The sequence below is a fragment of the Rhinatrema bivittatum genome, chromosome 8 (genome assembly GCF_901001135.1).
Source record: "Rhinatrema bivittatum chromosome 8, aRhiBiv1.1, whole genome shotgun sequence".
NCBI classification, from domain to species: domain Eukaryota; kingdom Metazoa; phylum Chordata; class Amphibia; order Gymnophiona; family Rhinatrematidae; genus Rhinatrema; species Rhinatrema bivittatum.
This window is the reverse complement of record NC_042622.1, coordinates 87,842,927-88,896,386: the sequence shown is the minus strand read 5'-3', so window position 1 is coordinate 88,896,386 and position 1,053,460 is coordinate 87,842,927. Positions and strand designations below refer to the sequence as shown.

Genomic DNA, 1,053,460 nt, shown 5'->3' with positions numbered 1-1,053,460 from the left:
AATTACTACTTACCTGATAATTTCCTTTTCCTAAGATCAGACAGATGAATTTAGCTTCCCGCCCTTGGCTGCCGAATGATTGTGTTATGGCCCTTCTGCATGGCTACATGTTCCAGGGGTTACTGGTAAGTTTATTTTTTTTCTCCACTCCCTAGACTAGTGTTAATGTGTTCTTTGTCTGAGCTCCGTGTTTCCTGTTGACTGAGTACTGGAATGGTTATCTGTTATTAATCAAGTTTTTGTTAGTCTGTCCACAGTTGCTTTTGAAGAGAATACTGGCAGGCTGATGTTACAGATTTATATGTTACTGCAGGGAGATATATATATATATATATATATATATATATACACACACACACTGTGACATCAGCTTTGCTCCATCTGCTGGTAGATGTGCATAACCCACTGAACCTGAATTCATCTGTCTGATCTAAGGGAAAGGAAATTATCAGGTAAGTAGTAATTTCTCATTTCCCTTGCTTTGTACCCTTCTTCTCTTATCCCCATAAATGTAATACAGTGCTTTTTAGAAAAATATTATTTCCAAAAATTTTGCTTTTACATTTCTAAACATTGTTACATTTCATCTTCTAGAATGTAATGAATACTTAGTTTTGTTTCTTCAGAAACGTATCCAGGAAAATACATTCCAATGAGTAAATTAAAGAAGACATTTTCATTTCCTTCTGCAGAAGTCCCTCACAATAATGGAAACCCTTGATAACGGTAAAGAGAAGTGAGGAAAAGAAAGCCTTGTTTAGTGTAATAACCCATGCTGTCACTGATTACTGTGGAAAGCATACCTTGCCGGTATTCTAAGTTTCTGCTGTTGGACAAAAAATTGCACATTTTTTATGTCTGTAGAGGCGCAACACTCTCATTCACCTCAGAATGTATTTAAGATTAAAATACCATATTACAGATAATTGAATTTGTTCAGAGGCTTCTGTCCAAGCAGCCTCTGCAGTGCAGGGGGCCAAAGGAAGGAGGAGTCCATTTGCAGCTGCTTCCAGATCTTCTGAGGTGGAACCCCTTCCCCCCTTCCCCCCAAAACTCTGAGGGCCCTTAATTTGAACTTATGCCACTGAGGTTGCTGTCATCTGTTGCCACCAAAAATCATTGCTTATCTTATCCTCAGGTTGGAGCTTGCTCAGGTAACCGTCTTTGTAGGTGTTAAAAAATGGCTGCAGTAGAGAAGAGAGAGCCTAGCCAGCCAAAAAGATGCACTGTCAGAGAGAGAAACAGCCAGTCTGTCTGGAGTGAGAGAAAGCATGAGAGAACTCAACTAGCCATCCAGCCCTTCCACTGAGGAACAGAATCAAACATCCATAAAGATGTACCATCAGAGAGAAAGACAGCCCATTCAGAAGGGGAGAGAGCCAGCCAGACAGGTAACCCAGCCCAGAAAGCTTGTCACAGAGAGTCAGCCAAAAAGATGTATGCTCAGAGAGAGAACCAGAAAGAGAGAGACAGTCCTAAGCGAGAAAAAAACAGACTGCCTAGCTATCCTTGAGAGAGAGCCAGCTCAAAAGATGCACCATTATTTATAGAGAGTGCCAGCCTGTTTGGAGATAAAGTGAGAGAGAACCCAACCATCCATCCAGCTATCTAGCCTGTCCTGTGAGAAAAAGCCTCCCTGAATTAGGAGAAATGGTTATCTGTCTCTTGTCTAGCCTTGCTAAATATTTCCCTTTTTAAAATTGCTCTTTCATGGCAGCTCTGCTCTGAATGGCTTCTGCCATATAGAAACCCCAGGGGCAGTAGCCCTCCATATGGCTTCCACCACACTGGTCCTCCAGAGGCAGCAGCCCCCTACACAGCTTCTGGCATACAGCTTCCCCGCATAAAGGTTCCCCAGATACCTTAGCCAAGAGTAATTAAAAAAAAAAAAAAAAAAAAGGCACCAGATCAGGGCCAGTGGGGAAAAGAAAGCAATCTGCTGAAGTTCAAAAAGGTTACAGATTGATGACCTGGCAAAAAAAACCAGCACTGGCCATAGCCCTCTGCACACCTGCTATACATTTCTCTCAGAGTCCTGGAGCCCACAGCCCTCTACATGCCTTCCAGTGTACAGTTCCCAAGATCCTGCAGCCCTCTACATGCCTTCCAGTGTACAGTTCCCAAGATCCTGCAGCCCTCTACATGCCTTCCAGTGTACAGTTCCCAAGATCCTGCAGCCCTCTACATGCCTTCCGCTGTACAGGTCCCAAGATCCTGCAGCCCTCTACATGCCTTCCAGTGTACAGGTCCCAAGATCCTGCAGCCCTCTCATGTCTTCCAGTGTACAGGTCCCAAGATCCTGCAGCCCTCTACATGCCTTCCGCTGTACAGTTCCCAAGATCCTGCAGCCCTCTACATGCCTTCCGCTGTACAGGTCCCTTTGAGCCACTATTCTGATCATAGCATGAAGATTCCAAGCTGCAGCTCATTCCATCTCCAGCATCTCAGGCATCAAACCTTAGACTGTGCCTTAGACTTGAGAACCACTCTTTAATCTCACCTCTCCACATAAACCACCACCTTGCAAACTGCAAATGTTCATTTCTAAATAAATAAATAAGCTAGTTTTACAAAGGTCATTGTTTCATCGTAACCTTTTTAAAAAAAAAAGAAAGATGAATATTTGTAACCCTTTTCATGTCTGAGGACATCTTCCTTTGTCAGAAAATCATTAAAATGTTTACATCCAATTAAAAAATATAAATTAGAAAAATGTTAAGCTGCCAAAGCACTCCGTGTCAGCAGGGAGACTGTTATCCATTCCTGGTTTTGGAATTTGAGTGCGTTGTGATGTAAATGGTGCTGCTTCTTGTCTTTGAAATTAAGATTGCAGATACAAAATGCTTCCAAAAGGGGGTGTCATAAAAACAGGGCTAGCATGAACTCTTACCAGAAGCTGGTTATTTTTATTTATTTATTTGAACTTGTGGATCGTTTCAGCCATAGCACTAAGTGATGTACAAAATAATGTTAATGAGACAGCTCTGACCCACTCAGATAAGAAGAAATACTGTCTTCCCATCCCCTTCCCCCTGTTTCTGCTCCCCTCCCTCCCCACACACAAACAGACCATAATGAAGCGCCCTCTGCTGCTGTCTGACTGTCTTTCCTGTGGCATTCCACCACTAGTAACCTTATTGATGATGAACAGCACGGTAGAACCAGATTGAATTTAGACTCATTGGGGTGATCTGGCAATTAGCCACATCAGCTGGAGCTTTTAGAAACATCAGAAGAAAAATAGTAAGAATGATCAATAAACTTAGGGATTTATTATTCTGTTCAGCACTATGGCCTGGACAGCTCCTGTGACAGACAAACTGCCAGAGCCAGATAGCCAGATCACTATTAAAGCGCTTTTCAAATTTTTGAAACCAGCTTTAAAAAAAAGTCTGACAATTTATTTTTTCTTATTGCTTCTATTGGCTAGAAAATATCTTTTAATATAGCCTTAACTGTATCTGAGAAGTACTTCCAGTAGATGGCATTGTGGGACATTGGCTTGTTGCAGAAAAATTCCATGCAGTGTTTGAACTAGAAGTGACACATAACTTTGCACTGGCCATTTCAAGGAGGTTTGCAGTTCCATAATTCAGTGTATATGGCTTTCCTAAGGTTCCTCCCTATAAAATAACCATAGTATTAAAAAAAAAAAAGTCTACTCCTATGACATACTGTTCATGCAACTATTACAACAGAGGATAATCTAGAAATAAGTCAAACATGGACCAAATGAATTAATTTGTGACTACTTTTGGAGAACCACACTATTTGATACAGATGGCAAGAGAGATATTTTCTTAATTTTTCATAAAGCAGTGTTTCCTTAATTCTTCATGATATTCATAAAATGTACCAGACCTATACTGTCCTATTTCCCATTGGCAAATGATAGCACCAGTATTGGATTTTCTGTCCTTATTTGTGCTCTTTTTCCCTGCTCAGGAAAATGCAAAAACAAAGATGTTAACAAAATATATTAGCACAAATTCCCCCTTTTAAATTAACGATTAAAACCTACTTCCACATGGGCAGCACATTTCCACATGTGATAAAAACTAGATTTCTATTCCCTGTTCCTATAAGGAGCCCTATTACTGTGGTTTCACCCCCTCTGTTCTCCCTCCCCTTTGGCTTTTCAGGACATATCTCCTATAGTAAAGACCATCTTTCACCAATGGAGCTCTGTATTGTTCTCCCTCTGTGTGTCCCTTAATCTTCCATCACTTAGCTTACAAGCTGTTTGGGACAGAGATATTTCCTCATTGCCTTGAGCCTTTACAGCACTCTGTATATAGGTGGCATTTAAATAATTATTGCTTTGTGACTGTTCAATAATTGTGTATGCTGATGGCATGCTCTGAATGTTTTGCCACATCAATAAAGATGTCACTGACTTGCTATGCAACTCCTTTTCTCTCACCTCTCGTGCAGCTTTTTTTTGCTCCCTTTTTATTTTTGGCCAATGTTGAAAACTGACATTGAGATTTGTGCATTTTGACACTTGTTTTTCTCCTGGAGGAAGATTTGCTGAATCACTTGGGGGGGGGGGGGGAGGGAGAGGAAGGCGGGTGTGGAGTAGAGCAGGCCCAGCTGCCTAACTCTGATAAAGAGATGGTCACATCCCCTTTCAGGATCCTCGATGGAGACACTGTCCATGTAATACTCTGGTGCCAAAAACTTCCACAAAAATATATGACAGAGCAGGAAGTCTTTCTGCAGAAATTATCTGTCACTGAAGCACAAAGTGGCAATAATAAGATCTATCCTGGTAATGCAGTGAGAATGGCTTCCCTCTGGTTAAGACTATAGGGCCAAAAAGGAACCTAAGAATGAATTCTGTTCATAATACACAGTATTTAGGATTTGTATGGTGCCTTTCCTCCACTGCAGGATACAATTTAGTTTCCTTATACATACCTAGATTAGTCCAGACTCCTAGGTTTTACATCCCTGCTAGCAGATGAAGACAGAGAAAGTTTTCACTGACATAGCTACATAACCCCCAGGTGCCATCTGCAGTCCTTCAGTACTGACCTGCATTTCTCTGTCTCCAGTAGATAGTGCAAAACCTGCAGTTCTGGTATTAGAGGAAAAAAGAGGAGATAGCCTTCCTTCCAGAGGGTTGCTGGGTCCTGGTGGGACCATCCCTCCTGATCTGAAGTGGATGCGCTGGGGGTTGGTGACCCTTTAGTATGCTCGGTCCCTGTTTCCATGGGGTACAAATCTTGGTGGTCCAGATCCCTTTCTTTCACGAGGCTGCTGAGGTGGCTTGAAGCTCTTTGAAGCAGTTTGGAGGCAGCTTGGGTCCCACTGGCAGCTCTGCGTTACAGCCTAAAGCAGGGAAGTCTGCTTTTGTTATTTGTCGGGAGAAAAGCTGCATAAAAAAAAGAAAACAGAAAAAGATGCATAGGCTCAGGGTTTCCTGCTTGCAGCGGAAGTTATCTTTAGTCTCAGTTCTTTTTCAGTAGCAGAGTAAGGGTGGCTGATTCAGAGGGGATTTCCCACTGCAGTGGGCACATGCAGCATGGCACGTGGCTCGATCTGCCACACTTGTGGCTCTTCTTATTCGCGGCTTGACTGGACTGGGCTGTATGAGGGCTGCATATCGGGTGGCGAAGGGTTTGCCGCTGCAGTAAAGCCAAAACGTGGACCGGCTGCTGCTTCTCTGTTGTGTTGGTTCGCAGCAGGCCGGGGCCTGCCTCCCCGTGGGCACAGGAATGGCAGCCATTTTGGAATCTCGGGCGGCTTTTTCGGCGCTGGCAAAAGGGGAGGGAGATTTCCCCCTGAGGTTGTCTCCAGCATTTTCGGGTTCCGAGGAAGTGCATGGGGGCTCTGAAGGGGAGGATTTCTCTGTTGGCCCTATTTCAGAGCCTGCTCAGCCCTTTTCCACAAATTTCATTCTGTTGATGCATGAGGCCTATTTAGCTTAAGCAGCTGTCTAGGGAGGCGCACTCTCATTCCTGGATCTGGTCTTCAGAATATCCATGGCATAAGGACAGGCGAAGAGGAAACGTCCCTTCTCCATCCAGCGGATATTGGGGCTTGCCTCCATGTTTGGGGATGCAGCAGATGATTCCAGAGATTCAGATATCATTTCAGTCAGGAATTCCCAGGGGCTCGATCCAAATCCTCACGCGGATCCAGTGCAGAATCTAGAGGGAGTTTCTGTGACCGAGGGGGATGACCCCAAAGTGGTCCATTTTTTTCATAGAGGGGAACTGTGGGGCCTTTAATTCCTCAGGTCCTGCAGGAGCTTGGAATCAAGGTCACTCAAGAGGACTCGGATTTCAAAGGCATGGAGCCTGTCCTGGATGGCTTGAGGGGTCCAGCGAAAGCCTTCCCATATCACAAGTCGGTGAATAAGTTGGTGAATCAAGAGTGGGCTATTCCAGAGGCTGGCTTGAGAGTTGGGAGGGCTATGGCAAAGCTTTATCCATTGCCCGAGAAGACGGAGCTTCTGGCGCTTTCCAAGGTCGATGCTTCTGTGTCGGCAGTCACTAAGAAGACAAATATTCTGGTAGTGGGATCCCATGCTTTAAGGGATGTCCAAGATCAGAAGTTGGAGGTTCAGCTCAAAAGGATTTTTGAGGTTTCGGCCTTGAACTTAAGAGCAGTGATTTGTAGTAGTTTTATACAGAGGGCATGCCTGCAGTGGATCCAGCAATTACAGGAGGCGCAGCCTGAAAAAGGTGAGGATGCGCAGAAGGCTGAGCACTTGGAGATGGCTATGTCATACAGAGCTGATGTGTTGTACGACCTAGTCAGAATGTCTTCTAGGATTATGATGTCCACGGTGTCAGCCAAGAGATTATTGTGGTTGCGCAACTGGTTGGTGGTTGTGTGATCCAAGTCTCAGCTAAGATCTCTTCCTTTCAAGGGTAAGCTCTTGTTTGGGGAGGACCTGGAACAGATAATGTAGCAGCTGGGAGAGTCTAAAGTGTACAGGATGCCGGAAGGCAAGCCTAAGGGCAAAAGATTCTTTCAGGATCAGTCCCATTTTTGGGATAATAGATAGTTTCACCTGGCTAGAGGTTCTTCGAGGCTTCAGAGGCAAGCCGCCCCCAAGGGCCAGTCCTGGGGGCAGTCCTTTCGAGGAGGCCTTACCGGGACAAGCAGGGGAAATGCAGCTGGTGCAAAATCCTCGCATTGAGGCAAAGATGATCCACTCCTCCGTTCCAGCCGTAGTATGGCGCCTGGTGCTGTATTATGAAGATTGGACTAAAATTACCACAGTCCAGTGGGTTTTCAGTGTAATAAAAGATGGCTATGCTTTAGAATTTGCTCATCCAGTTTGAGATCTTTTTCTAGTTTCCTCCTGCAGTCCCCCCAGCAAGCAGCTAGCAGTTCCAGAAACTCTAAACCATTTAAGGAGTCTAGGCGCCATAGTCCTAGTTCCTCATGAGGAGTGAGACACAGGAAGGTATTTCATTTATTTTGTCGTGCCCAAGAAAGAGGGGACTTTGCACCTGATTTTAGATTGGAGGAGGGTGAATGCAGTTCTGAAAGTTCCTTGGTTTCAGATAGAGACCCTCTATTCAGTCATTGTGGCGTGACGCAGAGTGGAGTTCCTGGCCTTTCTTGATTTGATGGAGACATATCTGCACATAGCCATCTGGCCGGAAGACCAATGGTTTCTGTGCTTTATGGTGTTAAGACAGCATTTTCAGTTTCAGGCTATCCCATTTGGTCTGGCTATGGCACCACGCACTTTCACCAAAGTTATGGTGGTAGTGGCAGCGACAGACTTGCATCGGGAAGGGGTGCTAGTACACCCCTGTCTAGACAATTGGCTCATTCGAGCATAGTCGGAGGACATTTGTCATCAATCTGTGCAAAAAGTTCTGTTTCACTTGGAGTCTGTCGGCTGAGTGGTGAATCAGACAAAGAGTCACCTTCTGGCCACTTAGACCTATTTGGGGGCTTGGTTCAATATGTGGAGTGACAGAGTATTTCTCATGGAAAAGGGGATTTTGAAGCTGCAAGGGCAGGTTCTTCAGTTGTTGAGACTGTCTATGCCCAGGACTGGGACTATTTGCAGTTCATGGGCTCTATGACTTTGACCTTGGAGTTGGTGCCTTGGGCTTTCGCACATATGCGACCTCTTCAGAGGAATCTTCTCTCCAGATGGGACCCTCTGTTGGAGGAGTTTCATCTTCCCCTTCCACGTGAGGGGATCGGCAGGGACAGTCTATCATAGTGGCTCCTTTGGTTCAGTCTGGAGCTTGGTGTGGAACTGGAGGTTCTGGATTGGGAGATTCTTACCACTGATGCCAGCCAGTCAGGTTGGGGAGCAGTATGTCAGAGTCAGTTAATGCAGGACTGGTAACCCAAAGAGGAGGCTTCTTGGTCTATCAGTCGGTTTCAGACCAGAGCAGTGCATTTTGCTTTACTTGCCTTTCTGTCGTTCTTGAGAGGTCAGTTGGAAAGGGTCTTGTCAGACAATGCGATGACTGTACCTATATCAACTGGCAGGGAGAAACCAAGATTATGGATCTATCCCGATGTCTCCAAGGAAACCCAGATAAGATGAAAAAAATTTTGGCTTTGGCAAATCAAGCTAGAACTTTTGGGATACAAATATCGATCAGGTTTCCCTGTAAGTGCATTATGCGTGTAGATGGCATAAAATATCTTTATTTTGATCCAGAGCAATTAGAGAAATTCCTGGAAGCCCAAAGTATTCAGGGAGTAGTGCAAGGAACAACAACTTCCGAATAGTTGGTTAAAAAAATATATTAGTTCTGCTACTTCTCACTGTGTATGGTATATATCTCTTTTTGGGAAATTATTGCTCTATTTTATTTTTGGATATCCCCTTAGCAATTGTTTTATACTCAGGAATACTGGATAACACTATTATTGGAAATATATTGGATTTAGTTATAAAATTTCTGTGGTCCTTTTCTAAAGTATTAATTATGGGAGATTTAAAATAATTATGTATATCCTGTTTTTCTTCTTAAACATTATACTAGATAAATGTATTAATGGAATTATGCAAAAATAAAAAAATTACCAAAAAAAAAAAGGAATGGAACACTTAAAGAGAATAGCAGTGTCACACATCGCAGGAGTCGACAATGTGCAGGCGAATTTTCTGAGTCACAGAGCGTTGGACCTGGAGAGTGGGAGCTTTCGGAGATGGCGATGGAGCTCATTCACAACAAGCTTGATCTAATGGCAACTCGTCAGAATGCCAAGGCATTCTGGTTTTTCAGTCAGTGAAGAGACTATGGGGTGGAGGGCATCAATGTTTTGTTCTTCCATGACACAGGATGTTCTTCTTTACGTCTTTTCTCTATGGCCTCTAGTAGGCAAAGTGTTGCGACAGATAGCGAAACATCTGGGTAATGTGATTCTGGTGGCGCCGGAGTGGCCACAATATCCTTGGTTCGTGAATTTCATCAATTTGGCCATAGACGGGCCCTTGCAGTTCCATCATCTGGCGAATCTTCTTCGTCGGGGACCAATATTTTTCAATCGGACAGCTCACTTTTGTATAGTGGTCTGGCTTTTGAGATGAGATGTCTGAGGTGGAAAGGGTATCCCGAAGCAATAATTGCCACTTTGTTACAGGCTAGGCGAAAGTCCACATCTCTATCTTATGTACAAGTCTGTAAGGTTTTCGAAGCCTGGTATATCGCGAACAGGGTATAGGCTCTCCAAGATACACTATTGAATGTATATTTCTTTCTTCAGGAGGGCTTGGTCAAGGGTCTGGCTTTCAACTCTGTTAGGGTTCAGGTGTCAGCTCTCCTTTGTCTACGAGGCAAAGTAGAAGGTTATCCTCTCTCTCGACACATTCGGATGTCGTTCATTTTCTCTGAGGGGCAAAGAATTTGTGTCCTTTGTTAAGGAGAGTTTGCCCATCCTGGATCCTTAATCTTGTGCTCAGAGGTATGTGCGAGGCTCCATGCAAGCTGCTTTGGAGGGCAAATCTTAAGGACTTGACCCTTAAGATAGTTGGTTTTGGTTTTTTTTACAGATCTCAGAGTCAGGGGTGTCATCATGTACAGTACCTTCTTTTCTGCCGAAAGAGGTATCTGTGTCTCATGACAATCAGACGGTGGAGCTCCCAGCTTTTCCAGAGTTGGACTCCTCTGTTCCTTACTCAAGTGAGCTTAGTCTCTTGGATGTGTGGCAAGCCTTGTTGAGGTATCTGAAGGTGAATAATTACTTTAGAAGATCAGATCACCTGTTTGTTCTGTGGAGTGATACGAAGAGAGGTTGTCAAGCCTCTAAGGCTATTATTGCATGTTGGGTTAAAGAGTCTATTGCTTTGACTTATATAGCCAAGGGTCAACCAGTACCTAGAGGTTTGAGAGCCCACTCAACACGGTCTTAGGCAGCTTCGTGGGCTGAAGCGCAGTAGGTTTCTTTGCAGGAGATTTGCAGGGCAGTGACACAGAAGTCATTGCACACTTTTCACCAGGCACTATTGTTTGGATGTTAGGGCTCCGACTTCCATGGTGAGAGTATTCTGCGAGTATAACTCTCAAGGTCCCATCCTGGTTAGGGAGCTTAGGTACATCCCAGAGTCTAGACTAATCCGGGTACGTACAGCGAAAGGAAAATTGGTTCTTATGTGCTAATTTTCGTTCCCCCATCTGGGGGGGGGGAGGAATAGAGTCATCCGCTCGTTCTGTTATTTGTGGTGTATGGCAGAGTTGTCAGTTGGGGTTCATGCTTTTGGTTTTGCTTTGATCTGCTAAAGAGGTCATCATCCTCCGGTTCCTGGAGGGAGTTTATAAATGAATTGAGTAGGAATAGATTTTCTTAGCTTGGATACAGGTCAATATTGAAGGACTGCAGGTGGCATTCGGGGTTATGTAGCAGTGTCAGTGAAAACTTTCTCTGTCTCCATCTGCTAGCAGGGACGCAAAACCCAGGATTCTGGACTGATCTGTGGTACTACAGAAACGAAAATTAGCAGGTAAGAACCAGTTTTCCTATTCTGGAATATTCTTGCATCCTGATGGAAGTTAGACAGTGGGAAATAAAACTAATTATGGGCATTGTGGACAAATAGTGTGATGCATTTTAAGGCGAAGAATACTGGTGCTGTGGCTCTGAAAGGTTTGTTTGTTTCCAATAACAACACAACATTGCTGACATGTTCAGTTTGTAGTCCACTGTAACCCCTAGATCCTTGCCTCACCCATTTTCTAGCTGAGCATTTCATTGTTCCAGCTTATATTTAGTATCTTGTATTCATTCTTGTTGAATTTAATTTGATCTATTTCTGATCAGTCTCTAGTTTCACAAGACCCAGTTCTGGGCACTTGCAGTCAGTGATGTGCTGCTTCTTTCTTATCAAGGGTCCCTCACCAGCTCTGCCATCCAGTGAGACATTTTTTAATATCATGAAATAAATTAACAAGAGACTGTCCAGAAATTTTGTTAGTGTGTTCTCTATACTGTCACTCAATCCATTAATTGAATGTATTGACTAGTGCTGGGTCCAGGACTGACCCTAAGAAATCCTCATTTGATAGTCCTCCTGGGCTGACATTTAACCACTGATAATTCAAGTACATTTTTCCAGTAGTTGCGTACCCACTTTAATGTATAAACTAATTCATATATTCCTAATCTGTTTATAAGATTATCATAAAATAGAGTAAAAAACTTTCCTGAAGTCAAGATTAGTGGAGGACGCATAATGTGAGATTCTATAGGTTTGGACATGTTCCTGGAAGTAAAGTTCGTCAACCATTATTAATGTGGTCTTGGGGAAATCCAATGCTTGTCCCTGGGATAAGAAGCATGGAATCTATTGAATTTAGGAATCCTGCCAGTATTTGTGACCTAGATTGGTCACTTTTGGAAACAGGATGCTGAGCTTGATGGACCCTTGGTCTGACCCAGCATAGTAACATTATGTTCTGTTGGAGAGGATCTGATGTTTATGGTTGACTTTTTCTCCCAATCTGTCTCTTCAGATGAAGTGGTTTCAGCATTCAGTGTTTTCAGGCCCCTTTATTGCATTTGTTTCCAGGACAGATAACATAAGAACACTACATTCTATCTCTGCCTGAAAGCTGTTTCTCCTCCCTCTCAAGCCTGCCTTTTTCATGCTACAGTTAGCAGCCGGCAGGGCCTGATAAACTTATCAGAAAGACAGGGCCTCTCTAGGCCCAGCTCCTCCCAGCTTCAGATTTTCCTGGGCCTCAAACTCTGAGCTGCATCACTCAGTTCTTTCTTCTTTGCATTCTATCTGATTGAAGTCCTGGTGCTTTTATTTTTGTGCTGTGGTTACAGCATTTTCATGGAAGAAATGTTAAAATGTGAGTTGCAGGCAGCAGTGATGAACAGATGAGTCTATGACCACTGGGGCACTTTGCGCCAGTTCTGATTTCCCAACTTTAATTTCCAAAGAATTCTGGGTTTTGTAGTCCTACTGTAAACAAAAACTGACATTAGAATTAGTTTGGATGAGGCATACACACAATCACACAGATGCATGCATCCAGAATTCAATGTAAGAAGTGCCATTCGGGGTCAGACCAAGGGACCATTGAACCCAGCATCCTGTCTCTGACAGGCTTCCTTCATGGTACCCAGCAGATATCAAAGTGTAGATCCATTCTTTGTTGTTTCCCAGGGATAAGCAGTAGCTTTCCCAAATGTACCTGACTAATAATGGTTTATGGATTTTTCCTCTAGTAACTTGTCCAAACCACTTTTAAACTCAGCTATACTAGAGGCTTTGATTACATCCTCTGTCAGCAATTTTCATTGATTGTGTGTTAAGTGAAAAAATACTTTCTATTTTAAATATGCTACCTGTTAGTATTAGGACTAGGAGACGCTTCTTGAAATTCCTTGAAAGGTTAAATAGCCATTACCTATTAACCGGTTCATCCCCATTCATGATTTTATAAACCTCTCTCATATCCCCTCTCAGCTGCCTCTTCCCCCATCTGAAGAATCCTAATTTGTTTAGTTTATCTTCATAAGGGAGCCATGCCATTCACTTTATCATTTTTATTGCCTTCCTCTGCATCTTTTCTAGTTCCATGATACCTATTTTTGAGATGGGGTGACCAAAAATGCACATATTACTTAAAAGTGCAGTCGCACCACGAATAGATAGAGAGGCTTTATTCATTATTTGTTTTTTGCCTGCTCAAATTAATGCTCCAGGTGTGTTACAATATAAAATTTCATTTCTAGGAATTACAGTAACACAAAACATTGAGCAATACAGATAAACTATCATCATAAACAGTAAAACAAATAGAGATGCTGAAGGTCTCAGATTCAATAGAGAAAATCCAAACATAATTAAAATAATATTATCAGTTTTATTTTCCATTCCTTTCAAAATGATACCTAATATTCTATTTGATTTCTTGACCTTCACCATATGCTGAGCTGAGGATTTCAAAGATTATGTACAGTGACTCCAAGATACTTTTCCTGGGTGGTGACTCCTATCATGGATCCCAGCTGTTGTGTATGTTATATTACCGCTCACGGGGCCATCCTGTGAGTAGCTTCACTCACCCCAATGCCACCAGCTGAAGACTGCCGCCCCACGTGGCAGGGAAATGCCACCATTCCTGATCCTTTCCTAGGTGTGCGCCAAACTATAAAGGTCCTGCGGCAGGCACCCTCCAATGATGTCACACGGCCGGGAATTTAAACCCCGGCTGTGCATCACAGAATTGCCTCAGCAAAGGTCGCCTGTCAGTCTTCAAGCCGTCTTCCAATCTTCAGTCTAGTTCCACGTCCATCTTCAGCCTCAGCCTTGCTCCACATCAGTCTTCAGCATCAGCCTTGTCTGGTCTCTAGCTTTGTCCCGCTTTTCAGATCTGACCTAGTCACAGTCTCCTGGACTTATCATAGCCTGGCTCATGCAAAGACTAGTTCACCCACTGTCGGCACAGATCTTAGAGCTCTGCCCATGAGGTTGAATCAATTGCACCATGGCAAGAGGGACTCATGCTCATGTAACTTGCAACAGGTTTCTGACGCCATGAGCTCAGTGAACATGTCCCCGTGATGGGCCATTGCTGCATTGGCCATCCAGATGCAGGAACAAAAGACTGAATTGAATGGTCTCCTGAACAGTTTATGCAACAGGCTCAGCAGCAACTTGATCAAGTAAATGGGTTATTACAGACTTTGTCTCAGCCAGATGTGAAATAAGCCCACCATCTGGCCTCAGTCCCAATACCAGCTCTGGTGAAGCCTGCACCAGCACCCATCCACACTGTGGAATCTATGATACAGCTTCCACCACCTCCAAGGTGTAGTGGGGAATCTAAGGGGTGGAGAGAGTTCCTTGAAATATGCATTTTTAGTTACAGCTGGCATGTTTTTTCTAATCCTATTGATTACATATATCCTTTCCCTATTGGATGGTCGTGCTCTTGCCTGGGCTTCTCCCTTGTGGAAACAAGATGACGTACGCCTCAGGAACTTGGCTAGGATAATTTCACACAATTTAATCTGATCTTTGACTAGTGTCTCATCCGCTGCCACAGAACTTCCTCTTATTCTTCAAGGCACTCACTCAATTGGTGAGTGTGCAGCAGAATTTCATACCCTAGCTTGTGAACTCAGTTGAGGCGAAGATAGCCAAACCACCTTTTTTGGCAAGGTTTATCTGGGAGAATAAAAGATGAACTAGCAGCTAGAGACCTTCCCCCGACCCTAGAAGCAATTATTGCCTTGGCTATTGAAATAGATCTGAGATTTCAAGAACAAGTTCGAGAGAGGAAGAGCTCCCAGTGGACTGCTTCTGTAGCTCCCAAGCCCTTAAATTGCTTGGAGTCCACCCAGAACTTCCAAGGGCTGTTTCCTTCAAAGAGCCCATGCAATTGGGTAACACCTGACTTTTGGTTGATGAAAAACAAAGGTGGCGGCATAGAGAGGACATGCGGTGTTTGCTATCCTGACTTTTTGCTGGTTTTTCACGTAGCCTATTGAGATGCCTCCTAAAAGGTTCAGGTTTTCCCTCTGGACCCTCTCCCCTCTTCTGCACAGCAACTGGTAACTACCCACTTCATGTCCTCACCAGCATTGTCAGGAACTGAGGAGTCTGAAGTGCAGCACGGTCTGGGAGAACCGCGCTTGCCGGCAGAGTGCCTGCCAGCAGAGTCCCTGAGTCCAGATCATCATCCACCCCCTGCGCATAGAACTAACATAGAAATGATGGCAGAAGAAGACCAATAGGCCAATCCAATCTGCCCAGCAAGCCTTCACACTTATTTTCTCATACTTATCTGTTACTCCTTATTGGTAACTTTTTTGATTGTAATTTCCTTCCACCCCTGCCATTGATGCAGAGAGCAGTGTTGGAGCTGCATCAAAGTGAAGTATAAGGCTTAATGTTTGAGGGTAGTAACAGTCATATCGAGCAAGTTTCCCCGATGTTTTCATACTCATACTGCTCAGATCAATGGCTTGTTAGATGTTGTCTGGATGTAAATCCTATTTTTTCATTCCCCCTGCCGTTGAAGCAGTGAGCTGCACTGGATATGCTTTCCAAGTGAAGTAACAGGCTTAAGTGGTTTGGGATAGTAACCGCCACAACAAGCAAGCTACTCCCACGCTTATTTGTTTACCCAGACTGTGCTACCTTATTGGTTGTTGCCTGAATGCAAATCCTCTTTTCCACATTTCCTCTTGCCGTTGAAGCAATGTTGGAGTCACATTAACCGTGTGAACGTTTATTGAATAAGGGTATTAATCACCAGGTAGTAGCCATCATTCCCTCATGCCACCCCCATATCTCTTTTCATTCCCATCCTCCAGGCTTTATGGATCCACAGTGTTTATCCCACGCCCCTTTGAAATCCTTCACGGTTTTGGTCTTCACCACTTCCTCCAGAAGGGTGTTCCAGGCATCCACCCTCTGCGTGAAGAAATACTTCCTGACATTGGTTCTGAGTCTTCCTCCCTGGAGTTTTAAATCGTGACCCCTGGTTCTGCTGATTTTTTTTCCAACGGAAAAGGTTTGTCATTGACTTTGGATCATTAAAACCTTTCAAATATCTGAACGTTTGTATCATATCACCCCTGCTCCTCCTTTCCTCCAGGTTATATATATTTAGATTCTTCATTCTCATTCTTCATTCTCTCCTCATAAGTCATTCGATGAAGACCATCCACCTTTTTGGTCGCCCTTCTCTGTCCCTTTGGAGATACAGTCTCCAGAACTGAGCACAGTACTCCAGGTGAGGCCTCACCAAGTACCTGTACATGGGGATAATTACTTCCCTTTTCTTACTCGATATTTCTCTCTCTATGCAGCCCACATTCTTCTGGCTTTAGCTATCGCCTTGTCACATTGTTTTGCCGACTTCAGATCATTAGACACTATCACCTCAGTGTCTCTCTCCTGCTCCGTGCACATCAGCCCTTCACCCCCCATCGAATACATTTCTTTCGGATTTCCACACCCCATATGCGTGATTCTGCACTTCTTAGCATTGAATCTCAGGTACCATAACTTCGACCAGTCTTCCAGCTTCCTTAAATCCAGTCTTATTCTCTCCACTCCTTCCGGCGTGTCCACTCTGTTGCAGATCTTAGTATTATCAGCAAATAGACAAACCTTACATTCCATCCCGTCCGCGATGTCGCTCACAAAGATATTGAACAGGACCGTTCCCAACACCGACCCTTGCGGCACTCCGCTCATCACCGCTCTCTCTTTAGAGTAAGTTCCATTTACCATCACACATTGTCTTCTGTCCTTCAACCAGTTTGCTATCCAGGCCACCACCTTGGCACTCACACCCAAGCTTCTCATTTTATTCATAAGCCTCCTGAGTGGGACCGTATCATCTACGCCAGAGAGCGCCACTGCAGTGCCCTATGATGATGTCAATTTGGTGCCTGCAGTGGAGGGGGCTTCTCTCTGTGATTTGCCACTTTGACGGGCTCTTCTTCCGTGCTCAACACCACTGGGGCTTCCTATGAGCGATCCTTTGAGACTGCTTCAGCGATTGGAGCGTCTGCTCCGGAGTTGAGCTTGGACCCCAGGCCAGGCTTCTTACCATCTTTACCTTACCGACCTGTAGGGAATATCGAAGGCGGTGAGTTCTTTATGGTACCAGCTCGCCCAGATGTGGTGACTTTGAAGCCCTGCGGGATCTTGTGGCTGGCTTTGGGTCACTTAATTCTTTAAATTTAAAAATGGATCAATTTTCATCTAATTTCCAACAAAACTTGTCAGATTTACAGATCCAGGTTAACTCTGTCTTCTAGAGTTTCTATTGTCAAAGACACCATAAAGACAGTCCAGGAATTCAATGTAGCCACTGTGAAGGATCATGAGGCCCTTTCTAGACGCATTGAATTCCTGGAGAATAATGTTAGACATCTCAATTTCCGGTTCTTCAGTTTTCCCAGAGTTGTTGGAGAAATTCCCTATATAACTTAAAAAAAAATTTTTCCAAGAAGTTTTGGGATTTAAACCTGAAATTTTACCATCTGTTAATACTGTTGCGCTGGAGTGGACCCTTGGCCCCACTGTTGGGAGGCGGAGCAGACTAGGAGCCGGAGGCCAACTGGAGCTTCGCCAATACCAGCCCACATTCCCCGCAGGTTGAGCCCTTGGGTGCCGGCTGGTCTTAGGCGGGCCTCCGTCAGACGACTCCCAGTGGATGTTATAGCAGGCAGCCAGGGACCAGCAGAGATATCGGAGGGATCGAAGCAGGTCCGGACGAGGCAGGGATCCAGAGACCCGAGCACCAAAGATGGGTCAGGATCAAGAGCAGGTGACGCCCGGGTAGTAGAAGGCCGGAGCCTGAGAAGGCCAAGTCCAGGGTGATATCGAAGGCGTAGTCTAGAACAGGCTGGAGTCGGGGCAGGTAGCAGAGCTAGTCAAAGTGCAGAGTTCCAACAAAGCAAGAGGCGACGGGAGTTCGGGAGCGCAGGCGGCTGCCCACTGCTGCTGGCGAGAACGGGCCGCGTCCAGGAGCCAGACGCCGGAGGTAAGTGGGCTCAGTCGTGGGCCTGCCGCGGGGTGGGATATGCAACAAATACATGCTATTTTCTTCCTAAAACTAGATCTTCTGGACCTGTATCTAAAGTTCGTTTTCAAAATGATTTGTCCAATTTCCTTGAAAATTCCTCTTTGTATGTTATTGATCGAGGTACTTTATTAGTCTCCTTTATTTCCTCATCAGATTTAAATATTGTAATGAGAAATTATTTTAAGAATTATCCTGTTACATTCTTTGCTTCATCTGTTAAAATATTCCTGATTTTGCTTCTGCTACTCAAATTTGGCGAAAAGGTTTTTTATCTGTCCGCCAGGATGTTGTTTCTTTAGGTTTTTCCTTTGTTCTTCGTTTTCCATGCAAATACACAATTAAAAAAGGAGACATGTTTTATTTTTTTCTTCCTAAACAGTTAAAATCTTTTGTTGAGTCCTGTAGGCCACTTTCTTCTTCCCCTGTGCTTCCTTGATTTATTAGTAATTAACGCTGGATGAACTGTTATGCCTTTACTTCTAAGTAAAGTTTTTAAGAAGATAAGAAATTGCCATGCTGGGTCAGACCAAGGATCCATCAAGCCCAGCATCCTGTTTCCAGCATCCCTTAAATTTTCCTTCTCCTCCCTGATTTCTTTTTAATTTCTGTTTGGAGTGGATTTTTACTTTATTGTAATTTTTCTTTGTAGTTTTCTGTAATTTTGAATATCCACATATTTCTGTTACAAACTATTGTGTTTGTAAATCAAAAATTCTATAAATAAAGTTAAAAAAAGAAAAAGAAAAACAAGGTGAAGATGGCATAACCTTTGCCTCTATTGCGCACCCCAGGGACGTTTTGTCAGTCGGTGCCCCAAAAGTCCTGGAAACTCCGAAGAAACAAGTCTAGTTGAGAGGGCAGTTCTTCACCATCCTGCTTCCCCCTCCACAATTGATGGTACCAGAGTCCCTCGCTTTCAGGAAATACTCAGTTTAAACTGAAGCTTTAATAGATACCAGAGCTGGGACAACTTTATTCAAGATTTATTGTTACGCCAATGTGGCTGCCATACCACCAGCTTGACTACTCCTTGTGTTATTTCTTCTATTTTGGAGAACCCTTACCCGATCACATGATTGCAGCCATCTTGCACATCAGTATGCAGATAGGGTCTCACCAAGAAAATCTTCAGTTCTATGTGTACTTGGACTACTCTGGCTGAGACTCCATCAATTGGATCACCTTATAGAATCAACCACTGGGACCCATCCTGCCAGGAGCATTGTGCCACTTCATCTCCGGGTGCTCCACTCCGGAATACCTTGCCTGAAGCATCAGATCTGCTGCTGCTGCTTTATGCATCCTGTTCCAGCTTGTGTTATGAGACATGAACAGGAGCCCTAGCAACTTGCAATTCTTCTGACTGCCCCAAATTTCCGAAGTCCGTCATCATGGAGGTAGAAGCCACTGCCAAGTCAGCAGGGGCCATGCTCATTCAATATGATAATCTTGGAACTTATAAGTCATGGCTTTCCTCTGCTGAAGGATCCTTGTCTGTAGAACAGGACCAGTCTGTGAATACATCTTCAGTTCAACTTCAAAATCTAAGACTCCCTGGACATCATGTCAAGACCTCCTAGTTCCCTGATGGTAGAGATGTATCTTCAACATCTCCCCAGAAGCCAAAGAAAAAAGGTTTGGGGAGGCTATACTGTTATGTTTACCACTCACAGGATCAGGATGGCCCCACGAGTGGCTTCACTCACCCCAATGCTGCCAGCTGAAGACTGCTACCCCATGTGGCAGGGAAATGCCACCATTCCTACTCTCCTCCTAGGCTCGCATGTATTGAGCTATAAAGGTCCCACAGTGGGAACCCATGCTCTTGGCACCCTCCAGTGATGTCACATGACCAAGTATTTAAACCCCGGTCATGCAACACAGGATTGCCTCAGCAAGGGTCGCCTGACTGTTTTTTCAAGCCTTGTTCCAGTCTTCAGCCTTGCTCCACGTCCGTCTTCAGGCTCAGCCTCGCTCCACTTCCACCTTCAGCCTAAGCCTTAGCCTTGTCTGGTTTCTAACCATGTCCGGCTCTTTGGATCTGACCCTAATCGCAGCCTTCTGGACTTATGGCCTGACTTGTGCACTGACTCATTCACTTCAGTGCAGACCTTAGGGCTCTGCCCACAAGATTGCCTCAAGTGTGCCATGGCAAGAGGGGCTTACATTCACCTCACTCACAATAGCGTATCTATAATTGGGATTATTTTTCACTATGTGCATTGCTTTGCATTTGTTGGCATTTAAATGTCGTCTGCCATTTAGATGTCCAGTCCCCCACTCTCACAAGGTCCTCCTGCTTTTCCTCACAATCTGCTTGTGTGTATAAGCAGACTAGAGAGATCTTTTTCTATCATCAGGTTTCTCTGTTTCTAGCTACTTTTAATTTTTTGGTGTCATCTGCAAATGTGGTCACCTCACTTATTGTTACCTATTCCAGATCATTAATGAATAAGTTAGACAACACTGGTCCCAGTACAGATCCTTGAGGCACTCCACTGTTTACTCTCTTTCCATGGGAAAACTAACCATTTAGTCTTACTCTTTGTTTCCTGCAGAAACCCCCCCCCCCAGACAAATCTGCATTCACTCTCACCCTCACACATTCTCTTACATTGAAGAAATCTTCTTGGTCTGGCAATTTATTGCTTTGTTGCCAAAATAATACATAAAATGGTAAAAATAATTACATAGTAGAGAAAAGAACAATTCCTGGGTTCTGGTGATGGGCAGTATTGTATCTGGTCAGATTACAGTTCTGGCCTGGACACAAGATGTAGTATAGTCTGCTGCTGTAACTACTTCTGTTTCTTGAGTTTTTTTCTGCTCCTTCTGTCTTTGATTTTCTCTGTTAGTCTTGGGAAATGTGTATCTCTTCTCTTTGTGTTTTGCACAGTACAGTATGTTTCTACTTCTCTAGTGTTGCAGTGCATGCAGGACATGGTTTCTTGGGGGTTCCAGTTCAGTTTCTGTCTGTAAATTGCTAATTCATAGTCCATTCTGTATCTGGTGAAGGTCTTTCTGTGTTCTATGTGTATGACCAAGGTGAGGCATAATACTACTCTAGCATTCTAGACTATTTTATTTTCAAAACTACAGCTCCTAATAGAAAGTGTATTGGTGTTTTAGGGCATATTGCAATATTTGCAGATCTTCTTTTTCATCTCTAGACTTGCTGCTGTTTGCGTATGGCAGGGTTGCTATGTAGGTGCTGAATGTGCTTTTATTTGCACAGTTGTATGCCGTATTACAAAGTGCCTATTAAAGTTTATGTCACAGTTTTACTGAGGTCACTCCAGAATTTGAATATTTTTGGTGAGTAGTAAGGGGAAACATCCTAGTTCTGCTCTGCAGCTGTCTTTAGGGATGTTTCTGTAGACATGGAGTGTCTATTTGTAGAACTAGAGATGCAGGATTTCACAGTAATAGAGTAGATGATGGCAGAAAAACGACAGGTTAGTACTCCATTCAGTTGTACCAGACTGCAAGGATATATCTTAGCTGTCAGTCAGTTGTAGGGTATCACACCTTATCCCAAATCAGCTCTTACTGGTTCTCTCCCTTCCTAGGTAGATGGATTAAATATGGGGTCTTTTTTTTTTTTTCCAACACCCAGCTCCCCTTCTCCTCCATGTTTCGTTCAGGTTCTGCCCCATTCTTTATAGTTTAAAGTTAACAGTGGGCCCCAGGCTTGATGCTCATATAAGAGAATTGGTTAAATGATGCTGTTGGATAATTTAATTAATAGTTTTACTGGAGAGTTGGAGCTGGCTGGGGTTAGGGGGTTTTCTTATTGAGTAGAAAACTGGGAACTTTTACTTCTGGTGTCTTCTTAGCTTTTATCTCTCTCTTTTTTTCAGGCTGATACAATATCGGTGTGCGTTAAACGGGCGCTCATGATTGAGCACCCGCTCCCTTAATGCGCGCTGATCCATCCCTTCCAGGCGCCCGATTTAAAATTTTAAAAGGCTGCTGTGGTAAAAAGGCGCTGGGGAAATTGCACTACCCTAGCGCCTCCTCGGCAGCAGGTACCTGAGAGAGGTGGCTGTCAGCTGGTTAGGGAAATGGATGCTCTAAAATTGAGCCTCCCTTTTCATAACTTGACCGCCAGCACTCTTTTTTTTTTAATTTATTTTTGGGGGAACATTTCTAACTTTTTGTTCCTACAACTTATTATCACCGGGATTTTAAGTTGGAGGAAGTACAGAAAAAGCAGTATTTTCTACTTTTCTGTACACTTTTTGGGCTCCTCCAAATTTAAAGCCTGCTCAGGGCAGGTGTTGATTTTGGAAAGTAAAAATGTGCGTCAGGTGCACTTTTTTTTTTTTTTTTTTGCATTGGGGCAATAGATAATAGTACTCATAACATGTATATGCATGTTATGAGCACTATTACCTACGCGTGTGATTGGACATGCGTTTTGGATGCGCTAACCCCCGTTTTGCATCAGGGGTTATGGACACGTGTTAAGCCTTGCGCTGCGGCCAGCGCATGGTAGTGCATTGGCCTGTTTCTCTTTTATTCTCTCTCTCTCAGTGGAAAGAATCACTTTGCATGCTCCTTATTTGCTAAACAAAATAGCAATTTGGGGATTTTTGTTTTCTGAGCAAAAGGATTAAAAATAGGGAAGGACTGGGACAAAGTGAAAACAATCAGTCCTTTTTCTCTAAGTGTCATGGAAAAAAGGCCCAGTTGAGATTAGATTTGATATATATTGATATTTCCTCAATTAGCTGCAGTTGTTTCTTGGGCGTTGGGTGGGGACATTTTCATAGCATTCTTCGCTGATGGCGTTTTATGTACTGACTCCTGGGGAAGACAAAGCAGAGAAATGAGCGACAGCAGTGAGTTCAGGCCCTGGTCTATTGGGTACCCTAAATTCTAACAAGCAGTGTGAGTCCAGGAGGGGGAAGAGGGGAGAGGAAGAGACAAAAGAAGGCACAGAGTGAGAGAAAAGGGAAGAAACATAGGAAGAGAGAAGGAAGGTGTGTTTGGTCCATGGGTTCGCCCTGTGCTCTGCCGCACTTACCTCCTCTCATCCCGCGCCGCGGCAGGCTGTGCGGTGATCGTGGCAGGACATTGCTGTGCCGCGCGCTGCCAGCCTCTTAAAGGGCTAGTGGCGGGAAACCAGCATAGGCGCCTCCTGCTGATGTCAGAGTTTGCCCAGTATTTAAGGCTCCTTGTTGCTCTCCTCAACTGCCTTGGCAATGGATCGACGACTCCTGGAGAGGAATATTGCCTGCGGTCCTGCCTTCATTCCTGGTTCCTGCCTCTGGCCTTAGTTGTGGTTTTCTGAGTCCATGTCTCCCATCATCTGGTTGACCCTGGATCTCCTCATCTGTGGTCTGTCTTCCTCTCATCTGTCTCCAGCATCTCTTTGTGTTTCTGTTGTGCTCCTCCGCCTTTTGTCATCCTGCGTGTATTGATCTTCTGCCTTTGACCCTGGACTAAACCCTGACACCTTGATTCTTCTCTACCTGCCACTGACCACAGCCTGGGCACTGATCTTGATTCTTTTTTGCCTGCCACTGACTACAGCCTGGACACTGACCTTTATTCTTCTCTGCTTGCCACTGACCGCTACCTGGATACCGATGTTGCTAGTGCTTCACCAGCGCCACTCTCCCCTTGACCCTGGCCTGTCCTCCCACTGGTCCCTCAGCATGCTGGCTTGCAGCGCGTCCCGCCTGCCTGGACTCCCATCATTGTGGAGGCCCCCACCTAAGACCAGCCGGCCCTGGCACCCAAGGGCTCAACATAAGAGGAACATGGGCTGGTATTGGCAAAGCTCCAGTTGGGCCTCTGCTTCCACCAGCTCTGCCTGCTGATAGTGGGGACCTGCAGAGCTCCTCTCCCTTGGTCCAAGAGTCAGCATTCACAACAGAAGGGGGGGTAAGAGAAAGGAGCAGAGTTCTATGGAGAGAGAGCAGGGGGGGAGGGAGAGATAGGAAGAAGTGTAACACACACACACACATACACACCCCGAGCTTTGCAAATAGCAAAATTCAGAGTATGAATGTGCTACAGCAGAGCTTTCCAAACTTTTACCCAGTGTGACCCCACTTTAGCACTTGGAAATTCACATGTCCCCCAAAGGATGCAACCAAAAAAAATTAGCAAGGGGTGGCCCCCTCCAACAATCACTCACACAGCAGTCCAATCGATTCTCTCTCGCAAACTCTACCCCTGCTGAGAGAGCCTCTTCTCCTAGCCTCCTCCATCCAGTGGACCCCCTTACATCTTCCTCATCCTACGACCTCTCTCTCTAACCCCTTTCAGCCTTTTTCACATCACCCCAGCTGATCTTCTAATAATCCCCAACTGATCCTCTGTCATCCCCTTCCTCTCACATATCCCCTCCTCACCCTCATTCCCTCTCTATCACATCCAGCTTCACTTCCTCCTCTCCAAACCTTCTCTCACATTCCCCAACTGATCCTCTCTCCTTGCTTACATCTGCCAGTCAATCTTCTTTCACTCTCCCTCTCTCACCCACCACAGCAAATCCCTCTTCAGCTGATCCAATCTTTGGATTTCTCCTGCATCTGATCCCAACCTTCATACAACCCCTTCCCTAAACATTCTCCTGACCCAGAACCAGCAGCAACCTATTTTTGGGCTCCAGGGTGGATGACAATTGGTGAGAGGAGAAGCCAGGCTGATGACAAGGACACAAATTTTTTTCTTCAGTCCCCTCATCGGAGACGAGGTGCGGGTCTCCGGTACCTGGAGGCCAATACATTTGTGTTACCTTCCTGGTACCCCCCCCCCCCCCGAAATCCTCCTTGTAGAAATTCTTAAGGGCAAATCACACTAATAGAAACCCCAGAAAAGAAATTAAAATAAGTTATCATGCTGGGTCAGAGCAAGGGTCCATCAAACGCATTAGTGCTGTTTCCAACAGAAGGATGTAAGTACCCAAACATTAAATAGATCCAATGCTACTAATGCCAGTAATAAGTTGTGGCTATTTCCTAAGTCAAACTCACTAATAGTTTACGGACTTCTCCTCCCGGAACTTGTCCAAACCTTTTTTTAAACCCCCATGGCAATTACCGGTAATTCCAGAGCTTAATTATGCATTGAGTGAAAAGAATGTTCTTCGATTTGTTTTAAACTTTCTAACTTCATGGTGTGCTCCTTAGTCCTTCTATTATCTGAAAGCGTAAATAACTGATTCACATTTACCTATTCTAGTCTTCTCAAGATTTTATAGATTTCTGTCATATCCCCCCTTAGCCATCTCTTCTCCAAGCTGAACAGCCCTAACCTCTTTAGCCTTTCCTCATAGGGGAACCATTTCATCCCCTTAATCACTTTGGTCACCTTTCTCTGTACCATCTCCAGTGCATCTATTTTTTTTTTTTTTTTGAGATGCAACGACCAGAATTGAACACAGTACTCAAGATGTGGTCTCACCATAAAGCAATACAAGGCATTATGACATCCATCATTTTATTTGTCATTCCCTTATTAATTCCTAACATTGTTTGCTTTTTTGACTGCGCAGCACATTGAGCTGACGATTTCAATGTATTATCTACTATGACGCCTAGATCTTTTTCCTGGATGGTAGCTCCTAACATGAAATCTAACATTGTGTAACTACAGCCTGGGTTATTTTTCCTATATGCATAATCTTGCACTTATCCACATTAAATTTCATCTGCCATTTGGACACCCAATCTTCCAGTCTCACAAGGTGTTCCTGCAATTTAAAAATCTGCCAGTGATTTAACTACTCTGAATAATTTTGTGTCATCTTCAAATTTAATCACCACACTTGTCACTCCCTTTTCCAGATCATTCATAAATATATTAAAAAGCACCAGTCCAAGTTCAGATCCCTGAGGCACTCCACTGTTTACCTCTTTCTACTGAGAAAACTGACTGACTGTTTAATCCTACTTTGTTTCCTATCTTTTAACTAGTTTGCAGTCCATAAAAGTACACTGCCTGCTATCCCATAACTTTTTAATTTTTTTAGAAGCCTCTCATGGGGGACTTTGTCAAACTGACAGACTGTTGTGAACAGTCTAAGGAGCAAATGCTTCCCTGCCTGCAAGCAGGCCTTCAACCTTGCCTCTTCCCTCTGTGATACTACAAGGAAATAAAAACATTCTCTGATAAAGAATAAGACTGTGATATTAAATTTATAAATTCTCCCAATATGTCCAATTGTTCCACTCCTGACCTGCACACATCATTGCAGCTTCATTACAGCACACTGCCTGCCCCCTCACCAAATACAGAATAACTGATGACAAATGAGAGAGAAACATGCAGACAAAAGCTGAGTTGGAAATCCCAAAAAGTCAGACTCTGCCTGCATTATAACACCAGAGAAATAATATAGAAATATTCAGATGCACATTTCCCAAAAATGACACAGAGAAAATCAAATTCTCCTTATACCCATCTCAGAGGAACAGAGGCAATAGCTTGCTCAATCTTCTACCCTCCCAACCATAGTAGACTAGCATCCCAGTCCCTGGCACTCTTGCCTCCCCAGCAGTTGTGCTCCTCAGCCTCTCTTCCCTCCTAGCCAGACTCATGTCCAATGCAATAATGCAAAAAAAAAAAAAAACAACAAAAAAAAAACATTGCCATTCCTCATAAAACAAAATCAAGAAATATAAATCCATCATAATAGAAACCATACTAATAAAAGACAATATGTCAAAACATGATGAATAGAGCATCTAATAAATAATAAGGTTAAAAACAAACTTTAAATGTTTCCCAAAATTCAATTAAATATTTCAAAACAGCAGACATATCAAATAACACCCAATAATTAAAACTAATAAGGATTCAAAATGTTCCCTTCACCATACCTGGGAACTTTTTATTTCCAGGCACCCTGAGATTACCCTGGATAAGTGGAGGGGCAGTGGAGTTGGGGGCGGGGGGAGTGCAGGAGAGGAGGGGACACTAATTATTTCTTTTCTCATCTACATACATGTTCATTCACACATACACACCTTTGTCCTCTCCTCACTCTCCCCTTCCCCCATTTCCTTCCCTTTCATTCACTTCAGTTTCTCTCCCTTTCTCCTTCCCTTTCACTCGCTCATCTCCCTTATCTCCCAGTCACTCATTCTCTCCCCTTCCCTCTTATTCATTCACCCTCTCTCTCTCATCCCCTTTCCTGTCACTCACCACCCTCCATCCCCTCACTCCCATCCCCTTTCCTTCCCTCACTCATACTCCTTTCTTCTCAGTCACAACCTGTCATATGACTCACCTGTCTCCCAGTGGTCCTAGGTGCAGGAAGTCCACTGCCAGGTCATCATTTGAGCCACTGCTTGGCATCTAGTAACTAGCTCCTTCTCTCTCATATGCACATGCTCTCAAACACACGCAAACTCCCTCTCTCTCATATGCACACCTGTACGCACGTTTCCTTTCTCTCATACATATGTTCTCACACATATACACAAGCTCCCTTTTTCTTATATACACAGGCTCTCACATAAATGTTCCCTCTCATACACAGACTCTCACACATGCACTCTCCCTCTCTCATAGACATATGCGTCCTAATTTATGTACACATGCTTGCACAAATGCCCCTCTCCCTCATATGCATAGGGTTTCACACAAATGCAAACTCCATCTCTCTCATACACCCCCCCCTGCATTCACATGCTCCCTCTGCCTCATACACACAACTTCACACTTACACACAAGCTCCCTCTCTCATACACAAGCCTCTCACACACATGCCTAGTTCCTTTCTCATATACACAGGTTCTCACATAAACATGCCCTCTCTTTCATATACATAGGCTCTCACACACATGCCCATGCTGTTACTCACACCCAAGCTCGCTCTCTCTTACACAAATCATGCACCCCAGACAGGATCCCATTCACAAACACTCTCCAGACAGGATCCCATTCACCAACACCCACCTCAGTCAGGCTCTCATTCATACACACCCCAGTCAAGTTTCTACACACACACAAACATACCAGTTAGGTTCCCATGGACACACACACACACACACACCCTTCTGTCAGGTTCCTACACACACAAACATATCAGATTCACCCCCCCAAATCAGGCTCCCATTGACACACACTCTCACTCCCCAGTCAGACTTTCATTCATTCACATTCACACACATTGGGAGCAGATGGGGGAGCCAATTGTGCTGCTCTTCCTTATGTGCCAGCCCCTGAGCTACTCAGCGCTCACAAAGCTAGCACATCCTCTATGCTGATCTTGTGCATCTCAATATCAGCATAGAGCACGTGCTAGCAGCACATATTGTGGATACCACACACAGTAGAGAGGAGAAGAATGAGCATCCTGCTCATGGGCTTCCTCTTCTTCTGCTGTCAGTGGGCTGGGGTCCAACAGCAGCCTCCTCTTCTCAGCTATTGGACCTCCTCTTCTTCTTAGTTGCCGGTGCGATGGGGTCTGCCGGCGGCATCACAGGCCTACTCTTCTTCCATTGCTGCCCCCCCCCCCCCCCCTGGAGTGCTGCCTTGTGCAGTTGCACTGTGTGCATACTCATAGCGCCGGGCCTGGCCACTTGTGATTTCATCCAGGCCTGCTTCTGCAGCAGGGCCCGGAGTTTTCAGAAGAATTCCTGGTGCTGAAAAAAAAAGGCCCCGAGCTGCCCCCCCCCCCCCCCCCACTCGCTCGCCACTGTCCTCATGGCTGGTCCCAAGCCCAAAAGTGATCTGCAAGCAGCAGCAGCAGCATTAATAATGAAAGTCAGCATGGGGCCTGTGAGCCAGTGCAAGCGCCTAGGCCCTGCAGTGGTCCCAATCCCTCCTTATGCAGAGCTTTCTATTACAACAGAAACTCATGTGAGAATAGAGCCACTGTAGGCCGTGTGAGTGCATGGTGATCCACAGTCATCATGCTGCCTTCCATCCTAATGCTGCAGCTTGTGGCACCTGAAAAGAGCTACCAGTTGAGGAACTTATGACCCCCAACTGAAGGTTATGTGACCCAATTTGGGGTCCTGACCCACAATTTGAGAAGCCCTGTGTTACAGATTATGGAGTATACACTGGGTCTTTGGGATAGTATAGGTTGTGTCTGATATCCCTAACGATGGCACCACCTGTGTGCAATCAAAATTAAACTGGTTATTTCAGCTTTGTTTATTGTTAAATTTTCACTCAGAAGTAAATCAATATTGGTGCTGATTGCAGGCAATCAGCACCAATCAGCACTGTCTCTATGGGAACTCCCAGTGCTATAGACCTGTTCAGTGCAGCAATGTAGAGACTGAGTACCATCAAATGGATTCTCAGGTACTGAAACTTCTGGAGAGCAGAGCCTCCTGAAAATGCAAAATATGGAAGCAGGAGTCCTTCATAAAACTGAGAGTCACACATTACCGCTCGTTGAACAATCAATCATAACAAAAATCTCTAGCCATCTCCTGGAGTCTGAATTTACCTTCTGGTTGCTTCTAAACAATAAGAGCTCAGTGCTAGGGCATTTCCATGTCTATCAATTATTTACATGCCAGGGGACTGAGGAGTGATTGTCTGCTCTGACAGTTTCCTTGTCCTTTCATAACCCCTTTCTCTGACTGAGATTAGTGGGGAAGAGAGAAGGCATTGCTTGCTTTCCACAGACATTGATTAACTGGTAGCAGTGCTTCTTTTTCAGTTTGCACTGCTCATGAAAGTGAAGGGTTAACAACATTAGGGCCAGAGGGCATCATGCAGATGGATGCAGTGATGGTGAAAATCCCATGACACCTCGTCTCATTCCACGACTGGTACTCCCTATATATGCTAATGTATATCACTCTTGACCTTCAGTGTGCCCCATGTTATTCCAACAGTGATCCTCTAACCCCCTACAACCTCTGCTAGTAAAGTCACATTGTTACCTGAATTACTAAGTCTGGTATTTTAGTACTGAATATCTTTTAAGTCTCCTAAAATCTGTGCTCTCAGCTGAAAAGCTTATGAGTGACGCTCACATAAGGATACACAAATATGCTAATACACCCATCTAAACACTTTATTATGAGTGAAAGGTACACTGAAATGTTCTGATTTTCACTATTCTATAGGTACCAACATCAAACATGGAATTAGAGTACGGTGGTTAAGGTTGCCAATTGGCTCTAGATTTTCAGAACAGGTTGATCCAGTCCTGGTTTTATTGTACTGCAAGCATGAACTCTTAGTTTTGCATTTCTTAAGACATGCAAAACTAAAAGTCAGAAGAACAAATCCCTACATTCAGCGGGGTAAAACCAGAACTGGATTAACCTGTCCTGAAAATAAGGAGCCAGATGGTAATCCTAACAGTAAATGCGATCCCCATTACTGCTAAATTCCCAGCCAACAACTGGACACAGAGCCCAGATGAAGGAACAAGGACCCACATTCAAGACTGGAATCTACAACCCAGTTGTAGGTGTTGGAGCTAAAGATCATATTTCAGGCCCTGGGTCTAGAATCTGTGTTTCAAATGTTTGAACTAAAATGTTTCTGGTTTCGAAACAGCATAGTTTTAGGTATTGGACCTAGAAGTCATGTTGCGCTACAACTCATAGTCCAGATGTTGGAGATGGACACCCAGGTAGAACATAGATTCCAAGTCCATGTTCGCAGTCCATATCGAAGACAGGAGATGTTAGAGTTGTTTATAGGCCTTGTATTACAAGAAATCCTGTTCTCTAGTCTTCTATCCTTGGATGCTTATCCAGCACTGGGTTTTGGTCAGGAGGGAGAAGGACTCAGCTTTCACTTTAGCCCATGCAGACTCTCCCGATGTCTGCGCAGGTCCACTTTGCGCTGAAATCCTTTCCCACAGAGTTCACAGGTAAAGGGTTTAAACCCTGTGTGCTTGCGACTGTGGGTGATCAGATTAGAGCTCTGGCTGAAGGCCTTCCCACACACCTGGCATTTGTGGGGTTTCTCACCTAAAAGACACAGGGACAAATGTGTTAAAAATGGGCACATCCCTGAAACCTAAACCAGAGAAAGCCGAAGTCAAAGGGAGATTGTTCTCAACTGAGTGAGCAGTGGGCATTTGTGGATAATTAGTTCCTTTCTTCACCATAAGAACAAGCACATATTTACTATCTCAGACTTGTTTGCAGCAGTTCAGATACGCTTCCGATTCGGAAAGTCGAGCAGTTTCAGATAGACAAATGTGCACCTATTTTCCCAGTGACATAATTGCACAATTTGTCTGAAAGGTGAAATCAGTCCAAATTATCTTCAAACTCCTTTCATTGGATAACTACTTATGGTGATCCAGAGAAAGGGGAGAAAATCCTGCAGATCTTAAACTATTTGTGTTCTACAGGGGAAAAAGGAGAGATGAAGCATTTCAGCTTGATTGACTGCGTACTGAATCAACCAATTCAAAATAGTTCTCATTTAGAAATCCTAGTAATAATTTAAGTCACTGACTTTTTATTTTAGATCTTTGTAGTTAGAAGGCCTCCTTGGAGTTGAGGTTCTACATATATGTACTTATGTGTGGTGTGTTATATACCTGTGTGGATGTAGGTGTGTTTCTTCATGTCAGATTTCTGGTGAAAGCGCTTGCCACAGTACTGGCAGGGGTATGGCCGTGTGTCTGAGTGGATCAAGAGATGAGTGGACAGGGTGGACGATCGTTTGAAAGTCTTTCCACACATCTTGCATTCAAAGTTTCTTTCCTGAAAGGGAAAATGAGATCCATTACAATATAAAATCCATGACCCATACAGCCCAACCAGAGACTTAAATGGTTTGTAACTATTTATTTTTATGTCATTTTAACATTCATGGTGGGGTACAATAAAACCAAAAAATAAAATAAGCTTTGCAAACTAAAACTGTAAACAGCGAAAAGCATCAAAACAGGCCGATACATAAAACGTGCGGGAGAGCCAGTGAGCTCACAGGCCACTCTCCTGGGTGTGCGATTTAGGAGGGTGGCCTATGCACATTAGGGCCCGTGGTAAAAAGAGGCGCTAGGGACACTAGCGCATCCCTAGCGCCTCCTTTTTGACAGGAGCGGAGGCTGTCAGCGGGTTTGACAGCCAACGCTCAATTTTGCCGGCGTCGGTTCTCAAACCCACTGACAGCCATGGGTTCGGAAAACGGATGCGGGCAAAATTGAGAGTCTGTCTTCCAACCCACGGGCCAATTTAAATTTATTTTTTTTATTTTTGGGGCCTCAGACTTAATATCGCTATGATATTAAGTCGGAGGGTGTACAGAAAAGCAGTTTCTGCTTTTCTGTACACTTCCCCGGTGCAGGCAGAAATTAATGCCAGCCTTTGGGCAGGCGTTAATTTTTGAAAGTAAAATGTGCAGCTTTGCTGCACATTTTGCTTTCTGGATCATGCGGGAATAACTAATAGGGCCATCAACATGCATTTGCATGTTGCGGGCGCTATTAGTTTCAGGGGGGTTGGCCACGCATTTGATGTGCTATTACCCCTTACTGTATAAGGGGTAAAGCTAGCGTGTCAAACGCACGGCCAAACCTGGGCTAACAGTGCGCTCCACTGGAGTGCACTGTATTGTATCAGCCTGAATGACAGCAGACAAATGCTGAGCACATAATGGACAAAGAAAAAGTCTGAAACGTCAAAACAAGTCCCATCAGAATTTCCACAACACAGCTAAGATCATTAGTATATAGACCACTTCACCAATGCATTCAAAGGTCTGCTTGAAAAAACATATTTCCAAAGCTTTTTTAAAGATATCCAAGCTCCATGCCATCCGCAGTTGTTCAAGGAGGGAATTCCACAATATGGGACCAGCAACTGACCAAGCATGATCTCAGGTCTCACTAAGATGTGCTAAGCAGGGGGAGGAGAAATCAAGGGGGCTTTTATTGGCCAACCTTAGGGAGCGCATTGAATTGTATGCAACGGATGCAGTAGAAAAGAAATCCGGGGTGTCAAGGTTTTGTTTACTAGTTTGAAAATCACCCTGCGGTGTTGGTCTATTCCTGGTCACACACCTGAGAGTGGATGTTCATATGTTGCTCCAGACTCACAGCATGGCCAAAGGTTTTTTCACAAATGTCACAAGCAAAGGGCCGCATCCCACTGTGGGACCTCCGCACATGAACCTCCAGTCCATGGGGTGTGGAAAACACCTATAAAAAAAAGAGCTAGGTGAGGCTGTCCCAAAACACTTCTACCTATTCAGTTCCTTATTTTCCATTCTCTCCCACTGACAAATTACGGTTTACATATTACAGAATTTCAAACGTTTGAGGGATGTATTGAGGAAGAGAAACCTTGCTAACCAACAGCAGGAATGTTAAGAATTATTGGTTGTGGGGAAAAGATGAGGCTTCATACTTTGTTTCAAGCCTTGACACTTGGCGCTGCTGCTTACAGCTTTCAGTCCTGTGCTAATTCAATCCCTTTTTGTATCTATGACTTGGACTTTGGATGTCTAATAATAGTTGAAGGGTTACTCACAAAGGACCCTATTATACTTTGCAATCACAGCATTTCAAACACAGACAAGCTATTTCTTATGGTATTTGGACTCAATGACATCTTCCAAAGGGGCAAGGAAATATGTCATTATTTATTGTCTAGTTAGATGGGTGATATAGAGACTAGCTCAGGATCACAAAGAAAGACATTGGCAGAGTTTGGACTGAAATGGAGGTACAGGGAGATAAAGTGACTTCTCCAAAGTCACACCAACTGAACCAGTGGCAGAGCCAGGATTTAAATCTGAGAGTCTAATAAGCTTTCCTGATTCATAGTTCAGTACTCCAACTACTAAACCACACCCTCCTCCATTAACAAATGATATCCTTTTATCATTCTCCATGCAATGTCCTTCACAAAAAAGAAAATCTCACATTCATGTAGCCCCTTCCTTGAGGGCTGCTGGGATAATATATTCAATGAGATTGCATGTTTCTTTGTACCCCACCCTGAACATTGGAGGGCATGGGAAATAAGTGATGTTTAATTAAATTAATTAAAGCACAACTATCCTCACTTAACTCTAAAGCATATCCATGGCCATCCTGACATTCTTCCCATCTATCATTACCACTTACAGCAGCTCCCCTGGGAGCACTCACCTTGCTGCACTTGACACAATGGAAGACCTCCATGCCTGGTGAGTAGCGCATACTGTAATCAATGGGATGATCATTCTCAGACTTGGGGGAGTTTGGTGGTAGGTGGTTGCTGTACAAGTTGACTGACCGCTCCAGCAATGCCGTGGGTACATTGGATGACAGCTGCCGGAAGCCATAGGGAGCATGGAAAGAGTCCCAGGAGAAACTGGGCTTGTAAAAGGCAGGCAAGGGGGGTGCGCTGTAAGCCTTGATCTGCAGAGGTGAAAGGGCTGTTTCTGAAGAGGCAAAGAACATGGATTCAAGAAAAGAAGAGGGTGCGGGAAACAGGTGCCCTTGAATGCCTTATCCAGAGAGAAGACTTAAATCCTCTCCTACTGTTTTTTTAACCCAAACTACCAAGTTGTTAGCAACAAGTACTTCTCATTTAACCAGTACAGTCGATTCCTAATTTACATTTAGCTAGTATCTTTAATTATGGATATGCACACACACAATTTTAATTTTAATTCATTTTTTCATTTAAGGGAGGAGGGTTTCTTTTGTTTTTCTTTTTTTTATGTTAATTTTGTTTGCTCAAAAAAAAAAAAAAAGAAAGGAAAACAAATGGAAAAAAAAAGCTAAAAAGAAATGTACCACCCATCTCCCTTTCATCCCAGTGCTGTCACAATAAAAAAAAAAAAAACCAAACATCCCAGGCCTTACCCATCCTCCTAACTCCTTCCCCATCCTTCAGGGTCCCAGAAGCAAATCAAGTTTAGGTCCTTATGCCTTACAGATACACATCAAGATCGTTTGGGACCTTTTCAAAAGGTGTGGGGCCATATATTCAGTGGTTAGAGAAACAATTGTAAGACCACATTTATGGTTCCACACAATATTTTCCTGAGTGAATGACTACCCTGGTAAGCAAGGTGGGGGAGCATCGCCGCTGTGTCCTTCAGTATACAGCCCTTTCACATGGTTGATTATTCTATCAATAGTTTATCATACACACGATATTTCTTCCCATCTCCATATAAACCTATATATAACTATGCATATTAATCATTGTATAAGAATATCTTCCATTATAGCATAGTGATTTATGTTATCAAATGCACTTTTTCTCCTTGTCTTGTCTTCTCTTTCCTTTTTGATCGCATGGTCATGGTGTTGGGTTAAAACACAGGTAACTTTTCCTGACATTTGTACTTCAGTGACATAGGTGTCATATTGCTCGTGTTATGATTTCTATTATCCATTGTGGACTATTATTGTTACTGTTGTTGACAGTGTATAACATTTTACCTCAATAAAAATGATTAAATAAAAAAAAAAATTAGGTCCTTATTTTCAAAGCATTTTTTCCTAGATACAGAATGGCAGAAAAGCCTTAGTAAATCAGGCCTTCAGATCATGAGCCCTCTGATGTCAGGGAAATACCTACAGTACCTGAATGTAATCCACTTTGAAGTGGCTGAAAAGCAGAATATAAATCAGATAAATAAATGGGGCATACAACATAATGGCACCAGCCCCAGGGTCAGTCAGTGTCATTTCACAACCAAGACTTTGCAGGGCAGAGTAAATGGGGATCGCTTTGCCCCATTTGGCCTGCTAATGACCCTACAAGTTGGGTTGTTAGGGAGAGGCCCGGGAATGGCTGTTTGGTGGATCTTACAGGATTTTTTTCTGCTGACTTTCCAAAACAAATGTAAATGAAAAAAAAACCCAACAAAAAACAACCCTGAATTTCAGCAGTGGATGTTTTTAGTTTGTTTTCAATTGAAATAAACCAACATGCAAGTTTTCATTTCATTTGAAAAGGAAAGCACAACACTGCTGCTACTAATTAGGATAATGTTAACTAACAATGCTGGCTAGTATTTAGCTAGTACTTCTACTTTAGTATCATTGGTATTGGTATTATGTCATTCACATTGTGATTAAAAACAGAATCCGATAGCAAATAAAGACCATTAGGACCATCTGGTTTGCCCAGTTAGCTTTCCTATGCAATGATATAGACCCTGGTTGATCTTTGACTTTCCCTCCTTTCATTTTCAATTAAAGATCCTCTGTGTGTATCCCAGATCTTCTTGAATTCTTTTACTGATTTTATTTCCAATATCAAAAAAGGGCACAAACTGTTTGTAAGCACAGGAGAAAAGTGAAGAGAAAAATAATGTTTGAATAGATTAATACAGAGTATAACCAGTGTTGTAAACACATAAATGGCATAAATGTTAAAAAAAAAAAAAAAAAAAAAAAATAGATGTATGATAATTTTGTTAAACCTAATCAGAACAGATTGAAGAAACAGCTTTAATCATTCTCTCTTTTTTTGAGTTTGAGGTTTTGTTTCTTTTTTACATTTTTGTGTTTTTCACTACCAAATAGATTTTGCCTAAGTGCCACAGAATCATATTTAAAACTCTTTAAATGCTGAACAAAAAACCTCTTATCTTTGTGCATTTGGTTTTATATTTGGGGCAAACAATTTTAAGCCTGAATCCTACACATAAACAGTTTAAAACCAGAATCCACTAAAATGGGCTTTGCTTAAAGCAACTCTAATTCTTTAAAGTGGCTCCAACATGATAGAGGTCATTGTTTTGACACATATCTCTTTCGGGGTCCTAAATTTTGTTGCTGTAAAGCAATAGTGGATCCACCACCATTTGGGACTAATTCATCAAGTTTTTTTCCCATAGACACTGAACTGGAAAATAACCTTAATGCATCAGGCCCTATCATGACCAGAGCTGGTGCTAGCATTTTTGCTGTCCTGTATGAAAAAGTGTGTGATGCCCCCCCCCCCCCATTCTGGTTTTTTTTTTTGGGGGGGGGGTGTCATTAACTGTTTATTAGCAGTGTGTGTGTGAATGGGAGCCTGCCTGGGGGGGATGGGCGTAACAATGAATCAACAAAATTGCCAAATAGAACCGAATGAAATAAAACATAACCTAACTCTGCATTGCAACATCCTGTCGACCATGACTCTCCCATATAGAAACGAAGATACAAGAGCAGCAACAACCCAAGAGAATGGCATACAGATAAGCATCCCTAGCCTCTGCAACTTTTATCATAAATCTCTATCCAAAGCCCTAAATCGCCCTCCTGTTCATACGTACCCCACGACCCTACTTCAGTAACACCCTCCCCCTCCCCACCTCTTAACTATTCATCCATCTGGTGTATGGTCTCCAGATCTTCTTGAAACTACTCATTCTATCGTTTCTCAGAGCTGTTAATCTCCCCATGTAGTATAATTTTATCTAGTCTCAAGGATACATCTGCCACCAAAGGCATGGATGGCTTACGCCACCAAAGGGCAATTTTACATCTTGTGGCTAAGAAAATCTGGGTCCGCAAACGCTGCTGGTTCTCCTTGCCAATCTCGAGCAATATACTTAAAAGACACATTTTGGAGATCGAGAATCGAAATATGTCCTGTGAAAGGCTTAGTACCCCATTCCACTGCTTGCCCACCTCGGGACATGCCCACCACAGATGGAAAAAGGTCCCCACCACACCACAGCCCTTCCAACAATGATCACCCTTTGTAGGGAACATATTCTTAAGCCTCAGCGGAGTGAGGTACCACCTATATAACACTATATATCCATTTTCTTTTAATAGAGCCAGAGACCAATGTTCTGCCATTGGTCATGAAGCAATGCTCCCTTTCACTTCCATCCAAAGTTTCTCCCAAGTCCATCCCCCATGCTCACTAAAAACCCATCTGTAATTTTAGACTCTCCATTTAGCAAAGCATATATCTTGGAAATCGACGTTTTAAGTCCACCAGCTCGTTCACAATACCCTGCAAAAAAAGTGTTTTGCCTTTCTTCAATTCCACCCCTATCTTTTTGGCCCCAAAATAATGGGCTGATTATAATAAAAACAATCATTCGTGGAGAGCTGAAAGTACTGCTGCATCTGCGCAAAGGGTCTGATCCCCTGACTATCCCATATCTGCTCCACCCTAGCGAGTCCCTTCCCTGTCCAACGTGCTATTTCCTTTGCCTCCGAGCCAGGGCCAAAATGCTCGTTGTATAGAAATGAAGTGCGGTGCTCTACCCACCTATCCCCCCAGCTAGCCTTCGTTGCCATTTCCCCCAAACATCCATAAGTGACTTGGAGAAAGGTGACAGCCCCTTGGAGGAGATCTTCCTCCCCTCCCAAAACCTAACCTCTAGTGCTGCCACGGTTTGGGCTATATGTACCCAGGATTTTATCCCCGCCCAAACATGCCATTGCAGTTGGGCTGTTGCATAATACCAAGACAAATTAGGAACTCTAACCCCTCCCCCGATAGAGAACTAAACTTCATACTCTAGGTGGTCTTTGGTTCCAAATCCATTCTGGGGGGGGGGGGGTTTTAACACAAAATATTTGTTGTTTTCCCCAATAGCCAATGCACAATAGAAACTGTCAGTCTCACGTTCTGTCCCAGGCCCCCTTTCCCTACCAAAAAAGGCCTGCTCCCTCTGGCAATCCAAACTGTCAAAATTGATCTCCCCCGTAACCTATTTTACCCCATCCAGACGACCAAAATTTCTAAATTGTGCAGGAATGATCCCCAGGTGCTCCTTCCCCACCTACCAGTACATAAAATCGATGGCGGCTGGCCCCTGTACCTGGCACCAGTTTGTTGTACAGAAAAACATGTAGTGCTGTGGTGCCAACCAGAAAACCCTGCAATAAGAGACACTTGGAACCCATATGGTATTAGGCCTATTGTGACGCATGTTATGTTATGGCCCTTGAAAAGCCTTGAGTAAACTGAATGACAGCAATATAGTAAAATTCCCATACCACAACACTACTAACTGCAAGCACTCAAACAGAAACAACCCTATCTATGAAAAGGCAAATATTACACCAGGCCCTAAAACACCTCCTATTAGGAAAGCAGAACAAACCAGTCTGCTCTAAATTCCTGTATAGAAACTACATGCTAGCAGAATACCTCACCTCGCTTACACATACAGAACACAGACAGACCCTCACCAAATACAGAATAAAGAGATCATAAAATAAAAATAGAAATATGTAAACAAATGAATATGCATGAGAAAGATGTGTATACAATGTATGCAAATCTATCTCATGCATATTCATTGTTGATATCCTAAAAACCCGGCCTGTTTGTGGCTCTCAAGGACTGGAGTTGGCCACTCCTGGCATATAGAGTCTAGATTGTTGCAGTTTCCAGTTCAGTTTCTGTTTACATATTTCTATTTTTATTTTATGATCTCTTTATTCTGTATTTGGTGAGGGTCTGTCTGTATTCTGAATGTGTGAACAAGAGATTCTACTAGTATGTAGTTTCTATACATTTGTATACAATGTATGCAAATCTATCTCATGCATATTCATTGTTGATATCCTAAAAACCCGGCCTGTTTGTGGCTCTCAAGGACTGGAGTTGGCCACTCCTGCTATATGCAATGAAGCAATGGAAACAAACATTATCAGTCCTCATAAATCATCAAACAATAAAATCAAGAAATATAAATTGAACATAATAAACCATACTAATAAAAAGAATATTGCCAAATAGATGGCAAATAGAATAACATCCAATAATTTAGATCTCATATAACACGTTTTAAAACTTTCAAAATAGCTATAAAATATTTTCAAATAGCAGATTCATCAAACATCCAATAATTAAAACAAGAAAGAAAAAAATCACCCTCTTCCCATATCTGAAAACTTTTGATTTCCAGTCACCCTGAGCTTGTCGTGGATTAGTGGAGTGGCACAAAATTTTCACAACACCCCAAGGCAGAATCCCATTCACAAACACATACATACATCCCCCAACCCCCTCAGGTAGGCTCCCATTCACACACACATGCCCATCCCCCCAGGCAGGCTCCCATTCACACACATATCCCCCTAGGCAGACTCCCATTATTCACACACACACACACACACATCCCTATCCACCCTAGGCAGGTTTCCATTCTCACACACACACACACACATCCCCTCTCAGGTAGGCTCCAATTCACACACACAACCCTATCCACCCTAAGCCCCAAGCAGGCTTCCATTCAAACACACAAGCCCCCCCCCCCCCCCCCAGGCAAACTCCTATTCATACACCCATACCTAGGCTCTCATTCACAACTGAAACTCACTCAAGGCAGGCAGGGTCCATGGGTCTTTCTGCCTCCTCTTCTCCTATTATTACTGCTACTGCCAATGTTTGCTGTGACCCAGAGAACAGCATGAGTTGCAGACCGTAGGAGTCCTTTCTTCAGCTCCTCCTCATGCTGGCCGGCCCTGCGGTATTAACATTCATGGGGTTAGCATTTCCTGTTGAATCATCTCGCGATGCATGAGATGAGTCTACAGGAGGTTCTAGCACCACAAGTGTCGAGTACCGCAGGGCCGGTCAGCAAACAAGGAGGAGTCACAGAATGGCTTCCTCTTCTTCAGGCAGAGTATGGTGCGAGTCTTTCCATTCTTCTGCCGCCAATGGGATGGGGTTCACTGGCAGCTGCATGGGCCTCTCACTGCTCCGTTTGATGGGCCCCTTCTACCGCAGCCACTGCCCTACCAGTGTGCCACCCTATGCAATTTCACAGTTTGCACACCCAGTAGTGCCGGGCCTGTTAGGCACATTAGGTGAACCTTCAGTCTTGTGCCCCACCCCCTGATTTTCTGCACCACCCAGCCCAGTCCATACACAATTAAAAATGATGCATTTATAATAACAGATGAAAAAGGACACAGAGTACACTTTTCTGAGATAAAACTATTACTTGCTATATATTATATTATTATATATTATAAATATAATATATTATTTACATGCACTGCTGTGTGCTAACCAGAAAACCCTGCTCTAATAAGCAAAAAAGATACTTGGAATCCAAATGGTATTAGGCTTATTGTAAAATGTGTTGGGTGTAGGCTTGGCACAGAGAAAGCCATAAGTAAACTATATTGCAATTATAATATAGGAAATCTCCCATAACAAAACAGCACTAATTGCCAGCACTCAAACAGTAAGAAACCTGCCTATGAAAAGCCAACTATGTAAATATTATACCAGGCCCTAAGACACCAATGCACCTGCTATTAGGACAACAGAAGAAGCCAGACTACTATAGATCCCTACACAGACATGCTAGCAGAATACCTCATCTCAGTCACTGGTGCAGGGCACAGAGCCCTCACCAAATACAAAATAGAGAGATCCTAAAGTAAAAATAAAAATATGCAGACAAAAACTGAACAGGAAACCACAACAAGCTAGACTCTGTATGCAGTGATTAAAAACTCATATTTAAAAAAATGTTCTAAACACCACAAAATAGTAAAAAACAGCAGACATATCAAATACACCCAATGATTAAAACTAACAATGATAAAAAAAAAAAAATCACCTGTTCTCCATTCCTGGGAACTTTTGATTTGCAGGTACCCTGAAACTGTCATGGATTAACAAGTTGGGTGGGGAGGCCAGGCTATTGTGCACAAACATTCTCCTTTCTCTCGTTCTCTCATAAATATACACATATTGTCTCCTGTGGGAATGATTGAGAGTATATTGTATGTTTGAGTGACAGAAGGAACATGTGTGTGTGCACATGACTGAGACAGCATATGTGAAGTAGAGCGTGCATGTGTTGAATAGTCTGTCCCACAACATGCACACTATCTCGCTCATGTGTGCGCGCGCACACACACACACACACACACACACACACACACACAGAGGTTTCTTCTCTCACTCAAACAACTCGTATATCCTCACTCACTCCCACAGGCTCCCTCTCTCTTTCTTTTTCTCACCCACCCATCCACACGAACACACACACACACACACACACACACACTCAGACTTCCTCTCTCTCAAGCATATGTACACCCTCACAGGCTCCCTTTCTGACTCACAAACACACACACAGGTCCCCTCTGTCTCATACACAACCTCACACACATATACAATCCCTCTCACAGTTTGTCTCTCACTCACTGATGCACACAAACCCACCCTCACTCTCTCATATACTCAAACTCCACAATTCCTCTCTCTCTCCCCCCATCACATATAAGCACACATTTCAGGCCTCTCCCTGACTTCTGCCTTGAGCAGGATGGGCTCTGCCCACAGCCCTGCTGGGCCTTTCTTCACTGCGCCTTCAGCTGCTCTGCCCATAGCCTTACCAGGCCTTTTTCCTCTGTATTTTCAACCGCAGAAGGGATGGGCTCCAGCCATGGCCCAACTGGGTTTTACTCCCTTGCATCTTCAGTTGCGAGTGGGATGGGCTCAGGCCACAGCCTTGCTGGGCCTTTTTCTGCCATGTCTTCGGGCTAGATGAGCTCCACCCGCAGTCCCGCTGGGCTTTTCTCCACTGCGGTCTTCAGCCATGGGTGGGATGGCTCCGCTCATGGCTCACTAGGTCTTTCTACTTTGTCTCTTTGGCCACCAGCCAGGCGCTAATCCTGGTAATTTTGCCGCCCCCTAAGGGCTGGCACTCTAGGTCACTGCCTAGTTTGCCTAATGTAAGTGCCGTCCCTGATTATGACCTCTTGTTTTAGAATTTCCTTACCTGTGAAAAAACTTTGCTTTTTGTGCAATATTTATACCTTTAAGGTATTTGAATGTCTTTATTATTTCCCCATCCTCACCTCCCTTGTATACATATTTAAGGTCTTAAATTTCATCTCATAGGACTAATGGTTCAGAGTGTACTTTGACTTAATGTAGTCAAAGAACCTTTTCTGCCAGAGATTTGCTGAAGACTCGAATCAGGTAAGGCTGAACATAGGGCAGAGTTCAGCAAAACCCATCCATGAGAAATGAGAATTCTCCAGGCTATAGTAAAAGACAGAATGGGAGGAAGGATGCTGGGGACAGGTCAGTACCTTGCAGGTGGGGCAGGGATGCTGTTCTGTTTTGGTAATACATGGGAACACTCTCTTCATCTTCTTTCTTAACTGGACAATAGCGTTGGTACATTACAGTCAATGACTCCATTTCCGATGGTGACCCGTCATCTGCAGCTAAGGGAAGAGCAGAGAAGAGATCGGCTTTCTAGTAAAACGCAATGCATAGATGTAGTCTCTGAATTATGCCAAGGGAAAATTGATATCCAATGTCCATAATTATTTCCTTATCAAAGCTTCAGTAAAGTGAGACATAACTGCCATTGGCTAGGTCTCTAGGATGAAATCATCATATCCGATGGGAAAATTATTGTAGATTTCTCTCTGAAATTATCTAAATACACCTAGATTGTGATTTGTCCCCAGATAGCCAGTCAAAACTGACATTGCCCATGATGACCATGAGCAAGTGATGGTAAATTCAGGCCGGGGGGGGGGACGGGGACACAATATTTAACGCGTTACAATTATCATATACTAAAGCAGTGCCAGTCCCTGGCATTCTGTATGTGAGCTGGGGATGCTTTGAACCTTTTAGAAGCTGGTTTCTTAAATGTTTGAGCTACATTTACTAACAGAAAAAAAATTGCCATTATTTTCAATAAGGAAAACACTGGGGCAAAACTGCTGCAAACCTTTTAAGAAATCAGCTCCAAAATGGCAAAAGCCCCTGTTTTCATTTGCTCACAATCTTATTTGTGCATTCTAATAAAAAGTGTGAGCAATGGTAGCAAAACCTGAATTTCATAGAACAATTTCACATTTACAGCCAAGTCATGGCTTTTTTTTTTTTATCCTTTGGTATCTGATTACAATAAAAATACTGTTGAGAGTTAGTATTATATTTCTCAACCTGTGTTATAGCAAACTGAAACGCAATCCTGAATTTGAATAAAATGAATTTGAATGAAGCCTGAAGGGTGTAGATAACTGCCCTGACATTCCTGCTCCTCTGAGAGCTGTTAGAAATGAGCAGGAGGAGGGAGTGAGGAAAAGGAGAGGGTGGGTAGGAGGAGACCCTGATGAGGGGGAGAGAGAGAGGATTGCAGGAGGAGGGAGTGGGAAAAGGGAGGGGTGGGTAGGAAGAGAGCTTGGGGAGAAGGTGAGAGTAGCAGGAGGTGGGAGAGAAGAGGGTGAGAATGAGCAGGAGGAAATAGTGGGGAGAGGGAGCATTATAGGAGGAGAGTGGGGAGAGGGAGAAGGTAACAGGAGGCAGGAGTAGGAAGAAGGAGAGGGTGGGTAGGAGAAAGGAGTAGGGAGAGGGAGAGGGAAGAAAAGGATGGGCAGGAGGAGGATAGGAATTCTCTTCACATTGCTTGGGATGTTCCAGCATTTCTTAACAGAGCCCAGGACTCAGCTCCATCCCTGAGTTTCTTAAACTTTGAGGTCAATGTGCTAAAGTGAGAAAAATCTTGCAAAGTTTGTTTTGTGCATTAAAATGGCAAATAATGAGCCTAAGTCTTTTACCCCATTCTGTGACTATGGGAAAAAAGCTTAGTAAGACCCTATGGAGATATATTTTCATGTATAACATCTTTTAAAAATATCTAGCAAAGGAACCGACAACAAGGACAAAACGTCACAATGTCTCTTCCATCAAAACAACAGATATTTATAAGCCATGTAGAAGTGAAATAATGAAAATTTAAATTTTTGTAAGGCGCCGCATCAGCAAGCCTGACAGCATATTCTGTATTATCGTACTGGAACCGCCCAGACTATTAAACATTTGCGGCTAGACGACAACTCCTGTTGAAATGTTTAAATAACAGTATTAATTGGCAAATGTTTGCATGCTGTGTCCCAATATTTTTTTGGTATGTCCCGTCAATATTGATACAATTTTGCCCGCCCGACAGTGGCTGGTGTTTTACTGCAAAGTTGCAGCTTCTTCAGGGGAAAATCAAATCTCAGCTCTTTATGTAGAGGATGCCAAGACTCAAAGAATTAGCAGGGGGGGGGGGGGGAAATTGTATCAATATTGACGGGACATACCAAAAAAATATTGGGACACAGCATGCAAACATTTGCCAATTAATACTGTCATTTAAACATTTCAACAGGAGTTGTCATCTAGCCGCAAATGATTAGTAGTCCGGGCGGTTCCAGTACGATAATACGCTGTCAGGCTTGCTGATGCGGCGCCTTACAAAAATTTAAGTTTTCATTATTTCACTTCTACATGGCTTATAAATATCTGTTGTTTTGATGGAAGAGACATTGTGACATTTTGTCCTTGTTGTCGGTTCCTTTGCTAGATACAGTTTTGATATTTGGGATTGTGATTTGGTGCTCTTTTTTGTTGGATACGTGAAAATCTAACAATCATTTGTGCATGTAAAATGCACTTACACGTGCATAACCTATGCACAATTCAATGGCATATATTGTAGCAATTTTTAAAAACCCACTTACATGGGTAAAGTGTATTTGTGGAAATGCTTTTTAAAATCAGGCCTTATGTATGTAATTTGTGATTGTATGTGCTATTTTCCCTTCTAGCTTGTGAAACAGACTTTGTGAAATGTTTTGACCTTGCAAATAGTAAAATTTTATGTATATTTTATGCTTGCAACATTTTATTTAAATAGTTAATGAGTTGCTACAATGTAAAATTATACAAAGCAGATCATTATTAGTGCATAGTAAAACTATGGGCCTGATTCATCAAGGCTTTTTCCCATAGACACAGAATGGGAGAAATGCCTTTGTGAATCTGGCTCAAATGATATTTGCTTTTCAAGTCTGATTTTATTAAATCTTTGAAGCTGATGTACTAAAGAGTGCTGAAATTGCACATTAATTGCAAATTTCCATTTACTATTTTTTACTGGAACTTCTATACCAATTTGTCAAGTGGAGAAATTGCACATGTACTTTTTCTACAGGAAACTTTGCACAAAATGTAACTACACCTCATTGACATATAGTTAAAGTTTTTGCAAAATCAGTCTTGAAAAGTCAATTTTGCACACAGTTTTACTGTGTGCTAATAGTTAATGCACTGTTTTGCATAATTTTGCATCATATCAATTCTATTAATTTAAATAAAATTTCACAAGCATAAAAGAATATATTAAATTTTATTATTTGTAAAGCTGAAAAATGTTGTAAAGCTTACTTTACATGCTAAAAGAGAAAATAGTGCACATTATCTCCAATTACTTTGCAATTTTTTTTTCATTTGAAATTACATCTCAAGTGAAGTGTAGTTAAAGTTTATGTGAAGTTTCTTATAGAAAGCATATGCATGCAATTTTTCTACTGGGCTTATTTGCATAGACATCTTGTAGAGAAATAGCACTTTGAAATTTACAAATAGTGCATGAAATCTGGCGCACAGTACATCAGTATCTTTCTGTGGCAGATGGAAAAGGGTAGTGGTAAACAGAGTTCACTCTGAGGAAAGTATGGGTGGGGGAGTGTTATCAGTGGGTATCATAGCAATGAATCCTCGTTCTGGTTTTCTTCAACATTTTCGTAAGCAACATTGCAGAAGGACTGTTGGGTAAGGTCTGCCTTTTTGTGGATGGTACCAAAATCTGCAACATGGTAGGCATCCTGGAAAGTGTGGAAAACATTGGGGTAAATTTTCATATATACGCACAGGCGTTCATATGTGTGCGCTACCCGGCGCGCACAGATGTATCCCTGATTTTATAACATGCGCACGCAAACAGCCTGGGAGGGAACTACCCTTCCTACCCCTTCCCCTAACCCTCCTGCCCCCTAGCCCTATCCTAACCCCCCCCCCCCCTTAATTCTTTTAACTTACCTTTTGGGCCTGCTCCGGGCAGGCGCAAGTTGCGTGCGCCGGCAGCCTGTCGGCACTGCGATCCTCCGACACAGCAGCAAATGGCCGCTGTGCCGGAGGCCTCTGGCCCCGCCCCTGTCCCTTTTGTAAAGCCCCAGGACTTAGATGCGTCCTGGTCCTTTACGCGCGTCGGGTTTTTAAAATCCAGCCCATTATGAGAGATCTAGTGAAGCTTGAGAAATGTTCTACAGTCTGTCAACTATGATTTAATGCTAAAACCCAAGGGAGCATTACAGTATAGGGCACAGATGGGTAATTTCAGTCCTCCACTACCCGGTTGGGTTTTCAAGAAATCCCTAATAAATATGCATGAGATATTTGCATATAGTTGAGGCAGCATTCAAATCTTATGCATATTCATTAGGGATATCCTAAAAACCTGATTGGTTGGTGACTCTTAAAGACCAGAATTCCCTACCCCTGCTATAGGGATGAAATTCTTCTATGCACAAAACAAGAGCAGGATCTGGGGGTGATTTTATCTGATAGTCTTAAGGTGGCCAAACAAGTAGGCAAGGCAATTGCAAAAGCAAGAAAGATGCTTGGGTGCACAGGGAGAAAAATAGACAGCAGGAAAAAGGAAATGATATCACCTCTGAATTAGTGTCTGGTGAAACCTTATTTGAAGTACTATGTAAATTCTGGAGACCTCACCTCCATAAGGATATAAACTGAATAGAGTTGATCCAGAGGCTAGCTATTAAAATGGTCAGAGATCTTAAGCATAAAGCATATGGTGACAAACTAAAAGATCTGAACATGTTTACCCTGTAGGACAGGAAAGAAAGAGGAGCTATGATAGAGACATTTAAATACCTCCAAGAATAAATGCACAGGAGGTGGGACTCTTTCAATTGAAAAGAGGCTCTAGAATGAGGGGTCATGGGATGAGGCTGAAAGTGGTAGACACAGAAGTAATCTAAGAAAATATTTATTTACAGAATGGATGCATGGATACATGGAACAGCTTCTGTGTGGAGGTGCTGGGGACCAAGGCAATGTCAGAATTCAAGAAAACATGGGATAAGCATAGTGGATCTCTGAAGAAGGAATTATAAAGCTGAACAGGAGATGTGGCTAGGCAGACTGGATGGTCTATATGGTCTTTCTCTGCCCTCATGTTCTATTTATATGACTTAGCCAAGATAGTTCAAGCCTTCCTCACCTCATTTCCTGTCCTCTCCCCTCCCCTGTCACTGCTACAGTAAGCTATCCTGAACTTTTGGGTTGATTCCCTACCCCGTTCCATTAACCATTCATTGCACCTTTTTTAATTTATTTGTCCTGGAAAATAGCCATAGGAAAAACAAGCTGTCTTTAAATTTATACAAAGGATCTTGGTCTTAGTTGGAAGCTTGGGCTTATGGCAGAAGTTCACCTATAAACACTATTACAACTCCATTTTTTTGTGTACTTCCCTCTGCTCAGCTCAAAACATAAGACTCCAAATAAAGAACACAACATCTTACAGCTTACAACCCTTTGCTGTGGCATTTGTGCCATTCTAGATAATGAGTGTCCTTGGGAAATGTCTCTTTAATGATAAGGAATGTAATCTCTCTCTCTCCTGCAGTATGTGGCTTGCTGAATAGATTCTCTATACTGAGTGGTGTTTTTTGCCCTTTTCTGAGGAATCCATGAGAGTGACTCCATCTTACCTGCAGCTGGTAATGTCGTGGTATCCCACTGAGGCAGTGGGTTAGACTCCACAAAGCGATGCTGATGATAGGTGTGGAGTTTCTTGCTTTTCACCAAGAAAGATCGTGGCATGTTGGGTCCTTCTTTCAGTGAAAGCCTTGAGAAATGTAACACAAGGTGTAGGGAAGGCACTTCACATTTGGACAGCCATTAACCAAGTCTTCGAAGTCCAGAGCTAGGAGAGCTGTCATGAAACTATGGAAAGGAGGCACCAAAGGAAGCAAAGATGAGAAGCACTATAGGGAATCTTGAAAGTCACTTCTGGGGCCTTGTATTCTAACTCCCATGCCAAGTATCCTGATATTTCAAACTATACCTTTAGTCTTCTTCCTCCCCATAAAGGAAGAAAAGCCTAGAAATACCAGAATACACCAGTGACAAGATTCAGAAACCCTGATTCCAGAACCTTCTGGGAATCTTGGAACCTGTCTGGCCAAACCTAAGTATGAGCCTGGAACTTGGCATTTGTACTTTCTAACTAAAAAACATTTTGCTACCCATCTCCCAACATGCCAGGACTTTTCCTGGTCTTTCCTCAAAGCACTATAAAGCTAGTCTCTCTTTTACAAGCCATCTTTGTGTCTCATCTGTTATCATTTTCTTCACTTATTCTGAGAGTCTGTGGCTAAGGAATAGGTGTTATTATGATGATTTGTTATTAATTGCATTATTAAAATGCAATGTTGTTTAATTTTTCCTTGTGCTTTTTTTCCCCTGCAAACCCTATACATGTACAAAGCTGTATATGGTGTTGGTTTTTAAAATAAATATTTTAATTTTAGATAAGGCAACCTATAAATGTTTAAATAAATGATAACTGTAAAGTAGTGACCCTTGGGATTTCACAACACTACCCCCTCTCCCCAGACTGTGACTCAGTAATGTGCCTAGTATTTTATTTTTTTTTAATGAAATTTATATACCACCTATCACCATTTCTAGGTGGTTTACAATTCAACATTCATAAAAATATGTATGTGCTTTTGATTAGATTTTTGGGAAGGAAATGCTTCAGGTACAGTACTATGGAAAACTCATTAGTTTTCAATGCATTATGACCTGGCTCTGTTTGTGTGTATTGTTAACTTTTGTACAAGTGGCAGGCAAGGAAACCCCAAAAACATGTGATGATCATTTTGCTAATTCTGCCTGCTGCTGTCTACTGACCGTTAATTCATGAACTTTTATTGTAATTGTCAAAAATATGAAACTAAAACAATCCTTCAAGTAGACTAATGCTTGACTTGAATCTTGTAGTCTCCCCTCTGAGCTTTCCATCTTTCCTGGCTCCTATCAGTGGAACTCTTTCCTGCCCCTTAACCAGGGCAGGGTGGGCTGTTCTTGCAGGGATCTCTAAAGAAAAACAAAACAACAACCCAAAACAACCCTTCCCCCCAATTCTCTAGATGGCAAGAATCAAGATTACATTAAGAAGTTTGGGGGGCTGGGAAGGGCAACACTTACTGGTCAAACATAGGGTACTTGTGTACCAGGGTCTGGAAGAAGTGGTGCTCCGTGTCCCCTGATCAAAAACTATCACTGCAATGGCTGGGCTAGATGTGGGGAGCTATAAGAACTGGGGGGAAACTCCAGAGAGCTGCACATGAAGACCTAGAATACCACTATCCAATAGAAACTGGTTCCAATTGAACTAAAGGAGTGGGAGGAAACTGCAACCAAAAAGCATCATTCAAAATATTGATTTAACTTTCTAAACTTTGTGTTTATTGGAGAGTTTCATTATCAACACCAATCATGTATAATCAATGCTTACAAATCAGTTCTTTATGCAAAGTTACACAGGTTTGTTTAACATGATTCAGTACAACCTACTGGACATAGCTTTTAGTATATGTACATCAGGATCTCTGTTTTCTCAAATCTCCCAGGATACATCATCATTTTAAAGTCATTCACAAATGATGGGGAAGTCCTGGAGTAGGATTATACTTGAGGTTGGGAGGAGTGGATCTTTCTGCTTTTAACTCATTTATTCTGGTCATCATATCTTGTGTGTTTTTTAAGTTGTGGGCTCTGCAGTCCTGCATTGGATTCACAGTAACTTTCGGTGCTTTAGTAAAGGAGGTGTAGATATTTGTATAAAAGGTATATTTGATCTTAAGTGACATTTGTTTCCTCCATAATGTGCCTATTTCTGGTTTTGGACAGCCGGTTGGGTAAGTTAGCAATTTCCCATTCTTAACCAAAGCAATCATGGCTGCCTAAGTGTAGTATTAGTTTTGTTATGTCCTTTAATTGACTCTCCCTAAGGTCCAGCCTCAACCCAGAGTTTATGTTTTAAAGTTTTACTTAACCAGTCTCTAGTCATCATCCAGTACTGAACAATCGCCGGGCAAGTGAAAGATTGTTCCTCTGTCCCTGCAGTTTCTCAAACATGATATGCCTGATTCATGCAAGGTAGAAATGCAATCCTCACATTAACTAATGGCTTGACATTGACCATTAGACAGGACTATGAGGAGGCAGCCCAGTATGATTTGTTCAAAATGGTTAAATTAATCTTTTCCTCAGACTCAAATAACTTGCCAGACAAGTCGTGCAATTTAAAAACTATATCCTTACTATTTTGTATTTTATTTTTAACATTTTATGCCATATTATCCGCGGTTCTAAGTGGCGCATAAGCAATCATACATGTAAGCACTAAAAGAGACTAAAAGCCATTCAGCACAATACAATGAGTGGAGACTAGTTTAGTTTATTTACTTGATTAATTACTTACTAAGGCAAATCTTCCACAACTATAGAGCTGCCTTAGTTATCTGTTCTAAAGAAGTCTTACTCGAATGTTATAATCTGCTTTTGCTGAGATGGTATATATATATATATATTCTATTTTTTGTTTGATGTTATATTTATAATTTTATAACTGTTCAGTGTATGAATTTGTTGTTACACTGTAAACCGGAATGAAGGCATTATGCTATATTTCGGTATAAAAAAAAAGAATATAAATAAATAAATAAATAAATGTTTTTTTTAACCCATACTATGTTAACAGCAGCTCCATTTTATCCTGTTGTGTTTGAAGATTTCTCGACCTGAAGTGACTTTTGCAGGTTCTGAGTGTAACAACTGCTGGACACTTTCTGCATTTGCTACTAATCCAAAGCCTCTGCTTCTTTTTTTAACAGGAGATTTGATCCTCCATCTTTGGCTATGGCCATAATATTTTTGTCTCTTCCAACGGGTCTGGTAGTAAGAAGTTAACCCCTTTCACCCCTCATTATTTTACTCCGTCTCAACCAAGAAGGGACTATGATCAGCTCCTAACTCTGAACTTACCCAAAAAGGCAGGGAAAATGCCACACTTTGTTACTCTGACAGTCCAAGGCCCCTAATTCAGCAAAAGAAAGACTCTAAACAAACATCAGGACTGGAACAGCTCACAGCGCTGCTTTAGTGTATTCTGAGCTAAAAAATGGGAAAGATGCAAGGAGGGGACATGGACTCCTATGCCGTTCCCCGCTGAGACATTTATCTGGCCCAACAGACAGTTTCCCTTCTGCAACCTGTAATTAAACTGCATGTTATAAAAAATGAAAAACTGCTTAGGGTTAGGCGCTGGAAGAAGATCAGGTGGCACTATATTTGCATGCTAATTTGCATTTCTTCTGTAAGCAATAGTGTTACTACCGAAAAGCAAAGTCTGCCATAGCTTGCCCTGAAAAAAAAAATGCAGAGCCAGAGTTGGCTTGAGGCCCTGGGGCATTTTGTTGATGTAAAAACAATGAACAGCAACGTGTGCACGTTTCCTTTTAATCCCAGCCCGCCTGCTCCCAATGGTCCTTATCTTTTCCACAATAATAGCTTCTCTTCTTCACCTCCACTGACAGTGCTATAAGGCTAAGGCTCCCAGTTCTGAATCTTGAATGACCTACTGTAAGGTGGCATAATGCAACTGGCAATGATGATACAAGTGAGACCACTGTGCCCGCAATAATCACAGTAAAGGGACAGAGCAGCTAGTCCTGGTCCCGAGCTGTCTGTCCAAGCAGGCAGCTACAAAAACTGAGAAGCGGTTCCAGCCACCGTGATGGAAGCTCTTATTTATTTAGCTAGTGTTACTATGTTATCAGCCGCTATTTCTACATTGTTCTTCCCAATAACAGGAAAGGCTCCAGGACTCTTTATGACTGAGCTGCAAAGAAAATCACTGTAAATTCTTTGATTCTTCATAGGAAAACTCTGTTGGCATATACTAGACACATGCTAACAGATGCAAAATGCGGTTGGTTTAGCACGAGTCAGAAACTTGTGAGCAGTAGCGCCAGTCCTGATTCTTCAGGCTTGCAATCAGCCTGCTGCTCTGCGCCCGTTTTCTTATACTGCCAATGCAGGGGTACCCGGCGGGAGAAAATCAAGAATGAGGATCCGCTATTCTGGACTCCAGACTACCCCATCAGTAATGACACCACATACATCCAAGTAGCGTAGCCCCAAACAACCAGAAACTGTTTACTAACTACTGGGATCTATTCAGACTCTATTTGAATGCAGGGAGGATCTTCGCGGGATCTTTTTAATAGAGCAGAATGCATGCAATACATTAGGGAAAACGCGCGGTGCGCAAACATTAAAGTACATACGAACCTAAGAAATGCCGTGCTGAGTCAGACCAAGGTCCATCGAGCCCAGAATCCTGTCTTAGATAGTGGCCAGTCCCGGTCACAAGTACTCAGGGGATCCCAAAAAGTAGATCTATTTCCCGTTACTCATTCCCAGAGATAGCAATAGCTTTCCTTAGATTACCTGGCTAATAACGTGGTATGGACTTTTCCTCTAAGAACTTGTCCACAATGGAGAAAAGCAAATCCTCCCTTGAAAATTAGTGAGCCCCAAATGCATATAAAAGCCCCATTCCATATAATGTGATCCGCACAATAAATATAACCGAACAGACTTCGGGCCGAACCCCACTTACATATAACCGTCCTAATACAATCAGCTCCATGTGGGATTAACTCACAGGTGCCTGCCATGACCTCTCCTCCCCCTTCCGCATCTATAACGTACAGAAAGTAATACTCTTGCACACATTTTGCTGGATACCTAAGGCCCTATTTTCCAAAGCGTTAGTCCAATGATGAAAACAGGGTCCCGGGATAGAGCGTAGAGCCTTTTGACATGTTTATGCCCTGTTAGGATAAGCTTAAACTCTTCGGAGCAGCAGTGCAAGGCAGGAACTAGTAGTGGTGTTCTCCTCGCATCCCTGTCTGGAAATGTTCCCAGCTTTGCTCAGTTACCAGCTATTTAATTGTGATTGCCGATTTTTTTTTTATTTCAACAGATAACACCAACATTTAAAGCCCTACTATGATAAATGCCAGAAGCTTTGGTCTCAAACTCAGTTGTAGCAAGAAAGGTCTGAACGGAGAAGTGGCTCTGTCCAAAAAAAAAAAAAAGCTACATTTCAGAAACGAGTAGGTTAAGCCTATGTTTTAGGATCAATAAAAGTTCAAATCTTGCCAATCAATGCCCCTAACTTTAAGCAATCATTTTTTTTTTTTTTGGTTACCACTATCCAGGTCGGTTCTTAACTCGGTTTTTTTTTTTTGGTCGTTTAGTCTACATACTGACCACTTTACAAACGACCTATTTCTTTTTTCTTTTAATCGGTTAGAATGTTTGATTGTGGCTTCACTCAACACAGCAAAAGAAGCAGCTACAATCGGTCTTCTACTGCGATCTCCTTTTAACTAAGCGGAAGGAGTATCCCTGAAAGATGCTTAGCAAATAAATATGTCAGGGTTAGAAACTGCAAGATTCCGTTATAGACATAAATATTTCTATCGCTGAGTTTTGTGGTTTTTTACGAGCATACAATTTATCTTTAACCACTTTTCTCTACCACGATGGTCTCTAATTCTGAAATCAGAAAAAAAAATGATGTAACTATGATACCAGAGCATTAATCTATAAGGAAATTCACCTGTTTGGAGGGTGATCTTTGTGAAGGTGAAGGAGAATCCGAAATCACATAAGACGGGTTCAATAAATTCCTTTTTCTTGCACTCTGTACCTCTCCGCAACTTCCTTGTACTTTTTACTCTCCAGAAAAGCAGTGACTTCTTTTTTTTCACTCCCTCCCCCCCCCCCCCCCCTTTCCCTCAGTCTCCCCTCCCTGATTTTTCAATCAGATTATTTGTGTCAAAATCTGGCGGTGAAGAAGCAGCCAATAGGAAGGCAGAGCCGGGCCAATATTTGCTTATCAAAACTTTACAAGACTTGAAGAATTCTGTGCTGGCAGCCCTGCAGCAACGAGCTCTGGCTTCACCCTGTGCGTCAAAAGACCGATTGCGTGGTTATTCATTTAAAAACTAATATATGCACATTCCTATTATGTATGTGTGCATAGATTTGAGAGAATGCATATTTAATCTGATATATACTAATCATTTTGTGTCATACATATATATGTGTGTGTGTACACATACCCTTGTAAATATGTGTATAGATACATTCATTTAGAAAAATGTTAAAGTTTCATGGGTGATAATTATTATTGCAATATACTTATTTCTGTGAAACTAGAAATTTTTGGCTTGATTTAAGGAGAGTTTTCACCTCTTAGGAGTTTCTGCGAACCCTTTACAAATCAGACCCCTTTTGGCCAGAAAGTGTACAGTCTATGTATTCTCCATAATCTGTATGCAATGTACTATTTATCCGCCATTTACCATGTACATGGTTCGTGTAGTGCACGGATATATTTTATGCCCCATAGTGGAATTCAAATCTCCAGATAAATGTTGGTGCAGGCGAGCTAAGGGTGAGCCCAGCGCTTGCAATTTGTCAGGGGCATGTTGACAAGCAGTTTGACCCAATATTTTCAAACAAAATTCCTTAAAGTCTGATTGAAGATGACAAGGTGCCTGTTATTCGTCCACCCCTTTTTCAACAAAAAACACCCCTTCATCTGAATGAGGGCACTTGTGTAAAACTCTAATAAAAGAGCAAATCTGGGTGAATAGGATAGGAGAGAGAAAGGAAAACAAAGAAGGGCAAGAACAGAGAAGAGATGAACTGAGATGTCAAGGACATGAAAAAAAAAAGAAAGAAAGGAATATAGAGACTACAATGAAAAGGATAAAAACCAGAAAACGTGGAGGAAGAAAATCAGTATAATATATGGGAGGAATCTCTTAAGCAGGATTTTTGCATTCACCCAGCTCCCTTACCCCATATTAGGAGACTAAGGGGCCATTACAATAAAGTGCGCCCAGCCTAGCGCACAGGTTTAGGCGCAGTTGGACGTGCATTTTGGACGCGCTAGACTAGCACCTGATGCTATAAGGAGATTAGTGCGTCCAAACCGCGCGCCCATGCACACCCAGACAAATGCATAGCCGATAGCGCTCATCATATGTAAATTCCATGTAGATGAGGCTATTAGCTATTACCCCCCAATGCAAAAAATCGCTGGGTGCATTTAATTCCAGTCCCGGAGGTGGTGTTAAGTCAATCCTCAAGTCAAGGACTCATGAGAAATAAAAAAAAATACGGTCCTCTGTGGGTTCCTCCTAGTGAGTATCATTGTGACACTTATAATTTACTGCTTGCGGCGTTTAAAAGTAAAGGTATATAGGGTTGATTTAAAAAAAAAAATAAATCTGGATGCACAATGTACATGCACAATAGCAAAGGGTGCTTAGCTATGGGTGTCCAGCAATGTCAGCAAAATCGGCCAGAAGAGGGACAAAAACAGACGCTCGTATTGAGCACCTGTTGCAATTGTGGGCACCTGATGCATTTGAGCACTAGGAATGTACAATTCTTCCCTAGCATGTCCTTTTTTACACAGCCCCTCATTTACATGCTGCATCAGGCGCCCAGGGGATGTGGCCATGTGCGCATTAGGAAACGGACACTATGGGGCAGATTTTCAAAGGGGTACGCACGTAAGATACGCGCATACCCTCGAAAACCTGGCCCAAGCTCCTCCTGCGCGTGCCGAGCCTATTTTGAATAGGCTCGGCGGCGCGCGCAAGCCCCGGGGCTTTCCTGGGGGGCATGTCAGGGGGGCGTGTCGCGGCGTTGCGTCATCTGGGGCGGGGCCGCAGGCGTGGTTCCGGCCCGGGGGTGTGGCTGAGGCCTCCAAAACTGCTCCCGGGCCGGGGAATCGCCGCACCGGCGGCCTCAGGCAGGCGTAATTTTTCAAAGGTAGAGGGGGTTGGTTGGGTAGGGGAAGGGAGGGGAAGGTGCAGGGGGGGTGGAAGGAAAGTTCCCTCCGAGGCCGCTCCGATTTCGGAGCGGCCTCAGAGGAACAGAGGCAGGCTGCGCGCGTGCAGGCTGCTGATTTTGTGCAGCCTTGCGCGCGCCGACCCCGGATTTTAAAAGATATGCGCGGCTACGCACGTATCTATTAAAATCCGGCGTACTCTTGTTTGCGCCGGTCGTGCGAACAAAAGTACGCGCGGGCGTACTTTTTAAAAATCTACCCCTATGAGTGCTCATTTTAGCCCGCATCTTATTGCATTGGCCTATGTGTGTGTGTATCTAGGAAGATAATATGTGCATTTGTATATGTGTGTGTGAGTGTGTGTGTAAGAGAGAGGGAGAGACAGAAAGAGAGATACAATTTGTGTGTGTACCTGTTGGAAAGAGAGAGAATGTGTGTCTGTGTATGAAGGGAGAGAGAATGTGTGTGTGCATATGTGGGAAAGAGAAAGAATGTGTATGTGTGTGTCTCTGAGTGAGAGAGAGAATATATGTCTGTGCGCCACATTTTCAGTACTAATTCTGTTCTTAATGAATTACACATAGCAATACTACAACACTACGGGGCCGATGTAATAAGGTGCGCTGAAGCTGCTGTGGGTTTGTGTGTGGATATATGCATGTTTGTACGCTTGTTTTCCCACACAAAGCCCTATATGGGGATGTAATAAGGGTTTTGTGTGCAGGAAATAAGCACGTACAGACCCGCGGTTTTTCCTGCACGAATGCATGCTAACGGCATGCAAAGGAGGCGATTAACTAATCATAGGCAATGCAGGGAGCCGTACTAATGCCAGTGTGGGTTTTTTAATGTGGGCTTTTTAACACCATGGTCAGGGCATGAGTTAAGTGTCAGCACTGACTCGGGGGGGGGGGGGGCTATGTCAGCGTCTGAGCGTCCTGAAAACCACCTTGCTGAGCGCCTATCTCGGTGTCTGAGTGGTCAGTTTAGCTAGGTGCTTTTCTGGGCATCGGAACAGCCAGCTTAGCTCAGTGCCCGAGTGGCTAGATACACGGCCAGAAGAGCACCTGAGCAGCAAGATTAGCTAGGCGCCCAATTGTGTAGATTTGCAAGCAACTAAATGCCTAGCTCAGCACCCAAACAGCAAGGTAAGCTAGGCGCCAAGGTAGGCGCTTCCCTGGGCGGACAGATACACGGCCAGAAGTGTGGCAAGATTGTTGTGAATTATCACCCATGAAAATACTTGCCCTGTTTTCTGCAGCACAGTTATTGGAAATATTAAAAATACTTTCCAGAGTCATACTTTCACTTAACAGGGAGACCCATTCGTTCGCTCGCTCACTCGATTTTTATTCGCGGATTATCGGCGCGGGTTTTGAGCACGGATGCGGCCGCTTATTACATAGGCCCTGTACCACACTTGGGTACGTGCATTTTTCCATACGTGAGTGGATTTCTGCACGCAAATCACTTGCATAAGTTATTTTTTTTACATCCCGCGGAAGCGGCAGCTTCAGCCGCGCGTGATGATCAAAACCTGTGGACTTAACAAGCTCATGTTTTGCCGCAGGTCTTATTACATCAGTCCCTATGTGAGGTACGCAGTGCTGTATGAAAAACATATAAAAGACAATCTTTGTTCGTTAGGATTTACAATCTAATAAAAAAAAACCATTCAAAACAAAAGAGACCTTGGGAAGGCAATATAGGCTTTGGGAGGATTGTCATATTGATGGTTTACAAATAGAATTATCCTTTTTTAAAGTTAAATAGGAAAATAAATGCATTTTCTCATTGCATAGACTTAAATTACTTCCAGCAGTTACTAAAGGTAGTTTATTGAAATGTTTGAAATTATTACTACAATATAATTCCATCAAACAATACCTGCTGCTGGCTAGAAGTCAATAACGACACCTACTGGTCCCTGGTGGTAAGTGACTGGCCAGGATAAAATTGTAGAGCAGTGATTAACTGTACATTGGAAAGTTTTTTAAATTTTCAGCTAAGCCACCTTGCATGGGATTTAAATCACTGAACTCAGGCAAAGCTTGTGTATAAAATTAGTTTTCTCTCTGTATATTATTTTTTATCATAACAGAGTTTTGCATGAAACTGTTAACAAAACAGTAAGCCAGCAGCAGGATTTGCATATCCTTAAACACTTCAGGGATCATATTTCCTCCAATAGAACATGTATTGTATATCATAAGATCAAGGTAAAAGCTTTACAATTTTTCCTAGAGGTTGTTATGCACAAATAAAAACAAGAAAGTTGTGGAAAGGCATGTGTGGGTGTAGGCACTTCTTATATTCTTATATATGATTAGGATATGCAGGTAGGGACTGTTGATGTTACTTTAGAAGAGGATAATGCATGAGTGGATACAACTAGCGTCAACTTTCTTAAAAAACAAAACAAAACAAAATAGGTACAACGTCAGAGCCTCGGCTGCGGGATGGGATACAGCAGATGTAGAGGTGGAGCAGGAGAGGGTGACCCCTGGAGGCGGGCCACTGTACGGCAGCAGAGATGCTGACGTCAAACTCAGCTTGAGAGACGAGAGTCTAGGGGAGAAGTGGCACTACCTGAGGAGCGGGGAATGCCAGAAAAGTACAGTCACTGAATACATGGAATCTGTAGTGAAGTATGCAGGAGGGTTCCTCGATGGGAGAACACAGTAGTAGGCCATAGAGCGGGGTACACTGGCGAGGTTTCCTCTGATGGTATCACGGCACAGGTCCGTGGAGCAGGGAGGAACCTGGGAATGAGTCCTCGCGGCAATGGTCCACAGAGCGGGGTACACCGGTGATGGTTCCTCTGATGGTGACATGGTGCGGTTCCTGCAGAGCAGGGGGAAAACACGGAAGTGACTCCTCACGGCAATGGTCCGCAGAGCGGGGTACATTGGAGAGGATTCCCATGTAGAATCACCACAGGAAGGTACTTACAGCGACTGGAAGCAAATGGAAGTCCCGAAGTAGGCCTCAGGGATGAGGCAGGCTGAAGTCCGGGTGAAAGGTCCTTCGAGGAGCGGATAGCCAAGAGACGAGGGGGGCCCCCGAGGAGCAGGCACCCGATAGTCTCACACCATGGAAGCAGAACCAGAACAAGCTGAAGAGAAGTTGTGGAATGCAGAAAGTGAACTCGTTGCCAAGTCACCGGCTGTCTGGACTGGCAAGTATAAGTATCGGAGTGGAGTGACGTCATCTGCTAGGGATGCCCCCGAGGTTCCCGCCATGACGTGGTTAAAGCTGGTCGGAAGGCATGTGTGCGCGCCTAGGGAACCCCACGGGTAAGATGGCGATTGGCAGCGTCCATGCTGCTCGAGCAGGCCCGGGAACGGAGGCTGGAAGGCCGGCAGTGTTTGGCCGAAGCCGCGAGTTCGCCCAACGGAGCCAAAGTTGTAAAAAGAGAGGTGAGCAACGGCAGCCGCAGCCGTCTGTGGCCGCGGAGCATTCAAGCGGCATCTGATCACACAGGAGACCACACGAGAATCTTCAAGCACCCCTTCAGGCACCACTAAACCCAGCTCAGCCAAGGTCAGGCATGTAGTGGCCTGACATGAAGAAATGAAAGAAACCCCTAAGAAGGGAGCAGCTCATTTCCGGGGGAAGGAGATGGGAACCCACAATCACTCTTGCACAACTCACATAAACAGGGGATTAGGAGGAGGAGGGAAGGGGAAAGAAAAGGAGAAGAGGAAGGGGGGGGGGGCCCATACCTTTGGCATAGGGAACTTAGATACCCAAGGTACGACCACCAAAATTCATGGTCTAACAGGCAAGGTTATTTCACTGTCTCTGCAAATAGCCCCGGATTCTTAAAGACCTATGCAATATAGGCATTTCACCTTTCCAAACAGTTTGGTTAATCAGTCTTCCTAGACTTCAAACCATCAACCCTTGGGGTTTGACACTCCGAGATTTATCCATTAGCAGGTATAAGTCTCCATGGCCCACAGCTGACTATCTCCTGAGATGGAACACATATCCAAGCTGAAAAGATACAGAGAGAGATTTGATCACTTACTCAGTTCAGGACTGTGGGAACTCAAGATCACAGAATGAACACTGGGTTAAGGGAATGGAACCTGTGTGTATGTCAATGCTTCCCAATCTTTTCATACCCAAGGCACACCCACATTAAGAAAATATTGTGTGGCACACCCACCTCCATGGAGCAGGCAATGCGGATATGCAGAGGACTCATATGGCCAAAAGAAGATCTAGGGAAGCACTGAAAGCCCCAGCAGTCTCTCTTCCAAATTTTAAAACCAAGGTGGGGTGTGCGTGTGCGTGTGTGTATATACATGGACCTGTCACGATGAACAAGCTCCCTCTATATCCAAGTGTAGAAGGCAGAAGTCGGAGTGGTGTGGTGTGGGCAGCCAGTTCAGTTAGTGACCTTGGCTGCCGAGTGTGGCTGCCAGAGCTACTGCCTCCAATACTCAAACTGAGTCACATCCATTGCTCAGTGCATGCTCTCTTTGTCTCACTCAACCTGGGGATAAGACAGAGACTGGAAGGACTCAAAGACAGGGAAGATAAGGAGATGCTGTATGCAATGTGTGTGCTGCACAAAGCAGGTCCCGGCAAGCCCTGGATGCTGCCAATTAATTACCACACTCCGAGGCTTCTGCTGTAGCTAGGAAGAAGAAGCAGTGAGGATTATACAATTTCTCAGAAAAGAGTTCCAAGTTTAAGAGCCATTACTGGTATCTCTTGTTGCTGTGAGGTGCTGAGAGCAAAGCTCAGGCCTGGTCTGGATCTGAGCTTCACACAGCAGTGACTCGGCAGTGACTTTTCCGTGGCACATCTGATCAGGTCTGAATGCACACTGCCATGGCACACTGATTGGGAAACACTGTTCTATGTACTAAGCATTTTACCCTTACATGAAAAATGGGAAAACTCTACACATCAGGCCTATCAAGCTGAGTTTTAACCAGAAGGCTGTGATGCCTGCCCAGGATCTTTACATCATTTGCCAAGTCACAGGACTCATTAAAATTCACTGAAAATCATTGTCAGAGACTTCTTTACAGGTAAGAGACAGCATGATACCTGCAACTGTCAGTTCTTAATAAGATAAACATAGCTAGCATATAAGAGCATCGAATGGGATAACTGAGACGATTAAGCTTCAGAATTAACTTTTCTGAGGATTTCAAATTAGTTGACCAGGTGTTTAATTTTTACAATATTGAGCAATTTCATAACTGCAATGAGAGAATGAATTATCATTCTATAACCGGTCTAAAATACTAGGCATAGAATAGTAAAGCTCACAATAAACCTTTTTTCATAAAGTCAGACCCCACATTATGAATGAAGAAATGACCATGCTTTACTCCCACTACATATCCAGGCTTATACATTGCAGTGGACTGGACACAGAGACTCTCCCTTTCCCATAAAATGACCTGCTTTAAAGACTCTTCCAGACTCAAGCATTTTGCTATTTCTATAATTTTCAGCCCTAATGTTCTTTTTACTGTGTGCTCCAGCACATTTTTTTTTTTAAATTCTTGCAGGCCTGAAAGCTGTGTCAGGCTGTATGTAGTATTCTGCAACTTTTGCAGCCCTGCATTTTTTGCTATCCCTGCAGCAATTGCAGGCTCATTCTTGTTGCACGCTGCTGAATGTTCAGCCTCTGCATTCTGCTCCTTGCAATGCCCTGCAATCAGGGCCTTAGGGGGGGTATGAACCAGAGTGATTGCCCTGAGCTCCATGCATTAGAGGACTGAGTCATGAGAGCTGGTGAGAGCAAGTTGATGCAGCAGGTGATATGCACCATACTTCAGGTGCTACTTCCGGATTCGCTGGCCAGCCCGATGCTGCTGCCTCTCGTTGGGCTGTTCTTCATGGCTGTGACCTGGCCCTCTCTTCAACCTATGGGAAGGGGGGATGGATGTCCTCCACCTTGCTGTTCAATCTCTTAGGTGGGAGGGGGACACCCTACTCAGGCATATTTGGCCCGGGCCCCATGCCCCTCTAGGGTCAGCTCTGCCTGCAGTCTCTGCATTGCTTTATACTGTGCTCTGCTACCCTTGCAGCTATGGTTGTCAACTTTGGTCAGACCTATGCCTGAGGTTTCATCACATGGTGTAATGACTTTAAGGACTGAGGTTACTGAAACTCATTTATTATGGAAAAAGAAATGTACTTGCAGTTTGCCTCACGTAGGTGGAGAGAGAGAGGGAGATAAAAGAGAGTATATCTTTTTATGAGCATGCAAAGTTCAATCATGTTATGTAAATGGGGGGCCTTCATTTTCAGTTTTTATTTTAATTTTTCTGGGACTTTCTCAGTGTTTATTATAACAAACAAAAATAGGAGAAAATCCATGGAAAAATAAACTAAAAACTAAAAACGGAGGTCCCTATACATAAAGAAAACAATGCCGACAAATTTAATTAATTCATTCATTTTGGAATTTAACCTATCATTTTGAAACCACCCAGGGTGGGTTGTAAACAATATACACATTCTGTAAAACATGACAATAAATGAATAAATGGTATGGTGCTAAGAGTTCATGGATCCTTATACTGGATTAGTCAAGAAAATGAAGCATAAAAAGATGTTAAATTAAGCATTTCCATCTTTATTTGTGAATAGTTGAAAGAAGGTTTTGGTCCCTCGACACGGATCGTGTTCCGCCACATGGGCTGCGTCGGGAGGGACAGAGGCCCAGAAAATCAGCTAGTAACGAAACCAAAGAATAAGTTAGAGAAATGTAATAAGGATCCACCAAAAACAAACCAACAACAAAAAACAGAGACACCAAACAGCAAATAATGCTACTAATATCTACAAAGAATACAATAAATAATACAAAAATTACCAAAATGACTGAAAAATACTGGACAAGAAAATTTAGTAGTAGAAAGTTTTTAGTACTCAAGAATTAATAAGAGGTTCTTCATGGGTGGATCCATCTTCATTCAGTAGATGCATTTCCCCCTGCTTTCCTAGACAAAATAAATTGCAAACAACTTAGGCAAGCTGTTAGATAGTGCGCATAAACCAGCATCTCCAAACTGTTCCCAGCAGAGGTTACATTTCACGCAGCACTGCACAAAGTTGTAGAGGGATGCTGAAGCACAGTTTCCAGCCACATTAATGCTACCAGTAAATATGCTGCAAGACGCTGCCACAGTAGGATGTCCGATGTGACATGTGCTTCTAGGACTGCTTTACCCAGTGAGCACCTCGGCTTTCATTTGCCTATTCACTGCACCACCCAATCCCGCTGACAAAGTGGGCAGCGATTGTTTCGTTTCACCCACAGGGACATGCGGCAGTTGTGGAAAGAATGATTGCACTCTCCCCAGACCGCAACACAATCTTCTTGTTTGTTCTCTGCTTGGCATGGAAGACAAGCATCTTCCAGTCTGAGGCTTTAATGCCTGAGGAGGAGGAAGGGCTGGGTGAGGTGGTGGGGGGGGGGGGATCTGCTCTCCTCCCCCCCACCTCCAAGAATGGAGACAGGAAAGCCCCCAGTTCGGTACCTCAATCTTCAACGGGAGCGTTCTCAGAGAGCAGAATCGCCCACCTCCCCACGAGTGGGGAAAGCCAGCGAGGTGAGCACCCGGCCTGGCCCAGCGACACAGACCCCCAGCACTTCTTATAATTTTCTTCCAATATTTTTCAGTCATTTTGGTATTTTTTTGTATTATTTATTGTATTCTTTGTAGATATTAGTAGCATTATTTGCTGTTTGGTGTCTCTGTTTTTTGTTGTTGGTTTGTTTTTGGTGGATCCTTATTACATTTCTCTAACTTATTCTTTGGTTTCGTTACTAGCTGATTTTCCGGGCCTCTGTCCCTCCCGACGCAGCCCATGTGGCGGAACACGGTCCGAAACCTTCTTTCAACTACTCACAAATGAAGGTGGAAACGCTTAATTTAACATCTTTTTTTCGCTTCATTTTCTTGACTAATCCAATATAAGGATCCGTGAACTCTTAGCGCTATACCATTTGTAATTGCGGTTTCTACCGATTGTGTGTACCGCTCACCATCTCTGCTTCCTATTGGCAATAAATGAATAAACAAATCCAAATACAAAAGTAATGTCAGCGATGGTCACCAAATAGGTCCAATAAGAGAGCAAGAAGACCATTCCACCAACTAAATGGCAGAAAATCACACGGTTTTCAGAGCCCGTTTAAAGGATAACAGTGTCTCCACGAGGTGCAGAGCTTGTGGCAGTTTATTCCATCACATTGGCAGGGCACAAGAAAATGCCCATTTCCAGGCAATTGCTGATCTAAAAGTCCTTATCAACGAAGCAACTAAAATACACTCCCCTTGGGGGTAAAATGAGTGAGTAGATTCATAAGGTACTAATTGTTCTGCCAAATACAAGGTGCATAGCACAGAATACCTTGAAAGTCAGGGTTAAAACTGGAAATTCAACATGGTCAATAATAATAACCTAAATCATTAGTAGTTTTGTTAATCTTATTTGTTAAAGAGTGATGGGATTTAGTATATCATTTAATTGAATGTTAATGGGATGGGTCACATAGATATATTGGAATTCCCTTTAGTTCTTTAAAGAAATCATATACTTCGACTAAGTGGTTTGTTGGGTTGGCTGCTTGTAGTATTTTATTTTAATGCTTAAAGTTTTTTAATTTATGGTTTTATGAAAACTGTAAACCATATTGAGTGGTCATAATTGGATTGGGATTGTGGGCTATAAAATTTGTCAAATAAATAAATAAATGACTAATGCACCCTAAAAGACTTTTTACTAGACTAAATAAATGTTATTATAATTACTTATATAACAGTTAGGTCTTCTATACTATCTAATCTGCAGGAATATTTAAAACTCATGAGAAGCTAAGAAACATAGGTATTGGTAAAGGAATGGGGTAGGCCACCCAGGTCGTGGCCTGACCCACATTTACCTTATCGTGTGCAAATATAGGAGCTCTCTTTTGCAGCCATCTTCTGCACTTTCTTTCTGTCTCCCCCACACCACATGACCAGAGGCATGCAGCAGGAGTGGTGTATAAAGTGCCCTGCAGGGTCAGTGAGATTGGTGTGACCTGGGTCCTGAGGAGAGCAATAGAGATGGGCCAGTTGTGCAGAGAAGATGCCCTCTCTCCACTTACTTGGCTTGCCTCCTTTTGCATTACCCCATTCCAGTCTGCTGTCAGAAACTGTGGCATGTTTCCTCCTCCGACACGAAACACAGGTGGAGCATCCCTGCCCCTGTGGAGGAAACACTGAGGGTCAGTGGTAGAAGGAGAGCTTGGGACTTCAGCAAGCCTCTCCATGCTTGTGTCCTTTGTGTCAGCAGTAGCAACCACAGTGCCGTGCAAGTGAACTGGAGAGTGAGGGTGGGATCAGGAGGGAAGGGCCACACTGGGGATTGGGGAGGGGAGACCAAACTTGGGATGGACAACTGAGAGTGAGGACAGGGATGAAGAGCAAGAAGAGATGATCCTGGCTACAGAGGGGAACCAGAATTGTTATGCCCATCGATCACAGACGGCTGGACCACTAATACTCACCTCTTTCTTTGCTGCCTTGGCATCATTAGGGAAAGTGGTGCCTCTGCCAGCTACCGCCGATCCTCCTGGTGTTCCCGGGACAGTGTGGGCGCTGCCGACCGCCATCTTGCCTTTGGGATCACTTAGGCGTGCACGTGCACGCACAGGCCAGTCTTAAGTACGTCATGGCGGGAACCTCGGGGGTGTCCCCTCCGGATGATGTCTTCACTCTGCTATACTTAAGCTGGCTGGCCCTGTCCATTGACGAGTTAAGAACATAAGAAATTGCCATGCTGAGTCAGACCAAGGGTCCATCAAGCCCAGCATCCTGTTTCCATCAGAGGCCAAACCAGGCCACAAGAACCTGGCAATTACGCAAACACTAAAAAGATCCCATGCTACTGATGTTAGTAAGGAGTTCCCTCATTGCTGAATCCACTTCACTCTTACGGACTTCCTGTTCCAGTTTCTACACTTTGGCGTGAGACGCTCTGGGTACCCGCTCCTCGGGGGCCCTTCCTCGTCTCTGGCTATCCGCTCCTCAGAGGGCCTTCTGCCTTGGACTGCTGTCTGCTCCCGTACCCTGGGACTCCTACTGGAACTTCCACTCTGTGAGTACCTTGAATCTACAGATCTACTATACCAGCCTTATTGTGGGATCCTCTCCGGTGTACCCCGTGCCACTACCGTGTCATCTCTAAGTGAGGAACCACTCTGGTGTAACCTGCACTGCAGGCCACTACCGCATCATCGCTACAGGAACCTCACCCGTGTTCCCATACCTCGGGCTACTACCATTACAATCTCTGAGTGAGGAATCCTTTGATTTACCCTGCCCTGCAGGCCACTACCGCATCACCACTACGGTGGAGCTCCATACTTAGACCGGTGCTTTTCAATATATATATAAATGATCTGGAAAGGAATACGACGAGTGAGGTTATCAAATTTGCAGATGATACAAAATTATTCAGAGTAGTTAAAGCACAAGCAGATTGTGATACATTGCAGGAGGACCTTGCAAGACTTGAAGATTGGGCATCCAAATGGCAGATGAAATTTAATGTGGACAAGTGCAAGGTGTTGCATATAGGGAAAAATAACCGTTGCTGTAGTTACACAATGTTAGGTTCCATATTAGGAGCTACCACCCAGGAAAAAGATCTAGGCATCATAGTGGATAATACTTTAAAATCGTCAGCTCAGTGTGCTGCAGCAGTCAAAAAAGCAAATAGAATGTTAAGAATTATTAGGAAGGGAATGGTTAATAGATCCGAAAATGTCATAATGCCTCTATATCGCTCCATGGTGAGACCACACCTTGAATACTGTGTACAATTCTGGTCGCCGCATCTCAAAAAGTTATAGTTGCGATGGAGAAGGTACAGAGAAGGGCAACCAAAATGATAAATGGGATGGAACAGCTTCCCTATGAGGAAAGGCTGAAGAGGTTAGGGCTGTTCAGCTTGGAGAAGAGACGGCTGAGGGGGGATATGATAGAGGTCTTTAAGATCATGAGAGGTCTTGAACGAGTAGATGTGACTCGGTTATTTTCACTTTCGAATAATAGAAGGACTAGGGGGCATTCCATGAAGTTAGCAAGTAGCACATTTAAGACTAATTGGAGAAAATTCTTTTTCACTCAACGCACAATAAAGTTCTGGAATTTGTTGCCAGAGGATGTGGTTAGTGCAGTTAGTGTAGCTGGGTTCAAAAAAGGTTTGGATAAGTTCTTGGAGGAGAAGTCCATTAATGGCTATTAATCAATTTTACTTAGGGAATGGCCACTGCTATTAATTGCATCAGTAGCATGGGATCTTCTTAGTGTTTGGGTAATTGCCAGGTTCTTGTGGCCTGGTTTTGGCCTCTGTTGGAAACAGGATGCTGGGCTTGATGGACCCTTGGTCTGACCCAGCATGGCAATTTCTTATGTTCTTATGTTTGGTGTACCACGCTCTGCGGGCCACTACTGGATCTCAACATCTGAGGTATTCCCTCTGGGTATATCCCTCTGCTCAGACCTTGCTACTTTTCCTGCACCTCCCACTCCGAGGGCTGTGCTTTCTACCTCTCTAATAAAGACTCTATTCCACAGCTGTGTCTGACGTCCGCTGAGACCGCGCCTCCCGACGGTGAAGCCCACAGGGCTCCTCCCTGTGGGTGGTACCATCTCTCACCTCGGTCCAGGGCCACACACCTACAAGTCATAACAAGAATGAGGAGGAAGGAAAGGACCTGGGTAGAAGGAGAGAAGATTCTGGATTGGGAAAAGTGATGGAGAGCACAGAGGGAGAGGGGACTTGTAATAAGGGAAGGGGTGGGGTAGAGGACTGAGGATACAAGTTGGGTGAAGAGTGAAGAGCGAGAAGAAGAAAGAAAGGACTGAGACAGAAGAGACTTGGCATAAGATGAAGGTTGTAAAGAAAGAGGGAGAGGATTGGGTAATGTGAGGAGGGACAGATAGGATCAAGAATCATGTGAGATGGAGGGAGAGAGATGACCCTAGATTGCAGGGAATCCAGGAGACCATGGAAGAAAAAAGGGATGAAGAATGGAGGAGAGACCAGAGGAGAAAATGGAGGAAAAATGGAAAAAGGAAGAATATAAAGAGGAAACAAGCAGGGCCGGCAGAACCATGAGGTGACTTAGGCCTAGGCCACTGACCATTAGGGGGCGTGAGCCATGAGAGGCAGCGAGTGGCGGCGCCAAAGAGGACAATCTCCACTCCTCTTTGCCAACGCGGCGCCGCCACTCGCAGCTCCCCACGGCTCACACCCCCTAATGGGGGTGGCAGCGCAACTGGGGTGGGGGTAGCACGACGAGGGGGGGCAGTGCAAGGCAGAAGGTGCCTAAGGCACCTAATCCCCTTGCACCGGCTCTGGGCGTGAGCCATGTGGGGCTGTGAGTGGCGGCGCCAAAGAGGAGTGGAGATTTGAAAATCTCCACTCCTCATTGCTGCTGCGGTGCTGCCGTTTACAGCCTCACAAGGCTTGCGCCTCCTAAAGGGGGTGGCGGTGTGACCAGGGGGGGTGGCACTCCTCTTTGCCACACCGGCAATGTCACTCGCATCTCCACATGGCTCGCGACCCCTAATGGTGGTGGCGGCACGACTGGGGGGCGGCGTATGAGGCAGAAGGTACCTAAGGCGCCTAATCCCCTTGCACCAGCACTGGAAACAAGGAAGAAGAGAGGAAAGGAGAAAAGAAATGAGCAGAAAGATAAGGGGATGAAAATATTTCAATAATCAACTCTATAGGAAAGAGTCAAAGATAGAAGAAAGGAGAAATGAAACAGAAAAAAAAAGCAGATAAGGATACCAGAAAGACTGAGGAGACAGTTGAATTAAGAGAAGATTGTTTGTAATTATGAGTGAATATTAAGAACATAAGAAATTGCCATACTGGTCAGACCGAGGATCCATCAAGCCCAGCATCCTGTTTCCAACAGTGGCCAAACCAGGCCACAAGAACCTGGCAAGTACCCAAACACTAAATAGATCCCATGCTACTGATGCCAGTAATAGCAGTGGCCATTCCCTAAGTCAACCTGATTAATAGCAGTTAATGCACTTCTGTTCCAAGAAGTTATCCAAATCTTTTTTTAACCCAGCGACACATTGGACAGTTTCTGGATTCTTGGAATATAAAATTTGTAAAAATAAAAAATAAAAAGCAGCAGAGATAGAGGAAAGAAATCAAACTAAAGACACACAGATTGGAAAATTGTTTTAATTGTTGGCAAGAGCTTCCTGTGCTAGATAGCTATTCCAATACAAGGGGCTCCCAGAGATAGGGGTAACAGCTGTCATCAGTATAAATAATGAAGCAAGGAGACTGAACAGAGATTGAGGAACTTGGGATATGGTGGGGGGCTGAGTGGGACTGTGTTACGTCAACTTGGGATTAGAGTGGGGCGTATGTAAGGGGAAGGGGAAGGCCAAAGATGATGTGAAAGGTGGGGAGAGGTCAAGAGATAGTGTGAAAGACCATAGGGCTGGGCAGAGCGAGATGCAATGGAAAGGGATAGGGGCTACTGTAGAAGAGTGAGAGAGACAGTAATGAAAAAAAACTGGAGTAACCTACATGGAGTGGTGAGTACAATCCTAAACAGAAGTAGTATGATTTCACTTGGCATATAAGAAAGCACTGGGATAAATTGCAGAGTAGTGGGCCAACCCTGAACAGCAATGATGTGATAGTGTAATGAGGTGTATGGGAGTGAGCCCTTAATGCTGTGGTATAGTTGACACAATCTTGTAGATGAACTTATGAAGCCTATGCTGACAACTGGTAAATGCATCTTGGAGCAGGACAGACTGGAGCTTCATTTATAACAGCTGCTTCCCCCAAAAGTTGAGCCCTTGGGATCTGGCAGCCAGCAGGTCTTTTGTGAATCCTTAGGGCAGTAGGGTGAGCAAGAGTCCAAGGACATGCCAGGGTCAGGACAAGCAGCAGATTGGAGATACCGGGAATAGGCCAAGGGTCATGGCAGGAGGCAAGCAGCGTAGTCAGGTCCAAGACAATGGTCAGGTCCAGGTAGCAGGCAAGTGTGGTCAAGTCCAAGGCAAGAAGTCAGTACCAGGAGATCAGGCCGAAGGACAGGAAACAAGACACTGGATGAGACAAGTCGGCAAGGCAGGACAAGACAGACTGGGCAAAGCAAGGCTGGATGAGACAGGCTGGGCTGGGCAAGGCAAGGCTGGATGCAGGAACGCAGGAACACAGGAACAGCTGGAAAGCAGGAGCAACAGGTATTGCACTAGGCAGGAGACCCATTGTGAAGCAGTGAGAGGGAACGCGACTGGGGCTTAAGTTCCCAGCCACATTGATGTCCTCTTCAAGCACTGTCCCAGACTTTCTCACCAAGGGGCCTTTAAATGCAGGCGCATGCACGCGCACCTAAGGATCAGCAGAAGACAGGCAGACTGGGAGCGTCAACAATGTCCCTGCTGCCAGCAGTGTCGGGTGGCTGGGGTGAGTATGGTCACTCAAGGGGCCATTCTGTAGCTGGTTAAACCTAACAAATAGCATCAGGCTTCCAAAAAGGTTGAGGTCACCTGCATGGCATGCCCATTGTCAGAACCCAAACTTCAGTCAGCATGGCTAAGTCAAATGTTTAAAAATGTTTTTTTATAACCTTATTATTAACTTTGGTGGAGGTGAGGGTTAATACAAAATTTGATAGTAATAGAGAAAAGAACCTGGGTGTTGGCTTAAGTATTTAGTTTGTATGAAGCAAAGATGAAGATAGCAAGACCTGATATGGCCTACTAGCAGAGGAGGTGGAAGCCTTCACTGTAATGGGTTTTGGGCATGCTTGGAGTAGAAGTGGTAGGAAAAGGGTTGCGAGGTAAAGTAAAAAACATGGGGGTGAAAGTAGCTAGTGTTAGGATGCTTGTGGGAATTTTTTTTTTCTTTTTTTTCTTTTTAATAATTTTTTATTTATGCTGATTTTGACAATCTTACATAGAAGAAAGTAAACAAATGGTTACAGATTTTCCATATTATTATATCAATAATAACTTAGGTATATATCTCTAATCTGCAATAAGAAATGTAAGAGGTAATGCTCCAGGATTGAGAAAGAAATTTGAGCGGTTTAAGGAAAACAGGAATACCTTTTACAATTGAAAAAAAAAAAAAACAAACCTAGATATATATATTTTACTGCTTCGTTCCTGTTGCTAATTTTCACCGGGGGGGGGGAAGATTCAAGAAACTTTTTTAACTGTGTTATCTCAAAATAAACATATTTTTGACCATTTCTCCAAACTTCACACCTACATGGATATTTTACAATCATTTTCCCACCTTTACTTTCCACGTCTGTTCTTAATTCTAGGAATTTTTTTCTCCTTAATTGAGTTGTTCTGGAAAGATCTGGGTAAACCCAGATCTTTCCACCGTGGAAAAGTTCTGTTCTCTTCTTCATAAACAATCTGAATATAGCATCCCTATCTGTTGCAAAAACAAAACTAACATGTAAGGTAGTTCTATCCTCAATTTTTGATTCTAACGTCATTTCTAACACTTCTGATAAATTTAATGGCAATCCCTCCTCTTTCTTTCCCTCAGCTATGTTACTCTTAATATCCACATAGTATATTTTAGATATAGTAGGCATTGATTTCTCAGGCCATTGTGGGAATTTATATGCTCATCTACCCAAAGACTCATCTGGGGAGATAGGATGGACCATTTTGGTAAGAAATAGGTGGAAACAAGGTTGGGGTGAAAGATGATAAGACAGGGACAGAAAAAGGGTGAAATCTAGCTCTGAATGGATACAGCAAGAATAGAGAGGAGAGATGAAAGGGAAAGATCAATGTCAGAGAGAGGTATAGGGGAGCAAGAGAAGAAACAGAGAATAGAAAGGAGATTCTAGACAAGAGAAGATAATGGGAAAGTGAAAAGAGCAACTGGGGCCAATATGACTAGGAAAAAAATAACCAGACAACAAATATAGAAAAAAATGTATTTGTAATTTATTGATTGGAATATGTTAGCTTTTAGATGGGTCTTTCCTGTAGCTGAACAGAAGTTCCAGTGAGTAACCATCTATCTGGTGGAGGAGTGGAAGAAAATACTAGCTTGGTTTTGCAACAGAGGACAAAGGAGAGAGATGTAACAAAATTACTGGAGGCCTTGTGTTGGTACACCAAGAAACCATCTTCATAAGGGGAGCTTGTGAAGAGAGGATTAAAGATTTCTTTTGAACTGTGATTTCATTTAAGTTGTACTTCACCTGCATCTACTTGATTGTCACCGTTTAACAATGAAGACTCTGAATTAAACTATCTTTTCATTGGAGCATAGTTAGAGACTGGAGAGTGTTTTATTTGGTTGTTCTCAGCCAGGCACTGACCCTGCAGGAAACCCTGACCCCAGCTCTTGGCCCTGGAGAACTGTTTCCCCACTTGGGGTTGTGAATACCAAGCACCCCGAGACTGGGAAGGTGGCCCCCATAAAAGGAAGGGTTACATATGTGTTATGTAAAGCACGTACATAAGAAAGAATAAGTGTCAACATAAAGTAAGAAATTTGTGGTAGCAGATGGAGGGTGAGAAGAAGGCGGGCAGGGTTTATTTTCCCCCTAACCTCCAAATAAAAAGGCGTTCCACTGCCACCGAGAAACTAAATTTAAATAAAAAATGATAGGAGTCGGGTGGCACCTTATAGACTAACCAATTTATTGAAGCATGAGCTTTCCACAAAAGAGTGCATTTCGTCAGATGCATTTATTTATTTATTTATTTATTTATTTATTTATGGATTTTTATATACCGGGAGTTCCTGTATACAATACATATCGCTCCGGTTCACAGTTAAACGGTAATAACTACTGCCGTGTGGCAGTTTACATGGAACAAATCAGAACTTGATCTAATAAGAATAAGCGAACCAACTAACTAGTTTCAACTTTTAAACAAAAAAAAAAGATAAAAAATAAATAAAAAAGGCAATATAAATCTTAATTAAAATAAATAGTGCAGAGAATAATACATTAGAACCAAAGGACAGGGTTGTTATGGGTTGTTATATAAGTTAGTTCTTAGCTCTCTGGGAATGCTTGCAGGAAGAGCCAAGTCTTTAATTTTGCCTTAAAAGTGGTATGGCACGACTCCAGGCGGAGGTCTGGTGGTAGGGAATTCCAGAGGGACGGTCCCGCGGTTGATAGAGCGCGTTTTCTCAGCGAGGATTTTGCGGGCTGAGTAATCATTCTGTTTTGGTATGCACTTCTAGTCGGCTTGTCCGAAGTATGTAGTTGCAGCTTGAAGGTTAAGTTGAGTGGGGATATGCTATGAAGGGCCTTATGCATCATCATGCTGCTTTTGAACTGTATCCTGTATTTAATGGGGAGCCAGTGAAGGTGCTGGAGGATCGGGGTGATGTGGTCTCTTTTTTTGGCGTTGGTGAGAATTCTTGCTGTGGCATTCAGCACCATCTGGAGGGGTTTGGTAGAGCATGCAGGAAGTCCCAGCAGAAGTGAATTGCAATAGTCTAGTTTCGGGAGAATGATGGCTTGGAGTACTGTGCGGAAGTCTCTGTAGCGTAGAAGTGGCTTTAGTTTCTTTAAAACTTGTAATTTAAAGAAGCATTCTTTGGTGGTGTTGTTGACGAATTTATTGAGGTTGAATCTGTCATCTAATATCACACCCAGATCTCTGACTTGTGGTGAGGTGGTGTATCCTGAGATGTCTGGAGAATTGCTTGAGGTCTGCGCGGTGTGTTTTTCTGGTGCTATTATCAGGATTTCTGTTTTGTTGGTGTTCAGAACCAGGTTGAGGCTGCTTAACAGCTCGTTGATGGATGAGAGGCATTTATTCCAGAAGGCCATGGTCTTGTGTAAGGTGTCCGTTATGGGGATGATAATCTGAATGTCATCCGCGTATAGGAAATGGGTAAGCTTGAGGTTGGAGAGTAGGTGACAGTGGGAGAAGATAAATGTTGAAGAGGGTGGGGGAGAGTGAGGATCCTTGTGGTACTCCCATATTGGCTTGGATGGGATGAGATTCCTTGTTATTTATTTTGACTCTGTATGTTCTGTTCTCTAGGAAGGATTTAAACCAGTTGAACGCTGCTCCTGTGATGCCGATATCTGTGAGTCGTTGTAGTAAGCTGGTGTGATTCACGGTGTCGAACGCCGCTGACAGATCCAGGAGTGCGAGGAGGCAAGGATGGCCTTTTTCAAGATTGAAGATGATGGTGTCAGCTAGAGTAGTTAATAGTGATTCGGTGTTCTTATTCTTCCGGAATCCAAATTGGTTATTGGTGAGGATATTGTTGTCATCGAGGAATTCCGAAAGTTGTCGGTTAACCACTTTCTCCATAATTTTGGCTAACATAGGAAGGTTTGCTATTGGTCTGTAGTTAGCCGGATCTGTTGTGGGAAGGTTGGGTTTTTTGAGGAGAGGTTTGAGCCTTGCAGACTTGAGTTGATTGGGAACTTGGCCTTGGGCGAGAGAGCGATTAATGATATCTGCTAGTGCATGAAGTAATAATATTCAGGAGATGGATAAAATATATACAGAGCAAAGAGAAGGCATTGATTTAGGAAGGACATGGTGTGGAGAGAGTGTTAACACCATTAGAGTATAACCTACTGACAACTGAGGTAAATGTGAAATAGTTGTAGTAAGTCATGAAGCCATTGTCTCTGTTCAGACCTAGGCTGATAATGTTAATTTTTTTTTAATGAGTTCAAATTCATTAGTTTCCTTTCAAGTTCTTTTGTAGGGATATGGCAACCTTAAGGTCAGATAGAGAATGTCTTGTAAGGTTGAAATTTTCTCTTATTGGTGTCTGGATGTGGTCATTTCTAATGTCAGACATGTCCATTTATTCTTTTCCTTAGGGATTGACCTGTTTGTCCTATATAGACAGCAAAGGGACATTGCTGGCAGGTAATGTTTTATTTATTTTATTTAATAATTTTTATACACCGACTTTTCATGCAAGCAAATCAAATCGGTTTACAGTAGTTAGCAATTAATCCTTTTAAAATTATTTGCATTTCGGTGAAGGAACAGCTATCGGCTTCTGAGGAGGTGGCGCCGAGTGACGTCAGAGGAGTGCGTCTCCCTTAAATTTGGAGGTAGACGCCACGAAGTTGGGAGCTGGAGAAAGGAGAGTGGGGAACAGTAACCCATAGCGCCGCTTGACGAGAGACCCTTCCTCCGGAACACCCCGGACTCACCCGCATAACATCTTGAGGTGAAGGAACAGCTATCGGCTTCTGAGGAGGTGGCGCCGAGTGACGTCAGAGGAGTGCGTCTCCCTTAAATTTGGAGGTAGACGGCGCACTGCCGCCGCCGGCGCACTGCCTAAGCCGCGCGCTCCGAAGGGGCGCGTGGCTTGGTCCGGCTTAGGCCGGCGGAGGCAAGGAGGCAACACCCCCCCCTTTTTGAATGGGACTGTTTTCCGGGGAAATCTCCTGTTTTTTACCTATTTTCGTCACAGAAAAGTGAGTAAAGGTTTCAATAAGTTTAATTGCTGTTGGAGGTATAAAAATTTATTAATGCCGCACACAAAGCGTAAGGGCAGGGTCCGACCAGAAGCCTCGACCCCAGTCGGGCCAAACCCGGGACAAACATTATTGACTAACTTTTACTTACAATCAGAGGCCTTAGCCCCGGAGAGTCCCATTGTGAGGATTGGAGGAGAGCAAACTCAACCCTCACCGGGAGAAATAAGTCTGAGTCCCGGGGCTCCAGAGATACCAGCTCCCCCTAGAAGCAATTTAGCCACCGTCGGCCTAGGCAGTACTGATATACGGACGTCGTATGTTCAGTTAAGCCAGTTCGAGGAAGGCCGTGGTGAAGAAAAATTGCATGAGGGGAGCAAAGATTTTCGAACTTTGCTTCCTGTAACAACTGAGGTTCTGGTGAACCGGGGAGCTGAGAGTTCCTTAAGATCATCTAAAGGAGAGGTACTAACTCCACATGTAGGAGACAAAGCCATCCTGGAATCCTTCGATCCAGATTATTCATTGCCTATGCCCGAAGCCTTGCGTGGAAATCCAAAGACAGTTACTATGGAATCATTATGGCAAGCTATGAGTATATTACAGACTAATATTATGAAACTAAATAATAATATTAAGGATATGCAAAGTGTGTTATTAAGTTTAAATCCCATGATAACTAATTATGGGTCAGTATTGACTAAGGTTCAGGAAGATGTTTCTTCGATTAAAAATGTACAATCTACAATAATAAAAGGAGAAATGGCACTTACAAGAAAGGTAGAATTATTAGAAAATTCTGTTAGATACTCAAATTTGAGGTTTGTAAATTTTCCCCAATGTAAGTTGGTTTCAGCTAAGGAACAACTTAAAGATTATTTTCGTGAAATACTTGCATGGCAGCCAGAAAATTTTCCATTGATTGTAAATGCATATTTCATAAATATAAAGAAAACAGAACAAGAGATACAGGATATATCTTTGAATGTCACGGAATTAATAGAAACATCTTTTGTTTCCCAAGTAGAACAGAGAGGTACTCTTATAGTTAAATTTGCTATGTCCTTAGACAGGGACAGAGTTTTGAAAACATTTATGTTAAAAAGAAACTCTCTATATTTGGGGCAAAAAATTTGGGTTTATCCAGACGTGGCTAAAGAAACTCAAGATAGAAGAAAGAGATTTATAACATTAGCTAATATAGCAAGAACTTTTGGAATCCAAATTATGATACGATTTCCATGCAAATGTGTTATGAGGGTGGATGGAGTGAAGTATGTTTTTTTTGACCCTTCTCAATTAGAAAGATTTCTGGAAGAGCGGAGAAACCGAAATGTGGAAGTTAGCACTTAAACATCAGATAAATATCAAATACTGGTAATAGATTAAAAATTTCTCTGATTACTTTTTTCTTTTTTCTGTGTTATGGCTAAAAATAATTAAGTTATATGTAATTTGCTTGGTCAGCTCCTCTTTGTTTAGTACTTAGGAAGCAGGTTTTGATATCTTATTTATCATTTGTTTAGAGTTTTATGAAAATTAGAAATGATGTATACCTGCCTTCTTCAATAATATTCAATGTTATTAATTGGATAATAATGCTGAAAACTAATAAAGAATATATATACAACAAAAAAAAAAAAAAAAAAAAAAAAAATTATTTGCATTTCCAAAGAAGAAAGAAGTAAATACATTATTTCATAATATAATTAACATAGCAAACTAAATAGTATGCTAAATAATAAAAATTTAAACACTTAGAGAGGTAGTATAATTAGGGTAGAGATAGTATAATAAAAATAAAAATATACATTACCTTGGTATTAAATCAGAAGTGTAAGATAATTATGCTAACAGCTCTTGGTAGGCTTGTTTAAAAAACCAAGTTTTAATCCCCTTTTTAAATAATTTGATGTCAGCTTTTAGTCGTAATTCTTGCGGGATGGAGTTCCATAGAAGGGGTCTAGCAATAGAGATAGACGTTTCTCTTACATTATTTAGGTGGGCAATTTTGGGGGAAGGAATTGGTAGCATCCCTGTTCCGGTTGGTGGTTCTGGAGGGGGTGTGGAAGTAAAGAGGTTAGTCATTCAATTTTTTCATTGTGGAGGGTTTTGTGTATTAGTGAAAAGATTTTATGCTGGGCCCTGTATTTAACCAGCAGCCAATGAAGTTCTTTTAATATTGGGGTGATATGTTCAGATCTTCTAGTACCTGTCAAGAATCTAGCTGCAGAGTTCTGCAGAAGTTGCAATGGTCTTGTTATATTTGCGGGAAGACCTAAGAATAGTGACTTACAGTAGTCTAATCTTGATAAGACAAGTGCATGCAAGACAGTTCTAAAGTCTTTAGGGAATAGGAAGGGTTTTAATCTTTTGAGTACGTTTAATTTGAAGTAACCATCACTTATGATTTTTTTAACACAGGATTTCATGGAGAATTCGCAATCTATAAGAATCCCTAGATCTCGTACTTCTAGGGAGATGGGGTAGTTTTTGGCCGCTTCTTGAATTTCAAGCGCTTTTGTGTATTTTGCATTGGAAGAAGAGCAGGTGAATGAACTCCGGATGTTGTAGTTGATGTTGTTGGGTCCTGTGATGGTGTTGTTTGGATTACCAGAGTTGGTACCTGGGTTTCTGGCAGAGTTTGGCTCCTGAGTTGCATCACCTTTCAGTTAAGTTTTCAGTGATATAAGCCTACCGACTTTCTCCAAGAGCACATAGCACTGTCCTCACCTTATTGTTGTTCCCTGCCCCTGCAGACTATATGATCCTCCAACCCAACACACCCTCACAGTCGCGGGACTGGGCTCAGCCAGCCGTCTGTTTACTGCTGCAACCTCCTCTGTCACGTGACACGAAGACGTCCTGCCTCTCGCAGTCACGAGCTCGCCATCGCTCTGATATCCTTCCGCGTTTGGATAAGAGACCCGCTGTTCGTTGCGGGTGGGGGAGACACGGAGACGCTGCCGCGCAGCGGATTTATAACCTGCAGATTCGGGGCCGGGGTGAGCGCACGGCGGAGGCGGGCGAAAGCGCACTCTTTTACTGGTCGGCGGAAGTGGACGGCGGAAGGGGGAGGGGGTTTGTCCAAGATGGCGGCGCCCTGTGTGCAGGAGGTGTTCTGAGCGGTAAACAGCTGCGCTGCGGGGCTATATAAGCAGGGGTGGGCGTCGGGGGATGGGTCGTGGTGGACAAGAGAGTAGGTAAAGCGTCTGGAATGAACATGGATGGTTCAGAGTCGGGGTTCTTTAACCTGGTGCACAAGGATGTGAGAAAGGGGGCGGGTATAGGCAAGTATAGGAGAGGGGGACTGCTTTAGCCACACTATAGGGGGTGCTGTTCCGGCAGGGTAGGGGTGGTGTTGTGTGTTTTAGTCCTAGTGCATGCGGAGGGGCTGTATATGTAAGTAGCTATTGAGGGGGTTAGCCTGGTGCTTCAGTGTCATTACAAAGGAAGGGGGTGTGTAGGTAGTTATTGCAGTTGCTTTAGCCCCACTGAATGGGGAGGGGATGTTTAAACCAGTAGTATTTGTGGGAAGGAGCTTTGGGTCAGTAATATGCGTTTTAACTGGGGTCCCTCAGCCCTTGGATTTCCTAGTTTGTTTTTTTTTCCAGAGCCGCTGTGTGTTGTGAGGGATAGGCTGCTCAGATTGAGTCTGTGCAAGATCAGACTACAGAAACGGGGTTTTGCAGCTAAGCTTAACTAGGTACAGCTGTCTGAGAGCTTGGACACGTGGGAAATCCTCTATGCATTGAATGTAGTAATTTTGTATGTTATGAAAAAGATGGGCTGCCCTTTCATTATATTAATCTGTTTTATGAATGGGGGTTTAAGCTATTTTCTTTGTAAAGCTTTTTTGTGGTCTTATTCTGTTTTTTTTTAATTTGTTTAGACTGTAGAATGGAAGGTAATGGACTAGAGAGTTAAATTTTCAAAATGTCAGTTTAATGCCATCTTGAAACCAGTTCAATTCAAGATGGTTTACATCAAGCAAATACAATCAAAATACATAATATATAAATACAATGCATATTACAGTAACTTTTTTTTTCTCAAAATGATTGGGGGTGCTAAACATAATACAAATAACTTCCTGGAAATAGTGAAGTCTGCTCAATATTGGGAGTTGCTCAAATGCCCATTGCATCCATAGAGATGGCATAAAAGTACATAAGGAAAACATCAGTAATCTAGAACTAGGACATAAAAATAACACCATACTCTCACTAGGGGGAATAGTTGTAGTTTACCTAAATAGCATAGCTACTATGCTTAACAAGCTAACATAACTTTCCCACAAACTAATCCTCCAATTGCTCCCAAAGGGGTGATCCTTTTTGGGAGCAATCTCATCCACCCCAGCAGGGGCTGCCTAATAAGCCTCTTCTGAGAGTGCATTTGATTTTCAAAATAGATATAACTTTTATATGTTCATTGTCAAGCCTACATAACAGGTTTATCATTTAATCTTGAAATATAATTATCAAGGCCCTTCTGTCCAGTCTAAAATTAATACTCTATCATTAAAATAGAAAATGAGTTATATTACTGATATGGCTGGTAAACAAGACCAAGCAATGTTTCTTAGCAGAACTGCTTTTACTAGGAGTGAACAAAGTATTATCTGAAGCAGATCGGATTACCTTATGCAGCACTTGGGTTCTAGGGTGGTGTGCTCATCTGGATTTACTTTGCATTTTGGACATGGTAAGTTAAGTTTGCTGCTTTTCTCTTCATTTCTTTTCCCTTTTGGGCTCACTAAAACATTTTCCTTAGTGAGAAATGAGCATGTACTGTAAGAAGAGTGTGCACTACCATGTCCTTTTCACCAGAGATGGCATAGCTGGTGATTTGTTTTAGAATGTTGTAAATATTTGGAGACACAGATTCACATGTTGCAATGCTTTATACTTTGGACTAGCCAACACTGTAAGTAAAGAGAAAAGTAACATGACTGTGCACTCTGCTGCCCCCTGTCTTTGTGTGCTTTACTGGGTACTATATCAGTAGGGTCCTTTGTTTTCAGTTTTAAATTGATTTTTCACCCATAAATTCCTGAATTTTTTCCAAAGATGATCATTTTAATCAGCTATTCACCTTAATCTTAGGATGATTAAAAAGCTGCTCCTCATGCCAGTGTGGGCCAAATTGCATGCTGTGTTAAGTCCCATGCTCTCTGCCAGTGAAAGTGCATATCCTTCAGTGCTTCCCAAACCATGTTTCCTCATCCCCAAGCAGCTAACGTGCCAGCTGTCTGGTGCCATGAATGCATGTGAAGCAGGCCATGTCCACCAGAAGCACCTGTTTAATATTTTATTGTCCTGGTTTCTGTTGACCAAAATAAACTTTGATATTTACCTGGAAAAGGGAGTCTTTTTTTTTTTTTTTTTAATCTGAATTTTCTCCTGTCTTTTGTTCTTGTTCTAATAACCCCTGATAAATTCCTGGGGAAGAACAAAAACTGATAATGAAGGGCCCTGTACCTCAGTTTGTAAGGCCTTGTGAGACCTCAAACTGTTTAAAGTGGAGCTACAGCATGGCTGATTCTTGTGCTAGTATGTTGCTTTGTGGGTGCAATACAAACATTTTACAAAGATAATTTGGTGACTTGACACTAGCCAGGACCGCTAGTTCCCCTTGCAGGTGCTCCTTGTGCATCTCACCAGGGGAATTTTATGTCTGCAGCTGGGCAATCAACTTGTTAGCTGTTGAGCAGAGCTTAATTTGTGGGGGGACTGGCCTGGAATGGAGTTCCACCACTTCTTTTCAGATGTAAGAGGCAGAGCAGTAGTTCAGCTCCAGCCCCCCTCTCTCAAGCAGTGTGCAGGGCAAAGAGGGGTGATCCTAGAACCCCTCTGTTCTGCCTCTTCCCCTCCTGTTCCCTGCAGAACAGGAGTGGAGGGTGTGATCCTGAAGGAGACAATGCAGTACAAATAACAGACACAAAAAGGGGTTGTTAGTACACATTTGAAACTAGTGTGCAGCAATGCCAATTGTTAAGGTGTTAACCTTGGCTACTATATTACTGCTCACAAGTTTTAAACTTATGCTAATTCAACTCCTCCTTGTGTCTGTTACTATTTTTGGTGGCATGACCTAGAATGGACCTGTGGAGCAGAACCAATGGTATAAATCTGTTTTGGTGGGCAAAGATGACTGGGGCTGAGCACTGGGGTTATATTATTTGGATATGTGTGTGGGGAGAGATGGTTCACACCTGGTCTTGGCTCCATCTCCTTGCACAGGTCACACCTTGCCTTGGCCTTGCTCTCTGCCACCCCTCCTCCCACTGCTGTTGGGTCTTAGCTATGAGACAGCTGAGCCAGATTTGCTTTTTAGACTTCTATATACTGAAATTGGGGAGCTAGGCCTCTTTTTCTGTGGAGGAGTGGCACTGTGGGCCTGATTCACTCATGGCTTTTCTCCCATTCTGTATCTGAGAAAAGCATTAGGAAAGCAAGACCTATGTAAGTCTTTTAAGTGACCTCTAAACTAAGTCAACCCTAACCTCCCTGTCCCAAACCATCAGTTAACTAGATCTAGAAATTCTGTCTTAGAATCTGAAAGTCAGACTGGTTCTTTATCAACATTGTTACAATTCTTTGTATCATTTATACAGTTTAAAAAAAATAATCTAAAAACCTGTCCCATTTCCTGGAGCAGATTCAACTTTGTGTTGCCAGGAGAATATACAAGGAGCAAGGTTAGGATGTGACTACAAGCAGCCTGGAGTGTGTGTGGGGTGGGGTGGTGGTGTGATAGGTGGCACATTTCCATTTACTTTGCTGTAGCCAGGTAATGGACTCTGAGTAATTCAGAACAAGTGTCTTATTTGCAGATTCAGCGGGGACAAGTCCTAAGTTTCCAGAGTTACTAGCTATAATTCTTTGTCCGTGCTAAGGCTCACCTGTACAGTAAAAATAGAGGTAAATCTGTCCTTGCATTGCAAGTCAGTGCAAACATCAGAGCAGTATCTGTGGGGAGCAGTTTTCAGTGTCATGTCACACAGTGCCAGCCCCCTGGCCATGAATTTGGTTCAACTAAATAAAACCACAATCCCACATGGTACATGATCATATATAAAAGATGGCTATTTTGGGAGTTATTTTGTGGTTCACTCAGGAAATGCCTTATGTGATCTAATCTGCAGCATCATTCATTTAAATACATGCAGTTAGTGGGCAGTTTGGGCTTTGTATTTTGGTGTCACTGAACAGAAAATGTTGGCCTTTCTCTCTTTTGAACTGAAATTTTTAGTAGCAACATAAGTCTCACATGATAACTTGTGTATATAGGATAGATGGCACAGGCTAACCCAATTCTCTATTTTGCTCCCATCTCCCAATCCTCAGTAATTCATATTCTATTTTAAGAATTACAAAACAGGCGTCCACAACTCTTTATCTCCCCCCCCCCCCCCCTCCCAACCACCATTTCCATCATTGCAGCCACCCCCACATACCACTCCTTTATTGTAGAACTTTTACACTTCCAGTTACCTAGGGTAACCATTCTATCCACCAAACAGTTTCTTTATAAGGCTTCTTGTTTCCTTCCTCTTAACTCTATCCAGAACAATATACTTGTATGTATATAAAAAAAAATAGGATCCTCTGGAATGTGTCCTTGTTACATCACTTAATCTTTGCACGTCTCTCCAATATGCTGCTAAAACTGGATATTTGTATATGAATTGCATAAGGTGTCCATCCTCTCTACACTCCCACCAGCAACTCTGAGTAGTCTCTAAAGCATGTAAGCTCTCTGAAAGATGCAGTGCTATTGATCATCAATGTTTGCGGATGTAGAGGAGGTGTGGAACTGCTCTATAATTTTCTCCCAGTCTGCTTCTCAGCTGTTGCCCAACTCTTTCCCAAGTTTTTATTAACTGAAGAGTACAAATACCTTCTGACCTTCCAATAGCTGTGTGTAAATGAGTAAAGTGTCAGGATTAATTTTTTTTAAAATGCGTTTAAGGGAGCAGATCTAAGCTGTAAAAGTTAGTGCAAATATGCAGGCCATTTGTAAGAATGAGACCTTGTCTGAAGTTGGAGGATCATGTTTTGCTGGGAGTGCATGTGATTTCATGAGTGGATTTATTTCCTCAAATGTTTAACAAGGATAGAAATAAGTTTATGGGAAAGGGAAGAGGTTTTTTTTTAACTTTTCACTTACTGGTCATTGGCCTTTATAAAGCTTTAGGAGTAAATAATCACAGGGCTGGCATGTGATCCTTTCTGCATTGGTTTCCATAGGCTTGCTCCATGATGTCACAGATTATGCTGTACTATGTTCCCTTTAGGGACTGGAGCTTTGTGCCACATGTAATCTTTCACATGTCTGGGGAGAAGCTGTCAGACAGATAATGGCTGACAGTATGCTTGTAAATAAGGGACTCCTGGGGAATAACATCTTTAATATTAGTAAGATAAAACAATCTCATAATTCATCAGAGTATTTCTGATGGCTTCATAAAAGCATAAGGTGCTGAAGGCTGCTTCTGGATATAGTACTGTCCAGTGAGTAGTTTGTTTGCTTGGGTCCTGTAAGGAAGATATTTTTAGTTGCTTTGTTCAAAGAAGTCTCTTCACCAGTTACAAACTTATTCACATAACCTTCCCCACGTCTGATGTCCATGCAAAGCTACATTGGTGCTAACAAACTGTCCTTTGCCAATTACCGCCTTCTTCCTCATCTTTTCAGTGGCACCAGTGAGGACCTGGCTGTGGTTTGGGTTGCACATCCATACCACATATGCAGCATTACGTGGGGCCCCACAGAATGGCACAGCCAGCCAGTTCAGGGGAGCTGCTTCTGCTTGATTCCCCGCTCCTGGATGTTCAGGAGGCAATCAATAAGCTTATTACAGAGAACCTCAGCACAGGTGTGTATCTCCTACCTATATATATGCATGGAAGAAGCAAATGCAAGAATGGGAGAATTTGTTCACTGTGGCATGGTGGGGGGTGGGGTTGGGGAAAAGTGGCAGTGCTTATTTTTTTTTTTTTTTTGGAGGTGGGTAGAGGTTAAAAAAAAAAAACATTGAGCTGACCTTTTCTATCCCTGCCTACATAATTTTGGCACTCCATTTGCAGCTTCAAGAACTTTTTTCTTCCTGAATTTTTTCAAGCAGTTTTAAAGTAAGAATTGTGAAACTGCATTAGGCCAAAGATCCTTCCAGCCTAGCATGCTGTCTGACTGTGGCAAAACAGGTGCTTGGAGGAAGCATAGAAGGAACCGGGTATATGTAGCATTGTTGGTCCCTGTCATGCCTTTCCAGATGCTTCACACAACTCACCAGAGAAAGTTGCAATGTCTCCTTGTGGGTATACTGCTTTCTGCTTGCTTTGATAGAACAAGTAACCTCATAGCAGTAATTACAATGATTCTTAGTCCAGGAATGTGGTCACTTATTTTACCACTTTCTCTATTGACTGTACATATGGCTTATGAATGTTTTTATTGTGACACTCTCCTTGATTTTTTTTGATAAATGTGGGATAGAATCTCCCCTCCCCGTGATCTGTCTTCACTTATATAATGGCTTATCCACCTTGCTTATTTCTGTTCCCTTTCCAAACTGAGTTTGTCCCTTAGTATCTTGTCCTTATAATTTTCACCTCCACCACTTCAGTTGACAGGCTTTCATACAGTCATATTATTGTCTGAAGAAATGTTTCCATAGGTTATACCTGAGTCTGTCCTCTTCTCTTCTTCTGGGTTTATGTATATTTAGGTCCTAAGTCTCTGCATCATTTTGGCAAGTCATCTGCTCTACTGGTCTTTCCCTTAATTTCTTTTGTTTTGACTACAGATCGGGGCCCTATGCTTGTGAACAACCTGGTGGATTATTACCTTGAATCAAATTCAGAGCGAGCAGTGCTCATTCTGTCCACTGTACAGGAGCCACATGATAAGGTAACTTGCATGAATTCCATGCCCTCTTTATATTTTTTTTTTGATTACCCATTTTATAATCACAAAACCCCAAAGCAGACTACAATAAGCCACAATATTTAATATACAAGTAAACCACTCCTCAGCATAGCTTGCTCTTATTTACCCTCCCCTCCAGTTTCTACTTAATAAAACCATAAATGTAAAAGTACAGAAAAATACCACCTGAGGGAGCTGCACCTCCATCTAATGCAAGCTTGAGGTAGAATAATGCCACATCTTGAATCTGCATATTAATCCTCAAACTTGAGCCAAAGGATCTGCATCCTTACATGATTATTTTGAAAATTTGCTTGAACAGCCACATCTTTATTTTCTTACACAAGGGTGGATAATTTAACAAAGTGCCCAAGGGAATTAATTTCACATTGGATCAGAATGAGTGAGAGCAGAATTTTTTTTTTGTGCATATCAAGTTTTGTCAGCTGGAAATCAAGGCACTGCTAATAGGATGTGTGGGGAAGATTTCAAGTGTTTTTAGGTCATATTGGGGAAAGTAACTCAGACAATTAGTGATTTGGCTCAATGAAGATAGGCTGAGAGAACTTTAAATCTGATTCTCCATCCTACAGGGATCTGGTGCAGTCCACGAAGAACAAGAGTAGTGTGGTTAGAACTTAGTTTTATTTTCTATTCCTTTCTAACTAGGCTTTTTGTATACTTCCATGGTGTGACTGCACCTTGAGTATTGTGTGCAGTTCTGAATACCCTAATCTCAAAGACATAGAAAAAGTACAGAAAAGGGTGACAAAACTGAAAGGGGATGAAAAAGCTCCATTCCCTGTACGTACCCAGATCAGTCCATACTCTCCTGGGTTTTGCTTCCCTGCCAGCAGATGGAGACAAACTTTTACTGACACTGCTACTTAACCATGTGTGCCACCTGTAGTTCCGCAGTATTTCACTGTCCTACACCAGTTGGTAGATGGTGCAAAACCTGCAGTCTGGACAATTTTTTTTTTTTTTCTTTTTGAGCCTTCCTCCTGGGGTGTGTTTGAATCCTAGTTGATTCTTGCTCTCTGAGACAGATGAGCAGGGGTTTGTGACCCTTGTGTGTGCTTGGTTCATTTGCCTGTAGGGTGTAAATCTGGTGGTCCAGATCAGGGGTGGATTCCAAGAAAAGATCGGCCCGGGAACTTTCGGCAAAACCAGCCCAGGAGATACCCTGTAGTCTGCAGAGCATGGCTCCTGGTTCAGATCCTTCCCTTCATGAGGCTGCTGAGGTGGCTGCCGGCTTGGAGTTTATTCTGAGGCACTGTTAGGTTCCATATTAGGTGTTACTACCCAAGAAAGAGATCTAGGCGTCATAGTGGATAACACATTGAAATCGTCAGTTCAGTGTGCTGCGGCAGTCAAAGCTAACAGAATGTTGGGAATTATTAGAAAGGGAATGGTGAATAAAACGGAAAATGTCATAATGCCTCTGTATTGCTCCATGGTGAGACCACACCTTGAATACTGTGTACAATTCTGGTCGCCGCATCTCAAAGATATAATTGCGATGGAGAAGGTACAGAGAAGGGTGACCAAAATAAGGGGAATGGAACAGCTCCCCTATGAGGAAAGACTAAAGAGGTTAGGACTTTTCAGCTTGGAGAAGAGATGACTGAAGGGGATATGATAGAGGTGTTTAAAATTATGAGAGGTCTAGAACTGGTAGTTGTGAGTTGGGTTTTTACTCTTTCAGATAATAGACTGGGGGGCACTCCATGAAGTTAGCATGTGGCACATTTAAAACTAATCGGAGAAAGTTCTTTTTCACTCAACGCACAATTAAACTCTGGAATTTATTGCCAGAAAATGTGGTTAGTGCAGTTAGTATAGCTGTTTTAAAAAAGGATTGGATAAGTTCTTGGAGGAGAAGTCCATTACCTGCTATTAAGTTCACTTAGAGAATAGCCACTGCCATTAGCAATGGTAACATGGAATAGACTTAGTTTTTGGGTACTTGCCAGGTTCTTATGGCCTGGATTGGCCATTGTTGGTAACAGGATGCTGGGGCTTGATGGACCCTTGGTCTGACCCAGTATGGCATATTCTTATGTTCTTTTTCTAGCCTCTGTTTCTCAGCTTTGGAGAAGTTGAATAAAGATTAAAAAAACAAAAAAAAGAAAAACTTAAGGCAGTAGCACAGCTCTGCTGTGTAGGCAGCTTCCTCATTGTTTTGGTGGTTGTGTTTGTGGGAGGTGTGTTTGTACTGAGGTAGGGCCACGCAGTCGCATCTCAGCTGGCTCGGATTGTGTGCTGGATGTTTGGAGGATGGGGAGGGCTCGTCTGAGGGCCCAGCAGGCATGAAAAAGCATTGGAGGACCATTGCTACTGCTTCTGCAGCACTCGGGGTTCAAGCTGGGGTGCTGATACCTTCCTGATTAGTGTGGGAATGGTGCCCAGTTTGGGTTTGCTTTTGTCCCCTCCCCCGATGGGGAAGTTCCCCATGCCTGTCTCCAGCCCGTTCTGTTTCCAGGTGCAACCAGGGGGACTCTGAGGAGGAAGGAAGCCCCATGATGGTCCCTAGCTCCTATCCTGCAGGGGCTGGAGCATCAAGACTCTTCTCGTGGATTTTGTGTTGCATGAGGCTTATCTTGCCAAGCAGCAAGAAGCTTGTGCTGGTAGTGATTCATGGTCCCAGCCACCGCAAGAGGGTGCTGTAGGATCAAGGCAGGATTGTTCTATCAGGAAACATGTTTCCACTGACCAGAGATTGTTGGGTGGTCCTTCAGGATCAGGCTGAGGTGGGGATGAGTCGATACTTCGGTGATGCTCCCGTGGGGATGGAGAGCCTCCTGGCCAGGATATATCGGTGGTTCCCTGTCTGTACCCGGATCAGCCCAGACTCCTGGGTTTTACCTCCCCTCCAGCAGGTGGAGACAGACCAATTTCTGTGGACTCTGTCGTATACCCCTGAGGTGCCACCTAGAGTCTGTATTCTTCTGTCTCCAGCAGGTGGAAGAGGTGCTTCCCTGTAGTCTGGTATTTATTTGTTGGTTTTTGTCAGGATTCGGCTTGGTTTTCATATTGTGGTAGGTCCTGATGGTTAATCAGGGGTCAGGTTGTGAGTGTTAGGCTCCTTTCCCCATTAGCCTCCTAGGGAGTTGTCTAGTCCTGGTGGGGCCATCCCCCCCCTGGTATTTCAGGCTCAGGAGCAGAGGGTTGAGGACCCTGTAACTGCCTGCTGAAGGTGGTGCTGAGGGTCTTGGGCTCCCACCTTCAGTTAGCCCCTGCACAGTTTTCAAAGAATTTGATTAAAATACTGTGCCTTTAAATTCTCCTGTTCTGCCGGCCTTGCTTTCTCTCAGTGGGTGTTGTACTGTGCGATCCATTTCAGACCGCAGACAGCTCCTGATCGGGTAGGCCTTTGCTTTCACGTCTCCTCTCTCCGGCTGGGCTAAATTTAGGCTGCTGCTCATGCTGTGTGGTGCGGCCTGTACCACATGCGGCAGCGTGCACGGCTTTCCCGGGCCGGCATCTGCACAGCGTGCTTGGGTGGGGGGGGAGAGGGGGTTCCTCGGGGGTTGCTGCCCCAGCGAATTTGAAAGGCAATGCCTCCCGATCGTGTCAGGGAGCTGGCGTTCCAATTTTCTCTGCAGGCCCTGGACCCATTCCTGCTTAGCATGGTAACAGGCCATTTTAAGAACCATGCATGAGAGGACAGGATAGCACTGCTGTGGGGAAAGGGCTTCTGCCTCCCCCGTTGTCTCCGTGGCCTTGTGCACCGGGAGGAGCCGGTTTGGCTGGGGCTGCAGAGGGCGACAAGGGAGAAGACTCCGATGGGTCTTCGTCATTCACCTCAGATTTTGTGCTTCTAATGCACAAAGCTTTCAATGCTCGCAGAACTGGTAAGCTGCAGGGGCACAAAGCTCGCAAGGTACCTGCATCGTCGGGGTCAGGGGGAGGTTCCTCTTTGGCCCGAAAGCAGGTCCGGGCGTCAAAGTGAAACTGCTTGGTTAAAATAAAAGCCCCCTGCATTTAAGTCTACCAGCTTGTGGTGGTTTGTTTTCAGGGTGAGAGTACACTTTTTCACTTGGCCATAGATGCCAAATGGCCTGGCTACAGCTCTGCCATTCAAACACTAGTACTCGGACAGGCCTTAAAACTAGTAAAAGGCAGATTTAAAATATATTGTAGGAAGTGTGTGTGTGTGTGTAACTCTGTGCACAATCATGCTCTGAGATCTCTTTCCAGAAGATGTAGTTAAGGCAACTAACATAGTGGGGTTCAAAAGAGGGTTGGACAAACTCCTGAAGGAAAAGTCTCTAAGCAGTTGTTTGGGAATGAAACGGCTCAACTATTTGGGATCTGCTAGGAACTTGTGACCTGGACTGGCCACTGTCTGAGACAGGATGCTGGGCTTCATGGACCTTGAGCTGATCCAGAATGGCATTTGTCGCTCTAAGTTATATTGCTGAAGCCTCTGACTTCCATAGCAGAAAGGGCTTAGGGTAATTGATTCTTCCTAGTACTAGCATAGGAACCACAGTCTGTAGATCTAGCATTGGATTGTCCTCATATCTCCTGACCCTTTCTGAAAGGGAACAATGCTTGAGATTCTCCCTGGACAAGCAGGATTGTAGTCCTCACATGGGTGACATCAGATGGAGCCCTGTCACGGAATACTTTTGTCAGTTTCTAGAACTTTGACTGGCACACTGAGCATATCACTTCAGTTCCCCCCCCACGCAGCAATTTGCCTCGCGGTTAGGAGCTCTGAGAAATTTCCTCAAGGAAATATTTGAAGTTTACCTTCATAAAATCACCCTCACCAGGGTCCCCCATCGCACTCCATTCCCTCCGCTCGGTAAGTGCTTTTCCCGCGGTTGGTGCCAGTCACCAACTGCGCACCCGCCATTTTTTTCGGCATGGCAACCGGGTTCAGAAAATGCCCAGAGTGCCCGCGGACCATGTCCATCATGGTCCCGCATAATGTTTGTGTTCTGTGCTTAGGTCCCTCACACGATGTATTGATGCCCCAGTTGTGTACAAATGACCCCCATGGCATCAACAGTCTAAGTCACTGCAATGAGACTGCCTCAATGGACCCTAAAATCTGTGGTACCAAGCCACTTTCGTCCCTAGTCCACATAACCAATTAGCTTGGTCTGTCCCTTGCTTGGTGGATACACAAAGCCAACTTACAAACAGGTCTTCCCCCCTCAGGTGACCTTAACCACAGACTCCTCCAACCTAGATTGGGGAGCCCATGTCAAAGGCCTTCAAACCCAAGGGACTTGGACAAAAGCCGAAGTGACCTATCAAATCAACTTTCTAGAGCTTTGAGTGATGCAGTATGCCCTTTATGCAGTCGGGGACTGCCTATCCAACAAGGTTGTCTTGATTGAAACAGACAACCAGGTATCAATGTGGTACCTGAACAAACAGGGGGGCATGGGCTCTCATCTGCTCTGCCAAGAAGCAGTGCAGATTTGGGCATGGGCCCTGTCGCACTCAATTGTACTGCGAGCCACTTACCTGGCAGGCACACAGAATGCAGTGGTGGATCACCTCAGCTGAAGTTTCCAGCCTCACAAGTGGTCTCTAGATCCCTCTGTTGCGGGCAGAATCTTCCACCAGTGGGGTCAGCCGGAGATCAACCTCTTTGCATCCAGCCAGAACCGCAAAGTGGAACGCTTTTGCTTCCTACACAGGGACCGAAGAGCACCAACCATGGATGCCTTCGCTCGCCCCTGGAACACAGGCCTGCTATATGCATCTCCTCTGATTCCTCTAAGCAAGACTCTTGTGACGCTACAACAGGACCGAGGCTTAAAGATACTCATAGCCCCCTGTTGGCCACACCAAGTCTGGTTTCCCATACTTCTAGACCTCTGTCCAGGAACCCATTCACCTGGGCATGGTGCCCAATCTCATAATACAGAATCACGGCAAGTTGTGCCACCCGAACCTCTAGACCCTGTCGGCCTGGATGTTGAAAGGTTGATACTACTAAAAAAAAAGGTTGAGGTGTTGTATCTCAAGTCTTCGAGGCTTCACAAAAGCCTTCCATGCAGAAATCTTACCACTCTAAATGGAAGAGATTCACTGTGTGGTGCACACAGAAGGGCTTTGATCCCTTTTCTTGCCCCATAGCAGCACTCTTAGATTATCTCTGGTAACTCTCAGAATCTAGTCTCCAGACTCTATCCATCAGAGTACACCTTAGTGCCATCTTGGCTTATCAAGGAGTAGGAGATGCCCCGATAATGGCTCAACCCCTTGTGAGTCGCTTCATGAGGCTTACTACAACTTAAGTCTCCTCTACGACCACCGGTCGTGGCATGGGACCTCGACATCGTACTTGCATGGCTCATGCATCCTCCTTTTGAGCTCCTGCAAACTCAGATATCTTACATGGAAAGTTCTTTTCCTAGTAGCCATCATGTCTGCTCGCAGGGTAAGTGAGTTACAGGCCCTTGTGACCTACTCGCCCTTCACAAGGTTCCTCCATGACTGACTGACTGCATGGTTCTCTGCACTCACCCGACATAAGGTGGTATCAGATTTCCACTTAACTCTGTCCATAGTCTTGCCCACTCCTTTCCAAGGCCTCACACCTTGGACTGTTAGCATGCACTTGCATTTTATTTAGACCGCACTACAGCCCACAGGAAGTCCACCCAACTCCTTTGTTTTTTTGTTTGTTTTTGTTTTTTTTGACAAACAAGCTTGGAGTTGCGGTGGGCAAGCAGACTCTCTCCAACTGTTTGGCAGACTGCACATTACATTCTGCTACCAGCAAGCAGGCCTTCTACTTGAGGGATGAGTGAAGGTGCACTCGGTCAGGGCCATGGCAATGTTAGTAGCACACTACTGTTCAGTACCAATTGCAGACATCTGCAAGGCTGCGACGTGGAGAGCTCTCCACACCTTTGCAGCCCATTACTGCTTTGACAAGGCTGGACGACAAGACTCAGTCTTTGGCCAGTCTGTCCTATGGAGCTTATTCCCAGTGTGAAACCCAACTCGTCTTACCTCAACACGCTGTGAATTTCAGGCTGCTCATGGCCAAGAGCACCCCAATTCTTGTGCCTGTTGCACATGTTCGGTGCTGCTTGGCCTCAAACGTATGACTCAGCCTGTAGCTTGCTATTCACCCACATGTGAGCACTACCATACCGCTTGTCCTGGGAGAAAGAGTTGCTTACCTGTAACAGGTTCTCCCAGGACAGCAGGATGTTGGTCCTCATGAAACCCACCCACCACCCCGTGGAGTTGGTTTCAATACAGTTTTCTTTTTCTTTTTCGCTCGTACTTTTTGCTACAAATGAGACTGAAAGGGGACACCTTGTGGCCCCAGGGTTAGTGGCATGCTGGGCATGCTTAGTGTGCCAGTCAAAGTTCTAGAAACTTTGACAAACGAATTCAGTGACAGGGCTCCATCTGATGTCACCCACATGAGTGCTAACATCCTGCTGTCCTGGGAGAGCACCTGTTACAGGTAAGCAATTCTGCTTTCCCCAAACCCCCATTTCCTCATTGTGTAAATCCATCATTGGAATACAGGTAAGGGGACTGAAAAGCTGCCTACTCAGATGTCAAGGAATGACAAAATGCTCGCTTTTTGGTTTCCTCCTTCTCACTTTCTCATTCAGTGGTGAGATATAAGTGCTCAGCTGTTTAGAATATTCTGTATAGGAGACATTCTGCACAGTAAAAGATGGGCTGAAATGTTTCCACCTGCTGTGCACACTCTTGGTTTTTATCCCCTGTGGTATGTTTGGCTAGTTGGCTTTGTTTTTGGCTGAGGGTCTAACTTCACAATTTTGAGGTACATGTAGAGCTTTAGTGATTTTGGGTGCTGTTGGGATTTCACACTAGGCTTGTAATCCAAGGCAGTTTTATAGCAAGTCTGATTCAGCCATGTACCCTATGCTTAAGATTGGGATGAATTGTTCAGTCCCTTCCCTCCTGAAGACAGATGTTTAGTGCTCTTGGCAAGCTATTCTTGGGCATAGATTATAGTACAATGCTTGGCTGGTGGAAAGAGGCTTTGTGAGAATGCAACACTTCTTAGAACTTGTTTCCAATATTCAGCACAGATATGTTCTCCAAACATGTCCTTTATTGAAGTAGAGTGACACAAACTGAAAGTATAGTGTAAGGTATGGGCACATGACACCATTCTGATATTGGAGTAAACTGTTTTCAGTTCTGTTCTTTGCATAAATAGAAAGTTTTTTTTGCAGCTTTCTCAAGATCTTCTCTAAATACTATTTCAGCACCTTTTGGACAAAATGAATGAGCATCTGTGCAAAACTGCCACCCGCCTGTCCACCCTGACACTACTGGGCCATGTGATCAGACGCCAGCCGTCCTGGAAACACAAGCTGTTGCATGCACCAATCCTTCTCTCATTACTCAAGTGTCTCAAGGTACAAACATGCCAGCACCACAAAGGAAGGGGGAGGGGGGGCTGGAAATATGGGGAGCTATGAAACCTGACCCAGATTCTCCTAAACATTTACCTGGGAATGCTTTCTTGGAAAATCCAGCAAGGCTTTATTTAGTTTTAATTTTTATATTTGTCTCAAAACTGAGGTAGCTGTAATAACTTTTCCCTGTACGTACCTGGATCAGTCCAGACCCTGGGTTATGTCACCAATCCAGCAGAGGGAGACAGAGAAAACATTCTAATGACTCTGATGTATACCCTGGAGCACCACCTGCAGTCAATCAGTATTTCTCAGTCTCCCAGCAGAGGTGGATGTTCCTAACCCCTGTAGTCTGTGATAGTTTATTTTTTAGTCAGGTAGTTTAGGAGTTAATTTTTTGCAGACTTTCTTTTTCTTTTGAAGAGAGCCTGTTCCTTTCATTTAAGTTTATTTAAAAAAAAAAAAAAATTTTCTTCACAGCCATTTCACTGCCTCCCGGGAGGTTGCCAAGTCCTGGGAGGACTATCCCTCCTGGTTTTTGAGGCTGCCAGAGTTGGGGAGGTTTTGAACCCAGCAACCACTCCTGGCAGGGGTGATACCTGGGGGCCCAGCTCACTCACTCTACTTGGAGCAGCTTCTGGAGGCCTTGGTGTTTGTCAGGTAAAAAATAAAAATAATTCTTCACAGCTGAATCGTTGTTTACTTACCTTTTGGTGTTTGGTGGGCCCGTGCCTCTGTTTTTCGCCGGGGTTTCTTTCAGTTTTTTAGTTTATTTTGTACCATTTTTTCTTTATAATGCCGCAAGGTGCGGCCTGCCGCGCTTGTGGAGATGCGCACGCGTGTCTCTCCGGGGAGGAAGGCTCATCAAGCTTGCCGATAACAAAAGGGACTCTGCCACTTCGCGCAGCCCCAAAACCTCGGCCCAGCTGCTCTCCTGCCCCGGACTCATTTTGCTGCAGTGCTGGAACTGAGGCACTATTCAGGGTGTTTCTGACCCGCCTCCACTGTTGCCACAGCCGGCGGTCCCTGGGGGGAACAAGCCGCGCAAAACAGGGCCATATTTATCAGCTGAAAGCCTGGAGGAGATTTCGGATTCTTCCTCTTCTGCCTTTTCAGGGGATTTTCTTCTCTTTTTTTCTTCGCAAAGCTTACAAATCTAAGAAATTTCATAAGAGACATAAGTCTCATCTGAACAGAGGTAAAGGGCTAGTTCCACGGATTTGGGAGTGGGGTCAGCTCCGAAGCATCCCCTTCATCCGGATCAGACTATTTTTTTCTTCTTCAGATGATTCTGAACATGGCTCTTTGCCTATCCCGGACAAGTCCTTGCCAGAGGGGGATTTAAATGAAGACCCTGCTTTGAGTATTAGTTCAGACCCTCATGTTGCGGATGGGAATGACCCCAAAGTAGTCCGCCTGTTTAGAAGAGAGGAACTTAGTCCCTTAATTCCAGCAATTTTACTGGAATTGGGTCTCGAGGCTCCAGTGAAGGATTCTCGGATGGGTGGCATTGACCCAGTGTTGCTTGGCCTTAGAGGTCCCACGACATTTCCTTTTCATCTTTCTCTCACTGACCTTATGTACCAGGAGTGGGATACTCCTGAGTTGGGGCTTAAGGTAGCACGAGCCATGGAAAAATTGTATCCATTACCTGAGGAAGCTCTGGAAATTTTAAAATTTTCTAAGGTGGATGCCGCTGTTTCAGCAGACACTAAGAAAACAACTATTCTAGTAACTGGGGTACAGCTCTTAAAGATCTCCAAGATCGTAAGCTGGAGGTTCAGCTTAAGCAAATTTTTGAGGTTTCTGCTCTTGGTGTGCGGGCGGCCATGTGTAGTAGCTTGGCTTTGCGAGCTGGACTGATGGGTCAAGGCTTTACAAAACAATTCTTCCCTCTCTGAAGAGGAAGTTGCTCAGGCTGGTAGACTGGAAGCTACAGTTGCTTATAGTGCAGATGCTTTATATGATCTCATTAGGACCTCGGCTCGCTCTGTCATTGCTTCTGTATCAGCTAGCAGACTTCTCTGGTTGAGGAATTGGTCTGCAGATGCATCCTCCAAAGCTCAATTAGGGGCTTTACCCTTTAAGGGAAAATTATTTGGTAAGGAATTGGAAGATTTAATTTTGTCCCTAGGGGAAAATAAGATTCACAAATTGCCAGAGGACTGTCCTAGACCTAGAAGCTCTTGTTCATCTCGCTCTCTTTTTCGGTCTAACAGAAGATTTCGTCCTTCTCATCCGTCAGCTCCTCCGGCTAAACAGTCTTCAGATAGACAACAGAATTGGTCTCAGTCCTTTCGTGGCCGCCGCTTTGGTAGACCTGGAACTTCCCAAGTCTCAGGAGGCACAGTCTGTCCAATGAGAAGGCCTGTCCTTTCTCCGGTTCCCGTCATAGGGGGCGGGCTGTCTCTGTTTTACGGAGAATAGGCCAGATGTACATCGGATCAATGGGTTCTGTCGGTGATAAATCAAGGTTACGCTTTAGATTTTGTTCAGCGGCTTCACCACCTGTTCCTAATTTCAGTGTTCTTCCCTACAAAAGCATCTCATAATCAAGACTCGCTACAGCGTTTAAGCGACCTAGGAGCTATAGTTCCAGTTCCAACATCGGAAAGGTCGTTATTCAATTTTCTTCATCATTCCCAAAAAGGAAGGAACCTTTCGTCTCATTCTCGATCTCAAAAGGGTCAACCATTGTCTAAGGATTCCATAGTTCCGGATGGAGACGCTTCGGTTCACAGAGGAGAATTTCTAGCATCTCTTGACCTCACCAAAGCTTATCTTCATATCTGCATTTGATCCAATCATCAGAAGTTTCTCAGGTTTTGCATTCTAGGGCAACATTATCAATTCAGGGCTCTCCCGTTCGGATTAGTCACAGCTCCCAGAACATTTACCAAGATAATGGTTGTGGTGGCCGCTCAACTCAGGAAGGAGGGCCTGTTGGTACATCCGTACCTGGACAACTGGTTGATTCGAGCGAAGTCGGAATCTCTTTGTTATCAGACAATCAACAGGGTAATCAGCCTTTTGCAGTCTCTAGGCTGGGTGATCAACGAAGACAAGTCACCTATTACCTTCCCAATCTCTGGAGTTTTTGGGTGCACGGTTCGACACTCTTCAAGGGATAGTGTTCCTTCCGGAGCATCGCCTTCTCAAGCTTCAATCACAAATTCGAGACTTAGTCTATTCCTATTTCTTGTGTGCAGGATTACTTGATAGTTTTAGGTTCAATGACCTCTACTCTGGAGTTGTTTCCTGGGCCTTTGCGCACATGAGACCACTTCAGTCTGCATTGCTTTCATGCTGGAATCTGGTTTTGGAACTATACCACCTTCCCCTTCCAGAGACTGCTCGTTCCAGCCTAGATTGGTTACAGACAGTGAATCTGTAACAACTTGTACCGCCTGAGATTCCGGAATGGACTGTGGTCACTACCAACACCAGTCTTTCAGGCTGGGGAGCAGTATGTCGGAATACATCTGTTCAGGGTCGGTGGTCCAAAGAGGAAGCACAGTGGTCGATCAATCTTTGAGACCAGAACGGTTCGTTTAGCCTTAATCTCTCTTCAACCTCTCCTTTGCAGGAAGTCAGTAGGGTTCTTTCCGACAATGCGACCACAGTAGCGTACATCAACCGTCAGGGAGGAACCCGAAGCTTCCTGGTAGCTCAGGAAGCAAAACAGCTGATCGCCTGGGCAGAGCAACATCTGCTCAGCATCGCAGCCTCACACATTGCCAGGGTGGACAACATTCAAGCAGACTTTCTCAGTCTGCATCATCTCGACCCAGACAAGTGGGAACTGTGCGAGGAAGCCTATCAAATGATATGCAACAGATGGTCCACTCCGGCAATGGATCTCATGGCCACATTTCAGAATGCCAAAGCCCCTCTGTTCTTCAGCCACAGGAGGGAAAGAGGAGCGGAAGGAGTAGATGCTCTGGTACTTCCTTGGCCAAGGGATGTTCTTCTCTACCTGTTCCCTCCCTGGCATCTGAGCGGCAAGGTTCTGCGTCGGATAGAAGTACAACAAGTCGACATTGTCTTAGTGGCTCCGGAGTGGCCACGCCATCCGTGGTTCGCGGACCTGGTCAGACTAGCACTGGACGGTTCCCTTCGATTTCGAGATCTTCCGTGCCTTCTGTCTCAGGGTCCAGTTTGTTTGGAAGAGGTCGAGTGCTTTTCTCTAGCAGCATGGCTTTTGAGAGGCGTCAGTTAAAGAATAAAGGTTATTCAGATGCTGTAATGACTACTTTATTGCGTTCTAGAAAACCTTCTACAGCTTTGGCTTATGCAAGGGTGTGGAAGGTTTTTGAATCTTGGTGTAATGAGCATCAAGTAGATCCAGTTCACTCTTCTGTATCCAATATTTTATCTTTTTTACAAGATGGTTTGTCCTGTAGTTCCTTACGGGTACAAGTGGAAGCACTTGGATGTTTTCATGGTAAGGTTCAGGGATTATCCTTGGCTGTGCATCCAGATGTAGCGCGTTTTCTCAAAGGTATGCAACATCTATGTCCTCCATTTCGGAATCCTTGTCCTGCTTAGAGTTTGAATTTGGTTCTTAGGGCTCTGTGTTCGGCTCCCTTTGAACCCCTTAATCATGCGACTTTGAAGGATCTCACATTGAAGGTGGTGTTTCTTATGGCCATTTCTTCAGCTCGTTGAATTTCAGAGTTGCAGGCCTGGTCTTGCAGAGAGCCTTTTCTTAGAATTTCTGATACAGGAATTTCATTACGGACTGTACCATCTTTTTTACCTAAGGTAGTATCTTCTTTCCATTTAAATCGGTCCATAGAGCTTCCGGCTTTTCAGTCTTTAGATCATTTGGATCCTTCCTCTAGGGATCTTAAATTGGATGTACGACTAGCTCTGTTGCGTTATCTTGAAGTTACAATTTTCGATTGTCTGATCATTTGTTTTGTGGAGTGGCCCTCGCAAAGGTCATAAGGTTTCGAAGGCTACAGTTGCTCATTGGTTAAAAGACAATTCGTTCAGCTTATCTTCTAGCTCGTCGTGACCTTCCTGAAGGGTTGAGAGCTCATTCTACTAGGTCACAGGCTACCTCTTGGGCAGAATGTCTGTTTCTCCTCAGGAGATTTGTAAAGAAGCGACTTGGAAGTCGTTACATACTTTTGCTCGTCATTACCGCTTGGATGTTCACACTCCAATTTCGGCAGCCTTCGGAGAGAGTGTTCTCCAAGCGGGACTCTCTGGGTCCCACCCTAATTGAATCAGCTCTGGTACATCCCAGGGTCTGGACTGATCCAGGTACATACAGGGAAAGGAAAATTGGTTCTTACCTGCTAATTTTCGTTCCTGTAGTATCATGGATCAGTCCAGACGCCTACCCTTTGTCTGTGTATTATATTTATCTTTTCGGAGAGTCCGCTCGTTCACTGTTTGGGTGATTAAATCGCCTTTTCATGCTGTCTATTTTTCTTAATATTTTCTTGTTCCCAAGATTTTTTTTTTTGGGATTCTGCTTCCATTTAGGATTTGTGAGTTGGAAATTCGTTCTCCTGTTTAGATAGCTAGTTAATGTTAGTAGTTAAATTTCTGCTTTGATACTGGTCAATACTGATTGACTGCAGGTGGTGCTCCAGGGTATACGTCAGTCATTAGAATGTTTTCTCTGCCTACCTCTGGATTGGTGACATAACCCAGGGTCTGGACTGATCCATGGTACTATAGGAACAAAAATTAGCAGGTAAGAACCAATTTTCCTTTTGTGAATTTGCTGTTTTTCTAAGGACAGGCTGCATACTAACAGCTCTATTTTAATTGAACCCTATGTAGGTGCACATTCTATCAGTTTGAGATTTAAGCCTCCTGTGTACCCTGCTCTTTGTCCCATGTACTACCATGTGGAAGTTCATTTGAGAACTGTATTTTGTTTGGGCAATTTTTTAAAACTTGTAAACCATTCTTTCCTCGCATGCATAAACCTTAATCTCCCAATAATCCAGAGGTTGCAGTGGCTTTACACAGGGTATGGGACACTGAACGTGGTTTAGGTTGTAGCCTAGTATAAGGATCCTTTTGGTCTCTTGGTTTTCTGGACACCTATATCTGCTTCTCTAATGTGGGAGGTGGTTTGGTAATCTGATTTGTCGTCTTCTCATCAGTAATGCTTTGCTTATTGGCTTAAAATCAGGTGTGATTACACTCTAATAAGGGGGGAGGGGAAGAAAATAAAACATGGCTTATTCTTGCCTGCTTTTCTTTCCTCTTTCCAGACTGACACAGATGTTGTAGTCCTTACCACAGGAATCCTAGTGTTAATTACTATGCTGCCAATGATCCCGCAGTCGGGGAAACAGTACCTATATGACTTTTTTGATATCTTTGGTCGTCTGTCATCCTGGTGCCTGAAGAACCCAGGTGAGGGGGGGGGGGGTGTTTCTTGTATTCAGTCTGTCTTTGTTTTTTTCCATAACGTAAATGGCAAACTCTGAAAACAGCTCTGCACTAGTTGGGATTCCAGGGCTTCTGCACTGGCCAAATAGAACAAGGTTACCAGGTTCTAAAGGATCTGTAACACATGGGTTCAAGAGATTATACTTGTGAAGCGTGTAACAAAATAAATTCCTTCTTCCTCCCCAACTTTCACTGCCACTAAGCCACTTTCTGTGGGGTAGTTTCTTCAAATGGTTTATTTTGCACATACCTTGACAGGAATGAACCTCATTTGTAAGCCATGACATGTTGAAGATCTCATTCTTTCACACTTACTGCTAATGCTTTTCTTAATACTTTCATTTCTTAGCATCCAGTTAGATGAATCCAGAACAAGTGGGTTATGCATCTCTACCAGCAGATGGAGACAGAGCAAACTGATGAATATATATCCTTGCAGTGACATCAGCCTGCCAGTATTCAGTCTCCGCCATAAAATGGCCACAGAATACTTGTTGGCTTATATTGTGAAGCACTGGGCTTATCTAATCATAGGTTGCTAAAACACTTAATATGCACCATCCAGAGCTAAATCTGAATTGCAGACACTGAAGTGAGAACTAGTGCATGCACTTATCTTAATCCACATGACAACTGATAACGTTAACAGTCCTGAAGTATATTACATGTCATCACCACGGTTCCCGGTAATATATGGGGTCCCTAAGATTCATAAGACCCTGGTTAATCCACCTTGCAGACCTATAGTTCCCTGTACGTACCCGGATCAGTCCAGACACCTGGGTTGTGACTCCGCACCAGCAGATGGAGACAGAGTAAAACTCGTCGGGCTCCCTACATATAGTAAGGTGCCACCCACAGCCCCTCAGTCTTTCTCTGTCTCCAGCAGATGGGGCAGGTCCACCCACAGTCTCTGGGATCCCTGGGTGGGGGTTTTTGTCCTTAGTTATTCAGGGATTGTTTAAAAAAAAAAAGGAAAAGGTACAAGAATTTTCAGAAGAAAGAAGAAAAGTCTCCCAGGGGGGTGGGGAAGGTTCTGAGAGGACCATCCCCCCCTGGTTGAGGCCGCTGCGAGGGGTTGAGGACCTGGCCAAGGTAGGCAGCAGCGTCGGGGGTGACACCGGGGAGCCCGGTTCACTCACCCCCGCCGGGAGCAGAAGATCAGGACGGGACAGCGGCACAGCTTGTAAAAAAAAAAAAAAAAAAAAAAAAACAGCCGGGACTTTGTTTTTCAGCGGTGCCGTTTTGTCTCTGTTCCCTCGCTCGTTCTGCCTCGGTCTCGCTCGGGGGCTTAGCGGGAGGGGGGCGATTAAGTTTGTTTTTTAATTTTTGCCTTTTTCCCGCCAAAGGGCACCGTCAGGGCCGGGGGATGCCGCGAGGGACGGTCTGCCGCGCGTGCGGCTCAGCGCGCGCACGGGTTTCGCGCGACGGCGTTTGTACCATTAGCGTCTCCGGGGGTGAGGGACCCTCGGGGGGAGGTCGGCCTCGGGGGGCGCGATCGCCGCCGCGCGCCGCACAGGTCGAAGTGAGTGTGGCTGCCCTGTTCCCGCTGAGCACGGGAACGGCGGCCATTTTAGTCAGTCAGGGCTGCCACGAGGAGGGCCGTCAGTAATGGCGGTCAGCCTCACCCGCTTTTGCCACAACAACGAGCCCCCGGGGGGGCTGGGGACCAGAGTATGGAGGAGGCCTCCTCAGATTCGGAGGCCTCGTTCTCGGCGGATTTTTCGTTATTTTTGCGCAAGCTCATGCAATACAAAAGTTCCCGGAAGAAGCAGGAAGGTCGAAGGCTTCCGGGGGCGCGGAGGGGTCTTCGCAGCCCCGGAAGAGGACGGCGCGAGAGAGGTCTCAGAAAGGCCCTCCGAAAGAAAAGTGGCGGCCGCGTGAAGAGCCGCAGGACTCAGACACGGAGTCTACCTCCTCGGAGGGGGAGGTGTCCTCAAGGGCCCCAGGAGGGGCTGAAGGACACGAGGATGAGGGGCCAGTCCCGCCGGGCGCTGGCAAGGGGACGCAAGAGACGGATGGCGATGACCCTAAGGTGGTTCGCCTGTTTAGAAGAGTGACTTGGAAGTCGTTACATACTTTCACTAGACATTATCGCCTGGATGTTCAGGTGGCGGATTCTGGGGGGTTTGGAGGGAGAGTGATCCGAGCGGGACTCTCTGCTTCCCACCCTCGATAATTGGCTCTGGTACATCCCAGGTGTCTGGACTGATCCGGGTACGTACAGGGAAAGGAAAATTAGTTCTTACCTGATAATTTTCGTTCCTGTAGTACCACGGATCAGTCCAGGCTCCCGTCCTATGTCTGATTTTGTGCTGAAGATACAGAGTCCGCTCGGTTGGATTCAATTTTTGTTATTACTCATGTTGTAGTACCGTTCTCCCCTGGTTCGGGCTGTTCTGTTTCTCGCCGGGGGTTTTGAATTGGCCTGCATTGAGGGTCATTTACTTAGTCAGGCAGTTCTTGCTTTGACATTACGTAAGACTGAGGGGCTGTGGGTGGCACCTTACTATATGTAGGGAGCCCGAGTTTTACTCTGTCTCCATCTGCTGGTGCGGAGTCACAACCCAGGTGTCTGGACTGATCCGTGGTACTACAGGAACGAAAATTATCAGGTAAGAACTAATTTTCCTTTTCTGCCAGTGGCTCCATCTTAGAACCACTAGCTAAATTTGTAGACCTCGTCTTCAAACAGTTAAGAATTCAGAGTCTTACATCCAAGACACCTCTGACATGCTTAGCAAACTTACCACAGTTCAAAATGTCTCCAGTAGTTGGTTTTTAGTCAGTTTAGACGTTGAGGCACTATATACAAATGTTCCCCAAACAGATGCCCTACAACTGGTCCAAGAAGTCATTGACAGCAGAATGAGACCACAACATATTCCATCAGAATTTTTAATTTCACTCACTGAGTTTATATTCAACTTTTTTTTTTTTCATTAGAACAGAAATTCTACCTTCAGACCCATGGCATGGCAATGGGCTCCCCATTGCCCCTGATGTGGCTAACTTGTACGTTACTAAATTTGAGGAAGAGCATGTATATAAGTTTCAGTTCATCCTTCTGTGGTCAAGCTACATAGACGATATATTCTTCATTTGGACTCAAACGAAGAACTAATTTTACAATTCCATCAATGGCTCAATCAAGTCAATCTTAAGTTTAGTCTCACCTACAACTTGAATCAACTAGCTTTCCTTGATATTCAAATCAAGAAAACCGACCAGGGCATTTGCACCACTAATTTAGAAAAACGACTGACAAACAATTATCTCCGGTTTGAGTCACTACCCCCGACATTTTAAAGAAGGCCTTCCAGTGGGCCAATTTTTTCGGATTCGAAGATTGTGTTCAGATATTCATGAATTCCATAAACAAGCTGATCATTTACATAATAGGTTCCTAGAAAAAGGATATCCCACCCATGTTATTCAAAGAGCATATAAGAGCCATTTTTTCTGACAGGGAGCAATTACTTCAGTATAAGCAAAAAATGATGCTCCCAGTCTTATCTGCATTTTACAATATACAGATTTTTACATCCCATATCAAATCAGCCATTTTAAACAATTGGCACGTATTAAGCCCACTCGCTATTTTTCAAGATCCTCCCATGTTTGCATACTCATGTGGCACCTATATCAAACAGAGTGGTAAGGGCGGCCCCTCTGATTAGTTCTTATTTACAACAAGCTGGACAAACACCATGTGGTAATTGTTCTTTTTGCTGTCGGGCACATGTCTGTAATAGTTGGGAAAGATCCTCATACTGGGATTCAAATTATCAGCAAACACGCAGTGAATTGCAATACTGAATTTGTAATGTCTTGCAATGCTAGTATGAAAAAATCTACGTAGGACGTACTAAACGCAGAATTCGTATTCGACTCACTGAACATCGTAGCAGGATCAATCAAGATATGAAAGCTCCAGTTGTACAACATTGTATTTCACATGCACACTCACTTGATGATTTGAAGTGGGCCATTCTTGAACATATTCCCCCACATTGGAGCGGCAGGGATCATACCACCTTGTTGAACTACAAGGAAAATCAATGGATCTTCAAGTTACGCTCAGTAGAACCCAAGGGCTGAATGAAAAAGTAGAATGGCTCACATTAGTTTGAATAACATTTCTGATGACATCGGTTTTGCCGGTTTTTCTTCAGCGAATTTGTTTGAACAACATTAGTTCGAATATTTTTCATGACATCTGTTTTGCCGTTTTTAACCACCTGCCAAATGGCCGCGTTTGACGTCATAGACCTTTTTTGATATTCCTTGTCGAGGTATATCCCCTGCTACATCTGTCTCCATTTATGGCCATCTCCATATTTGTAGTGCCAGACGTCATTTCCGGTCACTGTTCGGCAATCGAAGGAATCCCTTTAAATTCGGTGTCTTCGCGGCGCACAAGCTGTCAGCTGTGGAACGGAACGCTAGTAGGCTGCGTATTGATAGCGCACGTAAGTACCCATATTATTGGACAGTAATTTTTCACAAGTATCGCTGCTCAACTAATATTACCATTCTCCTCAAATTGTCATTTCCCCAGCGCATAGAGCAGATGTTGCTTCTAGTTCAATGGACTGACCAAATATAACCAAGTTTTGATTTCCAAGTCCTGTGCTATTGCAATATATAAGCCGGCAGGCATCCTATAAGAACTTTGTTTTCTACGCAGAATTTGACAGACGACTTGTTATCACCTGGAGTAATAGACTCCGAAACACTGTGGTGAGGAGGATATACTTCAGGACTGTTTTCGTCAGTGGACCCCAAACCTGTCCTGCAGGGCCACCAGCCAGTCGGGTTTTTGGGATATCCTCAATGAATATGCATGAGAGAATTTGCATGCACTGCCTCCATAACATGCAAATTCTCTCTCATGCATATTCATTGAGGATATCCCAAAAACCCGACTGGCTGGTGGCCCTCCAGGACAGGTTTGGGGACCACTGGTTTACGTTATCCGTTGTCATGTGGATTAAGATAAGTGCATGCACTAGTTCTTTCACTTCAGTGTCTGCACTTCAGATTTAGCCCTGGATGGTGCATATTAAGTGTTTTAGCAACCTATGATTAGATAAGCCCAGTGCTTCACGGGCTTCATAAAATAAGCCAACAAGCATTCTGTGGCCATTTTATGACTGTTGCACTATACACTTCTATAGAGTTCCTGACACAGCTGAATCTCTATTGTGATTAGTTTCTCTTTTTTGGCTTTGTTTTGGGTTTTCAATTATAGTATTCAGTCTCCAGCAGATGGATGTATATCTCCCCTCTGGGCATTGCTTCATTTTAAAGCAGGGCTTCCCAAGCCTGTCCTGGGGACCCCACAGCCAGTCGGGCTTTCAGTATATCCACAATGAATATGTATGAGATACATTTGCATACCATGGAGACTTAGTATATGCAAATGTATCTCATACATATTCATTGTGGATATACTGAAAACCCGACTGGCTGTGGGGTCCCCAGGACAGGTTTGGGAAGCCCTGTTTTACAGAAGAGGAAAATGAATGAAAATTTGCCCCGCTCTCCTGCAGTGATAACAAATGGTCCCTCCCATAGTTGAGAATTCCTGAGGTGATTTCCATGGCTCCTCGGATGAGTACCTTGCTCAGTTTAGCTGATTTGTCTGCTAGTGTGGACTTAGCTGCTTGAGCAGTTGGAAGGCAGTGGGTGCAGGAAGCAAAGTGCGGTGGTGACGGCACATGCCCTCTCCCACCACAGCCGGAGACTCACTGTACTCACCAGAGCTCAGCCTTCCCTGGCTAAGTTTAAAAAAGAAAAAAAAATACAGGGACTTAAAGAGGTTTTTTTTTTGTTGAGCAGGGCTCCCTCCTCCCCCTGTCTCCGTACTTGGCACGCTGGTCTGACGTTCGTCCCTCTCTGTGGGATGTCTAGTTATGGGCAGCCTGGCAGGTTGAGCAGCTTTTTTAGGCTAGGTCCCGTTCTGAGGCTTTTCACTGCATCACGTGGTTGGCCGCAATGGCATTTCATGCTTCTTTCTAAAGCTGCCCTCTACAGGATTGTTGATCCAGCGTGTGCGTCGAGCTGTGTATCCAAAAACTGGGGGCACAAGTCAGGCCTTGTAGTCTGTGCGTCCATGTTAAATGATGCTGTAGTGACTGCACGCTTACCTTTAAGCACACAGTACCACTTGTGTGCAGGTCAGTTTTTGTGTGCTTATTTTTTTTTTGATCCCTGGGTAGGTGCTCACACCTATGCATCTAAATGTTGAATGCATAACTTTTGGGTGCCTAGGTTAAGCGTGCAAACAAAAAAAAAAAACCAGCTAGATGCACACCTTCAGCCACTGCTCAGCACACTGTCAGCCGTAATGGCACCTTTACCTAAGTGTCCTTTCTCTTTGCATTGCTTGTTATATTTGGGTGTCTCAACCAGAAGTGCTCACTAATTGTGCCAGCGCTGTTTGGATGCTCTTCCTCTGACTTTACTAAGCCTGCTTCTTCCCAGCTGGATGTGCATCTGGGTAAAGATGACTCATGTGGGGGGCACCTTACTTTGGAATTCCCCTAACTGGTTCCTCAGTAGGGCAAAGTAGCTCAGTGAGTACACTTTTTAGGTTCCTTCTAGTCTGGATACTTCTACTTTTTTCATGGGTAGAAATTTTCCAGGGGTTGCAGTCCTCAGCCTTGTCCAATGCTGCTAGAGCAGAGATGCAGGTAGGAACCTTGCCTGGACCTTCTGTTAAGCATCGGAGTACTCCTAGAGCAGCAGTGGGACCTCCTAGGTAGAGCTCCAGATGGCACGGATGATAACTCTGTTCCTGCTTCTCTTGAGGATGGTGAAAGTCCCCCTGGATTAGAACTGTTATGGTTCTTAGAGATGAACTACCAGCTCTGATTTCCCAGACCTTGAAAATGCTTGGAGTTCCTGAGGCAGATTTAGTATCTGAGACACAGAAATCTCATTTTGTTTTCCTTGCATAACGTCTCTTGGCTTTTCCCTCATGATGGAGGCCATTCAAGAATTGATCTTGAGTGGGGCACCCCAGAGGCTAATTTCAAAGGGAATCTGGTTTTGGAAGGCCTATACCCTCTGGATCCAGTGGTAAGAGAGCACTTGCAGTTTCCAAAGGTAGATGCATTTGTGTGTTGTGCAGTCTCCCAGCGGGCCACTCCTGTGGAAGGAGGAGCAGCCTTGAAGGATGCTCATGATAAAGGTTTCGACTATCCTTAAGCAGTGGTGATGACTACCTTGCAGATCGTTTCTTGTTCTTTGGTAGCTCGTTCTTGTTTGCTTCTCTCCCAGGAGGTGGTTGACTCTGGGGTAAACTGCAGGGCAGTTATGGAACCAACTGCTGCCTTCTTGGCAGATGCGAGCTGTGACTTGGTTCACCCTTCAGCCAGAAGGGTGGCTTTGATAGTGGCCAGGCATCGGTTGTGGTTGAGAAATTGATCAGCTGATGGTACCTCTAAGGCTAACCTCACCAAATTACCCTTTAATGGCTCACTTTTGTTTGGCAACAAGTTGGAGGAACTGGCCAATAAGTCGGGTGAGTCTCTGGTTCCTTGTCTTCCAGAGGATATGAAGCAGGCGCAGTGCTCATTTTAACATGAGATGTCATGGTAGAGGATCCAAGCATTTTCAGCCTTTCAGAGGACTCGACCCTTCGATAGGTCTCAGTCCTTTTGAGCCCGACAACCCAGAAGAGGTGCGGGTTTGAGTAGTGGAACCTCCCAAGGCTCCCAATGAAGGTTTGCTGACCCACTCCCGGGAGCAGGAGATTGAGGGATGCCTCTCTTATCAGAGGTGGGTTAAAATCACAGGATCAGGTGATACGGGAAGGATATGCGATGGAGATTTGCAGTGTTCCTTGGGACATATTCATGGAGTCTCCCTGCCACTCCCCATAGAAAAAGCAGGTACTGGAGGGTACATTGGCAGGGCTGTGGTCCCAGTGCCCACGTCTCAAGAAAATATGGGGTGATATTCCATTCATTTCATTGTGCCAAAGGAGGAGGTCTCTTCATCCCATTCTGGACCTCAAGGGCTTCAACAGTCATCTGTGAGTGAAGCATTTTCGCATGGAGACATTGCGCTCAATGACCACGGCAGTGCAGTTGGGAATTTATGACCTCTGGATCTGTCAGAGGTCATCTCCACATTCCCATCTGACTAGAACATAAACACTTCTGTGGTTTCGCAGTTCAGGGACACCACTTTCAGTTCTGGGCACTGCCTTTTGGTCTGGCCACCGCTCCCAGAACCTTTTACAAGGTAATGGTTGTAGTTGCAGAGTTGAGAGAGGATGGAATCCTAGTACTCCCATATTTGGATGACTGACCGATCCACACCAACTCACTGGAAGAGAGCCATCTGGTGACTCACAAGGTGATTTCCCTGTTGCGGGTGCTCGGTTGAGTGGTGAACCTAGCCAAGAGCAGTCTTCAGCATAATCAGTTACTGGAATACCTGGGGGTTAGGTTTGACACAATGCACACAATGCCGGAAGCTCACATTCAGAAGCTGCTAGCTCAACTCTCTGAACACTTTGTGCCCAACCTTTTGGTCTTACCTGCAGGTCTTTGGCTTATTGGTGGCGAATCTGGAAGTGGTACCTTAGGCGAGGGTGCATGTGTCCTCTTCAGTGCTCCCTGCTGTGTCTGAAATCAGCAATCTCAGGACTATTCCATTCGATTCCACCTGCTGAATGAGGTCTCCTCCCAACTGCTGTGGTGGCTGCAGGCAGATCTACAGAAGGGAGTTTCCCTATCCCCTACTGGACTGGCTAATACTGAGCTCCCAAGTCTCCTTGGTTGGGGAGCTCACTATCAGGAGCTGATAGCGCAAGGGTGCTGGAGTGCAGAAGAGTCTCTCTGGAACATAAATCTGCTGAATGCCAGTGCGGGCTGGTTGGCATGTTTTTTTATAATTTGGCGACAGGCTGCAGGGTCGATCAGTCTGAATAATGTCTGACAATGCAATGACTGTGGCTCACATTAATTGGCAGGGAGGTACCAAGAGCCAACAAAGGTCGCAGGAAATAGAACAACTTATTAAATGGGCAGAGGCGCATTTCCAGATTATCCCTACTTCATACGTTGCAGGCAAGGACAACATAAGAGAAGATTTTCTCAGCAGGGAGAGTCTCCACCCAGGAGAGTGAGAGTGTTGTAAGACTAGGTGTTTCAGCTGATTCAGGATCTGTGGGGTCTTCAATTCCTAGACCTGTTGGTGACTTTGCGCAATGCGAAAGTTCTGAGATTCTTCAGCCACAGAAGAGATCCAAAGTCATTGGAGACCAATGCCCTAGTGCAGGAGTGGCTGGCAGGCAAGTTGATGTATGCTTTTCCCCCATTGTCAGATTTGATTCGAAGGATTGAATGCCTCGAAGGGATGGTGCTCTTGGTTGCTCCAGTTTGGCCCAGGAGACCATGGTTTGCAGAGGCTCCTGGTAGATTTGCCTCTTCAACTTCCAGCACGCAGGGACCTGTTCTTCATAACGATCAACCTATTTTGTCTTATGGTATGGCCCTTGAAAGGGCTCACTTGCTGAAATGTGGATACTCTGCAGCAGTGATTTTCACCTTGTTAAGAGCTAGAAAGTTCTCCCTTTCCTTGGCCTATATGTAGGTTTGGAGAGTTTGAGGCCTGGTGTGAGGCTTGAGGTACTCTTCCTTCCTTGGCCAAGATTCTGCTCATTTTGGAATTTTTGCAGTATGGCTTGAATAAAGGCTTGGCTCTTAATTCCTTAAAGGTACAAGTAGCAGCTCTAGCCTGTTTCAGGGGTCAGGTAAATGGTGGATCTTTGACGGCTCATCCTGATGTGGTCTGTTCACTGAAAGGAGTGAAACATCTTCGTCCTCCTTTGCGGTTTCCAGGCCCCTGTGGAGTTTTTTAATTTGGTTTTAGATTTTTTTGGCAAGCCCTAGGTCTAGACTGATACGTACTCTGTCCTTGCAGTTGCTGACCTTTTGAAACTATTTTCCTTGTGGCAATTTGCTCTGTGCATAGGGTTTCCGAACTGCAGGCCTTGTCTTGCCAGGAGCCATTTCTCCAGGTGACTCCAGGGGTGGTACAGCTGCATACTGTTCCTGCCTGCCTCTTTTTTTTCCCCCCAAAGGTGGTCAATGAGTTCAATCAGTCCATCTCCCTGCCATCTCTGGGCAGAGATGTAGGAGGAGTATAGTGTGTTGTGACCCTTGGATGTCAAGAGACATATATTGTCAGGTATCTGAGCCTTTGTTGCAGTCGGATCGCCTGTTTGTCCTTAAACAGTACCAGACAGGAAGAGCCAGCCTCGTGGGCTACAATAGCTCACTGGATTAAGGAGGTAGTTACAGCTGCATACGTAGATGCTGGGAATCAGTTACTTACAGGCCGATACAGTAAGGAGCGGTAGGAAGATCTGCGTTAGTGCCGGGCTCACCGCGGTTGCCGCACGCACAGTCCGGCTCATCTACCGCTCGATACTGTATTTAAATAGCTTGCAAATGCAAGCCGCGTCCAAGAAGCATCCGTGAAGCGTTAGGCCCATGCAACCCATTTTACTGTATAGAGCACTATACAGTATCCTGTGTGCGCTGGCCTAACGCATCACGGACACGCTGGTATCTGTCATTTCAAATGACATTTGAAATGACAGGTACCAGGAAGTGGACGGTTCTCCTACGCTCAGGTTTGCCAGCCCTCTCTCCCCTCCTGAAGCAAGGCTCAGGGAGGGGGAGAGAGAGGACTGGTGAAATGACATGTAAAGTGTAAAGCAACGAAGCGACTTACTTTTCTTGCAGCCCTCCTCGGAGACTGACATCGGCAGAGATGGACCGCGGCTCCCCTGCCTCCCGGAGGCAGGGGAGCCGCGGTCCATCTCCGCCGATGTCAGTCTCCGGAGGAGGGCTGCAAGAAAAGTAAGTCGCTTCGTTGCTACTTTTTTTTTTTTTTTTTTTTTTTTCCGCTTTCGTTGCTTTGGGAGGAGGGGAGAGAGGACTGGGGCTGCCCCGGAGACCAGCACCCATGGACGCGGCCAGGGCAGGTGAGCGGGGGCTGGGGGAAAGTTTGTCACCTACCCTTACCCCTGCCTCTAACGCAGGGGTAAGGGTAGGCAGTAAGTTAGCAGGTTAAATGCACGGCAAAACGGCAGGTTAAAGCGATAGTTGGGGCGCGCGTTACTGTATGGGAGGGAATAGCTAATTCGATCGTTTACATCTAATAATCATGCCGCGGGCGGAAGGGGTTACCCAGTGATTTAGAGGCAGTAAGAATGGGTTAAAGGGGATAGTGTATTGCGAGTTGGACTAACGCAGCCGAAAAGTGAGTAGAAAGCAGGGTAACCGCGGCCGCACTTTACTGTATTGACCTGTTAGTTGGGTTAGGGCTCAGGCAGTGTAATGGGCAGAAGTTAGATTGTCTCCCATTAAAACATTTGCCAAGCTGCAATGTAGTCCCTATACAACTTTTCCAGGTATTATCTGGATGTTCAGGCCCAGGAGGATATGGCTTTTCCACAAGCATTTTTGACTAGACCACTGGCAGCCTCCTGCCCTATTCAGGAATAACTTGGTTACATCATTTGACTGTCCTAAAGAAAAGGAAATTATGAAATAGTAATTTCTCATTTCTCAGCATCTAGTTGGATGAATCCAGTACCAAGTGGGTAATGCACCTCTACCAGCAGATGGAGACAGAGCAAATATAGTCCAGTAACAGCCAGTATAAATCAGGTTTGAAAATGCTAGCTTAACCAGAAACTTTTTTTAATGCATCTTAAGACTTTTTTTGTACTCCATAAGTCTTAAAGGTGCAGGAATAGAATTCCACATTACAGGTGTTGCCACAGAAAAGGCACATTCTCTTGTAGTTGGCAACCTCGCTGTCAGACACCTCTATTCCCCTCTCCTTCCAATAAATAAGCCATACTGGCCTTCTGACATCAGTACTTTGCATCCAGCAGTGAAGATATGTAACCATTTCTAGTTCTCTCATAAAGTCTGCATTTGTCTGTTACCAGTCTTTTTTTTTTTTTTTTTTTTTTATGCTGGCTGTGAGCCATTTTGTCTGTAGTCCACTATCCTGTTCTGCAGTTACCAATCTTCCATCCATAGGTCTGCATTCACCTCTCCTCAACCACTACTGTGTCAAATTTTTATCCACGTGGTGTTGCTGTAGTAGCTCTATATTAATGCTTCTGCCGATTATCTTTGTTTGCTGATCTGATTCTTTAGAGTTTCTTCTCGTTTTTGCCAATTTTGTAGCTTTTTTTTACATTTGTGTATTGATGGAATTTGTTCCCTCTATTTTCCAGTATGATAGTATTAGCTACTGAGCCAGAGGATGGCTGCTCATTTTTGGACTTCTGTGCTTATTTTAGCATTTGGCCCTATTGATGCTCTTAAGTATACCTGAAGGCCTATTGTATCTGTATAAGTATAATCAGTTTCAATAAGACCAATGCCAACTTGAGCTTTAGGAATGTACAATCCCAGCATATGCTAGCTTATAAATTACCTGAGTATGAAGTAACTTTCCTGTTTTTACATCCAATTCTTCAAGATATTGGAGGTCAGTCTATTCTAAAACTCCATAATATAGGGATTGCAAGCTTGTTAATAGTTTGTATCTTATTTTGTGCTGTTGGAAGATACTCTAATATCAGCTTCACTCTCCCATAGTATTCTTTACTGATCTCTCAAAGCAATGACAGCAGAAAAGGACCAAACGGACTGTCCAGTCTGCCCAGTAAGCTTATGCCAAGCCATACAGGTCACCTCCATACATAAGTTTCCCAGACCGTAAAAGTCAAGGCCCTTGTTTGTTGCTGTCTGACTCAATTCCCCATTACCTCTTGCCATTGAAGCAGAGAACAATGTTATGCTGAATTTTTCCACCTTCTACTCCTAGGTATTTATATGCACATTCCTGCTGTAATTCCTTTACATTGAAATCTTCAGTCATGGAAATGTGTTCAGTTTTGCTTAACATTAAAGTTCACTTAATACACTTGTCCAAGTTTCATCTGAGAAACTTCACCACATGAAGTTCTGCTGCATGAGAATTGCAAGAACTGTAGAGTTTCAAATCATCATAAAATACCTTTTGGTAGGGGATTGGTTGCTCTAGGATTAATGCAAATTCTATACCCTAAGGAATTAGAGTACTCAGCCAGTTTAATGCCAGACAAAATAAAAATTGATGGGGAATCTTCCTGAAACATTCCTTGATGGACCTTAATATTGGAAATTATATTGTCCATCCTCATAATTCAGGCAAAGTGTAGTCTGCCACATTTTCATGTGAATTCTATGTATTCTAGCCATACAGGATTCACTTGCTGTATTTCAAGGCAATTTATTATCCAATAATGTAGGATGCTATCAAAAGGCCTTCTTATAATCAAGCCATGCTATAGAGGTTTTTTTGCATATAGATGGCTTGTCATGGCTTTTTTTTTCCTAGTGTGTAGCTTGATGGACTCAGGACCAATGGTTTATGCTCCCTTGCCAGCAGATGGAGACAGAGTAGGTTTCAAAGGTGACATCACCCCATACATAACCTTGCAGAGACCTCTGGCCCTCCAGTATTTCTCAGTCTCCAGCAGATAATGGATGTACATCTCTCTATGGGGATTGATGATGTTCTTGGAAGGAGAAATTCTGCATTCTCAATTGAAGAAAATTTTAAGCCCTGCTCTACTGCGGTGATACCTAAAAGTCCCTCCCTCAGTTAAGAACTTCTGAGGCGATTTTCTGAAATACCTGAGGTGTGCTTTGGTCCAGTAGCTGGTTCCAGGTGTGGACTTTGTTGCTCAAGCAGATGAAAGGTAGCAGGTGCAGGAAGCTAAGCATGGCAGTGACAGCCAAAGCCCTCTCCCTCTGCAGCTGGAGACCATCTCTGTATTCAGCCAGTAAGCACTGAACCCAGGTAAGTTTAAAAAAAACAAAACATTTTTTACCAGTGTAGAGACTATGGAGGGATTTCCGGTAGGCTTCCTCTGGTCTCCGTGCATAAAGTCAGCGCATACAGGAAAAGCTGAAAAGCACATGGACTGGCTGTGTCCCGTCTAGGCATTCTAAATTTGCATGCATGTAATTTAAGAGCGAGCCAATTGGAATGCACAGCTACTGCCGCCAATGACGCTTGCAACCAAAAAACCCACTTTCTGCATGGGGCTTCACAGCCTGACCTGAATTCCAACCTGTCAGCACTGAGGAAGCCCAAGGAGAGTTGATGTCCTCTGACTCTGCTAAGCCTAACTTCTCCCATTCCAGTGATGGGTTAGTCACGGCCTAAACTGGAAGTACTCTAGACCTAAGTATCCCCTTGTCTGGGTCATCCATGGGAGAAGGAAACTCAGCTGGACCCACCCCAATCCCCCCCTGGACTAGGCATGGACCCAGCAGCTTTTTTGGGTGGAATCTTTGCAGGGAGTACAAGCCTTTGTACGGCACAGTCTACCTTGCTGCTGTCTGGACGGAAACCCCAGCTGGGAACCCCTCCCTCTCCCATTTCTAACAGACCTAGAAGCATGCCTTGCCTGACCAAGGTTATTGTAGTAGAGTTCCTGATGGCACAGATGAAGAGGAGAATCCAGATCCCTTGGAAGAATGGGAAATTCCCCCAGGGTTCGAGCCATGTTACAATTCTTTAATAGAGACAAATTTCCGGCACTGGTGTCCCAGACCCTGAAGACACTGGAAGTTCCTGGGGCGGACTCCTATGATGGAACCAAAGAAGAATCCCATGCTGATTTTCCTGCTGAATGCCTCTTGCTACTTTCCAGTACTGGAAGCCATCCAGGAGCTGAGTGACCTGGAATGGGATGCAAAAGCCCTAAACAAAGCTAAGACTGAATTGGGATTAGTGAGAAGTATAAAAAAAAGACCACTGACCAATCACTTGCAATATCTCTGAGACTGCTCCCATCGCAGCAAGACATGCTGGCTCATTGTAACAGAGGGCACTGCAGGGGCAAGTGCCCGATACATAGTGACACAATTCTCCAACATTGGGGGGGGGAGAAACTTTTTTATTGCAAAAGACACAAATAAGCAAAAATAGCACAGAAAAACCTTTCTCCCACAGGAGAGGAGAAAAGATTCCAGTTGCATGAGGCAACTAAGTGGGCATCCGTCTAGGGAAGATTATCCACAAAGTTTTTTGCCACAGCCGGATCTTCGAAGAAGTCAGATTTCCCTCCATGCCAGACCTTAAGCCGGGCTGGAAATTCTGAAGTGAACTTCAGATTCTTCTGTAACAGAAATGTGCACATCGGGCTGAATTCTTTTCAACGTTTTAGCCATGTTTGCCAAATAGGCTTGAAAAAATTGTGTGATTTATTCTGGTATATTTCTTTTAGTTTGTGGATATGTCTGTAGAACAGGTTGTTTGTGTGCCTAGTTGAGGAATCGGGCTATTATGATTTGGGGGGTATGTTTGTGGTGTGGTTTTTCTTTTTTTTGTTTACCCCCAAGATGCTGCATGCTATCAATCCTCAGCGGCCCTGTAACTCTGGCAGGAATCCACATTTCTAGCAATTCAGCCAACTTAATCTTCAACTGATTCTGGAATTCCCACTATGTGTAGATTGTTCCTGCAAGATCTATTCTCTAGATCTTCCTTTTTTTTTTTTTTTTTTTTTTTTTTTCAGATTGTTTAAGAAGTTTTTCTCCAGCAAGGCAATTTTAACTGCTTCAGCAGTAGAATCATCTTTTAGATTCTACCCTCTGCCATATCTAACTGCAGGGAAATCTCAGCAAAAGTTTGAGCTGACATCTGATCAGAAATAGATTTTAATCTAGTGTCCAAAGCCCCAGTCACAGCATCTGTTTCCTTTTGTGTTAAGGCATCTATGGTTTGAGTAGATGAGGACTCATTTTGCTTTTATGAGCTGGCGGCCATCTTGTCAGAAGGTCCCCTTGCTTTTATTTTCTCTGATTTCCCTCCTTTCACAGGCATAGTTATGGGAGACTTACGCAAGTAGGTATCAATAGACACATGGTCTATGCTGCGGATATCCAAACAAGGTAGTTGAAGATCAGATGTCACCAGATTTAAGCGATGTATTAGGGATGATGTCTGGAGCCTCCACTAACACATCCGTGTAGGCTCACCACATCACGTGACCTTAACAGTTATCTATTTTAATCATTTTTAAATCAAGTTTTTTTCACTAGTATGTCTACAGTGGCTTTTGAAGAGAATACTGGAGGGCTGAAGTCACTGTATGGGTATGTATAGGGTGACATGGCTTTGAAATCTGACTCAGTCTCCATCTGCTGATAGAGCATAACCCATTGGTCCTGAATCCATCTGTCTACACTAAGGAAAACAGTTATCAGGAAAGTAATTTCTCCAGTTCAGCATGCTGTTCTTTGGTTCCATAGGCCCCTCCTTCTTTTATCTTTTTAAATCTTTGCATTAAAACAAAAAAGGTGTTTGAAAAATCAATGCAGATTCTGTTTATAAATTGTAGGCAAGCAGGTTATTGGTCGATAGTTTTTGGCAGGAGAAGTGTTTTCTGTTAATTGTGGAGTTAAATCTGGCTTTCTGATCAAATGTGTTTTGCAGTTAGCCAGATCTTGATAGAGATCAAATATTTGAGCCAAAAGTTGGGCATGCCAAACTTTGATTAGAGGCAGCAGAATAGAAGAATTAAAACATAAAATAAAATGCCATGAGGTCCAGGGCACTTCCAATTTGGGTCTTGCTTTAATCTGGCTTCCAGCTCAATCATGTCGGGCCATTCCATAATTTTGATGTGTGCCTGTTCTATAGTCTCCTGTATACTGAAAACATCCTGCTTTTCTGTTATGCTGTATAGGTTCTTTGTACAATTTTTTTCTCAAATTGTTCTGTTTTTTTCTTTTGTTAGTGTTAATTGCACTAATGTTCTTTCCCAATTCTTTAAATGTTTTGTGTTTTTTTTTCTTACACCAATGTAGTGAGGGGGAGAAATACAAAAATGAAATTACCGAACAATCTTGCAGCATGCATCAGAACACCATGTGCTGCATGTTTGTTTGCATATACATTTGTTTCAATAAACAGTTTAAACATTAAATGTTTTGATGCTTTTCCTTTTTCATGTCTTCACAGCTTCTGCTGTTTTTTCAGTTATAAATGTAAGCTCTTCCTCTGTTAATGCAGCATATCTTAGCTTTGTGTTGGATTTTCCTCAGTCCTTTGAGGTATGCATCTATCAATGATATCTCTGCATGCAGTGATTTTTTTTTTTTAAATCTTCTCTACGTTTCTTTTTTCAAGGGGGAGTTCTCCTTTCTCCTGTCCTTATTGGCAAGATTTCTCTCAATAGTAACTTTTGCTGCACAACATTTGTATCAGATTTATATCTGTAATATCAATAGATGGTTCCTTAAACTGGATTTATGGCCTTAATCCTGCTTCTAACTTTGAGTGACTTTTACTTCTGATAGTCTTTCACGCTCAACCCCAGCACACCTAGCCCTCTCAATTTAAATCAAGACTTCAACTGCCAATTCCTCAATCTTCTGTTTTTTTCCTTTCTTCTTCTTTTCCTTTCCTTTTCCTCTTGGCTTGTCCCAATCCATAATGCACTCCATCCCCCAGGGGGCACCCTACCAGTTGTCTTCCCCAACTCATATGGTCCTTGTGCGTTTTGAGTGCTGCCTTCTCCTTTCTCTTCTTCCTAGCTTGTTTAGCACTGGTCTTTGGTATCTTTACTGTGGTATTTATTTTTTTTCCTTTTCTCTTCTTCCCAGCCTATTTTGTACTGGTCTTTGCTACCTTTATTTTCTTTTTTCCCTTGGAGTTCCTGTCTACACTTCCTTCTTTTTCAGCTTCATCCTTCAATTGTTTAAGATGTCACTTAAGTATTGTTATAATCTGGCCAAATAAAGGTCTAAGGTTATCTATTGCCTTTTGTAACTTTGTTTTCAATATAATTGCTCTGTTACAATTTTTTGTGGGCTTTTTCTACACCCCATAGTTGTAAAATTCTGCATAGAAAAGAGGTACATCATATCCTTTTTGTCTTTAGGAGTCCTTTTAGTAGTAGATAATCTTAAACTTCAAACTAATGAAAAACCTAGCTGCTGCAGTGGATCCATGAACAGCATCACCATGGCCTATAGCCTCACCTGGGATTATATCTTCGCCTGAAAAGTCAACACTATTGCTACCACCATCAATAGCCCTAGTGATTAGACTAAGGTTGGACACCTTTTTTTTATCCTAGACCATGTACAGCCAGCATGAATCTCTCTTTTTTTTTTTTTTTTGCTTTTATTATGTCAATAGTACAGGTTGCCAAACTGAGATTTAGTTTAGATATTATGCAAAAGGTTACCATATGAAGGTACTCGTCTCATACTGTCTTGCTACTTAGGACATCTAATTCTCTCACCCCTCAACCCTGCCTGCGTGAAGTCTGAGGGCTGGTGGAACTGACTTTTTTTAAATTCATAACGCAAGACTGCATGGTGACTTGCTTTCTGACGGTGTAGATTAATATAACGAAACAAAGATGGAGAAGTTTCCCTTACTGCTTTTGGTCACTTAAGTCTGACTGTCACTAGCTTTATTCATATGGTTTGTTGCTGCTAGCGAACAGATTTGCTGGGATTAGGTGGCACTTGATTTTTTTTCTTTTTTTAAATAAAATACAACTGGTGGAGCTCTGTGCCCACCTGCTAGGAAAAAACAGAATACAATGTACTCTAGGGACTTGTATAAAGTGTGTGTTCATACATCTGCATCTTCACACTAGAAAGAATACCCTATTTATTGACAAGCCCATCATGCAGTAGCTGAGTGCAATCAGAGCAGACTGCTGTCTTGCCAAAGGTCTTTTACAAAATGTCTTAACAGCTGTATGGCAACCTAAACATTTTTATCCCAGTAATGACCATTTTTAGGCTTTAAACTTCCACAACTCTTGTACATCTGATCCTTTGTGATACGGTATGGCAGGTCTACAATTTGAGATGTGCTAGAATGCATGCTCTTGTTTGCATTAGCACCTGAGGTTAGATGTATATTGGCTGTCTTGAGAATGGGACATTTGCTATGGATGTGCATATTCTGCAGTGAATGATTCATGTACCAAACCCATCCCACTCTGCAGGCTGGATCAGGTTGCTGGCCTTGCAGTACACCTTGCTTGCTAGACTATGGAGTGGTCTACAGGCCTCTGATTCTTAGCTGATACAAGCAGAAGTATAAACCATACTTACAATGGAACTTGGCCCATGCTGAGATTCTCCTTTTACAGGTCATGTGGCAGAGATCTATCTTGTCCATCTCCATGCCAGTGTTTATGCTCTCTTCCATCGTCTCTACGGAATGTATCCCTGCAACTTTGTCTCATTTCTGCGTTCACACTACAGTATGAAGGAACACTTGGAGACCTTTGAAGAGGTGATCAAGGTAAAAAAAAATACTTTGTAATTGCTAGTCTAACTGCTTCAATAAAGCAAGTTTTCTGTGTATGCATTGCCTCACAAGCCAGTCAGTCAATATTAGTGCTAAATTTAGCTAGACTGTTTTCTCTCCAGGGAGGCAGGTGGGTATTAAGCATGGCTAACTAGTCTGTCTACAAAGACTACTACTGATAGTAAGTAAACTTACTTTCTCTGTGGAGAAGCTGGGCTACATTAGCCATGACACATGAGAGTTCTAAGCTGAGGGTTGAAGCGGAGCACTTACTGGAAAGCAACCTGGACCCCCACCATGGAGAGTAGACTACTGGAGAACAGGCTACGCCAAATTGCTTGGCCAAAAATGGTCTCTTCTAGTTAGGTTTCCTGAACATACCCAGATCAGTCCAGACCAGCAGCTCCTCAGTATTTCTTTCTCCAGCAGATGGTGGTCATGCATCTTGCAGCTCTGGACTGACTGTTAGCAGGGCTCCCCGAGGTGTGAGGTTCCGATCACGGGCCATCCCTTGAGTGGAGCAGGGCAAACAGGGGGTTGGACACCCCTGGCTGTAGAGCCCTCTGATTCCAGGGAGTTGGATAGCCAGGGGACTGGCTCCCTCCATGCCCCGAAGCCCTCTTCCAGTGCCTCCTAAAGGAAAGTACCCCGTGGGGATTTTTTTTGTTACTTAGTTTAAAAAAAAAAATTGTCTTCAGTTTTTTTTTTTTCTCTGCAGGGGCTTTTCTCTGAGGCTTGTAGTTTCAGGCAGTGTTTGGCTGGGGGGGGGGGGGGGGGGGGGGGGGGGGAGGAGCATCCTAGGATTGGGGCAGCAGCTCCTGGGAGTTTTTGGCCTCAGGGCAGGCGTCCTGGGCAGTCAAATTGGAGGTTTGCAGTCATTAACTGCTTCCTTCCTCTACAGAGCACTGAGCCCAGGCTATTTTTGGTGCGGGCACCATTTTTGTTTTTTCACAGGTCTCACGTAAGTGCTGTTTATGCAGTGCTCAGCACGACAGATTTTCTTCCTTCTGGGACTCCAGGGGAGCTGGGGGAAGGACTGCCATGTCTGCAAGTGCCCTGGTGGAGGTCTGTAGGGCCTTAGAGTTGGATGCTCACTCTCTCTGCCTCATGTGCTGTGGGGGGGAGGGGGGGGGGGTCATCTGCCAAGAGCCAGAAGCCCAGAAAACTTAAGTGTGTGCCTAGGAGATGATCAGGAACAAAAAACCAGAGCGGCACAAGGCGTATGGTTGGTTGATGGAAACCCAGGGGAAGGAAGCTCAGGAGGTCTCTCTTCCCCCTCGCCCCCCCCCCCCCTGCTTTCCCCAGCAGTGGTAGAACCGGGCCAGGGAGAGCTGAAGGATACAACTTCAGATTCCCGTATCAATGATGTGGGACCTGGCAGTTTCTCCCTGGAGTTTGTGCTACTAATGTATGAAGCCTTCCTGGCCAGGAAGGCTGCAAAGAGGAGGTCTCAGGACAGTGCTGGTGGCTCTGCCAAGCATCTGACGTCTCAGGTTCTACCTTCTCCGGGCCCTCTGACACAAGGGAGCCGTGGAGATACGTTGGGGATCTAGCCACACCCCAGGGCGACACTGACCCCGATCCGGACCCAGATGCTGGCAGGGATGATCCGTTGTTGCTGCACGCCTCGGGGGGTGGGGGGGGGTGATGAATATCAGGTGGTCCAGTTCAAGCAGGAGGAATTGCATCCCCTTATTCCCCAGGTGCTGGAGGAACTGGGGCTCAAACTGTCACAGGAGGATTTGGACTGCAAAGGGGTCAACTCGGTCCTGGACAGGCTGTGAGGACCACCCTCTGCTTTCCCAATTCTGAAGAAAATTCAGAAGCTTAGCAGGGAGTGGGATGCCCCAGAGGTCAGTCTCAAGGTGGGATGGGCCATGGCCAAGCTGTACCCACTGTCAGAAGAGCATTTGGAGCCCTTACGGAACCCATGTGAACCGGTGTGATGTCCCCACTAATGCCGGTATATAAAAGTTTTAAATAAATCACCCCAAGGTGGACGCTGCGGTAGCAGCAGTTACCAAGAAAACTAGCATTTCAGTGGCAGGGTCGGCCGCTCTGAAGGAAGCTCAGGACTGCAAATTTGAGGTCCACCTGAAGTGCCTTTTTGAAGTTTTGCCTTCGAGTCTCAGAGTGGCAGTCTGTGCCAGTATGATGCAGTGCGCCTGTCTGTTGGATCCAGCAGCCACAGGACCCGGCCTCTGTGGGGATCATGTCCCAGATGCAGGTGGCTCACCTGGAGGCAGGGGTGGCATACATGGCAGATGCCTTGGTATGAACATCTGCGCGTTCAATGGTTCTTCAGTGGTGGCCCGATGCTTGCTATGGCTCCGGAATTGGTCAGCTGACTCTTTTTTTTTTTTTTTTTTTTTTTTTTTTTCCCTAAAGCTCACTTGTGCAATCTCCCCTTCAGGGGGAAGCTCCTGTTTGGCGAGGACCTGGACCAGCTGGTGAAGTCGCTGGGAGAGTCTAAAGGCAATAGGCTCCTGGAGGATAGAAAGCCCTTCAGGAAAGCATTTGCCCCAAGGAGCTGGATTAGAGACTCCAGAAGATTTAAGTTGGGGAGGGGGTGGAGTGTTTCCTCTTCCTATAGCTCTAGACCTTTCTCTGGGCGACAACAGACCTTTTGGGAGCCAACCGAGCAGCAAGGGGAAGTGAAGGCCAGGGCTCTGGGTCTGGAAAATCTTCACAATGAAATCAGGATCACCCACTCTTCTGAGACAGCCATAGGATGGCTGTCCCAGTTTTACGAGGAGTGGGCAAGGATCATGACTGACCAGTGGGTTCTTCTAAGGCATAGCCTACGTGGATCACCAGAATTTTCACACCCTCCCAGAGACTTCTTCCTGGTGCCATGCTGTTCTTCCCGAAACAAGCATGGCACAGTAGAGGACATGCTACGCCATCTGTTAAGCCTGCAGGCCATTGTTCCAGGGTCGGAACAGGGAGCCAGTTGGTACTGTGTACTTTGTGATGCCAAAGAAAGAGAAGGAACCTTTCGCCCTATCAGAACTGGAGTCTGAAGGTACCATGCTTTCGAATGGAAACCCTGCGCACGGTGGTGTGCGAGGGAGAGTTCCTCACTTCCCTGGACCTAACAGAGGCTTACCTCAATTTCCTGATTCGGCACGATCAGTTTCTGCGGTTCTCTATCCTGGGGCAGCATTTCCAGTTTCGTGTGCTCCCCTTCAGTCTAGCATCGGCACCCTTCACCTTCACCAAAGTTATAGTCATGGCAGCAGCCCTTAGGCAGGAAGGGGTGTTGGTGCACCTGTACCTAGACAACTAGCTCTTCCAGGCAAAGTTGGAGGAACAGTGTCAATGGACTATTCATGTGACTCAAATGCTGCAGTCATTGGGCTTGGGTGATCAACCTTCCTAAGAGTCACTTGATTCCCTCCCAGGTCCTGGAATATCTAGGGGCTTGCTTCGACACACACCTGGACCAGGTGTTTCTAATGTAGTTTGCACCTCCGTTCCTCCAACAGCAGGTGACCAGTTTTTCAGGGGCCGCAGACTCCAATGGCCTGGGACTATCTGCAGGTTCTGAGATCCATGGCTTCAATGCTAGAACTCGTCCCGTGGGCCTTTGCTCACATGCGACCGTTGCAGGCTCTCCTGTCCTGGTGGAGTCCAGTGACTGAGCAATATCAGGTGCGCCTGCCCCTGACTTCACAGTCCAGATTCAGCCTGGATTGGTGGTTAGTAGATGCCAATCTGCAGAAAGGAATGTTCCTCAACACCAGACTGGGGGGTGGTTTTCCATGGACACCAGCCTGCGAGGCTGGGGTGCAGTGTACTTAGGCAAAGCAGCACAAGGCGTATGGTTGGAATCAGAACACCTTTAGTCCAACCACCTGGAGATGAGGGCAGTCCACAGGGCCTTGGAGGCTTTTCTGAATCTGGTACGGGGGTGGGATGGTTCACGTGTTTTCGGACAACGCCACCACAGTGGCATACCTCAACCATCCGGGGAGGAACAAAGAGCCCAGCTGTAGCCCAGGAAGCCCATCTCTTGAACTGGGCCAAGCACAATTTGGAGGGTATCTCTGCCTCACACATGGCAGATGTCAACGTCCAAGCAGACAACCGCTGGACCCAGGAGAGTGGGAGCTGTCTGGGGAGGCGTGGAACCTCATTTGTGCCCGATGGGGAATTCCCCAGTTGGACCTCATGACGACACGATTCAACACTATATCGTGATTTTCAGTTGACAGAAGGAATTGGGGTCCATGGGTCTTGACGCACAGATGTCCAAATGGCCTTCGGGGATCCTATTGTATGTTTTCCCTCCATGGCCTCTCATAGGTCGCGTTCTCAGACAAGTGGAACAGCACCCAGGTCAGGTGGTGCTGGTGGTTCTGGAGTGGTCTCGGCGCCCTTGGCTCACGGATCTGATACGACTAGCCAAGGACGGTCCCTTACAGTTGGTGCATTTGCTGGATCTGAGTCAAACCCATCTTTTCGGATCGGGAGGATCGCTTCTCTCTCGCGGCTTGGCTTTTGAGAGGAGACACCTACGACTGAAGGGGTATTCAGAGAAGGTGATTGCCACTCGGCTGCAGGCCAGGCGGTCTTCCACATCCATGGCTTATGTGTGAGTATGGAGGGTGTTTGAGTCCTGGTGTGCACAACAGAGTTGGGCCAGGGTCGGCATCAGTTCCCCATATTCTGGCTTTTCTGCAGCAGGCACTTTCCAAGGGCCTGGCGTACAACTCCATCCAGGTTCAAGTTTCAGCTCTGGGGTGCTTCAGGGGATGAATAGACAGCAAATCTCTGGCTTGCCATTCAGATGTGGTTCACTTCCTCAAAGGGGTGTAAAGCATTTGAGGACACCAATTCACAAACTGTGCCCAGAGTGGAACCTGAACCTCATCCTGCGGGCTTTGTGTACCGCCCTCTGAGCCTGTGGGGCAGGCTTCAGTCAAGGACCTGACACTGAAGATGGTCTTAAGTGGCGATCTGTTTGGCATGGTGCATTTCGGAATTGTAGGCCCTGTCTTGCCAGGACCCGTTTTTACGGATTTCGGCGGATAGGGTGTCCTTGCGCACGGTGCCGTCCTTTCTGCCAAAGGTGGTGTTGGTGTTTCCTGTATCAGTCTGTAAAGCTCCTGGCTTCCCGAACTGGTCTTGCGACTCTGTGACTGATAGAGACCTGCATTTATTGGATGTTCGCTGAATCCTTCTGTGCTATTGGAAGGTCACCAATCCTTTTCAGAAGTCAGATCATTTGTTTGTCCTGTTTGGTCCTAAGCAGTGGAGACGAGGCATCCAAGGCCACTCTGTCTCTGTGGCTGAAGGAGACCATTGGTTTGGCATACATTAGCAAAGGCCGCTCTGTTCAGGATGGTTTGAAAGCTCATTCCACGCAGGCACAAGCAGCCTCCTGGGCGCAGTGCCAGCTGGCTTCTCCTCTAGATCTGTAGAGCCACAGTCTGGTCCTCTCTGCATACTTTTTCCAAGAATTATCACTTGGATGTAAGGGCACCAGAAGAATCCAATTTTGGAACGGGTTCTAAGAGCATGTCTTTCAGGATCCCGCCCACAGAGTGGCTTTGGTACATCCCACTGATCTGGGTATGTTCAGGAAAGGAAAATTGAATCTTACCTACTAATTTTCGTTCCTGTAATACCACAGGTCAGTCCAGAGGCCTGCCCAGACGTGAATGCCAAAAGATGGGCTGACCTCTGGGTTAGCTACTGTATTGAATTCTGAAGGAAATAGTTTTGATGCCAATATTAACAAAGATCCAGGGTAGAGTTTCCTACTTTAGGGGAATCCAACCCTGTTTTTTGATGTACGCCTTGTTTGGGGTGAATAGTTTAAGTTGGTCCCAGTGGTTTTTTGCTTGGATCGACCAATACTGAGGAGCTGCAGGTGGTATATATAGCAGTGCCTCAAAGTTGTTGGGTTTTTTTTCTCTGCCTCATCTGCTGGTGGAAATGCATAACTCACTGGTCTGGACTGATCTGGGATATTACAGGAACAAAAATTAGCAGGTAAGATCAAATTTTCCTTTTCCAGACAGTAGTGGAATGTACAGACTCAAGCCACAGCTTTACAGATGACTGCTATGGAGACAGCTCTCAGGAGAGCAGAGCCATACATTCTTGTTGATTTGAGCCATGACAGTCTGTAATCAGAAGGCCAGGGCATGCATGGCAGTGTGCAATACTGTCCACCTGGGGATGAATTCATGTCTGAGCCAAAGAAAAAAAATCCCATTCTGGTTTCATGCCTAGTTTCTTACCTATTATGAAGGCTATTCAAGAATTGAATTTTAAAGGGGGATGAGTCTTGGATGGACTGTACCCCCTGAATCCAGTTGCCTGTACTGGGCTCCATGGAGGAGATCCTATTTGGACCACTTGTCAGGAAAATGGGATCCAGAATTTTCAAATGTAGAGAGGAACTCTTGAATTGGGAGCCACATTCTGTGCTGACAGTCAGAGGCTTTTGCATAGATATTGTAGAATGCATTGAGAACATCAATGAAGCAGGGGCATCAAGTATGCTGCTGATGCAGATGCACAGATGGCTTAGCAGACTTCCTGCTCATGCAGATTCATAGATGCCTTTTGATAGTGTTGTACATCCAAGAGCATTGCCAGTGCAGATGCACAGTGATGTAGAAAGTGTGCATAGGCTGCAGATGTCAATACCCTGATACAGATCCATAGAATGTACCAATAGTGTTGATGCACTCCTATAGCACCAGACATGCTGCATAGTCAGCTGGCGGTTCTATATTGGGAGGGGGTGGGGGAAGATATTCTCCACTCAATCCTGAGTCTACAGTGGATCCAGCACTGCAGGGAGAGAAGCTTTGGGTGAGGAGCTCCTACTCAACTCAAATGTATGGTAAGAGTATGTCAAACACGCATGCTCAGTAGCAAAAGCTCTACTGAGCTAGAGATGGGTCAGTCAGATGCTGTTAGAGGTCACCCACTTATCATGGCTAATTCAACCCTGCTTGTTGACAGATAATAGGGTCATATGGTCCAAGAATCATCTTAGCTGCAGTATTCTGTGAAACATTGTAGGAGTCTGAGAGAAGTTGTGAACATGTCTACATATGAGTTGCAGCAATCTAATTGTGACGTTCCTGTACATACCTGGATCAGTCCAGACTGTGGGTTATGCCTCCCTTCCAGCAGATGGAGACAGAAAAGCTTGAAAGGCACCCTCTTAACCCAGTGTGCCACCTGCATACCTTCAGTATTTCTGTCTCCAGCAGATGGAGGTGGTGCAAACCCAGTAGTCTTGCCCTGATTTTAGGGTTGGGACTATATCCCTTAAAATAAAGAGTGGGACTTTGAAAAAAAAAAAAAACCCACCTCCCAGGGGGTTCTAGCAAGCCATTCCACCCCCCCCCCCCTAGAAGGCTGAGGAGCTGGGGTAGGTTACCCTGCGGGGCTCCTGCAAGGTAAGGCTAAGAGAAAGATACCAGTGGTCTGGTCCCTCTTCTTCCCTCAATGCCCCAAGCTGATTAAAAAAAAAAGCAGCCTGTAGTTATTTTTTGTGTATTCTGGCTGCGCTTCCTTTGGGCTCCTGTCTCTTATTCTCTGTTGCGATTTTTCAGCTCCCCCCTTCGCTGCCTCAATGCCGTGGCCATCTTGCTGCAGTACCTGCAGAGAGTCTGTCACCAGACTCTCCCGTGCAGGCCTTTTTTCTTAGTGCCTTTCCGGTGGGGCAGGCAGCTCATTAGGTGCCTTAAAAAATCAGCACCTTGGGAGCCTAGGGCTGATCCATTCCCCCTCAGCGTGGGAACGGTGGCCATTTTGGAAACTTTTAAAGTAGCAGAAGCCAGAGCAAGGGAGCTACCTCCCGATTTTTATCTCCGGTCCCTACCAGTCCTGGGGATCCCTCCTATCAGGCCAGGATGTTTGAGGGTGAACCCGATCCCCTGGTGGAGGAAGGGGCTGGTTCCAATGCTTTCACCCTGGACTTTGTGCTTCTTATGCACAAGGCTTTTTTGGCTTCTCAGACTCAGCAACGCGGTGCTTCGCGTTTTGAGTTGTCCTGCTAAGCCTCCAAATAAAATTGCCAAGTACTCAGATTCCCAGGCGTCCCTTCGGGTCACTAAATTGTGTGGGTCGTCCACAGCAGGAGTGGACTTTCCAGATGCGCTGACCCCCTCCTGGCACATGCTCAGAGGAGGATCAGATAAAGCACTCCCTCTGGTTGGTGATGACCCGAAGGTGGTCCGCCTGTTTTTCATAGGGAGGAGCTGGAACCTTTTATTCCTTCAGTCTTATCTGAGTTAGGGGTGGATCTCCCCCAAGACATCCTCCCACAAGATTCCATGGATCCAGTCTGGGGCTGTGGGCTCCAGCTAAAGCTTCTGTTGCATCCTATGCTGCACCAGCTGATGACTCAAGAGTGGGAGGGCCCAGATGCCAGTTTGAGGATAGGTAGGGCTATGGATAAGCTTTATCCCTTGCCAGAGGATTCTTAGGACCTCTTGAGGTCTCCTAAGGTTGACTCTTCAGTGTCTGCAGTCACAAAGCAATCCACCATTCCCATCGCTGGGGCGGCAGCCCTCAAGTATCCTCAGGATAGAAAACTTGGTTCTTCTCAAACATATCTTTTGAAGTTTCGGCCCTGGATATTCACACAGCGATGTGCAGTAGCTACATGCTGTGGGCGAGCCTCCGATGAGTAAAATTATTGACTTCAAGAGATCTTCCTCCCAGAGAGTTGGAGCAAGCGACATGCTTGGAAGCGGCGGTGGCATATGGAGCGGATGCGCTGTATGATCTCCTTCGTACTTCCTCCAGCTCAATGTCCTCTGCTGTATCAGCACGGAAGCTCCTTTGGCTGCGTAACTGGTCAGCAGACATTTCTTCTAAAGCTCAGTTAGGCTCCTCACCATTTAAAGGAAAGTTCCTCTTCGGTGAGGACCTGGAGCAACTGATGAAGTCTGAAAACAGAGTTCACAAGCTCCATGAGGACAGGCCGATGCTTTCCAGGGGTTTTCCCACCCAATCTCATTTTCAAGGACAATGGGTTTCGCCAGGCTAGACCACAGCCGGTGTCAAGGATACAATTCTGGAATCCTTCCTTTCAAGGGCGCAGAAAAACCCGCAACACAAGTTCCACCATGCCCCTTGCCTCAAGTCTTCCCAATGAGATCAGGCCAACCCATCCCTTGCTACCTCGAATGGGGAGACGTTTGTCCCAATTCTACGAGGCATGGGTCAGAATTACTTCCGATCAATGGGTCCTAAGCATCATAGAACAAGGCTACGCTTTGGAATTTGCTCGGCCACTCAGACGTCATGGCCTCCCCCTGCGTGCAAAAATAAAGGCTCAGATCATCCGGCAGGCTCTCGAGGCAATAAGTCAGTTCCCCAAGCGGAATGGAGAACGGGGCGTTACTCCATTTATTTCGTGGTCCCAAAAAAGGAGGGATCCTTCCGGCCTGTTCTAGACCTGAAAAAGGTGAACAAGGCTCTCAAGATACCACATTTCCACACGGAAACCCTACATTCTGCAATAGCTGCGATTCGCAAGGGTGAATTCCTGGCGTCCCTGGATCTGATGGAAGCATACTTACATATACCCATCCGTGAGGATCATCACAAATCTCTCCACTTCAAGATACTAGGTATGCATTTCCAGTTCTGCATGCTGCCGTTCGGTCTGGCTATGGCCCCTTGCACATTCACCAAGGTTATGGTGGTTGTGGCAGCAGCCCTGAGGAAGCAAGGCCGCCTTCTAATTCATCCCTGCCTAGATCACTGGCTCATCAGGGTGAAGTTCAAGGATCTCTGTATAGAAGCTATCAGCAACATCGTCAGGCTCCTAGAGTCACTCAGCTGGGTGATCGATCAGGCCAAAAGCAACTTTGTCCCTTCTCAAATGATGGACTTCCTGGGCACCCACTTCGATACCACGTGGGGAAGGTTTTCCTACCCCTGGACAGAAGAAACAAATTGGAGCAAGTTCGGCACTTGTTGTCACTCCAGCCTCCCACAGCCTGGGCTATCTGCTTGTCCTCTGCTCTATGGCATCTCCTCTGGAGGTGGTTTCCTGGGCTTTTGCTCATGAGGCCATTACTACCAGCGTTGCTTTCCCATTGGGACCCCAAGTCAGAGGAGTTCCAGTTCCCTTTACTGCTCACTGATCACACCAGGTCCAGTCTTGGGTGGTGGCTGTGCCTGCACAACCTGTCTCAAGGGTGGACCTCAAGTCCCAAGGTGGATAGTGGTGACCACGGATGCCAATCTCTCTGGCTGGGGAGCAGTTTGTCAATCCCACTCTGTTCAGGGCTGCTGGTCAGAGGAAGAATCCAGCTGGACGATCAATCGCCTAGAGACCAAAACAGTTCGGCTGGCCTTGAGCAACTTTTTTCCCATTGTTGCGCAGTCAGGCAGTCCACGTTCTGTCCGACAATGTGACGATGGTAGCTTACATCAACATTCAAGGAGGCACCAAAAATCAGGCTGTAGCCGAAGAGGCGGAACATCTCATGGCTTGGACGGAAAAACATCTTGCGCTGTTAGCGGCATCGTAACATCGCCGGCAAAGAAAACATACAGGCAGATTTCCTGAGTTGGAAATGCATAGATCCAGGAGAGTGGGAACTTTCCGACTGAGCAATGGATCTCATTTCACACAGGTGGGGGACACCCCACATGGACTTGGAGACATGAGAAAATGCCAAGGCCCTCTTTCTTTTTTTTTTTTTTTTTTTTTTGTCGCAGAAGGGATCACAGCACAGAGGGAGTCAAATACGCTGGTGCTTCCCTGACCAACCTCAATTCTCCTATACATGTTCCCTCCTTGGCCACTAGTGGGCAAGGTTCTACACAGGATAGAAGTTCATCCAGGGAGCATGATTCTGGAGCCCCCAACAGCCATGGTTCACAGATCTCGACAACCTGGCAGTGGAAGGGCCCCTACGACTGTCATCTTCTGCAGCAAGGCCCTATGTCTTTCGACCAGGCAGAATGCTTTTATCTAGCGGCCTGGCTTTTGAAAGGAGGAGACTGAGGAAGGAAGAGTATTTGGAGGAAATCACTACTCTGCTGCAAGGCTGGAAAAAGTCTACCTCTCTCATGTTGGGGTGTGGAGAGTTTGAGACCTGGTGTTGTGAATGAGGAGTTTTTCCAAGGCAGGCCTCAATTGCTCATTTTTTTGGCCTTTTTACAAAATGGCTTATCCAAGGGCTTGTCTTTTAATTCACTTGTGCACGTAGCGGCCCTGGGCTCCCTTATTGGTAGTTCAGTAGCTTTGCATCCGGATGTAGTGCGTTTCCTCGAGTAAGATTGATTCCTCCTGTATACCCGTCCTGGAGCCTTAACTTGGTGCTTCGTGTCTTTTGTGTGAGCCACCGTTTGAACCCTTTAGGAAGGCGACGTTTAAGGATCTCACGGTATTTTTAGTGGCAATCTGCTGGGCTCACAATCTCAGAACTACAGGCCCTTTCTTGTAGGGAACCTTTATGGAGAATTTCTGACTCTGGTGTATCTTAGAACAGTCCCTTCCTTTTAGCCAAATGTGGTCTCAGCTTTTCATTTAAATCAATCAGAGCTCCCAGCTTTTCCAAACTTATCAGCTGATGTCCCACACGCGAGAGAACTTCGTTGTTTGGATGTCAGATGTGCCTTATGCTATTTGGAGGTCACGAATCCTTTCAGAGTTTCGGATCATTTTTGTCATGTGGCATGGCTCCAGGAGAGGTCAGAAAGCTTCTAAACCTAGGCTAGCTTCTTTCAATCATGGGGCAACTTATATACACTGTGTAAATGTATTGCATGTGATATTTTTTGATGAATATGAACTAAAGACCCACTGTCCTTAGTTTATATTCATCAAAAAACATCATGCAATACATTTACAGTGTATATTTTTCTGTTTACAGTTTGTGTATTTGACAAGCATTGTATGAATAAGATGTACATGCACTGATGTGAACAATGTTGTAATGTATAAAGTCATATGAAGAGGTATTAATTACGTATACGTATTAGCTTTTTAGCTATCATGAATAATGTGGCATGATTTGAGTGGTGTGGATGGAAGTATGAATGTAGTGTAGGGAGGGCAGTGAAAGGAGTGCGATGTTTTAATTATAGGGTAAATATTTCCTCACATAGCTGGATGTATGTAACATATGTATTTAAACTAATAAAATTACGCACATAAAGTTTGGGCAGTATATATTGCAGAGTTCCTCTGGAGTGTTGGTTTAGTTCAGATACAGGACAGAGGTATTGCATGAGTTTTTTACCTAGGGAAGCTTTGGTACATCCCACAGTCTTGACTGATCGGGCACGTACAGGGAAAAGGAAAATTGGTTCTTACCTGTTAATTTTCGTTCCTGTAATACCACGGATCAGTCCAGACGCCTGCCCGGGGAGTGGGTGTTTGGAGTCCATGCTCATATTTATTTTATTTAAAACTTTTTTTATATACAGACGTTCATAGACATATCACATCAGTTTACAAATAGGGGGATAAATATATTGAGACTGAGGGAAATAAGTTATATAACAGGGGTATAAAAACTTGGAGAGGTTAAGGAAATGGTCAGGTGACCAGGGCAAGAGGAGTTAAATAGGTAGAGCAATAACTAAAATATCATTGTTTGTATAGTTCTGTAGGAGGGTGGTGGAGAGGGAAGGAGCTATGGTGAGGGAGCTGATTCAAGTGTAGGCTTGTTCGAAGAGCCACATCTTAAGCTATTTTTTGAAGGTAGCAGTGTTTAATGCAGAACACTAAGGAAAAATACCACAAGTTGCTCTGTGTTTGCACTTCTACAGTTACAATTGTATTATTGCTTGATTCTTTGTTCTTGTTATATTCGGCTTGGATAATCTTTATACTGAATGGATGCAGGTGGCACACCGGGTTAAGAGAGGGTGCCCTTCAAGTTTTTCTGTCTCCATCTGCTGGAAGGGAGGCATAACCCACAGTCTGGATTGATCCATGGTACTACAGGAACGAAAATAACAGGTAAGAACTAATTTTCTTATACAAATGCCAGTACGAGGGTCATAAATCAGATTTCTCCATAAGATTTTGTGACAGATGAACCAAAGGAACAAATGGATTTCTCACTGATGAAATTTTGGCTTAACATAGATACTTTCTAATTTCATTCCTAATATAATAACCAATGGGTTTATCCCAAAACAGTTTAGGAAGGAGTGGGAAGAGACGTTGGTGAGGAGAAATGTGTACAAGAATGGCTTTTCATTTTATTAGAGCTGCTGTCTTTTTTTTTTTTTTTTTTTTTTCCCCCCCCCCCCCCCCCCCCCCCCCCTTAGCCAATGATGGAGCATGTAAGAATCCATCCAGAATTGGTGACTGGATCTAAGGACCATGAACTGGATCCCAGCAGGTAAGGTTTCTTTGGTGCACAGCCCTAATGGGATTAGTTCCTCAGTCTGCACTTGACTTTTCTATTTGAGGTTGAAGTAACAGGTGTACCCTTGCTAGTAGCAGGTAGTGCAAAAACTTAAGGTTTTGGCATATCTCTACAGGCTTTGTAGGCCTCATTGTGGTGTGGAAAGGGTGTCCCAACTGTCACAATGGTGTCACCTGTTGGCCAGACTTGAGGTGTCTGTGTGTACTGAGTTACAGAAGAAGTTGTGGTCTATTGCTCTTGACCAAAACCTGCTTCTGCAGTGACTGTTCTAGATGGGAGGAATCTCAAAATGATTTAGGGGAATAAAAGGGAGACAACCTGAGAGAACTATGGATTAAGGCTTCTGATAGCATAGTGAACAATCTACAAGCAGCAGAATTGCTGGACCAGAGGCAGCATGGTTTCACCAAGGGAAAATCCTGTTGGACGAATCTGACACCTTTTTTTTGACTGGGTAACCAAGGAATTGGATCAAGGAAGAGCGCTTGATGTCATCTACTTGGATTTTAGCAAAGCTTTTGATACAGTCCCACACAGGAGGCTTGTGAATAAAACGAGAAGCTTGGGAGTGAGTGCAATGTGATGGTAAAAGGAACTTACTCAGAGAGAGCGGTGATAAGCGGAGTGCCGCAAGGGTCGGTGTTGGGACTGGTCCTGTTCAATATCTTCATGAGCAACATCGCGGACAGAAGTTTGTCTATTTGCAGATGATACCAAGATCTGCAACAGAGTGGACTCGCCGGAAGGAGTGGAGAGAATGAGGCTGGAAGAGTGGTCAAAGATATGGCAGCTGAGATTCAATGCCAAGAAGTGCAGAGTCATGCATATGGGGTGTGGAAATCAGAGAGAAATGTATTCGATGGGGGGGTGAAGGACTGATGTGCAAGGAGCAGGAGAGAGACCTTGGGGTGATAGTGTCTAACGATCTGAAGTCAGCGAAACAAGGTGATAGCTAAAGGCAGAAGAATGCTGGGCTGCATAGAGAGGAATAAAGAGTAAGAAAAGGGAAGTGATTATCCCCTTGTACAGGTCCTTGGTGAGGCCTCACGTGGAGTACTGTGTTCAGTTCTGGAGACCGTATCTCAGAAGGGACAGAGACAGGATGGGAGGCGGTACAGAGAAGGGTGACCAAAAAGGTGTATGGTCTTCATCGAATGCCTTATGAGGAGAGATTGAAGAATCTAAATATGTATACCCTGGAGGAAAGGAGTTGTAGGGGTGATATGATACAGACTTTCAGATACTTGAAAGGTTTTAATGATCCAAAGTCGGCAACAAACATTTTCTGTTGGGGGGGGAAATCAGCAGAACCAGGGGTCATGACTTAAAACTCCAAGGAGGAAGACTCAGAACCAATGTCAGGAAGTATTTCTTCACGGAAAGGGTTGTGGATGCCTGGAATGCCCTTCTGGAGGAAGTGGTGAGGACCAAATCTATGAAGGATTTCAAAACTGTGTGGGATAAATGTGTGGATCCATAAAGTCTTGAGCATGTGAATGAAATGAAGAGGCATGGGGGTTGCTTGCAGGAATGATGGCTACTACATTTATTCAACAAACATTCACAAGGTTAATGAGACTCCAACATTGCTCTATGCTTCAACGGCAAGAGGAAATATGGGAAAAAAGATCTGCATTCACAAACATGGAAGTAGCTTGCTTGTTGCAGCGGTTATTACCCCAAACCAAATTAGCCTGATGCTTCACTTTTTCATTGCATATCCAAGCAGCTCTCTGCTTCAATGGCAGGGGGGAACGAAGAAAAGTGGATTTATATTCAAACAACCAACAAGGACTAAATTGCACAGGCTGGGTAAACAAATAGACATGGGAGTAGCTTGCTTATTGTGGTGGTTCCTACCCCTGGCCATTTAGGCTTGATGCTTCACATTGATGCAGCTCTGGCATTGCTCTCTACATCAGTGGCGGGGGTGGAAGGAAATTTGAACCAAAAAGTTACCAATAAGGACTCTGACCGCTGAGGTCAGGGCCCTTAACAGATAAGTAGAAAGCTTGCTGGGCAGACTGGATGGGCCATTTGGTCGTCTTCTGCAGTCATTTCTATGTTTCTCTGATTAGTGTGCAGATCCTGCTTTATCACATAATGCTTCATGTAAACCAATAGTATCTCTGCACCCCTTGGCTTAGGTAGAAATTCCTACACTAATGTAGGTACTAGCTGGCAGTCAGCTAAATGGAATTGGAGGGTTTGCGAGCAGTAAATTGAGGATAAATCTCAGCTGAAGGGAGAGAGTTTGAAAATTTATATCCAGTCCCAACTCGCCCATTATATGGTGGGTTTAGAAAACATAGTTCCTCCTAAGGTCCCTTAGTGAAAATGGTACATGTGAAGCACTCTCTTCATGGGCTGGCAATTAACTCTGTTATGGAAACATACAGCCTTTCTGAAACCATAAATTTATAGTTGGTATTTTTTTTTTGTTCTAAAACTTGCATGTGTTCTTGGTGCCCAAATGTCTGTATAGGTGGAAACGACTGGAAACCCATGATGTTGTGATAGACTGTGCCAAAGTCTCCTTGGACCCCAGTGAAGCCTCCTATGAAGATGGCTATTCACCTGTGTCCCAGCGTGGCTCAACTCGCTCTCGACACAGGCAAGCAGACCCTGCTGTCAGCCCCTATGTGGATGTACACAGCAGCTCTGGTAAGATCTTAGAAGAATCAGTTTAAGTGAACTTGACTGCAAAGGCATTATGTGATGTGGTTCTAAATTTCCTATCTCCTTCCTGAACCCTGTGTCTGAACCACTCAAGACCAGTGATTACTAAACATCAACACCTCTGCATTGTACAAGAAAGGAATTGGGGCCATCAGTCTTGGCTTTCTTCTAGTAGTAATGGCCAGGGAGACAAAAGTGTAATAAATTGACACTCCTGTAGCTAACAATCGGGCCAATACAGAAAACCTCACGGGAGAGCCGGCGAGCACCAGCTCTCCAGACACGCACGCCCAGGCAGCCAAGGTATGTAAATTAGGGCCTGCAGTAAAAAGGAGGCGCTAGGGACACGCTAGTGTCCCTAGTGCCTCCTTTTTGACAGAAGCAGCAGCTGTCAGCAGAAGCTCAATTTTACCAGTGTCGGTTGTCGAACCCACTGACAGCCACGGGTTCGGAAAATGGATGCCGGCAAAATTGAGCGTCCGGTTTTCCAACCTGCAGGTTGTTTGTTTTTTTTTAAATCTTTGGTGCCTCCAACTTAATATTGCTATGATATTAAGTCGGAGGGTGTAGAGGAAAAAAAGTTTTGTTTTGTTTTTTTTCTACTTTTCTGTACACTTTCCCTGTGCCAGCCGAAATTAACTTCTGCCTTTGGGCAGGCGTTAATTTCTGAAAGTAAAATGTGCGGCTTCGCTGCACATTTTACTTTCTGTATCTCACAGGAATAACTAATAGGCCCATCAACATGCATTTGCATGTTGCAGGCGCTATTAGTTTTGGGGGGGGGGGAAACGGGTTGGCAGCACATTTTCCACATGCTATTACCCCTTACTGTATAAGGGGTAAAAATAGCGTGTCAAAATTGCGCAGCCAAACGGGGAGCTAAAGGTTCACTCGGCCGAGCGCACCATACTGAATCTGCCCGAATTTAATTAGTTGCTGCAAGATGACAAACTTCAAAATGTATTGTATGAACTGGGAGGGAGACCCATCACCAGAGATGGAGGTGGTTTGCAGTAAGACACACAAGGCTGACTGTAAAAGACAATGTTTCTCTATGAGAAGAATACAAGAAGTCCTTGACTTAAGCGTCAATTTAGAAATGAAACTTGAAATGCCTTATGCAGCTTACTGTGCTTTGACTTTAAGGTGATCGAGCATTTCCCAGCAAGCACATATTGATGTGCTGATGACCATGATACCTGGTGATGTGATACTAGAAAGAGTACCAGGGTCTTCTATTCTCAACAGTGCCTGTGATGTCACTTGGCACTTTTCCTCTTCAGACAAGAAAATAATGCTCTAAAATGTCTGCTTTTTATAGTACTATTAAATTAAGTTATTTTAGTGAAAATGGAGTATTGGGCCCTGGTGCTAGAACAATCCCTCATTCATAATCTTGCTCTTAATGGGCAATCTGTTTCCACTTGAGACAAGAGATGCAGTTTTCAGGAACCAAAGTTTGAGGATTTCTGTAGCATAGGTTTATTCAGATGTGCCTCTGTTTTGGGAGGTAATGGTTTGTTTAGATTTGATCACAACCAATAAGAGAAAAGTGCAAAACTTATCACAATTATCAAGACATTTTTAGAAATGTGTCCATACAAATTAAAATCACCCATGCTCATTCACACCTTAAAACATCACAGAATACACAAGTGCCAGTATATTAGACTCTGAGCCTATGTAAACATACAATATCCTTTTAGATGTGACTCAAATTCCCTGTGGGATTTTCCACTTACAATCTATATATTTCTAACTTATTCCTCCATTATCCAGTTTTTATAAACAAACTCTATCACTTCAACACATTGAAAAATGTATATTAGTAGTAACACTGGTCACTGGTGTGAAATTCTGATTCCTGATCAGTTTTCAACTTCAGGTATAAATTCACGTGGTCTGACCCCCAACAAGCGGCCCCTGTTTCACATGCATATGCTTCCTCAGGGGGACTGCAACCACTGAGAACCAGTTTTAAATGTTTAGAACAGGATCATAGGACACATTTATAACTCAACTAATTATACCAATTTTTTACCTCAAAGTTGTCTAAATTCAAAGATTTTTTCACCAAGCTGTTGTGGTATAGTTTATAGAGAAAATAGTTCAGATTACCCCGTGAGTGTACCTTGTACAGTTACCTAATTGTTTAGATTTGAGCCAGTGAGTGTACTGGATGTGGGTGGGTTAGGGGGCCAGCCTTATGTTTCTTTAGTTCATTAGTACAGCTGAGAACACTATGGTATTGTGATGGATTGCAGTGCACATAAATATCCAGTCCATCAGACCTAGTGCTGCACGTAGATAGTGTAGTGAACAAATTATACTTGCACATCAGGTCTGCAGTTAACAATACAGCTGCTTTTTTTTTTTTTTTTTTTATCCAGCAAATGCACCTCTTAGCTGTAAATCCTCTTTCCCTGTACGTACCTGGATCAGTCCAGACTCCTGGGTTTTGCCTCCCCTCCAGCAGATGGAGACAGAGAAAGCTTTGACTGACTCTGCCCTATACCCTGAGGTGCCATCTGCAGTCCTTCAGTATTTCTCTATCTGCAGCAGATGGTGGAGGTGCAAAATCCTGCAGTCTGTGGTGGTTGGTTTTTGAAAAGATAGTGAGAGATGGTGTTGAGTGAGGCTTAGTCTAGGACTCATAGGTCAGGACTGGCCCTTTTAGAAATTTTAAAAAAAGAAAAAAAGGGAAGCATGACTAAATTTTGTTCCCTGTATGTACCCAGATCAGTCCAGACCATGGGTTATGTCCCCCTTCCAGCAGATGGAGTCGGAGCAAAAACTGACAGGACACCCACCTATAAGCAGGTGCACTCTCTGCATCCCCTCAGTATTTCCTCTGATTCAGCAGATGAGGGTTGTACCTGCGGTTTCCCCTCTCAAGGGAGAATAGTATTTTGTCTGTCTTTGTGGCTTCTCTCTTGATGTGGATGGAGCAGGTTTAAAAAAAAAAAAAGTCTTAGACTACGGTAAGTTGATTGTGACGTTCTTCTCACCATCTCCTCAGCAGTCCTTCAGCTTGCAGACTGATCTCTGGCTCTTGGCTGGTTTTCCCCAGGTGGGGAGTTGGTATTTTTGGCTGTTGGGGTGAGTTATCTCTGCTTTATTCTTTTAAGGGAATTGTCTTCCTCCATAGGAGTGAAAGTTGGTGGTCCAACCTCTCCCCCGTTGGCCCAACTTGCTGCCCTGAGAAGCCGTTTGCCTCAGGGCAGTACAGAACAGAGAAGCAGCATTCCTCTGTTATAAAAAAAAAAAAAAATAGGGGGAAGACTTTAGATTCGGACAGCGCTTGCAGTCTGGGCAGTTTTTAATTTTATTCTTCTCCTTCCTCGTTCAGGCAGCATTCAGGAGTTGAAGTTTCAGCACCTCTCCTCCCTTCCCTCCCCCCATGCCACGATGCAGTGCCTGTGGAGAGCTCGCTTTGCGGCTCTGCACAAGGTGTCTCCCTGGCAGGGAGGGTCCCTCGAGCCCAGGAACGCGTCCTCCTACGCACGGCCATGCACAATCGCTCGCGCGGAGGCCGGCCCTGTCCCCGGACAGTGCGGGAACGGCGGCCATTTTGTTGGCAGGGTTGCCGGCGCCATTACCACAGGAGGACAAGGCAGACCTCGAGCGTTTCCCCCCCCACCCGGGGATTGGCCTGGAGCCATTTTCAACTGAATTCATTATTCTTATGCATAATGCATATTTGGCTCGCCAGAGCCAGCCCCAGGATCTCTTGCCCGTCCCTCTTCCCGCTAAGGTGCCCAGGCTGGTGGATTCTTTGCCTGTGCCACCCCCAGCTATACTTCAGATGGCCATAGGGGGGGACACAGGAGCTGTCACTGTCCAGAGGCCAAGAGGCTCCCAGGAACCCGTTGCCGCTCAGGGACCCTCCCTTGTTTGAGTGGTGTCCCCACCGGTCACCCAGACCACAGATCCGGATCCATCAGGAGACCCGGATTTGGATGATACGGGAGCCCAGGCTCAAATGGAGGGAGATTACCCTCAAGTCTTGCGCCTCTTTCAGAGAGACTAGCTCGATCCTATCATTCCACATATGGTAGACGAATTGGATATTGATCCCGCTGCAGAGCCCACAGGTCCACCGAGCAGGGGTAGGAGGGGAGACCCCGTCCTTGTTGGCCTCCAGCCAAGACCTTTCCTTCTCATCCAACAATACTGGAATTGCTTTCCTGGGAATGGGATACTCTGGAAGCATCCCTCCAGGGAGGCAGGGCCATGAACAAACTTTATCTGCTCCCAGAAGATTTTCTGGAACTCCTCAAGCTACCAAAGGTAGATTCCTCCGTGACTGCAGTCACGAAGAGAACCACCATTCCAGTCACCAGAGGGGCAGCCTTGCAAGACGTTCAGGATAGAAAACTGGAAGTTTATCTGAAGTGGATCTTTGAAGTTTCCGCCTTGGGAGTTCGGGCGGCAGCCTGCAGCTCCTTCATGCAAAGGGCAGGGCTCCGATGGGTTCAGCAGCTCCTGGGAGCCCAAGATCTCCCTCCTGAGGAAGCGCAGCAGGCAGAACGTCTAGAGGCAGTCATTGCATATGGGGCGGATGCTCTGTATGATCTTCTGCGGGTGCTAGCTCGCTCCATGGTCTCAGCTAGGCGCCTAGTCTGGCTCCGCAATTGGTCGGCGGATGCTTCCTTGAAAGCCCGGCTTGGTTCTCTACCCTTCAAGGGTAAATTACTCTTTGGTGATGAGCTAGATCAGATTGTCTCTCTTGGGGGAGAATAAGGTGCACAAGCTGCCAGAGGATAGGCCCAGACACACCGGGACATTTGGCGCTACATGAAGCCGCTTCCAGGGTCAGCATCGCTTTGGCAGTCCAGACCAGCTAACCAGAGACCACCCTCCTCTCGATCCCAAGCCTGGTCTCATTCCTTTCGGGGCAGGCGTCCAGCCTGGGAAGCTCTCTCCCAAGAAGGAATGTCCAAGCCTAAGCAATGAAGTCTTGCCAGTCCACTCCACCATCCCCAAGATGGGCACCCTCCTATCTTCCTTCTACAAGGAGTGGACCAAAATCACATCAGACCAGTGGGTCCTGGATATCCTAAAGGAAGGCTACGCTTTAGAATTTGCAAGGCCCTTAAGAGACAGATTTCTCTTCTCTCCCTGCAGACCTCTGACAAAGCAGTCGATAGTATGCCAGACGTTACATCGACTCCTCGGTTTAGGAGCCATACGGCCAGTTCCATGGACAGAACATGGGTTAGACCACTATCTGTCCACTTCGTGGTTCCCAAGAAGGAAGGATCTTTCCACCCCATTCTGGACCTCAAGATCCCTCTGTTCCAGATGGAAACGCTATGCTCTGTCATTGCAGCCATGCATCAGGGAGTTCCTAGCCTCCCTAGACCTGACGAGGCCTACCTTCACATCCCAATTTTTCGGGATCATAAAAGATTTCTTTGCTTCAAGATTCTCGGACAGCACTTTCAGTTCCAGGCACTGCCCTTCGGGCTGGCAACGGCACCCCACACCTTTTCCAAGGTTGTGGTGGTGGCGGTGGTGCTCCGGAGAGATGGGGTCCTAGTCCATCTGTACCTGGATGACTGGCTCATCCGAGCAAAATCAGAGTCCCAGTGTCAACGGTCGGTTGCCAAGGTTCTGCACCACCTCCACTCTCTGGGTTGGATCGTCAATTTTGCCAAGAGCTGTCTCGTGCCTTAGCAGGAGCTAGACTTCCTGGGAGCATACTTCAACACCAAGGTGGGCAAGGTTTTTCTACAACAGGGCTGAGTGCAAGTTCTCTGGGACCAGCTGCAGTGGTTTCGTTGCCTCTCACCCCCCCGATAGCTTGGGACTATCTGCAGCTCCTAGGTACTATGGCTTCCACTATCTATCTGGTCCTGTGGGCATTTGCACATATGAGTCCTTCGCAGAGGGCGTTGCTTTCCCATTGGAAGCCTGTGTCCCAGGATTTTCAGGCACCCCTGCCGCTACCAGAAGTGGCCAATTGCAGCCTCTCCTGGTGGCTCTAGCAGGACCATCTGTTACAGGGGATGGAGTTGGAAACACCTCAATGGATCATAGTAACCTCAGATGCCAGCCTCTCCGCTTGGGGAGCTGTTTGTGGCAGATCCTCCATACAGGGATAATGGACAACAGTGCAAACGGCGTGGCCCATCAATCGCCTGGAGACCAGGGTGGTTCAACTAGCATTGTGGCAGTTCCTGCCTCTCATTCAGGGCAAGGCAGTAAGAGTGCTCTCAGACAACGTGACCACAGTGGCTTACATAAACAGTCATGGAGGCACAAGAAGTCAGTCTCGCTGGAGGATCTGGCAGTGTCACACATGTCCAGGGTGGGCAACATCCAGACGGATTACCTGAGCCGTCACCGCATAGATCCAGGGGAGTGGGAGCTCTCTGAGGAGGCGGTGGAGCTTGTTTTCGGCAGGTGGGGAGTCCCTCACATGGCCACTTCCCAGAACGCGAAGGCCCCGCACTTCTTCAGCCACAGACAGGAGCACAGCATGGAGGGAGTGAATGCTCTGTCTCTGCCGTGGCCTCCCAAGCTCCTACTCTACGTGTTTCCACCGTGGCCCATGATCGGGAAGGTTCTACGAAAAAGTCCCATCAGGGAACCGTGATCCTGATAGCTCCAGAGTGGCCTCGAAGGCCATGGTTTGCAGATCTGGTCAATCTCGCAGTGGTGGGGCCCATTTGACTAGGACATCTGTCGAAACTTCTCCACCAGGGTCCCATATTTTTCGACCAGGCAGATCGCTTTTGTTTTGCGGCCTGGCTTTTGAAAGGAGCCACCTGAGGCGGGGCTACCCGGAAGATGTTATCTCTATCCTGCTTCGTGCAAGAGACTTCCACTTCAGTTGCATATGTCCGGGTCTGGAAAGTATTTGAGGCTTGGTGTAAAACTGTGCCAGTTCGGCCTAGTCAGGCATCTGTGCCGCAGCTCCTCTTTTCTCCAGCAGGGCCTGCAGAAAGGTTTGGCTTACAATTCACTCAGAGTTCAGGTGGCTGCCCTTGGTGCATTGATTCCTCATTGAGACGGGGCCCTCTTATAGTCACACCCGGACATAATCCATTTTCTGAAGGGTGTGAAACACGTCAAGCCACCAAAGCATGCAGTGGTCTGCCTTTTTCGGAGAGGCGATCTTAGCGGAATTGGGCATCGAGACCCCGCAAAAGGACTCCCGGATGGGAGATATAGATCCGGTAATGGTGGGCTTAGGGGACTGGCATTTCTCTTCCATCTTTGTCACCGACCTCCTGTACAGAGTGGGACACCCCTGAATTGGGCCTGAAGGTCAGCAAAGCAATGGACAAGCTATATCTGTTACCGGAGGAGGCTTTGGAGGTCTTAAAGCTCCCTAAGGTAGATGCTGCCATATCGGCGATCACCAAGAAGGCAACTATTCCGGTGACGGGAGCCACGGCCCTTAAGGATCTTCAGGACCATAAATTGGAAGTGCGGCTCAAATGAATCTTCGAGGTGGCCATGTGCAGCAGCTTTGCCTTGCAAGCAGGACTTCATTGGGTACAGTCCTTTACAGAGCAATTCTTCACTCTCTGAAGAGGTGGTACAGGCCGGGCACTTAAAGGCAACAGTGGCCTACAGCGCAGATGCTTTATGATCTCCTAAGTTTTTCGGCTTGGTCCATGGTGTTGGGCGGTGTCTGCAGAGTCCTCTGAGAAATTGGTCAGCGGATGTATCCTCTAAGGCTCTGTTGGGATCTTTGCCCTTTAAGGGTAAATTGCTTTTTAGAAAGGACTTGGAGGATATGATACAGTCCTTAGGAGAGAACAAGGTTCATAAACTGTTGGAGGATCGAATTAGAGCTTGGAGCTCCTTCTCTTCACATGCCTGTTTTCGGTCAGGTCGGAGATCTGTTCTTCTCGTCCCTTGGATCCTCTGGCGAGGCAATCTTCAGTCAAACAGCAGCCTTGGTCTCAGTCCTTTCGTGGCTGCTGTTTTGGAAGACCGAGAAACCCCCAAGCAGCCAGGGGGGAGCTAAATTGGCCCAATAAAATAGGGCCGGTCCATTTTCCGGTTCCAGTGGTAGGAGGGCCGATTTTCTGTCTGTTTTGCGGGGAATGGACCAAATGGATGTCAGACCAGTAGGTTCTCAAGGTGATTAGTTAAGATTACGCTTTAGATTTTGTTTCTGGTCTCTCCGTATTCCTACCAAGAAAAGAATCAAGCAGTACGGGACACCCTGCAGCGTCTGAGCAATCTCTGAGCCATCATTCCGGACCCTCGATCAGAACAGCAGCAAGGTAGTTACTCAATTTACTTTGTAGTGCCTAAAAAGGAGGGGGCGTTTCAGCCCATTCTCAACCTCCAAAGTCAACCGTTGTCTCCAGATCCCCAGGTTCCACATGGAGACCCTCAGATCGGTCATTGCCTCTGTGCACAAGGAGTTTCTTGCATCTCTGGATATCTGCATCCACTCTGATCATCAGAAGTTTGAGATTTTGCATTCTGGGACAGCATTTTCAATTCCGAACTCTCACGTTCGGACTGGCCACAGCTCCCAGAACATTTACCAATGGTCGTGGTAGCGACGCAACTCAGGAAGGAAGGTCTATTGGTCCACCTGTATCTGGATGACTGGTTGATTCGGGCAAAGTCTGAGTCTCTCTGCCACTCAACGGTTCGCAGAGTCATCACTCTTGCAGTCCCTAGGTTGGGTGATCAAAGACAAGAGCCACCTGGCTCCCTCCTAGTCGCTGGAATTCCTGGGCACACTATTTGACACTCTCTCTTCAGGGGAGGGTGTTTCTTCCCGAACATAGCTTTCTCAAGCTGCAAGCACAGATCCAAGATTTGTTGTCCATTCCTATACGACGTGCACGGGATTATTTGCGAGTCCTCGGCTCAGACATCCACTCTGGAGTTGGTTCCCTGGGCCTTTGCACATATGAGGCCTCTACAGTCTGCATTATTTTCCCACTGGAGCCCGGTTTCTGAACAATACCGCCTTCCCCCTCCCCCTTACAGAGGAGGCTCGGTCCAGTCTGTATTGGTGGTTACTGGCGGACAGTCTGCGGCATGGGGTATCTCTGGAAGTTCGAGTGGATAGTGGTCACCATGGACACCAGTCTTTTGTGCTGGGGAGCAGTATGTCAGAAGATATTGGTCCAAGGCCAGTGGTCCAGGGAAGAGGTGCAGTGGTCGATCAATTGGTTGGAGACCAGGGCAGTGCAGTTGGCATTGCAGGCTCTTCAGCCTCTCCTTCAGGGAAAGTCGGTCCAGGTTCTCTCCGACAATGCGACCGCGATGGCATATATCAACCGCCAGGGAGGAATCAAGAGTCAACCGGTGGCGCAGGAGGTGCAGCAACTGATAAGAACACCACCTACACGTGCCAATCAACTCACCTCAACCCAAAAGAGAGCAATCTCCCTAGGTAGCCCAAAACTCAAACTCCCTCCCAAACGAACTCGGAACTCAAGAAAACCTAAAAACCTTCAAAAAAAAAATAATCTAAAAACATGGATTTTCAACAAAGCATACCAACTCACCCAATGAACACATCTCCAACTCCCTCCATTCTAATCTGAAGAAAAATGACTCATCACAACTATGTATTAACTAAGAAGTGAAACTTAAAACTGAACAGTAACTAATTTGTATATGATACCCCTATGTTATCAACAGTTTGAACCTTTTTTGAAACCCTTGTTGTTCCGCCTTAACCTTATAACCTTTGTATTTTTGTAAACAGTTATGATGGCAAAACCGAATGACGGTATATAAAACTCGATTAAATAAGCTGGGCAGAGCAGCATCTGCTCAGAATAGCAGCTTCTCACATCGCCAGGGTCAATGTTCAGGCAGACTTCCTCGGTCATTGTCTCTACCGGGGGGGGGGGAGGGGAGTGGGAGTTGCACAAAGAAGCCTTTCAACAGATATGCGACAGGTCGTCCAGGCTGGCGGTGGATCTCATGGCAACATTTCAGAATTCCAAGGCCCTTCAGTTCTTCGGTCACAGGCAAGAACAGGGAGCAGAAGGAGTGGATGCTCTGGTGGTACCCTGGCCGAAGGACATTCTTCACGTGTTTCTGCCCTGACCGTTGATCGGCAAAGTACTGAGGTGGAAAGAAGTTCACTAGGCGGAAGTCGTGCTGGAGTGGCCACAATGCCCATGGCTTGCGGATTTGGTCAGTCTGGCGGTGGACGACCCCCCCCACCCCACCTACGGTTTCGGGATCTGTTGTACCTTCTCTGACAGGGGCCCGTTTGTTTGGAAGAGGTTGAGTGCTTTTGTCTAGCGGCATGGCTTTTGAGGTGCCGGTTAAAGAACAAGGGTTATTCAGATGCAGTGGTGGCTACTCTTCTGTGTTCGAGTAAGCCCTCCACTTCCCTAGCATATGTTAAGTGTAGAGTTTTTTAGGCTTGGTGTGTGGATCACCAATTAGATCTAGCATGGACATAGATATCAAACATCTGGTCTTTTTTTGCAAGCCGGCTTGGCAAAAGGATTGTCCTGTAATTCTTTACGGGTTCAGGTGGCAGCCCTTGGTTGTTTTCGAGGTAAGCTACATGGAGTGTCCTTAGCGGCGCATCCGGATGTAGCGTGATTTTCTCAGAGGAGTGAAGCATTTGCGCCCTCAGTTTAGGGATCCTTGTCTTTCTTGGAGTTTGAACTTGGTGCTCAGGGACCTGTGCGCCATGCCCTTTGAACCCCTCAAACAAGCGTCTTTGAAAGATCTTACATTGAAAGCTGTTTTTCTCGTAGCTATTTCTTCTGTGCGCAGAATGAGTTTCAGGCTTTATCCTGCAGGGAACCTTTTTCTTAGGATTACAGACATGGCAGTTTCTTTGAGAACCGTGCCTTCCTTTCTACCCAAGGTAGTTTCCTCCTTTCATCTGAATCATAGTGGAGCTTCTGGCTTTTCCTGATTTGGACTTTTGGATCCCTCTTCCAAAGACCGCAGGAGGCTAGATGTGCGACATGTGCTGTTGAGTTCTCTAGAGGTTACCAACAGTTTCTGTATGTCAGATCATTTTTGTGCTATGGAGTGGTCCTCTAAGAGGTCATAAGGTATCCCGGGCCACGATTGCTGGGTGGTTGAAGGAGGTCAGCCTATCTTCTTGCTCGTCTGGCTCTCCTGGTAGGCTTGAGGGCTCATTCTACTCGATCGCAAGCAACGTTGTGGACGGAGTATCAGCAAGTTTCCCCATAGGAGATTTGTAGGGCAGCGACTTGGAAGTCTTTACATACCTTTGCTCGTCATTACCATTTGGATGTCCAGGCTCCGAGCTCAGTGGCCTTTGGAGAGGGGGTTCTCCGAGCAAGACTCTCTGGGTCCCACCTCGAATAAAGCAGCTCTGGTACATCCCAGGAGTCTGGGCTTATCCGGGTACTTACAGGGAAAGAAATTGGTTCTTACCTGCTAATTTTTGTTCCTGTAGTACCACGGATCAGTCCAGAGGCCCACCCATTTCTGTGTATAGCTAGATTTCGGAGAGTCCGCTCGATCACTGTTTTTGGTGTATAATCTGCAAATAAAGTACTGTCTATGTTCACTGTTCGTTTTTCATTATCGATGGTTCTTCGGGATTCTGCTTCCACTTAGGGTTCATGAGTTGGAAGAATTCTTTCCTAACTCGGGTGGACTGTGGTTCCAATGAAGTTTAGTTAGATAGTTATGTTGGTTTGGGAAATTTTTGCTTTGAGAGAGTTCAATACTGACTGACTGCAGGTGGCACCTGAGGGTATAGGGCAGAGTCAGTCTAAGCTTTCTCGGTCTATCTGCTGGAGGGGAGGCAAAACCTAGGAGTCTGCACTGATCTGTGGTACTACAGGAACAAAAATTAGCAGGTAAGAATCCTTTCTCCCCCCCCCCCCCCCCCCCCCAGTAAAACAAGTTAAAAGTTACAAAAGAAGTTCATAAGTACTCTGTTCAAGCCCACCAGTGGGGGAGGGGAACGAATTCCACAATTTGTAAGGAACTCAGCTGTTTCTAACATGCTGTGAGCATATGTTTTTATACAGGAACAGAAAATCACCCATTGTACATGACTGGTATGGACTTGAACCTCCTAAGGAGGCTACCAGCCAATTTTGCTAGTGGCTAGGGCCACACTACAAAGAGTGTGAAACATGAGGATCAGCAGTTAATAGTTCTTTAAGAGATGCTGCCTGATAAAGATGTAATGGTTGCTTAAGTATCTGGCATTCCTTTCCTCTTTCTTTTCCCCAAGGAAGTACGTGCTCTACCCCTTACTCCACTCCTAGACTAAATGTTTCACAGGCATCAGGAACGCCTGGTACACGGCTTCCAACGGAGTCACAGCAGGTAAGTGTAGCTTTGCCATGGTATCAGCTAGTGTCAGGATTCCTGGATGCCCTTATTTCTGATGCAGACAGGATTCCCCGTATGAGGTGGAGCAGCTCCTTGTAATCTTCCATCCTGTCCTCTGCAGGAACTATGCAGAATCACTGCCTACTTTCCTATTGCTTTATAGTCTTAGGACTACACTGTGACCACCTGTAGCAGAGGACCATGAAGCTTCTTCAAAACCTATCTTTCATGCAGCCTAACAAAGATTAAACCACTTCCAGACAATTTCTGGACTTTCTTTATCTTTTTATTTTGAATTTCTGTATTACCTAATGCCAAGGCTCTAGGTGATTAACCAATAAAAATGTTCACAATAAAAAAAAAAATGTATAAATTCAAGAACATAATCATTAAATTATAAAAGTAATGAAATAAGACAGAATAGAGTAATACAGCCATGACAAGCAAAAGCAATAATTTAAAATAGTCTCTCCATGGCTATAGTTTTAACAGGCTGCCTTACAGGGTTACATAAAAGCTTCATTTTACTGATCAGATCGTATTGTCCCAGCTATTGCAGGGATTTTGTCACTGGTCTGTGCACTTTATCTCCTTAAGCACAAAGTAATATCTTTCCACTCACTCAATTCTTTGCCATTGTCAACCCAAGTTTGTTGGCTACCTCTGTGTATGACCACATTAATCTAAAGAGAGATGGTTTGGTGGTCTGAGATTTCTGGTTAGAACAGGCTTAGTATAGTGATGTGATGAAAGACACTTCTTCTAAACGTTTCGGTGTGGCTTTTCATTTCTTTACGCCTCCCTTTGCTTAGGACTGTACTTGGAGCCCTTCTGCACTCTGTAGTTTGAATACCCCACCCACGTCTCCTGGAGTTATCCTGTCTGAGCTGCCTCAGTTTTTCCGGCCTTCAACCAGAGTCCTCAGCACGCCTGGTAGGTGTTGTGGTCAGAGTTCCTTTTACTATAGGATGGAATAAAAACTGTGGTGAAGTTTGCATATGTTTATAAGCAGAGACACAAGCTTCACCTTGCGCATTGATATGTGATCTCAAATGGCCAATGCAGGAGATTTTGTTTTGAAACTTGTAATTCCTCCACTGAAACTCATGTTGGGATTTTCTGGGTATAGGTGTGGCTATCATATGGCCATGGTGTTTATGTAACTTCATTGTAAATGAGAGAGGAAAAATGATCCAGAAGAGCAGAGATGTGACCTGAGATTCTTCTTCAGCCAGCCAGACCAATCCAGACAGTTGGGTTATGCCTACTAACTAGAAGATGGAAACAATAACAGGCTTGCTTGACACCCCCCACCCCCAGAGGCTCCCATGCTGATCTCTGCCTGCCAGCATTCTGTCTCCAGCACATGAAAGGAGTGCATCTTATGTACCTAGGCCTTATTAGGCTGAGAAGTTTTTCTAAATTGAAGCGACAGCTCCTGAGGTGCACATTGTCCCAGACAAGGGGGCTTCCAGGGCTTTTTATTTTATTTTTCCTTTGGCTGGAGTGAGCTTCAGAAGGGATCCTCTTCCTGGGTTAGTGCTCCCCATTTCTCCCAACCCTTCTCTTGCCTTCTGCCTGGATCCTTTAGGACTTTTCTTAAAAAAAAACAAAACAACTTTCTGGCAGTTCCTGCTTGTAGCATGGTAAAGTTCGGAGGAAAGATTTCAGCAATTGGGCAGTGAAAGGCTTGAAGTAAATTGCTCTCTGCTCTCTCCTGCCTTGAGCAGAGTTGAGGGAAACTGGTGCCAGGGACAAAACAAAAAAGTCTAAGCACCTTGTAATCTGAGGCTTTCCATATAAGGTTAGTCCAGCCATTGCGCTCTCTACGTCAGTGTCAGCGCTGTTAAATGCTCAAGGCGATTTGGCTATTACAGATTTTGCTGATGTTGGGACTTCCCTTGGTCTATAGTGACTCTGGAGGGGAGTGGGGTGGGAGGTGATGCAGTGGATAGTTCCCCCCCCCCTCCCCCTTTGTGCCTCTTAGCAGAGGGCCTATGGCCACACCACTCTGTGTACCTGATCTTGGAAGCTAAGCAGGGTTAAGTTCTTGGATGAGCAATCGCAGGAGAGGGATCAGAGTGCCAGGTTTGAGTCTATGGGCCCTGGTATAAATTTATCCTTCTGGGTGGAATTTTTCTAGGGCCTGCAAGTTTTGCTGAGGGGCACCCAGTGGAGATATAAAGCACCTTACTAAGAAGGGATCACATTCTTGGGTCTTGTCATCCACTGTGGGCAAACACCACAGGGAGGCTATCACTGGAGATGGATCATGATCCATGATTCCAGTGGGGACTTGCAAAGGTGAGAGTGCCATGTGATTTGGAGACTATTCTAGCTTTTTTCACAAAGATGAGTTGCCAAGTCTGACTCCAACCATAAAGACTAAAAGCATCCTGTTTTTTCCCTTCTTGGATACAATTCAATACTTAATTGACCTGGAGTGGAATGCCCCGGAGGCAAGATTTAAAGGAGTGCGCTTTCGCAGATTTGTATCCCTTGGATCCAAAGGAAAGGGAACAATTGTGGATGCCTTGGTACGTGCTGTTAAGAACCAACCCAGTTGGAGGGGCAGCTCTAAAGGATGCACAGGATAGGAGGATTGAAGCAATTCTCAAATAGGACTTTGAGATCATGGCAATGAATTTGCAAATTGCTTCTTGCTGCTGCCTAGTGGCTCAGGCTGGTTTGCTTGTCTCAAGAGACTTGAGTAGGCTCAGATATCAGATCAGTGATGGAACCAGGAGCTGCATTCTTAGCCAATGCGGGCTGTGACTTAGTGTGGATGGCCACTAGAAGGGTGGCTCCATGATAGTGGCGACCAGTTGTGGCTGTGAAACCGGTCGTCAGATGCTGTTTCCAAGCCCAATATCACAAGGTTCCTCACTTGCCAGAGGACAAGAAAGCAGTGTTGTGTCCTTTTGGGGCCAAGGGCTACTCCAAGGATTCCCATCGACTTCAGTGTTACAGGGAAGCAACTACTCCAAAGGCTCATCCCTTCAAAAGATCAGTCCTTTTGACCTAAGAAGCCTCCTAAGGATGTGGGTTCCAGGTCCAGAGCTTCTCTATCTTCGCAATTAAGTTGTGGGAGCTCACATACTGGAGAGACACCCACCTATCTTTTATCAAAGGTGGGCCCAGGTTACGATGGACATTTGGCTCCTGGAGGTGGTAAGGGAGGGCTATGCTCTAGAATTTCTCCAAATTCCTCCCGATGCATTTATGGTCTCTCCGTGCAACACTCAGCAGAAGAGTGGCAGTGGAGGCTGTAGGATTTGAAGGTAGTAATTCCTGTTCCCAGGTCACAAGAAAATTCAGTGTGCTATTCCATTTAATTTATAATTCCCAAGAAGAGAGGGGTCCTTTTGGCCCATCCTGTGTTATGCTCAAGTTTGTGGACCCTTGGGCCGACGAGGGGATGTTACACCTTGCGGAGGATCCGTAGGTTCTCTCGTCTGGTGGCGAGGCAGGACCGAGGAGGAAAGCAGCTGACCCTTGGCACTGAAGACAGAAGCTACTGTGGAGAATGACAAGGAGATGAGCGGTCTTCACCACTGGTGGTCTGTGGTCCCCCTGGGAGGAGCCTGTAGGGACCCGACCGCTGAGACTTAGGTGGACCTAGAGAGGTCAGGGTAACTGTGCAAAGGCCAACTGGAGCTTCGCCCTGGAAGCCCACGGTCCCCCCAGGAGGAGCCCATAGGGACCCGGGCCGCTGGGACTTAGGTGGGCCCTTGGAGACTGTCTTGAAGGAGTCCTAGGTCAAGTGCCAGAGGGTCGACGCTCACCAGTCCAAAGTCGTGTACCAGAGAATCACCGTAAGCCAATCCGAAGTCAGGAACCAGGAACACCAAGACGAAACAGGAACCAGTCAGAGCACAAGGAACTCACTGAAGCAAGCAGACTAGACAGCGTTGGAGGACGTTGCAAGTCGAGGAAGCCTTCCTTTATACTTCCCCTGCTCAGGCTGATTAGACACAGGTGCAGCTGGTTAAAGGGATCAGGTCCCTTTAAGTCTAGAAAGGGGGCGTGGTCTCACGCCTAAAGATGGCGGCGGCCATCTTGGATTTTCTTCACAGGGGAAACTCTGCAGGACGCCGCGAGGGAGGAGCAGGGGCGGCTTCTCCTGTGACGGTTGGCATGGGGAACCCGTGCCGAAGCAAGGGCCTAGCGTCGGGGTCCTCCCCCAGGATTCCAGCAGCGGGTCACGGGAGAGGTAGGGGGTCCGTGGCTGTGGCTCCCACGGCCGCGGAGCACAACATCCTGGATCTGAAGGGGGCCGTACAGTTTACATGTGACTCGCTTCAGGATGGAAACCCTACATTGTGTAATTTGTACTGCCATAAAAGGGGAATTTCTTGCATCTCTTAATTGATGGAGAGCTATTTACATGTTTCCATTCACCAGGAACCATTGTTTCCTGTTCAGGGATGTCTTTCAGGCCCTGTCCTTTGGGCTGGCTGCTGTGCCCAGGACCACCTCAAAGATCATTGGTGGTGGTAGCATCTCTGCTTAAGAATGGCATTCTGTCCATCCATATCTGGGTGACTGCAAATTGCAGAAGTCACTTGGCATGTTGCAAGGTGATCGCCTTGCTTCAGGAGCTAGGCTGGGTGGTGAACTTGGCCAAGAACAGTTTACAGCCATCTCGCATGCTGGAGTATCTTGGTGTGCAATTCGATATGGAGCAGGGCAGTTTTTCTGCCAGTCACATTCAGAAGTTAATTACTCATGGTCAGGCCTTGAGGACTAGTCACCCTGACAGTGTGGCCTGTCTTGCAGGTCTATTGGATGTAATTCCCTGGATGAGGGTGCACATGCCACCCCTTCAGGGCACATTGCGACTGCAGATTCCAGCAGAAGAGCAGGAGTACACAGTGAGACTCCACTTGCCATTAGAAGCATGTGCAATTTGGCATGCTTGCAGGTCACTGAGCAGCTGGAAGATCGAGCAGTAAGGATAATGTCTGACAGTGGCCTACATCAAGGTACAACCAGAGGTAGATGTGCTCATGGTGTGGACAGAGCAACATCTTGATGACATATCTGCCTGCCACATTGCCAGGAAGGACAATGTACATGCAGACTTCCTTAGCAGACAGGTCTTGGACGCAGGAAAGAGGGAATTGGCAGATGAAGCCTTTCAACTCATAGTGACTCATTGGGGTTGGCTGTACTTGGGTTTGACGGCAAACTCCAACAATGCAAAGGTAATTGGTTCAGTTGCAGAAGAGATCAGAGTGCTTGGAATCAATGTGTTTTTATATGCCTTCCCGCCATGGCCAACATTAGGCAAGGTCATTTTGTAAAATTGTGAATCAGACTGAAACCATATTTCTGATGGCTCCAGATTGGCCTTAGAGGCCGTGGTATGCTGATCTTCAGAGGCTACTGGTGGACAGTCCTCTCAGACTGTCATTAAGGAGGGATCTGTTATATCAGGGGCCAATACTGCACGACAATCCAGGTCTGTTTTTTTACGGTTTGGCTCTTACGCTCAGTTGCTGAAGCGTGTCTATTCTTCTGTAGTGATTTCCACTTTGCTCTGGGCCAAGAGGTTTTTCTATATCTCTAGCTTATATTAGGGTTTGGAGAACGTTCTAGAGCCAGTGTGAGGGGTGAGGTTCTCGCCCTCTTAAAAGTTGAAATTCCATGGATATTGGCATTTTTGCAGGAAAGTTTGGTTAGTCTTGGCTTTAAAACGCTCTGAAGATGCAGGTAGCAGCTCTCGCCCACTATAGGGGTGGATCAATGGTAGACCCTTGTCTTCCCATCCAGGTTCTTGAAGGTAGTAGACTATTTTAATCTTCCTTTGTGGCTTTCGGTACCTCTATGGGACCCTAATCAGGTATTGTGTGGGGGTTTTTTTTTTTTTTGTGGGGGCCTACATTTTAGCCACTGCTTGGTCTGAGGCTGCTCACCTTAAACAGTTTTTCTGATAGCATTGTTTTGCACAGCATGTTCTGAGCTGCAAGTTCTTTCTTGCAGCTCAGAGCACACTGTTTCTACAAATAACTCCAGGGGTGGTACAGCTCAGGATTGTATGAACTTATTTGCTGAAAGTGGTTTCAGTTCATTTGAATCAGTCTATTTCCTGTCCATGCTCGACAGGGATAGAGATGAGCAGGACTATCATCTTTGGCCTGTCTTGGATGTCAAGTGGCATCTGGTGCAGTACTAGAAGTCTACTCACTCCTTCAAGAAGTGTTTTGTTTGACTGTTTGTGCTCCATGGTAGATGTAAACCAGTGACATTGGCGACTACAACCCATTGGGCAAAACGTCATGGCTGCCTATGTGGATGCAGATGTTCATTAGACAGGTCAGGGTGCATTCCACTAGTGCTCAGGTTGTTTTGTGGGCAGAGCTTCCGCTTTTGTCTCCTGTCAAAATTTGCCAGGCAGAGACGTTGTCCTCCTTATACACTTTCTCCAACCTTTACTGCTTGGATGTTAGGGCTCTTGAGGACACAGCTTTTGAATGTGTGGTGTTGACAGGACTGCAGGCAGCCTCCCTCCCTTTATGGGAGTAGATTTGGTACATCTCATGGGTGTGAATTGGCATGCCTGAGTGCAGAGGAAGGAGAAATTACTACTTACCTGACTGCCTTTCCTCTAAGGAAGGCGGCCAATCCACAGCCCATCCTGGGCTGCCTACTTGCTTTTAGTTTGTCCTTTATATGTGGATGATTTTGTTCATTTATTTGGAGAGCTCAGTGTTTCCCATTGGTTGGCAGTATGAGTGATTGACTGTTTTAAGTCATTTTAAAGTATAATCAGTTTGTCCACAGTTTTAGCTTTTCTAGAAATACTGGCAGGCCTATAGGTTGGTGACATCAGTGAGTCAGCTTTACTGATTCTCCATCTACTGGTAAGAGTGCATAACTTACTGGTATGGATTGTCCTGCCTTCCTTAGAGGAAAAGAAATTCAGGCAAGTAACTTCTTTTGCAGTTGGTTTTGAGATTCCAGAAGATTTAAGCAGGGGAGGCCGTCAGGTGGTAAGAATACCAGACCCCTTAGTAGATGCCAGTCTTTTTGATCCTCATAAAGGCAGAAAGGATGGAACTTATAGCTCAAGCAGGTCCTCTTTGTCATTCCCAATGAAGTTTTGGGGGCTATTGGAGGAGACTGGTCCAAATTTTCAGATCAGTGGGTTTTAGAGGTGATTAAAGATGGATATGCATTGGTGTTGTGCCATCCTGTTAGATGATTTTATAGTTTTTCCTGGTCATTCTATTCACAAGCTCAGTTCTGCTTTTGGACGGATTGATGCCTGTCCCAAGAGACATGGGAGCAAGGATAGTATTCAGTCTATTTTGTGGTCCCCAGAAAGGGTGGCAAGTTTCATCCAATTCTGGATTTGAAGTATGTAAAGTCCTTGTCTCATTTCCAGATCGAAACTTTAGTCTGTTATCTGGTGGTGATACTAGGTTGTTACTTTTTTAGTTTGGTCTAGCAATGGCTCTGTGGACCTTTTCAAAAGGTTATGGTGGCAGTGGCTGCAGCTTTTTCACTGGAAAAGCATTCTAATCCACCCTTATCTGAATGATTAAATTCACTACCAAATCCAGCTCCTGCAATAACTGAATTACTCTTTGTACCCAATATGCTCTCAGGAGCCAGCATCACCTGAATTAATGAAAAGCAGTCTCTTGCCCCCTTAGTCTGGAATATCTGGATGCCCTCTTTGAAATAAAGTTGCATTGTATTCACTTGACGGATCAAAGGATTCAGAAGCTCCGAAGTGGGGCATGCTCTTTGCTTGTAGTGCTATTTTCAGCTGTTGGGCTCTGTGGTAGTGGCCTTGGATTTGACTCCATGGGTGAGAGCATAGCATATGAAGTCTCTTCAGAAGGCATTGTCCTTCGGTCACAGAATTGCATGGAATTGGGAGTGGACCTTGAGCCTTCATTCTGGGTAACTGACAATGGATGCTAGTTTGGGCAGAGGAGCTCTTTGGGTTGGATGGCTTAAGGAAGCTGGCTGGTTCATTTTGTTGTGTGCAGGTTCAAAGATCCTCTGGTTTTTCCCCAATTCCATACCCATGCTGAACACTTGCAGTCAGCTTATGAGAATCGATCACACATTCATCTACCCTTCCCCTCTTTTTTTTTTTTTTTTTTTTTGTTGTTCCTATATAAATAGCAATAATACTCAGAGGGTAATGATATGGAAAAGGTAATGCTATATTTCTTAGCAATAGTAAGATTACAAAAGAGCATTATATAAAATAGTTTGTTATACGATTTACTAAGCTGAGCTTTGTACACATTGGTGGCAGTTTACTTCCCTGAGAAATCAGGCAGACGAGGAGTTTGCACAGGGGCAGGAATCATAGGGCAGTGCTAGAAAGGGGGGAGAGACTCTTATCAGGCATTTATAGTCTACTATTGTGATCACTATAGCAGGGCCAGCTAGTTTACTTCAATGTTCTCTTACCCTAGCCTGACAGTACCCCGGTAGAGTGTCAATCAAGCTAGGGCGAGAGAACATTGTAGAAATCTCATATTTGTGTCTTTCCTCACTCCAAATGATGTCAAATCTTCACTGAGGTGTACTGTGCTGTTAGTACGTCTCACTCTGCATGTAAAACTGGCCCAAAAAACTCACGGCTGTTAATTGCATCAGTAGCATGGGATCTTCTTAGTGTTTGGGTAATTGCCAGTTTCTTGTGGCCTGGTTTTGGCCTCTGTTGGAAACAGGATGCTGGGCTTGATGGACCCTTGGTCTGACCCAGCATGGCAATTTATATTCTTAATACATAGCCTTTTCAATTTACCAGTCAAAAGTCCTCAATAGGGGGAGATCAATACACAACTCAAGATGTATTATACATTACAAAGAAAAGAAAGAAACCAGTATTTAAGCAATCCTTCTTCATATCAATCTAAATAGATTGCAAGAGTGGGAGCTTCCATAGGAACCGGTGATTATTTTACTCTAGAATTGGGTCAATTGCAGGGGATCAAAAAATGTTTTTGGTATTGCGATATTATTAAATATCAAAAATCCATCCTTAACGCTGTCAATTTCCAAACATGTATTAGATATTTATGACCTTCATACTAGGCTTCATTGTGTAGTTCTTCAACTTTAAAACTCAGCCTTTTATTTAATCATTGGGTCACTTGAATAATATGACCAATGTCCCCAATTCTGTGATAAAATTGGACACAAATATTTTTATCACAGAATTGGGGACATTGGTCATATTATTCAAGTGACCCAATGATTAAATAAAAGGCTGAGTTTTAAAGTTGAAGAACTACACAATGAAGCCTAGTATGAAGGTCATAAACATCTAATACATGTTGTATATAAGAAATTACTCAAAACAAAAGCGACAAATTTTAGAGGGGGAAATAGTGTTTCAACTATTACCACAAGAAATTTAGATTAGACTAGAGACAATATCATCAGCGTATGCTCGAGGAAAGTTTTATCTGCTGTCTATTTAAATAGAGAATACTTAGCCAAATGGAGGTCATTCAATACCCAACCCAAAAGGTTGGGTATTGAATGACCCAAAAGGTATTGGGTTGGGTATTGAATGACCTCCATTTGGCTAAGTATTCTCTATTTAAATTTTGGTAATAAGCTGGTTCAGAACTTTCTAATAGATGCTTTATATTAAAATTGGAATTTAATAAATTTAAAATTACAATAGTTACTTGATAGATACAACTTAGAAAGACATGAGACAAATTAAGTCTTTGCTCATAAGGCTAACTACTGCCTGAGGCCCATTGAGGGCGAGACACAGCAGATTAAACCTTTCCTTGAGCATACGCTGATGATATTGTCTCTAGTCTAATCTAAATTTCTTGTGGTAATAGTTGAAACACTATTTCCCGCTCTAAAGTCTGTCGCTTTTGTTTTGAGTGATTTAACTGAGAGGTGTTTGCTTCTGTTTTGTACATAAGAAATTGCCATGCTGGGTCAGGCCAAGGGTCCATCAAACACAGCATCCTGTTTCCAACAGAGGCCAAACCAGGCCACAAGAACCTGGCAATTACCCAAACACTAAGAAGATCCCATGCTACTGATGCAATTAACAGTGGCTATTCCCTAAGTAAACTTGAGTAATAGTTAATGGACATCTTCTCCAAGAACTTATCCAAACCTTTTTTGAACCCAGCTACACTAACTGTACTGTTTGGAAATTGACAGCATTAAGGATGGACTTCTTGGTATTGTGATATTGATTACATATTCACCAACAGTCCAAGATTGTATACGCAGTGGTCTGTATGGTTAGGAGAGAGTGATATTTAATCAAACATTTAGAGGGGAACTTAAGAAAAAAAGCACTCCCCCACTTGTTGAACCCTAGAACACATAAGAATAAATTGGTTTTTTCTGAGTCTGTTTAGAGACGACAGGAAAGATTTTCACTTTAAGTTACAGGAAAGTTTCAGATCTGTGTCAAAAATAGTTTTAATAACCAGTCTTTATTAGGTTCAAGGACAAAGGTAACTGTAAGCATAGCTAGAAAAGCCAATTCTGTATCTGATGGTGCTACATCCAATGTAGCACCATCAGAAGGTTCCAAAGGCACTTGTGCTGCATCTTATACTTCATCTGAGCTCCTCTTAAAAGATGGCAATAGAATATCTTAGACTGGAGGAATAGCATTTTCAGGCATATGGAGAATCTCCATGAGATTCCTCCTAAACATCTTTCTAGGAGACACGGAAGGCAGCTTGGTCAGGTTTATAAATCTGAGATTCTTGTTCCTAACAAGGTTTTCAACTTTCAGAGCAAAATTTGTGTGTTCTTTGATAATAGCCTCTTGAGTTTTAACAACATTTATCTCCAAATAGACACAAGTTGTTGACACAAGTCTGTGGTATTTAAGGCCTGAACACACCTTTCCAGACCAGAACAATTCTGAACTAGAGGAGACAATTGCTGAGATTTATTTTCCAAGATCCACAATGCAATCCCAAATTGCTTCCAAAGAGAAAGAAGGTAGTCTTACCAAGAGAGACAGCTGAGAAATCAAATGGAGCTCTGGGTTGCAGCAGATTGCGAGTTCAGTCTCGCCCTAGTTCAACTTCACCTGGTGGTCCTGAGAGACTCACAGGACTCGCCACTGCATTGTCTTCTGCTCCACTCCTCACAGGTGTCACCAGCCTGACTACTTAGTCTGTCGATGCACTTGGAACATTCTAACCAGCAGGATTGCAGGCTAGTGTTCTCTGCGCTGGGCTCAATGGAGGTGATGAACATGGGAGAGAAGGGAGCTCATTCCCCTCCCTCTCTCTCCAGTGGATGACTCACCAGTGTGGATAGACTGCAGACAATGTGGACATCCATTGGGCCTGTCACAAGAGGCTTTGGGTGGACTGTGGGAAAGGTCCTGACTTAAGCTTCCTCTTGCATCCCATAGTAGGTAAAATTTAAGAATGAGAAATAAGGTAAACAGTGTTTGGATCTCACTCAGGCTATGTACTGACTGGCCATCTTGGATCTCTGCCTGTTTCACTGCGTCACTGCTTTGTAATGGCTGTAAGCACCACAACAGTATGGCTAAGATTGGTATAGTACCCTCTTTTTTTTTTTTTTTCTTCTCTCCTTTTCTTCCAAAGGTGGCTTCTTTTCATCATAACCAGGTGGAATGTCTGTCCTCCTTTGATAGGGATTCATGCTGAAAGGAGTTTGGGCTGCTGCAGCATTTGGATGTGTAAAGGATTCTCTTGCAGTACTCAGATTACAAATAGTTTTTGGAGATCAGATCATCTTTTTGTGTTTAGTGGCCCAAAGAAAGGGGGAAACAGCTTCCAAAGCATCTTTATTCAAAATTTGTAAACCACCTATTAACATTTTAAGTTTCCATAAAAATATTCATAATACATGTAAAACAAACATAATTGGCAATAAAAATAAACAAACATAATAACCTGCAGTAGCTGTTCTAGCTAAAGTAGCATATTGACTTGAAGTGATTACGTCCAACTGACTAAAGTTCATACCTTACCTAAGTTCAGGACACATTAGGGCGCAAGCTGCTTCTTTGGTGGCACTTCATTTTGGTATTTCAGCTGGAGATTTTTTAAGGTGGCAGCCTGGTCCTTGTTGCATTCTTTTGCAAAACTATCATTTGAATGTTCATAGAGGGAGGTATCTCTGCACCAGAAGTATTGAGTGGCTTTAGCAGTTTCCCTTCCATTTCAGTATGTTTGGATTTAGCCCATATATCTGGACTGGTCTGGCTAGATGAAGGTGAAACATTTTGTCTTCCCTTCCTTGAATCTAGCTACACCAGTCTAGGACATAAGAACTTGCCATACTTGGTCAGACCAAGGGTCTATCAAGCCCAGCATCCTGTTTCCAACAGAGGCCAAACCAGGTCACAAGAACCTGGCAAGTACCCAAACACCAAGAAGATCCCATGGTACTGATGCATTTAATAGCAGTGGCTATTACCTAAGTAAACTTAATGGACTTCTCCTCCAAGAACTTATCAAATTCTTTTTTAAACCCAGCTACACTAATTGCACTAACCACATCTCTGGCAACAAATTCCAGAGCTTAATTGTGCATTGAGTGTAAGAATTTACTTCAATTAGTCTTAAATGTGCTACTTGCTAACTTCATGGAATGCCCCCTGGTCCTTCTATTATCTGAAAGTGTAAATAACCACCCTGCTTCTGCCAAACATTATCTGCACATAGCACAATGCTGCTCATGAGTCCTGTAGCTAAGGAGTGAGGCAAGGGTTTTTTTATTGCTGTATTTTTGTAAATTTTCTCATTCCTTGAAAGACCCCTGATGGGGACTGATTAAAATTTGGGAGTTTTTCTAGCTGGTTACAAGTAATACTGGTAGGCTGACTTCAGTGAGCTTGTTCTGTCTTCATCTACTGGTTGGTGGGTATAATCCATATGTCTGTATTTGTCTGGATGGATTCAAGAAAAGGAAACTATCAAATTTCATCTTATACTTACAAATTGAAGTCTGTAAAATCAAGTAATGTGGGTTGTCTCCCTTCCAGCAGATGGAGTTGGAGAAAAGCTTGAAAAGTGCTCTCTTATAGCCTGGAGCACCCTCTGCATCCCTCCAGTATTTCTCTGACTCCAGCAGATGAAGGTTGCAGAACATGAGGTTCCCCATTTCAGCTACAGCAGGATAGAAGTTTAGATTTCTCTCCCTCATTCCTTCTTAAATTCTTTCACTGTCTGGATGGATCAAGTTTAAAAAAAATAAAATGGATTTCTGGCTTCTCAGTTACTTCCAAGCTTGCAGGCAGAACTGGTAGCAGTATAACCTGGCATTTTTTAGAGTAGATTTGGTAAGTTTTTGTACTTTTTCCTTCTCAGGCTTCTGACTTCCAGGGGTGAATGTTGGTGGTCCAACCTCTCCCTCCTCACGACGGCCCGCTGCCCTGAGACGCCACCTTCCTCAAGGCAGCACTAGCAGAGAGGCGACATTCCTCTGCTTTTTGTAAAAAGCCAAGTCATTGTTTTCTGAGTGGAGGTTCTCTTACCCACTCCTGCCAGGCTCCAGGGATGTTTCTCATTTATTACCAGACTTTCCCTTCCCCCATGCCACGCTCAGCATGATGTGCTGCCTGGGACGTGGCTCTCCAGCAAAGGCATTTGTTCGAGGAGCCTCCCCGGCAGGGAGGGTCCCTCGAGGCCGGCTGAACATTTGGCTTTGCGTTCCCAGATGAGATTGCTCACTGGGGGGGCCGGGCCCAATCCAGTCTAGCATACAAATGGCGGCCATTTTGTTTTCCGAGCCAGGCGCTCCTAGGCAACTAAATGAGGATTCAGACGGCGGTTTTTCTCCTTCCCCACCAGGTTTAACTCCGGTTAACCCCCTGGGCAAGGGGGCAACGCCAGGGGACCTTCCTACATTCTTCATTCAGGAGCTCCATCGGAACATCCACCCCCCCCCCCAGCCTTTTTTCAGCAGGTTTTGTGCTTTTGCAAAATGCTTATTTGGCCAGTTTGGAACAGCACCAGGATGCATCTTCAGGCCCCCCCTCCTCCTAAGGTGATTAGATTGACAGATCCTCTGCAGTCCACAGCAGTTCCTCAGGGATCCTCCCGAGTCAGGGTGGTCCCCTATCCGGATCCTTCTCCCCAGGGTGCTCTGGGGCCGGACCAGGATGATCTGATTTCTCACATGCACATGGAAGGGGATGACCATAGGGTCTTTTCAGAGAGACTAACTTGATCCTCTCATTCCCCATGTCTAGCAGAGTTGGATATTGAGGCTCCACGGGGGCCACGAAAGGGGGCACCGTTCTTGCCGGAATGCGTCCACCAGCGAAAACATTTTTCATCCTATGCTCCTTCAATTGCTATCCAGAGGATGGGATTCACCAGTCTAGTCTGAGAGTAGGAAGGGCTATGGACAAGCTCTATCCTCTCCCGGAGGAATTCCTAGAACCCCCTCAAAGTCCCCAAGGTAGACGCGTCAGTAACAGCAGTCACAAAAAGGGACTACCATCCCAGTCGCGGGTGGAGCCGCCTTCCAAGACCTCCAGGATCGGAAGCTCGAAGTCTACCTCAAAAGGATTTTTGAGGTATCAGCCTTGGGGGTAAGAGCCACAGTGCGCAGGTCTCAGATGGGTCCAACAGTTGCTCAGTGCTTAAGACCTGCCACAAGAGGAAGCACAACAGGTGGCACGCCTAGAGGCGGTAATAGCTTATGGAGTGGATGCGCTATATGACTGACTTCGCATCCTGGCCAGATCAATGATATCAGCAGTCTCTGCCAGGCTTCTCCTCTGGCTCCGTAATTGGTCGGCTGATTCTTCATCTAAAACTCAGCTGGGATCTCTCCCCTTCAGAGGCAAATTACTGTTTGAGGATCTTCAACAAATCATCAAATCCCTGGGAGAGAACAAGGTGCATAAGCTGCCAGAGGATCGTCCTCTGACCTCCAGGACTTTCAATTCTACTAGAAGCAGATTCCAGGGTCAGCAGCATTTTTACAGTCGAGACCAGCCACTCAAAGACCGCCTTCCTCATGGTCACAGTCCTGGTCTCATTCCTTTTACAGTCAAAGACCAGCTCGAGACAGCATCCCTCAGGAGGCCTCATCTAAGTCTTCCCAATGAAGAATTGCCAGCCCACTCTTCGACCCCCAGATAGGGGGATGTCTCTTCCTCTTCTACAAGGAGTGGGTCAGACCCTCAGACCGATGGGTTCTGGATATTCTACAGCATAGCTACGCTTTAGAATTTGCTCAACCCTCTCCCAAGGGACAGGTTTCTCTCCCTGCAGGCCAGTGAAGAAACGTAGTACATCATATGCTCGACCGGCTCATGGACTTAGGTGCCATCCTCCCGGTGCCCCAAAGGAGCAAGGGTTAGGCCATTATTCTGTCTACTTAGTCGTCCCCAAAAAAGAAAACTCCTTCCATCCAATCCTGGATCTCAAGATGGTCAACAGAGCCCTCAGGATCCCACATTTCAGGGTGGAGATGTTACGCTCCATAATATCTGCGGTACACCGCAGAGAACTCCTAGCCTCCTTGGAGTTGGCGGAGGCTTATCTCCATATCCCCATCCTCAAGGAACATCAAATCTTCCTTTGCTTCAAAATCCTCTGTCAACATTTTCAATTTCAGGCCTTACCCTTCGGCCTAGCGACCGCTCCCCACATCTTCACCAAGGTCATGGTGGTGGCAGCAGCCCTACGGAGGGAGGGGATTCTAGTCCACCCCTACCTGGATGACTGGCTTATTCGAGCGAAGTCCCTGGACCTTTGCCAGCAGGCAGTCAACAGTCTTGCGGCTTCTCCACTCCCTCGGATGGGTTGTCAATTTTGCCAAGAGCAGCCTTACTCCCTCTCAGGTGCTCAACTTCTTAGGAGCAAGGTTCGATACCAATTTGGGCAAAGTCTTCCTGCGTCAGGACCATACTCAGTCGCTTCTCTCAGGTACAGCGCTTCCATTGCCTCTCACTCCCCACAGCATGGGACTATCTCCAGGTCCTGGGCTTGATGGCTTCAACTATAGATTTGGTTCCTTGAGCCTTTGTGCATATGCATCCTTTGCAGAGGGCATTATTCTCCCGCTGGAAGCCAGTGTCTCATGAGTTCCAAGCACTCCTTCCGCTGGCAGAAGTTGCCAAGGGCAGCCTGAGCTGGTGGCTCAGTCTGGATCACTTGCTGCAAGGAGTGGTCTTGGAGATCACCACCACGGATGCTAGCCTCTCCGGTTGGGGAGCTGTGTCAAACGCAGTCTGCACAGGGACGACGTACGTCGGTGCAAGCAACGTGGCCAATTGTCTCAAAACCAGAGTGATTAGTCTTGCTTTGAAGCATTTCTTCCCCCTAGTTCATCGCCAAGCGGTAAGGATACTCAGTCAACGCCACTACGGTAGCGTACATCAACCATCGAGGAACAAAGAGCTGCCATGTCTCTCAGGAGATGGACAAGTTAATGGTGTGGGCGGCACTCCACCTCTCCCGCCTGGCAGCACCCCACATAGCAGGAGTGGACAATGTCCAAGTGGATTTCTTAAGCAGTCAACACACAGATCCTGGAGAGTGGGAACTCTGAGAAAGCAGTGGCTCTCCTCTTTGCCTGATGGGGGACTCCCCATCTGGATCTGATGGCCACTCAAAAGAACACGAAGGCTCCGTGCTTCAGTCACAGAAGGGAGCACGGTGTGGAAGGAGTGGATACCCTAGTCCTCCATGGCCATGAAACCTCCTACTTTGGGTTCCCGCCATGGCCCCTGGTGGGAAAGGTGCTTTGAAGAATAGATTCACCAAGGCCCTGTAATTCTAGTGGCACTGGAATGGCCACGAAGACCATGGTTTGCAGACCTAGTCAACCTTGCGGTGTACGGACCTCTCCACCTGGGACATCTTCCCAACCTTCTGCATCGGGATCCTGTATTTTTTGACCAGGCAGATTGCTTCTGTCTTGTGGCCTGGCTTTTGAAAAGCACAGGTTGAGGAGACAGGGCTACCTGGAGGATGTTTCGACCTTCCTGAAGGCTAGGAAGACTTCCACTTCCACCTCCTACGTGCAGGTGTGGAAAGTCTTTGATGCCTGTTGTGAATCCACAGGTGTTTCTCCACGTCTCGCTTCAGTAGTCCAGATACTATCCTTCTTAGTGAGGCCTGGAGAAGGGGTTGGCATATAAATTCCCTGAAGGTTCCGGTGGCAGCCCTTGGTTTCCTTGTCAGTCACCTGGATGGCGCTCCTCTTTCGTCACATCCTGATATAGTTCGGATTCTAGGTGGTCCTCCTTTCGAGCCACTGAGAAGAGCTACCCTCAAAGACCTCGCTCTGAAGACAATTTTCCTGGTGTCCATCTGTTCTGCCCACCGGATCGCGGAGCTTCAAGCTTTGTTGTACAGGGAGCCTTCCCTCAGTTTCACAGATTCGGAAGTATCCTTGAGCACATTTCATCTTTCCTGCCAAAGGTGGTCTCTGCCTTTCATTTGAATCAGTCTGTGGAACTACCATCCTTCCCTGGTGAGGATCCCAGAGACCTTGGACAGCTTGATGTGGTTTTAGAAGCACGGCTAATTAAAGGAAGCAATCTCTTCAGCATACACTGGTGCTGGTCGGCCACCTCCAGAGGGCATCAAGGATCTTTCGCTTCGTGCTCAAGCAGCTTCTTGGGCAGAAAGCCAGGCAGACTCTCCGCAGGACATATGCGGAGCAGCTACTTGGAAATCGTTGCACACCTTTGGAGATTTAAGCAATAGTGACGTCCAATCACCAGGTTTTGACTCCTTTTGGCGCTCAGGTCATTCGAGCAGGGCTATCCAGAGCCCACCCTATGTAGGGAAGCTTTGGTACATCCCACCATCTGGACTGATCCGGGTACATACAGGGAAAAGAAAATTATTCCTTACTTTCGTTCCTGTAGTACCGCAAATCAGTCCAAATGCCCACCCTAAGAGTGGGATAATCTACACAGTACTTTTGAATATCAGCTCGAATGATTAACAGTATGAGGACTGTTCGTGTATTGCCAATGGTTCCTTTTTGCAAGTTTGTTCTCACTATAATTTCTAATCAAAACATTCTTGTACATAGTTAGTTTGAGGTTGGTTTACTTGATCCATTCCATGGTTTCTTCTTACTTTGATATACTCAATACTGAAGGGATTCAGAGGGCACTCCAGGCTATAAGAGAGCACCCTTCAAGCTTTTCTCTGACTCCATCTGCTGGAAGGGAGACACAACCCATTGTCTGGACTGATCCGCGGTACTACAGGAACAAAAAATAGCAGGTAAAGAATAACTTTCTTTTTTTGGTTACTTCATTGGAGCAGCTGGGAAAGGAACACCATTGGGAACACCTGCCACTTCCCCTCCACCAGCTCCTTCCCACCACTGTATTTCAGATGAGCCTGTTCATGCATCTCTGGCTGTGGCCATGGTTTCTGCTCCTAAGAAGGTAAGTGCAGGCTGAATAGCTAATGTGTGAACTCCAAAATGTTGACTCAGAACTCTCCCCCATCCTGTCTTGCAGCATCCCCTTTTATTCCAGACCTGCTTACATACACAGCTCTGCCAATGTATCAGTCCTGCCCTGTAGCACCCACTGCTATTCCAGTACCTGTCATACCCTCCCCCCAACAGTTCCATCAATGACCTTAACTTTTCTGTGACTGTGTTTGTTTCAGGATGACAGGCCATCATTGGTTAAACAGCAAAGTGTTACAGGTAGGGAAAATATTTCTTAAACATTTACTCTGCTTTTGTTTCCTTCTGCAACCCATGGCAAATCCATTCTGGTAAAATGCATTTGTTGTAAATTCAGGCTGTGGCAAGGGGCTGTAGCTAGAACCTTGGTCTCTGGATTTTCTAGCACTTAATGCTTTAATCTCTCTACACTATAACTGTAATACAGAATGGTTTGCTACTTACATTTTTGTAAAGCTGTTTGTGGTGATTGGGTTTTCTATTATCTTCAGGGCCCAACATGCATCTTTGGAAGAGATGGAAAAGGGAGAGCAGCAGGATGGCATACAGAGCATGCTTTCCTATGTGTACACTGGCACTTGGCATAGAACCTTTTTTCCATATTTTTTTTTTTGCCTCAACATGAGCATTTCCCAGTCTGAGTAAACTGAGTGTAGCAGGTGCTGATTTGATTGTCCTCCAGGGTCACGTGCCCAGGAGGGAAAGGTTAGGATGTCAGTTTATAGTTTGGTTTTTCAATTATTAGGACATTCTATAGAAATAAAGTTCCTAGATGAAATAAATGACCTGCTTCATGGAACAACTGGTAAAAGAACCAACAAGAGGGGAAACTATTTTAGTCCTAGTTCTTAGTGGAACACAGGATTTGGTGCAAGAGGTAACTGTATTGGAGCCACTTGGCAATAGTGATCATATTATCAAATTTGACTTAACTGGAGGGAGTGCAAAAAGAAATCTACTACGACAGCATTTAACTTTCAAAAATGAGGAAAATGCAAAGAAACTGAAAGGAGCAACTACAAAGGTTGAGTTTAGCTCAGGCATGGATGTTTAAACATACCATCTTGGAAGCCCAGAACACATGTATTCCACGCATTAGAAAAGGTGGAAAGAAGACTAAACCACTACTGGCATGGTTGAAAGGTGAGAGAGGCTATATCTTAAAAAAAACAAAAAAAAACCTTTCAAGAAATGGAAAAGAGATCTGAATGAAGAAAACAGGAAACAGCATAAGCACTGGCAGGTCAGATGTAAGGACTGATAGGAAGGCAAAATTTGAAAAGAAGCTTGCTGTAGAAGCAAAAACTCATAACTTTTTCAGGTATGTTTGAGGTAAAAAGCCTGAGGGAATGGAAGTCAGTTGCACCATTAGATGAAGGGATAAAAGGAGCACATAGGAATGAGAGAGCCATAGCAGAGAGACTAAATGAATTATTTTGCTTCAGTATTTGCTGAGGAAGATGTAAGATATTCAAAGGTGGTGATTCAGAGGAACCAAAACATATCAGTGGACCTGGAAGATGTACTAGGGCAAATTGACAAACTAGAGTAGCAAATCACCTAGACCAGATGGTATACATTCTAGAGAGCTCAAAGAACTTAGAAATGAAATAGTTTACAAATTTCCAATAGCAGGTCCACAATCAACATCTGATACCTGAAAACTGGAAAGTTGCTAATGTAACACCACTTTTTTAAAAAGGGATCAAGGGGTGACCCAGGAAATTACAGACCAGTGAGACTGGTGTCTGGCAAGCAAAATGGTAGAAACTATCATGAACAAAATTGAGCATATAGATAAGCATAGTTTTAATGGGACAAAGCCAACATGGATTTAGCCAAGAGAAGTCTTGCCTCACAAGTTAGCTACTTTTTAGGGCATAAATAAATGTGGATAAAGGAGAGCCAATTGATATAGAATGTCTGGAGTTCCAGAAAGCATTTGACAAAGTCCCTCGTGAGACTTCTTAGGAAGTTAGAAAGTGGCAGTGTCCTATTGTGGATTGTCAACTGGTTAAAAGATAGAAAACAGAGTAGGGCTAAATGGTAAATTTTCCAATGGAAAAGATGAATAGGGAGTGCCCCAGGGATCTGTTCTGGGACAGGTGCTTTTTTAATATATTTATAAATGACCTGGAAATGAACAAGTGAGGTGATCAAATTTGCCAATGACACTATTATTCAAAGTTGTCAAATCGCAAGAGCATTGTGAGAAATTGCAAGAGGATACTACAAAACTGGGCGACTGGGCATGTAAACATCTACATTAAATTTCACGTGCAAAGTGATGCACTTAGGGAAGAGTAACCCAAGTTATAGCTACAAAATGTAAGATTCCACATTAGGAGTCACTGCTCAGGAAAAGGTTCTAGGTGTCATCTTTGAAAATATGTTGAACTGAGGGGCGGAGTTAATATGGCCGACCTGACTGCTGGTGGCTGAGAGCGTTCCTCTGTGGTTTCCTCTTGTGGTTAAACATGCCACATTCCGCAAGAGAGCGCGAGATACCCTCAGCGCCTCAAGCCACAACTACAATTGGACCGATGGATGCACACCTAATCCGGAGAGAATTAGAATCTGAGGAGTATGGCTCACGGTGAGGTTACCGGGAGGAAGTAGGAACTGGGGCCTTGCAAGAGCTCCAGACATCTCTCTCCCTGATAGTGTATGGCCCCAGAAAATCCTGCAGAGGCACGTCTAGTGGAGAGACTCTGGGAAGGAGAGGGTGCCGTTGGAGGCCTCAGTGTAATGGCGTCCACACCCGGAAGAGAAGGAACATTGATGCAAGCAGTACCTAGCATGGGGGGAAACTCTCTCAAAGCATGCTGAGCCTCTGATTCTGGTAAGACCAGAAAAAATTACACTTGAGACTATTTGGCAGGCAATTCAGGCACTGAATGAGAGTTTAAACCTGAGAATTAACCCTGTACTAGAATCTCAGAAATTAATAGAACGTCTGGATAAAATAGAAAAGATTGAGAATTATGAAAATGTGGTGGCTTTAAAGAAAGAGAACCTGGATACTAAAAATCTACAAACTAACTTGGTTAAGGAGAATAAAGTTCTAACTAACAAGGTAGAAAAGTTGGGGAACAGTCATACGAAGCAAGAACTTGAGTGTACTGAATTGTCCTAAGGAACCTTTAGTATCTGCTAAGATGCAATTAAGAAATATATGCTTCAAACCTTGAAAATAACAGAGCAAATGCTACTAATTGCTAAAGCTTATTTTATACCACCTTTTAAAAAAGGTTCGTTAACAAAGAGGGATTACAGGTATTTCCTGTTTCACCACCGTTGGATGTATCGAATATTAGAATCTACACAAGAGGAATTGTTGGAGCCATCCACTATGATTGTAACATTTCTTATACAATCAGAATAAGGAGTGGATTCTGAGACTTTATTTTAGACAGTTGTTCTTGGGACATAAAATAAATATATTCCCTGACATATCGCGATCTACTCAACTTAAGAGAGGAATTTCTAAGATTGAAACAGAGTATTAGAAATTGGAGCCTTTTATTTGATAAAATTTCCTTGCAAATGTATTTTGAAATATCAAGGGAATACATATATTTTCTTCACTCTAGTGCAGGTTCTGAATTTCCTGGCAAATCATCAGAGATAGAAAGTTAGGCATGATTGTGGGAGTACCGTAAAGATTGCAGGTACATACGCATAAATATTACCTCTCTGTGAAGGAGAAAGGTCAGTCTTGTTTTTCTAAGAAATGTTCAAAATGTGTTATAGGTTGAGATTCTCCTCCCCCCGTTTGAGGACTTGAATGGAGTAAATTCATTGAAAATTTGTTATGAAAATTTCTATTTGTATACGGATTCTCTTCTTTTTGAATTTTTCCCTTGCTGTAAATGCATTTCTGAAAGAATGTATTGATAACTTTTTAAAAATAAAATGTTGAAATCTTCTGCTCTGTGTGCAGCAGCCAAGAAAGCAAATAGAATGCTAGGGATTATTAGGAAAGGAATGGAGAATAAAAATAGAATAGATGTCTCTGTATTGCTCCAGTGTGCACCCTCATCTTGAGCGTTGTGTTCAGTTCTGGTCACCACATCTTAAAGATATAGCAAAATTAGAAATGGTACAAAGAAGGATGACAAGATAGAGGGTAGAACAATTGTTCTATGAGGAAAGGCTAAAGAGGTTAGGACTCTTCAGCTTGGAGAAGATGCCTGAGGGGTGATGGTTTTTAAAGAGTGGAATAGAACAAGTAAACTAATCAGTTTTTACTCTTTCAAAAAGTTCAGACTGGGGACACACAATGAAGTTACTGGGTAATACCTTTAAAACTAAGAAAATATTTTTTACTTGGTGCATAATTATCTGATCTCCTGTTGGAACGATGGCATATAAAAAGCATAAATCAATAAAATAACTAAGCTCTGGAATTCATTGCCAGAGGATGTGGTGAAAGCTATTAGTATAGCTGCGATTAAGAAAAGGTTTGGACAAGTTCCTGGAGGAAAAGTCCATTCCCTGTACGGACCCGGATCAGTCCAGACTCTGTTATGCCTCCCTTCCAGCAGATGGAGACAGAGAAATACTGAGGGGATGCAGGTGGCACACCAGGTTAAGAGAAGGTGCCTTTCAAGCTTTTCTCTGTCTCCAGCAGATGGAGGTGGTGCAAACCCTGCAGTCTTGCCCTGATTCTGGGATTGACATTTCCCCTTTTAAAAAAAAAAAAACAAACCCCCCAAAAATAAACAGGCAGAAACTTTATAACTTTTGAATCAAGCAAACAAAAAAAAAAGTTAAAACTAAAGAGAAACTCTTCCAGTCCTGCAGGATCATTCCCCCCCCCCCTCTCCCCCAGGTACAGGTTTAGGAGCTGGGATTGATTACCCTGTGGAGCTCCTGGCAGGTAAGGTGCCAGGGGAAAGATTGCCGGTGGTCTGGTCCCTCTCCCTGGAGGAAAAGTTCATTAACAATTAAGGGAGAGTTGCAGAATTCCACTGCTTATTCTTGGGGTAAGCAGCTTGGAATCTTTCTACCTTTTGGGATGCTGCCAGGTACATGGTGACCTGGCTTGGCCACTGTTGTAAACAGGATGCTGGGCTTGATGGACCCTTGGTCTGACCCATATGGCAAGCCTTATGTTATTATGAGAGCCAAGCACACAGGCTAGTACTGGAGGAGCTGTGTAGTCATCACTCCATATAGGTGGGAATAAAATCTAGGATTTACTATTTTAAGCCAGGTAAACCTTTCAGTGATACTATAGTTCTTGGATTATGTAAAATCACTTAACTGTTTAGCAAAGTTGGATGCATGCTACTGAGTGCACATCTTGTAAGTAAAAGATAGTTGAGCTAAGTCTTCTGATGGCTACTTTTGTACTTGGCTTTGTCTGCATTGTCCATGCCCTGCTTGAGTTCCTATACTGTCCCATTGGAACAACTTTGCATGTCTATACCACCTGTTTCCAGGATAACTTTAGGAAAGTGATCAGGATCTCTGTTCTTCCAAAAATCATGACTTATTCCCCATGTTCTCAAGGGTTTTTAAAGCTAAATTTCTGGGAACATTTTTTTATTTTTTAGTGTAGGGAAAGATTGATTTGGAGCTTTTTTTTTTTTTTTTTTTTTGGAAGGGCAGTCCTAGTAGGTCTGTACAAATGTGAAAAATTAACATTTTAATGGGATTTTTTCTTTCCTTTGTCAGAAGAACAGTGTGTGAGTAAGAAAACTGTCTCCTTGAGTGAACTTCCTGACGTAATAGAAGGTTTGGCATCCGAACAAGACAGCAGTGAGGACAGAGAGGAAGGTGAGGGGCCCCTCCCGCACAGTGTGCATAGATGATATTTTGGGGGGGGTGTTTACTTTCCCTGCCCACCCCAAAAGCTTTCATTCGTTGCCATTTAAAAAAAAAAAAAGAGCATTGCACTCAAATACCTTTTCTAAAATTTGCTGTATGAAGCTCGGTCCTCAGACTTTGATTGCTGTGTGGCTCTGTTAGCATGCCCTGTATCTTAATTTCCTTTCAGGAGTAAGAAAAGAGAGACCCTTGTCGTGGTTGTACTGAGCAATCAGGTCATGTCTCAGGTAAACCCTGTGCATCTTGAGCACTGTAGTTGATTTAGGGTTTAAGGCACACTGGTGTGGTTGTGGGTAAAGCACTTAGATATATTTAGTATATCGTACCTTCTGGGGGTGTCTGGAGTGGTGTGTGGGTTTTTTCTGGGTTTTTGTTTTTGCTTGTAGACTTAAAAATTTTTTTATTTTTTATACGGTCTCTTTGCCGGTCTTCACATCCCAATGTATTTGGAAGCTGCTATATCGAAAGAGCTGTCTGAAATCACCACTGCAGACAGAGAGCCTGTGGTTCCACGAGGAGGATTCGACTCTCCTTTCTATCAAACAGGGGAATGCCTGAGTAACTCACAGAAGAAACCCCATTTGGCAAGCTATGTTGGACAAAACCAGAGCATGGAGCATACTTCAACTCCTTCCCTTGACAGATCTGGAGACACACTCAAGCAAACTTTTACGCCCATTGAATGGCCCAACAGGAGCCAGGATGACAATCCTGTTGTATGCCAGGAAGGTGCTAATGCTCCTGCAATTGCCAGCGACATCCTGGCTCCCAGTCCTTTCAAAGCTCAGGCAGAAAGGAAGATGGGCTTCGGTGGTGAGAAGGCATTCCCATATGAGCACCTCTTTGAGTTAGCATTTCCAAAGACTGCCATCATGTTTGTCTGTAGGAAAACAGAGGATCTGCTCAAAGTGAAGGGGAACTTGGAAGAGAGTAAGTGGAGAGAGACTTCTCTTTCCCCAGCAGAAGTCCTGGACAGACTGATTCAGCTTGGAGCTGATGCCCATGACAAGGAGCTTAACAAGTGAGTGCTGAGATTCTCCCTTTATAGAGTCCAGGCTTAAATTTTGTTTCCAGTGCTGTCAGGTTTTTTTGTTTTGTGTTTTGTTATTTTTTGGTGGTTTTTTTTTTATAATAAATCATCTCTAACCTGCTTTTCAGACATCCTAATGGGTTTCACCACAATCTCCAATAGTTGGATTAAGTTTCAGAGTTAGAGGTGTTGCATGTAATTCTACAAAAAACCCAAACTTGGGAAAGCTGCACTAAGTGCAAAACAGCTGTGGTTTTGGTATGCATGGGGCTAGAATTGCTAGTTAGGTTCTCTGGCTTAGCTTCTTGGAAAGCTGTGGTTAAATATTGCAATGAGCAGTGGAGGGAGAAGGTAGAGGTCCAACAAGAATGAGCCTTTAGCTGAGTACTGAGGGGTAGTGGTACATATGTTGGATGAACTTTAATCACTTATGCCATAGGCATAGCCATACAAATATATAGCAAAAGCATTTAAGTACTGCCCAGCAAGGAGATGTCTTATGGATTGCATTTTTAATTTCAGATTGCCATTACCTAGTAAGTCTGCTGACTGGACTCACTTTGGAGGTAAACAGTTTTGCCATTAATTTTCAGTCTGCTTAGAAACAGGAATGTAGGAGTATAAGCATGACATAACAATTACCCAATGTGTCTGAAATCTTCCCTACCCATCCTGCCCCTTGGCTAAATTACAAATTCCTGTTACTTGCATAGTAAAGTGCTAATCTTGAAGCCAGATTTTAATTAAGGACAGACTGTAAATATAAGGAAAGACATCCTATCACCAATACTCCTTTCCCCACCTATCCTGGTGCAGGTTCTCCTCCATCTGATGAGATCCATACACTGCGTAACCAGCTAGTTCTGCTGCACAACCAGGCACTGTATGAGCGCTTCAAGAGACAGCAACATGCCCTGCGCAACCGTCGGCTTCTTCGCAAGGTCATCAAAGTGAGCTCCTTGGAAGAGCAGAATGCAGCCATGGTGAGCAGTGGGGAGTCTAACTTATCTTATGTTCTCAGAGCAGGACCTCTGTTCAGTTTTAGAGCACAAGTGATGAAGGCTTATTCAAAGGCAAGGGTCCTAGAATTCAAAAATAAGTTTTGTTAAAATGGAGTACCTCAAAGAGTTTTTAGCTGGTTGGGGAAAATGTAGGCGAAGTAGAATAACAGAGCTCTAAAGGAGATATGGCAGTTGAACCTTTTGTTGGGGAAATAAATAGGAAAAAAGGCTGCTATGGCTTTCAGAAGAAGTAGCTGAAAAGATAATGGCTAGCAATTATAAACTACAAGAGATCATAGAAAATGTAAGATGGGCATCAATATCTGGAAAAGGGAAAGAAAATAAAGTAGTCAGGAATGCAAAAATTCAAATGGAAGAAAAAATAGCAAGGTAAAGGGCGGGGGGGGAGGTGTGTGTGTGTGTGTGTGTGTGTGTAAAATCTATACATATATGTATGATTAGACATACATACATATATACAGGCATTGTGAGACTCCGAGGTAACTATGATGAGGAAAGAAAAATTGGTTCTTACCTGCTAATTTGGGTTCCTAGAATTCCACATATCAGACAAATGGGTTTTGCATCCCTACAAGCAGTTGGAGGCAGACAATAAAAACTTCAGGCATGCTGCATAACTGAGTACCACCTGCAGTCCCTCAGTATTGACCTGCACCCAAGCCAAAGTAGAGGCAGATTCCCAATTTCCACTAACAACTTCCCCCTCACTAGGGTGAACATGGAAACTAGGGTTGGAGCCCTCACCACTAACCAAGGAACCAAAAACATTCAGTCCGCAAGATCAAACTACATACAAAAATAAGCTCTGCTGAAAACTTTTATCATAACCATAAGTCTTTCAGAACCTAGGGGTGGGTCTCTAGACTGATCTGAGGTATTCCAGGAAAGAAAACTAGCAGGTAAGAACCAATTTTCCTTTCCCTGTATGTACCCAGCTCAGTCCAGACTCCTGGGTTTTGCCTCCCCTCCAGCAGATGGAGACTGAGTTTTACTGACACTGCCACATAACCTGTGGTGCCACCTGTAGTCACTAAGTATTTCTCTGCCTCCAGCAGATGGAGGTGCAAAGCCTGCAGTCGGACTGAACAAAACAATACCAAACTTTTTTCAGCCAAAGAATGAAAAGAAAAGGGTCTTCTCATCACTGAGCCTCCCAGGGAGATGCAAGGTCCTGGTAGTTATTCATCTCCCCCCCCCCCCCCCCCCCCCCCCCAGGTCCCTGAGGCAGATGAGCAGGGGGTCAGTGACCCTTTGTTTGCTCTGTCCTTCAGCCACGTGCAGGGCTGAAACCTGGGGGTCCCAGTTCCCTTGCCCTGCAGGACCACACTGGAGTCTCAAACCATTCTTGAGGGAAGTACCTCTAAAGTTTTTTTTGGTTTTTTTTTCCTTCTTAAAAAAAAAAAAAAATTCTTTTCTCTAGCAGAGTGCCAGCAGTCACAGGTAAAAAGGCCGTGGGACGGCACTGTTCCCCTGAAATACCCGTGCCGACCAGTGTTCAGCGATCGGCACAGGGCTCCCGAGTTTCCTGGGCCTGATCGCAATGCCGGGTGCTGTGACTTGCACTGTCTGGGGACGCGTACCTGTCCAGGGACGGCAGTGCTTCAGATGCCTCTCCAGTGGTGAGGGCCCTTCTTGAATCGCAGCAGCCGGCTAGCCCTCCCGATGCTGCAAGCCCTTCCCCAGGGCAGAGGTCTGTCAATGGTTTCCCACTCAGTGTGGGAATGGAGGCCATTTTGTCTTCCTTCAGATCTGCTGCGTGGCTTGCAGAGGGGGAGGGGGATTTCCCTCTTGCGTTGTTGCCAGAGCCAGGGACCTCCAGTGTCAGGAGGGGCCTCTTTTAGTGGGAGAAGTGGATCTTTCAGAGTCTGATGCCTCTTCATTTTCTTCAGACTTTGTGCTACTTTTGCACAAAGCTTATAAGGCTCGGAGGTCCCAGCAGCACAGGGCTACACAGGATGCGCCTGCTCCTCTAGCCAAACATCTTGGGGGGCCACCAGAATTAGATGGGTTCCTGGGCTCCTGGCCCTGTTGCCTACCACAGATGACTCTCCTGAGGATACCTGGGTAGGTGAGGTTCCAGCACAAGTACCTTCAGGACCAGATCCAGTGATCAGGAGGGCACGAAGGTCCCAGCAGTCGAAGGTGATGACCCTAAAGTGGTCAGACTGTTCCGTAAGGAGGAATTGGCTGCTCTTATCCCAGCTGTGTTGCAAGAGCTGGGTATTGGAACTGAGAGCGGTGGATCATGCTGGGGCTTCGTAGTCCTATGCGAGCTTTTCCTTTCTACAATTCTGTCACAGACTTGCTGTTCAGGAAGCGGGATACTCCCAACACCGGCTTAAAGGTCGGCAGGGCCATGGATAAGTTGTACCCCTTGCCCTAGGATACGCTGGAACGTCTGAAGTTCCCAAAGGTGGATGCCGCTGTCTGCTCTTACTAAGAAGATTACCATCCCCTTGGCCGGGGTGACAGCACTGAAGGATCTTCAGGATAGGAAGCTGGATGTGCACCTCACTTTCAGGTTTCTGCCCTGGGTGTTCGGGCGGCTATTTGCAGCAGTTTATGCTGAGCGGGATTTCGCTGGGTACAACATTCTGTCATGTCGCTCTGAGTCAGACTTCCACCAAGCAGAGCAGCTGGAGGCTGTGGTGGGGTACAGCGCGGATGCCATATAAGATCTTGTCTGTACTTCCTCAAGAACTATGATGGTGACTTACGCTCAGCGCTGCCTCTGGCGAGGAACTGGGTGGCCGATTATCTCGTCCATGGCCCAGTTGGCATCCTTGCCTTTCAAAGGAAAGTTGCTGTTTGGAAAGGATGATCAAGTATCTTGGGGAGAGCAAAGTCCACAAGCTCTCTGCTTTCTAGCTCCAGAGCCAGTCGACTGTTTAGCCTGCCAGGCCTTTGGGGGATCTCAGCAAGAGCCCTCGAGTAGGCAGTCCTCTTGGAACCAGTCCTTTTGGGGACACAGACTTTGCAGGGACACCCCTTCCCTTGGTGGTGAAGGAGCAAATTCCACACAATGAGGTGAGGCCAGCCCACTCCTCAATCCCATTGATCGGGGGCCAGTTGGCACTGTTTTACAAGGAGTGGGCCAAGATCATGTCTGATCAGTGGGTCCTAGATGTGATCAGTCAAGGCTACGCTTTAGTTGAGTGGACAATGTCGATACTGTGGATCAAAAACAGCTGAATGGAACCATAGGAACTTTACTGCGCATAATTGATCGATGAATATGAAGACTGAAAATATATACATTATTTAAGTTATCATCAGTAAGAACAATTGAGCATTTGCTTGATTTAAGAAACAATAACATTTGATATGAGGAATAATATTCTATACATTGTGAATAACCATTTTGTTGAATAATTGGTCCACTGCTGTTTAGAATTAACAAATTGGGGGGGGGGGGTACATTCTGTACTTGTGGATTATTTTAATGATTGAATGGTGTGGATGGGTTAGTTAGTATTTGTCTAGATAGGCACTCATGTTGTGTTTGAATAAACATTTATGTACAATTGAATATTAGTGTGATTTGATATGATGTGTGTAGTTCTCTAGTGGTGTCATTTATCGTGTATAGAGAACCTGTTAATACTAGCCCTCTGTAGTAGTGTACTCTTGGTTATGTAGCAGTGCCTGAAAAGTTTATTTTCTCTGCCTCCATCTGCTGGTAGGGATGCAAAATCCATTTGTCTGGACTGATCTGGGCTATGAACAGAAACTAAATTACGTGCAGTGTTCACCAAGATTAGAATTGAGGTAAAAATAATTCTCGTGAGGAGCCAAGTATACTTAAAGTAGATAAAGTGATGGGGCCAGATGGGATACATCAGAAGGTATTGAAGGAACTTAGAGAAGTCTTGGCAGCTCCACTGACTGATCTTTTCAATGCATCTTTAGAGTTTGGAGTAATTCTGGAGGACTGGAGAGAGGGCAGATGTAGTTCCTATTTATAATAGTGGAAATAAAGGATTGCAAGATCCAAGGCAGCATGGTTTTACTAGAGAAAATCTTGTCAGATGAATCTGATCAACTTTGGGTGACCAGAGAGTTGTATCAAGGAAGAGTGCTAGACAGTGTACTTGGATTTCAGTTAGGCCTCTTAATACAGTTTCACACAGATTTATAAATTGAGCACCCTTGGTATGGAACTTAGTGACTGGGTTAAAATCTGGCTGAGTGGGAGATGACAAAGGGTAGTGGCAAACGAAATTAACTCTGAGGGGAGCGTAACTTGTGATGGGACTGGTTCTTTTTCAACATTTTCGTGAGCAGCATAGCGGGATTGTTTGGAAGTGGTTTATCATTTTTTTTTTTTTTCCTGATACAAAATTTCTAACAGGGTAGATGGAGAGGAAGGTGTAGAAGCTAGGAGGGATCCAGCGAAGCTCAATGAATGGAATAGACTGGCAGCTAAAATTTAATGTTAGAGTAATGCATTTAGGATGCAAAAACCCAATGGAAAGGTACAGGCTAAGTCCTTTAAGCACAAAAGAGGAGCAGGATCTGGTGGTGATTGTATCTGATGATCTTAGTGGCCAAACAGGTGGATAGAGCAACAAAAATCCAGAAAGATGCTTAGCTGCATAGGGAGAGGAATGGTCAACAAAAAAAAGGTGATATTATCCCTTTATTGGTCCCTGGTGAGACCTCATTTGGAATACTGTGTACAATTCTGGAGACTGCATCTTTAAAGGGATATAAACTGGTTGGTGTTTGGTCCAGAGCATGACTACTAAAATGATCAGTGGTCTTAGTTTTTAAAGCATATGGGGATAGACTTAAAGATCTAAACAAGTGCACCCTAGAGGAAAGGGGAGATATGATAGTGATGTTTGTTTCAAAGGCTTCATGAGCAAGAGGCTCTAGGATGAGGGTGAAAGGGGGTAGACTTGGGAAGTAATCTTAGAAAATATTTGTTTACAGAGGGGATAGTGGATGCATGGAACAGCCTCCCATGGAGGTGGTGGAAGCAAAAAGAAAACAGGGGATAAATGCAGATCTGAGGGAGTGAAGGAATTTTATAAGAGCTACATGTGCCATATGGTCCTTTTTTTTTTTCTACTGTCATGGTTCTATATTTCTATGCTTTAGTCTGATTCATGGAGGTTCAGGGAGTTGAATTTGTCTGATTCCCATTCCAAGCTGGGTCATGTCTCAGAAGCTGTATAGAGCAACATCTTGTCTTGACTTATGAGGAGAGATTGAAGAATCTAAATATGTACACCCTGGAGGAAAGGAGGAGTAGGGGTGATATGATACAGACTTTCAGATACTTGAAAGGTTTTAATGATCCAAAGACAACGACAAACCTTTTCTGTTGCAAATAAATCAGCAGAACCAGGGGTCACGATTTAAAACTCCAGGGAGGAAGACTCAGAACCAATGTCGGGAAGTATTTCTTCACGGAGAGGGTGGTGGATGCCTGGAACACCCTTCAGAGGAAGTGTTGAAGACCAAAACTGTGAAGGATTTCAAAGGGGCGTGGGGTAAAGTCTAGAGGATGTGAATGAAGACAAGAGGCATGGGGGTGGCTTGAGGGAATGTTGGCTACTACCTGGAGACGAATATCATTCAATAATGCGACTCCAACATTGCTCTATGCTTCAACGGCAAGAAGAAATGTGGAAAACAGGATTTGCAACCACATAAAAGCAGGGGAGTAGCTTGCTTGTTATGGCGGTTACTACCCCAAACCAAAAAAATACCTGATACTTCACTTTCAATGCAAATCCAGCATAGCTCTCTGCTTCAACGGCAGGGGAGGAAATTTTGATACTTCACGCATATCCAGCATGGCTCTCTGCTTCAACGGCAGGGGGGAATGAAGAAAGGTGGATCTATATTTAGGCAACAATCAACAAGGACTGAATTACATAGTCTGAATAAACAGATAAGCATGGGTGTAGCTTGCTTATAGCGGTGGTTAATACCCCTAACTAAATTAAGCTATTTCACTTAGATGCAGGTCCAACACTGCTCTCTACATTAATGGCGGGGGTAGAAGGGAAATAGAATAAAAAAAAGGTTACTAAGAGCCAAGAGAAACAGATAAGTATGTGAGAAAAAAAAGTGCGAAAACTTGCTGGGCAGACTGGATGGGCTGCTTGGTCGTCTTCTGCCGTCATTTCTATGTTTCTATGTCTAGGGACTGCAAGATTCTTAGTCTTCATACCTTGTGAGAGGCATATCTCCAAATACCCTCACTCTCTTTTTTTTTTTTTTTTTTTTTTTTTTTTTTTTTTGAAAGCTGGTGATCTCTGCGTCATGTTCTAGCAGTTAAGACTTTCTAAAAAAAAAAACAAACCAAAAAACCCTTGGAAACTAATATTGCCTGTATTGTATATTTATGTTGATTACTTGTGCCTAGCACACTACTAGCCTGGATCAGTTTTGTTTAATTTAGGTTTGTTTTAACTGTTTCATTGCATTTTTGTATATATGGATTGCTTTGATATACTGTGACATGCCTTGAGCATTTGGTAACGTAAGGACAATTAATCAAGATGACCGTTTTTAAGAACATTTTGTTTAACCATGAGAAATGATTTGGTTTCTGCTTCCTAATGAGTGTCGGGTACACAGATGGTGCCCTCTGCAGATTCTGGAAAATCCGGAGACTGCTGGCTCTTACTGTTCTATACCTGGTATACAAAATAGGGGTTGTAAGCTGGCTGACTTATCACATGATGATCTTGACAGAAAGATCAGCTAAAGCTGCAGGAGATGGATATCCACTCTCTGAAGGAGAGTCTGCGCACAGAGCAGACTCAGTACCAGCAACTGCAGGATGAGCGCGATGGAGAAGTAACACATCTGCATGGTCAGATTCGCCAGCTGCAGCATGACCGGGAAGAGTTCTATAACCAGAGTCAAGAACTGCAGGTATGGTGCAAATGCTTAATGGACAGGTGGATCTCTTCAGCTGGTGTATAGCTGTGGCAGAGCCTCCCGTCACCTCTATGTAAAAAGACTTGGTATGAGCAATGAGCCCATTATTGGGCTCATTGCTCATACCATACAGCAACATGGACTTCTCTCCATTTGAAACATGATCCTCTGTAAAGATTTAAAGCTGGCTTTGTTATGAAAAGGTTTTGTATTTGTGGTTGGGTGTTGCATCATTGCTCATACTGTCTCATAGAATCTTTCGTAATCCATTGTATTTAACTTATTTTAATTTTAAACTAGTTTTCAAAAATTTAGTGTGGGACTGTTTACAGTATGAGCACTTTGGCTCATTTGCATTGAAATGCACTTTTAAAGATTTGACTATATTTTAAAGAAGTAAACCCCTAAATAGTAGGGACTATCCATTGTCATTGTACAACCCTGTATACATTTGTTTTGCACTAGACAAATGCTAAATGATTGAAATGGTTACAGGAATCTAGCCAGTGCTGTCCTCTAAGACTCCATTAGTGAGGGGGAGATCTGCTGATGCTCACTGTCCAAGCCTATCTCAACTTGTTGCTTTCTGAAGCTAACTTATTTCCATATGGGTTTCTCTTGCTTTCGGGTAGACTAAACTGGAAGACTGTCGGAACATGATTGCTGAGTTGCGGTTAGAGCTGAAGCAGGCAAACAGCAAAGTGTGCCACACGGAGCTGCGTCTCAGCCAGGTCTCCCAGAAGGTGAGATCTGCTAGCTGTGCATCACAGCAGCCTTGTCTATGCCATCCAGCACCTGGGTAGCTCTGCAGGCTTTAAGAGTGCCCCATTAGCCCCTTTTTAAAAAAAAATTATTTCTGAATTTTCAATACAAAGTATTTTTTAGAATAGAAACTTGATTAGTCATTAAAGAACATTTATACAAAGCATATAAACCATAAAGTTTTCCATAAGGGCTAAACTATAATCTCAAACTTCTCTCGTTGGGGGGTTTAGATTTGAGGAATAATAACAAATTAAAAGAAGAAATGGTATAGCCCTGAACAAGAGCAGTTCATTTTCTTTATTCTCTGAGGCACCATTGGCAGAAAAAGAATCAAAATCTCTTAAATGCTCAGGTTCAAAGAAAATGTAACAATCACTTCCACATAAAAGTTGCACCTAAAGAAACTGTCTCCTGCCTCATCCTTAAAAAGGCTTTACGCCTCTTGAGTGATCTTTGAGATGTCTGGAAACATGCGTATAATTGAAAGGGGGAGTTTAAATGCTGAAAATACTTTAGACATAATTTTGCTAACGTCCTGTTCTGCAATTGGTGTAACAATTAATGTAGCACATTCTATCCCCATGGATTTGTAAGTGAGAGCAAAGATTTCTCAAGGTGGATCCACCCCTGGGTTTGTGGTAGACTACATGCCAGTAGTCCATTTGGCCTTTCTGAGATACTAAGGCTGAAGAGGGTAACTACTTTAGTGGGAGGATTTTCACTAATCTAACTAGATAATAGGTTGTATCAAAGGCTGAATTTGATTACTAGTCGGTGACCAGCAGGATTGCTCACTCTAGATGTGCGAACATTCCATTGTTGCTTAAATGCCCAAACTCAGGCCATCTGCTGTACCGAATTACACTGGGCCCACACAGCAGCATGGCTGTAAAAGGGATTTTTTTCTTGCTAGGATGAGGTGTGTGTGTGTGTCATCCTTTGATCATCCTTTGATTTACATGTTTCTCAGCTCTCAAACAGTGAATCTGTGCAACAGCAGATGGAGTTCCTGAACCGGCAGCTCCTGGTTCTTGGTGAAGTCAATGAGTTATATTTGGAACAGATGCAGCATAAGCATACTAATACCACCAAGGTAAGGAGGCTCTTAACACACACAGGCATATACTTTAACATGTTTTCTAAGTTCATGGCAGAAACTGGTCAAGAAAATGTGCAGTGTATGCCCATAACAAAACTTAGTCCTGTCATGATTAGTGTCTTCTAACCTCCTTAGACTTAGTTTTTGGGTACTTGCCAGGTTCTTGTGGCCTGGATTGGCCACTGTTGGAAGCAGGATGCTGGGCTTGATGGACCCTTGGTCTGACCCAGTATGGCATTTTCTTATGTTATCCTCTGAGAATTGCAGAGTTCCTACACGTTGCCTGATTTCACTTACTCCTCACTCCTGCCCTGGAGCACCCCTTACCATTCCAGTACTGTGACTTGCCTGCACACAGCTCTCACTGCACTTCACTCCTGCCCTGTCTTTTTTTTATTATTCTAATCATAAACTAATAGACGGAGAAATACTGAAGGGAGCAAAACTTTGTGAGGTTTGGGGAAAGAAAATAACATTTCCTAGCGTGTAGCAGATGGACTCAGGACCAATGGGTATAGTGTACTCCTGTTAGCAGTTTGAGATGGATCAGATTTCAATCTGACGTCAGCCCCTAGTACATATACCCCTGCAGGAAGTGCAGCTCTTCAGTATTTTCTGTCTCCATAGCAATTAGGGACTATCTGCACACTGTCACAGCATTAGAACCAAATTTAAAGAAGAAACCTACCTGAAGACGAGCCCTGCTCTCCTGCGGTGATACCCTTGGGTCCCTCCCCCAGTTGAGATTCCAGAGGTGATTTCCGTTGTCCTTTGGAGGTAAGCCTCGGTCCAGCAGCCGAATCGCAGCAAGGACCTAGCCCCCGATCCTCGGGCGCGGCTGAGAGGCAGCAGGTGCACCCTCGAGCACGGCAGTGAAGGTATTTGCTCTCTCCCCACGCAACCGGGAAGCGCCGAAGACAAGGTAAGGTAGAAATCTTCTGCTTGAATCCGGTCTCAGAGGATCGAGGAGGAGCACAGGTCACCGGCCAGGACAAGTGCCACCGGGTTGATCCGTCCTAGCAGGGCCAGGCCCCGGCTATTTCCGAGGGTCTACCCGCGTGGAGACCCTTCGAGGGGGTCGCCATATTGCCTGCGTGCTTGCCGACACCATCTTGGCCCTATTCGCCGCGCTGTTCGCCATTCGAGCTAGGCGCACAAAGCACTTGTGCGCGTAAACTTACACGCACATAAAACCTTGCGCGCATAAGTTGTGTGCACAGAGCCGGGTGCATATCGACGACTGAACGCACAGCTGCGTGCACAACTACATACTCATCTTCAGTGCACCGGAGCACATAAGAGTTTACTCGCAGACAGCCATGGCACCTCCAGAAACAGGGATAAAGGATCAAGGCCTCTGCCCAGCATGCTACATCAGAGCCGCACAAAGCGAGGAGGCTGCCCTGTGCATGCAGTGCGAAGAGGCCCTGGGAGACCCAGGGCAGAGTTCTAGCTCCTCAGGGTACCCCGGACCTAGCCAGGGGGACCTCCCCACAGACAGGGACCCCCAAGGAACCAGCACCCCCTCAGCTTTGACCCAGCTTCGATCTCATGGGTGGAGTTCTTCAAGGGGATTCATGCCTTTGTTCAAATGCAAACTGAACCTCAGGCTGACCAGCCACATGCTCCACAGGAGGACAGGACAGGAGGAGAGCTAGGCACAGGCTTCCACGACCCAGAAGCCCCACATATGGGGACTCAGACATCTCTGAAGAGGAAACCGAACCCTTAGAAGGGGGCACTCCCGGGGACAGAGCCTCACCGAACCATGAGACGCTTCTTCACAAAGGATGAGCTCCCAGACCTGGTCAACCAATGCCTGACTGAGCTCACTATCCCGGGCCCAGGTACTTCGGGGGAACCTAAACCGAACCCCCTGCTGGAGGTTCTTCGACAGACTTCTCACCATTTCCCTCTGTTGCAAGCAGCACAGCAGCTGATTGACCTGGAATGGAATGCTCCGGAGTCCACCTTCAAGGGGGGACGAGCTTTGGCAGCCCTGGACCCGGCAACCAAAGATCATCTTGCATGCCCAAGAGTTGATGCCATGGTCTGCGCGGTCTCCAAACGCACTACCATCCCAGTGGATGTTAGGAGCCGCGCTCGCGGCGCGCCGCGACCGAAAAGCACCGCTTACCAGCGTGGCAGACCGCCGCGATTTCCCTGATGTAGTGCTGAGTCTTGGGGCCACGGACCGCGGCATAATATGGCTGCGGCGTTTCGCCTCCTCTTCCGGGTTGCTGGCTCCGCCCCCCTTCAGGGACTAACATCGTTGCCTCTGGCTGCAGGATGCCTCCTGCAGCAGGATTGGCTCTCCCCAGGTGTGCCAGCTGGTGGGAGCTATTTAAAGGCAGGTCCTGCACCTCAGACCTTGCCTTGACTTCATCTTGGCTCCTGGCTTGTTCCTGTTGTGATTCCTGATCTTCGGTAGTGACTTCTGACTGGCGGTGTCTTCTTCTCTGGCTCCTGAACCCCGGATTGGCTGTGACGTATTCTCTGGTTCCTGTTTCCTGGATCGGCTTTGGCGTATACTCTGGCATCTGACCCCTGGACCGGCTGCGGCATCTTCTCTGGCTTCTGACCTCTGGACTGGCTTTGGCGTATTCTCTGGCATCTGACCCCTGGACTGGCTGCGAGGTACTCTTTGGCTTCCGACCCTCGGACTGGCTGTAGAACGTCCTCTAACTCTCTCATTGCCTGTACTTTTTACCTTCGAGTCCACGACCTGCTGGAGGCGCCAGTACTGCGTTACTTTCCACGAGCTGCTGAGGACTATCCACCTTCGAGTCCACGACCTGCTGGAGGCGCCAGCTCAGCTTTACTTCCCATGACCTGCTGGAGGCGCCAGCTCAGCTTTATACCTCATCCTGCTGGAGGTGCCTTCATCCAGACCTTCGTGATAGTCCAAGTCGAGGTTTCGCCAATCAGCGATTGAACATTCGTTCTTCACTGGACCAAGGGTTCACACCCCGGAAGCATAACAGTGGAGGGAGGAGCTGCACTCAAGGATGCACATGACCGGCGGCTGGAGTCCATCCTCAGTCATTTGACATAGCCGCTATGTCTCTAAATTGCGGCCTGCTGCACTGTGGTGACATGTGCCTGCTTATCACAAACCAGGAACACCACCCCGGGAGAAGACATGGAACCAGCAATATCATTCCTCGCGGACACTGCCTCCGACCTAGTGTGCACCGCGGCCAGAGGAGTGTCCTCTGTGGTGGCAGCCAGGAGGCAACTCTGGCTCCGAAGCTGGTCTGCCGACGCATCTTCCAAAACGCGCCTCACGAGGATGCCCTTCAAAGGATCCCTCCTGTTCGGCAGCGAGCTAGAGAAACTGGCCGACAAATGGGGCGAGTCCCCATTGCCATGCCTACCAGAGGATAAGACTAAGAAACCAGCGACCCTTCCCCCAGGTCCTCCAGGGGCAGAAGTTCACAGCACTTCAATCCTTACAGGAGAAACTATAAAGTCCCCCGCCCTACGGGCAGGAACCAGTCCTTTCGGACCAAGCACAACAAGAGGAGAACCAGCTTGGGTACAGGCCCCAGCCGCACCCCACAATGAGTTTCAGCCGACCTATCCAAGGGAAGAAGCCATAGGGGGCAGACTAGCCCTATTCTACCGCAGATGGGTTGAGAACTTCGGACAAGTGGGTCTAGCCATCATTCGGGAGGGGTACTACCTGGATTTTCTACAAATCCCTCCAGACAAGTTCATGGAGTCCCCCTGCCACGACATCTCCAAGAGGGCAGCAGTAGAAGCTACACTGTCCAGGCTACTGGCCCTAGAGGCCATGACCCCCAGTGCCTCCGCAAGAAATAAATACTGAGCATTATTCCATTTATTTTATCGTCCCCAAGAAAGAGGGAACATTCAGGCCCATCCTGGACCTCAAGTCAGTCAACCGCCATCTCAGGATTCCCTGCTTCCTCATGGAAACCCTATGATCCGTAATGAGGGCGATACAACCAGGAGAGTTTCTCATATACCTGGGTCTTTTGGAGCCCTACCTACACATCCCAATTCATCAGGATCACCAGTGTTGCCTACGCTTCAAAGTCCTGAACCATTACTACCAGTTCCGGGCACTACCCTTCGGGTTAGCCATAGCACCCCTGACGTTCACCAAGATAATAGTAGTGGTAGCAGCAACATTGAGGAAGGAAGGAATCCTCGTTCACACTTACCTGGACGATTGGCTGATCAGGGCAAAGTCACCGGAGGAAAGCCACCATGCAACCAGCAGTCTCGTTACTCTACTGGAGAGCCTAGGATGGGTGGTCAACACAAACAAAAGCTCCCTACAGCCCTCAGTCGCTGGAATACCTAGGAGTCCGATTCGACACCAAAGAGGACAAGGTCAGCCTGACCCCCACAAGGAGATCAAAATTGTGGAACCGACTGCACACCTTGCTTGAACGATCCTCGTCCCACAGCATGGGATTACCTGCAAGTCCTCGGGCTGATGGCATCCACCCTGGAAGTTGTGCCATGGGCATGAGGCCCCTTCAGCGCTCACTCCTATCACAGTGGAGCCCACAGTCCCAGAACTACACCGTACGTCTATCACTCCCGGGCAGAGTTCGGACCCAACTACGGTGGTGGCTGCAGGCCAGCCACATGAGCCAGGTAGCAAGGCTATCCTCCCCACCCTGGACCCTACTCACCACAGATGCCAGCCTACAAGGAGGGGGAGCACACTGCGAGGAGTTAACCACCCAAGGGCAGTGGAACGCAGAAGAGGCAGGATGGAACATCAACCACCTAGAAGCACAGGCAGTCAGACTAGCCTGTCTGCGGTTCGCTCACAGACTCCAAAACAAAGCGGTCAGAGTAATGTCTGACAACGCCACGTCAGTGGCCTACATCAACTGGCAGGGGGGAACCAGGAGCCAACAGGAGTCCCTAGAAATAGATCCCCTGATGGTGTGGGCAGAAGCAAACCTCCAGGAGACCTCCGCCATCCACATCACCGGGAAAGACAACATCACGGCAGACTTCCTCAGCAGGGAAAGTCTAGACCTAGGAGAATGGAGGTTGTCGTCCGCAGCCTTCCAATTGATAGCGAATTGGTGGGGGACACCGGACATTGGACCTTCTGGCAAGCAGATCCAACGCCCAAGTATCCAGATCCTTCAGCCGCAGGCAGGAACTGCAGTCCCAAGGGATCGATGCCCTGGTACAGACCTGGCCACCGGGGATTCTACTTTACGCCATGGCCCCTGTTGGGCGCGATCATTCACAAGATACAACTACACAAGGGACTAGTTCTTGTGGCTCCGGATTGGCCAAGAAGACCCTGGTACGCAGATATGAGAAGACTGCTGGCAGGGAACCCTCTACCCCTGCCCCCTCACAGGACCTGCTACAACAAGGTCAGATCCTCCAAGAGGATCCAGCTCAATTCTCTCTTACGGCCTGGCCATTGAGAGGGCCCGCCTGAGAGAGAGAGCGGATACTCAGGGGTGGTAATCGACACCCGCCTCCGAGCACGCAAGTTCTCCACATCGTTAACGTACATAAGGATCTGGAGAGTATTTGAAGCCTGGTGCGAAGACCACAACATCAAGCCACGCTCATTTAAAGTTCCCATGATCCTGGAATTCCTACAGAATGGACTACAGAAGGGTCTGTCCCTCAACTCCATCAAGGTACAAGTGGCTGCATTGTCATGCTACGGCGCCAAGAGCAAGGGTGACAGCATAGCTTCTCACCTGGACGTGTCACGCTTCCTGAAAGGAGTCAAACACATTCGCCCACCACTAAAGTGGCCGGTACCTCCGTGGAATCTCAACCTCATTTTGGACTTCCTAGCGGGAACCGCCTTCAGACCCCTCCGAGGCCTGACCCTCTACCTGTTAACCCTAAAGACTGTGTTCTTGCTGGCAGTGTGTTCAGCCTGCCGCATCTCGGAACTACAAGCACTGTCCTGCTGTGAGCCATTCCTCAGGCTCACAGCAGGACTCCATCCAACAACGCACGGTTCCCTCCTTCCTCCCCAAGTGGTCTCACACTTCCACCTCAACCAGACTATCTCGCTACCAACGATGGATGGCTTGAAGAATTCGGAAGAAGCCCGTAGTCTACGTCGCCTCAACATCGGCAGACTCCTATCCAGGTACCTGGAAATGTCAGAACCCATACGAAGAACGGACCACCTTTTCGTCCTTCACAGCGGAAAGAGATAAGGGGAAGTGGCCTTGCGGGCAACCATCGCCCGCTGGATCAAGGAAGTCATCAAGGCGGCCTACGTAGAAGTTGGCAAGCCACCACCTCTACAGGTCAGAGCCCAGGCAGTATCCTAGGCAGAAACTAGAATGCTGTCACCTGCAGAGATCTGCAGGGCGGCAACATGTTCCTCATCCATACTTGCTCCAAATTCTACTGTCTGGACGTTCAGGCTCAGGAGGACACTGCATTTGCAAGGGCAATACAAAGGGGACCACAGGCAGCCTACCACCCGGTTCGGGAGTAGCTTTTATACATCCCATTGGTCCTGATTCCATCTGCTACACGCTAGGAAATGGGAGAAATTACTTACCTGATCATTTCGTTTTCCTTAGTGTAGACTGGACTCACCATGCGTAATGGCAGCTAAGGGTGGGATGCTGTCTCAAATAATTCAAGGGTAAGCCATGTTTTCATTTACCTAGGGCATCCACCCTGCCAGGTGTCTACGCTTTCCAGTTGAGTACACTGGCGGTCTCCAGCTATAGTCAACTAGATCAAGTTAATAAAGTTTGAACGTTTAACCAAGTTATGAAGTTATTCAAGTTAACCAAATTAAGTTAATCAGTCAGTCACACATATATCCACAATGCTTTTCGAGGAGAATACTGACGAGCTGCACTTCCTGCAGGGGTATATGTACTAGGGGCTGACGTCAGATTGAAATCTGATCCATTGCCATCTGCTAACAGGAGTACACTATACCCATTGGTCCTGAGTCCATCTGTCTACACTAAGGAAAACGAAATTCAGGTAAGTAATTTCTCCATTCTATAGGTATTTAAAAAAAAAAAAAAAAAAGCTAATTTTCCTAGCATGTAGCAGATGGACTCAGGACCAGATGGACTCAGGACCGGATTTCAGCCGCAGGCAGGAACCTCAGTCCCAGGGGATAAATACCCTGGTACAGACCTGGCCACAGGAGACTCTATTATATGCCTTCTCGCTGTGGCCCCTATTAGGCGCAATCATTCACAAGATAGAACTACACAGGGGACCAGTACTTCCTGGTGGCCCAGGACTGGCCAAGAAGACCTTGGTACACAGACATGCCAAGACTACTGACAGGGACCCTATGCCACTACCTCCACACAGAGACCTGCTCCAACAAGGGCCGAACCTCCACAAGGATCCAGCTTGAGTCTTAGTCTGGCCATTGAGAGGGCTCGCCTGAGAGAGCGGATACTTGGGGGCAGTAATTGACGCCCTACTCCACGCACACAAGTTCTCCACATCTAGAACATAAGGATTTGGAGAGTATTCGAAGCCTGGTGCGAGGACCACGACATCATACCACGCTCAGTCAAAATTCCTGCGGTCTTGGAATTCCTACAGAATGGCCTACAGAAGGGATTGTCTCAACTCCATCAAGGTACAGGTGGCCGCACTGTCATGGTACGGAACCAAGAGCGAGAGCCACAGCATAGCCTCTCACCCGGATGTTTCACGCTTCCTGAAAGGAGTTAAGCACATCAGACCACCCCTAAAGTGGCCGGTACCACTTTGGAACCTCAACCTGGTCCTGGATTTCAGCAGGAGCCTCTTTCAGACCTCTCCGCAGCCTGTCTCTCCGACTATTAACACTGAAAACAGCCTTCCTGCTGGCAGTTGTTCAGCCCGTCATATATCCAAGCTACAAGCACTGTCCTGTCATGAGCTGTTTCTCAGGCTCACCCCAGGAACCATCCAGTTACACACTGTTCCCTTGTTCCTCCCCAAAGTGGTGTCTCACTTCCATCTCAACCAAACCATCTCGCTACCATCACCAGATGAACATAAGAATTCAGAAGAGGCCAGAAGTCTACGCCACTTCAACGTCTGCAGACTCCTATCCAGATACCTGGAAATGTCGGAATCCGTACGAAAGACGGACCGTTTGTGCTTCACAGCGTGAAGCAAGGGGAAGCGGCCTTGCGAGCAACCATAGCCCGCTGGATCAAAGAAGTCATCAAGGCAGCCTACATAGAAGCAGGAAAGCCGCCACCTCTACAAGTCAAGGCCCATTATACTAGAGCCCAGGCAGTGTCCTGGGCAGAAACAAAGATGCTGTCACCTGCCTAGATCTGCAGGGTGGCGACATGGTCCTCCATCCACACCTATTCCAGGTTTTACCGCCTGGATGTTCAGGCTCGGGAGGACACAGCATTCGCAAGGGCAGTACTAAGTGGGTTAAGGGCAGCCTCCCACCTGGTTCGGGAATAGCTTTTTTTTTATACATCCCATTGGTCCTGAGTCCATCTGCTACACGCTAGGAAATGGAGAAATTACTTACCTGATAATTTCATTTTCCTTAGTGTAGACAGATGGACTTAGCATTCCACCCACGGCTGCCGTTACTCATGGAATACTCGGGGGACATCCCCGACAGCAAATGATTCAAGGGTAAGCCATGACTTCTTTCATCTAGGACACCCACCCTACCAGGTATTGACGTTTCCCGGTTGAGAGCACTGGCGGTCTCCAGCTATAGCCAATCCAACCGATTCAGGTTGTTAAAGTTAGTCGGTCACACACATATCCACAATGCTTTTAGAGGAGAATACTGAAGAGCTGCACTTCCTGCAGGGGTATATGTACTAGGGCTGACGTCAGATTGAAATCTGATCAGTCTCCAACTGCTATCAGGAGTACACTATACCCATTGGTCCTGAGTCCATCTGTCTAAGGAAAACGAAATTATCAGGTAAGCAATTTCCCCATTATACCCTACACTTAGCTGAATTTTTTGCTCACTAGAGATGAAAAGCTACTGCAAAAAGTCACATTTCTTAGGTTCCTGCTATGCAGAAAACGAATGAATTTACAGAGCTGAACAGAGCAAGAGGCAGGTTTAGGCAGTTACTATTGTGCAGAACAAATACTGCTCAGAAGCAGCAAATCTTTGACCCCACTAAAATCTTATTCTTTTTAGGAAGTGGAATTGTTGCAGGCTGCGTTCAGGAAAGACCTGGAGAAAGTAGGATCCTGTGTCATTCAGCAAAAACAGCGCCTGGAGAGTTTCCAGAAACGGATCACAGAGGTGGAAACACAACTGGCCAAGAAAGATCTTCTCCTCCTGGAACAGAAGAAATATTTGGAGGATGTGAAGAGTTTGGCCAAGTGAGTGTCTTGGTTTGTAAAGAACAAATGACTAGCCTTTCCTAGGACTCCAATACAGACAGGGGTGTATATGTATATGCAAACACTTTTATTTTTTTTTTTTCCCCTTATTCATGCCAGACCAATCCAAACAAAGGTTGTTGTTTTCCTAACGTGTAGCCACATGGACTCAGGACCAATGGGTAACGTGCACCCCTGCTAGGAGATGGAGTCAGGTTTCAAAGCTGACGTCACCTTAGATAAACCCCTACAGTGACCTCAACCATTCAGTATCTGTCTCCTAGCAGATGTGGATGTGCTATCCCCACACCAGCATTGGTGTTTAGCGGGATTGCAGTACTCATTTGAAGAATAACATTTACCTTTAAATTGGAGGAAGATCGAACCCTGCTCTCCTGCGGTGATACCTAAGGGTCCCTCCCCAGTTGAGAGTTCCTGAGGCGATTTCAGAGATCCCTCAGTGTGCCTGGGTCTAGTAGCTGGTTCCCAGCGTGGACTTTACTGATGAAGCAGCTGAAAAGCAGTGGGTGCAGGAAGCTGAGCGTGGCGGTGACTGCCTAAGCCCTCTTCTTCCCCTCCCCCCCCCTTGCATCCAGAGACAGTCTCTGAACTCAGCTGGTAAGTAAAAGTAGAAGCCCCCCCCCCCCCCCCCCCGATTTCAGAGACTTGAAAGGGGCTCAGGTAAGTCTTTCCTTTGGTCTCTTGCTTGGTGTGCTGTGCTGACTATTCCTGATCCAGTTTGTGGCATGGGAAAGGAGTTTCCGAGTGGGTTGAGCAGCCCTCCGATGGGCTAGGCTCTGCTTCAGTCTCTGTGGGTCCGCCATGTTGCAGGCTGCAGCAGAGCCATCTTGGACACAGTTTTGTGTGGCGCCATTTCCCCCATAGACTGTAGGTACACACGGTGTGGGCCAGCCCTACTGTGCACATACCAGCGCACGTAAGTACATGCATATGTTCGCGTACAACTGGATGCTTATCCTTGCGTGCATCAGGGTGGATGTGGGCACGCTTGAGTCAAGTGCTAGCCAGCTAATCGCACAAGCTACACTGAACCATGGCTCTGGCAACAAAAGTACAAGCAATGCTTTCCCTGTACATACCCAGATCAGTCCAGACTCCTGGGTTGTGCCTCCCTTCCAGATGGAGACTGCTGTTTAAATACTGAGGAACTGCAGGTGGCACATGTTTGTCTGCCTCCAGCAGATAATAGATGGGTGCACACCTGCAGTTCTGTGACTGAGACAATTAAAAAAATTTTTTTTTTCTTTTTGAGCCTTCCTCCCAGGAGTTTATTTTCCTAAGGGGTTCTCCCTGTCCAGTTGAGGCAGGCGGGCTGGGGGTTGGTGACCCTTGTGTGCCCGGCCTGTGGGGTGTAAATCTGGTGGTCTAGATCCCGCCCCTTCATGAGGCCACTTAGGCAGCTGCAGGCTCTAGGTACCCTTTTTTTTTTTTTTTTTTTTTCTTCTGGCTGTTAGTGTTTTGATTCTGGCTGAGCAGCAGACCCTTCCTCCTTTACTTGCACAGTGGTAGGTGTTGTGTTTTTTCTGTCAGCTGTGTTCCTGTGCTCACCGGCACTGTGCAGTGATGGGCCGGGGGTCAGCATGCAGTATGTGTAGCATGACTCTATGGTCGCTCAGCCACATCAGCCTTTGTACCGTGTGTTCCAAGGGGGGAAGGACCCCTCCGACCTCCACAAAAAAGCATTGGGGGTCCTCTGTTCCCATTCTGGACTCGCATGGAGCTCCTGACTGGGGTGCTGATCCCTTCCCGATAAGCGCAGGAATGGCAGCAATCTTGGATTTGCATTCAGCCATTCCCACGCTGTCGGTGGGGGAAGGGGAAGCTCCTCCTCACTTGTCACTGGCCTAATCTGTGTCTGCCTGTGACGGGAGGACTGGAGTGACTTGGAGGCCACTGGGCTGCCACTTTCAGGTCCTTTGCCTGAGAAAGCTAGTTCTTTCAGGCCTTTTCAGCAGACTTTGTACTGCTGCTGCATGAGGCTTATTTAGCCAAGCAGCAGGCAGTTGCTACAGCCAGGGACCCCTAGAGTTTTAGCAGCCCATGGGGGTGGGAGTCATTTTCTCAACCCGAAACAGTCTTGACCTAGCCAGCACAGGGGCTCTCTTGTGTATGGCTAGTCTGCCACCCTCTGCTTCTGGTCAGGGTGGGGGTGCCTTGGATGACTGTCAAGGCTACTCTAGTGTCGGAGGGAACTCTGGTTCCAGGGAATCCAGTTTCCGGAGATACAGGGGACACTACAACAATCCTGCCGCCCGAAGGTGATGACCCAAAGGTGGTGCATCTTAAGAGAGAACGCTATGCCTTGCTGCCACTGGTTTTTCAGGTGCTTGGGGTTAAAATCCCCCAGGAGGAATCTGATTTAGATGGAGCGGATCCAGCCCTTGATGGGATGCAGGGTCCCCCCCTACGGCTTTTCCGTATCACAAGTCTGTGCAGAAGTTGGTGGAAGCGGAATGAGGTTCTCTTGATTCTGGGTTAAAGGTGGGGAGAGCCATGGTGCAGCTTTATCCTTTACCCAAACAGGTGCTGGAACTTTTTGCTCTTGAGGTCAATGCGGCTGTATCGACTGTTATGAAAAGAACTACCATTCCAGTGGTAGGCTCCACAGCGCTGAAAGATGTTCAAGATTGTAAGTTAGAGGTCCACTTCAGATTTTTGAAGTCTCGTCCCTGGACTTGCGCATGGCTATTTGTGCTAGCTTTATGCAGAGAGCATGTCTCCGATGGGTACAACAATCCCAGGCGAGGACGCTGACCGGGCCAAAAGAATTGAGGTGGCAGTGGCTTATGGAGGTAGTTCGTCTGTACCTCATCTCGTATTATGGCATCTGCGGCTTCTGCCAGAAGGTTGCTCTGGCTTCATAATTGGGTGGCGGATGTTTCCTCCAAGGTGCAGTTAGGCTCCCTACCCTTCAAAGGTTATCTGAAGATAAGCCTAAGGGCAAGTGGCTTTTTTATTTATTTATTTGTCGAGTTTTATATACAGTCGTTCAGTTTCGCCAGATGTGTTCGCAGTTTCGGCTTAATAGATCGCGGCCATCAAGACCTCTTTCTGGGCCCCAAAGGCAGTCCTCTTATCGGGGTCAATCTGGAGGCCAATCCTTTCAGGGAGCTCAACGGCCCTTCCAAGGAGCCGCCGGAGGGGGTAATTCCGGTACTAAACCCCCGCAATGGGGTGAGACTGGTCCACTCTGTTCCCACTATAGGCGGTCGCCTGCTACTGTTACGAAGAGTGGTTAATTTCACCCAGGATCAGTGGGTTCTCAGTGTGGTTAAGGGATGGTTACGTGTTAGAATTTGCTTGTCCCTTCCACGATTTGTTCCTAGTCTACCCATGTGGCTCTTTAGAGAAGCGTGCAACCAATCGAGATACGTTCACCCCCCAGGAGATGTAGGCAGTCTGTTGTTCTGGTGTCCCGCGAGGACTTCGCAAGGGGCAGTATTCCATTTACTTTGTGGTCCCAAAGGAGAGGATCTTTCGCCCAATTTTAGATCTGAAGAAGGGTGAATGCTGCACTCCATCCCACTTTTCAGAATGGAAATCCTCAGGTCCGTAGTGGTGGCAGTTTGCAAAGGAGAGTTTTAGCATCCCTGGATTTGACTGAGGCTTGTCTGCACTTCCCCATTCATCAGGCCTCACAGTGCTTTCTGTTTCATGATTCTTGGACAACATTTTCAGTTTCAGGCCCTTTCTTTTGGGCTAGCCAAGGTGCCATGCACCTTCACCAAGGTGGCGGTGGCAGCACTCCGGAAGGGAAGGAATTTTGGTGCATCTGTAGCTAGACGACTGGCTTATCAGGGTGAAATTGGAGGCCCTTTGTTGCCGGGTGGTTCAAAGGGTTCTCTGTCTCCTACAGTCGCTTGGTTGGGTAGTGAACGTAGCAAAACATCACCTCTCAGTCTCTGGAGTATCTGGGGGCTTAGTTAGACACCCTGGTCAGCAAAGTGTACCTCTCAGAAGTGTATTCTGAAGCTGCAGGGGCAGATTCAGCATTTGTTACTGTTATAGGTGCCCAGGGTGTGGGATTATTTGCAAGCATTGGGCTCATTGGCCTCAACGCTGGAGTTAGTACTGTGGGCCTTTGCTTACATGAGACCTTTGCAGAGGGTGCTTTTGTCTCTGTGGAGCCCACTCTCAGAGGATTTTCAGATTTCATTGACACTCTAGGGTGTTGCATGGGAGAGCCTTTCCTGGTGGTTTCTAACTTCCAGTCTGGTCTGTGGTGTGGACCTAGAAGTCCCAGATTGGGTGGTAGTTACTACCCGATGCCAGTCTCTCTGGTTGGGGAGCAGTATGTCAGCATGGATCAGTTCAGGGTGGCTGATTGGTTGGTAGACCATACAGACTCTTTCCTAGACCAGAGCAGTCCGCTTAACCTTGCAGGAATTTCTTCAGTTGGTGAGAGGCCGGTCGGTGAGGATTCTTTCAGACAGTGCGACGATAGTGGCTTATATCAATTGTCAGGGCAGAACCAAGAGTCAGGAAGTAGCATGGGAGGCACAAGAGTAGATTCATTGGGCAAAACACTTGGAGTGCATAGAGGCATCCCACATTGCCAGGGTCGAACTTTCAAGTGGATCTCTTGAGTTTGACGGTATTAGATCCAGGCAAGTGGGAGTTGTCAGGTCAGCGATGAAGCTCATTTGTGAGCAGTGGGGACCTCCTCACGTAGACCTAATGATTTCTTGTCAGAATGCCAAAGCTCCTCTGTTTTTCAGTCAAAGGCAAGAGCACGGGGCCAAGGGGGTTAATGTGCTGATACTCCCTTGGCCAAGAGTTCTGCTCTTTCCTCCTTGGCCTCTCGTGGGAAAGGTGTTGTGGGAAAGGTGTTGTCGCATAGAAAAACATCAAGGAGAAGTTATCTTGGTGATGCCGGAGTGGCTGTGCTGTCCATGGTTCAGATTTGATCAATCTGGCAGTAGACAGACTGATTCAGTTGGGTCATCTGGAGGGTCTTCTCCACCAGGGACCTATATATTCTGACCAGGCTGCTTGCTTTTGTCTAGTGGCCTGGCTTTTGAGAAACAAAAGTTAAGGTGCAGGGTTTATCCTGAGGCGGTTATTACTACATTGTTGTAAGCCAGGAGAAAGTCTACTAATCTTTCCTGTGTACGGGTCTGGAAAGCTTTTGAGTCCTGGTGTACAGCCAATGAAGTTCGTTCTCTCAGGTAGTCTCTCTGACACTTTGTCCTTTTTTGCAGGATGGTTTTGCCAAAGGCTTGTCTCTTAGCTCACTTAAAGTGCAAATAGCGGCCCTAGATTGCCTTCGTGGTAAGACTGGTTCATCTATTTCTGCACATCCTCTACTTCAAGGTGCGAAGAATTTGCATCTTCCACTTCAAGTTTGTCCGTCCTGGAATCTTAATCCTTGTTCTCAGAGGTTTGAGAGGCTTCTTTTGAATGCTTCGGAGAACGACTCTGAAGGTGGTTTTTCTGGTGGCCATATGTTCCTCTAGGAGGATTTCTGAGTTGCAGATGCTGTCATGTCGTAATCCATTCCTTCAGATTTCAAATTCGGGGGTCTTGAACGGTACCTTCTATTTTATTTATTTTGCTGAAAGTGGTATCAGACTGTAGAATTTCCAGCCTTTCCCATGCTGGACATGTCTACTCCTCCTGTGAGGGAACTCAGGTTGTTAGATGTCTGAAGAGCTTTGTTACTTTACTTCTTTGTTCTGTGGAGCAGCCTCAAGAGGTTTTCGGGTTTCTAAGGCTACCATTGCTTGTTGGCTTAAGGAGGCTATTGGCTCCACCTACGTTCTACAAGGCCAGCTGGTCCCAGAGGGATTACGTGCTCATTTTACTCGTTCGCAGGCAGCCTCATGGGCAGAAGCTCAGCAAGTTTCTCCCCAAGAGATTTGCAGAGCAGCAACTTGGTCGCTACATACTTTTGCTAGACACTATTTTATGGATGTGGGTGATAGATTCCCCATCCTTTTGCAAAAGTGTCCTGCGAGCAGGGCTCTCCAGATCTCACCTTCTCTAGGGAGCTTTGGTACATCCCAGGAGTCCGGACTGATCTAGGTACATAAAGGGAAAGGAAAATTGGTTCTTACCTGCTAATTTTCGTTCCTATAGTACCACGAATCAGTCCAGAACCCGCCCAGTCTATTGAGGGGGAAGTCGTCCACTCATCCAGTTTTTAATGCAGAGTATTTTCAGATATTCATGTTTTTGTAACTGTTTAAAAGTTGAGATTTTTTTTCCTTTTTACTGTTTGGCTTGGATATAGATAAATACTGAGGAACTGCAGGTGGCATGTGTGGTTAAGTAGCAGTGTCAGTAAAACTTTCTCTATCCATCTGCTGGAAGGGAGGCACAATCCAGGAGACTGGGCTGATCCATGGTACTACAGGAATGAAAATTAGCAGCTAAGAACCAATTTTCCTTTGTGCTGCCTGCCATATTAGGGCTGCACAGTCTGACCTAGAATCCTTCCTGTGTTAGTACTGTGAGGAGGCCCAGAGAGGAGTGGACTCAGAACTTCTCCAAGCCCGACCCCCCCCCCCCCCCTCCCAGTCTGAGGATAGGTCAGCCACGACCTTATCCGGTAGCACCCCAGATCTGAGCAATCCTGGGGGCTGTCACTTCCTCAGGAGAGGGCAGTTCAGTGGAGATTTACTCCAGTTCCTCCTGAGCTAGGTATGGACCCGGTGACCTTTTCTTGGATGGAATTCTTTCAAGGCCTTAAAGCCTTTGTTCAGGTGCAATGCACTGCTGCCCCTGCATGGACTGAGCCCCAGCTGGGAAGGCCTTGTCCTCCCAGCCCTATTAGCATTCCTCAGGCCATGCCTCGCCTCACCAAGGGTATCCTTGACAGGGACCCAGACACCATGGATAACAAAGGGAATGCAGAATCATTAGAGGACAGGGAAATTCCTCCAGGAATGGAGCCATACCAGACCATATTAGTTTTTCCACAGATGACTTGCTGGCCCTGGTTTCCCAGACTCTGGGAGTTCCCGGCACAGATCTGATGATGGAACCAAAGAAGAATCCCATCCTGGTTTCTCTACAGAAAGCCTCTTGCTATTTCCCAATGCTGGAAGCCATCCAGGAGTTGATTGACCTGGAGTGAAACACCCCAGAAGCCAGCTTTAGGAGATCCGGCATTAGAGGTCCTGTACTTTCTGGATCCAGTGGCCAGAGAATGCCTTGGTCTGTGCAGTTTTGAAGCGAGCAACTATTCCAGTAGAGGGAGGAGCAGCCTTGAAGGATGCGCACGATAGGAGATTGGAGTCTATCCTTAAGCAAGCCTTTGACAACAGCAATGACACTGCAGATTGCTTCCTGTTGTACCCTGGTGGCTCCCTTGTGTCTGCTTCTTTCTAAAGAGGCAGGTAGCTCAGGGGCAAATTCCAGAGAGGCGATGGAGCCTGCCACGGTCTTCCTAGCGGTTGCAAACTCTGACCTAGTGTGTACCTCGGCCACAGGAGTAGCCTCAGTGGTGGTGGCCAGAAGATGACTATGGTTGGCGAAATTGGTCAGCAGACGCGACCTCAAAGGCAAACCTCACAAAGATGCCATTTAAGGGATCCCACCTATTCGGAAGCGAATTGGACCAGTAAGTGGGGTGAATCTCCAGTGCTGCCACGGAAGATAGAGGTCACAGTGCCCCTCACCCATGAGGGATCGGGCCAGGGGCTCCCAGCGCTTTTGGCCCTACAGAAATTCATTTCAGACATCTCGACCCTTGGGAAGGTCTCTGTCCTTTTGGAGCAGACAACCAAAAAGAGGAACTGGTTTGGGCTCAGGTTAGACAAGAACTTCCCAATGAAGTTTGGCTGTCCCATTCACGGAGGAGGAGATAGGGGGCTGACTATCCCTCTTCTATCAGCAGTGGGTCGAGGTCACATCAGACAAACGGGTACTGGACATCATACGAGAAGGATATGCTTTGGAATTTCACAGCATCCCTTGGGACATGTTCATGATGTCATCTTGCCACTGGCAGTGGAATCTACGTTAAGGCTCCTCAGTTTGAGGGCTGTAACTCAGTACCTACACCCTAGGAAAATATGGGACATCATTTCATCATACCCAAGAAGGAAGGTTCATTTCGCCCCATCCTGGACCTCAGTAGCATCAATCGTCTCCAGATAATTCACTTCTGCATGGAAACTCTTCGCTCTGTCATAATGGCCGTACAACCGGGAGAGTTCTTAACCTCCCTGGCCCTCTGAGGCCTACCTTCATATTTAAATCTGTCAAGACCACTAATGTTTTCTAGGCTTTGCAGTACTGGGCCGCCATTATCAGTTCCGGGCGTTGGCCTTCGGCCTGGCATCCGCCCCCTAGAACATTCTCCAAAATTATGGTAGTTGTGGCAGCAGCACTGAGGAAAGAAGGGATCCTGGTGCACCCTTAGACGACTGGCTGATCTGGGCGATGTTATTGAAGAGAGCTTCTGGGTGACCAGCAGGGTCACTTCCCTGCTTCAGGAACTTGGTTGGGTCGTGAACATGGACAAGAGCAGCCTCAAGCACTCCCAGTCCTTAGACTACCTGGGAGTCTGGTTAGACACCAAGCAGGACAAAGTCTTCCTCCTTGAGGATAAGGAAGCTGATGTGCCAAGAGCATCGGTTGACAAACACAATGCGTCTCAGGGTGTGGAGCTATCTCCAGATCCTCTGCCTGATGGAGTCAACCCTGGAGGTAGTACTGTGGGCGAGGGCACATATGCAGCCATTCCAAAGCTATCTGCTGTCACATAACCCCACTGTCTCAAGACTACTCTATTTGTCTCCACCTCCCGATGAAAGTATGTTCTCTGTGGTGGCTACAGGAAGTTCACCACCTAAGCAAGGGTGTAAACCTGTCTCCACCAAGCTGACTAGTCCTCACGACAGACACAAACCTTCGAGGGTGGGAAGCTCTGTCAGGAATTGACAATCCAGGGGCGATGGACCAAGGAAGAGGCATGCTGAAACATAAACCATCTGGAAGCTCGAGCTGTCAGATTGTCAGCAATTCAGCCACAGACTCCAGGACCAGGCAGCCCACATGATGTCTGACAACACAACAGTAGCCTACATCATCCGTCAGGGAGGAAGCAAAAGTCACCAAGTGTCTCTGCAAATAGACCTCTTTATGGAATGGGTGGAGTTAAATCTACAAGGGATCTCTGCCTCCCACATTGCAGGAAGCACAACATCAGAGCAGACTTTCTCAGCAGGGAGAATCTGGTAGACACCCATTCTGGATCCAGAGCCTTCCAGCTCCTGATAGGTCGTTGGGGCTTCCCATCCATCAACCTACGGGCCACATCTCACAATGCAAAGGTCCCCCAATTCTTCAGTCGCAGAAGAGAGCAATGATCCCAAGGGATCGACGCCCTTGTCCAGACCTGGCTAGAGGCCCTCCATAGCCTCTGCTAGGCAAGGTCATTCGCAAGATCAAATGCCACAGATTAGTCCTTCTGGTGGCACTGGATTGGCCCAGACACCTTTTGTATGCAGACATATGGAGGCTTCTGGTGGACATCCCCCCTGTGCCTCACTCCACACAGGGATCTTCTCCAACAAGGTCCAATCCTTCGAAGACTGAACTCTGTTTTGTCTTACGGTCTGGCCCTTGAGAGGGCTCGCCTGAAGCGTGGATATTCGGCAGCAGTAATTGCCACCTTGCACACAGAATTTCTTAACGTCCTTAGTGTATGTGTGGATCTGGTGAATATTTGAGGCCTGGTGCAAGGAACACAGGGTGCCCCCTCAGAGCCGCTGCCTGGGCTTTCAAGGAATTGAGGGACAACCCTTTGTTCAAGCAGACCCATAAAAATTCCAGAATCATGGTGATCTTTGTCATCTGTTTCAGAAGTGAGGTGAATGGAGCCTGCCTGTCGACACATCCAGACTTGGCCTGTTTTCCTAAAAGAGGTTAAACACCTCAGACCACCCTTAAAGTGGCCGGTCCCCCTATGGAACCTCAATCTAGTATTGGACTTTTTAGCAAGGCCTTCCTTTCGACTGCTGCACAGTCTCTCTACACCTGCTAACGTTGAAGTCTGTATTCTTGGTGGCGATATGCTCAGCTTATCGCATCTCTGAACTATAGGCACTGTCATGTCTGGAGCCATTCCTCTGGTTGACTTAGGAACGTTACAATTTCGCACCATTCCTTCCTTCTTGCCAAAGGGAGTTTCACCTGAAACAGTCCATTTCCTTACCATTCCTAGATAGACACAAGGACATGGAAGACTACTGCCTCCTATGCCACTTAAATGTTAATAGGCTTTTAGTACGTTATCTGGACCATTCAGAACCGATGCGCAAGACAGACCGCTTGTTCTTCACAGTGGAAGGAAACAAGGTGAAGCAGCTTCAAGCTACCATAACTCGCTGGCTCAAGGAAGTGATCACGGGAGTTTATGTAGAGGCAGAGAAGCCTTTACCTCTTCAGGTTAAAGCTCATTCCACTAGGGCCCAGGCAGTATCCTGAGCGGAAGCTAAGCTACAGTCTCGCAGCGACATGTTCTTCCTTGCACACCTTCAGGTTCTATTGCCTCGATGTCCAAGCCAGAGAGGATGCAGTGCTAACTGGACCAAGAGCAGCCTCCTGCCCCATTCAGAAGTAGCTTTTGTACATCCCATTGGTCCTGAGTCCATCTGGCTACACATTAGGAAATGGAGAAATTACTTACCTGATAATTTTGTTTTCCTTAGTGCAGACAGATGGACTCGGCATCCCACCCACAGCTGCCCCTTAACGCCAAGGAATCACCCATGAGGTGAATCTCTATTCCAAAAGGTTACAGGTAAGCAGTTGTCCTATCCCTAGATCAGGGCATCTGTAATATTGTGTGTTTCAGCACTTATGTTTGGTTGAGTACAGTTATGGTCACCTGTTTTTAATAGTTATAATAAAACTTTATTCAAGTTTTTCAATAGTATGTCCACAATCTCTTTTGAAGAGAATGCTGAATGACTGAGGTCACTGTAGGGGTTTATCTAAGGTGACATCAGCTTTGAAACCTGACTCCATCTCCATCTGCTAGCAGGGGAGCATAACCCATTGGTACTGAGTCCATCTGGCTACACTAAGGAAAATGAAATTATCAGGTAAGTAATTTCTCCAATCCCCACTGCCAGCTGATGGAGACAGAAAAAGCTCAAAGCTGACTTCCTCTCCCTATAGGGAGGGGTCTGGTGCTCCCTTCAGACCTTCAGTTTTCCTGTCTCCAGCAAATGGTGCCCATGTGTGGACTGGTGCTACATGTAGACTGCTTCCAGGGAGGCTTTTTAGGCCCAGGTTCCTGGTGGAGCATAGGTCAAATCTTGGGAGTGCTTTGGGATAATGGTGCTGATATGACAGATTCTTACCCATTGGGAGCCAACTTAATTGGGGTCTGAGTTTCTGCACCAATGGATCAAGTACCAGGTACTCCTAGGTGACTTTGTTCCCTTGGTAGGTCTGTCAGTAGGAGCTACTGAAAGCATACCCTCCGTGGGAGAGCAACAGGAGGCAGTTTTTTTTTTTTTTTTTTGTTTTATTTGCAGCACAGCTTTTTCTCTGGATTGCCTCCCAGTCTCTTATGGTGTTGTGCCAGATTTGAGCTCTGTAAGGAGTCTGAGATCACTCGCCCCTCTCCCTCCTGCTGCTGGCTTCAGTATCCCTGTAAAAAGGGAATCATGGAGGTCATGTGATATGAGCTGGGACGGAGGTGCTTTTTCTAGCTTCAGGTCCATACCCCTGCAATCGCATGTAATCCGGGCTTTCCTATGTATTAAAGTTGGGTTTCTTAGACTACATCTGCTTATCTTATGTCGATAGACAATTTAAGAAGAAATCGCCACAGATTATGCCCTTTAAAGCTGGGAGAAAACAAGAGAAAAAAACAAGGGGGTTAGCTGACAAGATGGCTGGCGAAACTGACAAACAGGTCAGTGCTTCACACAGTGAAGTGATTGCAGAGCTCACAGCTGTTGTAGTGGCATCTCTGGATTGTAGACTTTTAATACTATTTCAGAGCAAATCATAAAATTACACACAACTCTCTGAATTTTAGTCCCAGACTAGAAATGGTGGAGTAGAGTCTAGTACTGGAGGATGACTCCCTAGCTGGTCTCTCTTGAGAAAAAGATGAGGCACAAAGAGAGGCTGGAGGACCTAGAAAACTGGTCTCGACAAAACTATCAGATTTGTGAGCTTACCTGAGTGTTGAACATAACTGAACAGGCTTCTTGGAACTATGGCTGCCTGAGGTCTTGAATCTAATGACCGTTCTAGGAGATCTTAAAGTGGAGAGGGCTCACAGATTGAGCAAGCAACAGGATGGGGCTGCCAGACCTAACATTGTGATTGCTTGCTTGTTTCCTGAATTGGTCCCAAAAGCAACAGATTATGCAAGCATACCACAAGCAAAGAAAACCCTTACCAGGACAGCTTGGTCCAGCTTTTCCAGGATTACTCCTGAGGGTTTCTCAATTGAGGAGAATTTAACCTCCTGTGTGCTATTCTTGTGAAACAGGTGGTTTGCTCTGCAATACCCTGCAAGGCTTCACATCTGGTTGGACAGCAAAGCTTTCCTTTTTGATAAAGTTTCATTGGCCAAGGCATTTGTTGATAAGCTTCCCTGAGCATGGTATCACTGGAAGTTGGCATTTCTTCCCTGCTTTTTGATGAGGTAGGGTTCCTTGTTTTTGGAACTTTTCTTCTCCTGCACAGTGACTTTCAATGGAGAAATTACTTATCTGATAATTTTGTTTTCCTTAGTGTAGATTGATGGATCCAGGACCAGTGGGTTTATGATCCCCCTGCCAGCAGATGGAGACAGAGCAAGCTGACATCACAGTATATGTAAACCTGCAGTGACCCCAACCTGCCAGTATTCTCTTCAAAAGTAACTGTGGACAGACTAGCAAAAAACTTGATTAAAAACAGATAACCAGAACTGTACTCAACCAACCATAAACACGGAAATCACATAAGATTCTAGGTACCCCAAGCTAGGGACTGGATGAACATTTACCAGTAATCCCTTGGGACCCAGAGAACTATTGACACTCATGTGGCAGCTGAGGGCGGGAAGCTGTCTGTCTACACTAAGGAAAATGAAATTATGAGGTAAGTAATATTTCCATTTCCTAGCATGTAGACAAATCCACTCAGGACCAGTGGGATGTACCAAAGCTACTCCCCAAGAGATGGGAGGCTGTCTGAGGTCCAGTCAACACCGCACGTGCAAAAGCTGCATCATCCTGGGGCTGCACATCCAGGTGATAAAACCTGGAAAAAGTGTGTAAGGAGGACCAAGTAGCAGCTCGGCAGTTATCAGTGGGAGACAACAGATTAATCTCTGCCCACGACACAGGTTAGGGCCCATTCCACTAGGGCTCAGGCAGAGTAGGCAATGGTTTTCCAGCATCCACATACATGACCATGACAACCACCTTAATCCGAGCTATGGTAGCCCCCGAAGCTGGAGCACCCTGCTTACTCCCACCATGGAGAGCAAACAGGCTATCCATCTTTTGAAAAGACTGAGACCTCCAGATACCGGACAAAACACTTAACATCCAAGGAGCACAAAAGGTGAAATTCTTGCACATCCCTGACCTTATCCAGGGATGGCAAGGAGAGAGACTGATTTCAAATGAAAGTCCGAGACATCCTTGAGAAGGATGGAACAGTACGCAGCTGTAACACCACCAGAGTCGGCCAAAGGAACAGCTCCCAGTAAGACAAGGTCTGCAGAACATATAGCCACCGGGAGCATGATCTTCAAAGTCAACAATCGTAAGGAAAGGCTACGAAGTGATCGGAAAGTAGGGCATGCCAGAAAGTCCAGCACCAAATTTAAGATTCCACAATGGAACCAGTAACCTTAAGGGAGGCCTAAGGTGCTTCACTCCCTTCAAAAAAAAACAAACAAACAAACTGGCTACATCAGCATGAGATAACAAGGAAATGCCATTCACTAGACCTTGAAACAGGCAAGAGCCGCAGCATGCACCTTCAAGAAATTAAGGGCCAAACCTATATTCAATCTGTCCCACAAAAAATCCAGAATGAGAGGGATCTTAACTGAACGAGAAAAAACACTCCACTCCTCATACCAAGCCTCAAAGTCTCCAAACCCACACAAGTCAAGGAAGTGGCGAACTTGCGAGTGCAGCATAAGGTGGCAATCGCCACAGAGGAATAACCACACTTTAACAGGTGAGCCCTCAAGGGCCAAACTATAAGACAAAATCGAGTCGATCCTCATGAACTGGGCCTCTGCTGAAGCAGATCTATGTGTGGCGGAAGATGAAGGGAGCTTCCACCAGGAGTCGTCACAAATTCGCAGATGCCTAGGTCAATCCAGCACCACCAGGAATATTAGCCCCCTGCAGCCTTAGATCTTGTGAATTATCCTGCCCAGCAAGGGCCACAGAGGAAAGACATAAAGCAATCTGTCTCCCAACCAGACCTGTACAAGAAAGCCTATTCCCAGAGACCACAGATCTCTCCTGTGACTGTAGAAGCAAGGAACCTTTGCATTTTAAGAAGCCTCCAACAGGTCTAGGAACAGAAAGCCCCAGCGATCCACAATCAGCTGAAACTCCTGGGCTGACAACACTCACTCTCCTGGGTCCAGATTGTTCCTGCTGAGGAAGTCCGCTCTTAAGTTGTCTTTCCCTGCAATGTGAGATGCCAAGATCATCTGCAGATGACCTTTCGCCCATTTTATCAGCTGGTCTATTTCCTGTGATACTTGCTGGTTCTTGGTTCCTCCCTGGCAATTGATATAGGCAACAGTTGTCATGTTTGACATCTCGCAAACCGCTTGATTCCACAGCCTGTGGCTGAACTTAAAGTATGTTAGCAGTACTGCCCAGGCCTCCAGGAAATTGATGTTCCAGTGGGACTCCTTGGCATTCCAGTGCCCTGGGCCCTTTAACTCCAGACAGTGAGCCCCCCAACAATGGAGGCTCACATGGTTTATGGTTTATTTGGTTTTTTATACAGTCACATCTGTACACTTGTGAAGGTTTTTACTATCATTTAAGTCAAAGAAATACAATATTATAAGAGTAATAGCTAAAATATAAAGAAGGAAATATGTTAATAGCTGTTAAAAAAAAAAAAAAAAAAAAAATTAGAATAAAAGTACTATATAATAAAAAAAAAATGTTCATAATGCTAAAAATTGTGGAAGCATAGCTAAAATACAAATAAACTAAAATATGGCATCTGAGTATCAACCAGGCCAGAGAGGACAAGGGAACTCCCTTTCTTAGATGATCCTCCTGCAACCACCACTGACTATGGGAGCAGATTTCCATTGGTAAATGGAGCCGAAATGCATAATCCTGAGACTGTGGGTTCCAACAAGATAGCAGGGAGTGCTGAAAGTATGCATATGCACCCTTGCCCACGTCACCACTTCCGTGGTAGCTGCCATCAGAATACTTGTAGATAGGACTACACTGTCAAACCAGACCCCCAGATACTCCGACTGGGATGATTGAAGATTGTTCTTGGTCAAGTTCACCACTATCTGAGCTCCTGCAATAAGGTGATCACCTTGTGTGTCACCAGACTGCTTGAATCAGCCAGTTGCCCAAATATGGGTGCGCCAGGGTTCCTTTTTGCAAGGCTGCTGCTGCTACCTCCACCATAATATTGGAAAATGTTCTGGGAGCAGTGGTTAGACCAAAAAGCAGTGCCCAAAATTGATATTGGTGCCCCAACATCATAATGCGTAGAAAGCATTGGTGTTCCAAATCGGATGGGCATATGAAGGTAAGCCTCTGACAGATCCAAGGAGGTCAGAAATTCCCCCAACTGCACCGCCATTATTAGAGCATAAGATTTCCTTTTGAAAATGTTGCCTTCAAGTGACTGTTGACCCTTTGAGATCAAAGATGGAATGAAAGGAGCCCTTTTTTTTTTTTTTTTTGGGGGGGGGGGGGGGGGGCGGCACAACAAAACGAATGGAATATTGCCCCAGACTCAAGACATGGGCACTGGAACAGCAGCCCTCAAACTGAGGAGCCTTTGAAGCATGAACTCCACTTCCTGCTGCTTCTGTGGGGAGTGGCAGGGGGATACCATGAATATGTCCTGAGGAATACTGCAAAATTCCAGTGCATACCCTTCGCATATCACCTCCAGGACCCACTGGTCAGCTATCTCAACCCACCTCTGACAAGATATCCTCCTATTTCCTGTTCCAGAAGGCGGATCAGCAAATCTTCATTGGGAAGGTCCACCACCCGAGCCTGCTCATCTCTTGGCTGCCGGGGGCAAAAGAACGGAGACCTACTGAAAGAGTCTGCTGAATACTCGTCCTTCTGTAGGGATGAAAATGCCTGGTACCCCAGAAATGACCCTTTCATACCAAAGAGGCACCGGAGAATCGCCCCACTTACTGGCCAGTTTCTCCAACTTGCTCTCAAATGAGCAAACCTTTAAGGGGCATCTTGGTAAGAATGGCTTTGGAAGCTGTCAGCTGACCAATTTTGCAACCAGAGCTGGTGTAGCTGCTATCACTGAAGCCACTCCTCCGGCAGGGGTCTGGACCGAATCACAGCCTGCATCTGCTGCTAAAAAAAAAAAAAAAAAAAAAAGCGGCAGCAGCTCCATAACCACTCTCTAATTCCCTCCAGACTTCTCTCCTTCCTGAGAGAGAAGCAGACAAGATCTCACCACTAGGGTGCAACAGGAGGCAATCTGTAAATTCATTGCCACTGCATCAAAGGCTTGCTTAAGAATAGCCTCAATCCTTCTATCATGTACATCCTTCAAGATCACTCCTCCCTTTATGGGGATAGTTGTCTGCTTAGACACAGCACATACCAGAGCATTCACTTTGGGGAAAATGCAAACGCTCTCTCATAGCCAGATCCAAGAGGTACAGGCCTTCTAGTGTCCGACCCCCTTTAAAATTTGCCTCTTGGGCATCCCATTCCAGATCAATCACCGGGGAAAAAATAAGAGGTTTTACATAAGGAAACCAAAACAGGATTCTTCTTTGGCTTTGACATAGCATCTGAACCAGAAACACCCAGCTGTTTCAAGGTCTGGGAAATCAGGACCAGCAGTTCATCTCTATGAAAGAAACACAACCTGGTTCAATACAGTTCCAGCCCTGGAAGAATTTCCCCATCTTCTGGGGAATCAGATCAACCTCATCAGTGCTATCTGGATTCCTGTAGGAACGCCTGCAGGGAGCCAGGGCGAGCCCCGATGCTTAAGCATAAGACTGGAAGAGGAAGGAGATACCAGCTGAGAAATGGGGGAAGTGGAGGACTGTCTGAAGAGAGGCTTGTAAGCCTTGAAGAAAATTCCACTCACGAAAAAGCTGGGTTCAGACAAAGCCCAGAAAGAACGGGAGCTGGTCCCACAAAACTGCCCTCACCAATGGAAGACCCAGTCAAGGGAGAACAAAGATCTGGTGTGTCTCCCCTTCCCCAGTCAAGGCCATGACCAACCCATCAGAATGGGAAAAGCCAGGCTTAGCAAAATCTGAGGGAAAACAACTCTTCCAGTGCTGACAGGTGAAAAGCCCCAATATGACAGGCAACACAATAAGATGCTTAGGCTTCTTGCTTACCAGTGCTAAAACTGCGGCAAACTTGTGTCTGGCTCGCGCCCAAAAATAAGCATTTAGAAGAGCACGGCAAGGAACATGCACAACCTGTGCATCAAGTTAAGCATGTGAAAAAGTTTGTGTGCATAAAAAGTGCGCCCAAAAACAGAGTGCACAACGCATGCGCAGAGCCAATACACTGCACACACCAACAGCCCATAAAGGGCAGCAGAACAGCACAAGAGCTTGCGAACACGTCCACCGTGGCCTACCACGCAGCATGCAAGAAAAAGGCTAAGTATGTGGCCTAGCCCACTGGGGGCCACTCAACCCACGAGGCTGCCCAGTTCCCCAAGCCCAGCAGGAGCAGGCATGAACATTGGCATATATACTGTGACAAAAACTTGCTCAGTCTCCTAACATGGAGAGTGCAGATGCTCATTCTGCTCCTGAGACCCTCCCCCTCTTAAAGCTTACAAACAACAATACAACTTTCTTGGGTTAACAAAGGCCGCAGTTTATTAATAACCTGAGCCTGATACTTTAACATAATATCAAAACAGCCCCTGCCACGCCCCCAGTGGTAGGGCTAATCATTGTACATCACTCGACTTACCCTACCTCTTCCCAGCAAGGGTAAGCATACTCTAGGGGGGCCTAGAGTATCGGCCCCCCTCTTGCTCATCAGCCATCTCGTGTAGCAGCCCCCAAACTACATGAGATTCCCGCCCCCCTCCCCAAATGACCCTTTACACTAAACACAACATTGGGCTCGGGTTAACCGCCACTAAACAAGGCAACTTCGTTGATCTTGTTCCCCCACTGCGGCCATTATTAACTTACAAAATACAAATCCCTCCTGCAAGGCATTATTGAACAAATCAGTGCCCACATCCGATAGAGGCACCTGATCAGTCCGGAAAAAACCCTGCTAATCCCTCCCAGGCCATTGACGCTGCACCCAGAAACCCCCTTGCTGCAACAACCATTTGCCAATCTGCCTGTTTAATTTTGTCACACCTCTGCCATAAAGGTTATGCCATAAAAAAGATTTTTATGGCATAACCTAACAATATCAGACCACCCCACCCGCGTGGCTGGCATCCCATTTAATATGGACGTGAAATCTTTCCTCGTGAGCCTCATCAACTCTCTCTATAGGAGCAACTCCCGATTGTCATTACCTTCCAAATGAATAATTAAAAGTTGAGGACAACCCCACTCCTGGACCTGCTCTTGCAGAAAGGATATCAATTGCCTCCATTTCATTCCTCGAATACTGAACCACTTAACCATCCATCCTCTGTCGGCCAGCGTGAGATGCTCCCCGTAAGGTCTCTTTAATGCTCTCTGAGCCCAATGGACAAATGAATGGCCCACGACCCAGGCACATTCCTGCACACAAGGCCCCCCCCCCCCCCCTCACTCTGCAAAACAAAAATTGTGAGAATAGGCTCACTATAATTCAGTATATTCTTACTTCCTCACAGGCGACAAAAGCTTTGGATTGCCACCTGCCTATTGCTTGCTCCAAAACTCCTATTGCTGCTCCTATCGGAATGAATGGGACATATAACTAGTAGCATCGCATCCCAAACCTTGGACCACCTACCTCAAAATTGCCGAAAATTGATAAGCCGTTAACAGCTCCCTGTTCTCGTGTACCAGAAAAGCACCTGCAATCTCTGGCCTCACTAACGCAAATTCCTGAATGGTTCTCACTGGTCAAACTGCGAAATCTCATGCAGGTATCAGTTACCACATGACCTCGTCCCCTCTGGTCAAGTTTTGCATTCATCGTTCAAAAGTGAACCCCCATAAACACCCACACGAGACAAGCTCATAAACCCATATCCTGAACATTTGCCCTCGAGCTTGCCATCAATTCCCGCATGTGCATCGCACCGAAAAATGCCAATACAAATGCGGTGCGAAATAACAGTACCTCATACTGTGACCAACAAACATTATTTTTTTTTTTTCCAACCTCCCAACAATCATTGAGATCCCCATATCTAATGGGCAATTTTGTCCCCTTCCCCTGACCTCTCCCTACCCCATCCCCCCCAATATACACTTCACAACAAAACTTAAAGCTGGATTGCCTCATCCCCTTAACTTCCGGAAGAACGCAAACCCAGATATCTGGGAACACACAGATGCTAACTAATACCAGTTATCCCTAGCCCACAGAATAAATTGCACCATGGCAGACTCCTCAACCGGGCCTCCCCGTCATCCCATTGTTAATAGTGTCACCACACCACATCCCCCCTGCATATGATGCCCAAGTGGCTGGGGCTATTTATCAACGACCACACTGCCACAAGCCTAGCGTCCACAGTTGCTCCGGGTAACTGACTCCTTCCAGTTCTACATGCGGCACCAACTCTCTGAAGACCTGCCACTTAAAACGAGAGAGCATCTGCAATCACATTTTTTGTTCCTGGAACATGTCGCGCAGTTATATGAACGTTCCAAGTCAAACATCGGAAACCTAGTTCACCCGATAACAGACACCATGTTACATTTGGCTGATTGTCTATTATTAACCTGGTTGTCTCACCAAAAGACTACCCTTTTATTGGCAAGTCTATCGCCCCATATATACAACGCCACGACCATAGGAAACAATTCCAAAAACGTTATGTTCTTAGTAATGCCTACAGTTACCCAAGATACTGGCCAAGGCTTCACACACCATTGACCCTGAAAATAAATCCCGAAGCCACACGATCCTGCAGCATCAGAGTACAACTCTAATGCTTGGTTTGTGACTTCTGCCTCCTGCATGATACAAATTCCATTAAGACTCCAAAAATGTTGCCCAAATCCCCAACTCGTCCTTCACCTGTCGAGTCACTCTAATAAAATGACCAGCTCGCACCCCAACAGTGGCCAAAGACAACCTACGAATAAAAGCACCTATCCATTGCAATCACTTGGCAAGCAAAATTAAGCGACCCAATTAGCGATTGCATCTGCTGCAATGTCACCTTTTTCACCTCTTTAACTGCACCAAACCTTTTAATTTTGCCACTTTATCATCAGGCAAGTGTTACACCATGGCTACAGAATCCAACTCTATGCCCAGAAAAATGAGTCTCATAACGGGACCTTCCGTTTTTTCATGCGCAATGGGCACCCCTAATCCCTGTGCCACTTGTATAAAACCTAACTGCAACTGGCACCTACCCGACTGTTGTGGCCCCACAAACAAAAAATCATCCAGGTAATGTAACAAGTTATCGCTTCCTGTAAACTCAACTACCCATTGGAGGAAAGAACTAAATGCTTCAAAAAAGGCACATGATACCGCGCAACCCATTGGCAGACAACGGTTAATAAAGTATTGCCCTTCAAATCTGAAAGCCAAGGCAGACATTGAATCGGCTTTTCGTTTGTTACCTATTCACCCCACGAGTTAACAATGCTCCATTCCCTGCCTGGCGGACTAACGCTACTGCCTTATCAAATGAAGCATATCTCACGGAACACATGCTTGGAGGAATGAAGTAGTTTACAGAAGTACCTTTCGGGGACGACAAATTCAAAATCAAGCGGAACTTACCTACTTTTTTTTTTTTTTTTGAATAACAGCCAATGGCGACAAATGCATTTGATCAAACGGCAGACTAGCGAAGGGTCCAGCTATCCACCCCAATCGCACCTCCGATGCAATTTTGTCCCTTGCAATGTCCGTGTGAATAAGTCGACCTCACATTTCTCCCGCTGCCCCCCACCCCAGGGCCCCTATAAGATATGGCAAAACCCCCACGGAATCCCTGGAATAAAAACCCTGCCACTGCCTTATCAGGATAATGCGTTAGCAACCGACCTAACACCTGCACATCTATCGGGGACTCTGCCTTGCACTGGAGAACTCTTATCATTTACCCCTGCTGGGTAGGGGCATTCCTGCACCCCTGGGTACATTTGGTGGCTGGATGAGACCCTCCGCATGCAGAGCAAGCATGCTGGAATTTACAGTCTTGGGAATAGGCAGGCAACTTTATTAAATCACCAACACACATCCGAACCCCTAGTGGCTGCTCTGCTTAGCACCGTGCCCAGTGGCTTGAAAGGAACAGATTCCGCCAACCGCTCCCGTGCCTTTGCTAAAATGGGCCCCTTTGTCCGTCATTTGTGTAAGCCACAAATGAATGTCGTGGCTGCCCCACACCATGTAATGATTACCTGCCATTTCATCTCAAAATTTTTGGTCATTGTTGAGCCAAGCCCAACCTTCATAATCCTTAAAAGCCCCTACTACATTATGCGTGTAAGCTAGCAAACCACCATACTGAGATGGATCATAATGGCCCACTACGCTTGCCAATCATAAAAAACCCCAAACCCAATTCACTATTTTTTTGCAATCTTTGGCCCCTCTTTCTTACCCTTCTTACCTTTCTTGGCTTTACGTCTTCCCTCTAATAATCTGAGCCACCTAGGCACTCCCTCCCATAACTCTGACAAGGGGGTGACGGCAGCATGCCCTGATTCATACTTCGGCCCCTCCTCTAAAATTGACTGGTAAACCGGCCCTGACTCTGAACTGGAACAATCAGACGTGCTAGATGAACTGGAGGCGGGGTCCACGCGCTTCTTTTTGCTCCGACCGGAAGGCATCTGGCCCGCTGCCTTTTTAAGCTTACCTGCACTTGACGTCTCTGCTCTGTTCCTGCTGATTGCTGCCAACTGCGATGCATATGTGGAACTGCTCCCATCCCTTTTGCGCGAGTCCATCTGATACTCCTGCTCCCTCCACGCCTCTTGTGACATCCCTAGTAACTCTTCTTTCGCCGTTTCTGAAAGAGAAGACTGGCCCCACACTGCAGTACTTTGCTGTATACTAGCACTAACCCCCTGGGCTGCCTGTTGGCAGCGAGGAGGCCCCCATACAGCATTTGGAATTGCAGCAATTCTATCACCCCCCTCTTTTTCCTGCTGTGCCCTGAAATGGCCTGGAGTAATTGCTGCTGACTGGGGGGGTCCCAGATGGGCCACCCCCCGAATCCGCACCACTCCTCTGCAGTCGGCCCTGAGGCAGGGGCGGGGTCAGCAAAACCTTGAACCATGTCAAGTGGAGCAATGGCCTCCACTTCGCGACCACTGATCAGGGGAGCGCTCCTGGCTTTTCTTGCCAAGCGGAGGAGCTGCTGGCTGAAGCAACTGCCTTGGGCTGGGGAGGGCCATGCAGCTACCGCATGTGCAATGCAGCAGGTTCTTCCCAAGCTGTATTGGTGGCTGTCTGGCGGGTGCCTTACTGCCTGCAGGGGGGAGGGGGGCCACCTTCTGCCCACCCACATGTGGTGCTCCTAAGTGGGCCTTACCCCTGCCCGAGGGGCATGATGCTGGCACCCTACAAGTTCCCTTTGGCGCTACTGCCTTCCTGCCGGCTGTGGGGGACCTGATTAAAGGAGGGGGGCAGGAGACACAGGGGGACACGGCGCAGGACCTGAAATGCCTGGGGCGGAGTCAGGAACCTCCGGTAGGAAAAACACGTCGCCAGAGACATCCAGCGAGATTTCAACCTCAGGGCACGAAGGAACATTGCTCACAAGGACATCCAGGGAGAGTGGGAAGGGCTGCTGGGTCAACATCTGCCAACTCGGGCCCGCTTTCACCGGAGTTGGCCCACATGACTGGGGGGGTGGGGAGGCGGGGGGGGTAACTGCTGCCGGATGGAAAGGAGTCACACAGTGGGAGCTAGCACACTCGGGATGGCCTGCCGAAGCTGCACCTACCTGACCACTGAGGCAGGCTGAAGGAGCAAGGCAAAAAAACCGCCAGGCATAAAAGTTGGATGAGGGGGGTGGAGGGACTTGCCCGGAATCAGCCTGAGCGCTCTGCTGCAGGATGAGCGGTCCCTCACATGATGGCTCATGCTCTCAGGGGAGCGAGTCGTTTAACGAAAATTAAATTTTAGGAGCAAACCACTGGATAGAAGTTTAACAAATTATATTTACCAAATTCTTGAAAAAAGGGCCACCAAACCCAGTAAACAAAATGTGGTGCTGCTGCTGCCTCAGCCAGCCCAGACAGTCTGAGGCACGAACTTGCAGCACCGTCATTAGTCCCAGTTACAACAACCAATCATGAAAGGACATTTCAAAATGCCCCTCGCCATTGGGCGTTGCCATGAGCCCTTAACCCCCGCCCCTCCCTCTCGCGCTCCTCTCCTGATTATATCTGGTGGCACCCGACAAGCAAGTGCCGCCTTAACATCTGCTGGCAGTGGAGCATAACTCCACTGGTTCTGAGTCCATCTGCCTACATGCTAGGAAATAAAACTTTGTATCCTTGAAGAATCGAAGCCCACCACTGGCTTGAAAATGACTCCTGGGCTTCGGGCAGTATCAGGTTTCCTTTCAAAACGCCCTGAGTAACTTTGTCTGCCGGTATGTCACCTGTCTTGCATTTCACCTCCCTGCTGACCTGCAATGTGGGTATGCTGGGATCAGGAGGTTATGCTGGCTACAATGGAGGCGCATTGATGGAGTCTCGTTTTTGGCTCAGGGTTACTGGGTCAGTGAGTGGAGGCTCTGGCGGGACCTTGCTAACGGCGGGTTCCCTTGTTCCTCCGGCTTAAGTTACACTGTGTTGCGGCAGCCGCAATCAAGAGGAAGCACTGACTGCTTGTGGGGGCTGTGCCGGAGACTACCCCGAGGCATCGAAGTGGACTTGGACACAGTTTGCTGCAGGTACAGGCCAGAGACAGTGGTGCAGAGTTTTTGTGATTTTTTTTTTCTTTTCCTGTTATCCTCTAAGGTTTTGGGGGTGAAGGGGAAAAAGAAGAAAAAAAACACGAGAGAAATGAGGAGTGGAAGTAGTCGGGGGCTCTTGTGAGTTGGAAAATCTCTCCTTTGGAGGTCAGGTCCTGGGTGACCCTTTCTTTTTCTTCCTTCTTACCATGAGTCCTTTGTTCATTATTTCTTGGAGTGTAAGGAAGCTGGGTAAGAGGTTTCGACTCCACTGCTGGTTTTATGAGTCTGGTGTCTTTTTGGCATTTTATATAAATAGGGGGATGGCACCCATACACATGGTAGATGTACTTCATGCTTTCCGGTTAGGAGGGGGAATGGTGGGATCTTTCATGTGGTCTTTTTATTTTTATTTTTTAAGGGCTCCTCTGGCTATCGAGCAATCTTCCATTTCCTCCTGTTGGGGGGGGGAGTTGCCATGGGACAAGGCTGGGTATCCCACTTGAGATTCCCAAGTTTATTTTGTATTCTCACCTTTCCTTGTTCTTGAGTAACAATATAAGAGTAATTTCATGGAATGTCGTCAGGCTAAGGTCTCCCTTCAAGAGAAAAAAGGTTTTCCATGCTTTAAATAAAAACCAAGCTTCTCTGCAGGAAATGCAGCTTTCCAAAGTAAAAAACTTAAAAAGGAATGGGGCAGTCCTGTTTGTTTTCAGCAGCAGTGGGTAAGAAAGCGGGAGTTGCCATATTAATCCACAAGAGCGTATAGCGGACCTGAATAGATTTATTATTTTTGTGGGCAAGCTAAACAGAAAAGAATATATGCTTTGCTGTCTTTATGCCCCCAATGAATACTCCCACAGCTTCTTGTCACCTTGGTTAACATTTTGTTAGTTATAATCTCCCACCAACACCAAGAAACGCTGGGCATTAGCTGTGTACACGATCCCTTATTAGGTAATGTTTAAGTTCAATCACTGACTATTAGCCAATGAGTTTGAGGTCACATTAACGTCTGTTTTCTCCTTTTACCGTTATATGTAACCTTCCTTTGTTATTTTTTTGACCGTTCTATGTAACAAATTGTTCTAGTGTGAACCGGGGTGAAGGCTTATTGCTAAACCTCGGTATATAAAAAAAACCTTAAATAAATTCCTCTGGAGCCAGATGACCTTGTAAAATGAGGGGAAAGGACATTCCTTACCTCTGCTCTGAACTACAGGTGTTAGATGCCTGGAGGGTATTAAACCCAGAAGTTAGATTTTACTCATACTCTCCCGCCTGTGGCTCCTCATCTCAGATTTATTACATTCTTATTTCCCAAAACTTTCTCACTGCTTTCAGGTGCAGATATAGGCCCTCCAGTCATCTGTGACTATGCTATGGTGTGGGTGGATTTTAGATGTGGGTTCTGAAGAGAGGTTATGGAAATTCCTGAGTGACTTGAGAGATTGAGCCTTCCGTTCTTTTTATGTCAAAAATGGAAATAATTTGCGGCGCATAACTCCCAACATGTACACTTCATCCTTTTCTGCAAGACCTGTAAAGCTGTGATTAGAGAAATTATATCCTATCTGATATCATGGTGCAAATGGCTGAATAAATTGATCTTACAGCTAGAGGACAAATTAAAGCTGGCAAAATCTAAATGACTGAGGGTCTAAAATGTGTCAGGAGCTGTATTAGGAACATGCTTGCCAGTTTGAATACCATCCTTCACCAAAGGGCCCAGCATATGTTGAGGAAATCGGAACATAATTTTTTTTCACTATAGGAGCACGGTTGGGAAATTCTTAGCAAACATGGTGAAGGTTTGGAAAGGCAAAACATATATCGAAAAGATTAGAAATAATAAAGGGAATATAGTTTCCAAAACTGAGGACAATTGAAGTTTTTAGAAAGTTTTATGAACTGAGAGGATCTGTTTTTGTTTGGTTTTTTGTTTGGTTTTTTTTTCCCCCCCCCAAAGGCTCCACATTCTCTCCCTCTCAGCCCCTGTGCTAGAGTTTTTGAATAGGCCAATCCAATCATTTGAGATCACCCAGGTCATCAGAGCTAGCAAATCCTGTAGGGCTCCAGGGCTAGACTGCTTTCCTAATAATCATAGGAAAATCTTATGTCACCGTGTAGTAGTCCCTGTGATTAACTTCTTTCTGAGGGCATTATGGGAAGGCCAGTTCCCACTAGATTTTAATAAAGTGTACATTAGTGTTGACCAAGACGGGGAAGGGTATTTCTTCTCCATAGGCTGATCTGTTAAATTGTGACCTGAAAATTTGTTCTAAGATATTAGTAGTTTCCCCCTCAGGTGGGTTTTGTGAAGGGCAAGGCAGCATGTTCCCATATAGTGAAAATTACTCTAGCTATGTCTGTGTAAGGCTAACAAGATTCCAGCGGTAGTGATAGGCTTTGACTCTTAAAAAGCCTTTGGTAGTCTCTTGGCCCTATATGTCTTCTGTTCTGAAAAGGTATGGGATAGATAGAGATTTTTTATTTATTTAGCACTTTTATATACCGATTTTCCAGTAACAGAATTACTAATCAAGTCTGTTTACATTCAAAACAATAACTATGACAAGGCGATGTCTTACAATAAACAGGTAGATTGAACTTTGATAACAAACTGGGGTTAACAACATAATGTAAAAGTTATGGGGCCTAATGTAGGCTGGAGTTGAGAACGGGTGATGGGCATAAGGCTAGTTTTTTAATATTGTTCTTTGGGGGGGGAGTCCAAAGAAAAGGGATCATCGGTTGGAGTTCGAATAGAAGCTGAAGTTAGGAGAATGCTTGGTTGAATAACCAGGTCTTGAGTCTTTTCTTAAATACAATAGGGCATTGCACTAGTCTGAGGTCTGATGGGAGAGAGTTCCAAAGTTTGGGTCCGGCTGTGGAGAAAGCCCAGGTATGTTGCCCTTCTGTATTGTTCCCCCCGTTTCCAACATTCTAGCTAACTGTCATTAGTGGGTAATTTCCATATTTGGGGGGGGGGTGGCAGGGTTACCCTCTCTCCCTTACTATAAAGGTTTTCAATTGACCCCCTGCTGAGGAAAATTGACAGGGACGAAACAATTAGTTATGGAGAAGACTGGGCAGATGTTCTAAAATTGCAGCCTTCGCTGATCAAGTTTTCCTTATGGAACCCCAGAGGTCGTTAGGGAACGTACTAAGACATCAGTTGGACTTCAGAGCTTTCACAGGCTTAAATTAATCAGGACAAATCTAAGGCTTTAGTAGTCTTGGGCTACTGTAAGGACAGCTGAATTGATGAGTTTCCAGTATGGTTGGTGGAGGGGGAAATAAAATACTTAGGGGTAAAGATTCCTTTGGATGTAAGCAAGCTTTATGATGTAAAACCACTTATGCGCAATATGGAAAGCTCCCTTCAAAAGTAGCATTCTCTCTCGCTTTCCCTAATTGGCAAAATTCACCTTTTCAAAATGAAGGAATTCCCTAAATGGTTGTATGTCCTTCAAATGTTGCCCATTTGGCTGAGAAGAACTGATTTAGCAGAAATGAATATTTATTTTATTTAAAAGTTTTTATATACAGACATTGGTTAAAACATCACATCGGTTACCATATAACGTGAACATAGCCAACAGGGCTTTACAGTGTAACTGATAATAGAACTAGGGGGAGGGTAACTAGGGTCTTTTATTGAACATACGGTAACTCGAAGTACATTTATGCATATATTTACAAATTATATACAGTAAGGATACAAGGAAGGAAGGGGGGCATTAAGTGCAAGGACTGAGTGAAGTTGGACCTGAAGGGTGGGCCTGGAGGGAGAGGGAATTAGCTGGGAAAGTAGGGTGAGGGTGTAAAGACGGGGGGGGGGGGGGGGGGGGGGCTGAGGGCATAGTGTAGAAGATGTAGAAGATGAAACTTTTTTTCTATGGCCTGGAAAGAGGGCAGAAATTTCCCTAGATTTTCTGATTAATGATTTGAGTAGAGGGCACCTTAACTGTCCCAATCTGAGATTATATAACTTGACGTGAATATTACGACATCTCCATGACTGGATATTTCAATCTTCTAATTCTTCATATGAGCTGTGACAAGGGTGGCTGGGTCCTATTTTCTCTGAACTCTGAGTCAAATTCCAGAGAAAGATGTCCCGGGAGATCTTAAGGTTCACCTTCTGGTATCTTCTTGTCATAAAGCTTGGGTGTTTTTATGTAGGTATTTAACGGGTGGGGGGGTCATTTCTCCTTTCATTTCTATTCAGGCAAATCTGCAGTTGGAAAGATCAGGTTTTTAGTAGATGGCATTCTAAGGGACTGGCACAAGCTTGCCATTTCTTTGTAGGGGAAATCCAGATTATTCAGTTTTCAAATTTTACAACTCAAGTATGAGTTATCACATGAGTTTTAGCGTTCTCCCAGGACAAGCAGGATGGTAGTCCTCACATGTGGGTGACAACAGACAGAGCCCTGTCACGGAATACTTTTGTCAAAGTTTCTAGAACTTTGACTGGCACACTGAGCATGCCATAATCCCTGTAGCCACAAGGGTCTCCCTTCAGTCTTTCTTTCCACGCTGCAGTTTGCCTCGCGGGTTAGCTCTGTGAGATTCTCTCACTTTTTTCCTCACGGAAAGATTTGAAGTTTACTACTTTAAAAAGTTCCCTAACAGGGGTCTCCCATCGTGCTCCGTTCCCTCTGATGCTTGAGTACTTTTCCCATGTCTCCGGTCTGTTCCTGCCACCTTACCAATCTGTTCCCGCAGGTCACTGACCGTTTTGTGGCCTTTTTTCAGCATGGTGAATGGGTTTAGAAAGTGCTCAGTGTCCGAGCAATGTCCATCACGGACCCTCACACCGTGTCCTATGCATGGGCTCTTCGCACGATCTCAGCCAGTGTCCTGACTGCGCCCAAATGACTCCGGAAGGCAGACTGGCTCGTCTTGACAAAATGGAGTCTCTCTTAGTTTTAATTAAAAAAAAAAAAAAAAAAAAAAACTCCATTGTCTTCTGCACAGTCATAACCTGCGAGTAAACTACCATCCACAGACTAACCTCGCCGGAAGCAGCAGGGAGACTGTGACCGACCGTGTCAGACGCCATCCAGGACATTGATAGCATCATCCTCTGTGCCGGGAAAAGACTGGACCGAGCACTGAGGGGAAACATCACCACCAGCACAGACATCAAAGCAGTATCGATGGCTATTGAGCCGCCCGGGGAGAGGAGCCCCCATCCTCCTCTGTACCGAGACGCCGAGGCGTTCACCACAGACATCGGTGCCAGGTACTGAGCCTCCACAAATTCTGTGGAAGGGCCAGTAATGCCTAGCCTGCCTCCCCCTGTAGCTGCGCTATCCACACCAGCTTTCAGGGAGGAACTGGACATCCTTGTCTGCCAGGCAGTTCTCAATGCCTTCAGCCATCGACCCTGGAACCATTGATACTTGTATTGAGAATGCCGGTATATAAAAATCCGAAATAAATGATTCGATACTTGTATTGAGAATGCCGGTATATAAAAATCCGAAATAAATAAATAAATTGATGTTTGCACTGTTGCTGGACTGACTCGATACCCTTATCAGTGCTTTTCCGACAGCCCATTCTGTCTGCCTTAGAGACCTCCGCAGCTCCTGATACCCGTTCTGGGCTCCTCGGAGGAAGACACAACTTCTAGTCTGGCTCCAGGTCCATCGATGCTGGAACCGCTTCCAGGTCCATCATGGCTCTCGAGGCCAAATGTCCTCCGTTCCCCATCGATGCTAGTACACTCTCCATCAATGCCTATGTGCCCTAGAATGTTAGGCATGATCCATGAGAGGATGTGGACACAGATACATCTACATTAGAGGACTTACTTTCAGAGCCTTCTCCTCCCGAAGAGAGATGGTGGTGGTCTCCTGAAGACCTTTCCTTTGCCAACTTTATTAAGGAAATGTCTGAAACCATTCCCTTCAACCTGGTCACAGACGAGGGCACCAGTCACAAAACCTTGGAAGTTTTACAGTTTGTCCCAAGGAAATTGTTGCCATTCCAGTACATGAAGTCCTGTTGGATCTCCTTTACCACCTATGGGGGAGCATCCTGGCACTGTTCCACCAGTCAACAGGAAGACAAATGCAATATACCTGGTGCAACATGCCCCAGATTTTCAAAAACCACAACTTCCTCATCAATCTTTGTGGTTGAATCTGCACAGAAAAGGCCAAACGATTGCGTTCAAATCCCTCAGCTCACCTTGGTAAAGCCAGAAATTCCTGGACGGTCTGGGTCGGAAAATCTTCCAAGGCTCCATGTTGGTATCCCGTTTAGCCACCTACCAACTATATTATAACCTAGTACCAAAGAAATCTATGGAAGCAAGTCCAAGACTTTGCGGACTCCTTGCCTCAGCAGCAAGAAAGCCTGACTGCCATCATCAATCATCCACAAGGGGTTCAAAGCAGGGAAACATGAGGTAAGAGCGGCATATGACTCCTTCAAGACTGCTTCCCGATTGTCAGCAACAGGGAGTCAGTGCTAGAAGATGGGCCTGGCTGAAAGCTTCTGATTTAAGACCTGTGGTCCAAGATAAGCTTGCTGATCTCCCGTGCACTGGAGACCATCTCTTCGGAGATAAAATACAAGAGCAGTGGCTCAGTTGAAGGACCACCATGAGATCCTACGTCAATTGTCTACAGTCACTATGGACACTCCTTCTCATCCCACAAAAGCATGAGAAGGGACCCTAGAAGACCATTCTACCACTCACGGAAGTACTATCCTCCTGCATCTCGAGCAAGAACAGCCAGAGCCCCTCTCAAAGGGGACATGCACCCAGAGCACAACCAGCCCCACAAGCTGGTCCAGCCTCCGGATTTTGATGCATGTCCAGAAAACAGCAGCCAATCTCCAATGAACCCAAGCCCAGGAATACCTGTAGGACATCTGCACCACTTCCAACACAATTAGCACCTCATAACAGATCAGTGGGTAATATCCATCATAGTCCAGGGATACTGTTTAAACTTCCACACAGTGCCCCAGACTCTCCACCCAATCCACTGTGGGCCTGAAAAGACCACACTTTGCTTCTAGAGTCAGAACTTTCCACCCTTCTGCAAATCAGGGCTGTAGAAGTCCCCCTGATGCAGAGAGGCACAGGGTTCTACTCACATTTATTTAGGACTCTTATATACCGATATTCTTGTAACAAGTTACAAATCAATTCGGTTTACATTTAACCATAGCAATTTGCGCAAACAAGGCATTACATTAAAACAAGGAAGCTTGAACTTGGATCCAGTCACACTGGAGACGGTGCGAAAAATAAATGGGGAGAAACAACTTTTGCCGGCTAGCCGACTCTTAAACTAAAGGTAACTGGCCCGGTGTCTGGGTGGGACACCATGCCCCATGTATATTAAAACCTTTGTTGGAAAAAAGGCTGATTTTAAGCATCAAAGTCAGCGGTGCTTAATTCTGGTGAGGAAAACTCCCAGATTCGATGGTGATAAAAGGAGGCTCTACTGTTCTGAGTCAAGGAATGCTTGGATGAACAGCCAAGTTTTGAGTCTGGTTTTTTTTTGAATGAGATTGTGCATCTTTCGAGCCTGATTTCCGGCGGAGTGAGTTCCAAAGAGATGGGGCCAGCAGCGGAAAGCGCTCTTTCTTACTGCTGTTTTGATTAGGGTACTTGAAGGGTGTCTCTATATGCTGATCTCACCAGTCTGGAGGGTATTCGTGGATGGAGAGGGAATTTGAGTTCCAATGGGGCGGAGTTGTGAATGGCTTTGTGCATGATCGTTATGGTCTTGTATAAGATTCTAAATTTGATAGGTAGCCAGTGCAGTTTCTGCAAGATTGGAGTAATGTGTTCTCGTCTGTCTTGGTCAGAATTCTGGTTGAGGTGTTTTGTAGCATCTGTAATGGTTTGATGGAGTTGGAGGGAAGGCCGAGGAGGAGCGAGTTACAGTAATCAATTTTTGAAAAGACGATTGCCTGGAGAACTGTCCAGTAGTCCTGGTGATGGAGGAGGGGTCTTAATCTTTTTAAGACTTGAAGTTTAAAGAAGCCGTCCTTTGGTGGTGGTGATGAAACTTTTGAGGTTCAGTTGATTATCCAATATGACACCTAGGTTTCTTACTTGAGGGGAGAAAACAGGTTGATAAGCGAGGTGTGTGTTGGTCTGTGAGTAGTTTCCATCTTGGGTGAGTAGGAGTAGTTCTGTCTTGTCTGTGTTCAGGACCAGGTTTAGGCTTGATAGGAGGTTCTTTATAGATTGAAGGCAGGTGTTCCAGAAATCTAGGGTTTTGTCTAATGATTCTGTAATCGGTAAAGAATTTGGACGTCATCTGCGTATAAATAATGAATTAGGTTTAGTTTGGAGAGGAGCTGGCTAAGCGGGAGTAGGTAGATGTTAAAGTTGGAGATAGTGAGGATCCTTGTGTGACACCCAAAGTAGATCTGACGGGGTGTGACTCTATTGTTGTTTCTGACCTTATAGGAACGGTTTTGAAGGAACAACCTGAACCAACTGAGTGCGGTACCTTTAATGCCGATCTCCTCTAGTCGATCTATGAGTATGGCGTGATTCACAGTATCAAATACCGCTGATAGGTCTGGGAGAATTAGTAGACAAGGCTGTTTTTTGTCATAATTCAGGAGAATGGAGTCTGTTAAAGAGATGAGGGATTCTGTGTTACAGGATTTGCAGAAACCATACTGTGACAGAGATAGAATTTTGTTTTGGTCAAGGAATTCTGAAAGTTTACTATTTTTTTCCAGGATTTTCGAGATGAACGGGAGGTTTGCTATCGGGCGGAAATTGGCTGGGTTGTCTGGGAATAGGTTTGGTTTTTTCAGTAAGGGTTTAAGGATAGCAACCTTCAGAGGGTCTGGAACTTGACCTTGTGATAGGGAGCAGTTGATGATCTCTGCAATGGGTTTTGAGATGACATTCGGGATAGAGACGATAAGGTTGTTGGGGATCGTATCCCAGGGGTGTGTTGTTGGTTTGAGCTTCTTTAGAATGTTTTCTATCTCTAAGGTTGAGGTAGACGTGAAAGTTTCCATGTTTGAAGTTAGGTTAGCCTCTGTGGTGATGAGGGGTAGCTGAAAATGGACTCTTATCCTTGAGCGGCGCAATGAGCTTGGTGATCTTTTCCTTGAAGAATGTGGCTAGTTCGGCGGCTTTGCTTGCTGCTTGATCATCTGGAATGGACGATGGGGAAGGCTTGGTGAGGGATGATACAAGTGAGAAAAGGGCTCTCGGGTCAAATATGAAGTGGTGTATTTTCTTGGAGAAAAATTCTTTTTGTGTGAAGGATGGAGGTCCTGTATTGGTGCATAAGATTTTTGAAGGCTGTCAGATTACTTGCTGAAGGGTTTTTCCGCCATATGTGTTCTCTTTCTTAGTTCTAGCTTGATGTTTTTTAGTTGCGGAGTATACCAGGGTTTTCTGTTGTCTTTTTTAGTTTGAAGGACTTTGGTTAGAGGGCAGGTAACATCTGCTATTTTATTGGTGATTTTGGCCCAGGAGGATGTAGCAGAGTCTGTGTCCGACAGGTCCAGGTGTTCTAACTCTGACTCCAGGTGTGTGCTGATGATGTCCGGGTTGCACATTTTCCTGAATTGGATCGTGGTTTCTTGCTTGGATGTGTGGATGGGAAGGTGGTTTTTCAGCATAGTGGAGATCAGCTTATGGTCCGACCAGGGTATTGTGGAGCAGGTTGTGTGTGATGAAAATTAAGTCCAGAGTGTGTCCTGCTTTGTGTGTAGGTTCATTAATGATTTGTTTGAACCCCATACAGTTGAGAGTGAGGAACGCTTCACAGCTGGAGGAGAGGGGCGTCACATCCACATGTAGGTTAAAATCCCCCAACAGTATGGCAGGAGAGTCTGTGTTGATGTTTGGCTATATGTTCTATTAGTGGGGATGAGTCCAATAGAAGAATCAGCACATAAGAATTATCAAGGATAATGTAATGAAAAAATGGTTTGTTATAACCCCTGAGGAAGCCCAAGGTGGGCGAAACAAATAGGATCCTATAATGTTGGGCATTTGTATTTGTGGGTTTTAAGAAAATGGTGTGAATGAGATAATATGAGGGGGTATTTTTAAATTGTGGTTGTATACAACATTGTATTAAACGGTTCATTTGTGATAAAACAAATGTTTCCTTTGTGTGAAGTATATAATTGTATTGGGGAACGTGTGTACCTTCAGTGATATACCATTGTGGCTTTTCATCTTAGCCAGACTGTGAAATTACCGGGCTTGCCGCACCTGGTCTGTCCCCATGAAAGGGAGCTTCAGTTTTTGGACATACGTTGGGTTCTCTTGTGATACCTCAAGGTGGCTAATGGATTTCGGAGGTTGGACTATCTTTTTGTGTTCAGTGGACCAAAGAAGGGTCACAAAGCAGCTAAGAGCGTGATTGTATCTGCCTATATTTGTAAAGGTCGGTTAGTCCCAGAGGGATTACGAGCACATTCTACTAGGGCACAAGCAGCCTCCTGGGCAGAGTGTCAATTGGTTTCTCCGCAGGAGGTTTGTTGAGCAGTGACTTGATCCTCTTTGTATGCTTTTACTAAACATTACCGTTTGGATGTCAGGCCTCCTTTGGCGAAAGTGTACTGCCTGCAGGTATTTTGGGATCCCACCCAGTGTAGAAGGGCTTGGGTACATCTAACTTGTCTGGACCGATCTGGGGATGAACAGGAAAACTTGTTCTTACCTGATAAGTTTTGTTCCTGGAATACCTCAGATCAGTCCAGACTCCATACCCCTTATGATTATTTAGAATGAACTTTTCTGCTTCTGGATACTGTTGGTGATGCAGAATTTAAATTTGTGCTGCAGAATTGTGAATGAGACTGTACATAGTTCTCAGTTTGAGATTGGAAATTTTTTACCCTAAATTGAGGGTTTGGTTTGGTTGGGGATTCCAGCTTATTCCTTAGCTTGTTCTAGATGGAGAAATCCTTGGAGTTTGGGAAGTAGTCATCGTGGTTTGGGTGCAGGTGGCGCACTCTATTTAAGTAGCAGTGCCTGAAAACTTTTTTTTCTCTGCCGCCATCTGCTGATAGGGATGTTAAATCCACTTGTCTGGACTAATCTGGAGAATTCAGGAACAAAAATTAGCAGGTAAGAACCAATTTAAGGAATGTACTACGATGACATCTACATCTTAGAATTTGCTTGACCAATCCTTAATGCCTTCATGGTCTCTTAATGTGCTTTGCAAACAAAGGGAAGTGGTGAGAGCCACCTTGAATCATTGCCTTTTTTAGATGCAATAAGCTCTGTCCCAAAAGTGGAAAGAAATATGGGGTGTTCTCCATTTACTTTGTGGTTCCAAAAAGGGAAAGGTTTGTTTAACTTTTTTTTATACCAAAGTTCAGGTAACAGAATTACTTATCACTCCGATTTACATTAAAACAAGTAGAAAACAATGACAACATATGTCTTACAATGAACAAGGGAGTGAACAACTTGGATAATATAACATAACTAGGAACAGTAGCAGTATGCACTATTAGAGCAAAACTAGCGCATGGGGAGGGAGGTTTGCTAATGGGGGGACGGGGAAGGAAGGTTGTTTGTGGAGGGGGGAGGAGGGAGAAATTTCTTATTGATGAGTAAAAACATGAGCATAGGTTCTGGACGTCAATAGTATGAAAACAGTCTATGGGAGCTGTGGAAGACTAAGTTAAGGGAATGCTTGACCGAATAGCCATGTCTTGAGTCTCTTTTTTTGAATGTGTTGGGGCAATGTATCAGCCTTAGTTCCGGAGGAAGCAGATTCCACTGTTTGGGGCCTGCTGTGGATAGAGCTCTTTTACTTAAAGATGTTTTCATGGGAGGTGCATGTAGAGTTCCTCTTTGTGCTAATCTTAGTGGTCGGGAAGAGGTGTGAAGCTGAAGAGGGATTCTGAGGTCTAGTGGAGTGTTGTTGAATATGGCTTTGTGGGTGATAGAAGTTTAAACAGGATTCGAGATTTGACTGGGAGCCAGTGGAGCTTCTTTAGAATTGGTGTTATATGATCTCTTTTGTTGAATTTAGTGAGACACCTTGCTGTAGCGTTCTGTAACAGTTGAAGAGGCTTTAGGGTGTAGACTGGGAGACCGTGAAGCAGTGAATTACAGTAGTCCATTTTCGAGAAGATGATGGATTGTAACACTGACCTGAAATCGTGAAAATGGAGGGGTCGAAGCCTTTTTAGAACTTGGAGTTTGTAGTAGCACTCTTTAACCGTAGTGTTGATGAAATCAGAAAAGCTCAGATGGTTATCCATGACCACCCCAAGGTTTCTGACCCGTGGGGAGAGAACTGGGAGCGGTGTAAGGTGAGAGCTATTCAATGGAAGGGTGCCATCTTGAGTGATCAGGAGGAATTCTGTCTTGTCAGTGTTGAGTATCAGGTTAAGGTTAGACAGGAGTTTGTTAATGGAGAGGAGGCAGGAGTTCCAAAAAAGTACGGTCTTTTGAAGTGATTTGGTGATAGGAATAAGGATTTGGACGTCATCTGCATATAAGTAATGGGTTAACTTTAGATTGGAAAGGAGATGACAAAGCGGGAGAAGATAGATATTGAATAACGTAGGGGATAGCGAAGAGCCTTGAGGGACCCCTAATGTGGAACTGAACTGTGGTGACTCTTTGCTATTGATCTTAACTTTGTAGTATCTGTTCTGGAGAAAAGATTTGAAGCAGTTTAGAGCTTTGTTTTTGATGCCGATCTCTGATAGTCTTTCGATGAGATAATCATGGTTGACCGTGTCTAAGGCGGCCGAAAGATCAAGGAGGATGAGCAAGCAGGGATGTTTGTTTTCTAGATTCATGAGAATGTTGTCTGACAGATAAAAGAAGAGTTTCGGTACTGCGGGATTTGCGAAAGCCTAATTGAGCCGGGGAGAGGATGTTTTCAAGAAATTCAGAGAGCTGTTTGACTATTCTTTCCAGGATTTTGGCAATGATCGGAAGATTAGCAATCGGGCAGAAATTTGCTGGGTTATCTGTAGAGAGATTTGGTTTTTTTTAATAAGGGTTTTAAGATGGCAAGTTTGAGGGGGTCAGGGACCAGGCCCTGTGATAGAGAGGCGTTGATGATCTGGGTGATAGGCTTAGCGACGTCTTTAGCGCAGGTTATGAGAAGGTTAGCTGGAATTGCATCAAGATGGTGTAAGGATGGCTTGAGTTTCTTTAAAAGGTTTTCAATCTCTAAAGAAGATGTAAGCTCGAAATCCTCTAAGCGGGCCGTTTGTGGTGAGGAGGCTGAGGAAAGTTGAGGATATATTGGGCTGAGTAGTAGATTAGGAGAGCATGAACAGGGCCGGCGGAAGCACTAGGCAGTCGCCTAGGGCACCAGCTTCCCGGGGGCGGCACTGCCCCAGTAAAATTAAGAGAGCCGCGCTCAGCCGCTGCCCCGGTAAAATGAAAAGAGCTGCATTAAGCCACCGCCCCCCCCCCCCCCCCCCGATAAATTGGGGCGGGCTGCCGGCAGCGGCTCTTAAAGACCCATCTGACCTCCCCCAGCAGTTCGCGTGCTCCCGGTCTCTCCCGCTGCTCTTTCTTCCTTGCCGTTGCCGCCGGGCTATCAGCACGTTCAAGCACAGCGGGAACAGCAGCAGTGCAAAAAAAAAAAAAAGCTGTGGCATCCACGGCTGGCCTTTTCTTCTTCCGGCGCGCTTGACCACCCCCCCCCCCCCCCCCCCGTGACCCGGAACAGGAAGTGATGCGCGGGAAGGAGAAAGAGCCGTGCCGCATGAAAAAAATAGCGGCGACAGCAGCATCGGCCCCCGAGCAATTGAAGCAGCCGGTAATTGGGAAAGGAGTCAGCAGCACGAGCCTCCCGCGGCCGATGGGATTCTTCCTTCTTGGCCTGCGGGGGCTGGAGGAGGAGGAGCAGCTACCGTTTGTGCTCGGGGGGGGGAGGAAGTGAGTGAGAGAAAGAGAGAGAAGCAGCCAGCCTGCCTGTGTGTGATTGAGAGCCTGTGTGTAAGTGAGAGAATGTATTTGATCGAGAGCATGTGTGTGATTGAGAGAAACTGGTCAGAGAGCTGATGTATGTGTATATGTGAGAGACAATGAAAGTGACTGCTCAAGGAGATGACTGATGTGTGAGTGTGTGACAGTCAGGGATGTGACTGATGTGTGTGTGAAAGAGAGAAAAAGCATGGAAGTGAGAACTCTGGGTATGTGAGAAAGCATGGGGAGTAAGAAGCCTGGTGTTGTGGGGGTGTATGTGAAAGAAAGCATTGGAGTGAGAAGCCTGATTATGTGAGAGAGAGCATGGGAGTGGAAGCCTGTGTGTGTGTGCATGTATGAGAGAGAGACTGGTTTGGTAAGGGTGACGGTGTGACTGGTGTGTATGTGAATGTGAGAGAGAGAGAATGTGATTCAGGGAATGAGAAGTCTGTGCACCTGGAGAGCGAGCATGGAAATGAGAGAGAGACTGGTGTATGTGTGTGTAACAGAGAGAAAGTGATTATGGGAATGAGAAGTCTGTGCATGTGAAGCGAGTGAGCATGGGAGTGAGAACCTGGGTGTGTGTGACACAGCATGGGAGGGAGAAGCCTGTATATGTAAGACAAACAGGTGACTGGTGTGTGTGTTTGTGTATGTGTGTGAGAGAAAGAAAGTGATTATGGGAATGAGAAGCCTGTGCATGTGGAGAGAACAAGCATGAGAGTGAGAGACGTGTGAGAGAGAAAGTGATTATGAGAGTGAGAGCCCATATATGTAAGTGGAACACGGGAGTGGAAGCCTGTGTGGTGTATGGCATGAGAGAAACTGTTCAGGAAGGTGACTGGTGTGTTTGTCAAAGACTGTTTGGGAGATGATTGGTGTGTGAGACAGAAACTGGTCTTGGGGCATGACTGATATGGTGTGTGTGTGTGGAGACATGGGGCCTTAAGGAAGAGGACCATGAGTATAGAGCTTAGCCACTACTGCTGCTTCTGGTGTGTATTACAGCCTGCATGGAAGTGGAGTAAGAGAGCTGCTGGAGGGGGTAAGTAAAGATGGCTTTTAAGTTATTTTTCTTGATTGACTGCCATTTTAATTATTTAATATTATGTGATGTCTGCTTTTTTTGTTTGAGCAACAAGTATAGCTTTGGTTTATGTTTATTTTATTTATTTTTATTTATTTATAAAAGTTTCTATACCGTCGATAAGACAAATCATCTCAATGGTTTACATGGCATAAAAATGTCAAAAGTGTTCTGTTATAAATACAGACTTCGTTATTTTCATTAATGCACAATGTAAGTTAATTGTGTGTGGAGGCGGGGGGGGGGGGCGGCGGCATAGCTGACGTTTCGCCTAGGGCGCCTAATACCCTTGCACTGGCCCTGAGCATGAATGATGTTGGGTAGGAACTTTATTGCTTGTACGGGAGGCGAGTAGGTTTGTTATTTTATTTTTGAAGTATGTGGCAAGTTCGGAAGCTTTAGTGGCAGCTTTGGGCAGCTTGGGTCCCTATCGGGGCGGCACCGGCTGCGGAGGGCTGGAGATTGCTGTGGGAGCTCTGAAGGTGGGCAGCTGAAAGGATCGCCGGAAGGTTGTTTGATCAATTCTGGATCTCTGTGAATTCATTGTGGGTTCCCCACTTCTATATGGAGATTCTCCGGTCCTGGTGTCTTTTTGGATCTTAAGAGGCTGATCTGCATATCCCTATTCAGAGGGAATTGCCCAGAAGTCCTCAATTTGTTTTGTTTTGGGGTTTTTTTTGGGGGGGGGGGGAATGTCCAGTTTCAAGCAGTCCCCTTTGGATTGGCAACAGTTTCTTGCACATTTACTAAAGTGGTGGTGAAGTTGTGCAAAGAGAATTCTGGTGCACCCATACTTAGATGACTGGCTGATTCAAACAAAGTCTGAGGATTGTAGTCTTCATTAAGCAAGTGGTCAGACCTTACTGGATTAGTCTTGTTGGTTCCAACTTGCTCTTACCAAAACTGACCATCAGAGCTTGGAATATTTAGAGGCTTGTTTCAAGATGGGCTCAGGCAAGGTGTTTCTTACCATAGAAAGGTACTTGAAGGGAAGGGAAATTTTCCTCTTCCTTTAATGAAGCACATATAACAATTCTTCCTAAACCGGGGAAAGACCCAACATGCCCGTCATCCTATAGGCCCCATATCTTTACTTAACTGTGTTATGAAAATCTTAGCTAAAGTATTAGCGGAAAGATTGGGGGGTTTTCTTCCGTGTTTGATATCCCATCACCAGGCTGGATTTGTCAAAGGCCGAAAGCCGAATGCGAATATAATTAAACTCCTTATGGCTATGACAATCTGCCAAGATCAAGACATACCGGCACTGGTGATTGGATTCAATTCGGAGAAGGCTTTCGATCACGTAGTATGGCCTTATCTCTTCTCGGTATTGCAAAGATACGATATTCAGGGCGACTTCCTGAGGTATATAGAACTAATATATACAAATCCAACATCACGAATACTGGCTAATAGGGGGTACACCAGGGATGCCCACTGTCCCCATTGCTGTACATCTTGACGTTAGACCCTCTTTTGTGGAAAATAGACGAATGTAAGCGGGTGAAGGGCTTTGGAGGACCACACCACATCTTCAAAATAGCGGCTTTCGCAGATGATCTATTAGTGTTCCTAACGCAACCTGTAATATCTCTCCCAGCAGTGCTTACACTTATGGATCAATTTAGTGAGTTTTCAGGCCTTAAATTCAATTATTTAAAGTCGGAAGTCTTAGATGTTACGGGACGCTCGCAACCAGTGGCAAGCGGATTTTGATCGTTTAAAGTATCTAGGTCTTTCATATACCCCAAAGGTGGCCCAATTTTATTCCGCAAACGTGCAAACCACTACTGGAGTGGACTAAGACCACCTTGAGGGGGTGGACCACCCTCCCGTTGTCACTCATGGGTAGAGTACATCTTTACAAGATGATATTACTGCCAAAGTGGCTGTATACCCTACAATTAGCCCCGATTTTGGATATCCAAGAGAGACCAACATACAATCCAACAAGCCTTACGACGATTCTTATGGAAGGGACAGCGAGCACGCATCAAGTTATCGATTCTAATGAGTCCTAGGGATCGAGGGGGGCTAGGCTGCCCAAATTTAGAACTCTACAACTTGGCTTGCAGTGTAAGATATATCAGGGACTGGCTTCATGGCCTCTCCTCTACCACACCCTATGCATTACTAGTAGAGTGGTATGGGGTGCAATCATTGAATCCTTTATTATATATCTCCCAATCGAAGATACCTTTGCATATGAAATCACATATTCTTCTTGGCACTTGCAGGAAAGCTTGGCGTTTGCTGTGCAGGATAGGCCACATACCGAACCATCTAAATTCTCTAACTATAATTGGCCATGATTTCTTCCCTTCGGGGAAGGGAGAGGGGACATTTAAACGTTGGAATAAGGTAGGGCTGAAATATATATATGATATGTATGACAGATCGACCGGGACAGTGCTACCTTTTCCGACCCTTAAAGAACGTTATAACTTTCCAGATACAGACCTATACACATATTATCAACTTAATCACTTCATCCACTCAGAGAAGAAGTATGCTAGCGGATACTTCAGAAGCCCAAAAACTGAGGGAAGTTATTCAGGTGGGGACCGGTAACAAAACGAAGGTCTCTAAATTTTACAAGGAGATAATGGGATACTCAGACGATAGGTTCCTTGATCCACTTTATGAGAAGTGGCAGAAGTGGGCACTTTTTTTTTCCCTAACAAAAGTAGAGTTTACTAAATGCTTCAGTGTTTTGTCTGACATATCAGAACACGTGTTAATACAAGAAACACAGTATAAATTTTTATGGTTGAGTTATATTACACCGCAAAGGGCTTACCAAATGAAACTTGCACAAAAGCTGGAATGCCCAAAATGTGCGGACCCAAGGAGTGATTTTTTTCATTGTTTTTGGGAGTGCGCAGGGATATCCCAGTTTTGGAGGCGGGTGCGTCGTACTTTTTCAGTTATTTTGAAAGAATCTAACACTGAACCCCAACTTATGGCTTTTCGGGCTGGAGGATTCACCACACCTCCAGCTGACCACTCCAGACCGTTTATTTTTATTGAGAGCCAGCACAGTGGGTAAACAAACAATATTAACTGCATGGCTAGATACTAGCCCTCCTGGTCATGAGCATTGGTTTAAGAAATTGGTACACCTCTGCTCCTTGGAACATGCCATACTTTCACCGGACATGCCAAAAAGATCGGTGCAGACGAAGCAGATATGGGAGGCATTCACAGAATACTTATCCCCAGAGTAGGTGTCTGTAGAGACCCATGGGGCAAGGAATAGTTCCAATAAGTTGGTGGATGAAAACAATTCCCTTTGTGTTTTTTTTTTATCTATATTTGAGGGAATCAATATCAGACACAGGTACTCTATAACAGCGGTATTCTTGCCTGGACTCAGAAATGTAAATTAATGGTTTCCAGGTATAGGGGGGAGGTTTGGGATGTTCACTTTGTTTAGGGTTATAAGACTGGGAGGGAAAGGGAGATAGAGGGATGGAGGAAAGAGTTCTCTCAGTCAATTGTAAACTTTGTGATGTTGTAATGATAAAAATTTAATAAATAAAGTTTCAAAAAAAAAAAAAAAAAAGGTACTTGAAACTTCAGGGACAGGTTCAGCAGTTTTGTGCATGAGGGTGCCCATGGTCTAGGATTATCTTCAGGTTCTCAGATCCATGACATGGACACTGGATCTGGTTCCCTGTGTGTCAGCACATATGAGACCTTTGCAGAGCGCCCTTCTGTTAAGGTGGATGTCACAGAACTTTGACATCCAGCTTCCCCTTCTGGAGAGGCCAGACTAAATCTTTTTTGGTGACTCTTGCAGGACTGTTTGTCAAGAGGTTGGAAATGGATGCCAGTCTGACGGGGGGGGGGGGCGGCAGCATCTGTCAGGGAAAAATGGCTCTGGGTTCATAATTTTGGCAGAGGCCTCCTTAGATTCATGCAATCAAGTAGGCTTTTCTGGTCTTTCAACCTCTGGTCAGAGGCAAGCAGTGAATGCTATCAGACAATATGACAGTGCCATATATAAACAAGCAGGAAAGAACCAAGAGCCCAGCAGTTTCCTTGAAAACAGGGTGTTTCCTAGCATGTAGCAGATGGACTCAGGACCAATGGGTATAGTGTACTCCTGATAGCAGTTGGAGACAGATCAGATTTCAATCTGACGTCAGCCCTAGCACATATACTCCTGCAGGAAGTACAGCTCTTCAGTATTTTCCGTCTCTATAGCAGTTCGGGACTCTATGCATGCTAGCACAGCGTTAGAGTAAATTTTACCAAAGAAATCCAAATTAAGAAATCTTACCTCTACAGACAAGCCCTGCTCTCCTGCGGTGACACCTGTTGGGTCCCTCCCCAGTCGAGATTCCCAGGGTGATTTCCACGATCCCTTGGAAGTAAGCCTTGGTCCGGCGGCCGACCCTCGGCGGGACCTAGCCCCCGACATCAGGTGAGGCTGAGAGGCAGCGGGTGTAACCTCGAGCACGGCGGTGAAGGTATTTTCCCTCTCTCCCATCGAACCATGAGTCTCTTCACCAAGGACGAACTTCCAGATCTGGTCACACACAGCTTAAAAGAGCTCCCGGGCACAAGTGCCTCGGGGGAACCTAAGCTGAACTCACTTTTGGAGGGACTTCGTCAGACCTCCCGCCATTTCCCACTATTACAAGCCGTCCAGCAACTAATTGACCTGGAATGGGGTGCCCCAGAAACCACGTTCAAAGGGGGCCGGGCTCTGGCAGCCATGTACCCTCTGGACCCTGCCGCCAAAGATCTCCTGGTAGGTCGCAAAATGGATGCCATGGTCTGCGCGGTCTCGAAGCGCACTACTATCCCGGTGGAGGGAGGAGCAGCACTCAAGGATGCTCAAGACAGACGTCTGGAATCTATCCTCACAGTCCTTTGACGTCTCCGCTATGTCTTTACAGATCGCGGCCTGCTGTGCCGTGGTGACACGTGCTTGCTTAGCACAGACCAGGAACAACACTCCTGGGGAAGTCCTGGAACCAGCTGTATCATTCATCGTGGATGCTGCTTCAGATCTGGTACGCACAGCAGCTAGAGGAGTCTCATCCGCCGTGGCAGCCAGAAGACAAATCTGGCTCAAACTGATCAGCCGACTAATCCTCCAAAATGAGACTCACAAGGATGCCGTTCAAGGGAACAGTCCTGTTCGGAAGTGAACTAGGGAAACTAGCCAACAAGTGGAGCGAGTCCCCACTGCCGCAGCTACTGGAGGACAGGAACAAGAGAAACCAGCGATCCTTCCCCCGGACATCCAGGGGCAGAGGATCACAGCGTTTCAACCCATATAGAAGCTCATATTAAGCGGCCCACCCTGCAGGCCGGAGCCAGTCCTTTCAGAACAAGCACAATAAAAGGGGAGCCAGCTTGGGCCCAGGCCCCAGCCACACCCCACAATGAAGATCAGCAGACCCATCTAAAGGAAGAAGCCATAGGGGGCAGACTGGCCCTATTCTACCAAAGATGGGTCGAACTTCAGACAAGTGGATCCTATCCATCATTCGAGAGGGTATTACCTGGATTTCCACCACCTCCCTCCGGACAAGTTTGTGGAATCTCCCTGCCACGACCCTTCCAAGAGAATGGCAGTGGAAGCTACACTGACCAGATTACTAGCCTTAGAGGCTATAACACCGGTGCCTCCACAACAAATACTGGCCATTATTCCATCTATTTTATCATTCCCTAGAAGGAAGGAACATTCAGACCTATCCTGGACCTCAAGGCAGTCAACAGTCACCTGAAGATTCCTCGCTTCCGCATGGAAACCCTACACTCTGTAATAAGGGTGATGCAACCGGGAGAGTTCCTTACCTTCCTGGATCTGTTGAAAGCCTACCTACACATTCCAATCCATCAAGAACATCAGCGTTTTCTATGCTTCTCGATCCTGGACAGTCACTACCAGTTCCAGGCACTACCTTTCGGGTTAGCCACTGCACCCTGGATGTTCACCAAGAATCATAGTGGTGGCAGCAACACCAAGGAAGGAAGGAATCCGCATGCACCCTTATCTAGACAATTGGCTGATCAGATCAAAATCCCCAGAGGAAAGCCACCAGGCAACCAACAGAGTCAAAACTCTACTGGAGAGCCTCGGGTGGGTGGTCAACACAAACAAGAGCTGCCTGCAGCCTTCCCAATCTCTAGAATACATGGGAGTCCGGGTCGACACCAAACAAGGCAAAGGTCATCCTGACACAGACAAGGAGATCAAAACTGACCCAGTTACAAAACCTGTTGAGCAAACCTCGCCCCACAGCATGGGATTACCTACAAGTTCTCTGCCTCATGGCATCCACACTGGAAGTAGTCCCATGGGCATGGGCTCACATGAGACCCCCCCTACATGCTCACTACTATCACGATGGAATCCACTGTCCCAGAACTACGCCGTACGGCTTCAGCTCCCGGACAGAGTTCAGGCCCAACTACAATGATGGCTATAAGAAGCCCATTTGAGCCAGGGAATGAGACTGTCCTTTCCAACCTGGATCCTACTCACCACGGGTGCCAGGAGCTAACCGCCCAAGGGCAATGGAACAAAGAAGTCGGGATGGAATATCAATTGCCTAGAAGACCGGGCAGTCAGACTAGCCTGCCTAAGGTTCAGTCACAGACTCCGAGGCAAAGCAGTCAGAGTAATGTCTGACAATGCCACAGCAGTGGCCAACATCAACCATCAGGGAGGAACCGGAAGCCAACAGGTGTCTCTGGAAATAGACCCCCTAATGTCATGGGCGGAAGTGAATCTTCAAGAGATCTCTGCCGTCCACATTGCCGGGAAAGACAATGTCGCAACGGACTACCTCAGCAGAGAAAGTCTAGATCCAGGAGAATGGAAACTGTCAGCCACAGCATTCCAATTGATAGTAAACCGTTAGGGAACACCAACCATGGACCTCCTGGCAAACCGGTCCAACGCCCAGGTACCCAGTCTCTTCAGCCGCAGGCGGGAACCCTAGTCCCAGGGAATCGATACCTTGGTACAGACCTGGCCACAGGAGACTGTTATATGCCTTCCCACCATGGCCCCTATTGGGCACAATCATCCACAAGATAGAACACCACAGGGGGCCAGTACTTCTAGTGGCCTCGCACTGGCCAAGAAGACCGTGGTACGCAGACATGCGAAGACTGCTGGCAGGGAACCCCCTGTCGCTACCTCCAAACGGAGACCTGCTCCAACAGGGACCGATCATCTACAGGGATCCAGCTCGATTCTCTTACGGTCTGGCCATTGAAAGGACTCGCCTAAGGGAGGAAAGGATACTTGGGGGCAGTAATTGACACCCTACTCCGAGCATGCAAGTTCTCCACATCCCTAACATAAGGATTTGGAGAGTATTCGAATCCTGGTGCGAAGACCACGACATCATACCACACTCAATCAAAATTCCTGTGACTCTGGAATTCCTACAGAACGGACTACAGAAGGGATTGTCCCTCAAATCCATCAAGATACAGGTGGCAGCCTTGTCATGCTATGGAACCAAGAGCGAGAGCGGCAGCATAGCCTCTCACCCGGATGTCTCCCACTTCCTGAAAGGAGTAGAGCACATCCGACCACCCCTAAAGTGGCTGGGTGCCTCTTTGGAACCGTAACCTGGTCCTAGAATTCCTAGCAGGAACCTCCTTCAGACCTCTCCGTGGCCTGTCTCTGACTATATTAACACTGAAGATAGCCTTCCTGCTGGTAATCTGTTCAGCCCATCGTATATCTGAGCTACAAGCACTGTCCTGCCGAGAGCCGTTCCTCAGACTCACCCCAGGAACCATACAGTTATACATAGTTCAGTCATTCCTCCCCAAAGTGGTGTCTCACTTCCATCTCAACCAAACCATCTTGCTACCATCGCCAGATAAGCATAAGAATTCGGAAGAGGCTCGAAGTCTACGCCATCTCAACATCGTCAGACTCCTAGTCGATACATGGAAAGGACGGAATCCGTATGAAATATGGACCATCTATTCATCCTTCACAGCGGGAAGAAGCAGGGGGAAGCTGCCTCGCGAGCAACCAAAGCCCGCTGGATCAAAGAAGTCATCAAGGCGGCCTACGTGGAAGCAGGCAAGCCACCGCCTTTACACGTCAAGGCCCATTCTACTAGAGCCCAGGCAGTGTCCTGGGTGGAAACCATGATGCTGTCACCCGCCGAGATCTGCAGGGCGGCAACATGGTCCTCCATCCACACCTTCTCCAATTTTTACTGCCTGGATGTTCAGGCTCGGGAGGACACAGCATTTGCAAGGGCAGTACTAAGTGGGTCATGGGCAGCCTCCCACCCTGTTCAGGAGTAGCTTTTATATATCCCATTGGTCCCGAGTCCATCTGCTACACGCTAGGAAATTGAGAAATTACTTACCTGATAATTTCGTTTTCCTTAATGTATACAGATGGACTCAGCATCCCACCCATGGCTGCTGATACTCATGGAATTCTCGGGACATCCCCGGGAGCGAGTGATTCAAGGGTAAGCCATACTTTCCTTCATCTAGGACACCCATCCTACCGGGTGTCGATGTTTCTCGTTTGAGGGCACTGGCGGTCTCCAGCTATAGCCAATTCAACCAGTTCAAATTAATCAAGGTTAACCAAGTTATAAGTTAATCAAGTTATTCAAATTAGTCAGTCATACATATATCAACAATGCTTTTCGAGGAGAATACTAAAGAGCTGCACTTCCTGCAGGGGTATATGTACTAGGGCTGACGTCAGATTGAAATCTGATCCGTCTCAAACTACTATCAGGAGTACACTATACCCATTGGTCCTGAGTCCATCTGTCTACACTAAGGAAAATGAAATTATCAGGTAAGCAATTTCTCCAGTTGAACTGAGCCAAATGGCATGTAAATGCGCTCTCTCGTGTTGTCAGGATTGAGAACGTGCAGGCAGACTATTTGAGCTGGCATAGACTAGGAGTTAGCAGACTATTCAGTCTCAACAGATCCAGGTGGGGAAGTCTTCTAATGGATCTGATAGTGTCAAAAAGGGAATGCAAAAGTACCAAGATTCTTCAGTTAGAGGAGGAAGTCTGGGTCTGAGGGTCTCTATGACCTGTCTCAACCATGACCACCCAAGGTTCTTCTGTATGTGTTGCACTCTTGGCCTCTAATCAGAAAGATGGTAAGGAAAATAAAGATGAGGTCTGGTGGGCCTAATGGTTCCAGAGTGGCCCAGATATTCGTGGTATATGGAATTAAATCTCATGGTGGAGGGCCCCTTGTGACTAGGTCATGTCCTGGGCCATCTGCATTGGGGTCCATTTTTTTTTTTTCTTGGAACAGCTTTGTTCATGGCTTGGCTATTGGAAGAAAAGTTAAGAGTTAAAGTTTATTCAGAGGTTATTACAACTTAGTTGCGAGCCAGAAAGACTTACTTCTTGAATGTATGCCCATGTTTGGAAGATTTTGAGTTGTGGTGTCAGGTGACTGGTCTCTCTCTATTTCAGGCTTCCAGGCTTCTCTCATTTATACAGAAAGAGGGGTTTGGCCCTGAGTTCCCTTATGGTATAAGTATGTGTGCTTTGTTACAGGGTAAAGTTCATGGATCATCTATAGCTTCACATCTGTATATAGCACAATTCTTGAAAGACATGCATGAAGCATTTGTATCGTCCTCTCAAGCATATAGTACATATAAAAACTTGCCATTACTGATCCCATGCTGCTGTCACACAGTGATCTATTTACTACTTGGGAATTTGTTAGGTACTTGTGATCTGGACTGCCACTGCTGGAAATAGGATGCTGGACTTGAAGGACCCTCTGTTTGACCCAATGTGTCAAGTTCTAATGTGTAGGGATCCTTTCCTTCAATTTTCAGAGGATGGGGGGTTTCTATTCATACAGTGTCTTCCTTCTTGCATAAGATGTCCACTCTTTCATTTGAGTCATTCAGCTGAATTACCAGCCTTTTAAGAAGTCTGTCCCATGCTACTACATGAGGTCAGGAGCTTCATGTATTAGATGTCTGTAGAGCTCTTCTCAGATACTTGAAGAGTCTTAAGTCCAGATTTTTTTATTATTTTTTTTTTGTGGTGGTGAACATTCCTAACAAGGGGCAGAAAGCATCTGAGGCTTCTGTTGCTTTGGGGATTAAAGAAGCGATTTTCAGTGCCCGTTTGCAAGGACCTGGAAGTGCCAATTGGCCTTCAAGCCCATACTACTAGGGCTCAAGTAGTGTTTTGGGCAGAGTGTCAGTCTCGCCACAAGACTTCTGTAAGGCGATTGTCTTTGCATACTTTTGCCAAATATTGCCAGTTGGATTAGGTGTCTGACTGCACAGTATTTCGAGCAAGTGTATTGAGAGGGTCTTTTAGGTTCACACCCAGTTTAGGGTAGCTTGGGTAAATTCCATGCATCTGGACTGCTCTGGAGGATGAGGAAGAAAAATGGATGTCTTGCTAATTTTCTTGAGTTCCACAGGGCAGTCTAGAATCCACCCTTGGGTTCTGAAGAGAGTTTATTTTTCTGTATTCATTGTCAGTGTACTGTTAAGAACTCTTCCTCCAAGGCAGGGAGGAAAATTAGGAAGCTTAAATGTTCAAGCTTCACTGAGGTTTTGATAGTTTCCCCTACTTGTGGACAGGAAGAGGTTTGTTCTAGCTTTGTTACAGATTTACTGAGAAACTGTGGGTGGTATAATAACCTAAATACCAAGAGTACAATGAAGCTTTTGTTTTTTCCCCAGCTGCTGGTAGGGGAGAAAAAAACATGTATCTAGACTGGTCTGTGGGACTCTGAAAGAAAATTAATAGGTTCAAATCATTTTTTTTCCCATGTGCTCACTACCCCACAGAAGTCCTTGTCCCTATGCAGTTGCATGGTGTAAAAGAAGAAAAGGTAGTGCTGCTAGATGCCAGTTAATAACCTATTGGGCTGTGAACTAGGGGAAACTAATGTTCACATCCCACTGCTGCTCCTTGTGACATTGGGTAGTCACTTTACCTTCCGTTGCCTCTTGTACAAACTTGGAGTGGGTTTATGGAAATACCTGGAGACCCGAATGTAATTCATTTTGAAGTGCCTGAAAAGGGGAATATAAATCAAAAACATTGGCGTGCTGGATAAAGACTGTTACTGTGTTGGTTTTGTATCTTGAATTTGTCCTTTTCCTACTTCCTTTGACTCTCTGGAAGGTTGTTAGAGCTTAACTCTTACTGGAGAATAAGTATTACTGAGTGAGATGCCGAGCTATCCCGATTGCAGCAAGGGCTTACTGATGGCACTTTAGTCAGATTGTCTCATGAGGGATAAGATTTGTGGCTGAATGTGATTTAGTAAGGTGACGCTCTGTTTGCTTCTATATTTAGAGGGCAGCTGCAAGCTGTAGAGGACCGGTACAAGGCCCAAAGGATGATTACCCAGGCTTTTGAGGTGCAGATCTTGGCCTTGTACAGTCAGCTGGAGCAGGCCCGGCCGAGGAATCCAAGTGATGAGACTGCAGAAGTGGCTGAAGCTGTGGAGGAACGGTAAGTGGAGTGGTTTGGGAGCCCTACAGGGACATCACTTTGATCTAGCCAAGAACAAGCCCTTGATTTCACTTAAAGAAGAGGATCTGCCTGGTGCCATGCGGGAGATTCTTCTCACAACCATCATGGACAACCAGTAGTACTTGTCCATCATATTTTCTCCCATTAATCAAGTTTAAAGCCAAACATTAGATTAAACAGCCAATTGTGGTAGTTAGTGGGATATTAGTCCTTCAAAAGCTGTTTCCAGTGGTACTCTGATTAATGTTGTGCATCAAAGGTAAATCACTCGTTGACTGTTTCAAAAGACACTGGTTTCAAAAACCTGCTGTGCTTTAAAAAAAATTTTTTTTTAAATCTTTAGCATGAAGATTTTAACTTATTCCAGTAGGGGGAGCTGGGCTTCTGAAGTCACTGCAGGAATATGGCTCCATATATGGAACTGATGCTGTAGGAAATTATATACCTACAGAACAATTAAAACAAACTCAGATGCCAGTTTTAGTTTGATTTATGAATGTTTTATTGTGTAAATCGCCTAATGCTTCATATGCTAGGTGATTAGCAGTACTTTACAGTAGTTCTGAATTTGTTGTAGATGATGTAAGAGCAGTTCTATTTTTCCCGTCGATAGCAGGGCTGAATTAGCCATGCTGTCATGGGATCTGTCAATCAGGCCTGGGAGGCGGAGCTTCACAAAACTGAGATTAGATTTTTGGTCTCTGCGGCTACTCATTTGTTCCCACGCAGGAAAGTAACTGATTCTCCTCAGTCTGTTTTTTTTCCGCGAGCGGGATCACACATGGAGCTGATTTTCTCCTCAATGTTAAAAATATCGGGGTTTAAACCCTGCACTTGCGGCAAGGTAATGTTGGTCACGGACGGCCACGACCGATGTTACAGATGCCTAGGGCCAGATGACTATCTCCAAGGCTGTCAGTTCTGTGCCTGAATGTCACAGAGCCCAAAAACAACGGGCCTATCGGGTAAAAGAACTTTTTAGCCCAACGCAGCCATTGGAGGCTCATTCGTCACCTGGCTCGTCGAATACAATGCCTCAGACACAGAAACGGGCATCTTCGTGGGACCCTCAATCCTCCAGGCTGGGAGGTAAGGACGCGCCAAGAAGGCATTGGCCATCTGATTCTAATGAACAGTGCCACAACTATCGGCGCGGGAAGAAAAGGTGCCTAAAACTCTGGCGCCCAAAACTTATGCGCCCAAGTTGCCTTCTGCGCCTAAATCACCGGCGCCAACGAAGTCTGCGCACATGGCGCCATCAGCACTCGCAGCACCGGAATCAACGCACAAATTGACTTATACGTACAAGTCAAAATCTATGTGCATAGCACCAGAACCATCTGCGCACACGGTGCAGAAGACTTCATTATTTACTATACAACAAGATGGCACAGAGAAGTCACACCTATACAACATACGGTGTCGCAGAAAACACCACAAAAACCATTTAGTTCATTAAAATATGACTTAAAACGACACGAGTCCTCAGAAGTGTCTCGTTTGACTTCTTCAGCGCTCACATCAAACCGCTAGAGTTCCTCCTACTCTTAGAGCTCAACTACTAAGCATAGAAAATGATCGCCATCGTCACGAAAGGACCATTCACAATCCTCATCACATCACTGTAGACACTCACATCACTCGCATCATAGCAAAGCTAAAAGGCGAGTAAAAAATGGGAAATAAGTCCTTCTACTTCTGCATCGTCGCATACACAAACTGCAAGGCCCTCATCTCAGAGAGATAATACAAGTCACTTCCTCTGATGCTTCTATTATATCAGACGATTCTATGGGAACAGTAGTCAACCAGATGGGAACAGAATATAAAGTGCCAAGTACTTTACCTCAAGTACCTTTGATGCACTCTGAAACAGGTGACTTACCAAAACCATCTGTTCGTTCAACAATGCCTCCTCACACAAGAGGCATTTCTACAATTATCACAATCATTAGCGGGATTCTATGAAACACTTCAATCATCTTTCAGGATGCCTCATGATCCATCCGTCAGTTCCCCAGAACATAATACTCATGCTTCTAGGGAACAGTCGGTAGAACCGCCGGAATCCCCAATAACAAAACGAACGGTGTCACCAATTAAAAACCAAAATACACCTATGGATTCCCCATCTCCACAAACCTCCCCATCTACTGGGTTTCCATCGGACCCACAGAAACAAGCGCAGGAACCATATTCCCTTCCAGAGGACCTCATGCACCCAAAATGTTTGGAGAAATTGGGTACCATATTACACCTAGAGGTCCAAAAGTAGACAGACCCTAGATCAGAAACCCTTGGTCTAAAGATTTTCGATATTCCAGGAGAACCAACATCTTTACCACCGCAAAATATTCTACATACCGTCTTAAAGAAATCGTGGGAAACACCTTACTCTGTCAGCAATCTCAAGGAAAACTGATATCAAATTTCATATGCGGAAAACATCGCCTTACTCTATGCCACAATTACCACATGCTTCAATTGTGGTAGTCTGCGATGCAAAGATTCAAGAAATCAGTCGCACACCTCATATCCACCAGACAAGAATAACAGGTATCTAGATGAAATTGACAGAAAGATGTACCACAACTCCATCTTGACTGCCCGTATTATGCACCATCAGTTTTACATGGTACAATACCTATATGAATGCATACAAGCCAGGAAAGGTATGCTTTCCTCGACAGATCAAGTACCACAACCTCTTCACGATATGGAAGTGTGTTCTCGCCACCTTCTGAAGTCGATATATGAGGCTTTCGAAACATCATCCAGGGCATCTGCAACAGCCATTGCAGCCCGAAGAATGGCCTGGTTACATTCCAGTTCAATACGGGAAGACTTGCACGAAAAACTGGCGAACCTCCCATGTACAGGAGATAACCTATTCGGAGAAAGATTTCAAGACACTGTGGGCAAATTAAAGGAGGAAGCTCTAGCAGCCCAATCCTCAACATCTCAACCTCATTAGTCGACCACACGTCGTTATGTCTGCTCCACTCGTCGACAATCATATGCCCGTAGACCTTACAGGTCTTATCAGTCCTTTCGTACACAACTGTATCCATTTTACCAGCACTCTACGCCTCAACAGCATACCCCAAACCAACATAGGGGCAAAGCACGTACTCAAAGGCAGCAGACGCAACAACCGGCTGCGGTAGTAAAGTCAGCGCCATCTTTTTAGTAACCAAAGCACCATCTGGCAGAATCCATTCTTGCCTGGCAGCCTGGGAAAGAACATCTGATCAATGGGTTTTAGAGAGAGTACGACACGGGTACCAAGCCCATCTTACCTCACCTTCCCACACTAAAGATTCAAAGCGTCCAACCACAACTGGGGGAGGAAATTGCTTTGCTTCACAAACAGGCCATTCGGATTTCCCCGAAAACGCAATAGGTGAGGTTTTATTCCCCATACTTCCTCATACCCAAAAAGTCGGGTGGCCTTCAACCCATACTAGATATGAGAGAATTGAACAAATTCCTCACCAAAGAGAAGTTCAAAATGGTATCTTTGAAATCAATCCTACCTCTGATTCAACTCAATGACTGGATGTGTTCCATCGATCTAAAGGATGCTTACACACATTCCAATCCATCCATCCTCTTGGCAATACCTGTGCTTCCGCTACAAGCATCACCAGTACAAAGTTCTTCCCTTTGGACTATCTGCTGCACCCAGGGTTTTCACCAAATGCTTGGTTGTGGTGGTGGCGCATCTCGGACAACAGGGTATAATCATTTCTATATCTGGATGATTGGCTGATAATCGCCTTGACTCCAGAAGTCTTGATTGGTCACCTACGACGAGTAATACAGTGCCTACAGGAGTTGGGACAGTGATCAATTTCCAAAAATCACATCTACAGCCAACACAAACAGTTTATAGGAGCATGCCTGGATACCACTTGCAACCGGGCATACCTCCCAACAGAGAGAATAACGCAACTGCATCACCGCCTTCTCAACGAACCGAATCATACTCGGAGACCTTCGGCAAGACAAGTTCTCGTAGTCCTAGGCCACATAGCAGCAGCTATTTTCACAGTTCCCAACACCAGGCTTCACATGAGACACCTGCAATAGGGAGTAAATGGAATAGGGAGTCAATGGAAACACTCACAACCGTTGACACAGAAGGTATCATTGACTGCCCAGATGAGACAGGACATAACATGGTGGCTACTAGACTCCACCCTATCAAAAGGAGCATTATTCAGTTCCCCTCCACAACGCAGTCTTAACCACAGATGCGTCTCGCAAGGGAAGGGGAGCACATCTCGATTTACGAAACGCAAGGGTTATGGACAATCTCGGAGCAGAACCTGCAGATAAATTTATTAGAACTCATAGTGCATTTCAAATCGCTCTGAGTGTTTCAAGATCACCTGAAAGGTCGCAGGGTCATGATATATATATGAACAATCAAGTAGCAATGTTTTACATCAAACGAGGGTCAGGTTCATGGTCCCTTTGCAAGGAGACCCTACAAATATTCAAACATGCTCACAAACATTGCATACATCTGCAAGCAACTTACCTACCAGGAGTGGCAAATACAAGAGTGGACAAGTTAAGCCGCATCTTTCACCCTCACGAATGGGCACTCAATTCGGATGTAGCCCAAGACATCTTCATACAGTGGGGGACACCTATGATCTATTTGCAACAGAGATCAACGCTCAAGTTCCCAAAGTCTGCTCAATAACAAGCTAATTCAGAATCGCTCAGGACGCCTTCCTCATTCCGTGGACGAGAGGCCTCCTGTTTGCCTTTCCTCCCATACCACTCATAACAAGGACAATTCAAAAGTGCATAACAGACCAAGCTCAACTGATTCTCATAGCACCGGCTTGGCCGAGACAACCATGGTACAGTTTCCTTCTCATACTGTCCATCACGGACCCAATTCAATTACCGAATCACCCAGATCTTCTATACCAAGATCAAGGGATGCTCCTACATCCACTACACTCATCTCTTCATTTGACAGCATGGAGATTGAAAGGCTCCTTCTAACAGAACAGGGAGTTTCCACTTCAGCACAGTTCATCTTGTTAGAATCCAGGAAAAACTCTCAAGGAAAAATTATAGCTATAAATGGAAACGCTGTTCTACCTGGTGCATTTCCAAAGGTGTACCACCATTGGACTGCTCACCTGAGCTACACATGGATTATCTTCATACACTTTACATAGCGGGCCTTGCAACATCCTCCATTAGAATTCATCTAAGCACCATAGGCACCTATCATAGACCAGTTGACAATATTCCTATCTCCAATCACCCCTTACTCTCTCGTTTCATTAAGGGGTTAACTCACCTTTGTCCTCCGATCTCTAAGCCTCCAGTTCCATGGAACCTCAACTTAGTTCTGGAACAGCTCATGCTTTCCCCGTTTGAACCCATGGACTCCACACACATTAAATACCTCACATGGAAAGTGGTATTCCTGGTTGCAGTAACATCAGCACGACGAGTTAGTGAATTACAAGCCTTGGTCCATTACTCTCCATATTTGCAGTTTCATCACCAAAAAGTAGTTCTACGAACTCACCAGTCATTCCTTCCAAAGGTAGTTTCGCAGTTTCACCTCAACCATAAAACTGCCCATCTTTTTCCCTAAACCTCACGCAAATGATAGGGAAAAATTATTGCATACATTAGATAGATGTATGTATTTATTTTTAGTTTTTATAAACCGACGTTCCTGTATAATATACATATCACACCGGTGTACAAGGAAGTAAAACTGTCGCCTCGGGGGCGGCTTACATTGTAACAATTAACAGAAACATAAAGGAGCTTAAAGGAGCATAAATGAACTTAGGGGAGTTTAGAGGAGTTTACAGTAAAACAATCATGACTAAGTTTCAATAACGAACTCTTCAGGAATTTATGAACAGGGGGGGGGGTCAAAAACTGTCAGAGGCTAAACTGATAAAGTAGATCTTCCTGCTCTTAGTTCTCCGGGAATGCTTGTGTGAAAAACCAAGTCTTTAGTTTCTTTTTGAATGTATTATGGCAAGGTTCAAGGCGAAGGTCTGGAGGGAGCGAATTCCAGAGTGTGGGGCCCGCTGTGGATAGTGCGCGTTTCCTCAGGGAGGTTTTTGCAAGCTGGGTGATTAGCATGTTCTTATACGCACTTCTGGTCGGTTTCTTGGAGGTGTGTAGCTGGAGTTGATAAGTTAAGTTGAGAGGAGCTATGTTATGTAGGGCTTTGTGTATCATCATGATGGTTTTAAAGTGAATCCTGTATTTAATTGGTAGCCAATGAAGCTGCTGGAGGATGGGGGTGATATGTTCCCTTTTTTTGGTGTTTGTGAGAATTCTGGCTGTGGCGTTCAGTACCATCTGAAGTGGTTTGGTGGTGCAGGCGGGAAGGCCCAGAAGGAGAGAATTGCAGTAGTCCAGTTTTGGGAGTATGGTGGACTGTAGAACCAGGCGGAAGTCTCTGTAGTGTAGTAGTGGTTTTAGTTTCTTTAGTATTTGCAATTTAAAGAAGCATTCTTTCGTGGTGTTATTTACGAACTTGTTGAGGCTGAGTCTGTTGTCCAGAAGTACACCCAGGTCTCTTACTTGTGGTGAAGTAGAGGTGACAGGACATTGGTTAGCCGTTGGAGAGATGGGTGGGAGGTAATTTTCAGGAGCTATAAGGAGGATTTCAGTTTTGTTTGTGTTTAGGACCAGGTTGAGGCTGGCGAGTAGGTTGTTGATTGCTGCGAGGCAATTATTCCAATATGACATAGTTTTGTGTAGAGATTCCGCTATAGGGATGAGGATTTGTCATCCGCATATAGGAAGTGTGTTAGCTTGAGGTTGGTAAGAAGGTGACAGAGTGGGAGAAGGTAGATATTGAAAAGAGTGGGTGAAAGGGAAGATCCTTGCGGTACCCCCATCTTGGATTCTATGGGGTGAGACTCTTTGTTTACTTTGACCTTGTAGAACCTGTTTTCTAGAAACTATTTGAACGCTGATCCTGTAATGCCTATTTATTTATTTATTATTTATTTTATTTTATATACCGGCAACCGTTTGCACATCGTGCCGGTTTACAAGTAACTTATAAACAAGGAATATATAGGCGAGGCCTTTACAAAGAACAATATGTAACACAGTAACAAAGCAGATAACTAAATAACTTGGGGAGGGAGGGATAGAGACAAAAGGGGGGGTGGGGGAGGGTGAGAACAGATACATAAGGATAAGATATATACATGGATTTGAGGAGCAGATGGTATGTACACTGGTTATATATGGAATTGTATAAGTGCGGATAAAAACAGACACATTATTTTAAAGTAAGGGGTTGAATGAAGTGTTTGAAGTTCTTAGAGGGAAAGGGGGTTAAGTGTTGGGTGTGGTTCCTGGAGGGGATTAAAGGATTTTAGGGGGGTATTGGTGAGAGATGAAGGTTGGGTGAGAGTGTTAGTAGGTGGTGAAAATGATTGGGGGTATGCTTGGAGGAAGAGCCAGGTTTTGAGATTCTTTTTGAAAGTGGGAGTGGAGGTTTCTGTGCGTAGGTGAAGAGGCATTGAATTCCAAAGGGAGGGGCCTGCGAGGGAAGGGCTCTATTGGTGGTGGAAATGAGTCTTGTGGATTTTATGGAAGGAGGAATAAGGGTTCCTTGGAGTGATGAACGGGTAGGTCTAGTGGAGGTACGAGGAAGGAAAGGTGGGTTTAGCCAGTTGTAATGCTCGTTGGTGATACTTTTGTGGATGCCTATATCAGTAAGACGCTGAAGTAGGCACGCGTGGCTCACGGTATCAAACGCTGAGGATAGATCCAGAAGTGCGAGGAGGCAAGGTTGACCTTTTTCCAGATTAAAGATAATAGTGTCTGATAGTGAGGCTAATAGGGATTCGGTGTTCCGGGTCTTACAGAAACCAAACTGGTTTGTGGTGAGGATGTTATCGTCGAGGAATTCTGAAAGTTGTCTATTTACAATTTTCTCCATAATTTTGGCAATCATTGGCAGGTTTGCTATAGGTCTGAAGTTGGCTGGGTCTGTAGTGGGAAGGTTAGGTTTTTTGAGGAGAGGCTTAAGCATTGCCAGCTTGAGTTGATTAGGGACTTGGCCTTCAGTGAGGGAGCAGTTAATGATGTCTGCCACGGGTTTGGCAATGATATAAGGGATGGAGCTCAGCAGATTGGAAGGAATGTGATCCAAAGGATGGGATGAAGGCTTTATCTTCTTGAGGATGTTCTCTCTTTCTACGGAGGACATGGGCTCGAAGGTATCGAGAGTCGCTTGGGTTGTATTAAGTTGTTGGCCGGTTGGGTCCGATGGTTGAGAACTGTAGGAGGTTGAGTAATTTTGAGTGCGGTGACGGCCCATTGAGGGGGGGCGACGAGTGTGGAGATTTGTTTGTCAAAGAAGTCTGCCAGTTCGTTGGCTTGTTGAGAGCTTGTTCATCTGGTATGATGGGCGTGGATGGTTTAGTGAGGGCTGATACGTAAGAGAAAAGGGCTCTTGAGTCTAATATGAAGTGGTGTATCTTTTTGGAGAAGAATTCTTTCTTGGTTTTGATGTCGTTTCTATATGCGTTTAGGCATGATTTGAAGGTAAGGAGGGTTGTCGTAGAAGGGCTTTTCCACCATTTGTTTTCCTTGCTTCTGGGTTCCTGTTTGCGTGACTTCAGCTCCTGGGTGAACCAAGGTTTCCTGTTGTCTTTGTCTGGATTATGAGATTTTGTCATCATGGGGTACGCTTGATCTGCGTGCCCCATGATGATTGCAAAAGAGCCTTAGCATACTTCAAAGAAAAAAAGATTCGGACCATCGGGTCTCTCAACTCTTTGTATTGTTCAATCCAAAGGCATCTGGGCTACCAGTGGCTAAACGCACCATCTCCAGCTGGATAGCACAATGCATCACGTTCTGCTACAACAAGCAGAAACTACAGCTACATTCTGTTCCTAATGCTCATCAAGTAAGAGCAGTGGCAGCTTCCTTGGCACATCTTAAAAATGTACAGCCCATAGACATTTGTAAGGCAGCTACATGGTCATCGCTCCATACCTTCACATCTCACTACTTCCTTGATCAACAAGCAGCCACTGATGCGAAGATAGGGCAAGCAATTTTACAATCTTTATCCTCGTGTTCACGGTGACTGCCACACTATTGATGATCACATACAAACTAATATGTATCATAACATGATCGGGAGCTTGGGACTCCCATGACAGCATGGCTAATTCAGCCCTGCTATCGACGGGGAAAATAAGTTTGCTTACCGTAAACTGTGTTTCCGTAGATAGCAGGATGAATTAGCCATGCTGACCCACCCACCTACCTGGCAGTCGCCGTCTTTTCGACTACACAGCTTAATCACAGACTGAGGAGAATCCGTTACTTTCCTGCGCGGGAACACACGTGCAGCTGCAGAGACCAAAAATCTAATCTCTGCTTTGTGAAGCTCTGCCTCCCAGGTCTGATTGACAGATCCCATGACAGCATGGCTAATTCATCCTGCTATCTACGGAAACACCGTTTACGGTAAGCAAACTTGCTTTTACTGATCGTAGCATATCCAGACTAAAAAAACTAGCAGGCCATGCCAGGAGCATAGCCCAAACAATTTCTTGGCACATCAGGGTGGCAATTATATTCCTGATGTACATGTATGCAAAGGGGAAAAAGGAAGATGAGTTCAATATTCCAGCTCACTGATTAACTTTTTCATGAATTTCTGTAATAGATCATACATGTTTGAAGCATTTTTTCTCACATTAATAACACGTTTAAGACTCCTGTTATGTTTCTAAGAAAAAGGTTTATTGAAATCTTAAATATCCTTGAACCTAGCAAATTGGTGACCTGAAGAGGATCTTAATTGCAGGCAAGAATATGCCAGCACACTCTCTGTAGGGCAGTATTGTCTGGCATGCATACTTTATTTATAGCAGGTAGCTTAAAAGTAATGATGTCTATTTGGAAGGTAACAAACTTTTTGAGCCAATGATTACAGCTGTATATAAACTTAAACCTTCAACAGTTACCCTGTCATTATTTGTAATGCTTCTCCTGCAAGCCACACCCCCCCCAAGCATAACTAATGTTGCTATAGATTTGTTTTTTTTCTGCTTCTGTATTAGGATGGACTCTACTACTGCTATTGTTTCTGCCTCTCCATCGGGAAATGGTGAAGATTCTGCTGGAAGGAACGGAGGAAGCAAATATCCCAAACCGCCAAGCACCTGTAGCAGTGGAAGCAACAGCAGTGGCTTGTCCACCCCCGAGAAGCTCCCAAGCCAGAGGATAGGGCACCATGGTGATTGCCGGGAGACATCTGTGCTTGAGCCCTCTGGCAGAGTACCTTTGACCGTAGGATCTTACCCGAACTCTAAGAGCTTCCTTGGCATGAGAGCCCGGGAGCTGTTCCGCAACAAGAGTGAGAGCCAATGTGATGAGACCCTACCCATTCACAGCCTTTCGCAGACTTTAAAAGCTGAGCTGTGCAAAGGAGCAAGCAGTGAGACCAAACCTGCTCCGGACTTAGAAACCTTCCCCCTGCCTGAGTCTCATCAGGACACACGAGCTGGGCAGCTCCATATCATGGACTACAATGAGACTACCCAGCAGAGTTAGAAAGGAAGAGCCTGTCAGTGTTATGTATTTTCCCTATCCTTGGAGTGGGTGCAGTGAGAACCTCAGGGCTCCAGTCTGATTTAAGAGTGACTTGCTCATGCAGCACAAGGCACCTTCAAACTCTGATCACAATTAAAATCATTTTCAGCATCTGGAAGACTGAATAGTTCTGCCTTTTTGCCTATTCTCTCCCTACTCCATCTCTGCCACTCCTTTACTGAATGAAAAGACACATGGGCGAGGGAAGAGGGCACAATTGGTTACTTTGTAAAGAGCTTTTGGGATGAATTCAGTGCTTCATTGTTGAAGCTAATGTGTGCATATAGCCTCTTGATTTTTGATATTTGTTCAATTTTCTTTTAGCTGAAATGTGCTGGGACATTTCCAGTTGCTCATGGTTCAGATGGGAAGTGTACCTGGGCTTTGCAACCACACTTGCATGTCCTGGTCTGTATCCAGCTTTTTATTTTCTTTGGTCTTCATTGGGTGTAAATTCCTACATGTTCCTCCATTCACCACCACCACCAATTTGGTGACAAGAGGGTCAAAAGGCAAAGCTAACTGTAATTACATCTTCATCTCCAGGGAGATCAATTTTTAAATAATTATCCTTGGGATACCCATGAACGCCATTCCTGGAATCCCTGATTTTTACATCTAACATGACAAGCAGTACTGATGTAGTGGAATGCTGCTGCCCATGACATTGGTACATTTCCAAGTCAACGAAACAGTGTCCCCCATAAATGTATAAGCTGCCCAACCCATTAACTGCGTCTGTGCAAATTGGCTATGGTATAACCAACCAGTAGAAGGTCAGTGGGTTTAGAAACTGTTTTAATCCATCGACTTGGAAAGCAGTTTATGGGGTGGGGGTGGAGGAAGAAGGTACATCCACAGGACTGAGTAGGTATGAAGAGCAGGTGTGATAATCCTATTTTGGAATGAAGAATGTACAGGTAACTTCTAGACCTGGAGCCTTTTCCTCTCTTGCAAGCTGAATTGTTAAATGTTGCACTGCTTGAAACATAATTTATCTTTATGCCAATAGGCTCAAATGACAACTTGGCATTTCTTTTTGGGGGGGGGGGGGGGAGGTGGAGTAGCAGCAGCCAGTGTCCTGGTGTTCTTAACACCATGTCAGGTGCTCCTGTGGGCTTATTCTGCTATGGCAAGAACTCCTCTTTCCTGTCTAGTCCAGGATGGCATAAAGTAGGCGGGACTTCAGGCTTGCCATCTCCCCTCCCCCCACCACGGCTGAGAATGTGGCATTGCTGCAGTCTTTGGGTATTGTCTGAGCAGTGGTAGTGGTTGTCCTTTTCCAGTTGCAAGTGCAGCCTTCCTTACTCCAGTGCTCTAAGCATGATGTGAAACACAGTTTGGGTCCAACTTGCCTTTGCACAGCTGTATGCTTTATACTAGTTTCTTGCCCTTTGGGCTTGTCATGTGGTGAAGGTGACATTTTAACAGTTTAGAAGCACTTTATTTTTGTCCCAGATCTAGAGTTCCTTGTATCTGGGGTGGTTGAGATGGATTCAGTAATGGTAACTCTCAGTAACTATAAACTAGCCATATCATAGAAACAGTGGTTTTCTTTCACTCATATTGAGCCAGGTCCTTCCAAAAAATCATCTCAGGTTTTCTGCTGTATGGAGAAACAGCATGCCTTCAGCCAGAGGCTGGAGAAATAAAACTGTCATGTTAGAATTAGAACCAGTTTATATGAAATATTTGTAAGGGGCTCCTGCACCCTCCATACAGTAACTTCATGAAGGTGAGGTTTTGGCAGAGACTGGGAACACAAGTGCTGTTGATAAGAACTGGAAGCTGAAGCAGTCAGATTGCAGTGGTTTTCTAGCAGGAAGGGCATAATACATTGGGCAGTACTTGCCTGTTATCCACAAGTAATATAGTTAAAGTATCTATATATATAAAACCAGTATTTGCGTTTAATTCTTTTGATCATTTTGACTACACTCATGAGCTTGGGGCCCAGTCAGTTTCTCATTTTGTCACCTGAAACCAGAAGGTCTAAAGAATCAAGTAATGAATATTTATTTAAAAGGCTTTATGCTAGACACCTATCCAGTCAATATGCATCATTGCCACTACTATGCAAACTGTGATCTGCTGCTGTAAGCAGCATTGACTTTGGGTTAAAATAGGCTCTTGTGTAGTTTTCTGCAAGATCCTTTACTCTCTTCTAGCCAGAAACCATCTCAGGAGCTCAAGGACTAGTAAAAAAAAAATATGGCTACCCTCTGCTGCACACTCTGAGCCAACTGATTTGTCCCTTCCTGGATAGTAGGAATTTTTCTTCTTCCCTCAGTACTAGAAGAAAATTTAAGAACCTGATGGATAGGGTCAGGATAGTCTGTGTCCATTCAGACCTACGTCGAGGGTGAGTACAGGCCGCTTACAAAATGCGATCATGCACATATAATTTTTCTGGGGTTAAAAGGGCTCTGATCAGGTGCACTTTTATTGTGTCTTTGAAAATGATTGGTGCCACCCTTAAATTTAATCCTGGTTACAAAGTCCCTAGGTAACCTCATTGATCCTTACCACTGAATGCTCTGCAGACACATTTTGGAAGGTAAATGTCTGCATCGCCATTGCAGCAAAGGAAAGACTGACTGTATGGGGTTGGAAATAATGTTTAACTTCATGGACCACAAAGAATGTAGTGAGACACGTTTCTGCAGTGTGAAAACCTTTTTAAGTCAGCAAATCATGATGTGCATTGCTCAGTGACTGGCTGCTTAAAGGAATCCGATTTGTGAAGAGGGAGTAAGATTAGTGTGTGGTTTGTTTTTTTTTTAAATGCATTACATTTTAGTTAAATCATGAATTTTTTCATCCCTTGAATATAAACTCTCATTTCCCTAGCCTTGCTGTTGTAAGCATGTTTAAAAAAAAAAATATTTTTTTTTAAATGTAAGGCAGGGTGTAAAAGTACAATCGAAGTAAAATGAATCTAAACCAAATACTTTGGTTCAAGTTTTCCACGTTAGAATGTTCTAAGCTGGTGAAGCAATGGCTTGTGTAACTGTGAACAAATAAAAATTATATCATTTTGCACTATTTTGGGTGTGATGTGGTACTGTCAGTGGAAGAGCAGTGAAGCCAACAGTTTAAGTGGAATCATCTCTTGCAAGACATTCATGCATGTTAGCAAAAGGAAGCCTGCATAGCCCTAGCCAGATACCAGACTCTTGGGTTTATCCATGGATTCAACTATGTGCTGGAAATGTGTAAATGTTGCCTGTGACTGCTAAAGAATGCACTTCATCTTGCAAAAGAAATAGTCTGGTTAAAGTCAGTTTTTGGTTATTTTTGAGCATTCAAAAAATAACAAATCTAATTTAAAACAAAATGCTGAGAATTTTTTTTTTATTTTATTTTTTAAATTGCATTGTTGTCTTTAAGGGGAGGTGATAGGGTGAAAGCAGTTCTATCTGAGGAAATGATGGTGCCTCATCTTTGCATTTTTATTTTTTCCTGGCGGATCTTCATGTTCATGCAGGCAGAAAAACCTGAAGCCACAAGTCCAATGGAGTGAGTCGTGGCAAGGTTGGTGTCTTGTCATGCTGCAGCACTCCTGAGCAATTGTCCAGGGCCTAATGTGCATCCTCACTCAGAAATGAAGTCCTTTTTATCCAAAGAGAATCCAACTGCTTTTTGGTACACAGCTGAGGCCGATCTTTTCATGATTACTGAAAGGGAGTGGGAACAGTTACTTTGGAACAATGTGAGCACAAGCAGGTAAAGTGACTTGACCAAAGTCATGTAAGTAAAAAGCTGAGATTAAAACAAGAGGGCTGACTCTCTGCTTCTTGCTTTTAATAACTGAACCACTTCTTGCTATTGGAGGCTGGGTTGCATGCAGAAGGCATCAAATTATCACATTCATATCTGAGTAAAAAGTAAATTGAACTGTACACTCAGGGCTAAAGAGCCATCCTCTGTGACATGCATAAAGCAATACCTTCAATAGAAAAAAGAAATAAAGTGGAATCTAGTTCATGATTAACTTTTTTTTATTTTTCCAATTTGCTTTTAAGTATACCTCTTTTTATATAGTGACTAATTAGAGCCAAACAGGTTCTTGTATTTAGGGTTTATAAAAATCTGAAAATTAGATGTGAATAGCTGAGAGCAACTCTAGTGTTAGTGTACATCTATGGTTTTTGTTCTTACACATGCTGTATCTGCAATTTTCATTTGTGTTAAATTTATTTGAAAAAGGAACTCACAAGTGGATTCCACTATATTCATATCCTTTCTATTGAGACCCTATACTACTAAAGCTAGTGCTATTGCTGTTTCTGAAGATGTGCAATGCTCTTCATGGTATGCCCTACCCATGGTCTGGATGTTTTCTTTATGTACAGAAACAATAGCCTGTATCACTGCAAAAAAAAAAAAACAAACCAGCCACCACCTGGGTGAGATGTGCAAGGTAGCCCCTATAGGGGAAAATGGAGTAGTGGTGAGCCAGTTACAGTTGGCACAGATACATACTGTAACATAGGCCATGCATGATTGCACAAAAAAGGGGTAGTTGAGGTAGGTGCAATGGCAGGAAAACAATCAGCTTGTAAAAACTGATATTGGCACTAACCCAGCCTGCCATCTTTTCTTATGCTAGGCAAACAGTTTCTGATTCTTTCCCTGTGAACTTTACTTCTATGAAATTCCTCACATCCACTTGTTGAATGGCCCAGCATGTTTCCATGGAGGATTCATGAGCCCTGTGATGCTCATACCATTGGCCTCTGTCTGTTTCTTGTTTAGGGATTTAGGTGCAGCGGTCATGCTAAGCAAGGTTTGAATGCCAATAGAATGGGTGGGGAGCCTACGCCCTCCGGCCACGGCCTGCCTAGCTCCAGTGATTTTGCCTTTCAGATTTTTTACCAGCGGGTCGTGCCGTGGCTTTTCTATTTGGGCTACTCCATCCTTGATGAAATCCAGTGCCATAGGAATAACGCTTACTATGCCTCCATAAAAGTTCTTGGCCTCATCACAGCTCAAGCGATTCACTACATCATGGGGGTATCTGCAGGGTTTGAGGATGGGAGGAAAGGAGGAAAAATAGGATTATATTAATAAACACTTTCCTAATCTACATTCCAGTGCCACCTACCTATTGCAGTAGGCCTGTTACCTCCATCATGAGGTTAATAAGCCTAGTCCCTTATGATTACAATTAGACTGAATTTGACTGTTCAGATCAATGAATGATACATTACAGTAGCTGAGCCTTTTTAGGGTAACAGAATATTTTCAGGGAATGGTGTTCTGACAGTAAAAATAAATTAATTTTATTTTACACTAACTGAATAAGGGAACTAAAATTAAAAAAAAAGTTTTCAAGCATATCTCTCTAAACCAGCACAAGCTGCTGCCTCCTAGCTAAGCAATTGCTCAGTACCTATTAATATATGAAAAGTAGTCTTGACTGGATAGACAGGTGCCTACCCTGTGCTTTTCATGTTATAGTTGTGAGGTATGAGGCTAGTGTTGGCTTCATACTCTTATTTCAAGGCATTTTACATTAGTTTTAAGGAACTGAAGCCACACTCAAGAGGAAATGGGCTTTCAGCCTCCCCTTACCACATGGTAGCTGACTTACTTGGCCCGGACAGAAGTGAGATCAGAAGTGGGGTGCAGGAGCGTTTTGCATTTGGAGACAGGTGCCCCTGACTTGTTGGTTTCAGGGTGCTTGGTTTCCATTCTTGTGCAGTACTTGTTCAGGTCTGAGCAGGTATCCAGGAACATATTGAGGATGCGTTTGTCAGTCAGGTTATGACAATTATTATCCAAGTAGTGCTGCACCTATAACCACAGCATGTGAAAAAATGGGTCCTGATGAGGAAAAACACATCTTCCAAGAAGATGTAATAACCTCAACAAGCAGTGTGAAAAATTATAATTGCAGATAAATTGTCTGTTTTAAACAGCATTCCCAGTGACTGGCATTCGGGCATTTTTAATGTGCTGGTTTTCAAACTGAAGTATTAGTTTTATACCATGGATATTTTGACTTCAAATTGGTCCCTAAGGGACACTCCCCTCCCCCCCCCCCCCCCCCCCCTCCTGTATAGAAAAATTTAATGTCTTTTATCTCACTTTTTTTTTCCTAGTGCCTCTGGGTCTGTGTTTAAAAAAAAAAAAAAAAAAAAAAACCCCCAAAAAAAACCTCCCTACCAAAAGCAGTGCAGGGATTGACATTTGTTTGTTAAATGCTACCACTGTGCACCAATGAATCCCTTGCCGCCTTTGAATACTCAGTTGAATGCAGAGTTGCCATGAAAAGCTGCTATGAGGCAGAAGTACTAGCTAATGATGAGAATTTACTTTGAAAGGTATTCACTTTTGAAGGGTGATAATGCCACCAATAGCACACACACACATTTACAAAGTATCATCTACATTATAACTTGACTAATTTTGGTAAATGCACAAAAAATAAACTTTATAAATCTTTTAAACACAGTTGGTCCACTGAACTTTCAATAGGAGTTTGGCTCAGGTGCAGTGCAACTTTATGATCTCATATGACATAAGAATTAACATTCCAGGTGTGGTTTGTCTTAATTCACAGGCCTACCATCACATTTGGCACAAGCTAATAATTTTTTTTTTAGCCAGAACATGTCCCTTTGCTAAGCCATGTTGTAATGAATTGTGAAACTGGCTCATGTTTAATATTTCCAGGCCAGTCAAATATTTCTTTTCTGGCTTTAGCTAGCCTGTGGTAGTCTGATGTCCCTCTCGTTGCTCTTCTGGCAGGAAGGGACATGGCAGCACGGAAAGCTTTAGTACCTGGCTAATGTTTTTCACAGGATTGATCTTGTCATGAGCATTTTCTCGAGCATTATCTAGGGCTCTGATAAATATGAACTGCTGCTGCCGGAAGACTTTGCAGCGGTCCTCCAGGTTCTTCAGGGTCTGCGGTGCCTCACACATCTTTCCTCAGTTGACCTTGGTGGGAATAAATGACCCTGGGGAAAAAAAAGTAGCCATATCTTGGATGATCAGCATGTTATTTAATTTAGTCTGTAATTTTATTTTGGAGATCTAGTGCAAATCTGGGAAAGACTCTTATACTGTGTAAAGGAGAATAATCATTTTGATATATGTGACTGTGTGACCTGGTAATCCCAGTCTTACTCCTAGTGGACAGGGGCTTGCATTACCTCGCCATGGCTGCAGACTCAGGAGAAAGGTTAAGGAAGACTACATGGGTATGGTTTCTGCTCATGCTTTGAGGACCTACCTGCATGGCATTGCCCTTGTTTGTATTGGATCTGTGGCTAAATAGATTTGTGGTTTCTAGTCCTAGTAATCTAGCTTCTTTTACAAGCACTAAATTCTCTAGCAATTTTTAAATGTGAGAACCCTTACCTGCTCCAAAAACAAAGTTTTTGGCACCTAGACTGGGTAATCTTTTATACATCTCCATTCCATCAAGCTTGTTTCTAACAAGGCACTGTAACTTATTCTTAGAAAAAAAAAGTTTCTGGTTTTGTAGAAAACACTCAAATTATCAATTTTGTTTAAATATATTAATGGCTAAAATTGTTACATATAAATATATTCAGAAGATCATTTTATTGTTGAAAGGAAAATTCTAGACTAAGGAGTTGGTACAAAGGAAGTAGCAGTCTCTGCTAACCTTGAAGACATTTTTTCATAAAATTAGTGCTATGCCCTTGTAGTGGAGGCAATGGGAACGGCATCAAAATTCAAAAATGCATGGTAGAAGCAGAGGATTGTTTAGTGGCCGGTAAGTGAGAGAAAGGTAGAGATTATAAAGTGACAACAGTGTTGCAGTAGAAGACTATGGCATGTCTTTCCCAAACTATACCAAAACAATGTGAGAACAAGTTTTCACTCATTTGCATGGTTTTTATTTATGTAAAATTTAAGCAACTGAGATGAATAGTTACAAACCAGACCATCTAGCTTTTTCTTCTCTTTGGTTCCCTCCTCTTCAAAAAAAAAAACCAAAAAAAAACTATGCTTAAATCAAGCTATGTATTTAGTTGTAGAAATTATTTTGCTCCTGCTGTTTGTTCTACTAGGCATTTCTGCCACTTCTAGAGCCTATGAACTCTGTAGGTATTTATTAGAGATGTGAATCGGAACCGCAATCTGTTAGGATTCTGGTTCCGATTCACATGTGGGTTTTTTCCATCAGGCCCAATTGCAGTTTTGTTTATCAGCTGTGCCTGAGCCGATAAACAAAAAACCCACCTGACCCTTTAAAACTAATCCCTTTGCTGCCCCCCCCCCCCCCAAAAAAACATTTTACAGGTACCTGGTGGTCCAGTGGGGGTCCGGGAGCGATCTCTCCTGCTCTCGAGCCATTGGCTGCCACTAATCAAAATGGTGCCGATGGCCTTTGCCCTTACCATGTGTCAGGGTATTCGTGCCATTGGCTGGCCCCTGTCACATGGTAGGAGCAGTGGATGTCCCGTGCCATTTTGGTGCTGGCTATCCAGTGCTTCCTCCACATGACAGGGGCCAGCCAATGGCACGGATACCCTGTCACATGGTAAGGGCAAAGGCCGTTGGCCTGAGAGCGGGAGATTGTTCCCGGGACCCCCACTGGACCACCAGGTACCTGTAAAATGTTTTTTTGGAGGGGGGTTGGGAGGGTGGGGGAAGCAAAGGGATTAGTTTTAAAGGGTCGGGGTGGGTTTAGGGGTTATTTGTGTGCTGTTTTTCTCACCCTCCCCCAAAACGATAAGAGAACCCCCACAATCAATATTGTGGGGTTTTCCTATCGTTTCGGGGGGAGCCCCTGCTTTCTGATGATTTTGAAAATGTCTGATATTTTCAAGTGGCCGAAGCCAGATTCACATCCCTAGTATTTATACTACTATAGAAGGCTCAACTAGCTACTCGAGGTGAGGTTTAGGTATTAGTGTAGGGGTTAGGGGGCTATTTGACATGCAGAGTGCAATGTATGAACAGAACAGTGCATTCTTGTGAAGATTTGATGACCTTCGGAGTGAGGAAACTCACCCAACGATGAGATTTGTGCAATGTTCTCTCAATCTAGCTTGCACCAAACTCCTCCCCTTTCCTAATTTGTATCACACCATGCATTATATTGTTTTCGCATGCGTTAAGGTGCTTTTCGCATGCAAAAATACCATCTAGCACTTTGATAATGATGCCTTAGCTAGTAAGCTCTTGGAAGGAGGACCTTGTAAATGCTGGTTTATCTTCTACAACACACTTATTCCAATTATAAGTATAAAATTATATTATTATTAAATAATGCTTTTCTCCTTTCTCTTGGGGAAGCTCATATAGTAGAGTAGGTCACTAGAACACATGATGCAGTCTTCAGGTAGTTGCAAGGTTGAGCCAATTTGCAAAACCATAAGATATGTCATGCTGGTTCAGACCAAGGTCTATTGAGCCCAGTATCTTATCTGTAACAATGGCCACGTCGGATATCAAGTACCAGGTGTTCCCAAAGTGTAGATCTATTTTTGTTAGTTGCAGAGCTGGCAATGGCTTTTCCTAGCCTTCCTGGTAAGGATGGACTTCCCCTCCCCCAGGAACTTGTCCAAACCTCTTCCTATGCTAGTCACCTTGGCCACATCCTTTGACAGCAGCTCCACAGCATGATTGGGCACTGAGTGAAAAAGTATGATTTGTTTTAAATCTGCTGGTTGTTAGTTTTGTTGACTATCCCCTTGCTTTATTAAAGGGTAAAAAACCATGGTTTACCTGTCCTACTCCACTCATGATTTTATAAACTTCTATTATGGCCCTTCTCAGTTGTCTCTTCCAAACATCATCATAAGAACATAAGAAAATGCCATACTGGGTCAGACCAAGGGTCCATCAAGCCCAGCATCCTGTTTCCAACAGTGGCCAATCCAGGCCATAAGAACCTGGCAAGTACCCAAAAACTAAGTCTATTCCATGTAACCATTGCTAATGGCAGTGGCTATTCTCTAAGTGAACTTAATAGCAGGTAATGGACTTTTCCTCCAAGAACTTATCCAATCCTTTTTTAAACACAGCTATACTAACTGCACGAACCACATTCTCTGGCAACAAATTCCAGAGTTTAATTGTGCGTTGAGTAAAAAAGAACTTTCTCCGATTAGTTTTAAATGTGCCCCATGCTAACTTCATGGAGTGTCCCCTAGTCCTTCTACTATCCGAAAGAGTAAATAACCGATTCACATCTACCCGTTCTAGACCTCTCATGATTTTAAACACCTCTATCATATCCCTCCTCAGTCGTCTCTTCTCCAAGCTGAAAGTCCTAACCTCTTTAGTCTTTCCTCATAGGGGAGTTGTTCCATTCCCCTTATCATTTTGGTAGCCCTTCTCTGTACCTTCTCCATCGCAATTATATCTTTTTTGAGATGCGGCGACCAGAATTGTACACAGTATTCAAGGTGCGGTCTCACCATGGAGCGATACAGAGGCATTATGACATTTTCCATTTTATTCATCATTCCTTTTCTAATAATTCCCAACATTCTGTTTGCTTTTTTGACTGCCGCAGCACACTGAACCGACGATTTCAATGTGTTATCCACTATGACACCTAGATCTCTTTCTTGGGTTGTAGCACCTAAGATGGAACCCAACATTGTGTAATTATAGCATGGGTTATTTTTCCCTATATGCATCACCTTGCACTTATCCACATTAAATTTCATCTGCCATTTGGATGCCCAATTTTCCAGTCTCACAAAGTCTTCCTGCAATTTATCACAATCTGCTTGTGATTTAACTACTCTGCACAATTTTGTGTCATCTGCAAATTTGATTATCTCACTGGACGTATTTCTTTCCAGATCATTTATAAATATATTGAACAGTAAGGGTCCCAATACAGATCCCTGAGGCACTCCACTGTCCACTCCCTTCCACTGAGAAAATTGCCCATTTAATCCTACTCTCTGTTTCCTGTCTTTTAGCCAGTTTGCAATCCACGAAAGGACATCGCCACCTATCCCATGACTTTTTACTTTTCCTAGAAGCCTCTCATGAGAAACTTTGTCAAACGCTTTCTGAAAATCCAAGTATACTATGTCTACCGGTTCACCTTTATCCACATGTTTATTAACTCCTTCAAAAAAGTGAAGCAGATTTGTGAGGCAAGACTTGCCCTGGGTAAAGCCATGCTGACTTTGTTCCATTAAACCATGTCTTTCTATATGTTCTGTGATTTTGATGTTTAGAACACTTTCCACTATTTTTCCTGGCACTGAAGTCAGGCTAACCGGTCTGTAGTTTCCCGGATCGCCCCTGGAGCCCTTTTTAAATATTGGGGTTACATTTGCTATCCTCCAGTCTTCAGGTACAATGGATGATTTTAATGATAAGTTACAAATTTTTACTAATAGGTCTGAAATTTCATTTTTTAGTTCCTTCAGAACTCTGGGGTGTATACCATCCGGTCCAGGTGATTTACTACTCTTCAGTTTGTCAATCAGGCCTACCACATCTTCTAGGTTCACCGTGATTTGATTCAGTCCATCTGAATCATTACCCATGAAAACCTTCTCCATTACGGGTACCTCCCCAACATCCTCTTCAGTAAACACCGAAGCAAAGAAATCATTTAATCTTTCCGCGATGGCCTTATCTTCTCTAAGTGCCCCTTTAACCCCTCGATCATCTAACGGTCCAACTGGCTCCCTCACAGGCTTTCTGCTTCGGATATATTTAAAAAAGTTTTTACTGTGAGTTTTTGCCTCTACAGCCAACTTCTTTTCAAATTCTCTCTTAGCCTGTCTTATCAATGTCTTACATTTAACTTGCCAATGTTTATGCTTTATCCTATTTTCTTCTGTTGGATCCTTCTTCCAATTTTTGAATGAAGATCTTTTGGCTAAAATAGCTTTTCACCTCCCCTTTTAACCATGCCGGTAATCGTTTTGCCTTCTTTCCACCTTTCTTAATGTGTGGAATACATCTGGACTGTGCTTCTAGAATGGTATTTTTTAACAATGACCACGCCTCTTGGACATTTTTTACTTTTGTAGCTGCTCCTTTCAGTTTTTTTCTAACAATTTTTCTCATTTTATCAAAGTTTCCCTTTTGAAAGTTTAGCACGAGAGCCTTGGATTTGCACACTGTTCCTTTTCCAGTCATTAAATCAAATTTGATCATATTATGATCACTATTGCCAAGTGGCCCCACCACCGTTACCTCTCTCACCAAGTCCTGTGCTCCACTGAGAATTAGATCTAAAATTGCTCCCTCTCTCGTCAGTTCCTGAACCAATTGCTCCATAAAGCTATCATTTATTCCATCCAGGAATGTTATCTCTCTAGCGTGACCCGATGATACATTTACCCAGTCTATATTGGGGTAATTGAAGTCTCCCATTATTACTGCACTACCAATTTGGTTAGCTTCCCTAAATTTCTCTTAGCATTTCACTGTCCATCTCACCATCTTGACCAGGTGGACGGTAGTATACCCCTATCACTGTAGTCTTCCCTGATACACAAGGGATTTCTACCCATAAGGATTCAATTTTGTATTTAGTCTCATGCAGGATGTTTATCCTGTTGGACTCTATGCCATCCCGGACATAAAGCGCCACACCTCCTCCCGACTGCTCCTCTCTGTCATTGCGATATAATTTGTACCCCGGTATAGCACTGTCCCATTGGTTATCCTCTTTCCACCATGTCTCTGAGATGCCAATTAAGTCTGTCATCATTTACTGCTATACATTCTAATTCTCCCATCTTACTACTTAGACTTCTGGCATTAGCATACAAACATTTCAAAGTTTGTTTTTTGATTGTATTTTTATTCTGCTTTTTAATTGATAGGGATAAGTTAGAATTTTTTAGCTCAGGTGAGTTTTTAGTTACAGGCACTTGGACTACTTTTCTAATTATTGGAACCTCACTGTCGGGACGCCCTAATTCTAATGCATCATTAGTATCCTTTAAAGATACATCTCTCCGAACCATGCGCTGCTGAGCAACTGTCGGCTTTCCCCTTTGTTCTAGTTTAAAAGCTGCTCTATCTCCTTTTTAAAGGTTAGCGCCAGCAGTCTGGTTCCACCCTGGTTAAGGTGGAGCCCATCCCTTCGGAAGAGACTCCCCCTTCCCCAAAAGGTTCCCCAGTTCCTAACAAAACTGAATCCCTCTTCCTTGCACCATCGTCTCATCCACGCATTGAGACTCCGGAGCTCTGCCTGCCTCTGGTGACCTGCGCGTGGAACAGGGAGCATTTCAGAGAATGCTACCCTGGAGGTTCTGGATTTAATCTTTCTACCTAAGAGCCTAAATTTGGCTTCCAGAACCTCCCTCCCACATTTTCCTATGTCGTTGGTGCCCACATGTACCACGACAGCCGGCTCCTCCCCAGCACTGTCTAAAATCCTATCTAGGTGACTCGTGAGGTCCGCCACCTTCGCACCAGGTAGGCATGTTACCAGGCGATCCTCACGCCCACCCGCCACCCAGCTATCTACATTCCTAATAATCGAATCACCAACTATGACGGCCGACCTAACCCTTCCCTCCTGGGCAGTAGGCCTTGGGGAGATATCCTCAGTGCGAAAGGACAATGCATCACCTAGAGAGCAGGTCCTTGCTACAGGATCCTTTCCTGCTACATCCGGTTGGTGCTCTCCCATTTTGAGACCTTCTTCCTCCAAGGCAGCACCAGGGCTGCCAGTCTGAAGTTGGGACTGGACTACTATGTCCCTGAAGGTCTCATCTATATACCTCTCTGTCTCCCTCAGCTCCTCCAGGTCTGCCACTCTAGCCTCCAGAGATCGGACTCGTTCTCTGAGAGCCAGGAGCTCTTTGCATCGCATGCACATGTACAACTTCTCACCGGTGAGAAGCAGCTTTTCCATTTATTTTTGTTTCTCTTCCCTACATATTGTAGTTTGGCTATGTCTGTCTTTTTATTATTATTATTTTAAGATGGGGCAACACGAGCTGCACAAAATACTCAAGGTATAGTCACAACATAGCTAGGTACAAAGGCAATATATTTCCCATTTTATTCTCTATTCCATTTTGGATCGTTATTTTATTTTTGTTTGTTTCCATAGACTGATGTGAGGATTTCAACATATTGTTCACAAGGATGCCAAGGTCCTTTGTGGGGGGTGGGTGGTGGTAACACCCATTACAAAAGTTGGCATTGTTCATCTGTAGTTGGGTTTATTTTTCCCTATGTGCATCACTTTTCATATTAAATTTCGTCTGCCATTTAGATGTCTATTCTATCTTGCAAGGTCCTTCTCCCGTTCCTTGCCGAATGTGGATGTTTTAATAGATTTGAATAATTTCATGGTATGTGTAAATCTGATCACCTCACTGGTGGTTCCCTTTTCCAACATGGTTCCATTGAAGGTAACAAATTCAAATTTAATGATGATTCTCATAATCGCTACTTTTTTCCTTTGCACCTTTTTAGCATCCTTGCAGAAAAAAAGTCATGTCATGGCTGAGACTGACTTACCTATGCAGATATGGAGGCGAGTTGGATCATGCATGCCCCTGGCCTTGTTGCCGGCATTGGTAGTTTAGGTCATTCCCCCAGGCCTTCCCCTTGCTGACATTCCTCCCCTTCTAGGCGCAAAAAGAGCCTGCAACCAGGCGCGGGACCTGACTAGGCAATAGTTTATTTCGTTGCTTAGTTACCTTGTGACGTCCCGCGCAACGCCATAGCTTCGGTTAGCAACGCTCCTGGAAACACGTGCCACAGGTTTAGATCTTGGCTCGGGACCGTGTTAGTAATGGAGTATGGAGAAGCTTGGGGTTAAAAGCCAAACCCACAGCCCTACAAATTTTATAGCGCTGAAAAAACAGCCGAGTGTTGGCTAATGTATTACAAGTCACAAGTTTTCGGATTTCTTTTTCACTTGCCTTTGGCTGTCCAAAATAAAAATCCCTTTGTGTCTGTATTGATCACAAAATAAGGATAAATTAGCATGCTTTCCAGAAAATACCAAAGTGGTGTAGAAAAACTTGAACCAGAAGGAACAAAAGAACGTTCATTCGTATGGTGTGGTGGTTTGTTTTTAAATCTCCAGTCAGTCGAATAATAAGGTATCGCCTACAACGAGTTTGTTGACTTTTAATCTGTTGGCATATTTATAAGCCTTCAGAACTTTTTGTAGAGAAAATGTTCCATTATTGACTAGCTTCAGATGTGTTTTGTCTTTGTGCTTTATATAGCTGGAGTCATGGTAGCACGTTTCCAGAACAGTAATTGGAAATCATTGGCAACTTTTATGTGGTTTAGATTTTTTTAGCAACATATTGATGCAACTTAAAATATAAAACAATTATTTACTTTGTCCACTACTAATGCAATGTAGTGCATATTGCATAGGGGTGATATTGGGAAAAGAATTTGAATCAACATCTCACTTAAAACTTTGTTCTTGTTGATCCTACTTAGAGGAAAAAAGTGAACAGCATGTTGTGTTTATTTAGGCATTAAATTTATTACATGCCTGTAATTTAGAATTATAATATGAGCAAGGAAACCTGGTTTAATTACTGTAATGATACATAAAAGATTCTCATATAAAAGTATTATATGCTGGTTTCTCTAAATAAAGTTTAAAAAAAAAACACTCCATGTGAGGTGCAGTAGAAAACTTCCGGTACAGGAATTACAACCATTACCATACTGCCTTAATTTAAAAGAAAAACAACTAAGCAGCTGAGTAAATATGTCTTCGGCTCGATTTACTAAAATTTTTATCCCATTCTGTGTTTCTAAACAAAGCTTTGACAAACCGGAAGTTTGTAAATAAATATTTAAAATGCAAACTTTGGGGCTGTTAAAAATCCCTTCCTCAAGAAATTAATTTCCCTAAATTGAAGGTCATTTTTCTTCGGACAAAAAATAGTCTGGTTTGAAGTCAATATGGAAAGTTGGACCTGAAAATAAATTGTCCTTAAATTAGTTACTGATCCTCTTGGAATGATTTATTTGATTTTGAGCCCTAGTAATGGGAAGAGTGTAGTAACTTGGAAGATATAGTAGGCCAGATTGGAAAAACTGAAAATTTGTAAATCACTTGGATTGGTATACACCCCAGGGTTCTGAAAGAATTTAAAAAATGAAGTTTAACCTATTACAAGTAATTTGTAACCTATTATTAAAATCATTGTTTCTACCTGAAGCCCAATGTAACCCCAATATTTAAAAAGGGCTCCAGAGGTGGTCTGGGAAATTAGACTGGTGAAGCTGACTTCAGTGCCAGGGAAAATCATGGAAACTATTATAAAGAATAAAATCAAAGAAAATATAGATAGACATGACTTAATGGGACACAGCCAGCATGGATTTACCCAAAGGAAGTCTTGCCTCACAAATTAGTTACATTTTTTGAAGGGGTAAATAAAGGTGAACAGGTAGATGTGATGTATTAAAATTTTCAGAAGGTGTTTGATAAAGTCCCTAATGAGAGGCTTCTAAGAAAACTAAAACATCATGGGATAGGAGCAGATGTCCTTTTGTGGATTTCAAATTGGTTAAAAGCTAAACAATAGGGTGCCTCAGGGATCTGTACTTGGACAGGTGCTTTTTAATATGTTTATAAATGCTCTGGAAAGGGGTACGATGAGTGAGGTGATCAAATCTGCAGATTACACAAAATTATTCAGAGTAGTTAAATAACAAGAGGATTGTGATAAATTGCAGGAATGTGGATGAGTGCAAGGTGATGTATATAAGGAAAAATAACCCAGCATGTAGTTCCTCGATATTAGGTTTCATATTTGGAGTTACCACCCAGGAAAAAGATATGGGCATCATAGTTGATATTACACTGAAATTGTCAGCTCAGTGTGCTGTGGTGGTCAAAAAAGCAAACAAAATGTTAGGAATTATTAGGAAGAGAATGACATAAAATGGAGGATGGCATAATGCCTCTGAATCACTCCATGATGAGACCACACCTTGAATACTGTGTGCAATTCTGGTTGCTGCAGCTCAAAAAACATATAGTGGCACTGGAGAAAGTACAGAGAAGGGCAACCAAAATGGCTCCACTATGAGAGAAGTTTAAAGAGATTAGGGCTGTTCAGCTTGGAGAAGAGATGGCTGAGGGGGGGATATGATAGAGGTCTACAAAATCGTGAAAGGACTTGAACAGGTAAATGTGAATCAATTAATTACTTTTTCAGATAATACAAGGACTGGGGCGAAGCACTCCATAAAGTTAGTAGTTAGCACATTTAAAACAAATTGGAGACTTTTTTTTCACTCTGCACAATTTCTTAGCATCCAGTCAGATGAATCTGGAACAAGGGGGTTATGCACTTCTACCAGCAGCTGGAGATGGAACAAACTGAAGTCACAGTATATATATACCCCTGCAGTGATATCAGCCTGCCAGTATTCTCTGTCTCCAGCAGATGATGGATGTGCATTCCCTACTGGGGATTGCTTTGATTTGAAACAGGAGAAATGAGGAAAATAAATTTGCCCCACTCTCCTGCGGAGATAATAAAAGGTCCCTCTCCCAGTTGAGAATTCCTGAGATGATTTCCGTGATCCCTCAGATAAGTGCTTTTGGTCATGTAGCTGTTTTTTCAGCTGGCGATAATGTCTCTGATGTCAAGGTGGGCGCCCACCTCAGCACCAGTGATCATCAAACGGTATGGTTTAATATCACTAAAAGAATATGGAAAAGAAGCACAAAGACCAGAGTTTTACAGTTCAAAAACACGGACTTTGAGGAAATGGGGAAGTCCTAGAGGAAGAACTAAATGGATGGGAGAATGAGAGAGATGTGGATCAGCAGTGGACCAATCTAAAAGGAGCAATCACCAAGGCAACTGCTCTATATGTTTAGAAATGTAAAGAAAGCAAAAGAAAAATGAAACCTATCTGGTTCTCAAAGGAGGTGGCTGACAAAATTAAAGCTAAAAGAACAGCATTCAAGAAATATAAAAGATCCCAAAGGGAGGAGCACAAAGAAGAATATTTGATTCAACTGAGGGAGACGAAGAAATTAATCAAGTTGGCAAAAAGTCAAGCGGAAGAGAGGATTGCCAAGGAGATAAAAAAAAAAATGGTGACAACATTTTTCAGGTACATCAGCGAAAAGAGAAGTCCAAAGTGGTATAGTGAAATTGAAAGGTGGAAATGATCAATGTGTGGAGAGAGACGAAGAAATGGCAGAAATATTAAACGAATACTTCAGCTCTGTGTTCACTAAAGAAGACCCTGGAGAAGGACCATCTCTACACAACAAGAAACTGGAGGGAAGTGGAATAGATGAAAATCCTTTTACAGTAGAAAATGTATGGGAAGAGCTAAAGAATCTGAAAGTGGACAAAGCCATGGGGCCTGATGGGATTCATCCAAGGATAGAGGGAGCTCAGAGATGTGCTGGCGGGTCCGCTGTGCGACCTGTTCAATAGATCCCTAGAAACGGGAGTGGTGCCGAGTGATTGGAGAAGAGCGGTGGTGGTCCCGCTTCACATGAGTGGGAACAGAGAGGAGGCTGGTAACTACAGACCGGTTAGCCTCACTTCGGTGGTGGGAAAAGTAATGGAGTCACTGTTGAAAGACAGAATAGTGAACTATCTACAGTCCGGAGAATTGATGGACCAGAGGCAGCATGGATTCACCAGAGGAAGGTCCTGTCAGACAAATCTGATTGACTTTTTTGACTGGGTAACCAAGAAATTGGATCAAGGAAGAGCGCTCAATGTCATCTACTTGGATTTCAGCAAAGCTTTTGATATAGCTCCGCACAGGAGACTGGTGAATAAAACGAGAAGCTTAGGAGTGAGTGCCGAGGTGGTGACCTGGATTGAAAACTGGTTGACGGACAGAAGACAATGTGTGATGGTAAATGGAACTTTCTCCGAAGAGAGAGCTGTTTTAAGTGGTGTTCCGCAAGGAGGAGAGACAGAAGAATCTAAATATGTACTCCCTGGAGGAAAGGAGGAGCAGGGGTGATATGATTCAGACTTTCAGATACTTGAAAAACTTTAATGATCCAAAGACAACGACAAACCTTTTCCGTTGGAAACAAAAATCAGCAGAACCAGAGGTCACAAGCTGAGGCTCCAGGGAGGAAGACTAAGAACCAATGTCAGGAAGTATTTCTTCACGGAAAGAGTGGTGGATGCCTGGAATGCCCTTCCGGAGGAAGTGGTGAAGTCTAAAACTGTGAACGACTTCAAAGGGGCGTGGGATAAACACTGTGGATCCATCAAGTCTAGAGGGCGTGAATAAAGTGGAGGCAGCAAAACACTGCACGGAGCGGCAGTAGCCACAGAGGCATTCACGGAGCGGGATGCCAGTGGCCAGTAGTTAGTGTTCCACCTTCACGGAGCGGAAGGATGGAGGGCTGCTATCTCCAAAAAAATAAATAAATTAAAAAACAAACAAAAAAATAAAAACAGGGGTAGGTAAGAGTATGGGGCAAGGGTGTGGCCTGCTTGTTACAGCGGTTGCTACCCCTAATTGAGCTGGATGTCACTTGGATGCAGATACGGTGCTGCTCTCTAAATTGGTGGTGGGGTGGAGGGGAATTAGGGCTGGAGGGTACTGGAAGCCAATAGTAACAGGTGGGAGAGAGAAAAAGGGAAAAATAAATGGATAAAATGCGTAGCTTGCTGGGCAGACTAGATGGGCCGTTTGGTCTTCTTCTGCCGTCATTTCTGTGTTTCTATGTTTTATTTGTGGCTTTCTGAGGGCTAAGACCACACTGAACACGTTACAATAGGCCTAATATATTTTTTATATTTTATGAATTGATTTTTTTTTAACTTTATTGCAGGGTTTTCTGTTTGGCACCACAATATAATGTTGCAATTTTTTTTTAACCTCACTGTGTTTTTAATGTTGTTTTTAATGTAAAATCTATTATTAATGCATGATCTTTAATTGGGGGGGTGGGGTGTATCCAAGGCTGTACGGTTCACCTAGGTTGCAAATTTGCAAAGCAAATTTCTTCCACTATGGGGCCCAGTAGGACACAGCTCTTGTCCTCCATCCCTGCTGGAGTCCAGCAAGAAATGGTAATTCTCTTTCTCTTCTTGGACAGTGAGAACTGATTCTATCTTCCCCAGCTGGGCCCAAACGTGACAGAAGAAAAAAGCTTGGTGGCCCCATAGGGGACAGAGAATACAGCTTGTACAAAAATTATATAATTTCTGTTGAGAGAGAGCACTCTTATATTTCCCTTCTGTCATTCTTAACAATAAAAATAATACTGAGGCATTTTTTTTTTTTTTTTTTAGTTCGGCTGTGGATTATAGTGAGCAGTGTGTTATACACGTGAACACTATCCATCCGGTTTGTCATGAGGGGAAAAAGGTTGAGAACTACTACTCTACAGGATTATTGGTTCAGTGCATGCATCTAGCTATGCATCCACGTTGTGCATCCAGTTTTTGGAGGCCTCATAGTCTGTGCATCCAAGTTAAGTGGCGCTTTAAGTGGCCATCCGCTTACTTGTGCACACAAGTTGAGCGTTGCTGGGCGGTAACATTTTTTACAGTGCCTATCCTAGGGATGCCTAGGTGTTGGATGCCTATAATGTTTGAATGCCTAGAACATTTTGGACATCCTAAAAAGAAAAAAGCTAGATGCATGCCTCCGGCCGCCGATCAGCGCGCTGCCAGTCTAATGGCACCTGTATCTAAGAAACGTAAGTGTCTTTCTCTTTGCACTGCCTGTCATATTCGGGCATCTCAACCAGGAGTGCCCGCAGACTTGTGCCAGTGCTGTTTGGAGGCTCAGGGAGAATTATCTTCCTCTGGTTTCACTAAGCCTGGTCATTCCCAGCTGGTTGTAGGTCTGAGTAAAGACATTTCAGGTTCTTCAGCAGGGCAAGACAGCTCAGTGAGTACGTCTCTGGTACCTTCTGGTCTGTATATTTCTGCATTTTCATGGGTAGAATTTATCTAGGGTTTGCAATCCTTTCTTCAAGCGCAGTCCTCAGCCCCGTCCAATGCTCCCAGGGCAGAAATGCAGGTGCAAACCTTGCCTGGACCTACTGTTAAGCGCCAGATTACTCCTAGAGTGGCAGCAGGACTGCCCGATAGAGATCTAGATGGCACAGATGATGATGTCGATTCTGACTCTCTTGAGGATGGTGAAAATCCTCCAGGATTAGAACTGTATAGGACTATGCTACGGTTCTTCCATAGAGATGAACTGCCGGCCCTGATTTCCCAGACCTTGAATATGTTGGGAGTACCTGGGCCAGATTCTATGTCTGAGCCAAAGAAAAAAATCCCAGTTTGGTTTCTCTGCATATAGCCTCTTGTTTTTTTCCCTGTGATGGAGGCCATTCAAGAATTGATTGATCTTGAATGGGGTGCCTGAGAGACTAATTTCACAGGAGGTCAGGTTTTGGAAGGCCTGTATCCTCTGGATCCAGTGGTGAGGGAACATTTACATTTTCTGAAGGTGGATGAACTTCTATGTGTAGTCTCCAAGTGGATGACTATCCCTGCAGAGGGAGAAGTGGCCTTGAAAGATATACACGAGAGAAGGATTGAAACTATCCTTAAGCAGGCATTTGAAGCAGTGGCAATGACTTTGCAAAAAGCTTCTTGTAGGTCCCTGGTGGCTCGTTCTTGTTTACTTCTCTCAAGAGGTTGATGACTCCAGGGTGAATTCCAGGGCAGTTATGGAGCCAGCAGCGCCTTCTTATCAGATGCAGGCTGCGATTTGGTCTGCACCTCAGCCAGAAGAGTGGCTTTGGTAATAGCGGACACGCGTCAGTTATGGCTGAGGAACTGGACGGCCGATGCAATCTCTAAGACTAACCTCATGAAATTACTCTTTAAAGCAGTGGTTCCCAACTCCTTCCTGGGGACCCCCCAGCCGTACGGATTTTCAGGATATCCACAACGAATATGCATATGAGAGAATTTGCATGTTATGGAGGCAGTGCATGTAAATTCTCTCATGCATATTCGTTGTGGATATCCTGAAAAACTGACTGGCTGGGACGTCCCTAGGACAGGGTTGGAACCACTGCTTTAAAGGCTCGCTTTTGCTTTGGAGCGAGTTAGAGAAACTGGCCAGTAAGTGGGGCAAATCACTAGTTCCTCGATTATTGGAAGATGAGATGCAGACACCACGCTCCTTTAGCATGAGGTTGTGCTAGGGGATCCAAGCGTTTTCGATCCTATAGGGGAGCAACTTTTCAGAAGACTCGGCCTTTTGGTAGGTCTCAGTCCTTTCATCCCAGACAGCCCAGAAGGGGGTGCAGGTTCAGGAAGTGGATCCTCCAGAGCCTCTCAATGAAGATTTGCCGACCCACCCTTGAGAACAGGAGATAGGGGGATGCCTCTCTTCTATCAGAGGTGGGTTGAGATCACATCGGATCAATGGGTCCTGGAGGTGATACAAGAAGGATATGTATTGGAGTTTCGCAGTATTCCTTGGGATGTGTTCATGGTCTCTCCTTGCCATTCCCTGCAGAAGAAGCAGGCAGTGGAGGATACATTGGCAAGGCTCCTCAGTCTGAGGGCTGTGATTCTTGTGCCCATGGCTCAGAAAATACGGGGCGATATTCAATTTATTTCATTGTGCCCAAGAAAGAAGGATCCTTTCGTCCCATCCTGGATCTCAAAGGTGTCAACCGCCATCTGCAGGTGACACATTTTCGCATAGAGACCATGCGCTTGGTGAAAATGGCAGTACAGACAGGGGAATTTCTGACCTCTTTGGATCTGTTCAAAGTGTATTTTCACATTCCCATTCGACTAGAGCATCAACACTTTCTGCGGTTTGCAGCTCTGGGATGCCATTATCAGTTTCAGGCACTGCCTTTTGGTCTGGCCACTGCTCCCAGGTAGTGGTAGTTGCAGCAAAATTGAGAAAGAATGGGATCCTAGTATACCCGTATTTGGACGAATGGCTGATTCAAGCCAAGTTACTGGAAGAGAGCCTCCTGGTGACCTGCAAGTTGATCTACCTGTTGCAGGAGCTCGACTGGGTGGTGAACCTAGCCAAGAGCAGTTTTCAGCTTGCTCAGTCATTAGAATACCTTGGGATTTGCTTAGACACGAAGCAGAGCAATGTTTTCTTGCTGGAAGCTCATATTCAGAAGTTGATGGCACAGCTATGTCTACTGATGAACACTTTGTACCCAACTGTATGGTCCTACCTGCAGATATTTGGTTTAATGGCAGCAACCCTGGAAGTGATACCGTGGGCAAGAGCGCATATGCGTCCTCTTCAGCGCTCCCTGTTGTCTCGGTGGAATCCGCAGTCTTTGGACTATTTGGTTCGGCTCCACCTGCCGATGGAGGTCTCCTCCCAACTGCAGTGGTGGCTACAGCCCGATCATCTAAGGAAGACAATTTCCCTAGCACTATCAAACTGGCTAATACTGATGACAGATGCATGCCTCCATGGTTGGGGAGCAAACTGTCAGGAGCTGATAGCACAAAGGCGCTGGGATGCAGAAGAGTCTCTCTGGAACATCAATCTTTTGGAAGCCAGGGCAGTCCAGCTGGCATGTTTGCAGTTTGGAGACAGGCTGCAGGATCAAGCAGTCCGGATAATGTTGGACAACACAACGACTGAGGCAGGGAGGAACCAAGAGCCAACAAGTATCACAGGAGATAGATCAACTTATGGAATGGGCCGAACTACATCTCCAGATGATCTCAGCTTCGCATATAGCAGGAAAAGACACTGTAAGAGCAGATTTTCTCAGCAAGGAAAGTCTGGACCCAGGAGAATGGGCACTATCAAACGAGGCATTTCAGCTGGTTCTGGATCGCTGGGGTCTCCTGTTTCTAGAACTGCTAGCAACTTTTCACAATGCGAAAGTTCCGTGATTTTTCAGTTGATCTGAAATTGTTGGGGATTGATGCATTGGTGCAGGAGTGGCCGGAAGACAAGTTGCTGTACGCCTTTCCTCCATGGCCCATGTTGGGCAGATTAGTCTGAAGGATTGGTTGCTCCAGTTGGCCCAAGAGGCCGTGTTATGTGGATCTGCGGTGGCTCCTGGCAGAAGCGCCCCTTCGGCTTCTGATGCACAGGGATCTGTTGCGGCAGGGTTCTATTCTTCATGAAGATCCAACTCAATTTTGTCTTACAGTATGGCCCTTGAAAAGGCTCACTTGCTGAATCATGGATACTCTGTGGCAGTGATTTCCACCTTGCTAAGAGCTAGAAAGTTCTCTACTTCCTTGGCCTATGTGCAGGTTTGGGGTGTGTTTGAGGCCTGGTGTGAGGATCGAGGTACTCTTCTTTGTTCAATCAAGATCCTGCTCATTTTAGAATTTTTGCAGGATGGCTTAAAAAAGGCTTGGCACTTAATTCTTTAAAGGTTCAAGTAGCGGCTCTTGCCTGTTTGAGGTCAGGTGAATGGCAGATCCTTGTTGGCTCATACTGATGTGGCCCGTTTCCTGAAAGGAGTGAAACATCTTCGTCCTCCTTTGAGGTTTCCGGTGTCCTTATGGAGTCTTAATTTGGTATTGGATTTCTTAGCGGGCCCTGTGTTTAGACTGATGCGTATCCTGACCTTGTGGTTACGGACCTTGAAAATGGTGTTTCTTGTGCAATTTGTTCCGTGCCTAGGGTTTCCAAACTGCAAGATTTGTTTTAGCCTGAGCCATTCCTCCAGGTGACTCCAGGGGTGATACAGCTGTGTACTGTTCCTTCTTTTCTACTGAAGGTGGTTATTTACTTTCACTTGAATCAGTCCATCTCCCTGCCATCTCTGGACAGAGAAAAAGATGTAGAGGATTGGATGTCAAGAGACATATTGTCTGGTATCTGGAGGTTACTAGCCTTTACGGAAGACGTATCGCTTATTTGCCCTTCACGGCAGTACTAGGCAGGGAAAGCCAGCCTCGTGGGCTACCATAGCTTGCTAGATTAAGGAGGTAGTCACGGCTGCATACGTTGATGCTAGGAAGCCATTATCTAGTCAAGTCAGGGTTCATTCCACTAGGACTCAGGCAGTGTCATGGGTGGAAGTGAAATTGTTGTCGAGCTACAACGTGGTCTTCGTTACACACTTTTTTGCCTGGAAGTGCAAGCCCAGGAGGACGCAGCCTTTGCATGTGCGGTTTTGACTGGACCATGGGTAGCCTCTCACCCTATTCGGGAGTAGCTTGGGTACATCCCACTTGTTCTGGATTCATCTGACTGGATGCTAAGAAATGAGAAATTACTATTTATCTGATAATTTCCTTTTCTTTAGGACAGTCAGATGAATACAGCTGCCAAATGGTTGTATTATGGTTGTCTTACAGGGATTACTAATAAGTGTTCATCCAGTCCCTAGACTAGTGTTAATACGTTATGGTCTGAGTTCATGTTGCCTGTTGGCTGAGTATTGAAATGGTTATCTGTTTAATTAAGTTCTGCTAGTCTGTCCACAGTTGCCTTTGAAGAGAATACTAGCAGGCTAATGTCAATTCAGGGATATATATACTTCGGGAGTGCTTACTCACTCCCGAAGTAACCCCGCCCCTTACACTACGATGCACACGATCTAGACCTATTGGCCCTTGTATATATGTGTATATAAGTTACTCCATATTGTAAAAGCTCACCACTGTTGCTGTTTGCACCCTCTGTATTTTCTCCCTCTGCAACTGTTGTTTTTGTCCCCTCCCCATACCCCCTGTTCTTTGTAATTTTCCACCCTTTTAGTTACAATGTAAACCGGTATGATGTTTGCACACTAATATCGGTATATAAAAGCCATAAATAAATAAATGTCAGTTTGCTCCATTTCCATCTGCTGGTAGAGGTGCATTACCTACTTGATATGGATTCTTCTGACTGCCCTAAAGAAAAGGAAATTATCAGGTAAATTTTAATTTCTCATTAAGCTCTGCAATTCATTGTTAGAGGATGTGGTTAAGGAAGTTAAGTGTAACTGGGTTTTAAAAAGTTTTGGATAAGTTCGTGGATGAGAAGTCCATAAACTGTTATTAAAAATTAGGGAACAGCCACTGCTTGTTGCTGACAATAGTAGCATGGGATCTATTTAATGGCTAGGTACTTGCCAGGTACCTACCCTCAGGGGAGGGTAGGATGGGGGTTGGGAAGTTTCCCCTCAGTCTGCTCTTTAATTGGAGCGGACTAGGAGAGAACTGGGGAAGGCCCTGATGTGTTGCTGTGCGATTTTGCAAAATTAGAACCCTCCCCCTTGTGTGCACCAAACTGGCATTTTATAACATGCGCGCCAGCGCACACATGTAAAATCTCGCATCCATGTGTGTGTGCGCGCCAGGTAGCATGCGCACATGGTCATGCGCGCGTACTTTTTGAAAATCTACCCCTTAGAAAATAGCCACTGCTATTACTAGCATCAGTAGCATAGGATAGAGTAAGTTTTTGGGTACTTGCTAGGTTCTTATAGCCTGGATTGGCCACTGTTGGACACAGGATGCTGGGCTTGATGGACCCTTGGTCTGACCCAGTATGGCATGCTCTTATGTTCTTATGACTTGGATTAGCCACTGTTGGAAACAGGATACTGGGCCTGATGGATCCTTGGTTTGACCCAATATGGCATATCTTATGTAAGAGGAAGAAACAAAACCATGATATGTTAGCATAAACTGCAAATAATTCAGTTTTCTCCATAATTAATATGACTTCTAAAGTTATACCAATATCTTTAACTTTTGTTTGAACAAGTATTAAGACATATATTTTGTTCACAATGTACGTTTTGCATTATAAATATTTACGTTACTAATTATGACCCAAGCTGTTTAGTTTTTATGTTGGCTGCAAATAGTTATATTAACTGTTTATTGATCTAGGGTAACTATGCTTCACTATCCCTGGTCACATAATTTGAGCCAGTTTGGTGCTTAATTATAACGTTAAATGCATGACTATATAGCTTTGAATTTATAATTTTTGTGTTTTTTTTTTAAAGAAAATGAAAAAAATTTATTATATTGCTATATTTGTATTTTCTGGAAGAATTCCAGTCCAGGAACTGTTTAGATGCGTTTATTTGCTGTAAAGCACTTTATAGTTGAAAAATAAAGTGAATAGCTGTTTGCACAATTACTTTTAGCCTCCATCGTCTATGTATTTGATGTAAAATATATTATCCACTAATTGTAGCTGATAGTTTTGAAGTGCGTGTGTGTAAAATGTACTTTTTTTCCCAGACGTTTAGCCTTCAGCTTGTAGTTGGAAGAAACCTAACAGTGACACGAAATCAGCCAGGCCATGTCCTCGCGTTCGCACACATCGCTCCGTGATGTCATACCCTGGTGTCGGTAGTCGGTGGCTGATGACGTTAGAGAGTCCTTAGTAACAGCGGTTGCTAGGTGACAGCAGCAAGTGCTCGGCTCTTATTTTGAGCCTTAGCCTAGCATGGACGCCACGAACAGGCCCCTGCGCATCCCTCCCGAGATGGGGGTGTATGCCGAGAAAGAAAAGGTCTTCGAGCTCATCCAGGTGAGCCCAGCTACATTACTGTCTTCCTTCCTTCGCAGCCATTTTCCCGCTCCTCCACCCTCTTATCGGACAGAACCAAAGGGGACGGGTAAATGGTCGGAAGAAGGGAAGGGAGGAGGGAGATGGGACGTACATGTGGAGTGCAGGGAGAGAAGAGAGGAAGGGCACACAGGAGAACCAATAGAGTGCTGCCAGGCGATGCCTTTACTCAGGTTGGCCATTGCCAAGCATGGAACATAGTTTTAAGAAACTCTTGTTTGCTAGTATCATTTATGTCTTTTGTTCATCATTCTTGTGGATAGAACTGGTTGTACACGGAATATCAAATGTCAATAAATAAAATGTATAATCACATTTTTAATAGTTGAATATCTTTATTATACAAGTATCTCTATTAGGAGTTTTGCAAGCCATTTAGTAGTATTTAATTTTTGTCATAAAATGAAGATATATCGTTTGTGAATTATTTTCCATTGGATAATGTATTTTCATTCTGTTCACATTTATTGGCAGAAAATGATGGAAAGACTTCTACTAGACAGACCAGAAGACCCTATTCAGTACTTGATTGATCATTTAAAGAATAACAATGATGAAGGTAAGGAGATGTCATGACTGTCATTTTATAAACACCTTTTATGAGCCAGAAAGTCAATTATAAAGCAGATGGTGGTGATGTTTTGTTAATCAAATTGTCTGCCATGCTGAGCATAGGTGCCGCTCTGTGGGTTTTGTGTTGAGTTAAGCACCCCCAATCATTTGAAAAGTTGGCTCCTATGATGCCAATGATACCTTGTGTGTGTGTGTGTGTGTGTGTGTGTGATCTCCTGCATTGCACCCTGCAAGAGCACTGAATTCTATTGTAAATGGGCAGCACATCTAAAAATAAATATAAAAAACTGTGAGAATTCAGTCATAACATGATATAGAAAAAGTGCATGTACTATAAGTTGATGAATGAGATTTGTATCAAATAATGTTTGGAGTCAGTTTCAGGATTACTAAAATGCTGGTTTTAACTCTTCTGCTGTGTAGTATATTTGAACTTATGTTTATATTGTTGCAATGTATTTGTATTTATAATTTGTATTAGGTATATTGATGTTTGCACTCTGCTTTGGTGTTAATGAGAGAGACCAATGTCACTCCTAATAAAACAAACTCAGTAACACTTTTTGTGTTCACTGAATGTGTTATGTTCTTTTCATGTAGTGTCATTGGGTAACATTGGGTTAACAAATGTAATGAAGACCTCATGCGGACATATTAGTATATGTAAAGTAGTAATAAAATAACACTTAAGGAAAGAGGTTTTTTTTTAGTGTGGTCATAATAAAAAGGTTCACAATACGTTTAAAAATTATAGTATAAATGCATACAATTTAAATGTATTTGAACAGAAAAAGAAAGGAAGCCTAGGAATAAGATCCAAAGAGTCAAGAATTAAGCAATCTGATATTTTCTAGGGATAGAGCTAATACAGTTACTTTATTTACTAAATTTAAAATATTAATTTAACAGGTTTTTTTTTAATACCCGAGATTTGGGGGTACTGGAAAGCTGGAATAATGTTTGTTTATTTGTTTTTATATACCGATATTCTCCCAAGGGTATCACATTGGTTTACATAATGACTAGTGAGATGGTGTGATTACAAGTCACGCTATCTTTACATTGAGATGTTGCAAAACTAAAGCGAAGTATAGTATTGTAGAGGATAGAATTATAACATTGTAAAAACAAAACAGCTTATTTTCATGCAGTATAATAGCTAACGTTTGATTTGACTATTAAGTGTTCTCATTGTAGGATATGTGTGGGGTTGGAGATCTGTTTGGTAGTGATCGTTGGGGATGACATGGAGTTTACTATTGGCTGGGTAGGCATTTTGGAATAGCCATGTTTTTAGTGATTTCTTAAATATCTGTGAGATTTGCTTGTAGTTTGTTCCATAGTGCGGGTTCTGCTATTGAAATTGCTCGTTCACGTGTTGAGGTGCATTGGGCCTGTTTGTTGGAGGGAATGGAAAGTAATCCGGAGTTGTTGGATTGTAGGTTTCTTTGGGAGGTGTATGGGTGAAGGGTGTCCTTTAGCCAGTCTGTTTTTTCTTTGTTAAGGGTTTGAGAATTAGTAAATGAGCAAAATAATGGATGAGGATATTGGAAACAGCTTGGGTGGATGAATGCCCTATAGCTACTGATATTTGCAAAATTTGTCAGACACTTGCCAGTTTCAGCTCTGACTTTTTTTTTTTTTTTTTCAGCAGGTTGGAAAAACTACTAGGTTTTCATAAATGCATTGCCACGATATGGGAGATTTTAATTGTGGAGAAAGATTAGATTAGATTATGGGAGTTTTATTTGAATTTGTGAAAAACATAAGAATAATAAAATACCAAAATCTTCAAAGATTCTATCCAGTGTAATAGCTGTATAGCCATAGGTGAAAAAAGATTGTGCTCACTATTCACACCCTAATAATTTTTCTAATCACTTTTATTAGAACAACTTAATTTTATTGTTCGTAGAGCTGTTGATTTACTGCTAGATCTGAACCATATTTTGTCTGATTATTTTGTTGTAATCTGAAAAATATTGCCTTTTTTATTTTTGTACATTAACGAGGTTTTCAGTAAACATGGCAAGGGTAGGAAAACATTGCAAAGGAGAGGGACAGTGGACTGCCAGACATGAAATATTCTAGAAATATTTTATTCTAAAGGAATAACAGTGTTCTGGCCATCAATTTTTAATGCTTTCGGTGCTTTCTCTAATGTATCCTGTTGTCTTTAAGCTAGTTAATTCTACTCTTTTGTCAAGTATAAATTTGCCTTCACATTCTATCTGTATTGACTGGCAGCTCCTTCAGTCTTTTTGTTCTTTTTTGATTAGTTTCTGTTATGTTAATGAATTCCCCAATACATTGGCATTGGAGATGAAGGAATTGTGGGTATGCCTACCCATATGGATAATAAAATGTTATAAATTGAATGAGAAATGTGCATCCAGCACTGGGAATGTGCCTACCCTGATTCACGTTATTTGATTTACAAACCATTCCCCTTCAGGTTTATTCAGAACTGCACCACTGAACGGTAATTCTTGTCCTCTGTGGGCTGTCAGAAATAGCAGGTGCCACCATGTTTAAAAGCTTGAATATATCATTGTAAAACTTCTGCCTCTGCAGTAAAAGAACAGTTACTATATCTGCACAGGTAAACATAGTAATATAGTAAATGACACCAGATAAAGACCCAACTGGTCCATATTAGTTTGGAGGGATCAGATGATACCTGTAATTTCTAGGCTATTGTGTAGATGAACTTTATTTATTTTTACTGAATTTGTTTGATTTTTTTTTTTTACTTTGGTCTGTTTGTTGAATTTGTTTCATTTTGTTCATTGGTTTTGTTTTTAAATAATATTTCAATAGCTTTGTTTCATGTTGTATGTGATGTTCTCACCCAGAGCCCTTGTTGGAGGAGCAGTTTTATAAACATGAGTAATAAATAAATTCAGTCCTGCCTAGTAAAATGTTTCGGGTTGTCATTGCCACTCCATGCAGGTTACTTCATGCAGAAACTTTACACCTAAAGTTACTATAGGTTTCCCTGTTTCTTCATTTCCATCCTCTCACCACTAGTGATTCCCATGTAATTTTAAACTCTGTTACTATTTTGGCCTTTACCACTTCTTTTGGGAAGGCATTCCATGCATCTACCATCCTTTTCCTTCTCCCCTCCCTCCCACCAACCCTCTGCTCATCTTCTCTGCCCCTCCAACTGCTTTGCTGCAAGGGGGGACTGGGACTCCTCCTTTGATTTCCCCCCCTTCCCACTGACATCACCGGGGCTGGACCAGACAGCCTAAAAGGCCACGCTCAAGACACGTAGCTGAAGACCAGGCCAGCACAAAAAAGGAAGGAGGGGGTGAGTTGCTGAGCCTTCCTGCTGTCTCGGGCTCCATCCACTCATCCCCTCTGTATCGCCAACTGCCATTGCAGCAAGGAGAGACCAGAACTCCTCCCTCGATCCTGCCCCTCCCCCCACTGACATCAGTGGGGCTGGACTAGTCAGCCTAAGAAGGCATACCAGAGGTAGGGCGGGACCCTTTGTGCGCTTCCTGGGGGCACCTGATTTTTTTTTTTATCTCCCCTGTGGATCTCATCTGTTCCAGCCACCACATGCCACAGTCTGCTTCTCCTACACTCGTGAATATGACCAACACTGCTCAAATTCCTCTCCCTTTCCTTCTATCAGAACAAGACTCAGCAATACCTCTATTCCTCATACTTGCTCTCCTGTTCACTACGATGTGCCCCACCCCATGCTCAGTCATAGCCCTCCTTGTTCCTTCCCTCATAACAGTCATGGGACAAGGTTGTTATGCCCCTCACTGTATACCACACACCCATAATTATACTCTCCCTTAAAGAACCTTCACCTACCCTCCTAGACTAACCTCAAGATTCACACCCCCCCCCCCCCCCGTCCCCTCCTGACCACGCCACTCAATCTGCTACTCTTCAGTACCAGATCAGTCCACAATAAACTGTCCTCACTACATGATCTAAGTATTGACCATGCTGCAAACATCTTGTGCCTAACAGAGAGCTGAGCTCTTGAGACAAATTCTCCATAGTTCCAGCAAATCTGCCATCTAAGCTACAGTTTGCTCACTCCCTTTGCCAAAGCCAGTGGAGTAACAATAATCTTTGACTCCCTGTTGTGGGAGTGCTAGGGAGCGGTCTCGATTCTGGGGAGATTGGTGAGCCCTTGGACCACGGCATGACTGCAGAGGAGCTCCGAGGAAGTGCCGAGGCAGGCAAGATGTGTCCAAGCACGGGCGGACAGGCTGAAGACCAGGGGCCCTGATCTCTGTTGAACCTGAACGCACCGGATGAGACCCAACAACGCAATGCTGGTCTTTGGGGTAGCCCTCTGGCCACTTGATAGCCCTTTTGGACCTGCAGTCTGAGAATGGCAGGCGCGACAGGACAGACAGAGGTTGAGGACAGGTGATGGTACTGGAACAGGAACAAGACGTGGCTACTTGGTGACTTGGACGAGACGTGGATACTTGGAGACTTGGATGAGGCGCCTAAAGAGTGGGCAGGACCGAGGACAGCGACGGCAGCGTCCATGCCACGAAGAGGATCAAATAGGAGCGGCACTAGGCCGCAGAGCGAGGGCCTGGTGATGGCAGCTCCATGCCGCGAAGAGGAGAGGTCGATGGCGGCTCCCTGCCGCGAGAATGGCAGCATCGGCAACGGCCTCCGGGCCATGCTGGGAAGGGACGGAGTTGGCAGCCTCCAGGCTGCCAACAAGGAATGGTGGTGGTGGAGCTCAGGCCGCATAGATGGCAGCTACTTTGGTAGCCTCCAGGCCGCAAAGGAAGGATGTCTGCACTCAGGCCGCATGGAAGATCCAGCAGCGGTGGCTCTGCTCGCCATGCAGGTGACGGCGACGGCCTCTGGGCCGCCAGGAGAGACACCTGGTCGGTGGCAGCCCAGCCACAAAGAGCAGACAGCGCTGGCCTCCAGGCCGTGCTGCAGGTGAGAGGCTGTTTGTGGCTAGGCCTGCAAGCAGCATTGCAACACTCCCTTGACCTCACCTATGCCCCTTCCTGGTGTTGATTCCTTATTCCTCCAGACAAACACCCACTCCAAATGGAGCCTCTATCTACTGTACCACCCACCACCAGTTAAGCAAGAGGCCCTTCAAGACATCCTCATGGCCATGGCAGACATCATCCTGGATCGCCCTAGAACTCTTTCTTAGTGATCTCCATATCCAGATTGACAATCCTCACTCTGCACTTGTGAAGGAATTCCTAGCAGCCTTAGAAGCCCTCAACCTGGCCCAATTAATCAACAGCCCTACATATGAAGCAGACAACACACTCGATCTTGTAATCACACCAAGAAGCTTGCTTTCTGAGCTATGTATTATCTTTATCAGACTTTACCCATCTGCTGGGCTTACCACCATCTAATTTGCTTAGAGATGCTACCGTCTTGCATCACAAAAAAGCCTGATACCACCATTACTAAACTGACCAGACCTTCAGCTAACATGACCCCTTAAATCTTTCTACAAACTCTGAGAATTGGAATCCCAACAGCCCCTCCCATCCTCCCAGTCACAGCTCAAAAGCTTACTCTGTCACCACACTTGTAGACAACTTGAATTTCAAAATGTTCAAAACTATGGACATACTTGCTCCATAAAGACAGACCGTATCGGGAATTCTCCACTGACTCTCTGGTTCTCACCAGAACTGAAAGCACTAAAACTGGAAGAAGAGCAGAACAAAAATGGATGAAATCCAGATCACAGTAGAACAGAGAACTCTAGAAGCCATCAGATATCATACCACAAGACAATTACAGCAGCAAAACAAACTTATTTCTCCAAATTTCATTGCTCAAGATAAAAACTTACCCAGGGGACTCTTTCTTACTGTAAACAAACTCCTAGTTCTGGCTGCTCCACCACCCTCATTTGACACTACTGAAGATTAGTGCAACCAGTTAGCTGCCTTTTTTTTTTTTTTTTTTTTAACCTACAAAATCACCCACATCGGATCAGAATTGGACACTTCCAGCAGGATATGCCCCATCGTAGAAGATAAATCCATTCCATTTCTCTCCCTAATAGTATTCCTCCCCATATCGGAGGAAGAAGTTGATAAACTCCTAGACAGCCTCAAACCCACATCATGCCGAAAAGATACCTGCTGCTTCTGGCTAATTAAACAAGCCAAAGATGGGCTACTTCACCTCCTCCAACCTATTAACACCTCTCTTTAAGGATTTTGAAAGGTGACCTTCAAAGAAAATAGTAGTAAACTCAACTTTAAAGAAATCTAGCATGGATCCAAATGACCTGAGCAATTAGACCAGTCTCCAACCTCCCATTTCTCAGCAAGATTATTACATAAGAACATAAGATACACCATACTAGGTCAGACCAAAGGTTTCCAACAGTGGCTAATCCAAGTCACAAGTACCTGACAAGTACTCAAACATTAAATAGATCCCATGCTACTAATGCTGGCAATAAGCAGTGGCGAGTCCCTATTGATAGCAGTTTATCGACTTCTCCAGGAACTTATCCAAACCTTTTTAAAATCCAGGTACACTAACTGCCATAACCACATCCTCTGGCAACAAATTCCAGAGCTTAATTATGCATTAAGTGAGAGAATTTTCTCTGATTTGTTTTAAATTTGCTACTTGCTAACTTCATGGAGAGCCCCCTAGTCCTTGTATTGTCCGAAAGAGTAAATAAGAACATAAGAAATTGCCATGCTGGGTCAGACCAAGGGTCTATCAAGCCAAGCATCCTGTTTCCAGCAGTGGCCAATCTAAGCTACAAGTACTTGGCAAGTACCCAAACACTAAGTAGATTCCATGCTACAGATGCTAGTAACAGCAATGGCTATTCTCTAAGACAACTTGATTAATAGCAGTTAATGGACTTCTCCTCCATGAACTTATCCAAACCTTTTTTAAACCCAGCTACAGTAACTGCACCAACCACATCCTCTGGCAACAAATTCCAGAGCTTAATTGTACGTTGAGTGAAAGATTTTTCTCCAATTAGTTTTAAATGTGCTACTTGCTAACTTCATGGAGTGCACTCTAGCCCTTCTATTATCCGAAAGAGTGAGTAATCTATTCACATTTACCCTTTCTAGACCTCTCATGATTTTAAAGACCTCTATCATATCCCCCCGTCAGCTGTCTCTTCTCCAAGCTAAACAGCCCTAACCTCTTTAGACTTTCCTCATAGGGGAGCAGTTCCATCCCCTTTATCATTTTGGTCACCCTTCTCAGTACCTTCTCTCTCGCAACTATATCTTTTTTGAGATGCGGTGACCAGAATTGTACACAATACTCAAGGTCCGGTCTCACCATGGAGCGATATAGAGGCATTATGACATTTTTCATTTTATTCACTACTCCCTTCCTAATAGTTCCTAAAATTGTTTGCTTTTTTGACTGCTACAGCACACTGAGCTGACAATTTCAATCTATTATCCACTATGACACCTAGATCTTTTTCCTGGGTGGTAGCTCCTAATATGGAACCTAACATCATGTAACTACAGCATAGATTATTTTTCCTTATATGCTTCACCTTGCACTTGTTCACATTAAATTTCATCTGCCATTTGGATGCCTAATCTTCCAGTCTTGCAAGGTCTTCCTGCAATTTATCACAATCCGCTTGTGATTTAACTACTGATTTAATAACAGATTCTCTTTTATCCATTCAAGTCTTTTCATGATTTTGTAGACCTCTATCATATTCCTCTTCAGCCATCTCTACTCCAAGCTGAACTGCCCTAACCTCTTTAGCCTATCCTCATAGGGGAGCCATTCCATGCCTTCTATCATTTTGGTGACTCTTTTCTGTAGTTTCACCAGTGCAGCTATATCTTTATTGAAATGTGGTGACCAGAATTGCACATAGTATTCAAAATGCAATCTCACTATGGAGCGATACAGAGGCATTATGACATCCTCTGTTATATTTGCCATTCCCTTCCTAAGAATTCCTAATAGTCTATGCTTTTTTGACCGCCATATCACACTGAGCTGACAAAATCAATGCAATATCAACTATAATGCCCAGACTTTTTTCCTGGGTGGTAACTCTAATATGGATCCTAACATCGTGTAACTACAGCATGGATTATTTTTCCCTATATGCATCACCTTGCACTTGTCCACATTAAATTTCATCTGCCATTTGGATGCCCAATTTTCCAGTCTCATAAGGTCTTCCTGCAATTTATCACAATCCACTTGTGATTTATCTACTCCAAATAATTTTGTCATCTGCAAATTTGATCCACCTCAGTTATCATACCCCTTTCCAGATCATTTATAAATATATTAAAAAGCACCGGTCCAAGTACAGATCTCTGAGGCACTCTACTGTGAATACCAGACCATTTAATCCTATTCTCTATTTCCCGTCTTTTAACCAGTTTGCAGTCCACAAAAGGACATAACCTCTTATTCCATGACTTTTTTGTTTTCTTAGAAGCCTCTCGAGGGATTTTGTCAAATGGCTTCTGAAAATTCAAATACACAACATCTACCTGTTTATCTTTATCCACATGTTTATTCACCCCTTCAAAAAAATTTAACAGATTTGTGAAGCAAGACTTCCTTTGGGTAAATCCATGCTTGCTGTGTCCCATTAAAACATGTCTATATGTATGTTATGTGATTTTATTCTTTATAATAATTTCCACGATTTTTCCTGGCACTGAAGTCAGGTTGCTGTGAGCATAAAATTCATAGGCTTTTTGCATCAAAGAAAGTAGTGCTCACAGGGTAATGAAAGCAAATATTTTTGCTCACGAGCCAAACCTTTTGCACAGAGCAACATAATCCTTAGAGGGAACATTGCTGCCTGCCCCTGCCTCAGCTACCAACTGCCTCACACTCAGCTGCCCTCTGTGTTCACAGATTGGCACACATCTAATGACCTAAAAAAAAAAAAAAGTAGAAAGGTGCAGCCTCCCAGATCAGGTGGTGCAGTTTCAGCATTTTCTGCTGTCTCCCTTTGCTTTGGTGCCTGCTTGAGCAAAGTCCTACTCTTCGGCAGTGCTTATGCACAGGTCAATTGCTTTGTTTTGTGGTGTTTCGTTCCCACTTGTCTTGACACCTGACACCTGCCTCCAGAATAAAGTATGTAAAAAGAAAAATGGCGGCAATGCCAGCAAGCCATATTGAGCCTCGATTCCTATACCTGTGTCTCCTTTGCTGCTGCCTGCTTGGCCACTTGTCTCAGCAGCCTGTGGGAGGGGAAGCAGTCAGGCAGGGACTCATGCTATGGGGGGAAAAAAAAACTGACCCTGTTGAGGGTTCAGGATATCAGTGAGGGCCCATGAGGTAGAACTGGACAGCTGCAGCCTGCCACAAAAACTATTTTAAAGCAGTAGCATGCCAGCAGCTCACACACACTATGGAGTTTGACTGGGACAGGGCAGGGCGGCTGCTGGGGTGAGGAGCAGAGCAGATGACCTAGAAGGCATTGAATAAGCAGGCTCCAGGTCCCGTTCCAGTAGCAACACTGCCTGCAGAGATACTCCTACTGGAACATACTGAAGCAGTGGCTCATCCCCCTCCTGAAGAGAGAGAGAGAGAGACTGGTCTTGGGGTGAGTGGGGTAAGACAGTAAATGAAAGACCGGTCATGGGGGGAGTTCATAGTGACTGCTGAGAGAGAGACTGCTTTAGGGGAAGGGGGTGTCAGTGATTCATGAGAGAGACACTGGTTTTTTTTTGGGGGGGGGGGGGGTGTGACGGTGACCAGAGATACTGGTCTGGGGGAGGGTTGATAGTGATGAGAGAGACTGGTCTGGGGGGAGATGAGACAGACTGTCTGGGGAGAGAGATGACAAGGACTGGTGAGAGAAAATGAGTGAGCAGTCATAGCCTTTGGGTAGAATGTGCTGGGTGGTCATCCTGGGCACCTCCAGCATTACCTATCCTGTCATGACCCAAAGAAAGGCCTGATGGGGCTGCAGCAGACCCCATCATGATGTGGCCTGAAGAGACAGGGATGCCCTGAGATTGTGAGTGTGTGCAAGAGAGTGTGAGCTTGTGTGTGCATGGGTGTGTGTGCACAAGACAGTCTGTGTGCGAGAGAGCTTGTGTGCATGTATGAACATGGTGTGGTGTGCTAGAGAGTCTTTGTGCATATGAGAGCATGGTGTGTGTGAGAGCCTGTGTATGTGAGAGGAGGGAGAGAGAGCCTCTGTATGTGAGAGGGCATGTGTATGTTTATGTGGTCCCCCTCCCCCAATCCACACCAATTATAAGGTGACTGGAAATAAAAAGATAATCAGGTATGGAGAGTAGGGAATTTTTTTTTTAATTCTTATTAGATTTAACTGATGAATGTTATTTGATGTCTGTTTTGAAATATTTTATTGTTTTTTGAGAACATTTAAAAAATTTGATGTCCTGTTTATCAGCCATTTTGAAATATTTATTCTATTAGTATAGTTTTACTATTATGATTAATGTTATATTTCTTGATTTTATTATCGTTTTATGAGGAATTATGGTGTTTCTCTTTTTCCATTGTTGCACTGCATACAGGACTGGCTTCATGCAGTTTCAGTTCAGTTTTTGTCTACATATTTCTCTTTGTTTTGTTGTATATTTGGTATCAATCCGTCAGGATTCTACCTGTGATTTCAAAGTGATGTATTCTGTTGGCATGTAGTTTCTGTATAGGGATGCAGCCTGGCTTAATCTTAATAGGAGGTGTATTGGTGTTTTAGAACCTGGTGTAATATTTTAGTGTTGTCTTTTCAAAGGTAGGGGTGTTACTGCTTGAGTGCTGGCATTTATTGCTGTATGTGAGGTTTATCTATTTAAAATATTTCAAGGCCACAAATATATTGTACTAAGCAGATTACAATATAAACATAAAAATCCTTCATAATAGGTTTACTATATTCTCATTATTGTTCAGTTTACTCATGGATTTCTGAGGGCCAAGCCCACATCAAAAGTACTTTACAATAGGTCTAATACCAAATGTCTTTTTTGCAGGGTTTTCTGGTTGGCACCAATGCAGGGCATGTAAAAATAATATACATGTAGCTGTGTTATTTTTGCCTCTGAAGGCTATGAATATATTTTTTCATGTACAATCTGTTATTATAAATGCACAGTTTTTAATTGTGTGTGGTGAGGGTTAGTGTGTAAAGTTTGCCTAGTGCGCATGATATCTTTGCACTAACCTAGAGAGAATGTGCCACACACCGACCCTCCCCCCCCCCCCCAATTAACCCATTTCCCACTTCTCCAGGGGGCAAATGCTGAGGAAATTTGAGAGGCAGGTTGTAGTGTTTCTGGCGATGTAGCAGGGTTGCCAGCTTCCAATAAATATTATCAGTGATACTCTGTCTGCCATTTCTTTGTGAATTCTGACCCTTGCGTCCCTTTTCTGTAGCATTTGAAATCTCCTGAAGGGCCAGACTCCCAAGAGGACCCTCCGCCTCCCATGACATTCTTGCTGATTTGACCTGTTCTGTGCCTTTGAGATACGGTTTCTAGAACTGAACACAATATTTCCCATTGATAGGGCTGAATTAGCCATGCTGTCTCGGGGAAACATCCGTCAGGCGTCACAAGGCAGAGCTTGCCAAAGCTGTTACAGAGTTTAGCTCTGTGCGGCTGCGCGTGTGTACCCACACAGGAAGGCAGATTTTCCTCAGTCTGTACAATAGCAGAAAGAATTAGACACATTCCTACTCCCATAGCAACCTAAAACTTAACTAGGAACTGAACAAAATTGAGATGAAGGCAGCAGCCCAGAAGCAAGAGGGGGGCTTCCCAGTCTTTTGCATCGAGTGTCACATGTATGATTTTTTACCGGCCCGTGAGAAGTTGTACATGGGCATGCGATGCAAAGAGCTCCTGGCTCTCAGAGAACGAGTCCGATCTCTGGAGGCTAGAGTGGCAGATCTGGAGGAGCTGAGGGAGACAGAGAGGTATATAGATGAGACCTTCAGGGACAAAGTAGCCAAGTCCCAACTTCAGACTGGCAGCCCTGGTGCTGCCTTGGAGGAAGAAGATCTCATGATGGGAGAGCATCAACCAGGAGTAGCAGGAAAGGATCCTGTAGCAAGGACCTGCTCTCTAGGTGATGCATTGTCCTTTCGCACCGAGGATATCTCCCCAAGGCCTACTGCCCAGGAGGGAAGGGTTAGGTCGGCCGTCATAGTTGGTGATTCGATTATTAGGAATGTAGATAGCTGGGTGGCAGGTGGGCGTGAGGATCGCCTGGTAACATGCCTACCTGGTGCGAAGGTGGCGGACCTCACGCGTCACCTAGATAGGATTTTAGACAGTGCTGGGGAGGAGCCGGCTGTCGTGGTACATGTGGGCACCAACGACATAGGAAAATGTGGGAGGGAGGTTCTGGAAGCCAAATTTAGGCTCTTAGGTAGAAAGCTTAAATCCAGAACCTCCAGGATAGCATTCTCTGAAATGCTCCCTGTTCCACGCGCAGTTCACCAGAGGCAGGCAGAGCTCCGGAGTCTCAATGCATGGATGAGATGATGGTGCAATGAAGAGGGATTTAGTTTTGTTAGGAACTGGGGAACCTTTTGGGGAAGGGGGAGTCTCTTCCAAAGGGATGGGCTCCACCTTAACCAGGATGGAACCAGACTGCTGGCGCTAACCTTTAAAAAGGAGCGAGAGCAGATTTTAAACTAGAATAAAGGGGAAAGCCGACAGTCGCTCAGCAGCGCATGGTTCGGAGAGAGGTATCTTCAAAGGATGCTAATGATGCATTAGAATTAGGGCATCCCGACAGTGAGGTTCCAATAATAAGAAAAGTAGTCCAAGTGCCTGTAACTAAAAACTCACCTGAGCTAAAAAAATTCTAACTTATCCCTATCAATTAAAAAAAAGCAGAATGAAAATACAAACAAAAAACAAGAAGGATTCATCTGAAGAAAATAGGATAAAACATAAGCATTGTCAAGTTAAGTGTAAAACATTGATAAGACACGTGAAGAGAGAATTTGAAATGAAGTTGGCCATAGAGGCAAAAACTCATAATAAAAACTTTTCAAAATATATCCAAAGCAAGAAACCTGTGAGGGAGTCGGTTGGACCATTAGATGACAGAGGGGTAAAGGGGCTCTTAGGGAAGATAAGGCCATTGCAGAAAGACTAAATGAATTCTTTGCCTCCGTGTTAACTAATGAGGATGTTGGGGAGATACCAGTTCCGGAGATGGTTTTCAGGGGTGATGAGTCAGACAAACTGAACAAAATCACTGTGAACCTCGAAGATGTAATAGGCCAGATTGACAAACTAAAGAGTAGGAAATCACCTAGACCGGATGGTATGCATCCTAGGGTACTGAAGGAACTAAAAAATGAAATTTCTGATCTATTAGTTAAAATTTGTAATTATCATTAAAATCATCCATTGTTCCTGAAGACTGGAGGGTGGCCAATGTAACCCCAATATTTAAAAAAGGCTCCAGGGGCGATCTGGGTAACTATAGACCAGTGAGCCTGACTTCAGTGCCTGGAAAAATAGTGGAAACTATTCTCAAGATCAAAATCGTAGAGCAGAGCTTTCCAAACTTTTCATGTTGGTGACACACTTTTTAGACAAACATAATTTCGAGACACAGTAATTAGTCTACAAGCAAACCGGAGGTTAAAGGTTAAATGAACGAAATGTATTTCGACAATTTATGTATGTTTCCTTAAATATATACATAATAAAATGTTTCACGACACAACATATCTTGTGAAAACCTTTCGTTTATATTAAAAATATATAATATTCCAAGATTAATGTTATTGTTATAATTTGAGTAACAATAATAAAACAAAGTTATTGTGTTATTCAATTTACCTCTTTAATGAGATATATGAGCTTGATGGGATGAACACAGCTTTTGAATATTTGGTGTTGATAAAAAAGTCCAAAGGGTCTTCTGCATAATTTTAAAAAGCTGGCCAGTTTCACACTATATAATTATTTGATAGCCTCATTCAACTAATTCTATATGGCAATGAGAGTGAAATCTGGAATTTATAGGAAAGGACAGAATGTCAATATAAATCCTGCACCTCCAGTTCTGTAACTCTGTGCATCCATTGAAATTCCCCCAAACAATGGAGCTTGGATGTTTCCCTTACAGCTCATCATACTAAAAGATATTTTCAAATGCTGGGGTCACCTCACAGTAACAGCAGCACAAACACCTTCCACTGCCAGGCACATTGTGAACTAAAATAAAACCTTGCAAAAAAGACACTCAAAATCTATACTGCAATCCCATTGTAACATAACAGTAATAACACCAAGGACTCAAACAACAATAACCCTACCTGTGAAAAAGCATGGGTAAATATTACACTGGGTCCTAGAATACCAATACACCACCTATTGAGGAAACAAAACAAACCCGATTGCTATAGATCCCTATGCTAGCAGAATCTCTCATCATGGTCACACACACAGAGCAGAGACAGACCCTCACCAAATACAGAATACAAAATAAAGGAGCACGAATTAGACAAAAACTGAAATGGAAACTCCAAGAAGCCAGACTCTGTGTATTAACAATGGAAAAACAGAACCACCATTCCTCATAAAACAAACAAAATCAAGAAACATAAAGCATCAGTTATAATAGTAAAGCCATACTAATAAAAGAATATTTTAAAACTACTGATAAATAGAATTTCTATTAATTAAAATCATATACATTTTTTACAATTTCCCAGAGGTTATCCTCTCTCACACAGACTCACATGTCCATTCTCTCTCACACATACACTGTCACATACATACACATTCATGCTCTTATACCCACCATAACCTCTCGCTCTCACAGACACTGACACACTCTCAGGCTCTAAGACACTCTCTCCCCCTCCACACACACCCCACACACAAACTCTTACTCCCCTGGATTTTCTCATACACACTCTCTCTGGCTCCCTCACATACACACAAACACACACACCCAGGCAAGCTCCCAGTCATTCTCACACACTAAAACTGACCCCCAGGCAGGCTCCCATTCATTCACACACATACACCCCCAGGCAGGCACCCATTCATACACATGCACACACTAAAGGCAGACCCCCTCTCTTTTGCCAGCAACCTCGGAGCCTCTCTCATTCCTCTGCTGCCACTGATGCCGCATGGCTATTGGGGAGGCGCTGATTGCTGCTATTGGCACTGAAGCCCATTCTGCTGCCTCCTCTGTGCAGGCCCTGTGGGTTTCCAGTTCCTCCATGTTGATCTCGTACATTGTGAGATCCGCATAGAGAAAGTGCTACTCTTGACATTAACAAAGATTACATGTGCCAATCAGTAAAAAGTAATTTCTTTCTTTTTTTTTTTTTTTTACCTTTGCTGTCTGATCTTAGTTTCTAATTGGTTGGTCCCAGGCTTTTTGTTCCACCTCCCCTTTCTTATTTTTTTGCCAATTCATTTCATATTGTCTTTTTTTCTATTTCTTTTCTCTCCATCTATCTTCTTCCCTCAAACATACAGTCAGGTTCTCATTCTCACATGCTTTCTCTCTCTCTCACACACACAGGCTCTCACTCTCACATGCTCTCTCTCTCATACAATCATTCATACACAGTCTCTCTCTTGCACATGCTGTCTGACTCTCACACACCCAGGCTCTCTCTCACTCCCACATGCTGTCTGCTCATGCACAGGCTCTCACTGTCACATGCTGTGTCTCTCTCACACACTCACAGGCTCTCACATGCTGTCTCTGCAAACATTGAGATCCTCACTCCCACACCCAATCTCTCAACACACAGGCACCCAATCTCTCAACTCATCTCATACACGCACACAATCTCTCAATTCAGCTCATACAGGCACCAAATCTCTCAACTCAGCTCAGCTCATACAGGCACCCAATCTCTCAACTCAGCTAATACACGCACCCAATCTCTCAACTCAGCTCATACATGCACTCTACGGGCCCTCAGCCTCTTTCTTACCTCTGGGCCTCCTCTTCACGGGTCGCTGCAGGATCGGCTCTGCAGCGGCCCTGATCTTCTCGGGCCGATCGCAGCGACTCTGATCTTCTCGGGCCGATCCGATCCGCGGTGGGGGCCCTGCTACCGGGCCTCTTCTTGCCCGCTGCAACAACGCGGCTCCTCTTCAGCACGCAGCTGCTTCATCTCCTTCCTGCCCGTGCGGCTCCGGCAACATTTTTCTTCCGGGGCCGCGTGGGCAGGAAGGAGGGCGGAGCACCTGCACGTTTAGATGTGCCCTTTTTCTTCGGCCGTGGTGACGTGAACTCACCACGGCCTTATCGATCTTCCGGCTGTGTGTCTGCGGCACAATGATTCTTCGCTGCTCAGCCGCCAGTGGGATGAGCTCCATCGGCGGCTGCATTGGCTCCCACTTGCCGGTGTGTCACGTGCACCGGGCTTGCGCAACACACTGGCACACCTCAGGCGACACACCAAAGTGGAAAGCTCTATCGTAGAGCATATAGAAAGATATGATTTAATGGAACACAGTCAACATGGATTTACCCAAGGGAAGTCTTGCCTAACAAATCTGCTTCATTTTTTTGAAGGGGTTAATTAACATGTGGATAAAAGTGAACCGGTAGATGTAGTGTATTTGGATTTTCAGAAGGCGTTTGACAAAGTTCCTCATGAGAGGCTTCTACGAAAACTAAAAAGTCATGGGATAGGAGGCAATGTCCTTTCGTGGATTACAAACTGGTTAAAAGACAGGAAACGCGCCACAAATTTAAGAGACCGGCTTGTGCACACAGCTTTATCTGCACATATCTTACCACGGCCGAGTGGTCGTCATAATTCCTGTGGCCACTGCACGATGTGTAGCCACACGGAATCCTTGACTACATTTACACATCCTTTGACCGGACGTGTGTTCAAACTGTATTCTCAATCAAATTGCTGTACAAAAGGGGTCATTTATGTGGTTAAATGTCCCTGTCCATTGTTATATGTGGGCAAGACCTCCCGCATGATCAAGACGCGTATTATAGAACACTGCTCCAATATCAGATCCTCCAGAATTGACGAACCTTTAGTGTCTCACTGGCTCCAGGCTGGACACTCCATCGCCGCTCTGTCCTTCTCAGTATTAGAGGTGGTCTTGCTCCCCCCGCGGGGAGGAGATTTTGCTGGCATGCTGGGTCGGAGGGAGCAGCGATGGATCTATACCCTCAATACTGTTGTCCCCAATGGTCTGAATAAAGACATAGAGTGGTATTTGTTTTATTAACATTGTTTAGTTATCTTGATCACAGGTGTCTTTCTGCTAATTACAGCATCTCGCGAGAGTTGGCCTTCGCGCCTTTTTGCTCTTTAAATGTTTGTGAAAATCAGAGGGCGATTGCGCTCCTGAGGAAACTTCAATAGGTATGTGTACTATATTTGTATTATTTCTATGGCAGTTTTTGTTCCATTCCTTATTATTTCATGTTATATTGCAGATGTGAATAAACATTTTCTGGTCCCTCCCGATGCAGCCGCCGCGAAACACGGGACCGTGTCGGGGGACTTTAAATGTTTTATTGCTACCCGCATGGAGTTGCCGCATTGAATGATTTATGAACTATTGACTAATAAATTTATTATATTATCGAATGGGACTTTATCCTCTTACTTGCACCATTGACTTTGGGTAATTGAAGTCTCCCATTATTACTGCACTACCAATTTGGTTAGCTTCCCTAATTTCTCTTAGCATTTCACTGTCCGTCTCACCATCTTGACCAGGTGGACGGTAGTATACCCCTATCACTATAGTCTTCCCCGACACACAAGGGATTTCTATCCATAAAGATTCAATTTTGTATTTAGTCTCATGCAGGATGTTTATCCTGTTGGACTCTATGCCACCCCGGACATAAAGCGCCACATCTCCTCCCGAGTGCTCCCCTCTGTCATTGCGATATAATTTGTACCCCGGTATAGCACTGTCCCATTGGTTATCCTCTTTCCACCATGTCTCTGAGATGCCAATTAAGTCTATATCATCATTCACTGCTATACATTCTAATTCTCCCATCTTACTTCTTAGACTTCTGGCATTAGCATACAAACATTTCAAAGTTTGTTTTTTGTTTGTATTTTCATTCTGCTTTTTAATTGATAAGGATAAGTTAGAATTTTTTAGCTCAGGTGAGTTTTTAGTTACAGGCACTTGGACTACTTTTCTAATTATTGGAACCTCACTGTCAGGATGCCCTAATTCTAATGCATCATTAGTATCCTTTAAAGATACCTCTCTCTGAACCATGCGCTGCTGAGCGACTGTCTGCTTTCCCCTTTGTTCTAGTTTAAAAGCTGCTCTATCTCCTTTTTAAAGGTTAGCGCCAGCAGTCTGGTTCCACCCTGGTTAAGGTGGAGCCCATCCCTTCGGAAGAGACTCCCCCCTTCCCCAAAAGGTTCCCCAGTTCCTAACAAAACTGAATCCCTCTTCCTTGCACCATCGTCTCATCCACGCATTGAGACTCCGGAGCTCTGCCTGCCTCTGGTGACCTGCACGTGGAACAGGGAGCATTTCAGAAAATGCTACCCTGGAGGTTCTGGATTTAAGCTTTCTACCTAAGAACCTAAATTTGGCTTCCAGAACCTCCCTCCCACATTTTTCTATGTCGTTGGTGCCCACATATACCACGATAGCCGGCTCCTCCCCAGCACTGTCTAAAATCCTATCTAGGTGACGCGTGAGGTCCGCCACCTTTGCACCAGGTAGGCATGTTACCAGGCGATCCTCACGCCCACCAGCCACCCATCTATCTACATTCCTAATAATCGAATCAACCGACTCAAATACTTCAGTTCATAGGCGCTGTCATAAATACGGTCGAACAGAGAGCGTACCTTCCTCAAGACAGGATGCAGAACATACAATCATTGGCGCACAGCCTACTTCACAGAAACTGGACATCTGCATGCCAGGTTCTATAACGTCTGGGTCATATGGCAGCAGCGATCTATGTGGTTCCTCACACCAGACTTCACATGCACTGCTTACAATGGGGTTTAAAGACTCGGTGGTCTCAGTTCATACAGCCACTCATCACCAGAATTCAAATTACAAACGCATTGAAAGAGGACATTCGATGGTGGTTCCTTCCCAAGAACCTTGCCTTGGGAGCTCCATTCCGTTTACCACCTTACAAGATAACTCTGACCACGGATGCCTCCAACAAGGGTTGGGGAGCACATCTGGGCGAACTAAAAATTCAAGGTCTGTGGACCCCTCAGGAATCTACATACCAGATCAATCTCCTGGAACTAAGAGCCATTTGGATGGCACTTCAAATGTTCTCGGATCAGATAAAGGGATTAAGTCTCATGGTATATACAGACAACCAGGTAGTCATGTTTTACTTAAACAAGGAAGGAAGGTCTGGTTCCTGGACTCTATGCCAGGAAGCAACACGAATTCTACATTGGACAGTCAAAGCCCAAGTATCAATTCAAGCAACTTATCTTCCAGGTCTGGACAATGTAACAGCAGATCGTCTGTCGGAGTTTTCATCCACACAAATGGACCTTAAATCCAGAGGTGGCTCAAAACATCTTCAAACAGTGGGGGTTTCCTAGAATAGACCTCTTTGCCATGGAAGCAACAGACAAGTCCAAACCTTTTGCTCAATTTACCCCAGCAATCAAAGGATTGCTTCAGATGCTGTTCTCATTCCATGGACGCCATGCTTGATGTACGCCTATCCACCCATTCCACTCATATCTCGAACGATTCAGAAATGCATCCAGGACATGTCAGATATGATTTTAATAGCCCCGGCGTGGCCGAGACAGCCCTGGTATGTGTATCTTGTGAAACTTTCCATTCATCCACCGATAACTCTACAAAACCTTCCACATCTTCTGACACAGGAAGGGGGCTCATTACTTCACCCCATGAATCAATCACTTCATCTCACAGCATGGAGATTGAAAGGCAAATACTAACTCCCTTAGGTTTATCTTCTCAACTAGAGGATATCCTTATTGCGTCACGAAAACCTTCAACCAGACGTAACTACAAAGGAAAGTGGCAGCGCTTCTTGGACTGGTGCACTCCAAAGAACATAAACCCTTTCTCATCCACTGCCACTCAATTGCTACAATATCTGCACACACTCTACGAATCAGGATTAGCCACTACTTCGGTACGAGTCCATATCAGTGCTATAGCAGCTTTTCATGAACCGTATAATAACTTTCCAATGTCTAACCATCCGTTGATTTCTAGATTCATGAAGGGAATGATCTGACTTCACCCACCGGTGACTAAACCCCCAATTCCATGGGATTTAAATGTAGTACTAGAACAACTAATGCTTCCATCTTTCAAACCATTAGACTCTAGCCACATCAAATATATGACATGGAAAACAGTTTTTCTCATTGCCATTACTTCTGCAAGGAGGGTCAGCGAACTACAAGCCTTGGTTCACTACTCCCCTTATCTTGAATTCTACCATGACAAGATGACACTTTGTCCTCACCCTTCCTTTCTACCTAAGATGGTAACATTTTTTTCATCTTAACCAAGCCATAATTCTACCTATTTTTATGCCAAAGCCACATAATAACGAGCGTGAAAAACTTTTACATACGTTGGACTGTAAGAGAGTGTTGGCTTACTCTAAGAAAAGGACTCACTCAACTTCGAGGCCTTCTCAACTGTTCCTTTCTTTTAACCCGAATGATCCTGGACAACCAGTCTCAAAAAGGACCATAGCCAGTTGGTTATTACAATGCATTCTTTTTTGCTACAATAAACGTTCCATTAAGCTACTCACAAAGCCTCAGGCGCACCAAATCCACGCCACTGCAGCATCAGTTGCTCACTTGAACAAAGTTCCCTTAATTGATATCTGCAAAGCAGCAACATGGTCGTCCATTCATACCTTCACATTGCATTATTGCCTCCAACAGCAAACGACCTCTGCAGCACTAGGCACAGCAGTCTTATCACTAAAAAGAACTTGAGACTTGTCTACCACTTCAAGGGTTGATGTCCAAACCTCCAAAGAAAAAATATACAAGGACACAACCCGGGAGCTTGGGACTCCCAGACAGCATGGCTAATTCAGCCCTGCTATCGACTGGAAAAAGCAAGTTTGTTTACCGTAAACGGCGTTTCCGTAGATAGCAGGATGAATTAGCCATGCATTCCCTCCCTCCTCCCTAGACAGTCACAAAGAGACAGACATACCTTCTGGACTTACCTCTCGCTTGGCTACAAAGAAACTGAAGAGGTGAGGGAACCGCGCGGGAACACAACCGCGCAGACACACAGAGTTGAAAACTCTGTGATCAGCTAGGAGAAACTCCGCCTACTCAGGTTCGCGACGCTTTCCCAGACAGCATGGCTAATTCATCCTGCTATCTATGGAAACACCGTTTACAGTAAGCAAACTTGCTTTTTCACAAAACTATTCCCTTCAAAACTGGTGTTAAAAATATCAGACAATACTATCTGCCTACAATATGCTTCCTGCTGGTTCCGCTGTGATTGGAAGGTCATGACCCCATCCCCTGCCGATGTCACCAGCACAAGCGGTCTAGAGCCGGTGGGTGATGTCAGTTCAGGAGCCTGCCTGCCTTTCTCTGAGACTCTTCTTGGTCCATTGAGGCCTTTACAATCTTTAGCTCCAAATGAGAGAGGAACTGTCTCCATCCTGTCTGCAATTCCCTTCCCACTGGCTTTGTTGTCAATGAGGGTCTTGGCCCTACCTTCCCATTGATGACACTACCTTTGGGAGATTCAAGAGCTGGTGGGCAACGCCATAGGTGCCACATGCCAGAGGGGCATGTACATAAGAGCACAATGAGCTCCTTTGTGCACTTCTTCATGTGCATGCAGAGTGGAGCTGATTTGACAGACCGTGTTGTAAGTCACTGGACTTTGACTTTATTTGGTATACCCTCAGATGCTATTCCAGTAATATCAGGACACAGGAGGCATAGTGATCTTGGTTGTTTTTCTGGCCCTCAGTGGTGTAGCAGCCATCTTTTCTAGTCCTAGTACATTTTTCAGCTGATACCCCTTCAAGGACTATGAATGGACCTGATATTAAGATCCTGTTAATTAATGGTCAGTCAGACAGAAAATTCAAGTGTTATGGGACTCATTTTTGTTTTAATAATTTGTTGTTTATTCGACAAAAATCATAAGGTACACAAATTCTGAGTAATATATTCAAACGAGAACAAAATGAATACAATGCATACAATAAAATATCTAGAAACAACTTCAGTAAACTAGCAAATGGTTCACTAAGCAATAGAACATTCTCCTCTATTTTTTTTTTTTTGAGTGTCAGACATTATTTTAGTAATATTTCTTCCCCATCCTTTGCTCCTCCCCACTCCCTTGCCATCCCTGAATTCCCACTCCCCACCCACAGCTAGGATTTGACTCTGAAAATGTTTTAAACACTTCTACCACCATGATTTTGGAGCGGCCTGGGAGGGAACAGGGGAGGGCAGCGCGGCTCGGAGCAGGCTCGGCGCACACAAGGTGCACAATTGTGCACCCCCTTGCATGCGCCAACCCCGGATTTTATAACATGCGCACGCCTGCTATAAAATCAGGCACACATGTGTGCGCGCCGGGTAGCGCACGCACATGTACGTCCGCACACTCTTTTTTTAAAAAAATCTGCTCCTATGTCTAGAAACTTGTGCTAGTAATGCCAGGTGGTGTGTTGAATATCCTGCAGTGCATTGAGGTGCTAAATTTAACATTCAGCTATGAATTTATTTATTTATACTAGTAGAGAGGATTAAGATTGGATCAATTACTCCCTTCTGAATTTTAAATGACTAAGGAGGTAATTTTCAAAAGTTATGTGCATAAATGTAACATAATATTGTAGCAATTTTCAAAAGCCATTTACTTGAGTCATGTGCACTTAAATCATATGGACAATTCAGTGGCATATATTATAGTAATTTTCAAAAGCCAGTTTATGCTTGTAAATGCTTTTTAAAATTGGGCCTTAAATATTTCTATGTAGGGAGACACCCATGTTAACGTTTTACTGCTTAAAGGACTTTATTCCCATGAGCCAAATAATTTTGGGTTACTCAGGTGAGTGTTAGTATTTACTCTATTAATACCAACAGATCCCTACCCCATTGCAATTTACCAATTGCAACAAGGCATAGAGGTTACAGATTGTCAGCTCAGTAGCATTCATGTAACTGTAGGCTATTATTTGAAAATGTTTTCTTATTTCGTGATCAAAATAAAAGATGTTATCTGATTTGTGTCAGAAACAGAGACATGTTTCTCAGATTTTTTGAACTTCAAATAGTTGGCCATCACATAATTGTGTGTATAAGTTTAGCAGTAACCATATGCAGATTTGATGCTTGCTGGTACTAGTTGTAGTTGTGGATATCATGTTCAGAGAGGAGGATACCTACAAGTGTGCAAATGGCATGCATTGTTTCATGCCTGCTGCCATCCACTAAGCAGTGAGAAACCCAGATTTAGTACAAAGTGAGCATTTACAGTAGCCTGGGGCAATGTTAAAGCATGATATGATGTATATAATGGCATGTTTCCTTTTTTTTTTTATCAACCGTTTGTCCAAGAAAGCTGTGCACTAAAAGTCCAATACCTAAGGGTTTTATTGTGAATTTTAAATCACGTGCCTAGTTGAATCTCAGAAGGATCTGCGGATGGAAAGGTTTCTGATGCTCTTTGAAGTGGTTTGAAGGAGTTGATTGATTTTGACACCAGAGTACTCTTTTCTAAGGCTGTTTATAAATAATTCTTCTGTAGTGAGCCTGTGTTTCAAGGTGATAGATTTGAAGAAACTAGAGTGTAATAACACTCCATGGAAAGACATTTTGTGCTAGAAATAGTTGACCAGTCCTTTTGTAAAATGTTTTTCAACATTCGGGTAGATTTTCAAAGGGGTACGTGTGTAGGATACCCCAAACCCCCCCCTGCGCGCGCCGAGCCTATTTTGCAAAGGCTCAGCGGCGCGCGCAAGCCCCGGGACGCGCGTAAGTCCCGGGGCTTGCATGGAGGGGCGTGTCGGGGGGGGGCATGCCCGGAGTGACGCGGCGTTTTGGGGGCGTGGCCGCAGCTTCAGGACCAGCCCCCAGGACCGGAACATGGAGCGGGGCAGCCGGCCGGCGCGCGCAAAGTTAGGGGGGGTTTAGATAGGGCCGGGAAGGTGGGTTAGGGAAGGGAAGGTGCGGGGGGGGGGGGGGGGGGTGGAGGGAACAGAGGCAGGCTGCGCGGCTCGGCGCGTGCAGACTGCCGATTTTGGGCAGCCTTGCGTGTGCCGACCCCGGATTTTAATGGATACGTGCGGCTACGCGTGTATCTATTAAAATCCCGCGTACTCTTGTTCGCGCCTGGTGCGCGAACAAAAGTACGTGCTCGCGCTAATTTATAAAATCCGGCCCTTTGTGTGTAAAATATTTTGCAATTGAAGATGCGTCTGAGAAGATGCTTCAGTGACTTTTCTTATCCAAATTAGTAAAATCATCCATTATGGAGGGTGGCCAATGTAACCCCAATATTTAAAAAAGGCTCCAGGGGCGATCCGGGTAACTATAGCCAGTGAGCCTGACTTCAGCGCCAGGAAAAATAGTGGAAACTATTCTCAAGATCAAAATCGTAGAGCATATAGAAAGACATGATTTAATGGAACTCAGTCAACACAGATTTAACCAAGGGAAGTCTTGCCTAACAAATCTGCTTCATTTTTTTTTGAAGGGGTTAATAAACATGTGGATAAAGGTGAACCGGTAGATGTAGTGTATTTGGATTTTCAGAAGGCGTTTGACAAAGTCCCTCATGAGAGGCTTCTACGAAAACTAAAAAGTCATGGGATAGGAGGCGATGTCCTTTCGTGGATTACAAACTGGTTAAAAGACAGGAAACAGAGAGTAGGATTAAATGGTCAATTTTCTCAGTGGAAAAGGGTAAACAGTGGAGTGCCTCAGGGATCTGTTCTTGGACCGGTGCTTTTCAATATATATATAAATGATCTGGAAAGGAATATGACGAGTGAGGTTATCAAATTTGCGGATGATACAAAATTATTCAGAGTAGTTAAATCACAAGCAGACTGTGATACATTACAGGAGGACCTTGCAAGACTGGAAGATTGGGCATTCAAATGGCAGATGAAATTTAATGTGGACAAGTGCAAGGTGTTGCACATAGGGAAAAATAACCCTTGCTGTAGTTACACGATGTTAAGTTCCATATTAGGAGCTACCACTCAGGAAAAAGATGTAGGCATCATAGTGGATAATACTTTAAAATCGTCGGCTCAGTGTGCTGCAGCAGTCAAAAAAGCAAACAATGTTCGGAATTATTAGGAAGGGAATGGTTAATAAAACGGAAAATGTCATAACGCCTCTATATCGCTCCATGGTGAGACCACACCTTGAATACTGTGTACAAGTTTGGTCGCCACATCTCAAAAAAGATATAGTTGCGATGGAGAAGGTACAGAGAAGGGCAACCAAAATGATAAAGGGGATGGAACAGCTCCCCTATGAGGAAAGGCTGAAGAGGTTAGGGCTGTTCAGCTTGGAGAAGAGACGGCTGAGGGGGGATATGATAAAGGTCTTTAAGATCATGAAGTAGATGTGACTTGGTTATTTACACTTTTGAATAATAGAAGGACTAGGGGGCAATCCATGAAGTTAGCAAGTAGCACATTTAAGACTAATCGGAGAAAATTCTTTGTCATTCAACGCACAATAAAGCTCTGGAATTTGTTGCCAGAGGATGTGGTTTAGTGCAGTTAGTGTAGCTGGGTTCAAAAAAGGTTTGGATAAGTACTTGGAGGAGAAGTCCATTAACAGCTATTAATCAAGTTTACTTAGGGAATAGCCACTGCCATTAATTGCATCAGTAGCATGGGCTCTTCTTAGTGTTTGTATAATTGCCAGGTTCTTGTGGCCTGGTTTTGGCCTCTGTTGGAAACAGGATGCTGGGCTTGATGGACCCTTGGTCTGACCCAACATGGCAATTTCTTATGTTCTTATGAAGAAATAAAGGTCAATAAAAAATGATACAAGGTACTATCTTTCTTTAGGATTAACTTACCACATTTTTTGACTAGCTTCATCAGGTCGAAACAAACTGAGCTTGTTTTATTTCATCCTTATAGAGTATAACTTCCAAAAGCTAATCAAGAATTATGTTAGTCCAGTAAAATGGTATTGCCTCATATTTTTTAGCCTAATTTCTTAAGGAAACGAAAGCTTATAAGATCAGAATGACTGTGAAGTTGTATATCCCTAATAACTTTTCTGTTTGGGGTCCTATCTCCTCCAAATTTTCAGGACATCAGGGAGATAGAGGAGGATACTGATGAGGATGCTGTTTGATCTGGAGCCATGCGTGTGCTGCATACACATTTACGTATCATGCAAGCTAGGCTCTTTTAGGTTTTTTTTGTTTTTGTAAATAAAACAGCTTTTATTCATGCAACACATATTTAGTACAGTATTTGACACTGGGTTACAATGATTGCTTAAAAAAAAAAAAGAACATAGTTATATCTTAAACAAACATAGAAAAATTTCTAAGGATTCCCTATATCAACTGCTTACAATATGAAATTTTGGTGTATATTCCCCATCCCCCATCCGGGAAAGGAGTCCTAAAGTTCGCCCTCATATAATGCAAGAGAAGCACGCATAGCCTAGAGGAAGAGTACACAAAACCAAAAGAAAGAGTATACAAAGCCGACAATACTAGTTATAGTGTATGACCTAATCCCATATAAATATCCATGAGATCCCCCAAGTGATAAACAGCGGGAAATGCGGGCTCTCAGATTGAATCACAAATTAACAGGTATGCATCGGTACAGGTGAATTTTGCCATAACCAGTAGTTCCGCCATGATTCCTCAAATCTACACAGCTTATCTTTTTTAATGGCAGTCAACTTTTCCATATAGTAAATCCAATGCAGACGGCGTAGAACACTATTAAAGGAGGGGGCTACTGGATTCTTCCAATCCCTTGCCATTGTACCTCTCACCGCCTGTATAACAGCTTAAGAAATAGATATTGCTGCTTCGAGAGGGTGTCAGTGGGGCAGTTTAATAGGACTGTTTTGGGTGTCAAAGGTAGAGATACGTTTAGAAGAGTTTGCAACCACCTCTCGACCCAAACCCAGAGGGGTTGTATAACCGGGCACGACCACCAAATATGGACATAAGAACATAAGAAATTGCCATGCTGGGTCAGACCAAGGGTCCATCAAGCCCAGCATCCTGTTTCCAACAGAGGCCAAACCAGGCCACAAGAACCTGGCAATTACCCAAATACTAAGAAGATCCCATGCTACTGATGCAATTAATAGCAGTGGCTATTCCCTAAGTAAAATTGATTAATAGCCATTAATGGACTTCTCCTCCAAGAACTTTTCCAAACCTTTTTTGAACCCAGCTACACTAACTGCACTAACCACATCGTCTGGCAACAAATTCCAGAGCTTTATTGTGCATTGCGTGAAAAAGAATTTTCTCCGATTAGTCTTAAATGTGCTACTTGCTAACTTCATGGAATGCCCCCTAGTCCTTCTATTATTCGAAAGTGTAAATAACCGATTCAAGACCTCTCATGATTTTAAAGATCTCTATCATATCCTCCCTCAGCCGTCTCTTCTCCAAGCTGAACAGCCCTAACCTCTTCAGCCTTTCCTCATAGGGGAGCTGTTCCGTCCCCTTTATCATTTTGGTTGCCCTTCTCTGTACCTTCTCCATCGCAACTATAATCTTTCTTGAGATGCGGCGACGAGAATTGTACACAGTATTCCAGGTGCGGTCTCACCATGGAGCGATATAGAGGCATTATGACATTTTCTGTTTATAATCTCCTTTCTGCCTGCAATTTTTCCAACACAAATTGCTGGTATGAGGAAACATTTTATGCATTTTTACTGGAGTGGTGTACCACTTAAATAACATCTTGTAGCTATTTTCCATTAAGGAAGCTGAAATGGAACTACAGCTTGTCTGCAAAAAACACATATCCCAATCATCCGGGGAGAATCGCAATGCCAGGACTTTTCCCCACGCAACCATATATTTAGCATTATAGTCACCCACTGCATTTAGTATAACATAATTTTGAGATAACTCTGTTGCACGTGCTGCTGGCGGGGCAGCCCTCTCACCTTCTCATGCAGACTCCAGCTCCTGGGTCCTCTTCTCTGGCGGCAGTGGGCCGCCAGCTCCGACCTTGGGTCGCTTCCGGTGCCTCCAGCTCTGCCATGGTCCCCATTGTTGCCAGCCAAGATGTCCTTGCTCGTCGGGCCTCTCCGCGTGGCCCACGGAGACACACTGCCATTGGCGCCATGCCCCTCCCTAGCTGCACGCGCATCACTAGCTCTTTTAAAGGGCCCGCGGCGGGAACCTTGCCGCAGCCCTGGATGCTGATGTCAGACTCCTCAGTGTATAAAAGCTCCGGCCTCACTCCATAGCGTTGCCTTTGCAACAGGTCTCCTCGTACTCGTTGCTGATAGAGAATCCTCTCTACTTTGTGTTCCTGATTTCTGTGGGTCCCGGTTCCTGTCGTCCTTGTTCCTGTCTCGTCTGTGTGTTGGACTGGATATCGACTCAGCTTTGCTTGACTACTCTTCTGCTAGTCTCCAGCCCCGGACCTCTGCTACGCCTGACTACTCTTCAGCTTATCTCCAACACTGGACCTCACCTACGATTGACTACGCCTGCCTTCTCCACGCCCTGACCATTGCCTTGATTGACTACACCTGCCTTCTCCGTGCCCTGACCACTGCCTTGATCGACTATGCTACAGACCTTTCTGTATCCAGAGTTCTACGCTGCTTGCCATGACTTCCACTTGCCGCCGGCTCTGTTCCTAGCCTGTCAGTGATGCCACTTCTCGCCTATCCTCTGGACATGGACCTACAAGGCTTAGGCCTTCCTTTGCTTGAGCACCTCCAGTTACTTGTTGTTCCTTTGGCGCCTGAGTTCCTGTACCGAATCCACTCTAGGGTAGGACTACGCCATCTACCGGCTTCTGTCTCTGGGCTGAACCACTTCTCGCTATTCACTAACCTCGAGGCCCACCTAAGTCCTGCCGGCCCCGGCACCCAAAGGCTCAACCCGAGGGAAACGAGGGCTTGTGTAGGTGAAGCTCCAGCAGCCTCTAGCTTCAGCCCACTCCACCTGCTGATGGTGGGGACCCATAGGTCCTTACCTACAGGTTGCTTCAACCCCACCTCAGCCCAAGGGTCCACCTCTGACGCAACAAACTCCTTTCACTGAGTGATCAGCATCACATATACCTTCAAACAATGATTTTCCTTTAGATAAGTCTTCCCGTACAGACTTAGAAAGCAAAAAATGCTTCAATTGCAAGTATGCAAAATAATCTGAAGACGTCAATTGATACATATCCCTAAGCTCGTCAAAGGAAAGTATAGATTGTCCCCGCCAAACCTGTCCCCGTGTCCTTAGACCTTTCTCTGCCCATTGAGCGAATGACTTGCCCCCCTGCTGGCAGGAAAATCTTTGCAGCGTCTGATGGTAGTGGAGTAAACATATTGGGCCAGATTTTATAACATGCCCTTGGGCGTAGATTTGTTTGCACAACCCGGCGCGAACAAATCTACGCCCGATTTTATAACATGCGCGCGCTGCTGCGCTCATGTTATAAAATCCAGGGTCGGCACGTGCAGGGGGGTGCACAATTGTGCAATCTGCACGCACTGAACCGAGCAGCCTGCCTCCGTTCCCTCAAAGGCCGCTCCGAAATTGGAGCAGCCTCGGCGGGAATTTCCCTTCCACCTCCCCCGCCCCTTCCCCTCCCTTCCCCTATCTAACCCGCCCCCCAGCCCTAACTAAACCCCCCCTGACCTTTATTGATTAAGTTACGCCTGCCTCTGGGCAGGCGTAACTTGCACGCGCCAGCTCTCCATCCCCTGGCCCGGTGGCTGTTCCAGAGGTCTCTGTCCCGCCTCCGGAATGCCCCCGGGCTGGTGCCCCGCCCCCGGAATGCCCATTTTTTCAAGCCCGGGGCTTACGCGCATCCTGGGGCTTGAGCGCGCCGCCGAGCCTATGCAAGATAGGCTCGGAGCGTGCAGGGGGAGGCAGGGGTAGGCTTTTGGGGGTTGCATGCAACCCTTTGAAAATCTACCCCATTGCCGTTTGCCCCAATGCAAGTTCGCCACGTTCTCCAGATCGACATTGTACATGGCATGCATGGGGAAACCACACCAAGTTGACGTAGGAATTTACCAGATGCCCAAAAACTATCCCGTAAATTCATATCTCCCATCATTCCCTCCTCTATGGTCACCCATTGCTTACAGTGTGTTTTGTTGTGGAACTCAGCTACGGCCTTCAGCTGGGCTGCTACATTGTATTTAAGGAAATTGGGAACCCTCAGACCCCTATTAGCATTTGCCTGATATAAAACTGATTTGGAAATGTGTAGGGGCCGTCTTTTCCAGATAAAAAGAAAAACTTTCCGTTGCAAAATCTGAGGTATCCCAAAGGCACCTAGCATGGGAGTGTTTGAAAAAAATATCCAATTTTTGGCAAAAGGGACATTTTCACCGCCGCAATTCTGCCCAACCAGGAAATAGTTAACCGTTCCCATGTTCCAATATCTTTCTCCAGCTTTTTAAACAGGGCTGCATAATTTAGCTGAAATAACTCTGTATATTCTGATCCAATCATTATCCCTAAGTATTTTACGGCTTTACGGGCCCATTGAAACGGGAAAAGGCCTTTAAGCCTAGATAGGAGGTCGTCGGATAGGAAAATAGGCAGAAGCTCAGACTTCTCGATATTGATTTTAAAACCTGAAACCTTCCCGTATGCTGTTATTTCCTGCACTACCGAAAGTGAGGGAATTCTTAGGATTAGTGTAAATATGTCGTTGGCAAACAGGGAAATTTTATATTGCTTCTCTCCAATAGAAATATCCCGGACAGCCCTATTCTGTCGAATCTTTTCGGCCAGGGGTTCCACACAAATAGCAAAAAGAAGGGGTGCCAAAGGGCATCCCTGCCTTGTTCCTCGCTGGACCATGAAATCTTTGGAATATCCCCCGTTAATCTTAACACACACTGTGGGAGCAGTGTAAAGTGCATGGATCCAGTTAAGAAAATTAACATCAATCCACATTTTGTCCATTACCCAAAATAAAAAGGGCCAGTGTACCTGGTCGAACGCTTTCTCAGCAGCGACCCCAAATAAAACAGATGGGCGTTTAGTTCTCTTGGCGATGTGTATAATACTGATAATCTTCCTAACATTGTTACCAGCCGTACGGCCAGGCATGAAGCCTCCCTGATCCGCATGTATCAACAAGGGAATAATCAAATTTAATCTCTTTGCCAACACTCTGGCTAACAGCTTCAAATCCACATTTATGAGGGATATTGGTCGAAATGAGCTGCATAGGGTGGCATCCTTTTCTGGCCTAGGAATTATAATTATTCCCGCCCTATTAGAGGAGGGCAATAATATACCAGCCGACCTAAGATAGTTAAATATTTCAGCCAGGGGGGCCACTAATAAGTCCTTAAATTTCTTGTAGAAGAGGGGGATATAACTGTCCAACCTGGGGGCCTTCCTGGTTTTCAGTTCTGCGATAGTCTCTAACACGTCTGCTGTTGTGATCGGATCACCTAAACAACCCGCTAGGTCTTTGTCTAAGAAAGGAAGCTGAACATTTGCTAAAAAGGATTCCATATTGGAATCAACAATGTTGGGGTCCCTGGCATATAATTCAGCATAAAATTGATTAAATCTGTCCTGAATTTGCACTTCCTCGGTAAGCATAGTGCTCCCAGTATCTCTAATCTGTATAATTTGTGATTGGGAAACTTTGGTCTTTAGAGCGTGCACTAACAGCTTGCTTGCTTTATTGCCGTGCTCATAATGGGTCTGTTTCATGAGGTCCATTTTATATGTTATATCTTCCATCTCTAGTGCCTGTATTCTGCAACGGACCTCTTTGAGCCTTAATAATAACTTAGCAGAAGGATTTATTTTATGCTGCCTCTCTAAACCATTTAATTGGGTGATCAAATCTTGGCTCGACTTCCCTTTTACTTTCTTTTGGAAGGTAGTTCTTGATATAGACATACCCCTTAATATAGCTTTAAGGCAATCCCACAGAGCCACGGGATTCACCTCCGTGGAGCTGTTGAGTTGGAGATACTCAGTGGTGGCTGCCCTGGTTTGTGTTTCTGTATCTCGATCTTTTATCAAGGAGTCATTTAACTTCCAATATCTCTGTCCAGAAAGTCCTATAGATCCCTTTATTAACCACCAAATCGGGGCGTGATCAGACCAGGAAATGTTCCCTATCCCCGTCTCATTAGTAACTAGCATTAGGGATTTTCCCGTTGATAGCAGGACTGAATTAGCCATGCTGTCATGGGATCTGTCAGTCAGGTCCGGGAGGCGGAGCTTGTCAAAGCAGAGATTAGATTTTTGCTCTCTGAGGCTGTGCATGTGTTCCCGCGCAGGAAAGTAACGGAATCTCCTCAGTCTGTTCTTTCCACGCGCGGGATCGCACGCGGAGCTGTTTTTCTCCTCAGCGTTATTTTTTTTTTTTCCACAATGTCTATGAAATCGGGGTTTAAACCCTGTAATTGCGGCAAGGTAATGTCGGTCACGGATGGCCATGACCGATGTTACTGATGCCTGGGGCCAGATCACAATCGTAAAGCTTGTGAATTTTGTTCAAGTATATCCCCAAGAGCCCTAAAACAACGGGCCTATAGGCTTCGGGAACTTTTTGCTTCATCGGAGCCATCGGAGGCTTATTCGTCACCTGGCCCCGCTATATCAACGGCTTCATCACAAAAACGGGCATCGTTATGGGATCCTCAATCCTCCAGGCTTGGAGGTAAAGACTTGGCATGCTGACAGAGGCCATCGGATTCGAAAGAACTGATAGAGCCAGAATCACTGGCGCGAGAGACAATGGCGCCAAAAATCTCGGCACCTAAAACTTCTGCGCCTAAGATGCCTTATGCGCATAAAACAACGATGGCGCATACGACTTCGGCGCCCAAAACCGTATTGGCGCACAAAACTTATGCGCACACGGAGCCGAAGACACTTGCGAGCACGGCACTGAAGAATTCTGCGCACACGGCGCCGGAGACGTCTGCACCGATGACACTTGCGCGCATGGAACCAAAAGCATATGCACACAAGTCTGGATCTGCGCACAAGGCAAGATAGGTGCACACGGCGCAGGAACACTTGAAACACCCATCTCATCCAATACAACATGGGTTAAAACGATGACGTGAATCTTCAGGAATATCTTATTCCACCTCTCCCTCTATAACCCCACCTCGCTCGGGTACTTCTCGCTCTTCGAGATCTCCTTCGACAGAATTCACAATAAAATGTAGAAAACGATCGCCGTCTTCACGTAGAAGTCACACAGGCTTGTCGTCATTCCATTATCATAAACATTCACATCACTCGCACCACAAAAAGTCAGCAAAGATGAGTGCAACATGGGAAGTAGACCCTTCGACTTCTATGTCGTCTCATACACAAGGTGCAAGCACCTTAACCCACAGAGAGGTAATACAAGTCACTTCCTCTAATATTCTACAGCCTCAGATGATTCAATGAGCACCGTACACGAAAAGGAAGTGAAAGACTATAAAGTTTCAAGTACTTTACCTCAAAACCCTCCAATGCAACCTAAAGCAAGTGAGTTACAAAGACCAGCTGGTCATTCAACAATGCCCCCTCGTACAAAAGAGGCATTTTTACAATTGTCCCAATCCTTAGCAGGGTTTTATGAAACTCTTGAGTCATCATTCAAAATGTCTAATGATACCGCTGTCAGTTCCCCGGAACATAAGACACATACTACTAGAGAACTGTTGGTGGAGCCTCTGGCATCCCCAATAGCAAAACAACCAACTTCACCAATTCATAAACAGGATACACCTCTCGATTCCCCTTCTCCACAAACATCCCCATCATCTACGGGATTCCCATCGGACCCGCAGGAGCAACCTCAGGAGCCATACTCCCCTCCAGAAGACCTTACATACCCAAACTTTTAAGAAAAATTGGGTACAGTATTGCATCTAGAGGTTCAAAAAGAGACAGACCCTAGATCAGAAATCTTTGGTCTCCTAAAAATTTTCGATGCTCCAGGAGAACCAACATCTCTTCCACCACAAGAACTCCTGCATACAGTCTTACAGAAATCCTGGGAAATGCCCTACGCACTCTCAGCGGTTTCCAGGAAGACGGATATAAAATTTCGTATGCGGAAAACATCACCTTACTCTCTACCACAATTACCACATGCTTCAATTGTGGTAGAGTCGGCGATGTAAAGGTTCAAGAAAACAAAGTCACATTCCTCATATCCACCGGGCAAAGACAACAGATACTTAGACGAGTTTGGCAGGAAGATATACCATAACTCAATGTTGAATGCCCGCATTATGCACCATCAATTCTATATGGTACAATACCTATATGAGTGCATACAAGCTACAAAAGGTATGCTTTCCTCGATGGCAGATCAAATATCTCCGCCTCTTCATGACATGGAAGAGTGTTCTCGACACCTTTTGAGGTCAATATATGAGGCATACGAAACATCTTCCAAGGCGTCTGCAACAGCCATTGCAGCCCGAAGGCTGGCATGGTTACGCTCCAGTACAATACGGGAAGATTTACACGAAAAACTAACAAACCTCCTGTGTACAGGAGCTAACCTGTTTGGAGAACAATTTCAGGACACAGTGGGCAAACTGAAGGAGGAAGCTCTAGAAGTACAATCATTAACATCACAACCTCACTATTCGACCACACATCGTTATGTGAGATCTACTCGTCGACAGTCATATGCACAGAAGCCCTACAGGTCTTACCAGTCCTTTCGTACACAATCATACCCTTCTTACCAGCGTCCTGCTCTGCAACAGAATACCCCAAACCAACGTAGGGGTAAACCACGTAACCAAAGACAGCAGACACAACAGCCGGCTGCTGCAGTGAAACCAACGACATTTTTTTAGTTACCCAGCCACCACCACAACATCAAGCGCCACCCGGCAGAATCCATTCTTGCCAGGCAGCCTGGGAGAGAATAACATTCGATCAATGAGTTTTAGAGATAGTACGACACGGCTACCAACTCCAGTTTACGACAAAACCCATGCTACCTCATCTTTCCACTCTAAAGATTCAAAGTTTCCAACCACAACTGGGAGAGGAAATTGCTTTGCTTCGCAAACAAGCAATTCGACAAATTTCCATGGGGATCCAATCAGTAGGATTTTATTCCCCATACCCAAGAAGTCGGGTGGCCTTTGTCCCATCCTAGACCTAAGGGAATTGAACAAATACCTCACCAAAGAGAAGTTCAAAATGGTATCATTGAAATCAATCCTTCCTCTGATTCAACCCAACGACTGGATGTGCTCCATTGATCTAAAGGATGCTTACACACATATTCCGATCCATCCCTCCTCTTGGCGATACCCGTGCTTCCGCTACTAGCATCACCACTACCAGTACAAAGTTCTCCCCTTTGGACTATCGGCTGCACCCAGGGTTTTCACCAAATGTATGGGTTGTGGTGGTGGCTCATCTCAGACAACATGGTATAACCATCTTTCCATATCTGGACGATTGGCTCATAATCGCCTCAGCTCCAAACATCTCTCGATCACCTCCATCAGGCGATACAATGCTTACAGGAATTAGGATTAGTGATCAATTTTCAGAAATCACACCTACAACAGACACAACAGTTACAATTCATAGGAGCATGCCTGGACACCACTTGCAACCGGGCATACCTACCAAGCGACAGAATATCACAATTCCGTCACCTTCTACATGCATTGAACCATACTCAGAGACCTTCGGCGAAACAAATTTTAGTAGTTCTAGGCCACATGGCGGCGGCTATTTTCACGGTTCCAAACACCAGGCTACACATGAGATGCCTGCAATGGGGGCTAAAACGTCAATGGAAGCAACACTCACAACCATTGACACAGAAGTTATTGCTGACCTCCGAGATGAGAAAGGATGTAACATGGTGGCTCCTAGACTCCACCCTGTCCAAGGGAGCGTTGTTCAGTTCCCCTCCTCACAACGCAGTCTTAACCACAGATGCGTCTCGCAAGGGCTGGGGTGCACATCTCGAGATTTACAAAACACAAGGGTTATGGACAATCTCGGAACAAAACCTGCAGATAAATTTATTGGAACTCAGAGCGATTTGGAATGCATTACAAGTATTTCAAGACCACCTGAAAGGACGCAGGGTCATGATCTACATGGATAATCAAGTGGCGATGTTTTACATCAACAAACAAGGAGGGTCTGGTTCATGGTCCCTTTTCAAGGAGACCCTGACAATCTTCGAACATGCTCACCGGAATTGCATACATCTGCAAGCAACTTACCTACCAGGCATGGCAAATACAAGAGCGGACAGGCCAAGCCGCATCTTTCATCCTCACGAGTGGGCACTCAATTCAGAAGTAACCCAAGACATATTCATTCAGTGGGGGATGCCTTCAATAGATCTCTTTGCAACAGAGGTCAATGCTCAAATTCCCAAATTCTGCTTGATAAGACCAAGCCAATTCAGGATCGCTCAAGATGCCTTCCTCATCCCGTGAACGACAGGCCTCCTGTACGCCTTTCCTCCCATACCACTCATAACAAGGACTATTCAAAAGTGCATAGCAGACAAAGCTGAACTGATACTCATCGCCCCGGCCTGGCCGAGGCAACCATGGTACAGTTTCCTTCTCCGACTATCCATCATGGATCCAATTCAGTTACTGAATCGCCAAGATCTTCTCTGCCAAGATCAAGGGACACTTCTACACCCTCTACACTCATCTCTCCACTTGACAGCGTGGAGATTGAAAGGCTCCTTTTAACAGAACAGGGAGTTTCCACTTTGGCACAGTTCATCTTGTTAGAATCCAGGAAACTCTCAACGAGGAAAAATTATAGCTATAAATGGAAACGTTACTTACCTGGTGCGCTTCCAAAGGTGTACCACCATTGGACTGCTCACCTGAGTTGCTCATAGATTATCTTCATACACTATACGCAGCTGGTCTAGCAACATCATCCATTAGAGTTCATCTCAATGCCATAGGGGCATATCATAGACCAGTTAACAACATACCGATATCCAATCACCCCTTACTCTCTCGTTTTATTAAAGGATTAACTCACCTTCGTCCTCCGATCTCTAAGCCTCCAGTTCCATGGAACCTCAACATTAGTGCTGGAACAGCTCATGCTATTCCCATTTGAACCCATGGACTCGGCACATATTAAATACCTCACATGGAAGGTTGTATTCCTCGTGGCAGTAACATCAACACGAAGAGTCAGTGAATTGCCGGCCTTAGTCCATTATTCTCCATACTTGCAATTTCATCACCAAAAGGTGGTTCTCCGAACTCACCCGTCCTTCCTACCAAAAGTGGTTTCTCAATTCCATCTCAATCAGACCATAGAATTACCCACCTTTTCCCCTAAACCTCATGCAAATGATAGGGAAAAGTTACTACACACACTAGATTGCAAAAGAGCTTTAGCATACTACAAAGAAAGGACAAACTCGGACTCCTGTGTTTCTCAACTCTTTTTGTCTCCTTTGACCCAAAGGCATCTGGACTACCAGTGGCTAAACGCACCATCTCTAGCTGGATAGCACAGTGTATCAAGTTCTGTTACGATATACAGAAATTACAGCTCATTCTAGTCCTAAAGCTCATCAAGTCAGAGCAATGGTGGCCTCCTTGGCACACCTGAAGAATGTACAACCCATTGACATTTGTAAGGCAGCTACATGGTCATCGCTCCATACCTTTACATCTCACTACTGCCTTGATCAACAGGCAGCCACTGATGTGAAGATAGGGCAAGCAATCCTGCAATCTCTATCCACTTGTATTCGGTGTCTGCCAAACTATCAAAGATCACGTACAAACAGATATATCATAAACAAAGTGATCGGGAGCTTGGGACTCCCATGACAGCATGGCTAATTCAGCCCTGCTATCGACGGAAAAAGCAAGTTTGCTTACCGTAAACGGTGTTTCCGTAGATAGCAGGATGAATTAGCTATGCTGACCCCCCCCTCCTCCCTGGCAGTCACCAGTTCTTCGACTACACTACAGCCTGAAGAGATTCCGTTACTTTCCTGTGCGGGAACACACGCGCAGCCGCAGAGAGCAAAAATCTAATCTCTGCTTTGACAAGCTCCGCCTCCCGGACCTGATTGACAGATCCCATGACAGCATGGCTAATTCATCCTGCTATCTACGGAAACATTGTTTACGGTAAGCAAACTTGCTTTTATCAATCAGGAAAAAATCGATTCTAGTATAAGTATCGTGAGGTATGGAATAGAAAGTATAATCTCAGTCCGCATAATGCTTACTCGCCAAATATCCAGCAAATCCCATTGAGCCATAAAGTGCAGTAAAGCTCCCCTATCCACCTGGGATTGATGCACCCCTCCTTTGGAGCAATCCACTAATGGGTTACAAACTAGGTTAAAATCTCCCCCCCCCCCTCCATTATTATTTTACCACTGTCAGAGCTCAGCAACACCCCATCTAGCTCTTGGAAAAGCTCTCTCTGAAGGGCATTTGGGCAATAGACATTAACCAACACCAATAATTCCTGGTGCAAGCAAACATGCACTATCAAAAAACGGCCATGCTCATCCCGGTAAACGGATTCCACTTGAGCCCTAAGGTCTTTAGAGATAAGAATCCCAACCCCATGATATTTATGAGCTGGTGAGTTGGCTGCCAGGATTATGGGATTATACTGTGGAGCGAATAATAAACCTTCATCACGTTTACGCAGGTGGGTCTCTTGTATAAATGCAATTGACGCCCTCAGAGAGAGCAATTCCTTGAGCAAAACAGATCTTTTATAGGGAGAGTTTAAGCCTTTAATGCTGAGTGACACAAATTTGATGTCAGCCATATCCTAGGTCCAAAAAATCTCCCCCATTCCCAAAACAGGAGAAAACCTGCGAACTGATTGCATACAGTGAGAGCCAAGGTCGGCAAATGCTCTCGGACTCAGGCCATAATACAACTTGGCCCTCTCTGGCTTAACTGAAACTGTAAAACCTAATGTGTCAGGATTTGTAGGGCTGCTTCTTCTGAATAGATGCTAGAGGTGACCCCCACTGATTGTGAAAGTCAGTCCGCATGGAAAGAGCCATCGGTAACGAATATTCTCCCTTCTCAAAAAAGATGTTACAGATTGCAAATCTTTTCTTTTCTTGAGGGTGATGGGTGACAAATCACTGTAGAGGGCGATATCGTGGCCTTCCCCTGAAATGTTGCCCATGGTCCAGGCGTGCTGCATAATTTTTTCCTTCACACTATAACTATGGACACATGCTATAATGTCCCGGGGAACATTCTTTTTCGGCAGACCTAGGGAACGATGTGCCCGGTCCAAAATTATATCAGCATCGCGGAGCGTGATTCCGGCCTCCCTCGCATTGAGAATTGCCCGACATATCTTCCGCACCACCAGGCCTATGTCCTCGAACTCTTCCGATTTGGGGATGCCGCGAATGCGTATATTAGATCTTTGGGAGCAGTTCTCAAGAACTTCTAGCTTTAGGGCAATCTTTATATTTGTTTTCTGGAGGCCTGCAACCTCTGTTTTAAGAGAGGTTATCTCAGAGTTCTGATCCTCCATCGCTGATTCAACATCTTCGTCCCGTCGGCTGAACTCCAACAATTCAGATCGGAACTCACTGAGAGCCCCTTGCATGTCCACTTTGAGGGATTTAATATCCCCTTGAATCTCTTGGAACCAATACTTCAAATCCTCTTTTGTTAGTTCCATATCGGCAGCCGGGGAGTGTCTCCCCTCGGCGCAGTGAATAGGTGCGTTGGCCATATTGCTTTCTCTGGGGTCTGGTGCATTGCTCAAGGCCGCAAAGTGCGAGCTGCCCGATTCATACGAAAAAAGCTTCAAATCGATCACTTTCTTCCAGATGGACATTCCTCCATCTTTCCCCCAGTAGAATTAGCACTTTGTAATCTGGACTAAAGCCGTTTTAATGCTTGCAGTTGAGAGCATGTGGGGAGCAACCGACTCAGACATCCATCTGCATCGGGTGACCAGGCTCTTTTAGTTTGAGTGAGTGAACTTCTTATTTTGAGTATTGATCTTTAGTTCCATTCATTGAAGTGGACTAACCCGGTAACCATACTACCTTATCCAAACTAGGAAATAAAATTTTAGCCTTAATAAGATCAGGACGTTTTCACATGATGGAATGTCAGTATTTTCTTTATTTCATATATTTTTATTGTTTTATTTTGATGTGTTTGAGGATAGATTTTCAGCAGTATAGTCACTGTCTTCCATGTTCATACAGCTCAATTAATTTTATCTTCTAAATTTGTTTTGACTTGGAGGTCAAGACAACCTGCATATCATGCTACAAAGCATAAAGAAATGATTGAAAATGTTATGATCCCTGGTCTTTCATGAACAAAGACATGGGTGCAGTCAGGAAACATTCATTTCTGCTACTGAAAGGCAGTTATTTAGTAGAGAAGTATGACAAAGAATTAGATTTGAAAGCATTTGTTACATAGTTTTTTGACAATCAAACTTTTTGTTTCCCATAGTACCAAGAATTTTTCTTTTGGGTCCACTGGCTTCAGGGAAAAGGACATTGGTAAGTATAGGACATGTCACATTTTAAATGCTGATGTAGATTCTAATTTGCCATAACTCACTTTGAACTCTTTAGTTGGAAAGTCATGTAATAAGTAAACGATGATGATAATGATGTAGGGGTCCATGTACTAAAGGGTTTCTTCCCTGTTGAGTCTGTAGGAAAAATGCTTTGTACAGGGGGTCCATAGTATATTTAATTCAGGACATGATACCAGCTCAATTCAAAATTACATACTACTACGGAAACCTACATACAACCTGTTTGGTTTAAATGCAGATGTAACCTGGTTTGAACATTACAAGTGGCATTTAAGATTTTACAGAAATAAACTTTCAGCTTTCCTCATGCTTTCAGTCATTATAGAACTCTACTGTCTTTATATTTACACCTGCTGATTGATTGTTTATTTAAACTGATAGCTAGGAGAGGACTGACAAAATTTAAAAGGGTTTTGAATACTTCCTTGCTTTCTTTGCTAAGAGCTAGAAATGGTGAGTGCTAGATATCCCATTTCTCTCCCCCCATAGGCAACGATGCTTTGTAAACAGTTGAACTGCATTCACTTGACTATGGAGAATCTCTTATCAGATGAAACATCTGCACTGGTTGCTGAAGCTTATTTATATAAAAAGAAAGGCCAGGTATGAACAAAGATATTTGTTTGCATGGAACTAAACTTTAAGCTACTATTGTATGCTGGGAAAATGTGTGCTCTGGTCACCCTCTTATCACATTATTTCGCTACCTTGAGTTTGTTATGATCACCCCAAGTTCTTCTTCTTGGTTAGTGTACATCAACTTCTCATCCACCATTGTATACCACTCCCTCAGATTTCTGCACCCCAAATGCTTGACTCTGAACCTTTTTTGAGATTGAATCTTAAACTCCAAGCATACAATCACCTCTCATTCTGTCTACTCCCCTAGGAAAGTCCACACTGTTGCAGATCTGAAAGGCAAACTATTTTTCTAACCTCTCTGCAATATTACTCACAAAGATATTGCACAGAACTGTCCCCAGGACTGATCCCTGAGACACTCCACTAATCTCCGAGTGAATTCCATTTACCACTACCTTCTGCCTATCACTCAACCAGTTTCTAATCCAGTCCACCCCTTTGGGATCCACTCCTAGGCTGCTCAGTTTATTAATGAGCCTCATATATGGGACAGTGTCAAAAGCTTTGCTGATATCCAAGTAAACTACATCCAGCGCACACTCTTGATCTAATTCTCTAGTCACCCAGTTGAAGAAATTAGTCAAATTTGTTTGACACAATTTGCCTGTGGTAAAACAATGCTGCTTTTGATCCGGCAACCCACTAATTTGTAGACAGTTCACTATCTTTACCTTCAACAAAGCATCCAATAATTTTCCCACCAGAGAGTTAACACTAACCAGTCTGTAGAGTCCAACCTCTCACCACTTTTATCAAGAGGTACCACATCTAGCCTTCAATCCCACAGAACTACTCCCATCTCCAATGGTTTATTGAACAGTGGACCTGCCAAGTGAGAACTTTTCTATTGTCTGGAAACTGTCTAAACCTTCAACTATACTGACCAGTTCCTGCAATTCTGGCAAACAAAATGTGCTTGTAGAAAAAGTTTTTGTGAGTATTATGGACTTTATAGTATTGCACTTTGAAGTCCTGTTTTTGTCAATGCAATCTCAGAATTCTTAGAATCAGAAATTTAAGAAAAGAAAACAGGACTGACTCAAACTGTCCCTGATGACCTGGAGTTAGTTGTTAGCTCTGTCCATGGAATGTATTTTCCAGTTTTAAATTGTAATGAAGGAACCTGCTCTTACAGGCTGAACACACAAGCTGGACATACAGTGAAAAGCATACTTATAACAGGGTGTAGTAGATACTACTTTGAACAATAAACTATGATAATGTGGAACAATAAGAGTGACCGTAGTAAAATCCCACTAACATTGAAAACTATATTCGTCAAGTTCAATTAGGAAGAAAATTGTGTAGAGGTGTCACTAGTTAATCTATTTTTGCTCCTAGAGAAGTACTTTAAAAGGTACCCTTTTGTGTTTATTTTATTTAAAAACATTGGTGTAGACGAAGATGAAAAATAAAAGTCAACAAGGATAATTAAGTAGCAAAGATTGGCTGAAGAGTAGAAGTAGATAGCACCTTTTGAGATGTGCCTTGCTGTACACAGCTTTCTTTTCACACAAGAAGCACAGTTTTCAAAGGGATGTAGCTGGGTAACTAAGGTGTTCCATGGCTAGATTCCCTGGGTGAAAATGTCTCCCTGACAGTGGCTCAAAGTATTTGTGAGCTTTTACAATATGCCAGTTAGAAAGAGGCCTTCTGGGTATAAACCATGTATATACACATAGAGAAATATAACTTTATATAATTAATGTGCAATATATTTATTATTAAACATATAAACAAAATACATTTAAAATCAATGAAAAACAATCACTCCCATTCGCGAATGGGAGTGATTGTTTTTCATTGATTTTAAATGTATTTTGTTTATATGTTTAATAATAAATATATTGCACATTAATTATATAAAGTTATATTTCTCTGTGTATGTACAAAATTGATTTTTAGAGAAATTTGAGTTAATATAGTCCCTATGTATTGTTTGCCATATAAACCATGCATAGGCAGGATAGCAAATAAAAATAAATTTGGATTTTCAAATGTATGCAGTGTGCTTTGCATCTGTTCTGCCACCAATACATAAAGCAGATTTGGATTACATGAGCACTTTGTAACTGCTTACCTAGAAGGCAATTTTCAGAGAGAAACTAGCTGGATAGATTCCCCTTGTAAATTAGAAACAAAGAAATTTGACATCAGAAAAAGACCATAATGACCTATCTAGTCTGGTCAACCACACAACTGCTCAGCTCTACAATCCCTACTACTCCCTCAGAGAATCCCCTGTGCTTGTCCTATGCTTTCTTGAATTCACATACTGTTTTTGACTCCACTGGGAGGCTTTCATGCATCCATCATCCAAAGAAATATGTCCTTAGATTACTCCTTGGTCTATTCTCTTTTACTCTCATCCCATAACCCTTTGTTCTAGAGCCTCCTTTCTATTTAAAGAGGCTCACCTCCTGTGCATTGATACCTTGATATTTACCGTATTTTTCGCACTATAAGATGCACCTGACCATAGGAAGCACCTAGGATTTAGAGAAGGAAAATTAAGAAAAAAGAAATTCTGTCCCCATGATGGCCTCTGTACGGAGCTCCCCCCTGGTGGCCGTCCGTGGATTTTTTTTTTGTTTTGTTTTTTATAGTAAGGCAAAGAACGTCCACACAAGTACTCACACTCACTGGGTTTCTCTCCCTCACATACATACATAGGCTCTTTCACACTCACTAGCTCTCTCCCCCACTCAGCTCACTGGCTCTCCCTCGTATATACACATACCCACAGACAATCACACACTCAGACTCTCTCCCTCATACACATAGCTCTCTCACACCAGTTATTTTAAACTTTCATGACTGCTCCAAAGTTCAATAATAAATAGTCAGGGCTATATTACATTGATTAGGAGAGCAATTTGCTCCTAATATTTCAATAGGTAGCCACTTAATCAGCACAGGCAGTAATTCTATTTGCTGGTCTGTGTTATGTGTTCTCCATCCCAGACAGTATACCACCCCCATGACCCTCCAATACATCCAAACAAATTAGAAGGAAATGGCATCAACCATAAGGAGTGAATTTCTTACTTTGGACTGCAGGTGAGGTCAACAATTGACCATGTATCGTCCTCTGCCGGTACAGCCCGAGCTCCCTGCCGGTCCCTGAGTGCATCACACTGCGAAGATCGGCGTGGCGCAGGTCAGTCATCGCCTGTTTGAACCGCGTGGGCTACGGAGGCCCCTCCAATTCAAACCGCTCCCTGCCAGTCTGCTGTTCCTGGGGTGTATCCCACTGCGAAGGCTGGTGCGGCGCAGGTCAAATGCCAGCTGTTTGAACTGGAGGGGCCCCCATAGCCCACGTGGTTCAAACAGCTGATGTCTGACCTGCGCCACGCCGACCCTCGCAGCAAGATGCACCCCGGGGAACAGCAGACCGGCAGGGAGCTCAAGTTCTGCCGGCAGAAAACGACACAGCTTCGCCACCATGCTGATTGGGCTAAGTTGGGAGGAGGCGGGGGACGGCATGCGAGAGGCAGATACGCTGCATTCGCTCCATAAGACACACAGACATTTTCCCCCCATTTTGGGGGGAAAAAAGTGCATCTTATGGAGTGAAAAATACGGTAAATGTCATCTTGCTGTACAAGGTTTCTTTGCCCATAAGGCTAAAAGGTCCATGGGTACAAATATATTCACATGTTTTGAACCAACATGGGTACTGGAAAACAGTTTTCCCCATATCCAGACTCTGTTAAATGTTTACATGCTTCTCTTTTATTTTTATATTTTAAAATGCAATAGAAGAACAAAAATGTTTCATATACTCAGATGAATTGGCATATATCTATTAAATTGCAAAATTAGGCACAATAATCTATCAGCAAATAGCCTTAAAAGATTAAACAGAGATTTTTTTTCTCTTATGTTTGTTATTGAATTTGAATGTTAAATTTAATTTGTATTTGTTTGTGATATTTTTATTTGTTATTCCTTGCTGGGAGCATTCTTTGAATGAGCTGGAGGGGAAGTCTAAATAAATAAAATTCTTATTTCTTCTCATCCTGCTACACCAGACCAGAACGGAGAAGATGGAAGAAGAGCACATGATTCTTTCTGTGACGTCATCACTATTTATATATGGTGCAGTAACTATTAAAGCCAGTATTCTCGGCCTCCAGCAAATGGAAGAGTACTGGTGGTGCAGCAGTTTTTTTTATTAATTTCTTAGCGTGTAGACAGATGGACTCAAGACCAGTGGGTTATGCTCCCCTGCCAGCAGATGGAGACAGAGCAAGCTGACGTCACAATATATATACTCCTGCAGTGACGCCAGCCTGCCAGTATTCTCTGTCTCCAGCAGGTGGTGGACATGCATCTCCCTATGGGGATTGCTTCAGATTTTGGAAGGAGAATTTCAAATTAGAAAAAGAAAAGCCAAGCTCTCCTGTGGTGATACCACATGGTCCCTCCCCTAGTTGAGAATTTCCTGAGGTGATTTCCATGCCTTGGTCCAGTAGCTGGATTTCCTGGCGTGGATTTAGCTGATTGTACAGCTTAAAGGCAGCGCGTGCAGGAGGCTGAGCACGGTGTTGATGGCAAATGCCCTCTCCCCCCTGCAGCCGGAGACAGTCTCTGTACTCAGCCGGTAAGGGCTGAGCTCGGGTAAGTTTTAAGATAAATAAAGAATTTAGTGAAGGCCAGAGACATTGTAGAGGGGTTTGCAGGACTTCCTCCGGTCTGTGTTCAGACGTTCATTCCTGCTCCCATTAGGGTTAGGGGAACTGGGAAGCCTGGCAGGTTGAGTGGGCCCAGTGGGCTAGGCTCTGTAGTAAGGCTTTTTTCTTGTGCGCCACATGGTAGGCTGCAGTGGCGTTTTCACGTGCTTCTGTGCGTGATTTACTGCCCTCTAGCAGAACGTCTGTGTGTGCATCGTGTCCAGCTCTGTGCATGCACTGTGCACCCAGTTTTGGGTGCAACATTTGCGTGCACAAGGTTTTTTTTTGTTGTTTTGTTTTAAAGATTTTATTGAGTTTTCATTAGCAATACAAAACAATGTTAACCCATGCACCCATACAGAGAGAAAATCAAAAACATACTATAAGCAAGGTACATGGATACCATATTTGGAGAGGTTGAAGAACCTGAATATGTATACCCTGGAGGAAAGGAAGAGCAGGGGTGATATGATACAGACGTTCAGATACTTGAAAGGTGTTAATGATCCATGGTCGTCAACAAACTTTTTCCATTGGAAACAATTTAGTAGAACTAGGGATCACGATTTGAAACTCTAGGGAGGAAGACTTAGAACCAATGTCAGGAAATATTTCTTCACTGAAAGGGTGGTGGATCCCTGGAATGCCCTTCCGGAGGAAGTGGTGAAGACTAAAACTGTGAAGAATTTCAAAGGGGCATGGGATAAACACTGTGAATGTTTAAAGGCTAGAGGATGGGACTAAATAAAAAAAAGCTTGGGAGTAACCTGCATGGAGTGGCAGCTTGCTTAAAGATGCCTCTTCAGCCTTTTTCCTGGATGTGGTTCATTCAGGCTTTGGCCTGCTCTTGCTCTGGCGCCCTCTGTCAGACTGTGTTCCTATTGGCGCTCGGGTCTCCGGGACTCTGCCTCGTCCAGTACAGACTGATACCTACACTAGTTGCTGCCTCTGGGCTGACCTCGATCCACCCATCGACGACCACTGACGGAGGCCACCTAAGTCCAGCTGGCCCCGGCACCCAAAGGCTCAACCCGCGGGGAACGAGGGCTGGTATTGGTGAACCGCCAGCCGGCCTCCGTCCGTCAGGCATCTCTGACTGCCGACGGTGGGGACCCATAGGATCCCTCCTACGGATAGCATTAACCCCACCTCGGCCCAAGGGTCTACCTCCGGTGTAACAGCCTTAACATCTGAGGGTAAAATGGAAATAAAAGGTGATCAAATAGCCTGGAAACGCTGCAAATATGAAAAAGATTTCAGTTTGATGGACTTGGATTCCAAACATAACAAAGCAATCAAGTTTTTATACCAAAAGTCTCTAGTGGGAGGAGTTAATTCCAGCTATCTGAGGAGAATACATTGCTTCCCCACCAAACAGCATTTAGAACGAAAAACATTACTTGCTGTCCCCAAGCCCCATCCTCTGAAGGCATCCCCAAAAGATATATCTCTGCCGAATGGCAGTTAGATGTTCCCCACCAGTTCCCCACTGACTGAAATAAAGTTGCCCAAAGCTTCTGAATAAGAGCACATTCCCAAAATCCATGACTCAGCACTGCCGCCATATGACCACATTTAAGACACCTGTTAAAAACACGATCAGAAGAATATATGTCTGTTCTGCAATTTAAATTGAAGTTATCTAAATACTACTCCTTCTGAGAGTTGATAGAGAGAATTAACACAGATAAATAAGTCATCTTCAACTATAATAATGCATTGCTCTCTGTTCCAAGCAGTAGCTAAAGAGGCCAATAACTCTCATGATTCAAGAGAATGTAAAAATGTATACAATCCCGACAAGGTATGTTTTTTGTTGATGCATAACAAGTAAAAGCACTGGAAAGCCCCTGAAGTATACTGGTCAGTTTTTAAATGAAAATTGGACATAAAATAGCTTTGGATTTGTGAATACTGGAGAAAATGATGGGATGTAAGCCCCAACTGAGAGACACAATAAGAGAATGCATGAACCTTCCTAGTGCTCAGATTAATAAAGGGCATCACTGAAGTTCTATGAGCTCTTTCAAGGTCTCTATAAAAGGTCTCCCCATCCTCTGGAGGGAACCCAGGGTTGCCCCTAAGTGGCATTAAAAGCGACTACTCCCACAGTAATTTCAAAGAGACTCATAAGACATTTTCAAGCAGTCCAAGTTGCTTTAATCCATAAGGAGGTAAGTAAATATGCAGGTAAGGATTTGCTCAGAGCATGAAGGACATACATTAAGGAAAAAGGAGCAACTAATGCCTTTTCTAACTCCAAATCGATATACAATCCCACGTTACTTATCCAATCCCCTACAATGGTGCAAGTTACAAGCAAGGTTATAGAAATTAATTTTGGGAAACCCCCCCTCCCCCATCTTCTTTCAGGATCATAAGGTTTACACGAGACTTCCAGACTTTATTTCTTTTCCAGACAAAATTCAGCCAGATTTGGGAAATCAGCAATACATCCCTACGGGAGAGTATGACTGGAAGCATTTGTAATATAAATAACAATTTAGGATGCAGCAACATTTTTATGAGTGTGATTCAACCCATAAAGGAAATAGGGAAATGCATCCATTGGTCATGAAACCCTAAAATGAGAGGTGTAATTTTCAAAGAATACCACATAGCCAGGTCACTGTGGATATAGAGTCCCAAATATTTAAGAGTACCCAGGCCCAACCAAAGAAGTTGTAGATTACCCGAAAGATCAAGCACCTCCAATTTGTCCAAATTGAGGTGTTGGCCAGAGAAACTGCCAAACTTGGCAAATATCTCCAACATATGGGGCAGATACACCCAAGCCCTAGGTAGAAAAAGTAAACTATCATCTGCAAATAACACTTTAAGAAAGAGAAATTTATATAAGGTTTCATCTGCAGCCATCATATCAATAAGTGTCAATACTAAAGGTTCAAGAGTCAAAATAAATAATAAAGGGGGCAGCAGGCACCCCTGTTTGATGCCTCTAGATAAAGGAAAAGATTGAGAAAATGAATTATTCATCCACACTCTAGCTGCAGAATTGGAATATAGACTTGAATCGCTTCCAGCATAAAACCTTGAAACCCATACATAGAAAACGTTCCAGGAAATTCCAAGAGACCCTGTCAAACGCTTTTTCCGCATCAAAGCTGATTAGGACAGGGTCTATAACCCCCAATCTTCTCCAGTTTTCCAATAAAGTAAGGACCCACTGAACATTCAAAATCTCCCTTCTGCCATATACAAAACCCACTTGCCCCTTGTTAATTAAAGTAGGTAAAATCAATTAAAGCCAATTAGCAAGCAATTTAGCATAGAGCTTGATATCAATATTCAAACGAGAGATGGGATGGTAAGACATTACCAAGGAGGGATCCTTCCCCAGTTTCGGCAGGACTATAATATTAGTGCTCTTAAGGGAATCCAGCATGCACTATGACTGAACCATTTTATCAAATAACATCTTAACAGCCATATGTGCTTTCCCTTTAAGAATTTTATTAAATCAGGCCATCAGGACCTGGGGCTTTCAACATGGGAAGCTCCGCTATCACTCGCTGAATTTCCTGAATTTTTATGGATTTATTCAGAGATTCCACATGTACTGGGGATAGTTGAGGCAAATTTATATGTCCCAAAAAGGATTCCATAGCCTCAGTATTACAAGCCTCAGCTGAATACAAGTGCTGGTAATAGTCCCCAAATACTTTGGTAATCTCTTGAGAAGAAGTAACTGAAGCACCTCCAGATTCTTTAATATAGGTGACAAATGAGGAGGAATACTTGGTTTTCACCACGTTTGCTAACATTCTCCCTGGTTTGTTTCCATATAAGAAAAATTTATGGCAAAGATTAGAAAGAGAAAAGGTGGCCCTTTGATGCAATTTATCATTTAAACTTTTGGAGGTTGCCCAGAAGGCTCATTTAGTTTGTTGGGATTGGTCACTAACCAATCTATTCTGGAGAACCTGCAATCTATAGGTCAGAGATGTCATTTTCAAGCTCTTTCTTCCGTTGAATCGTATACCTAATAATATCACCCCGCAATACTGCTTTAACGGTATCCCAAAAAAAGAACTAGATTGTCCATATGAAGTTGATTATTTTTCTCCCAGGACAAGCAGGATGGTAGTCCTCACATATGGGTGACATCATCAGGATGGAGCCTAATCATGGAACACTTTTGTCAAAGTTTCTAGAACTTTGACTGGCGCACTGAGCATGCCCTGCATGCCACTAACCCTGCATCCAGCAGGGGTCCCCCATCGACCACCGACTTCTGCAGACGCCGGTAAGTTTTTACCTCGTTCTTTGCGGTCGGTTCCCGGTGGTGCTTCCATCGGTGCCCGATGACCACCGACTGTGCGCCACCCTTCTTTTTGAAAAATGGCAACCGGCTATCGAAAGTGCCCCGAGTGTCCGAGAACTATGTCCATTACGGACCCTCATGACGTTTGTATCTTATGCTTGGGGCCTTCCCAATATGTCCAACGGTGCACTAGCTGTGCCCAGATGACTCCTAAAGGCCGCCGGGCCCGCTTAGATAAGATGGAACACCTATTCAAATTGAAGCGCGTGTCCCCGTCCACTCCGGCCAAGAGTACACTGGGTTGAAAACCTTCGTCTTCATCGACTCAGTCACCGTCGACGTCTCAGCACCACCAAGACACCGGTGACTGGCCATCATCGACATCTTCATGCTCGAAGGCATCGACGTCTTTGTCCTCGGTGCCGGAGAAAGACCGGACCGAGCATCGGGAAAAGCACAGTCATCAACGTGAGCCTTCATCCAATGCCGGCATTGACAAGCCATTGACATCGGCATCGACGGAGCCACCGGCCAAGAAGTCCCAGGGAGAGGAGCCCCCATCCTCCTCTGGACCCGGGACACCGAGGCATTCCCCACCTGCACCGGTGCCGGGAGCTGAGACTCCACAGATTCATGTGGACCCTCCGGCAACGCCTACTCAGCCTCCAACCCCGGTCGCTGGGTTGCCAACACTAGCCTCCTGGGAGGAATTGGACCGGATGGTCCAAGTGGCAGTACTTCAGGTGCTTCAAGGATTCCAGTCACCACTGGTGCCGACTCCCATACCAACGCCTGATCCGGTGTCTACCATGCTTGCTCCACTCCTCGAGCGATTGGATACCCTGATCGGTGCAATTCCATCGGTGCGCATTCCTTCAATGCCATCGGCGCCTCTGAAGCCACCGACACCGATCCCGATTCCCTTGTCCTCGGACGAGGAACAACTTTTACCAATGCCGGAGCCAGTTCCAGGACCATTGGGTTTACTACAACCCCGACGTCCATCGAAAATGCCGATGCCATCGGTGCCATTGCCGCCCTCTATGCCGGTTCCTTCTGTTTCGGTGCCTCCATCCTTCCCATCAGTGCTACCTCCAGCTCCAGCTGGATTTAGACCTTTTCCTCCATCTGAAGGCTCGCAGGGTGGAGGAGATCCACCATATGATCCCTGGGGTGATGATTCATCTGACACTCAGGACTCTGAAGAACTTCTGTCAGAGCCTTCACCCCCAGAAGAGCATCGCAGCTCCCCTCCTGAAGACCTCACATTTGCCAGCTTCATTAAAGAGATGTCTGAAACCATCCCTTTTAAACTACAAACGGAGGAGGATGCCAGGCATAAAATGTTGGAGGTACTGCAGTTTGTTGATGCCCCCAAGGAAGTGATGGCAGTCCCAGTGCACAAAGTGCTCCTTGACTTGTTATATCGTACCTGGGAACACCCTGGTACAGTTCCACCAGTGAACAAGAAAACTGACGCCACATACCTTGTTCAGTCAGCTCCAGGGTTTCAGAAAAGCCAGCTGCCCTACCACTCTGTAGTTGTTGAGTCCGCTCAGAAGAAAGCCAAGCGATCCCGGCCTCATTCTTCTGCCCCTCCAGGTAAAGAGCAGAAGTCCTTGGATGCCTTCGGCCGAAGAGTATTCCAGGGATCTATGCTAATGGCACGCATTGCAGCCTACCAGCTATACATGACTCAATGCTCGAGGAATCTTTGGAAACAAGTCCAAGACTTCTCCGAGACACTACTGGAAGAATTTCAAGAAGGACTCACTGCGATCTTCCAAAAAGGACTTGATGCTAGAAAGCAAGAAGTCAGGGCAGCGTACGACATCTTTGAGACTGCCTCCAGAGTCTCAGCGGCGGGAATAAGCGCCAGACGCTGGGCATGGCTCAAATCCTCTGACCTACTCCAGAAAGTCCAGGAAAGGTTAGCAGACCTTCCATGCACAGGGGACGATTTGTTTGGCGACAAAATTCAGGAAATAGTGGCGCAACTCAGACCACCATGAGACCTTGCGCCAGCTGTCCACTGTTCCCTCGGACTTCTCATCTACTGCCAAAAGGTAATTTAGACGGGAACCTAGGAGGCTATACTCTAGGCACATAGGTATTACCCTCCTCCATCCCGTGCTCGACAGTCTAGACCCTCTCAAAGAGGTCGGCCTCGACAACACAGGGCCCCCAAAAGCCCAACCAGCTCCGCAGACTGGTCCGGCATTGGGGTTTTGACTTCCTTCTAGAGAGCAGCAGTTAACCCCCACCTCCAACAACTTTTCCTGTGGGAGGCCGCCTATGCCACTTTGCCAGCACATGGCACACAATCACCACCGACCAATGGGTCCTTTCTGTGGTTGCCCACAGTTACCATCTAAACTTCCTCACACTACCACCAGACTCTCCACCACGTCCAGCGTGGAATCTAACCGACCGTACTCCACTTCTCGAGGTAGAACTCTCCATCCTCCTGCATTCCAACGCCGTGGAACCTGTTCCCCAACTGCAGCGAGGAAAAGGGTTCTACTCTCGATATTTTCTGATTCCAAAAAAGTCAGGAGGCATATGTCCTATCCTGGACCTCCGTTCTCTAAACAAGCATCTCCGCAAGGAAAAGTTCAGAATGGTAACCTTGGGCACCATGCTCCCTCTCCTACAAAGGGGAGATTGGCTCTGCTCTCTAGACCTTCAGGAGGCTTATGCCCACATAGCCATATACCCTCCTCATCGGAAATACCTCAGGTTCAAGGTAGGCCACAGTCATTTCCAATACCGAGTGCTGCCGTTCGGCCTAGCGTCAGCACCCCGTGTATTTACGAAATGCCTGGCAGTAGTAGCAGCTTACTTGTGACAACGCAGTATCCACGTCTATCCTTATCTAGATGATTGGCTACTCAGAGGTCCATCCAAGGAGGTAGTTCTTCACTCCCTCCATTTTACCATCAGCCTACTACAATCCTTGGGGTTTCTCATAAACTATCCCAAGTCACATCTGACTCTGTCACACATCCTGTCGTTCATCGGAGCAGATCTAAACACCATTCAAGCCAAAGCGTTCCTCCCAAAGGACCGAGCACGCACATTGTCAATCTTAGCCAAAGCAGTACAGACTTGCCGAACTACCACAGCTCGTCACCTGTTAACCTTGCTAGGTTACATGGCATCCACAGTTCACATTATCCCAATGGCTCGACTAGCCATGAGAGTGACACAGTGGACTTTAAAGTCCCAATGGTTCCAATCACATCAAGATCTATCCCACATTGTCCACATCTCCAACCAGCTCCAACTCTCACTAGCTTGGTGGATACAGGAGTCCAATCTTCTGATATGACTACCTTTCCAATCTCCAGAACCTCAGATTACACTAACACAGCGGTTCTCAACCGGTGTGTCGCGACACACCAGTGTGTCGCCAAGCACCGGCTGGTGTGTCGCGTGCTCCCGGCCTCTCCCGCTGCTCTTTCTTCCCTGCTGCTGTTGCCGCCGGGCTATCAGCACGTTCAAGCCCAGTGGGAACGGCAGCAGAGCTAAAAGAAGCTGTGGCACCCGTGGCTGGCCTTTTCTTCTTCCCGCGCCTGCATCCCCCCCCCCTCCTGGACCCGGAACAGGAAGTGATACGCGGTGCGCGGGAAGGAGAAAGAGCCGTGCCGCGTGATAAAGTAGCAGCGGCCGCTGCAGCATCGGCCCCCAAGCAATTGAAGCAGCCGGTAATCGAGAAAGGAGACAGCAGCATGAGCCTCCCGTGATCGATAGAATTCTTCCTTCTTGGCCTGCGGGGGCTGGAGGAGGAGGCTGCTGCAGCTACCATTTGTGCTGGGGGGTGGGGAGAGGAGAGAGGAAGTGAGTGAGAGAAAGAGAGAGAAGCAGCCAGCCAGCCAGTGTGTAAGTGAGAGAATGTATTTGATCGAGAGCATGTGTGTGATTGAGAGAAACTGGTCAGAGAGCTGATGTATGTGTATATGTGAGAGACAATGAAAGTGACTGCTCAAGGAGATGACTGATGTGTATGTGAGAGTGTGAGACAGTCAGGGATGTGACTGGTGTGTGTGTGTGAGAGAGAAAAAGCATGGAAGTGAGAAATCTGGGTATGTGAGAAAGCATGGGAGTAAGAAGCCTGGTGTTGTGGGGGTGTATGTGAAAGAAAGCATGGGAGTGAGAAGCCTGTGTGTGTGTGTGCATGTATGAGAGAGAGACTGGTTAGTAAGGTGACGGTGTGACTAGTGTGTATGTGAATGTGAGAGAATGTGATTCAGGGAATGAGAAGCCTGCGAGCATGGAAATGAGAGAGAGACTGGTGTGGGGGTGTGTGTGTAACAGAGAAAAAGTGATTATGGGAATGAGAAGCCTGTGCATGTGAAGAGTGAGCATGGGAGTGAGAACCTGGGTGTGTGTGAGACACAGCATAGGAGGGAGAAGCCTGTATATGTAAGACAGAACATGGAAGTGGGAAGCCTGTGAGTGTGTGTGTATGCATGAGAGAGATCAGGTGACTGGTATGTGTGTGTGTGTGTGTGAGAGAGAGAGAGAGAAAGTGATTATGGGAATGAGAAACCTGTGCATGTGAAGAGTGAGCATGGGAGTGAGAAACCTGGGTGTGTGCGAGACACAGCATGGGAGTGAGAAGCCTGTATATCTGAAAGAGAACATGGGAATGGGAAGCCTGTGTGTGTGTGTATGCATGAGAGAGATCAGATGACTGGTGTGTGTGTTTGTGTATGTGTGTGAGAGAAAGAAAGTGATTATGGGAATGAGAAGCCTGTGCATGTGGAGAGAACAAGCATGGGAGTGAGAGACTGGTGAGTGTGTGTGAGAAAGTGATTATGAGAGTGAGAAGCCCATATATGTAAGCGGAACACGGGAGTGGGAAGCCTGTGTGTGTGTATGGCATGAGAGAAACTGTTCAGGAAGGTGACTGGTGTGTTTGTCAAAGACTAGGAAATGATTGGTGTGTTAGAGACAGAAACGGGGCATGACTGGTATGGTGTGTGTGTGAGATACATGGGCCCTAAGGAAGAGGACCATGAGTATAGAGCTTAGCCACTACTGCTGCTTCTGGTGTGTGCTACAGCCTGCATGGAAGAGGAGTAGGAGAGCTGCTGGAGGGGGGTAAGTAAAGGTGGCTTTTTAAGTTTATTTTTCTTGATTGACTGCCATTTTAATTATTTAATATTATGTGATGTCTGCTTTTTTTGAAATATTTTATTGGTGTTTGGAGAATTTTTAATAGTTTTTATGAGTTTTTAATTGTTGGATGTTATTCTGTTCATAGTTGTTGTGAAACATTTATTCTGCTTATTAGTATAGTTTTACAATTATTTCTGTGTGGGGATCTATAGCTGCTTGCTAGTTCTGTTTTCCTAATAAGAGGTGTATTGGTTTTTAGGGCCTGATTTAATATTTGTAGTGTTGCCTTTTCATAGATAGGGTTGCTCCTGTTTGAGTGTATTCCATAATACAGGTGTAACTGTGTGCGGATTAGTTTGTGCATTACTACAGATCCTGGGAGTATGTTAGGTCGGTTCTGTGTCTGTTACCGAGATATTTTACTAGCATGTAAGCATTTTATCAGTCTTATTTGTTGTGTTTTCTCAAGAGGACATGCATTGGTGGTAAACTGCTGTCTTTTCATAAATAGGGCTATTGAGCCTGGAAGTAGAAGGAGTTTGAGTTGCTGTTGTTGAGATGACACCAGAACCAGAATATCTTTTTTGTAGGGTGAGTTGTATGGGGAATGTCATAATTCTGCTTTACATCCATTATTGTGGGTCAGGGGGGTTCCCGTGGATGCAAACTGTACTTTTACATCTAGCCCTGTGACGATCATGGGTCAGTGTGTCACTCATGTGAGAACCATCTGTCAGGTGTGTCCCAACAGAAAAAAGGTTGAGAACCACTGCACTAACAGATGCCTCCAACCTGGGTTGGGGAGCCCATTTCAACAACCTGCAAACCCAGGGAACCTGGACCACAGCAGAAGCACAGCATCAGATAAATTTTCTGAGCTCAGGGCAATATGATATTCCCTCTTCACTTTTCAGGATTGCCTATCCAACAAGGTAATCCTAGTCCAAAAAGACAACCAGATAGCTTTGTGGAACCTAAACAAACAAGGAGGCACAGGCTCTTACCTGCTATGCCAAGAGGCGGTGCATATCTGGGCCTGGGGTCTCTCCCATTCCATGCTACTGAGAGCAACCTACCTGGCAGGCGTGGACAATGTGATGGCGGACAATCTGAGCTGGACCTTTCATCCCCACGAATGGTCTCTAAATCCCACTATAGCAAACCAAATTTTCCACCAGTGGGGCCCCCACACATAGTCCTCTTTGCATCAATCCATAACCGCAAAGTGGACAATTTCTACTCTCTATACCGCAGCCACAACACACCACTATGAGATGCCTTTGCCGACTCATGGACAACAGGTCTTCTATATGCCTACCTTCCACTTCCAATCATCAATAAGACTCTTGTGAAGTTACGGCAAGGCCGGGGCACAATGATCCTCAGAGCCCCTCACTGGCCACAACAGGTTTGGTTTCCCATCCTACGCGACCTCTCAGTCCAGCAACCAATTCTCCTGGGCACAAATCCAACTCTAATAACGCAGAACAACGGGCTATTGTGTCATCCGAACCTTCACTCCCTGTTTCTGTCAGCTTGGATGTTGAAAGGTTAATACTACAATCCCTTAACCTTTCTGACAATGTTCCCAGGTCCTCGTAGCTTCACGAAAGTCTTCTACTAGGAGATCTTATTTATTTATCTCTCTATTTATTTATTTATTTATTTATTTAAGGCTTTTATAGACCGACTTTCTTGATACAAATCAAATCAACTCGGTTTACATCGAACTAGGCAGTAACTGTAACCAACCAAACAACAAGAGACAATATGAAGGAGAATAAAGTTACATTATAACAAGGGTGCCTTAACTGGGAGTAGGAAAAGGAAAGGGGGAACGAAGATAAAGTGCAATATACAAGAGAATATGTGAGGGGCAAGGAGCCGTCCTCGTGGTAACTTGTAACATGATTTAGCGTATATTTCCTTACATAATTGCTGGAACGTTATTTATTTACATAATTGCTGGCATAATTCAAGTCAGGCTGTTGGACAAGAGGTGGGGAAGGCTCGGCAGAACAGCCATGTCTTTAGTTTCTTTTTAAAAGTTAGTAGACAATCTTATCGTTCCAAAATGAAAAGATTCTCCTTGTGGTGCACGACAAAATAAATAGATCCCTTTTCCTGCCCACAACAAGGTTCCTGGACTACCTATGATACCTTTCGGTGTCTGGTCTACAAACTTCCTCCATCCGAGTGCATGTCAGCACCATAGCCGCTTATCACAAAGGTGTAGGAGATGCTGTGATCTCGGCGCAACCCCTTGTAGGATGCTTTATGAGAGGTTTACTCCAGCTGAAGCCTCCACTGCATCCCCAATTGCGGCATGGGACCTCAATGTTGTCAGCATGGCTCATGCGACCTCCTTTCGAGACCCTACACTCCTGCGAGCTACGACATCTCACTTGGAAAGTGAGCTACAGGCAGTGGTAACATACCCACCTTATACCAAATTTCTCCACGATCATGTGGTACTCCGCACTCACCCTAAATTCTTGCCAAAGGTAGTTTCTGATTTCCACTTAAATCAGTCCATAATACTTCCTACCTTTTTTCCAAGACCTCACTCACACCCAGATGAGCGGGCCCTGCATTCCTTGGACTGTAAACGTGCGCTCGCCTTTTATTTGGACCGCACTGCAGCCCATAGGAAGTCCACCCAACTGTTTGTCTCTTTCGATAAAACCAAACTGGGAGTTCCGGTGGGCAAGCAGACCCTGTCCACCTGGCTGGCGGACTGTATTACCTTCTGCTACCAACAAGGAGGCCTTCTGCTACACTCCCTTCTTGCGACCCACTGTGAAATTCAGCCTACCCTCCTACCCAAAACCACCTCTGTTGTTGTGCCTGTTGCACGTCGTTGGGTGCTTTTGGTTCACTTACTCGGGCATCCTGTAGCATTCACCCATATGTGAGGACTACCATCTTGTCCTGGGAGAAAGCAGAGTTGCTTACTTGTAACAGGTGTTCTCCCAGGACAGCAGGATGTTAGTCCTCATTAAACCCGCCTGCCACCCTGCAGAGTTGGGTTCACTTACGTTTTATTATTTTATTTTTTGCTCATACTTTTTGCTACACACGAGACTGAAGGGGGACCCCTGCTGGATGCAGGGTTAGTGGCATGCTGGGCATGCTCAGTATGCCAGTCAAAGTTCTAGAAACTTTGACAAAAGTGTTCCGTGATTGGCTCCATCCTGATGATGTCACCCATATGTGAGGACTAACATCCTGCTGTCCTGGGAGAACACCTGTTACAGGTAAGCAACTCTGCTTTCTCATAATTATCCCATTTTTTTAAGGCAAAAATTCCTCAAATGTTTTATCTAGGGCCAACAATCTGGACATTCTCCATTCCACTTTTCCTGAAAAGGAAGTGAAATTTGTTAGTACACAGGAAACAGACCCATGATCCAGAATCACAATGGGGCCGATATCAGAAAAATTAAATGAGGAAAAAAAGTCTCAGAAATCAACAGAAAATCAATTCTGGATTTAGTGTCATGAGCCCTAGCTATATGAGTGAACCCCACCTCCCCAGGGTGTAATATGCGCCAAGAATCCAATAGATGTAACTGCTCACAGAGAAAAGGAATACCCTTATGTGCACCCAAGACAGAAAAGGAGGAATGAGATTGTTTATCTAATGGCCCATGGACTGTACAATTAAAATCCCCTCCCATAATTAAAGGAGCCCTCCCCAAAGAGTTCAAATCGTAACTATGGGGCCGATGCAATAAATTCGTGTAGAAAGCGGGCGCTGAACAGTCAGTGCCCGCTCTCTTAACACGCCCTAGGCGCCCCCTTGGGGGTGCCATGCAACATTTAATTTAGGGGGTCGCTTTAGCAAGGAGGTGCTAGGGTCGCTTGTGCCTCCTTGCTAACGAGAACCCAATCGTTTTTCATGATTCAGCTGACCACCGGCAAGGAAAACCGACGCTGAGTTTATCGGCGTCATTTTTCGTGACTGGCGGACAGGTCACGAAAATCAACGCCAGGTTTATCGGTGTTGGTTTTCGTGACTCGGCTGTCCGCCGGTAAGGAAAATCAACGCCGATAAACTTGGCATTGTTTTTCGTGATGGCTGTGTCTGTTGGTCAGGAAAACCGACGCCAATAGACCCAGCGTCGGTTTTCCTTACCGGCGGACGGCAGTCACAAAAATCGATGCCGGGTTTATTGGCGTCAGTTTTCGTGACTCAGCTGTCTGCCGGTAAAGAAAACCGCCGATAAACTTGGCGTTGGTTTTCGTGATGTGTGTCCGCCGGTAAGGAAAACCAACACCAAGGGTTCAGGAAGCGAACGCTTGTCAGTCAAGTGCCATTTCCTGAACCCGATTGTCTATTTTTTTTTGGTTGTTTCTTTAATTTTTCATCCTACTTAATATCACAAACATATTAAAAGTAGGAGGCAGTACAGAAAAGCAGTTTTTTCTGCTTTTCTGTGCTTGTTTTTCATGCGCTCAGCTATTAACGCCTGCTCCAGGCATTAGGGGATTGATTAGCGCCTATTCTACCCGCGTCCGACTTCAAACCGAAGATTTTTCCTCCATGCCCTGTTTTCAAAATCATTTTCTCCACCATTTCTTTTTCCAAGTTATCTACACGCATTTCCAGCTGCAGCACATTGTTTTCTGCCGCTGAGATCCACCCTTATGCATGATCAAGCCGTGGTCCCAGTTTGGAGAAAGAAGATTTGAATTCTATTTGGGTAGAAATGTGGGTAAAACAGTCATCCAATGCAGTAACGACTGCCTCTGTTAATTTAGTCACCAAAGCGGCATCCATATCCTCTGCCAATGCTGAACCCGTCCCGTCGGCCATCTTAGGAGATGCAAGTTTGTTGCGGTCTTTATCTTTTTTTTACTGAGCAGAGCGACATCTAGAACGGGTAGATGTGAATCTGTTATTTAGTCTTTCAGATAATAGAAAGACTAGGGGGCACTCCATGAAGTTAGCAGGTGGCACATTTAAAACTAACCGGAGAAAGTTCTTCTTCACTCAACGCACAATTAAACTCTGGAATTTGTTGCCAGAGGACGTGGTTAGTTCAGTTAGTATAGCTGTGTTTAAAAAAGGATTGGATAGGTTCTTGGAGGAGAAGTCCATTACCTGCTATTAATTAAGTTGACTTAGATAATAACCACTGCTATTACTAGCAATGGTAACATGAAATAGACATAGGGGTAGATTTTAAAAAAGGGCGCCTTCGTGTACTTTTGTAGGCGCATCAGGCGCAAATAAAAGTACGCTGGATTTTAGTAGATACGCGCGTAGCCGCTAAAATCCTGGGTCGGCGCGCGCAAGGCTGCCGATTTCGTGTAGCCGGTGCGCGCTGAGCCGCGCAGCCTACCTCCGTTCCCTCCGAGGCCGCTCCGAAATCGGAGCGGCCTCGGAGGGAATTCGCTTTCGCCTTCCCCTCCCTTCCTCTACCTAACCCACCCCCCCCGGCCCTGTCTAAACCCCCCCCCTACCTTTGTCGGATTTACGCCTCCCGGAGGGAGAAGTAAATCCCCGCGCGCCAGCGGGCCGCTAGCGCGCTGAGACGCGACCCGGGGGCGGTTCCGGAGGGCGCGGCCATGCCCCCGGACTGCCCCGGGCCGAAACCATGCCCCCGGGCCCGCCCCCGAAACGCCGCGTCCCGCCCCGAAAACGCCGCGCCGGGCGGCCCTGCCCCCGACACGCCCCCCCGAAAAACCCCAGGACTTACGCTTGTCCCGGGGCTCTGCGCGCGCCGGCAGGCCTATGTAAAATAGGCGCACCGGCGCGCAAGGCCCTGCTCGCGTAAATCCGGGCGGATTTACGCGAGCAGGGCTCTTAAAATCCGCCCCTTAGTTTTTGGGTACTTGCCAGGTTCTTATGGCCTGGATTGGCCACTGTTGGAAGCAGGATGCTGGGTTTGATGGACCCTTGGTCTGACCCAGTATGGCATGTTCTTATGACTCCAAGGGGATCCAACCCCCTCTTTAGCCCTTTCAATGATTTGACATGTGTGGTACCTTGAGGGCGAGTGGGGAGTGCTATCTCAACCCTTGCCTCAGGCATCAGATTGCTTTCCTCTACCTTCTGCTCCATCAGTCCAGAATCTATGGGTATATTCTCCCATCCAGCACAAATGGTGGCAGAGTTCTAAAAACCTTTTTTTTTTTAAACATGACATCACTAGAATATAAATGATGTTCAGAATCAATTCAAACTAGTGTTCTCTGCCTCCAGCTGTTTGATGGGAGTTGAGAGTTTTTGCTCTTGAAGCAGTTTAAAGAAGAGATTTTATTATTTTCATTCAGCATTGCTACTAGTGTCAGAGTGGATTGAATTAGTGGCCATGCTTCTGGAGGTGGTGCTCCTGCAGTGAAGCGAGCCCTAGATGCTATTTGTTCTTTCCTGTACTGTTTTGTATGTAAGGAGGGAAAGTCTCTATTCTCTAATATTGGCCATTTTTTGGCGATTTAGATAGTTACCTGCTCTTTGCAGTGAATTTTTGTTGTTCTGCCAGAGCTGGGAGTTGAGAGTTATTTAGCTTCAATGTCCATAAAGGCTCATCGCTGCGGTGCTTGTGGTGCAAAGAGCAGCTCTGCTGAAGGATCCTTATGCTCCCTTTGCCGCAGGAGAAATTTGAAGAAGTTCCAGGCTGGGATCCAAGCCTTAGGGCAGTGATGGCCAACCTTTTGAGCTCAGTGTGTCAAAATTCATTTAAAAAAAATGAGCATAACTCGGGTGGTGTGTCACTTCTAGAAAAATCCATAATTTTGTGATATTTGTAGCTCTAATTAATAACAAGTTATAATTTTAATATGTACTGTATTTATTAATAAAGCAAAAACAAATAATTCTTTACCTTACCTGCTTAGTGACTTTTTTGTTGCTGAATTTCATTGGCTAAATCTTCAATTAAAATACTCTCTCCCCCTCCACCCCCCCCCACACACAAACTCTTACTCCCCTGGATTTTCTCATACACACTCATGCTCTCACACTCACTGGCTCCCTCACACACAAACACACACACCCAGACAGGCTCCCATTCTCACACATACACACACACACACACACACACTGAACCCCAGGCAGGCTCCCATTCATTTTCACACCACTCCCGCTCCATTCTCCAGGCAGGCACCAATTCATTCTCACACACACAGACCCCCAGGCAGGCACCCATGCATTCACACAAATACACCCCCAGGCAGAGTCCCATTCATATACATGCACACACTAAAGGCAGACCCCCCCTCTCTTTTGCCAGCAATCTCTGAACCTCTCTCATTCCTCTACTGCCACTGTCACTGCTGCCACATGGCTATTGGGGAGGTGCCGATTGCTGCTACTGACACTGAAGCCCATTCTGCTGCCTCCTCTGTGCAGGCCCAGTGGGCTTCCACTTTCTCCATGCTGATGTCGTACATTGCGAGATACGCATAGAGAAATTGCTATTCTTTTTTTTTTTTACCTTTGCTGTCTGATCTTAGTTTTCTAATTGGTTGGTCACAGGCTTTTTTTCCCACTTTCCCTTTCTTATTTTTTTTTTGCCAATTCCTTTTATATTGTCTTTTTTTCTGTTTCTTTTCTCTCCATCTTCTTCTCTCAAACACATAGTCAGGTTCTCATTCTCACGTGCATTTCTCTCTCTCTCACACACACAGGCTCTCACTGTCACATGCTCTCTCTCATACAACCATTCATACACACAGTCTCTCACTGGCACATGCTGTCTTGCTCAAGTACATGCTGTCTCTGCAAACATTCAGGTCCTCACTCACACACAATCTCTCAACTCATCTCATACACGCACACACACACACACACCCTCAACCTCTCTCTCACCTCTGGGCCTCCTCTTCACAGGTCGCCGCAGGATGGGCTCTGCAGCGGCCCTAATCTTTTCGGGCCGCGGTGGCCCTACTACCGGACCTCTTCCTCTTCTCGGGCTGCTGCGACTTGGGATTCGTGGCGGCCCGTAAGCGCAAGTGCTGCTTCTCTTCTGCAAGCGCTGATGCTTCTCCTCCTTCCTGCCCATGCGGCTCCGGCAACGTTTACTTCCGGGGCCGCACAGGCAGGAAGGAGGGAGGAGCATCAGCGCGTTTAAACGCGATCTTTTTCTTCGGGCCATGGTGACGTGAGCCTCACCATGGCCCTGCCTATATGCCTGTCGCTGCGCCGCATGAGCTTCCCTGCACCCGGGGGCATGGGGGGGGGGGGGGATACTAAAAAACTAATTTTAACGGGTCGGCGCAGCCGATTAAAAAAAAAAAAGGCTCGGTGCAGCCGATAAAAAAAAAAATTAATTTCCCGATAGTCCACGAAATGCTGCGCGTGTCAGCAAAAACGTCTCAGCGTGTCACCGGTTAGCCATCACTGCCTTAGGGGCACATGCAAAACAGCCTCTACCTTTCCGTTCCATCCAGAGATTGAGGCTGAATGGGATTCTCCAGAAGCTGGATATAGACATCTGAGAGTTTTTAATAGATTGTATCCGTTGCCTTCTAAGGTACTGGAGCGTCTTTTTCAACATCCTAAGGTTGATGCGACAGTTGCAGCTGTTGCTAGAAAGACCACTATTCCTGTGGAAGGAGGTGCCTTCTTTCGTGATGCTTAAGATAGGAAGTTAGAGGCAGTACTTAAGAATCTTTTTTCTACAGGTTCTTTTGTTCTACAGGGAGTGGTCTGTGCAAGTTATGTTGCCAGATCTCTGCTCCATTGGATTCAGCAGTTATCTGAGGAAGCTACTTCAGCGAAGTTAGAATCTGCTATGGCCTATATATCGGATGCCTTATATGACATTATCAGAATCTCAGCTAGATCTCTTGGCTCTTTCTGTGGGATCCCAAGGATCCAACAGAAGAAAATAGGATAAAGCATAAACATTGGCAAGTTAAATGTAAGACATTGATAAGACAGGCTAAGAGAGAATTTGAAAAGAAGTTGGCTGTAGAGGCAAAAACTCACAGGTGGAAAGAAGGCAAAACGATTACCAGCATGGATAAAAGGGGAGGTGAAAGAAGCTATTTTAGCCAAAAGATCTTCATTCAAAAATTGGAAGAAGGATCCAACAGAAGAAAATAGGATAAAGCATAAACATTGGCAAGTTAAATGTAAGACATTGATAAGACAGGCTAAGAGAGAATTTGAAAAGAAGTTGGCTGTAGAGGCAAAAACTCACAGTAAAAACTTTTTTAAATATATCCGAAGCAGAAAGCCTGTGAGGGAGTCAGTTGGACCGTTAGATGATCGAGGGCTTAAAGGGGCACTTAGAGAAGATAAGGCCATCGCGGAAAGATTAAATGATTTCTTTGCTTCAGTGTTTACTGAAGAGGATGTTGGGGAGGTACCCGTAATGGAGAAGGTTTTCATGGGTAATGATTCAGATGGACTGAATCAAATCACGGTGAACCTAGAAGATGTGGTAGGCCTGATTGACAAACTGAAGAGTAGTAAATCATCCGGACCAGATGGTATACACCCCAGAGTTCTGAAGGAACTAAAAAATGAAATTTCAGACCTATTCGTAAAAATTTGTAGCTTATCATTAAATTCATCCATTGTACCTGAAGACTGGAGGATAGAAAATGTAACCCCAATATTGAAAAAGGGCTCCAGGGGCGATCCGGGAAACTACAGACCGGATAGCCTGACTTCAGTGCCATAAAAAATAGTGGAAAGTGTTCTAAAAATCAAATTCACAGAACATATAGAAAGACATGGTTTAATGGAAAAAGTCAGCATGGCTTTACCCAGGGCAAGTCTTGCCTCACAAATCTGCTTCACTTTTTGAAGGAGTTAATAAACATGTGGATAAAGGTGAACCGGTAGATATAGTATACTTGGATTTTCAGAAGGCGTTTGACAAAGTTCCTCATGAGAGGCTTCTAGGAAAAGTAAAAAGTCATGGGATAGGTGGCAATGTCCTTTCATGGATTGCAAACTGGCTAAAAGACAGGAAACAGAGAGTAGGATTAAATGGACAATTTTCTCAGTGGAAGGAAGTAGATAGTGGAGTGCCTCAGGGATCTGTATTGGGACCCTGACTTTTCAATATATTTATAAATGATCTGGAAAGAAATACGATGAGTGAGATAATCAAATTTGCAGATGACACAAAATTGTTCAGAGTAGTTAAATCACAAGCAGATTGTGATAAATTGCAGGAAGACCTTGTGAGGTCTTCCTGGAATTTATCCAGGAAGATAAATTTGCCATTTGGATGCCCTGGAAAACTGGGCATCCAAATGGCAGATGAAATTTAATGTGGATAAGTGCAAGGTGATCCATATAGGGAAAAATAACCCATGCTATAATTACACAATGTTGGGTTCCATATTAGGTGCTTCAACCCAAGAAAGAGATCTAGGTGTCATAGTGGATAACACATTGAAATCGTCAGTTCAGTGTGCTGCGGCAGTCAAAAAAGCAAACAGAATGTTGGGAATTATTAGAAAGGGAATGGTGAATAAAACGGAAAATGTCATAATGCCTCTGTATCGCTCCAAGGTGAGACCACACCTTGAATACTGTGTACAATTCTGGTCGCCGCATCTCAAAAAAGATATAATTGCGATGGAGAAGGTACAGAGAAGGGCTACCAAAATGATAAGGGGAATGGAACAACTCCCCTATGAGGAAAGACTAAAGAGGTTAGGATTTTTCAGCTTGGAGAAGAGACAACTGAGGGGGGGATATGATAGAGATGTTTAAAATCACGAGAGGTCTAGAACGGGTAGATGTGAATCGGTTATTTACTCTTTCGGATAATAGAAAGACTAGGGGGCACTCCATGAAGTTAGCATGGGGCACATTTAAAACTAATCGGAGAAAGTTTTTTTTACTCAACGCACAATTAAACTCTGGAATTTGTTGCCAGAGGATGTGGTTAGTGCAGTTAGTATAGCTGTGTTTAAAAAAGGATTGGATAAGTTCTTGGAGGAGAAGTCCATTACCTGCTATTAAGTTCACTTAGAGAATAGCAACTGCCATTAGCAATGGTAACATGGAATAGACTTAGTTTTTGGGTACTTGCCAGGTTCTTATGGCCTGGATTGGCCACTGTTGGAAACAGGATGCTGGGCTTGATGGACCCTTGGTCTGACCCAGTATGGCATTTTCTTATGGTTAAGAAATTGGTCTGCTGACTCTTCATCAAAATCTAGACTTTCTCATTTACCTTTCAGGGGTAAATAACTTTTTTGTGGATGAACTGGATCATTTAACGAGGAAACTAGGAGATTCAGAGGTTCACAGATTACATGAGGATAAGGATAAACCCAGTTTTCGTTTTTATAGAAGCTGTAGCCAGTTTATGGAAGCTAAGAAGTGTAGACCAGGCAAGTTGGGTATGACTCAATCTTCGAGAGGTAAAAGTAGATCTCAGTCCTTTTGTGGGCAAGAAGACCAATGGGTGAGGTCACCCGTTCTGCTAGTGAGTCAACCAATACACAATGAAATCAGGAGGATTAATTTTCCAGGAGAGCCCATAGGAGGCAGGCTTCAGGTATTTCTTGGAGAATGGATCCACATTACTTCAGATCAATAGGTCTTGGACATAATCCAATATGGCTATGCTCCAGAATTAAGAAGGATGTTAAACAATCATTTTGTGATCTCTCCTGCCCATTCTCCCGCCAAGATTGCTGCAATTCACGGGACACTGAAAGTTGATTCAGTTGCAGGCAATTCGCCCAATCCCGTTTATTAGAACATCAAAGGGGAAATTATTTAATTTATCCTGTGATTCAAAACAATTTTGGATCTAAAAGGGGTATATCAGAATATATTTATCCCTCAATTTCATATGGAATCTCTTCGAACAGTCATAGCCTCAGTATGCAAGGGAGAATATTTATCATCCCTAGATTTGAAAGAGGCCTATTTTCATATTCCAAAATTTCAGTTTGTTGCCCTTCCTTTTGGTTTGCCCACAGTGCCAAGAACCTTTACAAAAGTAATGGTTATAGTAGTTGCCTTTTTAAGAAGGAAAGGAATTTTAATTCTGGACGATTGGTTAATAAGTGCCAAATCTTACTCTGAAGGGGTAATATCACCAGAAAAATTAGTCTCATTTCTTCAAAGTTTAGGTTGGATAATCAACTTTTCAAAGAGCCATTTACAGCCTTCCCTGAAGTTAAAACATCTAGGGGCGGTGTTCGATTCTGCAGCTGAGATGGTATATCTTCCGCAGAAGAGTTTTAAAGATTTGTGTCCTGGTACAGCAGGCTCCAACTACTTGGCATTATCTTCAACTTTTAGAATCTATGGCTTCTACTCTAGAGTTAGTGTCTTGGGCAAGAGCCCATATGAGACCTCTGCAGATTTCTCTCCTTTCAAGATAGAATCTTCAGGTTCAGGGTTACCAGGTGCATCTGCCATTGTCCAGAGAAATTCGAGAGTCGCTAAAATGGTGGACTCATTTACCAAATTTAAAGAAACGAATGCCATTAGAGAGACCATTTGGGAGCTTTTGACTAAGGATGCAAGTCTGTTAGGCTGGGGAGCTCTTTACAAGTATTTACATACTCAAAGATTTTGGACTCAAAGCGAGGCTCAGTGGCCAATAAATTGCTTAGAAACCAGGGCTATCAGACTGGCTCTACTGCATTTTCAGCCTCAGCTTCAGGGGAAGGCAGTAAAAGTTTTATGCGACAATGCAATAGCAGTTGCATATATAAACAAGCAGGGAGGAACACGTAATCAGGGTGTTCTGGAGGAGATGGACCTCTTGTTTGCTTGGGCCAAGACTCATCTGTTTCAGTTGACAGCTCAACACATAGCAGGCCAGTTCATTGTCCAAGCAGACTAACTAAGTCAAATTGTAATAGATCCTGGAGAATGGGAATTATGCCAGGAGGTCTATTTGTGGATAGTGCGGAAATGGGGGCCACATCAATTAGATCTATTGGCTTTCAATCAAAACAAGAAGGTAAGTAGGTTTTTCATCTGTCACAGAGAGGTGAACAGCAAAGGAATAGATGCCTTTCAACAGAGTTGGAAAAGTTACAGTCTTCTGTATATTTTTCCCCCTTGGCCTTTAATAGGTCGTGTTTTATGAAAGATAGAGAGAGAAGGTGAGTTAGTGGTGCTATTAGCTCCTGATTGGCTAAGAAGACCATGGTATGCAGACCTGATGAGATTATTAGTAGCTCAGCCCTTTCGCCTGCCACCAGTCAAGGGTCTACTTCATCAAGGTCCAGTAGAGACCTGGATAAAGACAGCTTGGCTATTGAAAGGGCAAGATTAGTAAAGAGAGGTTATTCACCCTTGGTGGTTAGTACTATGTTATACTCTAGAAAGAATTTTACTTTTGTTTATGTAAGAGCTTGGCGCATATTTGAAGAATTTTGCAAGAAGAGGAATTTATCTCCTTGGAAAGCTCAAATAAGAGATATTCTAACATTTTTGCAGTGTGGTTTTGATAAACATTTAGCTTTAAATTCTTTGAAAGTGCAGTTAGCTGCTATTTCATGTTTTGGGGGGAAAGTTAATGGTACTTTGATTTCTCTCCATAGGGATATTTCCCGTTTTCTAAATGGTGTAAAGCATTTACATCCTCTGATTAGAGCTGTTTTTCCTCAATGGAGTTTAAAATTAGTTTTAGAAGTGTTAACTAAGCCTCCCTTTGAACCTTTAGGAGATTCTTCAGTTAAGGATTTGACCCTTAAGACAGTCTTTTTGGTTGCAATTACTTCTGCAAGGCGAATTTCAGAATTACAGATCTTGTCATGTCAATCTCCTTTTTTGAGATTTACAAAACAATTCAGTAATTTTGAGACCAGTTCCTTTCTTTTTACCTAAGGTAGTATCTTTTTTTTCATATGAATCAGCATCTTATTTTACCTTCTTTTACCAAGAGTGAGTGTAAACAAGATCTAAATTCATTAAGATTTTTAGATGTTAGAAGATGCTTAAGATTTTACCTTGAGAAAACTAAAGATTTTCGAAAATGAGAGATTATTTATTCTTCTTTGTGGTCCACGTAAGGGAGAAGCAGCTTCAAAGGCTTCAGTTGCTAGATAGCTGAAGAGTACTGTTCTTGGCTTGCTTATTACGAGGTAAGATGGTACCTAATATGATAAAGGCCCATTCAATACAAGCTCAAGCATCGTCATGGGCTGAAAGTTCATTGAAAATTTGTAAAGCGCCCAAATGGACTTCTTTGGAAACATTTGCAAAGCATTATAGGTTGAATCTTCTTGCTAGTCTTTGGTTCATCTGTCTTGAAAACGGGATTATCATCCACTCACCCTTAGATGAGCTTTGGTATTTCTCATAGGTTCAGGACTGGTGGAGCAGAAGGTAGAGGAAGGAGAAATTATGTCTTACCTGTTAATTTCCTTTCCTTTATTTCTGCTACAGTCCAGAACCCCGCCCTTTATATCTGAAGTTAAAATTTCTAGTCAGAAGTGTTTCAGTTTTACTGTTTGTTGCATAGGGACTTGGCTTCCTTCAAGTAAGAATTATTCATTCTAGTTATTATGTAATTTTCAGCTTTTAGGCTGTGGCACAAAAGATTACATTTTAGAAAATTACTTTTCTAATATTTCTGTTTGTTAATTTTTTAGCTTTCACATTAGTAAACTGGTTTGAATTGATTCTGAACATCATTTATATTCTAGTGATGTCATGTTTTAAAAAAAAGTTTTTAGAACTCTGCCTCCATTTGTGCTGGATGGGAGGATATACCCATAGGGCCAGATTTTCTAACCTACGTGTGGGCGTAGATTTGTACGCGCAACCCGGCGCACACAAATCTACGCTTGATTTTATAACATGTGCGCGCAGCCGCACGCATGTTATAAAATCCAGGGTCGGTGCATACAAGGGGGTGCACACTTGTGCACCTTGCGCGCGCCGAGTCCTAGGGGAGCCCCAATGGCTTTCCCAGTTCCCCCCTTGGAGGGAACTTTCCTTTCGCCCCCCTGCACCTTTCCCTCCCTTCCCCTATCTAACCCGCCCCCCAGCCCTACCTAAATCCCCACCTTTATTATTTAAGTTGCGCCTGCCTCTGGGCAGGCGTAGGTTGCACGCGCCGGCTGAGTGCCAGCACACGATTCCCCAGCCTAGCAGGCCTTCTGAGGCCTCTGGCCACGCCTCCACCCTGCCCCTTTTTTCAAGCCCCGGGACATACGCGCGTCCCGGGGCTTGTACATGTCGCCGAGCCTATGCAAAATAGGCTCTGTGCGCGCAGGAGCGGGTTTTCGGGGTTACGTGCAATATACACGCGTAACCCTTTGAAAATCCGCCCCATAGGTTCTGGACTGGTGTAGCAGAAGTAAAGGAAAAGAAATTAACAGGTAAGACATAATTTTTCAAGTTGCTCTTGAGCCCAAGGTTTATGCATGAGTAGTGGGGGGTCAGGACTGGGCATTTGCTCTGGATTTTCAAATATTTTGAAAACCTGCCATAGCAGTCAGACTATTTGTATTGGCCAACTGACAAAAACAAGATTTTGACTGTAGAATTTTTTAATACTGAAAAAGATATTGATTTTTAATCAGCTTGCTTAATATTGCAACAAATGAACAAAACCACATTGAGTCCAAAATTCAGCATGGAGCAGAATGCTTAAGGTAGTGTTGGGAAGCGCTAGGGAAGCGGTTCCGATTCTGGGGAGATTGTGTGCCCTTAGACCATGGCACGACCCCAGAAGAACTCCGAAGAAGCGCTGAGGCAGACAGGAAGTGTCCAAGCACGGGTGGACAGGCTGAAGACGAGGGGCCCTGACCTCTGCTGAACCCGAAAGCACCAGAAGAGACCCAACAATGCAATGCTGGTCTCTGGGGTAGCCCTCCGGCCACTCAATAGCCCTTTCGGAACCACCGTATGGGAACGGCAGGTTCGACAGGACGGACAGAGTTCGAGGACAGGCGATGGTACTGGAACAAGATGTGGATAATAGAAGACTAGGATGAGGACTCGGGATACTCAGAGACGTAGACGAGGACTCAGGATACTCAGATGTGGACAAGGAATCAGGAAATTCAGAGACGTAGATAAGGATTCAGGATTCTCAGAGGCTTAGGCAAGGACTCAGGATACAGGTACTAGTATGGATTGAGTACTGCACTGCAGCGTGCCCTACACAGCCACCCATGGCTGGTCATGGACTATGCCGAAAGCGAAGCAGCTCCAGCGAGGAAGACTTGGATCCGGAGACATGTCAAAGATTCAGGAGAAGCCTGCACCGAGGCGTGCCCTACACAGCCGCTCTTGGCTGGTCGCTGACCACGCTGAAGTAGAGCAGGTTCTGGCTTGAGTCTAGGTCATGGACAGAAGCAGGCACAAGGTGCTCCGAAGACTGGGAACAGGATTCAAGACTCAGAACTTGGCATTAAAAACAGGAGCCTTCCAGAGGCTTGTGCTGCAGCCGTGAAGGTAGGCCTTGTGCCACGAAGCGCCCTACACAGTCCCCCATGGGCTGGTCACGGATCACAACAGAGGCACGCCAGGAAGGATGAGCAAGAGGAACCTGGAAGCTGGACAAAGAGCTGGAGATGAGGACGTCGGGATCAGGACTGGAGCATAGGATATCAGGAACATCTGGACACCGGGACATCTGGACAAGTCAAGGGATCTGACGAGACCAGGAACCACAGACAAAGACTGAGATGAAGGACCAGGAACCACAGACGAAGACAAAGGAGCTCCCACAAAGAACGAAGGACCTTGAAGTGATGGACCTCAGAAACCTCCTGGACCAAAGAGCTGGAACAACGGAGAATCCAGGAGCGGACTGGCTCCTTGCAAACGCGATGAGGGACTGACGAGGAGCCCTTTTTATAGGGCTGAAGAGGAGACACCTTGGAAACATCATCAGGTGGGGCTGCGGGGCTTTTCCCACCATTGACCCTTTAAAAGATGGAGAGAGGCGCGGCCATGTGCCTAGAGGAGAGGGAAGGACCAGGGACAGCGGCAGTGGCATCTACGTCACGAAGATCGGGAAGGAGCGGCACTAGACCGCGAAGCAATGCCCTGGCATCAGCGGCTCCGCTTGCCATGCGGGTGACAGTGTCGGCAGCGAACTTCGGGCCGCATGGGAGGAGACTTGGTTAGCAGCAGCCTCCGGGCCACGTGGGAGACGGCGGCGGCCTGGCAGCGGAGGTGAGAGGCTGCTTGCGGCTAAGCCTGCAAGCAGCATCGTTACAGGTAGTTAGACAGCTAAACTGTTTAACTTTCTCATTCCCCACTGAACCAAACCTTGCACTTTGGAACATCCATTTTTGAGTTGCTAAAACTAGGCAGTTATATTTAGCAGATCAGTGGGATAAATGTTTCTAGCTGGCTAATTCCTTAGCTAAATGGCTAGATTCCTTTGAAAACGAACCTTAATTAGAACAGTGATCTGAGCAAATTTGACAGGAAAATGATAAAAGGAGACTGCTAGGTTCTTACTAAAGTTTGCTAGGTTGAAATGCTAATCTGTAGCATTAATAACCTGTCAAGTGTAAAATAATGTGTGTTTAAATATTTTGTTCCCATACATATGCCATAAGTTCTTGTCTTATGTTTCCTGCTGCCCTCAAACACTCACCAACTCCCTATCATACTGTACAAAGTCAGATACCTTTACAGATTACTGATACTTTTTATTATGTCTTGGGGTGGGCTGATATATAACTACTTATCGCTATAATTTCACCATGCAAGAGTACTATTTCGCTACATGGCAATCTTTGGTAAAGGCTATAATTGACCTTCTATATGGCTTCCAGTGAAATTCTGCTGTAAAGAGTTAAAAGTCTTGCAGTACACTTTCATATCACATCTCTCCACAGCACTTGAGGAGGGGCCCTGGATTAGGACTGCACCAAAGGAGGCTGCTCTCATTTCTGTTTAAATTGGCTTGGCAAGGCTCAGCATAATGGACCCCCTGGCAATCGCCAGCCTTGCTTGACATGACACATCAAAGCAGCAAGTAAGACACGGGTGGTGTCTGAGAGCAGTGTGAACCACCTTTGGAAGGTGACAGACTTGCTTTACAGCAGCCAGATGCGAGGATAAGGGGGCATGGTGCACCACCCACCGGGACCTCCCGACTTTCAAGATATTGCCGTTTCTTTGCCTTTTTATTAATATAATTTTTCCTTACTTGTATGTTGCCTTGTGTGTGGTAGATTTGTTTGGGGTGAAGATAGAAGTGTTCAAGAGAAGGGGATAAATATGTGTATGAGGTGGGATGGGGGAAGAGTAAAATTCCTTTTGAACACCATTATGAATATTTATCCTTTTAATTGTTGGTTCTTTTGCTCAGGAAATTCCCAGTGAACTGTGGACCAAGCTGATCCAGGAGCACCTGTCAAAAGTGGACTGCATTAAACAAGTAAGTAACACAGCTCACAGGACCTGTGAATTGAGCCCCAGTACAGTGCCCATCCCAGCCTCACTCAGAATTCAGTGCAATCAGCCAGCAGGAATTCTGGAGCCGCTCACCCTCTATATTGTCAGTAGAGGGAGTTTGGAGCTTTATTAAGAGGAAATGAGAGTATGCATATGCTAATTGCAATGTAGAGAGATGATCAAAGAGAGAACAAGCAGAACTTTGGTGATTGCCTGGGGCAACTAGTGGAAAACAGGAAAGGTCAAAACAGCTAAGCAGAAATACATAGAAAAATCAATATGCTGACTGGGCTTTTAACTTGTAATAGAAGAAATCTCTCTTTCCTATTCACATTTACCGGACTGGGTTTGAGCATTTTGTATGGCTATGTATCAGGAAACCTGAATCGGAAGTTCAGATTGGAAACAGGCTTTCCAGCATGATATTTGTAGCAGTTCCACTTTGTTAGAAGTTTTCACCACACACTGCTTTTCAAAAATGAACAATTAATACAAATATCTGTAACTGCTCTGATTGCTCTTGTGTGACTTTGGGCTAGTCCTGGTTTTGTACGCTGTAAAAGCTATTTGTTTAGAGAATGATATAAATCATTGCCTTCTATTTCTCTGAGGTATAAGGACTTCTTAGTAAACTATATGAAAAATGTGTTTGAATATCAAATCTTTTTTTTTTTTCTTGTAATTGCCATGGAAACATTTGCAGAAGGAACACAAAAGCTCAGCTTTGCTTATCAATATTTGTATTGGTTCAGTAAAAGAAATCAGGAAGTCCAAAGTGCTCGAGATCTCTAAACTTCGTCACATCTTTCATCCTTTTCCCCTATTGTCTGTTTCTTTAGGAAATGAAAACTTGTTAACAAATATGATGTGATGCTGAAATCATCTTTCCTCTTCTTCATAATCAGGCCGATGTAATATCGGCACGCGTAAAATGGGCGCTCATGATTAAGCACTTGCTCTCCTAACGAGCGCAGATCCACCTCTCCTGGGTGCCCGATTTAATAATAAAATGGGCTGCTGCAGTAAAAAGGAGACACATGGGGAAATTGTGCGTCCCTAGCACCTCCTCAGCATCGAGTGCCCAGGAAAAGTGGCTGTCAGTGCGGGTTAGGAAATGGATGCTCAATACAAGCATCCGTTTTCTCCTGCTACTGGAACAATGTATACCCGCAGTAGATATGGCCTGGACCATGTATATTGGGCGCCAAGAAGCCCAGAAATTATTTTTTTTTTAGCAAATTTGTTTTGACATGATTCCACTTTCTGTGGTCCCTCCTATTTAGTATCACAACAATACTAGAAGGAGGGATCACAGAAAGCAGGAAATTTGTTTTTTTACAATGAGCCCTTGAGCATGGCAGACCTTTACGCCAGCCATGGGCCGGCATAAAATTTGCTGCGTTGCAAGGATGCATTGGTCGTGTGGTACATTTTTTGCATCACAGGGATTAGCTAGTAGCCTCATCTACATGTACTTTACATGTGATGAGCACTATTAGTTATGCGCTTGATTGGTTGCACATTTTGGACGTGATATTCCCTGTTTTGCATTGGGGGTTATGGACGAGTGTCGAGCCATGCGCTTGCTGCAGCACACAGTATTGCATTGGCCTGTCTGAGTGTAATTTTCAAGCAGCCCACACACATAAGTTTGCTTTGAAAATACTCTTGTAACTGGCTGAGTAGTCGCATAAAATTAAACCTTCTCTTTAGAGGGTTCAGCTTATACATGTATTAAACAAAAAACTGTCTACCCCAACTTTGCTCATTGGAACATCTCTTTTCAGTTTGTGTAAAAGTATGTGTGTATCTGGGTTATGTGTTTACCTCTTTGCACACTGAGCCAGGGTCAGTTTACAACAGCCATTTACCCTGCATAAAACCATGTTTCAAGCACGGAAATGACTTTGAAAAGGACCCCCAATTTGTGTTGGTAAAATCCTTTTACAAAACACTGTGGTTTATACCTGGACATGCTGTTCTGGGTTCACTTACCAGAGCCTCAAATGTCCAGACTAATGACAAATCCTCTTCAGAGCCTCTGGCTGACTCAGGACAGGTAATCCTTTTCTTCCTCCCCCATTCACATTGCCATTTTCCATTCTGGCTCTTCATAAAGCACATCTGCTTTTGTACTTTTCAGTAGGGAGTTATGTTATGACCCGCGCTCTCATTTTTTTGTTTAACATGACCCTCAGCAGAGAGAAATCTTGGGGCAAGGTGTCATTTTCATTGCATATGCTTGAAATATTGAGAGTCTCCTTGGCCACTTTGATGTTTGGGATTGATATTCTGTGAGCATTATGCTTTCCTTTCCCAGGGATATTTGCATACTTTGATTTTAGGACAAGAATTGTCACTTCAATCTCTTGGAGCAACACGAGAATTGTTTGTTCATTGCTTTCCACACTAGAGAGAGGTGCTCATGTGGTCAGCGGCTCAAGAACATGTTCCCTCTGGCAATGAAGCTTGTGTGCACACACAAGCAGAGAGCAAAAGCAAGAGGCATTTTGTGCACTTGGTGCATCTTTCCATAAACTTGAAGGGTCTTGCATATAAAATAGAATAAATAAAAATCTCTGTTTATCATTTTGATTGTTTTTGAGACAGAAGTTTCTTCTTTGCGTTTTTTTTTTCAGGGAAAATATTAGACAATGGAGGTAATTTTAAAAGGAGTTACATGCATAAATATGACATACAATCGTAGTAATTTTCAAAAGCCATTTACATTGTAAAGTGCATTTACATGTAAATGCTTTTTAAAAACAGGCCCATAGCTTTTACAGGTATTAGAAGGAAAGCTCAAGGAAAATCCAGCATATGATATCCCAATGAGAAATAATCTGTATAATCCCCAGACTGGATATATATAACACTGAAGAAACAATAATTACTGCAGGGTTAAAACTCCTCAGTATACATGAAAAGAACAGAAGCAAGCAGCAGCAGCAAACAGAAGCAGAAAAGAAAATTTGGGACAGCCCTGCATTTTAGAAGGATATAAAAAAAAGATTCAATCCTGCTAATTTTACAACCAAATTCAGAGTTACCGGCCCAACTTGAACAACTTCTTTGCATTTTTATGAAGCTATAAATAACCTCTTTTTATACCACTTTGTATCTGAAATAATGAGTTTGAAATATAAGAAAGACATAAAATAGTTGGATTGGAGAAAAGAAATGATGAGCCATGCTCTGAGCAAAATGTTCTCTATTTTAATCAATAATACAGTGACTTCATTCCATGCTTACAAAGTAGAATTCAAGTTTTTGCATCGCAAAACATGGTGGTAGAATTATTTGTTTGGCTTCTCCTGCTGCTCTGTAAGCCTGAAACCTTTTAGTCTTCCACGGGTATTGTATTCAGTTTTTACCCCAGCAGGCTGGATTACTAATAACCTTTGCTCCATCTGTATAAGTGCAATGCATTCATGTTGGAATTAAGTGTTTTTAATATAAGCATACAACACATTTGAAAACACAAATGCACATTTTTGTCAAAATTTACTGTTCAGTTCTTAGATGTGTTAGAAGGGAACAGAATGGAAAATCTATAGCACATACAGCAAAAAGCTTTCACTGCCCTTTTTCTCCCAGTATCTTTAGTGTGAGTATCTGGGGCTGGCGCCTTCTGTGCAGCGGATTAATGTTGCATGTCACTTGCAAATGTGCAAATTATTTTTTAGAAATGAGGCACCTCTAATAAGTGGTATCTTCAGAGGAGTACTCTGTCCAGCTGGGGAGCAGCTAATTTCCAAAAACAGGAAAATTTGAAAATTAGCGTAAAGCATGTGGCACCTGCACAGTCGGCTGAGAGGGGTAATTATAAAAGCATGCGTTCCTATAAAAATGTCCTATACATGCGCTGTTTTTCTTCCCCTGACATAAACACACCTCTGGGACTGCTTCCTCTCAGTTTTGCTAAAAGTGTGTGCGCAACAGAAGATTGAGCATGCTTTTAGCTGGACAGAGGGTGGAAATTTTCAGCTAAGCCAGTTTACCCTGGTAAATAACTATGCCCTCTGGGTGGCTAAGGGCAGTACTGAACTCCTGTTGAGAAGGAAGAGGATTGGTGAGATAAATATGAGTGCTGGAAGAACTTATCGCACTATATCTGGCATGTGATGGGAGAGGAATATCTATTACCACACATAGCCTTGTCTTATTATTTACACCAAGGCTATCCATCTTTTAGAGACAAATCTCTGCAAACCAAGCTCTGCTTGTTATAGAGCGCCTTTTCTCTAAAGATAGTACTAAGTACTCTTATACATTTCATCCCTTCTCTGCTTCCAAGTTGAAAATCGCATATTATATTGAACATAGCAGTCGGGGGATTTTTTGGTTGTGTTTTTGCTGATTTATGCTCCCCTGCCTGGAATACAAGCAAGATGCTGTTTTCTGGCCCATTGTGCTGCTTTTAACTGAGTTGCTGTTTTCAGTCCACTAGCAGCGCAAGTTCAGAAGTTTTCCATTGTTTTGACACTCCATGGATGTCAAATGCAGCCTCCAAGGAGAACACTTTGATTGATCAATAACCCTGCCAAAAGCCTGTGCAGTGTTGAATCTCATAGAAATGTGTCTGGGCTTGTTCAAATTCAGGGCTGCGGTCATTACCCTGGAACTAGGAACGACAAATAAGTACTTATTCTACGGGGGCCAATATGGAGCAGCTTCTGTCCCATGTCCTATGATTTAATGCTTACCCTCCTCCAGCGCCATCCAGCACAGTTTTTGGCCATGACAAGTTAGATAGGGGAAAAAAACAGTTAAAGCAAGAATATGGCAAAAATGTCTTGCATAAGGTGGCCTATCCATGTACTCTGTATTTAGACAAAATTGCAATAACTGTGTAATCATTTCCTCTCACAATATATTGCCCTGGTCTGATCACCAGCTAATAAAGGCAGAAATAACTCTCCTCACCACACAACAAACAAACTCACATGACAACCAATACTTCACTTACAGTAAAAAGATAGAACCTGAAACACTTGAAGAAACTATTAAAAATAAAATAGTTTGATCTTGATAATACTACCTCATCTGTTGGCTCCTGGGATAAAATTATGAATGAAATAGCAGATACCCTATACCCAATCCAGACAAAAACGTTCCAAAATAAAGGCAACACAACAAAAAAACAAAAAAAAACCTTGGAATAACGAAGAATTAAGGCACACTGAACAGACTTTGAGAAAATCCGAAAAGCAATGGAGAAAATTTCTATCTACGGAATCCCTAGAAAAATACAAATCCCTATTAACAAAATACCGAGAACAAATCAACAAAGAAAAAAAAGAATGCTATGCAAAACAGATTCATGGTGTAATATTTAACTCCTACTATTTGAAACAGTAGAAAACCTACTCAAGGACCCATCCTGCTCCACTTCAAACAACCGTGACTTTTCTAAAAACTCTTGCAACGAATATGCTACCTCACTGTTAAAAAAAAAAAAAAAAAAAAAAAAAAAAAAAATCACAATTCTCTACCTGCTCAACAACGAAAGAAACCAAAGAAAATTTTTGACAAGTAAAATGGAGCTCATTCGACCCAGTATCTAAACTTGAAATAAACCAAATCATCACAAAAATGAAGCTTGCCACCCACCCACCCACTGGACCCTATCCCCACAAGTACCCTGAAAACAGTAAACAATGTAATAGCTCCGATATTCACAACCATAATAAACAACTCGCTAGCTGATGTATTAGTCCCTGATAAGGCAAAACAAGGATTAAACCAATCCTAAAAAATAAAACTGGTGGACTCGATGATTGGGACAATTACCAACCAATCTCACAACTTGCCTTTCATCGCTAAAGTCCTAGAAAAAGCAGTGTTATCACAGTTAGAGAACCACCTAGAAGACAACAGCATACTATAGCCATATCAATTTAGCTTCAGAAAAAGTCGCTCAACAGAAACCCTACTCATTTCCTTAGCCGAGCCAGTACTACAAGGCTTTAATAACAATGAATCATATATCTTGGTAATAATCGATCTAACAGCTGCATTTGACATAGTTGACCATACCCTGCTATGCCACCAACTAAGAGAAATTAGAATAGATGGAAATGTTAAATAAATGGTTCTCTTCCTTCCTAAAAGATAGGACATTCCAAGTCAAGCTGGGTAATCAAATTTCTAACACCTTCCCAGTCGATACAGGTGTCTCCCAAGGTTCAGCACTCTTGGCCACTCTATTCAACATATATTTACTATCTATTTGCAGATTACTAGCAAATCTAGGCATCAACTTCTTATATGCAGACAACATACAATTCTACATCCCATTCGACAAAACCGTTGAAAAAAACTGCAGTGTCTCTGTCAACATACATGAAGGAAATACAACAAAAACTTTCTCAACTGAAACTGACTCTAAACCCAAAAAAACTGAAATTGTGTGGCTAGATAACATGATAATTAAACCACCAACCCTAGACCTAGGAATCATTAATATAACACCTTCAGAACAAGTACAAGACCTAGGAATTCAGGTCGATGAGAACTTCACTACGAAAAATCATATAAGCAAATTAATCAAAACAGGATACGCCAAACTGAGAATATTACATCGGCTAAAACCATTGCTAACAACACAGAACTTCTGCACTGTTTTACAAACACTAATATTCTCAAACTTGGACTACTGTAACTCCCTATTACTAGGCTTACCCTCAGGTCTACTAAAACCACTAAGCTACTTCAAAATGACTCTACTAGACTATTACTTGGGACAAGGAAATTCCAACACATCACCCCCTCACTGATGGCATTATACTGGCTTCCGGTACAGTCCAGAATTCACTACAAAGTATTAACTCTAATTTAACCCTAGTTTATTAGGAATGACACTTCAACACTACACAGCACAAAGAGCCTTAAGATCACAAAACAAAGGTCATCTAACGTTTCCTTCCACTCGGAAAACACACCTAACGCAAATAAGAGACCGAATGTTTTCCATAGCTGGCCCCAAGTTGTGGAACTCTCTTCCAGAGTCTTTATGTCAGATAAAAAAAATGTGGCTCTTTAGAAAAGCATACAATTTAACGTAAAATACCAATATGCCGATATTTCCAACGTCAGTAGAGACAAAAACAGTGGAGTGAACAACAAGTAATGTCCGATGTAAAGTGTAATGTTGGTAAAATCAGAATTAGGATTTGTGTCGACCAAAAAATGTAAAACATTGACTAGATTATATAGTTGTTAATGCAACGTCCTAGAATATGTATGAATATAAACTAGAATATGTGTTATTATGGTGCTAAACTAGAATGTGAATGCTGCTTGATTATTGATCAAGAATATGAATGTCTATAATGTAAACCATTGTGATCTTCTTTTGGAATGATGGTATTTAAAACGCTTAAATAAATAAATAAATAAATTGCTCTTAATGTGTCCTTTCTCATCTCCATTTTTCAATTGGGATTGTACCCCTGCTATCCGTATACAAGGGCAGGAGGCATTTCAAGTTATCCTGATCCGCTTGTGAAATATGTAAATATTCTTCTGATGTTGGGTGAAACCCCATATGGTTTTCATAAATGATGAAAGCACATCAGTCTTCTCAACTGAAAAATGTTAGCAAGACTGCATGTACAGCCAAACAAATGAGGTTTTATTATTATTACAGTTACTGCAGAGTGAAATTGTGAAGCTTGAGCTGTTTTTTGTTGCATTAATAGATCTGATGTGATCCAGGCCCAACTTTAGGCCCCTCTTTGTGCCCTTCCATTGTTCTTATCACTAAATTTTGAATACGCTCATTACCACTAAGCACTTTCCAGTCATCATGAAAGCAGAGGTTGCTTGTTTTAAAAAAATGTGTTTTTTATTGTGTTAAACAGTGATTAAAAAGAAGCATATAAGGTTGGTATTTGCACATCAGTTTTGTGCAGACTTGGATTAGAGTGCATGTAAACATTTATCTTCTGTTGCTGAACATTTTTGGGTGATGGATGTGGTAATAGTCTATGCTGTACTTTTCATATTCTGTTCCCTCCTTTGTGCTTATACGATGTGCCCCCTTTGTATAAACAGATGCCTGAAGTAATTTGGTCTATTTTTCTTCTTTGTGATATTTTCTGATACAGAATTGCACTGATCGCACATTATAGGGGGAAATGAGGGCTGCATCTTAATATCCTCTCCTTTGGAGTAGAGTAATGACTTTGAAGGACAGCAGTTTTCTAGCCAAAGGAGTGTTTGTGAATGTGAGGCAGAGAAATAATTTCCATGTAAGGTAGCTAATTACAACTAGATAATAATCATCAGAGCAGAAAAGACCAAAGTTAGTAAGATTTTCAATCTATACATTTGTAAATCGTTCCTCCACACAGCTCCCAAGTCATGCTGCCTTTTGACTTTCTTTCTTTACCTGTGACATCTGCTCGAAACTTGTTCCTCCTGTGATAGCATGCTCCCTGCAGCTGTTCAGATCACCCTCTCTGGGCCCTGCACAGGGGTGCCCTGAGCAGACGGCCTTTTTGATGTGTGATGAAAAAGAATCGTGCCACTGGGGGTATGGAAAGAGAGAATGCAGCAGAATATCAATTAACCTCTTCTGAACAAAGCCTGCCGCTTGCTGGTGGAATACATTCTTCACTGAATTGCTAGCTCTGTGGATAATATATTCTAATTAGAAGACTGACTGCTTCCACTGTTTGTTTTCTTGTTGGTGAAACCTCAGAATTCTAAGTCCCCAGGAGATTCAAACCCAACTGACAATTATCATAATAATAAATTTAGATCAGTCTTGAAGAGTTCGTGTGGACACCAGGAACATAAGAACATAAGAACATGCCATACTGGGTCAGATCAAGGGTTCATCAAGCCCAGCATCCTGTTTCCAACAATGGCCAATCCAGGCCATAAGAACCTGGCAAGTACCCAAAAACTAAGTCTATTCCATGTTACTGTTGCTAGTAATAGCAGTGGCTATTTTCTAAGTCAACTTAATTAATAGCAGGTAATGGACTTCTCCTCCAAGAACTTATCCAATCCTTTTTTAAACACAGCTACCCTAACTGCACTAACCATATCTTCTGGCAACAAATTCCAGAGTTTAATTGTGTGTTGAGAGAAAAAGAACTTTCTCTGATTAGTTTTAAATGTGCCACATGCTAACTTTATGGAGTGCCCCCTAGTCTTTCTATTATCCGAAAGAGTAAATAACCGATTAACATTTACCCGTTCTAGACCTCTCATGATTTTAAACACATCTATCATATCCCCCCCACCCCCTAGCCATCTCTTCTCCAAGCTGAAAAGTCCTAACCACTTTAGTCTTTCCTCATAGGGGAGCTGTTCCATTCCCTTTATCATTTTGGTTGCCCTTCTCTGTACCTTCTCCATCGCAATTATATCTTTTTTGAGATGCGGCGACCAGAATTGTACACAGCATTCAAGGTGTGGTCTCACCATGGAGCGATACAGAGGCATTATGACATTTTCCGTTTTATTCACCATTCCCTTTCTAATAATTCCCAACATTCTGTTTGCTTTTTTGACTGCCGCAGCACACTGAACCGACGATTTCAATGTGTTATCCACTATGACGCCTAGATCTTTCTTGGGTGGTAGCTCCTAATATGGAACCTAACATTGTGTAACTATAGCATGGGTTATTCTTCCCTATATGCATCACCTTGCACTTATCCACATTAAATTTCATCTGCCATTTCGATTTTCCAGTCTCACAAGGTCTTCCTGCAATTTATCACAATCTGCTTGTGATTTAACTAATCTGAACAATTTTATATCATCTGCAAATTTGATTACCTTACTCGTCGTATTTCTTTCCAGATCATTTATAAATATATTGAAAAGTATGGGTCCCGATACAGATCCCTGAGGCACTACACTGTTTACCCTTTTCCATTGAGAAAATTGACCATTTAATCCTACTGTCTGTTTCCTGTCTTTTAAACAGTTTGTAATTCATGAAAGGACATTGCCGCCTATCCCATGACTTTTTAGTTTTCTTAGAAGCCTCTCATAAGGGACTTCGTCAGATGCCTTCTGAAAATCCAAATACACAACATCTACCAGTTTACCTTTATCCACATGTTTATTAACCCCTTCAAAAAAATGTAGCAGATTTGTGAAACAAGACTTCCCTTGTGTAAATCCATGTTGACTGTATTCCATTAAACCATGTCTTTCTATATGCTCTGTGATTTTGATCTTTAGAATAGTTTCCACTATTTTTCTCGGCACTGACATCAGGCTCACTGGTCTATAGTTTTCCAGATCGCCCATGGAATCCTTTTTAAATATTGGGGTTGCATTGGCCACCCTCCAGTCTTCAGGTACAATAATAGGTGACAAATTTTAACTAATAGGTCTGAAATTTCACGTTTGAATTCCTTCGTAACCCTGGGATGCATACCACCTGGTCCAGGTGATTTGCTACTCTTTAGTTTGTCAATCTAGCCTACTACATCTTCCAGGTTCACAGTGATTTGGTTCTGTTCATCTAACTCATCACCCTTGAAAACTATCTCCAGAACCGGTATCTCTCAAACATCCTCATTATTAAACATAGAACCAAGTATTCATTTAGTCTTTCTGCAATGGCCTTATCTTCCCCAAGAGCCCCTTTAACCCCTCGATCATCTAAGGGTCCAACTGACTCCCTCATAGGTTTCTTGCTTCGGATACATTTTGCCTCTACAGTCAGCTTCATTTCAAATTCTTTCTTAGCCTGCCTTATCAATGTTTTTACACTTAAGTTGACAATGCTTATGCTTTTTTCCTATTTTCTTCAGATGGAACCTTCTTCAAATTTTTGAAGGATGGTTTTTTGGCTAAAATAGCCTCTTTCACCTCACCTTTAACCATGCCGGTAATTGTTTTACATAGAAACATAGAAATGACGGCAGAAGAAGACCAAATGGCCCATCCAGTCTGCCCAGCAAGCTTCACACACTTTTTTCTCTCATACTTATCTGTTTCTCTTAGCTCTTGGTTCTATTTCCCTTCCACCCCTACCATTAATGTAGAAAGCAGTGATGGAGCTGCATCCAAGTGAATATCTAGCTGATAAGTTAGGGGTAGTAGGGGTAGTAACCGCCGCAATAAGCAAGCTACACCCATGCTTTTGCCTTCCTTCCTCCTTTTGTAATGTGTGGAATATATTTGGACTGCCCTTCTAAGATTGTGTTTTTAAACAATGTCCACACCTGTTGTACATTTTTTAACTTTTGCAGCTGCACCTTTTAGTTTTTTTCTAACTATTTTCCTAATTTTATCAGTTTCCCTTTTGAAAATACAGGGGTAGATTTTCAAAGGGGTACGCGTGTACCCCCCGAAAACCTACCCCAAACCCCCCCTGCGCGCGTCGAGCCTATTTTGTATAGGCTCGGCGGCGCGCACAAGTCTCGGGGCTTGCATGGAGAGGCATGCCGGGGGGCATGGCGGTTGTGACGCGGCGTTTTGGGGGCGTGGCGCGGGTGACGCGATGTTTGGGGGGCGGTGCCGCGAGCGTGGTTTCGGCCCAGGGCTGTTCCGGGGGCGTGGCTGCACCCTCTGGAACAGCCCCTGGGTCGGGTGATGGCGCACCAGCAGCCTGCTGGCGCGCGCAGATTTACATCTGCCTCTGGCAGGCTTAAATCTGGCGATAAAGGTAGGGGGGGGGGGTTAGATAGGGCTGAGGGGGTGGGTTAGGTAGGGGAAGGGAGGGGAAGGTGAAGGGAGGGTGTAAGGGATATTGCAGAATCAGCTGCAGCACTGACATTCGGCCTGGAATGGAGATGACCTATCCTTGAACTGCAAGAACAGATAGTGAGCAATCCTGTCCTGGCATAAATAAGTTTGCACTTTGCATGAACCCTTCGGCACCTGGCATACAGTAGGCTATAAATAAGCTTGCACCTGGCATAAAGATAAGATTACTTCGCACGCACATAAGCTTGCACCTGGCATAAAGATAAGATTACTTCGCACGCACATAAGCTTGCACCTGGCATAAAGATAAGATTACTTCGCACGCACATAAGCTTGCACCTGGCATACAGTAGACTATAAAAGAAAGGTAACTTTGGACGACAAACTGAGAGAGAAAGAGAATTCCTTTGCAGAAGAGCAAAGTGATGTTTTTGCCCTTTGTAGATGTACAAAGTGAAGACCCCTTCTTTTTTCGCCTGTGATGTGCTCTCTCCTTGCCAGGCTGATGATGAAAAGGGTGTAGTGAGTATTGGCCGAAATATTGTGCACGGATACAGATGTATATGCTTAAGCTTAGAACTGTATATGCTTAGAACTGTATATGCTTAGATACTTTTAATACTTGGACTTAAGATTGTATACCAATAAACATATTATTTCACTTTTACCTAATTCTCGCCTACCTGATTCCTTACAGAGGGCGAAAGAAAGTTCCCTCCGAGGCCGCTCCGATTTCGGAGCGACCTCGGAGGGAACGGAGGCAGGCTGCACGGCTTGGCGCGCGCAGGCTGCCCAAAATTGGCAGCCTTGTGCGTGCCGATCCCGGATTTTAATGGATACGCGCGGCTACGCGCGTATCTATTGAAATCCCATGTACTCTTGTTCGCGCTCGTGCTAAATTATAAAATCTACCCCTTAGTGTTAGAACTGTAGATTTACATATTGTCTCCCTTCCAGTCATTAGTTCAAATTTGATCATGTTATGATCACTATTGTCAAGTGGCCCCACCACCAATTACCTCTCTCACCAAATCCTGCAATCCACTAAGAATTCAATCTAAAATTGTTGTGATTCTGCCCTCATGGGCAGCCTCTTACCTTCTCTCTGCCTGGTAGCCACAGTCCCCGGTCTTCCTTGCAGCTGGAGCCACTCCTCAGTCTACCCTTTGTGGCTTGAGAGCTGCCGACAATGCTGGGCCTGTTCCTCGGCCCCGCCCTGCTCTTCCGCATTAGCAGCAGCATGGCTGCTGGCCATCATCCTGCACAATTTCCTCCTTTCTCCTTCTTCACAAGATTTAAAGGGCCCACGGCCGGATATGCTCCGGATCCCACCTGATGACTGTTTCCTGTCTCAGCCCTATAAAAGGGCTTCTCCAACTCTTCTGCCTTGCCTTGCATTGGATTTACTTTCTCCTGGAAGTCTCGTCTTCCAGCGCTCCGTCGGGTCTTCGTTGGAGCTCCATGTCTCGTCTGCTTCCTGTGTTCGTGGCTTTCTGATGTTCCATGTCTTCATGTACCAAGGTTCTTAGTCCAGGCTTCCTGATGTTTCACTTCCTGATGTTCCAAGGTTCCGCTCCTCCTTCGCTCGTTCCGAGTCCTCCTGACCCTCCAGCTCCTTTGGTTCTCCAGATGACACCTTGTTGGGGTAAATCCATCTTGTCTGTTCCTGTTCTCGTCATTGGATTTTTGTCTCAGCTGGATTCCCTGCCTGCGCTTGTCCCGCTCTCCGTGTGGTCCATGACCAGCCTTCCCAGGTTGTGTAGTGTGCGCAGTGGGACAGGATGGTCCGCGACCAGTCCCGCGGGTGGACTGTGTAGGGCGCCCTGAGATTCAGTGCCAGTGTCCGAACCTTCCCAGCTTCTCGTCTCGTCCAAGAGTCTTCCAAGTTCCTCGTCTCATCGAGAGTCTTCCAAGATCCTCATCCACTTCCAGAGTCTTCTTGTCTCGTCTTGACTCTTCTATGTCACAAGGCCTCCAACTGCCCTCATCCTCAGTCCGGCCTGCTGCTTCTTGCTGATACCTAGCGGCAGGTCCGAAAGGGCTGGGAATGGTCGGAGGACTGTTCACTTACCAACATAATGTTGTTAGCTTCCAGAAGCATGCAGGTCCGGCAGAGGGTCAGACTTCGTCTTCGCCCATGCTGGGACCCGCCTCGCCAACCCTCGGTGCTGTCTTGGATTCGTCTGGGGTCATGCCGAGGCCCAAGGGCACACATTCCCTTCAAGTTGGGATCGCTCTCCTAGCAGTCCCTAACTATAACAGAATGCAAGGCCATGTGTCCGGTGACCGTGTTCCTGTGATGGACTTGCCTTGTTCCTGGAGTTTTGTTTCAGATTTTTCATTTCAAGTTTGTTCCTGGACTTGTATTTGAACCCAAAAAATTTTTTTTGGTTCAGGAGTTTTCTCACAACCTGCTGGAGGTGCCAGCTGTCTGGATTCTACGACCTGCAGGACACGCCTGTGTCCAAACATTTTTCCAATTTTTTTTTTCCAGGTTGGGGTTTTTACGACCTGCAGGAGGCGCCTGCACCCCACCTGGTTTTGCTAGTTCCGGTTTCCCGCCCTGGGTTCCTCCCAGGTCCTTCCTGAAGTTTTTTGTGGTTTCTTGTGCTTCTTTTGTGTTTTTGTGCTGTTTTGTCTTTTTGCTTCTTTGTGCTGTTCGCTGTTTCGCTTCTTTGTGCTGTTTGTTTTCTTGTCTTATTTGTGTCTTTTGTTTGTGCTGTTCGCTTGTTGCTTGTTTGTGCTATTTTCCACTTGTTTGTGCTGTTTGTTTTCTCGTTTGTGTTCCTTGGTGCTGTTTGTCACATTTGTGCTGTTCGCTTGTGCTTTTTTTTGCTTTTTTTATCTTTTCGGGTCGTTTGTGCTGTCTTTTGTCTTTTGGCTCTTTTTTGCTTCTTTGTGGCTATTTTTGTCTTTTTGTCTCTTTGGTGGTGTTTTTGCCTTTTTGTCTCTTTGGTGCTGTTTTCGTCTCGCTTGTGTTGTTTTTGTCTTTTGGCCTTCTTGTGTGGCCTTTTTGCCCTTATGGTCTTCTTGTGTGGCTTGTCTCTTGTGGCTTGTCTTTTGCTGCTTGTCTCTTGTTGCATGTCTGCAGTTTCTTGTTTTTGCTTCACTTCAGTTCCCGGAATTACCAGATTCCGTTTTTGGACCCTTGATCTCCCCCTGTCGGTATGGACTGATACCTTGTTCCCTCTAGCTGTTGATATGAGGCTTGAGGAGGGGGTACTGTTGTGATTTGCCCTCATGGGCAGCATCTTACCTTCTCTCTGCCTGGAAGCCACAGTCCCTGGTCTTCCTTGCGGCTGGAGCCGCTCCTCAGTCTGCCCTCTGCGGCTTGAGAGCTGCCAACAATGCTGGGCCTGTTCCTCTGCCCCTGCCCTGCTCTTTGGCTGGTGTTAGCAGCAGCATGGCCGCTGGCCATGGTCCTTCACAACTTCCTCCTTTCTGTTTCTAAGGCGCAGGCCTCGCCTCTTCACAAGATTTAAAGGGCCTACGGCCGGATATGCCCCGGACCCCACCTGATGACTGTTTCCTGTCTCAGCCCTATAAAAGGGCTTCTCCAGCACTTCTGCCTTGCCTTGCATTGGAGTTACTTGCTCCTGGAAGTCCCGTCTTCCAGCGCTCCGTCAGGTCTTCATTCTTCGTTGGAGCTCCATGTCTCGTCTGCTTCCTGTGTTCGTGGCTTCCTGATGTTCCATGTCTTCATGTTCCGAGGTTCTTAGTCCAGGCTTCCTGATGTTTCACCTCCTGATGTTCCAGACTTCCTGATGTTCCGAGGTTCTGCTCCTCCTTCGCTCGTTCTGAGTCCTCCTGACCCTCCAGCTCCTTTGGTTCTCCAGATGACACCTTGTTGGGGTAAATCCGTCTCGTCAGTTCCTGTTCTCGTCATTGGAGTTTCATCTCAGGTGGATTCCCTTCCTGCGCTTGTCCCGCTCTCCACGTGGTCCGTGACCAGCCTTCCCAGGTTGTGTAGGGCACGCAGTGGGACAGGGTGGTCTGCGACCAGTCCCGCGGGTGGACTGTGTAGGGCACCCTGAGAGACAGTGCCAATGTCCGAACCTTCCCAGCTTCTTGTCTCATCCAAGAGTCTTCCAAGTTCCTCGTCTTGTCGAGAGTCTTCCAGGTTCCTCGTCTTGTCGAGAGTCTTCCACGATCCTCATCCATTTCCAGAGTCTTCTTGTCTCGTCCTGAGTCTTCTGTATCACAAGGCCTCCATCTGCCCTCATCCTCAGTCCAACCTGCTGCTTCTTGCCGATACCTAGCGGCAGGTCCGAAAGGGCTGGGAATGGTTGGAGGACTGTTCACTTACCAACATAGTGTTGTTGGCTTCCAGACGCATGCAGGTCCAGCAGAAGGTCAGACTTTGTCCTCGCCCATGCTGGGACACGCCTTGCCAACCCACGGTGCTGTCTTGGATTCATCTGGGATCGTTTGAGGCCCAAGGGCACACATTCCCCTCAAGTTGGGATCGCTCTCCTAGTGGTCCCTAACTATAACAAAAATAGCTCTCTCTCTCGTTGGTTCCTGAACCAATTGCTCCATGAAGCAGTCGTACATTCCATCCAGGAACTTTGTCTCTAGCATGTCCTGATGTTACATTTACCCAGTCAATATTGGTGTAATTGAAATCTCCCATAATTAAACTGCACTGCCAAATTGGTTAGCTTCCCTGTTTTCTCTTAGCATTTCATCATCCATCAGACCATTTTGGCCAGGTGGATGGTAGTATACTCCTAACACTATACTGTTACTCAACACACATGGGATTTCTACCCATATAGATTCTACTAAGCATTTAGTCTCTTGTATGATCCTGTTGGACTCTATACTCTCCCGGACATAAAGTGCCACACTCCCACCAAGTTGATCCTCCCTATCATTGAGATATCATTTGTACCCTGATACAGCACTGTCCCGTTGCTTATCCTCCTTCCACCAAGTCTCTGAGATACCAATTATGTCATTCTCATCATTTACTGCTATACACTAACTCTCCCATCTTACTTCTTAGACTTCTGGCATTGGCATACAGACATTTCAAAGTGCATTTTTTTGTTTGTTTTAACAACCTGCTTTTCAGTTGATAGGAATAATTTTGAATTCTTTAGCTCAGATGATTCTTTACTTATAGGCACATGGACTACATTTGCTTTTTTTGGAGCCTCTCTGTTGGGATGCCCTAACTCTCCTGTTTCATTAGTATCCTTCAAAGATACATTCCTCTGAACCATGCACTGCTGAGTGACTGTCTGCTTTCCCCCTTGTTCTAGTTTAAAAGATGCTCGATCTCCTTTTTAAAAGTTAGCGCCAGCAGCCTGGCTCTACTCTGGTTAAGGTGGAGCCCGTCCTTTTGGAAAAGTCTCCCACTTCCCCAAAAGGTTCCCCAGTTCCTTACAAAACTGAATCCCTCTTCCCTGCACCATCATCTTATCCAAGCATTGAGACTCCAGAGCTCTGCCTGCCTCTGGGGATATGCACGTGGAACAGAGAGCATTTCAGAGAATGCCACCCTGGAGGTTCTGGATTTCAGCTTTCTACCTAAATCCTAAATTTGGCTTCCAGAACCTCTCTCCCACATTTTCCTATGTCGTCGGTGCCCACATGTACTACGACAGCCGGCTCCTCCCCAGCACTGTCTATAATCCTGTCTAGGTGACACGTGAGGTCTGCCACCTTCGTCACCAGGCAGTCCTCATGTCCACCAGCCACCCAGCTATCTACATTTCTAAAAATTGAATCACCAGCTATGATGGCCAACCTAAACCTTCCCTCCTTGGCAGTAGCCCTGGGAGACTTGTTCTCAGAGCAAGAGGACAACACATCACCTGGAGAGCAGGTCCTTGCTACCTGATCACTTCCTGCTGCACCATGGTGATGTTCTCCAACTGGGAGATCTTTCTGATCCAAGGCAGCAAGGGGCTGCCAGATTGGATTTGGGACTTGGCTATTATGTCCCTGAAGGTCTCATCAATGTACCTCTCGGTCTAACTTAACTCCTCCAGGTCTGCCACTCTACCCTCCAGAGGTTAAACTCATTCTCTGAGAGCCAGGTGCACACATTCAGTATCTCACCGGTGGGTAAAAAAATCATACATGTGATACTCAATGCAAAAGACTGGAAAACCTCCCTCTTGCTGCTGGACTGCTGCCTTCATCTTAATTTTGTTGAGTTCCTAGGTAAGTTTAGGTTACTAAGGAAGTTGGAATTAGAGTACTTTAAATTTACAGGTGTATTTACTAATTAATCTGCTAGTGTCTTACAAAGGGATAATTAAACTATCAATAAGGGCTGGTGCAATAGTATGGTTTAGATAAGATCCGGATTGATTTTTAATGAGAAAGTGTCTCTTGCCTAAAAATCAAGGGTTGAGCTAGGGGTGGGTGGGAAAGACAGACACTAGAATTAACTTCCTCTGCCTTGCTTATTATCTCAGACACACACAGACTGTAAAGAATATATCCTACTATTTCATCTCTCTCCAAACTTTACATCCTAAGATTTCACAAAGCTATACTAATCAATCCTCTTCAACTACCATTAAGTTGATCTTCACTCAAAGGACTGAAAGGTTTGAGATTTGTGCTCCTAATGGCGTGTGCTTCCAGTTCGCGTCTACTGCAAAGGGTGCGGGGCCTCTGGAAGCTGGGGCCTTGGAGTTAAAAGCCTGGATTGCTTGCTCTGACCTCTGGAGTCCTCTCCCGGGGATGCTGGGAGCAGTATGCAAATAAGCCTTCCGGTCCTCTTCTACCTCTAAGGTTGCGGGGCCTCTGGCAGGCTTGCTATATAACTTACAGGGGATCTTTTTTGCAGGATTTTGTGTTACTTTACAAAGTTTCTGGTAGTGGAAAGTGTTTGTGTAGCTGTTACGAAGGCGACACCAGAATTTGAATATTTTGGGGGGATTGCCTACCATTCTGCAGCTGTGCCTCCGGCCCTTTCAGGCATGGAGGTAGATAACCGGGGTCCTGTGCTACAGGACTTAAGCAGCGTGCTGGCTGTTGGTTCTTGGGGATTGCCTACCATTCTGCAGCTGTGCTTCCGGCCCTATCAAGCACGGAGGAGGACAACCAGGGTCCTGTTGTACATAATTTCTGTACACAGGGACAGGGCAACAAGAACACTTCGATTCAGCAAAAGATTTTAAAATATAATTTATTCAGCTGTTTAAAATAGATTCCAAGACAAGTGTTCCTGGGAGATGCAATATGAATGCCCTCTATCAGTAATAACTAGCATCTCAGTGAATCTCTGACATGCCCTGACTTATATAATCAAAATACACACTACCGAAGTTTCCCGAATGAATGACGTGACTGCCCAAAGACTTCTTTACAAAGATACATTATGCTGTTGTCATGACAATCTATCATGTATAGGAAATGCTTGTGAGGACATCCTCCATTCAGTTGTAAAAAAATCATTCATTTACTAGTCTTTCCTGAAACCACCCTTCCATGATAAAAGTTCCTGTATCACCCTGGCTTTGATGCAATGTATTCTTCTGTTCTTCTTTTGTTGTTCTTTGTTGTGTAAACAAACCGTAAGTCAGTGGCTTCAATAGGAGTCAGGCCCGAATTCCGTTTCTTGGCACCAGGACTCAATCAAAACTGCCACCTTACAGGATCTTCTTTTCAACTGGTTTCCATCCGTTGAAATTATGCATCTGTAAGACAAAAGCTTGCATCCTGGCTTCATGCAAACTAAGTTTCCCTGTATTGTGGTGCAAACAGTCATTGATGCCTTGCTGTGCAGAGCTTACAAGTTTCCCAAATCTTCTACATCCTTCGAATCTGTGATAGTTAGAAAGTCTCTCAGAGTTCATTCACCTCTGACAGGCCACAGTACAGCAGAGGCATCTGGGTATTTTTGGTTGTCTGCTCGGCCTATTCTTCATTGTGCTACAGGAATTAAGTAGTGTGCCTGTGGTGTGCCGCTGCCGGTGCACCAAAGCCGTGCGCCATAGGGGCATGCCCCTTCTGACAATGTTCCTCTCTGCGTCATTATGGGGAAAAAGAGAAAGGGGAAAGTAACATCAACACCTGAGAACAACCGTCCAGAGAGAGAAAATAGAGTTGGAAACAACTGGAACCTCAGGTGAGCTATCTTTAAGTATGGGTGATAGGACTCCTCCCCCTGCACCTCACTCAAAACCATCTGAGTTAATGGCTTCTGGATCCCCATTTAATGTAAATTCACTGGAATTCATATCTCAACAGCATGTTCAGGATGTCTGTTTTGCCTAAACATAGACTAGTACTCCAACAGCTGTGGTTCAAGTTTCGGAAGTCCTGTTAAATGGGGAATTGAGAACCGAAGTTGGAAATGCCGAATTCAGAGTAAAAATTCCGGAGCCTATAACTTTGAATTCAGAGGAAAAATTTCAACTATCGAGTGATCCAGAAGAGCCAGAGAATGTAACTTTAAGAGCCATATGGAGAGTAGTCTCATGGACTGAGACTGCATTATCTGCAACTGTCTTCCAACTATCTGATTATTCTATAAAAGCCTCCAGAGCTTTTTGCACTTGGAACACAGAGTTGCTGCAATTGAGGGCCAAATGGTTAATTCAAATCTGGTTACCAATAATATTCAATCTGTATTAGAATCTAATATTAAAGATAGTTTGCTCTTACATATAGAATAGAATAGCTAGATAATGTAATGAGGCATAAAAACTTAGGGGTAGATTTTCAAACCGCGCGAATTGGCGTACTTTTGCTGGCGCATCAGGCGCAAGCAAAAGTACGCGGGATTTTAGTAGATACGCGCGTAGCCGCGCAAATCCTGGATCGGCACGCGCAAGGCTATCGATTTCCGTATAGCCGGCGCGCGCCGAGCCGCGCAGCCTACCCCCGTTCCCTCCGAGGCCGCTCCGAAATCGGAGCGGCCTCGGAGGGAACTTTCTTTTGCCCTCCCCTCACCTTCCCCTCCCTTCCCCTACCTAACCCACCCGCCCGGCCCTATCTAAAACCCCCCCCCCCCTTACCTTTGTCGGGGGATTTACGCCTCCCGGAGGGAGACGTAAATCCCCGCGCGCCAGCGGGCTGCTAGCGCGCCGGGACGCAACCTGGGGGCGGGTTCGGAGGGCGCGGCCATGCCCCCGGACCGCCCCGGGCCGTAACCACGCCCCTGGGCCCGCCCCCAAAATGCCACGCCGACTGGGCCCGCTCCCGACACGCCCCTGACACGCCCCCTCCCCAAACCCTGGGACTTACACGAGTCCCGGGGTCTGCGCGCGCTGGTAGGCCTATTGAACATAGGCGCACCGGCGCGCAGGGCCCTGCTCGCCTAAATCCGCCCGGATTTAGGCAGATTTAGGCGAGCAGGGCTCTGAAAATCCGCCCCTTAAGGTTTGTGAATTTTCCAAAAACTAGATTATTATCCCCTGTGGAATTGTTTAAAAAGTATACTGGTGAAATTCTACAAATTTCTAATGCTACAGAAATTATGCTTTCTAAATGTTGTTATTTACCGGAATTTAAATCTTCTCTGAGTAATGAGGGGGATATGATAACCTTGTCATAAATAATAACCTTGATGTATCCGAGTTCCTTCAATATTCTCAGGATATTATATCCAAAAGAGCTACGCTTTTGGTTACATTCATAACAGATAATGATAAGGATTTAATATTTAAATAGCACTTTAAATTTAAATCTGTTGAATTTTGTGGGCAAAACGTTTTTGTATACCTAGATGTCTCTCGTGAAACACAATATCATAGAAGAATGTTTCTTTCTCATAGACAGAGTACGATTTCTCTTGGGGCTACTGTTTTCCTAAAGTTTCCCTCTAAGTGTTTAGTAACCTATCAAGGGAAATCATATGTGTTCCGTGATCCAGCTCATTTGGAGACCTTTTTAAATGATACATCTTTAGGGGTAGATTTTCAGACCGCACGAATAGGCGTACTTTTGCTGGCGCATCAGGCGCCAGCAAAAGTACGCGGGATTTTAGTAGATACGCGCGTAGCCGCTAAAATCCTGGATCGGTGCGCGCAAGGCTATCAATTCCGTATAGCTGGCGCGCGCCGAGCCACGCAGCCTACCCCCGTTCCCTCAGAGGCCGCTCCGAAATCGGAGCGGCCTCGGAGGGAACTTTCTTTTGCCCTTCCCTCACCTTCCCCTCCCTTCCCCTACCTAACCCCCCCCCTTACCTTTGTCGGGGGATTTACGCCTCCCGGAGGGAGACGTAAATCCTCGCGCGCCAGCAGGCCGCTAGCGCGCCGGGACGCAACCTGGGGGCGGGTCCGGAGGGCGCGGCCACGCCCCCGGACCACCCCGGGCCGTAGCCACGTCCCCGGGCCTGCCCCCGGAACGCTCCCGACACGCCCCGAAAACGCCGCGCGGTTCGGGCCCACCCCCGACACGCCCCCCTCAGAACACCCCGGGACTTATGCGAGTCCCGGGGCTCTGCGCGCGCCGGTAGGCCTATGTAAAATAGGCTCACCGGCGCGCAGGGCCCTGCTCGCCTAAATCCGCCCGGATTTGGGCGGATTTAGGCGAGCAGGGCTCTTAAAATCCACCCCTTAGTGAATAATGAACACCTAGTTACTAGCAGGGAATAGTAGTCATAAAGTATGTAATATATATACAGCTGCTATGTTTAAAGATAATTGTCTTTGTTTTTGCAATTTGCCTCTGATATCCCCCTAGTTGTGGACTTGAATTTTGCTTGTATAGGGTGAATATCTTGTAAAACATTTCCTATTGTGAAAATATTTCTTGTATAAGCAAAATATGCCGCCTTTTTGTTTATTGAAATGATAAATGATCAATAAAGATATAATAAAAAAAAAGAATTTGAATATTTTTTTATGGTGAGTTAAGGGAAACTTCCTAGGTCCATTGTTGGAGGAATTTCTATGGATGCAGTGTGTTACAGAACTGGAGGTGCAGGCTTTATATTGAGATTCTATCCCCTTCTGTATAGATTCTAGGGTCACTCACATAGTCATACGAAGAATTTGTTCAATATTACTATCAAATTTTAATGGTAGTTTTACTGTATGGTTAAAACTAGCCGAGACTTTGTTTGGGACTTTTTCTTATTTTTTTTATACCCAATTTAAAGGCAGGGAACTGTGCCTCCCTCCATTACCATTTAACTTGCCCCTCTGGTGCCCCCCTCCAGTACTACTATCTAGAGACACCACTGGAGCTAGGATTGAGCAGAAATTAAACTGTAGTTTAATCCCAAGAATTTATGAACATTGGGGAAACTTTTTATAACTCCTGCTGATTAACTCCTTTTCAAAGAATTCTGGGGCTTGTAGTCAAGCAGAAGTATGAATCCATACAAAATATACAGGTGTTCATGTGATTTTACAAGTGTAAAATCAAGTTTTACGCTTGTAAATCCTTTTGAAAATTAACCCCATTGTCTTTCAGAAGCTTCTCTTATATTTATTGCTTAATCTGTAAGTATGTGTGTTTGTGGTTCGGGGGGGGGGGGCGGATTTGTGTTTGTTTTCAGTTCTCTATTTGGTCTGCTGTGGGGGCTCCTGAGCTTGTTCCTTGCTAATTTCACAAATTACTGAAATGTAGATTTCCTTTAGTGCCCTTGACTAGCTTTTTCTCTGCAGCAGTGGCAGCTTAATTTCTGAGGGGTAAATATTCAGCCACCGAGTGGCTAGTTAAGTTAGCTGGATACACATATCCATCTAACTTAACTGGGATATTCAGTGGTATAGACGCGCTGCTGAATATACTCATATAAGTTAGAGTTATCCGGATATGTGGTATCGGCTGACTTTAGACCTGCCCTACAGCGTGTCTAGAGTTAGCCAGTTAACTTAACCAACTAAGGGCCTAGATTTACCAACGTTGCAGGGCTCCCTGAATCTCGCGGTAGCGGGGGGCGAAACGGGGGGGGGGGGCGGGCCTGCGATAGCCAGCAGTGATCGCACCTTCGTGGTGAGATCACTGCCGGTGTCGCGCCAAATAACTACACCATATTCGGCGCGAAACTGACAGCGATAAAGGTGCTTACCTTTTGCTGTCGGTGCAGTCTTCGCAGTGTCAGCCCCAGTGCCGCCCCAACTCCTCCTCTTCCGGGGCTGACGCCGCCCCCATCTTGGTATCGCACGCGATCCGCTTGGTAAATGACCCCCTAACTCCGCTTCTCCTCAGAATGCCTATCTCGCGCCGCAGAAATGCCACCTGGGTAAATTTTAGCTGAATAATTCATTATTCGGCTAGAATTTAGCCGGATAAGCCTTTTAAATATGTGGCTAAGCCATTTGGATGGAAAACTTTCCCGTTATCCATCTAAATGATTTTTGAATATCTACCTCTGAATGTTTCAGACTTGAATTATTTTTTCTGTGTTCATAAACTATATTTTGCATAAGCAAGAAAACTATTTGGCTGAGCAAGCCAAAATAAATTGTATTTATATAAAAAGCCAAGGCATTTCATGTCAAATAAAATATTTACAATTTTAAAATACTCAAGACTAGTTTTACTTAAACAGAATGAACTGTACAGCGATTCTGTGTCACTGAAATAAGACTGCTCTGATTTTTCTGTTTTACAGGGTTGGGTTATTGAGGCATTTCCTCAAACACGGGAGCAGGCATTAATGCTGCAAATGGCTGGCATTGTCCCAGAACATGTAGGTAAGTCACCTAGTGATAAAATCATGCAACATCAAACACATTATAATCTCATTCTAGTTTGTCAGCTGTATTTTTCTCTGTCTCACTGCATGACACTCCTTTTTGCTTTAGCTCCCATTTTAAGGCATTGTGTGATTTATAGTATGGCTTTCTTGAAAGGACAGCTGAACTACAAACCCCTGAACTGTAATGGGAGTTAGGAAATAAGGGCTTGTCCCAAATCATGCTGGTAACTTTGGGAGTTTAGCTGATAGATATATAGAAGTATTCTTTACAGGTGAAACAGGACTGTAAGTCCTGGCATACTTCTACAATGGAAATTTCACTGTCCATAGCAGAAGGTGAATTGGTAGATTGTTGGGCATCTTACATGGGGGAAATCCACCTTAATGGAACATGGAGGCTGTTAAAACAAATACCCTACTTAGTTAAAGAAACCACATCTTGGTACAATATATATGTTTGTGTATACAGTAAATATAGAAGAATAGGAACACCTTAGGGACTGGCACAAAAATAACAACAAATCTATTTATTAATTTTTCACAGTTATATAAAATAATACAATATAGAAAAGGATTGGTTAGTACCAGATGTTGAAAAGGGTAAAAGTCCAAAAATGTCTTTTCCCGTCGATAGCAGGGCTGAATTAGCCATGCAGTCATGGGATCTGTCAATCAGGTCCGGGAGGCGGAGCTTGTCAAAGCAGAGATCAGAGCTTTGCTCTCTACGGCTGCGCGTGTGTTCCCGCGCAGGAAAGTAACAGAATCTCCTCAGTCTGTTCTTTCCGCGTGCGGGATCGCATGCGGAGCTGTTCTTCTCCTCAGCTTTATTAAATAAAAATGTCAAAATCGGGTTTTAAACCATGTAATTGTGGCAAGGTAATGTTGGTCACGGATGGACATGACCGATGTTACTGATGCCTAGGGCCAGATCACAATTGTGAAGATTGTGAATTTTGTTCGAGGATGTCTCCGAGAGCCCTGAAACAACGGGCTTACAGGCTTCAGGAACCTTTTGCCTCACCGGAGCCATCGGAGGCTCATTCGTCGCCTGGCCCTGCAATTTTACCGGCTCCCTCAAAAAAGAGGGCATCTTCGTGGGATCCTCAATCCTCCAATCTTGGAGGTAAGGATGTGGCAAGCAGACAAAGGCCATCGGATTTCAAACAATCCATAGAGCCAGAAGCGCCGGCGCAAGAGACACTGGTGCCAAAAATCACGGCGCCTAAGACTTCTGCGCCTAAGATGCCTTATGCGCATAAAACTGTGATGGCGCATAACACTTCTGCGCCTGAAGAACTATCGGCGCACAACACTTCTGCGCACATGGCGCTGAAGACACTTGTGCGCATAGTTCTGAAGGACCCTGCACGCATTGCGCAGAAGATTTCTGCGTGCAGGGCGCCAAAGACATCGGCGCGCATGGCGCCGAAGACACCTGTGCGCGCGATGAAGGGAAAATCTGCGCACACGGTGCCGAAGTCACTTGTGCGACGACCACATCTGCGCGCACGGCGCTGACAACACTTGCGCACCCAGCGCCAGACATGGCTGTGTGCATGGTGCCGGAGACATCGGCGCTGATAACTTTGGCGTGCACAGACATAGAAAGATATATGCACAAGTTTAGATCCGCGCACAAATCCAAATTGGCGCACAAGACGCAGGAGCACACATCTCATGTACTACACCATGAGTTGAAGAGACGACGTGGACCCTCACAAATGTCTCATTCCACCTCTCCATCGATAACCCCACCTCGTTCGAGTACTTCCCTCTCTTCGAGAGCTACTTCGACAGAGTTTACAATAAAACGCAGAAAGCGATCACCTTCTTCACGTAGAAGTCATACAGACTCATCGTCACATTATTATCATAAGCACTCACATCACTACCACCACAAAAGGTCGGCAAAGTGGAGTGCAACATGGGAAGGTAAGCCCTTCGACTTCTAAATCATCTCACATACCAGCTTCAAATACCTTCTCCCATACAGAGGTAATACAAGTTGCTTCCTCTAACGCTTCTACAGCTTCAGAGGATTCGATGAACATGATATGCGACAAAAAACAGAAAGACTATAAAGTATCCAATACTTTACCTCACAACACTCCAATGCAACCTAAAGCATGTGAGTCACAAGAATCAGATGGTCATACAATAATGCCCCCTCATACAAAAAAGGCATTTTATCAATTGTCCCAATCCTTAGCAGGATTTTATGAATCTCTGCAATCATCATTCAAAATGACTAATCTTGCTTCTGGCAATTCTCCGGAACATAAGACACAGACTCATAGAGAGCAGTCTGTGGAGCCTCCAACATCTCACATAGCAAACCGACCTGCCTCACCAAATTATAACCGGGATATATCTTTTGATTCTCCTTCACCGCAAACATCCCCATCATCATCTACGGGATTCCCATTGGATCCGCAGGAACAACCTTAGGAACCGTATTCCCCTCCGGAAGACCTTACATACCCAAAATTTCTGGAAAAATTAGGTTCAATACTGCATCTAGAGGTTCAAAAAGAAACAGACCCTAGATCAGAAACTCTTGGCCTCCTAAAGATTTTCGATACTCCAGGAGAACCAACATCTCTTCCACCCCTGCATTCAGTCTTACAGAAATCCTGGGAAACACCTTACGCAATCTCAGCGGTTTCCAGGAAAACAGACATAAAATTTCGTATGAGGAAAACATCACCGTATTCTATACCACAATTACCTCACGCTTCAATTGTTGTAGAGTCGGCAATGCAAAGATTTAAGAAAACAGTCACATTCCTCATACCCACCAGGGAAAGACAACAAATATTTAGATGAGTTTGGCAGGAAAATATACCATAACTTAATGTTGAGTGCCCGAATTATGCACCATCAGTTCTACATGGTACAATACCTATATGAGTGCATACAGGCTATAAAAGGTATGCTTTCCTCGACTGCGGATCACATACCTCCGCCTCTTCATGACATGGAAGAGTGTTCTTGACACCTTTTGAGGTCAATCTCTGAAGCATATGAAACAACATCTAGGGCATCGGCAACAGCCATTGCAGCCCGCAGACTAGCATGGTTACGCTCAAGTTCGATACGTGAAGATTTGCATGAAAAACTAACAAACCTTCCATGTACAGGAAATAACCTGTTCGGAGAACGATTTCAGGACACAGTAGGTAAACTGAAGGAAGAAGCTCTAGCAGTACAATTATTAACATCACATCCTAACTATTCGACCACACGTCATTATATTGGATCTACTCGTAGGCAATCATATGCCAGGAGACCCTACAGATCTTACCAGTCCTTTCATACACAGGCTTACCCTGCGTACCAGCTTCCTGCTCCACAACAGAATACCTCAAACCAACGTAGAGGTAAACCATGTAACCAGATACAGCAGGCACAACAGCAGGCTACTGCAGTGAAAGCGACTTCATCTTTTTAGTTACCCAGCCACCACCACAACATCAAGCACCACCCGGCAGGATTCATTCCTGCCTGGCAGCCTGGGAGAGAATAACATCTGATCAATAGGTTTTGGAGATAGTACGTCACGGCTACCAACTCCAATTTGTCACAAAATCATATTACCTCATCTTTCCACTTTCAAGATTCACAGCTTCCAACCACAACTGGGGAAGGAAATTGCTTTGCTTCGCAAACAACAAGCAATTCGACAAATTTACCCGGGAACCTAATCAGTAGGATTTTATTCCCCATACTTCCTCAAACCCAAGAAGTCGGGTGGCCTTCACCCCATCCTAGACATAAGGGAACTGAACAAATTTCTCACCAAACAGAAATTCAAAATGGTATCGTTGAAATCAATCCTTCCTCTGATTCAAACCAACGATTGGATGTACTCCATCGACCTGAAGGATGCTTACACACATATTCCAATCCATCCATCCTCGTGGCATTACCTATGCTTTCGCTACAGGCATCAACACTACCAGTACAAAGTTCTCCCCTTTGGACTATCGGCTGCACCCAGGGTGTTCACCAAATGCATGGTAGTGGTGGTGGCTCATCTCAGACAACAAGGTATAACCATCTTTCCATATCTGGACGATTGGCTCATAATTGCCCCAACTCCAAACATCTTACTCGAGTACCTCCATCAAGTGATACAATGCTTGCAAGAATTAGGATTGGTAATCAATTTTCAGAAATCACACCTACAACCAACACAACAGTTACAGTTCATAGGAGCATGCCTGGACACTACGCGCAACAGGGCATACCTAACAAGCGACAGAATATCACAATTCCGTCTTCTGTTACATACCTTGAACCATACTCAGAGACCTTCAGCGAGACAGGTTTTAGTAGTCCTCAGCCACATAGCAGCGGCGAATTTCATGGTTCCCAACACCAGGCTACACATGAGACGCCTGCAATGGGGCTTGAAACGTCAATGGAAACAGCACTCTCAACCATTGACACAGAGGTTATCGTTGACCGCCGAAATGAGAAAAGATATAACATGGTGGCTCCTAGACTCCAACCTATCCAAGGGAGCATTGTTCAGTTCCCCTCCTCACAATGCAGTATTAACCACAGATGCGTCTCGCAAGGGCTGGGGTGCACACCTTGAGATTTACGAAACATAAGGGTTATGGACAATCTCGGAACAAAACTTGCAAATAAATTTATTGGAACTCTCAGAGCGATTCGGAATGCATTACGAGTGTTCCAAAACCACCTGAAAGGACGCAGGGTCATGATCTACAAGGACAACCAAGTCGCAATATTTTACATCAACAAACAAGGAGAGTCCGGTTCATGGTCCCTTTGCAAGGAGACCCTGACAATCTTCGAACATGTTCATCGAAATTGCATACATCTCCAGGCAACTTACCTACCAGGAGTTGCAAATACAAGAGCGGATAAGCTAAGCTGCATCTTTCATCCTCACGATTGGGCACTCAATACAGAAATAGCCCAAGACATATTCATGCAGTGGGGGACGCCTTCGATAGAACTCTTTGCGATGGAGATCAATGCTCAAGTTCCCAAATTCTGCTCGATAAGACCAAGCCAATTCAGGATCACCCAAGATGCCTTCCTTATCCCGTGGACGACAGGCCTCCTATATGCCTTTCCTCCCATACCAGTCATAACAAGTACAATTCAAAAGTGTATAGCAGTCAAAGCTCAACTGATACCGAATTGCCAGGATCTTCTCTGCCAAGATCAAGGAACGCTTCTACACCCGCTACACTCATCTCTCTCCACTTGACAGCGTGGAGATTGAGAGGCTCCTTGTAACAGAACAGGGAGTTTCCACCTCAGCACAATTCATCTTGTTAGAATCCAGGAAACTCTCAATGAGGAAAAATTATAGCTATAAATGGAAACGTTACTCTACAAGGTGCACTTCCAAAGGTGTACCACCTTTAGACTGCTCACCTGAGTTGCTCATTGATTATCTTCATACACTATACGCAGCTGGTCTAGCAACATCATCCATTAGAGTTCATCTCAGTGCCATAGGGGCATATCATAGACCAGTTAACAATATTCCTATATCCAATCACCCCTTACTATCTCGTTTCATTAAGGGGCTAACTCACATTTGTCCTCCGATATCTAAACCTCCGGTTCCATGGAACCTCAACATAGTTCTGGAACAGCTCATGCTTTCCCCATTTGAACCCATGGACTCGGCACATATTAAATACCTCACATGGAAAGTGGTATTCTTGGTTGCAGAAACAGCTCGGAGAGTTAGTGAATTGCAGGCCTTGGTCCATTATTCTCCATATTTGCAATTTCATCACCAAAAGGTAGTTCTCCGAACTCACCCTTCCTTCCTACCAAAAGTGGTTTCCCAATTCCATCTCAATCAGACCATGGAATTACCCACCTTTTTCCCTAAACCTCATGCAAATGATAGGGAAAAACTACTGCACACACTAGATTGTAAAAGAGCTTTAGCATACTACAAAGAAAGGACAAACTCGGACTCCTGTGTTTCTCAACTCTTTGTCTCCTTTGACCCAAAGGCACCTGGATTACCAGTGACGAAACGCACCATCTCCAGCTGGATAGCACAGTGCATCAAATTCTGTTATGACAATCAGAAACTACAACTACATTCAGAGCCTAAAGCTCACCAAGTCAGAGCAGTAGCAGCCTCATTGGCACACCTAAAGAATGTGCAACCCATAGACATTTGCAAGGCAGCTACATAGTCATCGCTCCATACCTTCACATCTCACTACTGCCTTGATATACAAGCAGCCACGGATGCGAAGATAGGGCAAGCAATCCTGCAATCTCTATCCTCCTGTCCACGGTGACTGCCACACTGTCAAAGATCACGTACAAACATATATATCAAAAACTACGTGATTGAGAGCTTGGGATTCCCATGACAGCATGGCTAATTCAGCCCTGCTATCGACGGGAAAAAGCAAGTTTGCTTACCGTAAACGGTGTTTCTGTAGATAGCAGGATGAATTAGCCATGCTGACCCACCCTCCTCCCTGGCAATCACCAAGTCTTTGACTACACTAAGACTTAATCACAGACTGAGGAGTTTCTGTTACTTTCCAGCGCGGGAACACACGCGCAGCTGCAGAGAGTAAAGCTCTGATCTCTGCTTTGACAAGCTCCGCCTCCCAGACCTGATTGACAGATCCCATGACAGCATGGCTAATTCATCCTGCTATCTACGGAAACACCATTTACAATAAGCAAACTTGCTTTTATGCAGAGATGTTGGTGATACAAAGTCTTTATAAATCCTGTGGGGGCAGGGATCTGCTCCAAATTGTAGGAGAAACAGATGTTGAAAATATATGCAGTGCAAATGTTGCTTAAGGAAGCACACATACATACATAAATGTATATGTATGTTTTCCCCAAATAAATCATGTTAAATATAGGATTAAGAAGAAATAAAACACATTTCTGAATATCTGTCTCTTTTGATTAGTGATATTGGATGCCCCAGATAATGTCCTGCTTGAGAGGAATCCAGGGAAGAGAATTGACCCTACCAATGGAGGTTTGTGTTTGTGTAGGGGAAAAGAGTTTTGCTGCTTTTCTGAGAAATAAAATGTGCAGATATCCTGGAGCCAGCTCAATGACTTTGATGGCAAAGACTAAAGCAAGCAAATAAAATTAAAATATTGTGTGAATATTTTTATAGGCTGCACAATATTACACTGAATGGGTCAAAACCAGCTGTAGCATTTGTGTTAATAAATCTCTCACTTTAAATTGATCTACAACTTTCAGAGAGATACCATACAGCTTTTGACTGGCCAAGTGATCCTGTAATTCAGCAGAGGCTGGTAGTGCCTGAAGGAACTTCAGAGGAACAAACAGGGAAGAGACTGCTGGACTATCATCGAAACCTTTCTGGAATCATCAATAGCTACAGCAAAATCTTCAAGAAGATTAATGTAGACCAGCCATACGTAGATGCCTTTGCTCAAGGTATATTGTGAGCTCCCTTAGTAACTAGAGGTCACAAGTGCAGCTAGTGTGTTAGCATAGAAATACTTAGGTGGTAGGAGACACTTTTGGCAGTCTATTAAGAAAGCTGTTTGCCAGCATCATCTATAAAGTAAAAAAATGTTTTTGATCTCCCATGCAAATCTCCTGCAGTTTAGGAGCAAGCAGCTTTTATTTTGGCCTGGCAGGTTCTTCCTTTGAGCTTCCACCTCAATCAGACCCAGCCTCTACTAGGCTATTTTACCATGAGCTTTCATTCACAACTTTCCCCTGTTTTATATTTATTTACAAACATTTGATATTCTGCTTTTTTCTGGGAATGGTCTCAAAGCAGATTACATTCAGACACTGTAGTTACATCTTTCTTTCCATTTTACTTATTCCAGTCTTTGTAGTGACAGTCCTCGGTTTAGGGCCACACACCAGGGCTCCTTCATCAATGTGACAATTCTGCAGTTGAGGGCCTTAAGTCTGGCTTTTAGGATCTCTGCTGTGTGATGGCTGAGAATTCTTCACCCCAGGTGCTTTGAGTGCAGTCTCATTTGGCTCGAGGGTGGGGGTGGGGCTTAGGGGGACGAAATCCAGCCCTAGGAATTGAACCCAGGTCTATCACAAACAATGTGCAGCACTGCAACTGAGCTCTTAGGCCAGCTCTGGGGCTAAACTTATCAGCAAAAGAATGGCAAAGAACATGATATGCAGTGATGCACAATACGTGTCAGTGCATGTGAGACATCATTTAGACCAGTGGTTCTCAACCTTTTTTCTGTCGGGACACACCTGATAGATAGTTCCCACATGTGTGACACACTGAACACATGACAGCCATAAGGCTAACCCCCATCCCCACCCCCACCCTCCATAATGGGTATAAAGCAGAACTAGAACATTCCCCAAATAACTCACCATACAAAAAAGATATTCTGGTGTTATCTCAATAACAGCAACACAAATTCCCTCTACTATCAGGTGCAGTAGTCCTACTTATAAAAAGACAGCAGTTCACCACCAATGCATGTCCTACTGAGAAAATACAACAAATAAGGTGAGGTATTTTACTAACCTACATGCTAGTTAAATACCTCACCTTGGTCATACACACAAGATCGACCTTTACCAAGTACATAAAGACCACAAATTACAAATATGGAGACAGAAACTGTAATGGAAATCCTAAAAAGCCACTCTGCATGCAGTGCGAACCTGGAGAAATGGAAAGAGAAATATAGCACCTAACATGGTACCAGGATCTGCAATAAAGCTCACAAACTAATCCGCACAAAGTTACTTCTACATTATGGCATGCACTCAAACAATAACAACCCTACCTATAAAAAGGCAACATAATTATTAAACCAGGCCCTAAACACCAATACACCTCCAATTAGGAAAACAGAAAAGCCAAGCTGTTATAGATTCCCACACAGAAATAATTGTAAAACTATATGAATAAATGTTTCAAAACAGCTGATGAACAGAACAACATCTAACAATTAAAAACTCTTTAAAATTATTAAAAATTCTCCAAACACCAATAAAATATTTCAAAACAGCAGACACCTCACATAATACCCAATAATTAAAATGGCAGTCAATCAAGAAAAATGAACTTAAAAAGCCACTTTTTCTTACCCTCTCCAGCAGTTCTCCTACTCCTTTCCCTTGGAGGTCACACCAGAAGCAGCAGTAGTTGCTGAAGCTGTCCTCACAATCTTCTTCCTTGGGGACCACAACCAGTCTCTTCCCTCTCTCTCTCACATACACACAAACAAACACACTCACACACACACCCACCCACACACCAGTCACACCCTCACGACCTGTTTCTGTCTCACACACCAGTCATCTCCCCAACCAGTCTCTCTCTCTCTCTCTCTCTCACACGCACACACACACACACACACCCACCCACCCCAGTCACCTTCCAGATCAGTCTTTCGCACACATATACACGTCACCTCTCTGACCAGTCTCTCTCAATCACACAATGCTCTCTATTACTTACACACAAGCTCTCAATCACACACATGCCCCCTCTCTCTCTCACAGCCACAGCCAGCCAAAAACATGCTCCATCTCTTTCTCTCTCACACACACACACACACACACAAGCACCCTCCCTGTCTCACATACACACCACACACAAGCATCCTCCCTGACTTGCATACATACCACACACACACCACACACACACACAAGCACCCTCCCTGTCTCACATACACACCACACACACACACACAAGCACCCTCCCTGTCTCACATACACACCACACACACACACAAGCACCCACCCTGTCTCACATACACACCTCACACACACACACAAGCACCCTCCCTGTCTCACATACACACCTCACACACACACACAAGCACCCTCCCTGTCTCACATACACACCTCACACACACACACACAAGCACCCTCCCTGTCTCACATACACACCTCACACACACACACACAAGCACCCTCCCTGTCTCACATACACACCTCACACACACACACACAAGCACCCTCCCTGTCTCACATACACACCTCACACACACACAAGCACCCTCCTTGTCTCACATACACACCACATACTCACACAAGCACCCTCCCTGTCTCACATACACACCCCACGCACACAAAAGCACTCTTCTGATCTCAAATACATACACAAACACACTGGCCCCCAGCTGAACAGCTTTTCTTCGGCCCTGTGGCTTTGTCTCTGGCGGTGGCCATCAGCTCCGATCTTTGGGTCTTTGGCCCCGCTGGCTGTGGGTAGCACATGACTCCAATGCGTGGTGACACACTGGAGTGTTGCGACACACTGGTTGAGAATCGCTGATTTAGACATTACTATCAGCATCAACAACTTAGATGCAGATGGACAATTTAATGAAAAACTGACATCACTAATCTTTAAAATGAAATAAAATGACGGCTTTCTTTGAAACATAGAAACACAGAAACATAGAAATGATGGCAGAAAAAGGCCAATTGGCCCATCCAGTCTGCCCAGCAAGCTCCCACACTTATTTTCCCATACTTATCTGTTTCATCAACCACCGAGTTAAGAGCCCTTGATGGTAACTGTTCGATTCAAATTTCCTGCCATCCCCTGTCATTGATGCAGAGAGTAATGTTGGAGTTGCATCAAAGGTGAGCATAAGGCTTAATGGTTAAGGGTAGTAACCACCGTATCAAGCAAGTTACCCCGATGCTTGGTTACCCAGACTGCACAGATCAATACCTTGTTAGATGTTGTCTGAATGTAAAACTTGTTTTCCACATTTCCCCCTACCATTGAAGCAAAGAGCCGTGCTGTATATGTATTCAAAGTGATGTATCAGGCTTAATTGGTTTAGGGTAGTAACCTCGTAATAAGCAAGCTACTTCCACGCTTATTTGTTTACCCAGATTGTGAAGTTCAGTCCTTGTTGGTGGTTGTCTGAATGAAAATCCTGTTTTCAACATTTCCCCCTGCTGTAGAAGCAGAGAGTGACTCTGTATATGCATTCAAAGTGATCTATCAGGCTTAATTGGTTTAAGGTATTAACCGCCGTAATAAACAAGCTACTCCCACGCTAGTAGGAAGTTCAGTCCTTGTTGGTTGTTATCTGAATGCAAATCCTCTTTTCCACATTTCCCCTTGCCGTTGAAGCAGAGAGCAATGTTGGAGTTCTGAAGGCTTATTGAGAAAAGGTAGTATCATGAGGTAGTAGCCTCCACTCCAGTACTCCACCCCCCCATGGCTCTTCTCTTCATTCCCATCCTCTAGCCTTTATGGATCCACAGTGTTTATCCCATGCCCCTTTGAAATCCTTCACAGTTTTAGTCTTCACCACTTCCTCCGGAAGGGCATTCCAGGCATCCACCACCCTCTCCGTGAAGTAATACTTCCTGACATTGGTTCTGAGTCTTTCTCCCTGGAGTTTCAAATCGTGACCCCTTGTTCCACTGATTTTTTTTCCAAAGGAAAAGGTTTGTTGTTGACCATGGATCATTAAAACCTTTCAAGTATTTGAAAGTCTGTATCATATCACCCCTGCTCCTTCTCTCCTCCAGGGTGTACATATTTAGATTCTTCAATCTCTCCTCATAAGTCATTTTATGAAGACCATCCACCTTTTTGGTCGCCCATCTCTGGACCGCCTCCATCCTGTCTCTGTCCCTTTGGAGATATGGTCTCCAGAACTGAACACAGTACTCCAGGTGAGGCCTCACCAAGACCCTGTACAAGGGGATCATCAGTTTCTTTCTCTTACTAGATATTCCTCTCTCTATGCAGCCCAGCATTCTTCTGGCTTTAGCTATCACCTTGTAACATTGTTTCGCCGTCTTCAAATCATTACTGTTGCATTCGTGCCTCTTCTCGCCCCTCGCTCCACCCTCTTTACCTTGGGAGCGACTCCCTTCGACTCTGACGGACAGATGCAGTCGCGGCTTCTCTCTGCCTCTTGGTCCCGGTGTCCCCGGGCTGGCTTGACTCTACAGATCCGCCATGTTCCCGATGACGTAAGGGCTCGTGCGTGCTCCAGACTTTGTACCAGCAAGGGCGCAAACCTCGGGGGCATTCCCTCGTAGTGATGTCATCCATTTGCACTTTAAAAGGTCTTTGTTTGCTAACCTCTAACGAGTTAGCAAGGAACTCCAACAGGACTTGCTTCGGCAGTCCACGATACTTGCAACAACGATCCGAGTCAGCCAGGGGAATCCTTCCCCACTGCTCGGCCTTTTCAAACTTACTAGGAGTACCCGCTCCATGGGAGCTCCGCTCTCTCTTCTTGATTTCAGATTGCCGGAATACTCAGACGACTCCTTTTTGCCTGGAAGCAATCGTAGACGTGAACACAGTGAGTTCTATTGTAGATAGGAATCAGTACTCGCTCCACGAGGGCCTACATTCCTATAGCTCTGAAGACTCCCTTCCGTCCAAGATGCTATCGCAGGTACAGAGATCGAGAGTTACATTGGCAAGATTGCAGATAGGAACCGGAACTCGCTCCACGAGGGCCCATGTTCCTAGAATCCTTTACAGACTCTCTTCTACTCTAGAAGCCATTTCATATACAGATATTGTGAGCTCTTATTACAGACTATTAGAGGAACCAGTGCTCGCCTACGGCTCCTGTTCCTGAATATACTGAAGACTCTCTGTGGCATAGAGACCATTGCAGACATCTACTATTGTGAGTGTACCATCTTGTATCCAGTATACCCTGTCTACTCACTACTTCTAGTCTCTCTCTACAGCTCAGCGACCCAGAGATTATATTCCATTATCAGAAGGACTTCAGCCCTACCAGACACCTCAACTTTCCTTTCCCTGTACGTACCAGGATCAGTCCAGACACCTGGGTTGTGACTCCGCACCAGCAGATGGACTGATCCGTGTACTACAGGAACGAAAATTATCAGGTAAGAACTAATTTTCCTTTCTAGCCTAGCCGGTGGTTTCTTTCAGGATCCCCTCCTGGGGGCGCTGTCATCTGCCATCAGCCCAAGGATTCACCATTTGCTCCAATTGGTCATTCCTTACACTACTGTCACTCTGTGGGAGCTAACCACTACAGACCACTAACACCGTTTACGGAAGTATTATATATAGAGCTAATTCCTCTTTCTATGGGACTTGTCAGCAGCCTATATATAACAGATTGCTACTCCGAGGCGGAGACATGATAGATTGCTATCTCAGTAGTGAAGTACAATATATCTATTGCTAGCTCCTCTCCTCGGAGGAATATCATTGAACAGATTGCCAACTCCTTTCCTTGGGGAGTTGAACCATATCAGATTGCTACCTCCTTCCCTTACAGGAGCATCCAACAGCAGTTCATTAACAGATTACTAACTTCGCCCCCCTGGCGGGTAAGCATTACAGATAGCTAACTCCTCCCCTTTGGAGGAGCAGATCATGACAGATTGCTAACTCCGCCCTCCTGGCACAGCAGAGCAATAACAATTAGACACTATCACCCCAAGGTCTCTCTCCTGCTCTGTGCACATCAGCCCTTCACCTCCCATCAAATACAGTTCTTTTGGATTTCCACATCCCATACGTATGACTCTGCACTTCTTGGCATTGAATCTCAGCTGCCATATCTTCAACCACTCTTCCAGCTTCCTTAAATCCCATCTCATTCTCTCCACTCTTTCCAGTGTGTCCACTCTGTTGCAGATCTTAGTATCATCTGCAAAAAGACAAACCTTACCTTCTATCCCGTCCGCAATGTCGCTCATAAAGATATTGAACAGGACCGGTCTCAACACTGATCCTTGCGGCACTCCGCTTAACACCGCTCTCTCTTCAGAGTAAGTTCCATTTACCATCACACATTGTCTTCTGTCCTTCAACCAGTTTGCAATCCAGGCCACCACCTTGGCACTCACTCCTTAGCTCTCATTTTATTCACAAGCCTCCTGTGCGGGACCGTATTAAAAGCTTTGCTGAAATCCAAGTAGATGACATTGAGCGCTCTTCCTCGATCTAATTTCCTAGTCACCCAATCAAAAAAGTAAATCAGATTTGTCTGACAGGACCTTCTCCTGGTGAATCCATGCTGCCTCTGGTCCAGCAATTCTTCCGACTGTAGATAGTTCACTATTCTTTCTTTCAGTAGTGACTCCATTACTTTTTCTACCACCGAGGTGAGGCTAACTGGCCTGTAGTTTCCAGCCTCCTCTCTGCTCCCACTCTTGTGAAGCGGGACCACCACCGCTCTTCTCCAATCACTCGGCACCACTCCCGTTTCTAGGGATCTTTTGAACAGGTCACGCAGCGGACCCGCCAGCACTGTTATCATAACATTAAGCATCTCCCATTGGTGATTTATTTGGTATTTCCATCCCTTCTCAAGGGTTTGCATTGCTTGGTCTTCTCAAGTCTTACAGGGTATCCAAGATGTGTGAGGCTGATTTGTTATTTTTTTCCCCATTAGGTCTTTTCTCATGGACAGGTAAAGCCACCTCTGCCATGTCTTAATACCTCATTAAAAGAAATCTTATTAAAAAAAAAACAGGAAAGGTTAATTACTTCATTTTGCCTGCACTGTTAACTTTAATAAGAAATACTGGCTGTTCTGGAGGATAAAGATGTAGAAAGATTCTGTGCAATGGTTCTGAATAATTAGCACATTAATTACCTTCTAAATTGCTTAATTAAATTTAAAAGTTTATATCTCTCATAAAGAATTCATGCCTTGAACTGTAAATAAAGAAATTGGCTCTTGAATACAAATTACTATTGATTAATAATGTAGTGAGATAAATTGAAAATCGAAATAGGGAAAAAACACAGATCCTCTCCAGATCTTAACTGCAGCACCTCAAGCACTGAGCATTTTTTTCTTTCAAGAATAATTAGATGTATAGGTTATCTGGGGACTCATTACTCCTAATACTTAGTTATTTACTGGAATTAGCACCATTTGTAAACAAGGTAGTTTGCTGTTATGTTGCCACTGTTGGTTAATAAAGAATGGTCCAAAAAGCTGTGAATGAATAAAGTAAGAATAGAAAGGAGGTAGCAACCAGAGTGTGGGCTGAGGCATTGACCTCAGAGTACAGAATTTGAGTCGCTGTACCCCGTCTATATACAGCGGTCCAGACTTTTCATGGGAGCTGAGCTATTAGAAAGTGTATGACAGCAACTGAGATGGATGCCCTTCAAGAACAGTCTGAGATGGAGTCAGGTTTGTACGTTACGTCATTCTCCTGCTGGCTTGGGGAGAGAGTACTTACTTGTGGTTGAGTAGAAGGTGGAAAGAAGTGTTGATACAGATCATCCCACTTCCAGCTTTGCTCCAATTGAAATACATTGAAGCGTCACAACAAACAATACCAAAACCGAAAATCCCTTGTCCAGTAATACTTATTTTTCAGAAATCACAAGAGAATGTTACTGTTCTGCTCACTGATTTATCAATACATACACCTTATCATATTGATTAAATATCTTTATTTCATAAATTCTATATTCACAATATTTTCACTGTATTCAAACCAACATACACACCTCATTCACACTAAAAATGTACTAGTACATATAAAAACACCACACTTGTTTCATACCCCAAATGTGCACATCCCATAAGTCCAAATGTGAATGCTGACTTCTTATTAATGGTTTTTATTTATTTATTTATTTATTTATTTATGAACTTTTCTTAACCGACATTCGTGAAACACATCATGCCGGTGTACAATAAACAGAAAGGAGGAAAATTACAATCAACATTTCATCAATGGTTACAATGGTTCTTCAATGGTTACAATGGCTACAATAGTTCAGTGGTTACAATGGTTACAATGGTTCTACAATGGTTACAATCAACATTTCTTCTGAACCATTTCTTCAATGGTTCAGAGCTCAATAACTACACACACAATGCCAATACTGATCAATTATTATTATCCGAAATTCCAGACGCTACTCCCAAAAAACTAGTGTGTCTTGATCATGACCATCATAATAGGCTTCATCGAATGAGCTTTCACATATTGAAACTCGGCCTTATATATAATCATAGGTCATTTCGGTTCAACAGTCTTGTAAGACTTAGTACAGTAATTGCAATTCTGATTTGACCGTGAGAACTTTTTTTAAAATATTTTTTGACTGCAATTCAAATTCAAATTCAAATTCCACACTTGGATAAGTGTGGAATTTTCTCCACGTTTGTGATTTTGTCTCTGCAGTAATTTGAATTTTAATTGCAGTCAAAAAATATTTTTAAAAAAGTTCTCACGGTCAAATCAGAATTGCAATTACCGTACTTAGTCTTACAAGACTGTTGAACCGAAATGACCTATGATTATATATAAGGCCGAGTCTCAATATGCGAAAGCTCTTTCGATGAAGCCTATTATATTGGTCATGATCAAGACACACTAGTTTTTTGGGACTAGCGTCTGGAATTTCTGATAATAATAATTGATCAGTATTGGCATTGTGTGTGTAGTATATGATATCCAATACTTTCGTACCAAAATTTATTTTGAGTCTCTCCTTTGTTACATATTAAGTTTATATCAGAGCTCAATAACCCATAATCAAAATTCCAACGATGACTGTCAAACATCTGAATTCACATAATGTTATTATTCCAACAGCCCAGTTCATAGAACGCAATGATTTCAACAGCCCGTATTTCAATGGGTCCACTCAATTCCCATGGTGGAAAGTGAAATATAATTATTTCAAAAGCCCGACACCATGGCGTTTCGGCGGCGTCCCGCCTGCATCAGGAGCACTTCACAAGAATATCAACATATTCAACTCCACCACTATGATTTTCCAATCGCTATGTCCAGAGTCGCTTTTGCACGGGCTATCATTCAGTGTCACAGACCCGAGCCTTGCATCCCATGTTTACAAACTACCGCCATTTTCATTCTCAGTCCGAACTGTTTGTTAAATGTTCAGTTTCCACTGCCACACCACTGTATGTGCAACTTTGCATCCACTGCCTTTATCATAGATGCACTCAATCTCGTGTGACAGAAACCGCTGCAAATGATTTACAACCGGTTCACATTCTTACAATTTTTAAAGCACCATCCGAATCATCCGCTCTTGTCCAACCACACCTTTCTACTGAACGTATCTCAGCGTCAGTAAGACGTCCCAGGGGGTTTGTAAGGACCTAGTGGGACCATCCCCCCCTTGTTGTAGTGGTTGTAGGTGTCTTGGATGAGCAGGCGTTGGGAACCCCGATCTTTGTCCTGAGTCGGCCGGTGGGGTGATAGCTGGTGGTCCAGCTTCCTCCCCTCTCTCTTTCTCCCCTCTACCACTGCCTTACCAGACTCTTCAGGGAAGTATTCCTAGTTTTTTCATTTAATTGTTAAAGTTGTTTAAAAAAAAAAGTTAAAAAAAAGCAAACGGTGCGGGCAGCTGGTATTCGTTGGCTTCTCTTCAGCAGCAGGTAGGGCAGGGGATTCCCCAAAGCAGGGAACTCGGGGTTATTTTTAGCTTGCTAATTTTTATCGGCCGGCCGGCAGCTGCCTCGCAGCGTTTCCTTCTCCCCTCAGGCATGCCGCGAATTGGCAATTGTTCCTTCTAATGCGATCGGCTCTCCAGCCGCATTTCTTTGGGGGTTTGCAGTCGGTGCCACCCCGGTGTGGAGGAGATCTCTGGTGGGGCAGCAGCGCAGCGCTGGGAGGTTGCTCGCTGCCTCAGAGGCTCCGGGTGACCCGTTCCCCCTCAGCGCGGGAACGGCAGCCATTTTGGGTGCTTTTCATGCCATGGAGAACAGAGCGTTGTGGGGAAGGGATCTCCCTCTGGCCCTCTCACCAGCTGATTCCAGCACAGGGGCGGCTTGGGGAGCCGCTGGGGGCTCCCCTGATGTAGATCTTGACCCTTTAGAGGGCACTTCTGCAGGGCCCCCAATGTTTTCTCTACAATTTATCTTGTTAAATCATCAGGCTTTCCTGGCTAGTACTGGTGAAAAGAGGAGACCCTCTCCGCTTCAGGAACCTAGCGGCCCACTGTGCAAGATCCCTAGATGGAAGGAAACGCTGGTGGCGATGCGGATTCATCGGGTACAAGGCTTGGGGCTGTGGCCCGCTCCCCAAGAACCCTCTTCAGATGACTCGGATCAAGGGGAAGGGCCGGTGGCCCCCCTCCCTCCCATGGATGACACGGACATTGGTGCCACGTCGGACCAGGTCCCTCTGGTGGAGGGCGACGACCCAAAGGTGGTCCGTTTATTTCAGAAAGATGAACTGGCACCCTTGATTCCCCACGTCTTGGCAGAACTGGGCATTGTGGACCCTCCTGCTGATCCAAGCCCGTCACGGTGGATCCGGTCTTGGTGGGCTTGCGTGGTCCTGTGCGAACCTCTCCTCTGCATGACATGTTGAGGCAGATGATCCTCCGGGAGTGGATGATCCTCCGGGAGTGGAATTCCAGCAAAGATGTTGGTCGTTCAGCAGACCCTGGGGTACCTCCAGAGTCTAGGGGCCATCATACCATTCCCTCCAGCGGAATGGGAAAAGGAACATTATTCCATTTATTTCGTCGTCCCCAAGAAAGAAGGAACTTTTCGGCCCATCCTGGATTTAAAGAAGGTCAATTTTGCCCTCAAGGTTTCCCCATTTCTGCTTCAAGACACTCCGGTCGGTCATTGCGGCTGTGCGAAAGGGCGAATACTTGGTGTCCCTAGACCTGACAGAAGCCTATCTTCACATCGGCATCCGACAGGACCACCAGAAGTTCATCAGATTTATGATCCTCGGACAGCATTTCCAATTTTGTGCCTTGCCATTTGGCCTTGCCACAGCTCCACGGACATTCACCAAGGTAATGGTGGTGGTGGCAGCATCCCTAAAGAAGGAGGGAGTGCTGGTGCATCCTTATCTGGACGACTGGCTCATTCAGGCAAAATCGGCGGCCCTATGCTTGCAAACTGTAGAATTGTTCTTAAGCTGTCTGCACTCCCTGGGTTGGGTAGTCAACCTCCCCAAGAGCCATCTTGTTCCCTCCCAGGTCCTGGAGATTTTGGGAGCCCGTTTTGACACTCAAGTGGGCAAGATTTTCCTTTCCGGGGACAGAATCATCAAATTGCATGGTCAAGTGCAGTCCCTGTGGCAAGCCTCCGTGCCCAGAATCTGGGATTACTTGCAGGTCCTTCATTCCATGGCTTCGGCCTTGGAGTTGGTTCCATGGGCCTTTGCGCATATGAGACCTCTGCAAGCGGTTCTATTGCCCTAGTGGAACCCGCCGTTGGAGGAGTTCTATCTTCCGTTGCCGCTTATGGATGTTGCCAGGTCCAGTCTGCATGGTGGCTGGTGCGGCAGCACTTGGAGCGTGGCATGGATCTGGAAATACCCCAGTGGATGGTGATGACAACCGATGCCAGCCTCTCCAGCTGGGGAGCAGTGGTCTCCGGAGGAGTCGTCATGGTCAATCAATTGTCTCGAGACATGGGCCATTCACTTGGCTCTGGAGAGTTTCCTCCCTCTTCTGCGCCATTAGGCAGTTCGAGTTCTGTCGGACAATGTGACGACAGTGGCCTATATCAACTGACAAAGAGTTACAAAAAGTCGGACCCGCATACCATTTGAGTTTTGTGCTTAGGTCCCTCGCACGATGTCCGATGCCCTAGTTGCGCACAAATGACCCCCAAAGGCCGTCGCACTCATCTGGACAAGATGGGGCACTTATTTGGTTCAAAACATTCTGCTCCAGTTTAAGACAGTCGGTTCCAGTTCAAGCGCCATCGACCGCAGAGGGCCCATCAACCTTGAAGACGCCCCACCAAGAACATTGTGGAGTGGGAGACCGTTCATCACCGACACCATCGAAGACGTCGGCGTCATCCTCTGTGCCGGAGAAGGACCAGACTGAGCACCGAGGGAAGCACCGAGACTGGCACTGTTGGACATCCCCGACCAGTGCCAGCACCAATACTGCCTGCGAAGTGGGCCTGGGGAAAGGAGCCCCCATCCTTCTCTGGACCCGGGACCCCTAGGCGTTCCCCACCGATACCGGTGCTGGGCACCGAGCCTCCACTGACCCCTGCAGAAGCTCTGGTGATGCCAAGCCTGCCTTCTACCCCAGTTGCTCTGCCACCCATGCCGGCTTTTCAGGAGGAATTGGACTGCACGGTCCAAGAGGCTGTGCTGAATGCCCTACGAGCCTTTCAATCGCCACCAGCGCCTGCCCTCATACTGGCACTGGAACCGTCTCCCTTGATGTTCGCACCTCTCCTCAAGCGCCTCGACATGCTCATCGGTGCCTTGCCGACTCAACCAGTGCCACCGGACACGCTGGCACCGAGTCATCCATCGAGGCCTCCGCAGATCCCGATACCAATACCGGATTCCTTGGAGGAGAAAGAATCGGTTCCTGGCCAGATCCCTCCTTGGGAACCACCAATGCCGGAACCCATTCCAGGTCTATTGGGGCTATCGGTGTCCAAGTGCACCCCATTTGCCCTGGTGCCTTCGATGCCAGCACTGATTCCATCGGTGCCGATGCCACATCCATCGATGCCTTCCCGCCCTTTCGGTTTTGGCATACTTCCTCCATCAGGAAGTCCTCCACGGGCAGGGGAAAGTCCCTCTGATCCTTGAGGAGACGCATCTTCAGATGGTTCTTCACAAGCTTCCAAGGACTTGTTCTCAGAGCCTTCACCCCCGGAAGAGAGGCGACGATCTCCTCCGGAAGACCTCTCCTTTGCCAATTTTGTCAAAGAGATGTCTGAGATGGAGGAAGATTCTCGTCACAAAATGTTGGAGGTCTTACAATTCGTAGATGCTCCAAAGGAGATAATGGCGATACCAGTGCACGAAGTCCTTCTAGACCTCTTGCACTGCCTGTGGGACCATCCAGGTACTGTACCTCCAGTCAACAGAAAGACAGATGCTACGTACTTGGTCCAACAAGCCCCAGGTTTTCAGAAAAGTCAGCTGCCACACCATTCTGTAGTTGTGGAATCAGCTCAGAAAAAGGCTAAACAATCATGCCCACATTCCTCTGCTCCTCCTGGTAAGGAACAGAAGGCATTAGATGCATTGGGACGAAGAGTTTTCCAAGGGTCCATATTTATAGCGTGAATAGCAGCAAATCAGTTATACATGACCCAATACAATAGAAATCTCTGGAAACAAGTCCAGGAGATTGCGGAGACATTACCTCAGCAACAACAAGAAGCCTTGTCCTCCATCCCTTAAAAAGGATTGGAAGCAGGCAAACATGAAGTCAGAGCTGCCTATGATTCTTTTGAAACAGCATCCAGAATTTCGGCAGCAGGTATCAGTGCTAGGGCCTGGCTCAAGGCATCAATCCTACACCCGGAATTGCAGGACAGACTTGCAGATCTACCCTGTACAGGAGACAATCTGTTCGGGGACAAGATCCAGGATGCAGTGGCCCAGTTAAAAGACCATCATGAGACCTTGCGTCAGTTGTCAACTGTCTCCCCAGATAGTCCCTCCGTAGCCCACAGAGGCAAACGAAAGGCCACCAGGAAATAATTCTACAGGCCAGATATTTCCCTTCTGCGTCCCGTGCACGACCAGCTCGAGCACCTCAGAGGAGACAGGCACGCCAAGCAAGATCACCAAGGCCACAGCCAGCTCCATAAGCTGGCCCTGCGGCTGGATTTTGACTCCTTTCCAGAGAGCAGCAGCTATCCTCCCATGGGGGGCCACCTTTGCCACTTTGCAACCAGTTGGCACCCAATTACCAGGGACCAGTGGGTATTGTCCATTATAACCCAAGGTTACCATCTACATTTTTCAAAAATACCCCCGGACTTCCCACTCATTCCATTCTGGACCTGGGACAATCACACAGGACTACTCGAGTCAGAGCTCTCGACCTTTCTGTCGGCCAGAGCCGTGGAACCGGTTCCACCAAATCAGCAGGGGAGGGGTTCTACTCCAGGTACTTCCTAATTCCAAAAAAACCCACAGCCTCCGGCCTATTCTGGATCTCCGTGCCTTGAACACATTTCTTCACAAGGAACGGTTCAGAATGGTGTCCTTGGGAACCATGCTTCCACTCTTACAACAGGGGGATTGGCTCTGCCCTCTGGACCTTCAAGACGCATAAGCCCATATTGCGATCTTCCCTCCTCATCACAAGTATCTGCGATTCGTGGTGAGTCACTGGCACTATCAATATAGGGTCCTGCCTTTCAGCCTTGCTTGGACCCCGAGTGTTTACAAAGTGCCTGGCAGTCGTGGCTGCACAGTTACACAGAAGGGACTTATACGTTTTTCCATACCTGGACGACTGGCTCATAAGAAGCCAGTCCATACAAGGAGCCCTTGACTCCCTTGGACTCACCATAAGACTTCTAAACTCATTGGGATTTCAAATCAACTACTCCAAATCCCATTTAATTCTGTCTCACCATCTCTCCTTCATAGCAGCAGAACTGGACACGACACTAGCCAAGGCATTCTTACCCAACGACCGCGCGATTACGCTGTCCAACCTGGCCAGCTCTATCCGCCATCAAAAAGAACCTCGGCTGGCCACCTACTCAAGTTGCTCAGCATATGGTATCAACAGTCCATGTCACCCCAATGGCACGCCTAGCCATGAGGGTGATACAATGGACTCTAAAATCTCAGTGGTGACAAGCTACTCAACTGCTTTCGTCCCTGGTACACGTCACCAGCCAGCTTCATCTGTCCCTTGCCTGGTGGACACACAAAGCCAACTTGCTAGTAGGTCTTCCTTTCCAGCAACCGGCTCCTCAGGTTACCCTAATCATAGACGCCTGCAACCTAGGTTGGGGAGCCCATGTCCAAGGCCTTCAAACTCAAGGGACTTGGAAAACAGACAAAGCGACCCATCAAATCAATTTTCTGGAGCTTCGGGCGATGCAGTACGCCCTTTATGCATTCCAGGACTGCCTCTCCAAAAAGTTGTCCTGATCCAAACGGACAACCTGTTATGCGTGCCGGCTGCGGAAGACCCGCGGCACGGCCCTTTCATCTTTTCTTAAGGACTCCAGCCTCTGGTTCCTCCTCACTGGCGGCGGTGGGCCGCCAGCTCCGTCCTCGGGCCTCCCCTGGTGCCTCCGGCCCCGCTACAGCTTCCAGCATTCCCGGTCCTGATGCCACTACTCATCGGGCCTCTCCATGTGGCCCACGGAAAGACGCCACCACTCACGCCGTGCCCCTCCCTAGGTGCGCGTGTGGGCATCACTGATCCTTATGAAGGGAACCTGGCCGCGGACCCGGATGATGATGTCAACCTCCGCATAGTACTTATGCTCAGGCCCAGCTCCATAGTGTTGCCTTTGCAACAGGTCTCCTCGCTACTCGAGTACTTGTTGCTGCTAGAGATTCGTCTCTACTCCTCATCGTTCCTGGTTCCTGTTCTCCTTGTTCCTGTCCTGCTTATGGTTCAGATTGATTACACGGACTTTGACCTTGCTTTGTCTGACTACGCTACTGCCTATCTCCAGACCCAGACCTTTGCTTCGCCCGACTACACTACAGCCTATCTCCAGACCCAGACCTCTGCTTTGCCTGACCATGTATTGCCTATCTCCAGACCCAGACACAACTTCGTCCGATTACGCTATTGACTTCTCTGTGTTTTGACCTCAGCCTTGATTGACTACGCTACTGACTGTCTCTGTGATCAGACCTCAGCATTGCTTGCCACAGCCCCAGGATTGCCGCTGGCCCTGACTCAAGCCTACCATTGGACACCTCTTCTGCCTACTCCCTGGATGTGAACTTAAAAGGCTTCAGCCTATCTTTGCTCGAGTGCCCCCAGTCTGCCTTTGTCTCATTGGTGCTCGAGTTTCCAGAACCTTACCCAGTCCAGAGTAGGACTACTCCATCCCTCGCCTGCTGTCTCTGGGCTGAATCGGCTTCTCTTACTATCCTACCTCAAGGACTACCTAAGTCCTGCTGGCCCCGGCACCCAAAGGCTCAACCCGCGGGGAATGAGGGCTAGTATAGGTGAAGCTCCAGCGGCCTCTGCCTATCTGCCCACTCCACCTGCCGACGGTGGGGACCAGTAGATCCTTGCCTACGGGTTGCGTCAACCCCACCTCGGCCCAAGGGTCCACCTCTGATGCAACACAACCAAGTTGCGATGTGGTACCTGAACAAACAGAGGGGCATGGGCTCTTATCTGCTCTGCCAAGAGGCAGCGCAGATTTGGCCTGGGCCCTATCACACTCCATACTACTGCGAGCCACTTATCTAGCAGGCACACAGAATTCACAAGCGGATCACCTCAGTCGACATTTCCAGCCCCACAAATGGTCTCTGGATCCCTCGGTTGTGAGCAGAATCTTCCACAGGTGGGGTCAGCCGACCATTGATCTCTTTGCGTCCAGTCAGAACCACAAAGTGGAACGCTTCTGCTCCCTACACAGGGACTGAAAAGCACCAGCCAGGGATGCCTTTGCCATCCCTGGAAATAGGCCTGCTATATGAGTATCCTCCGATTCCGCTAATAAGCAAGACTCTCGTGAGCAACAACAGGACCGAGGCTTAATGATACTCATAGCCCCATATTGGCCACACCAAGTATGTTTCCCCATACTTCTCCACCTCTCTCTCCAGAAACCCATTCGCCTGGGCACAGTGCCCAACTTCATAACACATAATCACGGCAAGTTACGCCACCCGAACCTCCAGCCCCTCACTCTGACGGCTTGGATGTTGAAAGGTTGATACTACAAACACTCAATCTTTCTAATGACGTCTCTCAAGTCTTCGTAGCTTCACGAAAGCCTTCCACACGGACATCTTACCGCTCTAAATGGAAGAGGTTTACCTTGTGGTGTACACAGAAGGGCTTGGATCCCTTTTCTTGCCCCACATCGAATCTGTTAGACTATCTCTGGCACCTCTCGGAATGTGGCCTACCGACTTCCTCAATTCGAGTACACCTCAGTGCCCTCTCTGCTTATCACTAAGGAGTAGGGGTTGCCCTGATAACGGCTCAACCCCTGGTGAGTTGCTTCATGAGAGGCTTATTACAGCTTAAGCCTCCTCTGTGGCCACCGATCATGGCATGGGACCTCAATGTTGTCCTTGCACGGCTCATGCACACTCCTTTTGAGCCCTTGCACTCCTGCGACCTCATATACCTTACATGGAAAGTACTTTTCCTAGTAGCCACCACATCTGCTTGCAGGGTAAGTGAGTTACAGGCCCTTGTGACCTACTCACCCTACACAAAGTTCCTCCATGACCGGGTGGTTCTTCGCACTCACCCAAAATTCCTTCCTAAGGGCCTGATTTTAAAAAGCATTTACTCGAGTAAAAACCAGGTTTACTGGAGTAAATTCACTTTACTTGAGTAAGTGGGTTTTTGAAAATTGCTACAATATATGCCATTGACTTGTCTATAGGATTTACTCACATAAGTGCATTTTACTTGAGTAAATGGCTTTTGAAAATTGCTACAATAGTAGCTACATTTACGCATGTAACTCCTTTTGAAAATTACCCCCTAAGGTAGTAACTGATTTCCATTTAAATCAGTCCATAGTCTTATCCACTTTCTTTCCAAGGCCTCACACTCACCCGAGTGAGCGAGCTCTACACACCTTGGAATGTAAGTGTGCTCTTGCATTTTATTTAGACCGCACCGATGTCCATAGGAAATCCACCCAACTCTTTGTATCTTTTGATAAAAGCAAGCTTGGAGTTGCAGTGGGCAAGCAGACACTCTCCAACTGGTTGGCAGACTGCATTGCATTCTGCTACCAGCAAGAACATAAGAACATGCCATACTGGGTCAGACCAAGGGTCCATCAAGCCCAGCATTCTGTTTCCAACAGTGGCCAATCCAGGCCATAAGAACCTGGCAAATACCCAAAAACTAAGTCTATTCCATGTTACTGTTGCTAATGGCAGCAGCTATTCTCTAAGTGAACTTAATAGCAGGTAATGGACTTCTCCTCCAAGAACTTATCCAATCCTTTTTTAAACACAGCTATACTAACTGCACTAACCACATCCTCTGGCAACAAATTCCAGAGTTTAATTGTGCGTTGAGTAAAAAAGAACTTTCTCCGATTAGTTTTAAATGTGCCCCATGCGAACTTCATGGAGTGCCCCCTAGTCTTTCTATTATCCGAAAGAGTAAATAATCTATTCACATCTACCCGTTTAGACCTCTCATGATTTTAAACATCTCTATCATATCCCCCCTCAGCAGTCTCTTCTCCAAGCTGAAAAGTCCTAACCTCTTTAGTCTTTCCTCATAGGGGAGATGTTCCATTCCCCTTATCATTTTGGTAGCCCTTCTCTGTACCTTCTCCATCGCAATAATATCTTTTTTGAGATGTGGCGACGAGAATTGTACACAGTATTCAAGGTGCGGTCTCACCATGCAGCGATACAGTGGCATTATGATATTTTCCGTTTTATTCACCATTCCCTTTCTAAATATTCCCAACATTCTGTTTCCTTTTTTGACTGCCGCAGCACACTGAACCGACGATTTCAATGTGTTATCCACTATGACGCCTAGATCTCTTTCTTGGGTTGTAGCACCTAATATGGAACCCAACACTGTGTAATTATAGCATGGGTTATTTTTCCCTATATGCATCACCTTGCACTTATCCACATTAAATTTCATCTGCCATTTCGATGCCCAATTTTCCAGTCTCACAAGGTCTTCCTGCAATTCATCACAATCTGCTTGTGATTTAACTACTCTGAACAATTTTGTGTCATCTGCAAATTTGATTATCTCATTTGTCTGATTTCTTTCCAGATCATTTATAAATATATTGAAAAGTAAGGGTCCCAATACAGATCCTTGAGGCACTCCACTGCCCACTCCCTTCCACTGAGAAAATTGTCCATTTAATCCTACTCTGTTTCCTGTCTTTTAGCCAGTTTGCAATCCACGAAAGGACATCGCCACCTATCCCATGACTTTTTACTTTTCCTAGAAGCCTCTCATGAGGAACTTTATCAAACGCCTTCTGAAAATCCAAGTATACTACATCTACCCGTTCACCTTTATCCACATATTTATTAACTCCTTCAAAAAAGTGAAGCAGATTTGTGAGGTAAGACTTGCCATGTTGACTTTGTTCCATTAAATCATGTCTTTCTATATGTTCTGTGATTTTGATGTTTAGAACACTTTCCATTATTTTTCCTGGCACTGAAGTCAGGCTAACCGGTCTGTAGTTTCCCGGATCGCCCCTGGAGCCCTTTTTAAATATTGGGGTTACATTTGCTATCCTCCAGTCCTCCAAGCAGGCCTTCCACTTCAGGGACAAGTGAAGGCGCACTACGTCAGGGCCATGGCAACGTCAGTAGCACACTACCGTTCAGAACCGTTTGCCGACATCTGCAGGGCTGCGACATGGAGCTCTCTCCACACCTTCGCAGCTCACTACTATCTAGACAAGGCTGGAAGGCAAGACTCTGTCTTTGGCCAGTCTGTCCTAAAGAATTCATTCCCAGTGTAGAAACCCAACTCGTCCAACCCGCTGTGAATTTCAGGCTGCCTCATCCTTGCCAACAGCAAGCACTCCAGTTGTGCCTGTTGCACACGGGTGCTGGTTGGCCTATTTCGTATGACGCAGCCTGTAGCTTGCTATTCACCCATATGTGAGGACTACCATCCTGCTTGTCCTGGGAGAAAGCAGAGTTGCTTACCTGTAACAGGTGTTCTCGCAGGGCAGCAGGATGTTAGTCTTCATGAAACCTGCCCGCCACCCCGCAGAGTTGGGTTTGTTATCGTTTTCTTTTTTTTTTTTTTCGCTCGTTCTTTTTTCTACAAACAAGACTGAAGGGGGAACCCTGGTGGCTACAGGGTTCTGTGACAGGGCTCCATCTGATGACAGCACTACATATGTGAGGACTAACATCCTGCTGTCCTGGGAGAACACCTGTTACAGGTAAGCAACTCTGCTCTCTGCAGAGTAGGTTCCATTCACCACAACTCCCTGTTATCTGTCAGTCAACCAATTTGTAATCCATTCTACCACCTTGGTATCCACTCCCAACTATTCTAATTTTGTTTATGAGCCTCTTATACTGGAAAGTGTCAAAAGCTTTTGCTGAAATCTCAGTCATATTGAGTGCTCGTCCTTGATCTAATTTTTTAGTCTCCCAATCAAATGTAATAGAGATTTTAGTGCCAGGAAACCCTATGCTATAAAACCTGTGGCAAGATTAGTGTATCTCATGCTAATTGCAGGGTAATAAGCCTTATTAGCTATTACCCTGCAATGCAAGTAGGTGAGTTAAGGGGGAGGCTACTTAGCACAACTCCTTTAACCACAGGGAAATTTAAGTCCTGGTCAGAGGCAGGAGTGCACACAGGAAATCCCAGTGGATGGTAGTGTGACCAAGCCGACAAGCCCTCCATCCCCTCACAAGAATGCAGAAACCCCTCCTTAAAAAAAAAGACATCCAAAATCGGTCTTCCCTCCCCCTCCTTCTCACACTCACCTTCACCTTAAGGGAAATAACACCCCAGCTCTAGAACCCCTCCTCCACTCACCAGAAAACTCCAGTCAGAGAAGACCTTATCTTCTCTAGCTGGGCTGTTTCCTTTCCGGCAGCCAATTGTTTCTTCCACTCTCACATGTCAGTGAAAGGACCAATCCCCTTTCAGAATTCTGAAAGGACAGCCTTCTGAAAGGAGTTTGTTTCTTTTTCTGACAGCTGATAGTGGAGGGACAAATTGGCAGACAGTGAAGGAATAAATAAATTAATAGACTATATGCAGAGTTCTGGAAGGAGTGGAAGTTGGATAGTGGACCCTTACTGCAGGAAAGTAACCTTTCTGATTTTTTTAAATTTAGCAATAAAGTTTAAAAAAAAAGAATAAAAAAGCAAAGTGTGAAGGAGGGATTATCTGCTGGTGGCTGCCTTTTCCAGGGCCTGGGGAGATCGGACAAAGCCGTTTTCTGTGAAAGGAAAGGGAGGTAAGAGACATATTTGAGGAAAAAAGCACACTCTGTATTCATTAGAGGAGTGATAGCTGCCTCTGTGAAATGATGTACAGCATGTGGAGACCAACGCGGAGTGTTTCAGCCTTGAATCCTTGGTTTCTAATGCACCTGAACTAAGGGAGGAGAGGGCCTTTTCAGGGGAACTACTTTCCCAGGAGAGAATAAAAAGCTAGTGGTCTCAGTGGACAAATCGGGTGAAGAACCTGATGTAGGCCCTGCCAGGGAGAGCACAGCAAGAACATGAAAAACAGCCATCTTAAGATCCAGCACCAGCAGCAGTAGTAAGGACAAAAAGGCTAGTGATTTCTCTTGAGCGGGATCAAGTGCACCAGAGGAGGAAAGAAGGCTGGAGCCTTTGACAAGAGACTGGATGATTCAGCCCTCTGCGGATCCATTCTCCCCAGAGTTTGTAGTACTGATGCACCAAGCTTTCTTAATTAAACAGGGTTCAGTTATGGGTGGACCTAGTCCAACCTTTGCTGCTTCCTCGGGTATCCTCTGCAGTCCAAGTTAGGTAAAGAAGGCCAGATGAAAGTCAGACCTCATGTTACAGATTGCTTTGTGGACATCGGATCTAGGGTTCCTTAGGGCAGGAGTTGGAGTTTAATCACCTAGAAGGGGGTCTCTCTTAAAGAGGAAGAGCTACCTGCTGTGGAGGGAGATGATCATCCGCACATGGTGCATTTTGTTAAGAGAGAAGAGTAACCTGGCAGAGCTGGGTATACGGAGGAACATGGAAACTGACCAAAGAGAGAGAGGATCCCATTTTGGAAGTTCTTGGAGGCTCGACAAAGTATTTTCCTTTTCATAAGATCATGAAAACCTTAATTTCTCTGGAACAGAAAATCCAGAGGCAGGGTTAAAGGAGGGCAAAACCATGACTAAACTTTACCCCCTTCCGGATGAGGTAGTGGAGCAGTTCATGTTTTCTAAGGTATCAGCAGACACCAAGGTCACAATCGCTATGGAAGGGAGTGTTGCCCCAAAGGATGACCAGGATAGAAAGGTAGAGATCCATCTTATAAAGGCCTTGGAGAAATTGGCCATGGTGCTACGTGCAGCAATTTGTAGTAGTTTTATGTCCAGGGCACGTTTGTGCTGAGTACTGCAGGTCCCGGTGAATAGCACTGATGAAAGAATAATGGCATCAGAGGTGGAGAGACGAGGCTGGATTCACCTTTGTAGCAAATGCCCTCTACACCTTATTAGGATCTCAGTCAGAGAGAATAGTGGCTTCCATCTCGGACAGGCGTTTGTTGTGACTGTGCAACTAGTTGGTGGATGTAGCATCCAAGTCAAGGTTAAATAAACTACCTTTTTGGGGGAAACTTCTTTTCAGGCAAGACCTGGAAAAGCTGATGAAGCATTTGGGGGTGACGAAGTCCCATAAGTTGCCAAAAGATTTGTCCAAAGAAACTCATAGAGTGATTCCCAACAGGCTGAAGTTTAGGAAGGTGAGACTCTACCGACCGGGAAGAAGAACCTCTTCACATAAGGGAGTGACCCAGGTAGCCTTGGTTCATGGATTTAATAAGGCTCAACCTAAAGGAGCCATTGTGGTTCAGTCAAATTTGGGGTTTTCTGCAGCAGAGGCCAGTTCTTATGGCACATGTGGCTGTTTTCGTCAAAAGAACTTCTTCCAAAAATTGGAAATAGAATCCATTTGAAGAAAATAGGAAAAGCATAAGCATTGGCAAGTTAGATAAGATGGGCTAAAAAATAATTTAAAAAGAAGTGACAGTAGAGGCAAAAACTCATAATAAAAATGTTTTAAAGTATATCCAAAGCAGGAAAGTTGTGATGGAGTCTTTTGGACCCTTAGATGATCGAGGGGTTCAAGGAGCACTTTGGGAAGATTAGTGCATCATGGAAAGACTAAACAAATTCTTTTTTTCAGTGTTTACTGAAGTAGATATTGGGAAAGTACCTGTGCCAGAATTTGTATTCAGTGGTGATGATTCAGAAGAACTGAAACAAATCATGGTGATGCAGGATGATGTAATAAGGCAGACTGACAAACTAAAGAGTAGCAAATTGCCCAGGCCAGATGGTATACACCCCAGAGTTCTGAAAGAACTAAAAAATGAAATTGCAGATCTATTGCTAGTAATTTGTAACCTGTCATTAAAATTATTCCATTGTACCCAAAGAATGGAGGTGGCCAATGTAAACCCAATCTTTTAAAAAGGGCTCCAGGAGTAATCCAGGAACTTATAGACCAATGAGTCTGACTTCACTAACAGGCAAAATCGTGGAAACTATTCTAAAGAATAAAATCACAGAACATGTAGAAAGACATGGTTTAATAGGACACGGGCAGCATGGATTTACACAAAGGAAATCTTGCCTCACCTATCTGGATGTACTGAAGAAAGGTGGTAGCCATCCCAATCCATGAGATCCTGTTGGAACTCCTTTACAGGATCTGGGAGCACCTGGGCTCCCCAAGACCACGCCCAGACCCTGGTGTTGCTGGCGTATTCTGTCCATCACCGTTGGACGGTCTCTGCCAGGGTACTGCTCCGCTTACTGGGCCACATGGCAGCAGCGGTGCATGTCACTCGCTTACCCGGCTGGCCATGCGAGTAGCACAGTGGACACCCCGCTTTCAATGGCTCCAAGCTACCCAGGTCCTCTCTGCTCCAATCCAAGTTACCTCACCGCTCTGGGCCTCCCTCTCCTGGTGGGAGAGTCTGCCCATTTTGTAAAGGGGTCTTCCCTTCCAAACGCCATCCCCCAAGTAGTGTTGACCACTGACTCCTCCACCTTGTGTTGGGGAGCTCATGTAGGCAGTCTCCACACACAGGGCATGTGTTTGGAGCAGGAAGCGAGTTGTCAAATCTACTTCTTGGAGCTGCGTGCAAATTGGTATGCCCTTTCGGCTTTCCAGGATCACCTGGCCCACAAAGTGTTTCTGATCTAGACCGACAACCAAGTTGCAATGTGATACATAAACAAGCAGGGAGACACGGGCTTCTTCCTGCTGTGCCAGGAGGTGGTACAGATTTGGGTCTGGGCCCTGTCCATGGATATGCTCTTGTGAGCAGTTTACCTTGCAGGGTCAGACAATGTGGTGGTTGACCGCCTGAGTTGGACATTCCACCCCCATGAGTGGTCACTCAATCCAATGGTTGCAGACAGCATCTTCTGTCCGTGGAGCATTCTGGACGTGGATCTTTTTGCCTCCCCGTGGAATTACAAAGTGATCCACTTATGCCCCCTGTACAGGGGGGATGGAGAAACAGCCTTGGATGCCTTTGCCCGGTTTTGGGGCAGGCGCTTACTGTATGCATATCTTCTGCTGCCCCTGGTGGGGAAGACTCTCGTGAAGCTCCAGCAGGACAGGGGCACCATGATTCTGGTTCCCCCATACTGGCCACGACAAGTCTGGTTCCCAATCCAGTGCGACCTGTCGATATGGGAGCCCCTATGGCTGGGCACCTCCCCCGACCTGATCACGCAGGATCAGGGCAGATTGCGCAACCTGAACCTCCAGTCGCTGGCACTCACTGCCTGGATGTTGAAAGGGTAGTCTTACAGTCTCTCGACCTCTCTGACAACGTGTCGCAAATACTGGTGGCTTCCTGAAAGCCTTCCACCAGGAAGTCTTACCGGTTGAAGTGGAAGAGGTTCTCCGTCTGGTGTGAGGCAAAAGGCCTAGATCCTTTCTCATGCCCCACTCCGTGACTATTGGACTATTTGTGGTCCCTCTCGGAGTCTGGGCTACAGACTACTTCGATCCAAGTCCACCTGAGTGTGATCAGCGTTTATCACCAGAGGATAAGTGGAACACCCATTTCTGTACAGCCCTTGGTGGGCCTGCATCATGAGAGGCCTGTTACAGCTAAAGCCCCCTCTGCATCCTCCTGTTGTGTCCAGGGACCTCAATGTGGTACTAGTACAGCTCATGCAGCCTCCTTTTGAGCCTATGCACTCCTGCAAGCTTAAAGATCTCACCTGGAAGGTTATTTTCCTGGTTGCAGTCATCTCTGCTACAGGGTCAGTGAACTTCAGGCATTAGTGACGTATCTGCCCTATTCGAAGTTCTTTCATGACAGGGTGGTTTTACACACTCACCCTAAGTTCCTACCTAAAGGGGTGACTGATTTCCATCTTAATCAGTCCATAGGTTTGCTACCTTTTTTCCGAGGCCCCATTCCCACCAGGGTGAACGGGTTCTTCACAGACTGGACTGCAAACATGCCCATGCCTTTTATCTTGAGCGCACGGCAGCCCACAGGCAGTCCATGCAGCTCTATGTCTCCTTTGATAAAAACAAACTTCGTGTTGCAGTGGGCAAGCAGACCCTATCGAACTGGTTGGTGGACTGTATATCCTTCTGCTACAAGCAGGTGGGCCTTCCGCTTGGAGGTCGCGTCAAGGCGCACTCAGATAGAGCCATGGCAGCATCGGTGGCACACTTCCATGCGGTCTCCATCGCTGAGTTGTGCAAGGCTGTAATGTGGAGCTCCCTGCACACGTTCGCTGCCCATTACTGTTTGGACAAGGATGGTCAACACGACAGTACCGTCAGCCAGTCTGTCATTCATAATCTGTTCCAAGCATAAGAGCCCAACTCTCCCTATCTAGGGCCCAGTGTCTGGTTTGTGCTGCCTCCCATTTTACTTTTCAATATATTTATAAATGATCTGGAAAGAAATACAATGAGTGAGGTAATCAAATTTGCAGATGATACAAAATTGTTCAGAGTAGTTAAATCACAAGCAGATTGTGATAAATTGCAGGAAGACCTTGTGAGACTGGAAAATTGGGCATCGAAATGGCAGATGAAATTTAATGTGGATAAGTGCAAGGTGATGCATATAGGGAAAAATAACCCATGCTATAGTTACACAATGTTAGGTTCCATATTAGGTGCTACCACCCAAGAAAGAGATCTAGGCATCATAGTGGATAACACATTGAAATTGTCGGTTCAGTGTGCTGCGGCAGTCAAAAAAGCAAACAATGTTGGGAATTATTAGAAAGGGAATGGGGAATAAAACAGGAAATGTCATAATGCCTCTGTATCGCTCCATGGTGAGACCCCACCTTGAATACTGTGTACCATTCTGGTCGTCGCATCTCAAAAAAGATATAATTGCGATGGAGAAGGTACAGAGAAGGGCGACCAAAATAAGGGGAATGGAACAGCTCCTCTATGAGGAAAGACTAAAGAGTTTAGGACTTTTCAGCTTGTAGAAGAGATGGCTGAGGGGGGATATGATAGAGGTGTTTAAAATCATGAGAGGTCTAGAACGGGTAGATGTGAATCAGTTATTTAGTCTTTCAGATAATAGAAAGATTAGGGGGCACTCCATGAAGTTAGCATGTGGCACATTTAAAACTAATCGGAGAAAGTTCTTCTTCACTCAACGCACAATTAAACTCTGGAATTTGTTGCCAGAAGATGTGGTTAGTGCAGTTAGTATAGCTATGTTTAAAAAAGGATTGAATAAGTTCTTGGAGGAGAAGTCCATTACCTGCTATTAATTAAGTTGACTTAGAAAACAGCCACTGCTATTACTAGCAACGGTAACATGAAATAGACTTGGTTTTTGGGTACTTGCCAGGTTCTTATGGTCTGGCTTGCCCATTGTTAGAAACAGAATGCTGGGCTTGATGGACCCTGGTCTGACCCAGTATGGCATGTTCTTATGTTCTTACTTGGAAGACTTCACTAAAAGTTTCCATCTGTGAGTACAACTACCATCTATTCCACAGTACTGCTTCCCTGGAACCAGGTACTCGCTCCTCGAGGGCCTGTCCAATGCCAGACTTCTCGTCTAGTGGAATCGCTGTGTGAGTACAATACCACTGAGTGTTTCTGCTCTAAAGGATCAGGTACTCGCTCCTCGAGGGCCTGCCCTCCCTGTCTTGGAGCTTCTCCTATTCTACCTGGGACTCTGTATGTTTCTCACGGTACTCATTACTCTCAGTCTCTTTCCACTACAGCACAGCCAAGCAGAGGATTCGCTGTTCCAGCATCCTGTGGGATACTCGCCCAGCCGGGCTCAACATCTACTACTCACAACTGCCACCAATGGTGGTTTCCAAAACTGTTTAAATAAAGATTCAAATCTGTGTTTGTGTGTCCAGAGTCTAGCCTGACACTGTGGTCCCTCACGGGACTGCCCCCCCCCCCCCCCCCCGTGGGCATGGTCAGCTGCCACAGTGTCCAAGGATCCACCCAAACCTCAATAACCATAACACGCAGCTCAAGGACCACCAAGAGACTCTGCGCCAGCTCTCCTTACTGCCTTCTGATCCCTCTTCTTTATCCAAAAGATCTTTTAAGAGGGATTCTAAGAGACAATTCTATCGGCAGAGGAGATACTATCTCCCAGCTTCCAGAGGTTGGCCTTCTAAGCCTTACCAAATAGGCCAACCTAGACAGCCTAGAGGGCAGAAGTCACAGCCAGCCACTCAACCAGGTCCAGCGGCAGGTTTTTGACTCCTTTCTAGAGAGCAGTACCCAGCTTCCACTTCTGACCATTCCGGTTGGCGGCCAGTTGTGCACACAGTCTCCACAGATCAGCCTATGGCACACAGTCTCCACAGATCAGTGGGTACTTGCAGTGGTGTCCAAAGGTTACCACCTCAACTTTCTCTCTGTCCCACCGGATTCCCCGCCTCGGCTGACGTGGGGAACATACGACCATTCACCACTCTTGGAGCAGGAGGTCTCCCTCCTCCAGTCCCAAGCAATAGAACCAGTGCCCCTCTCAGAACAGGGGCAGGGGTTCTATTCCAGGTATTTCCTGATACCAAAAAAGTCAGGTGGAGTGCACCCAATATTGGATCTTCGCACTCTAAACAAATTCCTACAAAGAGAAAAGTTCAAGATGGTGACCTTGGGTTCTCTACTTCCCCTTCTTCAAAGGGGAGACTGGCTCTGCTCTCTAGACCTTCAGGACGCCTACATGCACATTTCAATTACTCCGTCACATCGCAGATTCCTGCGATTTCTGATAGGCCCAAAACACTTCCAATATCGAGTGTTACTTTTCGGCCTAGCATCTGCCCCACGTGTCTTCACCAAGTGCCTCGTGGTGGTAACTGACTATCTCAGGAGTCAAAGTGTCCACTTCTACCCCTATTTGGACGATTGGTTGATCAGGGCTCCCACTCGGCAAGGTGCACTGATGCCCCTTCGCCTCACTTTGCATTCCCTGATCTCCCTAGGGTTTCTTATAAACTATCAGAAATCCAGGCTTGTTCCTTCGCAAATTCTGTTGTTCATAGGTGAAAGCTATCACCTGTTGTTCATAGGTGAAAGCTTTCCTACCTCAGGATCCAGCTATCACTCTCGCTTCTCTGGCCCTTCGACTGCAGTCTCGACAACATTCAACTGCACGTCACTTCCTGATATTATTGGGTCATATGGCCTCCACAGTGCATGTCACTCCCATGCCTCGCCATGAGAGTCATGCAGTGGACTCTAAGATCGCAGTGGACTCAGTCTTCTCAATCCGCATCACCAAACAGCTCCATCTATCGCTAGCTTGGTGGACAAACCAATCTAATCTGGTACAAGGCTTCCCATTTCAGATTCCAGAACCTCAAATAACCTTGACAACAGATGCCTCCAACCTCGGCTGGGGAGCACATGTTGGAAACCTGAAAACTCAGGGCATCTGGTCTCCAGAGGAAGCCAAACACCAGATAAATTTCCTGGAGCTTCGTGCAATCAGATATGCTCTCAGGGCTTTTCAGGATCACCTCTACAACCAGATCATCCTGATTCAAACCGACAACCAGGTGGCCATGTGGTACATCAACAAGCAAGGGGGAACGGGCTCCTACCTCCTGTGTCAGGAAGCTGCACAGATATGGGCGGAGGCTCTTTCCCACTCGATGTACCTCAGGACCACCTACTTGCCGGGCATGGACAATGTGTTGGTGGACAAGCTGAGTCGCACTTTTCAACTGCACGAGTGGTCCCTTAACCCCACTGTAGCAGACTCAATATTTCAACGTTGGGGTTACCCTCACATAGACCTCTTTGCGTCAATTCACAACTGCAAAGTAGGGAAATTCTGCTCTCTCACTCGCAGCCAACACAGCCAGCCCAGAGATGCTTTCTCCCTCTCGTGGGCCAGCGGTCTCCTTTATGCATACCCTCCACTTCCACTCATTTCAAAGACTCTCATGAAGTTGCAAAGGGACAGGGGTCTAATGATTCTCATAGCCCCTCATTGGCCACACCAGGTCTGGTTTCCAATTCTCCACGACCATGATTTTTTACCCGCCGGTGAGAGATTGTATGTGTGCACTCGGTGCAAAGAGCTCCTGGCTCTCAGGGAACAAGTCCGATCTCTGGAGGCTAGAGTAGCAGACTTGGAGGAGCTGAGGGAGACAGAGAGGTACATTGACGAGACCTTCAGGGACATAGTAGCCAAGTCCCAAATCCATTCTGGCAGCCCCAGTGCTGCCATGGATCAGAAAGGTCTCCCAATAGGAGAACATCACCCTGGTGTAGCAGGAAGTGATCCTGTAGCAAGGACCTGCTCTCCAGGTGATGTATTGTCCTCTCGCACTGAGGACAAATCTCCCAGGGCTACTGCCCAGGAGGGAAGGGTTAGGCCGGCCTTCATAGTTGGTGATTTGATTATTAGAAATGTAGATAGCAGGGTGGCTGGTGGATGTGAAGACCGCCTGGTAACTTGCCTGCCTGGTGCAAAGGTGGCAGACCTCACGCGTCACCTAGATAGGATTATAGACAGTGCTGGGGAGGAGCCGGTTGTCATGGTACATGTGGGCACCAACGACATAGGAAAATGTGGGAGAGAGGTTCTGGAAGCCAAATTTAGGATTTTAGGTAAGAAGCTGAAATCCAGAACCTCCAGGGTGGCATTCTCTGAAATGCTTCCTGTTCCAATGCAGGTCCCCAGAGGCAGAGAGAGCTCCAGAGTTTCAATGCGTGGATGAGACGATGGTGCAGGGAAGAGGGATTCAGCTTTGTAAGAAACTGGGGAAACTTTTGGGGAAAGGGGAGACTTTTCCGAAAGGATGGGCTCCACCTTAACCAGAGTGGAACCAAGCTGCTGGCAGCCTGGCACTAACTTTCAAAAAGGAGATAGAGCAGCTTTTAAACTAGAACAAGGGGGAAAGCCGACATTCACTCAGCAGTGCATGGTTCGGAGAAATGTATCCTTGAAGGATACTAATGAAACAGGAGAGTTAGGGCATCCCAACAGAGAGGTTCCATTAAATGCAAACATAGTTCATATGCCTATATGTAAAAAATCACCGAAGCTAATGAGTTCCGAATTATCCCAAACAACTGAAAAGCAGGTTGTTAAAACAAGCAAAAACCACACTTTGAAATGTCTGTATGCCAATGCCAGAAGTCTAAGAAGTAAGATGGGAGAGTTAGAGTGTATAGCAGCAAATGATGAGATTGACATAATTGGCATCACAGAGACTTGGTGGAAGGAGGATAACCAATGGGACAGTGCTATATCAGGGTACAAATTATATCGCTATGATAGGGAGGATCAACTTGGCGGGGGTGTGGCGCTTTATGTCCGGGAGGGTATAGAGTCCAACAGGATAAAGATCATACAAGAGACTAAATGCTCAGTAGAATCTATATGGGTAGAAATCCCATGTGTGTTGGGTAAGAGTATAGTGATAGGAGTATTCTACCGTCCACCTGGACAAAATGGTCAGACAGATGATGAAATGCTAAGAGAAATCAGGGAAGCAAACCAATTTGGCAGTGCAATAATAATGGGAGATTTCAATTACCAAAGATGGATCGTGCAAGGATAGAAACTTAAGTTCCACCACCAATTCAAGTGTATAAATACTCAGTTTATTCTCACAGTCAGTAAAACATGGCAACTCCACATATGTCTAAAAAGAGTGTATCAGTCCCCCGACACGGTCCCGTGTTTCGCTGGTGGCTGCATCGGGAGGGACCACAGTATAAACAAAATCTGCAATATAAATACATACAACCTTGGTGAAACATAACATGTAAGGCTACTACCACATCATAATCAGAATGTATATGCATACCTTTTAAATGGACCATGGAGCGCGAACGCCCTCACCCTGTCAACCTATTTAAAGAAGAAGACTTGGCGCCAAAACAGATGCCATCGCGAGAGCTTCAAAGCCCCGCCCCCACCATTTAACCAAATAATGCCATTCAATGTCCTTATTCAGGCCACTGGGATGAATGGAATTCAGTGTAAAAATCCACCTTTGCTCTTTTTTACCCAACAGCTCCGCATAGTCACCTCCCCTCATGGATGGGGGAACGATCTCCAAAACTAGAAAGGTAAGATCAGAGAAAGCATGACCCAAGTGAGTCCAGTGGGAAACGAGTGGTTCATCAATTCTCAAGAGTCTGATATTGGAACAGTGTTCAATAATACGGGTTTTCACCATTCTCAAGGTTTTTCCCACATATAGACGAGGACAGGGGCACTGTACTAAATATACTACCCCCCTAGTTGTACAATCAGATACTCCTCGTAATTGAAAAATCTGACCAGAGTCAGGATGAGTAAACGAGGACATTACTGAAGTGTGGCTGCACATAGTGCAGTGACCACACGGACTATGGCATCCAATCCCTCCAGAGTCTACCTCATTCCTGCGGAACATCGTATGCACCAACTGATCTCGGCGGTTACTGCCTCTCCGGAATGAAAAACGTAAAGCACCCTGGAACAAAGAAGATAAAGCCAGATTATGCCAATGCCTACGGATCATTGAGGCAATGGATTTACTCACAACTGAGAAAGGTAAAATACAATTAAAGGATGTATCATCATCCTCCGATGAGGGAAAAAATAACCAGTCACGATTGGTGTACAATGCCCTTTTAAAGGCTTTTTTCATTACCCGCAAAGGCTAACCTGTATCTAAAAATCTCTGAGACATAATCTGAGATTGTCGAATAAAGTCAGTGCGGGATGAGCACAGGCGCCGCAATCTGAGAAATTGGCCAGTGGGAATATTGTCCCGCAGGGGTTTAGGATGACAACTGGAGTAGGACAGTAACGTGTTCCGGTCAGTTGGTTTGCGAAAGAGAGTGGTCACAAACTGATCATTTTCAACAGAAATTAAGATGTCAAGAAAAGAAATTTGAGACGAATGAATACAAAAATTAAACTGAATATGAGAATTCAAAGAGTTAAGCCAATCAAAAAATAAAAAGAATTGTATATCAGAGCCTGTCCAAATAATAAGAATATCATCTATGTACCGAAGCCATAGTGATACCCGTGAAAACCATTCTGAAGGGTAAACAAGAGTAGACTCAAATCGATCCATATAAAGACAGGCCAAACTGGGGGCCATAGTGGCCCCCATAGCAGTGCCTTTAATTTGTTGGTAAAATGTTTGATCAAATAGAAAAACATTTTTGGTCAAGGCAAGTTCCGATAATTTAGTCAGGAATGAAGTAGACACTCGATGGGGGGTGGGCCATGTTTCCAAAATGTCCTCAATAACTTGTAACGCCTCCATTTGGGGAATGTTTGAATAGAGAGAAATTACATCAAGTGTAGCGAAAAAGAAATCACCTGAGGGAACCAGTAAATTCTGAAGTATAGAGATGAGATGGGAGGAATCCCTAACATAGGAGTGAATCTGAGCTACAAAAGGTTTCAAAAATATGTCAACAAACTTTGACAACGGCTCCAGCAAGGAACTGATGCCAGAGACGATAGGACGGCCCGGTAGGTGTATCAACGTCTTATGGATCTTGGGTAGGGTATAAAATAATGGTGTAACTGGAACAGTGTTCACCAAAAATTTAGCCTCCCGGTTCGTAATCATATGACTATCAAGGGCCGACTGTACAAGCTCTTTAATAATCTTCAAAAGGGATTCAATTCTTTTTATTTTTTGATTGGCTTAACTCTTTGAATTCTCATATTCAGTTTAATTTTTGTATTCATTCGTCTCAAATTCCTTTTCTTGACATCTTAATTTCTGTTGAAAATGATCAGTTTGTGACCACTCTCTTTCGCAAACCAACTGACCGGAACACGTTACTGTCCTACTCCAGTTGTCATCCTAAACCCCTGCGGGACAATATTCCCACTGGCCAATTTCTCAGATTGCAGCGCCTGTGCTCATCCCGCACTGACTTTATTCGACAATCTCAGATGATGTCTCAGAGATTTTTAGATAGAGGTTATCCTTTGCGGGTAGTGAAAAAAGCCTTTAAAAGGGCATTGTACACTGGTTATTTTTTCCCTCATCGGAGGATGATGATACATCCTTTAATTGTATTTTACCTTTCTCAGTTGTGAGTAAATCCATTGCCTCAATGATCCGTAGGCATTGGCATAATCTGGCTTTATCTTCTTTGTTCCAGGGTGCTTTACGTTTTTCATTCCGGAGAGGCAGTAACCTCCGAGATCAGTTGGTGCATACGATGTTCCACAGGAATGAGGTAGATTCTGGGGGGATTGGATGCCATAGTCTGTGTGGTCACTGCACTATGTGCAGCCACACTTCAGTAATGTCCTCGTTTACTCATCCTGACTCTGGTCAGATTTTTCAATTACGAGGAGTATCTGATTGTACAACTAGGGGGGTAGTATATTTAGTACAGTGCCCCTGTCCTCGTCTATATGTGGGAAAAACCTCGAGAATGGTGAAAACCGGTATTATTGAACACTGTTCCAATATCAGACTCTTGAGAATTGATGAACCACTCGTTTCCCACTGGACTCACTTGGGTCATGCTTTCTCTGATCTTACCTTTCTAGTTTTGGAGATCGTTCCCCCATCCATGAGGGGAGGTGACTATGCGGAGCTGTTGGGTAAAAAAGAGCAAAGGTGGATTTTTACACTGAATTCCATTCATCCCAGTGGCCTGAATAAGGACATTGAATGGCATTTATTTGGTTAAATGGTGGGGGCGGGGCTTTGAAGCTCTCGCGATGGCATCTGTTTTGGCGCCAAGTCTTCTTCTTTAAATAGGTTGACAGGGTGAGGGCGTTCGCGCTCCATGGTCCATTTAAAAGGTATGCATGTACATTCTGATTATGATGTGGTAGTAGCCTTACATGTTATGTTTCACCAAGGTTGTATGTATTTATATTGCAGATTTTGTTTATACTGTGGTCCCTCCCGATGCAGCCACCAGCGAAACACGGGACCGTGTCGGGGGACTGATACACTCTTTTTAGACATATGTGGAGTTGCCATGTTTTACTGACTGTGAGAATAAACTGAGTATTTATACACTTGAATTGGTGGTGGAACTTAAGTTTCTATCCTTGCACGATCCATCTTTGGTTACTTGCTTATGTGCAAGGTTTGCTTCTGTGTCTCATTTGGCTTATTCAGATTTCAATTACCCCAATATTGACTGGATAAATGTAACATCAGGACTTGCTAGAGACATAAAGTTCCTGGATGTAATAAATGATTGCTTCATGGAGCAATTGGTTCAGGAACCAACAAGAGAGGGAGCTATTTTAGATTTAATTCTTAGTGGAACGCAAGATTTGGTGAGAGAAGTAACGGTGGTGGGGCCACTTGGCAACAGTGATCATAACATGATCAAATTTAAACTAATAACTGGAAGGGGGACAATAAGTAAATCTGCAGCTCTAACACTAAATTTTAAAAAGGGAAACTTTGATAAAATGAGGAAAATAGTTAGAAAAAAACTGAAAGGTGCAGCTGGAAAGGTTAAAAGTGTTCAACAGGCATGGACATTGTTTAAAAATACAATCTTAGAGGCACAGTCCATATGTATTCCGCGCATTAAGAAAGGTGGAAGGAAGGCAAAACGATTACCGTCATGGTTAAAAGGTGAGGTGAAAGAGGCTATTTTAGCCAAAAAAACATCCTTCAAAAATTGGAAGAAGGATCCATCTGAAGAAAATAGGATAAAACATAAGCATTGTCAAGCTAAGTGTAAAACATTGATAAGACAGTCAAAGAGAGAATTTGAAATGAAATTGGCCATAGAGGCAAAAACTCATAATAAAAACTTTTTAAAATATATCCAAAGCAAGAAACCTGTGAGGGAGTCGGTTGGACCATTAGATGACAGAGGGGTTAAAGGGGCTCTTAGGGAAGATAAGGCCATTGCAGAAAGACTAAATGAATTCTTTGCCTCCGTGTTTACTAATGAGGATGTTGGGGAGATACCAGTTCCGGAGATGGTTTTCAGGGGTGATGAGTCAGACGAACTGAACGAAATCACTGTGAACCTGGAAGATGTAGTAGGCCAGATTGACAAACTAAAGAGTAGCAAATCACCTGGACCAGATGGTATGCATCCTAGGGTTCTGAAGGAACTAAAAAATGAAACTTCTGATCTATTAGTTAAAATTTGTAACCTATCATTAAAATCATCCATTGTACCTGAAGACTGGAGGGTGGCCAATGTAACCCCAATATTTAAAAAAGGCTCCAGGGGCGATCCGGGTAACTATAGACCAGTGAGCCTGACTTCAGTGCCAGGAAAAATAGTGGAAACTATTCTCATGATCAAAATCGTAGAGCATATAGAAAGACATGATTTAATGGAACATAGTCAACATGGATTTACCAGAGGGTAGTCTTGACTAACAAATCTGCTTCATTCTTTTGAAGGGGTTAATAAACATGTGGATAAAGGTGAACCGGTAGATGTAGTGTATTTGGATTTTCAGAAGGCGTTTGACAAAGTCCCTCATGAGAGGCTTCTACGAAAACTAAAAAGTCATGGGATAGGAGGCGATGTCCTTTCGTGGATTACAAACTGGTTAAAAGACAGGAAACAGAGAGTAGGATTAAATGGTCAATTTTCTCAGTGGAAAAGGGTAAACAGTGGAGTGCCTCAGGGATCTGTACTTGGACCGGTGCTTTTCAATATATATATATAAATGATCTGGAAAGGAATACGATGAGTGAGGTTATCAAATTTGCGGATGATACTAAATTATTCAGAGTAGTTAAATCACAAGCCGATTGTGATACATTACAGGGAGGACCTTGCAAGACTTGAAGATTGGGCATCCAAATGGCAGATGAAATTTAATGTGGACAAGTGCAAGGTGTTGCATATAGGGAAAAATAACCATTGCTGTAGTTAAACGATGTTAGGTTCCATATTAGGAGCTACCACCCAGGAAAAAGATCTAGGCATCATAGTGGATAATACTTTAAAATCATCGGCTCAGTGTGCTGCAGCAGTGAGAAAAACAAATAGAATGTTAGGAATTATTAAGAAGGGAATGGTTAATAGAACGGAAAATGTCATAATGCCTCTATATCGCTCCATGGTGAGACCACACCTTGAATACTGTGTACAATTCTGGTCGCAGCACCTCAAAAAAGATATAGTTGCGATGGAGAAGGTACAGAGAAGGGCAACCAAAATGATAGAGGGGATGGAACAGCTTCCCTATGAGGAAAGGCTGAAGAGGTTAGGGCTGTTCAGCTTGGAGAAGAGACGGCTGAGGGGGGATATGATAGAGGTCTTTAAGATCATGAGAGGTCTTGAACGAGTAGATGTGACTCGGTTATTTTCACTTTCGAATAATAGAAGGACTAGGGGGCATTCCATGAAGTTAGCAAGTAGCACATTTAAGACTAATTGGAGAAAATTCTTTTCACTCAACGCCCAATAAAGCTCTGGAATTTGTTGGCAGAGGATATGGTTAGTGCAGTTAGTGTAGATGAGTTCAAAAAAGATTTGGATAAGTTCTTGGAATAGAAGTCCATTAACTGCTATTAATCAAGTTGACTTAGGGAATAGCCACTGCTATTAATTGCATCAGTGGCATGGGATCTTCTTTGTGTTTGGGTAATTGCCAGGTTCTTGTGGCCTGGTTTTGGCCTCTGTTGGAAACAGGATGCTGGGCTTGATGGACCCTTGGTCTGACCCAGCATGGCAATTTCTTATGTTCTTATGACCTATCGATACACCTGGGGATTCCTCTGGGGAAGGACTCACTTCTGATCACTCAGAACAATGGCTGCCTTCGTCACCCCAACCTCCAGGCCCTCTCCCTGATGGCCTGGATGTTGAAAGGTTAATTTTTCAACCTCTTAACCTTTCAGAGCCGGTATCCCATGTCCTAGTAGCTTCACGAAAGCCTTCCACAAGGCAGTCTTATCGTTATAAATGGAACAGGTTTACGGGATGGTGTACTTCCATGTCCATCGATCCCTTCATTTGTCCCACACGGAAGTTTCTGGACTATCTCTGGCACCTGTCAGAGTCAAGCCTTAAAACTTCTTCTATCAGGGTTCATATCAGTGCGGTAGCCGCCTTCCATAAAGGTGTGGGGAATGTACCCATTTCAGTACAACCCCTTGTCACGTGCTTTTTGAAGGGCTTGCTTTACCTTAAACCTCCACTTTGCCCTCTGGCCCCTTTTTGGGACCTGGTTTTGGGAAGGCTCATGAAACTGCCGTTTGAGCCTCTCCAATCCTGTGAGCTCCGCTATCTCACTTGGAAAGTGATTTTTCTGTTGGCGATCACATCAGCTCACAGAGTTAGTGAGTTACAGGCCTTAGTCACCTACCCGCCTTACACTAAACTTCTGCATGACAGGGTAGTACTCCGCACTCACCCTAAATCTTTGCCTAAGGTAGTATCGGAGTTTCATATCATTCAATCCATTATACTACCCACTTTCTTTCCCAGGCCCCACTCAAACCCAGGAGAATGGGCTCTGCATACCCGTGACTGTAAACGTGCTCTAGCATTTTATCTAGACCGTACAGCTGCCCACAGGAAGGGCATTCAATTGTTTCCTTTGATCCCATCAAATTGGGTAAACCTGTGGGTAAGCAGACTCTCTCCTCCTGGTTAGTGGACTGTATTTCCTTTTGTTACCAACAGGCAGGCATTCCGCTTCAGGACCGTGTTAAAGCACACTCTGTCAGGGCCATGGCACATAAGTAGCGCACCTATGCTCGGTGCCGCTTGCTGACATCTGTAAGGCTACTACCTGGAGTTCTCTCCACACCTTCGCAGCTCGTTATTGTTTAGACAAAGCTGGCAGACAAGATTCCATCTTCGACCAGTCTGTGCTTCGCAACTTATTTGTGAACTGAGGTACCAACATCCTTTCGCCAACCCGGTAGGGTTCAGGATGCCCTCTACCAAATTCCACTCCAGTTCTTGTGCCTGTTATACGTCTTTGGGTACTTTTGGTGCATTGCTTGGGCTTCCTCAGCTCGGTACTCACCCATATGTGAGGACTACCATCCTGCTTGTCCTGTGAGAAAGCAGAGTTGCTTACCTGTAACAGGTGTTCTCACAGGACAGCAGGATGTTCGTCGTCACGAAACCCGCCCACCACCCCGCGGAGTTGGGTTCGCTTACGATTTATTATTTTATTTTTCGCATGTACTTTTACTATAAGACGAGACTGAAGGGGGACCCCTGCTGACTGCAGGGTTGGTGCTATGCTGGGCATGCCCAGTAGGTGCCAGTCAAAGTTCTGGAAACTTTGACAAAAGTGTTCCGTGATTGGGCTCCATCCTAATGATGCACCCATATGCGAGGACTAACATCCTGTTGTCCTGTGAGAACAACTGTTACAAGTAAGCAACTCTGCTTTCTATGTTTCATTTCTATATTTATTAAATTTCAACAAGTTGATACATAACTATGGGTTAAATAAAGTTTCACAACATTTCTCTCCCTTATGTTCCCTCTTCCCCTCATCCCTTTCTCCCCCTTATCCCCCTACTCCAATCTCTTAGCGTTTGCACCTGTGGAAGCAATTTCTACACTGTATTCTGATTATATCATATGTGAAGGCTCACCATCCGTGAGGCCTCGGGCGCCGCTCCTCTGTCGCGGGTTCCGACCTTCCACCAATCGCCCTGGTCCCTGGAGTTCGCCGGGCTCACGTAACTCCCGAGGTTGGGGCCTCTGCTGGCCCTGGTTTTGCTGGGCTTCTAGGTTCCTTTCATGCAGGGTTGGGGGTAAGCAGCCCCCCCAATCCCCAAAGACAACACAGAGAGAGAGAGCTAGTTCCTTCAAAGTAGTTTATAAAGTAACAGCAGGTTGTATTACAGGAAGTCTGCCACCTCCCCTTCCAGCCTTGTCTATACCTAATGGATCAAGGCGTGCAGCAAATGACCCTCCCCCAGCTTAGCCCTCCGGTTCTCTTACAAGCTGTGCTGTTACAGAGTAAGCTTGTACGTCCTCTAATCAGGGCTATTACAACATCAAACACACCAGGCACCTCTAGAGCCCTTCTCCCGTGCTTCCCCTAAGACAAAGGTTATACGCCACCCTTCTTAGGCTACTCAGTTTCCATATATGAACTGGAGGATTCCTCTCCTCCTGAACCTACCTCCATCTCTTCCCCCTCTGACTCTGAAGAGCCGGGCTTTTGTGGCCAGCTTCACCACGGTGGCATGCCCTCTTCCTCTACTTCCATGGACTCACCGCTGTCTACCTCATTAATCTCTATGTCTGCCACCTGTTCGCCTTCAGGCTCTCCTCCCAGGTCTGGTGGGGTTTCAGGGAACCTGGGATTTGTAGTTTTTTTTCTCTTCCCATGTGCCCCCTGCTGTCGGGCTCTGGTATTACCATTGTTCTTATGGTAGCTTGTCAGCTCCTGCCTGCGGCCGGGCTGCGCTACATCACACATAGCATGGTATAACATATCATAACAGATCATGTAGGACATAGTGCCCTTTATGGATGGGCAGAGAAAGTAGCAAAAGACTAGGAGAGGGTTCAGGTTTATGCAAGATGGAAGGTGTCGCATCTTCTTGGGTAAATGGATACAAGTGTAAATTCCTATAGTAGATGGATATGAATATAGAGGGTTCTTTGAAGCATACTAATAATAATCTGGGTGGGGCAGTGGACCTTCGTAATAGGGTTGGTAAAAGACAGTGGTGAAGCCTAGGTTTCCTTATAAAATTTTTGTATTCCAGATCTCTAGGTTTATGGCTCAAGCGGAATCGGAAAGTGTGTTATCAAAGCAGGTCTGGTGTTAGCGTCATGACAGGAGAGAGATAGGTTAACAGTGGCTCCCATATTTGTTGGTTGTTGGTGAATTTCTTCAGGGAGGAGGACCTGGCGATGGCGTATTCCAGAGAACATAGGTGTATCATTTTTTGGAACCAATGTTCGTGATTAGGACCTTGTGGATCCATCCATCTAAGCAAAATAACTTTCTTGCCTATCAGGTGAACTCTGCCCAGGAAAAGACGCGTGATTAATCTCAATTTTTGATGCTCCTGCTCGCCGGGGCCAAAAAGCTGGGTCTAATGGTAATGTGGTATGAAGCAGTTGTGTGCAAGTGTCTCGGATTCCATCCCAAAAATCTAGCACTAGAGCACATTCCCAAAAATAATGGAAAAAAGTACCAACACTTTGATGGCACTTTGTGCAGAGGTCAGAAGAAGTAATTTTATATTGAAAAGCACGATCTGAAGTTATATAAAGTTGCCACAGAAATTTATATTCCGTTTCGTGAAGGAGAACATTATCTGAGATATCTGTAAGTGAATCAAACGCATTTTTTAAGGTTTCATATGTAACAGAAAACTGAGGCCATTTCATCCATCATGCATGTAGTGTCTCCAGGAAGGATAGCCTCCTGGCTTCACTCAAAGTTTTGTAGAAATAAGAAATAGTAGGATGCTGTGTCTTTCCCAGGGCTAGGGCTATTCATATCTGCTGATTTTATTCTAATTCCTCATAAACCTTGGGGTTGCTGTTAATAAAATGCCTAACTTGAAGTAATGAATACAAATCTGTGTGGGTGAGTTTATATTGCTGTTGCAAGGTGAGGAAGTCTAATTTTTCTCCTGTGGCAGCTGTGAACAGTTGATATACATAAATCAGGCCTTGTCTGTGCCATCTAGTAAAGATAGCCTCTGCAAGCCCCGGAGGGAAAGAAGGGTTACCGGTGATTGTTATTAGTGATGTCATGCGAGAGGGATGGCCGTAGATTTTGCAAAATTTCTGCCAGGCCTTTCTACATGTGCAGAACAGTTCATGGGTCCTGATGTGACTGGGAGTTTTCTGCAGTTCTATTTGTAATAGAGGGCTGAGCGAAGTTACTCCATACCAAGCCAAGAGGTTCTGATATGGGGTAAAAAAGGAAGATTGAAAAAGCCAATCCCGAATATAATGAAGGCTGCATGCCAGATTGTACAATTTTAGGTCTGGACAGCCAAGACCCCTGAACCTCATGGCCTTGGTAAAGGACATCCATGGATAGTCGTGCTTTTTTTCCCCTGCCAAAAAAAAGTCCGTAAGGCTTTATGGAAAGATTGTGAATCCCTCTTAGTGAGCCATAGTGGTGCCATTTGCAAAATATAAAGCCATTTTGGTAGCAGAACCATCTTAAATAGTTTAATTCGTCCTACTAGGGAAAGGGGCAGGGACTGCCATCTACTCAATATCTTGTCTGTATATGACAGTAAAGGTTTTATATTTGCGCTATACAGATCCTTTATGTTGAGCGGGATTCTAATCCCTAGGTACTTTAAATCAGTTTGCACTCATCGTAATGAAAATTTGGTGGGCCAAGATTTTTGGAGAATGCCAGTCACATTGATGGCTTCATATTTTGTTGTTGGTTATGAGTCGTAAAATCCTACCAGCTCTCTTTTAAATATTTTTTAAATTTGATGTCATCCTTGAGATAGCTAGGGAACCTTCATATGCATGTGCTAGCAGGATCAAGTTTTGAACATATGAGGAGAGAGACTGGAGCATGATCAGAAATTGCTTGCAGTTCTATAGTAGCCTTTACAATATTGGGAAAGGCAATTTGGGATATAAGAATGTAATCGATACGAGAGAAGGAGAGACGGGACCTTGAGATATGGGTGTAGTCCGGATGAAGGGATCTCCAAATATCGATCAGTCCCAATTGGTGGCAGAGGAACCCTATGCTCTTCCCTTGTCCACCCCCTCTACTGCGTGTTGGCGGGCTCTTATCTATAGAGGAATCATGCACACAATTAAAATCCCCAAGAAGGAAAAGCGTACCATGTAGATTGCTGATAAGATTACATAGGTTGAAAAAGAATGCATATGAATATTCATTAGGAGCATATACGTTGCATATTGTGTCTGGAGATCCATTCCACTCCCCCCATCAGGATGACATAGCGACCCTCGGTGTCAGCCAAGCTCTTGGTTATCTGGAAATTTGTAGTTTTATTAATAAGTATGGCCACCCCTGCCTTCCTAGCCTGGGCTGCAGAATATACATAGGATCCCACCCACTCACGCCATAGCTTCTCACTTTCTACCAGGAATAAGTGGGTTTCCTGGAGGCCCACTATAGCTGTTTGTAACTTCTTGAGGTGAGATAATATTTTTTTCCTTTTTATAGGTGAGCCTAACCCATTCACGTTCCAGGGTATTAATTTAGTCATATCAGCCCAGAATCAGTTGACTATGGATCAAGAGTTTGTCTATTCATATATGGAGGAATGGAGAGGCCCCCAGCCTAGCCTCAAACATTCTTTCACTAGTCTTGATACTCGCCTTCATAAGGACGAATTTGTTACATTCCAGTTCTCTTAGTAAGTTTACGTCCGGATTGGGGAATATGTGAGTTATCACCATCGTTACAAACAGATAAAAAAGATCAGGATACCTAATAATGACTCTAAAGAACATTGGAGTAAAAGGTGTAGAACCCCATACCCTTGTCCCTCTCCCTTAGCAATTTCCTACCCTTAGCCAAAACAAAGTCCTCGCTTTGCGAGGAGTTTGAGTCATATATGTTTGTGTGTGAGGGTCAGTCTCCATTTCATGATTAAAGGAATAATAGAAGCTCAGTCATTGATATACGGGCACTAGGTAAACTGGTTGGTTTAGTAAAGATGCCATAGTAAGCCTGGAGATAGTTCAGATAAGTGGATCACGGCAGATGGCCAGTTCTGGACCTGGATAGTCACTTCGTTGGGGGAAGGTAACTTCTAATATGTACAGAACAGCATGATCAGCTTTCCCCACGGTACATTATATCTCCATTTGAGGCATGCATGGTTTCCCGCCCAGACCTATAAACAGCTCCTCGGGTCTAGATAGTTATTACTAGTGTTATTACAGGGCTAGTACCACTCCACCATTTGGTCTCTAATCCCATGCCATTTTCTTGGCATTTTTTTTTTTGCTGTATCCAACTGGGTAAGTATTGAATATGTCCTGGAATGGTACTATTTTGTTAGATATAGTTAGACCCTATTCCGTGTGATCCTGAGCCAAGGACTGCAGGCCTGATGGTGTCGTTTAGGTCTGTTGCGTGTGTACAAGAGTCCCGCACCAGCAGTTCCCACCCTCAGGACAGCAGGCCCGATCTAGCAATGCTGAAGAAGAGTTTCATCTGTGGAATCCTAGGAAGTGCCGGAGCGGAGTGCCACATTCTTGTTCTTAGCCAGTCTGACGCTCCGCGGCCCTTATGTCCGCTAAGTTCTGAATACCAGGCTCAAGTAGTTGTTCAAAATGGTGTACACATCTTTACAATCAAACTCCTTTTGTACCATGAATAAAGATGGACGCTCGCATGAAATGGGAAACCTTATAATTTTGCTAGGAAATCACCGGCTGCCTCAGGGGTTTCAAAAACATTCGATTGCTCATTGTGCCACATCTGCAATTTGACCAGGAACTGCAATGAAAACTTTATTTGCTTTTGGTGAAGTGAGGAGTACACTAGAGAAAAAGTCAATTTCATTTCCCAGTTCTTATAGCATACTGGAATGTATACCTTCTGGTCCAGGTGATTTGCTACTCTCTTTAGTTTGTCAATTTGCCCTAGTACATCTTCCTGGTTTACTGAGATTTGGTGGTTTCTCTGAATCATCACCTTTGAATATCATTTCTGGCATGGGTATAGCTCTGTGGCAAACAATTTACTGATCAATATAATTTACAATGAACTTTTAGGGGCGGATTTTCAGAGCCCTGCTCGCGTAAATCCGCCCAAAACCGGGCGGATTTACGCGAGCAGGGCCCTGCGCGCCGGTAAGCCTATTTTACATAGGCCTACCGGCGCGCGCAGACCCCGGGACTCGCGTACGTCCCGGGGTTTTCGGAGGGGGGCGTGTCGGGGGCGGGCCCGGTCGTCGCGGCGTTTCGGGGGCGTGTCGGCAGCGTTTTGGGGGCGGGTACGGGGGCGTGGCTACGGCCCGGGGCGGTCCGGGGGCGTGGCCGCGCCCTCCGTACCCGCCCCCAGGTCGCGGCCCGGCGCGCAGCAGGCCCGCTGGCGCGCGGGGATTTACGTCTCCCTCCGGGAGGCGTAAATCCCCCGACAAAGGTAAGGGGGGGGTGTAGACAGGGCCGGGTGGGTGGGTGGGTTAGGTAGGGGAAGGGAGGGTAAGGTGAGGGGAGGGCAAAGGAAAGTTCCCTCCGAGGCCGCTCCAATTTCGGAGCGGCCTTGGAGGGAACGGGGGGAGGCAGCGCGGCTCGGCGCGCGCAGGCTATACAAAATCGATAGCCTTGCGCGCGCTGATCCAGGATTTTAGTGGATACGCGCGGCTCCGCGCGTATCTACTAAAATCCAGCGTACTTTTGCTTGAGTCTGATGCGCAAGCAAAAGTAGGCTGATCGCGCTTCTTTTAAAATCTACCCCTTAGTAAGTGCATACAATCACAGATATGTCACAAGGTATTGCATTGGATATACATTTATAAAACAATGGTATACACAAGGGGGTCATATCTGTGATTGTATGCACTTACTAAAAGTTCAATGTAATTATATTGACCAGTAAATTGTTTGCCACACATTATTTCTTCGTTGTATATTCAATTTATGTATGTGCCGTTTACACTGCCTGTTTTGCATGGGTATAGCTCTTTCATGTTTCTCAATGAATACTGAAGCACAGAAGTCATTTAATATCTCTCTGCTATGGCTTTATCATCCCTAAGTGCCCCTTTTACCCCTTGATCATCTGACTCCCTCACAGACCTTTTACCTCGAATGTACCTGAAAAAGATTTTATTATGAGTTTTTGCTTCCATGGCAAGCTTCTTTTCAAATTTTCTCTTTGCCTTCCTCATAGATGCTTTGCATCTGACTTGCCACTGCTAATGCTTTCCCTGTTTTTTCCATTTGGATCCCTTTTCCATTTTTTGAAAGATGTTCTTTTAGATATTATAGCCTCTCTCATCTCACCTTTTAACCATGCCGGTAGTCGATTAGCCTTCCTTCCATGCATGTTAGATGTCTGGCGGCATGCAAGTGGCTAGGAGGAGAGCAGCTCAGAGGAGGAGGAGCTCAGTTCTTGTAGAGAAGAGGGGAGGTATAGGCTACTCCATCGAAGAGGCACATCATGGAACAGAATGCCCAACTGGTGGAAGAGATCTCAGGACTCAAGATTGACATGCGGGGCCTAAGAGATGTTGAGAAGGAGGAGATGCAGGGCATGTAGCAGGAGCTAAAGGGAATTTGTGAGCAAACGGACGTCCAGACTGCAGTGTGGAAGGAGATGCTGCAGAAGATGCCCCTGCCAGTGGCAGCTCCCACCAGCTCCATACCATGATGCCTCACTGAATGCAGCTCATACCAGTCTTTGCAGCACCAACACCCTGGATGACACCTAACCAGGCTGGAGTTCCACCTTCCCTGGGGGCAACTCCACCTGGAGCTCCATCAGCGCCCACCTCTTTTTCTGCCACTACCATCTGTACCAATACAGCATGTAACATCACCACTACCACCACCAGAGAAAAATGGTCCCCCTTTTCCAAGGGCACAAGTGGCTGATGAGATGCCCACCACTGCTTCCTGCCCATCTTCTCAGCTGCCTCACAGCCCTCCAGGCCCTTCCAGCAGCTTTCAGGAACTGCTACTGTTCCCAGGTCCTCCAAGGGCAGCATAAGCTGTGATCATACACCACTGCAGAGGACTACTTCAGACCAAGGCACCAGAGCTTTCCCTACCCTGAAAAAGAGGCCAGCCAAGGAATTGCAAAAATAATGGAATTTAATCTTCATCACATTGAGCACTCCATGTAAATAAATGCACTTTCACCATCTAAAATGCCTTTGTATCAGAGTATTCCTGTCTTATATAGCCTGCTTTTGAGTCTGGCGATGTATCTCTTGCAATTTTTCCTGACTCAGGTTGCATGCTTATTCTTCATCAAGATGATCTTGTAATCCCTCTGGAGGAGGCAGACCTCTGGTTTTGGCCAGGTTATGAAACATGCAGCAGGCTAGAAAGATATCACAGACCTTGGCAAGGTTGTAGAGAAGGCATCCCCCAGATCTATCCAGACATTGGAAACATGTTTTGAGTAGGCCGAAGGTTCTCTCAATGCCTGTCCTTGTCTGCAGTGGGCTCTGTTGTAGCAAGCATCTGCAGTGATCTGAGGTTTAGCTAGTGGGATTATGAGCCAGGTTTTGAATGTATATCTTTTATCATCTGTAGGGAAGAAGACCTAGAAAAACTGAATAAGATATCCTTTAGTGTTGGGTAGCGGGATAGTTCCTACGTCCAGGTTGGAGTGGTTCTCGTGGGCCAGTGCTGTCAATACACTAGATATGAGGGAGAGGAAAAGAAGAGGTTAGTTATCCCAGGACAAGCAGGATGATAGTCTTCACAAATGGGTGACATCATCGATGGAACCCTATCATGGAAAGCTTCTGTCAAAGTTTCTAGAAACTTTTGACTGGTACACTGAGCCCACTGAGCATGCCCAGCATGCCATGATCCCTGCAGCCACAGGGGTCTCCCTTCAGTCTCTTTTTTTTCCATGCTGCTTTTAGCCTCGCATTGAGGGAGCTCTGTGAGTTTTTCTCACAATTATTTCCTCACGGTATAATAATATTTTCTGTCAGAAAATTCTCTTCTCGGGTCTTATTTTCGTCGATTCCGGATACTTTACTTCAGTATCCGTGAGCCACCAACCGTTCCCTGGCCTAAAAATTTTTTTAATGGCCACTGGATTCAAAAGATGTCCTAATCATCCCCAGACGATGTCGATTACAGACCCGCATGACATCTGTGTTCTCTGCCTGGGATCAGGCCATGATGTCCGAGCATGTTCCACTTGCGCCCAGATGACACCGAAGGGCAGGCGTGCCCGACTGGATAAAATGGAGGAACTTTTCAAAAAGATTACTCCATCATCATCTTCTGCATTGTCACTGAAGAAAATTCCTTCCTCTGTTGAAAAACATTGAGGAAAGAAAAAGTCCGATGACCGTCCGTCACCGACCCCCATCTGGATCTTCCATAGCGTCCTCTTCGATATCCAGCAAAGACCATCGAGAGAAACAACGCCATCGACACCGTTCCGACTCCGTTCCATCGGGAGAATCGGTGTCCACATCAGCTTCGAAGGATGTCGGGCCGATGAAAAAACGGGACCAGGTACAAGAGCCGCCATGCCCCTCTGTACCTAAGACACTGCGGCACTCTCCACCGGCATTGGTGTCAGACTGTGCCACTACATTCTGCTGTGGAAGTGCCAGTAGCACCAGTCTTACCTTCTCCTGCGATAATGGACCCAGTCCGAGTCTCCAGGGAAGAAGTGACTTCCATAATCCAACAGGCAGTCATCGGAGCCTTACAGAAATTTCAACCTCCACCAACACCGATGCAACCATCGGCACCGGCGCCAACAATGTTTGCTCCTCTTCTCACAAGACTCAACGTCTTAAGCGGTGCCTTCCCAACACCTGCACCAAAACCATCGACGGGTCTTCCGATGCCTCCATTCACGCCGTCCATACCAGAACATCTACCGATGACTCCAGCAATACCCATTCCAGGCTCATCTGAGGACGATGAAGGAGACTCTGATCCGTTACCAGGGCCATCGGGCTTACAAAAGCCCCGTATTCCATCGATGCCCTCGATGCCATTCCCTGGTCCATCGATGCCTTTACAAGCCCGGTCCATCGGGTGATGCCGATCATCGGTTCCCATCGGTGCCATTGATGCCTTTCGGTTCCCTGTCGTTGCCTTTTCTGCCTCCATCGATACCAAAGCAGATTCCAAAACAACCATCAAAATCTGCATAGATGAAAAAGAGTCTTCTTCCAAAGGACCCTTTAGATCCTTCTGTATCCCATTTCCAGCCTCAACACAGTCCTTGGAAGGATGTTGATACTGATACTGATGACCTTGCATCTGAACCTTCTCCACCAGAAGAAAGAAGGACGTCCCCACCAGAGGACCTTTCCTTTCAACACTTCATAAAGGAAATGGCAGATACCATTCCTTTTGAATTACTTGCTGAAGAGGATACCAGACATAAAACCCTTGAAGTCCTCCAGTTTGTAGATGCACCAAAAGAGGTCATGGCGATACCCATCCATGAAGTACTCCTAGAACTTCAGCATCACCTATGCGAGCATCCCTGTTCTGTGCCAGCTGTTAATAGGAGAACAGACACAACATACATGGTCCAACATACACCAGATTTTCAAAAACCACAATTTCCACATCATTCATTTGTTGTTGAATCAACTCAGAAAAAAGCAAGGAAGCAGAAACCACATTCATCTGCTCCTCCAGGAAAAGAACAAACATTTCTGGATGGTTTAGGGAGAAAAGTGTTCCAAGGATCCATGCTTGTATCCCGTATTGCGGCATATCAGTTATATATGACGCAATATCAAAGGAAATTGTGGAAACCAGTTCAGAACATAGCGGATACTCTCCCTCAGCAACAGCAAGTGTCACTCAACGCTCTTATTGATAAAGGGCTGGAATCAGGCAAACATGAGGTATGGGCTGCATATGACTCTTTTGAAACATCTGCCTGTCTATCAGCTGCTGGAATTAGTGCATGGAGGTGGGCTTGGCTGAAGGCCTCAGATTTCAGATTAGAAGTCCAAGAAAGGCTGGTGGATTTCCCATGCACTGGAGACAATCTCTTCGGAGAAAAGATCCAAGCCACTGTCTCTCTACTTAAAGATCACCGTGAGACAATGCGCCAGCTCTCCAGGTTGCCATTGGACTAGCCATCCTCAGCACGGAAACCCACAAGACGTGATACCAGAAAACCTTTCTATCGGCCTCATAGGTACTATCCACCTACTTCTTCAACATGCCCTTTCCGTCAACCTCAGAGAGGACGACCACGTCAACCAAAACAGGCAAAAACTGAGCCACCCCCACAAACAGGATCAGCATCTGGTTTTTGAAAGGAATACCAGAGAGCAGCAGCCTCTTCAACAACCCCGAACCCAACTTGCCTGTAGGAGGTCGACTCCATTACTTCAAACACCAATGGAGTCTCATCACCACAGATCAGTGGGTGTTAACCATCTTGAACAGGGAGTACTGTCTAAAATTCCAAACGTTACCCCCGGATTCCCCACCCATTTCTCTGTGGTCACACAGCATAACAACATCTCAGCTGCAGTCAAACCTCTCCACCCTGCTGACTACCAGGGCTATCGAAACCGTTCCCCAGGCTCAACACGGCAGAGGGTTCTACTCCCGCTATTTCCTAATTCCAAAGAAAACAGGCGGTCTCTGCCCCATCCTAGACCTTCGCAATCTCAACAAATTTCTTCAAAAAGAAAAATTCCAGATGGTCTCCCTAGGGGACCATTCTTTCCTTATTGCAACAAGGAGATTGGCTCTGTTCTCTGGGCCTTCAAGAAGCCTATGCTCACATTCCCATTTCCTCACAACATCGAAAGTATCTAAGATTCATAGTGGGAACAATACATTTCCAGTACCGAGTCCTTCCATTTGGATTGGCCTCAGCACCTCGAGGGTTCACAAAATGCCTGGCAGTAGCTGCTGCACAACTAAGAAAAAACAGCATTCATGTTTTTCCCTACCTAGACGACTGGCTTATCAGGATTCCATCCAAACAAGGAGCTCTTGCTGCCTTGAGAAGCACAGTTTCCCTGTTGTATTCCCTGGGATTTCTAATCAACTATCAGAAATCACATTTGAACCAGTCTCAACTCCTCACCTTCATCGGAGCAGACCTCAACACCACAGTCGCAAAAGCTTTTCTTCCAAGCGACCGTGCGAACATCCTAGCAAATCTTGCAAACTCCCTGAGCAATTACAACTTCGCCTCTGTCCATGAATTCCTTACACTTCTGGGTCACATGGCATCTACAGTCCACGTGATCCCTAAGGACTCAATGGACCTTAAAGTCTGTGGCTTCAAGCTGTTCAGCCACTGTCATCCCTAGTACGGGTCACCAACCAGTTACGTCTCTCACTTCAATGGTGGACAAGCCAACCAGCTTTACGGACCGGGTTACCGTTCCAACAGCCGACTCCTCAAATAACTTTAACCACAGATGCATCCAACTTGGGATGGGGAGCTCACATCAACAACCTTCAGACTCAAGGTACGTGAACTCCACTCGAAAGAAAATGTGAAATCAACTTTTTAGAACTTCGAGCAATAAGATATGCCCTTTATGCCTTCAAAGACTGCCTCTCACACAAGACTGTGCTGATACAGACGGACAACATAGTAGCAATGTGGTACATAAACAAACAGGGAGGCACAGGCTCCTATCTGCTGTGTCAAGATGCAGTGCAGATTTGGGCCTGGGCCCTAGCGCACTCCATGCATATCAGGGCCACTTATCTAGTAGGCATACAAAATGTCCTAGCAGACAGTCTCAGTCGACGTTTCCAACCCCACGAATGGTCTCTGGATCCCTGTGTAGCGAGCAAAATCTTTCAATGCTGGGGTCGCCCAACCATCAACCTCTTTGTGTCCAAAATGAACCACAAAGTGGAAAGGTTCTGCTCCCTCCACAGCTGTTGACAAATGTTCCCCCAGGGACGCCTTTGCTCGCCCCTGGAACACAGGGCTTCTATACGCTTATCCTCCGATTCCCCTCATAGCCAAGACTCTCGTGAAGCTACAACAGGACAGAGGGTCAATGATCCTCATAGCCCCGTACTGGCCTCGACAAGTATGGTTCCCCATACTTCTCGATCTGAGAACCGATTCGCCTGGGCACAGCGCCCACCCTTATAACTCAGAACCAAGGCAGGTTACGCCATCCGAACCTACAAACCTACAAACCTTGACAGCTTGGATGTTGAAAGCTTGATCCTATGACTGCTCAATCTTTCAACTCAAGTCTCTCAGATTCTCTTAGCTTCACAAAAGCCCTCCACACATACATTTTACCGTTCCAAGTGGACTAGATTTACCAACTGGTGCACTCAAAAAGGTATCAACCCTTTCTCCTGTCCCACTCCATCTCTATTAGACTATATATGCCACCTCTCAGATTCTGGTCTCCAGACTGCTTCTGTGCGTGTTCACCTAAGTGCCATTGCGGCATACCACAAGGGTATAGGGGATGCTCCAATAAAGGCGCAACCCCTAGTGAGTCGATTTATGAGGGGCTTACTTCAACTTAATCCTCTCATTCGACCACCGGTTACGGAATGGGACCTTAATGTAGTTCTTGCAAGGCTCATGCGATCTCTGTTTGAGCCTTTGCATTCCTGTGATGTAAAATTTCTTATATGGAAAGTCCTTTTCCTAGTAGCCATTACATCTGCTAGGAGAGTCAGTGAGTTACAAGCCCTTGTCACATACTCACCCTACACAAGGTTCCTGCATGACCGAGTGGTTCTCCGCACTCACCCCAAATTTCTGCCTAAGGTGGTAATGGATTTTCACCTTAACCAATCCATAGCCTTGCCCACTTTCTTTCCAAGGCCTCACTCTCACCAGGGCGAGAGAATTTTGCACACCTTGGACTGTAAACTTGCACTCACTTTTTACCTAGACCGCACTGCAGTCCATAGGAAGTCCACCCAACTCTGTTTCTTTTGACAAAAACAAACCAGGAGTTGCAGTGGGCAAACAAACTCCCTCCAACTGGCTGGCAGACTGTATCGCATTCTGCTATGAAAAAGCAGGCCTTCCTCTCCAGGGGCGAGTAAAGGGGCACTCAATTAGGGCTATGTCAACATCCATAGCACACTACCTTTCAATACCTATCGCAGACATCTGTAAAGCTCTGACTTGGAGTTCTCTGCATACATTTGGATAAAGAAGGAAGACAAGACTCTGCCTTTAGACAATCTGTCTTGAAAAACCTATTTCCAGTGTAATGCCCAACTCCTTCCACAACTGCCTGCTGTGATTCAGGCTGCCTCATCTTAGTCAATGGCACCTCAGTTGTTGTGCCTGTTGCACGAGTTATGTGCCATTGACTTTTTACAGGATGACTCAGCCTGTAGCTTGCTAATCATCCATATGTGAGGACTATCATCCTGCTTGTCCTGGGATAAAGCAGAGTTGCTTACCTGTAACAGGTGTTATCCCAGGACAGTAGGATGTAGTCCTCACGAAACCCACCCGCCACCCCACAGAGTTGGGTTTGTTGCCGTTTTATTGTTTTATTTTTTCGCTCGCACTTATTGCTACAAACGAGACTGAAGGGAGACCGCTGTGGCTGCAGGGATCATGGCATGCTGGGCATGCTCAGTGGGTTCAATGTGCCAGTCAAAAGTTTCTAGAAACTTTGTCAGAAGTTTTCCGTGATAGGGCTCCATCGATGATGTCACCCATATGTGAGGACTATATCCTGCTGTCCTGGGATAACACCTGTTACAGGTAAGCAACTCTGCTTTGCTGTGTGGTGATAGTGATAAGTGCATTCCTACCTAGAAGCCAACCCCCTATGATGTGCCCTTTCTGGGAAACAGTCATTAATTCCTGTCTGCAGAAGGATGTAGGTATTGTGACTGGATCCTGAAAACCTGGGCACGACATCCAAGATGATTGCTTTGGCATCGCAGACCACCTGCATATTGAAGGTTGCAGTTGCAGTAGGCAGCCTCATTGTCCCCTGGTGCCCTTACAGAGACATATGTGCAATCGATAGTCCCCAGCACAGAGGGGAAGTGTGCAGTTTGGTAGAAATCAGACAACATTTTTTGTTGTTGCTGTCTTCTCTGAAGAAAAGATAGAATATATATTGATTTGTTTTTCTGAGAATCGCAGCCAGGAACTGATCTATACATGTGGAAGTGGCAGACTGGCTTATTCCAGCTGTGATCCCTAGAGGTGTCTGGAAGGTAATGGCGGCCAGAAATGCCAGGGCAGTAGTGACCTGGATGTGTACAGGCAAGATGTGGCCCCTGTGTGTGAAAGGTTGCAGGTGCTGCTGTAACTGCTTGCATGAGTACAGTATAGTTTCCCTGTTGAATCTGAACTTGCACATAACTTGCTCTTTTGACAGGTTCAAAAAATATGATCTAGTCCTGTATATTCTCTGTAAGGGATACCACTTCTTCCTCCTCCTCCTCCTCCTCCTCTTCAGCCGTTGTGACATGAATACCCTTAAACCCCATTAGAGTTATTTTAATAATGGATTCTAAACCACAGACTCCAACTCCCCAGTATGGCACGGTCCCAGATACACTCTTGCTTGCTCCCCAGTATAGCCCAGTATGTCCCAGTTAACCCCCAGTATAGTCCAGTCCCAGGTATATTCACATACTGGGATATACACCCAGTATGTGATATACCCCAGTAGCCCCCCAGTATAGCCCAGGCTGACCCAGGGACACTCACTGTCACCTCCAACCCCTCCTCCCCCCCCCCCCCCCCCCCCCCCCCAGCATTGCTCAGTCTGTCCTAGGTACACTCCACTGCTACCACCCAGCCTGTTGCCATGTCCACTTACCTGGAGAAGCCAGCCTGCCAAACACCAAATGGCAAAAAAGCATGAAAGTTTGAACTTGTGTGCGTAAATGAGAAGTAGTAAATGTTCTCACGTAGTTTTGATGTCATTCACACATGTCACTTTAAAAATAGTTCATTACGCGTGTACATGCAAACCATGCCTCGATATGCCCATAATATACTCCCTTTTTTTGCACTTACTTTTACTCATGAAGGGGCATATATGTGTGTATGTGATACATATATAAAATAAGGATTGCACACGGCTGCCTGCCTCACATACACACGTACATGCCCTTATTTTTGCACATAATCCTTTTGAAAATTCACCCATAAATATTATGCCAACAAGGAGCCCCAGAATTTGTCTATATGATCACAGAAAAAAAGGTTTTTATTTTCTTTCTTGCTAAATCTGTCGTGAAAGAGCAGGGAAGGCAAAAGAGATCAGTATGAAAAGATGGCAGGTGTCGTCAGGGCAGTGCTGTAAGTGTGTGACCCTGTTCATGAAGTCAGCAGAAATATTTATTCAAAAAGATTTCTAGCCTGCATAATCCCAAATTCTAAGTGGGTTACAATAAAAATGTGCACATTAATAAAACACACACAACAAGAAATATCACAAATAACTACAAAGAGAGACAAAAATGTCCCCTTCTTGAAGAGGTTTGCATGGATAAATAACTGGTTTTAAGCAGACTTCTGAGTCCCTTTATTAAAAGGAGAGTCCTTCTTTGTGACTTCAGTCTTATATCTGATGATGTGAACTGCAGTCATCTGATTTTTATATTCCATTGCAGTGACTTGTATTAGAGAAGAGACACATTAGGAAAACTGGAAAGAATGAAAGCAGCTTCCCTTTTAGACTGATTTTGATCTCTAGAGCAGCTCTTTGCATTGACGTCCATCAAGCACAGAAAAGCATCTCAAACTTGTCAATAAGAATTCTGCTACTTTTTAGACAACAAAGTAATCATTTAGATTTGTTGGGAAAAGAAAATAAATGTAAATGCTCCCTAAATTTGAATGATAAATTGTCGTAATCCCCTTTATTGCCTTTCTAGTTCTGACCTTTGTGCAAAGTCGTCATCGAAACGCAGCCCCCCACACACCTCGCATTCTGCTGTTTGGACCCCCAGGCAGTGGCAAGAGCCTGCAGGCAGCACTAATGACTCAGAAATATGGCATTGTGAACAGTAAGTTCTGTGCAAATCTACACTTTGCAGCTTCTCTTCCTACCTTTTTTTATATTGATCATTTATCTCCAGCTGTCTTTCTTACCTATCTGCTCAGAAAATATCTTTCTTTGACTATCACTGGAATGTCAGAAGGCGTGTGTGTGGATGCGCTTGCTTTGATAGTATAAACCGAAGTTCCTGCATAAAAACAAACGTCCGCTTTGCAAGCCATCCTTACCTTTCTTGGGTAGTAATCATTCTTTTGGGCTTTGGTTTGGGTTTCTGAAGACTACATAAACCACCTGTGGTCAATTCTTCTTTAAGTCAGGGGACTGGGACTAATGAAAGCCCAACTTCATCCATCCCAAACCATCCATCAGCTTTTAATGGGAAAATTGTTTATAAAATGCAGGAAGCACTCTTGGTCTCTGTATGTCTTTTACAAGGAGATAAAACCCCAGTGGAAATGAATTCTCTCTCTCTAGACTAGAATTCTTGGAGACTGGGATAGCTTCAGAATGTATATATAGTATAAAGAGCTACAAGGCAGCAAGGAGTAACATCAGTGTGGAACCATGAATGGTTCAGTACCGTTCATGAAATAAGAGAACCTGAGAAAAATAACTACCTTGGAACAAGAGTTTTGTCCTGTACAGGCATGTCCTGGTGAAGTCATAGCCTTCAACATGTGACCTTACAAACACTTACTGCAAACATATTAGGGCCAATGAAATAAAAACCCCTCCTAAATTTGGAGTTACATTTTAGCACTGGTTTTACTTAGTGGGCAGTAAAAACTGGGGGCCCCATGGGATGCAGAAAGCTAATGGAATGCAAATGCTCCATGAGTTAAAAAAAAAAAAAAAAAAGCACACTTTTTTTACTCAAGGGCTATTTGCATGCCCCCAAATCCAACAAATGGAGGAGAGATGGCATGAGAGAGTGAGCAGCTTGGGATCCAGAGCATATAGCTAGCCTCCTACCAGTCTACCCACATAAATTAATAATAGTGGACCAGTGCACCTAAATTTCTTCTTGATACCCAAACTCCAGCCAGAGGAGGAGAAGAGCTTACCAGCACCAGGCAGCCCTCTGCAGCTCTCAGATGTACTAGAATTAACATTAATTTATTCACTTCACTACTGGCCATTGACTGGGCCTTTCACTGTTTGTGAAAGTATAAATCCCTAAGTTTAATGGGAGAGAATCAACATGGTTTTTGTAAAGGGAAGTCTTACCAATTTACTAGATTTTTTTTTTTAAACATATGGATAAAAGTGAGCTGGTTGTTATAATGGATTTGGATTTTCAGAAGGCATTTGACAAAGTCCCTCATGAGAGATCCGTCAGGAAATTTGGAGGTCATGGTTTCGAATAAGTGTCCTGTTGTGGATGGGTAGCTGGATAAAAGGCAGGAAACAGGGCAGAACTAAATGGTCAGTTTTCCAAATGGAGAAAGGTAGTTTAGTAGAGTGCCCCAGGTGTCTATATTGGGACCTTTGCTATTTAGCATATTCATACATGATCTGAAGAAAGGAACAACAAGCGAGGTGACCAGATTTGAAGATGGCACACAATTGTTTTGAGTTGTTAAAACAGCAGATTGTGAGGAACTGCAGAATGACCTTGTGAGACTGGAAAACTGGGCATCTACGTGGCAGATGCAATTTAATGTGGACAAGTGCAAAATAATTCATATATGGAAAATAATCCCAATTAGAGAGACACCAGAAAAAAGATCTTGAGTCCTTGTGGACAATGCCTTGAAATCTTCAGCTCTGTGGCAGTCAAAAAGGCAAATAGAATGATGGGAATTATCTGGAAAAAATAGAGACAAAACTGGTGCGATTGAAATTTGATTACTCTGTGAAGTTCTTATCTCAAAAAAGACACAGCGGACATAGAAAAGGTACAGAGAAGGGCTACCAAAAATGGTAAAGGGGATGGAAAAGCTTCCTTATGGAGAAAGGTTAAACAGATTAGGGCTTTTTGGAAAAGAGACTGAGAGGGTATTATGATTGAGATTTATAAAATCATGAGTGGGGTGAAATGGATAAATAGGGAACAGTTATTTACCCTTTCAGATAACATTAGAACTAGGGGACACTCCATGAAACTCGCAACTAGCAGATTTAAAACAAATCGGAGGAAGTATATTTTCACTCAGCACACCATAAAGCTATGGAATCTTGCCAGAGAATGTGGTCAAGGCAACTAACATAGTGGGGTTCAAAAGAGGATTGGACAAGTTCCTGAAGGAAAAGTCCATAAACATGTATGAGCTAGGTAGACTTGGGAAAACCAGTGCTTATCCATGAGAGTAAATTGTAAGTAGATCAGCTATTGGGGATCTGCAGGTACTTGCTACCTGCACTGGCCACTGTCAGAGACAGGATGCTGGGCTCAATGGACCTTGGTCTTCTGGCATCCCTTATGTTCTTATAGGGATTCTTTCTTTCTCTTTTCTCTTTACCTTTTTTGAGTGATATTTATGTTCTTGTCTTCTCAGTTTGCAGTGGACAGGTGTTAAAGGAAGCTGTTGCAGGCAAGACAAAGCTTGGAGAGCTCATCAAGCCTTACATTGAGAATAAGCAGCAAGGTAAGGCATGGGATGAGAAATGTCTGTAGGAAACATGAGTTCAAATTCACCTTACTCTGCTCTGCAGTATCCCCTGCTATTCTACTACTGCGACATCCCTCACACACACAGCTATGACATTCCACCTCTATCCTGCCATGCAGCACTCCTTACTGTTCTAGTCCTGGGTGCTTAGTAATTAGAAACCCCTGAGTATATACTAAGGAATAAAAATTAATACATTTTTATTGAAAATCATTAAAATAGAAATTTCCTCCTTTTAATTTTATTTGAGAAGATATCAGCAGGACTGCTGCATCCCAATTGGCAAACTTGATGCTTGCCTAGGGCGCCAGTCATTAGGGAGTGGCAAAGAGCAGCCATGTGGGGCTTCAAGCAGCACCTATCCTCGCAGCCGAGAGAAGCAGAGTCTTGGCGGGCCATGAGCAGCGCATCTGTGTGTATGTGTGTGTGAGTGAGAGGGATTGTGTGTGTACGAGAAAGCAATGGTGTTAGTAAGAGAGAGGGAGGGAGCCTGTATAAGGATGCATGTATGAATGAGACAAGCAACCTACGTGTGTGTAAGAGAGAGGGGGCCTGTCTGAGTGAATGAGGTCGGGACTGGAGCCGGGGCCTGGACTGGAGGGGGGGGAGTGGCGGGTGCAAAGGAGAAGGTTTGCCTCTGGGTGCCTAATACCCTTGCTCTGGCCCTGGATATCAGTATTTCCTTATTTGGTAAGCTCCTCTACATAGTCCATTCCATTAGTAGCATTTTAGAATCTGGATATTGCAAACTTATTTTCTAAAGGCCAACTGTTTGAGTAATTCAACCTTGTTCTGAGAAGTCTTCATGGTGAAAAAGGGAATTTTATAACTTTGCGGCTAGGGCTAAAGTCTGCATGTAATTTGTACACACAGATTTTAGCCAGCATTTTCAAAACAAAATTGTGCACATAAGTTCACTTTGAAAATGTTCACATGATTGGTTCAGTATGGGGTAGATTTTAAAAGCACTACGGGGCGGATTTTAAAAGAGTTACGTGCGTATGTTACGCACGAAACCCTTAAACACCCCCCCCCACCCCGCATGCGCCGAGCCTATTTTGCATAGGCTTGGCAGGACGCGCATATGTCCCGGGGCTCGCAAAAATGGGCGGGGTGTGGGCAGGGCATGGGCGGGGCCACGGTCCAGGGGTGTGGCGACGGCCCGGGGGTGTGTCCGAGTGCCCCAACACAGCGACCTGTGTTGGAGCCGGCCGCACCGGCAGACAGCCGGCGCACGCAAGTTACGCCTGCGCGCATGTTATAAAATCGAGTGTACATTTGTGCACGCTGGGTAGCGCGCACAAATGTAGCCCCCGTGTGTAATTTTAAAAATCTGCCCCTACATGTGCCAAATCAGGGAGATATGCATGTCTCTTGGGCCGGCGCTTGGCGCATGTATTTTAAGAAGCGTCCATGGACGTGCGTATCTCCCGGTATGCGCACAAAAGAAAAAGTCCAAAAAAGGGTGGGGCATGGTCTGGACAGGGCTTGGACATTCCGGGAATTTAAATGGAAACCAGCACGCAAATATTTACCTACCGCTAACCTTTACTTCTGTGATAGATTGCGTACAAGTTATAAAACAAAAATAACTAGGCTAGTCAGTGGGGTTTTAAGGGTTGGGGCAGGTAGGGTAAAAGAGAGAAGAGTTAGCTAGGGCAGTTAAGAAGTCCTATCCTGTAACTGGGCAAAGTGGGAATGAATTGGTTTAACTGGTAATTGTGTTGGCGCACATATATATTAAAATCCCCCCCACTTATGCAGTAGAAGCGACACATGTGCGCATCCATATAAAATGGCACGCACTTTTATCGGCGTCCAGCTGATTTTATAAGATATACACGCGCATGTTATAAAATGGCCGCATCCATGGGCTGAACCGGCATACACGCATTCATGTACGCCCGCGCAGCTATGTGCATAGCTTAATTCATATAAAATTACACCTCCTCTCTGGAGGGCACAACTTCTGCAGGTTAACTTATGCACATACAGGTGAATTTTAAAAGGCCTATGTGTGCCGAAGCCGGGAGATACGCTCACAAATCCAGTTGGCGCGAATGCCACACGGATTTTAAAACATGCAAGTACACGTGTATCTCCCAGTATGCGCATAAGAAATTTTTTACAAAAAAAGGGCGAGGCATGGGCGGAGAATGGGCGTTCCAGGTCTGTAACCTGAAATATACTCATAAGTATTTACATGCAAATGCATGCACTGGGGTCCCCTACCACGCAACTTTGCTTCTGCTATGGATGGCGTGTAAGATTTAAAATAAAAAAAATCAGGGCTAATCAGTAGGGTTTGAAGGGTCAGGGCTAATACAATAAAAGGGAGGAAGGTTAATTGGAGGGGGGGTTAGGAAGTCAGGAGCTTTTACCTGGGCGAACTGGAAACGGACTGGGTAAACTGGTATTGCGTTGGTGCGCATATCTAATAAAATCCCCCCACTTACATGGTGGAGCCAGCATTTGCGCACATAAACGCGCATCCATACAAAATTGCGTGCACATGTACAGCCGATTTTATATCATGCGCACATATACAACATATGTTATAAAATGCCAAGTCTATTCATGCAAGCCGTCATACATGCGTTACTGTCATACTTTTTAAAATAAAAAAGTAAGCATGTATGCTCCAATTCCATCATTTCCCCCAACCCCCAGAATGCCTCTCTGAAGTTCACCTAAAGTACACGCAGAACCAGGTTATTGGCCGAATTTTAAATCGGCCACACGCGCGCATTTTCAAAGGGCCCAGCCACACGCGTAACCCCCTGTTACGTGCAGAAGTGCTGGGCCCAGAGAAAGGGGCGGGGCTGGAGGTGGCCGGTACAACGGCCACTTGCTGCTGTGCTGGGGAAGTGCCCGCAGGCAGTTGGCCGGCGCACGCAAGTTGCTTCTGCTCCAACGGAGCAGTAAGCAACAAAACAAAAAAAAAGGAAAGGTAGGAGAAAGGGTTTAGGGGGTGGGGAGGAGAGGAGAGTGGACGAGGGAGGGAGTGTGGATAGGGGGGTAGGGAAGGGAACTCAGGGAGGCCCGATTGCGTCGTCACATGTAATCTTATAAAATTGGCCCCCCCTGCGTATGCTGGGAAGCATGCGCATCTTTTAAAATCTACCCCTATGTGAGTATTTTTATTTGCAGAGTCCTGGTCTGTTTTGTAAGAGCCATTTATGCACATAAAACTGGGTTTTATACACATAAATGGCTTAGAAAATCAACCCCCAAAAAATGTAAACTGTGAAAAAATGTTTGGTATGCGTGTTGCGCTGTAATATTGCACCATCTCCACAAAAGCACAAACATTCAAGCAAACCCATGGTACTAGATTTTCTGCCCAAGACCTAGATGTCATTTAAACTGCACCTTACCATGCTACCTAAAATCTTATTAAAATTACTAATTTTACACAAACATTCCATAAAAATGCCACAATTGTGTAGTTTTGAAAAAAATTAAATATTACCTTGAGCACAAAGAAAACAGTTGCTAAAAAATATTGGTAAAAGTTAAAATCTGCTTCCAAAGCACTATGGGACTATTGCCTGCTCCTTATCTAGTCCAAGTAGAAAAGCTGTTTTGGGAATTTTTTTATTTTTTTTTTTGGTAAATCCCAGTGAACTGGAGGGCTTTCTGCCCAGCTTTCTATCCTGCTTCCAGAGAGATTAGCATCACAGTCTTCTTAAAGAAGTGCAGTTTATTTGGTGCAGTGATTTCATAATCTCCTTATCTAAAGCGTGTGTTAAGGATTTTATGTTGGCTCCTCTTCCTCTTGAAATTTACAGAGTTTCAGAGTTTAAAAGGTAAGTAAATCTTTCCTTTTTGAGGAGGTAAACCAAATACCAGTGCTTGTTTTAAACAGCTCAGTACAGCAAAGAGAGCGAGAGAGACCCGTGGGGACCTCTGTTCCTTTCCTGCAAGCCTTTGCAGACAGTGCATTTGTACTAGCTCAAAACAGCGCCTGGCTCTGTAAATAATTTACCAGTTGATTAATAGACTCACATGGGTATAATTAAAAGAGGGAGAGACAGCGGCTGCAGGAATGGGTACAGTGCTTGGGGGAACAAGAGACCAGATTTTTTTTTTTTTTTAACAGAAACTTTCTAGGGCGCCAGGGCGTTTGAAGATGAGTTGGGAAAAGCTTGGTGCCTCTTCTTGTTTGAAGTGGAAATAGGACAGTTTGAATCTGTCGAGTTTAATTTTTCACAAGCTTTCGGGGCCCTGCAGAGCAACTCCTTTTTATTATTAAAAAAAAAGCCCTTCTCTGATTTTTCTGTCTTTCATTTTTATTTTGGTCTCTTTTTATCCATAGTCCACCGTACTTTTACATTCAGTGCATGCAGTGCTTGTCCTGGTTTTCTTTAGCTTAAAGGCAGTATTCTATTTTCACACATATAAAGGTATAAACTGCACAGTAGCAGGGTTTAGATTTGGTGCATCGCTATGCTAAGCTTTACATGTTAGCATTCTTTAGGACTTTCCACCTCTGCATTTGGCAAAATGCAGATTTGAGGAAAAATTTATTTTTTATTGAAACTTGATCCAAAGGGTTATAATGGCATTTATTACCTCTAATAACGGTATTTAGTGCCAATTTTTACCCCTGCTTGCAAAAAAACCCGTCATTTCTCCTGCACCAGAGGTATTAACTGCCAGTTAGCGCCTGCTCTTTGCTTTAACACTATAAGGTACTGATGTGAATCCTGCTTTGCAGAGAAAATATCTACAGGAGAAAGAATATATAAGTAAAAACATGAAAGTCCCATGGGAAGGAGAGAATTTATTTGCCATGTGAAACAAATGATTAGATGTAAAAATTACACAATTGTTAAACACCAGTAGTCCTTTATTGTGCAATAAACTAAGTTGGTTTGAGAAGGGAATCTTTTTTACAACTATAAATTGACCTGTGGAAACTGTGATTAATAAAAGGGTGCTGCTTGATTGCAAGGCACACATTTAACCATTAGGTGGCGGTCAATAATAAAGTAGCAGTTTGGCAGAAAAGTGAGGCTTGCTGCTGAGGGGTTCCTAACATGGGCAGTTACAGGATATTCATTAGCCCTGTGGTGCCTCTGGGAAGGAAATGGAAACAACTGATCATAAAATAACACATTCATTATAAAACACTTAAAATCAGTTTGAAACATTGTTCAATTCACCTGCTTCAGTCCATCTCCAGAAGCTTTCTTATTTACAGGTCGATACTGTAACGTGCGGTTGAAGATTTCCCGTCTGTAACGTGCTGGGAGCGCACAATTCGGACGCGTAAGGCGATCCAGCGATACAGTCTCCAGTTTCACGCGTCCTTAGCGCTTCTTAAAACAGACGCATAACCCTTTTCGCACGCAGCATGTATATGATATGTAAATGAACGAATTAGCTGTATAATGAAGGAATTAGCTATTCCCCTCCGATACTGTGACGCGCGCTCAGATTATCTCCTTTGTAACCCGCTATTTTGCCGCGTCCTTAACCTGTTAGTTTACCGCCTACCCTCTACTTGGTGTTAGTGTGGCGTTCGAAAATTAAAACGGGAATAAAGTGTAAAAAATGGGGGTAAAACCAAAGGGAGTAAAGTGTAAAAAACCAAGGACGACCTCCATATTAACATTGCAGCGTAAGTTGTTTATATATATGTATAAATACATGTCACTTTCCTGTCACTTTCCGAATCCCCCAGGCGTGCGGTCATCGAGGCGGCGGCGGGAGCCGGCGGGCGGATGGGCGCCCGTTCATCCAGGCGGCGGCGGTGGTGGGAGCCGGCGGGCGGGTGGGCGCATGTTCGATCCAGGCCGCGGCCGGAGCAGGCGGGTGGGCCTGCATTCATCCAGGCCCCCCGCCGGCAGTGAATGAATGCCCGTGCGATTTTGGTGCTCAAGGCGGCCGGGTGGGCGTGCATTCATCCAGGCAGAGGGAGCCGGCGGTGAAAGCGGCCTCCGGAGGCCGCTTTCGCCGCCGGCTCCCTCTGCCTGGGGGTTTATTCATCCAGGCAGAGGGAGCCTGAGTCCGCTTTCGCCGCCGGCTCCCTCTGCCTGGATGAATGCACGGCCCCCGATGGCAGTGAATGAATGCCCGTGCGATTTCGGCGCTCAAGGCGTGACGTCGCGACGCTTGACGTCACGGCATGTGACTGCCTTGAGCGCCGAAATCGCACGGGCATTCATTCACTGCCGGCGGGGGCCGTGCATTCATCCAGGCAGAGGGAGCCGGCGGCGAAAGCGGCCTCCGGCTCCCTCTGCCTGGATGAATGCACGCCCACCCGGCCGCCTTGAGCGCCGAAATCGGGAGGAGAGGAGAAGGGACTACCATAGCAGGCCCAAGCCTAGGATTGCCCGTCTCTCCCCTCGCTCTCTTGCTACTTTTTCGGTTTGTTTTTTTTGCTTCGGGAGGAGGGGACAGGACTGGGGCTGCACCGGAGACTGGACGCGGCCAGGGCAGGTGAGCGGGGGCTGGGGGAAAGTTTGCCGAGCATCGGAGAACATAACTGTCCACTTCCTGGTACCTGTCATTTCAAATGTCCTTTGAAATGACATTTGAAATGACAGATACCAGCGTGGCCGTGAAGCGTTAAGCCCGCGAACCCAGGATACTGTATAGGCGCTCTATACAGTAAAATGGGTTGCGCGGGCCTAATGCTTGCCTAACGCTTCGCAGCCGCGGCATGCATTTGCATGCAATTTGAAGAGAGTATCGAGCGGTAGGTGAAGAGAACTGTGCGTGCGGGGAACGAGGGTGCGCTCGGCACTGCCGCACTGTTTCTACCGCGGCCTTAGAGTATCGATCTGTTAGTGAACTGTCATTAACAAAGGAGAGCTGTGGCTGAACAGCTTACCTTTGTCCAGTTCAGCGAGCCCTCTCAACCCTGTCTCCTTACCTTCTCTTCCTCTTCTCTTTGCTGCTTTTTAATGCTGCCAACTGTGGGTGGAGGCATCACCTTATGACATAATGGGGTTTATTGTAACTCGTTTATTATGAAGAAAGTGGCTTGCTCAATGTGAGTCCCAGTACAAAATAAGCAGCTAAGTATGTGTGTGTCAGATTTATTTCTGTGAATGTGTAGTTTAAGTGCATTATATAAATAAAAAATTTGGATAAATTACCAGTAATGCTGCATCTTATTATCAAAAAGGTAAGCAGGATTCCTTTGCTTTTTGTGGTGTGAATCCATTCTGTTCAGTTATTTAAAAGAAAAAAATGTTGCATCTCCTAGATTTGGATCTTATTCATACTGTCTGTTCTTGTTTCTGAAGGCGAGTTACACAGATTTAGAAGGCAGCAGACTCCTTAGATTCCAAGCACAACACTTTCTTCTCTTTGCTTGCTCAGTTATAGAAAAACATCCAGTTGTCATCTATCTCTTCTTTCCTTCTATCCTCCAGCTTTCTGATCTTCCCTGAAACACAAGATGGATCACTCAGGTTGTCCTGGCAGTAAGATCTCACTGAAGATCTGGGCAGGATTTCATCTGAACATTACACTTTTTCCTTAAACTATGACATTGCAAATACTAAGTGGACTACAGTCTCCAGGAATATTTTAAAGTAATGATAAGCCAATTACAATATAAATCAGATTCTACAATTCAGTATTCTTTCTTTCTTTCTTTAACATTCCCTATTGGGTTTTTTTTCCAGGATTACTTGCAGAATTGTCCTGGATGTTCTTTAATACCTGGCAATTCCAGGATACTCATGGAGGGATGGCAACCCTATTCCTCACATTTTTCTCTCCCCTCCCCTTTTCTTCTCTTCTTTTAACCAAATCTAGCAATAGTTTTGTGGTCTCTGCTACCCCTTGTAGAAATAATGATGGGGATCTTAGATTAAAGACTGAGTGGTTATCTCATTGTGCTACCATGCTGAGGTTCAGTTTTAAAACTACAAAGGTCACCTTTTGAGCTGGCAGCTGGCAAGTGAAGTTGGTAGAGGAGATGCTTTGAAAAGAAACAAAAGAACCCCTTTCTGCAGAGACATTCGAGATAGATCACAGAGAGCATGTAAATATATTCCTTCTGGAACTAGAGAGCTACCCTTTAGTAGTTCCTGCTTTCAGACTTATTTTATAGCTAACAGACATGATTTCTTGCTCGAGCCTCCTCTTCTAGTCATACATTTTCCAGATGAGAGGGTAAAGCATTGAGAGGAATTGAGATGCTGCAATGCATGTTAAATGTGACTTGTGATGCTTTGATGAAGATCCCACCATCTCTGAGGTGAGAACAGTGCCTACTATAGCTATAGAAAGCATACACCCCTTTCCAAAATGTTCCACTTTTGTTTTATAGCAAGAAGTAAAATGCATTAAACTGGTATTTGTTCTATGTATCCATACATCCTACTCCACAACTGCCAAATTAAAAATGTATTTGAGAATAGCTTAGAAAATTAAATAGAAATAAAACCATGGAATGGATTGGTTGGATGGATGTGTCCAGCCACCTTGTACTTCTTAAGTTTAAAGCTCTGATAAAGCCTTCAAAAACACACATAAGAACATAAGAAATTGCCATACTGGGTCAGACCAAGGGTCCATCAAGCCTGTTGCCAACAGTGGCCAAACCAGGCTACAAGAACCTGGCAAGTACCAAAACACCAAGAAGATCCCATGCTACTGATGCCAGTAGTAGCAGAGGCCATTCCCTAAGTCAACTTGATTAATAGCAGTTAAGTGAATGAGTCCCATCTGTGTTAAATCGTACTGATTCATATGATGACAGGATACATTTAGCAGTTCCTTTTGGTTCTGTCTGCTGGGTAATGGATTTCAAAGCAAAAACCTAAACATAAGCATCAAAGAGATGTACAAAGAACTCTGGGACAAAGTTGTAGAATGGCACATATTTAAGGATGGGTAGAAAAGAATTGCAAGTCCTTGAATATCCTTCAGAGCATGGTCAAAACTTATTACTAAGAATTGGAAGGTGTATGGCCCCACTGCCTAGTTCAGGATGTCCTCCAAACTGGATGACTGAGCAAGAAAGAAACAGATCAGGGAGGCAAACAAGAGACTAATGGTGACTTTGAAAGCACTACAGGTTTTCCATGGCCAAGACTATTAAAAGTGTGCATGTAACAATAATATCCCAAGCACTCTACAAATCTGGCCTGTATGGTAGGATGGCAAGTTGAAAGCTATTACTCAAGAAAACTCACCTTAAATTCCATTTGAAGTAAACAAAGGAACACTCAAAATACTGTAATTATGTGGCAAAATGTTTCATAGTCTGAAAAAAACTAAAATAGAACTTTTTGGTTTGAATGCAGTGTTATCCTTGGCATATACCCAACACAGCACATCACCCAGAGAACACCATCCCTTCTGGTAATCGGGTGGGTTGGAAATTATTGTAAATAAAAAAAAACTATGATGCATGATGAGGGCAGCATTATGTTATGGGATGTTTCTGTTCACTGGGGACTGGGGCACTCTTTAGGATAGAAGGGAAAATGAGTGGAGAAAAGTACAGAAAAGTCCTTGAGGAAAACCTGCTTCTCTCTGCAAGGAGAATGAAACTGGGATGTAAGTTCACTTTTCAGCATTACCATAGCCCAAACACACAGCCAAAGTAACACTGGACTGGCTAAAAAACAAAAAGGTAAATGTCCTGGAGTGGCCCAGTCAAAATCCTAACCTCAGTCCAGCTGAAAACATAGGCAGAATTTGAAGATTGTTGTCCATCAATGCTTTCCAACAAATCTGACAGAGTTTTTGAACAGTTTTGTAAAAAAGAATAATCTATGACAAATTGAGGTGTATAAAGTTGGTAGAGACCTAACCTAACAGACTCACAGTAATATAATTTTATAGCAACTGGACATTACTATATAACTAATACACGCCGTTAAGCCCGTTAAAACGGGCTACATTAAATTTTTTTTTCAGTCCATTTTCGAACACAGCACCCTTCTACACTTTTTCTCCCTCACGCCCCCTTCCCCTCGTTCACTCACCCCCTTCCCTCCACTCAGTCTTACTCACCCTCTGTCTCCCACTGCCTCCCTCCCCTCACTCTCACCTCCCTCCCCTTCCCTCAGTCACTCCCCACCCTCTCTCCATCCCATCCCCTCTCCCTCCCATCCCCTCTCCCTCAGCCCTCCTCTACTCCCTTTTTCTCTGCTCCACAACTTCTTACCCTTCCACTTATTCACATCCCTGTCTCTCACCTCCCCTCATTCTCCCCCTCTTCCCCCTCATTCTCCCTCTCCCCCTCATTCTCCCCCTCCCCTCACTCTCCTCCCCACCTCTCCCACCCCCTACCTCCCTCCCCTCCCTCCCACTCTCTCCTCCCTCCCTCCCACCCACACACTCTCTCCTCCCACCCACTCCCTCCCTCTCACTCCCTCCCTACCTCTCACTCTCTCTTCCCTCCCTCCCTCTCACTCTCTCCTTCCTCGCTACTGGCCGCCGCTCCTCTTCATCGCCGCTACCGCTCGACGCCGCCATGTTGATATCCAGCTGACGCTCGCTGAGACCGACGTGCTTGCCCGCACATGCGCAGTAGAGCTGCTCTCTACTGCGCATTTGTGGCACGTCGGTCAAGCTTCGTTTATTAGGTTGATAATTATCTTTCTCCATGGACAAGCATAACAAAGCAGCTGCACAAAATAGGTGATATCTGACAGCACCAAGTCTGGACTGGTTCCCCTCTATTTTATTTATTTATTTATTTAGCAATACTTATATCCCGCACCCTGCATAGTTCGGAGTGGGTTATAATTTTACATACATAAGAAAGTTCTTTTTTTATTTTCTGGACATGCACGGGAATTCCCATGCTAGCATTGCTGCATGTCTCTCCCTCAGTCTAATTTTGTCCATTTCGCAAATGGTCTTAGTACCAACACCTCTCTCATGTCACTGATATTTTTCAAAACAAAAAATAAAGATCATTGAACCTCTTTCACATATTCAATGGCTTCGTCAAGATCTTCCTCAGGAAGGGACAAGTCTTTGAAATCATATGAAAAACACCACCATAAGATGGCTTTGGCTGATCATCACAGTCTATGCCTTAGATGTTTGGGACCAGATCACGACAGTGCTTCTTGTGGCCCCTGTGGAAAAATTTCCCCAAGGGCTTTAATATATAGAGATCTTAAATTAAAATATGAGCTCAATTGAGCCAAAAACGTCCAGATATCATAAAACATGAGCTCTATCTCTAACCAGAGACTCTTTGAGCTCCAAGAAATCTCGAAAAATGTTGACCAGTGCATAAAGAGCAACCCAGGAAGCACTCTGCACAGAGACATGATGTGGCATCAAAAGATATGGAAATATCAGCACCATTAAGATTTATTTATTTAAAGACTTTTTATATACCGAAGATCATGTACTGGTACATATCGCTTCGGTTTACATATAACCAGATTTGGAATTACCATAGATATGGTGTACATGGAACAATAATCAATAATCAGTAATCAATAAACAGTAAACAGACTGCATAGAACAATGAATAATAATAATAAATAGAATAAATAGAAAACAGTAGATAAAACTGTGCAGAAGTAAGAAACTGGTTAAACTGGTTGAACTGGTTATACCTCGAACGTAGGGTATGTTAGGAGTAATATGCGAGTACAGGCATTAAATATGAATAGTACAGCTTAAGTGTAGGCCTTTAAGGTTAGCATGGGGCTTTAAGTGAAGGCTTCCGTAAAGAGCCAGGTTTTCAATTTTTTCTTGAATGTCCGCAGGCAGGGTTCTAAGCGGAGGTCTGATGGTAGATTGTTCCAGTGTGTGGGACCGGCTATTGAGAAGGCACGTTTCTTCATTGAAGACTTGGCTGGGGGTACATAAAGCGTGCCTAGATACATTTGTCTAATGGGTCTGGAAGCTGTATGAACTTGGAGAGGGCGATTTAATTTGAGTGCTGTTTGTGAGTGGATGGTTTTGTGTATAATAGTTAGCACTTTGTAAAGGATTCTGAACTTAATGGGGAGCCAGTGTAGGCTCTTAAGTATAGGGGTGATGTGTTCACATCTGCTGGTATTGGTCAGGATCCTAGCTGCGGAGTTTTGTATCATTTGTAGTGGCTTTGTAGTGACTGCTGGAAGGCCGATTAGGATGGAATTGCAGTAGTCTATTTTCGAGAATAGGATAGCTTGGAGAACCTTACGGAAGTCCTGTAGATGGAGGAGAGGTTTCAAGTTTTTTAATACATGAAGTTTGTGGAAACATTCTTTAGTTGTGTTATTGACAAATTTTTTTAAATTCAGTCGGTTGTCAATGGTTACTCCTAGATCTCTTACATGTGTGGTCAAGGGCGTTTGAATTGATGGGGAGTTTTCATCCTGTGTGATGAGTAGCAGTTCAGTTTTTGAGGTGTTGAGCACCAAATTGAGGCTGGTGAGGAGTGTGTTGATGGATAGTAGACAGTTGTTCCAAAAATTGAGTGTTTTAGCTATTGATTCTGAGACTGGTATCAGGATCTGGACGTCGTCGGTGTAGATAAAATGCATAACTTTTAGGTTTGTGAGGAGTTGACAGAGGGGTAGGAGGTAGATGTCCACGCCGATCCCTCCAGCGTCCTCGGTCCGACATGAGCGATTGCGTTCGCCATCTTTCTCCTGGAATCACCTAGGGCACGCGCATGCGCGAAGCCCCGTCTTTTACGTGCATCATGGTGGGAACCTCGGGGGCGTCCCCACCGTATGACATCACAAGTTCTGGAATTTAAACTCCATTCACGATTCCTAATACGAGTTAGCAAGTAATCCTCCATGCTGATCTCTCTACGTTACCAGATGTTCCCGCTCTGTGTACTCTCGCTCCAGGACGACTTAGGTACCCGCTCCACAGGGGCCTTGCTCCTCTCCACGCTTCGGGGTTACCTGCTACCAACAAGGACGCCTAAGGTACCCGCTCCTCGGGGGCCTTATTTTATCCCAAACCTCCGCTCCTCGGGGGTTCCCTCCTACTACAACTGCCAGCACCAGAGTGAGTACTACCACTCCAGTTCTGTCTCTGCATCGTCTCATCTCTCTCTCATAGATCCTCGGCCTACCCCGCATCGCGGACCACTACCGGATCTACTCTCACTGGCCTTTTCATCTAGGCCTGGGTTCTCAGCCTACCCCGCTTCGCGGCCCACTACCAGACCCATCTCCCTCTCGGGACCTGGTGAGACTGTGGAGCTGCCTTTTCCACTTTGCTGCTTGCAGACAGAACATCTGACATCTCCTCTGCTGGTTGGGATCATTACCCGTTCCTCGGGTTACCCTGTAAGTTGCAGTATAATAAAAACCAACTTCTCTGTGTCCGTCTCTGCTCCGAAGCTAGCCTATCGCTGCAAGTCCCCGCAGGTCTCCGCCCTGTGGGAGGTGCCATCTCTTGAAGCGACCAAGGGCCCACTCCTCAATGTCCAAAGTACAACAGATTGCTAACTCCATGGACCCGGCTCAGCTCACAGCCTTACAGGCCATTCCTGGCCCAATGGATTACAGAACAACAGAAAACTCTGGAGACACTAGCCACCACTTTCAACCAGTTGAATGCCTGACTGAATACACCAACGGTTCCAGATAAAGATTCCTCTCCTCAAGTGGTTGCAGACCGCACCACTGTACCGCTTCCAGCTCCTACACGCTTCTCTGGTGAAGCCCAGATGTGCAGGGGTTTTATTAATCAGTGCTGTATGCACTTCTCGTTGCATCCGAACTACTTTCATAATGCTGTTTCCAAGACTACTCGATGGAAGAGCCCTGGCTTTGGCTTCGCCTCTCTGGGAACGCAGTGACCCTGTCTTAAATGATCTGACTGACTTCTTGAACCTGTTCAAATTGGTATTTGATAATCCAGCACGTCAGACCATTGCAGGGTCTATTCTGCTTCACCTTCAACAAGAAAGTAAGCCTTTGCCAGACTATGTTATTGAATTCAAGACACTAGTATTTGAGCTCCACTGGGACTTGGGATGTCTATGTGCTATATTCTTAGAGGGCCTCAACACCTGTACAAAAGACGAACTAGCGGCTCGTGACTTACCAGACACTCTGGAATCTCTCATTGATTTGGCTGGGAGAGTTGATCGCAGGATACGAAATCGGACCCAAGAGGCAAAGTGTCACAAAAAGCACTCTACGGGAAGTAATCGTCCTCGAGTCTTGCACACGACTTCAGCCCAATCTTCTGCGCTCAGTGAAGAAGAAGAAGAACCTATGCAGTTAGGACGCAGTCACCTGACCTCTAAGGAAAGACGTTTTCTCAGACGCTCAGGTCTCTGTATGTACTGCGGCCAATCCGGCCATGCTATCCAGACCTGCCCTATCTGTCCGGGAAAAGGCCAGACCTAGGATCTGCTGGAGGACTTCTCCTAGGTCTAACTGCACTTTCTCCTCCATTATCTCTCCCCGTCTCTCTCATCTCTGGAGGCCTGGATCATTTGCGAATTCCCACTACACCAATAGCTACCCCCTTACTGCTGTCTTCTATACATGGAGAACCACTTCCAGGGGAGGTCTCACTTACCACGCAACCTATATGCCTTTGCACAGGGGCCTTACACACTGAGAGCATCTCCTTTCTGCTCCTTGAGAAGGCCATTCACCCCGTGGTACTCGGCATACCATGGTTACAGGAACATACACCTCAGTTCAATTGGACCACCATGGAGCTTTCTGGCTGCCATGATCGTTGTCTTGCCAAAGTTTCACCGCTGCCCTGCATGACAACGACTCTCTCTCTACCTGGCCTACCACCGCAATATGTGTCTTTTCAGGACATCTTCTCCAAGAAAGCAGCAGACGTATTAACTCCTCACAAAACCTTTGATTGTGCGATAAATCTCAAACTCAACTCAGAGCCTCCCAAGGGAAGGGTATACCCCTCTCAATAACCGAGACTGAGGCCATGTCGGCCTATATCCAAGAGAACCTGCAAAAAGGGTCCATCAGACCTTCTAAGTCCCCGGCTGGCACGGGGTTCTTTTTTGTTGGAAAAAAGGACTGATCCCTTCACCCTTGTATCGATTACAGAGGTCTCAATGAAATCACCATCAAGGATTGCTATCCTCTTCCATTGATAACTGAGCTGTTCGACTCCAGGGAGCCAAGGTGTTTACTCTGGACTTAAAAGGGGTCTACAACCTGATCCGAATCAGTCATGGGGATGAATGGAAAACAGCTTTTAACACCCGTGATGGACACTTTGAATACTTAGTCATGCCCTTTGGATTGTGCGATGCACCAGCGGTGTTCCAGAATATTTGATGAATGATATCCTGCAAGATCTATTGTACCAGTGAATGGTGGTATATTTAGATGACATCCTGATTTACTCTCAGGACATCCAGACACACCAGATAGATGTGATAAAGGTACTCCAAAGGCTACAGGACAATCGCCTATATGCGAAGCTCGAGAAGTGCGCTTTTCACCAGGAATCAGTGCCCTTTCTTGGGGTACATCGTTTCCAAGAATGGCTTCCAGATGGCTTCCAGATGGACGCTAGAGAGATAACGTTCCTGGATGGAATAAATGATAGCTTTATGGAGCAAATGGTTCAGGAACCGACGAGAGAGGGAGCAATTTTAGATCTAATTCTCAGTGGAGCACAGGACTTGGTGAGAGAGGTAACGGTGGTGGGGCCGCTTGGCAATAGTGATCATAATATGATCAGATTTGATTTAATGACTGGAAAAGGAACAGTGTGCAAATCCAAAGCTCTCGTGCTAAACTTTCAAAAGGGAAACTTTGATAAAATGAGAAAAATTGTTAGAAAAAAACTGAAAGGAGCAGCTACAAAAGTAAAAAATGTCCAAGAGGCGTGGTCATTGTTAAAAAATACCATTCTAGAAGCACAGTCCAGATGTATTCCACACATTAAGAAAGGTGGAAAGAAGGCAAAACGATTACCGGCATGGTTAAAAGGGGAGGTGAAAGAAGCTATTTTAGCCAAAAGATCTTCATTCAAAAATTGGAAGAAGGATCCAACAGAAGAAAATAGGATAAAGCATAAACATTGGCAAGTTAAATGTAAGACATTGATAAGACAGGCTAAGAGAGAATTTGAAAAGAAGTTGGCTGTAGAGGCAAAAACTCACAGTAAAAACTTTTTTAAATATATCCGAAGCAGAAAGCCTGTGAGGGAGTCAGTTGGACCTTTAGATGATCGAGGGGTTAAAGGGGCACTTAGAGAAGATAAGGCCATCGCGGAAAGATTAAATGATTTCTTTGCTTCGGTGTTTACTGAAGAGGATGTTGGGGAGGTACCCGTAATGGAGAAGGTTTTCATGGGTAATGATTCAGATGGACTGAATCAAATCACGGTGAACCTAGAAGATGTGGTAGGCCTGATTGACAAACTGAAGAGTAGTAAATCACCTGGACCGGATGGTATACACCCCAGAGTTCTGAAGGAACTAAAAAATGAAATTTCAGACCTATTAGTAAAAATTTGTAACTTATCATTAAAATCATCCATTGTACCTGAAGACTGGAGGATAGCAAATGTAACCCCAATATTTAAAAAGGGCTCCAGGGGCGATCCGGGAAACTACAGACCGGTTAGCCTGACTTCAGTGCCAGGAAAAATAGTGGAAAGTGTTCTAAACATCAAAATCACAGAACATATAGAAAGACATGGTTTAATGGAACAAAGTCAGCATGGCTTTACCCAGGGCAAGTCTTGCCTCACAAATCTGCTTCACTTTTTTGAAGGAGTTAATAAACATGTGGATAAAGGTGAACCGGTAGATATAGTATACTTGGATTTTCAGAAGGCGTTTGACAAAGTTCCTCATGAGAGGCTTCTAGGAAAAGTAAAAAGTCATGGGATAGGTGGCGATGTCCTTTCGTGGATTGCAAACTGGCTAAAAGACAGGAAACAGAGAGTAGGATTAAATGGGCAATTTTCTCAGTGGAAGGGAGTGGACAGTGGAGTGTCTCAGGGATCTGTATTGGGACCCTTACTGTTCAATATATTTATAAATGATCTGGAAAGAAATACGACGAGTGAGATAATCAAATTTGCAGATGACACAAAATTGTGCAGAGTAGTTAAATCACAAGCAGATTGTGATAAATTGCAGGAAGACCTTGTGAGACTGGAAAATTGGGCATCCAAATGGCAGATGAAATTTAATGTGGAAAAGTGCAAGGTGATGCATATAGGGAAAAATAACCCATGCTATAATTACACGATGTTGGGTTCCATATTAGGTGCTACAACCCAAGAAAGAGATCTAGGTGTCATAGTGGATAACACATTGAAATCGTCGGTTCAGTGTGCTGCGGCAGTCAAAAAAGCAAACAGAATGTTGGGAATTATTAGAAAAGGAATGATGAATAAAACGGAAAATGTCATAATGCCTCTGTATCGCTCCATGGTGAGACCGCACCTTGAATACTGTGTACAATTCTGGTCGCCGCATCTCAAAAAAGATATAATTGCGATGGAGAAGGTACAGAGAAGGGCTACCAAAATGATAAGGGGAATGGAACAACTCCCCTATGAGGAAAGACTAAAGAGATTAGGACTTTTCAGCTTGGAGAAGAGACGACTGAGGGGGGATATGATAGAGGTGTTTAAAATCATGAGAGGTCTAGAACGGGTAGATGTGAATCGGTTATTTACTCTTTCAGATAGTAGAAGGACTAGGGGACACTCCATGAAGTTAGCATGGGGCACATTTAAAACTAATCGGAGAAAGTTCTTTTTTACTCAACGCACAATTAAACTCTGGAATTTGTTGCCAGAGAATGTGGTTCGTGCAGGTAGTATAGCTGTGTTTAAAAAAGGATTGGATAAGTTCTTGGAGGAGAAGTCCATTACCTGCTATTAGGTTCACTTAGAGAATAGCCACTGCCATTAGCAATGGTTACATGGAATAGACTTAGTTTTTGGGTACTTGCCAGGTTCTTATGGCCTGGATTGGCCACTGTTGGAAACAGGATGCTGGGCTTGATGGACCCTTGGTCTGACCCAGTATGGCATTTTCTTATGTTCTTATGTTCTTCTTATGTTCTTATGACCCTCAAAAGCTGAAAAGCATTTGGCCTCAACTCACTGGCTTAAAGGCATTGCGCCGTTTCCTCGGCTTCACAAACTATTACTGTACCTTCATCAAGCACTATTCCACTCTAACAGCACCACTCACGGCCATGACCAGAAAAGGGGCTGATCCATCTTGATGGTCTGCTGAGGCTGTAGCAGCCTTTCAAATTCTCAAAGAAGCTTTCCAAATCAAGCCTTGTCTTCGTCATCCCAATCCTCAGCATCCTTTCATCGTCGAGGTTGACGCCTCCGATGCCAATGTCCTCCATCCCTGCTCTTTCTTCTCATGACGATTTGTTCCTACCAAGAAGAATTATGGAATTAGGGATAAAGAACTGCTAGCTATAAAATTGGCCTTTGAGGAGGGGCGTCCATGGTGGAAGGTGCGCAGTACCAAATAATGGTGTATACTGACCATAAACATTTTGGAATATCTACGATATGCCCAATGCCTTAATCACCGGTAAGTGAGGTGGTCATTGTTTTTTTCAACCGCTTTGACTTCCTACTAAAATACCGTCCTGCAGAAAAGAATGTTAGGGCAGATGCCCTTTCACGCTCCTTCTCTATGGTGGATGTACCCGACGAACCTCATCTCATCATCAGTCCAGAGAAGGTGGTGTTAGCAGCCACTCACGCCGTCCCCGCTGGGAAAACTATGGTGCCGCTGGGAATGAGAAAAGAAATTACTAAAGTGGGCACATGACTCCCGCCTGGCCGGCCATCCTGGGCAAGATCGTACATTAGCCATGCTTCAACATTTCTATTGGTGGCCTACCATGAAGACTGATGTCCAAGCCTATGTGGCCTCCTGCGCCACCTGCGCAGGTCAAAAACCTCCTGCCAGACATCCCTGGGGTCTCCTCCAACCTCTGCCTGTACCAGAGGAACCTTGGACACATATCGCGACAGACTTCGTAGTGGACTTACTCCCTTCTGCCGGAAACACGACGATCTGGTTGACTGTTGATCGATTCTCGAAAATGGCACATTTTGTGGCCCTGCCAGGATTGCCATCTGCTGCTGAATTGGCTAAATTATTCGTGAAGCACATCTTTCACCTCCACGGCATGCCCAAACACATTTTGTCTGATAGAGGCATCCAGTTTACTGCAAACTTCGGAGCGCTCTGTGTCGGAAGTTCGACATCGCATTAGATCTGACCTCGGCCTACCACCTACAGTCCAATGGCCAAACAGAGCGAATGAATCGGACACTCAAACAATTCCTACACTCCTATGTGAATACTAGACAAAGTGACTGCCCTAAACTCACATCCTGCTGCTGCCACAGGATCAATACCTTTTCAAGTGGTGTATGGTAGTCAACCATTACTTCCGCTACCTCTGCCACTCTCTGTGACGTCTCTAGCAGCTCAAGTCACCGCAATGGAAGTACAACAATTGTGGAAACAGACTAAAGATCTACTCCTCAAGGCAGGAGAAAGGGCCAAAAAGACTTACGATGCTCACCACAGGCAGGCACCCCATTTTCAGCCCGGGGATAAGGTATGGCTTAGTACAAAGTTCCTCCACTTAAAGCTGCCTTCTGCATGTTTCGCTCCGCATTACGTCAGACCTTTTGCCATCCTCCGACTCCTTGGGAATTTGACTTACAGTTTGAAGCTACCGCCATCCATGAAGATTCATAATGCCTTTCATGTGGCACTACTGAAACCTCTCGTCCTATCTGAATTTTCCAACAAAGCCCCAGAGCCAGCACCGCTCGATGCCGAAGAGGATATCGCATATACCGTTGATGACATACTGGATGTACGCAAAAGAGGTAAACGTTGGGAGTACCTTATCTCCTGGAAGGGATATGGACCAGAGGAGAACTCTTGGGAGTCCTTGGCCAATATCCTGGATAAAGACATGCTCCGTCTCTTCCATCAGTCTCATCCTCGTAAGCCGAAACCCCTGGGGGGGGCCCTTGGAAGGGGGGTACTCTTGCGCCCATCGGTCGCAGATGGCTGCGCCCTCTATTGCTCACCTTTTTTCTGCCTGACTCAGTTCCTTTTGGGAAGATGGCTGCCTCTGCTTCTCCACGCCGATCCCTCTGGCATCCTCAGTCCGGCACGGGTGATTGTGTTAGCCATCTTTCTCCCGGAATCACTTAGGGCACAGGCGCGCGCGCAGCCCCATCTTTTACTTGCGTCATGGCGGGAATCTCGGGGACGTCCCCACCGCATGAAGTCACAAGCTCTGGTATTTAAACTCCGTTCACGATTCCTAATTCGAGTTAGCAAGGAATCCTCCATGATGTTTCTCTACGTTACCAGATGCTTCTGCTCTGTGTACTCTCGCTCCAGGAAGACTTAGGTACCCTCTCCACCGGGACCTTGCCTCGCTCCTCTCCACCCTTTGGGGTTACCTGCTACCAACAAGGACGTCTAAGATACCCGCTCCTCGGGGGCCTTGCCTCGCTCCTATCCACCCTCCGGGGTTACCTGATACCAACAAGGACGCCTAAGGCCCCGCTCCTTGGGGGCCTTATTTTGTCCCGGACCTCCGCTCCTCCTACTACAACTGCCAGCACCAGAGTGAGTACTACCGCTCCAGTTTTGTCTCTGAATTGTCTCATCTTTCTCTCATAGATCCTCGGCCTACCCCGCATCGCGGACCACTACCAGATCTACTCTCACTGGCCTTTCCACTAGGCCTGGGTTCTTGGCCTACCCCGCTTCGCGGACCACTACCGGTCCCATCTCCCTCTTGGGACCTGATGAGACTGTGGAGCTGCCTTTTCCACTCTGCCGCCTGCAGACAGAACATCGTCATCTGACATCTCTGCTGGTTGGGATCATTACCCGTTCTTCGGGTTACCCTCTATGTTGCAGTATAATAAAACCCAACTTCTCTGTGTCCGTCTCTGCTCCGGAACTAGCCTATTGCTGCAAGTCCCCGCAGGGCTCTGCACTGTGGGAGGTGCCATCTCTTGCAGCGACCAAGGGCCCACTCCTCAATGTCCAAAGTACAACATCTACTTCTGGTAGATTCCGCAAAAGAGATTTTCCAGTTTATGTCTGGCAGATTAAAGTCTCCAACAATCAACACTTCTCCTTTCTTTCCCACCTTTTGGATGTCTTCAACCAGATCTCTGTCTAGTTCTTCCGTTTGAGTCGGTGGCTGGTAAACCACACCAGAAAAAATGGGTGCACCATCATCTTTTTTTAGCAATGGCCCATAATGTTTCTTCTCTACCCCACATTCCTTGCAGTTTAGTAGCTTGGATATTGTTTTTGACATAAAGAGCTACTCCTCCCCCTTTTCTGTCCTTCCTTAAGTTATAGCCTGGTATGGCCGTTTCCCAATTATGAGAATCCATGCACAGTATGTCCGTAACAGCAACAGTATCCAAGTCTGCCTCCACCATTATGGCCTGCAGGTCGGGATTTTATTGCCCAAACTATGAGCATTTGTATTCATAGCTTTCCAATTTTTCTCCCTTGATTTGTTGCACTTCCTAGATAACTTTTCGGCTTTTTTGAACTGATTGATTTTATTTTCTCCTTCCACATCCTTTATTGCTTGGGGGTGACATGTCAATTTCATTGGCCATCTCCTGCCACCCCCATTCTTTAGTTTAAATGTCTGATTATATAAATGTTTCACTTAGCATCCTCCTTTCTACTTTAGACAAATGTAGGCCATCCTTACCATATTGCCTTTTACAGCTCCATACTCGACCCCAGCCTCCAATGTATCCAAAACCATTTTCTGTACACCAGGTTTTGAACCAGGAATAGAAATTAGTTATATGGCATAGCTTCTCATTTCTCTTTCCATGAACAGGTAATACTTCCAAAAAGGCAATAGTCTTTGCAATGTGTCTTATCTTGCCTAGATTTTGGAAATCTTTTTGTACTTCATGGATACCATTTCTATTTAGGTCATTGGTCTCCAGATGGATGATAACACTGATATCAAAGTTCCTACTTTCATCTTCAATGACTTGGACTATCTGGTTTGCATTTCTACTAGCAGAGGATCCTGGAATGCATTTAACTTTCATGCCACCATCAAAATGTGCTCCGAAATTGGTTTTTCTGTTGATCGAGTCTTCCAGCAGAAGCAGCTTTCTTTTATGACATTTGATTCTGTTACAGGGCTTCTGGGGGCATTGGGTGACTTCACTTTTAGAAATCACTTCAATATCTATTGCTGAGGTTTCTTCATTCTCCATTGCAGAAAAAGCATTATGTAAGGGTAACTTTGGGGAGAGTGGGTAACTTTTCATCACAGGCTGTATTCTGCCAGAGCCCACTGTTATCCAGTTGTTCCTGGGTTTTTGAATTCTGGATGTGTATATTCTAGATGTAATCATAGTAATTTCTATACAGACTTCCAACATGGTGTTTCACTGTATTATGTGTAATGTGCCTTGAACTCCTTGGCTGGAAAGGAGTGAAACAAATAAATGATGATGACCGTTGTAATTGCTGCCAAAGGTGCTTCCACCAAATATTGACTTGTGGAGTGGACACTTAATAGTTGTTGAATTTCAGTCTAGATTTTTTGACATGTATATGATTTGTCCCCCAATAAATATTTTTGGCCCTGAAAGGTGGGAAGTGTGTTGATGAGTGGGGGGAAAACATCCTTATTTAAATACTAGCGGACCCCTGCCACGCGTTGCAGTGGCTGAGTCAGATTCTTTGCCCTCCCTGCCCCTTCCCCTTGCTCATTTAGCTCAGTCACTCATCCTCTTCCCCCTTGGTCACTCCCCCCCTTCCCTCCCCTGTCCCCACTCCAACTCTGTCCCCTCACACTCACCTCTCCCCTCATTCTTCCTCCCCTCACTGTGACCTCAGTGACTCCCCACCTGGTGAGGGCTGTTTTGTAACCTTTTGGAGATGGTGCACATTTTGTGTATGTGTTTGTGTGTGCCCTCCCCCTTTGCACCCCAAAGTAATCCCCACAGAAACGATGTGTTTATATAAGCCTCCCCCCCAGGCCGGCGAAATAGACTAACCCACAAGAGTTGCAGAATCTCGGAACTGGCCCCTGCCCCCCCCCCCCCCCCCGAACATGGATGCAAGAACATCCCCACGCCCCCCCCCCCCCCCCCCCCCCCCCCGCAGGCCCGACTGATACCTTTCAAAAATGGTAGTCGGTGGAGCGGGCGTTCGTTCCGGCATGGAAGTATTGGCACTGGGCCCTCGAGGTGGAGCAATGGGAGCGGTTGTCTCACTCAGACAGTAAGGGCGAAGGTGCGCCGGTTGCCAGTTCAGAAAATGGCGTCGACGGGCCCTCGCCCTTACTATGTCACATGGGCTACTGCCGCTATTGGCGTTCCCGAGTGTCCTAGTAAGGGAAAGAGCCATCGGCGCCATTTTGATTGCTGGCAGCCGACAGCCGTAGTGTATGCGATGTGTCTCGGGGCGGTGTTGCCCCCCCCCCCCGCTGGAGCAGCCCGAAGTATTCTGCAGTTTTCCGTGCGTTCGGAGGTTGAGGGCAGTAAGTAGAAAAGTCATGTGCGTGAGGGGTGTGAGGAGGGTGTTTGTGTGTGAGTTCGTAGGGTGTGGGAATTGCAAACATGTGGCATGTGAGTGGCCTACCGGTGTAGCATGCTGGTATTTAGTGGGTTTTTGTGTGTTTTTTGAGGGTGTGTGAAATAAGTACAATTGGCATGTTTGTGGGGGGGGGGGGGTGTGAGGAGGGTGGATTTGTGTCTGCTCGGAGGGTGTGTGAATCGCAAACATTGGTCACGTGTGTGTGGGGTGTGAGCATTTGTGCAAGGTGTAGGAGCTTCCGCTTACGTCCACCAGATGTCGCTGTTTTGTGGAACCAAATTTTAAAACTTTTTTACCAGCCCCCGGTGTGACATATATGTAATGTAAGTGTAGAAGATCCTTGCCGTATGTGAGGTGAAACTTGTGTCCAAATTTTAACGCAATTGGTTAAGTGGTTGCTGAGATTAACGATTTGGTACAAACTAGTTAACATTTTTGTTTATATAGATATGCAAATCTGATGTACTCAAACAAAAAGATGTGAAACATGTTCAAGGGGGTGTAGAATTTCAATAGCTGCTATACCTGCCCTATCTCTGATTCAGACTAATACTATGAACCCCTCGCTTAGCAAAGCACCTAGTCTCTCTCTTGCTTCATCTAAAAAGTGTGTTATTTGAACATAAAACAAAATGACTTTGACATAAGTTAATAAGAGTATTTTCCTTTCCATTATTTTCAGTTCCTGATCACATTGTAGTAAAGCTCCTGGCAGAGCATCTCAGTAAGCTGGACTCCTCCACCCGTGGCTGGGTGCTGCATGGCTTCCCACAGGATTTAGAACAGGCCAGGAAACTTAATGATCTAAGATTTGTTCCCAATAGGTAAGCCAGTTTTTCCCACATGAGTTCATTACTAGATCCTTAAGGGTCAATTTTCCAAGGTTTAGGTGCCTAACCGTGGGCTCCTAAAATGTGGGCAATTCGAGAGTGGAGTTAAAGTGGGGGAAAAAACTGGGCACTTAGCACTGATTTTCAGCACTAGGCACCCTCCTTAAGCTCCTAAATCAAGACAGATTTATTTATTAGAATAACAAAAGAACTGGTTCAATGCAGTATCTACTACAATAATATTCACTAGATTTAAAGATGCAGAATAATGATTATCTAAAATATTTTAATTTTAATAATCAACTCATCAACATAACAAAATATGTTACACAATTCTCAAAAAGTTCTTAATACCACCCAAAAAAATACATTTAACCTCCCAAATTAAAAAACAAACAGAAACATACCATATAATCAAAAATATTGATCAATCTAATATGTTCAATGATTGCCCAACATATTTCATCAATAACAGCTTCCTTGGGGACATAATTTAATGTAGCATATTCACAATGATATCCTCAAAACTGTGGAATGATGACAACAAACTTAGCTGACCAATAACAATTTCCGCAAAGGCATTAGTGTTGTATGTTGCCAATAGTTTCCTCACAGCCAAAACACAGACAATCTCAAGTAAGTCAAACATTTGCCATCTTTGAACATTGAACATATTAGGTTGATCAATATTTTTCTTCTGGATCTGGACAATTATTAAGCTGTTTAACTGGATATACATCTTCTTTAAGGGCTGAGGAGGATTTATTGAAACTTGTTTTTCCACTGGTTGTAATTTTATCAATCAAATCAACAAACCAGTCTTTTTTATGACATTTGGACAGTCATCAGGTTGATCACCTTTTTTGGATCCAGGCAGGCACCAAGCTGATCAAGTGGAGAAATATTTTTATTAAGTCATTTTTGAATAACATTATTATAGTGATGTGATTTGTATTTGTTTCATTGTTTACAAGGGTTGCTATTATATTTTATAAACTGGTTGGGATTTGTTTGTATTGCTTAAGTTGCATGGAGTCATGTTTCTCTGTTTGTGTCTATTTTTGTTTATATGATATGTCATTCGGAAGTTAAATGTATTTTTTGGGTGGTATTAAGAACTTTTTGAGAATTGTGTAACACATTTTGTTATGTTTATGAGTTGATTATTAAAAATAAAAATATTTTAGGTAATCATTATATTGCATTTATATATCTTGTGAAATGTATTTATTTAAAAAATGTGTGTACCACATAATTAGTTAAAACTACCAAAGTGATTTACAATAAAAATATATATAGAATTGAAAACAAACAAAATCTAAGAAGAATAAACCAAGAAAAGGACTCTATCCTTTGTCCACAAAACCAAATGAATTGCAGGGCTAAGTTTAGGGGAATTTTCAGTTGAAAATGTAGGTTCCTAAATATGTGTGAAAGTCCCACTAAACATAAGCCCTAAAATTTGGACACCTAATTTAGGTACTGGGCATTTTTTAAAGTTGACCCTTATGTTTAATATGTTGTGTCCTTCTCCCTTTGTTCAGCTTTGTTTTTCTTATATTGAAACAATGTCTTATTTGAATGAATCAAGTATTTCTTTATGCATCTTTCATGATGCAATAGTGTATACATTTAAAAAATAAAAAGTAAAAGAACAAAACAATGTACAATGTTTATGTGAAAGATTGTTTATAACTTGTCTGTGATCTTTGGCATCATGAGAACAGCAATTTATCAAAAATGTAGGCATGGATGTAAATATCTTGTTTTTTTAAAACTAATTTTTTCCTTTCCATATGTCTCCTCAGGGTGACTGTATAGATAAACCAGGTTCTTTTTCAGGTTGAAGGCTATAATAAAGGGAGTTTCCTCAATGTTGCCTTCATGCCTTTAGGCAGGGGTGTTGCTAGGCACTTAGAAAATTTGGGGCACAGGCCCATAGATCCATGCACCTGCCTGCTCCCCACTTCCTCTAAGATTTTGATAAATACATTGAAGAATCACAATTACTTGCGCATTACATGGGTTCCAAAATCTGATTGAAACAAGCAGGAGAAAGGCAGTCTTCTGTGGCAGGAAGAGTGATTTAAAAGCACAAAGCTGCCGGTGCTACTCTTACACCAGATGGGGGACACAATTAAAATATATGAATTTATAATAGATTTTACATAAAAAAGGACATTCAAAATATAGTCTTCTGTGGTAAAAATATCACTTACAGCATTTATATTATATTTACATGCACTACTATGGTGCCAACCAGAAAAGCCTGCAGAAAAGATGCTCTGAACCCATATTGTATTAGGCCTGTTGTAAAGCATGTTAGGTGTGGGTTTGGTCCTCAGAAAGTTACGCATAAAGGGGCAGATCTTAAAACATACATGCGGGCGTAGATTTGTTCGGCGCGAACAAATCTATGCCCGATTTTATAACATGCGCGCTGCCACGCGCATGTTATAAAATCCAGGGTCGGCGCGCGTAAGGGGCTGCACACGTGCACCTTGCACGCACTGAGCCCGAGGGGAGCCCCAATGGCTTTCGCCGTTCCCTTTAAGGCCGCTCCGATTTCGGAGCGGCCTTGAAGGGAACTTTTTTTCCGCCCCCCCCCCGCCCCCCCCCCGCCCGGCTTCCCCTCCCTTCCCCATTCTAATCCCCCCCCTATCTTTGTCGAAAAAGTTACGCCTGTGCCAGCTGGCTGCCGGTGCGCCATTCCTCAGCCCAGGGGCTGCTTCGGAGGCCTCAGCCACGCCCCCGGAACGCCCCCGGGCTGGCACCACACCCACGGCCCCACCCCTGGAACTCGCCCAAATGCCGCGCCACCCCCTACACACCCCCGACATGCCCCCCAAGCAAAGCCCCGGGACTTACATGCATCCCAGGGCTTTGCGCATGCTGGCGGCCTATGCAACACAGGCGCGCCGGCGCGCAAGTCCCCTGCACGCGTAAATAGAGCTTTTAAAATTTACCCCAAATTGAATTACAATATAGTAAATCTCACATACTAAAACAGCACTAATTTCCAGTACTCAAACAGTATTAATCCTTTTCCAAGGACAAGCAAGATGGTAGTCCTTACACATAGGTGACATCATCAGATGGAGCCCGGCACAGAAAACCTTTGTCAAAATTTCTAGAAATTTTGACAGACACACTGAGCATGCCCAACATGTGACGCGTGCCGGCCGCGGCAGATCCACAGCCCGGTCTCCTCACCTCTTTCAGAACATTCCAGTGCCTGGTTCCTCATCCCTGGTGGTGGTGGGCCACTGGCTCTGTTCTCGGGCCACCCCCGGTGCCTCCGAGTCAGCTGCAGATCCCTGTGTTCCGCGTCAGGCCTCTCCGCGTGGCCCACTGAGAGACGACGCTCAGCGCCACGCTCCTCCCTAGGCGTGCATGCATGCATCATTGAGTCTTAAGTAGGGCCCGCGGCGGGAACCTAGCTGCGGCCCCACATGATGATGTCAGCGGATCTCCAGTACTTAAGGCCGGGCTCCGCTCCTATGGATTGCCTTTGCAACAGGTCTCCACACTGGTCGTGTACTCGTTGCCTTTTGGTGATTCTCCTTTGTTCCTGGTTCCTGATCCTCGCTGACTCCTGTTCCTGGTTTCCTCATTCCTGTGTTCCTGATTCCTAATCTACTCTTGGATTGCCTTCTCTGATTACGACTTCTGCTTTGCCTGTCCATGCTGTTGACTCTCTCCAAGCCCGGACCTCTGCTTTGCCTGAGCACGCTGTTGACATTCTCCAAGCCTGGACCTCTGCTTTGCCTGACCATGCTGTTGACGCTGTCCAAGCCCGGACCTCTGCTTTGCCTGACCATGCCATTGACTCTGTCCAAGCCTGGATCTCTGCATTGCCTGACCACTCTTATCACCTCTCTCCAAGCCTGGACTTCTGCATTGCCTGACTATGCTCTTGACTCTCTCCTCATCCAGACCTCAGCCTTGCTTGCCACTGCTTCCAGATTGCCGCCGGCCCTGACTCCAGCTTGCCCTATGACACCTCTTCAGTCTACGCCCTGGACTTGGCCTGTTCAAGCTTCGGACTGTTCTTGCTCGGCCGCCCCCTGTCTGACTTCTGTTCTGTTGGCGCCCGGGTCTCCGGGACTCCGCCTCGTTCAGTACAGACTTCTTCTCTTCACTGTAGCTGCCTCTGGACTTATCTCTCGATCCTTCCATCGATGACGACATACGGAGGCCCACCTAAGTCCAGCCGGCCCCAGTACCCAAAGGCTCAACCCGTGGGGAATGAGGGCTGTTATTGGTGAAGCGCTAGCCGGCCTCTGTCCTTCAGCCCAGTCCGCCTGCCGACGGTGGAGACCCATAGGATCCCTCCTATGGGTAGCGTCAACCCCACCTCGGCCCAAGGGCCCAACTCCGGCGCAACACAGCATGCCGCTAACCATGTGTCCACACAGGTCCCTCTTCAGTCTCTCTTTTTCCATGAAGCTGAAGCCTCGCAGCTGTGCAGCTCACGTGTTTTTTCAGTATAATTTGTTTCCAGCATGCTGTAGGGTCCCTCTGCATTTTGGATTTTTTTCTTCTTCTCTTTTGGTAAGTTTTTCTTCCAAACTCACGGTCGATTCCTTACGGTGTCATCCCTCAGTGACTGTTGGCCATCAACTGCATGCCGTGTCCATTTCAAGATGGCATCGTCCAGCTTTTGCCGGTGCCCCTAGTGTCCCCGGACTATGTCCATCAAAGACCCTCACGAGGTCTGTGTCCTTTGTCTGGGGGCATCACACGACGTCTGTGGTTGCAATCTTTGCACCCAGATGACCCCTAAGGGCTCTCGGCATGACTAGAGAAAATGGAAAAGCTATTCGGCTCTAAAAAATCGAATCCATCGTCAGTGTCCGGGACTTTTATCCCGCAAGGAAAAGGAGTCTCAACATTGACACCCCCCCCCCCCCTCAGTCTCCCCTCCATTACCACTCCTCGATCCCAAGGTGGAAGCGGGGGACCAAGCAAGATCCATGTCCTCTCGGTTGGTTCCTTGACATCGCCAGCAGTCCCAGGTAAGGACCGGGGTGAGCACTGACGAAAACACTGACATCACTCATCCTTGTCAAAGTCTGACCACAGAAAGGCATCAACCACATCTGTGCCTCCCCCCAAGCGGTCTCATTCGGAGGAGGGGATTCCCTCCAGGCCTTCCAGGGGTGTTCGACAGTTCCCACTGATGTTGGTGGAAGATTTGGTTCCAACCCCTTCCACCAGGGTTGATCCAATTCCATTGCCTCCTGATGATCTATCCTCGGCCGCTTTTGAGGAGGAATTAGAGAGGCGCGTACGATTGGCGGTCGGCTGGGCCCTGCAGGGCATTGAGCCTCTGTTTCTGCCGGGACCATCATCGCTGCCAGAGCCGACTCCATTGGTGCTTGCGCCTCTGCTGGAGTGGCTGGACCTACTACTCAGTGTTTTACTGACACAGCCAGCTCCGATGCCCCAAGCCCCTTTGCGGCCAAGGGGAGCATCGCTGCTGCCACCACTGGTTCCTATTCCGGTTAGCGACTCCTCAGATGAGGAGGATCCTTTGGGGTCAATGGCACTTTCATTGCGCACGACGCCCCAACAACCTCTGGCTCTTCCAGAGCCTCCGGAATCAACACCCTTGGTGCCATTGATGCCACAAGCGCTCCCTAAGCCGAGGAATCTGCTGCTGCCCTCACAGCCCCAGATCCCACCAGTGCCCTCGGTTTTGCTGTCAGTTCCTCAGATGTCTTCGCAGCCCGCTGATGCGAGGCTTAAGGCCCAGGTGGGTGCTCCATGTCCCGTGTCTCTGGGTGTATACAGCAAAGGGGAAGCCCCCTATGATCACTGGGAGGGTGAGGCATCCTTTTCCTCCATTGAGAGATCAGAGGACTTGTCGTTGGAATCCTTTCCACCGGAGGAGAGGCGAAAACCTCCTCCAGAGGATCTTTCTTTCGCTAGTTTTGTCAGTGCCATTCCAACTCTTGACAGAACAGGATTCTCGCCACAAGATGCTGGAAATCCTGCAGTTTCTGGATGCTCGTAAGGATCTGGTGGCTGTTTCAGTACATGACATCTTTAAGGAACTGGTCACCTGACTCTGGGAACACCCCATCTCCGTTCCTCCCGTGAACTGGAAGACAGATGCTGTCTATCTGGTTCAACCCACCTCGGGGTTTGAGCGCCATCAGCTCCCTCATCAGTCGGTGGTGGTAGAATCGGCCCTTAAAAAAGCAAAGAAGCTTATGACTCATACCTCGGCACCCCGGCTGGGATCACAGGGCTCTGGATGCTCTTCGCCGTTGTGTGTTTCAGGGCTCAATGATAGCAGCCAGGATTGCTTGTTATCAGCTCTTTATGGGCCAGTACTCCAGGAACCTCTGGAAACAAGTCCAGGAGATAGGAGAACACCTCCTGCAGCAATTCCAAGAGGACTTCCAGAAAATAGTCCAGCAAGGCCTGAACTGTGATAAACACAAGGTCTGTCCCGTGTATGACGTGTTCGAGATGGTTATGAGGGTTGCCGCTGTGGGCATTGGGGCTCGCTGTATGGCTTGGCTACGCACCTCCGACTTGCGCCCCAAGGTCCAGGACTGTCTGGCAGACCTGCCCTATATGGGCGAGAACCTTTTCGGAGACAATATCAAAAAGGCAGTGGCCCAATTGAAGGACTATCATGAAACCCTTCAACAGTTGTGAGCCAGCATTTCGGATATTCAGCCTTCCAGCAAAACGCCTCCCAGGCAATATCTGAGGTGTCCCTTTTATCAACCACGGAAGTACTACCCACCAGCCTCTAGATCGAGACCTCAATGGTCCCCAGTGAGACTGACGGCACGTCAACCTCATACCCCCAACCGATTCCCACCCCATCGTGGGATTTTAACTGGAGGCCAGCGAGTTTGAGCCAGCCAACCCTGCCCCAGAAGACTGAACCCCTCCCCCCCCCACCCATTGGGGGACCACCTGCAACTGTTTGCAGGTCGGTGGATGGCAGTTACCTCGGACCACTAGGTCCTGTCCATCGTAAGGCAGGGATACAAATTGCATTTCCAACGAACTCCACCCCATTCTCCTCTGTGTCCCCGGTTGAGAAGCATAGAGAACCAGCAGATGCTACGATTAGAGCTCTCCGCCCTCTTAATAGCTCGAGCGGTCAAACCAGTCCTGCTCGGCAAGTGCCCTGGGTCTTCACCAAATGCCTGGTGATAGTGGGGGCCTATCTAGGTGAGGGGTTCACGTTGTCCCTTACCTGGACGATTGGCTTATCAAGAGTGACTCCAGGTAGGGGATGCTGCAAGCCCTATAAGTCACCATTGTGTCCTGGAGAATCTGGATTTCTAAACAACTATCCTAATCCCATCTCCAGCCACAGTTGCAACTGGACTTTATTGGTGCCAGGCTGGACACAGTCCAGAAGAAAGCATTTCTGCCTTGAATCAGGGCAAAGATTCTTGCTGCCCTGGCTTGGGTAGTCTCCAGTTGCTCTCATGTCTCAGCACTCTGGTTTCTACGACTTATGGGGCATATGACTGCGATGGTGCATGTTACCTTGTTTGCTTGGCTTCACATGTGCAGGGCTCAGTGGACATTACATTCCCAATGGTGTCAAGCCACCGAGGATCTTTGGGAACGTGTCCTGATAATCACTGCCAAGATGGGGCTGCAGCCCCAGCTTGTCCTCACCACAGATGTGTCTCACATGGGTTGGGAAGCCCATGTTGCAGACCTCCACACACAGGGTCTTTGGTCCTTGCAGGAGAAGTAGTCCCAGATAAATTTCCTGGAGCTACGGGCGATCCATTGTGCCCTGCGGATATTCAGAGACTATCTGTCCAACAAGGTGGTCCTGATTCAGACCGACAATCAGGTGGCAATGTGGTATCTGAACAAACAGAGAGGAACAGGGTCATACGCCCTTTGTCAGGAAGCAGTCCTGATCTGGTCATGGGTCCTCGAGATCGGCATCTTCCTCCGAGCTGTATATCGCCCCGGGACAGACAACATCCTGGCGGACTCCTTGAATCGGGCCTTCCGACCCCACAAGTGGTCCCTGAATCAAGAGGTAGTGAACCACCTCTTTCACTTGTGGGAGACCCCGGATGTGGATCTGTTTGCGTCCACCAGAAAACAGGAAAGTTGATCGATTCTGCTCACTGAGAAGGGTGAGTTGGGTTTCTTCCTCTTTATTTTATTTTTTGCGAACTCTGTTATAAGACTGAAGAGGGACTGTGGCATGCTGGGCATGCTCAGTGTGTCCGTCAAAGTTTTCCATGCAGGGCTCCATCTAATGATGTCACCCATGTGTGAGGATGAACACCTGTTACAGATAAGCAACTCTGCTTATCTATGAAAAGGCAATACTGCAAATATTCCAGCAGGCCATAAAAACCAATATACCTCCTATTAGAAAAACAGGACAAGCCAGGATGCAATAGATCTATATACAAAACTATATGCTAGCAGATTATCCCACCTTAGTGACACATGTGTAACAGACAGACCCTCACCAAATACCGAATAAATTGGGTCCTTCATTTTCAGTTTAAACAAATTTTCACTTATAAATTCCCAGATTTTTCCAAAGGTGACAATCGGTTTAAACTGATTTTCACCCTAATTTTAGGCTGATTAAAAGCTGTTGCAGAGCTGCAGATGCAGTGTTTCAAGGCCTCCAGCCATGGCTGGAAGCCAGTGTGAGCCACAACTCATGCCTTGTTTAAAGTTCTGCCACCTCACCTCCCAAGCAGCCAAATTGCCTGCTATCTGGTGCCATGAATGCATTTGAAGCAGGCCCTGCCCACTACTAGCACTTTCCGGCAGGCTTCCTGGCCCTGTACAAAAGCAGAAGTACAGGATTGCAGAGTGAGGGAACCTCAGTAATAGTGCCAAAGAAGAGAGGAAAAGCCTGGAGCCACCACCAGTAAGGATAAATGCTGTTGCAGTGCAGGGAGGGGTGGGATGTGGGAGAGAGAAATTCTTGGTGATGAAGAGGAGAGGGGGCCAGTGAGAGGGACATGCTAGGCAGGGGATGGGGGTAAAGAGTGATATGCTGCTGAGTGGGTTAGTGGAGGAATCTGCTTAATATTGTTTTATTGTCCTAGCTTCTGTCCACCAAAATAAATTCCAGTATTTATCTAGAAAAATAGTTTTTTTTTCAACTGATTTTCTCCTTTTATTCTTATCATGATAAACCCTAATAAATTTCCAGGAAAAATAAAGAACAATAAAAAACAAAAATGAAGACTATAATGTTTAAATACAAACATTCAGATAAAAACTGAACTGGAAACCACAAGAAACCAGACTTTCTAGTAAACAATGGAAAAACAAACATCACCATTCCTCATAAAACATTCAAGAAAATCAAGAAATATAAAATAATCAATCATAATAGTAAAACAATTCTAATAAAAAATATTTTAAAATAATCAACAAATACAACATCCAATAATTTAAAAAATCATAAAAATGTTTACAGATTTCCCAAACATCAATATTTCAAAATAGCAGAAACACCAAATAACACCCAACAATTACAACTAATAAGGATTTTAAAAATCCCCCACTCTCCATACCTGGGAACTTTTGATGTCCAGTTACCCTGAGATTTTTGTGGATTAGTAGGGTAGGAGAAATGCAAAATATGTCTCCTCCTTTTTTCTCTTTTTCATACAGACCCAACACAGATGCTTCCCTCTCATAAACACACACACACATACACACAAACACACACCGATGCTTCACACGAATGCTTCCCCCTCTTTCATACACACAAACATGCATGCTTGCCTCTCTCTTATAAACACACAGACCCTTCCTTCTCTCTTACACACAAACAGAGATGCTTCCCTCTCTCTCATACACGTACATACACCCACACACACTCTCTCTTCCCTCTCTCATACATAAACACACACATGCTTCTCTCTTATGCACACACGCACACACTTCCCTCTCTCTCATATACACACACATGCTTCACTGTCTCTGTCACACATGCACATACACCACACTCATACACACAGAGACTTCTCTCTCTCTCATAAACACACACTTAGACATTTCCCTTTCTCTTATACGCACAACCTCTTCCCTCTCTGTAATAAACACACACACAGATACACACACACACACACACACACACACACGCGCTCTCTTCTCTTTCACATATGCTGTGGCCTCTCACTTATGCAAGACTTCTCTCTCTTGCTGGCTGCAGGCTGAATGGGTTCCTTCAGCAGTGCCAGGACGGGCGGGATCAGCTGCATTCCCTCCCTATGCTCAACATTTCTGGTTTACTTTCTTTCCCTGTACTCAGGCTCAAGTCCTCCAATTGAGGAGGCAGCAGCAGCAGAGAAGGCGTTACTACTGGTCTCTGTGCTGCTGCTGCCTTGTTCCTCCTTCTGGTCCCATGCAGGATGACACTGCCCCATCCCTCCTCCTCCTGACCAGATTTGTCTAAAGCTCATTCTGCCTCTGTCCTCTTACAGCCAAAGACTATTTCCTCGAGGGGCGCTGTTCGCCATGAGGCAAGATGGCCGCTTGAACCTTTAGCTCCCGGCTCCCTCTGCACAAAACACTCGATTTAGCAGATCATTTGCAATTCAAACGGGGCGAAATTTACCTGAGCCCTTTAGCTAACCGTACTGATGACTGCGAGACGGAGACAAGACTTGCAAAAATTCTCCTTCTTGCGAGTAACTTCGGAAATAAAAAAGGCAGGCCTGGACCTGGAGGACTGCATGGATAGCACGGAGGGCGAGGCCCCGATCCTCTCACCACAGACGATATCGGTGGCACCAGCAACCCTAGCTGACTTACCAACGAAGGCGACCATGAGGGAATGGTTCATGGAACTTCGGTCCGAAATTAAAGCTAATAGAGATGAACTATTAGCGTCATTTGCAGAACTACGAGAAGACTTCCAGGCCCTGGGTCACAGAGTCGACGAACTTGATCTACGCCTCGAGGAGGAAGATCTGCGGGCCGGTACTTTAGAAACGGAGCTCGTCGCTAAGGAGAACTGAGTTTTACTGGTCGACCATAGAAGCAACATGAAGGGCTCAAATTGATAACGTTTATTATGTTTTCTAGAACTCTACAAGGTTTTGTTCGAGTGTTGATATTTGGAATTATTATGTGATCATAATGTTGTTAGGGGGGGAAGGGAGGGTGGGGGGTCCTCTTGACCTCTCGGGTGAGTTCCTCAGATAGGGATCCGAGGTAGGAGCACTACGGATCAACTAGGGAAAAGGCGGGGGGGAGCCCATTTACAGTTAGCATTAATGAAGCGCATGTATCTCCTGGGGAGGGTTGCTATTAGGTCGGGTATAAGGCGGGGATTTTTCTTACAATTGTGATGGTTCTTATTAATCCAGTTCTTGACCAGAGGTAATTATTATCCTTTTATTATTTCTGTTTTTACCATAGTGACATGTCCATAAAAATAGCGTCACTAAATGTAAAAGGCTTAAACACGTACAGAAAGCGTTTCTTGCTACAAAAAGAGTTGTCTCGACTGCACATAACCATTGCCTTCTTACAGGAGATGCATGTCCGTACAAGGCATGAACACCTGCTGAACTTCAGCGGGTTTCCTCTCACTTTTTTTTCTGCTGCGGGGAAGGATTGTAGATATGCAGGGACAGGTATATTGATAGCTGCCACGGTTCTATTTGATACGATAGAGAAGATTTCTGATGATCAAGGGCGCTATGTCCTTCTTAAAATCAAAACAGGGGGGGACATATATACCCTTTTGTCTATATATGCGCCTAACCATGACCAGGCCTCATTTTTAACCAAAATACACTCCCTTCTAGAAGATCATGGTGAGGGCTTCATAATATGGGGAGGGGATTTTAATCTCACCCTTAATGCAGCAAAGGATAACTCTCTGGTGAGGCCTACACATCATGGTGCCTCAGGGCAAAAAGCTAGAAGAGTGCTGACTTCCACTATGGCAAAATGGAATCTAACAGATGTATGGCGTCACCACAATCCTACATCCAGATCTTATTCCTTTTTCTCTCCACCTCATAATTCTTACTCACGCATTGATTTCTTCCTAGTGGACTCATGTATGCTTTTGAAGGTTAAGCGGAGTGAAATAGAACCAATCACTTGGTCGGACCACGGAATAGTCTGGATGGAGGTTGTGACTAGAGCTGGACAGGGGGGACAGATTTTCTGGAGACTTAATGTCTCTTTGCTGCAGAACACCGCTTTTCTATAGAGTATCAAGCATTCCCTGTCTGATTATTATCAATTCAATCGCAGACCGGCCACCACCGTTAGCTGCCTGTGGGAATGTTCTAAAGCAGTAATCCGTGGCCATTGTATAGCGCGAGCAACCGCCGTCAAAAAGGAAAGGGAGAGAGAGCGGCTTCTAGTACTCAATAAAATGAATCACTTAGCCAGTCTCCACCATCAAACCCAATCTGACAAGGTCTACCGCCAGCTCACAGACGCTCGATCCAAGCTCAATGCTTTGGATGAAGCTCAAATTGCTCATATTATGGAAAGAACTAAACAAAACTATTATGAAGGCAACGATAGGGCAGGTAAATTATTAGCACGGCAATTAAAGGTGCAAATTTCCCAGAGTATAATCCCTAAAATAAAAAATTCAAAAGATCAGCTTACCTTAGACCCAGTAGAAATCAGGAACTGTTTCACTGAATTTTATTCTAATTTGTACAGTTCGAATACTCAAATTAATACCCAGGACATTATTGCTTACTTGCAAACAATGGAAGTTCCTCAATTAACCCCTGAACAACAAGTGATGTTAGATGAGCCAATAACTGAAGAGGAAGTGTCCAAGGCGATTCAGGCCTTGAAAAACAATAAATCCCCTGGTCTGGACGGTCTGCCAGGAGAATATTACAAAATACTGTCAGAATGCTTGATCCCTTTATTAACGGAATTCTTCAACGCTATTAGAGCGGGTGAGAGTTTGCTAGCGCAATCCAATACGGCTGGAATAACTGTCCTCCCTTAGCCGGGGAGGGATCCGTCCTTATGCAGTTCATACAGACCAATCTCCCTTATCAATCAAGATTTAAAGATTTTAGCACATATCCTGGCTTTGAGGTTAAACAAAGTTCTACCGGGTCTGGTGCACTCGGATCAGGTGGGGTTTGTTCCTCAACGAATGGCGGCAGACAATGTGCGGAACATTCTAGATTTGATATGGTGGGTGAAAAGAGAAAATATCCCAACAGTGCTTCTCTCCATCGATGCTGAAAAAGCATTCGATATGGTTCACTGGCCCTTCTTATTCCATACGTTGTCCAAAATGAAGTTTGGTCCATATTTTCTACAATGGCTCTCTCAACTTTACAATAATTCACAGGCAATGGTCAAGGTAAATGGTGGTTACGGGAAGAGTTTTGGGATAGGAAGAGGCACTCTCCGAAAGACTCAGAGGAAAATGTTTGATTTCATTTGGAGACGCAGACCACCTAGAATAGCGCGGCGCGTATTATACTTGCATAAGAGACAGGGGGGAATGGGGGTACCGGACCTAGAAGCATACTACGTTGCAGCCCAACTAAAAGCCATTATAGATCTGGCCAGAATTAACACTTCTAAGCAATGGGTTGAGGCAGCCCAACTGATAACTGGTAAAATGCCCATTGGAGCACTAGCATGGCAACCCAGCTCTACTTGGCAGAATGTTAATTGTTTACCTTAGTCTCTTAAGGCTACTCTCACCATATGGGAAAAATGGAAGGGCAGGGTTGTTGGTTCGCAAGCTTATTTTTACCAATCTGCTATTTTCCATACCAAAGAGTTTGTAACTGGCTATCAATCCCCAGCCTTGCAGAAGTGGCGCACTGCAGGTATAGCTATTATGGGACAGCTGTTCCAGGGGGGCGATTTCCTGACGCTGACTCAATTGGAAGATAGATATAATCTGCCACAAAATGAGTATCTTTCTTATGCGCAGATCAGGCATTTTATTCAATCTCTAATTAAATCACGGAGGTTTCGGGAATCACGGTCCCTATTTGAAAATTACTGCTCCCGAGCGGATTCCTTAACTAAGGTAGTCTCTAAGCTTTATACCATGCTTACATTTATTGAGAAACTGGCGTTACCTCATTTTGACCAGTGGGAATCTGATTTGGGGGAGATCCTTCCAGATACGTTAAGAAGTATTATCTTCCAACAGGCCAGCAAAAATTTGAAATCTGCTAGGTTACAAGAACACAATTATAAGATGATATATAGATGGCACTTATGCCCTGTAAAGCTGCACAAAATATACCCATCTGTATCACCTGAATGCTGGCGACTTTGTGGCCAGAATGGATCTTAAGTGCATATTTGGTGGAATTCCAAGCTCATATTACCTTTTTGGCAAATGATTAATGAATGGTTAATTCAAATGCTAGGGATATGAATCACTTTGACCCCTCAGTCTGCGTTACTAAATGTACCTATAGAAGGCTTAGATAAGTCGCAACAACGATTATGCTTATATATATTAATGGCGGCCAGATTAGCCATAGCACAACACTGGAAATCTGCATGCATACCAACTTTAGGTGAAGTGACACGCAGACTACAGGTACACAAAAGACTGGACTTTTTGACAGCTATTCTGCATAATAGGACTCACTTAACCAGAACTCAAATGACAAAGAAGGAGAAAGAGAAGGTTCAAGTTGAGTCTCAGGAGTGGGACCTGGTCCATTGCCTCCGATCAACTAAAGTTCTCTGCAATCGAATGTGTTGATGAAGAGCCCCTAATTTGAGGGTCTTATGATGAAAGCACACTCAGAAGTGAATTTGGGGCTCCCATCTCTGGAACTGCTGAAGCAAGAGTTGAAAAGAGAGTCTAACTCCTGGGGTGGGTGGGTAGAGGGTTAGGGTGGGAGGGAATCAAACAGTTTAACCTGGGACAAGCTGGGTAGAGCAGGACACTTTCTGGAACTTTAATAGTCCTTTAGCTATTAAATGATTCCTCATGAAGTGCGTTGTGGTATTAGCAGCACACCTACATCACTAAGGGATAAAAGCCTTCCCATATCTCAACAAATAGCTAATTACAGCGCAGTCTCAAAGCAGTTCTCAGCTCTCTAGAAATGGTGATTCATCTCCTGCAGAGCTTAGGATTTCTCATTAACTTCAAGAAATCAAATCTAGAACCCACTCCAATTCATAGGAACATGCATAAATTCCTTGCTACAGAAAGCATTCCTGCCCAGTGAATGGATGTCAACCATGATCTCACTCATCCAAAAGCAGCTGCCCAATCTGAGGACAATGTCCAGGAAGCTCCTTGTAATATTGGTTCATCTGGCGGTGCACATCCACATAATTTCACTAACCCACCTTCACATCCATTATCTCCACTGGGGTCTGAGATCTCAGTAGGATCAACTCACTCAACCTCTTTCTTAAGTAGTGCGAATCACACTGCCAATGGCAAGAGAGTTGCGGTGATGGTTACGTCCCCATGTCCTTTGGGATGATGCTTCACTTTACTTGCTTTCCCATCAGCTCCTCCTTACAAGCAGACTCCTTCACCAGAGATTGAGGAGTCCATGTGGGATCCTTCCTTACCCAGGGACTTTGGTCTCCTCTGGAGACTTCTTCAAAATCAATCTCTTGAAGTTAAATGTGATATGACATGCTCTCAACACGTTTGCACATCTTCTCTGAAAGAAGAGCATCCTAATTCAAATCGACAATTGGGTTGCCATGTTCTATGTCAACAAACTGGGAAGAACAGGTTTGTGGCTTCTTTGTCGGAAAGCATCTTGTGCTAGTCTGTGATCATTGGAAAAATAAAGTACAATTGATTTAGTTTTGCATTTTGCTGTGATGCAAACAGGTCTACTGTCAGTAGACCTAAAAGACAAACTGTTTGCTACTGATTGCTGCAGAGATCACTCATGAGGTCGAAACACTATGCTGAGGTGATCTGCTAGACCATTGGAAACACCTAGTAGATAAGTGGCCTGCAGGGTCATTTGATGACATTCTACCCAGTTCCTGATTTTCAGTACTTAAGTGCATAAGATTTGCCTTACTAGATCAGACAAAAGGTCCATCAAGCCCAATATCCTGTTTCTAGCAGTGGCTAATCCAGGTTACAAGTATCTGACTGGATCTCAAAAGGTTCCATGCTGCTTATCCCAGGAATATGTAGTAGATGTCTCCAAGTCCACTTAATGGTTTATGGACTTTTCTTCCAAGAACTTGTCCAAACCTTTTTGTAGACCCAGCTAAGCTCAGATTCTGGCCTTGTTTCATGCATAGAAGAATTTAATTCCCTATACTGTACTGCTTCCTTGGTTTTTGCAGCCCAGTTTAGATCTTACCTGCAGAGCTGGTGCTTCCATTAGGAAAACTAGGCAGTTGCCTAAAGTGCCAAATTTGGGGGGGGCAAAATACAGCAAGAGGCCTAGAGAGATTCTGTGCCAGCTGATTTATAAGAAATTTTAAATAAATAAATGCTTCTAAAGAAGGGAATGCTATGCTGTAGCCACTGCCCTGGTAAGAAAGAGCACTGTGTTGGAGTTGCTGGCAATAGGTAGGTTAGGGGAGGGGTGAATGACCAAAGGTTTGCCTAAGCACCAAATACTTTTACACTGGCCTTGCTTAGCTGCCATTTCTCAAGCAATGAAAATAACAGCCTCACACCTTATTTCAATCAGAAACATGCTAAACCACCTAAAATTATGCCTAAACATGAGCAAAACCAAATGCATTCTAATAGAAAGAAATAACTCAAGATCAAAAACTACATCCTCCCTTCAAATTGACAACATCCATATCCAAATCAAAGATAACGTAAAAGACCTCGGCATCTGGATCGACAGTGAACTAAACTTCAAAAAAGACATCACAACAAAAACAAAAGAAGGCTTTCATAAACTCCAAATACTTAAACATCTAAAACCACTACTTCACCACCAAGATTTCAGGACAGTCTTACAATCTCTTATCTTCACCAGCCTTGACTACTGCAACTCACTCTTGATAGGTCTAAAGCGGCTTTAATACTACTTCAATTACTACAGAACGCTGCTGCTAGAATCCTAACTGGCAAAAAGAAATCAGACCACATCACCCCCCGTGCTCAAAAGTCTACACTGGCTTCTGGTTGAAAAAATAATTGAATACAAAATTCTAACAATATTGCACAATGCAACATATAAAGCTGATAACACAGCACTAGATAACGTCATACATATACATAGATCTCAACGTACAACTAGAACCGCAAGTAAATTACAGCTGATCATACCATCACTCCCACTAGCCAAACTATCCACCACAAGAAACAGCCATTTCCGTCGCTGGTCCGAAATTATGGAACTCACTTCCAGAACACCTGAGCTCACAAAGTAACATTAAATCATTTAAAAAAGAGCTCAAAACATGGATATTCAGCCAAATGTTCAAAGATGGTATTGGTTAATATCGCATAACTTATCTAATTCATGACTTCTCAGTTATGCAATTTCACTCCTAAGGCCATTACATAGATCGTTCTCATACTGGTTTGCTTCTGAAAGTCTAATTGATCATTTCACAGGCTCGTCCACCTGATTTTCATAGCTCAAGCACTGATTTATTCTGTTTATAAAAGTTGATGTCAAATGTATTAAATAGTTATTGGTTAAACTACTGTTAATCGTAAGATATTGTTGTATCTGTATACTATATATAAATGTTGATGTCAAAAGCACTAAATAGTTAATGGATAAGCTACTGTTAATTGTACGAAGTTGTTCTATATGTAAACCGGAGTGAAAGCAGCTAGCTATACTTCGGTATAAAAAAACTCATAAATCAATAAAGCTTCGCTAGAGCCGCCCTCATGTTTTAACCACAACTTCCTTGGTGTCTACTGTTGCAGATTTTATCATTCACAAAAAAACAAACCTTTCCTGATATCTTTCCACAATATCACTTATGAAAATGTTTAAAAGAACCAATCCAAGGACTTATCCCTGCAGCACACCATTAGTAACACCCCTTTTCTCAGAGTGAATTCTATTTTCATTTGTTGCCTCCCACTCAACCAGTTTCTAAGTCAGTCAGTCATTTTGGGGCCTTCACCAACTACACTCAGTTTATTTATAAATTGCCTATGTGGAGCCATGTCAAAGGCTTTAATGAAATCCAAGTACACTACATCTAATGCTCTCCTCTGATCCAGCTCTCTGGTCACCCAGTCAAAGAAGTTGATCAAATTTTTCTGACAAGACCTACCTCTGGTAAAATCATGCTGCCTCGGATCTTGTAATCCATTGGATTTCGACTTTTAAAGAATCATTGAAAAGATCAGCCAGCAGAGCTGCCAGAACTTCTCTGTTCCCTTAAAACTCAGATGTATCCCATCCGGCCCTATCACTATATCTTCTTTTTAGTTTAGCAAGTTCCTCATGAACACAATTTCCTGAAAATTGTTTGAGATTTATCTCTCTTCCAATCTTATTTGTGTCTCTTTACTCCTGGCCTCTCGTCAGTGAACATTGAACAGAAAAATTTGTTTTTCCTTGTCAATCTCTACATATTCCTTCCCTTGTCCTCTGAGTCTTACAATGCTATTTTTCCACTTTCTCCTATCACTAACATATCTGAGAAAAAGTCTCTGCCCTCACTGCCCTGTTTTACCATATTTGATTTTTTTTTTTCCTTTTGCATTCTTGCTTTCTTGCCTACTTTCCTGACTTCTCTTACCTTTTCTTGCTCTTTCTGTGATCTCTTGTAATTTATGAACACAAACCATTTTTTCCTTACTGTTTCAGCTATTTCTTCAGAAAACCATAGTAGCCATTTTTTCCTCTTACCTTGATTTATTTTTCTAACAAAAAGGTTAGTTGCCTTTACAATATCTGTTTTTATATCCTCTCATTGGAACAGAGGTCACATTCAGGGGTTGCTCTTTGTATTGTATCCATTTAATTTAAATAGGAATTTCTTTTCTGTTTTCAAAAAAACTTTTCCATTTTGAAGGCAGATTACAACAATAATATTGCATATTAAGGACAATGACCCTTATCATTAAACGTCAGGTACAAAACAGCTTAAAGTAAAAACAGTCCTAATTAAAAAATTACATACATCATTAAAACCTTGCGTAGGCCAAAGAGACTTATTCTCCTAAAATAACACAAAGTAAACAAATGATCCAACCACAATGAACCAGGTACAGCAAATTGTGTTATCAGACATTTTGAAAGTGGCTTCTTAACTATTGGCTTACACACAGCCAGATATGCAGGTGAGATTTTCAGGACATATCCATCCATTTACCTCCTTAGGTGCTCTTTGGCTTGCAGCAGCAGGGGAAGAGATGTTCCTACAAGGATACGCCATGGTGAAATGGTGTCGCCTCCTCCATCCAGATAATCCTCTCCCTCAAGCACCATTCAGCCAAAGTGGCAGCATCCCATCAGATCCACTCCCTTAAAAGGATGAACCAGAAGTAGTTCTATTGTACCGTTCTCTTGAGTGCTGCTGGCCTGCTTGTGTGCCTTTTAGGGAAGGCAGGTCCAACAAGATGCAGTCACTGAGGCTGAGTGGTGTTTGACAGAGAGAGTAACCCAGGTAGAGAAGGAGGTGCCTCTTTCATTGTGGTGCCATTGGATAGGAGCTGTTCTGCATAATTTGAAATTTAGGCTTTTAACCAACATGCATTATTTTAGTCAAAGACCTACCCTATCTATTATCTTGAGTTATATTTCGTACACTTGACAATAACTTGTGGTATAGACAAATTTTATTCTTATGCATATTGGAGTCTATTTTAAGACCCGCTCGCACACGTCCATATGTGCATAGTTTCTGGCGCATGCACATGGACGCGTCGATTTTATAACATGCATGTGCTGGTACGTGAATGTTATAAAATCTGATGGCCGTGCGTACATGCGCGCCGGATTTTAAAATCCCTGCACGCAGGTGCAGGCGGCCGCAACTTGCGCGTGCAGGCGTGGGAAATTTTACATTGCAATGCGTGGCGACACAAGTGGGGTTTCCCCAGTTCCCTCCCAGTCCGCACCAATTAAAGAGCGGACTGGGAGGGAACTTCACTAGACCCTTATATAACATTCCTACCTTTTCCCCTCTCCTCCTCGACCCCTACTCCCTACCTAACTCTTTGATTTTTTTTATTTTTTCCCTTGCTGCTCCTTTGGAGCAGCAGTAGATTCCGCGCACTGGCCAGCTACTGGTGCACGCTTACCTGGGACAGCGGCTAATGGTGCTATCCCGGCCTGCCCCTCGCCCCTCCCCACCGAGACCATGCCCCCCCCGGCCCACCTCTTTCAGACAGGCCAGCACTTCAGCGCATATTGGGGGATACACGCATGGCCAGGCCTGTTATTAAATGTGCACGGCGTGCACAAGGCCCAGTCACGCATGTAAACCCTGAAATTTGCATGCACAGTTTTTTTAAAATGGGGACATTAGTTCATATCAATATCTTAAATAAATGTATGTTCAGTGATGTCAGATTTACTCACTTAAGACGCAGACTTTCTTATTTGACTTGCATATGAAATAGTTTTCCCTTTGCATCTTTCACCATTTTCCTGGCTCCAGTGGATTTGAGCAAGAGATTGACATCTTACTTTCATTTCCTTAACTTTTCTTAAATTGTCACATATAGGCAGTAATTTTGTAACAGCCTGCATAGATTTTAAGTAATTTACCTATGGACTTTGCACCAATTTCCAAAGGCAAAATACTTGCATCCTTTCCCTTTGAACATTATCCCACCAAAACTAGCTGCTAATGCATGTACTGTGTTTTTTTTTAGGAAAAATACATGCATACTTTTGAAAATGAAAGTGTGCACATAAGTGAAAATCCTTCCCCAACCCTATCCACTGGGAATGCCTCCCCCTACTGCAGATTAAAGTGCATGCATACAGGCCCTTCATATGTACTTTTACCTGCATTTTGGGCAAGCAATTTTGAAAAAATCATTTCTATACATAAAGCACTGTTTTAGCCACGGAAATACCTTTGAAAATTACTCTTAATGTTTTATGGGAATTTCCAAATATTGTAGAAATGACCATGCCCTGTCCTGGCATGGTGCCTTTTTGTCCACCCCTTGCAACAATCTTAGACAAAGCAGAAACAGTGTAGAAGGATACTACCAAAATGGTATAGGTCTGCACCATAAGTCCTAGCAGATGAGACTAAATATGTGTACTGAAGACGAGAAGAAAGGCAAGGAGGGGGAAGCTTGCTATGTCACGCTTTGTGTGCAGATAACTAGAGAAACTGTCAACCTGACATCCTCCCTGATAATTAGATGTGCTTAAAATGACTAGGTAAAGAAATAAAACACTAGAATTTATATTGATGACTGCTGAGGAGTGTCCCATTCTAATTATAAAAAAGACAATGTTTCCAGTTAGGTCATTTCTTTTTATTACAGTTTATTGACCTGGCAGTCTCCTCCTCCTTCTTTATGCTTCTAGCTGGACTGGAACTAGGACTGGGATCTGGCACCATGAGCCTTCATTCACAACTACCCAGGGTGGAAGGAGAGTCCCTGTTTTTATAGCCTTCTCCCAGCTCAGCCCAACATTGGCGTGTCAGTCCCTGGCCTGGGGCTCCCTCTGGACCTGGCTAACATGGACCCATAAATCTGTCCACCAGATGCTGTGGTGGAGTGATGACTTGGACATCCTCCCTCTCCCCTTTAGGGGCTGTAAATCTGCCTCCTCAGCAATCCCAGCCCGAGTGAATGGAAAAATTGACTCAGGAATTAAACTCAGCGCTCCTGTATGACAGGTGCAGAAACTGCTACTCAGCCACCAAACTGACTTCCTTTTCTATTCTTGATAGTCTTTTATTACCTTGTATCATTATCCAAACTTTAATTTTCAGAAGGAATAGGATCATTTCCAAATGAATAAATCAGGGAGGTTTTTCGAGACAAAAGACGGCATTATAATGCAAAAAAGTGATATCTCCTCTTAGCCATTTAATCTTTACCAGAGGCTTTAGTATTTCTACAGCTAATCCTAGTCTGGATTAGAAGCCATAAACAGCCTATTAATGGAAACTTGAACTGGGGAATGGTGTTGAAATTGGCAGCGAAATTCAATGGCTGGTGAAGGTTAATAACTCCATTACTAGCAGCTCAGTTCTTTAGCCGTTTGAAGGGCGAAGTGTTAGCCTTCTCTTACTCCTCATTAATTGAGCTAATAGAACCCTTGGTGACCTCTCCATGCTGCCATTATCTGCAGGTTTACCAGGCATGGGACAGAATATTGAATATGAATTCCATGCATGCAGATATTTATGTATCAGAAGAAAAAGTCTTTTAATGTGCTAGGGAGAAAAATTATTCAGTAGTGATAATTCTAGCTTGGAACACTACAGGCCATTTATGGGGAAGTGCCTCCCTAAAAAGCTAACATTTATTTCTCTGATTACAATGGTTTTGCATTAATGTTTCTTTACTGCTGTCAGTTGAGAGACAGTTATTTTTTTCTATTAAAATTAAACATTTTTTTAAAATGATAAAACAGTTCACTGACAGGTGTATATGGTAGTTATATTTAAATTAGATCTTCAACAATTGTTTTTAAATTTTGAAAATCATGAAAATTAAAGAATTGAGTGGATTACTTAGCCACAGGGGTTAAAGATCTATGTACATTTGATCAAAATCAAGCAAGTTAGAGACAGTGCTACTTTAAATCCAAAAATTATATTCAAATATTCAACACACGTGATCCCACTTGAAGGATTTTAATACAATTCCCAGCCATTTATTTATAAGAATTTAGATATTTCAGAGGCATCTTCTGGTATGGCAGCAGTATGGTCAGAAACAAAGATTTGTCCCTTGTAGTTAAAAAGCTTGGACCACTTAATACTGATGGAGAATTATCCAAAGCAGAATATATTTTGAGGTCCATATTCAGCTGCTGTGCTAGTAAGCCAGTTATACAGAACCGGCTAACTAACAGGGTATATTCAGCGGTGCAGTCAAGCTACTGAATATAACCGGCTATCTTAAAGTTAGATTGTTATGTCTAACCAACTAACTTTAGGACAGCCCTATGACCCAACCAAAATTAGCCACAGAAGGTAACCAACTAACTCTGAATTTCGGAGTTAGCCAGTTAACTTATGCAACTAACTCTGCTCCACCCCAGAATACCTCCTGCCGGCCCCCAGAATGCCCCCTTCTAAATATAGCTGGATAAGCCATTTAGACAGATAACTATTGCGTTATCCATTTGAATAGCTTTTGAATGAGAGGTCGGGTAGGCTTCATGCCTGCCCGACCAAGATAATATGGCACCAAGCTCACTAATGCAAGCCTGGCTGGCATCATGCAGGGGGGGGAGGGGTGCCTCGAGGTGGCCTGCCGGTCCCCAGGCTCCTCGTGCCTGGGGACCGGCAGGCCCCCAGGCACGAGGAGCCTGGGGGCTGCTCTGGGATTGGTGGTTCTTTTGAACCACATGGTGGTGGGAGCCGATTGGCTCCTGTGGTGTCTGGTTGGGAGGGGGGAGGAGGAATTGGAAGAGAGACTACCTGATTCTTCAGGTCTGTCTCTCTTCCTGGCCTGGCATCTGGCGCTGCATCCCATCCACCCGCCCTTGTTGTTATTGTTTGTTGTTGGGGTTTTATCGTTGTCACAGCTTCATTGGGGGGGGGGGGGGGGTGGCGGGTAGCCCGAGCCGATTGGTGGGGGTTATGCTGTGGTAACTGGTGGCTGACCTGGCAGGGAGCAGGTCAGTGGTCCCTAGCCAAACTTGGTGCAGTTGTGGCTGGTATGGCTCCTTGCTGGACGGTGGAGGGGGTCGATTTATTCGGCTCCTTGCTGGACGGTGGCGGGGGTTGATTTATTCGGCTCCTTGCTTGATGGTGGCGGGAGTCGTGGGGACGTGATAAAGGTGGGTGCTTCATACAGGCTGGGTTAGCCTGGGGAGCGCCCATCCGGCAGGCTGGGATAGCCTGGGTTTATACAATTTGCAGGCTGGGTTAGCCTGGGTTGCCCATCTTGCTAGCGTGCAGCGGATGGGTATAAATGGGGGAAATTCAAGGTTATATGTGTATGGCTCGGGCTCCGGGGTGTTTAATAAAGCTGCGGTCTGTTGACTTCCAAATCTATGTTTGTATATTATGTGGTTGTAAAGGGGGGTGGGCTTGGGCAGAAGCGTCAGTCCTGGCTGCCCATATTATATTGACGTCTTTATTTTTAGTTTTTTAATAAACAAAAACCTGAGTGGAAAATTAGGAGAAATGTATTTTCTTTCTCTTCAAGAACAGTAGTGGCCATTGACATTTTATCATTTCTTTTGCTCACTAAGAAGCAGAAGATGCTCAGTGCAGTCATCACAGTGTGGCTGGAAAAAGCTTGATGAAATTATATTCAGAAGAAAGGTAGAAGGGTCAGCGTTGCTTTTATGTGGGTGAAAACTTGGTTTATAGAAATCTGTTGCTTAGTTTGCTGTCTGCCTTGGAGAGATAAGAGCAATTACTTTTTAAGCAACTCTATAAAAAATGAACACTACCTTTGAACTCCCCCAACTAGCTAGTGGGAACTTTAGGAGAAAGACACAGCAGAATGCAGAGAATATTCTATTGTGCTGATAGAATTCTGTGTTTGTTTTGCGTTATGGGTTTCCAGAAGGGCTGAGTGCAAACCACCAAAAGTGCCAGCTCTGTGGGTGCAATAGATGCTTGAGTATTGAGAAAACTCTTTTACTGTATCCAGAGAGGGGTAATTTACGTTTAGTTTAGCACCCCCAATCATTTTGAAAAGTTTTCTTCTCTGCTACATTATACTGTTTGGGTGACTATAACTCAACCAACTCATGCTGTTTGTTGGTCAGTGCAGCAAAGATTTTCAAATCAAATAATAAGTGAAGAGAGAAATGTGCTTACTTATTAATAGAAAATACATGGAAAGATGTAGACAGTGCTATGTGTAAACCATTCGTTGCAAACGACATGCAGGTTTAGAGCTGTGTAATCCAAACAAAGAAAATAAATTGATTAAAATGTGATACAATAATTACAAAGACTAACAAAGAAAGAAATACTGTTATATCAAAAGAGAGAAGAAATTCCAGAGGAAGAACTAACTATACTGTGTGCTCTGTGCCCATTTCAAGTAATCACTGAAGCTTACCCTAACCCAGGCACACACAGTCCACCAGTTTCCTTTGATTTACTCCCTCGGTGAGACTGCCTGAACCCAAATATAGTCCACCAGTACTCACTGAAATACTTCCAATCATACACTGCCCTCCTAGACTCTCTTATATTTCCTCCACAAGGTTACCTCCTAATCCCACTAACTACAATTAGCACTCCTGTGAGTCATCTCCACAAGTGAGGCCTCATATGAGAATATTATAGTTTTGTAAAATGATTTTAGTGTCCTATGGCTAATTAGCTGGAAATATAGTTACATTAATATATTTATTTTTGATACTTATAGCCCACATCATAATCAGTTCTAGATGGATTCCAAAGGCTAGCTGTCTTTTAAGGCTGGATTTTCTAAAGTTATTTTAGGTTATTTAATATAAAAGAGTTTCAGGTATCTTGAAAACCTGTTCAGCCAACACGGACTGCTGCTTTAAACAGATCTCTCCTTTATTAAACCTTCAAGTTGAAAAACGTCCTCAAGACATTTTCTGTACCCGCTAGTGAAACTATAAATACACTTTTGGAAATCATCTTGTTGTCAGAAATCAAGTACATTTGTCAGCTTTTCAGTGGCGTACTTTTCTGATATGCTGATGAATTCTTTTGAAAAAGCCACCTTAACCACTGTGCAGATATGAGAATTAGGACCAAATCCAGCTGCGCAGGGGGGGAGACCGCATTGTCCACTGTTCACAGACTGTAGTAGTGTTTATTTTCCTTATCTTTAATATCTGTCTCACTGAAATAACTTTAACTTGGGTTATTTATTCTAGTTTTTCTCTTTTAGTAATAGTATCGAGTTATTGACTTCTGAAGAGAGAAATATTAAAATACATTGGCCAATGATGTAATTATTGACTGAGCTGAAACTAAACTCAATATTTATAGCTCAAGGGGTAATAAATCTAGACAGTCACTTGAGAGTAGGTTAGACTGAGCCAAAGTTTGCAATTCATATTATAAACCAGTAGGAATATTTTTTGCTGCAAGTTCTGCCCCATTCCATTATCTTGGTATAACAGCATGAGTTTGTTCCATGTACTGTAAAAAATATGTTTAATTTTATAATCACAACAAAGCACTCCAGTATGTATTTTGCAGTAGTATGTTGTCACTTCTGAGATCGTTGAATGCACCCAAAATATAATAATCTCCACTACCAATGTGCACTGTACAGTGACGTTGCTAATTTAGAACCCTTATTAGCATGTTCTAAAATGCAACAATAAAAATCCTGCATTTTTATTGGTTGATGCAGCCTATAGCATACCTCAGCTCCTGCTAGTAAGGATGCTTTGAATTAAGTAGAATAATCCTCAGGACAACTTTGATTTGAAAATAATTTTAAATACAGAGGTTTTTATATTTAAAAATAAAATCTCCAGCTGGATGTTTCCAGTAATCATATTGAGCTCATTGAAATAATGCTCAGGTGGTAGGGATTATTATCATTATATGAAACAGGATGAACATATTTTGGTTTTAATTGTTCCTTTGAAGTTTAGCAAATGTCTGGTGGCTGGATAAACCATCTGATCAGAATTATGCCTGTTTGTAAACAGAAAATCAGCAGTTGACCCCAGTGAGGGGTTTGGGACATCCTTGATATAATAGATTTGAGCAACAGTTTCCTGTCTCTCTGCAGGTGTCCAGGCGATATCATTATGGATTCTAAGAGTTACTTAAAACATGTAGAGGTCCATATTCAAATAACCAGTGAGTGAGTAAACTGTCTGGATAACTTTAGGACAGCCTTTCTCTCCAACCAGACTTAGCTGCATAACTGAATATTAGCACTGACTGGTGAAAGTTTTACAGCACCCAGGGAACACCTCCAGTCCTGCTTGTTTTTAATTGGGTACAATTTGTATGAGCAACAACTTGTCTAGAAAAAAATTTACCCACTCTGTGGGGAGGGGATGGGGGGGGAGGGTGTAATTAAACTCAGAAGTTTTGTCCAGCTAACTTCCAAAGTTAGCCAGACAAATCTTTTGAATATTGACCTCCTATTGTCCAATTACATGAGTATTTTCATTCACTCAAAGTAAAACATTTTGTCAGTTATCCTATAAGATTATAGTAATCTTCAGAAAATTGTTTATAGTTTATAACCAAGGATGGGCAAACTGGTTTGAATTAAATCCAAACTCTATCCAAAGCGGAAGAGAAGGGGGTTCACAAAACCAAATCTGAAGCAGGAAAATTCATGAATCTGTTTGTTGCTTAGTTTAGATAATCCAAATTGATTAGATTTCAGCTTGAATCTCCATATCCACTTAGTTTGAATGTTTGTTTTTGACCCATTTTGAACAAAACTATTCACAGATATTCTCACTTGCATTCAAAGTATCTGAAGATTTGCATTACCTTTGCAAATATTTGCAAAAATCCAAACCAAAGTAAATCCCGAGGTAGTTCTAAATCTGCAGTTGAACTAGATCATAGGAGGATCCCTCATCCTCACCGTGACTCTGGGAGATTTCTTCCAGCATGCACTTCATTGGTAGCAGTAATAATTTCTTTCTTTTACTGCCTTCTGTCTGACCCTGCCAGACATCTCAACTGTTGTTTTAACTTGTTGATGTTTAGTCTGTATTTGCTTAAACCAGCTGCCCCTCTTTGCCTGTAGCGCTGGGACTTGTCCCCTCTCTCCTATCAACAATAATTAGCCTTGTAAGACTAATGGAAAAAATCGTGTCTAATTACTCTGTTGAAGGCCCAATTATGCTATTAACATTGGCAGGCTATAAGCTAATGATGAGAGCCTCTCATTTGCATAGCATTAAGTTAATTGAGCTGGAAGCTATGGGGCAGATAGTTGTGATGATAGCAGGATTCAGTTACGGAATGGATAATTATGACCGGAGTGGGAAGATCCACCTGACAGTTTTATTAATTAACAGCTATCTGATTACCTGGAAGGAATGGCAAGTGGCAGTCCTCTCTGAAAGGGTTTGCTTTTTTCAATGAAACACTTAGTATCTCTGCTAATTGTCCACTGTAATTTACGGTAATGACAAAGCAGCTTTTGTGCTTGGGGCCTGAATCAAAATCTACTCCAGAACCTCCATTACAACAAAAAAAATATCAAACAGATCTTCAATTACTGTCTCTCTTCTCAATTTTCTATTTCTTTCTTATAATGCAAGATTAAGTGGGACCTTATCGTGTAGTGTCAATGGTAAAATAATGATAAACAATTGCTGAGTATTGTGTAATGTTGTTCCTATACTGCATAGATTTATTTCAGCTGGATCTATGAACTTATATTAAATAAGTGTAATTGTTGCTTATAGAATAGATATCAGATACAAAAAGAAATCATATGATAATAAACATACAATTCAAAATCATCTTACAAATTGTTTATATTTACTTTAATAATTAAACATGTGCTTAGCAGTCCTATTTACTCAAAACGCATAATGTTCAAACCATAATACAATTTCCCATATTCATAATAACATTCAATTTAAACCCCAACTATAATAAAACCATCATACACTATATAAACTCACTCCATACGTAAAGAATTCACTCTTGTGTCATCATTCTAAAAATCACTTTTGTTACTGAAAAACTCCCCCAATCCCTATACAGTTAGCATTCCCTATTTAACATACATATACATACCCCCACACAATTTCTGACATCAGGATCCAGTATATTTTGCCATCAATATGGTTTCCTCAAGGAAAACAACACTAATAAACATATATCTTGCAAAAAATAAACAATATACTTTAAATATTCCCTAATAATCAAGGTTAAAAAATAGTCAAACTCAAAAAGACTACTGTGTTCTTTCATGCACTGTCCTCCATAGTTGTCTCCATGACACGCGGCTTCACCACTCTTCAATCAGTGCAATAGCGTGCTTATTGCCAGTTAACTAAAACGATCCGCCTAATGTGCTAATGCACTCTCATCACCACTGATTTTTCAGTTGACCTAATAGTACCACTTTCTACTGATCACCTTCGATTATGCATCACCATACTGTCAGGTCTCACAGTATCCCTCGTCTATCGCACATGTAAGCCATTAACTATTCTAAAATTCATTGTGCAAGCGCCATCAGCACATATCACATCACGGGTTTCTCAAAAATGTTTAGAAGCACTACTGCTTCTATCGATAGTTTTCAAGCCCCTCCAAATGAAAGAGCAAAAACAAAAAAGTGCTTTTAGAATAGAATTAGTTTGGTTGAAAGAAGACAGAGTTCATCAAATTGTGCCTTCAAATTGTGGGCTCATACTTGTTGGTAGTAATAGAGAGTAGGTGAGAAAATGAGACATGTTTATTTCAGTCAGGGTGAAAGAAAAACTGGCTTCCTGACCTAAAGAAGGGGATCATTGCAAATTCTTGGATGAGTACCTAACAGTTAACTCAATAAATCTGAATTCATGATTATGACATTAATCTCTAGGAAATCCAACTTAATTTAAAGCTGTCTGACTTGGAAATATTTAGTGGCCTATGCAGTAAAAGATAGTATAAAATTTAAGGCCATTTTGCTGTGCTAAAAATAGCATGCTGTGCAATAGGGCCATAAGGGTAGATTTTAAAACATACACGCGGTTCCCAGCGCGCGTGCACATGGACATGCTGATTTTATAACATGCGTGCGTCAGCACGAGTTGAGAGATTTTAAAAGCCGCCTGAATACGCGCATATGTGCCACTGCGTGCACAAATGAAAACTTTCCAGAAAGGGGCGGATGTGTTCAGGGCAAGACATGGGCATTCTGGGATTTTTACCTGAAATTTGTATGTAAATACTTATGTGCGCTGGCGCACACTGGGGTCTCCTGCTGTGTTCCGCTATGGATGACATTTAAGTAATGACATGTAAGTGATAAAACAAAAAAAATCTAGGCAGATTGGTGGCGTTTTAAAGGTCAGGGCTAACGGAGAGAAAGGAGGTCAATAAACTAGGAGGGTTTGGAAGTCCTATCTCTTAACTAGATGAACTGGGAATGAACTGGGAAAACTTGCAATGGCGTCAGTGCACATACCTATTAAAATCCCCCCATTTATGTGGTGGAAGCAGCATTTACACACACAGGCGCAAGCCCACTTAAAACTGAGCGCATACGTACGCACAGTCAGGCTATTTTATAACACAGCGCTTCTCAACCGGTGTGTCGCCAAGCACCGGCAGGTGTGTCGCGTGCTCCCAGTCTCTCCCGCTGCTCTTCCTTCCCTGCTGCCATTGCCACCGGGCTATCAGTATGTTCAAGCCCAGTGGGAACGGCAGCGGTGGTAGAAGAGGCAGTGGCACCTGTGGCTGGCCTTTTCTTCTTCCCACGCCCCTCCCCCGTGACCCGGAACAGGAAGTGATACGCGGTGCGCAGGAAGGAGAGAGCCGTGCTGCGTGGAAAAATAGCAGCGGCGGCAGCAGCATCAGCCCCCGAGCAATCGAAGCAGCCGGTAATCGGGAAAGGAGACTGCAGCATGAGTCTCCCGCAGCCAGTGGGATTCTTCTTTCTTGGCCTGAGGGGGCTGGAGGAGGAGGCTGCTGCAGCTACCATTTGTGCTCGGGGGGGGGGGGGGGGGGAGGAAGTGAGTGAGAGAAAGAGAGAGAAGCAGCCAGCCTGTGTGTGATTGAGAGCATGTGTGTGATTGAGAGAAACTGGTCAGAGAGCTGATGTGTGTGTAAATGTGAGAGACAATGAAAGTGACTGCTCAGGGAGATGACTGATGTGTATGTGAGACTGTGAGACATCAGTCAGGGAAGTGACTGATGTGTGTGTGTGAGAGAGAGAAAAAGCATGGAAGTGAGAAATCTGGGTATATGAGAAAGCATGGGAGTAAGAAGCCTGGTGTTGTGGATGTGTGCGAAAGAAAGCATGGGAGTGAGAAGCCTGATTATGTGAGAGAGAGCATGGGAGTGGGAAGCCTGTGTGTGTGCATGCATGAGAGAGAGAGACTGGTTGGTAAGGTGATGGTGTGTGTGAGAGACTGGTGTGTGTGAATGTGAGAGAAAGAATGTGATTATGGGAATGAGAAGCCTGTGCATGTGAAGAGTGAGCATGGGAGTGAGAAACCTGGGTGTGTGTGAGACACAGCATGGGAGTGAGAAGCCTGTATATCTGAAAGAGAACATGGGAGTGGGAAGTCTGTGTGTGTGTGTGTATACATGAGAGAGGTCAGGTGACTGGTGTGTGTGTGTGTGTGTGAGAGAGAGAAAGAAAGTGATTATGGGAATGAGAAGCCTGTGAATGTGGAGAGAACAAGCATGGGAGTGAGAGACTGGTGAGTGTGTGTGTGTGTGTGTGAGAGAGAGACAGAGAAAGTGATTATGAGAGTGAGAAGCCCATATATGTAAGTAGAACATGGGAGTGGGAAGCCTGTGTGTGTGTATGGCATGAGAGAAACTGTTCAGGAAGGTGACTGGTGTGTGTGTGTGTGTGTCAAAGACTGTTTGGGAGATGATTGGTGTGTGAGAGACAAAAACCGGTCATGGGGGCATGACTGGTATGGTGAGTGTGCGAGAGACATGGGCCCTAAGGAAGAGGACCATGAGTATAGAGCTTAGCTTCTACTGCTGCTTCTGGTGTGTGCTATGGCCTGCATGGAAGAGGAGTAGGAGAGCTGCTGGAGGGGGTAAGAAAAAGTGGCTTTTTAAGTTTATTTTTCTTGACTGACTGCCATTTTAATTATTTAATATTATGTGATGTGTCTGCTTTTTGGAAATATTTTATTGGTGTTTGGAGAATGTTTAATAGTTTTTATGAGTTTTTAATTGTTGGATATTATTCTATTCATAGCTGTTTTGAAACATTTATTCTGCTTATTAGTATAGTTTTACAATTATTTCTGTGTGGGGATCTATAGCTGCTTGCTAGTTCTGTTTTCCTAATAAGAGGTGAATTGGTTTTTGGGGCCTGATTTAATATTTGTAGTGTTGCCTTTTCATAGATAGGGTTGCTCCTGTTTGAGTGTATTCCATAATACAGGTGTAACTGTGTGCGGATTAGTTTATGTGCATTACTACAGATCCTGGAAGTATGTTAGGTCGGTTCTGTGTCTGTTACCGAGATATTTTACTAGCATGTAAGCGTTTGTATCAGTCTTATTTGTTGTGTTTTCTCAAGAGGACATGCATTGGTGGTAAACTGATGTCTTTTCATAAGTAGGGCTATTGAGCCTGGAAGTAGAAGGAGTTTGAGTTGTTGTTACTGAGATGACAACAGAACCAGAATATCTTTTTTGTAGGGTGAGTTGTATGGGGAATATCCTAATTCTGCTTTACATCCATTATTGTGGGTCAGGGGGGTTCCCGTGGATGCAAACTGTACTTTTACATTTAGCCTCGTGACGATCATGGGTCAGTGTGTCACGCATGTGAGAACCATCTGTCAGGTATGTCCCGACAGAAAAAAGGTTGAGAACCACTGTTATAACATATGTGTGTTGCGACCGTCACTGCTCGACGTCTCCACTCCACCCTCCTCACCTCTTTGGCGACTCCCTCTTGCACTAGTGGAAGGTTGGCCGCCATGACGTCTCTCTGCCATCTTCCTCCGGCGTCCCTGGAGCGGCTCGATGCTGTGATCCGCCATGATTCACAAGGGCCTAAGGGCGCACGCACCACGCAGCCCCAACTGATGTACCAGCAGTGGCGGAAACCTCAGGGGCGTCCCCCTGAGATGACGTCATCAGTACCGGATATATAGGGTCTTAGAAATCGCTAACTAATCGAGTTAGCAAGGAGTTGAATAGGAGTTGGGTACGGACCAGTTGCACTCTCTCCAAGCTACTCTGCCTCCTCGGACTTACCAGGGTTAGCCGCTCCTCGGGGGCCTCGCTCTCTCTTTGTTTTTCAGGTCACAGTCAGGAACCGGCACTCGCTCCTTGAAGGCCCATGTTCCCGGACTGGTTGCTGAATACTCTTTCTACCTGGAAGTCATCGCTGCCTACTAACGAGTGAGTTATCTTCTCTCTCTCAGAGCTTTCCCTGCAACCAGGTACTCGCTCCTCGAGGGCCTAACCTATTCCAACACCTGGACTACTTCTAGAGGCTATTGTGTGAGTGTTACCATCAAGGCTCTGTTCCTGAACTCTGCATACCCTGCCTACTCACTATATTCAGTTTCTCTACAGCTCAGTTATCCAAGATCACTGTTCCAGTACCTGAGGGACTACAGCCCTGCTGGGCACTTCCAGCTCACTACTGCCACCTCTAGTGGTTCAATATACTGTTTAATAAACGAACTAGTGTGTGTCTGTCTCCATACTCTGAGCCTGACCGGATATATAGGGTCTTAGAAATCCCTATATATCCAATCAGGCTCAGAGTATGGAGACAGACACACACTCGGGATCTTCCCCGGGGGCATGGTCATCTGACACCGGCCCAAGGATCCACCCACAACTACCTCAACATCAACAATGTGCATATATGCATGTATGTTATAAAATAGTTGCACCCCTAGGCGCAGGCCAAGAAACATGCTCACATGTGCACCTGCGTGCCATTTTGAAAGTTACCATCCCTATGTATAGCCTGCTTGTCCTTTAAAGCTCAAAGCAGGTGGTAAACCGTGAGAAAATGTTATGTAGAAAATTGAACATGATGAAAGTGTTATGTTCGGTGTATCTTGAATTTAATAGTGGGCCCTTGGGTCGAGGCGAGTAAAGACTCTGCCCACAGGGAGGAGCGCTGTGGGCCCTTACCCCAACAGGCAAGGTCTCAGTAGAGATGACAACAGAGGAAACAACTTTATTATATAGCAATAGGTCCTGAAGAGCAGAGCAAACAAGTCTGTACTGTAGCTGATCAGTCCAATAGAACTCCGTAGCGCAGAGAGGTCTTTTGAATACCTTATCGTCCCGGGCACGCCATGAGGGTCGGCGTGTGGAAGCGGAGGCCGCCATTCTGCCCAGACTTGGAGCTGCATAGAGAAAGGAGGTGAGCAGCAAAGGTTGCAGCCACCTGCGACCGGGCGCAACAGGCAGATAAAGACTATATGACCCTCTCAGTCTGCATATCCACATATCCTGTGCAGTTTTATAGTCCTTTACTTTTCCTCAGAAATTCTCTGACAATAAAGACATAAATCATAAAAAGAACATAAGTCAACATAAAATTAATAAAATATGTCAGTAAAATGTAAAAAATGCAAATATATAGAATAAAAACATATATAAATACCAGCAAACATCAATAAGTACAAAATAACAACAAAAATCAGCAAATTACAGTAAATCAACCAAAATGACATTAAACTGTCAAATAAGATAAAAATTAACAGAGCAAGCACACAAAAAACAGAACCAGCTGCAACCATAATAGACGATAGAAGTAGATGACAGGAACACATAAGATCAATTGAATGCCTGATTAAAAGCCAAGTTTTAACCAGTTTTTAAAAGCACAACTAATTATTGACAGACTTCCTTTTGGAATAGAATTCCAAAGTAAAGATGCCACACTAGAAAAAGCTTTATCCTGGGTCCTGTCAAGCTCTCATCTTAGATAGAAAGGTGAAAGCAGTTAGTCTCAGGAAAAATCTAAGGAAATATTTCTTTACAGAGAAGGTAGTGGTTGCATGGAACAGCCTCCTTGTGGAGACGGTAGAGGCAAGAGACAAGAATAGTATCTGAATTCAAGAAAACATGGGTTAAACACAGAGGAGTGGTATGAATTACAAAGCTAAATTGGTGTGGATGGGCAGACTAGATAGGCCGTATGTTTCTTTTCTATCATCATGTTTTTATGTTTCACCTGCAGAGCAAATGGATCATGCAGGGATTTATGGGTTAAACAAAATTTTAAACAAGAAGTAACCAAAGTACCAGCAGACCTGCAAGCAGTTTTGGGAATCTGAAAATTGCCTCCAGAATGTGCATACATTTATTGATGATGACTAAAGTTCAGACAGGTGCACCACCCAACTATGTAGGATGCTCAAGAAATATAATATTGATACAGCAGCACTGAGTGAGACTTGACTCTTGGGAGATTTGAGTTTGTTAGAAGTTGGCACACATTCTAGTGCAAAGGGAAACTAATGTACTAGTCATACATTTTTGGTACACAACTTGACCAAACTTCTAAAAGTAATGAAAGACAAATTGACTATCCAAATAAACATATCCAAGAGAGGCATGCTACAATCATCAGTACTTATGCTATTACCATCACCCTTACTGATGATGTCAAAGATGCCTTCTCTAAGCAGCTAGACAGAGGCAGAAAGTACATCCTTTGTAATGACAAATTGATAATTATATATATCCTAAATACCAGAGCTGGCTCCAATACTATTTCAGGGAACAGAGTACTGATGCATCACGGTATTGGTGAAGCCATCTCGGACTCCTGCTCCTGTCAAAATGCGTTAAATCCAATCTCGTGATCATTATCATGCTCCAGCAGCTAAACAAGTACAAAACTGCATGAATGCACCCCTGCTCCAAGTAATGGCATCTCTTGGACTATGTTGTTACAGAGGAATGAGCATGATGTAAGGACCACTCATACCATGAAAGAAACAGATTGCTGATCTGATTATAGACTAGTCAGAAGCCAGATGACCTTGCATGTTCAGTTGAAAAAGTGGCATCACAAATAGAAACCTCCATTGCTAAACTTAAAGACCTAAGAACTAGGAAGGAAATGTAGTATAAACTGGTTCTCCTAGGACAAGCAGGATGGTAATCCTCACACATGGGTGACATCATCAGATGGAGCCCGGCATGGAAAACGTATGTCAGAGTCTCTAGAAACTTTGACTGGCACACTGAGCATGCCCAGCGTGTAACTAACCACGCGTCCACATGGGGGTCCCTCTTCAGTCTCTTCTTTTCTGCGGAGCTAACATCTCACGGTTGTGGAGCTCGTGCTCTGTTTCTTTCTGGAAAACCATTTTCACTTGTTTCCTGCACCTGGTCCCTATCCATTCTTCCTGGCTTTAGATTAGTCTGCGGCAAGGTAAGTTTTTGCCTTCTGTGCAGTCAGTTTCTGGTAGCGGTGTCCTGCGTCCACTGATCATCGACTGCTCACCAGCTGTTTTTATCATGGTGTCATCGGGTTTTCAATGGTGACCCCATTGCCTTCAGACTACATCCCTCACAGATCCACACGAGGTGTATACCCTCTACCTGGGGGCATCGTACAACATATGGGGATGTCATTTTTGCGACCAGATGACCCCTCCCCAAGGGCTGGTGCACCTACCTGGACAGGATGGAGAAGTTGTTTGGGTCCAGGAAGTCTGAACCCTCGACTGGTGTCAGAGGCATCGACACTGAAGGGCCAGGGGGAACAAATGGATACCGATCCCTCAGTGTCCACCCCTCCAATGGGGCCTCCAGTGGAGAGGGGTGCTGAAGATCGGTCTTCATCGGTCTCCTCTTACTTGAGGGACTACTGGATCGCTTCAGGAGCATCACAGCCACAGTCAGTGCCAACCCGAGCCTGGCATCATGCGAGGACCGAGACTGGTGGCTGGGAAAGACCAGGCCAAGTACAGTGGAAAACCCCGGAAACATCGCCACCAGTCAGAAGCCAGCTACGGTTCTTCCTGGACTGTTGGTCCAGTGTTACCTCGGACCGGTGGGTTCTGTTCATCGTTTGTCGAGGGTACTGGCAGAACTTGCTGGGTGTCCCTCCGGACTCTCTCCCGTGCCTGTCTTGGGGTCAGGTCTCACATTAAGAAATACTTTTGTTGGAGCTCGTTGCCCTCATAACAGCCAAGGCTGTCAAGCCCATTCCGCTGAAATAGCGGGGGCGGGAGTTTTATTCCCGACATTTCCTGATTCCAAAGACAAAAGGGGGACTGTGTTCTATTCTAAATTTGAGAGCCTTGAACAAGTTTCTAAAATGAAACAGATTCCCCTCCTACAAAGAGGAGATTGGCTTTGCTCCCTCGACTTAAGACACCTTCATCCACATCAAAATCTTCCAAGGTCACAGGAAGTATCTCCGGTTTTTGGTGGGTGAACGACACTTTCAGTACAGGGTGTTGCCGTTCGGGCTGGCCTCTGCCCACACATGTTCTTTTTTTTATTTATTTATTATTTTTCATATGATATACAGAAATCAATTCACCTTGAGATTATTCATTCTCTTAGGCCAGTCATAAAACATATAAGAAAAATATTTAGGAAACAAATTAAACATCATTTGTACCTAACTTAGCTTCTCTATCATATCTGAATATTTAAGCGGTATACAGGGGGATCCAAGATAAATTTTAGGAACGTAACAAGTAATATTTAATTATAAGTAATTAAGGAGGATTTATGTTATTATTCATGCTCGAGATGTTTTCAGGTGGCACTCCCTCTATCTTATGACTATCAAGAAACACACGCATTGGATCTGGTTCGAAGAAAACATAGCGAATATCATTCCATATTAGAATGCATTTACATGGGTATCTAATCATAACTCTAGCCCCCAACAATCTTGCTTCCTGGCGCATATCTAGCATTTTTTTCCTCCTAATTTGCGTCGCCTTGGTAATGTCCGGGAAAATCCAAATCTTTTGTCCGTAGAACTCTTTCTCCCTGTTTCTCAGAAATAGCTTTAACACCATTTCTCTGTCTGTTGGAAAGACAAATGTTACAGAGACAGTTCCACGGAACTCGACCTGTTCCTCCGAAGATGTTTCAAGGAAAGCTGTTAGATTATCACCATCATTCAAGATTGGATTATTTAAATTCTTATTACCGACATAGAAAATATTTGCAATGGGGGGAACAGTTTCAGCCGGCATTAGTAAGTTCTCTATAAGATACTTTTTAAATTGATCCCTCAAGGAGATCAATCTTATTTGAGGAAAATTTAAAACTCTTAAAGTTAAGTATCTTTGAGTGTTTTCCATGTTTTCAATCTTACGAGTAGTTGTTAAATCAGATTTAATCAAATTTGTCTGGGTTTCTTGAAGAGCGGAAATGTTTTCATTTATTTCTTTTATTTTAATTTCATGTTGAATTACACATGGTTCTATCTTTTATGGCTTCTTGATTATTTACTAAAGCCTGTGTTAACGTTGTGATTGATTTCTCCAATATTACTAAGGCACTCCAAACCGTTTCCAATGTTATCTCTCTAGGTTTGATCAGTTTTTGAACGGGGATCGTGCCTACCTTATCCCCTCGGCAAACTTCTGAAACCCTCAAGGTTTCGCTTGTCGAGTCCTCTTCCTCCGTTAGCTCTTTTCGAGCAGCAGTCAGCCCCAAGTCGACATTCGACTCCATTTTAGCCCTCCGGTCTTCACGGCTCCTTACTACCACGCTGCTGCTGTTCGGCGGTGCACTCGCAGCCGCCATTCCTCTCTCCTCCTCTGCGGCGGGCTCACTCTCTGCACCTCGTTGAGGGTTAACCCAACCCGGATCAAGGTTGTGGCTGTGGGCTGGAGGAATAGGCTTCTCGGGCTCTCCAGGGCTCAATGATGTCTGTATGTCCTGAGGTGAGTCAGCGCGTCCCTCGCCCAACACCTCCGCGGACCTCCCTCCCGGAGTCGAAACAATATTCGGAGTGAAGAAGCTCGGTATTGTTGATTGAGAAGGGGTTACTACCTCAGGAACAGAGGTTTCCTGACATATTCGCCCCTTTCTCTTAGTATGGGGCATAATAGATGCTGAAAAGTTTCTGGTTGTACGGAGCTCACTTCACTGCGACCTCTCCTTAGGACGCCATCTTGGGATCCCCCTGCCCACACATGTTCAACAAGTCTCTGGCCATAGTGGGTGCGCACCTCCGCAGGTTGGGGGTGCAGGTGTTCACCTACTTGGGTGATTGGCTTATCAAGAGCCCTGCCCAGGAGGGAGCGGTATGGTCTCTGCGCTTGACCATTCGGGGGTTAGAGTTCTGGGGTTTATTATCAACTACCCGAAGTCCCATCTCAACTTGTCACCTCAGTTGAACTTCATTGGCGCCCTGTTGGACATGGCTCAGGCCCGTGCGTATCTTCCCCACAATTGGGCGCTCATGTTGTTGTCCATTACGGGAGTGGTCCAACAGTGCCAACAGATTTCGGCTTGCCTCATGTTGTGACTCTTGGGACACATGGGTGTGACCATCCATGTTACTTCCTTAGCTCACTTGCATATGTGCAGAGCTCAGTGGACCTTGAGGTCCCAGTGGCGGCAGGCCACCCAGGACCTCCACGTCCACATCCGCATTACTCCGCCTCTCTGAGACTCCTTGTCCTGGTGGAATAGTCTTGCCAATTTGGAGCATGGGGTGTCCTTTCAAAATCCCCCTGCCCAGATTGTGCTTACTATGGATGTGTCAACCTGTGGTGGGGTGCCCATGTGGAGGGGCTCCGCACCTAGGGCCTGAGGTCCGCCCAGGAAGCTCAGTGTCAGATCAACTTCCTGGATCTCCGTGTGATCCGGTATGCACTCTGGGCATTCAGGGATCAGCTGATCAACAAAGTGGTTCTGATCCAGACCAACAACTAAGTGATGATCTGTTATATCAACACGGAGGTATGAGGTCATTCCTCCTGTGCCAAGAAGCAGTTCAGACCTAGGCTTGGGCTCTGTCCCAGAGTATGGTGCTCTGAGCCATGTACCTGGCCGGGATGGAGAATGTGATGGTAGACAGGCTGAATTGAACCTTCCGACCCCACAAGTAGTCCCTGAAATAGGAAGAGGCGGATCGGATCTTCGGCCTCTGGGGGACTCCAGATGTGGATCTATTCACATCCCCCTGCAACAGGAAAGTGGATCAGTTCTGCGCCTTCTAAAGGGTGGGTGGCAAACCAGCCTCAGATGCTTTTGTCCACCATTGGGGCAAGGGCCTTCTGTACGCGTATCCTCCGCTTCCCCAGGTGACGAAGACTCTCCTGAAGCTTCGCAGGACAAGGGGGACTGTGATCCTCATAGTCCCTCATTGACCGAAGTAGATCTGGTTCCCGCTCCTGTGGGATCTCTCCCTCAGGGAACTGATCAGCCTGGGGACTTCCCCAGATCTCATCACACAGGATTGGGGCAGGCTGCGCCATCCAAACCTCCTGGCTTTGTCCCTGATGGCCTGGATGTTGAGAGGTTAATTCTGCAGCCCCTCGACCTCTCAGATGATGTCTCGAGTCCTGGTGGCTTCCAGGAAGCCTTCCACTAGGAATTCTTTTGGCCTGAAGTGGATGACATTTTCCAGGTGGTGTGAGCACCATGGCCTGGATCTGTTCTCCTGCTCCACACCGAAGTTGCTTGATTACCTCCTGTACCTGTCAGACACTGGCTTAAAGACCAATTCCGTTAGGGTATACCTGAGTGCCATCAGTGCCTACCACCAGGGTGTGGATGTTCACCCATCTCTGTACAACCCATTGTGGGGCACTTTATGCAAGGTCTGCTTCAGTTGAAGCCTTCCCTGCGGCCTCCCGCTATGTACTGGGACCTCAATGTGGTGTTGGCTCAGCTCATGAAAGCTCCTTTCGAGCCACTGCGTTCTTGTGACCTCAAGTACCTGACCTGGAACATCATGTTTTTGGTTGCAGTGACGTGAGCACACAGTCAGTGAGCTTCAGGCCTTAGTGACATATCCACCCTACACAAAGTTCTTCCATGATAGGTTGGTTCTGTGTACGCATCCTAAGTTCCTGCCTAAGGTGGTGACGGATTTCCATCTTAACCAGTCAATCATCCTACCCACTTTTTTTCCAAAGCCTCATTTACACCAGGGCAAACGGAGTTTGCACAGTCTGGATTGCAAGAGAGCTTTAGCCTTCTACTTGGAGCGGGCAGCAGGCCATAGGCAGTCTACGCAACTCTTCATCTCTTTTGACAGGAATAGATTAGGAGTTGCGGTTGCTAAACAGACCCTGTCCAACTGGCTGGCAGATTACATCTCCTTCTGCTATACTCAGGCAGCATTGCAGCTTGAGGGCCATGTCAAGGCTCATTCTGTCAGAACTATGGCAACTTCAGTGACCCACTTGAGAGTGGTCCCCATGGACGAGATTTGCAAGGCTGCGACGTGGAGTTCTCTCCACACTTTTGCCTCTCACTACTGTCTACACAGGGATGGCTGACGCGATAGCAGCTTCAGCCAGTATGTCCTCCGAAATCTCTTTCAGTTGTAAAACCCAACTCTTCCTACCTATGGCCTGTTCGGGTTCAGGCTGTCTCCCTCTGTTACTAATGGCACCTGTGTTGTTGTGACCGTTGACACCTGGTTAGGTGCCTGTTGGTCTTGCTTGTTGTTCGGGAGCAGCCTGTAGCTAGGAATTCACCCATGTGTGAGGACTACCATCCTGCTTGTCCTAGGAGAAAGCATAATTGCTTACTTCCTAGGTCAGTAGAATGTTAGTCCTTAGGAAACCTGCCCGCCACTCCGCAGAGTTGGGTTTCTCCAAGGACAATCAGGATGGTAGACCTCACACATGGGTGACATCATCAGATAGAGCCCGGCATGGAAATCTTTTGTCAAAGTTTCTAGAAACTTTGACAGACACACTGAGCATGCCCAGGATGCCACTATCCACGCATCTATGCGAGGTCCCTCTTCAGTCTCTCTTTTTCTGCAAAGCTGAAGCCTTGCGGCTGTTGAGCTCGCACTTTTTTGCTGTGAAAAACTATTTTCCTTTTCTTCCCATGTCCCGTCTGGTCCTTCTGCGGTTTTTCGGGTTTTTTTCTCATTATGTACATAAGAACATAAGAAATTGCCATGCTGGGTCAGACCAAGGGTCCATCAAGCCCAGCATCCTGTTTCCAACAGAGGCCAAACCAGGCCACAAGAACCTGGCAAATACCTAAACACTAAGAAGATCCCATGCTACTGATGCAATTAATAGCAGTGGCTGTTCCCTAAGTAAAATTGATTAATAGCCATTAATGGACTTCTCCTCCAAGAACTTATCCAAACCTTTTTTGAACCCAGCTACACTAACTGCACTAACCACCTCCTCTGGCAACAAATTCCAGAGCTTTATTGTGCGTTGAGTGAAAAAGAATTTTCTCTGATTAGTCCTAAATGTGCTACTTGCTAACTTCATGGAATGCCCCCTAGTCCTTCTATTATTCGAAAGTGAAAATAACTGAGTCACATCTACTCGTTCAAGACCTCTCATGATCTTAAAGACCTCTATCATATCCCCCCTCAGCCGTCTCTTCTCCAAGCTGAACAGCCCTAACCTCTTCAGCCTTTCCTCATAGGGAAGCTGTTCCATCCCCTCATAGGGAAGCTGTTCCCCTCATGTGTCAGCTCCTCCTGGAGCCCTAGATGCTCTCAGAAGGCGGGTATTCCAGGGCTCAATGTTGGCAGCCAGGATTGCTTGCTATCAGCTTTATATGAGCCAATACTCCAGAAACCTCTGGAAGCAAGTCCAGGATATGGTGAAACACCTTCTACAACAGTTTCAGGACGATTACCAGAAGGTAATTCAATAGGACATGGAATGTGACAAACACGCAATCCACTCTGCGTATGATGTAATTGAGACTGCAATAAGAGTTGTGGCAGCCGGCATCGGGGCTCATCGCATGGCCATGCTTCACGCTTTCGACCTCCGACGCGAAGTACAGGATCGTCTAGTAGACCTACCCTGTACCGGGGAGAATCTCTTCGGGGACAAAATCAAAGAGGTGGTAGACTAAAGGACTATCACAGAACCCTTCAACAGTTATCGGCCAGCATCTCGGACCCCCAGTCCTCAGGCAAGAAGCCGTCCCGGCAATTTATTTTATTTATTTTATTTATGAGCTTTTCTTTACCGACATTCGTAAAAACACATCATGCCAGTTTACAATGAACTGAAAAGGAGGAAAATTACAATAAACAATGGAAAGAGGAGACTGGGGCAGGCAGAAGAGGGCGAAGAGGGATGGGAGAAAGGAAAAAGGTGGAAATAAAGAAAGGAGATGGAAAAGCAATAATAAACTGACTACAATAAGGAACTGTGTACAAAGGGATTGTATACAATATGAACTATATACATCCTATATATCACTAAATACATCTATAAACATCTTATATGAGTCACAGCTGCTAACAGTAACGTAAGTATGTGGGAAGTTACAGGGAAAATTGAGGTTTGGTTTATTGGACTGGGGAGGAGCTAGGAGAGCATGGATAAGAGGGGGGGGGCAAAAGGATGGTTCAAGGAAAGCAGATCATGGAAGAACTGTTTAAGGGGGACAGTCTATGTTTGGTTCGCATCAGGGTAGGCCTGCTTAAAGAGCCATGTCTTGACTCCTTTCTTAAATTTGTGAAAGGATGGCTCTAGACGTAGGAAAGTGGGGAGGGAATTCCAGAGGGAGGTACCAGCGATGGAGAATACACAAGATGCACATTTTACCAGCCACAAAAGTATTATCCACCAGCGTCTAGAGCAAGACCCCAGCGAACACCAGCTAGGCCAAGGGTACGACAGCCACATGCCCCTTGTCCGGCCCCTGCCCCACAACAGAACCCCACCATGGGGTTTTGACTGGCAGCGAGGGAGTTTGAGCCAGGAATTCCTACCCCAGGGCACTGGCCATCCATTAGGAGCTTGCCTGCAGCTCTTCACCAACCGGTGGATTTCAGTCACCTCAGACCAATGGGTCCTGTCCATCGTTTGGCAGGGGTATGGACTCCTCCATGTTTTCCTCTGTGTCCTCATTGGAAATGTTCAGAAAACCAGCAAATACTTTGATTAGACCTCTCTGCCCTCTTAATGCCTGGAGCGGTTGAACCAGTGCCGCCAAGTCAGAAGGGCGACAGGTTCTACTCCAGGTATTTCCTGATTCCCAAGAAAACCGGTGGCCTTCACCCCATACTGGATCTAAGAGTGTTAAACTGCTTTCTTGTCAGAGAAAAATTCAAGATGGTCTTGTTGGGAACTCTGATCCCTCTCCTCAGGGCTGGGGACTGACTTTGCTTCCTCGATCTCAAAGACATATATAGCCCATATTCCCATTTCTCCTGGACATCAGAAGTATCCTCACTTCATGGTAGAAGGGGAACACTATCAGTATTGGGTTCTGCCCTTTGGCCTCGCATCGGCACCCCGTGTCTTCACAAAATGCTTGGCGGTAGTGGGGGCTTATCTCAGGAGGCAACGGGTATATCTCTTCCCTTACCTCCACGATTGGCTCATCAAGAGCAACTCCAGGCAGGGGGCATTGCATTCCCTACATTCCACCATATGTGTTCTGGAGGGCCTGGGATTTCTAATCAACTACTCGAAATCCCACCTTCAGCCACAGCTACAATTGGACTTCATCAGAACCAGGTTCGATACTGCCCAGAGGAAGGCCTTCTTATCCTGGGACCAAGCGCTAATCCTCATTTCTCTGGTGAGGGTAATCTCTTGCTGTCTTCATGTCTCGGCCTTTTGGGGCATATGGCGGTGGCAATTCACATCACGCCCTTTGCACAGCTACACATGTGCAGGGTGCAGTAGACATTATGCTTTCAGTGGTACCAGGCCACCCTTTGGGCTTGCATCTTAGTCACCACTCCACTTTGACAATCCCTTGTGTGGTGGGAGACCCTGTCCAGTCTGGAGAGGGGGATGCCTTTCCGGGTCGCTCAGCCACAGATCGTTCTTACCACAGATGTGTCTCACACAGGTTGGGGGTCCACATTGCGGGCCTCAGTACCCAGGGAGGCTGGTCTGTGCAGGTGCAGCATCTCCACATAAACTTCCTGGAGCTCTGGGCAATCCAATACACCCTATGGGCATTTTGGAATCATTTGACCAATAAGGTAGTCCTTGTTCAAACCAACAATCAAATGGTGATGTGGTATTTGAACAAACAGGGGGGGGGGGTGGGATCATTCCTCCTCTGCCAAGTAGTGCATATTTGGTCCTGGGTTCTCTCGCAGGGCATTTTTCTCTGAGCTGTGTATCTCCCAGGGACGGACAGCATCCTGGCAGATTCATTGAGTAGGACCTTCCGACCCCATGAATGGTCCCTGAAACTGGAGGTCGTGAACCTCATAGAAATATGGAAATGACGGCAGAAAAAGACCAATCGGCCCATTCAGTCTGCCCAGCAAGCTCCCACACTTATTTTCCCATACTTATCTATTTCACCTTCCACCAAGTTCAGGGCCCTTGTTGATAATTGTTTGATTCAAATTTCCTGCCACCCCCTGCCATTGATGCAGAGAGTAATGTTGGAGTTGCATCAAAGGTGAGCATAAGGCTTAATGGTTAAGGGTAGTAACTGCGCATCAAGCAAGTTACCCGATGCTTGTTTACCCAGACTGCACAGATCAATGCCTTGTTGGATGTTGCCTGAATGTAAATCCTCTTTTCCACATTTATCCCTGCTGTTGAAGCAGAGAGCAACGCTGTATATGCATTCAAAGTGATGTATCAGGCTTATTTGGTTTAGGGTTGTAACCGCCATAATAAGCAAGCTACCCCCACTCTGATTTGTTTACCCAGACTGTGAAGTTCAGTCCTTGTTGGTTGTTGTCTGAATGCAAATCCTCTTTTCCACATTTCCCCCTGCCGTTGAAGCAGAGAGCAATGCTGTATATGCATTCAAAGTGATGTATCAGGCTTAATTGGTTTAGGTTCCGCCCATGGGGAACCCTGGACGTAGATCTGTTCACTTCCCTGGACAACAAGAAAGTGGATCAATTCTGCTCCCTGCCTTCTTGCTTCACTGGGGCACTAGCCTCCTGAACACTTATCCTCCGTTGCCACTAGTCTCAAAGTCACTTTAAAAAAATCCAACAGGACCAAGGCATCATGATCCTGATTATGCTTTTTTGGCCACACCAGATCTGATTCCCACTTTTGCAGGACTAGTCCTCACGTCCTCCAATTCGGCTGAGGACTGCTCCAGACCTGATCATGCAGGATAAGGTCAGGCTGAGCAGCCCCAACCTCTGATCCTTGTCCCTTACGGCATGGATGTTGAGCGGGTGACCTTGCAGACCCTGGGCCTTTCGGATGGCATGTCTCAAATCCTGGTGGAGTCCAGAAAGCCTTCCACGAGGAGATCTTACAATCTCAAGTGGAAGAGGTTCTCGGTTTGGTGTGATGGAAATGGTTTGGATCCGTTCTTATGTTCCATGCCAAGGCTTTTGGACTACCTGTTGCACCTCTCTGAGGCTGGCTTGAAGATCACATCTGTGAGAGTTCACCTCCATTTCCACCTTTCCGCTCATAGAGTGTTTTATGCGAGGTTTACTGCAGCTTAAGCCTCTGATACAGCCCCTAGCGATCTCCTGGGACCTCAATATGGTCTTGATCCATCTCATGAGGGCACTGTTTGAGCCAAGCTCTTGAGATCTTGCAACCTGAAGTATCTATCCTGGAAGGTCATCTTCTTGGTGGCGGTCTCCTCAGTGCGAAGGGTCAGTGAGCTTTAGGCTTTGGTGTCGTATCCACCTTATACAAAATTTTTTCATGATAAGGTGGTGTTGCGTACACTTCTGAGGTTCCTTCCAAAGGTGGACACAGAGTTTCATCTCAATCAATCCATTGATCTACCCACCTTTTTTCCAAGGCCACACTCTCACCAAGGTGAGCGTGTCCTGCACACTTTGGATTGTAAAAGGGCTCTGGCCTTTTACCTAGAATGGACAGTACCTCACCGCCAGTCCACTCAACTTTTTATCTCCTTTGACAAGAACAGGTTGGGAGACACAGTGTCCAAACCGACCTTATCCAATTGGCTAGCGGACTATATTTCTTTCTGCTATGCACAAGTGGGACTGCAACTTGAGGGCCATGTCAAGGCTCATTCGGTTTGAGCCATGTCGGCTTCAGAGGCTCACTTGCGTATGATACCCATACACGAGATCTGCAGGGTGACGACCTGGAGATTCCTCCACACCTTCACCTCTCATTATTGTATGAACAAAGATGGACGATGTGACAGTTCGGTCAATTGGACCTCTATAGTCTTTTTCAGCCATAAAAGCCCAACTCTTCTTGCCTCGGTCCTTTTCTTTGGGTGCAGGTTTTCTTGCTGTGTTTTAGCAGCACTAGTTGTTGTTAACGTTTGCACTTGTTACATGCTGCCTATGTTTGGGAGCAGCCAGTAGCTACATATTCACCCATGTGTGAGGACTACCATCCTGCTTGGCCTTGGAGAAAGCAGGGTTGCTTACCTCTAACAGGTATTCTCCAAGGACAGCAGGATGTTAGTCCTCACGAAACCCGCCTGCCACCCCAAGGAGTTGGGTTTCTTTAGGTTTGTTATTTTATTTTTCGCAAATTCTATATTATAATATTGAAGAGGGACACCCCGCGTGGACACATGGATAGTGGAATGCTGGGCATGCTCAATGTGTCTGTCAAAGTTTCCCGAAACTTTGACAAAAGTTTTCCTTGCTGGGCTCCATCTGATGATGTCACTCATGTCCTAGGAGAACACCTGTTACAGATAAGCAACTCTGCTTTGCTCCAGTTTCACAGATTGTGAAATGGCATGAAGCAAAATGGCATGAAGCAAATTTTGTGACATGACTGGTTTTGTTAAAAGGAAACAGGAATAGCTCAATGAAAATTATGTAGTAGAGATGTGAACCGGAATTGGTTCGGATTCTGGTTCCGATTCACATGTGGGTTTTTTTTCATTGGGCCCGATCGCAGTTTTGTTTATCGGCTGCGCCCGAGCCGATAAACAAAGAACCCACCCTGACCCTTTAAAACTAATCCCTTTGCTTCCCCCACCCTCCCGACCCCCTGAAAAACATTTTACAGGTACCTGGTGGTCCAGTGGGGGTCCCGGGAGCGATCTCCCGCTCTCGGGCCATCGGCTGCTACTAATAAAAATGGCGCCGATGGCCTTTGCCCTTTCCATGTGACAGGGTATCCGTGCCATTGGCCGGCCCTTGTCACATGGAGAGAGCACTGGATGGCCGGCGCCATCTTTAAAAATGGCACGGGCCATCCAGTGCTCCTACCATGTGACAGGGGCCGGCCAATGGCACGGATGCCCTGTCACATGGTAAGGGCAAAGGGCCATCGGCGCCATTTTGATTAGTGGCAGCCGACAGCCCAGGAGAGGGAGATGGCTCCCGGGACCCCCACTGGACCACCAGGTACCTGTAAAATGTTTTTGGGGGGGTCGGGAGGGTGGGGGAAGCAAAGGGATTAGTTTTAAAGGGTCGGGGTGGGTTTAGGGGTTATTTTTGTGTGCCGTTTTTCCCGCCCTCCCCCAAAACGATAAGAGAACCCCCACGATCAATATCATGGGGTTTTCCTATCGTTTCGGGGGAGCCCCCGATTTCTGACGATTTTGAAAATATCGACGATATTTTCAATCGTCCGAAGCCCGATTCACATCCCTATTATGTAGCAGTAGCTCAAGATCTTTATAAGATGAACATATCTCATGGTGCATTTTATCAAGAGCTTGAGTTACCTCTATATAATTTTCATTGAACTATTCCTAATATTTCCTTTTAACAAAACTAGTCACCTCATAAAATTTGCTACATGTCATTTCACAATCTGTAAAAGTGGAGCTCAGGAGCTATGCAACCAGTTTATTCTGCAGTTCTTTCTGAGTTGCTGACAAATCTCCACGTTAGGCATGAAGATCAAATTCAGTTATAACACAGGAAAAACAAATGACAGGAGAAGAAAGACAAAAATCTTCAGGAAGCAGTTGTCAAGTCCCCTGCAATGTGCATTCATGTGTTCCTGAAAAACAAATGGATAAGCAGGTCAGGTATAGGTCTAGACATTTACCATAAACCGGCGTGATGTGCCTCACGAACGTCGGTATATTAAAAGTTGTTAAATAAATAAATAAATAAATATACCAGGTAACAGATTCAAACAGGTCAACTTTGATCTTGGTAATAAGGACAGGCACAGAGGATCTCTGAGGGATTGGTCTGATTTTTGGGATATCTACATTAAATATGCAGGCAATAGATTTGCATGCATTGCCTCCATTATATGTAAATATATCTCATGCATATTCTTTATGGATCTCTTGAAAGCTTCTTTGTGGCTTTTCATAGTCCTGAGGACTAGAGTTGGCCACTCCTGCTTTAGATTCAAGGATACACTCAAGCATAATCTTAAACTCTGAAAAGTAGATATCAGAGCTGGGAAGGCCTGGCTTTGGATACAGTCAGATGGAGGAAACTCTGTCATTCAGCAGTCCAAAGCCTGAAAACCAAGTGTACAAAAGCACAAATGATGAAAAGTCAATTCTACATCTCTGTCATCTACATGTTTTACCTTCATTTCCATCTGCAGATCAAGGATTGGCCCTATTTCACATCAACAGCCACATCTAACTTTTAATGTTATAAAAAGATATTTTATGTGTTGTTAAATGTATTGTTATTTTAATTGGATTATGTATATTGGATTATTATGTGTGTTTTCTGTAATCCACCTTGATCAACTTGTTGGATGTGGCAGAAAACAAGTGCAACAACTAAATAATTAAAATAAGTTGCTGAAAACTCATATGTCTCCATTGATGGGGAGATGCCATCATTTGACTTCTGCATAGCCCGCAAAATTTTTCAGGGCCATACCGTGCTATATAGCTTGGTTCCACAATGTCATAGAAATGTAGACTATAAAAGCAGTTAAAAACCATAAGATCCATCTAGTCTGCCCATCCTCATTTCCTTTTCAGCTTTATTATCTCTTCCCCTCCTCTGATTCTGTTGTATTTTCCCACCTCCTCCTTCACCATGGGTAAAAGTGTAGTCTTTGAGAAACAGCATGCATATTTTTACCTGCCCTAGGAGGAGAGGCTGTGTTCAAAAATCTTTTTTATGTGATTAAACAGGTATTATGTGATTAAACAGGTATTTATTCGTGGAAAAAACTAAAAAATTGTTCTCATGTGGCAAAGTTCATATTATGGGGTAGATTTTTAAAGGTGCGCTCATGCATCCATGTGCTCCCGAGCTGAAGTAAGTTGTGCGCTCTGGCTGCCAGCTGCGTGCAAGGCTCCGGGACAGCGCCATTGTTGCAGGAAGGCCGACACTTGTGCGCGTACCAACCTTTATGCATGTGGCTGGGCCTTGTGGAAAATTGGCTCAGCGCGTGGAAGGCCCTGCCACATGCGAAAAGGCCGGATTTTACATGCGCAACCAATTTAAATTCTACCCATATATTTGTTTCTTTGACTGTATTGTTGAATGACTACCAAGACTGGGTGACCTGACAGGTTGTGAAGAGGGGTAGGCACATTTTTGGGGTCCTTTCAGTACCTGTCTCAATATAGGGAGAGCACTGCTATCCCTAAACAGGACTGTTCTGTTGCTCATTCAGGAAGAGTGTCAAATCAGTCCCAATATATGGCAAATGACCATCGTACATGGGCCGCCTGTATGCAGTTTGGTGCTCCCGGCAGCATCCTCAGCCTGTCCCTATTGCAAATTACATATTGTCATAGGATGTAATCTTTTACTGTTTTATTAGTTTTAAAATGTTATATTCCACAGTCTCTTAGTTGGTGGAAATATTTTATAGCCTTATAGTTTAGTTGTGGTAATTTTATAATTTTATTGTTAATAATTTAGGGGTAGATTTTCAGACCGCGCGAATAGGCGTACTTTTGCTGGCGCATCAGGCGCCAGCAAAAGTACGCGGGATTTTAGTAGATACGCGCGTAGCCGCTAAAATCCTGGATCGGCGCGCGCAAGGCTATCGATTCTGTATAGCCGGCGCGCGCCGAGCCGCGCAGCCTACCCCCGTTCCCTCCGAGGCCGCTCTGAAATCGGAGCGGCCTCGGAGGGAATCCTCTAACGCCCTCCCCTCACCTTCCCCTCCCTTCCTCTACCTAACCCACCCGCCCGGCCCTGTCTAAACCCCCTCCTTACCTTTGTTGGGGGATTTACGCCTCCCGGAGGGATTTACGCCTCCCTCTGGGAGGCGTAAATCCCCGTGCGCCAGCGGGCCGCTAGCGCACCGGGACGCAACCTGGGGGCGGGTCCAGAGGGCGCGGCCACGCCCCCGGACCGCCCCGGGCCGTAACCACGCCCCTGGGCCCGCCCCCAAAACGCTGCCGACACGCCCCCTAAACGCCACGCGGCTCGGGCCCGCCCCCGACACGCCCCCCTCGCCAAACCCCGGGACTTACGCGAGTCCCGGGGTCTGCGCGCGCCGGTAGGCCTATTGAACATAGGCACACCGGCGCGCAGGACCCTGCTCGCCTAAATCCGCCCGGATTTGGGTGGATTTAGGCGAGCAGGGCTCTTAAAATCCGCCCCATAGTTTTTAGTGATATTTATAATTATGAGAAACTGTATTTTTCTTCTTCCTGTTTTAAGATGTTGAAAATGTGAACCGTAGAGATGGACTTTGTCTGCACAACGGTATATAAAATTGTTCAAATAAATAAATAAATGTAGTATCTGAGCTTAGTCACTTGTTTTGCTGAATAGCCTGCACATGAGTGGATTATTATAGTGAGAGAGGTTTGTGCAGTTCTAATCCCAGTCTCTCATTCACATGCACCTTGTGCTGATTGGTGCATAAGCTGCCACAAGTACAGAGGTGTATATAAATGCAAGCTTCACATCAGCATAACCTTCATCTATGTGGGTTGCCAACCCAAGATTGAAGAGCCCTACCCACGTACATCATTTGTCACATCACTGAGACATGGTTAACAAGATGCCAGGGCATATCCAAATATCAGAGGACCTGAGCATATTGTCTTTGGGGTCCATTTTAGTCTGAGATACTGAGCAGTTTAGCCTAGGGCTGCAAGGTCCTAGTTCTCTGTATGTTGCCACAGAGAACTACTATAGGAATATTGATATTGGAGAATCTATAAACTTACAGGGCAGACTTATGCCCTCAGCGTCCTTTTTCGCCATACAGCTAGCCAGCAGCAGCAGCTGTACTGCTGCTCTAGAGGCGTCATACTCACCCTATAGCAATAGTCCTGTGGTAGTAACCATTAACATAGAGAAAATCAAATACTACACTATTTTCCTAGCGTTATTTGGCACAATTGAATAAGGCTGGAAAACATTTGACTACTTTCTTTTTAATAGCAGTGAAGAAAAAAAAAAGCCTTTTGTAGTTGCACCTCCCATGTTACGGCTGTGGCTGCTGTGCAACCGCCTCACCACCAGGGGTCCCTCTAGAGCTGGCTTTCCTGACAGGCCCAGTCCATCTCCTCTGTCCACTCTATGCTCTGGGTGTGCCCTTATAACCCTGCCTGACAGTTGCCTCGGTGCTTCGGCATCGAGCTCACCTGGGCTCCCTGCTCTAGCCTGCCTTGCGTGGCCTTCGGGCCTTCTACCTTGTCTTGCCTTGCCCTGCCTTCGGGCCTTTCCTTGCCTTGCCCTGCCTTCGGGCCTTTCCTTTCCTTGCCTTGCGTGGCCTTCGGGCCTTTCCTTTCCTTGCCTTGCGTGGCCTTCGGGCCTTTCCTTGCCTTGCCTTGCGTGGCCTTCGGGCCTTTCCTTGCCTTGCCTTGCGTGGCCTTCGGGCCTTTCCTTGCCTTGCCTTGCGCGGCCTTCGGGCCTTTCCTTGCCTTGCCTTGCCTTGCGCGGCCTTCGGGCCTTTCCTTGCCTTGCCTTGCCTTGCGTGGCCTTCAGGCCTTCTGTCTTGCCTTGCCTTGCGCGGCCTTCGGGCCTTCTGTCTTGCCTTGCCTTGCGTGGCCTTCGGGCCTTTCCTTGCCTTGCCTTGCGCGGCCTTCGGGCCTTCTGTCTTGCCTTGCCTTGCGCGGCCTCCGGGCCTTCTGTCTTGCCTTGCCTTGTGTGGCCTTTGGGCCTTCTGTCTTGTCTTGCCTTGCCTTGCCTTGCGCGGCCTTTGGGCCTTCTGTCTTGTCTTGCCTTGCCTTGCGCGGCCTTTGGGCCTTCTGTCTTGCCTTGCCTTGCGCGGCCTCCGGGCCTTCTGTCTTGCCTTGCCTTGCGCGGCCTTCGGGCCTTCTACCTTGTCTTGTCTAGCCTAGTCTTGGTGGCCTTCGGGCCTTCGGTCTTGCCTTTCCTTGCCTTGCCTTGTGCGGCCTTTGGGCCTTCTTCCTTGATTTCCTTACCTGGCCTACGGGCCTTCTGGGTGTGTGTGGCCTACGGGCCTTCTGACCTGTCTTGCTCCGCTTATGGTGTGTGGCCTACGGGCCTTCTGTGTGTGTGTGGCCTACGGGCCTTCTGACCTGCCTTGCCCCGCTATTGGTGTGTGGCCTACGGGCCTCCTGTCTGTGTGTGTGTGGCCTACGGGCCTTCTGACCTGCCTTGCCCCGCTATTGGTGTGTGGCCTACGGGCCTTCTGTCTGTGTGTGTGTGGCCTACGGGCCTTCTGACCTGCCTTGCCCTGCTTACTGTGCCCTGACCCAGCCTGGACCCAGACACTGCTGACTGCCGCCTGCCCTGACCCAGCCTGTACTTAGACACTGCTACTTGCCGCCTGGCCTGACCCAGCCTGTACTTAGACACTGCTACATGCCGCCTGCCCTGACCCAGCCTAGACCCAGACACTGCTTCTTGCTGTCTGCCCTGACCCAGCCACGGTTTCCAGCCATCCCTGTCTCTTTCCACCTGGAGCCACCCCTTTGGGTGGTGTTCACTACCCCTGAACTCAGCCCAAGCGTAACATCCCATCTATCCATGAAATAGTAGTGAAAATAAAGTGTCAGGTGAAGAGGGACACAGTCAGCAAGAATAATGGAAACTGAAAATTTGATCTTTGCTGATGGAAAATAAATTTTTTATAGGGAAGAAAAAGTGCCTTTGATAATCTCTCTGTCCGGTAAGATACAGATTGTTGCTTGATCCCATTTCCATCATTTATGTAATGACTGATCTTCTCTGGAAACATGATCAATCATTACCAAATATTGGTAAATAAATGGAGATGTTGAATATGGAAGCATTTTATCTCAGAAAGGTCTGTATGGTGTCAGCTGTTTTTTCTTGTCTCAGATAGGCCAATCTTTTCTTCCAGGCTCCATATTTCAATGGGCAGAACAAGCAGAATAGATTGAAATGCAAATAGTCATTTGTTTATCTGAACTAAAGCAATGATTTGGAAGGCTCTATCCCTAGAATTTCAGATATCTCAAAGAAAATACATTTCACAGGGCTTTTGATCTCTTGACGATGTTGGACTGCAATGTCTCTCATCAGCAGCATAAAACTATTTGAGAATGTATGAATTGTTTAACAAGCAATGATCTGTTCTCCATGCTGTGTTTTCAGTTTTCTAGAAACATGGTGTGAAGAGGTGCAGCCAATATCTAAATTGTCTTCCTTACTTATTCAATACTGGACACTGCATGTTGTTTCTTCTGAGGCTCTAGAAAGGTGTCAGGGAGTTTTTTTCTATATACTAAAATCTTATGACGATTGCTGATATGCAACCCAAAAAGTATTCATTTATTACAATTATGTTACATTTTCACTTATAAAACTTGTAGCTTTCTTACTTATAGGCTATTTTGCCAGAACGTTTATTTTAATTTTTTGTAATTACATTATTGTTAGTGTATTTAAACAAAAACCTTAATTCATGGAAATTAGACCTCATTAGACCACTCAGGTTTGATCAAAAATTTTTTTTGTTGTGATCTAGAAAAAGGCAAAAAGATGCTTGAAAGCCAGTCTGTTTTGTTTCCCCTACATTTGACATGCCAGCCTTGAAGCCTAGACCAAGCCTCACCATCTTCTCATAAGCCAAATCCCATCTGTGCACTCAGTAGAGAAATTTAGGATAGCAATATGTGCATTTCCCTAAATGTGTATGTTAATATTCCCTTTAATCTGGCATGTATCCGAAAACTAGGCACGTGTCTGGTAGAATGGTGGAGCTGTGAAGTGATCCAGTTCCTGAAGACAGATATGCTGGGCCAGGCTTTCTTGACACTGTTCTTGATACATTTTGGCATCTGTAGTGCCAAGTTCAAATGGAAGAAGCATGATTACAAATAGCACATGGCATTGTTATAGAAAACCAAAATACAGAAATGGCTAAAATTTTCCCAGAACAGACCAGGCCAGTTGGCTGATAGCATTCATTGTCACCTTGAAGTGATGCCACTTTCTTCTCTTTTTACTAAAGTAGAAGAGAAGAAAGTGGCTAATATGAATGTCTGCATAAGCATAAATTACAGAGCCAGTGTTTTTCCCAGTTGAGAAATTAGCCTACTTCTTGTATAGCTAGGGAGCTGGAACCTTGTAGTGGGTTAACCCATTACGTATTATTCTTGATAAGTCTCATGATTCCTACCACTTGTTCATATCAACAGTTGCCTTTTTTAACTAAAAAAAATCCCTCTTCCTCTCTCCTGCCCACACCTTAAGAGGAAATCAGGGTTCTCAAGTGTTTATTTTACCAAATATTTTCTGTCATGAAGTCAGCATACAAAATTAGTGTCAAAGAGTTGTAAAACAAAAGACTATCATATGTTGAGGCTTTTAATCATGTAATTGCTGAATGACATTTTACTCTGGGGATTTATGTTACTGCTTTGTGAACAGGAGGCCACTCCTGCCCTCAGCTCCTCACTGCCCCCTCCTCTCTTCTGCCTCTCCCTGTCTGTCAGCCTGGTGCTGCTTTAACTACACTGAAGTTTGGCTGGGCTTCTACATATTACAGCAGCGACATGACAGCAAACAATTGAAGTCTTTGGGAACAATAAAATATGCAAGGCTATCAGTGACAGCCCTATAAAGTTGAGCAATTAGCCACGTAATCCGAGAGAGCCCAGGCGATCAGCGGCCCGCGATTCTCTATTAGTTAAATGCATTTTGTACGTCCTCATCCCATCAAATCAACTAACACTTCCTTTAATTGGTTCATGAATTATACAGCCCAGCTGCATTATAATTTAATAACCAGTAAACATTTGTGGGGACCCACTGTAAAGTGTATATCTCTCTCATTAATTCCTTAATTTCAGCAGATGGAAGGGGAGATCGGATGAACGCAGCAGTACAGACCGCCTCAGGCAATGAAATAAGGGAAAGAAAAAAAAAGATAGAGGCCTTTTAGTTTTCCTTTTTTTTTTTTAAGGCTGTCAAGAATTCAATCTGAAAGCTGTCAGCAGTGTGGTCCCACTACTTCCCCCAGCACAGCACCAGCTAATGCTGAGAGTGACTGACGGATTCATACTGAGCCTTGTCAAACCCATCTTTAAACATCAAGCCAGCGGGTAAACAGACCCCCATGTAAATTAATTCTTGTCTTATGGCCCCCTTCAAACCTCGCCCCACTTCCATCCAACCCAACCACCCCTTTACCCCCCCTTCTTCTTCACTGTCACTATGAATTTTTCATGGCAGCAAGCATAAATATTCATTCTAATAGTTCAGCACAGTGGTTATTATTTCTGTTTTATGACAAATATTCATAAAATATTCAGCACCTTTTTTAGAACATTTATAGAGTTGATTGTGAAAGTCTCCAGAATTCTAGGGACATTGTAAACATATGGGGAGTTCTCTTGATAGGCTATTTATTTTATTATTAGTTAATTCCAATAAATAAATATGAATATTTAATATATTTGTTTCCAGAAATAAAGAATTTTAGGGCCAAAATAAATGTTTTTTCCCCACTGTGTACTCTGAAATAATTTTTTTCTTAAGACCAAGAAATCAGCCAGTCACAGACATGAAACATATGATTGTGTTCATCAGTTACTCTTCTAGAACTTTCTAGAATCACTAGTAAGCCTTTACATTTATATGTGAGAGTTGCCACTCAACAATGACCCTACTGCTGCCTTTGATTTTATATTGTCCACTGTGAGCATCACATTTTTTCTCCATTAAAATTAATTTTCTCTGACAAGTATTATCTGTTGATAGATTATAATCTTCCTTTTCTTCTTTCAGTAGTATTTATCCCTTTGTCAGATTTTTACTTTGTACCATATTCAACCAATATGTACCTGATACATGTTATAGTTATTATTGGTGGATACTATTAGCAGTAGCAATAGTAGTAATATTAGTGGTAGTAGCAGCAATATTAATAGTGGCAGTAGTAGTAATACTAGCAGTACTAGTAAAAGTATTAGCAGCAGCAATAATTCTAACAGTAATAGTTGAAGCAGTAATAGTAGTGGTGTAGTAGAACAGGGGTTCTTAACACAGTCCTTGGGACGTACCTAGCCAGTTAGATTTTTCAGAATATTCACAATGAATATGCATGAGATTTACATATAGGGCAGGCAGTGCATCCAAATTTATCTCATCTATGTTCATTGTGGATATCCTGAAAACCTGACTGGCTAGATGTGTCTCAAGGACTGGGTTGAGAATCATTGCAGTAGAGCACGTTTTATCCAAAGTGGTTAGAACCAAGACCATTCCAGATAATGGATATTTCTGGATAATAGGCATTCTCACATATGTTAAGCAACAAGACTAGAAAGGTATATGCCATTGAGTACATAAAATTTCCAAAGGAGTTCTTTACACTGATCGCAAATTTCCAAAATGTATTTGTATGTGCCTATGTATCCATGTCCTTTTTCAGTTTTTGAGTATAACTTTCAAAGTTAGGCAGGTAATTTTCTGCACATGTGCAGATGAAAAATAACACAGAAGGACAACCAGTCAAGCACACAAGATATTCCACAGTACATATACTGTAAAGAATGCCTAGAAAGAAACAGACAATAGCTGCCCAAAAAAAAATGTTTGAGTGTAAACCAATAAGAATGTCTAAAAGTCTATTTGTTTGAAACTAAGGATTAGTGCACATGCAAAGACTTCAAACCTCCGTGTTCAAGGCTGGTAATCAAAATGTTTATTTTATTTATTTAAACTCACTTGTTATCCATTTTTTAGACTTTGAGAAGATCATTCAAAGTGGTGTACAACATTTTAAAAACAGTTAATAAATGGTTAATCACGGAGCAATGGGTAAATGCTAAAGTATTTTGCTGTGTATATTCATAGCAGGAGAACTCTTACATTTTTGCTTACTGAAACCTGAGCCTTTCTAGGGTAATCACTTCATAAGTGACAGCAGCAACCCTGACCACCATCTTGTCTCCCTCTACCTTGAAATCACACATACTTATTTTATTTATTTAAACAGTTTTTATATACCATTGATTAGACAAAAGTCCATCTCTACGGTTCACATTCTATACATCAATTAACATAAACAGCTGCATCAAGACAGTCGGCTAGTGCGTTGACCCAGTGGTTGCTTGATGAGCATGGATGACTTGTAGGCTTCAACCACATACTTCTCAGTAGCTTGTAAACAAGGCAAGATGACTCTGGCACTAGTAATTTAGCACTCTCCATTGACATAGTCCCAGACACATGTTTTAGATGACTCCTTGACCCATCAATCTAATAAGGGAGACACAATTAAGTAGCAAGCAGGTGACAAAAAACCTTTGCTTCCATTTCATCCTGCTACACCAGTCCAGTCCAAACAGGTGGATTGTGTCCCGCTATTAGCAGGTAGAGACAGAGCACACTGATTTCTCCAGTGACATCATGCCACTATGTATAAATGTGCAGCATAGGAAGAATCCAGTATTCTTTCCAGAGAGACCCTCCCTAGACTTGATGTGGGATAGGCAGACCTGGAAAATCCTGTTGATTCTGCAGGGGGTGAGTCTATGGAGGAAGGCAAAGTTATTTCTGATAAGGAAGATGACTCGGTCATTTGGATATTACATAAGAAGGAAATTGTGGCTTTGATTGATCAGGTTGTCTTCTGCCTTAGGATACTGGAAGCCTTTGTTCCAGAGGAACCTGTGTGGGACCCTATTAAAGGAGTTTGTGGGTCCACTAAGGCCTTCCCTTTGCACTTGGAGGTATAGGAGATGGTGTTGATGGAGTGAGAAGCCCCTAAGTCCAGTCTCAAAGATGTTAAGGCCCTTCTAAGATTGTAGCCTCTTCCACAAGAGTCATTTAGGCATTTGTTTCAAGTTCCATGAGTGAATACCTTGGTCACAGCTGTCACTCAGCATACCATTATCCCCATTCAGGGTAGTACTTCTCTGAAGGATCCTCAGGATTGGAGGACTGAGAATTCTTTGAAGCATATGTTTACTTTGGCTGTTCAGATTTCGATTTGTGGTGAATATGTGATCAGAGCACGCTTGCACTGGATTCAACAGCTTCTGGAGAGAGAAGATGTGATGAGAATGGAGTCTGTTGCTGCTTTTTTGGAAGATACCATGTACAATCATCTTCACATTCAGTGGCCTCAGCTGCTGCAGCCAGCCAGATGCTTTGACTTCATAACTAGTCTGCAGATTCTTAGTCAAAGTCTTGCCTTGGGAAGCTTTTGTTTAGAGAAGATCTGGATCAGCTGGTCAAGAATCTAGGACAGAGGTTCCCAACCTTTCAAGAAATGTGGACCCCTTTTCAATTTCAAAATAGTTTCACAGATCCCCACCCAATTCTCTTTAATATTTGCATGCTAAAACAAAAGAAATGATGATATGCACTTCAGATTCATTCATAATGTGTAAGACTTTTTTTTTTTTTTTTATCAAAACTGAATATGTGGGGAGGGCAATTTCCAAAGCTATTTAAAATTTACTCTCATAAATGAAGGCTGAATCCATTCCACTTTCCAATCCAGCTGCAAGTTCAAAAATGTTCCAGGTTTGCAACTTGGTATGGCCTGGGAGAAACTCAGCACCAGTACTTGCAGTCTAATATTCGAAGAGAAACTGCCCATGGAGCTTTCGTTTGGAAACTCAGGCCAGCTGGGGAAAGCCAGCATTTTCATTCCTCTGTACTTTTCACCTGCTTTGAAGCAGGTGCAAAATGTATATGCATAAAAGTATGCACGAGGACTTCAAAATTAAATCTCTGCATGTACCCTCCCTAAACATAGCTTTGCTCCTTTCTTACTTTTACCCTTAGTGGCAAGGAGTAGCAGTTTTCAAAGGGCCTTTTTACTTGGATAAACAGGTGTTTACCCACATAAAAAGTTTTGAAACCTACCATCCCTGAAAATTGACCCCTTTTTAATCTGCTTTTCTTTTCATTCATTCATTCATTCATTCATTCATTCATTCATTCATTTATTTATTTTAAATCCTTTATAGCCTAACAGATTAAAAAAAAACTTCCTAAGCGATTTACAAACACAATTAAAAAACAATTAGTTATACAATTTCTTCATGAATAACAAATAAACATCCTTTAAAATATAAATCCATTAACTTTGCTGAATAATATCATTTATTATGCAAGTTTTTAAAGCCTTCAAGAATTTTAGTAAATCCACCTCCTCTCTCAAACTAGATGGCAAACTGTTCCAAAGTTGTGGGATCATCCCTGAAAAAGATCTAGCTTTCAGAAAATGCCCTTTCATTGATCTCAAACCTCTGCTAGGCCTTTACCAACTTAAACAATGTCCTAACTGCTTTGAGCCTATTCTTTTTAATGGTTTAAAAGCCAAAGGCAGATTCTTAAAATTTACATCTGGCACTCAGTGAAAGCCAATGCAGATCTAATAGCAATGGCCCCGCTGGGGTTCTCCTAGTACTTCCGGTCACAATACAAGCTGCCGTATTTTGTATTTGCTGCAATTTCCGAATAGATTTTTCAGGAAGATCCAGAAACAAAGCATTGCAGTAGTCAATACATGAAAGAACAAGAGCATAAACCACTGATCTTAATACAGAGGAATCCAAATATGATCTGATTTGCCTAAACAGTTTAATCCTCAGATAATAATTTCTCACCAAGAGCATATCATGCTTCTCTAAACTCAAAGTGGAATCTAATTGGACCCCTAGTGATCTAATTTCTTCTTTAGGCAATACCTCCACCCCCATTAATTTCAGAACTTCAATTTTACTATATCCCAAATATAAAATCTCTGTTTTCTTAGAATTTAAAACCATTTATCATTCTTACAAACACATATGGAAAATGATAGTCACCAAATAATTTAAATTTTAGAAAAAAACAAAACAATAGCTTGCTTTTAAAGGGAAAGAAGGCTTGTGAGACCTCTGCATCTGCCCATGTCCTCCTAAATAACTTTTTTGTTTGTCATATCTGCAACTGGCTATTGTCTCATCCTCCCTCCTCTTTGATTCCTGGTAGTTACCTTTCCCTTCTTCCTTCCTGGACTGTGGTTGTCTCTATCCCTCCCTTTCTCTCTGCCTCTGTCCATCATGATTCCTGGGGGTCCTCGCCTTCTCTTCCCTGATAGGCTGCCATCCACTCTCACTTCCCTTAACCAGATCAATCATGGATTCCTGTCTCCCTCTTTATCCTCCATTTCTTCCTTTTCCCCTCATACTGTCAACCCCAGTCCCATTTCCTCTTTTCTTCCTTCTTCCTTTGAGCCAGTCTCACCTTTCTGGTGTAGGTCTCCCTCCCCTCTCTCTGTCAGGCCAGTAGGAGAGCATATGGCAGTAGTGGGAAATGTTTCTCACCACTGTGATAACCCAGCCTTCCTCTCCTTTCCTCATTGTGCAGCCGAGGTTACAAAAGTTCTGACAGCCGCAATTGGCCCCTCTCTTCCTCACATCCTCACAAAAAGCAGCAGTGGGTTTATGATTCTTTAAGGGTGCAATCAGTCCCTCTTTTTCCCACTTCTGCTAAACATGTGGCAGTATGGTTTCAGGATTTTAATGGGTGCAAATGGTTCCTCTATAGCTTCTAATGGGTGTAAATGACTCCTGGTCTGTAGCAATATGGGGTGAAGTTTTCAGGGTCACAATATGCTCCAACTTCACCCTCCTGGCCTGTGGCAGCAGCACAATTAATTACAGGTAGCAGCAGCCCACTCATTTTCTCCCCAGCTAAACTTTCTTGGATACCTTCTGGAGGACCTCCTGGGATGGTATTGTGGCCCCCTGGGAGTCCACACACCCCAGGTTAGGAGCCTCTGATGTAGGAGATCCAAGGCCTCAGAGGCTTCCTGATGAAAAGCTGTACTCCTCTTATCAGTCTGCTGGAGGTTGAGGTCAGTTTTGGGACTCTAGGTGATATAGCCAGGAAAGCATTTGAGTTTTTCCTTCCAAGATTATCAGGCTTTGCAAGGCAAGGGTCAATCCTTTCTTGGTTTTTGCAAGCCCAGGCCCAACTTCAGCACTTCTTCAGGAGACAGTCAGGCTTCTCAATGTAGCTTGGCAGATCCATTATCTGGTCCTGCCTGTGGATGGTTGTCTTCAGCTTTTTTTTTTTTTTGGCATTGGACAGATATCACCACAGATTAGTGGGTGTTAGAACTGATCCATCTCGGCTATTCCCTGAAACTTTGTTCCTCTGTTCCTGATGCGTGTATGATCTCTCCCTATACTTCGCTCTTTAAAAAGAGGGCAGTGGTTGAGACTCTGATGTGTCTTCAACTGCTAAAAGCGGTTAAAGTCAGTTCCATCCCTGGAAAGGTAGTGAGGGTGGTACTCCATCTGTTTCAATGTCTCCACAAAACAATGGTTCGTTCAGACCCATTTTGGATCTCAAATGGGTGAATTCCAACCTCCGGGTCTCTCATTTTCAGATGGAGTCACTTTGCTTGGTGCTTTCGGTGGTTTGTCAAGGCGAGTTTCTGTCTTCCCTGGATCTGTCAGTGGCTTACTTCCATATTCCTGTCTCTCAAAGAAGACCAAAGTAATTCCATTTTTAATCCTCCAGGAGCATATTTAGTTCCAGGTTCTTCCTTTTGGACTGGCCATAGTGCCACTAGTTTTCACCAAGGTCATGGTGATGATGTCGTCATCACTGAGGCAAGAGGGATCAGGGATCATCCTTACCTAATCAGGGCTGGTCCTGCAGAATGGTCCAAGTTTTAGAAAGCTTGGACTACGTAGTCAGTTTTGCAAAGAGCAATCTGGTTCACCGTCAATTGTTGAAGTATCTGGGGTCTTACTTTGATACCAAGGCAGGCTGAGTTTTCCTGACAAACAAGAGAGTAAACAATCTGATTATCCAAACTTTCAGATTTCTAGCTCTTCCGGCACCAAGACCTTGGGATTACCTGCAGCACTTGGGCTCTGTGGCAGCATCTCTTGATCTGAATCCATGGGCAAAGCTCATATGAGAACCCTTCAGCAATCTCTTTTTGTCTCATTGGTAACCTCAGTCCCAGGATTATCACCTCTGTCTTTCTATTCCAGCCATAGTGAATCAAGGCTTCCCATGGTAGACGGTCCCTCAGAATCTGTTGCAAGGTGTCAGTCTGTTGGTGCTGTCTTGGATGCTGGTCATGACAGGCGCAAGTCTATTTGATTAGAGGACTCATTGCTTGGACCAGATGATGCAGGAGATTTGGTCTCTCGAGGAATCGACTTGGTCCATCAACCGGTTGGAAACCAGGGCCATTCATTTGCCCCTGTTTCATTTTCTACCATTGATTTGAGAGAAAGCAGTCTGGGTCCTTTCCGACAATGCGACAGCAGTGGTATATGTGAACAGACTGTTATGCCCTTCGGTCGCAGAAGGCTGAGACCGTGCTTACTTACATCCTGCACCGTTCTCCAGCCCTCCCCGAGTCTGCTTGCAGCACAGGCCAGTCTCTACCGCCGCATTCCCCATGGCTCCTCGAGGCGGCCGAGATGCCGCCGCCAGCTACGTCGTCTCCTGGCCTTCCTAGGTGCGCACGCACGTATCACCAGGCCCTCCTTTGAAGCCTCTTCAGCGGGAACCTCGGAGCTGTCCCTGCTTGATGCTGTCATCAGATCAAGGTACTTAAGCTCCACCTTCGCCCTCAGCTAGCCAACTTGGCAACAAGTTCCGTACATCGCTACTAGCTCCTGTTCCATGTTCCTTTGGCTATGCTATTGGACTCCGTCTGGTACCTGCTCCTCAGGGGCCAGTAGGCGCTCTTACGGGGACCTTGTCTCCTGGCCTCTCCCGCTTCTTGGGCTGGCTCTGTGCTTCCTGAAGTCCTACTCTGCAAGGCTTCCCACTCCTTGGGGCCGCCCCCTGGAACACCTTTATCACTTGGGAATTTACTCTAGCGCTTTCCTGCTCCTCGGGGTTGCGCCAACGTGCTGTGTTGGACTGTCAGAGTTTCCCCGTTCCTCGGGGCTGCGTCCTTTTTCTCAAGAGACTCTCAGCACCGTCCTGCTTCTCGGGACAGTGCCCTTGTGCTTTACTGTGACTGTCCGCGCCTCCCTGCTCCTCGGGGTCGTGCTTACATTCTACTGGACTACCAGCACCTCTCCACTCCTCGGAGCTGTGCTTCTCTATCATACAGAGACTGTCTGTGCTCCCCGCTCCTCGGGTTGTACCTACGTCATCATCGGAGACCGGACTCGGGCTTCCCTGCTCCACGGGTTAGCCTGCGTCACTACAGTTGCACCTCCCTCGCTCTGCAGCTCCGCCCCTCGGGGGTGTCTCTCTACTAACCCTCCTGCAAGCAAGTCTCAAGTCTCCCACTCTCCGGCCTGCCTGGTGCCTTCCCCTTTGGGGGTATTAGTCAAGGTATTATCGTCTGCCTGCTTGTCTACTGGGGAAATCCTCCTGACCCCTCGGGACTTCTCCTCATCCTAACCCAGAGCTCCCTGCCATGCTTGACCTCGCCTCCCGACGGTGTGGGCCTCTAGAGCTCCTCCCCACAGGTGGTATCAACTCATACCTTGGGCCAAGGGTCCACAAACCCACAAATCATAACACAGATAGGGTGGCACAGGAGTCTAGATTGTTAGAGGAGATAAATCTTTTTTTCCCCCTAGATAATCTGTAGCTCTTGTCAGTTGTGCACATTGTCATACAGGACAATATGGGATGGATTTTCAAAGGGTTATGCGTGCCGGGCGTGGGCGTGGCCAGAGGCCTCCGCACGACTGCTGTGCTGGGGATTGCGCGCCGGCAGTTGGCCAGCGCGCGCAACTTACTTCAGGGTTGAAGTAAGTTTGGAAATAAAAGAAAAACAAAGAAAAAGGTAGGGGGGAAGGGTGGGGGAAGTAGGGGAAGGTAAGGTAGGGTTGGGGGGTAGGGAAGTTCCCTCCGAAGCTACTCCGATTTTGGAGCGACTTGGGAAGGAACAGGGGGAGGCAGTGCGGCTTGGCGCGCGCAAGGTGCACAATTGTGCATTCTCTTGTGCGCACTGACCCCCAATTTTATAACATGCGCGTGCCTGTCCATATGGGAAGATCCTCATATGGACCTGATGACAACTGTTCTTCAGTCATCGCAAGGAGTTTGGTTCCTAGGGAATAGTTGCCTTGGTTCTACCATAGTTGCAAGGGGTGCTTCTGTATGTGTTTTCTCCCTAGCCTCTATTGGACAGGATTCTATGCTGAATAGAGGCAAAGAGCGAGGGAAAGGATTCTGATGATTCTGTTGGCTCCAGTTCAGCCATGGAGGCCTTGGTACATGGATTTGAAATAAGGCTTTGGGATGACCTTCCTTTCTGTCTCCCAGGGTCAAGGGCCTTGATTTTCATGGAAGACTCTTCTCCGTTCTGACTTTCAGCTTGGCTCTTGAAAGAGCACATTTGAGGAAGAAGGGCCATTTGCCCTCAATTATATCCACTCTTTTGAGGGCTCAGAAGAATTCTACTTCTTTGGCTTACATCAGAGTCTGTGCATCTTTGAAGAGTTCTGTGGGGGCCGATCGTTGTCCCCCAGTGCTCTGATGTCCCTAGCAATTTGGCTTTTCCTCAGCAAGGGCTGGATAAAGGGCTAGCCTTGTGTTCCCTTATGGTTAAGGTTACAGCTCTATCCTGTTATGGGGGAAGATTTGCAAGGTGCCAATAGTAGCTCATCTGGACATTGTTTGGTTTTTAAGAGGAGTCAAGAAGCAAAATCCTCCATTTAGGCCTTTGGTTCTTCAGTGGAATCTCAGTCTGGTTCTCAAGGCCCTCATTTTTACCACCCCCCCTTTGAGCCACTGAAGCAGATCTCCTTATAAATCTTACACTCAAGGAAATTTATATGGTGGCTATTTGCTTTGTGCAATGTGTTTTGAGATCCAATTTTTGTCTTGTAGGGATCCTTTTTTGGTTATTGGTTCTGATTTTGTGTCCTTTCAGCTGGCACCATCCTTCTTGCCCAAGATTTTGTCTCCATTTCATCTGAATTAGTATGTTACCCTTCTGGGTTTTCTCAAGGTCTGAGTATCAGAGTGAAAACAGGTCTTTGTGGTTTTTCGACGTGCTGAGTTCTTCTCCAGTAATTTGAGGAATCTGACTCATTCAGGAGGACTGATCAATTGTTTATGCTCTTTGAGGAGGGGGGCCACAAAATGGAGAAGCAGTCTCCAAGGGCACAATTGCTTTGTGGAATAGGGACACCATTACTTTGCGTATTTGCTTAAGGGGCATAGGGCTCCCAATTTAATTCAGGCTCATTCAATGAGGGCACAGTCTTCCTCCTGGGTGGATGCAGTATCAGGTGCATCAGAAGATATCTGTAAGGAGATTACTTGTTTGACTTTGCATTCTTTTTCCAGACATTATCAATTTGACATTTCTGCTAAAGGGGATGCTGCCTTTGGGGCTAGTGTTCTCAAAGCAGCCCTAACTTTCTCCTCTACTGAGTAGTGGAGCTTATGTACTTCCCACTTGTTTGGACTGCACTGGTATAACAGGACGAAACTGAAAGAGAACATTTTACCTGTTAATTTTCTTCCCAGGAGTCCTGCTGCACCAGTCCAGGACCCTCCTGGGAAGTTGGGCCTCTTTGGGACCATGCAGATGTTACGTGCGCTGCCCGCAGCAGCCCCGCAGCATGGCCCTCTCTCCTTATCAGAAGGACTACAGGGCCTGGCTCCTCTTCTCTGGCGGCAAGGGGCCGCCAGCTCCAACCTCAGGTTCCTTCCAGTGCCTCCAGTCCTGCCTCACTACCCAGTGCTGCCAGCCAAGATGTCCCTGCTCATCGGGCCTCTCTGCTTGGCCCGCGGAGGGACGCCACCATCAGTGTCGCGTCCCCTCCTAGGTGCACACGCGCGCATCTCTAGTTCTTTTAAAGGGCCCGTGGCAGGAACCTGGCCACAGACCCGGACGCTGATGTCAGACTCTTCAGCGTATAAAGGCTCAGGCCTCACTTAGTAGCGTTGCCTTTGCAACAAGTCTCCTTATATTCTGAGTACTCGTTGCTGATCCTCGAATTGTGTCTTCGTTGTCTTCCTGTTTCCTGTGGTTCCCGGTTCCAGTTGTCCTTGTTCCTGTTTCATCTATATGTTGGACTGACTATTTGGATTTGACCTCCGCTACACCTGACTACTCTTCAGCTTCTCTCCAGCCCCGGACCTCCACCACACCTGACTACTCTTCAGCTTCTCTTCAGCCCTGGACCTCCGCTATGCCTGACTACTCTTCAGCTTCTCTCCAGTCCTGGACCTCCGCTATGCCTGACTACTCTTCAACTTCTCTCCAACCCCAGACCTCTGCTACGCCTGACCACGCCTGCCTTCTCCGTGCCCTGTCCCTTGCTTTGATTAACTATGCCTGCTTTCTCCGTGCCCTGATCCTCGCCTTGAATGACTACGCTATAGACTTTCCTGTGTCCAGAGTCTTCACTGCTTGCCACAACTTCTACTTGCTGCCAGCTCTTTTCCCTGCCTGTCAGTGACGTCTCTCCTTGCCTATTCTCTGGACTTGGACTTACAAGGCTTAGGCCTCCTTTTGCTTGGGCGCCACCAGCTACCTATTGTTCTATTGGCGCCCAAGTTCTCATACATCCCTCTCCCAAGTGTAATATAATGAAGTACTGATACTTGGTGTATAACATATTTTGTTTTATTTCCATATTCTTTGCTAACTTTAATTTATTTTATTATCTATTGTTAATTCTTAATTCAATTTATTGTTGGGACTATACTCGAATATTTATTTATTTATAGCTTTTTATATACCGAAGTTCAAGTAACAGGGTTACTTATCAGTTCGGTTTACATTCCAACAAGCACGCAAACAATGACAACAATTGTCTTACATTGAACAGGGAAGCGAACAACTTGGATGAACATAACTTGGAAGAACCAGAGAAATAAAGAGTAGTAGTAGCTGGACTTGTGGGGTATCAAGCCAGCAGGTAGGGGAGGGATGGCTGAAGAGGGGACGAGGGATAGGTGAAACTATCGATTTATTAATATATGGGATGTATACTTAGGGGAAGGCCCTGGGTGAGGGCAGTCCGAGAAGCAGTGGAGGGTCCGTGATGTTATGGGAAAGCTTGGCAGAACAGAAAAGTCTTTAGTCTTTTTTTAAACGTGTTTGGACATTGTTCCAGCCTGAGGTCCGGTGGGAGCGAATTCCACTGTTTGGGGCCGGCCGTGGGGAGAGCTCTTTTTCTTAAAGAGGTTTTGATAGATGGAGCCTGTAGGGTACCTCTTTGCGCTAGTCTAAGCGGGCGGGAAGAGGTGTGAAGTTGAAGAGGCATTTTGAGGTCCAGCGGGGTGATGTTGTGAATGGCTTTATGGATGATTGTTTAGAGTATTCTAAATTTGACTGGGAGCCAATGGAAATTCTTTAGAATTGGTGTTATATGGTCCCTTTTGTTGGACTTTGTAAGAATCCTAGCTGTTGCATTTTGTAACAGCTGTAGAGGCTTTAGGGAGTTGTCTGGAAGGCCGTGAAGAAGTGAATTACAATAATCGATTTTTGAGAAAATGATTGATTGTAAAACTGATCTGAAATCATAGAAGTGGAGGAGGGGTCTTAGTCTTTTTAAAACTTGGAGTTTATAGTAGCACTCTTTTACCGTGTTGTTGATGAAACCTGTGTAGCTCAGTTGGTTATCCATGACAACACCTAGGTTTCTGACCCTAGGGGAAAAGGTTGGAAGCGTCGTAGAATGTGAAATGTTTAGCGGAAGGTTGCCATCCTGTATGATCAGTAGGTACTCTGTTTTTTCTGTGTTGAGAATCAAGTTGAGGTTTGAAAGGATGTTGTTGATGGAAAGAAGACAGGAATTCCAACGAAGAATGGATCTACCTCTTTTACATGATCTACCTCTTTTAAAACCAAGCTGCTCTATCTTGAAATATAGACTTAAGACTTGAGAGGGTGAGACAGTCAGAGTCCAGTAACTTTCAATTTTAAGCCCAAAGAAAGCAATGCCAAATCTAAATCTGACAGAACTACATTACATGGTGTAAGAATATCATATTAGCAGTTTGTATTTAACCCCAGTTATTTATCTGCATGGCTCCTTGTTCTGCATAACCCCTGTTCTATGTAATGCTATTTTGCATCCATTGTTTCAATGTAAACCGATGTGATATGTATTTGATACACGAACACCGGTATAAAAAAATTAAAAATAAATAAAATAAATAAATACTGAATCCTGTCCAGGTTAGGACTACGCCATCTACCGGCTGCTCTCTCTGGGCTGAACTACCTTCCATCCTTAGTTGACACTGAGGCGCATCTAAGTCCTGCCGGCCCCGGCACCCAAAGGCTCAACCCAAGGGGAATGAGGGCTGGTATAGGTGAAGCTCCAGCCCACTCCACCTGCTGACGGTGGGGACCCATAGACCCCTGCCTACGAGTGGTGTCAATCTCAGCTCAGCCCAAGGGTCCACCTCCGACGCAACAGCAGAATGTACAGCTCATGACTCTGTGTTTATTTCTAAGTCTATTCAGCATAGATTCAATATGGTATATAGTGCCCTATCCTGTTTCCACTCATTGGATTTAGTACTCCTGGACAGGTGGACAAAATCACATGGATTTCTTGTTTGATAAATTGAGAATTTCATTATGAATGTTATCTCTTATGTATTTGTTTTAATTGTTTCTCTGCTTTGTCATAGAGATACTGGATTCTTCCTGAACTGTACCACTTAGTGGCATGATGTGACTGGAGAAATCAGTGTGCTCTTCTTCCATCTGCTGGTAGGGGGACACAGCCCACCTATTTAGACTGGACTGGTGTAGCAGGACTCCCAGAAAGAAAATCAACAGCCAAAATTTCTCCATATGACCTTTGTTTCGGCAACCACATGTGCAGTATAGTGTTGCGTCCGTTGGTCTCAGACGGCTTCGACCTCTGTGCCTCACCTTTCTTTCTGCTTTCCCCGCTAGCCTTGGGAAGATGGCTACCACCGCGTCTGCTTGCCGCTCTCTCTGGCGTCCCCGGAACGGCTATGGCAAGGCTATCCACCATGTTTCTCCTGAGGGCCTCCTAGGGTGCGTGTGCGCACGCCACCCACATCTTTATCCACGTCATGGTGGGAACCTCAGGGGCATCCCCCTCGAGTGACATCACGCCATCCAGGTATTTAACCTGCCCTTTGTTTGCTAACAAATCGAGATAGCAAGGATTGGATTGGACTCGCCTCTGGTCTGAGCTACTCTGCCACTTCTGTGCTGCCGCTGGAAGCTCTCTCTGCCCTTTGGGGTATTTCATGTAACCTGGGTACCTGCTCCTAGGGGGCCCTTTGCTTTCTTTCAGGTGCCTATCTGGGATACCAGGTACTCGCTCCTCGAGGGCCTGCTCTCCCTGCCTGGGTGCCTAGAATCCAACTACTTCTGCCTGCTGGAATCTACATCTATACAGCTACCAACTCAGTGAGTAATCTAACCTTTACTGGTCTATCTCATCTACAGCTCTGCACTGGGAACCTGCAACCGGAACTCCCTCTACCACCGAGTGCTGATAACATCTATCATTGTGAGCCTGGTCCCCTCAGCCGAGGGTCCCTGGACTGCTACTACTAGATCACCTCACTACTGCCACCTCTGGTAGTATCATCCAGCTGTATAATAAAAGACAAACCTCTGTGTTTGCGTGTCTCGAGTCTAGCCTAGTACTGTGGTTCCTCTCGGGGCTTCTCCCCGTGGGAGTAGTCATCACCACACTACCCGAGAATCCACTCCAACACCTCAAAATCATAACATATAGTTGTCCAGCAGCTACAGAATCTTGCAGTTTTCTCAGTGTTCCTGGACTTAGTTTTCCAGCAAATTTTCAATCTGCATAATTCACGGGCATCCCTAGTACGTTCATCTACATACATGCAGATATAATTTTGCACATGTAAATTTATGCACATACTTTTAAAAAACAAAAATATGTGCATAAATTCTTTCCATGCCCCATCTCTACCCTCCAGATTGCCTCTTGCAAGTGCAAGTGCATGGAAAAGAACGTGTGTAATCAAGTTAGGTACATACTTTTACAAGCACTGGCCCCTAGTTGATTGTCAGGAGGCAATTTTTGCACATAAACTGAGTTTTATGTTCATAAATCCTTTTGAAAATCAACTCCTAATTTCTGGACTTTTCTCTGAATAAAGCAGGTTCTTGGATGGTGGACACCATCCTGGACTTGATTTTCCAACACTTTTCACTTTTCCAGCACCTACCATCACACTTGCAGCTCTGGCTTCTTTTCTGCTGAGCTCAGTATTGCCAAAATCACTGGAAACAGGAGAGGACCAATGCTGCACCTCCACTTTCTGCACAGTGGATAGCTCATACCTCTTCCTTTTCACTCCTGGATTTTCCTCTGAAAAAAAGCTGCTTTGTTGCTAGACTACTCTTCCAACATTTTTCACATTTACAACACTCATCACCACACTTGCATGAAGTTTGATGCTTAAGGGCCTTTTTTTTAAACCAGTCTCACGATTGCCACCACTTGCAGAATTGGTGGAAACAGAAGAGAAATAATGCTACTGATCTGCTGTGGCTGTATCTGCACATGAACAACTTGTGAACAAGGCAGGTTAAGGCTGAGACACTTTTATTGTATCTGCACAATGCCAAATTCTGAATAAAAGAAGTTTTTCTGGATAATGGAACATGACCCAGGGACCATTAGTGTTTCCAGATATTGGAAGTTTCCAGATAATGGTACTTCTGATAAAAGATGCTTTATTGTAGTAGAATTAGGAGCAGTAATAATAGTGGTAGCAGTAGTAGTAATAGTAGCAAAAATGTTGCTAGCAGACACAGCAGCATATGTTGTTATGACCATCAGTCACAGATGGCTTTGACCGCTCTTACTTACGTCAAATGCTGCCGCCCTCTCTTCTTTGGGTGAACTCGCGGTTGTGGCTAGCCGCTTCCGACTCATGTTGCCCTGTCCCAGGACTCCTCATGGCAGCAGGGACGCCACCGATCTCCATGTCTTCTCTGGGCCTTCCTAGGCGCACGCGCGCGCTACTCGGCCCACCTTTAAGGACGCTAGGGCGGGAACCTCAGGGGTGTCTCCTCCTGATGGCATCACTAGCCCTGGATCCTTAAACACCACTGGGGCCTGGCTCTAATCGACTTGGCAACGAGTTTCCTCATTGCTGATTCCTGCTGCTGTCTCCTCGGTCCTGTGGTTCCCGTATCCTGCACTTCCTGGCGTGAGACACTCTCCAGGTACCCGCTCCTCGGGGGCTCGCTCCTGTCTCTGGCTATCCCACTCCTCTGGAAGACCCTGCACCTCGGAAACCCTGCCTGCTGACTTCCCCGCTCCTCGGGGTCGCTCCTGGAACTACACTGCTTCTTTGGAGACTCAGCATTGGTGTACCTCGCTCTGCAAGCCATTGCCTTTCTACTTCGGTGACTTTGCCACGCTTCCCTGCTCCTCGGGGCAGTGCCATGTGTTCTTTAGTGACTGTGCCATGCTCCCCTGCTCCTCGGGGTAGTGCTTGTGTACTTCAGTGACTGTGCCTCGTTTCCCCGCTCCTCAGGGCTGCGCCTTGTGTACTTCAGTGACTGCACTGCGCTCCCCGCTCCTCGGGGCAGCGCCTTGTGTTCTTTAGTGACTGTGCCATGCTTCCCCGCTCCTCGGGGTAGTGCCTTGTGTACTTCAGTGGCTGTGCCTCATTTCCCCGCTCCTCGGGGCAGCGCCCTGATTCACTTCAGAGACTGTGCTCACACTTCCCCGATCCTCGGGATAGTGTCTATGTGCATTGCCAGAGACTCCATTGGGCTTTCCCGCTCCTCGGGGTTGTCCCCTCACATTGCCCGCTCCGAAGGGCTTGCTCTGTACTCCACCACAGTGAGTTCCTACTCTGGCACTTGCACCCACATCCCAGCTTCTCTCTCTCTGTACTGTCTGGACTGTGTCATCTGCTGCTACAGATCTCGCCTCCTGACGGTGAGGCCCAGTGGGGCTCCTCCCCGTGGGCGGTACCAACTCTCACCTCGAGCCAAGGGCCCACTAACCCTCGGATCCTAACATATGTTTGGCATTTGGATTGTTTATAAGCTTCCAAAGATGTAAGAGAAATATATTGAATACTTTTACACATCTGAATAAACTGAGGCACAGAGAATTAATCCTTCTTGCCTTGTTTCATATAGAAAATTTTGGTGGGGGATCAGATAGCATTTAGTTTCTTATTAATCTGGTACAACCAATTGTGCATGCTGTGCATTTGCACAAGTTAGTGGCAGTCTTGGGGCCACTGAGGTCCAAAGTTCAGAGGAGGCCCCAGGGCTGTTTGGAGGATCCCAACATGCTGGCAGTCTCAGTTAAGAGGAGGCCATGTGGCCATATGGCAGACCCTATCCCGCTGGCAGCCAGTATGTCAAGGTGGACCCCATCCTTCTAATAGCCAGGATATTGAGAAGGCTGTAGGAGCTGCCCAGCAGTTCCCTACCTGTCATGCAGTCGAAGTAAAGAGGAGGGTTTAGGGCTGCTGGCAGATTCCAACCTGCTGGCAGCTGAAGTGAAGATGAAGACCTGGGGCTAATGGCAGACCCCAACCAAAGAAGAGCTGGAGATGCCTGGGAGTGTATATGAAAGAAGGAACATATGTGTAAGCATGTGTTTGAGGGAGGGAGCATATCTGTGTGTGAGAGGAGTCTGTGTGTGTATAAGCATGTGAGAGAGGGACCGTGTAGGTATGTATATATACATATATAAGAGAGAGGAGAAAGCTTGAGCATCCCACTTCCATTATTCCACAAATCAAAAGTTCCCGTGTATGGAGAGCGTGAATCTTTTTTTATTAGCTTCAAGTTTTGGGTGTTATTTGATGTGTCTGCTGGTTTGAAATATTTTAATGGAGTAGATGTGAATCGGTTATTTACACTTTCGGATAATAGAAGGACTAGGGGGCATTCCATGAAGTTAGCAAGTAGCACATTTAAGACTAATTGGAGAAAATTCTTTTTCACTCAACGCACAATTAAGCTCTGGAATTTGTTGCCAGAGGATGTGGTTAGTGCAGTTAGTGTAGCTGGGTTTAAAAAAGATTTGGATAAATTCTTGGAGCAGAAGTCCATTAATTGCTATTAATCAAGTTGACTTAGGGAATGGCCTCTGCTCTTACTGGCATCAGTAGCATGGGATCTTCTTAGTGTTTGGGTTCTTGCCAGGTTCTTGTGGCCTGGTTTGGCCTCTGTTGGATACAGGATGCTGGGCTTGATGGACCCTTGGTCTGACCCAGCATGGCAATTTCTTATGTTATGTTCTTATTGGTATTTGGGAAATTTAAAAAAAAAAATGTATATACGTTTTTAATTGGGTCTTCTATTTGTCAGTTTTTGAAATATTTTTATTTTGTTTTACCATTATGATTATGTATTTATTATATAATAAATCGTGATTTTATTGTTTCATGTTTGAGGAATGGTGATGGTTCTGTTTTCCCATTGTTGCACTACATTGGCTTGTGGTTTCCAGTTCAGTTTTTGCCTGCATCTCCTATTAAACTTTTTGTTGCTCTATTCTGTACTTGGTGAGGGTCTGTTTGTGTTCTGCCTGTGTGACTGAGATGAAGTATTCTAATAGGAATTATATTAGTTTTTAGGACCTGGTATAATAGGTTGCCTTTTCATAGGTAGGGTTGATATTGAATGCTGGCAGTTAATGCTGTTTTGGTATGGGAAGTTTATTGAATTGTAATTGTAATTCATTTACTTGTGGCTTTCTGAGGGTCAAGCACATACCCAACGTATGTTATAATAGGCTAATACTATATGGGTCCAAAGTGTCTTTTTTGCAGGAATATTTGGTCGGTACCACAGCAGTGCATGTAAATATAATATAATAATGTAAGTGATATTTTTACCTCATAAGACTATGTTGATTTTTTCTTTTTCATGTAAAATCTATTATAAATGCATAATTCTTAACTGTGTATGTGGAGAGAGCTGAGGCGTGGGTATTGTGTGCAAAGCTATAAGATTCATCTATGGCATCTAATACTCTTGTACTGGACATGAGGGGAGGAAGGTGAAGACCTAGGGGGTGTGGGATGTCAGTTTTTAAAGTTTAAATCACTGGAGGAAGTTGGAGTTTTTATGGTGGGCCTGTTCATTAACAGGGGAGGGGGTAGAGTGGTAGCACAATAATTGTTCACATAGGGCAGCCAAAAAGATAGCACCAGCCCTTGTTCCATAGAGGTTAATTTCAGTCTGTCCTGGTTGTAACATCATGCCTTACCAGGAGATGTAATCCCATGCTTTTAGGGAAATTGGAACTACATCTCTATGCATGCAGTGGAGTAAAACAAGGTCTTGCTTAGTCTGTACTGTTTGACGTGATGTTGTATGATCACCCTAGATTTAGAGTCACACCCTAGACATTCTGAGTGTTCCATGAACTGGGCTGCACTTCCTCTGTGTAGTGCTAGGATGTTCTCATGCAGAATCTTCTCTTGCACTGCAGAAAAACAATAGACTGACCCTGTTCAGATGTAGGGATGATTTTTGCATTATTCGAGGGGATATGCATTGCTTAGCTTGGCAGGTCATTTATGTCATGAATGTTTGAATCCACTGATCCATTAAATAGAACCAGAAGTTATACTGTGGGGAATGTTTAGAAGTGTTTTTTGCTACTGTGAAATACCATCTCAGAGCCTCGTATTTCTGTCTTTTATAAAATATCCTTGCTTTCAGTGCTAAAGGAATCTGTATCTTTGTATCCAGTTTACAGCACATTTAGAGTTTGATCCATAGGTCAGTGTCCTTAAACTAGATTGATGCATTTTGTAGATCTAGTTGTAAGCTGCTGAGAGTGCTTGCTAATTTAGTAGTTAATGACAGTCATAGGCGGTCTTTTTCTTGCCCCTGGAGAGACTTTAGACACAGCTGGGGTAGATTTGCCACTATCAATTATACACAATTTTAAACAAGAACTGACCAGCAGGGGCCTTTCTTTTTCTGGAGTGCCGAGCATGTGGTCTGGGAATACTGCAGCTGGTACGTGAGTGCAGTAGGGAAGATATATGAAGCTTTATAGAAAAACAAGGAGAAAGTGATGTATGGCCTTCTATTTTTAAAGCTGCAGCATCAAAGTAAAAGTAAAAACGCTGTATTAGATGTGGCCTAGAATTAGGACATCTAAATCTTTAAGGAAGACGCCACCCAACAGCATGGTTATTATGAGAACACAGCCTTATTGTGTTTCTATCTCTTACACCTTGTCTGATGAATATTCTTCAAGGTGACCAGAAACAATTTAAAAAACCCCAATTCTCCAAGTCCTTCATGTTTGTCCTTTCCGCATGTTCTGTTACTAATGAATTCTTACATATGAACATAAGACTTGCCATACTGGGTCAGACCAAAGGTCCATCAAGCTCAGTATCCTGTTTCCAACAGTGGCCAAGCCAGGTGACAAGTACCTGGCAGGATCCCAAGGGGTAGATAGATTCCAAACTGCTTATCCCAAGAATAAGCAGTGGATTTCTGCAACTCTCCCTCCAGGAACTTATCCAAACCTTTTTTAAATGCAGCTACAGTAATAGCTTTCACCACATCTGGCAACAAAGTCCAGAGCTTAATTATCCATTGAGTAAAAAATATTTTCTCTTATTAGTTTTAAATGCATTACCTAGTAACTTCATTACTGGTCACAGGTCCCATACCCCTTCTATTGCAAGGGATGCGGGCCTCTGGAAACTGAGGCTGTGGATTTAAAAGCCTGGATTGCTCGCTGTAACTGCTGGAGTATATAGGAGATTGGTGAGGCAAGTTTTCCCTTAGATAAATCCATGTTGGCTTTGTCCCATTAAACTATACCTATGTAGTTAGGTCTAGGGTTCCAAATGTCATTAAGAGACCACTCCTCAAGGGAAGAACATTCTGACATAGTTGATGGGGTTTGAACCTGCAGCCCTCTGGAAAAGGGGGCTGTGGAGTTCGAAGCTTGGATCACTTGTTATGACCTCTGGAGTTCTCTCCCGGGGGCTGCTGGGAATGGTATGCAGATGAGCCTTCCGATCCTCTTCTGCTGCAAGGGCAATGTTGTCAGGTAATAATGAAAGAACAAGCTTGCTTTGTCGAACAAACAAGGCCAAAACACACAAGATTTAAACTATTTTTATTATAAAGTATTTATACACAGAAAATACTTTAAAAAATACTTTTGTGAGTGTAACGGAGGAAAAAATTGTAGTACCTCTCACAGTTAATTAAAAAAAGGTCTGACAATCGATGACCACAGCCAGTACTACTTCATCCTCTGTATTGTCAGCATTATCATGATACATATTTTCATTGAATCGCTTCAGCATATTAGTGGCTGCCACAAAGTTGGTACAGCAAAAACTCCAGCATTTCAATCCATAACACACTTGTAATATTGCCTAAAGAGTGGCATTGGCTTTCTTAATTGAACAGAACCAGTCCCAGGACGGATCCTTAAAGAACTCCACTTATCACTCTTCTCTCTTCAGAGTAGGCTCTATTTACCACTGTTCACTGACATCTGTCACTCAGCCAGTTTGTAAGCCATTCCACTACCTTAGAAATCATTCCCAGGCTTCTCATTTTATTCATGAGCTTCCTGTGTGGGACCATATCATGCTACTATAAAAGGAATCGCTACCAACAGAGAGGAGACCATTGGGCTGAAAGTAGCTGAACTGCTTGCACTTTTTTTCCCCGATATCTTTATTCAGTTTTAATATAAAAGGTACAGAACTAACCAAAATACAAAGTCAACTGTCAGCAATACAAATTCAGCATTCCCACTCTCAAACAGTGGCACCTTAAACCCCCCTACCCAAACCTGAAGATGGGTAATGCCTGTGCACATGATGTACACCTCCCCCCCCCCCCCCCCCAACTCGGAACTGATTTACAGTATAATAAGTAACACCAAAAAGCAAGATTAGGAAACATACAGATTGCAATAACAGCCCGGCAACTAAGGAGCCCAGAGACAGAAATCAGGATGACAAGGGTGCAGGATTGTTCCCACAAATACCTGGGAATCTGGCTTGCATCAACCAGGGTAGTTGCGCCACAAATGGCCCCCATATAGACGGAAACCTTTTAGCCCGTTTGCTTCCCATTCCCAGGCACCACAATTTGTACTCCATCAATAAAAGGTCTAACATCTCTGTATGCCAAAAGGATAGCATAGGGGGATCCCCCTTCACCCACCTAACTAGTATGCATCGCCTAGCAACAAAGGCCTCTGATGAGTAGGGCAACTTCCAGTTTGGTGCAAGAGACATCATCAGGTATAACCCCCAAAATGCACAGGGTCACATTCACTGGAAAACATATATTCAAGTGATCCAGGAAAAAGGCCCGGATCTCTGTCCAGAACATTTGGAGGGGCGGGCAGTCCCACAGGCTATAGCCAAGGGTCACCCTAGGTTCTGAACATCTCCGGCAGTTCAAATGAGGCACTAAATGCATTTGGTGGGCATGATATGGAGAAATGATGAGCCTGTGAATTATTCGCTTGTGATATTGCCCTTGATCACGGTTAGACTATTTTCAAATCTTCCCCATTTATCTCCGCCCCAAAATCTGCTGCCCATTCCAAGGTGAGCGTAGCTAGTTGTAACAGAATGGAGGAATTTGTAAAGAGTGGCTAGCGTTTGTTTCCCCTTTTGAAAAAGTATCAGTAATCTTTAGAAAGGACCGGATGTGTAAGGCTTCCGCACAGTTTGGATCTGCTTAGAGATGAAACTTTGGAGCTGGAGGTACAAGAAATCTTTGGCCTGAAACTGGAAGTTCTTCTGACAATATTGGAAGAAGAACATGGTCTTATTGGGGTGATCGATGAAATCAATAAAATGGAGTAGTGCAGCGAAAGGCCAATGGGAAAAGAGTTGGTTAAACGTTCTCACCGGGAACCTTGGATTTCCACAAATCGGCAGCCAAGGGGTGGTTTTCCATGGCAGCTTCAGCGATGAACACCAGCCATATCGCATATATTGTACTAAAATGTTGCTGGCGAGACTTTTCGGAAGCTCTCCCTTACCCGCATGCAATAAAAAACTAAGTCCAAACGGGTAAACCGATACAGCTTCCTCATCCACATCTGCAAAATTACAAGTACCCTCCAGCCAGTGACTTAAAGCTCGCATGGAACATGCCAAGTTATAGTAACAGAAATTAGGGAACCCCCAGCCCCCTTCCTCCCTGGACATCATTAATTTTTTGGCGACACTCGTGCTCTGCACTCCTGCCAGACAAATTTGGAACAGATATGTATCAGGGTTTTAATATCTTTAGTAAAGAAATTAAAGGTAGCATCTGCAGGGGGTATAGCAATTTGGGGATGAGAGACATCTTAATTACTTCTATCTTGCCCATTAGAGAAATAGGGAAATTCATCCAACCTTTTGTGCGAGTTCTGAACTCCTGTATAATACGGGGCATATTAACCTGATACCAATTGCTGGGGTCTCTATGGATAAAAACTCCTAGATACTTAATTTGCTCTGACTCCCATCGCAGTGAAGATACATCCCATGTTGTATGCAGGTGCCCTAATATGTCAAGCACTACTGTTTTATCTAGATTTAATTTAAGTCCAGAAAACGGCTCATAAGCCCTGAAAATTTCTAACATGTCTGGAAGCAAGTGTTTAGCTTGCGGAACAAATAGCAAGATATTGTTTGCAAAGAGAAAGGAGGCTAAGAGAGGGACCCCGTGATAAACCACAGAGTTTACCTTAACCATCAGAATTTTCAAGGTTAAGATAAAAAGAAGGGGAGACAGGGGACATCCCTGTCTGGTCCCCCTCATCAGCGAGAAGATGTCTGATAGAATACCATTGACACAGATGTTCACCAGGGGATTGCTATTTAAAACAGAGATCGCTTGGTGAATAAAGCCCGAAAAACCATATAATTGTAGAACCTTCATGAGAAACGTCCATGATACACGATCATAGGCTTTTTCCACATCGAAGCCTATCAAAATCAGAACAACAAACCGTCCCCTTTTGCAAATCTCCAATAGTGAAGTGAGATGGCATATATTGATGCTGGAGCGACGACCTTTAACATATCCCACCTGACCTCTGGAGATCAACAAAGGTAATATTTCCGCTAGCCTGTTAGCAAGAATTTTAGCATATATTTTAATGTCTACATTTAATAGTGATATGGGGCGATATGAGGATGGCTGTTGTAAGTCGCGGCCTGGTTTTGGGAGAACAGTGATGTGGGTCAACCTGAGCGAGTCTGGCATGGTGCCAGCTTACACCATTTTCCCAAATAGACCCACAAGGCTGTTATGGGTATGGGGTGAAAGTATCTTATAAAAAAGAGCTGACAAGCTGCAAATTCCAAATCATAGAGGTGACCTCTGAAGCTTGAATGGGTTTATTAAGGTCTCCTAATTGTTGGGCATTAGTGAGGGACCTTGATCCCCTTTAAAAATGCTTGGCAAGCTTGCCTCTGTTCCTCTTCTGCTGTGTAGAGCTGTTTATAAAAGTCTCTGAAAACATTCCTAATCGCCTTAGATGTGAGGGCCAGTTCGCCCGCCTGAGAGCATATCCCCGCTACAAAGGCGGATTTGCGATCCCCTCTAAGTTTGCTAGCAGTTTGCCCGAGCGGTTCCCAGATACAAACAACTTATGTCTCAGAGATAGCAAAGAGGCTGTAGTCCTTTTATGTAGATTATCATTTAACACTTTACGGATGGAGGCAAACTCTGCTTTGATCTGGACAGAAGAGTTATTTAATAATTCCTGCTTTAACTGGTTTAAGCGTTTGGTAAGATCTAAGATGTCTTTATTTAGTTCCTTCCTTTTGGCTATAACATAACTAATAATGTCTCCACGAAGGACAAATTTTGCCATCTCCCAGAATAAAAATGGATCCCCCTTGTGCTGAGCATTGTGCTGCTCGTATTCCTGCCAGTAGTCCTGTAAAAATTGTGGAAATGCCTTGCTTTCAAATAGCAAAGTCCCTCGTGGGATTGGGCCCTTGAGGAGCACAAGCCACCAGGCAATGATCAGAGATGACCAGTGATTCAATTTTGGCCTCTAACAATTGAGAAAATAGAGACTCAGAGATTAACACATAGTCTAGCCACGACTTAGAATCTCTGGCATAGTGAGCAAAATCAATAGCTCCAGGGTGTAGCACTCTCCAAGAGTCCAAAAGTCTCAAAGCATTACACAGAAACGGGATCCCTTTGGACTCCAAATGACTAACAAGGTGATTCACCCCTGCTGGCGATCTATCTGCAAGCGGATCTACCACACAATTGAAGTCTCCACCTAAAACTATCGGGGCATTGCCCAGGGCAAGAGCATAAGAGATGATTTCCATGAAAAAGGAGTAATCATAATTATTGGGACCAAAAATAAAGCCTATGATATATGGCTTCCCAAAAAGCAAACCCCACACCAATATATAACGTCCTGCAGGATTAGCCACATATGTTTGCAGTGGAAAAGAGACCGCCTTATGAATTAAGATAGCTACGACACGACTATGTGAGGAGCCAGAAGCTGCAAACACCTGCGTTATTCTTCGACGTTTAAGTTTAAGTTGCTCCAAATGAGACATATGGATTTCCTGCAGTACCGTGATGGAACCTTTTAATCTGTTTAAATGTGAGATAAACTGTTCACACTTAATCGGGGTGCCCAATCCGGCAACATTCCAAGTCAGAATTTTAACCAAGCTCCCATCAGCAGCCTGGCAGACTACGGACTGAGAGCAGATACTGTATCCAGTCTGGGACCCCCCAGTCTGGGACCCCCAACTGCTTGTAGGGGGTCATGTATCTAACGGGGGTCATGTATCTCCACCTGTCCCTGAAACAGGACAAAACCCCTCCTGCACAGGCAGTGAAATATTGTAGCGGACTGTAGCTTTGGTCCCAAGTTGGGTCCCCCCAAAAATCCCCCCCCCCCCTTCAAAACATAAGAACATAAGAAATTGCCATGCTGGGTCAGACCAAGGGTCCATGAAGCCCAGCATCCTGTTTCCAACAGAGGCCAAACCAGGCCACAAGAACCTGGCAAGTACCCAAACACCAAGAAGATCCCATACAACTGATGCAATTAATAGTAGTGGCTATTCCCTAAGTCAGCTTGATTAATAGCAGTTAATGGACTTCTCCTCCAAGAACTTATCCAAACCTTTTTTGAACCCAGCTACACTAACTGCACTAACCACATCCTCTGGCAACAAATTCCAGAGCTTAATTGTGCGTTGAATGAAAAATAATTTTCTCCGATTAGTCCTAAATGCGCTACTTGCTAACTTCATGGAGTGCCCCCTAGTCCTTCTATTATCCGAAAGTGTAACTAACCGATTCATATCTACTCATTCAAGATCTCTCATGATTTTAAAGACCTCTAGCATATCCTCCCTCAGACATCTCTTCTCCAAGCTGAATAGCCCTAACCTCTTCAGCCTTTCCTCATAGGGGAGCTGTTCTATCCCCTTTATCATTTTGGTTGCCCTTCTCTGTACCTTCTCCATCGCAACTATATCTTTTTTGAGATACGGTGACCAGAATTGTACACAGTATTCAAGGTGAGGTATCACCATGGAGCAATACAGAGGCATTATGAAATTTTATTTTTTATTAACATTTTCCATTTTATTAACCATTCCCTTCCTAATAATTCCTAACATTCTGTTTACTTTTTTGACTGCTGCAGCACACTGAGCCGACGATTTCAAAGTATTATCCACTATGATGCCTAGATCTTTTTCCTGGGTGGTAGCTCCTAATATGGAACCTAACATCATGTAACTACAGCAAGGGTTATTTTTCCCTATATGCAAAACGTTGCACTTGTCCACATTAAATTTCATCTGCCATTTGGCTATCCAATCTTCCAGTCTCGCAAGGTCCTCCTGTAATGTACTACAAGCCTCCCATTAGAGACCTATGGAATCCCCGATGTGCTTGGGTGCCCTCCCTCGACAGCTCAGCTGAGATCTGACGAGGGGAATCAAGCCCAGGGTTTCCAGCCCAATTGGTGCAAAGGTTAACTTTTATATGTAATAGTACATGAACATCATATCTTTGAAGCCGATGTAATATTAATATTAATATTTAATGCTCATTTGTTAAGAAAACTTGGAAAACCTCATAATATATGACATTAACTCACTTTAAACCAGCCATGAACACCAACTAACCACAATTATTTAAGGTTAACTTTTAGGCATATTTAGAAACGAAAACCGTCAAGAAGACCCAGATACCCACTAATAGCAACCCGGAAAACCAACTAAAGGAATGAAAGAACTAAGTCCCCCCTGCAGTCAAGTGAAAGTTAGACTTCTATGAGAGTCCCCTGGACTACCAGTCCCAACAATCAAACAAAAAAAAAAGAGCCAGGGGGTGTCATCTGTTGTCTTCGGCACAACAGTGAGCTCTCCAGACGCAGGCACAAGCAAAACATCCAAGAAAGAAAAAGTGTCTGTCACCTCTGTTTTGCTATGAAAATCAGTCATCTCGCCAGCTGGGTCGCCACAGTACCAAGGCAAACGAACATCTTTACTAGTGCCCTAGAAGTGTTCTGCAAATGAAGATGTGTCGAAGCTTCCCCGGGTGGCGTGCAGCCTATTTGGTCTCCGTCTTCATGTTGTAGTAGCGCTGCCATTTTGTGCCGGCAGAGACTGCAGAAAGGCTTTCGCTTCTTGCTCAGTGTCGCACCATTTGATTCCTTGGTTAATTCAGATTTTTAATTTGGCCGGGTAAATCAGTGCAAAACTCAGCTGCCGCTTTGCAAGGTCAGCACAAAGCGGCCCAAAACCTTTATGTTTAGTGGACATCCGCACTGAAAAATCTTGAAAAATCATGATCCTGCGCCTGTCATAGGAGATCTCTTTGTACTTTCGGTACTCTTGCAGTATGTGTGCCTTATGAGCAAAATTCAAGATTTTTGTCAGCACAATGTGCAGCCTGGACGGGTTTGTGATCGCCGCCCCTGCCCCTCCCCACCCAGACCGCACCCCCTGGGCCACCCCTTTCCACAGGCTCGGCACTTGTGCGCATATCGGGGGTTATGCATGTGGTCGGGCTTTTTGTAAAATGCGCACAGCATGCACACAGCCCAGCAACACACATAATCCCCGAAATTTACGTGCACACAGCTTTTAAAATCTGGCTTTAAGACGGGAAGAAGTACATTCAAATGCAGTTCAAAATGCAATCACAAATGGATATTTTGATCTTCATGATGTATGCTTAAAATGCTTAGGTCTGCAACATGATATATCTTCTTGGGGCCATATGGAAAAATGTCTCCATGGTCCATTAATGAATGATGATGCTCAGGTATGAGCGTTCTTCATCTTTGGACAAAGAGAGTTCCTCCTCAAAGAGGCCAGCACCAGAAGGGGGAGAGCCTTGAGACTCAGCGAAGGTATCAAAAAAGAGAAAGCATGGCCATTCTTCAGGTAAGGGAAATCATTCAGAGGAGGCAAGAGAGCATTGTGCCAAAGTATCGGTGCCAAAGGAATCTTCTAGATGCCAAAGCATGCTTTGTTGGAGTTGAGCCATTCATCATTGGCACTGTAGCAATCATAATTGGCACAGAGCCACTCATCGTTGGCACCAAAGAAGTTTCCGTTAGTGCCAAAGCACTCTTTATTGGCACCGAGGCATTCCTCTGCACCAAAACCTTTAGATCCTAGCTCTTTGCCACCAATGTTGGTACCTGAATCTAATCTCTCTTCAGAAAAAGTTCAACCATCATTATCTCTGCTACCAGAAGCCTTTGTATAGAAGATGTGGGTAGATTTTGTTAAAAATTACAATGTAGATATTCAAAAGCCATTTAAATGGATAAATGAAAGTTATTCATCTAAATGGCAAGTTTTGGTATATTCAGCTTCGCATCCGGCTAGATTTTAGCCAGTTAAGTCATTATCTGGCTAAAATAAGAGGCATTCTGAGATGTAATTGGTAAGAGATACTTGTCCAGCTAACTGAGTCGTTTATTAAAATGCGTTAGGGCATTATCATGCACGTTAGGGCCCTAACACACGCGATAACGCCATAACATGTGATAAATACTGCATTGCGAAGTGCGTATGCAAATTTAAAATTAGTATTCAAGTGGCAGGAGTTTGGATGGAGTAAATGGAAATAAGGGTCAGTTAATGTGGCGTGCAATAAATTAACGCACAGCAATGCAGGTTTAGTGCCGGAAATAACTACACCTATTTTCTGTGTGTTATGCCTGCGTTTGCTGTATGTTACCGGCCGAAACTGTATTTATCGCAAATGCCAGTTTGGGGGAGAGAGAGCCTCTGTGGAGGATCACTTATAATTGAACTTTTTATACATCTGTAAGAGAGGGCATTATGAACTCGGGGTGAGGTTTGTGGGGGGTGGGGTGGGTTTTCGGGGGCAGTTTTACATGCACAGTCATTTGTACGAACAGCACAGTTACCATCAGTGAAGATTTAGTGTGATTTGGAGTGATGAAAGGTAAAAGAAGAGTAAATTTGTACCATGGTCTCTCTACCTAGCTTGATGCACTCTCTACTTAGCTGCAATCAAGCTAGGTAGAGAGAACATGGTACAAATCTACTCCTCTTTTAACTTTCATCACTCTCCTCATCCAGTTTTGGAAAGACTAGCATCGAATCTTTCTTCACTTACCATAGTGCCATCTAAACAGTCTCCAAAACAAAAATCTTCAGACAGGGAGTCTCCAATTACTATTCCAGACTATGAAGATTCAAATTATTCAGACTGTTCTAATTCTCTACCTTTGTTAAGAATCTTTAAAATTACTCCCAGATCCATCTCCAGAGCTGCAAAGAAGTGATATGCTATCCAGCCTTTCTACAGAATATGGCAGAAAATGTTTCTTTCCAGCTGGAGGAGACTACACAGGAGATTGAAGAAATACAAGGAGTATTAACATTTATTCAGCAACAGAAGTAAATAAAGGCAGTGGCAGTACATAAGGTTCTTCAGGACCTTCAATCAAAAATTTGGAAAAATCCATTAACCACACCACCAGTAGCAAAAAAATATAGACATCAAATATAGGATATTGAGTTCAAGTTCTTCATCACTCACTAATAGTGGAATCTGCTTCAAAGAAAACAAAAAGATCCAATATTTTTTTCAAGAGCACCTCAGACTAAAGAGTCCAAGCCATTGGATTCCTTGGGAAAGAATCTGTTTCAAACAGCCATTCTTCAAGCAAGGGTAACAGCACATCAATTACAAATGGTGCAATATTTATACAACATCTTGCAAAACATGAGAGATTCTGCTACTTTAATTCAACAGGAACAACAGGAAGGGTTGCTTTCTTTGAGTGAGACTGAGGAGTGTACTAAGCACATGGCAAGGTCAGTATATAACATCTAAGACATCTCATCATGGTCTTCTGCTATAGCCATAGCCACTAGAAAGATGGCATGGTTAAAAGTAACAAACCTGTGGGAGGACTTAACATGAAAAAATAGTGGACACCCCATGTACGGGAGACAATTTGTTGGGCAAAAAGTGAAAGTCGCTGTAGATGTTGTTAAGGAGCATTGTTCAGCTCTTCAAACTCTTGCCTCTACAGCAGTAAAGCATTAAGAAAATATCAGGTTTTGTTTTTAAATAACCATATAATTGCTAAGGTAGAAGAAGGTATTTTTCATACTAATACTATAGACAAGGACCATACTAGCAACATCATCAGTTCCAGCAACAATAGATTCTTCAATAATCTTGCCCTAGGAATAGGGGCAGATTGCAACAGAAACAAACACAACTAGCACAGAAGAACAATTAAAGTTTTTGACTATCTACATCAGTAGTTGCTTCCAGTGGGAGGAAGGCTACAATACTTTTTTCATCAATGGACTAAAACAACAATGGATCAAGTGAATTCTAAATATCTTAAATTCAGGATATTGTCTCAGTTTCCTCTCATATCCAGAAACATCAATTGCTCATCTTCATTGATAGATCTGAGGAAGTGAAGGGACATTTCCCGTGCGGGTCTTGTACGATGTGCCCACTAGCTTACCCCAATACAGATATCCCCTTAGAAAAATTGCAAAAATTTAAACCAATTAGAACAACGTCATGTGTTTCACGAAATGTAATATATGCCATTTGGTGCCCTTGTGGGCTCATATATGTAGGGAAAACCACAAGATTTTTAAAAACACGCTTAATAGAGCACAAGAGTGCAATGAAACGAGGTAGGATGGAAGCTCCATTAGTACAGCACTGCGTTGAACAATCCCATAGTTTTGAAAGTTTACACAGTACAGTTTTAGACAGCATTGAACAAGATGAGCGAGGAGGGGATTTAAATCTCTGTTTACTTCAGCGTGAACAACGGTGGATTTTTAAATTGAATACTATCGCCCCCGCGGGGCTTAATAAAGAAGTCGACTGGTCGGTTTATTTGTAGCTGATAGGTCGGTTTTCGATTTCCGTTTTGAGTATAAAACAGCTGATATCCGGTAGAGACAGAAGAACGGCGTTTGAGCGCCATGTTTTGAATGAGGAGAATACAGGAAGAACCATGATACGCTGAACCGTAAGTTCTGTTGCATAAGTCAAAAGATGTAAATTATTTGTTGAAAAGATAATAATACATTCATGCTTTTTCTTAGAAGTGATAGTGAAGGAACGATAGCCCCTGAAGCAGGCGCGAAGAGCGCCGAAACATTGTCAATGTCGGGCGATTCATTTTGGTAAAGTAAAAAAAACACAGTTTAAAGAGATAAGCACGATTAAAGCGAAATACCATGTTTTAATAATTAGAGATAGAGGGTTATGTTAGGTGCATGTTTTAAAATAATACGGGAAATTTAGGGGAGGCTTTTTTGCACTTTAAAAAATACAAAAAAAGTACAAACCTTCAGAGAGTCGGTAAATGACGTGATCAAAAACGGTGTTGAAGCCAAGAGAGGGGTTGCAGCCCTGTAAGGGCAAGAGCCCATGAGACTGGAAACACTTTACAATATTCTGATACCGCTCTCTGTTGGTTGTTCTCTTTATAATTAATTTTGTGATAGAGTTTATTAAGCTACATCCTGTTTGTTTGCAGTTTACCTCAAGTTGTGACATTAATTTGTTGTGGTTATATTAATTGAGGTTTTGAGCCAGTTTACAATTTAACTACTTAAGAACATGCCATACTGGGTCAGACCAAAGGTCCATCAAGCCCAGCATCCTGTTTCCAACAGTGGCCAATCCAGGCCATAAGAACCTGGCAAGTACCCAAAAACTAAGTCTATTTCATGTTACCGTTGCTAGTAATAGCGGTGGTTATTATCTAAGTCAACTTAATTAATGGCAGGTAATGGACTTCTCCAAGAACTTATCCAATCCTTTTTTAAACACAGCTATACTAACTGAACTAACCACATCTTCTGGCAACAAATTCCAGAGTTTAATTGTACGTTGAGTGAAAAAGAACTTTCTCCGATTAGTTTTAAATGTGCCACATGCTAATCATGGAGTGCCTCCTAGTCTTTCTGTTATCCGAAAGAGTAAAAAACCGATTCACATCTACCCGTTCTAGACCTGTCATGATTTTAAACATCTCTATCATATCCCCCCTCAGCCATCTCTTCTCCAAGCTGAAAAGTCCTAACCTCTTTAGTCTTTCCTCATAGGGGAGCTGTTCCATTCCCTTTATCATTTTGGTTGCCCTTCTCTGTACCTTCTCCATTGCAACTATATCTTTTTTGAGATGCGGCGACCAGAATTGTACACAGTATTCAAGGTGCGGTCTCACCATGGAGCGATACAGATGCATTATGACATTTTCCGTTTTATTCACCATTCCCTTTCTAATAATGGTGCTGTTTAAGAATCAAGGTATAATCTAATAGCTTGTTGTAAAAAAAAAACAATTATGGACACAGAATATCCATGCTCCAGGCTAATTTCGCCCTTTGCTATTGTGCGTGTATATTGAGCAAAACTGACCTGAAGCAGGATAAAATGGACGCTCATATTTGGCACCTGTTGCAATTGTGGGCATCCAATGTATTTAGCGCTAGGGACACACAATTTTTCCCTAGTGCTTTCTTTTTAACGCGGCAGCTCATTTAAATGTTACATCGGGCACCCAGGAGATGTGGCGGTGCGCACTTTAGGGAAACGGGTGCTCAATACGAGTGCCCATTTTTTTTTTTTTTTGTTTAAATCTGTTTTTATTAAACACATTGCAAGGTAACATAACTAACCGAGATCCCGTTTTAACACACATCTTATAACATCGGCCCCTTTATTTTTCTGCGCTAATAAGTAATGAGCTGTTTTGCTTGCTTTTGCATCTTGGCATAGGTTTATTAATTAAAACTTTTGTGAGATAATTACTGTGCTTTAAAAGCATTAATATGCATAAACTAGATTGCATGTGCTACTAGTGCTTTTGTATTATGTTAACGCTTGTAAAAGTATTAGCGCACCTCAGTGCATTGGCCCTCTAGTTAAGTACCTCAATATTCTGACAGGACAAATTTTTGTACAGTTGTGCAAAGTCTGAGAAAGGAGTTGTGTGAGAAATGATTATGCCTACTGTGGTGTTGACAATGGGATCTTCCAGCTCTATATTGATCTGTTTTTATTGTATTAAGATATTTCCTGAACCAAAATCATTCTTGAAATGTACTTAAAAGAAATAGGATTTTTCTAGCTTAAAGATCTGGAAAGAATTTTATGAAATTATTAATTAGAAGCACAAAATTAAGGAGCTGTATACTGCATCTTTGCTGCAATGTGCCATGCCATACCTTGCTTTTTAAGCTCACGGATTTCCCTACCAATTAAGAGCATGAAGCTCAAAAAAGTTGCAAATCCTGTAGTTTTATAATTCCTGTAGTATTAGCCTTAAAGATGGGGTGGGAAATTTTGCTAATTAGCCCAAACTCAGAAAAGCAGCAGAAATCAGGCCTTTGATATTTGATGCAGATATGCTGACTGCCCTCACTGGCATCTACTAGGAGCAGAATGACATCAGGCTACATGAGGAGACCAGGTCTTTGCTGTAATATGCATTCTCTGATGACAAGCAGGGGCAACAGAGCCACACAGATGAGTAACATGAGGCAGATCTTTCTAGAATTTTCTACGAAAGTTTTCTGGGCATGTGCAGTACATTTCAGCATGCCTCTTGCCTGACTCATAGCTCTTTGGATTTTTACTTTTCCATCATTAGACAAGGACAGCCATTTTGGGGTGCCAACCTCTTTGTACTGTTTTTCTGCTCTTTATGCTGTTTTGAGATATCTTTAAGTCAGTTTTTTTTTGGCTTTATCTTTTCTTAGTCAGCTGCCATAGTCAGCTTTTCAGTACTGAATTTTCTTTCATTGCCACTAGGAGTCCAATTTTTGTATCTCCTGCTTGTCATCAGAGATAGCAGATTACTTAGCTGTAAGAGATGTTCTCTGATGACAATAGTGCAATGAGGCATACATTCTACCTAATTCCCTGTTGGGGTTTGTTCTGTATTACCTATTTATTATTACTAGTATAGCTAAATGTTAAACTGAAGAATTATGAGTCTAACAGGGTACAGGAAACCACTGCACTGCCTAGAAAGCTCTGAAAAGATGCTCTGGCAGCACGACCTGATTGTGCGACTCTTTGCACTGCTATCATCAACATATGTTACAGCTAAGCATTTTCTTTACCTTCTAGGGTTATTTGGTATAAATTAGAGGCTCTCAACCCAGTCAATGGGACACGCCTAGTCAGTCAGGTTTTCAGGATATCAACAATAAAGGTGCATGAGATAGATTTGCATGTACTGCCTCCACTGTGTGCATATCTGTTGCATGCATATTCATCATGAATAACCTGAAAATCTGACTGGCTAGGTGTGTCCCGAGCACTGGGTTGAGAATCACTGGTATACATATCCATGGTCAGCATTAACATGTTTCTCTTGTTCCACGGCAGGGTATTTTTTCTGGATATTCCAGATGAAACTGTCTTTGAGCGTTTGTCACTAAGGATGACAGATCCAGTCACAGGGGACAGGTTAGTGCTGCATCCTCACTAATTCTGATAGCTTTTTGAATTATTACAAAGCTTGGTGGCCAGACAAGTGGTTGGATTAAATGTGAGATCTCGTAAACTCATCTTCTCAGTGTAGTAGAGAACAAATGAAAAAAAAACTGACTTGGATAAAGAGAGAAATTTTACAAGCAGTAGCAGTTAGGACAAAGTAGGCAACTTCAGCCCAAGTTGGATTTTCACGATATCCACACTGAATATTCATGAGATGCATTTGCATGCACTGCCTTCATTGCATGCAGATATATCGCATGAATATTCAGTGTGGATATCCTGAAAACCAAAGCGGCTTTTTGCACTCAAGGACCAGAGTTGCCTACCTCTAATCTAGGTTATATCCAAGGACAATAGCTTTAAAACTAGTGTGAATGGGCCCACATAAGCGCATATGTGGGTGCAAGCACACATATGTTAGAATTTTAAATCATCTGCATAAGTACGCACGTACTATTTAAAATAAGCCTAGCACTCATATTTGTGCTCCTAATTTTAAGCAGTTATGCAAGAAAACATTAATAGCGTCTTTCCTTAGGACTTGTCGGCTTTTACATACAAAAGTGAGCACATTTTTAAAACGTGCATGTGAAGGAATTAACCAGTTTGACCATTTAGTTTACCAGTTTGCTCAGTCTATCTCTAGGTCATTAAGATCCCTCTGGTTTTCAGCCTGTACTTCCCCCGAGTTTACCCAGACCCTTCACCCAGTCAGTTTTTGGCCACAGCAAGTTTTATTCAGACTTACAAGTGAAAAAAGTAGAAGTAAATATGTGCAGGTAACAGCCCGACATCTACTGCATTTACTGGTTTTAAATTCAGGATTTATGTATATAAATATTGGCCCTGCCTTGGAGCATACCTGCCCTGCCCAAAATACACCCCTTTTTTTGTATGTTCTGTTGCGCACGTGCATATATGCACATATAGGGCCTGATTTTAAAAAGCATTTACTCGAGTAAAAACCAGGTTTACTGGAGTAAATTCACTTTACTTGAGTAAGTGGGTTTTTGAAAATTGCTACAATATATGCCATTGACTTGTCTATAGGATTTACTCACATAAGTGCACTTTACTTGAGTAAATGGCTTTTGAAAATTGCTACAATAGTAGCTACATTTATGCATGTAACTCCTTTTGAAAATTACCCCCAATTTTCCAGTTTTAAAATGAGTATCTCGCACTCGGCCCATATACTCATGCATATGATCCTTTCTTAGAGTCCAGTCAGATGAATGCAGAACAAGTGGGTTATGTACTCCTACCAGCAAATGGAGACAGAGCAAGCTGACGTCACAGTACATATACCCCTTCAATGACCTCAGCCTGCCAGTATTCTCCGTCTCCAGCAGATGGTGGACATGCATCTCCCCATTGGGGATTGCTTCAGATTTAAGAAGGAGAATTCAGGAAAGAAAATTTACACCCCGTTCTCTTGCGGTGATACCAAACTTCCTGAGGTGAATTCTGTGGTCCCTCAGAGGTGTGCCTTGGTCCGGTAGCTGGTTTTGCCGGCGTGGACGTAAGTTTGAGTAGCTGAAAGGCAGCAGGTGCAGGATGCCAGGCGAGGCAGTGACAGCACATGCCCTCTCCTCCCTCAGCTGGAGACCATCTCTATGCTCAGCCAGGTAAGGCTGAGCTCCGGTAAGTCTCTCTAGAACATCAATCGGCTGGAAGCCAGGGCTATCCAGTTAGCATGTTTGCAGTTTGGCAACAGGCTACAAGGTCAATCAGTCCAAATAATGTCAGACAGTGCAGCAACCATAGCTTGCTGCACTGTCTGACATTATTTGGACTGATTGACCTGCTCGCTCTTGGTACCTCCCTGCCATAGCAATGGCAGGGAGGTACCAAGAGCGAGCAGGTATCGATGGAAACAGATCAACTTGTGGAATGGGTGGAAGTGCATCTCCAGATAATCTCAGCTTCGCACATTACAGGAAAAGACAATGTCAGAGCAGACATTCTTAGCAGAGAGAGTCTGGACCCAGGAGAGTGGGCGTTGTCAGATGAGGCATTGCAGCTAATTCGGGATTGTTGGGATCTCCCGTTCCTGGACCTGTTGGCAACTCTGCACAACGCAAAAAGTTCCCCGATTCTTCAGCTGCAGAAGAGATCGATGCCCTAGTGCCAGAGTGGCCGGAAGACAATTTGCTGTATGTTTGTTTTCCATGGCCCATGTTGGGCAGATTGCTTCAAGGATCGAACGCCTCAAGTGGATAATGCTCTTTGTTGCTCCAGATTGGCCCAGGAGACCGTGGAATGCAGATCTGCGGAGGCTTCTGGTGGATTCGACTTCCAGCGCACAGAAACCTGTTGCAGCAGGGACCTGTCCCTTACGAAGATCCGACTCAATTTTGTCTTTTGGTATGGTATGAAAGGGTTCGCTTGCTGAAACGTGGATACTATGTGGTAGTGATTTCCAACTTGCTAAGAGCTAGAAAATTCTTCACTTCTTTGGCCTATGTGCGAGCTTGGAGAGTGTTTGAGGCCTGGTGTGCAAATCGATGTGCATTTCCTTCCTTGGTCAAAATTCCGCTTATTTTGGAATTTTTGTAGGTTGGCTTGAATAAAGGCTTGGCTCTTAATTGCTTAAAGGTACAAGTAGCGGCTCGTCTGTTTCAGGGGTTAGGTAAATGGTGGGTCCTTGTCGGCTCATCCATTTTCTGAAAGGGGTGAAAGTCCTTCGTCTTCCCTTGCAGTTTCCAGTGCCCCTATGGAGTCATAATTTGGTCTTGGATTTTTTGGCAGGCCCTATGTTTAGACCGTAATGTACTCTGTCCTTGCAGTTGCTGACTTTGATTTGCCACTCTGGGCAAGCCCAGCATGCTCTATACCACGCATCCACAATCAGTTCTTCTTCAGTCTCTCTTTTTCGAAGGAACTACAGCATTGCGGTTGGTGAGCTCACTTTCGGCCTTTTTTGGAAAATTTTCCATTTTTTGCTTTATCGCGATATTTTATTTCTCCTGCGTTTGATGCCGGGTCCCTCTTGGTCGATTCCTCATGCTGGCAGTGCTTTTGTGCCCGCCAGCCTTCAATGACTGCTGCCATAGATTTTGATCTTGCTTCCCATTTATTTCGTCCTGTCATGACTATGTCTGGTTTCAAGCAATGCCCTCGTTGCCCAAGGACCAGGTCCATCATGGACCCTCATGATGAATGTGTCCTCTGCCTGGGGGCATCGTATTACATCCAGAGTTGCCGCAAATGTGCCTAGATTACCCCGAAGGGACGTCATCTTTGCCTCGATAAGATGGAACAACTCTGTGGGTGGAAGAAGACTGAGCCATCGACATTGTCTTTGAAGGACCGCAGAGCAGCACCAATGGACACCAAGCCATCGACATCGGTGGGACCATCTATGCCATTGGCTTATAGGGTTGCCAAAGACTGGCCACCTTCGAGCTCCTCCAGGCCGAAGATGTCAGGTTCCTCATCATCAACCTTGGCACTGGGGAAAGACTGTGCCAAGCATCGAAGAAAGCCAATAAAGCATTGACATCGATCCCTGTCGATGCACGGTGCCAGGCATGAGGATGCACCCAAAGCGACCCCGCGGCGAGGAGTGCCAGTCCTCCATCAGTGCCAGGGATCCGCAACAGTCTCCACTTGGTTCTGTTGCCAGTCACCGAGCCTCCTTTCAGTTCCAAAGAGGATCTGGCCACCCTCCTTTCTCCCAGTCAGTTTTGACATCGGCAATATTTGAGGAGGAGCTTGAGTGGCGAGTTGAACTGGCGGTCGGGCAGGCGATGTGGGGCATCAGTCCTGTGACACAGACAGCACCAAAGCCAGCACCGTCCATCTTAGAGCCACTGTTGGAGAAGCTCCATGTGCTCATCGGTGCATTACCAACCAAGCTGGTGTTAGTTCCCGAGCCAGTGTTTGTGCCTGTTGAGGCACCGCAGCATCCCCCTTCCGATACAGTGGTCATTGCCAGTTCCTCGGAGGAGGAAGCACTATCTAGGCTAGCTGAGTCGCCGGACGAAGGCCAAGCACCTAAGGCCCCATCCCCTGTTGGTTTCAGTGAGGATGAGGGCCCCTATGACCCCTGGGGAGATGACACCACAGGGTCCTCCTCCAATGGCTCTGAGGGTTTCCCCTTAGAACCTTCACCTCCAGAAGAGCGAAGGAAATCTCCACCTCAGGACTTAACTTTCGCAGGATTTGTAAGGGCGATGGCAGAAGCCATCCCATTTCAGTTACTGACAGAGGAGGATGCCAGGCACAAAATGCTTGAAATCCTCTAGTTTGTGGAGCCTCCTAAGGAGATCATGATGGTCCTAGTACACAATATCTTTAAAAGGTTACTGCTGAAGACATGGTAACATCTCCTCACAGTGTCTCCCATGAATAAGAAGGCTGATGGGGTTTACCTTGTCAGAAGGCTCCTGGGTTCGATAAGCGACAACTTTCCTACAATTGGTGGTAGTTGAATTCACTCTCAAGAGGGCCAAGCAATCTTAACCCATTCCTTGGTGCCCCCGGGAAGGATCACAGAGCGATGGATGCTCTTGGGAGAAAGGTTTTCCAGGGGCCCATGCTCATTGCCCGCATAGCTTACTACCAGCTCTACATAAGAATATGCCATACTGGATCAGACCAAGGGTCCAATAAGCCCAGCATCCAGTTTCCAACAGTGGCCAATCCAGGCCATAAGAACCTGGCAAGTACCCAAAAACTAAGTCTATCCCATGTTAATAGCAGAGGCTATTTTCTAAGTCAACTTAATTAATAGCAAGTAATGGACTTCTCCAAGAACTTATCCAATCCTTTTTTAAACCCAGCTACACTAACTGCACTAACCACATCCCCTGGCAACAGATTCCAGAGTTTAATTGTGCGTTGAGTGAAAAAGAACTTTCTCCGATTAATTTTAAATCTGCCACATGCTAAATTCATGGACTGCCCCCTAGTCCTTCTATTATCCGAAAGAGTAATTCACATTTACCCATTCTAGACCTCTCATGATTTTAAAGACCTCTATCATATCCCCCCTCAGCCGTCTCTTCTCCAAGCTGAAAAGTCCTAACCTCTTTAGTCTTTCCTCATAGGGGAGCTGTTCCATTCCCTTTATCATTTTGGTTGCCCTTCTCTGTACCTTCTCCATCACAATTATATCTTTTTTGAGATGCGGCGACCAGAATTGTACACAGTATTCAAGGTGCGGTCTCACCATTGAGCGATACAGAGGCATTATGACATTTTCCGTTTTATTCACCATTCCCTTTCTAATAATGGTGCTGTTCACTCACATAAAAAGTTTGAAAATTGCTTTTCCTATGTGTATTTTGATAACAAAAGCCATTGTGGGATTTTCTGGAAGAGAAGGGCGAGGTGAATTGTATGACATGCTTGTTGGTTGGAACCAAACCAGCAATCATTGAACTAATTTCCATTAAACTTATTGCCATAGGTCATAACAGTATTGTTCAATTGACAGTCAAGCTGTATTGCTAATACATTGTTTATGTCATTTTTGCTTTGATTATATTTTATTAAAAAGCTTTACACATGGATTCTTAAAATGAACACTTATACTCATCTTTCCTACCTCATTTGTAAGGATTTTTATCTTATTTTTCAGGTATCATAGTATGTATAAACCAGCGCCAAGCATGAAAGTGCAGCTTCGTCTCAACCAGAACCCCAAGCATGCAGAGGAGAATTTGAAAATGCGTTTAGATATGTACCATGCAAACGTGCAGGACCTGGAAAGCTTTTATGAAGGTGTCATCCATGTCAACGCAGACCAGGACCCACACACAGTTTTTGAGTACATTGAAAGCTTCACAATCAAACCTCTTCCTAAACCAGTCCTGCAGTAGCAGTGCATTTATTAAGATTTCTCTGCCAAAGGCTTTGCTTTATTTAGATGAAAGATAATACTTAGTTTCTATTATCTTAATATATTTATTCTGAACATCTGCTCAAGTCAGTTTTGTTCTATACTAAGATGGAAACAAAGTGTGTTCTACAAAAGAGAAAGAGCACAACTTTTCCTTCAGATGACATGGCAGGACACGGAAACGAAATGGTTCTAGTTTGGAAAATGATCAGCCTTTGCTTTTGAAGGGGATTTTGCTATTTGATAAACAGGGTGGGATCATTTCTAGAAGAGGGTCCATGGTACACTGGAACCCAGTTATAATGAACGCCCTGATATTGGAATCATTTCCCAAGAACTCTGTAATTGTGAAGTTCTTCCTTACAGTGAATAATCGCTGAGCAGCACTGGCTGTTTTTAGGGTAACTTCACACCTATATCACTATTTATAAGAACATAAGAAATGACATGCTAAGTCAGACCAATGGTCCATCAAGCCCAGCAACCTGCCTCTATTCAGGTTGCCTGGAAGTACCTAGAAAATTCCAATATGAATATCTGTTTCTTGTTGCTCTCCCCAAGAATTAATAGATGAATAAACAAATGTCTATCTAGCTAATAATTATTTATGGATCTGACCTCCAGAAACTTGCTCAAGCCTTTTTTAAACACCCTTATACTACGAGCGTTAACCATGTTTTCTAGCAGGGAGATCCATAGCTTGCATTGACTGAAAAATACTTTCTTAAATTTGTTTTGAATGTGCTACCTAATAGTTTGTGTCCCCTAGTCCTAGTACTATTTGATAGTGTAAATAATCATTCCCTCTTTACTGTTCCACATCACACATAATTTTATAAACCTCCCTCTAAGTCATATTTTCTCCATGCTTAAGAGCTCTAACCTGTTTAGCCTTTTTTTCACAAGGGAGTCGATCTATCCTTGTAATAATTTTTGTTGCCCTTCTCTGTACTTTTTCTAGTTCTGCTCTAACTTTTTTGAGGTGCAGTGACCAGAAATGCACACATTACTCATGGTGTGGCTGTACCATGGATCGATACAGAGGCTTTATTACATTCTATGGGTGTGTACAGACATTTTTTTATTTTGTTTTTTTTCTTTTTGTTTCATTAAAAACATTTTAAAAAAATTTTCATTAAAATGAAACAAAATAAAAACCAAAAAAACTCACTTCTGGGCCCTCCTCCATATTCCCCAACCCTCTTACTATGTTGATGTTCTTCACAAGGTAGACATGATCTCCATTCATTCCTACCTCACTGGTGCTGCAATTAAAAATGTCACCAGTGGACTGAGGCTGATGCCATTTTTAATTTTTTAGGTACAGAATGTCATTGACTTGGGCATGACAAAATTAACAATGGTGCCAGCAGACCAAGGTCTACACTATTATTAATTTTGCCATAAAAAATAATGCCGGCCAGGCTCAGGCAGATAGCATTTTGTATGAAAGAAATAAACAATGGCACAGGACTCGGTCTATCGGCACCATTTTTAATTGCATTAGCAGGGCAGGAGCGACTAGGGATGGCTTCTGCCCTGTGAAGAATATCAGTACAAAAAAGATGATACATAAATAGCAAAAATATTTCCAAACGATTATTTAATAACAACATCTAATATCAACATATAAACAATAAAAAATGAAAAATAATCAAAATAACAATAAACAAAAATCAAGATGACAGAAAAAGTCCAGTTATAAAAATACCAAAAATATCTTTTCATATATGAAAAAACAAAAGAAAAACTAAAGTCAGTAAAAATGCCTGCTGTGCTCAGTGGTTCACGGAGAAGGCCATGGACTGCCACGCTAATCTGTGGCCCTGACACCATGGCAGATCCCCCGGACCACCATGCGGCCGACCGCTGCGCTCATGCAGGCCCGGTGTGGCCTGTGACAGGACGCCGCTGACCGCACTCCAACGCTTCCCTAGGCATACTCACTCCTAGTGAAAACTTAAAGGGCCCACAATGGGAAATTCCCTAAAGCACCCACTTCTGACGACACAGTCTTCAGCTCTTAAAAGGGCCTTGCTCCCAGTCCTCCATGCCTCAGCAATAGGTTTACTACCTGTTTGGTAGAGCGAGTGGTCTCTGTGTGTCCCTGCATTCCTGGTTGATCTTTTGTTCCTGGGTACCTGGTTTGTTCTGCACTCCTTGTTCTTGTCTTGTCAGTACTGGTTCGCACTCCTGTGTTCCTTGTTTTCAGTGTTTTCTTGGTGTCAGTCTTCAGTTCCTTGTCTTCAAGTCATCAGCCTTCAGTGTCTTCCTCTGCCCGCCTTTCCTGTTCCTTGCCTCCCTGCCTACCACTCTGCCCTGCATTCCCCTTGGACGGATGTCTGGTTTTGACTTCGGCTGGCTGCTTGACTATGATTGAACTCTGCCTGCCACTGACTACCGCCTGGACCTTGACTCTGAATGCCACCTACCCTGACCGCTGCCCAACTCTGACTCCGCCTGTATTCAGCCTGCCCTGGACCCTGTCCTGTAACTTAGCTACCTCAACAGATCTTAAGCTCTACAGCAGAGACCTGCACCTAAGTCCTGCTGGCCCCAGCACCCGAGGGCTCAACTTAAGGGGAACAAGGGTTGGTATAGGTGAAGCTCCAGTTGGGCCTCTGCCACAGTCAGCTCTGCCAGCCCAATGGTGAGGACCTGAGCCCTGCAGGTTACGCCAATTCCACCTCGTCCAAGGACCCACATGCACAACAGATTGCTGAGCCCATGGACTCAGCGGTTGCCACTGCCTTCCATTCTGGGCCTAGCACAGAAACTCCAAAAGCAGCAACAATTCCTTGAGCCCCTGGCAACTTCCATGGAGCGGCTCATTGCCCGCTTGGATGCAACCATGGCTGCAGCTGCACCACTCCTGCCTGCGGCTTTACCAAGACATCCAATTCTACATCTGCCTGCTCCACTTCGGTACACTGGTAACATGAAACAGTGCCAAGGATTCCTCAACCAGTGCTATATGCACTTCTCCCTCCAGGCAGTACTGTTTCCGGACAGTGCAGTAAAGATGACTTTCTTTCTCTTGCTCCTTGACAATAAGGCCCTAGTCTGGGCTTCGCGATTGTGGGAGCACTAAGATCCATTCCTCTGAGACTTGCAGCAATTTGTGATTGCATTTAAGATCATCTTCGACTAACCTGGCAGCTGGCCACAGTGGGTTCTGACCTCCTCCATCTGCACCATGCACCCGGTCTATGTCATAGAGTTCTGGACCCTGGCCGCCGAACTTAACTGGAGGGAGGGTTGCTCTGCAGCATCTTCCTGGAGGACTTGTCCTCCAGGATAAAGGATGAACTGGCCATCTGTAAACTCCCAGAGTTCTTAGAGGGGCTTATTGATCTGGCCAGAAGGATCAACCGTCGCCTCAACAACAGGCCAAGCAGTTCCACCCTCCTTGCAAGGCCACTACACTGGCTCCATACTTCCAGCACCTGCTTTCGCCATCGGCACCAATGGATGAACCCACACAGCTCACACTGGGCTGTCTAGCATCCAAAGAGAGACTTCATCGCCACCAGTTAGGCTTGTGCCTTTATTGCACAGATCCAGGTCACCAGCTTGCTCAATGTCCCCTTAAGCTGGGAAACGTCTGAGCCTAGGATCTGGTGGGGAGATGATCCTAGGCTTCATGACTCCTGCTCCTCAATTGATTCTCCCGGTGACCATCACCATCAGCAACCAAGAATTTGCCACCATAGCTCAGGTTAACTCCAGCACCAGGAGAAATTTCCTGATGAAAGCACTGGTAGATCATCCTCAACTTCCCACGATCCCCAGGAAATCCCCTTTAATCATCTCCTCCATCTATGGGGATCTGCTGCCAGGTCGGATCACCCTTACCACCACACCCTTGTTTGTACGCACAGGCCTACTTCACAAGGAATGTGTAGCCTTCCACATTATTGACTGAGCCATCTATCCAATGGTGCTTGGGCTCCCCTGGCTCCAGCTACATTCCCAATAATTTGTCTGGGCCAAGTTACAACTCACCCACTGGGTCCACAATACCACAATTCATGTCTGAAGCATGTAGAAACTCCGCTTCACTTATCCCTGGCAGCCATGCTTCCAGGCCTCCCACTGCAATATAGAGACTTTGAAGATGTCTTCTTGAAGAAGAGAATGGAGACCTTGCTATCCCACAGGGAATTTGACTGCGGGATAGAATTACTATATAGTACCAAACCACCAAGGAGATGTCTGAGTACATCTGTGAAAACCTAGACTGAAGTTTTATCTGACTATGCACGTCCTTGGCGGGGGCCGTCTCCTTCTTTTTGGCCAAAAAGGACGGCTCCCTCAGGCCTTGTATCAACTACCATAGATTGAATGCCATAACTAAGAAAGACCAGTATCCGCTACCATTGATCTCTGAACTCTTTGACCAACTCCAGGGAGCTAGGTTCTTTACTAAATTAGACCTCCAAGGAGCCTACAACTTGGTTTGGATCAAGCCAGTTGATGTATGGAAGACAGCATTCAACACTCAGGATGGACCTCATCTCCCATTGCCATAATGTACATCTAGCTTTACAGTGATTGCGCGAGAGAACAATCTATATGCCAAACTTGAGAAGTGCATTTTCAAAAAAAGAGAGCCTCCTCTTTCTGGGATACAGTGTATCCAGAAAAGGCTTCCACATGGACCCCAGTAGGGCTGTGGGCCCCTTCAAAGATTTCTGGGCTTCACCAACTACTACCCCCACTAAATTGCAAATTACTCAAAGATTGCAGCACCGCTTACAGCTCTCACCTGTAAAAGTGCTAACAGGAAACTTTAGCCTCCTGAAGCAGTAGAGGCCTTCCAAGAACTAAAAAACGCTTTCTTAAGGGAACCGTGTCTCCATCACCTACATGCAGGTTCCATCCTGGAAGTAGATACCTCCACAGTAGGATTAGAGGATGTTCTTAGCCAGCACTCTTCTAAGAGAATTCTCCATCCTAGCTTGTTCTTCTCAAGGACATTCTCATCAGCAGAATGCAACATCGGCATTGAGGATAAAGAACGGCTCACAATCAAGCTTGCGCTAGAAGAATGGCATCAGTGGCTAGTGGGTGCACAGCACAGTATTACTATATACACATATCATAAAACTCTGGAACATTTCCATCATGCCCAGCGGCCTAAACGCCACAACAAGCTTGCTGGTCTCTATTCTTTGCACGTTTTGATTTTAGCTGAGGTGTTACCCGGCTCTCAAAATCATCCAGGTGGATTCCTGTGTGTTTTCTCCAGGGTTGTACCCCTTCCAGTTGATGAGGTATTCCCATTTCTTGACCCGGCTCTTAAAAATATCCAGGTAGATGTCCTCTCCCGTTCTTTTCAGGCAGAAGAAATTCCAGAACCTCCCAGGCACATCATCGACCCAGCCCAGATTCTCCTTACTGCCTCCATGACCATCCCTCCAGGGAAGATGGTTATTCCCAACAAACTCCAAGAAGAGGTATTAAGATGGTCCCATGACTCCCGTGTTGCAGTCACCCTGGATGGACCCGAACCCTTGAACTGCTGCAACAGTACTATTGGTGGCCTCAAATGAAGCAAAATGTTAAGGCCTGTGTGGATTTTTACCCCACCTGTGCCCAGCAGAAAGCTCTGTCGGGCCAACCCTGGATGCTGTTACAGCCATTGCCAGTCCCCAGGGAACCCTGGATTCACTTGTCCACCGATTTCATAGTGAACCTCCCACTCTCAAACAGTGCCACCGTAATTTGGATGGTTATCGATCATAGTTTGGGAAATAATATAAATATAAATATAAATGCTCATAGTTTGGGAAATAAAATCCCAGATCTGCAGGCCCTAATGGCTGAGGCAGAATTGGACATTGTTGCTATCACAGAAACATGGTTCACAGAATCTCATGAATGGGATACAACAATACCAGGCTACAACTTGTTAAGGAAGGACAGAGAGGATAGAAAAGGGGGAGGTGTGGCTCTTTATGTCAGAAACAACATCCAAGCATCTGAGCTACAAGGAAGTTGGGGTAAAGAAGAAGCTCTATGGGTCGACCTAAAAAAAGATGACGGAGTGTCCATTTATATTGGAGTGGTGTACAGGCCTCCAAACCAAAAGGAAGAGCTGGACAGAGATCTGATTGAAGACATCCATAAGATAGGCAGGAAGGGAGAAGTGGTGATCGTGGGTGACTTTAATATGCCAGATGTAGACTGGAAAATCCCATCTGCAGAAACTAAAAATAGTAGAGCAATAATGGATGCCATGCAAGTATCTTTGTTCAAACAAATGGTGTTGGAACCCACGAGAGAAGGTGCTATACTCGACTTATTGCTCAATAATGCAGATAATGTCTCAGATGTCCAGGTGGGCGCCCACCTCAGCAGCAGTGATCATCGAACGGTATGGTTTAATATCACTAATAGAATAGGGAAAAGAACCACAAAGACCCGAGTTTTACAGTTCAAAAACACAGACTTTGAGGAAATGGGAAAGTACCTGGAGGAAGAACTTAAAGGATGGGAGAACGAGAGAGATGTGGATCAGCAGTGGACCAATCTAAAAGGAGCAATCACCAAGGCAACTGCTCTATATGTTAGAAACATAAAGAAAGCAAAAGAAAATTGAAACCTATCTGGTTCTCAAAGGAGGTGGCTGACAAAATTAAAGCTAAAAGAACAGCATTCAAGAAATATAAAGGATCCCAAAGGGAGGAGCACAAAGAAGAATATTTGTATCAACTGAGGGAGACGAAGAAAACAATCAAGTTGGCAAAAAATCAAGCAGAAGAGAGGATTGCCAAGGAGATAAAAAATGGTGACAAAACATTTTTCAGATACATCAGCGAAAAGAGAAAGGTCCAAAGTGGTATAGTGAAATTGAAAGGTGGTAATGATCAATGTGTGGAGACAGACGAAGAAATGGCAGAAATATTAAATGAATACTTCAGCTCTGTGTTCACTAAAGAAGACCTGGAGAAGGACCATCTCTACACAACAAGAACCCTGGAGGGAAGTGGAATAGATGAAAATCCTTTTACAGTAGAAATGTGTGGGAAGAGCTAAAGAACCTGAAAGTGGACAAGCCATGGGGCCTGATGGATTCATCCAAGGATATTGAGGGAGCTCAGAGATGTTCTGGCGGGTCCGCTGTGTGACCTGTTCAATAGATCCCTAGAAACGGGAAGTGGTGCCGAGAGATTGGAGAAGAGCGGTGGTGGTCCCGCTTCACAAGAGTGGGAACAGGGAGGAGGCTGGCAACTACAGGCCGGTTAGCCTCACTTCGGTGGTGGGAAAAGTAATGGAGTCTCTGCTGAAAGAGAGAATAGTGAACTATCTACAGTCCGGAGAATTGATGGACCAGAGGCAACATGGATTCACCAGGGGAAGATCCTGTCAGACAAATCTGATTGACTTTTTTGACTGGGTAACCAAGGAATTGGATCAAGGAATAGCGCTCGATGTCATATACTTGGATTTCAGCAAAGCTTTTGATACGGTTCCGCACAGGAGACTGGTGAATAAAACGAGAAGCTTGGGAGTGAGTGACAAGGTGGTGACCTGATTGCAAATTGGTTGACGGACAGAAGACAATGTGTGATGGTAAACGGAACCTTCTCTGAAGAGAGAGCGGTTTAAGTGGTGTACCGCAAGGATCGGTGTTGGACCGGTCCTGTTCAATATCTTTGTGAGCGACATTGCGGACGGGATAGAAGGTAAGGTTTGTCTTTTTGCGGATGACACTAAGATCTGCAACAGAGTGGACACGCTGGAAGGAGTGGAGAGAATGAGACGGGATCTAAGGAAACTGGAAGAGTGGTCGAAGATTATGGCAGCTGAGATTCAATGCCAAGAAGTGCAAGTAATGCATATGGGGAGCGGAAATCCGAATGAACTGTATTCGATGGGGGGGAAAGGCTGACGTGCACGGAGCAGGAGAGGGACTTGGGGTGATAGTGTCTAATGATATGAAGTCTGCGAAACAATGCGACAAGGCGATAGCAAAAGCCAGAAGAATGCTGGGCTGCATAGAGAGAGGAATATCGAGTAAGAAAAGGGAAGTGATTATTCCCTTGTACAGGTCCTTGGTGAGGCCTCACCTGGAGTACTGTGTTCAGTTCTGGAGACCGTATCTACAAAAAGACAAAGACAAGATGGAAGCGGTACAGAGAAGGGCAACCAGGAAGGTGGAGGATCTTCATCACATGACGTACGAGGAGAGATTGAAGAATCTAAATATGTACACCCTGGAGGAAAGGAGGAGCAGAGGTGATATGATACAGACTTTCAGATACTTGAAAGGTTTTAATGATCCAAAGGCAACGACAAACCTTTACCATAAGAAAAAATCAGCAGAACCAGGGGTCACGATTTGAAGCTCCAGGGAGGAAGATTCAGAACCAATGTCAGGAAGTATTTCTTCACGGAGAGGGTGGTGGATGCCTGGAATGCCCTTCCGGAGGAAGTGGTGAAGACCAGAACTGTGAAGGACTTCAAAGGGGCGTGGGATAAACACTGTGGATCCATAAAGTCAAGAGGCCGCCAATGAAGAGTAGGTGACTCGCCAGAATGATGGCTACTGCCTGGAGACAATACCCTTATTCAATAAACATACACATGGTTACTGTGACTCCAACATCCACTCTAAGCTTCAACAGCAAGAGGAAATGTGGAAAAAAGGATTTGCACTCTCAAAGACGGGAGTAGCTGGCCTTGTTACGGCGGTTACTACCCCAAAACCAAATATCCAAATTACTACCTCCACCTTCCTCTATTCCTGATGCCTTTCAACTAGCTTGATCACTCCATTCTTATACTTCACTTTCAATGCATATCCAGCATAGTTCTCTGCTTCAACAGCAGGGGAGAAGAAAAACTGTTACTTCACACATCCAGCAGAGCTCTCTGCTTAAACAGCAGGGGAGAAGAAAAACTGATACTTCACGCATATCCAGCATAACTTCAACGGCAGGGGAGAAGAAAAAAGGATTCACACTCACAAAGCGGGGAGTAGCTGGCTTGTTACGGCGGTTACTACCCCAAACCAAATGTGCCTGATACTTCACTTTCTATGCATATCCAGCATAGCTCTCTGCTTCAACGGCAGGGGAAAAGAAAAACTGATACTTCACGCATATCCAGCATAACTTCAACGGCAGGGGAGAAGAAAAAAGTATTCACACTCACAAAGCGGGGAGTAGCTGGCTTGTTACGGCGGTTACTACCCCAAACCAAATGTGCCTGATACTTCACTTTCGATGCATATCCAGCATAGCTCTCTGCTTCAACGGCAGGGGAGAAGAAAAAAAACTGATACCTCACGCATATCCAGCATAGCTCCCTGCTTCAACGGCAGGGGAGAAGATAAACAACCAATAAGGGCTGTATAACATAATCTGGGTAAAAACAAATAAGCATGGGGTGTAGCTTGCTTATTGCGGCGGTTACTACCCCTACTACCTCTAACTAATCAAGCTAGATATTTCACTTGGATGCAGCTCCATCACCGCTCTCTACATTAATGGCGGGGGTGGAAGGGAATTAGAACCAAGAGCTAAGAGAAACAGATAAGTATGAGAGAAAAAATGAGGGAAGCTTGCTGGGCAGACTGGATGGGCCATTTGGTCTTCTTCTGCCGTCATTTCTATGTTTCTATGTTTCTCAAAGATGGCTCACTTCGTCCCACTCCCAGGTCTCCCATCCACCCCAGAGTTAGTTCGCCTATTTACACTTCATGTCTTTCGCCTACATGGATTACCTAAGCACAATGCATCGGACTGAAGTGTCCAGTTCACAGCCAAATTCTGACATTTATTATGTAAACATTTTGTTCTAACCTTGGACTTCACGACCGCTTAACATCTGATGGGAAATGGCCAATCTGAACACACCAATCGAATGCTTAAAACATTCCTCCGAGCCTATGCCAATAAATGCCAAGATAATTGGGCGTCTCTTCTCCTTTGGGGGAATTTTCTCACAATTCTCATGTTTATAGTTCTGCCAAGTCTTCACCATTTTAAGTAATCTGTGGCAAACAACCTTTGCCTCCTCTGCTTTTCCCCATGGCAGTACCCTCCCCAGCAGCTCAACTATCTGCCCAGGAACTCCAGGATCTCTGGACCTGCATCAACACCCTCCTCTTAAAGGCAGCCCAAAGAGCCAAGAAGACCACTGATGCCCATCAGAGGCCTGCTCCTCAACTAAAAGTAGGCAAGAAAGTGTGGCTAAGAATGTGCCACATACGCTTCAGAATGCCCTCCATGCGGCTCACCCCATGGTACATCGAGCTTTTTCCCATTCTCCACCAGGTAGGACCCATAACCTACCTACCAAGTAAAGCTGCCATCCAAGTTGGGGATACAGAATGTGTTTCATGTATTGCTTCTAAAACTCTTAGTCCTTTCCTGGCCCTCAAGAGTGCCCCTAGAACCTCAAGAGGTGACTTCTGAAGACAGGTAAAGGTAAAGGAAATTCTGGATTCCAGGCATTGGGGCAAGAAATGGGAATACTTTATCACCTGGAAGGGGTACAACCCTGGAGAAAACACACCGGAACCTGCCGCCAATATTCTGGATTCTACCCTACTAGGGGAGTTTCACAACCTCTATCCCAAGAGACCGAGACTCTCAGGGAGGGGGTTTAAGAGAGGAGGCACTGTTGCGCACGGCGATCCACGGGCCAAAGCTGTGGAGCACTGTACTTACCTGCACTCCCGATGCCGTGACTGACACCCCCCCCCCAGATCATCACACAGCCAACTGCTATGCTCATGCAGGCCTAATGTGGCCTGCGGCAGGACACCACTGACTGCACTCCAGTGCTTCCCTAGGTGCATGCGTGCATGGTGAAAATTTAAAGGGCTCATGACAGGAAATTCCCAGCGGCACCCACTTCTGATGTCACAGGCTTCAGCCCTTAAAAGAGCCTTGCTTCCAGTCCTCCACGCCTCAGCAATAGGTCGATTACCTGTTTGGTAGAGTGAGTTGCCTCTGCATGCCCCTGCATTCCTGGTTTGTTCCTCTGCTCCTGGTTTGTTCCTATGTTCCTGGTCCTTGTCAGTACTGGTCCTTGTCTTGTCAGTACTGGTCCTGAGTTCCTTGTCTTTAGAGTCTTCTTGTGGTCAGACTTCAGTTCTTTGTCTTCAAGTCATCAGCCTTCAGTGTCTTCCTCTACCCACCTGTGCTGTTCCTTGCCTCCCTGCCTGCCTCTCTGCCCTGAATTTTCCTCAGACAGATCTCTAGTTTTGAATTTGGCTGGCTGCTTGACTCTGATTGAACTCTGCCTGCCATTGACTACTGCTTGGACCTTGACTCTGATTGAACGTCACCTGCCCTGATCACTGCCCGACTCCGGCTCTGCCTGTATTCAGCCTGCCCCAGATCCTGGCCTATAACTCATCTACCTCAACGGACCTTCATCTCTATAGCAGAGGCCCATCCCTATGTCCTGCCAGCCCCGGCACCTGAGGACTCGACCTAAGGGGAACAAGGAATGGTATAGGTGAAGCTCCAGTTGGGCCCCTACCACAGCCAGCTCCGCCAGACGACTGTGGGGACCTGCAGGGCTCCTTCTTGCAGGTTGCACCTACTCCATCTCAGCCCAAGATCCACGCACGCAACAAAGTTAGGTGTTGCAATCCACAATAACCAGTATATTCTATGAGGTAGATCTTCAAAACATATGTGCGCGTGTACTTTTGTTCCCGCCATCGGCTCGAACAAATGTACACCAGATTTTATAAGATATGCGCGTAGCCACGCGTATCTTATAAAATCCGGGGTCGGCGCATGCAAGGCTGTGCAAAATCGGCAGCCTGCGTGCGCCGAGCCGTGCAGCCTGCCTTTGTTCCCTCCACGTCCCCCCACCTTCCCCTATCTACCCCACCCCCCAGCCCTACCTAAATCCCCCCCTACCTTTGTTGGGCAAGTTAACTTGCGCGCGCCGCCCCGGCATCCCTCAGCACAGGCCGCAGTGCCGGGGGACTCGGGACCGCCCTCCCGGCCCGCCCCCGAACAGTCGCCATGCCCCCGGACCCGCCCCGGACCACCCTCGGGCACGCCCCCTCCCGCCCCTTTTACGAAGCCCCGGGACTTACGCACGTCCCGGGGCTTTGCGCACACCGGCGGCCTATGCAAAATAGGCGCGCTGGCGCTCAAGTAAATCCGGGAGGATTTACGCACGCAGGGGTTTTAAAATCTACCCCTGTGTCTTCTATGAAAGAAACAGCCTAGAACACAGGAAATGCCTCAAAAAGCAAAACAAAGTTCTTCTTCCAACAAAGACATCTGTGAATACTTCTCTCAAGAGTTTCTCATCAACAATTTCTCTTCAGCAAAGACATTAGCAGAATTATCTCACAACTGTTTGGCCCCTTAAGCTTCCTTAAAGGAACATTTAAATTGCTGAATGGAGTAACACTCTAAATCAGTGAACTTGTGCCAGCAAACCTGATGTGTAACATCCAAAATGAAAGCCAGATTTCTACTGCCATACAGTTATTATAAACCATACCTAGAAAAATGTCCAATAAATTACACCGTAATGATGATTTAAATACAATCAGACAAAACATAAACTTTAAAGTTTGAATAACTCACCAGCTTAACAGGCTAAAAGAATGCCTAAGATGCCAACATGTATGTTGCCATATTGTAGAAACGCATGCAACCAATGAAACCCCAGATAAAAAATTATATACAAATTACAACCAATCAAATATAGATTCCGACCTCTTAAATCATTTAAAGAAAAAATGACATACAACCTTTTCATTTAGACCATTAGACAATATAGTATTTAAATTAAAGATCCAACATTGCTCTTGCTGGGTGAGTAACCGATTAATATTGACCCCTCCTCTCTATTATGGATAACAACCTGGAGAACAAATACATTTATTTATTATTTTTATTTAGCAATTCTTATAATCCACTATCTCCATATTATGATTGACTTGGAGTACAAAATAACATTCACAAATAACATGAAATAAAAACAGTAAAAAACAAGTTAATATATATATGAAAACAAATTAAGATACATTAGCTATTAAAAATATTATTAAAATAGAATTTATTTATTTAACTCTTTTCTATACAGACATTCATGATACAGATCATATCATTTTGGTTCACATGGAACAAGGGAGTTATAACATTAACACTGAGGAAGAAGCAAAGTTACAATAAAACAAGGTCGGGAGAACTTGGGGACTGAAATAGCCAGGGGCGGAGAATTAACGTAATAAACTTAACAAGAATGCCTTAACCTGCTTCTTAAATAAAGATCATCCATTTCATGACACATATCAATCCAGGGCTGAATTATAAGGGCCTCTGCATTCTCTCTCTCAAATTTCTGGTGATGTTCAATAATACAAGTCCTAATTGAACGCATGTTTTTACCAATAGACAACAATTTACACGGGAAATAAATCTGGTATACAACCTCATAAAATTCACAAATAGTTACATATTTCCAGAAAATAATTTTACCAGTAAGATGGACAAAATTATCAGTATTCAAAGAGAACTTGCACATTGAACAACATCCACAGATGTGATGACCACCAGCTGAAGAGACAGAAATAGGTGAATATTTCTAGGTTGTGAAAAGCGAAAATCAGATTGTTTGAATGCTGGATGTTCCTGCAACAGGGACTAATATTCTCTCAAAATTTCAGCTATTTTCCCAGCCCAACTAGAATAAGGTACAACACATACCTTACAATATTCATTATTCTTTTTAGAATATGGTCATGACTTAATGTAAAAGTTCTTTTATAGACATGATTAACAATCGACCTCTGATACCCCCTCTCTAAAAAATGATCAATCATCAAAGCATCGGGGCAGATTTTATAATCTGCCTGCTACCCAGCATGCACAAATGTACGCCCGATTTTATAACATGTGCGCACAGCCGCGCACATGTTATAAAATCTGGGCTCGGCGCGCGCAAGGGGATGCACACTTGTGCACCTTGCATGTGCCAAGCCCTAGGGGAGCCCCATGGCTTTCCCCGTTCCCTCTGAGGCCGCTTCCCCCCACCATCCCCTCCCTTCCCCTATCTAACCCACCCCCCAGCCCTACCTAAATCCCCCTACGTTTATTTCAGGAGTTACGCCTCCCTCTGGCCTCTGGCAGGCGGATCGCCGCCCCACCCCCCGACCTCGTCCCCTTCTTGCCCCTTTTTCAAAGCCCCGGGAAATGCGCGCGTCGCCGAGCCTATGCAAAATAGGCTCGGCGCGCACAGTAGCAGGTTTTCAGGGTTACACACGTAACCCTTTGAAAATCTGCCCCATTTTGTTTAAATTCAAGGAGAAAAAAGCAAACTCTTCTTAACTAGAAAAAATTGCTCTACAGATATATTCTTCCTCACAGGTCTAGGATGGCAATTATTGAATGTTCGGCAAATCCAAAATAGGGAGTAGTATACAACCAAAGATCCATAATGCAACAAAGATGCATGTAGCAATTTTGAATGGCCACCAGAAGCATTTAAAGCAAGTCCTTATATAGTGAGTATATTTTTATTTGACAGCTTCGAAATAATTTTTTGGAGAGTAAGCACGGCAGTGTGTCCCCCAACACGGACCTGTGTTTTGCCTGAAGGCTGCAGTGGGAGGGACAGGGAGGCAAACAGCTCAAACTGTAACAAAGACAGAAAGAATCACTCTATATGTTAATTGAGACTTCCTTTTTAAGCAGACACCCCCCCTCACTAGCTGATTGGATGACCTGTGTCCTCCCCTTCTCTAATCAACATGGACAGATTTGCTAGATGATCAGATGTCACTGGCCCATTTTGCACGTACATTCTATTTTTAATGAAGATCCACGTTTTGCTTTCCACCATGGAAGAAACGTATGGGATCATTTAGTCCATTCAGAACTCCGTCCTGTGGCCTCTTCATTTACTGTTCGCATCACCAGCAATCACCCATGTGGACATTGTGCAGCATGTGTTTTTTTATTCTCTATTTCCACTTTTACACACCCCCTCCTTGGGTTATATATACCCACTTCAACACTCATCTACTTGCTTGACCACTGGTGTAGTTTATGTGATCATCTGCCCCTCTTCTTTATTGTATGTGGGAAAAACCTCACGGCATTTAAAGACTCTCATTTTCGAACACCTATCATGTATTCGAACGGCACATGACGCACCTTTTGTGACCCATTGACTACAATCTTTCCATACCTCTGAAAATTTCAAATTTTTTGCAATCATTGTGGTTATTCCCCCTTCCAGAGGTGGTGATTTCTCCAATCCTGTTGATACACTATGAACAACACTGGATCCACAGAATTAACTGGGAGATTGAGTGGCCTGTGTTTCTATAGTTGTTTTCCACTACTGTAACATTTTGGTTTTACGAATGGTTCACCGTTGATTCGCTTTACTTTGTCATGGACTGTCTCTACGTTTTGACGTGCAGATCCCTTTAAATTCTGTTTGTTGATCTACCTATGTACGAGCTTCTGTGAAGTAATGTGAAAGCATCATTTTTGGTATGTATCTGTTTGATTACTACTTTGTGCCTTTGCTTGCTGCTTTCTCCTTGTAATATCCCCTTGATTTTGATTTATTTTTATTTCTGTCTTTGTTACAGTTTGAGTTGTTTGCCTCTCTGTCCCTCCCATTACAGCCTTTGGGCAAAACATAGGTCCATATCAGGAACACATTGCCGTGCTTATACTCTGAAAAATTATTTCAAAGCTCTTAAATAAAAATATTCTGACTATTTAAGGACTTGCTTTAAATGATATTGGTAGACATTCAAAATTGCTACATGCATCTTTCTTGCATTTACTGAATCTTAACAAATCTGTCACTTTCCTGAAAAGGGAGGTTTCTAGATGATCACACTCCAAATAAATCCACATATCCAAAAAAGAAATCTTATAATCATCTACAATTTATGTAAAATATAAATATCGATCACAGGTGCTCAAATAAATCACAAATTGAGAGAAGTTGTTATGATTTGTGGGTTGGTGGACCCTTGGCCGGTGGTATGAGTTGTTACAACCTGTGGGGAGGAGCCCCACAGGCCCACACCGACGGGAGGTGAGGTCAGGCACAGCAGGGAGTTCTGGGTAAGACTGTGAAGGGGTCCTGAGGAATCAGGAGAGACTCCCCAGTAGACAAACGGGCTGCCAATAATACCTTGACTGAGACCCCCGGAGGGGAAGGCGCCAGGCAGGCTGTAGAGTGGGAGGCTTGAGACTGGCGTGCAGGAGGAATAGTGGAGACACACCCCCGAGGGGCAGAGCTGCGGAGCGAGGGAGGTGCGGCTGTAGTGACGCAGGCTAACCCATGGAGCAGGAAAGCCTGAGTCAGGTCTCCAATGATGAAGTAGGTAGACCCCGAGGAGAGGGGAGCATCGGCAGTCTCTGTAGATAGCGAAGCACAGCCCTGAAGAGCGGGGAAGTGCACGTACTCTCGTAGCACATAGGCACAACCCTGAGGAGCGGGGAGGCGCAGATAGTCATAGTAAGCACAAGAACACTGTCCCGAGGAGCGGGACGGTGCTGAGAGTCTCTTGAGAAGTACAGAGATGCAGCCCCAAGGAGCGGGGAAGTGCTGAGAGTCCAGACAGCACGTAGGCACAACCCCGAGGAGCGGGGAAGCGTTAGAGTAACTCCAAGTGTTCCAGGGGGCTGCCCCAAGGAGCGGGGAGCCTTGCAGAGTAGGACTTCAGGAAATGCAGGGCCAGCCCGAGGAGCAGAGGAGGCCAGGAGACAAGGTCCCCGTGAGAGTGCTACTGGCCCCCGAGGAGCAGGTACCAGACTGAGTCCAAGGTCCAACAGAGTCCAACAGCTTAGCCACCGGAACACGGGACAGGAGCTAGTAGAGACGTACGGAACTTGTTGCCAAGTTGGCTAGCTGAGGGCAAAGGTGGAGCTTAAGCACCTTGATCCAATGACATCATCAAGTAGGGATGCCCCCGAGGTTCCCGCCAAAGAGGTTTCAAAGGGGGGGCCTGGTGACGCGTGTGCCTAGGAAGGCCCTGAGACGACATAGCTGGTGGCAGCTGGTGGCCACCACAAGGAGCCATGGGGAATGCGGCGGTAGAGATTGGCTTGTGCTGCGAGCAGACCCGGGGAGGACTGGAGAATGGTGCAGGATGTAAGTAAGCACGGTTGCAGCTGTCTGCGACCGACGGGTGTAACAGAAGCCTTGAGTCCCATCCCATATTTAAAAAATATCATCAATATAATGCAACCACAGCAAAATCTGTGCAAAAAAATCTAGAAGGATAAACCCATTGTTTTTCAAAATGAGTAACATATAAACAAGCTATATCGGGGACCATAGTGGTCCCTATAGCTGTTCCCTGAATCTGCTGAAAAAATGTAACATAAAAAACAAAATAATTCTGTGTCAAAGTAATCATGATGAATGAGATCTTCTGAGACCTTCTCTACATCTGTATGGTCATATACTTTGATGACATCCTCATTTAGTTCCCACTAACACCTTTTAATTTCTTGTTAACTTGTTTTGTTCAGCTAAAGTTAACCTTTGTTCAACTAAAGTTAATTCTAAGTTTTAATGTATGAAACAATAGGAAAACATTTAAGTTGAACATCTTTAAAAATTTATGACAAACCCTATGATTATAAATTTTGAGCGGTCCATCACGTATCACTTGGGTATTGAAGTAATTACCTTATAAGTGAACACAGCATAACGCATTGTCGTTTGTGGACATTGGCTCTTTAATGAGGGTTTTGTCATTTTTCCAATAACATTGGCATTTCATATGTTGTGGTTCTTTTCTTAAATGATTGTTTGAAATGTCATCAAGCAAATGCCATCCTGGTACATTGTTTGTGGGATTGCCCAAACATTTCATGGTTCTGGCATTTGTTATAGGGGAATTAATGACTATGATTAGGAAGGAAGTTTCTATGACTGTTGTTTCTTTTTTATATATATATATATATTAGGTAATTTGCCAGTTAATATTTTTATGGGTTAACTAGCGGACCCCTTGCCACGCGTTGCAGTGGCTGAGTCAGATTCTTTGCCCTCCCTGCCCATTCCCCTTGCTCATTTAGCTGAGTCACTCATCTTCTTCCCCCTTGGTCACTCCCCCCCCCCCCCCCCCCCTTCCCTCCCCTGTCCACACTCCAACTCTGTCCCTATCGCAGCCGATAAACAAAACTGCGATCGGGCCCGATGAAAAAAACAAACCACATGTGAATCGGAACCGGAATCCGAACCGATTCCAGTTCCGATTCACATCTCTAGTAGGCAGTATATGCAGAGTTCTGGAACAAGTCCTTGATGGTAACACTCACACAATAGTCTCTTAAGACAGCCCAGGAGATGGTATACATTAGGCCCTCGAGGAGCGAGTACCTGGACCCAGGGAAAGCTCTGAGAGATAGATGGAAACTCACAAAGTTGTAAGCAGTGATGAATTCTTAGCAGAAGTGGTATTCAGGAGCAAGTCCAGGACGTGGGCCCTCGAGGAGCGAGTACCGGTTCCAGATTGCGACCTGCAAAGAAAAAGAGAAAGCGAGGCCCCCCGAGGAGCAGGTACCTCTAGTGAAGTCCGAGGAGGCAGAGTAGCTAGGGTTGCGGAGAGCGAATCCCATTCGCAGCGACCAGGAGGAAGCTAGGTAACCAATCCCTTGCTAACTCGTCTTGTTAGCGAAAACTGAGACCTTAAATATCTGGAGCAGTTGACGTCATCTCAGGGGGACGCCCCTGAGGTTCCCGCAACGCTGGTACATCAGTCGGGCCACGCGCGAGCTTAGGCATCTGGTCAACATGGCGGCTTGCAGCGTCGAGCCGGTCCGGAGACGCCACAGCAGCTAACCTTCCATCAACCCCGAAGGGAGTAGCCAACGAGGTAAGGTGGGCGAAGCAGAGGCGTCGGACAGCGATGGACACAACAGGAAGAGAGTGGGATGAGAGTGAAAGGAGAAATGGTGTGAGAGCAAGTGAAGGATGGGAGGAATGGTGTGACAGCAAGTTAAGAGTGGGAGGAAGTGAAGTGAAAGCAAGTGGAAGGAGAGATAGTGTAAGTGGATAGGGGATGAGTTGAAAGTAAGCTAAGGGAGGTAAGTGAAAGGAGAGAGTAAAAGAAGGGGGAAGGGGGGAGTGAATGAGAAGGAATGGGAGGGGAAGACAGAGTAAAAGGGGGAGAGGATGGGGTGTGAAGAGGGACTGTACCACTCCACACATCCTTGCATCTCAGGGCAGAAATGCAGGTGGCAGGATTCCTGGAGATGTGGCACAGTTGCTACCTTCAGAGAAATCTAGAAATATTATTCACATTCATGGGGACTTTGCCCGCTGCTTTTTTCCCCTTCGCAGCATTTCAAATCAACAAAAGGGCCAAGCATGAGTCCTCCCTCTACAAAACCGAGAGAGACCACCGCTGGCTCTCTCAGGGATTTAAAATGTCCTATGTAGTCCTTTCCCTGAAAAGTTTGGGAACCCCTGCTCTACTATTACACAACTCAATTACGTACTTCCTAAACTTCACAGTATTTTTCTGTCTTTGGAGAGGCTTTTATGATTAGTTATGAAATAATTGGAAATATTTAATTATATCATCTTTTTTTGTACTGTTATTTTTTATATGATAATAGTTATTAACTGCCTGTGAAGAACATCAACCTGGTAAGAGGATTCTGGGGGTGTGGGGAATTGGGAAGAGGGCCCGAGATTGTATTGGGGGGGGGGGGGGGTTTTGGCAGCATACTTTATTAAAATAAAAAGAATGAAAATGAATACAATTGTTTTTCTTTCATTTTAAAAACAAATTGAAAAGAAATGGGGTATTTGATTAAAATTTCCCATTTCAATATTTATGTACATTTATGATTGAAAAGCAGATAATAGTATAAACACTGACATCAATTTACTACTAAAACATAAATGACATCACCACTTCAAATCTGAAAATGGACAAGGCCATGGGGGTAGATGAGGTACTTCTCAGGATATTGAGGGAGCTCAGAGATGTACTGGCAGGTCCGCTGAAAGAACCATTCAGTAGATCCCTGGAAATGGGAGTGGTGCCACGGGATTGGAGAAGAGCGGTTGTGATCCTGCTTCAAAAGAGTGGTAGCAGAGAAGAGGCTCACCTCAGTGAAAAAATTAATGGAGACTCTGCTAAAGGAAAGGAGAGTGAACTATTTACAATCTGATGGATACATGGACCAGAGGCAGCTTTGATTCACCAGGGAAAGGTCCTGCCAGATTGACTTTTTTGGTTAGGTGTCGAGAGAACTGGATTAAGGAAGAGCACTTGTGATTTACATTGGATTTCAGCAAAGCTTTCAATATTGTTTTATTCTCCATTCCTTTCCTAAAAATTCCTAGCATTCTATTTGCTTTCTTGGCTGCTGCTCTACACTGAGCAAAAGATTTCAACGTGTTATCAATGATGATGCCTAGATCCTTTTCTTGAATGGTGACTCCTAATATGGAACCTTGCAATGTGTAGCTATAATTTGGGTTACTCTTCTCTAAGGGGCGGATTTTCAGAGCCCTGCTCGCCTAAATCCGCCCAAATCCGGGCGGATTTAGGCGAGCAGGGCCCTGCGCGCCGGTAAGCCTATTTTACATAGGCCTACCGGTGCGCGCAGAGCCCCGGGACTCGCGTAAGTCCCGGGGTTTTCGGAGGGGGGCGTGTCGGGGGGGGCGGGCCCGAACCGCGCGGCGTTTTTGGGGCGTGTCGGGAGCGTTCCGGGGGCGGGCCCGGGGGCGTGGCTACGGCCCGGGGCGGCCCAGGGGCGTGGCCGCGCCCTCCGGACCCGCCCCAGATCGCGTCCCGGCGTGCTAGCGGCCCGCTGGCGCGCGGGGATTTACTTCTTCCTCCGGGAGGCGTAAATCCCCCAACAAAGGTAAGGGGGGGTTTAGACAGGGCCGGGCGGGTGGGTTAGGTAGGGGAAGGGAGGGGAAGGTGAGGGGAGGGCAAAAGAAAGTTCCCTCCGAGGCCGCTCCGATTTCGGAGCTGCCTCGGAGGGAACGGGGGTAGGCTGCGCGGCTCGGCGCGCGCCGGCTATACGAAATCGATAGCCTTGCGCGCGCCGATCCCGGATTTCAGCGGCTACGCGCGTATCTACTGAAATCCAGCGTACTTTTGTTTGCGCCTGGAGCGCCAACAAAAGTACGCCTATTCGCGGTTTTTGAAAATCTACCCCTAAGTGCATCACTTTGCACCTGTCCACATTAAATTTCATTTGCCATTTGCATGCTCAGTCTCCCAGATTTGCAATGTCCTCTTGCAATCTGTCATAATCCTCTTGTGATTTAACTACTTTGAATAATTTTGTGTCATCGGCAAATTTGATCACCTCACTTGTTGTTCCCATTTCCAGGTCATTTATAAATATATTGAAAAGGAGTGGTCCCAGAACAGCTCCCTGGGGCACTCCACTATTCATCTTTCTCCACTGGGAAAAATTAACCATCTAGCCCTACTCTGTTTTTTTATCATTTAACCACTTCCCAGTCACCAATAAGACACTGCCTCCTATCCCATGACTTTCTAATTTCCTAACAAGTCTCTCATGAGGGACTTTGTCAAATGCTTTCTGGAAATCCAGATACACTATATCAACTGGCTCTCCTTTATCCATGTTTGTTTATGCCCTAAAAAAAATGTAGCAGATTGTTGCAGTTTGATGCTGCTGGAGAGATAATGGACCCTTGGGCCGGCCTTCCTAGGGAGACAGAGTAGGCCGGGGGGCGGAGCCACAAGCTGGAAGGGTTCACCCAGGAACCAGGGACCCCCCGGGAGGAGCCCGTAGGGTCCCGGGTCCTCGGGACTAGGAGCTGACACAGAAAGCCAGAGGCTGAGATGGGCGTAGGCCGGGACCAGAGCAAGCAGGAAGGATTGGAAGTCCAAGGTACCCGGAAGGCAGGGAACCGGCTGCACAGGGCCGAGGGCCGGCTGAAGGCAGGGCAGCGGGCGGCTGCGGAGTCTGTAGCAACCGGAGACAGAGGCAGGCAGTGGGTGAAGCGGGCTCAGAAGCAAACCGGAGTCTGAAGCAGGCTGTAGGCTGAAGCGGAGTCGGAAGCAGGCCGGAGTCAGAGGCTGGCTGAAGCGGAGTCGGAAGCAAACCGGAGTCGGAGGCAGGCAGCGGGCTGAAGAGGAGTCAGAAGCAAACCGGAGGCAGGCTGCAGGCTGAAGCGGAGTCAGAAGCAAACCGGAGTCGGAGGCAGGCAGCGGGCTGAAGCGGAGTCAGAAGCAAGCCGGGGTCAGAAGCAGGCAACGTGGAGATCAACAGGAATGCAACTGAGAACAACTATGGAGTTGTGAACCTCGTTGCAAGGCGATGAGAGAGAGTTTGAATGCCGGTTATATCGGGACTTGGGCGTGACGTCAGCAGCGCGGGCGGGGCCAGGCTTCCGGGAGCTGGGCGCTCAAGACGGACGTCCTCACGCGCGAGACCGAAGGGAAGCAGGCCCGTAATGGCGGCCGCCACGTGGAGTGAGAGAAGCCCCGGGGTCCGGAGCGGGTGGAATGCGGTGATCACTGAAGCGGAGGTAGGCGGGCCTGAGTCCTAACAGAAGGAAAGCGGTCGGGACCGCAACACAGATTCCCTTGGCTAAATCCATATTGGCTTTATCCCATTAAACTCTGCCTAGCTATATATTTAGAAATTATAAAGAACAACACTGCTACCATTTCCCTGGTTCAGATGTCAGACTCACTGGTCTGTGATTTCCTGGATCATCCCTGAAGTCCTTTTTAAAAATTGGTGTTACATTGGCAATCAATGTAGTCTTCAGCTACCATAGACAATTTTAATGATAGTTTACAAATTACTAAAGCAGGTCTGCAATTTCTTTTTTCAGTTCTTTCAGCACCCTGGGATGTATACGATCTGGTCCAGGTGATTTTCTACTCTTTAGTTTGTTGATTTGCTCCAGAACATCTTCCAGGTTCACAGATATTTGTTTCGATTCTGTAGAATCATCACCTTTGAATATAATTTCTGGCATGGGTATAGCAAGTGTTGCTTACCTGAAACAGGTGTTCTCACAGGTGTTCTCACAGGACAGCAGTCCTCACATATGGGTGACGTCAGTGGACAGAGCCCTGCTATGGAAAACTTTTCTGTCAAAGTTTCTATAAAGCTTTGACTGATGCTGGCACACTGAGTGCACTGAGCATGCTCAGCCTGCAATTATCCCTGTGACCACAGGTGTCTCCCCTCAGTCTCGTCTTATAGCAAAAAGCACAAGCGAAACTAAAATAATAAAACGTATGTAGACCCAACTCCGTGGGGTGGCGGGTGGGTTTCGTGAGTAAATGCATGGTGACAAACTACCGTGGCCCAACAATGAAAGAATTGGGCTCAGGCTATGGTGTATACGCGCAGAGACATATAAGAATTTGTCAGAATGTCTGCGCAGTTGTTGGACAGGAAGATCGTTGTGACTGTGGTGTCCAGAAGTGTGCTATTTGGGATTTATGGTAGTGAACAGCAATCCCAGGTAGTAGATTTATAGTGAGTCATGAAGGTAGAGGTCCTTGCTTGGGTTGACTGTTGTTATGCAGCTGTCCATGCAAGGAAAAGCGTGAATGATGTTTTACTCCATAGAGAAAACAGCAGTCACTGCTAGTGATGTAATGAAATACCCCAGTTGCCAAAGCTAGTGCAACCGGCAGAGCTTGGGATTGTAATATTGTTCACTCACCATGAAGCACACAGAAAAAAATAGAAGAGAGAGGCAACCTACTTACTGCGGTATGGAAGCATGGTGACTAGAGATACCATTTTACCTGCACCTTCTGAAGAAAGTTGATATTTCTGAGGTCCAGGATGGGCAGAGAGTAACTACTTTCTGTTGAAAGAAAGAATAGTGAGATTAAAACTCGCCTACCCCCCCCCCCCCTTTGAAGCGTCCGGGGGACTGTACCCTGAACCTTGATTATAAAGTGGGGTGGCCACTCTGATATCCAGCAAGTTGAGAGACCAGGAGGTGTCCAACTTGCGGGGCTGACATAATCAGGATATCATGTAATCTCCCACGGGAGCGTGAGCGATAAAAGTCGTACCCACATTTGTGTGTGCTATACAAGAAAACGACGAGACCTGTCGCCAGGTATCGAGGTGGACTTGCAATTGAGACAGTGTTTGCTGAATCTTGTGTTTAGCAAATCAGTGAATGCATCTGGAATTTCGGTCCTTAATTAGGAACCAGGAACCAGAATATTAATCAGTACAGAGTCCCGTTGCTAACAACGGGAGGATGTCCTGATGTAATCCCAAATGATTGGTAGAGAGGTTCTCTTGGTATTGTGTCCAACATAGCTGGCAATAGCGATATGTGACACTAATATGGCTCTTGGAAGGCCAGATGACCTAGAACCTATCGAACCATATGGCCCGGTTTAGAGAACAGGTCTCAATAGGACTGTCGCTGAAGCGGGATTAAAGTAGAATACTTACCATCCGTCGTGGATCGCAGAAGGACAAGCCGGCGAAGATGGATGGCTCCGTGGATTTCAGGAGTCATCGAGGGATAGCCTGGTGGATGTAGACATCCAACTCAACTCTGTAACCTGGTATGGTGGCGCAAGTACAGAGGAGTCCAGGCTGAGCGTGTCGCTACCACATTAATTTGTGGAGGTACAGAACCCCGCACCGGTGTCGGTGGGGAACGCCTCGGGTACAGGGGAGCCATTATGACTCATGAACCCGGCTCGGGTACAGGGGAGCCATTATGACTCATGAACCCAGCCCTCTTTGCAGCGGCTCGATGCTTCATGATGCCAGTGCAGAATTCCTCGGAACTCTGTCCAGTCATTCTGGAGCATGGAGGACTGCCAGCATTGTGTGGAACAGCGGTGGTGGAAGTAGCGATGTTGCTCGGCCCAGGCATTCTCCAGCACCGAGTAGGATAGCACCGATGTGCTGGATGGTGTCGGTGGCGGACGATCACCGTGCCGGTGACAATGAGTGCCACGGTGCTCGGCCTGGTCTTTCCCCAGCGCCGAGGTGGACGCCCTTGCTGTCCTGGATGGTGAATGACGACGGACTGTCAGCATGCCTGAACTGCTCCTGGCACTATGTAGTGTCGTAGGCTGATACGGGGCTGTAGTAAAAACCCCTAAGCATGGAGCACTGTGTTTAGGCAAGGGCATTGCGTGTAGGTGCTATGTCAGTATTGACGGTATCGATGGCGGCATGGGGCGGCCTCGAGGATATTGTCAAAAATATATATATGAAAAAATGTCGATGGCCGGGCAGAGCAACGATAAACAGTGGCAGAGGCACCGACGGCATCAGTATAGGTATCGATGGAAACGATGTGGCATCGAAGGATTGAAAAGACATCGATGGCATAAGGAAATTGATGTCGGCATCGATGAAATCGATGGCCGCATCAATAGGACACCGATGGAAACAAATACTATGGATGGAGACAGGCATCTATGGATGGAGACAGGCGCCAACGGCATCGGTGGCATGGCCACGGGCATCAATGACATGGCCACGGCTGTCGATGTATTGACATGGGCATCAATGTCATGGATGGAATCGACCCGGGCATCGATGGAACCTGCCTGGGCATCGATGGCATCGATAGAATCGACGATGGCATCGATGGCATTAACCCGGGCATCGATGGAACTGACCAGGGCATCAATGGCACCGACGATACCGAGGTGTGCATCGATGGCATGCGCCCGGGCATCGATGACACCGATGGAAAAATCAGCGCCATGGATGAAAACATTGATGGCACTGAAAGAATCGATGCGGGGATCGATGGCATCGACAGACCGCTGGGGGAGGGGTGTCGATGGTATCGAAAAAGGCAGGATGGCCTGGAAAGGGGTACTGATGGTAGCGATGGGGCATCGACTGCACGAAGGTACCGAGGTATGAATTCGACAGGGGGCCCTAGCGGCAACGGTAACCATGGAAGTCCCTATTCCACTAGTGCTAATAACCAGAGGGTCACAGGAGGACACTCGCAGGCTATGTGGGGCTAACTGTGAAAACATAGGGAGAGGGAAGGCCGCAATTCGGTTGGTAGGCCAGGGAAACTGTAGTGAGGTAACAGGAACCGACCAAAAAACAGGGCATAGTACTCACCGAGCATCAGTTAAACGTATGCAAGGGGAGACCTGCACAGGGAAAAGCGTTTGTGAAGTAAAAGTTTAAGTGTTTCTGTGAGGAAAGTTGTGAGAATTTCTCACAGAGCTCCTAACCGCTATGCTTACTGCAGAGCGGAAAAAAGAAGACTGAGGGTCAGTCAAAGCTTTACAGAAACTTTGACAGAAAAGTTTTCCGAAGCAGGGCTCCATCCACTGATGTCACCCATATGTGAGGACTACCATCCTGCTTGTCCTGTGAGAAATCTCTAGCACAAGAGGAGGGCGGAGTGAACAACATAGATATATAGAGAAATCACAACAAAAAATGTGTGGCATAAAGTATATTGGAAAATAACAGTGTAACATCACAAAGATTGTTCAGTGTGCATATGTAAAATAAACAATGTGCACGAAATTAAATACACAGTAAACAATTGTGTGAATGCGAAGGACCCCGACACGGCCGTGTTTTGCATCAAGCTGCGTCAGGGGGACCGGAAATTTCCAAGTTTGTATAATGCGTAAGAAGCAATATACTTTTTTAGCAGCTGAGACACCCGCTGGAAACCAGCTTAAAAAGGTAAGATGTGAAAAAGGTTTTTAGAATTTGGCTCGTAGCGTGAAGCTCAATGTGAATCTTGGAAACATCATGGAGAGAAGTGCTTCAAGGCACCAGTAGGACTAGCAAGCCGCTTAAATCAGGAAAATTTAAAGAAGTTTTTTTAAATTTCACACAATTGTTTACTGTGCATTTAATTTCGTGCACATTGTTCAGTGTGCATATGTAAAATAAACAAACAATCTTTGTGATGTTACACTGTTATTGTCTACGGTTGAGACATGGGTTTCCTTTAACTCCTTCAATTTGACGTTTTGAGACCGTTTGGTCCGCTTTTAGAATTTAAACACTGTAAACACCTTCTGTCTTTGAGACATCGGGTTGTTTGTTGAGACGTGGGTTTCCTTCAACTCCTTCAATTTGATGTTTGGAGATCTTTTGGTCCGCTTTTACGGGTAGATTTTCAAAGGGATACGTGCGTACCCCCCGAAAACCTACCCCAAACCCCCCCTGCGCACGCCGAGCCTATTTTGCATAGGCTCGGCGGTGCGCGCAAGCCCCGGGACGCGTGTAAATCCCGGGGCTTGCATGGAGCGGCGTGTCGGGGGCGTGCTGGCAATGACGCAGTGTTTTGGGGGCGTGATGTGGCGTTTCGGGTGCGGCGCCGCGGGCGTGGTTTCGGCCCGGGGCGTTCTGGGGGCATGGCCGCGGCCTCCGGACCTGCCCCCGGGACCGGAACTCGGAGCGGGGCAGCCGCACGCAAAATTATGCCTGCTTCCAGCAGGTGTAACTTTGCTGATAAAGGTAGAGGGGGTTGGAAGGAAAGTTCCCTCCGAGGCCGCTCCAATTTCGGAGCGGCCTCGGAGGGAATGGAGGCAGGCTGCCCGGCTCGGTGCGCGCAGGCTGCCAATTTTGGGCAACCTTGCGTGCGCCGACCCCGGATTTTAATGGATACGCGCGTATCTATTAAAATCCCGCGTACTCTTGTTCTCGCCTGGTGCGCGAACAAAAGTACGCGATCGCGCTAATTTATAAAATCCGGCCCTTAGAATTTAAACACTGTAAACACCTTCTGTCTTTGAGACATCGGGTTGTTTGTTACAAATTTCTTCCGTGTCGGGTCCAGCACTCATGCCCAATCTGAAAATGTTTTAAATAATGAAATTTTTAAAAACTTCTTTGAATTTTCCTCTGCCTCCTAATCAGGCAATAATCTATAAACTGTAGATTAGAGAGGGATGGCTAGGTAAGAAAAAAACAAAACAAGAAACAGCTCTCAAACAGCCAAATAGTATGCTTTAAAGCTCCATCACACTCCTAAACAGAAAATATACTTCAAAGCTTTATCACATTCCCAAACAAAATAAATTTTAAAGCTCTGCCACACTACTTTCAGCAAACAAAATTGTTTAGCAACTTAGATCTGTTTGTATCCAGTGCAAAGTCATATTCTCACCAGCTCCAGCTTCAACAGCAACTCCCTTGAGACATATTTCATAATTATATCACAGCAGCATGTGTTAGGAATCCCCATACAAGTTCTATATGCAATGCTGCGTGCACTCCATGGCTCTCTCACATTTTTTGAAAAAGGTTAATCAGGAAACAGCTTTCTCTTCATAGATTGATTTCTTTTTCATGATAAATAGTTCCCTATGATCTGAGTATATTGCAAAAATGCAGAATGAAAATTCATTTGGTAGCATGGAACAGTAATATGATTACAATGATGGTTAATGCAAAATGCTTAATAGATTAATGTGAATTACACAATGTATTTTTCATGTGTGCAGAAAACTCAAATTATAGCAAACAAGTGAGAAAAGATATGACTATTTATTCAGGTGTGGATGACGGGCCCACAAGATATTCCTTTGCCTACAAAAGAACCTCAAGATCTGTTTCTGTTTCTGCAGTTTTTATCACAGCATTTTTTAGCAATCATTCTAATGTGTCTTACATTTAAGGAACTTATGGAAATAATCTTCACAAGGCATCCAACCATTCTATTTCCCCTAAATAAAACCTCAAAGATGACAAATAAAGCAAAAGAATTCAATAGATTTGTATTGGGCACATTATGAACAACTCAGTCATATACATGGCAATACATCTATCCATACGTTGCAGAGAAGGCATTATCAGTTTCCTGTACTATATTATAAATAAACATGTCATCTCTGGAGATGCTAACAGGACAATAGTTCAGTGAGACCGATGCATAGGTGACTGCAGCATTGGCTTGGTTTGCTCCCGTTCTCCTTCCGGGACACTGGGTTACTTAGCATGTCCAAGCGTAATTGAGAGTCTGAATTCTGAATGAATAATACATGGAACGTGAGACCTCCTAGGACACCTGGATCTGCAGATTCACAAGGAACACATGGATCAATGAATGACTAGGTGGGAGCAATGGAGGCTGCTATTGCAATGGCATCATTACTGTGCCTAAAGGGACAGATCGTGAATGATCCAGGTGCATTTGTGTAATTCATTGAACTGTGAAGCTCATTTATTTTTCTCTCTCCCTTTTTGCATGTATATGCTGAGGCTCCATTAGTTCTACCCTGCTGCTTCCATGGAAGGCGAGGGAGGTGGGTTGGGGGACCGGTGTAGCTCTCATTGAAATGCACTCAGCATGCCTGTGCTTGCAGTCTCAGGTCAGTGGTCGGGCCCCCAAGGGTTTGTAGCAGGCCTGAAGTATGGAGCGGAAGGGTTAGCTGAACATGCTAATTCTCTTGTACAACTCTCCCACAGAAACAATTGACATTCATTTAATTATGGTAAGTTAAAAGGGGGGGGGGGCAGGGGAATCTTTCCTCATTTTGCATAGCAAAACAAGCTAATACAAAAAAAAGGATCCACTGAATGCCAACAGAGTTGTCCTCAGACATTAACTTGGAAACAATGCACAACACATCCTGGAAAAACAAGGTACATGTCAGTAGGGGCTTGTTGTTGAGGGAGTTCACATTTATTTCACAATTACTGCACAGTACTGCAGTGCTAATCTGCTAATAGCAAATGTGTTCTGAGCAGCTTTCACATATACTGTAAATGCCAAGGGGTTTTGAAGCTTAGGTGTAAGGTGCTATACTTTTCTAAACAATTTCCTTATCATTCCCAGACTAGTCAGATACATGGGGTTTTCTTCCCTACCAGCAGATGGAGACAGAGAGCAAAAGCTTCGCTGCACACTTGGTACTTAAACTATTGTGCCACCTGCAGTCTCTCAGTATTCCCTGTCTCCAGCAGTAGTAGGAGTGTGTAACCTGCAGTCAGACATTTTATTGAAGAAATTGCTCCCAGGGGTGTTAGCCCCAGTTTTTAAGCTATCCCCTTGTAAGAGTAGGGATGAGCAGGGGGCTGGAGGCCCTTCTTTAGCTTGTGCCTTGAGTTTAGAAGGTTCTGATAGCCAGTGGTGCTGGCTCCCTCAGATTCTATCATCTTCCGCCCCACTGAATGGCCCAGACCTGCCTTGGAAAGACTCAGCTAAGGGAAGTACATTTTTTTGTCCTTTTCCATGGCTGTTGCTTTTTTGGTGCACTTTTGCTTTAAGAAAGTTAAGAAAAAAAAAAAAAGATTGAAGACAGTGCAGGGACTTGCTGAGGCCTAGCGGCTTAGGAGAGTCAGTGGTTCTTTCCTGTAGTGCTGGGACCCGGATAACTTGCTCAGAGGTATGCATAAGGCTTGCTGCAGAGAGGCCAGGTGGCTCAGGTGAGTTGGCAATTCCTTCCTGCAGATCTGGGGCCTGTATAAGCTGCACAGAGAGTGAAGTGAACGTTTCTTCTGCACAGTGTTGCCTTTTCCCATGCAGCATGGGAAATGCTGTACCACATGTAGGGACCTGGGCCTGTGTGGCATGTGCAAGGGGGTGAGGGGGGTCATTCAGGAGAGGTCCATTCAGCTGAAGATTCCAAAAGAGGGAAGAAACAGTAGTCCTGCACTGCAATTTCTGCATCACAGGCAGTAGTGAGAGTGGGAGCAGCGGCCGACATGGAGGCTGTTCCCACAGTGCAGAGAAGATTTCCACAGATCCTCTGCTCTTGATTCCTGTTGTGGAGGGCTTGGGGCCCTTCTGAGCAAGGCAGGGGGGTCTTCAGAGATGCTCTTTGAGTCAGTGGAGGAAGAACTCCCCTTTATCCCCAGAATTTGTTGTATTGATACACAAGGGCTTTTTGGTGAAAAAGGGTGCTGCATCCGGGAGTTGTCGCTTAAAGAGATCTTCTGGGAGTCCTCAGCTGGTATTTCATCCCAATAAGAGGAAGTTAGAGCTGAATTCAGACTTGGAGATGAATTCAGAGCGTTCTGCGGATGATTCTCCGGTAGAGTTTCCAGGAGACCTCCTGGGGGATGAAGACGTGAATGAGGATCCCCTAAAGGAAGGCAAGATTCCTTAAGGTTGTATGTCTTTTTAGATGAGATGAGATACCAGTTATGATTGCACAGGTTCTGACGGAGCTTGGGATCAAAGAGAGTAAGGCAGAATCCAAGTAGGAAGACAAAGATCCTGTATTGAAGGGACTTAGTGGTCCCCCTAGGACTTTCCCCTTTCATCTGTCTTTTAAGGCTTTAATATTTAAGGAATGGGATGCACAGAGACTGGCTTGAAAGTTGGGAGAGCTATGGCCAAGTTATATCCTCTGCCTGATGATTTTAAGATCCCCAAGGTGGATGCCTTGGTATTGGCTGTGACTAGAAAAACCACTATCCCAAGTTGAGGGTTGTGGGCCCGGTACTCAAGGAATCTCAGGACCATAAGATGGAAATTCATCTTAAGATGTTTGAGGTATTTGCCTTGTCACTCAGGGTGTCAGCATATAGCAGTTTTATGGCTTGTGTTTGTTTGCACTGGCTGCAGCAGATTCTGGTGGCTAACTCCAAGGAATATGTTTCAGAAAAGGAGGCACAGCATCTGGAGTCAGGCTTAGCCTTCATTGCAGATGACTTGTATGATTTGGTTCATACCTCAGCTAGGAACATGATGTTGGCAGTAACAGCGAGATGCCTGCAGTGGCTGCACAATTGGGCTGTGGATGGGTGGTCCCAGTCGCAGCTTGCATTTCGGGGTAAATTGCTCTTTGGGGAAGCTTACCTCGTCGTATATGCTCACTACTCTAGTCTAAGACCCTCTCAGAAAATTCTATGTTCTTGGTGACATCACATGCAATATGTGAAGGAAAATATATTACGTTTTAACTCAAAATATTAGCTTGCTTCACCTGAAAGTTGTGACAGTCAGTTGATTCTGTTGTGCCGGTGTATTAAGAAATCTTCTAAATGTGAATTAAAACCTCATATTAATAAAAGTATGTTGGATCAGGTAATAGTGGGTCGCCATTCATATTTCATCTTCATTTCCCTCTCGTTTCCAAATTTTGTGACCTTAGCTTTCTTCTTCACCTTCTTTTTATTTCTGCCTGGACTTCCCACAGCTGATGGTTTAAATTCCCCATTATTCTGACCAGCTTTGGAAGCACACAGAGCCTAGTGCCCAAAATTGCAAAAAAATTAACAAGCATAAAAGTTGAAAAACGTATAAACTTGCAAAATTGAGCATTTTATATAGAAACAGATATCATTTATTTTATTTATTTATTTATTTTTTATTTATTTATTAACTTTTATTTACCGACATTCGTGAAACACATCATGCCGGTTTACATAGAACTCAATTGGGAAAATACAGTATAACAAAATAACAATATAACAGTATGACATTGAAACAATAGGATGTTACTAAAACGAGAAGCAACAAACAGAAAAACCAAAAGCAAAATACAACAAAATAAATAATGTTAAAGGAAAACGAGGAGTGTAGGTTTGAAAGAAGGGTAGGCAGGGGGGTAGGGTAAGGGGTAGAAGGTAGGAAGGGTAGGAAAAGGGGGATAAGTAAGGGAAAAGAAAGGTATAGATTGAGGAAAGAAAGGGGAGAGAAAGTGGGAAAAGGAAGGGAGGGGGAGAAAGGCTTGTTTGAAGAAATGAGGGGAGAGAAAGGCAGAAAAGAGGGATACCATGTACAGATGGCTAATGTACATGGAATCGCTTAACTAGGTAGGATTATGGAAAAGTTGAAGTAGGTGGTGGGTGGTAAAAGGTTTTCTTCAGAGGAAGGACCTGGGAAAGGGGGGGGAGCAAGGAGTATAAGGTAGAGCAAGGGGGCTAAAGGGGATATTAAATTTGGTTTGTGTCGGGGTAGGCCTGTCGGAAAAGCCATGTCTTGACTCCTTTCTTAAATTTGTGAAAGGATGTCTCTTGGCGTAGGAGGGTGGGGAGGGAGTTCCAGAGGGTGGGGCCAGCGACAGAGAAGGCTCTCCCTCTGGTATGAGTTGAGTGTGCTGTTTTGAGGGATGGGATGTGGAGAGTACCTGTATGGGTTGTTCTTGTGGGGCGGTTGGAGGAGCGGTAATGAGGCATTTCATCGAGCCAGGTGTGATTGTGTTTATGTAGGGTGTTGTGAAGGATGGTGAGGGTTTTGTATTGTGAGCGGAAGGAGATGGGCAACCAATGTAGGTCCTTTAGTATGGGGGTGATGTGGTCTCTTTTGCGCGTACCGGTTATGACTCTGGCCATGGAGTTTTGTAGAATCTGAAGGGGTTTGATGGTGGTGGCGGGGAGTCCTAGTAGCAGGGAGTTGCAATAGTCTAATTTTGTGAGCATGGTGGTCTGTATGACTGTGCGGAAATCATTGGTGTGGAGGAGGGGTTTGAGTTTTTTTAGGATGTTAAGTTTATAGAAACCCCCCTTAAGTAGAGTTTTGATGTGGGGTTTAAAACTTAGGTGCTGATCTATGAAGACGCCCAGGTCTCTTACAGACTGGGTCTGAGAGAGGGTTGTGGTAGTATTTTGAGGAGTGTTCTGTTGCATGGGGAGGGTGAAACGTTCAGGTTGGTTGGAGATGATAAGTAATTCTGTTTTAGTGTGGTATCTGTCATGGCCAGTAGTAGGGTTTCGGTGCTTCGGGCTTTACGAAAACCGAACTGTTTAGTGTGGAGGACATTGTGGTCTTCTAAAAAGTCCGTCAGTTGTTTGTTAATAACCCTCTCTAGGACTTTGGATAAGAAAGGAAGATTGGAAATCGGACGGTAATTGGCCGGGTCTGTGGGGTCAAGGGTGGATTTCTTCAGGAGGGGTTTAACTATGGCCAGTTTGAGTGGGTTTGGGACACTACCTGCGGTAATGGAGCAGTTGATTAGGTCCTTAATAGGTTTGGTGATGGCGGGGGTAATAGAGAGAAGGGTTTTTGAGGGAATGGTGTCTGAGGGGTGTGTGGCAGGTTTCATCTTTTTTAGGATAGCTTCTACTTCTATGTTGGTGGTGAGGTCAAATTCTCTAAGGGTGATCTTTTTGTCATTAGGGATGGGGGTGAGGGGGGTGACGTTGGCTGGGAAGCGAAGTAGGATATTGTCGACTTTGTTTTTGAAGTAGAGAGCTAGTTCTTCGCATCTTTTGTTGGAGATGGTTTCGTTGAGGGTAGGTGTGTTTTGGTCGGTGAGTTCTGATACGTATGTGAATAAGGCAGTTGCATTAAATTGGTAGTCATGGATCTTAGCTGCGTGGAAATCACGCTTGGCCTGGGTAATTGCATGACGGTATGCGTGCAAGGTGTTGTTGTAAGTAGCTTTGAGTGTAGCGGATGGTTGTTTGCGCCAGGCGCGTTCTTTAGCTCTTAGTTCTTGTTTCATTGTTTTTAAGTTGGTGGAGAACCAAGGTTTTCTTTTCTCACATTGTGCAATGGGTATTTCTTTGTGGATGATGGGGCATATCTTGTTGGCTATGGTCGTTGTGAGATTGTTCCAGGAGTGGAGAGCAGTGTCTGGGTTGGTGAGATCGATATTGTTAGATATTTTGTCATCAGCAGATGAGGACCAATTGATCCACCCAGTTTGCCCAATGTAAGGTGTTTTTTTTTTTTAATAAAACCAGACTAGTGTGGTGGCAGTGAAGAAATAACAATCGATATTGTTAGATATTTTGTCATCAGCAGATGAGGACCAATTGATCCACCCAGTTTGCCCAATGTAAGGTGTTTTTTTTTTAATAAAACCAGACTAGTGTGGTGGCAGTGAAGAAATAACAATAATTACAACAGTGAGATTGCATTGATCAGGCTTGTAGTAATAGCCAAGGCTACTGAAATGCTAAAAAGTATGTTAAAGGTCAGAAAGTGTGTTAAGGGTCAGCCCTAAGTTTTGTTTCTGCCTTCTGAGCTCAATTTACAAGAAATCATATGATTTATAGGAATCCAGTCTTATTGGAATACATGAGATAAAATAATGCCAACCAATTAGGAAAATGTTATGCAAACTAACCCATTGGTGTGTAAGCTAGAGGCGGTGACATATTTAATTAAGTATAACAGCTCAGAAGAGCTGTGCTGACTTTAATCTGCATTGTTTGATAAGTACTGCTCCTCTTATAAGATATAACAAAATACTATATGTAGACATGGTATCCTTGAAGTACATGAAAATTTTCAAAACCTAGACATGGTATCCTTGAAGTATAGAAATATTTCCAAAAACTAGGGAAGAAGATTAGACACATGGCAACAACCACTGCCTTTTCAGAAGTATTACATGTTCATGGAAAGGGGAAGGAAAGGCTCTGCATTATAGATAATTTCAATGTCTGGCTCAAAACATGGTATAAAGCAAGTGGTTTTGGTTGCATTGGTGGCTAGGGCCATGTAAGGAGCAGTAAAAGGTTATACTGTAAAGATAGTCTACATTTGTTTTTGGTTGGAAAGTTATTTCATATTCCTGGCTTTACATATTGTCTTACACTCTCTGCTTTTTTAACCATTTTAGCTTTATTTTGGATCCTTGTTTGTCTACACCCTCCCCTTTTATCTGTTGGCAGCTTTGGGCTTCTGTCTCTTCCGATGCAGCCCTACTGGCGAAACACAGTCCGTGTTGGGGGACCAAAAACTACTGCATCTTTGAATAAAAGTTGGTCATGCTTGGCAACGTCTTCACTAATTGAGTTTTGATTTTGACTACCTCTACAAGAATCCCAGAACCTTTAGCGCTATACTGCTGACATATGTTTTATTACCAGCGTGTATACCGCTCATCTTCTCCATCTTATTATTTGCTGTAGGTTTTTTTATATCCACATTTAAGTGAGGACATTAGTGGGGTATGCTAAATTTATTCCTGTATGTTCTGTGGGACACTTTCAAGAATACCCCTGAAGAAGCCTTACTCGGTGAAATATGTTGGGTATTTAAAATTCATGGATTGAATGATCATTGCTACCAGGGTGTTGATTTGCCTACTTTATAATTGGGATTGCAATAACAGTAGGATTTTATAAACAACTGATTGACTGAGTCATTACTGATCATTATTTTTTTTAATTGTATTTATCCTTTTGGATTATTTAGTTTCTTTTGAATTTTTTTTTTTATACTCAAAATTATTTAGATTTTCTTCATATGTTTTCCTTTTTTGATATATATATCAACTGAAATAATACACATGGACAAAAAAACAAATCCAACTCCGCCACCCCTGCCTTTACTTGACAAACAAATGAACTCTATACTCCCCACCACCCACACCAGGAACCTCGGAATTATCATTGATTAAAGAACTTTCATTCAAGAGCCACATATCTAATAAAACCAAAGAAGGATATCACAGACTTCTAACCCTAAGATATTTAAAACTGTTTCTTAACCCTTATGATTTCAGAACTGTCTTACAACTACTCATTTTCTCCACCTTCGACTACTGCAATTCCTTACTAATTGGAATACCTTATTCAAACCTCAAACCGCTCCAGATTCTGCAGAACTCAGCAGCCAGAGTTCTGACAGGAACAAAGAGAAATGAACACATAACGCCCATATTGATCTCACTTCATTGGCTCCCAATTAAAGCATGTATCGAACACAAATCAATGACCATCATACATAAAATTCTAAACAATGATCATCAAAGACTAAATGGCTTAAACATAACCCCTCAGAATCCTCAAAGAAACCTACGTTCAAACAACTCAGGATGCTTAAACATCCCCCCCCCCCCCCATCAGAGATGCGCATTTGACAACAAGAGAAAGAGCCTTTTCCATTGCCTCCCCTAAATTTTGGAACTCCCTACCAAAAGATCTGAGAACCCAACCCAACCTCAAAACTTTCAAAAAAGACCTAAAAACATGGCTGTTTCGCAAATTCTACACTGACCTTCATACTTCTGAACATCCTAACTCCCAATCGAGCTTTCATCCAAAAACCTCAAAATAACTTCTCTCCAACCAGAACAAACAAGCCTCCTCCCAATTAATGATACTTTCTGGACTTGAAATGTTTAACCTCTGTTCAACATGCACCTTGTTATACTTTTGCACAATTGTTAAGAGAGTTACAATTTAAATTTTGTAAACAGTTATGATGAATTTATCGAATGACGGTATATAAAATTCAACAAATAAATATGGTTTTTTTGTTTGTTGTAGTCTTTGCATTGTCTTTGACACCTGTGTATGTGTTTGTCCTTTTTAATATTAACTTTGGTACTTCATTAGTGTGGAATTTTAAATTAATTTTTGGGTTAGATTTGATAATGTTGGATTTGGGTTTTTTTGGCACTTCCCGTAGATTAACAAGTTTTTTATATTATAGTGAGAGATTATCTGGTATATATTTATAACTTTGCTAGTTAATAAATTGTTTGGTTTTTTTGTCAGTAGAGCTTGCTTTATATAATATTCCCTGGCTTTGCTATACAATTTTTGACCCCTGTATACATTTTATTGAAACATAAGAAATGCCATACTGGGTCAGCCCAAAAGTTCATCAAGCCCTTCATCCTGTCTCCAGGAGTGGCCAATCCAGGTCACAAGTACCCAGCCCAATCCAGAGACTAGCTCCAATTCTTCTTGCTCACAACCAGGGATAAGCAGGTTTCTCAAGTCTACCTGGCTTTTCCTCTAGGAACTTGCCTAACCTAGCTACTCTGCCAAAAACTTTCACAGTTTGTGTGCTGAGTGAAAAAATACTGTTAGCTTCATGGAGTGTCCCCAGCCCTTATACTGTTTGAAAGGGTAAATAACCATGCCCTGGTTCACCCTACTTAGGCTTTTATAGACTTGAAGAGCCCTAACCTCATAGAGGAACCGTTCCATCACCTTTTTTTATTGTGGTCACTTTTTTCTGTACCTTTTCTAGTACCGGTGTATCTTTGTCATGGAGTAACTAGAAATGTATACCGTACTCTCAAGGTGCAGTTATCCCATTATGATATCCTCTGTTTTATTTTCCATTCCTTTCCTAACATTCTATTTGCTTTTTTGACTGTCACTACTCATTGGACCACAGATACCAGCATCATGTACCTAAAGTTTGGATTACTCTCTCTTATATGCATCACTTTGTACTTATACACGGTCAATTTTATCTGCCATTTAGATGTCTAATCCTCTAATCTTGCAAGGTCCTCTTGTAGTTTCTCACAATCACCTCATGATCCAACAGCTTTGAAAATTTTTGAGCCATCTGCAAATTTGATCACCTCACATTCCACTCCCTTTTCCAGATCATTTATAAACATAAGGTGTACAAACTCTATTAGCTAGGGCAGGGGTTCTCAACCTTTTTCCCATCGTGACACACCTGACAGACCACATTCACATGTGTGACACACTGCTCATTACAATTTACGGCGGAAATATCGACTCCCACCTTTAAAAAGAGACTCAAGACTTGGTTGTTTAATCAAGCATTCTCCTAATCCCAATAACTATTCTGATCTTTTCAATATTCGACCTCAGGCCCGACTCATTCAATTCCGAACATATATTCTCTTAAATTATTTTGTTATTTAAATTGTACTCTCCTTGCTCCGTTGAAGTTATTTATTGTTCTCATTAAGTTATTTTATTTTATTTTTCCAAGTTAAATCTTCCCTGTTCTCTGTAAGACATTATTCTACATTCTGTCAATTTTATTGTTACAATGTAAACCGAATTGATTAGTAACTTTGTTGCTAGAACTTCGGTATATAAAACTGTTAAATAAATAAATAAATAAATAAATAAAAAATTAAGGTCCAGCATTATTTTTATTGTTAAGAATGACACAAGGAAAAGATAGGTATTCCGTCTGAACAGAAATTGCATAAACGGTAAACATCCCACACCAAAATAGCACCAATTTCCAGCACTTGAACAGTAACCACCTTACCTAAGAAAAGGCAACACTGAAAATATTACACCAGGCCTTAAGACACCAATACATCTCCTATTAGGAAAACAGACCAAGTCAGGCTGCTATAAAGCCCCACACAGAAACTACACGCCAGGAGAAAACCTCACCTGAATCACATGTGCTGACCCTCACCTAACAAAGAATAAAGAGACCAAAACGCATAACTAGAAGCATGCAGACAAAAACTGAATTGGAAACCACAACAAGCCAGAGACTCAGTATGCAGTGCAACAAAGGAAAAAAAGAAACATCACCCATCCTTATAAAACAAATCAAGAAATATAAAATCAGTCGCAGTAAAACTACTAACAAAAAGAACAGATTATTTCAAAACAGCAGATGAATAATATCCAATAATTAAAAACTTGTAAATTTCTAGATACCAATAAAATATTTTAAAATAGCAGACACAAAGACCCAGTAATGAAAAATAATAAGGATACAAAAATGTTTTGCTCTGCATACCTGGGAACGTTTGATATCCAGGTGCCCTGAGATTGTTTTGAATTAGCAGGAGGAGGAACGGTTTGCTTGGAACTTTCTCCTCTCTCTCTCACTGGCTCACAATGGCTCACATATACACATGCTTTTTCTCTCTCACTTATATAGGCTCTTAATTACACATTTACACACATGCTGTCTATCTTTTAGGGCTTTCAATCACACACAATTAAGCTGTCCTTTTCTCTCACACACAGACTCTCATTCACATGCTTACAAACATGCTCTCTCATTCATTTACACACAGGCTCTCAATCACATACTCACATGCTCCCTCACCTAAACCAGCTCTCAATCACACACATACGCTCTTTCACATGTACAGGCTCTCAATCATTCACATACATGCTATCTCACTCACATACACACACACACACAAGATCTCAAACACACATGCTTGCTCATTCACTCACTCTCCCCCTCCCCCGAACTAGAGGCAGCAGCAGCCTCCTCCATGTCTAACCCTAAAGGCAGCAGCAACTTACTTCATTTTCAGCCCTCGCGGAGCAGAGTCCCATTGGCCGCAGGGCTTGACGATGTTCTTCGTTTTTCTTCGAGCCACGCTGCTCATTCCTCAGGCTGTGCCTCTTCTTTTCTTCGGGCTGACGCTGCCTGCACTAGCATGGTCTCTTCTTCCCACGCACGCACCCGCTGCTCACCACTTCCTCTTCCGGGCCGTGGGGGGGGAGGGGGGGGTGGTGGGAAGAAGAGAGTATGCTGGTGCCGCTGACTCCTGCTCTCCTGCCACGTTCCACCCGGGCTTTCAGCGTTTTAAGCCCGGGTGGAGGACTATCTTGCTCGGGTAGGGGGAGCAGCTGGTTCAGCAGGGGACCAGGAAATGTGGCGACACACCTGCGTGTGCTTGGCGACACACCGGTTGAGAACCGCTGCTCTAGCTGACAGAGCTTTGCTCTGTGTGAGCCTGCGTGGCGCCATCTTCCCTCAGTCTTGTCCTTCTGTGTGCATGAGTCGCACGTGGAGCTCCTTAACTCCCTGGGTCCAACTTTCTCCGACCGTTCCTCTTCATTCTTCTGCACCCAGCATGCCTCCCAGGCCGCCGGAATTTAAATTCTGCAAATGTGGCAAAGTAATGTCTGTGATGGACGGGCACAATTACTGTTATTTGTGCTTGGCCCTGGAGCATAACATGGACAACTGCATGGACTGTGGCTGCATTTCCCCACAGGCCCAGAGGCAGCATGCCGCAAAGATTGCATGCCTCAAAGAAGACAACTTGGGCTCCTATGCCCCAGCGTTGGAGCGCCTATCGGCCCTCTCCTCCCAGGGCCCAAGATCTGACCAGCATTGCCCGAAGCGGGCCTCCTTGGTTGGGCCATCGGCGCCACCCCGGATGGATGACAAGCACCCTGACCCTCTGTGCCCTCCCAAACTGCCAAAGGCATTGGGAGATGTGTTCACTTAGAGAATAGCCACTGCCATTAGCAATGGTTACATGGAATAGACTTAGTTTTTGGGTACTTGCCAGGTTCTTATGGCCTGGATTGGCCACTGTTGGAAACAGGATGCTGGGCTTGATGGACCCTTGGTCTGACCCAGTATGGCATTTTCTTATGTTCTTATGTTCATGCGCCCGGCACCGACCGCCATAGGATTGGCATACTCAGCTGAGTCATCGTACCGGAGAAAGCATCGCCTAAGCCTAGCTGCAAGAAGCATCCAATGCATGTGTCGGCTGGGCAGCATGAGAAGCGCCCGATGCACGAGTCATCAATGCACCGAAGTAAGACGCCGAAACACAATGACACCCAGACGCGGCGCACCATCCCGGTGGACTCGGGAACCCAGCCACAATACTCTTCGACCCAAGTCCATATGTCTCGATGCTCGGACAGCTCCCCCAAGGTATTAGGCCCGGAGCAGGAGTCTGATGGGGGCATCCTTCCATAGCTATACCTAACTTTCTCGGAAGAGGACCATGTCTAAAAGTACAGGCTCTGGATCCACCAGATCGTCTGGGCTGGAATTTTCAGACCTCTCCTTCACATCCAAAAGTCAAAAGGACTCCCTACACCAGGGGTGGCGAACTCCAGTCCTCGAGGGCCACAAAAAGGCCAGGTTTTCAGAATAATCACACTGAATATGCATGAGATAGTTTTTGGGTACTTGCTAGTATGCAAAACTAAGGGCCAGATTTTCAAAGGGATACACGCGTACCCCCCGAAAACCTGGCCCAAACTCCCCCTGCGCCCGCCGAGCCTATGTTGAGTAGGCTCGGCAGTGCGTGCAAGCCCCAGGACGCGCGTAAGTCCCGGGGCTTTCCTGGGGGGGGTGTTCTGGGGGGGCGTGTCACGGCCGGCACGTTCTGGGGGCGTGGCCGTGGCCTCCGGACCAGCCCCCAGACCGGACCCTGATGCGCCGGCGGCCGGCCCAACGCGAGCAGGCATAACTTGTACAACAAAGGTAGGGGGGTTTTAGATAGAGCCGGGGGGGGGGGGGGGGTAGGTAGGGGAAGGGGGGGGGAGGCCGAAGGAAAGCTCCCTCCGAGGCCGCTCTGATTTCGGAGCGGCCTCGGAGGGAACGGAGGAAGGCTGCACGGCTCGGCGCACGCAGGCTGCCGATTTTGGAAAGCCTTGTGCGGGCCGACCCCGGATTTCAATGGCTATGCACATATCTATTGAAATCCCACATACTCTTGTTCGCACCTGGTGCGCGAACAAAACTACGCGTGTGCTCAAATTTATAAAATCTACCCCTAAGTCTATTCCATGCTACTGTTGCTAGTAATAGTAGTGGCTATTTTCTAAGTCAATTTAATTAATAGCAGGTAATGGACTTCTCCAAGAACTTATCCAAACCTTTTTTAAACACAGCTACACTAACTGCACTAACCAGATCCTCTGGCAACAAATTCCAGAGTTTAATTGTGCGTTGAGTGAAAAAGAACTTTCTCCGATTATTTTTATTTATTTATTTATTTAAAATCTTTTCTATACCGTCGTTGAGCAGGCGCCATCACAACGGTTCACAAAAAGGCACAAAAACTATGTTGTATAAAGTGTTTAGAATTCTAACTCTTAAACAGGTGCCATACAAAATACTGTAACATAATATCATAGTAAATGTTATTTGGTGAGTGTTATAAGTCATGTCCAGTTTTTTTTAACTCTGTTATAAGATTTGTGTTGCTTGACTCTAGTTTTTTGTTGTATAAGGTAAAAAGAAGAATTTAGAATGTAGGAGAGAAGACAGAAGACAATGTGTGATGGTAAATGGAACCTTCTCTGAAGAGAGAGCGGTTTTAAGTGGTGTACCGCAAGGATCGGTGTTGGGACCGGTCCTGTTCAATATCTTTGTGAGTGACATTGCGGACGGGATAGAAGGTAAGGTTTGTCTTTTTGCGGATGACACTAAGATCTGCAACAGAGTGGACACGCCGGAAGGAGTGGAGAGAATGAGACGGGATCTAAGGAAACTGGAAGAGTGGTCGAAGATATGGCAGCTGAGATTCAATGCCAAGAAGTGCAAAGTCATGCATATGGGGAGTGGAAATCCGAATGAACTGTATTCGATGGGGGAAGGAAAGGCTGATGTGCACGGAGCAGGAGAGGGACCTTGGGGTGATAGTGTCAAATGATATGAAGTCTGCGAAACAATGCGACAAGGCGATAGCAAAAGCCAGAAGAATGCTGGGCTGCATAGAGAGAGGAATATCGAGTAAGAAAAGGGAAGTGATTATTCCCTTGTACAGGTCCTTGGTGAGGCCTCACCTGGAGTACTGTGTTCAGTTCTGGAGACCGTATCTACAAAAAGACAAAGACAAGATGGAAGCGGTACAGAGAAGGGCGACCAGGAAGGTGGAGGATCTTCATCGGATGACGTACGAGGAGAGATTGAAGAATCTAAATATGTACACCATGGAGGAAAGGAGGAGCAGAGGTGATATGATACAGACTTTCAGATACTTGAAAGGTTTTAATGATCCAAAGGCAACGACAAACCTTTACCATAAGAAAAAAATCAGCAGAACCAGGGGTCACGATTTGAAGCTCCAGGGAGGAAGATTCAGAACCAATGTCAGGAAGTATTTCTTCACGGAGAGGGTGGTGGATGCCTGGAATGCCCTTCCGGAGGAAGTGGTGAAGACCAGAACTGTGAAGGACTTCAAAGGGGCGTGGGATAAACACTGTGGATCCATAAAGTCAAGAGGCCGCCAATGAAGAGTAGGTGACTCGCCAGAATGATGGCTACTGCCTGGAGACAATACCCTTATTCAATAAACATACACATGGTTACTGTGACTCCAACATCACTCTAAGCTTCAACAGCAAGAGGAAATGTGGAAAAAAGGATTTGCACTCACAAAGACGGGAGTAGCTGGCTTGTTACGGCGGTTACTACCCCAAACCAAATAACCAAATTACTACCTCCACCTTCCTCTATTCCTGATGCATTTCAACTAGCTTGATCACTCCATTTTTATACTTCACTTTCAATGCATATCCAGCATAGTTCTCTGCTTCAACGGCAGGGGAGAAGAAAAACTGTTACTTCACACATCCAGCAGAGCTCTCTGCTTCAACGGCAGGGGAGAAGAAAAAAGGGTTCGCACTCACAAAGCGGGGAGTAGCTGGCTTGTTACGGCGGTTACTACCCCAAACCAAATGTGCCTGATACTTCACTTTCGATGCATATCCAGCATAGCTCCCTGCTTCAACGGCAGGGGAGAAGATAAACAACCAATAAGGGCTGTATAACATAATCTGGGTAAAAACAAATGGGCATGGGTGTAGCTTGCTTATTGCGGCGGTTACTGCCCCTACTACCTCTAACTAATCAAGCTAGATATTTCACTTGGATGCAGCTCCATCACCGCTCTCTGCATTAATGGTGGGGGTGCAAGGGAAATAGAACCAAGAGCTAAGAGAAACAGATAAGTATGATAGAAAAAAATGTGTGAAGCTTGCTGGGCAGACTGGATGGGCCATTTGGTCTTCTTCTGCTGTCATTTCTATGTTTCTGTTTCTATAAGACACACTTTAAGAAGAAAGGTGTGTGTGTGTGTGTGTGGGAGTTTGCCTGACTGCGACTAACATTCCCCTGGGTTCTACTCTCGATTCTCTTTGTGGTATGCTTGCTTAAATAGCCATGTTTTTAAATTTTTTCTGAATGTTTTGATGTCTCTTTCCAATCTGATTTCTACCGGCATAGTGTTCCATATTATCGGTCCTGCTAGTGATAGGGCCCTGTCCCTTACTTGTGTTAATCTGGCCGTTTTGACTGACGGAATAGTTAGCAGTGCTTTGTTTGCTGACCTTAGATTTCTGTGGGGGGTATGTACGTGGAGGGCTGTGTTCAGCCACTCTGCTTTTTCGTCGTGTATTAATTTATGAATGGTGCATAAAGTTTTGTATTGTATTCTTTGTTCAATGGGTAACCAGTGTAGTTCTATTAAGGTTCCCGTGATATGGTCTCTTTTACTTTTCCCAGTTAGAATTCTTGCCGCTGTGTTTTGTAGAACCTGTAATGGTCTTATTGTGGTGTATGGCAGGCCCAGTAGGAGGGCATTACAATAGTCGGTACTGGAAAAGATTAAGGCTTGTAAAACTGAGCAGAAGTTGGTGGGCTTTAGTAGAGGTTTTAATCTTCTAAGAGTCATAAGTTTGGCATATCCTTCTCTTACTTTTTGAGTTATATGTTGTTTCATACTTAGTTCAGGGTCGATTATCACTCCAAGGTTTCTTACTTTCTCAACTAGATGTATTTTTTGGTTGTTGTTGAGTGTAAATGATTTCTGAATGATCGTTATGTTTTTACGTTCTAGGTGTAAGAATTCAGTTTTCTCTATATTGATCACTAGTTCCATTTGGTTTAGAAGTTGTTTTATTATATCTAGGTACATGTTGGCTAAGTTTAATGTTTTTTCAATTGTGTCATGAAGTTAGCATGTGCCACATGCTAACTTCATGGAGTGCTCCATAGTCTTTCTATTAACCAAAAGAGTAAATAACTGATTCACATTAACCCATTCTAGACCTCTCATGATTTTAAACACCTCTATCATATCCCCCCTCAGCCATCTCTTCTCCAAGCTGAAAAGTCCTAACCTCTTTAGCCTTTCCTCATAGGGGAGCTGTTCCATTCCCTTTATCATTTTGGTCACCCTTCTCTGTACCTTCTCCATCGCAATTATATCTTTTTTGAGATGTGGCAACCAGAATTGTACATAGTAGTCAAGGTGCGGTCTCACCATGGAGCGATACAGAGGCATTATGACATTTTCCGTTTTATTCACAATTCCCTTTCTAATAATTCCCAACATTGTTTGCTTTTTTGACTGCCGCAGCACACTGAACCGATGATTTCAATGTGTTATCCACTATGACGCCTAGATCTCTTTCTTGGGTGGTAGCTCCTAATACGGAACCTAACATTGTGTAATTATAGCATGGGTTATTTTTCCCTATATGCATCACCATGCACTTATCCACATTAAATTTCATCTGCCATTGGATGCTCAATTTTCCAGTCTCACAAGGTCTTCCTGCAATTTATCACAATCTGCTTGTGATTTAACTACTCTGAATAATTTTGTATCTGCAAATTTGATAACCTCACTCGTCATATTCCTTTCCAGAACATTTATAAATATATTGAAAAGCACGGTTCCCAATACTGATCCCTGAGAGGTATTCCACTACTCACTCCCCTCCACTGAGAAAATTGTCCATTTAATCCTGTCTTTTAGCCAGCTTGTAATCCACGAAAGGACATCGCCACCTATCCCATGACTTTTTACTTTTCCTAGAAACTTCTCATGAGGAACTTTGTCAAACGCCTTCTGAAAATCCAAATATACTACATCTACCTGTTCACCTTTATCTACATGTTTATTAACTCCTTCAAAAAAGTGAAGCAGATTTGTGAGGCCTTGGGTAAAGCCATGCTGACTTTGTTCCATTAAACCATGTCTTTCTATATGTTCTGTGATTTTGATATTTAGAACACTTTCCACTATTTTTCCTGGCACTGAGTCAGGCTAACTGGTCTGTAGTTTCCCGGATCGCCCCTGGAGCCCTTTTTAAATATTGAGGTTACATTAGCCACCCTCCAATCTTCAGGTACAATGGATGATTTTAATGATAGATTACAAATGTTTACTAATAGCTCTGAAATTTCATTTTTTAGTTCCTTCAGAACCCTGAGGTGTATACCATCCAGTCCAGGTGATTTACTACTCTTCAGTTTGTCAATCAGGCCTACCACATCTTCTAGGTTCACCATGATTTGGTTCAGTCCATCTGAATCATTACCCATGAAAACCTTCTCTCAAACGGGTATCTCCCCAACATCCTCTTCAGTAAACACAGACGCAAAAAAATCATTTAATCTTTCTGCGATGGTCTTATTTTCTCTAATTGCCCCTTTAACCTCTCGATCATCTGTCTAACTGACTCCCTCACAGGCTTTCTGCTTCGGATATATTTAAAAAACCTTTTACTGTGAGGTTTTGCCTCTACGGCCAACTTCTTTTCAAATTCTCTCTTAGTCTGTCTTATCAATGTCTTACATTTAGCTTGCCAACGCTTATGCATTATCCTATTTTCTTCTGTTGGATCCTTCTTCCAATTTTTGAATGAAGATCTTTTCGCTAAAATAGCTTCTTTCACCTCCCCTTTTAACCATACTGGTGATCGTTTTGCCTTCTTTCCACCTTTCTTAATGTGTGGAATACATCTGGACTGTGCTTCTAGGATGGTGTGTTTTTGTTTTTTTTAAATTGACCATGCCTTTTGCACACTTTTTACCTTTGTAGCTGCTCCTTTCAGTTTTTTTCTAAACATTTTTCTCATTTTATCAAAGTTTCCCTTTTGAAAGTTTAGCACAAGAACTGTGGATTTGCTTACTGTCCCCCTTCCAGTCATTAATTCAAATTTGATCATATTATGATCACTATTGCCAAGTGGCCACACCACCGTTACCTCTCTCACCAAATCCTGTGCTCCACTGAGAATTAGATCTAAAATTGCTCCCTCTCTTGTCAGTTCCTGAACCAATTGCTCCATAAAGCTCTCATTTATTCCATCCAGGAACTTTATTTCACTGGCATGTCCCTTTGATACATTTACCCAGTCAATATTGGGGTAATTGAAATCTCAGACTATAAACAGTTATGTTCAACCTCAGACGCTCAGCAAGAGTAACACGGCGGCAAGGTCGGAAGGCTAGAAGCAAGCCAATAAGCAACTGAGTAACGGGGCAATCCATCTCCGTTGATAAAAATAAAAGCGGAGGATATGTGTTTCAGTCCCTGATGAAGCAGTGCGAAACGCGCGTCGGACTGGGCTTTAAATTTCTTTGACACTTCCAGTCATTTTAAGGAATACATTTACCCCGATACAGAATTTTTCAAAAACAAAAATTAACAAAAATACGTTGAAGAATAAAGGACTGGGGCCAATGATTAAATACGACCTGAAGTGGCAAAACCTTCAAGCAAAATATGCTGGTATGCCTGCAGGTGTTATGATGGCTCTATAAATAACAGTAATAGCACATTAAAATACAAGAAAAATATAATTACATGACGTCTTTCTAGTGTGGTAATTGAAATCTCCCATTATTACCGCACTACCAATTTGGTTAGCTTCCCTAATTTCTCTTAGCATTTCACTGTCTGTCTCACCATCTTCACCAGGTGGATGGTAGTATACTCCTATCACTATAGTCTTCCCTAACACACAAGTGATTTCTACCCATAAAGATTCGATTGTGCATTTAGTCTCATGCAGAATGTTTATCCTGTTGGACTCTATGCCATCCCGGACATAAAGCACCACACTGCCTCCCGGTTGCTCCTCTCTGTCATTGTGATATAAATTTGTCCCATTAGTTATCCTCCTTCCACCATGTCGGCTTTAAAAAGATTAACTTTACGTTTAATTAATTTCCCTACCCTTGTAACCCTCTTTTCCCCACTCTTTCTACTCACCCCCCCCCCATAGCACAACCACACCCTCTTCCTTTCCCCCCTAATCCTTACCCCTCCGATCCCCATTATCCGCTCATTTTCGAATATAATATGTATCCTGACATACCCTTAATTCGCATATGTTAAGAAACTACCTTTTGAATCTTGTAAACCGTTGTGATGGCTTCACCGAACGACGGTATATAAATCTCAACAAATAAATAAATACATAAATCATTCACTGCTATACATTCTAATTCTCCCATCTTACTTCCTAGACTTCTGGCATTAGCATACAAACATTTCAAAGTTTGTTTTTTGTTTGTATTTTCATTCTGCTTTTTAATTGATAGGGATAAGTTAGAATTTTTTAGCTCAGGTGAGCTTTTGCTACAGGCACTTGGACTACTTTTCTAATTATTGGAACCTCACTGTCGGGATGCCCTAATTCTAATGCATCATTAATATCCTTTGAAGATACCTCCCTCCAAACCATGCGCTGCTGAGCGACTGTCAGCTTTCCCCTTTGTTCTAGTTTAAAAGCTGCTCTATCTCCTTTTTAAAGGTTAGCGCCAGCAATCTGGTTCCACCCTGGTTAAGGTGGAGCCCATCCCTTCGGAAGAGACTCCCCCTTCCCCAAAAGATTTCCCAGTTCCTTTCAAAACTGAATCCCTCTTCCTTGCACCATTGTCTGATCCACTCATTGAAACTCCAGAGCTCTGCCTGCCTCTGGGGACCTGCGCGTGGAACAGGGAGCATTTCAGAGAATGCTAGCCTGGAGGTTCTGGATTTAAGCTTTCTACCTAAGAGCCTAAATTTGGCTTCCAGAAGCTCCCTCCCACATTTTCTTATGTCGTTGGTGCCCACATGTACCACGACAGCCGGCTTCTCCCCAGCACTATCTAAAATCCTATCTAGGTGATGCGTGAGGTCCGCCACCTTCGCACCAGGTAGGCATATTAACAGGCGATCCTCACGCCCACCAGCCACCCAGCTGTCTACATTCCTAATAATCGAATCATCAACTGTGACTGCCAACCTAACCCTTCCCTCCTGGGCAGTATTTTTATTTATTTATTTATTTAAATGCTTTTAAAATATACCGACATTCATAGGACACATCATGCCGGTTCACAATCAACATTGCAAAGGAGGAAGAGGAAATTACAAATAACAGGGAGGGGGGAGGTGGAGCAGTGAAGGAAAAAGGAGAGGAAGGGGGTCAGGTGACAGTAAGCGCAGAAGTTGCGGGAAGGAGAAAGGTAGTGAAGTGCTAGGGGAGAGAGAAATTGATAGGAACTGTGTTAAAAAACTGAGAATAAAAAATTAACAAATTTACAAAATCCTTTCGCACCAAGGATGTGTCTACAAGGCCTACTGCCCTCCTGGGCAGTAGGCCTTGTAGACACATCCTTGGTGCGAAAGGACAATGCACCACCTGGAGAGCAGGTCCTTGCTACAGGATCCTTTCCTGCTGCACCAGGTTGATGCTCTTCAATCATGAAACCTTCTTCCTCCAAGGCAGCACCAGGGCTGCCAGTAGCCAAGTCCCAACTTCAGACTATGTCCCTGAAGGTCTCATCTATATACCTCTCTGTCTGCCTCAGCTCCTCCATATCTGCCGCTCTGGCCTCCAGAGATTGGACTCATTCTCTAAGAGACAGGCAACTCTTTGCATCGCATGCATATGTACCATTTTTCACCGGTGGGTAAAAAATCATACATGTGATACTCGATGCAAAAGACTGGGAAGGCCCCCTCTTGCTGCTGGACTGCTGTCTTCATCTCAAATTTGTTCAGTTCCTAGTTAAGTTTTAGGTTGCTAAGGGAGTAGAAATGTGTCTAATTAACGGCTTTTAAATGTATTAGTGAATTCACTATGGGCCAGATTTTCAAAGGGGTATGCGTGTACCCCCCAAAAACCTGCCCAAAGTTCCCCCTGAGCGCGCCGAGCCTATGTTGAGTAGGCTCGGCCGCGCGCGCAAGCCCCGGAACGCGCCTAAGTCCCGGGCTTTCCTGGGGGGGCGTGTCGCGGATGCATGGTTCCGACCCGGGGCGTGGCCGAGGAAGGGAGAGGAAGGTGCGGGGATGGGGGGGGGGGGGGGGGGTGGGTGGAAGGAAAGTTCCCTCCGAGGTCAGAGTGACTTACTGCTCTCTTGATTAACAATGTTGGTACCTAATCAAACCAAATCACACTACCTTAACACCTTTCCAAGGTGAGTGCTGAACTTTTCAACCTTTTTACTTAGGTATACACTGCTCCTAGCTTATTTCTAGCTTCTGGCTACTTTTTTTTTTTTTTAAATATACAAAGACTAACTACTGCTTATTAGCTGCCTTACTATTTAAAAATGGACCCAAAAAACAAAGCGGATGCCGATCCAGTTGGCTGTGTTACAGTGAAAAAAATGAGAATCGGACGATCAAAGGAAGCCCTTTATTAAAAATGCCCAGCTCTGGCCGAATTTCGCTCTTTACATAGAGCTGCCTCAGGGGCAATTAAATTAGCAGGACTAAAGACGTGCCTGCAGGGCTGATATCACAGTGTCATACAAAGACATAAACTTGTACAGAAATGAATGTTATCCTGTTCTGTCGAAAGACTTTGCTCTGATGACATTGCCAGCTACAGTAGCAACCTTAGTGATGAGAACTCCAATCGATTGAATCTATACCGCTGCGGAATATATAGACAATATAGCAGCTGAATTATCGTCGATATATTCCGCAGCGGTATAGAGTCATTCTATCCTCCTGGCTGCAATGCCCTGGCTGTGAGGTGGTGGCGACGAAGGGCTTGAGAGATTGTAGGTACTCAGAGGTACTGAGTTATGTAGAATTGAATCTTAGCATTCAGCATCCCGGATTGGAATGCCCGACACCTGAAACCATCCAGGTACCTGGAGTCCCAGCCTGGAGGAGTGTTGAGTGGCGACGGGACTTTATGGCCCTCTTCATCGCCGATTCCACCACCACGGACGTGTGGGGAAGCTGTAAAACGCCATAGAACAGGGACTGTCGCATACGGAACTTGAGGTCCGTTTTCCTGGAGGTGGCCAGACCCGAGAAAGGAGACTCCCATGCTTTGTTCATGACTACATCTAGCACCGATTGGGATGGAAAGGCGGAGGGCTCGGCCGGTGTCTCGAAAATTGAGAATACCCAGGACTTCTGCCCAGGGGTCGGGCACCTTCTTGGTCTCCACGTTCAACCAGGTCCCCACTTTTGCCACGAACTTGGAGTAGGAGAGATCTTCCGGTGGGGAGGTCAGCTCCGGTGGTCCCTCAGGCAGGTCTGAGGGGTATCCTGTGGACAATCCTGGAGAAGGCAGTAGGAGGGGGGATGGCCCCCTGTCTGAACTGGTGTCACCTTGGTCCAGGCTGGGTCCACCCCTAGGAGATGGAGGGGAAGCACCCTGAGGAGAGTTGACCAGCAGGGGGGAGCGAAGCACGGGCCTGCGCTGGTCTTCCACTGAAGAGAGGAACTTAGAGAGAATGTCCAATATCTGGGTCATTGCCTGAGACACCAGAGATCCATGTTCATCCTTGTGGCGTTGGGGTTGTATAGCTGCCGTGAGGATGTCTTAGTCAGGTCCTCGCGGGCAGATGGGAACACACTCCTCCACTGGAGGGGGGCTTGAGGCTCTTGGCGAGAGGCTCCTGAAGGTGTAGGGCACAAGTGGCAAACTCCCTACAATGAATATGCATGATAGATTTGCATACAGAGGATTTTAAAACAGTAACACATTCCTTTGTATTGGCGATTTTGGACTATTGCAATGCACTATATGTGGGCCTACCTAAATCCCATATACGATCTTGAAAATTGTGGGCGGATGCCCGTTTGTTAGCAAGGGGCCCATTGCAATATAATATATATCCCATTTTAAGAAATTTGCACTGGCTCCCAATTGAATTGTATGTGAAATTTAAGATCTTACGGCTGGTACATCGTATACTTCATGGTATATGTAATATGTATCTAAAGAAGTTAGTAAGTTTGTACAAATCCACCAGAGCTCTGTGCTCTGAAGATCAGCAGTTGTTGGCACTACCAGGGTCAAAATCTGTGATCACAAGTAAGCGAGCCTTTTCTGAAGTTGCTTCTCTTCTCTGGAATGCCTTCCCAGTTGGAGTACATCAGTTAGCAGTAAGTGCTTTATGAAAGGTCTAAAGGCATATTTTTTAAATGTAGCTGATAACTGATGTGTGCTTTTATTGATTGTATTAAACTATTTTTAATTGTTATGTTTTTATAAGTTGTTACCCACCCTGAACAAAATACTGGTAATGTGGCAGGCTATAAGTTCTTGCAAGTAAATAAATAGTCGCTACTGTATGCAAATTTATCTTATGCCTATTCATTGTGGATATCCTGGCCTGTTTGTGGCTCTTGAGAACCACAGCAGCCACCCCCAACATATGGAATGCTTGACCTCAGAACTTTCCCCAAGTATTAACACATGCTCTGCTAAAGTTTTCTTTATTCATGGCACAACCACTCCCCCATACGAAGTTGCATGAATCCTTTCATAGAAGTGCAATACTGCCGAATACTAGCCCAGTAAATGACATGCAGCAAAATGATCAGGTTCCTCTCATATACTACCTACACCAGTTCGGTAACAGCAGACACACCTCTTTGAACCAGAAATGTGTAATAAGATTCAATATTAAATCACGGCAAAAAATGTGTGGAAGTTCTGGAGTAATTCCATTCTCTCTTTCATAGTTCATCTTACATTTAGAATTGTGAGATAGAAACAATTAGGCAGTACTTATTTTAGAAATATGAAAGCCAAGCTCACCCGCAAAAGGAAAATTGGTTCTTACCTAATTTTCGTTCCTGTAGTACCACGTATCAGTCCAGACTCCTAGGTTCATTCCCCCCTGCCAGCAGATAGAGGCAGAGAAAAGCTTCGCTGACACTGCATCATAAACCCCAGTGCCCCCTGCAGTTCCTCAGTATATATCTATATCAAAGCAGAAAAAAGAGCAAAAAACTTTAAACAAGTAAACGAAATCCAAGAACACTGAATGCATCAGACAATCATCTTACAGCTGAGTGAACGACTCTCCCCTAAATATTCCCCTTTCCTAATTGGGCGGGTTCTGGACTGATCCGTGGTACTACAGGATCGAAAATTAGCAGGTAAGAACCAATTTTCCTTTCCCTGTACGTACCCTAATCAGTCCAGACTGCTGGGGTGTACCAAAGGCCTTACCCAGGGTGGGACCTGGAGAGTCCCGTTCGCAAAACACTCTCACCAAAAGAAGGGGATCCCGTATTCTCCACGTCTAGACGATAGTGCCTCACAAATGTAAGCAGCGACTTGCAAGTCGCAGCCCTGCAAACTTCCTGTGAGGAAACAAGTTGTGCTTCTGCCCATGAGGTCGCTTGCAAACGGGTCGAATGAGCATGCAAATCTTCCGGAACTGGACAACCCTGCGAGATAGATGTAGAAGCAATCGCCTCCCTTCAACCAACGCGCAGAGGCTTTAGAAGCCTTGGAACCTTTGTTCGCACCACTCCACAGCACAAAGAAATGATCGGACCTCCTAAACTCATTCGTAACCTCGAGGTAACGCAACAAAGCTCTCCGCACATCCAAATAGCTGAGCTCCCTTGCCTGAGGATCGGACACCACTAAGGCAGGAAAGGCCAGAAGCTCCACTGACTGACATGAAACGCTGAGACTACTTTTGGTAAAAAAGAAGGTACTGTCCGTAAGCAAACTCCCATATCTGAAATCTGAAGGAAAGGATCACAGCAAGACAGAGCCTGCAATTCAAAAATCCTCCTAGCCGAACAGACGGCCACAAGAAAAACCACTGTAAGAGTCAAATCCTTCAATGTAGATCTCCGGAGCGGTTCAAAGGGAGCTTCACACAAACCTCTAAGGACAAGATTAAGATTCCAGGATGGCCAGGACCTCCGAACCAGAGGCCGCAGATTCATCGTCCCCCTAAGAAACCTAATGACATCCGGATGAGCTGAAATAGGGGAACCATCAATCTTGCCACGAAGAGAGCCCAGCACTGCACTTGCCATGAAGAGAGCCCAGCCTGCACTTTAAGCGAACTGAGAGACAAGCCCTTGGGCAAAGCCATCTTGCAAGAAAGACAGAATGTCAGAGATTAAAGCCCTGAGTAACGCAAGCCCTTAGCGGAGCACCAGGACACAAAAGCTTTCCATACTCTAACGTAAGACAGGTTAGTAGACTTCCTTCTAGACTGCAACAACCTAGTGATGACAGATTCCGGATAACCTTTCCTTTTTAAAATGTCTCCTCTCAAAAGCCATGCCGCTAGACAAAAGTAAGTAGCCTGGTCTGAAAATGTTGGACCCTGTCAAAGGAGACGCATCAGGTGGCCGAAGAGCGGCCCGTCCACTGCCAGGTTGACTAGATCCGCAAACCATGGATGCACTGGCCACTCCGGGACCACCAGAATCACCTAGCCGCAATGCTAGAGCATCGACCCATTCGGCCCTGTGCTGCCTTCAGTGACTGAAGAACCAAAATGCTTTGGGCATTGTGATGAGTCGCCATTAGGTCTACATGAGGGGATTCCCAACTATCTCGAATCATCTGCATCACGGTCTCCGATAACTCCCACTCACCCGGATCTAAGCAAATCTGGCTCAAGAAGTACGCTTGAATGTTTTCAAACCTGGCTATGTGGGACACCGCTTTTCGCTCTAGATTTTGTTCCGCCCAGAGCACTAACTTCTGTGCTTCCGAGCTACCGCCTGGCTCTTGGTTCCGCCTTGTTGACTGATATATTTATTTATTTATTTGCTTTTTATATACCAACATTCATTGGGGTACATCACATCGGTTATGATTATATCTCCAAGCAAAACTCCAGGAGTTTCACGGGGATGGCGGTTCAAGCAGATCACTTTCAGCTCGATATTTCATAGAGTCTTCATGAGTAGGATGGCAATACTTTGAAGAACCCTTAAATGTGATATTTCTGTAGGGCAGAAGAACAGCACTCTAACCAGTAATATCCATTCAGGGAGATCCTCTACAGTCCCAGCAAAAACATGCCACTGTTGTCACACTGTCCGACAGCACTCACACTGCTCGAGTCTGTAGTAGAGGCAGAAACTCCTGCAAGGCTAAGCGGACCACCCTGGTCTCTAGCCAATTGATAGACCACGCAGACTCTCTCTTGGACCAGGACCCCTGAACCGAATGAGACTGACAAACTGCTCCCCATCCAGATAGACTGACATTGGTAGTGACCACCATCCAAGCCGGAACTTTGAGGTCCACTCCTCAAACAAGGTTGGGGGTCTGAAGCCACCACAAGAGACTCTCTCTCGCAAGGCCCTCAAGAGGTAACTGCAGATGATACTCCTCAGACACTGGCTTCCAGCGAGCCAACAACGCCCACAGAACAAAGTCCAGCGTGGAGGCCATTGAGCCGAGAACCTGCAAACAGACCCAGACATTGGGTACGCGCAACTGCAAAAACCGCTGAATCTGCGTCTGAAGTTTCAGGACCCAGTCTTGAGAAAGGTACACCCTGCCTACCAGAGTCTTGAACTGGGCCCCCAAATACTCCAAGGTCTGCATTGGAGACAACTGACTCTTGGTGAGATTCACCACCCGACCAAGAGACTGGAGAACCTCGAGCACTCGACGAACTGATTTGTGGCACAGAACCTCAGACTTTTCCCCTGACCAGCCAGTCGTCCAGATATGGGTACACTAGAATACCCTCCTTTCGAAGGGATGCTGCCACCACCACCATTACCTTGGTGAAAGTTCGCGGAGCTGTGGTGAGACCAAACGGAAGGGCCCAAAATTGAAAATGCTGTCCCAGAATCATGAAGCGAAGAAAACGCTGAGAGTCCTGATGGATGGGAATATGCAGATAAGCCTCCTTGAGATCTACAGAAGCCATGTACTCTCCTTTGCGAACCTCCGCTATGACTGATCTCAGGGTCTCCATCCTGAAGCGCAGCACTTTGAGTGCTGCATTGACCTTCTTTAAATCGAGTATCGGCCAGAAAGAGCCTTCCTTCTTGGGGACAAGAAAATAAATGGAATATCTCCTCTGGTGGAGCTCTGCCTGGGGAACTGGCGACATAGCCCCTAGCCAATATAGGCGATCTAGTGTCACTTGAACCACAGACTTCTTGTCCGGGTAGCCGCATAGGGAAATTAGAAAGAGTTCTCGCACGGGTCAAGCAAATTCTAAAGCGTAGCTGTTTCTTACCAAGCTGAGAACCCACAGGTCATAAGAACATAAGAACATAAGTGATCCTGGTCCACTTGTCGTAAAACCGCCACAACTGACCGCCTATAGTAGGAATGATGTAGTGCACCAACCTCGCTTCATTGCAAGGAATTGGCTCCTGCTGAGGAGCCCCCAGGAGTGCCCCAGAAAGACCTTCAGGCACCTTGAAAGGACTGCCCCCAGGCCTGCTCTCGAGAAAAAAATTGCCTCTGGAGGCCCTGACACCCCATGCGACAGCCGCGTCCTTCTGTCGGACCGAAAACGAGACCTTGTCTGAAAAAAATCTCTTAGCCTTAGGCTTATCCTCAGGCAACCTGAGGGCCCTATTGTCCCCAAGTGACTGCAACAATTGCTCGAGGTCCTCCCCAAACAAGTATCTACCTTTAAAAGGCAACGAAGCCAACTGCACTTTGGAGGAAACATCCGCCATCCAATTGTAGAGTCAGAGCAACTTTCTGGCAGCCACGGCTGATGCCATAACCCTTGACGAGGTACGCACCAAATCGTAGAGAGAATCCACCCCATAAGCCACTGCTGCTTCCACTCTCTCAGCCGTGTCCGCATCCTCACTCGACTGCAGTAAGATTCCCTGGAGCTGCTGCACCCAGCGAAGACAAGCACACTGCAAAAAGCTGGAACAAACAGCTGCACGCAAGCCCAGGGATGCCACCTCAAAAATCCTTTTAAGGCGTAACTCCATCATATGATCCTGCACATCCTTCAATGCGCCTGAACCAATCACAGGAATTGTGATTCGTTTAGTAACCACCATGTCTACTTTAGGGAGAGAAAAAAACCCTCCAAATCCTGTTCCCATAAGGGATAAAGTTTCCCCATAGACCTGCCAACCTTTAAGCCAGAATCAGGAGTCCCCCATTCTGCTTCCACCAGCTTCCTAACTGACTTGTGGTACGGAAAAGAAGTCAGGGGACCCCACATGCCATCCAGGACTGGGTCCTCTCCCTCCAAATCCTGGTCCTCCTGTGGCATTTTCACCCCAAGGACCAGAAAAGCCAAAGGGAGCAAAACATCTAGTTCTTCCCTTTTAAAAAGGTACACCACCTTAGGGTCCTCTGCCTCATGAATTGAAGAAACTGGGTCATCCCATTGACCTGCATCCCCGGTCGCCGGATGAACCGGACACACCAGTGCTCCTTGGCCAGACTCAGTCCCCGTGCCCCCGGGGGCCACGCTGGGCTCCTCAGGCTCAGCTCCACCAGATGAGTCCCCCAGTGGGGGACCTATCAACCTCTGCACTGAGGGAACTCTCCTTCTGGGAATAGTGGCCCGACTGGAATCCGCCGTAGTCCCCTCGGTGGGCTGAACTGGAATTGGCTGTGGCTGAGTAGCCCCCCCCAAGCCGCCTTCTGCCTGGCTAAATATGCATTGTGGAGCAATAGAACAAAACTTGTAGTAAACAGCCTCCCTGCAACAACCCCTGCAGGGCCTAGCTGAAAAACTGGCAGCACTGGGCCTTCCTCCCCCTCCAGCCCTCCCTGCCCATTCCCCACCTGAGAACAGGCCGGAGACAAACAGTGGAAACCATCCCCCACCCCCTCTGGTGACGCAGGAACTGCCGCGGAGAAATCCAAAATGGCCACCATTCCCACGTCAGCCAGGTGAGGGAAAGCAGCCCCACCAGAAAACGTGCTCGCAGCCAGCCCAAAAACGCCCGAAATGTGGCGCTGCTTAGCTGGCGTGGGACCAACTGAGGAGCCCTCTCCACCATCAACACATCTGCCCACAGCCCCAACCTATTTAGGCATGAGAAAATCGAGCCACATGAGCGGCATGCCCTGCCGCGAGCCATTAAAAGAGGGGAAGCCACCCGAGAGAGAAAAGGAACCTACTCACCTTCAAAATACAGAAGGAGGCCCCCAAGCACACTAGGACACCTAAGAAACTCCTACCTAAGGGGAGGAAGCCTCCTGCACAGCCGACCTGTGCTCCGGTACAAACAATGTGGGGTTTTTTTATCTTTATCCCAAAGAGACAAACTCCCCTTAAAGAAACAGGCAAAGTCTCAAAAGGGTCCCAAAAAAAAGAATCAAATAGAGCCTGCAGAAGCCTCAGCAGCCTCGTGAAGGGGAGGGATCTGGACAACCAGATTTACATCCCACGGGCGCACAGACCGAGCACACACAAGGGCACCAACCCCCAGCTTGGCTGCCTCAACCAGACAGGGCAGAACCCATTAGGATTCTCAAAAAAAACAAAAGAAACCCCTGGAAGGCTCAAAAGGAGAAAAAAAAATAAAAATAAAAAAAAATTGCTGTAAAAAAATTTAGCAAGCTGCAGAACTGCAGGTTTCACACCCTCTGCCATCTGCTGGATTCAGAGAAGTATTGAGGAACTGCAGGGGACACTGGGGTTTATGATGCACTGTCAGCAAAGCTTTTCTCTGTCTCCATCTGCTGGCAGTGGGGAATGAACCCAGGAGTCTGGACTGATCCGGGTACGTACAGGGAATTAAAACTAGTCAGTTCTACATGTGCTGAGTTTTCAAGATTTTATACAACAGTAATAATTTTGGACTGTGTATAAGATGAAGTACAAGATGAGAAGGTAGGATTTTGCTTGAATGTACTGCTAAACAATTAGGGACCTTTGTTTTCAGTTTGCGCTGGAATTTGACAGTGTTTATTATAACAAACAAAAATGGGAGAATATCAGTGTAAAAAAATTAGTCTTATAATAAACTCTGATAAATTCCAGGGAAAAGTAAAATAAAAACAGGAAACAAAGCCCTCTATAAATCTACACGTATTTATTGCATAGCAATCATTGATATCATAGAAACAGGAGTTATTTTGGCAGCTCTCAGCTATCTAGGTCTTGGTTTTTCCTCTTAGTTACTGAAAGAAAACGTTCCTCAGAGGTGCTGACAATCTGCTGCCATCACCAACTGGAGCCAGCTGAGAGACTAAGACCGTCTGTAACACCAAGCCATGTTTAACAGTCATTTTATTTTATTTGGGGAGGAAAAGACCAATGTCGTGTGACATTTTTTTCAAGGACGTAATATTTTCTCAAGTTTTCTAAAAGACACAGAAGATGACGAAAGTGACAAAAATCAGCATCCTAAGAGAAAATTATCAGAAACTGATCTATTTCTACACTGAACAGATTGCAGGAGAAAACAAAAATGTTTGTTCTTGGAAAGAGAGCAAAGTTGAATAATATGAAACCCTAGTTTTTTTTGCTCATCACCAAACCATCCATTTAGTATGTGCTAAAAATGACACATAGCATTTACATTTATTTTTCTGTAATTTGCCTATTTAAGCAATTCTTTCAAACAGGAACAGTCTTTATTTCTGCAACTCCTGAAATGGCACACTGCTTTCACCATGCCCAGAAAAAAAAACACAACAGCCTAGCCCAAACTCTGCAAAATTCCTGAAGTCTATAAATGGATATTCAGTTCTATCCCACAGACATTTTCTCCTATACAGAATGTTTTTGTACACCTCTGAATTTCACAGCTTAACATAGGAAAAGGGGCTCATCTTTTCCAGCTCCTGCTTTGCTACTTGTAGTGAGGCAGCAAGTACAGTGAGCACTGTCTGGTCCTGCTCCCTGAACCTCCATACTAGATACAAGAAACTGGAGATCTGCAGCAATAGAAGTCGATTTATTCATTCTTTGCTTCCTCATATTCTGGTACCCCAGGCAATCCTAAAATAGTGACCTCCAGCACTGTGGGTTACCATACCTTAACATTTTGTTATGCACAATGATAAAAAATAGTGAAAATGTGTATTACAATAGTGGTATGCTTTCACATTCCTTAAAAGGTCTATTTACAAACAAGAAACAAGCTGACTGGTAATGAACTTGCAGATAGGATGACAGGTATTAATTAGTACACGACACTCGCTCTGATGTCAGCGGGGCCGATTGGCTAAAAGACTGTCTACCAATGTAACTTACCTCTAACTACTCCTCACCACTGACTCATCTTCTGGCTGATTTAAGCTTGACTGGATTTACAGACAGGAGGAAGACCTGCTAATTCCAATTGCAACTCTCTCCTCTGACTTCCAGATTCCTTTATTAAACACCAAAAATAGTAAAACTTTTTTTTTTATTTTAAATATGGTTTAGTTTTCATGATTATATGTACTGAAACATCCATGTTCATGAAAAATGAACAGAGGAGCCCTAGAGACTGAAGACCTCCATGTTCACCAGACATTCTCTGGGGCATATCTAGGATACCTGATCACTTAGGAGGGCCTTCTTCAATCAGAACTTCATGCTTATTTTGATGTCAGATCATCTCAGCTGGCAGGATGTGTTGAAACAGTAAGCAGTTTTAGTTTAGTTTTTTTGTTCTGTTTTGAGATTGTTATCCAATCTAAGCTTACAGTGTAAAGTCTTTGCGTGGCTCTTCTAAACAGAACTGATACATCCTGGCCTCTGGACATGAGCACGTTGTAGCTGAGCTATGATGTATCCAACATCCCCAAGACAGCACCTTGCCTTTAGAACAAGGGGCACTTCCAGGCCTCTGTTTCCCTTGCAAAACTAACAGTTTTTCCAGCTAAGGAGAGACAGCAATTAACATGCCTCTAGAAAACTGGAGAGTCACAGAATGTACAAGGTCCTTGCAACAACCTCTTAATCCACTCGGGATCTAAAAATATAAACAGACAAAAAACATAAATAACTTTACAGTGCCACACAAAATGTTCCAGTTGGTGTATTGGGCTGCAACATTTGTTCAATGCAAGAATATGCGTTGCTTGTAAATAAAAATGGCATGTGGAAATGGAACTTCCTAACTGGATAAAAGTTAGCAAATGCTTGGACTGCATATTCTAACTGACCCTCATATTTGGTCTCTTTCAAGAATGAGCTGTCAGACTGCACAGGCTGCCAAGTATTAGAAAATACCTTGACTCTGCAACCGTTTTAATTAGGCTAAGTCTCTGCACAGTGTCTGGTGTTTGAAGATAAAACAGCATACAACTGACTTTACAGAGAAGATTTCTTTAATTTTATAAAAATACATTTGTTCTAATTGTCTTAGCACTGGTTAGCTGCTACCAGTAATAAATATAATTTATACTTACAGATAAGTCTCTGAAATCTGTAATACCTTTGCTGCTGATACATAAGATCACACTGGCTGCAATACCCAGTGCTAATACTAAAATTCAATGTGTGATTTGCAATGTTTACTTTTTGCTCTCAACAGCAAATCTTAATGTGCAGCGCCATAACTGTCAATGACCCAACTAACTGGTTAAAATTGTGGCTTGACACTTACAGTGCGTTCCACGTTGCTTTGCCATCACACATTTCTTATTCAGAGCAGGGGCTTACCTTCAGGGACTGGGTGCCGTGCAATGCTGTCATGGAGCAAGCATCTCCTGTAGCTCAAATTCTGGCAGGCCTGATAGGTCAGAAAGCACCTAGAAGAAAGGAGATGGCATAAATAAATGAGGCATTTGCTTGAAACAGTGTCTAAATCAGACATTCCCAGTCCTTTGGGAATCACTTTTAACACTTTTGCTTATATTCTGCTTCCATTACCTCTGCAAATACTGACCTTCCATGCAAAGAACATTACCCAGACTAGATTTCTATGCACAAATCCGGCCTTGAAATTGTACAATTTGTTTTACCCAAAGCCTTACATCCTTCATACAAACAAATCCGTTGTCCCCATGTGACCGACATCAGATTTTTTTCTTTATATACTGTTTAATACTTTTATGGGACTATATATCAATTCTCTCTACACTAGGGCATAGTAAGAGACATAATCCACTGATAAGAGAGATTTAGCACTATTATGCCATGTTAATACAGGCTGCAGAGGCTAGCAATCTGCAGTGATTTAAAGCAACACTGAAGGATACAAATGATATTTTTGACTGCTGAACAGAAACTACAACATACCAAGTGAAAAGTTGTTCTATTTAATTTTTGAGACATTACATTTTGAGTTAAAAAGGATTTCCTAAAATTTATTTTACTTCACATTGCCTACGTAAAGTAACAAGCTCGACGTTAGGCAGTGTTGCTTTAGGGTTTATCTGTACCACACAACACAATAAAAATACTCCACTCTGAAGCACTGCCTCCCATAGCTCTACCAGTGAAAGCCATGATAGAAAGCACTAGAGCTCACCTGACCCAGGCATGGCCATTGGAACAGATGGCCTGCTTGCGATCTGTGAAAGGCAAAACTTCTTTACACAGGCTGCAGTGCTCAGGGAATGTCTGCTTGTTCATCTTCTTTAAGATATGTCCAATTAACACCTGAAGGACACAGGAAACTGTCAGCATCAAGTAAGAGGAGGGGTGCAGGAGGCTCCTTTCCACAGACAGCCGAAAAACCGGAAGTCTCAGAAGCATACATACTGAACACAAGAGAGTTATCAAAACCAAAGATGCACAGATGTCAAAATCCCACATGTCCTCCTCCACAAAGTGTCATGGTCACTTCCATATAAACAAAATGAGTACTGAGCAATGTGAAATATGCCAGTTTTAAAGGAAAATTGGTTCTTACCTGCTAATTTTCGTTCCTGTAGTACCACGGATCAGTCCAGACTGCTGGGTTATGCCTCCTTTCCAGCAGATGGCGACAAACTTGAAGGGCACCCCCTCATAACATGGTGTGCCACCTGTGCCTCTTCAGTATTAAGAATATCAAAGAATATCAAAGCAGATCAAGCAAGCATAGAAATAATGCCAACTATAACTATATACACTGACTTCCGGTGCCTGTAGCAGATTCTGCAAACATTCCTATGAAAAGAAAAGTAATTGAGTGGACTCTCAATAAAGTAGACCCTTCTCAATGGGAGGGCGTCTGGACTGATCCGTGGTACCACAGGAACGAAAATTAGCAGGTAAGAACCAATTTTCCTTTCCCTGTATGTACCTGGATCAGTCCAGACTGCTGGGATGTACCAAAGCTACCCTAAGTAAGGTGGGACCTGAAGAGCCCCGCTCGGATGACCTTACTCTCAAAACCTCTGAAAACTGGAGCTTGAACATCCAGAAGATAATGCCTCGCAAAAGTGTGTAGCGATTTCCAAGTCACTGCTCTGCAGATTTCCTGCGGCGATACGGACTGGCTCTCTTCCCAGGACGCTGCTTGCGACCGGAGGGAATGTGCTTTGAGCCCTTCCGGAACGGGCCATCCGCGACAAATATAAGCGGAAGCGATCGCCTCTTTCAGCCACCGGGCAATTGTAGTCTTGGATGCTTTATGACCTTTGTTAGGGCCACTCCATAGCAGAAAAGGATGATCCGACACTCGAAAATCATTAGTGGCTTCGAGGTACTGCAAGAGCACCCGCTTGACATCAAGACGTCGCAATTCTCTAGAGTGAGGAGCCTCCCGATCTAAATCCGGAAAAGACGGAAGCTTCACCGACTGGTTTAGGTGGAAGGCCGAAATGACTTTTGGAAGAAAGAAAGGAACCATTCGGAGTGATACCCCAGTATCAGAAAAACGTAGGAAAGGTTCTCGGCAGGACAATGCTTGAATCTCCAAAACTCTCTTGCAGAGCAGATTACCACCAAAAAGACCGTCTTGAAAGTTAAATCCTCTAAAGTCGCCTGCTTCAGGGGCTCAAAAGGAGGCTCACACAAAACCCGTGGCACTAGATTGAGACTCCAAGAAGGACAAACAGGACGGTCTGGAAGATTCAGGTGTTTCGCCCCCTTCAAAAAACAGACCACATCAGGATGAGCTGCAAGAGAAGCACCTTCAATATTTCCTCTCAGGCAGCCTAGGACTGCGACCTGCACCCATAGGGAGCTAAAGGATAAACCCTTACTTAAACCTTTCTGTAGAAAGTCCAGAAACTAAGCTACCAAAGCACGATGTGGGGAGATCCTGCACTCAACACCAGGAATCAAAAACTTTCCAGACCCGTACGGGAGGTGGAAGCCTTTCGTGTTTGCAGGAGGGTGGAGATGACCTCCTCCGGATAACCTTTCTTCCTCAATCTCCTCCAGTCAAAAACCAGGGCGCTAGACAAAAGCGATCTGCCTGATCGAAAAATACCAGACCCTGCCGCAGGTGGTCACTCCGGGGCAACTAGGATAACTGGTCCCGGGTGAACCTCCATCCTTCTGTGGACCTTGCCCACAAGAGGCCGGGGGGGGGGGAATATGTAGAGCAGTACGTCACAGGGCCAGGGGAGGACTAGGGCATCTACTCCTTCCGCCCCATGTTCTCTCCTGCGACTGAAGAAACGTGGGGCCTTTGCATTCTTCCTGGTTGCCATCAAGTCTAGATGTGGGGCACCCCAGCGGAAAGAGAGGAGCGCCATCGCGTCTTCGGACACCTCCCACTCTCTGGGGTCTAGACGCTGACGACTTGGGAAGTCTGCTTGTATGTTGTCGATTCCGGCTATGTGGAAGGCCTGCAGCCGAGCTAGATGGCGCTCCGCCCAGGTCATCAATTTGTCTGCCTCGGAGGCCACTTGCCAACTCTTCGTTCCCCCCTGACGATTGATGTAGGTTACTGTCGTTGCTTTGTCGGACAGAACTCACACTGCTCGATGGCGGACAAGTGGGAGAAACCTCCACAACGCCAAGCACATCGCTCTCATTTCCAGGCGATTGATAGACCATTTTGCTTGCTCCCGTGACCATTGACCCTGAGCCGACTGAGATTGGCACACTGAGCCCCATATGGAGAGACTAGCGTCCATGGTTATGATTACGCACCGAAGAACCTAGAGATCCATTCCTTGCTGTAGGTGGTCGAAGACCAGCCACCAATGCAGACTGGCTATGATGAACTCCGGGAGTGGCAAAGGGATATGGAACTCCTCCGAAATCTGTTCCCAGCGGGAAAGCAAAGCTCTCTGCAACGGTCACATATGAGCAAACGCCCAAGGTACCAATTCTAGAGTTGACGCCATAGAACCAAGAACCTGCAGATAATCCCAGACCCTGGGAACTGTCAGAGACAATAGATGCTGAACTTGAGACATTAGCTTGACAGTGCGCTCTTCCGTGAGAAAAACCTTGCCAACCCGAGTATTGAAGCACGCTCCCAAAAATTCCAGGACCTGGGAAGGCTCCAGGTTGCTCTTGGAATAGTTGACAACCCAAGCGAGGGAGCAGAGAAAATACAGTACTTTTTGAACCTCCAGCCAACAGAGGTCATCCGACTTCGCCCGAATGAGCCAGTTGTCGAGATACAGCTGAACCAGGATCCCCCTCCTGCCGGAGGGCAGCTGCCATCACGACCATAACCTTGGTGAAGGTATGGGGAGCGGTAGCCAACCCGAATGGGAGGGCTCGGAATTGATAATTCGAGGATCATGAACCACAGGAACCTCTGATGATCCCTGCGTATCGGAATAGGAACATATGCGGACCAAGGCGATTATCGAGCATAGAGTCTCCATGCGAAAATGCGGAACCTTGAGGGCTTTGTTGACCTACAGGTCCAGAATCGGGCGGGATGACCCCTCCTTTTTGGGGACCACAAAGTAGATGGAGTATAGGCCCGTCCCACACTCGTCCGGAAGAACAGACAGGATGGCTCCCAGATTTTCCAGCCTGCGAAGAGTCTGACGTACCACTCGCTTCTCCGGGGAACCACAGGGAGAAACCAAGAACTGGTCTCGCAGAGGACGAGCAAACTCTAAAGCGTAACCATGTCCTATGATGCTTAAAACCCACTGATCAAACGTGATATTGATCCATTCCTTGAAAAACAGAAAGAGCCGACCCCATACCCTGGGAACCGAGAAGTGGGTCAGTGCTATCTCATTGTGCAGACTTGGGTGCCGAAGATCTCTGAGAGACCCCATCCCAGAAGCATCTACGGCCACAAAAGGAGTGAGCCCAAGCCTGCGATCTTGCAGAAGAGAGTCTCTGACCTACAGGAGAAGGCCTATTCTGACAAAAACGGCCCTGACCTCGAAAACAAGCGCAAGAGGGAAAGAAATTCCTGGACCCTTTGGGCCTGTCTTCCGGAAGCTTATGCATCTTGTTTTACTCCAAGGACTTGATCAATTGTTCCAGATCTTCTCCAAATAAGAACTTACCCTTAAAAGGGGAGTGTCTCCAACTGGGATTTGGACGAAGAATCGGCTGACCAGTTGCGGAGCCAAAGCAGCCTTCTGGCAGAGACTGATGATACCATAGTCCGGGAGGAGACCTGGAGAAGGTCATATAAGGCATCAGTGCCATACGCCACCGCGACCTCCGCTTCTGGGGGAGAAAGATCCCTGGCACTGAGGAGTTGCTGAACCCACCTCAGGCTAGCTCGCTGCATAAGACTGCTACACATAGCCACCCGGACCCCAAGGGCTGAAACCTCAAAAATCCTCTTGAGGTGAACATCAAGCTTCCAGTAATGCAGATCTTTAAGAGCCGCCGCTCCTGAAACCGGGATAGTCGTCCTTTTGGTGACAGCAGACACTGAAGCATCCACCTTTGGAACTTTGAGCAGCTCCAAGGAATCTTCAGGCGGCGGATAAAGCTTATCCATCACTCGTCCCACTCGTAGACTCCCTTCCGGAGCATCCCACTCACGTAACATGAGCTGCAGGAGCATCAGATGAAACGGGAAAGTCTGAGCCAGAACACGCAAGCCTGCCAAAACCGGGTCCACCATACCATCACTTGGGATCTCCGGAAGGGGTGCTATTCCCAGCTCGGACAGGACGTGCGGAATAAGCGGCTCCAGCTTGTCCCTCAGGAATAGATGGAGCACTCGCGGATCGTCCCCTTCTACCTGTGTGTTCGAGGTAGGATCGTCCTTTTGGTCCAAGACCGGAGTATCCGGCGGGTCCGAGAGAATAATATCCGGCGGGGCTGGGTGTCCCTGGTCCCCCTGATCTCGGAGTGTGCGAATTCTAACAGCTTCTTGTGGCTCTGTAAGCCTGGGGACCTTCAGAGGAGGGGGGCCTGAGCCCTGAAAACCTGGTTCTGGCAAAACTGGCTCACCCTGCTGTGACAGGCTGGCCAAATACGCTTTGTGCATCATCAGCACAAAGTCAGCTGTAAAAGGGACCTGGGTCCTGGAAAATCCCCCTTGGGGGTTCAGGAAATCGTCTGATGGCTCCTGTGGCTGCAAAAATGGATCCTGAGAAGCCTCCGGACTCAAATCAGGAGAGGAAAGCGGAGGCAACACAACCCCCATTGCCTCTGTTCCCGCAGCAGACACAGGATCAAAGATGGCCACAGTTCCCGCGCTCAGCAGGAATGGGGCCGGCCGACACACCCGAGAAGCTGGGAGATGACCCGTGCCGCGGGAACCAGCCAGAGACCACCCTACAACCACTGAAGGACCCTCCCCCCCTCTGGGGAGGCAGCCTGAACAAAGGTCATCTCGAGAGAGCAGAATCGCCGGCTCCCTGCAGGCCCGACATCGCATCGCACACAGTATGGCGGGAGGGAGGCACGATCAAGAGGAAAATCGTCGCACAGACCCAGGAGAAGAAGCGGCAGTGTACTCTTTTTGCTTAAACGGGCCCTCCAGAAGAATTATGCATCCCTGGGAAGGAAGAGGGAGGGACCGGACCACTGGTACTCACCTCTGCAAGGAGCAGCCTCCCACCAGGTCGACGAGCTACTGGGCCACCCACCCCTAGCTCTACCTACAACCGGGAGGGATGGTCCCTATCGGACCTCCACACCCCCCGGGAGGAGCAGCAGTTCTCTGTTTCTTTTCTTTTTTAAATAAAATGCTGTTTGAAAAACTTGCTTGATCTAGCATAGGCTATTAAAGTCAGCACAAAAGGGAAAACCCCTGATTCAATTTCTCCTTTTTTTTTTTTTTTTTTTTTTTAAAGCTAGAGGACCACAGGTTCTGCCACCTTCATCTGTGGGAGACAGAGAAATACTGAAGAGGCGCAGGTGGCCACAGTGTTATGAGGGGGTGCCCTTCAAGTTTTTCTCTGTCCTCATCTGCTAGAAAGGAGGCATAACCCAGCAGTCTGGACTGATCTGGGTACATACAGGGAAAGCCCAGCTTTCAATAAAAGATAAAGGATAAAATGTACTACTAAATACAAAAGTATTAGCTAAAACAAGATTATTGCTTTTTCAGTACAACTAACATTTAATTATACAAGGGGTGGAAACTGTTTTTAAAAACTTAGGCGCCAGCCAAAATTCTTAGGAACCAGAAGTAACTTCTTTATAGTTTGTTTTTTTTTGTTTCTCTTTCTACTTCTTTTGCTCTCTCCTTTCACACTCTTTTCCTTCCCACTTCGTTCCTTCCTCTGCAGCCCAGCTAAGTTTCCAGTCCTGCCACCCAGACCTAGCGACAATTGTTGCTCCTCCTCTGGTGGCCCCTTGCCTGCTTCTTCCAATCCCAACTGCCACCGTTCCTCTTTCTTTCTCCAGCCCCTCTTCTACCCAGTGGCAGGCAACAAAATTTAGGTGAGATCAGATTATGATACGGCATGCGGTAAATGTCTTGTCCACCATTAAGCCACAACAATCTAGATGCCCTAAATATTTGTTCATACACATTCTAAAGCTTATACAAGTGTTTCTTGTGCAATGTTCAGATAATGAAAGGTGTGTGAAGTTTTTTTTTTCTGGTCATAGACTTACCCGTGCTGTGCGGTCATCATGTTCTTCATCGGCTGTTAGGAAATCACAGACTCCCCTGGTAGGGATGCTGGTGTTCTCTGTAATCCATGTGTGGAGGTAGACCTCGCCCAGCACCCGTTTCATGTGTTCTCGGGTTAGATGCATTTCCACAGCTTCAATTTTCCCCTGAATCTGAAGGAGTTTTATCTGTGTTGGCAAGTCTCCTGTATCACTGGAATGGGCAGCATTTGTGTCACCAGCTGGGTTGTCAGCCACTTTGGCCATTTCATCCAAGCTGGACTTGGTGGCTTCCTTTGAAGATGTTGCTCCAGTTTGCTCCTGCTCGCTATCCTGCTGATCCTCTTCATTGCTACCTACGCTAGTAGCATCAGATATTAAGACTTTGGTGTCCTCATGAGTGGGCCTCCAGGGAACATCAGAATTGGATTTTTTCATGGACTGGTACAAAATTCTCAGCAGGAAAAGCCTGAAGCGCCAAAAGTACAAGGACCCATCCTCCATCTTTTTGTCCAAGGCTTCTTGCAGAAATGGAGGGATGTGTTTACCTCTCAAGATCTTCCAGCGTACCAGGTCTGTTAAATCCATCTGCCTGAAAAGGTTCTGGACAGAAGACTCCAAGAGCTGGGCAGCTGCTTCTTCAAAGGTTTTGAGGGTTACAAATTGGACTTGGTAGTTTTTGTTGACTGGGTGAAGGCCATTGTTCATGCCCTCTGTTGTGATGACTGCTAAGTACGCCCCACATGGGCTTACAGCAATTCCATGAGTCCTTACTGAGCCAAACACATCAGACAGCTTTATTAATTGGTGTTCAAACTTTAGTGCAACATCTGTGAAGATGGGGATGAGTTGCCTCACCTTCCCATCATTAGAGCATGTATAGATGGTACCATTCTGCTTATCAACACTCATTGATACAATTGGTAAAGAGTGGAGACCAGTCACATGTGAATTGTGAACATTCAGACCTGCTTTGGATATTAATAGCAGACACCAAAAGACATAAGACCCTCGTGCAGCCACTACTAGGCTACAGCTACATTTCTGATAGGGGTGGTACAGCGAGATACACTTGATGCTATGCACTGGTACCTGGTCAGATTCTTGCCAAAGTACCACAGGTTGCCTCAATGTAAAATAACCTTTAACAGCTTTTAAATTGACAGGAAGGATTTTAATTGGTCCAAAGGCACTCCCCACAATTAACCCACTCATTTTACGATTATTATGCTCATACTCCCACCAGGCCAAGACGCTGGGAGAGCTGATGCCAGACTCTATTGTATTACAAGAAGTGATGGATTCCTTCCCCACAAAAGGGATCTGAAACTGCCATACAGCAATGTTCCCATTCTCAAAGAGGACTGCAAGAAGTACAGTACTCACGTCCCGGCATTCATTATTGTGCTTGACTTGTTGCGTAGTGCAAATACCTGACCACTCCATCCGTACAGGTGTCTGCATGCTGTGCCGCCTCTGAAATTCAGGAAAGTCCCCTAACTCTCCTTTCGGGGTATCACCCTTAGCCATCTTGTAGTTAGCCTCAAACAAGCGTTCCCCGTAAATTTCTGTCAAGTCTTCCAGCTGCATCCACTGCAGTCTGTTGAGATTTGCTTGAACGGTTAGCCTGTTGTCCATGGTTAGTGCTGCTAGAAGGCACCTCCCATTGGAATCACAGCCTAGCGGAGACCAGCTGGTGTATTTGAACCCTCTCATGGATGGTAAAGTTTTCCCTTCTGGGTTGAACACTCTGTCCAGCATGAAAGTTTGGCTCACTGTTGGATCTTTTGAGTTAGCAAACTTCTCCTTACAGTCATCAACCTCCTTTTTACAGCCAACCTAAAATTTAAAAAAAGGAATACATACTTTAAACAATGTTTATTTTCCTTTTAAAAATCTTACATTGATCTTTTTCCTTTTGAGCCAAAGCAATGAGTGAAAATAATCACATAAAAAGATCCTTCAGGCAGGAATGCAACTGGGTTAGATTTTTGTTTCTAGGTTTTGTGAGCAAAATTGGTAAGTCTTTTGTTTTTAGCTCAAGTCAAGCTACCTACAGTATGCTCCCAGAGAGTTTATAACCTACGTTTGTACCTGAGGCAATGGAGAGTGAAATGACTTGCCCATGATTACAAAATGTATCTGCAGAATTTGAACTCTGGCTTCTCTGGTATTGAGCCCACTGTTCTAACCACTAGGTTACAGGGAACACTTGTTTGAAGCTAACTATAAGATGTCTAAGAGGGCAAGTATAGGGATATAGAAGATGGAAAGAGCTGTTTCACTTGTAGTTGAATTTGATGTGCAGCATCAAGCTGGAGTAAGGAGAAGAGCAAACAGATTAAAGAGGTACCCTAAGGGATCAGATCAAGGGGATATCTTTTACTTCAAGAATGCAACTAATGAATGAAGAAGGGAAGACTTGCAAGGAATGAAAAGCAAGAGCAATGATGAAACACAGCGACTTAGGGAACATAAATTACAAATGAAAAATATAAAAAAATATCTTTTTCCTTGAGCTTGCAGCTGTTAAACCAAAGCACCAAAGAAAACAAAACATACAGACAAGTAACTACAGGATTTAACATAGACGCAGGTATGGGGAGTGATTAAAGGGTCAGACTCGGCGATGGAGGCGTGGACGTAGTAGGGAGACTGAAAAGCTGGAGTAGATGGGGTAGACTCAGGGTATAATTGGGCATCCAAATGGCAGATGAAATTTAATGTGGATAAGTGCAAGGTGATGCATATAGGGAAAAATAACCCATGCTATAATTACACGATGTTGGGTTCCGTATTAGGTGCTACAACCCAAGAAAGAGATCTAGGTGTCATAGTGGATAACACATTGAAATCGTCGGTTCAGTGTGCTGCGGCAGTCAAAAAAGCAAACAGAATGTTGGGAATTATTAGAAAAGGAATGATGAATAAAACGGAAAATGTCATAATGCCTCTGTATCGCTCCATGGTGAGACCGCACCTTGAATACTGTGTACAATTCTGGTCACCGCATCTCAAAAAAGATATAATTGCGATGGAGAAGGTACAGAGAAGGGCTACCAAAATGATAAGGGGAATGGAACAACTCCCCTATGAGGAAAGACTAAAGAGGTTAGGACTTTTCAGCTTGGAGAAGAGACGACTGAGGGGGGGATATGATAGAGGTGTTTAAAATCATGAGAGATCTAGAACGGGTAGATGTGAATCGGTTATTTACTCTTTCGGATAGAGGAAAGACTAGGGGACACTCCATGAAGTTAGCATGGGGCACATTTAAAACTAATCGGAGAAAGTTCTTTTTTACTCAACGCACAATTAAACTCTGGAATTTGTTGCCAGAGAATGTGGTTCGTGCAGTTAGTATAGCTGTGTTTAAAAAAGGATTGGATAAGTTCTTGGAGGAGAAGTCCATTACCTGCTATTAAGTTCACTTAGGGGCGGATTTTAAAACGAGCGCGAATAGCCTACTTTTGTTTGCGCTCCAGGCGCAAACAAAAGTACGCTGGATTTTAGTAGATACGCGCGGAGCCGCGCGTATCCGCTAAAATCCTGGATCGGCGCGCACAAGGCTATCGATTTCGTATAGCCGGCGCGCGCCGAGCCGCGCAGCCTACACCCGTTCCCTCCAAGGCCGCTCCGAAATCGGAGCGGCCTCGGAGGGAACTTTCCTTTGCCCTCCCCTCACCTTCCCCTCCCTTCCCCTACCTAACCCACCCGCCCGGCCCTGTCTAAACCCCCTCCTTACCTTTGTCGGGGGATTTACGCCTCCCGGAGGGAGGCGTAAATCCCCGCGCGTCAGCGGGCCTCCTGCGCGCCAGGACGCGACCTGGGGGCGGGTCTGGAGGGCGCGGCCACGCCCCCGGGCCGCCCCGGGCCGTAGCCACGCCCCCAGGCCCGCCCCCGGAACGCTCCCGACACGCCCCGAAAACGCAGCGCGGTTCGGGCCCGCCCCCGACACACCCCCTCCGAAAACCCCGGGACTTACGCGAGTCCCGGGGCTCTGCGCGCGCCGGTAGGCCTATGTAAAATAGGCTTACCGGCGCGCAGGGCCCTGCTCGCGTAAATCCGCCCGGTTTTGGGCGGATTTACGCGAGCAGGGCTCTTAAAATCCGCCCCTTAGAGAATAGCCACTGCCATTAGCAATGGTTACATGGAATAGACTTAGTTTTTGGGTACTTGCCAGGTTCTTATGGCCTGGATTGGCCACTGTTGGAAACAGGATGCTGGGCTTGATGGACCCTTGGTCTGACCCAGTATGGCATTTTCTTATGTTCTTATAAGGGGCAGAGAAAGTCTCAGATGAAAGTGTATAGGATTTATAGGCAGACGGCCAGTAAGTAAATTTTCAGGGTTCAGAAAGGATGGGGTAGGAAGACTTCAGACTAAGGATAAGGGTGGAATGGGGTGAGCAGGTGAAGGCTTCAGGTGGGGGAAAGAGAGGGAGGATATAGATGGTGAAGGTTCCAGGTTAGACATAACGAGTGTACAGGCTTGGATAAAGGTGTATGGAATCGGGTGGGCAAGCAAGAACTCCATGCTTAGGATAGGCGAGGGCAGGTGATGATTCCAGGCTAGGAGGGGGACGAGGATGGAGAAACAGGGGTAGGCGAAGGCTCCAGACTGGAAAGAACGGGGTTAGAACAGGATCCTTTTTACCTTAAGCGTGCAACTGTTGAGCGGGGCGGGCACCGAGGTGCGATGGATGATCATCTCTTGACTGCAGCTGTGGACGTCACATCGCTGTTCCAGCACCGAGATGTTCCGGCTGTTGCAGACTGAGATGCGATGATCCTCAGACCAGGCCAGCGACTCCACCCCGGTCACCGGGTACTGCAGCTGCACAGCTGGCTCGCGCCGGGTGACTGTCAAGCGGAAGCCGGCGCTAGGCCCCGGCCCGTCCTCCGGCGGCTCCTCCGACACCAACGAACTCCCCGCGGCCGACATCTTCCCTTCTTTCCCCCCACCCCCCAGACGAACGTCCGCAGGCCGCTTGCTCGCCGACGTCACAACGCTGAGCTCCCGCCGGAAGACAGGACCCCACCGCAGCCTAGTAACTGGGTTGCCCTCGGTGGTGCCTCTAGAAAAGCGAACGTAAACTGAGCAATATTTGTATTGGTATCTCACTCTTTGTGGAAGTTAAACGGTGGTTATATTTTCCGCTGCTGAAATTCGTTTTTAACTATCAGTGCTATTATTAGAACTTTATTTTAAGGCAATCACGCAAAGCAGGAGTACTGTTCGTTACTTTTACTTTCCAGGAAAATGTTTATTCTTAATTCTGCTCTTCTCACGACATAATTTCTCTAGTGACAGGAGTCCAGAGGCTGAGCAGTCCTTCCTGATATATCACTGAAAACTCACCTTTCTCTGGCAACCCGCACAATCCCCTTTATTTATAGCTGGTTGGAAGTTTGTACATACAAATAATCAAAAGAAAAAATCTGCATGATGGGGGAAAAGCGAGGGAGCGAAAAGGAAGGAAAGATTCTGGTACATCAGTATGGCAAATACTGATGTACCAGAAGATAACAGGAATGTATTGGGCACTCTGATGGACAGCTGTGTGGGGTCCTTGCTGGCACATGTAGAATTGCATGTGTCTATTAGAGATTCCAGGTTGAAACTTGGGGAGGATTTACCCGCTTCCTGGTGGCTCTCCTGCAGTTCTGTCTTTTAGTTTCTGTCTTTTAGTTTACCCTGGCTGTGCTTGTCTTTCCTCCTGCTTTTGTCTCTCCTGCTGTAGCCTGCCCTGTTTGTGTCTCTCCTGCTGTAGCCTGCCCTGTCTGTGCTTGTCTCTATGCTAGCCTGTTCTGCATGCTTTGTCCTTCTATAGTCTTCCCTGGCATTGCCTCTTAGTCTTTCCTCCTTTAGTATGCCATGCATGTGTCTGTCTCTCTTAATCTGTTCTGCCTGTTTTCCTCCTCCTGTAGGACCATAGTCTGTGTTGCTTGTCTGTGCTTCTTTCCGTCTAACAACAAACTGCACTCAGCAAGCAATGGCAGATGAAGGGCTGATCCTAAACATTACAGAGAATCCTTGGGCTCCAGCCATTCTCTCACGACCGAAAAGATCTCAGAAGGCATATAGACCCCAAAATAAATGGGTAAGAAAAGTGAGTTTAGATTTTGTGAATGAAATGTTGCCACAAGTGACTATGAAAATGAAATAAAATCGATATGTAAAGGAAAGATTTTTTATAAACTTGCTATCAACAAAGGGGTGGGGGGAGGTGTTTGTTCTAAACTTGGGGAGGTATGTTTGAGTTGGGCAGTGGGAATGAAGAGGACTTCTGGGGACTAATCCTGCTTCAACCACTAGGCACTGACCTGGGGTAAGGGTGTTTTGCCATACTGTGCCTAAGATAATCCAGCTATAATTAGGACAAAAGTAATATCTATAACTGTTCTTTCTTTAGTTTAGAAGCTGTAATGCAGTGGCCGCTCAATGAACTTAATTAAAGCTGTCTGACTTCCTAAAGATTTTCTTGGTGCAGTGATTGTAAATAGCATTGGGATATTGTGTGTATGCAAGGCTCTAAATGCAAATTAGATGGCACACTCTTTTTTTTTTTTTTTTTTTTTTTTTTTAAATGTATGTATATATATATATAAAAGGCTTCTAAAATTGTGAAAAGAAAACATCAGGAGACTGGTGATGAACCTCCATCAAAGCTTAGAACCAAAGCAGCTTTGCCACCTGACAAGCCAATCACGAAAGATGGCCAGCAGCAATTCCTGAAAAGAAAGCCAGCCATGGACTCTTCTCCAGTAGGCCATCAAAAGGAAAAGGCAGAAGAAAGTCAAGAGGGGAGGCCCTTCATTAAGACTTCTTCTTTGTTTAAAAACAACCCAGAGATTCCAGAAATTCACAGGTATATTTTTATTGGAATTTCCTCTAAAGTATTTATATATTGGTCCAGAGGTTCATTTGAAAGATGAATATGTAAGGTAGTTCCTCCCAGCTTCATCAGAATCGATTGTGCTGGAAGAAGTTGTTGAGACTGAGACACTGGGCTTCTGAATGCTAGTTTCTTTTATAAGGAGATTTTGTTGTATTTGTTATTTAAAAAAAAAAAAAAAAGAGAGAGAAATTAAAAAGCACTGTGGGAGTGATTTTCAAAGTATGCAGATACTTTTTGCTTGTGTTCTTTGCCCCAGTTTTCACAGCAAAAGTATGCTTTGAATCTTCCTGCAGGTACAGAATACCTGTGTTTGGATGCACGTTTTTGACGAGCTAGCTTTACCCCTTTTTCAGTAAGGGGTAATAGCGTGTCTAAAATGCGCATCCAACCCCCCCCCCCCCCCCCCCCCAAAACTAATAGCGCATGTTGATGGCCCTATTAGTTATTCCCGCGCAATTCACTAAGTAACATGTGCAGCCAAGCCGCACATTTTACTTTAAGAAATTAGCACCTACCCAAAGGTAGGCGTTAATTTCTGCCGGCACGGGAAAGTGCACAGAAAAGCAGTAAAAACTGCTTTTCTGTACACCCTCCGACTTAATATTTTATTTTTTTATTTATTTTTGGTTTTTATATACCAGAAGTTCCTGTATAATATACATATCACTCCGGTTCACAGATAACAGAGATAACTATCGCCGGGATGGCGGTTTACATGGAACATATCGAACAGTTAATCTATTATAAAGTAGAATACAAACTAAGATCAACTAAGAACACATAAATAAAGCAAATAAACATTACATAATTGCTGTGGGACAGGAGGGTTGTTATTCTTCCTGCTCTTAGCTCTCTGGGAAAGCTTGTAGGAAGAGCCAAGTCTTGAGTTTCACTTTAAACGTGGTATGGCCCGGCTCAAGGCGGAGGTCTGGTGGTAGTGAGTTCCAGAGAGAAGGGCCCGCTGAGGATAGTGCGCGTTTCCTCAGGGAGGATTTTGCAGGTTGGGTGATCATTCTGTTCTGATATGCCCTTCTGGTTGGCTTTTTAGAAGTGTGTAGTTGGAGCTGGAAGGTTAAGTTCACATATATATATATATATATATATATATATATAATAACATGATATTAAGTTAATATCATGGCAATATAAGTCGGAGGTCCCGAAAGTTAAAAAAAGTAAAGAAAAAATAGAAAAAAAATTGAAATAGGCTCGCGGGTCGAAAACCGGATGCTCAATTTTGCCGGCAGCCGGTTTCCGAACCCGTGGCTGTCAGCAGGCTCGAGAACCAACACCAGCAAAATTGAGCATCGGCTGTCAAACCCGCTGACAGCCCCCGCTCCTGTCAAAAAAGCGCTAGGGATGCGCTAGTGTCCCTAGCACCTCTTTTTACCGCCGGGCCTAATTTAATTAAATTAAAATACTGTATCGCGCGCACAGCAGAGTGGCCTGTGCGTGCGCCGGGAGAGCGGGCGCTTGCCCGCTCTCCCGCGATTTTACTGTATCAGCCCGATTATTAGCATAAAACATATAGCATAGGCTACACTAGCATATATCACATGGCCCCCTCCCCTAAGAAGGGATGGAGCCATCTAAACCCACATTCCCCCACAAAATGCCCTCATTCAGGGGTTTGAAAGAATATTCAGTAATTGTATGAAGCAATTTAAAAAAATCCATTTTGTAAGGACTTGATTAGGGGAAGGGCAGTACTTGCTGTACTACCTTATTAGAGGGGGGGAATATTTTCAAAGCGTTTTATCCACATTGATCAGCTGTCTGTGGCTAAAAGTCCTTGCAATATCCCACAAGGCACAAACTGAGCCACATTAAGAGGAGGTATTCCCAGGGTGTTATTTCAGACAGGGGAGGAAAACGTGGGTTGTTTACCAAGTGTTGGTTTACTGTCTTGCCCTTTCTTTGGGCCAGAGTTTTGAAAGGGTTTTCCTCTCTTTTGTGTTTCTAGGAGGAAAAAAAAGCTTAGTACATCAGACTCTTTTTAATAGCTACCTTAAGATTCTGATATTTTTCTTTGCCTGAACCGGTGATAACAGTATTTTAGTGTATCTGATCTGTTTGTTCTCCGTGATTTGCAAAGTGTTCTGGAACAAGTTTTGTCTAGGTGGTGCTTGTATGAAATTTCAGCATGTTTTCCCCATTGCTGAGAGTCAGGCACAGAATTGCATTCCAGCTATCTGTACCCACTCTGTACATAAGGAGGGTAATTTTCAAAGGCATTGCCGCAGGTAAAACAGTGTTTCATGTACACAAAATTCACTTTTAAAATTATCCCACCCAATCTACCCGCCCAAGTTACAACTGCTGAAATGTCCACACAAATTTCCAGTAAAAATGTATGCTTCTGCTTATGAAAATCCAGAAGCATGCATGCACAGGCAAACCCCTCCCCATCCCTGGACCTCCTCCACGCAATACAGGTAAACTCACGGGTCCACAAGACATGCACGTACAAGTTTACCCACAAATTGTGTGGGAAATTTTGTAAAAGACTGCTGTGCATGCAAGTACGCTCTGAAAATTAGTGTAACACTTTTTTATTATTTGGATTTGTTACCTGTCTTTTTTAATAAGAAGTCCACTGACAGTGAGGGTTTAGCATATTAGAATAGCAGCCTACAGGGATCAGTAGCAGCTTGACAATCAAATAATATGTATTATTTATTGACTAACTTATGCACAGTGTTACAAAATTATCCCCTTACTGTGCTGCATAGAATGAAACATGCCAATGATTTACGTTATTTCCTGTTCTTTCCTCTCTAGTAATCTGCTTCACATTTTCTTTGTTTCTAACTTGCAGACCTGCAGTGAAACAACCACAAGAAAAAATTTTTACTTCAGATTTATTTAGTGAGCTGGATATCCATCCATACCTGGTCAGCACCTTTATTCTACTTTAGAAACAGTTTATCTTGCTTTTTTATTCTTTTTTGGCTCATCTTTCTGTACATGTCTTCTGGTTTTCTAAAGTGTTTGGATTAATAGCCTGTAGTAGTTCGGGGGATGTTTTCTATTACTGGGCTTTATTCAAAGATAGCTTTTTCCCTGTACGTACCCAAATCAGTACAGACTCCTGGGTTTTGCCTCCCTGCCAGCAGATGGAGACAGAGAAAGTTTCAGTGACATTGTATGTAACCAGTGTGCCACTTGCAGTCCCTTAGTATTTCTCTGTCTCCAGCAGATGGTAGATGGTGTAAAACCTGCAGTCTGGAGAGAGAGAAAAAAAAAAGATTAAAAGACAAAATTTCTGGATCCTCCCAGGGGGTTGTGAGGTCCTGGTGGGGATGGCACCGCCTGGTTTGAGGCAGACGAGCAGGGGGTTGGTGACCCTTCTGATAGCTTGGTCCAGAGGTCCATGGGGTGGACATCTGATGGTCCACATCCCTCATCCCCCATGAGACAGCGGCAGAATCTGCTGGCATTTCTGCACTGCAGGCCCAGTGGAGCAGGGAAGTATCCCTTTTATACGGTTTGTCCTGGCTGGGTCGCTAAAGTTTGGCGAAAAGAGACTGATATAGCCAGTGGTCTGGCTCTTTTCTGATCTGCCATGTGGCCTGGAGTCCTGGAACCTGAATCTATGCAGGAAAGGAAAGCATTGGTTTCTATGTATCTTTGTTCTCGGAGAGTAAAACAAAAAAAAAGAGAGAGAGAACAAGGAATTAGAGGAATCTGTGCAGCAGCGGGGTTCTAGGGGGAGCTACCTTAGCTCGGGGAGCTCAGTGATGGGGGTTTTCAGAAGCTTCTCTGCCTGCGGAGGAGTCCAAGTGTTGACTTTGTGGCGCTGAGGTACTGTTCTCCTGCTTGCCTTTGAGGTGCTGGTTGTGCCGCAGGTGCATGACCGCACAAGTAGAACAAACGTCATGGGTGACAGGGTCTAGCGCTGAGGCTTTCCCTGTCAGCATAGAAACGGTGGCCATTTTCAATTTCCTAGCAGCATCAGTGGCAGAGGCAGGAGAATCCCCTCCTCAATTATTGCTGGCAGACCCCTGTCCTGCAGAAGTGCAGAGAGGCATGGGCACTGAGGAAGAGTCTCTGGTTCTGGTAGAGATTTTCTGCCAGTTTTAATTTGCTTATGCACAAAGTGTTTTCAGCGGGATGCTGCCTTTTGGCCCCAGTCTCCATGGATTCTTGGCCAGTCAAGATGCCTGAGCTGTTGAGAAGCTCTTCAGGCAGGCTATGTTTAGCCGTGTGGTAGGCCATGGCAGTGATTCTTTTCTTGTGTGCGTAGGCATGTGCATGTATTTTTGCCATGTGGCGCTTGCATGTGCAGGGATCTGTGCGCATAAGGCTGCAGCCTAGACTTGAGCGTGTATTTACACAGGTACTTCTGTGCGTAAGGCTGCAACCTAGGCTGGAACCCCTATTTGCACGGGTACTTGGGCGCATAAGACTGCAGCCTAGTCTTGAGCGCGTATTTGTGCGTATCCTGGTGGGGTGTGCGTGTTCATCCGAAAGGCATTGGTGTGCGCATAGGAGGCTGCCTAGAGCCAAAGTTCAGGAGAGCTAGGCGCCAGGGATGAACAGGTCCAAGTGCCTTCCTATCTGTGAGGCGTGCCATCTGATAGAAATTAAGTCCTCACTCTCTCTCCGTTTGTGTCTGCACTATTTAGGTGCTGAAAGCGATTTCCCTGTACGTACCCGCATCAGTCCAGACCGCGGGTTATTTATTTATTTTATTTATTTATTTGTTCACTTTTTTATATCTGTATTCAAAAAGATATATCTGTGTACATAGTAAAAACCTTCACATCCAACATAAAATAATATAATAACATTTATCAAAACCTATAAAAGCAAATACAATAAATAGTCAATAAAATACCTAAAATTAACGAACCATTCCTACCCTAAAATTTCCTATTAGCACCAAAACTAGAGGGAATGGAAGGCAAGGGCTAAGGGGAATACTCGTAATTAGCAAAGGCCTGCTCAAACAGCCAAGTTTTTAGTTTTTTTTTTTTTTTAAATGTTAGGCTGTGATTCCAGTCTTATCTCCGTTGGTAGGGTGTTCCAAATTTTTGGGCCAGCCAATGACAATGCTCGATCCCGAACTGAATTTAGATGCGCCAGTTTGGGTGATGGTATCAATAATAAGGCTTTACCTGCTGAACGTAAATTGTGCTGTGGTGTGTGAATATGTAATACTGAATTTAACCATTCTATTCTATCTCCATATAACGATTTGTGTATAAGGGATAAACATTTAAACTGGATTCTGTAGAAAACTGGAAGCCAATGAAGTTCTTTAAGAACAGGCGTGATGTTGTCTTGTTTCTTACTTCCAGTTAAAAGGTGGGCAGCTGCATTTTGCAAAAGCTGCAAAGGGCGGATTGTAGAAGTAGGAAGGCCCAACAATAGGGCATTACAATAATCTATTTTCGAGAATAGCAGGGCTTGAAGAACAGTCCTGAAATCATTCCTATGCCTCCCTTCCAGCAGATGGAGACAGAGAAAAATTTGAAGGGCACCCTCACTTAACCTGGTGTGCCTCCTGCATTCCTTCAGTATTTCTCTGTCTCCAGCAGATGGAGGTGGTGCAAACCCTGCAGTCTTGCCCTGTTTCTGGGGTTTAGGCTATTCCTTTAAAAAAAAAAAAAAAAAAAGTTGCAGAGACAGAATCTAGCAGTAAGCAGTAAAGTTTTTTGAATCAAGCCTAAACAAAAAAAAAATGCTAAAAAGAAAGGGAGTGCTTTCCCAATCCTCCCAGGGGGTTGTTAGATCCTGCGGGGTCATCCCCTCTGGTGGCAGGTTCTTGGAGCTGGGGTTGGTTTCCTGCAGGGCTCCAGCCAGGTAAGGAGCTGGGGAAGAGATTACTGGTAGTCCGGTCCCTCTCTTACCCCGTGGCAATTCTCAGCAATTTAAAAAAAAAAAAAAAAAAGTTTTCTTTTTTGGTCGGCTGCAATCTAGGGCATCTCTGTGGCCATTTCGCTGTGTTTTCTGCTGTTTTTTAAATCACCATGATGCCGCAGCCATCTTTGATTGTGGCCTGTGAGGAGTCATCCTCGCGGTTTTCCCGGGCCAGCATTTGTTCCCGCTGCCTTCCTGGAGGGGAAGGCAGCTCTTTTTCTGGGTCAACAGCAGTGGCAAAGCCCCGAGGGGCTCAAAAACGGTCTGCTCCACGGGATCCTGGGGCTGACCCGTTTCCCCTCAGTGCAGGGATGGCAGCCATTTTGAACACTTTTGCTGAAGCTCAGGCAAGGGCTATTGGAGCGGTGGAGCTTCCCCCAGCGCTGTCACTGGTCCCTGCCAGTCCTGTGGATTCTTCTGATCCAGACCAGGATTTTTTTCCAGGAGGATCTTGATGCCCCAGGGGTGGATGATGTTGATTCTAATTCTTTTTCCTTAGATTTTGTCTTCCTAATGCATAAAGCTTTTTTGGCTTCACGGTCTGCGCAAGGTGGTGCTTTGCCAGTAAGACCTCCACAGGGACCGTCCCCCAAGGTCGCCAAGTGCACGGATTTGCCCGCGTCTCTACGGGGGAAACAGGCCCCGTTGGATGGCGATGATCCAAAAGTGGTTCGTCTGTTCCAAAAAGAGGAGTTGGAACCCCTTATTCCTTCGGTCCTTGCAGAGCTGGGGGTGGAGATCCCTCCGCATGCTCCACAGCAGGATTCGGAGGATCCGGTCCTGGCAGGATTGTGAGTACCGACCTGGGCTTTTCCTTTTCATCCCATGCTGCAGCAGCTGATGACTAGGGAGTGGGATGCTCCAGATGCTGGCTTGAGGGTTGGTTGGGCTATGGATAAGTTTTATCCTTTGCTCGACGAGTCATTGGAACTTCTGCGGTCCCCTAAGGTGGACGCTTCAGTTTCGGCAGTTATCAAGTGGACTACTATTCCGGTTGCTGGATCGGCAGCTCTCAAGGATCTTCAAGATCGGAAGCTCGAGGTCCTGCTGAAGCGCATCTTTGAGGTGTCAGCCCTTGGTATTTGAGCGGTGGTCTGTAGTAGTTACATGCTGCGGGCAAGCCTGCGCTGGGTCCAACAACTGCTGACATCTAGAGATCTCCCTCTGGGGGATTCAGAACAGGTGGAGCATTTGGAGGCTGCGGTAGCATATGGCTCTGATGCACTGTATGACCTTCTCCGCACTTCTTCTCGCACCATGTTGTTGGCAGTGTCAGCGAAGCATCTTCTGTGGTTGCGCAACTGGTCAGCAGATATTTCATCCAAGGCCTAGCTTGGGGCTCTTCCGTTTAAAAGTGGTTTTCTTTTTGGTGATGATTTGGAGAAGATGATAAAGTCCCTGGGTGAGAATAAAGTTCATAAGTTGCCAGAAGACAGGCCAAGAGCTTTCTGCCAAATAACTGCTCTCGCTTTCGGGGACAGCATAGGTTTTGGCAGAACTGACCACAATTGGTGGGACAGCATCAGCCTTTGGCCAGGTCCCAGCCTAGAACTCGTCCTTTCGTGGCTGCAGACCCTCCTGGGAGGGAGGTTCTTCCTCCTCCTTGGCCTCCAAGACTCCGCAGTGAGAGGGGGCTGGCCCATCCCTCGATCCCTCGGGTTGGGGGTTCGCCTGTCCCGGTTTTACGAGGCATGGGCCAGAATTACTTCCAATCAGTGGGTGCTAAAGATAATAGAACAAGGCTACGCTTTGGAATTTGCTTGTCCTCTCAAAGATTCTTTTCTAATATCCCCCTGCGGAGCAAAGGGAAAGCGGAACATTGTTCATCAGACTCTCGAGCGACTACTTGCTCTCGGAGCAGTGAAACCGGTCCCTCCGGAGTACTGGAGAACGGGGAGGTACTCCATCTACTTTATAGTCCCAAAGAAAGAGGGGTCCTTCCAGCCAATCTTGGATCTCGAGGTAAACAAGTCTCTCAAGGTGCCACATTTTCGGATGGAAACACTAAGCTCAGTCATAGCGGCAGTTCGCAAGGGCGAGTTTTTGGCCTCTCTAGATCTCATGGAGGCATACTTGCACATTCCTATTCGCGAAGATCATTAGACGTTTCTTCATTTCATGGTATTAGGAATGCATTACCAACTCTGCGCCCTGCCGTTCAGTTTCGCAACCACCACCCTCCCCCCCCCCCCCCCCCCGAACGGTCACCAAAGGGATGGTGGTTGTAGCAGCAGCCCTACGGAGACAAGGCCTTCTCATTCATCCATACCTGGACGATTGGCTTATCAGAGCAAAGTCGAGGGAGCTCTGTGTGGAAGCTATCCACAAGGTAACCAGTCTCTTGGAATCGCTTGGCTGGGTGATCAATCAGGCCAAGAGCACCTTTGTTCCTTCTCAGACGCTGAATTTTCTGGGAGCTCGGTTCAATACCACTGTCAGGAAGGTGTTTTTTTCCATAAATTAATGGATCAAGTTCATCGCTTGCTGTCGCTCCTGCAACCCACGGCTTGGGACTTCCTTCAAGTTCTCGGATCAATGGCATCTACGCTGGAGGTTGTACCCTGGGCTTTTGCTCATGTGAGACCTTTACAACGAATGTTGCTTTCCCGGTGGGATCCCAAGTCGGAGGAGTTTCGGTTCCCCCTGCCACTCACAGATCACGCCAGGTCCAGTCTTGGGTGGTGGCTTTGCCCGCTCCACTTGTGTCGAGGGGTGGATCTGGAGGTTTCGAACTGGATAGTGGTGACCACGGATGCCAGTCTCTCCGGCTGGGGAGCTGTCTGCCAGTATCATTCAGTACAAGGCAACTGATCCCGGGAGGAATCCCAATGGTCAATCAATCGACTGGAAACCAGAGCGTCTCATCTGGCTCTACAACATTTTCTCCTGTGCATCCACAATCAGGCAGTTCGCATTTTATCCGACAATGCGGTGACAGTGGCCTACATCAACTGTCAAGGAGGAACTCGAAGCCAAGCTGTAGCTGACGAGGCAGAGCTACTCATGGCTTGGGCAGAGCAAAATATTATTTATTTTATTTAGTGGTTTTTATATACCGATAACCGTTTGCACATCGTATCGGTTTACAAGGAACATTGTGATTATATAGTATTGGGTTACAAGGAATATTGTGATTATAAGGCATCGCATAACTGTTATTACATGAAACATTTACAATAAACATTGTGATTATATAGTGTTGGATTACAAGGAACAATGTGATTATAAGGACTAGCATAACTGATAGAGAATATAAACCATTTATATTTACATAGGACATATTGGTAGCATGAGGGGAAAACCCATGTATAAGTATTGAGCTAAGCTATAATAATATTAAGAGGCGAGGGAAAGGAGATGAGAAGGTTATAAGGGGCGGGTGTTGTAAGGAAGGGTGGTAGGCAGGGATGGATGACTAATGCTGAAGGCATGTTTAACACATATTTAGGGTGAGAGCATAGGGGCATATAATAGGGCGGGGGGGGGGGGTGCTGGAAAGCTGAGTACAAAAAGGGAGGTAAGGCTAAGGAGGGGCGATTATGAGGAGGAGGTCCAATTAAGGGGGGAGAAACTAGTGCGGCAAGGGGGGGGGGTACTTAATCGAAAGCCTGCTTGAAGAGCCATGTTTTTAGCTTCTTCTTAAACTTCCGCATGGATGGTTCTATGCAGAGGTCAGGTGGCATTGCGTTCTAAATGGCGGGACCTGCTATTGAAAATGCTCAATCCCTTGTGGAGGAGAGATGAGTGAGTTTAGGGGATGGTATGTAGAGTGTTCCTTGATAGGCGGCTCTGGTGGGTCTGCTGGATGTATGGAAGTGGAGGGAATCGTGTAGCCATTGTATGTTTTCATTGTATAGGGTCTTGTGAATAAGTGAGAGGCTTTTGTAGCGAATTTTTGAGGAAATAGGGAGCCAGTGTAGATTACTTAGGATGGGAGTGATGTGGTCAATCTTGCGTGCATTGGTGAGTATTCTGACAGCATTCTGTAGCAGTTGTAGGGGTTTGATGGTGGAGGCGGGGAGGCCCAGGAGGAGGGAGTTACAATAGTCGATCTTGGAGAAGATTATGGTCTGGAGGACGGTTCTAAAGTCATTGCCATGTAGGAGAGGTCTTAGCTTCTTTAAAACATGAAGTTTGAAGTAGCATTCTTTTAGGGTGGATTTTATGAAAGCTTTTAGATTTAGTTAAGTGTCGATGGTGACGCCCAGGTTGCGTGTATGTGGGGAGAAGGGTATTGGGGGGGGGTCGATGAATTGGAGTCTGTGAAGGATAAGGGGTGGGCATCAGAGGAGATGACCAGTAGTTCTGTTTTGGTGGTGTTACGCGCAAGGTCATGTTGGTGAGGAGTTGATTGATTGCGGTGAGGCAGTTGTCCCAGATCTTTAAGGCATTAGGTAGGGAGTCAGTGATGGGGATGAGGATTTGGCCGCATATACGAAATGGGTAATACCTAGGTTAGATAATAGTTTGCAGAGGGGTATCATGTAGATATTGAAGAGGGTAGAGGATAGTGTGGAGCCTTGAGGTACGCCTCGGGGTAGGTTAATAGGATCAGATTCGTTGCTGCCCAGCTTGACCTTGAATTGTCTATTTTCAAGGTAGGATTTAAACCATAGTAGTGCTGTTCCAGTGATGCCGATGTCAGAGAGTAGGTTTAACAGAATTTTGTGGCTTATGGTGACAAACACGGATGAGATGTCAAGATTTGCTAGGAGGTAGGAGTGCCCTTTGTCTATGCCTTTGAGTATGGTGTCAGTGAGTGTTAGTAGGAGAGTTTCTGTGCTGAAGAATTTACGGAAGCCAAATTGTGATGAGGATAAGATTTTATGGTTATCTAGGTGTTCCGATAGGCGGGTGTTGACTATTTTTTCAGTGATTTTGGCTTGAAATGGTAGGTTAGACAGAGATTGGTCGAAAATTAGAGGGTTCTGTGGGGTCGAGATTGGGTTTTTTTTAGAATGGGTTTGACAACTGCTTGTTTTAGGGTGGGGGGGGACGTGTCCTTGTGTGAGGGAGCAGTTGATGATCTCGGATAGGGGTTTCGCTATTAAGTTGGTAATGGTTAATAGGAGTTTGGTGGGAATAGTCAGTTGGGTGGGAGGAGGGTTTGGTTTTCTTTAGTAGGGCTTCTATTTCAGAGGACGAGGTGTTTTCAAGGGAGTCGAGGCTGGCAGGTGGGTTTATAGAGAGGAGGTTGGAGTTGAAGGTGTCAGCGGGAAAGTTTGCGGTAAGCTTGGAGATTTTGTTATGGAAGAAAAGGGCAATGTCGTTGCATTTGCTTGTGGAGTCAGAGTCAGGGGAGTGTGTTGAGGGAGTTTTAGTGAGGTCGGAGATAATGGAGAAGAGGGCTTTGGCATTGTATTGGAAGTCGTGGATTTTCAGGGCATAGAAGTTGCGATTAGTTTTTAGGATGGTGATTCTGTAGGAGTGCATGGAAGCTTTGTAGGAGGCAAGCAATGCAGGTGAAGGGTGCTTTCGCCAATGTCTTTCTTTATTTCTTAAATCATTTTTCAGTTTTTTTTAAAATTCAGGTGTGTACCATGGCTTTCTGTTGTTGCGGGATGGGTTTATTGTTTTTGTTGTGAGGAGACAGATTTTATTGGCAGTGTCATTGGTGATGTTATACCAGGAGGACAGAGCGGAGCTTGTGTTTGAAAGGTCAATTTTATTGGGGATGTCTGTGCATGTGGCGATTAAATCATCTCTGGTGCAAGTTTTACCGACTTGGAAGGAGTGGCTGTGAGGTGTTGGGCTGGGAGTGGTTTTCTTTATAGAGAGCATGGTATTTATAAGAGTGTGGTCAGACCAGGGGACAGGGAAGCTGGTGGGAGTTTGGGTGGTGATTATGTTAGAGTTGGTGAAAATCAGATCAAGTGTGTGGCCTGCTTTATGGGTGGGAAAGTTTATAATTTGTTTAAAGCCCATTGCGTCGAGGGAGGAGATGAAGGCTTCACATGAGGGTGAGAGGGGGGCGGTTATCTACGTGGAGATTGAATTCTCCAAGTATGATGGTCGGTAAATCAAGGTCTATGTTTTCTGCAAAAAATTCAATGAGGGGGGAGGCGTTGCTTTCCAGGAGTCCAGGTGGGGTGTAGATTAGGCATATTTGAAGCTGGGAAGATTTAAAGAATCCAGTTTCATATTTGGGGGCGGTGTTGACTATTTGAGAACTTAGTCTAAGGTCTTTTTTGGCAGCAAGGAGAATGCCACCTCCTCTTTTTTTTTTTTTGGGTCGGGGTATGGAGAAAATGTCATGTGTGTGCGTGGGTAGTTGGTTTAGGAGTGTGATGTCAGTTTGTTTGAGCCATGTTTCAGTGATGGCACAAAGGTCTGGTTTAGAGTCTATAAGGATATCATTTAGAATGTGAGTCTTTTTCACATTGAAAAGTATTAGGGAGAATAATGCGAGGCCCATAAATTGTGTGAGGGGGATGTCATGATGGGGATCAGAGATCTTGTATAGTTGGGTGGGGTGATAGTGAGGGGTTTACTGAGGTTGCGTGAGGTGTATTTAAGTATGGGGATGGTTAGAGTTGACAACATTGTGTGGGGGTTTGTTCTGGTTTAGGATACAGAAAGACAATGGGTAGAGGAGGGATCAGCTTCGAGGGGGGGTGAGGGGGTTAAGAGTAAGGCGGGGAAAGGTTGTTCTATCTCGGGGGGAGTGGCGCAGGAGGTTTCTCTGGTGGGGATTAGCTGGAGTTCTTGAGGGGATTTGCTGTTGGGGAAGCTGTAGCTGCAGCTCTAATTGGGGGGGGAAGAAGGAGGGGGCGTCAGGTTTAGAGGCTGGATGAGCAGGGAAGAAGGGAAGTGGCTTGTAAGTGGCGGCACTAAGGGGCGCACAAAGGGGCAGGCCCCTTTGGTCGCGCTCCTTGTGCGCGCGACGCCTGCGGTCGCAGCCTACTTTTGTAACGAAGGGGGCCGGCCGAGGTGATGTTGGGGAGGCGGTCCCAGCATGTGGGGAGGGTCTGGCTTGCCTGGATGGTCCCCGGATGGTGGCGGTTGCGGCGTGTGTCGGTTTTGAGGCCTGCTCCTGACCTCGATGGGCCAGCACCGATCGTGCAGAGCAGGGGAGCGGAGGTGAGACCTGCGAGCTGTCGAGGAGGGCCGTCTGCGGTCGCGGCCTACTTTTGTAACGAAGGGGGCCGGCCGAGGTGACGTCGGGGAGGCGGTCCCAGCATGCGGGGAGGGTCAGGCTTGCCTGGAAGGTCCCCGGATGACGGCATATCACATTGCAAGGAAGGACAACATACAAGCAGACTTCCAAAATCGATAGCGCATAGATCCAGGAGAGTGGGAGGTTTCGGACCAAGCAGTGGATCTAATTTCCCACAGGTGGGGAACTCCCCTCATGGACTTGATAGCAACGCCAGACAATGCCAAGGCTCCATGATTCTTCAGTCGCCGAAGGGATCACGGTGCAGAGAGAATTGATGTGCTGGTTCTTCCCTGGCCGGCCTCAGTTCTCCTGTACGTATTTCCTCCTTGGCCACTGGTGGGCAAAGTTCTTCGCAGGATGGAAGTTCACCCGGGGAGCATGATCCTAGTGGCTCCTGAATGGCCCTGGCGTCTGTGGTTCGCGGATCTAATCAATCTGGTGGTGGACAGACCACTACGACTCTGACATCTACCCCGTCTTCTTCATCAGTGTCCTATATTTTTCAACCAGGCAGATCACTTTTGTCTAGCGGCCTGGCTTTTGAAAGGAGGAGATTGAGGAAGAAAGGGTACTTGGAGGAGGATATCACTACGCTACTGCAAGCTAGAAAGTCGTCTACTTCTGTCTCATACGTTCAGGTATGGAGAGTATTTGAGACATGGTGTCATGAGCGAGAGATTCTGCCCAGACATGCTACTATTGCTCAGATGTTGAGTTTCTTGCAAAGTGGATTGGCCAAGGGCTTGTCTTTCAATTCCCTCTGGGTTCAGGTAGCGGCCCTAGGTATTCTGGTCGACAGCTCGGTGGCATCACATCCGGATGTGGTGCATTTCCTCAGAGGAGTAAGGCATTTGAAGCCTCCTGTCCGCCCCATATGTCCGTTGTGGAGTCTTAACTTGGATCTTCGTGTCTTGTGTGATCGGCCTTTTAAACCCATTAAAAAGGTGATGTTAAAGGACCTCACATTGAAGATGTGGTAGCTTGGTAGCTATCTGCTCGGCTCGCAGAGTTTCTGAGTTGCAGGCTTTCTCTTGTAGGGAACCTTTTTTGAGAATTTCTGACTCTGGGGTTTCTCTTCGAGCAGTCCTGTCTTTTTTGCCAAAGGTGGTCTCAACCTTCCATTTGAGTCAGTTGGTTGAGCTTCTGGCGTTTCCAAATTTGTCTGAGAATGATCTGCACGCAAGGGAGCTTCGTTGCTTAGACGTGCGACGATCTTTGTTACGCTATTTGGAGGTCACGAATTCTTTCAGACTGTCAGATCATTTATTTGTCCTTTGGAGCAGTCCCAGGAGAGGTCAGAAAGCTTCTAAGACATTTGCACACTGGTTGAGAGAAGCAATTTCATCTGCGTACATTTGTAAAGGTCGATCCGTTCCAGAGGACCTGAAAGCACATTATATTAGTTCTCAAGCGGCTTTGTGGGCCGAATGCCAGTTGGTTTCGCCCCAAGAGATTTGCAGAGCTGCTACTTGGAAGACACTCCGTACTTTTGCTCGCCACTACTGTTTGAATGTTCAGGCTCCAGAAAACTGCAATTTTGGCAGTGGCGTACTGCGCGCAGGATTCGCCAGGTCCCACCTGGTTTAGGGAAGCTTTGGTACATCCCATGGTCTGGACTGATCCGGGTACATACAGGGAAAAGAAAATTGGTTTTTACCTGATAATTTTCATTCCTGTAGTACCACGGATTAGTCCAGACCGTGGTTTATGCCTCCCAGCAGATGGAGTCAGAGAAAAACTTGATGGGCACCCTCACTTAACCTGGTGTGCCTCCTGCATGTTATGGTTTTGAGGTGTTGGAGTGGATTCTTGGGTACTGTGTGGTAATGACCATGCCCACAGGGAGGAGCCCCGTGAGGATCAACAGTACTAGGCTAGACTCTAGACACGCAAACACAGAGATGTCTTTTATTATACAGCAGAAAGATACCACCAGAGGTGGCAGTAGTGAGGCAGCAGTCCAGGGACCCTCGGTGGAGGAGACCCATCTCGCAATGATAGTATAGGGACTGCAGAATGCAGGTTCCTAGTGCTGATCTGTAGATGAGATAGACTGACAATGTAGAGTACTCACTAACAGGCCGATACAGTACAACCTGTTAGCCTGTCGTTGGAAACGCGTTTTCCCTTACCCCTTATTCAATAAGGGGCAGAAAACACGCGTCCAACCCGCCAAAGCTAATAGCGCCCTCAACATGCAAATGCATGTTGATGGCCCTATTAGGTATGCGCGCGCGATTCAGAAAGTAAAATGTTCAGCCAAGCTGCACATTTTACTTTCAGAAATTAGCGCCTACCCAAAGGTAGGCGCTAATTTCTTCCGGCACCGGGAAAGCGCACAGAAAAAACAGTAAAAACTGCTTTTCTGTGCACCCTCCAACTTAATATCATGGCGATATTAAGTCGGAGGTCCCGAAGAGTAAAAAAAGTTAAAAAAAAAAAAAATTTGAATTCGGCCCGCGGCTGTTGGGCTGAAAACTGGACGCTCAATTTTGCTGGCGTCCGGTTTCCGAGCCCGTGGCTATCAGCGGGCTCGAGAACAGACACCGGCAAAATTGAGCGTCGACTGTCAAACCTGCTGACAGCCGCCGCTCCTGTCAAAAAGGAAGCGCTAGGGACGCGCTAGTGTCCCTAGCGCCTCCTTTTGCCCGTTTTTACCGCCGGGCCTAATTTAAATACTGAATCGCGCGCACCAGCAAGTGGCCGGTGCGCGCGGGACTTTACTGTATCGGTCTGCTAGTTGGTAGCTGTATAGTTGGAGATCCCAGCAGGCAGAAGTAGTTGAATACAGGCAGGGAGAGCAGGCCCTCGAGGAGCAAGTACCTGATCCTTGATAGGTACCTGAAAGAAAGCAAAGGGAGCCTGAGGAGCGGGTACCCAGGTTAGAGAATTACCCCAAAGGGCAGAGAGAGCTTCCAGCGGCAGCAGAGAAGCGGCAGAGTAGCTTAGACCGGACAAGTCCAATCCTTGCTAACTCGAGTTGTTAGCTAACGAAGGGCAGGCTAAATATTCGGATGGCGTGACGTCACTCGAGGGGACTGCCCTAGAGGTTCCTGCCATGACGTGGATAAAGACGTGGGTGGCGGATAGCCTTGCCATTGCCGTTCCGGGGACGCCGGAGAGAGCGGCATGCAGACGTGGCTGTAGCCATCTTCCCAAGGCTGGCGGGGAGAGCAGAGAGAAAGGTGAGGCACAGCGATCGAAGCCGTCTGAGACCAACTAACGCAACACTGCATCCCTTCAGTATAAGTGAGGGTGCCCTTCAAGTTTTTCACTGTCTCCATCTGCTGGAAGAGAGGCATAACCCACGGTCTGGACTGATCTGTGGTACTACAGGAATGAAAATTATCAGGTAAGAACCAATTTTCTTTTGACTACCACAGCTTTTGCTGATGTTGGGGCATCCCCTCGGCCTATAGTGTCTCTGGAGGGGAGTGGAGTGGGAGGTGAGGCAACAGTCACTTCTCCTCCCATGTTTCAGAGGGCAGAAGCTTCCCCGAGAGAGAGAGATTGGAGAGAGCAAGTTTGGGCCTATGGGCTTTGGTATAACTCCATCCTCCTCCTGGGTGGAATGTTTCCAGGGCCTGCAGACCTTTCTGCAGGGGTGCCTAGCGAAGGCAAAGCAACCTACTATGTAGGGGTTGTGTGCTCAGGCCTCCCATTTGTCAGTAATAGCAGGCAAATGCCGCAGGGAGGCTGTCCTTGGTAATGTTCAAGGGGGTGTGGATCATGAGACATCGGAAGATTCCTAAGGGGAATTGACTTTCTCACCTCTAGAAGAGGGAGAAATTGCATATGATTGAGAGCCACTTCAGACTCTGCTCAGATTTTTTTGTTTTTCACAGAGATGTCTTGCTAAGTTTGACTCAGGCCCTGAACTCTCTTAATGTGGCCAGAGGTCAATTTTTTTTTTTGTATTAAAGCTTTTATTAGCAAACAAAGAGAAGTACAAGCATTCAGTGTACCCTCCGCATGAGTACATTTAACCTCCAACATCATACTGGTACACAAGTGATCTGTCCCCCTCCCTCCCCCCCCACCACCACGTATACAACTAAAACTACAGTCATTGGTCAATAGGTATCATTGGATCACGCATCGTAAATTAGCTTTATACACTGCGTTCAAGAGCTAGGGACGCTTACAATTGAAAAACAGTAGTACAAAGAATGAATAATAGGCTAACCATCTCAAAGTTATAACTTAAAATAAACAGAAAATAAGAATGTCTAAGGTGTCTGCAGACCCCAGTGGTTAACGAGAGTCATAAGTCTCATACCACTGCATGAAAGGGTTCCATACAGCCTGATAGGAGGGTATGCGATGTCGCCTTACAGCTGTGATATGTTCCAGAACTTGTATTTTATGGAGACGTTTAACAATGATGTTCAAAACAGGTAAAGTAGTGCTACGCCAGTTATGGGCCAAGGCGAGACGTGACACCATATATGTCTGTTGGCAGAGGCGCTGCAGAGGAAGGGAAAGGCCTTCTATTGATGCGCCAAGAAGAGCACAGGAAGGGTCAAGTGGCACCTCCTTTCCCACCAGCAAGGAAAGCCATTTGGTAATCTCCTGCCAAAATGGAATAACAATGGGACAGCTCCACCATATGTGCAAATATGTCCCTAGTTGACCACACTGGCGCCAACAGTCAGCAGAGGATGTGGGAAACATCTTAAACAGCCTCGAAGGAACATAATGCCATCGGTACAACATCTTAAAACAATGCTCTTGAAGGTTTGCGGATAAAGAGCATCTGCGCGCATTCAAAAAGCGATCCTCCCAGTCCTCCACCGACCAGTTCAAATTAAGATCCGCTTCCCAAGCTGAGGAGCACCCAAGCTTCGTCGTTGGCGCTCCCTGCAATAGTAGATAGATTTTGGAGATTGACTTTTTAAGTCCATAGGCGGATGAACAATATGATTCAAACATGGTCCTCGTCGGGGTCAGCTGATCTTTTTTTAGGATAGTGTCAATAAAATGTCTCAATTGAGCATATTCCAAAAATGGCAACTGTACCGTCGGGTATTTAGCTTGCAAGATTGGATATGGTATTAACCGACTGTCCTTTAACAACTCGCCGATGTTCAAGATATCCAGGGATTTCCACACTGCAAAGGCATTGCTAGGTAAACCTGGTGAAAAGTGAGTATTATGAAAGAGGCCCGATGAAAAATGGTACGGACGAGATCCCACGATCTTCAACTTCCAGCGAGTCCACACCTTGATTGTAGTGGCAAGGGGGGGAGAAATAGTAAGCACCAAGCGCCACGTCGGGCGAGGCTGCCAAAACAGGTCGCGAAGGCTCATGTGCCCCACTATATGTTGTTCAATATCTTGCCAAGGTGTTGTACTAAGTGATCTATTTTGTAGTTGAATGACCGTCCTTAACTGCGCAGCCGCGTAGTACCACTCCAAATTCGGTACTCCCAGACCTCCCGTGGCCTTGGAACGATATAGTACTGTCCGCGCCACCCTGGGCGGTCTTTTCCGCCAAATGAAATCAAATATCTTCCTCTGAAGTGTGCGAAGAATGCTATTGGTCAAGTAGATGGGTAGCGTATTGAAAAGATATAATAATCTAGGAAGGACGTTCATCTTGATGATGGCTATGCGCCCGAGCCAGGAATGAGGAGTCTGGTACCAGCGGAGCAGATCACTCTCAATAGCCTTAAGCAACGGTATATAATTAATGTGATACAATTGGTGAACATCTGCCCCCAAGTAAACTCCCAGGTATTTTAAGGGTTTAACCGTCCAACGAAAAGGCAAGCTACCCTGAAGATCTCGAACAGATGGAGCAGGCAGGTTTAGGTTCAGTATTTCCGACTTCTCAAGGTTGACTTTGAAACCCGAGACCGCACTAAATCGCTGAATGGCTGTCAACACGGCAGGTAGCGATGAGCGGGGATGAGTTAACGTAAAAAGGATGTCGTCAGCGAAAAGTGTCAGTTTATAATTATGGGCACCCAGTTGCACTCCTGTAATGTCGGTAGCTGCTCTGACGATAGTGGTGAAGGGCTCCAAAAAAAGAGCAAAAAGCAGGGGCGATAGCGGGCAACCCTGTCTCGTGCCTCGCTCGATAGGAAAACTGTCCCCATAGCCTCCATTGACCTTCACTTGGGCCTTTGGACAGTCGTATAGTTGATGGATCCACTGTAGAAAGTAGTCACCGAACCCCATCTTAGCAAGAGTATGGAAGAGGAAAGGCCAATGAACCATGTCGAACGCTTTTTCAGCGTCGACAGCCAACAAGATACTTGGAATGTTTTCTTTTCGAGTCCACCAAATTAGATCTATTGCTCGTCGCACGTTATCGGAGGCGGACCGGCCTGGAATAAAGCCCGCTTGATCTGTATGAACTAGAGACGGGAGCAGAGAGTTAAGCCGCACCGCAAGGATACGGGCCAGCAGTTTTAGATCCAGGTTGATAAGGGAGATGGGCCTATACGACCCGCAAAGAGAAGGGTCCTTTCCCGGTTTAGCAATGACTGAAATGCCAGCGGTGTTGGATTGTGGCCCCAAGTGCGCACCACTTCGCAAACTGTTAAACATAGCAACTAGAGGTGACACCAAAGTGTCTGCAAAAGTCTTATAGTATTTACTAGTAAGGCCATCCAGCCCCGGAGCCTTGCCAGATTTGAGGAGTTTAATTGCTTGATGAGCTTCCATCAAAGTAATCGGTTTATCCAACAGTGCTCGCTGGGACTCCGTTAGAGTCGGCAGATCCGCTGTTGCCAAGTAATCTTCGATATCCTGTAATTGAATGTCTTGTCGAGATTTATAAAGCTCAGCATAAAAGTTAGTGAAACTCTGCTGGATATCCGCTGTATCAGTCATCAGGAGACCCTGAGCGTTCTTAATTTTGGCAATACTGTTTTGCAACAAGACTCCTTTAAGTCGCCGAGCTAGTAGGCGACCGGCCTTATTGCCCCCCTCAAAGTACATTTGCCTCGTAATATTCAAAGCATGAGCAATTTGCGCTGAATCCAATAACTGCAGAGCATGCCGAACCTCCGACAGCTTTTTATAAAGGGAGGCATTGGGGCTCCGCATGTGTTGACGTGTGAGTTCTGTGATATCCCGAAGCAGCGTTGTCCGTTTTTCTTCCCTTAGGCGTTTACAGTAAGACGCACGGGAGATAAGCTCTCCACGAATAAAGGCCTTGGAGCATTCCCAGATAATTGAAGGTGGAGAGGTGCCGGCGCCCTGGTGGTGAAAGAATTCTTGTAAGGACCGCTCTGCCTGTTTGATATACTGCTCATCCTCTAATAGGCTTTCATTGAGGCGCCAATAGCGGTTGCCCCTGGGAGTCTCCATCAGATTAAGATCCATCCACACCGGGGCATGATCACTCCAAGTGATCGGTTCAATCTCCACCCTGCGCACATTATTCTGCAGTCGTTTATCAACAAAGAGGTAGTCAATACGTGTATATGAGGCATGGGCCTGTGAGTAAAATGTATATTGTCGAGATCTCGGAGACCGCTGCCGCCACACATCAACTACATTCCATGACTCCAGTAAATGAAGAAGGCTGCGTCTAGTGGGCCCCTGAGAGACAGTCGTCACATGGGATGCATCTAAGTGAGGCCTCGGGGTTAGGTTGAAGTCGCCTCCCACAAGCAACTGGTGATCTGTATGGAGAGTCAGACAAGCCTCAAGACCCCGTATAAATTGCAGCTGGGCTGAGTTGGGGGCGTAAACATTAACAATCGTTAGTAAAACCTTTCCCAATCGCAGGGTTAAGATTGCTATGCGACCATCAGGGTCCGTGTAGGAATTTAAAACTTCATGAGGGATGTGCGCAGATAATAATATAGCTACCCCTGCATATTTAGAACCCAAGGAGCTGGCTGCATGTATCTGTGTCGGGAAGTTTTTATGGCTTAAATACTTCACGTGTCTAGGTCTCAAGTGCGTCTCCTGAATCAGCGCCAAGTCAATGCGCAAATTACACAATTCCTGGAAAAGTAATTGTCGCTTCCTATGAGTCCGCAGGCCCTTGACATTCAGAGTTAGCATTCTAAGCATGACACCTTAAGTAAATTGCTAATATAGCATCCCCACATGCATTCCCCACATTTCGTATTAATCCAATGTTCTCTAGAGCTGCTGTCCTCCAAGATTCATGAAAACGAACATGGTAGTGTTCCCCCAAAATCCCCGTTACATGTTTACCTTCTGCCAAACCAGTCTGGCAGATTACCCTCCCCTTGGGGGCCTTAGCGCGCTCGGAGATCAACATATAGCAAGTCCGAGCCCCATAGAGGTCCCTCACCCTGTTAAATTAACATACAGCAACAATATTGTAATCAGAACATCAGAGAGCAACAAATACAAACTACAAAACAAGCTAGTAAATTCGTCAGAAATACGATTATGATAAGCAGCACTCAGAAACAATATACCATCAGCAGATATTCAAAAACATCCCAATGAAAACAGGTTATATTAAATTTGTGAGCAACAGTCTCCTCGAAACCTTATTCAGCCCTGATCATCCATGGTAGTATCATGAGCCAAGGACTGTCGGCGAAGGCGTCTACGTCCATTAGGCGCCCTTTGCCAACGAGGATAAGTCTCTCGTGAAGAGGGGCCAGCCTGAGCCTTAGGGATCGTAAAGTTAACTGTGAGTCCCGCCGACTTCAAGGCTTCAGCTGCCTCTGAGAGAGATTTCACCCGATATGAGGATCCTTGATGCGAGAAGAACAAGCCAAAGGGAAAGGTCCATCTATACCGAATCTGGGCTCCCCGCAGCACACTGGTGGCCTCCCGTAATTCAAAACGCTTGCGTAAGGTACTGGGGGCCAGATCTTGATAAATGGAGATGTTGTGACCCTCCCATTTCCAAACGCTCTGCGCCCGAGCGGCTTCATAGATCCGTGTTTTCTGTGTAAAATCCCGGATGCATAAGATAATGTCCCTCGCTTGATTATCAGATCTCAAACCAAGCGCACGGTGCGCCCTGTCAATAATAAGTTCAGGCTCCGACGAAGCAGATGCTGCTAACTGCGGTGTAGTACCTCCAGTGATAAAAAACAAGCAGATTTTGCGAGCAACCTCCGGCACATCTTTATAGTCCTCCGACTCGGGGACACCTCGGATTCGTATATTATTGCGTCTCGAGCGATTCTCGAGATCCTCGAATTTGTCCTGTATAGCCTGGGTTTCATTTTTCAGGTTTAAATAATGCGTAGTGTGCGACGCCATTTTGTCTGCATGGCCCTCGACTCTGAGCTCTAGCTCATCAACTCGATTCCCGAGTGCTGCCATGTCCTCCTTCAGCTCAGACATCGTGGCGAGGAGCTCCATTTTATGTTGCTTCATATCCCTGCGAATGTCCATAAACCACCCTCGTAGCTCGTCGCGGCTGATAACATCAGCTATCTGTAGGGCAGGGCCCAAGACCACCGGATTTTCCTCGTCTCCATCGCCATCTTGGGAGCCAGGAATCAGCGAGTCCCCTTCAGCGGGTGGATCTGGTAGTAATTTTTGATAGCTGTATTGTTTTAAATCCGCTGTTTTGCGTTTCGCTGCCATCACGATTAACTCTGTGCCAGATTAACAACAGTCGAGAGTCCAAAAATCAAACGTGCGCGCATATAATCAGGGTTTAGGGACCCCTCAGTCAGGAGCTCAGTCCTCACACGTCCATCCCCTGCGCACGCTCAATAGCGCCCCCCAGAGGTCAATTTTAAGTTAAGCATCCTGATTCTTTTCCCCCATATCTAATTCAAGAGATAATGGATTTAAAGAAGTTAAATGTGGCTCTTAAGGTTCCCCATTTCCGCATGGAAACTGAGTTCCCTCATAGTGGTGGAACGTAAGGGAGAGTTCTTGGCTTCTCTCACCTTGACAGAGGCATATCTGCACATAGCCATCAGACTGGAGCACCAGAGATTCCTGAGGTTCATGGTCCTAAGAGAACATTTTCGGTTTTGATCCCTTCCCTTTGACTGGTGATGGCTCCATGTACCTTCACCAAGGTGATGATGGTGGGGGCGGCCGCATTGCAAAAGGAGGGTGTGTTGGTGTATCCATATGTGGATGACTGGCTCATTCGTGCAAAATCAGATGACCTCTTTCGACTGTCAGTACAAAAGGTACCGATGCGCTTGAAGTCTCTAGTATGGGTGGTGAACCTAGCAACGAGCCATTTAGTCCTCTTACAAACTCTAGAGTATCTGCAGCTCAGTTCGACAAACTGGCGGAGAGAGTGTTTATCACGGAGAGAGATTGCAGAGTCAGATTAGGTTTCTGCTAGAGCTTTCAGTGCCCAGGGTCTGGGTCTATTTATAGGTCTTGGGTTCTATGGCATTGACATTGGAATTAATGCATTGGGCATTCGCACATATGCGGCATCTCCAGGGGGCTCTTCTCTCCCACTGGAATCCGCTATTCGAAGAGTTTCATCTTCCTCTTCTGTTAGAGGGGTAAGCCAGGGACAGTTTTTCATGGTGGCTTACTCGCACCAGTCTCGAGCGTGGTGTGGAATTGGAGATTCTGAATTGGATAATAGTCACCACCGATGCAAGCCTCTCTGGATGGAGGGCGGTGTGGCAAGATCAGTTGGTGCAGAGCCAGTCATCAAAGCAGGAGGCTTCATGGATTATCAGTCTGTTAGAGACAAGAGCGGTGCATTTCACATTGCTTGCCTGTCTGCGGCCATCCAGTACAGATCCTATCAGACAATGCAATGACAGTGGATTACATCAACCATCAAGGCAGAACCAAGAATCAAGCAGGGGCTCGAGAAGCCTGTGAGTTGATTCTCTGAGCAGAACAGCATTTGGATGGCTGGCAGTCTCTCACATCGCTGGAGAGAACAACATTCAAACGGATTTTATCAGTTGGAGAAAGTTAGACTCCAGGGAATGGGAGCTGTCTGAGGCAGCGATGTGTCTCATTCACAGAATATGGGGCTATCCTGACTAAAGAGAATATCAAGGTGTCGCGGATTTACAGCTGCTGAACAGAACATGGTTAAAAGGAATCGGTGCTCTAGTGCTGCTATGGACTTGAGTGATTCTTCTTTGTCTTCCTTCCAATGGCCTCTAGTGGACAAGGAATTACAGCAGAAAGAGAAATATTCAGGCAATGTGATCCCGGTAGCTCCAGAGTGGCCACATCGACCATGCTTCCCAGATCTGATCAACATGGCCATAGACAGGCCCCTGAGGTTTGGATATTGGTCGACTGTTTTCCACCAGGGCCCAATATTTTTGGGTCAGGAGCCTCATGTCTCTCGCAGCTTCGCTTCTGAGAGGAGACAACTGAAACAGAGGGGATATTCTGAAGCGATTATTTCCATCTTATTGCTGGCTAGGCGACTACTTACATCCTTGACGTATGTGTGAATTTGGAGGATCTTCGAGTCCTGGTCTGCTGTTGATGGAGTGCAGCCTCAGTCTGTTTAGGCTATGATATCACATATTTTGGCTTTTCTACAGAAAGATTCTGGTCAAGGGACTAGCCTTTAACTCTCTGAGAGTCCAGGTAGCAACACTGAGTTGTCTCTGGGGTAAGGTGCAAGTGTATCCTCTGTCCGCATATCCGGATGTTATAAGGTTCTTTCGGGGAGCTAAGAACTTGAGTCCTCAGTTGCAGAACATTTGGCCTTCTTGGAATCTGAATCTAGTCTTTAGAGGATTGTGTGACGCTCGGTTTGAATCACTAAAGAGAACTACGGTTAAGGACTTGACTCTTAAAGTGGTTTTCTTGGTGGTTAGTTGTTCAGGCAGGAGAATTTCAGAGCTCCAGGCATGGACGTGTTGTGATCCCTTCCTACAGATGTCTGATTCAGGGGTTTCTTTATGCATGGTGCCTTATTTTCTGCCTGAGGTAGTCTTGGTGTTCCATCTTAGTTAGACAATAGAGCTTCCAGCTTTTATGGATTTGTATTCCTCTATGCCTCACGCAGGGGAGCTTAGGCTGTTAAATTGGAGGAACGCATTATTGAGGTATCTAAAGGTCACTTATGATTTCTGTAGATTGCATCACCTCTTTGTACTGTGAAGTGGTTCAAAGAAGGGAAATAAGTCATCTAAGGCTACAGTTGTACAGTGGCTGAAGGAAGCAATCGAGTCGACTTACATTTCTAAAGGGTGCCCGCTGCCAGGGGGGGTTAGGGACGCACTTGACACATTCTCAGGCAACTTCCTGGGTTGTCTCCGCATGAAATTTGCTGGGCGTCTACTGGGAAGTTGTTGCACACTGTTGCTAGGCATTATTTGGATGTGAGGGATCCAGCTTCCATGTGCTTTAGTGAAAGTGTTCTACAAGTGGAACACTCTATGTCCCACCCGAGTTAAGGGGAGCTTAGGTGCATCCCAGGAATCTTGACTGATCTAGGTATGTAAAGGGAAAGAAAAATTGGTTTTTACCTGCTAATTTTCGTTCCTGTAGTACCACAGATCAGTCCAGAGACCCGCCCATTTACTGGGGTGGGGAGAGACCACCAGTCGTACTGTTGTTTGGTTTATAGTGCGGAGTTGTTGAAGGTTTTCAATGCTGATTGCTTATGTTAAATTTGGGAAACGAATTTTCTATTGTCTTTTTGGGCAACTTCACCTTCTTCCGGCTTATTGGAGGAGAGTGAGTTTGCTTAGAAATTTATGGTGGTTGCTGTCATCTTGGCTTGGGTACAGGTCAATACTGAGAGACTGCAGGTGGGATACTGGATTATGTACACTATCAGTGAAACTTTCTCTGTCTCCATCTGCTGGCAGGAAGGCAAAACCCTGGAGTCTGGACTGATCTGTGGTACTACAGGAATGAAAATTAGCAGGTAGTAACCAATTTTCCTATTTAATAAGTTCCACTATATTTGCCAGTGGTACATTTGCTGTTGGCTTGTTCCATGTGCTTTTTCAAAGATGCTGATATGGCCTTTCTTAATAATGTGTTACTTAATATTGTGCATTTCATCTTTTCAGGTTTCTACGGTTACAACTGCCCTGAAAATGGTCAGGATGACTAGGTGAGGTGCCTAAGCTCCTAGCAATAAATGATGTTTCTCTCTATTTGGTGTTGTCACTCGCCATGAAAATATATTTTAAAAAATTAGACCCCTGCTTTTTTACTATTGATTCTCCAGTTTATTGCTACATTTTTTATATAACATCCTTTTCCTCTTCGTCCTGCCAGACCAGTAACTGTGGGATTCTTCCTCCCACTAGCAGAGTGCAAAAGCTTTCTGTCTGACATCACTACCATAAAGGCTGGCTCAGCAAAGGGGAAGTCAGTAGTCTGTGCCTCCAGTAGATGGAATGGAGCACAGATATTACTGGTCCAGCAGTGTAAGTAGGGCCCCAGGGCAACGGTCTTTCCTAAGGTCGCTTTCCTTAGGAGCCTGGGCCAGGATGGTGACTCCGCGGAACGATAGCCTCCGTAGGTCTAATCTTCCCTCTCCAGGGCAACCAGTTGTTTTGATCTCCTGGGTTCCCAACGAAGTCGCCTAACTGAATAATAATAAAAAAAAAAAAAGGGCAGAGAAGCAGCCCGGCCCGAACCATTGCAGCCTGCCCCAGGTATGGACAAGGGGAGGAAGTGCACCAGGTGTGGGTCCTGACGGGTCCCTAGCATCGCTAGCTCTTTCTGCTGCAATTGTGACAATGAAAAGCAGGCCCTGGGGGAGGAAGGGGTGGGGCTGGGCTAATTGAACGGCACACACCAGGGAGTGTGTCCTTTCCTCTATCTCTGGAACAAGTTTCAGGACGGTCAAGGCATTCCTCCACAGCTTCAGAGGGTGCAGCGTCAGCGACTAAAATCCCCAAGGGAGGAGGCGTCTGAGTTTTCCTCGGACTTCATCTTGGCTAATCACCAAGCCTAACTCCAGATGAAGATAAGAAGAATAAGGCTCCTTCAGGGGAAAAGCCCAAGCCACTTACAGGCTGGGAAGATTAGAGTCCAGAGGTGGAACCCCGGGGGGGGGGGGGGGTTTCAAAGAGGGCTTTTCCCAGGAAGAGACTTTAGGTGAGGAAGAACTGGAGGCTAGGGACTCAGCTGTGAATTTGTTTAGGGCAGATGAGCTGGGGGCCCTAATTAAGGAAATCCCATTCTGACAAGGATTAGGAAACCTTGCAAAGCCTTTCTCATTCATTCAGCAATCCAGGATATGCTGACAGTGGAGTGGGAGTTCCTGGAGTCTAGGTTTCCCTGTACATATCCGGATCAGTCCAAACTGTGGGTTATGCCTCCCTTCCAGCAGGTGGAGACAGAGAAGGCACCCTCACTTAACCCGGTGTGCCTCCTGCATCCCGTCAGTAGTTTTCTATCTCCAGCAGATGGAGGTGGTGCAAACCCTCAGACTTGCCCTGTGTCTGGGGTTAGGCTATCCCTTAAAGTTAACTAAAATTAAACTAACTATACAGTAGTGAATCAAGCAAGTTTAAAAAAAAAAAAAAAAAAGAAGAAGTTCTTGCGCAGCAGGGAGTTCTTTCCCTATCCTCCCGGAGGGTTGTGAGATCCTGCGGGTTCATCCTCTCTGGTAGCAGGTATTGGAGCGGGGGTTGGTGACCCCGCGGGGGCTCCAGCAAGGTAAGCAGCCCGGGAAGAGATTACTGGTGGTCCAGTCCCTCTCTTACCCTGTGGTGTTCCTGAGCACTTGTGGTAAAAAAAAAAAAAAAAAATCAAAATTTTTCTTTTTTAGCCTGCTGCAATCCAGGACCCCTCCCCACCTGAATTGCTGCGTTTTTCACGGTTTTTGAGCCGTTCCCCCCCCCCCCCCCCCCCACGATGCCGCGGCCATCTTGGTGTGTGGCATGTGGAGAATCCTCCACGCAGCTTTCTAGGGCTGGAATTTGCTCCCGTTGTCTGCCTGATGGGGAGGGCAGCTTTTTTTCAGGGTCTGCAGTATTGCCCAAGCCTCTAGGGGCGCTGAAAAGATCGGCTCCATGGGAGCTCAGTGCTGATCCTTTCTCCCTCAGTGCAGGGATGGCAGCCATTTTAAACGCTTTTGCTGCAGCTCAGACAAGTGCTAGGGGGAGGGGGAGCTTCCCCCTGAGTTATCGCCGGTCCCTACCGATCCTGATGATATTTTGGATCAAGACCAGGATGATTTACAGGAAAACCCTGGATTTTGTCCTTCTTGTGCATAAAGCCTTTTTGGCTTCCAGATCTCCACAAGGTATTCCCTTGCCGCTGAGTCCTGTGTAGGGACTACCCCCCAAGATAGCCAAGCGCACAGATGTTCCCGCGTCTCTACAGGTCACGAAGTTGAAAGGTGCTGTGGCTTCAGGTGGCACGGCCGCTCCGGATGTTCCAGGCAGTGCGGTGACAGGTGCAGGAGTTTCTCCCTTCCCTCCCGCTGGTGGGGGATTGGACGAGGAGCAAGGAAAACAAAACCCCTTAGAGAGGGATGACCCTAAGATAGCCCACCTGTTTCAGAGGGAGGAATTAGAGCCCCTCATTCCGGCAGCTCTGTCTGAGCTGGGGGTCGAGCTCCCCCTGCAAGCGCTGCCGCAAGATCAGGTGGATCCGATTATAGTGGGATTGCATGCTCCGGCCCAGGTTTTTCCTGTACATGCCATGATTCAGCAGCTTGTGACCAGGGAGTGGGAGGCTCCGGATGCTGGTCTGCGTGTGGGTCACGTCATGGATAAGCTGTATCCATTATCAGACGACTTTCTGACGCTCCTCCGATCCCCTAAAGTGGACGCTGCTGTTTCGGCTGTGGTTAAACGGACCACCATTCTGGTGGCAGGCTCGACGGCCCTCAAGGATCTACAGGACCGCAAGCTGGAAGTCCTGCTTAAGCGTATTTTTTAGGTCTCTGCCCTGGGTGTCCGAGCAGCAGTGTGTAGCAGTTACATGCTGCGAGTGAGCCTGCGCTGGGTTCAGCAGCTGCTGATGTCTAGAGATCTTCCTCCGGGAGAGTCTGAACAGGCACAGCATTTGGAAGCTGCAGTGGCATATGGGGCGGATGCTTTATATGACCTCCTCTGCACTTCATCTCGCACCATGTCGTCTGCAGTGTCGGCAAGGCGTCTTTTGTGGCTCCGCCACTGGTCAGCGGATGTTTCATCCAAGGCTCAGCTGGGGGCTATCCCTTTTAAAGGTGGTTTTTTATTCGGGGATGATTTGGAGCAGTTGATAAAGTCCCTGTGAGAGAACAAGGTTCACAAGTTGCCAGAGGACAGGCCGAAGCCCTCCAGAGGTTTTCCATCATACCACTCTCGTTTTCTGGGGCAACGGAGATTTCAGCCAAACAGGCAGCAAGCTGCCGGACAGCGACAGCATTTTACCAGAGGCTAAGCCTGGTCTTCGTCCTTCCGTGGACGCAGAGGTGGTTCCTCCTCCGCCCCGCCACAATTACTTCAGATCAGTGGGTGCTAAGCATAATAGAACGAGGTTACACTTTGGCATTTGCTCGTCCTCTCAGAGAGTTTTTCCTCATATCTCCATGCGGTCCCCAGGCCAAACAGCTGATTGTTCGTCAAACTCTGGAACGTCTACTGGCCCTCGGAGCTGTGAAGCCCGTACCTCCAGAGCACTGGACGAAAGGGAGGAACTCCATTTACTTTGTAGTTCCAAAAAAGGAGTGCTCCTTCCGGCCAATTTTGGACCTCAAGAAGGTAAACAGGTCTCTCATGGTGTCCCACTTTCGCATGGAATCTCTGCGTTCAGTCATCGTGACGGTGCGCAAAAGCAAATTTCTGGCCTCTCTAGATCTGATGGAGGCATACTTGCACATTCCCATACAAGAGGATCAACAAAAGTTCCTTTGCTTCATGGTGCTGGGAATGCATTACCAATTCTGTGCTCTGCCCTTCGGCCTCACGACCACTCCTCACACGTTCACCAAAGTGATGGTGGTGGTGGCAGCCTTTCTCCGGAGGCAAGGCCTGCTCATTCATCCTTACCTGGACGATTGGCTGATCAGAGTAAAATCGAGAGATTGCTGTGTGGAAGCGATACACCAGGTAACCACTCTCTTGGAATCCCTCGGATGGGTGATCAATCAGGCCAAGAGCAACCTCGTTCCCTCCCAGACATTGGAATTTCTGGGAGCCTGGTTCGACACTGCGGTCGGGAAGGTCTTCCTCCTGACAGATCAAAGGAGCAAACTGATGGGACAAGTTCATCGCTTGTTAGCTCTACCGCTGCCCAAGGCTTAGGACTACTTACAGGTTCTGGGCTCGATGGCATCCACTCTAGAGGTGGTACCTTGGGCTTTTGCTCATATGAGACCGTTACAACGTGCATTGCTTTCCCGATGGGATCCCAAGTTGGAGAATTTCCAATTCCCTCTGCCACTCACAGATCATGCCAGGTCCAGTCTTGGGTGGTGGTTCTGTCCACACAACCTGTCGCAAGAGTTAAGTCTGGAAGTCCCGAACTGGATAGTGGTGACCACAGATGCCAGTCTCTCCGGCTGGGGAGCTGTTTGCCAGTCTCTGTCAGTACAGGGCAGTTGGTCCCCGGAGGAGTCCGGATGGTCGATCAACCGCTTGGAGAGCAGAGCAGTTCGCTTAGCCCTGCAACACTTTCTTCCACACTTATGCCATCAGGCGGTTCGCATCCTCTCCGACAACGCGACGACGGTGGCCTATATCAATTGTCAAGGAGGCACCAGAAGCCAAGCTGTAGCCGTGGAGGCAGAACTGCTCATGGATTGGGCGGAGCAAAATCTTGCAACAGTAGTGGCCTCTCACATCGCCAGGACGGACAACATTCAAGCGGACTTTCTAAGTCGCAGGCGCATAGATCCCGGAGAGTGGGAACTCTCGGAACGGGCGATGGATCTCATATCTCACAGATGGAAGACTCCTCATATGGACTTAATGGCAACTTGGGACAATGCCAAGGCTCATCGCTTCTTCAGTCGCAGGAGAGATCACTGCTCATAAGGGGTTGACGCCCTAGTGCTTCCCTGGCCAACCTCCGTGCTCCTGTACGTGTTCCCTCCTTGGCCTCTGGTAGGCAAGGTGCTTTGCAGGATAGAGGCTCACCCAGGGAGGGTAATCCTAGTAGCTCCAGAGTAGCCCCAACATCCATGGTTTGCGGATTTCATCAATCTAGCTGTGAACGGACCTCTGCGACTTGGACATCTTCCGCATCTTCTCCGTCAAGGTCCTATATATTTTGACCAGGCAGCTCGCTTTTGTTTAGCGGCCTGGCTTTTGAGAGGAGATTAAGAAAGAGATTATATTAGAGTGGAGAGTTTTTGAGACCTGGTGTCAGGAGCAAGGACTTTTTCTCAGACACGCTATGATTGCTCAGATGTTGATTTTTTTTGCAGGATGGTTTGGCCAAGGGCTTGTCTTTTAATTCCCTTCGGGTACAAGTGGTGGCCCTCGGCAATCTGGTTGGTAGCTCGGTGGCATCCCACCCTGATGTGGTACGTTTCCTCAGAGGAGTAAGGCATTTGAAGCCCCCGGTCCGACTGATATGTCCATCGTGGAGTCTTAATTTGGTTCTTCGCATATTGTGTGACCCGCCGTTTGAGCCCCTTAAGTCTGTAACATTGAAGGATCTCACCCTAAAGACAGTGTTTTGGTGGCCATATGCTCAGCTCGCAGAATTTCTGAGTTGCAAGCGCTTTCCTGTAGTGAACCCTTCTTGAGAATCTCTGAATCGGGGGTTTTGCTTCGAACGGTACCATCGTTCTTGCCCAAGATAGTGTCTCCTTTTCATTTAAGCCAGTCAGTCAAGCTTCCGGCTTTTCCTGATTTAGCAAACACTGCCCAGCATGCATGTGAGCTTCGTCGGCTGGATGTTAGACGTGCCTTGCTACGGTATTTGGAAGTCACAAATTCTTTCAGACTCTCAGATCATTTGTCCTTTGGAGTGGTCCCAAGAGAGGTCAAAGGGGTTCTAAGACAACGATTGCTCGATGGTTGAGAGAAACCATTTTGTCGGCATACATTTGTAAAGGACGACCAGTTCCTGAGGGCTTGAAGGCCCATTCTATCGGATTTCAAGCAGCTTCTTGGGCCGAATGCCAGTTGGTATCGCCTCAGGAGATCTGCAGAGCCGCTACTTAGAAGACGCTCCATACATTTGCTCACCACTACCGTTTGGACATTCAAGCGCCCGGAGATTTTGGCAAGAACTAATTTTCTTTTAAAAGCTGTAGAACTATGCAGAGGCTGTATCTAATAGAACAGCAGGATAAGGATAGGTTTCTAGATCTGCCTAGAGTAGATGCGGCAATCTCAGGAATAGCAAAGAAAACTACTATACTACTAGAAAGTGGAGCAGCCCTGAAAGACCTCAGGACTGAAAAGTGGAAACCTTACTAAAGAGAGGTTTTGAGCTTCATTTCTGGCTCTCCAGGCAGCAATTTGTGGAGCTTATGTAGCCAGGGCCCTTCTAACCTGATCTCAACAAGATCCGGTGTCCTGAAGATGCAGGACCATCAGAGGATCGGGCGGAGCCAGCCCTAATGGAATCAATGGCAGTCTTTGTAGCAGATACCAAGTATGACCTTATTAGATTTTCAGCGAAATTAGCAACAACAGAGATCATGGCTAGGCGACTTTTATGGCTAAAGAATTGGGTGGCAGATTCAACGTCCAAGTCAAGAATAGAAAGCTGCACTTTTGGGAGAACTACCTGTTTTGGAGAAGACTTAGAGAAGGTGGTCAAAGACTGGGGAAGATCGAGGCCTCAAAGGTTACCAGAAGAAAAGCCCAGAGGCTTCGCAAGGGGCGGCAACTGGAGACAGTGGCCCGGGGAGTACAGATAGAGGAGAGATAGAAGCCAGATCTCTTGCCCAGTCAATATCCCTGGCAGATCTCAACCCTTTTGGGGGAATAAAAGATTTCCAAAGGAGGGGAACCCCCGAGCCCCCCTTAGCAACAAAACCGCACAATGAAAGGTAGCAGGCCTGCTCCATAATTCCTCGGGTAGGGGGCAGATTACAGATTTTTATCTAGAATGGGCCAAAATAACAAAGGACCAGTGGGTCCTGGACATAAGTATAGCCCCTGGGCAACAGAAAGGTTTGCTAAGTGTAAACTGCAGAGGATGACCTGTGGGTTGTGTGATTTTCCCCCTCAGGGAAGTGGTATAAAGGACAAGAGAGCAGGGAAGGTTCCAGACAATACAAGGTTATCCAATGGTCAGAAGGAGTGTATGGTAACACTTGACTGACATATTTGCTCAGTTCCTAGGGGTTGGGTTTTGTGAGAAGGAATTACAACACCGCCTAGATCAAGGGTGGGGGCTCCCCCAGAGTCACCATGAGCAGAGAAGGCAGCAGTCTGAACTCTCTACAGGGGTTTCAAGGGGAAAGGAGGAAAAACTGGCAAAAATCCTCCAACAGGGTCTCAAGGCAGTCAGTGTAAAGCATCTGGAACTGGATTTAAGAGTTAAAAGTACTGAAAGAGTAAAGGAACTGTGAAAGGACCATTTGGGGCAAGAAAGAAACTCCTGTGCCTAGTTGGATCTTGGAAACAGGGTGGAGAGTCTCCCATTTCCTCTTACTGCAAGGGAAATGACTAGCTTGAAGCCATTCCAGAGATAAAGTAAGTATTTTACGATTGACAAAAGGGGGGGGGAAGAGATCTTTACTTTGTGGGCACTTAAAGTGTGCATGGGCTGTCATTTAAAGTATCTGAGGCCTTCTAGGAAGCAAATAGAAGAGTCTGTCTGGTGTTTCTATGAAGTTGGAAGTTGTACTTTAGTTATAGTAACTGAAACTACCTCGATAAACTGTCTCTCTTCTTTTGGAGCACCAATTTGGTTGTGGACATTAGGTTTTGTGACGTGCTTGTGTGCATGTGTCCTACACTCGGTTTGGCCTTGCAGCTCAGCTGCCCCTAGCCCATGACCCCACAGAGACTTAATCCCTCGCTTTGGGAGAGCTGCCCCAGGCTCCCCAAAGTAGAGAAGGTGACACCCAGTGGACAAGGGGTTACATAAGCAAAGGATATCACCCAGAATTAAGATTCCCCATAGAAGATATTTTTGTTTCCTCATACAAGGCGAGCAGGGGATCAGTTCAGACTCCTGGGTTTATTCATCTGTGCCAGCAGATGGAGACAGAGAACCTAAAACTGATACTGCTTTATATACATTGATGCCAACTGCACTTCCTCAGTATTTCTCTGTCTCCAGCAGATGGTGGATGATGAAAAAACCTGCAGTTTGGGCCAGTAATTTTTTTCCCTTTTTTTTTTTTTTTGTTACTGAGCCTTCCTCCCAGGGGTCGGGGTTCCTCGTTAGGGATTCCTACCCTGTTTGGTTGAGGTGGACTGGCTGGAGGTTGGCGATCCTTTTGTACGCCCAATCCAGGGGTTACTGTGGGGTGTAAATCTGATGGTCCAGATTCCTCCCCTTCACGAGGTCACTTAAGTGACTGGATTTTTTTTATTGTTTGGCTCTATTTTATCCTCACTTTCCTCTCCTTTCATTAACTTGCTGAATTGAGCTGGATGGCTCTCTTCAGTGTTTGAAGCAGGAAGTCTGTGTGAGGTTTTTGTTTTCAATTTATTTGTTTGTTAAAAAAAAAAAATCTAACAGCCTACGGAAATGGTAATTACTACCCTGTTTCGGTCAAGATGGAAGCCACCTTTTTATCTTACGTCCGCGTCTGGAAAGTCTTCAAGTCCTGGTGTGTAGCTAAAGGAGTACAGGCATTACAGGCTTCACTATCCCACGTCTTGTCTTTCCTTCAAGAAGGCTTGGTCAAGGGCCTCACTTTCAATTCTCTTAGAGTCCAAGTGGTGGCTTTGTCTTGTTTTAAGAGGAAAAGGTGGATGGTTGCCGCTTGTCTTCTCATCCTGACGTGATCAGATTTATTTGAGGATTCAAGAATTTGTACCCTGCTGTGAGGAGAGTTTGTCCTCCTTGAAACCTCAATCTGGTCCTTCGGAGTTTGTGTGAGACCCCGTTCGAACCTATCCGCAGGGCGATTCTTAAAGATTTGACTCTAAAGGTTGTTTTCTTGGTAGCCATTTGCTCTGTGAGGAGAATTTTGGAATTGCAAGCTCTGTGATGTTGAGATCCATTTCTTCACATATTGGATGTAGGTGTGTCTTTGCGGATGGTGTCATCCTTTCTCCCGAAAATGTTATCCACCTTCCATGTTAATCAGTCTGTAGAGTTGCCAGCCTTTCCGGATTTGGGAGATTCTGAGTCTAATGCTCGAGAGCTTAGACTGCTGGACGTCCGTAGAGCGTTGCTTCGCTATCTTAAAGTCACAAATGATTTTAGAAGGTCTGATCATCTTTTCGTTTTGTGGAGTGGTCTGAAGAAGGGGTCTCAAGCTTCCAAGACTACCATTGCAAGATGGCTTAAGGAGGCTATTGGCTCTGTTTACATCCTTAAGGGTAAGCCAGTTCTGGAAGGCTTGAGGGCCCATACCACTCGATCTCAGGCGGCCTCTTGGGCAGAGGCTCACTTGGTTCGTCATAGGAAATTTGTAGAGCGGCAAATTGGAAGTCTCTGCATACCTTTGCGAGGCATTATCAGCTGGATGTGGGAGATCAGGAGTCTTTGTCTTTTGGCAAAGGCGTTTTATGAGTGGGACTCTCCTGGTCCCACCCTGTTTAGGGAGCTTTGTTACATCCCAGGAGTCTGGACTGATCCGAGTACGTACAGGGAAAGGAAAATTTGGTTCCTACCTGCTAATTTTCGTTCCTGTAGTACCACGGATCAGTCCAGAACTCGCCCAAACATTGAGGAGGGTGGAGAGTTGTCCACTCAGCTGTTGTAGATTACAGTTATCAGAAGTTTTATCAGTTTACATTGAAATGTTTTGTGTTGTGTTTTTTTTTTTTTTTACTTTACAGTTTTTACATTTAGCTGGGATACATTGAGATGGCATCAATGTATATAAAGCAGTGTTAGTTTTACTTTCTCTGTCTCCATCTGCTGGCACGGATGAATAAACCCAGGAGTCTGGACTGACCCTTGGTACTACAGGAACGAAAATTAGCAGGTAAGAACCAAATTTTCCTTTAGTTCAGCTGCAAACCATTATTCCAGTACCGCCCGGTCAGGAAGGCATGGGGTTATACACCATTTATTTCCTAGTACCAAAGAAGGAAGGAGGCTTTCGGCCAGTACTGAACCTAAAGCGAGTAAACAATGCCTTTGTAGTTCCCCATTTCCGCATAGAATCACTAGCTACAGTAAAGGCGGCTATAAGGACTGGGGAATTCCTGGCAGCCTTAGATCTGTCAGAAGCATATTTTCACATTCCCATCAGGAGAGATTTGCAGCGTTACTTATGCTTCGAGATAGCTGGTCAGCATTACCAGTTCAGGGCACTCCCCTTTGAACTGGCCACAGTACCAAGGACATTTACAAAGGTGATGGTAGTAGTGGTGACCTTCTTAGGGAAGGAAGAGGACAAAGTCCACCCTTACCTGGACGACTGGCTAATAAGAGCAGACACCCTGCAAGAAGGCAGACGTGCCACAGAGTGAACAGTTCATGTCCTGGAGAAATTGGGCTGGATGGTGAACAGGGCAAAGAGCCAGTTTCAGCTGTCTCAGACACTAGTGTACTTAGGGGTATTGTTCAACACCAAGTTAGGAAGAGTGTATCTAACAGACAGAAAGATAGGGAAGTTATAGGAGCAAGTACTGGTCCTGTCACAAGCCCCACTCCCATATGTGTGGAGATGTCTACAGGTACTGGGCTCCATGGCAGCAGTAATCAGGGTAGTACCATGGGAAAGAGTGCACATACACCCTCTTCAGGTGCACCTATTGTACAACTGGTTGCCACAAAGTCAGTGGTACCTCAAAAGTCTGCCACTGAGGCAGTCTGTGATGGAGCCTAGGTTTGAATGTTTCCAGAGGAGCCTCTCTGGATTTCCCATAGTTGACAATAGTAACCACAGATGCGAGTTGTCGGGGGGGGGGGGGGGGGGGGAAACACACACTCAGGAACAAACTGCTCAGGGGTCCTGGCCACACCAAACAGTTCTAAGTTCCACAAACTTATTAGAGTTAAGAGTAATCAGGTTGGCCCTAGGCTGTTTTCAAAACCAGTTAGGGAACAAAGCGGTCCGGGTCCACTCGGACAATGCCACAGCAACGGCCTATGTGAACAAGCAGGGAGGGGGCACAAAGAACGCAGCCCTAGCGAGAGGTTCGCCTCAGCATGAAGTTAGCAGAGAGGAATTTCTTGAATCTCTCTGCAGTGCACATAGCAAGAGTGGACAATTTTGCAGGCAGATTTCCTCAGTCGATGGAAGCTAGACCCAGAAGAATGGGAGCTGCTGGAGGAGGCATTCGCACTCATGGGGAACCCCACAGTGGGATTTAATGGCAAGGAAAGAACAAGGATTCAGGGCAGTGGATGCACTGTCCCAACCCTGGCTGACAAATCAGATGTCATACATTCCCCTCTCCGGTCAATGATGGGCAAGGTGGTCAGGAAGAGTTCTCACCACCCAGTCTGGGTGGTCCTGGTAGTGCCAGACTGGCCAAGGTGTCCCTGGTACGCAGATGTGATAAGATTGAAGAAGGCAAAGCCGATATCATTCAAAGAGAGAGCAGCACTCCTCAAGTAGGGGCCAATAGTAATGGCATTTTTGGAAAAATTCTTTTATGGCCTGGCTAAAGAAAGGAGAAGGTTTAACAGAAGAGGGTACACAGCCCAAGTAATCGTGACTCTAATAAAGGCCAAAAAGAAGTCCACCTCCTTCTCATACAGTCACATTTGCACAGTTTTCGAAGCCTGGTGTAAAAATAGAGGGTGAAAGCAGACGTTGCTTCAATCCTGCAGTTTCTACAGGAAGAACTAGACAAAGGGCTAGCGGTTAACACATTGATGGTGCAGGTGGCAGCGATTGTATGTTTCAGAAGGCCATGCAGAGGAATATCGATGCCTGTTAACTCGCTATCAAATGAGCTTAAGACTCCAAAAAGACATCAAATTCCCTGTATGTACCCGGATCAGTCCAGAAAGTGGGTTGTGCCTCCCTTCCAGCAGATGGAGACAGAGAAAAACTCAAAGGGTGCCCCCTAATAACCTGGTGTGTCCTCTGCGTCCCTTCAGTATTTCTCTGTCTCCAGAAGATGAAGGTGGCAGAACCTGCAGTTCCCCAGTAAAGTTTAAAGAGGAAAGAATATTAGGTTTTCTCCTCTCTCTAATTTCTTGCTAGTTTTGTTTCTCTATTTTGGATGGATCAAGTTTAAAAAAAAAAAAGGGTTAATAATTTCTTAGTGCTCAGTCACTTTGAAACTTGCAGGCAGAACTGGCAGCAGTGTGACCTAGTACTGCTCAGGTTATTGTGGTAAGTTCTGTGCTTTTTCTTTTATAGGTTTTGCTGTCTTTCAGGGGTGGTCCAGCCTCTCCCCCTTCACGACACGCTGCCCTGAGATGCCGTGTTCCTCGGGGCAGCGCTAGCAGAGAGGCGACATTCCTCTGCTTAAAAAAAAAAAAAGTTTCAAAATCCAGGTTGTTGTTTGTCTGAGCGGAGATTTTTTCTAATCTCTCTTACCTGCTCCTGATAGCCTCTGGGGGTGTTTATGGTTAGCTTCTTGGCTTCCTCCCCCATGCCGCGATCCTCGCGGCATGGGGGAGGAAGCCATGTGGAGAGCCCGGGACGTGGCTCTCCCACGAAGGCATATGTTCGAGATGCCTCCCCAGCAGGGAGGGTCCTTTGAGGCCTGCTGGACATTCCACATCGAGCTCTTAAGTGTGCCTGCTCGCTGGGAGGCCGGCCCCAGTGCCATCTAGCGCAGAAACGGCAGCCATTTTGTTGTCCGAGCTGGCTGCTCCGACACAGCCAAATGAAGATTCAGATGCTGGATTTTCTTCCTCTCCTCCGATATTTTTTTTTTTTAATTTATACTTTATTGCATTTTCTTCAATGATTACATCATGAAAACTTTTTCAAAATATGTATCCCAATTTAAGGCAAACATTGTTAATATAACTTAAAAAATATTATTGTTATACATATAACATAACTGAGGAAGAATATCAAAATAATCCATAAAATAGGAAATTCAATATCTATTATAATCCCAATTATCTATCTTGGGATTTAATTAGACATAGAATAACAATAATTGGAGATAGGAGTTACTATCTTTCTTAAGGACCCTTTACCTCTAAAGTTTCAACTTCTGATTTATCTAACAAGAATGACTCTAAATGAACTACCGGATCTGTAAACCCAAATTTTTTCCCCTGATAATTTATGTAACAAACACAAGGAAATTTTAAAAAGAAAGTTGCCCCCAGAGCCACAACTCGATGTTTTAATGCAAGGAAACTTTTCCTCCTTGCTTGGGTGGCTCTGGAGACATCTGGGAAAATTTGGATCTTATATCTGCAAAAAGAGACATCCCTTGTTCCTGAAAAACTTCCTGAATAGATTATCTTTATCTTGCTCTGAAAGAAAGGCACTAATTTTATCCAGAGACTCCTCCAAGAAGGTTGAAATTCCCAAACTTGGGGGGTCCTCTGGACCAACATTTTGAATATTCCTCTCTATTCTCTTTTTAAAATAGTATATTTTGGATAAACTAGGAAATTCCTCCTCTTTATACATTAATATCTCTCTAAGAAATTTTTTAAACATTTCTAAAGGGGTTAAGAGGTGAGTTATTGGGAAATTCACTAATCTCAAATTCTTTGATCTCAATAGATTTTCCATACGTTCTAGCTCTTTATGCATATTTAAACTATCATGCATAAAAGTATTCTCCGATGATTGTACCAGTTGCATTCTGTCATTCAAAGCAGATATATATTTTTCACATTTTAACATTTTTATCCAATGTTTATTAATTGTTTCTGTATTTGCTTTGATCACAGCAGACAAAGATCTATTCATTACTGTAATATTATTATCTAACTTTGAAATTGCTTTCCATAAATCAGATAAAGTAACATTATCTGGAGAAACATCCGAGACAATGCTACTAGTAAGAACTGGGAGACTATCAACATTTAAAACTTTAAGCAATGATTTCTCAGTCCCTTGGTTTTCTGCTCGAGTCATCAAGCTTTCTTCCAGGGGGGTTGTTCCTACCAGTTCTCGCGCCATTTCAGCAGATGGACTCTTACTTGGCTGCTGTGGTAAAGCAGGTCCTTCTCCAGGACTGAGGGATGCTAACGACGAGATTCCCATTACTTCCTCTCCCCGAGGACATTTTGATCCATTGGGCTGGTGTGCTGTTGTGGCACTGGTGATGAGGTCAATGTCTTTGCTTTTCTTTTCTTCCCCATCCATGAAGAAGGGACCGACGAAGACAAAGACCCTGGCCAAACTCCCAAACTCACCCGGACTAAGCTTGACCAAGCTGCGTGCCCCTTCGGCGCACGCGGTTTAGGTGTCGCGCCGGTCCACAGCAGAACTTAAAAGCCATGGCCACGCCCCCTCTGCGGACAGTCTCAGGGAGAGGGGCCGACAGCCCTCTCCTTCTCCTTCTCTCTCCCCGATCTCAAGGCGCGCTTCGGCTAGATTATTAAGCCGTGGCCACGCCCCCTCTGACGTTGGCAAATGCACCGCCTCCTCACCGCAGGTGCTGGACGAATTTGGGGCCTCTCTTTCAGTGGAAAGTCTCCGGGTTCTCACCACAGTTGGTAAATGAATTCAAGACCTCTCTTTCGGCGGGCAGTCTCGGAGAGAGGGGCCGACAGCCCTCTCCTTCTCCTTCTCTCTCCCCCTCTCCTCCGACTTTTAACTCCGGACCAGGGGGCGACTTCGGGAAGCCTTCCTGACATTCCTCCCTCGGGACCTACTCCCGCCAGGCTTTTTTCAGCCGATTTTGTTCTTTTGGTACACTATGCTTACTTAGCCAGTTTAAGCCAACAACAGGATCCAGCTTCAGGCCCTCCTTCTCCCAAAGTGATCAGGTTGGCAGATCCTCTGGATCCTACAGGGGTTCCTCAGGGGTCCTCCCGAGTTCGGGTGGTTCCCCATCCTGATCTCCCTGATTCTTCTCCTCAGGGTCCTCGTTTACCTACCTTGGCTGATCAAGTCCAAGATGATCCGGCTTCTTACATACAGATGGAAGGGGATGACCCTAGGGACTTACGTCTATTTCAGAGGGATGAGTTAGACCCTCTCATTCCCCATGTCCTAGCGGAGTTGGTTATTGATGCTCCACAGGATCCGCCAGGCACCAGTGCAGGGTCCAAAAAGGGGGACCCCATCCTTGCTGGGCTGCGCCCACCAGCAAAAACATTTCCTTTTCATCCTATGCTCCTACAATTGTTGTCCAGAGAATGGGATTCTCCAGAGGCTAGTCTGAGGGTAGGCAGGGCTATGGACAAACTCTACCCTCTACCGGAAGAGTACCTAGATCTCCTTAAGGTTCCCAAAGTGGACGCATCAGTGTCGGTGGTCACAAAAAGGACTGCCATTCCGGTGTTGGGTGGAGCCGCTCTGTGAGACCTACAGGACAGGAAGCTTGAAGTATACCTCAAGAGGATTTTTGAGGTATCGGCCTTGGGAGTCAGAGCTGCAGTTTGTAGCTCCCTCACGCAATGAGCAGGTCTTAGATGGGTTCAAAAACTGCTCTGTACTCAAGATCTGCCACAGGGAGAAGCGCAACAGGCAGAGCATCTGGAATTGGTAATAGCTTATGGAGTGGATGCTCTGTATGATCTCCACGTGCTGGCCAGATCAATGGTATCAGCAATCTCTGCTAGACGTCTTCTCTGGCTTCAGAACTGGTTGGCGGATTCTTCTTCCAAGACTCAGCTGGGGTCTCTCCCCTTCAAGGGCAGGTTATTGTTTGTTGAGAATCTAGAGCAGATCATCAAATCCATGGGGGAGAACAAGGTGCACAAGCTGCCGGAGGAATGTCCACAGGTCTCCAGGAAGTTCAACTCTACTAGGAGCCGTTTCCAAGGACAGCAGCGTTTTCACCAGACAAGACCGGCCTCACAAAAACTGCTTTCCTCACGGTCGCAGTTCTGGTTCCATTCCTTTCGTGGACGAAGACCTGCTCGAGAGAGCCTCTCTCAAGGAGCCCCTTCCAAGTCTACCCAATGAAGGACCGCCGGCCCACTCCTCGATGCCCAGAATAGGGGGACGTCTCTCCCTCTTCTACGAGGAGTGGGTCAAGATTACCTCAGAACGATGGGTTCTGGATATTCTACAGCACGGCTACGCTTTAGAATTTGCTCGACCCTTAAGAGACAGGTTCCTCTTCTCTCCCTGCGACCCAGTGAAGAAGCAATGGATAGTACGTCAGACGCTCAACAGGCTTCTGGTCTTGGGGGCCATCCTCCCGGTGCCCCTGATGGAACAACGGTTAGGCCATTATTCAGTCTACTTCATAGTTCCCAAGAAGGAAGGCTCATTCCGTCCGATTTTGGATCTCAAGATGGTCAACAGGGCCCTCAAGGTTCCACACTTCAGGATGGAAACATGATCCGTCATAGCAGCGGTACATCGAGGGGAATTCCTAGCCTCCTTGGACCTTACGGAGGCTTATCTTCACATCCCCATCCTCAAGGAGCATCAGTGCTTCTTTTGCTTCAAGATCCTCGGTCAGTATTTCCAATTTCAAGCCCTACCTTTCGGTCTGGCGACCGCTCCCCACACCTTCACCAAGGTCATGGGTGGTGGCAGCAGCAGGGAGGGGATTCACCAAGGTCATGGTGGTGGCAGCAGCAGGGAGGGGATTCTAGTCCATCCCTACCTGGACGACTGGCTCATTCGAGCGAAGTCCTTGGACCTTTGCCAGCAGGCGGTCGACAGAGTCTTGCATCTTCTCTGCTCTCTAGGATGGGTCGTCAATTTTGCCAAAAGCAGCCTTACTTCCTCTCAGACGCTCGATTTCTTGGGAGCTCAGTTCGATACCAAACTGGGCAAAGTTTTCCTTCGTCAAGACCGCGCGAGGGCTCTTATCTCTCAGGTACAGCATCTCCATTGCCTTCCACTCCCCACAGCATGGGACTACCTCCAGGTCCTGGGCTCTATGGCTTCAACTATAGACTTAGTTCCCTGGGCTTTTATGCATATGAGACACTTGCAGAGAGCGTTACTCTCCTGGTGGAAACTCCTAAGACACTCCCAGTGTCTCAGGAGTTTCAAGCCGTCTTGCCGCTGTCGGAGGTTGCCAAGGACAGCCTGAACTGGTGGCTAAGCCTGGATCACTTGTTGCAGGGAGTGGACTTGGAGATACCACAGTGGGTGATCATTACCACGGATGCCAGCCTAATCCGGCTGGGGGGCTGTGTGTCAAACGTAATCTGCGCAGGGGCAATGGATGTCAGTGCAAGCGACATGGCCGAACAATCGTCTGGAAACCAGAGCGGTTCGTCTCGCGTTGAAGCATTTTCTCCCCCTGGTTCATTGTCGAGCTGTAAGGATACTCTCCAACGCAACTACGGTAGTGTACATCAACCATCAAGGAGGGACAAAGAGTTGACATGTCTTTCGGGAGATGGACAAGTTAATGACATAGGTGGAACTACACCTCTCCTGCCTAGCGGCTTCGCACATAGCAGGGGTGGACAATGTTCAAGCGGACTTCTTAAGCCGTCAACGTATAGATCCCGGAGAGTGGGAACTCTCCGAGGAAGCAGTAGCGCTTCTCTTCAACTGGTGGGGAACCCCCCATCTGGATCTGATGGCCACTCAGAAGAATGCGAAAGCCCCGTGCTTTTTCAGCCGCAGAAGGGAGCACGGCGCAGAAGGAGTAGATGTTCTAGTTCTTCCATGTCTCGAGACCTCTTACTTTACGTGTTTTTGCCATGGCCCCTGATGGGAAAGGTACTACGGAGAATAGAGATTCACCAAGGGTCAGTAATTCTAGTGGCACCAGAATGGGCATCAAGACCATGGTTTGCAGACCTAGTCAACCTCACGGTGGACGGCCCACTCCGCCTGAGGCATCTTCCGAACCTTCTGCAGCAGAATCCAGTATTTTTCGACCTGGCAGATCGCTTCTGTCCTGCGGCCTGGCTTTTGAGAGGCGCAGGTTGAGAAGAAGAGGCTACCTGGAGGATGTTATTTCCACCTTCCTAAAGGCTAGGAAAACTTCCACTTCTATCTCGAACATTCGGTTGTGGAATGTTTTTCAGGCCTGGTGTGAAACCATAGGTGTGGCTCCACGTCGTGCTTCAGTAACTCAGATACTTTCTTTCCTGCAGCGGGGTCTGGATAAGGGTTTGGCTTACAATTCTCTGAGAGTCCAAGTGGCAGCCCTTGGTTCCCTCGTACATCACCTGGATGGAGCTCCTCTGTCATCACACCCTGACATTATCTGGTTTCTGAAGGGGGTAAGAACATAAGAAAATTCCATACTGGGTCAGACCAAGGGTCCATCAAGCCCAGCATCCTGTTTCCAACAGTGGCCAATCCAGGCCATAAGAACCTGGCAAGTACCCAAAAACTAAGTCTATTCCATGTAACCATTGCTAATGGCAGTGGCTATTCTCTAAGGGGGTAATTTTCAAAAGGATGTACACACGTAAATGTAACTACTATTGTAGCAATTTTCAAAAGCCATTTACCCACATAAAGTGCACTTATGCAGGTAAATCCTATGGTCAATTCAATGGCATATATTGTAGTAATTTTCGAAAGCTCACTTACTCGAGTAAAATGCATTTACACCTATAAAACTCAATTTTAAGAGTGTAAATGCTTTTGAAAATCAGGCCCTAAGTGAACTTAATAGCAGGTAATGGACTTCTCCTCCAAGAACTTATCCAATCCTTTTTTAAACACAGCTATACTAACGGCACTAACCACATCCTCTGGCAACAAATTCCAGAGTTTAATTGTGCGTTGAGTAAAAAAGTACTTTCTCCGATTAGTTTTAAATGTGCCCCATGCTAACTTCATGGAGTGCCCCCTAGTCTTTCTACTATCCGAAAGAGTAAATAACCGATTCACATCTACCTGTTCTAGACCTCTCATGATTTTAAACACCTCTATCATATCCCCCCTCAGTCGTCTCTTCTCCAAGCTGAAAAGTCCTAACCTCTTTAGTCTTTCCTCATAGGGGAGTTGTTCCATTCCCCTTATCATTTTGGTAGCCCTTCTCTGTACCTTCTCCATCGCAATTATATCTTTTTTGAGATGCGGCGACCAAAATTGTACACGGTATTCAAGGTGCGGTCTCACCATGGAGCGATACAGAGGCATTATGACATTTTCCGTTTTATTCACCATTCCCTTTCTAATAATTCCCAACATTCTGTTTGCTTTTTTGACTGCCGCAGCACACTGTACCGACGATTTCAATGTGTTATCCACTATGACACCTAGATCTCTTTCTTGGGTTGTAGCACCTAATATGGAACCCAACATTGTGTAATTATAGCATGGGTTATTTTTCCCTATATGCATCACCTTGCACTTATCCACATTAAATTTCATCTGCCATTTGGATGCCCAATTTTCCAGTCTCACAAGTTCTTCCTGCAATTTATCACAATCTGCTTGTGATTTAACTACTCTGAACAATTTTGTGTCATCTGCAAATTTGATTATCTCACTCGTCGTATTTCTTTCCAGATCATTTATAAATATATTGAAAAGTAAGGGTCCCAATACAGATCCCTGAGGCACTCCACTGTCCACTCCCTTCCACTGAGAAAATTGCCCATTTAATCCTACTCTCTGTTTCCTGAATTTTAGCCAGTTTGCAATCCACAAAAGGACATCGCCACCTATCCCATGACTTTTTACTTTTCCTAGAAGCCTCTCATGAGGAGCTTTGTCAAACGCCTTCTGAAAATCCAAGTATACTATATCTACCGGTTCACCTTTATCCACATGTTTATTAACTCCTTCAAAAAAGTGAAGCAGATTTGTGAGGCAAGACTTGCCCTGGGTAAAGCCATGCTGACTTTGTTCCATTAAACCATGTCTTTCTATATGTTCTGTGATTTTGATGTTTAGAACACTTTCCATCAAGCCACCGGTCCAGGCCTTGTGCCCCTCTTGGAGCCTAAACTTGGTTCTTCGGATTCTCTGTGGCCCACCTTTTGAGCCAGTGAGAAGAGCTACCCTCAAGGATCTAACTCTCAAGACAGTCTTCCTGGTGACTATTTGTTCTGCCCGCAGGATCTCTGAAATTCAAGCTTTGTCGTGCAGAGAGCCTTACCTCTGTTTCACAGACTCAGGCGTTTCCTTAAGCACAGTACCATCTTTCCTGGCAAAGGTGGTCTCGGCCTTCCATTTAAATCACTTGGTTGAGCTTCTATCTTTCCAGGACGAGAATTCCAGAGAACTGAGACGGCTCGATGTCAAGCACGTCCTCATTCGATATCTGGAGGTTACCAATGATTTCCGATTATCGGACCATCTTTTTGTCCTGTGGAGTGGTCCTAAGAAGGGGACCAAGGCTTCTAAAACCACAATTGCTCGCTGGTTGAAGGAAACTATCACTTCAGCATACATTTGTGCTGGCCAGCACCCTCCAGAGGGCATAAAAGCACATTATCTCCATTCTCAAGCAGCCTTCTGGGCTGAAAGCCAAGCGGTCTCTCCGCAGGAGATATGCTGGGCAGCTACCTGGAGATCGTTACACACCTTTGCTCGTCACTATCGTTTAAATCTCCAACCACCGTTTTTTGGCTCATTTGGCGCTCAGGTCATTCGAGCAGGGCTATCCAGGGCCCACCCTACATAGGGAAGCTTTGGTACATCCCACTGTCTGGACTGATCCTGGTACGTACAGGGAAAAGAAAATTATTCCTTACCTGCTAATTTTCGTTCCTGTAGTACCACGGATCAGTCCAGACGCCCACCCTAAGAATATATAGGTTTGGGATTGTCTCGGCAGAATCTTTTCTCTACGCATCTTAGATACTCAGCTCAAATAATTAAGAGGATTAGCACCGTTCGTGTCATACAATAGTTCAATTTGCAAGTTTTTCCTCAAAAAAAAAAAAAAAAAGAACAGTAAGTACGTCATATACAAAGTTACAGTTTGAAGTTTGGTTTACTTGATTCATCCAAGGTTTCATTCATGCTTTGATATACTTAATACTGAAGGGATGCAGAGGGCGCACCAGGTTATTAGGGGGCGCCCTTCGAGTTTTTCTCTGTCTCCATCTGCTGGAAGGCAGGCTCAACCCACTGTCTGGACTGATCCGTGGTACTACAGGAATGAAAATTAGCAGGTAAGGAATAATTTTCTTATATTAAAAAAAACCTTAAAACCTGGCTATTTAAAAAGGATTATGAAAATTAAACACTGTCAAAGACTATATAGCAGCCAGTCGCAATAATGTAAACTTAAAGCAATGGACTAATCAGCAATCTTGCAGTCAGATGCTTTTGCCTTAAACAGTTCTTTTTCCCTTTTTCCTTGTTTTAATGTATTGTTTTGAAAACCTTCTTATTATTTCACTTGACTAACTTTTAAATTGTCTGTATTCTTATATTTTAAGCATAAATACTCTTAGATTTTTTCTCTTTATTTTAATTATATTTTAATGAACTTAGTTTTAATTGTTTTGCACTTGTTTTAATCAATTTTATATAACTTTTGCAATATGCTTTGAATTTTGTATTTATTTATTGTATACCGTCTAGATTGTTTACAGATTGACGGTACATAAAACAAACAAATAAAGGGAGCAAAGCAGGTGAGACCTCCTCGGAAGGTCGTAGTACTGCCATTGGGTCCCGAACTTGATATTGAAGATGCTAGTTAGAGTGCTTTTTGAGCCCATCAGGGAGGTTTCCTTGAAAGACTTAATACTAAAGACGGCGATGTTAATGGCCCTGTGTTCGGCCAGAAGGATCTCTGAGTTGTAAGCGCTGTCCTGCAGGGATCTATACTTTATTCTTTTCAAAGGAAAAAGTGACAATCACACCAGTACCCACCTTTCTACCCATGATGATATTGGAATTTCATCTCAATCAGCCCATCTCTCTTCCTGGATTTAAGAAAGTGGAATGCATAGGGAAACTGAGAGATCTGAGGTTCTTAGATGTTCTCAGTTTCCTCTTAAAGTACCTGGAAGTGACCAATGACTTTAGGAAGTCAGACTATTTATCTTGTACACGGGACCCTAGAAAGGGCAGGCAGCATCCAAAGCCTCAGTCGCAAGATGACTTAAGAAGACAGTAGCAACAGCCTATATAATAAGGAACAAACCAGTGCTGGGAGGGATAAGGGTGCATTGCACGAGAGAACAAGTAATGCCTTGGGCAGAATACAGAGCAATTATGCCTAGGGATATTTGCAGTGCGGCCACGTAGTCGTCTGTCCACACTTTTACAAAACACTAGATTACACCTTCAAGAATGGGAGGAGACGAGTTTTGGTATTGGGGTCTTGGAAGCGGCACTAGGGATCCCGCCCGGGGCAAGAACAGCGTAGTAACAGCCCACAGGTTACTGGTCTGGCAGGACGAAGAGGAAGGTTCAATTAGGTCTTACATGCTAATTGGTTTTCCTCGAGTCCTGACAGACCAGTCTAGCTCCCGCCCGTAAGAAAAGAATAAACAGGCATGTGAATAAAGCAACAGAGTTTGATAAATAAGTTAAAACATAATGAACAAGGGAGCATATCTGAATGCGAAGGCAGGCTGTTCTCCACTTACCATTTTCTTTGTTTTGTGATGTGTCCTGGATCCCTTACTGCAGAAGGTAGGGAACCAGCATCCTATAATACCAGGGAAAATGCCACCCTGGAGAGGAAAAGACAGACAAGGGAACAGACCGGGTAATGAGCTGGTAAGTCTCTTTAAACAAACAAAAAAGGGGGCTATAAGAATACAAGCAACAAGCCACGCTTTGGCAAAAAGAGTACTGACTTCCCCTCTGCTGGGCCAGCCTTTATGGTAGTGATGTCAGAGAAGAAGCTTTCGCATTCTGCCCCCATCTGCTGGTGGGAGGGAGAATCCCACTGGTCTGTCAGGACCGAGGAAGGCCAATTAGCAGGTAAGACCTAATTGAACCTTATCTGTCACCGTTAATGAGAGAAGCTGATGGGAGTAAACAAACAAGGGATCTAGGAGGAGAGGGGAGATCAGTTGCAGAGCCTTCTTAAAAGATGGATTAGAGACCATCCTAAATCAAAAATGGAAAGCAAAATCGTTTTTACAAACCATAAAGAAAGAAAAACAGTAAATTAGACCAGCAGAGGAAGAAATGTACCTTTTAATGTGCATTCAGATGTGTGATGGGAGTAACTTTGGATCCTGCTTTAAAAAGGAAAATGCAGGACTAGAAATCCCACTCAAACTTTGCCTGTGAGGAGAGTTATACAGTGGAAAAGGCTGAACTGATCAAACATATTGGCTGATATGCTCTCCAGTATGTGGAGGGATGCGCTGAATTGGGACTGAAGCCAGTGATACCTGGAAACCCCGCCCCCCACCCCCCCACCACACATACACCGCTTCTGTGTTCGGTATTTCCCCCTGATTTGCTTTTCTTTGTGATTGTAGTGTTCAGAAGCTGACTATCCCTGCACTCTTGGCAGGTCAGGATGTCTTGGTGAGATCCCAGACAGGCTCAGGTAAGCACCATGCTTTTCTGTTTCTTTTTGAGGCTTTATTATTCTTGGTTATGTATGTGAGGTTTGCAAGTAGTGGACCCTGGCTGTGACATTGAGCCAATAAAATTACAGGAGCAGGGCATTTTAAAATTTTTGATCAGCCTGTGCAGCAGTGCACCCACCATACTGCACCACCTTGTCCATTGGAGAGAGCCATTGTGTTGAATAGTGACATCATCTTACATCACCACAAGTCTTTTGAAATATTTGTGTTTTACACACTATCTTATTTTTCAGTAAGGCTTCTTTTCAAATATAAATGTGGAACAAATATGTAATATGTCAGATGGTTTGTATGGATGAGAGATTTGATGCATGTCAGTTGACATAATTGTTAAACAAGATCACTCCCAATATCTCAGACATTCAATGGAATTATTAAAAAAAAAAAAAGTTAATATTATTGTTACATGAGATGTCTTTAATGTTCTCCCTCCATCTTTTGGTTTCTTCGTTTTCAGGTAAAACACTTGCTTATAGCATTCCTTTGGTACAGATGTTACAGACAGTGAAGCCAAAGATCCAGGTGTGCAGTCATGTGCATGTAATTTGTATATTGTGCTCAGGAAATGGAAGTTGGTTTGTTTTTTTCTCATTCAGTAGGAATCTTCTCCCTGCATCTCTCTGTAGTAACACTGTGTCTCTGCAGTGTATCGCAGCGCCGCACTTGGCACTGAGTAGTGTGTTGCAGTGATGTGAAAAGATTTGTGAAATTTCAGGCCTCTTATATCTCTCTGCATCTCTTTTGCTTCCAACAGCGCAAGGATGGCCCTTATGCCCTAGTTTTGGTCCCCACGAGGGAGGTAAGTGTCACCCAACTCTCTGGCTCCTGTTCTGTTCTAATTGCTCCTCCTGTTTTTGCTGGGACTGTACAGGGTCTCCCTGAATGGATATTACTGGTCAGAGTGCTGTTCTTCTGCCCTACAGAAATATCACATTTAAGGGTTCTTCAAAGTATTGTCATCCTACTCATGAAGACTCTATGAAGTATCGAGCTGAAAGTGATCTGCTTGAACCGCCATCCCCGTGGAACTCCTGGAGTTTTGCTTGGGGATTTAATAATAACTGATGTGATGTACCCCAATGAATGTCAGTATATAAAAGCAAATAAATAAATAGCCAGTCTCAGATTGCAGTGGGATAAGAATATATTTTTTAAATTCTCAAACTTTTCTTACTAACCCAGAGCTACTGTAGTCACCTGAGCCATCTCCTCTGCCCTTTTATCTGTTTCTTTTATACCAGTCCACTACTTCATATGTGGGTAAGGGCAGCGGCAACTGAATGTCTTGTTCACATGGGAAGTAATTTGGTTGCTCTCATTCTAGTTCCCAGTGGTCAGTTATCCATTTCACCTTTTCTCAACAACCCAGAGCCTTATAGTAACTGTGGTCCTCTCTTATAGAGTGTTATCAAGTGCAGTTCTGTTAATCATTCCTAAATGTCCTCATGTTTGCAGCTTGCTCTGCAGAGCTTCGATACGCTGCAGAAACTGCTGAAGGTAAGCCTGCCCTGCTCTCGCAAGTTTGCATCTTATTTTCTTTTCTTTTTTTTCTCTTGATTCTTTCTCTGAAAGATAACCAGAAGGTGCACCTTAGTGCTAGGAGCCTTTGCAGTGTGAGAGTTAAACAGATATAGAAATGTGACAGCAGAAAAAGGCCATCTGGTCTATCTAGTCTGCCTATCCACCCAATTCTTTGAGAAGGCCATAGCCAAGTGTCTCCCTGTGCAAGCCAGCAATGGTATATTGAGGACAGACTGTCGTAAGCCAGGAGCCTGCAGTGGCTCCTTTTTATATGCATCCTTCCCTCTCGGTGCAGGGCTCAAGGCAGACTACTCCCCAGGTTTGTGTATTGTAACAATAAATACTTGATCTTTTTCATGATGTTTTAGTTTTGCTCATGACTGGAGCCGAGTACCTGTGATTGTATTAATGGGTCTCTGTTGTTGTAAGCCCAGATCTTTCTCCCGTTTCAGGGAAAAAAAACCAGGGAATCCTCTTATTGTTCATTTGATTTTAGTGTTTGTTTCTCTTCAGCCGTTTACATGGATCGTGCCCGGAGTATTAATGGGTGGAGAGAAGCGAAAATCTGAAAAGGCCCGGTAGGAAAAGCTTCATTTACTGCGTTATCTGCATGTAGGAGGTTTTTTCAGACCATTAGTCTCTGCAGAACTGGCTCCACTAATTCTCTTCTTGTAGGCATCCCTGAAGCCGTCATTAATCTGCTAACATTACCATCGTAGTGGTGACAGCTTCACAGTACTTCCACAGTATTCTTATCCATGGTTGCTACAATAGGTCAAATGTTCTGCTAACTTGGTTTTGTGTTCACTGTTTCTGGAATACAGACTCCGGAAAGGGATCAATATCCTTATTTCCACTCCTGGGCGTCTGGTTGATCACATCAGATCCACAAAGAATATTTACTTTGGCCGTGTCCAGTGTCTGGTAGTGGATGAGGCAGACAGGTGATCATTGATTCTTTGCTCTTTGTTACCATGCTGTATCTTGAGGATCATTGAAATGCTCCTGCTTATCCATGGTGTGCTGTGTGTGAACAGGATGCTGGACCTGGGCTTTGAGAAGGACATGACGGTGATCCTGAATGCATTAAATAAAGTATGCGCGAAACGGCAGAATGTCTTGCTCAGTGCTACGCTCACCGAGGGTGAGTGGTGCTGTAAACTGGAAAATACTGGTCAAGTTACACTACCTTTGCTATCCAGCGACTCTTCACTGTAACATGGGCTTGTTGTTTCTCTCTGAATAACTTATGATAAGCAGCTTGGACATAACAGATTTTTAGTGCATATTGGCATATAATATGGTGATGTATAAGAATGGCTGGCAGATGTCATGGGATGTCTGGTGTCAATCATACAACTTTACTCTGAGGCAATTTCTGACCTATTTTATAAATAGCATTATAATGCTTAAAGAGGTCTGTGTCCCTTCTATGACACTGACCTGCTTTGCCTATGTTATAAGCTCTTGGGGTAGGGACATGCTACTCTCTGTACTTGTTTGCTTTTAGTGTTTCTTGTATACCTTTCTGTTTCTCATATTTCTTAATAGTCTGCTTTCTGTCTTAGTCTGTATATTCAGCAGTCTGTATATTTCTGTTTTATAAATAATAATAATTTACTACACTGTGTGATAAATAGGGGTTTTTTTTCCTTCCTTTTGCCTGGTGAAGGTGTAACAAAGTTGGCAGATATCAGTTTGCAGGATCCCATCAGCATAGCTGTCACTGAGGAAGCCGGTGTAGAGACCCCTCAAAGTAGAAGGTCAAGCGATGCCTGTGGGGGTCCCTCAGCCATGCTATCAAGTGCAGGCATGGAAAGCTTTGCGGTCCCAGAGAATCTCACGCAACACTTTGTGGTGGTTCCCAGCAAGCTGAGGCTGGTCACACTGACGGCCTTCATTCTTGGAAAGTGCCGGGTGAGATATGTGCTACATTCTTACCCTGTGGCATGATAGTGCAATCATGCTTAACCAATGACCCGATCTGTGGCATTCTCTCTTTCTTCCTGCAGTTTGAAAAGTCCCCCAAGCTGATTGTATTTTTCTCCAGCTGTGAACTGGTGGAATTCCACCACACACTCTTTACCAAAGTCCTAATGGGCAGTCCACAGAAAACAGGATCCCATCCTTTTACCCCTGCAAATCTAAAGTTCCTGAGGCTGCATGGGAACATGGAGCAAGAGGTGAGCACTGAGTACTCCGAGCATAGCTCAGAATGTGATGGATGGAAGCTGCATTGTGATTGATTGATGCAATAAGTTTATGATGTGCAGGTAAAAGCTCTGATATAAAATCACAAATCTTAAAATCCAGACCATCTGTAAAAATGATCCCTGTTACAGTAGTATGAAGATGTTTTCTTTAGTTTTGTTTGGCTTGTTAGTTACAGTATTCCTCATTGTTTGCCTCATAATTAAATCTGCACGGAGGCATTTTATAAAAGACACTGCAACTTCTTGTGTGTGTACTGTTGTATACTATGTATTACTCTTACACTGCTATTGATGTACTCGCACTGTACATAAATCACATATTTACTTGGACCCTGCCCACGAGTCTCAATGTAAATTTGAGTATGGGCAGTTTCAGTGATCTGCTCAGAGTCACGCAGTAAGAGAAGAAGGTAGGACTTGAACTTTCATCTCCAGATTTCACAGCTCTTAACTCTCTCTGGTAGGTGCAGTCCCAGCATAGAACATTTTGCTATTACACTTCTGACTAAGGCTAGGTGGTATGATTTGCAATAACTGGTCTGATTTCAGAGTTTGATTTTAGTTTCTCCCTTGTGGAAGCGTGCAATGCTGATTACTTAGTAGCACACACACACACACATACACTGTAGTATGTTTGGAGAGCTGGGTGCATGAACAGGCCGTACTGATGGAGGGAGAGTGATTATATATTCCATTGTTCACTGGAAACAGGGGCAAGGCTTAGCTCAGCCAGCCCTCCATCCACCCGAGAGTGCGAGGAGGTGCGTCTCTTCCAGTCCTACTATGACCAGCTGCTAAAGGTAACGGAATAGACGGAGTAGCTGGTACCAGGGGAGGAGCTTGCCATTTACTAGCAGTCTGTAATTAGTTCTTGATGTCTTCGAATTAAGAGCATTAATGGAGCTAAATTGTGGGTCCCATATGGTGCTCCTGGGCACGCCTGAGACCATTAGCAACCAGATGCAAATGTTATTGTCTTGCGAGGAAGGGGTGGGGGATGAAGAAACTGCCACATGCCAGAGATGCCCAGCCTTTTATTGAAGGAGAACAAAACAGCTAGGTAACTTGATCCTTTTAATCTCTCAGTTTGGAGGAAAGAGTCAGCCGATTGAGAAGGAGGGGGAGGGGGACACTGATGCTGGCTGACATGAAAATAAAGAGAGGAATTGGAGATCTGACCAGAACAATCAGCTGTTCTCCCCTTTAAAGAGAAGACTGGAGACAGGATACCCATTGCATCCTTCCATCATCCTCTAACACATAACTATTTATCAGAGAGCTTTGTATATATACAGGGTCTTTCATCCATTTAGTCCTTCAAAAATGTACATGCAACCACTTCCTGAGCAGGTGATTTTATTGATTATGCGCTTGAACCATTTTACTATTAATATCCTCTTCATTATTACAAGTCACCCCAATGCCCTTAGTCAAAATAACAGATCGGACTGGAACCCAGTAGCCCTTAGCTTTCCTATCTCCAGGAGCATAGAACCTCTCTATAAGGTTTCGGGGGAAAAAATACTAATTTATCAGAACCAGAAAAAGATTATTTCTAAAGAAAGAAGCCAGCCTTCACTGAGCTAAGGCACTATACACCCTGCACTGTGCCGCCCCATCCCAGCTCACCTACAGCGACTGCAGCAAGTGAGTTGCACTGATAGTCCGCAGCTGTGCACCATGCACCAGCAACTGGCAGTCGTGAGCTCTAAGTCTGGCCATTAGGTGTTGCTGTTGTACGATGACTGAATCTGCCTTCTCTTTCCTACCTCCCCCAAGGGCTGTGAACACTACCACTGCAACATCCCCAGCCCCTGACCAACCCAGGGAGCAGAAGCCTGGCCCAGTAATTGAATTTGATCCTGAACATGGCAACAGCTATTATTTTGTTACTGAGCAAAGTTGATAGTTTAATTTTTATCAGCTTTTTATGAAGAAGGCACATACAGGTTACTGATCAGAGGCTTCTAGGAAAGCAAATATTGTTACAGGGGCTGGATCTGTTGTTGGCCCAGGGTTTTGGATGCCAGTGCTAGCTTGTTCCTTGTGTGCAGACAGCAAGCAGAAAGGACTGAGGAAGTGGGAGCCTTGAAAGGCAGGTTTCTGCATTCAGTCACAGAATACATCTTGTGTTCCCTGTATGTACCCTGATTAGGACCCAAAAAGCACGAAGGAAGGCGATCTATAATAGCCGTCAGGATGAAAGAAAAGAAATAGATGCCTGTAGTCTTAAAACAATCCTTTATTGCAGTGGAGACACAAGGGTAGCCCGACTCTGGCCGAGTTTCGCCGTTTCAAAACGGCTGCCTCAGGGGCTAAAAACATAAATAAAAAACTTTAAGAATAAGAATAAAATAAAAAATGGCATCATCAATAATTGTATAGTTATTTGAATCAATCAACCACATTTGAGTGAATCAGTCATTTAAAAGTTAAATAAAAAAGCCAAGGTGACATATAGAGGATAAATACACTAAAAAGATGGGTTTGTAACACACCAAGTGCATTTGTACATAGCCTCACGGTAGAATAAATTGCATAAAAACAAAATCCAGAATATTAATTTTATGCAATTTATTCTACCGTGAGGCTATGTATAAATTCACTTGGTGTGTTACAAACCCATCTTTTTAGTGTATTTATCCTCTATATGTCACCTTGGCTTTTTTATTTAACTTTTAAATGACTGATTCACTCAAATGTGGTTGATTGATTCAAATAACTATACAATTATTGATGATGCCATTTTTTATTTTATTCTTATTCTTAAAGTTTTTTATTTATGTTTTTAGCCCCTGAGGCAGCCGTTTTGAAACGGCGAAACTCGGCCAGAGTCGGGCTACCCTTGTGTCTCCACTGCAATAAAGGATTGTTTTAAGACTACAGGCATCTATTTCTTTTCTTTCATCCTGTACCCTGATTAGTCCAGACTCTTGGGTTTATGCATCCCTGCCAGCAGATGGAGACAAAGAAATTTTTACTGGCACTGCTTCATAATCCCTGGTGCCACCTGCAGTTCCAAGTCAGTTCTGGGGGCAGTCCTTTCGAGGCGGTTGAAGGCCATTCAAGGCTTCCTCAGGAAGCGGAGCTACAGGGGCCAAATCTTCGCAATGAGGCGAGGCCGGTCCATTCCGCCATTCCTTTTATAGGGGGTCATCTCGCGCGATTTTACAGGGAGTGGGCCAAAATCACTCAGGATCAGTGGGTCCTCAGAGTAATAAGAAATGGTTATACGTTAGAATTTGTTTGGCCCGTTCGTGACCTGTTTCTGGTCTCTCCCTATGGGTTGTTGGAAAAGCATCTGGCGGTTCGGGCGACATTAGACAGGTTACTGGGATTAGGAGCAGTTATTCCGGTTCCTCAGTGCGAACGGGGCAAAGGCCAGTATTCCATTTACTTCGTAGTTCCAAAGAAAGAAGGCTCTTTCCATCCCATTCTAGGTTTGAAAAAGGTAAATGTGGCACTAAAGGTCCCAAGGTTCTGGATGGAAACTCTATGGTCTGTAATTGCGTTGGTGTGCAAGGACGAGTTCCCGGCTTCTTTGGATCTGACGGAGGTATACCTACATATTCACCGGGATCACCAGCGGATTCTGAGGTTTATGGTACTGGATCAGCATTTCCAGTTTCAGGCTCTCCCTTTCTGGCTAGCCACAGCGCCCTGCACATTCACCAAGATAATGGTGGTTGCAGCGGCACTGCAATACGAGGGAGTGCTGGTGCATCCTTATCTAGACGATTGGCTCCTCAGGGCAAAATCAGAAGACCGTTCTGCGGTGCAGAACGTAATAGACTCTGGAATTTCTAGGCTGGGTAGTGAATTTGGCAAAGAACCACCTGATTCCCTCTCGGACTCTAGACTATTTGGGGGCTTGGTTCGACACACTGAAAGGCAAGTTGTTTCTGATGGAGGGGAGAGAATGTGCAAGTTGGAGGCAAATCTGCCGCTTGTTGACTTTGCAAGTCCCCAGAGCCTAGGATGTTTTGCAGGTGCTCGGCATGATGGCTTCAACCCTGGAGTTGGTACCATGGGCCTTTGCGCATATGAGACTGCTACAGAGAACTCTGTTGGCACAGTGGAATCTGTTGTTGGAGGAGTTTCATATGCCCATCTCGCTCAAGGGTTATGTGTGGGACAGTCTGTCTTGTGGCGCCTGACATCCAGTCTAGTTCGTGGTATCGACCTGGAGGTTCCAGATTGGGTAATTCTTACTACTGATGCCAGCCTTTCTGGATGGGGAGCAGTATGCCAGTGACAGTCGACCCAGGGCTCTTGGTCAGAGGAAGAAGCCTCTTGGTCTATCAATTGTTTAGAGACCAGAGCAGTGAGATTAGCTTTTCTTGCTTTCCTGCCTTTGGTTCAAGGCCAAACGGTGAGGGTCTTGTGAGACAATGTGATGACCGTAGCATACATCAATCGTCAGAGAGGAACCAAGAGTCAAACAGTGGCCCAGGAGACTCAGGAGTTAATTCTTTGGGCCGAACAGCACTTGGTTCAAATAGCAATGTCACACATTGCAGGTGTTGAAAATGTCCAAGCGGATTTTCTAAGATGCTAGATGCAGGGGAGTGGGAGTTGTCCAAGTCAGCGATGTAGCTCATCCAAGAGAGGTGGGGCTGTCCCCGTGTGGATCTAGTGGCAACTGATCTCAACACGAAGGCATCTTGCTTTTACAGCCAAAGGCGAGAATACGAGGCCGAGGGAGTCAACGCTCTGGTCCTGCCCTGGCTTCGTCCTGCTTTACACCAGGCGAAGTGGTGTTGGTAACCCCAGAGTGGCCACGTCTGTCGTGGTTCTTGGATCTGATCAACATGGCAGTGAATGGACTGTTACGCATCAGTCATCTTCCATGCCTTCTTCAGCAGGGACCCATATTTTCAGACTAGGCAGATTGCTTTTGTCTAGCGGCTTGGCTTTTGAGAGGCGGCATTTGAGATGACGAGTGTACCCAGAGGTGGTCATTACTACTCTCCTGCAGGCTAGACGGACATCTACTTCGTTGATGTATGTCAGAGTCTGGAAGGTCTTTGAGGCATGGTGTATAAAGGCATACAGCCCTTTACGGTCTTTGGTGTCTCAGATTTTATCTTTCCTTCAAAAAGGTTTGATCCAAGGCCTGGCTTTCAATTCCCTCAGCTCTGGCTTGTCTACGAGGTAAAGTTGAAGGTTGCCCGTTGTCCTCTCATCCCGATGTGGTTAGGTTTCTTCAGGGGGTTAAGAATTTGTTCATCCTGGAATCTTAATCTCGTTTTCCGAGGTTTGAGTGAGGCACTTTTTGAACCTCTCCGCATAGCATCACTTAAGGATTTGACTTTAAAGGTTGCTGTCTTAGTAGCCTTTTATTCTGCGAGGAGAATCTCTGAGTTGCAGGCTTTATCTTGCCACGATCCATTCCTTCAGATCTCAGAATCAGGAGGGTCCTCGCGGTTGCTATCCTTGTTTCTTCCGAAGGTGGTGTCGGCTTTTCATGTTAATCAGACAGTGGAGCTTCCGGCTTTTTCAGAATTGAATGCTTCTGTGCCTCATGTACAGGAGCTTAGGCTGTTGGACGTCTGTAGGGCTTTGCTAAGTTATCTCAAGGTCACAAATGATTTTAGGAGATCTGATCATCTTTTTATTTTATAAAGTGGTTCGAAGAAAGATACCCAGGCTTCCAAGGCTACCATTGCGAGGTGGCTTAAGGAGGCTATTGGGTCAGCATACATTCTCAAAGGCCTTCAGGTACCGGAAGGTTTGAGGGCTCACTCTACTCGGTTTCAGGTGACTTCGTGGGCGGAGGCCCAGTTGGTTTCCCCACAGGAAATTTGTAAAGCGGCAACTTGAAAGTCGTTGCACTACTGTCTAGATGTGGGTGATCGTTTGGCGAAAATGTCTTGTGAGCGGGACTCTCCAGGTCCCACTCTCAGGGTGCTTTGGTACATCCCAGGAGTCTGGACTGATCCGGGTATGTACAGGAAAAGGAAAATTGGTTCTTAACCGCTAATTTTTGTTCTTGTAATACCACAGATCAGTCCAGAACCTGCCCGATCTAGGGAGGTAGAGAGTATCCTCTCAGCTGTATTGTTTTGGTACTATCTACGAATTTTTTAGGGTATGGAATACAGGCTTGTTGGTAAAGTTTTTGTTTCAAGGTTTTGCGAGTTTTACACGTTTTGCAAGTGTTTTGTGTTTGGATACAGTTACTGAGGAACTGCAGGTGTCACCAGGGATTATGAAGCAGTGTCAGTGAAACTTTCTCTGTCTCCATCTGCTGGCAGGGATGCATAAACCCAGGAGTCTGGACTGATCTGTGGTACTACAGGATTGAAAATTAGCAGGTAAGAACCAATTTTCCTTTTCTTTTTCTCTTGTCAATCGCAGGAAAGAACAGAAGTTTTCCTGGAATTTTCAAAGTCCCCATCTGGTGTCCTGCTGTGCACTGTAAGTAACGCACAAAGATAAATAAAAAGTTATGGTGAACAAAAAATATTTAGAATTTAGCAGCCTATAAATAGACGCTCTGACTTAATGTTCAACAGGAAAAATAATATAATAAAGCAACTTTTTATCCAACCGTCTGTTATCCAGAAACTCCCATTAATCATGGTTCCTGGGTCATGTACCTTTTTCTGGAAAAATCTTCTATTATCCAGAATTTGGCACCTGCTTTTTTTCTTTTCCTTCTGGATTTCAGAGATGTCTTTCTCTTTCTCCTTCTGCACTCATCCCTTCCTTTCCTCGGTGATCTGACTGGATGCCCAGCAGCTCAGCCAGATCTTTCCCATGTGGTCACAGCTTCAGCTTATCTATGAAGCACCAGATTGAGCTGAGACTGAACCACCTAGAAGGGAGAGAGGCTAGGCTGAGAGGACCCTGTATTTGGGCTGGGGGACAAGGGGTCAAAGCAAGTCACGGAGATGTGTGTGTGGGGGGGGAGAATTCCCATTATTTGGAAAAATCTATTATCCAAAGTGATGTTGGTCCCAACTCTTCTGTTAAAAGGTGTTCTGCTGTTGTAACAATACAAAACTGGATCATTTTATCCTGGAGCAATGTGCCAGGCTGTAAAGTTTTGCTAATGCCACTTTCTTTTGCATTATTACTCCTAGGTCTGTCTTGTGCTCGCTCACTCTCTTTTCACATTATCCAATGAAATGACAGGAAAATCTACATTGCAGAGTGACTGTTCTGCAGGCCACTCCCTGGGTGTTAAAACATAGGTTCCCTGTACGTACCTGGATCAGTCCAGACCGTGGGTTATGTCCCCAATCCAGCAGATGGAGTCAGCCCAAAACTTCGAGGGGGCGTCACCATAAGTACTACTACCCCCTCTGCAGGAGTTCAGTATCTTCTGACTCCAGCAGATGCGAGTAGGGGAATCTGGGCTTGCTCCCGATTTCCTGTAACCTATTCTGTTTTTTCCCTTAGTTGGAATTTTTCCTTCTCTGTCTTGTCTTGGATCAAGTTGTGCTTTATTTAAAAAAAAAAAAAAAAAACAAACTAACTAATTGATTAATTGGGGAGGCGGGGCTCCTTCCTTGTGCTGGCTCTCTGTCTCCTTTGTTTCCTCAGCACGGCCTGTGTTCTTGCCGGGGTAAGTTGTTTTTCTTGCTTTGCTGGGCTGTAGTTTTTATTTTCAGCTAGCTGAATTACGACTGCCGGTGTGACCGGCCTACCAGCAATTTTCCTCGCTCCCGCGGCCATCTTGTGCGCTCCTCGTGGGCTGCAGGGAGCAGGGTGCTCGTCTTCAGCGGGTTGCGAGGCCAGGACAGGCCCCCCCGCGGCGCCGCTTGTTTTCTCCGCGGGTTGTGCAGGCCGTCCGGGCCCCCCCGCAGCGGCGCACCGTCTCGCGGCCCCCCCCCCCCTCCCGCCCGGAGACTCACCGAGGGACTTTAGTAGCCGGGGGTGGTTCCTCTGAACGCCGGATATGCCGCGGCCGTCGCGTTGCTCGGCCTGCGGCGAGCCCGGCTCGCGCATCTCCAGGGAGGGCATCTGTGCCAGGTGCCTCCCAGGGGGGGAAGGCACGTCCGGGCCCCGCACTCGGTTTCCATTGTCAGCTTTGCCCGGGCGCCGTGGGCCGGCCCCTCCCCCATTCTTGGCGGGAACGGCGGCCATTTTGCACGCGCTGCGACGCGAGGAAGATCGGACAGCGCTGGGGGATGGGGAGGCTTCAGGGGATTCTCCCCCGAACCTGCTTCCGGAGGAAGATCCGGAGCTGGACTCACAGGAGCAGGGCCCCCGGGTTTTTCCCCCACGGAGATTCCCCCGAGTAGGCCGGGGTTCTCCCCAGAGTTTATTCGTCTGATGCACACAGCGTACCTGCAGGAGCTGGCAGCTCCCACGGGGCCTCCGCCCCCCAAACTACCGCGCCCTTCGTCCCTCTCCTCGGCCCCCCCCCCTCCGGGGGGCGTGGGGGCCCCACAGCTCCCCGCAAACGTTCCGGCTTCCTGTGGGCTCGGGGGGGGCTGGCTCGGACCCAGTCTCCCCAGGATCGGACCCCGCCGGTTCGGGACAAGGGGAGTCGACCCTCGGAGGGAGAGGATCCACGCACGCTGCGACTATTCCAGCGGGAAGAGCTGGATGACCTAATCCCACAATCATTCAGGGGTTGGATCTCGATCCCCCGCCGGACCCGCCAGCTCCAGTCGCGCCCTCGGTCGTCACTTCTTCGAAGAAGGGGGACCCGGTCCTGGCGGCTCTTCGTCCGCGGGCGCGGGCTTTTCCCATCCACGAGTCGTTCCTGCAACTTCTCACTCGGGAATGGGATTCCCCGGAAGCTGCGCTAAAGGGCAGCAGAGCCATGGAGAGGCTGTACCCGCTGCCGGAAGATTTTCTGGATCTCATCAAGGTACCCAGGGTGGACTCCGCGGTGACGGCGGTCACGAAAAGGACGACCATTCCGGTGACGGGTGGAGCGGCGCTGCGGGATACGCAGGATCGCAAGTTGGAAGTATTCCTCAAGCGGGTCTTCGAGGTCTCCGCAGTGGGACTGCGGGCAGCGATGTGTAGCTCTCTTGCCCAGCGAGCCAGCCTTCTCTGGGTACAGCTACTGCTCACTTCCCAGGTGCTGCCTCCCGGGGAGGCCGCCCAGGCAGATCGGCTCGAAGCCGCAGTGGCATACGGGGCCGATGCCTCCTACGATCTATTCAGAATCCTTGCACGCTCCATGGCCTCGGTAGTGGCGGCGCGCCGACTCCTCTGGCTCCGCAACTGGGCAGCGGACACGTCCTCCAAGTCGAGCCTGGGTTCCCTGCCCTTCAGGGGTAAGTTCCTGTTCGGAGAGGAGCTGGACCAGATCATCAAGTCGCTGGGGGAAAACGCGGTCCATCGCCTGCCGGAAGACAGATATCGCTCTACCAGGTCGTTCCCGTCCTCCCGGACCAGAGCGAGGGCGCAAAGACGCTACAGGAGTTACAGGCCGGCGGTCTCCCGGCCCCCTCCCTCCAGGGCTCAGCCATGGTCCCGTTCCTTTCGCGGGCGCCGCCCAGCGCGGGCCGCGCCCACGGCGGGACAGCCCTTGCCCAAATCCTCTCAATGATGTTCAGCTCGCCCACTCCGCCGTTCCCAAGATCGGGGGACGGCTGGCATTCTTTTACGAGGAGTGGGCACGGATCACCTCGGATCAGTGGGTTCTGGACACCATAGGACACGGCTACGCGTTGGAATTTGCCCGCCCTCCGAAGGGACGGTTCATCTTTTCTCCCTGCGGGTCGGCCATCAAGCGACGGGCGGTGCAGCTGACCCTGGACAGATTGTGGGAGATAGGTGCCATTACGCCCGTACCCTCCGAAGAGGTGGGCTCGGGTCATTATTCCATCTACTTCGTCGTACCGAAGAAAGACGGTTCCTTCCGCCCCATCCTGGACCTGAAGGAAGTCAACAGATCCCTTCGGGTGGCCCGGTTCCGCATGGAAACGCTACGTTCGGTGATCGCGGCGGTTCATCGAGGGGAGTTTCTGGCCTCCTTGGACCTGACGGAGGCCTACCTTCACATTCCCATTCGCCAGGAGCATCATTGCCTACTACGGTTCAAGATCCTGGATCAGCATTTCCAGTTTGTGGCTCTTCCGTTCGGATTGGCAACGGCCCCGCGCACCTTTACCAAGATCATGATAGTGGTGGCGGCTGCCCTCCGGAAGGAGGGGATTCTAGTTCATCCTTATCTGGACGATTGGCTCATCCGAGCGAAGTCCTTTCGACATGGACAGGCGGCGGTGGCCAGGGTGATAGAGTTTCTGCAGTCCCTAGGATGGGTGGTGAACTTCTCCAAGAGTTCCCTCGTGCCCTCGCAGCGCTTGGATTTCTTGGGGGCGACCTTCGACACCCGACTGGGAGCGGTTTTCCTACGGCAGGACAAGGCGCACGCCCTACGGGAACATATACAGCGATTCTCTGCATTACCAGCTCCCACCTCCTGGGACTATCTTCAGCTCCTGGGGGTGATGGGCTCCACCATCGACATGGTTCCTTGGGCTTTTGCGCACCTCCGTCCTCTACAAAGAGCTCTCCTGTCCCGTTGGAAACCGCTCTCGCAGGACTACCAGGTGATTCTTCCGCTGCCCCAGTTCGCCAGGAACAGCCTGAACTGGTGGATGGTACCGGGGAATCTGGCTCGCGGCGTGTCCCTCGACCTACCAAATTGGGTGGTGGTGACCACCGACGCCAGCCTCGTCGGCTGGGGAGCCGTCTGCGACCGAAGCGCCACGCAGGGGACGTGGTCCGCGGAGGAATCGAAGTGGTCCATCAATCGCCTGGAGACCAGAGCGGTCAGATTGGCGCTCCTCCATTTCCTGCCACTCCTTCGGAATCAGGAAGTCAGAATCTTATCGGACAACGCGACCACGGTGGCTTACATCAACCGTCAGGGCGGCACTCGCAGTCCGCAGGTCGCGCTAGAGGCAGCGATGCTGATGCAGTGGGCGGAACGGAATCTGCGCCACCTCGCGGCCTCACACATCACGGGCGTGGACAACGTCCAGGCCGACTTCCTCAGTCGCCAGCTCCTGGACCCCGGAGAGTGGTCGCTCTCCGACACGGCCATGCAACTACTCGTCCGGCGGTGGGGCTCCCCCCACCTGGATCTCATGGCGTCCGCACAGAACACCAAGGCGCCTCGCTTCTTCAGTCGCCGGAGAGAAAGGGGAGCGGAGGGCGTAGATGCTCTCGCGCTCCCGTGGCCGGCCAATCTGCTCCTATATGCGTTCCCACCGTGGCCGCTGGTGGGAAGAGTACTCCGACGAATAGAAGTTCATCAGGGGACGGTGATCTTCGTTGCACCAGAGTGGCCAAGACGACCTTGGTTTGCGGATCTCCTCCACCTGGTAATCGATGGACCCATCCGGCTGGGACATCTTCCCCGCCTCCTACACCAGGGACCGGTATTTTTCGACCAGGCAGAACTCTTCTGTCTTGCGGCCTGGCTTTTGAGAGGCGCCGCCTCCGCCGACGAGGGTACCCAGAGGCGGTAGTGTCAACTCTGCTGCGGTCTCGGAAGACTTCGACGTCGGTGGCCTACGTGCGGGTCTGGAAGGTGTTCGAACTGTGGTGTACCGACCGGAACACAAGACCCACGGAGGCGTCTGTCCCGCAGATCCTCCAGTTCCTACAGGCGGGAGTGGAAAAGGGGCTCGCTTACAACTCCCTTAGGGTTCAAGTGGCCGCCCTTGGCTCCCTCCTGCGGGGAGGGGGATCTTTGTTACACCATCCGGACATCCTCCGTTTTCTCAAGGGCGTCAAGCACTTGCGGCCTCCATTGCGGGATCCTTGTCCCTCTTGGAGCCTCAATTTGGTCCTACGTTCCATGTCCGGACCTCCGTTTGAACCACTGAGGAGTGCGACGATCAAGGACCTCACTCTCAAGACGGTGTTCCTGGTGGCCATATGTTCCGCTCGGCGTATTTCGGAACTGCAGGCTCTGTCCTGTCGAGAGCCTTATCTACGGTTCACCGATTCGGGCGTTTCACTTCGGACTGTGCCCTCCTTCCTCCCGAAGGTGGTGTCCGCCTTCCATGTGAATCAGACGGTGGAACTGCCCTCCTTCTCCTCGTCTGAGCCACGGACTCTTCGTCTCCTCGACGTCAAGCGCACTCTGCGGATCTACCTGGAGGCCACGAATGACTTTCGGACTTCTGACCATCTCTTCGTCCTTTGGTCTGGTCCCCGGAAGGGATCCCAGGCCTCGAAGACTACGATCGCCCGATGGCTGAAGGCCGGCATTGCCGCCTCCTACATCGGGACGGGGCGGACTCCTCCACCCGGTATTGTGGCGCATTCTACACGCTCTCAGGCGGCCTCCTGGGCGGAGAGCCGATCGGTGTCTTCGCAGGAAATCTGTAGAGCGGCCACCTGGAAATCGTTACACACGTTCTCGAGACACTACAGACTACACCTCGCCTCGTCTGTCCATGGACACTTTGGCGAACAGGTTCTACGAGCAGGCCTCGCAGAATCCCACCCGGGTTAGGGAAGCTTGGGTACATCCCACGGTCTGGACTGATCCAGGTACGTACAGGGAAAAGAAAATTATTACTTACCTGCTAATTTTCGTTCCTGTAGTACCATGGATCAGTCCAGACGCCCACCGCTTTTGGGTTCTACTCCTGCTCGGCTGTCTTGGGGTCTGACTTGACTCAGCTGTTATACAGTAGTGTCTTCTTGTCTTCTCTTACTATCTTCTCTCACGTGTTCCCCGTTTCACTATTTGTGATTGTTCTTTCCTTGGGGATCGACACGAGTTGTGACCTCCCATCCGTTGGTGGGATGGTACAGTTTCTCTGTTTTAAATTCAGCGGCTCATTATTGCCGTCTTGTTTTAACTTGATCCAATTCAGGGGGTTTCTGATTACTCGGGCTTTGATATTCTCGATACTGAACTCCTGCAGAGGGGGTAGTAGTACTTATGGTGACGCCCCCTCGAAGTTTTGGGCTGACTCCATCTGCTGGATTGGGGACATAACCCACGGTCTGGACTGATCCATGGTACTACAGGAACGAAAATTAGCAGGTAAGTAATAATTTTCTTATTTGAGGCCTTTGCTGAAGCTTTGTAGAAAATGTTATACTTGCATGTTAGTCCTAATTAATAAAGGTTCAATCTTCAAGACACCAAGAGTCATGTCTACCTGAGTCTTGAATATGTGAGCTTTAAAAATCTCATTCTTCATTTGCCAAGCCTGGTACAAAAGCAGATAATTCAGTTTTGTTAGCAATAGCCACATTCAATACATAAAAGACCAACAGAACCACAAAGCTCAAAACAGGAACTTATGTAAAAACAAGAGCAAATTAGTTGTCATACCTTATCAAGTGAATGATTTTTTTTTCTCAATATCTGGCTGGAAGTCAGTAAGCTTGGGTTTGAAGTTTCCTTATGACATTGTAGACTCTTTCTTTGTTTGTGTTTTAATGATATGACGGTTCTGTAGTGCTGCTCCCTTTTCTGCAGAGGTAAATAGCAAACAGCCTCCAGGGGAGGAGTGCATTACTCACCGGAGATCTGCTGAGATGCTTCTGGTGACCATGTGCCCTTACGTCCTCTGCCCAGTGGAGAATGCTGAGCCTTGGCCAGCTTCCTGCATGCTGCAGAAGGTCTCACAATTTGCTTTCTAATAGTGGCAGCTGTTGATGGAAGAACGTGTGAATCTTGGCGATTTCTACCCACAGAAAATGTGTCAATTACATCAATCGAGAGTGATTAGAGCTGAGAAAGCCCTCTTCTGCGCTGCATGTTTGGCTCTTTGCTGACTTGGCTCTGTGAACATGTTGCTTATTATTTATACAGAGGCTCCAGCTGCCTGTCCTTCCATATCATGTCTGAAAGGCACGTGATCTCAGCGCACCAGCCAGCCTTGGCATGGCATTCAGAAGCTCAGCTTAGAAACTAATGGCCAAGATATACAGGCTGCAGGGATACAGGGTGTGCAGTATTATAGGCAGGATGCAGAAATATCTGTTTCTGGTCCCTGTTCTTTGTGGTGATGAATTTTTGACATCTGCACTGCGAACAGATGGAGTGACTTTTCCCTCCTTCTTGAAACCCTTTGGCTACATCCTGTGCAGCCGCTTCTGTTTTGACCCAGGCCAGAGTTTTGTTCCTTATTTTTGAAAATACAGCCCTGAGTTTTTAACTGTGCTAGGATTTTCCTCATGAGGTATGAGTATGTGTTTGCATGTGCAGGTGTGCTTTTAGGTTCTGAATGTGTGCTTGGTTCTGCTTTTGTTTTTTTGTTTGCTGATGTGTATATGTCTCAGGGTCCGCCAGCACAAGAACGTGTTTTGCTGACAGCCTTCCAGATTTTTAGTAACAGCCAGATTTCTTTACTGACACAGGTTTTACTCTTATTTCTGTGCACAATTTGGGTTTACTAACATGAAATTCCAGCCTCTCTGCACAGAGACAGAGCCCCTGACTCCTGATGTAGCAGCCTTGCTGAGCCTCAGCCTGGAAATAGACCCTGTCTCTCTAGGATGTTTTTACAGATATGTTTTCAGTTTGGGGGTGGGTTGCTGATGGTCAGTTGGCAGCCTGACTGGCTCTGTGGGGTGGGCGTGTGTGTGTGTATGCATCTGCTGTCTGTTTAGTGGCACCTTTGTTACTTTTTCTGCCTTTCATTTAGTACAGGGGTAACCAACTCTGATCCACAAATGGATCTGGTTTTCAGGATATCCTCCATGAATATACATGAGATTGACTTGTATGTACTGCTTCCATTGTATGCAAATATACCTCATGCATATTCATGGTGGATATTCTGAAAATCAGACCTGTTGGAGGACAAGACTTGGCCATCCTTGATCCTTGCTTGACTCCAAGTGACTAGGGGCAAGCTTGCCCAGTAAGCTTTACTTATTATCCAGTGGATTATGCGCCTTGTAGTTTTATTTGTAAGAAACCATGGCTTGCAGGGATAGATGTGAAACCTGAATGGATTGGTGTGAGCTAAAGGCCCAGAGCCAGGTGCCCCTAATCTTTGATGATGGTTGCAGCAGGACTGAGTTTGTGATAGGAGTCCAGTGCCTAAATTGTTCAGTTTATATAGTGGAATACTACAGGCTGGTTTACACATTCTCAAGTTTTGGAGTGTGTGGTTCTGGTGATAGCTGCTAATTGATAAGAAAGAAGCAAGAAGAGAAGGAAAGGAGGGTCACTCAGTGTAGATATGCAGGAAAAGAAAGGGAAGAAACATTTGCAGAAACCTGCATTTCCTAGCACGTAGCCAGATGGACTCAGGACCAATGGGTTATGCTCCCCTGCCAGCAGATGGAGATGGAGTAGGATTGCAAAACTGATGTCACCATACATATTACCCCTGCAGTGACCTCAGCCCTCCAATATTCTCTGTCTCCAGCAGATGGTGAACATACCTCTCCCTATGGGGATTGCTGTACTTTTTGGAAGGAAAAATTCTACATTATAAATTGGAGAAAAAAATCGAGCCCTGCTCTCCTGCACGGATGCCTAAAATCCCTCCCCCAGTTGAGAATTCCTGAGGCAAATTCCAAGATCCCTCAGAGGTTTGCCTTGGTCTGGTAGCCAGTTCCCGGCGTTGACTTTGCTTAGGCTCGGGTGCAGGAAACCAAGTGTGGTGGTGACGGCCAAAGCCCTCTCCCCCTCGCAGCTGGAGACTGACTGTATACTCAGCTGGTAAGCGCTGAGCCCAGGTAAGTTTAAAAAAAAAAAAAAGATTACCTCTCGGTTCAGAGATGCTTGGAGGGCTTTCGGTAAGATTTCCTCCGGTCTCCTTGCTCAGCACGCCATACTAATGTTGTTCCCTATCCCATTGGGGTAAGGGGAAGTGGGCTTCTGAGCAGGTTGAGCAGCCCCCCAGTGGGCTAGGCCATACTTTAGGCTTGGTCAACACACCATGTGGTAGGCCTCCGCAGCACCATCTTGAGCGCGTCTTTGTGCGTTCCATGTTGCCCTCCATAGATTGTTGGTACGCACCGTGCATTGGCTCTGCTCACACGCTGCACGCGTACATACATGCACAACCTAATAAGCGCAGGATACAGGGAAAGCCGGGCAAACGGGCTGTGAGTGCACCTCACCACATCCCATCTAGGTACTTGAAATTTGTGCACATAAATTTTTAAGAGTGAGCCAATTAAATGCACAGTTACCGCCGCTAATGGCACCTCAATAAAGAAACCTAAGTGCCTTGCTCTCTGCGCTGCTTGTCTAATCAGAGCTTCACAGTTTGACCTGGAGTCCAACTTGTGCCAGCATTACGAAGAAGCCCAAGGAGAGTTCCCTGTACATACCCTGATCAGTCCAGACTCCTGGGTTTTGCCTCCCTCCAACAGATGGAGACAGAGCAGTTTTAACGGACTCCGTCCTATACCCCTGAGGTGCCACCTAGAGTCTGTCAGTATTTCTCTGTCTCCAGCAGATGGTGGAAGTGCAAAACCTTTAGTCTGGGTTTGGTGTTAGGTTTTTCGGTTTTTAGTTTGTTGGTATTCGTTCCTTCAGGAATCTTAAAAAGACAAGGATTTAGTAAAACAAAAAAACAAAACAAAGAGAGAAGATAACTCTTTAAACCTCCCAAGGGGTTGCTAGGTCCTGGTGGGACCATCCCTTCTGGTAGCAGAGGCTCTGGAGCAGAAGGTCGGGAGCCCTGTAACTGCCCACGGCTGAGGGTGATACCGGGGAGTCCAGTTCACTCACCCTCAGAATATCTTGCACACAGGGAAAAAAAAAACCAATTCTGAGGTGATTTATTTAATTTCTGAGCCGGCCTAGTGGTCTCTTTCAGCCCTCTTTCCTTCCGGCGCCGTTTTCGCCGTTCTTTTCAGTTCCTACGAGCTCCCAGGGGTTTGTCTTGGTTGCGCTGGTTCTTTTTTCGGGCCCCGATCCTAATTTAGCTCAGAGATCATACCGCATAGTGCGGCCTGCGGGCCGGAGTTTATACCGAGTGCTTGTCGGGATGGGTAGGCTCTTCGGGGAAGCCGATTCCGGCGAAATCGCATCGCAGTAGCTGTAGAGCACGCAGGGACCCTGGGAGGGCAGAATTGCTGTGGCAGCCTCAGGACCCTTTTCTTCTCAGCACAGGTGCTGAAGCCTTACTGCGAACATTCAGGGAGCAGGAGAAGGTGCCCTGGGGGAGGGGAGCTCCCCACCACCTCTTTTGCCGTGTCGTGCTGCCCCTGGGGGATGGGCGACTTGCAGGCAGCTCAGATCTCTTCCTCAGAAGAGAAACAGGGAAAAGACTCGGATGAGACTTCTTCCTCGTTCTCCTCCAATTTTGTTTTGTTGTTGCATAAAGCCTTCCAATGCACGGAAAGCAGCAAAGAGCCAGGGTACTAAGGTACCCCGTGAGGTCCCGGCATCACTGGGGCTGGGACAGGAGCTTCATCACTCCACAAGCGTACCAAGTCACACAGAGGCCAAACGCCATCTCCTGTCCCTTTCTGGTCCAGTGGACAGTTCAGATACGGACGGTGCGGATGAAGGAGAGTCTCCTTGGCAAGACCCTGGTGAGGGACCGGATGCGGATCAGGATTACCAGCTCCAGCCGGCCAAGGCAGTGGGCGCACCTCTTGTGGAGGGCGATGATCCCAAAATGGTCCGCCTGTTCAGAAGGGATGAACTAGGTCCACTTATCCCGGCCCTTCTGGAGGAGCTGTGCATTGAGGTTCCTCCAGAGGACTCACGGTTTGGGGCTATGGATCCAGTGATGGTGGGGCTCAGGGGTCCAGCTCGATCCTTTCCATTTCATATGTCAGTTAAGGATCTTTTGTTTAAGGAGCGGGACATTCCGGACCTTGGTTTAAAGGTAAGTCGGGCTATGGACAAGTTATACCCGTTTCCGGAGGAAGTGCTGGACCTCCTTAAGGTCCCTAAGGTGGACGCCGCGGTCTCGGCACTAACCAAGAAAACCACCATTCCTGTAACAGGAGCCACTGCCCTGAAGAACATAAGAACATAAGAAATTGCCATGCTGGTTCAGACCAAGGGTCCATCAAGCCCAGCATCCTGTTTCCAACAGAGGCCAAAACCAGACCACAAGAACCTGGCAATTACCCAAACACTAAGAAGATCCCATGCTACTGATGCAATTAATTCACCAACTTGAACGTGCAAGGGAATCCTTGTCTGGTGGTTTTTTTGTACGGAGGTTTTCTGACAAGGGTAACTGATTTGCAGTTATCCTTTTCTTTTCTTCTGTCTATTATTCTTTTATTATTTTCAAAAATATTTCTAAAGATATTCACCTTTTTAATTTTTTCTAATTTTTCTTAAAGTCCCTTCTCCCCTGCTGCTTTTCCGACCCACTTCAATTACTGTTTCATACTTATCAAGGTCGCCGCCTTTATTGATGTTTCATGGGTACGGAGGAAAAGAAAAGGATAACTGCAAATCGGTTACCCTTGTCAGAAACCTCCGTACAAAAAAACCACCAGACAAGGATTCCCTTGCACGTTCAAGTTGGTGAATTGATTAAAAAGGGAAAGAGGTTGGTTAGTGACTGATGCAATTAATAGCAGTGGCTATTCCCTAAGTAAAATTGATTAATAGCCATTAATGGACTTCTCCTCCAAGAACTTGTCCAAACCTTTTTTGAAACCAGCTACACTAACTGCACTAACCACATCCTCTGGCAACAAATTCCAGAGCTTTATTGTGCGTTGAGTGAAAAAGAATTTTCTCCGATTACTCTTAAATGTGTTACTTGCTAACTTCATGGAATGCCCCCTAGTCCTTCTATTATTCGAAAGTGTAAATAACCGAGTCACATCTACTCGTTCAAGACCTCTCATGATCTTAAAGGCCTCTATCATATCCCCTCTCAACCGTCTCTTCTCCAAGGATTTGCAGGATCGCAAATTGGAGTTGCAACTTAAAAAGATTTTCGAGGTTTCCGCCCTAGGGGTCCGGGCCGCTATGTGCAGCAGTTTCGCGCTGCAAGCCAGTCTACGCTGGGTGTAGGATTTGCAAGCAGCAGCAACCCTTTGTGCAAGTGAGGCGGTGCAAGCGGGGCGCCTGGAGGCGGCGGTAGCTTACAGTGCTGATGTGCTTTATGATCTGTTATGGACTTGTGGAAGGACTATGGTCTTGGCCGTGTCCGCCCGCAGGCTCCTCTGGCTTAGACACTGGGCTGTGGATGTTTCGTCTAAGGCTCAACTGGGTTCCTTACCCTCCAAGGGTAAGCTGCTTTTCGGGCAACAATTGGAGGACATGTTAAAATCTCTGCGGGAGAATAAAGTCCATAGGTTGCTGGAGGATAGACCCAGGACGAGAGGATCCTTTCCTCAACGGGCAAGATTTCAGGGAAATCGCTGGTTTCGCTCTTCACGGTCTGCTGGTTCATCCTTTCGACAGGGTCCCGGCTGCCAATCTTCCTGGAATCAGTCCTTTCAAGGACGCCGGCCTGCCAGAGATGGAGCACCACAATCTCATGGGGGTCTCAAGTCAGCGCAGTGAAGCGAGGCCAGTCCACTCTTCCGTCCCAAGAATAGGGGGGAGGTTATCCCTTTTTCTAGAAGAGTGGACCAACTTAACCTCAGATCCGTGGGTCTTCAGTATAGTAGAACACGGTTTCGCGTTAGATTTTGCTTGGCCAATCCACGAGCGGTACATGGTTTCCCCGTGCGGGTACCACCAAAAACGCCAGGTGGTACAAGACACTCTGCGGTGGTTAAAGGACCTAGGCGCCGTAGTTCCGGTACTCGCAAGAGAGCTCAGGCAAGGGCGCTACTCCATCTACTTTGTGGTGCCCAAGAAGGAGGGCACCTTCCGTCCCATTCTAGACCTAAAGAGAGTCAATCGGACTCTAAAGGTGCCTCGTTTTCGGATGGAAACTCTTTGCTCGGTGATAGCATCTGTACACAAAGTGGAATTTCTAGCATCTCTGGATCTGACAGAAGCTTACTTGCACATTCCTATACGCCCGGATCATCAGAAATATTTGCGGTTTGCGATCCTGGGGCATCATTTTCAATTTTGCGCTCTACTGTTCGGTCTGGTGACGGTACCCAGAGTCTGGTATTCTGGTACACCCCTACCTGGACGATTGGCGATTCGAGCGAAGTCAGAACACCTTTGCAGAACAGCGGTGCAGAGGGTGCTACAGATGTTGAGCTCATTGGATTGGGTGGTCAACCCCGACAAGAGTCACCTGGTTCCCTCCCAGCCCTTGGCGTTTTTGGGTGCTCGGTTCGACACGATCTTGGGAAAGGTTTTTCTTACAGAGGAAAGATTGTCCAAGCTTCTTACTCAGGTGGAGTCCTTGCGATCCATGCCTCGTCCCAGGGTCTGGGATTATTTGCAGGTCCTTGGTTCGATGGCTTCCACTCTTGAACTGGTGCCTTAGGCCTTTACACATATGCGTCCTCTTCAGTCAGCCTTGTTCTCCTGGTGGAATCCACTCTCCGAACAGTTTCATCTTCTCCTCCCACTGACAGATTTGGCACAGTCCAGTCTTCTTTGGTGGCTGTGTCCAGACAATTTACGGCGGTGGGTGGATTTGGAAATTCCCTCCTGGATAGTGGTAAGCACCGATGCCAGCCTCTCTGGGTGGGGAGCGGTTTGTCAAGGAACGGCAGTGCAAGGCCAATGGACAAGAACGGAATCCTCCTGGTCGATCAATCAGTTGGAAACCAAAGTGGTTCGGTTGGCGCTGCAGGCTCTCCTTTAGTAGAGGGATGATCAGTGAGTGTACTCTCCCACAAGGCGATGACAGTTGGCTTACATCAATCATCAGGAGGGAACCAGGAGTGAATTGGTTTCCTCGGACTTTGCGAAACTTGGCTCCTTCCATTCAGATAATGGGTTGGTCGCAGCCTTAACTGGAAGTACTCTGGACCTGAGTACTCCCTTAACTGGATCATCCATGAGAGAGGAAAATTCAGCTGGACCTACCCCAGTACCTCCTGGGTTAGGCATGGACCCGGCTGTCTTTTCCTGAGTAGAATTTTTCCAGGGGCTACAAGCCTTTGTACAGGCACAGTCTACTGCCTCACTTGCCCCTGTCTGGACGGACCCTCAGCCGGTATCCCCTCCCTCTCCCAATCCTATCGGCAGACCGCAAGGCATGCCTCGCCTTACCAAGGGCATCCCCGGTAGGGACCCAGTTGGCTCAGATAAAGAGGATGATCTGGACTCCTTGGAACAGGGGGAAATTCCCCCGGGGTTAGAATCGTACAGAACCATGTTGCGGTTCTTTCATAGAGATGAATTGCTGGCCTGGTTTCCCAGACCCTGAAGATGCTGGGAGTCCCGGAGACTGATTCTGTGTCGGAACCAAAGAAGAATCCCATTCTGATCTCCCTACACAAACCCTCTTGCTACTTTCCATTACAGGAAACCATCCAGGAGTTGATTGACCTGGAATGGGATACCCTGGAAGCATGTTTTAAAGGGGGTCGAGCATTAGAAGCTCTATACTCACTCGACCTGGCAGTGAGAGAGTGTTTGCGTTTCCCTAAAGTGGATGCGTTGGTCTGTGCCATCTCTAAGCATTCAACTATCCCAGTGGAAGGAGGAGTGGCCTTAAAGGATACACCCGATAGGCAGATGGAGTCCATCCTTAAACAAGCCTTTGACGCGGTAGCAATGACCTTATAGATTGCCTCCTGTTGAGCTCTGGTAGCTCGTTCATGCCTACTCCTCTCTCAGGAGGTGGATGACTTGGGAGTGAATTCCAGAGTGGTTATGGAAACCGCCATTCTAGCAGACGCGGGCTCTGATTTAGTCTGTACTTCGGCCAGAGGAGTGGCCTCAGTGGTGGTGGCCAGAAGACAGCTATGGCTACGCAACTGGTTGGCAGATGTAACCTCCAAGGCCAATCTTAGAAAGATGCCTTTTAAAGGATCACTCCTTTTCGGAAGCAAATTGGAAAAGCTGGCCAGTAAATGGGGCGAATCTCCAGTTCCCCGGCTACCGAAAGATTAGAGGAAACAGTTACATTGCCCCTCGCCCATGGGGGCTGATCCAGGGGTTCCCAATGTGTTTGCCTCTATAGAAACTCGACATTTCAGAGGTCTCGAACCTTTGGGAGGTCTCAGTCCTTTCATAGTCGACAGGGTAAGACCTGCGATGAGGAGACACACACTCTCTCAAGTGACACAAATACAAAATGCCTTCTCTGGCGAAGCAGATTAGTCACATGGGGAAGACTGTTGCCTTTTCAGAGGTCTTACCTGTTTATCAAGACATAGCGTCTCAGCAATTACAACCGGAACGAAGAGGAGGGCTGTAATTCCGGTTGTAATTGCTGAGACGCTATGTCCTGATAAACGGGAGAGAGACTCTTATCTGCACGTTTTCTCATATGCCCCTGAAGAAGCTTAAGAGTGAAACACTGGCCGTGTTGGGCTGTCATATGAAAAGCAAAAATTGGTTAAGAGTCTATTTTTCGTTGATGGAGGACTGTTTTAAGTAAAAGTAGAAAACTTCAACAAAAATATTTTTGAATTTAATAAAATATATAGAAGGTGAATGATTGAGAAGACCAGTTGGTGTCTTGAATAAGTCACACAACGTCAGGCTTGCTGACACCTTCTTAGGCTATCATTAATAAATTTCATTTTGTTCCACCTTGATATTGTTAGATTTCAATTACCCCAATATTAACTGGGTAAATGTAACATCAGGACTTGCTAGAGACATAAAGTTCCTGGATGTAATAAATGATTGCTTCATGGAGCAATTGGTTCAAGAACCAACAAGACAGGGAGCTATTTTAGATTTAATTCTTAGTGGAACGCAAGATTTGGTGAGAGAAGTAACGGTGGTGGGGCCACTTGGCAACAGTGATCATAACATGATCAAATTTAAACTAATAACTGGAAGGGGGACAATAAGTAAATCTGCAGCTCTAACACTAAATTTTAAAAAGGGAAACTTTGATAAAATGAGGAAAATAGTTAGAAAAAAACTGAAAGGTGCAGCTGCAAAGATTAAAATTGTTCAACAGGCTTGGACATTGTTTAAAAATACAGTCCTAGAGGCGCAGTCCATATGTATTCCACACATTAAGAAAGGTGGAAGGAAGGCAAAACGATTACCATGGTTAAAAGGTGAGGTGAAAGAGGCTATTTTAGCCAAAAAAACATCCTTCAAAAATTGGAAGAAGGATCCATCTGAAGAAAATAGGATAAAACATAAGCATTGTCAAGGTAAGTGTAAAACATTGATAAGACAGGCGAAGAGAGAATTTGAAATGAAGTTGGCCATAGAGGCAAAAACTCATAATAAAAACTTTTTAAAATATATCCAAAGCAAGAAACCTGTGAGGGAGTCGGTTGGACCATTAGATGACAGAGGGGTTAAAAGGGGCTCTTAGGGAAGATGAGGCCATTGCAGAAAGACTAAATTAATTCTTTGCCTCCGTGTTTACTAATGAGGATGTTGGGGAGATACCAGTTCCGGACATGGTTTTCAGGGGTGATGAGTCAGATGAACTGAACGAAATCACTGTGAACCTGGAAGATGTAGTAGGCCAGATTGACAAACTAAAGAGTAGCAAATCACCTGGACCAGATGGTATGCATCCTAGGGTTCTGAAGGAACTAAAAAATGAAATTTCTGATCTATTAGTTAAAATTTGTAACCTATCATTAAAATCATCCATTGTACCTGAAGACTGGAGGGTGGCCAATGTAACCCCAATATTTAAAAAAGGATCCAGGGGCGATCCAGGTAACTATAGACAAGTGAGCCTGACTTCAGTGCCGGGAAAAATAGTAGAAACTATTCTCAAGATCAAAGTCATAGAGCATATAGAAAGACATGATTTAATGGGACACAGTCAACATGGATTTACCCAAGGGAAGTCTTGCCTAACAAATCTGCTTCATTTTTTTGAAGGGGTTAATAAACATGTGGATAAAGGTGAACCGGTAGATGTAGTGTATTTGGATTTTCAGAAGGCGTTTGACAAAGTCCTTCATGAGAGGCTTCTACGAAAACTAAAAAGTCATGGGATAGGAGGCGATGTCCTTTCGTGGATTACAAACTGGTTAAAAGACAGGCAACAGAGAGTAGGATTAAATGGTCAGTTTTCTCAGTGGAAAATTGTAAACAGTGGAGTGCCTCAGGGATCTGTACTTGGACCGGTGCTTTTCAATATATATATAAATGATCTGGAAAGGAATAAGACGAGTGAGGTTATCAAATTTGCGGATGATACAAAATTATTCAGAGTAGTTAAATCACAAGCAGACTGTGATACATTACAGGAGGACCTTGCAAGACTGGAAGATTGGGCATCCAAATGGCAGATGAAATTTAATGTAGACAAGTGCATGGTGTTGCATATAGGGAAAAATAACCCTTGCTGTAGTTACACGATGTTAGGTTCCATATTAGGAGCTACCACCCAGGAAAAAGATCTAGGCATCATAGTGGATAATACTTTAAAATTGTCGGCTCAGTGTGCTGCAGCAGTCAAAAAAGCAAATAGAATGTTAAGAATTATTAGGAAGGGAATGGTTAATAGAACGGAAAATGTCATAATGCCTCTGTATCGCTCCATGGTGAGACCGCACCTTGAATACTGTGTACAATTCTGGTTGCTGCATTTCAAAAAAGATATAGTTGCAATGGAGAAGGTACAGAGAAGGGCAACCAAAATGAAACAGGGGATGGAACAGCTCCCCTATGAGGAAAGGCTGAAGAGGTTAGGGCTGTTCAGCTTGGAGAAGAGACGTCTGAGGGGGGATATGATAGAGGTCTTTAAGATCATGAGAGGTCTGGAACGAGTAGATGTGACTCGGTTGTTTTCACTTTCGAATAATAGAAGGACTAGGGGGCATTCCATGAAGTTAGCAAGTAGCACATTTAAGACTAATAGGAGAAAATTCTTTTTCACTCAACGCACAATAAAGCTCTGGAATTTGTTGCCAGAGGATGTGGTTAGTGCAGTTAGTGTAGCTGGGTTCAAAAAAGGTTTGGATAAGTTCTTGGAGGAGAAGTCCATTAATGGCTATTAATCAATTTTACTTAGGGAATGGCCACTGCTATTAATTGCATCAGTAGCATGGGATCTTCTTAGTGTTTGGGTAATTGCCAGGTTCTTGTGGCCTGGTTTTGGCCTCTGTTGGAAACAGGATGCTGGGCTTGATGGACCCTTGGTCTGACCCAGCATGGCAATTTCTTATGTTCTTATGTTCTTATTTCCCCAATAGTGTCTTCACTCCAAGCTCCCTATCCCTATATTGTCTTGAGATTTGGTTTCAGTCCTAAACCTGATTCTGTCCCATGCATTCTTGGCCTCCTTGTTCAACTTCAGCAAAATAGGTTGGAAAGCAACCAATAAGAAGGAGCAATAGCCATCGACTACCCAAAGAGCTCTAAAAATGGTACAGGTAGCGTATAGTGCTCTGTGAGTTTGCATCCTGCAAATGCTGAATTTCATACTTTTCTTTGTGGAGTAGAGCATAAATTCAGAAATCTCTAGAATTCATGGATCCAGAAAGGAGGCCACGATTTGTGTATAGCTGCAGTAATGGTGTGTGTTTTCTCTTCGTTTGTTTGATTTTCTTACACTTTTTCTTCAGAACTCTGAGATGTAATCTCTCATTTTTAGTGGGCATAGGAAAATGAGAGAATAAAATCAAAAAAGGTCATTTGGAGAATGTTTTGTTTACTCAGCCACATTAACTCATGTTGCCAGTTTGTGGAGCCTCCAGCTAGGAGCTCTTGCTTCTGACAGCTTCTGGGCTCCCTTTGATTACGCAGGCCAATCTGTCGCCCTGACCGTGGGGCCCCTATCCTGCTGATGCCTTTCTGCACTCACCAGTAATGACTTTTGGCAGGCCGGGAAGGCGACGGAAGCAAGACAGCTCCTTCCTGTGCTCAGAGAGCCGTTAGGCGCACCCTTTCTGCTAGTGACTGTGCTTTGTGAGTTTTCTCTGGTAAATAAATGAGTCATTTTAATCCAATTGACAGGCTAGTGCCTGATCAAGCTGACTTCCATCTGTACCTTCCAGGTCTCATAGAAGCAGCCAGTTGTCATGCTAGGGCCAGCAAGATTTCAGCATTGAATGTCTTTCAGGTGGACTTTGGAAATTATTTTCTTCTTGATAATGTTACAAGCGAACAACAGATTTGGTTGACAATTCATGCCGCAGTGACACCCAGTCTGTGGTGACTCTCTTCAGTAGCTTTCTGCTACAGAGAGTGGGAGAGTCTTGTTTGTTTGAAATATTAGTGATCGACAATTGCTTCATTATAATAAAAAAGAGGGATCAATACATTGAGGAGCCACTTATAGTGAGGCGCAAATGCTGCCCAGGTTCTCTACACAAACGCACTGCAGCTACCCCTTTTCTGAGATCCTCACGTGCAGCTGTACCAGTGCAGCTCGCTCCTATTCTGAAGCGCCGCCTATTATTCCATTATTGAGAGCTGCCCCCAGTGCACCTTAGTCCTACCCAGTGTACTTCTAATGTACCTTAGTCCTACCCAATAGCACCCCCTATTCCTGTACTGAGACCCTCACATACACCTCTGCCAATGAGTCTCACTCCTCCCCTGCAGCACCCCCTACTATTCCGGTACTGAGACCCTCACGTACAGTTCTGCCAATGAGCCTCACTCCAGCCCTGCAGCATACCCTGTTCCCTGTACGTACCCGGATCAGTCCAGACTGTGGGTTGAGCCTCCTTTCCAGCAGGTGGAGACAGACTAAAACTGAAAGGATATCCTATATGAGGACAGAGCCTATCCTGTAACCCTCCAGTATTTGTCTGTCTCCAGCAGGTGTATCAGCTCACCCTTCGGTTTCCTGATTTCGGCTAGTTAGCCATCTCTTTTTCTCTTTCAGGGATCAAGCAAGTACTTCTTAGTTTCTGTTTGGCTTCTTCTAAAAAAAAAAAAAGAACTTTTTAAATCGGTACCTTGTCTTTTTTCTGTGCTGGAGACGCTAGCCGTCACCTGGCTCTTGCCGGACTCAGGGGGGCTTCACCCCTTGTGCGGAGCATAGTCTGAGTCCGTGGGCGCTTCCAGGTGTGGGGACCGAGGCTGGTGGTCTAGTTCTAGTCTACCCCTCCTCTGGCTGCCTGAGGAGCTTAGAACCCCACTGCTGTGCTCAGATAAAAAAAAAAAAAAAAAGTGTTTAAAGTTCCAACTTTATCCTTTTTCTTATAGCAGTAGAGCTTCTTTTTATTCAGGCTCTTCAGGGGGATCGAACCGGCAGCCAGACAGGCAGGAGTCAGCAGGTTTCCCCCCTGCTTCACTCTGGGCCTGCAGGCTGCCAATCAAAGTTTGGTTTTTTTTTCTTCAGCTTTTTTCTCAGTTCGGCTCCGATGCCGCGGCAGGCAGCCTGCCTCTCATGTGGTAAGCCCTCCTCGCGATTTTCGCGAGAGGGCCTCTGCTCAGCCTGCCTGCCGGGTGGGGAAGGCCCCTCCTCGGCAGGGCAGGCAAACTTAGATCGGGGATCAAGTCCCCAAAGCATGGCCAGGCCGTTCCCGGGTCGGCAAAGCCCGGGAACGGCGGCCATCTTGGATTTTTCAGTGGCTCCGTTTTCAGAGCTGGCTGGGGGACCGAATTTTTTCAGAGACACCCCCCGATTTGAGCCCCATAGCCCCCCAGGATGGGTTTCCCCGACCACCCCCTCACCCCCCCTCCCCCTTCCCCTCCTGGGAAATCCAGGGCCCGTTTTTCCACAGAATTTGTCCTCCTGCATAAATCCTATTTAGCTAGCCTGCAGGAGGAGGAGGAAGGTCCCCCCCCTTGACCCCTCCCTGGCAAAAATTCCTCGCTCCGCGCCGTTGATGGTTGGCCCAGCTGCGGAGTCCCAGGGGTCGCTTCAGGTGCGGGTGGTCCCGGGGGTGCCCCCCCTCCCTGACCCCCCAGTGGACCCGGTACTCCCGGATCCCACCGCTATCCCGGATACAGAGGGTACCCTTTCCATGGATGGGGACAATCCCAGAGTCCTTCGTATGTTCCGCAGGGAGGAGTTGGAGCCCCTCATCCCCTTTGTCCTCCAGGGATTGGAGGGCCCCCCCCCCGCGGATACCCTTATGGCCTCTTTGCCTAAGGACATGGACCCGGGACTCAGGGCTCTGGCAAGTGCTTTCCCTTTTCATCCCATGCACAAGCTGTTGCTCCTGCGGGAATGGGAGGCTCCTGAGGCGGCACTCCAGGTGGGGCGTGCCATGGACAAACTCTACCCCCTTCCGAAGGAATGCTTGGAAATCTTTAAAAATTCCTCCTGGACTCCTCCGTCTCAGTGGTCACCAAGCATACCACGATCCCGGTGGAGGGATCGACGGCACTGAAGGACGAGCAGGACCGCAAGCTCGAGGCTCACATGAAACGTATCTTCGAAATCCTGGCTCTAGGAGTCCGGGCGACTTTCTGCAGCAGTCTCATGCTGCGGGTAGGCCTCAGGTGGGTTCAACAGTTACTCGGCACCCAAGACCTCCCATTGGCAGAGGCAGAGCAGGCTGAGCGTCTGGAAGCTGTCATCGCTTATGGGGCAGATGCGCTCTATGATCTAATCCGTGTTCAGGCGAAGGCGATGGCTTTGGCGGTGTCCGCCAGACGACTCCTCTGGCTACACAATTGGTCGGCCGACCCGTCCTCCAAAGCCCGGTTAGGCACGTTGCCTTTCACAGGTAAGCTGCTCTTTGGTGAGGACCTTGAGAAGCTTATGGATTCTTTAGGGGAAAATAAGGTCCATAAGCTTCCGGAGGACCGTCCTAAACCATCCCGTTCCTTCACACCCTCTCGTCCTCGCTTCCGGGGTCCGAGACGATATACCCCACACGGATGGGGTGGCTCTTTGAGGGGTTATTCTTCCCGGTCTTGGTCGCAGCCCTTTCATGGGCGGTGGCCCTTTCGCGAGGGCCAGCCTGTGTGTTCCACCCCTAAGCCTGCCACACAATGAAGTTCAGTTGACTCATTCCTCGGTCCCCTCCCTAGGCGGTCACCTCTCCTTATTTTTCGAGGAATGGGTCAAAATCACGTCGGACCAGTGGGGCCTTGACATTATCAGAGACGGGTATGCCTTCGAGATTGTTCGCGACCTTCCGGATCTTTTTCTCTTCTCTCCATGCGGGCAGTCCAAGAGGGATGCAGTGGAACAAACCCTCGCCAGGCTCCTGAATCTGGGTGCAGTGGTCCCGGAGAGGGAGCTTGGCGCCAGCCAGTATTCTATTTACTTCGTCGTCCCCAAGAAAGACGGGTCTTATCGTCCGATCTTAGACCTCAAGAGGGTCAATCTGGCCCTCAAGATCCCACATTTCCGCATGGAAACCCTGCGAGCGGGCATCGCAGCGGTTTGCCCCGGAGAGTTCCTCGCTTCACTCGATCTTGCAGAGGCGTACTTCCATATTCGATTCACCGCGACTACTAGAAGTATCTTCGCTTCCACATACTCAACCAGGACTTCCAGTTTCGGCCGCTTCCCTTCGGCCTCGCGACCGCGCCTCACACCTTCACCAAGGTCATGGTGGTGGTGGTGGTGGTGGTGGCGGTTCTTCGCTGGGAGGGGATTCTTGTTCACCTCTACCTGGACGACTGGCTCGTCAGGGCCAAGTCGGCGGTTCTTTGCCGTCAAGCGGTGAATCGCGTGTTAGCCCTCCTCTCGTCTCTCGGGTGCATAGTCAGTTTCTCCAAGAGCAACCTTCAGCCCTCCCAAGAGTTAGAGTTCCTGGGAGCCCACTTCGACACCCGAGTGGGCAAAGTCTTCTTGCCTCATGCGCGGGCTCTCAAGCTGATCGACCAGATTCAAAATCTGATTTCGCTACCTCTCCCAACGGCCTGGGACTACCTGCAGGTCTTGGGATCCATGGCTTCCACCATCAACCTAGTCCCCTGGGCTCTTGCTCATATATGACCATTACAGAAAGCTTTGCTATCCCACTGGCAGCTGATGTCGGAACAGTTTCACATAGTCCTCCCATTCTTGGACTCTACAGTCACCGACTTGCAGTGGTGGCTTTCACTTCCTCATCTGCTTCAGGGAATGCCTCTCCAAGCTCCACAGTGGACGATAGTAACTGGGCTGGGGCTGGGGTGCAGTCTGTCTCTCCCAGTCCAGCCAGGGGATCTGGTTGCCAATTCAGTCTCGCTGGCACATCAATCGGTTGGAGACTCGGGTGGTTTGCTTGGCTCTTCAGGGGTTTCTCCCCCTGATCAGAGGCAAAGCGGTCAGGGTACTGTCCGACAACTCCACCACCGTAGCTTACATCAATCGCCAAGGAGGCACCCGCAGTCCCCTGGTGGCCATAGAAGCCAGCCTTCTCTTCACATGGGCGGAACGGCATCTGCAATGCCTGGCGGCCTCCCACATCGTGGGCACAGAAAATGTTCAGGCCAATTTCCTCAGTCGTCATTCGCTCGATCTGGGGGAGTGGGAGCTCTCGGACGTGGCCATGACTCTGATTCTCGACAGGTGGGGTCCACCCCACTTGGACCTCATGGCGACCTTGCGCAATGCCAAGGCCAATCGGTTCTTCAGCCGCTGGAGGGAGCGCAGCTCAGAGGGCGTGGATGCCCTGGCTCTCCCTTGGCCGGAGGATGTCCTTCTGTACGTGTTTCCCCCGTGGCCCCTGGTGGGAAAGGTTATCAGAAGAATAGAGCTCCACCAGGGACCCGTGATTCTGGTAGCACCCAAGGGAACACAAAGGCCGTGGTTTGCAGATCTCATCAACCTGGCGACGGACGGCCTTCTTCGGCTAGGTCATCTCCCTCGCCTGCTTCGGCAGGGGCCTGTATTTTTCGACCAGGCCGATCGCTTCTGTCTAGCGGCCTGGCTTTTGAACGGCGATGCCTGAGGCGTAAGGGCTACAAGGAGGAGGTCATCTCCACCTTGCTGCGGGCCCAGAAACAGTCGACTTCTCTGGCTTACGTGCGTATCTGGAAGGTTTTTGAATCCGTTTGTGCGGAGTCTGGTGTCTCAGCACGTTCCGCCCCGGTTTCGTTGGTCCTTTCTTTCCTTCAGAAGGGTCTTTCCAAGGGCCTTTCCTTCAGTTCTCTGCGCATACAACTCTCCGCTCTTAATTCCCTCCTGGGTCGGGTAGAAGGTCATCCCTTAGCGGGCCACCCGGACGTGATCCGGTTCTTGAAGGGCGTCAAACATCTACGTTCGCCCTCTTGTACCACTTGCCCGTCGTGGAGTCTTAACCTGGTCCTTCGAGCCCTCTGTGCTGCTCCGTTCGAACCTCTCCGTCGCGCTACGTTAAAGGATCTTACGCTCAAGACTGTCTTTCTGGTCTCCATCTCCTCCGCTCGACGGATCTCCGAGATTCAAGCGTTGTCCTGTCGGGAACCTTTTTTGCGTTTTTCCGATTCAGGGGTATCCCTCAAGACGGTCCCTTCCTTCTTGCCAAAGGTTGTTTCCAACTTCCATGTCAACCAGTTGGTAGAACTCCCTGCGTTTTCCCCAGAGGAGATTGCGGGTACGACTGGGGGCGATCTCCGTAAGCTGGATGTCAAGCGGGTTCTACTTCGCTATCTTCAGGTTACCAATGACTTTCGGGTCTCAGACCATCTATTTGTCCTCTGGAGTGGGCCTAATCGGGGTAAGCCGGCTTCTAAGACCACTATCGCGCGGTGGTTGAAAGAAGCGATCTCCTCGGCCTATCTTTGCCAAGGTCGGGCGGTTCCCAAGGGCCTCAAGGCTCATTCACTACGTTCTCAAGCTACTTCCTGGGCAGAGAGCCAATCGGTCTTTCCACAGGAGATTTGCAGGGCCGCCACCTGGACGTCCCTGCATACTTTTGCTCGACACTACCGTCTGGATGTGCAAGCTCCGGTTTTTGGTTCCTTTGGGTGGCAAGTGCTTCGAGCGGGACTGTCTCGGTCCCACCCGATTTAGGGAAGCTTTGCTACATCCCACAGTCTGGACTGATCCGGGTACATACAGGAAAGGAAAATTAGTTCTTACCTGTTAATTTTCGTTCCTGTAGTACCACGGATCAGTCCAGACGTCCTTCCCTGTCTGTCTTTCTTTCTGTCCTCTCGAAGCTTGTTTTTTGCAGATTCTACTACTTCATTTTTGTGCAAGAATACTGAGCAATTACCCGAGAAGCCTTGGTGGTTTAAACACCAAGTATATGCAAGAACGTATAGCTATACCATGTTTATTACATTGTTCTACAGTTGCTCCATTGAGCTTTATGGTTACTTGCTTGATCCTATTCTGGTTTTATTGTTTTCTGCTTTGACAATGGTTATACTGAAGAGTTACAGGATAGGCTCTGTCCTCATATAGGATATCCTTTCAGTTTTAGTCTGTCTCCACCTGCTGGAAAGGAGGCTCAACCCAGAGTCTGGACTGATCCGTGGTACTACAGGAACGAAAATTAACAGGTAAGAACTAATTTTCCTTTATTCCAGTAATGAGACTCTCAAACACAGCTCTGCCTATGCACCTCACTACTGCCCTGCAGCACCCCCTGCTATTCCAGTATCGAGACCCTCACATACAGCTCTGCCAATGCACCTCACTCCTGCCCTGTAGCACGATGCTGTACCTGTAGAAGTTGGCCCACATCTGTTACAGGGGCTGCTGTTGGGATCTGAATGTAAATTTCACTTGAATATGTAACAAAATGGAGATGAAAAGGAAAATACAAATCCAAGCAACAGCCTTTATTTACTTACAGTGTATGTATATAAAGCCCTATGCTCAGGACATCGAACAACAACTTTTAACAAAATAGTTTTTAATGGAAGTTGGTTACATTGCTCGCTGAGGTTTAATTCTAGACTTTCCAAACTATAAACCCATCTGAGGCCTAATTAGATTGTAGATTCCACTGCATAATATAAAACTTGAAGTACATGAAATGAAGGGAAAGATGAGAGGCAGCTCAACAATCTTCCAGGTCAGTTATGGTGACAAGGTTATTGTTCTGGGAGCAATGAAACCTAGGCATGGTCAGAACAGATGAAGCAATAGTGCGTCCTGTGTACCTGCCCAGTGTTGGCCAAAAGTCCAAGGCTAGTTGAGCTTTGCTTAGAGGACTTTCAGGGTTTCTTTCACGATTGGCCACAAAGTGCATTGTTTCAGCTAGATCCTCAGATCCACAGGCAAGTTGTAGCCGTGCATGGACCAAACACTAGGTCCTATTCTTATTTAGAAGCAGGTATATTTTAGGGAAGGAAATTTCACAACACCCCGCATAACCTATACCTTGCCAAAACACATACAATAAGTTACACCAAGTTTAAGTGACCTTGCATTCATGTTCGCTTTGAAAATTAACTGAAATAACCGGCAAAGTTATGCCTGATCTTTGCTGGGCGTAACTTGTGCAGGTTAATTTACACACATACTTTTCAAAATGAAAAGTGTGTGTATAAATCCCAACTCTGCCCCCTGGAATCTTATCTTTTATATTCCTAAAACTATGCGTGGAATTGGATTACATGCATAGTTTTAGGTGCACAGCCCGCATGCAGTTTTATAACTAACCATTTACATGCATAAACCTGTGTTTTATTTTCGTAAAGGACTTTGAAAATTCCCCCCCTAAGTGTACTGCTCAACGATGGGAAGATCAGTTCCCTTCCCCCACCATAGTTCTTTGGTTTGAGTTCTTCTTTGGGTTAGTTTCAGCATTGCTGGGTTCCGTACAGTCTCAGCTAGGATCTATGCTGCACACGAGAATCTTGAACACAAAGCAAACTGTGTAGACTTCTATCATGCCAACTTCAGGAGCTGCTTCTCTGCAAAGGTGATGTACGGGAGCCAATCTTAAGCTAAAAGTGCACAAAACCCAAAGGTACGAGAAGAATGGCAGTTTTGGTATACTGCTGGATGCAACATCTTTGTGTGCTTGTCCTAAATGGTTTCAGGCTTCAACAGACAGAAGAAATGATATGAACCACATTAGAATTTCAGTTCCTGCAAAGCTATCTCAGATAATTATCTTGCTCTTTTTTTTGTTTCTGATCCAGGATGTGGCTGCACGAGGGCTGGATCTGCCTCAGGTCACGTGGATTGTCCAGGTGAGACTGGCTTTGTGCAAGCACATACATAGAAATGTGATGGCAGAAAAAGATGGTACAGTCTTATTTAGTCTGCCCATCCACATCAATTGCTCAACTCCATGAGGATATGAGTTGATATACAAACACATTTCCTTCATGCCAGGGTGTGCATACCCCAGTCAGTTTAGTACTATTACTACTATTTATCATTTCTATAGTACTACTAGAAGTGCACAGCATTGTACAGATACACATAAGAGTCGGTTCCTGCTCCATGGAGCTTACAATCTAGTGAAGATACACAGACAAGACAAATAGGTTTCAGGAAGTTTGCTTATTACAGTGAACCTGGTTAAAATTGATAAGATTATGATCAGGGAGAGCCAGGTTTTAAGATTTAAAAATAGCCTCAGAAAAGTGGCTTTTAGGTGGAATTTGGAAATGGTGAGAGAGGAAATGTGATGTACTAGCTCAAGAAGGCTATTCCAGGCATTTGGTGCAGCACAGTGGAAAACATGGAGCTAGAAGTTGGAGCTGAAGGAGAAGGGCACAGATGAGATGAGGATTATATGCTGGCTATGAAAATACACATTACTTTCACACAAAAGCAAACTTCCTCAAATAATAAAGGAGATATTTATAAAATAGTAATTTAAAATGGAAGTGGAAACTGTTCAAGTTATGTGCTATAAGAAAAATGAGAACAAAATATTTACTGTGAATATTAAAACACCAGGGTCACCATTACCCACTGCACTTAAAACCAAGCTCGAAAGATAGTTCTTGCTTCTTTAGGCCAGCATTTCTCAACCCTTTATCTTGTATGACCCTGTTTTAACACTCTAAAATGTACATGCCCCTAAATAATAACCAAAATGAAATAGCAGACCTCCACATTTCCTCTCTTCCTTACCCCCCCCCCCCCGCCCCCCCATACTTACCCAAACAATAGAAAAATTTGTTGTAAATCAGGGCCTGTGAATGTGTGCTGCCTTACAGGCCTCAGCCCTCTGTACAGCTTTCCAGTTTATCAGGAAGCCTACACAGGAGGATAGGCAGGTCCCATGAATATATTCTGCCATATAGGCCTTGGCTTTCTGCCTGGGGTTCCAGTCTAATAGGAAGCTTGCATAGGAGGAGGGGCAGGACCTGCAAATTTTTACTATCTGGGAGGCTCCCTGCTGACTGCCACTGCCCTGTCGGGGTGGGGGTCTAGAGGAAGGGAAGTGCCCTGTACGTACCCGGATCAGTCCAGACTCCTGGGTTTATTCATCCATACCAGCAGGCGGAGACAGAGAAAGTAAAACTGACACTGCTTTATATACTCTGATGCCACCTGCAGTTCCTCAGTATTTCTCCGTCTCCAGCAGTGGGTGACTGGTGCTTAAACCTGCAGTTTTGGTCCAGTATTTTTATTTTTGGATTCTGATCTGAGCCTTCCTCCCAGGGGTCGGGGTTTCTCGTGAGGGACCCCCTACTTTGTTTGGTTGAGGCGGATGGCTGGGGGTCGGTGACCCTTTTGTTCACCCGCTCCCCAGGTAACTGTGATGTGCACATCTGGTGGTCCAGATCCCTCCCTTTCACGTGTTGGTTCTTTATTTTGTTTCCTCACTTTCCTCTCCTATTTTAATTCACTTGCTGAATTGAGCTGGACAGCTCTTTTCAGTACTAGGAGTAGAAACTTTACAGTGAGGCTGCTTTTAAAGCAGTAAAGTTGAAAAAAAAAAACGACAGCAGGAACAGGTAGGGACGACAGCTTGTTTCCCCTCTTCCCCCCGGCGTACGGTTTCGGAGGGTTTTTTGTCAATATTTTCAATATTTTTTTTCTAATTTTTTTTGCTTGCTGCTTCATCGGGCTGCTGGCGACACGATGGTGAGGGGAGTGACTCCCACGTGGCTGAATTGCCGTGGTTTGTGTGCTGCCTGCGTTTCAGGAGGGGAGGGTCCCTCGGAGTTCCCGGTGCTTGCCAAATTTAGGAGAGTAGTTTCTTCTCCTTCCCCTGCAGCTCTGAGAGGTTCAGTCCGCATGCTACTGCCTGATGCGGTAACCGCAGGAACGGCAGCCATTTTGGATCCCCCTGCGGGTAGGCCCATGTTTTTGGGGCCTGATGGGGATCTTCCTCCGGTTCTTTCCCTGGTGCTTCCAGGTCCTATTGAGGGACAGGGGGCCTCAGCAGGACCCTGGGGGGCCCCTTTGTGGCAAATGCAGACAGTGGGCGGGCCCCGGCTCCTTTTTCGCCAGAATTTGTGCTTCTTATGCACAAGGTCTTTTTGGCACAGTATGAGGAGTTTGTGCCCAGCCAGGGGGGGGGGTCCCAGCACTCCTCTTCTTTGCTCCCGGAGTCTGGTTTATCTCCAAACGGTTCGCTGCCCGACTCTGACTCAGGTAAGGGCAGGCAGGGAGCATCGCAGGTAGGTACTGCGACCGCTAGAGTATTGCGCTTAACTGCTGCGGCGCCACAGGAAAATACCTCTGGCCCAGGGGCATCGCTTGCCAGTAATCGGGCGGCAGACCCAGACATGGTGGATGCCAGCCAAAGTGATGATCTTGATCCCGGACCTGCGGCGGAGGGGGATGACCCCAAGATCCTAAGGTTGTTCCGCAGAGAGGAATTGGCGCCACTCATTCCCCGAGTTCTGGAGGAGCTGGGTCTCCAGCCTCTACCTGATGACTCTTGCAAGGACGGTGTGGATCCAGTTTTGGAGGGCACGCGGCGTCCCACTTCCGGGTTCCCATATCATGAGTCCGTTAAAACGGTGGATCAGGAGTGGAATAATCCGGAAGCGGGCCTGAAAGTTGTTATGGCTATGGCCAAGCTTTATGCCCTTTCGGAGCAGACCCTGGAGTTGTTTGCCCTCCCTAAGGTGGACGCCATGGTATCCGCTGTCACAAAGAAGACAACCATTCCGGTTGCGGGTGCGGCAGCTCTGAAGGGTGTTCAGGATTGCAAGCTGGAGATTCATCTCAAAAGGATTTTTGAGATTTCGGCTTTGAGTCTCCGCGCAGCTATTTGTTCCAGTCTCATGCAGTGGGCATGCTTACGCTGGGTACAGCGTTCCCAGGAGGATCAGGCACCTGGGGGTTCGCAAGCAGCTCAGGCGGACCGATTGGAAGCGGCCATTGAGTTTGTAGCAGATGCATTGTATAATGTGGTGCGGATGTCTTCCCGCATTATGGGGGTTGCGGTGTCAGCAAGGCGCCTGCTGTGGCATCATAACTGGTCTGCAAATGTTTCATCTAAGGCCCAGCTGGCGACTTTACTGTTTAAAGGTCTTCTCATATTTGGCGAGGAGTTGGATCAGATCGTGAAGCAATTAGGAGACACTAAGGTGCCTCGCTTACCGGAAGACAGGCTTCGGGGCAGACGGAGTTTTCCCACTTGGCCACGCTTTCGGGACACTCGGGGGTTTCAACAACCGCGCACTGCGACGGCTACACAGAGGTCTTTTTCGCCTCAAGGTCATTCCAGGGGGCAGTCCTTTCGAGGTGGACGGCGGCCCTTCAGAGCCCCCAGCAATACCGGCTCCTCTGGCCCCAAATCAGCACAATGAAAGGAGGCCGGCCCATTCCGCCGTTCCTTTTATAGGAAATCGGCTGGCATTTTTTACGAGGAGTGGGCCAAGATCACCCAGGATCAGTGTGTACTCAGTGTGATAAGGGACGGTTACGCTTTAGAATTTGCTTGGCCTGTCCGCATCCTGTTCCTAATCTCCCCCTGCGGCTCTCTACAGAAGCACAGGGTGGTGCGGGAGACTTTGCACAGGTTGCAGCTCTTGGGGGCCGTGGTTCCGGTGCCTCCGGACGAGCTTCGAATGGGGCGGTATTCGATTTACTTTGTGGTTCCGAAGAAGGAAGAAGCCTATCGCCCCATTCTCGATTTGAAGCGAATGAACGCGGCATTGAAGGTTCCCCGTTTTCAGATGGAAACGTTGCGTTTGGTGATAGCAGCAGTACACACCTAGGAGTTCCTGGCATCATTAGATCTGACGGAAGCATATCTCCACATTCCCATTTCCCGGAACCATCAACACTACCTGCGGTTTATGGTCTTGGGGCAACACTTTCAGTTTCAGGCACTCCCGTTCAGATTGGCCATGGCGCCTCGTACCTTTACCAAGGTTATGGTGGCCGTTGTGGCGGCGTTATGGTGGCAGAGTGTCCTTATCCATCCTTATCTAGACGATTGGCTTATTCGGGTGAAGTCGGAGGCCAGTTGCCATACAGCAGAGCAAGCGGTACTTCGAACCTTGCGGTCGTTAGGCTAGGTGGTGAATTTGGCCAAGAGCCACCTAGTTCCGTCCCAAACTCTGGAGTATCCGAGAGCGTTTTTCTACACCAGCCAAGGCAGAGTCTTTCTGATGGACGAGAGAGTGCGCAAGCTACAATCTCATATTCAGCGATTAATGCAGTTGCGAGGCCCTGGAACTTGGGATGTGTTGCAGGTCCTCGGTTCCATGACTTCCACCTTAGATCTGGTGTTGTGGGCCTTTGATCATATGCGTCCCATTCAGAGGGCGCTTCTGGCCCAGTGGAGTCATGTCGGCGAAGTATCACCAGCCCATTCCTCTTCCCCCTGCAACCAGGGACAGTCTGTCGTGGTGGCTACACACACCCAACCTCCTGCAGGGGATAGCTTTGGAGGTCCCGGATTGGGTGGTTCTGACTATGGATGCAAGTCTCTCTGGTTGGGAAGCAGTTTGTCAGTCAAGTGGCTCAGGGCACCTGGTCAAACTTAAGGGCGTCTTGGTCTATCAATCGCTTTGAAGCCAAGGTGGTGCGTTTGGCTTTGCTTGCCTTTCAGCCTTTGGTTCAGGGACGTTCGGTGCGAGTTCTCTCAGACAATGCGATGACAGTAGCCTACATAAACAAACAAGGCACCAAGAGCAGTGTAGCTGGAAGTTCAGGAATTGATCCTGTGGGCAGAATAGCATTTAGTCCAAATATCAGCATCTCATATTGCCGGAGTCGAGAATGTACAAGCCGATTATCTCAGTCACACACTACTAGATCCGGGAGAATGGGAGTTGTCGGACTGGGCGATGCGACTCATTTGCGAGAAATGGGGCTGCTCTCGGGTCGATCTGATGGCGACGTGCCACAATGCGAAGGCTGTTCGGTTTTTCAGCAGACGCAGGGAATATGATGCAAAGGGTGTAGATGCTCTGGTCCTTCCATGGCCGCAGGGAGTTCTTCTATATGTGTTCCCTCCTTGGCCACTAGTGGGCAAGATCTTGTGGCGAATAGAGAGGCATCCAGGAGAGGTGGTGCTAGTGGCCCCGGAGTGGCTATGCTGTCCATGGTTTGCCGATCTGATAAACCTAGCGGTCGAGGGACCGTTGCGATTCAGTCATCTCATCCGCCTCCTACGTCAGGGCCCCGTATTTTCCGACCAGGCAGATCGCTTTTGTCTAGCGGCATGGCTTTTGAGAGGAGGCGTTTAAGGTCAAGAGGATACACGGAACCGATGATTACTACCCTCCTCTTATGTCCGAGTCTGGAAAGTATTTGAGTCCTGGTGTGTGGTTAAGGGGGTTCAGGCCTTGCGAGCTTCTGTGTCACACATTTTATCTTTACTACAGGACGGTTTGGTCAAGGGCCTTGCTTTCAACTCTCTTCGAGTTCACGTGGCAGCTTTGGCTTGTTTGAGGGGAAAGCTGGATGGGTACCGCTTGTCCTCTCATCCTGATGTGATCCAATTTATTCGAGGAGTCAAGATTTTACGTCCACCAGTGAGGAGAGTTGGTCCTCCTTGGAACCTCAACCTGGTACTTAAAGGTTTGTGTGAGGCTTCATTTGAACCTATCCGCAGGGCTACTCTTAAGGATGTGACTTGAAAGTTATTTTCTTGGTAGCCATTTGCTCAGCAAGGAGAATTTCGGAGTTGCAAGCTTTGTCATGTCGAGATCCTTTTCTTAAGATATTGGACGGGGGTGTATCTTTACGGACAGTACCATCTTTTCTCCCGAACGTGGTATCTTCTTTCCATGTTAATCAGTCTGAGCTGCCAGCCTTTTCGAATTTGACAGCCTCTGAGTCTAACGCTTGTGAGCTTCAGCTATTGGACGTTCGTAGAGCATTACTTCGCTATCTTACAGTCACGAATAGTTTTAGGCAGTCTGACCATCTTTTTGTTTTGTGGAGCAGTCCGAAGAAGGGGTTTCAAGCTTCCAAAACCACCATTGCCAGGTGGCTTAAGGAAGCTATTGGATCCGCTTACATTCTCAAGGTTAAGCCAGTGCCGGAAGGCTTGAGGGCTCATTCCACCTGATCTCAGGCGACCTCCTGGGCAGAGGCTCACTTGGTATCGCCACAAGAGATTTGTAGAGCAGCAACTTGGAAGTCTCTGCATACTTTTGCAAGACACTATTGATTGGATGTGGCAGATCGGGAGTCTCGTTCTTTTGGTGAAAGCGTGTTGCGAGCGGGACTCTCCAGATCCCACCCTGTTTAAGAAGCTTTGGTACATCCCAGGAGTCTGGACTAATCCGGGTACGAACAAGGAAAGGAAAATTTGGTTCTTACCTGATAATTTTCGTTCCTGTAGAACCACGGATCAGTCCAGAGTCCCGCCCAAGTATTAAGGAGGGTGGAGAGTCGTCCGCTCAACTGTTGTAAATTACAGACATCAGAAAGTTTATCAAGTTTATTAAGTTTATATTCAAATGGTTTTTTTATGGTGTTTTTTGCATTTAGCTTTGGTACAGATTAATACTGAGGAACTGCAGGTGGCATCAGTGTATATAAAGCAGTGTCAGTTTTACTTTCTCTGTCTCCGCCTGCTGACACGGATGAATAAACCCAGGAGTATGGACTGATCCGTGGTACTACAGGAACGAAAATTATCAGGTAAGAACCAAATTTTCCTTTGCTCTGTTTCCCGTGACCCACATTTAGGGTCATGACCTATAGTTGAGGGAACTAGGATAGAACAAAAAAGATTAAAAAATTCAACTTTGCCTATACTGACTTAGAAGCCTAAAACTCAGTCCCCAGTTCCACTTGCCTGGACATTATTATTGTTATTAGTTTAGTAATGAAACCCTCATTAGATAGCTTAGTTGAACAGAGCAGGCCCTGTTATTTTGTGTGCATCATAGTCTCCTGCAGAATTTGCTTCACAGTTGCTGCAAAATATTTTTTCTAGAAAGATAAAACATTTCATTATGGAATGAATTTATTTGGTGCGTGATACATTTTGCTTTATATTGGCTATTTATATTTCTTTTTATTGTGTTTTAGTATTTCTTGCCATTCTTTGCATTAATAGTTCTTCACTTGGAACATCTACTAGTGAAACGAAATAAATATTTGGAGCTGTGCCTATCCATGCAAGATGTCCCCCGCCCTGCTTTGTAAAAGAGCCAACTGTTGAACACAGTTAGCTAACGCCTGCATTGCAAAGCTTTGGATTCTCACAAATCCTTTTCCACATTTCATTGATCAGAAAGTCCTTCAGAAACCGCAGTGCTTTCCGAGCTGATCGTTGTTAAGCTATGCTATTTCCACGCCAGATGTAACTCTGTGCAGATACCACTTGATTAGAAGCTTGCTCTGCTCTGATAATGTGAAAGCAAGAAAACAGCCTAGTTTTCCTCAGCTAAATTGGCTCTGCAGTAACTGAAGTAGGTAGAAACACTTAGAAGTTAATCAAACTTTTGGAGCTGGCTGAACAAAACATGGCATTTAAAAATGTATTATTCACTGGCTAAATTGTATCCTAATGAACAGAAGCAGTGTGGGTGTGTTTCAGGGGCATGGCTAAAATCTTATCCAGCTAGTGCTAACCCATGTTGGAAAACTTGCTGTCCTAACGTTTAGCCAGATAACTAGAAAAGAAATTCCTAGCATAGCAAGGGGATACCAATCCCCCCCCCCCCCCCCCCGATCGCCCACCTTAAAAAATGGTGTTGGCCAAATCCGCACCCTACCCCTTCATACCTGACACAAAAAGTGGCCCTCTGGACTGAATACTAAGGGGGTAATTTTCAAAGGAGTTACGCGCATTTGAACTACTATTGTAGCAATTTTCAAAAGCCATTTACTCACGTAAAGTGCACTTATGCGAATAAATCCTATGGATGATTCAATGGCATATATTGTAGCAATTTTCAAAAGCCCACTTACTCGAGTAAAGTGCATTTACATGCGTAAAACCCAGATTTACGCATGTAAATGCTTTTTAAAATCCGCCCCTAAGTGCAGTTAATCTATTCCCTTCTCTCTGGGTAAAAAGATCAATGATTGGTCCCTTTACTGTCAGCTGTCACTGAAGGGACCAATCCCCATTCAGAACTGAATAAATGTATCTGTCTAAGTTACCCAGATACATTTAGCGAGTTACCTTTAGCCAGTTATGTACTCCCTTCTGAAGGGGTCTGGTTCCTCCGCCGATCGTTGTCATTGATCTTTTCACCCAGAGAGAAGTGAATAAATTAATACTAATATGCTGGGAGACGTCAGCTCAGTCAAACTTGCTATTCAGCCCAATGGGCTTCTTTTTGGGTTCGGGGGGGGGTTGGCTGACATCTTCTTTTAAGGTAGGGACTGGGGGGGGGGAATCGTTGGCATCCTAGTTTGTTGTTGGGGGGGGGGGGTTCCCCCAATATTCAAAAGCCCGGTGAGTAGCAGAATTATCCAGATAACTTTATCTGAGTAATTTTAGCTGAGTATATCAACAGGAGACTTACCCAGGAAAAAGCCCTGCTGAAGATCCCAGCCAGCTAATTTTCCTCTCACTGCAATACTGAATATTGACCTCTTAGATGTTACATAGTAATCCAATACAATTAACATGAAAATCACAGATGGAATATGTTTATGGCATCACTAATGTTTTCATAAGTGACTTCACTTGCTGGATGGACACCTGGAGTTTAAATTCGGTATTGCTCCTGGTGCCTGAGCACGAAGTGGAATCTATAAAGTCCTTGGGAGATCCAGGGAGCTGTGTCCACAAGCACTGACCTGCAGGGAGCAATTAGGACCTGACCATATCTTTCATATACCCCTGGGGCAGAAACTGGGTTTAATAGAGGATTTGGATGTATCCTGCAGCACAGAAAGGATGGAGGATAAGAGAGGTTTTGCAGTTAAACTGCAGCGAGCAAGAGTGTTTCCATGGAAAAACATGTCATCTGAGAGCTTTTTTTTCTGCCTGTGACAGAAGTTATCTATTAAGCCGCCCCTCTCTCTCTCTCTCTCTCTCTCTCTCTCTCTCTGTCTGTTCTCCCAGACCTGTCTTCATTAGCTATTATTTTGAGATCATTACCTTGGCCCATGTGCTTCTCTGACCTGGGAGAGAGAGGCACACCACACCTTAATCAAGGGAGAGCAAATGAGCTGTCCTTATACTGCGAAATCTGCTCATCCTTTGACATGTTTCGGTTCACCCTCTGTGGACTACCTCTATAAATAGATGCAAACAGGTTAATGATAAAGCACAATGAGAGGCAGACAGGGAGATGGGTAACAGTCCCTATTATCTCAACCCAGGCCAGAGATCTACCGGCTTATGCCAAGAGCCTTGTCAGTTGCAATGGGACAAACTGTTCCAGGGGCTCGCTGATAAAGAGGATTTTTAGACAGAAGCTAAGGCATTAAGGATCTTGAGTGCTGCTTCTTGATAGTCACTGCTGTGGGGACCAATGTATTTATTGTTCTAAAGACATTTTTCTATAGCAGAATTAGACTGCTCTGGCAGGTGAGAGGTGGGAAGGGTGATGGGAGCCCTCGGTTTGTTATAACTAATATTTATTGTAAAGGAATATGTTATATAGAAGGTTGGTTGTATTTAGGCCGTGAGGCGTAAGATTGAGTTTTTGCAGCACTACAAATAAAGTACTTTGCACCAAGTCACTACTTTGACTTTGGATAAGTTGCATTGAGGTGGATTTTCGAAGGGAATCTAGCTGCCTAATTAGGGAGTTAGATTCCACAGGGCGAGAAGAATTCCACCCCCCTCACCGAAGGGATTTCCACGGGTAAATGGGTGTTTACTCATTGAAAATGCCCCTTTTGAAAATCTTACCTGCAGCAAAAAGGGATGGTGGGGGTGGGGCTGAGGGAGCATTTAGCCACCTGGTGCTGATTTTCAGCATTTGGTGGCTAAATTTAGTTTCCCAATTCCAGCTGGCTAAATACACATATTCAGCCACAACAAAATCTAGGATGATTTTGTTGTGGCTGAATATGTGTATTTTTTAAAAATCCGCTCCTTTTCCTCTGGCTCTAGGTGCTTCCTTTCACCCTCCTGTCATTAGATAATGATGACATTTCTCCTTCACTGGATGCTGCTGTCAAGGGCTGGGTTGAGATTCTAAAGTATGCATAGAGATTTCATTTTCAAATCCTCATGGCTCTAGCCAGCCGTACATGGGATTTTCAAAGGGATGATCTATGAGGAGTTTCTCATTGAAAATGAGCTTGCAGGCTTATGACGTTTTTTCTCATCCTCTCTATGGCTAAATGTAGCCGCAGGAAGAGAAATATATCCACACAAAATCCTGTGAGCCAAAGGTAATGCAGAAAGCACTGTGAGGGGGACCTTTATTTTTTTAAAAGATTTTATAATCTGCCTATTTTAATATTCAGTTCTAAATAAGAGACAAAAAATATAAAACCTAATAACAGTCAAATAAGAATAAAACCTATACCCCATCATCCAAAAGCTGAATAAAACAAATGTGATTTAAGCTGCTTAAGAAAATATCAAAAATCGCACAGAATTCCTAGGGAAACTCATTCCAGAGCTGGGGGCCCACAACTCAAAAAGTGATTCCGAGTGGACTGAAATCACAGTTCCTTGATAGAAGGAACAGTAAGTAACTGCTGTGAAGCAGACCGCAGCAACCGAGACGAAAGATATGACAAGAGCTAGTCACATAAATATAAAGGACCCTCACCCTGGAGAACTTTAAAAACTAATAAAAGAATCTTAAATCATTCAACTGCTGCACAGGAAGCCAGTGCAAGGCCTGCAAGATTGGAAAAATGTGCTCCCACAGCGGGCTACCCATAATTAAACGGGCGGCTGAATTCTGCAGCAGCTGCAAAGTCCTTAAGAGTATTTTAGCAGACCTGCATTTAAAGAATTACAGTATTTATTTATTTATTTATTTATTTTTATATACCGACATTCATTGGGGTATATCGCATCGGTTTACATTATATGAGAGGCTTCTAGGAAAAGTAAAAAGTCATGGGATAGGTGGCGATGTCCTTTCGTGGATTGCAAACTGGCTAAAAGACAGGAAACAGAGAGTAGGATTACATGGACAATTTTCTCAATGGAAGGGAGTGGACAGTGGAGTGCCTCAGGGATCTGTATTGGGACCCTTACTTTTCAATATATTTATAAATGATCTGGAAAGAAATACGACGAGTGAGATAATCAAATTTGCAGATGACACAAAATTGTTCAGAGTAGTTAAATCACAAGCAGATTGTGATAAATTGCAGGAAGACCTTGTGAGACTGGAAAATTGGGCATCCAAATGGCAGATGAAATTTAATGTGGATAAGTGCAAGGTGATGCATATAGGGAAAAATAACCCATGCTATAATTACACAAATTTGGGTTCCATATTAGGTGCTACAACCCAAGAAAGAGATCTAGGCTTCATAGTGGATAACACATTGAAATCGTCGGTTCAGTGTGCTGCGGCAGTCAAAAAAGCAAACAGAATGTTGGGAATTATTAGAAAGGGAATGGTGAATAAAACGGAAAATGTCATAATGCCTCTGTATCGCTCCATGGTGAGACCGCACCTTGAATACTGTGTACAATTCTGGTCGCCGCATCTCAAAAAGATATAATTGTGATGGAGAGGGTACAGAGAAGGGCTACCAAAATGATAAGGGGAATGGAACAGCTCCCCTATGAGGAAAGACTAAAGAGGTTAGGACTTTTCAGCTTGGAGAAGAGATGGCTGAGGGGGGATATGATAGAGGTGTTTAAAATCATGAGAGGTCTAGAATGGATAGATGTGAATTGGTTATTTACTCTTTCGGATAGTAGAAAGACTAGGGGGCACTCCATGAAGTTAGCATGGGGCACATTTAAAACTAATCAGAGAAAGTTCTTTTTTAATCAACGCACAATTTAAACTCTGGAATTTGTTGCCAGAGGATGTGGTTAGTGCAGTTAGTATAGCTGTGTTTAAAAAAGGATTGGATAAGTTCTTGGAGGAGAAGTCCATTACCTGCTATTAAGTTCACTTAGAGAATAGCCACTGCCATTAGCAATGGTAACGTGGAATAGACTTAGTCTTTGGGTACTTGCCAGGTTCTTATGGCCTGGATTGGCCACTGTTGGAAACAGGATGCTGGGCTTGATGGACCCTTGGTCTGACCCAGTATGGCATTTTCTTAACTCGTGAATAATATGACTAAGATGTCTTATTATTGTTACATTATAACATTATGACTTACAGCATTAGAACATTATAACATTATAACAGGGAAACAGGGGATTATATTATTGTTATATTATAGCATTATAACTTATGGCATTATAACAGGGAAACAGAGTAAATTAGAGAACTTTGGGCTGAGTGGAGATCATCCACTGAATCCGGAAACTTAGAAACAGGTTAGAACTTGAGTCTGGCAAGGGATCCTACTTGGGGTGGGGAAACTAAGTTGAAGATCTACAGGGTGGTAGTCGATCTTTGGAGGTAGAGGGGATGAGAGGTTAGATCATGTAGATCTGCATGGGGACAATGGATGTTGAGGGGCGGAGCTGATTGGAGCTTAGTATGAGGTGATTTATCATACAAGTTGGTAGGCTTTTTGGAATAACCAAGTTTTCAGGTACTTTTTGAATTACTGGGTAGAGGGTTCCAGTCCGAGTTGAGCGGGAAGTTTGTTCCATAGGAAGGGGCCCTCTATTGAGATGGCGCGTTCTCTGGTTGTGGTGAGGTGGGCCCGTTTTGTAGAGGGAATGGATAGTCCAAAGTAGTTAAAACAAATGCCTAGACTACAATCAAAACCTTGTAAAATCTTGTTGAGGTAATATTTCAATAGCAGCAGCAAGCGGAATTAAAAAAAAACAAAACAGATTTAATTATCACCTTTAACTGTACTTAAGGCTCAATTGAGAGTCTAAAGCAAAACCCAAGTCCTCAAAAAAGGTGAGCAAGAGACAAATTTAACAGCTCTTCAGGGATTGGGCTACGAGTGATCCAATTATAGTTTTATTCACAATCAGATGGCGACCGTTACAATCCAATGGGTTGCTTAGATGATTACAGTATTTAAGCAACCCAATATAGAAATCAATGATAGAAGCTAATGTACCAACCACTGGAAAAAAGCAGTTGAATTATCATCTGCATAAAATTTAAAATTAAACCTTAAAAGAAGCCAAAACTGTAAATAAAGATAACAAAGTTTAAATAAAACAGGGGAAAACATGGCACCCTGTGGGATTCCCTGACCCATCAATTTCCACATAGAAGAAGACTGCCCTAACCTAAAACTCTGCTGCTGGTTGGAAAGATATGACATAAAACGATTTCAGCATCCCCTCCCCAGCCCCAAATGAAGAAAGCCTGTCCAAGATGATGCTATGCTTAACCGTATCAAAAGCAGAGAAGATAGCTAAAGAAATCAAAGTCACACCTTTGCCACTATCCTATTGGCATAACATAAAATTTAATAAGGAGAGGAGAGTCTTAGTGCTATGGTTACAGCGAAAACCGCACAGATGAGTGCTAAGAATGTTATCATCTAAAAAATCACAAAGGAAACGCAGCCAATGTAGGCAAGTTTAGGGAGAGCCGGTAATTGAAATACTGATCAAGTAAAAAGAGCCTGCTTAAGGGAACTTGTGGTGCAACCTTAGGCAAGAGAGGCATTGACAACTTTCATTAGTACTTCAATAAAGCAAGATTGTCAAGCCCTAATGACCAAAAAGGACAAGGCTCTAGTTGGCACAATGAAATCTTCAACTTAGCTAAAACACATTCCACTTCTGAGGATGCCACAAAAGCAAAATCCTCCCATAATACAGCCACATTTTCCCAGTTAGGTGTCACCAAGGTCCCACTAGTTGATCCAGGCAGGTCATGTGAATAAGCTATCTTAGCTGAACAAAATAACTTGCAAACACCTTACAATTAACGCAAAGACCAGATGATTGGTACACAGCTGCAAGCATGTAACCAATGATGCAAGATGAGCAGATTGTTAATACAAACAAGAAACATACTTTGAAATGTCTGTACACAAATGCTAGAAGTCTAAAAAATAAGATGGAATAGTTAGAGTGTACAGCACAGGATGAAGAGGTAGATATAATTGGCTTTTCAGAGACCTGGTGGAAGGAGGATAACCAATGGGACACTGTAATACCAGGTTACAAATTATATCGAAATGATAGGATGGATCAAATTGGTGGAGGGGTGCATTACCATCCACCTGGCCAGAATGAACTAACAGACCATGAAATGCTAAAATAACTTAGGGAAGCTAACAAAATCAGCAGCACAGTAATAATGGGTGATTTCAATTACTCCAGTATTGACTGGGTGAATGTTACATCAGGACATTCTAGAGGAGTAAAGTTCCTAGATGAAATAAATGACTGCTTCATGGAGCAGCTGGTACAAGAACCAACAAGAGGGGAAACTATTTTAGTCCTAGTCCATACTGGAACACAGGATTTGATGCAAGAGGTAACAGTGTTGGAGCCACTTGGCAATATCATAGTATTATCAAATTTGACTTAAAACTGGTGGAAGCGCAAAAAAGAAATTACTATGACAGCATTTAACTTTCAAAAAGATGACTATGATAAAATGAGGAAAAATGGTTAGGTAAAAACTGAAAAGAGCAACTGCAAAGGTTGAGAGTTTAGCTTAGGCATGGATATTATTTAAAAATACCATCTTGGAAGCCCACAACAGATTTATTTATTTATTATTTTGCTATACTGACTTTCATGACAAGAATCACATCAAACCGGTTTACATTTAACAATGTGTGTAAAGTATAGAGAACTTGAACCAGATGAATTCACACATTAGAAAAAGGTGGAAAGAAGACTAAATGACTACTGGCATGGTTGAAAGGTGAGGTGAGAGAGGCTTTAATATCTAAAAGAACATATTTCAAGAAATGGAAAAGGGATCCGAATGAAGAAAATAGGAAACCGCATAAGCCAGGTCTTCCCAAACCTGTCCTGGGGACCCTACAGCCAGTCGGGTTTTCTAGATATCCGCAATGAATATACATGAGATAATTTGCATATACCGAGTCTCCATGGCATGTAAATTTACCTCATGCATATTCATTGCGGATATCTGAAAACCCGACTGGCTGTGGGGTCCCCAGGACAGGTTTGGGAAGCCCTGACATAAGCACTAGCAAGTCAGATGCAATGCATTGATAAGGAAGGCAAAGACAGAATTTGAAAAGAAGCTTGCTGTGGAAGCAAAAACTCATAATAAAAACTTTTTCAGGTACATTTGAGGTAAAAAGCCTGCGAGGGAGTCAGTTGGACAATTAGATGATCAACAGGTAAAAGGAGCACTTAGGGATGACTTAGGGGGTCGATTTTAAAAGGTGCATACGGGCGTCCATGTGCGTACATGGACGTGGCTATTTTACAACATGCGCACTTCGGCGCATGCACACATTATAAAATGTTTCCCGCATGTGCGTACCAGATTTTAAATTCTGCACGCACATGTGCAGGCAGGTCAGGACTTATGCGGGGGGGGGGAGGAATTTTAAAAAGCATTCCCTGTACGTACCAGGATCAGTCCAGACTGCTGGGTTATGCCTCCCTTCTAGCAGATGGAGTCAGAGAGAAAACTGAAAAGCACCACCCATATAACCCGGGGTGCCACCTGCGATCCCTCAGTATTTTCTCTGACTCCAGCAGATTGAGAGGCATACCCTGTGGTCCTGATCTTGGTTTTTCTTTGGGGCTGCACCCCATCAGGTTTGACTTAAAAAAAAAAAAAAAAAAAAAAGAGAGCAGGCTGTGGATACAGCTTCGGCACCGGTGACTGTATCATTAAAAAAAAAAAAAAGAGGTTCAAAGTTTTTTTGGTTTTTTTTTGGTTTGTTCCTTGAAGCAGCCAGACACAGGCAGGCACGGCAGGGCTCTATCCTGCTTTTAAATTGCCGGACAGTGTAGCTCGGGCCTGGTGAGAAGAGGGGGAGGATTCACCGGTGGGCCGGTCACTCTCCCCCTCTCTCAGAGACGTTTCTTCCTCTGATTCAACCCCCCAAGACCATTCCCCGTGGGCTGAGGTCAGTTAAAAATAAAATAAATAAATAAATTACCTTCTCTTTTTTTATAGCCGCGCTTGCTCTCTCAGCCGCGCCTGCCAATTCTCCTGGGCCCCCGGAGGGGGTGGAGTTCTCCACCCGGCTGCTCGCCATGCCTCGGGGCACGGCATGTAACTCTTGTGGAGAGCCAGGGATCCGGCTCTCACGCGAAGGCCTCTGCTCCCGGTGTCTCCCCGGGGGCGAGGGGCCTTCGCAGCGCGGCGATTCAGCTGGGGGGCGGGTTTTTCGTGGCGCCAGCAGCCACGTGGAGACCTCGTGGCAGGGGTGCAGGGGCCTAGCTTGCTCCCGATCAGCGCAGGAGCGGCGGCCATTTTGACTGCCTCCGGGGATGCAAGTGAATCGGAGGAGGGGGAGGATCTTCCTCCCCCACTATCCCCACCGTACAGACCACGCGGTTTGCCAGTAGTACCAGCCCCTCCTACAGGTAAGGCTTCGGGGGGGGGCCCTTAAAGCAGTGGCAGCCTTTTTCTTCAAAGTTTGTTTTATTGATGCATCAAGCTTACTTAGAGGCAGAATTGGAATGGGATGACAAAGCTCCCCCTCCAGTTAAGATCCCGAGGGTCGGGGGGGGGGGGGGAAGTTGCCTCATAGGTTGCCTGATCCCGTGGACCTGGTGGATCCCGGTGGGCCTGATCTGGTGGATCCAGGTTGTCAGGATCCTTTCGCCCTGGATGATAAGGGCGATTCAGTCTCCCAGGTGGAAGGGGATGATCCGCAGGTCCTACGACTCTTCCACAGGGAGGAACTAAACCATCTAATTTTGCATGTGCTGCAGGAGCTGGAGCTCCCTTTGTCTCAGGACCCGTCGGAGGTGTCTACGGGGGATGCAGCATTAGCGGGGCTGCGCGACCCACTGCAGACGTTTCCTTTTTACCCGAAGCTCTCACAGATTGTGTCACGGGAGTGGGAAACCCCGGAGTCCTCCTTGAGGGTCATTAGAGCCATGTAAAAGTTATACCCACTCCCTGGTGAGACGCTGGAGCTCCTGAAGGTCCCTAAGGTGGATTCTGTGGTCACAGCTCTAGCCAAGCACACTACTATTCCGGTGACTGCCCTTAAAGACCTGCAGGATAGGAAGTTGGAAGTGTTGCTTAAGCATATATTTGAAGTATCCGCCCTGGGAATCCGAACAGCTGTATGTAGTAGCCTTATGCAGTGATCCTTGCTCCGATGGGTTCAGCAAATGTTGACGGCTCAGGACATTCCTCCTGGGGAGGCTGAACAGATGGCTTGTATGGAATCGGCTGTCGCCTACACGGCGGATGCTCTATATGATCTCCTTCGGACCTCGGCTCGTACCATGTCTTCGGCAGCCTCGGCGCGTCGACTACTGTGGCACCGGAACTGGTCCGCCGATTCCTCATCTAAAGCCCAGCTCGGCTCCTTTCCCTTTAGGGGTAAGTTGTTATTTGGTGAGGAGCTGGAGCAGCTTATCAAGGCCTTGGGGAACAACAAGGTGTACAAGCTCCCTGAGGACAGGCCTAGGGTGACCCGTTCCCCTGGTAACTACCGAGGCCGTTTTCAGGGTCAGCGTCATTTTCGTTCCACTAGAGGGGCTTTGGGCTATGCCCCTCGGCAGTCTGTTTCAAGAGCACAGTCTTGGTCGTCTTCCTTTCGCGGCAGGCGGCCTCCGCGAGCCGGGACACATGCCTTTGCCAACAACAGTAAGCCTGCACAATGAAGGGACGCCGATCCATTCCTTCATCCTGTACATCGGGGGTCGGCTGTCCCACTTTTACGAGGAATGGGTCAAAATTACTTCCGATCAGTGGGTCCTAGATATTATAAGTCACGGTTATGCTTTGGATTTTGCTTGTCCCCTCCGGGATTTTTTCCTGATGTCCCCTTGCGGGCCTCTGCGCAAACGACAAGTGGTGCTTCAGACCCTGGAGCGGTTGAGGGCTCTGGGAGCCATTACGCTGGTTCCTCCGTCAGAGCATCGGACCAGCCGATACTCCATTTACTTCGTGGTCCCCAAGAAGGATGGGACCTTCCGCCCAATTTTAGACCTCAAGCAGGTCAACAAAGCCTTGCGGGTACCTCGTTTTCGGATGGAAACGTTGCGATCAGTCATTGCCGCAGTCCACAAGGGCGAGTTTTTGGCTTCTTTGGATCTGACGGAGGTGTATCTTCACATAGGGATACAGTAACGTCATCAGCGGTTTCTCAGATTCATGATTCTGGGGCAACACTTTGTTTCGAGCCCTACCTTTTGGTCTAGCAACTGCTCATGTATTCACCAAGGTGTTGGTGGTGGTAGCGGCGAGCTTACGTCGGGAAGGAATCCTGGTGCATCCCTGCCTGGACGATTGGCTTATTCGGGCGAAATCGGAACAGCTCTGCCGGGAGGCGGTCAGTTCGGTTGTGTGTCGGCTACAGTCTCTGGGCTGGGTTGTCAATTATGCCAAGAGCCAGCTCATTCCGACTCAGGTACTGGAGTTTCTTGGGGCTCGCTTCGATACGTTGGCAGGCAGAGTCTCCTTACCCCTCGATGACATGGGCAGGTTGATGTCACAAGTACGTCATCTGCTCTCTCTTCCCTCCCCAGTGGTGTGGGATTATTTTCAGGTTCTTGGATATATGGCATGTACCCTGGAGCTAGTTCCTTGGGCCTTCGAACATTTACGACCGTTGCAAAGGGCACTGCTCTTGCGTTGGGATCCCAAGTCGGAGGTGTACCAGATCTCCTTACCTCTTCTCGAACCGGCCAGGTCCAGCCTCGCCTGCTGGCTGAATCCAGATCACCTATTGAAGGGAGTCTGGCTCGAGAGTCCCCAATGGATGGTGGTAACGACCGATGCCAGCCTGTCAGGTTGGGGAGCAGTGTGCCAGTCAAGGTCGGCTCAAGGTCTTTGGACTCCGTTTCAAGCACAGTGGTCCATCAACAGATTAGACACCAGGGCGGTTCGTCTAACCCTAAAACACTTCTTGCCAATGCTGCGCAACCAGGTGGTACGGGTCCTGTCCGACAATGCCACCGCGGTGGCCTACATAAACAGGCAAGGAGGCACCAGAAGCCGTCCCGTGTCCGACGAAGCCAACCTGCTGATGAGATGAGCGGAGGCACCACCTCGACTGAATTGCGGCGTCTCACATCGCTGGCGTAGACAAAGTTCAGGCGGACTTCCTCAGCCGACAGCAATTGGATCCCGGTGAATGGGAACTGTCGGAGGAAGTGATGGGCATGATATTGAGACGATGGGGGACCCCCCACCTGGACCTGATGGCAACTCATTGGAACGCCAAGGCGGTTCGCTTCTTCAGTCGCCAGTGAGACCACGGGTCCGAAGGGGTGGATGCTCTGGTTCTACCTTGGCCGCCACATGTTCTTCTCTATGTGTTCCCTCCATGGCCTCTGATCGGAAAGGTGCTATGTTGTATAGAGGCTCACTGGGGTCCAGTAGTCCTGGTGGCGCCCGAGTGGGCACGGAGGCCATGGTTCGCCGACCTGGTCAACTTAGCAGTGGACGGTCCGCTGTGCTTCAGCCACCTGACCAAACTTCTACGGCAGGGTCCGGTATTTTTAGAACAGGCAGATCGCTTTTGTCTAGCGGCCTGGCTTATGAAAGGAGGTGGTTAAGGCGTAAAGGTTACTCGGATGCAGTCGTTTCTACCCTTCTGCGGGCCAGGAAGACTTCCACGTCGCTCACCTATGTCCGGGTTTGGAAAGTTTTTGATTCCTGGTGCAAGGGGTGCTGCTTGGCCCCCCGACGGGCCACTATCGTCCACCTACTATCTTTCTTGCAAGCCGGATTGCAAAAGGGGTTGTCTTACAGCTTGCTTCGTGTTCAGGTCTCGGCCTTGGCCAGTCTCCGTGGCAAAATTGATGGTCTTTCCGTGGCGGCTCATCCGGATGTGGTTCGGTTCTTGAAGGGGGCCAAGCATTTGAAACCACCGGTGTGGGCGGTCTGCCCGTCTTGGAATCTAAACTTGGTTCTTCGGTCTCTTTGCGGATTGCCTTTTGAGCCACTGAAACGAGTGATGCTTAAAGATTTGACGCTTAAGACGGTATTTCTCGTAGCTATCTGTTCGGCCAGAGGAGTTTCCGAGCTTCAAGCCCTCTCTGCGTATTTCTGATTCCGGTATCTCTATTCGCACCGTACCTTCCTTCTTGCCTAAGGTAGTGTCGGCATTTCATGTCAATCAAGCCGTCGAGTTACCGGCTTTCTCTGACACGGATTAGGATTTACGGCGGTTGGATGTCCGTAGGGTCCTGTTACGCTACTTGGAGGTGACTAATCCGTTTTGTCTGTCAGACCACCTCTTCGTTTTGTGGAGTGGGCCTAGGAGGGGGGCTCAGGCTTCTAAGACTACTATCGCACGATGGTTGAAGGACACGATTGCTTCTGCCTATATAGGTTGCGGACGCCCAGTGCCGGAGGGCCTTAAGGCGCATTCTCTTCGGTCTCAGGCGGCTTCCTGGGCGGAGAGTCAGTGTGTGTCGCCACAGGAGATTTGTCGGGCGGCTACGTGGAAGTCCTTGCACACTTTTGCTAAACATTACCGGTTGGATGTAAGGGATCCCAGAGTGGATTCTTTTGGCGGTAGTGTACTTTGCGCGGGACTCTCCAGGTCCCACCCCATTTAGGACAGCTTGGGTACATCCCAGCAGTCTGGACTGATCCTGGTACGAACAGGGAAAGGAAAATTAATTCTTACCTGTTAATTTTCGTTCCTGTAGTACCAAGAATCAGTCCAGACGCCCGCCCGTACGCAGGAGAGTCCGATCAGCTGTTCATTAATTTTTTCTTAGCAGGTTATCTAACGACTATCTTGTTCTTTCTAGAGGTTAATATTATTCCGGGAGCGAGATTAGTTTTAACTTGATCTAGTCACTGGTTGCAAAAGCGTATTTGCTGTTTTTATTTTACACGAAATTTCATCTATGGCAAGTTCATTCTGCTTTGATATCGATAATACTGAGGGATCGCAGGTGGCACCCTGGGTTATATGGGTGGTGCTTTTCAGTTTTCTCTCTGACTCCATCTGCTGGAAGGGAGGCATAACCCAGCAGTCTGGACTGATCCTTGGTACTACAGGAACGAAAATTAACAGGTAAGAACTAATTTTCCTATGCGTGACGATGCGAGTAGGCCTTTCCCAGTTCCCTATACCCCTACCTAACCTTCCTACCTTTTCCCCTCTCCTCCCCGACCACTAACCCCTACTTAGCTACTCACGGGTTGTTATTTTTAATTCATTACTTACTGTTCTTCCAGAGTAGAAGTAATTTCTGTGCGCTAGCTGGCTGCGGGCATGCACTTCCCTGAGGCAGGGCCTAATGGCTGCTGTCCCAGCCTGCCCTTTTTCGATGGCCCGGCACTTCTGCACATACTGGGGTTACATGTATGGCTGGGCCCTTTCAAAAATGCGCTTGGCATGCGCAGGGCCCAACCTCGCGCTTCTGTGGTTGTGATTTGCAAGTCTTTAAGTAATTACATTTTAAATTAATACAGAAAAAAGTTATTACTTAAAGATGCAGAATTTTTAAATATTTTGAGCAGAATTTCCCTAGAAATTCACTGTAAGAGTGTCCCTTCCACTCGTTCTCCCTACTCCTCTGGCCACTTTGCCCTCTCAGGCCCCAACTCCTCCACCTGCCAGTATCTCTCCCCCCCACCTCTAGGCTCAACCCCTTCCACTCTATCACCTGTCCCAGAGTTTGACCCCATTGTCAGTAATGCTCCTCACACAGGCTCCCTCTGGCCCTCCCTCTCTCACACACATATGCTCCCTCTCTCTAGTACACATACACACACCCTCATACAGGCTCCCTCACGCTCTCGCACACACATACATCCCCTCTCTCTTGCATACACACCCACATAAGCTCCCTTTCTCTCTCACACATACATCCTCACTCAGGCTACCTATGTCTCTCTCTCATGCATCCCTTCACACAGGCTCTGTGTCACACATACACAATCCCTTCACACGGGCCAGCACCCTCACATACACACGATCCCTTTTTCATACACACGAGCTCCCAATCTCTCACACAATTACACACTCCTTCACAATCTCCTCATATAGGCTCCCTCTCTCTGAAACCCACATTCAAGCATCCCCACCCCCTCTCTTACCTCCCATGCTCTCTCTCACCCTCCCCTTTCTCACACCCCTCTCCCTCTCCTCTCACACACACACACACACACACATTCTCTCTCACCGGGGCCTTTATCTTAACCGCGAGTGGAGCACACTCCGTTCGCGGCACATGGGGGCCTTCCATTTTCGCCACGAGCAGAGCACGTCCGCAGCACATGCAGGCGTTCATCTTCGCACGCTCCGTTTGCGGCATGCTGAGATCTTCTCTGCTATTTTCTGCGCAGAATTTGGCAGTTCTGTGCAGAAAATGGCAATTCTGCACAGGGGGGGAATTCTGCGCAAATTCTGCGCTCCTCAGTAGCGCAGAATTCCCTCAGGACTAAAGTTCCTGGAGGGAAAAGTCTGTTAACAATGATTAAGGTAGAATTGCAGAAATCCACTGCTTATTTGGATAAGCAGCTTGGAATCTTTCTACCCCTTGGGATCCTGCCAGGTACTTGTTACCTGGATTGGCCAATGTTGAAAACAGGATACTGGGCTTGATGGATCCTTGGTCTGACCCAGTATGGCAAGTCTTATGTTCTTATGTTCATTAAATAACTTACAATCTCAAAATCTCTCTAGGACAATTAAGTGAGCTTTGCAACTGATTGGTAACATAGTCATGACACAAAGAAATAAAAGCAAGTCTGTACATTGCCCACACCCAAGCAAACTTCTCCTTATCAGCCTCTGTTTGAAGCTTCCTCCACTTACACTCAGAACTACGCATAACCCATTTCATTAAAACATGTTCCTCGGTAAACCAAAGGTCCTGTGACATCCCATGTGAGCCCCGCTTAGATGGTGAAGAACTAAAGGACACCGCAATGTTAAAAGTAAACACCAATGATTCAACAGCTCTCATCCAAAGAGCCCAATAGGGTTAAATTTTAAGAATTGTCCCAAGTCCTACAGTGCTTTTCACACAAGTATTTGATTTGCATGATTTTTTGCTTTGAATTTGCTTTTGAAGTGTAAATGTTAATAATTGTGCTGTTCTCTGACTTGCGGCTTTTGCCTTTATTTTTGCCTGAAACTTAAATGTTGACCTTGACCAATAGAAAACGTCTTATTGGAGAAAAATATTTTAAATAAGTGCATTTCCTCTTTAGCAAAATAACAGAAACTTCTTTCATGAAGGGGGGAGGAGAAATATGAACGTGACAGGAGAAATGACTTTTCTACCTGTACAGAAATCTCTGTAGAGATACCTATAATAGGATTTTATTCTGACTTGCTTTTTTTTCCTTTCAGTATAATGCTCCCAGCTCCCCTGCGGAGTATGTTCACAGGATTGGGAGAACAGCTCGGATTGGTTCTCAGGGAAACAGCCTGTTGGTTCTTGCTCCTTCTGAGGTGGAATATATCAATTCGCTGGCTGCTTACAGCATCAGGTCTGCAGAGATGGCTTTATTAACTGTCCCAGGGGTTCTAGTCTAGGCTGGGCCTTGATCTGTTGACAGCCTCTTCTGTGTATGCTTTTCCTCCTGTGGCCCCAAACCAGTATACCTCTCTGCATTCTGCTGTTTCTGTGAAAGTCGCGCCAGCCAGAAAAGTCATAAGAACAAGAATATGTTTTTTGAAAATCTGTTCTTTTTTCAATGGCTTTTTTGAGAATGTTAATTGTCTTGGTATTAAAAGTTTCAGCTGGTTAAGGTCTCGTAGTATTGCAGAAAAGCAAAGCTTGGACAGTTTGGTGATTGATCAGATGTCAGGATTACATCTGACCAATTGGATTACTTAATTATTTCAGCCCCTTGTATAAATACATACATTTTTGTGAAGGTGTAATATGCATGTATATAGTTAGTACATGTCTTTATGCAGTGCGTCTGTGATTTTTGATGGCTGGTGCCGTGGAAATGCTGACGAGCTGTTCAGAGAATTCAGAGAGCCACTGGCTGCAGCTAGTGCCATCAGGGTGAACTGGCGAAGCATCGCAGAGAGAGCCTGACAGATTAATCTAGCGCAGGCCTGTTGGGGGTGGTGGTGTTGTCTCATCACTGATAACATCTGCTTTTGATGTTGTGGGGTGTTTTTCACTACTGAGCTATTAATGCTGGTGGCCACAGGCAGTCAGCTGTGTATTCACAAGGAATCCAAGATTCGGCATCAGGAATGAGGGCCGCTGTCAAGTGTACAGTAGTGGAGCAGCTCAGGATTGGGAGCGAAGGCTCTTCACAAGTGCACAATATTAGTGTTGTGAATTATGAAGCCAGGGCCGGAAAAAAATAAAACAATAGAATATGAGCCCTGAAATGCTTGAATAAGGTTACAAAATGATCCATGTTAAACATTCTAGCCCTGTAGCATCTCCTATCTCTCGCATGACAGACAGATTTGCATGGTTAGTAGCGAGGTTGGCAGTCCTGTACTTAACACTGCGTGTATGCACAAACTGTCATATGGTGTTGACATCATGGTTCATTTCTCCTGTACTCATTTACACTCTAACTGAGACACATTCCATGCTTATATAACAGAAACCATATTCTCTGTAGGTACCCGGATCAGTCCAGACTCCTGGGTTTTGCCTCCCCTCCAGCAGATGGAGACAGAGAAGTTTTGACTGAGCTGTCCTATATCCTGCGGTGCCACCTGCAGTCCATCAGTATTTCTCAGGCTCCAGCAGATGGTGGAGGGGCAAAACCTGCAGTCTGGAAGACAGAATTTAGACTAAAAAAAAAAAAAAGGGTTTTCTTCAGAAGAGGATTCTCCTCTCCTCCCTCCCAGGGGGTAGTCAGGTCCCAGGGTGGACTATCCCACCTGGTACCTGAGGCAGAGGGGCTCAAGGTCAGAGACCTTACTTAGCCCTTCCCTTTGGAGCTTATCAGGGTTACTACCGGGGGTCCCGCAACGGAAACCATGTTTAGTTGAAGCTGAAAAGATTTCACCTCTCTGCACAGATTTGGTCTCCAGACCTAATATCTGTATGTTTTACTTTAGTTTGTTTTCCTTCATGTTGTGACAGACTCTGGCTCCTTCTTCTCCGCTTCAGCTTTCTCTGTACCTAACAGGCCAGTATTTTCCAGGCAGAGAGACACAAATCAGTAACATAGCTCTCCGCATGCATCTTTCATTCCTTTCTGCTCTCTCTTGGGAGTCTGGGTCGCTTGGCAATGCCAGCATCCACATCCTGGGGGTGGTTTCCTTTCTGTAGAATTGCAGCTCTCTGGGAAGGTGTGGGGCCCCATCGCCTACTATGGCTTTCACACGTCACTTCAGTGGAGGGGCTTATGTGGGGTCTTGAGTGCCATATTTCAAGTAAGTCACTGTCAAATGGTTGATATTTTCATTTCTAGCATTGTTGCTGTCCAGCTGGGAAAGGGCATTTTCTTGCGCTTAAACGGTCACTGTCTAATCAATTGCATGATAAGGGGGAGCTGCAATAAAAAATGTCTGTGAGAGATGCAAAGCCAATCCTTCAGCAACTGGAATGGGCACTTGACATTGTTTAATGCATATCCTATCAAGGGTTCTTGCACTTATGCAATTTTCTGAGACCAACACAAAATTGCTGTTTTGAGGTCATCAGGCATGGTTAAAACTGTGCTGCAGTTGGATGATGCATCATAATGTCATGACCGTACATTAAAGGATTTCAAAGCATGAGGACTTAATGTTTCTGAAACAGCATAAAAAAGTGGTGGAAAAGGTAAAATACCAAGAATAAAAACAAAACGTATGTAAAAGTTGAAACTACGAAACTGAAATTATAAAAGTAATGCTGCATTACACATGAGTATATTTGAACATAGGGGTGGTAATTTTGAAAGCCATTTCCATGAGTAAAACAGTGCTTTACCCATGGAAATGGGCTTTTAAGGGGGGGGGTTGCACTTATATGCACACTTTTTCCTGAAGGAGCTTTGCACGCACACACACTAGCAGGTGTAAAAGTGCATGGATAATTTTCAGAGGGAAAGGATGCGCAAAGCAGGTGAGTAAGAAGTGTCTGGAATTTACACCAGTGTAGACAGTAACAAAATTACCCTTCGCTGAGGGCAATAATCATCATCCTGGAGGGCCTTACAGACAACCAAGAGGGAGGGGGGGCTAGAAGATCATTTTCAGAGGGAAACCCCTTGCAGAACTTTCTTTTCAAACTCTTGCTAATCCGCAGATGTGGGTGCAAAATGCGGGCAGTGATTTAAAAATATCTCCAGACTTGCTTTGTCTCTCCCCCTCCCCATGTCTCTGCTCACTTTTTTTTGTGTGGCAGAAAGTGCTCACGGTGTGAATGCTTTTACCTGCACAAAAGGACTGTGTTCATGGGCGGGTAAACCATTTACTGGCATAAAAATTTCAGATTATCTCACCCCCCCCCCCCCCCCCAAAACATCTAAGCAATGATCCTGGTAAATTGCCTGGGCTGAAAAATGCCCCCTCCTCTTGAGACCTCGTACTTTTAGCTGCAGGGAAAAAGAGTGAGGACAGAAGGAGCGTGGGGGTTTCCATTTTGTACTTGTATTTTACCACACATGCATTGCACCTTACGTAGAGCGGGTACGAAATCATCAGCCCTGGGTTTTCAAAGGGAATCTGCGCAGGATGAGCTTTCCCCCTCTTTGGGTATCGCTTTAAAAAGGTCCCTGCACCAGGAGATTGGGCTGCAGAGTGTGCTGGGTAGCAATTGGCCCTGCATATTCACAGCCGTTCGCTGAGAGCTTTTGGTTATAATTTACCTCTTCTCCCTCCCCCCCCCCCCCCCCCAGGTGTGGATTTCTGGGAGTCCGTGCCCTGATTCCATCATCCTTCCACAGGGCAAGATGTGTGACGTCTCACACAGCTGAAACACAGGCACTTAATTTCCTGTCATCTGATGCACTGATCTCTTTCTTGTTTCAGTGTCTCCGAGATGAAAATGGAACACATTCTCTCCAATTTGATGATGAATGAGCATTTCAAAGCCAAAAGGTGGAACAGCAAGGTGAAGTTCTCTGACGAGTTGTGGAGTGAGAAGTTGATGTATTGCTTTCCAGCAAAAATGCATAAAAAAGTAGATTTTTTTTTTCTTTCTTTGAGGGGTGGAAAACAATATTAATGATATTGGCCTAGATTTCATTGACGTTTGTGAATGTTCCTGTGGTCAAGGCCAGACTGCTGTACAATGACTTTCTTTGTTTAATAGCTTGAGGCTCAGCCAGCCTCTGAGATGCCCTTATAGATTTTGCTGGTAAAGACCTCACCCAGAGCTTTGCATATAGTCCTGCACAGTGTACTTTGCTGGGTTTGGAAAGGTGGGATTTACAAAAGCCATAGATTTGAGAGAATGAGAGAGGCAAGGTGGAGATGGATGTACTCCTTTCCAGTTTGTCATTCGGGTCACCCTCTATATAGCATAACAGGGTGGGGAGGACACTGGTATAGTTCAGCTGGAACTCAGGTTGTAGTACCTCCCTGTCCCTCTAGAGGGCAGCATGTTCAGATTGGCAGCAAGGACTGGCAAAATTATGAGGAAACCTGGAAGTCCATGTCTTGTTTCAGCCAGTGCCAAGTGAGATATGTTCCTTGCATGCATGCACATGTTTGCTGTGTGCAGGGGAGTGAACAGGTCTTTGCGCTGGCTTGCTTTCTCCCCTTTACATTCAAATTCAACCCTGCAAACCCCCGCCAGCATGCTCCCTTGTGGCAGAGTGTTTATCCAGTGATGAGTGGCACAAGAGTGAGCGAGACATCTGGGAAATGTCTGTTCTGTTTCTGTAAGCAAACCCTGAGGGCGGTTTTCAGTAGCCCGTGGTGTTGCAAGGTACATATGCACTTCAGTCTGCACACACCTTATAACTAATTTTCCCTTTGAAAATCTTGTACAAAGTGGCCATGCACATTTGCACCGCCTGTTTGTGCAAATAATCTATCAGGGGGTAAACGAATCTGCATGCATTTGAAAATCAAAACTTTGCACACTGTTTTTCTCCCTTGACCAATCACCCCCTCCCTCCAAGCCAGAAAATACCTCTCTTTAATGAGGCTTAAAGTACACACATTGTGAAAACCTGCACAGATTTTTAGCTGCTATGAGGGGGACATTTTTTCACCCAGGGTAATAATCTACCTAGGTAAATACTTAAAAAAAAAAAAAAATTGTCCTTCTTATGTCAGATTGTATCTGGATATTTGACTATGATCTTTCTCCATTATCCCCTTCCTAAAGATGTGAAATAGCAGATTTCAGCTTTATCAGGGAGAAACAAGAGGGAGGGGGAGGAGTTTTATCATCTTGGGGCTGCAGAAATGTAAATTATATAAAACCAAACCATGCAAAAGAGAGAAGGATTCTTTAGCCGAAATCATTGCCATTCTCATTGTTGGTGTATCGGGAGGGCTTAGGACCATCATACTAAGAGCTTATTTGAGCTGCTGTTACATACACTCCCAGGAAAGCACACTTGCAGCTTTCTGTATATGACTTGTAGAGAGTTTATTGTCATAACAAATATTTTATTGGTTTTGATGGTCTGAACAATATTCTCCTTGCCACCATTAATTCTCTTGCCAGGCCTCTGCCTTATTAAGCCCTGATGTAAATGCAGCCCGACAGACAGAAATATTTCATGACTTAAAAACAGCACTGCAGCTTCACATCATGTTCACCTTATGTTTTGCCTGAAAACAAAGACTTTTTTTTTTCTTTCTTTGTGCTTAGATTGTTTTGCTTTATGACAGTGCAGGATAAAAATCAGGCAGTGCTTTATCCCATACTGAGGTGTGTTTTGTTGCAGATCAGTGAGATGTCTCACAGGCAACCTCTACAGGCACCTGTAGAAATAAATAAATCAATAAATATTAGTATTTTGGCATTTATACAGTGCCCTAAATGAGGATGTTTTACAATGAATTACATATAGATTCAAATCCCTATCCCAGAGAGCGAACAATGTAAGTGGGTGCTTGAGGCAGAGGGAGTGGGTAACTTACCCAGAGCCACCAAGACTGTCAGTGGCAGAGATAGGTTTGAACCCTGGTCTCCTGGTTCTCAGTCAATTTATTCTAGGCTACCTACTCTCCCAATTATTTAAATGGATAAGTAAATGTATCATTTTACTGCCAGGAAGAGGTATTAGCTGATGGCATTTCTGATTTTGACTTCTGTAACGAGCAGTTCCCGCAGTCGTGGGAGATGAGGTCTGTAAGTATGGTTAAGAGAGCTCATCGCCCTACCTTGTGCCACTTTTCCTTCATTCCTTATTCTGCCTCTTGGAAAAGCAGAATCACAGTAGTCTCACCACCTCACAGGAAAAAAAGGCAAACTTTTTATCTTGGGAGCAAGGGAGGCATTGTCCCTTCCATCTACCATTTTTTTTTGGATGGGGGGCGAAGGTGGTTGGAGATAGGAGAAATGACTGAGCTGTGTTTGTAGAATTATGCACTTGTCTTAATCCCTCCATTTTTTTTTGGTTAAACCAGGGAGAGAAATAGATGGTGGATTTTCAAGACATAGACTGGAAGAAGGCAAAGAGGAAAAAAAAATTCTGAATCCCTTCCTTTGTAATATATTGCCACATTATCACGAAATCCCCTGACAGTTCTGACACTGAACCAAGTCATCTGTCACTTAAGCTTGAGCTCTCTTTAATTTTCTGCTGCAGTCTGCAGCAGGTTGTCTTTAATTTCAGGCCTTTATTGGAATTCTGATGCCTCTCTCGCTGCCTCCCCGGCTCTCTGATCTATTCTGAGTGCCGTTACACAATGTGTACAATAACCAACAGCGCGATTCAGCAAGGGGCTGACGCACTGTTTATTTAACACTCTGGAGGGATTTTCTTGCTTATTCGGTCCTGGCTGCCCAACTTTTCAATATCGCTTTGACAACTGCTATATGCCCCCTCCTTCTCATTAATTTTAAACAGTTAAAACACAGGGAGAGAGAGAGTGGAGGGGGGGTGGAGGAAAAAGTTTTCATTATTAAAGTGCTTTAGTTTTAATAACGGAGGATTCTGTCCGCCAGGGAAAAGGGCAACTTGGCTAATTTCACATTCATATTAAAAAGGGCTGGGAGGGAGACACTGGGTACTTGTGAAAGCAGCTGGAAAAAGACTAAAAAAAAAAAAAAGTTTTTCATTTGGCATTGGAGAAGGAGAGAAAGGTGTCTCGTTAAAGACAACAGCAAAGGTCCAGTTTTGCTACTGCTGTGACAAGTGTGTTTGATCCACACAGTCTGGCCTTTCGTCCTTAAAATGACCTTGCCTTCCCCAAAAGAGCTACTTTTAACAGTGACTAATCAAGTGGGTAATGTAAAAGATTGTTTGTGTTTTGTGATTGCTTTTGTGGCACTTTGTGCCGGTGGAGCATTAACACTCCCATATCTTCCTTCCCCAGATCGCGGGGGGGGTTTCTGGTTAGTTGCTTCAGATTTTGGAGTAGATTTTATTTTTTAGTCTGCCATCCTTGGGTGTAGAGGGAGAGGCTGACAACTGGACGAAGGATGGCAAACGAAAACCGATTTCCCTTGCTGATACATGGCTGGTCATTGTTCTGATATCGCCAAGAGCTAATAATTGCCAATGCACAATGAAAAGCCCCATGTTTATTCTGACTAGCGCAGTCATAAGAAGAGTTTGTTATGGGCCATTATTAAAGAAAACCTCTCAAAAACTATAAAATTGTCAAAATCCCAAGTCTCAGGTCTTTAAGTCTCGGGTATCTGAATGTTATGATGCCTTGTTTGCCCCCCTCATGAATCCCAAAAAAAGTGGCTGTTTTCTACCCAATTTCCAAAATGCAACAGAAGGGACTGGCCCGGCAGCTCAATGTGAAGGGGTGTGGGTTTAATTCCTGGCTCAGGTCTTTCAGCCCCTGGGTGGGGGGCCACTCTGGACATGCAGTAGAGTCAGGGTTTGCAGCCCCTGGCTGGGGGGAGGGGGGTTCTTGTCATTACACAACAGTAACCCTTAGAGGCTGGATTTAGGGCCTGTGATTGCAGGGCGGTAGGCCAAGGACTTTTGCTAAAATGACTGGACTAAAGTAAGTTGGGAAGGGATGTGAAAAGGGGAAAAACCCTGGGTTTTTGCAAAGGAAGGTTCCTGGTGCCAGATCCCAAGTCCTAGTTCTGACTGAGTTGGAAGCCCAAAGGTGCAGGTGGAAACTCCTAGGTCAAAAAAAAGCAAAACCCCAAAGCAACTGAGGGTGTTGGATGAGGTGAGTTGCCTTGTGTGGCATTAGGGAACGGAGTGGCATTAGATAAGCTAGCTGTCTTGACTGCTCCCCGTAGGTTGACAAATCAATTAAAAGAAACAATATTTTATGCAGAGGCTGAAAAGAAATCAGACAGTTGTCCAGCCATCCACATCTGCCAGAGAAAAGATGGAAGTTGGCCTATAGGTTCATAGAGAAGCCTTTTTTTAGACACTACCTTTCCATAGCGATGGGACTCGTATCACTTGGCAGAAAACTTAAGGGACCAAAAGTTTCTAGAAGTAGGATAGTATATTATATGTGCTGTACTGTTTTGTTGAAAGAAACCTTTAACCTTAACTTTTAAAAGCTATGTGATTCATATTGTTTAGATTGATTTATTTTTCTCCATCAATAAGTAGGGCTGAATTAGCCATGACACGTGGGTGATGTCATCCAATAGTGCTGAACAAACCCATCTCCTAGCTCAATAAAACCTTTTGCTACTTAGCTAAGGAGGGTAAAGATGCTATTTTGTGTGGCTTGTAGTGGCCAATACCTCTTAATAAGTCTTGACCTTAAGATATTGGCTAAGGTCTTAGCTGAGCGGCTTAGCAGGTTGGTCCATCTATTAGTGTATAAGGTCCAGTCTGTGTTCCTGGACAAATGGCTGTGAATAATGTTCGAAATATTCTGAATCTGATACATTATGCTAGGGTTAAGCAATTCCCTTTCCTTCTACATGCTGTCGATGCTGAAAAAGCATTTAACAGGGTACTTTGGCAGGTTTTATTTAAGGTTTTGGAGAAAATGGGTATAAGGAGATTAATTTTCTGAGCTGGATTTGTAAATTATATGCTACGTCGGAGGCATGCATTAAAATTAAGGTGAGATGTGGTACCAGACAGGGGTGCCCTTTATCCCCACTGTTTGCCCTTAGCGAGGAACCCTTTGCTGAATGAATGAATGAATGAGGAGGAATCTAGATATAGAGAGAATCTCAAAAGGGGGGAACATTTCAAAATATCATTGTTCACTACTGATATTTTATTTATTTACTCTGTGTAGACCTGAAGTCTCTTTAAGAGCATTGGTAACGGAAATTGAAAGATTTGGGAAGGTGTCTGGCTTCAGGATTAATATGGATAAGTCAGAAATATTTAATATCTCTCTGTCCGAGAGCTTGATTCCACAATTGAAATGCCAGCTTCCTTCTAAATGGGCGAAAGCAATATTGAAATATTTGGGGGTCTTTATTGGGGTTGAGTTGAGTGAATTTATTTTGGTTCAGTTGGTGTGATTGTCTCCATCTCATCTCTTTGGTCCAGACCCCAGGCCTCCTGGAGCTACTAACCTTCCATTGTCCTGTGGGCTTTGCCTGGAGACTCCAGATCCATTGTGCCTCTGGTCTCTATGCAACCACCAGCTCTGTTATCTCTGGAGAGGGCCCTTCCTGGATACCAGTGCATGCTTCCCAAAAAGATGATCCCATACTGGTTTCAGAATTGGATGTCTCTTCCACAACTCCGAGCCAAAGGACACAGCAGTCCATAGACCAGGTGTCTGAATTGGTGAAGACTTTATTTTGTTGGCGGCCAGCAACAAGGAGGACACCATCCAACTTTTCCTGTCCAGAATGTTGAATATGTTCCTGCAAGGGGGCATCCTTCTCGTCTCCATGCCTTGGGGATCCCATCAGTGGCAAGTTCTAGCCTGCATCAGCCATACCTCTCTGTAGAGGAATCCAGCCAGTCTAAGGATAGAATTCAGGATGTCACTGTCTGAGGTAGGCCCCAGAAGTATTCCCCTCTGAGACAACCAAGGACCCCACCCTGTTCACCTTTGTCTTCATTGGGGTCTACAGGGATCCCCTCAGACCCCTTGCTTAACCTGCCGGAGCATTTACCTCTGCCAGAAGACATCATACTCTAAAGTCCTGGATAAATTGGGTAAGGCCAATGGAGTCCATGTCCATCAGGACAAAGATCTCTACACAGAGGTCTTTGGGATACTGCAGATTCTAGAAATACCTATTGAACTTGCAACGATACCAATCCATTCTATCCCACGGGGCTGCAGAGAATGTGGGATAATCCAGCCTTCTGCCTCTCAGAAACCAGGAAACTAGACCTTAACTATAGGGTCCAACCTCAACTACCACACTAGTCCATGGTTGTGGAGTTAGCATTGAAGAAGGCTAAAAATTCCAGGATTTTTTCCAACACTCCCCCAGGGAAGAACCCTAAGTTGACGGACAATTTCGGAAAGAAAGCCTCCCAGAGCTCAATGCTCTATGTCCGCATTTCTGCCCACCAACTAAACATGGTACGATACATGGCTGCATTGACAAATGAGAGACTCCACCAGAGGCTTCAAATAGGGAGCAGGAATGCTATCTGCAGGCCCTTCTGGATACAGAAGAGCATGTACATCATCTCCTCCAGTGAGTGTACAAATCATTTCACACCATGGCTTGACTTTCTGCTGCAGCAGTTGGAGCATACCGGATGGCTTGGCAGAAGATCCAGTAAAAAAGGATTGGATAAGTTCTTGGAGGAGAAGTCCATTATCTGCTATTAAGTTCACTTAGAGAATAGCCACTGCCATTAGCAATGGTTACATGGAATAGACTTAGTTTTTGGGTACTTGCCAGGTTCTTATGGCCTGGATTGGCCACTGTTGGAAACAGGATGCTGGGCTTGATGGACCCTTGGTCTGACCCAGTATGGCATTTTCTTATGTTCTTATGTTCTTAATCATTGTCAAGTTAAGTGTAAAACATTGATAAGACAGGCGAAGAGAGAATTTGAATTGAAGTTGGCCATAGAGGCAAAAACTCATAATAAAAACTTTTAAAAATATATCCAAAGCAAGAAACCTGTGAGGGAGTCGATTGGACCATTAGATGACAGAGGGGTTAAAGGGGCTCTTAGGGAAGATAAGGCCATTGCAGAAAGACTAAATGAATTCTTTGCTTCCGTGTTTACTAATGAGGATGTTGGGGAGATACCAGTTCCAGAGATGGTTTTCAGGGGTGATGAGTCAGACGAACTGAACAAAATAACTGTGACCCTGGAAGATGTAGTAGGCCAGATTGACAAACTAAAGAGTAGCAAATCACCTGGACTGGATGGTATGCATCCTAGGGTACTGAAGGAACTCAAAAATGAAATTTCTGATCTATTAGTTAAAATTTGTAACCTATCATTAAAATCATCCATTATACCTGAAGACTGGAGGGTGGCCAATGTAACCCCAATATTTAAAAAAGGCTCCAGGGGCGATCCGGGTAACTATAGACCAGTGAGCCTGACTTCAGTGCCGGGAAAAATAGTGGAAACTATTCTCAAGATCAAAATCGTAGAGCATATAGAAAGACATGGTTTAATGGAACACAGTCAACATGGATTTACCCAAGGGAAGTCTTGCCTAACAAATCTTTATTTTTTTTGAAGGGGTTAATAAACATGTGGATAAAGGTGAACCGGTAGATGGTAGTGTATTTGGATTTTCAGAAGGCGTTTGACAAAGCCTCATGAGAGGCTTCTAAGAAAACTAAAAAGTCATGGGATAGGAGGCGATGTCCTTTCGTGGATTACAAACTGGTTAAAAGACAGGAAACAGAGAGTAGGATTAAATGGTCAATTTTCTTAGTGGAAAAGGATAAACAGTGGAGTGACTCAGGAATCTGTACTTGGATCTGTGCTTTTCAATATATATGTAAATGATCTGGAAAGGAATACGATGAGTGAGGTCATCAAATTTGGGGATGATACAAAATTATTCAGAGTAGTTAAATCACAAGCGAATTGTGATACATTACAGGAGGACCTTGCAAGACTGGAAGATTGGGCATCCAAATGGCAGATGAAATTTAATGTGGACAAGTGCAAGGTGTTGCATATAGGGAAAAATAACCCTTGCTGTAGTTACACGATGTTAGGTTCCATATTAGGAGCTACCACCCAGGAAAAAGATCTAGGCATCATAGTGGATAAAACTTTAAAATCATCGGCTCAGTGTGCTGCAGCAGTCAAAAAAGCAAACAGAATGTTAGGAATGATTAGAAAGGGAATGGTTAATAAAACGGAAAATGTCATAATGCCTCTATATAGCTCCATGGTGAGACCGCACCTGGAATACTGTGTACAATTCTGGTCGCCGCATCTCAAAAAAGATATAGTTGCGATGGCGAAGGTACAGAGAAGGGCAACCAAAATGATAAAGGGTATGGAACAGCTCCCCTATGAGGAAAGGCTAAAGAGGTTAGGGCTGTTCAGCTTGGAGAAGAGACAGCTGAGGGGGGATATGATAGAGGTCTTTAAGATCATGAGAGGTCTTGAACGAGTAGATGTGAATTGGTTATTTACACTTTCGAATAATAGAAGGACTAGGGGGCATTTCATGAAGTTAGCAAGTAGCACATTTAAGACTAATCAGAGAAAATTCTTTTTCACTGAACGCACAATAAAGCTCTGGAATTTGTTGCCAGAGGATGTGGTTAGTGCAGTTAGTGTAGCTGGGTTCAAAAAAGGTTTGGATAAGTTCTTGGAGAAGAAGTCCATTAATGGCTATTAATCAAATTTACTTAGGGAATAGCCACTGCTATTAATTGCATCAGTGGCATGGGATCTTCTTAGTGTTTGGGTAATTGCCAGGTTCTTGTGGCCTGGTTTGGCCTCTGTTGGAAACAGGATGCTGGGCTTGATGGACCCTTGGTCTGACCCAGCATGGCAATTTCTTATGTTCTTACATGAGGAAATTCATGAAAAATTAGCCATTGTCTCTTGTTTGAGGAACAATATCTTTAGAGACAAAATCAGAGAAACTGTTACTCAAATCAAGGTGCAGCATCTGGCTGTTCAGTCTTTAACGGCAGGGATCACGCAAACCTCATCCTCCTTGACAGCCTTACTTTTCTTATAAGCATTCCTTCTTCTAAAGATACCGCTGAAATTGATGGAAGAGGTATCACGCCTCCACCTGCGCTTCCTACAGTAGCAGCTTCCAGCTTAAGGATATCTAAGTGAGAGACATCAATCTAAGGAAGCACAGCAGGCCTAGCCTAAGACTGGTCTTTGAGTTTTAATCCTCAGACCTCAGCTCCTCCGGAAAGGGGACGTCTCCATCTGTTCCTTGAGGAGTGAAAGAAGATAATCAAGGACCATTGGGTCCTCAATCTTGTGTTCTTTGACCATTTGCACTTCTCCCATCAACCTGTGCTGAATCAATATTTATCCTTCAATCTGGATACATCTCATTTGACCCAGCTTCATCTTAAGGTGGAGTCATTTCTCAGCCAGCGGGGTATGGAATCAATCCCTCCAAAAGACCATGGCAAGGAGTTCTATTCACGCTGTTTCCTTATCCCTAAGAAGTCAGGAGGATTGAGACACAACCTGGATTTACGTAAACTGACCAAAAGCCTGTTATGGGAGAAGTTCAAGATAGAATCCAGGGGGGAGACTGAGCCTGGATCTAAGAGATGTGTATGCTCTCATACTCATTCATCAGTCCCATTAGAAATACCTCAGGTTCATGGTGGTCTCCTTTTCACTATCAATACAAGCTTCTTCCCTTTGGGCTCTCGGTGGCCCCAAAGGATGTTTACGAAGTGCCTAGTATGTCTTCACTTACTTGGATGACTGGTTGGAGAAGGGGTGTTTGACTCCTTGCAGAAGATGATCTGGCTTTCAGTCACTAGGGTTCATTATTAACTTTACCAACTCAAACCTCATCCCCACCCAGAGAATCAAATGCAGTGGGATACTAGATAAGGGCATAAGTTTCCTTACTGGGTCAGACCGAGGGTCAGTCAAGCCCAGGATCCTGTTTCCAGTAGTTTGCTAATCCAGGTTACAAGTACCTGGCAAGTACCCAGACATTACTTAGATCCCATGCTACTGATGTCGGAAATAAGCAGTGGCTATTCCCTAAGTCAACATGATTATTAGCAGTTTATGGACTTCTCCACCAGGAACTTAACCAAACCTTTTTTAAACCCAGCTACACTGACTGCCTTAACCACATCCTCAAATTTGTTTTAAATGTGCTTCTTGCTACCTTCATGGAGTGCCCCCCTAGTCCTTGTATTATCTGAAAGTGTAAATAACCAATTCGCATTTACCCGTTCAAGTCCTCTCATGATTTTATAGACTTCTATCTTATCCCTTCTCAGCCATCTCTCTTCTAAGCTGAACAGCCCTAACTTCTTTAGCCTTTCTTCATAGGGAAGCCAAGCCATACCCTTTATCATTTTGGTCACCCTTCTCTGTACCTTCTTCAATGCAACTATATCTTTTTTGAGATGCGATGAACAGAATTGCCCACAGTATTCAAGGGATGGTCTCACCATGGAATGATACAGAGGCATTATGATATTCTCCATTTTATTCACCATTCCCTTCCTAATAATTCCTATCATTGTTTGCTTTTTTTGACCGCTACAGCACACTGAGCCAACAATTTCAATGTTTTATCCACTATGACGCCTAGATAGTTTTCCTGGGTGGTAACTCCTATTATCAAACCTAAAATTGTGTAACTACAGCATGGGTTATTTTTCCCTATATGCATCACCTTGCACTTGTCCACATTAAATTTCATCTGCCGTTTAGACACCCACTCTTCCAGATTCACAAGATCCTCCTGCAATTTATCACAATCCGCTTGTGATTTAACTACTCTGAATAATTTTGTGACATCTACAAAGTTGATCATCTCACTCATCGTACCCCTTACCATATCATTTATAAATATATTAAAAAGCACATATCTAAGTACAGATCCCTGAGGCACTCCACTGTTTACCTTTTTCCACTGAGAAAACTGTCCATTTAATCCTATTCTCTGTTTCCTGTCTTTTAACCAATTTGCAGTCCACATCGCCTCCTATCCCATGACTTTGTAACCAGTTTGCAAGGACGTCGCCTCCTATCCCATGACTTTTTAATTTTCTTAGAAGCTTCTCATGAGGATCTTTGTGAAACACCTGGTTCACTTTTATCCAAATATTTATTAACCCCTTCAAAATACTGTAGAGCAGCAGGATCCAAGTCCTGGCCCGAGCAATCCTGGTTGTCCTTGGCATATGGTGGCAGTAGTGTATAAGGTAGTGTATGAGGGTTCTCCAGTGGGACCTCTGTGCATAGTGGGATCAGCTGCTCCAGCCTTTGTCATATATTATGAAGGTTACCATGGAGCTGAAGATGTCTCTTCTTTGGTGGCTAGATCCAAAGGTCCTGGAGATCGGTGCTTCTCTTCAAATTATATTTCATGGATCCATCCACAAGAGGATGGGGGCACGCTCATGGGCCTCTTCCATACTTAAGGGATCTGATTGGCAACAGAATGTCTGTCTTTTTTTTTCTTGGATCTATGAGCCATTTCAGTATGCTTGAGAGTATTCTTGCATCGTCTTAAGGGAAAGAGAATTCTGATCTAAACTGACAACAAATGGCAATGTTTTATGTGAACAAGCAAGGGGACACAGAATCTTGAGCCTTCTGCCAGGAATCTCTGAAAATTTGGGAGGGGTCTCACAATCACAGAGTTTTTCTGCAAGCAGCTTATCTTCCTGGAGTCTCCTCATGCTTGTGGATTGCTCCGTAGTAAAAATGTTACTGAGCTAGAGAAAGAGGTCCATTCAGGATAACATCACCCAAGTATCATGGCTAATTCATCCTGCTGTCTATGGAGAACCCTGATTACAGTAAGCAATTTTTTTTTGGGTTTTTTTTTAAGCAGGAGGTTTTACAACATTGAGGACAATTTTCAAAGTGATTTATGCATTTTATCTGGGTTAATCAGCTGTCTGAAATGTACACCCTTCCCCAGTTATGGTTAAAAGTCCATATGGTGTTCTACGAAGCACTGACTTTTAGTCTTATTGAGAGAAGGCATTCTTGGGAGCCTGTTTAGGGTGAGAATCAAAGTCCGCATGTAGGTGGAATTTTCAAAACTTGCCTGCTTTTTCACAAAAACTCTGCTCACAGAAAAAGCAGGTGCAGATGTCTGCTGGTACTTTGTACCTGCAGGAAGTTTCAAAGCGAAAGTACTCTGAGTTTGTGGATGAAAATCCGTGTGGCCATTGTCCCAATGCAGACAAGTTGAAAATTGCTTCCATCACATCCTCAGCAGAGATAGGTCACAGTGCATTAAATCCCCATGCGCAGGTTCTCAATCTCAGGCAAAAAGGCCTATGGTTTAAAACCTGCTCTTGGAGCTTAGCCAAAAAGAGCCTGCAAGCTTAAAAAATCAGATTTCTGACACCTGATTCTCCTTTATGGTGGGAAGTTTATTGCTCTGCAAAATTCACTGTGGAGGAGACAGATTGAAAGAAGGATTTCTTGGTGCGGCGGCATGCCAAGAGCAGGCTGGACCCTTGCCTTTCTGATCTATCGGCGACCGCCATCTACTTTATTTTTTCGAAAAAGAAATTGCTGCCCTAAAACAAGAAATTAAATTTGCCCTCCCTGCTTCCCAGTAGCCCCCTCCTCCTATGTCTGTTCTCACCCTTAACACCTTTATGTTAATAATATTTCTTTTTTACTAGTAATATTGGAAGGATTACCCTGTGTGTCCCCATGGTGGTTACTGTGCGATTTTACTGTTATTAAATCTATTCTAAACTGCTTGTATTATTCCCCCACTCAAAGTCAGCCTTGGATTTAATCTTCCCCTCCCCCCAGAAATCACCAGGTGCAGGCTTACAGGAAGTGAGAGAGCGAGCCACTGTCTTACAGACCGCATTTGAGGACCACGTCCACGCTACTGAGGAAAACCTCTTACAGGCAAAGAAAGGTCAGTGGGTGAATCAGTTACATGCAAGCATCTTAAGCACAGAGATCTTGAGAGAATGAGCCCAAGCTAGAAATGTCCCTCTCCCTTTTTGGGGAAATAGTGTTGCATTTGAGATATATATATAGAGAGAGAGAGAGAGATCATGAGTGAAAGAAAAATCTGAAATATTTTCATATATTAACTGTGATTTTTGAGTCATTATGAGTGGTCTTGGAGAAGCCAGGATTAACAAGAACAAATCTGTCCCAATTGTGCAGTTTCTGAGGGGAGCGGCTGTCTGTTGTGGGATGCCCTCGGGGGCACCTGCAGGAAATATTGAGTGTCCTCGCAGGTCAGCTGGGGAGGGGGGAAGAGAAGATTTTCAATGCCTTCGCAGCACTTTTTAAAAACCCTGAAATATCAGTACTGCATCCAGCAACAGATGCCATGTGAGGCATGTACTTACCCTTACACTGTGCATGCACCCTATCAACCATGAACCCTAAAATTGGCTACTGATATTCTGAGCTCATGCTACTGCCAGCTACTTAAACGGCATTCTCCTTTTTTTGCTCACACTTGCACATTAGTTAAGGCCTCAGGTAAGATGGTGGCTGGGAAACCAGAGTAAGAGGCACAGCATATAAACTGAGAGAAGTCAAAGGGCTTGGCAGGAAGTGCCTGGGGACCTCTCTACCTGAGAAAGGGAAGTCTTATTAGCAGGCAGAGTAAAGACTGGCTCCCCGGGACAGGCCTTTTCTTCCCCAGCAGGAATCGTCCTGGATTTATTTGATTTCTGATCAAATAGAATAAAACACTGAATCTGGCAAGGGTAAAGCTTTGTAATCTGGCATAGAGGTTGCAGCACGTGAGCCAGTGTGGGACTGGGAGCTCAGACTCTGGAGAAGCCCACGTGTATGGAGCTGGAATCTGGTTGCACCTGCCAGAGTTTCTTGGCGCATTAGATAGGGTGTTTGCATGTTTTGTGAACTCTTCCCTAGGTTTACAACCCTCATTTTAATGATGTGTTTCAGTAAGCATGCTCGTCTGGTCCTGGCGAGCCACACTTGGTGAATGAATAATAGGGCACTGAGTTCCTGCCTGTGAGACAAGAACCCAGACAGACATAATGCCAGAGACCCGGGCACATTTGCCGTTCAGTTATTCTGAGCAGTGGCAGCCTGTTACCAAAACTGGTCTCTACCCCGCTTCCCTTTTTACATGCATGTTTCTCATTTATAGGTCTTAGAGTTGCTTATGTGAATGCACTCACTTCCTCTTTGTGCCTTTTTTGGAATTCTCCTTCTGCCTGCAGACCCTCCTCAATCTCCAGTCGTTCATTCATCTTCCCTGCTTTCACCACCACCCTCCCTATCTGTTCCAAGCAAGCTTAGATTCTGTCATCACTGTACTGGTTTCCACTACCTCTGCTGGTTGTTGAATCCAGCCATGTACCCTCTTCTCAGGAAAGAAATATGTTCACCTTTTCCTCTGAGTCTTCCTTTCTCAGGCTTCATACCATGATCCCTGGTCATTCATTGGTATAGAAATCTCCAAAATATAAAATGAGTTCTCTTTTTCTGTCTGCTTGGCAAGTGTTATGTTTTATGCTGAGCAAAGAGACCAGTGCAGATATGAAAGTGCAATTCTTGATTGAAGATTAATAAATACATAATCACTTGCGAAGGTTTTGTTTTACAGATGTACTTTATTTTGGAGGGACTGGGGCGTAACTTAATTCCCTGAAGTAAAGCTCCAGTGAAGGAAGGTGTTCAGGCCTATTCTGTCCCCAAACACAGATTAGTTAAGGGCCACCTGGGCCGTGCTGGCTGCTGAAGTGACCACTTCTCTTTGCAAGATTTTTGTTTATTTGTGGAGAGGGTCAGTCCTTATATCGCTTTAGAGAGGGGTGTCCCCTCTGCATACTCAGAGCTGGCTTAATAACTTTGAATTCAGCTAATAAGAAGGTCATTACTTGGCTCGGCAGATTCGTTTTTGCTAAATAAATAACAAACTGTTTCTTGCGTTTACAAGCAGGCACCTAGAGATGACCCTTAAGATGCAGGCAAATCTGTCTCCAGAAGCAAGGAAAAGGCAGTGATTGGTACCTTTCCCAGGGCAAGCAACCCATGCTAGTGTGGGAAACAGCCGGAGCCCTGACCCTCTGCACTTCTTGTGTTTGGTTTCACTCTGTAGAATTAGAGAGCGTTTCCTTTCCTACAACAACCATGAGTTGAAATGTGCAGAGTTGTGGAGTCTAGGCAGAATTTAAAACCGAGAAATGACATGAATTTGCATGAAAATACAGTATAGCCCTCCAAGTGTTCTTTGTGTCTCACTTAATGTGTTGGGCTTTATTTTCCAAATTCCCAGAAGCCACACTGATTTAGGTGGTCATTTGTTTCCATAGCCCTGCAGTCCTTCATTCAGTCATATGCCACATATCCCCGAAGCCTGAAGCACATCTTCCACGTGAGGTCCCTGCACCTGGGCCATGTCGCAAAGAGTTTTGGACTGAGAGATGCGCCTCAGAATTTGAGCCATGCCAAGTCTGCAGCTTCCGAGAGGAAAAAGAAACCAAAATCAAAAAGGTAAGAGGCTTTACTGTCCAGGTGCAAGGACCTCTGCCTTGTCATTGAGCATCTGGAGCTGCCTTAATGTGCTCTTGGTGAGGAGTTGGGGCCATGAGACCCTTTCTGCACAAATCAGCATTTTCTTTCCCTCTCTGTTTTTCAGCTTTTAGCTTTTCGCCTTACTTAACCTATCTTCTGTTGTACTCGTTTTCCTTCCCTTTCTCGTGCTTTCCCCTTCTCCTGCTCTCATTATTGTGGGAAAGTGTCTTGTTTAAACAGAGATAATTACATCTGGGTTGTGGGAGTCTGAGGATGGGAAGTGAGCTAGCAGTGTGTGTGCGCTGTGGGCACGTGCAGCATGCCCTGGGGTTTCCTATCAAATTTGTTGTACCCTGCATGGACACACGAGGAGCAGCAGATACATCTATAGAGGGCTTCCCAGCCCCAGCAAAGCTTATCCATGCAAGAGCAGAGTCCCCAGGCAGCAGCCAGTTAGTGAAAAGAGGTAAGATAGGAAAAATCTAAGCAAACAAGTAACCAAGATTGACAAGGTGGTGGAAATGTGTGCATCAAGTATGGGAAGGGCAGTGTTATAATACAGGTTTGCAGCTTCAGAAAGGTTAAGAATCCTTAGTCTGTACCCAAAGCAGCTGGCATAGAGGTTGACAAGAAAGAGTCAGTTAAACAAAAAGCCAGAAATTGACTTGTTTGTAAAATTAATGTAATGTCAGTAAAATAGGTCCCGAGCAGTAGTGCCCATGTCTCTGAGGCTGGGGGCACAGGCTTGATGAGGTATCAGGGATTGTGTCTCAGTGCATAAAGAGGCGAATCTCCGGATAGTAAGCCCAGCTGTGCACGAAAAAGCAAAAGTACAATTTTATGTCAGTAAAAAAAAAAAGTAAGACTGTCAATAAAAAAAAAACATTTTAATGAGTTGGCAGTCCTGGGAGGCACATGCTAGAAATAAATACATTTACAGAGCCTTAATAAGAGTGAGCGCTGAGTGTGGAAAATCCAGTGGTGCAGTGTTGCTCTCTCACTGGCCACTAAGTGTCACTGTAAGAATATTCAGCTCACTCCTAGTCCAGCTAGCCTGACCATTAGGGAGAACACTGGAAAGCATTGGATTGGATGAATTTTTTTTCAACCAAATGAAAATAATTGGTCACTGTGTAACTAAAATGTGGGGTTGTTGCTCCATACATTGGACAGTTGGACCACACTAGTGAGGAACAGAATCTGAACCCACTGCACTCAACTTTGAACCATTTTCCATTTCAGTTTTCTGATTGTATCTAGAGAAAGTGTTACTATAGTATTCTGTACTGTTAATTCAAGAGACTAAGCACCAGCTCAGCTGTAACAACTTCTACCACATAAAATCTTACTGCACACACACATACCCCCCTGCATATATAGAGAGAGGAGTAAATTCCTAGTACATAACATTATATAAAGGTGAAAGGAATGCTTCAAACAAAACTTCAAAACAGCCCAAAAGAAATGTGTTGTTTTTAAATAAGCGGCATCAAACGAGTTTCAGTAGTCAAGCTAACTGAAAATCTCTCACACCTGTCATGATTTAACAGACTAAATTTTATATTTTTTCATTTTAAATTAGTGATGTGACAACATATATCCCCACAATGCAAGTCCAAAAGGTTTTCAAAACTCCACAAAGTTTAAAAGATTTTATCTTCCTATCATTTGTCTCATACACAACTTTCAAGACACACCTCTGAGGGATCTCGGAAATCGCCGCAGGTGTTCTCAGCTGGGGGAGGGACCTTTAGGTATCACCACAAGAGAACGGGGCTCAATTGTTTCTCCAATTTAAGTGTAGAATTTCTCCTTCCAAAAAGTACTGCAATCCCCATAGGGAGAGGTACATCCACCATCTGCTGGAGATGGAGAAATACTGAAGGGCTGAGGTCATTGCAGGTGTGTATCTAGGGTGATGTCAGCTTTGAAATCTGACTCCATCTCCATCTGCTGGCAGGGGAGCATAACCCATTGATCCTGAGTCCATCTGTCTACACTAAGGAAAATGAAATTATTAGGTAAGTAATTTCTCCATTAGCTTGCCTTTATAAGCCAATATTCCTTGTAGGTCTTAAGCCAGATCCTGAAACCAGGGTTTTGCACAGTGCTGCTTCAGAGGATCTGTTCAAGAGGAAATGATGTCACTAAAATGGCTGAAAGGAACTTTTTCACTCTTTATTTGAAAGTGACACTGATCATATGTTTGCTGTCACCAATCAGCAGGTTACTGATAGGAACACTGACCATTCAATTTCTGCATTCATACCAAAAGGTGATGCTGAATTCATTTAATAGATCCACTTCAGTTCCAATTGAATCAAACAATGGTCAAGATTGCCTCTGCAGCTAGAGGGATATAAAACATCCACAATTCCCTATCATAAATCTGCAGGAGAATGTCCTGCTGTAATAAAATAGGATACCATTGGAGCTTCACAACGTGCAGTAATAATACAACTGCTATGTTCAATTACCCGCATTGGAAAAGCTATTTTTGTCTCACAGGGACAATCATTATATATAGTGACAGCAACGTCTGGCAATGGCTGGGGTGAGTGCGGCGGCTCTAAGGGCAGTCCTGTGAGCCGTGAAATGTAACAGGTTCACATGATAAAAACAAAAAATTACGATTAATGACTAGAGCATGCTTTATTTACTTTTTTATATGAGGAGGGTATCCCCATTTCAGAAAATGGGAAACCATTTCCACAACCCAATCTTATATTCTTGTGTCGAAAAACAGTCTTCTCAAACAGAAGAACTGTCCTACCAGAAGATTGGTCTATAAACTGGAGAAATGAAGCAACATATTTCATTCCATTTATTTCCAATGGATTGAAAACTGAAAATTTTGTTCAGTAATAGTAATAATAATGTCCAAAAAAAGTAATCAAATGTGTGTCATACACATAAAAAATTGTAAATTCAAGTCACAAGAATTCAGCCATTGAAAAATAGATGTTAATTCAAAAAAATCTCCAGACCACAATAATAGGATGTCATCAATATTGCCTCCAGAAAAAAATTAATTTCTTATAAAGACAATCTGTCAGAAATAAACATTCAAAATCAGTGACATATAAGATCACGGTATTGGGAGAAATAGAGGTCCACAACTAATGATAGAAAGAGTCAAAAATGTCCACCATAATCAAATTCTAGCAAAATCAAGGTGAGACCAAATCAATTTTCAAATAATAGCTACAGAAGGTGTCACACAACGTCAGGCTTGCTGACACCTTCTGTAGCTATTATTTGAAAATTGATTTGGTCTCACCTTGATTTTGCTAGAGACATAGAGGTCCCCATTGCAACTTTCTTAATTAGTAGCAAAAATTGATGTTGGATCAGAAAACAACTTTTTTTTATAATGAAGTTCAGGCCAAGTTGTATTAAAAAAAAAAAACCCAGTAAGTATTCATGGATCAGCACAACGAAGTTATATCAGTCGTTACAAGTATGAGAGATGATGGTAAAAAAAAAGTAATTTCCTGTAAATGACTTTCCTCTTCCGGTCAAGAAGACCATGTGTTCCTCGACACAAGAATATAAGACTCAGGCGTTGGAAAGAATTAATCACGATTTAATATGCAGAGCATATTAGCATGCTCTGTATATTGATCGTGATTTCTTATTTTTATCCCGTGAACCTTCTCAAGACTTTTGAATGATTTGTGTTTTACCTTTTTCTGCACAAGCACATCATATTTGAAGAGCGATTTTGGAATGTTGGCCAATTCTATCAACACATACAGTATTCAGTCATCCATCTAAACTTGCCCTTAAATGAGCTGGGAAATTAAGGGATTTGCTCGTTCGTTCATATGCTCCGATATTGAAGGATCTTCTGGAGGAAAAATTGAAGCAATAAGTGTACTATTTGCCCACAGGCTCTCTTGGACACTGTTTTGAATTTGAATATACATTCACCAATTAATTTGAAATTTACAGCATTTTGTCATTCAACTGTTATTTTATATATATCAGTAACACAAAAAGAGCTTTTTCAACATGGATGATGGAACATCACAGTTGTATTATTAATAGATATTGTGAAGCTCCAATGGAATCCCATTGTTTTACAGCAGGACATTCTCCTGCACATTTACGATGCGGAATTGTGGATGTTTTATAACTGTGGTTGCAATCTTGATCATTTGATTCACTTGGAACTGAAGTGGATCTATAAGATTAATTCAGTATCACCTTTTAGTATGAATGCAGAAATTGAATGGTCATTGTTCCTATGAGTAACCTGATGATTGGTGACAGCAAGCATGTGAGCAGCGTGTTTTTTGAATATATAGTGGAAAAGTTCCCTTCAGCCATTTTAGTGACATCATTTCCTCTTGAACAGATCCCCTGAAACAGCAATGTGCAAAACACTGATGTCAAGATCTGGATTGTGAACTATAAGGAGTATTGGCTTTTGGCTTAAAAAAGACAAGCTAAGTACTCCTTTTGATTTCAAGTTTGAACGTTTGTATGAGACTTGTTAGGAAAACGACATCTTTTTAAACTTTGTGGAGTCTTGAAAACCTTTTGGACTTGCACTGTGGGGATATATGTTTTCATGTCACTAATTTAAAATGAAAAAAGGTAAAATTTGGACTGGCGAATGGTGACAGGTGCGAGAGACTTTCAGTTAGCTTGACTACTGAAACTCTTGTTTCACGCCACTGATTTAAAACAACAAATAATCTTTTTGGGCTGTTTTGAAGTTTTGTTTGACGAGTTCCTTTCAACTTTTTATAAGTTATTTTATAAAACTGGTGAATAGGTTATTTCTCCGGTTTGCTTGTTAAATTCCGAGTACATACATCAGAGGCAAGAATGCAAGTTATAGCAGTGGGGGATTGGCTGGCACTGTTCTGGCCTTGTGAAGCTGAGGCACCTCCCCTGCCTGCCCCACGCAGGCAGATGGATAACAGGCTGGGAATACTCCCGTGAGCTAGAGGGATTTAGTGGGGCTTTATTCACAGAAGAATAGTGTGATTAGCCCATAAAGAGCATGTTAGATGGTATGGGGTGGGCTTTGATGCTGCTGTGACCCAGCAGGGAGCCGAGCACTGACTGACAGCTGTGTGTCACAGGATTACGCTGTCCCTGACAATGTCTCTCTCTGTTCTCGTGATGTCACCTTTCTGTTACTGCTGCTTCTTCCCTTGTTAGATGCCTCAATGAATGGTAGTTTCTCTCCTCCTCCTTGCTTTTTTCTTTAGCATAGAAGGGCTCCAGACATTACATGTAACTTTTTTTTTATTTGGGGAGCGAGGGGGTATGGTACAATAAACCAACAGCTGCGTTATGATTTTAAGCTAATATGCATGGACCATATAATTAGATCCATAGAAGAATGGGTTGGTCAGGAGATAAAACAGCTGGATTTTTTTCAACCTGTCGGAGCTTAAGTGCTCAGAACCCCCAAACAAACAGAAAGATTGGTGTGATACTGGAGAAAAACAGGGCTCCTTCAAACTCTTCTGCTGAGGGGAGAAAAGAATGACATCTTTGTGAAAGAAATGAACAAAGAGAGGGGGGTTTTTTTTCTGGGAAAAAAAAATCCATTTTCACTTAATAAGTCAACACAAGAATTATCCAGTGATGCTGTTGCACAAGAGCTGTTGACATTGCATAGGTCCTCTCTTCAGAAATGGCCCAATGTGATTTGGAAAGCTCCTGTGCAGCAGCATCTTTGGATAATTCTTACGTAGATCCAGTAAAAATTCTCACAACCTTCAGAGAGTCGAGTTTTCTCCTCTGCAACTCAAAGCATTTATCAGAACATGCAAGAGATGTGCTGGCCAGTATACTAGCCAATACAGCCTGTTTTACTGACTTACATGTCACAGTCCAAAGGCAACCAAATACCAGCTGGATATCGAACCTGTCAGATAATTCATTTAAAAGAAATTACATTTGATCTATGAGCAAGAGTCAAGGTAGTGGGCTGACCCTGTGGCTTGGTGATCTTCTTGTGTTCCCTGGCACCTGAGTTGAGATCTCCTGAGCAGGCGAAGTTCAGTTACATTACGAAGGTGATGGGTTGGAGGTCTCCTGATTGGTGAAGCGAGTGAAAGTCAGATGCATTTACAGAGGTCATAAATTAGGGTCTCCTGAACAGGTGAGGTTGAGGCACATTATTGAGGTAATAAGTTAAGTTAGGACTTCTCATCCAGTGATATGGGTGAGATCCTCTGCCTGTCTAGTATCCTGTGTGACACTGAAGGAAGAGCAGGACTCACATTATTGCTGTTTTCTACTGGTTTCAGCTAATTCATGAGCTGAATAATTTATGCAAACAGTTACTGGTTGTGATGGGACAATGAGAACTCCCAAAAGCTATGTTAATATGTTGCTATAACCGTCACCCCCACCCCCGAGACTGAAGCAATCACAAGTTTAAAAAAAAAAACCAGTGAACCTGCTATCATAAACAATGGTGCACTAGGTAGTCATCAAAATGACTGTGACAAGGCACCCTGATTATTATCAAGTACCAGAAAGAACACGCAAAAATATGTTTTTAGAATTTTTATCAGCAAGTAAAAATATATCTGCCAAAATGACCATGAATATGCAAACTCAATTCGTAAAGCCACTTATCTGAAACAGTCCCGATGAAGGTATAACAAAACAAAGAAGATTCATCTCCAAAGTCCAGAAAATATCCATTCTTAGAAATATGAATAACTGTAGTTCATAAAACAAAGAAGAGTAACTCTTCTCTGCTGTGTCACTGGGTGCCCAAGCTGGTCAATCACAAAATGCACAGTACATGATTATGATCAGGGTGCCTTTATCCAGTCAGTTTGATGGCCACCTTGTGCATCGTCCATTATGAGACCAAGTTCACTCTTTTTTTTTTACATGTGACTGGTTTGATCCCAGTGCGGACGGGCTGGTATTATAGTGACATGTTAATATATTTTTGAGAATGCTCACTTCTTTATTTCTTTGAATTTTTGATTTAGTGAGGACAACACTTTTTCTTCTCTAATTTTCTGTGATGAGACTGTGACACAGTATGAGATTGTCTGTCTGTTACATAAAGTCCAGCAGTGACACAGTTTCTCTCTCTCTCTTGCTTTATTGCTCTGATATATCTCGTGCTGCATGATTTTGAAGAATCCATCTTACACCCAGGGCTCCAGCGCAGGTCTCACACCCCCAGCCTTTCAGTCAAAGATTGGGTGGTGACCTTTACCGGTCATGCTGATGCTATCAAAATATCCTTTTGTAATGGTCAGTCAGGAGCAGTTAGCATTGATGGGAAACTAGAGTGCAAGGAGGTTAAATATCCAGCTGACTGAGGAGGAGATTGACATGTCCATTGTTGTATATCCTGGTATAAAGATGTATGGGTCAGTCAGATAACAGTTTCAATCCACCACCTCTTCTTTCTCTAAAACGGGCACTCCCGTCACCCTTCATTGTTGCTTAATACACAAACTGCACTATGAGAGAGGTTGGAACCTGTTAATGAGTGGTCAGCGCCCGGCTCTTGTGGGAGACTTGCACACTCTGACACGTTTGCTTCTTAACTGGTGGTCGTGGTCAGTACTCTCCCAGGAATTCTTACAGGGACAGTAAGACATCCACTTAACTTGGCAACCTTCTCCACCGCTGCCTAGGAACCCCATCCCCACCCCCCGACTTCAGGAAATCAAGGAGGCTGATGGCGCAAACGAGAATAGCCCTAATGCGGAACACCTGCTGTGATCTCACCCCCCCCCCCCTTGCCACCCTCCCTCATCTAATTATTAGAAGCAGCTTGCATGCCAATTTCCTTGTGACATTTACAACCTCCTTAATATCACTTAATTAGTTGAAGGCAAAATCTGGAAGCGAGCCCATGGTGGAGATTTCTTTCCATGCAACTGTTCCACTCTTAGTATATGTTTACTAAAGAAGAAAAAAAAAAAAAGAATGAAGGGCTGGTACTGCACTCAGTAATTCCAGGGTGTCCTAAATGTGGGGAGGAATCGGTGAATGTTGAAGTGCACCAGAAGAAATTGTCCAGCAAAGTGGTGTTGATATTATGAAGTGACTAAAAGAGAAAGAAAGAGGCTTTAGCAGCTTCTCATGCACTTAATAGGCACTAGTGACACATTTATGTGATGACTTGTAGCCAGGTAGACCATTCTGTTGGTGCCCAATGCTTTTGAGTAGAGGCAGCCAATTCTGGTCATGAGGGTCTTCAGTCCATCTAAGTTTTAGCATATCGCCGGTAATTGACTGTGAGAGATGCTTGCATTCACAGTCCATTTCCATACCTTCATTATCCTTACAGTTGTATTTGCTGTTGGCCTTTAAGGACCAGAGTTCCTCTTCCCTGTGAGTCTAAAGGCCATATGTAAAGGGATGGAAGAATAGGATTCTTCTGTTTAAATTGGACATTACCAAAATATAATGGTCCTTGAAGCTTGCAGCTTGCAGCGATTAATAAGATGCCAGCTTTGCGGTTTTCATATGCATTGATGCAGCATGAATAAGCCTGCTTTAGTGTGCAATCTCATACTTTTTTTTGCCCAAATCCCACTGCCCTACAGGAAATGCAAGAGTCCAGGCTATGTAAGCCAACTTGTCAAGTTTTGGTTTAAAAAGTAACAAACCTGGGTAGCTCTCGTTAAACTGGACCATTTTACAGCTCAGTAAACAGGGCAGTTGAGAGCTAGTGCAATGTAAGTGTCTAGGTTAAAGAGCAATAAAGCAAGTCCCTTCTCTCTGAGTTTCAAGTTGGTAGTGGCTGTCTCTGTTCCCTGTTCTCTGAAGGCTGGGCTTTAATTACAGGTGTCTGCATTGCAGCTTTTACATTTGGCCTCTTGCTCCTAGCAATAGCTTTTGCAGCTGACAGCAGGCAATTATTAAGCTGAGGCTTCCTCTATTCTTTCCTCTAATGTGCACAACCCTATCTGCCCCCCCTTCACCCCACCAAGTAATGAGGTGATTAGAGAGCGTTGACTGTGACCTTTATCTTACCGTACACCTGGGTCACCTGCAGACCATCCTTTTCCCAACATGGAGCGGGATAGGATCCATCTCTCACGAGGGCCTGCAGGAAGCATAGAATCTGGCTGCACACAGAGCTGCTTTTTGCAGTTTTTAGTGCATATGACAGGTTTGGGCAGGGGTGCTGAGGCAGTGTGCAGGCTACATTCTCCGCAGACTAATAGGGCGGGCACATGAAATACACTTTGTTACATCGGTTTAGAAATGTGCTTTCTAGTGGTGTCATCTTCTTACTTTTATAAGTTAGAACTACTGAGGTCCATATTCAAATGCATATATTTGGCCACTTATCTAGCCAAATTCTAGCCAGATAACTATTTGTCTGGCTAGAATTTGGCCAGATAAGTGAGGGGTGGTCAGGGCTGGTGCAAGCCTATTTGGCGCCCTAAGCAAAACTTTGGTTATTCCCCACCCCCCCTACTTATTTATTGGTGACACCCTCCTACCCACAGCAGTGGCTCCAGGACCACCCTCCCTTCTTTGGCAGTCTTAGCTCTGGTACAGCATTCCTCTGGACCTCACACTGGCAGCATTTTGCTTTGCCACTCTCCCCCCCCCCCCACTAGTTTGCCTAATGGAAGCACCCGCCCGGGGGGCAGTCAAGAGGTGTTCTGGGGAGGAGCTCAATTAGCCAGATAAATGATCCAGTTAACTCCAATATTCAGAATTAGCCGGATAACTTATCCGGCTAACTTTAAGATAACTGTGTATATTCAGTGGTGCGGCTGTGCCACTAAATATACAGCAATAGTTGGCTGGATGCGTTTTTTATCCAGCTACCTAACAAAGCTGCACATCTGTTCCTAGTCTGAGGTTTTCACATCTCTGTGGGAACCTGTGGCAGAAGTGACTATAGAGATGCAAGAAGGGTGGGTTTTATATCTACAGAAGGCTGTGGGGTGGGAATTGAATTTTCACAATGGAAGTCACAGTTGGGTATCCATTACTTCTGTTGTGGGACTTCCTACCCTACAACATTCTGTAGCTGTGTAAGTGCTTCCTTCAGCCTTGGAGTCAAATCTGAAAAAGGGATTTGTTTGCTCTCCAGAGCTCTTGTTCTCCAACAACTTGTTTCTTTAATAGATGACATAGATCACAAAGATTCCAGTTTTCTATAGGATCGATCCAGTCTCATAAATTAGGCCCAGATTTAGGCATAGGCAATGTAGGCACTGCTTCTGGTGACATTCTTATAGGCGCTGGAGTGTTGCTGCCACTAAATTGCGGCCTGCCACTGCAGCACCAGCTTCAGATCACAGTAGAAACTAAGGATTAAGAAAATTCAGCGCAGGGCCTTCAGCAGCCCTTGCGCACTGACACTCTGCCATTCCCTGCCCTCTCCTCCCACTTGGGCTTCCTGTAACCAAGGAAACTGGTGCAAGGGGCGGGGCTCTACAGGGTCCGTCTGTGCATGAGGCCTGCTGAAGGCCCCAAACTCAATTATCTTAATCTTTAGTTAATGCTATGACCTGGAGCTGGCGCCACTAGAGAAGAGAAGCAACACCACAATTTCTGGAGATGAAGAAGGGAGGGGGTCAGCCTAAGAGGAGGATTTGGGCAGGAGGGATTGTCCCTTAACCCACCCACCCCCTGTTGTCCCCCGCATGGAGGGCAAGGAAGATAAATCCCTTTGTTGCCTGTGGGTGCATGTCACTTTAATCAGTCTCTGCTCAGAACTGTATCCTGTACCCAAAACAACTGTAAAGTCTAATCCGTGTAGACTGTGATACATTTTATTGGCCCAACTCAGAAATTAATCAAAGATGTTGGAGATGCAGGGTGGCAGATTTGGTGCTTCTTTTGCTATGCAAATGAAGGCTTCCTGTAGTGTTGCTGCACTTGTATTTCAGAACTCGCACTGTAGGACCTGAGTAAGTTGTTGGAGAGAAGTGCTCTGAAGTACTCAAGAACAGAATAAGAATGAGATGGGTTATGGTGGGAACACTATGACTTGTCTCCCAAATACATCCACAATAAAGGCATTACTGGATGTGGGCATTCTTTTCAGAGTATTTTCCTTTCTCAGACTTCCATATTCATAAGCACAACGCCATCTTATTTAGAATTGTTCTTCCTGCATACTGTAGCCAGATTCCTTATTTTGTAGCCAATGGCTGCTTCATTCACTTCCTTCCCCTCTCTGTGTTCGCCCTCTGCTGAGAACATCTGGACATAAAAAAATAGAACTTTTTTGTTACTGTCCCCAAAAGCTGTCCAGGACATGTCTGATATTGTGTCTGCGAAATATTCACGTGAATGTGTTTTGACCTAACCATGCACCCCTTAATGAGGACAAGTCAGAGCTACTGCCTCAGAAGCAGCATGCCTCAAATAGGTTTTGAGTTGAAGAGAAAATAGCTTTCCCTTTTTTTTTTCCCTTCTTTCAGGTCCAGCCTTTACAGGAAGAGCCAGGGTAAACAGTACATCCATGATATGTTACGTTCTGAATACGCCAGTGGCATAAGAACTAAGGTGTCCAAGGCCAGGAAAGCAAAGAAATCTGGGCCTCAGAGCAAGCATGAACCAGAGTCCGTAACCATGGCTACAGAACCTGGACACCTAAACTAATCGTGGATACCAAGCCTGGACATGTAACCAAGCCCCCCCCCCCCCCCCCCCCAAGCAGAGGAAAAGTAAATCCCAACAGCTTGAAGTGAAAAATGACAGGACAAAAGGATGGCATCATCGTCCTCTGTGGAACAGAGCAACACCTTCAAATGTGCATTTCCATAAGTGCTGGGGCCATGGGCCAGAGCTCATATCCTTGATAAATCAAGTTGTGCCATCCCATGACCACTGCAGTACCAGCCTCATGCTGTATAGGTTTTGCATATGAACTAATAAATCACAGAACTTAAATTTTAATGTTGTTTCTTAGGGGCCATTCATAAATGACATCAAACTAATTTGGCATGAAATCAATCCCCACCCCCCTTACACTTTGTCACAAATCTCCAAACCCCCTCATCACAGAAGTAGTAACTCCCCCTCCCCCCTCCCATCCGAGAGTGCCATCTTTATAGACAGCCCTTTATTGTATTCATACCTTGGTATATTGATAGGGTCGAGGATAACCTTGGTCGGAAATGAAGTTTTCATTGAGATTTGGATCCATCCCCACCCTGCAGGAAAACTAACAGCAGGCATTGCTCACCAGAGCAGTCTGAGGATCTGGTGAGTTCCATTCTACAGCCTCCTGAGAACAACAAGGCTTCAGGCTTAAAACTCAGTTCGTCAAGGGCTTTTCCTATAGTCACAGAATGAGTAAGCCTGATTCAAAAGGTCATTAAACTAACATTTATGAGTAATGAGTGGGATTATGAGTGAAGATAAGAGCAGGGCAGTGTAATATAGCACAAAACATCTTGTGCTCAACTTTTATTGTGTGTTAGCTGTACAAATGAGGTTCTTCCACTGCCATGTCTGTGTTTTCCCGTCGCTACTCTGAGGACCCAAATGCCAGCATTGGAGACTTTACTTTCTCCGTCACTGGAGCCACACATGTGTTGCAGACAACGCTGTGCAATGAGAGCGTGAACGCACGTCTGTTCAGCTCTTATCTGGTCAGACTTTCTGAGGAGTGTTCCAAAAGTTAAAACCATCCGTTTCTAGGCTGGAGGATAATTGGCCGCTGCATGGCAGAAATATTTGGGAGCAAAACAGTGCAAAAATTGCAATTTCCCCATGCAGCGGCTTCCTGAGGCAAGGCAAATGAAGATGTTCAAGGGGGAGATAAATGGAAAATATAAATGCATTTGCCTTCATTTTAGTGTTGCTTGTGATAGGACATATAATGATTTCAGAGAGTCCCTGAAAGTAAGACACACTCAGGCCTAGCAGAGGGACTGACCTATGAGTCCCAGCTTGCATCTGCTCAGTATGCATCACTTTCTTTTCCCTCAGTTACTGCACAAAGAAAATAACATACAAAGTTAAAAATGTGTTGTCCCAGCCACTGCACACCTGCTACATATTCACCAGGTTTCAGAGAGCAGCAGGGTCTGAAGCCTTTGGGTCAGGACCATCTCTGCACTGGTTAGGTTAGGGGAGGCGGGGGGGGGGGGGGGGGGGGGAAGAACCATGGCTAGTTGTGAATGAAGGCTCATGGTGGCTGTAGCCCAATAGAGGTTGGTTCTGATTGAGCTGAAAGCCCGAAGGAACCAGGAGTAAACTGCTGAGCTGAAAATTGAAAAGGGGGAAAAAAAATAGATCAGAGAATGCGAGGCTTATATTGGAGAAGCTCTTTGATAGGCTGTGGATTTGTAAATTATTTCTGTGTTTTGTATCATTTTACTTTATATCTGAATCTTAGTTCCCTCTAAGCTGTGTATGAGCAATTGCTCATATATTTCAGACTGTCGCTCTCAAGTTTTACATGGTCGTTCACATATATGTTTCTTTGTCAAAAATTGTTGATTTAAAAAAAAAAAGTATTGCTCACATTAAAAAAAAAAAAGTGCACATACCTGGTCACTCTTTAGAGGGAGCAGATTCTGAATGCATAGTAACATCTGCAGTTTGAATCCTGGAATCCCAGATTTGAACATTGAGCCTGATGGGTGCCTTTCACCAAGGAGCATGTTGTCACCGATTGTAGCTGAGCAAGTCACATGCACTGTAATAAAGAAGCAGAATTCTATTCTTGTCCACGGAAGGAGGTTGGAAGCAAATGTCTGCTTAAGACTTTTCCCTGGACGGGATTAGTTAAGCTGCAGAGGAACTAAATCTGAGTGAAAAGAAGGTGCATCTCCATCCAACCTGACTGTCAAATTTACTGATAGAACTTAATGATTCAAAAGTATCACAGAAAAAACACTGAGTCTCTCCGTCATTCTCACTGGTGGAAAACTCCACAATGTCTTTTTCATGTGGGGTTGAGGTGGATTTAATAAGCATTATCAGATCTCATTCCCTAAGGGTTTGGGTCTAGCTGGGACAGCCAGCAAGTTGAATATTGGAAGAGCTGGGTTCATTCAATGAATGATTCATACAACCTTTTCTTATTCCAACCCTAGGACTTGTCTTTGTACAGAATTTTTATTGAAGTAAAGGTATTAACTGGACTGTTGATGTCTGTTAAATTCAGCTGTTGTGACACTTGCAGAAAACTCTGGGCACATATAGAGGGTCATTTTCAAAAAACCCATGTAGACTAGAGTCTGCGGGTTCTTTTTACCTGCAGGCTTTTTTTCCAGAGAGCACCTAAAACCACTTTGAAAATTCATGGGCGTATGCGGAGATCTGTGTGGCAAACACACACACACACAGAGTTACAGCTGCTCTCAAACGGGCAACTTTGTGCAGGTGGATTTACACGCATACTTTTGATAATCGAGACTATGTGCATAAATCCTTTCCCCACTCCAATTCTGGTTGGGACTGCAGGTCTGGCACACCGGGAGTCCCCTGGTGAGTCCTTCCCCTTTTCCAGCTAAGCCGGCGGTGGTCACCCTCGACGTTATCTGGGACTTGATAACAGGCTTCGGAAGTTCTTTGAAGGATTCTAACACACAAAGATTGATCATTTGTCTAATAAGGTGGACAGTATGGGAAATAACTGATTTTCAGCTTGTAGAAATGAAGTCTTAAGACTTTGACTACTGAAACTGCAGTTAGTGACATTCAAATTTTTAACTCTTCTGTGGTTAAGGATCGGAACAACCTCGCTCATAGAATTGAACTTCTTGAAAATCACATCAGGCATCTAAACTTGCGTTTTTCAACTTTTCTAGAGTGGTTTGAGAGAATCCTTATCTCACCCTTAGGAAATATTTGCTTCAGATTCTTCACTTTGACTCTGATAAGGTCCCTTCTATAAATAGTTTATTTCCTTCCTTCTGCTAAAAGAGTGCTCAGCAGTCTCAGTCTGCTCAATTTCCTAATAATGCAAATTTGACTGATTTTCTTGAAAACTCCGGTATTGAGTTTATGTTCTCCGATATCCTTGTAAATGTGTTAGGTATCGGAATTATTGCTTTGTGTTTTTCCTTCCTGAACAAGTCAAGTCTTTTATCAACTCCAGGAGTGTTGTAGCCTCTCCTCCTGGATCCCAGTAGGTCTAGATTTTATTTTAATTTTTTATTTTTTTTTTTTATCCTTATTGCTGTATCACTGCCGGTAGCTCACATTAGGCTGGTTTCTTTGGTTTTGTTTAATTTCCTTATTCCTCCTAATTTTTTCTGCCTCTGCCTGATATAGTTACTTTTGGAGATGCACGATTTATGATGTGTTTACTTATTTGATTTTTTTATATTTTCTTGTATTCTGTAGTCATTGATCATTTATCTTTTTCTGTAAGTAAGTTGTATTCCTTTCTTTACTGTATAAATTCAATAAAGAAATATTGTAAAATATGTGTATGTCTAACCCCCAACATATGTATGTATGTTTGGTTATGCATGAATATCTGCGGTGCATCGAAAGTAAATACTTTTCCTATTTTATAAACGTGCACATACATTTTTTTCATGCATAAAATATAACTTGTTCATGGAAAAACCTTGATTTCTACATGGAAGTTGGTATATTTTAAAACATGCATGCATAATTTAAATCACCAGTTTGCCAATACCTTCACCAGCTCCCCCAATCTGTCTCCAGGTCTTCGAGACCCTCCTAGTCTTTCACCCTTAACTCCCCCCACTTCACCCAGATCTCCCACCCACCCAATAGCAGACTACAAATTAGTCTATCAGCTGTGCCAGATAATTATCATGTGTAAAATTGCATGAATAAGTTGCCTAAGTATTCACATAAATCTCATAAAATATCAACTTAAGTGTGTACCTCTTGGCTCCGCTGCAGAACGCCCCTTTTTTTGCACAGGTAAATGTACCTGCGAAACAAAAATTACATGTGTATCTTTGATGTTTATGAAATAGTATGCATATGAGTACAAGCTACTTATCCATATGTATGCTAATTTTACTTGCATAACTCTCTTGAAAATTCACTCCATATTGATTAACAATTCTTAAGCATAATATGATGTTTAGACTGAAATCAATTTAAAAGGTATTTCTTATTATCAATGTGGCTCCAGAAGATGTATCTTCTACATAAAGAATCTTGGTATGATCTGAAAATCCAGATCCTAATTATAGTTTACTTTTAGCTGCTTAATCTTGAGAACCACATCACTACCCCAGATGTTTAAATGCCTAAATATACAAACTAGGCCTTTTATGGCACGCATCAGTCTTCCCCTTATCTCTGATAAAAGAAGTTCTAGAAGCAGAATCTTGTAGACTAAGATTTCTAGCAGGATTTAGGTAGTCTGCTACATGATTCATGGTAGAGCTGAAATTCAGGAAGGAGACCTCAGCCAATCATTGCCATGGATGTGGCATGCTCTTCACTAATGTACTAAGTTCACATAATTACTAGGAGCTAAAAACAGGAAATGTTGTACTGTAATAATATTGAGATTGAAATTCTGAAAAAACAGAGAACATTTCATGCAGATGAAAACAGTAGTGGCATCATAGCTTGTTTGGTAGAGCAGTTTGCTTCCAATCCTGCTATTGCCACCAATTCAGCTTGTGACCTACAGCAAGCCTCTTAATGTTCTTGTGCCCATTATAAGCTCTTTAGTGCAGAGTTATTGTAACCATATGATTTCTCTTACTCAGAACGCTGTACACTAGCTGTATGCATAAATAATTATTTCTTAGCGTTTAGACAGGTGGAGCCAGAACAAGTGGGTTATGCACCTCTACCAGCAGATGGAGATGGAGCAAAGCTAATGTCATGGTATATATACCTTATGGCTTGTTAACAATTTTTATAAATGTTCATTGTATTTGACTATGGAAATATATTGCCTGCTTTTTCTGTTTTATGTAAACCGGTATGATTTGCATTTGATGTAAGAATGTCGGTATATAAAAATTATAAATAAATAAATACCCCTGCACTGACATCAGCCTGCCAGTATTCTCCATCTCCAGCAGGTGGTGGATGTGCAACTCCCTACTGGCGATTGCTTAAAGTTTTTAGAAGGAGAAAAGAATAAAGAAGATGAATTCATCCCCACTATCCTGTGGTGATACCATATGGTCTCTCGCTGAGGTGATATATTGGATCCCTCAGACGACTGCCTTGATCTGCTAGCTGGTTTCCAGCCAGTGTGGACTTAGCTGTAAAAAAAAAAAAATCAGCTAAAAGGCAAGCGGGTGCAGGAAACCGAGTGCGGCGGTAAAATTATATGCCCTCTCACCCTGCAGCCGGAGACCAACTCTGTACTCAGTAGGGGTTGCCTCTCTTTCTTTTATCGGAGGTGGGTCGAAATCACATCAGACCAGTGCGTCCTGGAGGTGAACTGAGATGACTATGCTCTGGAGTTTTGCAGTTTTTCTCAGGACGTATTCATGGTGTCTCCCTGCAACTCCCAGTAGAAGAGGCAGGCAGTGAGTGTATATTGTCAAGACTCCTCAGTCTGAGGGCTGTGGTTCCAGTGCCCACGTCTCAAGAAAATAGACCGATATTCCATGTATTTTGTTGTGCCCAAGAAGGAGGGCTCCTTTTGCCTCATCCTGGATCTCAGGAGGGGTCAACCATTATTTGCAGGTGACTCGTTTTTGCATGGAAACCTTGCGCTTAGTGATAATGACAGTACAGTCGGGGGAGTTTCTGACATCCTTGGATTTGTCCGAGGCATACCAGCATATTCCTATCTAGCTAGATCATCAATGATTTCTGTGCTTTGCAGTTTTGGAGAGTCGTTATCAGTTCTGAGTGCTACCTTTTGGTTTGGCCACCATGCTCAGCACTTTTTTTAAGGCTATGGTGGTGGTGGTGGTGGCAGTGTTGAGAAAGGAAGGGGTTCTGGTCCACCTGTACTTGGATGATTGGCTGATTCGGGCCAAGACTCTGGAAGATAGTCTCTGGGTGTTGCACAAGGTGACTTCCTTGTTATAGGAGCTAGGTTTGGTGGTGAACCTGGCCAAGAGCAGTCCTCAGCCATCTCAGTTGCTAGAGTACCTCAGTGTTCGGTTCAACATGAAGCAGGGCAGGGTGTTCCTACTGGAGGGCCACATTCAGAACCTGATGGTGCAAGTGCATCTCTTGATGAATACAATGCGCCCGACAGTGTGGTCCTATCTATAGGTGCTTGGATTGATGGCAGCAACTCTGGAAGTAGTGCATGGGCGCATATGCATCCTCTTCAGAGCACTCTGCTGTTTTGTTGGAGCCCACAGTCTCAGGTCTATTCAATTTGGCTTCACCTGCAGATGGAAGTCTGCACACACCTGCAGTGGTGGTTGGAAGTGGATCATCTGAGAAAAGGGGTTTCCCTAAGATTGCCTGACTGGCTAGTATTCATGACAGATGCGAGCCTCCAGGGTTGGGGAGCTCACTATCAGGAGCTAGACAAGGGCACTGGAGTACAGAAGAATGTCTGTGGAGTATCAATTGGCTGGAAGCCCATGCCATCCAGTTGGCATGCTTGTGGGTCAGTGATTGATTACAGGGTCGAGCAGTCCGAATAATGTCAGACAATGCAACAACAGTAGCTTTCATCAATCGGCAGGGAGGAATCAATAGCCAGCAAGTATCGCAGGAAGTTACCCAACTTATGGAATGGGTGGCAGGACATCTTCAGATGATCTCAGCCTCGTACATTGCAGGAAAAATGTAAGAGCAGACTTTCTCAGCAGACAGAGACTGGATCCAGGAGAATGGGAATTGTCTGAGCCGTTTTAGCTAATAGTGGATCACTGGGGCCTTCTGTTTTTGAACCTGCTGGTGACTTCTTGTACTACAAAAGTTCCTTGTTTCTTTAGTCACAGAAGAGATGCAATGTCCCTGGGCATCAATGCCCTCGTGCAGGAGTGGCCAGAGGGCAAGCTGCTATATGCCTTCCCTCCGGGGCCCATGTTGGGCAGGATGATTTGGAAGATCAAGAGTCACAGGGGGATGGTGCTTCTGGTAGCGCCAGACTGGCCCAGGAGACCATGGTATGTAGATCTTTGAAGGCTCCAGGTGGGTTTGCCTTCCAGTTTCTGGTACACAGGAATCTGCAGCAGGGGCCTGTTCTTCACAAAGATCCGACTCAATTATGTATTACAATATGACCCTTGAGAGGGCTCAGTTGCTGAAGCGTGAATATTCTACTATGGTGATTGCCACCTTGCTGTGAGTGAGAGAGTTCTCCACTTCCTTACCCTACATACGGGTTTGGCGAGTGTTTAAGACTTGGTGTGAAGACCGGGTTATTCCTCATTCGGTTAAGATCCCACTCATTTTGGAATTTTTGCAAGATGGATTGAGTAAAGGTACAAGTAGCAGCTCTTGCCTGTTTCAGGGGTCAGGTGAATGGTGGACCTTTGTCTGCTCATCCAGATGTGGCCTGGTTCCCCTTGCAGTTGCCGGTGCCCTTGTGAAGGCTTAATCTGGTTTTGGATTTTTTAGCAGGCCCTATTTTTCGACTGATGTGTGCCCTCTCCTTGTGGTTACTGACCTTGAAAACTTTATTTCTTGTGGCAATTTGTTTGGCACGTAGATTATCCAAACTGCAGACCTTGTCTTGCCGGGAGCCGTTCCTTCAAGCTGCATACTGTTACTTCCTTTTTGCCAAAAGTGATTTTAATTTTCACTTGAATCAGTCCATTTCCCTGCCATCTCTGGACAGGGAAAGATATTTTATTTATTTATTTCTCATTTCTTATATACTGCTCATCAGATACCAGATCTGGCCAGAGCAGTTTACAATAAAATCCAATTAAAAAAAAACAATCAATATATACAAATTCCAAAACAAAAATAAATAAAATACATAGCACTGAAGTGAGATAAACGAATACTTCAACCCCAACTATACTGTACTCAATGTAAGTCTGCCTCAGGCTAAGATGGAAAAAGCCAGGTCTTTACCTTTTTCTCTAAAGTTGAGGAAATTCTACTCCACTCTCGCCTCCATGGAGACAAATTCCATAACTCCGGACCACTAACTGAGAACATCCTTTTCCTGTTTGAGACTTTACATACATCTTGTCTTGATGGAACTAATATCAGCGCCGCTGATTTTGAATGAAGTTTGCAGGTAGGGACGTAACCCTTGATCTTATCTTGTAAATAATCTGCACCCCCTCCCTTTAGTGCCTTATACATCAAAGTTATGAGTTTAAAATTAACTCGCTTTTCAATGGGTAACCAATGAATTGAAGGCATCTTAATAAAGGTGTTGCACTCACTCACATTACGTAGGAGACCAAAAATCAAACGTGCTGCGATATTCTGTGCCACCTGTAAATGCTGTAGACTCTTTTAAGGAAGACCCACCAGTACCACTTTACAATAGTCTAATACTGAACGAACCAATGCCTGAACTCTCAATCTGAAAACCGAAACCTCTAAGAAAGTTCAAAGTCTTCTTAATTGTCTGAGTCAAAGCCAAGCTTTTTGAACCATCGAACTGATATAAAGATCCATAGTCAGATCCTCATTGATTACACTCCTAAATTCTTTACTTTCTGGCTTCTTACAGTAGCAACATCCCCTATCCTCAAGCTGTGGTGGAATATCGCCTGTTGCGGCCCTTGAATGTCAAGAGACATATCATGAGGTATCTGGAGTTTTCTAAACCTCTCAGGAAGACGGATCACCTGTTTGTTCTCCATGATGAAAGTAAACAAGGTGAGCCAGCATCGCAGGCTACAATAGCCCATTGGATTAAGGAGGTTGTCATGGCTATCTATGTGGAGGCTAAGCAGCCATTACCTAGTCAGTTTAGGGCTCAGGCAGTGTCCTGGGTGGAGATTAGATTGTTGTCTCCCATCGACATTTGCCGAGCTCCGAGGTGGTTATTGTTACATATCTTTTCCAGGTATTATCGTCTGGATGTGCAGGCCCGGGAGGGCGCAGCATTCGCATGTGTGGTTTTGACTGAATTGCGGGCAGCCTCCTGCCTGTTCGAGAGTAGCTTTGTACATCCCACTTGTTCTGGATCCACCTGTCTAAACATTAAGAAATTAGAAATTACTAGTTACCTGATAATTTCTTTTTCCTTAGTATAGACAGGAGGATCTACCTTCCCACCCTTGGCTGCCGGCGGGTTGTGTTATTGTCCTCCTGTGTGGCTGCATGTTCCAGGGGTTACTGGTAAGTGTTAGTCCAGTCCCTAGGCTAGTGTTAATACAATTCTTTGTCTGAGCTCAGTGTTTTCTTGTTGGCTGAGTACTGTAATGGTTATCTGTTAGTGATCAAGTATTGTTAGTCTGTCCACAGTTGGCTTTTGCAGAGAATACTGGCAGACTGATGTCAGTGCAGGGGTATGTATACAGAGTCATCAACTTTGCTCCATCTCCATTTGCTGGTAGAGGTGCATAACCCACTTGTTCTGGATCCACCCGTCTTTACTAAAGAAAAGGAAATTATCAGGTAAATAGTTTCTCATTGTTATATATTCATGGAAGTATGGGTCAGTTGAATCTGTCTGACAGGCTGCAAGAACTATAATAACTAGAAATCTTAGCACAGGACTTCTCAGACCTGTCCTGATAATCCCACAGCCAGTCTGGTTTTCAGGATATCCACACAGAATATCCATGAAATAAATTGGCATATAGTGAGCTTCAAATGTATCTAATGCATATACATTGTAGATATCCAGAAAACCAGACTGGTTGTGGAGTCCCCAGGACAGGCTTGGGAAGCCCTGTCTTAATGAACATAACATAAGATATGCCATACTGGATCAGATCAAGGGTCCATCAAGCCCAGTATCCTGTTTCCAACAGTGGCCAATCCAAGTCACAAGTACCTGGCAAGTACCCAAACATTAGATAGATCACAAGCTACTATTGCTTATTAATTACCATCATAGCAGTTTATGGATTTTTCCTCTATGAACTTATTCAAACCTTTTTTAAACCCAGTTACACTAACTGCTCTAACCACATCCTATGGCAATTAATTCCAGAGCTTAACTATGCACTGAATGAAAAATAATTTTCTTTGATTTGTTTTAAATGAGCTACTTGCTAACTTCATGGAGTACCCCCTGGTCCTTCTATTATCTGAGAGAGTAGATAACCGATTTTCATTAACTGGTTCAAGTCCTTTCTGAATTTGTAGACTTCTATCTTATCCCCCCAGTCATCTCTTCTTCAAACTGAACAGCCCTAACTTCTTTCCTCATAGGGCAGCCGTTCCATGCCCTTTATCATTTGGTCACTCTTCTCTGCACTTTCTCCAGTGCAGCTATATTCTTTTTGAGATGCGGCGACCAGAATTGTACACAGTATTCAAGGTGTGGTCTCATCATGGAGTGATACAGAGGCATTATGACATCCTCCGTTTTATTCATCATTCCCTTCCTAATAATGCCTAACATTCTGTTTGCTTTTTTGATTGCCACAGCACACTGAGCTGACAATTTCAATGTATTATCAACTATGATACCTAGATCTTTTTCCTGGGTAGTAACTCCTATGATAGAATCTAACATTGTGTAACTACAGCAAGAGTTATTTTCCCCTATATGCTTCACTTTGCACTTGTTCATGTTAAATTTCATCTGCCAACTGGAAGCCCAGTCTTCCAGTCTCGCAAGGTCCTCCTGCAATTCATCACAATCCACTTGAGATTTAACTACTCTGCATAATTTTGTATCATCCACAAATTTGATCATCTCACTCATTGTACCCTTTTCCATATCATATATAAATATATTAAAAAACACCAGGCCAAGTATAGGTCCCTGAGGCACTCCACTGTTTACCTTTTTCCACTGTGAAAACAGAGCATTTAATCCTACTCTCTGTTTCCTGTCTTTTAATCGGCTTGCAAGCCACAAAAGGACATCACCTCCTATCCCATGACTTTTTAGTTTTCTTAGAAGCCTCTCATGTGGGACTTTGTGAAACGCCTTCTGAAAATCCAAATACACCACAACTACCAGTTCACTTTTGTCCACATGTTTATTCACCCCTTCAAAAAAATGTAGGAGATTTGTAAGGCAAGACTTCCCTTGGGTAAATCCATGTTGGCTGTATCCAATCAAACTATGTCTATTTAAATGTTTGGTGATTTTATTCTTTATAACAGTTTCCACAATGTTTCCTGGCACTGAAGTCAAGCTCCCAGTCTATAGTTTTCTGGATCACTCCTGGATCCCTTTATAAATATACGGGTTACATTGGCCATCTTCCAATCTTAAAGTACATCGGATGATTTTAATGATAGTAAAAATGTGTAACCTAATAGGTCTGAAATGTCATTTTTTAGTTCTTTCAGAACCCTGAGGTATATACCATCCAGTCCAGATGATTTACTACTCTTCAGTTTGTCAATCAGGCCTACCACATCTTCTAGGTTATCCGTGATTTGGTTCAGTTGATCTGAATCACCACCCATGAAAACCTTCTCCAGAATGGGTATCTCTTCAATATCTTCTTCAGTAAACACTGATGCAAAGAAATTGTTTAATCTTTCCTCGATGGCCTTATCTTCTCTAAGTGCCCCTTTAATCACTTGATCATCCAATGGATTCCCTTGCAGGCTTTCTGCTTCGGACATATTTTAAAATGTATTTAGTGTGAGTTTTTGCCTCTATGACCAACTTCTTTTCAAATTCTCTCTTAGCCTGTCTTATCAATGTCTTATATTTAATTTGCCAATGCTTATGCTTTATCCTGTTTTCATCTGATGGATCCTTCTAATTTTTGAATGAAGATCTTTTGGCTAAAATAGCCTCTTTCCCCTCACTTTTTAACCATGCCAGTAATCATTTTGCCTTCCTTCCATCTTTCTTAATGCATGGAATACATCTGGTCTGAGTTTCTAGGATGGTATATTTTAACAATGTCCACACCTGTTGCACACTTTTTACCTTTGTAACTGCACCTTTTAACTTTTTTTCTAACTATTTTTCTCATTTTATCAAAGTTTCCCTTTTGAAAGTTTAGCACTAGAGCTATGGACTTACATACTGTCCCCCTTCCAGTCATGAATTCAAATTTAATCATATAGGGCCAGATTTTTAAACCTACACGTGGGTGTAGATTTGTGTGCGTAACCTGGCGCGCACAAATCTACGCCCGATTTTATAACATGCATGCACCTTGCGCGCGCCGAGTCCTAGGGGAGCCCCCGATGGCTTTCCCTGTTCCTTCTGCCCCCACCCCACCTTCCTCTCCCTTCCCCTACCTAACCCACCCCCCAGCCCTATCTAAACCCCCCCTGACCTTTGTTGATGAAGTTACGTCTGCCTCCGGGCAGGCGTAGGTTGCGCACGCCGGCCAAGTGCCAGCACGTGAGCCCCCGGCACGACCGCTGTGCCAGAGGCCTCGGTCCCGCCCCCGGCCCGCCCACTCTCCGCCCATTTTTTCAAGCCCCGGGACATATGTGCGTCGCCAGGCCTATGCAAAACAGGCTCAGTGCGCGCAGGAGCGGGTTTTCGGGGTTATGCGCGTAATATACGCACCTAACCCTTTGAAAATCCGCCCCGTTATGATCACTATTGCCAACCAGCCCCACCATCATTACCTCTCTCACCAAATCCTGCGCTCCGCTGAGAATTAGATCTTAAATTGCTCCCTCTCTCGTCGGCTCCTCAATCAATTGCTCCATAAAACTGTCTTTTCTTCCATCCAGGAACTTTATCTCTCTAGCATGCCCTGATGTTTCACTTACCCGGTCAATATTTATTACTGCACTACCAGTTTGCTTAGCTTCCCTAATTTCTCTTAGCATTTCATTGTCCGACTCATCATTTCAGCCAAGTGGACGGTAGTATACTTCTATCACTATTCTCTTCCCTAACAGACAAGGGATTTCTACCCATAAAGATTTGATTGCACATTGAGTCTCGTGCAGGATCTTTATCCTGTTGGACTCTATGCCATCCCGGACATAAAGCACCACCCCGCCACCAAGATGCTCCTCTCTGTCATTGTGATATAATTTGTATCCCGGTATAGCACTATCCCATTTGTTATTCTCTTTCCACCATTTCTCTGAAATGCCAATTAAGACTATGTCATCTTTCACTGCTATACCTTCTAATTCTCCCATCTTACTTCTGTAAGATGCTTACAGAGCGAGATCTGTCTAGCAGGCTATCTGGCCATACCTGGCCTCCAAGGTGGCCATATCTGGCCACCTTGGAGGCCAGATATGGCCAACAACCTTGCTGAGAAGGAAGACGGAAAGGACTGTCCTGGATAAGGAGAAATCTTGCAAGTTATCACACTCAATGGTTGGCAGCTGGGATGTATCCTTACCAGTGTGGAAGAATAACTGCACAAACTGAATAGGTCAGATGGCATTTTCTGTTGTCATGCATTACATTACCTGGAGACCTCTTATAATTCTAAACATCCTAGTAAGTAGAACATTCAAAATTTTGTATACAAATAGGAAAAAGGACAACATCTGGAAGGCTATATATACCAAATATGGGAAATAAAGTCCCAAATCTAGAGAAAGGCTGTAGTGGCTATCATGGAGACGAGGTTCACAGAAAGTCACGCGTGGGATATAATTATATCAGGCTACAATCTATTCAGAAAAGACAAGATAGGAAAAAAGGGAGGAGGAGTGGAGCTATATATAAAAAAATAATATTAAAGCAACAGAACTGCAAGGCTTACAAGATAAGGAGGAGGCACTCTGGGTTAATCTGGAAAGAGGGAATGGAACATCCATTTAATTTATATTGATGTGATACACAGACTTCCTTTGCAGGCAGAAGAAATGGAGGGATTTAACAGAGGATATATATACAAAATTGCCATGAAAGGGTGATTTCAAACTGCCAGATGTTGATTGGGACATCCCAGCTGTTATGTCTTCTAGAAGCAGGGAGATCCTGGATTCTCTGCAGGGAAAGCTGTTCTGTCAGTTAATAACAAACCTACATGGAAGGGGATGATACTAATGCGACAATGTTTTTATTTTCATAGTAGATGATCATCTGGGATCCAGTAATCACTGGATGGTATGGTTCAAGTATAAGAACCCAGGCAATGATGGTTCATTCTAAGGCAAGGTCCTAAACGTCAAGAAAATTAACTATGTTAAAATGGGAGAGCACCTCGAGAACTTATTAACTGGATGGGAAACTTCTAGGGGAAGTAGAAGTACAGTGGATCAAACTAAAAGGTGAAAGTGTAAGGACAACACTTTTGTTAGGAAAGTAAATAAAGGTAAGAGGAAAAAGGCTGCTATAGTTTTCTAAAGTAGCTGAAAAGGTAAGGGAGAAAAGGTTAGCATTTATATACTACAATAGATCATAGAAAGAAGACGGGCAACAATATGTGGAAAAGGTAAGAGAAAATGGGAAAGTAGGAAAGTGAAGATGAAAAGGCTTGGCTTCCAGAATTGTTTGAGTTCCTTCAAAGCAAGGCACTTGAGTTTGCTCCAGAGAACAGGCCTGTGCTTTTGGACCAAGCCACAATGGAAGCAAAGGTAAATACAGCAAGGGTGTAGGATAAGTTACATTTATAATGCGCTTTGATCTTAGTCTGAACCTAAGTCACTGGGAGTTTTTGAAGCCTGGAGAGGAGATTTAAGATATAGCCATATCAATTGCTAGGCCGAAATTATGGAATTCACTCTGGGTTGATTTAAAGACTGCAGACTGATTTTTTAATATTTAAAAAAAATCTAAAAACCTGGCTTTTTAGACAAGCGTATAGAGATGTAAACCAAATTAAGGGCTAGATGAGCGTGAAGATAGTTTGAAGTAACATATCATGCAGGAATACTGATATGATCAAACAAGGCTTTTAAAGAGATAATATGCTGATTGTATGGTTTTGATTGAATGCGATGTTTAATTTTCTGATCTTATCTGAGTTTACTGTTATTTTATTTATTGTTTTTTATAGATGATTTTATCTGAATGGTACTGTATTACCTGTACTGAATTTTATGATTTTGTCTTCATGAAATAGCTATTTTATATTTCAGTTGATTTTATTTTTTATGTATATTTATATTGTGAATCAAAGATCCAAAAACAGTAAGAGTGAAAAAATGAATTAAAGAAAAAGATAGTCTTTGCATTAACAATATAATGTATAGATTAAGTACCAATAACAAAAAGACAGGCAGACTCTGGTGAGGCAGAGACCAGGTAGAGGCTTCACCATAACCAGCCCTCATTCCCCTCAGGTTGAGCCTTTGGGTGCCATGGCCAGCAGGACTTAGGTGAGGGTCTCTGGATGTGGCGGAGTCCAGGGCCAGTAAAGGGTCGAGGTGGGCAGCAGACAGGCAAAATGGAACATAAGAACATGCCATACTAGGTCAGACCAAGAGTCCATCAAGCCCAGCATCCTATCTCCAACAGTGTCCAATCCAGGCCATAAGAACCTGGCAAGTTCCCTAAAACTAAGCCTATCCCATGTTACTGCTGCTAGTAATAGCAGTGGCTATTTTCTAAGTCAACTTAATTAATAGCAGGTAATGGACTTCTCCTCCAAGAACTTATCCAAACCTTTTATAACCCAGCTACACTAAATGCACTAACCACATCCCCTGGCAACAAATTCCAGAGTTTAATTGTGCATTGAGTGAAAAAAAAAACTTTCTCCGATTAATTTTAAATGTGCTACATGCTAACTTCATGGAGTGCCCCCTAGTCCTTCTATTATCCGAAAGAGTAAATAACAGATTCACATTTACCCGTTCTAGGCCTCTCATGATTTTAAACACCTCTATCATATCCCCCCTCAGCCGTCTCTTCTCCAAGCTGAAAAGTCCTAACCTCTTTAGTCTTTCCTCATAGGGGAGCTGTTCCATCCCCTTTATCATTTTGGTCGCCCTTCTCTGTACCTTCTCCATCACAACTATATCGTTTTTGAGATGCGGCAACCAGAATTGTACACAGTATTCAAGGTGCGGTCTCACCATGGAGCGATACAGAGGCATTATGACATTTTCCGTTTTATTCACCATTCCCTTTCTAATAATTCACAACATTCTGTTTGCTTTTTTGACTGCTGCAGCACACTGAACCGACGATTTCAATGTGTTATCCACTATGACACCTAGATCTCTTTCTTGGGTTGTAGTTCCTAATATGGAACCTAACATTGTGTAACTATAGCATGGGTTATTTTTCCCTATATGCATCACCTTGCACTTATCCACATTAAATTTCATCTGCCATTTGGATGCCCAATTTTCCAGTCTCACAAGGTCTTCCTGTAATGTATCACAGTCTGCTTGTGATTTAACTACTCTGAATAATTATGTATCATCTGCAAATTTGATTACCTCACTCGTAAGATAATGTTAATAATTGCATTTTACCTTTCTCTACGTTAAGCCGTCAGGTTACCAACATTATCCGAACACATTGGCAGTCCCTTTCCTTGGACCGTCTTTTTCAGGGCTCCCTCCGATTTACATATCGTAGGGGCCGTAATCTTCGTGATAGACTTGTGCATGCAGATTTAAATTCGGAACTGCGGGTCCCCCCGTCCGTGGCTGGGCATCAGCCCTGCGGTCACTGCACTATGTGTCAACATACAGGGTTTTATACATCCTTCACACACCCCATCACACATCAAAAGTTTCCTCTCTGGGCCTCCTCAGATTGTACCTCGAAAGGAGTGATATATGTGATCTTTTGCCCCTGTCCCCTGGTATACGTGGGTAAGACCTCTAGAATGGCCAAAACTCGCATAATTGAGCATTGCTCAAATATTCGCAATACCCGTGAGAATGAACCCTTAGTCACACACTGGGTCCAACAGGCACATACCATCTCTGATCTGTTCTTCTGTATCATTGAGGTGGTCCCCCGCTCCCCTCGGGGTGGCAACTACAATGAGCAGTTAGGACGTATCGAACAGAGATGGATCTTTCAACTTGATACAGTTGCTCCCAAAGGTCTTAACCGGGAACTAGAGTGGCATTTATTTACCTGAAACCTGTTGGGCCACCTAGATTATTTGCTGTTTGCACTGCTAGTTGCGCCTCAGGAACGGGGGCAACTTTGATTGGCCCCGCTTGACCATGTGACCTGTCAACCTGAGTTTCGCGCCTGCTCCGTGAGGTTTAAATGCCTGTCTGCATCTAAGATGGACGCGCTCCCTGCCAATTTTGAAATCCTTTAGCATTCAGGTATGTGTGTAACTATTTGTACTGTATGATTTATGTCGGCAATTTGCAATTCTATGTCCTTACCAGTATATGTTTAATTACAGTGCTTTGTGAAAACCATTGCTCCCTCCCGATGCAGCCCTCAGCGAAACACGGGACCGTGTCGGGGGACGCATTCTAGTCTGTTGCTATTATAAGTCTGTGGAGTTGCCGCCTGAAAATGAATAAAAGTTTACCTGCTCTGTAGAGCTTTTGAAGAATCTTCTTGGTTTGGACTAAATTCCTTTTCTGCACTTGTTGGGATAATTGAAATCTCCCATTATTACTGAACTGCCAAATTGGTTAGCTTCCCTGGTTTCTCTTAGTATTTCATCATCTGTCTGACCGTTTTGGCCAAGTGGACACTAGTATACTCCTATCACTATACTCTTACCCAACACACATGGGATTGCTACTCATATAGATTCTACTGAACATTTAGTCTCTTATATGATCTTTATGTCTGGGAGAGTATAGAGTCCAACAGGATAAAGTGCCACAATCCCACCAAGTTGATCCTCCCTATCATTTCGATATAATTTGTACCCTGATATTGTACTGTCCCATTGGTTATCCTCCTTCCACCAGGTCTCTGGGATGCCAATTATGTCTGTCTTATCATTTGCTGCTAAACACTCTAACTCTTAGACTTCTGGCATTGGCATTCAGTCTCTTACTTCTTAGACTTCTGGCATTGGCTTACAGACATTTCAAAGTGCATTTTTTGTTTGTATTAAAAACCTGCTTTTCAGTTGATAGGGATAATTTGGAATTCTTTAGCTCGGGTTATTCTCACTTTTAGGCACATGGACTATTTTTGCTTTTATTGGGACCTCTCTGTTGGAATGCCCTAACTCTCATGTTTCATTAGTATCCTTGAAAGATACATTCCTCCGAAACCTGCACTGCTAAGTGACTGTCGGCTTTTCCCCTTGTTCTAGTTTAAAAGCTGCTCGATCTCCTTTTTAAAGGTTAGCGCTAACAGCCTGGTTCCACTCTGGTTAAGGTGGAAGTTGTCCTTTCGGAAAAGCCTCCCCCTTCCCCAAAGGTTCTGCAGTTCCTTACAAAACTGAATCCCTCTTCTCTGCACTATCATCTCACCCATGCACTGAGACTCTGGAGCTCTGCCTGCCTCTGGGGACCTACACGTGGAACAGGGAGCATTTCAGAGAATGCCACCCTGGAGGTTATAGATTTCAGCTTTCTACCTAAAATCCTAAATTTGGCTTCCAGAACCTCTCTCCCACATTTTCCTATGTGATTGGTGCCCAAGACAGCCGGCTCCTCCCCAGCACTGTCTATAATCCTATCTAGGTGACGCGTGAGGTCTGCCAACTTTGCACCAGTTCTCTTCTGGACCATAGTTTTTCCAGGAGATCAAGTATTCTACCTTTCAAACTCTTTTGGGAGAATATAGAACCTCTTGAACCTCGTATACCGTGTCTTCTTTGGAGGCCATTTCCATTGGTTCTGGTAGTGCTGTCATAGACCAAGATAGTACCAGAGGTTTGAATTGAAGATATGAAATACTTTTATTGTGTTTCTTTGTTATTATCATAATTGTTTTATCATGTTATTTTATTAATTCATTTATGCATGTACCCTCTGTAAATCACCTAGGCCTTCATTGTGATAGGCGATTCATAAATTTAATAAAATGTAAATGTAAATATTGTGAATCTTAAGAGTGGACAGAAGCTTCAACTGGCAAGTGACAGGACCAAGCTGTCGTACCTCTGGAAAAGATCCTATAAATCGAGGTGCCAATCATAAAGAGGGGACACAGAGGCATAGGTGTTTGGTGCTCAGCCAGACCTTGTCATCCACTTTGAATTGGAGATCTGATCTCCTTCTGGCATCAGCGACTTTCTTAGCTCTCAAAGCCGCCTTGTCAATCAGCCGGTTGATGAATTCCCATAGATGGTGAAGTTCTTCAGAGGAGGTTACAGCGGCAGGGGAGGATACTGTTAATGGAAATGGCATGGGAATCCAAGGCTGTTTCCCATAAAAAAAATTTGGAAGGGGGAAGGTGGCGGTGTTAACTTTATAATGGGAAAACCCAGTCCATGGGAGTAGGGAGGCCCAGTTGTCCTGGTGTTCATTCATGTAAGAATGTAGAAAGTATTTGAGCGTCCCGTTTGTGCATTCTGCTTGGCCATTGTCTTGGGAATGGTATGCAATAGTGTAATCCAGAATGATCCCAAACTTCTTTCAGAGGGCTTGCCAGTAGCAAGCATTAAATGGGAGACCCCTGTCTGAGAAAATGTGCTCCAGCAGTCTGTATAGACAGAAGATAGTGTGAAAAGCTGTGTCAACTTGGGTGCAGAAGGAAGGCCAGGCAAAAGGATAAAGTATACCAACTAGAAGAAGTGGTCAATTACAACCCATATTACAGTGGCGACATAAGAGAGAGGGAGGTCCACAATAAAATCCATGGACAAGTGGGTCCAGGGTTCCCAGGGGCTGGCAACAGCTGTAACAACCCCCAGAGTCAGACATGCAAAGACTTTTGCAGGGCATAGGTGGGGCATGAGTTGACATAGTTTTGAACATCTTGCTTAACTTGCAACCACCAATAATGGCACTGGAGCAATTCAAGGGTTTGTGTCATGTCATGATGTCCTGCAAGCCAGGAGGCATGGGCCCCTTTTAACACTCTGTTATGCAACCTAAAGGATACCATGATCTTCCCCAGAGGAATGGATATTGTAGTGGCCAGGGGAATCTTGATTGGATCGATGATATTTCTAGGAGCTTCCAGTTGATCTTCAGTTTGAAAGAAACAGGATAGTGCATTAATTTGTTGGTTCTTGCAAGCCGGGCAATACCGTAGTTCAAAGTCGAAGCAGAAGAAGAAGAGAGACCAATAGGTCTGTCTGTGGTTAAGCTGCTGGGCTTGATGCTGATATTCTAGATTCTTATGATCTGTGTATATGGTGACTTGGTGCTGAGCCTCTTCGAGAAGGTGGCACCATTCCTCTAGGGCCAGTTTAACAGCCAGAAGTTCGTGGTCTCCATTACCATAATTATGTCTGCGAGTGAAAACTTCATAGAGAAGAAAGAGCATGGATGAAGGGGCCCTTCAATGTTGTGCTGGGTTAGGGCATCTCCTAACCCAAGGGTAGAGACATATACCTCTAAAATGAAGGGTCGCAATGGAGCCAGATGGTGCAGACCAGGGCCGAGGGAGAAGGTAGTCTTTAGCTCCTGGAAGGCCTTGAGAACCTCTGGTGGAGATGCTGTAGGACCATCCTGATCTGTCTGTGATGGGCAGGTATCGTTTGGGAAAATATCAGGCTATCGTTCAGATATATCACTATGTGTATAGTAGATTGTGATAGTTCTCATTTACCATGTTTTGGAAGACCACAAAGGCATTACAGATACCAAAGAGCATTACAAAATATTCATAGTGCCTGTCATGTGTGTTGAAAGCTATCTTCCATTCATAACTAGGCTTAATGAGGATGAGGGTATAGGCACTCTGGAGATCTAACTTCGTGACTATCTTGGCACCTTTTAAACAGTTGAAAAACTCAGTTATTAATGGTAAGGAATAATGATTATTTTTTGTATTGGCAATTAGGTTATGGTAGTCTATTTATGACCTAAGGAATCTGTCCTTATAAGCCACAAAGAAGAACCTGGCACTCGTCAGTGAGGATGATAGTTGAATAAAGTCTCTGGCAAGATTCTCGGCAATATGCTCCAACATGGCTTGAATGTCAGGTAGGGAGAGTGGGTAGACCCGGCCCCTAAGAGAGGAGGTCCCTGGGAGAAATTCTATACCACAATAGTATGGATGATGTGGTGGTAATGTTTCTGCACTCTTCTTAGAGAAGACATCTTGGAAGTCTGTATATTGGAGTGGAAGTTTGGGTAGCACTGAAGCCAACACCAAGGAGGCATGAAGTTCCAAATGAGATAAATAGGAGTCAAAACAGGCACGTCTCCACTGGGCCAATTGTAAGGTGGTCCAGTCGAACTGGGGTTGATGTTGGTGAAGCCATGGTAGGCCTAATATGACCAAATAAACTGCCCAAGGGATATATGAAAGATAATTTCTTTGGGCTCCAGAGTTTAAAGAGGGAAGTTGTGTGAGTGAGAGAGTCTGGGAGTGGATCTTTGTACATGGAAGAGATCATGAGGGCTTGTGGCAATGGCAAGGTAAGGATCTGAAGCCATTGTATGAGATCCTGGAAAATGGTTTCCCCCAGCTCCAGAATCGATAAAGGTCTGCATTGAGAAGGAGGAGGAGCCAGTCTCCAGGGTAATGGGTAGCACAGATTGGGGAGCAGGAGTAGTAAAGCCTAGGCTCGCTTCCCTTGTCAAGCCTAGATGCCTAAGTTTCCTGACCTCTCAGGACACTAAGAATGATGTAACCTCTGGCTGCACAGTATAAACAGAGCCCTTTGTCTGGAATGGAGCCTCTCATCTGCAGCCAGTTTACTATGACCCAGCTGCATGGGTTCTTCAATGACTAGATGTTCTGCTGGCAGAGTTGGAGCCAGCTTAGGCAGGCTTTGCAATCATGGGGCTAGGGTGAAGGATCTGCGAGCCAGGCAAGTCTCCCAAGCCCTCTCCTGCAGACGACAGTCAATTTTGCCCATTGGGGCAATGAGAAGCTCCAAGGAGGTTGGTAATTCCCAAGCCACAAGCTAATCTTTTATATTCCCCAAGAGGCCCTCCAGGAGGATCACCACCAGGTATCTTTGTATCAATTTAGTTCAGAGGCCAGAGTTCAAAAATCTACTGTGTATTCGCTCAGGGTGGGGGATCCCTGGCATATTTGTAGGATGTCAAAAGCCAGAGCAGATCCATGGCTGGGTTCATCAAACACTGCAGAACTCCAGGAAGGTTTGGAGATCCACCAGGATGGAGTCCCCTCATTCCCATAGGGGAGAAGTCCATGCCAAGTCCAGCCCATCAGGCAAGGAGACTATGTAGATGGTCTTAGACTGATCATCAGGGAAAAATGCAGCTTGAAGCTGAAAGTGCATTCTGCACTGATTGAATCCCCAGCATCTCTTAGGATTCCCAGTGTAGTTGGGTGGGGGAGGGGGGGGTGCCGGGAGCTGAAAAACCAGCAGGCTGACCAAAATAGGAGGCATTGGTATGAGCCCAGGCAAAGACGGTGCAGATGCTGGAGTCAATGCATCTAGCCTGAGAGTTAGTTGCTCCATACTGAGGAGAGCTACCCCAAGATGTTTTGTTGCTCCTGAAGCCTGAGATCCAAGCCCAGGATTGCTTGGAGCGATGAGAAGTCTGCTGAGTCCATGACCTCAGCAAACTGTTGTGTCTGTGAACCATTAGGCTGGGGTGAAATTGGATCTACCTGTGGGAGGAGCCACACAAGTTCTCACTGCCAGCAGGCAAACCATGGCGAAGCAGAAACCAGGTAGAAGCTTCACCTTTACCAGCCCTCATTCCCCTCGGGTTGAGCCTTTGGGTGCTGGAGCTGGCACAACTTAGGTGAGGGTCTCTAGATGTAGGTGAAGTAGCGGAGTCCAGAGCCAGGCAAGGGTCGAGGTGGGCAGCAGACAGGCAAAATGGACGTCAAGGCAATGGTCGAAGCAGGCAGTAGATAGGTGAAAACAGAGGTCCAGGCAAGGGCAGGCGAAAGGCAGGACAGGAAGAGGAACAGGATGGGCTGGTACAGCAAGGTTAGCCAGGGCAGAGGAGGCAGGAACAGGGTGGGTGGATGAAGCAGGAAACAACATGCACTATGAGATGGAGGACCTGTTACTGAGATGTCGGAAGGAGTGTGGCCTGCCTTTAAAGAGGCCTACGTCGGTGATGTCATCTATAGGTGCCATTGGGGGGGGGGTTCCTGCCGTGGGCCCTTTAAGTCTGAGAGCATCAGCATGCGTGCACACTAGGGGAGGCCAATGGTGTCCTGCTGTGCTGGCAGGGATTATATCTAATGGGAAGGCCCGGCAACATTGGGGTGAGTAAAGCAGCTTGTGGGAGGCCATGAAACACAACAAATTAAGGGGGTCATTTATCAAAATGCGCTAAGGCATTTTTGCATGCATTAAGGGCTTATCGCATGCGAAAACGTGTTTAACGCATGCGATAGTACCATATCGTATGGTGCGATGCAAATTTGGAAAATAGGAGGAGCTAGGGGTGGGATTTGCCTGTCTGCGAAGAGATATCGCACAGTGATACTTACCGCATTTTGATAAATCTAGGCCTAAGTTCAAAAAGAATAGCAAATATGGGGAAGCAAGACCTTTTTTTTTCTTTTTTTAAAGATATGTTAGTGATAAGAGGAAGTGCGAAAGTGGCATTATGAGACTCAGAGAAGGGAAGGAATATGTAGAGTCTGATGAGGAAAAAGTGGAGTTACTTAAGAAATATTTTTGTTCAGTGTTTATCAAAGAAAGGCCAGGATTAGGACCACAGAAAATGGACACACAGGATTGGAAGTGAGATATACCACAAACAATTTTCAAAAACTTTGTGATCATGAGGAACTAGCTAACCTAAAAGTTGATAAAGTGATGGGGCTGGATAGGATACATCCAAGAGTATTAAGAAAACTTAGAGAAGTTCTGGCAGCTCTGCTGACCGATCTTTACAACACTTACAGGCTGATGCAATAAAATGTATGTAAAAAATGCACTTTAAAATTCAGCATGCATGTGAGTAACGCACTCACAAAAACATCTCTTGAACACCCAATGCAGTAAACTAATGATATGCAAATTGACGTGGTGGTAAAAACACACGTACACGAAGTAATGTGCCAAGTGGGATAAGTTGCGCGCAGACGTTTATTGCATCAGGTATAAATACATCTAAACTCTGCGTGGTTTTCTTGCATCGGGCATGTATGGAGTACTTTAAAAATCCATGTTTATTTATGCTTGCAGGACAGAATTTTGGATTTTCCCAGCAGAAATATAAAATACCGGTATGGTCCCCAGATCATAATGCTCTTGACCTCATGGTCCTCTCTACTTAATCTATCTTCTCTTCACCTGTGGTTCTGTTCTGTTCTCTTCCTTCTCTAACTCTTCTTGTTCTGGCTCATACACACAAGAGATAGGCGAGCAGAAAAAAAGAAATGCAGATATTTCATTGTGGTGGAGAAATCCCTTACCGATGCTAGCTGTGATGATTGTGAGTAAACTTCACTTCACCTCTAAGCTGGAGTTAAATTCCAGCATTAAAAAAATGTGTTAGTCCATGGGGATCTGTATACACTTCCCTGCAAAGCAGAGTAATGGCTAATGACCTCATTTACATTGGATTTACATGTGCAGGCATTATGCTTTTGTGCATGGTTATAAAAGGTTTTATATGAGTAAAAATCTTTGCTGCATCTGCTGTTAGTTTTACATGCAGGAAATGTGCATTGATGAGGAGGTAAAACTGTGCAGGGCACCTTATCGCATCGGCCTGTTAGAGACAGGAGTAGAGCTGGAGATAAGCAGATGTGCTTCCTTTTCACAAGTGGGGAAAAAAGGAGGAGGCTGAGAACTACCGGCCGGTTCGTCTGACTGCTCTGGTGTGCAAAATAATGGATAATGCAGTTTCTGGAATCCATTGGATTTCAAGATCCGAGGCAGCATGATATTACCAGAGGTAGATCTTGTCAGACAAATTTGATCTAGAGAGTTGGATCAGGAGAGAGAGTAAGATGGATTTCAGTAAGGCCTTTGACACAGTTCCACATAGACAGCTTATAAATAAACTGAGCACCCTTTGTATGGACCTTAAAGTGACTGACTAGGGTAGAAACTGGTTGAGTTCGAGGTGACAAAGGCTAGTGGCAGGGGCGGCTCAAGGCAATCTGCCACCTGAGGCGAGGGACAAGAGGGCGCCCCCCTCGCCCCACCCCCTCTCCCTCTGCCACCCCCAATCTCCCCACCCCACCCCATTCTTCCTCTCTTCAGCCGCCGCCGGCATCGTCCTCCCTCCTCCACATCGCTGGCCTGACCTACAGCAGTGGCAGCAGCGTTGACCCTCCTCCATACCGCCAGCCTGGCCTCCAGCAGTGGCGGTCCGCGGCAGTGACCCTTCTCTTTTCTGCCACCACCAGCCTGCGCCAGCAACTGCAGCAGGGGCAGGCAGGATGAGGCAGATGCCACAGTGGCGTCTGAGAGGAGCATTTTTTGCCGCCTCAAACTTCTGCCACCTGAAGCGGCTGCCTCACTGTGCCTCATTATAGAACTGCCCCTGGCTAGTGGTAAATGGAGCGCACTGCAAGGAGAGGGGCATTGCTAGTAGTGTGATACAGCGATCGACCCTTGCATCAGTTCTTTTAAAATGTCTTCATAAGTGATATTGTAGAAGGGCTATTGGGAAAAGTTTATCTTTTGGTAGATGATTCCAAAACCCATAATAGGCTAGACATCCAGGAATGTGTGGAAAACAGGAGGAGGGATTTAGTGAAGCTTAGGGAAAGGTCTAGAGTCTGGCAGCTCAGATTTAATGCTAACTCTAATGCAATCATGCATTTGGGCTGCAAAAATCCAAGGGAGCAGCACAGTCTATTTCTTCTATGTGCAAACTAAGAATGGGATATGGGGATTACTATATCTGATGATCTAAAGGTCACCAAACAGATGAATAAGGCAATGGCCAAAGCCAGAAAGATGCTTGGGTGCATAGGGAAGGGGAAAAATCAGCAGAAAAAAAGGTATTGATGCACAGAAGACAGGTCTCATTCAATGGAAAGAAGACTCTAGACAGAGAGGTAAGGGCGAAACAGGGTAGCATTAAGAGTAATTTAAAGAAATATTTCTATACAGTGAGGGTGGTGGATGCATGGAACAGCCTTCCAGTGAAAATGGTGGGGACAAGAACAGCATCTGAATTAAAGAAAGCACGGGATAAGCATAGGAGATATCCGAGGGCGTGGTAAGGGTTGTAGAACTAGGTTGTCTGGATGGGCAGACAAGATGGCCCATATGGTCTTTCTCTGCTGCCGTGTTTCTTCTGTGTTATGCTGAAGATGTTCTTTGTGCTTAGCATCATTCGGCTGTCCTCACATCCTAAAGATGTGCAGAGGCTAAGCAGGGGGTGGCATTCTCTTCATTCCCTAATTCTGTAGCTAACTGAAAACAGCAGCACTTGCTTTGCATAAAACAGCTGCTTTCCTCTTCTTGGACCCTTCATCTCTCTGTTGGCCATTTTTTGTTATTATTTTGTTCCTCTATGTTTTATTTCAAAGTTATGTGCTTGTTTCTAATTACAGAGGCATTAAAAGGATGGATGTCATAATGCCTTTGTATTGCTCTATGATGAGACTCATCTTGAATACTGTGTGCAATTCTGGTCATCACATCTCAAAAATGATATAGTTGCACAGGAGAAAGTGCAGAGAAGGGCGACCAAAATGATAAGGGGCATGGAGCAGCTGCCCTGTGAGGAAAGGCTAAAAAGGTTAGGGCTCTTCAGTTTGGAGCAGAGACAACTGAGGGGGGATATGATAAAGGTCTATAAAATCATGAAAAGACTTGAAGAAGTTAATGTAAATCGGTTATTTACTCTCTCAGATAACTGAAGGACTAGGGAGCACTCCATGAAGTTAGCAAGAAGCTCATTTAAACCAAACTGAAGAAAATTCTTTTTCACTCGGCACATAGTTAAGCTCTGGAATTCATTGCCAGAGGATGTGATTACAGCAGTTAGTGTAACTGGGTTTAAAAAAGATTTGGATAAGTTCCTAGAGGAAAAATCAATAAACTGCTATTAATTAATAAGCAATAGTAACTTCAGATTTATTTAATGTTTGGGTACTTGCCAGGTACTTGTGGCCTGGATTGGCCACTGTTGGAAACAGGATTCTGGGCTTGATGGACTCTTGGTCTGACCCAGTATGGCATATCTTATGTTCTTATTAAATATGCCCACATTTGTATTATAAGCCCCTCCTGTTTTAAAATATCTCCTTCCTTGAGGTAACTGTCCAGTTCTCTGCTCCTTAGTCCTACATCTGGCGCACTAACGTGTTGCTAACTCTGCTCTCTGGTAACTGCGGTGTTAAGAACAGTTTATTCACATTCACAAAGCTGGAAGCTGACAAGCAGAAGGAGCTTTCAAAACCGTCAAATCCTTGTTTTGCTTTGGGAGTTAGAAGCAAAAGTACAATGGGGGAATCTTAATGATTTTGTTTGGCTAAACTGGCTGAATTATTTAGAAATGTTTTCGGTAGCGCAAGCGCTGCTGCTTTGATGTACTCTTACAAAAGAGCCTGACTCTGGAAATGTACAGATCCCCCCCTCTCCGATGGTCTTGAGGCACCTGCTATATTGCAAATTGTCCTGCAAGTCCTCTATAGACCTGCACATTTCTCCCTGGAAAAGGTGCTTCCACGGATTCATCCAGCTATTTTTGTAAAAACAGTTCTACTATTGCAAATGTTTCAGAGTTATTCTATTCCCGTTGCAGTGTTTCTAATGAGAGAAAACTTGTCAAGCCTCCTCCATTTCTTTTCATCCGCATGCAAGTTTTTGGGGACCTGTTTAGTGACATTTCTTGTTCAGGTTTGTTATATTTACCTTAGATTAGTATCTGCCCAAGATAATATACTCTTGATGTTCACATTTGGTGGAATACTGTATGTATGTAATGCAAATATGAAAATGCTGCAGTGGAAAAACACAACAGAATGGGCCATTTGAAGGAAAAACACACCTATATAGGCTTGTAGTGCTAATACCTTGGATTCTTATTTATTTAATGGCGTCTTCTATTGTTAAATCCCATGGAACATTGTTGTCTCATTTGTTTAAATGTTTTGCATGATTTAAACTTCAGTAAAGAAACGTAGACTTTAAAAGATTATTATTTGCCCACGCAGTCTTTATATTATTATTATTGTTATTATTATTATTATTATTATTGTAAATCCTGGGTTCCTTTTTTTTTGCACTCGCTGCGGTGCAAATTCCTAGGTTCTAGGAGATAAACTAAATCCACTCTGATCAATTCGAAGTTTGCACCAGTGTTTTTCTCCATGGAAAATAATGCGTTTCTTCTGTTGATAAATTTGGCCATCGAAACAAAACGGTCGCAAACCTTGAATAAATCGGCTCCTAAGAACATTAAAGGAATTAAACTGAGACGTGTTCACTATTACTCAGTAAGGTTAGAACAATTTCCAAATGCGGTCTTTATAAACTTGCTGAAAAGGCTTGCTTGTATTTCATTAGTGTAGTGAGTGAATTCTGCTTGGAGGAACATGGAAAATTAAATATTGGGGAATGTGTATTTCATTTACTCTGCCTGTGTAAATGTGAGCACTGTGGGCTGGATTTCACCTTCCTCTCTCACACAAAATGAAATGTACACCCCACTGCGAGTTGTCCTTTGATAGATTTTTAATATGATTTTAAAGAGTTTTGTTTGGTCTCATTCTTATTCAATGAGATTAATTTAAAACACTTATCCCCTGGGTTTAAGTCAATCCATGTAGGATTTTGCCTGGGTTTGTTGTATGGGGATTTTTTTTTTTGTTTGCTGGCTGCTATGAGGGACTTCTTTCTCACTTCATTAACCCTGAGCTGTGGACAATCCCCCCTCCATGCCTGAGGATTTACCAAGCCCCTTTCACATGCAAAAAATAGCACTTTTCACAAAGAAATTGGCCTTCTTGATTTAAGTCGGTGCTGTGCATTTCGCAAAATTATAATAATGCCAATAGTACCAATTAGTAAAGGCGTGTTATAGAAACAGTAACTTTCTGGTCCTTTAAACTAATCTTAAAAGTTCGTCTACGTTTCCTAATTCATTTGGTTATCATTTTGTTTCATTTAAACTAAATTTACTTCATTCGAAATCTAACCCTCGGACTTTTGAATATTTCGGACTGTTTTTCTTCCCCTACGATGGTGAAATCCTAGTTCATTTTTTGTTTAAATAATAATAAGAGTGCAACACTAGCCCTTAGCTCCCCTGATCCCAAACTGCTGCACAGCGGATCCCTTGTTCATCTTTAAAAGGATGAAAAGCCGGACCCGAGAAGGCAAAAGATGACAATCACCAGCGGGAGAGTTTTGCTTCGGTTACACGTGGGCACCACCTGTGACAGCAGGAAGCGCTGGCCACTGCAGCAGGGCAGGGACATGCACCGGCTCCTTTTTCCAGTAAAGAAAACCAGGCGGGAGACCCTGTTTACCTCTGATTTTTTTTTTTTTTTAAACTGAAGCCCTGCAGAAACGGGCAACTGTGCACGCCGAGCTTTCTTTCCTGCCCTGCCCACGGTGGTGCCTGCTCGGGAAGCCTCAGGTGCTGCCTGGTCACAGGCTGACCATCCCTTCCATTGCACCAGGCTGGAAGCATCTTTGCTGTATCGGGGCACTTTCTGTAACCGAGTTCCTTCTATCAGGGTCCTTCTGTTCTGTTTTGTTCCTGCGGTATTCTTTTCAGTTAAGGCTTAGCCGTAGGTCAAACGCGTACAGCAGGAATAGCGCAAGTAGAATAAAGAGGCAGCCAGTTGCTGAATGGTGATTAGTAATAGCTTGCGCCCCGTTTTGAAGACGTACAGCCAGTTAATCGGCTAAATTTGTGTTCGAATTTTCCGGGAGTGGCTGGATTTCCGCCTTCCCTGTGCCCCTTGATTGTGTTGCTAACTCGCTTTATGTACACTTTGTTTAGTTGCTTTCAGAGCGGAGCTGGATCTGTGGCTCTGGAAAGTTTTCGGCGGCGAGGGAGCCTTATGTTTGGGTCAGGGTCATCCGCACCCCACCCCCACCCCCTCTTCCTCCCTTTTCCCAGCTTGGGGAATCGGCGCGAGCAGGGGGAAGAGGAGCTGCAGATTCCCCCCTCGCCCAGTCTGTAAAGAGGGAAAGGGGGCTTAGGAAAGATCGGGGAGGGCGGGGGAGGCGGTTCTAGGGCTAAGCCTCGCCGCCCATCTGTCAGCTCCCCGAGTCCGTAGCCGCATTCAGTCTGTCCCGGTCGCCAGCTGTTGGCTCGCTGGCTTCAAGCAGATGAGCGACACTTTTAAAGGGTGGAAACAATCCATTTTCCAAAGCGATCATTTAAAGCACTTAGGCAATTATACACTTAGGATTAGCATTAATAATTCAGCATCATCCTTGTTATCAATACACAATGACTTTATTTTTTGTTCGAAAGGTGCGAGGTTCCTCCATATAGCTGAGGAACAAAAGAGCGCCCGGTATGATGACAGGGAGGGCAAGTGCCAGCCAGTGTGAGTGTGTGCGTGTGTACATGCCTGCACTTTGCCTGCCAGAGAGAGTCAGGGGCTGGCTTTGGAGCTTTTGCGCTTTCCGATCTTTCAGCTCTAGAAATATTTTCTTTCTGCACAGAAAAGGTCCTGGATATTACAATAATTCTTCTTTTTTTTTTTTACTTTGCAATGTAGCGCTGCGAAATGGTTAAAGTTAGGTGATAGGCCCGTAGTCAGCTCCAGGACCTGCAGGCGCTAAAGGCAAAAGTAAGGGAAAAAAAAAAAAAAAAAAAGGATCGGACAGGTTCATCTGTAAGAAGTTTATTTCAACATTAAAAAAAAAGGAAACGAAAAAGACAGACCGGATTTGTTCTCTTTGTATAAACGGTCTCCCCCCTCACCTTCCCGCAGACCCCAAGAACGGCAGGTGCGAGGGGAGCCATCTCAGAGGTACAGGGAGCATGGTCACAAATAAATAAGGTCTGGGACACTTTGCACAGCGTATTTACAGTTTATTAGTTACACATCTGCAAAATTCTTTATTAAAGAAAACGTTACTATATATAATATATATACATGTATCCCTGTAGTGAAACCGGCCCATTGAGTGAACGGAAGAAACGAAACATATACGATATACTATGCATGTATATATATATATATATATTACACCTTCTCCCAAATCTAGGTGCATACACATTGTGTAATATATGTACATATAGTATATGTAGATCTATAAACAGAGAAGCTGAGCAGCAGAATTGCCTTAATCGGGACAAAGTTTAGGAAGAAACGTATGTCCGAAATTAATATTAGCTGAGGGTGTTTGTGTACGATATACATATGATGTCGGTTTCGTTTTCACCTTTACTGTCTGGAAGAGGGGTTTTTTTGTTGGTGGGGGGGGGGGGGGGTGACTTTAGATATTCTTTGAAAGAACCATAAGCAGAAAATGAAGTGAGACCTCGAAGTTGATGGCTGGGCCGAGGCCAAGTGGGCCAGAGATGACTCTGGGAGTTGTAAACCTGTGATCCGAAGGGTATTATTTGTACACGATCATCGCTGGGTCACTTCTTATCGAAAGGGAAAATTATCATTTCTGCACAAAAATCTGTACAAAATAATCTCCACCGCAGTGCCATTTTAATTTTACACAAAATTGGGTTGGGGGAAACTTAACATTAACCGAAGAAAGGGGTAAAACCAAATCTTTACCTTTCAGAGCCCGCTTTAAATGTCATGCCCCAAGTTATTTTACTATTTGTTCTACACATCGTAGACGGGGGGGACAGATACCCATAATCAACTACCGGCTTTTTAGGGCTAGAAAGGAGGACATCAAGGCTGATGCTTAGCTGAGATGCAGGAAAACGAAGATTTTTTTTATTCATCGAAATCAAAATACACTTCAAGTCACAGTTTTAAACTGGTTCTGAAGCCCAATTACGGGAAATCCTTGGGAACGTGAATTCTAGCAAGGCCTTCCCTTCCTCTGCAGATTCTAGCGCTAGAGGAAGGAAGCTGAGGCAGTGGATGGAAACTACCTTTGTAGGAAGCGAGGCAAATACATTTGCGGGGTGGATTTCCATGACATAAACGCTAAGCTTTGTGCATGGGTTTAAGGTAGGTGGATAGAACCTTTCAAAAATAAAGAATTATGTCCAATAGTTGTCTTAAGATTAAACGTATTAGAACGGGTTGTCCTAACACTGTATCAGAAGTACCTTGGGGTCAGGTTTCAGCTTCCTATAACCAACTTTCGAAGGGGCTTATTATTAAGAAAAAATAATAAAGGGGGGGGGGGGGGAACCCTGACTCGTTATTTGGAAATTCTTCTGGGAAGTTCTAATCTGTCTTGCAAAATAGCCCAAGAAGGTAAGATTCCCAAATCAGAAATAACAGAATATGCTCCTTAAATCCATCACATTTGCATTTGTTGCACATTGTGAGGGTCAGGCCGCTGAAACGCGGCTTGGCCTTTGGCTGTCTAGGCTTCGTTCAGGTGTTCTTGTGTTGGTTCATTGATGCGGTTGGGTGTGTGTACGATGTAGGAACCTTAAAGTCAGGTCATGCTTTGCACAATCTGTTTTGTAACCAAATAGCCAAATATCTTTTATTGACACAAACACTTTGGCCCCTTTTAGACAAAACAAATATCAGCATAAATATGCGTATAAACAGAATATTACATGGGCTGACTATTCCACAATGATCTAACCAAAATGATGCGGGTTGACCAGGCGGATTATTTCCCCCTAGACTTTCATTAACTCTTTCCTGGTTGGGTTTCGTTCCTTATAGGCGCATGAGGAACAAATGAATGATTCTAATTACAAGTCCTATATATTTCACAAAATATTATTTTATTTCCTTTTACATTCGATTCTGTATCTTCCAGTTCCAAAGGGGACTTCCTCGTGCCTCTCCTGTGCTCCCTTTGACGGATTCTGTGCTCGGGCAGGATGAATGTGCCCCAGTTTCTGTACAATGGTCATTTGCAATCTCTAATGTTGCAAACCGGGGCTGCTGCGAGCGCGGGGATCCAGTCGCCTGCAGAACCTTCTGTACGCATTTTTGTTTGTTTGTTTGTTTGTTTGTTTTTTTTGTTGTTTTTTTTAGAGGGGAGGGGGATGGTTTGTACCTTTCTGAAGGATTTGCTTCGTTCTTGCTCTTGTTACAACAAAGCCCCTTTCAAAGTCTTCTCCCTTTAGAAAGTTTGGGGGGTGCTTGCTCCCGGCTGATGTGGGAGCCAGGCCTCAGGGGCTGCCGTGCCAGGGGCTCACCGCGGCTGTGCTGCCCGGGGCAGGACCCCCGGCAGCGGGGCCATGGCTGTAGGGGGCTCGTTTCCTCCCTGGAGTCCGTGGATCAGGATTCTGGGCACTAGAGGTCTCTGCAAGGCCGGCGGGGGGGCGCTGGGACCCCGGTACAGGTACAGGGCCGCCCCCGGATCCAGGTTGGACACCAGGCTCTGCGAGTAGAAGTAGGGGGACGGGAACATCCTCTGCAGGGCCGAATAGTTTCCGGCCTCGGCCAGCAGCTCCAGTCCCACCGCCGTCTGCCTTTTCCACTTGGTCCTGCAATAGGGGAGGCGAAAAAAGAAGGGAAACCCAGATGAAAGGCCAGAAGGGATAGAGACGTGCAAAGAAAGAGCTTAGGCTGGCCTCCTCCATACACATAACACCCGGGCAAGGAGAGAGGAGCGTAGAAACGACATTTTCACGCCCCCTCAGCAACTCTGCAAGAATTCGGATCATCAAGCCTTTCGGTCCGTTACCCATACATTCAGCAGCCATAGTCCTGGCCCATGCATACCACCCCAGTCTAACCCAGACCTTCCTATACCGCGCTCGGGCAGCCCTGGATCATGTGAACCCCGCATGGTTCTGCCTGAGCACTCGCGCTCTGCCCTCACCTAGACAAGCTTGGAGCTGCTTCTGTCACTCTCATCTGTCTGGCTGTCTGTCTCATCTGTCTGACTGGCTGTCTGTCTCATCTGTCTGTCTGGCTGGCTGTCTGTCTCATCTGTCTGGCTGGCTGTCTCATCTAGCCAAGCACCCAGATGAGAGTGAATTTGAGAACATCGTCTCATCCCCATTGTAACTAAACTAGTAATTTGAAAAATAAATCTAGGCGAAAGTCAGAGTCATATTGTTTTCATCCTTCCGATTATATCAGGCATGAGGGACAATCCATATTTCAGATCCACACCATCTGAAACTTATAATGTTTGAAGTGAAATTAATTATGGGCAAAACACTCACGTGACTGGTTATGGAGTGACCTTTATGCACTTTTTTTTTCCTTTGGGGAAAAAAGATTTGCAAGGTGATTTCTTTGATTGGCTCACGCACTAATTCCTTTGAAGACAACCGGGCTGTGGCCCCGGTCCCAGTTCACCTAAAATTCTCGCTACCCTTTGAAAATCTGAGAAATGGTAGGCGAAGCTGTGTGTTATTCTGCTCTCAGCTCATAATTACAGCGATGTGAGAAGGGAAGGAAAAGAACTGAGACGATAGAACCCTAAGCATTAAATTATGTGGTTGCGGTCATTTGTTTTTTATTTTTTTTTATTTTGGGGGGATATTGAATTCAAAGGTGTAAAAGGAAGGAACGGAATAAACAAAGAGAATTTCAAAAACGCCTGGAACTGGAAGTTCTGCTTTTAATCCATTATTATTTTTTCTTTTCTAGAAAAATGTAACCCCCTTAGGACACCTGTCTGAAGATGTCAGAATCCATTCGGTAATAAATCAATTTAACTTGGAAGACAGCCTTGAATGTCCACAGCTTTTTACCAGTTTATTTCGGAAGCGCTAGGCCTATTTCTAGCAGTAAATTATTCATAATTATAATAATTGTGTAATTACTGTAACTGATGTTAATTATTCATGTTCAAAGCAGTAATTGCTATTTATTATTAATGTTATGTTGTTTATTTAAAGGACAATTTCTTCGCTTTCCTACAGTTGTTTGCATCTTTAACTATATATAGGGAACAAGGAGGACGGTGATACCATCGAGCGATGTACGTCGTCAAATCGGACGGGAGGAGGAGAAAGTCAGGGCCGGAGAGAGGAGAGAGTAACAGCTGAGGAAGCAGCGGTCTCTGCACCTATTTTAAGGAGATGGGAACGAGACAGCTCTAAAAAAGGAAGGATAAGCTGCATGGAAATCTTAGTCCTGAAACTTATAAAGCGCATAAGAGAAGTAGTAGAATAAGAGACATTAAGAGCAGCATACAGAACGTCAGAACGTGAATTCTATTCCATACCTATACTGACTTGCTTCAAGAGAAAGATGATTTTACTTCCGGTTTAGCATTTTTACTACTCTGCAATAAGCTGGCACTTCTTTTCCCTGTGTATGTGTATGTGTGTGTGTGTGTGTGTGTGGGGGGGGGGTCCTCCCATTGTTTCTATTGTAATGATTTCTTTTTTTACTCTCTTTCCTTCACCCTCGGATTCTTGCGTCCACATTTCTCGCAATTGTTGAGGATTCAGGAAAGATTTGGAGAAAGAAGTTGAGGACACTGCACTTGCTCTCTTCTCTACACTCGAGTGCCCAGCATATCCAATGTTTAATTACGGTCCCCAGCAGCTCTGGAAGAAGCTATTGCTATTTGTCAGTCAAGGTGTAAGACAAATGTAAACTCACTATCAGCAAAGGTTTCCTGCTTTTTCTGGAAGCACCAGATTAAAAAACAAACCCCCCCCCCCCCCGTGAATCAGGAATAAAACAGTTCAGCGCGCCCCTTTAAGCTAAAACTTATATTTAAGCTTCATCGCAATGCATCAAATGGTTACGTACTTGTTTACATAATAATGGATATTACTGGGTCATTTATTTCCAAATAATTCGTCATAAACCTATACAAACCTTCTTACACATTTCAGAAATAAAGCTTTTTTCTATTCATTATTTTATTGGTTTGAGGTTCCTTTGCAATCTGATCGTTTTTTAATGGAAATGTATTTCAAAAATCTTTTCTTAATTTAGTAAAAATATGTAGCGTTATAATTAAGACATGCAAGAAAAAAATCTTACTATTAATGAAGTCAGACTTCTTTTTATCAGCGTCATGAATATACAAATTATTATAAAACGAATAATGTGGCTCCTGTGCTGAGCTGCAGCCCTTTACCTCCGGTTCTGGTACCAGGTCTTGACCTGGGTGTCGGTGAGATTGAGAGACGCCGCCAGCTCCATTCGGTCCTGCACGCTCAGGTACTTCTGGCGCTCGAAGCTTCTCTCCAGCTGCGCCAGCTGATGGTCTGTGAAGGCCGTGCGCGCTTTGCGAGGCTTTTTCAGCCGAACTGGGGGGCTGTCCCGGGAACTGGAGATCTCCCGGTCTCCTTCTTCTTTCACTGCAGAGAAAAGACGATCATAGCGACGGGATCAGAAATATAAGAAGAGGTGAAAACTTTAAGAAAAAATAAAGTAATTAAATAATAAGAGGAAAGAAAGTTCTGCTTTGCTTCTTCCACAGCTTAATATACTTTTACTTTTAAGATGCAAAATTTAGAATCAATGGTTTATTTTATTTGCTGTTTCTTTGAGCTGGTTAATGAGTTTCAGTTTCTACGAAAGCTATAAGCGTTTAGTGTAGCAGAGGTAGGCTGGGTGGTATGCTAGAATAAAAGCACTTGCAGTAGTTACTTATGGAAGCAGGTTAAATACTGCCCTAAATACGCTGGATGCATAGTATATGTGCTGGGGAACAGATCATTATTTCCTCAAACAGAAAAATAATGCACTTTGACCGATTCACCTAGAAACTAGAAGAGGCACAGCTATTCAGTGCAGATGGACTATTCATGCCCATGAATCAGATCGAAGGAAAAAAAAAAGCCGAATATAAAAATCCTCTTCTCCCAAGACTTCCATATTCTATACTGAAAAAATCCTCACTTATATCAAGTAATGAGAGCACTGCTACAACTGAAAGGTCGTTATACAATAACCCTATGATAAATGGATGTGTCCAAACCGTACAAAATTCCAGATGAAGAGTTAAACAACATCACTGCCCTACATGCTAATGTCTGCAGTGACTGGCTCGAGGAACCACTAAATCAGAAGCAATGGAAAACACCCCTTAAACAAAATTACAAATGTTCATTTGCAGCTCATTGTAAAAAATCTCACTACATGATTCAGAGCCCATTTAATCCCAGTGAAAAATAATAATCGGGCACAATGTTGGAGGAACTGCGAAAATAGAAGTTTCTTCCACATGTAGTGGGAATGTCCAGTAATTAAGCAACACTGGACCCCGTTAGAGATTGGATAAGCGAAATCATAATTCCATGCTGAAACTGGACCCCAAGCTATTCTTATTAAGATTTACAGAAGGGGAACGCAATATAAGAGCACACAGAAATTACAGGGCACTGCTAGAGCCAGCCAGGATTGCACTGGCCAAGAATTGGACATGGCCAACTGGTCCAATGGTAGAACATTACTGTTCAAAGCCAGAGAATTTCAGATTCTCTGGCTTTGAACAACTCTATCCTCAATATTACCATTGTACAAATGTAAGAACCCTTTCATTGAAGAGGGTCTTTGAATCTGATTCGGGACAACAGAGGCCGCAATCAAAATCCACTTACGACTCAAACCAGAAAGACCCACACCCTGGGATCTCAAGAATAATCCTCCAAGATTTACCCATTTGATGATTGGTTTAAATATTATAGTTTGTGGGGGATAGGTGAGAAAATAGATACTAAATAGTACATACGCTGAAGCTATGGAAGTTATATTATATTAGGATAAGCAAGCCGAGGTAACTTCGCATAAAGGAATCTTCACAAACTTTGAATGTAAACAATGATTGAAGGATGTTGATTTGATGTTGACGAATAAACATTAAAAAAAAAAAAAGGGGGGAGACAAGGAAAACATTCTCAAATTAAAAAGAAGGTCTCAAAACAGACGAACAGTAGCAATTAGGATACTGGATGTCATTCTAAAGGCTTCTAAAAAGAGACAAATAGTATTTTATTTCCGACTGGATACTTTTACTTGCAGTTAATTTCTTCCGCTGATTTGGCTCTGGACGGGCCATTCTAACCTGCGTTTAGTATTGAGGATATATTACATCCTTTTATTAGAATGTATTATTACATAGATACTGACTGCGCAGTAAATCTATTCTGTGCAAAACCAGATTGAAGCGGATGTGAGAGACCTGGTTCTGTCACGCAGAGCCCAGGGAAATGCAAGCTTTTAATGAGAAATAGTGCAAAAAACTTTGAATATAAACATTTTGGTATATTGAAGTAAAAGACAAACTCCTTGTATGTGAAATCTAGAGTGGAAAGCAGATAAAGTATCTTTTGTTGTGTGTCGGAATAGCGACACAACACAATTATTTTTTTCATTCTTCCTCTCTATATACTTATCGACAGATATTTTAAAGATGAACTTGCACTTCTGTACTAGACTAAGTAGTAATTAAAGCATCAGATCTTTTTTTTAAAGAGATTATACAACAAAGGGGCCGGGTCACTATAATTTGGCTGCATGCGGTTTTTAGCGCGATTTATGGCGGATTTTGCTGTGTAAAGCTTTAAGAGTGACAGCAGTACGGTTGAATGCGAGTTGATTTCTCTCTGTAGGAAGACAATAATCCGCTTAATTAAGCCACCAGGGAACTAAATCCTTCAAACAGAAATCCAGAATCTAACAAACCAGACAGAGACCAGTAACTCTCGTCCAGTCGCATTTCATGGACAGAAAGCACTAATCGTTCAGACATGTGCCCTCCTCTCCCAAATAATAAAAAGCTTATTAAAAAGATTACAAAACACCCCTAAAGTGATCATCATCTTTTCGATTTCTATGTCGGTGCTGGAAAAAAAGTTTAGGATCAACTTTTATCGTGGAAGGGGAGGGGAGGGGCAAAACCTCCGTCACCCATGAGTGAGAAATGCCTGTCCTCGGCTTTAAATTTCATATTCAGCTTCCCAATTTAGGTCTAGATCCAATGCAAAGCTAGCAAAACAAATAGGCACACGGGGAAGGTGTCTGGGCCTCTCGGAGGGGATCGTTAGGCCAGTCTAGACGCATTAATGCTTTGCACACCTTTCCAGATTTTGCCGAGTCCAGGTTTGGGTGAATTTGCTATGAAGTGACAGGGCAAAGACTCAAGTTTCCCTCTGTCCTTCCTGACGTCGTCCCGATTGCTTAGGCCTTGGTTTCCTCCGCATGCTTTCTTCTGCCTCGCTGTCCGGACATTCTTCGGAACGCGGCTGCCGCTTGCCTTGTTTTCTGTTCGCTTCTTCCGAGCGCTGCGAGGTAACTGAGCAGAGAAGACCCGCAGCAGCTGCAGAAGCGTTCAGCACCGATGCAGTCGGAGAAAAGGTTCGGCAGTATGAAAAGAGAAAGGAGAAGGGGCAGGGGCAAAGAGAAAACCGGAGCCCCACAAAAGGGGACGCTTGGAAGGGCAAATTGCATTTGGTTTAAGAAGATAAATATCTGTTTCCTGTATTTTTTTTTTTTACATGTTTTCACCAAACTTGCCTTTTGGATAAGAACCCAATTTATTGATTCTCAAATTGTCTCTAAGGATAAAATTCTCAACTCATCCCAGAAAAAATTAAAATGAATAACAGCAAAATATTCATCCCATGGTGAAAAAAAAACAAAAAAACCCAAAACACATACATTTTGAATCCGAGGACTGCAATATATTCCTAGAGTTCTTCACACAGCGCCTTATTTGTGCTTTTGTACAACTTAAAATTGTTATCAGTTTAACTAAAATAAATATTCTGAAACACCGTTTACTCTGACAGTTTCTTGCGGGACTTTTAAACTGGTACTGCAAAATCGTAATTGTTACATTTTAATTGAAATAGGTTAATCAACCTTTCCTCTTATGAACATTTTTCTAGTTTTCTCCTTCCATGTCGAGTAAAATTATATTGAAAATAGCACCCATTTAATGCCATTGTTACTTATTCATACTCTTCTTTTACTTTAAAGCGCCAGACAGTCTTCCAAATGCATTTATACGTGAAGAATGATATTGCTTTTATTTTTTATGCTTTTGTTTTGTTTCATGTTTCACAGACAGTATTTTTCCTGCTCAAAGTTGTTTCTCTTTTAAAAGGAAATAATATCTGTGATAGTCCACATATATGCTTTATGTCTCAAGGATGATGAAGGGTTTTTGAGGGTGGTCTATTTTAAGTTGTAGCACTCCTGTTGTTTGTGCTGTTATTTTAGTCTGTATGGAATTTATATGAATGTAGTTTATATATATTTTTGTACATCGCTTTGAGTGATATATATCAGAAAAGCGATTTATAAATGCCATTAAAAAATAAATATAATACAATGGTCGGAAGTATTATTGGACAGTTGTAAATCAATTATATTCAAGACTCTAGTTATACCAGTTTGACACTGCACTATTGCTTTCCCATTTTCATAGGAAGGAGATACTGTAGAACAATAATATTTTCTCTCTCCATGTATAAAAGTATTGAAATGACTAGGGTGCAGAAATGAATTCACATTCCTTACCTCTCGGTTGTATCCTCTTTCTTTAAAATTTGCAAGGTATTAGTGCAAGGTGTGGGAACAATAATCTCAGCTTCCAAAATAATACATTGATTTCCAATATATTTAGGAAAATAATTCAAGAATTTTCTAAACGGTACTTCTGTCCCATTTTGAAACGATATACTAAAAATCTAAAGGCTTTTGCCTTCATATAAATTAAAGCAAAATATATTTCTAAATATGTGCAGAGGCCTGCAACTGTATAGTAAATCGTAAAGGTAACAGATACTAGAATTAGAAAAATGGTACGATTTCCAAAGGATGATCAACTCTTTTGCACTTTTTTTTGTAATCGCTATGTTGCAATATATGCAAAATTTAAGTTTCAACTTCCAGTCTGAAAGCACCATTTATTGCAGAATATCCTAAATTTCGCAGTTGAGAAAGCTGTTGTTTGACCTATGTTGCTAATCTGTCAATGGCACCTGATTCAGGTAATGTTTTTGCTATAGTAAAAACGATGTTAGAAATATCTGAGGTGTGATCAAGATTAAATGCACATCAATGTAAAAGAATTGGTTAAAAATTGAAGGTAAGCTAGGCTGGTCTTCCTATATAGTCTTCCACAGGAAGACAAATTAAGGGCAGACTTGCATGATGACTCTGTTTCACTGAATCTGTAGCTTTTGCTTTGTAGTTTTTTTCCAGCATCATAAATTGTGCAAAATAAGGAGCTAATAAATCAAAATTGGTTGGCTACTGTTAATTCTATAAAACAATATTTGCATGCCTTTAAAGCTTTTTATATATAATATTGTATTTGAATTTTAAAAAAATGTTCATGAAGGATTTTTTGTGAAAAATCTGTAGTCAAGAAATATAAAACTGAACAATTAAAGAGTTAAATATTTACATATAAAGTTAAATATATTTAGACATAACTTAGTTGTGTAAGTTATGTCTTTTCATCAGTGGCTCAAGGTGAGTTATATTCAGGTATAATTCTTCTCTCCCTACCCCTAAAGGGCTTCCAATCTAAGGGCCTGATTTACTAAGACTTTTCTTCCCTTTTGGGTCTATGGGAAAATGCTTAGTAAATGACCCCCTAAGTTTGTACTTGCCCAAGGTCACAAGGAACCTCAGTGGGATTTGAACGATTTCCCGATTCTCAGGATGCTGCTTTAACCACTAGGCTACTCCTAATAATACTCTACTAATAATATTGCTGATAATCATATACTTGCTTTTCTGTATTATTTTCTTAGAACATTTTCTTAACTGTCTTGTTCATTATTGTTTTATCTGCTGGGCTGTATGGTGCTGCTATTAAATCTTTAATACCATATATAAAATTAAGTCTTGGCTCTACACCAGGAAACAAAAAAGCTATTTCCTCCCTTTTCTCTCCCTCCGCTTTGCTTTTAAGATAATACTTTCCAGACAGAATAATATTTAAATAATTTTTGCATAAGGAGTTCCATCTAAATACCTGAGAAAATATTCTCTTCAGAATACATCTAAGATAAAGGGGAAAAGTAAAGATAGTATATACATAAAATTTACCCGCATTTTTCGAACTATAAGAGCTATTTTGCTTGCACAGACGGATGCAGTTCCGGCAAGGTAGCGGATTAATTAGGGACTGAAACAGAGTTTTGGAGGCTCTTACCTTTGTACTCCGAGTCTGAGGATGCGGTGCTGCTTTTATCTAGTTTGTCTCTAAAGTCCTCCCCAGCCTTACTGGACAGACAATGCCCGGGTTCCTGAGCTGCCTGGCCATTGCTAGTATAGGGGGCACAGGCTGCCAGGGGCTTGCAATCTGCTAAAATGTCCCTAATTAGAAAAGACGAAGTGACAGTCCTGGATTGCGAAGGAGCTGAGATCTGACCTCCGTGATGATGGGAATCCAAGCCAAGGGCGACTCCTTGCCTGTTACCGACCGCCTCCACACAGTCTCTTCCAGGGGAGGAGGGAGAAGAACAGCCGCTGCTGACCTCGGACCTAGGGGTCATTTCTAAGGGTGATCTGCAGTCCTCCAACAAGGGGTCCCCCTTAGCTCCCATTGGACTCCCTGCTCTGTGGGACAGGATGGAGTCAATTCCAAATCCATTTGAGGCTTCCATGGTTACACCCCCCTTCCTTGGCACCTCAGGCTAACATTGGAGCCCACCAAGAGCAATCTGTGAAGACTTCGAGTGAGTTCAAGCGCTCGGGAAAGAATTATGTGGACCAACACTCCTACGCCAAAAAGAAACACTTTATCAACATCCCAGAATGATAGAGTAGGAAAAAAGTGATGAATGCACAACCAGAATTAAAGTTTTCTTTGCATGTTCTTCCAGTACTGATTACAAAATGAATAAGTAGATGCAAAAAATAAATAAAAAAGAAGTCGGACCGTGAGAAAACAGAGCAGAGATGAACTGCACTAAAAAAAAAAAAAGACATCAAAGATAGTTTCAACAACTTAAACAGTTCAATGATGGCAAAATCGATCAGAAAACAGAAGAGGCTGTTCTTTGCTTGAGTCAATGTTGGTCTGTGACACACTGGCTGTCAGCACCTTGGACAGAAACTCAAATACCATTCAACTCCTGAACGCCCGAGGTCAAAGCATTGGCGGAGAAGGTCAGCGGCCCGCAGAGAAGGGAACTCTGGAGCGGATCCGACCTAGAACCGGACTCCAGAAGTGACCGCCAGATCCCGATTCAGGAAGTGCCTTAGGCTGCTGTTTCAGCACCCTGGCCAGCGCCGGCTGCAGCTGCGAGCTATGACTGTTGAAGGGCTGACGAGTGGGAGAGGCCGCTAGCGGGAACCAGGGGCTCAGCCTCCGCTCACCGCCCTCTCCATGACACGTCCCCCCCTTTCCGAACTGAACTTGTGTCACTTTGGTTTGGTTTTTAAGGTGTGTGAGCACGTGTCTACCAAGCCGGCCCTCTGATTGACTGCGCCCCTTTTTGGCTGATGTCACACTCTGAAAAGGAATCTGATCCCCTTTCACATTCATTAAAAGAGACACTGAATTAATTACAGCAGCACAGTCCACTGTTTACAAGCAATTTCCACCCTGTTTGCTTTCATTACATCATTGATGAAGCTTTTAATGAGGTTATTAGCAATATGGGGTAGGTCTATTTTTAAAGTTTCCTCTATCTTTTTTTTTTTTTTTTACATTGTCTGAATCATTAGTTCAGTCACTGCACAGCTTTTCTTCATGTTTCAAGAGAGAAATGCTTTTCAGCAGGACACAAACCTTTTCTGTTCCGCTTAGATGTTAATATCTTCTAGTAATGAGTTCCTGTGATATTCTTTTTTCTTTTTTCTTTTTAGATATTAGTGAATAAATACCCCGGTTTCCATCTATAATGCTATTTTGAAACTTAATGTTGTGAAGATGAAACGTTATTTAAAATCCCGGTATAAACTGTGTTTTTAGGTGAGTAATGAAACCGCTATCACCCCCTTGGTTGTGCCTCAACCATGTAAACAAGTTCCAGGTAAAGGATGAGGGACAGAAAGGTCTGTGGGCATTAAGAGTAAGCAGCCAGGGAAATAAAAGCCCAGAGCGTGGCCAGATAGATAGATAGATAGATAGATAGATAGATAGATAGATAGATAGATAGATAGATAGATAGATAGATACAGTATGTCTCTCTCTCACACACACTTATTCTGAATTGAATTTTAGCAGCTTTAGCCATGCCTTCTCCTTTATATTCCATCCTACTTTTATTCTGCATACCTGTTTATTTATAATCTTTATTCTTCAATTCTGTTTTGAATGCAAACGATTTTTATAGATTTGTCTTTTTAGTTATATATTTGTTCTAATTTTAAAAATTTAAATGTTACACTGAACGGCTAATTCCCCTATGAACATTTTTTTTTCATTAAAATATAAATCAAAAGCAGGCTTTGAGAATTTCGAAACAAAACTGTAACAATTCTTTGCCTGTCGATAATGGAAAGCTATTGATGTATTATAGAAGATAGGTTATTTATATAATAGATTAATAAGAAGGGACATTGTGTATATCTTGCAAAACACATCCAATCATGAGCCGAAAGTTTAGGTTTAGATTCATTCCATAGTTTTTGTAATAGAAATCCATGCAGAATAAAAAGTCATCTGAAGACGATCTGGAGGATAGATTTCCAGTAAAAGTTGGAAAAGAAAAGAAGAAAGAAAGAGAACCTGGACAGAGAAATCTAGCATATCATTTATCATTCAAGGCTAAAAATAACATCTGATATTTGATGAAACAATTCCCCTAAATACAGATAAACGCCAATGAAAAATTATCTCTCTCTCTCTCCTCTCTATACTAACTTTGATCTTAAATACATTTGACATATATATGTCAGTGTGGTGTAACATATACATATATTGCACACATGAAATGAACTTAAGATCAAATTTAGTACTGAAATAGAGAAATGCAAATTCAACCAATCAAGACACAAGAAGGGGAGCTTTATTTCTTCTATCAATAAGATACATAATTGAACTAACAAACATCATTTGCATTTGGCGCAGCCATAACTTTCTAGCTCGTTTAAAACTGTATAACCACCTGCTTGTTCTTACTCTTTTTCCCCACCTACTTCTTGAAAAAAATCTTTCCTTGTCAACTGACAATTTAAGTGTCCTACCCCCCCAGTCCCCACAGCCCACGAGATTCCTGGGTCCAGAGTGATTGATTACCTCAATGAGATTAGATTACCGCAGGGGGGATGCTTTTCCTTTAGTTAAATTAGACTTTTAAACTTTAAGATTAGTTAAAACAAACACTGAGTGCTGTTCTGCTGAAGCCTTTGCTGGGTGTGGCAATCAGTTTTTCACGGGACATAACGACAAAGAGATCTTGAAATCTGAAAAGCAGTCAAAGGTCGTCGGCAATAGCGAAGGAAAAGGACAAGAGACCGTAATGGCAAACAAAGTCCCTATTTAAAATGGGATCCAGACCCACCCTCCGGAGTGAATAACTTTCTGACACATTGTTTTGGTAAATATTCTACAAATGTATACAATTATTTATTTTGCAAGAAAGCGGGGGTTGTTGGTTTTTTTTTTGTAATGCTACATGTATGGAAATATAACAGGTAGGATGTTTTTTTTCCCCATTCCTCTTACTTTTTCTCCCTTACAGCTTTACATTTTCTCAGGCCGTTTCTCAGTGGGGCAAGTCGGCAGATTGGAAGCGGCCAGAGGAAGCTGCCTGAGCTTTATAGCCGCTCCCACTGGGACTCTGGTCGGCTGCAAGCTGTCAGCTGGGGAAGGGCGAGCAGCCAGCCAGCCAGCTCTGGTACCTGCAGCATTGCCAGTCATCTCACCATGTCCAGGTTAGAAAGCTCACTTTTCTTTCCCCTGCTCGTTCTTTTAGGCGTGCATATATTTTATTTCCCGTTCTCATTTATTTTTATTCTACTAACTAGGAGGTCATAGCATAAATCCTTTCTTGGGTTGTGTCTTGATTATTTAAACCAATAGCACTTTGGTAAAAGTTTTGCGTATAAGTGATGAAAAACTGAGGAGAATGGAGATCAGACTTTATATTCTATTTTTTTATTTACTTTTTTTTTAGATGTTCCAGTTCTTTAAATGTTCAGAACTCATAGCTGATTATTTCTGTGCGACATGAAGAACACAAAGTAGCGATTTTATTGTTGTTTAGGTCATTCTGTAAAAAAAAAACAACCCAACAAAAAAACCCACTTCCCTTCAAGGTACATTAACTCCAGGGTGTAGAAATATTGATTTATCTTACAAGTTCTACTAACTCTACCTTTCCGATTTAGAATTTTGGTACCTGCAGCCGGACTTTTTCAAAGGCAGTGTAGAATTGTCTGTGCTCTGCAGTTACTAAACTTAAAACTATTGTTTTCGGCGTGGGGGATGGGGCCGGAGGGAGAGATATTTCTTGCAGCTCAGTTGAAACCACCCGCTCCTTTCTGTTTCGGCTGTCCAAGTAGAATGATCTTTCTTTTGTTACCCGCTTGCCATCCCTTCCCCCCCCCCCCCCCCAAATATCTTTCTATAACTCATCAAGTGAGATGAGGCGCTGAGGGAGGGGAGAGAAGGGAGACCTAAAAACGAGTCTGCACCTTGAACTTGCTGAGGAGTTCATCAAGATCAATGCAGAAGCTCCTGCTTCTAAACGAAGGGGGTAGGTGGAAAAATCTTCTCTTTTCTCCCCATAACAATCAGAACTGAGATCCCGCTGGGTTTAAGGTCCCCCCATCCCGTTGCTGCAGTTTCTTTCCTGAGAAAATTCAGGAGTAAACCAAACTTAGAGGCTGCAACTGCTAACTCATTGACAAGTCTCTGCTGGGGCATGGGGAATCCTTAGCTTTAGACTCTTCTGAACGGAGCCTCAGTTTCCAGGTCTTTAAAAAGTTGCTTTGTTAAAAATGCACAATACAAAATAACTTTATCAGTCTTAAATGGCAAAATTGAATAAAGTGATGTAGTTTGATCTTATTCATTATATATATACACACACACACACACATATAGATACATAAGGATGTTTGAGAACCTCCATAGAAATATCCCTTCTCCACTTTCACTTTCGGGGTGGTTGTTCCTGTTTTGACCCTTCTGCAGTGTTGGACTCTCTCCGCCATTTATAACCACATTTAACTCTTTGTCTGCTGCTCTTTTGGGGCTCCTCCGGTCTCATATCTTTCCTGCAACGATGTTCCACCTCGAAATCTAACACCCGAAAGTTAAAGGGCTCATAGCCAGTGCCTGACTTTTTTTTATTTTTAAGTGCGAAGCTAAAAAAAATATGTTTGAAAGCACCGAGTCTTAGAAAGAAAAAGAGGGGGCAAAAATAAGAAAAGGAGAATGGATGGAGCAGAAAAAAAAAAAAGGAAAAGAAGAGGAGAAAAAAAAAAGACCCCCGGGGAAGGAGAAGAAATAGGATTTTTATGTTGATAATTCTGGAGCACATCTAATAAATCAGCCCCTCTGCGGACACGGGTTGCACTGTCCTTAAAGGATCAAAAAGTGAAATGGCGCCAAGACCCTTAGCACCGGGTGAAAGGATTGTTGCGAGAGGCTACCTTTGATCTAATGACCTGCCTCACTGATGCGGCTTTATTTGTAACTTTGATCTGAGCTTGGATCAAACAGGCAGGCTGCATATTGCAGTTTACAAGAAGCAAATTGCTTCTGCCCATCCTTCTTTGTCATCTAAATTTATCTCCGCTCTGCTGAAATGCAGGACACATTTAGTCGCAAAAGTTTAATGTCCTTCTTCTTTGAAAATTGATTTTTTTTTTTGTTCGAAGTTTGAGGTTTGCCCTAGGAAAGGGTTCACCTGTGTTATTTTTAACCCTACAGATTAGAGGTGGGTGGATAGGGCAGTTTTGTAAACCTCTTCTGTTTCAGAAATAGATGGGAATAAACCCTAATTTTTCCCCAGCAACCTCAGGTTTATATATAGCTCCAGCTTCTGAGTAAATCCTTGTAATCTAAGTGCTTGAATAAAACACAAACCGAGAATATGACCCATCTAGTTTGCACAGTTTGTTTTCTGATAATAGTGCTGCTTAGTATTAATTACCGTCTTGCCAAATAATCAGGCTAGTGCAAAATTGCACTGTGCTGGGTTGCTTCCGAGGTCGCGTTTGTAAATGAGCCCATTTTTGTCTTAAATCCCTTATTCTATCCTTTTATCCCTTTCCAGATTTATTTGCCCTCAGTCCTAAAGTCTGCAGAGCTTGGGGAAAAAAAAATTCCTGTTTAGCTTAAGCCAAGCTAAAATCCGCAGAAAGTCTCTTATTCCAACCTGACTGCAACATTAGTAGCCTGTTCCTCACTAAAGTTTAAGAAGATTAAATAGATGTTTAAAAAGCAGTACAGGCTAGATTCTTTCAAAATATCAGTTTCTCTGACTTTTGGTTCTTTTACAGGGATCCTTAACTGTGGAGCTCAAGGGCAGCAAACAGATCCAGTATCTAGGAAAACCAAAATATACACAGTAACCAAGGTCTTAGATGAAATGTCTGCAAAAAATGTTCCTGAATATTCATTGTGTTTCTATTGAAGATGAGATCCTAGTGCGGCCCTCCAGAACAGGAGATGGCTTTCTCTATCTATTGTTTCCTCTAAAAGTCTTATTCCTTCCTGGATCTTCTTTCTTTTGTTTCTAGTACATATGATTTTTTTATGCATTTGATTTATTCTCATTTGGGACTTAAAACATGTATTTGCTGCTGCAGGTGACCAACAATAATCATATCCTGAGTAAAAAAAAAAGAAAAGTTGCCAAGATGTCTCATTCTCACCCAGAGTTTTAGACCCAACCTCTCTCCCCGGTATATGCAGCAACAACTGGAATTGGGCAGAGAAATCGCATAGTGTCTCAGGGCTTCCTGTCAGATTGCTGGGTGGGCAAGAAGCCAAAAATGTTTGTCCAATCAGCTCACTGTTTCATCTAAATATCCCCTGGAGTCCATAGGTGGGCCAGCTCCATAGGACAGAAGCAGCAGCAAGGCACACAGAGAAAACCTCAGGAATAAAACTTGACAATGGCTTAGGAAGGTGCAAAACCAAAACGGTTCCTCACCTCTGCAAGCTAAGGCCTCCATAACCTTTCAGGTGCAACACCGGCTCTTCATGGGGTCAAGTGCACCTTTCCCATGCACAGAAAAATCAGTGGTCAGCCCCTGTGATGCTTTCATGTTCTTGTATCTCACAAGAGCATTCAGTACCTCCACCCAGGAGAGACCACAAATTAATGAAAAGTTGGTTCTCTTTCTTTTCTTTTTACAAATAAACAAAATGGAAAAGATTGTTCAAATTTCCTGTTTTGTTTCAAACAAAGGCACTTCCCTAATCTGGCTTTCCCCTCACTTCTTCCCAACTCTAGGTGCTTATCCAAGGCTTTCTTGAATTCTGTTACTATTTTTGCCTGCGCCACGTCCCCTGGGTGGCTGTTCCATGCATCCACCACCCTTACTGTGAAGAAATATTTTCTAATGCTACTCTTCAGTCTAGGTACTTTTGAGCTTTATATCATAATTGCAGCCTTATTTATTTAAATGATTTATAGCCCATTGATCCACCAAGCTCAGCAGGTTACAATTTGCATACAAAATCAGCACAATATGCAGGTTTGTCAAAACATAAAAAACAATATCACAAAACAAATATAAAACAATCAATTATGCAGATACTTAAATAAAACCATCTTACTACTTCTCAGGTAGGGAAAACAGAACTGAAGAGATGAGCCTTAAGGAGGTTTCTAAACCGGGGGAGATCCTGCTGTAATCTGAGCGCCTCTGGCAGGGCATTCCAAAGTGTTGGGCCAGCTATGCCAAAGATCCATTGTCTGATTCAGATAAGTGGGCAAATTTCAGAGAAGAAGCTTCCAGTAAAAGCTTTGATGGAGACTGAAGTTGCCACCATGGTGTATATCTGTGAATCAAAGCTTGTATACTAGGGGGAGCAAGATTGTGAAGGGCTTTAAACACGAGTGTGAGAATTTTAAATGTTATTCTTTATGGGATCGGCAGCCAGTGCAGTCCAAACAATACTGAGGTTATATGGTCTCTTGGAGAGTTATTGGAAATTAAATGTGAGGCAGAGTTTTGAATTAACTATAAAACCTTTATATGAGACTAGGGAATACCAATGAACAGGGCATTACAGTAGTTGAGTGAGGACAGAACAAGGGATTGAGTCACTGTGCGGAAATCATTGTGGGAAAGAAATGGTTAATAGATCTCAACAGCTGTAATTTGAAGTATAAATACTGAATGAGAGAATAAGTATGAGCATGCAAAGATAGCGAGGAGTTAGCCAAGGCACCCAAATCATGGGCCTGGAATTTAATTGGGATGGAATGGTTGTCAAAAAAGACATTTCCCAGATTATTGCTTGGTGGGATGCGCAATAACACGTCGCTTTTTTTCAATGTTCAAGGCTAATCTGTAGCAAACAGCCATTTTTTTGATGTGAGACAAGCAGAAGGATAATTTTTTTTTTGATAGGCCTGTTCCATGGTTGAAGAGATTGGAAAGAAAAATTGTATGTCATCTGCGTACAACTTAAAGGAGATATCAAGACAAGAGAGGATGGAGCATTTCTTTACACTGAAAGTTTTCTCCTCTTTGGTACATATCATTATTTCATCCCCAAACTGTACTACTGCCTTGGATTCCTGCATCTCAAACGCATGACTGTAAACTTTCTTCCATTGAATCTTAGCTGCCAAGCACTTGACAATTCCTTAATCTTTCTTAGGTTATTCATTTTGTATACTCCATTAGAAGTGTCCACACTGTTTCATTTCTTAATATCATCTGCAAAAAAAAGTTTATCTTACTAATTCCTTTGCAATATCACTGATGAAAATTTTAAACAGAAGCAGGCCAGGACTGGTCCCTGAAACAGTCAATTGGAGTGAACTGATCATCACTGTTCTGTTAGGGGTGTGCAAGGGATTTGTTCATTTTGTTTTGATTGTTTCCTGGGTGAGGGTTTTATTCTGTTTCATTTTATAAAAAAAAATATTAATTTTGTTTTGTGTTTTTCTTTTTTTTAAGGGGTTTAGTTTAAAAAAAAAAAAAAAGCAGAGGTATCTCCACACAACAAAATGGTTCCGGCTTCAGAGTCTACTGATGCCATTTTGTACAGAGCACCAGTGGGGCATGAGCATCTGGGGAGCACTCCTGCTCCAGGAAGACACTTACGATTGTGGGTAAGCTGGGGGAAGGGAACATGGGAAAAGGCCTGGTAGGGACTTTATTTTATTTTTTAGAATTGCAATTTTTGTGACAGGGTAGGGGGCCCCAGGCTGACTGCTATTGCCTTTTTTAATTACACAAAACAGAAATTTTGTTCATTTTTCTTTTGTTCATTTTTGTTTTGTTTATTTTTCAAATGAAAGCAAATCCCTATTCTCTCTGTTGTCTATCACTTAACCCATTTCTAGCCCAATAAACACCTGGGGTCCCACCTGCAGGCTACTTACTTTCTTTACGAGCCTCCTCGTAGACACCCATGGCATGCAGAAAGAACTGGACACATCTAGAGCCAGAGTGGTGACCACTGCCTCTCCTTCACCCTGCTCTTTTTACAAAGATAGCTTCTCAGTGTGAGAAATGAACGTCCGACAAGTTAGCCCAAACAGCCATAGGCTGCTGCTGTGCCCTATCAGTGATGCTGCTCACTCAAACAGATTTTTATTATGGCCACATATCTTAGTTTCAAACTTTCCTTCCCTGAACCCACTCTCTAGTGGCCGATGCTGTACTTAAGCTTCACTTTAATCACTGATGGATTGACTCATTATGAGAAACTTTTAGAAACTTTAAAAACTAATATCTTCTCCAGAAAAAAAAAATCAAATTAGAATGAAATAAAGCACCTTAACAATTCTGTTTGTCTGAACTTCCAATGGAATTATTCAAAAGTGTGTTAGTTGTAAAATTAGATCTTTGGGTTTGTGCTATCTCACTGCATTTACAGAAGACAAAGATAAAGGTTTCCTGGTAGTATTTGTATTATCAGAGTTTTGAAAGGATGTTACCTATATTGCCTCAATGATTTGTATTATATTTGGATGAAGCAGTGAAGTAGACATGACCTACATGTTTGGTGTGCCATGGCTTATAAGGAACAGTCCCAAATCTAACGTTTTACAATTATAAAGTTGGGTGGAGAAGAACTAAGTATTTTTTTCCATAGACTGCACATGGAAAAATGCCTTCGTTTCTCACTGTTATGGGTGGCAGAGAAGGGGTACATTTGTGATTGAATGGATGTCTCCCTAATTTTATAATAAAATCACATGTGTTGTGTTTGTGGACCCTTAAGCCAAGGCAGGGTTGACGCAACTTGCAGGGAGGATCCCTGCAGGTCTCCACCATCAGCAGGTGGACCCAGATGAAGCAGAGGCCTAGCTGGAACTTCGCCATTACTAGCCCACATTCCCCTTGGGTTGAGCCTTTGGGTGCCTCTGCTGGTGGTAGAGAGATCCATCGAGATAGATGGGTCAGAGTAGATGTAGGTCAGGCATATCCGGTGGCAGACAATGGTCAGTGGCAGGTGGCACTAAAATGTATCCAGAGGCAGGCAGCAGTCAGTGGCAGACAGTGGTCAAGAGTATCCAGAGGCAGGCAGTAGTCAGTGGCGGGTGGTGGTCAAGTGTATCCAGAAGTCAGGCCGAGGTCAATACCAGGTATCCATCTGAAGGTAATGGTGGGACAGATAGGCAGGGCAGGAAGGCGAGGAGAAGAACAGGTGTGCGATGAGGAAGACATAGAAGAACTGAAGACAAGGACACTGGAACTGAAGAACCGAAGACAAGGACGCTGGAATTGAAAAACTGACGGCAAGGACGCTGGAACTAAAGAACTGAAGACAAGGACACTGGAATTGAGGAACTGAAGACACAGTCATTGGAACATAAGACAGGAATGCTGGAACAGGAGACAGGATGCTGGAGCAACAGGAGCTACTCCTGGAGTAGGGAGACCTGTTGATGAGGAAGCGAGGAAGAGAGAGTAAAGGTCTTCTATAGGCCTGAGCCTGTGAGGTCATTAGTGTGCGCTGTTAGGGATTTCTCGCTGTGGGCCCTTTAAGTGTCGTGATGTTGGGCACGCATGCGCCTAGGGGAGGCCTGGCTGAGTGTCACTGGCATCCTGCCCCATTGAAGCACGGCTTCCTGCCACATGTGTGAGAGAGGAAGCTCGATGGCATCAGGAGTCAACAGCAGTGGCCCGGACCGAAGGGTGAGTGCAGTAGTTTGTGGGAGAAGCCCGCGAACCACCAAGCATAAGAATATGGTTGCCATATTGTTAGTCCACTTAGATACATAGAAATAAAGGTCATCAAAAAAGTTTAGATGATGCTTTTTTATTGGGCTAATAATGTATTTCTGATTGGTTTTGAGAGTTATGTTCCCTTTATCAGGTCAAAGCACAGCTCCAGATTAATGCAAAGTATAATACTATAAATCAATGAGGGTGTAATAGAGCAGAAAGGTGGGGAAGAGGGGAGAGTATATAGAAGAGTGGTTGATGTCTTAGCAGAGTGATAAGAAGATTGCCAGCAGATTTATAGGGACATGGGTTTCCTCACCCATTACCAGACATAAAAGAATGTAATTACTGCATAAAGAAAGCATAGCTTTCCAAAAGCTAATCAGAAATGCATTAAGGGCCTGATTTTCAAAGCCTGTGGCCCTGAAAGCTCATTTTCAAAGGAAAACTCTCCATGGAATTTCCCTTTGAATATGTCATGCCAGCAAGGACTGTGGGTACATAAATACCCAGAGAGACTGCAGGTGCCAACTGCCTCCTTCCCTGGGAAGTACGTGCATGAAGTTAAACATTAACTCCTCACCTATACATTGCCAGGAGTGCCCCGGTGCTGCCCCAGCCTCACCAATTTTCTCCACACTGGGGGTGGGGTTGGGGGGAGGGAAGGAGAAGGGGACAATTTTGAAAGGAGCTTTCTCTATGGGTAAGCACCTGTTTCCTCCCAGAGAATCTTTTTGAAAATTGCTCCCTCAGTACAGGTTATTTGTTGACTTTTATTTCTATTCATCTGAAATAAAGTTGACATTGTGTGACACAATGTAATGGGGGTTCTGGGATCTGGACTCATGGTTTGCCCTTCAGCTTTAGATACAGGGAAGTCCTAAAGATAACCCAACTTCCGCATATACCTGGCATACTTCCCATGTAACCAAAGTCTCCGTGTCTTCTACAGTTCTAGCTCTGGTTTGCTCTGACTTATTGCCTAAGGTATCTTTGCCTTGATTAGCTGGGTAGCTCAGCAAGGGCTGTAATTAACCATTAGGGCTCGGCAGCTGATGTGGGTATCAGGAGTTGTACATCTCAGGCTACACGGATTTAGAATTCAGGGCTTTGGGTGTCTTGTTTTTTTTGGGGGGGGTTATGCAGATTGAAGTTATAACAGTGGAAATAGGCAACAAGGAAGATCTTAATTTTCTGACATGTTATGTTATCTGTGTCTGAATAAAGAGTTTAAAGAAAAGAGAACTTCAGTCTGAAACAATATGGCATACCTCATGTTAAAAACATACATTAGCATTTGCCTTTCATGGATGGATTGACCAGTCAATAGATAGCTTATATGCATGCCATGTTATAATGCAGAATGGGCAGCTCAGTGAATAAACAAACATAAATGTATGCCCAGAGACGTCAAAAGCACAGTAATGTGGCATTATGGCTGGACGAGAATAGCTTTACCGGCTTCTGAGGACACACTTATGCGATACAGTGAGAGAAAGTTCTGCTGAACGCTGATCCAGAGGGGCTGGGTTATGATTATAAAAGCGATTGTTCAGAGTATTTTCCATTATTCGAACTTGAACAATCTGTGACATCACAACACAGTTTCTGTCTTGCCTTTATGTAAAATTACATCAGGCCTCTTCAGCCAATCGCATTTCAGCTCTCATCCTCGGTTTCTAAGTCTTTACTACAATGCGTTGCTGCGACTGTTAGAACAGAGCTCAGGATTGCTTTCTTGGCACCGAGAAAGGCTGGTTGTAATGCTGCTTAATGCCTGGAAATGTTCCCGCCAGATGGGCTGGATCTCGCACTTGCTTTATTCTACACACAGGTTTCCCCTCCATCTTTGCCGTGTTTCTTCTAAGAAACATAACCTGTTGTAAAGTATTTCGCATTATTGATGGACAGAAGAAAAATATTGTCACTATCAAATATCGAAAACATCTCTAGCAAATGTACTGCATCAAATACTAATCCAAATTTGGCGCAGATATTCATTACCAATAAGAAATCTGATGAGCAGCAGACTGGAAGGCTCTGCGAACACCTGGCTGAGCTCTCTATGCTGTCCTTCACTGGCTCCTTAAGGCAGAAGGGGAGCACTTTTCACAAATAAAGATGAGCCTTGCGACTTTTAATTCAACTGTTTTCCCTCATTTTACCGTAAAATCCATGTGGATTTAATTAAACAGAGTTCCAAATAAGAGAAATGAGATCATGGCAGAGGCTTTCTAGTTCTTTAAACTTGCGTTTTCGGTAGCAGGCAGAGGTGTGCGAAGAAAAGAAGATGGTTTCTGGGAAGGGTAACGCTCAGATCAAGGAAGGGGGAGAGGGATGAGGAGCTATCAGGTGTGCGCCGGCTTTAGTGGTCAGAGGCAATAAAGAGGAGAAGCAGCGGCAGGGCTAGGAAGCGCTGCAGCTGCAGCAATGTCCCTCAGTGACCAGTGGGTGTCGCGGCAGGACAAGGTGCTCTTGCTGCAGACGGCACAGGGAAAGGGAAGGCAGAAAGTCACGGGACATTAAGAAGAGCTGCAAACCCGCAGAGAAACCTAAGGAGTTTGCTCTTATTTTCTTTTTGAAGGAAAAATCCTTTATGGAACAGAGGTCCAAAGGCGCAGCATTTTCCACCAAATTTACAGTCTCAGATGTCTGAGGGGATACTGTTGCCATTGAAGTCACTCATAAATAAAAGTGTGAAGACACAAAGTGCTCCAGGTAATTCAAAATGCACAGCCCTGAGCCAAGTCTTGCATTGGTTTCAGCGCCACATTTAAGGTTTCTATGCTTATTAAAACAGCACTGTAGAATGATGGGCCAGAATATTTCAAGAGGTTACTATCACTTTATGTGCCATCCTGAACCTTACTTTCCACTGCTAAGCAATAATTAGCAATTCTTTCATTTAAAAACTTTTCGAAGGCAAGTGACTCAAAGTTGGGGCTTTCCAATTGCAGATACCCCAGTTTTGGAACAACCGCCTGCTATGAGACAAGAAACGGATCTCTTTGGAAAGAAAGTGAAAGCATTGTTATTTGCTAATGTGTTTGTCTCTGGCAACTGATTTGAAATCCCTGCTGTTTTATTGAGACTATTGTTTTTAGACCAATGTTCCTGTTTTTAGTTTTATATTTATGTAATTCTGTTATGTTTTATTTGTTTTGTGTGCTTTTTTGTAATCCACCTTGAAAAATATTATTTGAGAGAGGTGGGAGAGAAGTATTTATTTATTTATAAATAAACAAACTAATCTGATTAAGGAGAAGTGTTGCTCATTGGAGATTTAAATCTGCTGGATGTGGATTGGAGTATCCCTGCTGCTGAATCTGCAAGAAGCAGAGAGATAGTGGATGCCCTTCAAGGGTCTCTGCTCAAACAAATGGTGATGGAACCCACAAGGGAGGGAGTGTTACTCCACCTAATGCTCACAAATGGGGATAATGTCTCTAACGTTTGAGAAGGTGCTTATAGTGTAGTTTGGTATCATTACCAGAATAGAGAGAAGTCATACAAAGACCCAAGTTTTGAATTTAAAAAATACAGACTCTGGTAAAATGGGGACATACCTTGAGCAGGAACTAGAAACCCAGAAGACGACGAGTGAAGTGGAACAATAGTGGGCCATATTAAAAGGAGCTATTACAAAGACAACAATTCTCTCTGTAAGAATAATATACAAGAGTAAGAGGAGAAAGAAACCAATCTGGTTCTCAAAGAAATTGACTAAAAAAAATATAGGCAAAAAGATCAGCATTTAAGAAATACAAAGATTCCCAAAAAGAGGAGCAAAGGATATAGAAGACACTACTCAGACATTCTATTTCCTATTTCTATCATTATCTTGTAGATTTGAAGCCACATATTGACTTTGGACAAATATTGACTAATTGGAAAACAGAGATTGCTTTAGACCTTACAGAATTTCACTATGCTCTCTGTTCTAAGAGAATAAAATCTATTACTTGTAATATAGATTTAAGAGAATGCCCTACAATTATTTCTTTCTGGAAATCTGTAATCCACTATATTTTTCAGACCTCAGGAATACAGTTGTCATTGGATGCAGGTATATTGTTATTTGATGACATGAGGGGGGTAGCCTTAGGTAAGAGATTTTTATGACTTTGGATTCGGCAGGTACTGCTACTGACTAAAAATCTATCTTACAACATTGGGTGGGAACTGATTCCCCAAACCTGACACAATGGAAAAATCAAATACATCTCATGTGTGTGAACGAGAAATAGGTTGAAAAAATTAATTTAAACAAGAAATGCACATCTTACTCATTTGGATGCTTATTTACAGTCGTCGTTGCATCAGGCCAGGAGCCTAATTTTGAATGATTATTGACGTCATCTGTGTTTGGTGTTAAGTTGCTTAGATGTGACAAATAAGATTTTATATGGGGGGGATAGGGAAGTGGGAAGAGTGTAAAACTCGGGGATAGACCTTGTTTGCAGAGATGTACCAACCAGTGAACCCATTCTTGTTTCTGTGATACTGTTTACTGATTAGTGACATGTATCATATCTGTTGAAATCAATAAATACATTTAAACATCAAAAAGCACAGGGAAGAATATGTAGTGAAGTTGAGGGAGATGAGGAAGGAAATCAGGAAGGCAAAAGATTAAGTGTGTTAGAGTGAGATCACGTGATGTGGTAGCCGGAAGGCAGCGCTTCTTCCAGGCTCCGGCTTCACCCCACCAATCGCGAAAAATCCGCGGGGAAAAACGACTTATTTCAGCACCAAAAACGAGTCGGGGATAGTGTGCATGTCAGCGATTCTGATTCAGGGGAAACCGCGGCCCTCGATGACAGCACGAAGCACAAAAAGGGGAAAGGAAAAAGAACAAGCACCCGGGGACAAGATGGCGGCCGCGGCGAACAGTGAGTCTCCCTCCCCCCATTCGCCACTAACTATTGATGAAATAAAATTGGCAATCCGAGAAGCCCTGGACGAAAAGCTGACCTTGCTTACCACGCAGCTGGGGGAGGTGAGAGACTCGCTAGCAGCAATCCCTCCAAGGCTGGAGATGGCAGAAACCAGGATCTTAGAGCTGGAGGAATCCATGGGGCATACACTTGTCAAAATGGAGGCTGGAGACAAAAACATACAGGCTCTGCAGGCCAAGGTAGAAGAGCTGGAAAACAGAGCCCGTCGAGACAACTTAAGATTTTTGGGCTTCCCAGAGGCAATTGAGGAACAGTCTCTGTGTGCTTTATTAGAATCCTGGCTCCCAGAAGTGCTTGCCCTGCCTCATTTGCAGGGGAAGCTGGTTGAGGAGCGCGCTCACCAGCTGGGAGCGAGAACCTCGGCGGCGGGAAGGTCCAGGCTAGTAATTGCCAAGATTTTAAATTCAGCACATAAAGCAGAGCTCTGGAGGGCGTCTCGCTCAAAAAGAGACCTGCACTATAAGGAACATTCTATCAGGATTTTTCAAGACTTCTCAGCGGCTGTATCAGAGGCAAGGCGCGCTTTTTCACCTCTTTGCACCACGCTGCACAAGCGGGGAATTAAATTTGCTTTAATGTACCCGGCGCGCCTACGGATCTGGTCTCAGGATACAGTTCAAGCCTTCAACACAGCGGAGTCCGCAAAATGTTTCCTGGACTCTTTGCCCAATTAATACTTTAATTTTTTTATACAATAACTGTTACTGAAGTGGGTCTGCAGTTGGCTGGCAAGGAGTGACTGTATTAGCATCTGGGTGCCTTCACACTGACGTTGGGCGAAGATGGAGGAATTCCCTTAGGGACTACAGGTGTTTGAAATTGCGAGTTTCCAGTGGGAGGTATTTGAGTGAACCCAGAATTCTGCTGGTTTCCTGCATTGGACCACAAGGTACAATGCACCCGGCTGGACATACCAGACACCTTTCGGACTTTTTGAATTTTTCCTTTTTTCCAGACCAGAGAGCTTCTGGAACCGTGTCCAGTGCATTGCTTTAAAAATTTGATTCAGCTAAGATATCTCTCTGGCCTGCTGTTTAATACCCAAGAACTGCCATCACATTGGGTTAAGGTTCCAGGGTTTGGTTTTATTATTTGGAGCTCGGGCCGGCTGTAAGGACTGCCTTCCCCGCCTATAACATGCGCCCAGATTTGTTGAAATTGGACGACTGGGTTCTTGAATTGAGTGAAACGCCACAGCGAGAATTTTCACAGTTCGGGCTGATTTTGCATCCAAATTCCTTTTTACTGACATTTTTATATGGTTCACACTTTATATCACAAGATCTCTCATTAACTTTGGTTGGGCTGTGGGGAACTCTCATAATTTGGACTGTAAGTGCTGATTGATTGTCACCTCTCACAAAAACCTTACTTGCATTGTTTTCTAATACAGGAGACTTTACACAAGCACAAGACTATTCAGCTAGAATTGTTTCTAGTGGATTAACAGGGAGCCATTTAAAGCACCTCCGGGCCTTGTTTTTTAGAGCGGCCCAATTGGGGAGTAGATTATGCCTGTAGGAAGTTTACCTTGTCGATAGTAATACTGAGAGCCCCACTCCATTGATTTTTTTTTTAACATATCACTCTATTGTGAATATAGGGGTGACAATTAGTCGGCTGTATGTATTTTTGTTCTCATTAGCTGAATGGTGATCTGATGTATGGTGAGGTGAAGTTAGGGACACATCCACACGTGATCTCAGGTCTCCCTTTATGGGACAAAGGGAACGAGGGGTGAAGGAATGTGGTTGGGGGGTGAGTCAAGGGGACTTGGGAGGTGGGAGGGGGGAGGAACTGGGGGGGGTTAGCGGTTTGGTTGGGGATAATGGTTAAGAAGGATGGGGTTGGGGGGGAAAGCTTGGTGGGAAACACACAGAGTGAATGGATTATAGTTGTCCTACCAGATCACTGCAACTGCTTCCATTGTGTTATGGTACTGATGAATGTTCTCTCTGGGAGGAGCCCTAGCTGGGGGGGCTCTTTTCATTGGGTTTTTGTAATCTCATCACATAGGATTTCCATTGGATTATACACTGAGTAATCCCATTAGATTAGTTTCTTGGAATGTGTGTGGAATAAATTCGCCAATTAAGCGTTCTAAAATACTTTCCCTGCTTAAAAAAAAGGCGACTATGATCGCCTATCTGCAGGAGACTCATCTTTCTGTGGAAGAACATGCTAAACTACGACGTGATTGGGTTGGGGAGGTTCGCTCAGCCTCAGGATCTTCGAGGTCTGCAGGTGTAGCCATACTGATTCATAAGAGGCTCCCAATTAAAATTATCAAGGAAATAGCGGACCCTCAGGGACGCTATATCATTCTGATCTCTGAGGTTTACAACAAAACAGTGGTTTTATGTAATATATATGCACCCAATACTTATAGCCCTATTTTCTATCGTAGCATTTACTCTCACTTGCTTCCCTATATAAATGAGACTTTGTTGCTTGGGGGGATTTTAATACCATCCGAGACGCTACTCTAGACGCCTCATCATCGCGCGCACGGGAGTGTGTATGGACAGAGGACCGCAGCTGTTGGAACAAGCATTTCATTTATTGGATGTATGGCGAGTGCTTAATCCTACGGAACAGGACTTTACACATCTGTCTCGAGCACACGCCTCCCACTCCAGGATTGATTATTTCTTGATTAGCGATCATGCCTTTTCTTTAGTCACAGATGCGAGGATTGATAATATTGTAATTTCTGATCACGCACCTGTTTGGGTGGATTTACAATTCAACAAAGGCCACGCGTCAGCGCGTATCTGGCGATATCCCTACTTTTTGGCCTCTGACACGAAATTTAGGGATTTTCTGCACGCCAAATGGACAGAATATGAGGCCCACAATAAATCACACATGGACCAACCGGCCCTGTTTTGGTCCACGGCAAAGGCAGTCATTAGGGGAGAGATAATATCATACGTTTCACACCGCAAACGGGTTCTAGACCGTCGTATATTATTATTGAATAGTCAGTTGCGTGGTGCTAGGATCCGCGTAATAGCAGGGGGTGGGGAGGAGACGAGGGCCGCATATCGCTTGCTACAGTTTGCTCTTAATTCCCTGTTACATCAACGGGTGAAGAAGAGTTTTGTTTATAACCAATTTCATTTATATCAATATAGCAATAAAACAGGGCGAATGATGGCGAACATGATTCGGGCGGCACGGTCTAATAGGTTTATTCCAGCGTTAAGGACGGCCTCCTCCCAGGTAATTCGTGATACGGCTGGTATTTTGGAAGGATTTAGAGAGTTTTACTCAGCTCTCTTTACCTCGGAAGGGGGGTCAGAGGAGATGAGTGCTAGGTTTTGTTCTGCTTTGCCAATCCCCTCACTTACTCTGCAACAAAGGGAGCGGCTAAATCAGCCTATACAGAAAGAAGAGGTTATTCAGGTTATCAGAGGCTTGCCAAGTTTAAAGGCACCTGGACCTGATGGTTACACGGCAGAATTTTTTAAAGGAGTGGTAGATCAGATAGAAGGACCGCTGGTGGCAAATTACACGGAACTGATAGAGCGCGGATCCTTCTCCCCTCATGAAAATCTGGCTTTAATTACTTTGATACCTAAACCAAACAAAGATCCCTTGAGACCTGAATCGTACCGCCCGATCTCTTTATTGAATCTAGATCATAAAATATTGGCGAAAATCCTGGCAGAACGCTTGGCTCCTTTGTTGCCATCGTTGGTGGGGGATCACCAAGTGGGATTCATCCGGCAGCGGTATGCTTTAGCTAACATACGTAGGGTATTAATAGCCCAAACCATTTGTAGACAGAACAACCACACCTGGTAATAAGTTTTGACGCAGAAAAAGCCTTTGATAGAGTAGAGTGGAAATATTTATTTTTTATACTAAGAAAAATGGGGTTTGAGGGGTATTATCTTCAGGCTATCAGTCTACTCTACACGGACCCTAGGGCTGTTATTTGGGCCAATAGTGCGCAATCCCACCCATTCGCAGTAGCTAGGGGCACAAGACAGGGGTGCTCGTTGTCCCCACTACTGTTTATATTGCAATTAGAACCGCTCCCGTTAGCTATACACCAAAACAGTACTATTCGGGAAGTAAGATTTGGCTCGTGAATCTTTAAGGGGGTGGCTTTCGTGGATGACCTGCTGGTCTTTATAACCGAACCGAGATGATCCATGCCCATATTATTGGCTACAGTTGGGGAGTTTGGCCGTTTTTCCGGATTACGTTTAAATGAGTCTAAATCTTCTGTCTTGGCTTACCCCAACACGCTCCCCGCATAGTGGCAGGGAGATTTTCCATTACAATGGGCTCCAGATATTTTATCATATTTGGGACTCAATCTTCTTGCTGATCCTGAACTTGTCTATCAGGCTAATGTTCCACAGCGATTGCAAGCTACTATTGCGCAGTTAGCCACATGGACCAAATTGCCGCTTTCTCTGATTGGCAGGATAAATCTATTTAAAATGATGATTTTGCCGCGATGGCTTTATCTCCTTCAAAATTTGCCAATTCTAATACGGCGGAAGGACCTCCAGCGCTTGGAAGGAGCGTTTGGGAGTTTTCTATGGAGAGGAGGGAAAGTGCGTCTTCCGTTATCCTGGTTGAAATCTAGGTGGGGAAGGGGAGGGATGGGGGTACCTGATTTGGCTGTATATAACTTGGCTTGTAATATGAGGCTCATTAGGGATTGGCTGCTGGGTACCTCTGCTCATGCCCCATTCTATGCAGACGCCGCCTTGATGAACCCAGTTGTGCCGGCTTACGTGGTGCAATCTTTGTCGCCAGCAATCCCCCCTTTTTTAAAGCAAACAAGGTTGGTGTGCCCACTTAGGCAAACGTGGCGGTGGCTGATGCGAATTCTAAAGCTGCCGGCATCTTGTGCCTATTTTTTCCCGGTGGTGGGAAATCCTGATTTTACCCCGGGCTCTCATTCCTCATCTTTTAGGATCTGGAAAGAGAGGGGTATAATGCACATGGGACACATGTGGACAACCACGGGTGAAATACTTTCCTTTAAAGACTTCCAGGTCCTCTATGGTTTTGGGATCACGCAAACCTTACCATATATGCAAATTGTCCACTATTTATGTGCTCTCCCAGCTTCTTATAGCGATCCCTTGGTGTATCAGCAACTGGATGAATTTTTTCGGTTTGCAGAGAATAAGATACCTTCCCTATCTCAGTACTACCAGCGCCTGAAAAAAGGTCTGGATGTGGCTATATACCCCAAATTGGTCACTCGATGGGCCAGGGATGGTGACTTTACTATCACCCAGGCTATTTTGAAAGTAGGGTTTGGGCAAATCTCCAGGATCTCTTCTAATATGTATTACAGAGAGTTGCAATTTAAATTTCTAAGTCGGGCATATGTCTCCCCTCAAGTGGCCTTTCAATTAACCATAGCATCTTCAGCGAACTGCTCCAGATGTCACGGAGCGCTAGGGACGTTGTCCCATGTCTTTTGGACTTGCCCTGGGGTACAACGCTTCTGGCGCAAAGTGGCAGACTATCTGGCAACGTTATTGGATGTTGCATTCCCAGTTACTCCCCATTGGATGTTATTTGGCTGCATATCGCCTATTCGGATACGGGATCCTAGTTCACGCCTTCTCTTACAAAAAGCTTGCTTAGTGGGGAAAAGGGTGATACTCTCAGTCTGGCGGTCGACAGAACCTCTGTCCTATTGGGCATGGAGGAATTTATTCCATGCAATGATGACTATGGAATCCTTGGCCTCTCAGGTATCGGCACGAGGCAGACGTCGTTTTTTGTTGGTTTGGCAGGCTTACCTGCAATCTCTCTCTCACAGAGCCCAAAGTCTCATAGTGAATGATTAACCTTGTGGGTGGGCAATGGAATAGCGAGATGGCGGTATATTTCACTCTGTGTGGGTCGGGGGTGGGGGGTAAGGGGGGTTGTTTTGTACAGTTGTATTGTATTGTATTTTTGGTCTGAGGAGGGATCAGATTCAACTCTCCTCAGTGTTGTATTTTATTGGAAATTCAATAAAAACTGTTTAAACATAAGTGTGTTAGAGTTCCCAGCCATGGCTGCCCGCAGCTGGCCCCCGCTCACCTGCGGCGCAATGTCAGGACTGCCATCGGTGTCATGGCAGCGGCGGGAAGACGCCCCCAGGGAAGGCCAGGTTCCTCTCCGGCTAAACGCTCCCTTGGGGCAGGGTGGTGCTGGACGCACGTTTCCTGGTTCCCCCTCGATGGCATTGGGCTGCGCAGCCCTCTTCCTGGTCTTGGCAGGCTGGCCCTCTCCTAGGCGTGCGGCCCCGCCTCCTGCCTATTCTTAAAGGGCCAGGAGACTAATTGCCTGCAGCTGCCTAATATGAGGTTGAGAACCTGGGAATATATAAAGAGACTTCCTCTTCCTGTCCTTTGTCTTGGCAACAAGTCTGCTCACTCCTGTGAGTCCTCTGGTTCCTCTGGTAGCCTTTCTCCTGCCTCTGTTCCTGGACGTATTTCTGGTATTGACTTTGGACTGGCAAGCGACATATCCCTGGTGTCTGACTTCAGAATGGCAAGCGACGATTCTCTGGTGTTCGACTGCGGACTGCCAAGCGGGACTCTCTGGTGTTTGACCTCGGACTGAACTTCGACAGATCTTCCATCTTCAAGGGCCCATCTAAGTCCCAGCGGTATGGGGCCCTACGGGCTCCTCCCGGGGGGGGCTGCGGGCTTCCAGCAGCGAAGCTCCAGCTGGCCCTTGTTCCAGTCTCACGAACCTTCGACCTCCCAAAGGTCCACCTAAGTCCCAGCGGTCCAGGTCCCTATGGGCTCCTCCTGGGGGGGCTGCGGGCTTCCAGTGGTGAAGACTCAACCGGTTCCTGCTTTGATCCAGCCTCGCCACCCGATGGGGGAACCCGAGGAGCCGTCTCCTCAGGTAGTACCAACTCCTCATCGGTCTAAGGGTCCACATCGTCTCAATCTTCGCAACAAAGTGGAAGGATTGTCAAACAGGTAAAGCAAGGTGCCAAAACATTTTCAGATATATTAGTGATAGGAGAAAGATCCAAGGTAGTATATTAAAACTGAAAGGAGACAAGGAGCAATGTGTGGAGAAAGATGAAGAAATAGCAGAAATATTAAATAAATACTTTAGTTCAGTGTACCCTAAAGAAGACCCTGGAGAAGGACCATTGGTAGTTGACAAGAACATGGATGGGAGTGGGGTAGACGCAATCCCATTTACAGAACAGTATGTATGGGAAGAGCTGGGAAAACTGAAAGTGGACAAGGCCATGTGGCTGGATGAGTAACTCCTAGGATACTAAAGGACCTCAGAGATGTGCTGGTGGGTTCGCTGAAAGACTTATTTACTAGATCCTGGAATATACATGTGGACAAAGGTGAACCAGTAGATGTGGTGTATTTAGATTTTCAGAAGGGGTTCTACAAAGTCCTGCATGAAAGGCTTCTAAGAAAAGTAAAAAGTCATGGGATAGGAGGTGATGTCCTTTTGTGGATTGTAAACTGGTTAAAAGACAGGAAACAGAGAGTAGGATTAAATGGTCTGTTTTCACAGTAGAAAAAAGTAAACAGTGGAGTGCCTCAGGGATCTGTACTTGGACCGGTGCTTTTTAATATATTTATAAATTATCTGGAAAGGGTTATGACAAGTGAGGTGATCAAATTTGCAGATGAAACAAAATTATGCAGAGTAGATAAATCTCAAGTGGATTGGGCTTCCAAAATGGCAGATTAAATTTAACATGGATAAGTGCAAAGTGATGCATATAGGGAAAAATAAACCTTGCTGTAGTTACACAATGTTAGGTTCTATCTTAAGAGTTACCACCCAAGAAGGAGATCTAGGTGTCATAGTGGATAATACATTGAAATTGTCGGCTCAGTGTGCTATGGCGATCAAAAAAGCAAACAGAATGTTAGGAATTATAAAGAAGGGCATGGCAAATAAAATGGATGTCATAATGCTTCTGTATTGCTCCATGGTGAGACCGCATCTTGAATACTGTGTGCAATTCTGGTTGCCGCATCTCAAAAAAGATATAGTTGCACTGGAGAAAGTGCAGAGAAGGGCAATCAAAATGATAAGTGGCATGGAACAGCTGCCCTATGAGGAAAGGCTAAGGAAGTTAGGGCTGTTCAGTTTGTAGAAGAGACGACTGAAGGATATGATAGAGGTCTACAAAATCACGAAAGGACTTGAACACGTTAATGTAAATTGGTTATTTACTCTCTCAGATAATACAAGGACTAGGGGGTATTCCATGAAGTTAACAAGTAGCTCATTTAAACAAATTAAAGAAAATTCTTTTTCACTCAGCCCATAGTCAAGCTCTGGAATTCATTGCCAGAGGATGTGGTTACAGCAGTTAATGTAAATGGATTTAGAAAAGGTTTGGATAAATTCCTAGAGGCAAAATCCATAAACTGCTTTTAATTAATAAGCAATAATAGCTTGAGATTCATTTAATTTTTGGGTACTTGCCAGGTACTTGTGACTTGGATTGGCCACTGTTGGAAACAGAATACTGGGCTTGATGGACCGTTGATCTGACCCAGTATGGCATATCTTATGTTCTTATGAAACTGGAGTGGTGCCACAAGGTTGGAGAAAAGCATTTGTGGTCCTGCATCACAAGGGTGGTAGTAGAGAGGAGACTGGAAACTACTCTGCTGAAGGAGAGGATAGTGAACTATCTACAATCTGGTGGTCTGAGGCAGAATGGATTCACTAGGGTAAGGTCCTGTCAGACAAATCCGATTAGTATTTTTCTTTTCTTTAAATGTATGTTTTATTGGAAACAGAGGAATGACAAACACAAGCATAATAAACAGCCAACTGAGTGACATATGATATAGAATGCGGACAGTAGTGTCGGTATATCAGGTAAAGCATGATGCATTCCCTGAGATCCATTTTGCATTATTATAACTTAGAAACATAGAAATGACGGCAGAAGAAGACAAAATGGCCCATCCAGTCTGCCCAACAAGCTTTTGTACTTATTTTTCTCATACTTATCTGTTACTCTGACCGCTGAGGTCAGGGCCTGATAGAAACCCTTTCCCCCCACCCATCCCTCCCTCCCCATAGACCCAGATCACACACACACACAACATTCATACTACACGCACTCTGATGTCCTAGACTGTGTAAGCCAGAGCTTTATAACTTTTATAGTAGATTAAGAGTTCGTTCCCACAACCAAAAATAACTGCATAAAACAATTTGAGTTTTTGGGTGTGAAATGGAGTTTTGTCGTAAGAGTTCCATTTACGCTGTTTGTTGCATGGAGCTTTTCCATGCTTGTGAGGTGGGTAGCAGGTCAGAGTTCCAAGTCAGTAGAACTAGTTTTTTTGCCAATACCAGGGTGATACATACCCATTTTAGACCCCCCTCTTGGAAGAACCTCTGTTTCCCTCAATAGGTGCAACTAAAACAGTGCCCCCGACCAATGGACCATACAGCCCAGGACCCTTTCTACAAATCCCTTAACTTGAGGCCAGAAGTGACCCAGTTTTATACAACCAGAAACATATGACAGAGATTTCCTACTTGCGTACCGCATTTAAGACATAAATTAGAGTTCCATAGATGCCTGGATGCGTCCATTGCTCTAAAGAGATATATTCTGTGTAAGAGCTTAAACTGGGTCTCCCGGAGCGCCGCTGAGGACAGTTGTTTCCCCACTACAGAAAAGGCTCTTTTTAGGATTTCTGCATTTATCGATTCCCCCAGGTCTTCCTGCTATTTATTCGCCAGGTGGAGTAGGTGAGAGTTGGGCAAAGTAGCTTTCAGCTGGAACATCCATACCTTGATTTTGTTGACATGCGGAGGGGTATCAAAAAAGGAATCTTCCTCATCTGATAATGTTATTAGGCTCAAGTCTTCCTTGTTTATATGAAAGCAATAATGCCGTACCTGGAGATATGCGAAGAACTGTGATGAGGGAATTTCCCAGTGGGTTTGCAGTTGTTGAAACAAGCAGATGGAGGAGCTATCCTCATCCACTCACTGATGGAGCAAGCAAAGTCCTTTTTAGACCCACTGCTTGAAGATGCCCCCTCCCTGGCCTGGGATAAAATTGCCATTTCCCACCAGAGACAAAAAGGGGGATACGTGGCAGCTCCATGGATAGATGTGTGCCACCACCTCCAAGCCTTGCTGTGCACCCGCATCCAAAATGACGATACTCGAGTGTCTACCTTAGAGCTAGGCATGTGAAGAAGATTAAGCAGAGAAAGCAGGGCAGTCCAGTCCAATAACAAGTCATCCGAGTCAAACTTGTTGTGGCCAGATGCCCAATCTTGAATATGGCACAATAAGCAGGCAACATTGTATAGTCTCAGATCTGGTAATGCAGTGCCTCCCAGTCCCTTGTCCACCGAAGAGTGTCATATTTAATACGAGCGTGTTTCCCCACCCCATTCAAAGTTTCCAATCATAGATTTAAAATTACACAAATATTTGTCCCTTACTCAAACAGGCAACATTTGGAGACAATATAAAAATTTAGATAGAACCGCCATTTTAATGACGGCACATCTCCCCAGGAGAGACAGTGGAAGATCCCGCCAGCGGGCGAGTTGGCATTTAGTTTTATCCATTATTGGGGTGAAGTTGGCTTCATACACTTTCTTATTCTGGACATTGAAGTAGATCCCCAAATATTTTATAGATGATGCTGCCCAGCTTAGGGGGAACATGCCTACCCATCACTGAGGTAAAGCAGTATCTAATGGTAGGACTTCGGATTTGTCCAGATTAAGTCGTAAGCCCGCAAAGGAGCCAAAATGATCAATGGACTGTAGGATAGCTTCCAGGATCTCTCCCGGATTCTGTACAAACAACATCATATCGTCTGCATATAGCCCCAGTTTAATCTGTTGATGACAAATTTGTATACCTTGATAACTGGGCAACGTGCGAAGCTTGATCACTAGTGGTTCTAGGGAAAGCACAAAAAGTAAGGGGGACAGAGGGCAGCCTTGGCGGGTACCCCTCCTCAAAGAGAAAGGCTTGGAGAGAGCCCTATTAACCATAACTTGGGCCTGGGGGTTAATATACAACATCTGTACCCAACTTAAATTCCTCACCCAGCCCAAACTTCCCCAGGGACCACAGCAGATATGGTCATTCCACACAATCAAAGATCTTGGCTGCATCAAGGCTCATGAGAATGCCGTTCGGGTTCCATCTGAGAGGGGATTGTAAAGCCAGTATGACTTTTAATAAATTCGATGTGGGAAGACACCCCTTGACAAAACCTGTCTGGTCTCTATGCACCACATCCTTAATAACCCTGTTCAGTCGGGAAGCCAAAACTGCAGCCAATACTTGTATGTCTTGGTTGAGCAAGTATATGGGTCTGTATCCTTCTAGGCTTTCGTTATCCTTACCAGGTTTAGGGAGCAATACCATAGTGGCAATATTTTGATCGTTATCTAAGTAATCCTTACTCCTTGCAGCCTGAAACATTGCTACCAATGGAGCTGCCACCTATGGTTCCGGGATGCGGTAAAATTCGGGACTCAATCCATCAGGCCCAGGAGTCTTAGCGAGAGTCAGTTTCTTTTTGACAGTTAAAATCTCCTCAGGTTGAATAGGTGCCTCTAGCTGTTGTTTAGCTGTGTCAGGGATTTGCAGAATTTGAATATCCCAAAAAAATTAATCTCTTTGCATAGGGGAAAAAAGGGTGAGCCGTATATATATTTGTTGGTAGTTTTGGGTGAAGGCTAGTAAGATATACGGGGTTCCGGTTATCATAACGGAATTGCTCTGTAGGCATTTTATTACCCCCGGGGACTTCTATTGCCCTTTATCAACTTGGCCATTAGCTTCCCGGGTTTGTTTCCCCATTGATAGAGCCTGAATTTGTAGAATAAAAGGTTCCACTGGGCTTTGAGAGTAAGGAGGGCATTCAATTCTTGTCGGGTTAGCATTAGCTCCCGTTTAGTGGTGTCATCCAATGTTTGGGCGTGGGAACGCTTCAGGGATATCAGCTTTTTAGTTAGTTGAAGCAGTTTAGAGTTAATTTTTTTTCTCTGGCTGACCTGGTAAGCTAGAATATGGCCCTGCAAAACTACCTTGGAGCATTCCAAAAAATAATGTCATCAACCTCACCCCCATCGTTTAGGGTGCGGTATTCTTCCCACTTAGCTTTCAGGAAAGGGGCACATTTGGAGTCTTCGTATAGCCAGGGGGTCTGCCTTCCAAGGAGAGGTCCAGTTGACACACAACTATATCATGGTAAGAAAACTGATGCAACAGTTACTACCATAGGCAACTTGTTGGGCAGACTGGATGGACCATTTGTTCTTTATCTGCTGTCATTGCTATGTTGCTATGTTACTTAGGTCTAGGAGCAACCAGAATCAGATATCTTCCTAGGAGATAGGTTTAAGACATTTAAAGAGTGACCTTTCCCTCTAAGTACTGAAGACATTACAAAAGACTGAAGCTGTAGGTGAGAAAGGGGAGACACAAGGAGTGGATAAGAATCGTTGTCTCTTAGCATTGTAAGTAGTTAGGGATTTAGCTGTTTTAGGCCCTGATTTGCCAGTTGGAACATCCTCTTTATGCCCTTAATATTTGAAGGTGAATGCTCTCTACTAGTTGCCTTCCCACCTCTGTGCAGAAGGTCTGTTGATCAATTGCAAGAAACTGCACTTATCCTGGAGCTCTGGTATTCAACCATGAAGACGATCTTACCTTCTCTTTGAAAAAAGCAGTTTCCTCCTGTTTCTTTGGACTTCCAGCTCAGTTGGAAAATTCCAGCTGAGTCCCCCTTTCCCCTCTATTCTTAAATCTCTGCCCAATTTATTTTAGTCCAGTTATTAACATTACAGCAACAGTCCTTGACTCTCAACAGGGATGGATTTAGGATTTTGTTGTCCATAGACACTTTTGGTGCTTTCACTCCCCCATCTCCTGTAAGGGGCTGTTACAGAGTAGCAGAGAGCTGGTCTCTGCTGAAAAAGATTCAGCAGAGCTGGAAGGCAGCAAATCTTAACTAGCCTGCTGCCCTAAATGCTTGCCACCCTAAACACAGACATGAGTGCATATTGACAAATCCAAGGCTGACTATGAATCCTGAAATCAACGGTTCTAAATCTAGGTGTTGCTCTTGTGAAATGTTTGAGATTTCATTGGCTAACACAGGGCAACAGAGGACCTGAACTGGGAGTCAAACCCAGGTCCCTTCACATTGCAATGCACAGTACTACTACCGAGTTGGTCTGCAAAAAGAATGGTTCATTTTTTAAATACTATTACTAGTGGAAAGCTCCAGCCAATCACCAGTAGTCTCAAGTTTGGTTTGTAAAATGTTCTGGTTATTGCTGATGCAATAAAAAGAACCCTTAGGTGGCCACAAAGAACTTAGACACCTCAGCTTCAGGTTTTCCTTAATCTCTCCATGGTTATAGGACTGAGCATATTTATGCTTGAGCTAGAATGGATCTCAGGACAAAGTGTTCTGACCAGTAAAAGAAAGTTTTGCTCATTTGTCTCAAGTCCTGGCAGATTAATGGTATGCTGACCATTTAGATTCACTGAAGTTTCAGTTGTAATCTTTGTAGATTTTTGACTCTTTAAAAGATCAGCAAAAAAAAGATGTTATAATGCATGAGCCTTCAAGACCACATAGATCTCTTCTTTAGAAGCTACAAAGATTTCAGCTTTTCCAGCATCAACAGGGCATTACCTCTGAGGTTTTGGTTGAGAGGCGCTGATCCAACAAGATTCAGCAATTCCGTCCTATATATTTTTTTAATAATATTGTATCTGTGTGCAGTTTAGAATGTCCACTATTTACAGTATCATGTAGATTTAATAGGAACATAGAAATGTGACGGAAAAAAAAGACTATATGACCTGTGTTACGCTCGCTGCCCGCAACAACCCCGCGGTGCAGCCCTCGTATCTTGCTTCGCAGCCTGCAGGACCCAGTTCTTCGTCGCTGGCGGCAGTGGACCGCCAGCCTCGACCTTGGGCATCCACCAGCACCTTCGACCTTTCATCGCGTCCCAGGGCCTCCAGCTGGGACGCCACCATTCATCGAGTCTCTCCGCATAGGCCGCGGAGAGATGCCTCCAGTAGCACCGCGCCTCCCTCTAGGCGCGCGCATGCGCCACCTTGAAACCTTTAAAGGGCCCGCGGCAGGAAAAGGCCGCAGACCCGGATGATGATGTCATGTCCTGCACCATATAAATACTTAGGTTTTCCACAGAAGCTTTGCCTTTGCAAGAGGTCTCCTTGGTTAGCCTGTCCCTGGTTTCCAAGTGCTCGTTGCTTCTCCGTGTCTCTTGATCGTGTTCCTGTGTCTTCGGTTCCTGGTTCCTGTGTTTGTCTTGTCTTCGTGTGCTGATCGATCACCAAGCCCGACTTCTGCTTTGCCCAACTACGCCTGCCTTTTCCAAGCCTGACCTCTGCTTTGCCAGACTACACCTACCTTCTCCGTGCCTTGACCATTGCTTCGCCTGACCACGCCTGCCTTCTCCGTGCCTTGACCATTGCTTCGCCTGACCATGCCTGCCTTCTCCATGCCCTGAGCCTAGCTATGGATTACTATGTTTCAGACTTTCTCAAGTCCAGAGCTCCATGCTGTTTGCTACACCATCTTAGTGCTGCTGATCTTAATTCCAGCTTGACAGTGACTTATCTGTCTATATCCTCTGGACGTGGACTATTAAGGCTTCGGTCTTCCTGTGCTCAGGCACCCTCAGTATCTCCTGGTTCCTTGGTGCTTGAGTTCCAGTTCCATATCCTGTCCAAGATAGTGTTACGCCATCTGCTGGCTGCTATCTCTGGGCTGAACCATCTACTACTCATACCAATTCTCGAGGCCCACCTAAGTCCTGCCGGCCCCGGCACCCAAAGGCTCAACCCGAGGGGAATGTGGGCTAGTATAGGTGAAGCTCCAGTGGCCTCTTGCTTCAGCCCACTCCACTTGCTGATGGTAGGGACCCTGCCTTCGGATTGCGTCAACCCCACCTCAGCCCAAGAATCCACCTCCAATGCAACAGGTTGCAAAGGCCATGGATTTGGTGGAGCTGCGTGCCCTCCAGGCCATTCTGGGCCTGGCCTCCAAGGTACAAGAACAGCAGCAGTTTCTTGAGGCATTGGCCTCTTCCTTGGATTGTCTTCATGCCCAGATCGATGCCCTCGTCAACGTCCCGATTCCTCCTCCTAAACAGCCTCCTCGATCATCGTTTCCTTGTGCCTTGTTGGCACTTCCAGCACCTCCACGTTTCAATGGTGATTCCAAGTTCTGCAGAGGGTTTATAAACCAGTGCTATATGCAAGTTGCTCTGCAGCCCTCTGTTTTCTAGGATGACTCCACTAAAGTCACATTCATTCTGTCTCGCCTTGAGGGGAAAGCCCTGGCCTGGGCCTCCCCCCTGTGGGAACTCTCAGACTCTTTGTTAAGAGAGCTGGTTCAGTTTGTGTCTGTGTTTAAATGGACCTTTGACGACCCAGGGTGGCACGATGTAGCAAGCACCAGTCTACTACAGCTTTGACAAGTTCCACGAAGTCTTTTTGATTATATAATCGACTTTTGGACTTTGGCTACTGAGCTCGCTTGGCAAGAGGACTGCCTTCAAGCCATTTATCTGGACAGTCTCTCCTCACAGTTAAAAGATGAATTGGTTGCTCGGGAGCTCCCTTCCTCCTTGGAGGACCTTATAGATTTGACGGGCTGAATTGATCACCATCTTCAAGAGCGTCACCGGGAGAGTCAGATGCCCAGGAAGCCCTCGCAGGTTCACTCCCGCTCACCACCCATTACTAATCCTCCACCTAGTGACAACAGAGTGGTCAAGGCGGAAAAGCCCATGCAATTGGGCCGTGGGCAGCTGACACTGGACGAGTGCCTCCGGCAAAGACAGACCAGCTTGTGTCTATATTGCAGAGCACCAGGCCACCATCTACAGAATTGTCCCATCCGTCAGGGAAACTCCAGGACCAGAGTTCAGTAGGGGTCCTGAACTTGGGTGCAACTTCTCCGGCCCCCCAACTCTCCGTTCCGGTTACTCTAATCTGGGACTCCCGATCTTTTCCAGTTCTTGCTCTGGTTGACTCTGGAGCAGGAGGTAACTTTATTCTTAGAGACCTCGTGCAACTTTTGGGCATAAAGACTCGTCCGCTTGATCCTTCATTATGTATTACCTCTATCTACGGAGAACCGCTCCCTGGCCATATCTCCTTGACCACGGAACCTGTTCAGTTACACACAGGGGCCTTGCATTTTAAGGAACTCGAGTTACTAGTATTGGATAAATCTATCCATATTCTGTCAATACTGAGGTGGAACCAAATCAAATTTAATAATAATAGCTATAGAAGGTGTCAGCAAGCCTGACGTTGTGTGACTTTAACCAAGACACCAACCGGTCTTCTCAATCATTCACCTTCTTAATTTTAATTTATTCAAAAATATTTTTGTTAAGATTTTTCTTTTTCTTAAAAACAGTCCTCCATCGGTGAAAAGTAGACTCTTGATAAATTTTGCTTCGACATATAATAGCCCAACACGGCCAGTGTTTCACCCTTAAGCTTCCTCAGGGGCATGTGAAAGACTTATAAATAAGAGTCTTTATCCTGTAATAACGATAAATGGAGCATTTATAAGAATTTGTCACATAGAAGGTAAAGAAATCTATACTTATCTTCAGATTAAGCAAGCTACCCATTCATCAGGACATAACGTCTCAGCATTCGTAACCGGAACAGAGAGGAGGAATTGAAGCTTAGTTTTGCGTCTCTTTAAACGTTCAGCAGTCGTATGACGTCATTAATTACGTCAATTATTCATGATGTGTCTTCTTATGAAATCCTATCAAGATAGACAGTGGTGACAGACAAGTTTTCTATGTTTATCCAAGAAATGAATGTAAATCTAATTCAGCATTAAGTCCCATAGGAGTAACTGTATTTAAACGAAATATCCAACGTTGTTCTGACTGTAACAGCAGACGTTCACGATCACCCCCACGCCAATGTAAGGGAACATGGTCAATTGCACAAAAATGTAAATCAGAAAATGAATGTCCAAGTTCTATACAATGTATCACGAGGGGTTCATCTTCTCTTTTGTTTTTAATGTTAGAACGATGTTCAATCATTCTTGTTTTGAGTATTCTTTTGGTCTTTCCGATGTAGAGAAGGTGGCAAGGACATTGTATTAGATAAACAACCATGGAGGAATTACAAGTCGTAGTGTGTCTTAAAAAAATCTTATACCCAGAATTTACAGTAAAACTGTGTTGAATGCTCATTGATGAACCACAAACAGAACAATTTTGACATGGTTGATGTGAGCCGGTAGAATGTTCAGACTGTATAGGATCGATAGAACTATCAGGTCTCACCAGAGCATGTCTTAAATTGGTGGCCTGGGAAAAAGTAATACGAGGCGGTATTTTAAAACTCTCATGTAGTTGTAGGACGTGATTGATTTCCGAACTATTTGACCATCTCCAAGGTACCACCATCTTCTTGAAGTTGGATTTACGCGGGGTGTACAACTTGGTGAGAATCTGCCCCGATGACATCTGGAAAACCACTTTTAATACTAGAGACGGCCACTGTGAATACTTGGTGATGCTGTTTGGCCTATCCATCACCCCTGCTGTATTCCAGTGGATGATGAACGAAATCTTCAGAGATCTGTTATACACCAAGGTTGTAGTCTACTTGGACGATATCCTCATTTTTTTGAAGGACCTTGATACTCACCGAGCTGATGTACGAATGGTACTACAACACCTACGGGAAAACCATCTGTTTGCAAAACTCGACAAGTATTTGTTTGAGAGGTCTAGTTTACCATTCCTCGGCTATATAATTTCTCTTCAAGGCTTCTCTATGGACCCAGATAAATTAAGAGCAATCCGGGATTGGCCACAGCCTGTAGGACTTAAAGTGCTCCAGCGCTTCTAAGGGTTCCTTAATTACTACCGCCACTTTATCCCGCATTATTCTATGCTGGCTGCACCTCTGACGGTCCTGACCCGGAAGAGCCAGAACACACGAAATTGGCCCCCCGAGGCCACGACTGCCTTCCATCGATTGAAAGAAGCCTTCCAAAAGGGATCCTGCCTACGTCACTCTGATCCGACTCGTCCATTTCTAGTCGAAGTAGACGCTTCCGCCATTGGGGCTGGGGTGGTCTTAGGTCAGCTCACCACTTCTGGTACAATAGTACCAGAAGTGGTGAGCATGGTACCAGAAGTGGTACCATGCTCGTTTTATTCAAGAAAATTTTCACCAGCAGAACAAAATTACAGCATTGGGGATCGCGAATTGCTTGCCATTAAACTGGCTCTAGAAGAGTGGTGCCCGTGGCTCGAGGGTGCCCAACATAAATTCACGGTGTTCACTGACCATAAAAATTTAGAACACCTGAGCCAAACACAGAGTCTCAATGCCCGTCAAGCTCGGTGGGCTTTGTTTTTTTCTAGGTTCGATTTCGAGCTCTGCTACCGCCTGGCAGATAAGAACCTCTGGGCAGACGCCTTATCCTGGTCTTTTGAACCCGAGGACACCCCCGAAGAGCCAACCCACATCATTGACCCAGCCTGTATCTCCTTGTCTGCTACCCATCCAGTTCCTACTGGAAAAACCGTTGTGCCCCGATGACTTTGGGAAAGAGTTCTCCATTGGGCACATGACTCCAAGTTTGCTGGCCACCCAGGATAAGCACGAACCATGGCACTGCTCCAGAGGTTTTTCTGGTGGCCTACTTTGGTCTCCGACGCCAAGGCATATGTCGAGTCCTGTAATGTTTGCTCACAACAGAAGCCCCCGGTCGGTGACCCTGGGGACTCCTACAACCACTTCAGGCACCCGAAGAGCCGTGGACTCACTTATCTACGGATTTCATCGTGGACCTGCCTCCTTCTAAGGGTAAGAACATAAGAACATAAGAACATAAGAAAATGCCATACTGGGTCAGACCAAGGGTCCATCAAGCCCAGCATCCTGTTTCCAACAGTGGCCAATCCAGGCCATAAGAACCTGGCAAGTACCCAAAAACTAAGTCTATTCCATGTTACCATTGCTAATGGCAGTGGCTATTCTCTAAGTGAACTTAATAGCAGGTAATGGACTTCTCCTCCAAGAACTTATCCAATCCTTTTTTAAACACAGCTATACTAACTGCACTAACCACATCCTCTGGCAACAAATTCCAGAGTTTAATTGTGCGTTGAGTAAAAAAGAACTTTCTCCGATTAGTTTTAAATGTGCCCCATGCTAACTTCATGGAGTGCCCCCTAGTCTTTCTACTATCCGAAAGAGTAAATAACCGATTCACATCTACCCGTTCTAGACCTCTCATGATTTTAAACATCTCTATCATATCCCCCCTCAGCCGTCTCTTCTCCAAGCTGAAAAGTCCTAACCTCTTTAGTCTTTCCTCATAGGGGAGCTGTTACATTCCACTTATCATTTTGGTAGCCCTTCTCTGTACCTTCTCTATCGCAATTATATCTTTTTTGAGATGCGGCGACCAGAATTGTACACAGTATTCAAGGTGCGGTCTCACCATGGAGCGATACAGAGGCATTATGACATTTTCCGTTTTATTCACCATTCCCTTTCTAATAATTCCCAACATTCTGTTTGCTTTTTTGACTGCCGCAGCACACTGAACCGACGATTTCAATGTGTTATCCACTATGACACCTAGATCTCTTTCTTGGGTTGTAGCACCTAATATGGAACCCAACATTGTGTAATTATAGCATGGGTTATTTTTCCCTATATGCATCACCTTGCACTTATCCACATTAAATTTCATCTGCCATTTGGATGCCCAATTTTCCAGTCTCACAAGGTCTTCCTGCAATTTATCACAATCTGCTTGTGATTTAACTACTCTGAACAATTTTGTGTCATCTGCAAATTTGATTATCTCACTCGTCGTATTTCTTTCCAGATCATTTATAAATATATTGAAAAGTAAGGGTCCCAATACAGATCCCTGAGGCACTCCACTGTCCACTCCCTTCCACTGAGAAAATTGTCCATTTAATCCTACTCTCTGTTTCTTGTCTGTTAGCCAGTTTGCAATCCACGAAAGGACATCGCCACCTATCCCATGACTTTTTACTTTTCCTAGAAGCCTCTCATGAGGAACTTTGTCAAACGCCTTCTGAAAATCCAAGTATACTACATCTACTGGTTCACCTTTATCCACATGTTTATTAACTCCTTCAAAAAAGTGAAGCAGATTTGTGAGGCAAGACTTGCCCTGGGTAAAGCCATGCTGACTTTGTTCCATTAAACCATGTCTTTCTATATGTTCTGTGATTTTGATGTTTAGAACACTTTCCACTATTTTTCCTGGCACTGAAGTCAGGCTAACCGGTCTGTAGTTTCCTGGATCGCCCCTGGAGCCCTTTTTAAATATTGGGGTTACATTTGCTATCCTCCAGTCTTCAGGTACAATGGATGATTTTAATGATAGGTTACAAATTTTTACTAATAGTTCTGAAATTTCATTTTTTAGTTCCTTCAGAATTCTGGGGTGTATACCATCCGGTCCAGGTGATTTACTACTCTTCAGTTTGTCAATCAGGCCTACCACATCTTCTAGGTTCACCGTGATTTGATTCAGTTCATCTGAATCATTACCCATGAAAACCTTCTCCATTACGGGTACCTCCCCAACATCCTCTTCAGTAAACATCGAAGCAAAAAACTAATTTAATCTTTCCACGATGGCCTTATCTTCTCTAAGTGCCCCTTTAACCCCTCGATCATCTAACGGTCCAACTGACTCCCTCACAGGCTTTCTGCTTTGGATATATTTTAAAAAGTTTTTACTGTGAGTTTTTGCCTCTACAGCCAACTTCTTTTCAAATTCTCTCTTAGTCTGTCTTATCAATGTCTTACATTTAACTTGCCAGCGTTTATGCTTTATCCTATTTTCTTCTGTTGGATCCTTCTTCCAATTTTTGAATGAAGATCTTTTGGCTAAAATAGCTTCTTTCACCTCCCCTTTTAACCATGCCGGTAATTGTTTTGCCTTCTTTCCACCTTTCTTAATGTGTGGAATACATCTGGACTGTGCTTCTAGAATGGTATTTTTTAATAATGACGACGCCTCTTGGACATTTTTTACTTTTGTAGCTGCTCCTTTCAGTTTTTTTCTAACAATTTTTCTCATTTTATCAAAGTTTCCCTTTTGAAAGTTTAGCACGAGAGCCTTGGATTTGCACACTGTTCGTCTTCCAGTCATTAAATCAAATTTGATCATATTATGATCACTATTGCCAAGCGGCCCCACCACCGTTACCTCTCTCACCAAGTCCTGTGCTCCACTGAGAATTATATCTAAAATTGCTCCCTCTCTCGTCGATTCCTGAACCAATTGCTCCATAAAGCTATCATTTATTCCATCTAGGAACATTATCTCTCTAGCATGTCCCGATGATACATTTACCCAGTCAATATTGGGGTAATTGAAGTCTCCCATTATTACTGCACTACCAATTTGGTTAGCTTCCCTAATTTCTCTTAGCATTTCACTGTCAGTCTCACCATCTTGACCAGGTGGACGGTAGTATACCCCTATCACTATAGTCTTCCCCGACACACAAGGAATTTCTACCCATAAAGATTCAATTTTGTATTTAGTCTCATGCAGGATGTTTATCCTGTTGGACTCTATGCCATCCCAGACATAAAGCGCAACACCTCCTCCCGAGTGCTCCTCTCTGTCATTGCGATATAATTTGTACCCCGGTATAGCACTGTCCCATTGGTTATCCTCTTTCCACCATGTCTCTGAGATGCCAATTAAGTCTATGTCATCATTCACTGCTATACATTCTAATTCTCCCATCTTACTTCTTAGACTTCTGGCATTAGTACAAACATTTCAAAGTTTGTTTTTTGTTTGTATTTTCATTCTGCTTTTTAATTGATAGGGATAAGTTAGAATTTTTTAGCTCAGGTGAGTTTTTAGTTACAGGCACTTGGACTATTTTTCTAATTATTGGAACCTCACTGTCAGGATGCCCTAATTCTAATGCATCATTAGTATCCTTTGAAGATACCTCTCTCCGAACCATGCACTGCTGAGCGACTGTCGGCTTTCCCCTTTGTTCTAGTTTAAAAGCTGCTCTATCTCCTTTTTAAAGGTTAGCGCCAGCAGTCTGGTTCCACCCTGGTTAAGGTGGAGCCCTTCCCTTCGGAAGAGACTCCCCATTCCCCAAAAGGTTCCCCAGTTCCTAACAAAACTGAATCCCTCTTCCTTGCACCATCGTCTCATCCACACATTGAGACTCCGGAGCTCTGCCTGCCGTGATATGGGTCACCATAGACCGTTTTTCAAAAATGGCCCATTTTGTGCCCCTTCCGGCCCTACCATCTGCACCAGAGCTGGCACGTCTATTTTTTCACCACATTTTTAGACTGCATGGCCTACCAGTAGACATCGTTTCGGATCGAAGTCCTCAATTTGTCGCCAGGTATTGGCGCTCCCTGTGCCGTAAGTTTGGCATTAACATCAGCCTCACGACCGCCTATCACCCCCAGGCTAATGGGCAAGCCGAACAGATGAACCATTCCCTGAAAGTGTTCTTGCGGGCTTATATCAATGACCAACAAGACAACTGGTCAGACCTCACGTCCTGGGCAGAGTGTTCTCATAACTCTCACATCGCCACAGCTACTGGAACATCTCCATTTTCAATAGTCTATGGGAAACAACCTCGACCACCATTGCTCATACCTCTCTCCGTGCCATCTCCTGCGTAACAGGTTTCTGCAGATACCCTTAAGACATTGTGGGAACAGATAAATCTTCGCCTGCGCCAGACTGCTTCCCGGGCCAAGAAAACTGCTGACAGTCGACGCCAGGCAGTGCCTGAATTCCTTCCTGGCCAGAAGGTCTGGCTAAGTACCAAGTATAGTAGACTCCGAATTCCCTCACAAAGATTTGCTCCAAGATTCATTGGACCATTCTTGATTACCCGAAGCATCGGACCTGTGACATACCAGCTCCGGTTGCCTCCTTCCTTGGGTATACATAATACCTTCCCTGTTTCCTTGCTTAAACCGGTAGTGTTGTCCTGGCCTACCCAGAAGGTCCTTGAGCCGCCTGCATTGGTGGCAGAGACTGACACGACGTATCAAGTTCATGAAGTCCTTGATGTGCACTGTAGAGGCCGCCGATGAGAGTACCTCCTGTCTTGGGAGGGTTACGGATCTGAGGAAAATTCATGGGAACCTGCTTGTAACATCTTGGATAAGACCCTCCTCATGAACTTCCATCGTGCCCATCCAGGCAAACCCCACTTCCAGGAGGGGGGCGTTAAGGGGGGGGGTACTGTTACGCTCGCCACCTGTGGCAACCCTGTGGTACGGCCCTTATACCTTGCTTCGCAGCCTGCAGGACCCAGTTCTTCGTCGCTGGCAACAGTGGGCCGCCAGCCCCGACCTCGGGCATCCACCAGCGCCTCCGGCCTTGCATCGCGTCCTGGGGCCTCCACCCGGATGCTTCTGTTCATTGAGACTCTCTATGTGGGCCGTGGAGAGATGCCTCCAGTAGCACCGCACCTCCCTCTAGGTGCATGCATGTGCCACCTTGATACCTTTAAAGGGCCCGCGGCGGGAACCAGGCTGTGGACCTGGATGATGATGCATGTCCTGCACCATATAAATACTTCAGTTTTCCACAGAAGCTTTGCCTTTGCAACAGATCTCCTTGGTTAGTGTTATTAAAGCTCTGTTGTTAAAGCTGGGAAATAGCAATCTGTTATTAGAGCTCTGTCGTTAAAGCTGAGAGATAGCAATCTGTTATTAACGGAGTTGCTGGATATAGCAATCTGTTATTATTTAGAATAGTTGTGGGTGGATCCTTGGACCAGTGGCAGGTGACCACGCCCTCAGGGGAGATCCCGAGAGGGACCACTGGTCAGGCTTAGTGTAGGAGACAGACACACACTAGTTCTTTTATTAGACAATATATTAAACCACCAGAGGTGGCAGTAGTGAGATGGAAGCGCCCGGCTGGGCTGTAGTCCCTCAGGCACTGGAACAGCGATCCCAAGGTGGCTGAGCTGTAGAGAAACTAAGAAGGTGAGTAGGCAAGACATGCAGAGTTCAGTGACAAGTCCTTGATGGTAACACTCACACAATAGTCTCTTGAGGCAGCCCAGGAGTTGGTATGCATTAGGCCCTCGAGGAGCGAGTACCTGGCTCCAGGGAAAGCTCTGAGAGATAGATAGAAACTCGCTGATGTTTATACGCAACAAAGACTTCTTAGTAAGCAGTAGAGATGTGAATCGTGTCCTCGATCGTCTTAACGATCGATTTCGGCTGGGAGGGGGAGGGAATCGTATTGTTGCCGTTTGGGTGTGTAAACTATCGTGAAAAATCGTTAAAATCGTGAGCCGGCACACTAAACCCCCCTAAAACCCACCCCGACCCTTTAAATTAAATTCCCCACCTCCCGAACCCCCCCCCCAAATGCTTTAAATTACCTGGGGATCCGGCGGTGGTCCAGAACGGCAGCGGTCCGGAACGGTCCCCTCAATAGAATCGTGTTGTCTTCAGCCGGCGCCATTTTTCAAAATGGCCGCCGCAAAATGGCGGCGGCCATAGACAAAAACGATTCGACGGAGGAGGTCGTTCCGGACCCCCGCTGGACTTTTGGCAAGTCTTGTGGGGGTCAGGAGGCCCCCCCAAGCTGGCCAAAAGTTTCCTGGGAGTCCAGCGGGGTTCCGGGAGCGATTTCTTGCCGCGAATCGTTTTCGTACGGAAAATGGCGCCGGCAGGAGATCGAGTGCAGGAGGTCGTTCAGCGGCGGTCCAGAACCCCCGCTGAACGACCTCCTGCAGTCGATCTCCTGCCGGCGCCATTTTCCATACGAAAACGATTCGCGGCAAGAAATCGCTCCCGGAACCTCGCTGGACTCCCAGGAAACTTTTGGCCAGCTTGGGGGGGCCTCCTGACCCCCACAAGACTTGCCAAAAGTCCAGCGGGGGTCCAGAACGACCTCCTCCGTCGAATCGTTTTTGTCTATGGCCGCCGCCATTTTGAAAAATGGCGCCGGCTGAAGACAACACGATTCTATTGAGGGGACCGTTCCGGACCGCCGCCGTTCTGGACCACCGCCGGATCCCCAGGTAATTTAAAGCATTGGGGGGGGGGTTCGGGAGGGTGGGGGATTTAATTTAAAGGGTCGGGGGTGGGTTTTAGGGGGTTTTAGTGTGCCGGTTTTCCTGCCCTCCCCCTTCCCCCGATTTACGATTTTTTAACGATAAATCGGGGGAATTGGTATTGTATCGTGGCCCTAACGATTTTTTGACGATTTAAAATATATTGGACGATATTTTAAATCGTCAAAAAACGATTCACATCCCTAGTAAGCAGTATATTAAACCACTAAAGGTGGCAGTAGTGAGCTGGAAGCGCCCGGCTGGGCTGTAGTCCCTCAGGTATTGGAACAGCGATCCCAAGATGGCTGAGCTGTAGAGAAACTAAGAAAGTGAGAAGATAGGATATGCAGAGTTCTGGAACAAGTCCTTGATGATAACACTCACACCATAGTCTCTTGAGGCAGCCCAGGAGTTGGAATGCAGTAGGCCCTCGAGCAGTGAGTACCTGGTCCCAGGGAAAGCTCTGAGAGATAGATGGAAACTCACTAATGTTGTAAGCAGCGATGACTTCTTTGCAGAAGTGGTATTCAGGAGCTGGTCAGGGACGTGGGCCCTCGAGGAGCGAGTACCGGTTCGGGCTGCGACCTAAAATGAAAAAGAGAGAGCGAGGCCCCCGAGGAGCGGGTACCTCTAGTGAAGTCCAAGGAGGCAGAGTAGCTAGGTTTGCGGAGAGCGAATCCCATCCGCAACGATACCCGGAGGTAGCGAAATCCCTTGCTAACTCTTCTTGTTAGCGAAACCTGAGACCATAAATATCTGGAGCTGATGACATCATCTCAGGGGGACGCCCCTGAGGTTCGCGCCAATGCCAGTACATTAGTCGGGCCCTGCGCACGCGCCCTTAGGCATCTGGTCAACATGGCGGCTTGCAGCGTCGAGCCAGTCCGGGAACGCCGGAGGAGGACGGCCTGGAGACGCCACAGCAGCTAGCCTTCCATCAACCCCAGAGGGAGTCGCCATCAAGGTAAGGTGGGCAGAGCAGAGACGTCGGACAGCGACAGACACAACAGTTAGCCTGTCCCTGGTTTCCAAGTGCTTGTTGCTTCTCCGTGTCTCCTGATCGTGTTCCTATGTCTTTGGTTCCTGGTTCCTGTGTTCGTCTTGTCTTCGTGTGCTGATCGATCTCCAAGCCCAACCTCTGCTTTGCCTGACTACGCCTGCCTTCTCCAAGCCTGACCTCTGCTTTGCCAGACTGTGCCTGCCTTCTCCGTGCCTTGACCATTGCTTCGCCTGACCACGCCTGCCTTCTCTGTGTCCTGACCCTAGCTACGGATTACTATGTTTCAGACTTTCTCAAGTCCAGAGTTCCACGTTGCTTGCTATACCATCTTAGTGCTGCCGATCTTAATTCCAGCTTGACAGTGACTTATCTGCCTCTATCCTCTGGAAGTGGACTATTAAGGCTTCGGCCTTCCTCTGCTCAGGCACCCTCAGCATCTCCTGGTTCCTTGGTGCTTGAGTTCCAGTTCCATATCCCGTCCAAGATAGTATTATGCCATCTGCTAGCTGCTGTCTCTGGGCTGAACCATCTACTACTCATCCCGATTCTCGAGGCCCGCCTAAGTCCTGCCGGCCCTGGCACCCAAAGGCTCAACCCAAGGGGAACGTAGGCTGGTATAGGTGAAGCTCCAGTGGTCTCTCGCTTCAGCCCACTCCACCTGTTGATGGTGGGGACCCGTAGGCCCCTGCCTACGGGTTGCGTCAACCCCACCTCAGCCCAAGAATCCACCTCCAGCGCAACAACCTGTTTAGTCTGCCTATTCACACCAACTGCTCAGCTCTACAATTCCTAGCACTCCCTCAGAGATGCCCTGTGCTTGAATTTCAGATGCTGCCCTTTTCTCTACCGTCTCCACTGGGAGGCTGTTACATGCAGCCACCACCCTCTCTGTAAAGAAATATTCCTTAGATTATTCCTCAGTCTACCCACTTTCACCCTTATCCCATGACCTCTTGTTCTAGAGTCCCGTCTCCTATACATGGATACCTTGGAAGTATTTAAACGTCTCTTTCATATCTTCCCTATCCTGCCTTTCTTCTAGGGTATATATATTTAGATATTTAAGTCTCTCACCAAATGCTTTATAGTGAAGACAATTGACAATACTTTGAAATCCTCAGTTCAGTGTCTAGCAGTAGTCAAAAGAGCAGAGAGAATGTTAGGAATTATTAGGAAAGTAATGGGAATAAAATGGCAAATGTCATCATGCCTCTGTATCAGTCTATGATGAGGCTGTACCTAGAGCACAATGTAGAGTTCTGGTTATCGCATTTCATAAAAGATATAGTTACATTGGGAAAAGTACAGAGACAGGTGACCAAAATTACAAAGGGGAAGGAACATCTCCCCTATGAGAATAGGCTAAAGAGGTTAGGATTGAGCAGCTTGGTGAAGAGACAGCTGAGGGGGGATATGATAACGGTCTATAAAATCATGAGTGGAATAGAATGGGTAAATGTAAATTGGTTATTTATTGTTTCAAAAAATACAAAGGCCAGGGGGTACTCCATGAAGTTAGTAAGTAGCATATTCAAAACAATTTGGAGAAAATTCTTTTTCACTCAATGCAAAACTAAACCCTGAAATTCATTGCCAAAGGATTTGTTTAAGGCAATTAGCATAAATGGATTTAAAAAAGGTTTGGACAAGTTCCTAGAGGAGAAGTCAATAATCTGTTATTAACCATGTAGACTTGAGAAATAGCCACTACTTATCACTGCATGATAGCAACATGGGATCTATTTACTTTTTGGGATCTTGCCAGGTACCTATGATCAGGCCTGGATTTAAGCATAGGCAAAATAGGCAACTGCCTAGAGTGCCAAATTTTTTAGGAACTAAATATGCAGACCAAAGAGAAGCCTGCCTCTACATTCTTTAGGGCCATATGTCAACACAGCTTCAAAGAGGCACTGCCTGTGACCTGGATTAGCTACTGCTGGAAACAGGATACTGGGCTTGATGGATCCTTAGCCTGACCCAATATGGCAAACTCCTATCTTCTTATGACCATTTTAGTAGCAACCCTCTGGACTGATTCCATTTGGTTTATATCCTTTTGAAGGTGCAGTCTACAGAATTGTACACAGCATTCCAAATGAGTTTCATGAAGGACTTATAGAGGGATAATATCACTTCCTTTCTTCTGCTGACCCTCCCTCTCCCTATGCGCGCAAACATTTTTTGGCTTTTGCTGTCACCTTATCCACCTGTTTGGCCACCATAAGATCATCAGATACTGTCACACCCAGATCCTGCTCTTTCATGCATAATAGAATTTCATCCCCCACTACTGTATCAATCCCTGGGGTTTTTGCAGCTCTAATATATGACAGTGTTTTAGCATTAAATCTTAGCTGCTAAACTCCAGACCATTTGTCAAGTTTTGCTAGAACCCTTCTTAAGTTTTCCATATTTTGCTGGGTATCTAACCTGTTGTAGATTTTAGTATCCGCTGCAAAAGATAAACCTGTCCTTGTAGTCTTTCCACAATATTGCTTATGAAAATATTGCAAAGAACCAGTCCAAAAAACGGATCTCTGCAGCACACCATTAGTAATGTCTCTCTCCTCGGAGTGAACTCCATTTACTATTACCCTTTATCAGCTCCCACTTAATCAATTTCTAACTCAGTCAATTTAGGATCCATACCAAGGATGCCTAGTTTATTTATAAGACGCCTTTGCAGAACCGTGTTAAAGGCCTTGCTGAAAACAAGCACATTACATCTAGTTCTCTCCTGTGATTCAACTCTCTATCTATCTAGTCAAAGACATTGATCAGATTAATCTGACAAGATTTACCCCTGGTAAGATCATGTTGCTTCGGATTTTGTAATTCATTGGATTCCAGAAACTGCACTATCCTATGTTATAGCAGTAATTCCATTAATTTACTCACTATAGATGTCAGACCAGCCTGTAATTCCCAGCCTCCTTCTTACTTTCACATCTGCCTGTCTCCAGTCCTCTGAAACAACCCCTAACTCTGAGGAAGTATTGATCCATTGATTTGGTAATACCTTGGGTAGCCCTTCATTGCCTGGTTTCACAGAGATCGGTAATTTGTTTAAAAAATGAACATACTAAATGAAATTTGCACGCGGACACCTGCTCTAGAGCAAGCATTGGCCCTAATATACTGACATAAAGTAAACCCGCTCACCATATGAAAAGGAACTAATAACATCAGATATCTGAATTTTGAATTTTTGACTTGGCAGTTTCCTCTTGCTTCTTTGGGTTTCTAGCTCAGTCTGAACCAGGGCTGGGATCTGGTGCTATGAACCTTCATTTACAGTTACCTGGAGATTTTCCCCCTTCCACCTTACCTTAGTTCTGTCGTTACAGTAAGGAATTATTAGGAAAGGAATGGAGAATAAAACAAAGAATATCATAATGCCTCTATATTGTTCCATAGTGTGACCACATCTTGAATAGTGTGTGCAGTTCTGATCATCTCATCTCAAAAAAGATATAGCAGAATTAGACAAGGCAAAGAAGGGTGACCAAAATGATAAGTGATAGAACAATTCCCATAAGAGGAAAGGAGAAGAAATGGCTGAAGGAGGATATAATAAAAGTCTGTAAAATAATGAGCGGAATGGAATGGGTAAAGTAAATCGGTTGTTTACTCTTTCAAAAAGTACAAAGACTAGGGGACTTGCAATGAAGTTACTAAATAGAACATTTAAAACAAATAAAAGAAAATATTTTTTTCTCAATGCATGATTAATCTGAAATTTGTTGCCAGAGGATGTGCTGAAAGCTGGTAGTATAGCTGGGTTTTAAAAAAGTTCCTGGAGGAAAAGTCCATAAACCATTATTAAAGTAGTCTTGGGGAAATCCACTGCTAATCCCTTGGATAAGTAGCATGGATTCTTTTTAACTTTCGGGATCTGGATTGGTCACTGCTGGAAACAGAATACTGGGTTTGCTGGACCTTTGATCTGACCCAGTATGGCAAGCCTTGTGTCCTGGGCCAGGGACCATGGCTCCTTTCAGGGCTGGTGGAAGCACTAGGTGGATTAGACATCTGTCTAGATTGCCACAGTCCTGGGAATGGTACAGCAATGGCATTTCCTTCCTTCCGGCATGGGTCCAGAAGAGGAAGTGCTGTCTCATGAGCCCATGGGGACAAGAAGAAGGAGATGCCATCACTAGAAGAGAAGTGAGCAGCAGCATCAGCTTGCACAGATGGAAGGAGCTGGAGTGGAGCAGTGTTGGGTTTATTTATGAAGCTGAAGAAAGGAGATGGAGTAGGAGGCCAAGTGGCATCTGGCTTGAAGAGAGGAGTTGCAGACTGTCTCATGCAGCCTAAAGAAAGAGGAGGTGTCCCATGGACCTTGGAGACTGAAGGAGGAAACTGCTGCTACCACCTGTGCATTCCAGATGAGGAGAATGTGAGAGAGCATGCATGTGTGAGTGAAAGGAGGAGTGCATGTAATTGAGTACATTTGTGAGAGAATGAGAGCATGTATATGTGAACATGTGTGTGTGCATGTGAGAGCAAAGTTCATGCACATATTAATGCCCCCTCCCTAATCCATGATAAGGAATCTGGAATATAAAAGTTCCCATTTATGGAGAGCAAGATATTTTTTTATCCTCAGTTTTAATTATTAAGTATTATTTGAAGTATTTGCTGTTCTAAAATAATTTATTGTGTTTGGTCCATTCTTGCACTGCATACAGAGTCTGGTTTGTTACGGTTTCCAGTTCAGTTTTTGTTTGCATATTTTTATTTATACTTTGTCTCTTTATTCTGTATTTGGTGAGGATCTCTCTGGTTTCTGCATTTGTGACTGAGGTGAGGTATTCTACTATCGTGTAGTTTCTGTGTAGGGATCTATAGCAGCTTGACTTGTTCTGTTTTCCTGAGAGGTCTTGAACAAGAGGATGTGAATTGGTTATTTACACTTTCGGTTAATAGAAGGACTAGGGGGGCACTCCATGAAGTTAGCAAATAGCACATTTCAGATTAATTGAATAAAATTATTTTTCACTCAACGCACAATTAAGTTCTGGAATTTGTTGCCAGAGGATGTGGTTAGTGCAGTTAGTGTAGCTAGGTTTAAAAAAGGTTTGGATAATTCTTGGAGGAGAAGTCCATTACCTGCTATTAATCAAGTTGACTTAGGGAATGGCCTCTGCTATTACTGGCATCAGTTCAGTAGCATGGGATCTTCTTAGTGTTTGGGTACTTGCCAGGTTCTTGTGGCCTAGTTTGGCCTCTATTAGAAACAGTATGCTGAGCTTGATAGATCCTTGGTCTGACCTAGCATGGCAATTTCTTATGTTTTTAATAAGAGGTGTATTTGTGTTTTAGGGTCTGTGTGATATTTGCAGTGTTGCCTTTTCATATTGTTTGGGTGCTATTAGTGCTGTTTTGGTAAGGGAGGTTTGCTATATTACAATTGTAATTGTTTACTCATGTCTTTCTGAAGGCCAAGCCCACATCCAACATGTGTTACAATAGGCCTAATACCTATGGGATCTAAGTGTCACAAAAAACACAAGATTTGCCCTACAGAGTCAGACCAAAGGTCCATCAAGCCCAGCATCCTGTCACTGCAAGTGGCCAATCCAGGTCACATGTGTGGTAGGATCCCAAAGAATAAGTCCAATCCTTCTTGCTCATAACTAGGATAAGCAGTTGCTTCCCCAAATCTACATGGGTAATAGTAGTTTATGTACTTCTCTTCCAGGAATTTGTCCAGACCCTTTTTAAATCCAGCTATACTGCTTTCGCCATATCCTTTGGCAACAAATTCCACAATTTAAGTGTACTCTGAGTGAAAAAATATTTTCTCCAATTTGTTTTAAAAGTGCTACCCATTAGCTTCATGGATTGTCCCTTTCCATTCGCTCCACTCCATTCATGATTTTATAGATCTTTATCATATCTCCTCTCATCTGTCTCTTCTCCAGGCTGAAGAGCCCTAACCTGTTTAGCCTTTCCTCATAGAGAAGCTGTTCCATCACCTTTATCATTTCGGTCAACCTTTTCTGCACCTTTTCTAGTACTACTATATCTTTTTTAAGATTGGGGGGGGTGTGTGTGTGTTTCAGAACTGCACACAATACTCATAAGGTGTGGTCGCATTATGATATCTTCTGTATTATTTTCTATTCCTTGCCTTATAAAAACCTAACATTCTATTTTTTTACCACTGTCATAAACTGAGTCGAGGATTTCAAAGTATTGTCTACCATGACTCCAAGATCCTTTTCCTGAATGGTGACATCTAATATGGAACCCAAATGATAAAGGGAACCAAAATGATAAAGGGGATGGAACAGCTCCCCTATGAGGAAAGGCTGAAGAGGTTAGGGCTGTTCAGTTTGGAGAAGAGATGGCTGAGGGGGGATATGATCGAGGTCTTTAAAATCATGAGAGGTCTTGAATGAGTAGATATGAATCGGTTATTTACACTTTCAGATAATAGAAGGACCAGGGGGCATTCCATGAAGTTAGCAAGTAGCACATTTAAGGCTAATCGGAGAAAATTCTTTTTCACTCAACGCACAATAAAGCGCTGGAATTTGTTGCCAGAGGATGTGGTTAGGCAGTTGTGTAGCTGGTTTCAAAAAAGGTTTGGATAAGTTCTTGGAGAAGTCCATTAACAGCTATTAATCAAGTTTACTTAGGGAATAGCCACTGCTATTAACTGCATCAGTAGCATGGGATCTTTTTGGTGTTTGGGTACTTGCCAGGTTTTTGTGGCCTGGTTTGGCCTCTGTTGGAAACAGGATGCTGGGCTTGATGGACTCTTGGTCTGACCCAGCATGGCAATTTCTCATGTTCTTATGTACCTATAGTTTGATTATTCTTCCTTGTAGGCTATATTCTTCTCTTTTTTGCTTTTTCTTTGTAGGGTTTTCTATTGGGTTCCACAGCAGTATATGTAAATATATGTGTTATTGTAAGTGATGTTTTTACCTCAACCTGTACTTTCAATGTTTTTTTTAATATACAAACTTATTATAAATGCATACATTTTAATTATGTATGAGAGGGGCCAGGGTTGCCAAATATCCTTACACGGGCCCTGTCTCCTTCCACCGTTAAACATGACCACAACTCCCTCCCCCAAAGTTTGAAATTTTTGAAAAACAACTCAGAGAAACAACATATGCATAATATTGTAATATATAGCAAAGTTTATTCCATAATGATAGTACAATAGTTCAGATTCAAGGTCTTTTCACAGTGAAATTTAGGACTAAATCTCTACTAAGCAGAGTGCCATATTTCACAGAAAGTTTGGGACTGATATTTCCTTGAATTCAGTGATAGGGTACCTCACGATTTTGCCCCATCAAGGAAGTTCATTAGGGATAGCAGCTAATCCACTTTCACCTGTTTCATTGATACTGAAATCTATTTCTATCATCAGACACCTCCGCTATGGATTGAATAGGACTGGCTTGTGTATTGCTGCCATGGTGCTGGACTTTTTTCAAGCCCCTTCATGTCGTGATTCCATTTTATTTTATTGAAAAGGGACTGAGTACTGTGGGTTGGGATTTGAAGAGCCAAGACTGGACCATGATCACACAATAGCATGGAGCTAGGTTGGAAGCATTACAGAGAGGGATGGCATTTTCCCAAGCTGACAAATTGCTGGGGCAGTAATTAATAAAAAGAAACTTGTAGTTGTTTTTATAGATGTTGAAATGGGGTGGGCTACCTGGGCCAGACATGACCAACTTTGGACAGAACGGCTTTGAGGATGCACACTGAACATTTAAAAAATCTTAAAACATCTGAAGAGGCAGCCAGTCCCAAAGCCTCCTCCTTAAAGCGCCACTGCCACCCAAAAACAAAGCCCCCTCATTTTGCTGGACAGCAGATTCTGCCAAATGGCTCTCATATGGCAGAACCTGCAGTAGAACAAAATTACACCTGCCTCAAGTTAGCTGGAACCATTTTGATAAATAGCAGCAGGGCGGGAGTGACTGGGGATCATACTTGCCCCATTTAGACCTATGGATAGGGTAAGAAAAGGGTGGGGATGGGAGTATGGGGTATACTGCTAACCTGGGGTTTTTTTTTTTGTTCTTGGGTGGCAGCAAGTTTTTTCAGGGAAGGGGGAAGATGCCCTGGGGATGGCTGTACCTACAACTTTGTTTTTAGTGTTCAGTGCATACCCTAAGATAAGAGAGGGGGGGATTGATATGGGAAAGGAAGAGAGAGGGGGGTGGGGACAGGGAGACAGTGAGGTCAAGAGGAGAGGGTACATGGGGGGGGGGGGGGAGGGAGAGGGATGGGGCAAGGGCAAAGGTTGGTTTGTCCTGTCCCCCCCTCACCAACGAAAAAGGGGTTCTGCTGCTCTTGGCCAATCTGACAGGCAAATGAGAGCCAGTGACGGATATTCATATAAGAAATAAACAGGCAGAAAGAAAAGTTGTACAGAGAGTGGGATGGCTCAAAGTTGGATGTCAGTCACAGGGGTGCAATATTTCTTCAGTGACAGAGTTTACACTTGGTTTCTGAGTATGTGACTACTAAATGCTTTATTTATGATGACGCTTGCTCTTGCCATGTTTTCAGCAGGGAGTATAGATGCCCTGTTTGAAGAGGCCTTTTCTTGCTGTGCCATCTCTATGCTGGGCACTGAAAGCTTTTTGTCTTGCTTCTGAGTTTGTGAAGGTATCCAGATGAGGACCAACCTGTGAAGAGAGGCCCACAACAATCATTAGAGAGGACGAAGAGCTTCAGACCCTGCTTTTCCTGTCCACTTCACACATCATCTGCTTTTAAACCTGAACACATAGGGGGTAATTTTCAAAGGAGTTACGCGCATAAATGTAACTACTATTGTAGCAATTTTCAAAAGCCATTTACTCACGTAAAGTGAACTTATGCGAATAAATCCTATGGACGATTCAATGGCATATATTGTAGCAATTTTCAAAAGCCCACTTACTCGAGTAAAGTGCATTTACATGCGTAAAACCCAGATTTACGCATGGCCTACTGGAAAAAATGCCTCTCATCCATCAACGATCTTCTAACCAGCCTCAATCTGGTGCTAAACACCAAAAAAACGGAAATTCTCATAATAGCACCGGAGCATTCTACCCCGCCAACATCCAACAACTCTCCAGACACCTCAGGATATTCCACCGCACCTCAAGTCAGAGATCTGGGAGTACTACTAGACAACAGACTCAGCCTCAATAAATTCATAAATAACACTACAAAAGAATGCTTCTTTAAATTACATGTGCTAAAGAAACTAAAGCCCCTTCTACTCTACAGGGATTTCCGCACAGTACTCCAAGCCATCATCCTTACCAAATTAGACTACTGTAATTCACTCCTGCAAGGCCTTCCAGCATACACTACCAAACCACTCCAGATGGTTCTGAATGCTACTGCAAGGATCCTTACCAATGCCAAAAAAAGGGACCATATCACCCCAATCCTCCAGCATCTCCACTGGCTTCCCATCAAATATAGGATTCAGTTCAAGACTTGCACGATGATTCACAAGGCATTACATAACATCTCCCCACTCAACTTAACTTTCCAGCTTCAACTACACTCTTCTAACAAACCAACCAGAAGGGCATACCAGAATAGAATGATTACCCAACCTGCAAAATCTACCCTGAGGAAATGCGCTCTATCCACAGCAGGCCCGTCTCTCTGGAACTCACTACCACCAGACCTCCGCCTTGAACCGTGCCATACTACTTTCAAAGTGAAACTCAAGACTTGGCTTTTCCATCAAGCTTTCCCAGAGAGCTAAAAGCAAGAAAAACAAACTTCCAGCCTTGTCTTACAGCATTATTGTAATGTTCATATTGCGTCAGTTATATGTTTCAAGTTGTTTTCTAAGTTGATCTTAGTTGTTTCATAATAGATTTTACTTTGATTATTATCCGTTCATTATATTCGATATGTTCCATGTAAACCGCCTCCCCGGCGATAGTTATTTCTGTTAAATGTGAACCGGAGTGATATGTATTGTATTCAGGAACTTCCGGTATATAAAAACCAAAAAATAAATAAATAAATAAATCTCTTCTCATGTTTTCCACACCTTCCTGTTTACCTATTACAGATTTTGGTATCACCCACAAAAAGCCAAATTTTTCCCGATAATCCTTCTGCAATGTTTGATGAAAATGTTGAAAAGGACCACCCCCTGTGGCACACCACTAGTAATGTTCCTTTCCTCGGTGTCATCTCCCATTCAACCAGTTTCTAACCCAGTCAGTCACTTTAGAATCCATACCAAGACCTAGATTTCTCATTCTGCTATAAATATAGTGGAATGAAGAACCGTGGCCAGAAAAGGGGCGGGGGGTGATAGTGTGCACCTGGCTGCATTGCAGTTGTGGCCGCAGCACACACTATCGCCTCCATAGTGCCACTGCAAAAGGTGTAGTTATTTCTGGCGCAACCGGACCCCACATTTTTTTAATCCCACCCAAACCCCCTCCCCTTTCCCTCATTTACATTTTAGCATCCTATGCGGTCGTTATCGCTTGCATTAGGAAGTAATTGCACGCGAGAAGGCCCTAACGCATGTGATAACTGCTACGCTCGCTGGTTGTGGTGGCCCGCGACCGGCTCCCCCCACTTACCTGCCCTGCAGCGCGGCCCCGGCCAGCCCTGGGAACCTAGTGGCAGTTGGGAGCCGCTGCAGACGTGGTTTCCTCACTCAGGCTCTCCGCCAGACTGTCGCCGCCGGCACTCCTTCTGCTCAGGATGCAGCCGAACGCTGTCCCGGGCCTCTCTTGTGCCCGGGTGCCCTAGGCGCGCGCGCTTACGCCATCCCCTGAAATTTAAAGGGGCCACAGCGGGAAGATGCCACAGCTCCTCCCTCCTGAGGCAATGTCCCAGCCTATTTTAGGCAAGGCCTGGCCTACAGACATTGCCTTGGCTTCTTGGCTCCTGCTTCTGTTTTCCCAGGAGATTCCTGTTTCTGCGTCTTGCGTTTCTTCGGATCTTGACCTTCACCTGGACTTCGATCCAAGTCTGTACTTCGGACCACGAGATTCGCCGCCTGCCATGACCCTAGCCTGTACATCGGACCATGAGATTCACTGCCTGCCATGACTCTTGCCGATGCGACTGACCACGAGATATCCCGCCAGCCTCAGACCGTGCCAGAGACCCCAAGTAAGTCCAGCCGGCCCCGGTAACTCAGGGGAACGTGGGCTGGTAGTGGTGAAGCTCCAGTGGGGTCTCTGCTCCTTTCTGGCCTTACCAGCCAACGGAGCCTCCCCATAGGTGGCTCCAACTCCCCCTCAGCCCAGGGATCGTAACACGACTCATAACAACAGCCCATCACATTTTGAAAAATGACCCTGCAAGGGTGCTCAATTTATTCATAAGTCACTTATGCGGATCCATGTCACAGGCCTTACTGAAATCCAAGTACAGTACATCTAGTATTCTCCCCTGATCCAATTCTCTGGCTACCCCATCAAAGAAATTGATCAGATTTGTCTAACAAGAACTACCTCTGGTAAAACCACGCTGCATTGGATTATGTAATTCTTTGGATTCCTTAAACTACACTATCCTCTGGTTTAGCAGCAATTCCATTAATTTGTTCACCACAGATCAGACTAACAGGCTTCAGTTCCCAGCCTTCTCCTTACTTCCACTTTTGTGAAAAGGAACCACATCCGCCTGTCTCCACAACTACTCCCATTTCTAAGGATGCAATGAAAAGGTCAGCCAGTGGAGCTCTCTGAGTTTCCTGAGGTTACCAGTTGCAGTGGTCCATCCTGGACCTGCGAGACGCTAGTACAGGACTCTCGCACCCAGAAACTCCAGGTTTGGAACCATGCTGGCACAGTACCATAGACAAACACTAGCCACAGAAATATGAATTAATTTTACTCCCCAACTCTATTAAGAAAACAGGAGATAAGCCTTCAGGCCTTTAACACACTTCCCTGGATTGGGGAGTAATAGCTAATGCCTTCATTAACATGGAGATGAACTAATTTATGTGCACATTTTTACTCACATTTGTGTGCATATTTTTGTGCACTAAAATCCTCATTAATTTGTGAACAAAGTCATATGCACAAAAATATGTGCACCAAAGAAAGTAAACAACTGCTCAGTCTAGCACATCTTATTACATTGGCCTATTGAGTAAGCGAATAGGATTGGATCTTGCATTAGCAGCTATAAAGTGATTTAAAAAAAACAGAAATAACCTGTTTCTTTGTATTTCTAATCTCCCTGTACAATTGGTCTTTAAACCATCCATAAACCTATCCTATGAATATCGCACTAGCTAGGGGGCAAATTTTCAAAGGGATACGTGCGTAACAACTGAAAAGCTGTCCCAGGCTGCCCCTGTGCACGCCGAGCCTATCTTGCATGGGCTTGGCGGCGCACGCAAGCCCCAGGACGCACGTATGTCCCGGGGATTGCAAAAAGGGGCGGGGGCGGTCCGGGGGGGCAGGGCGGGGGCATGGCCTGAGCCTCCAGGCACAGTGGCCATTTGCCGCTGTGCCCGGGATCGCAGGCCGGCTCTTAGCCGGCACACATTAACTTCTTCAATAAAGGTTTAGGGTTTTTTTTAGATAGGGCTGGGGGGCAGGTTAGGGAGGGCAAGGTGCGAGGGGGGAGAAGGAAAGTTCCCTCTCAGGCCGCTCCGATTTCAGAGCGGCCTTGGAGGGAACAGAGGCAGGCTGCGCGGCTCGACGCGCACGAGTTGCACAATTGTGCACTCCCTTGCGCGCGCCGACCCCCTGGATTTTATAACATGCGAGCAGCTGCGCACGATGTTATAAAATCGGGTGTAGATTTGTTAGCGCTGGGTTGCGCGAACAAATCTGCACCTGCGCGCAGGTTTTAAAATATGCCCCTAGGGGTACAGTAGCCTCATTCCCTTATAGATACCTATATCTATTAGTGCTTTACTGATCTCCAGTTAGAAAACACCAATACAGCTATAGTCTTGTTTGCAGTTTGCTTAGAATCCTTGCTCAAATTTCTGCCCCCTATTTTAAAAGCACACACAGGGATGTGTATATAGAGGGCTATTAGCATAGGCTACTTCAGAAGAAAGCAACAGAGTCAGGTTGAGAACTAGTAATAAGTTATTGACTATGAAAACAGAAAAACACCAAAGATCCATTAGTAGGGAATGACATGAAAAATGTTCAATTGAATTGAGATTTCCTAAGTTATTTCATGTCATTTTGTAAAGGCATGACAAAAAAAAACAAATGAAATTTAGTTTTTTGTCATTGTATGTGCAATATTTACAAATAGCGTGCACTAAACACAAAACAAAATCAATAAAAAAACTCCCCACAAAACAAATGAAATAAAAAAGAAATGAAACAAATTTCTTTGCTTGCACATCCCCCCCCCTCCATCCTCCTGTATCCATCACACATTACACACTTTGACTGTTGATACAGATATCTTGTATGGCCCTGTAATACGTTTCTGGAATAATATGCAAAATAATTTAATTTCAGTTTACAAATCATGACATTCTGCTGGCAAACCAGCAATCAGTACATGTTACAGCATATAGGGATAACAACACACATCAATAAGTATATAAAAGACAGTAAATTATTAAATACATAATATATGAATACAATAAAACATTAAATACAAACAAAAAAATTTCAATTTTAAAACAACTTTACATAAACATTACTACAAAATAAAATGCATTTCAAATAATACTTTCAAATCTCCAGACTTATTCTGTTTTTAATTACATCAGAACCCATTAAAAAATAAGTCACTATAATCCCCGATGTAACCCACACACCCCTTCCCCAGTCTCACTGAAGACAGCATAAAAATAACTAACTACCCTACCAACCCTAATACTAGCAAAATGATTGACCAATTTGTTTTTTTCCCAGTTCAGAAACATGACAGTTATCGGCATTTGAATCAGAACCGAAATGTGCTAAAAATATATTACTGTAATTGCTGTTATTTTCCCTGGTGTTGTTCCATCATGTAAGACCATCTTAGGGAAATAAGAGACTCATTCAAAAAGTGATGAAGATGGATGTGCAAAATTGTAGGTCTGTGAGTGGAGGATGAAGAATAACCTGTAGCCCTGGAGTCTTGACTAATTTAATATATGAGTGGTTAGCTTTGGAGAGCTCTGCTTCCTTTATCAGGTCAGTGCAGAAGGAGCCAAGGATGATGCAGCCTAAATATTCAAGTAATTTACAGATCTCTTTACATAAACACCCCTCATGGGGTGAGATAAGCAGCTGAAGTATAGGTTTCAATTGGACCCCAAGGATGTTTCCCTATATATGTGGTAGGCTCCCTATTACTGAACAGAGGTATGTTAAACCATGTCCCCCAAGTTCTCTTTACACAAAAACAATCACCTCTTCCATAAAGGCAAGCTGTGTCATTTCTAAACACTAACTAATCTGCCATCTTTTGAGTCTGTCCTTCTTTAAAGAAGCAATCAAACTCTGACACCAATGCTATGTTTAAGGTTTCTTCTGTAGGGGATGATGGTATGCACACACAACAGTGTTGGGCATTACAATCTGCAGAGATTCCATTTCTCTCCAGGACCAACAGGGCTACAAGAATTCTACACACACATACGAATTTACAAGTACATATATTTACACATACAGGCACTTACATATAAACATATATACAAGGCCAGACAAATCCACACACTTCTTGATGCAAATTATTTCATGAACCCATCACTGTGATGCTTGACAGAACATAATGAGAAACACTAAATCTTTTATAAGGTCAACACTCAGCTTCTTGAGCAGCTGTCAAACAAGAAAGAATTTAGCAAAGAGCCGAAAACTCACATCGCCTCATTAAACCCGACATGCTCGGACGGTGTATTCCACGATCAGTGCGCTGGCCGTTTTGTGTCAGTAATTTGCAGTAAGGAGGAAGAGGGGGAGAGAGAGTAGGGAAGGAGTCAGAGAGGAAGGGGCCTTGGGGAGGCTGAGGAGCAGTCAGCTCACTAGGATCGGCCCTGCTCCTAATTGGAAGCATTGGGCATTATCAGCTGAGGATTTTCCTCGACTCCCTGACAGCTCCTGTGCTGGAATGATAGCCCACTTGTCAGTGTAAAAGACCATTAAAAACAAACAATTTTGATTTAATTGGAGGCGTGCACTGGGGGCCCAGGTGAGAAGCCTCATCAGCCTTTCTCTTTCTCCCTTTTCCTTGCATTGATGGTTTTGGATTTTTTCTTTCAAACTGTCTGAGAAGGAGATAGAGAGGGAGGCCTGCAAGATTCTTCATACTCAGAATGAGAGCCATTTCAATAAGGTTGTCAACATATGCCATGACATGTTCTGTGCTGCACAGATATATTTTATATCTCCCTTTTTGCTAAACCACCACACTGTGACCATGCCATAACTGAAGACATAGTGAACGCCAGTTGTTTTATATCTTTGGGATTTCGCAAGGTTATTAAGTCTATAAATGAAATGTTACTCTTTCCCCTCCTGTTTCAAAAGATAATATTAGTAAAATGCTCAGTCGGTATTGCCCCAAAATTATTTTTAATCCCATTTCTTTTTAAGTTGCATCAATCTGTGAATCCACTAATTCCCATCTGGGCAGCAACTTAGTAAATCTGTCTCTTGTGAGCTAAGACAGAGCAGTGGGTGCTCAGGAAAAGCAGACAAAATCAGTTTTCCATTTATAAAACACCTCTCATAAGTTTTGGCAGACTGATGTGGCTGGAAAAATCTAGTGAATTAGAGAGCAAATTTCCCCATATATCTATGAACTTTGGAATATATTTTACTGGCCATAGTAACATGGCAACTGTAGGCAGATAAGCACTTCATGTCCATTCAGTCTGACCAGATGCCCCAACCTGCCAGACCTTACTCAATGTCTGGTCATCCTCGTCCATTGCTCTTATCACTGTCCTCTGTGCCTGTCCCAAGTCTGTTTGTATGTTGTTGCTATTTTGGTTACTAGCACCTCTGCTGCTGGCTTTCCATGCATCCACCACCCTCTCAGCATCCTTTCTACAGTTTCCATCAGGAGTATTTAAATAAACAATATAAGATTTATATGGGATGAGGTGGTTCTCAGATTGGAGTATTAGAACAACTATTGGTGTCTGGACAAACCAGAACAAGATGTCCAGGCCTGGTGATGGAAGTATACATATCTTTAGTACCATGGGTTTTTGGTAGGGAGAGGGTTAAAAGTTAAAGGTAAAAAAAAAAAATTGAACAATGCGGTGTGACAATATATTTTAAGATAACTGTTATGCCTGTTATTGAATTCATTATTATTTTGTCGTATATGTTATTCTTAAAAACCATGTTTATTGTTATATTCTGTATATTGCTGTCTTCGGGTATGAAGACATTGCAATTTGTGTTTAAGATACTGTGAATAGATCCCTTAATAAAGATAATTAAATATATATTATCTCTCTCTCTCTCTCTCTATATATATATATCATAAATGAATATCGAAGTGAAGGACTAATGTACATATTAAATCAATACAAAATTTTTACTATAGTTCTAACACATATCTTACAAACATATCAACAAAATGTATAAATACATTCTACACAAAAATAATTTATGAATGAATTCTAATGCTCAAAAAGTTCTATGTATGCCTCCATGAGCTAGACATAAGATACTGCATTTAATCCATACTTAAAAATTACTGGATATTTAACTCAGTTAAATATCCAGTCTTTGTCCAGTCACAATTGTCAAGTTCCTCTCCCCAACACAGGCCTCTGTTTCACCAGGGAAGACTTCCTCAGGGAGAAAATTTGCCCAGCTTATTTTTAAAAGCAATTGTGAAAGTATCATCACTTTAGGCCCAATTTTAAAAGGGCCACGCGCGTAAAAAACAGGGGTTGCACGTGTGGCTGGGCCTTGCGCGCGCTGCGTGCATTTTAGAACAGGCACAGCCGCACGCGTAACCCGTTACTCACAGAAGTGCCGGGCCCTGCAAAAGGGCGGGTCAGGGGCGTGGGCTGGGTGGGGGTGGGGTGGGCTGGGACAGCCCATTAGTCGCTGTCTCGGGGAAGCGCCAGCCGGCCAGCTGCCAGCACATGGAAGTTACTTCTGTTTCAGAGGAGCATTAAGTAACAAAACAAGAAGGGATTAGGGGTTAAGGAGGAGAGGGGAAGATGTAGGAAGGTTAGGGTTAGGGATAGGAAAGTTCCCTCCCAGTCCACTTCTTAATTGGACCTGACTGAGAGGGAACTGGAGGAGGCTCGATTGCGTCACCGCATGAAAATCTGGCACGCATTTTACAACATGTGCGTGCCGACGCGCATGTTATAAAATAGCCATGTCCATGTGCACACGCTGGGAATCGTGCGCACATGGACGCGTGCACATTTTTTTTCTTTTTAAATCTACCTTTTTGTGTTGAAGCAAACCCTTGAATTCAGTAATAAGTCTGCTCCTATTAGATTTTGAATATTGTTTCACGTGCATTTTTTCCAAGTATTCATCAAGATTAACTACAATGCATGACTTGCCTCAGCCTTCCTCCTTTAAACTCGAGCCAAAAAGGAACCAAAACCAGTAATTTTGTAAGGATGGATGGAACACAGTATCTTGTGTTCAGCTCCTTGGAGGTATGCACAGAACCTTTTGAGCATTAGAGTTCATTCAGAAATGATTTTTGTGCAGAATGTATTTATACATTTTGTTGACATGTTTGTTGACATGTTTTTAAGAGATGTGTTAGAATTGTAATAAAAATTGTTTTTTCTTGATTTAGTATGTTGCATTAGTGCTTCATGTGGATATTCATTTATGATCTAGATAAAAGAGAGACACGTTATCTATAATTGTACACTGTCTATGATTTTCTTATCTATTAGATAAATGAGGCTTGACCGACATGCTGCAAATGCGCAGTAGAGAGCAGCTCTACTGCGCATGTGCAGGCGAACACGTCTGTCAGAGCAGAGCGTCAGCTCTTTGAAAACATGGCGGCGGCGGCGAGGAGCAGTAGCGGTGGCGCACGCGAGGGAGGGAGGGACCTCCCCAGGAGATCTTCCGTTTGTGACTGAGGGGAGTGAGGAGGGAGTGACTGAGGGGAGGGGGGAGGGAGTGACTGAGGGGGGGAGAGGGGAGAGAGTGACTGAGGGGAGGAGGGAGTGACTGAGGGGAGGGGGAGGGAGTGACTGACGGGGGAGAGGGGAGGGAGTGACTGAGGGGAGGTGGGAGGGAGAATAGAGGGTGAGGGGAGAATGATGGGGAGGGAGGAGAATGAGAGGGGAGGGGGAAGGAAATGGACCGAAAACATTTTTTTAATGTAGCCCATTGTACAGGCTTAACGGCTAGTATATATATATATATATATATATATATAAATCAATTGGTTCCAAGTCATCAACATCTCTCTCTCTAAATATATAGATATCTATATAGAATCTTATTGCACAATCTGGTGTGTATTTATTGCACTTGTAAAATATTTACTTTAAAGCTGGAAAACTGCAAAAGGACCTATTCGTTCTTAACTCACCCATTCTCCTTCTTCTCACCCCACCTTTACACCCCGTTTGCCTTTCGAGGTGTTACCCTTCCATCCAATTTCTCGCACCGCTCCCACCCAGTTCCCTTTCTACTGTACTCCTTTCGCCATGGAGTCGTCCCAAGCAAATAATGTAAATAAGTATTTCGCCTCTTACTTTGTCATTTAAGAAAACAGTTACAGATATATTGTTTCTCTTACTGTTCATTTATTGTTTATTCCTGTCACTTCTCGCTCGCCTGCCCTTCCAGCTGTTCTTGCCCCTTGCCCCCCCTTTCCCCTTTTCTCGCCTGCTCCCCTTATCCCTTCCGTGTTTTTTGTAATTTCTGCCTGCTTCAGTTATTTGTAAACCAGCGTGATGTGTTCTACGAATGTCGATATAGTAAAAGCTTTTAAATAAATAAATAAATAAATCACAGATGCTTAAAATTCTGTGATGCAACTTTGGTCAGTTTGGTAGACAGCCTGCTGTAATAGGGCTTTATTACTTCTGGAGATAGAGAGAGGAGCCAAATGTATATATAGACTTTATAGTCATAAAGATATATGGCCAAAAGTGTTTTCAGCTAATTAAAAGGCAGTTGAATATATGTGTGCAATCCAACAATACAGAAAGGCAAGTTGCAGCCCTGTGGATACAGACAGAAAGAGTCTAAATTTTCCAGACAAAAATACCTCATTTTAACTACTGAAGATCAGAGCCCCCTACCACAAAAACATCACACTCCTCCCATCAAAGTGTCTATAAACCGCTCACTCCCCAGGAACACGTCCCTAATTTGCTCACCAAAATTCTGGCCCTAACTTCATGTAGGCAGCTTAGAAGCTTCTCAAAACCATAAAGGAGATTTCTGATAGGAGTCTGCTAGCAGTGAGTGTTAGAAAATGGAGCTTTATTATTAAAATATGTTTTTACTATAATTTATTGCATTGCTGCTATTATTTTGATTTTATTATATGTTTTGTTCACTTTTATTCACTGTAATTTTTTAAAGTTTATTTTTAACATTTAAACAAAGTTACACATAATTCTCTGCATTAGGAAATCACACATTCTGAAACGATAATCTAAATAAATAAGAATCCAATAAATAAAAGAGATACAACCTCAATCTCATAAAACGTGGCCAGTCCACATTACTGGGGGGAAGGAAATAAAAGAAAGAAAGAAAATCAAGTGAAGTAGCAAAACAGCCATGTAAGGTGGAATAAAAATTCCAACTTAGTTTACATTAAACAAAATAACAATACAAGCCACAATTTGATACAAAGGTGAACCTTATAAACAGCAGGAATCAGCTCTGAAGAAAAAAAACTTCTTATCTACCAAAACTGTTTCTAGATTCGAAGCACCAACAAAAATGAACTTGTTCCCTCAATAACAGATAATACACTTACATGGGAACTTAAAAAACAAAACAAAAAGCAGAAGTAGTCCCCAAAGCGATAACCCAGTGTTTCATCTGAAGGAAAGACTTCCTCCTGAATTAAGTCAAATGTAGCAGCCCTGCAGATGTCAGCAAGAGGCACCGAACAAAGGTGTGCTACTGACGTTGCCATTGCTCGAATAATATGCTCTTTCATGCACCCCTAGAGTGGAAGACCCGCTTGCTGGTAGCAGAAATAAATACAGTCCGCCAACCAGGAGGACAGGGTCTTCTTACCCACCGGAGTTCCTAGCTTAGTTTTATCAAATGAGACAAACAGCTGGGTAGACTTTCTATGGTCTGCAGTGAGTTCCAAATAAAAGGCTAGCGCATGCTTGCAATCCAAGGAATGCAGAGCCCGCTCACCTGGATGTGAGTGGCGTCTGGGAAAGAAAGTAGGTAGGATAATGGATTGATTTAAATGAAATTCAGAGACTACCTTCGGCAAAAATTTCGGATGAGTGCGAAGCACCATACGATCATGGAGAAATTTCGTGTAAGGTGGGTATGTTACCAGCACTTGTAGCTCACTGACCCTGCGAGCAGATGTTATAGCAAGAAGAAAGAGCACTTTCCACGTGAGATAACGCAGCTCGCAGGAGTGCATAGGCTCAAATGGAGGTTTCATCAGCCATGCTAAAACCACATTGAGGTCCCAACTCGGGGCTGGAGGAAGTAGTGGGGGTTTTAGGTGTAACAAACCCCTTATAAAGCGAGCCACCAAGGGTTGCGTTGAGATGGAGACATCTCCTATACCTTTATGGAAAGCGGCTACCGCACTGACATGAACTCTAAGGGAGGAAGTTTGGAGACCAGACTCTGAGAGATGCCAAAGGTAGTCTAAGAACTTCGTAGTGGGGCACGTAAAGGGATCAATCTCCTCTGATATGCACCATAAAGAAAACATTTTCCATTTGGAATGGTAAGATTTCCATGTAGAAGGCTTACGTGAAGCTAGCAGGACATGGGATACCGGGTCCGAGAGATTGAGTGGTTGTAATATTAGCCTTTCAACATCCAGGCTGTCAGCGACAGAGCCTGGAGGTTCGGATGACGCAGCTGTCCGTGGTTCTGTGAATTCTAGGTGAATTTGTGGACGAACTGAGAGGTCGTGAAGAATGGGAAACCACACTTGGCGTGGCCAGTAAGGAGCTATGAGAATCATGCATCCCCTGTCTCGACTTAGCTTCACGAGAGTCTTGCTTATGAGTGGAAGTGGGGGATAGGTATACAAGAGACCCGTTGCCCATGAGAGGGCAAAGGTGTCTCTTGGTGGTATGTTGCGACTGCGATGTAAAGAGCAGAAGTTCTTCACTTTGCAGTTGTGAATCGACGCAAAGAGGTCTATACTCAGATACCCCCACTTCTGGAATATGGTTTCCGCCACCATGGGATTCAGGGACTACTCGTGGGGATGAAACGTGCAACTGAGTTTGTCCGCTAGTACATTGTCCACTCCCGCCAGGTAGGTTGCTCTCAGTAGTAAGGAATGATAGAGAGCTGACGCCCAGATTTGTGCTACTTCCTGACAGAGCAGGTAAGAGCCGGTTCCTCCTTGCTTGTTGATGTATTACATCGCTACCTGGTTGTCTGTTTGGAATAGGACTGTCTTGTTGGATAGGCAATCCTTGAAGGCTAGAAGGGTATATCTGATTGCTCTGCGCTCCAGAAAATTTATCTGATGTTGTGACTCAGCTGCAGACCAGGTTCCTTGTGTCTGCAGGTTGTTGACATGGGCTCCCCAACCTAGAGTGGAAGCATCTGTTGTCAGAATTATCTGAGGGTCTGGAGCCTGGAAAGGTAGTCCTTTGAGCAAGTTCGACTCTTGTATCCACCAAGCCAGCGAGAGACGAAGTCGCCTGGTGACATGGACAATGTGGCCTGAGACCACTGAGACTTTAAGGTCCACTGTGTTACCCTCATAGCGAGTCGAGCCATCAGTGTAACATGGACTGAGGACGCCATGTGACCCAACAAAATGAGAACATGACGAGCAGACGTGGTCCGGCGAGTCTGCATAGTGTGTGCAAGTGCGGCAAGCGTATGAGCGCAGTCCCTGGGAAGAAAAGATTTTACTTGGATAGTGTCGAGATCCACTCCGATGAAGGAAAGGAGCTGAGATGGAGACAGATTGGACTTTTGGTAATTGACTAGAAATCCCAAGGAGGGATTAAAGAACCGCCTCCGCAGACTGGGTGCTCAGTAACCAATCGTCTAGATAATGATAGACGTGTGTGCCCAGTCGTCTTAAGTATGCTGCTACTACTGCCAAGCATTTCGTGAAGACACGAAGTGCTGATGCCAGACTGAACAGCAGCACTCGATACTGGAAGTGCCGGTTGCCGAGGAACTGAAGGAATTTTCTGTGAGACGGAGTAATTGCTATGTGCATGTATGCGTCTTTTAGATCTAGAGAACAAAGCCATTCTCTCTTCTGGAGTAGAGGGAGTAGAGAGCCTAAGGTTACCATCCTGAACTTTTCCTTTTGTAGATGCTTGTTCAGGGCACGAAGATCTAATATTGGGCAAATGCCTTCCGACCTTTTTGGAATTAGGAAATATCGGGAGTAGAAACCCTTTCCCCTTTGAAGAGGTGGAACTTGTTCTATGGCATTGGCTTGAAGGAGGTATCTTATTTCCTCCTCTAGAAGTGGAGAGTGGTCGGTGGAACTCCACCCTGGACAAGGTGGAGAATCTGACGGTATGGAAACCTTGAACTACGACCAATAGGACCCACTGATCTATGGTGATCGTATGCCATGTGTTGGTAAAGTGGCAGAGACGGCCGCCTACTGGCAGAGATGGCAGAGGTGGGAGTGGACAATTGCTCTCTATTATTTATTTTACAGCTTTTATATACCGGTATTCGTGGGTACATCATATCGGTTTACAGAGAACTTAACAAAGTTACAAATAACAAGGGTGGGGAGAACAGGAGAAATCAAGGGACACAGAAAGCTGTGTCCAAAAGAAACATGGAGAAGTAATTTTTATACAAGGTGATAAAATACAGTACAGGGAAAAGTAACAATAAAGGCTGTACAAGGAAAAATGAATGTATATATAAGGAGATAAAATGCAGTGTCAGGGTAGGACGAGGTCTATTCTGGATATGCCTGTTTGAAGAGCCATATCTTAAGTTTATTTTTGAATTTTTGTGTACATGGCTCTAAGCAAATGTTTGTGTACATGGCTCTCTAGTGGGGAGTCAAATCCCCAAGAAGGCCCAGGTTGTGGAGGTGGCTGTGTCTTCTGAAGCCTAGGTTGGCGAGGGTGAGTCTTCTGATATGGTCTGGATGGACGAGACCAAGCTGGAGGAGGATAGTATCTGCATGCTTTGAAGGTGGATCTTTTACCCTCCCTTCTGAGTGGGCGTTTAGAAGAGGTGGAGAACTCTATGTGCCCAGCAGAGAGTTGACGCAACGTCTCATTATGATCTTTGAGCTGAGCGACTGTTTCCTGAATTTTCTCGCTGAAGAGGATGTCTCCTATCCAGGGGAGGTCTGTCAACCTCTCCTGAACCTCTGGACGCAAATCTGAGGATTTCAGCCATGCCCACCTCCTGGCACTTATAGCAGCCGCTGAGACTCTGGAAGCCATGTCAAAGATATCATAAGCAGAGCGCACCTCATGCTTGCCAGAATCAAGGCCTTTCTTATGAACAATTGAGCTGATCCTGAAACTGGTCAGGGAGGGAATCAGAAAGTTCCTGAAGCTGCTTAAATAGGTTTCTGTTGTATTGTGAGATGTAGAGTTGGTAAGCCGCAATATGAGAGATTAGCATGGGCCTATGAAAGACTCTATGACCAAAAGCATCGAGGAATTTCTGCTCCTTCCCCAGAGGCACGGAAGAATGAGGCCTTTGTCTTCTGGCCTTCTTCTGGGCAGATTCTACCACCACTGAATGGTGAGGCAGTTGGGTTTTCTGGAAGACAGGCGCTGATTGGACCAAATAAGTAGCATCAGTCTTGCGATTAACAGGTAGGACTCTTCCTGGATGCTCCCAGTTGTGCTGAAGAAGGTCTAGGATGACCTCATGGACAGGTATGGACATTACCTCCTTAGGTGCATCAACAAACTGAAGGACTTCTAGCATTTTGTATCTAGAGTCTTCTTCAGTCTGGAGGGTAAATAGAATGGTCTCTGCCATCTCCTTGATAAAATTTATAAAAGAGAGATTTTATGGTGGGAAACTCCATCTTTCCTCTGGAAGTGAAGGTTCAGATGGGATATCTCCTGTATCCTGGGAATCCGATGAATCATCTGACCAGGGTTGGTAGGGTTGGTCTCTAGCATCCAATGGGCCTCCAGATGGTAGGAAATGGCCTTCCCCAGCCGGTGGAGGTTGAGGCACCGAAAGAATCGGAGCAGGTACCGGTAGTATCGGCGACGGCATCGGTAAAGGTCGATGCGGATTTGGAGGGAGACGGGGCACTGAAGGAGTCAGTGACTTTGGTGGACGCCTTGGTGGTAATACTCCAGAAGGTCCCGGGATCGGATCCAGCATCATTGCATTCTCCTTCTCCTCGGAAATATGGATGGGCGTTGATGGAGCAGGAGGAATCGGAGTTTTCATTGGTGCCGAAGGTAGAGCACTGATGAGTGTGTCCAGTCTGTCAAGTAGCGGTGCGAGCATCGGTGGTTTGGGATCCGGCACCGGCGTCTGCATCGGTGCCGAGGGAACCAGATGACCCTGGAGGGCCTGCACCACTGCCTCTTGAACCATCTGGTTCAATTCCTCACGGAACGCTGGTGTTGTTAAGACCAGGTCCGGAGTGGGAGGATGGATGGGCGTCGCCAGAGTGTCCACAGGTATACGTGGAGTCTTGGCCGCCATTCCCACCGAAGGCGGGGAATGCCTTGGTGTACCCGGCCCGGAGGAGGATGGGGGCTTCTCGGCACGGGCCTTCTTTCTCAGTGGCTCAGTCGAAGCCACCGGTGCACCTGGATCAGACGGCAAGATCTTTCAATTTTGATGACGATGTTTGTCGCGATGCTCACCCTTGCTTGTATCTGGCATTGAAGAAGCAGAAGCCGAAGCCTTCGATGATGATTGGGAGTCATCGGTGTCCGACTGATGGCGAGACTTGGCGGGCGACGGTGTCGATGACTTAGCAGCCTTAACTGAAGGAAGCTGCTTGGTATGAAATAATAAAGCCATCTTTTCCAAACGAGCCCTATGTCCCTTGAGGGTCATTTGGATACAATTTGTACATGAATCTACATCGTGGTTAGGGCCCAGGCAAAGCACACAAACCTGGTGAGGGTCGGTGATGGACATTGTCCGAGGACAGTCCGGGCACCTACGAAAACCCGTCGCCATCAATGCCGTTGAAAAATTTAGGCCGCGGCACGGTGGGTGACCGTCGGGCCTAAAAGCGGGAACCGTCGGTAACTGACCGAGAGGTTAGTAAAAACTCACCGAACGGTTGCGGGTATCGACAGAATACAAGGGGGACCCCAGCCGGGGTGAAAACTTTTCAAATTTTTAAATTATTTCCTGAGGAAAATTCCTGTCAGGAAAATCCATGAGAGAGATCCTCACTCCGCATGGCCAAAGCTGCGCAGAAAAAAAGAGACTGAAGGGGGACCCCTACTGGTTGCAGGGTTGGTTGCATGCTGGGCATGCTCAGTGGTGCCAGTCAAAGTTCTAGAAACTTAACTGTTTATTAACTGTTTATTCCTGTTTGTTGGTCTTAAGGTCTCTTCTCTTTTCTCTATGTTTTTGATCCTTGAAACAATTACATAATATATTTATCGGGGACTGACCATGTATTTCCATCACAAGGTAATATGAAGGACTAACCTTATCACACTGATGGAGAAGGCAGGTACTGGACCATAACCTTAGATTAGCATGGGTGTTAGTGAGATAGTAATTCCTGCACCAAAAGCAGATGACACATGAAGTCACAGTTTTCTCTGTTCAGTAAAGTTTAAATATGCTAGGGAAATTGGGTAAAATTCCATAAATTGCTGTTATATTCTAGAAGTGGCTGCATAGACAGTATTGGAAATGTTTATAATGTGCTTTGGGGGCTTTATGATCGGAAAGCACCATGTAAGATCACAGTACTACTGTAGAATGGATTATAAAAATGTTATGCTATGTGTATTCATGGTTGTTTTTCAAAGAAATGTCTAAAGCAAATTCTTTAAATATTTTTCAATTAAATTAGAGTTAGAACCTAATGTAAACATTCATTTACTACTTTCCTGCTGATGCACCTAGTCCTGAAATAGTTTTTTATAGTGTTGTCTGATTTATAAAATGAGGTGTATATTTTCCTTTCCTCTTGTTAGCCAATGGTAAGGGAATATGAAGATGATTACTTCTCTTATCTCCTTTTTTGGAAGCTTTGATGCAGGATAGAGAGGAAGCAGCGAAAGGGAAGGGGTGAGAGGCAAGGAGGGAAGGAGCGAGAGGAGACGCAGACTATTGCTCTTCCCAGTCTAATCTACTTCTTCATGCAAGTTTAAGATTTTTCTCCAACTTTGGCAGCTTTTGCTATCTCGGGATATAGTGTTAGCAACCCACAAGCCCCATCTTCTGGTATCCTGCATAAGAGGTGTTTAATTATTTCTGACAGAGGGTTGATTCAACATCTGGCTGAGATAGGGAGCTGCAATTCAAGCCATCCATCACCTTGACAGCAGCATGAGTTAGAAGAACTATTTATCCTCTTCCATCCACCAAAATTCTCCATCTCTACCTCATCCCCTTGAAAAAAATCCTGCCAGTTAATCCAAAAGTACAGACAAGTAAGTTGCAGCTCGGGAGATGAAGATAGAGAAAGCCAAAATTTCCCAGACAAAATACTTCATTTTAATCCACTAAAGAGTGGAGTCCGCTATCACACTAGAATGATCTCCTTGGAGAGGGAAGGTTTGTACAAACAGTAGAAAACTGATAATACATGGCCAGCAGAGCAGGTTTACAATAAAGTGTCTGACAAGGAGAAACATGTGACTCTGTCCCTGTAGAAAAATATTAGTTCCACATTGTAGAACAAAGGCAAAGGGGTGAGGACTGAAGACTGCAGCAAATGAAGTTTCCTTTCCAGTTTTTGGTCAATTTGGCAACCTAGAGAGTTTGTCATAATTTGTCATCAAGTTGGGAAAAGGAAAACACCCCAAACAATCTTTAAAAAATGTGTTTCCCTAATAATGCATTTTCATGCAAATTTCACTACCAATATCATTCATTTAAGCTCTAGCTGTCATTTGTAGTTATCCATGACTGTTTTTGCTTTTTATTTTCCTCCTGCTTTGGTCATAATCAAAATATTTTTGCTCCCAATGCAATCAGGTGGCAAGACATTAACACCCTGCACCCCATATTATACAAGTTCTTAGTCTCAGCCAGAAGACAAGAAGGGACTTTCCTTAGCTCTTGGCTTAAACCCTGCACTTGGATCTTAGCCAAAAGGCCAAGAAGTAAAGATAATTTCTGTTAGCGAAGCAAATCCTGCTGGTGTTAAAAGAGACCGTGACTGGCTGTGTAACTATGCTGACAGGGAGTCAAATGCAATGTGCTGTTAGAGAAAGAAAGTCTGTGAGACAAAAAAGTAAAGAACGACGAATTGAAAGAAACAGAGGGAGGCAAGGACTAAAAGATGAATAGTACTCTAAAGACAGAAGGTGCAAGGTCCCTCCTGAATTTGATGTGAGAGAGGTCTGTGTAAAGGTTGAGGAGAGCACATGATCCCTCCAGCTTCTTATGACTTCTACAATCTGTTTAACAGTGAATGCTCACCTTCCTCCCTTGACACTCTCTGCAGCAGTTTTAGCTTGGGTTGGATAGGACATGAGGAAGAATGATTACCAACATGGGCTAATAGCAGCATATAAAAGGAAACCATCAAATGTGGTACAGCCCAGAAAAATTCAGGAGGGCACTGTCCAACTTTCTTCCAATGAAACCCCTAAGGAAGGCTGAGATTTGCAAAACACAGTGTACCAGTAGGACAGGAGTGGAAAGAGGGAATCAGTGCTGAGAAATACAAGAACACTTGCCCAATTCCATGACTTAAATATTTTCTTGCATAGCTTTGAGTATACTATTCCTCCTTGCTTGTTGATGTAAGGGGAAATTACTACTTACCTGATAATTTCTCCTTTGCACTCAGGCAGGCTAATCCACACAAGTGGGATGTACCAAAGTTACTCCTGAACAGGGCAGAAGGCTGCCTGTGGTGCAGTGAACACCGCATGTGTGAAGGCTGTGCCCTTCAGAGCCCAAAAGACCAAGTGGCAATGCTTGGGAAGGTGTGCAAGGAAGATCCCATAGCTGATCAGAAAGTCTTGGCAGGAGAGAATAAACAACTCTTTGCACATGATACTGCCTGAGCTCTAGTGGAATGTGCTCTAGCATACTTAGAGAAAGAAATCTTGGCATCCACAGAGGCAGCCGTGATGACATTCTTTATCCTGCATTGCCGGATTGCCTCATTTACCTCCATCATGGAGTATAAACAATCGATCCGACTACTTGAAAGATTCAGAAATCTTCAAGTATCTTATCTAATGCCATTCGATAGCCAAGGTACACAAAAATCAAAACCCACTCTCAACTCTACCCTACTCCAGCATGGGTAGAGGAATACAGAGAGTTAACTGAAACTTCCAAAAACACTTTTGGCAAGAAGGAAGGCACAGTCTTAAGCTTTACCACCCCCAGTGTCACACAAAAGATGGCTCATTGCAAGAAAGATCTCACAGCTCGGAAACGTGACGTGCTGAAAAGATTGTCATGAGAAAAAACTGCCTGTAAAGGCAAGTAGCTGTTGGGAACATCTACGTAGTGGATGAAAGGTGGCACTCGCCAAAGCAGTCAAAACCAGATTAAGGTCCCGCAGCGGCATCGGTAGCCTAAAGGGATGCCAAAAATGCTTAGCTCCCTTCAAGAACTGGGACATCTCTGGATAAGAAGATAATGGTCTTCCAAGGACTTGCCCACAATAACAAGCGAGAGTTGCTACCTGAACCATCAGGGTGGTAAAGACCAAGCCTTTAAACAAATCTTCCGGCAAAAATTCCACAAATAAAGGAATTTCTCCTTGAGAGGTTGAGGACCTTGCTCCTCACACCAGGCCTGGAAAAATCCCTGACTCTAACATAAGCCAGAGAGGTAGAACACTTTCTGGCCCAAAGCAAAGTAGAAATCACTGCAGAAGAATAACCACACTTCAGCAAATGAGCCCTCTCAAGGGCCAACAATAAAATAAAATCGACCCAGATCGGGAGTGGAATGGGTCCCTGATGCAAGCGATACTTTCTGAACTGCAGGTTGAGAGAACTGCCTACTAGCAGCCTCTATAATCAGCACACATGGCCTTCAGGGCCAATCTGGAGCAATGACATTTATGGTTTTGGTCAGGTTAGCAAACTTGTGGTAGATCCTACTTATCTGTGTTCATGGCAGGCAGACTTATAACATCCTATTCCACAGTCACACATGAATGAGAACACTGTAACTTTGAACTCTCAAACCACTGACTGAAGAATCACAATACCTCCATGATATTGGACAACCCCAGGTTTCTGGGTCTGCCTCAATGATTGATGTAGAGCACTGCCGATGTATTGTCCAACAGAACTGTAACCAGACGAGCTTCCACAGCTCAGTGAAGAACAAACATGCCAGCCAAACTGCACATGCTTCCAACTCCTGATAGTGAACCCACACTCAGAAAGGTCGCCTCTGACATGAGAAGCAACCAGCCCAGTGTCTCCAGAGAAATCCCCTCCTTGAGATGATCTGCTTGTAGTCACCACTACAACTAAACTCTTACCACAAGGGGCAAGTGAAACCACACTATGCACTTCTGCGACCATAGATGCCACCGGGAGAGCAAGGTGTGTTGAAGGGGCTGCAAGTGCACCTTTGCACAGGGGATAATGTTCAAAGTGGTTGCCATCGACCCCAAGAATTGAATAATTAACTTCCATCTGTGACTCTCTGGCAGAATTAGTCCGCCCAGGTTCACGCCGATCGCACATCGCAATACTCCAGCATCTGAGACGGCTATAAGTTGTTGAGATATGTGTCTTCTTTGCGCAGAGCTGCCACTACTACCACCATGACCTTGTAGAAAGTCCTGGGCGCAATTGCCAGTCTGAAGGACACTGCCTAAAAATAATGATGTCCCAGACTGGCCAAATTCAGGAAATGCTGTTGTTCCTGGCAAATACATAAAAATGCCTCCATCAGAACAAAGACATGGGAAACTCCTCTGATGCAGAGTTTCCTTCCGGAAGGAGTCAAACACAAATGATGGCTAACTTCCTTAGGAATGATGGAATAAGGAGAATAGTGGCCTGCATTTTCTTGCGATCTGGGAACAGGTATGACGTCCTTCAAGTCCAACAGCCTCCATAAGGTAGTATCTATTTCCACTCTCTTTGGTAGAGAGTTTCATGGAGAGATCTTAACAGCATCTGGAGGAATGCCAGAGCATAGACATCCCTTGTGCCAAGGACCCACTAGTCTATCATAAACTGGACTCATCTCTGAGTTAGTAGGTGAGTCTTCAGACCTTCATTGTGAAGACTGAGGAGCTCCAGGACTGGAGCATGCATCATAAGAGAAAACCCTAAAAGGGTAACCTTGTGAACTTATTCCTGGAAATAGTAGCCATAGTCGGCATGTAGCCGCAATCACAGAAGCTACCTGTCTAGCAGGTGTCCACACCAAGTCACAGCATGCCTCAGTCACTGGACCCCATTCCTTATGTGTCTTGAGAGAGACACAAGAAGTCCAAACTACCAGGAAGCAACAGGACTCAATCTGCAAATGCATCGCCACGACCTCAAGATCTGCTAAAGGATAGTCTCAAACCTATCCTTAGTATTGCGTAGTGCTGCCCCTCCCTATACCGGGATGGTGGTTTACTTGGAAATAACACCTACCTTTGGGAATTTCAACCATACCCTCATCTTTGGACCAAGGGACACAATCCCACTAAAGCGTACCCTCCTATGAATCTAGTTTCAGAGGTGCTCCATACAAGGACAGTCAACTCTTAAGTTGCCTCCAGGAGGGGAAAGAAACATGATGGCTTGCATAGGTTGACCAATAAGGGTTCCTTCCTTTGCACCCCCAAAGTCACCCCCAGCCACACCAAACGTCTTCAGAGTCTGAAACAACAGATCTGGCAACTCAATTCTGTGAAAAACTAGGATCTGAGTGTAGTGTGGGTCCAAATCCTGAGAAATCTCTTCATCCAGAAGGGAGAAATCCAAAACCCCGTCGGAAGCATCTGACATATTGTCAACCACATCCTCCTGAACATCAACACGGAGCGCCTCACTGCGGTGCATGCATGCAGTGGTTGAAAAGAGGGAGCCCCGAATCTCCGCCATGCGAAACTGCAGAAAAGTCTAAAGACCCTGGGATATTGCTCAGGAAAAGGAAGATGGGTCTATCCCAGAGCCCCAAGACTACCACTGACTTACTGACTGACATCTCTCGCAGATGTCTCGGTCATGGAAGTTAAGTAGGAGGGGATACATTCGTTGTATCACCTTCAGCCCCACTCCCCTCAGTCCAAGAGGATGGCCCAACGTCAGCAAAATCTGTAGTAGGTAAATCACCTTGTCCAACCAGCACTAACACAGATACAGAGAAAGTGATGGCTCTATTGCCCTTATATGGCAAGCCGCATAAATATAATTACACCATACACAATGTGCAAATTGTCTTTATATGACTTCATTAGAGCAGGTTCCCTTGTACACTCCTGCAAAAATGTTTTGTCTGGAAAGGATTCCTGATGGGGGCTTGAACCAGTGATAGCTACAACATTCAGCACTGGAATCTTAACCTCTAGGCCAGCCAAGTTAGATATTGAAAACACCATGTCCTTGGCACAATAACTGTTCCGGGAGAACAAATACATACCCTCAAAGGGTAGCATGTGCCCAGACAGTGGCACTCAAATAGTATGTGATCAGACAATATGTGCCCACATAGAATGCACTCAGACTGGATGCGCTCAAATAATATGCTCTTAGACAGGTTGTGCTCAAATAATATGTGCTCAGACAGTATGCGCTCAGATAGAATGTATTCAAATAGTATGTGCTCAGACAGTATGCACCCAGATAGAATGCGCCCACAAAGGATGTGGTCAGACAGTAAGCGCCCAAACAGAATGCGCTCAGTTAGTATGCGTCCAGCTAGTATGCACTTAGCTAGTATGCAGCCATTATGTGCTCAGATAGTATGCACTCAGTATGCGCTCAGATAGTGCGTGCTTAGTACGCGCCCCCAGAGTGTACGTTTAGTACATTCTCTGTATGCATTCAGATAGTATGCGCTCAGATAGCATGTGCTCAGTACATGCTCAGAGAGTATGCACTCAGACAACATGAGCTCAAAACAGTATGCCTTCGCACCATACCCCCCACACTCTATATAAGCTACGGTCTTACGTGCACAAGAATACGTGCACATGCGCGTTCACATCAGTGCACTGCTGCGCGGCACGCACCCATGCCGGCATGTGGGAAAAAACCCTGACCCTAGCTGTTAACCCGCCTAGCTCGTGCCCCATCCGCTCTACACTAAAGCCAAGGAAAGTGAGAGAGAAAGGGGGGAAAAGACGCTGAACACCCAGCACTGAGTGAAGGAGACCTGGTAAGGAAGGAAAGGAAAACATCCCTAAACTTTCTTTACTTCCCTTTTTTTTTTGTTGCATACCTGAGCTCAGCCCTCCTGAATGAGAACACAAATGGGTCTCTGGGGCGGGGAAAAGAGGTCACAAGCCATTACCACCGAGCACTCACTAGGGCTCCAACTGCTTTTTTTTTTTTTTTTTTAAGTCCATGCCTGAGGCAGACTTCTTGACGAAAAATACTCGACCGAGGAAGGGACCCACTGGTGTCACCTCAGGAGCTTATCTTCTCCTTTTCTTTCATTATTTTATGTTTTCTTTTTTTTTTTACCACAAGCAATCCCCAGTAGAGAAATGCATGTTCACCATCTGCTGGATATGGAGAATACTGGCAGGCTGATGTCGGGGTGGGGCTATATGTCCTTGACATCAGCTTTTACTCCATCTCCATGTAGAGGTTCATAACCCACTTGTATGGACTGACCTGCCTAAATGCAGAGGAATACATTGTTATTGATTGTCTGGATCTGAATTACTGTTCCTTTAGCCATTGCTCAAATATTAGAAGATCCCTGAAAATGGCTCTTGGCTCCAGAAGATTTATGAAAACAAAGGAGTGGCATACTTCAAGGGTAAATATGAAGAAAAGGGATTAGGAACAATAATGAAAGAAAAGTAAATAGATAAATATACAGGTATCATTACAATAATCCTCTACAAATGAATAAATTAAAATAAATTTTAATAAAATATAAACACATAATAATACAACAATCAATAAACATTTCAGATAAAAAAATCCTGACATGATCATGTTTCGGCATTGCCTGCTTCAGGTACAGTAAAATTAAGTAGTGTAATACCTATGCTATATGAAGAGGAGGAGATGCCCAAATGGACAAATCCTATCCTGTAAGAGTGGGCTAAACAGATAAACAAATTGGAATTTTAAAAGGAAATCCTCAATTCTCCAATGGTTGACAACGTATCCCCAGTAAAAACATTGATGGGACCATGTAAATTCTGTGTCACAATCTGCAGCACTGGTCTAATCTACAGTGCAGTGCTGCAGATTGTGACAGAGTACTTTGACCCTGCATTTATGAAAAAGGTGGATTATTAACCAACATACCCATGTAAGAGGATTTACATGAAGTCCAATTGGTGAGATGGAATCAGACTGGCCTTCTGCAAGTTGACGATTAACTCCAATGAGAGGAATAGGTGAAGAGTGTAGGAAGTTGTCAGGTTTGCTTCCTGATAGGATCTGGTTGATATAAGCCAGTTGTCTAAGCAGGGAAAATATTGTTTTTCCTGATAATGGGCTGCTACCACTGTCAGGCTGCGGCCAGATCAAAGTGGAGTACACCATACTGATAATGCTGCCATGCAACAGTGAATTGTAGATACAGTACTTCCTTAGATTCACATGAATGGAAATGTGTGTAAACATTCTTCAGATCCAGGGTCATCCATTAATTGTTGATTTCCAGGAGTGGAAGGATGGTGCCTAGTTTAATTTCTTTCTTGAGATATATTTTTTAAATTGTATTTTACTGAATTTTCAGAGTTATCAAATATACACATTCCAACCTATTCTCAGTGAAACAAGTTACAGCAACTCTTAAGTGGACATAGTACATTATGGAGCATGTAAAACCAGGGCAGCAAGGGGTGATAGTACAGCATGAACAAGTAGCTGAGCTCCTGCTAGCTCAGAATCCGCAGGACCAACCCACACCTGAAGTAATCTACCCAGTTTCGTGGAGAGGTTCCATATGAGAAGATACCCGATGTAGAAAGGGTGGGTTGTATGGTTCATGGATAGTTCTGCTCTCTACATGTGTGGGAAATGGTGTTGAAATTCTGTGGCACTGGGGTCCCACTGCCAACAGTTGTTAACCATGCAAAGAATGGGGAAAAAAAGTCAACACATGGCGTAACAAGCTGTAGTGTTAGTAATTCGCAAATGTTGTGACCAGAAACAATCCAAGTGCCATCTGTTCACTGACTCATGAGCTGATAGTTTGAAGTACAGATACCCTTACCGTTCCCACGAGCAAGGTGAAGCAGGAGTAGAAACCCAAAAGCGGTGGGCGTCTGGACTGATCCATGGTACTACAGGAACGAAAATTAGCAGGTAAGTAATAATTTTCTTTTCCCTGTACGTACCTGGATCAGTCCAGACCGTGGGATGTACCCAAGCTTCCCTAAATCGGGTGGGGTCCTGCGAGGCCTGCTCGGAGAACCTGTTCACCAAAATGTCCCGTGACTGAAGAGGCGAGGTGTAGGCGGTAATGCCTCGCGAACGTGTGCAACGACTTCCAGGTAGCCACCCGACAGATCTCCTGGGATGAGACCGAGCGAACCTCCGCCCAGGAGGCCGCCTGAGACCTTGTAGAATGCGCTACAATGCCAGGCGGAGGCGTCCGCCCCGCCCCAACATAGGAAGCGGCAATACCGGCCTTCAGCCATCTCGCAATGGTTGTCTTGGAGGCCTGGGAGCCTTTCTTTGGACCGGACCAAAGGACAAACAGATGGTCGGAAGTCCGGAACTCATTGGTAGCCTCCAGATATATGCAGCGTGCGTTGAACATCCAAGAGTCGGAGAGACTTCGGCTCATAGGCGGAGAAGGATGGCAACTCCACCGTCTGGTTCACATGAAAAGCAGAGACCACCTTCGGTAGGAAGGAAGGAACGGTGCGGATCGAGACCCCAGAGTCGGAGAACCGGAGGTAGGGTTCCCTGCACGACAGCGCTTGTAGCTCTGATATACGCCGAGCGGAACAGATCGCCACCAGAAATACCGCCTTGAGAGTGAGATCCTTGAGTGTCGCGGTGCGCAAAGGCTCGAACGGAGGCCCCGACAGGGCCCGCAGCACCAGGTTGAGACTCCAGGAGGGACAAGGATCCCGTAGCGGAGGCTGGAGGGGCTTGACACCCTTGAGGAACCGAGCAATGTCCGTGTGCTGCAAGAGAGAACCTCCATCACGCAACAACGAACCAAGAGCGGCAACTGGGACTCTCACCGAGTTGTAGGCTAGTCCCTTGTCCACCCCGTCTTGCAGGAACTGAAGGATCTGAGGGACCGAAGCCGTCGTGGGGCTGGTGTCCTGGCTGGCGCACCACAGCTCGAACACCTTCCAGACGCGAACGTAGGCCACCGACGTGGACGTCTTGCGCGCCCGCAGCAGCGTGGATATTACCGCCTCCGGGTAGCCCCTGCGTCGGAGGCGTCGCCTCTCAAAAGCCAGGCTGCAAGACAGAAGAGTTCTGCCTGCTCGAAAAATACCGGGCCCTGGTGTAAGAGGAAGGGGAGGTGCTCCAGCCTGACCGGGCCGTCGACCACCAGCTGCAGCAGGTCCGCGAACCAGGGTCGCCTGGGCCATTCCGGGACGACGAAGATCACAGCCCCCGGATGCCCTTCTATTCTGTGGAGCATCCGTCCCACTAGGGGCCACGGCGGAAATGCGTAGAGCAGCAGATGTGCCGGCCATGGGAGTGCCAGGGCGTCCACCCCCTCCGCACCGCGTTCTCTTCGCCGGCTGAAGAAGCGGGGAGCCTTGGCGTTTAGAGCGGATGCCATCAGATCTAGGTGGGGGGCCCCCCACCGATGGACGAGGAGCTGCATCGCCTCGTCGGACAGAGACCACTCCCCGGGATCCAGCCGTTGGCGACTGAGGAAGTCCGCTTGAACATTGTCCACTCCGGCGATGTGTGATGCTGCCAGCCGGACGAGATGACGCTCTGCCCATTGCATGAGCAGCGCTGCTTCCAGCGCGACCTGTGGGCTGCGCGTGCCTCCTTGGCGATTGATGTAGGCCATGGTGGTCGCGTTGTCCGATAGCACTCTGACCTCGCGGTTTCGGAGGAGCGGGAGAAAGTGCCGCAGGGCGAGCCTGACCGCCCTGGTCTCCAGACGGTTGATGGACCACGTTGCCTCCACCGCCGACCACGTTCCTTGCGTGGCGCTGCGATCGCAGACCGCGCCCCAGCCCGCTAGACTGGCATCGGTGGTTACCACCACCCAATCCGGTAAGTCGAGGGACACGCCTCGGGCTAGGTTCGCCGGATCCAACCACCAGCCCAGACTGTCCCTGGCCTTCTGAGGAAGTGACAGAATCATCTGGTAGTCCTGCGAGACCGGCTTCCAACGGGAGAGGAGCGCCCACTGTAGGGGCCGGAAATGCGCAAACGCCCAGGGGACCATATCGATGGTGGATCCCATCACCCCCAGGAGTTGCAGGTAATCCCAGGAGGTGGGTTCCAGTAACGCAGAGAATCGTCGTATGTGATCCCGCAAAGAGAGCGCTTTGTCCTGTCGCAAGAAGACCTTGCCCAGCCGGGTGTCGAAGGTCGCCCCCAAGAAATCCAAGCGCTGTGAGGGTACGAGGGAGCTCTTGGAAAAGTTCACCACCCATCCCAGGGAATGCAGGAACTGTACCACCCTGGACACGGCTGCCTGGCCTTGGGAGAACGACTTCGCGCGAATGAGCCAATCGTCTAGATAGGGATGAACCAGGATACCCTCCCTCCGGAGAGCCGCAGCCACGACTATCATGATCTTGGTGAAGGTACGTGGTGCCGTCGCCAGTCCGAACGGGAGAGCTATGAACTGGAAGTGCTGGTCCAGTATCTTGAATCGCAGAAGACGATGATGATCCGGCCGAATGGGGATGTGTAAGTAAGCCTCCGTGAGGTCCAAGGAGGCAAGGAACTCCCCCCGATGCACTGCTGCGATCACCGACCGCAGCGTTTCCATGCGAAAACGGAGCACTCGGAGGGACTTGTTGACCTCCTTGAGATCCAGAATGGGCCGAAAGGACCCGTCCTTCTTTGGCACAACGAAGTAGATTGAATAGTGGCCCAAGCCCACCTCTCCGAAGGGCACGGGCGCAATAGCGCCTATCTCCTGAAGCCTGTTCAGCGTTGACTGAACCGCTTGCCGCTTGAGGGCCGAGCCACAAGGGGAAAATACGAAACGACTTTTCGGTGGCCGGACAAATTCCAATGCGTAACCCTGCTTTACGGTGTCCAAGACCCACTGGTCTGAGGTTATCCGCGCCCACTCCCTGTAGAAAAACTTCAGCCGCCCCCCGATCCTGGGGACGGCGGAGTGGGCGCCTCTGGCATCATTGTGAGGACTTGGGGAGGGGTTACCTGTCCCGAGAGCGGGGCGCGCGGGCCTGCGGCCGCGAAAGGAGCGCAACCAGGGCTGGGACCGGGGAGCACGTGCAGGAAGGCGTGGGGCCCCCGCTCCCGCCGCAACGGGGGGGGCCTGAGCCGAAGGCGAGGTCCGGCATGTCTTGGCAGGGGGGGGGGTCCACCGGTGCATCCAGACCCTGCAGGTATGCCGTGTGCATAAGCAGGACAAACTCCGGGGAAAACCCCGGTCTCGCCGCGGGGGCTCTGGAGGGGGGCACGTCCGCACTCTCCCGCCCCTGCGGGCCTTGCTCCGGCAGCAAGGTCGGGGGCGAATCCGGTTCCGACTCCCTGTCAGTCGACCTCTCCTGAGATACTTCGGGGCGCCGAGTGTTCAAGATGGCCGCCGTTCCCGCCAGGCCTGGGGGAGGGGCCCGCCCCCGGCGCCCGGGCAGAGGAGCGAGAAAAGAGAAATCGGCGACGGGCTGTGAGGTGCCTTCCCCCCCGGGAAGGCACCGGGCACAGATGCCCTCCCTGGAGATGCGGGACCCCGGTTCGCTGCAAGCCGCGCAGCGCGTCGGCCGCGGCATCATATCGCCGAAAAAAACCGCGAAAAACGAAAGTTCTCAAAAAAGAATAAAAAGGTGAGGCTCGGGGTCCCGCGAGTCGAAACGCCGCCGCCGCTGGGGGGCCCGATGGCCTGCACTGCCCGCCAACGTGAGGAGTAAGACGGCGCGGGGGGGCCCTCCTGGCCGCACTACCCGCTAAAAACAAAAATCTGCCTGCCTGCCTTCTCGAGCCGCCCACGAGGCGCTCAAGATGGCCGCTGTCAGTGTGGTAAGCGCGGAGAGGCCGGTGCTGCCGGCCTCCGCGAGGTACCAGGGGTTTTTGGGGAGCTGAAAGGCAAAAGAAACACCAACTTACCCCGTCTGTAGAATAGAAAAGAGAAGACACAAACAGAGGGTAAGCCACGCCTCCCCAAAGTTGAACCCCTCAATTAGTTAATTAACCCAATCAAATATTTTTTTTTTTTTTTTTTTAAACAAACTTGATTCAAACCTGATTCAAAATAAATAGGCAATAGCCCAAGAAAAATCAGCCAAAGACAAAGGTAAAAGCTTATGCTGAATTGGGAGCACTCCAAATTCCCTACTCGCATCTGCTGGAGTCAGAAGATACTGAACTCCTGCAGAGGGGGTAGTTCTACTTATGGTGACGCCCCCTCAAAGCTTTGGCTGACTCCATCTGCTGGATTGGGGACATAACCCACGGTCTGGACTGATCCAGGTACGTACAGGGAACAGCTAATACCAACTGCTGTCTTACAAAGTAATGGTATCATATCATGCTTCTTTCACCATCAATTGCTGACATAATAGCATCTGATTTAATCATCTGTCAGTCCCATAGATAATCGTAAATCATGTCATCAAAGACAATTTTTTTTTCTATTTTTATGTGCAAGTAAAAGTATTTAAAGGTGAATTTTAAAAGCTTGACGTGTGCCAAAACTGGGAGATAAGCACATATGTCGGGCTGATGAGCACCAAGCGGATTTTAAAAGCCACCCGAGTACGGGCGTATCTCCTGCTGTGTGCACACATAAAAAGTTCCAAAAAAGGGGTAGGGCATGGGCATGGTCTGGGCAGGGCATAAGTGTTCCTGGATTTCAACTTCAAATTAACACATAAATAATTATGGGGTAATTTTCAAAGGGTTATGTGTGTAATATATGCGCAAGATACACGCATAACCCCCGAAAATCTACCCTGTGCGCGCCGAGCCTATTTTGCATAGGCTCGGCAGCACGCGCAAGCCCTGGGACGCACGTATGTCCCGGGGCTTTGAAAAAAGGGTGGTTCGGGGGTGGGGGGGGGGCGGTCCAGGGGTGGTCCCGAGTCCTCTGGCACAGCAGCCGTGCCGGAGGTTCGCACGCTGGCAGCCGGCCGGCGCACGCAAAATACGCCTGCAAGAGGCAGGCGTAAAAAAGAAAATAAGGTGGGGGGGATTTAGGTAGGGCTGGGAGGTGGTTTAGATAGGGGAAGGGAGGGGAAGGTGGGAGGACCGAAAGAAAAGTTCCCTCCAAGGCCGCTCTGATTTTGGAGCGGCCTTGGAGGGAACGGGGAAAGCCATCAGGGCTCCCCTTGGGCTCGGGGCGCGCAAGGTGCACAAATGTGCATCCCCTTGCGCGCGCCGACCCCGGATTTTATAACATGCGCACGGCAGCGCGCGCATGTTATAAAATCAGGGTTACATTTGTGCACACCGGGTAGCGCGCACAAATGTACCCCGTGCACGAAAGATTTAAAGTCTGCACACCATGGGCATCTGGGCCATTCCGGGGCTATAAGGATGACCTCCGCCGGATGGAGCTCTATTCGCCTGAGAACTTTGCCGATCAATGGCCAAGGTGAGAAGACGTACAGTAGAACTTCGGTGGACCAGGGCAGGACTAGGGCATCCACGCCCTCTGTTCCTGTCTCTCTGCAATGAGCGTAGAAATGCAGAGTCTTGGCATTCCGAAGCAGCACCCTGAGATCCATGCTGGGCGTATCCCACGTGTAGCATATTATTTGAAAAGCTGAGTCTGCTAACTCCCATTCCCCGGGATCTAGGCGATTTTGGCTGAGAAAGTCTGCCTGCACAGTGTCCATGCCGGCAATGTGAGACGCCGCTATTCTAAGTGCTGTTCCGCCCAGTTGATCAATTGACGAGCCTCAACTGCCTCTGGCTGACTTCCAGTCCCTCCTTGACGATTGATGTACGCCACTGTGGTCACATAGTCCAAGAGAACACTGATGGACCTCCCCTGCAGGAGAGGACGAAACAGTTGTAACGCTAACCACACCGCTCGAGTCTCCAGACGATTGATTGACTACTGTGACTCCGACCAGTTTCTTAACCACAGGAGTCTCCGAGCTGAGACCGCAGATACCATGGATCTCGCCGACGTCCTCAATAGGTTGTGAAGTGCATCGGCACTTTAAGCCATTGAAGTTTCTAGACGGCCTGCTTGAGCAGCCTCCTCATCTGAGAAATCCACATTGGCCTGCAACTACTGAACCCAGCGGAGGCCTGCTCTCAAGGCAAAATTACTGCACATGGCCGCCCGCACTCCCAGTGCGAATACCTCAAAAATCTTTTTAAGCTGCAACTCCAACTTCCTGTCTTGGAGGTCTTTGAGCGCTGTGGCCCCTGTGACTGGGATCATGGTCTTCTTGGTGACCGCGGATACCGCTGCATCCACCTTGGGTACTCAAAGCAGCTCTAAAGCATCCTCCGGCAGGGGATATAGCTTATCCATGGCTTTACTCACCTTCAGTCCGAGGTCTGGGGTATCCCACTCCCAGAACAGCAAGTCTGAGGCCGAGAAATGGAAAGAGAAGGAGGTAGCAGGGCCTCTCAGACCCAGTAAAACTGTATCCATTGCTCCCAGTTTGGACTCCTCGGGCGGACCTTCAATGCCCAGCTCAGCGAGAATGGAAGGAATAAAAGGTCCCAACTCCTCCCTCCTAAAGAGGTGGACCACCTTTGGGTCGTCACCTTCCGTGACATGCGAACCCCTTGCTGAGCCTTGCTGATGCCCATCAACGTCCCCATCTACCCCCTGTGGGGACTGGGACTGAAGGTCTGGGTCTCTAGGATCAGTTACTTGATCAGAGTTATCTGAGTCAGTCTAAGGGACCCCTGTTCGGAGAGGGTGCTTAGGTCTTGATGGGTCAGCAGCCCCCTGAGACCTAGAGCGTTTCTTGGAAATAGGCTTGGACCCCAGAGAGATGGATTTTAAGCCAAACTGCTGCTTCCCTGATTTTTTTGCTTTATAAGCTTTATGGAGCAGTAAAACAAAGTCCGACAAGAAAGAGGAAGAGGAGGAGTCAGAAACCCCCTCGGGGCTATCCTCCTTTGCTGGCAAATCATGATGCAAAAGGTCCCTTTCACCTGGGAACCTCTGCTGAGGAGAAGAAGGAGGCGGTAAAAACCCCTCCCCCATCGCAGCACAAGTGGCAGCTCTGAAAGACTGCAAAATGGCATCCGTTCCCGTGCTGAGCGGGAACGGGTCAGCACCAGCTTGACCTGCAGTATCTGAGCCTGCAGTCACTCAGGTAAATTTAGTTTCCACTATTTTAACAGCATTAACGGCCCCGGAGGACCCCTCCTCCCCCCCCCGGGCAAACACGCGGAGCAGAGGCCCTCCCGTGAAAGGTGTATGAAGAAGATCACGGCATCGAGAGAAAACAGAAATTTATACTGACAAGAAAAAATGTAAAAAATAACTCACCCCCACTCCAGGAAGGAGAGAGCCGCCGCGATACTACCGGTTGAATGAAAGTTAAACTTTTTTTTTTTTTTTAGAAACTTGCCCGGCAGTGGTCCAAGGTGCTGATTCCTGTAGGGTGGAGTGAACCGGGCTCCCCGGTGTCGCACCCAAAGCTGCCCAAGAAAGAAATTATCCTCGACCCTCTTATGCAGCTGCCTCACGACCAGTGGGGGATGGCCCTCTCAGGACCTCACAAACCCCTGGGAGTCTGAAGACAACACTGCTATGACTAAGGTTTTGTCTTTTTTTTAAGCCAAGTTGACTAAGAAATAAGAAAAGGAACAAAAAAAACCACCTAACTCTGACTAACTCCCAAAACAAACTACCACACAGACCAGACTGTAGGTTTGTCACCCCCACCATCTGCTGGAGACAGAGGAATACTGCCGGACTGTAGGTGGCACCATTCTATTTATAGGCGGAGCGTTGTTATGGTAACTGCTCTGTCTCCATCTGCTAGGGGGGGGGGGGGGGGGGGCCAAACCCAGGAGTCTGGACTGATCCGGGTATGTACGGGAACTGGCACTATAGAATGCCTGATGAAATCCAAACTGATAATGGATCTCACGTTATATATGTACATCTGGTATAAAAATGGGCTCAAGGAAACCAAATACATCAGGTGAATCCAGGATCAATGCTTCCATTAGGCAAACTAGGTGGTCATCTAGAGCACCAAAATTATGGGGTGGCAAAATCCCAGCAGCACAAGGCCAAGAGGGGTGCTCTGCCAAAGACAATACCACTAAAGAAGGACACACTGTACTGGCATCACTGACATTGGTAGGAGTGATCACTGTACTGGAGGTAAATTGGGGGAGAGGGTGCATGAGCAAAGGTTTGCCTAGGGTGCCAAATATTTTTGCGCTCTAGGTAACTCATATCCCTTATTATCTTCAAGCTGATGGCCTGATAGAAAGAATGAATGAGTTACTGAAGCAAGAGTGGCAAAAACAAAGAGGTGAATTTTCAAAAGATATGCGTTGTGAGGCAGTGCCCCTAATGTTCTCTTATTTACCCGTGCAAGACCAGGCTAGGCGCCTGGTCCACTTTAAATGCCTTAAATGGGCGGGATCCTGAAAGGCAGATGGGGCTCAGAGGGCGTAAGAGAGACTGGGAAATAAGAGCTGGGATCCAGGTGGGGATAACCAACCCAGGCCCTGGTCTCTGGGAGGAAGGCAGGTCCTGTAACATAACACTGTCCAAACATTGAGCTGAGACTAAGCAGTGCAAACTATGACTAGATAAGAGTACACTGTCTTAAGGTAAAGGAAGTTTACTGTTGTGTATATGACTGAAGCTGTAAATAAAGAAAGGCTGTAGTCTGACTAGTTCATGTCTCCAGGCCTGTTGGAATTACTGCTCGTTCTCACATATGGTGTCATGCATAGGATTTTTTTCTGAAGCTTTAGACAGAACCACCCCCTCCCCCACCTCCAAAAAAGTGTCTGTTGGGAGTACAGAGAGTTGTGTAGAAGACCTATGGTTCTAAACGTAGTACAGAACACAGGGGGGCCTGTGGCTCTAAAACAAAGTATAGAGCGCAGGAGTGCACAGAGCACAGTAGCTTGTGAAAGGGTATGGCTCAGAAGCGGGACTAAAGAAAAAAAACCCAAAGTTTAAAGTTTCAGGTAGAGAGGAAACTCTGAATGGGCTTGGTTGCAGGGACAGCCAGGAAGTGTAGGTTTGTACTGGCTAATTGGAGAACGCTGGCTGGATGGAGATAAGGATTAAAAGTGATTTAGTTAATGCTGGTTATGCAGGCTTTGATTTACCTTTTTTTTACTTGAAAAGAAAAGAGGAAGGAACACAAGTGTAGCAAGGCTGTGCTGAACAGGGTGTGGCCCTGAAAAAGCTGCCAGAGTTGGCTATGAGTGTAGTGAATGGAAACAAGGAAGGACTCTCCTTCCAGCGAGCAAGTTACTCTACAGGCAAGGTGTGTAGCCACAGGAAAACCTGGAGTGGAGTAGTCAGGGTACTGCAGCAATCGGCAAAGCAAAAGCAGCCCGAGGGCTGAAAGGAAAACAACATGTATTTCTATGTAGTGGGAGTTCCCCAGTCCCAAGAGCTGGGTCAGAGGGAGGACCTGAGGCTCGAGGTTTGGCAGCTGGAGAGGCCAGCCAGGGTAATTGAGCGAGGGAACCCACTCCCAAGAGTCCAAGCCAGCAAGAGAGTGAATGCCTAGACTGGCTGGACAAGGAGTACCAACAGCTCATGGAGGAACTAGATCAGTGGCTGGCAGAGGGATCCAAGCAAGCTGACTGTTGTGGCAACAGTCTGAGATTGGCACTACAGGTGTTCTTGAGGAAGACCCTGTAGAGTGTCCAAACACTACCAGGATTCCAGAGACTACTCCCTTGAGAAGCCCCAAGAAAGGGGTGGTGATAACCCTGAGAGAGGGCTCACAGAGAGCCCTGCAGAGGGCAACACAGAGTGCCCAGAAGGAGGCAGCATGGAGAAGGTGGAAGTCTGTGCTACAGAAGGTCTCGAGGAAGACCCTGTGGGGCACCCAAACACTACCAGGAGTCCAGAGAAAACTCCCATGAGAAGCCCAGAGAGAGAGGGCATGGAAAGGCAAGTGAGAGATGCCATGGAGAGCTCAGAGGGTGGTGCTGTGGAGACCCCTGTGAGTGAGGCTGTGGAGGATCCAACGACCAGTGTGGGTGAGTGGCCAGAGTGTATAGAGGTGGAAACTGTGGAGAGCCCAGCGGGAGACACTGCAGAGTGTACAGTGGAGGAAACCATGGAGACCCCAGAGGAAGGTGCTGCAGAGAACCTGGAGGAAGAATCCACGGAGAGCCCAGAGTGTAGGAGCTCAATCCTATGAACAATCGTTGTATGAACAATCGTTGAAAGAAATGAATGAGAAAACTGAAAACTTCTGATTGATAATGCCAGCATTGAAACGCATTGAAACGCACAGCCATATTGAATGTACTAACATTTGATACGCAATGGCATGCACTACGCACTTACGTTCTGACATTCAGTGAAACGCACTACCATTTTGTAATAATATTTTGTATTGTATTAATACGATTGCTGCTATAAAATGTCTAACATATCATGTCTATTAAATGACGTGTGCAATGGTCTGATTATAAGCTACACCTACTTGAAAGAATGTATAAAAGTTCACTCCCCATGGGGAGTGGCATGCAGTTTGTACTAAGCCTTTGTCTTAGCTGCATCTTGCTGGCAATAAAAGTTTATCTTTGCGGATCAGTTATCTGGACCTCTTTCCTGACTTTTGACTGACGGTTACTTTGGCGAGCCAGCCAGGAGGTACCGGGGACGCTATATTAGCCCCCCAGTTGGTCCGGTAGTTTGGTGGCGGAGTGATCCCCCAGACTTACCTGGTGAGTGGCCACCGCTAAGTTCAGTGATCAGGTTTCTGAGGGGACCATTCCACAAAAATTCTTCTGAGACCTCTGGGCTGGTGATCTGGAAAGAAGGCTTTCTTGACGATCGGAAGTTGGAACTTTGCAGGCGAGTATGTTTGGGAATAAGAAATAAGAATTATGAAATATTTTAAGTCCGATCCGTTATCACGAAGGATCGAGGGAGCTTTGATCACGCTCCGCGCAGTGGCCGAGTAGGAACTAGGTTCTGAAACCCCACAGCGATTTGATTTGGGAAAAATTTTGGGAACAGGTTTCTTGTTGTGTGAAAGAGAGTGTGTGGCCTCGCAGTTCTAGGCCGGGCGACCGCGTCCTACTCGGGGCGATTGTGACCCTATTTGTGTCTGGCGGATACGGATCCCTTACCTGTCCGCTTTCCCTTCCCTCCTTTGTCTGTGTTTCTATTCTAAAATGGGTGGGGGAGGTTCTACTCCATTAAAAACCATGACGGAGCACTTTAGTGAAGTGTTCGATAAGCATAAATGCACAAAAGCAGGAATGATTCTGCGAAGTGCATATAAATGGCCGAGTTTAGGAGAATCCGTGAATTGGCCTCCGAAAGGAACTTTCGATTTTCAGACAGCTACCAAAGTTCAAAATATAGTAATTGTAGAAGGAAATCCAGGATGTCCCGAAGATATTCCGTATATTGATGCCTGGATTGCAGTTATTCTTGATCCACCGTCATGGGCAAAAAAGTTAGTGGAGGGAGCTGCCCTTATAATGATGGCGCATATACAAAAATCGAAAGACCGGAAGTCCTCATACCGGAAGAGAAGGGAGAAGACGGCCATCTCAGCTATAAAAGAAGATACGTCATCTGCGGCGGCCATCTTTGTGGCGAAAGGAAGTAATGGAGATCAAGTGAAAGTGAAAGTACAGCCTCCTTTAGTAAAACCCATATTGGCGGATGAGCCGGAAACTCCCCCTCCACCACCGTATGTTCCAATATATCCACAACTCCCGCCGACTCCCGCTTATGAACAAATCGATTCTTTAGCAGAATCTCCTGCATTTGAAACAGAACAAGGAGAAGCGGCGGGAACATCCGTTTCTGAAGGTACTCGAAGTAAAACCAGTAAAGCAAGTTTACAGCTACCAATTAGAGAAACTGCAACAGTGGTGCCTGTGCCACCAACAGAAGAAAATGATTTTAGAACAACACAAACTATAAAATTATTTACATATGTACCTTTTTGATCTGCTGATCTTTTTAATTGGAAACAACATGGTCCCTCATATGCAGAAAAGCCAGATCAGATGATTGATTTTTTATCTGGAATTTTTACAGCTCATAATCCTAATTGGGCTGACATTCGCCATTTAGCCTCCTTTCTTTTTACTACGGAAGAACGACGACAAATACAGCAGAATATGGAGGAATCAGTTAGAGAAGGAGCAGGGTCAGATGGAAGCCCGGATGAAGCAATGAGAGAATTTGCCCCTCTTACAGACCCTTCTTGGGATTATCAGACATCAACAGGACGAGAACGCATAGCTGCTTACCAAAAAGCCTTCCTAGAAGCTTTGAAGAAAGGAAAGAGAAAAATTATGAACATGAGTAAAATACAAGACATTGTGCAGAAAAAAGAAGAAACTCCTGGAGATTTTTTAGAGCGATTAATGGATGCTTATCGTAAATATAGTCCTTTTGATCCCGAAGATTCAAAAAATCATTCTATCATAGTAATGAGTTTTGTGGGACAGTTATACTCAGATATACGTCGTAAACTTCAGAAGACAGAAGGATTTGAAGGAATGACTATTAGCCAATTAAAAGCCATGGCAGACAGAGTTTATGGAAATCGGGAGATAGAAGAGGAGAAAAAAGATAAAAGAGAAGCTGGCCATCGAATGAGAGAAGGTGTTAGTCTTTTAGCTGCAGCACTAGAGGAAACTAATTTTGGAGACCAAAACAGTTACAGACAAGGATACTCTGGATATAGAGGAAGAGGCAGATCTCCGTTCAGAGCACCATTCAGAGGAAGACTATTCAGAGGAGGATCATTTAGAGGAGGAAGAGTGCCCTTAGGACAAAATCAATGTGCATATTGTAAGCAAGAAGGACATTGGAAATCTGATTGTCCAGAAACACCACAACGAAAAGAAAAAGGATATAAACAACATCCCAAATCACAAGAACCTGAGTGGCAATTAGCATTAGATGAGATGTCTGGAGATGATGGTGATGATGCTGGACGAGATTCCTGACTAGATAAGGAGGATCTTCCACTTGATCCTTTAGTGGAAATAAAAGTGGGAACAAAGACATTTAAAGGATTATTGGACTCAGGAGCACAACGATCAGTCTTGACTACTGCAATAACTACTCCAACATCAAAAATTATTTCTATTGTAGGAGCTTCTGGAAAACCACTAGCAGCTCCTATTCTTCAAAATCGACAAATTCGAGTTGGAGGACAATTAGTATCTCACCAATTCCTTTTTGTTCCAGGATGTCCAGTGCCATTAATTGGTAGAGATCTTCTTTGTAAACTAAGAGCAAATTTACAATTTGAACCAACTGGTGAAATTAAAGCTTCCTTTGCTGATAATCCAGTCTCTTTGATTTGTCCTCTTCAAGAAGAATGGAAACTTCATCTTCCTGTTATTGAAAAAACAACTGAACATCGATATGAGAAAGAAACACCTCTTAATGAAAAACGGAGACAATTGATGGACAGTATACCCCAAGTATGGTCTGAAAATAATCCAGGAGGATTAGCTAATGAAGCTATCCCCATATGGATCGAGATGAAAGAAAATGCTCAGATTATTAATCAACCTCAATACCCCATTCCATATATGGCCAGACAAGGAATACAAATACATCTTCAAAGACTATTTGATTTGGGTATTCTTAGATGAATTCGATCTGCTTGGAACACTCCTTTATTGCCAGTAAAGAAGCCTGGAACTAATGATTACCGACCAGTGCAAGATCTAAGAAAAGTGAATAATCAAGTGGCAGATTTGGTAGCCCTTGTGCCAAATCCATATTCAATCCTGGCTCAAGTTTCTTCTAATTCTAAATGGTACAGTGTTATTGATCTCAAGGATGCCTTCTTCTCCATTCCAATAGCGGAGAAATGTCAGAAAATCTTTGCCTTCACTTGGGAAAATGCCCAAACCGGAGAAAAACAACAGTATACTTGGACTCGCTTACCTCAAGGATTCAAACATTCACCTACTCTATTTGGAGAACAACTGGCAAAAGATCTGAAGATGTATCAAGCAATATATGGACCCGTTGTACAATATGTGGATGACCTTTTGCTATTTAGGGAAACCTATCATGAATGTGCAGTATCAACCTTACACTTGCTAAAGACTTTGTACTCAAAAGGGTATCGTGCAAGTAAAAAGAAAGCGCAAATTTGTGAAGTAGAAGTGGAATATTTGGGCTTTCGTATCAAAGAAGGCACTCGTCGTCTTGGAATCTCTCGTACAAGTTCTATAAGAGATCAACCTGTACCAACTTGTAAAAAGGAACTCCGTGCATTCTTGGGAGCTGCAGGATATTGTAGACTTTGGATTGCTAACTATGCAATCATTGCCCAACCATTGTATGATAAACTACGAGGCAAAGAAGCAGAATCTCAACCCTTCCAGTGGGAAAAACAAGAATTAGCAAACTTACATCAACTGAAAGACGCCTTGATCTCACCTCCTGCTCTAGGGTTACCCGATATCACAAAACCATTTCATCTGTTCATCGATGAAAAGAAAGGAATGGCCATTGGGGTATTGACTCAAACTTTAGGATCATGGGAACGACCTGTTGCATATTTGTCAAAAGGGATGGACAATGTTGCTAAAGGATGGCCTGGCTGTCTTCGAAGTATTGCTGCCGCATGCTTATTGATACCTGAAGCCGTTAAATTAACATTTGGACAAACTCTGCAAGTGACAACTCCTCATACTATTCAAGGATTACTTGAAACACATGGACCAAAATGGATGACTAATTCACGTCTTGTCAAGTATCAAGCTCTATTATGTGAAACACCTGAAATTCAAATACAAGATAGTAAAAACTTAAACCCAGCCACTCTAATGCCAGCACCTGAACCCGTTATCCATAACTGTGAAGAAATCATGGCTACTGTACATTCCAGTAGACCCGATCTAAGAGATCAACCTTGGCAAGGAGCCTGGACCTTATTTACTGATGGAAGCAGTCAATTTGTAAATGGAAAACGGGTTGCTGGATATGCTGTAGTATCTGAAGATGAAATTGTTGAAGCTGAACCTCTTCCCCCAGGAACATCTGCACAAAAAGCTGAACTAATTGTCCTTACTCGAGCTCTGCAGTTAGCAGAAGGAAAAATTGTAAATATCTATACAGACTCTAAATATGTTTTTCTTACAATTCAAGTACATGGAGCCCTATACAAAGAACGAGGATTCCTAACTGCAGAAGGGAAACAATTAACTAATGCACCGGAAGTACATGAATTACTAGATGCAGTCTGGTTACCTCGCAAAGTGGCTGTAATGCATTGTAAAGCACACACAAGAAAATCAGATCCTATTGCTCAAGGAAATCAAAGAGCGGATAAAGCAGCGAAAGAAGCAGCTCAAGAACAATATTTTCAAGCAACCACAACAACATGCCCTCTTTTACAGTTTCCAAGTGAAATTCCCATCTATACTACAGAAGAAAATGAATGGGCACAATATGAAAACTTTCATCAACAAAATGGATGGTGGATTATACAAGATGGTCGAATATGGATACCTGAAACTATTGCTTGGACAATAGTTAAAGAAGCACATGATAAAACACATCTTGGTCGTGATTCATTGACAAAACTGCTGGAAAAAACATATTATATCAACCGAATCACTCAATTAACTAAGCATGCAATCAACCAATGTATCACATGTGCACAGAACAATCTTCGAAATGGACCTGCTCCTGCCCCTGGACACATTCTCCGAGGAACCATACCTTTTCAAGTCTGTCAGATCGATTTCACCCACATGACTCCATCAAAAGGATACAAAGCCATACTAGTGGCAGTTTGCACTTATACTGGATGGATTGAGCTATACCTACACGAACAGAAACAGCCAAAGAAGTTACTACTTTACTTCTATGTCAAATTTTACCACGATATGGACTTCCAAGACAAATAAATTCTGACAACGGACCAGCCGTCACTAGTGAAGTGACTCAACAATTAAGCAAAATTCTGGGCCTTAATTGGCATTTGCATTGCACATGGAGACCACAAAGCAGCGGTGCAGTTGAACGAGCTAACAGAACTTTGAAAAATCAATTAGCAAAATTATGTCAAGAAACAAAAACCAAATGGCCAGATATCCTACCATTAGCTCTGTTACATATCCGATGCACTCCAAGAAAATCTGGCGTGACACCTTATGAAATGATGTTTGCAAGACCGCCACCACTTCCATCATTCCCTGAATCACTACAAATTCAAGGAATAATGTTACTCAGCAAGCAATTAAAAGGATTACATGATACAGTGACGGCAATCCGCACCTATACATGTGAAACTGAACCATTAATTCTGATTACTCCAACTCATAAATTTCATATTGAAGACACAGTGTGGGTAAAGGAATGGGATGAATCTGACTGCCTCAAACCTCAATGGAAAGGACCATATACCATACTGTTGACTACTCCTACTGCTGTAAAAGTCTCTGGATATCCATCATGGATACATTGGACCCGGATCAAACCTGCCTCCAGTACTTGGCAGGTCTCCAGGATTGGAGAACAACAACTCAAATTCACCAGAAGTTTACCAAAAGTTGAGTAATACAAATGTAGATTCTGAAGAATACAAATAATGTGTCTATTTCTTTTTCTTCTTTACAGGCATAATAATACACAACTTCATCACTTTGGAAGTGGGCCATCTGTGCTCTCCTAATCATCACTTTAAGTATTATATGCCCATCTGAAAGTTCTTGGAAATGGTTCATCTGCGCTATCTACATCCTCAGTTCTGCTCTACTATGGATTATTTTCACTATCTTCAGAGAATTATTCAGTTACTAATAATAATCATGTGCACAATAACAGGATGTTTCAACTCTCCATTAAGTCAAAATTGTTCTGAATGTATCAAACAAGTGCGCACTACAACTCAAGATGGATTTCAACTCGTATTCACAATAATACACCAATCTCAGCCTCCATCGTCCTGTATATCAAAACCTGCTTGTTCTCTAAATACAACTCAAGGATATCAATCCTTTCATCGATGTACTTTGAACAACAAAATTATTTGTCATTCTCCAACCACTCCTAAATATTACAACGTAACAATTACAACAGGTCTTCCAAAAAGTCCAACAACGCATATCATACCAGCTGGTGAAGGAAAACTATACTATGTTAATTCTACAAGAGTCTTAATAGAAGGACCCTCCATTGTTACACTTACTTTTGATGCTTGTGAAGCAATTGATAAACATCCCAAGGCCGTCAAATGTGGATCTGCATCTTGGAGAACAGAATATACCTTCAACCATAAATATCTTTGTCCATACAATCGAGCATACAATCCATCTGATTGGCTACCTTGTGCTGGAGATATTCAATTTACCGGATGGAAATTAGTGTGCGACTATACAGGAGGAGGTTATCCAGGTTGCCCAGGACTGGGTAGATTGAAAAGAGGAACTGGTAACATCATTTCTTTAGACTGGATAATCAGGACTGAAGGATCCCCTTGGCAAGATACATGGGGATTTGGAATTGATGGAACAGGAGAAGATCCTAAAACTTATATTACAATCACACAACGAAGAGAAAAACAACGTCCTATTATACATCAAACCACAATAGTTGGATATCAATCATTCTTTGATAAAGTATCTCACCTTGATGAGGAAGTCAAGAAACATGCTACTTCGCACCAAGCAAAGAATATGTTCGTAAATCTGGCTGAGAATATAGCCCTATCTTTAGGGGTGAAGAATTGTTTCGTATGCGGAGGAACAAATATTGGAGAACAATGGCCTTGGGAAGCTAAAGAAATCTTCCAATCTGACCTAAATGCTTTAAACGTTACTATAACATATAACCGAAAGAACAATCCATATGAATGGGCCCTTCAGACTGATGTCATTGGAAGACAATGTTTATCACGTGAATATTCCAAATTGTATAATGTAGCAATTGGTAATTCACCGTGTACAGGAGTTCTTACAATTTCAACAGACAGCTATAAATGGTGGCAAACAGAGAATCTTACCATACCTACTTCATTCTGGACTGAACCAATTTTAAATGCTACATGGGAAGCAGCTGGAAAATCTTCAACACAATTCGTAGCCCCTGATGGATATTACTTTGTATGTGGGCGAAGAGCGTATGAACAATTACCTTCAAAATGGTATGGAACATGTTTCTTGGCAACCATACATCCTAGTTTCTTCCTTTTACCAATTTCAGTAGGTGAAACATTAGGTATTCCCATATACAGCTCAATGAAACCAAACAAGCGACGAAGAAGTACTAAAGTTCCAATTGGTGATTGGACTGATAAAGATTGGCCACCAGAACGTATTGTACAATATTATGGGCCAACTACATGGGCTGAAGATGGTTCATATGGATATAGAACACCAATCTACATGTTAAATCGTATCATCAGACTACAAGCAGTACTTGAACTCCTTACCAACGACTTAGCAATGGCCCTTAATATTCTAGCTAAACAGAACACAAAACTTATCACTGCTGTATATCAGAATCGATTGGCACTAGACTACCTTCTAGCCCAGGAAGGCGGAGTATGTGGAAAATTTAATCTTTCTAATTGTTGTTTACAGATTGATGATAAAAGTCAAGTTATTGAAGAAATTACTGATTGTATGGTACGACTAGCTCATGTTCCTGTACAGACCTGGTCTGGAGCCTTCGATTGGACATCGTCAATGCCGAACTGGATATCATCCATTCCCGGACTCAAGGAATTATTCATTCCTGTAATACTCTGTTTAATTTCTTATGTTTTAATCCCTTTATGTTTTCCTCTTTTACTCAGGTACTTGCATACAATGATGGAAACAATAGCTGATCGAAGAGCAGCAGCACAAATCATGATGATGAACCAATACACTTCAATTTCAACATTTCCCTCAGATTCAGATGAAGATGATGAAGATACTTTAACTAACTTGTAAACTAATAAACATAATAAAAGTACAAGGACCATCATTCTTGTTAGGGTTAAGTCTGGATACAAAGGGGGGGGTGATCCCCTAGGGACCCCTCGTCTCAACCCCGGTGAAGTAACCAACGACCTAACAGAATATTAGGGTCCACAGAAATTGATTATGATACTAATTGTTGTTTGTTTTTCAGCTACCTCATAGATGATGATGATACTTATGCCTTCTAAAGAAGTTGAAGTATCAAAGGGGGGAATGTAGGAGCTCAATCCTATGAACAATCGTTGTATGAACAATCGTTGAAAGAAATGAATGAGAAAACTGAAAACTGAAAACTTCTGATTGATAACGCCAGCATTGAAACGCATTGAAACGCTCAGCCATATTGAATGTACTAACATTTGATACGCAATGGCATGCACTACGCACTTACGTACTGACATTCAGTGAAACGCACTACCATTTTGTAATAATATTTTGTATTGTATTAATACGATTGCTGCTATAAAATGTCTAACATATCATGTCTATTAAATGACGTGTGCAATGGTCTGATTATAAGCTACACCTACTTGAAAGAATGTATAAAAGTTCACTTCCCACGGGGAGTGGCATGCAGTTTGTACTAAGCCTTTGTCTTAGCTGCATCTTGCTGGCAATAAAAGTTTATCTTTGCGGATCAGTTATCTGGACCTCTTTCCTGACTTTTTACTGACGGTTACAAGAGGATGGCGCTATGGAGACTCCAGCAACTGAGGATACAGAGAAGGCAAGAAGGGGCTCTAGAGCAGAGATACCAAATGCCAAGAAGCGGGCGCAGCTGGTTAGGGAGGAACCATCACTGGTGATTCCCCAGTCGATCCATAAAGCTCCATTGGGGTGAAATTTGAACCTGGAAGCAAAAAAGGGCTCAGTTAAAGGACTGGGGATGTACACTGGGCAAATGGCACATTGGGTGGTGGTTGTGATTCTGTCAAGGGTAAACCTAAGAGATGGGGTGAGCATGTCACGAGGTCCCTGTTCCCAGGCATAGCTGGTGGGAAGCCTGAGGAAGGGGACTGAAAGGTCTTGGACTCTCCTGGAAGGGATCCAGGAGGTAATAGGGATGATTGGCCCAATGAGTCCAAGCTGAAGGGAGGAGTATGTGAGGCAATGCCTCTAGTGTTCCACTATTTACCTGTGCAGGAGTAAGCTAGATGCCTGGTCCACCTTAATTGCCTTAAGGACAGAATGCTCTAGGGGCGGGATCCTGTGGGGCAGGTGGAGCTCGGAGGGCATAACCAGAGACTGGGGAATAAGAGCTGAGATCCAGGTGAGGATAACCAGACCAGACCCAGGTCTCCGGGAGGAAGGCAGTTCCTGTAACATAACACTGTCCAAAAACTGAGCAGAGACAAAGCAGTACAAACTGTGACTAGAGAGAGTACACTGTCTGAAGGTAAAGGCGGTCTACTGTTGTGTATATGATTGAAGCTGTGATTAAAGATTATGTTGTAAGAAAGACTGGAGTCTGACTAGTTCATGTCTCTAGGACCTGGGAATCACTGCTTGTTCCCACACAAGCAAAATAGCACATACACGCATAAAAAGGTGCATACGTGAGTATATGGAATTTTCAAAACTGCAACATACATGCATAAATTGGGGTCCATGAATTGGCCACTGTTGGACCCTTGGTCTGAGCCAGTATGGCAATTTTTTACGTTCCTTTCATGGGAAGCACTGTGAGGAGGTGTTCCCACATCTTCAACAGTAACTCCACAAGGATCTTATGCACTGGGACAACCACAATTTCCTTTGGAAGGGGGGCTCCACGAACTTGAAAATATCAAGAATTTTGTGCCTGTATACTCTTCAGTCATTAACTGAAAGGGGATGGCTTCTGCCATCAACTGGACAAAACCTGCGAAGGAGAGGTCCTCTGGTGGGGAATTCCTTCACTGCTCTGGAGGAGATGGATCTGAGGGGAGATTATCAGATGCATCGTCTGAGACCATGGATGAGTCATCCCCCCAGGGGTCATAGATGCCCTCATACCCACTGTTATTGACCAGAGACGGTACCCTAGGAGCTCAGCCTTCACCCAGCAGAGCAGATGCCGATAGAACTGGATGTGGAGCTTCCTCCTCCAAGGAACTTGCAATAACAATCGGATCAGCATGAGGAAATGGCGGTGCCCCCCAGGGCATCGATGCCATACCGAGAACAGATGCCCGCTGGTGATGAGCACATTCAAGGACTCCTGCAGTGGCTCAGGAAGTCACACTGTCAACGCCGGTGGTGCCACAATACCGATGCCGTGCACTGCCTTCTTGATGGAGCTACATACCCCTCCTCAGTTCCTCCTCGAACATCGCCAATGCCAACACTGGCTGGGACGGAGGAGGTGTAACCAGATCCTCTTTGAAACCGAGATGGAGGACTGGCTCTCCTCACTGTGAGGTCACTTCGGGGGCTTCACAGCAGAAACTGGTGCATCCCCAGGCTTGGCACCATGCATCGACTGGTACCGATGCCGATGCTTCTTCGGTTTCCTTTGATGGTCGGCATGGTCTTTTCCCAGCGCCGAGGTCGATGACAAGAAACATGAAATCCTCAACCTGTAGGAGCCTGACGATGGCCAAACTCCAGCAACCCTTTCAGCAGATGGAACCAATGGCTCCACCGATGTCGATGGCTTGGTGTCCATCGGTATGGCTTCAAGGTCTTTCAATGCTGATGCCTCCAATGCTGAAGGATCAATATTCTCCAGTCTGAAGAGGTGCTCCATCTTGTAAAGACGGATCTTATGTCTGTTCAGGGTCATCCTGGCGCACTTGCTGCAATCCTGGTTGTCGTGCAGTGCCCCAAAGCAGAGGACACATCTATCATAGGGTCTTTAATAGACATTGTCCTCATGCACCAGTGGCGTTGCTTAAATCCCAAAGTGGACATGTCGTTATGAAATGAAAAGGACAAGAGTTCGAAACTGATGGTGATGGCCATCGATAGCTGGTGGTCACTGAACACATCGCTGCCCCTGGGTATCGACTATAAAAGAAACTTACAGATAAACATCAAAATACCTACCTAGGACACTAGTGGGAGAATTGGGGGGACCCTACGTCAAGTGCATGAAGTAGTGATGTTCAAAAATTGCAAAAACGAAGTTTTCCAAAAACAGGCCAAAGTAGGCCAAAAAGTTAGAAAAAGCAAGGATTTCACCCACCGCGAAATGACAGGCTCCACAGATAAGAAGAGAGTGAAGGGGACCCAGTGTGGACACATGGTATAATGCATGCTGAACATGCTCAATAAGGCACAGTAAAAGTTCTAGAAACGTTGACATATGTTTTCCATGCTGGGCTCCATCCAATTATGTCACCCATGTGTGAGGACTGCCATTCTGCTTGTCCTTGGAGAATATGAACTAAATAATTAAGCAGTGGAGGGAGACACCACATTCTTGCAGAGAATAGTAGTCAGATCATTAGTGTTGCAAGATATCTTGTTAGGCGTTTGGAAAATGTATCCTTATACCATTTTACTCTACAGAAGGAGTCGATGTGCTATGGGAGTGGATTATTTACATACAGGCCGATATAGTACTGACGTGTAAAAAAAAGTGTGGCAGTGCCGGGCGCCCGCGCATTTGATGCGCGCACATTTTGGTTCGCAAGCCGCTCGATTCAGTATTCAAATTAGACGCAAATCCAAGCAGCGGCAAAGGAGTGTCAAAAGCGCGCCTATGAAGCGGTAGGCGTTCACAATCCATTTTACTGTATAGAGCAGTATACAGCGCCTATACAGTATCCAGGGTGCGCTGGCGCCATACCTGTCATTTCAAATGTCATTTCAGCATGTAAGTGGATGGTTCTTTTCTACAGACCCTGCATGGACACCGGAGTCGCTGCCCTGCGTATCTGGATATCCTTGATCGGAAGCTACCCCCAACCTTCCAAGACCAGGCGCTTAAGGACGTGCAAGGACGTCCGGGCATCTGTGAAGATCGGGGCATCCGAGCATGGACGCCCGGAAAGAGATAGGAACGCTGCCTTCCAATGTCCATGGCCGCAGCCTTGAGCGCCCGCCCGGACATCCAAGGTCAGGGCTTCCGTTCATGGATGTTCCCGCCTCTTTCCGGGCGTCCATGATCGGAGGCCCCGCTGCCTTCCAACGTCCATGGCCGCTGCCTTGAGCGCCCGCCCGGACGTCCAAGGTCAGGGTTTACATTCCCGCCTCTTTCCCGGCGTCCATGATCGGAGGCCCGCTGCCTTGAGTGCCCGCCCGGGCATCCAAGGTCGGGGCTTCCGTTCATGGAAGTTCCCACCTCTTTCCGGACGTCCATGACTGAAAGGCCTTGCTGCCTTTCCAGATGTCCGTGATCGGCCTCCGATCATGGCGCTCAAGGCAGCGGCCATGTACGTCTTTAGTTCATGTTCTGCCAAATTGTATGCTCTGCATGTGTTCCTCTTCTGTTTGGTTGATTTTCCCTTTCTATTCCATGTGCTCCTCTTCTGTTTGGTTGATTTTGCCTTTGTATTCCATCTGTATGCTCTGCATGTGCTCTTCTGTTTGGTTGATTTTCCCTTTGTATTCCATGTGCTCCTCTTCTGTTTGGGTGATTTTCCCTTTTTATTCCATGTGTTCCTCTTCTGTTTGGTTGATTTTCCCTTTGTATTCTATATGTATGCTCTTCATGTGCTCCTCTTCTCTTTGGTTGATTTTCCCTTTGTATTCTGTCTGTATGCTCTGCATGTGCTCCTCATCCTTGGCGGTCATTCTGTTCTTGATTATTGCCACAGAAGTTTATCGCCACAGTTTATCGCCACAGAAGTTTAATGCAATAAATTGTTGAAATGAAACTCATACTAATTTTTTAACTCAAAAATAAATATATATTTTTAACTATTTTAACTATTTACAAAAGTTTTGAAAATTATATACAATTTTTGTATAGGAGGGCATGGGGAAAAAAAGGGGAGGGACGGTGCCATGGGAGAGGAGGAGGATCATCGTCATTGATGTTCCTCAGGCGGTGCCCATCCTGCAGGAGCCTGCGCCATGACGAGCAGGGCCTGAGCTCCTGCCATTGTGTGCAGGAGCTCAATTATCTCCTGCTGGCCACGGCGTAATCGTGCAGGATGGAAACCGCCTGCACTGCCATTCCCTCCTGGACCTCCGGGCCACGGATCATCTGTGCCAGGAGGAGCAGCACAGTGTCCAGGCACCCCTCAAGAGCTGAGGGCCCTTCCCCGGCTGCTGCGCCAGCCTCCGGCCGTCGACCCGCCCCTGCAAGCCCAGGAGAGACAGGGCTGACAACGTCAATGACGATGTCCTCCTCGTCTGCCATGGCAGGTGGGGCAGGAGAGAGGGGGGTGGCAAAATAACTGGGGGGGGGGGGCTTATTAACTGAGGGGGGCTCATTTATGGGGGGGGGGGAGGCACAAGAACGGGCTGAATAGATTGGGGGGACATGCGGGATGGCGATGCATTCTCCTGTTCCTCCTCTGCCGATGTGTCTGAAAAGAGAAAAAGTGAAAGCGTTATTGCTGTTGCACATGCAAACATCCAGAACAGTAGGAGGGAGAACTTAGCAACATTTTAAACAGGAACATAACCTCTTGCATTACAGTGAGTATGACATTTACAAATGCACATGTGATAGGCGTGCCAAACGGCATTAAACATCCACATACTTTAACTATGCTGATTCTATTAAAGGCTCACCTTGGTGTTCTTCCGGAGGAGCTGATTCTTCATCGCTGGATGTCTCATCTATTTCTGAAAACAGAAATAGAAAAATTGTCACAGCTGCGCATGCAAAGATCCAGAATGGTACAAATGTTCAATTTCTTCATGGCATTAGTAAAGAAGACCCTGCCGCTTGCATGTCAACCATCACAATTGCTAACAGCACATACCTTCCACTCTGCGGTGGGCCCACAGGTACTCGGGCTCCTCCCTCCGGATGCGCCTTGCCCACTTTTTCAATGCCTCAACCTGGTGGGAATACAATAGAAATAGGAAACACAAATTGAAATAAAACGTTTACTTTGCTTTTCAGGCAAAAAAAAATTCAAAACAAACAAGTCAAACAAGTGAAGTGTCTGTTTTCCTTTTGTCACCCAAAGCAATACAAAACAACCACCCAAATACTAAATGTAATTTACTTGGTTCAAACAAGTCAAGTGTCAGGTTTCCTTTTGTCACCCTCAGCAATACAAAACAACTCCCAAAATAGTGAATGTAATTTTACTTGGTTTTTTTCCTGCGTGCTAGAAGATTACAATAAGAATCGGCCTACGAACTTACCTCCCTTGGGTACAAAGCCTGGGCGTTGAATTGGGCCCTGAGCGCCCGCCAGGCCTCGTCGGCCCAATCCTGGTCCCGCGGGCGCCCAAGGCTGAAGTAGAGGTGCAGTTCCTGCTCAACGATGAGGGAGGCCAGCAGCCTCACATCACCCTCTGCAAAATTTGGAAGTCTTCCTCTCGGCATCTTGCAAAGCATTAACAAAATGGCTGTCCAGGTGTGGCCGGCCCCAACGTCTGAGCCTGGCCCTGCCGCGCGGGTGAGTGACTGACCCCCGGTCGCGGTCTGCCGCGGCCGGTGGTCATAACACAGACTCCTTCATTGGCGTAATTTACCTTTATCGTTGGGAGGGCGTTCCAATATTTTTAAGATGGTACTTTTTCCCCAATGGCTTTATATTCTTCAGAACACAGTGATCCTCTTAAAGTGGAGAGATGTGCAACTTTTGGACTCTATGCTGACCAAATTTTATTGGCAGGGTAGGAAGCCCAGAATTGCCCTGACAAATTTGAAGGGAAAGTGGGGGAGTGGAGTGATGGATGTCCCAGATTTAATGAATTATAATATGGCGAGTAACCTGCGTATAATTCGGGAGTGGCTGTTGGATAGTGCCCATTATACCCACCTCACGGCAGACCATACCCTGGTAGCACCTTTAGATCTCCGGTTTGTGCTTCAATGTACGGGTTCCCAGTTGCCTGATTCACTGAGGGGGCACCCACTCACGGAGCCTATACGGCAAACATGGAAACGTCTATGTAAATATTTGCGCATTCCCACGATTTGTGCCTGCCTCATGCCCCTGCAGGGGAATCCACAGTTCACGCCTGGATCACACACGATGGGCTTCCGGATATGGGCTCAGAAGGGGATTACTTTAGTGGGCCATGTCATGGACAGAGGTTTATTAATATCCTTTGCTGAACTTGTCAAGATGTACACATTGCGACCCCAGCAGTTATTTCCATACTTACAGATAAAACATTATGTATCCTCCCTGCTGGAGAACTGTAAGAATCCAGCTAACTTTGAGACTTTAAATAAGCTCTTGAAATTAAAGCGGGCAAGTAAATTGTCTCTAGCTGAGGCAAACAGAGGGCTAATTCAATTAACAGCAGTAAGAGATTGGGAGAGGCTGGCAGAGAGATAGAACAGCAACGGTACCTTCCAGATTTCTGCACACATGCTTTGCTCGGGCATTAAACAAATTTCCAAGGTGACTAGCATTTTCTATTATAGAGAAATGCAGTATAAAATCATGTGGAGAGCATATCTTTCTCCCAGTTTTCTTTTTCGGGCTAATTTGCGAGAAACTAGTCAATGTGCTAAGTGCTTCGCCGATGAGTGCACACTATTGCATGCTTTCTGGGGTTGCCCGCGAGTACGTCGTTTTTGGATGGCGGTGGTGCGCTATTTGGAGAAGCTATTGGAAGTCGCTGTTCCGCTCTCTTACGCCACTCTGTTATTTGGGTTGCCGAATCCCACCCAGATCAAAAGAATGGAAACATGGCTTCTCATTCAGAAGGTGTGTTATGTGGGGAAAAAACTTATCTTGTTACATTGGAAGGGCTCTGAAGTACCGACCTACTGGATGTGGCGTAACTACAGATGGAACTTTTGGCGTCGCGGGTTTCTCCTCTTCTCCGACGCAGATTTGTGCGGATATGGATGGTGTATATTCAGTCATTACCACACAGAACTCGGAGTCATATCCTCAATGCTTCTGAAGAACCTAGTTCCTTGCTGACGGACTGATCCAGCTGGTATAGTGGATGGACCAAGAGGTGAATGACCGCTACAACCATTATGGCATTTATGTTTGGACTCTTAGGGGGGGGGGAAAGAGGGGGTTGGAATAAGGGATAACAGATAGAGGGAAGGAGAAAGTGAGGGAAGTATTTGGATCTGATAGGGGGAATAGACCATTGTAAAAGAGCTCTTTGTTTAAGACCCTGCAGTGGGGGGCCAAGGGTTACAGCCTCCCGGGCAGGTTGCTATGTGTTGTTTGTTTCTTTTTCATTGCTCAATAAAAAAGCATTTAAACATATTTGAAAAGGTAAGCAGCCGAAAGATGCAGAGGTTTAGGATGAAGATGTCGGATGGGAAGCAAAATGTTGAATTTTAAAATGTACAATATGGCATGTTTATTGAGAACGGCCTGTGATTGGATTGGAAATTGATAAGAAGTGTAAGATGTTGTTATTGAAGCTGGTTTGTGTCTCTGCTTAAACTGACATACTGTTGCGGACAGAACAGTGGACCCTTGGGTCGCCTAGGCCAGCCACTCGACAGTTGCAGCCAGCACGTCCAGGCAGTGCTGCTGTTGTTGTTGTAGACGTTGCGCCATCCATAGAATGGCCTTCAGTCCTGAAATGTACGCCGAGTGTATGGCCTTGCAAACTTTTGCGGACAGAATGGTGGCCCCTTGGGCCGGCCTGGCGGAGGGTGACGGATAGATAGGAGAACTCCGCGGAGATGGGACAGGCCGGGAGGCGGTACCAAAACTGGTGCTGAGGTGAGGTCTTCACCCTGGAAGCCCGAGATTCCCCCCGGGAGGAGCCCGTGAGGACCCGGACTGCTGGGACTTAGGCGGCGGCAGCGAGACTTGAAGAGGAGACTGATCAATAGTTGGGGCAGGCGGCAGCAGAGCGAGGACCAGAGACGAGCCAGGAGTCAAGGTGGGCAGCAGACGCGGAGAATCAGAAGTGAAGCCGGAGTCAGGAACCAGGAAAGCAAGCCAAGAGGAATCCGGAACCGGAGCGGAATCAGGAACAGCAGGACCAGGATCAGGAATCAGCAGGACCAGGATCAGGAACAGCAGGAACAGGATCAGCATGATCAGGATCAGGAACAGCAGGACCAGGAACGCAGCAACTAGTGACTCCTGAGAGTGAACCTCGTTGCAAGGCGATTTCCCTAGTCAGACGCCGGGTTTAAATACCCTGCCGGCGTCTGACGTCATCTAGGGGGCTGGCCGGGCTCCAAGCAGCTGGACCTTTAAAAGGCCCTTCCTTGCGCGTGCGTGCCTACAGGAGGGGCGGAGTCATGATCGGGGCTCGGCGGCGTCTTCCTCGTGGAGACGCCGCCGCGGAAAGGCCTGGTAGGCCCGAGGAACGCAGGACCCCGTCGCAGGCCGCAGCGCGAAAGGAAAGGTAAGGACCCGGTCGCAAGCCTAGCGACCGGGACCGCAACACATACTGTATGTTTTATGTGTTAAGACTTCAGAATTACCTCTGGCTGTGAAAGATTATGGGCCGGATTTTAAAAGGGTTACGCGCATAAGGTACGCGCGTAACCCTTTTAAAACCCCCCCTGTGCGCGCCGAGCCTATTTTGCATAGTCCCTGGGCTTGCCTGGGGGCGTGTCGGGAGTGATGCGGCGTTTTCGGGGCGTGTCCGGGGGGCGTGTTTCCGGCTCAGGGGCATGGCGCGCGTAAGTTACTACTGCCCAGTATTTGAGAGGTAATTTTGAGTTGCGGCATAGGGAATTCTATGTGTATTTATAATTAAGACACTAAGCTCTCTCCCTATTACAGATGCTACAGTTTTTAATATGGGGCATTTTAAATGGGACATGATGTATCTTAAATTGGAGAAGTGATGGCTGTCCAAACTGTACAAAAATATGATAGGGAGGTTGCAGAAGGTCTACATGCATTTTTTGTAACAGGATGGACTGTTGACTTAAGTATGGCTGTCTTGGAGGATGATTTAAAAATAATTTGGAGCAAGTTAATAAATTGGTGAAATGTGCAGCTCTAAGGGCATTACAAATTTATTGGTAGAATGTACTTTTCCCCAAGGAGGACAAGTCAGACTAAGATGATTGTAAGGAGTAGTTGTCTTAAATGTGGGTAAGAAGGCTCATGTCCACATTTCGTATGGAAATGGTATATTTACAAATATTTCGCATCATGCCCAAATAAATATGCCTTTAGCTGCTGATTTTTGCCTTTTAGATATTGTGGTTTATTATATCTTTGAAGATGCTAAGTTGTTACTTATACAAAAGTCTTGTCTCATCATTAAAAAATGTATTCTGTTGAAGTGGATCGAGAAAGATCTGCCCAGCCTGACCACATGGAGGATTCAAATACACAACGTGTTACTTATGGAGAAAATATCTGTAATTAAATGCAAACTGGTTCAATAGAACACATTTCTAAGAATGTGGGATCCCTTTATAAATTCTCTTACAGTTAGAATGCAAAGTTTTATTCTATATTCATTGTGGATATCTGATAATAACAGAGTCTGAATTTGTCCTTTATTTTAATGGGTTGGGTGAAAGGAGGATTAGTAGGGTTGATCTGGAAGGGGGGAGGGGAGAAGAAAAATGTTATACTATTCCAGTACTCGTGTGTGATATTTTATGGTAATCTGTAAAATGTAGCAGTTGATGATGTACTTTTGTTATCTTTCTTAAAAAAACACATTTTTTATATAATTTATTTATTTATTTGTTGAGTTTTATATACCATCATTCGGTAGAGCCATCATAATGACATGTACATTTTCAAATGCTACCTAATAGAACCAAAAACAATACTAACTGTTCTTCAGAGATAAATCTAACAGCTTTATGGGTTATACTGATGAGATATATTGCAACCTGATCATTTGTAGCACTATTCATGCTAATAATTGCATTTTAAAAAAGCTGCTCGCATAGCAAGGCCCATATACAGAAGTATATGGGCAGATTTTGCACCACTCATATTTTAAAAGTGGCAAAGTACGTGCATATATGTGCATACGTGAGCAACAGAGGCGGTACCAGGAGAGGAAGGGTAACTGACGCAACTGGACAAGCAGCAGGATCCGGTAATACCAGAACTGCCGGAAAGTCAGGAAGGAGGGGGGGAGCACCCACGACCACCCGCGCCCCAAGAGACTCCGGGAGCTCCATAGCCGGCCACCCTATTAATGGCATGTAGCGGGGAATTAAAATATATGAATAGTTACCCAGAGGAAAAAAAAATTCTCTCTTTTTTTTTTTTCCATAAACACTATTTTGTCCCGGGGGAGGGTCGGGGGGGGGGACGGACACCTTCCACCTTCCCCTGCCTGCACGCTAAGTATTTACGCAGGGGGAGGGAGCAGCACCTCAAAACGAGCCCAACGAGCCCAATGAGGGTGGCAAAAATCCCTTCCTGGGGGTCAGGGGGGCTCAAGTCGGGGGTAGCAGTCAAAAAATCGCCCCCCCCCCCCAGCCCCAGGGAGCTCCGAAAACGGAGCTGTTAAAAATCCAAGATGGCGGCCGTTCCTGGGCTTTCCCGACCCGGGAAAGGCCTAGCCAAGCTCTGGGGACTTGATCCCCAAGCTAAATTTGCCGTCCCTGCCGAGGAGGGACCTTCCCCACCCGGCAGGGAGGCATAGAAAAAGCCCCTTCGAAAAAAACTCGAAGGGAGCTGCAGAAAAGAGGCAGGCTGCCTGCCGGGGCATAGCAGAGCCGCGGCTCGAGAAAAAAAAGTAGAAAAAAAGCTTTGATTGACAGCCTGCAGGGCCGGAGAGAGCAGGAGGGAAACCTGCTGCCTCCTGCCTGTCTGGCTGCCAGTTCTAGGCCTGCTATGACCAGAAAAATTAAAAAAATGCTGGTCAACTGCTGCAAATAAGTTAGAAGTAGGTGAGTACCTGCAACTTATTTAAAGTTTAAAACTTTTCTTTTTTTTTTACTGAGCGCAGCAGTGGGTTCAAAAACCCTCTCGGCAGCCAGAGGGGGGAACGAGACCCCGACAGCCTCGGTCCCCACACCTGGAAGTGTACACGGACTCAGACTATGCAGCGCAAAAGGGGCAAAGCCCCCCTGAGCCCGGCAAGAGCTGGGAGACGGAGACGGAGCCGTCTCCCACACAGAAAAAAGAAAAAACAGTAAAAAAGTAAATAGTCACTTTTTTTTTTTTTTTTTAACAAGAGAGAACTAATAGAAGTACTTGCTTGAGCCTAAAAGAAGACAGAAGAAAAGGCAGACTAGCCTACAGCAGAGAACCGAAGGGAAGATGCTACACCTGCTGGAGACAGACGAATACTGAAGGGTTAGAGAGTAGGCTCTGTCCTGATATAGGGCATCCTTCAAGTTTTAGTCTGTCTCTACCTGCTGGAAAGGAGGCTCAACCCACTGTCTGGACTGATCCGGGTACGTACAGGAATTGTCCTTTATTTTAATGGGTTGGGTGAAAGGGGGATTAGTAGGGTTGATCTGGAAGGGGGGAGGGGAGAAGAAAAAATGTTATACTATTCCAATACTCGTGTGTGATATTTTATGGTAATCTGTAAAATGCAGCAGTTGTTGATGTACTTTTGTTATCTTTCTTAAAAAACACATTTTTTATATAATTTATTTATTTGTTGAGTTTTATATACCGTCATTCGGTAGAGCCATCATAATGACATATACATTTTCAAATGCTACCTAATAGAACCAAAAACAATACCAACTGTTCTTCAGAGATAAATCTAACAGCTTTATGGGTTATACTGATGAGATATATTGCAACCTGATCATCTGTAGCACTATTCATGCTAATAATTGAATTTTAAAAAAGTTGCTCGCATAGCAAGGCCCATATACAGAAGTATATGGGCAAAGTTTGCACAACTCATATTTTAAAAGTGGCAAAGTACGTGCATATCTGTGCATACATGAGCAACAGAACATGCGTAAAAAAGGGCCGTTAGGAGCATTCTGGGACGGGGCCAACATTTACATGAATAAGTTGCTATTTAAAACCTGCCAAAGTGACGGGCGGAAATCTTTTACTTGCTTATATTTACTGCTGCTCAATATCTGGTGTGATCGTAAACATAAAATTGAAAAAATGACTGGGGGGAGGGGTCTGGGTGAAATGGGAGGACTTCAAGCTGAAGAGCTAGGAGGGTCTTTGTGAACTGCAGATAGACTGGGCAAACTGATAAAACTGCTTGCAAGTTATAAAATAAATGACTTATGTGTGTAAAAGCAAACTTATAGGGGGGGGGGGGGGGAAGTGTAAAACCATTAAAGTAATGTGAATAACATCTACTTGCATATCCTTTTAAAACTGAAAATACAAATATGCAGTTATGTGATTTGTGCACACTTATCCGGCTAATTTCCAGCTTATTTGGTTAAGTAGCACCTTTCCTGTTACTCTGATGGACAAATTCGAACTTATCCAGAATTTATCTGGCTATATTCCCATTTATCCAGCTAAGTAGCAGCAGGCCTATATAGCTGGATAAGTCTGAAAAATGCCTTTTTCAGATTTATCTTGCTACTTGCCACTACTTAGCTGGAGAAATCGGCATTTATCTGGATAAGTCCAAACTTGTGCGGCTCGTGGTCTTTATATGTGTGAGCATTTGTGCGGGCATATGTACTCATATTTTATAACCTGTGGGATACTGGGCTTAATTTTCAAAACCATTTATATACTTAAATGTGGGCCCATGTAAGTCGGCTTTTGAAAATTGTTATAATTATATACCATTGAAATGTCCATAGGATTTACCCACATAAGTGCACTTTATGTGGGTAAATGACTTTTGAAAATCGCTACAATAGTAGTTACATTTACACATGTATCTCCTTTTGAAAATTACCCCATTGTTTCCGCACAAGTTATAAAATACATGCATCTATATACATGTGTAAATAGGTGCATGCGAGCAATTTAGAAATTTATCCTCCTTGTCAACATTATTTTAAAGCACTAAAGGGGGTGTTTCTTGGTAGGGCAATAGGAAGGGAAAACTCTTCACCCAGAAGAAAGAGATAGTCACCTTAGGATATGTGTTATCCTAATTCACTCTTCACTCAGACTCTCCTTCCGATATGCTGACATTCACCCTGATCACTGGATCAGGCATGAACTAAATCCTCTCACTGAGAGAAACTCTAGTTTACATAGATTTATTAGTATTTAGTTTCCAAGTATAGGAATTTATGATTTAGAAAATGCAATTCAATTTTTAAAAAATTAGCAAATAAACTATAACAGGAATAAGTAACCTATCAGAACAACAACAGTCATTCCTGGGAATTGTTATGAATAACAGAATGGCTCTAGAGGAGAGGGGAAGGGGTATGCCAGTTTAACAACACATCTTGTTATACATATATAGATAATTCAGGGAAAATACAGAATGTTACTTCACCGAACCCTCATTTGGTTCTCCTGGAAACACTTCAAATCCTGCAATAGTGGTTGGTCTGCAAGAAAAGGCTCCCTCTTAAAAACTGCAGGTAGTTATTTGATTGTGGTGAGGCTAAATATGTGAATAATGACATCTAATTGTTACACCCGTCGGTCGCAGACGGCTGCGACCGCTGTTGCTCACCTCCTGTTTCACTGCTCTGTCTCATTTGGGGAAAATTGCGCCATCCACCAGTTTCCTCCGACCCTCCTACCTCCGTTCTCGGACCTCCCTGAGCAGTGAGGACGCTGCCAATCGCCATCTTACCTTTGGAGTCCCTTAGGCTCCCGTGCGCGCTCCTGGGCCAGCCTTAAGCACGTCATGGCGGTAATCTCGGGGGCGTCCCCCTCGGATGACATCATCTTTCTCAGCCTCTTAGGCCCGCTGGTCCTGACCTTCAATGACTTAGCAACAAGTTCCCTCATTGCTGAATCCGCTACTACCACTTCGAACTTCTCCTCCTTCTTCCTGCTTCACTGGCGTGAGACTCCTTGGGTACCCGCTCCTCGGGGGCCCTTCCTTCATCTCTGGCTATCCGCTCCTCGGAGGGCCTATGCCTCAGATGCTAGCTGTTCTGCTGGAGACTCTTCTGCAGTGAGTACCCCGCTCTGTGGATTTTTGCCATGATAACTCTACATAGAACTTCTCAACGGTGTACCCCGCTCTGCGGACCATTGCCATGATAACTCTACATAGAACTTCTCAATGGTGTACCCCGCTCTGCGGACCACTGCCGTTATATTCTACAAAAGACCTCTCATCGGTGTACCCCGCTCTGCAGTCCATTGCCGTGATAATTCTACAGAGGACCCTTCTTGGTGCTCCCTGCTCTACGGCCTTGGCACCATTTTGTGACTGTGTGATTTGCCAGTGCACCCTGCTCCGTGGGCTGCGCCTACTTATACTTAAAGAGACTCTAGGACCCCCTGTGCTGGAATACTGATGTCAGCACCTGCTGACGCTCTCGTGGCTCCACCCTCCGGGATCACATACAACTACATCCGGGCCCTGTCTCTCTCTCTCCATCTACTGCTGTGCTACATATCCAAGCTGCCGGACCTTGCCTCCCGACGGTGAGGCTCAGTGGGGCTCCACCCCGTGGGCGGTACCATCTCTCACCTCGGGCCAAGGGCCCAGAAACACACACAAAACCTAACACTAATGTTTTGAGTAGTTATGTTTGGTTTTAAATTTAAATTTGTTTTATGAATGTGCTCCAGTAAGTCGCTTAAAATCTTAGATAATGCAGCTGTAGAGAACTATTTGTTTTCCTAACTAAACAGAAGTGTACCAACCAGCTGGTGAGGTTTAGGAAGAAATCAGTAAACAGAGGTTTAGATTTACTCCCCCATGTGGGAGCTGAAAATGGTGTGACCTAGCTGTTTGTTTATCATCCCCAAGCACCATGTATCTGTATGGATTTTTAATTCAGCTTTGCTTCCAACAGGTTGTGTGGATTTTGAGTTAGCTTTTCAATAGTACAGGAGCTTTCTGTCTCCTGCCCCTTTATTTTTCCCTTATTTATTGAAAAGGCGATGGAGATTTTCCCTTTTGGAGTCAGCCTCCCATCTGACCTGTTTCAGGCTTGTTTTAAACTCTTAATTCACTATTGGAAAATTCCCTTTGAGAGCCTGGTCCCCCTTGTTGCAGTGAATTGGGGCATCCCTGTGCTCAAGGCTGGATCATAGGGTAGGGAAGACCTGCAGTGCACTATCTCTGCCTTAGAGGATAGCAGGGATGTGCAGAAGGAAAAAATTAGTTTCGATTTGGTTTTCGTTTCGCCAGGACCCAAATTCGTTGCATTAGTTTCATAGGGGGAAAAACCAATTCATTGATTAGTTTTATTTGTTGTCCGTTTTCCCATTAAAGTCAATGGGGGAAGTATTTGCAGCCTATTTCTTGCTGAGAATTGAGGTTTTCTTATCAATTCTGAAGAAACTTCTGGGGAGCAATCATCAGAATGAGAAAAGAGCTCCAAGGTACTTAGACTGTGGCAAAATGGTACCAAAGTGGCATGAATAGCCTAAGGCACTGTAAAGGGGCAAAGGGGTACCAGGAGTGGCAAGAGTGCTTTAACAGAGGTGCAAAGCAGCAGCGAGAGTGTCAAAAACACACCACAGCTTCAAAAGAGAGCACCGATAACAGTTGCATGAATCCTCGAAGGCAGCACGACAGGCAAAGTGGCAAGACAAGTGGCATCAACCTCCTACAGCACAATGAAGGGGGAACATAGCAAGCAGAAAGAGTGTCAGAAAAACCACAAGGCACCGATAAAGGGACAAAGCAGCAGAAATACTAGCACCAACACACTGAGGAACCATGATAGTGGCAAGAACACCACAAGGAATAGAGTGAGTCATCTGGTGTATGGCAGCAAGTCAGAGTGGCAGAAAGTTGATAGGGGCAAGACAGGTTGGCAGAGCAGAGGTAGTCTGCTCCCTGTGGTTTTGATAGGGGCAAGACAGGCTGGCAGAGCTGAAGAAGTCATGTCCCTGTGGTTTTGATAGGGGCAAGACAGGCTGGCCCGGGGAGAGTTCCCTTTCCTTTGTGCAGGAAAGAGCTCCCTAGAATGGGTTCGCCCCTAGAGTGGGGTGTTTCCGTTGGCGTCTAGTGAGCGCTCGTTGGCCTTTTAAAATCTGGTGGATGTAGCAGATATACAAACGAGAATTTTCAAGGCTGAGGAGGTTTCCAAGTGAACAGTGGTTCAACATGGGTCAGCGGGAGTTAAAAGATAGGCTGGCTACACCCGGGGAGAGTTCCCTTTCCTTTGTGCAGGAAAGGGCTCCCTAGAATGGGTTGTTGGCCCCTAGAGTGGAGCATAAGCCTTCAAGCGTGGCGAGTCAACGTGGAGGAGGTTCCATGTGAACAGCAGCCCTGGTTCAACATGGGTCAGAGGGTGCTAAGAGACAGGCTGGCTACACCTGGGGAGAGTTCCCTTTCCTTTGCGCAGGAAAGGGCTCCTAGAGTGGAGCACGAGCCTTCAAGCATGGCAAGTTGACATGGAGGTTTCCATGTGAACAGCGGTTCTGGTTCAACATGGGTCAATCGGTGCTAAGAGATAGGCTGGCTACACCTGAGGAGAGTTCCCTTTCCTTTGCGTAGAAAAGGGCTCCCTGAAATGGGTTGGCCCCTACAGTGTGGTGGTTCCGTTGGCGTCTAGTGAATACCCAGAAGCTATTAACTGTACTTATGCAGTTCAGCTGATGACAAAGGAACGTGAAGAGCTCTCAAAAATTAAAAAAAACCTGCTACTCAAGTCCAAATCTACAATATCAACCTATGTTGACTTTGTACCCTACAGTGCCTCTGTAAACTATGGGAACACAGAGGATGAACTAGAGTACAACTACCACCAGTTTTCTATAGTACTAGAAACATTAATGTTGGCACCTAAGAAACATCTAGGGAAAATGGCCCATATTATGAAGGTCATGAAAACTATTGAGCATATGAAATATCCAAGCTCCAAGCTGGCCAGACAGGCACAGCGTTAGAGGTCAAGCCCTTGTAGGGACATAAGGCCTGGATGGACAGGGACAGCATTAGAGGTCAAGCCCTTGTAGGGACGTAAGGCCTGGACGTACCGGCACAGCGTTTGAGGTCAAGCCCTTGTAGGGACATAAGGCCTGGACAGTGGACGGACAGGCACAGCGTTAGAGGTCAAGCCCTTGTAGGGACGTAAGGCCTGGACAGACAGGCACAGCGTTAGAGGTCAAGCCCTTGTAGGGACGTAAGGCCTGGATGGACAGGCACAGCATTAGAGGTCAAGCCCTTGTAGGGACGTAAGGTTTGCATGGACAGGCACAGCATTAGAGGTCAAGCCCTTGGAGGGACGTAAGGCCTGGATGGACAGGCACAGCATTAGAGGTCAAGCCCTTGTAGGGACATAAGGCCTGGGTGGACAGGCACAGCATTAGAGGTCAAGCCCTTGTAGAGACATAAGGCCTGGATGGACAGGCACAACTTTTGAGGTCAGGCCCTTGTATGGAGTAACGGCTGGACAGTGGACACTGCACACAGGCACAGCATTTGAAGTCAGGCCCTTGTAAATACCCAGAAGCTATTAACTGTACTTAATACTTATGCACTTCAGCTGATGACAAAGGAACTTGAATAGCTCTCAGAAATAAAAAAAAACCTGCTACTCAAGTCCAAATCTACAATATCAACCTATGTTGAATTTGTACCCTACAGTGCCTCTGTAAACTATGGGAGCACAGAGGATGAACTAGAGTATAACTACCACCAGTTTTCTATAGCACTAGAAGCATTAATGTTGGCACATAAGAAACATCTAGGGAAAATGGCCCGTATTATGAAGGTCATGAAAACTATTAGGTATATGAAATATCCAAGTTCCAAGCTGGACATACAGGCACAGCGTTAGAGGTCAGGCCCTTGTATGGACGAAAGGCCTAGACGGACAGGCACAGCATTTGAGGTCAGGCACTTGTAGGGACGTAAGGCCTGGACGGACAGGCACAGCATTAGAGGTCAAGCCCTTGTAGGGACGTAAGGCTTGGGCAGACAGGCACAGCATTAGAGGTCAAGCCCTTGTAGGGACATAAATCCTAGACGGACAGGCACAGCATTAGAGGTCAAGCCCTTGTAGAGATGTAAGGCCTTTACGGACAGGCACAGCATTTGAGGTCAGGCCCTTGTAGGGTCATAAGGCCTGGACGGACAGGCACAGCATTAGAGGTCAAGCCCTTGTAGGATCGTGAGACCTGGATGGATAGGCACAGCGTTAGAGGTCAAGCCCTTGTAGGGACATAAGGCCTGGATGGACAGGCACAGCATTTGAGGTCAGGCCCTTGTAGGGACGTAAGGGCTGGACAGTGGACGGACAGGCACAGCGTTTGAGGTCAAGCCCTTGTAGGGACGTAAGGCCTGGATGGACAAGCACAGCGTTTGAGGTCAAGCCCTTGTAAATACCCAGAAGCTATTAAGTGTACTTATGCACTTCAGCTGATGACAAAGGAACTTGAAGAACTCTCAGAAATAAGAAAACCGCTACTCAAGTCCAAATCTACAATATCAACCTATGTTGACTTTGTACCCTACAGTGCCTCTGTAAACTATGGGAACACAGAGGATAAACTAGAGTATAACTACCACCAGTTTTCTATAGTACTAGAAACATTAATGTTGGCACTTAAGAAACATCTAGGGGAAATGGCCCATAGATTGAAGGTCAAGAAAACTATTGAGCATATGAAATATGCAAGCTCCAAACATCTTGTCAGTTTTTTATGTTTTCACATTCCAAATGTTGCAAAACAGGAAAAAGAATATTCTGGAAAGAAGTGATGCACAAATACATGAAACTGAAATTAGAAATACTAGAACTAAACTCAGACAGGCACAGCATTTGAGGTCAGGCCCTTGTAGTGACGTAAGGGCTGGACAGATAGGCACAGCGTTTGAGGTCAGGCCCTTGTAGGGATGTACGGCTTGGACAGTGGACAGACTGGCACAGCATTTCAGGTCAGGTACATGTGCTGATATTATCTGGAGCATAGGAGGCAGTTGGAACTGCTGCAAGGCTTTCAATTGCTTTTATTCATCTTGCCATTCACAGGGAAAATTTGGAAACCCAAGCAAAGGCATGTTTATTTTCAAAAACACTAGCATTTCCATCAACTCTGGTGCCAGCCTTGAGCAGTGAGGGTTCATGATATCCCCTGTCATTAAAAATACACGTTCACTGGGCACACTGGTTGGTGGACATGACAGATATTGCTGAGCCACTTTGGCTAGGTGTGGCCAGACAGTGGACTTGTGTGCCCAATATGCCAGCAGATCTGTCTGCATGTCCTCTGTGGGCTCTGAGAGATACCGTGTCACTGACATTTGTGCTGGTGTTTTCTTTGCTTGGGTGGGCTGAGAGTCACTCATGCCAGCTGCTTTCTCTCTAGCCCGTTCCAGAACAAATGATTTTTTATGGGTAACATGGCTTTGGCGTACTGAAGTGGAGGAGACTGACAGAGTGCTACTCCTGCTTGGGATAGCACTACTCTCTGAAATGCCCGCTGTTTCCTCCTCAGCTTCATGCCTAATCTGTCTCTGCCTATGGCACTCCTGTTCATGGACTTTTACTAACAGCAGGTCCTTCACCAATAGGAGATAATCGTACTGTAGGGTGAGTTTTCCTTTCACATGGGGATCATAGACTATGGTGAGCATGTACGTGTGGTCTTCTGTTAAAGGACTTAATCTCTCTTGCACCTGCTTCTGCAAAAAGTCCAGACAAAGCCCTCCAAATTTTCCTCCAAAAATTAACTATAGGGATGATGTCAGCCAAGATGGCACTTCTGGAACTCAGCTCCTCCGTGGCATCCTTGAAGGGCTGCAGGATTTTTATCAGCTGACTCATGACTAACCAATCATGATGCCCTAGGGGACTCTGCACACCTATATCCATTGCCGCAGAAAGTTCATGAAGGGGTGTCTGCTGCTTCACTAACCTCTGTAGCATCATAATAGGTGGAATTCCACCGGGTGGCAATGTCTTGAATGAGACACTTGTGAGGCATCTCCAAATCAGTCTGCTTTTGTCGGAGAACCTGCCCCGCCTTCACACTTCTGTGGAAGTGCGCTGCTATGTTCCTGCACTTGTGTATTAAGTCCTGCAGGTATTCATTCTCTTGGTGCTTGGACTCCAACCCCAGAGCTGACTTCACTACCAGATGCAGAGTGTGTACAAAATATCGGATGTTCTGAAAGCCCCCGTCGGATATTGCCTTTACCATGTTTGCACATTGTCTGTGACACTGTCCTGCCTGAAAATTCCTGTCTCGCTGGTGTAGCTGCCAGCCCGCTAACATCTGTCTGATGCATGCTAGAATATTGGCTGAGGTATGGGCGTCATCCATCAGGTGGGTGTGCAGTAAAGCCCACCTCCACCCTGATACTTGTTCACTAATAGAGCTGCTGCCTGCCCCTGCCTCAGCCAGGTCCCACCAGTCTGCTGTCAGGGAGAGGTAAGAGTGTGCAGCATTCAGTGCGGTCCAGATATCGCAGGTGAAATACACACTCTCCTCTGCCTTAGGTAGCAGTGCTTGGATGCGACTGCGACACTGGCTGTACAGGCTGGGGATGACCTTTCTGCTAAATGTGGTTCTGGAGGGGACTTTGTAATTTGGAACTAAGACCTTCAGCAAATGCTTGAAACCCACATTTTCCATTATCTGCAAGGGCTGGTCATCAAGGGCAATCTTTTCCCCGATGCTTCTGGTTACAACTTTTGAGGCTGCCTGCCTCCTTCCCTGGGATAGCATTACTGAACACCACCCCATTTCCTCCATGGTGGGTTGTCGCTTCTGACACATGGCAGGGGACTGCTGGCCTGCCACCTGACTGCTAGAAGGGGCTGAGGGCGTGGGGTGACTCTGCTCCTTTTCAACCACTTTATGCTGTCTGGAAAAAGGGGTCTCCTGACTGGTACTGCCACCATCCCCAGATGGCAGTACTGTTGAGTGTTGCTTCTGCATATGATGCATCATGCCAAAATTAGTTAGATGACCCATTTGCTTGCCTCTGCTAATAGCCCTGGCACAGTAATTACACTGAGCAAAACATGAGTCCTCCGTCACTTTAAAGTGGCTCCAGATCACAGATTTCTTTCATGATCCCTTCTATAGCCTTCAGGGTGGATGCTGGCACTGGAGCTGAAGTAGTGGGTGCATCCTGAGAAGCAATGCCAGGGGCATCAGTCACACTCTGTGCCTGCGCTGACTGCTCATCCTCCTCCTCCTCATCAGTTTCATCTCTCCCCTGAAGCACTGAAGTGGAGGCTAAGACAGAACTAACTAATCCTTCTAAACCTTCTTCAGCTATTACTTCTTCCATTTCTGATGATGAGAATCCCACACAAGATGATTCTTCATCAGAATCAGAAGCAAACAGTACCTGCGCTACATTTTCAACACTAAGTCGAGTCTGCTGTCGCACTGCTGCATTTGGGTCTCGCCCTTTTGTCTTGCATGATTCAGCCTCCCCTTCCCTCACCTCCAAAACTACAGGGTCAGAAACAGGTGGTGGCGATGCATCATCTTTAAATTTCATTTTTTCCCGGATGGAACTGCCTGCCCCTCCAGAAATTTTAGATTGGAACAGGTCCCTTTTTAACATTAATGGGGGACTGGCACTGCCTTTTGAAGTGCCTCCTCTGCCAGTGCCTCCTCTACCAGTCCCAATCATTCGACCATGTCTAGCTTTCCCTGACATCATGGATTTAATGTCACTGCCTACTAGGGATTTCAATTAAAATAATTATTTCCAAAAGAGGCCTACTGGGGATTTGGCTTCAAAGAGCACCACTGTCCCAATATATGTGAGTCTGAAAAACTGCCCACAGGCCCACGAGGCAGTGCCTGGATGTACACTACTACTGGGACCGCTGTATGTGCACACACCAAACTTGTAACTACAAAAGAGGCCTACTGGGGATTTGACTTTAAAGAGCACCGCTGTCCCAATATATGTGAGTCTGCAAAACTGCCCACTGATGCCCAGTGCACTGCGTTGTTGGCTTAAAAGAGCACAGAGAGACAGTCTGAGTTCAATAAAAAAAAAACTGCAGTTAAAAAAATAACTGCACAGCAGCAAAAAATAACTTGCACAGCAGCAAAAACAAAGAAATATCTTTTTCAATGGAAAATTCTATCAACCTAGCTAGAAACTGAATATATCTCCTACCCACAACACCCAACTCCTGCTTGCAACCTACTCCAGGGGGTAAAATAAGCAGCAAAATGCCACTGCTAGCAGCTTGTCTCAGTGGGACAGACAGAGAGACTGTCTGAGATCAATAAAAAAAAGGTGCGGTCAAAAAAAGCCTGGCTAACTGCAGCAAAATCGAACAAATATCTTTTTCAATGGAAAATTCTATCAAAGTAGCTAGCAATTAAATACAGATTTGAGACACTCAGACTAGCTCTTAGTACAGCCACCTCCCCGGACCACCCCAGCAAAGAAAGAGCATGGCACGCCACGTGTTTAAGGTATAAATAGTATAGGGTCATCAGGAACAGTGTCACAGAGCACTGAGTGAGAGTGGATATTGGCTGCATTAGAAAAATGCTTAGCTCAGATAGGTTGCATTCTTGTCTCCTTGCCATCCTGTTTGACCCACTCTATGTCAGGGCTGTGAGGTCACTTATGACTCACAGGAAAGGGCTGGTTTTTGGTATGGATACTCCCACATGGCCTTCTCCTATTTCAAACAGCTGCTAAGAAATCACTGCGAACCAAAAGAATGAAACTAATATGATATGTTTTATTCATGGGGGATCGCGATGCGTTTCGCGAACCCACGAATACAACGAATACGTTGCAGATTGCACATTCGTTAAAAACGAATGCACATCCCTAGAGGATAGACCTGACAGTGATCTGATGCAGAGGAGTTGCAATTTTAAATGATCTGCATTCAAATATTTCCTCAGTTTGGAAGACAAGGAAGTTTTTCCACTCTTCATGCCTCTGTTTTTATTTATCCCCTTTTGAAGTTAACTACTATTTTTGTTCCACTGGAAGCTGATGGCGCCTTGGTACCCAGGACTCAGTAACCAAACCAAAGGGAGAGTGGTGTCTCATTCTGAAAGAAACTGTGGTATAGAATAACTCATCTGGAGGAAAGGATCCTGGCCAATGGCACAAAGGGAAAAAACTAGAGGATATAAAGTGGAGAGAAGCTGAAGGTAACAAGAACTTTGTTGATGCTAACTCATGGGCCGATACAGTACAGTACGCTCCGCACTGTTAACCCTCTATTGGATGCGCATTTTCGACGCGCTAGCGTTACCCCTTATTCAGTAAGGAGCCAAAAACGCGCATCCAACCCCCCGAACCTAATAGCGCCCGCAACATGCAAATGCATGTTTTCCCGTGCGATTCAGAAAACAAAATGTGCAGCTTTTCTGTGCACCCTCAGACTTAATATCATGGCGATATTAAGTCGGAGGTCCCGAAAGTTACCAAAAGTAAAAAAAAAAAAAAAAAATTGGAAGTCGGCCCGCGGCTCGAAAACCGGATGCTCAATTTTGCCGGCGTCCGGTTTCCGAACCCGTGGCTGTCAGCGGGCTCGAGAACCAACGCCGGCAAAATTGAGCGTCGGCTGTCAAACCTGCTGACAGCCACCGCTCCGGTCCAAAAGGAGGCACTAGGGACGCGCTAGTGTCCCTAGTGCCTCCTTTTGCCTGTTTTTACTGCCAGGCCTAATTTGCATAGTGAATCGCGCACACAGGAGAGTGGCCTGTGCGTGCGCCGGGAGAGCAGGCTTTCGCCCGCTCTCCCGCGGACTTTACTGTATCGACCCGTATGTAAACTAGTTTCTCTCAGTGAGAGGATTTAATTCATTCAGGTAGAATACAAGTGAGAGTAAAGTGCTCATCAGGTACTACATAAAGAATTTAAGAAGATTCAGGAAAGGAATAAGAGCTGGAACTAAGTTTTGATAAAGTATTCTAATCACCTATAATGGGAAGAAATTGTGATAAAATTAGGACTCTAAAAGAGGATTGAACTATCTTTAATCTGAGTAATTCGAGTAACTGGGAAGAGGAGGAATTAGTGTTGAAAAGTGTGCTTCCAAAGAAATTGAGAGACTTTACTAAAGAAGTGAGGACACAAGTTTATTAATCTTTCTTCTGTTTTATTATTTATTGACTTTAATTGAAATCTGAATTGAAGCTGTAAATATTATTCAGCCAACTAATCAACTATCAATAAAAGAAGTTGGAAACCGCTCTGCTTCTCAGTGTGCTCTTTAGATGAAAAGACCGTGGTAATTATTGGTGATGCGTACAGAGGATGGAGAAGAGCTTGTATTGCAAGAAACAGATATTAGAACTATTGTCCTTCCCAACTTGGAATCCTGGAACTCAGAAAGTTAATGCTATCCATGGAGAATCAGAAAGAGTTAAGAAGAGTTGCGTGCATAAAGAGTCCATCCTCTCTTTTCTATTTGCCCCTGGGTGCTAGCTACAGGATCCGTCCCACCCAGGGATACACAGCCTATAAATGTTTTAACAGAATAAATAAACAATTTGCATAACTTAGGTCAACACGTTCATTAACATTTGGGCCGTTACAGTAAAGTCTGCGGGAGAGCAGGCGAACGCCCGCTCTCCTGTGTGCATGATTCTCTATTCAAATGAGACCTGGCGGTAAAAACAGGCAAAAGGAGGCGCTAGGGACACTAGCGCGTCCCTAGCGCCTCCTTTTGAACCGGAGCGGCGGCTGTCAGCGGGTTTGACAGCCGACGCTCAATTTTGCTGGCGTCGGTTCTCAAGCCCTCTGACAGCCACGGGCTCGGAAACCGGACGCCGGCAAAATTGAGCATTCGGTTTTCGACCCGACAGCCGCGAGCCAACTTCAAATTTTTATTTATTTTTTTTACTTTTCAAAACTTTCGGGACCTCTGACTTAATATCGCCATGATATTAAGTCGGAGAGTGCACAGAAAAGCAGTTTTTACTGAAAAATGTGTGGCTTGGCTGAATCGCGCGGGAATACTAATAGGGAATCAACATGCATTTGCATGTTGCGGGCGCTATTAGGTTCGCAGGGTTTGACGCGTGTTTTCGGACCCTTACTGAATAAGGGGTAACGCTAGTGCGTCGAAAACGTGCGTCCAATGGCGGGTTAACAGTGCGCTCCATCGCACTGTACTGTATTGGCCCAATTGGCAGCTCACACCACCGACCATCCCTCCAAGCCCAGTCCCACCACAAAGTAGCGTCAATAAAACAACATACAATGCATTTTGGGAAAACAGGCCACAGCTTTTATTGACTAGTAACACAAACACAACTATCTCAGTACCCAAGCTGCATGTGGATACTGTAAACCCCAATCCGGGCATTGAACCTGCGTCCGCCTTGTCACAGCAAGACAGCTTCAGCCCCCGGCCCCCTGCCCCGCATCTAAGCAAGGGGCCATCACATCCAGGCAGCCCATGCCCCCCAGAAATACCGGTACTGTCCTATAAGACATGTAGTTCACTCAAATCCCTGTCATCCACCCGCAAGTGGCCTAACGACTCAGGTACCCCTGCCACCCCCAGCTGCGACAATAGGTACATGACACATTAATAATACGTTATTTAACATATTCCACTAACTGTCCAACATTACAGGCCTCTTAACCAACAGGAAGGATAAGAGGGAATGCAGCTGCTGGCCAACAATATGGCGAATGCCGCCCGCCGGGAGTTTAAAAAGGGGGAACTGTGCCGGGAATCTCACGATGCCTGGGATTGCGACTAAGGACCCCAGCCCCTCCCCTTGCACGTCATTGGCAAGTGCCATCCCCCCGCTGTGATCCTGACATCCAAGCTACTGCAGGACAGCGGGAGGGGGAAGGAAGCTCAGCCTTGCGACATGTTAATTACGATTTTTGTGCATGCCGCACAGAATCTTCCTCTACACTGGCAGCTCGCACCCCTGCTTACCCCCCGCCACCTTCTGACCATCCCTCCAAGCCCAGTCCCACCACAAAGTAGAGTCAATAAAACACCGTACAATTAATTTTGGGGAAACAGGCCGCACCATTTATCAACTAGTAACACAATCGCAACTATCTCAGTACCCAAGCCGCATGTGGATACTGCAAACCCCAATCCAGGCATTGAACAGGCATCCGCCTTTTCACAGCAAGATAGCCTCGGCCCCCAGCCCCCCACTGTACATCTAAGCAAGGGGACCATCACAACCGGGCAACTCATGCCCACCGGAAATACTGGTACCGTCCCATAGGACTTGCAGTTCACCCAAATCCCTGTCATCCACCTGCAAGTGGCCTAATGACTCGGATATCCCCGCTACAGGCCTGGTATAGTGCATGACTTGTCCCAGACCTCACCCCCACCCTAACTACTGCAGCCTGACCAAACCTACACCCCTTAAAACTCTCTCCAATGCTTCTTGAATAGCATTATTAAACAGGTCCTGCCCTATGTCGGACAAATGTATTTTGTCCAGCTAGTACAAATCCTCACATAAATTGTCCGCCCATTCATGCCTCACCTGGTATCTGCCCAACTTTTGCACCCAAACCTCTATCTGCCTATTCTCCTTCTTTCTTCCCCTGCCCCATAGCTTCTAATCCTCCACTTAATGCGAGGTAGGATATCCGATCAAATCAATTGAGCTGGGCAGGTCAAATCCTTTATTGCCGCTGTGTTCCTTTTTATCATGCACATCAACTGCTTGCATGAGTATTCTCCAAGACTGTTAATGCCTAAATGCATGACAATGATATCTGGTCTCTTGAATGCTTCCAATTTGCAGTGTAATGCCGGTAGCAACTCTTCCCACAGCATTCCGCACATTTCCATCCACAAAACTCGTACACCGCATGATGCTAAACCCAAATGCGTGCCATACGGCCTCCCCTGTGCCCTCCTGGCTGCCCAATGGACAAAAGAGTGTCCCAAAATCCAGACCATGCTTCTTCCCTGGGGCAAACCTGCAACAGAAGGAATCAACAGTTAGTACTTGCCCCACACAGTTTAGGCCTAACTTACAGATTAACTGTGGATGACTTCCAGCGCCCAATCCTCCGAATGGTATCCAAGTTCAAGCCTGCCTGAGCCGCATTTGTGGCTGCCCCAATCCTGAAAGAGTGTGTGCCATATTCAGCCGGTTCTAACCCAATTTGCACCAGTGCCATACGGACAACAGCAGAAAACTGAAATCTAAATAGAGGGCGCTGTCCATGTGTACCTACAAATGCGCACCGCCAGCGGGTCTCACCCACAGATAATCATTAAGGTTTCTAAGGGGGCATATCACTTGCAAACCGATTTGTGTCAGGCATACCTCGGCCCCTTTTGCCCGCTGATTGGTTTTTGACCGGTGGACTATTATGCTAGCATTCTGACCCTGCACCTGCTTTGCTAATAAATCCATTCAACCCCATATCCTCCTTGGATGCTCCCACCAATTCGCTCACCCATAGTGTCCCAAAAAATGCTATACAAAAGGCAGCCCTGAATAATCCCATTTCCAAACTGGATGTGAAAACTTCTGGCAATGCATGCCATAGACAGACTAACACTTCGTAGGTTATGAGCACCTTTTATCCTTGATTGCTCCTGTCTTTCTCTCCCAACCTGCCAACATTTTCTTGACCATGGAACTGGCCAGTGGGTTCCCCCATCCCGAAGCCTTCACAAAGAAAGCGAAACCCGCCAATTAGTTGACTGTTGCTCCTCTAGATAACCCTGTGTCCTTGGCCCAAGAAATGAACTTGACGATGTATTTACCATCCAAGGTGCCCCCAACGCACCCTTGCCCTCTTAGAAATTCCTGCACCTCCTGTAACACCTGCAATATGCCAGCCACGTTGCCAGGGCAATGGACCCCTTCAGTAATTCCCACTCAGTCGCATTCTAATCTCCCATAACTGATCCGGGATTGGGACTCCGTCTTCATCTGCTTCCAGTACCTGCTGATGAAATAAATCCCATTTAGCTCGGGACAGAGAATAGGTGATCCCATTAACAACACCCGAGACATGCCTTGCCCTAATAGTCATATTCAATCGTAAGTACTGCAGGATGACCTCCCTTAATAAGGTCGTCGCATGAGGACATTGCGCCACCTGTTTGTTAATGACTAGTACCTCTGCCTGGTTGTCGCACCAAAACACAATCTTCTTATCAAGCAACTTAGCACCCCAGACAACTGATGCAACTAGGATAGGGAATAACTCTAGAAATGTAATATTCCTTACCAAATCATTCTTGACCCAGCTGCCCAGCCATGGTGTGGCACACCAAGCTCCCTGGCAGTTCACCCCGAACCTCTAGCTGCCTGAAGCATCTGTGAGTATATTAAGATACCAACTTGACACCGGGGTCTCCTGCCATATGGAGACGCCATTGAATTTGCTCAAGAAGGTGAGCCACATTGACATGTCCTCCTTAATAGGCCTGGAAATTCGGATGTGGTCGTGATACCCCTATCGTAGCATCGGCTAACCGCCTCAGGAATGCCCTCCCCATGGGGATCACACAGCACGCGAAATTCAAACTGCCGATTATGGACTGCAGGGTGACAAGCATGACCTTCTTGGTTGATAAAGCCCACTGGAGCATATTCTGTAACTTGTGCAATTTGTCCCGGGGCAGTCTAGATACCATCGCCTCCGTGTCCAGTTCAATGCCAAGAAGTGCAAAGTCATGCATATGGGGAGTGGAAATCCGAATGAACTGTATTCGATGGGGGGGGGGGGGGGGGGGGAAGCTGATGTGCACGGAGCAGGAGAGAGACCTAGGGATTATAGTGTCTAATGATATGAAGTCTGCGAAACAATGCGACAAGGCGATAGCAAAAGCCAGAAGAATGCTGGGCCGCATAGAGAGAGGAATATCGAGTAAGAAAAGGGAAGTGATTATCCCCTTGTACAGGTCCTTGGTGAGGCTTCACCTGGAGTACTGTGTTCAGTTCTGGAGACCGTATCTACAAAGAGACAGAGACAAGATGGAAGCAGTACAGAGAAGGGCGACCAGAAAGGTGGAGGGTCTTCATCGGATGTCATACGAGGAGAGATTGAAGAATCTAAATATATACACCCTGGAGGAAAGGAGGAGCAGGGGTGATATGATTCAGACCTTCAGATACTTGAAAAACTTTAACGATCCAAAGACAATGACAAACCTTTTCCGTCAGAAAAAAATCAGCAGAACCAGAGGTCACGAGCTGAGGCTCCAGGGAGGAAGACTAAGAACCAATGTCAGGAAGTATTTCTTCACGGAGAGAGTGGTGGATGCCTGGAATGCCCTTCCGGAGGAAGTGGTGAAGTCCAAAACTGTGAAGGACTTCAAAGGGGCGTGCGATAAACACTGTGGATCCATCAGGTCTAGAGGACGTGTATAAAGAGGAGGCAGCAAAACACTGCACAGAGCGGCAGTAGCCACAGAGGCATTCACGGAGCAGGATGCCAGTGGCCAGTGGTTGGTGTTCCACTTCACGGAGCGGAAGGATGGAGGGCTGCCATCTCCAAATTAAAAAAAAAACAAACAAAAAAAACCCAGGGGTGGGTAAGAGTATGTAAAATTAACGGAGAGTTCATAGGCTATAGGTATTACCAATTATTAGGCTTATTCAATATTTGTTGATAGTTAATGTGGCTTTCAATGCATACTTCCCTTTCAATGCATATCCAGCATAGCTCTCTGCTTCAATGGCAGGGGAGAAGAAAAACTAATATTTCAAGCATATCCAGCATAGCTCTCTGCTTCAACGGCAGGGGAGAAGTAAAACTAATACTTCACACATATCCAGCATAGCTCTCTGCTTCAATGGCAAGGGAGAAGTAAAACTAATAGTTCACGCTTATCCAGCATAGCTTTCTGCTTCAACGGCAAGGGAGAAGAAAAACTGATACTTCACGCATATCCAGCATAGCTCTCTGTGTTGCGGTCCTGGGCTGGGCCCGGGTCCCTCCACCTACCTCGGGGGCGGCCCGGGCCGTTTCGGAGCTTCTTCGGGCCTGCAGGCCCTCCAGCACGTCTCTCCCTCCTCGGGAGAGACGCCGACGATCCGGCGTGGCTGGCCTCGCCCCCTGACGCGCGCGGGGAGGAGCTCCTCTTAAAGGGGCCAGCACGGGAAAAGCCTCCTTGCAGCTGTGGATGACGTCAGATGCCTTCAGGGTATAAGTACCCTGCATCTAGATTATCCCAGTGCCTTGCAACAAGGTTCCTGGTCTTCGGCCTGCTGCAGCTGTGTTCCTGGTTTGCTTCGTCCCGCTTCTGCCTTGCCCTTCTCACTGATTGATTCTTCTGGACTCCGACCCCTGGATTGGCTTTGGACCGTGCTTTGGACTTCGACCTCTGGATTGGCTTTGGACCGTGCTTTGGACTTCGACCTCTGGATTGGCTTCGGACCGTGCTTGGACTTCGACCTCTGGACTGGCCTTGGACCGCTCCTGGACTCAGACTCCTGGACCGACTTCTGGACTACCTACGACCTGCTGGAGGCGCCAGCATCCGGACCATCTTCCACATCCAGGTAGTCGCCTAAGTCCCAGCGGCCGTATCCCTACGGGCTCCTCCTGGGGGGACTTCGGCTTCCAGGGTGAATCTCCAAAAGTCCCAGCGGCCGGACTCGTAAGGGCTCCCCCCGGGGGAGTGCCGGTCTCCAGGGTGAAAGCTCCGCTATCGCCAGGGTCCAACGTCGTCCGTCCTCCCAGTGAGTACCGAGTCCTTGGTCGCAAAGGACTCCACCATAGTCCAGTATCCCCGCTTGCTCCGAGCCTCCGAACCGCCTCCTGGTTGGGATCCTTGCTGTGAACCCCTACAGCGCTCCATCTTCGGTCCCAACCGGCCCAAGGGTCCACGAACATAACACTCTGCTTCAACGGCAGGGGAGAAGAAAAACTAATACTTCACGCATATCCAGCATAGCTCTCTGCTTCAACGGCAGGGGAGAAGAAAAACAACCAATAAGGGCTGAATAACATAGTCTGGGTAAACAAATAAGTATGGGTGTAGCTTGCTTGATGCTAACTAATCAAGCTTGATATTTCACTTGGATGCAGCTCCATCACTGCTCTCTGCATTAATGGTGGGGGTGAAAGGGAAATAGAACCAAGGGTTGCTAAGAGCCAAGAGAAACAGATAAGTATGAAAGGAAAGAAGTGTGAAGCTTGCTGGGCAGACTAGATGGGCCGATTGGTCTTCTTCTGCCGTCATTTCTATGTTTCTATAATATTGAGGAAGGAGATCACTGTCACCGGGCCCTCTGTCTTCTCATGCGCCAACGGTACACTGAACTCCTCGACCATGGCCTGGAATGCCCGCAATGTCCGCATACAAGAATCCATCCTGGAAGGACTCACATAGAGAAAATCATCAAGGTAATGTACTAAGTTGGGGATCTGTACCTTTCTCTTGAATACCCAATGGAGAAAAGTGCTGAACAGTTCAAAATATGAACAATAGACAGAGCATGCCATAGACATACACTTATCAAAGATTTATTTATTTATTTATAGGTTTTTTATATACCGAAGTATTGGGGAAGGCCTTCACTCCGGTTTACATTTTAAACAACGAGATACAAGAAACAATCAAATGATAACTTTAACGTATAACTTTAAGTAAGACAATCAGATGTTAACATTAACATATAATATTGATCAGGTGTATCTACAGGTAGCGTCTGCGGGAGTAGTTAGACGAGTATAGACATTTTAATACGCAAAGGGTTGAGTTGGAGAGTAAGGTGATGTCGGAGGTTCGGCAGGGGTGTAGGGGTGGGCTGGAAGGGAACAGGAGGAGGAGAATGAAGGGTATACATGGAGGTGAGGGAGAGAAGGAGAGGGCGGTGGGGGAGGTAGGGAGGTGTAAACCCCCTATATATAAAAAAATATATATATGTTTATATATATATATATATATATATAAACCCCGAAATCAAAATCTCAGGAGAGGGAGACTACTGGGATGGACTGGCAGGAGTCTCAATGCAGATTTAATGTCCGACTTCTCCATTAACACCCCTTTTCCACACTACCTCAACAAGTTAATTGTGCAATCAAAAGAAGCATATTGAACCGAGCACTCCTTCGCAGGCAGGTGATTGTCACAGATTCCCCCACAGGGGGCAGGACAAATTTTGAATTAGTCGAAACTTATCCGCTTCCCTCTTGGGTACTACAGCCAAAGGCGAAAGCATTATAACCCCAAATGGGGAGTCCATAAAGGGATCTGCCATCCTTCTCATTTCAATCTCTGCCTCTAAGTTCTGCTGCACTATCTCAGCGTGTTGGGATGAGGAAGGGTAATTGCCGGAAGAGCTATTTCCGATTTTGCTTTGAAAAAGTATCACGAACCCTCAATGAAAATCTTCGGTTAACCTCTGTATTTCCCTGCACTTTGGGTAAATGGACAACCATTCCTCCATGGTAGATAAATGAATCAGTCATGGGGCCCTACAAAACCTGGTATCATTTTCCTTTCCCAAGACTCCATCCCGCTTCATGTACCTCTCTTCGCGCACTTAGACGTGGTGTGTGAAGCTGAGCACACGGAACAGACATGCTTAAATTTACAATCCTGGAAATTGCAGCCAGATTTGTTGAAACATGAGCATACTTTGCTGTTCCCGTTCTCTGCCCTGTTTGGGCTACCACCCGATGCTATAGAGCTATTATTCATGCACCCCGTCTTACTCATTGCTCCTGCATCAGTAGTCTTGTTGCTCATCTGCCTAAGCCACAACTTCACATCTTGTGTACCCCAAGACATGAAACGATTTTCCTCCATCTTATCCCTGAGCATTCGATCGTAGTTTAACGAGGCCCATCCTGGGTACTCCCTTTACGCCTCCAAAATGGTATCAGCATAGCTGAACATTGGACTGTACTGAGAGGGGTCATCCTGGCCCATCACTCTAGTCATTCTCAAGAATGCCCATACCCAGTTAATTATATTCCTGGAAATCTTTATTTCCCCACCCCGACCTCATTGCTCTTCTTCCCCTTCTTCATATCACTTCTCTTCCTTCTGAGCTCCATAATTCGGAAAATATCAATGTATTCCTTCTTTTTTATTTGTTTCCTCAAAGCCTTAGGAACACTCTCCCAGAACTGAGACAAATTGGTAAGAGCCAGAGATGCCCTGCTTGCCTCAAGGACATCTTGGACGCGTTAGGCAGGGCTGTCATCCAAAGAGGAACTCGAATCCGAGCTGTCCTCAGAAGTCCTTAAACTCGACTCTGCCCTGCTCTTCCTCCTCTTCTTTCTTTTGCCCTTTTCCCCCCTGCTTGCCTTAAACCCCCCCCTCCCCATTCTGTGAAACACTCACATGCTCGCCCTCCAATTCACCCTTCAGAGTGACTCCACTGGACATCTCTGTGCCAGCAGGCTCGCCATTACGTGCTTCTGCTGCAGGTGGTTCTGGAGCTTGGCCAACCTGGCCGCCGTACTGGCATTGGAAACTCCCCACCAGCCATCTGCTTGTTGCGCTGATGGTGGACCCTTGGCCCGAGGTGGGATTGATGCTACCCCCAGGGCAAGCCCTATGGGTCTCCAGCGTCGGGAGGCGGAGCAGGCTAGGAGACGGAGGCTGACGTGGAGCTTCGCCAATACAGGCCCACGTTCCCCTTATGTTGAGCCCTTGGGTGCCGGGGCCGGCTGGACTTAGGCAGGCCTCCATGTGAAGACTCCCAGTTGATGTAGACAAGGGTACGCCAGGAACCAGCAGAGGTATTGGAGGGCAGAGGATGGTCCAGATGAGGCAGGGTTCCAGAGACCCAGACGCCAACAGGAACAGAGGAGAGCAGGGGGCGCCCAAGTAAAGACAGGCCGAAGCCTGAGAGGCCAGGTCCTTGGGATACCAAAAGGAGAGTCCAAGGCAAGCTGGAGTCTGGGCAGGCGGCAGGAAGCACAGTACTGGAAGTAGAGCCGAGGTCAGAGCCAGGAGATCAGATCATGCGTAGTCCAGACGAAGCAGGGGTCAATACCAGAGAATCAGTCCAAGCTTAGTCCAGGCAAAGCAGGGGTCAATACCAGATAATCAGTCCAAGGATACAAGGAGCAGACGAAGGAACAAGCAGGAACAGGAACAGGAATCAGGACCAACGACAGGAACAGGAGGCAGGAATGAAGACCAGGAACCAGGAACGAGCAACGAGCACACGAGTAATCGTGGAGACCCGCCAGGCGCAGGGAGGAACCGTGCAGGAGTCAGAAGCGGCAGAGGTGGCTGCAGGTGCTCAGGGATGGAGGCGACAGCCACGAGTGAAGGTGAACCAGAGCTGGCAGCTGGATTCCTGGGGTGAGTAGGCCCAGGCGAAGGCCTACCACAGCTGGGACGCGTAACAGTACCCCCCTTTACGCCCCCCTCCTGGAGGTCTGGGCTTGCCCAGATGGGCACGGTGGTACTGGAGGAGGAGTCCCTTGTCCAGGATGTTACTGGCCGGTTCCGAGGAGTTTTCCTCTGGACCGTACCCTTCCCACGAGAGAAGGTACTCCCAACGGCGACCTCTTCTCCGGACATCAAGTACTTCTTGAACCCGATAGGTGGTATCAGTCTCAGTGGAAAATGGAGATGGCACGGGAGTTTTACATGATGGCCAAGAGAGTATCACTGGTTTGAGCAGAGATACATGGAAAGAGTTGTGTATGCCCAAAGTGGGCAGTAACCGAAGTTGGTAGGTGACTGGTCCAATACGCTGGGTCACAGGGAAAGGACCAATGTACCTAGGAGCAAACCTTTGATAAGGTAGTTTTAGCCAGATGTAACGGGTGCTTAACCAGACCTTTTGGCCTGGCTGAAATTCTGGAGCCGGGAGATGATGTGAGTCGGCGGCTTTCTTGGTTTGAGTAGCCCCTTGACGAAGACGTTTATTCATCTGTTTCCAGAGGACTTGCAGAGCATCGGCAGTGGCCTGAACGGCCGGGGAAGGCACTGACAATGGGACTGTTAGTGGAAGCTGCGGTTGTCTGCTGTAGACTATGGAGAAAGGTGAAGCTCCGGTAGCTGCTGCAACATAGGAGTTGTGTGAGAATTCTGCCCACAATAAGAGCTTTACCCAATTATCTTGTGGATCATTGGAGTAAGATCGCAGGAAGTTCTTCAGAGAGCGGTTGGTACTCTCAGCCTGACCGTTGGCTTGTGGATGGTATGCAGTCATCAGGTTGATGTTTATACCAAATTTCCTGCAGAGTAGCAAGCAACGAATTGAAGTCCTCTGTCTGAGGTGATATCTGTAGGCAAGCCATGGAGACAAAACACGTGTTGGAAAAAGAGACGTGCGAACTCTGGGACCGAGGGCAGGGCAGGCAGAGGCACAAAATGGGCCATCTTGGAGAAGCAGTCTATTATGACCCAGATTACTGTGTTTCCCTTAGATGGTGGTAACTCTACGACAAAATCTGTGGAAAGATGAGTCCAGGGCTCTTCAGGTGCAGGCAACGGCTAGAGAAGGCCCCAAGGTTGGCCTACTGGAGGCTTCTGCTGGGCACAGGTGACGCATGAGTCCACATAGTTTCGGGTGACAGAGACCATGGTGAGCCACCAGTAAAAGCATTGGAGTAGCCCTAAGGGCCGGGCATGTCCAGGGTGACTAGCAAGCTTGGAGTCATGCACCCAGCTTAGGACCCTCTCTCGGAGCCGACGAGGCACGATGGTTTTCCCAGCTGGGACCGTGACGGTGGCGGAAAAGCAGATGCAAGCAGGATCATTTATATGGCTGGGTTCTTCTTGAATGCCATCAGGGTCAAAAGAACGAGACAACACATTTAAAACAAATCAGAGACTTTTTTTTTCACTCAACGCACAATTAAGCTCTGGAATTTGTTGCCAGAGAATGTGGTTAAGGCAGCTAGTGTAGCTGGGTTTAAAAAAGGTTTGGGGGGGGAGGAGTCAAGATGGCCGCTGCTGTAGGACGCTGAGTCTCGCTGCTCTGTATCCTAATATTTCCTTTGAATCCTTTTTGGATATTTATCTCCGAAATGCCACATAAGAGGAAGGGGAAAGTTAGAGTTTATCCTCCGGACCTACCTGGCCCGTCAGGGCAGTGATTTATAACTGACTTCGCGACACCAGGCACTCAGGTGGAGGCTTCTAACGCTGCTGCGGAAGTCCCGAGAGGAGCAGGACTCTCGCCTGGCGAGGTTACTCTGAGTCCTCCTGACCCCCGTGGCCTGTTGTGCAGCTCTCCCCTCGCTGCCGTCGCTGGAACTGCGATTGCCAATCCAAGTTTGATTGGGCAAACTCAGCCCGGAGGAACCAGCGATGTTACAGGAGCTGGGACAAGTTTATTGGGACTTTCCCTCCCAGAAAATGGACGAGAGACCTCAGAAAGGGGAAACCCGGACATGGGAGCTGACTCACCAGGAACACCGGGCGTGCAGCCCTGACGGGAGGAGGTAGGAACTGATATTTGGGTGCCCTGGGAGTTTAAAAAACTAGCGGAAATAACATTACAGTCCCTATGGGATCTAATGATGGTAAATGCCCGGACCCTCAGAGAACAGTCTCAGCAGATGGGAAATATTGATAGAAGACTGGATTTGGTGGACAAGGAACATAAAGAAAAGTTACAAGAACAAGTTATGGTTATTCAGGATATTTCAGCTAAAGTTAAACAAGTTCAAGATCTAAATGCTTCTCTTATGAAAGATCGAATAATATCTCAAAGGAGAATTGAATCAATTGAAAATTATCTGCGACATATGAACGTAAGAGTGGTGAACTTTCCTAAAGTAATGGGAGAACCTGCAATGGTGACTTTTAAAAGATACATGGTTGAGACACTAAAGATCCCTGAAGAATTGATGCCTTCTTTAAAGAAAGTTATATTTTTGCCTATTAAAAGAGATTTTTCTCAATTACCTCTTGGGGAGAACAGGGTTGATTTAGAAAACTTAACGGAGTATCTAGAAAATACAGATATGGAAGTTGTAGAAAGGGCAGTTCTCTTTGTTTCCTTTTCCACCGAACCAGAAAGGGCACGGATAATGAAAGCATATTTTCAAAATATCAACACTCTCTTTATGGGAGCCAAGGTTAGGGTCTATCCAGACCTTTCCAGGGCTACTCAACAGCGGAGGAAGATGTTTATAAATATGCGCCCTGAGGTTTTAGCCAAAGGGGCAAGTTTCCTTTTAAGATTTCCCTGCAAATGCGTTGTAAAAAATGCTGGAAATACATACATCTTTTTTACGCCCGAATAGCTGAGGCAGTTTCTGGAGGGGGGGACATAATCCATGTATAAGGGGGCATGTAGTAAGTTGAGGCCTATACAGCAGCTTAACGGATATATAATTTCCTTTGTTCTCCTTCGATTTTCCTTGTTTCTCTTCCCCTTGTTTTCCAATGCAAAGCAGTTAAGTAATTTTTAGCTTGTATTGGTGATACATGCGGATGTATGTACAATTTATTTTGATTTTTATTTCTGTATTTCCTTACAAGATTGTCTTGTTATAATTATTTGAAAATTAATTAAATATAAATTTAAAAAAAAAAAAGGTTTGGATAACTTCCTGATGGAGAAGTCCATAAACTTCTATTAATCAATAGGGAATAGCCACTGCTTGTTGCCAGCATCAGTACTCAGGTACCAGTGACTTGGATTGGTCTCTGTTGGAGATAGGATACTGGGCTTGATAGACTCTTGGTCTGACCCTGTATGGCATATCTTTTCTATCTCTATCCTTTTGAGATATGGGCTCCAGAACTGAACTCAATACCCCAGGTAAGGCCTCAGCAAGGACCTATACAAGGGCATTATCACCTCTTTTTTCTTACTGATTATTCCTCTATGCAGCCCAGCATTCTTCTGGCTTTAGCTATCACCTTGTCACATTGCTTCACTGCTTTTAGATCACCAGATTCTATTACCCCAAGGTCCCTCTCGCACTCCATGCACATTAGTCTTTCAGCCCCCATCACATACAGCTCTTTTGGATTACTGCACCCCAGTTGCATGATTCTGCATCTTGGGTGCAGAGTCATGCATCCTTCAAAAAATGGAAGGAGAAAGAATCATAAGGTGAAGGAGAATTTTCCTCAAAGTTGGAAAACAGAATTAGAGGGCAAATGGAAGAAATCTTATCTCTTGAAGAGATGGTGTTCTGAGACTTATCAAGATGCTCACTGAACATTCTGAAAAGGAGATATAGATGACTGGGCATCTAATTAGACAGACAACTTTTCCAAAATGGGCTCTAGAATATTCTTCATATAATTATGGACAAACTCTAACCAAAGCTTTTGGATGAATGGATGAATGGATGATATTCAGGAGGTGGAGGAGGAAGCACCACAGAAGAGCAATCTTTACTCTGATACCAAGATGGGAGGATTGCTTTTCTGAATAGGAAGTTTAGATACAGAATTTCTATGTTGAGCAGTTACTGTTTCAGCACCAAAAGGTTTTGGCACCAAGGCATTTAATGACAATGGCTCCAAGACACCAGTGTCATTGGATAATGGTACCAACTTCATGCGCACAAAGGAGACTCAGCACAAAGTCCTTAATGCTGATGGCAATTTCTTTTCCTTCTTGTGCTTAGAAGCCAAAGTGACATAACTTCAGGATCAAGATGACTCTTACCTTCTAATTTTTGGTACAGGTCTCCATGACCTCTTCTTTTTCTTTTCCACTGATGGGGTGGAATAATTAAATTTCAGTTTAAGATGTCTTTATGCAAGAGCTTGAGGGAACATTTGTCCAATCATGTAATAAGAGAGGCCCAGGCAGTGCAGGCAGAGATACAGAAATCCAAGCTGGACATTTCATGCATGCATTCGGAGCAAAGCTTATAGGACCTTTTCTGCCACATAAAGCTTTAATGGTCACAAGTTAAAAACTAACTTTTTTTTTTAGGAGACTCATAAAAAATAATGAAAAGATCTGGTTGAAAGAAAAATAATAAACTACAATAATGAAGAGATAATAGAAAAATTACCCCAAATTTTGGTGAATCGCAGAGAGAGAGAAAGCAATGAGAAATTACTACTTACTGATAAATTCCTTTTCCTTAAGGTGGATAGATGCATTCAGGACCAGTGGATTATGCACCACTACCAGCAGAAGGAGACGGAGCAAACTGACATCACAAAATATATGGTTCTGCAGTGACATCAGCCAGTCAGTATTCTCTTCAAAAGCAACTGTGGACAGACTAGTAAAAACGTGATTAAAAACAGACAACTGTTTCTGTACTTAACCAACAAGAAACACTGAACTCAGGCAAGAATGTATGTATAATAGTCTAGGGACTGGATGAACACTTACCAGTAATCCCCTGAAACATAAGGCCATACAGGAGGACCATTACATAATCATTCAGCAGCCCAGGGCAGGAAGCTGAATCCATCTATTCATCTTAGGGAAAAGGAAATTATCAGGTAAGTAGTAATTTCTCATTTCCTAGCATGTGGATAGATGAATTCAGGAACAGTGGGATGTACCCAAGCTACTCCCGAATAGGGTGGGAGGCAGTCCGCCATCCAGTCAACACTGTACGTGCAAAGGCTGCATTCTCCCAGGTCTGCACATCCAGATGATAATACCTGGAAAAGGTGTATAAGGAGGACCACATTGCAGCTTGGCAAATGTTGAGGGGAGACAACAATCTAACCTCCGCCTATGACACTGCCTGAGCTCTACTGGAATGAGCCCTAAGCTGAGTAGGCAATGGCTTTTCAGCATCCACATTTGCAGCCGTGACCACCTCCTTAATCCAGCGAGTTATTGTAGCCCGCAAAGCTGGTTCGCCCTGCTTTCCTCCACCATAAAAGACAAACAGGCGATCTATCTTTTCAGAAAGGTTTAGAAACCTCCAGATGCCTCACGTCATGACTCTTGACATCCAAGGAACCCAACAGGCGATATTCTTCTGCATTTCTTTCCTTATCTAAGGACGTCAAGGAAATGGACAGATTCAAGTGAAAATCCGAGACCACTTTAGGCATCACCCAAAGGAACGGCTCCCGGCAAGACATGGCCTGCAGCTCGGAAATTCGATGCGTAGAACAAATCAACAGATGTTTTCAAGGTCAATAACCACAAGGAAAGGCTATGCAGCGGTCGAAACATAGGGCTGGCCAAGGAATCCAACACCAGTTAAGATTCCACAAGGGAACCTGTAACCGCAAGGGAGGATGAAGATGTTTCACTCCCTTCAAGAAATGAGCCACATCAGGATGGGACAATAAGGATTCACCATTCACCTGGCCCCTGAAACAGGCAAGAGTCACAACCTGTACCTTCAAGGAATTAAGAGCCAACCCTTTATTTAATCCATCCTGCAAAAATTCCAAAATGAGCAGGATCTTAACTGAACGAGGAAGAACACCTCGATCCTCACTCCAAGCCTCAAACCCGCACATAGGCTAAGGAAGTGGAGAACTTTTGAGCAAGGTGGCAATCACCACAGAAGAATATTCATGCTTCAACAAGCAATCCCTCTCAAAGGCCATACTGTAAGGCAAAAGTGAGTCGGATCTTCGTGAAGGACAGGCTCCTGCTGCAACAGTTTCCTCTGTGGTGGAAGACGAAGGGGGGTCTCTCACAGTTCTGCATACCATAATCTTCTGGGCCAATCCGGTGTCCACCAGGAGCACCAGCCCTGGTGGACACCGGATTGGCCTTAAAACTATTCTGTCCAACATTCACCACAGGGGAAAGGCAAACAGCAGCTTGTCTTCCAGCCAGACCTACATGAGAGTATCAATACCCAAGGACTTTGGATCTCTCGTGTGCCTGAAGAATTTAGGAACATTCGCATTGCGAGAAGTCGCTAGCAGGTCTATAAATGGAAGGTCCCAACAATCCATTATCAGCTGGAATGCCTTGCCAACAATACCCATACTCCTGGGTCCAGACTCTCCCTGCTGAAAGTCTGCTTTTACATTGTCTTTTCCTGCAATGTGCAATGCTGAAATCACCTGAAGATGCATTTCTGCCCATTCCATAAATTGGTCTATCTCCTGCAATACCTGCTGGCTCTTGGTTCCTCCCTACCAATTGATGTAAGCCACCGTCATCGCGTTGTCCAACATTCGGACTGCTCGACCCTGCAGTCTGCTGCTGAACTGCAAGCATGCCAGCTGGACTGCCCAGGCTTCCAGACAATTGATGTTCCAGAGAGACTCCTCTGTATTCCAGCACCCTTGTGCCATTAGTTACTGACAGTGAGCTCCCCAACCTTGGAGGCTCGCATCCCTCATGAATACCAACCAGTCCAGCAATATAGAGAAACTCCCTTTCTCAGATGATCCACTTGTAGCCACCAATGGAGGTGAAAGCAGACTTCCATTAGCAGGTGGAGCCGAATTGAATAGTCCTGAGACTGCGGGTTCCAACGAGACAGCAGGGAGAGCTGAAGGGGACACACATGCGCCCTTGCCCACGGCACCACTTCCAGGGTTGCCGCATCAACCTGAGTACCTGTAGATAGGACCACACTGTCGGGTGTATAGTGCTCACCAAGAGATGCACCTGAGAAACCAACTTTTGAATATGAGTCTCTGGCAGGGAAACTTTGCCCTGCATTGTGTCGAATCGCACATCCAGATACTCCAACTACTGAGATGGTTGAAGACTTCTCTTGGCTGGGTTCACCAGAGAACTGAGCTCCTGAAACAAGAAAAACAAGAAGCTTTATGCAAAGACTCCAAAATGGAATTTTTCTTTGGCTCAGACATGGAATCTGCTCCAGGAACTTCCAGCATTTTCAGTGTCTGGGAAATCAGGGCCGGCAATTCATCTCTATGAAAGAACCACAGCATAATCCTAAACGGTTCTAATCCTGGAGGAATTTCCCAGTCCTCCAGAGTCAGGATTTGCCTCATCATCAGTGCCCTCTGGATTCCTGTCAGGAACACCTGCAGCTCAAGGAGTACTTTGACGCTTAAACGTAGTACCAGAAGATGGAGATGTCATCGCCTGAGAGACTGACCTGACAGGATTGGATGGGGCTGAGGACTGTGCCTGAAGAAAGGATTGCAATCCCTGAAGAAATTCTACCCAAGAAAAGGCAGAAGGATCCAGCCAAAACCAGGAGGCACCTGTGCTGTGCCCATTGAGCTGCCAACCCCTGCTGAGGAACCAGTCAAGGGAGTTCCAATATCAAGCGCTTCTCCTGACACATCTTTACTCATAACCTCATCAGGCTGGAAAGAACCAGGCTTAGTAAAATCAGAGGAAGATAATTCTCCCTGAGCCTCTAAACAGCACTGGCAGAAGTTAGAGGGTACACCAGGCTGAAACGCCGGAATATGCCAGGCGGCGCACAAGGCAAAGTGCTTAGGCTTCTTGGCTATAGGCATCATAATATATATATATATATTTTTTTTTTAATGTACATTTTTATTGGTCAGATTAAACAAGCAACATATAACAGCAACTATGTTAGATCAATACAGATTTCAAGTAAGAAACCCTGATGATAATATATATATTTTTTATTTGCCCAAAATACTTTTGGGCATATCCAAGAGCTAGGTGTACAAAAAATTGGGCATCTCAAGACTTGGCACCACAAGGCTAAACGTCTCAACTTAAGTGAACACAAACGTATGCCCAGTTTGTGTGGACAAGATAAGCATGTGTCCAAGCCAGACACTGCTTAACCTGGACGCTTCAACTGACTCTCAACTAAGTGTCCAAAACCTGGATGCAAACCTGAAGGCTCACCGAGATGCACCACTGAACTGCTGTCCTATAGAGGGCAGCCGAATGTGTAGGCAAAACGCGCGAAAACACTGTTGCGGCTTACTATGTGGCACTTAGTGGAAAAGCCTTATAGTGGGGCCTAGCCACTCAACCCACCAGGCTGCCTCTGTCCTTGAACCCTCCTCAGGGCAGGATGAATGTTGGAACAGCGTGTCAAGCTCAGAGACTGGGGAAGGGGAATCCCTCAACAACCCTCCTTCATGTCTCTGTAAGGTACCTTTTTTTTTCTGAAGCTTTCCTGAGCTCAGCCCTTCCTGGCTGAATGCAGAGATGGTTTTCGGCTGCACGGAGGGGAAAGGGCATCCACTGTCACCGCCGTGCTTGGCTTCCTGCACCTGCTTCCTTTAAGCTGTACAATCAGCTAAGTCCAGCCGACTGAAAAACCAGCTACTGGAGTTAGGCACACATGTGAGGAATCATGGAAATCACCTCAGTAATTCTCAACTGAGGGAGGGACCATTTGGTATCATCCAGGAGAGCGGCGCCTTTTCTTTTTAAAATTCTCTTTCTAAAATCTGAAGCAATGCCCAGAAGGGAGATGCACATCCACCATCTGCTGGAGATGGAGAATACTGGAGGGCTGATGTCACTGCAGGACTATATATACTGTGCCATCAGTTTGCTCTGTCTCCATTTGCTGGTAGAGGTGCATAACTCACTGGTCCTGAATCCATCTATCCACATGCTAGGAAACACCCTTTCGCTTCAGTGGAAGAAAACCAACTGAGGAGACTTGTATGGTGGCAGCTTTCTGAGCTCTGAGACAGCACATTTCATAACAGTACTGTCCACTGATGTCACCCACTTAGGTGGCTGAATTAAGTCCTACTTGTTCACAGGGAACTACAGTCTATCATACATTTCCTGTATCTGTTAGTTCATCCTATCAGTTGATCACACTGTAGCACATTATTCAATCAACATCCATAATTGATCTGCATTGGGCTCGGCACCAATGTGCTATATCTGAGGATGGCTGAGTTCTGTGGATAAGTAAGGAACCTGTTGCTAGGCAGACTGGAACAGTTAGCCACCTCACTATCAGCTTTTTACTGCAAGCAGTGATGTTTCTTGATTGCTGGCTCCCAATTTAGTGAAAGTTCTAGGAGCACCAGCAGGACTCTGCACAAGGAGTTTTCCTGCCAGTTCCTGGCTCCAAAGATAGCAACAGTATCATCCTACTATTGGGCTGATACAGTAAGACGCGCGGGAGAGCCAGCGAGCGCCCACTCTCCCGACGCGCACCCAGGCCATTCTCCTGGGTGCGCGATTCAGTAAAAAAACATATGCAAATTAGGGCCCACGGTAAAAGGAGGCGCTAGGGACACTAGCGCGTCCCTAGCGCCTCCTTTTTGACAGCCAACACTCAATTTTACCGGCGTCGGTTCTTGAACCCACTGACAGCCACGGGTTCGGAAAATGGACGCCGGCAAAATTGAGCGTCCGTCTCCCAACCCGTGGGCAGATTTTTAATTTTTTTTATTTTTGGGGCCTCTGACTTAATATCGTTATGATATTAAGTAGGAGGGTGTACAGAAAAGCAGTTTTTTCTGCTTTTCTGTACACTTTCTCAGTGCTGGCTGAAATTAACTCCTGCCTTTGTATCGTGCGGGAATAACTAATAGGCCCATCAGCATGCATTTGCATGTTGCGGGTGCTATTAGTTTTGGGGGGTTGGCCGCACATTTTCCACGCGAATAAGGGGTAAAAATAGCGCGTCGAAAACGCGCGGCCAAATGGGGGCTAACAGTGTGAGAAAAAAGGGAATCTTCATCAGCTGTCACTAGCAATAGCATTTTCTCCTATTTTAGCTCCAGCTACTAGAAAGGGACTTGTCTAATGAGGTCACTGTCATGATCATAGTGGTTATTGAGAGCTTAGGCTCTCTTTACAAGTTTTAGCTCAATTTGATAAAGGTCAATAAAGAGAATTACAAAAAGGTAGGGGGACAGGAATGCTTGTCTCCATTTTATCTTTTATATATATCTACAAATAGAAATATATATATATATATATATATATATATATATATATATATATATAATCTTATGTACCTTCTTAAAGCGTGGCAATTGCCACAGCGGTGCTGGATCCACCGGTGGCTGGTATTTCCTGAGTAATGTGGTCCGAGTATCATACAACCTCTTCTGGATCTGAGACCAAAAATAAACAGAAAATTATAAAACAAGAACAATTGAAGGAACAATCAGACAACTGTTCACAAAGCTTAGAGCCTGAAACATTCTGCTATGAAAAATAGAGCAGACCCCCAATATTTTCAGCACATATATCTTACTTTTTATGATGCCACTGTGAATCATATTTGGAATTTTGTATTTTGTAATTAAAGGGACGTGCAGGTGGGTCAGGCTAACATCCAGTTCATGTGTCCATTAAAATAACCCTGTGCTGTAGAGTGATCAGAGCTGGCACACAGTCCAGCAGTCATTTCTTCTTTGAAATGTACCAGGAAGAAAGGTGACTTCAGGTAGTATTCTGTGCATCAGAGGAGTCACTCTAATAGGCTGTTATGTTATAGCAGCGGTTCTCAAACTGGGGGTGAGGCGAAGGGCGAGATGTTTGGTTTAATCTAACTTTTATTGTTGTATATTGTACTGCATTAAAAAAAATAAGTTAATTTTAATTTTTTTCAGTGGTGGTTGGGGGAGGAGGCTTAAAGTATTACAGAGAAGAAAAAGTGTGCGCGGTTGGGGAGTGGGGGAGGAAAGTGATGGCTTAAAAAAATTTGCTCTGTACCATAGGACATATTTCGCTATCATATGTCTAAGACATTTTTTTGAACAAGAGCCACTGAATGTGTGATGGACCAGGCCATTTTCCATCACAATAATAAATGCATATTTTCTTATTTGTAATCAGCAATTTGCCTAACATGTCAGCCATAAAAAAGCAGCTAATTAAACAAACTATGCATTCTTGCTCTTAAAGTATAAAACATGACTTGTAAAAGCAATAATCCCTTTCAAATTGGTCATTACCATATTAACTTGACTCTTCCTCAAGCCATTAACTAATAAAGCAGACATTGGCTGCTGCTAAATGGCATTTAGATATTGCTCTGCTCCCAAGTGCTGTATTTCACTTACAAGCAATAAGTGCCTGGGGGCTGGGGAAAGATAAAGAGAACAGTTCTCAAACATTGCTCTAATATATGTGCGATTTTTATGGGGAGGGTGTAGAAAAGCATAGGTAGTTCCAAGAAAACCAGACCACGTCTGTTCAACTTTGTATTAAACTCCAATCATAAAGCAATTCTGGGCATAGAAGTCTTGCAGCCTCATGAAAAAACAAACAAACTCCAGAATACTTAGGGATGGGAAGTTTAAAAAACACAGTACCCATAAAAATTATAGTCCAGTCCTGGCCCGCATCAAGCAAGACTTGCTAGATTGGGATCATTTAACTATCTCTTGGGTAGGTCACATAAACCTCATTAAAATGTCATTGTTGCCGAAAGTGCTGTATCTTTTCCATCATCTTCCTTGTAATGTGCTGACCCATGTTTTTACTGATTTACATAAGGCCATGGCTAAATTTATTTGGAAGCAACGTAAACCTCGGTTACTCTTTAGTACTTTGTGGCTTCCCAAAGCTCAAGGAGGCATGGCCCTGCCTAACTTGCGTTTATATTACTGGGCGGCCTGCCTCGTTGGCATGCATCGCTGGTTGCATGGTGGGGAGGCTATGTGGCTGGGCCTGGAAAAAGATCAAGCTGAATTAGTCAGTCTAGCTACTCTTCCTTTTTGGGTCCCTGCCTCTCCGCTGAAGTGTAAAATTAGTCTTATTATTGCCCACACTCTTGCAGTCTGGGGTCAAGTTCAAAAGTTTTTAATTATGGAAGGGGACACTTAGTCCGCTATTGCACCCATACTTGAAAATCCAAAGATAGGTACCTGTAATTTCTCCCCTATCTTCCGTAATTGGAGAGATCAGGGACTTGTCCTTCTCTCAGACTTATGGGACGAAGATGATTTTATGGACTTCTCTGACCTAGAAGCTGAATATGATCTAGGTCAGAAGTCAAGGGCAGCCTTTCTTCAGTTGCAGAACACCCTGGAACATCACTTTGATTTATCTTGCCCTCCATATGTTCTTAACGGGGTAGAGGCAATTCTGAGTGACTCTGGGGCAAGGAAAAAATGTATTGCCTTATTCTATAAGGGCCTTCTGAAGAGTAAATATGGTGTACTTACTTCCCCTAATCTAACTGAGAATTGGAACATAGATTTAGGCCTCATGTTAGATGCTAAGGCCTGGAAGAATATCTGGCAAGAGGTCCATCATGCTTCTATCTGTGTGAGATGTAATGAACTAATGTTTAAGCTGCTCCATCGTATATATCGCACACCTATTTTTTATGCAAAATTTAATCCTGAGGCAAGTACCCTTTACTGGTGAGGTTGTGGGGAGACTGGTTCGTACAAGCATATGTGGTGGTCCTATCCCCACTTGAGACTGTTTTGGTCTCAAGTGATGCAAGCCATTGCTGACCTACTGGGGCTCTCGATACGTCTCACACCCCCTTAGCCTTATTGGGGTGTTAGTCTGGATCAGGTGTACCTGTGAAACATTGCAAATTGGTTGCTCAATTATTGCTAGCCACTTTCTGGAAAGTTGTTCCTAAAATTTCTTACTGGAAGTTCCAAGTGAGGGATTGTAGTGGACCTCGAACAGCTTCATTATGCTTTACAGGGTCAAATGTACAAATATTGTATAATCTGGAATATTTATCATCAGCATCCCTTGTAATTTTACATATGTTGCCTATATCTTTTTGCTTTTATATGTTTTATTCTATATGCCGAAAAGCTAATAAAGAATTAAAAAAAAAATAAAACACAGTACCCGAGCAGATGCATTGTTTTATTCTAGTCTAATGCCTGGCAGGTAGCGATAAATTGGTGCTGTTGCCAACCTGAGGCGGGAAAGGAGAGGAGACACCATCTCCTCCTATGGTGGTCACTTCCTTTCAAACACTGACTGGAGAGGAAGGGTGGAGGTGGGGGTGGGGGTCTGCAGATGGAGGCCAGCCAGCAGTAGGGGCATAAAAGGGAGCAAGCCAGGTGACTTGCCTTCTTTTTCTCCTTTGCTCTGGTCACGGAACAAGGTAAGCATACCATAGGTACTCGGGGCTCCCCTGATGTGGCAGGCTCAATGATCCAGTCCCCCTCCTTGGCCCCGCTTCCCCTCTCCTATTCAGGATTTTCCCCATTCATCCTCCTCTGGAGACTCCTTGGCCTCTTCCACCTCTCCAGCCAGCATTTTATTTTCTTCACCAGGTCTGTTCTGAGCCAGCATGATGAACTGGCAGCAGCTCTTTGTCTTATTTTTTTAACATTCTAGCCTGATTCGGAGAGCCAATACACGCCAACCTTGCTGGCTCTTGTAGCCAACCTGGGCCTGGAAAGGTTCCAATGGGGGATCCTGCCATTACTGACCTGCATCTAGTCCTGTGCCTGATGATCAGACAGTCAGGTCGCCCTCTCGATCTGCCCTCCCCACCACCAAGGCCAGAGCAGCATCAGAGAGTCCCAGGAGGTAGATGAGCAAGCTCTCGTTCCCTACTTCACAGGACTGGCATCCGCTCTCGGCCTTGCAGCCAGAGTATCAAGTTTCCTGTTAACCCCTTTCCTCTCTGTCCACTTGGCTTCCCCTTTTGCTCCTGTGCAGTGGAACTCGAGCAGTGGGGAGTGCCCATTCTGTGTTGCTGGAGAAGCAGCAGTCAGCTCCACCCTTCTTCAGATTCAGGTCCCACTGGGTCCTAGTGCTAGTCATCCTATTTGGGGGAGCTTTGGGAATGAGGGTTTCAGTGGTGCCATACTGTGGGCATCCAGGATGAGGGCCCAGGCACCCTTTCAATTTCCTATGGTGGCTCCCACTGTCCCCTTGGCCTGGAGAAGTGTTGTTGGGTGGGATGAAGAGTTTCTCCAGCATGGTTTGCAAGGAGTGGGCTCCACAATCCTTCTATGTCTAGTACCTCTCCAGCAGCCCCACTGGCTTGGTGGGGCAACAGTGGGGGTGGGGGGAGGTGACAAAGGCCAAGTGGAATTACAGTAGGAGTACCCCTGCAGCAATCAATGGGAGCATAGGAGTTTTTGCCTTTTCATCCACAGAAGCTTTGGCATCTGTAAGTAAGCCATCCTGGCTTCCAGAACAGACATGAGCAGTCATCCTCTTTCACCTTCATGGCACTGCTACTGGGAGGGGATGAGCTCCTGGGAATGCTAAGCTGGAGTGGGAGTAGTCAAAGGATTGGAGGATCTACTCAGGTTCCTCTCCCAACAGATAAAGGCTCTGGCTAGAAAAAAGGGCTGCAGATACATCAGAGAGGGGGTGGAAGTGAACTTCCATGCTGCCATGGAAGGAGATTCCTGCATGGAACAGAACAGCAGTATCGGATGGACGAGATAGTGAGTGTGCAGCAAGAGGTAGGAAAAAGACTGCAGCAGAGCACAGGCAGAAGAAAATGGGGAACAGTGATAAAAAAGGGGTTCTCAGAAATGGCAGAAGGAAACTAGTGGGGTGAAACCCCATGAGGTATGGGAAATCGGGAGCAGTAGCGGAGGGAGTCATCTGAGTCAGATAGCTCTAATGATGCTTCTACCACCTCTCTGGGCTTAGATGGGTAAGGTCAGGTCATTATTATGTGATTGGTCTCTGCTGTAGGAGGATATGCCACTGAGGATAACAAGAAAAATGTGGAAGCGAAAGTTTATAGACATGTTCTCCTTACTGGAGAGCTTCATCAAGAGAACAGGGAAACATGGTAAGAAAAAAGGTTCCTACAGTCGTAGAGTGAAGGTAGCCAGGAATATTGATAACTGGACCTTGGCCTTTATAGTTGTCCAAGCTGATTGGGGACATGCTTAGTTACAGGGCTGCCGAGACCATGAGAGGTGGGAGTGGTTCAATTATGATAATAAGTTTAGAAAGAGGATGGAGGGAGATAAGCAGTTATCCTGGAGGAGGAGAACATTGACTAATGAAGGAAGGAGATGGAAAGGAAGGGGAAGAGCCATGAGGGGGTCCTTTTAAGGCCACAATCCAGCCGCAGGAACCCCTTCACAGGGACATAGTAAAATAATAAATATCAGCAGATAAAGACCAAAATGGGCCATACAGTCTGCCCAAAAAGTTTTTTAATAACTACCACTCCATGCTAGTTACCCTCAAACTTTCTGTTAAGGGTAGTAACTGCCACTCCATACAGGTTACATCTCAAAAATTCTGTTAAGGGTAGAAAGATAATCAGCAGGTTGCCCAAAGGACATCTTTTACAAGTTTTACAGTGTGACATGCCTTTATCAAGAGTCCTGCAAGTTCAAACATGTGTGGTTCTGTTATGTTCGTGGACCCTTGAGCTGGTTGGAACCAAAGATGGAGTGCTGTAGAGGTCCACAGCAAATGTCCCAACCAGGAGGCGGTTCGGAAGCTCAGTGCTGGCTGACGCTCTGATCTGCGGAGAAGTCCTTGCGACCAGGACTTAGACCCTTACTGGATGAATGGATTGTGTTGGACCGGAGAGGAAGAAGACTCTTCGTCCTGGAGACCGGTACTCCTCCGGGAGGGGCCCTTAGGAGTCCAGCCGCTGGGACTTAGGAGATTCACCCTGGAAGCCGAAGTCCCCCCAGGAGGAGCCCGTAGGGACACGGCCGCTGGGACTTAGGCGACTTCCTGTCGATACAGGTGGTCCGGATGCAGGCGCCTCCTGCAGGTCGTGGTTCCGGACGGCTGGCGCCTCCAGCAGGTCGTAGGAAATCCAAAGTCAGTCCAGGAATCGAAGTCCAAAGATGCTTCGCAGCCAGTCCAGGGGTCGATATCCAGAGAGCGATCCGCAGCCAGTCCAGGGTCGGAGCCAGAGAGTGATCCAAAAGCCAGTCCAGGGTCAGAGCCAGAGAGCGATCCAAAAGCCGGTCCAGGAATCAGAGCCAGAGAGCAATCCAAGTCAATCCAGAGGTCAAAGCCAAAAGAATCCTCAGCAAAGGGAAGGCAGAAGCAGGACGAAGCAATCAAGACCACAGCAGGCACACAACGACTCCAGGAACCTTGTTGCAAGGCACTGGAGAGCTGTAGGAGCAGGGTAGAAATACCCTGAGCGTCTGACGTCATCACAGGTTTTTTCCCGCGCTGGCCCCTTTAAGACTCAGCCCTCTTCGCGCACGCGCGTCTAGAGGGCGGGGCCAGCGACGGAAGTCGGCAGCGTCTCTGATGCTGTGCAGGAGCCGCGGCAGGCAGCGATTTCGGCACAGCAGTGTGTGGGGCTCTACTATCCGCCCGGAGCTGCCTCGGGGTAAGCGAGGGAACCGGGAGCCGACCCGATTTTGTAACAGTACCTCCCCCCTTACGCCCCCTCCCTGAAGGCTTGGGTTTCCCCGGATGGTCAACATGAAACTGGTGAAGAAGATTCTTATCCAAGATATTAGAGGCTGGCTCCCAGGAGTTTTCCTCAGGACCATATCCCTCCCAGGAAAGGAGGTACTCCCACCGACGGCGATGGAATCGAATGCCCAAAACGTCCTGTACAGTATAAATGCCCTCCCCATCAGCTTCAGTGGTAGTGGGGGCTGGAGGTGTGTTATGGAAGGGAGAGAGCACCAACGGTTTAAGCAAGGACACGTGAAATACGTTATGTATCCGTAGAGTGGACAGTAAACGTAGACGGTAGGATACTGCCCCTACCCGTTCCAGGACTGTGAATGGGCCCACATACTTGGGAGCTAATCGCATCGACGGAATCCGTAGGTGAAGATTTTTGGTACTTAACCAGACTTTACTGCCTGGGAGGAAGATCGGAGCTGGTTGTCTTTGACGGTCGGCATATTTCTTTGCGTTAGCTGAGGCAAGGCGAAGTTTCTCCTGAGTGGAAGTCCATAGGGATTGCAGCTGTTGGGCGGTGAGCTGGGCCGCCGGAGAGGTAACGGACAGAGGCAACGGCAAAGGAGGTCTAGGGGTCTTTCCATAAACAAGCTGAAACGGAGACTGGTCGGTAGCTGAGTGCTTATGACGATTGTAAGAGAATTCGGCCCAAGGTAAGAGGGCGACCCAGTCATCCTGCAAGTCCCCAACAAACGCACGAAGGAAGGTCTTTAGTGTCCGGTTGGTCCGCTCAACCTGGCCATTGGCCTGCGGATGGAAGGCTGTAGTAAGATCCAAGCGCACCCCAAATTTCCGGCACAATGAACGCCAGTACTTGGCCGTAAACTGCGGCCCACGGTCAGAGGAAATATGTAAAGGTAGACCATGTAAACGAAATACATGATGTATGAAAAGATTGGCCAGTTCCGGTGCAGAGGGTAGCTTGGCGAAAGGCACGAAATGAGCCATCTTGGAAAAGTGGTCGACTGTAACCCAGATCACCGTCTTATCTTCCGAAACAGGCAGATCCACAATGAAGTCGGTGGAAAGGTGGGTTCATGGCTCCGTAGGAGTGGGCAGTGGCTGCAAAAGTCCCCAGGGACATCCATGGAAGGGTTTGTTTCGAGCACAGTTGGGACACGACTGGACATACTGCCACCAGTAAAATTCAGTCAGGAGTTCTAGGGTCCGGGTGATACCTGGATGTCCGGCGGTCAATGAATCGTGGGCCCAGGCTAAGACCTTCTTTTGAGAACGCGTGGGCACCACTGTTTTACCTGCCGGAGCCACTTCGGAAGCCGCTAACAAGACCCTGGCCGGGTCCAGGATGTATTGAGGCGGGTTATCTGCATCCTCAGGTTCAGATGTCCGAGAGAGAGCATCCGCTCGGAGGTTCTTGGCTGCTGGTCTGTACCGCAGGGAGAAATCGAAGCGACTGAAAAAGAGGGCCCATCTTGCCTGCCGCGGATTGAGGCGTTGAGCCCGACACAAATATTCAAGATTTTTGTGATCGGTGTAGACGATAACAGAATGGAATGCTCCCTCCAGCCACTGACGCCACTCTTCGAACACCAGCTTAATCGCCAGCAACTCTTTGTCTCCAATGCCATAATTCCTCTCTGCAGGAGAAAATTTTCGAGAATAGAATGAACAGGGCAGAAGTTTACCTTTGGCAGAGAGCTGGCTTAGAACTGCCCCAACTGCAGTATCCGAGGCGTCCACCTCTACGATGAATTGACGCTGGGGGTCTGGATGGCGTAGGCAGGTGTCCTGAAGAAATGCCTCTTTCATGTCATGAAAGGCCTGTACGGACGAGGTCGGCCAGTTCTTGGCATCTGCTCCCTTCTTGGTGAGAGCGATTAAAGGAGCCACCTTCTGAGAATACTGTGGTATAAATTGCCGTTAGAAATTGGCGAACCCCAGGAAACGTTGGAGGGCTTTCACCCCCTGCGGCTGTGGCCAAGTCTTAATTGCAGCAACTTTCTTAGGATCCATCAAAAAACCAGTGGAAGACACAATATATCCTAAGAAAGGTAATGACTCTTGCTCGAAAATACATTTCTCAAATTTAGCATAGAGTTTGTTCTCTCGAAGCTTTAGCAGTACTTGTCGAACATGTTGTCTGTGCGTTTCTAGGTCCTTGGAGTAAATAAGGACGTCATCAAGATAAATGATGACCGATGAGTGCAACATGTCCCTAAGAACCTCATTCATAAGGTTTTGAAAAACCGCCGGGGAATTACAAAGTCCAAAAGGCATAACCAAATATTCATAATGACCGTCCCTTGTATTGAAAGCGGTCTTCCATTCGTCGCCGGGACGAATTCTCACTAGATTATAGGCTCCACGCAGATCTAATTTAGTAAAAATTTTAGCCCCTTATAACCTGTCCAGGAGCTCCGGTATCAGAGGCAGTGGGTACCGATCCCTCCGGGTGATACTATTCTAGCCGCGGTAGTCGATGCAGGGGCGGAGCGACCCATCTGTTTTTGCTACAAAGAAGAAACCTGCCCCGGCCGGGGACTTAGAAGGCCGGATAAATCCTCGCTCCAGATTTTCCCGGATGTAAGTGGACATGGCTTGAGTCTCTGGAAGGGATAAGGGATAAACCCGGCCTTGCGGTGGGATGGCACCAGGCAAGAGGTTAATAGCGCAGTCAAAAGGGCGATGTTCTGGAAGAATTTCGGCTTTCTCCTTAGAGAAAACATCATGGAAGTCCCGGTATTGAGGAGGTAGCGCTAGTGATGTAGACAGCAGTGCCACCGGGGCGCGAGGTAGGTTCGTTAGACAGGTACTAAAGCAGTTGGGGCCCCAGGATGCCAACTGGAGGGAGTCCCAAGCTATGACGGGAGAATGTTTTCGAAGCCAGGGCAATCCCAGGATGATTGGATGCATGGATCTCTCTAGGACGAGGAAAGAAATCTCTTCCTGATGCAAGACGCCCGTTCGTAACACAAGGGGTGAAGTATGTGTGGCAATGGTACCTGGCAGAAGCTTGCCTTGGATAGACGAAATCCGAAGCGGAGGTTCTTGGGGTTGTATCCCAATCTGAAGTTGCTGTACCAACTCTTGGAGGATGAAACTCTCCCCGGCACCTGAGTCAATTAAAGCTTGAGTCTCGAACTCCCTGTCTGGGAGTAGCAGTGTTACTGGAACAAAGCATGGGGAGTCTGTGGCAGCGTGACCTAGGGTTAGCTCCCCCACCGTCCCTAGGTCCGGGCGTTTCCCGGACGTTCACTGCATCGAGCAAGGAAGTGACCTCTGCCTCCGCAATAAAGACACAGGCCCTGCGAGCGGCGTCTCTTTCTCTCTTCTTGGGAGAGCGGCCCTCGACCCACCTGCATGGGTTCGACATCTTGGGGTCTTGAGGGTGCGGGAGGCGAACTTCCCCGGTGTACAGGAGTGGGTCTAGTGGAGTCAGTCCTATGGGGTACTCTCCGCTCCCGAAAACGACGTTGAAGGCGACGGTCCACTTGTCCTGCTAATTCAATCAAGTTATTCAGATCATTTGGAAGGTCTCGAGCCGCCAATTCGTCTTGTAATCTTGAGGAAATACTTTCCAGAAAGATGCTGTGTAAACTGTCACCTCCCCAATTTAACTCTGCAGCGAGGGTCTGGAAGTCCATAGCATGATCGGCTAAGGGCCGATTGCCCTGCCGTAGTTGAAGTAGTTCAGAAGCAGCGGTGGGCTTACGAGAGGCTTCGTCAAATACTTGCCGGAAAGCAGAAATGAATTCTATTCAAACGAGGATCCTGGCGTTCCAAAAGGTTGGACGCCCAGGCCAGGGGTCTCCCATCCAGAAGAGAAATAATGAAACTGATTTTGACTCGATCCGTAGGGAACTGAAGTGGAAGAAGGTCGAACCGAATATAACACTGATGTAAGAAACCTCGGCAAAGCTTCGTGTCTCCTGAGAATCGCGTAGGTACTGGCATCTGGATGGGAGCAGAAGCGGTAGTAGACGCTCCAGCTCCGGGTACATTGGTCCCAGCGACCGAAGCTCCACCAACTCGGTCGGCTAAAGCTTGTACTGTGGCTGTTAAGGTGTCAAGGCATGCTTGCTGCAGTCTTTGGGCAATACCGGGAATGGCCTTCAGACCCGCAAGGTCCGCCGGGTCCATGGCCTTGCAAACTGTTATGTTCGTGGACCCTTGAGCTGGTTGGAACCGAAGATGGAGTGCTGTAGAGGTCCACAGCAAATGTCCCAACCAGGAGGCGGTTCGGAAGCTCAGTGCTGGCTGACGCTCTGATCTGCGGAGAAGTCCTTGCGACCAGGACTTAGACCCTTACTGGATGAATGGATTGTGTTGGACCGGAAAGGAAGAAGACTCTTCGCCCTGGAGACCGGTACTCCTCCGGGAGGGGCCCTTAGGAGTCTAGCCGCTGGGACTTAGGAGATTCACCCTGGAAGCCGAAGTCCCCCCAGGAGGAGCCCGTAGGGACACGGCCGCTGGGACTTAGGCGACTTCCTGTCGATACGGGTGGTCCGGATGCAGGCGCCTCCTGCAGGTCGTGGTTCCGGACGGCTGGCGCCTCCAGCAGGTCGTAGGAAATCCAAAGTCAGTCCAGGAATCGAAGTCCAAAGATGCTTCGCAGCCAGTCCAGGGGTCGATATCCAGAGAGCGATCCGCAGCCAGTCCAGGGTCGGAGCCAGAGAGTGATCCAAAAGCCAGTCCAGGGTCAGAGCCAGAGAGCGATCCAAAAGCCGGTCCAGGAATCACAGCCAGAGAGCAATCCAAGTCAATCCAGAGGTCAAAGCCAAAAGAATCCTCAGCAAAGGGAAGGCAGAAGCAGGACGAAGCAATCAAGACCACAGCAGGCACACAACGACTCCAGGAACCTTGTTGCAAGGCACTAGAGAGCTGTAGGAGCAGGGTAGAAATACCCTGAGCGTCTGACGTCATCACAGGCTTTTTCCCGCGCTGGCCCCTTTAAGACTCAGCCCTCTTCGCGCGCATCTAGGGGGCGGGGCCAGCGACAGAAGTCGGCAGCGTCTCTGACGCTGTGCAGGAGCCGCGGCAGGCAGCGATTTCGGCACAGCAGTGTGTGGGGCTCTACTACCCGCCCGGAGCTGCCTCGGGGTAAGCGGGGGAACCGGGAGCCGACCCGATTTTGTAACAGGTTCCACTTGCAGAGCAGTGTACCCTGCACTCAAATACTCCAAGGCCAGCAACCTAAATAAGAGAATCATGTCCAGCATAGCCACTATACAAGTCAGACTATGCCACACGTTCCCTTGGCTGGCATCCTACATAAAAACTGTGGATGCAGTGGTTTTGTATGAAGATTTCAGATCTGGATTCAGGATTCCCTATAGAGGCCCCTCCTGCAGCACCTCTTCCCACAGTATACCATCAGCAGTGCATTTTGAAGGGGTTGTAAGCCACAAGATAAACACAAAGCTGCAACTGGGCTGGAGTGCCGGCCCATTCCCAGACCTTCTTTGGTTGAACCTGATTGTTTTCCCTGGCCATAGTCCCCAAAAAGGAGCCTTGCAAATTTAGGCTCATCCATAATCTGTCATAACTGGAGTGGGAGTCAGTTGATGATTTCCTTCTATGTAAGCTATGCTTGGTCAAGTATGCCTCCTTCAATAACATAGTGAGCCTGGTTAGGTCTTGTGGCAGGGGAGCAGTGATGGCAAAGACTGACATGGTTGCGATGGAGAAGGTACAGAGAAGGGCAACCAAAATGATAAGTTGTGATGGAGAAGGTACAGAGAAGGGCAACCAAAATGATAAAGGGGATGGAATACCTCCCCTATGAGGAAAGGCTGAAGAGGTTAGGGTTGTTCAGCTTGGAGAAGAGACGGCTGAGGGGGGATATGATAGAGGTCTTTAAGATCATGAGAGGTTTTGAACGAGTAGAAGTGAATCGGTTATTTACACTTTCGGATAATAGAAGGACTAGGGGGCATTGCATGAAGTTAGCAAGTAGCACATTTAAGACTAATCGGAGAAACTTCTTTTTCACTCAACGCACAATTAAGCTCTGGAATTTGTTGCCAGAGGATGTGGTTAGTGCAGTTAGTGTAGCTGGGTTCAAAAAAGGTTTGGATAAGTTCTTGGAGGAGAAGTCCATTAACTGCTATTAATCAAGTTTACTTATGGAAAAGCCACTGCTATTAATTGCATCAATAGCATGGGATCTTCTTGGTGTTTGGGTAATTGCCAGGTTCTTGTGGCCTGGTTTGGCCTCTGTTGGAAATAGGATGCTGGGCTTGATGGACCCTTGGCCTGACCCAGCATGGCAATTTCTTATGTTCTTATGCATCAACCTTTTGGCTGCTGTCTGTCCACTGAAACAGTTTCCATCTCCTGGGCTTCCAGTTTCAGGGGCCTTACTATGTGGACAAGTGCATCCCTATGGGCTGCTCAATCTCATGTGCACACTTCAAGACTTTTAGTACCTTTGTTCACTGAGTGACAGCACAGGTGGCAGGGAATGACAATATTGTGCATTACCTTGATGACTTCCTCTTTGTCGGCCTAACTACATCACAGACGTGCACAAAACTGATGCCCTTCTTCTGGGTGGTCATGGAGTTTGATATTCCCTGGGCATAGATAAAACGGAGGGCCTAGTCACAATTAGTACTATAAATGGACTAATAAAACCATCAGATAAGCAACAGTCACAGCCTGGGTTTACAGCAAAAGAATCTGCAAACCACTACATAACTAAGTTAGATATTTTGCTGTCTAGCATACAGAGTCAGCAGAAGTGGAATACCAATGTGGTAACGAATACCTATGATATTAAGTGGGATACATTTGAGCCTGTATCGGGAAAAGAAATGGAGGCCATTGTGAATGAGTTTAAGAACTCATATTGTACTTTGGATCCGTGCCCTTCATGTTTTTTTTTCTTTATTATAAAATGAGTTCATTGGATATCAGATGGATCTGATAAACCTCAAGTCTGCCCGGTTCTAAAGAAGGGGAATTATGAATCAGATCAATGTGGTGATTACAGGCCTATTTCTAATCTAATTTCATTTGGGAAGGTTTTAGAAAGAGTAGTTTTTAAGCAATTGAAGGACTTTCTGGATACAAATAGTGTCCTTTATGAGAACCAATGTGGGTTTAGGCAGTATCAAAGTACTAAAACAGCTTTGGTTGCAGTTAATGACTATATATTGCAGAAAATTGATTCTGGGGAGAGTGTACTTGCAATTTATTTATATATTTCTTCAGCTTTTGATTCCATTAATCATTTGAAGTTAATGGATTGCTTGAAGGAGTTGGGTCTTGGGAGTAAGGTATATTTGTGGTTTCAGTCTTTTTTAGAGTCCAGACAACAAGTGAGGATTAGTTCTAATACATCAGAGTGGTTTGCATCCTCGGTGGGAGTACCCCAGGGGTCCATACTGTTACCCACTCTGTTTAATATTTATCTGCTTTCTTTATGTTCTTTGTTGAGCTCTTTTAACATCTTCTTTAGATGTTATGCGGATGATGTTCAATTGTATTTTTCCAGTTACATTTACATTTATATTGAGGGGAGGGTGTACTTCTTTTCCCCCAGATTATCCAATGTTTGATGGCAGTTGGGGACTGAATGAGTTCCAATGGCTTGATTTTGAATATTATTTATTTATTTGGCACTTTTATATACCGATATTCATGTAACAAGTTACAAATCACCTCGGTTTACATTCTAACAATAACCGTTGCAAAAGGATGCATTACATTTACATTGAATTTTGCAAAGTCTAAAGCCCTGTGGATCTCTAGAAGGTCCATATAAAAAAATCTGCCGACTATTGTAGTTAATGGGGCAGTAATCCCCTTTGTGGATCAGGCAAAGAATCTAGGGGTCATTTTTTATATTAATTTGGATTTTAAGGACCAATTCTGAACTATTCTTTCATCAGGATATTTTGAGCTTAGGCTTTTGCATCATCTAAGGCCTATTCTGGATAGGGCAGATTTTAGAACTGTAGTTCAAGCTTTTATTTTGTCGATGGTGGATTATTGTAATTCATTATATGTGGTTTATCTCAAAATCGTTTGCGTGTTTTACAGCTGTTTGAAAACTCAGTCACAAAAAGCCCACTACAGGAGCACATCACTACCCAACTGCGACAGCTTCATTGATTGCCTATTTTATCTCGGGTGAAATTTAAAGTGTTGATTATGGTTTTTAAAGCTTTGAAAAGTAAATAGTTTCCTTACTCTGCAAAAATTTTAAGCCTTACCTGTTATGATCCGATTGTGAACCCTTGGACCAACGGGAGGATGAATCACCTTAGGAGATGGCTCCCTAAGTTTCCTCCGTCAGGTGGTGAGGCGGAGCAGAAGACGGGGCTGGCTGGCCCCTCGGTGTTGAAGGCTGAGACAGTGGTTGCGAGGATGAAGAGGCGTGGCGTCGGAGCAGAGCCAACTGGATCTTCACCACTGGAAGCCCGCGGTCCCCCCAGGAGGAGCCCGTAGGGACCCGGGCCGCTGGGACTTAGGTGGACCTTTGAGAGGTCGAGAAGGCGTGAGGTCGGTGCAAGGGCCAACTGGATCTTTTCTGCTGGAAGCCCGCGGTCCCCCCAGGAGGAGCCAGTAGGGACCCGGGCCGCTGAGACTTAGGTGGGCCCTTGAAGACGGGTGGTCCAGAAGAAGTCCGAGGTCGAGTACCAGGGGATCGCCGCTCGCCAGTCCGAGGTCACACACCGAAGAATCACCCCTAGCCAGTCCGAAGTCACACACCGAAGAATCACCGAGAAGAAGCAGGAACCAGGAATCAGGAACTTGAGGAACCAGAGGACTCACCGAAGCAAGCAGACTCGAACAACGAAGTTGCCAAGTTGAGGAATGACTGTGGGCAGTCTCCTTATATACTTCCCTGTGCCTGGCCCATCAGGCACAGGTGAAGTCAATTAGGGGGACGAGGCCCCTTTAAATTCTGTAAGGAGGCGCGGCCTCGTGCCTAAGAGAATGGTGGCCATCTTGGATTCCCGGCCACGGAGGAAAGCGGCCCGACGCCATGAGGGAGGAGCAGAGACGCCTCTCAACCCGGCAGTCACCACAGAGGTCCGCACCGGTGTGCAGGGGCGACTGGGGCTTGACTCCCGCGGCCTCCCCGATGCTGCCGCGGCGGCCCTATCATGACAGGTCAGGTAGGGGAGCGTGGCCGCAGCTGTCCGCGGCCACGGAACACAACATTACCAATCCTCCCGATCCTTACAGTCTGCTAGACAACAGCTTTGAGTGATCCCTTCTATTGGGGAAGCCTGATTGCAGGCAACACAGAATCAAGATTTGTCATTAATCGGTGCTAAATTGCAGAATGATTTGCCTTTAGAGTTGCAGGAGTTGTCTGATTTTTAAATTTTTAGGAAACATCTTAAAGGCTTTTTGTTTAAAGAAGCATAGTTGAAAATTGGTTATAAATGGAAATAGTCTTGATATTTGCTTGTGATTTTATTGTTATATGTTAAATTGTGATCCGCTTAGCTTGATTGTTTTCATTATAAGTGGACAATAAATGTTTTTAAATAAATATATTTTTGGTCATAGGAATAGACTCTGTGGAAATGGTGTCTCATTGCCCAGCACTAAGCTGATGGAGTTGTGAACTTGGTGTTGACAATGGGTGCAGCTAAAAAGGTGACCTTGGGCTGATGCAATCCATTATTGGCCATTTGAGCTTTGCAGAGTGACCCATAGGCAGAGCATTTATGCGCAGAATGGCAGTTTCTATACTGCCACCACCATTACATCAGAATCACACAATGCATTTGGGAGGATCTGTGTTCGGGGGTCCTTTTTAAAGGAGTGACAATGGCAATTCATTATAGAGGTGGCACTGATGTCCAGCAGAAATTTGAAGCTATTCTTGGATGCCTCTAGAGACAGGGGGAGGGTGCTGACATCTCTTGCCAGGGGCAAGGTGTGTGGTGTCCTGACCTGCAAAGTCCTTCAATTGCTGCATGGAGGCAAAGGTGTCAAAAACATCACCTTCTTGGAATTATTCCCAGTCGTAGTGACCTTAGCAATCTGGTGTCTGAGATTGGCCAACAAGAAGGTGGTTTTCTGGTACAACATCCTGGGTGTGGTGGAAGTGATCAACAAGCTGTCACTTAAGTGCAGACTGATCACTGTATTGTTTAGGAGAAAGAAATAGTATAGCTGACATTCTGTCTCATTTCAAGTGGTTTCTTTTCAGGTAGCTGTCTCCAGGAGCAGACAAGGAGCGCACACCAGTACCAGAGGACCTCTGGGATGATGCAACATGGAACCTACTGAGCACAGCAGTTTCCCCAGTGACATGGAAGACATACAAATGAGGCTTCAATGTCATATGTTGTTTTCTAAGGGATGGGACCCAGTGCCGGAGGGAGCACTGGTTGTCTACATCATGCAGGCTAGGAAGGGTGGGTTGGTCAAAGGAACAGTCGCTGTATAGGTAGCTGGCCTGGCAATTTTTGCAAAGATCTTCGGATGGGGGAACCATATAAGAGTTTCATCATCAAGAAATTATTCAAAGGATGGGCGAGAAAAAAACTCAGATAGGTTGCTAGGTGCCTAGTCATGCATAAAATATTGAGCCAGCTTTGAGAGGAGGTGCTACTAAAATGCCTGTCTGCATTTGAAGTGACTCTCTTCTCCCTGGCCTTCTCCTTAATATTTTTTTTTTGAGCCTTGCACATCAGCAAATTGGTGGTTGTCAAACAGCAAGGGTGGTTGCACCAGTTTGCTGGCAGGCAATGTGATATTGCTGGACAACAGGGTGCAGCTCAAGATGCTTAAATCCAACATCAACTAGGGTAGCATAGGGGCAAGTTGGTGCAAAGGGTGACCTCTGCTACTATATGCCTGGTCAGCAAGCTGAGGGCATAAAGGGCTTGCTGGCCTAAAGGGTGGGATCCACTTGTTGATCCATGCAGTTGGTTACCCCCTTACCAAGTTCCAGTTCATTGCAGTTTTCTGAAAGCTTCTGGTAAAACTGGTATTAGACCTGAGCTCCTTTGGGACATACTCTTTCCAGACAGGGGCAGCACTGGAAGTGACTTGCTAGGGTCTACAGACGGCAGTCATACACAGGATTGGAAGGTGGTTGTCTTTGGCATATGCTACTTGCATGAATGATGAGAGGGTGTACCAATGCCATCTCATGTTAACATCTATGCATTGTTTGTGCTCTCTAAGTGCCGTTCCAACACATAAAGTTTGGATGGTTGGACACTTCATCATGGCCTGGCTGAAAAGACAGCTTGAAGCCGGATGCATTAGGAAAACCTTGGGTTTACATCCAAAGGGTGTCCATGTGGTTTGGAATGGGTGCTATAGCATGGGATGGTTCAAATTACTGTCAGAGCAGTTGGAACAGAGGGCCTGGCTGGCAGTGGTTATCATTTACTTGGAAGGCAATGATTTTGGCAGGATGCCTACCTTAACGCGGATAAGAAGCATTAAAAGAGACCAGGTGTGCCTATTTGCGACTTACTGAACATTATACCACGACCAAAGTGGAGCACATGGAAACTTGTGGACAGAGCATGGAAGAAGGTCAACAAGTAAGTCATGAACTAATGACTCTGGACACTGCAGTGCTAGTTCACTTGGATGGGATGTATTTGTTGAACACTGGGAATGACATCTATAATATGAGATTTCAAGATACAATTGAAGGGGTTTTGAGATTCAAATAAACAGAGTCACAGCACAAGGTGAGGGTCTGGAGCAACTGAGGGTTTTCTCACTGGCCTCAGACTGTGTTGGGTACCCAAACCAGTGAGTGCACAGAAAGAAGTAGAGTAGCAAGGAGCGAGTTGAACAATACACAGCTGGTGGGGCTGGGGGTATAGCTGTCACCTGGCCTAATGGGCTGGAGGGCAATGAAGGTGAGGTGTGGGTTGGTCCAGTATAACTTCACCAACTACTATCTCAGTCTGGCTGTTCTCAGATAGAGGGATGAGGGCACCGTGGAGATGAGAGGGCTCCACGAGTGAAGGATTAGAAACAGACTTGGGTCCATACTGTCACATGTGTAAATATGTAATAAAGTTGTGACTCTGTTATACCAATAAACAAAGTGTGCTGTGGTGTTTTGTTGGGAGTTGTGTGGGTGAAGGGAGGAGTGGAAAGGAAGAGCTCACAGCTGTCTAACGTACTAAGTAATAAATACATAAGAACATAAGAACATGCCATACTGGGTCAGACCAAAGGTCCATCAAGCCCAGCATACTGTTTCCAACAGTGGCCAATCCAGGCCATAAGAATCTGGCAATTACCCAAAAACTAAGTCTATTCCATGTTACCGTTGTTAGTAATAGCAGTGGCTATTTTCTAAGTCAACTTAATTAATAGCAGGCAATGGACTTCTCCTCCAAGAATTATCCAATCCTTTTTTAAACACAGCTATACTAACTGCACTAACCACATCCTCTGGCAACAAATTCCAGAGTTTAATTGTGCATTGAGTAAAAAAGAACTTTCTCCGATTAGTTTTAAATGTGCCACATGCTAACTTCATGGAATGCCCCCTAGTCTTTCTATTATCCAAAAGAGTAAATAACCGATTCACATCTACCCGTTCTAGACCTCTCATGATTTTAAACACCTCTATCATATCCCCCCTCAGCCGTCTCTTCTCCAAGCTGAAAAGTCCTAACCTCTTTAGTCTTTCCTCATAGGGGAGCTCTTCCATTCCCCTTATCATTTTGGTAGCCCTTCTCTGTACCTTCTCCATCGCAATTATATCTTTTTTGAGATGCGGCAACCAGAATTGTACACAGTATTCAAGGTGCGGTCTCACCATGGAGCGATACAGAGGCATTATGACATTTTCCGTTTTATTCACCATTCCCTTTCTAATAATTCCCAACATTCTGTTTGCTTTTTTGACTGCCACAGCACACTGAACCGATGATTTCAATGTGTTATCTACTATGACGCTCTGCTTTGTGATACAAGCACTATAATCACACTGCAATGACACTATAGGACTCAGAGGCAGCTGTGCTTTCAAAGTTCCTCAATACTTTGAGGTCTTGTGGATAAAGCAAAGTTGCTTACTTGTAACAAATGTTCTACATGGACAGCAGAACAAATCAGCTACATAAATGAGTAACATCATCCAGTGGCACAGATGTGGAAAAAAACTCTCTAGTCTCCGAAAGAGAAGCATGGGAGTTTCCATGCTGCTGTTGCTGTACAAGCCACTTCAATCATTCTATAGCTATACTTCAACTTCCAGTAGGTGGGTGGGATTATGTGGCTGATTTGTTTTGCCATCAATGGAGAACACCTGTTACAGGATAAACAACTTCATTTTCTTCGTGGACAAGCAGAAACAAACAGTCACACAAGTGGGGATGCCCAAGGGGTGCATAAAAAACTTGAGAATAATTAAATTTGATGTGCAACCTATCAGGAGAAAAGGAGGGAAGTTGAAGTTGTTGAAACAAATTTTATAGAATCAATTGTCCAAAGTTAACATCATTGTGGGAATCCTGGTCTAAACAGTAGTGTTTAGTAAAAGTGTGAATGAAATATTATGTAGCAACTTTACAAATGAGTAGAAGATTGCCATATCTAGGCTTCAGAAATTGCATTAGCTCTTACTTAGTGTGCACGCCCCTTTCTTGGCAGAGGAATTATTACTTTTGAGAAGCAATAAGAAATACTTGAGATAACTATGATGAGAGCAACTGCTTTTTAACTGGATGTCCTTGCTTGAATATGTCATAGGAGATAAATAACTGGAAAGACTTTCTGAATGGCTTCTTTCTTTTCAGATAGATTAGCAAAGCTCTTCTACAATACAATGTATGAAGTGACTGTTCTGCCAAGGATGAATGAAGCTTTGGGAAAATCGGAAGGATAAAAGACTGGTTCAAATAGAATTGAGAGACCACCTTAGGTAAAAATTTATGGTGCATTTATGGTGCATTCTCTAAGTCTATTGGGAAAAATCTAAGTGTACGGAGAATACACCACCAAGGCTTGCAGTTCACTTATTCTACATGCTAATGCTATTGCTACAAGGAATAGAAATATGCAAATAAGTCATTTCAAATTCATAGTTACGAAGGGTGTAATCAATTGAGAAAGAACTAAATTAAGATTCCATTGAGAAGAAACTATGGCATGATGAGAAATAGGCCTTCGGAATGATGATGATAAGCTACAATTGCAATGCCATGAATTCTAACCGAATTTGACTTTAAACCTGAGTTGGACAGGTGTAGGAGGTATTGTAGTATAGTTGCCATTGTACATGTAAAGGATCCTCATTGTTAGAGAAGAATACCAAAAAAAGAACCGTTTCCAGTTGAAATTGTAAATACTGTTGTTATGCTTGGCGGTCCATGGGCTAACATCATGGACCGCCACTCTCCCCTTTATCCTGGTTGAGTGCAGCTATTCAACACACACGGCAAGAATGCTGCTAGTATTTGCGGCAGAGATGCAGTTGATGATTCCAGATGTGGCATGACCTCCTTAGGTGCGCGCGCCCCTTGCCTAAATTTAAAGGAACTGTGGTCGGAAAAGTCCTGTGGACCCTCCTGATGAGGTCAAAGGTCTTGGCCTTAAAGGGCCCTTGCTCCCTGCAATCTGCACCTTGGCAATAGGTCAACTACCTTTGGTAGAACTAGTTGCCACAGAGTGTTCCTGGTCTTCGTGCTTGTGTTCCTAGTCATTATCTTGGCAGTCCCTGGTCTTCCTTATGAGTTCTTTTTCTTTTTCCTAGGGTCAGTCTTCAGTTCTTCAGTGTCTTCTGCTTGCCTGTGATGTTCCTCACCTCCCTACCTGCCTATCCATACTGTCTTCCCTCGGACGGATCTCTGGTTTTGACTTTGGCTTGTTTGACACTTGACTACGATTGAACTTCGCCTGCCACTGAACACTGCTTGATTCTCAGCTATGATTGAACTCTGCCTGCTACTGTCCACTGCCTGACTCTGGACTGCACCAAAATGCTGCCTCCCTTGACCACTGCTTATTTCTAACTATGCCTGTACCTAGCCTGCCCTGAACCCTGGCCTGTGACTCGCCTTTCTCCATGGACTTCAACCCCTGTCAACAGAGGCCCGCACCTAAGTACTGCCGGCCCCGGCACCCAAGGGCTCAACCTAAGGGGAACAAGATGAAGCTCCAGTTGGGTCTCTGCCACAGTCAGCTCCACCAGCCGACGATGGAGACCTGCTATGCTTCTCCCTGAAAATTGAGCCAACTCCAACTCGGTCCAAGGGTCCACACCCGCAACAATTCTCTGGTGGCAAGTTTAACCTCTGAAGGAAAAGGCATAGCCATTACTAATTTGCTTTCAATATCCAGGCTGTGAGAGCTAGTGACTAAAGATTGGGATGGAGAAAAGAGCTTTCGAATTGAGTCAAGAGATTTGGAAAACTAGGAAGTTGAACCCGTAGAGCCACTGCTAGTCTCTGAAGCTATGGAAAACAAATTTGTCAAAGTCAGAAATGGAATATGAGAATAATTTTTCTAGTGTTCTTTCATATCTTCAGTAAAGTTTTGGAGATAAGAGGAATTGTCAGAAAAGCATACATCAGATCCTTGTTCTACTGAATGAAAAATGCTTCCAATGCCACTGCATCTGTCGCTGGTCTCATGGAATCATGGAATAATAAAGGGGTAGTTTGTGATTCTAAGGTGAAGCAAATAGGTTTATCAGAGGTGTTCCCCAGAGTTAAAAAGCTCTGAACAGAGAGATGAAGTGACCATTCATGAAAGTGAAGCAACAGCTGAGATTGTCCTTTCCCAGAAGATACACTGCAGAAAGACAGATGTTTCTTGGAATTGCCCAGTTCCATATCTTGAGTGTTTCTTTGCATAAACTCATTGAACCTGTACCTTTTTGTTTGTGCAAAACATTGCCATCTGATTGTATGTTTGAAACTGAACTATGGAATGATTTATCCAGAACCTAAATACTAGGAAAGCTTTGAAAATGCACTCTCTACCTAACTTGTTGTTGTTTGAAGTTAGGTAGAGAGTGCATTGTACAAATCAACTCCTCCTGTACCTTTCATCAATTGAAATGACAGAAAATCTCAGTGATGTGTATTTTGCTGTTCGTACCTCCTACTGTGTATGTAAAACCAAAACCATCCGTCCCCCCAAACCTACCCCCCCCCCCAAAGCCCACTCCGAGTTAAAAGTACCCCCTCTTACAGTGGTATAAATAGTAGAGTGGACCAAAAAAAGGAGTCTTTTAATACTGCCAAATTTTAAATGTAATCCTGTCTTGCATCAATAACCTGTTAATTGATACCGCATCAGCAAGCCAGACAGTGTGCCCTGCAATGCACAGGCCACCCGGACAGCTCAACCATGTGCGGATCAGTCAGAAATAATTTTTTTGTCTTTTTGAATTGCAATTAAAACATTGTTGAAAAACAAGTAATGTGTTCCAAGATCGGTGATTGTGTTAGATTATTTGTGATCTAAGCCCAAAAGTGGCCGTTGTTTCACACCCAGCTTCATCAAGAGCACTATGATCATGATGTAAATTCCAATTGAAACAAACAGACCAGCATTGCTAGTGACTTCTTATTTCATTTAAACAAACTAAAAATGACATAAAAACAAGTCAGGTTTGTTGGAATAACATAGTTATTCTAAAAGTTAATACTTATCTTGTAGCAGACATTATACCATTCATGGAAGATGAATTAGTCTCACAGCGATTTCACAATGAGGAACGTCAGGAACAACCATCTTGTTATATAAACGCTCGGCTTTTAAATCATGTAATAACGTATACTTGTGTAACCAATAAGGACAAACATCTTGGGGATGCGTCACATTAACAACTATGGATCATCTCTTACCAAAAGATCTCTTCATGTCCTATCAGCAGATGATGTTATCTCAAACCCAGCTAAATCTTCATAATTTTACTGAGTGTTTTTCCTTATTGGTTATGCAAGTATACGTCATTACATGATTTGAAAGCTGAGCATCTATAAAACAAGATGGTTGTTTCCGATGTTACTTATTGTGAAATCGCTGTGAGACTATATAGGCCTCCTATAAGAGTATTGTTGGTATTTCTTCTCTGATGGGTGTCCTCCAGCTGCTGCTGTTAATGATTGTAATGAAGGAAAATGCCCTTTGATGACACTTACTGTTTCTCTTATTTTTTTTTTGACAAATAAGTTGTCTCCTGAACACAAAGCATCAGCTATTCTGTCATGAATATCCTCCCAAAGCTCTGATCCCTTTAACCATGCAAATCTTCTAGTGGCAATGGCTGCAGCTGAAGATCTGGAGGAGATGTTATAGGCATCAAACAGATCTTGCCATATGTTTGGAACATTCTGATTCATTTGCTTCATTTGGAAAAGGCGTCAACTTATCCATATCTTTTGGCTGAAACCAATTTGTAGCTTCCCTTTTCTTTTGCAAAGTATTATATAAATACTGCAGCACTTGAGGCTGATAGGCCGCTACTCTGGACTGGAACATAGCTATTTGGAATTGTTTCTTTCTTAAATTATGTAAGGGAGGCAGTCCTCCGGCTGCTCCGTGAGCTCTTTCAGACTGGTCGGAGGTGGATAGGTCCCAGGTGCTGGAAAGAGAATGTCTAGCCTGTGAGCAGACATCTGTCAGTGAGACAACAGGTGATGAGCCACAATCCAGACTAGAGGTAGGCTAAGTCCAAAAAGCAGGCATAAGAAATTAGAACATAAGAAATTGCCATGCTGGGTCAGACCAAGGGTCCATCAAGCCCAACATCCTGTTTCCAACAGAGGCCAAACCAGGCCACAAGAACCTGGCAATTACCCAAACTCTAAGAAGATCCCATGCTACTGTTGCTAGTAATAGCAGTGGCTATTTTCTAAGTCAGCTTAATTAATAGCAGGTAATGCACTTCTCCTCCAAGAACTTATCCAATCCTTTTTTAAACCCAGCTATACTAACTGCACTAACCACATAAGAACATAAGAAAGTGCCATGCTGGGTCAGACCAAGGGTCCATCAAGCCCAGCATCCTGTTTCCAACAGAGGCCAAAACCAGGCCACAAGAACATGGCAATTACCCAAACACTAAGAAGAACCCATGCTACTGATGTAATTAATAGCAGTGGCTATTCCCTAAGTATAATTGATTAATAGCCATTAATGGACTTCTCCTCCAAGAACTTATCCAAACCTTTTTTGAACCCAGCTACACTAAACTGCACTAACCACATCCTCTGGCAACAAATTCCAGAGCTTTATTGTGCGTTGAGTGAAAAAGAATTTTCTCCGATTAGTCTTAAATGTGCTACGTGCTAACATCATGGAATGCCCCCTAGTCCTTCTATTATTCGAAAGTGTAAATAACCGAGTCACATCTACTCGTTCAAGAGCTCTCATGATCTTAAAGACCTCAATCATATCCCCCCTCAGCCGTCTCTTCTCCAAGCTGAACAGCCCTAACCTCTTCAGCCTTTAATCCTCTCGCAACAAATTCCAGAGTTTAACTGTGCATTGAGTGAAAAAGAACTTTCTCCGATTAGTTTTAAATGTGCCACATGCTAATTTCATGGAGTGCACCCTAGTCCTTCTATTATCCGAAAGAGTAAATAACTGATTCACATTTACCCATTCTAGACCTCTCATGATTTTAAACACCTCTAACATATCCCCCATCAGCCATCTCTTCTCCAAGCTGAACAGCCCTAACCTCTTCAGCCTTTCCTCATAGGGAAGCTATTCCATCCCCTTTTTCATTTTGGTTGCCCTTCTCTGTACCTTCTCCATCACAACTATGTCTTTTTTGAGATGCGGCAACCAGAATTGTACACAATATTCAAGGTGCAGTCTCACCACTGAGCGATACAGAGGCATTATGACATTTTCTGTCACAATGTCTCAGTGCTCCCACATTCCAGTGGGAGCACTGAGTGGAGAGGATCACCTTGCTGGTGGCTGAAAGGAATCAGTAGGTTTTTGCTTGGGACATTGTCTTTTTCAAACATATTGGGGCAAAGTTAACTACTTGGGAATATTATTTAGTGTGTTTGTGTGTATGTGCTTTTAATAGTAAGGCAGTGAATAAACAAGTTAGACTGTTTGTATTTTTAAATGGTCAGTCAGTAAGGCAGATAGTAAGCAGTAGTTAGTGTGTTTATTTTTAAAAGTCTGTAAGGCAACTAGTAAGCTTGTATTTAAAAAAATAAAATAAAATTAGCCAGAAGCTAGAAATAAGCTAGGAGCAGTTTATACCTAAGTAGAAAGGTTGAAAAGTTCAGTTCAGTTACTCACCTTGGAAAGGTGAGGTAGTGTGATTTGGTTTGATTAGGTACCAACATTTGATAATCAAGAGAGCAGTGAGTCACTCTGGCTGACTAACTGAAGTTAGACTGTTTGTATTTCCCAACCCTCCCACCCCTTGCCCACACACCCCTAGCTCATCCTTTAATTTACAGGCAGGTGCCACTTTCACAAAAAAAAAAAAACCAAACCCAACAAAAACTTTATTGAGAGTTTGATCAGTCCCTTGTAGGCCACTACCAGACATATAGTGAATTCACTAATACATTTAAAGGACGTTAATTAGACACATTCCTGCTCCCATAGAAACTTAAAACTTAACTAGGAACTGAACAAAAAATTGAGATGAAGGCAGCAGCCCAGCAGCAAGAGGGGGCTTCCCAGTCTTTTGCATCGAGTGTCACATGTATGATTTTTTACCCGCCGGTGAGAAGTTGTACATGTGCATGCGATGCAAAGAGCTCCTGGCTCTCAGAGAACGAGTCCGATCTCTGGAGGCTAGAGTGGCAGACCTGGAGGAGCTGAGGCAGACAGAGAGGTATATAGATGAGACCTTCAGGGACATAGTAGCCAAGTCCCAACTTCAGACTGGCAGCCCTGGTGCTGCCTTGGAGGAAGAAGCTCTCATGATTGGAGAGCATCAACTGGGTGCAGCAGGAAAGGATCCTGTAGCAAGGACCTGCTCTCCAGGTGATGCATTGTCCTTTCGCACCGAGGATATCTCCCCAAGGCCTACTGCCCAGGAGGGAAGGGTTAGGTTGGCCGTCATAGTTGGTGATTCGATTATTAGGAATGTAGATAGCTGGGTGGCTGGTGGGCGTGAGGATCGCCTGGTAACATGCCTACCTGGTGTGAAGGTGGCAGACCTCACGCGTCACCTAGATAGGATTTTAGACAGTGCTGGGGAGGAGCCGGCTGTCGTGGTATATGTGGACACCAACGACATAAGAAAATGTGGGAGGGAGGTTCTGGGAGCCAAATTTCGGTTCTTAGGTAGAAAGCTTAAATCCAGAACCTCCAGGGTAGCATTCTCTGAAATGCTCCCTGTTCCTCGCGCAGGTCACCAGAGGCAGGCAGAGCTCCGGAGTCTCAATGCGTGAATGAGATGATGGTGCAAGGAAGAGGGATTCAGTTTTGTTAGGAACTGGGGAACCTTTTGGGAAAGGGGAGTCTCTTCCGAAGGGATGGGCTCCACCTTAATCAGGGTGCAACCAGACTGCTGGCGCTAACCTTTAAAAAGGAGATACAGCAGCCTTTAAACTAGAACAAAGGGGAAAGCCGACAGTCACTCAGCAGCACATGGTTTGGAGAGAGGTATCTTCAAAGCATACTAATGATATATTAGAATTAGGGCATCCCGACAGTGAGGTTCCAATAATAAGAAAAGTAGTCCAAGTGCCTGGACTAAAAACTCACCTGAGCTAAAAAATTCTAACTTATCCCCATCAATTAAAAAGCAGAATGAAAATACAAACAAAAAACAAACTTTGAAATGTTTGTATGCTAATGCCAGAAGTCTAAGAAGTAAGATGGGAGAATTAGAATGTATAGCAGTGAATGATGACATAGACTTAATTGGCATCTCAGAGACATGGTGGAAGGAGGGCAACCAATGGGACAGTGCTAAACCGGGGTACAAATTATATCGCAATGACAAAGAGGAGCACCCAGGAGGCAGTGTGGCGCTTTATGTCCGGGATGGCATAGAGTCCAACAGGATAAACATCCTGCATAAGACTAAATGCAAAATTGAATCTTTATGGGTAGAAATCCCTTGTGTGTCGGGGAAGACTATAATGATAGGAGAATACTATCGTCCACCTGGTCAAGATGGTGAGACGGACAGGGAAATGCTAAGAGAAATTAGGGAAGCTAACCAAATTGGTAGTGTGGTAATAATGGGAGACTTCAATTACCCCAATATCGACTGGGTAAATGTAAGAACATAAGAACATAAGAACATGCCATACTGGGTCAGACCAAGGGTCCATCAAGCCCAGCATCCTGTTTCCAACAGTGGCCAATCCAGGCCATAAGAACCTGGCAAGTACCCAAAAACTAAGTCTATTCCATGTAACCATTGCTAATGTATCATCAGGACACGCTAGAGAGATAATGTTCCTGGATGGAATAAATGATAGCTTTATGGAGCAATTGGTTCAGGAACTGATGAGAGAGGGAGCAATTTTAGATCTAAATCTCAGTGGAGCACAGGATTTGGTGAGAGAGGTAACGGTGGTGGGGCCGCTTGGCAATAGTGATCATAATATGATCAAATTTGAATTAATGACTGGAAGAGGAACAGTATGCAAATCCACGGCTCTCGTGCTAAACTTTCAAAAGGGAAACTTTGATAAAATGAGAAAAATTGTTGGAAAAAAAGTGAAAGGAGCAGCTACAGAAGTAAAAAGTGTGCAAGAGGCGTGGTAATTGTTAAAAAATAGTATTCTAGAAGCACAGTCCAGATGCATTCCACACATTAAGAAAGGTGGAAAGAAGGCAAAACGATTACTGGCATGGTTAAAAGGGGAGGTGAAAGAAGCTATTTTAGCCAAAAGATCTTCATTCAAAAATTGGAAGAAGGATCCAACAGAAGAAAATAGGATAATGCATAAACGTTGGTAAGTTAAATGTAAGACATTGATAAGACAGGCTAAGAGAGAATTTGAAAAGAAGTTGGCCGTAGAGGCAAAAACTCGCAGTATAAACTTTTAAAAATATATCCGAAGCAGAAAGCCTGTGAGGGAGTCAGTTGGACCGTTAGATGATCAAGGGGTTAAAGGGGCACTTAGAGAAGATAAGGCCATTGCGGAAAGATTAAATGATTTCTTTGCTTCGGTGTTTACTGAAGAGGATGTTGGGGAGGTACCCGTACTGGAGAAGGTTTTTATGGGTAATGATTCAGATGGACTGAATCAAATCACAGTGAACCTAGAAGATGTGGTAGACCTGATTGACAAACTGAAGAGTAGTAAATCACCTGGACCGGATGGTATACACCCCAGAGTTCTGAAGGAACTAAAAAATGAAATTTCAGACATATTAATAAAAATTTGTAACCTATCATTAAAATCATCCATTGTACCTGAAGACTGGAGGATAGCAAATGCAACCCCAATATTTAAAAAGGGCTCCAGGGGCAATCCAGGAAACTACAGACCGGTTAGCCTGACTTCAGTGCCAGGAAAAATAGTGGAAAGTGTTCTAAACATCAAAATCACAGAACATATAGAATGACATGGTTTAATGGAACAAAGTCAGCATGGCTTTACCCGAGGCAAGTCTTCCCTCACAAATCTGCTTCACTTTTTTGAAGGAGTTAATAAACATGTGGATAAAGGTAAACCTGTAGATGTAGTATACTTGGATTTTCAGAAGGCGTTTGACAAAGTTCCTCATGAGAGGCTTCTAGGAAAAGTAAAAAGTCATGGGATAGGTGGCGATGTGCTTTTGTGGATTGCAAACTGGCTAAAAGACAGGAAACAGAGAGTAGGATTAAATGGACAATTTTTTCAGTGGAAGGGAGTGGGCAGTGGAGTGCCTCAGGGATCTGTATTGGGACCCTTACTTTTCAATATATTTATAAATGATCTGGAAAGAAATACGACGAATGAGATAATCAAATTTGCAGATGATAAAAAATTGTTCAGAGTAGTTAAATCACAAGCAGATTGTGATAAATTGCAGGAAGACCTTGTGAGACTGGAAAATTGGGCATCAAAATGGCAGATGAAATTTAATGTAGATCCGTGCAAGGTGATGCATATAGGGAAAAATAACCGATGCTATAGTTACACAATGTTAGGTTCCATATTAGGTGCTATAACCCAAGAAAGAGATCTAGGTGTCATAGTGGATAACACATTGAAATTGTCGGTTCAGTGTGCTGCGGCAGTCAAAAAAGCAAACAGAATGTTGGTAATTATTAGAAAGGGAATGGTAAATAAAACGGAAAATGTCATAATGCCTCTGTATCGCTCCATGGTGAGACCGCACCTTGAATACTGTGTACAATTCTGGTCACCGCATCTCAAAAAAGATATAATTGCGATGGAGAAGGTACAGAGAAGGGCTACCAAAATGATAAGGGGAATGGAACAGCTCCCCTATGAGGAAAGACTAAAGAGGTTAGGACTTTTCAGCTTGGAGAAGAGACGGCTGAGGGGAGATATGATAGAGGTGTTTAAAATCATGAGAGGTCTAGAACGGGTAAATGTGAATCGGTTATTTACTCTTTCGGATAATAGAAAGACTAGGGGGCACTCCATGAGATTTTATGCCCTGTTTCATTAAAGGAGCAATGACATTGACTTTGTTTTGTGTTGAGAGCTTTGGTGCCAATACACATGGCTTAGTTTATTAATTTGATCAATTGTCTTTCGAATATGGAGAATCAAAGTGATGTATAATAAAGAAAATCAATATAATGGCAGCAAAGATGTGATCAGCATTACTGTTGAAGACTTCCAATTTGAAGATTTTTGCACCGATGTGCTCAACTGAGTCCTCAACATGATTTTTCTTGGAGGCTAACACCGATGGTATTATGTGTTACTGCTATGGGACGGCGCTTTTTAAATGATGGTGTCAAACTTTCATGTTTCCTCTTTTTAGCAATGGAATGTGAAGAACTTAAATCTCTACTCTTCTGGTCTTTCTGGTCTTTGTGAGGAGGACCCTTCTCTATCTGCAGTAAAAAACATCTCATTCATTAGCTTCATGCTCTTACATTTAACAGTATGCAGGAACATTTTTCCACAAGGACTACACATCAAGGAATTATAAGAGGTTCCTTGACACTTGAGGCATAGGCAATGAAGGTCTTGGCTACCCATTTTTTGTGTACATTTAGCACACAACTTAAAAGGAGACTTCCCCAAACTAGTGTCAGGCTCTGAAGGCTCCTGCAGCACACTAACACAGGAATTAATTCTCAGTGCTGTTTTTATTAGAAACAACATATTTCCTGACTTGACTGCAGGTAAACTTAACTCACAGTTGGGCAAGACTAATTTCCAGGCCAGATTTCCAGTCCATGTCTTTACATAGTAAATCCTCTTGTAGTAGTACTTGGCATGACTTAAATCAAGACTTCTGGTTACAGACAAGGCAAAATACTTTTAGACATAGTAGCACAACATAACATCAAAACACATCAAGGCAAGAACTCACAGGTCTCCTTTGGGATCCCACACTTTCTTTTGGCCTCCACACTGTCTAAATGTTGGGAACACCCCCCAGGTGTCCCAGCGCTGTTTTTGGCTCCTCAGGGCAGAGCAATATAGGAGGCAAACTTTAATCTAAGGTTGACTTTCACTGAACCATTCTGTTAGTTGGGGCACAGAATGGACTGAGCAGAGCTTGGTTCAAGAATGGGAAATACACAGTTTCCCCCTGACATCTAGGTGAGTTACCAGACTTGACTGAACATTAGAAGAAAAAATATATATATATATAATTTTTTTTGTCTTTAAGAAAAAGCAACAAAATAAAATAAAATAAAAAAGAAACCATCAGAAAATTAAGCAAAAGAACCGCAAAAAATCTCAGTGATAGCAGTAGACAGAGCAGCAAACTTATTCTTGTCTATACGCTTCAGTGGACAAAAAAGACTGAGGAACTCCCAGACATGTTCAGAAAGACTTCTTGGTTTTTTTGGAGCTAAAGAGAACCTTTTTCTGCATCAGCACAGTCCAGTATGTGGTTGTTTGTTCCTACTTGTCCACAGAGAAAAGGGATAATATAAATGCAATTTATGATGATTATTAGGTAACAGGAATGCACTCCCCCATGTTCAGGCAGTTGGTTCTCCATAAAAGGCTCCATGTTACCTTTTCTCTATATCTGAGTCGTTCAGCTTCATCTCTCAGTTTCTGCTGCTTTATCCAGAGCTCTCGATATTTATGCTCCAGAAGGTCAAAGAAGGGAGTCGAAGGCCTGCAAAATAATACCAGTAGTGTCTTAGGAGAAAACAAGCAACAGCTATCAGAACTGAGACCCCTTAATTAGCAGATATGTGTAAAGTTGTGTAGTTGCCATATAAGTCCAAATGAATAGCAGAAATAAAGGTCAACAAGTTGGGAGCCGCACTAATCAATCCTGTATTGGAATTGTGGGGTATACAAATTTGTAAATAAATAAAATCCAGTCATGTAATAGTAGCATAAAAATTCACAAAATTAAAGTCTGAAATTCCCTAGTGAAAGGACTCCAGGTTCCTCAGACCTAATCATCTTTTTTCTGGTTCTGATTAGCTGAGAGTTAATTCCCAATGAAGGAAATGTATGCAATCTGTTTTATCTGATGCACCTCCCAGACCTGAGCTGAGTGTGAGATCAGACAAAACTTTCATTGCCTGTGTCCAGTTTAGAGAGATGGATCCTGAGCATCTGGATCCGATTCCTAGTCAATGTGCTTTGGCTTCTTTACTCTGCTTCACCTTGCAGGAGAATGACCAGGTGGCACTGGGACTAGCTGATAAAATTAATGCTGCACCGACCTATCATGCAGGCCGATACAGTACAGCCGCACATTTTACTTTAAGAAATTAGCGCCTACCCAAAGGCAGGCATTAATTTCTGCCAGCGCTGGGGAAGTGCACAGAAAAGCAGTAAAAACTGCTTTTCTGTGCCCCCTCCGACTTAATATCATGGCGATATTAAGTCGGAGGTCCCAAAAGTTAAAAAAAGTTAAAAATTTAAAAAAAAAATTTTAAAATCAGCCCGCGGCTCGTGGGTTGAAAACCGGACGCTCAATTTTGCCGGCGTCCAGTTTCCGAACCCGTTGCTGTCAGCGGGCTCAAGAACCGACACCGGCAAAATTGAGCGTCGGCTGTCAAACCTGCTGACAGCCGTTGCTCCTGTTCCTAGCGCCTCTTTTTACTGCGGGCCCTAATTTAAATATTTTGTTTTACTGTATCGCGCGCACAGGACACTGGCCTATGCGCGCGCCGGGAGAGCGGGTGCTCACCCGCACTCCCGCGAACTATACTGTATCGGCCTGATGGTGAGATATAAGTCAGCTTTAGTTCAGAAGCTAGAGATTCTTTTGGTAGGAGAGGAAGATCCAGCCCAGGAAGATTCCACTACAAAGACAAGAATACACCAAGATGGGGTAACCATAGAAACAGAAGTGAACACAAGAGTCATGTTGATATAGATTCAGACTACACTGCTTCCATCATACAGAGAAAGCAGAGTTGCTTACCTGTAACAAGTGCTCTCCCAGGACAGCAGGATGTTAGTCCTCACAGATGGGTGATATCATCAGATGGAGCCCTGTCACGGAACACTTTTGTCAAAGTTTCTAGAACTTTGACTGGCACACTGAGCATGCCCAGCATGCCACTAACCCCATGGCCACACGGGGTCCCCCTTCAGTCTCGTTTTATAGCAAAAAAGTACGAGCGAAAAATAAAATAAGAAAACGTAAGCGAACCCAACTCTGCGGGGTGGCGGGCGGGTTTCATGAGGACTAACATCCTGCTGTTCTGGGAGAACACCTGTTACAGATAAGCAACTCTGTTTTCTCCCAGGACAAGCAGAATGGTAGTCCTCACAGATGGGTGAATAGCAAGCTGCAGGCTGTCCCCGGGACACACCGGGCCAACAAGCACCCAATAGCGTGCAACAGGCACAGCAACAGGGGTGCTGTTGGCAACAATGGAGCAGCCTGAATACCATACTGGGCCCTAGGTAGGAAGAGTTGGGTTGTTTCACTGGAAACAGATTACAGAGGACAGACTGGCCAAAGACGCTATCCTGTCGACCGTCCTTATCCAGACAGTAATGGGCTGCGAAAGTGTGAAGAGAACTCCACGTTGCAGCCTTGCAGATTTTGAAGATAGGGACTGCCCAGAAGTGTGCCACTGATACTGCCATGGCCCTTACTGAGTGACCTTTCACTCGGTCCTCAAGCAGAAGGCTTGCTTGCTGGTAGCAGAAAGCAATACAGTTCGCCAACCAATTGGAGAGGGTCTGCTTGCCCACCGCAACTCCCATTCTATTCTTGTCGAAGGAGACAAAGAGTTAGGTGGCCTGCCTGTGGGCTGAGGTGTGGTCTAGATAAAAGGCGAGAGCACATTTGCAGTCCAAAGTATGCAGAGCCCGCTCACCTGGGTGTGAATGTAGCCTCGGGAAAAAGGTGGGCAACACAATGGACTGATTTAGGTGGAAGTCAGGCACTATCTTAGGCAGAAACTTAGGGTGAGTGCGCAGTACCACCCTGTCATGGAAGAACCTCATGTAAGGTGGATAGGTCACTAGGGCCTGCAGCTCACTAACTCTGCGAGCAGAAGTAACCGCCACGAGGAAGAGAACCTTCCAAGTGAGGTGCTTGAACTCGCAGGAGCGCAGGGGCTCAAATGGAGGCTGCATGAGCCACGCCAGCACTATGTTGAGGTCCCAGGCCACAACAGGAGGATATAATGGAGGCTTCAGTTGTAGTAAGCCTTTCATGAAGTGCCCCACTAAGGGTTACACTGTCACTGGGGTGTCACCCACTCCTTGGTGGTAGGCGCTAATGGCATTCAGATGTACCCGGATTGAGGTTATCTGTAGACCAGACTCTGAAAGACATCAGAGGTATCCAAAAGCCTCGGCGTGGGGCAAGAGAAGGTGTCAATGCCTTCCTGCATACACCAAGAGGAGAAACCTTTCCACTTCGCCTGATACGATTTCCTCATGGAAGGCTTTCGTGAAGCTACTAGGACCCGCGAGACATTATCAGAAAGGTCGAGGGGCCGCAGTATTAGCTTTTCAACATCCAGGCTGTTAAGGACAGTGATTGGAGGTTCGGGTGGCGCAGCCTTGATCCTGCGTGATGAGGTCAGGCGAGGTGCCGAGGCGAATGGGCTCCTGGACAGACAGATCATGGAGAATGGGAAATCAGACCTGACACGGCCAATGCGGGGCTATGAGGATCATAAAGCCTTGGTCCTGCTGTAGCTTCATGAGAGTCTTGCCTATTAGTGGAATCGGAGGGTACGCATATAGGAGATCCGCACTCCAGTAGTGGGTGAAGGCATCCATGGCCGGTCTCTCTCGGTCCTGGTGTAGGTAGCAGAATCGGTCCAACTTGTGGTTCTGCGAGGACGCAAAGAGATCTACGTCCTGCTACACAGGGATTCAGGGACCACTCGTGGAGCTGGAATGTCTGGCTGAGGTGGTCCGCTACTGCATTCTCGGTGCCTGTTAGGTAGATGGCTCGCAGGAGCACGAAACATGACAGGGCCCAGGCCAAAATCTGTGTTGCCTCTTGGCAGAGTAGATAGGAGCCTGTGCCCCCGTTTGTTCACATGCCACATGGCTCCCTGGTTGTCCATCTGGATCAAGACAACCTTGTTGGACAGGCAGTCCTGGAATGCATAGAGGGCATTCCGCATCGCCCAGAGTTCCAGGAAGTTGATTTGGCAGGCCACCTCTGCTCTTGACCATACCTCTTGTGTCTGCAGGCCGTTGATATGGGCTCCCCAGCCTAGGTTGGAGGCATCCATGATCAAGGTCACCTGAGCAGCCAGTGGCTGAAAGGGAAATCCCCTGCTCAAGTTGGATTCCTGCGCCCACCAAGCGAGGGAGAGCTGGAGCGGGTTGGTTATCTGGATGAGTGCTGAGAGTTTCTGAGTGACTTGGTGCCACTGAGACCTCAGGATCCACTGTGTAACCCTCATGGCTAGGCGGGCCATCGGGGTGTCATGCACCGATAATGCCAGGTGACCCAGCAACTTCAGGAGCAGGTAGGCAGAGGCCGTCCGCTGGCGGCGGATGGATCTGTCCAGCCTGGCCAGGGTGGCTATGCGTTCACCGGGGAGGAATGCCTTGGCTACGGTGGTGTCCAGGTCTGCTCCTAAGAAGGTCAGGTGCTGGGACGAAGTCAGCTGGGATTTCGGGTAGTTGACAAGAAACCCAGTGACTGGAGAAGGGTTAGCATCACGTTGAGGAACTGAAGGGCCCCCTCTTTTGACGAACTCTTGATGAACCAATCGTCCAGATATGGGAACACAAGTACCCTGTTCCGGCGCAGATGTGCTCCCACCACTGCCAGGCACTTCGTGAATACTCAGGGCACAGAGGCTAGCCCGAAGAGGAGACCCTGTACTGGAAGTGTCGGTGGCCAACTACAAAGCGCAGATATTTGCGATGAGGTGGAAAAATCACAATGTGCGTGTAAGCATCCTGTAGCTCCAGAGAGCAGAGCCATTCCCCTTGATGCAGAAGCGGAAGTAGGGTGCCCAAGGACACTATTCTGAACCGTTCTCTGCGAAGGAACCTGTTTAAGGCTCGAAGATCGAGGATGGGACAGAGGCCACCTGCCCTTTTTGGGGTGAGAAAATACCGGGAGTAGAACCCTCACCCCTGCTGAACCCAAGGAACTGGTTCCACGACACTAGACTATAGCAGGGCCGAGAGCTCTAACTCGAGGGTCACTGCGTGTTCCACAAGGCTCCATGCTGGGGAGGGTGGAGAGTCTGGCGGAACAGTGAGGAGATTCAGGTGGTAACCATGAGCTACGATGGACAATACCCATCAGTCTGTGGTTATTGGGAACCACTGGTTGATGAAGTGGCAGAGACGACCTCCCACAGGTGGGTTGGATGGTGTGGGCAGAGGGAACTGGTTTTTGCTCTCTGGATGCCAGTTAAAACCCAGCTGCAGGACCAGGCTTGGGAACTGGTTGAGCTCTAGGTGTTCTCTGTTGGCGAGGGTGAGCTGGCACCGACAGCGGTGGTGCCAGCATCGATGGCACCGGGACCTGCGAAGGACGCCGGGACACTGGGGCCCGCTGGTACGGGCTGTGTTGGCAAAGCACCGAGCAACAGGTCCAGACTTTCCAGAAGAGGTGCCAGCATGGAGGGCGCCGGTCCCGATGTTGGTATGGGGGCCGGTGTCAGTGGCAGATGAAGGCCCCAAAGGGCATTGAGCACTGCCTGCTGGACCACGCAGTCCAGCTCCTCTCTAAATGAGGGTGCGAACAAAACCAGCCCTGGAGTAGGAGGCAGGCTAGGCGTCACTGGAGCATCCATGGGGGTCCACGGAGGCTCTGTGCCCAGCATCGATACCGGTGGGGAACGCCGTGGGCTGCCAGGTCCAGAAGAAGATGGGGCTTCCTCTCCCCGGGGCCTCTTTGGAGGGGCTTCAGGTGAGGCCCATGTTGCTCCGGTGTTGGTGCCGGCACCGGATGGTGACGACAGTGGGTGCCGGTGTCAATGCTTCTCTCGGTGCTCGGCCTGGTCCTTCTCCAGCGCCGAGGACGATGATGCGGAAGTCTTCGAATGTGTCTAAGCTGGTGAGGGGCGGTCTTCCGCTCCTCTGTCTTCTTGGCGGGGCTTCGATGGGGAAGGTCCCGAGTCAGAGTGATCCCCATGACTCAATGCATCCGGCACCGGAGTTTATGGAGCAGACTGCTTGGATCCAAACAAATGCTCCAACTTCTCTAGGCAGGCATGCCGGCCTTTGGGGGTCATCTGCGCACAGCTTGGACATTGACGGACATCATGGGAAGGCCCGAGACAGGATGCAGACGTCATGTGGGTCCGTTATGGACATAGTCCACGGACACTCCGGGCACTTCCAAAATCGGTCGCCATGACAAAAAGGGGGCGGCATGCTGTCGGTGACCGTCAGCCATCAAGAGGTAACAGCCAGGAACCAACCGGAAAAAATGCGAACAGACTTACCGGATGTCAGGGAAGTCGGTGCACTATGGGGGACCCCGAGATGAGGGAAAAATTGGAAGAAAACTTCAAACTATTTCGTGTGAGGAAAAATTCTTACAGAGCTCCAGTAACCACAAGGCAATGGCTGCATGGAAAAAAAGAGACTGAAGGAGGAACTGTGTGGCCACGGGGGTTAGTGGCATGCTGGGCTTGCTCAGTGTGCCAGTCAAAGTTCTAGAAACTTTGACAAAAGTGTTCCGTTACAGGGCTCCATCTGATGATGTCGCCCATCTGTGAGGACTACCATCCTGCTTGTCCTGGGAGAAACAAGGGTAATATATCAGGTCAGGGCAGAGGGAGGACAGATTCTCAGATCTCTAGCAGATCTCTAGATAGGATTCTTTGGGAAATGCCTCTTATGCTCGGAGAAGCCAAGCTTGTGGCAGAGGATGTCAGTACTGCATCCCCACAGTGATTTTATTACTTAATTATTGCACTCCACATGCTTCAGAATGGTCTAATCTGCAGTTTCTACAGGGTATTCATATTGGAAGAGACACACTTCCAGCAGTCTGCAACTATGGAGACAGCGCAGTTGCTTGCCTGTAACAGGTGTTCTCCTAGGACAGCAGGATGTTAGTTTTCACATGTAGATGACATCATCCGATGGAGCCCAGCACGAAAACTTTTGTCAAAGTTTCTAGAAGCTTTGACCAGCATACCAAGCATGCCCAGCATGCCACTATCAGCGCATCCATGTGAGGTCCCCCTTCAGTCTCGTAACATACAGAAAAAATATGAGCGAAAAATAAAATAACAAAATGGAAGGTAACCCGACTCCGCGAGGTGGTGGGCGGGATTCCTGAGGACTAACATTCCTGTTGTCCTAGGAGAATACCTGTTTCAGGTAAGCAACTGTGCTTTCTCTTAGGACAAGCAGGATGGTAGTCCTCCCATATGGGTGAATACCAAGCTCCAGGCTATTCCCGGTAGCCGGCAAGACCAACAGGTGCTGAACAAAATGTCAACGGGCACAACAACTGCCGCTCTGTTGGTTGGTAGGAGACTGCCTGGCTCTAACCAGGGGCACGAGGCAGGAAGAGTTGAGTTCAGGTCTGGAAAAGATTGCGCAAGACGGCTGACCAAAGGCACTGTCCTGTTCCCCATTTTTGTCTAAGCAGTAGTGAGCCACAAACGTATGAAGAGAACTCCACATTGCGGCATTTAGATGACGGGGACTGCTTGCAGATGAGCCACCGAATTTGCCATGGCTCACACAGAGTGAGCTTTGATGTAGCTTGTCAGTTGAAAGCCCACTTGCGCACAGCAGAAGGCGATACAATCTGCCAGCCAATTGGATAACGTCTGTTTTCCCACCTCCATTCCCAGCCTATAGGTGTCAAAAGACACAAAGAGCTGAGTGGACTGTCTGTGACCGGCTGTGCGATCTAAATAGAAAGCCAAGGCTCTCTTGCAGTCCAAAGTATGACAAGCCCGTTCCCCTGGGTAGGGATGGGGCCTGGGAAAGAAGGTGGGTAAAACAATGGACTGATTGATGTAGAAATCAGTCACCACCTTAGGGAGAAACTTTGGGTGCATACGCAAGACCACACAATCATGAAAAAACCTACAAGCCGAAGTAATTGCCACTAGGAATAAAACTTTCCAGGTGAGGAACTTCGGATCGCAGGAATGCAATGCCTCGAAGGGAGGAAGCATGAGCCGTGCCAGGATAATGTTGAGATCCCAGGATGCAAAAGGGGGTCGGAAAGGGGGATTCAATTGAAGCAGGCCCCTCATAAATTGACCCACTAAAGGCTGCACCGATATGGGTGAGCCAGGAGCACCTCAATGGTATGTACTAACAGCGCTAAGATGGACCCTGACTGAGCTGGTTTGAAGCCCAGACTCGGAAAGCTGCCACAAGTAGTCCAAGAGCCTGGGAAGGGGCTTGTGAATGGATCTAAGTTATGCCCCTCACACCAGATGGAGAATCTTCTCCATTTCAAACTATAGGACTTCCTGGTGGAAGGCTTTCTAGAAGCCACCAGCACCTGGGAGACACTGTCCAAAAGGTCCAGGGGCTAGAGAATTAGGCGCTCAACATCCACGCCATCAGGGCCAATGCCCGGAGGTTCGGATGATGCAGGGTGCCCTGGTTCTGAGTTATCAGATAGGGCTCAGTCCCCAGCCAAATGGGGTCCCTGATCGACAGGTCCTGAAGAAGAGGAAACCAGACCTGTCTGGGCCAACAAGGTGCTACAAGAATCATGGTTCCTCTGTCCTGTTGAAGCTTCAGGAGGGTCTTCAAGAGGAGCGGGAGAGGAGGGTATGTGTATAGCAGACCCCTTCCCCAGTGAAGAGAGAAGGCATCGCAGGCCAGATGTCCACCCTCCGGCGACAGGGAGCAGAAATTGCTCACCTTGTGATTGTACCGGGAGGCGAAGAGGTCGACATCTGGGGTACCCCACCAATGAAACAGTCTGGACACTACCTCCGGATTCAGGGACCATTTGTGTGGCTGAAAGAAGCAGCTCAGCCGGTCCGCCAGCACGTTCAAAGTCCCAGGTAGGTATGCCGCTTGCAGCAACATCCACTGAGAGAGAGCCCAGGACCACACCTGCACCGTCTTGCGACAGAGGAGGAATGAGTCCATGCCTCCTTGTTTGTTCACATACCACATGGCAACCTGGTTGTCCATCCGGATCAGGACTTCTTTGTGGTACAACCGGTCCCTGAATGTCTAGAGGGTGTAGCGGATCACCCGAAGCTCCAAAAAATGTATTTGGCTGCAGGCTTTGTGAGTGGTCCAGAGACCCTGCGTGTGGAGGCCGTCCACATGGGCTCCCCAGCCCTGAAGGGAGGCATCAGTGGTGAGGACCACCTGGGATGGGGCAGCCTGGAAGGGAATTCCCTGCTTCAAGTTGGAGAAGTTTTCCCATCAGGACAGAGATGCCCTCAGAGGCTCCATGACTGAGATAGAAGTCTCGAACTCCTGGGAGGCCTGTTGCCACTGCGCCCGCAAGGTCCATTGCGCCCTTTGCATACACAAGCGGGCGAGAGGGGTAACGTGGACCAAGGCCACCATGTGGCTCAACAAATGAAGCAGAAAGTGGGCAGTTATATACCGGCTGCTGCAGACGAAGGTTGCCAACGAGGCGAGGGCAAGAGCCTGATCACGAGGCAAAAACGCTTTTGCTTGCACCGTGTTCAGCTTGGCTCCTATAAAGTCCAGATGAGGAGATGGGCACAGGTGAGACTTTGGTAGCTGATCATGAACCCCAAAGATTGCAGAGTCCACACTGTCAAGGCTAAAGCACTCAGCACCCCTGTGCAGGAATTGCTCTTGATCAGCCAGTCATTTAGGTATGGGAAGACATGCACCACACGACACCTGAGATATGCAGCTACCACTGCTAGACATTTGGTGAAGACACGAGGGGCTGAGGCCAACCCAAAGGACAGTATCTTGTACTTGTAGTGAGCCTTCTCCACCACAAAGCGAAGGTATTGTCTGTGGCTGGGGAAGATGGCTATGTGAGCGTAAGCCTCCTTGAGATCGAGGGAGCAGAGCTAGTCTCTTCTTTTAAGGAGGGATATCAGCATGCCCAGAGAGACCATCTTGAACTTTTCTCTTAAGAGAAATTTGTTCAGCGCCCTGAGATCGAGAATGGGGCGCAAGCCTAGATTCCTCTTCAGAATTAAGAAATACCTCGAATAGAACCCTCGGCCCTGCTGAAGACGAGGAATGGGCTCTACCGCTCCTGCTGCGAGAAGGGCAGAGAATTCTACCTGAAGTATGACCTGCTGGGTGGACGAACCCCACGATGGACATGGGAAATGGTCTCTGGGAGCCATCTGAAATTGAGTCAGTATCCCTGATGGACTATAGTAAGGACCCATCGGTCCAAAGTGATGACCTCCCAGTGATGGGCGAAGCCGATGAGCCTGCCTCCTACTGGGGGATCCGGTGTCAGGGATATGCTTGGTTGGCTCGTGCTCCCTTGCTGCCAGTCAAAAACCCATAGTCGTGGCTTGCTGAGGCGCTGGTTGAAGCCTGGGCGCTCGCTGCTGATAAGCCCTTGGAGCTAGTGCGCGGCGTGCGAGCTCGAGAGGCAGGAGGATATTTCCTCTGCCTGTAAAAAGACTTCTTAGAACTTGGCTGAAAAATTTCCTGGCAGAAGAAGGGGCGTCAGAAGTGCTAGAAGACAGTCGTTGTAGGGTTTCGTGGTAGTCCTTTAATTGAGCCACTGCATCCCGGACCTTATCCCCAAAGAGATTGTCACCTGTGCAGGGAAGGTCTGCCAGTTTCTCCTGCACCTCTGGACAGTGGTCAGAAGCCCTGAGCCAGACCATCCAATAGGCGCTGATGCCCATGGTGGCTACATGGGCCATGGTCTCAAACACATCATAGGTGGACCTCATCTCAAATTTTCCAGACTCTAAACCTTGCAGGACAAGGCCACGAGCGACTTCTGGTGCTGCTGCGGCAGGCTAACTGCAAGATCCTGGACTCGTTTCCACACGTTCCAGTTGTATTTCTTATGCATGCTGTCCGCGGCAGACCCGCGGCACAGCCCCCTCACCTTTTACAGTGACTCCAGCCTCTGGTTCCTCCTCGCTGGCGGTGGTGGGCCATCAGCTCCGTCCTTGGGCCTCCCCCGGTGCCTCCGGCTCTGCCACAGTCCCCAGCGTTCCCGGTCCTGGTACCACTTCTCGTTGGGCCTCTCCGCGTGGCCCGTAGAGAGACGCTACTACTTGTGCCGCTCCACTCCCTAGGTGCGCACGCGTGCATGCCACTGATCCTTAAGTAGGGACCGTGGCAAGAACCTAGCCATGGCCCCGGATGATGACGTCAACCTAACTACAATATTTAAGCTGAGGCTTCGCTCCCTAGCGTTGCCTTTGCAATAGGTCTCCTCGCTGGTCGAGTACTCGTTGCTTCCTAGAGTTTCGTCTCATCCCTATGTTCCTGTTCCTCATTGTTCCTAGTTCCTGTCTCTTCGTTCCTACCCTGCTTCATAGTTTGGATTGACTATACTGTTGCGCTCTCAGTCGCCAGTCCTGCGACAGAGCCCTTACCTGCTCTGTCGGGCCGTGGTCAACGGGGCCCGGGCTTGGGGAGTTCGCTCCTGCGGGGGTTGTGCCGGCTCGGGCCTGGTCGGTCTGTGCCGTGATCCTCAGATCACGGCACAGACGTCGCCGATCCTCAGAACGTGGCCCCTCCCCTCCTAGGCGCGCGCGCAAGGAGGAGGAATTTAAAGAGCACTTCCCGCCAAGCAGCGGGTCGGCCCCCAAGGTGACGTCAGACGCCGGTGGGTATTTAAACCCGGCATCTGACCATAACAAATCGTCTTGCAACAAGGTTCCTGCTTGATCCTCGTTGTGCTGTGCTGCTTCAGGTGCTTCCAGCCTGTGCTGATCCTTGTTCCTGGGGATTCTGTTCCTGTGTCGGTCCTGTGACTCCATTCCTGTCCTTGAACCTTTGCTTGCCTTCCTGGTTCCTGACTTCGGCTTGTTCTTGACTCTTCTGCCTGCCACCTGCCTCGACCCTGGTCAGTCTCTGGTTTCTCTTCAGCATCCTAGGTCTCCTAAGTCCCAGCGGCTCGGGCCTCACGGGCTCCTCCCGGGGGTCGTGGGCTTCCAATGCGAAGTTCCACATCCACCTTTTGCCTGGCACTGCCTTCCGACCTTTCTCATTACGGCGGAGTGCTTCCCATCATCTCCGCAAGGTCGGTCCAAGAGTCCACTACTCCGCTCGCAACATATACGGACTTTGACTTTGCTTCGCCTGACTACACCACTGCCTATCTCCAGACCCAGACCTCTGCTCCGCCTGACTACGCTACTGCCTATCTCTGGTCCCAGACCTCTGCTTCGCCTGACTACGCTACTGCCTATATCCGGACCCAGACCTCTGCTTCACCTGACTACGCTACTGCCTATCTCCGGACCCAGACCTCTGCTTTGTCCAACTATGCATTGCCTATCTCCAGACCCAAATCTCTGCTTCGTCCGACTACGCATTGCCTATTTCCAGACCCAGAACTCCGCTTTGCTTGACAATGCTTTTGACCATCTCCGTGATCAGACCTCTGCCTTGCTTGACTACGCTCTTGACTATCTCCGTGATCAGACCTCAGCCTTGCTTGTCACTGCCTTCGGATTGCCACCAGCCCTGACTCAAGCCTACCATTGGACGCCTCGTCAGCTTACTCCCTGGACATGGTTTCTTCAGGCTTCGGCCTGCTTTTTCTCGAGCGCCCCCTGTCTGCCTTTGTTCCATTGGCGCCCGAGTTTCCAGGACATTACCCAGTCCAGAGTAAGACTGTACCATCTCTCACCTGCTGTCTCTGGGCTGCAACTACATACAGAGGCCCACCTAAGCCCTGCTGGCCCCAGCACCCAAAGGCTCAACCTGCGGGGAACAAGGGCTAATATAGGTGAAGCTCCAGCGGCCTCTGTCTATCAGCCCACTCCGCCTGCCGATGGTGGGGACCCATAAGTCCTTACCTAAGGGTTGCGACAACCCCACCTCGGCCCAAAGGTCCACCGCTGATGCAACAGTATTGAGTAAATATACAACTGGTAGGCAGCGATGCAGGTGATGAGCATAATGCCCTGAAAGATCTTTCGTTCCAGAGCATCTAGCTTCCTTTGTTATCACCCAGGAGGGCAGAGGCATGGGTATGGGAGAGTCTGCCTTTTTTAAGGGCGGAATTCACTACCACCGACTGGTGGAGGAGGTGTTGCCCCTTAAAACCCACAGCCTGCTGTACCAAATAGGTGGCATCCCCCTTCCTATTTACTGGAGATACAGAGATCGGGTGCTCCCACATCTGAAGGAGAAGGTCCTTAAAGATGTCGTGGATGGGAAACGCCACAATTTCCTTGAGAGCGTCGATGAACTGGAGCACTTCCATCATCTTATTTCACACATCCTCCTCTGTAAGCATTTGGAAGGGGATAGACGCAGCCATGGCCCTGACGAACCCCGCAAAAGAGAGATCCTCTGGGGAGAGCGATGCCTCTCCTCTGGTAGGGAAGGCTCGGAGAGGAGATCATCTGAGTATTCGGATGAAGATGCTGAGGAATCGTCCCCCCATGGGGTTATAGGGGCCTTCCTCTTCGCTAAGGCTATCGCGGCACGGGCAGGGCCCGCAGAGGATTCAAGCCCTGGGTTCCGATGGCTTTGAAGGCACCAAGGGCACCGCAGGAATCGATGATTCCCTTGGCATCAGGGGGACCGAGGGCCACGGGAGGCCAGAGGGGTTGGGTAAAGGCTCAGGAAACCGAGGCCGCAGAAATGTGGCACTGGCCGCGTCCTCCTCCTCCTCATATCTGATGATATGGTGCTCTGAGCACCGCAGTCTGCACTCTGCTGTCCAACTCCTCCTGGAAGTCCGGTGAGGTGAGGACTGAAGGAGGGGTCGAGGTGTCACTGGCTCTTCCTCGGTTTTCCAGGGAGGCATGGTACCCGGCACCCATAACAATGGGGAATGCCTGGGACTCCCAGGTACGTCGGAGGATGGGGCCTCCACTGTACTACTACCACTCTGCTGTACCACTACCACTTCGGTAGTGGTACAGCAGACACCGGTATGGCACTGGAAACTGAGCCGCGTGTCGACGGTGACCTGTGCTAATGCTTGTGGGATCTCCCACGGTACTCAGCCCGGTCTTTCCCTGGCGCCGAGGAAGCAGAGGATCCTGATGTCCTGGAAACCAGTGAGATCAGAGAAGACAGGTCACCATTCCCACAATACTTCGCAGATGTAGGAGGGGGAGTAGCAAGAGGAAGCATATTGAGGGGTTCTGCTCGACCCCCTGGTGTCGATGACTCCGACGTGGGTATGGACGGAGCAGACATTTTGGAACCAAACAGTTTCTCCATCTTGTCGAAGCATGCACGACGACCCTTGGAGGTCATCTGGTCACACAGCTAACACCCTCGGATGTCATGCGAAGCCCCCAGGCAGAGGATGCAAACCTCATGTGGATCCATCATTGACATGGTCTGTGGGCACTGGGGGCACCAATGAAAGCCGGATGAAAAAATACCCGACGTGCAGTTGATGACCAGTGGCCATCGGGTAGCGGAATGCCGGGAATTGACCACGGAAAGCAGGAAAAAAGGTTTTTCACCTACTGTGCTGAGGAGGCACTGACTGCGAAGGGGGACCCAAAGATGGAATGGGGGAAAAACCTTGCTTTGCAGCACAAAGACAAAAAATGAAGCAGAGCTCCACAAACCGTGAGGCAACTGCACCGTGGAAAAAGAGAGACCAAAGGGGAACCTTGCATGGATGTGCTGATAGTGGCATGCTCAGTGTGCTGGTCAAAGCTTCTAGAAAATCTGACAAAAGTTTTCTGTGCCGGGCTCCATCGGATGAAGTCACCCACACATGAGCACTACCATCCTGCTTATCCTAGGAGAATGTCTGCAACAGGGCTCGGGCTTTTCAACAATTTACTTTCAAACCAGCTGCTGACTGGAACCAAAAGCAGGTGCAGCTGTCTGGCAAAGGCATGGGGGCTCCATGGTACACAGAGGTACAGACCCTGTCCCCCTTTCTTCCATTGTAAATTAATTCTTGTCATTTCATAGATCTGATGGGCTTTAAAAAATATAACAGATTTACTATAAAAGGTACTATCATATCTTTGTCTATGGATGTACTGATGGCTACTTAATCTTCCCCTCCCCAAATATGGATGCATCATATTTTTAATTAAAACAAACAACAGACTGCGTGAACCAAACCTCAGTTCCTATAGGAAGAATAAACTGGTGCAGAAGTGATGACATAATAGATGGTCTGAATATACAAAACTAGAATATATTATCAACATCAACCCAATCTATCTACATAATGCAAAACTGAAAAATACATATAATCTGCTGCAGATACGTTTGATGGGAATTACTATATTTAGATATAGACAAGGAGCATTCACACTGTGACTGTTATGTTCGTGGACCCTTGGGCCGGCTGAGACTGCAGGTGTCTTGCTGTGGATACCCACAGTGGGTGTCGCAGCCGGGAGGCAGCGCTGAAGAGAGACTTCGAAGACAGCTTCACCACTGGAAGCCCGAGGTCCCCCCAGGAGGAGCCCGTAGGGACCCGGGCCTCTTGGCTTTAGGTGGATCCTATGCGACCAAGGATCAGAAGAGCAGCCTGCCGAGGTAATCCAACGATGAGATGGCGCCCAGTAGGTCAGGAGAAACTTCACCCTTGGAAGCCCGTGGTCCCCCCGGGAGGAGCCCGTGAGGACCCGAGCCGCTGGGGCTTAGGAGAACCCTCTGGGCAGGGATGAACAAGTACCTGCGGCAGTGGGAAAAGATGAAACCGAAGTCCAGGAACAAGCCAAGGTCGGGAGCCAGAAGTCAGATATCAGATGCCAAAACAAGGGACGGAAGCAGGAGCCGGAGTCGATGAATGAAGCAAGGTCAGGAGCCAGGAATCAGACATCAGGAACAAGCAGGAACCGGGAAGCAGGAAGCACAGCTAGCTACTCCGAAGAGTCAACCTCGTTGCAAGGCACTGGCTAGCTGTGGCTGCTGGGTTTAAATAACCCGGCAGCGTCTGACGTCAGCAGGGAGGCGTCCTCTGTTTTCCCATGCTGGCCCCTTTAAATAGAGAGCCCCTGTGTGTGCGCGTGCCTAGGGGGCGGGGCCAGCAGCGGATCGCCGGCGGCGTCTCCCTCACAGGGGGGACGCCGCAGTAGGCCGCATCTCAGGCCTGGGTGGCAGCGTCTTGGGTTCGGCGGGCCAGAGGGGGCTCCCGCGGACAGAGCGGACCGGGTGGTGAGTGGAGATCTCGGGGCACGACCCAGGATCGCAACAGTACCCCCCCTCCTACGCCCCCTTCCTGGAGGCCGGGGTTTACCTGGGTGATCCACATGAAACTGGCAGAGAAGGCCTTTGTCCAAGATGTTGGCAGTTGGTTCCCAGGAATTCTCTTCAGGGCCGTTGCCCTCCTATGAAAGGAGATACTCCCACTGACGACGGTGGAATCGGACATCCAGGACATCTTTCACGGTATAAGTGTCACCTTGTTCGGTGGTAGAGGTGGTTGGTTCCAGAGGCTTGGTATGAAATGGGGAGAGGACCACTGGCTTGAGCAGGGACACGTGGAATACATTATGGATCCTCAGAGTGGACAGCAATCGTAGCCGGTAAGACACTGCCCCAATATGTTCTGCCACAGTGAAGGGGCCAATATAGCGGGGCGCCAACCGCATGGAGGGGATGCGTAGCTGAATATTCTTGGTACTTAACCATACCTTACTCCCTGGTTGAAAGACCGGTGCCGGTCGTCGGGACTTGTCAGCATACTCTTTAGATTTAGTATCTGTCAGACGAAGCTTTTCCTGGGTGGAGCACCAGAGGTGGTGCAGTTGTCGGTCCGTAAATTGTACTGCAGGAGACGGCACCATCAGAGGCAACGGTAATGGAGGTCTGGGAGTCTTCCCATAGACCAATTGAAAAGGGGACCGGTTGGTTGTAGAGTGTTTATAGCGGTTATATGAAAACTCTGCCCAGGGTAACAAGGCGACCCAATCATTTTGGAGATCCCCGACGAAGGCTGGGAGGAAGGCTTTTTGAGTTCGTTTGGTACATTCGGCTTGGCCATTGCCCTGAGGGTGAAAGGCAGTAGTCAGATCCAATTGCACTCTGAACATCTTGCAAAGGGCCTTCCAATATTTTGCCGTAAACCGAGGACCACGGTCTGAAGCGATGTGCAAAGGAAGTCCGTGCAGTCGGAAGATATGCTGGGTAAAGAGACTGGCCAACTCGGGTGCTGTAGGTAGTTTAGCGAGAGGCACAAAGTGAGCCATCTTTGAGAATTGGTCGACCGTGACCCAGATCACGGTCTTCCCGTCAGAAGATGGCAATTCCACGATAAAGTCCGTGGCAGGTGGGTCCAGGGCTCAGTAGGTACGGGTAGCGGCTGAAGGAGACCCCAGGGACGACCCTGCAAGGGTTTCTGCTGGGCGCAGGCTGGAAATGACTGGACGTAGAGCCGGACATCTCTCTTGACCTGCGGCCACCAGTAGAACTCAGTCAGAAGTTCTAATGTCTGGGCAGTACCTGGGTTCCCTGCGGTTAGGGAATCGTGGGTCCATGCGAACACCTTGCTCCGTGAATGAGCGGGCACCGCTGTCTTACCCGCAGGGGCCACCTCGGATGCGGCTAAAAGAACCTTGGCTGGGTCCAGGATGTATTGAGGCGGGTCGATGGTATCGTCAGTCTCCGTCGTGCGGGAAAGGGCATCTGCTCGGACATTCTTAGCTGCCCGTCTGTAGCGGAGGGAAAAATTGAATCAGCTGAAAAAGAGGGACCAGCGCACCTGCCGTGGATTAAGGTGCTGGGCGCGGCACAGGTACTCTAGATTTTTAAGATCGGTGTAGATGACCACTGGGTGCTGGGCTCCCTCCAACCACTGGCACCATTCCTGGAATGCTAGCTTGATGGCCAGTAGTTCTTTGTCTCTTATGCCGTAGTTTCTCTCTGCGGGGGAGAACTTGAGTGAGAAATAGGAGCATGGCAGGGATTTACCACTCTTGGACTACTGGCTTAAGATGGCGCCGACTGCCATGTTGGAGGCGTCAACCTCCACGATGAATTGGAGTTGAGGGTCCGGGTGCCAGAGGCAGGTGTCTTGGAGGAAGGCGTTCTTCAGATCCTGAAAGGCTCGTACGGCCGTGGCCGACCAATTCTTAGCGTCGGTCCCCTTCCTCGTAAGGGCTGTCAGCGGGGCCACCATGCTGGAATAGTGGGGAATAAATTGCCGGTAGAAGTTGGCAAAGCCAAGGAACCGCTGCAGCGCCTTGACTCCCACAGGTTGAGGCCAATTCTTGTTGGCGGCGACCTTCTCTGGGTCCATATGGAACCCTGTGGAGGATACAATGTACCCCAGAAAGGGTAATGATTCCCGTTCAAATTGGCATTTCTCCAATTTGGCATAAAGCCGATTCTCTCGCAGTTTCTGAAGTACTTGACGGACATCTTGGCGATGCGCTTCCAAGTCCTTGGAGTATATTAAGAAGTCGTCAAGGTAAACAATCACTGAGGTGTGCAGCATTTCCCTGAGTACCTCGTTCATGAGGTTCTGAAACACAGCCGGGGCATTGCAGAGGCCGAAGGGCATGACGAGATATTTGTAATGGCCGTCTCTTGTGTTGAATGCGGTCTTCCACTCATCCCCGGGCCGAATTCTCACCAGATTATATGCCCCCCAGAGATCCAATTTCGTGAAGACCTTGGCTCCTTGTAGCCGATCCAATAGTTCTGGGATCAAGGGTAGTGGGTAGCGGTCATGCCGCGTAATGCTGTTCAGACCGCAGTAATCAATACAGGGTCGGAGGGACCCGTCCTTCTTACCTGATGAACCCTCGGTCCAAGTTTTCTTTGATATAGGCGGACATGGCCTGGGTCTCCGGGAGTGATAGTGGGTAGAACCTTCCTCGAGGTGGTGTGGTGCCAGGGATCAGGTTGATCGCACAATCGAAGGGCCGGTGCTCAGGGAGTAGCTCGGCCTTCTCTTTCAAGAATATGTCTTGGAAGGCATGGTACTGGGGTGGTAGCACTAGTGGTGTTGTCAAGAGTGGTATCAGCAGTCGAGGCCAGGCAGACAATTATTCATTAAAGCACAACCCTCCTGCTCCCTATCCACCGGCACAGTTCCTGACACACTGAAACACGCAGTAGTCAAACTCCTTATCAAGAAGCCTACTCTAGACCCCAAAGACCCCTCCAACTACCGTCCTATATCTAATCTCCCCTTCATTGCCAAAATTATGGAAAAAGTAGTAAACGCCCAACTAATGGACTACCTAGAAGACAACTGCATCCTCCACTCATCCCAATTCGGCTTCCGTAAGAACCTGAATACTGAAGCCCTCCTGCTTTCCCTTACAGACTCTCTCCTCATTGGTCTTGACCAAGGACACAACTTTCTCATAGCTCTCCTAGACATCTCAGCTGCCTTTGATACGATAAGCCACAAGCTCCTCATCTCCAGTCTCTCAAACATAGGTATCTCCAACACCGCCCTCCTCTGGTTTAAATCCTACCTAGCCAACAGACGCTTCTCTGTAAAACTGAGCAGCTCTGAGTCCTCTCATTTCTCTCTCGCCCAAGGAGTACCCCAAGGCTCCTCTCTCTCCTCCACCCTCTTTAACATCTACCTCCTTCCGCTCTGTCATCTTCTCTCAGACCTCGGTCTCAAATTCTACATCTATGCTGATGATGTTCAGATCATCATACCCCTCCATAAAACTATCTCCGCTACCCTATGCTACTGGGAGGAATGCCTTACATCCATCAACTCTCTACTCTCCTCCCTACAGCTTGCCCTCAACACCTCCAAAACCGAGCTCCTCCTCGTCCACAGCCATCAAATCTTTAAGCTCCTACCCCCCTAACGACCCTCTCCTTAACTGCTCAGCCCGCTGTCCGAAACCTCGGTGTCCTAATCGACCCCCTCCTGAATCTAAAAACTCACATCAGCTCCGTCCTGAAAGGAGGTTTTTACAAACTTAACATCATCAAAAAGCTCAAGCCACTACTTCACACCCTTGATCTTAAAACAGTTGTCCAAGCCACCCTCTCATCCAAGCTGGACTACTGCAACTCCCTATACCTTGGACTCCCTCACTCTACCATCAAACCCCTCCAGATACTTCAAAATGCCACGGCGAGCTCCTCAGCAACACATGCAGAACAGACCACATCACCCCGGTCCTGAAGGACCTCCACTGGCTCCCCATCTCATTCCGTATCCTTTTCAAAACCCTCATCATCGTTCACAAATCGATTTACAAGAGTGACTCCTCATGGCTCTGCGAACCTCTTCGACTCTCACAATCAGCACGCCCTACTAGAGCAAACCTCGCCTGTACCCTGCAAGTCCCACCCCTCAAGAAGGCCCACCTCTACGCAACCAGGGACTGTGCCCTATCCATCGCCGGTCCAACCCAATGGAACACCCTACCCGCCCACCTCCGCCTTGAGTCATGTTTCATGAAGTTCAGAAAAATGCTCAAAACATGGCTTTTCCACCAGGCCTTTCCGGACTAGCCTCCCCTCCCCCTACTATTCACCTTGATTCCCCCACTATTCACCTTGACCCCCCCCTTCCTTCTATGTAAATATGCTCATTCTCATACCCACCCTGAATTTTTCTTGTAAATATGTTATATTTTATGTAGCATCATTTCAATTTTTGTAAATATGTTCATATCCCTCTCCCCCCCCCCCCCAGCTTGATATCTGGCTCCTCCTCATAGCCCCTTTTCTATTGTTTATTGTTCTCCTGTTTCCCCACTCCCCGTTCATTGTAATTTCTACCTTTCGTTACGATGTAAACCGATATGATGTGTATTTTAATGTCGTATAAAAAAGCCGTTAAATAAATAAATAAATAAAGCAAGCAGGTTGGCCCCCAGGACATAATCTGGAGGGAATCCCAACTGATCACGGGAGAGTGCTTCCGAAGCCATGGCAGGCCTAACACGACTGGATGTATGGATTTCTCCAGGATGAGGAACAAGATCTCCTCGAGGTGTAGGAGACCAGTGCGGAACGTTAGTGGCTGAGTACGAGTAGAAATGGTTCCTGGAAGTGGGGTCCCCTGAATCGAAGACACACATAAGGGGGTTTCTGAGGTTGGACCCCAAGCTGGAGTTGCTCTACCAGGTCCCGGAGGATAAAGTTCCCCCCGGCTACGGAGTCCACCAGGGCTAGGGTGTCGAAGTTCTCGTCCGGGAGAATCAAGGTTACTGGAACAGTACACAGTGAGGCAGAGGTGGTGTTACCTAGAGTTAACTCCCCAACTGACTCTAGGTCCAAGCGTTTCCCGGACGCTCGTGACAGCGGGCAAGGAAATGCCCCTTGCCCCAGCAATAAAAACACAGGCCCTAGGCCCGGCGCCTTCTCCTCTCCTCTTGGGAAATTGGACCCTGGCCCAACTGCATGAGTTCTGCATCATGTAGCCCCGGGGAGGCTGGAGGAGAATGCCTGGTTCGGGGAGGCGTGGTTCCGGAGCCCCCGAGTACTCGAGTGGGTCTCCTCTCCTGGAACCGGCGTTGGATGCGGCGGTCTAAGCGGCCAGCCAGGTCAATAAGATCATTCAAGTCGTCCGGGAGATCCCTGGCCGCCAACTCGTCCTGAAGTCATGGAGAGAGCCCCTCCAGGAATATGCCATGCAGGCTATCTCTTCTCCAGTTCAGCTCGGCAGCCAGGGTCTGAAACTCTACGGCGTACTTCGCCAAGGAACGGTTACCCTGCCGTAGCTGGAGTAATTCAGACGCGGCCGTGGGTCCACAGGAGGGCTCGTCAAAGATCCATCGGAGAGAAGTGACGAACTGAACTAATTAAGTTGGCTAAGCGAGGATCCTAGCGCTCCCATAGGGAAAAGGCCCAAGCCAATGGCCTCCCATCCAAGAGGGATATAATGTAACTCGTTTTGATCTGGTTAGTGGGAAACTGCGCTGGTAATAGGTTGAAGCGGATATAACATTGGTTCAAGAATCCGCAACACATTTTCGCATCCCCTGAATACCGTGAAGGTGCTGGCATCTGTATGGGTGCAGACAGCCCTGCATTAGAGATGACTACCGGTACAGGGGAACCAGAAGTGGCGGCTCCTTCCACCCGGTCCGCTAACCTCTGCACAGTTGCCACCAGTGAGTCGAGGCAAGTTTGCTGCTGTTGCAACCTCTGTGCAATTCCCGGGATGCCTTTCAAGGTCGAGAGGTCCGCCGGGTCTATGGCCTTGCAAACTGTTATGTTCGTGGACCCTTGGGCCGGCTGAGACTGCAGCAGTCATGCTGTGGATACCCACAGTGGGTGTCGCAGCCTGGAGGTGGCGCTGAGGAGAGACTTCGAAGACAGCTTCACCACTGGAAGCCCGAGGTCCCCCCAGGAGGAGCCCGGAGGGACCTGGGCCTCTTGGTCTTAGGTGGATCCTATGCAACCAAGGATCAGAAGAGCAACCTGCCGAGGTAATCCAACGATGAGATGGCGCCCAGTAGGTCAGGAGAGACTTCACGCTTGGAAGCCTGCGATCCCCCCGGGAGGAGCCCATGAGGACCCGACCCACTGGGGCTTAAAGAACCCTCCGGGCGGGTATGAACAAGTACCTTCGGCAGTGGGAAGAGACGAAACCGAAGTCCAGGAACAAGCCAAGGTCGGGAGCCAGAAGTCAGATATCGGATGCCAAAACCAGGGACGGAAGCAGGAGCCGGAGTCGAAGAACGAAGCAAAGTCAGGAGCCAGGAATCAGACGTCAGGAACAAGCAGGAACTGGGAAGCAGGAAGCACAACTAGCTACTCCGAAGAGTCAACCTCGTTGCAAGGTACTGGCTAGCTGTGGCTGCTGGGTTTAAATAACCCGGCAGCGTCTGACGTCAGCAGGGAGGCATCCTCTGTTTTCCTGTGCTGGCCCCTTTAAATAGAGAGCCTCTGTGCATACGCACGCGGGGACGCCGCAGTAGGCTGCGTCTCAGTCCTGGGCGGCCTCGTCTTGGGTTTGGCGGGCCGGAGGGGGCTCCCGCGGACAGAGCAGACCGGGTGGTGAGTGGAGATCCGGGGGCACGACCCGGGATCGCAACCGTGACATTATCAATAAATTTCACAGGCTGTTGTTTCCTATTCATGTCGCTTTTATAATTATGGCCCTTCTATGCTAATATCCAAGTTCATCATTTGATGGTGCAGGTTTATTATTCTTTTGAAAATTAAAGTATTATTTCACAAGTGCATGGGTGTAAGTAAACGGGAATGTGGTTTCAGTTCTGATCTCTGGCTCCTGCTTAAGCTGGCTAGGCTTGGGTCTTTGAACCATGGGTGGTCACAAAAATACTTGACTTGGAAGATGAACATAGTAAATAATGAAGATTCCTATTTTATACTTAGTTTAGTTATTTGTGTTAGATTTAGAGATTTTTCTAGAAGATAAGATGTATATTTTTTTTATTTAGTGTATACTTCTTTATCTAATTATGCATCTTAGTATGCTTTTATGTATAGCTATTTATTATTAATGTTATTTTTATGTGCACCACTTCGATTTATGTTAAAAAGGCGGTATATTAAACAAATAAACTAAACTGTATTGATCTTCTCTCAATTTTTTCAAAAATGTTTTTGATTGCATGTAACATCAGTTAATCTTTTTCAGAATTTACCTGAACATAAGAACATAAGATATGCCATACTGGGTCAGACCAAGGGTCCATCAAGCCCAGTATCCTGTTTCCAACAATGGCCAATCCAAGTCACAGGTACCTGGTAAGTACCCAAACATTAGATAAATCACAAACTACTATTGCTTATTAATTACCGTAATAACAGTTTATGGATTTTTCCACTGTGAAAATGGAATCAGGTAGAGAATGTTGGATGGCCATTTCTCTGCATCTTCATAGGTATATTTTACTTCTGAGACAGATTAACTGATTTTACATGCAAAAACTTTTGTGAAAAAATTGGAACACAATAAGGGGCCATGAATAGTAACATTAATAGGAAACAAAGCGCCTATGAAAGTGCTTGATAATGTCATAATGTGAGTACCCCTTTCCATATTTACATGCAGTAATTCTCTGCGTACTTATTTTCAACAGATCATTATTTGTTAATTCACAGTGGTGTATTTCGATTTTGAATATTAAAATACCCATCTTTGATGTCATTAGCTCTGGGACAGTTACAGCCAGGATGGTAATACATCAGCTCAGCTTTACAAGTGTCAGGTCTCTGAGACTGATCTAGAGGTTTTTTTTTGGATTGTTAGAAGGGGAGGGAAAGAAGAAAAGGAAAAATTCCAGGGATAGATGCTGTTTATTGGGTAGATGCCATGGTATATGAATTTAGGAGGGAGGAACAGAGGTGGAGGGGGAAATAGTAGGGACAAAAGAGAGGCCACACAGCTTCCAATGCTAATAGCAACCCAAACTGTATGCAAAGTACATTTATTTTAGACAGGACTTCAGTTTTAAAAATCCATCTGTTATTACCTCTGCTGCCTGAATAACTGATAAGTATATACTTAAGCAAAAACTGTGAATGCAATTTGTGCAGGGTATGCTTGTGTACGCAGGGTACGTGTGCATATGTGTACACGTGTATGTATGATATGTATGTGTGGGGCGTATTTGCATGTGTTCATGAATAAAATCTGACAGGTTTTGGGTGCACTGCTACATGCTTTTCACCAAATATTGCTCTACCTAGATGAAACAACTTCTTTTATGGCAGGCCATCATAATATTGGCAAGCTCATTAAAACTTTCCTGGGAAGAGAGAAAGTTGCAGAGAGGCAGGAAGCATCAGAACCTTCAGAGGGATGCTGGCTACATGTTCCTTGAAAGGTGTTTGAGAAAGGAGCCTTCGGTCTGACAAACTGCATTTTAGTCTGCCTCTCCGTTCACAGTGGGGCAAAATAATTGGTCATCAGTGACTACTAATTTGGTTTAGTAGCCAGAGGCAATTTTTTTCTTCCTAGGAAATCAATGACAGCAGTGAGGTCTGTTCAACGTGATACCACTCAAGAAGGACTCTCATTGAGCTCTTGATGTGCCTGCCGTTCCATCCCAGACAGCTATTTTGTAAAAATAAAATTAAAATCTATATATATATGCTACAAGTGCTAGATGATACCATGCAGTGAAATTCATCCTGGGAAATGCTTCCCAAACTGAATTGGCTAAGTCTTAAACCCTCCCCTTCCCTTGATTATAAAGAAGGAGCAGGTGACAGAATTATTTTGGGGTCTAGAAGGGCAAGGAGAAGGGTGGCTGTTAACCAGTGACAATGCATAGGGAGTAGAAATCCTGGTTTAACATAATAATGCTGGTATTTTCTGGGCAACACAGATAGGGTTGCCATCTGGCTTCAGCTTTTCAGAACAGGTTAATCCTGGTTTCATCCTGCATGGACTTGTGGTTTTGGTATCCCTATTAACTTTCCCAGAAAAGCAAAACTATAAGTGGGGGTAAAACCAGTACTGGATTAACTTCTGATAATCTGGAGTCAGTTGGCAAGCCTAAACATAGAGATTGGAGAGTCATGCAGAAGGAAAGTAGTCATGCTAGAAACCCTTTGATTCTGAGTGCAGTGAGCAAAATTGCTATCAGTAGAATCTACAAAGTCTGTTCTGTATGCATACATAGGGGCACATGTACACAAACACGGTTCCTTGAAGAGCAGTACTGTTCTAAATTCTATATGAGCACAGATCATTACTTAACTGTATGGTACATCCTGACAATTCACCCTATCTTACCAGGTTCTACATGCAATAAAGACAACTTACAGCAAAGTTCTCCAACAGGTTTATTGGGAAGAGACATGCAGAGAAAGAGGATTTAAGTGCTGCTATGCAGAATAAATCACACAATCCCAGTCATGCAAAGCTTGGCTAAGTGACTATAAATCTGCTTTTCAAAGAGTAATCCAGTGCGGTTTGCAGGAACTCTTCTGTGCCCTCAGCAAGTGCTCCTGAATGGGTACCTGAAGCTGACCTCAGGGAAGAAGTCAGGTACTGTCATGCCAACCTGGTATCTTGGCATCACTGCTGCAGTCACCTCATTAGAACAATCAGCAGCTTGGGACCAGTTTGCACTGAGTGGTTACTTATGAAAATTCAGGCTATAGGAGTTGTGCTACTATTAATCTCTCCTCCCCACTACCTTATTACTGAGGAGAATGAAAGAAGCTGCAATCTGTCCAGGATTAATTTCTCTGTGTTTTCCCCCGGCAGGAATCTAGGACATGATTACAGTCCTGGTCCCTTCTTAGGAAACAGGTAGACTGCAGCCCCTGTGCACATGCACACAGCTTGCCTTTCCCTTGCTTTAATTGTTCCCCTTTGGCTGAGGAACTGTCTAGTCTAACAAGGACAGCAGAGAAGGTGGTGGTGGAGATAATTGAGGTACTTAGCCAAGCTCACAAGTGTTGACTTCTGCAGCTAATTAGGAAAGAGGACCATTGGGCCTATTGGTTATGGGGGTTTTTTTTGTAATTGTTTGAGGTTTATGCATAAAATGCTAATGGTGAAGGAGGGACAAGCATTTAGCTCCAAAGTATCAGGTTCTACATTTCTGGAAGAGGTCATTTGAAATTTAATTGAATTTACCTTGTCAGAACATTAAGAGGTAGATTTTAAAAGAAGCATACGCACGTATTAATCCAGAGGAGCAGTAAGTAATAAACTCCCCAAAAAATAAGTTCATAGGAAGGGTTTAGGGGTGGGGAGGAGAGGGGAAGAGGGAGGGAGTTTAGCTAGGGGAGTAGGGAACTGGAGGAGGCCCGATTGCGTCGCTGTGCATATTAATCGAAAATTCACCAGCCCATGCACGTGTGGATTTTAAAATCCGATGCGCCGGCACGCACATGTTATAAAATCTAATGGCCATGCGCACATGCGTGTCGGATTTTAAAATCCAAGAGCGCATGGACTGGCGAATTTTCGATTAATACATGCAGCGACACTCACCAGGCCTCCTCCAGTTCCCTACTCCCCTAGCTAAACTCCCTCCCTCTTCCCCTCTCCTCCCCAGCCCCTAAACCCTTCCTATGAACTTATTTTTGGGTGGGTTTATTACTTACTGCTCCTCTGGAGCAGATGTAATCTGCATGTGCCGGCCGGCTGCCGGCGTGCACTTCCCCAGGTCAGTATAGAATGGCACTGTCCTGGCCCACCCTTTCGGAGAGGCCTGGCACTTGTGCATGGACCGGGGTTTACGCACATGGCCAGGCCCGTTTTAAAATGCACGCGGTGCATGCAAGGCCCAGCCACGAACGTAAACCCTGGTTTTTACGGGCACGGGCCTTTTAAAATTCGCCTTCAAGTGTTCCAAATTTCCAGTGCAGTCCACAAAGACAAGGAAGAGCATTAATGCCAGTCCTAGGGCACAGTACTAGGGAGGGTGCAATATTGGCATGAAAAACTTGTCCTGGCATGTCATTAAGAAATGGTCTACTGTATGTTGTTGGAGAATAGTGGTCTATCTTAGATTTTTCAACCACAAGAAAAATGTTAATATTGAACCACAATGTGCGTCGGATTGTCATATGATTTTAAAAGTGATATTACAAATATGCATAGCTTCTTCAAATGCATACATAATACAAACATACATATTGCTACACTTACCATTCTGAAGACGGTTACAATTCTAGTGAATGCTATGATGCTTTCTAATATGTTGTACCCCTCCTTGGGTGAACTACTTATTTAAAAAGCAGGAAGTAAGTCCAGATACATAAATAAATGCCTCCTCTCAGACAAGACCCTAGACATCACCCAGTTTACAATTTCATGGAATGTCTCAACTGGCAGACTACATAGCTACAGAATGGCTCTGGTATTGTGTTGTCATTCACAAGAGCTCCAAATAACAGCATCATATAAAGTGTTCTGTTTGCCACACCTACTTCCACAGAGAAGAAAATAGGAGCTCTGAGCTTTCCGTCACAAATTCTGTTTCACACAAGGCAGCTCTTGTAAAGATCAGCAGCTGGAGCAGTGATGTGAGAAAGCTGATTGGAGGATGCCCCATGGGGGTGGCCAGGACACAGGCATATCCTCGTTAACGCTGACCTTGGCATCAGCACTGGTGGCTGATGGATAGGGTATGGAGCTGGACATTCCCCTGGAGATGTAGTGTGTTATCTATTACTGTCCCATCAATGCCTCCCCTGACCCCTCCCAGTTCTGAATGCCAAAGGCATCAGCTAGAGAATAAATCTATGTCTGATTTCAGGAAAGGGAGAGAGAGGCAGAGGGAGCAAGGAGTAGGATGAAAAATGTCCTTTTTATGACTCTTACAACAAAGCAGGCTGTGAGATGCATGAAAAACACTACCTTTAGAAAGTGAATAAGGAAGGAGGAGAGAGGGGAAGGGAGGGTGGCAGAGAATGATAGGGGAGGAGAGAAAGATAGGGTGGCATTGCTCTTATAGCACTGTTAGATTGCAAGAACCTTTAAGCAAAAAGAAAAAGTGTAACTAGCAGCCATGATTCATGCCAAAAATATTTTTAAGGATTCAAAACCTGATGTCCTTCCTTTGACAACCTGTTATAGAATAATAATAATAATACCTGTTCCAGCAAGCTAGCAACATTCTGATAATTCTCCCACTCTGCTGATTCTCTAACAAGGAATTTAGATATTGCACTGGTCTAATGAATAAGCAGATACCATTTTAGACGTGTAAGATGTGGGAATGAAAGAAACCAGCTTTGAAACAAAGGGGACACCCTTACAATAATATTGGAGTTAGGAGTTCTATCAAGACTTGAAACAGCAGAAAGTGATATCTCATGTTAAGCTTTGTTCTAAAATACTGACTTCACTAAAAATGTGATTTACACCATTGAGTCTCTTCGATATTTTGGCCAACTGTTCTAGCTCAGAGATTGGCAGAGTGCAGTAAATAAATAAATCCAGTTACTCTAGCAGCAGGTCATAGTGGGGCTTCTTTCTTTTAGCTGGCATGTATATAGAAATTAAAGTTTATTGTGCTATCCTGAACTACAAGAAAGATGATGCTGGAAAAAATACTTTTATTTTAGCATAACATTCATAAGTAATTCAAGATCTCATTGTATCTTCATTGCTTAACTTCCTCTTGTGAGTTTATTAGGGTCCAATGGGAAACTAAAATGTAGCAGGTCATAGGGTGGAGCTGCCAGAAGAAGAGGTGGCGACAAAAACTAATGAAATTAAAAAAGCACAAAGGATCTGTGATAGTCATAGGGTGGAGTTGCGCTGTAACCCAACAGAGAGTCCAATGGGAATCTAACACCAGGAGGTCAGGAGTATTGAGGGATGCTTTCAGTTGAGATGTTTGAATGGGAGCCAATAAATATAAACCCTGTATACTGGACAATTGGTACACTGTACACATGAATGCTAAGACCCACTTGTGCTCCTCTTCAGTCACAGGTCATTTGGCGATAGAAGAAGAAAGTAATTTGCTTAATAACTGTAGCTTGCAGAAGTAACTTCAAATGTTCCACTTTTCCAAATTTGCTGGTACACACTTTTTCCCCAATCAGAATAAAGATTTTGTCTTTATCCTGCTTTTAAAGGGAGAACATAAATAGTCTGTAAAAAACCAGAAATAATCATTCTAGGCCAGGATAAAGAGCTCTCTAACTCTAAATAACAAGGGCTCATGTTAGTAGGAAGAGGATCTTTCTCTTGGTCAATTACATTCCTTGCTGCTTTCATTTGCAGGACTGCAGCTTTTCAGGAAACATCTTGAAAGGCCGCCAGATCTCTACAGCATCCATTTAACCCCATTTACTAAGAAATAAAACAAAATTGATGTTGATTTCAACCTGCTTGAGGGGCTATTTTTGCTACATAAAAGCCCATTTTGCCTGCAGTTTTCAGACCTGCCAGGGTTGAGTCTGATAAAGATTAAGCTTTATAACTGGGGCATTTGCCGCAGACAGCAGAGTAATGCAAGATTTTCATTTGCCTGCAATTAATGTTAATGTCTCCTACGAAAATTGTCATTAAATACCATTTTAAAAGCCATTCAATTTGCATATGCAAAACCCACTTACATTTCTTGTAAAATATATGCATCATGTCTCTTTCCCAGAATATGTAGCAGCTGGTTAAGCTTTTCTTTCCCCCTCCTCCATCGCTGTAAGATTTCATTTCCCAAATAAAAATGAGGAAAAAAAAACCCAGGAAAAAGGAAGCGGCTGAATGAGTTAATAGAGCATTGCAGGTGACCTTGAGGCACTTGGCAGGGTTTTCTGCTCTGAAAGTTTAACCTGCTGTTTCAACCACCTAACTCATTTCTGTCCATACAATTGTTCTATTTTTTAATATTGATAGTAAGCAAAGACTCTTGAACACAGTATTTAACTAGAACCATGTTCAATAGTAAATGTTTTTGATAGTTTCCCTGTTGCGAACGCGCACTCGTTGGGACCAAGCTTATGGCCTTCGGATACTGTTGCGAAGATGGCCTTCAGATACTGTTGCGAGCACGGTTGCTTCTGACAGGAGATGTGAGCCCTTGGATCGCCACGTCACTCAGGGAGGAGCCCCGAGAGTGCAGCGAGAGGTGAGCCAATGCAAGCACGGGCAAACAAGGAACAGAACAAGGCTGGAGCAAAGACAAGGAGACAGGAGGTCTGACCCTCTACCGGAATTGCATGCCCCAGGATGACCAACAATGCAATGTTGATCAATGAACAGTCCTCCGACCGTTCCAAGACCTTTTGGACCTGCCGCTGGGGAACGGCAATAGGCGGCAGGCCGGACAGAGGACGACGGCAGACGGAGGCTTGGCAAGACATGGATACTTGGACGAAGACTCAGGCGAAGACAAAGGTACTGAAGATGAGAGTTCAGGAACAAGGTACTGAAGACGAGGGTTCAGAAAAAAGGTACTGAAGACGAGGGTTCAGGAACACGGTACTGAAGACGAGGATTCAGGAACAAGGTTCAGGATCAAAGTTAGTACTAGGTTGAGGCTGCAATGCAGTGCGCCCTACATATCCCACCACAGGGCGGACCCATGGGACTAGTCATGGACCATGCTTGAGTGCGAGGCAGACTCCAGACGGATATGTGGAAGATGAAGCTGGTAACATGGCGAAGATTCAGTAGAAGCCTGTACCCAGGCGCGCCCTACACAGCTGCCCATGGCTGATCACAGATCACGCTGAAGCGGAACAGGATCAGTCAGAGTCTTCGGCATGGACGGAGCAGCCCCAAGAACATCTAAGGGCCGGAACGAGAGTCAGGACGGAGGGCTAAGATGGGACTTGGCTTCAAACAGGAAACAGGACCAAGACAACACTTGGCTTTGGGCAAGGATGACCCTCTGGAGACTTGAGCTGCGGAGGAGAAGACAGGCAATGTATCATGAGCATGCCAGGAAAGGGTGGCATCGAGGAACCAGGAGTTCTGGAAGCAGAGGCGAAGACAAGGCATCAGAAAGCAACATCAGGAACCAAAGACATCAGGAATTGTTACCGTACAATGATGGCACTTAACCAAGTTGTAATCTATACCACCCATATGTTCATTGTTGTGCCCTTATGTAAACCGTTGTGATGGTTAGCCAACTTAACGATGGTATAGAAACGTTTTAAAATAGATAAATAAATAAACATCTGGAATACGGACGAAGGAACATCAAACATCAGGAACATGAAGATGGAGCTGTCAAAGCAGGAGAAGACCACGGAGGACCTGGACGGTCACAAAGCACAGACAACTGTGGAACCCAATCCGAAGGCAAAGCAAGACTGAAGAAGTCCTTTTATAGGGCTAAACCAGGAAACTGTCATCAGGTGGGGCCCAGGGCATATCCGGCCATGGGCCCTTTAAATACACAGAAGAGGCGCACGCTGGCATCTAGGAAGACAGGACACGGGAAGGAGCAGCACCACGGACAGTGGCGCTCTCCTGCACGTCGACACAGATGAACAGGCAGGCTTCAGGGCGGCCTCCAGGCCGCGGGATGACACCGAAGTGGCAGCAGCCTCCCGCTGCTGCTCAGGAGGGACTTCAGTGGCGGCTCCTCGCCGCAATAGGAGCTGGTGGGTGCGGCCTCCAGGCCGCATGAAGATGGCATTAGCGGCAGTGGTCCGGCATTGTCCGACCCCGGTGGCCCTCCAGCCGCGTCGGAGAAGCCAGCGTGACAGAGAAGGGTGAGAGGCCTGCTCGCGGGCAGGAAGCGTAACAGTACCCGCTCCTGAAAGACCCCTTCCTCAAGCCTCTTATCCACAGCTTAGAGGAGAGAAGGTATCAGTCCATACTGACAGGGGAAGATCAAGGATACAAGGACAGATGTTGGAAGATTCTTGGCGAGGATCTGTAGCGATGGTAATTCTGTAGCTGAAGACATGGTGAAGAATGTCGAAGGTCCAGGCAAGATGTAGACAAAACACTAAAGTCACAAATAAGCAGGGTACAGGATCGCAGGACAGCAGACTTGCATCTCACGTTCTGTAAATCAAGGTGGCAGAGGTCAAGGACAAGGAGTCTAGATTGAACAGGAGAACAGATGAAAGCAACATCTTGGAATGAGAATCAATGTTCACAGTGGCGAGCTCTGGGTGCAGGATAGCTCACGAAGGGGATCTTGGGCAGGATCCACTTGCATGGAGCAGAGGCTGGATCAACTGTGGATTCAAGGTGATTCGCAGGAAGGTGACATCTGCGAAGAACCATCAAGTAGTCCATAGCTGGAGTCTCACTTGCGGATGTGAAGAGAAACTTCTAGTTGAAGATGGCTCCTATGGCAAGCACTAGGACAATGCAAGCAGGAGCGGAGTCAGAAGCGAGGAGACGAGGATGAGTCTAGGGTGCAGGCGCCTCCTGCTGGTCGTAAGAACCCTAGACGCGAAATGTGGAGAGGAGCTTCAGGCTGAGAAGATTCCAGAGCCAGCACTAGGCCAGTGCAAGCAAGGGGTGAATTGACAGAAATGAAGTGAAGACAGGTCACGGGAGCAGGCCTCCTGCTGGTCAGAAGAAGCCAAGACCTGGAGTGGTGTAGGGCAGTGGTCCCCAACCCTGTCCTGGGGGCCCACCAGCCAGTTGGGTTTTCAAGATATCCACAAGGAATATGCATGAGAGAAAATTTGCATGCTTTGGAGGCAGTGCATGCAAATTTTCTCTCATGCATATTCATTGTGGGAATCCTGAAAACCCGACTGGCTGATAGGCCCCCAGGACAGGGTTGGGGACCACTGGTGTAGGGTACACTTCGAAGACACGAACTCCCTGATGCTTGAAGATTCTCAATGTTGAGGGTGCTGGTTGCTGGATGTGGAACCTGGGTGCAGGCGCCTCCTGCAGATCATATGAAACCCAGGAAGCTGGACAACATCATAATGGGAAGAATGCAGATGGATGCTGGAACAGTGGCAGGCGCCTCCTGCTGGTCGTGGAAGTTCCAGGATAAGTTGAACGCAGAGATGGTCTGGATGCAGGCGCCTCCTGCAAGGTCGTGGGAACCAGACAACTGTAGAAAAAGACATGAAGCTAAGGGAAAAAAAAATTTGTTTAAAGCATAGTATTAAATGTTCAGGAAACTAGAAGCAAAACTTCTGGCAAAAATCAAACTAAGAGGAAGTCCAGGAGCAAAGGCAAAAAAATTCTCTGGGCAAAAGCAGGTCAAAGAAAGTCCAGAAACCAAAGCAAAAATTTCAAGACTAAGGTCAAGGCAAGACAAATGTCCAAAAACTGGAGCCCATCACAGGCACAGCTCACTGAGCTGTTCCGAACGCGCACTCGTTGGGACCAAGCTTATGGCCTTCGGATACTGTTGCGAGTGCGGAGGCGCGGTCGCTTCTGACAGGAGATGTGAGCCCTTGGATTGCCACGCCTCTCAGGGAGGAGCCCCTAGAGTGCAGCAAGAGGTGAGCCAATGTAAGCATGGGCAAACAAGGAACAGAACAAGGCTGGAGCAAAGACAAGGAGACAAGAGGTCTGACCCTCTACTGGACCTGCACACCCCAGGATGACCAACAACGCAATGTTGATCAATGAACAGTCCTCTGACCATTCTAAGCCCTTTTGGCCCTGCCACTGGGGAACAGCAATAGGCGGCAGGCCGGACAGAGGACGAGGGCAGATGGAGGCTTGGCAAGACATGGATACTTGGACGAAGACTCAGGTGAAGACGAAGGTACTGAAGACGAGGGTTCAGAAACAAGGTACTGAAGACGAGGGTTCAGGAACAAGGTACTGAAGACGAGGGTTCAGGAACAAAGTACTGAAGACGAGGGTTCAGGAACAAAGTACTGAAGACGAGGATTCAGGAACAAGGTACTGAAGATGAGGATTCAGGAACAAGGTGCAGGATCAAAGTTGAGTACTAGGTTGAAGCTGCGTTGCAGCGCGCCCTACATAGCCCACCACAGGGTGGACCCACGGGACTGGTCACGGATTACGCTTGAGTGCAAGGCAGACTCCAGACGGATACGTGGAAGATGAAGCTGGTAACATGGCGAAGATTCAGTAGAAGCCTGTACTGAGGCGTGCCCTACACAGCCGCCCATGGCTGGTCACGGACCACGCTGAAGCAGAACAGGTTCAGTCAGAGTCTTAGGTATGGACGGAGCAGCCCCAAGAACATCCAAGGGCCGGAACAAGAGTCAGGACAGAGGGCCAAGACGGGACTTGGCTTCGGGCAAGGATGACCCTCTGGAGACTTGAGCTGCGGACGAGAAGACAAGCAATGTACCATGAGCACGCCAGGAAAGGGTGGCATCGAGGAACCAGGGGTTCTGGAAGCAGAGGCGAAGACAAGGCATCAGGAAGCAACATCAGGAACCAAAGACATCAGACATCAGGAACATGGAAACCTCTGGAATACAGACGAAGGAACATCGGACATCAGGAACATGAAGACAGAGCCGTCAAAGCAGGAGAAGACCACAGAGGACCTGGACTGGTCACAAAGCACAGACAACTGTGGAACCCGATCCAAAGGCAAAGCAAGACTGAAGAAGAAGCCCTTTTATAGGGCTAAACCAGGAAACTGTCATCAGGTGGGGTCCAGGGCAAATCCGGCCGTGGGCCCTTTAAATACACAGAAGAGGTGCGCGCCGGCGCCTAGGAAGACAGGACACAGGAAGGAGCAGCACTACGGACAGCGGTGCTCTCCTGCACGTCGATACAGACGGACAGGCAGGGTTCGAGGCGGCCTCCAGGCCGCGGGTTGACGTCGGAGCGGCAGCGGCCTCCCATTGCCACTCAGGAGGGACTTCAGCGGCAGCTCCTCGCCACAATAGGAGTTGGTGGGTGCGGCCTCCAGGCCGCATGAAGATAGCATTGGCGGTCCCAAGCCACATGGGCATAGTCTGGCGGCATCCGAGCCCCGGCAGCCCCCCCCCAGCTGCATCAAAGAAGCCAGCGCGACAGAGAAGGGTGAGAGGCCTGCTCGCGGAGAGAAGCTCCGCGAGTAGGAATCGTAACATTCCCCACAGGAATAGGCTAATTTAGAGGGTACTCTGGGATACATTTGTTGTTACTTCCCCTTTCCTTGAAGCTGTTTACTCTTAGCAATTCCTGTTATATATTTTTGCACTTCCCATAACTTAAATCATTCAGATAGAGAGAACATCCAGGTATGCTGGGAGAAGAGAATTTGTCAGAAGAAAGGGCAAGGCAGGAAAAGGAAGTAGCTCTAATATAGTCAGAGGGAGATGAAGACAAAATTGAAGTAGAGGTATTGGAGAACCCTGAGCAAGACCAAAGCCAATGGCTATAGGAGACCAGTGGTGGAAACCCCTGACAGAATACATTACTTTCCAGGAGTGTGCAGGTGAGAAGCTCTCAAAGAACATTGTTGTGGTTGGTGGTAATTGTAGTTGGGGAAAAAGTAAATGCATTCATTTTCCACTATAAGCTATGGAAAGATATTTTTGAGCTCTGCTATAGAAGCCTGGCGAGCAATAGAGACTGTGTTTGGTAAGATATTGCTGAGCTCTGCTACAGAGGCATGGCAGGCTATAACAATTGTGCTTATAAAGAAGGCAGTCCTGGAAGGAATGGGATAACACTGAATTATAGAGGCTTTGTAATGTGATTTATTGTATATTATTTATTTTTGTTGTACACCGCTCTGACCAGATTTCTGTGTGGTACAGAAAATCTAAGAAATAAATACATAATTAAATGAATAAATATAGTGATGATGTAGAACCTTATTCCAAAAGCCTGATTGGAGTTAGAGACTATATTGTCTGGCCTCATGGGCTAAAGTGCCTTTACCCAAGTTAACAGTGAAGACACCCTGATTGGTAACATGGGAGTCCAAAAAGGTGGACTCCCGTGTTAACCAGATGTTCTAGTCGACTGTTTCCTAAGGATTCAGGCCAGGACATTGCCAAGAAAGAAGAGGAGAGGCTTGAGTGCTACAGAGAAAGAGAAGCATCCTGCAGACCCTCCCAGTGAACTATTACAATTATTAACCAAGCTCATTATAAACCAGCTTCTATTGCCTGGAATCTAAATATGTGTTGACTCAAGAGTATGCATGTGAATGTGTAACAATGAGCTCCTATAAGGGATAAGCTGCAGTGATCTCTCATAAGGGATAAGCTACTACCTCTGGGGCTGACCTACAATAGGGAGGGAGAAGGCAATAACAAGGAAAGGAGAGAGTTGAATTAGGGAAGATGAGACTAAGGGGGAGGGGAGAAAAAAGGTGGGGAATGGAGAGGAGGTGTTACGGTCCCGGGCCGTGCCCCGGTCCCTCCACCTACCTCGGGGGCGGCCTGGGCCATTTCGGGGGTTCCTCGGGCCTGCAGGCCCTCCAGCGCGTCTCTCCCTCCTCGGGAGAGACGCCGACGGTCCAGCGCGGCTGGCCCCGCCCCCTGATGCATGCGCGCGGGGAGGAGCTCCACTTAAAGGGGCCAGCGCGGGAAAACCCTCAGTCCTGCTGTAGGTGACGTCAGTCGCCCTCAGGGTATAAGTACCCTGCACCTAGATCACTCCAGTGCCTTGCAACGAGGTTCCTCAGGTTTCCTGATTTCTAGTTGCTGCATTTTCCTGGATTGCTCTCTGTTCTCGACCCGGTTTGACTCCTGACTCTTTCTCTGTCTTCGTCCCTTGGCTCTGGTATCTGCTTCTGACCTCTGGTTCCGACCCGGCTTCGTCCACGACTTCACCTTCAGCTTCCATCCCTGGCTTGGTTCGCTCTGACCTCTGGCTCCAACCAGGCTCCGTCCACGACTCAGTCTTCTGTCTCATCCCTGGCTTGGTTTCTCCTCCGACTCCCGGCTTCCGACTCGGCTTCCTTCCTGGTCTTCACTGGCCCAGAAGATTCGCCTAAGTCCCAGCGGCCGGGCCCCTACAGGCGCTTCCTGGTGGGGGCTCCGGCTTCCAGGGTGAATCTCCAAAAGTCCCAGCGGCTGGACTCCTACGGGCTCCTCCTGGGGGAGTACCGGCTTCCAGGGTGAAGACTCTTCAGTCACCGGGGCCCAACGTCGTCCGTCCTCTCAGCCATTGCTGAGTCCTTGGTCGCATAGGACTCCACCTTGTCCCAGTGCCGAAGCCTTCCCTGAGTCCTCCGAGCCGCCTCCCGGTTGGGACGCTTGCCGTGGTCCTCCATCTTCTGTCCCAACCGGCCCAAGGGTCCACAACCGTAACAGGAGGAAGAGAAAGGGGTGAGAATAAGGACCAGGGATAACAGGAGAGAACCCAGGGTTGGGGGAGGAATCCAGGGTGATAATTACGTATTTGTATGTTTTGCTATTGTAAATCTGCCCAGAGTCTCAGTGAATTATTTAGAGAAATAAATAAATAAATAATGTAGAAGGAAGAGAATGAGGCATGGAGGAAAAAGTACAAGAGAAAGAAGAGGAAGAACCTCATAAGAACACAAGAATTGCCATACTGGGTCACACCAAGGGTACATCAAGCCCAGTATCCTGTTTTCAACAGTGGCCAATCCAAGTCACAAGTACCTTATAAGTACCCAAACATTAAATACATCTCAAGCTACTATTGCTTAATAATTAATAGCAGTTTATGGATTTTTCCTTTAGGAACTTATCCAAACATTTTTTAAACCCAGCTACATTAACTTCTGTAACCACATCCTCTGGCAATGAATTGTAACAGGACAACAATCATCAATATAGTACAATCCACTGTACACATTTATCAAAATAACAAGTGCCCATCCGGACCAACATAACTGAAGAAAATCTTGCATCATCCACTCCTAATAGCTATACCCACCTGCAAAATTATTCCCCCTAGCAGTTTCCCCCTTTAAACATGAGAGAACAATCTAAACATTCAGTATGTCTTGTCAAATCCTCCTCATCCCCAATAGCCATCCTCCCTCTAACCCCGCTACCCCTTGTTCTAGCCATGCTGACCTTTAAACTTCCATTGCAAATAAGGTTCCCTTATTTTTTCGAAGTTATCCAATTTATCATTCCTAATAGCTCTGAGTTTCCCCGTATAATGAACCCTTTCAATCCTGGAGCAAACTTTAACCAAGGACAGCAGTTCAGGTCTTCTCCACCAATAAGCAATTTCATACCTGACTGCAATCAAACTCTTTTGAGGCTCAGTACCCAACCCTAAGGAAATATTTAACAGACATGTTTTAGGGTCTTTAGGAATCAAGAACCCAACACTTCCCTTATAAGATCCATTACCTTGTCTAATAACCTATCCACCTCAGGACATGTCCACCATAAATGGAAGAAAGTGCCTCTGGCCCCACATCCTTTCCAACATTTGTCACAATTTGTAATTGACATTTTGTATAACCGAACTGGAGTCAGATACCATCATGCAAGAGTTTGTACCCATTTTCTTTTATTTGGGTTGAGACTGAGCTTTGCCCAACAGCCACATAGCAGTGATCCCAATCCCCCTCCTCTAGGACTCCCCCCAGGTCTTCTCCCAGGCCAGTTGATACGCCACCTTCCCCGTTATTTCCTCATTCAACAATGCATAAATCCGGGATATAGGCCTTTTAATCTTATCTGCTTCCTCACAAAAATTTACAAAAAGTGTTTTCCCTTTTTTCAGCTCTAAATTAAACTTCTTTGAACAAAAATAATGAGCTAATTGATTGTTTGAGAATTGATCCTTCTGCATCAAGGGATAAGATTGCTGCAAAATGTGAAAGGGAATTAGCCCTTGTCCATCTCAAATTTGCTCGTCTGGTCATACACCTTCCTCTCCACCTCTTTATTTCTTTCCACTCCATCCCCAGCCCAAAATGTTTATTAAACAAAAAAGAAGTGTGGTGGAAAACCCGCCTATCCCCTGCCAGCATAACTCTCTACCTCTTCCATACTCCTAATACCAGCCGGGAGAAAGGTGACACCCCTGTAATCTTTGCTTCCCTTCTTGCCATGCCCTCACCTCCAATGGAGGTTCTCCTGTACTCGCTTGGGCAACAGTTATCCAAGGTCTCTGTTCCCTTTGCGCATTCAACCAATTAAGGCCCCCAATTGAGCTGCGACACAGAACCATAATAAATTAGGAACACATGGCCCTCTGTTTAGCTCATCCTGAAATAAAACTTTGAAGATTCCCTTGGGGGCTTCTGTTTCCATATAAATTAAAAAAGTTTATGCTGCCATAATTTCAGAGCCCCCTCAGGAACTGTAACTGGGAGGGTTTGAAAAAAATAGCAAAATCGAAGTACAATATTCATTTTAATAATTGCCATTCTACCCAACCAAGAAAAATCCATTCTATCCCATCTATTGAAATCCCTTTGAACTTCTGAATCAATGGATCATAGTTGAAAGTAAACAATTCTTCCAAGCCCAGACCAATTTTAACTCCCAAATATTTCATCCACTTCTTGGCCAATTTAAAAGGGAGTGCACTGCCAAGCTCTACTAAACAATCCTCAGGAACAGAAACATTCAACAATTCGGACTTATCCTCATTAACCTTAAACCCAGAGAGTCTCACAAAGGATCTCATTTCCCCCACCAAAGCCATCAATGATGTTTCAGGCTTAGTGACCGTAAACAACAGGTCATCAGCAAAAAGTGACATTTTGCAATCCACCTCCCCAACCTGTATACTCTGAATTTGGGGATTACATCTCACACATTCAGCGAAGAGTTCCAACGAAAGAGTAAACAATAGAGGGGAGAGTGGGCACCTCTGTCTGGTGCCTCTCTTCACCTCAAAAGGAACCGAGTAATCCCCATTAACTTTTATACTTGCTCTTGAGGCATCATATAGCTTCCGAACCCATCCAATAAAGCCCTCACCGAAACACATTTTCCCCAGCACTTGAAAGAGAAAGGGCCAATCCACCCTTTCGAAGGCCTTTTCTGCAGCCACCACTAGCAAAACAGCTGGCATTTGCCTCTGTTGTGTGCTCCAGATCAGTTTGGTGACCCGTCTAACATTATCTGAGACCAATCTCCCCGGAACAAATCCGGACTGATCTGATTTAATGAGCAGCAGCGCTACCTTTCCCAACCTAACCACCAAAATCTTAGCCAATATTTTCAAATCTATATTAATCAAGGAGATAGGCTGGTAGGAACCGCAAGTGTGTGATCCCTTCCCCCTTTTGCAAGAATGGTTATACTGAATGTGTTTGCCGTGGAAGAAATAGTGCCAGCTGACCTCAGTGAGTTGAACATGTGCTTCAAAGGCTGGGTCAGAACAGGATGAAATATCTTGTAGCACTTGGCAATGAATCCATCTATCCCTGGAGACTTACCCACTTTCAATTCCTTAATAGTTTGGAAAACTTCACTAACCGAGATCTCTTTGTTCAGCAACCCCCTGATCTCTCCAGGCACCTCTGGCAAGTCCACGCTACCTAGATACTGATCAATATTTTGCAATAGTACCGTCATATCCAAATCATACAGTTCTTCATAAAACTGTATGAACCGTTTGCTAATTTCACAAGTACTATATACAAATTTCCCCGCGGTATCCCATAACTTGGTAATATGATGCTGACAGACCTTCTCCTTCAATCTAGCGAATAAGCATCCAGCTTTATTGCCAAACTTAAAATGTTTCTGCTTTAGTAGGTCTAATTGAAATGCCAATTTAGCTAGATTGGTTCTTTCAGGTCTCTTCTAGCCTCTTCTAACTTTTATAGTTTGTGAGCCTCCGGTGTTCCCTTACAGCTCAACTCCTATTTTGCTATCCTTTCCAGAAGTTTTAATCTTTCAATTCCCTCTCTTTTTAAGAAATGAGGCTCACAAAATCAATTTGCCACGCACTACGGCTTTTAAATATTCCCATTAGAGATGTGAATTGTGTGATCGATCGTCTTAACGATCGATTTCGGCTGGGAGGGGGAGGGAATCGGATCGTCGCAGTTTGGGTTTTTTAAATATCGTGTAAATCGTGTAAATCATGTAAATCGAAAACCGGCACACTAAAACATCCCTAAAACCCACCCCGACCCTTTAAAATAAATCCCCCACCCTCCCGAACCCCCCCAAAATGCCTTAAATTACCTGGGGTCCAGAGGAAGGGTCCCGGTGTGATCTTTTACTCTCAGACCTCCAGTGCGTTGTAGAAATGGCGCCGGCGCTACCTTTGCCTTGTCATATGACAGGTCAAAGGTAGCGCCGGCGCCATTTTGTTTTTTGTCCCCCGACGTCAGGAGCGTAGGAGATCGCTCCCGGACCCCCGCTGGACCCCCAGGGACTTTTGGCCAGCTTGGGGGGGCCTCCTGACCCCCACAAGACTTGCCAAAAGTCCAGCGAGGGTCCGGGAACGACTTCCTGCAATCGAATCGTTTTTTCGTACGGAAAAACGATTTGCGGTAGGAGATCGCTCCCGGACCCCCGCTGGACCCCCAGGGACTTTTGGCCAGCTTTGGGGGGGGGCCTCCTGACCCCCACAAGACTTGCCAAAAGTCCAGCGGGGGTCCAGAACGACCTCCTGCAGTCGAATCGTGTTGCCGTACGGCCGGCGCCATTTTCGGCGCCATTTTGCGCAAAATGGCGCCGGCCGTACGGCAACATGATTCGACTGCAGGAGGTCGTTCCGGACCCCTGCTGGACTTTTGGCAAGTCTTGTGGGGGTCAGGAGGCCCCCCCAAGCTGGCCAAAAGTCCCTGGGGTCCAGCGGGGGTCCGGGAGCGATCTCCTACGCTCCTGACGTTGGGGGACAAAAAACAAAATGGCGCCGGCACTACCTTTGACCTGTCATATGACAAGGCAAAGGTAGCGCCGGCGCCATTTCTACAACGCACTGGAGGTCCGAGAGTAAAAGATCACACCGGGACCCTTCCTCTGGACCCCAGGTAATTTAAGGCATTTTGGGGGGGTTCGGGAGGGTGGGGGATTTATTTTAAAGGTTCGGGGTGGGTTTTAGGGTTGTTTTAGTGTGCCGGTTTTCCCGCCCTCCCCCTTCCCCTCCCCCTTCCCCCGATTTACGATTTTTTGACGATAAATCGGGGGAATTGTTATTGTATCGCGGCTCTAACGATTTTTGACGATTTAAAATATATCGGATGATATTTTAAATCGTCAAAAAACGATTCACATCCCTAATTCCCAAACATTTCCAGGAGATACATCCCCTGTACTATTAAGGACCAAATATTCCTATATTTCCTCCAGGAGACTATTAACAAAAGGTTTATCATTTAAAAGCCGGTCATTTAGTTTCCAATAATATGACACTTCACCTCTACCTGGTGATTGCAAGAGCAGCCAGACTGGAGCATGGTCCGACCAGGTGATGTTACCCAGGCCAGCTTATTTGATAGAATGCATCAGAGATCTATCAATTAAGAAAAAATCTATCCTTGAATAAGAGTTATGCATATGGGAGTAATGGGTGTAATTCCAAGTTGTGGGATTTTGTAGCCTCCATATATCTACCAATTCACAATCCATAATCAAATTTTTTAGGGCTTGTCTATGTTTCTTCCCCCTCCCTTTCCTTCTTCCCACTCCCTCAGCAAACCAGAAATTTTATCCAAGAATGGCCCTTGAGTCATATTGGGAGTATATAAGTTGAGCAGTGTAGACAACACATCAATCTATCTATCATCTATCTATCAATACCAAGGGCTTGAATTCTCCAGTTAAGAGAAGATTGCTTTTTCAAGAAATGTCGAGGCTTTTTTAAAATCAGCGGTGGCAGAATACGGGCTGTCCTCCCTGTCTCTTAACACAGCCCGTATTCTGCCACCGCTGATTTAAAAAAAGAATACCGACCCTACAATACTTCTTCCCCATAGGTGTTGCAGAATGAAATTATTGTGGAAACGCCTTATCACCAAGTAATCTTTCTTTACGTTTAGAAAGATGGGTCTCCTGACAGAAGACTACAGAGGTAATAAGCTTCGACATTTCTTGAAAAAACAATCTTCTCTTAACTGGAGAATTCAAGCCCTTGGTATTGATAGATACTACTATTAAACCCCCATCTATAAATATTATCCTCTCTCTCCTCATTCACTAATCCACATTCATCCATCTATCAGATCACTCCCCCAGGATCATCACCCACTCAAACATACAGCATTGCAAATCTGCCCCACTTCCTATAAACATCGGGCCCTCAATCTTTAAGTCAGAGACCAAATTCCAGAGTTTAATTGTGCGTTGAGTGAAAAAGAACTTTCTCCGATTAGTTTTAAATGTGCCACATGCTAACTTCATGGAGTTCCCCCTAGTCCTTCTATTATCTGAAAGACCATTCAGGAAGCAGTGGAGATCCTAAGAGTGGCAGGCATGTCAGTACCACAAGCAGAAGCAGCAGTAAAAGGATCAGAAGGTAACACATGGTGAGATAACCCTCCAAGATGGCAAAAAGTGGGTAAAGGAGGAAGAAGGCTGAGGTGCCAATCAGGAGGGTCGAATTAATCTAAAGAAGCTTCCTAGAGATCCTTGGGGCCTTTTTGAAGATGTTTGCAAACTGTTCAGCTGTGCAAATTCTAGTCATGTACTGAGGACATGATGTGTTTGAATGATAAGAGAGGAAAGTATTATTTGATGGAAATTGACAAGTTTGGGTGGGCGGTGTAGGGAGCAGCAGTCTAGCAAGGTGACTCCACTCCTCAGCTTGGAGGTTGTCCCTGTTGGTAGTTGGTGGACGAGATATGGGAGTGGGCGGGAGGGTGGGAGAGCAGGGCGGGGAGGAAGAAGGGCTACTGATTCACATTAACCCATTCTAGACCTCTCATGATTTTAAACACCTCTATCATATCCCCCTCAGCCGTCTCTTCTCCAAGCTAAAAAGTCCTAACTTCTTTAGTCTTGTTATAATTAGTGAAGTTTGAGTGGACCCTTGGACACTGTGGCAGCTGACCATGCCCACGGGGCAAGTCCCATGAGGGGCCACAGGTCAGGCTCAGCTTAGAACACACAAACACAGATATTGATCTTTTATTAGACAATGTGGTGAAGCCACCAGAGGTGGCAGTGGTGAGCAGCAGAAGTAGCCCGGCTGGGCTAGTATCCCTCAGGCGCTGGAACAGCGACTCCTCTGGTAGCAGTGCTGTAGTGGAAAGAACTGAGAATAATGAGTACAGTGGAATATGCACAAAGCCCCAGTATGGAGAACCCAGGATAGGGAGAGCAGGCCCTCGAGGAGCGAGTACCTGATCCCTGAGAGCAGAGAGGCTTAAAGGTAATGTACTCACACAACGGTTCCACGTAGGAGATGGCACTAGGGCTGGAATGGAGGCAGGCCCTTGAGGAGCGAGTACCTGGTTCCAGGGAACAGCTCTGAGGTGAAGATGGTAGTACTCACTGGTGTTGAAGATAGCGAATCCTTCCAGGCAGAAGAGAAGTTAGGAGCAGGCAGCGAGTCAGGGAACATGGGCCCTCGAGGAGCGAGTACCGGTTTCCTGATAGCGACCTGAAAAGCAAGTGAAGCCCCTGAGGAGCGGGTACCCCGTTAGCGTTAAGAGTCCAATGGAAAATTGGAGAGGCAGAGTAGCTGGGTACAGAGAGTGAATCCCATCCATAAGATTCCCCTTGCTAACTCAAAGGATAGTGAACATCGTAGGCTTTAAATATCTGGAGAGCGTGACGTCATCACAAGGGAACGCCCCTGAGGTTCGCGCCAAGTAGGAAATAAGAGTGAGGGCCATGTGGCGCACGCGCCGTAAGGTACCAGCAGAGCATGGCGGGAGGCAGCGCCCAAGCCGGTCCGGGGATGCCAGAGAGGATGGCAGGCAGACGCCGCGGCAGCCAGGCGCCCATCCATAGCGAGAGGAGGTGCAAAGAAAGAAAGGTAGGTGGAGTGAAGCCGTCGCTTGCAACAGTACCCCCCTTCAAAGGGCGATCTCCTCTGCGGGTACCAGGTTTAGGTTTCCAAGGATGCGAGAGATGAAACTGATGGAGCATCTCTTTGTCAAGGATATTAGCCAGAGGCTCCCAAGAATTTTCTTCGGGGCCAAAACCTTTCCATGAGAAAGGTATTCCCAGGTTTTGCCTTGTTTGTGGACATCAAGAATGGCTTCGACCTTGTATTCAAGGTCATCTTCTGCATTGATAGGAGATGGTTCCTGAGATTTGGAAGAGAATTCACTGATGATGAATGGTTTCAGAAATGAAACATGAAAAGCGTTATGGATGTTCAATCCAGGTGGTAACTTCAGACTGTAGGTAACATTGCCAAGACGTCGGAGGATTGGAAATGGTCCAACATAGCAAGGAGCAAATCGAGAGGAGGGTAACTTCAGTCTAAGGTGCTTAATGGATAGCCAGACTTTGTCACCAGGTTGAAAGACAGGCGCTTTGGAATGATGAGCGTCATAAAACCTTTTGGCTCGATCACTCGCTTTGAGTAGCATTGCTTTCATCTGAGTCCATAATTGATGGATTTCTTCAGCAGTGGATTGAGCTGCTGGGGACGTCACTGAAGAGCTTCAGTGGTGATGGGGAACATCCATATACCACTTCAAATGATGTTGATCCAGTTGATGTTGCTGGATGAGAATTAATGGCGCATTCAGCCCATGGTAACAGTTCGGCCCAGTTATTCTGACGGCAACTCACATAGGCCTGAATGAACTGTTTCAGGGTCCTATTCATCCGTTCTGTTTGGCCATTAGATTGAGGATGATAGGCAGATGTATAATCTAGAGAGATGTCAAAGAGTTTGCACAGGACCTTCCAGAATCTTGCCGTGAACTGTGATCCTCGATCCGAGACTATGTGCTTCGGTAGGCCGTGGAGGCGAAAGATATGGACTATTAAGAGCTTCGCAAGTTCCGAGGCTGAGGGTAAGCCAGGTAGCGCCACAAAGTGGGCCATCCTGCTGAAGCGGTCGACTGTGACCCAGATGGTATTCATACCTCCAGAAAGGGGTAGATCAACTACAAAATCAGTAGCGATATGCATCCAGGGCTGTTCCGGAGCTGGAAGCAGTTGCAGCATTCCCCACGGTTGGCCAGAAGTAGGTTTGTGCTTGGTCACCAATAACATTTCTGTAGCTTCAGCAGGGTACGGTGCTGGCCAGCTTGGAATCATGCGCCCAATAGAGCACTTTCTTTCTGAGATGCTTTGGCACGATGGTCTTACCAGTGGGCAAAGAATAAGTAGTCACTAAGACGACTTTCTTCGGGTCGATTATGTGCTGCGGCTCTTCTGGAATATCTTCCGAGAGAAAGGAGCGTGATAGGGCATCAGCTCTAGTATTCTTGTCTCCGGGGCGATATTTGAGCACGAAGTCAAAGCGGTTGAAAAATAAGGACCATCTAGCTTGTCTATGGTTAAGATGTTGTACATGGCGGAGATACTCTAGATTCTTATGGTCCGTAAACACAGTAATTTGATGTTGAGCGCCTTCAAGCCAAGGCCGCCATTCCTCGAATGCCAACTTAATAGCCAGGAGCTCTTTGTCACCGAACCCATAATTCTTCTCTGCCGGAGAGAAACATCGTGAGAAGAAAGAGCAGGGACTAAGGACTTGGAATCTCCAGTTTGGCTCAGAACAGCCCCCACACCGACGTCAGAGGCATCGACCTCTACGATGAATGGCTTGTTGGGGTCCAGATGACGTAGGCATGGTTCCATGGAAAAGGCAGTCTTTAAATCTTTGAACGCGGAAATGGCCTCTGCAGACCATTTAGAAGCATTGGCCCCTTTCCGAGTCATTGCAGTCAAGGGCACAGTTAAAGAAGAATAGTTCTTTATAAAGCTTCTATAGTAATTGGTGAACTCCAAAAATCGTCTCAGGGCCTTCAGGCTGGTAGGTTGGGACCAATTCTTGATACTTTCTAATTTTTGGGGATCCATCTGGAAGCCATCTTTAGACACAATGTAGCCAAGAAAAGGCACGATGCCTTTATGGAATTCGCACTTGGATAGCTTGGCATAGAGTCAGTGTTCTCGGAGTCTTAGCAGAACTTGCTTGACGTCTTCTAGATGAGTAGACAGATTCTGAGAAAATATCAGAATGTCATCTAGGTACACTACGACACTCTTGTACAACAAATCCCGCAGAATGTCATTCATCATGTTCTGGAACATAGCAGGTGCGTTGCACAGGCCGAAGGGCATTACTAAGTACTCAAAACCACCATCTCGAGTGTTGAAAGCCATTTTCCATTCGTCACCACTGCGAATCCGGACTAAGTTAAAGGGCCCCCTTCAGGTCAAGTTTTGAAAATATCTTGGCCCCCTGAAGCCGGTCAAACAGCTCTGAGATTAAAGGCAGGGGGTAATAGTCTTTAACCGTAATCTCGTTCAGACCTCGATAGTCAATACAAGGACGTAAGGTTCCGTCCTTCTTCCCCACAAAGAAGAATCCTGCGCCAGCTGGCGACTTTGAAGGTCTAATGAAACCTTTCTGTAAATTCTCCTCGATGTACTCGGACATTGCCTTATTCTCTATTGCAGAGAGTGGATAGACACGACCTTTAGGAGGTTCAGTGTTTGGTTTCAGCTGAATGGCACAGTCATAAGATCTGTGTGGAGGGAGGATGTCAGCAGCTTCTTTGGAAAACACATCACTGAATGATGTGTATTGAGGCGGCAGTCCTGCCATCACTGGAGTTGTAGGCATGCAGAGAACAGGAGAAACTTCCTTGAGGCAACTGCTATGACAACCTGGGCCCCAGCGGGAGAGTTCCAAGGAGGACCAGTGGAATTGAGGCTGATGCAACTGCAATCAGGTTAGCCCCAGAACAATAGGGTGCATGGTCTTCTCTAACACAAAGAAGGGAATTGTCTCCATATGGAGGGCTCCGGTGCAAAGAGTCACTGGTTCAGTGCGACAAGTCACATCACCAGGCAAAGGTTCTCCATGGATAGATGAGAAGAGTAGTGGAGCTTCTAAAGTAATGAGGGGAATCCTCAAATGTTCCACTAAGCGTCAAAGTATAAAGTTGCCTCCTGCCACCAAATCCCGTGAGGCTCAGGTCAGGTCTGCCAGCCCAGAGGCTGGCAGACCTGACCTGAGCCTCACGGGATTTAGCTGTTAAAACCTACTCAGCAAGTATACATAACAATTTAATATAAATTGAAGGTGAAGGGTCGGTCTGCTACACGGGCAAGACTGTCGAGGGAATTGGGCAGCGGACTTTTTAGTAAAATAATAAAATTAAATAAAATACATTTGAATACACAATAAAGAATAAAATACGGGAGCCGACCATAGGGGAGCAGCCAGAACACAAGACTGCTTCGGGATCGGCACCCGCACAAATGTCCTCATAACGAGCTGTTTCCTTGTTATGAAGAGGGTTGTAGAGCTTTTGCACAAGGCAACGAGGTTAGTTGATATATACCAAATCCACAAGGGCAAGAGTTTGGATTGTAGACGGTCCGCAGGTCAGGGAGACTAGTAGAGAGAGCGGAGGAGAAGGCGTGGTAAGGCCTAAGAACAGTCCTCCTGCAGGACTTAGGCCCGTCTGTTTCCCGGACGAAATAGGGCATGTTGGGACATCGTGACCGGCTTGTCCACAGTACATACATAGGCCATGCGTCTTCCGAAGTCTTCTCTCTTTTGAAGTCAAATGACCGTGACCAAGTTTCATCGGTTCTTCTCCACTGGCAACAGGTACTGCTGGAACCATCCGAAGTGCAAGTTTAGCACGAGTCTCCTTCTGAACCAGTCCTTTAGTAGGCTTGAGATCTTTCACCTTATCACGAAGCCGGTGGTCAATTCTAGTAGCCAAAGCCACTAGTTCATCCAGCGAGTCAGGTGTTTCACGAGTGGAAAGCTCGTCCTTCAAGCGGGTATTCAGGCCACTGAAGAAGAGAGTTTTCAGGCATCTAGGTTCCCAGCATAATTCTGTAGCAAGAGTCTTGAACTCTATTGCAAAATCAGCCAGTGGTCGGTTGCCTTGCTTCAGGTCCACCAGGTCAGAACCAGCAACAGTCACTCGAGCTGGATCATCAAAAACGGATTTAAATAATTCAAAAATTCCATCAATATCCTGCAGGATTGGATCCTTAAGTTCCCACAGCGTTGAAGCCCAAGACAAGGCCCTTCCATCAAGATAAGATAGAATATAAGTAATCTTAGCATAGGCTGTGGGGAAGTGTGGAGGTTGCAATGCGAAATGCATGCAACCTTGGTTTAGGAAACCTCTAGTTCTTTGAATCTCTCCAGAGAAACGAACTGGAGCAGCCAGAGGTATCATAGTCTTTATAGTTACTTCAGGTAACTGACCTTCATTACTGGAAGTAGCGCCTTGCGTCTTCTGTGCTTGTAGCTGATGAAACGCTGAAATGAGTTTCTCCAAAGTATCTTGTTGTTTAGCAATGCGCAGGGCCAGGCCAGGTACAGCCTTTAAGGCATTGAGCTGTGCCGGATCTATGGAGTTAGCAATCTGTTATAAGTAGTGAAGTTTGGGTGGACCCTTGGACACTGTGGCAGCTGACCACGGCCACAGGGGGAAATCCCGTGAGGGGCCACAGGTCAGGCTCAGCTTAGGAGACACAAACACAGAGATAGATCTTTTATTAGACAATGTGGTGAAGCCACCAGAGGTGGCAGTGGTGAGCAGCAGAAGTAGCCCGGCTGGGCTAGTTTCCCTCAGGCACTGGAACAGCGACTCCTCCGGTAGCAGTGCTACCGGAGTGCTCCTCGAGGGCTCCTCGAGGAGCCCTCGAGGAGCGAGTACCTGATCCCTGAGAGCAGAGAGGCTTGAAGGTAATGTACTCATACAACGGTTCCACGTAGGAGATGGCACTAGGGCTGGAATGGAGGCAGGTCCTCGAGGAGCGAGTACCTGGTTCCAGGGAACAGCTCTAGTGTTGAAGATAGTGAATCCTTCCAGGCAGAAGAGAAGGTAGGAGCAGGCAGCGAGTCAGGGAACATGGGCCCTCGTGGAGCAAGTACCGGTTTCCTGATAGCGACCTGAAAAGCAAGTGAGGCCCCCGAGGAGCGGGTACCCCGTTAGGATTAAGAGTCCAATGGAAGATTGGAGAGGCAAAGTAGCTGGGCACGGAGAGCGAATCCCATCCGTAAGATTCCCCTTGCTAACTCAAAGGCTAGCGAACATCGTAGGATTTTAATATCCTTGCAGTGTGATGTCATCACAGGGGGACGCTCCTGAGGTTCATGCCAAGTCGGAAATAAGAGTTAGGGCCACGCGGCGCGTGTGCCCTGAGGTACCAGCAGAGAATGGCGGGAGGCAGCACCCAAGGAAGGCAGGTAGACGCCGTGGCAGCCAGGCGTCCATCCATAGAGAGAGGAGGTGCAAAGAAAGAAAGGTAGGCGGAGTGAAGTCATCGGGAAGGGAAGGTTGGAACAAGTCTTTCCTCATAGGGGAGCTGTTACATTCCCTTTATCATTTTGGTCGTCCTTCTCTGTACCTTCTCCATCGCAACTATATCTTTTTTGAAATGCGGCGACCAGAATTGTACACAGTATTCAAGGTGCGGTCTCATCATGGAGTGACAATACAGAGGCATTATGATATTTTCCGTTTTATTCACCATTCCCTTTCTAATAATTCCCAACATTCTGTTTGCTTTTTTGACTGCCGCAGCACACTGAACCGATGATTTCAATGTGTTATCCACTATGAAGCCTAGATCTCTTTCCTGGGTGGTAGCTCCCAACACGGAACCTAACATCGTGTAACTATAGCATGGGTTACTTTTCCCTATATGCATCACCCTGCACTTATCCACATTAAATTTAATCTGCTATTTGGATGTCCAATTTTCCAGTCTCAGAAGGACTTCCTGCAATTTATCTGCAAATTTGATTACCTCACTTCTTGTATTTCTTTCCAGTTCATTTATAAATATATTGAAAAGTACGGGTCCTAATACAGATCCCTGAGGCACTCCACTGCCCACTCCCTTCCACTGAGAAAATTGTCCATTTAATCCTACTCTCTGTTTCCTGCCTTTTAGCCAGTTTGTAATCCACGAAAGGACCGCCACCTATCCCATGACTTTTTACTTTTTCTAGAAGCCTCTCATGAGGAACCTTGTCAAACGCCTTCTGAAAATCCAAATATACTACATCAACCGGTTCACCTTTATCTACATGTTTATTAACTCCTTCAAAAAAGTGAAGCAGATTTGTGAGGTAAGACTTGACTTGGGTAAAGCCATGCTGACTTTGTTCCATTAAACCATATCTTTCCATATGTTCTGTGATTTTGATATTTAGAACACTTTCCACTATTTTTCCTGGCACTGAGGTCAGGCTAACTGGTCTGTAGTTTCCTGGATTGGCCCTGGAGCCCTTTTTAAATATTGGGGTTACATTAGCCACCCTCCAGTCTTCAGGTACAATGGATGATTTTAATGACAGGTTACAAAGTGTTACTAATAGGTCTGAGATTTCATTTTTGAGTTCCTTCAGAACCCTGGGGTGTATACCATCTGGTCCAGGTGATTTACTACTCTTCAGTTTGTCAATCAGGCCTACCACATCTTCTAGGTTCACCGTGATTTAGTTCAGTCCATCTAAATCAATACCCATGAAAACCTTCTCCGATACGGGTATCTCCCCAACATCCTCTTTAGTAAACACCGAAGCAAAAAATCATTTAATCTTTCCGCGATGGCCTTATCTTCTCTAATTGCCCCTTTAACTCCTCGATCATCTAACGGTCCAACTGACTCCCTCACAGGCTTTCTGCTTCGGATATATTTTTAAAAGTTTTTACTATGAGTTTTTGCCTCTACAGCCAAATTCTAAATTCTATCTTAGCCTGTCTTATCAATGTCCTACAATTAACTTGCCAACGCTTATGTATTATCCTATTTTCTTCTATTGGATTCTTCTTCCAATTTTTAAATGAAGATCTTTTGGCTAATATAGCTTCTTTCACCTCCCCTTTTAACCATGCCGGTGATCGTTTTGCCTTCTTTCCACCTTTCTTAATGTGTGGAGTGCATCTGGACTGTGCTTCTAGGATGGTATTTTTTAACAATGACCTCGCCTCTTGCACACTTTTTACCTTTGTAGCTGCTCCTTTCAGTTTTTTTCTATTTTTCTCATTTTATCAAAGTTTCCCTTTTTAAAGTTTAGCACGAGAGCCGTGGATTTGCTTACTGTCCCCCTTCCAGTTATTAATTCAAATTTGATCATATTATGATCACTATTGCTAAGCAGCCCCACCACCGTTACCTCTCTCTCACCAAATCCTGTGCTCCACTGAGAATTAGATCTAAAATTGTTCCCTCTCTTGTCGATTCCTGAACCAATTGCTCCATAAAGCTGTCATTTATTCCATCCAGGAACTTTATCTCTCTAGCATGTCCCGATGATACATTTACCCAGTCAATATTGGGGTAATTGAAATCTCCCTTTATTACCGCACTACCAATTTGGTTAGCTTCCCTAATTTGTCTTAGCATTTCACTGTCCGTCTCATCATCTTGACCAGGTGGACGGTAGTATACTCCTATCACTATATTCTTCCCCAGTACACAAGGGATTTCTAACCATAAAGATTTGATTGTACATTTAGTCTCATGCAGGATGTTTATCCTGTTGGACTCTATGCCATCCCGGACATAAAGCACCATACCGCCTCCCTGGTGCTCCTTTCTGTCATTGCGATATAATTTGTACCCCGGTATAGCACTGTCCCATTGGTTATCCTCCTTCCATCATGTCTCTGAGATGCCAATTAAGTCTATGTATATGGTGGATGTACTAGATTATCTTTTAAGAATGTTTATGATGTTAGCTGCTCAGTGCTGTGTATAGGCGGCATACAAATCTTTGAATTAAATAAAATAAATAAAGGCCTCCTATAGTTTATTATACACTGAATATAGTGAAGGCAGCTGCCTGTTTTCAGTGTGGGGCCTCTGGTGTGCTCTTAATTCATATAGTGGCAGTATTTTAATGGCTGTGTGTTACGATCCCCCCTGTTGCTGCGCTACAGGAGGTATCTTACCTTCCCTCAGGAGGCCGCTTCGAAGCCAGGGCCTCGCCTGTGCACCATCCAGGACTTGCTCCAGGGCCTGGGAGGCCTAGCTGTTCCTGAGGCCTGCCTGTGGCTTGCTTGGCTGCGTTTGGACTTCCTGGTTTGGTTTTTTTTAACTTGTTTGGACTTCCTGTTTGGCCACGCCCTTCTCCCTAGGGGCCGGCCCGCAGCTCTCTACCTCAGTTATAGGGCCAGCTAGGGGCGGTCCTGGCAAACTCCTCCCAGGGAGTTGCCTACATCCTGCAGTATAAAAGGACTCTCATTTCACTTGCTACTTGCCTTTGGATTGGGTTCTACAGTTGCCTGTAACCTCTCCCGATCCAGGTCTTCTGTGGTCTGCCTTGCTTTGATGGCTCCTTGTCCTGCCTCTGCCTTGATGTCTGCTCCTGATGTTACCTGATCCAGTTCCGGTTGTTCTGCCCTATGTCTTCGTCTGGCTCCTGAGCCTTCTGGCCTGTTGGGCCCCGAAGTGGCCAACAGGTGGGATTCGTTCCTGTGCTCTGGAGCTTCCCTTCCTGCCAGCCGACGGGGCTTCGGATGTCATTGCTCCCGGCATTGGAGTTCTTTCTCGCCTGGATCTTCCCTGCGCTCTCCTGCTTTCAGCGTGGTCCGCGACCAGCCTTCCTGGGCTGTGTAGGGCGCGTATGGGACAGGGTGGTCCGCGACTCAGTCCCGCGGGTGGGCTGAGTAGGGTGCCCTGAGGGACAGTGCCCATGTCTCCTCCCAGCCCTTGCTTCTGATGTCTCTGCACCAGCCCTTGCCTCTGATGTCTCTGCACCAGCCCTTGCCTCTGATGTCTCTGCACTAGCCTTGTCTAAGATGTCTTCCGTGTACTAAGGACTCTTGTCTGCCCTCGTCCTCTGTCCGGCCTGCCGCCCTTTGCCGTTACCCAGCGGCAGGTCCGAAAGGGCTTGGAACAGTCGGAGGACCGTTCATCAACCAACATTGCGTTGCTGGTTGTCATGGGCGTGCAGGTCCGGCTGAGGGTCAGACTCTGCTCCTTAACCCCTGCTTCAGTACCCGCCTGGCTCACCATGCCAGCACCGGCTCACCTCCCACGGTGTGGCTGGGGCTCCTCCCTAGCTCTCGCCGTGGCCCAAGGGCTCACACCACCTGCTTTAGAGACGGCCGTGCTCCTCGCGCCTACGATTGTACCCGAGGGCGCCCAAACCCTCGGCCC

The 1,053,460-nt window shown here is 45.3% G+C and overlaps 8 protein-coding genes across 24 annotated transcripts in view; 3 read left to right on the top strand and 5 right to left on the bottom strand.

Moving 5' to 3' along the window:
• Positions 1 to 29,983: 29,983 nt before the first annotated feature.
• Positions 29,984 to 54,567, bottom strand: GFI1B (growth factor independent 1B transcriptional repressor). Of its 3 annotated transcripts, none has more exons than XM_029613358.1 (7): positions 54,411 to 54,567; positions 48,418 to 48,652; positions 42,925 to 43,062; positions 34,048 to 34,322; positions 32,956 to 33,093; positions 31,489 to 31,654; positions 29,984 to 30,907 (listed from the first exon to the last, which is right to left on the bottom strand). In XM_029613358.1, exons 2-7 carry the CDS (start codon positions 48,527 to 48,529, stop codon positions 30,729 to 30,731), a joined length of 1,008 nt encoding a protein of 335 aa, XP_029469218.1. In that variant the 5' UTR covers positions 48,530 to 48,652; positions 54,411 to 54,567; the 3' UTR covers positions 29,984 to 30,728. The 3 variants fall into 3 exon arrangements, with proteins under 3 accessions (XP_029469218.1, XP_029469220.1, XP_029469219.1); XM_029613360.1 differs by lacking the exon at positions 54,411 to 54,567 and adding an exon at positions 53,231 to 53,584; XM_029613359.1 differs by lacking the exon at positions 54,411 to 54,567 and adding an exon at positions 53,072 to 53,222.
• A 24,564-nt stretch (positions 54,568 to 79,131) lies between these two features.
• Positions 79,132 to 257,433, top strand: TSC1 (TSC complex subunit 1). 3 transcript variants are annotated; one of them, XM_029611266.1, is made up of 22 exons: positions 79,132 to 79,265; positions 84,841 to 85,021; positions 85,952 to 86,055; positions 94,308 to 94,460; positions 100,700 to 100,844; positions 120,106 to 120,260; positions 133,545 to 133,618; positions 136,131 to 136,309; positions 148,506 to 148,600; positions 149,419 to 149,539; positions 166,861 to 166,985; positions 167,215 to 167,254; positions 172,697 to 172,798; positions 173,303 to 173,870; positions 174,402 to 174,445; positions 174,696 to 174,862; positions 181,613 to 181,795; positions 182,434 to 182,544; positions 183,537 to 183,659; positions 192,808 to 192,995; positions 243,571 to 243,729; positions 253,857 to 257,433. In XM_029611266.1, exons 2-22 carry the CDS (start codon positions 84,892 to 84,894, stop codon positions 254,347 to 254,349), a joined length of 3,459 nt encoding a protein of 1,152 aa, XP_029467126.1. In that variant the 5' UTR covers positions 79,132 to 79,265; positions 84,841 to 84,891; the 3' UTR covers positions 254,350 to 257,433. The 3 variants fall into 3 exon arrangements, with proteins under 3 accessions (XP_029467126.1, XP_029467128.1, XP_029467127.1); XM_029611268.1 differs by lacking the exon at positions 79,132 to 79,265 and adding an exon at positions 79,324 to 79,340; XM_029611267.1 differs by lacking the exon at positions 79,132 to 79,265 and adding an exon at positions 80,729 to 80,844.
• A 600-nt stretch (positions 257,434 to 258,033) lies between these two features.
• SPACA9 (sperm acrosome associated 9) lies at positions 258,034 to 268,994 on the bottom strand. 2 transcript variants are annotated; one of them, XM_029614251.1, is made up of 5 exons: positions 268,840 to 268,994; positions 261,178 to 261,356; positions 259,985 to 260,187; positions 259,345 to 259,408; positions 258,034 to 258,065 (listed from the first exon to the last, which is right to left on the bottom strand). In XM_029614251.1, the coding sequence occupies exons 2-5, from the start codon at positions 261,319 to 261,321 to the stop codon at positions 258,063 to 258,065; spliced, it is 414 nt and encodes a 137-aa protein (XP_029470111.1). In that variant the 5' UTR covers positions 261,322 to 261,356; positions 268,840 to 268,994; the 3' UTR covers positions 258,034 to 258,062. The 2 variants fall into 2 exon arrangements, with proteins under 2 accessions (XP_029470111.1, XP_029470110.1); XM_029614250.1 differs by having other exon boundaries at positions 259,267 to 259,408; positions 268,840 to 268,993.
• Positions 268,995 to 281,634: 12,640 nt separating this feature from the next.
• Positions 281,635 to 567,497, top strand: AK8 (adenylate kinase 8). 4 transcript variants are annotated; one of them, XM_029613831.1, is made up of 13 exons: positions 281,635 to 281,766; positions 282,280 to 282,364; positions 323,006 to 323,055; positions 323,586 to 323,699; positions 356,057 to 356,125; positions 380,363 to 380,444; positions 387,399 to 387,470; positions 387,704 to 387,904; positions 442,961 to 443,092; positions 445,584 to 445,673; positions 469,901 to 470,042; positions 560,935 to 561,015; positions 566,633 to 567,497. In XM_029613831.1, the coding sequence occupies exons 1-13, from the start codon at positions 281,683 to 281,685 to the stop codon at positions 566,871 to 566,873; spliced, it is 1,443 nt and encodes a 480-aa protein (XP_029469691.1). In that variant the 5' UTR covers positions 281,635 to 281,682; the 3' UTR covers positions 566,874 to 567,497. The 4 variants fall into 4 exon arrangements, with proteins under 4 accessions (XP_029469691.1, XP_029469692.1, XP_029469693.1 ...); XM_029613832.1 differs by lacking the exon at positions 323,586 to 323,699; XM_029613833.1 differs by lacking the exon at positions 387,704 to 387,904.
• Positions 567,498 to 626,366: 58,869 nt separating this feature from the next.
• GTF3C4 (general transcription factor IIIC subunit 4) lies at positions 626,367 to 640,941 on the bottom strand. 2 transcript variants are annotated; one of them, XM_029614150.1, is made up of 5 exons: positions 640,631 to 640,941; positions 635,978 to 637,813; positions 629,562 to 629,692; positions 628,751 to 628,839; positions 626,367 to 628,058 (listed from the first exon to the last, which is right to left on the bottom strand). In XM_029614150.1, the coding sequence occupies exons 1-5, from the start codon at positions 640,916 to 640,918 to the stop codon at positions 627,994 to 627,996; spliced, it is 2,409 nt and encodes an 802-aa protein (XP_029470010.1). In that variant the 5' UTR covers positions 640,919 to 640,941; the 3' UTR covers positions 626,367 to 627,993. The 2 variants fall into 2 exon arrangements, with proteins under 2 accessions (XP_029470010.1, XP_029470011.1); XM_029614151.1 differs by lacking the exon at positions 629,562 to 629,692.
• Positions 640,942 to 640,943: 2 nt separating this feature from the next.
• On the top strand, positions 640,944 to 788,171 carry DDX31 (DEAD-box helicase 31). Of its 5 annotated transcripts, none has more exons than XM_029614155.1 (21): positions 640,944 to 641,065; positions 641,905 to 642,086; positions 642,589 to 642,845; positions 645,694 to 645,769; positions 668,838 to 668,881; positions 692,194 to 692,264; positions 692,765 to 692,829; positions 693,062 to 693,106; positions 693,763 to 693,804; positions 694,342 to 694,406; positions 694,653 to 694,772; positions 694,866 to 694,972; positions 695,501 to 695,745; positions 695,841 to 696,011; positions 702,402 to 702,461; positions 729,874 to 729,924; positions 753,551 to 753,690; positions 757,145 to 757,226; positions 770,101 to 770,212; positions 772,602 to 772,782; positions 784,206 to 788,171. In XM_029614155.1, the coding sequence occupies exons 2-21, from the start codon at positions 641,970 to 641,972 to the stop codon at positions 784,384 to 784,386; spliced, it is 2,232 nt and encodes a 743-aa protein (XP_029470015.1). In that variant the 5' UTR covers positions 640,944 to 641,065; positions 641,905 to 641,969; the 3' UTR covers positions 784,387 to 788,171. The 5 variants fall into 5 exon arrangements, with proteins under 5 accessions (XP_029470015.1, XP_029470014.1, XP_029470012.1 ...); XM_029614154.1 differs by having other exon boundaries at positions 640,984 to 641,089; XM_029614152.1 differs by having other exon boundaries at positions 641,005 to 641,117.
• A 29,667-nt stretch (positions 788,172 to 817,838) lies between these two features.
• Positions 817,839 to 827,193, bottom strand: BARHL1 (BarH like homeobox 1). Its single transcript, XM_029614414.1, has 3 exons — positions 826,740 to 827,193; positions 820,701 to 820,923; positions 817,839 to 818,133 (listed from the first exon to the last, which is right to left on the bottom strand). Exons 1-3 carry the CDS (start codon positions 827,191 to 827,193, stop codon positions 817,839 to 817,841), a joined length of 972 nt encoding a protein of 323 aa, XP_029470274.1.
• A 48,898-nt stretch (positions 827,194 to 876,091) lies between these two features.
• The window catches only part of CFAP77 (cilia and flagella associated protein 77), a 574,339-nt gene continuing 396,970 nt past the window's right edge, over positions 876,092 to 1,053,460 (bottom strand). For all 4 annotated transcript variants that reach the window (XM_029613689.1, XM_029613690.1, XM_029613691.1 and 1 more), the window contains 3 exons: positions 999,617 to 999,722; positions 968,243 to 968,341; positions 876,092 to 877,628 (listed from right to left, as the gene is read on the bottom strand). In XM_029613689.1, the coding sequence (XP_029469549.1) occupies positions 877,506 to 877,628; positions 968,243 to 968,341; positions 999,617 to 999,722 (328 nt within the window). In that variant the 3' untranslated portion in view covers positions 876,092 to 877,505. The remainder of the gene's footprint in view (positions 877,629 to 968,242; positions 968,342 to 999,616; positions 999,723 to 1,053,460) is intronic.

Excerpts from the sequence above, each read along its gene's own strand:
- GFI1B (XM_029613358.1), bottom strand. The coding sequence starts at position 48,529 with ATGCCACGATCTTTCTTGGTGAAAAGCAAGAAACTCCACACCTATCAT. Across the intron at positions 31,655-32,955 it reads ATATGAACATCCACTCTCAG|GAAAGAAACTTTGAATGCAA; the intron begins GTGTGTGACCAG and ends TTTCCCTTTCAG. Across the intron at positions 30,908-31,488 it reads ACACACCTACATCCACACAG|GTGAGAAACCCCACAAATGC; the intron begins GTATATAACACA and ends TGTGTCTTTTAG.
- TSC1 (XM_029611266.1), top strand. The coding sequence starts at position 84,892 with ATGCAGCATTACGTGGGGCCCCACAGAATGGCACAGCCAGCCAGTTCA. Across the intron at positions 148,601-149,418 it reads TTCCAACGGAGTCACAGCAG|GACTGTACTTGGAGCCCTTC; the intron begins GTAAGTGTAGCT and ends CCCTTTGCTTAG. Across the intron at positions 167,255-172,696 it reads TAAACAGCAAAGTGTTACAG|AAGAACAGTGTGTGAGTAAG; the intron begins GTAGGGAAAATA and ends TTCCTTTGTCAG.
- SPACA9 (XM_029614250.1), bottom strand. The coding sequence starts at position 261,321 with ATGTGTGAGGCACCGCAGACCCTGAAGAACCTGGAGGACCGCTGCAAA. Across the intron at positions 260,188-261,177 it reads CTGTGAAAAACATTAGCCAG|GTGCAGCACTACTTGGATAA; the intron begins GTACTAAAGCTT and ends CTGTGGTTATAG. Across the intron at positions 259,409-259,984 it reads CTCACTTCTGTCCGGGCCAA|ATACCCCCATGATGTAGTGA; the intron begins GTAAGTCAGCTA and ends CAAACCCTGCAG.
- AK8 (XM_029613831.1), top strand. The coding sequence starts at position 281,683 with ATGGACGCCACGAACAGGCCCCTGCGCATCCCTCCCGAGATGGGGGTG. Across the intron at positions 356,126-380,362 it reads AAGTGGACTGCATTAAACAA|GGTTGGGTTATTGAGGCATT; the intron begins GTAAGTAACACA and ends TCTGTTTTACAG. Across the intron at positions 443,093-445,583 it reads GAAATATGGCATTGTGAACA|TTTGCAGTGGACAGGTGTTA; the intron begins GTAAGTTCTGTG and ends TTGTCTTCTCAG.
- GTF3C4 (XM_029614150.1), bottom strand. The coding sequence starts at position 640,918 with ATGTCGGCCGCGGGGAGTTCGTTGGTGTCGGAGGAGCCGCCGGAGGAC. Across the intron at positions 629,693-635,977 it reads ATGATGACCGCACAGCACGG|GTGTTAATTGGACATATCTT; the intron begins GTAAGTCTATGA and ends TGTGTCCTTCAG. Across the intron at positions 628,840-629,561 it reads AATGGCCATGCCTGGGTCAG|GTGCTTTCTGACCTATCAGG; the intron begins GTGAGCTCTAGT and ends CCTTTCTTCTAG.
- DDX31 (XM_029614155.1), top strand. The coding sequence starts at position 641,970 with ATGGCAGATGAAGGGCTGATCCTAAACATTACAGAGAATCCTTGGGCT. Across the intron at positions 695,746-695,840 it reads TCATTCTTGGAAAGTGCCGG|TTTGAAAAGTCCCCCAAGCT; the intron begins GTGAGATATGTG and ends TTCTTCCTGCAG. Across the intron at positions 772,783-784,205 it reads AAGAAACCAAAATCAAAAAG|GTCCAGCCTTTACAGGAAGA; the intron begins GTAAGAGGCTTT and ends CCCTTCTTTCAG.
- BARHL1 (XM_029614414.1), bottom strand. The coding sequence starts at position 827,193 with ATGGAAGCCTCAAATGGATTTGGAATTGACTCCATCCTGTCCCACAGA. Across the intron at positions 820,924-826,739 it reads CTCAGACTCGGAGTACAAAG|TGAAAGAAGAAGGAGACCGG; the intron begins GTAAGAGCCTCC and ends TTTTCTCTGCAG. Across the intron at positions 818,134-820,700 it reads ACCTGGTACCAGAACCGGAG|GACCAAGTGGAAAAGGCAGA; the intron begins GTAAAGGGCTGC and ends CCCCTATTGCAG.